The following is a 1136044-nucleotide window of genomic DNA, read 5'->3' as shown; positions in this document are numbered from 1 at the left end:
AACGTAAAACACGCTAGTAAAGCTAGTGACGTAATTAATTGTCAATGTTTATTATCCATTCCGTTATCAGTTCTAATATCCTTAATAATTAAACCACCCTCATTGAATCAATGCACACCGTAATTCCCCATATTCATTTATTTAAACTATAAAATATTCAGTGCCTCCAAACGTAACCACAACTAAACACACGCCAAACAACTTTTTAGATTTCATAAAAGGGTGGTTAGTCTAATTGCAGTATCCTAGGTCAATGATGACGTTGTGCTCAATCTATGCCATTCATCTGTATATCTTTGGATAAACCCGTCAGAGGTTGTGGTGGTAATTTAAAATCGTATTCCTGAGGATTCTTGATCTCCATCTTTATGACATCAATATTTCCGGGCCTAATCCAAACAAAGTTTAAGCATTCAAAAACATTAATTGCAAACAAAGTGCTACGAAAATGAATTAAAACTTGTAAAAATGGATTTTCCTACCCTTTCCTAAAAAAAGTTGAGCAGTAAAATAATTTGCATATCCTTTTTTTAAGACTCTTGTACAGAGCCTCGACTTGTATACATTGATGGTGTTATTTATCTCGGTGGTCTACTAATCTTACTTATTTCCTATAATCAATGACAAAATCAGAGTAAATAAAATAACCTCATAGTTCTATTGGGCATTTGTATTTAGCCAGCTGTTAGTTAAAAGAAATTTATATTGCACTAAAACAAACCGAAGATTACAAAGATTAATTTTTAAAAATCCTTTGAACATCCTAGTATTTTACTATGTACATTTAATTAATCTGTCGTCCTCTTATCGAAGGGTTGAACGTATAAATGATTAGCATTACACATAGTATAAATAAGTCAACCTTTAGTGTGTATTTTAATTTTATCCAAATGCTGAATTTGTGTTACAAACGCTGAATGTTTACAGCTGTTATGTTAAACAAATTATATTATACCAAAAGCTAGTTTAGAATCTTAGCGTCGGCTGCTAGACTTTTCAAAAATTAAAACTTAATTTCTAAATAACTGGGGCCCTAAACTAAAATTATGGCTTCGACATTCCCTAGTTCTCAAAATTATCTTTCTTTCAACACAAAAATCATGAAAATCCGTTGAGTGGTTGATTCAGAATCGTGAAATAAAAAAAACACTGTTTCGTTTTAATATTATAGACAGAAACATCACATGGACTATTTACTATGTAATCACAAATACATAGATATCTATGTTTACATTGAATGGTAATATTCATATTATTGCTAAAATATTGCTGTTGCATTATCATTATTATAGTTATAATGAATAAATACATTTTCGTCTGATAACTTTTCTCCAATAAAATGAATGATTCTTGTAGTTGTTGGATTCAGTTTTGACTGATTTACACTATTAATTACAAAATTATCAAATCGATCGTATATTGATCCTATGAACAATCGGAACCTTTGACACGGTGATCAGTTTGTATATTGATCAACTAAACAGTTAGTTGAGCCTGTGACATTGGGATCAGAAAGGTAACTGATTATCTGAACAGCCCGTAAAACGTTTGCCGATGTGATCAGATTGGATATTGATCAATTAACAGTTAGTTGAGCCTGTGACATAGGGATCAGAAAGGTAACTGATTATCTGAACAGTCCGTAAAACGTTTGCCGATGTGATCAGTTTGTATATTGATCAACTAAACAGTTAGTTGAGCCTGTGACATTGGGATCAGAAAGGTAACTGATTATCTGAACAGTCCGTAAAACGTTTGCCGATGTGATCAGTTTGTATATTGATCAACTAAACAGTTAGTTGAGCCTGTGACATTGGGATCAGAAAGGTAACTGATTATCTGAACAGCCCGTAAAACGTTTGCCGATGTGATCAGATTGGATATTGATCAATTAACAGTTAGTTGAGCCTGTGACATTGGGATCAGAAAGGTAACTGATTATCTGAACAGTCCGTAAAACGTTTGCCGATGTGATCAGTTTTTATATTGATCAACTAAACAGTTAGTTGAGCCTGTGACATTGGGATCAGAAAGGTAACTGATTATCTGAACAGCCCGTAAAACGTTTGCCGATGTGATCAGTTTGTATATTGATCAACTAAACAGTTAGTTGAGCCTGTGACATTGGGATCAGAAAGGTAACTGATTATCTGAACAGCCCGTAAAACGTTTGCCGATGTGATCAGTTTGTATATTGATCAACTAAACAGTTGGTTGAGCCTGTGACATTGGGATCAGAAAGGTAACTGATTATCTGAACAGCCCGTAAAACGTTTGCCGATGTGATCAGTTTGTATATTGATCAACTAAACAGTTGGTTGAGCCTGTGACATAGAGATCAGAAAGGTAACTGATTATCTGAACAGTCCGTAACACGTTTGCTGATGTGATCAGATTGGATATTGATCAACTAAACAGTTAGTTGAGCCTGTGACATAGGGATCAGAAAGGAAACTGATTATCTGAACAGTCCGTAAAACGTTTGCCGATGTGATCAGATTGTATATTGATCCTCTAAAGTCAATAAGTCAGTAGCCTCTTATTGATTTTCCGCTCTGGCAGTTCTTAAGTGCCTGAATTTCAATCTCTCGTGATTTACTTAAGGAGTTTCACAAGTAAAGCGACTTATTTGTAAATCTCATTTAATCAGCTCTTTGATTTTATAACGCAAAGTTTTCAATCTAATGCTGTAGATGAATCTAAATACCACACAGCCGCTTATGTATGAATGAATGAATTAATATATAGTTTATTCCAAAAAACATTGGCTACAAACTGTGATTATAAAATAAAATACATTAGACAGAGACTTTTGTCACTAAAAATCCATACGAGTTTTAATAAGCCAAAATAGTTAACAACAAAACAAAGGAACTAGCAGACATAGGCAGTGCTACCTGTGCGTCTGTTAAGCTGCTGTCAAAGAGAAAAATTATTGAATTTGTAGAATAGCAAATAAAAAAGACAATTGTAACTAGGGGATACAAATTCTAGACCACTTCTAGAAGAGCTAGATACTTGAGATTTTCTGTGGTTTTAGGTCTAGTAACCCCCCCACCAAAAAAAAAAATCCGAAAAGTTTCATTTTCCTAAGTTTTTAATCTTCTTCCATGTTATTCTCATGGGGAATGCCATTGAAAGTGGCTCACTTTAGAATGTAGCTAAAACGGTTCGAAACGAGTACCCTTTACGAGCGAATCATTACAAAAGTTATATAATCAATCCTTTGTTATTTTCTTGTAAAAAACCATATAACCTAATTGAGTAACTATTCATTTTATTTAATGTTACAGTCACATGGAGTTAAATAAACTAAATTGTTCGTAAAACAGCAGCAAAAGTATATTCGAACAAAGTAGAAACTCCGATATTTTTATATTGCATATAATGTATACATTAAATATATATATATTAAATGTATTGTAGACTAGATTCCTTCATGTCAGATAACTATAGAAAACTGACATAGAAATTTGTTGACTCATCAGAGCACCGCGTACATAAAAGTAAACAAGTTTCTGTTGCAAAAGAAAATCTATGGACAATCAAACATTGAAATGACTGTATCACACCTTTTACGAAACCACTAATGTTTCTTAGAAATTATATGTCCCGGCAATAAAGGACCTATTTTTATCTTTATTTGGAATATTTAGTAGTGGGAGTTTTACCTAGGTTCAATTTGAAGGTTTGTTTTAGGGATATTATGCGCAGGTAGATTATAACGTATGGTTGCAATGGTTATTATATAAATGTAAAAATATGTCTTCTTAAAATATCCACAAATCTCAAACAATTAAACTTAGGGTTACGCTATACAAGGAATTTTATATTTTCAATTTATTATATGTTTAAAATAGTTTCTCAGTAATTTTCTAGGTAGAAGGTATTAAAAACAATTTTAAAATGTGTCCATATTTCGTAAGCTTTAAATTTTTAGTTTTACATATAAAGAAATAATGGTGAATATCCACCCATAAATCATCCAAATTATTTGTAAATGTGAACAATCAATCAAGTCAAAACTTTTTAATGATCCATAATAACGGTTATTCAAATTTATTTCATAATATGGTTTTAATTACTTTAATTATATCCTAAAACCAGCAAAGAAGTATATACAGCTAATTTAAACCTTACCTAGTACAATAAGAAGGCTATGTAGGGATTCAATTGGCTTCCAAGAATTACAAATCATTATTAATAAATAAACATAAAATATACCCTCCAAATTAAATATTTTACTCAGTCCCGATCAAACATTTTTGAAGCTTATCAAGGACAAATTTGCAATTAGGGGTGAGAAAACATCCCACCTATTGCATCTTCAGAGCATACGTTATACAGTAATTGTTGCTTTATTATTAACTTTAAACAACTGTAAATTTTTTAAAGTAATTGGTATCATTCCTAATTCTCCCATAAATAATCCATCGAACACCAAAAATACCCATGAAAATCCAAAGATTTTTTTTTATTTTCTCAATTAAATACTTTCTAAAATACCAACGAACCCATGTAATTGAATAACGAGCAAAAATGATTTATTCCAAAAAATTCAAAATGTATACACATCAACAAAAATGTATTCAAAACAGATTAAGTGGGTGAATTATCTCTGTAACCCGTTAATGAAATAAATAAATAAATAAATAAAATTATTAGTCTAAAAAAACCATTGACACATTTTGATTTAACAATGTCTGTGTAACTCGTGTATTTGGTGGTTGAATCTATTAAACAACAATTTAAAATAAACAGCACCTTATTTAGCACAAAATCACCCATTATGTTTATGTATAAAAAATAACAACAATTCGTGGTTCTATATTGCATACATAAACAAACTTACTGACCTGGGCTTAAATGTTTTTTGTTACTATGCGAAATTCCGTTGATTCCTGAATGCCAACGGAGCAATAATTAAATTTAACGAAAATACTATTGCTATTGAAAATTTATTGCAACAATACTATTGCTGCTACAGTCAAAAAAATACAACTCACAATTACGTTTGTTGTAAACGAAAGGCGCACTAGATAAACGACGCTTTAACTCAACGATAACTTGGCATATACTGAGCGTCGAGATGCCGTGTTGTGGTCCGGCGCTTGCGCCACACAAACACACAAACACTCACACCAACACACAAACTCACACACACAACCCCAACCACTTGAAACAAGCACCACTGTTCATGGAGTTAAAAAGGATAAGGTTACATGAGCAAGGCTTTGTTAAACAAAGGTAAAACAATTGCAATAGATTTCTTAGAATTGTTTGTAGGTTGCTCCGTTTATTATCCACACCGGTTTCATAATTTGAAAATGTACCGCAGCAAGACTGCGGATTAAAAATTATTTAATTTGACTGGTTAGAATTGTTTTCTTAAATTTCCTTAGACTTATTTCCTATTTAAATAACGAGGTACACCAAGTACTGAAATTTCGTGTATGTACGAAATAATAGTATATTTCGTACCTAGGGCCGAAAATGAGGTTTTGCCGGCTCGAGATAGTTTTTAAGTTCGAGACGAAGTCGAGAACTTAAATCGATCGAGAGCTCCAAAACCATTTCGGTCCGTGGTTCGAACGCTATTTTTCACCACACTGTACCTTATTAGCACTATTCACCACTATAATAATGCACACTGATAGTCAACACAACTACAACTTTAAGGTTATGTAAAGAAATAATTTGAGGAATCAGCAAAAATAAAAATAAATAGTTGCTAGGCAACGGTGACAATAACACAATTCTATTGCTATGCTATGGATTTAGATTGTGTTTTTAAAATGCATTCATGTTTTAAGTAAGTAAGCGGACAGCTGATTTTGCGGCTTCTGCCTGTAAAAACCTGCTCGGTCCCCAAATTACGATGACAGCTGGCATGGCCAGCAAAACGTAACCAATTAACGTATGTAATACAGCCAAAAACATCATAGTGTGGTGAAATAGCTATTTACATTACAAGTGTAGTAAGAGCGTTTTTACATCACGCAGGTGAATGTTGTGCAACGAGCGGAAGCGAGTTGCATAATTTACCTAAGTGATGTAAACACGCTCTTGCGTAACGTGTAACGTACAAGATTTTACCTGACCCGACAATATACATGGGGTTACGTACAATATTTTTTATTAACCATTTCACTAATCTTCTAACAGTAACGTTCTTTTACAAACAAAAGCTAGGTTAGGAAAATACTTTAAAGCATAACAATAACATTCAAGCGCACAGCTGATTTCTAGCGTTGAACGTCGTTGGCTCCATAGAGGTATATTTTTTAAGTTTAGCACTCAATGTTATTTAAATGGGTTTCATTACATCACCGAGTGAGTTTTTGATACTTTACATCACTCGAGAAGTAAGGAAGTTGTATACATCACGCTTGGGATAGGGAAGTTTAACATGACGGGTTAGGTAAATACATTTACAACATTTTATCAAAGCATATTTCCAAACGAGCAAAAAAAAAACAATATTCTCCATAAGCATAACAATAATATTTTATTAACTGTTTTCATAGGAATTTCTCTCTACAGCTATTAACCATACTACAGCTACGCTTCAATGTAAAGAAGTTTTTTTTTTAAAAGTTATGTATAGTGGTTTGGAATTAAATTGTAATAAAAATTTATATAATAAGGGTCAGCAATCGAGAATTCTAAATTTTACCACATGAATTATCTCTAAAACCCCGTTACATAGTCCAAACTTGCCGGTTCGCGAACTCGTGCAAATAAGCGTACGTTTCCCCATGTGTACTAAATGTCCTTAAAATATTATGATTTTTACTCAAGTTTTCACGCTTAAGGACACACAATATAATATGTGTTAACTAAGTTTTTTTTTACTCTATGGATATTAGAAGTAAAAAGTAAAATGGTCTAAATCTTACCATGCTACTTACGGTAAAAACCGCTTGCCTATAACAATCCGCTGATAACAAAAAAGCATCAAATTAATCAAACAAAAAGTATAAATCTCTTCCCCAACAGCCAACTTGTATTTAATAAATCCCTTGAAAATGTTTTTAATGTCATGGGTACATTTATTGTCCTAGACTGAAGGCCTACTTTTATTACTGCCTTTATTGTGCACCCATCTTCTCTTCTTATTAACCTATTACCTAATCAAGCATCTAAGATGATCTATTTTGACCTGGATACAATTCGTGCTCCACGTATTAAAGTCTGAAGTGTTACCTACTTCGGATACATTTTGTTTATTTATTAAATAATCTGTATTTTACCATGGGGATTTCTTGGTGTAGCTTTAAAAAGAGCAACTTTTCACAAAAATGAATCTGCCAGAATGGAAAAAAATGAGAAAGAAGAAATTTGCTAGAAAATACCAAAATATACTTTTAAACAAATTATTATATATTTTCCTTGATGAACTTTTAGATTTAGTATTACATTACAAAATATACTTAGTCAAAATTTTCTTGTTGGAATAAAACAAAGATTTCGTAAATTACGTTGCCAACCTGTATGAAACAACCCTTTGTCTAAATCAGGAAATCAGATAAATTCCAGAAAATCGTTACAGTGGAGCTAACGATAATAAGCAGAATGCCAGAAAACGTGTTTTTCGCTGAAGATAAAGCAGTGTTAAGTTTACACATTTTTTCAAGCCCAATAATTTTACAAACACTAAATTCAACTTTCTTTCAATTTATTTGTTTTCTAATAGTTTATTAGTTTTGCACATCAATAATTTTTTTGCATACTGTAATCATATACGGCAAGTATTTATAACACAAAAAAAAAAAATAATGGTACTGAGACCAATCTACAAACAGGTGTAAAAGTTCTAAATTTTGTACAATTTCAACGCTGAGTAATAAACCTAGACAAAATACTTTTCTATTGGGAAAACATAGAAATGTAATACTTTTTTGTTTACTTTCGTTAGCTAAAAATTAAAATTTCCATTATTTTTAATTTATTCTAATGCTAGAAAACATAGCTAATTGGTCAGTTTATTAAAAGATTCGTCATTTCCTTTACTCTATTTTAGACTACGAAGCAAACCTTGCATTTACTCGATGAGTAAGTAGAACACACGCTCAGCTGGGAAATCACTCTAACTTACTCAAGATGGTAGTTTATAGTATTAATAAGTTAATGTCAAACCACCCTTGACACCACATGAAGGTCACATCATGTATGTTATATTGTGTTAATTTAATTAAAAAGTATTTTGCGTGAAAATGTGAGTTGTGTTAGCTGACCAAAGTCGATATTGGGTTTCTGGAAATCTTTTGAAGTGCACACGTGCACAAAGCTTCAATTTTCCCCATTCGCGATGTTCACTTTCTATTTTGGCACACTCATCAGTTTGTCAACTTTTTTACAACATGCTTCCTTTGACCATGTGGTTCGATACAAAAGAAAAACTAATGAAAACTTTTTTTTCAAGTGTTTTTCATTAAAATGTACGTTTGAACGTTTCTGTGCATTTGTAGATTTCTGATTCCTTTGTCCTATTTTTACGGCTATAACTGTACAGTAAGTTAATTTGTGAACATATCAGGACTAGAGAGATATATAAATAGACAGCCACTGCTGGTATTTTTATTTCAGTATGACGTGCAATTTTGAAAACAATATACGCATTGTTACAGTGTTGTCCACAAAAATGGTCCTTCATAAAATTATACGTACTTTTCGTGAAATTTTAATAAAATGTGCAGATTTTAATCTATTAATGAATGGTTCATGTTAAAGCAATAGCAAATCAGTAACAAATCTACATACAACATTTGACCTTAGGTTTCCACGGTCAATGATAAAACATTCTAAACACACCCACCTTCTATATTTTGATCAAATTACGCATAGTAGCGTTATCGATAAAAAAAATGTGTATACATTTACATAGTACTATTCAACTCACTCAGTACAAGAATATTTACTCCTCAAGAATAACATAGGAATTTCAAAAGTATTTTTTGTCTCCATAACCTTCAATCATACAACAACTAAACCTCTACACACGATGGCTGTAATAACAATTGGGAAATTTAATGTTTTAAAGATAAAAATTTAATAAATCAATTTCTGCAAAAGTTTGAAACCCCCGTTCTCATGACCTTGGTGGTGTGGGAACTTATTCATGTTTATCCAGACACATTCATGCAAAATTTCATCAAAGTCCTTTATAATCAGAGAACAGCTAAGCTGATGAATAGGGTACATACAGCCCCCGTCATTAAACTCGGTAATGTAATTGGATCTGAAACACAGTTTGTTTCAATGAGTCGAATCAAGCCAGGCTTACATGGCAAGCTTTTGTAAGGCTTTATTTGATTTTGTATGTGCGAGTAATGATTTTATATGTCGAGCCCTTCAAATGATTATTGAAATAGTCCTATATTTGGCTCTAAATATCAAAATATACGTACACATGGTGAACGCACTAGATAAAAACTTAAAGTAAAATTAGTATGCAGTTTGTTAGCTTTGACTAAGCCTTATACATAGTGATACAATTTCCACGTACCAAAAAAATACCTTTAGTCTAGTGGCGATTGGCAGGTTTTGAACCCCACATTTTACCCAGGGATCGAGGCCCACATTTTACCAATAGACAATAGTACCAGAGGACAAAGCATCGCTCGAGGTGTTTGATTTGTTCAAGAGGTAAAAAAATCTATAAGCCTACAAATATTTTCAGTTTTGCTACGATTAATTAAGTTGTAAAGTCAATTCGTTTTCGGTAGACATCCACTCATTCTTTTTCATTTTTTTTCATTTGGACGAGCAATCTATAAAGTTTCTACAATGAACTTCAATATAACAACTAATGATACATAACATTTGTTGACCGTTGTTGCGGTAGTCACTGGGATCGCGGAACGTCACAACTATAATTACGGGATCGTGGCAATACGGCAATAATTACGGGAATAACGCATCAATTATGGCGGTGCATCGTCGAAAACTACAAAACGTCCTTGGCCTTTCCTTTAGACATTTAGTTCAATATTAGTGTATAATGTTTTGCGGTAAAACACTTAACGTGTTTGAACAGTCGTAATTATCCCTTTAGTTACATCATACAATCCAAATTTATTATACAATCAATAGCTTTCATAGAAATGTCCTTTTTCTTTGTACTGTATTTTGTAATTTGCTACTGTACTGTAGATGATTTGTTACAAGCATCTGTTACAATCCATTTGTTTACATTTTCGTAAAACTGCCATAGCTCTTGACAGTCCATAAGACTAATGAAAAAAAAATTAATTTTAAGTTTTTAATGAAAAAATTAATTTTCCCAAAACAAACCGTGGCATGAATACTTTTTTTAGCATAAAACTAAGATATTTCTAACAATTTGGAGGAAATCATAGGAGCCGTTTTTTAAATCATTGTGCGCGAACTTGAACTCATTATAGTATTATATGTTATATATAACCATATTTAATCCACAATCACATGTCTTGAAGGTTATCCAAGATTATTACGATTAATCAGTTTGTTTGGGTAGAGTCAATGGAAACTGTAATAATTACTGCATTGGTATAGCACAGCCCACAAACCTTCAACAATAAATAATTAATCATTTAGATCAAAGCATCCTGATTGTACTACTGATAACGCTATACAGACATTTCAAGAGTGGGTTTACCACTGTATTTCAATAATTACCAAACCGAAGCCACGGGTGCAGACACAATTATAAATTAATACTAATACTGAGCTTTTGCTCAGCTCTCTGGCGTTTATATTAATAAACAAAACAGAAGACGCATGTGTAAATGGTAGGTATTAATACCACTTTCAATTTTAGATGTCTATAATTTTTCACCCATCATATTTTTTTTATTCTGGGGCTGCACTTTATTTTACGTCCTACACTCATTCGAATGAAAAATATCAATATATTTTTCGTTATATCGATTATTTCATTCGGTTAGTTAGGTTAGGTTTTAACCTAACTAACCAAATTTGATATATCGAATGAAATAATCGATATATCGATCGATATATTTATTTAAATGAGTGTAGGACGTAAACTAAAGTGCAGCCCACTAACCTATGATTTTTATTTTTAAGAAGGTAAATTTGAGAATATAAAAAGTTTTTAGATAAATAATACGCCTAGAAGTAGGCTAGGTTGTATTAAAAACACAAGAAAACGGACCAAACCCTGATCTTGTGACAATCTAACGTCAACCTATTGTTAGAAATCATCAACTAATTTATAGCCCAATGAAATGGCATCGGAGTTTGGAAAGACCTCGCTTGGAATGAAACTAGCGACCTATTATTTAAAGGCGAACACTATGTCCACACAGAAAATTACCTTTCCGAAAATGCAATACCAAATTACTGAGTTTGTATATTACCCATAATTCTTTTTCTTCTTTTCATCTTGAAGCATGAGGAGATTAGCTGGATGTTGATGAAAGTTTTGGCAGCTGCTGGACAAAGCCAGTCACCGGAACTAATATGAACATCGTGCTTGTTGTGGCTGAAACAACACCAAGACACATAATTGGCTTTCGTATAGTGAACTGGACATTCCATCTATATGGACTAGCTGTAGCATATCTTTCTGTTTAAAAACAATATAATTGAATGAACAATTCACTAATTGTTCCAATTTCAATTAGTTATTTTTACAACTAGTGGACGAAAGAAGCCTTGTGCGTTAATTTTATCGAGTTTATTTTGTGTTTAGTTTATTTATATATAACAAATGTCATTTTCGTATGTGTTATGTGTCCCAGAAGAGTTGTGTGTAAATGCTGATGAACTATTGTATGAGAAAACTGTTTTTTAACGTTCCAAACCTAAAGATGTGCTCTTAGTAGCACGAAGTCGCTGTAATTATGTTGTACATAAGTACATAAGTATCAATTGACGCAACAGTTAACCTAAACATTTTTAATCCTACAATATCTTGATCGAGTGGCAATCATAACAATTCAATAGTTGACTGGGTAGTTACTGCAAGAAAAACGTCTTTGTGGAATTTTATATAACGTGGTAATTGGGTCCTGAGAATGTGTTTTTTGTTTAACATTCTTCTTTTTAACAATAAGTTGATGCTTTGTCTCAGTTATAATATCATACCAGAATAATAATTTAACTGTACACACGTCTTATTAAAATTATAATGATGGCAGCTAAAGGATTACCTTATTTTTATTGCCGTGTAGAATGTAACATAACTTGTTATAAAAGTTATTTTCCACTTTCCCTGGTCGAACCATCCCAGGAGTGTTATTTTTCAATTAGGATGACAAAACATAAGTAAAACAATATTTCATTATTCAAACCGTGCTACTAATATTACACAATAACCCACAAATATAATATTTGTGCTCTAACCTATAAACAAACATATGATTGTATGAAATCAGTATTTGACTCAGTATCCAATAGTCAATTATCCGTATAAATTAAAGGTTATTGCTTTCATACATTATAAAAGTAATTTGAAAATAATAAGATGCATGCAGAAAGGAAATTGATGGCATGGTTAGTTTATTGCTAGGAGAAGAAAATAAAACGGAAACTCATCATTAGGATGCAACGGAGTATAAAACGTCCGGCAAAATAATCTGAGATCAATTAGAATGAATTATTTTTCCATTATTCTCTTTTAAAAATACATTTATTTATCTTTTCAGTCTCAGGTTTAAAGCTTAGTATTATCATGAACTAAAAGAATGCCATAAAAGTTTAAATGCAATCATAGTTTGTCCTTAAGCCCCTAAATATGATCACATTTTTCCTTGACAAAATATTAAATTACGATTATTACATATAACACCAATCGTATTACATATTATTAAACTGTACTATTATTATATTAAATTATTAAGTTACTCGTCAAACTAAATTCTGCCTTTTCTTTGGTTTGATTTTGAAAACTAACGGTGTTGGTGTTGTACTGTAAAAGACTAGAAGACATATCAACCTGCAAATTATGGATTCATGTAATATGTACCACAATAGTTTAAGTCTCTATGCAGTTTTTAATGTTTAACGATAACAACAATGCTTAACGATGTTTGAACGATATTTGCACTTTTTACTTGTCGTTATACAGGGTGTTTATTTTTTCAACCCACAAACTACAAGAACTGTGTGACACTGTTTAACGAAAAAGAAACCTAGACATTTACGTAGGTGTCCCTGTTTTCTTTACTTACTTTGTTGAAAATCAGCTGATATGCATTGTTGCATAGTTCTATGAGTTTTTTTGTTATTAAGAATTAATTTTAAATAAATCTCAACTTGGCGTTTTCATTTTCACAAACGCTATGAGTATGCACAAAACCATATCGAATCTTATTTACTCGTACAATAATGCATATCAGCTGATCGGCAATGAAGTAAAGAAAACAGGGATACCATCATATGAGCTGGTATTGTTGTTGAAAAATTGTCTTAGGGTAGTTGTAATTATTTGGTTTGCGTTTAAAAAACATCTAGTATTAAATTGTTGATGGACTATCCAATAACATCTAGGTATGTAGAACTATGTTTTATCTATGGTAGAACCTAGAACCAACACCACGTGGGACCTATAGCGACGATTACAGCCATTTTCGTCATAGGATCAAGACAAAATAATCATTGTTCTATATGTACTTTTTGTATTACAGTATATTCATGTGTCAGGAAAGAAATTGAAAACTAATCTAAGACGAATTATACTAAACTAACGAACAAATACTACTTAAGATCCACGATTGGGTTTGAAAAATGTACAAGAAGAAAATCTTGTACATTTACCACCCTAAATTGTTGTTAAATTAACTATTTTAAATTAGTTTCATTATTTAGTTTTTTCATCAGTTTCTCTATTATCGAATGTCTGGCTCTGAACAGATACATAGAACGTAATATCAGGTTCAAGCCTCTTCTTATAACTTTATTAGATTTCGTCAAAACTTTAATAAAGCACAGTCCGTTCTTTGGCCTTTATTAAGAGCTGACGATGTTGCTCTAAAAATAACGAAAAAGTATTTACACTCGCTGTAAGCCAAGGCTTTTTATAATATAATTATTTCATTGTATACTTCAGATCTATAATAGCTTTGAATTATTGTAGTTAATTATCAATAAACAGCCAATATTGTTGTTACATGTTATAGATGAGGAAAAACAAGCTATTGATATTGGAAGTAAGGCATTGTCCGCGACAAATTGGTAACACTAAAATTATTAATTATAAATATTCAATTTTTAGCTTAATGCTTTTGAAAAATTTTGTTATATAATTTCAAATTCTGACGTTCACATTATTTTTAATGTTATCAAAAAGCTATTATTCTTAAACTCTAGTTTTCTCGTTTATAGGTTTGATGAAATTTGGCCAATTGATTTATTTCATACTAAGCTATTGACATTTAAATTAAAAACACATTTTATTAAGCAAACCTTAAAACTAATCCTATACCTACATTAAAATATAATAGGCAAGCATGTTTCTTGAAAACCTTTTTTCTCAGTGGGAAAATGTACGCATACTGTTTAATAAATATTTTCCTGTAGATGTGCAGAATCCATTTATAAATTTAAAAAAAAGGTTTAAAAAAGAGCACAAGAATAAATTTAAAATTAAAAAATTAACATGGGCCTTATGGGTTGCCATTTAGGTGACGAAATAACAACGAAATATAAACAGAAAATCAAAACAAATGTAAGAAATTCCAATAACATGTTTTATTTACAGCTTGGGATTAAAATAGAGAAGTATGTAAATTACATATTTTTGGTCGAGTTTTCGACAACTAGACGAACTCTAGTTTAAATTAAAACACTTAACTACCTTTCCTGTACCAGCAAACCTAAATATTCTTAAGGAACCTAAATCCGACAATTATAGAGAAAACACTCTAGTAAAATCCAACTAGGTAATCGGAAAATCGTTTAGTCTGCAGGATTGATGTGGCGGGGGTATTTTAGGACATTAAAATCGTCAAATCCAATCAAATTCTCGTTGAAAAACGATCGTTACGTGAAGGGAGTCCTTAAAACTTTTAACGGATAAATGGATTAGAGTTGAATGTGAAAAGAATAGCAAACGACAATAATGGTTTCAGGTGACGGCTTTGAAAACTGCTTGCTTCCAAGTTTTGGTTGGAATCACAACTTTTACAAATTAAAAGAAAATCTGAGTTTTAGTTTGGATGTAATTGAAGGATAATGACGCACCCCGAGCTCAATTCAAGTTAGTCATTGGAAAGTAAATTAAGTAATTGGTTGATTGAAATTAGATTAGTTAAAAGTATTAGTAGATATATAGTATTAAAGTTCACTGATAATGTACTGAGAAACATACATGGGCGTGAGTAATTTATAACCGTTTGTTAGCAGACCATAGTCAGGCTAAAAAAAGCTTATTTCATAAGCACAATCAAGGTTGTGAAACTAAAAGTTTATATCGATTAATTAGCTCTTTTCTTGGCATTTATGATACTTTCTTCATCATATGATTCATCAGATCAATTATCAATCATTGAGATGGGGACGCCACCTAGGTGCGTATTTTAACCCAAATATGAGTGAAGGATGAGTGCAGAATAATGGTGTGTAATGATGTGACCTGTGTAGCTTTGCTACTGCATTGACTAAGATCAGCTGTTTCATTAGTTAGGATCATTTATTCAAAGCCCAATGATCAGGAACAGCTGGGTCCAATTTCGAACCATCAAAAAGCTACTGACTTTTCTCAGGATCGAAAAGTCAAATTTTACTAAACAACACGATGGCATTGTATTGAAAGAAGTTTTAAACATAAATTACAATGGCCGATATAGAATTTTAATTTTAAAATTATGTAAATGTTTTAGAGGTTAATTAATAATATGTAATAGTGTTTACCCAACCCGCCATGGTAAATTTACCTATCCCAAGCGTGATGTAAACAACTTCTTTACTTCACGAGTGAAGTAAAGTTTCAAAAACTCACTAGTGAAGTATTATACCGCTATGAAGCCAACAACGTTCAACGCTAGAAATCAGCTGTGCGCTTGAATTTTATTGTTATGCTTTAAAGAATTTTCCTAACCTAGCTTTTGTTTGTAAAAGAACGTTACTGTTAGAAGATGGGTGAAATGGATAATGAAAAATATTGTACGTAACCCCCTGTATATTGTCGGGCACAGAAAACGTACTATTATACGGTACGCAAGAGCGTGTTTACATCAAAAACGATCTTACTCAATTCAATTATAAGGTAAATAGCTATTACCTACGTCCGTTTTGTAAAGTTGCCATTTCAGTTCAGTTCTTAGAATTAAAAAGTTTCACATAACATTGTTTACTTTCATAACAGCATTTTACTCATAACAACATCGATAGCGGACCAATGAGGTTCAAGGATTGAGGGCGACGAAGTAAAATTGTAATGATTGTAAATCAGGCCAATTTAATTGTTGAGTGGTGTAATTAGTGTTTGGTACCATGATTCGTTGCATCACTGTCAGTGGCAATGAGAGGTTGTAAACGAAAACATAACCTTACTTAGAAGTTATGAGTAGTATTGTTAGTAATTAAAACACTGGTGTAGGTAATGTAACACTATTTTTACGCAATCGTTGCGTAAACTTACTATTTAGTGGACATTTATATTTTGGCTTATTCATAACAACACAAGAAGGCTAATAGAAGAAGAAATTCTCTCAACTATTTTTATAATACGATATGTGTTATTTTTGGACCAATTTTAAATTAAAACGTTTCTCGGAAAGTCTAGTTTGCAATGTATTTAGCACCAATTAGTAACAAGCACCGACAAACACATATTACGGCATTGTTATTTTGTCTGTTGTATAAATGTTACCCTTCTTGGAAAACAGTTTCATCCTCTATTCGACGAAGCTTGTATTGTTTAGTTTGATGCAAAATATGTCATTAAAAGTATTTTAAAATAAATGAGAGATACTAGTATTTTATTGGAGGATAGAAGCGGTGAAAGAATAGTGGGAATAGAGTAGTTTTACGACAAAAAACTGGTTTGTCATAAAAATATTTAGCTAGGTATATTTACATTTTTATCCATAAAAGCACAGTATTTATTTGTATGTCTAAATGATTTAGTATGATAGTTGTTGATTGGATATCCCAAACTTTTAATACGAAAAGAAACCAACGGTTGTCAACACAAAAATAGTTAATTTAAATCTTGTAGTAAAATGTAGCAATACTATTCGGAAAGTGTTTAAGTTTGGATTTTCTATTGGTCTTTCATAATGGATTAAATATAACCAGCGGGTACAAAATTCCCTCGTTTTACTTACAAATTATTTATCTTCAGATCTGTATAAAGGCGGTTTAGCACGGGTACAGTTGTGGGTAGTGTAGAGTTTATAGTAGAGCTACTTTCTTGTCCACTCTACCGATTTTAAGCAAGCGACTCTTCACACATAGTAGAGTGTTGATGATAGTTTGTGAACTGTGTGTTCCTCCTCCATTCCCAAAATGAGTGTTCAAAACTAGTCACAAGACAGCGTCACTCTACTAGAAACTCTACTATACCCACAGCTCCACCCGTGTAAACCCGGCTTTACGAAAAGTTTTTTAGGCAATAAATATGCACTAGAATGATGTATTTAAAAAAGTTGTTAATATTACAATCAGTAATTTAGTCGTGGCAGATATTAATGATAATGGGACAAACGTGTAGTTTTTTGAAATAACAAATGATATCATAATGTATCAAACCTTAGTTACCTTTAATATCCATTTACACTCATTTTTCATACATTTTACGTTGGTTCTGGTTATAAATACAGCACGGCAGCCACATCAATCAACACTTGTGTAAATTGGCTATTGGTGTAAAGAGCGCAAAGTACATCATTACCGCTCGAGGACTGTGGCCGCACCAAGCTTTGGCTGAGCCATTCCTGCTCTAGAGCGGAAATGAGATATATAGCTACAGGTTTGGTAATATTATAATTTCCAGACAGTGGTAGGAAAATGAAAAGTGTACCTAATACCATTCTAGTACATCTTGGGAATATTACTGCTGAATAGGAAAGTTTTCCCCAACAACTTCTTGTAGCATGATCGGAGAGACTGACTAGCTGTAGTTATAGGCTGGTATAGTAGAGTGCGGAACTTCGGTCACTAAAGTCCCGGGTTCAAATCCTGCCAATCGCCAAAGGATTTTTATTTTAGTTATAATAACACGATTCCATCTAGACATAGCCTGAAGTAACGTGGTGAACAATTGCGCAGTAGAACCTAGAGGAGTTTTACAAATTTAACCCAAAGGTATACCAATGATGCTGTATCGGTTCTGTATGATGTTCAACCTTCAGTTATAATTATATTCTATGTGAACAACCCTTAAGCACGAGAACATCAAGTTTGGTTTCAAGTAGGCGTTTGCTTAGTCACTTCCAAGTAGAACTACTAAAACCCTGTGTTAAAATAGCACAATCACGGAATACACATGTAAAATTGGTTAAACTGAAGAGAAAACAATGAGGAAATTCATTCGAGAATATATTATTATGGTGATTTTCCAAAGTAATATTTTCATGGATATTTTGCCGCATAATCTACTCTTTAATATTCTAAGATTGAACAACGACTTCCTCGTAAACATACATTTTAAAAAATTCTAGTAATTCTTATGAAATAAAATAACTGAAATAAGTAAATCGGTCCCGGGCCTAGGTCTTACCATGACACCTACTCCTGACGCATGAATAGCTGCTTCCCTATAGGGTAATTCGCTAAAAGGTTGACGCTAATAGTAACAAGACCAGGGGTTGAACCGTTCTCTTACGAAACGTGAAAATGACAATAGTAGTAAACACAACATAAAAACACAAAATGAGCGAAGAGGAAATCTGAGTAAGAAACTAAATTGTGATTTTCTTTGGTATTATAACCAAACTGAGTGTTTACACGTTCCACAACAAGAGTGTTGAGATCAAAATGATCGATGCACATGTTAAAGCCAACACAGGTGTGTCTTGTCTTCCTGCGATCAATCATGACATGTTCCTACCATCTTGCAACAACGAGGAGAAAACAGCTGATGTTAACTCACTTTTGATTCAAGATTCAAGCAAGAACGGTATTTTGTGATCAAGGTCATCTTCGAAAGTGCTGATGATACATCTGTAGCTAATCGAATAAAAATTACCACTTAAACAGTTATATTCATTTGTTCGTTTACTGTAGATTGAGTTTGACGAGGAGAGCAATATTTAATTTAAATACGAATAATAATAGAGTAGTAGTTTTCTGTTGTCGCGACTAAACTGTTCATGTTTCCGTTTGGTCAGGAGAGGTAATGTCAACGTAGTACCATATCATATTAATGTAGATGTTTGGCTGTACTTTTTAATTATCTCGTTCAAATTATAATATATTATACGTTAAATCGTATTTGATACAAAATTATGTTTAATGCAACTATGCATTGTTGCTTGCACTGTGTTGCGTTCAGGGCATTCCATTATGGTCCTTCAGGGTTTCGGCCCTGGTGGAACCCATTTGGAGTGTACGTGCGACCAAGTAACCGGTATCACTGGTTAGGATTGAGGGGTAACCCTCTTTCCAAAGGGTTGCTTCGGCAGCCGGTGAGCTTGATGGCCTTAAGTCATCCGCCCTTGGTGTGTTCAAGGATGGTGCGTAAGTTCCGGCCGACACTATGGGACTCGGGTTAAGTGAAAACAGGTACCGGGTAGTCGTCGGGGTGTCTAAGCTCCTTCGACAAAATGGAAATGAAATGAAAAATGAAGAAAATGCAAAACGCTTACCACAAAATAAGTGAGGTTGAGATTATGGGGAACAATAGTTTTCAGGAATGGACATAAAAATGATATCCCATAAGAGCTATAAAAAATACAGTTTTTTTTTAACAACAATGCTAATTTAGTAATTATTTTATAATAATTATTTTTTTTAGAAGGGGACACAGCTTAATATGTTTTGTTTTGTTTACTAAGACCAAATTTTTCAAGAACTATTCATTTAAAAAGCTATGATAAAAAAAGCTGGTCCAGTCTCGAGCCCTGGAGCACAGACAATATAATACTTTAATGTTTCCATTGTCTGTGCCTGGAGGCTTGGAGGATCTAACCGGCGCAATTAGATAGTTCAATTCGAACCCTATTTTCACTAAGCTACCTAGCTATATGGCTGAGTTATTTATCGATGTCTCCTCTGATAATTAGTCTACCTATGTTGAAGCCTACAAACTATAGTTGCAAAAATAAACTTAAACAGCATAGCAATAACTAGTTGGTTCACACCTCTCTTTCGTTGATAAAAAAGTTAATCGGATTTTTCATTGGCTGTATTGAAGTCACGTGGTTACCAATAAAGTTAATAGTGCTTCTGTTTGGTCAGGAGAGGTAATGTCAACCTAGTACCATAATGTAATGTAGATGCTTTTTAATTATCTCGTTCCATAAATTGTATTTGATAAAAATTATATTTCATGGAACTACAAAATGAAACATTACATTTTTTACATTACAAAACGTCATTTCGTCTATTACGATTGTGTTACAGTACAATACCATCGATGTATCGAGCAATTGACAACAATATGCTAAAACCTTACCTAATAAATCAACCGATAAATAATTTCGATCGATATGATTGCCACAATTGAAATTTACAGCTGTTTAAAGCAGCTGATTTTTACTCCCTAGAGACTAAAAATGATTTTTTACTCCCTAGAGAGTAAAAATGCTACTTTAGACCCGCAACGAATGCATTAAAAACGGCTGTTATTGCTGCAATATGACGAATAACAATTTTATTATCTTAGCTAGACCATTAAACTAGGTAATAAAAGCCATCATTACATCTTAGAGAAGATGATAGCTACAATTCCATGTATTGGACGCCATCAAATCAGTCACTTGATAGCACAAACGCAGGAGATTGGCCACGTGGAGTTTCAGTCGGCCTTTATTTTTATTCATTCACCTTCACACTGTAAAACACACTGTGATTGCTACGCTTTTCATCAATTGAATTTCCTTCAGTTATATAAAATATAAATTACGCCTAAGAACTTGTACGGGTTAAATATTAATACCCGACTAAAAATTACAATTAATATGCTGTGTGTGTCCTAATTTACTTGAACTGCGCCATCGTCAGATCAGCACAAAATGATATTTTCATTTATAAATTAATATGGATTTATCTAACGATCAATTCCAACCAATAACACAAAACTATAAACGATTGAACAGTGAAAAATCAGGGGCTTAAACTCAATTACAATATGTTAAGGTATTTCTTATACTATACTCGTAAATCCAATTCCAAGTATTTCCTGCAAAAGTTTATAGGGGCTTTTCAATAATTTTTTTTTGTTTTTAAATTACTTGATGTTGGACAAATTAATTGAATAAAAAAATGGAAATGTCTATTATTGTTTCTTAAATTCGTTACTTACATTTGTTAAATTCGTTAAAGCATTGTAACCTCACATTTGTATTTTGTATTGGCAATTGGCCGTTTTAAGAACAATAATAAATTAATAAGTAAAACAACAAAACTAAAATATAATGATAATGAATGAAATCGGCATTGGAAATATTACCTAAACTAAAAAACGGACGAAGTTGAATGTTAAAATGTTGTTGAAGTTAAATGTACAGCTAATGATTCACTAAAATACATTGGAATTTGTATCAATTTTGATAAAAGGGGTATTTATTGCACACTGAATTATAAAATGAAAGTCTATGATAAACACAGTCAACTAAGTAAGTGGAAGTTTTTATCTCCATTATTCCTTGAACGAATGTTTAAGTCAGAAAATTGTACAACTGATTCCCTCGACTAAACATCATACTCAATCCTTGTGATGTATTTAATAATCCTATACTTTATACTAGATTGATATGGTGACCATACGGATGTAGGTATTTTAAGCCAAGTAAAGTATTTATGGAGATAAGGATGATTGGTGCATCATACAAAATATGTCCATAAACATGCAAACTGAAACATTTTACAATATTCTCCATAAAAATAACATGGGAATTTTAAATTTGCAATTTTTGGAATTTTCTCCGTAACCAATAACCGTACCAAAACATTTTGGTATACTAAATTATTTGTTCTTTAAGCTCTTGAAATGGTTTAGAGAGAAATTGGGAGATTTTGTGTTTTGAGGGTCAAAAAAGAGAAACCCCTATTTTTACCCCATAAAACCCCCCGTAAAACCCTGTTCCCATGGTCCGATCATGTTGGTTCACGAACTCATTGAAGTTATACTTCCTTACACATTCAAACCAAATTTCATAAAAATCGGACAAAGATTACTCAAGTTAATCGCGTTCACGGACTTATATCTATTATCTATTATATTATTAAAGTGATACAATCAAATTTTATGTGAATGATAAATGACCTTAACCAAATAAAAATATAGGCATGGCACATCAAAATGTGTGTAGATTTGCCGAAAAGTATTGGTGTGAAAGAACTCTCTTAGGGCTCCGCCCCATAGGCCGATTTTCGAAAAGCTATACCTACATGTTTAAGAATGTCTTAGTTTTAAAAATTGTATTTAATTTTTTCACTCAACGTAAAATTGTTCTCTTAAAGTATTGCTAGAATATGTTTTTATTTAATCGTGGACATGTGCGTTCAGTTTTCTTTAAAACTAATATTTTATTAATTGATATTGTATTGATGTTAACTATAATGCATTTATATTTTGTGGTGATGCAACATTTTAGATAAAATTAAAACCATAGTTGGAATGGTAAATTACTCCAATTCTTTAGAATTATATCGCACGGCATTTTATCGTCTTATTGCTAATTTTAGAAATTACTTTGTGACTTCAAAAATAAATAGCAGAAGAATATTATCATACTATTCTATCCACCTTTTAACTTTTTTTAAGATGATTGAAGGATGAATTTATTTTCCCTCTTAAAACAAAACATCAGATTCTAGTCACCATCACAGCCTTATAAGAGTTTTAGCAAACCTTTAATAAAGCCCGGGCTGGAGTTCCTTTGACCTTTGTTGAAGGCGAAAATAGCTTTCCTCAAAACAACGCGGAGTTAGTGTTTGAACTACCAAGATAACACTTCTTAATCATTTTAATTCAAACACTGTAATTAAAAAATTATTTCTCTGTTTTTCAGGGTTAAGGTTACTGCCAAGAATTACAAATAATCGGCATCAATATCTTTTTCAAAATTAAAGTGCGATTTTTATAATAGGTCTACTAAGGATACTAAAACTTCGCCCTTACGATTGTGGATATTTGTAGGCATGAACTGTGTGTGCGATACTCCCTGGTGTGGATTAACGTCTGCGCTAGTGGTTTTTTAATCCATTTTTCTGTTTTTAAATGGGGTTTTATTAGAAAATAACATAAGTTACAATAACTTTTGAACCGTAACTTTTACAGCAATGGGGGGTTGCACTGTGTTGTTAAAGTTATAAGGACCATCACAAACTAATTTCAATTTAAACCCGGTTTTTTCCCTAAAATACGATTTGATCTTATTTTACGGGTTTTTTTATGGGATAATAACATTTAAGTTACAATAACTTTTGTACCGTAGATTTTACAGCAATGGGAGGTTGCACTATTTTGTTTAGAATCATAAGGACCATAACAAAGTAATTTTAACTAGGTGGCGTTCGCAGAGGCATCCACAAAATTGAGCGGAGTCATCAAGGGTTCATATTATATTGTTTTTGTCTTACTGCAGTAAAACAGTATTTTTTCATGCATGCGCTGCGGGTCTAAAGTAGCATTTTTAATATTTAGGGAGTAAAAATCGTTTTTAGCCTCTATGGAGTAAAAATCAGCTGTTGTCAACTCAGTTGTAAATTTCGATTGTAAACGATTGCATGTATCGAAAATATGTATCGATTTGTGCTTCGTAATCATTTTAACATATTACAGTCTACAGTCTCTTCCCGTAGCATTTTAGCATTGCAGATACATTAATCCATTCCCAAACTCAACACTGCTCACCTTTACTACTTCCTTCACCACACCCTACGTCGTGGACCTGTTTCCCTCTCTTCCCATAGCATTTTAGGATTGCAGATACATTACTTTAATTGCCAAAGACAGTTCCCACACTCTGCGCTGTTAGCCTTACTACTTCCTTCACCATTTACTACGTCATTGGCCTGTTTCCTTCCTTTCTCATAGCATTTAAGTATTACAAATTCATTTATCCATCTGCTCAAACGGTTCCCCCACTCTGCACTGCCAGCCTTTACTACTTCCTTCACCACTTACGTCGTGGACCTGTATTCATCGCTTTCCATAGCATTTTAGTATTTTAGATACGTTAATCTAATTGCAACAAACATCCCCACTGTCCGTACTGCTAGACTTTACTACTTCTTTCACAATTTCCTATGTCTTGGGCATGCTTCCGTCCCTTCTCATAGCATTTCAGCATTGCAGATACATTAAAACTGCTACAAACGGTTTCCAGTTCCCAAACTCCACACTGCTCACCTTACTACTTCTTTCACCTGTTCCTACGTCGCGGATCTGTTTCCCTCTCTTCCCATAGCATTTTAAGATTGCAGATACCTGAATCTAATTGTCATAAACAGATCCCACACTCCGAACAGCTCGCCTTTACTACTTCCTTCGCCACTTCCTACGTTGCGGACCTGTTTTCCTCCCTTTCCGTAGCATTTTAGGATTGCAAATACCTTAATCTAATCGTCATAAACAGTTCCCACACTCCGGACAGCTCACCTTGACTACTTCCTTCATCACTTCCTACGTTGCGGACCTGTTTTCCTCCCTTCCCGTAGCATTTTAGGTTTGCTGATACCATAATCTAATTGTCATAAACATTTCAAACACTCCGGACAACTCGCCTAGACTACTTCCTTCACCACTTCCTACGTCGCGGACCTATTTTCCTCCCTTTCCATAGCATTTTAGAATTGCAAATACCTTAATCTAATCGTCATAAACAGTCCCCACACTCCGAACAGCTCACCTTGACTACTTCCTTCATCACTTCCTACGTCGCGGACCTGTTTTCCTCCCTTCCCGTAGCATTTTAGGTTTGCTGATACCTTAATCTAATTGTCATAAACATTTCCAACACACCGGACAACTCGCCTAGACTACTTCCTTCACCACTTCCTACGTCGCGGACCTATTTTCCTCCCTTTCCATAGCATTTTAGGATTGCAAATACCTTAATCTAATCATCATAAACAGTTCCCACGCTCCAGACAGCTCGCCTTGACTACTTCCTTCACCACTTCTTACGTCACGGACCTGTTTCCCTCCCTTCCCATAGCATTTTAGGATTGCCCATACCCTTATCTAATCATCATAAACAATTCCCACGCTCCTGACAGCTCGCCTTGACTACTTCCTTCACCACTTCCTACGTCGCGGACCTGTTTCCCTCCCTTCCTATTGCACTTAAAGATTGCAGATACCTTATTCTAATCGTCATAAACAGTTCCCGCACTCCGGACTACTCGCCTTGACTACTTCCTTCACCACTTCCTACGTCGCGGACCTGTTTTCCTCCCTTCCCATAGCATTTTAGGATTGCAGATACCCTAATCTTATCGTCATAAACAGTCCCCACACTCCGGACTGCTCGCATTTACTACTTCCTTCATCACTTCCTACGTCACGGACCTGTTTCCCTCTATTCCCATAGCATTTTATGATTGCCTATACTACTTCCTTCACTACTTCCTACGTCACGGACCTGTTTCCTTCCCTTCCCATAGCATTTTAGGATTGCAGATACCTTAATGTATTCGTCATAAACAGATCCTAGACTTCGCACTGCTACCCTTGACTACAATGTATCGAGTAATCTTAAGTATAATCTTTGCTCAATATTAACAAGTGATGTTTTTCCTTTTGTACTGTATTTGTAATTTCCTAGTATACTGTGGGTAGTTGGCTTATTATGAGCACATGCTAAAACTTCAAATCTTTTGTTTACTTTTTACTTGTTATTTAATTCAGCCAACATGGTTACCTAGCAACCCATAAGACTAATGTTAAAAAATGTGATTTTCAATTTCATTTTTCTAGGGATTCCTGAGAGACTTTTTTAACGCCATATAGATGTTGGCACTCACCGATATGGTCTTTATCACCATGCAAAATTTGAAAACGATTGATTCAGCCGTCTAGGAGGAGTTTGCGTATTACGAAATGCATAAAAGTCGACGTATAAGAGCTTCGCTCGCTTCGCTCGCTCCGCTCAATCAAACCCGGCTTTTGACCGGAAATCCGATTTTATGGATTTTTATGGGGAAATCACAATTAAAAATCAAAATTTCAAAAAAGTAAAAACCTTGGAGAAACCATAAACCATAAAACCATAAATTAGTACCTACAAACCAAACTTTATCAATACTTTTATTGGACTACAGGTGTGGTCTGCAGCTCTGTACACATCCACACATACAGACACACACGGACAGACATCACTTCGAAAACGGTTCAGGGTGACCCATAACGGATGTATCCACTCAAAATCGAAAATTTCGACGAAAACAATACTTTTTCCATATATAAGGGAAGAAAGTAAAAACACTAATGAATCCAATAGATACTCAATTCTATTAAAACATGATCAAGCTACGTAAAATAGCAGTTCGCTCCGGCAATACGACCCCTTCATGGGTTTGTTTTCCCAAGATTTCCCAATAAGATTTTAGTGTGAGCCATTCAAAGACCAATGCCATTACCATTCTTTGTCAATGATTTTGTATCACTATTGTAGCAACTTAAGTTAATTTTTGTTTATTTTATATTGAAATCAAGTCAGTAAATAATATTATTGTTAGTGTAACGGTTATACTATAACCGCTTCTCCAGGGGGATTAGTAACCAAGACAAAAAATTGGAATAAAGTAATACAATTGATTGACATATCTAATTTAGTATTAAAAATAAAACAGATTTGAATTAATATACTTTTATACTTCAATATACTTACCACAACTGTGAGTCCTGCTGGGCGGCCTGGGGGAGCGAGCTGGTCTAGTGACAGCGCGGGACTTCGGTCCCTGAGGTCCCGGGTTATAATCCTGCCAAATCACAGGATTTTATCTAAGTGTAAATACCGCAAACCCTAAGTCTAGCCTAAAAGTAATGTGTAACAGACTCCAGGCTAGAGGTTAGCGTCATTGGACATAAAAATCAACCGAGTAGTCTGGACTCGGAATTTTAAGAAAATCTAATTCACAATTTGGAAAAACTACATTTATTTAATTGTAATTAAAAATTGTATAAACCTAATTAACCACATAACCTTGAAATATATTTAACTCGCATTAATCCGTTATTGGCTGTTCAGTCAAGTTGTATTTGTGTTCTTGTATTATTTTAAATGTCTTTGTTTTTAACAGTCTATCTGTAATACCCATCATATCGAATCACCTCTAATAAAAACACGTACTATTTTTCTCTCGTAATGAGCCGTGACTATTTCCACCGGGCGAATGTCACGACTCATGATCAATGGTTCAAGTGTTTTTTTTTATAGTAGGCTAGTTCAGTGTTTCGTTGTCACTCCACGACCCCGAACAAGGCTGTGGGTTTTTGTTCTTATTACTCCCACCGCCAAGCACTTCAGAGGTTGCGTTACAATCAACTAGTTAACCTCGCAGACATTTTTCCATCGTTTTACATCGCCCTTTTGGCACATGTTTTATGCAAAGTCAATAATGTTTTTTAATTTGTGCTTAGTCTGCGAGGTTATGGAGTAGTTCAAGTGCGCCACGCGCGCCTTTTGGGGCCCAGGAGGACTACCGTTTGAAGTCAACCTTCTACGTTTGGAGCATGGGCGGAGAAACACTTCTTCGTGGGGCCCTCTTTTGGGATCCGGGCCGGCCACCCCCCTCTCCGTCGAACTTCAGCAGCCCTCCTGTGATGTGCGCCTGAAGACCCATGAACTAGTTATCCGTCGTACCGCAAGTTACTTGTTGTTTTGTTTTCACCACATATTTAAATCATAGTTGAATTCATAAAAAGAGGAAAGAGACTATCTAAAGTTATTATTGTTGAGGCCTACAGAGTTTATTTTTGTTATTTCTTTTTAAAAATTTATTTTAGCTAGCCTAATTATTTGTTAATCCTTAAAAAAATTTTTATAACCTTTTAATTAGCCTATCCAATTAAATTTCTTTTTTGGGGCCCCTAAATGTTAAATTGTTACCAGTTATTTAAAGGAAGAGATTTTTATATATTCATTGTTGCAATTTTACAAATTTTATTTTACTAAGGTTAAAACTGATTAAATTTACTTTGACTGAATTTAGCCCATTTTGAATTTTTTAAATTAATGTTCCTTTGTAAGTTAGTAGGCCAAATTGGTAACAAAAATTTATTTAAACTTTAATTGAGAGTATTTACTTCATGTATTGTTGTTAATGTTGTTGTTGTTTATTTTTTTAATGGTTAATTACAGCTCGTTTCTCTCAAATGGCGTGTTGTTCTTGAACCTCCATCCATGGTTCTCATTTTGTTAAGTAAAGTTTTGTGAGCCGCTCCTCGGGCCTGCGCATGGATCACGTTTCCATTTCGTTAGTCTGGGGGCAGGCTCGAGGGCATGGTTCATCTGGTAGCAGAGCGTGGTTAGTGGGTTGCGTCTTGGGTGCCTTGTCGTGAAACTTGGTTTCACGACTCGGATACTTAGGGATGCGATCACTGTCCACGTTCTATTTTTTGTTTTGTTTGAAGAGCCGTGGATGGATTGGTTTCTTGGAAATGTTCTGGCCTGGCAGTTTTGGAAAAGGGCCTTGTTGTGTTGTGGTGGGGCGTAAACACTTTTAATTAGGAGCTCGCCCTTTTGGCCGAGGCACCGGGTGGAATCGGTGGTAATGACTTGCATCCTTCGGGAGCAAGAGTGTCAAAAGCATGGTGATGTGTCAAAAAAAAAAAAAAAAAAAAGGGTTTGTGTGTGCACCCCATCACACAAGTGTTAGGTGTTGTCTAGTGTATGTATCGGTGTATGTTTGTGTGTGTGTACGTTCGTGGCTCATTTGTTGTTTTTTCTTGCGGTACTTGCGGTATGAATGGGCAGGTTCTTCTTTTGGGCCCCATCAGGTGCGTAGGCATCAACGTCCAGAAGCCTTAGGAATTAAATTTCTGTGTTTGTTTTGTAAAAAAAAAAATTTTGTTGGCTGTTGTTTTGAGTCAAGTGCTGGTTGAGACTCGGTATGGCGTCAATTGTGCCGGAATATTTGAGGAAGCCGGAGCTGGTGTACGAGGTGCGGTCCCGGGGGGAGACTCCTGGAACTGATGTACGCACTTTGCGTACACAGTTCAGACAAATTGCTAGCATGCCTCAAGCTTGGGTTGAGTCTCTCAGTTTGGATGAGGAACTGGAGGCATGTAAAGAGAGGATGGAAGAGCTAAGTGGGGAAATTAATAGTTGGAGTAGTTTGCCTATGGGCTCAGCTAAGGGCTCGGCTATCACACAGCTGACGCACTGGCGTAAGCGTCTGCTCTTGGTTTCAGGGCAACCTGAAATCCAGGATGAAGACAAGAGTTGGGTGGAGGCCAGAATCCTTGAGCTGGAAGGAATTTTGGAGAGTATTAAGGCAGGAAAGTCTGTCAAAGAGAAAGTTGAAATTTTTGAAGACAACCGTTCTTCGGAAATTTCAAACGAAGTACCAAGGTCAGTTGATGTGACTCCAGTGGGTACCCCCCAGGCTCCGCCTACGCCAAGTACACTGCTCCAGTTGCCTGCAAATGTTCAAATGTCAAATGCAAATGTCACACCGTCCCCCTCTCACACGTCCACCTTGGCTGCGGCTACGCTGAATGTCCAGTCCCCATCTCCCTTTCCTTCTCAAGTTCATAGTTCCCCTTCCATCTCTAACTCCTTTGGCAAACTTCCCCTTCCCCTTGCCTCTGTCCTGAGTGGTTTCCGGCCGGTGGACGGGTTAGATGTGAATGGTCTTTGTTTTTTTCTGGAGAGTGTTTTGCGCATGCGTGAATACCCTGGCATGTCAGACGCAACTTTGATGGAACTCATTGCTCCATACTGTCTGAAACCGTTGGGGGACAGATTGCTTGATTGTTTGCGCAGAGGCGTCACCTTTGATGTTTTTCATAAAGAAGTTTTGGAGCTTTTCATGCCCCGTCGGGTCATGGAGAAGCTGAAAGTTGAGAGAGTTTTTCGTCCTCAGCAGCCAGCCGAGTCTCTCAGCCAGTACGTGGGGGACATTCGCACGGTGGAAAGGCTCTTGCGTTTGGGAATCAGTGAGCTTGAGCTCATTGACATTGTGCTTCAGGGGTTGAAGCCTGAGGAACGCTCCCGTTTGGTTTTTGCACCACGACCTTCATCTTTTGCGGATCTGGACAGACTTTCCATCCTTTCGAGATCTGTCCAGGACGCTGATTTGCAGAGAGACCAAGCGGCGGGGCATCTTCCCCTAGCTGGTCACCATGCTGTCGTAGCACCCGTGGGAGTGTTGGGTCCTGAACCGCCGCAGTGGCAGAGGCAACCTGTTGTTTGTTTTGGTTGTGGGCAACCAGGTCACATTCGGCGGCATTGCCGTCAAGGTGGAAATTTTGGACGTGGTCCAAAAAACTAGTTTGCTCACAGGAGGAAAATTTGCCCAATCCTTCCTGTGAGGTTGTTGGTGATAATGTAAAGGGCAATAATCTGAAAGTTTATTCAAGTAAGTCAAATTCTAAGTTAATGTCAGATAATGTTTCTGTTGCCTCCCCTTCTGGGAGTGTTGTGCCTGTGACCGAGCCTCTGCTGCGGGGGATTGCGGGCCTTGCTTCCATGGGCGTGAAAGCGGCGCGCTCAACTTGCCCACGTCTCAACATCTTCATAGGTTCCACGGTGCAGAAGGCCCTAGTGGATTCTGGGTCAGCCCGTTGCCTCATTTCCTTGTCCCTTTTTGAAAAACTTGAATCGTCTGGGCTTATCAAGCAAGTTGAGCGAAAAACCCCTATCTGCTGGACTGCGTCAAATTCACCCCTTCCCATCATCTATGAAGCCCGTTTCAAGTTCAAAATTGAACATTTTTCTTGGGTTTGGAGTTTTTGGGTGGCTAAGGACCTTTGTTTCCCTGTCATTTTGGGAGCGGATTTTATCAAGCACACTGGCCTAATTTTGGATTTAGGCAGAGGTCAGTGTTTTTTCCGATTTGCGAGGCGGGTATTAATATCTTTTGCTGATGAAATTGGTGGTGGTGCTGCGGTAGTCGAGCCTGAGATACCCAGCAAGCCAACAATTGATCCGTTAGGGCATCTGGCTACTTGCGAGGCTGAAGCCATCAGAACCTTGTGTTCTCGTTTCCCAGATGTGCTGACGCCAAAGCTTGGAGTCACTAACCTGTTAGAGTACGAGATTCGTCTAACAGATACCCGTCCCGTTCGCTCTCACCCATACAAATTAGCTCCACCCAAAATGGAAACTCTCAGAAAAATCATTGACGAACTTCTGGAAAATGGTGTCATTGAACCTTCCCGTTCGAGCTACGCTAGTCCAGCTTTTCTCGTCCCAAAACCCAATGGCAAGTCCCGAATGGTTTTGGACTATCGCAAATTGAATGCGCAAATTGAAATCGACTCTGTGCCTCTCCCCGATTTGCATTCTGCGTTTGATTGGTTCGGTAAGGCCAAGTATTTTTCTGTTTTTGATCTGAATCAGGCCTATCATCAGATTCCTTTGAAACCTGAGTCTCGACCTCTCACTGCTTTCTGCGTTCCGTGGAATTTGTATCAGTTCACAAGAGTTCCGATGGGTCTTGCTGTGGGGGCCCAGACTCTCACCAGACTCCTTGATTCCATCTTTCATGATGTCAAGTTCAAGTTTGTGTTCAATTACCTCGACGATCTCTTGGTGTACAGTGAGAGCTTCGAAGATCACCTGATTCATCTTGAAGAAGTCATGAGTAGATTGAATAGGGCTGGCCTTACCGTGAATCCTGACAAGGTTAGTTTTGCAAAGCCGGAAATTTCGTTCCTTGGTCATCTTATCTCTCATAGAGGCGTCTGCATCGACCCCGCTAGAACCCAGGCTATCAGGGAGTTTCCTCCTCCCAGAGATGTCAAGGGTATTGCTAGGTTCATCGGCATGGTAGGTTTTTACCGACGCTTCATCCCCAATGTTGCTGAATTGGCGGCTCCTCTCAATGAGCTTCGGAAGAAGGGCGCCAAGTTTGTCTGGGGTGAAGCGCAGCAGACGTCTTTTGATCTTCTCAAGGAGGCTATCATGCAGCCCCCTGTTTTGGCGATGCCGGATTTCAATCAAAACTTTGTCTTGCAAACAGATGCTTCCTCCGTCGCAATTGCGGCTGTGTTGTCACAAGAGGTGGATGGTGTTAGGCAGCCAATTGCGTACGCCTCACGCACTTTGAGTCCCTGCGAAAAGAAAAGCTCTTCTGTGTATGAACTCGAGTGTTTGGCTGTCGTGTTTGGAGTCAATAAATTCAGACGCTTTTTGGAGCACAAAGAGTTTTTATTGGAAACCGACAACCAGGCACTCTCGTGGCTTCTCGCACATCCACGCCAGCTTGGGAAAATTGGTCGTTGGGTTGTCCAAATATCGTCCCTTAAGTTCCAAGTGCAACACGTTCGAGGCACTCAGAATGTGATTGCGGACACACTATCTAGGATGTACCATTCACCCGACGATCCTCCTTCTGACCAAGAGCAACCGGGTTGTGCCGTGCTCTTGGAGTTTCCACTCGCCTTTTCTGATTTCATTCCCCATCAGCTGAAGGATCCTGAGCTGGCAAAGATCATTGGTGAGCTTCAAAATGGGGGAGCCCACCCCCCATATTTTCTGTCCCAGGGTGCCCTTTGCTGTCGCGCTCGGCAGCGAGGTAAACCTAAAGTTGTGCTGCCTAGTCTTCTAATCCCTATGGTCTTTGAGTATTTTCATTCTTCTCCTGTGGGTGGGCATCTAGGTATCCACAAGACCATTGCGAAGGTTAGGGAAATGTTCATCTGGAAGGGTATGGATCGGGATCTTGCTGCTAGGGTGCGTTCTTGTCAAACGTGCTCACTGAGCAAGCCCGCTCAAAACTCTAAGTTTGGTTTGTTGTCATCTGAGGTGGCGGAAAGACCTTTGGAGAAGGTTTTCATTGACTATGTAGGGCCTCTCCCGCGTAGCAAGTCAGGAAATAAGTTCCTACTTGTTTGTGTGGATGCCTTCTCCAAGTTTTGTTGGCTTTTTCCCTTAAGGAATGCCACTGCACAGCTCACCGTGCAGGTACTTCGAACACACCTCTTCCAACATTTTGGAATACCCGCCACCATTGTTTCCGACAACGGAACACAGTTTGTTTCCCATCTGTTCAAAAGAATGTGCTTTGGGCACGGAATCCGCCATGTGACTACTTCCCCTTACTATCCACAGCCTTCTCATGCTGAAAGGTTCAATCGCAATCTTCGTTCCGCTCTCATAGCTTTCCATGCTGACAAGCAGACCACCTGGGATCAGGAACTCCCTTGGCTTCAGTTTGCTTTCAATACTGCTCACCATGAGAGTCACAAGGCGGTCCCTTTCGAGCTGTTTCTAGGCTATCCGCCTAACAACCCGTTAGCGAATGTGTGGGGAATTGGCGACCTTCTGCCACCTCCTGGTGCGGCTGATGTCAAGGCAACTTGGCAAGCGGCCAGGAGAAACTTGATCAGAGCTAGGGAATTGGTCCGGAGGAAGCACAATCGTGGTAGAGTAGACAACCCTTTCCAGGTGGGGGATTTGGTGTTTTGTAAAGCTCATCCAGCCAGTTCGGCTGTGGACAAGAGAGCTGCAAAGTTGTGTCATCGGTGGTCAGGTCCCCACCGCATCCTGAGGTTTTTGACGCCTGTCACGGCGGAGCTTGGAGATCCGCGGACTGGAAAAGTGTTCCGGAGGGCGCACATTTCTCATCTCAAGCCCTTCCGCGGAACTCTTCCGTAGGCAATTTTCTTTCCTCTTGTGTCTGGGTGGGAAGTGCACTGGGCCAGAGAACCTGATCACTTCTCCTGTCCCCTGTGTTCTGCGAAGGAATTTCCCTCACAAAATTTTCCAGCTCTGGCCAGAGCAAACCCTGGGGGTGAGTTTTCCCCTCAGTTTGAAAGTCCCTTGGCGTTCCCCACCACAGACACTTGAGTTGTCTTTCAGGTCAATCTCTTTTCAGGAAGTGGGGGAGAGGCTTGTTTGTTTGTCCCTTTTGCAGAGGAGTGTCCTCTTTTGGGGGGGGAGGTTGAGCCGTGACTATTTCCACCGGGCGAATGTCACGACTCATGATCAATGGTTCAAGTGTTTTTTTTATAGTAGGCTAGTTCAGTGTTTCGTTGTCACTCCACGACCCCGAACAAGGCTGTGGGTTTTTGTTCTTATTACTCCCACCGCCAAGCACTTCAGAGGTTGCGTGACAATCAACTAGTTAACCTCGCAGACATTTTTCCATCGTTTTACATCGCCCTTTTGGCACATGTTTTATGCAAAGTCAATAATGTTTTTTAATTTGTGCTTAGTCTGCGAGGTTATGGAGTAGTTCAAGTGCGCCACGCGCGCCTTTTGGGGCCCAGGAGGACTACCGTTTGAAGTCAACCTTCTACGTTTGGAGCATGGGCGGAGAAACACTTCTTCGTGGGGCCCTCTTTTGGGATCCGGGCCGGCCACCCCCCTCTCCGTCGAACTTCAGCAGCCCTCCTGTGATGTGCGCCTGAAGACCCATGAACTAGTTATCCGTCGTACCGCAAGTTACTTGTTGTTTTGTTTTCACCACATATTTAAATCATAGTTGGATTCATAAAAAGAGGAAAGAGACTATCTAAAGTTATTATTGTTGAGGCCTACAGAGTTTATTTTTGTTATTTCTTTTTAAAAATTTATTTTAGCTAGCCTAATTATTTGTTAATCCTTAAAAAAATTTTTATAACCTTTTAATTAGCCTATCCAATTAAATTTCTTTTTTGGGGCCCCTAAATGTTAAATTGTTACCAGTTATTTAAAGGAAGAGATTTTTATATATTCATTGTTGCAATTTTACAAATTTTATTTTACTAAGGTTAAAACTGATTAAATTTACTTTGACTGAATTTAGCCCATTTTGAATTTTTTAAATTAATGTTCCTTTGTAAGTTAGTAGGCCAAATTGGTAACAAAAATTTATTTAAACTTTAATTGAGAGTATTTACTTCATGTATTGTTGTTAATGTTGTTGTTGTTTATTTTTTTAATGGTTAATTACAGCTCGTTTCTCTCAAATGGCGTGTTGTTCTTGAACCTCCATCCATGGTTCTCATTTTGTTAAGTAAAGTTTTGTGAGCCGCTCCTCGGGCCTGCGCATGGATCACGTTTCCATTTCGTTAGTCTGGGGGCAGGCTCGAGGGCATGGTTCATCTGGTAGCAGAGCGTGGTTAGTGGGTTGCGTCTTGGGTGCCTTGTCGTGAAACTTGGTTTCACGACTCGGATACTTAGGGATGCGATCACTGTCCACGTTCTATTTTTTGTTTTGTTTGAAGAGCCGTGGATGGATTGGTTTCTTGGAAATGTTCTGGCCTGGCAGTTTTGGAAAAGGGCCTTGTTGTGTTGTGGTGGGGCGTAAACACTTTTAATTAGGAGCTCGCCCTTTTGGCCGAGGCACCGGGTGGAATCGGTGGTAATGACTTGCATCCTTCGGGAGCAAGAGTGTCAAAAGCATGGTGATGTGTCAAAAAAAAAAAAAAAAAAAAGGGTTTGTGTGTGCACCCCATCACACAAGTGTTAGGTGTTGTCTAGTGTATGTATCGGTGTATGTTTGTGTGTGTGTACGTTCGTGGCTCATTTGTTGTTTTTTCTTGCGGTACTTGCGGTATGAATGGGCAGGTTCTTCTTTTGGGCCCCATCAGGTGCGTAGGCATCAACGTCCAGAAGCCTTAGGAATTAAATTTCTGTGTTTGTTTTGTAAAAAAAAAAATTTTGTTGGCTGTTGTTTTGAGTCAAGTGCTGGTTGAGACTCGGTATGGCGTCAATTGTGCCGGAATATTTGAGGAAGCCGGAGCTGGTGTACGAGGTGCGGTCCCGGGGGGAGACTCCTGGAACTGATGTACGCACTTTGCGTACACAGTTCAGACAAATTGCTAGCATGCCTCAAGCTTGGGTTGAGTCTCTCAGTTTGGATGAGGAACTGGAGGCATGTAAAGAGAGGATGGAAGAGCTAAGTGGGGAAATTAATAGTTGGAGTAGTTTGCCTATGGGCTCAGCTAAGGGCTCGGCTATCACACAGCTGACGCACTGGCGTAAGCGTCTGCTCTTGGTTTCAGGGCAACCTGAAATCCAGGATGAAGACAAGAGTTGGGTGGAGGCCAGAATCCTTGAGCTGGAAGGAATTTTGGAGAGTATTAAGGCAGGAAAGTCTGTCAAAGAGAAAGTTGAAATTTTTGAAGACAACCGTTCTTCGGAAATTTCAAACGAAGTACCAAGGTCAGTTGATGTGACTCCAGTGGGTACCCCCCAGGCTCCGCCTACGCCAAGTACACTGCTCCAGTTGCCTGCAAATGTTCAAATGTCAAATGCAAATGTCACACCGTCCCCCTCTCACACGTCCACCTTGGCTGCGGCTACGCTGAATGTCCAGTCCCCATCTCCCTTTCCTTCTCAAGTTCATAGTTCCCCTTCCATCTCTAACTCCTTTGGCAAACTTCCCCTTCCCCTTGCCTCTGTCCTGAGTGGTTTCCGGCCGGTGGACGGGTTAGATGTGAATGGTCTTTGTTTTTTTCTGGAGAGTGTTTTGCGCATGCGTGAATACCCTGGCATGTCAGACGCAACTTTGATGGAACTCATTGCTCCATACTGTCTGAAACCGTTGGGGGACAGATTGCTTGATTGTTTGCGCAGAGGCGTCACCTTTGATGTTTTTCATAAAGAAGTTTTGGAGCTTTTCATGCCCCGTCGGGTCATGGAGAAGCTGAAAGTTGAGAGAGTTTTTCGTCCTCAGCAGCCAGCCGAGTCTCTCAGCCAGTACGTGGGGGACATTCGCACGGTGGAAAGGCTCTTGCGTTTGGGAATCAGTGAGCTCCCGTGGGAGTGTTGGGTCCTGAACCGCCGCAGTGGCAGAGGCAACCTGTTGTTTGTTTTGGTTGTGGGCAACCAGGTCACATTCGGCGGCATTGCCGTCAAGGTGGAAATTTTGGACGTGGTCCAAAAAACTAGTTTGCTCACAGGAGGAAAATTTGCCCAATCCTTCCTGTGAGGTTGTTGGTGATAATGTAAAGGGCAATAATCTGAAAGTTTATTCAAGTAAGTCAAATTCTAAGTTAATGTCAGATAATGTTTAACTCCTTTGAGAGATAACCTTATTTCTGACAATCAAATAACATTAATGTATTTGTAAGCATGCTTTAGTGAAACACATTTTAGATTTATAATACTCCTTTGCTAAAGAGAACTTTAATCAGAGCTTTACCAAAAGTTGTTTGATGTCTGACTGGGTCAAAACCAGCTTTGACTGGATCAAGAAATTAATACATCCCTGTCTGTAGCTTTGAGTGGAATGTATAATAAAAAAATGTACTTTGCATGACCTATTATGTCGGTTAACAGCTGCAGCATTTTATCTATACTATTATATAAAAATCTAATGGTGTCTGTCTGTATGTGTGTTACTAATAGGTGCAAAAACTACTGAACCAACTTGGCTAAAAGTTTACAAAAATATAGTTACCATAAAAAGGACCATTATAGGACTATTCAAATTTCGATACTGGCCGTAGGCTTTGCTCCTTTGGCTTTAAAAGTTCTGAGGCGAAGATTTTAAAAGTAATATTGAAATATTGACTCCATGGCTGCGATGAGAACACTAACAATGTTTGTTTACATTTGCTTTGACATTTAAATGTAAACAAGAAGAACTGCTAAACTGCATATTTCACAATTTCAGACAGCTGATATAAAGAAATTATATAAAAGGCGAAGCCCTCACTGACACACTCACTCACTCACTCACTCACTCACTCACTCACTCACTCATCACTAATTCTCCCACTTCCCATTTACCTAGGAGGCTGAAATTTGGTACACTGATTCTTTAGGCATTAAATAGGAAAACTAAGTTATTTTTATTCTGATCCGACTCTCGGGCTCCACCCCAGTGGCTCTGGAGTTTCCCATGTTAACCTTATGAGTACTCATATTTAAATGGAATTAATGAATATTAACAGCTGTTTCAATGAAACAAGTTGGTTCTGTTCTATGATGTGCAATAGCATTTAAGTTACAAGGATTACCAACAGGGTTCAGCACTATTTTATTTTAATTTATGACTACCGTACAGCTAATTTGCAACCAAAAAGGACGTGATTGAGCCATGCGAACGAGCTCACTTATGAAGTAAAACGGGGCAAAGCCCGTGGGTACAGCTAGTTTTTTATACAAATGATACGTAAATCTATATTTTAAGTATAAAGTAATTTTTATGTTGGGTTTAATAAAATAATTAGATGTTGTAACTTCTTCTATTGAAGTCTTAGTTGTAATTTTTACAATAATAAAATATTCCCAATGAGTAACTTTTCATTTATGGAACTTGATCATAAGTCTATTACTGGGACCGAATGGAACTTCAGCTATGGATATACTTAGTGAAGTAAAGACCTCATTATTATGCTAACATTGTAGCGAGTTACAGAATAAAAGATAACTTGAGTAGAGGCATAGTTTGCTATTTTTTATATCTTTTATTTTGTGATGATATTGTTTATTGCACATCGTAATAAAGATATTGTAGATCGTAATATTGCTAATAAGAAGTGGTGAATTTTATTTAGAGTCAAGATATCCGTATATCTTTTTTCATACTGTATTCAAACTAAAACACAAAATTTTTTACATAAAGAGCCACCCTTAAGTGTAAGAAAGGGCCATGTGGCCCTAACTTTGCCTGTATAAATAAATGATTTTTCATTTCATTTCACCCTTTTGAAACAAATAATAATAGTCAAATTCTAATTTCACCAAAATGTTTGTACTGGAAAGAGATTTAGAGTTTTGTATAATATATGTTTGTTTTGACACCGTGAGATTTAATCTAGTAAACCTCTGGTACATCCTGAATTAAAAAAAATATTGTTGCTATTTAATTTCTTAATGTTTGTTGAGTAAGAAAATTTGTATTTTATCAACAATTTTGATATTAAATTGGCTCTGGCGTTTCGTGTGCATTAATAGAAATTTTAATGTTGAAAATAAAGAGTAAGGTATTTTGAATAACGTATCTGTATCAAGTAGTAATGCCTTTCCTTGGGTTATATTTTTATATAACTAATGGAAGTGGATTTTAGAGCACTCCAATTTAGCTTATCAACGTTATTACGACAAAAATATTCAACCTAGAAAATCTGCGTACATAAAAAGCTTTTAACCTATACTTTAAATTATTCATAACTAATAACAGTATTTTAATTCTTAAAACTACACAGTTCAACTCACATTTAATTTCAAACGGTAACTTCAATATTGAATCTTTGCATTAAGGTAGAATATGTAATCAAACATGACCGTCGTTTTATATTATTCTTTGTAAATATACTTGATTATACAAACAAGGCTGTAAAATTTAATTTGAAAAATATAAATAATATGAAAGTAAATTAAATGTTTTGTCCATGGGTAAATAAATTATTCCTGTAATAGATATGTACTTTAAAAGTCAATATAAAAATATTACTCTTGCTATTGCATATTCCCAAAAATGTAAGTAACGAATCCGTTTAATTATCATGATAGGTTTTAATTACTCGGAATAAAATGATAAATGGTAACTGACAGAAGGTAAATTCGTGATATTTTTTGGTTTTGCCTAAATAATTTATTATTTGTTAAAAAATAACTTAATAGTTAAATTTAATAATTTAATTATTATTAAATTATATATTAAATAAATAAATCAATAATAAATTAATAGAATTGTGTAAATTTAATAAATATTAAATTATTTTCTTTAATTTAATAATTTGTTAAATAATTTATTACACGTAAATTATGCTAAACACCTTATAAAAATGCATTACGGCAATAAGTTGGAGCCCTCATGGTGCTCATGTCAACTTAGAGTGGAGTGGCTGTACATAATATTATAATAACCTTGCAACCTTGTATTAGAAAATATTTTCCCAATGTCTGGTTTTACATTTGTACCTCACAAACTATAGCAGTGAGCGAGTCAAGTCAGTTATAATCAGTGGAACCATTTGCTTTGGAAACTTAATCCAATTGTTCACTCTTGTGGTCATAAAAGGTGATGAAGTCAAAACTAACTCATATAATGGAAAGTTTATCTCAATTTAATTTTCAGCGTCCTCTCAGTTAAAGTGATTACAAATCGTGATTTAAAAACTGTGTAAGAAGAAAAATTATATACAAGGTATCGAAACAAAGTTTCAGGACTTTGTGATATGTGTATGATGACAAAAATAAAAATATTCATATTAAATCATGTTTAGAAATATATATCTACCCAATATCCGCCATTTTGTTTTTTATATATAAACATTTTATCTTTGAATTAGTCCAAACTGATCTGAATGAAACTTGGTATTCATTTTGAAGGTAAACAGACCAATGCTAAACAAAAAAGAAATTGATTCAATTTAAAATTCCAAAATGGCGACCATTTTCATTAGCATATGCTCAAAATTCAAAGAAAGTGTTTAAATTAATGAAAAATGGCAAATGATTTTGTTTATAATCATCCCTTTTCATAAAGGGGTGTCAAAAACTTCAGGGGCTGATAGTTCTCGCCAATCTAAACAAAAAGTTCATATAAACAAAGGATGAAAAAAATTTTGTTTAGCCACTAGCTACCATCTTGTATTTTTTACAAAACAATTTATATCTCAAGAATTATTCAATCTATGGAAACCAAACTTCGCACATATATTATTGTGCCAAGAGGAAATAAAAAGATAATTATGTAATTTTCTTTAAAATTAGTAAAACGGTGACCATTTAAAATCTTTAAACAAAAATTACTAAAGTATGGCTGGTTTTATGAAAAAATGACAGTAAAAATTTGTATTTAACATTTTTTATTCCCTATCAAACGATACTAACTTCAAAAATATCAAATAAAGAATAGTTGAAATATCACAATTTTTTGTTGTAAAATGGGGTATAATAAAGCTAATCTAGTCAGGTTTGCCACATTTAAGAACTAAAAAACTGAATATTTCAGCGGTTCTTTTTTTGACCTTTTTGTAAAAAATACAGAATGTCGACTAGCGGCTAAACGAAATTTTTTGACCTATGTTTATGCACTTTTTTGTTTGGATTGATGAGTACTATCAGCCTTTAAAGTGTGTAACATTCCTTTATGAACACCCTGCATAAATATTTTATAATTAAATTCGATTCTGTTCTGTTTAAAGTAAAGGATGTGTGTAGTAAGAGACTTGTTTAATCATGGTACTTTTTGAGACAGAGTAATTCAGTTATTCATAACATGATGAAATTCAAAATCTGTTTACACCTAAACATATTTTTAACCCACGGCTATGCCATGGTTCTTGACTATCCATTGCCAAATTGTAGGTTTGTTACTTTTATTGAAAAAAAAAACTCGTTTATATCAATTTTGTCTGCGTTTAATAACATTTATAATGTTTAAATATAAATTAAATTTATTAATTCAATGTAAAGTTAATTTAAAGAATTTATCCAATAATAATTAACAACTTAATAATAAAATGATACAATGCCTTAATTGAGTGGTTTTTATATATTACATTGAAGTAATTCGTATACTAACCATTAAAACTTTGGTTACAATTTAAAGACAATTATTGTCTGGCCAAACCAAACCAATTGCAATAATAGTCGTGTTTGAGAACGAGACTTGTTGGCGAGCTCTTGGCCTACTTTATGGTTTCTGCCAACCATTACTTAAGATTGATTTGTGTCTGTGATTCTGCTTACATCATAATTGCGATTCATTCAGTTTTATTGAACGCGTTTTTTTTTTCAACCAGTAGCTATAGAGAGATTGTAAGAAAATGTACTTTCGTAATAGTTTGTCAGGAAAACTCAAAACTATTCTTCTGATAAAATTAAATGAAATGCTTTATTTTCCATTAGGCATGAAATGTAATAGGCATCGTCAAAAAAATAACAATATACAATTTTCATAGAAATTAAAACTAAAATGCAAAAATCACATAGCAAACAAAACCAAAAGCAAACCATGCACAAAACTACAGTCACAATCTGTTACTTACATTGGAATAACTCCCTCACAGTCTCCTTGGGAATGTCGAAGAAATTGCTGGTCTCATAAAGAGGGAAAGCCAATGAAAGTGCCCGGAGATTGTTTTGGAATTTTCTGTTGGTTTGGTTCCACGCTGTAAAAGAAATGTGGTTAAGAAGCCTTATACTTAACTGGCTGGAATTAGACATCACAGGAAAAATAGATAATTCTTTTGAATATCGAACAACTATTCATTTCAATGCAGGGTTATTCATTCTTTAATAGTAGTTTACGCAACGATTGCGTTAAGTTAGTCTTTACGACACGAGTAGCCTTAAAAACTTCTACGAGTGTCGTAAAAACTATTAACGCGAGTTGCGTACACTACTTTACCTACGACAGTTTTTTAATTACTAACAATCGGGTTTTTAATTACTAAAAATCACTACTCATTACTTCTTAGAGAGGTTATGTTTTCGTTTATTGTCAGTGCCAATAAAGGAAAGTGATGCAACGACTTATTGTATAATCAGCTGATTTCCTGTAATTACGTGGTTGTAAAGCTTCGTTAAAAAAATACGTTACCTTTTTCAGGGAATGTGTTCTGCTAGCATCATTCTGACCATAAATACTGCATCAGGTACAATTAGAAAAATTTTGCATTTTGTTTTTGACAACTGAATGATTATAGTGAAACAGTTAATTTACAGTTAGATCTCAGCATCGAATATTATAAACAGTTTGTTCTCTCATTTCCATCTCGTCAACTTCACTTTCACTAACTGACATTATTAAATCAGTTTAATCTACCTTCCTTTAACTTCCACAAACTTAGGTTAATAATACGCGAGTATCAACAGGAACAAGTCAGATCAACAATTAAATTGGTCAACCGATCAGCTGATCAGCTGATTAGTTGACGTTCGAGGCATTACAATTTTAATTCTTTTCTCTCAATACTTGAACCTCATTGGTCCATTACCTGTGTTGATATGAGAAAAACTATGCTGATATGAAATGAAACTATGCTGATATGAAAGTAAACAACTGTTAAGTGAAACTTTTCAATTCTAAGAACTGAACTGAAATGGCTACTTTAAAAAACGGTCGTAGGTAAAAAAACTTTTTAAGTCAAGCTCTATCCCTCAACAAATAGAAAAGCTTGAGTTTTAGAGATATTGATACTTTTCACTCATTAAAAAAAGATTAATCAGCATTAATTTTGTGTATTCTGATTTTGTGAAGCCATTAACTGTTTCTATGCCACCCACTAAACACACTATATCATTAGTCTGATAAAAGCTAGTCACAGTTAAAAGCGAAGTTCTCATATAGGGAATAAGTGATTACCGTAGGGGTCATCGTAAGACCTGGACCCGGGGCCGATTTTCGTTTAGAGGCCCCGCAAATTTATAAGGGTTATAAGGTATATAAGGGCAATTATGTATGACCTGGTAAGTATATGATCCGGTCGATGATGCTATGAGCTATGGGTCGATATAATAAATACAACACTATACGCCTAATGTCGACATTTCTATTGGAGATATAAAAAAAGTACAGTATAATTAATTAAATCAATTTAATTTATTTATTTAATTGTTTCATTCCTTTTGGTGTACGGTACTTGGGAGTTTTTTCTCGCTGTAGGAAAACTAATGTTCAACTCCAGACACATTTTGCAGAAAAAAGCCGAGTTAAAATAAAAGTTTACCAAGAACCAATTAGTTCTGTTTTAGAAAGTTTTCCTCGTTGAGAAACTGTTCCGGATGATCTGTATTGGAGTATTGCTATATTTGGAACAGGAAACGTTTGAAACTACGCAGAGATAGTTTATTTCTGTAAAGTTTAATTGCTTTAACCAAACAATTCAACAATTAAAACTCTAAATTTGATTTCCTCGGAATAACAATAACAATGCTTGAATACAATTACTAATTATTACAGTAGGCCTACTCAAAAGGTAGCACTGCTTCTGCGCACTAATCTGGACCATCCAAGGATACAGGAAAACGAGGAAAACAGTTAGTTACTAGGGTGTTTTTTTAAAAACTTGCATCTTTATTTATGTAAAAACCGCAATAGATAGAAATATGCAGTTTGCGGGAATCATCTATTGACGTAGGGGGACCAATTGTTTTGAATTCAACGTTACATTCACATTCCCCCCCTTTCCCCCCCTGCCACCAACTTATTTTTTTAAATAGCAAGGTACCCCTTGTGACATATCAAATAAAAGAGCATAAAAAAGGAAAATGTTTGATGAAAAAAAATTGAAAATCGGTTCATAAATTTGTGAGATATTCCCCCCCTCACCCCCCCCGGAACTTAATTTTTTTTTAATAGCAAAGTACCCCTTGTGACATATCAAATGAAAGAGCGTGAAAAAAGAAAATTTTTGGTGAAAAAAATTTAAAATCGGCTCATGAATTTGTGAGATAATCACCCCCCTTTTCCCCTACCCATAACTTGTTTTTTAATAGCAAGGTACCCGCCCTTGTGACATATCAAATGAAAAATAAATTTCGCCAAAATTTTTCTCTTTTTATGCTCTTTCATTTGATATATCACAAGGGGTACTTTGCTATTAAAAAAAAAATAAGTTCCGGGGGGGTGAGGGGGGAAATATCTCACAAATTTATGAACCAATTTTCAATTTTTTTTCATCAAAAATTTTCTTTTTTCATGCTCTTTTATTTGATATGTCACAAGGGGTACCTTGCTATTTAAAAAAATTAAGTTGGTGGCAAGGGGGGAAGGGGGGGGATGTGAATGTAACATTGAATTCAAAACAATTGGTCCCCCTACGTCAATAGATGATTCCCGCAAACTGCATATTTCTATCTATTGCGGTTTTTACATAAATAAAAATGCAAGTTTTTAAAAAAACACCCTGTATAGTATATTTCATTACTAGGAACTAAAGTGGCATTTTCCGGCGCGCGCTCAAGTTTTTGTGTGAGGCGTAGCCGAACACATGGAACCCCAATTTCACGTACGAGGCGAAGCCGAGGACGGGAATAATGGAACAAGGGCCGGATAGTAACTTTCGGTACGAGTTGTGAACGATACTTTTCATCACGACGCAAAAATACACAAACACAGAATAGCAGACCTTAGTAAGTAATATTACAACTATTGTATTTCTCAATTCATTTGATTGAACATCAAAATAAAATAAAATCTTCTAAAAGGAAACCTACGTATATTGTTGATTTATTTTTTAAACATAAAAATAAGAAAAACTATTCTTAAGGAAACCTACGTATATTTCTCAATAAATTTAGTTTAAACATCAAAATAAAATAATAAAACAACTTTTAACAATACAAACAGCTGATTCAAATCATTAAATTCAACCGAAACAAAACACTAGCGCGCGTATTGAATAAATCTTACTTTGGCCCAAAGATTTATAATGATCTCCCCTTGGACCTAAAACAGCTGGGGGTCCTGGCTTTCAAAAGAAAAGTAAAGAAAATGTAAAGTATTGTATATAGCTTATAATTTTGTTTTGTTTTGTTTTGTCATACACATTGTTTTTGTATCATAATTTTTGTATATTTTTAAGTTAGTTATATTGACATGAGTTACTTTGTAAAACAGTTCTTGTACTGAAAGACGCTCGCAAATAAAGGCATTTTTATTTATTTATTTATTTATTTTAAATGGAGAACTAATTGAGAGCGAGGGAAAGTAAATTTAGAGCGAGGGAATCAGCTGATCGATTTTCCCTCGTCCTAAATTAAAGCTTGGGAAACGACTACTTTCATTGATGTCAGCTGTTATCGAAAATAGTTACTTTCGTTATGGAGTGATGTAATAGCTATTTACCTTACAAGAGTAGTAAGGGCGTTTTTACATCACGCAGGTGAAAGTTGTGCAACGAGCGAAGCGAGTTGCATAATTTACCTAAGTGATGTAAACACGCTCTTGCGTAACGTGTAACGTACAAGATTTTACCTGACCCGACAATATACAGGAGGTTACGAACAATATTTTTCATTATCCATTTCACTCATCTTCTAACAGTAACGTTCATTTACAAACAAAAGCTAGGTTAGGAAAATTCTTCAAAACATAACAATAATATTTAAGCACACAGCTGATTTCTAGCGTTGAACGTCGTTGGCTCCATAGAGGTATAATTTTTACGTTATCCACTCAATGTTATTTAAATGGGTTTCATTACATCACCGAGTGAGTTTTTTGATACTTTACATCACTCGAGAAGTAAGGAAGTTGTATACATCACGCTTAGGATAGGGAAGTTTAACATGGCGGGTTAGGTAAAAGCATTTAAATAATTAGTCTTCCAAACACTGTACGACACGTTTTTAGGTTAGGTTAAATCCTAACATTGAACGAAATGGGAAACGCTGCACCAGCTAGCTGATCGTAGTCGTACTGTAATATCTTTAAATGTTGCCAACATATTTTCAAGCGTACACGTATTGGACGCGTTGCAGAAAGTCAACAGTCCCGGAAGGTCAAATAATTTATACATGTGCCGCTAGGTCAAAAACTACAATGTTTGCAGTGTCTGTAGATCAAAAATCCCAGTAAGTCAAATAGTACAGTCCGGGCTAAAAACGTAGTCTATGTTAAAGCAATTGACTTATTGGGAATTTGACCTAATGCAACAGCAGTTTTAATATAACGAAATAAGATAAAATATAAGTTCAGTTTCGCTGAGTCAACAGTGCCGGAAGGTCAAAAGTATAATCTGTTAAAAACAACGATAGTCCTCTCGACGCATGACTTCAATAATTTCGTGTTTTGGTGTACTTAAAGTTGTGCTAAAATTTTGAAATTTGGCACAGAGCTTCTTGGTTAGTCCTACTCAATGACTATTTTGTTGGAACTTTAAACTATTTACCGATCTAATTAATAAAAATTGAAAAATGTATGGTGAAATAGTTTTAAATCGTGATTTCTAACATGAAAAAGTTAGCATGCGAGATTTTTTGTTTGTTTTTGGGTTAGAGAGGTTTTGTCTGTGGCAAAGTTGTAGCTAAAAGTGTGATGCGTAAAATATATATTTTTTAAATTTTTTACAATCAGTGGTTCAATAGATAACTTGGGTTGAAGAGGACGGCAAATTTTAGCATTTCGCAACGCATGGAAAGAACTACATCGTACGATGGGACTGCTGAGTGGACTTTTAATTTACACTTCTAAGGACAAGAAAAATATGAATATACAAATCACCAGTTCATTCATATTATTTATAAAACATCTTTCTGTATTACCAGCTTACACTTTTCACTTATATTAATAAGAATACATCATAAACAGGGTGTTAAAAATAAGCGGGGAGATATTTTACCTAGTAATTCCTTGGGTCAAAATAAACAGAAAATGAAGGATACCGTAACATTTTTTCCAAAATCGTTTCGTTAACCAGATATCCGCCATTTTGTATTTTTTACATACAAATATTTATCTTTACACTTTTCCAACCGATGTTAATGAAACTTGGTATGTATGTTAAGGTAGGAGAGACCCATGTTATTAAAAAAGATTCATCTCTATTAACCTTAAAATTTCAAAATTTAACACTTAACTACAATATAATATACCTTACTACACCACAATATTTACGTATCACCATATAAATCTTTAATAAAATAAAACGTTCACATTTTTAAAATCCAAAGTAAATCAATACAATCTTTCTTTTTTGAAAAATATAGTAAAAAAATATGGCGATGTTAAAATAACGACAGGTGAGTTTCGATCTGGGTGTTTCAGGTTTGAACCTAGGAGGATTTAACATTAATTAACATTATAGTTTAATCCTCCTAGGTTTGAACTGATTGAGAGGAATACATGAAACCGAAGGGGGAGGAATCACAAGTGCAATAGTACTTACTTTGATGGATTTAACAAAAACCTTTTCTATTTCACTTATTTTCAGCTGTTTAATTTCAAACGATACGTTTTAGCTACATCATTAACATGATTATCATCATCATCATCGTTTGAGTTTGGGTTTGCGGCAATGTATTTTTATGAATAAAACCTTTAACTTGATACCAAACTTGACCTCTGTTGCTATTAATTGACTGTATGGACTATTAATTAACAGCTGTGGACAACCTTATACGAGTGTGAGTTAGTCCGAAAACAGAGTAAGTCCGAAAACAACTCTAAAAAACAATAAGCAATAAATTGCAAGAACCGTTGCTTATATCATTGTGTGTAAACCACATACAGTACACCTGTATTCTATCTATTTTACCTTTTATTTTTCCAAGACTTTATAGAAAATCACGCATTACGTGATCAGTGAAGAAAGGCTGTATCCCATGTGTTTTATAGGTAAAGAAGACAAGGGCGGTCCTAGACATATATTTTGGGGGGGTCACCGGGGGCCTGGGGGGTATGGAATACCCCCCAAAAAGGAGGGGGGTCCTGGGGTTCCCCCCGGGGAAAATATATAAATAAATAAATATAGGCTATACAGGTGATCAACTCAAGGAGGCCACCATTGGGATATCGGAAACGGTAAGAATTAGAGAAAACTTAAAATGGGGGACATTCCTTTATTTTTTGTGGCAGTTAAAAATATGATTTTAGTTTCTTTTTTTTACTCAGCCGCCATTTTCCAAAATGGCGGCCAAATTTGAAATTTCTTATGGAACACCCTATATTTTATATGTTTTCGGATAGAATAGGCAATTTAAAAACTTTTTTACCCTTGACATTTTTTCGATAAACCCACTCGTTTAGGAGTTACAGCCTATGGAAAAATGACTTCCGGTGTACATTTTACATCATGTAACTCCTAAACAAGTAGGTTTATAGCAAAAATGCGAAGAGTAAAAAAGTCTTACAATTGCATCCACATTCCAAAAAAGACCATAAAATTCATTAAAAATATGAATTATATTATTTTAAAAATGGCGGCAAACTTGAAAAGTGGAAAACTTTTTATTTTATAGTCTTTAAGGAATGTAGATGCAATTCTAAGACGAATTTACTTTCTGCAATTTTGCTCTAAACTTACTCGTTTAGGAGCTACATGATGTAAAATGTACACCGGAAGTCATTTTTCCATAGGCTGTACTCCTAAACGAGTGGGGTTATCGAAAAAATGTCAAGGATAAAAAAGTTTTAAAATTGCATATTCTATCCGAAAACATGATAAAAAAACTAAAATCATATTTTTAACTGCCACAAAAAATAAAGGAATGTCCCCCATTTAAAGGTTTCTCTAATTCTTACCGTTTCCGATTTCCCAATGGTGGCCTCCTTGAGTCGATCACCCTGTATATATGAATTTAAACGGATGGTATTTTTGGCCTCTAGGGACCTCAAAACTAAAAATTAAATCGGTCCCGGGTCCAGGTGTTTAGTGGCTTATTCCCTATATGGAAAATTCACCAAAAACCTAATAGTTATATAGAACAATATTACATTCAACCAGCTGTTGGTTAAAACAAATTATATGGGACTAAAACAAATCAATGATTACAAAGATTCCTTTAAAAATTAATTTGAACATCCTACTAGTTTACTATGCATATTTAATTAATCTGCCATCCTCATACCTAAGAATTGAATGTATCAATGGTCAGCATTACACATAGTATAAATAAGTCAACTCTAAATATGTCTTTAAATTTGTGTCACATATGCTGAATGTTTACAGCTGTTATGTTAAGCAAATTATATTGAACTAAAAGCTAGCTTAGAAGGTTAGCGTCGGCTGCTAGACTTTTAAAAAATTAAAACTTAATTTCTAAAAAACTGGTACCCTTAATTATAATTATGGCTTTGACATTCCCTGGTTCTCAAAATTATCTTTCTTTCAACACAAAAATAATGAAAATCCGTCGACTGGTTGATTCAGAATGTGAAAAAATCCCATTTACGTTTTAATAATATATATGATAGTTTGGACAGGTTTCAACCCTTCCGAGGCGTAATACGTTTACACAGTTTATGTGTAGACTACATTATAACTCATAAAATAGTTCTAAAATTAAATGGATCTCCTTTTACAAACGTATATAATAACCAGAAATTTTCAAATCGCCCTTGCGTGTATTTCATGCCACAAATTTTGACGAAAGGCTTTTTATTACATAAACTATACCTATTTACAGTGTTGACCAAACAGTTGGCAAGAAGCATTAATAGATAAGCTATGTACCAAATATGATAATTTTAGCTTTATTCTAATTATGACAAAACACGAAGTAACTAAAAGCGAGTTTTGTTGGTGTAGTAAGCGTTGCAGGAGGTCTACTTTATACTGAATCGACGTTCACTTTTATTGCTTTTGATCTTCCGGCACTTTTGACTCAGCGAAACTGAACTTGTATTTTACCGTATTTCTTTATATTAAAACTGCTGTTGCATTAGGTCAAATTCCCAATAAGTCAATTGCTTTATCATAGACCACGTTTTTAGCTCGGGCTGTACTATTTGACTTACTGGGAATTTTGATCTACAGACACTGCAAACATTGTAGTTTTTGACCTAGCGGCACAGGTATAAATTATTTGATCTTCCGGGACTGTTGACTTTCTGCAACATTCCCCACGTATTACGCGCCTAATAAAAGCACGCTGTTTTGTGTTGTTTGGCTTTTTGTACTATAATCAGTGCAAGGAAGCCCACTTTGCCAGGGGACTGGAGGAAAAAATTAATTAGGCCTAATTGCTTCAAATTACGATTAAAACACATTGAATATATACAGTATACTATTTTAGCGAATTACAATACAATACAATACAATACAATACAATACAATACAATATTCTTTATTGTTAATTCGTTAAGAATTACAATAGTGTCAATACAATAGTGAATTGTACATGTTAATTTTCATAAAATTCCTTTATTGAGTAGAAGGGTCTTGCGATTAGCCACTTCTTCAACTCCTGGTGTAGCTTGTTGCCAGTCAGGTCTCTCAGGTAGTCAGGTAGATGGTTCCTCAGCTTGCAGCCGGTGTAGGAAGGTTTTTTCTCCCAAAGAGTTGTTCGGTGAACTGGTAATGCAAATTTGGAGCCATGACGGGTGTTGTAGTGGTGCAAGTCTTGGTTTCTTGGGGGGTTTATTTCATTCACATACTTAATTCAAGTACTTAGTTCAAAATTACTTTAAATAACCATTGCCTCAATAATTTTTAGCTGCCATTTTGTTATTAATGGCCCGATTTATATTTTCTTTATGTTATTTGTTATGTTTTGTCATGACCCGTAAAATGATACCAAACTCGACTATACTTGCTATTTGAAAATTTTGAGCTACCCCCTACCCCCGCTACCCCTAAGGGAAAAATTTTCAAAACTAACCATAATTATTGTAGCCCTTCTTTTCCAAACAAGTTGCCGCAAACCGATTTCAAATATCTCAAATAGTTAAAAAGCTAAAGAGGGTGCAAGTTAATTTTTTTGCCACCCTCATAGTTATTTGGATTTGAAACGTTTTAGGGCGCCATTTTGTTATTAGTGAGCCGATTTTGGTTTTCTTTATGTCAATGTTTATGTTTCGTCAAGACCTGTAAAATGATACCAAACTCGACTATACTTGTCATTTGAAATTTTGAGCTACCCCTTACCCCCGCTACCCCTCAGAGCAAAATTTTCAAAACTGACCATAATTATTGTAGCCCCTGATATCTAAGAAGGTTGCCGCAAACCGATTTCAAATATCTCAAATGGTTGAAAAGTTAAGGGGGGGGGGTGCAAGTTACTTTTCAGCCACCCTGTATTTTAATAACATTCGGCAATTTGGTTTATTTAAAACTAAGCTATCAACATTTCAATAAAAAACACACCTCAATACCTTCCCTGTAGCAAACCTAAGTAATCATTAAAATTAATGTAATTTTAATAGGAAATGAATCTGACAATTGTAAGGGAATATTTTAGTAGTAATCTGCTTGGTAAATGGAAATTCGCTTAGGCCCCGTTTATGCACCAAGTGCGGGAGCGGTGCGATAGCGGGCCCGCTCCCGCTGTAAATGAGTCTGTTTATGCACGAAGAGCGATAGCGGTAGCGGTTGGTTAAAGGAGAATGGAAGGGGGACACAGTCTTGCCAACTCAAACTCTGCCAAATAATTAACACAACTATTTGTCCTAAGTGCACGTGCGCGTGGGTCAAGTTGGCAACCCTGGCTTCAGCCCAAGCAACCGCTGCGATTCCTAACTACACAGCGGGCGAATTGGAAATCGCAGCGGGAGGTCAACCGCTATCGCTATCGCTCTTGGTGCATAAACAGCCCCATTTAACTCAATGGTGTTAGAAATCGCTCCCTCTGTCGCTACCGCTACCGCACTTGGTGCATAAACGGGGCCTAGTCTGCAAGTTTGCTGCGGCAGTGTATTTGATGTTTCTTCAATAACCGCTAGGCTTACAGCAACGCCTCAGTGTACTAAATTGTTTGTTTTAAGCTCTACATAATTGTTTGGAGAAAATTGCAAAATTTGATGTTTTGGGGGTCAAAATGGGAAAGCCCAATATTCATTCCAAAGCAACCTATTCAACCCCGTACCCAGTCCGATCATGCTGGTTTACGAACTCGTTTCCGAATAAGTGTAGGTTTTCCACGTTAGTACCGAATTTCGTCATAATCGGATATTTTTTTCTCAAGCTATCATGCTACCATGCTAAATGACTAAAATGTAGATACTCCTTTATCTATGTTAATATATATAAATACTAGCAGAGTACCCGTCCTTCGTACGGGGTTGGCATAGAAGTATAAAATGCTTATTGCAGTTACGGGAGTAGGGGGAAAAGCAGAGTTTTGTGTGGGGATCCTGATCTCAATGGATCCATGGATCCGCTTGGATCAGTCTAGCTGTATTAGGCTGGGGTCTCCAGGAGATCTATAAATAGTGCAATGCCTGAGGCTACTGAATTTCTCTTCACTAAGGAAAGTGAGAGTTGTTTTAAAGAGTGTTAAACAATATACATAATACTAAACTTTACATACCTCTTCTTGCAGTTCAAATATAGTTTTTGAAGTCCACTACATGTTTCGCCATATATGGCATTCCATGGAATTTAAAATACATTATCTAAAACCAATTTGGAGTTGATGCAGAATAGGGTGTGAGGGTGACATTTGACCTTTTTAGTGTACATTGTATGTTTGAATTATTCATTCTGAAGCTAAATTTAAATGAGCCCCAGGGATGATAAGATATACAATCTACTTGGCAAAGAAGTATAGGCTGTGCTGGTAAAACATTATATGAAAAATATATTCAATACCCCCTTGAAAGTTATGGTGTAACAGATGAAATTTGTTGAATAAACTAAATACGTTTGCTGCACAAAAAAAATTTACCTGTATATCAATCCTGAATTATATCACAAGCCAGTAATTCAAACTATTATTTCTGCTATTGCAGGTTGTACAAACATATTCCTGCTCATATGTAATTCGGCACTTGTAATGTTTGTTGTCCATAGACTCATTTGACTAGACACAAAATGTAGAAATGAACCACAAATGTCAACTTATTAAAATTAATTGGAACAATTAGTGAGTTTAACATTTATGTTTTGTAAACATAATGCCATTGCAATAAATATCCTAGTTTAGGAAACTTGCAATTGTTTTTTTCTTCAACAAAATAAATATGTTAGGATTCATTCCCTCAAAGTTTTTTATCAATCACTACTCTTTAGCGTTTTTTTATGAACTGTATGTATACACCCAACTGTGTTTAAAGCACCAAATATGAGCTTATACCTTTAGATAGTTTTAAATAGTTATTGTAGGACCACAAAAGTATGTGTTGCAATGTTTTTAACGTACAATGTGTTTCATAATCATCGCACGTTGATAAACGTAGTTAAAATAATATATTACTGGATAACATGTACACACTGTAACTGTTTTCCTGCAGTTTGCATAAATTTAGAAACAAAACATTGCTTAAAAATTTAAGTTAAATATTGGAATTACAATTTGCCATAAATAAAAACTAAACAGTTCAATCCCTCAAACATATTAAGATATCTCAGCCATGTATCGTAAACATATAATTCTGCAATGTATTCACTAAGTTTGAAGTAAGTTATAAACTCATTTGCTTCAATATCGTTGCAATTGAAACATTATATCTGTTTATATATCGTAAATGTAGATGTTAGTAATGTATTCACTAAATATTCATTTACTAAGGTTGTACAAAGTGTTTGTAATTATAACATGATCTTACTTCACATATTGTAAATTTTTAACTGTATCTATTATTTGTATTCTGTATTATTACTGTCATTTAACCACTTACTCGAAACAAATACTGTATATATAATATTTATGCTTCAAGTTCACTAGAAATTCGTAAAAAGTTAAACATCTTTTTGTACAATAAAGTGGGTTGGGTTAAAAAAAAGACATATATTTTAACAACCTGAGTTTTATTAAGAATAACCTTCTGAAACAGTATTTTATATAAATCAAAGTCATTTTCATTACAACGTTAGAACAAATTTAAGTAAAAAAGGTAAGACTGAACACTACTGAATAGTAAAGTTATATGAAATAAACTAAATTCCTTATCGTTATCGTTTCTCACCATCAAGTTATAATATAAGTAAAACAATCACAATCTGTTTTATAGGTAACGTTTAACATAATGTAACAATTTAACATAAGACCTAACATAAGACAACATGTATCTTAATTTAAAAATGTTAGTAAAAGTTTGCCAGCTCAAAGGAAAAAAATATATATGGTAAAATGTTTATATACTTTTTACTCAAGTACTCTTAGGTGCAAAGCTCTGTTAAATGTGAACAAATAGCACCCTTTTATTGCAAAAACATGGAAAATTAATTTTTACATAAAACTTAATTTACTTTTTGTAAAATATAATAATTAGTTGCTTGTTTTAATAACATTTTTATACGTAAAAATAATCATTAATTTTGTTATTTATATAAATAAATAAAATATGTAATTAGGAAAATATTTTAAAACTGATTAAAGTACTAATGCTAACAAAGGTAATAATATACCCTTAACAAAATCAATTGAATAGTATAAATTTTTTTTTTTTTATTTACAAATCAGAGAGTGAATATTCAGTGTTCAGAACTTTTTATGCCAACACTTAAAATTAAGTCTATAAGCAACTTCGGAATTTTAAGAATTAATGTTACCATACCCTCTACAAAATCAATTGAAAATTATGTTTGTATTTAAAAAATTATTTAAATCAGATAGCTAATATTCAGATATTTACAATTATTTTAAGTTAAAACTTTTTGATGAGCAATCTCGTTTTAATACTTTGGATGAATCAAAATTTAATGTTTAGAATAAATATTACTGTATTGTTAACTTTGTTTGATGAACTACTTTAACAGATATCACAGTGTCCATATGGAAGAGTATTTACACCGTCTGCACAAAGGTGGCGTTTGAAGTCATAACCACTCAGTGTCAATTTATTCTCCCACTTTGTCTTGACGTCGTGTCTGTATGACCGGAAAGTTGTGTTCATAGTATACCAGTCCTCATTTTCCATTATACATCGGCGGTAGTCTTCGGCACGAAGGATTTTTGATACTACTGGCTTGGTGATTCCTTTGCATTTCTTTATAGGATCTTGTACTTCGTCTTCTTTTACGACGCAATATACTTTAGTTCTAACACCCAAGAACTCTTGAATGTATGTCCCATTAAGTTCATCTTTAAACTTTCCTAATACTTTTGCATTGTCAGGTTGGTATGCTGGGTTGTTTTTTGGTAAACTACTAGTGTCAAGATGATAGACAATTGGCAAAAAACTGTTATACAAATCAGGAGTGAATACTTCTATGACAAAACTGTCCGTGTCCATATAAATGAGGCGTACGTTATCTTCTCCATAGTGTGGGACTATTACCTCATAGTAGAATTTGTACATGAGTTCTTTGCTCAACTCAAGGATACACATCCCAACATAAAGTGGTTTCTCAAGAACTATGTTTTCTTTCGCTAGATTTATACCAACCATCGTTTCAGAAATAATTGTTCGGTGCAAGAAATTTGGCTTTGCTATGAGTTTTTCAGCCTTTTGTTCACTTGTCGTTAGTTTGTAGTTCAATCTTTTTCTTACGTTTTCCATTGTTTTTCCAAAAACCGAGTTGTTGTAGAGCTTGAAAAGATCCTTTTCGAAATCATTTTTGGCTGCCTTCCGTAGGTTGGTGTTTAGATCTATGTACGGTTTGAGCCAGGGAGATTGGTCAAACCTTACCACTCTATGAATTTTGGTTACTTTCAGTCCATGTTTGAGTGCCTGTTTTAATATGCGGTAGTGGGCTATGTAGTTTTTCTTATTTTCTAGTGTCGTTAGTAGTTTGGGGTGTTTTGAGCCAGGTGTGGATTTCCTTTCGCAAAGGAATGGGAGATCTCTGTGCCGATCGTGAAGTGACTGCGGGTATTCCACATCAACTTCGAGTACGTAACCCACATTGCTTTCATCTGACACAGTTTCTATGTCAAGGCAGTCAATTTCGCCCTTGTCTAACCATCTAAATCCCCCTGTTGGTAGGTATTGAGATTGACCCCATCCATACAAGTTGTTTGCGTCCACATAAGTTAAATATTTGGAGCGTTTTGAAGGGTCGTAGCCTGTACAATACTTATTATTAGCCACTGATCTTCGCTTCATGCACTGTGAAATCCCTCCACGTATGCCATTTTCAAAAAATAGGTAGATATCATGGTCCTGAATTGTTTCAAGTTTTATGTTTGTGTTCTTCAGCATACAGTCCCATGAATATGAAGGCAGGGTGATGTAATAAGCAGGATCCAGCTGATGTGATTTTAGACTTGCATCTCGGAAATGTTCGAAGATGTCTGTAAGAAGGAGGACGTCAGTAAGGAGGTATAGATCAGAATACTGGCCTAAATCTTTGATGTTAAAGGTTTTCCAGACATCTTCAGCGTGTTTAAAATCCTGTTCAGAAGTAGTCTCTAAAGTGAGTTTGTTGTAGAAGGCTTGCCTAGGTGGGAGTTGTGTTTCTTGAAGTTTTTCCACTGAGGATATGTATGAATACGGAAAGACACCTTTGCGCGTGAGAAGTGTAAACTGAGTGGGATCTGGAAATCTGCGTTTAGTTTCTATGAAACATTCATTAGGAAGGTTGTCTGCTAGTTTAGAGAGGCTAGATGGGAGGAAGCGCAAGGTATCAACAAATCGAAGTTTAAGAACGCCTCTGTTTGCTTTCTTATAAGGGATATACTTGGTGAAACTAATATATTTCTCCTCAGAATTAGCAATTACTGAAATTTCTTTATCATCGTAACCAAGCTCTTTGATGATGAAATGCGAGTCATAGGTGAGGTTATGGAAGTAGCAGTTGATGGTATTTTGTTCTTGATGCCTAATATTGCAGCTGGAATGGGCGGCACCCCTATATGTAAATGGGGTGGAATGCATATGATCTCTTACCTTAGGATCTTTTTCAGAAGTATACCCCAGGCCACAAATATAGCACTGGGTGGCAGTAATGTGAGCTGCTTCCTCCGCTGGGGTTAAGGTGGGTGTCATACGCCTTTCTTTGTAGAGTTTTTCCCCAATTTTTAAAACATCGTTGTTAATAGATTCAACAAAGTGCTTTGCTGCATTTGCGCCTCTGTATAGACGTACAATAGGATCAGAACTACTAAGAGAATCTTTGATCAAGTAACAGTAGGAATGAGGTTCATGAGTATGGGTAATAGAATCTGAATCCAACATGTCATTTGGGATAAGACTGCATTCGAAATCAGCATAAATGGCAAATCGCACACGTTGGCTTCTTTCGGGATGCTTAAATGAAATGAATGGATCAGGAGAAAGATCTAGACGGAGCGGAGTTTTTGAAGCACAATAACGTTGGTGTTCAATCAATCTCTCTTCACCACTTAAACCTAACTTGTTTGGCCTGTTTTCAAAGTATGCAAAACATCTCTTGCAAATTGATATTGGATTATTTGTTTTAACCAGTTGAGATTTTATTGCTTTATTAAAATCTCGTATGTAAACATAATGAGTTCCTGAATTCTCGTTTGTCAAGAGGAGGAGATCACGATGGTCAGGTAGTTCCTTATTGCAAACCTTCAAAGGATACATTTTGCTCTCTTTATCGAGACCAAATACGTTGATACTAATGTTGTTATCTCTCTCAAATTTTGGTATGTCGTTCAACTTGACTGGAAAATCTATTGACTCCCAGTTATATTTTGTCTGTAATTCAGGTGTGTAGTTAGCGGGATATCTGGCATCACCTTGCACAAATTTAGCTAAAATTGAATATTTAAAGCAAAAGTCGTCCAAATTATAAACATTAATAATGCCAGCATATTTTCTTGGAGAAGGTATGTAAGAAGCTCCTTTTAAGGGGTTGTACTTATTCACACGAATTTCAAATTTTTTAACTTTTACAAACGACCAGCCTGATCCTTTAAAATCACATTCCTCTTTCTCTTTGACTAGTTTATGAAACAGTTCTGAGCACAAACTTTCAATATCCGTGGTCTTAAACAGGGGTGTATTGTTTGTTTTGAAGTTCTTCAAACAAGTCTCTCCATGGGTGTTTATAAACTCACATTCAAGAAAAATGTTTATCTTCACACAATTGTAGGTCTCCTGTACCTTTTGTAAAAGGCTTGTCACATGGTCGAAAACAAATGTTAAGAAAAGTGCAATTGTGAATTTCTTACTGAATTTTCGTTTCAGTTCATAAGTTACCAGACGAGATTGAAATGCCTTTTCTGTTGCTGCAAAACTATTTGTGTCATTTCCAATTCTAGTAGGTTGGTCAATTTGTAGGTCCATTTGCTCTTCTGTAGAAAGATAAACATTTTTTCCGGTCTTGGAGGGTTGTTCAACATCTTGGTCCAATGGCTTTCCTGTTGAAAGATTATCGTAGTTTTTAGTCTTGGAGGGCTGTTCAACGTCTTGGTCCATTGGCTCTTCTGCTGAAGAATGGGTTGTTGGATTGTGAACAAAAGGAACGGATGCAATTTTGATCCTTGTTGCTGGACACACAAATCTCTTGTGGTGTAAGAGTTTATCCTTGCGAGATACTACAGCTCCGCAATCTTTACAAACTACTGATCCTGAAACAAAAACAAAACGCATTCATTTCAAAATTGTATAAATATTAATTTGTTACAAGCTAAGGTGAGCAAGCGTGTAATAAATTCAAATACATTAAACAAAAATTAAGTTACATTTATATTAGCAGCAAAACTTAGAATTTCCCATGTCAAAATGAAATTCATAATTATGGTAGTAACATATGTATTTTGATTGGGTAATACAGTATCTTGAACTTAAATTCAAATTATCAAAATTTCGAATGAAAGCTTTTATTTCTATGAGTATTTTAAGATTAAGACGTACAAAATAACTAAAATAAAAATGGAGTTCCATATCATTAATTGTAGATAAGTCCTGAAATAATTATAATTATTGTTGGTTTGTGATTCAGTAGCATGCTTTAGGTACATTCAATATTAATAATTAATAGCTCAAATTAAAGCTGGTATTTCACTAAAGGTTCTTAGACCAAATCATATAAGATATTGCAAATAACTAAAAGAGATACATCTTTAATTTAAGTAATTATTAAAAAAATCAAGGAAATTTATGTTTTTGTTGTTGTTGTTGTTAAGTAATACGGTAGATAAATGAACGATTATGCTTGAAAGCAACTTTGTGTGTGCACATCTATAATTTAAGACCAAAACTTAGAAAATCTGTCTGGCAGAATAGCCAAACGAGCTCGGAGAAGAAAACCCAAATTTAACTCCCATAACAAATGCAAGGTGGAAGTTGTTTTATTGCGTAACTCAAAATATACGTCGGATAAATGAATGACGTTGCTTGATGGCAATCTGTGCATGCATACCTATAATTTAAGACCAATATTATGAAAATCAGTCGGTTAGAAGAGCTGAACTGACGCAGAAAAAGAAAATCTAATAATTTTGAATAATATATAGATTAAATTAAAACTATTTTGTTTTATAACGTTTTCTTATTGAAAGTACAGGGTGTTTATAAAAAAAGCTTTACAACTTTGCCATCCTCTCATCATCTTTCGATGTAACATTAAAACCACCACATTAAAGAGTAGCTTAAAAAGTTTTTATCAGTAGCAGTTTATCAGCTGATTGGTATATATCGTTGCTTGGTAAAAAAATAACAAATATTGATGAGTCTCATTAGAATGCAATGGAAGCTCATATTAAGCATAGATTGTGGATTGGTTCATTTAAACCAAAACTCATATTGTTGTTTAACAGAAATTTTGACCAAGATACATTAGGAATGCTTCTTTAAGACCTATAATTAGGGTGTGATACTATAAAGTTTATGAACACCGGCAGTTTGCGTCACATGTAGGGGAACGGTCAACCACTTGTCGTTGATGAAGGTGTGAGGTGTGTTCGAAAAATATTTGTGAACAACCCAAAAAAAGTCCACGAGATGTGCGGCATGTGAGTTAAAAACAAAACCCTCTACTATATAAAAAAATCCTAAAATTGCTTTAATTCCGTGCTTACAAACTTCACACTTGCAGGAATTGTCTTATTTTAGTTCGTATTAACTGGAATTTAGACTTTACTATTTGTGTGCAACTAATGGATACATATTGAAGTTCAGTAAACTCCTTGTTATGTACCAAAACGTAAATTGATTGCCTAGTCATTGATTGTTATTTCATAGATTTAAGTGGAAAAAATTAAAGGCTTATCGTTGTTTGAAGTGGTAAAGTTTTCACCCAGTAGTAACACCCTTACTATTAGTTGTGTTATACAGCAGCGTACTATTATAAGCTATTATTAAATAAAAAAATAGTTTAAAATCCATCCCAGCTTCCAGTTCCAAAATACAACAAGTAGGCTGTTTTGTGTGATGGTGCAAAAAGATGTCATCATCGAAAAAGTGTCAACCAAATATTGTTTAAAACTTTGATCAATGATCTACATTATATTTATTTCAATAAATATTCACTATTAAAATGTCATATTGCCACCCGAATAATAATATTGACACATGAGGCCAAAAATATTTTGTTTTTAATCAAATACGGTAGTTAAAAATATTTATATGTTATGTTTGAAAATGTTGACAGTTAACATTTCTTCCCATTGATTTTACTAAAAATTCATAAGGTTTCTACCTGTGCTTTGCAACGGAAAGAGGACGCAAAATAGGAAAATATTTGATCTTTACATTGTACACTTAACATTTATTTCCATTGATTTTACTAAAAATAATTTATTTTATTATAAAGTTGCTATTATTTAACTGTTTGTGAAGTTTAATTGAAAAACAAAAAGCAATTTAGGAAAATAATGGTTTTTTTACATTGTGAACGGGTCTTCATGTGTCCATACAAGTTAATTTGAAATGTGAATTTTTTTATTATAAAGCTGCTATTATTTAACTGTTTGTAAAGTTTAATTGAAAAACAAAAAGCAATTTAGGAAAATAATGTTTTTTTTTTACCTTGTGAATGGGTCTTCATGTGTCTATACAAGTTAGTTCGAAATGTGAAGACTTTATCACATTTGGTGCAAGTAAAACTTTCTGCAATGGGAGATTTAGACCATTCCTCTTGTTCTTGATTACAGGCAGGCGCAGGTTTCTTAGTTTTCAAAGTTTTGATCTTTGGTGGTAATTGTCCTATTTCTTCAACATCTAAAAATACAACCACAATTATAATGAGTACTTTAACTGTACCCCCTATTTAAGGAATAGATGTAATAGCTTGCATAACCACTAAAATACACACTACAAACAATGATGATCGTTATTTGCTGTTATAAAAAAAGTTATGCAATGTTAAAAATACCTGATTGCATTTGTTACGGTTACAAAAAAGTAACAAAAAAATAATGCCGTGTTGCAACAGCATAAATTTACATAAAACAGCAATATACTCTTAGCAAGTTGCATACAATAACTCGATGTTCTACCTGTGCTTTGCAACGGAAAGAGGACGCAAAATAGAAAAAATTTTGATCTTTACATTATAAAAATTATATACACATTTGCCAACGCTTTTAAAAAACAAAATTCAACCGAACCATTTCGTTTGCTAAAAGTTACGGCTTTTAAATCAGATAGCCTAAGTAAAGAAAACTCACTATTTTGGTTTGGATTAATTTTAAATCTTATTTAATAGCAGAACAAAACATACAATTTAAAAACCTGGTTTGAATTTTAATTTCAAATGTTTTTGAAAGTTGTTCAAGTTCAGTTGTTTGAAAATTTTAAAACAAATTTAAAAACCGATTTGTTAACAAAACAAATTGCAAATATATTTTAATTGTTAGATTACCCATATGATCAGATTTCATTCAATAACATATTCAATAGTTCTTCATTTTAATTTTACCTGATATATCTGTTGACATTTGTATATCTTGGTTTGGTGAAAGGATGTCGTTGCTTGTATGGCCATAATCATTATGAGTTTTCGGAAAGCCATCCATTTCATCGTTAAACTGTCCATGTTCTGTAAAGCAAAAACTGTATTGATTAACTAACCTCAAACTCAATCTTTATTTGTTTAAGTACTTTCACTGTTTTAGGTATTCATTCAACCATAAACAGAAAATATGTACTTCCTAAACCACGAGTTACTGAATGCATCGTAAAGTCACGTGTTATTTAAGTACCATATCAGTATCATTTTTACTAGTGTCCTAAAATAATACAGTAAAACAGAAACTAGTTTTTCCATCCTGATGTAACATTTAATTTTTTATTATTATTGCATCCAAGAAATATAAAAATATACAAGATCTGCATAAAAAATACACAATATAATTTATTACACTTCAGTAAAAAAACTGTTTAAAAAGAAAGTGGGAAATTTATATATAAAATTGATATATAAAATAGTTTTATCAACATAATATTTATTTTATGTTATGGCAGAAAACTCATATGTTATAACCAAAAACTTCATAGTAAAAAAATTATAGCTCATGCTGAAAATGTATATACAGTTTTTAATTAACTGTAATTGACACACTATTATGACTGTCGTTAAACGAATGTATTTTCTTACTTAAATGGCTTTACTTAAATGTTACAATAATAAAATATTGTTTTCGTATCAATATTGATGGACGGTACATAAAAATATGTAACAGCTTGTTTCACTACACCAAGTAATAGTGTAAGCAAGCTTTTTGAAATTTTTCTAAGCTAAAAAGAAATTATATTTATAAAACATTAAAAAATTGTCTTTAATCACTTCGTAAATTTCATGTTAGTTTATATTAATTCATACTGTCATAGCTATAAACAATATCATTATTTAAAATAAATAAATAATAAAAAGTGTCCACAATTATTGGTAATGTATTATTGACTTTGTTTAAAAAAAACACATAAGTTGCCTTAAACTAATTTTACTTACTGGAATGGATTTGAAGATGACATTGAAATGCATCTTTGCGATTGAACGTTTTTTTACATTCAGGACAAGAGAAAATGTCAATCTCAGTTGGCTCTAAATGTTTTCTCATGTGACGCCGTAGATTTGTTTTAAATGTAAACTGTGTACTGCAAATATCACACTTAAATGCCATATTCTTCTATCTGAAATACCAAGACTAGTTTAAGAGCAGTGTTAATGGACTTGGAAATAATTACTAAATATGTCAGTTTCATAAGGTAAACCAAAGTTATATGTTCAGTTAAAAAATATTTTATCTATAAAAACCGAGATATTTCTTTCAAAATAAAATACTTTTTCTGTGTATTTTAAAATTGCACACCTGGAAATCATCCTAATTTAAAACATAATTATATAAAGATTAGTATTTACACAAACTAACTTAGAAAGAAAGCCTTTTTACTATTAACTGTTTTTATCATACAAATAATTGGACTCGATTTTTTTAAAATTTAAAATGATAATAGTAATACGGTACTTATCAGTAACACTTTTTTCGTAGTTAAACGCATGTCTGGTATTGGAGTACACACACCTGTTTAAGGATTTATAGATTTTCCAAAACTTAGTAATACTATTGACTTTGTAAAATATGCTAGAAAATAATCTTTTCCTCTTTTATTCAATCAAAACAAACTTTTATGATAGGTATTGTATAATATATTTATAATAATAATTTATTTGTGTAATAATATTTATATTTATAAAGCAAACTATAATAATGTAATGCTAGTTTTATCAAAAACACTTACCTTTTTAAAAATGAACACAGTGTAAACTGATAGCAAATTTTCACCAAGACACTGTAGATCAGGGATGTTACGCACTAACGCACTACCGGAGAGATCAACTCAGCAGCAGAAACGAAGTGAAAGTGATCACAACCCCCAAGTTACATCTCTATTTATACCCAACCCCTAGCAGTGTGACCTCAATAACTCTAAAAACACCTCAGTTTGTTTCCCGTTATGATCTTATTATGGAATCACTTGACATTCCTATTAAGTTGTGAAAGTGTTTATATAACAAAGAATGAAGTTCATATATCATTGGAGGGAAGAATTATAGTTAGCCAACTATTGCAATGCTATAACGTTTGCTTTAGATTTTAATTTGTCTTTTTAAATGATCTATTTAGCACTACTTATCGTAAAAAGACACCATCACATTAAATGGCATCCCTAAAATTGTTGGGTAAATGCCATGTTTAATTTTTCAGCTACAGTATAACAAATTCGAATGAACGATTATGCTTAACAAATCATAGGTACAATTTATTTCAATTTAATTACTTTTGCATCCAAGATTATTTGGATACAAAGAATGTCAACAATTTACTATAGGTGCTTTTTAATTAAATTTACAAGATTAAAAAAAACATATTTTAAAACTAAAATAAATGTTGTCTTGGGATACAATTTCCGTATGAAAAAAAATACATTGTGTTTAACGTTACCTATAAAACAGATTGTGATTGTTTTACTTATATTATAAGTTGATGGTGAGAAAAGATAACGATAAGGAATTAAGTTTATTTCATATAACTTTACTATTCAGTAGAGTTCAGTCTTACCTTTTTTACTTAAATTTGTTCTAACGTTGTAATGAAAATGACTTTGATTTATATAAAATACTGTTTCAGAAGGTTATTCTTAATAAAACTCAGGTTGTTAAAATATATGTCTTTTTTTAACCCAACCCACTTTATTGTACAAAAAAATGTTTAACTTTTTACGAATTTCTAGTGAACTTGAAGCATAAATATTATATATACAGTATTTGTTTCGAGTAAGTGGTTAAATGACAGTAATAATACAGAATACAAATAATAGATACAGTTAAAAATTTACAATACAGTATGTGAAGTAAGATCATGTTATAATTACAAACACTTTGTACAACCTTAGTAAATGAATATTTAGTGAATACATTACTAACATCTACATTTACAATATATAAACAGATATAATGTTTCAATTGCAACGATATTGAAGCAAATGAGTTTATAACTTACTTCAAACTTAGTGAATACATTGCAGAATTATATGTTTACGATACATGGCTGAGATATCTTAATATGTTTGAGGGATTGAACTGTTTAGTTTTTATTTATGGCAAATTGTAATTCCAATATTCAACTTAAATTTTTAAGCAATGTTTTGTTTCTAAATTTATGCAAACTGCAGGAAAACAGTTACAGTGTGTACATGTTATCCAGTAATATATTATTTTAACTACGTTTATCAACGTGCGATGATTATGAAACACATTGTACGTTAAAAACATTGCAACACATACTTTTGTGGTCCTACAATAACTATTTAAAACTATCTAAAGGTATAAGCTCATATTTGGTGCTTTAAACACAGTTGGGTGTATACATACAGTTCACAAAAAAACGCTAATGAGTAGTGATTGATAAAAAACTTTGAGGGAATGAATCCTAACATATTTATTTTGTTGAATAAAAAAACAATTGCAAGTTTCCTAAACTAGGATATTTATTGCAATGACATTATGTTTACAAAACATAAATGTTAAACTCACTAATTGTTCCAATTAATTTTAATAAGTTGACATTTGTGGTTCATTTCTGCATTTTGTGTCTAGTCAAATGAGTCTATGAACAACAAACATTACAAGTGCCGAATTACATATGAGCAGGAATATGTTTGTACAACCTGCAATAGCAGAAATAATAGTTTGAATTACTGGCTTGTGATATAATTCAGGATTGATATACAGGTAAATTTTTTTTGTGCAGCAAACGTATTTAGTTTATTCAACAAATTTCATCTGTTACACCATAACTTTCAAGGGGGTATTGAATATATTTTTCATATAATGTTTTACCAGCACAGCCTATACTTCTTTGCCAAGTAGATTGTATATCTTATCATCCCTGGGGCTCATTTAAATTTAGCTTCAGAATGAATAATTCAAACATACAATGTACACTAAAAAGGTCAAATGTCACCCTCACACCCTATTCTGCATCAACTCCAAATTGGTTTTAGATAATGTATTTTAAATTCCATGGAATGCCATATATGGCGAAACATGTAGTGGACTTCAAAAACTATATTTGAACTGCAAGAAGAGGTATGTAAAGTTTAGTATTATGTATATTGTTTAACACTCTTTAAAACAACTCTCACTTTCCTTAGTGAAGAGAAATTCAGTAGCCTCAGGCATTGCACTATTTATAGATCTCCTGGAGACCCCAGCCTAATACAGCTAGACTGATCCAAGCGGATCCATGGATCCATTGAGATCAGGATCCCCACACAAAACTCTGCTTTTCCCCCTACTTACGGGAGAGGACATGGTTTAAGGAAATTTGGTCTTTAAATTTATACGGTATCCTATAGTGTAGCACACATCTACCATAGTCCTAATTTTCTACAGGGGAACCAACTTGTACAGTTGAAACGGCTGACAAAATTCTTTTATTCCCTTAATATGAATACTCATAAGGCTAACATGAGAAAATCCAGAGCCAGAGCCACTGGGGCGGATCCTGAAAGTGTTTTTGATGTAAGAATATGTCTATATATTAATCGGGAAATATTGTTTACATTCGGGCTAGTCACATCATTATTTTAAATTTATAATCCTTACCCTCTCTGTTCTAATATTCGTGCAGTATTTAATATGTTTGAACCAGCTGTGTGGAATTGTAAAATCAAAATTCATTTGACAGTTAGTTCTGCTTGTTTACATTTTTAAACTTTGTAGGTTTGTTCTTTGTTACCATGGATACCATCAATCAATATTTACTTTTAAATATCTCACCTCAAATTTTTGAATGTCCACGGGGCAGAGCCCTAGGTCAATATCGAAGCGGGAATAGTTCTATATGTATCCTCGGAACTGTAGCTTCATTTGTGTGCAATTTGAGCCCAGTAGGTTCAGTAGTTTTTGAGATTAGCTCATACAAACACACAGACACCACCTCTTCTTTATAATAGTATAGATATATATACACACACAGTATATATGAATCTGTACGGATGGTGCTATTTTTGCATCTGAGGACATTAAGACGTGAAATTAAATCTGTTCCAGGTCTATTAGTCCTACCATGAGCCCTACGGCAATAGTTTTCCCCTATATGGGAAATTCGGGAAATTCAAGTGCCGAGGCGAGCAACAGTTCGCCTATTCACCGCTAGGTCTCACCACCAAAACCATAGAGCGACCCAGTTCGCCTAGTCACCGCTAGGTGTCACTAAAACAGGATAAGTTGAATCGATGAAGTTTATTTATTTATCAATATTATTAAGGTACAAAAAAAATAAAAAATAAATGTAAGATAAACACTTACATTTAAAAACAATAATTTACATGACAAATTTGCGATTTAAAGCCATAGTAGTTTACTATGAGTCGTCTGTATCCGTCGACACTCGCAGGGATTTTTGATTACTAAGAACATGACTACCGCGCTTGGCTCAGTTCTCTATCGTTTTTTATAGCATTGCTGAATATGAATCACTCTTTGAAAAGCCGAGAGTTGTGTCTCTTACCTGAGACCGATAATTGGCTTATTAACAAAATCCTCTGCCCCTTAGAAGATTTAAATGGGATGGGATGGGCCGTAGAAAATAGAAAATCGTCAAATCTATAGGTCACTGTCTGTACTGAATTAAACTAAGTGTAACTCGTAATGAGTTCGATTTGGACAGACTCTGGTATGTAAACGTAAAAATTTTGCCAAGCCTATTTTATTGTGGTACATGAGGACAAATGAAAACAAATCTTTAATCATACCGCTCACCACAACCAACATTTTGAAGGCTTACTCGAGCAAAAAAATGATGCGATTTTGATGACATTTGGTATGTGTAAACCTAAATATATTTATTTATATATGTGTCCGTTGGCACGATAACTCGAGCAAAAATGATCCGATTTTGATGAAATTTGGTATAACCGTGTAAACCTACATTAATTCTATCGAGTTCGAGAACCAGCATGATCGGACTATAGGAATATGGGGTTTTTGTGTGGTAAAAATAGGGGGTTCCCATTCTCACCCTAAAAACATAAAATTTTGCAATTTCTTTCTAAACCAATTTGTAGAGCTGGAAAAATCCCCAAAAGTGTAAATTAAAAACTATACCATATTATTCTTATGGAGAATAAATAAACTGTTGTAGCTTGCTTGTCTATAGACATATTTTAGTGAAAATTTGAAATTTTGTTTACTTTATACTAAGCTGTAGCGGCTTGTTCTGTAGCAGCAAACCTAATTACTCATTCAAATTAATTATATTTAAATCTTACTAATAAATCTGAAAGTTTGTGAGTTTGTGTGTGTGTTGCTCAATCACGCATAAACTACAGGACGGATTGGGCTGAAATTTGGCATGACATTCCCGATTAACATTTAGGCATATTCTTACCTCAAAAATCCTCTCGGGCTCCGCCCAAGTGGCTTTGTAGTTCCCCATGTTAACCTTATGAGTATTCATATTTAAAGGGAATTAAAGGATTTAGTCAGCTGTTTCAACTAAAAAAATTGGTTCTATGATATGCAAAAGCAGGGGCGTCATTTGGGGTGGCAGGGGGGGCATTTGCCCCCCTGGATCCTGGACTAGAGAATAAAATATGCCGTACTAACCAACATACAAATAAGAAGAACACATGTTGTTAATTGTAAACAGTCAATGTGTAAAATATCTATGTTGTATTAAAAATGTGTATAGTTTTGGATGTTGGTTTGTGTTTAATGATATAAGTTATTAATTATTGCATTTTTATTTTAAGGATTTGGCATATGAGTATGTCTATGATAAATAATTCCTTTTCAGAGTTCTGCCAGTTTTTGTCTAACTCTGTTCTGTAGAGTTTAAAGTAGCCTACACCCTACACCTACAAATTGGCTAAATAACTTAGGTAGGCCTACGGTACATTAAAAAAGCTGACAGCCTTTTTACTTTGACTTAAATTGTAAGCTTACCTTTTCCCGTCCATAGACAGTTTGATAGTTAAACATTAACCCTTTAAACTGGAATAGGACTGTTATGTAAATTGTGAGTATTTTTATCAGTTAATAATCATTTAGTTGACTCTTTTAAAATCATCGGAAATTTGTTATTATTTTTTAAACAAGTCATTTGTTTATTTGTAATGTAACTCCTCAACTCATGTACTTATTTGAAATTGCTTGATTTCGAGCAACATGTACACTAGTACTTATTTAATACGCAAGCAGATTTTTTGTGACAATTACTCCTTCGAAACTACTAAACCAATTGTCATGTTTTTGGTGTCATTGGAAAGAGCGTAACGTGACGTTGAGCAGGAAACTCATTTTTAGGGAAATAATATGAGAGAGTGAGGCCCTGGGGCCCTTTAAAGTTTCGAATTCTTCCATAAGATTAACATTGGAAACAAAAATTGTTATGAAACTTTAGCTGTTGTCAGAAATCAAAAGTGGGAAGAAGAGCATATTAATTGTAAACAGTCAATAAGTTTGCTTATTTAACAGTTTGCTACAAACATTTGCTGAATTGTAATACTTAGCAATTGCTCGAATTCGAGCAACAGGGACACTAGTTATTATTTAAATGGAACTGTCCAAACCATGTGTTAATGCTATTATGTTAATGCTGTTAGTGTAGGCTAAGGTGCAAGCCAGTGACGACATTTGTTTATGTTAATGGTTTATACCGTGTCTGTCCAATATATATGTGGCTGATTCTTCCCTATATCAGAAATCCACTAAAACGTATCACAAAGTTATCAGCTGTTTTTGACTGCCATCTTGATAGACAAGAAAAGCGTTTTGTTAACCAGGGAGAAATTCGTAGTCGTAGTATTTTTAAGTGTTGCCAACCTATTTCCAAGCGTACTTGTATTACGTGCATAATAAAAGCACGCTGTGTTGTGTTGTTTGGTTGGAATTCTGGAGTGCGGCAAAATAAAGTAAATGCAGCAATTAGCAGCTTTCTGTACTATAAATCAAACAAGGAAGCCCACTTTATCGGGGTGACTGTAGAAAAATTAATTAAATTAATGTCTGTGGATCAGACATCAGATGTTAAATGATTTACCCTCAGTTTCGGCGTGTACGGTACTGCATTGCTGTCATTGTTAAACAAACATAAACTTACAGATCAGTTAGCTGGGCGGACAAGACCTTTTGTTCTCAGATTTATTTTGGTGCATTTATTCACGATGTTATTAAAAATTAAAAACATTATACCCAGTCAATCTACGTCATACGAAGATACTATTTCGGTGCCACAATATCGAGTTTCTCTATTAAAACTCTACACACAGGACAGATTCAATCATCCCATGTCTTCGGGGATTTTATCGTTATTACTTAGATCATCGACTTTGTATATTAAATTAGACAAACTCATCAAATCCAATCTATGAACTACCCTGTATGTTTTTAACTTTTACCTTCCAATAGGTAGTCAATGCTTTCATTTAAATGCCAGGAACGATTTCTTTTTCATTTTGATGTATCCAAAGGCCAAAACGCTATGAAAAACTACCTATTTTTTTTTTAATTGGATTGAACTATTTGTTTAAATTGTAATACTGTACATGTGTGTGTGTCCGTGAAAATGATAACTTGAATATTTATTGTATTCCGGGATCCGGTTTTGATGAAGTTTGGAATGAATGTGTAGAGCTGGATAAACTGGATTGAGTTCGTGAACCAGCAAAATTGGGTAATAAGAACGAGGGAGGCATCAGGGTTTGAAATTTTCTTAAATCTTTTTCACATGTTTCCCCTTTGGGAATGCCCAACTTCATTACAGCCATCGTGTAGAGCTTAAAAACAACCAATTTTGTTCGATGAAGCGTTGTTGTACAATTACAGGTTATGAAAAAAAATCCAATAAAACTGTAAATTTTATAATTTCCTGGTTATTCTTAAAAATTGAGGTTTGCATGTTTAAGAATATATTTTGATCAAATTTGGCAAATTATTTCTTTCTTTCATCCTTTACTATTGATTAAAAAAAAACACTCTTTCCCTTCCCCAACCTAAGTACTCGTTAAATATGATGTTATTTAATGGGTAGGTACGGTAATAAATATGAAATGTTTATAAACATTTTGTTAGTGAAGTCCAATTATCATACAATTTGAAATTCGCTTACTCTGCAGGTTTACTGGGGCACAGGTAACGGTATATTAAGATTTCTTTTTTGTATAATATTATAAACTACAAAAAAATTGTTAAAATATTATTAGAATCTGTACCTACATTTTCATTCTCGTAGATAAATTCTAGAGTGAAATGGATACATTTAATACTAGTTATGTATTTCCTCTTCTAATTTCAGCTTAGTTTTACCAATATACAAGGATATAAGAATCGTATCGAGAAAACAAAGTTTGTGAAGTAAATAAGCTCTTTCTCGAAAGTTGGTTATTTCATGGTATGTTTCAGACCAAACTTAGAAACTTGCACAACTAAGTTTCTAAAAGCTTTCCAATGTTTACAATTATCATGAAGTGAACAATTGACAATCTTGATTGAGTTGACAAGAACGTTTTCAACTTTTTGAAAGGTAAACTTTCCTCTGGTGAATTTACTCGGACAAGTGACATTTAAAATCTAAAAAATATGGAATTGGAATATCATTCTGTAGTTCACTAATTTAGTACAAGTTTGTTTTAAGGAAGTTGTAGTTTTTATTCAGATTTACTCACAAAAGTGTAAAAAAAATTATTTTTGGTTAGGATGGTTAATTTTTTTTTTTAATTACAGTCTGCTTAATTGCAATTTTTATTGTTCTAAAGGCAATTTTGAGATCCCAACCAAATTAAACAAACCCACAGGTTAATTCAGGTTGATGTAATAATTTTTTTAGGATTAATTATAATTATTACAATCAAGTGATCACCTTCTTGACACCTTGAGGCCTGGAGATGGTTCCATGGAACCGAAACTAATTTCCAGAAAGCAACAAAGGATTACTAACTATATGCAGGTATTGTAAACCATTTTAAGTATTTATAATGTTTGAAAGGTAATTAGAGGGTCATTTTACAAGAAATTAAAAATTCTTATCAACCTGATATGACAATCTCAGATTTTCATGAAACTTTGAATATTTGTTGTGTTTTTTGTCCTGCCAAATACATATATTTTTTAAATCTTTTATAGTTTTAGTCAATTTCCTAATAGGGCATAAGCTATAACCGTAGATCATGTGGTAAAACGAAGATCTGGGACCTATTTCCTTTTTCGTTTTGATGTCCCCAGAGGCCAAAAACCCCATTTGTTCAAATTTATACAAGTATTTATCCAATATATGTGTCAAGCACAGTACGGAAACTCAAGTAAAACTTCCAATTTTGTAGAAATTTGGCATGAAAAAAAACCTACGCTTATTTGAATGAGTCCTCAACCTAATATGATCAGCAGACTATGTGTACGGTTTATGCGGTAAAAAGTGGTTTTTCCCATTTTCAACCTTCAAACGAATTTGTTACAAAACAAAAGTATGTTCAAGTGTAATTGCATACTTAATAGTTACGGAGAAAATGAAAAAAACCGGAAAATTCAAAATTCCCGTGTTATTTTTATACTGTACCCATAAAATTGAAGAATCGGATTTTTAAAAAAAAGGCTTTTACGATTTTGATAAAAAATTTTCTTTGTTATGGACCTTTTAGCTCTAAACAAAACAGTACAATCTCCGATTATGTAAAAATTACGATTCATTAATTTTTGAAAGTATGAATTAAATGAACATGAATGTAAATTCATGTTTGTTATTTCAATTCTTTGTGATTTTACCCGTGAAATATCATAGTGTTCCTCCCACCGCTTAGGGTTGTTGACAAGCTAATGGGAGAAAGTATGTGTCAGTTCAATGATACCGTTTATTTTATATTGTTACAAACTATTTTGTGTTCCTAAATTGTATAGTACAATCATATTGTGCTTACTAACCTCATCATATTCCTCTACAACCTTCTTGTTTGGATCATATTCAGTCAATGAACTCGAGTTAACACCTAAAGCAAATGTTCACTTTGTAAACACAGTGATAGTTTAGCAGTTAGTAATTGAGTTATTTCTGACAGAATCACTTCCAGCTTGTTAAGCACTACTGGATCAATAACATCCTCTCCATACCTGACCCGTGGCATTAGACTATTCAGTAAAATGCTTATTGAAGTGTTGTAATAAAATTGAAAATCATATTACCTTTTAGTCAATACTTTCCATTGTCATTGGCTTATTGGATACTGAAGTACATCCCATCTATATAGACCAGCTGTCACAATTTTTTTATTGAGAAAGAACATAGTTCTGAGGGCCAATCACAGAATGTGCTAGTGTCAAAAATCTAATTTTCTACCTTTTTTTGTTACTGAACAGGTTGATGGGTCATAACGGTTGCTACAGCTCACAATAAGTCATTCCATAAGTTTGAGTTGGTGAAAATGTTAATGTGTTTGACAGAAATTAGTCATTTATATCAGTGCAATCTGTTGGTGGCTCACATCAACTACGATTTTGAAAACTGGTGAAAACTCTAACATGGGGATGGAACGTATAGTTGTATCAAAGCCATCGTATGTGCAAATTGAATAATGGGCTGTTGGACTTATTTGATTTACAATCTCTAAATATAAAAATATGCACCATGGTCAATATTTTTTTACATTTTCCAATCATTAAGTGGTCAAAATTCTAACTTGGTTTTCAATACTAACACCGTATGAAACTATCACTAACGACTGTAAAATATGTCTAGTGGTAATATCAAACATGGAAATGTATCAGTCAAAAACAATACAAGGGATTGTGTCTGTTCTTTGAAAAACGTTTTCCGTACTTTTTTCAGATTTGATTAACCTTTTATCATGTTTTTCCCTCATCTTTTGAACCAGAATTATTTGGGTGGTCGCTAGTTTTTACACAAGCTTCTAAACTATGAAATTCCTGGCTTGAGGTACAACACACAAAGTATTCACCTATTTCCTCAACTTCCACCTAAACCATCCATTTATTTCAGGCGGGCCTCTCCCTCCACGCTTTGCCACAATATCAGGTGAACTTCTAGTTTCACACCTGATCTGTCAGAGAAAATATTAGAACTCTTAATCTAAAATTCCATCTCCACGCCTGGGAAAATTTGAGATGGCTTAGTTCTAATGGTTCTAAAATTCTCTGGTTGCACCTTATGTTGAATTTACCTATTAGCCGTACTTGTAGAGATACTTCATTTAAGACAGCGACCACAGAGAAGTTAGGTGCAGAGGAAACATTTAATGGTACACTTAAGTGGTGACTAGCACTAGTGCTGGTGTCTAGGGCAAAGTCCAACACTGCCTCCCTCGCCCTCATGTACTACAGCGCTCACAGTAGAGCAAGAGCTTGTGCCGTAGGAATTTCCAGTGCTCGCTGCTCGGGCTCTTCCTTGTTAGTATATTTCCGGCATAACATACTAGAGCTGAAAGCGCATGGTCGTCCCATAAGCAAGTTTGCTCTATACCTTACTTCTCTTAGGCAACGCACACCTAGGTATGTGTAGACGTTTGTAAGCAAAATGTTAGTAATTTTACTCTAATGTCAGGAGTACTAATCAGCCTTAGTATAATAAAGCAACACTTCAGTTTGTAGTGATCAATACAATTACAGAAATATTACCAAGTGGTCAGGGTTAGATCCATGGTGGAAGGAAAAAACATAGGTGTGCTATTCCCACATATTCTGACGTTCCTTGGATTGCAAACAAAAGATCACCTGATTGTAACTGTCAAATTAGTATATGTATTTGTTTTGATTTGGTTATTGTTTTTATTATTATAAAAACAATAACAATCATATCAAAACAAATACATACCAATTTGACAGTTACAATCAGGTGATTTTTTTTTTGCAATCCGAGTGACGTCAGAATATGTGGGAATAGCACACCTATGTTTTTTCCTTCCACCATGGGTTAGATCAGTGTAAAATATAACGATAAAGGAAGGTTTATTACTAGAGAAAGAGTGAGTAATGGGTTTGGGTAGTAATAGTAATACAACAACAAACAGGTAAACTATAAATTTATTAACAGCCAAGCAAATAATGATCTATTACACAAACTTAAAAAACAAGAAAGCAGCTGATTAAAAATTTACAAAAATCTAAATTCCTTTTACACAGCCTAAATTGATTCGTAGTAAAGCTCAGAATTTCTTATTTATTTAATTTTTCTACATTATTTCACAATTTCTCAAACTTCGGTGTTTATTAGTGTGGTAATTGACAAGTGATAAGTGACATTGACAATTTTAAACAAGACATAGTCGAGTAAACTGAAACTCATAATAAAGTCTTGTCACCTTGTTTTGTGTTGTTTCTAGAATTATGATAACACCGTTAACATTAACCAATAACACGTTAACCGTTAACAATGTTAAGCTATATAGATACATTTATATTCCATCAGATAACTATTTTCTGAAAACTAAGCCACTGTTACCTGCATACAAAAAATTCTAGGTGAAAATATGAACAGGCACTTTCGGTAAGCTTGAAATTTACTTGGCATGTTATTAACATTAAGAAATTTTATGATATTATATGTTACTTAAAGTTTTAAGAAGGCACTGTGATAGAAGCTGCATTTTCTAGATAAAAATTGGGGTGAAAATTAAATTAACTCTATATAAAAATCCGTATTTGTATCTAACTTAATTCAAACACATTAATGATTGAAAAGTGAAGAAACTAGTAGCTCTGAAACGTCCAAAGAATTTACTTAAATTTGTTCACAGGCTATGTTCAACCTGCACAAACTTAAAGGTACACATGGTAAAATTATATATGGCTTGTAATACACCTAGAGTATAGACCGGGGTACATTGACTACAAACTACCAACAAAATAAAATGCTTAAAACTAACGACAAATTACACAAAATATGCTTTTCCCTGCCTCAGACCAGACAGTCACCATGACAAAGATTTAAACTTCAACACCGAGTTATAAACATTCATAAACATAACATATGTTTCCTATTCTACTGAATAATATTGAGCTAAAATATATCCAAAGCAAGATTCTGAGATAATATATTAACCGTCTGTTTAATTGGCTATGCCAAATCTACCACTTTCCTGAGAAAAAATCCTCAACCTGAGTAATAAAACCCAGGTTTAATACATTGTATTTCTTACTTTCGCTACATTGTCGATACTCATCATCTTGAAGGTTATCTATGACTTAATATTTTAAGCTCTACACAAGCGATGTTTCCTAAGAACTATATTATATTGATGTTTTGTACTAAGGTAGGTAGAGACTAACCCGACAGATATTCAGGTGATAAAATATCAAGCTACTAGACAAGTTGGCTTCCTGCAGGAGGGGTGGGGAGATATTCTGTAACTACAGTATATTACTAACCTAAGCAATTCGACCTAAATACCCAGCTCGCTCCCCTTATACCTCTCACAAATTATATTCACCAAAATCAAAATTAACTCATCCCAAACAGTACTATTTCCAGTTGTCTAAGCCAACAACTTATGTTTGTGCAGATGTACTTATGGTAGGTTTATTAGTCAAATATACACAGCTACAACCTATATAACTCAACTTGTAAGACCCTTAGCCAGAAAACAAAGACAAAATGGACAGTAGCCTCTCAAGAACCCCTGAATCTTCCCACTAATTGTTAGAAATCTTTCTACTGTCAAGATAAGACACAATAAAATGGTTAATAACAACATGCAGATTAACACTTAGTAAACTATATAGTACTTTAACACCATGGTGAAAAAACATAGGTGTGCTAAACCCGTCATATGCTGACGTCACCCAGATTGTAAACAAAAAATCACCTGATTGTATTGCCATATAAGTGTATATTTGTTTTGATTTGATTGTTATTATTTATGCATTTTTTTTCTAAATGGTGAAAGGTGTTTGCAATCTGGGGGGATAGCACACCTATGTTTTTCCCTTCCACCATGGTACTTTAACAACGAAATAACAATAAATTCATCATATTGTATACATATTAAACAAAGTCTTAAATAAGTAAAACATTAAAAATCAATACAAAAAAAGCCATCACAGAACAAAAATTTTTAATTACTAAGAATGAAACGCCACAGTATTAAAGTAACAGAAATTCTGAATTTAACAGAATGCACTAAACTTGAACATATAAAAAATACAATGAACAATTTTTAAGAGAAAATGTAAAACAAAAAATTGTGTTACGCACAAAAACCAATTCCTGTACCTATACTATAAAAAAATCTGATAAAAATTGTTCGACAAAATATCTGTGATGCTCAAAATGTTGGATATGCATAAATTGTACAACACAACCCTAAACAAAAATGATTCTGGTTACAAACAAGCAATAAAATCTATCTACTTTAACATACTAGAAATCTGATTCATAAAATACATGTTAATATTAAAACTTCAATCAAATAAAAGCAAATACATCTCTAGCTCTAAACACTAACTATGCAAGCTATGAAGTGCACACCTTAATACAATGGGATAAAGTTATACACATTGACAACAATTATGGTCTACTATTTGCAAGTGCAAGATTGATTAAAACTCACAATGTGAAAAGCCATAGAGCATGCAGGCGGAATGGAAACTAAAGACATTTTTGAAAACTTCTGTCCTTTGTTTGTATTGTTAGGGTTACATTAATCACTTGAAGGCAAGTCATTTGTGAGGCAAGACAATTCAGAGGGGAGGAGGTTTCAGCAACAAACACAGCCCTTCTCCAGACTGATCTGAAACATTTAGAAACAATAAATAACTAAATAAATATTAGGATTTGTTGAAAAGTAATACTAGCTAGACACCTGAGAAATTCAGAATGCAGGGCCTAATAGATACACAATAACACAATAAATAAAACAAAACACTGATGTGTCCTCCTGGTGTAGATTTCTTCACAGAGAATGTTTCTCTCTATTATCTCAGGTAAGCTCGCTGAACTCTATTCAACTCAACTCAACAAAAGAATGAATACTAATTAGATAGTGGTCAAATAAAATAAAACTGAATGTGTCTTCCTATTAACGGCGAGCATCACAAAATAAAATAGTCCCTTTAGTAATACATTTTTGTAACGTCACCTGAACTGTTAGACACAGCGAGTGAAAAAACGCTGATCGAGTTGTCTTATTATGACACATATTTCGTAGGTAATAGGTGACAAAAATAATGGTATTACTTCAAATATTACCAAAAAGCTAAGGAGTAAGGAAGGAACGTTCCTGACTATTATCTCAAGGCAACGGAATTTCCCTACTCTATTGTAGGTCATCTATGTTGCCTTAAGATGGCTCGAAATTGGAGCAGAAACCAGTTTACAGTAGATTCCCTCTTATCCGGACATTGTTTTAACCGGACTACACCCGGTAGAAGTGACATCTCTCCATCCGGATAATTTTTATCAGCACATCGGTTTAACCAAACTAGATTGGCAGGAAGTGGGTGGTACTGAATCGACTGTTCTCGTGGGAAAGATTTGAGATCAGTGATCACGTGTCTAATACAATGCTCTCCTAAATTTAAGTCAAATACTGTATACAGTATGCATTTAAAAGGTCCGATTTAACGAGTTTTCGGGGTCATCTGTTTAACCGGGAAAACTGTCATCCGGACTGGCCTCGGTCCCGAGGAGTCCGGATAAGAGGGAGTCTACTGTATATGGATTTCAAAGCGTACACTTTTTGAATAATCTTAAAAACAAAAATTGTTGGACATAGTTGTTTTAATATGTGTAAACAATTAACTTACGAATCATTATGGATCCTATCAATATATTGATTGTTGAGAAGAGTCCAAGTTTTTATTTCAAATTATTTCTCTTTTCAGGTTGGATCCAAAAGATTCAACCATGCATTGACAATCAGCCTATAGCTAGAGAATGAAAGATGCGTGTCAGCTTGTCTTACCAGATATAAGTTCAGTGGCAAAAGTGGCCTCGTCCTTGATGTTGCGCACAAGTTCATCGGTGACGAGTACGTGTATGCCGTTGGGTCCCTGCATGTACACCTGGGACAGCTGGGTTAGTGAGAGGCCGACCAGCGCAGCGGCCTTGGAGCACATCTCCCTACTGGACAAGGTAGCCAGGTACACTGCTTGGTACACCACTGGCGACTGTTGTACACACAGGTACACTGTCCTGCAAAACCAATGCTGGTTAACCCTTGTACCACAGTGGCGGCAACTCGTTGCAGGGCATTGAATTAAATGGGAGCTTTCAGATACAGCCACTAGTGGTTGGAACCATAATCGTGTCATTACCTGTTTTGGGGAAATGGTAAGTTTGCGTACGGAAACAGATACAAACATGTTTATTTTTTGGTAGGACGTGGAATGCTTTTATAAGCTCGTCAAATGACACTTTGGACATATGGAAATTTGGTGAAATTGCTTGCCAGTTGCCTGCACACCTTCAAGCAGGCAGTAACTGGCAGTACAATCTTCTGGCCAGTAACTAGCGACCACCAGTTGCAGACATTGATGGCCTTGTGAGAAAGAAACCTAGGTATGAGTAAAAAGCACAAAGAGATATCTGCGATCATACAGACTTGACCAAGACGGGGTTCTAGCCTTCAATGTACAGTGATTAACATTAGTTCTACCGTACTAACAACACCGGTCAATCTAAACAGCACTAGTATTTCTTGACTACCACATTTCAATACGGTAACTTCCAACTATTTTTGTTGAATCTATACTCGCATAGATAGTGTGAAGTGGAAGTTAAATGATGTTACTCTTTGTCAAACATATTATTATTTATAGCCAAAAAGTTAATACCTAATACACAGCTAAGATTTTATACAACTACTAAAACTATTTAGGCCTAATCTATTTTGGGTTAGAAGATGATTCTGGATAAATTACAATATGACATTTATTAGGCAGACTTGTTCAATATTTTGCACTACAACTATATACAGCAAATCTACTGGGTGCGAGTGCAAGAGCAATGTTTTAACTGATGAGTGTAGCGAGGCATTGAAATGGACTACAGTTGAACCTCTATAAGACGAATTTCAAGGGGTACGGGAAGAATTTGTACTATAGAGGTACTCTTAATAAAGAGGGTCGTTTTATCGAGGTTTAATGCTGCTGTTATTCTTCTTATAGAGGTTTCTCCTTGCTCCAAGGTTTTTCCAAACAATGACTGAGGAAGGAGGAGGGATGGGTGGGGGTTTCATGTTGAGACAAGCTTCTGTTTGTTTTGAAAACTACGTTGTACTATGGAGGTTAAGATTATGATAAATTCGTCTTATAGAGGTCACGTTCGTCTTGTAGAGGTTTTATGCTTAGAATATTCGTTGTATAGAGGTTAATCAGTCCTAGCCCATGTCACAAACAAATTCGTCTTATGGAGGGTTTTAACTTAAATACTACGTTGTATAGAGGTGTTTTTAGCATTGACCTATATGAAAGTGTCGAGGGGATTAAAAAAAATTTGTCTTACCGAGGAATTTGTTTTATTGAGGTTCGTAAAAACGAGGTTCAACTGTACTAACGTATTGCTATGAGCTATTTTATGTGTTAATTAAACCCAAAGAGAAGTATGGTACAGAGGAAACATTCAATAATACACTTAAATGTGTCTACTGTCTAGTACTTGGTGCTTGTGTTTAAGACAAATTCCTACACCCCCCCTCCCCATAATGTACTACAATGCTAACGGTGGGGAAGACCCTGTGCCTTGTGCAATAGGAATTTCTGCACAGTGCTTGCCGTTTGGGCTCTTTCATGATCGCCACAAGTATATTTTTGGCCCAACATGTCATAGCTGAAAGCACACTATCTAACCTTAATTCCTCTGTACCTTATTTGTCTTAGATCAGCAGGTGAACTAAAAGAATGGAAAACAGAAGTGTCACCGAGTAGCTTACTTTGCTCTGGGATGAAGAGCATTAAAGAGACGGATGCCGTCAGCCAAGCCGCATATCTGGATAAGGTCATCACGGGAGAGCCGCATGAGGTCTGCTCCGGAGAAGCTGGCGAATGTGTGCAGATACGCAGCAAATCTGTTGGTCTGTAGCCATGTCATAGTCTGTTGAGGTGAGGCAGATCCTACCAGGCCTCCCTGCAACACGAGCAAAGTCATTATAAAACTGGCTTTTGTCTCCTGTAGATACAATAGCGTTACAAACACCAACGTGGAAAGCGCTATTCAAGAGGTAGAGCACGGGACTTTGGTTCTTAGACCCCTTGTTTGAATTTTGCCAACCATCAATGGATTTTATTTAAGTAATAATACTGCGACCCCCTAGGCCAAAGGCCTAGCCTGTGCTTAACGATTCCGAGCTGGAGACTAGCTTCCTTGGGTGTGAGGGAAGGTGAGTCAGAGACATAAAATGTATGGTACCGTAATTTACCAGATTAATAGTTGCATTAATAATGAGTTCACTTAAACAGAAAAAAAACTGAAGTTCCAACCTACTAAATCATTTAACCACAAAACTTATTTGCCAATGACATTAAATTTCACATTTCTAAACCATTTTGAAGAACTAAAACAACATAATTTATTGAAGCATAGTTGCACGCTTAGTGGTTAAATGAAAAAGTAAAATATTAAATGTAAAATTCCCATGTTGTTCTTTTAGAAAATAAGTACATTGTTGTAGTTTGCTTGTTTATGGATTTTTGATGAAATTTGGCAAGTATTTGTTTCATCATATACTATTATTAATAGGCCTATTTCATAAAAAAAAAACACTTTTCCCATTTCAGCATCAGCTAACCTAAGTACTCACAAAACCTATGTTATTTTAAAATGAATAAATTTGATATTTATAGGGAAATATTTTAATGAACATTTAATCAGGCAAATAGAAATCAGCTTAGTCTGCAGGTTTGCTGCAACAGGAGAATTATTTTAAATGTTTGTGATTGGTTTTTGTAGTACATTTTGAACATAAAGTGTTAAATATTTCATAGGGAAGAGTATAATATTTTAAAGATACAGTGTAAGAATTTAAAGGCCTAAGTACATCAAGAAGAATGACATCAGTGTTTTTGCGTAGTTTTCAATTGGAACTAGACTAAATTTTAATTTTAAAAATATACAAAATAAACTATGCAGGTATATTAGTTAATTTTATGTCTTGGTGAGAACTGCATTACTATATTTAACCAATGCAATACAATAACTTCACAACTTAACGCAATTGTAAATGATGCAACAAAGTTGCAACAGAGAGGAGATATCATCTGGTTCAGTTAAAACTGGTTTTGATTCATTTAGAAAGGTTCATTAGTCTAACACATTTAACTGCTTAACTCAGCCAATAAACACAAAGACTGCAAAGAAGTCTCGCCCGAGTATTACAAATAAAATAAGTTATAAATTTACTTTGTAAAAAACAATTTCTCAAAGAACTTTACAAATTTAACAAAAGGACCACCAACCACATAAGTCATAAGTATTTCATTGCACAACATTCTTCATTGCAAAGGCAATGGTGAACCGCATGGTCAATTGATAAGTTAGAACAACTAAAACTTAAAAGTTACAACAAAATAAAACAAGACAATTGAGACAAAATTAGCAATTTATCTGATTTTAGTGGATTTTAACAAATTAAAAACAATTTGGAAGAAGATCTTGAAGCAGTGTCAGAGACAAAACAATAAAAAATCTGAGTCATATTTTACATAAACTAATGGCCAATTAATGTCATAGTCCTTTATAAATGAAAGCAGTTTTACATGTCGAAGTCATATGTTGTCTACCTTACTCAATTTTCTAGCCAGACTGCCCATCAGTGAGATAAACATGAAACCATAAAACTAAAACACGCAGAAATGATTGATGTATCGTGACTGCACAAGTAAACAGAAACATTATACTAGACTGTCAAATGAAGCTGTCAAGAGGTGTGATAAGCTAACTGATAACACTTGGCCAGGTGAGCTGTGTCTGGTTATCACCAGTATTGCCTTGTACAATGTACGCAACCTATAAATATCAGTCCTCACCTTCAGGCTAAACAGATGCAATTATCTATTTAGCATAACAAGTGCCGCAGCTATGCGAATTTCCATTTGCCTGATTGGATTTTTCTTAAATATTTCCTTAACCTTGTCATATTTATTTCCAAATTAAAACATTATATTTCACTAAGGTATATGCTACAGAAAAGGTAAAAAGTGTTTTTTTTTAACCAAATGTTAATAGTACTAGCTGTTTCCAGTTAATAATCTTAACTTATTTCAATATATTAAACAAATTTAAATAACCTTTAAACTTTTAACTTATCACTACTAAAAAAAAATCAAACTTTTAAGAGCTAAACTTTTAATTACAATAAATAAAAATGTTAAGCTCGATACTGTTTTAATAAAGGTTCTAACAGAGTAGGCTTACAGAATTCTGTCTGACAGACCAGTTAAAATTGTCATCTTACTTTTAAAATGTTAAATGAGAAACTCTTCCCATACTATGTTTTTTGTTAACACTCTAACGTCTTTAGCCAGATGACTTTGGTTTCGTTGTTCTTTAACCATTATTTTTAGATCATCAAAAGTGCGACATCTTGACATTGCTACGTATAATGCCCCATGCTGAAAGTAGGGCTCTTTCATATAAAGACCAACTTTTTCAAGTGTCTCTCCTTGACTTTTTGTAATGGTCATGGCAAAAGCGACTCAACAAGGGAACTGTCGACGTTTGAATTTTAGGGGAAAAATTCCTGATGGTTCTAAACTTAATTGGGACAGTAACACTTGTTTTCCAGCCGAACTTTCAGTAATAATTTCAAGATCAGGACTTTGTTATTAATCTCTTTACCATTAATCTGGTTCCATTAACCAGTCCTTTTTGTGGATTTAAATTCCTTAGTAAAATTACAATTACAGTACACCTTTTTAAAGGCATAATTTGTGAGGAGGTAAACCTCTTGGTGCTAAAGTGTGAAGAAATTCACCAGCTACATGTAACTGGTCCCCCTCTTCTTGAATCAATGTGGCCACTGAGTAGTAAACTCGACTGTCATTATTTAGATGCTCAACTATTTTATTATTTATTTCGTCACAATGTTCATTCTTTGGTGAAATTATTGCATGATTTTTTGTATTTTTAAAAGCATCTTCAGAGAATCCTTCACTGAAGATTTTGTCAATGATATTTTCATTCACAATACATTGTGGTGGAAGACGTATCAATGAATCACCAAGATCATTATGATAGCTCTCATAGCCATTCCCTATTCGTAAAAGATATTCAGCAAATATTGATTCGCTTGGATTAGCTCTCATGTTTTTAGCAAGTGAATTTTTTTTAAACATTGGCCATAAAGGTGATCTATTTATTTCATCATTGTATTTGAAAGTAAACTGATAAATAAACAGAAAAATTAAATATTAAAATGACATAAGGGAAAGAGGTTATTTTTATGAAGACAGATGTTTTTAAAAGGAAATGATTGTTTGATAAACTTAACTAAATTTTCACTTATATACCTAATTAAAAATACATGGAAACTTTAAAGTCCAGTGGGGCGAAGCACATTGAACTGAGCGTGACAAAAATTATTCCATGACTTCTGCAGATAATTCCCTTTAATTTGACACATCAATCATCAAAATCGGTTAATAAATTAAAGAGTTTTGCTATGCACAAGAAATTCCTTACGGAATTAGAATAATAGAAGATAATAAAATAAAATAAATAAATTTGCCCTAATAGATCAACAATAACCATAAGCAAACTACAACAATTTTCAGTTTCTCCATACGAATAACATGGGGATTTTAAATGTGTGGTTTTAGCGAATTTCCCTATAGAGAAGTAGCTATTACCGTAGGTCTCATGGTAAGACCTAAGCCCGGGACCGATTTACTTTTTCATTTTGATGTCCCCAGAGGCCAAAAACACCATTCGTTCAAATTGTTATATATCTATATATATATATTAATAAATGAAATAAATAATTAAACATTTAGTACCCTTTTTTAAGTTATTAATTTATTGAATAAACTTACATGTTTCGGCTCTTAGGCCATGATCACAGTTATGAACAAAAAAATTTTTTTTTTTTCATAACTAATAAACAATAGTCAACTATTATTACAGGACGAATGAATCAGCCTACTGTTGTTTGAGAGGTCAAGATTGAATTTTTTCGACAATCATATTCTTCAGGATTTGAACCTGAATTCCCAGAGCCGGAGTTCCGCTTTTAACACGAGACCAGTCTTGCTCAGGTCTCTGTAACTAAAGAGAACAGTCTCTGTATTAAACACTGTATGATGGAACCTGTCTCCTGACCTTTCCTCTTCCTAGGGATTGGCCAATTGCTAAGGCCTAGGCCAGCCCGAGGTAGATAAAGGGCCAGGAGACAGGTTCCATCATACAGAACAGACTATAGGGATCTCTCATCAACACCTTTTGCTATACTAATCTTTGGTGCTAAAAACCACACCAATAATTAGACTGTTATAATTTACCTATTAGGCTAGTCTATTCTACTTCCACATTATTTCAAAGAATATTGCAAAATCTTAATTTTTTTAAAATTCAAAGCTAAAATTACTACATATTTAAAATAAAAACACATAATTCATTCAAACACAGTGTAAAATTAATTCAATAATGAAAGCAATCCAGCAAATAGAAACATTCAAAAAACCTTAAAATCTCTTAACATAATTTAATCTCGTCTCTTCTCTTCATGATGTAATTGAAAACTGCAATATTTTGTAGCAAATGTAATTCTTGCAGGTTAATAACAGATGGCACCGACACAAGGTCAAGTAAACTGGTTTAAACTGCACCACTCTAGCTTTACAATGTAAGAGCACTGTCTTTGGGAAAGAAATGATTAATAAACAATAGTCAACTATTATTACAGGACGAATGAATCAGCCTACTGTTGTTTGAGAGGTCAAGATTGAATTTTTTCGACAATCATATTCTTCAGTTGTTTTTTTTCTGTCAACTTGTCAAATTTAATGACAAGCAAGCAGTAAAATGTTTACAAAATCTTACTTAATTTTTCTTACTGAGTTTGTAAAAAACCGATTTAATTTTTCAATCATAAAAATCCTTTAACTTGTAAACCATTGCCTTTAGAGCAGAAAATACTGCCAAAGAATATGCTTCAAGTTATAAAATCTAACTTAATCGAGAAAACAAAGAACAGAGATCCTATTGAAACCCACCCAATTTGAAAGAACTTTTAAAAATGTCGTCACATTGATAGACCATTAGAAGTAGGGGCAAAAACCAACTGAAAGGAATAAGGTTATATTATAAATTAAAATTATAGTTATTTGTCAACTATAAATTTAAAAAAAATTGGGAGTCACAGAGGGGGTTGGTTACTCCTACTAATTAAAAGTCATGAGTTCTTTATTCCAAAATACTCCCTGCCACTGATTGTAGGCTCACAGTCTGACCCCATTAGTCATTGAGGCATGCCACTGTCAGTCAGCTTGGGATGAGAATAGTCGCATCAAGTTTGACTTTAATTGGATAAACGGCTGTCAGAGACCAGACATTTGTTTGGAGGCTTGACTTTGTTCTTAACTGCTTACACAAATACTTGAAAAATCAATGGCCTAAGACTAATATTTCTAAGAAAAGCCTTTATAGAGAGTAGGACTTAGGTTTAATTTTTTCCAAACAATTACCTCGTGGATTCCTTTAAAACGCTTACATTAAACAGGTTCTGATACCAATCTTGTGTATTATCTGATTTTTTAGCTGTACTCGGTAGGTACATTGTCCTACATATTCCAACAAACACCAGTTACACTACATCAATTTGTTTTAAAAAGTTACGATTTTACGAGAATTGTTGATTTTTCTGTGCAATATCTACAAATTTTGACATCTCATGCTTGAGCAAGAAGATTGTTAACACTTTTTTTCCTTGTCTGAACTGCGTCTAGTCGTAAATTTTCCAGTACGGGAACGCTTACTATTTCTTGGAGAAAACATGGGTCGCCAATAAATATAACTTAGCCTATTGGAGTTTTGGAAAAATGCATTATTCCTTCTCCATTACACCACTGAGTACACCTTTTAGATTATGTAGACTATTACTGTGGACTACAGACACACGTACCTGCACAGTGTCATTGTTCTGAGGTCTATCAGCAAGGGCTGGCATAGGAGGTGTGTGGGACGTCTTGATCATCTGTATATCACCGGACCCTTGCGGCTTAACATTGCTGGTCTGCAGTGCCCCTCTGAAACACATGTACAGTGTTGCAAAAACTAGGCCTAGATGATTAATTCCTAAGACAATACTGGATCCAGCTATCATTGATCATTGGTCTTATGATCTTCACTAAAACCAATTACTGGTCTCAGTCCAATAATTTACACCCAACCCATTGATAGTATGAATAGGTAGGTATAGCACAATTACATTTTTGTAGCCTACAATGATAGTAGGCCTACAGCTACAGGGTTGAGTTAACTACGGTACTAAAAACTGTGACTGTTAAACAATCAATAAATGTATTGTTTTGGAATTTGAGTGTGCAGATGTACATAAAATCCTAGTTCTTCAAAAATATAATGGGCTTACAGACCAAGATAAATGATTCAAATTATGTTTGCATGTTTTCTTAGGCAAATCGCAAACCCTTTGCTGAAACCAGGTCATACACTTAAGTGTCTTCAAGGAACTGAAGACGAAAAGTGACATAAAAACATGCTCAATTGGAAGCACCTTTCGTTCACAAAGATTCTACACCTTCTAAGCTGCCTGCTTTTATTTTAAGTAGCCTACAGGCCTCGGACAAGCTTTGTCTCGGACAGATGAACACATGAGTTAATACACCAGACCTGAAAACCTTCAATCTACAAGTTCAGTCTCCTGGCCGGGGAGACATAGGTAGCTTTTAGAATACTCGGCCAATGCTCAACCACACTAAGAACAATGGTCAAAACAAATCCAATTCAGTTAAGTTACTGTATTCTAATCTTGACTCTTAATATTAGGTTTCAGGTAGAACTTAACTCCTAGTTAGTTTTAGAATTTTTTGCTGCATTCAAATACTCCTAACCACAAAGTGGAAGTTTTGTCTAATCTCTTAGTGGTCGTTTAAGGGTTAAAGATTTCTAGGGGTTGTCACCTCTATACCAGGCCTATAGGCAAATCGTTGGTCAAAACAAAGAAGTTAGGCCTAAATAGACCTGGGTTACAATTAATTGTTTTTACCTACCGGTATTTATTTTTAAGAGGCCTACTATGCCAGTTTTGATTTCATAAAGAAATTACTTGCCACTTTCAGCTTATTCATAGATGACATTTTTTACGAGTTCACAGTCTAACAAGCTGAGTTATTTTGCTGCTCAAATAAATTAATAGCCTTGGTTTTACTGGTTTGTAAACCTACACTAATAAAAGAGCAAGGTGTCGAGATTAGTTAGTAATCATTAAACATAATAACTTCTAAACCTAGGCCTGTATCTCTTTAACTTAAATATCAATTTTAGTGATTCAACCTTATTTATATCTTTCTTGTCTTACTTAGCTTGTGCCTAAGTTACTATATTCCTTTTCCTCCGTTAATTACTTAACTTAGATGTTTACAAAATATTCAGATTGAAAATAGGCTATTAATGGTTGTATGATAACATTCGGCCCAACTACGAAAACTATCACCCATGCACTTTAGTAAAAACTGACCTTACTGTTTGTATGTTATGGAGGGTTTAGTTTTAGCGAATTTCCCATATAGGGAATAAGCTATTACCGTAGTACTCATGGTAAGACCTAGACGCGGGACCGATTTTTTTTTTCGTTTTGAGGTCCCTAGAGGACAAAAACACCATCCGTTCAAATTCATATATATATATATATATATATATATATATATATTTATATATTTACATATTTATATATATATATATATATATATATATATGTGTCCGTCAGCACGATAACTCAAGCAAAAATGATCCGATTTTGATGAAATTTGGTACAAACGTGTAAACCTACGTTTATTCGAAGGAGTTCGCGATCCAGCATGATCGGACCATGGGAACGGGTGTTTACGGGGGGTTTTATGGGGTAAAAATAGGTTTTTGCCATTTTTGACCCAAAAAACTTAAAATTTTGCAATTTATTTCCAAACCATTTTGTAGAGCTTAAAAAAACAAATAATTTAGTATATTAAAGCGTTATTATGCGCCTAACGGTTACGGAGAAAATTCAAAAAAATTGTAAATTTAAAATTCCCATGTTATTCTTATGGAGAATAAGTAAACTGTTGTAGTTTGCTTGTTTATGAACATATTTTGATCAAATTTGGAAAATGTTTTTATTTCTTACTAACTATTAACATTTTACAAAAAAAAAAAACAATTTTACCCTCCCTGATGCAGCAAACCTAAGTACTTGTTAAACTAATTCTATTTAAATCGGGAATAAATGTTATATTTTTAAGTAGACATTTAAGTGTAAATCCAATCAGTCAAATGGAAATTCGCTTAGTCTGCAGGTTTGCTGCGGCGGGGGTATTATTTCTATTCTTAGTTAGGCCTACTGATGCGTACATTTTGTGACACTCTGACCGGATAGGTAGCTGAGTGATTAAAGTGCTCGCCTGACAATCAAAAGGTAACCGGTTTGATACCGAGAAGTCAGTAGCTTTTTGATGGTTTAATACTGGACCCAGCTGGTCCTCACAATTGACATTTAAATTAAATAATCCCGACTGATGAAACAGCTGATCTTAGTCCTAAAGCCTACAGATCATCTCACATCATTAAATACTCATCCTTCACTCATATTTGGGTTAAAATACGCACCTTAGTATCCCCATCTCAAAATGATTATGAGAGATGGCCCTAACACAGATAGTCAGTGCGAAATAAAGATAACCAACTAACTTATTAAACCTCGTGAATATGACTTATTAAACCACTTGTAAGTTAAGTCTGATAACTTAGGCCTACAGACTTGTTTAAGGTAGGCTAAGAAAAACTAACTTAATACACAGAGTGTGAAAACAAACTTACATGAGCATTGCTTGTAGATTTTGTCGGAAATGTGGACGACCATTGAGAAATTTCGAACGACGGCATATAACCTGATTTTTGTTTCTACTCCATGCAACTCCAACGCGCTTGGAAACAAATCCCCGGTGCCGCTGATTACTTGAAGGACACATAACATGAAAGAATTTAGCAGACACTTCAATATCTGCCACAGTCATTGTTAATGTGTGAATCAATAATAGCATCGTTTTACCGACTTTTCACTCAAAGGAACGTTTTAATTCACTTTATCACTAAACAACGAGTAACTTAAGTAAGTTAGCTTACGTTGTTAGTTGGTGTACTTCCAAGTCCTAGGATGTAGTAATACGGAGCTCACGGTTCAGTTAACTTATTTTATAAGTTAGACAAATTCCTTTGTTAAGTTACAACAAAGAAATTCATTACAACATTACAAGGCATTTTCTTTCCTAAGTTAGTTAATCAACAGTCCTGCGATTCACTCAGAGGTAAATAAATAGGCAATATTTAACCTTAACACTGTTAGGTGTCACATTTTTTGGCCTTTAACTGGAGAAATCTTTCACATTTTTAATCCTTGAATGCTTATCTCATCGACTTTGAAATGTTTAAGTTAGCAACACATGGCAACAATAAGTTGAGAACAGAGTTGATCTTTGGCCTAACTAAATAGACAATTGTGTAGCCTAGCCTAGACTCACATCAAAGGCCTACAAATATGTAAAATTGCGTGTATCTTATTGGTTTATTTAGCCTTTGATATATTATGTCAAACCTGCAGCATGTCGGTACCTAGGGCCTAGTACACCAAAGGGCCCAATTCTTTTTAAAGCCGGTAATACATATTTCCTGACCAAGTGCTGGTCGTCAGCTAATGAAATGGTCCTGCAGCAGTAAAAGGGCGCTGTTTGCAAACACTGAGCGATCTTTCTGAGTAACGAACCGCAATCGAGCCACCATTCCCGTCGCGGATTGTTCACTTTGAGTGCACTTGTAAACAACGCAGTGGCAGAAACAAAATATTGGCTGTGAATCTGCCGTGATCGAGTTCTACCGTTCATTGACATGTACAGTCTGCACTACGTTCACTCACGCACTTACGTAAACGTCGTGATACGAATATCGGGCGGAGAAGGAACTAAGGGCTCGATAAAACACAAACACTGCGTATACATTAGCTTAAATAGCGAACGAACACAAACGCATAGTTCACAACAGCACAATTCCGAGGTTATAACTAGAACTGGTGCGATCTGGTTTGCACTGCACTGCCACTCAGCTGCTTCCAAGTTCCAACACATATGACCTCAGCTCACAACTTCGGCTATATCCGGTTACATTCGGAGAGATTCGTTGTAGTCTCAGTCTGTGACGTAGCACATTGTTGCACTCTTTCTTGCACAAAGCCGTGCTCTTCTTGTACTGTACTATAAATAACTTGCGGACATTGTGCAATTCCCTTAACTCGGTGCTCTCTTTCAATGTTACGTTAAATGCCTACATTTTCCTAGTAACAATACGGCACAGTATTTATTAAATGTTTTTATTTGATCTTCCAAGCACCAATTACAATGAATTATTATCATAATTATACAACTAGGCACAAGATGGCAAGAATAGGTTACATTAAATAATAAGTTAGTCTAGGTAAACTCTAATCGATGAATAAATATTATGCAATATGACTAGAGTGCAATTTCATAGTGCAATTTCAAGTCAGTAATTTATTCAAATGCAATAATGACAACAACAACAAAAAATGCAACAATAAAAATAGATGCATTTACCTCATTAAAATAAGTACTAAATCTCTTATATTAATACGTGAGGGCTGTTTATTGTGAACAAAACTCCTACGTTATTTCTGGACCGATTTTAACGTTTGAGGTGTCAAATAATTCGTCTCAATTCGTAGTTTTGCATTAAGGTTTTAGAATTTAAAATCTCTTTACTCTTAAGGGCACGAGACGCTTCAAAGGTCACATTTTCCCCATAAGAATTACATTGAAAACTAATTTAAAAACAAAAACAGCTGTATATAAAAATAGACTCGCCAGCTTTTTGGGAGTAAATATTGATGTTTGGAATGTTTAGGAGGCTATAACCAATCTAAACAGTTAAATCAGTTTTTTTGGAAGAATAGAAAATTTTTTGAATTTAAAGGAGAAATATTGAAAACAGGAGTAGGAGACAATCAATAGAAAATCTTATACTTATGAGAAGAGTAGATGAGAAGCCTGGTCTCACAGTAAGGAATCCAGGTACACAATAACTTGGGGAAATGAATCATTTTTGCCAGTTATGCTAAGCAACTTATTTTGGAAGTAAAAAAACCATGAAGAATATACACATCATGTTGTCACAGTGGTAAAGTAAACCTACCTAAAAGTCAGATAAAATAAATACATGGAAGAAATGTTTACTGGTAACAGCTTTAAGTTGGGAGACATTTGTAGAAAACACTAAAAAATAAGGCCAGGCCAAAAAATGCTAAAATATTTTTACAAGCGTTTATTATTTCAAAGCGCTATTAAATAGCGTGAGTATTCTAATTAGTTACATAAGCATTTAGTCGGGTCTTATTAAACTCATTGAAAATTGTGACTGTTATTACTTTAGTTTTAAAATAACTTCTATGTAATACCGGTATTTGACAATTGCTCGATTTCAAGCAACAGGTACACTAGTATATATATAATTAAAATAGACTTACTGCATTAGCATTGCCGGTTATAAAAACAGAAACTGTATGGAGCACAAACATAAGCAATAAATGACGTCACTGGCCTGAAAGTGCTGTAATAGTGCAGTTTTCGTGGGTACGTAACGGATTTCGACCCACTTTTCTGCCTGCAATATTAAGCGGAGCCCCGGAGCTAGAATATTATTCCAATACTTTTCAAAAATCAATACTAAATCTGCTTCCCATATATGGAATGTCTACTTCAAGTGTCCAAAGCCAATGCTTCGTCTGTTTCTCGTAAATGAGATCTCTACTTGTAGTATATCAATTGTACATTTGTTTTACATAAAATGGAAAGTCTAATTGCAGTATCCAAAGTCAATGTTTCATCTGGTTCTCATAAATAGATTGTCTGCTTGCCGTATCCAAGGTCAATGGTACATTTGGTTCACGTCAATGTGATCTCTACTTGCAGTATCCAAAGTCAATGGTGACAGCCTAATTCCGGCGACCCAAATTAGTTATTAATTTTGTAGTAAATGCTCAACGATATTAATCCGACTGTTCTTCCCTTTTGTTCTGAATTTCTAATGTGCTAGTATAATGATTAGTTGACTAACTTATGTTACGTCATAAGTCATCATTCCCGCTCGCTAAATCAGCTGCTTTCCCAGCTCCAGCTGTCGTTTCTATTTTATACCAACCACGAACCGCGTCCAGTACGTTAGTGAACAACCGGTAACCTTAAGAAAAGCAAACATAACATAAATTAAATTTTATCAGTGGCGTAGCTATGGGGGGATGAGGGGGGTAGAATCCCCCCCAGAACCCTAAAATGAAAATAAATATATGTATCAAAGCGATCCTACTTCTTTAAAATACAATGGCGTGAAGTTTATAACTGAACTGAAACTGATGATTTAGTTTTATTAATCTAATTCGTTAATTATTAGTTGATTTGTATAGTAAACAAATTTTAAAAGTTTTATTATTGAATGAATACACCCAGGCAGCGAGAATAAATTTGGAGAGTGGTACAGTAGTGGTAACAATAATAATGCGAATGCAGGCATGCGCGGTAAGCACTAAGCACTCAAGCAGATGCCAGACGGATTTTAGGTCAGTTCACATAGTAGACTTGAAACAATAACAAAAAAATATTAAATGAGCCATGTCATTCTGAAATAATGTTATGTTATTTAATAAAATGTTGCGTATTCAGCGTACTGTGTTATCATCCGGTATGGTGTCAGGGCTTTCAGGACGGTATGTCAGCCAAGTTTAAAACTTGGAGAAACTGTTGTAAGTTGAGAATCACGCAGACGGCTCGGTAAAAAACAATCGTGTGTGTTTACAAATTTGACAAAAGTTTACTATGGCATAGCCCATTTGATTCTGAACAAAACTATACAACCTTAACATCTGTAAAAATTAAGGTTTGAAAGGTCAATTATCAATAATTATCAATCATTAAGATGGGGACGCCACTTAGGTGCGTATTTTCACCCAAATATGAATGTAGGATGAGTGTAGAATGGTGTGAGATGATCTGTGTAGCTTTGTTACTGACTAAGATCAGCTGTTTCATTAGCCAGGATCATTTATTTAAAGCCCAATGATCAGGTATTGCAGCCTATGTCATTTCCCATAAAAACCCATTAAAGAAAACCTTTTACTGGAAGACCAGTTGTATAATCCACTAATCATATATTGGTAATAGAGTTTGTTAAACATTAAAGTTGTTTTTTTTATTTTCTAATTTTGATAAAATGTTAATTAATTGTAAATAAGTTGTCCTATCATCGATTCTCTTCGGTATGGTTAACCAGTTACAGCTTTACTAGTACATTGTTTTGAAAGTATACCACAAGGTATGGATCAAAGAAAGTAAGTAGGATTAGAGCTAAACGAAGAAAATATTAAAATTGTCCACTTTGGTTAAAACCCTAACAATAGAGATGTAAATTACGACATTGCCAACTATTCAATTAATTGTAAATATTTAGGAGTTACCATTAATAGTTCAAATTCTGAAGATCTAGAGATACAAAGTAAACTAGCAAATGCCAATAAGAGCGTTGGGGCCTGTTCAAAACTTTTATCATCCAAAGTTTTATCAAGGTGCTCAAAATTAAGATTATACAAGACCATCATTATATAGCCAGTGTTATTGTATGGAAGTGAAACATTGGTACTCTCTAAAAGAAATGAAGGTCGTTTGATGGTGTTCGAAAATAAGGTACTTCGAAAAATATTCAACCCAGCCTATGAAGAAGGAGTTTGGCACATAAGAAAAAATTGAGTTACGTGCCCTATGCACAGATATTTATAGGAATGAAAGTCAAAAGAATTAGTTGGTTAAGTCATGTACTTCGGAGACAGGAAGACACAAGACTCAAGGAGGTTTGTGAGGTCCTACCTACAGGAAGACATCTGTTGGATAGACCTAGGCCTAAATTAAGATGGACCAAGTTAAGAAGGATATGATCCAGTGCGGATGAGAAATCCGGATGGTAGAGGGTAAAGAGTGGAGGAGGCTACTTTACGAGGCAAGAAATCAACTGAGAATTGTGACGCCCCATTAGTAACTAAGTACAAGGTATAGCTTATGCACTTTTGTAGCAAACATAAATTAATATAAATAATCACATGAGAAAGTTTTATACCGCAACTACTGTTGATTATCAACTTAAAAATAAAACATTACTTCCTTTTCTCTCAATTATCTATTTCTACGATTATTCAACCTAGGTTTTTACCTATTTAGATAGATTTTCTTTGATTATTTGAACATTTTATAGACTGAGACAAAATTCTTGAAGTTAAGTTAAAGAGTAAATCTGTAGCTACACTTCTAAATGGTTTGACATTTAAATGTAACAAACCCCATACTAACATCATCAAAACATGTTAATGTAACTAACAAGGTATTACACACTTTCAATTGTCTTTCATAAATATCTAATTATGTACAAAATACTTTACTAGTCTAAGATGAAAGCGAGTGAGCGAGAATATCACACACTAAAACTTAGATTCTCCAGTCCAGATGGAACTGGTAAAGCTGTCATCTTCCAATCTAGATTGCTCCTGATTTAACCGTTTGAACCAAAGTTCGCAAATAGAACATAACCCTAAGATAACCCAAAACATTTTGATTAAGTTATTTCCAAACCAATACTCAAAAAATTTTCAAAATTGTTAAACATTAATTCACTTTTCAGATGTTATAGCTTGCAACAATATTTTTTTGTACTTTACCTCTATTTAGAGAAAGAAAAACATAAGCAATACTTTTTAATAAATAGTAACTTTTTCTCATGGACATTTGTTGCTGTACATACAGGGTGGTTGATATAAGTGTGCCAGCTGGTTTATTCGAAAGTGATAAGAGACTAGTGCACCTGTTGCTCGAATTCGAGCAATTGCAATAATTTAAAAACGAATAACAGTCATGATTCCCAATGACTTAAAAGAGTCAACTCAAAGATAATGTAATCGATTACTCTACTCCAGTTATTGAAACTGAAAACGAATTCACTCTGAAAACGAAAGCTCTTGTGTGTATCATGCATTTACTATGAACAGCTGTTTTCAATTAATACAAATTATTCGTCTGTTCAAGTAAACAAAATCTTTTCTTCATAAGAAATACATTGGGATTTTGATGGCCTGTGGGGCAAAGCCCGAGGACTTTTATCACAGGAATTGGTTTAAAGGGGGCGTCTACACCAAAAATACTCAATTTGTAAATCGTTTGTAAAAATCCGTCCATTATTAGCGGAGGAGTAGTATTTTTGTAGAAATCACCTTCATGTATTATATATAAGGATATAAAAAATGTTAAATTGTAACTGCAATGATTTTTATTTTAAAAATTTTGGTCAAGTTGAAAAAATAATTTTAGCCACATTTTTTCAATGTGGCTGCCAACATTAATATTTCTTTAGGAAGACCCTATATTTTATGATTTTTTAGACAGTAAATGCAATTTAAAATTTTTTTTATTCTTGACATCTTTTCTCTAAAGCTACTTGTTTTACATGGCTCCAAATTTGCCCTACCAGTTCACCGAACAACTCTTTGGGAGAAAAAACCTTCCTACACCGGCTGCAAACTGAGGAACCATCTACCTGACTACCTGAGAGACCTGACTGGCAACAAGCTACACCAGGAGTTGAAGAAGTGGCTAATCGCAAGACCCTTCTACTCAATAAAGGAATTTTATGAAAATTATGGAATTTAACACGTACAATTCACTATTTTATTGACACTATTGTAATTTTTAACGAATGGGGAAGGTCGTCTTCAATATAGATGCTGTTTACTCTCATAGATCTTTCTCTTTACTCTGGTTTTCAGTTTTCTCTCTTCATTTTACATTGCTGCATATTGTTAGTTTATTTTCCTTTTTTCCTCCCCATGCAGCACCTTTGTACCCCTAGATGTTGAGGGGGGGAGGGAAGTTTGCTCCAACCTATTGGAGCAGGTATCCGAGGAAAGGAGCTGGTGGAGGTGGACGCCCGAATACCTGCTCCAAAATCCAACATATGCCCAACCCAAAACCTAAACCTGCAAGCGCCACCAGAACACGGATCATATCCGTTGCTTTTTTAGGACTCAAAAATGTTTAACTAAGAATAAATTATTTTTGATGTTGGCTGTATGATATCTTTCAAAAAAGTGAGTTGTCTCTATGGATACAAAGTTCTTTGTTGTTTATTGTTCTAGAGATAGCATTTAACTACTAAAAATGGTGAAAGAATTATTAATTTATTTACGTAAGGTTTTCTTACTATAACAATTGGAGTAAAAGTTTACAAATTTGGTAAAATTTATTATTGAAAGAGGAGACTGCAGGCAGGGCATTGACTCCTTCCACAATGGGTTAATGCCTAGTTTATTCGAGCATAAACGAGGCAACATTTTAAAGTTTATCTTATCTGCTGCACCAGAAAAATATACAAATTACTCACATTTCTCACAACTAGTCTTTTCAATTCAGTTCTTAGAATTTAAAAGATTCACTTTACCACATTGTTTTTTTACTTGAGAGCACTGGCACTAGTGTAATTAAGTAACAAAACAATGAGGTAACACAATAAAAGATTTTGTGAGATTTAAATTTCGACCCATTAAAACTATTCCAAATTTGTTTGTACCTAATTATAAGACACCCTGTATGAAAATGCACATACATTTTGTTAGTAGACGATTTTTACAACTTTTTGGAGAGTTAAAACACAACTCATTTTCTACAGCAAATACAAATTCTTGGCTGTTTGATATGAATGTGCCAGCTGTTTTATTTGAACGTTGTCTATTAAAAGAGGAAGTATGTACAGGGTGACTGCCGGGAACCGGACGTTTTTTAAATGAATAGTACAACCTTATTTTATATAGTAAAATTATTTAATTGTTGAATATATATTGGTGAAAACATACCATTTAAAAAAACATATGTTTTATGGAACCTTTTAACCTAGTTTGGGTTTATTTCTTAAAGATGATATCATGCATGTGATGGCCGTTAACCTGGATACAGGTTTCCAACCTCTGGAGAAAATCATTACGCACCCTCATCAACATGTCTTGTCCAATCAAATTCACCTCTTCGGTGATTGTATCTTTTAGCTGCAATAATGTTTGTGGTTTGTGAACATAGACACGAGCTTTCAAATACCCCCGGGCGACAAATCTGGTGACCTCGGCGGCCACGGCACGGCACCAAAACGTGAAATCAACTTGCCAGGGAACATCTTCTTCACAACTCGCATCGATGCAGCGGCAGTATGCGCTGTGGCCCCATCTTGTTGGAAGTAAACATTTTTCACGTTTATTCCTCACCTCCGAAGTTGTGGCTTGAGATATGTTTCCAACATGTGAACATAGCGTGCAGAATTCACTGTCACTGTGACTCCATTTTCCTCAAAAAAATACGGACCAATTATCCCATAGTGGCCTACAGCACACCAAACCATTACTTTTGGAGAGTGGAGTGGTTTTTCATGAAAGTTACATGGATTTTCAGGAGCCCAATATCGTAAGTTTTGTTTGTTCACTGAACCGTTTAAGTGGAAGTGAGCATCGTCGCTCATTAACATCATTACATCAGGATTATCAGTAAACAACACCTGCATACGTACTGTGAAATCTTCTCTTTGTCCATAGTCCCTCTCTTTCAGTTGCTGTACCACCTGTATTTTTGATAGATATTTTAGTAATGTAACATTTTAATGCAGTAACTCAAGTTTTTCTTTATTTAATCACAATCATCATATATACAATAACAACTGAACAGAACATATGTTAATTAACAAATATAGTATAAGCCAGTACATTTGGAATGGACACATCAATCCTCCCCCTTAAATTTAGAAGGTAACATGTGGTTGATATGACTAAAATGTTGTCGAAAAAACATTGTACGCCATCCATACCTTGTAATAAGGAATCCATGAATTTTTGCCACAGGGAAGGAGCAACCTTAACCCCAAACATCAGTCTATTTACTTTGAACAACCCTTTATGAGTACTTAGTGTTTGCATTTTGCTACTCTCTTCATCCATTTTCATATGTAAATAAGCATTGCTTATATCAAGAGAACAGAAGTATTTGCCTCCACTCATTGTAGAAAAAATGTCTTCAATCCTCGGAATTGGGTATCCATTAATCTTGCTTTTGTATCAATCAGCATGTTTTAAATACTTTCCCTGTAAGTTAGCTCGTTTTCTAAATCTTCTTCTTCTGTATAGAAGTCGATCTTGTCTTGAATTAGGTCATACTTTGATTTAATCTCAGCTAACAAATCAAGTCTAGTTTGGATTTCATTGATAGAAAATGATCCTTTGTCCACATACTTCTTTACATTTCCAAGCTGAAACTTGACTGTTCTTCGCAATGATTTCAATTTCCTAACTTTATTTACATCTTCTGCTATTTTTTCTAAATCTTCCATTATTCTCGTCGCCATTGATAGATATTTTAGTAATGTAACATTTTAATGCAGTAACTCAAGTTTTTCTTTATTTAATCACAATCATCATATATACAATAACAACTGAACAGAACATATGTAAATTAACAAATATAGTATAAGCCAGTACATTTGGAATGGACACATCAATTTTGTAGGGATGAAATTTCAAATCAGATTTTAAAATTATTCTGACAGAATCGCGCTTCATGCGTAGCTCTAGTGCGTGTCTTCGTGCAGAGCGACCCGGGCTCCTCATCAAAGCAGTTCTCACTGTGGCGATGTTGTCTGGTGTTCTCACTGTTCTTGCTGGACCGGGTGGCTTTTTTTTATACTGTTCCTGTTGTTCTGAACTTGTGCACCCATCTTAGCAATGTATTTCGGCTTGGAACTGTGTCATTTCGCGCAATATTAAAGTGGCGTCGGAAGATACGCTGTGTTTTGATAACGGATTCGCCATTTTTAATAAATGTGTCATATGCAAAAACACGATGCTGAACTGACCACTGATCCATCGTGACTAATATGGTAAAGCTCACTCAAAACAATAACATAACCTCAATCTCCCTAGCACGTGTAGCAACAATGTAACAGCTGTTGCAAATACGTCCGGTTCCCGGCAGTCACCCTGTATGTATGTATGTATGTATGTATATAGATATACCCTATGGACTCCAAAACCGCGCAGATTGTAATAACACTTTCAGGCATTATTAAGCATTATTCAAGGATGGTTTGTGTGAAGTTTGGTGCAGATCCGTCAAAAGGGCTCTGCCCCAGAGGGGTTTAAGGAGTCCAATGTCAGACTTTTTGAACTACAATGTTTACAAATAAATATGATTTAAAAGCAGATGTTTAATTTCATTAACCTTATTGTAGGTTTGAATAATCAATAATCACATCATTCTGTATCTATATATCTAATTCCGTAAGCCCAAAATTTTACAATGAAATTATGAGCGAACGGGAGGCCGTAGAAAGCTGGGAGAAGTCTCATTTTAAAGGTCTGGGCATGAAGTTTTTGGGAAAACATATTCATTTTTCTTAATTATGAAATAAAAGGATGTTACGGAATAAAATAATTCACATTTAAATAGCATGGGAATCTAATTTTATGTCTTTTTATTTAGTGTAAACACAGCTGTGATTATATAAATTGAAAAAAAATTATAACCACACCTGAATGTGCATTATTTTGTTATTGTAAAATTGTTAGCAAAGTAGTAAATGTCACAAAGTAAAAATTAGATAAAATATTTTGAACAAACAATTTGATACTTAAAAACTTAATACTTTACAAAGGATTGTTCTTTTGCACTTGCACAGTAATAATGTAAAATTTCGGAAGACCACCACACAGAGGTAGAAGTAATTACTGGAGTAGGCATACACACTCAACACACATACTTTTTATGTCAAAAATAAAACTAATATCTACAGATCTTAATATGCCTTTTAAGTTTGCAAGGATTCAATTCCCATTGCAATTAGCTTTCGCCATAACTATAAGTAAAGTTCAAGGCTGAACCTTCGCAAAAGTTGGCATTTATTTGAAAAACCCAGTGTTTACCCATGGTCAACTTTATGTTGCGTTCAGCCGGGTAAAGCGGCCAGATGATTTTAAAATAGTACTAGAACCAAATAAAGACCAAGGAATCGATCAAAGTGGATACTATACATACAATACGGTAACAAATATTGTTTTCAGAGAGATTTTGTCATTGAATTAGCATTTTACAATTTGGAGGATGACATTATCTCTATGTGTTTTTCTAAATGAATAATTTGTCTATATTCAAATAAATATATATACAGTGTAGATTTAATTGATAGTCATTATTATTGAAAAAATGTTCCTTTAGTTATATTATGATTGATTATAAAGTTTACCTTATAAACACACCGCAAACCTTTCCTTTTGAATTTTTATTTTAAACAGAGCAGACATCAAAATGCAGGTATGTAATAAGTATTAGGCCTATACATATTATAATACACAAAAATGTGAAACAATAATTCAAGGTAGGGTAACAATGAGGCTAATAATTTATACAAAATAATTACTACAATATGGCTATTGACCCTACAAGCCACTAGTTAGTCTTAATTTGAAATAGTGCTACACTGTTTCCAAAGAATTCAGCACAGAAAACTATTTTACTTTTGGATAAGTCCAAATATATTAAACCCCAATCGCAGCACACCTATGCACTCAACAACGTTTAAATTCTTCACTATTAAATATGTAAATAATAAAAAGTAAAACCCTTTATCAAAGTATTAAAACAATAAAAGGGATGTCAATGCCCTAATATTTTTTTCTCTTGTTATATACCCACGCAATCTAACATAAATTATTAAGTTCAAATATCGTTCTATCTCAGGTATTCAAATGCCTCCCAATTTGTCACTAACCCACCACATTACTGACATTGTCATTAAAAGAAGGAACTCCAATAATACTAATGCAAAACTTAAATCCACCCAAGCTGTGCAACAGAACCGAAACTGACGATTAAAAAAATGACACCAAATTTGATCGAAACAACAATCATCAGTGGTAAGTTTAAAGGAGAAATAGGCTTACTCCCAAGAATACCGATGATTTCATCCAAATTACCCTTTGAATTCAAGCGACTACAATTTCCTTTGCGTCTTGCTTTCGCAATCACCATTATAAGGCACAAGGGCAATCCCTGACTATCGCCAGTTTAAATTTAGAAAATGCATGCTTTTTACATGGACAGCTGAATGTTGCGTGCTAACGTGATGTACTAAAAACTTATATACACCTTATGAAAAAACAAAAAACATTGGTCCAATGGCAATTAAGTAAAATACATATGCTATTTTTGTTTTTGGTATACGTTTTTATTATTTATCATAAAGAACAAATTGCCATGTAAAATAATAGTTGTTAGCGCAGCAACACGTGCCGGGTAACTGCTAGTACACTTTTAAATCTTCAATATTCCGACAACGATGACACTTCTGCTGTGACGGCTGGACAGCCAACGAATAGGCGAACTAGGAATAACGCAAACAGCCCACGCCTATTGGCGTTAGACAGAAACGTTCAGGGCCGGTTCCAGGAATTTTTCAGAGCTAAGCGAACACCCGAATCAGTGCCACATAAAATTCCCCCCCCCTCCCCCAAACATGAACATAACTTGACCATATTTGTGATTTTTTTCCCAATAATTTTGGGAAGAACTTTTTTATAAGTTTAGGTTAGAAGAATACTTGCAATAAAAGATGTTTATTATTCGCAGAAATTTAAGTTAACATTTTTACACTTTTACTCATCATAAACTTTAGCAAAACCAAGGCCACACTAAAAAAACAGGCCGTAATTCTCGTCAAGCATGACGTCACAAAAGAAGACGGCAATGATGTAATGTTTGCCGTTTGTGATCAGCTGCTTGTTTTAATCTTTCCTTGGAAAATAAATAAATAAATATCTACGTCATTGCCGTCTTCTATCGTGACTTCTTTGGGCTGACTGGACTCGCCACCAGATGATTTCAACAAAAATCTACTCATTCATTTGGCTTGTTTTTTATCTTCCTCTTCCAAATTCGCTTTCTATAATAAGTGCCAGACGGTTTCTTTTTTTCTGCCATTGTTTTCTTAGTATTGGCTCGCAAGATGTTTTACTCATTCATTCAGTTTATACTTTCTTCTTATTTAATGCGCTAACTATAAATTAAACTTATTAACAATCATGAATCATCAAAACAATGCCAATACGATACCGATACGACGTAGGTCGTAGACAACTAAAAGAGTGCAATACAACGTAATGCTCTGCTCTAGGATCAGAGGCTGAAGGGAGGGGGAAGTTTCTTGTTGTGACAAGTGGCGCTGCGCGCTTCTCAAGCATGAGTGAGTCGTGAAATGAAACCCACAGGCGCCGCGCTGTACGCTGCCGACTGCCGAGCGTCAGCTCACTACAAATCGAAACTGCAGATGGCATTGAGTCCTTGAGTTGTAGTGCTGTACAAATATACACATTTTTCAAGTGCTGTTGGTACAAACAGAATAAATGCCTTTATTGTGGGGCTTTGAATACTTGAACTCTGAGCAAAAATAAACAAAATTACGTTGTTCACGTAAAAAAAATTGTTCCGTTCGCGCCACGTCGCCACTTTTTCGTGGCGCCATATGTGGCCCCGTAGTTCGCGTATGGGTTAAACCGGCCCTGGAAACGTTCCTTACTTTCTGAACAGACCTCACATTAACATTAGAAAAAGTATACGAAGCATGGTGCATTGAGTGTTTATTGTCGTGTTACGTTCTGGACAATCCTCTTAGTCAAACTCTTAATAAGCGTTCCACTTACTTGGGCTCAGGAGAGAGATGGAGCGGGGAACTGAACACACACTCGTTTGTGATCGGCACCTGGAATATAGCAGGATATTCTTTACTGACAGATACGTTCTTCACAAGTGTTAGGAACAAAGATAATCTCTACCATTAGAATGTTCCTAACAGTAACCTAACTAAAAATTACTAAAGCCATATTGAAAGGGAGTTTGGATGAAAATTCATATTTTTTGCAGATACACATTCATTATTCATCTTGCCTGTAGGCAAGTTTATCTTGGAATGATTTAGTAAGTGTTATAGGCCTAAGTGTGCTAGCTTGTAGTTGAGAAGAATCGGTCAAAAACTAATCCTAGGGAAAAAAACCCTTGCTAAACCTATATTGAATAACTAATCCGCCCTGAGAAAAACAACCATCAAGGACAATATAGCAAGCTTTTAATCAAGTCTCTAGACAGTATAGGCCACAGATGGTTAAATGAGACAACAATGCCAATGCCATCATAACATATTTGTTAAATATGTTAACAATGCCATCAGGCTACATTTAGGGAGGGTAAAACTGGTAGTGCATAGGAGGGGCATATAAATGAGCATTTTCCTCACCAAAAAAACTATATAAATCAAAATCATATTTTAAGTATAAAAACATGCGGCTGTTAGGGAGATAAACAATCAGTGATATGTTTTGTAAACATTTAGCGCCTTGGTGTTATAAGTTTTTTTACAAATGACAAGCAAAACTTACGTCGCTGAGGACAGTACAGTCGTACGAAGGCTGGTACTTCTCTCTCTCACACTCTGGTCGCTTGAGCAGCTTGTCTCTGTCTTGCTTATGTTTGCGGTCGGCGCCCTTCAGCTGCAACACAAGAAGTGAGGTTAAATTAACTGATTTTGTACAAGTAAATTAGTTTTTGCCAAATAAAGATTGATAAACCTATTGGAAAGTATAAGTAAATAATACAACAAAGGATCTCCTAGGACATAGGTACAGGAGATGGTGATGAGAGGAAGGATATTCTCGTCAGGTACAATTGGCAGACTTCGGACTTGATCGGTGGACTTTGGGTGGGGTGGCCATCTTTACAGTAGAGCAACCAAACAAGTTTCTTTATATATAACTGTTTTTTTTTTTGTTTTTTTAAATGTCAGATATAAACTATGTATTCAAAAGCTTAAACTCAATTATCTATCACCTTTTTAATAGCCCCAATATTGAGTTTAACATAAGCAGTTTAACATAAGTCATTTTGAATCAAACACAACAGAATCATGTACTGTTACTGGCAAATATCCATGGGCAACTAAGTTATATAGATAAAACATATTCCCTTAGTAGATTTCTCATCCTTATGGAACAGCTGAAGACAATTTTATTGATAGTTCTGTACGGTTTATGTAGAGGTCGTGTTTTCTTTACAATTTGTTTCTCGTTATTACAGTCATTTAAAACCTCGTTTAAGCAAATAATACAATCTAATCATAAACAATAACTTGTCCCCTAGTTATATATGTTGCAGATTTTCTACCACTTGATCAAACTAAATTTCACTGACTTTTGGGATGGTGATGACGTTAAACGCACAACATTTTGAATCGTGAGTTTAACATGAGATAGTAGAGCATACAATATTTTGTGCCATAACAATTTGTGCTTGTGGCGTACTCCCAAAATATGTTCGCTCTCATTGATTCTGCATTATGAATTAAATAATTATCTACAGCAAGCATAGTGCAAAACAAAAGATAGTCAGTCTGGGGAACTTTATTTTTTTTAGGCCCGATTTTTCCGGTGACTTTTGGGACATAAATATTGGAAATCCGTTCCTTTCCAGTAACAGCCGTGACCCACGAGTAAAACCAGTGACTTTTTCGTTACTCAGTGATTTCTGTGACCGGTACACACCGTGACATAACTATGAGGATTGGAGGAACCATGAGGATGAGAGTTTAAACTAAGGCAATACCTGTGCATTGGTCACTCGCTGAACATAATATTTGTATTATCTCCACGAGGCATATAACTTGAATTAACTTACGATTTCCTTGCAATTTAACCTAGATTCTTTGTTGTTTAGCCTAGGTTTTAGGCTTTAGATAGTTAACGCTCTATTGTACGTTGTACTTAGCTAACAAGGTCAAAAGTGTGAGATTACCTTGAAGACTTTTATCTGACAAGACGCAGAGTGGAGGTGACGACACATCTTCTCATGTTGTAGATAGGTCTCCACCTGTATACGGAACGGAACCCCCTTCTCACCCCCGTGCTTCTTAGGGGTGAACTCTGTGCTGATACAGTTGACCTGGGGAAAAGAGGCACAACCAGAATATAACCTTTGCATTCAGTTACAGTAACTTGCATATTTGTAAAATTATTGGGTCAGGGAAATTAGACCAGGCACAGACAGAATCTCGCTTTTATTGCGACACTTTTTAGCAGAACTCAGATACAAATGGAGTAGTGCAAAAAGGCAAGCAGCAATACCTCAACATTGTCCCATTGAATATTAAAACACTAATTTTAAAGATATGAAACTCCACAACACTTTTATTTCTGATTTCTGTCAGAGTATTCAGGAGTGGTGGAGAACGTCTACACAATTGCAAGGGATTCTTGAACGTTTACTGAATTAAGTCACTAGTTTCAAGAACGTTTTGAGAAATTTATATTAATTATTGGTATTGGAATCTGGAATCGGTCCACCCTATTTATAAGGTTTAACAAAAAAAATTATATTTTATTCCACAATTCAACGCAGTTCACAAAATTCATGTCTCATTCACAGTTTTAACGTTCTGCAGTTGAGGTAAGTGCTCGGAATTCCCTTTTATAAGTTAGAATGCAGCGTTAAACTTTTTTAGATCCACGAGATTCAACTGACCTTGATGTAGACGCCAACTTCCTTGGTAGGGTCCCACAAAAACTCCACAGTGTTCAGCATGGCGGGGTCCTGGATCAGGTCATACATGCCATAAGACAACGGGAGGTCAACCTGAAAAAAACCATAGACAATCCGATTATATCTTGGATCCATTGAGTATTGATGTGTATAAATGTTGCTTACAAAACATTGCAGTAAGACCTAAGATTTCAAATATAAGACATCACAAACTATACATCAATAATATTCTGTTTATTTTTGTGATTTTTTAACAGTAACTGTTGTGGTCTTATTGAAGGAACATTATTTAAGCTGGACTTAACATATTTATGACAGTTAATGCATTATAGCGCATCTTATCGAGGGGCATTAATTCTTGAGAAGTAATTTTCCATAAAATATTACTTCTTTAGATATACTAAAAACTTGAGTAAATTAAAATCATGTCAAATTTGTAGCTCTAAATATGCTTTGCAAAGGCATATGACCTTAGTTAGAAACAGGTACAGCTCGTGACACCTAAGGCCACACACTTGGCCTAGCGCGGGCAGTGTAGGCGGGAGGAGAGTGGAGGTAGGGAAAAGACCGTACTGCAAACATTTCCGCTGCCTCACGGGGTTGACTTTCCTTGTATTATGTACTTGAGCGCCTTCATATGGGTCGCGAGGACAGTTGATGCAACCCGCATGACGGGACATAATGTTTTTAAAATAGGTACTAGTAGCGATCGGCCAAGTGCCAGCTTAGATGTCACGAGCTGTAGTTCTTTGAAGTTACTTTTAACTGTTATGGTATTATCGCTGATTATAGAACATGTAATCCCTATAATTAAAGGTGTTTCCATGATTGCGGGGAGCGAGCTGATCTTGTGGTAGAGTGCGGGACTTCGGTCCCCAAAGTCCCACCAATCACCAATGGATTTTATCGAAATGATAATGCCCCAACCCCCTCTAGATCTAGCCTGAAGTAATGTGGAAAACCATTCTAGGATAAAACCTAGAGGAATAAATTACACACAAAAAATTGGCTTGAAACATTGGATATTAAGGCTTGGTTTCATTTTAAATGCATTGCTACATCATTTGGAAGGTTTAAGATTCGTGTTCCACAGTAAATTAAACCGGCTGATAACTGTGAAATGTGTTTAAATAAATGATTATAATCTAACTGAATTACAAAGTACAAAGCATAAACATTCTCAGATCACATACCTCAACAATCCTATCCCCAGGTCGTGAAGCGCGCCAAGCCGCAATCTGCTCTTGTTCCATAAACTGAAGTCGACGCTCGTGGAAACATAATTTGACAACACTCTGTCAACCAAATAAAAAGTATGATTAAAAAGAAACATAGACAGAATAAACTTTCAAATTATATGGTTAGCCTAAATGTGCTATCAAGGAACAGTTGAGAAAAATATATCTTAAAAGCTAAAAATAAAAAAGTAGTAAACAGGATACAGTCACAAAGTGAAAAATTAAAATGAAAGAGTTCAGGTTTTTTGTAGGCCTAACACAGTCCTCTTAATCCAAATTTGTTGGGAACAGGTTCCCGGAAATGTAAATATCCACAGTGGCGGTTCTAGGACATTGTCAAGGAGGGGCTACTGGGAGGTATGGAGTTTCCCTTGACAGGAGGGGGGTCCAGGGGTCCTCACCATGGAAAATTTTAAAGCTGTTTGGTGACTTTCTAAACGTCTAGAACTGTATCCAAAACCCTCTGTTACATTTTAAGACAAAATGTATGTTTAAATGAATTTTTCCAGGGTCCAATGGGGGAGTTTTATCCTCTGTCGCTGTTTTTTGCTCTTTGGAAACGCCACTGAATGTCCATATATTGTTCCCACGATCACAAAAACCCTTATATTGTCTCCGGCAATCACCGCAAAAACATGATCATTTCCCATGATCGTGGAAATATCCAAGATTGTCTAGTGCTATTGCAGCAACACCCGTTATAATCTTATGTTCCTATTTTACTTTACTTGTGCAAGAATGGACTCTTTGCCACTGGTAAGCCTCATCCTATCAAAAATCCTTCTATATCCTTATTCTAAAGCACATAAATAGACCTGTTACCTTGAGTATCTTTCCGCGGTAGACAGTCAGGTCCCCCAACTTCTTCAACTTGATCTCGTATGACTGTCCCTGGTTGAGGTACGTCAGCGTCTCTTCATTCACTTTTGTTGCGATCGAGGTTGCTGCAGCCAGTACATATTGAAACCTGCGGAAAATATACAAGGTTAAACCAAAAAGGTATCAATGGACAATGGTCCACTCAATCCGTGGGTGTTTTCCACACAAAAATGAGATATTTCTCAATACCCGACTTTCGAAATTAAATTCACAGGTTTATTGTGGTTTTTAAGGAGATATTTGTATAGTTCTTAAGATTGATAAGGATTAATGAACATGGACCAGATACAAACGGATTGTGGCGGCATTGCATCACGGCAACACGTAGTTTAGCAAACCTTGGACACAAATAAAGTCAATGGTGGTAGTGACACACATTTGGGATTATGATGTTAGTGTGAATACAGTAAGTAATCACAACTTAGTCATGATCAAAAACGACTATTCCTTGAAACCACCATATTTTTTAAATAACCGCAAAACTCACACGCCAAAGACTTATAACACTGCACAATCCCAGTGCCTCAGGATTGGGATTTTACAATCACAGGACTATCAGAGGTGTAAATTTATCAGGGATCTTGGGATTTAGATTACTGGATTCCCTAATTTTAATTGCTCACCGACAGTCCTCTGTAACGTCCAGTGGAGGGGAGCCAGTAGAGGTAGCCGGCTCGGAGGTCACTAACAGCTTGTTGTTACGATAGTTCTCAGTTTCACCTTCAGGGTTATTGGCTGCAACACAAACACTAATAATCAATCATTTATTTTAATAGTTTTTTTAGTCCTACCTTTACAACCTAGGACGCTAGGTTCTAGTGTGGAACTGTTTTTACACATTACTTCAGGCTAGTCCTAGAGGGTTGGGGAATCATCACATAGTTGAAATGCATTAGTGATTAGCGGGATTTAACTTGGGACCTCAGGCTCTGAAGTACCGCGCTCTACCACTAGATCAGCTCACTTTTTATTGATAGTAAACTTTTTGTGTTCTGGTTCAGCCTCTGGATTAACCAGCTCTACCGGAGCAAAGATGTTGGTTTCTGCACAAAATTTTACAACTGGATGGTTAAACTGACTTTTTCAAGGAATCTATGGACATTAATTCCCATTCTTTTACAGCACTGTTAAAATAAAATCAAGTCTTTGAGGATTTAGTTTATGTTTACAGTTGTTCCCCGTTAAACCATCATTTTCAGTTAACCAACCTCGGTCGGCTTGGTCTACCTGAAGATGGCTCTAGGGCCAAAACTAGTTGTTACCACAGAGAAGCAAGGTAAAGAGGTAACATTCAATGGTACACTTAAGTGGTATCTAGCACTATCGCTGGTGTCTAGGGCAAAGTCCAACCCTGCCCCCTCACCCTCAACACTCACTTTGGAGGAAGTCCCTGTGCCTTGTGTGATAGGAATTGCTCAGTCTCTCCCTTGTTCGACACAAGTATATTTCCTACACAACATACTGCAGCTGACAGCGCACGGTCCCATAAGGGTGTTTACTCTGTACCTTACTTCTCTGTGTTGCTGTTTACAATCCAAGGGTGTATAGCAGTCTCAATATTTATCAATAATCTGAAGACTGTAATACCCCATCATGAAACTAATTTAAGAGTTTTCAAATTATGCAATTTGTTTAGCCACTGTACCTGATGAGACAAGCTGATGGGGGTGGGGGACGGGACTGTGGCCCCCGTCTGCACCTAGAGGACTGTTGCCACTGTCCGGGGAACAAGCCGAGGCCCTGTAACATTAATTCATGAAAATTAATTCAAGTACTTATCAACATCACAACATCCACAACATCAAATCAAAATAAACTTTATTTACAAAAAAGTACAGAGGAAAAAACAAACATACACTTCCAGTGAAACAGTCTTAGTGCTATTGCACAAAATAAAAAAAAAATATATAAACTTAGATAAAATTGAAAAACATATAATTAGGTTTCACAAAAAGTATTTTTTTATTTTGTTTTATTGTGATTATATGATTGATTTTAACAAAGAGCAGCGCCCTAGAAGCCCTTATAGTTCCAATGCTATTTTTATGAACATGCAATTAATTTTAGCAATTTGTTTATCAAAAACCTTTTTAGAACTTTTTTTTACACCATCCGTTTTTAATTGTTTGTTTTTTTTTTTTTTATCAAAATTGAGATATTTTTAGGTCAACCTGTTTTGGAAAACAATGACCTTCCTAAATGTTGTGTGCCTGGCTACTGTGCTCTTTATTACTTCTACAGTATTTGAAACTGACTTAGGTTTTGTTTATTTTTTCTACAGTTTTTTTGACAAATAGGTACTTTAAATTTGTTTATTTTAATGTGTGTAGTTTATTTATTTTTCTTTCTATCACAAAAATGTGGATCTTGAATTTTTACTTAAAGGAAAAAGTAACTCCACCTTTTTGGCAGCGTTTGGACGCTTCCTCATTTGGAAATGGGTTCATGCTTTTTTCATGCTATCCGATATTTGATCCATCAACAATGTAGCAAGGACGACACACAAAGAGTTGTTGACCATGTTTTGAACAACTTTGAAAGATTGAGATTATGGACTCACAGTGATATTGTATACAACTGTGTTTTGTCCACTATTAATGATTGCAAGTGCTTAAGCCTTCAACATACGGGACAACCCGTGAATTTATTTCAACGTAACTGTTTGGCTGTTTGTTAGTTTAAAGTGTCCATATGTTCAATGTTTGTGATCAATGAATGCATTTAAATGGAAAGGTGAAGCAAAGTGGTTATGATGTAGCAGCAGAAAAAGTGCCTTTGTCTTGATAAGTAGCCCGAATCCTTTCATGGCCATTTTGTCAGTGACCACTCTGAGAGTGAATCTTTTCAACAAATCAAGGAAATACAATAGTGTTTACAAAGTAAACTCATTTAGGGAGAAAACATTTTTGAAAGCGGCTTCATGCCTACTTTCAAAGTGGGAGGATAAGTATGTCATATAATTGGTAGTTTATTTCCTTCATCTGATGATAATTTCCAATTTTTACAGCAATGTTTCGCAAGTGATAAATATATTTTATTCATAAGTTTACCTGAACGAAGATCGGGCAAATAGCAGGTATGTTAGAAATTACAACGAACCATAATTTTTAACTGGTGATAATAATAATAATAATATCTAATTTTACACTATTTAACATTTTGTAATAGAGATGTGATTCTTTGTCACTGACGTTCAAAAAACCATAGTCGCAATGGTAAAAACCCAAATATGTCTGAAGATCTGGCTAACTTACTAAAATTCTTTGACAAATTTCGAGGAGAAAAAATAAAGAAAAATAGATTTAACCTTAGCCGCAAGCAAATAAAAAATTTAAATACATTCTACACAACATCAAGAAGGAGAAGTCATAGAAAAAACAACAAAATAGAAGCATGATGCAAGAATTGAACAAGACGCAAACATAGCTAACATTGGGAGCAGGCAATAGTAATTTAGTGAAGTGCTTAGGAAATTGTGAAGTGCTTACCCGCGATCATGATGATTGGAAGGCGATGGAAGTTCCTGCTTGAATACCGTCAACGACGGGAGAGAAAGTACATCGCTAAACAGAAAATTAAAAATATGTTATGGAGTTGGATAGTTAGTAGCCACCAAGATCTACTAAAGATTTAAAAAAGTTCTGCATAGAAGAATGAGAAATTAGTTTTGTTTTAGGAGATATTAGGTAGAATTAATTTTAATGAGTTGCTAGCTGTGAACTACGTAGCATCTCGCTTCCCCTGCACGATTTTCAAGTAGCCCGTTGATGGATTGAAACTAGACCCAACAATCGTTAAGCATTCTGCTTTTATTAATTGGACCTGGCCAATTAAACAGATTTTATTCAGTAACAAGGTTACCATCTCACAAATATATATATGAGTGTGTGTGTTTCTGTGATCGCGATAACTCGAGCAATTGTGGTCTGATTATGATGAAACTTTATATAAAAGTGTAGGAATGGATTAAGTAATGTTTATAATTTTGCCAACCAGCAAGATTAGGCAATTAAAACAGGGTGTATAATAATTCAATAATTTTTGTGTGTGTTTTTTTTATTTTCACCCTTAAAACATAGAAATCTCATATTTTCACCATTTAATATGTACATTATTTGTCCAAGACTAAAAATACAGGGTGGCGCAGATGGATCGGGTGGTTTTAAAATACTTGTCAAACTGTCAATTTTAAAGGTATTGGATTGAAATAAAGTGCAAAATGTGTAGTTACAATGGAAGTTTATTGACTAAAAATTGTTAAGTTAATTTTTAAAAATTACATCCATCAAATGCCTTCCTTCTCGAGCGACGCATTCTTGGAGTCGGTCGTTGAGGTTCCGCGTTGCTCGCTCAAGCACATCACCAGGAATTGATGCGATTTTGTTGTGAATTGCAGCCTTCAACTCCTGAATGGTCCGGGGTTTGTTCATGTAGACCCTTGCTTCAGGAGTTGAAGGCTGCAATTCACAACGAAATCACATCAATTCCTGGTGATGTGCTCGAGCGAGCAATGTGGAACCTCAACGACCGACTCCAAGAATGCGTCGCTCGAGAAGGAAGGAATTTGATGGATGTAATTTTTTAAAAATTAACTTAACAATTATTTGTCAATAAACTTCCATTGTAACTACACGTTTTGCACTTTATTTCAATCCAATACCTTTAAAATTGACAGTTTGACAAGTATTTTAAAACCACCCGATCCATCTGCGCCACCCTGTATTTGAGTAAAGATCCAATTAGGCAAAAGGAAAATTCGCTTAGTCAGCAGGTTTGATAGGGGTTATTTCATTATAAATTTTAAATGGCTATAATTAATTATCAAGCCTACATACATTCAATAGTTCATAGAATCAGAACTAGTTCTTTATTTTTTAATAGCCAAAAATAAAATATTTAAACTCATATTGGTAGAGGAAACTATGGCTATACTGGGTTCATAATTTATTCATGTCCTCTTTGAAATCCAGAAATATTTTACTTTTCTGGCCAGGGTAAATCTTAAATTTGGTGCTAAGAGGAACACTATTTTTGTACATTGTAGCAAAATACATATTTGAATGGGAAATATTAAAAAAATTACAATAACAATAACGTAATGGGGGAATGTAACTACTGATTCAAAATTAAAGTTTTAATCATTTTTATACCGGAAATTAATTACTATCATATTTATCTGGAGGATTAGGAACTATACAATTTTTAAATATAATCCTCTATACTGATTCTACAGTAAAACCTCATTAACAAATCTCTCATAGGAATTACTTCTTATCGAGGTTTGCAATAACAAGTGATTGGGGTAATATAAAATCATCAAGGTTAATTAAAATCGACAATTGTTACTGCGGTTGTCTTGTTATCGAGGTTCCAATGTACTGAAATGGTTGGAAGCAAGGCAATACTTTGTAACACGGATGTCCAAACAAACTTATTGTGTTTGACCTTGAGTTTAAATGGGTTCAATGATTAGATGGACTACAAGTCCTTGTAGCTCTACTACAGTAGTTTGATGAAATTAAACAAAGGAAAAGTTTGTAAACATTTAGCCATGCCAGAAGAACTGTTAAAACATTAGGATGTTCAATCTTTTAAAAACTGTAATGACATAAATTGATAAATAAGTTTAGATAAAATTGAGCATATATATATATATATATCGGATTAGAAGTATACAAATCCTTTTAGAGTAATCAGACTATTTTCCCCCTTTTTTAGACTATTTTATATATAAGGTACAGAAAAAACATTATATGTTACACCTATGTGGTGTCTTCCACTAGTCGCTAGTGTCTAGCGCAGTCCAACACCGGACTCTTTGTTTTGCTTTACTATAACGCTCACGGTGGAGAAAGTCCCAATGCCCTGTGCGATAGGAATTTCTGCACAGTGCACACCGCTCGGGCTCTTCCTTGCTCGTCAGTCGTCAAAAGTATATTTTCTGCACAACACTAGAGCTAAAAGTGCACGGTCGTTCTATAAGCAAGTTTCCTCTGTACCTATACTTCTAAGTGACAGTATCAATTATCAATAATTGAGATGGGGACGCCACACAACAATAAAGATGCCAATGACAAGATTCCCTAGAACTCTCTATAAGAATCAATGACATTTTTGCCCCTAAATAACTAAGTATTCAAAACCTCAATACCACAAATTTATTTTATCTCAGCAAAAATAAATCAACTTCGGTTTAGCTAATTTGTTGTGGTTGGATCCTATACACAAGGTCTGTTCAAAAAGTATCTGACCTAACTTTTTATTTAGTAATCAAACAATCACATTGAGCTGCACCAAGGCCCCACTAGAAAAACAGGCCATGCTGCAGGATCAATGAAGTCACACTAGTGGATGGATTTGTTGATATATTCACTGCAATATTCCATATGTTTTAGGTTTGTCAGATTTTAATAGTAAAATTTTAGTACAACTATCCACCACTGTGACGTAGTGTTGCCCTGCCTGCACTGAGCATGGCCTGTTTTTCGAGTGGGGCTTTGGCTGCACCCTGGCGTGTAGCTCGAGGCAACTGTAAAGCACGTCACGTGACCATGACATGGCGTGAAGAGGTGTTTTAAATGCCTCTGTTTCGGCCATTCCTCCCGAAACTGCAAGGGACCCGACCGAAGCAAGAACTGCCTTCGGTGCGGGGAGGTCGGTCACGTCCGTAAGGACTGCCAAGTCGAGTCCTGTTTCCTTTGCAAAGAAAATGGGCTCGCTGACAAACATTTGAAGCATATAGCTGGGTCTGGACAGTGTAGTGTATTCAAATCTGCACTACAGCAAGCGAAAGTCCTTTCACGAAGATAAGAATCCTTCAGTGCAATCTTGAGCGATCCAGGTCGGCTGACGCACTTCTATATCAGCTTGCCCTAGAACACGATGTCGACGCGCTCTTAGTCAGCGAACAGTACCAGTACCGTGATAGGGACCCATCTTTTTGGTTCCCTGATAGTCTTGGTACTGCTGCATTCTGGGCGCGTAATGCAGCGAAAGTACAAGTACGGGGTCATGCGAAGGGCCGAGGTTTCGTTTGGGTTCGGTGCCGGGATGTCACTTACTTTAGTGTCTACCTCACTCCCAACGAGGCCATCCGTGAATTTCGTGAGAAGATAGACCGCCTGGAAGAGAGCGTGCGCAATACCACAGGACACGTTGTCGTGGGTGGGGATTTTAATGCTAGGGCTGTCGAGTGGGGAATGACCCTCACCAACTCCCGGGGCAAGTACATTCTGGACTTTGCTGCCAGAGCCGGACTCGTTGTCGTCAACGAGGGAAACACGCCAACTTTCCGGCGCCCTGGGATGCGGGGAACGATCCCAGACATAACCCTTGCATCTGAGTCCCTTTTGCCAAGGATCAGAGCCTGGAGAGTTCTGGAGGATTACACGGGCAGTGACCACCAGTACATTATTTTTGATGTCCTGGATGGTCATCAGAGACAAGTAGCCGCGTTTCGTCAAGTGCCCGTTCGATGGAATATTAAAAAATTGGACGTGGCAAAATTCAATGAAGCCATCTTACGAGGAACACCGGTGGTTCTCCCCGCAACTAGGGTGGCTCATGCAGAGGTGTTAGTTACATCCATGATGGGACTAATCGTCTCCGCTTGCGATGAGTCTATGCCTCGCGGAAGATCCCGGTTCAATAAGCGACCTGTGTACTGGTGGACTGCCGAGATTGCGGAATTGCGTCGGTCAGCATTGAGAGCCAGAAGACTTGCTACCAGGGCCAGAGAACCTGTAGACAGACGTCGTAAGTCGGATGCTTACAGAGTGGCTAGGAGGTCTCTTCGTCGAGCCATCAACCGGAGTAAACGTAGTTGCTGGGAGACATTAAGGGACGAGTTCGATTCCAATCCGTGGGGCTTGGGTTACAAACTGGTAACCAAGAAACTTGGCACCCGCTCTCCACCTTCCGTCATGGATGGGGCCACTATGGAGAGGATGGTCGAGTCCCTTTTCCCGGCTCACACGTTGCGCCCACTGCGGGATTTCGGAAGGGTGGATGGCGTACCACTTTTCAATCTTGGAGAGGTGGAGGCGGCCGTCCTATCCCTGAAGAACAATAAGGCTCCTGGACCCGATGGGGTACCCGGCGAAGTTCTCAAAAAGGTTTTGACTATTAACCCCTTGATCCTTTTGCGCATGTACAATGCCTGCCTAGTCGAAGGAGTTTTCCCTTCGTGCTGGAAAACAGCTAGGCTTGTGCTTGTTGGGAAGGGGAAGGGAGACCCAGACCTGCCATCCTCTTACAGACCTCTGTGTATGTTGGATACGGCTGGAAAAGTCCTCGAGAAGTTGATACGTTCCCGACTGAATTCAGCCGTGGTCGCTGCGGGGGACTTGTCCCCTCGGCAGTATGGATTCAGGATGGGGCGATCTACGGTTGACGCTGTTGAAGAGGTGAAGCAAGCCGTGATGAGAGCTGAGGATTTTAACCATTACTCTCGAAGGGTTGTGCTGCTCGTCACTCTCGATGTGCGAAACGCATTTAATTCGGCGAGGTGGTGCGATATGCTGGATGCTCTGGAGAACACCTTCCACGTCCCGGCATACCTCATGCGTATCATAAAGGATTATCTCCGGTTCCGCCTCCTCTTGTATGACACTACAGAGGGCCCACGGACGATGAGTGTCACTTCCGGTGCTGCCCAAGGTTCCATACTCGGCCCGGACCTCTGGAATGTCGCGTATGACAGCCTCCTGAGGTCTGAAATGCCTGAGGAAACTGTTTTGGTTGGGTACGTGGACGACGTTGCAGTTTTGATAGCTGCACGTAGCGTTGAGCTGGCTCAGTTAAAGCTGAACCGAGTTATGCGTACTATAAACGCATGGATGACAGACCACGGTCTCTCGCTTGCTTTGAGCAAAACTGAGATCGTGATATTAACAAAAAACGGATTGACACCATCGTGCCGTTGAGGGTAGGGGCCGTTGAAGTCCAGACCGTTCGTTCTGCCAAGTACCTTGGGATTATGGTGGACAGCAAGCTTAGCTGGCGGGATCAGATTTTCCGTACGGCGGACAAGGCCGCTAGGGTGGTCTCCTCTCCTAGCCGGTTGATGGCCAATGTCGGAGGGCCTCGGTCCAGTCGTAGAAGGCTGTTAATGTCTTCTGTCCAGTCCGTACTCTTGTACGGTGCTGAGGTGTGGGCAGACGCTCTAAATAAGGAGGTATACAGGATGCGGCTTGCCCGAGTGCAGCGTCAGGCAGCACTAAGAGTTGCATCCGCCTAACGAACAGTGTCCGAACCCGCCGTCCTGGTGGTTGCTGGAGTCATCCCCGTCAAACTTTTGGCGGCGGAGAGAAAAGCAATTTATCAGCGCCGTGGGGAGGACCAGGCACGAACAGAGGAACGCACCCGCACCTACCAGCTGTGGCAGGAGAGCTGGGAACAGGAGACTCGGGGACGCTGGACCAGGCGACTGATAAAGCAAGTCCAACCTTGGGTTAATCGGCGGTGCGGAGAGGTGGACTTCTACCTCACCCAATTTCTGACGGGTCACGGCTTTTTCCGGTAGTACCTGTTCAGGATGGGCAAAGCCGTGTCACCCGATTGCATATACTGCCCAGGCATTCCCGATGACGTGGAACATACCTTTTTCCACTGCCAGCGTTGGGAAAGGCCCCGCCTGGAGGCTCAACAGTTAGTAGGACTGCTGTCGGTGGACACGGTCATACCGATGATGACGGAGGGTGAGGACAATTGGACCTGTGTGTCACATTACATCCAGGGTATTCTCCGCGCTAAGAAGCTCGACCTTGACCGGGATGCGGTGTAGGTCATAAAGTATCCAAATGCCATAAACGGTGAGAGCCCTGAGGGCTTAGGTAACATGTTGGCCTGACTTGAAGTAATGTGACAAACAATTCCAGGTCTGTGTCCAACAGAGTAGAGGGGGTTTTTTAGTGAGTAGTCTGCGATAGATTAAGGAGTCTCACACTACAGGCTGGCTACCTGTGTGCGTAAAAGCATTTTCCCTCCTCTCCCTTAAAAAAAAAAAAAAAAAAAAAAAAATGACATGGCGTCAGTTCGTTGGTGGCCGCAAAACGTGAAACTGTGTGTTTTTGTGTTAAGCAAAATGACGGAACGGGTGGAACAGCGATACAGGATTAAATTTAGTCAAAATCTGGGTTATACCCAAGCTCAAACGATTCTTAAGATTCAGCAAGCCTTTGGAGAAGACACTACGGGTGTAACACAGATAAAAGAGTGGTACAAAAGATTCAATGATGGCCGCACTTTGGTGGACAGTGAACCTTGTTCTGGGAGACCATCAGCAAGTCGAGACAATGAAGTTATCGATCAAGTTCACGTTTTAGTGATGGAGGTTCGACGTATTACTGTTCGTGAACTAGCTGAAGTTGGAATCAGTATTGGTTCAGTTGATTCAATTTTAACGGGGAAAATTTGGCTATCGGCAGAGTTGCTGAAAAATTTGTCCTACTTGACTGATGAACCAAAAGAATTGCAGCTTGAAGTTGCTCAAGTCATGCTGGAATACATTCAGAATGCTACCCAGGCCCCCTACTCACCGGATATGGCACCTTGTGACTTCGGCTGTTCCCTACCTTCAAGATGCCACTTAAAGGGACCCGATTTCAGAGCAGAAATGAGATAATGACAGCTCGTCTCAAGTCCATTAAGAAGGAAGAGTTCCATGTTTACAAAAGGGGCAGGAGTGCTGGTATAGGCGTGTGATGTCCCAAGGGGACTATTTTGAAGGAGATGACATGTTAAAGCAAATTGATCAATAAGTTAATCCTGGACTAGGTCGCATACTTTTTTTACTAGGCCTCGTATGTATAGCAAATTTTACCTCTAAGTAAAAAATTCCTTCGACTGCACGTTATACATTATAACGAAGGTAACATAAAAAAAACAATCTGTATCGACTTGAAAGCTTAGTCATAGCACTGTAATCAGTATTTAAAGACAAGTTTTTTTCAGTAAAGAAAGTCAAAGAAAGTTTATATTGTACAATGTGTAAGAATCAGTTGGTTGGGGACAATAGGAGGCAAAAATAATAAGAAAACAAATAAAAGACAAAGTTATCGGTATTCCATGATGACGAGGATGAACAAAGTTGTGAACTGCCCAGCTTGACAAAGAGGCTCAAGAAGTTTAAAACGTCCTAATGAGTTTTTGATTGGTTTTAGTGACAGTGTGGTGGAATTGATCACAGGTTACTGAATTAAAAATAAACAGTATCAGCAATCTGACACATACTCCCTCCCATAAGCTAGTCAACAAGCCTTATAAAATGCAAGAAAACCGAGTAAATATGATATTTTATAGAGGAAATAACAAAATTTGCAATAAATTTTTTAATGTAATTTGTATATTATTGGAGGTTATAAACTATTTCGTTAAAAGTTAAAGGAACATAACACGCTAAATTTAAACCAACATTGTTCGAAGCGTTTTGTAAAAATATGATTTTCCGTTAGGATTTTTAGGAACATCACTATTAAAAATCAAAATTTTAAAAAATGAAATAACACAGGAGGATTTCATGGATTATTACGAACAAACCAAATTCCATTAAAATCAGACGACAGATGTAGTTTGTAGTGCTGTGACGCTGTGAGGTTAAACCCAGACATCACTTCAAAAACAACTTTTTTATTCAGGGGACCAGAACCGAGTATTTCCCACCCTATCATCAAACTGGAAAAAGTTGACGAAAACAATACTTTCCCCACATACTATGTACCAGAAGAGAAAGAAAGAATGTTTTCACGAATTAGTGTTTTACCTTAAGTAAGAGCTGTCCACGGCCAGGCCTGATAGGCCACAGGATGACTCAAGGTCCACCACCAGGGGGTCAGGAAGGTCATCGACTTGCTGCCACCCATTGCTACTGACCCCACCTGTAACACATCACACTGTCAGTCTACAAACAAACCAGCCCTTTGTTAGAAATTCATTTTTGTCACAAGATCGCCCATTACGACTTCTAATATTGTTTCAGGTCTCCAGTGGACACAATTTCCGTTTCCCACTATCATCGCTTTCTCCAATACCGGTTGGACAGGTGAGCTCCATCTACATTCAGCCTGGTGTCACAAGATGGTTCTTGTGAAGACGTGCCCATTTTGTTCGTACCCACCTTTGTTCTCAGCTAATGTATTGTTTCAGGTTCCATTTAGTATTTTGCATGTTGTTCCGCCTACTATACAGATTTTGTGAGATTATTCCACGTGATTATCCAGCTTAAGCTGGGTTTGCTTACAAATCCTGTTAAGTTTTAGGTATTTTCTCATTTGAGGACGGGATCAGATTCCATATCCCGAAGCGTCTTAACAAATTGTTTCTTATCGTGATGGAAAATGTCCGCAATTATTCCTCAAATACCATAACTTATTTTTAGGCAATAGTGTGAATATAAAATAATTTTAAAGGGTGACAAAAAACTGAACATAGGAGGGAAAACATTTGCATTTTATCAAAATCTACTACTTACTGACAGTGGACACTCCCTTTGACTATTGATGTAAATAGATATCACATTCCCATGTAAAAGCCAGTCTTAAAGCTAAAATGGACGAGGCAAAATATGCTGATGTAGTTTGTCAAATACACACAATTATTAACAAAAACAAATTGAAAGGACAGTTTATTGTAAGCCATAGCATCATTTAAGTTAGACTACATCAGTTTCTTCAAAAAGTAAAGATGGATATCCTATTTGTTCAGTAACACCCGATGTCAGCTTAGTTCAATTACGTCTTTTTAAACACTAAACTAACTAAATGGAAAATTAGCTAACGCTTGTCCATAAAAATGGGAAATCTACTTCAGTATTCAAAAGCCAATGATACTTCACAATGTAATACATATCAGGCAAATATTCTTAACATTTTACAATAAAATTATTTTCCTACATTAATCTAAACCTCTTAGATAGCCTAACACATACTTTTGGCCTCCATAATCTTGGAGTCGAATCTTTTATAGTCATAAAAAAATATAACTGTTATTCGTTTTAAAATAACGCCTGTAATACTTAGCAATTGCTCGATTTCGAGCAACAGGGACACTAGTAGAAGAATAAATTAGATACAAACAAAATCCCCACTACAATTAAAGTGTATAAAAAGTTGCAATTTCTGTCACACAAATACAAATATAATACATTAGTGGGTTTAGAATAATTTGACCAAACACAATCAAGGAGTCATTAAATGAACTAACTAGTATGAAAGTCCAGGGCTCAATCCTTATCATGCAATGACAATAGAAACTTTCTGTGCAACTTTTATACGTTTATTTACAAATAATTATTTCCCATAGATATATTTAATTTACAAACTTTTCTTGTAACAGTTCAATTGGTGGTTTCTAACCTTGTTTTGGTTCATCAGCTAGGGTATCATTCTAATCAAACACAAACATAACCTAACATTTAAAACAGTAAGCTAATAAAGTGCTTGAAATCTGTATGGCCGATTCAATGATACTTAAACCAAGAGTTGTTATGATGTTAATACTTTTAGAATATATTGTTTAGTAAACAGACCTGAAAACGTCAAAGATGGAATAGGTCTTCTCATGTCTGCGGCGCATTATCAGAACAATGACTTATGACCCATCCATATCAACAACCTAATAACTTTGCTAACGTTTACACTGGCCTTTACAAGTCTCATAATGCAAAGTTAGTACAAAACTCAATAAAACTATTATTAGTCACCATCTGAAATTATTTTAGAAAATTACATTTATCTACAGTTTAAAGTTTAAAAGACAAGCGTTGTTAACCAAATTAATGGAAAAATTAAGATGACTGGAATATTTCAAACCGTAGGTCTACAAATTAAAATTGTTTCAAATAAGCATAGAGAAAAATAAAGGTTGTTTTCTTTTTTTGCGTAGGGGAAATTTTTAATGCACGAACCCAGTTGTGAATAGTGTAAGACTCACAGGGTAAACCTACTTATATTAACCCTAACCTAGATTTCTGAGCGAACCTGTCAACTCAATTTACCAAATTCAAACAAATTTCTACTCTTTCCAATTTTCCCAAGGTTTTTTTTACTGTACACTAAAACCACAATAGCAATTGAGGATTATCATATAGGACTGGTTATGACCAACATCTACTTTGACGTTTCCTATAAGATATGATCAGGGGTGATAGAAAATCAAGGGTATTTGAATATGACACTTCTTATCAAGGGTAACTCGCTATTAAGGCTCTTGTTGTTGAGGCTATACTGTAATACCCTGCAAAATATACTCACATTGTTCCCTGCGTTGCATCTTTGGAGGCTGTTCTGTCTTGTCCTCCGGTTGTTTGCGTTTGCCCGACTTCTGGTCGCCCTCCGACGCCCACTGCCCCCAACACACACCCGGCGCCTCGTCGTCCAGGAACGAGGGATCCATCATTTCAGTCATCAACAAGTATTCCATCAATGCCACGGTGAGTCCGAGGAGGGAACAGCTTTACACGTTTCACACACAAATACGACAATGTAGTAAAGATAGAGAGAAACTCGGAAACTACGCCTATACTAACACTAGCCTAAAGAAAACCTAGCTGATCGGCCGATGGGGGATCTTTACTGTTCTTCTCCGGCAAGGCAGAATGAGGTATCTGGAGAAAAGCCATCTTATAATACTGATGAGGTAGACCGACTATCATTAACAGGACGATACTTCTGGAAATGTTCAAACCCTCTTCCCCGATGTGCATGACCTCGCGCAGGGGATCACGCCATGGTCTGCGCCGCTCTGTCTAGCGTCTGCTCAACTGCGCGATGGTGATCAACCAGAAGTTTCCCCGTTGTTGAAACCTCTTCTTCTCCCGTTTAGGGATCCAGAAACAACGTTCCACGGAGCAGACAGCGTAGGGAGAGGAACTTGATGGCTTCAAACCGTCGATCATTCAGCACACCTGAAACAAGTAAATATTCTTAGTTGAGGTTAGTTGGGTGTTAAACTTCATTACTTTTATTGAATAAAGTGCAGTAGCTACATTACTAATAGTAATTTTTAAAATACTAATAATCAAGCAAAAATTTGTGTTTTAGTTGTAAGAAATAAAATAGCGATTTATTTTGCTGAAGCCAGCAGAAAAGTTTTACTTTCAGTCTTCCAAAACAACACTCTTGTCTTTACTTGGATTTTAATTATTTGAAATTCGTCATGACAAGATCGTTATCTGATGTCTATGGCCAAGCATAATAAAACACAGGTTAGAGTTTGAAAAAAGTATTTTGAAATTACAAAAAGATTATTGAAGGGTATTCTTAAATGAGATTGGAGGATTGGCCCATCAGTATCATTTGGGCGAAGAGGCGAAGCAACGGCTTTGCACTTTGAATTTATTTTGTAAAAGAAGAAAGATCTCTTTCTGAGAGTTGGATGTATTGTGGTGGAAAACTGAACCACCCATATAATATGTTGTCAGTATACTGTTAATACTGTTCAATGAAATGGCGACCATACATAGTAGGTATTTTAAGCCAAGTATGAATGGAGATGAATGTAGGATGAGTGGTAGCCTGGCTACTATATGTTTTCTGAGCGCATAGCCAAGGTACAGAGTTAAATCTGGCTGACATGATATAAGTGATGTAACCTTTTATCAAATTTCCCCCAGTGTAAAAAACAAAATGAAGCCCATTTACACACATCACAAAAACCCTAGTGACAAAAAATACTGAACCTACATTAGTAAAACATTTCTGTCAATTTAAGCACCAGCGTCCCAATCAAAAGAAAACTTAAATAAAATAAACATAACAAAAAATCTAAGTGAAATCTCGACCAAATATGAGAAAATATCACCTGTTGCGGCAGTGGCTCATTGCCCAAAAGATCTGTCATGTCACACTTAAAATGATAACTCATTGGTTGATAAAGTTAATGATTTGTATGTGCTATCAGCTGATAAGGACACTATTAAACCGACCAACAGCTTGATAAACACAATCCATGTAATAAACGAACAGCCACTGCAGTTATCACATACTCAAGTTCACACAAGCACGCTCAGCGGTTCATATTGTATCACTATTGGTAAACTGAAACTGGGCCATTGTAAATAAAAACTCTATGACTTTTACCCTCTAAACCTACGTATTATTCATTGATCCAATTGGGTCCAATTTTATCAAGTTTTTCTTTGAAGATACGCACAAAATATAACTTTCAACAAACGAGTTATTGGTAAACACTCATCAGTAACAAACTTAAGTATATGTAATCAACGGTATCAGAAAACTGGAAGCAGGCTAACTAATGTAATGAATTATATTTATTTCTGTTGTTTTTTGCCTCCTGATCACAAATATAAATTAATCTAGAGGTTAAAATACCTTTAATCTGTCAATGTGATCAATGTCACCGATGAGCGGCGACCGGTTTCAGCCCAGCTGTGGGGCCATCATCAGGCGATGAAGGAACATAAATATCACTCCGAAGAGGTCGTCATAAAGTCTATAAATACGTCACGAGAAACAACACATCGCGTTTTGTTGTTTGTCGTGAACAACGTTTGTTGTGAACAACGTTGTTGTTTGTCGTGAAGAATGTGAAGAAAGCTCAAAAACTCTGGTAACAGCTGGCGTTTTTTAATAAAAGCTTTAAGTTAAGAGGTTCTTGCTAATGAGTATCTATGATTATTGAACGTTTTGGTTATTATTACGCTTATTGGAGGTTCTGCGATTCATGTGGTAATCGAATGCACCACAAGATCTTGAAAATTTCTCACAGACGGAAGAGGTGTACCACAGGATAAGATTAAACGATAGTTTTACTCTGATTTTTCTTCAGTTTCAAGGAGTCCTATAACTATAATTAAATTAAAAAAGATCCCATTAGTTATCGACTGAAAATTATGTTACACATCTAGTGATGTAAAATACCCGGGTATTTAAAACTCAGGGTAAATACCCTGGGTATTTACCCGGGTAAATACCCAAAATCCATAAATACCCGGGTATTTTGGGTATTTATGAAATCAATTGAAATTAATTTATATTCACCCCTAAATATGTTATTGTTATCATTACATGAAAAATTAGGATAGTCTATAACACCTTTTACAGTAACTTGAAGCTTTGCTAGTACCTTTTATTTAATGATTTAGCACTTTTTTTAAATAAAACTAAATAAGAATGGGGTTTCATTTTTTTATCAAGACAACCCCTCATCAGAGAAATAATGAACCTAAACCTACTTCTACTGTTATTAAATTATGATGGTTAAAAAATTTTATCGTATAAATGGCTTGGAAAGCTAGAGAGACCTAAGGCAGAATGGCAGAATACTAAAAGTAATTAAAATTTTCTGTGTTACCGCTTAGTTGGAAAAAATAATATATTTGGATAAACCTACTAAAAAAATGTATCTCCTCTTTTTTGGTCTAACTTAATATAGTTTTGAAAGATTTATTGTGCTATAGATTTAAATGTTTTGTATCACAAGTTTATGAAATTAGTTTTTTTTTTTTTGATACCATTGATACCAACAAAAGATCTAGAACAAAAATATTATTAAATCCTGCCATCCTACAGATTGAGTTTGAATTATTTTCTTAAGTTGTTTACACGCCTAGGCCACTACTAGGTTAAATTTTTATAATTAACTAGTGTCCCTGTTGCTCGAATTCGAGCAATTGCTGGCAATATTATAGGCGTTATTTTAAAACGAATTTCAACCAAGTCAGCAAATGTATGTAGGTACTGTTAAATTAGCAAACTTATTAACTGTTTATAATTAACATGCTCTTCTTCTCACTTTTGATTTCTGACAACAGCTGGAGTTTCATAACAATTTTTGTTTCCAATGTTAATCTTATGGAGAAATTAAAAACTTTAAAGGGCTTCAGGGCCTCTCTCTCTCAGTATTTCCGTAAAAAGAAAGTTTCCTGCACAAGTTCACGTAACTCTCTTTCCAATGACACCAAAAACATGACAATCGGTTCAGTAGTTTTCGGAGGAGTAATTGTCACAAAAAATCTGCTTGCGTATTAAATAAGTATAAAAATAGATAATTATTACTTTGCAAATTATTTTTCTTCACTTTCAATAAAATAAATTCATCTATCCATCATAGAAATTAAAAAATCATAACAGGTCAGGACCAGTGCAACCATGCGACCAGGGTATTTATGCCGATTATGCTATATGCTCAGACCTGGGTATTTATGGCGATTGTACCCAGAAGTAAAATGCTAGTAGTGACCATATGAAATTTTAATTAACACATTTTATCATCATTTTACTATCCTTACAGGGTGATAATTGCAAAAAAACATCTCAATCTTCTATAACTTAAATAAAAATTATAAATACCCAGTTTTTGGGTATTTACCCGGGCCTGGGGTAAATTCCCGGGTAAATACCCAATTTATATTTACCTACCCACTGGGTATTTACCCGGCCCACATCACTATACACATCAGATGTTGACAGGAGAAAATTTGAATGAGGCATTGAACTGTCTTTGTACACAAATTTGTTAAGCAAACACCTTATCAGTTCACTCTGAATATCTCTAATCTTGGATGATAAGTACAAAAACATTACCTATTTTAATATCAACATATTGATAAACAAACAATTCCTGATAATTACTACTTCACCATGTAAGATCATGACTTCCAAAAGTTCTCGAGGTCATCGTATCTATTTACTGATGGGGTGCAGCTAATGTTGAGTTAAGAGTGCAGGACATCTATCCCAGGGTTGTAGGTTCATATCCAAACAATTACTAAGCTCAGTGTAATTTCCTGAGACTTTGAATGTATTGTAACATGTCTCATTTTGTGTAGTTAGCTATATTTTCTTTATTAACTGACTATGCTATAACTCGAGCTGTTCTATGATATTGTCAATAATTTCTAAAAATTCAAAGGACAATAAACACATTTCATTTAATTTCATTCATTTCAATGGCTAAGAGCATTGACTATTGAAGAGCTAACGTAAGCTGTTGGTTTACTAATCTAAAAAAAATAGCGTTAAAATAGAGTTAGTTATTAAAGCACATAAAGATATCTTTTCAACATCTATTTCTGATTTTACTCGCAGTCACTTTGAGTGTCCAAGTAGCTAAGACTCATAAAACTTCAGTTGTTTTCTGATAGTTTGAAAAAAAATCTTTTAATATTAATTTGTCGATTTAAAGAGGTAATAATCCATAAATACATGGTAAAGTAGAATGAAAAGAGTGTATTACTTTGACAAGTTATATTAACTCAAAACAGAAGGATTCAGTTAAGAGTTTCTAAATCAAAAAAGTGATTGTCAAAAGTTTTGTACGAATTGAGACTACATACAACCATATCCATTGAGGGGAAATTCAAAATGACCGTTCAATTTTATAGTTCTCTGTAAAAGACTACCGGAATAAACCAACTCGTCTTTTCAAATTCAAACCTACATTTTTCTACGAGCATGCCAATTTCTTGACTTTAGGTAAAACTATTTGTTGGAACTTACACAAATCCAAACTGCATCAGGTGGATATAAGAAACGGACTGATATAATAACTGCCAGCTCATTATCATTGCATTGATGATAACACTAATGTGACCTTTGACTGGGATTTAAAATTGACAAATAAATTTTTCCACAAAGTGAAAAAATGTTCCAAGACTTTGTTTTGTCTAGTCACCAAATGAAAACTATAATATTTGTGTTCTACAGGTAATTGACTTTCAAAGTGGTGCCACAGTGTTTAGAATTATTCACTTTTTGACTCAAAATGTTGATGGTTCAATTCTGAAAAATATTTGTATCTTCCTGGACAGGCTTCCACTGGATACGGTCACTTATTGTAGAGGTCTGGTGACGACCATGTCAAAATCGATGAATCATTATTCTTCACCATAAGAATAGTGATGTTTTGATTTTGACATAGTTGTCCCTAGAAGACCGCGATTGTAGGGTACTTTATGTTCTGCATATAAAGCCTTTCATATAAAGCCTTTTGGTAACTTTCTAATGGTAATTTTAACATCTAACTAAAACTGTGTCCAAATACCTCTGTTGTTTATATGACAAAATGTATGTTATATTAATTATTCCACCCCTTGGAATCGCCACTGATCGTGAAAGTAGTTTTTCATTTTAATTATTGTTTGGAGCGTCTGGGTTAAAATATTTGTTTGAATGGATTACAGACCAAATTACCAATTCAATATTATTATAAACAATCCTGGAAAAACCACAAGCTTTTTGATGGTTTGAGACTGGGCCAAACTGTTCTTAACCATCAGGCTTTTAATAAGTCTTGGCTAATAAAACAGTTAATAACCCGAGAAAATGCTACATAGATCATCATATACACTAATTTTGATGTTCATATTTAGCTTTAAATACACACCTAAATGGTGTTGCTACTTAATACAAATGTAATGATAATGTAAGGGAAATATTGGTAAAAATCTCTTAAAGGACGTTAAATTAACACCACTAAAATAACTACACACAAAAAAGAACTCGTGAATTATTAGAATCATGTATCTGACTCAGAGGAGTATACAACAACAGTGTTGCCCAGCTCAACATGAGACAGGATGTGACAATTGTCTAGTAATGGACCGACCACTCCTCCTACTCATCCACGAGAAATGAGAAACTAAAAAGCCTCTTTGTCTCATTAGGTGCTCTCGCATAAGAAATGAGAAAATAAACCTCTTTGTCTCATTAGGTGCTCATGAACGAGAAATAAAAAACTAAACCTCTTTGTCTCAGTAGGAGCCCTCGCACGAGAAATTAGATAATAAACCTCTTTGTATCATCATTAGGTGATCTTGCATGAGAAATGAGAAAAAACCCGCTTTTGTGTTCTTAGACAAAAAATGAGAAACCAAACAACCTTTGTCTCTGTACCCGCTCTAGAACAAGAAATGAAAAACTAAACCTCTGTCTCATTCTGTGCTCACAAATAAGAAATTAAACAGCCTGTCTCATTATGTACTCATGGACAAAAAATGAGAAACTAAACAATCTCTTTTGTCTCATTAGATTCTCATGCACAAAACTATTTAAACCATTGTTTTGTTTGTCTCATTCGGTGCTCTTGCATAAGAAATAGAAACTTAACCTCTTTGTCTCATTAAATGCTTCAAAATGTTTTCCACAATGACCTCCACTTAAGCATTAACCCCATTAAGTTATTAGTTATACTGTTGTTACCAGTGGCGGTTCTATGACCTTGTCAAGGAGGGCTACCAAGGGTGATCTACACCATGAGGGGGGCTGGGGAAAATTTGCAAGTCCTCCACCAGGAAATTTAATTTGGAATGCCGTTTGGTGACTTTTAAAAGCCATTTTAAATGTCTAGAAGTGTGTCCAAAAAACCCCGTTACGTTTTTTTTACAAAATATATGTTTAAATTTTTATTTTCAGTGTCCAATTGGGGGGTCATTAGGCCCTACAGCTTGCCCCCCCCCCTTGTAACTGCCACTGGTTTTTACCATTACATCATATTACCAATTGAGATGGGGTCACGAGTTTTTTGCATTTTAACCCCAATGAATTAAGGATATTGGAAAGAAATGACTTGCAGCTCTAGACTTTTGACAAGCTGTTTCTTTACATTATCAAGTCAAATTCAAATCATCTAATTAAATGTATTTTCTCAGGGTTCAAATGAAGAAATGTTCATCCCTTCGCAAACTATCAATAAGAATCCTCTGTCATAATTTCTATCTATAGAGAACACTATCTTCAACGAAACCAGTACAGACCATTCAATTGATTACGAGGCCAACACAAAATTTAAACATACCTGAATGCCAATGACCAGTAACACTGAGAGTTATAACACTCTGTCACATTCACAGTTTATTCTACACTGCACCAACAGTAACACAACACTAACACTAGAGCTGCTCATTATTATCTAACTGCAACCAACCTAGTAGTCACTCACTGGACTGAACACAACACAAGTTACACAATACATCCAACAACTAACCAACCAGCTTTTGATTATATTTGTAATCATTTGTGATAAGCCTTATTTAAAATAAATAAAACAAAAAATAACCCCACCGCAAAAAGTGTAAGTATTCCCTGAAAAAGTAAGCGAATCTTCATCTGTCTGATTGGATTTTTACTACAATATTTCTTTAAGTTGTAAGATTTATTTCATATTTTATTATTTTTATGAGTAGACTACTTTAGGTTTGCTGCTACAGGTAAGTTGATCAAGTGTTTTTACCATTAGGCCAACCATTTTTACTATAACCATTAGGCGTAAACTAATTTAAATGCTGATTATTAGTACTATCTACACATTATATCAAATTGAATTGATTAACGTAGGTAAATACCTTGCAGTGATTCCAAAAAATAAGAAACCCAATTCCTCACCAAATTTCTTGGAAAATGATTTTTTTACCTCTAGAACTTTAAATAAAGCACAACACTAACGCGACAATGTCTTCATAGCATCAGTGCACAGTTCCCCACATTCACACTGACTTTAGTAATGGAAATGATATCATGAATGAGCCTATTTAAACAATTATTGCCTTGTGTACGACAAATTAATGGAAGGGGGAAGCATGTTATCAAAACGGTTATAACCCAAAATTTACATGTTAGTTTTAATTTAACAAACACTATCAATTGTGGTCAAAATATTTACTCATCTTCGTTAATAAAATGATGTAGTTTGCTTGTTTAAGGATTTTGGTCAAATGTTGGCAATTATTTTTTTTTTATACTTAGCTATTAACATTTCAATAAAAAAAAATCACACCTTAAGGCCTTCTTGTAGCTGCAAACCTCAGTAATATTAGACTTAATGGTATTTAAATAGAAAATAAATCGTATAAATTTAAAGAAAATATTTTTTTGAAAATCCAACCAGGTTAATTGAAATTCCCTTAATTTGCAGGTTTGCTGCGGCGGGGGTATTTACATGAATATAAAAGATAAGTGAATGATGTTAAATACCTTGTGTAGCTTTGTTACTGACTATAACCAGCCCAACTGTTTCTTTGGCTTAGCCCTATGATCTAGGACGACTGGATTCAGTTTTGAGTGATCATAAGTCGATCAAAAACTACTTACAGTATTTTTCTCATGATGGAACTGGCTATCTAATAGACAAGTACTCTCTCAGAGGAATGAAAAGCCATCCATTGTTTCACCACACTTACATTAAAGCGACATGTAGGGCCTAACAACATTGAAACATTTACAGTTTATAATGCTCACTTTCAAATCAATTTTATCCAATCTGAGTCTGCCAGATCTGATGGTTCAAAACTAAACCCAAATGTGACTGGTCATTTCTCTTTTAGTTTTTTTTTTAATTATGATTCCATAAAAATAATCAGATGATCTCGGTCAATAAAAAATCCAACACAAAGCATCACATAAAGCCCATCCCTGTACTCGTACTCATTTCTCAAATCCACTTTGCTGATAATATGCATCACCACTGCCTCGAAAGTGACTAGGCTTAATTGAAATCATTTGACCCTAAGACTTCGACCTAGACAAGATTATTAAATTACAAACAAAGTTTATTGAACAAGTCTTAACATTTCCTGCTGCAGATATAGGTTCTGGGAAGACAACTTGTATGACGAACATATTTCTTCGCCTAATGCGATGAGCTGACTGGTTACTCGACGCTGGGTCGTAATTTGCCAATTGGTGCTCTATTTGCTCTTAGTTGACCCAAATAACTGACAATTTGTTGGCGGCATCATGGACTATAATTACACTTGCTCATGATAATTAGTGGTAGCCTATAAGAGATCGAGTGTGCAGCAACAGGACAAAACACTAGATCGCAATCAGCATCGTAAAAGCTTCTTCAATTAAAAATAGAAATAGAATATTTTAAATAAAATGTGTCTTCCAACAATCTGATATACTGATATATTATCATTTAATACAAACGTTTACAAGATGTTACTATGGCGATCAATTATGACCAGTCACACTGGCTATCATAAAGCCGAATCGTAAACTCAGTGTCCAATTTTGAGTCTCCAATTTTGGAGACACCTAGATTAGATTGGATTCATTCTCTGATCATTTTTAAATAGTAGCAAAAGATGTATTTTATTTATATCCCTTTTACTCAAATAAAATTTTATTAATTGAAATAGTGATATTGTTGACAGTGTTAACTTTTATTAAAATGTAAATTGGTTCCAGAAAATATTCAATCAATCAGTTTTTAACAATAACCATGGATTGAAGATGAAAGAGGATTTTAAATTAAGTAGGTACTCATGTAAAATAAAAAGCTTTATTGTAATTCTACTACCCACACAGGTCCAAGCATTCTTCCATAAGTAGGTTTTTAAAGACTTCGTAACGGTGGTTGAGTCCTTTGAGAGTATGAATTTTTGTCAAAGATCCGAGAGTTCCCGTCGGTCTTTCACACCCGTAAAACACTCGTCTAACTCTACTGTGCACCATGGCCATAGCACACATTGCACAAGGTTCTCGGGTGATGTAGATGTCGTAGCCAGTGCATAAATAGGGACCCACAGGTTTTTCCACCCCTTCCAAATCTCGTTTGCCGTGAGTCACAACTGGTTTTTGCACATCACGTTGGAAAACAAAGTCATCTTCTTTCACCGGCCAGACACCGCCTCCTTGAGAACGAGCGATCAGATCCACAGCCACCATGACCGCATGTCTTATAGGATGAGTTTGCCTATCATCTGCTGCTACAGCCAACAAAGATTTGTTGACGGGATCAACAACTGCAGCTCCAACTGACGTTTTACTTCTTCTCGCTGCACCTATAGCTTCTCTCATCCACCTGCAGTGCTGTTCCATCTCCCCGACCGTGAATAATGTATTGGACAATAACTTCTCCAGATATTTATCTTCGTGAAAAGAACAAGACCATATCGACTTCACTCTTGAATATTGTTTTAAAGTTCTTGGCATTGATTTGGGAATTTGTATGAGTTTCAAAGAATCCAAATCCAGTCCTGTGACGTCCAGTTTGTCATCTTTTAAACATTCCTCGTCTCGCTCCGATGTCAAGTACAGAATGATATAGTCCTGGTAAACTCTTTTCATGTGCTGCAACGTAGGGATTGGTAGTTTGTCGTTGAGTTCTAGAACCAATCTTGAAATGTGTTTTTTGTCTTTTATTTTGCACACGGCAACTTCAACCAAAGGTGCATCTGACAACAGGGAGTCGTCCACAACTGGCTTAAATGACTTGAGGATGGTTTTGATGTCAAAGTGAGGAGTAGTTCTCTTGTCAGCCATTGTGGAATTGTCCTGAAAAAGAAAAGCAAAACCGATTGATACTGACATTAATGACACATATAAATAATAAAATTTGAAAGCTAAACTATATTTAAATCATGAGTCAAATGTTTAGTTCATGGATATATGTACAGCTCGTGACACCTAAGCTGGCACTTGGCCTAGCGCGGGCAGTGTAGGCGGGAGGAGGGTGGAGGTAAGGAAAAGACCGGACTGCAAACATTTCTGCTGCCTCCACGGGGTTGACTCCCCTTGTATTATGTACTTGAGCGCCTTCAGATGGGTCGCGAGGACAGTTGATGCAACCCGCATGACGGGACATAATGTTTTTGAAATAGGTACTAGTAGCGATCGGCCAAGTGCCAGCTCAGATGGCACGAGCTGTACATTTAAAACTTTTACAATAAAAAACCCATTTTAAAACCAAAAATTTGTTGCACTTGTTAGATAAAAACATAAGAATGATAATTTAAACTACAAGACTGAGAATGTGCACTAAATACAAGAGCAATACATAAAATTAAATGAAATACAGTCCCTAATATTGTTTTAACCATTACACAAATATTACTACAGGTACAAATAAAGAATAAATTTATATTCTTGAGAATACAAAACCCAAAACTAATTTGGATCCTCACTAAAAATGTTTAATTCTTTTTTATTGTCCCTATCTATGCCAGTGGCACTTATTAATGCGTTTTGTAAGGGAACGGTCCAAACTCTGGTCTTCTTACTATCAGACGTTGGCCTGTGTTGTTAGAAAGAATCTTTACAGTAATTAGTAGAACAATGACAAGTGGCACCTGAGTCTGGTAACGATCTTGGTCGGAATCGAACCAGCAACCTTCAGGTTTGAAGGACAGCACTATAGCCACTCAGCTAATTTAAGATTTAAAGGGAATCTTTCAGACCATAGTTTTAATAGTTAAATCTAACAATGTTGCGGTACAAACAATAAAAATAAGATTACCTATTCAATTATTGTAATATTTAAAATGTGTATTGTAAGATGTCTCATTTTATGTAGTTAGCTATATTTTATCTTACTGTATTTATTAACTGACTATGCTATAAACCTTAGCAGTTGTATGACTTTGTCAATAATTTGTAAAAATTCTAAGGACAATAAACACATTTCATTTCAATGTTAAAGCTGTCAGAGTCAGGGAATATTAAGATGAACCCTCTACAGTCTCCAGTAGCATGAAAACCAGAGATCATCTCCAGACTCAGTTAAACAGATAGTTTACACAAAAAAAATACTCATTTCCCCAACCTAGGACAGTCATTTTATTACCTATGAGCTTGGTTCTATCTCCACCCCAAAACCCATGAAGCCAAAAGTGCATAATTAATAATACGAGAGGTCGTCCAGTGGTCGAAACTCGACCAAAAATATGTAATGTACTCACTTATCTATTTTCACCCCACACTGTAAATAAAACATGTGATTGGAGTTTCCTCCATTTGTTTTGATTTTCTGTTTATATTTCGTTGTTATTTCGTAACCAGCATAGCAACGCATAAGATCCATGTTAATTTTTTCAAATTTTTAAACTCATTTTTTGTGCTTATCTTTGAGCCTATTTAAATTTATAAAGGGATTCTGCACACCTACAGGAAAATAGCTTTCCAACGGTATGCGTAGATTTTCCCTACGATGCACACGAGCTGAGAAAAAAGGTTTTAAAGAAACATGCTTGCCTATTAATATATAGATAGATTATTGTCTATCATTAACTATGAATACAAAAGTTATTTTTGAGTGGCTTGGCCCAAAGAACAAAGCTGCTCCCATGTACGTGCAAAGGCGGTTGATTTGATCCTTATTGATTTGAGATCAGTTGTCATTTGTCATTGACCTATTAATCATGATTGTTTTGTAACAGTAAGTTAAAGTTATATGGTAAATAGTAATAAGTTCAGAGAATGGACGATTCCTTTACAATTTTATGCAGCAAAATACTTGTTCTTTATGAATTACTGCCTTGTTCTCCATTACCATAAGTATGGTTTTAGTATGTGTATCAAGAGTTGCAACTGTTTAAGCCATATCTCCTTTTTAAAATTATACAATTTCAGGATGTGCAGATATTGTAAACAATACAACTCAATTTGAATATTAAATCTACTTGGATAGGTTACTGACTATCAAAACTCAAAATATTAAAAAATACCGTGTTTGTGTTACTGGGTCATTTAATTTCATAAACTTGTGTAGAAATATATTGTCTTATACCAAATAATTAATACCAAATTAATAAGTTAAAATGAATTATTGATTATAGAGTACTAAAACTCCAAGAAACTCACCTTAAAATGTTTTCGTCTGGGCTGAAGCTCTTCTTTGCTGGAAATAAGTAGTTTCTCAAACTCACATTTTCAAACAAAAGCCTATAGGCTACAAGTAACAATCAAAATTAACATGTGATTGATTGATCAAACATTACAAAGACTACCCTCTTCACTGTAGGTAAACCATTCTAACCTCATACTTCTCATGGAAACAAAATAGCTGTAGACGATTAAAGTAAAGAGTCAAGTCAATTTTCAGAGACTTATGTTTTGATTTGCACTGTTTTCAAAAACTGCTGCACAACTTACTATCGAGAGTAGTGAAGCATTTAAGAACTACCGACTTTGTTATTTGAAAATCACACCCAAAGTTCAGCTATACACTGACATTTTACAAGTGTTACAAACAATAGTTAAATCATTACAATTAAACAACAATTCAAAAAGAGTGAAGGTTCTAAATAAAATAAATAAGGTACCCAAAGACACTCTGAAGCCTTGTTAACACGAGTCCAGTAATACATAGAGGCAAGTAACCTGCCCCGTCACCTGCCTGCTCTACTAGCCTCGTGTAAACGTGGCTTTTATAAGAAATACTAACTTTAATTAATCCTTATAGAATGGCCCCTACCAAGGCCACACTAAAAAAACAGGCCGTAATGCTCGTCAAGCATGACGTCACGATAGAAGACGGTAATGACATAATGTTAGCCGTTTGTGATCAGCTGCTTGTTTTATTCTTCTTTCCTTTGAAAATAAACAAATAAATACCTACGTCATTGGCGTCTTCAATTGTGACGTCATGCTTGACGAGCATTCCGGCCTGTTTTTTTTAGTGTGGCCTTGCCCCTACAGGGTATATTCCTTGACTGGCATCAATACTCTATACAATGGGCGAGTATCTGGATGGATCTAGTAAACACGAGTTTGCTGCTTTGGTTCTTTGAAAAGCCTAGATCTTTTTAAGGCTTCAAAACTGGACCCAGCTGTCCTCGATCATTGGAATTAACATGTGACTGACTATGAACCAGCCGATCTTAGTCAGTAACAAACCTGTCATATCATTCATCACTCTTCTTCACCTAAAAATACACACGCTGTGTGACGGCGTCGTAAAAATAAAATCTATCATTAAAAAATTAGAAACGGAGAAGGATGTTTTGTGTTCTAAGATCAGAGATGTTGGTTAAATAGTTATGATAACTGGTAGATGGGGTCTATTTTTAAACAAAAAAGTGTTCTTTTTTCTAAAAACAGTTTTTTTGCTGTAGATACTACAACTACCCTACGCCATGTTTAACAATCTGAAAAATTAAATCATATCCGAAAAAGAATGCCGGGATTTGAAACGGCCATTGCTTGGGGACTATTCAAAATAACTAAGCAATTTGATCGTCAAATTGGAGTTAAAATAAATAAGTTTTGTTTTCCAGGTAGCAAGGCAGGAAACGTTAACATTAACATTAGCAAGCGCAAAAGAGGTGCGTGGTGGCAAGCCACCATTGTATCTGACAGGCCTGAGGCCAGTCGCCAGTGCTACTATGTTTAAAGCGCAACAGAAGGCACAGTGTGATCTGTGATTCGCAGGGTGTAAATTGATTGTTAAATTAAATTCAATTTCAATTAACTCGATAAAGCAATTCGACACTGGTTTAATCAGTTTCGTGACACAGGAAGGGTTTTCAAAAGACATTCACATGATCGACCAAAAACAAGTTATGACATAGTCAAAGAAATGTGACAATCCTGCATCAGAAGCCAGAAAAAAAATCAATTGCCCGATGAAGTCTTCAGTTACTTAATTCAACACTGTATGATGTTATTTGTGAAAGAATGAAACTTAGTGCCTACAAAAATCAGTTAAAATCAGATTAAACCCGCTGATCGCTCTAAGCGTACAGACTTGGCCAGTTTTATGCTCATATGAGATTGATTACAATATGAATTTCATTGAATTTTTCCAAATTTGATTAAACATTTTTTTTCTTCAATTTGACGTATAAATGGTTAAAAATTCTTTAATAAGTACCCAAGCAATGTCCTTTCAAAATCCCAGCATTCTTTTTCTGATAGTCTAACCTGAAAAATTAATTGGACTAAATTAAATGTGTTGCAATACAATATTACAGAGCTGAACCCTAGAAAAAGTACTTCAAGTAAAAAAAAAAAATAATAGGTTGAATATATTTATATATGTATGTATAAAATATACCATTATGTTTTAAAAGAGTGTACATGAGGGATATACTTTTTTTCCTATTAGTCCTTTTTAGTTTTAAAAAATACTAAGAACACTCCTTTACTCATGGTAGACAAAATCATATAATTTTGTCCCCAGATGTACCAATAAGTCAATCATATGACCGCCTTTGTTACTCACTTATGAAAAAAAAACTTTAGGTAAACTTAAAACAGAAAATCTAACCCTGTGTGACTTGAAGGTGGATAGGCTACTATTACTAGGATATACCAACTATACAAAATTCCTTTAATGCAGACCCTGACAATAACGAAAATCATTACCTAGATCGATAAATAGTATAATGTTTAGAATTATATAAGCCATTCAAAATAAAAAGTTATAATCGTGTTAAAAGAAGGATCGCTCTTATACAACGTGTCAACGCTGATGCAAGGACATATCAACAAAATACAATCCCAAGATTTACCAATAAACATCAAAATAAAATGACATACCCCTATGTGACTCCACTCCTGCAAAAACACATGGTGAAACTCTGATACCAAAACTCTAACACACAAAACCAACACTGGGAACAAACAGTTTGTTGAGGCACGACCGCAAAGTGGACACTTGCAAACAGTTAAGATGGTTGACTACTAGAAGCAGACTGATTAGTACAAAATTCCTGCATCAATTCACCCCCTCTCTGCCAGCCAAAACAAATAGATGACACAGACCGCTATCTCATGGTGGACGTTGATCATGCCATTGTAGTATTTGTCGCAAACAAGGAGATTTTGTTGTTAGACATGAGTATTTTCAAAGTTAGATTTTAGTTCCTCATATCGCATTAAAGTAGAAACTATATATCACAAACCGATAACAACTATTTTAAAAATTGTCTAGCTTTTCAAAATGCTTTTGTGGTGTGCCACAGGGTACCATGTTAGGACTATTTTTTTTTAACTACCGGTACTTATGTTTAAATTTTATGACCACTTAAAAAATGTTGTCCACCCCGATGATTTAAAAGACACATTAACAGCCAATAGTTGCAACAATTTAAAAAATTTACTACCTTTGGGAAAATTGTAGTACAGTGAATGGATAAACAAAAATGGTTTATATTTTAATCAAAACTACTTGTGGGCTATTGAGATTTTTTTCTGTACAGCTCTATCCTTGCTGTTTCCTTGTAATTTGTAATGTAATTTCAAAATTTATATGTTAGTTTAAACTATCAAATCAATATCTAAGGAAAATGTACTTTTTAAACATTTTTCAAAATCTTATCATATCTAGCTCCTAATAATCTTTTTTTAATATTTTAGAATATTGTCTGTAATCTGTTTTTATCATTTATGTGGTTTTGTATTTTTATAGAACTTATATAGATAGAGGAACTTCATCAGGGTACCATAGTACCAAGTGCCATATTCAAATAGGCCTACCCTTGATTTTATATCAAGTGTCTTTACCAATACCTTTAAATTTGTATTAATATTCAGTATTAATTTCATAGTTTTGAGTTATGTATTAATTAAATGTAACAGCAAACCTCAATAAGAAGTCTGCCTCGATAAAGTGTCGTTTGATAATAGCTGTAAGATACTTACTATCGAGGTTCTAATATTTTACTTAAAAAGCAATAACTCTGGCTGCTCTAGTGTATGCTCCTACCTAGATTACATTAATAATTACATTGTGAAAACCTGATTGAACTGCCTTTACTTCCACTCTTCCTGGACTGTAATCTCATTTAGAGGGGTTGCAGTCTGATATGCATTGTGTTGAGTTTGAATGAAAAATGTTGAAATATCTTAAGAAGTTCGCCTTTAAAATGCTGTAACTTCTACCAATGCACTTGAGCATTTTAGGACCAACAAGTTGTGTTTTATCACAATTAATTTACAATTATGTGGATTTTTGCATTAAAATTTGTAAGTCTGATTACGATTGGTTTGTTTTACCAAAAACAGGATGGACCTATGGCTTGCAAACAGCTTTACATGTATGCAATGGGTCTTTTAATTGGATCTGTCCTTGGCATCCAATTGAGTAGACATGCTCCTCCCAGCCTCTTCCTACCCTTCCCCACCCCACTATGGACAGCATTTTTGTATCATTCGACTTAAAATATTAAAATTTGGTAATGGGTGCACTCATATACCTCTTAGCCTTTCTTTCTTCCTCAATAACCTACAAAATCAACCCTGATCAAAAACTACCTCCTCTTTTCAAAAGACTTCCTATTCCTAACACATTATCAAGCTATGATGAGGATAGTTTTTTTTAAGCACAAACTGTGAAGGCCTTAGTCTTAGCTTTTAGACTAGAAATACAATTTATCAAGTAAACAATCTACTCCCATGTTCAAATTTTGTCAAGTTTAAGACCAAAAATAACTTGATTCAAAATGAGTCACCTACAGGGTAAGCGTGTTCAACAGTAAATTACAATTTTACTTCTGGTACTCTCATTTAATAATCAGTGCAATCTGAAGGAGAAGCTTATTGTAACTTTTTTAGTGGCTAGTCGATGGAGTTAATCATACTTTTTCACACATTGTCAGGTAGTAAGAATTTAGTATGAAAAAATAGATACAATGTAAATTTTATGGTAGAATATGAATATATGCGGCTCATTTGAACAAGTTATAACATAGAAAAAACATACTCCCTAAATAGATTTCTCATCCTTATGGAACAGATGAAGACAATAATTTTATTGTTAGTTCTTCTTTTTTATTTTTTTTTCTCTAGTTTTTTTTTTTTTTTTTATTGTTAGTTTCTTATACACTGTTCTTTACAGTGTACTGCAGAGGTCGTGTTTTGTTTACAATTTGTTTCTAGTTATTTCAGTCATTTAAAACCTCGTTTGACCAAATAAGTTAATACGATCTAATCATAAACAATAACTCGTCCCTAGTTATAAACAGTTAAGCAAAAATCCAGAAATTAACCCTAAAATAATAGAATTCTCTGTGAAAGATCACTATCACAGCCTCACAACAGAAAAACAAGTGTTATAAAAGTTTTCATTCTTGTGGTTGTCTAAACCTTTAAAAAAATGGAAAACTTTGGTGGAATAGTTCATGTATTAGGGTTAAAAGCTAGCAAAGATAGTGTTAAAATCAATTGTTCGTCCATTGTTTGTTTGTTAAAATTTAAAAAATAGTGTGCTAAACAACATTGTATGTATGTAGGCCTACTCTGGTCTACTGAACAAAAACTAGTCCAAAAACCGATTGTAGGATTCAACTGGATAGTAAAATAAAATAGCAGAAGAAATTGTTTTTTAATTACGCTGAAAATATACATAACATAAGCAATTTATAACATTGACAAATTATTTTGACAGTTCTGAACAAGCCAATTATTGATGTTGGTTACTTTAAATAGATTTTTAAATATTATTCAGGTACACTTTTATTCATACTTAGAATTATTGCATTGTATAGGCCTACTTATGTTTTTAAGTACCGTACTTGCAAGAGAAACTTGTATGTACTTGTGTGTATTTAAATCTTGTCTTATAAAAACCAAGCAAAATAACCAAGCTAGGCCTACCTATGTTTAAAACACACTGAAATATTTAAGCTCATGGCCACAAAAAAACTATGATAAAATCCTCCTTTTAAAGAGTAGGCTACAATGCTCTAGGTTATGTGAGTACATTTAAGATCTAAAAGATTGCTGCAAGAGATCAGAGATTCCAACTTTTCACGCAACAAAATAATTATTTTAAAATTATACAGCCTGAAAGTTTTATAACTTATCTATAAAATTTAATATTTAAGTTAAAATTTCTAACTCAAACGTTTTCACTTTTTATACAGATTTATAGAGATAAAAATACTATCATAAATGTATATTTTCAAAATTGTAACAGAGGAGAAAACTTCAGCTTTAGTAAACAAACTGTATCTGACTAGGTACCTTTACATTTCAACATAATTTTACATACTAGCCTATACAAAAATATCAAAAAATATTACATTTTTACAACTATACAAGACAGAAGACTTGGCTGAAAACCAAACTGCTGCATTTAAATACATTTTGTGTCTAGGTAGTTATGGGTTTCAAGTGGTTACATGTAAGATTCTTGATCATTGAAATTTGAACCATAAACACTTTTAAGTGTAAATTCAGATTTTAAACAAAAACTACATGGTTTATGTAAAACATCTCCTTAGTAATATAACACAATTAATATCTTGAACCATAAAAAACCTCTGAACACCTACTTTCTGTTTTTATCATTTGCTCATAAAAAGTATTCATATGATTGGTTTACACCATTTAAAGCCACTAGTAGGATCGTTATTCAAAAATAGGTAAGTAACATAAATACAAACAATGAAGGACTACTTCACTGTCAACCAGATAAATGTACATCTTACCTATCAGTCTTATAAAAGGGCATAGACAGTCAGCAAAAGTTGTACATTTACATCTTTAGTTACTCAACTGACTGTTGCACCAGTAAAATTATTTCAGTTATCACAGGGTAACATTTAATTCAATTCTTGGTTTGAAACGTCTCTCTGTACAATGATTTTGTTTACACGATCACAAATTAAATCAATAATGTCTTTGACAATATCAAATTTGTCAATTGACGTACAATCTACAGGATTATTCAAAGGAGAAAGCTGACTTGTTTTAGGAATTTTTGACAAACACTCCAGTTCACACGGCTTTGATGAATCGACAGTTAATAGTTTCTCTCTTTTTTTCAGTTTTTCGCTAACACAGTCGTCAAGCTTTTCTAGGAGCTTGTAAGTATCTTCTTGGCAGTTTAATTCATTTTCTTTTTTCACTTCTTCAGGTTTGAATTCTTGAGACAAATAGTCTTGATTCTTCACGGAGACACCGTTCATCAAAATGTCTTCGTCTTGAGGCAATGAATAGGTATCGCTGACGTTAACTTCATTATTGGTTTTAGGTGTTGTGTTTTTACACATTTTCTGATTTTGATGAATGGAATCTGAATTAAAATTCTTTTTTTCAATTGCTTCTTCTCGAGATTTAGTGTGCGGATATGGCAATGTCGGAGAGGTAGAACCCTGAGATTTCTTGTTTTCAGTCGATAAATCATTGCAATTTTCTATTGATGTATTGCAAGTCCTGTTCTCAATGTTTGAACCATCTGTCTTTTGATTCTGCTGCTCCCACCAGTCATCCAAAGTGTGAAAAGCAGTTTGTTCTATAACTTCTCTAATGAATTCCTGTTTAATAACCTCTTTCAACTCTTTGCTTATTTCATCTAACAAAGGTTGAGGAACAGGAATTTTCTGAGGATCAGATAGATCCTTCTTTGATCGAGATGACTCTTGAATCAATCGTTTGGTGGCTTGTTCTAACAGCTCTTGTTCTTGAGCTTGAGCTTGCTGTTTGATTTCTATCGCTTTATTGAACCAGAATAGATAAGTAGCTCTTGAAAGAAAGGGAGATGGGGGCCTTGACAATGGTCTTTCAGGATCATCAAAACTTTCATGAACTGGCAAGTCCATGTCGTCTTCAATTGAGGTTGGTATTTCTCTACCTTTTTTAGGTTTATATCTTGGTCTGCTTAATAAAGGATCGTCTAGATCAGATCCTGACTCTTCTGAGTCATTCAAGTCAGAGAATATAGGATGCATTCCGGCTAAGGCTTTACTTTTTAACAACATACCAATTCTAGTATCAAGATCTAACCCCTTCGAACCCTCAGTTACAGTTTTATTTTCATATTTTACACAAGATACAGAGTTTTCATCCACTACAAATCTAGGTACAGGCAGATCCATTGGTTCTTTTCTTCTGTCCATAGCTCTTAGCCTTTGAAGCCTCAAATGTTCAATCTCTTGAACGGAATGTCTTGAATCAGAGAAGTTTTCACATTGATGCAAATTACTACTATAATCATCAACAGGATAGTTAGAAGGTAATTGATAGTTCAATGTCTTACTGTTTTGTGGCTGTAAATTTTGTTGACAGTTCATTTGGAGGTTTCCAGGATTACGGAGACCACTGGATTCCCGGTAGTGCGGTCGAAGACTCTGATCTTGATAGTTCATTGCCGCTCCGTTCATTGTCAACTACAAAGTAAAAAGATATATGTCGGAAACTGACAGTAGAAGCAGTAAACTACGTCTATTATAATCCTAGAATTAATAAACTAAGATGTAAAGTTAACCAATCATCAACAAAGTTAACCTACTTTACTTTGACAATTTCAAATATTTTAATCAGTAATTCAACTAGTCCTAATGGTTGAGTAAAAGCTGTCTATAATAACACTTATTTTAATTAAAGGAATCTATAGCTTGTGCGTTTCCCTGTAAAGCCTGGGAGTAGGTGGTTAGAGTGGCTCTAAACCGGTTTTGTAGGGGTGGGGGTACGCCGAAAATCAGTCTGCGATCTCACCTTGTCCGAGCAACATCGCGGATACTCTATTTTTCAAAAAAATTTGGGATGCCAGTTTGATTATCTTAAAACTTAATTTGTTTATTTTTAAGTTTACAGTGGTGTGAAAATACAATTTTTAAGGTATATGTTTAGGCCTAAGCCATAGTTTTGTATAATAGTAATGCATTATTTGAAGCCTATTTGTTTTTGCCCATGAAAAATCTCTGGCTCATTAAAGAGTAATTTTTAGAGCAGGCCTATTAAAAATAGCCTACTCTAAATTTTAATAGAGAGTGTTAATACTCATTTTTATTATGAAACCCTTAATTAGCCTATATTAATATGATCACACAACTCGTGCGAGCAACCTCAACCGCCTCTGCACCACGGTCCAAACTCCGAAAAATCCTGAGAAATGTCTTCAGTCAGCCTAGTAGCAAAATAGGACGACGACGTCAACTTCCTCTCTCGCGCTCAGCTCCCCACTTGCCACTACAGCCCCTTACACCCAGGCTTCACGAAGAAACGCACGAACTCTAGTTAACACTTTTTATTGCAATAAGCAATAAACAAAACATTTTTCATTTGTTCGTTAAAAGAAATTAAGTGGTATGATGGTGCTATAATCAATCAGTGCAACCAGACAAATTCAAACAAGTGCTTCGATTTATTTTATAATTAAAACCTATTAATAGGCCTACGGTTAAGTTTGATCTGGTCAAAAATATAAACCTCTACAATATCTTGACGGGGGATCAGCCGATATTCCATTTGATGACAGAAATATAATCACTGTGTGTATGCTCCTCCAACATGTTTTGGAATTAACATTGCCTTTTCATTTTAAGGGGTTCTTGAAATAAAAATCCACCGAATGGTTTAGTCAGGTCCACATGTAATACTGTTTCAGTCCCCTGACAGAAATTCAGTAAACTTTCCATTTCATCTGAGACTGGCAATGTGTGTCTAGCAATATTGCCAAATAAACGGTTCTTGAAGCTGAAATCAATCGATTTGTCAGGTGGATCAATAATACATATCTGCTACCAGTACGGTACATTTTCTTGACAGAGAGTCAGCCAGAACTAGATTTTATCAGACATTGTTGCTCTTTATCTGCACTTTTAGCGATATATTTGGCAAACAATGATGCCTCTATAAGGGGTCCAAAATAAATGCCACACAAACGTGTCCAAAACCAGATCGGAGGTTAAGGTGTTACTTTTTCTTACCGTCAACAAGTCAGTTTCTGACCAATACCTTTGATTTTTCTTGGTTGTTTATATATTCAAAGTTGTAAGCATAAGGAGCAAACGTATATCATTGTAAACTTTATATCACGTGGTTACTTTAATAGATGTAGGTAGTTGTTTGTCTTTGTCCCTGTAGTCCTATTAATTTTTTAGCCGGGATCCAAGTCTTGATTTGGCCCATAATCTGTTCAGAAGGAAACAACGCATTCAACAAACGTGTGTTTGTAGTGAGAACATAGATAGCTAAATATGTGTTTAGCATCCATCACGGTTATTGGTGTTTTCCATAAGTAAAAACCATTTTAGTGTAATGAAGTGGTACCAAAGGCTAAATCATATTTAGGCCGACTTATGTGAGATGACAGATTTATTTTTTACAATTTCTCTTCATTCTTTTTTATTTGTTATTTATTTATCCACATAATCTTGGCTAGCCATAACTTAGCCTATATGGTAAAAGTTGAAAAGTTTAACTTAGGGGTTTAACTAATAAATAAAGATTAAGTTACAATCTTATTTAGCGTATACACAGTAAATTGAACTAGGTTAGCTTACTGCTTAAAATTAAGTTTAGATGAGAAGAGTAGGTTATTTACCCGTTACAAACTAAAAATAAAATAAGCAAGTTAGGTAAGTTAACTCAACAAATTTTCAAGATTTCAGAAACATACTTTCTTAACAGCAACAAATCATAAACATTCAAAGAGGGCTTATAATTGATTTTAAAAAGTCTAGAGTTTGTTCAGTTGACCTTAAAAGTAAAGACCTGTTTTGACCAAGAACCTTAAATAGACTAGGCTTTAAAAAAATCACAGCCTTAAACTATTAGTTTGTCAAGTTAGTGAGCTTGTTCAGAGGACCTAATATACAATAGGTACCGGTAACCAATTATTCCCGGTGAGTTTGATCTGCCAGATAGGCCTGGTGTATAAGTTAATGTCCATTGCCCTACAACACTAACTGCATTTTTGGAATTGTTATTTAGGCCTATTGGGTTTCACCCACTACCGTATTTCAATTGTGCAAAAATAGTCTGGAGGTAACACAAATTAATAGGTCGGTTTTGTTATAACCTAAACTTTAAGTACCTTCTTAATCTAACCTAACTTCAAAAAACTTAAGTTACAGTCACAAAACCGCATTAACCCGACCTACTTTCCCCACATGCCTAAATAAGTTAACCTTTCCCGGACTATAGGCGGATCCGCTATCATTTTGTGCACAATCTATTGCGCATGCAATCTAGTATGACCAGCTCTTAACTAGCCACAGTCTACATACGGACCCGTCAGACAACCATATTACCATTCGTACCACTCAATGAACCTTAGATTTGTAATTTTTAACTTTGTTTTACAGCCACTCAAAGGAGTCTTTCCTACAAAAGCTGATTGCAGATTCAGTGTGTAAGACTTAATATAGATACCGTACAGAATAATTGTCTTTTAAAATAGGTAGCCTAGTATTTTTTTCCACTGTAATAATGCTAAGTTAATGTCCCTGAGTTTAAAAAAATTACTGTGTTCCCCCTGAAAAAACGAAAAACTAATGTAAATGTAGTTAACATAAGCAGCAAACGTTAAACTACATAAGTAGGCTACCGGTAACTTTAACACGTTGACAGCGCGTGCCGACTTTAGTCGGCGTCGCCAGCGCTCCCAGGTGGCGCGCGCCGACTAAAGTCGGCACCAGATCAACAGAAATATATTGAGTCAGTGTGAGCTTAGCCTCAGACGGACACGTTATAATCGTTGCCAGCCTGCCAGCTTAGAATGCGAGCTTTACTTTGGTGTAGGTTGGTACTAAAATTTCCCGTAAAATCCTGTCTGGCAATGCTTTTGTCCCGGTTTCGGGGATTTTTTCTCTTCAACCCACATTACAAAGACACTGGATACGGATCCATGCAGTGCTGCTACCTTTGGGTGTTTCAGTGAACTACATCCACTCTCGGGGTAACGCAGCACAGTCACCACTGCTCTTTTGTGATTCGTCAGACTGAAATATTTGAATGCCAATTGCGTTCGCTGATTCGGTTGCGCGCCGGGGCTTCGCCCGCCACTGGGGAGCGCCTGTAAAGTCGGCGCGCGCAGTCAACGTGTTAAGTTAAACTGAAGATGGAAGTTGCCTTGGGAACCTTTATTAACTTAAGTTAAGATAGGGTCCTAGGTAAGTTAATTGAATATTAGAGCACCCAAGTTAAGGCAAATTAACTTAAGGTACTAAAATTCTAAAAAGGAATTTGTTCAAATTAGGTTACAATTATCAATTTTTAAGAAAGTGTCTGGGTGTAGACTTTCATAAATGGGGCCAAAACAACCGAATGAAAATATTGTATTTATTTTTCGATAGGCCTACTAGGCTTTATCGATTATTTCATTCGGTTAGTTGGGTTAGGTTACCCTAACTACTTAACCAAACTTGATATAAGTACTTAGGCCTATATCGAATGAAATAATTGATAACTTAGATCGATATAGGCCTATTCATTCGGTTGTTTTGGCCTCACTTAAGAAAGTCTACCCAATCGTGTCTCTGAAGCCTAAGAGCCAGTGCGCACTATCCCGACCACGACTCCGACCGGTCGGATACAACCAGTTTTACAATAGGAATAAATGGAACAGCGCGCACTGGTCAACTGGTCGGACCCTGGTCGCACAACCAAAATTTTTCAGTTTGGTCGGGCCCGACCCGCTGGTCGTTGCAGCCAAAAATAGCACACAATGTAATGGGACGACGCGCACTACCCCCGACTTGCCTCCGACCCGACCAGTACACCACTCAACCCCCAGTACTCCTAGATCAATCAAACGTTGAGCACTTGCTTTTTGCGCCGGTCTGTGAAGTGAGTTATTTGGTAAAATGTCACAGGAGTTTGACACGGAAAGTTAAACTTCACCCCTGATTTCACCAGCAACTTTACTATAGCCTATAATTCATAAAAGCTGTTAACAGACATTCTTGTGTAATTAAAAAACCCGTCTTCATATTGACGTAGCTCTTCATAAAACGTAGCAAACTGCCATTATGTAGACCTGACAGTTAACATTGGATGTACCCAGTATCGTTTCTTCTTCCACTTAACGTACCTACGTTAAAATTCACCACAGCAGCTACTTCTTCAACATCCATCTTGGCACTGAAGTTTGTAAAACATTCGTTGCCTTGGTCGTGTCGTGGTCGGGTCGTGCTCTGGTCGCATGGTGAACGACACCGACTGGTCGGGCGTTTGGTCGTGGCCGGGATAAGTTAGTGCGCGCCTGGCCTAAGTCAGGACTTTCTTCAGTGAATTTGGGATAAGTAAATAGGCCTAGCCTAAAATATTCGGAAAGATGAAGGATAGCCCTAGCCTAATTCTTGGCTGACACAGGCTCAGAGCCTATCAAGTTAAGTTTATCTTAAGGTCCGGATTGGCCAAGGAAATGGAGTAAGCCTATTTGGATAACAATTGGAATTGTTAAAGCCTGTGGGTACAGTTTCTTAACTGAGCTAAGTTACCCTAAGATTGAATGAAACTATCGATTCAATTAAGTTAGTTTAAACCTTCATTCAATTTTTCATCATCAGCAAGTTTGGTTAGGCCTAGTTAGGTAAGGTTGGCTGCACTTTACTTTACGTCCTACACTCATTCAAATGTAAATAGGCTATCAATCGATATATTGATTAACCGATTTATCGTTTGGTTAGTTAAACCTAACCAAACGATATATCGAATGAAACAATTGAATAGGCCTAATCAATATTTTCTTTCGAATGAGTGTAGGACGTAAAGTAAAGTGCAGCCGTAAGGTTATAAAGTAGGCCTAACAGTTGTATTTTAGGTTATAACTAGGCTAAGTTAATATCAGTTAGCCTAGGCCTAGTTAAAAATATCAATTAGGTCTATAAGTAAATCAATAGCCTATTCTCAATTGATATTTTATATCATTTTTCATTTTATATCATTTAATTAATATAAAATGAATCAATTTTATATTAATTAAAAGCAAGAAAAGTATAAAAACCTGACGACCACGTCGCTGATGCGATACCAGTGGGAATTCTCCAAGTATCCAAGTAAGTATCCAAGATATGTAGGCCTAGTTGCAATTGATATTAGGGTAGCCCAGTTAATTAACTGTACCCAAGCCTACAACCGGGTACAGTTTCTTACTGGGCTATGCTAATATCGATTGAAACTAGGCTATCATTTTGATTAATAATCAATATTTTTAAATATATCTATTATAAAATTAAACTGTCATAACCTAACCTAACTAACCAAACTTGCTGATAATGAAAAAATTGCATGAAGGTTTACTAATTGAATCGATAGTTTTAATCAATAATAGCATAGCCCAGTTAAGAAACTGTACAACCTACTTAAGTAAAAATAATGGGCTTTGTATTACATGTTTACTCAAACTGAGAGAATTGTAATCTTTAGGTAGGCTACCTAAGGTAAGCATACGGCCTTGGTTTTATCAGAGTTGATTAAACCGAGAGCTAGGTTTATAGCGATGTATACATTGCAGCACGAATACTAGCATTGCAGGTACAATTTAGTGAATGAGATGGAGTTCATAGAGAGTACATAAAAAAATACAGTTCTTGAACGTACTAAAAGTAACAAATTATTCATTATACGTATAAATTGTCTTCCCGTTTTATTAGGTCTGAGGTAGCGAAGCACTTATAGGTACAGATAACTTAGTAAGGAACCTAATCAAATTTCTCATTGATTAAAGGAAGGAAGGAAGATTAGCAACTAATTCACAACATAACTAGAGATAGTCAGGTAATTATGGCTCTATAAATTGGAAAAGAAAGACTTACCAAAATAAATCAGAAGATTTAATTAACACTCGAAGATATCAGAAATTTCCCAGTCCACCATTTTCGAAATCACACCATCAGATTTTTTTCTCGAAATCGACGTAATTTCACTAACTCGTCGTAATTCTGATTCTAAACATGTGGTGGTATGGTATTTTCCAGTGTATTTTCCTTGCTATAATGCTATGCTATTAAATTGTCTTGTCACCGCCATTTTGATTACTAACTAAATGTGTTTAGTTTGATATTACCATTGATTATACAGATGTATATTATATAGGTACCCTCAGAATGTGAAAAACTAACAAAAACGAACATCTTCAATGGTTTTGTTGTCTGTTCGATACACATAAACATAACAGACAATTTATTTTTATTTGACCTCAAAAATTGACCAGTTTCAAAATTGATCACAAGGTAACTGTGTTGCACCATTGACTTTATATCTACACAGACAGTGTAGATATAAAGTCAATGGTTGCACGATCAGACAGATCACACAACTAACAGGCAAAGAAGTTCATTGTCAACGATAGTCCATCCTTCTGTATAATACCATATATAAAACATACTCCTCAACCCAATCTCAACTCTTCTAGTAAAAACCCAACCACACAGCTTTGCTTTTTTGCCTGCACTGCTGCACATTACTTAAATTGAAGTGATCCCTTTGTTAGTGTCTTCACCAGTGCCATTTTGTGTGGAAGAGGAAGATTGCAAAATATATTTAAAGCAAAATTGTTCAAATCCCTGTTGTAATTTAATATGTGTTTTCCTAGGCGCGGAAGCGGAGCGCAGATAGAGGAACGTGGAGAGCGGAACGCGGAGAGCGGACTCCTCTTGTCTTAAGGTAATTTAATGTTACTGTTTTCCTAGAAGCGGATCATGTTAATCAGTTTCCACTCTCCGCGCTCCTCTTCTGCGTCACTGCGTCTAAGAAAACCCGGCTTAAGTCGAGGACTCGAACTCATACTCTTATTGTACTTAAGGGTGCCACCCTGAGGTACCACGGTACCATCCCAATAACCCACCACCAAAAGTTGAGGTGGACAGGTTGATGGAAGCGTAATGAAGCATACAAGACAACCCGGTACCTACTGCTTCTAGTATTGCCCCTAGTAAAAAAAATGGTGGCGGATTGTTGGTGGTGTCACGTTGTCACAGACGTTCATGATGGTGACGGGTTGACAGAGCGTACTCTTTAATCCGCTTTGTCGTCCCCGCACACTTGGCTCTCATCGTCCCTCTTAATGGGGTGTATATTTCTGGTCTTACCTGTCTTACAAACTGATAGTTCTATTATTCTATACAGGATTTTAACATTTGCTTCTAGCTTCTTGTGTCCTAGTATCAGAAAAATGTCCCATATTGACTATCAGAATGTAACTCTTTCAGAATTTTTTACGTAAAGATGATAAAAGAACACAGATCCATTACCATATATAAATATACAGCCGTCTAGTAAGCAAAATTAATTTGCATTTAACCAAGTTTTTAAAGCTTTTTCCTGTAATTCAATATTTAATAATATTGTAAAAAAATCAAATAGGTAGTATATAAAAAACCAATATTTGTCAACAATACTCCACCGAAATACTTTTTGCAGATTTTATGAAATAACATAGCCTAAAGAACAAATATATTCATAATACTTTTGTCAGTCAATAGAATAATTAAATACCCCCGCCACAGCAAACCTGCAGACTAAGCGAATTTCCATTTACCTGGCTGGAATTCTACTAAAATATTCCCTTAAAATTGTCAGATTTATTTTCTATTTAAATAACATTAATTTTAATGCGTACTGTACTTAGGTTTGCTGCTAGGGAATGTTTAGAGGTGAGTTTTTTTTTATTTTATATTAATAGCTTAGTATAAAATAAATATACCCCCGCCGTAGCAAACCTGCAGACTAAGCGAATTTCCACTAACCTGATTTGATTTAGACTAAAATGCCTCAATAAAAATATCACATTTATTTCCTATTTAAATAGAATTAGTTTAACGAGTACTTAGGTTTGCTGCAACAGGAAGGGTAAAGTGTTTTTTATTTTTTTATGTTAATAGTTTAGTAAGAAATGAAAGTATTTTCCAAACTCAATCCAAATATGTTCATAAACAAAGCAAACTACAACAGTTGACTTATTCTCCATTATAATAACATGGGAATTTTAAATTTACAATTTTTACTTTCTCCCCCTATACCATATAGTATATGGAGAAAGTATTGTTTTTGTCAAGATTTTCGAGTTTGAGTTTTGAGTGGATTCGTTTTGGGCCCTCCTGGTCCCAAAAAAGTGGTTTTCGAAGTGATGTCTGTGTGTGTGTGTCGTGTGTCTGGATGTGTACAGAGCTAGGGACTACACCTGTGGTCTGATTTCGATGAAATTTGGTATGTTAGGTTCCAATCCATGGTAAAATCGGATTTTCCAAAAAATGGCCCGAACGATTTTGATAAAAATTTAGTATGTTATAGTCCTTTATATTCTGAACAAAATGGTACAAATCCCATTTCTGCAAAAATTACGGTTCAAAAGTTATTGTAAATTATGTTATTTTCCCACAAAAACCCCATAAAATAACGGAAAAATCGGATTTTTCCAAAAATAGCTCGAACGATTTTGATAAAAATTTAGTATGTTATAGTCCTTTAAATCTGAACAAAATTGTACAAATCTCATTTCCGTATATTTATACTCTCACCGCTTACACATAATAAAGGTTGTTGACAAACTTATGGGAGAAAGTATGTGTCAGAATGCTGATACCGTTTATTTTGAATTTTCTCCGTAACCATTAGGCGCACAAAAACGCTTCAATATACTAAATTATTTGTTTTTTAAGCTCTACAAAATGGTTTGGAAATAAATTGTAAAATTTTGTGTTTTTAGGGTCAAAAATGGGAAAAACCTTTTTTTACCCCATAAAAGCCTATATAAAACCCCGTTCCCATAGTCCGATCATGCTGGTTTGCTAACTCGTTCGAATAAATGTAGGTTTACCGTACACGTTTATACCAAATTTCATCAAAACAGATCATTTTTGCTCCAGTTATCGCGCTAACGGACACACATATATGTATATTGTAACCCCCCCCCTTATATTGTATATTGTATATCCCCTTTCTTACAATATACATATGAATTTGAATGGATGGTGTTTTTGGCCTCTAGGGACCTCAAAACGAAAAAGTAAATCGGTCCCGGGTCCAGGTCTTACCATGCATGAGTACTACGGTAATAGCTTATTCCCTATATGGGAAATTCGCTAAAAAAGGCAAAATTTTATAAAAATATATCCATAAGCAAGCAAACTACAACAGTTTATCTATTCTCCAAGAATAACATGGGAATTTTAAATTACATTTTTTTTTATTATCTCCGTAACCGTTAGGCATAAAACAACACTCCAATATACAAAATTATTTCTTTTTTTAAACTCTACAAAATAGTTTAAAAGAAAATTGTGAAACTTTTGTGTTTTTAGGGTAAAAAATGGGAAAAACCAATTTTTACCCCATAAACCCCTGTTTCCCATAGCCCGATCATGCTCATTCGCGAACTCGTTTGAATAAACGTAGGTTTACACGTTTGTACCAAATTTCATCAAAATCGGATCACTTTTGCTCGAGTTACCGCGCTAACAGACACATATGTCAAGCTGTTTGACCTTACATCGTCAATCTACTAATTTTACAGACTAAATACAAATACAACAGACTAATTTTAGGATTGACGACGTAAGGTACCTATGTTACCTATTTATACTATTTTAATAGTTTTAAATATTCGATTGATATTTTCAGCAACTAAAGACAAAACTATACAATGTCATTATTGTAAGAAACATTCCATGAACAAACTTACACAACCCCCCCCCCAGGTTGAAATTTCAATCATAATAAATTGAAATTCCACTGAACTTAAATAATAAAAGCCAAAATTATAGTTGTAAAGTATACCTATTTTTTATATATACCGTTTATGTATAAATAAACTATACCTATAATCACAAAAAAAAAAATTAGGTTCCCAGGTACTAATAATTAATTATCTCAGCTTTCAGCCAAAAATCTTTTTAAAAATCAGCTGATATGATTAAGATCAATTCCACTTCAGTAGTAAACAAGAAATCTGTGGTTTTATTATTATTGATTAAATGTAATCAATTAAATGAATTTTTCCAATTTGAAACTGTGTTGTACAGTAATCTAAAAGAACCCTGTCGCGTTAGTATTACCATTTCATTTTTTAGAGTAGCTGACTGTGATAAAGACAGGAGTTAAAATGGATCTGGAGTTTGGTCAACATCAATTTTTGAAGAAAGACACTTCCTGTCCCCTCAATTCAACCGCTATAGAAAGAATAATAGCAAGAGGTAAGTACACAGGACCAATGCAAAAAACACCATTGTACTACAAACTATCATTACATAAGATGAAGACACTAACTAAAGAAGGTACTACAGCTTCTTCTAGTGTTTTTGCTTGTAATTATAGGTACATGGTAATAACCAGGTAATACATCATTAACAATATTGATTAATGATTAGAGGGATCTAGGTTAATTATTTTAAAGTGAATGGTAGCGGTACCTACATTATAAAGACTTAATAGCATTTTTTAACCAATGAAAACATTTACTCTCTTGCAAAGAAATATTTACATCCAAGCAGTGGTGTAAGCAGTATGTGTGGGAACTGGGAAAGCTCGCCATTGTCTAAGAACTGACTAACTAAGATAATAAGGTTTATATAGGAATATTGAAAAAATCAGAGCTGGGAAAGCCGTACCTATTGTGTGATGTTCTTGTTATTAACATTGAAGCAAGTGGGAAGCAACTCACAACAGTACCTCGGGTTTCCGCTCCATTACACCATTGCTCCAAAGAAAAGTTAGATAACTTCTTTGTGTAGGCGGAACTAAACTACAAATTTACAAATGATTTCCTCCCTGATTATTAAAAAGAAAGCAGAAAGCAACTCATATGAAAGACTGCCTGCCGTAATTGCACTAACTTCATTCAATAATTTGCGTGCCCATAAGATAGAAAAGGCTCAATTTCCCTTTTCATTATGGTACAGTAACTTACATTTTGTTTATTTCATCTCATTTTTATTCTTCCAGGGTTAAAACAGAATATCCGTAATGAAATTGCAATCGAGCCATTTTTGTCCATGGTCAACTTTGAATCTGAAAACTTCAGTCCGGATGTGGATCCCACTAGAGCCTGTCTGGCTTTTGGAGATCGGGCTATTCCTAAAATAGTAAGTGTGCTCTTGATGTGAAAAGTATTGTTAATCAATAAAAGACTTCAGATTCTGAAAGTAAAGAAGTTAACTTATCGTTAATATCCCAATTCTTTTGTAATCAAAAGTAAAATTGTTTTTTGGTTCAATATGTGTTTAAAAAAATCATTCATCATCCTGCTACAACAGAAAGAGCACTGTTGAACAAAAAACAGTGGGAAATAGGGCAACACTTAAACGATTTCTAGAGGATAAAAAATAGAAAATGTGTCTGATATTTGCTAATTTGCTTCAATTTATTTAAACTGATTTGAACATTTTTTCAGTTAAGAAGTATGACGAAGTCACATAGCCTGTTGGTGTTGACAAAAAATCTTTAAGCTTTATAATCTCAACTACCTACTAAATATTGTTGTGATACTGTAATGCAACTTAAAGTGAGGTCAAGAGTTACCTACACTTGAAGGCCATGTTTGGTGTATTTATTCACGTACGTGTATTTACTGCCCAGGCGTTCCCAACGATGCAGTATACATACATTCTTCTGCTGTCCATGTTAGGATCCACCTGGAACTGGAAGCCACTCAACTTGAGGTGCTGTCAGATGAATCGGGTTGCTAAAGCATGGAGGGTGAGGAAAACTGGCACTGCTGGCAACACATCTTTTGGAACATTTTGTAAGAAGAATAAAATAATATAATAATAGCCTAATAAACAACCTAGATCGGATAGCAGGCTGGCTACTTGTGTGCGTAAAAAAAACAAAAACCCTAAGTTCAAATAAACTAAATGATTTTTGGCTTCTTAAAATACTTGAACTATTTTACCGCACCTTCATAAAATAATTGCCCCTTCCTAAACTGGTAGATATGGATGTTTTGGTATATAGGTAGTTCAACAAAACTCAGCATCGATGTTGAGTTATGATAGATCTTGATTTTATATTAACGCAATTTGTTTTTAATGATTTTTAGAAAAGAGAGTTGCTGAGCAAAGATAAGACGATAGCTAAGAGAGCCCTCAGTTCACTGCTGGATGTTGTCCATGATCCTGAACAGGCTGTAGAGGCGTTAAGGTTGCAAATTATACCACGGTGAGACAACCAGCTTATTAAGGCATTGATTAACAATTTTCTGTGACATTGTTACCTGCTGTAACCCATGTAATGTTATGTGCAAATAAATACTTTGACTTTGACTTTACAGTTCGGCCATAACTTCTGTGCGTGGACGCGGGTTGCTACTAGCCAAAATAAAACATACGGGTACCAGTTATTGGCAGTGCTGGGGGTAGGAGTGAGTGAGTAGTAAGACACAAATGTTTTCACAAAAGTACCCCCGCCAACCCCCTCGCCAAGACGTGACCAGATCTGGTTGCGAAAAAATGATTTTTGATATACTGTATCATATGCAAATACATCATTGCTGTGCAAAACACTGAATTAACAAAGATAATTTAATTAGATGTCATGTCAAAATGTCCTTTATTCTAGGGATAGCCCTGGCTAATGAAACAGCTGATCTAAGTCAGTAACAAATAAGCTACAAATCTAGCTTCATTCTACAGTCATTTTCACTTTAATAACATACACACCTTAGTGGCGTCTTTATCTCAATTGTTAATTGGCGAAAGTGTAGGCGTGTCAAAAGCACATAGTCAATGGAAGCACCCCTAAGAGAAAGGTTTATTTAGAGAGCTAGGGAGCGAGCTGGTCTAGTGGTTAGAGCGCAGATCTTCGGTCCCTGAGGTCCCGGGTTCAAATCCTGCCAAATCACCAATGGATTTTATTTAAGTGATAATGCCGCAACCCCTAGGTCTTACTTGAAGTAATGTGAAAACAATCCCGGGCTCGTGCCTAGCGTCCTAGGACAAAAAAAGAAAAAGAAAAAGAGGTCTAGTTTTAATGTACGACAAAGAATTAACATACAGACAATAATACAACGTAGGTAGTGACATTTAATAATCTACAACAATTTTGCTAGAGAGGCAAAAAGACAAGTCAAGCCTTTTTTTCCTCAATGCGTTGTGCTCCATTTCAATCAATGCTGTTATGACACATTCACCACGGAAGTGTAACTGTGGCAGAACTTATTTTTAAAGAGTAAGAATGTGATAAATCATAATCGATTTATGTTCTATGAATCGCACAGACTCGTCAGACTACTGTCGTCGGACGACGTGTTTGTCCGCCAACATGTTCTTATGGTGCTGCAAGTGCTGTCAATGCAGCCAGGCGCGAAACTGACGATCGTCAAGAATCAGCCAATCATGTCAAGCCTCTCCGTTCTCATGATGGACTCTGATCGTAATGTTAGACTGAATGCAGCAAAAACGTTGCTAGCTCTTGCAGCATGGTACTTTGGTGAGTATTGACCATTTAAGCCCCAATGTATATTGAAGCGGGTGAGCAAGCTGGTTTAGTGGTTAGAGCGTGGGACTTAGGTCCCAGGTTCAAATCCCGCCAAATCACCAATTGATTTTATCTAAGTGATAATGCCGCAACCACGTATAGCCTGAAGTAATTTGAAAAACAATCCCGGGCTCGTGTCTAGCGTCCTAGGACAAAAAATGTATATTTGAAGCGTTTTGTTATTTTTGCGTTGTTGTTGAAGGGTTGTGGAGAAAATTATTTAAAAACCGTGCATTTAAAACTTTGGTGATATTCTTAATGGAAAAGGATTAATGTGTTGTAGAGTCGATAGTTATAGTGGGCTTGTTTATAGATAAATATATTGATCAAATTTTGCCAAATTTATTTATTTTTTTTTTGTACTATGCTATTAATATATTACCAAAAATACACTTTTTATACAGCAGTATGCCTAAGTACTCGTTTAATCTAATTGTTATTTAATCAGGGAATATTTCTGACAAGTTTATGGAAATATTTATTTGAGTAAAAACACAATCACACAAATTGGAATCCACTTCTGCAGGTTTGCTGCGACAAGTGTATTATTTATGACTATAAGATTAATCACTGTGTAATGGACATTCTATTTCCTCGTTAAGTAGCCGGCAGTTTTAGAGTACAAATTAATGACACTAATACTGTGAAAATACACTTTCTTTCTTGTTCATAGACTTTTCTATCATGCCACATTTAATGAATTGTAGCATAATATGCTATATTATAATATGATATGGCTACATTATTTATGTCATCAACTAATACACTGTATGAAAATCTGAAGAGAAAATGGAACTATAATTGTAAGATTAGGAAGGGTTATATAAATAGTCAGCTGCGGGGCAGAGCATGCCCTTTGTAAGTATGACCCTCACTCAGAGAATACCCCTATGTTAACCACTTTGTTGACATTGCCTATTGCTATTCTAATGGCTTGATAAATGATACATTTTGATGGTTTTACTATATTTTTTTGGGAAACTTTAACTGGTATCTGCAGTAGTGTGCTAGGGTTATGAACTTCAGTGTGTACATTTTGTAGCCTTATGTTTTGTACATCTAATTTCTTTATTTAAGTCTCCTTGCTATTTTTAATGCACATTTTATGATTCTCAGGAGTTGAAGAGCTGATTAAAGATTACTATGTGTACTTAGTCATCAATCAACTTGAAATCGAGCTAGACAATGATATTGCAGTGAGTAATTAATGATCATACATGACATTTTGACAAATTCTGGAATAATTTCGGAATAGTGGCTGGCAACAACAAATTTAATTATATGCCGAAGTTACTTTCTTTCAGTAGGTCAGTGCCAGTGGCGTAGCCAGGATTCTGCTTTGGGGGGGGGCCCGATCCGGGGGGTCTGGGGGGCATGGAATACCCCCCAGGACTGAAGGGGGGTCCGGGGGTGCCCCCCCGGGAAAAATTTTGGTATTTTATGGTGCTAAATTGCAGTTTACAACACCTCTGGAGGCTCTAAAGTAGAGAATAATATTGGTGTATTACTACTAAAAATTTGTTTTTTTACTGTTCTGAAATCTAAACAAGTTGCCTAAACTACTATTAATCTACGTGACGTAATTTTAATAAAATAAATCAAGCTAACAAAACTACACTCAACTTATAGAATAAAGCATACTAGTGGTCGTCCAGTGATCGAAAACTCGACCCAAAAATATGTAATGTACACGCAATGACTATTGGATACTGAAGAAGACACTATATGTACCAGCTGCCGTCATTTTTTTTAATTATAAAACATTGTACAGAAGACCCAATATAATCGGCACTGTACCACTCCGGCACTCCAGTAATCCGGCGTCTTTTGGCGGGAGGTCTTCCGCGGTCGCGGCAAAATTCTGATCATCTCCCGCGGCCGTGTAGATATCATCATTCTCTCCGGCGGTCATGAAAACGTCATCGTCGTCTTGCGCGATCGTGGCAAAATCATGAACATCTCCCGCGGCTATGTAAACGTCATTGTCTACTCCCGCAGTCACAGAAACGTCATCGTCGACTTGCGCGATCACGGCTAAATCATGAACATCTCCCGCGGTCATGTAGACATTATCGTTGTCTTCCCCGGTCGTGGCAAAATATTGTATCATCTCCTGCGGCCGTGTAAACATCATTGTCTACTCCCACGGTCACGGAAACGCCATCGTCGTCTTGTGTGATCGTGGCAAAATCATGAACATCTTCCGCGGCCATGTAAACGTCATTGTCTACTCCCGCAGTCACAGAAACGTCATCGTCGACTTGAGCGATCACGGCTAAATCATGAACATCTCCCGCGGGCCGCGGTCATGTAGACATTATCGTGGTCTTTCACGGTCGCGGCAAAGATTTGATCATTTCCCGCGGCCATGTAAACATCATTGTCTACTCCCGCAGTCACAGAAACGTCATCGTCGACCTGCGCGATCGCGGCAAAATCATAAACATCTCCCACGGTCACGGAAACGTCATCGTCGTCATGCGTGATCGCGTCAAAATCACGAACATCTCCGCGGACGTGTACACGTTATCATCGTCTCCCGCGTTCACGCGTCATCGTCGTCATGCCCGATCGCGGCAATAGCGGTTTCCGATCGCGCGATCTTCGGAGACGTGTTTTAATTGCATTTTTATGTGTTTTTATTGATAACATTCCAGTAATCCGGCATTTTATATAATAACAACACGTATTGTGTAGTGTGTACGCACTCATTTGACTGTTTCTAGAACGCGCATTGCAACGCTCCCGTGTGCCGTGTGTACAGGTAACTAAAAAAAAAATTTCGGGGGGGGCCCGGCCCCCTTGGGCCCCCTCCCTGGATACGCCACTGGTCAGTGCTGACATGACTTAATTACAAAAACAATTTTCGTGCCTGATGTGAAAATCATTTTAGCAAATTTCCCTATAGGGAAGTAGCTATTACCGTAGGTGGCACGGTAAGACCTAGACCCGGGACCGATTTACTTTTTCATTTTGATGTCCCCAGAGGCCCAAAACACCATTCGTTCAAAATTTTATATATGTATATATATATATATAGACTTATATATATATATATATATACGTCCGTAAACGCGATAACTTGAGTAATTTTTGTCCGATTTTGATGAAATTTGGTTTAAAGGTGTAAAGTGGGATAAACTTGAATGAGTTCGCGAACCAGCATGATCAGACCATGGGAACGGGGCTTTACGGGGGGTTTTATGGGGTAAAAATAGGTTTTTCTCACTTTTGACCCTCAAAACACAAAATTTCCCAATTTCTCTTTAGACCTTTTTAAAGAGCTTAAAAAAACAATTAATTTAGTAAATAAAAGTATTTTTGTTCGGTTAATAGTAACGGTGAAAATTTAAAAAATTGTAAATTTAAAATTCCCATGTTATTCTTATGGAGAATATTGTCAAATGTTGTAGTTTGCTTGTTTATGGATATATTTTGTATTTTGATCAAATTTATTTATTTTGTACTAAGCTATCAATATTTTACAAAAAAAAAACACTTTATTAGTTTCCTTGTAGCAGCAAACCTAGGTACTCGTTAAACCTAATGTTATTAAAATATATTTTATTGAAAATCAATTAAGACAAATGGAAATTCGCTTAGTCGGCAGGTTTGCTGCGGCGGGGGTATTTTACTTTTTCATTCACATTTTGAAATTTTAACTTGTTTTGCAAACGTAGAGTTTATAAAAAGAGAACGTAGAGTTTATGGAAATTAAGAACAGTTTGGAGCATTTTTAGGGCTATGATCAGCTTTTTTGATACTTTACTGTGTGGCTTATTTTTTTTTTTTTTTGTAATGAGAAATACAAGGGTGGTTTTCTGGTTTTATAAATTGTATTCAAAGGGCAACCTCTCAAGAGAATGACTATTGGTTGCTTAAATAAGATGAATGATTGAGGAAACATTGATACACAAGATTTCATCTATCAAAGTCTCAATTGATTTTCACAAATACTGGGTGATAAATGTACAGTAGTTAAGTTTAATTTTGAATTGAAATTACTCATATAACAATCAAGACCTAGCTATGGGGACTAGACTGAAAAATATTTCAAGTAAGGTAAACTCTTAAAGGTCCAAATTGGCAAAAAGTAAAAAATAAAATGTTTAACCCATTGGCGCCGACTTATGAGCGTTACTCGTACGGCCGCTGCAGGCCCGGCAGCCGACTTACGAGTGCCGCTCGTGTCACCGCTAGGCAGCGCCATTAGTTGTTTAGTTATTATTATTTTTTGCCCTTTTAGCGAATTTCCCATATAGGGAATAAGCTATTACCGTAGTACTCATGGTAAGACCTGGACCCGGGACCGATTTTTTTTTTCGTTTTGAGGTCCCTAGAGGCCAAAAACACCATCCGTTCAAATTCATATATATATAAAAAACATCAAATTTAGCAATTTCTTTCTAAACTATTTTGTAGAGCTTAAAAAAACAAATAATTTAGTATATTGAAGCGTTATAATGCGCCTAATGGTTACGGAGAAAATTCCAAAAAATTGCAAATTTAAAATTCCCATGTTATTCTTATGGAGAATAAGTAAACTGTTGTAGTTTGCTTCTTTATTAACATATTTTGCCCAAATTTGGAACATGTTTTTATTTCTTACTAACAATTAACATTTTACATAAAAAAAACACTTTTACCCTCCCTGTTGCAGCAAACCTAAGTATGTGTTAAACTGATTCTATTTAAATAGGGATAAATGTGATGTTTTTAAGGAGACATTTTAGTGTAAATCCAATCAGGCAAATGGAAATTCGCTTAGTCTGCAGGTTTGCTGCGGCGGGGGTATTTGTTTCTTCTTACTATTATAATGATTATAAATATCTTGTTTCTTGATTTGCGTATTTACTCATTTATTTTAGCGAATAACAAACAATTTTGTGTTGCCATGGAAACCACATATTACCAAAAATCAGCTGCGGTAAGGTAAACAAACAATTTAAAAAAAATGTTATTACTTATAAAAGTACACAACTTTTGATTTTTCTAAGTAGGGAATCGATTGAACTTTATAATAGTAGTGTTATTTGGTGTCTGGATTAATCTTGGAATTTGTATATCAAGTTTACTTTCAAAATATTGTTTTTAAAATTTTTATTTTTATAATCTTTATATATATATATATATATATTTTAGTTTAGAACTTTGACTATCCAATTACCACTTTTCTGGTAGACAATTTTACTGTGAACAAAATGGTGAAAGAATTATTAATTTATTACCTAAGGTTTTCTTTCTATAGCAGTTAGAGTAAAAGTCTACAAATTCGGTAAAATTAATTGCCGCCAGAGGGTGATGCAGGTAGCGCATTAATTCCTTCCCCAATGGGTTAATCCAAAAAAGTAAAAAAAAACACCTTATAAAATTAGAGATAAATACCTGTATCGGATAACTTATTTTTATTTTCCAGGTGGCACTGATGCAAACACTGATTTTACTACTTGATCACAGCAATGAAGCAAAGTACCAAGCAATGACACACAGAGCTATCGAGCTCTCAGTTTATCTTGATCATACAGAAGCTCAGCTGAGAGCTTTGGGGTGTGAGCTCGTAGCTCAACTTGCCAGACTGCCAGAAGGAAAAGAGGAGATAGTCTTGCACAGATGCGACATTCTCGCCAAGTTGACTTGCCTGCTTGACGATGAGGTATTTATTGTTTTCATTGTTCATTTAGGTAACACTAGTTTCTTTATCCCTGCTTGGCAATTCTGTGAGGGCTGAGGACCCAAAAGAGAATGTAGTTTATATACTTTTGATAAAAGTTATACACCCGCCTTGCTAATAGAAAGGAATCTCACCTTCACCATTTATATTCTTCAAACTCTCTTTTTGGTTGGTTTAAATCATCTTGGTTGAATGATAAAATTAATAACTTTGTCAAAATGCAAATATTGTGGTTTTTCTATTTGATACCGAGGAGACAAATCAAAATTTTCTTCTGAAACTCCCATCTCTTTAGACAACAATGGGGTGTGGCCAAAAGATTTAAGGTAACAAGTATCTATGTGTTGGCTAGTTTCATCTAACCATTGTGAAAATTTCAATCCAGTTTGTTCAGTAGTTTTTGTGTTCACTCATGCATACTTGTAGAAACACAGATGTTCAAATTCAAGTTTGAGAGGCATGGCCCCCACATTTAATTGTGGGCCCTGTTACCAGGATCTGGCTCGGGCCCCCCTAATGACCGGGGGGTCGGGGGCGTATGGTCCGGGGGTTCTCCCCCGGGAAAATTTTGAAAATGTCATGTATTATTAGTGAGTTTTTAAGGCAATCTAGGTATTAAATTTGTGAGTGGTAAATGGCACTTTTGGAGCCTTTTTTAAGAATAAGAATAAGAATAAGAATAAATTTATTTTCTTGAAAGCAATGTTACAAAGTTATTGTACATGTTACCTATGTTACATAAATATTACAAAAGCGTAAATTATAAACATAGATACTGTTGTGTTTTCATTTGTAAAATAAATCAAATTGATTAACTTCATACTAATTAATTAACCTAAAATTCATTTCTAGCTATTACATATTATATAAACTAAACAAAACATAAAATCATCATCTATATATTATACAACAGTTATCGTCTCTCAAGAAAATTTAGGGCCTCCAAAGGCATTGCCTGTGTGGAGGTTCCTTATCTAATTATTTTGATAAAGGAATACGCAGGATAGTTTCTTAAGCTTTATTCCTGACCCACTTGTTGTTATAGTAAAAACATAACATCATCTTATCTCTGTTCACAACTGCTAGGATTCGTGTACATTAATTCGAATTCAAACATAAAGAAAATGATTATAAAATTATAGAATCAAATCATACATAAACTTTAACTATACATTCCAAATTATCAACTGTCAATAGCCAAGTCTTTAGTTTCTTTGAAAATCCACCTAAAGTTTTACAATTTAAAATATTTTCAGGTAATTTACAAAAAAGCTTAGGACCTACAAAACAGTAACTATTAAGGAAAAAAGTTAAATTAGGCCTAGGCACAAGTGCACGCACAGGGTTCCTTAATCTTTCTTTATAAGTATTATTAGGCTTCCTGAAATCTCCACTTAACTCATAAAACATTTTTAAGACTTTGTGTAAATACATACATTTTAAAGGGAGAATTTTTAAGTCTAAGAAAAGAGGTTGTGATGGTTCCATTTTGCTCTTTTTCTTAATTACCCTGATAAACTTTTTTTGTATTATGTAAATAGGTTTCAGTTTAGATTCAAAGGTACCACCCCAGCAAAAAAGTCCATAGTCTAATCTACTATTTACAAGTGCAAAGTATAAAAGTCTCAAAACATTTTCTGGACAAATGTCCTGTAAAAAATAAAAATATCTCAATGTAATGTTTAGCTTCTTTTTTAAAATATTTATGTGATTAACCCAGCTAACCTCTTGATCCAGGACTAAGCCTAGATACTTTATACTATTGGTTTGCTGAACTACAGCACACTTATCAGCACACTGAGTACCTGAGCACAAACATTTAGCGCAAGTGTAAATAATATCACCATCAAATCGCATTTCATTTCTTAGTGAAAAATTAATAAATTTGGTTTTTTCTGGACTTAGCAACATGTTATTTTTGGTGAACCACCATTGAAGAGCTTTAAGATCTGAGGTCATTTTGTGTTTTATGTCAGTTAAGCTATCTCTGACATAGCAAAGGGCAGTGTCATCAGCGAAGGAGGTAATCTTCCCATGCAATGTTGCATTACACAAGTCATTAATGTAAATTAAGAATAAAGTTGCACCCAAGACCGAACCCTGGGGCACCCCACTAGTAATGCAACCCAATTCACTTAGAGTATCATTAATTTTGACTAATTGTTTTCTGTTTTCCAAATAGCTTTCAAACCATTTTAATACATTCCCTCTTATTCCACTATAGTAAAGTTTTTCCAACATGATTTTATGGTCTACCGTGTCAAAAGCTTTCTTTATATCTAAAAAGACGCCACTAACCTTCTTCCCCTCATTCAACCCATTGTAAACATTATCCATGAAATCTCTCAGTGCAGCTTGTGTTCCTAAACCCTCTCTGAAACCAAACTGATTTTTACTAAAATAATTTGTTTGTTCAAGAAAATTCACTAATTTTTTCTTCATAATCTTTTCGTAGACCTTGGCAAAGGTAGGCAAAAGAGATATAGGTCTAAAATTGTTGCAATCATCAGGTGACCCACTTTTATGCAAAGGAATCACCACAGCCGTTTTCAATTGATCTGGGAAAATGCCCTTTTCGAAACTTAAGTTAACTAAATATAATAAAACATTTACTACCTTAGGATATATTATTTTTATGACAGCTGTACTTATGTTATCTATACCAGGTGACGTCCCATTATTCAGCGATCTAATAGCGCAATCTAAATCCTCTGCTATCACAGGATATATAAATATAGACCTACAAGATTGTGTATTAGTGAAACATTTTTTAAAACTACAGTCATTAAAATAGTCTGGCTTATTTTTTTCTATATTTAAATTATCAACAACGGACAGGAAAAACTTGTTAAATTCATCGCATATTGTTTTGGTGTCATATACTATGCAATCATTTATGTTCAAACTCTTGATTTTACTTTTAACAACCTTTTGACCCGTTACATCATTAATAATTTTCCATGTACTCTTAGAATTACCATTACATTTTACAAATAGATCTTCGTAATAATTATTTTTCAATTTTCTAATTTCAACTTGTAATTTATTTCTATATTTTTTATAATAACGTTTTAATTTTTCATTATTTGGATGACTTTTAACCTTTTGATAGATTTTATTCTTTACTTTAATTTTCATACATATGAAATTATTTATCCATGGTTTTAGCTTTTGTATACAATTTTTATTTTTAGAATTCACAACTATTCTACTTTCTAAGATAATGCTCACAAGTTTATTTTGAAAAGTATCAAATGCAGTGGAAGGATTTTGATCTGAGTAAACATCCTGCCAATCTACATTATCAAGCTGAGTTAAGACTTTTCTGTAATCAGTTCTGTAAATTGGAGGATCCAAACAACGAGCTGATACTACTGTCTTATCATCAGCTACACTGATATCTATTACTATCATTGAGTGATCAGTAATATGTGCATGACTTATCTCTACATTAACTTTAGTCTTAATTTTGTTTCCTACCTTCATGAATACATGGTCTATTAATGTCGCAGTGTTATCTGTTATTCTCGTAGGTTCATGAAGTAGACATTCAAATCCATTCACAGAAAGAATCGTAATATAACTATCGTTTGTACTATTATTTTCTAACAAGTTGTAATTTATGTCTCCAACTAAAATGGCATTTTTATAACATTTAAAATTATTGTTGCTATTAAAATAAGCATTTAGTTCATTTACAAACAGATCTTTATGGTATCCATGTAATCGGTATACTGCCAACATACAAAAAATCTGTGTATTAAATTTAAATTCTACTTTTAATATATCTGCCGACTGAAAATATACTGGATCACAACTAATCAACTCAATATCTGATTTTATATAAACAATAGTACCTCCAGCTCTATTCTCATCATTTGATTTGATATAACTATTATAGTTAGGAATTTCGTAGAAACATAGCTCACTCTTATCTATCCACACTTCAGTTAACACGATAAACTCAGGAAAAAGTTCCTTACTACTTAATTCAGATAACAACAAATTGCAGTTTTGCCTAATACTACGTATGTTCTGATGCACAATTAAGAAGTTATTATAACTTGCAACATTTAAATTTGATTCACAACAATTACTTATTTGGAAAAAATATATGAAGAATATACATGAATTATAATATCTGATACATTACAGATTTTACAGAAATACAAAAATAAATTTAAAGTTGTTTTATTAGTTGTACTTAGTTTTGGCTTTAGATATTACTTCAGTATTTACTACTGACATGTCTTTCAAAAGATGACTCGAGCATGACTCGAGCTACGAATTACTACTTTAAGTCCTCTTCTGATGTAATTACCTTGACAGGAGCGTTTTCTTCCTTCCGCAGAAAAATCTTGCCGTTTCGCACCCACAGGAACTTGTAGTTCTTCTCCTTCTTGTACGTTCTCGCCAAGGTGTGCAACCTCCGCCGGGCTGGTGACAATGATTCATTGATATAGATCGGCAAATCATCCGTCCTACCCATGTGTCTGGTTGAGAGTGTTCTTTTCACACGCCTTTTTCTTAAAAGTTCTTCCTTGTCAATCCGACGCACAAACTTGACAATGATTCCTGATTGAGTACTTCCACTTCCCCTAGGTCCTAGTCTGTGACAAGTGTCGACCATGGTATCAGTGATGTCCATGTCCATAGCCTTGCCGACTTCTTTCACAATAGTCAGTACATCCTCCGTAGGTGTACGAGGGATGCCCTGGATCTCCACACAATTAGACCTCGAGTACTGTTCACACTCCTCTACACGCTCTTCTAACATTTTTACTTTCTTCTTAAGCGCATTATTTTCAGCAGTGATACTTTCAATAATTTTATACAATTTTTCATTTTGATCATTTTGAGCTTTAAGAGCATTTGTGTTCTCTTGAAGCTGCTGATTCATGGATTCATATGCAGCATTAAAACTCATTTCCTGATTCTTTTGCATATCTCTTATCTCCGTAACTACATTCATAACATCATCTATGCTTAATTTACCTTCACAAGTCGCAGACTCTAACCTCATACTTTTTCTTTTTTCTTTAGCACATTTGTCACAACGCCACACAAGTCCATCCGCAGTGATACATTCAACTTCAGCTTTACTGAACTTCAAACAACTTGCGTGAAAATCACCATCACAATCTTGACACGACAACTTTAGCTGTTTAGCACTTATGTTTTTAACACAAATTCTACAATTAGCCATAACTGATAATATTATAGAAATATTTTAAATTTCATGAAACACGAATTTAACACTTAGTACACGAAACTATAACACAGGACATTGAAGCAGGATAAGAATTCCTAATCAGTGGGAGCACTAATTGATAACGATGTTTACTGTCCGAACGCTGACTCATAACTTAAGGAAGAAAAGAGTTCTTCAATGAGTTTTATAAGACTTAAAATTACAGGAATTCAGCAATTAAAACTATTTCTACCAATACACAAAAGCTCCATGCCTATTAATATTTTGTCTTTCATATTTCCCTGTAAAAGGGTTTGGCTATCTTAATATCTGCAATAATTGAATTTTGTAATATGGAGTAGGAAAAAAAACTTACGTAAATCGAGTTTAACAGCTTACACCAATGAAATCATATTTTATTCAGTGACACTTTTCATCAAGAATTTTAACAATACTACATTTTTTTGGGAGTGGATGCCTGCTGAGCTGCCGAACTTGCGCGAGTAGTCACGGAGAAAAACGAATGTGCACGAGTAATGCCGAGAATGACCGATGCTGTCGATGCCGATGCTATCCAATCCATGCTTTAGTACACTACTATACCGAGCGAATAGGGAAGAAAACTTAGGTCAAAATTATTACAATCTTTCATATTTTTAACACTCCAAAAGTAAAGAATTTTTAAGTTTGTGTCAAATAACCTAGATTGCAATTATTAATTGAAATATTCCATACATAAAAGTGCAACCGGGACCAAATGTTGATAAAACGGGACAAATAAGCGTCCCGAGAGGATTTGTCGGGATGGACCAGTCACCCTAAAACGGGACGTCTGGTCACCTTAGCCATGGTACATAGTACATGTCAATTTTTCAATGTTTTACAAATTTTATTTTAACTTATAACTATTAGGATTCATTCTTGAAACCATCAGTTAAATTATAAAACCAAACTTTGTTTATTATGGGGGGAATGAGGTAGGAGTGGCTAGGCACCTGGCGGGAGGAAGGGGTAGAGGGAGTTTGTGGAGCCGGGGCCCGAGCTGGCTGTTCTGCTGTTGTATAGTACATACGCACCTAAGCACCTATAGTATTTAAATATAAACTACCTTAGAATCTAGAATTAATACATTTTAAATTATTTAACTTTGTTTTTTGTAAAATATATATATTATTTTTTTATCTTCAATTTATGATCTGCTGTAAAGTGATCTTCAATGGGGAAAAAATAAAAAATAAAAAATAAAAAAAATGGGTAGACCCGGGCCCCCTGAGGGCCCGGGCCCTGTGACCAGAGTTGCACCAGCCCCACCCTTGTGGGGGCCATGTTGAGAGGGCTCTGTTCAGGGTTATAACTTAGGACTTTACTGTCTATCTAAGATTGAATCCCGTCAGGTATGAGCTACGCATAAGAACATTTATTTTTACTCTATTGTTATCTTGAAGATTATACAATAAATATTATCTCTCTCTTTTCGACTGAAGGGTGTGACAACAAATGGTAGACAGCTCAGGGCAAGTTGATGGGATGGGTAGTAGTATAGTATCAGATCTGGTACTTCACAATTTTTTCTCATGCGCATCTGTGCACTTAAAATTTGTTTAGTATAAATAGGTAGCAAACTTTTTCCTCTGAAAGATGAAAACCTTAGTAAAGTATACATTATTTACATAAGCAATTTCTGAGGCTCTAAATATTTCAACAATAATTTTTTCAGATAATTAGTTCAGATAAACTCCAGTATCTTCAATCTAATATCTACTTACAAAAGTTTGTCTGACCAAAGAACAATTTGGGTAATATTTTCACCTATAACCGTTATTAAAGTAGCTATTTCAGTTCAGTTGTTCTAATAATTGAAAAGTTTCACATAGGCTAACAGCATTGTTTACTTTCATAACAGCATAGTTTAACTCATAACAACACGGGTAACGGACCAATGAGGTTCAAAGATTAAGAGAGAAGAAGTAAAATTGTAATGATTCGAACTTCACCTAATCAGCTGTTCAGTCCAATTTAATTGGCGAGTGGTGCAATTTAGTGTTTGGTACAATGTTTCGTTCCATCACTGTCAGTGGCAATGAGAGGTTACAAACGAAAAATAATCTCTTTTAGAAGTTGAGTACCGTAGTGACTTTTAGTAATTAAAGCACTGTCGTAGGTAAAGTAGTGTACGCAACTCGCGTAATTAGTGTTAACGACACTCGTAGAAGTTTTTAAGGCACTCGCCAAGGCTCGTACATTAAACTTTCTACTCATGTCGTTAACACTCTTTACGCAATCGTTTCTTAAACTACTATAACATTACATTTTTTTGTCAGATTACATAAACATTTTGTTTCGGTGGTTAAAAATACTCAACGTTAAATACAAACATATTTACAGAATGAAGAGGTGCAAAATCACTCAGCTGAAGCCCTCATGTTTGTGCTTGTATCAAAATCAATTAAGAACCACTGTTTGAAAAATCTCCCGATAATGTGCAAACTCCTTCGATGTGCTCAGGTATGTATACCTTAACGTCTCAAATTATTCAACTCAGTATAGTCAATTAATTCAAGGTTTGTCAGTCATTATTCTGTGGACAGACAGTTTCAATAATACTGCAATACATTCAGTGTAAGTTTCTAGATCTCTCTTGTGCTCTTTAATCAGAATGTTTACCTTTCAATCCTGAAAAATGTTAGCAATTTGATGGATTCAAAACTGGACCCAGCTGTCCTTGATCATTGGGCTTTTAATAAATGGCCCTGACTAATGAAACAGCTGATCTTAGTCAGTAATCACAGTTATAATCTTATCTATCAGACATGCTCACCATAAAATACTCAATGGTGTTGGTGTCGTAGAAACTAAATCTCTTAATCTTGTAGGTTCTGAAAACTTCAAAGCAACAGAAGTCAGCAAGATGAACAGTATGGCAATCTTAATTCTGGATTTTATTATCATTTTGTATTAAGATAAGGACACAACTGGCCATATTCACAAATAAGAATTAAGAGTGGAATGAAATGCCTTGTGCAGCTTTGTTGCTGATTAAGACCAGCTGTTTCTTAAGCAAGGAGGAAGGACCATTATTAAAAGCCTCATAAATCTACTCCTATCCTTTCTCTCCCATATTCTCAGGCAATAAGCCCTTTCTCTTCAAACCTAAAAGCCTCATAAAGGTAGACTGCTGAGTGCTGTGTAAAGTTTTAAACTACCAGAAAGCTACTGACCTTTCCTCTAGACAGAACCGTCAACCTTTTGTATACCAGGCAAGCAACCACTCAGCTGTTATCTGATTTATTACTGAATTACTATTACTGATGTTAACCAGCAAATTATCAGTATTTCAGAGCACCAGGCTTGCAGATGAATGCACTCAAAGGACTGACCTGTTTGGCTGAACATCCTCAGGCCAGAGAGTTTCTGGTTCACAAAATAAACGAAATTGAAGCCATCAGAGTCGCCAACCAACTGGTGGACAGCCATAAAAAGATCCTTCTAACGACCATAAGAACAGTAATATAGATTGTTGGGAGAAAAAGTCAAAATTAACAATAAAATTGCTAGAAGCGATATTTACATAATTGAAAATTGAATTATCCTAATGTTTATAGGGTGGGAGCTTTAAAGTTTTAATTCACTAAATCTTACTTCAATTTTAGTCTCTTCAAAAATTTGTTGTTGCTAGTAAATTAGCGTTATTTAATTTTTTGTACAAACGATAATAAATTTTTGTATAAAAAAACGTTTTAGTAAAATAATAAAAATATATAATAATGTATAAAAAGTTTTGTTTTTTAATAATTTACAAACAAATTTTTCAAAAACAAAAAGTTTTTAAACGAACTAAAAAGTAGAAAATAATCTATAAATATGTGGAGAGAATAAATACTTGTAAGATTTAAAACGAAAAACATGGGGTGCATGTAATAGATAATTTACAATTACCTTCACCTATTGAACTAATGTATTATCATCTATTGCATGCACCCCACGTTTTTCGTTTTAAATATTACAAGTATTTATTCTCTCCACATATTTATAACTATTTTCTACTTTTTAGTGTGTTTAAAAACGTTTTGTTTAAAAAAAAAATATTTATAAATTATTTTATACTTTTTAGTTTTTAATGTGTGTGGATGTTAAATCTATTTCAAGCATCGATATCAGATTAAGACAGAAGCATGTGGGAAATCTAAGGTTTATTTTGAGTTTTTTTTTTCATATAATTATGTATTAGATTGAATGTATGGCCAACCTACTAACTATAAATATATCAATCTATTTAATTTATTGTTTACTTTTACTTTATAGAATACTAAATAAATGACATTATTAACAAACACCTTTATATCTGCAATCAGATTGTTTATCTTTATTTTGAAATGTTTGTTTGTATAAAGAATCTCTTGGGAGCATAACCTGTACTTCTTAACCTCTGCTCTTCGAACTGTCAAATTTAAGTATTTACAGCTGACTTAAATTGATTGATATATTTATTTACATTCTTTTAAAATATAAACATGGAAAATTTGGAAGCCCATTAGGCGTAGCCAAGGCCACACTAAAAAAACAGGCCGTAATGCTCGTCAAGCATGAAGTCACAAAAGAAGACGGCAATGACGTAATTAAGGTTATATTTTGGTTTTCGATGAAAATATTAAAACAAGCAGCTGATCACAAACGGCAAACATTACGTCATTGCCGTCTTCTATCGTGATGTCATTCTTGACGAGCATTACGGCCTGTTTTTTTAGTGTGGCCTTGGCGTAGCCCAAGGGAAATATGAAAATTAAATGATATAATATAGCATTGTCATCCATTTGTGAGCTATGTTTCAAGTTTCAAGTCTCTAGCTCATCGGGAACTTCGTTTAAAATTGATAACAAAATTTGTAGGAAAGCGAGCTAATAAAAATAAGCCCATGGGGCGTAGCCCAAGGAAAATATGAAAAATAAATTATATAATATTGCATAGTCATCCATTTGTGAGCTATGTTTCAAGTCTCTAGCTCATCGGGAAGTATAAAAATTTGCAAGAAAGCGAGTTAATAAAAACAAGCCCATGGGCATAGCCCAAGGGAAATATGAAAATTAAATTATATAATATTGCATTGTCTTCCATTTGTGAGCTATGTTTCAAGTCTCTAGCTCATCGGGAAGTTAGTATAAAATTGATTGCAAAATTTGTACCGGACAAGAAAGCGAGCTAATAAAAACATCTTAAATTATTATGTATAAATTTAAAATACTCCTTTACATGATTTAAAATACGGCTTTTTAAGAATCCAAACTTTGTTAATTGAGATAGGAATTCAAACTTGTTTGATTGATTTCACGCCATAAAACTATTTAGATTACTTTTCTCATTTTTCATACTATTTTGGGCAAGCCTATTCTGTCTAAGCCCAAAGGAAATTTAAATCTCTGGGAAGGCAGCAACTCGAACCCGAAGAGATTTTTTAAATATTACTCCCAAGTCATGATGGTAATTTTATCAGACTTTAGTTAGTGATGTGGGCCGGGTAAATACCCAGTGGGTAGGTAAATATAAATTGGGTATTTACCCGGGAATTTACCCCAGGCCCGGGTAAATACCCAAAAACTGGGTATTTATAATTTTTATTAAAGTTAGAGAAGATTGAGATGTTTTTTTGCAATTATCACCCTGTAAGGATAGTAAAATGATGATAAAATGTGTTAAACAAAATTTCATATGGTCACTACTAGCATTTTACTTCTGGTTACAATCACCATAAATACCCAGGTCTGAGCATAAAGCATAATCGGCATAAATACCCTGGTCGCATGGTTGCACTGGTCCTGACTATGCTACTTATGATTTTTTAATTTCTATGATGGATGGATGAATTTATTTTATTGAAAGTGAAGAAAAATAATTTGCAAAGTAGCCTAATAATTATTATTTATAAATACATGAAAATTTAACCTAGTAGTGGCCTAGGCATGTAAACAACTTAAGAAAATAATTAAAATTCAATCTGTAGGATGGCAGGATTTAATAATATTTTTGTCCTAGATCTTTTGTTGGTATCAATAGTATCAAGATTAAAAAAAAACTAATTTCATAATAAACTTGTGATACAAAACATTTAAATCTATAGCACAATAAATCTTTCAAAACTATATTAAGTTAGACCAAAAAACAGGAGATAAATTTTTTTAGTAGGTTTATCCAAATATATTATTTTTCCAACTAAGCGGTAACACAGAAAAGTTTAATTACTTTTAGTATTCTGCCTTAGGTCTGTCTAGCCTTCCAAGCCATTTATACGATAAAATTTTTTAACTATCATAATTTAATAACAGTAAAAGTAGGTTTAGGTTCACTATTTCTCTGATGAGGTGTTGTCTTGATAAAAAACGAAACCCCATTCTTATTTAAAAACTTTGTTTTATTAAAAAAAGTGCTAAATCATTAAATAAAAGGTACTAGCAAAGCTTCAAGTTACTGTTAAAGGTGTTATAGACTATCCTAATTTTTCATGTAATGATAACAATAACATATTTAGGGGTGAATATAAATTAATTTCAATCGATTTCATAAATACCCAAAATACCCGGGTATTTATGGATTTTGGGTATTTACCCTGAGTTTTAAATACCCGGGTATTTTACATCACTAACTTTAGTGTTTAGTGTCAATGAAAAAATTTTAACAGGATGAAAAATACAAGGAGGAAAATATAACAAAAACAATAACCTCATAGCCAAAGTTTACTTGGAACGTATACATGGTATACATTATGTATTTACATGTCAGTGGCATAAATACAACAGAACCAAGTTTCCAATAAGCCCTTGTGATACCTTATTAACCCTGAAATTCTTATAAACAAGTTGAGTACTCTTGTTTTTTAAAGATAAAAATATTAATTATATGCCTGCAACATTAATTCGAGTATACACCTTGATCCTTACCTCATTTCTTAACAGTAGAAACTGACAGGATTGTTAAATGTTTAGTTTAGTTTTTTCGCTGTAAAATTTATAAACAACGAATGTCTTATGGGAATATCAATATTATTTAATTCAATGCTAGTCATTAAATTTATTCACAAACTGTAGATGTTCAAAAATGTCAAGTATAAAGAAAATATTAAGAGATTTAAAAATGAAAATACTTAAAAATTTACAAAAAAATATTTTTTAACAATACAACAATATGTAGCAGTAGAAAATGGGCTTGGAATATAAACATGAGCTAGAACAAAATTTCATATCGATTTCCCAATGTATCTATGACCCTGACATTCACGAGCCAAAATAAATACAGTATTTACAAACAGACATTTTATAGTCATTCTGCTTTAAGAATACGTGTTTAGGGGTACAAGCTTTGGGGTTGGGGTGCTAAAAAAGTTTGTTGCCCCAAATTTGTTTGAGTTTTTTTCAAGCTCTACAACTGAGGTAGATTGTCCTTTGAATTCATTGGCTAATTCATTCGGATTAATACAGAACATATTTTTACAAAAAAAAGGAAATAATATAGTAAATCAATGAAATTAAGAAAAATAAACCACCCTACCCAGGTAGTATATGCAATCAGTATTAGCGATATAAAAACTCAACTCTACTCCTCAAAATCAAGACGTTTAATTGAAAAATAAAAAAAACCAAGTGGTAACTGGCAGATTCAGTTAAGGTAAGTAATTTAGAGTTATTATATTAAATTATTGGCGTTATACCATTGGCAGTATGACAGAAAATGTTGCTATTCACCACAAGGATCAAAAGTGACTTTTTCGCCCTTGCTCATCTTGTAGACCAGTATAACCGGCACTTAATTCAAAAAGCTTTGTTCACTTTTGGTCCTTGTGAAACGTACTATTTGCAAAATAAATAAAAGACGACTAAACAACAATACAAGTTCAAAATGTAAATTAAAGATTTAAAGAACAATAAACAAAAAATATACCGATTACAATAAAACGTCAAACAGGTTTCAGCGAGAAGAACATTTTCCCTTTGATCGTTTGTCTATGAGGGTTGATTTTCTTCAACAGCTGTGTCATTACGTTCACCAGCTGTTCCGACGTAAGTCCCGTCTTCTTGCTCTTGAACTTTTGCAACAGTTCTGTAGTCGACATGGGCTTTCGCATCAGGTAACGTCGAACTGCGTCCTCTGTGATGCCACTATCAGAGCTGAAAAAACAAGTTAAAATGATAAACAACAACTAAATATGATTCAAAAGAAAATAGACAGAACTACTATCAAAAACTTATGATCTTGAGTCAAGATAAAAACACAAATCAAATTTCTGAACAGAATTTAGCGTCTCATAGTACAACCAACGCAAACCAATTAAAAAAAATGAAATACCCACACAAACATTAAGGTAGGTGAAAAGTAGCAAAATGTTCTACAATTACCTACTCAAAAAGAATTAAACAATCCCTCCAAACCAAAGACCCTAATAATATTAGTTCTAGGTTTGTCTTTTAGGTTGTAACACATATATCAGGCCCACTTTGTAATCATTATCATGCACAGTTTGTAATCTTACATACACAGTAGTATTTAATTTTGGTTGCCCTACTAACAATTTCGATAAAACAGATGCTGGGTTTGAAGGTTTTTCTCACACATTTACAGCAGAAAGAAATAAACGGTACCTGTTGAAATTGAGAGGAAGAGGTTCCAGTCGGGCTTTCTTAGCCGCAGAACCCTCCAATGAAGTGCCTGCTCTCTTATCTGCTTGAGTAGCTGGGCTGGTGCATCGAGAACTACTGGCACTAAGAAACAATCAATATATTAATAGGCAAGCATGTTTCTTTAAAACCTTTTTTCTCAGCTCGTGTGCATCATAGGGAAAGTCTACACACACTGTTAGAAAGATGTTTGCCTTTAGATGTACAGAATCCCTTTATAAATTAAAATATAGACTAAAAAATAAGCACAAAAAATGAATTTAAAATTTTAAAAAATAACATGGGCCTTATGGGTTGTCATGCTGGTGACAAAATATAAAAGTATAAAGATAAAACAAAAACCAATGGAAGAAATTACAATCACATATTTTATTTACAGTGAGGTGTGAAAATAGAGATGTCTGTACATTACAAATAACTACTAGTGAATATTAACTTAGACAATTGTAACTAAGTAATCACACCTTTAAAGTAACAACTTTGATTTAACATTAGAATGTCATCTATTTATCAAGTACCTAGGCTGTTGGACAAAGAGTAAAACTTAATTACCTTCGCAGTTGAAACAATATGTTAAAAACTAGTTTTTGTAATATAGCACTATCGTCGGCTTCAGGTACTCGTAAAGTTGCTTAGTTGGAAACATCAAACACAACTACAAACAACAATCACAGTGAACTACAAACACAGAAACAATAACATGAAGCTGCTGACGGGGGGTTTTTTAGTAACAAAACATGATCTGAACCTTTTTTTAGCGAATTTCCCATATAGGGAATAAGCTATTACCATAGGTCTCATGGTAAGACCTAGACCCGGGACCGATTTACTTTTTCGTTTTGAGGTCCCCAGAGACCAAAAACACCATCCGTTCAAATTCATATATATATATATATTTATACATGTGTCCGTTAGCGCGATAACTCGAGCAAAAATGATCTGATTTTGATGAAATTTGGTACAAACCTGTAAACCTACATTTATTCGAACGAGTTTGCGAACCAGCATAATCGGACCATGGGAACTGGGGTTTATGGGGGGTTTTATGGGGTAAAAATGGGGTTTTCCCATTTTTTACCCTAAAAACAAAAAAATTTGTAATTTCTTTCTCAACCATTTTGTAGAGCTTAGAAAAAGAAATAATTTAGTATATTGAAGCGCTGTTGTATGCCTAACGGTCACGGAGAAAATTTAAAAAAAGTGTAATTTAAAATTCCCATGTTATTCTTATGGAGAAAATGAAAACTGTTGTAGTTTACTTGTTTAGGGATATATTGATAAAATTTGGCAAATTTATTTATTTCATCCTATACTATTGACATATGGTCAAAAACACTTTTTACCTTCCCCGTAGCAGCAAACCTAAGCACTTGTTAATTCTAATGTTATTTAAATTGGGAATAAATATGTCTTATTTATAGAAATGTTTTAGTAAAAATGTAATCAGACAAGTTGAAATTCGCTTAGTCTGCAGGTTGGCTGCGGCGGGGGTATTTTGTTATATGACGGAAATTGTGTAATTTAGCCTTACGTTAGACTTAACTATTGAACATAACTCCTTATAAGTTTATAGTAACATAGGGTACAGAGGTCCAGATTTTAAGGAGTGTTGTTGAGATTTTTCCTGGTCCAAACAATTGTATACAGCTATAGCTTTTGCAAAAATTGTGTTTCTTCAGGGCACTTATTCTCATTAAGGTAAAATGAGAAAAACCAAACCATGTGATTGAGAAAAATGTCTTGTATTTGTTCTGACAGGAATACCCGACACATGTCAAAAATGTTAACACACCTGTTTTGCTGAGTTTTCGCTTTGTTATCAGCATCAGAATCTGAACTTTCAGCATTGAACTCACTCGATGACTCTGAAAAAAATATTAAGCAAAAATATTACTTTAATGTATCAGTATTATAAATAAATTAAGTTGTAATTTTTTTAGAAGTTCTTCGTGATCAATTGTTAGTATTTTTTAAGCTTTTATATTGATGTTGCTAGTTGTTATTCATCTATGTGTTTTTCCTGTCCAAGAAGTATGAAAGCTAAATATTTGTGTTGTAGTCTATTGGCTAAAAAATGGCAAAGACAAAGGTTAGTTGAAAAATATGGAAACAAGCCTTTTCTTTAAAGCAAAAAAATCATGCATTTTTAGTTAATAAAATATGTGTAAATCTTTCACCAAATAATAATGAACAGCAAAGTGTTAAAAATACCATCCAAAACTGTTCAAGCCATTTACCATCATTTTCATCCGCCTTGGCCTTGGCTTCTTTTTCTTCTTTCTCCTTCTTGGTGGCTTTCTTCTTCTTCTTCCCACTTTTCTCCTTATCCTCATCCTCCTTGTCATCTGCTTCACTTTTCTTCTCCTTGTCTTCCTCATCCTCCTCGTCCTCTTCGCCTGAACTCAGCAGACGACGCAAGGCACTCTCTTCAGCAACTCCTTTCATATCTTTGTCGATCTTGGCTTCATGGTCAGAGTCACTAGAAAAAGATAGCAAGTTAGGCACAATCGTTCAGTGAAATCCGATGACCAGGGATCAAAACAGAAGTTTAACTTTTACCTTAGATTTAATTCAGAAAATAAGCAAGACCAAACCCCCAATAGCTTTATTTTGACATGAAAAAATAACAATATCGATAATGTTGCGTAAAGCGAAAAATAAAAGTTTGAAAATGTAAAGATGCATTGTTAAAAGAAGAGACAATTTTGGTGATGCACCAACTTTAAAAAAACTGGATTGAAGTGAAGGTCACAAGATGGCGGCTTCATCATTTTGGTTAGATGTCGTCTTGAGCAGTGGGGAGTAGGCGGGAAATTTGAACGTATTTTATATTTCAACTTAAAATTAATTCTTCTTTTTTTATATATTAAAATTAAAGAAAACTCTTCTTCATGGGGTTATAATAAATAAAATAATTACTTCTTCTAACAGATAAAGATGATTGATATATTACCTATCGGAAGAATCGGAGATGTAGTCTAGTTCTCGACCTTCTTCATCTCCATCATCACTTTCCTCCACGGCAGAATCATCAGAGCCGCCCTTCTTCTTCTTCTTTGCAGCATTTTTCTTGTTTTTATCATTCTTCTCTGTGAACCAAAACAGCATAAAACAACTAACTTAAAATAGAGAGGGACTTTTTTTATCAAGCAACCAACTCCTTCATTGGGGAGTGTTGCACGATGTCCAATGATATAAGTCAGTGAACGACGCTAAAATATAATTTTTGAGCTGTCTTATGACATCCAATATAAACTATTCGACTGGTTCACGACGTCCAAATCTCATCATGTCCAAAAGTAAAGTAACTACAAGAAACAAGGTCTTTCTACAAGCTAAGGATGTCATGGGATGGGTCGTCGTGCAAAAGCACACTTTACACTCCTAAAATAGTAGCAGTTACACCACGTCCAGAGCCGCTGCCAGTTGCACAACGCCCAATAGCTCAGCGCTGTTGCAAGATGTCCAGAGCTCTTTTGAGCTAATAGACGACATGCAACTGGCAGCGTCTTTGGCCGTGGTTTTAGAAGTGTAAAAGTGTGCTGTTTCATGACGACCAATCTCATGACGTCCAGAGCTTGTAGAAAGACTATGTTTATTGCAATTACTGTACTTTTAGAAGTGGTGAGATTTAGATTGCAACAGTCAAATATTTTATATTGGACGTCTTTGAATATATTGGACGAAGTTGACTTAAACAGAAAACAATTTGTATACATTATAGGACTTAAAATGAGATCACAGTAACTAGATATTATTGGCTACCACGACTTCAGCTGGTAAAACCGTTGATTAAATTTAGAAAGTTTAGCTAGGCCTAAAATGTTTCATTTTCACCTACTCTCTGAATGGGACCTAAGCTAGCACGAGCTATTTTTCAATGTAAGCTTGCTAATTTTCCTTTCCAAAAATCCTATTTTTAAAATCTTATTTCAAATGATTTTTTATTTTTTATTAGTTAAAATGACTGAAATGTATGCAATGCAAGGTTCGATAAACAACTTGCTCAGAAAATACCTACACTTAAAATTATACTTATGCCAATGCTCCATAATGTTAACATATTCTGATATTATTACCATAATCTTGATATATCAGATTATGGTAACATTATGGTAATAATATCAGAATATGTTAACATTATGTTTGTCTTGGCAATACGAGTAACCAGGTGATGTCTCAAATAAGCTCATGGCTGTTCCCTTGACGTAATGTCATCCCACTGCTGCCTACATCACCTCTTTTCTCACCAGTCTACACCATGTCCGGTCAACAACTTTGCACCCATGCGGCCCTCTGAGTGGTTTTAAAGGAAATCGTTAACCAACCCCAATTTACGAGTACAGTTCACCAATTACAAGAGTTAACAACCAGTTAAACAAAAAATAAAAAGTCCCTATAGGACTTATTGTTACATACGTTTCTTCTTCTTCTTTTCTTTCTTCTCCTCGTCATCGTTGTCTTCATCTTCCTCCGAATCATCGTCATCAGTGTTCATCCAGTCATCCATGTCAGATATCTTGAAGTCTGGTGAAGCAACAAACTATTATAGATTCTATAATACATAATTAGTAAGAGGATGAATGGGGGAAACGGACTTTCGGCCTGCGCTGCCCCTGACTCGGCCTGGGCTGCCCCTATTATGTGGTGTAAAGGGTAGGTTTCTCGGGAGTAGGTACCTGACCTGAGCTTGCGCTTTACCCACTAAATCCCAGGATTCTCCCGGAAATACCTGTGGGGTGATAGACAGGGTCGTCGACACAGGAAACAGGGCAAATAGCATTGGAGCCAACCTTCTAGGAAATACATTACTATTGTATTAGAATACTGCTGTAATCTTTGGCATTAACGACTCAGGAAGTGATGGTGTCTATGGGTGGTGGATATCCGCCCCAAATAAACCTATTTTTGTTTCAAAGTTTTAGATTCAAAAATACGCAAATTCTTACTACATATAATAAATCTTTTATGCTTCTTTTAATACTGTATATGATAGGGGTTTTTAGTACTGTATTATGACAAATTTAAATGTAAAATACTTGCAGTTATTTGAACTTGAATTCATTATTTCTTAGGCCGCGAACGCTAAATATGTAACAGATGTTCGTGTACAGTAGTTAAACAATAAAAAATAGTGCATTTCATCACTAGAGGGTACCTATTTAACAGTACTGTATTACGAAACATTTATATGTAAAATACTTGTAGTAATTTGAACTTGAATTCTTTATTTCGTTGGCCGCGAACACTAAATATAAAAGTAACAGATGTTTGTGTAAGACAGTAAAACAATACAAAATAGTGCATTTCATCACTAGAATGTGTCTATTTAACTTTACTGTATTACGAAACCTTTAAATGCAAAATACTTGTAGTAATTTTAACTTGAATTCTTTATTTCGTTGGCTGCGTACGCTAAATTTTGGCCGTAAAAGTTTAATTTTGATACTTACTTGTTCTGTGTTATTTCACCTAATAACAACAGTACATTTAATTCCATCCAACATAATTTTTGTTGGAAATGCACAATGTTGAATTGTGTGTTCCAATTATTAAATTGCAAATTACATTAATTAATTGTTGAATGAAATGCATAGGGGCATTTAATTCCATCCAACTGAATTTTCTGATTTTGTATATAACAAACTGTAAATTTCTTTTATTGATTGTAAATATCTACATCACTAGAAGCCTTTTTGTAGTAATTGATCATTTAAACACTGCAGTTACAAGTTTAATTTTAATATTTTGTTGTACCAATACACCAGACTGTTAATTAATATATAGGATTATATTTTAAACGCATTTTTATAACATACATGTCTCTTGTTACATTGGTTTAGTTTTTAATTTTGTATTTTATACTTAGTGTTTATCTGGTTTTTACATAACAAATTGTTATTTACTTTCACTTTGTATTTGCTTGTAAATAGGACACTACCAGAAGTTTTTTAGGTAAACATTATTTTAAACACTGCAGTTTTTTGTTTACCTTACACCAGACTGTAATTTAATTAAAGTAGGCCTATCATTATTTTTATACTACGTCTCTTGTTTAAATTATCTGAATGAATGTACTACGAATGTACATTCAGCTGTTAAACTACAATTCACACTTTAAACTGAAACAAGAGGTTCTACCCGTGAATTCACGGGTGAACAGAAACCACCATTAAATTAATTTAATAAACTTTGACTTTATATTTCATTTAAAGGGCCCAAGTTCGAGAAATTTTCATGTGAAAGGATGTTAAAGGCAGTGGAACCTTCATACCTTACGTCCTAAGGTTGGCCGAGGTTGTACCTGAACACGCAGCTCTCTTTCACGACATCTTTAATATTTTTCAATGAAATTGCGATCTGTTAAAGATCGGTGACAACCTCTTGGAACGAACAACATACATGGTTTGTTAATCTCATAGTCATCATGGTTCGAACACCTTTAGTTACTCACTTGTAACAAACAGCTATAAATAGCTTCACTGTCCATTCACCGCGACTCTTTTAAGAACGTAAAAGTAAATAATAAAATAAGTAAACAAAAATGTAAACAAACAAACTATATTGTCGATTGCATTGGCCAGCTGTTGTTCACTAAATTAATCAAATAATAACTTCCAAAACATGCAAGGCGTAGCCTTTTGAAAATCAGTCTGTGGGGCAGAGCCCTTAGGGAATTCGTCCATATCAATACTTTTCGGCAAAATCTACACACTCTAAGCTTCATTTTCATATGCCATATGCCTATATTTTTATTTGGTAAATGGCCTTAACCGTTTACATAAAATTTGATTGTATCACTGTAATAATATAATATACTGTTGTATGGATAATATTTTTGTACTATTGAGTGGATGGATTCTTAGGGAGTGTTGCACGACGTCCAAGTGCCACGACGTCCAATAATATTTTTCCAGTGCCACGACGTCCAAAACATAATTTTTTAGTTGTTGCACGACGTCCAAGTGCCACGACGTCCAAAAGTACAGTAACTGCCAAAAATATAGTCTTTCTACAAGCTTTGGATGTCGTGGCACTTGGACGTCGTGAAACAGCGCACTATATAATTGTAAAGACGTATCATTTGCACCACGTCCAAAGCCTCTGCCAGTTGCACGACGTCCAAGTGCCACGACGTCCAATCAATATTTGACTGTTGCACGACGTCCAAGTGCCACGACGTCCAAAGTGCCTTCACACTGTGAACACTGTTTGCCGACCTCAGTGCATACAGTTCGCATTGCAATTATCTAGTCAACTGTTTGAAAGTTGTCAACCGCTTCGTCTTCGATTAATGTTTAAATTATTCAATATTCAATGGTTCTAATTGAACTAATTATTGCATTAGCTTAAATTTTTTATATGTAAAATAAATACTATGTCACCGTAAAATGGAATGATGCAGTATTTCTGTTGTTATGATTGCATAATTGATTTCTACAAAATAGAGCTATGTCATAGAAACGAAATAAATAAATGACTACCTACACTATTCACTATATTGTATGATTAATACAATAAATTAATCACTAGCCCAAAAGTAAATATGGTTGGTTTAATGTGAGTAGTGGTAGAATTCTAAGTACTGCAGTAGAATAGAATTGTCATACTATATCAATTGGTAGCAAATTTACTGGTAAGATAAAATGTATGCACAGTTTTATAACAGCTGTAAGACTTCCCATTTAAGTACCGGTATCATTGAAATTGTATAACTTCCATTGAACAGAAATGAGATAAGTAGATATTGATACACAGATATATGAATTTTCATACACTTATAATATGACGAATTCAAAAAAGTTTTATCCGTCAAATGTGCTAAATATTATGTAAACTATCTACTTTTTAAGCTATAATGATAAGCCATATTTATTTATATTTTCCCATTTGTCGGTATGGAACTGTTGTGATAGCTTTTTGTTTACAGTGCAAACCATGGATGTATGGATGGATGGATGGATGTTTGTGACAAGCAAACGCGAAAAATAGGCTACTAAACCGACAAGGTTGAAATTTGGTATGATGATAGATGACATCCCCGATTAACACATTCTTACCTCAAAAATTCTTTTAGTCTCCGCCCCGGTGGCTCTGGCTCTGGACTTTCTCTAGTTAACCTTATGAGAATTCATATTAAAAAAAATTAAAGAATTTTGTCAGCCGTTTCAACTGTACAAGTTGGTTCTATGATATTAGAAAGCATTAAAAAGTTATAAGGCTTGCCAAACAGGGTGCAGCACTATTATGTTGTTTGTTTGCATTAATGACCACAGCTAATTTGAACCAACTAGCAAAAAAAGTTGTGGTACACAATGAGAACTTTACTATTTCCATGGTCTAGGTGCAAGAACATCAGGACTATGGTAGATGTGTGCCACACAATAGGATACCGTATAAATTAAGAGACCAGTTTTTTTTTTTTTTTTAATCGTGTCCTCTTCCATAACTGCAATAAGCATTTATACTTATATGTCAACCCCGTACGAAGGACGGGTACTCTGCTAGTAACACAATAATACAAATACAGTATACTAATACAATAATACTGTAGGTTTCCGTAGTCTGTAGCCATAGGTTCATCTGAACTGTCAATCAATTCTGAGAAATTCACAGTTGTAAATTCTTACTAGTCTTTTTCTAAGTTCACGTCGCACTCGCAATTAGTTCGCATGTTTTATGTATAGTGGGGGAGATACAGTAAAAAAATATAAAAAAACTGCAAATTGTGATAAGAGCCCTTTGGTGGGAATGTAGTTTAAGGTTAGGCAATGCAAATAAGATGGAGAGGCACCAACCAAAGTTGCTATAATCCAAAATGGCGGCGATTTTTTTTAAATGGCTGCCCGTATTTTGGGTTTTATATATTTTCTTTTGATATACATCATGCAAAATGGTGTTTCTGATCATTTTTTTTAGTTTTAAGGTATAAGGTAAGTAAATAAGTTAAAGAATAATGTAATAAACGTAAATTTATTTACAGAAAATTTATATCACCAAATAAAAAACACGCTATATTTTATAAGTTGCAGAATATTTCTACCAACACCATTTTTAGCTAATTTGCCTAGTTTACATAATTTTAGCTAGTTTACATAATATTACCGTAGGTGGCATGGTAAGACCTAGACCCGGGACCGATTTATTTTGTCATTTTAATGTCCCCAGAGGCAAAACACACCATTCGTTCAATTTTTTATATATGTATATATTTGTGTGTGTGTGTCCGTGAACGCGATAACTTGAGTAAGTTTTGTCCGATTTTGATGAAATTTGGTTTAAAGGTGTAAGGCGAAATAAACTTGTAAGAGTTCGCGAACCAACATGATCGGACCACAGGAACGGTGTTTTAAAGGAGGTTTTATGAGGTAAAAATTTCGTTTTATAATTGTTGAACCTCAAAACATAAAATTTTCCAATTTATCACTATACCTTATTAAAGAGCTTAAAAACAAATAATTTAGTATATCAAAGTGTTGTTGTGGGGTTATTGATAACAGAAAAAATAAAAAAAATTAAAATTTAAAATTTTCATGTTATTTTTATGGAGAATATTGTAAAATGTTGTAGTTTGCTTGTTTATGGATATATGTTAATAAAAATAGTAAATGTATTTATCTTATACCAAGCTATTAATATCTGACTAAAAAACTAACTTTTTTAGTTTCCTTGTAGCAGCAATCCTAGGTACTCGTTAAACCTAATGTTGTTTAAATATATTTAATTGAAATCAATTCAGACAAATGGAAATTCGCTTGGTCTGCAGGTTTGCTGCGGCAAGGGTATGATTGTTCACATTCATTGTATTTGTACAATAATGTGCAAAATAAACGAGCAGTTCTGCAGCTGCACTTGTTTTTACATAATTTACAAACGCATTTTATGAGTTCTTTGCAGGAATCAGAAATTTCTATTAATTCCGACCATTTCAACTACCAAGACTCATTATGCAAACTCCAACCTCGATTGTTTAGTGATTTATTTATTTATTTATTATCAACGGTTCCACTATTTTTACAATGTCAGTTAATAATAACAACAATCAAGACAGCTTGATTTCAAATTACTTAAATAATGAACAATATATACAATCAATTAATGACAAAATTACAACTACAATCTATTTACAATCAAGACTTTGCAGTTTAATAATAATATTATAAGGTTACATGCAAGTGCAATAATGCCGAAAGATAATGAAAATGCTCTTGATAAATACAGTAATATAGACACAACAAATTCATGAAACAATAATGAGTTCCAATCAACAAGTTAACATGCTACTACTTTAAATGAGACAATAATGGATATAAAATCAAATATGCAACTATACAAACAAAAAGGGTTACAAACAAACATTTGAACAAATAATGCAATGGCGGGGTGTGAGAATGAATGAAGATGAAGATAAGGCAAAAAGAATTAAATGAATACAGAGAGCAAGAAAAAATAAATGACCTATTACAGGATTTCCATTTGATCTATTTCTCTTCTGAATTTAGAGACAGATGTTGCACACTGTTTAGATGTTGTTTTTAGAGAGTGATGTTGCACACTACGCAATACTTGCTGTAGTAATGCACCTTTTATTGGTGGAAGACTTTCTAGTGGATGATTTTTGGTCATGAGCAATTTTTCTTTTCAAACTAGTTTATTAATCGACTTATTTCTGATTTTCTGATTCATTTCATTCCACACCGATTTCCATTAAAAACATTTATATCAATATCGGCGGGTAAACCATTTATGTCATCAAAGTTCTGAAAGTTTTTGACAAGCGTTACTATCTGGGGCTACAAGCATTTACATTTTTATTATTTTTAGGACAAAGCAATCTATCATTATCTGTCTTTTGGCACAGTATAAAAATGATCCGATCAAGAGCTTTTGGTTAGTATCCACCCAAGTCACTCTGAGGAACTAAGTGTAACTGCTTTTCCATTTTTAGAATCCAATCTTCATTCACTCGAATCAGAAAAAAATAAAAACCCCCAGGACTGTCACCGTGTTAGGCCCGGTGTGACGGCCACATTTGTACAGTGTTTCCTAATAAAACTACACTCAGAACGTGAGTGACACATAATAATAAACACAACAATGACCTGTAGTATCAGCTGTTTGGCAATATTTGTCTATTTAGCATTGCCAACCTGGTAGAGAAAAATAATTGAAAGTGTCATAATTTTGTTGAAATTTTTATCCTCTTATTTTTTATGGAAAAAATATCTTAAGGAAGAAGAAAAAAACTCTCTTTCCAGTGAATTTGCATAGTTTGTATTTTCCTTATGTCTCAAAATGGATGTAGGCAAAGTTGAAAAACACGTTGTAAATAAAACGTTGTAGGTGAAAAACTTAAATCTTAAAATAAAAAGCTTTTTGATGACCTTCAGAATTGGCTGAAAATGAGTATATTTTCAGCCTTATATTATAGAGATGATATAATTGTAATATATTACAAACTTGGTATTAAATTAAAGGCCGGAATCTCCAGATTAATATTATACCAATATTTAATAGTGTTAATGCCATTTTCAAGCTTTTATCAGTGAATTGCTAAGTAAACACAAAATATGGGCAGCCATTTTGAAAAATGGCTGCCATTTTGGATTATAACAACTTTAGGCAATGCCTCCCCATCTTATTTTAGTTGTCGGACCATAACCTACATTCATACCAAAAGGAGTTTTCTTATCACAATTTGCAGTTTTGATAAACGTAGCTCCCCCACTAGTAGGAAAACAGGTATGCCCTAAGTCATAGCATTTGTAGGTTGGGTATAATAATAACAAACATGCTTATCGTAGGTTTGTAGGCATACTTGTTCAAGAATATGCCGTGGTAGGTTTTGTTTATACATTTTATGTTTTAATTCTTGTCTAATGACGATATTGATTTGTATTAGTGCGAAAATGTTAATTTATTTGTCAAGGGCATGAGCGGCCCTCTAGTACATGAAGCACAACATGAAAAAGAATAAATTAAAGGAAGGTAAAAAACGGATCAGTTGCTGAAGGTATAAATCTCGGAAGGTCTAATCAGACCTTCGACACACATTTTGCAGTTTGTACTTGATGCTGAGGATCCCATGAATCCTGTACAAAATAAAAAAAAATGTTTCATTCAAACTACAATTTTATTACTTTTCCGAGAACCAGCCTTTATCAGGACTTCAGCTCCCACGCTAGTTGGCAACGTCAACTGTGCTATATGAAAACAATAAATCTTGAGTACATATACTGTAATGTTGAATTTTGAGGTTGTGGTGTTCCTTCCTAAACACATTCAATTATAATCTAGGAATATGTAAATTTATTGTTATACGTTAACTTTATTGATATTCGATTTGCTACAGTACTATTAAACCTATAACATTTTCAATTCATGTGCGTTGTATTTTAGAGTTGGGGAAACAAAAGAACCCTGTGTGCAACTTATTTATATGATACTAGCTGTGTGCCCGTTCTACGCACGGGGATCTTAAAGTAGACAGTTGAAACCTTCTTATATTAAGAAAAGCAGTTGGTTTGCATATTTTCAGATATGCTGGCAAAACTATTATATATAAACCTTCGCAAATACAGTATCTGACAGTTTCAAGCCAAAACAAATCTATGAGGCATAGCCCTAAGGCCTATAGTTGAAAGTTACTTCCCACAATAGTTAAAGGCATTTAAAGTACTACCTCAACCTTACCATTTAACACTTTATTCGGGTTGACATTTTCATTATCAAGGTGCTCTTGTCCTTTTCGTGACACTGAGATATAAGGACATAAATGCGTTACCAACAGACATACACACAAAAATACAGAACTTAATTAGGGAATTTGCTACGTTTTAAGCATACAAAGTACATATAAAATTAGAATTTGAAATCTTTGTCAATGTCATCAAATTTTATCATAACAATTTATATTTGCTTGGACCGAAGATGGCCCGAAATGCTGTCGAAATGACGGCTTACTTTATAAAATGAAGTACTATAGACAATTTAGATTGGTAATGGTAATTTAACCTATAATAAAAATTACCAAAATAGGCCATGAACTATTGATACATAAACAACGTAAATCGTAAACAATTCATGATGGTTTGCTAAACAAATGTTTTACTTAAATGAGTTATCATTTTCATAGCATAAACTAACATTTTGGAATCCAGACAGAAAAAGCAAAACTTATACAGTTAAGACATCAATTAAATTGAATAAGGCTGTAATACCACTGTATAAATAAGGTGCAACACCAACGATAACTAATTTGTAAATTACAGTGATGTGTTGGTACGTAAAAATGATTCTTGCTGCTACCAACGGTTCTAAGGAAAAAAACCAGTACCAAAAACCAACGTTTACAGTTAAGAATTACGTCCGACAAATTAAATGCGTTAATCAAGTCCCAAGGTTATTGATTTCTTGGTTTTGGATTTTCTCGTGAAAAGTTATCGGCAATAAAAATTATTTCCCATTAATTGCTTTATTCGTAAACAACTTTTAATGTAAACTTATTCAGTTAAAAAAAACAACCTTATAAAAACAACTGTTTGTTATTTAATAGATTACGCAGGCCTATTCTCTAAACAATGATTGGTATATCTTTTAACATTAGAATGAAATGTGACAAAAATCACGCAATGCTGGGTTTTTGGACGTTTGTAATTTTATTTCTTAAATAGGGAGGCCGTGTATTCTAGGGAAAAGTACCGGTAACAAGGATCGTCGTCGAAAAGGTTGTTATGAATAATTGGGTAGGCGTAAGTACCCAAGAGATGGGCTATGGGCCTATTGGCTGTATGGTCCAGCGATTGCATCATACGGTGAGTAGGAACAGAAAGTGACACATTGGAAAAGCGAGTTTAGCATCATCCATGAACCGTAAACCTCTGTTACAATCACCCACTGCAGTTGTGATTTTTTACTTTACACTTTACACTTTACACAACCACCATTGAAGGGCCGTCAATGAGTTAGTAAGGTATTGGCGACGATCATTAATAAATTCAAGTTTCCCAGCCCTATACAACACTGATTCAAGGTTATCAAAACTCAAGAACAATTTTATACACAAAGAATCTCTGGTTCCTAACCTGGATGATGTTATTTAATTTCATTTACGGTTACACTATATTATTCCACTTGCGGTTAATTAAATCCGTTATGTAAGACAACGATTTTAATCTCACTTAGATAAATGGGCTTTGCCTTCAAAACGTGATCGGAAATGGTTGTGGTATTTGTAAACATATCAGTGACAGTGAGAAAAAATAATCTTGATCCGAACAGCTGTTCGTTATTTCATAGATCATTATGTGATAAAAATTGGACGAAAACTTGACAAAAATCGCACAAAACTGCATTTTTTAAAGTCCGTAATATTATTTACTAAGTAGTGAGGCCATATTTTAATGGCTAAAGACACTCTCGCCAATCCAGTGAATACATTAAAATGACTTGGATCTTGATAGGTACTCTCGTTTTCCTGGAGAAGATTGCGTAAAATGCCATCTTGAGTGTTACAGAAAGACAGAAAGACAGACAGACAGAAATTTAGATGAGACTTGTTTCGGCTTCTTTAATGTATAAAACGTAAAAATAACCTACAAATGAATGATTCTGAGCAATGTACAGACAAAACTCCAATTTTATTTATATATATATTCTCATTGGTTGCAATTTAATAAGTGGTGTAGCAAAACACAAACACAAAATTTATTGAAATGAAATTAAGTCAATGTTAAGTGAATACTATTAATAAACATATTTGCGACATAAAGACATTTAATTGAAGCCTAAAAAACAGTTCGAAAAAGGCATTCTATTCTTTATACTAGTAAAAATTAAAATGAGGGTATAAAAATAGTTTTCAAAGATCATGTTGATCAATGTACATTCATCTAGTCTTGAAAAAATAAGTATTTAAAAGCTTACTCCAAACATAATGAAGTTGATCGGTTGTTAACAAAATGTCATCATTTTTCAAACCATGTAAACCTTATAGTTTTCCAACTGTTGCCTTGTTTATTTTTTTTATGTTTTTTTTACTTTATGATGTTTCAATTAATGGTTCAAATATTCATAGTATATATATTTCTGAACAAGATCATATACCAATGTATATATAACTAATAAACGTTCCATAAGCATTTTACACGAGAGAACACTATTCGGCAAGTAGCCGGTCATCGTAACCGGTCATCATGAAGGAGCTTGGACGTCGTGCAACAGCGCTGAGCTATATTGGACGTCGTGCAACAGTCAAATATTTATTGGACGTCGTGGCACTTGGACGTCGTGCAACTGGCAGCGACTTTGGACGTCGTGCAACACTCCCGCAAATGTAACTTTTTTACAATTCTATAGTGCGCTGTTTCACGACGTCCAAGTGTCACGACGTCCAAAGCTTGTAGAAAGGCTATATTTTTGGCAGTTACTGTACTTTTGGACGTCGTGGCACTTGGACGTCGTGCAACAACTCAAAAATTATGTTTTGGACGTCGTGGCACTGAATAAATATTATTGGACGTCGTGGCACTTGGACGTCGTGCAATGCATCCGATTCTTATGTAAACAAGCCTTGAAATCATATTAAGTGAGACTAATTCGTCAACGTTTGTGATTTATGAAAGCTATAGTGACAATAGGCGGATGGTGGCCCCACCTTCTGCACTAGCCTATCTATAAAAGCTATAATGTATATACAAAACTATAATATCTATAACTAATATTATGATGGTCAATTTATACATATCCACTGTTTTTGTATCTTGAACTGAGGTGACACATATGTCGTCAAATCGTCGTTAAAATTGGTTAAAAACTGTTTAAATATACAACTTTTAGCACGGTGTTTGTAACTAAACTAGCCCAAACTTAGATTTAAATCCATCTAATACCTGCTCTTGCTCTGGAGTGCTCTGGGGCTCAGGTCCTTCTTGGAAGTACCGTACCTAATCCTATTCATAGTTTTTGGCCAGCTTGCTGTGTCAAACACCCCATATCACCCCTTCCCTACTTCCCTCTTACCCACATAATCTTTTCAATTTACCTATAGGGAATCTTTTGGGGACAGCAGACTCAGAGCTACCCACGTTCCCTATTGTTTGTTGCGGAGGGTAAGTTTCTCATAATCACCCCAGGCCGAAAGTCCTACACTCGGATGAATGGACACAGGCAAGATGTTAAAACCCCGCAAAGATAAACCTATAGGTAGCAATCCATGCTGACTGAAAAAAAACTTAGATTTTGATTCCTGCTACGCCATAAAGTCTATACCCAAAGATCAGTGCACAGGGTTGTCAGCAGGATCTATAAACGAAATTCACACATTTTTCCCGGTTTTCCCGGTTAAAAAGTACGGAATTCCCGGTGTCTATTATACTTACTTATAAGTATACTTATAAGAACGGCACGACACAAGTTACACTTATCAGTAAATTTAAAAAAAGCAAGCCAAATTGCCCAAGGGACTACGTAAGCCCCGACCGATGAAACGGTGAACACTTCGTGACACATAATTAATTAGTGACGCACTGATGGTCGGGCGGGTAAGGGGTAGCGCGGTGGGTCATTATGGGTGCCATTTTGATAACATCCACTCATAATACTATATTTGGCTAATAATTTGTTCAGAATTATCAGAGGTTATAAATTCTATTACCTTAAACATTAATTGATCAAGCTAGTACAGTAGGCTAGACTAGTCATTTGATCAGTTTCAAACTCAAATAAAGGCCACTCTTCTTACTTGTGTGTAATAATTGTTTAATAATGCTTATAAAAGGTTACTATAAGGTTGTATTACAGAGACATACGTCACTGCCACAAAAACTATTCTCTAATGTGAATGAATGAACTGAGTGTTTATTTAGTGTGAAGCCCCGCCCACCGTCTAACGGGACATGGTGTAGGAAAAGAGAAAGTTTGCTCTAAAGCCTGGTTCACATGCCCTCCCTTACCCTTGGCGTCAGTCGCTTGCAGATTTCCATTACACAAACGTTTCTGAGTGTTAATTATTTTAAAACACTGCAAATGTTTGAATTTGACTGTGATGAGGTCTAATAAAGTTTCCTCTAATTTATAAATAGGCTTAGGCCTACAAGTATTAATCTAAGTCATTTGACAGTTTTTGTATTTATTTTTAAAAGCAATTGCAGTTATACTATTAAAAAACTACATACATCTTGACCTATAAATAATTTTTGTAAGGAGAGTCTTTTCTCTATAAGAAGTAAAAACGATCGTGGTCAAGGAATGACTGTGTTAAAACAGCACACTGTCAATTTTTACAAAAGTATTTTGACTGAAACCTGGTATTTTTTAAAGAGTTGTAGAATAAGTCGACGTCTGTGGAGTAAAGTATGGCAATAGATAAGTTTTACTTTTAGCCTACAATAAAGATTATGTTTAGGGACTAGAATCTCCAAAAGAGTGCTTTTATAAAACATGCCATAGTTTTATTTAGTAACAAAAGTGTTTGACTATGTTCCCGATGATACCAAGAGTATAGGTTCGGCAGAGTGGATTCACTGTGAACCGGCCTGCCTGGCCCTTATGCACGACGTCACTATAACTTCCTTGTAGGGGTGTCAAAAATGGATCGTAACAACCGATGTTTTGAACCTGTCTGTAACTAACCTAGTTTTTTATACTTAAATACTCATTATGCATAAACGAACACGTACTACATATCGGATCTCGAATCACGATAAATTATCGATACCCTTCCCACCCACAATAAGCAAAGCACATAAAACGATGTCTAGCAATCGTCATTTGCTCCATTGAAACACGAAAGTCGATTGGCTGACATGGTAGTGCATTGTCGCCTCCTGACCAATGAGAACTGTTGTTACATACTTTTATTGTCAACATTCACCATTCATTATAACATTACAAAATCTACATGGACTAAGGCTTATGATATTTTTCAATAAATGCATTGTGTCATAGTAGCACTTTAAACTAAACTCTTTAATCAGGTAGATAGTACTGTACAGATAAATATGGACCTACTTTTTGGCGCAATATAAAGCAAGCCTAACCATACGACGATGACGATGTTAAAGTTTAATGGTTGAATATTGCAGGGAGGAAACTGAACATTTCGACGTGTTTAGGTTATTTATTTTGTACTAAAAATAAAAATAATTGAGCGGAGCGAGCGAAGCGAGCGAAGCTATTATACGTCGACTTTTATGCATTTCGTAATACGCAAACTCCTCCTAGACGGCTGAATCAATCGTTTTCAAATTTTGCATGGTGATAAAGACCATATCGGTGAGTGCCAACATCTATATAGCGTTAAAAAAGTCTCTCAGGAATCCGTAGAAAAATGAAACTGAAAATCACATTTTTTTAACATTAGTCTTATGGGTTGCTAGGTAACCATGTTGGCTGAATTAAATAACAAGTAAAAAGTAAACAAAAGATTTGAAGTTTTAGCATGTGCTCATAATAAGCCAACTACCCACAGTATACTAGGAAATTACAAATACAGTACAAAAGGAAAAACATCACTTGTTAATATTGAGCAAAGATTATACTTAAGATTACTCGATACATTGTAGTCAAGGGTAGCAGTGCGAAGTCTAGGATCTGTTTATGACGAATACATTAAGGTATCTGCAATCCTAAAATGCTATGGGAAGGGAAGGAAACAGGTCCGTGACGTAGGAAGTAGTGAAGGAAGTAGTATAGGCAATCATAAAATGCTATGGGAATAGAGGGAAACAGGTCCGTGACGTAGGAAGTGATGAAGGAAGTAGTAAATGCGAGCAGTCCGGAGTGTGGGGACTGTTTATGACGATAGGATTAGGGTATCAGCAATCCTAAAATGCTATGGGAAGGGAGGAAAACAGGTCCGCGACGTAGGAAGTGGTGAAGGAAGTAGTCAAGGCGAGTAGTCCGGAGTGTTGGAAATGTTTATGACAATTAGATTAAGGTATCAGCAAACCTAAAATGCTACGGGAAGGGAGGAAAACAGGTCCGCGACGTAGGAAGTGATGAAGGAAGTAGTCAAGGTGAGCTGTCCGGAGTGTGGGGACTGTTTATGACGATTAGATTAAGGTATTTGCAATTCTAAAATGCTATGGAAAGGGAGGAAAATAGGTCCGCGACGTAGGAAGTGGTGAAGGAAGTAGTCTAGGCGAGTTGTCCGGAGTGTTTGAAATGTTTATGACAATTAGATTATGGTATCAGCAAACCTAAAATGCTACGGGAAGGGAGGAAAACAGGTCCGCAACGTAGGAAGTGATGAAGGAAGTAGTCAAGGTGAGCTGTCCGGAGTGTGGGAACTGTTTATGACGATTAGATTAAGGTATTTGCAATCCTAATGCTATGGGAAGGGAGGAAAACAGGTCCGCGACGTAGGAAGTGGTGAAGGAAGTAGTCAAGGCGAGGAGTAGTCCGGAGTGTGGGAACTGTTTATGACGATTAGATTAAGGTATCTGCAATCTTTAAATGCAATGGAATGGAGGGAAACAGATCCATGACGTAGGAAATTGTGTAGGATGTAGATGTGTGGATTTATGCATCTCCAATACTACGGTGCTTTCAGAGTGAACTAATGATTTTCCCAGAGCAAAGCTCGGTCCCCAGGTACTATAATCAAATGACGACACTAGCTTGAGGTTCGTGACGTATGAAGAGGTTAAGGAAGTAGTAAAGGTGAACAGTCTGGAGTATGGAAACTGTTTATGACGATTAGATTAAGGTCACAACGTTCCTAAAATGCTACGGAAAGGGAGGGAAACAGGTCCGCGATGTGGGAAGTGGCGAAGGAAGTAGTAAAGGCGAGCTGTTCGGAGTGTGGGATCTGTTTATGACGATTAGATTCAGGTATCTGCAATCTTAAAATGCTATGGGAAGAGAGGGAAACAGATCCGCGACGTAGAAACAGGTGAAAGAAGTAGTAAGGTGAGCAGTGTGGAGTGTGGGAACTGGAAACCGTTTGTAGCAGTTTTAATGTATCTGCAATGCTGAAATGCTATGAGAAGGGATGGAAGCATGCCCAAGACATAGGAAATTGTGAAAGAAGTAGTAAAGTCTAGCAGTACGGACAGTGGGGATGTTTGTTGCAATTAGATTAACGTATCTAAAATACTAAAATGCTATGGAAAGCGATGAATACAGGTCCACGACGTAAGTGGTGAAGGAAGTAGTAAAAGCTGGCAGTGCAGAGTGGGGGAACCGTTTGAGCAGATGGATAAATGAATTTGTAATACTTAAATGCTATGAGAAAGGAAGGAAACAGGCCAATGACGTAGTAAATGGTGAAGGAAGTAGTAAGGCTAACAGCGCAGAGTGTGGGAACTGTCTTTGGCAATTAAATTAATGTATCTGCAATCCTAAAATGCTATGGGAAGAGAGGGAAACAGGTCCACGACGTAGGGTGTGGTGAAGGAAGTAGTAAAGGTGAGCAGTGTTGAGTTTGGGAATGGATTAATGTATCTGCAATGCTAAAATGCTACGGGAAGAGACTGTAGACTGTAATATGTTAAAATGATTACGAAGCACAAATCGATACATATTTTCGATACATGCAATCGTTTACAATCGAAATTTACAACTGAGTTGACAACAGCTGATTTTTACTCCATAGAGGCTAAAAACGATTTTTACTCCCTAAATATTAAAAATGCTACTTTAGACCCGCAGCGCATGCATGAAAAAATACTGTTTTTACTGCAGTAAGACAAAAACAATATAATATGAACCCTTGATGACTCCGCTCAATTTTGTGGATGCCTCTGCGAACGCCACCTAGTACATCTAAATGTCTGACTTATTGATACAGACATTGTTTAGTATAATTAATTTCGTGTTGGCAGGACATTCGCGCGCCGGTTGTCTCATGAGTTGAGTCTGACATCTTGAAATGTAGATTGTGTTGTGCAATGAGCTGAAGCTAAACAATGTCACCGGCACCGTCGCTGTTTTGAACTAGATAGTTTCTATGTTGGCTATGAAAATTGTTAACCGTGATTACAAAACTAATCGTGATTACAAAACTAATACTGTAGCTATAAAGTTAATAAATGTTAAAAAAATATTTATCCCTGTCGGGTGTCCGGTGTTATCGGAATCGACTTTTGACAATCGAGTCTTGGTACCGAACCGATACCAATGTCCAAGTGGTAACCAATGGATGGTGGTATCGATGACGATAATCGATACATCCCTTTTTAGAATCGAATTGAAATTTCAATACATCGCACTCGCTGCACAGTGCACACCACTACCTATCACTATCACCATCACCCAGTGTCAGCTGTCGCTGTCAGTGAAATGGATGACGCAAGCGATGCCTAGGTTGCCGATTATTATTAGGCCTAGTATGTCAATAATGAAAGGGGTTGAGGGATTAAATAAAACTCAAACATTTTCCTTTCTTATTATTTACTTGTCAAACATCAACGAAATCGGCTTTAACCTCTACTCGACTCGAGTTGCGAGTATATTTAACTAAGTGCTTCCGGCGACCGGCGGCGTCGGCTTCCCGCGTAGGCCTATTCATGGTGGTAGGTAGTGTACATCTAACTTACCTTCTGCTTCTTCCGAACCATCGCCACTCGCCAGTAAACCGTAAATTTTGGTTTACTATAAAATCAATCAAGAAAGTATTGCAAAACGGTTTATAACTATTAAAATTACTTGAAAAAAAACTGTATTAACGATATCAATTAAATTCACGGAATAATACGATTTTCACGCATATTTCCCGGTTTTTTCACGGCTGTTAAAATTTACGCATAGTTCCCGATTTTCCCGGAATTCCCAGCCGCTGACAACCCTGAGTGCAACACTATAATATTGTGGTATAATTACCTCGTCAAGTAATCCAAATGATTTGATGTTAGGTTAAAAACCGACATGTTTCACCGTTAATACGGCATCGTCAGGGTACAAACACAATAAATAAATAACACAATCAGTGCAACAGTTCGATTTCAGAGGTAGGGTAGCCAACCAAAGACTCAAAAAATCCTCCTAACCTCAATTTGAGATAATGACCCCAACCCTCTTAGCTAGTGTTTAAGTAGTTTTCCTGAAAGTTTTAAGTTTTGTGTGAATACAGAACATTTGTTGTGTGTGTGTTTTTTATAGTGCAGTAACATAATATCTAGGCTTTTTTCGGTGGTTACAGTTGGCAACTCTGAAGATCACTCTAGTTTTAAACTTTAACCTGGCAATACTCTTCAACCTACTCTCTACAGAAGTCCTACATCAGAACTAAATATCATTGCCATGTTTGTATTAATATATTGTTATCTATTAGATCCTGGATTCTAATTTTATCAGGTAAGCTAAGTGAACTTTATTCCTTTATAATACAAAAAATCCCTTACTGTATTAAATTATAAGACTTTTGATTTGCTTACTACAGTATTAAACATAAGCTTATTATTAATATCAATTTTACTGTTGGTTTTGCAAAGTTTTACACAAGGGCTTCTACAGTTTAGGATTTCACAAAATTGTTTTTATTCTAATTTACCTTTAGACTTTTTTGAATTTCCTCGCTTTGTTTTCCCTTCCTCTTCATCCAAATCTCCGTCCTCGTCATTCCTCAACCGTTTCCGCAACATCAGAGAAAAGTAGTTAATCACCTTGTTTCGCCTGAAAAAAAATCTGTAGGTAAACACTAATCTATTAACACTAAGAAAAACCACATTAAAGTACTGTACTACTGTACTAGACAATTACTAGATTATTAGATGTTATATTGGTAAATTCTAGATATTAGATAATATTTTAAAGGAATGCTGAGTGGCAGTAAGTTTGTTTTTAAGAGGTTAGTTTTTTTATATGGTGGCAACAGTTGGCAACATTGAAGACTGTGCCAGTTTAAAATTTTAACTGACATTTCTCTTCAATCTACCCTCCAAGAAGTCATATATTAGGTCAAATATTAGTGTTATGTTATATGATCTGTTAGCCTCTGGACCCTACCGAGTTAAACTAGATGAACTATCCTCTTTTTCAAAACAATTCCTAGATTTTGTATGTGTTGTCTTTGATTGTAACTTAACAAAACTAGCAATAGTTACACTTATTGCAGAGAGGTAAGGTACAAAGGAAACATTCAATGTTAAGTGGTGTCTAGCACTAGTCGCTGGTGTCTAGGGCAAAGTCTAACACCTCTCCCTTGCACTCAAGCACTGCAATGCTCACGGTGGAGGAAGACGCTGTACACTGTGCAATAGGAATTTCCACACCGCCACTCTGGCTCTTCCTTATATATTTCCCGCACAACATACTACAGCTGAAAGCGCATGGTCGTCCCATACATGTTTTCCTCTGCACCTTACTTCTCTGTACACTTATTAAATTATATTTAAAGCATTATCGATCTTAACACAATTACCTTCCAAACTCTTGTTCAGCCTCCTCTGCCGAGAGTGACTTGTACCTGTTGATGGGTTGGAAGTTGTACCATTCACACAGAGGGTAGGCGTCGATGGCTCCGTCTGCAGCGTGCGTGAACACATAGTAAGCTGCGTTCTCCCCCACTCCACCTTCACGGATACCTTTGAATCTGGAAACAACAGATCAGTGTTTGTATGACTAAATGGGCTAACTGTATATATTATTTTTTACATAGACGTTAGATTTAGATTTTTGTTATGTGAAAAAAGCATAGGTACTCAATAGAACCAGAGTCATCAACAAAATACAGTATATCAAATAGAAAATTATACATTTAACCAACAGAGTGATATCAATAAGTTATATATCAATACAATTACAATGTCGCGTATACAAATCACAACATATCATTGTTCAATGTGTAAAATGTAGCAGAGTAAATTACAGTGTTCACCTTCAACTTAAATATTGGTTGCTGGATCAATCCCAATCCGGGCTTGAACCCTAAAGTCTCTTGTCATTAGGCTATGAATTAATGATGCTATCTAACAAAAGGTTGACATTGAATGGTAAACAAAAAAAGCCAATAATGTTAACGCAAAAATCAGGTTACTTTTAATTACAATTGGTTCCTCCAGAAATTGTATAAGGTTAAAGAAATGCTTTATGTTTAACAGAAAGGTACAACCTAAACAAATTTTAGATTAAACCTTGGACAGTTAATACACTTAGGCATCCCATCCCCATATCCCCATGTTAAAGTTGTCGGTAGTTTTTAAATCAAAATTGTCGTAGTTTCTGTAAATCACAGATTGCGCTAGGGGTCTGCGGTGCACCGAAAAAGTCGGTACGGTACGGTACAAGCTTAATTACCGTCATCGGTTCGGTACAGCATTTTACACGGTACAAATTCGGTTCGGTACAGCCTATTATAATAATAAATTACTTTCAGTTTACTATCGTAGTCAACGGCAGTTTGTTCCGAGCACATAAAAGTCTTATCAGATGTTTGTTTACGATCTTCATAATTTATTACTAGCGTGATGATGCAATATAAAACCCATAAGCAGTCCCAAATCCATTAACATTTTATCACGACAATAATTGTTGTATTGAAGTATTCCAAGAACTGTTGAGTTTTATCACTTTTATTTCTTTACGACTTTCCCCAATTCTGTTTTATCATAAAAATAATAGTTTTATGATGATTGTTAATGTTATCTCTAACTTAATCAGTATTTTCGTGAATATTGAATTTGCCGCTGGCCATTGCCTACTGCCATAAAACTGTTTATGGCTACATATTAAACTTGTAACAAATCTACAATCTTATTTTATAAATTAAATATTTGTTATGGATATTTTATCTTTCTATTGACGACCATGGATATATACAAACTTTTGTCGTAATTTTAATTTCAACATCAAAATACAATATTGCACAATCGTGATATTTTAGGGCATTGACCTTTATTATGCATCCGGTATTGCTGTTTCAGAAGAGAAGCACGTTGATAAATTATAAATTGATATTCCCGTAGTTAAAAAGAATATTTTATAAACCTATAAAACAAAATCATAAAATCTTACATAAAGATAACAATAACGGAAATTGTAAAAAGGGTATAAAGATAACAACGTCATTCTTTCTCTTTGTTCTTCTATTTCTTGGGTTTCCCTTCATCACGCATTCAACAAGTTGCCATGGTTACTAATCACCCATGTCGTTATCAGCTTTTGTGACATAGCGCACAGCAGGGGGTAAAACTTGACGAAAATCGGTAAATTTTTACCTATTATTTAATTACCAATGAATGTACGGTACTACTTTATTGGTATTTGGTATTGTATTAATAATCGGTCCAAATGGCAGATTTTTGTCAAATTTTACACCAAATTTATTGAAATTTCAAGGTGAATATTAATAAAACAATTATTACCAAATATTTGTATTCATTTAAAAGATTGATTTGTGGTATTGGGTTCCCCACTGAGTGCAGCCGAGCGGCACTAATGAGGGTCGGACCTTCTTGGGGGTGAACAATAGACGGCTTATCAGACCCTCCCCTCCCCCGTGGTCTGGAGAAAGCATGTAAACAAACTATTGCACAAGCGTGCGTGACTTGACATTGAGCTGCTTCAACTATAATTTTGTCAAATGAACTGTGATGTTTCAAAATCAAAAACAATAATTTGGGACCATACTGCTTAACAATAATGGACTGCAATTATTGTTGAACATACAATCCATTTTTAACAAACTAAGATTATACGATTCAAATACAATTATAAAAATTATCTTGGTATTTTACTTGGGGTAATGAAGTTATGTAGGCTAGTGTAATTCTCGGTTCATCAAGGTTCTACTGAATTATGTTTGGCAGTGAATAAGTGTAGAATGCAATTTATAAATTCAGGGATACACACCTTTTACACAGTTATAAAGTCTAATTGCCCAACATCAAATCTTACTCTGTGATAATCCAAATTTTAGTTTCAGAAAAAAACTTTGCAAGAATTGTATCCATCTTATAACTTAACTAGTTTTGAAGCTGATAAAAAAAAATGGTCTTTGCCATTACTTCATCATAACCTCCAGTTTTTCATTGTCATCTGCTGTGAACAGCTGGCAAAACTACACTGTCTTCTACTGAATGATTTTATATGTTTTTAAAATAAAAAATAAAACAACTAGACATTGTGTTGGTTGGAAATCATTTATCAGTTTTGTGAAATTATCTTGTCAATAAATGTTTCAAACATGTTTATTCATAAAAACTCTCATCCTATTTTTAAACTACTTTATCATGGCTATTCAAAGTATCTCAGAGTAAAATAGGTAAAGCCTTTATCTCAACTGTGATTTTTCTTGACACAATCCTCGTAGTAGTAAAAGGTTTTGTTTTAATAATATGTGGTACAGTAATTGTTGTTAGAAAACCATGAATGTAGGATACTATCCATTTTCATAGTAATGTCTATGTATTAAAGTTAAAAATAATGGTTTGGATACAGTTCTGAGAAGAAAACCGCAAAAATACGGGTAGCCGCGTACCGTACCGATTTTGTACCGAGAACCGAGGTACAAAATATTGTACCGTACCGAACCGTACCGACCTTAAATTTTCTGTACCGCAGACCCCTAGATTGCGCTGATGCAAATTACTGTTTTCTGTTGAATACACAAACTTCAAGTCAACTGATGGAACAAGGTGAGCTAAAGCAACTGTTATGACCCATCAACTATGTCAGCAAAAAAAAAAAAAAAATAAGGTAGAAATAGAATTTTAGACATCAGCGCATTCTGTGACTGGCTCACACAACTATGTTTTTTTTTAATACAAATTTGGCAACAACTGATCCGTATAGATGGGATGTCTACTTCAGTATCCAATAGCCAATGATTAAACCCTATCCAAATAGTCAACGCAATGAGAATACTCACTTCTTTCCAGTTTTGCCTCCAGCTTTGAGTATCCATGGCTGATCTTCTGGTTTATACTTTTTGCTAACGATACCAAATTTCTTACGCCGAGCCTCTTCCTTAGCCTCTCTGCCATATTCACTACCAGCACCAAATCTGAAATGTTGAAGCATAAGTATTGGTATCTACCTAGTGTCAACAAAATCAATCAAACCCAAAGATGGCAGACAACAAGACAACAAATGAAATTAAACATTTATGTACTTTTCTGAATATTTCTAAAAGTGTTGAAGCCTTGTGATAGTTTTTAAAACGTTCAATATGGTTTTTACAGCGTTCCATAACAAAAATTAATCAAGATCTTCTCTTCTATAAAAATAAAAACTTACTAACATTTGGTCCCTGGTCTCTTCACATTTAAACAATTTTTAGCTTACTAGGATTATTTTGAAGTTCACCCTCTATATTAAAAAAGGAAAAAAATACAAATCTTACTTTGGCATGTCATCATCAGGTCTTGCAAATTCCTTTGCATTGTTCTCCCTTTCCATCTTCACTGGACCCCATTTTGCAAAGTCTACGTTGAGAACTGAGTTGAACCTCATAACGTGATGTCTCTTCCTAGAGGCCCTACAAATACTTGTACATTATAGATATTAAACGTCATCGATCAACATATTATTTAGGCTGTAAACGATATTAGATTACTTAGTATCATATTAAATAACTGTTCAATTGACTTGAACCATTGACTATATGGTTAAACATTACAGAAAACAGGTGCTCCTAAAAATGATTTGTCTAGATTTAAGTGTAACTAGTGAACCTGTGCGGCTCAATGCCCCGCAAAATAACATAGGAATTTAGAAAACAAACTCATCGTGTTATATATTGACTTGACGTCGAAAATTAAATACAGTAATAATAAAGCTTTAGAAGGAAAGCAGTCCAGTTATTTTCTAGCTGTATGTGTATTTTTTTTTTTTTTTTGTAAATTAATAAGTGCTCAAGTTCAAGTGTGTTCCTAGTTATTTTTTAAAGATTTTTAAAACACATTTAACAAAACATTTTATCATATCAAACCAATAGGCCTATGAAGCATATTTTGAAGGCCTTACAATGCTGTTTGGAGAATATACTTTTAAATATAAACACTAAAAAAACAATATTTTTATCACAAAAGCACTTCCACGAATACTACGATTTTAGTCTTAAAGTTACCTTCAGGAAGATTACCCTGGTCGGAATTCTCCGTAATGAATATGCGTATCCTATTAAAAGATGTAGCCTTACTTAAAACAACATACAATACAGTTGCTCATGACTGAAATTGATCTGGGTAAGAACAGTGCCGATCTTTAATTAAAGGGCTTGTGCTGCAAATGCCAAAGATAACATAAATTAGCATCTTTCCATTTTAAAAGGTAACTTAAGTTTGTTTCAGATGGGCACATTCTTATCCTCGAAATCAAAATATCTCCCCACTCACTTGTCCCAGTTAAGACTTTACATTCTATTAAGTTGTTAACCATTCTGATCACATGAAGCCTTGTGCCATTAATGAGGCCTTTTTGATGTATTAATATTCCACATCAATAAAACCACTGCCCCCTTTTATTAGTCTAATCTGTGTCTTGGCAATCCACTGACCTCTATATTTAAAAACTCAGTTGGATTTTCTAGATGGGTGTCTCCGCCTTCGTCCGTTTTCGAGGGCCCACTCTTCTTCCCCTTGGCATACTGACAGTTAATTACCTAACTTGTCAAGTTCATGTACTAATTCATTAATACCGTTAGTTTATAAAGAAAATTAGATAAAAGTTACTTGGCTCGGTGCTTTCATAACTGCAAACTCAAAATACACCCAGAAGTAAAAAAGACTCAAGTTATTGGTAAAAAAAAAAAACTATGTGTAACAACATTATTCACATGAAGTAGATGATTTGTTTGATTTGTCAATCAGCTGTTTTGTTTAAAATGATTTAATAATGTCAAAGATTTGTGATTTTAAATACATAAATTATTATAGTAAAGTTTTCTAAATCATGGTAACTTATTCTCAACTAAATTTTACTATTCCCAGCATTAAAATAAAGTAGGGCGTATTAAGATCCATTATGGGTAGACTTCAAGGTACACAATCCTTGATCCTTGATTGAAATGTAGTATATAATATAAATTCAAATTTATTTTAAAAAAATTGAAATCTTACTACACATTGTAGTCTGCTGTAGAACAAAGAATAATATTACATTAAATTTTGCAAGTTTGATTAAACCTAATTATGATAGTTGTTATATAGGTGGTTTCTTATAATATTAATAGAAAATTTTATGGCTGTTAAAGATATTAAATATAGCACTTGATTTTCCAACTTGAATTTCTTCCAAAATTTCTCAACTTGTTGAGGAATTGTTCCTCTTGATCCAATGAGTAGTCCATATACTTCGAATTTTGATATTTTATATTTCTCTGAATAATATGGGATAGTTTTCTTGTAAATATTTACTTTTTCTTCATGGACTTCCTGTGGCTGATTTTCATTTGTTTCAAGACGAACTGTTGGGTCTATAATGAGACCGAAATCTTTCTCCTTGTCTATAACAATGATGTCACTCCGCCTCACAGAGCCCTCTTCTTCTATAGCCGTGACCTCTTCATAGACCTCGTAACTTTTCTTTCTGAATTGATCAGCTATGATTTTTCTGATGGTATGGTGGCGGGTATTTCGTAGAAGACTACTAAATGGGCACTTTCCAAGGACGTGGGCAAGAGTTTCAAGAGTAAATTTCTCAGATACAGGACAATGCCTGCACTGGTTCCCGTCCCTGGATCTCCCATGAAGACTTCTAAGAGGAATAACATCTCCGACCATTTTCAAGTATTGTTTGAACTCAGCTTCTGTGAGGCCACAACCTCTAGCCAAATTTTTATTGATCTTGTTACATTCTTTGAAAAGAACCACCCCATTCCCTTTGTATGGAAGTTTACACCAATTTTTATACTCTAAGTCTCGTAAGGTTTCTCGCAGTATCTTGGGTTTTGATTCAATAAATTCAATACTTAAATTCAATTTTTCCAGACAAAACCTAATTTCTTCGTCAAATTGACGAATATTAAGTAAGTAGGGGTTTCCCGTTTGTTTTAATACGCGACATATGTTTATATGTTGGATTGATGATTCCCACATTGATTTACATAACCCAATCCCTTTGTTTTTAGTACTTGTATAAAACATAGAATTTGGCATATCATTTGGAAGATCTAAGATTTCCTTTGTTGTTGATCTTATCACTTTATCAACATCGTCAAAGAATTTCATTGTAATTTTCTTAATTGGTGCGGTTTGAAAAGGATATATTAAAGATGGCCAAATATTATGATTCAATACATACATTTTTTGTTCAGACCTTAAAAAAGGAGAACATGTTAATTTTTCAATTTTGTTTATCAATGAACTAATTGTTTTTTCAGAGTCAAATACTATGCTTTCAGAAAAATTTACTCCTAAGTATTTAATTTTTTCATTAAATGTTATAGATTTTATTTCATTAACAGTCATAACACACAGTAATTATTATGTAGTAGACTTTGACTATTTTCAAGTAACAAACATATGTTTCTGTAAATAAAAATCATCTCCCATGTTATCCTTATGGAGAAATATGAAACTTTAAAGGGCCCTAGGGCCTCACTCTCTAATTATTTCCTTAAAAAGAAAGTTTCCTGCACAACTTCACGTTACGCTCTTTCCAATGACACCAAAAACATGACAATCGGTTCAGTAGTTTCGGAGGAGTAATTGTCACAAAAAATCTGCTTGCGTATTAAATAAGTATAGATAATAAGCATGGTCCTATTAGGGTACATTCATGGCTTTTACAGATTTATAAACTGCCCCGCTCTTCTGTTATGGTATTTAACCATCCTAATAGGCCTATTATTTGTAATGCCTCAACATTTACCACTAAAAATTAGTACTGCAGACCAGCACCTACGATACCTAGGCCTATTGGGAATCTGGTCCTAAAAAGCTTTACTGGGTAGGCCTACAGTCTGTCTATTTATAAGGCATTGATTGTTGTGATTTTGGGTAAATGCCCAATTCTATTCAAACAAATCTTAGACCAAAACCTTCTCAAAAATATTTAATTGACAGTAAAGCAATTTAAAGTGAATAAGTCATATTTTTTTATCCAACCACAAGTCAGTCAACTTTCAAATAACTTTTTGTAAAAGAATAAGATAAAAAACTGAAGAAATAAGCTTAATTATTAGGTATTCAGTTTAAATACAAGAAGAATGGGTTTTTTTACAAGGCAGCCCTTTTTTTTCTTAAACTGTTTATATAGGTCAATAAGTTTTATCCAGCGAGCACATAATAATAATAATAATAGAGAGGACACGGCGTTTAACCAAATGCACTGAAAGTGTGGCCAAATCCGCCATCTTGGTCCGTCATTCAGCCTGAATCCAAGACCCGCGAGCACAGTTCGCATTAAAAACCCCGCGACAAATACACGATCATAAACAACATTAATAGTTGACCAAAAATTCTGAAATTTTGCACACTTGTAGATATGATACTGAGGAAAACGATGGTGTTAATATAAATGTATTAGTTATGATAGTAATTGATTTATAAATATTTGTATTACTTATGTAGTTTAATTTTTCACATTCAGACATGAAAAAGTTGTATTGCGAGGAAATTTTTTATTTTTTGGTCAGAGTAATTTCGTCAGCGGGAAAGTTGTGGATAAATAACCAAATTTAACTATCCGATTCACCAAAAATTTTTATCCTGCGTGGTTTTCTAAAAATATCAGGTACAAAAGGGGTCCATTGCCGCTGCTCCGCGCCACGCCCGCTGCCCTGCCGGGCCGTCGTCAATACATTTAGCGTGCAGTGTTTTAATGTTTTATTTATACTGTTGTACTGTAATATTGTATATATTAAAGACATTTTCAAGTACAGAAAGAATTACAATAACTTAAGATTTATAAATCTCTTATTTGATTCTAGACTCAAAAGAATTATTATTATTTTCTTCATAAATTATTCAATTATTTTTTTATAAATAATTTACTTCGTAACGTGTAACACTACTTAAATTAAGACCAGCTTTAATTTCTATTATAGTTTACTCTTTTTTTTATCCGTCCAGAGTACATGCTGGTTATTGTTATTTTAATTTATCATTAAAATAGAGTAATTATGTTTGTGTTTATTGGTAATCCGGAGGCTAACATCAACCTAAACGATTCTTAAACCATTACTTTGGAAATAGCCAAGTAAACTCTGATTAAACGAATTTGTGCTTGTCTAATCAGTTAGGAATAATTCATTATAGGAACTTGAGGGTAAAGGTTTTCATTAGATAAATTTTATGTCGGCAATAATACAGTAAAAACAATCGATTTATTACAAGATATTTCCAACAATATACTAATATGACAATGTACTTCCAGAAAAACCTAAGTAATTTTTATACAAAAGTATTTTTACATTCAAACAAAGCCTATGTAAACAACACTGACAAGAAGCATAGCAGACGACCAGCGCGATGCAGACGTCGGGACTAGGCTAGCGCCGCCATCTTTGTCCGTTTCGTCGGCTAGTCAGACTGCCACGCTCCTGCGCTCCGAGTAGCGCTTCTATTTTGTTATGTGTTCGCTGGTTTTATCAAATATTTATTTAATTTTTTTTTGTTATTTTATAATTTTAAATAAATGCCCATAAAGTTGCATGAGAATCTTTACAATAGTTTTAACCAACTACTAGTTGAATAGGTCCAAGTTACATAGAAAATTATACCAACTCCTAACTAGGCCATGTTATTAGCCTATTAAACCAGTGAGCAATTGAATGAACAAGAATAGTGCTTTTATATAGGTATTACATTAAAATGTATAGTGTAAAATAAACAGAGTAAATAATCAGGCCCTAAGTTAATTATAATATTTGCTTGTTACCATTGACTAGGTGTAGGCTATAGTAAATGTTGTTACTTACTTCGGAACCCGTATAGAGAACTCCTGTGCCGGCGTTGCTTGAGATGACTAAAACAGAAAATAAGGGCTCAATGATAGGTGCAACCCAGGGCTAGAGATATACAAGGGCTAGGCCACGCGAGCTCAGAAAGTGATGCCAGGTGGCTCCCCACCACTCCGCCGCTGTGACGTCACAGCAGTACCTCGGGCTCCTGGTACCATATATCTTAGCCTATGTGAGCGCTGGTATTGCCGCACATTTAATGTCGAATAAGCACTATGTTGGACATTTTTTATTAGGTATTACTGTATTTTATAAAAGTAATTGATTTTCAAATAGGATTACGTATAAAATCAATTTTAATAAATAAAAAAATAACTTTAGTAGATGTTTAAGGATGGGAGTAGGCTGTAAAGCGATGGCTAAGAATACTGTACTTATTGATACAATAAATTAAGTTACTAAAGGAGTGAGCCAGCCCTTGTATATCTCTAGCCCTGGGTGCATCCTGAGCTTAAAGCCTTATTTGGCCTCATTTTACAACTAAAAATCATGATTTTTCAGCTATTATTTTATTAGTTAACCTATAATAAGGTAATTATATCGATCACATACCGGTACGTCACGCTACAATAATTTTTTTCTAATTTTGTTTGCCAAATAACGTCTTGAATACAAAAATGATTGTCATTTTCCCTGGAAAAGTAGGCCTATCGTTTTCCCGGAAAAGCGGAAATATGTCATGTGGATACTCAAATTAACCAGTAGAGCAAGCTGAACAAGTAGCCTATTGCAAGAATTTTCAAGATCCGATGGATATTAACGGAGATTTGGCTGGAAAAGTGAGTTAGCGCCAAAATGACCAAAACTAGGTTAAAAGGTTATATTGGGATAGGTTAGATTACGTTGGGTTGGATTAGAGGGGTTAGGTTAGGTTAGATTTGTTAAATTGGGTTAGGTTAGGTTAAATATTACGTTGAGTTGGTCTTTAACCCTAGCGCTGGCAAACGCCGGATATACGGCGCAAACGGTCGCGGCCGAAATGGCGACGCCGGATATACGGCGCCAATGCCGGTGTTACGGTAGGCCTATAAATAATTTTTTTTTTTTTAGTTTTGTTAAATTTTTTGGGCTAGGTACTGTTGTAATAAATAAGTTAAATAATACAAACCAGAGTACCCTGGAATTATATATTGTATAAGGTGTACGGTTTTGTACATGACCTCCGGGTTGGGTGATTATTTGGTACTAGCGCGGGGGTACGATCGACATAGTAATAGAGCTATCAAACAAAATAATCTATATAACTATATAAATATTTTTGGAATCAGCACAAAATTTACCACAACTTTACAATTTACCTTATGATGCTAAGTCTTACATGCACTTAGCTAGCCTATACGACGGAATATAAAAACATTTTATAAAAAAAATAATAATGCCCACAATTTGGAAAAACTAAAAAAAAAATTTTTTGTGGTAACCATGTAAATCACCTATATTATTGTTCTTTGTCTTGTTCTGGACAAAATGATATATAACAATCCATAGTTATGTTGCTATTTCTAATTTTTATGATGGTTTAAAAATGATATTACATAATCAATAATATCCCTATGCCAGTACAGCGTTACACTATTGCCAGCTCTAGGGTTGGGACCGCGTCTCTTTGTCCCTTCGTCTCGTTGTCCCTCCGTCTACTTGTACCTCGAGGCCTAGGGACAACTAGTCGTAGGTACAACTAGACGTAGGTACAAGTAGACGGTGGCTCACCCGACTAGTTGTACCTGTAGATTTTTAGGAGGTACAACTAGACGTAGGTACAAGTAGACGTAGGTACAACTAGACGTGTATCCCACCGACAAGTAGTATCACCTAGCTTGTACGGATGCGACCAGTTGTCCCTACGACTAGTAGTCCCTACGACTAGTAGTCTCTACGACTAGTGGTCCCTCCGTCTAGTAGTCCCTACGTCTAGTTGTACCTACGCGTATTTTGCGTCCTTATAGTCTAGTTGTATCTATCCTTCAATTCGTTACCCTGTTTAATTGATTACTGCACGAGTACTTTTTAATAATACCCTTAATTAAATCAGGAACTGCAGTGTTTCGAGTCGATTGAGTATGATTGGCAAATATTTTTCACCGCAATACGATGTTTTAACGTTTGCATACTTTGTAATTTAAAGCAAAACTAAGTCCAAGTATAGATATTTTTGGTGTGGAACCATAAGAAGGCTAAATTAAATTATTTGTAATAATCAAGCGATCTGTTAACCATTCCATCCGTTTGGATTTGTTTCCGAGTTGTACATTAATTTCTTATGAAATTAGTATTCAGAACTTTGAAATGTTAACTTTAAATAAGGGACCGAGCATCATGCCAGATTAGATTGGATTAATTGGATTCATAATATTAGGTATTTCGATTGCAAAGCAATATAAAGGAAACTCACGTTAAATTCACAAATTTTGGCGGTTATTAGTTAAGTTTCAATGGAATTTCAATTTATGATTATGAACAATTTTAACATGGCAACCATAACACATTAATTTATTTACTGCAACACATAAGATTAGTTTTACTAAGAACTAATAAGCGCGCGCAAAAAAAGTCATATCTGGGTTATTTTTTTAAATGGTATTTCAATACTGAGCTTTAATTACGTTTGCATAGAAGGTAATTGAGATGTTTTTTTTTAGAAAAGTTAGTAGTTAAGTGTGAAATAAACTAATTTGTCAAAGTATATGCATCAACTACCAAACTACGCCAGTTTACGTAATATACATAAGAATAACATATAAATTTTTAATTTGAACTTGTTGTAATATTCTCTGTGACTAATACCGTACAAAAACACTTTATTACTCAATTACTTGTTTTTGTAAACTCTGAATTTATTTATTTAAGATAATTGTTTAAAGTTGTTGTTTAAGCTAGTTAATGTTAGTTTTCTATAGAAAGGTAGAGTTTAAGTGGAAAAAACAATGATAGCAGATCTTGACAAGAAATAAGGAAAACCAAAGTGTAACATGGATAAGGACTGACCAAGGGACACAAGTACGTTGTTGTCAAGAACAGGGGTTTCTCAATGAGCTGCAGACAAGCCAAATTTTCCTGGCTTTGGAGCAAGTTGTTTATAATAAATTGTTGTAAGATTGTATGATTTTTAAAGGAATAAAAAAAATCTCTTAAACCGGTGACAAGTTGAAGGGGAGATACAACTAGCCGCAGGTACAACTAGACGTAGGTACAAGTAGGCGTAGGTACAACTAGTCGTAGGTACAAGTAGTCGTAGGTACAAGTAGTCGTAGGTACAAGTAGTCGTAGGTACAAGTAGACGCAGACGTATGAGGTACAAGTAGACGCAGACGTATGAGGTACAAATAGACGGTGACGTTCCCGACTAGTTGTACCTGTAGATTTTTAAGAGGTACAACTAGACGTAGAGACAACTAGACGTAGAGACAACTAGACGTAGAGACAACTAGACGTCCGCACCATCGTCAAGTTGTCTCTACAGCTTTGGACGGGGTACAACTAGACGCCTGTCACCAAAATGCAGCAGGTACAACTAGACGCCGGTACAAGTAGACATCGCCCCCTAGGGTTAAAAAAAATAGGTGGGATTAGGTTCGGTTATGTTAGGTAAGGTTACTAACAATACCCATTTTATTGATAACCTATCCTAACCCAGCCTTAATTCTAACCTAACCCAACCTAATCTAACTTTATCCATATTAACCTAACCTAGTTTTGGTCAATTTGGCTCTCGATTTTCCGACGCTTTTCCGGCCTCTCTGTTTCCGGAGGAGGAGGAGGTATCTTTATATTTATATCCATCTTGAAAGACTTACGTCACAAACATCTTCCATCCTTGGCTCATCTCTGAGAAGGTAACATTTCCTGTGCACTGATGTTTATTGACGGTCACACCTCACATATCATTAATCCAAAGTCATCGCACCTAGGGCCTAACTTATTTACAGCCTTTGGATGTGGCTGTATTTAAACCCCTAAGGGACGTATGAAAAAAACTGTAAACCAGTGGCGTAAACTAGTTTCAACTTAACCTAACTTCGGTAATGGTTACTTAAGTTAGCGTCTCGGACTTCAATGACAGAAGTAGCCTAGGCCTAGGTCAATTAACCTAAGTTGTAACCGGTCTAAACCAACGAGCACATAATATAGAGAGGACACGCTTCTAAAGCGATGTACACCGGAGTGTCGCCAGTCCAGAGCGCCGCGACCCAGCCAAGATGGCGGTCGAAAGCATGAATCACCACACTAGCGAGCGTCGAACTACGCGGTGGTGCAATCCGACAATCCACTGTAACGCACAAACAGACATGCAGTATTTGTTGTAAATCTTATATTTTTAAACAATTATAGCCGTAGTAAGGTATAATCTGTAGAGTTGAATGATGATAGTTGACATATTTTGGATTGATTTCGTTTTATTTAGTTATTTAGCTTAGTTTCAACAGTGAATTATTTAAGTTAAGATAAACTAATGCCGCAAAATTGTGGTTTTTAGGAAACCAAACTTGTTTTTTAGGAATAACATCAATATAGACGGCAGAAATATTCCCAACGACATAAATGTACTAAAGAAAATGACCACTACTGTTATGGTACAGTTTATAGGGATGCCACTTTTTTCTGGGGACCATTGTTTTCAAAAAGAAGTCGACCAAAATCACCACAGTTTACTACTCAAAAATATATGCAAGAAATATTTTACTGCAAGATTAGGCTACATCATTTTGAGGAATTTAATGATGAGATCCATACAAGGAATCTCAATGATCCCTATCGCTCAGGGTGGTATGGGAAAGAGAGTCGTGCTGTTAGGCTTTTGGACACATAATGTGTATGGACGAGGATTGAAAGTGGCTGAAGCCAAAAAAGAAAGAAGGTTTTCACGGGGAATAAGTCCCAGACTTAACCAGGAGTGGTGGTGGGAACGAGGAGTTTCCTACAAACATTTACTGACTTGGTTGAAATTAAATATTTACCTGAGTATTTCCATAATCTTTGAGTCATCATCAGAGATTATAATTGTTATTCGTTTTAAAATAACGCCTGTAATACTGAGCAATTGCCTGAATTCGAGCAACAGGTACACTAGTTGATATGAAATGTATAACAGACAAACTACGCACTACTTTGAAATAGTTTCAAGCTTTAGTATTTATTGAATATTTATAACATCATATAAAATACTGTATGTGCATTACTAACTAAATTTTGCTAACAGTGTTTAAGTACAATATAGTAACAATCCTACTTTCAAGTTGCCATGTTAGAAATATCGTTGGAAATATCCAGTGATGCCCGATCGAGACCCACACATGCCCCGCGCGGTGGCAGAAATGAGTAAATATTTAGCGTTATTCAACTCGCCCTAACTCCTAAGCTAAGGCTCCCACAAAAAAATGCTTCAAGTGAAAAAATTACCTCATTTAATGACCTTGGCATTTATAAAACTTAAAACTCGCCTGACCAAAAAATAAAAAACTTCCTCACAGAGTAACTTTTTCATGTCAAAATCTATAATTATAAAAACATCACATTAGTTATCGTTATATAATTAAAAAATAAATACTTCAGATACTAAAATAGAACTGTTAGTGGAAGAAGGACCTAGGCCTAAACTTCAACTGTGCAAAATTTGAAAATTTTATCTGCACTCTAAGGCACTTAAATCACAGTGTATTCTGTGCGTGTTCAATTAAAAGTTGTTCACTGCAGCGACCCAATTCGAGCCCCTTGACCAATTCAATATGGCGGAACTGGCGACACTAAGCAGTGTGGTATAGCCCCTCTATTTATATTATGTGCTCGTTGGTCTAAACCTGTCGTAGCCTATAGCCTAGCCACAATTTTTTTAATTTGTTAGGCCTAACTTTAGCCTTAGGCCTAATGTTGGTAACAGCTTCATTTGGCTAACTAACGACTCCACTGGCGTTGACACGACAAAAAAAGCAAAGTTAAAACCTGAATATCAAGTTGTTCAAATGGACAAAAGAATGTGAAAAACTGTGGATTTTTCATTTGCCCCAAAACGTAGGCTAGTCCTAGGCCTATACCAGGGTAGGCCTAGCCTATATAACTTATTTTATATTATCATACTGGATAGGCTAAGTTCATATTTCTTACCTGTGACGCACTCATCGAAGTTTGTTTTAAAGACGACATAACCAATGTTGTCAATCACCAAATAAAAGAATAATTATCTTATTTTAACCAGGCCTAACCTACATTCAAACGAAAACTTCTTTAGAGGTGGAGCGCTTGGTTAAACCGTTTTATCTATGGTTATGGTTGGTTAAACTCCTTATGTCTCACTCTCACGCAATCACATACTACACCATGTTAAAATTCGTACATTAGACCATTGAAATTAGTGATGGGAACAACTGATTGAAAACAACCGATTCAATCGATTGTTGGAAAACAACCGACTAGTCGGTTGTTCTCCCGGATATGATTGAAACTAGTCACTTCATACTCCCGGTCCTACGGCGACTGGAACCAGTCAACCAAATCAAATCAAATCAAATCAAAATGTCTTTATTTCGTAAAAGTAATCATTTTTACATTTTTACAAAATACAGTATCAGATTACCATAAGAATATAACTGAGTACTTGGAACTAAACGAAATTAATCCCACATGGGAGAACCCGTGCGTGGGAGTGAGTCATTCTGTACTTTAATATGAAAGAGAAAAAAAAAATTTTTTATACGTAATAAGAAACAAAACAAAATACTTCTATCCACTGGCATGATTCCAAAGCGCTAGCGGAATTTTGGCAAATCACATTGGAACATAGATAAAATGATAACAGGTTGACTCGTTGACTTTCCCCTACCATTAACCCCCCAAAACGCCCCCCTCCCCCCCCCCCAACACACACACACACACACACACTCACACAGACACGCGTGCAAACACAAACACACGCTGTATCAGCTGTATCACCTATTGTCTGTATATGGAAACTAATAATCTATTAGCTCCATCCCTCCCAATGAGTTTTAGCCAGTGAACAATGTGTTTTTTGTACGTTGTAATTGAGTGTCTGTCATAGTCTCGTAAGTCTAGTGGAAGGTTAGAGTAAATGATGTGTGCAACGTAATAGCAATTTGTTGTAGAAAATGTCTTTGTAAGTCTTGGTAAGCGTATGCCGTGGCCTAGTGCATGTCGAGTATTATGGTCATGTTGTGGACGATCAAAGAGTGACTCATGATGTTTGTAAATAAACATCGAAACTGTTCTGATGTATATTTGCGTTAAATCAAGTACATTCATTTCGGTGAACAGAGCATCCGACGAGTATTGCCTACCCTTGCCCAGTGCCGCTTTTATTATTGCCTTTTGTGTCACAACAAGAGGTTGTAGAACATTGCTGTAAGCACAGCCCCAGGCAATTATCCCCCCCTCAAGCAGTGACTGTACATAAGCAAAATATGCATTTTTAATTTCATCTATTTCAAGAAAATGGTGAAGTTGGCGAAAAGCAAAAATTAGTTTTCTTAGCTTTTTGTTTAAGTATGACACGTGATCTGCCCATGACAATTTTGAATCAAACACAACTCCAAGATATTTATAATTTTGAACTCGATTTATTACCGGGCAGGCACAATTGTTTCCGATTTCAAGACCACATGAATGAATTTTGATTTCGTTGCGAAGTGTGTCCCCTCGAGCTCTTAAGGAGATTGGAATAAATTTTGTTTTAATGACATTGAGCGTTAACACATTCTGATCAAACCATTTTTTAATTTTTGACACGCCTCTTTCGGCATTGGCAAAAGCTGAGTCCCAAGTTTCGCCTTGGAATAAAACTAAGGTGTCGTCAGCAAAAAGGTAAAAATCACCTTCAATATTTAATTTCACAAGATTGTTAATGTAAATTAAGAATTGTAAAGGCCCTAACGTGCTACCTTGGACCACCCCAAAGTCTACATTACCAAGATTTCCATTGATTCCATTAATATTTACAAACTGCTTTCTATTATCAAAATAAGATCGGAACCATTGCAGAGCTACACCTTGAACACCTATCAGTTCTAATTTTTTTAAAAGGAGCGATCTATCAACTGAGTCGAAAGCCTTGGCCAAGTCAAAAAATACCAGAATAACACGCCTACCTTTACTGATGGCCAAATTTATATCTTTATTAACTTCGAACAATGCATCTGTGATGTTTTTTGATTTTCTAAAACCAAACTGGTGGTGAGTTAAAATCTCGTGCTGGTTAAGGTAATGAAAAACTTGATCTTTGATAATTTTTTCCAAAATCTTAGTGAACACACTTAGCAAAGAAATTGGCCTAAAATTTGAGATATTGGTGACGTCACCGGACTTGAAGAGGGGAACAACCTTGGCAATTTTGTAGGCGTTGGGGAAAATACCACTTTGGATGCTCTTGTTTGTTATATGTAGCAGTGGTTGTCTAAGTGTCTCCCAGTTGTCTTTGAGTAGTTCAGCTGATACACAATCATACCCTGGAGCTGAGCCACCTCGCAGTCTAGTGACGTAGGTGTAGAGTTCCTGTTCAGTTACAGTGTGAAGTGTGAGTATGGAGTCAACAGCGTGGTCAGTGTCATCGACCACAGGCAAACCGCCCGAATCTATACTTGCTGCCAAGTTGGGACCAACGTTGGCGAAGTACTCATTAAATTCGTCGGCTACCTGTAATCTACAGTCGTTGTCAACATTCAGTCTGTTTCCTGAAAATTGTGTAAGCGGGAAAATGTCCTTTCTATTACCTCTACCAGCTAATTCGTTTAATGTACTCCAGAACGTTTTTGGATTGTTTTTAGAATTTGAAAGTTTTTCCCTAAAATAATTGTATTTAGCTAGTTTTGTATCTTGATTTAACTCATTTTTGATTCTTTGAAATTTTGAAAGCAATTCCATATTAATACCAATCGTTGGAATAACTGGAAACAGTCAAACGTCGGTGATTGAAACTAGTCGTAAGGACCACTGACTGTTGTTTAGACTGACTGGTGTGGAGAATGAAAACGGTTGTAGATAAACTCGTACTATACACGAGTTGTGAACAGTGTTTAGGTAATTAAAATAATGTAATTATGTGTATTTTTTATGTAGATGTTTAATTTATAAGTCACTGTTTTTTTAAGTACTCATGATTTAGATGTACTGTTAAATGACTAATACAGTAATATCTGCTTCAAAAACCATAATCAGGTAATACACAAATAGAAACATTGTTTTTACCTCAGTAAAAGAAATATTCCTATTTGTTTGGTTTGATATAGTAGGACTACTGAATAATTTATAACTTGACCTGTATAAACTAAATGTTATTAAGTAATAATACACATAAAATTTCAAGACAAAACACATCAAATAATGAATCAACAACAAAAGCTCAAACGTTATTTCCTCCGATTATATTCCTTACAATGACATGACTGAAACATGCTGAAACCGTCGCGCCGATTGAATACCAGTTGTAGTGGAATTCACTCGGTTTTTCATTCGACTGAAAAAACCGACTGGTTTTAAAAACAACTGATTGACTAGTCGATTGTTTTTTCCAGTCGGTTGTCCCATCACTAATTGAAATTGTATTGACTCATCCAAACATTACGGTCTCGAAGGGACTATGCCTAGTAGGGTGAAGGGACTTTAGCCATCGTGTCGTTGTACGGTTGCCGCCGTGGTGTCGTGAACGTGAATTAGCGTCTAGCGACTAGCGAGCGACTCGACTTCGACTAGCGAAGCGACTAGCGACTAGCGTAGGCCGATTCTACACGAGCGTGAAAACCGCGACGGGATTCCCGCGTCGGGACCGCGCGCACGACATGAACCATTGCGGTAGATTGGCGTGTCTACACGACTACACGAGCGGGATTCACGTCGCGGAAGGACGCGGCAGTAGGCGGGGGCGCGGTGTTGGTGTTGACGTCGAGGTCGGCGTCAAACCGCGTCGGGAATCCCGCCCAGCCTTTCTACACGTAGCATTGTCACCGCGCGCGGCAGCTCAACTCTGATCTATTATTGTAGGCCTACTACAGTTGCGTTCTAGTGTTAAACATGTTCGACACCGTAATAGTATATTACGTTACTAGTCCTGAAAACAAGTGTTTACCGAACGAGTGTGGTCGTTCCCGTGCGAGACGAAGTCGAGTACGGGATTACCATACGAGTCCGGTAAACACATTTTGCACGAGTTACGTACGATAGTTTACAAATGTTCAAGTAATATCAACGGTGTTTGCATGCTAATAGCAAAATGTAAATTTTAAAATAATTTTATAATTTTAAAATATTTATAATATTAAAACAAAGTTTGTACATAAAATAATACATACTGTATTCTGAAAGCCATTGACATGCATTGAAACATGGCCGGGACATTTTTACTAAGCGATTGACACCATCCGACAAAGCGATTGGGACAACAAATTTCAAGGGTACAACATGTGTTTCAAAGTAAAAAATTCAGGTCTTTAATGTAAGAGGATCGTCGAACTAACCACATAATTCCAACACCGAACTTAGGTTTTAAATTAACATATTATTGTTTTAACATGGTTTGGAGCTAACGAATCATAACATTGTCAATTTAAACCAATCTATATATTAATAGGCAAGCATGTTTCTTTAAAACATTTTTTCTCAACTCGTGTGCATCGCAGAGAAAATCTACGCATACCGTTAGAAAGATATTTTCCTGTAGATGTGCAGAATCCCTTTAAAAATTAAAATAGGCTCAAATATAAGGACAAAAACGAATTTTAAATTTGAAAAAAAAATGAACTGAGCTTTATGGGTTGCCATGCTGGTGACGAAATAACAACGAAATATAAACAGAAAAAAATTGAAGAAATTCCAATCACATGTTTTATTTACAGCGTAGGAAGAAAATAGAGAAGCCTGTACCTTTACATTCCATCCCCATGGAAAAACATGTTTTTTCCTTCCACCATGTTCCATCCCCATGTTAAAGTTGTCACCAGTTATAATACCCCCACCGCCGCAAACCTGCAGACTAAGCGAATTTCAACTTGTCTGATTACATTTTTCTATCATTTTTGTCTGCTACGGGGAAGGTAAAACGTGTTTTTTGACCATAGGTCAATAGTGTAGAATGAAATAAATACATTTGCCAAATTTTATCAACATATATCCATAAACATGTAAACTGCAACAAATTTCATTTTCTCTATAAGAATAACATGGGAATCAAACCTTTCAACCTAGCTCCACCGGTGTCCATCCCGCGTCTGAACCGCCTCGTGTAGAATGGCCCGCCGGGTTTCACGCGACGGTCCCGTCGCGGTTTTCACGCTCGTGTAGAATCAGCCGTAGCGAGCAGCGAGCGGCTGCTTTCAGTGCTTTGCTTTATCTTTCGGGATCCCTTCAAGTAGGTAACCTTTCAAACTGGTGAAGGGACCTACCTGCCCGATATTGAAATCGGTCAGGTTGGTTACTTTTCAATTTGGTGAGGTAATGAACGCCCTCTTGCTCTTGTGGTGGGGGCATCGACTGCTCTCATTGGCTGCAAGGTTTCTGGGGGAGGGAGTAGTTGTTATGGGGTGAACAGTGCTGCCAACCCAAAAGTCTGGAGCAATAAACATTCCCATACAAGGGTAATGTGGGTAATTCCGATATTTACGGCTACAAAGTAGGCAGTATAAATGCCGAAGGAAATTATATGTATAAAATATCTAGTTAGAACTTTTCATAGGTGAAATACTGTAAATAACAAAATACGATATTAAGTCCATCATCTTGCGAACCTGTTTATCTCCATGCCCCTGGGTCACTGCTAGGCTACTTTCTCTTGTAACTAAATCTACAGTATTAACGGGTCAGATTTTATTAATTAACTAGCTGTTGCCGTTTGCATCGCCTGACATACTTTTTCGTCTTTTATTCTTTACTATAAGCCTGCTGAAGTTGTCACTGACTTCGCTACGGAACGGAACTACCCTCTCTGGAACAACTGAATGATGTTTTTACCAAAAATACTTAAGTATTCATATCTCCTTTCATTCATAATCATACTCCAAGCCAAATTTTCCAATGGTACAGTTAGTTTTCTCTAACTTTATTGAAAAGTATTTCAGATAGTCTAAAGTAGGATTAAAAGTAACACAAAAACATTATTTTATTTAGTGATATACTGTATATATGATGTTCCCCGTTACTGACTCGGCATGCTCTTGATTTGATATTATTCTTGAATTTTGTTGTCCCTTCTGTACATTTAATAATTACTAGAGGGCCCATGCTACTCTACAACGTTGAAATGAAAATCATATTCGAGCAATAATCAAATTTATAAATTTGTATTGAGTATCTTGATCTTAACTGATTCAAACGATAAATAGCTCAAATTAAAACCTTTAATTAACTTACTATTTTGCGTCAAAAACATGAAAAAAACATAAACAATAGTGGACCTATTGATTTTTAATCATAGAAAACCCTTATAAAAAATAATTTATATGTTGGTTGTTCACATTGCAATTGCTTGTAGTCCGTCCGATTTGGATAACTAATTAATAGCTTAAATGAAAGCCGGCATTTCACTGAAGGTTCTTAGACCAAAATATGTAGGATTGTATAATTATAACTGGTGAAATGCATCTTAAATTGAAGTAAGAATTCGAAAAAGTGAAATATATGTTTTTTGGACGAGTAATACAGTAGATCAATATATAGGATGGTCTTCAAAAGTTCCAAAATCGGAAGATCCAAAGAATATATTGCCGATCGGAAGTTCCAAAATCGAAAGATCCAACGTTTATATTGCCGATCGGATCTTCCAAAATCGGAATTTCCAAAGGTTATTTAGCGGGTCGGAAGATCCAAAATCAAAAGATCCAAAGAAAATATTGCCGATCGGAAGTTCCAAAATCGTAAGATCCAAAAGTACAGTCATAACTAGAAGTACAAATTTATTTCTTAAAGTAAACTTATGAAATAGGCTGTCCTTTTCACTTTGGATCTTGCGATCGTATGTCGGGTCGGAATTTCCAAAACGCTACTAGTCAGATCGGAACATCCAAAATGCTAGAACTGTTGCGTCTCTAAGATTGAAGGCGATGAACGCCGTAACCAGCCGCGTTGCTAAAGGCGGTTTCACACTGGCGTCCGCGGACGATAATTTCGTCCGCGGACGGATGAAATGATTCGGATGGATGCTACGCGCCTCCTTCACATTGCGAGCTACGTTTCAAACGTCCACTCATTCGCGCATGCGCATATGGAGTTGGCCATTCCTACTACAATCATAGATTAAACATACTTCCTCTTACAACTCAGTGAAGGTGTGCAAAATGTCTGAGCCTTCTGTCCTATGGTGTCAACCCGGATTTTCTGTTCTATGGATTGATTCAACTAGTGATGATAGTGACGACGAGGTTGTAGGCCCTACTTTTGTACTCATTATCAAAAAGGAGTAAGTGGGTTCATCCAATTAACAGTAAGCGGCAGCGATTTGGTGAATCATTGTAATAATGCAAATAATCAAAGTAATACAAATCTAATAATGATTTACTGTACAGTAATTCGTATAATATACATGGTTATTGGTTAGGATACTTTATTCTCTTTGTAATCTCTGTGGAGTGTAGTCGCAATTTCCAACCAAATTTTATCTTTCTCTTGTTGATCTCTATAAATTTCTATAGTTGTATCCCAGATAACTGGGTAGGCACGGACAGCCTCAATTAATTCAGCCATAACAAACAACAAGGGAGGACACAAAACAACAACTAGATGAACACTATGACTGTAAACACAAACTACTGAACACTGTGATGCGAGTGACACATGCCTCGCTGAGAGCTACTGCTCTGTCTGCGCATGCGCGAGGGCGTGATCGTCCGCGGACGTTTTAGAAAAATCGCTCCCAGAGCGATTCCACCAAATCGTCCACGGACGAATTTCTGCATCCGCGGATGGACGCTACGTTTCAATGGGTGGTGTGAACGGTCCCATCTGATAACATGGGCAGCGATTTATTTTCGCATCCGTCCGCGGAAGAAGAAATCGTCCGCGGATGCCAGTGTGAAACCACCTTAATGTCAGGGGAAAAGTTTAGACACTCGAGTTTAGATCTGTATAGAAAAGTAACCAAACTACTTATTTGGTGTGTGTATTTTTTGTCCAAAAACCATTTCAACATCATATTTAAGACGTATATTCAGACAATGTTTAAAAACAACATTTTAATTCGCTCTATGTTAGATAAATATTGTCACATAAATTAGCCATTAAGTATAACGGAGTTTTTAATTAATTTTAGTTTTGTTCTAATTTATATCACGTAAAGGCAATTAATAAAATACTGTTTGTATTTTATCAATGGAGTATCAAAATGCCCTTTGAAGCACTCTTTGTATAGTTTTACAATTCTCTTAGCGTATGTATTGGCCTTAAATATATGCTATGATAATTTTTTTTACATCTCCTTTTTAAAATTTAACCATCATGACAACAATATTATCAAACATAGATGGAATGAAATACTCCTAATAGAAGAGTTAATCTTCTGAGAATACTCTGAGTAGGCTAACATTTTATTTTTTGCTATTAGAACATAGAATTAAGTATTATGGAACAAATAGGTAGTTTACTTTGTGGTTTATACTGTATTTATCTGAAGTAACTTATCTTTTTATAAAGTAAAATATGTATCTAGATAACAGCCCAATTTGTTTAGGAAATCTTAATTTTCCTCATACAGTTTCTAACTCCCGTATTTGTCAAATACTGCTTGCCTCACTGTGGTATATATAGATTGCCTTCTAACAAGGCACCATAATTGCAGACGGCGTATATCGGTTGATGCCATGTTGATGTATGTAACTAAATCATAATCCCTGAATTTAAAATCTTAGATCGAAAGACTTAATGCTAGACTTTAAAGACTTTATGATTGAAAGATACCAATTCAATAATACAAGTCTTGAATTAACTCAATAATTCACTAACTCTTGACTCTAACTCTTGTTTGTGTCTGATACTAAATACATTAAAAAGTAGTATGCAAATTATTTGATTTGCATTTTATATTTATATGAAATTTTTTATATACTCAACAAATTTTTACCCTTCGTTCATTTGGGGTCTGAGGCATATCCCTAATCATTTCATGGCTTTTGTTTGATCAATGTCAATGTAAGGGTTATTAATTACTTAGCAAGTACCTTCGGCTTCACCTGCGATGGTATAACCATAAATATCATATAGCATAAGAAATGCTTTATGATATATACTTTTTTTTACGTAATTAAGTAAATTTGTTTGTGTAATATTTTTGGATTTAGTTACTTCTTTAATTATGTTACGGTAATAATAATAATTATCCGTAATGGTTGTGCCAATGATGATGAGTAAGATATCATTATTGTGTACTGCCTCCCGTAAAATTAAAATACTCTCGCGTCAGTGAACCTGCAGAGAAACCAATTTTCCATTTACCTTGCTGTAATTCTACTAAATTCTTCCCTAGTAATTGTAAGAAATATTTCCTATATGAATATTATTAATTTCAATGAGTTCCTAGGTTTGCTGTTACAGGGGGGAGATAATTTGGTGTGTATGTTATTGATAGCTTGGTATGAAGTAAACCAATTTGCCCAATCTGTTTCTCTAAGGTGTAGTTATTTCATAGGCTGTATCGTATATTTCAAATTAGTAAATCCTGTGTTGAATTATAATACAGATGTAGAAGAAACTTATGATATAAAGAAGAAGTGCTCAAATGTAATCATAGGTTGATATAGACCTTAATTGTCTTTGTTTGTAAAATACAATGTTGCAAATCCAAACTCTAACGGACAATCGAGTCGGGCGGAGCACGAAATGAGTTTTGAGATAAAAATATGCCTATATTTTAATCGGGAAAGTGAGCTATCAGCATGCCAAATTTCAACCTAATCCGACCAGTGAGTGATTGAACCCCAATAAGAAAAACAAACACACAAACGTTCACAATGTATTATGTTGTTAGTATGGTAACACTTTCTTAATGTATTTTTGTCTATGTTTTGATAACTAGCTGTTGTACCCGTGCTTTTTAACGGCAATAGCACGGGAAATAAATACCTTTTGATCTATAAATGCATTTTATTAAATGTTAACACATCAGCCAATGTTTTGGCCAATTGATTCGTCGGAAAAGAACATACCATATTGCTGATGGATGTCAGGTGCTCAATAATTACTCTTTGTTGAACAGACATTGGTCTTATAAATATCACCATTGACTATATATACCTACCTGTAGGTATATATAGTCAATGATATCACGCATTTTAAGTTTTTAGTACCGGGGGACTGAGCCTTGCTAGGTTGTGGTTTAAAGTACGTATAATCGTTAAAACCATTTGATAAAAAAATATTTTAAATATGATTTTCGAGAAATGATTTCATTACAATCCAAGACATTTGATTGATAAAACAATAACGACTCTGTAATACAAGCAATGTAGGCCTATAAGGTATGTAATAAGCAATCAGAATAATCATGTGTTGATGTGTTATTTTATTAATTTTTACATTTATTTATTTATGACAAAAATACTGTTATTTATGTAGGTAGGTGCGTGATTAATTTCTTGGCACTTAACGAAATGTTTCTTTAAGTTCAAGTAAGGCCCCTATTAGCCCAGGCGCATATTGAGCTGTGCGGCACGGTCCGGGCAGTGCAGCACAGCACAGGGCAGAATTGGGCAAAAAGTCTGTGTTGCACAGTTGACATCGCATATTGGGAAGCAGTGTCGTACAGTTCTCGTATAGGAGTGACACAGTTTCTTGTGTGAACATGTTGTTAAATTTAGGATTTCAGTTCTAAGTCAGATTCAGGTGCTGATCTAGATTTATTGTTACTTCTTCACCAGAGAACCAGAAAGAAAGGGCGAAAAATGTTTAGAATATTGAGTAATTTTCGTATTTTCTGCCAGATTTTATTCTTGTAATTACTCTTTATTTACTTACTATGACTGGTAACGTAAAAACTGGATAAAAACGCACAATTTCTATTAATTATCCTCTAGATCCGTCACAAAACACTAGTCAACCCGGCGCAGGTGAGCAATGCGGCACAGACACTTGTGACTCGACCACAAGTGCGCGCAGTCCACGTGCGGGACTGCACTGCCCTGCGCTGCGCTGCGCCATAATATGCGCGTTTCCTAGCAAACATGTGGTTTACAAAACACTGCCCTGCGCTGCACTACGCTGCGCTGCTCCGACTGCGTCTCAATATGCGCCGGGCCTTAGCCTTGAGCAACATGTGGCGCAGCTAGTGGAGCCGCCGGTGTCGGACGTGTAGAGGGCATGGAGTCAAAGGGTGCCTATTAGCCGCGGGGAGACCGGTGGCGCCGCCGAAAAAGCTGCCCGAGGTGTTGCCGGGAGTGAAACTAACACTTGAATACTATAAACAAAATTGAACAAAACACGACATCGACAGTGTACCGGACAGAACTAGACACGAAAACACAGCTTCAAAATTTACAATGTGATGGGAGGTATACTTGGTGTTGGTTAGTCAATGCCACAGCCGAGCAAGGCTCGGTCCCCCAGTACTATTGTATGAAGAGGCCTTCACACTGATTCTTGTTTTCGAGTCGAACAGATAGCTGCAGATAGACAGGCAGACAGTGGTCGCCTTTGTTTTCAACTAGATATAGAAAATAGTGTGGCAGAGCACAGCAAGAGTGACGTGTCCGCCACCCATCCTCCAACACCCCCCCCCCCCCCCAACCAATCCACGTCCACGACTCCGCAACCCTCATCACGTGGCCTTGATATGTTCGAGTGTTTAGTGTTGAGCGTCCGAGACTACGAGTGTGTTTGTTTTAATAAAACCGGGATGTTTTATTCACTCCACGGTCGTTCAGTCCACCAGCTAATTTTTACAAATTAACGCAAGTTGTATAATTTTTAGCTCATGGTAACAGCGCTATGATGTTTTCTGTCTACGACTATTTCGTTTCGTTAAAAAAAAACCGGTTCCCTGACTGCATTAACTTAACATGCTTGGATACGATAAATAGCCGAAAACGCACGATAATTTTTTGCCGGCATGGACTACGCCGGTTGTACAATGATGATACGAACAACAAAACGTTGACCTTGGCAACTTTCGTCCTAAAAATATGGGTTACTGTCCAGCGTATTGTTTCAATATTGACAGTCAAAATAGGCATTCTTCAATTATTATTTGCAAATGCTGTCTATGTAGGCTATGTTATGCAAATATTTTTATAAATTTTCATTTGAATATATTAGACTATTTTTAGTATTTAATTTTTTTCTTTCTTTTAGAATTTGGAATCGGTATCTAGAAACGTAATATTTCAGAACCTGTATAGAGAATTCTGTTATCGGCCAATTCCTATTTTAATGTTAATGTAATTCGGCTAGGACGTAATTCAAGCCATGACCCTGAGTTTTGGCTTTGTTCTATGTAATAAGTGCTATAGTCAATCGAATAAGTGCTAACATGGAATAACCATTGAAAGGCCTTTAAAATTGCTGTTTTTTTTTACTGTAGTTTGGTTGTTTGCCATCTCCATTAGATATACTTTCTTCCCTCAAAGTATTCTGCACTGCGATGCATAGCTAAATAGGTGTTTCCTCTGTAAGATACTGAGAATTAAGTATTTTTTGTCATTAGCCAGGTTCCAAGGTACATTAGAATTATATTTCACCATTTATATTTCACCTTTTTCTAATTTACTTTTTGATCTTCGTTGCAAAACCTGAGCTGGCAAAATTATTAGAACACAACTGTGTTGACTTTTTTTATAGTACCGTATTGAAATTACTTATTGTGTACTTTTAACCGTTGTTAATGTTGTTTTGTTTTTACACCAGTATTCGTGTTCATCGATGCATTTAATTAAACATCATATTGAAGCTATATTGTAGCTTATATAATCGACTACATCATAGACAAGTTACGTCATTAGCTTACTAGCGTGTTTAATTTTGTTTAATTCCATCCACAGGTTATCAGGGTGATTACTGGGAAACGTATGCTTTTGACTTTCGTAGTACACAAGGAATATCGTTCGACGACGGCCGGAAGTTGTTGCGATGTGTAGGGGGAAGTGTGCAGTTTCAATTTTTGCCAAGATGTGGGACCTTGAGCATCGTATGTTTGTCATGCGACGATATTACGCAAATGGTGAATCAGTCACTCAGACTCAGCGAGACTTTCATACACATTTTAACATTGCACGGCATGGCGCTACCCCTGATCGTAACACGATATTGCGTTGGATACATAATGTAAAACTCAATTAGATCTCTGCTTAAGAGAAAACCTCCTGGACTGGCAAGGACAGTTCGTACCCCTGAGGCAGTTTAAAGAGTGCGCCTTGCAACAGCTCAGAGAGTCCTAGCCGCGACGGCAAAACAGTGACTCCAGTGATTCCACAACGGTACCTAGACATGTTGGAAGAATATTTCTTGCCGGAACTGCGCCATCAACGTGTACGTAATGACATATGGTTCCAACAATATGGGGCAACAGTCCATACAGCTCGCATTAGAATGGAATTCCTTCGGCGAACATTACCTAAAAGAGTTATCCCACGTTTTGGTGGTGTCACTTGGCCGAGCGCTCACCAGGTCTTAAAATTCCAGATTTCTTTCTATGGGGATTTTTTAAATCTAGAGTTTACATAAACAAACCAAAAACAATACAGGCACTTTAAGAAGCTATTCGCCAGGAAATCAACGCCATTCCTAGAGATATGTTAGCAAATTCCGTAGAAAGTTTTAAGGAATACCTCCAACGCTGTATCAAAGCAGAAGGCGACCCGTAAAATTATCAATGTTCTCTAACCACCACGTTAGAAATGTAATTTTTAAATGCTAAATTGCAAGTAATTTTATTCTGAAATTGCATATTGTGTACACTGTTTTTCCACTCATAAATAAATTTTTTGCTCTGAATTACCTGAGTACTCGTTATTTGAAAAACATGCGTTTCTCGGTAATCACCCTGTAAGTTCCCTTTTCAAATTAATGTTATTTCAACAAAACATCTGTTGAAAGATATAAGATTTAAAATTCATTTCGTATATGCATATTAATCGGATGAAAAAAATGGGTAGTCGTGTCGTGGTGTTACTGTTGGTTATTGAAGTTGGAACCAGTGATTTGAATTTTGTTGAAACAGGGTATTTTTTTCTTTTAATACACAACTATCTAAAAAACATAATAGGCCTAATGTAAAAAATCTAACAAATGTTGACATTCATTTCAGGGGGGATATGGAGCAAATAATACAAATTGTTTTGACAAACAACCACATTGTTTGTTGAAATAGTGTTTAATGTATACACAACTAGTAACTATATAAAAATAAAAAAATATTTACAGGAAATCCACATATAAAACAAACTTAACTGAATACAATAAGATAAATCAATTTCCAACTAAATCCGAACTTTGTCATGTGAAAATAACTAATTGTACAATATAAAAGTAAAATAATACTTGTACACTTATGAAATATATACAGTATATATATATATATATATATATTTTTTTTTTTTTTTTTTTGTCAACATGATAAAAAGCAGCACGGTTTCCAAAAAGGGAAATCCACCATATCAGCTGGTATAGAATTAATTCAAACAATAATAGATTCAGTGTTTTAAGATGGTGGTTTATGCAATTACTATTTCAGTTTTACTGTACATTTTGCGACGATGTATTTTCAGTAAAACGCAAAAACAAAGCATAATTTAACGCTATCACTGAAACACTCTGCGGTAGTTGGTGACAGTCGTGCGACATATTAGGCATCTTATAGCCCGCCTGTCACCATCTACACTGTGGTGCGATGTATCGCAACACATCGCCCACACAAGGCGAAGTGGTCGCATGGCTCGACCATGTAGGTCCTGATGTTTACTGCACATGCGACGCACGGCCTCTCGTTTTCTGCCGCCTCAACGTCGTTCAAATCTAGCTGGATACCGCCCAACATTTGTAATTGGCGGTCGATGGCATGATCCTGCAACAATCGAAACTCAAGTAGTGCATCCATCATAGAACTTAATTTATAGAGGGAAATTGTGTCTACTGCGAGAGGTGATTGTAATAGTCTAATTAACCTGGTAGTCAAACATTTTAATTTATTTCAATCGTAGATATTTCGTATGTTGTAAATTAATAAAACAAGTAAAAAATAAGTAAATGATTTATTGCTTGGTACTCTACTAAATTGTTATTGAAGTAAAAGAAAATATTTTGCACAAGCATACTCTTTAAAACAAATACTTTCATACTATTGTTTAGATGAAGACAGATAACATAAATTGTTTACGAAAAAGATCATTGTAATGGAATTAAATGTAATACTAATTCAATTGAATACAGCAGCTATTCGAATTATGCAAACTATAATTGTAACTTTCATACAAGACAATTGTAACATATACCCTTAAATAAGAGTAAAACGTTGAGTTTACACCAGTTCACTATAACGTAGCCAACACAAAACACTCATCAACACTTGATCTATTGTACCCTATATAGAGTAATCATCAGTGTAAACTTTGTACAGTATGTAGTTACTAGTGATTTTTGTTAGGCCCCGGCCACACGAGGCGAATTTAAGCCGCGCGGCTTATCTTCGCGCGAAGTTAAGCCGCGCGAAGTGTTAACAGTTAGTGTGTGTTAACAGTTAGTTATAACTGGGTCAAAAATCTTACTAACATTATAAATGTGAAAGTTTGTGTGTTTGTTTGTTTGAAGTTCAATCACGCATAAACTACTGGACGGATCCGGCTGAAATTTGGCATGATGGTAGCTCACATTCCCAATTAACATATAGGCATATTCTTATCTCAAAAATCCTTTCGGGCTCCACCCCAGTGGCTCTGTAGTTTCCCATGTTAACCTTATGATGAGTATTCATATAAAGGGAATTAAAGAATTTAGTCAGCTGTTTCAAATAAAAAAGTCGGTTCTATGTAAAAGCATTAAAAGTTATAAGATTTACCAACAGGGTGCAAAACTACATTTTTTTGCATTTATGAAAACAGCTAATTATAAGTAAGCAGCAACAACAAACTGTGGTATGACATGAGAACTGTCAAGGTAGGATTGTTTACAGTTGTGTTTATGTTTTTAATTTCATGAATAATTTTTGATATTTTATGCACTTTTAATCATTTGTTTTTCTCTATTGTTCAGATGAAGTGGTGGAATATTATGGCTATGGTAGATGTGTAATACTATAGTATACTGTAAATTTATAGAAGCAAATTTTATCAACATGTGTCCTCCCCCATTGCAAGTTCCAAGTTTGAGTTCAATATAACTGCAATAAGCATTTCTTTACTTATATGCCAACCCCGTATACGAAGGACGGGTACTCTGCTAGTAATTAATATAGCAATTGAAAGTTCTATAGCAAATAAGTTGTCACAAAAGTAAGTATATTTCATATTTCGTCTATCGTATTACCTTTAATGCGGCCAATGACGATATATGATGATAGTTAGCAACCATAATCAATGGGAGTACAATAAATGTTATGGGCATAAAAGTAAAAAATTGAGTCATTAGAAACCAAAGATCCACATTAATTATTGTAGGTAACATTTGTAAGTTTATTTGTTGTGAAAAATTAACTACAGCTTTACTATACTTCCACAGTCTACCACTGTAGGCCTACCGTTACTGTAGTTTTGTGAAGGTTCACTTTAGTTATTGAACACAAATGATTCTACATACTGTACAGTCTTCAGCACCTTCCAGTACTAATTCCTGTGTAACACTTATTTTTCTGTTTACTGTTTGGATTCTTCACAGTTCAAAGAGACTTATAACGAAATATCACACTCTTTACAATATCAACAAATTACTGGGCTGCGTATTCTTCATTAAATTTACCTTTACACGAACCCTCTTCTACAATACTTTCATTTTAGCGAATTTCCCTATAGGGAAGTAGCTATTACCGTAGGTCTCATGGTAAGACTTAGGCCCGGGACCGATTTACTTTTTCATTTTGATGTCCCCAGAGGCCAAAAACACCATTCGTTCAAATTTTTATATATGTATATATATATATATATATGTGTCCGTGAACACGATAACTTGAGTAATTTTTATCCGATTTTGATGAAATTTGGTTTGAAGGTGTAAGGCGGGATAAACTTGAATGAGTTCGCGATCCAGCATGATCGGACTATGGGAACAGGGTTTTATGGGGGGTTTTATGGGGTAAAAATTGGTTTTTCTCATTTTTGACCCTCAAAACACAAAATTTCCCAATTTTTCTCTAAACCTTCTTAAAGAGCTTAAAAAACAAACATTTCAGTATATCAAAGTGTTTTTGTACGGTTATTGGTTACGGAGAAAACTAAAAAAATGGTAAATTTAAAATTCCCATGTTATTCTTATGGAGAATATTGTAAAATATTGTATTTTGCTTGTTTATGGATATATTTTGATCAAACTTGGCAAATTTTTTTATTTTATAGTAAGCTATCAATATTTTACTAAAAACACACTTTACTAGTTTCCTTGTAGCAGCAAACCTAGGTACTCGTTAAACCTAATGTTATTTAAATAGATCAATTGAAAATCAATTCAGCCAAATGGAAATTCGCTTAGACGGCAGGTTTGCTGCGGCGGGGGTATTTTTATTTTATACCTACATGGCAGGACAATAAGAGCAAGTAAATTTGCATTTAGACAATTAGACTTCTAATAAATGTTTTTAAATTGTAGAAAATAATATACCTTAAACAAAAATAAATGAATATTAAACTAAAAGATAGTAACGGGTGACTAATCCTTGCTGAGTTTGGTTAATTACATTTAATTGTTAAAGAAATATACTACACAGACATGTTTTATTACAATACAAATATAATTCTATTAAATACCATAGAAATTTCATCGCAGAACTAATAACAACTTGAATAAGGTATGCAATTAAAAAAGGAATATTTAAGATCCTACTCCAGTTTTTTTAAACATTTATCATGCAAAATACGATTATTTTTATAGGTAAGGGGCATAATTTATCTCTCGGTACCGGTACCACACTAGACTTTTCGTTGATTAGTTGAAGCCGAAAACTGGTAAGTCCTATTGAAGCATAAATCTTTTACTGGAAAGATTATTATAATGAAATAATTAATTTAAATAATTATGTAACTAATTAGACCTGTCCATATTTTGTTTCAACTATAAAAAATAGTGTTTACAATTTGTACAATCTACCATTAAATACGGGTGAAACATTGAGTTGACGCCTGTGCACTCAAACGACACCAACTGGAAACACATTTATTGAAAATAATTGTTGTGCATTTGATAACAATATATCACTATTATTTAAACAAATTAAATGCTAAATTGATTCGTTTACGATAGCATACTTTTAATAAGCGGATTTAAAACAATTGCTTTATTTACACAATATTCGTCAATTAATAATCTGAGCCCTATCTATAATTACAGTGCCTTGTGATTCAGAACGCAACCCATATACATCACAGTTACGCAAACAGTATTTGAATAGTAAAGGGAGTTAATGTACAAATGTTGGTCAGTCGAACGCACGGGAATCGAGTAGTCAATTTTTTAAACAGTTTAATTCAGAACAGCTATTTACACATATAAAGACCAAAAAACTATGTCGTATAAGTCAATTCTCATATCTTCAACGATTAAGCGATAGTTTGCAGAACAATAAGTATTTTTAAACATGACTTAAAATTGTTACAACAAAACCTTTTACTTAGGTACACAAATTGAATCTCCAACAAAACTTGATTAGACGCAAATGTTTGATATACAGTTGAACATTTTACGTTTTTTGATAAAACACATTCTTTGTAAGGAAAAAATTAAATTTCACTTGAATTAGGTTACAGCAGACATTCGCTAGTTGTGGGGAAAACTAAATATAATTTAACGTTACAATTTCAATTTAATTAAATTTGAAACTACCTGTTTGTTACAACAACCGGAAACAACTTCAAATATTTAGCGTTGGTTACTAGTACACTATTACAACTTAATAGTTCAGCTCAAATAAACCACGACAAATTCATTATCTTTTCATTTTTCAAATGATTTATTCTGGATTCTCTTACGGAGTAAACAAAAATTGTCATAAGCTATAAAAATAAGTTATTATTTGTTTAAGACGTTTGCCAGATAATTTAGTATTGTTATTGTCAAGGTTAATACTTAAACCATCTTTTAAGAATAAAAATAAACACGTTATTTTACTTTTGAAAATAAATAGTAAACAATACCAACACTAGCCCTGCATGCCTTCAAAGTCCCATATTTACATGTATGTATGAATGCGTGTGTATTTAAGTGTGTGTACTTGAAAATACTAATAAAAAAATATTAATTAAAATATCAATTAACAAAACAAATAACCATTAACGTTGCTGGTGACGACGTGTGTATACGCCTTCAATCTGAGAGACGCAACAGTTCTAGCATTTTGGATGTTCCGATCTGACTAGTAGCGTTTTGGAAATTCCGACCCGGCATATGATCACAAGTTCCAAAGTGAAAAGGACAGTCTATTTCATAAGTTTACTTTAAGAAATAAATTTGTACTTCTAGTTATGACTGTACTTTTGGATCTTACTATTTTGGAACTTCCGATCGGCAATATTTTCTTTGGATCTTTTGATTTTGGATCTTCCGACCCGCTAAATAACCTTTGGAAATTCCGATTTTGGAAGATCCGATCGGCAATATAAACGTTGGATCTTACGATTTTGGAACTTCCGATCGGCAATATATTCATTGGATCTTCCGATTTTGGAACTTTTGAAATACTCCCAATATATATGCCGATGCTTAGAGTGAAATCTGTGCACACCTTCAATTTGAGACCTCAACCATGAAAATCGGTTAAATTTATTTTCAAATATAAGAAGATTGACTCTATTATTAACGTTTAACGAAAACTATCACCGTTTTACAACAAATTGTGTAGCAGTTCCGGTTAATGATAACAACCTATACTGAATTGAAGCTTTAGAATAGAATATTTCAAATGTTTACGGGAGCAAGCTCCTAAAATGTAATAATGTCGGTAGCTATACTTGCGATAGTACACTTGATAGGTTTTTAACAGCTTTTATTGATTTATGCATTATTATTATATAATAAATAATGCTATTTAATAAAATAAAAGATTGGTAATCATATGATTAAACGTACGGACACTGACTAGTTTTTAGGTGGCGGAACAAGCAAATTTTCACAGTTTTGAATGTAAACCTATTTTACTCGAAATAAGTTTGAGATAGAAAAACACTCTTGAAATACAAAAGTTGTGGATAGTTTAATTCTACACTACCGATCTTCCATAAGATTTAAGATCCAAGCATTGTAACTTATAAGTTACAGACCAAAATATAATATCTTGCATACTCGAATTTCTTCTGAAATAGATTTAATCCCCTAAACCACCCTTGAATTTAGAACTTTGCAAAACCCCCAAATTTGTACATCTACACCATATACATGGATTGTCGTCCCAATGCAAAATTTTATTATTCTAGGTCTTATATATGTTTTGAGATACATTATAGTGATCATTTGTCAGTGATATGCCAATCAATATAAAGGTAGGTCAATGGAAAGCATTTATCTACGTGGTGATCGGATGCATAGCAGCTTCAAAACGGATTCGTCACAAAATTCGTGTTTGCCTATTAAATATATTGGGTATCTATATTTAATATATAGATACCCAATATGCCTATAAACATTCAAACTTATGGGTCAATTTGCTGCACACAAAATCCAACAAAGTCTTTTAATAATATAGATACTTATAAGGTTAAGAAAACTCCAGAACCACTTAGGTGGAACCCAAAAGTCAGATCAGGATAAAAACTACTTAGTTTTCCTATTTAAAGCCTGAATAATCAGTACACCAAATTTCAACGTTCTAGCTAGTCTGGAAGTTGGATTAGTAATGAATCATTGAGTGAGGGCTTTTACTTTTATATGTTAAGATTATTAGCTAAATATAACACATATGAAAGGAACAAAATAAAATCCATAAGTTAAATACAGTAGTAGAATATATAAAAACGGAGCTCCAGACAAAGCTGTCTTTAAAATTTGAAATAGGTGTTGCTGCAGACTTTTAATTTTATTCAGCGAGATTACGCCCCTGAATTTAGTGTTACTCCCTCAATATGACAACACTGTTGGATAAATCTAGCTCAGTGGGATAAATGCAGGGATGCAGCAGGCACTTGTAGAGCGAAATTTCCCACAATTTCCATGTAACCGTTTAACTGGTTTTCAGGTTATGTGACAAAATCCAAAACACAATTGAACATAGGATGCACAATAAATCGGATGTGTTTACTTTTGGGCTATTGACTTAATTATTACATCAAACAATTAAATGTATTCTGAACTTGTGTACCCGTTGCGAAATAGAGCGTACTATATTTAGCCGCCATACCCGTGCTTCGCCAAAGGAGCGCTAAAGAGAATAATTTATTGTTATGTTCCATAGATCTGTTGTATGAAAAATTAAATAACTCATAAAATAAATGCCTAACATTTGCATTTAAAGCATCAATCGAATTATTTTCAAAAACGTGTTTTATATCAACTAGACAGCTAGCTGTTATATCCACGGGCTTCACCCCGTTCCGTTTGACTTCATAAGTATTAACATTGAGTATTGTTAACACTATTGATTGGATAAGTTAAGTTAACTGATAATCATTTAGCGTTGAACTTACTAAACAACATCACAGATGCAATTTACGGACTTGAGAGGCCATCAATTCTGGACCTGCCCTTCAGATTTTTGTAAAGAGTTTTATCGAAAAATTTGTTGTTAACAGCTATTTTTAATGTTCAAAAGTTACTTTGTTGTATTGCATTGCATATTTATCATGAAAACATCAAAAGAAATTTACAGATATTTTTAGTTGTACATATTCTTTAAAGACATCAAGAGAGTTATCAAGATCCCTTAGTTCGCTGACGATATAAATCTGTTTGAGGAAAGTTGCTTCCCTCTATGATTATGAGTCATTTTGCCTTAGGCTTAATACTTTAATTTGAAATGGCAACCATACAAAGCAGGTATTTTAAGCCAAGTACCAGTATGCATGGAGATGAGTGTAGGATGGATGAGTGGCACGATTTTGTATCCTTGTTAGTGACTAAGGCCGACATATTCCTTAGACACAGCTGTCAATTAATAGCCCATACTTTGGGCTAATGGATAACTATAGGGACCTACAGTTTATAGTAGAATCCGAACCACATTTTTCCTTGGTATAAAAAAATTGGTCTAATTATCAGGATAGTATTATGCGGATAGTCGCAGTAAGGGCGTTAATTCAAACCACGAAGTATCACATCCACAGTACATGCCTATAAATATTCCACAACTCCTGACCTCCTAGTAGCTGAATTACAGGATGACACCACCGTCTCAGTCTCTTAATGATGTCTTAGCTAAGACTTGACCAAAGATAATGGTTGATTCCACCAAGAATAAGTTAAAAATTGTTGGCATTAACAAAATTCTCTGGATATTGACTATTACCCAGATTTGACTCGCCATGTGGGTTTGGTCTTTGGGCCAGACATTCAGCACATCTGTGCCAAGACCTCTGGCATTCTCAAAATGATCTGCTGTGCAAGACACTGTTTGAGCATCCATGATTTTTGTCTCCATACCTGCTATACATCCAGTATAATTTTTATGTGCGGCAACAACTAGGGTCTTCGGTCTTAGTGTGTATTCTGGTCGCTTTTACCAGCACAGCCTTTTTCAATGTCTTAGGCCCCCAATACGGGAAGAATGAGCATACGCCTATACAGCGGCCTATAATTAGTATTCCTTTCAGCGCCTTCTGAAGGAGGGTGCATCCATCTCCTGCAAATGAGTAGGCAGTTATGAGTTGCAGTTAATAGTAGAACGAGGATAGCTACATTTCCATTCCTACAAGTCGCAGGCACAAGTTGAGGCACATGTCGCACGTAGTTTGTCATGCCGTTTCCATTCCAGGCACAAGTCCCGCCACTTCAACTGGCAGACAAGGCAGTGTTCTCTTTTATTGTGATGTGGTGAGGTTCGGTGGATGATTTTGATTATATTGTGTTCTACAAATCACCATGGATGACATAACAGCCTCTGATTTTTTATTTATGGCTGGTGCATACAATGAACTTAGAAGAAAACTACCTAGATAGAGGATAAGAAGTTTTTTGGCTAAAAGAGCATTGGAAGGTGCATTTAATCAATTGATGAGAGATTTGCGCCGTGACTTGAGCCAGGATGTTTCCATTCCTACAAATTTGGAGATTTGTGCCGGCACAAATTTGCAGGAATGGAAACGTAGCTTAAGATCCTTTAAGATTGGCCGGCAATGATCCAAATGCCGAACAACTGTAATAATACTAAAGGTTCTGGACAGCATCGTTGTATCATCTGCAAATAATAATGTTTTCCCATTCAGATTAAGGCAGGATTTTGTATAGGTTAGGCCTAACTTATACCCATAACCTCATTGACGGGTAGGGCAGTCAAAATCGATGCAAAAATTAAAAGCCGAGTAGGCTAAGTTTATGGGAAGATTTCATTAGCTTAGTGTAGCCTAATGTTTTTAATATCATAAAATAAAAATGTCTTAAAATATTATTAGACTAGCCCAGGCTAATCATGGGGTTACAGCTCTTTTGCTTGATGCATTGAAATGGATTTGGTGAAGTATAACTACATATTACAACAAGTACTATTACCCCTGATCTATTTAACTGCACAACTATACTTATTATTTATTTTAACGTCTGTGATAGAGCCTATTTATTTGATAAGCTATGCATAAAAATGTGACTGTGATAATAGGCCTATATCGCTATTGATCAAGTAGCCTATATACCGTGAGTTAATGTGTCTCAGACGAAGTCTATAGTGATCAGTGATTATTAAACGACCAATAAAATGGGCCTACTTAATTACTTGATGTCTTTAAGATAGCTAAGTTATTTTGTTAGTAGTATCAACTAAGTTTAGACTAACCTACAAGGTTTATTATCACACATAAAAATGTTTTGATGGCCGTTGCCCTAGCGGTAGGTTAGTTGCGCATTTGCTACCTACAAAATCCGGGCCCTGTAGGGTGGGTTATAATGCGGTAGAATGGCGATAAACTTAGGTTAGTTGCCCATTGACGCCTTGAACAATAGATCTCTTGAAATTGTAAAGAGCAATGAAGCTTAGGCCTACGAAAAAGCCAGTCTACCGAAATAGGCAAATCATTATGAATTTAATGTGTACCATGTAACCTTGTAAGTTATAGCCATCCACCTCCACCTGTCACGTGAAGCCACAATAATCAAAGAAAAAATCACACTACTCCAGCTGCTGAGAGTATCAAATACGTATAGGCTATGTTATAAAATGCTAAAAACTCAAATGAAGTGGTTTGCAGTGCTCCGCAGGGTCAGCCCCTAACATTGTGCAAATGACTTCTTTTTGTATTAGTAGAAGCTCATGGACAAGGGGGGAATGGCCCCAAAGTTGGATTCCATATTGATTGAAACAGCCCAAAATAGGCTAGTATAAATTGTCCCTAAAGTAGTTCTCGTATGTCAAGAAGTTTACAACATAGATTTACATTGTAAGAAAGGGGATTAACCCTGTACCCACGGTGCTCATCTAAGCAGATACTCTGTTTACATTACACTTAGTCCTCGCCACCCTAAGTTGAGGCAGCCCAAGGCTGCACGGCATATACCTAGTGCGGCCTTTGGCTGCCTCAACTTAGGGTGGCGAGGACTATAGTCGACCAGTTGGTGTGAAGAGAGTTGAACAGTAGCATGAGTATCGATTTACAAATTCCTTTCCCAGCTGACGTGAGCTAGGCGATAGGGTACCGGTAGGGCTGACTTCCAAGAAACATCGTTAACCTATAAGTCAAACACCCAATCAGCCAATGAGAAGGGTTAATGAAGAAAATGGAGGGGTGAGGAGTCTCGGAGCTGGAGTACCAGAAGAAACAAATCGAGGAGTTCACCACGGGCCACTGGACCAAGAAGATCGAGAGTTTCGGAGTGTGTGTATCGGTGCGTGTGCTTCTGGGACAATAAACAGTATGTAAAAAGAATAAAATATATAACTAAAGTTTTGTAAAACAAACAAGTCATATAGTTTGTCAGTAACTCATTCTTTTAAATTTTTAATTGATTTTCTTTTCTTGTAAATTATAACGTTGTAAATTTATTTATCTTATTATTGTTGATCTTTGCCTTTTCAAAGTTTTCTTTTTCTTTACTTTTGTTGTTTTTCTTAATTTAATTTTGTTCATTACACGTTGAGCAACACCCTTAAGCAGTCTTATGTCTCATTAACCTAACACCTCTAGACATTAACCTAACACCTCTAGACTATGAAGTTCAAACATTTATTCAGAGGAAAATTCTTGAGTGATTTTATTGGGTTGGCTAAATAGAGTTTTTGTTTCAACTTTTGAATTACTTATTTCATTTTTACAGTACACTCATTAGTCATTAAACACCAACATTATTTTATTTTACTAGCTATATATTAACTTTGCTTCTTAAGATTGGCACTCGCATATATAATATAAATATAAATATCATTTTATCTTTATGTATAGTTATCTGAGACCTGTACGAACAAGAACAATCAAAAAATATATCTAAAAAGAAGAATATTTTATCTATAAAACTGTCAAAATAGTTAGAAGATCAAAATAAACTATATAATCATTTTTACATGTTTTCTTTACAAATTACAGAGAAGTTTACTGGTAAGAATTTTAACAAAATTAACTGCTCTAGATTAAATATAAGGTTTATTGGTAAAGTATAAAAACAGTACATAACAATAAAAGGCAACATATAATAATAACTATAGCTGCCCTGTACAGCGGCCAACCTTCTCCATAATATTTTTGTCCAGAGCTGGGGCTACATCTTTCTTCCTGAAACAAACATTTTAATCTTGGTAAAGAAAGTCACAATTTTAAAATACTCAAGGGTACCAAATTATGCGGGTTGGTGTAGTTGGTAGTTTCAAATAAAAAGGTCTTATTTTACAATAAATTACCATAGGTACCCTTAACTAAAAGTTTTTAACTGGTTTATTCCGCCTACAAACGTGCGACACAAACTCGATCTTTGAGGGGCTTTCATTGCTTGTTAAAGACACATGTTAACCTCTTGCCACATTACCAAGAGTTATTCTTCTTGCTAGAAGAATAACTCTTGTTAATGTGGCAAGAAATAGATATCTTCCTGAGGAGGATCTAATTGGGAAGCTACAGGCTTTTATCGGACGCCTGAACTTGTAACTTCAAGAAAACAACTGTATGGGGTGCGCAATAATTTTATTTTTGGATGAAGTGCTTTATGGTCTTGGCCTGCCCCTGTTAACAGTTTTAACAGGATCAGCAACAGGTAAATTAAACCTTTTATATTTTGTCTAGGCCTATATTTCCCTGATCAAGTTAGTGCAAAGAAGTTTTTGTTGAATAATAGTTGTAAAGGCTTTAATTTCCTGAATTGAAATAAGTACCTGGGGACCGAGCCATGGCGTAGTTTATTTTGAATTTTAAAGCAATATACAGGAATGGATGCTATAGAAGAATTTGAAATTTATAAAACAATCAAAATTCAAGCTAACACATTATTAAGCGACAAAATCAGTTTACAGTCTAACGCTCTGTATGATACTCTAATAAAAAAACAAGAACAGCTGATGAACAAGGAGCCGAGCTGTACAAAGTCCACCGCCCAACCATCTTCCGCATCGCAGTCATGACCCTCATCTGCAACTGTGCGCACGAGGTTGGGGTTGGACATTGTAAGTTTTTGTCAGTAAGCCTACTCGTTTTATTCATAAAACGTCTATGACTGTAAATAGTATATGTCCGTGTTTCGCATTTAAACTCTTGATGACCCTTTCGAAGTTACAGTGTTAAATGTTCTTGTAAAAGATCTCATGATGAGGACTTAAGTCCTTAAAACCCGTAATCCATAAGGACTAAACAGGATCAATCTGGCAGTACTGAGGTAATTTTATACCTTTTATAGTTGGTTCATTGATCTTGAGACAAAACAACTCAAATATGAAAATGAATATTATGTTATTGATATATTTTAACGTAAACAGTAGGGCAATTACAATGTTGGTCATAATTGTTTTTATACAGTAGGCCAACATTTGGTGGCTTTTGTTCATAAATTCGGACTACTTAACAACTGTTTGGATTAGGCGGTATAGTTCATCTTCCCGTTGCGAAGCACGGGCACAGAAGCTAGTAAATTATTAAGTGATTTAATAAATAACTCTATATATAATATTTACAATAAACTATACCTTCAAAAACCTGGCTGTTTAACGGATGATATGGCAGACACACACTTATCTCACTAGGTGCTCTTCCTTAAGTTCTTTTACGGAGTACAGCGGCCTATAATTAGTATTCCTTTCAGCGCCTTCTGAAGGAGGGTGCATCCATCTCCTGCAAATGAGTAGGCAGTTATGAGTTGCAGTTAATAGTAGAACGAGGATAGCTATTCTAGGTAAGTTTGAGACGACAGCAGGAAAAGTCTATATTTTGTGCTCTTCTGGTATAGTACTCCTGCACCCCAGTGGCGGATCCAGAGGGGGGGGGCAGTCGCAGTTTGGAAATATAGGTATGTCATATATTTTTGACTGCATGTAATACAGTAGTGCATACAAATTGCGTAAAATAATTTGTCACACTAACTTAGGACAAAGAAATGGTATAAAACTGCCATTTTTGAAGACTTAGTTTAAACAAATTTTTGGGGAGGGAGGGGGTACCCCCGAACCTCTCAGACACCCTGGTCCCCCCACCCTTGTGACTGTTCTAGATCCACCACTGCCTGCACGTAATCTTTTCTAGGGTCAGGATATCAAGCACTACGCCGTGAGTACCCTTAAGCTACATTTCCATTCCTACAAGTCGCAGGCACAAGTTGAGGCACATGTCGCACGTAGTTTGTCATGCCGTTTCCATTCCAGGCACAAGTCCCGCCACTTCAACTGGCAGACAAGGCAGTGTTCTCTTTTATTGTGATGTGGTGAGGTTCGGTGGATGATTTTGATTATATTGTGTTCTACAAATCACCATGGATGACATAACAGCCTCTGATTTTTTATTTATGGCTGGTGCATACAATGAACTTAGAAGAAAACTACCTAGATAGAGGATAAGAAGTTTTTTGGCTAAAAGAGCATTGGAAGGTGCATTTAATCAATTGATGAGAGATTTGCGCCGTGACTTGAGCCAGGATGTTTCCATTCCTACAAATTTGGAGATTTGTGCCGGCACAAATTTGCAGGAATGGAAACGTAGCTTAAGATCCTTTAAGATTGGCCGGCAATGATCCAAATGCCGAACAACTGTAATAATACTAAAGGTTCTGGACAGCATCGTTGTATCATCTGCAAATAATAATGTTTTCCCATTCAGATTAAGGCAGGATTTTGTATAGGTTAGGCCTAACTTATACCCATAACCTCATTGACGGGTAGGGCAGTCAAAATCGATGCAAAAATTAAAAGCCGAGTAGGCTAAGTTTATGGGAAGATTTCATTAGCTTAGTGTAGCCTAATGTTTTTAATATCATAAAATAAAAATGTCTTAAAATATTATTAGACTAGCCCAGGCTAATCATGGGGTTACAGCTCTTTTGCTTGATGCATTGAAATGGATTTGGTGAAGTATAACTACATATTACAACAAGTACTATTACCCCTGATCTATTTAACTGCACAACTATACTTATTATTTATTTTAACGTCTGTGATAGAGCCTATTTATTTGATAAGCTATGCATAAAAATGTGACTGTGATAATAGGCCTATATCGCTATTGATCAAGTAGCCTATATACCGTGAGTTAATGTGTCTCAGACGAAGTCTATAGTGATCAGTGATTATTAAACGACCAATAAAATGGGCCTACTTAATTACTTGATGTCTTTAAGATAGCTAAGTTATTTTGTTAGTAGTATCAACTAAGTTTAGACTAACCTACAAGGTTTATTATCACACATAAAAATGTTTTGATGGCCGTTGCCCTAGCGGTAGGTTAGTTGCGCATTTGCTACCTACAAAATCCGGGCCCTGTAGGGTGGGTTATAATGCGGTAGAATGGCGATAAACTTAGGTTAGTTGCCCATTGACGCCTTGAACAATAGATCTCTTGAAATTGTAAAGAGCAATGAAGCTTAGGCCTACGAAAAAGCCAGTCTACCGAAATAGGCAAATCATTATGAATTTAATGTGTACCATGTAACCTTGTAAGTTATAGCCATCCACCTCCACCTGTCACGTGAAGCCACAATAATCAAAGAAAAAATCACACTACTCCAGCTGCTGAGAGTATCAAATACGTATAGGCTATGTTATAAAATGCTAAAAACTCAAATGAAGTGGTTTGCAGTGCTCCGCAGGGTCAGCCCCTAACATTGTGCAAATGACTTCTTTTTGTATTAGTAGAAGCTCATGGACAAGGGGGGAATGGCCCCAAAGTTGGATTCCATATTGATTGAAACAGCCCAAAATAGGCTAGTTTGAGATATTCAATATCGACAAAAGGCTTGAGTTTCCAGAATAAACATGAAACTCTCGATAGTTTTTGCTCAAATTTGTGATGTGAGTTTTCCAGTTTAATTTACTATTGAGGTGGAAGCCAAGAATTTTTACTGAGTGGTCTGATTGTTTAATAGAGAGTGAGAAATCAATTTTCTGGGTCTTGGATTGATTACAGATCAGTTTATTTGCAGAAAACCAGTTTAAAACACTCCTATTAGAACGAAAGCGCTATTGTAATTTTTTAAAATTGTTCTGCGTAAATTACACATTCGACAGGAGTGTTACATGGAAGATCATTTACTGCGATTATAAAAAGGAAAGGGCCTAGGACCGAGCCCTGTGGAACTCCTGCTTTAATTGTGGTCAATGTTGAGTGTTTACCCTCCACACTAACATATTGCTTCCTATTAGTCAGATATGATTCAAGCATTTCTATTGTGTTTTTGCTAAGTCCATAGAATTTGAGTTTAGCCAGCAAGATGTCAAACGGGATGCAGTCAAAAGCTTTTGTTAAATCAAAAAGTAGCATGGAAACAGTATTTTTATTTTCAAAAGCATTAATAATATAATTGGAAATGTGAGAGACTGCCATCATAGTTGATCTGCCAGCTCTAAACCCAAATTGAGAATCAGTCATCAAGTTATTAGAGTCAAAAAAGTTATTTAACTGTTTTAACATGAGAGCTTCGAAAACCTTAGATAAGATTGGTACTATCGAGATTGGGCGATAGTTTTGACATAGATTCTTGTCACCCTTTTTATAAATTGGAGTTACTTTTGAGACTTTAAGTTGGTCAAGAAAATAGCCATTACGGAGACAACTATTAAATACGGTGGAGAGGGGTGTAGATATGTAGTGTATAATATTCTTGATTATGTAGTTTGAAAGCCAAAAGTGATCCATAGATTTAGAATTTGAAAATTTTGAGACTGTTTTTATTACCTCATTTGGTGTAATAGGTATCCATTCAAATTTAGAGACGCCCAATTTTTGTGTAGATTCCAGTAGTTCTCTTGGTGTGTCTTGAGTCTGGCCCACTTGATTGGCCAGTTCCTCAACTGAATCTGTAAAGTAGGTATGTGTTTAATTTGTTAGGGTCAAGAGTAACATGAGATGTGCGTGTGGTTGTATTTTCCTGTGTTATTATGTCCCAGGCGGCCTTGCATTTGTTCTTTGAATTGTTAATGTATTTTGCACAGGCTAATTTTTTAGCAAGGTTTAAATCCTTCCTGTACTGTTTTTTTAAGCTATTGTAGATATTATAAGCTGCCTGAGCCTTTACAGAATCAATTTTCCTTACTTTTTTTTAAAACTATCACTATAATAGGTGATTTTATTTTTCACTAGATTAGTCTTATTATCTGATCTAAGCTTTTTCTTAACAGGTGGAGAACAATAGTACCAGAGGTTAACAAACCTATCAAAAAAACTATCAAACAATGTTACTGGGCTACTCTCATTTTCTGTAATGTCTTCCCATGACTCGCTCTGCAGTACCTCACGGAAAAGATTGAGATTTTGTTTATTTTGTTTCCTAACAAGAACACTAGGCTGCTCAATAGATAGGCCTACATTTTGTGAGCTTTTGCAGGCAGGTCTATGGTATTTAAAAAGCAGTGGATCATGATCGGCCAAAGCGCCTTGCAAAATTGAAACTTTGTAAAAATCTTGAGAAAAATTGACTAATAAGTTTATATTATCTAAACAGGCATCGTTTCTTGTAGGGAATTTATTACTACATTTTAGGTCAAGTGATCGTAGTAGGTTCGTGAAATTAATTGAGATTTGTTCCTCCATCTTGGCCATTTCAATGTTAAAGTCCCCACAGACTATGGGCACTTATTGTGACTATCATTATTGTGGTTCTGGCACTTCAACATGAAAGGAAGAGTAGCCCTCGTATTTAGTCCTAATTTGGGTACACTTGAACAATGGACATTGAGGAAAATAGAATCAGACGAACAAAGGATATGAATATAGTTACAATCAGTGAGGTCAAACAGTTTAAAATTACGGGACCAAAGAGGAAACATGGTAGCAATTATGATACACTTCCATATGGGTTTAAAATTAAAAAAACTCACCAAAATCCAAAATCTCAACTCCTGAATCACTATCACTATCACTCCAGTCCTATCACCCCAATATCCACCTCATTCCACCCATTTTGTGATGACAAAAATGGTTCTTTAAACTGTAGTAGTTGTAACTTAGGCCTAAATTGAAAATACACACCTAAAATACAAATTTGTATGACAATTGAAATTGACAAACAATAAATTCTCCAAAATCAAAATCCAACCTCAAACTCGAGCTAGAGCAGCAGCAGCAGCAGCAGATCTAGAAGAGAAGAAGAAGAAGAAACGCAGAACAGAACAAGAAACGAGACGAAGGAAGGCTGAAATTTGGGTGGAGTAGAGGTAATTCAAAGAAGTCGCGGGAATTTTCAGAAGTGTAGAGGGTAAGCGACCGCACCGCGAAACACGTGACCACGGCGAAGCCACGCCCTTCCCCCAGAAGGGAGGGGCCGGGACCTAGCTGACCGAGTTGAGTTGTCGGTACCAACTTGATATGTGATTTAAGTGAAATGGTACCTAGGTGAAAGGTTGCCTAAAAGAAGGCCTCCCTATCTTTCTCCCCTCCCTTCGCGGCCATTCTCTTCATTCCATGGCGTTTGGTAAAAATACTGACTCACTGACTGGTTGGTATGACTGCAGCCATCAATTACGTTTTCTGCTGGGATGCTGGAAAATTACAATGCAAACAAGCTGCATGGTAATGTTTTTATCGAGACGCTAAGCACGAGCCTGGGATATTTTTCACATCAATTACTTCAGGCTATACCTAGGGTTTGCGGCAATATCACTTAGATAAAATCCATTGGTGATTTGGTGGGAGTTGATCCCGCAATCCCGGCCAGATCACATAGTTTTATGGTTTTATCTATGTGGCAACTAATACCAGCATTGACTTTGTCAATGATACCAGGGAGTTAGTTAAATTAATTATCTATGCCCACGACCACCTTTAACTCCACTCCATTCAATTTTGTGGGCGCACCTAGTTATCATTCAACTAACCATAGGTCATAGACTAACCAGTTTTATCTTTGATACTATTACCATAGATAAAACATACTCACAATTCAACCTCAACTCTTCTACTTCTAGAATTTCCGTTATCCCCAGGAAACAAAATAAAAGTAGGCGCGCGTCGCGATTTTCCCTATCCCGCCCATCTTAGCGCTGGCGTTCTTGCCTACCACGGGCTGCTCACAGCTACTCGCGGCCGGACCGAAAAACGGTTCGCTTCAACACGGGCGCGATCACTCCAGAAGTCTACCTCGATGGTTATCCCAGCAGAAAACAATGTTAGGAATTCACTCACAGTCCTGCCAATCGAAGTGTTAGTGAAGTATTATAGCTCAGTGGTGAAGTGACCCAGTATTCATTGGTATGGTTGGTACTACTTGTACTTCTGCTTCAATCTTCAAAATCTTCATTGCATTCATTATTCATTTCTCAATTCTCAGCTCAGTGCCTCAGTCAGGTCCAGGTGTTTGTGTTTGTTTATCAAGACAAGTTGAGGTTGAGGTTAGGTTTGGTTGGCAAACACGTTGGTTTTAGTTTAATGTTTTCTTGGTTTTATTTAAGGCCTACTATACTTACTTGGTTATGTTGTTAATGTATTGATGATTGTTGTAAATTGCGATATATTGCAGATTATTTCAATTCATAGTTGAGCTTAGTAACTCATATTGTTATTTTTCTTACAAGCTTTTTAAGTGTTGTTGCTATGGGAAAGAAAGACAAGAAAAAGGGTAAAGGTGCCGAAAAAACTGCAGCAAAAACTGATAAAAAGCTCTCTCAAAAGATGAAGAAAGAATTAGCAGTAAAAGGAGAAGTAAGCCTGTTTCGGTACTTAAAAATACATTATTTAGGGTAACTTAGACTTCCATATCTGTTGGCACAAACAACTGAATGAAAATATCAATTATTCGATCAATATATCATTTGGTTAATTAGGTAAGGTTAGGTTAACCTTACCTAACTAACCAAACAATATATCAAATAATCAATATATCGATCGAACTGAAGTGATAAACTTTAAAAAATCGTACCGGTAGTTAATTCAGTTTTTTGTGACAGCAGAACAATTTTTGCACCATTGTTTTCAGGTAAAAATCTAGTTTTTAATGATATATAAATTACTATAATACTCTTGGTCACCCTCATCGCAAGAATTTCCATGAAGTATAATAATTATATAAATATAATTATACAATAATTAGCATAAGTATATAGGCTATATATTTATTTAGATAAATATACTAGGATAGTTTAACTGCAGCCAGGGGGGTTGGTGAGCGAAATAATGTTCAATCGGTTCCCAGAAAGAGGCGCGTGAGATACGGTTACTTTTGAAACTGCCGGCCGGCAATAACACATATTTTACTACCGTATATAACTACCAACCTAAATCCCCTTGGAGGAAATATTTTAATCTGAAATGGTGACCATACGAATGTAGGTATTTCAAACCAAGTATGAATGGAGATGAGTGCAGGATGAGTGGCACCAACTTTGTAGTCTTGTTAGTGACTCAGACCGACATGATCCTTAGACAACAGCTGTTAATTAATACTCCGAACACCTATTGGCAACTAAGGGACCAGTGGCAGTCCCAGGGGGGGAATGGGAGGGATGCACCACCCCCAAAATATTTTATATTTTATTAGCTAACATAAATACTATTAGCTTGAGCATATTTTAGAGCTCAAATACATATAAAAATAAACCCCCCAGATCACCCGGTGGTCATTCCCCCCCCCCCCCCCCCCGAAATGAAATCTTTGCCTTGTAATTAACGAATTAGTCTAATAATCATGAATAGGTCTGCGGATCATCGTAGTACTCACTAGTGCGGTAGTTAATCCACACCAGGGAGTAAGCTTATCGCATCCACAGTGTCAAAAAACTCCATTGTGACATCTATTAGGACCACTGAGGTCATAGTATTATTATGTAGAGTATGATCATCTAAGTTACTTGTCCAATTAAACACCGGTCACCTAGTGTAAATGAACGTTTTAAGTTAAACAACTTATTTTCTTGTTTTGATAGGCCTAAAGCATGTGACTAAGCCAAGGCTATATATTATGTTTAGGCTTAGTAATAATCTGTATTGCATTGGCACTTCTTTCTGTTACAGGACGAGATAGATAAAATTATTGCTCAAATTAATGAAGAAGAACGGAAACAAAAAGAAGTTGTCATAAAATCAGTCTCATCTCCTTCTTGTAGATCAAATTTTTCATTTACTGCACACCCTGAAAAAGATGAACTCATATTGTTTGGTGGGGAATATTTCAATGGTCAAAAGGTAAGCGTTGTAAACAGTTTCCAAACAACCTTCTCTCTAAGTTAACATAGTGAACTTAGTAGAAATTACTTGTGTGTCTGATGAATACACGAGCACTGTTTTAAATTGGTAAGAATTCAACCGGGTACTCAGTGTACATTGAAGAATCTCGAGTAGGCCTACCAGATCTGATACATTAACGTAACCAATGATCTTTAACTGAGTTGTCGCTAAAAGGATGTCCCATCGGTCATTGTGTAGCCTACTTAAAAAATCACATGATTCAATGTATTAGTAAAAAAACACACGTGATGCTCCAAACAGGAAAAAGGTAGCAGCAATTATATCTTTTTATTATATATTTTAAATATGTTCTACAAAATGAAAGTGAGATCCCATGCGTGAATTGCTCATTTTAATTGTGTTCAAAAACTTTCCAAAGATTAAGTTAGGCTACCTGGTTTGCTGTTGTAAGGTAAATAAAGCCACAGTACTACTTTACAATAACTTACATTTAATGTTTTAATTTAATATCTACATGATGAAGAGTTGTAGCGGTTAAGCTCCACTAGATAATATACCTACCTCGATCACGTTACAATTATCAAAAAGTAGCCTGTTCAAATCCATTTTCCTACAGTCACCTGACAAAGTGGGCTTTCTAGCACTGATCATAGTACCGGTATAGAAAGTTGCTAATTGCTGCTTTTACTTACTTTTGATGCACTCCTTTTTTTGTCGCACACCAATATTCTAACCAAACAACACAATACAGCGTGCTTTTATTATGCTCCCTGTATAATAATCCGTGTATGCTTGGTAATAGGTTGGCAAAACTTAAAGATACTAAGATTAATCAGCCGTTGCAGTGTTTCCCATTTCGTTGAACACTTGGATTTAACCTAACCTAAAACGTGTTGTTTAGTGTTTGTAGGAAAAATATAATGTGAAACACAAGTGTAAATTGCCTTTGCTGTACTTGAGAAACTTTCCTCACTCGCCTGCTGCTTGTGTGTAAACATTTCTCTCATCTGCAGCTAAGTGCTACTTGGCACACTAGTTACACAAATAACTATTTCATTAACTGTTTTATCTCTTGTTTACATTCTGAATGTGGTTAAACATTCAGCTGAACGATCAGCCGTGTTAAAATACAATTCACATTTGAAAAAGAAAGTTATAAAAAAAGTACGACAGCATCACTGAATCTTGTGAAAGCAAGCGCTAGAAATACACGCAAGAGGGGCAAGGCCCTAAAGGAAATTACCTTTTTAGAATTACAATTCATCGTTCCACTAATCACAAGCTTGAAAATTAATAACACCTAAATCGTAAATATTGATGAAATAGGACAGCTAGTGAAGCAATGTAGGAGAAAACAGAGAAAAGATTGTATTAAGTACCTAGTCCTGAATGGATATATGTATAACGGACGTTCGGCTACATGACACTGGGTTTAGAGTTGAAAATTTACCAAGGAAATAATATGCAGTCAGCCAATAGTTTGTATTGTTTCAGACTTTCTTGTACAACGAGATGTTTATATACAATATCAACCGAGGAGATTGGACGATGCTGAAGGCCCCGGCTGGCCCCCCGCCACGATGTTCACACCAAGCAGTGGCTCTGCCTATTGGTGGAGGACAGTTGTGGGTGTACGGCGGAGAGTTCGCCAGTCCTACACAATCACAGTTCTACCACTACCGTGATCTCTGGGTGTTCCACTTCGCCACTCATCTCTGGGAGCAGGTCAAGTGAGTGTAGGGTTGGTTATGGATTTTTATTTTTTACTTTACAAAAAACTTTCTTAAAAAAAAAATTTATTTTTGTATTATACGGAGGCCACCTTTATACAGCGCGCTGCGTGGCGTTTATGTTAGGATGGGTTATCATACATTTTTTATGACTCATCTGGTATCGTTAAATTCATAACAAAACGAGAAAAGTCCTACAAAAATATTTTGTAGGAGGCGCTGTAAAATAAGTGGCCTCTGTATAATACGGAGGTACCCAAAAAACTTTCTTTTTAGGCTGCTTCTTTAGCTGATTTTTAGTGATTTGCCTATGACTTATGTTTCAACCCACATAAATTGTGTTTGGAAACTTGCTTGGAATAGCTGGAAAGTCTATACAATTTAGAATTTTTGTTTACTTTTTACAGAGTTTAGAGACTAGTTAACCCTTATCCAATGATTGGTAAAATTATCTCTTACGCACCAGTCTTGTAGGCCAACTCTCATTAAATTTAAAAAATACACTTAAGCAGGAATGCCATTTGAGTAAAAGTAAGTTATAAGGTTTGCACAAGAAATATCAGAACTGTCTACCTCATTGTTTTAAATTCACCTTTTTTTTATTAGTTAATTAATTATAGGCCTATGCCTACATCTTTAAATGCCTAAGTAAAATTAAAATCTAGACACAAGAAATGTTATTCTCTTTATCGATCATTTTTAAATTTATATAAATTGGTATAAACTTAAGAATATTTCAGTGCGCCTGGTGCTCCTTCTTCTCGAAGTGGTCATCGTATGATCTGTGTCAAGAAACAGCTGTTTGTGTTTGGCGGTTTCCATGACAACCTCAGGGAATACAAGTACTTCAACGATGTCTACAGTCTCAACTTGGAGACACGTACATGGACGAAAATAGAACCTGTTGGTATGTTCTTTTATCTCTTTTCTAGTTTTATAACTAAACCAAGTCTTACAGCTAATACATATAAGGTTTTTGTCAATAAAATAGAACTTAAATGAGGTTCAGTTGAGGCTTAGGATAGTGTTAGTAGACTTCTCATTCGGTTGTAAAAAAATACAGTAACAAAAAGCAATAACATCACCAGTTAAGACTGTTTTCTCTCCAATATTATGTCGATCTTATGTCTGATGTTATATCTCTTGTGCCATCGAGAGAGACATGTAACCATAAATAAAATCTGTAAAATACTGTAGGCTACCTATTCGATCAGTGGTAGTTTCTAAAAGGCATGTAATACTTACTTTCTCTGTATTATTTGATCAGTGGTCATCATCCGAATGTTTATCCTTTGTACTGTGTTTAGGTCGTATATTGGCAAGATTTTAACCATATGCTATGATTCTTTGTTTTTTTTTACATTTACGTTGCTATTTTGTAGCCATCATGGCAACCACTAAAAGCCAATGTTAAAATTTAAAAACTTTGAGTTACTTTTAAATTATATAGGCATTATCAAAATTTGAAATTGTTTCTTCTTAAACCTTCCAAACATTTGTCAAACAACCTTGGTAAGTTTGGCTAAAATATGTTCAGCTGTTATTGTGTGATAGTGTTAGAAAGATTCCATTGAAGCCAATCCTAAAGAGCTTTGCTTCACTCCACTCAATTATATTTTCTTTCTTTATTTAAAGCTATGGAAAAATCTCTTAAACTTACAAAATGTTATTAGGCACACCTCCTGCGCCAAGATCTGCTTGTCAAATGGTGGCGACTCCTGATGGCAAAATCCTAGTCTTTGGAGGCTACAGCAAAGTGAGAGTTAAGAAAGTTGAAGATAAAGGAACAATTCACATGGATGCCTTCTTATTGGGACCTGACAGTGAGTACGCTTTGCTTTCTGCAAAATAATCAGTTATGGTAGTGTATCATATCATCGTATATCATCGTATATCATAAGAATTCAACTATGTAGTAGATGTTTATGAAATGTGATAAAAGGGTTGTATTCTTTTAACACGTTCGCTGCGGCCCATCAAATGGCAGGCCTAGCCCCAGTGCTGCGCAGCCCGCAGCGTCGAACAAACCTGATTGCCGGGTGATTAACTTTAAAATTTCGGGCTGACTAATAGCAAATAACGTGCAGTGATGTCCTGCTTTATGAGAATCTACGTAATTCCCTTGAACACTCACACATAGCAGCACTGCTTGGAACGAAGCCGGCCCCATTGTATTGCCAATTGTAGGGAGAAAGACGGGACAAGTTGATTTTTAAACTTGCCAGACAGGAATTTTACTGGGAAATTTACTACCAACCTACACCACAAGAAAAATCAAGTCACACACTATACGCTAACGTGGTATAGGTCTGCCTTCTACTGATGCTAGAGAAAAAACAAAGATATAGGAAAGGCATTGCCGAGCGTTCCCGATCGGGTACGCACACACTCTACGGGCACCCGAACACTGTACCCAATCGGGATTGGCCGAATACAACGTGTTAATGTAAATATATCGAATGAAGTAAATATAGTTTGGTATAAACATACAACATATACTTGATACTATTTAGTAATCTAAGGCCCTTTTTGACGCCATTTTCATTGTTGACTAGGTCTATTGTAACTTTCTTATTTAATGACCAATAAAGATTTATAATTTTTATGATTATGATAAATGGATTGTTCATGAAAGAGTGTTTTTAAGTTAGCCTAATTATGCGGTTTGGAATATTATTATTATGACCTTAAGCCTCATTATACAACATTTCGTGTTTCCTGAAACTGTTGTCACTTGGAAGTGGCAACGTTGTTCAGTGTAGGTATTTAAATACCCCCGCCACAGCAAACCTGCAGACTATGCGAATTTCTATTTGCCTAATTGGATTTACATTTAATATGTCTCCTTAAAAATATCACATGTATTTCGTATTTAAAAAACATTAGTTACTTAGGTTTGCTGTAATGGGGAGGGTAAAAAAGTTTTTTTTGTGTTAATAGTTTTTTATGAAATAAATTAATTTTCCAAATTTGATCAAAATATGTTCATAAACAAGCAAACTACAACAGTTTACTTATCCTACATAAGAATAACATCGGAATTTGAAAGCGATGGCATGATTTATTTGCTAGAAACTGTGTTTATTGTGTTGAAATGAAATGTAAAAATGATCTACATGTACATGCCGATCTAATTTACCGATACTTGTTTTGGTAAATTAGACCTTAGCCTTTTATTTAAGTATTGTGTAACCTTAACATGTCATTCAGTTAAGTTATTATATTATTTTTATCACTTAAAATGCTAAAAAACAGCCCTCTCTTTCATTTGAAATTTTCAGGTTTATGAAACGACTTCCCCCCTTACTTTGTTTGTGAGGGATCCTACTGTAGTTCTAACTTATATTTTCTATACTCACCCTATTGTGTTTCCAGAACATGACTCGACTGGACAGAAGTGGAAATGGAGTCAAGTGAAGCTTGGTGGAGCGAAGTACTCCCCTCGTTGTGGAGTAGCCCTAACTGGAGCACCAGGCAGTAAAGCTTACACGTTCGGAGGTGTGTTTGACGTTGAAAACGATGAAGACGACGACATCGATAGTGAATTCTACAATGATCTACACTGTCTAGACTTGGAGAAACTTGTCTTCAGGACAGGTAAAGTAATGGTTTCATGTTCCTAGTTTATAGGATACCAAGATTTTTTCATCAACTATATTGTTTTGTGGTTAATGATGTAGAGGCTAAATACCGAACAATAATATAATTTTGTAGTCCCTACCTACTATTTTTACAGTATATTTGAGTTGTGATTTAGAGACAGTTTTAAACTAATGTGACCACTTTTAGTGGATTATAATATAAGCTAATCCCGTGGTAAAGTAACATTTTTTGCTAAAAAAATTTCTAGTGGCCTTGTCTGGTAAGAAAGAAGGCTCCAAACCAAAGAGAAGGCGGAGAAAAGAAAACGACAAAGAGGAAGAAGGAGACGAGGATGGTTCTGAAGGAGAAATGGAAATTGAAGATAAACCAGTTGTAAGTTTCGCCTTTATGTTTATATAAAATATAAAGGTACTTTGGTATTACACGGAGGCCACCCTTATACAGCGTGCTGTGGTGGTTTGGTTAGGTTCTATCATATATAGAAAGTATGACTCATCTGGTATTGTTCATTTCATAACGAAAAAAGGAAAGTCCTATAACCCAACCTAACATAACAGCACGCTGTAAAATATGTGGCCTCCCTATAATACCCAAACCCAAGTACCAATATAAATACAGTAATCATCCATGAAGTAAATAAAAACTGCATGTCCTTAAATTTAAGAAGGGTACCAGTCGGGAATCCTAGGAAAGTCGGGGATATACAAAGGTCGTGAAAAAGTATTGAGTTCCGGCCGTAGTCAGGAATGATCTAACTCTCAAAAGTCAAAATTTAACCAAAAAGTTAATGAAAACTGTAAAATTCAGTACAAAACAAGTAAAAGAATAAATTAATTTTCCTGTTTAAAAATATTTAAGTTGTAATTTTGTTTCCCATGTTGAGAGGCTAAAATATTTAAAGATTTAACAAATTGGAAATGACCGTAACACTCAGTAACAACAGTGGTGGTGTGGAGGGGTTTTGGCTGTTGCCATGGGAGTTGCGACGCCTGCTGACCACCTGCGCTGTATTGTTTCCAAAAATAGAATCAGTTATAAGTTTTCAGCTGTCTGCACTTGTGTCCATTTTGCAGTTACAACAATAAACTATTCATAATGCTAGCGCTGCAGCATTATCACGTAGATAACAGCCATTGGTGATTGGTTGTATTTGAACCAGGGAACTCGTGGACACAAGCACCACGCTCTACAACTACCCCTAAAATGTGTGGCCTAAAACTTACCAAAAGCTTGAATGTGTCTTATCCTCGGATAGGAAACACCAGAAGTGCAGAAGGTGTCAGACGACGGAGTGTTCACTATGACAGTAGGTCCAGCCTTGACCTCCAGTGATGCCAACACATCAGCTGTTGCAGAAAACAGTGGTGCCACCCCGACACACCCTCGACCTCGGATGAACTGTGGTCTGGCAGTCAAACATGGCACCCTGTATATGTACGGAGGACTGTTTGAACAGGGAGAGCGAACTTTCACCCTCAGTGACCTTCATGCTTTAGGTAAGAGTATTGTTTTTCAAGTAACAGTAATTTTTAAGTTTTTAGCGAATTTCCCATTACAATATTTCAATATTTGTTTAACAATATTTGTCAGTTGAACAGTCAGATTCCTTAGCTTTTCATTAATATTGGTGAAATAATGTAATGGTAATATTATTATTTTTGCCACTTATTACTTCTTCGTCAAGGACATTTAAGCTGGATCGCTGTTAATAAGAAGACACTTAAAGTTATTTCACTCACTCGCTCTAACAGTTCGATCGACGTTACAAAAATATAATTGTATTCACAGGGATCTATTACAGAGGTACTATTATTTTGTGATGCTCACTGTTATGTTGGAAGATTCAATCAGCGGGATAGTTGTTATATTCCTTTTTGTAAACAAACAGTTCAGATGACGGTTCAGATGAAGTGTCACCTACATTTCAGTAATAGTATTATTTATCTTACGTTAAATAATTCACACATATAATTAATTTACATCAGTGCACTTTGTCATTGAATAAATCCAACGTCCAACAAATAAAATGATGGTGGAATAATTTAACACAAAACCCTCTCTTAAAATATGGGTTACTTAGTTATACGACCTGTCAATCAAACAAATGTATAAATTTATCTGTAAAATTGTATATCTTCCCCTCAGATCTGCACAAGCTAGATGAGTGGAGGACACTAGTTACATGTGACGTTGCTTCTCAAGAGTGGCTCGCCTCATCTTCAGAGTCGGAGGAGAGTTGCAGCGACGACGACGATGACAGTGAAGAAGATGAGGAGATGGATACAGACTGAGTGATAACATACGTGCTCCATAGCATGTATTGTCTGTGTATACAAGATTACAAGGTAAACGAGGATTTTTTTAAAGAAGTCAATGAGTGTGGCTCTAAGATGTTAAAAAAAACAATAAGATTGTTATAGATGTTATCTTAGTGTCAAGTTTTTTTGGTGGCCACATTAATGTCAACTCTGAAGATCACTCCATTTTGAACTTAATCTGACATTTCTCATCAAGATACTCTCTGAAGATTCAAGTCCTGCATCCAAACAATAAATCAGTGTTATGTTTTGTGTTCTTTTATTGTGTATCTGTTAGCCTCTGGACTCTTTAATTTTCTCAGGTAGGCTAGCTGAGTTCTATTTTTTGAATTCCTTGCTAGCCAATTTTAGACAATCTTTTTCTGAGTTCTCTTCACAACACTATCCTACAACTGACGATTTTTACTGTAGACTTAAACGTTGCACGAATATTTAAATCAATAATTTTATGTTCTTACATGTTTGCAGACTTTGTCGTCAACATAAAAGCATCAAATAGGAAATGACTTATAATCTCGTTTAATTTACCTTTATTTTTTTTTAGAACAATGGGAGAGCCAAATCAAGAATGGTACCACCTGGAAATTATATCTTTTATACATTAATTTGTTTTGTAAATAAAACTTTCATTTTCCTCATGATATTTACTTTTTCCTTTTACTCTGATAAAATAGGACTTTTTCATGAAACTCAAACTATTTACATTGTACCTTTGATGGGGAAGATTGTATAATCAATAATCATTATGTTCTCTGTCACAATTAACATTTGATTTTTTAGTATGTTTGCTCCAAAACAACGTATATACACTATCTTACCTCAGCATATCGAATTCTTCCCAACAATAAAAGAGTAAATATATACTAACTTTTATCTGGATGAACAGTAGGCCTATAAACAACTTTTTTGTATTTAAATTATATAAAAAGTATACAATATAGAAAAAGAACTATCACATGGTAAAAGGTAAATGACAAAGTAGTCCAGGATTTAAAAAATATAATTTATAAAATAAAAATGCCAATATCGAGACAACCTTAAAATAGAGGATTTCTTGATATGGCTCAGGTACGATGTGACACTTGGTTCAACAGAAATTATCAAACTAAATGCATAATACTTATACATGCAGTAAAAACTTACTCTTAAATTAAAATGCCAAATTCATCATTATTTGTATTTCGTTTTGATTCATAGAGTTTGGCAATAGGAACTGATGGGCTATTATGTGTCTGTGTGACCACTAAGCTGTAATAGTACGATATAGCTGTTCTGTTCAGAAAGTAAGGAACATTTGCGTCTGACACCGAAAGGCACGTGGTTGTCATACACTTTTTAGTACAAACGTATTAGCCTACTCAAAAACTGTCCAGCCGTCACGCGGAAGCCTCATTTTGCTACCCAATGTTGCAAAATTAAAGTGTGCTGCAATTAAAAACCACGCTAGTTGTAAGGTGCTGCCTGTAATGCGGTTTTTGTTATCATACACTTATAGACTATTTGTGTAGCCTATTAAGAACGCAAAGTACGTCATTGCCGCTCAAGAACTGTAGACATGAAGCTTTAGCTGAATGCGGCAATTTTGAGATCAACAATGCAGGTCTGTGCTCCTAATACACACAAGATTTTTCCCAACACTATAATTAACTTACACATAGACAAACTTTTTAGTTATATATAAAATGGCCTGTAGACCATCTTTGCTTTTTTTAGGTTATGTTATGTGCCTACCAGATGTGGGTGTTAAAATACAGAAGCAGGCATGTTAATTTTTGTTAGCAAACGTGAGCGAGAAAGAATAAAGGAGGAAATAACCTGTTTAAAAGTTTGCTAATGTGATCATTTCCATGCAGTAGTAGGAAAAGGAATTCGAAAGCTTGGTAACCGCTTCGATAATTGCCTCATTTTGTTTGGCGGATGTGTGGAAAAGTATTACCTAGGCCTATTTTAGTTGCTCTTTCAAATGTAGGCCTAAATAATGTAATTTTTTCTCGTAGAAAATTTTTATTTTATTCTAAAACGAACCTTACTTCCTGAACAGCCCTTACATTTTGAGGGTCTAAAGTTACTCTAGTTGACACAAGCTCAAGTTTAAATCATGTCTTCCAAACATCCAGTTTTTCCTGCAGTATAAGTCTTCATGACAAGAAATTTTTTCCGCCTGGAGTGCAATAGTAAATATAAAAAGAAAAACCGAACGAACCCCAAACATTGCTAAGAAACCTTGTTTTTGACATGTTTTACAGCTATGTGTTTCTTGAGTGAGATGCCTACGGAGAATGCCATGGGACAGTAAGAGCACTTGTACGGCTTCTCCCCAGTGTGAGTTCTCATGTGAACACTCATTCTTGTCTTGATAGACTTGCCACACACTTCACACGTCTTCAACTTCACCTTGCCTTCATGCACCTTCAAATGTGTGATAAACGTAGTCTGGTGAAGAAACGTCTTCTCACACCGGTCACACTTGTAGGGTTCCTCATTGGTGTGTGTTTTCATATGGTCCGATAGGAACCTCTTTTGGAAGAAATTTTTAGCGCATATTTCACATTTGAAAATTGTCTCTTTATTGTGAACCGTTTTAATATGGTAATTTAAATTTCCTTGAGTCTTAAAAGATTTGCTACATTCTTTACATTTGAAGTTCTTATCGGTTGAGTGAGACAGCATGTGGAAATTGAGATCGGAAGGTTTGTGAAAGCCTTTGTTGCAAACGGAACATGAATAACTGTAAATCCCTGTATGTTGGGACTCGTGCTTTGATAACTGGCTCTCTGAAATAAAACTTTTCCCGCATTCTTCACACGTGTGCTGATGATCTTTGTTGCAAAGCTTTACATGGTTTCTCAGATTCGATTCGGTCAAAAAAGTGTGGCCGCAATACTCGCATATGAACATACGAGCACCAGTATGCTTATGAATGTGAATCTCTAATGATAATTTTCTTGTAAATCCTTTCTTGCAGATTTTACAGTTGTATATGTACTCTTGAGAATGGGTTTTAAGTAAGTGTGATTTGAACAAGTCATTGGAGACGAACATATCACCACAGATATCACACAAAATGTCTGCCTCCCTTTCATTACTATTGTGCCAGTTGAGATGCCTCTGTAGATTGCTCTTTAGAGGAAATCCTTTACCGCATCTTTCACAGTAATAATAAAACTCCTTGGTATGTTGCTGGAGGTGGTAGTTTAAATACTTCTGTGATGATAACACCTTGAAACAATACGAGCACTGAAATTCGGACTGTTCCAAATCGCTAATAGAAGGATCTTTATCTTCATTTGGGCATTCATTTTCTACCTGAAAATAAGAAAATATATGTAAAAACTAGACAAATTAAAAGCTGTGAGATACATGGTGATTGACAAGGTACCTGTAAATCTTGGGATATGGCTTGCTCAATTACAGGAATCAAATTATTAAAATAAATTTGACCAAAGAAACAGATATCATATAGCCTGGGGATGGTTAAGAGACAATAAAATACTTCCAGGGTGGCTAAAAATGGCTGGAAAGTACCGGTAATTAAATGATTTAAGTGAGGAGTAGAAGGGAAAAGCCGGTTTTGGACCAACCCCAACAGACCAGGGATTTCCCACCTGTTTACTACTTCCGCTCATCGAATGGCCAGTTCTGGGCCAACCCCAACATACAACAACAATAGATACAAGTTTTACATAAGCTGATTGACAAACTTACCGAAAATGGTTCCTGTTCTCTATAAATTTCTGAATTTTTTGGTTTTTCTTCTGGGCGTTTGTTGGGAATATTGTTATTTTTTAAAAGTTTGTCCACATCTTGAGAACTAACTTCATTGTGTAAAATATCATCAATAATTGGCACTGATTGTTGGATAGTCTTTGAAAAGTTGTCATTAAGCGTTTGTTTAGCAGTCGACAGTTTAACTTCGAGGACTTCAATAGTTTCAACGAGATTTAAGCAGCGTCGACACATGAAAGTGTTGCGTTTTTCTAAGTAATGTTGAAAGTCCATTGAAAGGATTTGCTCTAATTTTGTCCTTACTGGAATTTTATATGATGTTAAAGGAAAGGATTCATTCATGTGGATGAACTGATTAGCAGGTGTTTGTGAAGAAGTACCAACATTACATATTAAACATCTCAAAAGTACTTGATTGTTGGTGGATTCATAACTCTTCTTGATTTCTTCGATTGATACCTAAAAAAGTTAATAGATTTTAGACAATATTAAACAATTCTTGGAAAGGATATGCAATGGACAACTGAAGTCCATGTGAGTCTTTCTTATGCCAACTAGTTGGGACTGGGCCCTGTTTAGAATACTACCTAATTTTTTCTGACTAGCCAGACATGCAGAAAAGTTGCATTCACAAATCAAATGATCATATTTTTATGACTGTTAATGGCCATAGGCTATATTGCTCTCACAATCACAACACCGTTATTGTTTCTGGCAGTCACATCTACGTTATGTTCTTGCAATCAAGGAGATGGGTGGTTATCTTCTTATTACTATTATATCCTAAATTAATTAGATACCTAATGTCCCCGTAATTATCTACCAGATTGCAGCAATAGTTAGATCCCAGTATTCTTACTAAACAATGATCATAAAATAAAACCAACCAAATAACGTTAAATGAATGGGTGCTCGGCTCTAGTCTATTGGGAATCATTCAAAATCTGCTGGTTCCATATAAAATTCAGACTGTTTCCCAATCATCAACATTCACATAGGCCTACAATCCGCGATCAGCTAGAAACCGTATTTCAAAACATAAGTTAGGTATAGCTCTGTTTAGAATTTAAATAGGCCTACGGGTCATTCCATTTCAAATCATCCAATAAAAAAATAAAATGTCACCCATGACCTCAGATTTGGCTGAAATTTTTTTTATTTGTTCATTTGACCATTTTAATAAGATACACCAAGTTTTAAAAAATTATCTTAAATAGTTTTTGAGTTATGAATTTTTGAAATTTTGCTAAATACACTTATAACGGCGCTTCCGAGGTGAAAAGGTTCGGTGACGTTCTTATATACAAAAATCCATAACTTCTACAATATTTAACATAAAGCAATAGTTTTTTCACCAAAATGTTCAGAAAAATCAGAGGATTATAGAAAAAATACATTTGGCTAGTTATTTCTTCACATTTATATGTAATGCATTGCTAAATTTAAATTTTGAGTTATTTTTTAATTTGCAAACAAAAAATCTTTAAAAGCGATTATTGACCAAAGGCATAGCAGTAACCAAAGCAATTTTTTTTTTAATTAACCCTAAAGATATAAACTAAAGTAATCTGGAATAAAATTAATGGTTTTTTACCAGCTAATATTTTTTTTATTCATATAAGTTACAATATGGGTTATGGCGAAGAAATCCTATGAAATCGATAACTTTACTTTGCTATCCAAGTTTAAAACCTATAATATTCATCCAATTGCAAACAACATATTTTAATTAAATTACAATGACTTGTCAATAGTCAATACTTAAAATGTATGCACTAACCCTTAGATATTAATTGTGAAAACATGTGTTTTTAACTGTTACCGGTACCGTATACTAGGCTGTACAGAAAATTAAAGCTGCAGTAAATGATGGGCTATACCAATTGTACTTACAAAGAAATGTATTTATTATTTATACAAGGGCTTATTGGATTAGAACATTTTTGTGATAATCATAAAGGCCTTTGACAGTAGAGGAGTTACCTTAGTTTTGGATATGGGTGCGTGTGAGCCTCAACATTTTCTTACAATGCAAGTCAGCAGCTTGAACTTCCTTTTCAGGAAAATAATACATCCTCCTTGAACCTTTAGTTGTAGGTGGATTGACACTTGAAATTATGTTGCATAGGCCAGTAAAATGATTTTGCTGGTCCGTGGGGATGTAGAAATTTAACTTTAATATAGGTACTCAATGTCTTTTTTTTTCTCATGACTAATCCGAAACACCAATTGTCATCATAAATGCACAATGTAGTCAACCAAGCTATTGTCCTGTTAGATTTCAGCAAAAACAATTCCTATGTAATCTTACTAATATAAATGTGAAAGTTTGTGTCTGTGTTTGTTTGTTTGTGTGTTTGAAGTTCAATCACGCATAAACCACTGGACGGATTGGGCTGAAATTTGGCATGATGATAGCTTACATTCCCGATTAACATATAGGCATATTCTTACCTCAAAAATCCTTTCGGGCTCCGCTCCAGTTTGGTTGAGCGAAGAATATGCCTATATGTTAATCGGGAATGTAAGCTATCATCATACCAAATTTCAGCCCAATCCGTCCAGTGGTTTATGCGTGATTGAACTTCAAACACACAAACAAACAAAGACACAAACTTTCACATTTATATTAGTAAGATTACATAGGAATTGTTTTTGCTGAAATCTAACAGGACAATAGCTTGGTTGACTACATTGTGCATTTATGATGACAATTGGTGTTTCGGATTAGTCATGAGAAAAAAAAGACATTGAGTGTGATATTAAAGTTAAATTTCTACATACGGACCAGCAAAATTGTTTTACTTGCCTATGCAACATAATTTCAAGTGTCAATCCACCTACAACTAAAGGCTCAAGGAGGATGTATTATTTTCCTGAAAAGGAAGTTCAAGCTGCTGACTTGAATTGTAAGAAAATGTTGAGGCTCACACGCACCCATATCCAAAACTAAGGTAACTCCTCTACTGTTAAAGACCTTTATGATTATCACAAAAATGTTCTAATCAAATAAGCCCTTGTATAAATAATAAATACATTTCTTTGTAAGTACATAATTGGTATAGCCTATCATTTACTGCAGCTTTAATTTTATGTACAGCCTAGTATACGGTACCGGTTACAGTTCAAACACATGTTTTCACATTTAATATCTAAGGGTTAGTGCACAAATTTTAAGTATTGACTATTGAAAAGTCATTAATTTAATTAAAAGATGTTGTTTGCAATTGGATGAATATTAGAGGTTTTAAACTTGGATAGCAAAGTCAAGTTATCGATTTCATAGGATTTCTTCGCCATAACCCATATTGTAACTTATATGAATAAAAAAAAATATTAGCTGGTAAAAAACCATTAATTTTATTCCAGATTACTTTAGTTTATATCTTTAGGGTTAATTTAAAAAAAAAATTGCTTTGGTTACTGCTATGCCTTTGGTCAATAATCGCTTTTAAAGATTTTTTGTTTGTAAATTAAAAAATAACTCAAAATTTAAATTTAGCAATACATTACATATAAATGTGAAGAAATAACCAACCAAATGTATTTTTTCTATAATCCTCTGATTTCTCTGAACATTTTGGTGAAAAAACTATTGCTTTATGTTAAATATTGTAGAAGTTATGGATTTTTTTATATAAGAACGTCACCGAACCTTTTCGCCTCGGAAGCGCTGTTATAAGCGTATTTTGCAAAATTTCAAAAATTCATAACTCAAAAACTATTCAAGATAATTTTATAAAACTTGGTATATCTTATAAAAATGGTCAAATGAACAAATAAAAAAAATTTCAGCCAAATCTGAGATCATGGGTGACATGACCTGGATGAATGGGCATGGAATGACCCCTACAGTAAATTATTCCCCGCATAAGGTGGCATCAATTAGCTGGACTTTCTGATTGGCGGGACTGAGGTGTAGGCTACTCTTATGATTCAGACTTATACAAATAGTCCTGCTTCCATGTTAGGCTTAATCTTTTATTACGGTTTAAAGTTATTATAAAACACTTACCTCGCTTTCTATCTCTCCAATTTCATCAGATTCCTCAACAATAATATTGCTTTCGTCACTCTCGCTACTAACAGTCTCAGAACTTTTAAACCCTCTCTTTTCTGTTTGATTATTACTGCCTAGTAGTATTGATGGTTTGTTCCCCGAGCTAGAAACATCTTCTTGACTATTGACAACTGATGGAAAACAATTGTTTATATCTGAAGTAGGATCTGACCTCTGTGATTTGTTATTGATCTGGCAACAAGCGTTTAAAGAATCACTGTAGTTGGTGATTGAAATTTGTTGTTTACTATTTGGTTGTAACTGTTCACCTTCTTTTAAGAGTTGTTTTGAAGGGTAGAACGAATTGACAACACTATTGGAGGGGTGAACAATATTCTGAGATGTTGCACTTGTGATCTGACTTTGATTAGCAAAAGAATTTTGTTGTGAAGATGAGCTTTCAATCCTGGAATATGAGGGAGTTTTTTGTGGTACAAATGTATTGTTTTTTCCAACAAATGAAGAGTAACTATTATCCGGAGTGGTATAGTATGAATTTGTTGGTTGCATACTATACTGTGCAAAAACATAATTATCTTGGGATTCATTCATTGTATTGAACATGTTAGGACTTGACATATAATTTTGGAACTGAGATTTCCAGTCTTTTGTCATCATATTATTCGATGGATACAAACTTTGTTTAGAAACTAAATTATTCTCATCCTGCACTGTACCTTGTTTAGTTGCCGTCATATAAGTATTTGGTTTTGCATTTCCCTCAACTGGTTTGTTATTGGGATTGTTAATGCTATCAAAACAAGTACCACTATCTGGGCTTTGAATACAAATATCACTCTGCTTTAAATCTGATTGATCTAGACCTAAACCTGGAAGGCAAATTTGTGTCGCTGCTGATAATTGAGAGGCTGTGGAAATGGGTATGTTGTAATTTTGAGACATTGGAACTGATCGTTCACTATACTTGCAATATTGCTGATTACTGGGGATCTGTGATGCTATAGGGAGGTTGAGCCAGCTTTGAATCGGGTCCATCATGTTCATTGTGAGAGCTGATTTATTTTGATAGTTAGAAACATCACATGCGGTCTTCATTTGATCATGAGGCACTGGGGAGGCCATGCCCAAAGAATCAATCATGCTGAATCTATTAACACAGCAAGAATGTGAAGTCGAAGGAAGTGTGTGTGTTGATGTGGTAACATTTTTGTCTGGTAAAAGCTGAGTATGTTGGTTTTGAATTCTACCATCTGATAGCCACTGAAGATTGCTTTCGTAGCTTGCCAAAGAATTATTGAATCCCGAGCTACTGTACAAGCCTCCAAACGATGTATTCTGGTAGCTCAAAATTGAATTTGATACTGGAGTTTGGTGGCCTGGAAGAAGTGTTTGATTTTGTGCGTTTTCATCACCGGTGACATTTTCTAACACTCTTGTGGCTATGGTGTGGTCTTCAGGATTTCTTCTTTGTTCAGATGCACTGTAATTTCCTTTTTCTTGACTGTTGAAGTTATTTGCAGACATTTTAACTATCCTAACCTTAAAGTTGGCCTAATGCACTAAGACCACATTTCAATAACATTCGAGCTGCTTTGTAACTAACTGCAAGTTCAAGACTAACCTTAACTATGCATGTAATAAAGGATATGGACGAAAACACGCAGAAATCCCTTATTAATGAACAAAACCGCTAGTAAGCAACTACAAACTGAGTATTGACAGTAACAGTACAAGAAAATAACAAACAAACAAACTGACAACAGCGACAACTGACATTTTGTGTTCCAAAATCATTAAATCATTCACTACTAGTCACTCACTACACTTCTGCTTATGATCAAATTGACTTGACATTAGAATCAACCATAGAGGAATGAAAATCCTGAATGTAAAGAAAAAACGTAGACATGCACAAGTAATATAATATTAAAAAATGTGTCATGTTGAAAGAAGTTAGGAGGAAATATAACCAGAAAAACACATTAAAAGTAAAAAAAAGAAAATTTTAAGCCTCAAAAACCATTTACCAATGTTCAATCACGATTTGCATGGTGAAATAGTCGTTTACCCCAAAAGTGCCAAAGATAAAAAGTGCTTAAAATTTTGGTAGATAAGGTAAAACATTGCAATAGAACATAAGTAGTATGGTAGTATACGTTTAGTATTACCATAGATAAGTATTACCCAACAAAAAATTGAATATTAAAAATAAAAAACAAACAAAGGCACCATCTACTATTGTATAAATGGTGTTACCGTGAATAAATAAATAAATCATAAAACGTATCCCATTACAAGTACGGTTTCACATTTTAAGGGCTGGTATTATTATTTAATCTACGGTGAATTATACTTCGTTACAATTCACCACAACTTTGGTACAATTACTCTGGTATTCTAACAAGCAACCTCCAATTTTCAATATTTTAATAAATCTATGTTCATAAATTGAAACCAATCTGGACATATGGAGTGCAACTATGGGGCTCGGCGAGTACTTCTAAGAAATTCTCCAAAGATACCAATCGACAATGCTGAGGAAGATAACAAATGCACCATGGTATGTCAGCAATAGAACACTACATCAAGACCTTAAGATGCCTACAGTTAAGGACGAAATCATGACCATAAGTGAACGATATATTACGAAATTGGAATCTCATCAAAATCATTTAACTCTTAACTTATTAAACAACATGGATACAATTTACAGACTTAAGAGGCCATCAATTCTGGACCTGCCCTTCAGATTTTTGTAAAGTGTTTTTATTGAAAAATTTGTTGTTGAGAGTGCTTAACAACTATTTTTAATGTTCCAAAGTCAATTTTTCGTATTCCATAGCATTTACCATAATTTACCTATTGTTCAATATATAATAGAACAGATTGTAAAGTAAAAAAATAAAAATCCTACTAATATTATAAATGAGAAAGTTTAGATGTATGGATGTATGGATGTATGGATGTATGTTTGTGACAAGTGAACGCGAAAAATACTGGTCGGATTGGGCTGAAATTTGGCATGATGATAGCTCACATTCCCGGTTAACATATAGGCATATTCTTATTTCAAAAATCCTTTCGGGCTCCACCCCAGTGGCTCTGGAGTTTCCCATGTTAACCTTATGAGAAATGGAATTATTGAATATTAACAGCTGTTTCAATTAAACAAGTTGGTTCTGTTCTATGATGTTCAATAGCATTAAAGTTACAAGGATTACCAACAGGGTGCAGCACTATTATTTCTTTTACATTTATGACAACAGCTAATTTGCAACCAAAAGGTGAGTGAGCCTAGCGAACGAACTTCAACCTGGAGGCGAGTAAGCGTAGCGAACGAGCTAACCTGAAGGCAAGTGAGCGCAGCGAACGAGCTCCAACCTAAAGGTGAGTGAGCGTAGCGAACGAGCTCCAACCTAAAGGTGAGTGAGCGTAGCGAACGAGCTCCAACCTAAAGGTGAGTGAGCGTAGCGAACAAACTTCAACCAGGACGTGATTGAGCCATGCGAACGAGATAATCTTGAAAATTAAGAAGTTAAACGGGGCAAAGCCCGCGGGTTACAGCTAGTAATAAATAAATTTAAATCAATAATGTGTGAATTAATGAGCTGATGTCACCTGTCTGCCATGTTATCTTATGGGACATCTGTCACTAAACAACACCACTTGCGACGTTGCCAATTAATTCTACCAGGCCGCGGCCTGAAGGTGGCCGTGATATTGCTCTCTCACTGTTCGCGCTCGCGCCACTCCCCTCCTCAGTCTCACTCTCACTCAGTTTAGTTCCGACTATTGCCAAATAGAGACACAGGACAGGACACAGTATTTTTTTCAATCTATTTTCTAAATAAATTTTATTTTTCCCGATTTACATAAACACCGTCTTTTCAATTTGTGTAGGTCTTATATTATGTGATTTGGATTTAAGATATTTTAAAATAACTTATAATATGGCTCAGAGGCTTTTATTGACGGCTCAGAAACTCAAACTTTTAAATTATGGTGGGACTAGACATGGTACCATCAACCGGATAGATGTAAGTGTAAATTAAGGTTATGTAATTTAGGTTTGTCAAATATTTTATTTTTTTAATTTAAGATTTTACTACATTATACAAGTTTATTTATATGGTATTGTTTTGTTTGTTAAGTTTATTTATTTTGTGAATCAAATTACAGTGGAGAGGTTTAAGTTATTGATGTTGCAAGTGATGCAACAGTAGGCTACATTGAATTGCCATTTTACTTACGTTGTGTAAGGTAAGTAATCCAAATAAATTGAAGGGCACTTAGAATGACAAATTTCTTGTAGGAGTAGTGAAACTTTTACAATCAGAAGAACAGTAAGTTTAAGTTAAACAATTCAATTCTACTTAAATTTGAATCCATAATCTAAGCTAAGTTAAGTTACTGTAGGCCTACCGGTATTTAACTTATTTTAGTTAGGCTTAGGCCAGTAAGCATCTTACCAGTTCAGTAAACTCTTGGCAATTTAAGTTTAAACACTCTATAAATCAAAACTTTAATAATTCACAAATAAAAGCTCAGTCCATAGAAAAAATGGTTCCGTGATCGGTTGAACAGGCCCAAAAACCTTATCACGCAACCGTTCTCTGATGAGGACATAGCATTATTATTGGTTAAAAAAAAATAATTAATTGTTGCATAGTTACTAGACGTTTTATGTAATAGGTAGCCTATTGAAAAGTTTCTAAAGAGTTAAGTTAGTGTACTTAAATAAAAAATGATTATTTAAGAACAAAACTAAAAGTAATAAGTAGAAAACAACTAACAAAATGTGTAAAAATATAACCTACGTCATTGAAAGTTGTTATTACGTAACAGCTGATGTCTGTTATTTGTTATAAGTTAATATAAGTCTACAGTTTTATTAAGTAGCCTATATAATTGTTTTTTTTTATTCTCTCTGTAATATATTAGACATTGACAAGGGATATTATTTTCATTTGTACGGTTGACAATATAGTGCAACAGATGTGATGTGATTGTTTACATACTTGATGTTCAGACATTTGTGTTTGTTTTGTGTTCGTACTTTCAGTGGTGATAAGTCATTATAACTTGAACGTAGTCACGGGTTTATTATTATGTTTTATAAATGGGGAGCCATACAAACTAATTTGATCGCATATTCTCGAGTGAGATTGACAGACTTAGGCGGTCGACACACGGGAAGACTGAAAGCCAACTGTTTTTTGACTCGATTGCAGTTGCGTTGGTTGAATCCGCACACGGGCACGACTGTAGTTGAGTTGAGACAGAGAATGAGTTCTAACTTTGTTATAACGATACTGTGTACTGTGTATGGTGTTTTTGAAATGAGTACGGTAGTAGTGATGAAGAAGCCCTGGTGTTTTATAAACAATTAAGAAAGCGTAGAGGACGTAGAAGGTATTGGGTACATCCTTATGTTAAAACAAATATTCAATGCAGGCTCTTTGTAGCTGCTGCTGCATTACAAGAAACAGATGCAAAATTTCAGCCTATATACAGGATGTCAAAAAGTACTTACAAGGAGTTATCACAGTTGGTATACCTGATCATTGAAAAGAGCAATATGCAAAAAGTTGTTCAAATCAGGCAACTAAAATCACCTTCGAACCGGCAGGTCCGGTTGCTTAACGACTGATCGCCAACTAGTCCTGAACTGGTCGCATCGTAGTCACACCGTGTGCACTGTCCAACCTAACTACTTTGGTCGGGACACATGCAACTAGTTTGTCCAACTAGTTTCCGATTTCAGTTGAAAAAAAGTCTTCCTGTGTGTCGGTGGCCTTTTGTGCGAAAATGACAGTGAAAGTGACGGCGAATTGGGCGGTGTAGGTCAGTAATGATGAGAGGGTAGACAGTGTTTTACATAAATAGCTGTAAAACATAGACTATTGTAGATAGGTAGGCTATATATACTTATAACTTAAATAAAAAATGTTTATGTAAGTAGGGTGAATTGAATATAAAGCAAGGGAATAAAAGCAAGAAATAGTAAAAACAAATGTTTATACTAAATTCTTTGACATTGCTTTTGAAAAATATGTATTTATTTATTTTTTATTTTATAAATACTTGAACATGTTTATTACAAAAGGAAAATTAATTAGTATTACAAATTTACATACAACTTTTATCTATTTAAGTTAAAAAGCCAATTTTTTATGAATTTTTTACCGAAACACTGCAGATTACCGGTAGCCATTTTTTAATGGATTCTAAAGGCTATGCTATTGAACTCTAAACCAAGTCTCCAATGGGTTAATAGGCTACTATATTTTGAAATTTTACCTACTGTTAAGCCTAGCCTAACTTAATTCGATGTCCAAGCAGAGAGCAGGTAGATTTAAAAAACACGCAGTAATTCAAAGTTTTGTCAGCAAAACAGTCTAAGCTATAATTTGAAGGGATGGATTCAATCTTGTCACAACAGGAAACTATACTTCATGTTAGCACAGTAGTTTCTCTCAAAATAACAATACTGTTAACTGTATTGATGACCAAGGAATCCATGTAGAAAAAGGGGAAAAAAATAAAAATAAAAATTGCTACCAAGTAAACTTAACTAAAAAATAAGCATTTGTTTGTTGTGAAGTAGTTAATTAAAATAAGCTGTACTTAAGAGGCTCCACTAATTCAACATTAGCCTACAATTAAAAATGGCTAATGGTTAGGGCCTAGATCACAGGTGCAACAATGAACATAAGTTAAGGGGTACTTAAAATAAAGTAGCTTAGGCCTACCGGTAAGTTACCTCTAGGCTTAATAGGTATAAACTGATTCCGTACACAGTAGAGTCTTCAATATTTCACCTAGGCAATAATCTGGGTGTGGCAAGGTGGAACAAGCTGATAAGTTAGATATACCGGTAACTTAGAAAATTATAAAATAACAATTTTGGTTGATTATTTTTAAATAATATATTTGGTTCTTACCGTCTACGCAATCAAAGACTATAATTTACTTACTGCACTACAGCCGTTTGGGAGATAATTCCATCGTCAGGTGCGTAGTGATACCTACACTAAACTTATGCTGATCAAGAAATTATTTACTAAACTTATGGTCTTGTTGCACTTAATACGCAACATCTTTATTTGCATTGCATCAGGGGTTAAATTAATATTAAACATATAAAAACAGAACGGACACACAAATACACGAAAACATTTAGAGCTCGTGTACGGCTTAAAAACTGACGACTGACTGTGTAACAATTCAATATTTTCACCAATATTTTTTTAATAGAATAATTTAATTTCCACCATATGTTTTCATTTTATCTAAACGTTAATCCCTTTTCAAACCATATATAGTAATTAATTGTCCATGCAGACCAATAGGTAATCAATTTAATACAATATAATATAGAAATTTTCAAATAACCTAATATCATCTATATATATATAAGGCAAAGCCCTCACTGACTCACTCACTCACTCACTCATCACTAATTCTCCCACTTCCCATTTACCTAGGAGGCTGAAATTTGGTACACTGATTCTTTAGGCATTAAATAGGAAAACTAAGTGGTTTTTATTCTGATCGGACTCTCGGGCTCCGCCCCAGTGGCTCTGGAATTTCCCATGTTAATCTTATGAGTACTTATATTTAAATGGAATTAATGAATCTTAACAGCTGTTTCAATTAAACAAGTTGGTTCTGTTCTATGATGTTCAATAGCATTAAAGTTACAAGGATTACCAACAGGGTGCAGCACCATTATTTCTTTTACATTTATGACAAAAAGGTAACCAAAAGGTGAGTGAGCGTAGCGAACGAACTTCAACCTCAAGGCGAGTGAGCGTAGCGAACGAGCTAACCTGAAGGCAAGTGAGCGCAGCGAACGTGCTCCAACCTAAAGATGAGTGAGCGTAGCGAACGAGCTCCAACCTAAAGGTGAGTGAGCGTAGCGAACGAACTTCAACCAGGACATGATTGAGCCATGCGAACGAGATCATCTTGAAAATTAAGAAGTGAAACGGGGCAAAGCCCGCGGGTTACAGCTAGTGTAAATATATAATAGCCTATAACTTTTGTAACAAAATTGCTTCAAATTCAACATAAATTTATTTAAATAACTTTTCAAAATTATAATTTAGCTCTCTAGCAAATGAAATTTGTTATAATATATTTGTGAACAGTGGCCTATAATTTTATGTTATTAAGTCGGCATTGACATATGTGAGTGCAACAATACATCAGACCATCATCACTTCCAATAGAGCCAAGATAGTATGAAGATGCAAATTAGACACTACATATTTAATATTAAAATTTTATAAAGAAAAGTACATTATTCGGACAAAATTTGTGAAATTTGTTGAAAGAAGAACCATCCCTGTGACGAACATTCATAATTTATAACATCAAGAACTTTACTTCAAAGAAGACATCAATTTTGGTGAGATTACTCCAATAGACTTTTATCCCTTTGGAAGCCATTAAAACTTTTTTAGGCCCAACCTTTGGACATTTGTACTCAAATTCAAAGTCAAGAACTTATAGAAGCTTAACCTATTCAAAATTATTATTAATTCAACCAATCTATAATTCGAACATACTTTATATTTTAAAACAAAATTTAATTAGGCTTATATCACAAGATTAATTTCAAATGCCGCTCGATCACCCCACCTGAGAAAGATCCTTGCAGTAGCCTAAATTATAACATTGAACTTAAATAATTAAAACCATTGTAATAGGCCTAGCCTAAAGTTTTTTTAAAGTAAATTCATTTCCCACTGTTTGTACAATTTATTGTGAACCCCCTTTCTTTTCTTTCACTATCAGATTTGTATAATAATTAATAAAGTTAAGTTTCGATTTTGTACATGGAGTTTCCATTGTAGACCTAAGTTGAAGGTAGATTACAACTGTTCAATCCTGGTCACTGCAGGAGTTACGTGGATGACTGGAACAGCTGACAACATGGTATACCAACTTTTAACTCAAATTATTTCTTTCCTGTTTGATTTCTATTATTATGTCAAAAAATGGATTGGTTGCTGAATTTGTGTGGGAGTTGATTACCAAGTTTGATTCGTATTATATTGGACAGACTGGTAGGTGCTTTAAGACCAGATATAAAGAGCACATACGCACCATTAAGAAACCCAACCCTGCTTCAAATTATACCAAACACATTCAACAGCATTGCCATGATTATTCCCATTTAAACAGCTTAGAAATACTACATATTGGCACTAAAAGTCACAAACTGAATTGCATCGAGAACTTCCATATCTATTGTACTGCTACAACTAAAGAGCCGAACTTGATAATCAACTCCCACACTAATTCAGCAGCCAATCCAATTTTCGAGAAAATAATAGAAATCAAACAGGAAATAAATAATTTGAGTAGATAAGTTGGTACGCCGTGTTAACAGCGGTTTCAGTCATCCACGTAACTCCTGCAGTTACCAGGATTAAACAGTCGGTCGTCAGTTTTTAAGCTGTGCACATGCTATAAATGTTTTTGTGTGTCCGTCCTGTTTTTATATGTTTAATATATATTCAACCCCTGATATTGTGTCAGGCTGCAAATGAAGACTTTTCGCATTAAGTGTAACAAGACCATAGTGTAGTGTACCACTACGCACATGACGATGGAGTTATCTGCGAAACAGCCGTAGTGAATTATAGCCCCTGATTGTGTAGATAGTAAGAACCAAATATATTATTATATTTTCACGCAATCTGCCACACTCAAGATTTTATTTAACTCACTGATGGCAATGAGCGATTTTACATTTGAGTAAACTTACAGTCATTAGCCTTAGTAAGTATCAAGAAAAAGTTTGGCAACAATATGCATAACTTAAATAAAATAACAGAAGTTCATAAGCTGCCTAAGTCAAACATGTTAAAAATCATCAAATTAAAAGGCCTAAAGTTTCTCCTATTTGTCTAATTGATGCAAGACAAGTTTATTTCCCATCGGAACTGTCACAAATAACATTAATTAGCCTAATTAAAAAGGAAAAACATTACTATTGTAATTGTAAAATATACCATTACGTTTCTTATCAATCTTGGGTCTGAGTAAGAAATGCGGGTACTGGTAGCATCGAATTTGCAAGTTTGTGGGAGATGATGAACTGTAAGGTATCAGAAGTACAGTCAAGTGCAGGTAAAGTCTAGCGTGTATCTTTTTGAGTACAGACATGGGCAGTAAAAGGGCTTGTCTCTAAGCACCAGTAGATTGGAAGATAGGATACTTTCAAGAGACTAGAATGTAAGTTTATATTCCAGTAGCCTGGACAGTTTATTGGAAAAAACTTCTAAAACACAACCTTATCTAATTTCAAAATATCCGTGAGATGAGTGGGCTATATAAACAATTTGACTTTCAACTGTGGTTTAAAGGCCGGTCTACACGCAAGGATTTACCGTCCGTTTTACCTGCGCAAGTAAATCGTTGCAGTCAAATCGTTGCGTGTGTACCGCAAAACTGTGCATTTTTTAGAACTACGCGGAGACGGAAGACGGAGCGATAAAACTATTGCGGAGAGCATAGTTTTGACAACGTTTTCAGACAAGTCGTTGCGTGTGTACACTGTCATCCGTTTCAACTCCGTCTTCACGCTCAAAACCCCAATATGAAGTGTTGTCTTCACGTGCTGTCAGAGGTGTAAGTGTGTTTTTTAATTACGATCGCAGATCTTCAACAATGTTCCCGTGATTTTATTGTTGAACTCATCGAACTGGGCAGAAGTTTCCTTAATTTGTGGAAGGTCAAGAGTAAGGAGTATAGTGACTGTGATAAGAAAAAGACCTAGATACTTTTGAAAAATCCAAAGCAGTAGATTCAAACGTGAACAGAGAAACTATTATGAAATTGGTTGACTTTTTAGTAACCAACGTCTTGACCATAGTGGGTCTCTCAGACTTATTTCTTTGCTTTCTTGTAACACTGGCTGCAGAAATCGACCACAAAAACACATCTTCCATCATATTACATGCACATAAACTGAAAGTTATCACAAAACTGCACTAAAATTTGGTGCTGAATCCTGTACCGTGTGGACGCATTTCTTTGCAACGACTTGACTGCAACGTTTTACCTGCGCAGATAAAACGTTCGCGAAATCCTTGCGTGTAGACCGGCCTTTAGTTCGGTTTATCGGTCTACATATCAGGTTGATACATTAGTTTTAGTGGTCAGAATATAACACCGGGAACTATTTAAACATTAGGCTATACAATTTTTTAATGCTTAAATAGATGTTTGTGTAGGCTACTCTATTGCCTCCACCCCATGCTCCAGTTTTAAAAATCTGTAAATTTTTCAGTTGAGACGTGGATGGATGCTATTGCAAGGTTCTAGTTCCCCATTTATACAGTCGGTTTTACGTCAGTTTCGCCTTTACTGTCAGAAACCGCCAAAGGGATTTGAAAAATATTTCAAACCAGGAGGAGCTCCAAAAAAGGAAGTCCCTAAAAGTGAGAGTGGAGTGAAAGAAGGAGTTCAAGAAGCCCCACCTTCGAAATCTTCTGCAGGCCAGTCATCAAGACCAGGGCCTAACCGACCAGGGGAATGGCCGTTTGGTGTATTTGGTGGTGGTCCCAAGTAAGTATTTTTAGGTACCTAAAAGAAAACCAACTAGAGTGAAAGTTTTATTTTTCAATAGATTTGCATGTTGTTGTGTTGTGGGGTTTCAACAAAATGATTTGTTGGCTGAATACACATTTGCTGTAGAAAAATGTGTCTAGCTTTTTAGTTAAATGAATCTTAATTTATAATTTAACAATATTTAACGAGCCAGTACTTTGGTATTATCCGGAAGCCACCCTTATACAGTGCGCTGCGGGGGTTATGTTAGGTTGGGTTATCATAAATGGAAAGAATATACTTTAATTTACTTACTGTCCAATTTTGACATGATTAAGCGGCCTTTGAGTTCTGCCTCCCAGAAGGCAGCGATGTCAGCGAGGATTGAGTAGAATGCGTCACCGCCTCTAGCTGCCACACCAGATACAGACAGGTGAGGCGCGCGCTCTGGTCAACAACCTCACCTTGGCCTACTTGGAGGGGATTTGGCGAGCGTATGACTCATCTGGTATTGTTTGATTCATAATGAAATGAGGAAAGTCTTACAAACATATTTATGATAACCCAACCTAAGATGACCGCCACAGCGCGCTGTATAAGGGTGGCCTAAAGATACCAAAGTACCAACGAGCCAAATTAAATAGAATGTGCATGAAAACAGGCAGAGTATACTTTTTGATTTTATTTTTTTAATTATATTTCATTGAGACAATAGGCCTAACACAATCTAAATTTTTTTTATTAAGAAAAAAATGCACTGGCATATTACGACAAAACATTCCCGTCCTACTGCTAATGCGCTCTGGGATACAGCGCAGACAGACGGAACAGTTCTGTTTAAAAATGCCACAGCGCAAGCGGCAGGACAGAAATGTTCCGTCCTAGGATATTACTTCTACAGGGTGTCTACCAACCAGGAAATCCGGGAAAACCGGGAATTGTACTTAATTTTTTACTGACCATGAAATGTACGGGAATTGTCCTTAAATGCCAGACTATGTCCTCAAATTTTTAATGGGCCATAATTTTATTGATCGCTAGTTGGTTAGGAGCACATAAAAGGTTTATCAGATGTTTGTTTACATTTTAATAATTTATTACTAGAGTAATTATGCAATAAAAATCCCATTAGCAATCTCAAACCCATTAATATTTTATCACGACAATCAAGTGACAAGTCAAGTACTTCCAAGAACTGTTGACTCAGTTAGCTAGCTCATAAAAGTTGTATCACTTTTATTCCTTTACAACTTCTTTTTTTATTACTATAATACTAGGGCTTATTATGAGATTATATTATGAGGAATTATTATGAGATCCCAAACCTATTTTATCGTGAAAATAATAGCTTTATAATGGCTGTTAAATTTCACTTCTTACTTGTACTTTCGGCTTGAAGATTCAATTTGCCCTGGCCATTGCCTAGTGCCATAAAACTGTTTATGGTTTCATATTAAACATGTAAATAATCTACAGTCTTATTTTGTAAGTTAATCCCTTTTTCATGGATATTTTATCTTTCAATTGACAAAACCACAAGCATTGTTGTTTGAATTAATGTTTTATCACTATGTAGGCCTGCTTGGTTTCAAATTATGTCATTGCATTTTCTTTATCTTTGTCTTATATTGTTGGCTATTCAGGTTTCAATGTTGTTTGTTTCCCATATATTTATTTATTGAGTTGTATGCTTTAAGCAATCTAAATCTTATGAACTAGAATGATGATAGTGACTTTGCCGCTATTATAACCTCATTGTTTGCTACCCAGTTTATATAGGCCCTCCTAAATAATTAGGTCTAGGCCTGGGTATTTTGATTCTTGAAAGAGCTGTAAAATATATTAAGAAAATGTAATTGAGCCTAGATAAACAACTAATGATTGCTATGTGTCGATATTAACTTTGCAAATGAAAATACAATAATCTTACTCAGTGCTTATTGCTTATTGGTAGCCGCTTACCATACCTTGATTTTGTACTAAGAACTGAGTAATAATGTGCATTAAAGATTTTTTTCAAAAGTAGTCGAGAGCCTAACGTTGTGCTAGGGCGAATCATGCCAAATTAATCCTCCTGGATCGGATAAGCTATGTTATGAAGTTTACGTGACCGATGGAGATATTTGTCGCTATCGCAGGAGACAATGATTGCGTTTCTCTGTTACACTATAAAAGCTTTACCTAAAAAGTATAGGTAGGCCTATGCTTGTTTACTTTCAATAAATTTCTATTTTGAAATTTTTAACTCTTATCTATTATTATTTACTTTTCTCTCTGGTACAACTACAGTTAATAACAAGATTAATACAGTTTGACAAATCAGGAAAATTATTCGGTAGGCCTAATGACCCCGACAAAGGTTACGGCAAAGTGTCCTTAAATGTACGGGAATTGTCCATGAATTTTTTATCCAGAATGTAGTAGACACCCTGTTCTAGCTCGACATTATTCCGAGAGATCGCAGCACTTATCGGGGAAATAATATGTTTCCGTCTATCTGCTATAGCTATTAAGTGTGTATTTCTAGTTCTTTTTGGTTGCCTAACCTTTTTTGGAATAAAAATATTAGTAAACAAGTGATAGTTTTGAGGTTAAATGTTTTGTGTCAATGCCTTGACTTGTCTTTTTTTATGATTGAGTGAAATAGACTGGTATATATAGTAAACTAGCAGAGTACCCGTCCTTCGTACGGGGTCGGCATATGAGTACAAAATGCTTATTGCAGTTATACTCAAGCTTTGCGTATACAAGGGGGAGAACACAGTTTGATAAAATTTGCTTCTTTAAATTTACAGTTTACATAACTGTAACATAGCCATAATGTTCTACCACTTCACCTAAACAATAGAGAAAAATAAATTATAAAAATTCGCAAAATACACAAATTATTCATGAAATTAAAAAATAAAACATAACCGTAAACAATCCTACTTTGACATTTTTCAGTGCGTATCACAGTTTTTTTTGCTGCTTAGTTCAAATTAGCTGTTGTCATGAATGCAAAAAAATGATAGTGCTGCACCCTGTTGGTAAATCTTTTTTATTATTTTTTTATGTTTTTCCACATCATAGAACAAACTTTTTAAGTAGAAACAGCTGACTAAATTCTTTAATTCCCTTTAAATATGAATACTCATAAGGTTAACATGGGGAACTACAGAGCCACTGGGGCGGAGCCCTAAAGGATGTTTGAGATACGAATATGCCTATATGTTAATCGGGAATGTGAGCTATCATCATGCCAAATTTGAGCCCAATCCGTCCAGTAGTTAATGTGTGATTGAACTTCAAACAAACAAACAAACACACAAACTTTCACATTTATAATACTATATATATATAATAGTAAGATTTTCATCCAATTTATCTGAGGAGGAGAAGATATTATTAATACAATATCATACTGTAATGAATAAGGAAGTTATAGCTATGACAGCTGGTTCAGGTTTTAAAACAACAAGTTACAGACTTTTTCAGGATCGACTTGATTACTGTTCAAGCACTTAACCACTCTACCGCCAATCTTAAACAAGGACCTTGACATTAAGGAAATAAAACAATGTTGATCGCCTGAGGTATGGTCAACAGCTCAAGGTGGGGATTGAAATTACTAAAAAGTACAATTGCCTGTGTTATGAAACAATAGTGGAATGTGCTTAATTTGAACTTTGTTGATTCATAAACTTCTTTAACTGGTGTTGTTCATTGTTTAAAAGTTTATTCTTTCTAAGGTTTGATGAAGAACTGAATAAACCATTTTTACTTTGTGGCAAAATACGATTGGACGATAGTTATTAAGATACCTTGGCCCACCCCTGAGATACCTGGGCTTTTATATCCTCTACCGTCCACCGCTAAATCACGCACTTTTCAAGTCGCTTCTTGAATCTTTCAACAAACCTAATAGGCCTAATATCGCCAAAGTGCATATTAACACCTTAGCTGCATTTCACAGCCAGCTTTCATGTTTTATTGCATATAATTAATAAATAGCGAACAGAGATTTAACTATATGATTGGAGATTTTCTCCGAGGAGAGTTCAAACAATCCCCCAACCGAAAAAGGGGGCCTTTGCCCAGCGAGCCAAATGCGAGTATTATATCTACAAGTTGCTAGCGTGAATTCAAATAATAATCATGGTAAACTGGACCACAACAGACTTGGCAAACTTAAAATTCTACATAATTAATTTAATTAAATTAATAGGACACATTGCCCTAGTCTACACTTCCCCAACCCCTATTATTTTATTGACTACTAATGATACTCATCGGAACGGAGACGTCGACCCCAGAGCTGCTACCGCACTACTGAGTAATGACTACCCGTGGCCAGTCCCTCCAGCGAGTTTTTGGTGTGTGCGCACATCTAACTCCGATTTTCTCGAAACGTCTTGGTGACGACTAACGCATGTATGCCAAGATTGTGCTTGTTTAAAAAAGTTATTAGGTGAATTGATCTGCTAATTTACAATTAATTTGGCGATTTGAGATCTACACTATTAAGAGTGATTTATATACCTCTTATCAGGTCACACTTTGTCAAAATGTAGCCGATATAAAATTCATTTTCATAAACTGTTTAGTCTCTTGTTTACAATCTGACAGTGATTAACATTTAACTCAAGGCAGCTGTTAAATTACAATTCACATTTAAACCGTTAAAAGAAAATTGGTCAGCATAACTGGATCTTTAAAAATGGACTCCAGAAATAAATTAATTGTAAGAGTCCCTAATGGAAATTATCTTTTTTTTAATTACTATAGGCAGGTGCGCTAGACCATATGCTTTAAAATGACAACTCACTCAAAAAATTTGTTAAATAGGACGAATGAAAAAGTTATGTAACTGAGAAAACCCTTACTGTGTTAAATTTATAGATGGATAGATATTTATTAATACATTGGTTAAATTGTAAAATAGTTCAAATCTCTTGAAATTCTATAAAGCTATATTGTAATGGTATTGTGTCATAGATTACTTTATTACACAGTTGCTCAAGAAATCATTAAACATCTATTCCTCGAATAATTCTCATTAAAACTACTTCATCATCTAGATCTACTTTATTTTCAAAAGTACATTTGTATATAGTTTCACGTCATACAAAATTTAATATTCATATTATTTATAGTAAAAAATGCCCAATACACTAGTTATAGTATACACATCAGATTAGTTTCTAGTTGGTAGCACTGTGTCAGGGCGTAGTCACTTCTGAGAACCGGCTGACTCACAGGAAATGCTGAGCAGTGGATTCCAACGGTTTGTCTCTAGCAGTGGATTCCAACGGTTTGTTTAGAACGTGCAGCCATGTTCTTCAAACGTCTCCTTGTAGGATTGATAATTCAGTTGTTTTTATGTTTATTTGAATACCTCTATTATTTTTGGAAGAAGAGACAGGGATATAAAAGGTATGCCTACATATCTATATGATTTAATTGCATTTTTCATTACAGGTTTTTTGAACCACCTGTTGAAAGAATACATTTTTTTAATAATTTACTTGCTTTTCTGCTAGTTTTTATTTTATGCTAATTTGTGGAAGTAATAGGTCCCAACAGTTTTAGGTTTTTTAAATCTTCAGTAACATTTGTATTATATATTTTCCTGGGTCTTTCATTGGTAGGCCTAGTGGCAGATTTATGGCTTAGTCAATACTCAAGAAAAGGAACAGTCAAATACTTTGTGCACTTACTGTAAAAACACTTATTGGACTCACTGGCATAGAAAACACAGTGATAAAATAATACAGTATATTTTCATTAAACCTTTTCAACAAATCATTACTAAAAATAGCCAACAACGGCGACTACAACCGGTGTTATAATATAAAGAATCAATAGTTTAGTTACACAACTAAGATAATCAGGGGTTTGGTGAAATTCTTTTTGGAATGGTAACAAATAATGTGCAAGGGCCGTGACATTTTAATAATTAACGTAATAAAAACATCATGCTCCAAGTAGCTGTTCCCACTTTTAAGGGCAGCTACCTAAAAATTGGCTACTTCTTGGGGTGATAGCCTTAGGCTGCGTCTCCACTGGCTGTAGATTGTCGTGCTGCAAATTGTAGCGCGCTACACGCGACAGTTGGTGGCTCCACTAGCAGCAGAGTACGAGCCACAATCTGCAGCAACGTCGCTTATGTCGTGGCTCCACTAGCAGTTTAGTGTAGCACCTCTGTAGAGGTGGCCCTGGATCTATCATGCCGCAAATTAATTTGCAGTGTTTTTCTCCGTGCTTTTTTAGTTTATAGACGACGTCGGTCACAAAAGAGAAAATGGTGGATCCATCCAATAATAAGTAACAGAAGTCTGAAGGGATGTTCCACACACTCCATACCAAACTAAGAAAATATCCAGACAAGTTATTTTTTATATTACGATTATTAGGGTATCAAATGTTTCAAAACTCTTTTGATTACTTACTAGAAGCAGTAGGCCTAGAGGAAAGCTTTCATTGACATTACGGTAATTTTTTTTCTAGGCTTTAATCCTAGCGTTCCTGTTTTTGTAATTCTCTTCTGTTTTCTTGAATAAAATGGGTTGTTTCTCAACTACTAATATAATAACTTCACAATTAAGTTCTGGCTCCATCGTTTACAAAATAATAGACAAAACTCAACTCAGGAGACAAAAAAGTCTATACTGAATGTAGTGTAAATGTATCTAGTGCCTGTATGCTGGCCGGCCGTTCACTGACTTGACGGCTTGACATGACACTACAATGTACAGCTAGTGAAGCCACCTGCTGGCTGCAAAATGTGGCGCAAAAATAGGCTGGGATCCATTTCTGTGGTGCTAATTCTAGGGTGCAGCATAAAATGTAACGTGCGGCAGACTCGCTAGTGGAGCCAGCTTCGTTTGATCACTGGCCCATTTCTTCAACATACCAGCTACAATTTGAGCGTGACAATCTACGGCCAGTCGAGCCGCAGCCTTGGCAGAATAGAGGGTTGAATGTAATCATCATACCAGATAATACTTAGAAGTTTCCGAAGCTTTCCAGAATAGCATGAGCAATGTGTAGAATAATTGTATGAACTATTTAACCGCCCGTGCTCCGCCACGGGAATATTGTCAGCAATAAAATGCATAATAATTAACAAATACTGTTTATCTTTGTATTTTATTTAGGGACTGCTTGATTTTTTTACATGAAATAGAAACCGATCAAACCGATATATTAGTTTAACCAAATGAATGTTTTATATTAATTAGAGTTTTGTTTGAATAATAAATAGTATACGAACTGCACAATGCTGGTAACCTAATAAACTTCTTATGCTATGGTGGAGATAATTTGTTCATATATATTCCTACATTTGTTTTTTTTGTTCATTAAATTTTTGGTGTGGAATCAAGGCCACACTAAAAAAACAGGCCGTAATGCTCATCAAGCATGACGTCACGATAGAAGACAGCAATGATGTAATTTTGCCGTTTGTGATCAGCTGCTTGTTTCAATCTTTCATTGGGAAATAAATAAATACATACTTATACGTCATAGCCGTCTTCTATTGTGACGTCATGCTTGACGAGCATTACGGCCTATTTTTTTAGTGTGGCCTTGGTGGAATAAAGATAGTCACTTAAATCACACATCAGCAGTTGGTCGCATTTCACGGATATTTGACCCATTCTGTGAGTAACAGCTGTGTTTAAGTCGTATAAAGTTGGGCATATATAAATTATATATAATTATATAATTAGACTACTAGAATAATGTTTACTAGTGTACCTGTTGCTCGAATTCGAGCAATTGCTGAGTATTACAGGCGTTATTTTAAAACAAATAACAGTCATAATTTCTGATGACTTTAAAAGATTCGACTCAAAGATTATGGAAATACTCAAGATGTTTATAACAGATCTAAAGATGAACTAGATGAACTAAAGAGAACTACATAACAGATTGATATAATCAACATTTCTTGTAAATAGTGTTTTCTGCAAATAGCTTACTCATAGCCGCATTAGGTTTCCAGACACATTATGTGTCCAAAAGCCTAACAGCACGACTCCCTTCCCCATACCGTCCTGAGTGATAGGGATAATTGATATTCGCTCTAACCTTTCCCTTTATGGGCCAGTTTTCATTTGTTTTCTTTCTTAGTTTTGTTTGTTTCTTTTTTTAAATTTAAAAGCCTATGTATCCCTGATGGTTTTTCCTATTTCCCTAACTACTTTTCTAAAGGTCTCATTCTTTCTTTTTGTACTTTTCACACCCTGAGGAATATGATAAAGTTTTATAACGCTGTAATGACCCGAGTCGACATTGTAACTAAACATCAAATCACACACTTCTTCGCCAGAACCGAAACCGCAAGTCACAGTTTCTCATGCAACTTCCCTGTGTACTTGAAAAAAATTGTTAGGGTACTGTTCACTGATTCCAATTCAAATTCAAATAAACTTTATTTGTTAGTAGTATACAATACATACATAAATAGTGTCAATACAGGTGGTATTGAAAAATGAAAAAAAACAAAGGTTTCTTAGAATTAACAATGCAAAAGATGACATTACATGTAGTACTTACCATGAGACCTGCGGTAATAACTTTCTCCCTGTATGAGAAATTTGCTAATTATTTTAAAATCAGCAAACAAGACAAAATTTACATTTCCACACCTTGCTTAAGAGTTACTTATGGTTTGGTAAACCTGGCTCAAGTACTACCTAATATATGATTTTGAAAATCTCAATTACCCTCATTGTTTTTTTTTTTTAATTAACCTTCTTTTAACCCTTTCAGTGCTAGGCCAATAATTCATATTTTGTAAGACTTTTTTGTTTGCCTTTTAATTCCATTACACGTTGTTGAATTTTAACTGTCATGTTGTCACTATTTTATTAATTAGGCTAATTTTGAATAATAACACAATAAGAAAATATATAAGAAAGATAAATCCCGGTATTTGTAGTAAACATCAAATAAAACTTAGTTTTTGTTGTAATTTTCCTGGTTTTCCAATCAATTTTTATGTTCTGATAGCATTATTTGAAACCGACATCTCACAAAATCAAAAGACATATAGTTTACAATGTAATATTGAATTTAACCCTGATTTAGTTGGACGAGGTTATTGTAATATAGCAATTTTAGGGAAACTAATGTTTTGCAGCAAAGTCTCAGGAACACATTTACTACTACTAAAACTAAAAGATTGCATCTAAATAGTCCGTGACTAGCTGGTGCTGCTACCTAGTAACGCATTGAACAACCATCTGCAGCGCCATCTGTTCGCAATCGGTGGCGACAGCTTAAATACCGGGTTTTGACTCCCCAATCTTCAAGCACAGATAGCCGAGAAGGCTAGGGCGTGTGTCACTTGGCCAGTGGCATTCGTCTGCTCGGGTTCGAATCCCGTCCTGTGTGGCAAATAATTGGTGACCTGTGTGTTTGTAGCGATATACTACAACCACTGGGGCATAGTGAGGTGTTCATAATCCTTGGTTTAGACATACACCTCGAAATCATCGGATTGGGCGAATCTTTTAGCTATGTGGTTGGTAGTGTATCCTATGAACATGCAGGTCACCAATGGCCGTTTTGCTATTTTTTTAAAAATAACCTTCCTCTCTATATCCCTTAGGATTTTTTTAAAACAACGATATATCGTTTCATAGCACTGAAAGGGTTAACTGTAGAATATAGCACCGTAAATAGTAGTGAATATAAACAAAAACATTCATAGACACACTCTAAAAATCAAATTCAAGATTCATATATATTATGCAGATACTTATTAATTATTATGCAGAAAAACAAAACATCAAATAAATTTTAATCTTTAAAAAAGTTGGCGTGGAGGGACCTACTCTTTAGATAAATTGCTGACTTCAGTAGATTTTGTAAATTTGTCTACTGAATAAATAGTAAAGCCAATTGATAAGTAGCCTGAGGCCAAAGATTTTTTATTTATTTCTCAATTTTTACATCTAACAAAGTACAAGCTAATTGAATTTTAAACATTTACAAGAAACAATAAGAACACTCGAATGGATGTATACAACATGCATGAGCAAATTCAGTGATAACTTAGCTTATACTGTATAGTAATTGATTTTGATGATTTAAAACTCTACCCAGCTGTCTTTTATAATTGAGTTTTTAATAAACGGCCCTAAGAAACAGCTGATTATTTCTGTATTAAAACTATATTAAGGTGTCACATCCATCCTTTCATTCATATTTGGGCTGAACTCTTGATGAATGCCCAAGTCTCAATCAGATTTCAGATGTCAGATGTTAGGAACTTGTCATGATACCTAGAACAGAGCTATACATAAACCACAGCAGACCAGTGCTGATAAGCAGAATGTTTCCTTTGTTGTTTTTACTGTTGTATCCAATAGGCAATCAAAACATTGCATTCCACTTGCTCTGATAACACAGCCTATCAAAGCAAGACCCCACTACACTACATAGCGTAGTGGGGTCTTGATCAAAGCCATGCAGCTATTCCAGCTACTGTTAAATCATTGCTGCAGAACCGCCTAGGCTTAGTACAAATTTAAATTCAACCAACACATACTTCAAAATGTTATCTTGGTTTTCATATCAACCTAATATTAATTGATTACATGCAGATGGTCAGATTAAAAATAAACTCAAAATTGTTTTCACCAAAATTCCTTTTTAGCGAATTTCCCTATAGGGAAGTAGCTATTACCGTAGGTGGCACGGTAAGACCTAGACCCGGGACCGATTTACTTTTTCATTTTGATGTCCCCAGAGGCCAAAAACACCATTCGTTCAAATTTTTATATATGTATATATATATATACGTCCGTGAACGCGATAACTTGAGTAATTTTTGTCAGATTTTGATGAAATTTGGTTTAAAGGTGTAAAGCGGGATAAACTTGAATGAGTTTGCAAACCAGCACGATCGGACCAAGGGAACGGGGCTTTACGGGGGGTTTTATGGGGTAAAAATTGGTTTTTCTCACTTTTGACCCTCAAAACACAAAATTTCCCGATTTCTCTTTAGACCTTTTTAAAGAGCTTAAAAAAACAAATAAAAGTATTTTTATTCAATTATAAGTAACGGAGAAAATTAAAAAAATTGTAAATTTAAAATTCCCATGTTATTCTTATGGAGAATATTGTCAAATGTTGTAGTTTGCTTGTTTATGGATATATTTTGATCAAACTTGGCAAATTTATTTATTTTGTACTAAGCTATCAATATTTTACTCAAAAACACACTTTACTAGTTTCCTTGTAGCAGCAAACCTAGGTACTCGTTAAACCTAATGTTATTTATTAAAATATATTTAACTGAAAATCAATTCAGACAAATGGAAATTCGCTTAGTCGGCAGGTTTGCTGCGGCGGGGGTATTTTCAAATTACATGTTTTGAAATTTCTACCAATAACTTAACCAATGGCATACAATTATTATTAATTAGATTCTCTACATTAAATTTTACCAGGTGATTTATTCACACAGTTTAGGTGAATCAATTGCAATTAGCTGTTATTTACATAAAATGTTTGTTTACTTTAACCTATAATTAATTTTAGGCCTAGTGTTATATTACCTGTTTATTTATTAATTGGCTATTACATCAGTTTGATAAATGTCTGTTCGTATGAAACATAGAAAGAAAAAGTAAGTATTTACGAAATTGTTTACACTTCCAGTTAACTAATCCTGCAAGATGGTTTATCTGTTGATAGGCTATATAAAGTATCTATGATCAAATAAACATTTCTTGTTTTAAGTTAGCTTTAGAGTTAAAGTTTTTCATTTCCTGCACAAATATTTTGTAGGATAACATTCGTTGTGTTTTGGTAGTATTGGATTGTTATAAATATTGTTATTTGTAGAGTGGTATTTTAGTAAACATTTTTGGACCTCACTTTAGACAGTCAAAAAACTTTTTGTTGAAGATATAAGTCGATTGTTTAGATTATTAACCATAAATATCCAGGCATATTATTCAACATACAAAAGGTATTTGACTATAAAATTTACAGATTTGTATAAAGACAGAGTAATTGTTATTTTTCTTGCACTATGGACATGACTACATTTTGACAGTTACATGTAGGCGTAACTCTTTCAATGACATATAATAATCTGCTATGAAACTCTTCTTCAATGGGGCTGCGCGAAGGCCGGCCACTGTTGGTAACGCAAACAGCTAATGTGTTGCGTGGATGAGTGGGTAAAAACGTTTAAATTTAGTTTTATCCAAATGAGAGGCACATACTGCGTCCAAGTTGTTGTGGAAGTAGTTTTATAAGAACCCATCAGATAGCAGCATTAAACAATACTTCTAGCTCTCAGTATTGCCAAATGGAAGGAAAAAGCAGGGGTGAAGTACTCGTATACACCATAAAAAAATACCGCCAAAAAGCGGTCAAGCTCAATTTTGAGGTTAGGATCCTTCCACAATGCTACAGTACATTCATTATCATTATTCTATTACAAGTCATTTGATCGAAGCCTTAACCCCAGACTGCAATATTTTTTAAACAATCCCTATCACAGATCAAATAGTCGGATTTGAAAATGAACTATACAAGATTAAAGTATAAAACTGGCAGAATAAGCGGCGAGCAAAACAACGTCTCATGGCCGTGGCTAACTCCACACTGGAACGATAGTTTGTAAACAGTGCTTATACTCGTCGCTACTGGAAAAGGCTAGCGGTGACGAGATTACTCGTCATCCGCAGTGAACGTGTTAATTGCTTGTATAAACTGTCCTCTGTAGTGTGGCTAATACATTAATTTATCTTAATGATGGGTAAATTTTTAGTAGGCCAACTAAAAACCGTTGGTCGGCATATTTATTAAATTACTTGTTCAAACTGTTTTTACATTTTACCACCTTTGTTCATATTTTTTGTTTAAGTAATACTGTAATTCTAAAATTCTTGCAGGGGCGGCACGGGGGGAGGCAAACCTTTTGGAGAGGGAGGCGAGAAGGAAAAATGGATACTGTTTGGAACCTTGGGCGTTCTTGGAGTGGTCGGAATTTTGGCCTATTACGAAATGGGATACACGGAGATAGCATGGAAGGAATTTGTAAACAAGTGAGTACCTATATGTTTTTACCATAGCCTATAATGTGAAAGTGGATGCACAGTAACACAGGTGTAAGCCTATAGCCTATCACCTACAAATACAAAATTTATACTTTACAAATTGTAGCTTCCATTTTTATTAGGAACGAGATAGGTAGGTATTTATGAAATTCCCATAGATCATCAACAAGGCTATTCTTATGGACATTCCAAATGCTTATAAACATTTGGAATATTTTACATTTAATGTAACAAGTTTTTAGATGTTTTATTCCAGAACAGATTATCTACACTCAAAACTCATACACAATTTTTGGTAGAATAAACAATATCTTTGTTTGCCTGTTTTCTTGTTTGTAACCATTTAGGTAACATATTGATTACCTATTATTCTTGAAACTAGGTCCACAAAAACAATTCTTATTTTTTTATAAAAACATCTAATTGTTGTTCTAGTGTGGGCTAGAATAGATTTCACCACCATAAATTAGAACGTGAATTGTTTCTCTTTTAGATAAAATCTTCTACAAAAAAACAGTAATCAGATCATGATAATAAGCGGCTGCGTTTTGTATGTACAATATATTAAAAAAATATAGCCAAGTGTCTACCTTTAAAATTTAAAAAAATACATTTGTCCATTTGGATTGTTTTAGTTATCTTTCTCGGGGGATTGTGGAAAAGCTGGAGGTTGTCAATAAGAAGTGGGTCCGAGTTAAACTGCTTGCTGGGAATAACGTCAATGGCAGTGTGAGTACTGATTATGTCTAAAATATCAGCTGTAGAATAAGGTGACAGTTTCAAAGGTTCAGGATTATTCACATTCAGAAATCCAACGCTGCAAGCACTTCCCCCCCGCAAATCGAGCACTGCTTCTAATTTTAAAGTCGTCATAATGGAGAAGACTGCAGAACAGTAGACTGTCACCTTTGACTAAACAACTTCGGCTGCAAATAGCCTTCTCAGCTTTGCTGGTTCAAAGAAAGGTGTACTGCAGTAGTATTTTTGTATAAAAAGCTATTAAAAAAACGTTTGTGACAGGCAGTTTTAGGAAGAAACCCACATATTTTTAACTCTGTAGGCCCAACATTAGGTTATGGGGTACCTAACAAGTTATAGGCCTAAATTGTGCAGCTGTGATTGAGAGTTAACAAAATTAATTAATTGAGTTTATCTAGCATAACCGTACTTTTACGTAAAATAGGATAGGCCTATTTCATAAACCTAATCATATGAATCTCTAGTAGGGCAAGAGTGTACCCAACATATAAGTTTACTTGTCTTAGCCTTCAGGTTAATTTTTATTTTTTTTATCTGAAGTTTTAGACAAATAGACAACCCCTGAGGAATGTGAGTTTTATATTATTTTGGATTGACACAAACTAACCCGTTAGAACTTTTCTCAGAGCTTCAATTTTCTACTTTTTTAACTTAAAATATTTCCAATGAAGCAAACATAAATTGTATGTGATTTTGTAACTTTCAGAGCATATTGTGGTTCAATATTGGCAGCGTGGATTCATTTGAGAGAAATTTAGAAAACGCACAAATGGAAATGAACATCGAACCAGCCAATTACGTCCCTGTCATCTACAAGAGTGAGATTGAAGCATCTAGTTTGTCAGGAATGTTACCAACCATCATAATCATAGGTAATGAACTTTTGTACTCCTTTGGCGGTTTTAATGTTTTTTGTTAGGGAACGGCCTGAACCAAGTCTTGTTCCTATCTAACATCGACCTATGATATGAAATGGCCTCTGGATCTGGAAATGAGCTCGCTTGGAATTGAACCAGCAGACTTCAGATTTGAAAGCGAGTACGAAATATAACCACTCGCCTTCTCAGAATTGAAAGGTTACTGACAGCTATTATTTATATAGAGTATTTAATTATTCAAATAGAATTTGTATTGTCTTTTAATGTTGCTGGAAGTTCAGAGTTAAAATATTGTGAACGTGATGTACAAGGTAAATAACTCAACACAGGTTTATGAAATTTACAAACTTAATTTGTAATTTAACTAATTACCCTAATTACTTAATTTTGAACTTGGTTTATTTGCATGTATGATGCAAATGCAATGTTTTTAACAATAAATAAAATGTTCAGTCTATACATGAAACGTTGTCCTCTGCAATCCCAGAAACATTATCATTGACCCCTTAAAGACATCATCATATTCTATCGCAATGTTTTTTTTTATTATTTAAGGGAGAGGAGGTAAAAATGATTTTTTACGCACACAGGTAGCCAGCCTGTAGTGTGAGACTCCTGAGCTTGTCAGAATACTCACTAAAAAACCCCCTCTACTCTGTTGGACACAGACCTGGGATTGATTGTCACATTACTTCAAGTCAGGCCAACGTGTGACCTAAGCCCTCAGGGCTCGTGCAGTTTCTGGCATTCAATTTCTTTATGACCTAGACTGCATCCCGGTCAAGCTCTAGCTTCTTTGCGCGGAGAATTGTGTGATCGCAATGGTGTCATGCAACTTATTGCATTGCGCAATAATCATTAAACCTAAACCAACATTATCCATCAAAGTTCTTGATTTTGGTTATTTTTGCTAAAATCGGTTAAACCGCCAACTGGCTTTAACAACCGACCCATCCCTAGTTAAACAATTAAACCCACAACAATTTGATCCTAATCTATATACAGGGTGTTTTTTTTTTAAACTTGCATCTTTATTTATGTAAAAACCGCAATAGATAGAAATATGCAGTTTGCGGTAATCATCTATTGACGTAGGGGGCCCAATTGTTTTGAATTCAACGTTACATTCACATTCCCCCCCCCCTTTCCCCCTGCCCTTTACTTAATTTTTTTAAATACCAAGGTACCCCTTGTGACATATCAAATGAAAGAGTATGAAAAAAGAAAATGTTTGATGAAAAAAAATTGAAAATCGGTTCATAAATTTGCAAGATATTTCCCCCCCCCCCTCCCCGGAACTTAATTTTATTTTTAATAGCAAGGTACCCCTTGTGACATATCAAATGAAAGAGCATGAAAAAAGAAAATGTTTGGTGGAATTTATTTTTCATTTGATAGCTATGTCACAAGGGCCTTGCTATTAAAAAACAAGTTATGGGTAGGGGAAAAGGGGGTGTTTATCTCACAAATTCATGAGCCGATTTTTTTTCACCAAAAATTTTCTTTTTTCATGCTCTTTCATTTGATATGTCACAAGGGGTACCTGGCTATTAAAAAAAAATTAAGTTCCGGGGGAGGGGGGGGGGTATATCTCACAAATTTATGAACCGATTTTCAATTTTTTTTCATCAAACATTTTCTTTTTTCATCAAACATTTTCTTTTTTCATCCTCTTTTATTTGATATGTCACAAGGGGTACCTTGCTATTAAAAAAAAATAAGTTGGGGGGAAAGGGGGGGAATGTGAATGTAACGTTGAATTCAAAACAATTGGGCCCTCTACGTCAATAGATGATTCCCGCAAACTGCATATTTCTATCTATTGCGGTTATTACATAAATAAAGATGCAAGTTTTTAAAAAAAACACCCTGTATGTACTTTTAACACGTTCACTGCTAATGACGCACTTGTGCGTCATAAGTATATAAGCAGATATATAATACATGATGTATATAATTACATAATATATTTTAATCCACAGTTTATAGTATAAAATTTATTTAATTAAAGATATATTGTCACTCAATTAACATGATCATGTTAATGTTTATGTTTTTTAGCCATTTATAAAAGTATTACATATCATTAGCAGTGAATGTGTTAAAGTTGAGAGTTGATTAGTTTGGGACAGAAGCGATGTTTCTGCACTTTTCATTAATCGTCTCACAACTGTCCAGGTTTTGTGCTGTACATGATGAGGAGGTCGGCTGAGATGATGGGAGGTCGAGGTCGCAAGGGAGGCGGACTGTTTGGGGGTGTTATGGAATCTACGGCAAAACTCATCAACTCAAACGATATAGGCGTCAGGTTTAAGTAAGTGAGAGTCATGAACTTTGTTATCTAATTTAATATACTGCATAAACCAAGGGTAGTAAGGCTATGAAAACACCACCTCACCTTGGAAATCTTATCAACATTTTGGCCACAGCTGTCAACCTCTGAAAGTTTAGAACATTATCTGGCATTTCTCTTTAACCTGAAGAAGCCCCTACAGCAGGATGAAATATCAGTGTTATGTTTGGTGTTATTTTATTGTATAAAGCCTGTAGACTCTAATTTTCCCAGATAAGCTAGCCGAACTCTTATTTCTTTTCAAAAAATTCCTTAGTAGCCATTGGCTTTCCTTTAAAATATAAGTTTCTATATTTTTATGCGGAATTATCATAACCAATGTAGTTGATTTGTATAGTAAATATATATTTACTGCATGCGTATAGAAAGAGACAAAACACAATAGAAGAATTCTACGAACTAATCTGGAAAAGTCTTAATGTCCCCTATTATTATTTGAAAATGATATGTCAAGATGAAATATCAGTTTTTTTTTTGTGTTCTTTTATTGTGCATCTATTAGCCCCTGGACTATAATTTTCTCATCTAAGCTAGCTGAATTCTTAAGTCCTAACTAATGTTTTATGGCTTACAAGATGGAGGGGATGAGGGGGCTGAACAGTGAACATACACTTGTTACCGAGGGTCTTCTTATTGAGGTTCCACTGTAATTTTATATTTTGCCCCTACTGGGTTTCTTCAGAAGGAGGTAGAAGAAATCAAAGAAATCCACAGAGTAGAGGTTTTCTTTGTTAATGTGGTTACCTTACAATGGCCTTAAACAAAATATATTTTAATCTCAGGTTGTTATATTAGTTTTATTAACCCTTCCCGGACGGGCGAAATCGTGACATAGGACGGTCAAAAATCATAGGAAAAAATAAAAATTAATTTTCCTTTTTTGTGTTTTATTATACGAATATACATAAAATAAACACAATGGAACACTTCATACTGTCCAAATAATTTTTTACTCGTTTTTATTTGAAAAAAAATTATGCGGATATATCCGCTCCCCGTCCGCAGATGAGCAGAAAAGCTGCGGATATATCCGCCACCCGTCTTTGAAGATATGACTATGACAACGTTAGGTAATAAATAAAGAACAATATGTTGTTGCGTTGTTTATTATATAAAACTGTTTCAAGAAAATAACACTTCAAGAAAAAGTTGAACTACAATTTCAGTTTTCAAAAAGTTACAAAATCATTTTACGGGGTTTACAAGGTGCCTGTAAATAGTCCATTCTTATAAAACAAGAAAAAATAACAATAATTTCAGTTTTCAAAAGGTTACAAAATCATTTTACGGAGTTTACAAGGTGCCTGTAAATAGTCCATTCTTCTAAAAATAGTCTTTTTGGGTGTGGTACACCTCAAAACATGTGTCTGGATGTAAGTACGGTTTTTCGTCACATGTTTTACAAAAGTACACAGTTTCCTTACGAACTTTGTTCTTTGCACAAACATGACATCTGAAGGACCCCTTCGGTGATTTGCCCATAACATGGAGTTTTCCGTTCAGCCGTTGAATATCATTTTTCGGTCGTCCTGGTCGTCTTCTTGTAAAATTGCAGGTCTCCTGAACGTAGTCTCTTACTAAATCTCACAAGGCTAAGTCTAAACTGTTTGTGAGACATTGCTACTCTGTTGTTGTCTTCTTGCAAGGATTTATATAGAATATAAGAGTTTATAGTAGACACTTCAAGGAGCCAAAAGAAAAGTTTGCGATACCATTTTTTAGTACGCCTCATAAACTGATAACTAGATATCACGTGGTCAGCACGATCAACTCCACCCATGTGTTTAGTGTAATCTAAGACAACATCAGGCTTTAGAACAGGAGGTTTATTTGGCCACTTGCTGGGCTTCTCTGTCATCTCATTCCGGCTTATTTTGTGTTTGGTTGTAAGCATAGTTACCACTCTTTTGTCCTTCCAATAAATAACACCCAAGTCTTTGTTTCTTCGTGCTTCTACATCACCACAATTGAGCGGTTTGCTTAGTGTTGGCATTTCCTTTCTATTATTCATAACCGTTCCCGTAACAAACATATTTTTCTTCAGCAACTCTTTAGCCAGTTCAGGGCTATTGTAGTAACGGTCGACGTATACATGGTGACCAGATGGTGGGTCTAGGGGATCTTTTACTAAAGAATCGCAGAGTTGTAGAACAGTATTTGTTGTTTTCAAAAGCTCATCCTCGTTACCATCACTTTTACCGTAATATGGGCTAAAACTGTAAATATACCCATTCAGAGCATCAGAAAGAACAAACACTTTTAGCCCAAATTTTACAGGCTTGTCGGGGTTGTAAACTCTGAATGAAATCTTGCCCTTGAATGAAATAGTGCTCTCATCCACTGACACATACGAGCTTGGCGTATAGAATAGTTTACATTGCTCTTGAATTGTGTTCACAATATTTCTTATTTTGAGGTCACGTGCGCTTCCCTGTTCATGACTAAAGTGTAATCTCCAAAACAGCATCAAAAACCTATCTCGAGTAAAAACATCGGAAAAAAAGGGCATCTTGTTTACCCAGGACAATGAAAAGTAGTCCTTTATATCAGGCAACGGGTGAAGTCCCATATTCAGTACAACCCCGAGAAGAGCTCGGATCTCTGTGGTTGTTGTATCAGCCCAAACCTTTTGTTTCCTTTGGTTTTGAATAGGCAAACTTTGAGCATATAGATTGGTTTCATCACAAATCAATTGTATTAGATTACTATGAAAGTAAAGTGAAAAGAAATCAATTGGTTTTGAAGTGAGATCAAATTCTGTAGGCAGATTACGACCGTAATTGCAGTTATAAATAGGAATAGTACTTACAGGTCCACTGTCACTGTCGGTCACAAAAGCATACTCCTTATCCCACTTCATACGAAGGAGTTTAGCTTTAGTTAGATTTGGTTGTTGTGCCTCTGTAGACCTCTTTTTAGATGGCTTTTTAGAGTTCTTTGCAAATGACTTTTTGGACGCCATTGTAGATTCATTGGTTGAACTATGAAGGCTTTCTTTTTCCGAGTCAATAAAACTTGAGGCATTCCCAATATCGTCCTCACTAACTTGTTCATCACTAATACTTTCCACTTGAACCACATTACATTCATCTTGAGGAACATCAGCGTCTTTGTCATTTTCGGATACAAAACCATTTACTATATCAATATCATTTCCATCGATATTTGCATTATTTACATCACAACTACGCACAGATATGTTGTCATCTTCGTCCAATTCCATTCCATCAACAGCAACATCACCAGGGTGTCTACCAACCGGGAAATCCGGGAAAACCGGGAATTGTACTTAAATTTTTACTGGCCATGAAATGTACGGGAATTGTCCTTAAATGCTAGACTATGTCCTTAAATTTTTAATGGGCCATAATTTTATTGATCGCTAGTTGGTTAGGAGCACATAAAAGGTTTATCAGATGTTTGTTTACATTTTCATAATTTATTACTAGAGTAATTATGCAATAAAAATCCCATTAACAATCTCAAACCCATTAATATTTTATCACGACAATAAAGTGTCAAGTCAAGTACTTCCAAGAACTGTTGACTCAGCAGCTAGCTCATAAAAGTTGTATCACTTTTATTCATTTACAACTTCTTTTTTTATTACTAGGGTAATTATTATTAGATCCCAAACATATTTTATCGTGAAAATAATAGCTTTATAATGGCTGTTAAATTTCACTTCTTACTTGTACTTTCGGAAAGCCGCGGCCATAAAACTGTTTGTGGTTTCATACATGTAAATAATCTACAGTCTTATTTTGTAAGTTAACCCCTTTTTTATGGACATTTTATCTTTCAATTGACAAAACCACAAGCATTGTTGTTTGCATTAATGTTTTATCACTATGTAGGCCTGCTTGGTTTCAAATTATGTCATTGCATTTTCTGTATCTTTGTCTTATATTGTTGGCTATTCAGGTTTCAATGTTTTTTGTTTCCCATATATTTATTTATTGAGTTGTATGCTTTAAGCAATCAAAATCTTATGAACTAGAATGATGATAGTGACTTTGCTGCTATTATAACCTCATTGTTACTCAGTTTATATAGGCCCTCCTAAATAATTAGGTCTAGGCCTGGGTATTTTGATTCTTGAAAGAACTGTAAAATATATTAAGAAAATGTAATTGAGCCTAAGATAAACAACTAATGATTGCTATGTGTCGATATTAACTTTGCAAATGAAAATACAATAATCTTACTCTGTGCTTATCGCTTATTAATAGCCGCTTACCAAACCTTGAAGAATTGAGTTTAACAATATGCATTAAAGATTTTTTTTCAAAAGTAGTCGAGAACCTAACGTTGTGCCAGGGCGAATCATGCCAAATTAATCGGCCTGGATCGGATAAGCTATGTTATGAAGTTTGCGTGACTGATGGAGATATTTGTCGCTATCGCAGGAGACAATGATTGCGTTTCTCTGTTACACTATAAAAGCTTTACCTAAAGTATAGGTAGGCCTATGTTTGTTTACTTTCAATAAATTTCTATTTTGTTATTTTTAACTCTTATCTATTATTATTTACTTTTCTCTCTGGTACAACTACAGTGAATAACAAGATTAATACAGTTTGACAAATCAGGAAAATTATTCGGTAGGCCTAATGACACCGACAAAGGTTACGGCAAAGTGTCCTTAAATGTACGGGAATTGTCCATGAATTTTTTATCCAGAATGTAGTAGACACCCTGATCACCCTCCGAAAAACTCTTGTTCAATAACTCAATAATATCACCAGAAAAACTAGTTCTATTTACGTTATAAGCCATCGTGCATCACTATCTCATTCTGCTAGACAGACAACTGTAACGTTTGGCGCCAACACACAGACAACGTGGTTTTGAGCGCGAAACGTCGTGGGGGGTGTAGGAGAGGTGGTTGGTGTGAGGGAGAAAGGGGCGGCGCGGGAGAGAGGGGCAGTGCGGGAGAGAGGGGCAGCGCCTGAGAGAGGGGGTGTGCGAGAGAGAGCATAAAGTGGCGCCTTGGTACCGCGAAACATCTGGTTACTGTTTAAGTACCTGCCAGTCTGTCTGAAAAGAAGGCGGATATAACCGTTTCCCGTCCGGAACATAAAAAACCATAGGCTGATATATCCGTCACCCGTCCTTAATCGCTAATGACTTATGCGGATATATCCGTCACCCGTCCGGGAAGGGTTAATGAATAGATGGAGTAAATTAATACAAATTTTTAAAAAATCTGCTCTTTTTGACCAATTACCAAACAATACAAATGTTTTGTTATTTGGGCATTTACATGTATACATTTTTTTGTGGAAAAAGCCAATGGGCTATTTTAATTTTGACTATTTTTTACTACCTAACTTAAAGTGTTTTTGCCACTTTAAAAAAACATCGTAACAAATTTGCTAATTTTTAAATTTAGTTTTTCTTTTTTTAATGTTTTATTTTAATTACAGGGATGTCGCTGGTTGCGAGGAGGCAAAGGTAGAAATCATGGAGTTTGTAAATTTCTTAAAAAATCCTCAACAATATATTGACCTAGGAGCCAAGATTCCAAAGGGGGCAATGTTAACAGGTAAATATGACAACTTATTAATGATGCTTTGTAAATAAATTGTTATTAATAATGACTATTCTACCTATTAATGAAAAAAATGTTTAAGTTTACAGATCCGTGAAAATTGTGTTGATAAATAGTTTTAAAAACAATCAATAGGTACTTCACAAAAGTAGTCAAGACCCTGTCATAAATGTTTGAAAAAGGTTGTTAAAATATAAGCAACTAAAAAACTTTAAGTGAAAAACTAAGTTGTTATGAACTTTGATATGTGAATGATCCATAGGACCCCCCGGAACTGGTAAGACCCTCCTCGCCAAAGCAACAGCTGGTGAAGCCAACGTTCCGTTCATCACAGTCTCTGGATCTGAGTTTCTTGAGATGTTCGTCGGTGTTGGTCCTTCAAGGGTGAGTCAGTGTGTTTTTATGTAAATCCCTCTAATATGTCCTTTAATTTATATTTTTATAAGTTTTCAAATTTATATTTATCTTATGATACTGCGCTTACTGTACTTGTGGGTTGGTCTGGTGGTAGAGAACTAGGCTTTGATCGCTGAACTCCCGGGTTCAAATCCTGCCAATCATCAATGCCTTCAGCTATGTGATGATGGGACCTTTCAGGTTTAGCTTGAGAAATGTGTAGAACGGTTTCAGGCACCTGGATATTGATTAGTGTTTTACAAGATTGAATGAGAATTCCATCAACAGCCATTGAACTAGTGATTTCTTTACGTGTTGAAAAGTACCTGATTTGGTCTTAAAATTGTTGTGTTTTCTTATTCTATATAGTTATTCAATTAGTATTTCCAAATAGAATCTTGTATAACTAATGCCTATTTAACCATCAACACAGTTTACCCATCTTGGAATATCCAAATAAGGATATTCCAAGATATTGGATATTGGAATATCCAATAAGGTTCTTGAAATATATTTGTTCATATCTGAACACTGTCCAACATGTTGAGAGGATTCTTGATACAAAAATAGTTAAAACAGTTCTTGTAGCCTATAATACAAACCTCTTGGAATCTCCAGAATGACCTCTGTGACTGATAAGCCCCAACTTGACAAAGCTTATAAGATAAGCACTATTGTTGTGAACTTCACAAAGACAAAGCTTATAAGATAAGCACTCTTGTTGTGAACTTCACAAAGATCTTAAGCACTTCGGAATCTTCCTATCGAGGTTTGTAATTTGGGGTGATACAAAATCAAGGGTTTTCGAAAATTATTCTTATTATAAGGGTGACGTGTAACTGTTCTACTGTATATAATTTTGTAAATCCCTTCAGCTAATTTAAAGTATGATGTTTTAAGGTGAGGGACATGTTCGCAATGGCACGCAAACACGCTCCTTGTATCTTGTTTATCGATGAGATTGATGCTGTCGGTAGAAAGCGAGGTGGCCGAAGCTTCGGAGGACATTCAGAACAAGAAAATACACTCAATCAACTATTGGTAGAGATGGATGGTAAGTGTACCTTATCTTATCTAACAGGAGCAGGTCGAGACCTTAAAGCACTCCGAAAATCAAATTATTGCGCACCCAAGACAATTGTTTCCTTGTTGACCTTACAAGTTAAGGCGTCCAATGAATGCCTGTAGCTTCCCAATAAGTTCATCCTCGGGAAGGTATCTTCCTCTAGCCAAATTACCAAGAGTAATCATTCTAGCATCAGAGAGCTCGTCACAATCAAAGAGCAGGTGATCAGCTGTCTCTTCTGACCCATCACAGTGCCTACAGATCGGTTCACCATCAAATTAGCCCATCCGTTGTAAATGTTTCCTGAATCGCCCAAGACCAGTTCTATAGTTACTTTGATTCTTCGTCTGTCTAGTCTCAAGAGGTCAGAGGCAACCTTTGTATTGTACCTTTGTTCTCCATGGATCACAACTATTACTGTTTAAGAATTCTTACCACCCTAATTTTCAACTTGACTATGATGTTCAATCTTGCAGCAAGTATTGTAAAATAACTTTCATTTGTGTTCCAGGGTTCAACACAACCACCAATGTTGTCGTGTTAGCTGCCACCAACAGAGTAGACATATTGGACAAGGCGTTGTTGCGGCCCGGCCGCTTCGACCGACAGATCTTTGTACCAGCCCCAGACATCAAGGGTAGAGCCTCAATCTTCAAGGTGCATCTGGCCCCGTTGAAGACGGACTTGGATAGAAACGATCTGTCCAGGAAAATGGCTGCCCTAACACCTGGTTTTACAGGTATAGTGTACATAAGTTGCTTGAAACCATCCTTAAAACTATCTGTTTGTGTTTGTAAAGATTGACCCTAAAAATTTAAAACTTACATTAAATGTTTTACAGTTGAGAATTATTTAGTTATTATTCACTTTCTATGACGCTTTCTGTATGTTTCTTGATGTTAAGATTTACTCCGGTACTGTACTTACTCAACCTAGCTAAATACCCTTAATTCAGATTGAAGATGGGAATTGTTTGATTTTTAATATAGTTTTTATTTAGCACTAAAACCACTACTTGACACCTTTCTAAACAACTTCATCACTACTCAGGACCACATTAGAAATACAAAAATCATAATCTTTTTTTACATAAAACACTTGGAATAAAGTCATTTAATTTATAGAAATGTATTATTTAGTTATGATGTTACTAACTATTAGAAATTTCTGTGGACACAATCAGTGTATGTAGTAAATCTTAATAAATTAAAAGTCAGAAAAAATATAAACAATACAATAGGCTATGCTATGTTTTTAGCGAATAGGAAAGAACGGAACCAATTTACCGTAGGTGGCACGGTAAAACCTGAGCCTGATGCCGATTTCTTTTTTTTCATCTTGATACTAAAAAACACTAATTGTTCAAATTTTTATTTATGTACATATATGTGTTTGTGAAAACTATAACTCAAGTAATTTTGGTCCGATTCCGATTTTGATGAAATTTGGCTTCAAGGTTTAGGGCAGGATTAACTTAAATGAGGCCACGAACCAGGGAGCTCGGGTCATGGGAACGAGATATTGTGGGCTTTATTATGTTCAAAAATTGTTTTTTTTCCAAATTTATCCCATCTATGTATGGAAATGTCAGATTTTTAGTACAACCACCATGTAGAGCTTTAAAAAACAAATAATTTTGTACACTTCTTACATTCCCTATAGCAGCAAACCTAAGTACTCGTTCAATCAAATATTATTTAAATAAGGAATAAAATAATGTCTTGTTTATTGAAATATTTCAGTAAAAATTCAATCAAATTTAAATTCGCTTAGACAGCAGGGATGCTGCGGCGGGGGTATTTTTTAAATATCCAATTATATATATATTCCGGTGTACGGTATAAACAATTATTATGATTACTGCATACGCTACATAGTGATGTGCGTATCGATACAAAAAGTACTAATAATGATGGTGGGTATGCCACCTACACATTAAATAGTATAATATGGACAATGAAGGTCTTCACTTCCATTAATGGTGGCCCTAGTTTTGAGGTATCGCAGTATCGATACATTGACCCGTATCGCCCATCACTAACGCTACAGCAGTTAAAATCAAATTATTCCTCCTCCAGGTGCGGACATTGCGAACGTGTGCAACGAGGCAGCATTGATAGCAGCCCGGGATCTGCAATCGACCATCTATTTGAAGCATTTTGAACAAGCGATTGAACGAGTTGTTGCCGGCATGGAGAAGAAGACAAATGTACTTCAGCCCGAGGAGAAGAAGACAGTTGCGTATCACGAGGCAGGTCATGCTGTGGCAGGCTGGTTCCTGCAGTACGCTGATCCTCTCCTTAAGGTAATGTTTAAATAGTGGAAGTTACATTGACCATTTATCCCTCTAGAAAAGTTGTTAAGGTTGGACCTTTAGTTTCAATGTTGGTAGCAGATGGTGAGTATTCAAAGATGGTGAGTTAGGAATCTTGGGAGCATTTGATTGCTAGTTGGTTCTGCATACTTTCGTATGTGTCGGTGGCTCAGTCGGTAACGTCACAGACTTTGGGCCCAAGGCAGCGATGTCATGGGATCGGATCCTGGTCACTGCCGCAAACCTTTTTTCAGTACAGCTAACCTTCGTACTGTACCGGCTCACCCCTTGTTTTCCTGGATCACGTTCCACGCATAGATATGTAGTCTATGTGGACAGGCAAATGCAAGGTCAAAAGTGGCCGCCAACCTCTTAAAAAAATGTATCTATTCAATGTTAATTTTTTGTGATTTATGTTATTTATAGGGATTATTGGAGACACTTTCCATCACAATTAGTACAAAACAAGTTTTAAAGTAGTTTCATGATCTGAAATTCGATCTCGTTTTTAGGTGCATAATTAACTGAAATATTATAACAAGGCGCGAGTACTCAAACCAAGCCGCATTGGTGTTTTAACTTAATTTGACCTTGCGTACCAATCTCCTTATTTTTGTTACTTTTTTTATTTAATTTAATTTATTTTTTTTCCTTTTACGGGATTAGATTTCAGACCCGTTAAACATCATGACATTTTGTTTATTGAATGTGCGCAATAATTTGTGAAGTAACATAATACTATTATAAAATTTGTGTATAAACACTCAATTCTAGCTCTGTATGATTCTAGCTCTTTTTGTTCAGGTTTCTATCATCCCCAGAGGCAAAGGTCTGGGATACGCCCAATATTTGCCCAAGGAGCAATACCTATATACCAAAGAACAGCTGTTTGACCGTATGTGCATGACGCTCGGTGGACGTGTCTCGGAGGAACTTTTCTTCAACCGGATCACAACTGGAGCTCAAGATGATCTGAAGAAAGTCACGCAGAGTGCTTATGCCCAGGTATATAAAGATGTTGCTTCACTTGAGAATCAATAAGCTTATTTTTTTAGGGCAACGAGTCTTCCATGAAATTGAGAAAATGTTTTCTGTAAATATCTAGGGTCTTTTAAGATCAAATTCAGCATAACACGTTCACTCACACAATTCTTAAAAAATTGTAAATATAACCCGGCCGGATCACCCATCAGAATTTTGCTTCAGATAGATGTACCACATAATATGTGCTAGTGTTTTAGGTTAGGTTAAATGCGAATCAAATCTTAACGGTCTGTTATACAGCCACTGGTTTAATACTGGCCAAACTGGTCTATAAAGATCTTGTGCCTACGTGGGACACTTGGTGTATGGATTAAGGATTTAACCATCACCAAATTTTTAACAAGAGCATTTCTTTTTCTTGCATTGCATTGAGTGTTAATCCAGATTTAATATGTCCCACTATTGAGCACAACTAATATAGAATCAGCTGTATCTTCCTAAACAATAACTACTTTGAAGCAGAACATTTTTATTGTCTGAAAAAATCGAATTTTTAAAGGTTTGTTAACAGTTTTTAGTTTTGCCAATGTATCAATTTCTTGGAAATAATTATTTTTGTTTGTACTTTGAAGTTAGTTTAGGTTCTCTGAGCACTTTTAATGTTCTTTGTACCAATAAGTTAGTTTTATTTTTTTCAGTTGATGTTTTAGTTTGCAAACCTTAAATTTTAAACCAGGCAATCCTGTCACCGTCCCCATTGATGGACACCCTGAATTACACAACACATTTGAAACTATGATAAAAGTATTCTTTTATGTCTCGATACTGTTTAAAGATTTATATTTTTTCCCTCCCATGTTTTAGTAAATACATTCCTAGACATTTAAAGAAAATTCTTGTTTACAGGTGGTTCACTTTGGCATGAATGAGAAGGTAGGAAACGTCAGTTTTGACATGCCTCAGCCCGGAGAGATGGTCCTGGAGAAACCTTACTCAGAGAGTACGGCTCAGCTGATTGACTCCGAGGTGCGCCTGCTCATTGACACGGCTCACAAACACACGACCCAGCTGTTGACAAAGCACAAGGAAAACGTCGCTAAGGTATGTTGACGCACAAAGAAGGGAGGGCTTAAAAGTCACCGTATTATAAATAAACAGTATCAGCAAACTGACTTCTCCCGTTTGCTTGTCAAAAACCCTTATAATTGGTAAGCAGTAGGAGAAACTATGATATTTTAAAGGTTAAATCACAAAAATTGCAATAACTTTTTAACCATAATTTTTATAAAGTTAGGGGGTTATACCAGTTTGTTTAGAGTTTAAAGAATCACAACATACTAAATTGAAATCAAAATCGTTCGAGCCTTTTTGTGAAAATCAAAATTTTCCATTATTTTATTTTATGGGAAAATCAGAAATCACCATTAAAAATCGAGGTAAAAAAAATTGAAAAAACGCCTGGATATACCATGGATTACCCATAACACATCCACACACACACCCAACACAAACACCACACACTAACAAACTTTAATTCGAAAATCACATTTTTGGGTTCAGGGGCCTAAAACAGAAATTTTCATCCAAAACTCATTAATAAAAGAAATATTTTCTCCATAATACTATGCATAGGGAAGAAATAAAAATAAGAACTTTTTCAATACATATTATATTGTCTTAATTTATTTTTGTGATTACAAAAACAGAACGAAACAAACTTGGTTTTTTATAGGTTGCAGAGAGGTTGTTAAAGCAGGAGATATTGAGTCGAGACGACATGATCGAACTGTTAGGTAAGCGACCTTTCCCTGAAAAGTCAACATACGAAGAGTTTGTCGAAGGCACTGGCTCCTTCGAAGAAGACACCACATTACCCGAAGGACTGAAGGATTGGAATAAAGAAAAGGAGACTAAAGACAAACCTCCGGTGGCCGAAAGTTGAACGTAGCGCATTGTAAAGTCAGTTTCTATATGTGCCTACACGCCTATGTCTAGTGTATCTTATTTTGTACATAAAAGCAAAGATTTTGTATTTATTTATCAACAGTAAATGAAATCGCTCTACAATTGTATTATTTATTTCACTTCGTCTCTAACATCGTCAAAAGTTGTGTAGAATCAAATTTGCATTCGTTATTATTTGGAGTTTTAAATTTATTTGTACATAGAATTTGATTAAGGACATACAAACATTTTTTACTTCCAGTATTAGTTTGTGTTTTATCACGTCTTATTTTTTGTAAAAAGTTGTCTTGTTAGTATGAGATAGTTCATTGTTTCAATAAAACGATAAAACGAAAATTTGTTGTCAAATTATTTTTACTTTATCCATATTATTAGTAATGAAATGTCGTGCTAGCCCTAATGGTAATCATAAAAACTATTGCTACTACCAACTCCATTGAACCAACACAGTTTACGTAACAAGATCCAGCCAAGTTCTTGAGATATACTTCTACTTACCTGAACACTGACCAACATATGTAGTACTTGATACTTAATATAAAAATAGTTAAAAGTAGTTCTTGCTAAAGATACCAACCTCTTGGGGTGACCAGTGTAGCCTCTGTGACTGGTAAGCAAACTTCATAAAGCAGAGAAGCACTCTTGACGTGGGCTTCACAAAGATGAGAAGCACTCTTGTCGTTGACTTCACAAAGATGAGAAACACTCTTGTCGTGGGCTTCACAAAGATGAGAAGCACTCTTGTCATGGTCTTCACAAAGATGAGAAACACTCTTGTCGTGGACTTCACAAAGATGAGAAGCACTCTTGTCATGGTCTTCACAAAGATGAGAAACACTCTTGTCGTGGACTTCACAAAGATGAGAAGCACTCTTGTCATGGACTTCACAAAGATGAGAAACACTCTTGTCGTGGACTTCACAAAGATGAGAAGCACTCTTGTCATGGTCTTCACAAAGATGAGAAACACTCTTGTCGTGGGCTTCACAAAGATGAGAAGCACTCTTGTCGTTGACTTCACAAAGATGAGAAACACTCTTGACGTGGGCTTCACAAAGATGAGAAGCACTCTTGTCATGGACTTCACAAAGATGAGAAGCACTCTTGTCATGGACTTCACAAAGATGAGAAGCACTCTTGTCGTGGGCTTCACAAAGATGAGAGGCACTCTTGTCATGGACTTCACAAAGATGAGAAACACTCTTGACGTGGGCTTCACAAAGATGAGAAGCACTCTTGTCATGGCTTCACAAAGATGAGAAGCACTCTTGTCATGGACTTCACAAAGATGAGAAGCACTCTTGTCGTGGGCTTCACAAAGATGAGAGGCACTCTTGTCGTGGACTTCACAAAGATGAGAGGCACTCTTGTCGTGGACTTCACAAAGATGAGAAGCACTCTTGTCGTGGGCTTCACAAAGATGAGAAGCACTCTTGTCATTGATTTGGCACTCCTCTCACAGCAGGCATGATGATCTTCCCAGATCTTCAGTTGACCTATACCAATACACTAACCCTATCCTACAACTCCTTAGACAACCCTAGGATGAAAATTTAACTGATAAAATCCTGCACGGCCCTTTTGCTACATTAAAAAAAACACAAGCCTTGTATGTTCGAATCTTCCCCCTCTTTTATGGACACGGGTCATTAGAACTTCCGTCTCTCGCTGCCCCCCTCTAACCTACCTCACCCCATAACCCCGGCCCTGACTAGCCTATTATTATCGAGCCCACGTCCCTGAGTCAAATCAAAATCCCTCCCCCTTAAAGCCCCCCTCTAACCTACTCATTTTTTATGCCCGCTTCCTGGCTATCCTATCAAGCTTTTCCCATCCCTATCAAAGATTGAAGTACTAAGGACTTGTTTGATATGTTTTTTTTTTTTTTTTTAACGTTAAATGCTTTTGTGAGCAATTATTATTTCTTTGCTAAAAATCCCTATGGAAGAAACAAACCAAAACACAACTCTAATCAAATGAAATTTTAATGCAAAAAAACTAACCCATAGCCTAACCAAAGAGCTATTAAATCAAGCAATGAGGTATTATTTCTTCTACAAAAATAGCCGCATGGATAAAAAACAACTAAACGCTCACACTCAATCAGATGTATATTCATTTTCCAACTTGTTATCTTACCTAAGGATGATGACAAGCAAGAAATCATTAAAAAAAACACCATCAATCAAAATGAGAAATACACATTAACTCTGACACTTGAACAAAAAGAAATAAAATGGAAAGAGTCAACAAATAAAATTAGGATGGATAATTAATTTTGTTGGCTCAATCATTATCTTACAGTGCAATGAAAAATCAAGTCATTAGAACTTCTGTCTCTCGCTGCCCCCCTCTAACCTATCTCACCCCATAACCCCGGCCCTGACTAGCCTATTATTATCGAGCCCACGTCCCTGAGTCAAATCAAAATCCCTCCCCCCTTAAAACCCCCCTCTAACCTACTCTTTTTTAATGCCCGCTTCCTGGCTATCCTATTAAGTTTTTTCCATCCCTATCATAGACGGAAGTACTAAGGACTTGTTTGATTTTTTTTATGTAAAATTTCTTTTATGAGCTATTATTATTTCTTTTCCAAAAAATCCCTAAATATTGAACAAACTAAAAAGTAAAAAAAACCCATTTATGTTAGATGCAGTAGATTCATTTTTCTAAGAAAAACTGATAACCTTCCCCAATGATGACAAGCAAGAAATAATGTGGATACAAAAAAACTATCAATCAAAAGGAGAAACGTACATTAAGTTTCACAACAAAACAAAAATGAATTAAATTGAAAAATCAACAAATAGAATTGGGATGAGTAATTTTGTTGGCTCAATCATTATCTTACTCGTGCAATGAAAAATCAAGTCATAAGAACTTCCGACTTTCGTTGCCTCCCTTTTACCTATATCACCCCATAACACCCCGGCCCTGACTAGCCTACCTTTATTTCAGCCCACGTCCCTGAGTCAAATAAAATCCCTCCCCCCTTAAAACCCCCCTCTAACCTACCCTTTTTTTAATGCCCACTTCCTGGCTATCCTATCAAGTTTTTTCCATCCCTATCAAAGGCGGAAGTTCTAAGGACTTGTTTGATATGTTTTTAAACATTCCTGTGTGAACTATAATTTATTTTACAAAAAAATCCCCATGGATGAAACAAACCAAAAACTCAATTCTAAAAAATCTTCGACAAACAACTATCCACCAAAAGGAGAAGTGACATTCATACTCAAAGATAAATTAAAGAGATGGAAAAAACAACAAATAGAATTAGGATCAGTAACAGTTTAACTCAACTTTTAGCTGACTTATGTAATAAAAAATCAAGTCATTAGAACTTCCGACTTTCGTTGCCCCCCTCTAACCTATTTCCCCCATAATCCCGGGCCCTGGACTAGCCTATCATGATTTAGCCCACGTCCCTGAGTCAAATCAAATCCCTCCCCCCTTAAAACCCCCCTCTAGCCTACTCATTTTTTAATGCCCGCTTTCCTGGCTATCCTAACAAGTTTTCCCATGCCTATCAAAGGCGGAAGTACTAAGGACTTGTTTGATATGTTTTTAAAATTTAATTTTCTTTGTGAGCAATTAATTATTTAACAAAAAATCCCTAGGTTAAAAACTCAATTCTAAAAGATCTTTGACACAAAACTATCCACTAAAATTAGAAACTCCCAATAACTTATACACTTCCTAAAATAATGTCATGAACAAAATTATAGAAAGGATAAAACGCAACAGAAAATCTTAAGATGAAAAAAAAAACAGAATCTCAACTCTTCTTGATGCAACCAATGACATCTTCATCCCAGTACAATTGGGACATCTGAACATCAACATATGGTTAGAATAAAGCTTAGATATTATTTTTAATTAATTAATATAAACATTTAAATAGTTCTTTGTTAGAATGATGCGGTTTTTAGTTGAATAAAAAAGGAATCTAAGATGTTTATGAAATTGTCCTTTTTAGATGTGAAAGGTTGTTTATCAATAGTTGTCATTACTTTGACCTTGTCTTAACATTTTCTTTGCAATCTCCATTTATTCTATTGCCTTTATGTTTTGAGTAAACATTGTATTTTCTTGGCAATTTTATGAATTGTAAAAGTTTGGATATTCTCTCAAGAAGCAGTTTAATTTGTGAAACACTTATGAGAATTGTAATTTTTATGATGCTTACATCACTAAAATATACTACGGTAGTTAATATAATTCATAATACTGTAAATTGCTGGAGATTAATAACTACTTACTTTCAGTAGGTATCCTTTGTGTTTACAGACTCATGAATTCTTCCAGAAGTTGGACTTGAAATTATGAATGAGTCGCTTTGCTTACTATAGTAAACTGTGTTGGTTCAAAGAGTGACATAAATATTGAAAAGATAATTAAAGAATGATTTGTTGTGTTAGAATCAGATTTTTGGGGAATGTTAAACTAAACTTTAACAAAAAAGAGACAACCCCCTTTCATATAATTTTGCATGCCTCGGGATGCTCAGGCTAGAAATGTTGATTGAAATACATTTAAATGGGACCACTGACCACTCAATTGGAAAAAGGTTAATAATATAAGGCTACAGAAAGATTTTTTAATCATTAACTTACATAGACCACATACATTTTTAAGATGGCATGAAGCATACAAAAATTTAAATAACAGTCAAAATATTTGAGACATTGTCAACAATTAGCTTCTCGTACTTAAGATTTGATGTCGAAGAATTGAAAATCTATATTTTTATTACAGTAGTTTCTAATCTCTAATCAATTGTTGTCATGATCTACATTTACACCTACGAATGTTAAGGGAAATTTAAGCTGCATGTCGAAGGCTCTTTCTTCATAAAGTAGAAGACAATTTCCATGGTAGACAGAGTTGTATTTTGACTTTGGGTATTATTAAAAGAACTCACAGTTTCGTTCATTAACTGGATTTATTAGGGTGAAATTACGGCACAGAACAAAGTTGTGGAATATAATAATAGTAGCATGTCTAGCATAACGGAAGTCACTGATGTAAAATGTTTTAAAAGAGCGTTACCAACACATCAAATCAAATAATGTACGGAGTACCTAAGATAAAGAATAATAACACTGATGTACAACATTTTATATTATGTACACATAACTCATTTCTGAGGTGTTGCCTTCCGGATTACTTAACAAATAATAATCTAGAGGTTAAATACCTTATTGCCAACGTAATCCTTGGTAGACTTAATGGCTACCGGTTTTGACACACTTATAGTGTCATTGTCAAGCCTATACGTAGTTTTTCGCTCCTAGGAGGTCGTCATAGAGTCTTCAAAAACACATAACGAGGCGAACAAATAACAAAAACGAACATGTACACACATTTTAACGAATAAGGTATGGCCATACAACTCACGGCGCGGCTGCGGGTTCAGGGTGTAGGTCTAGACTCACACCCTGAACCCACAGCTGCGCCGTGAGTTGTATGGCCATACCTTATTCATTAAAATGTTTGTACGTGTTCGTTTTTGTTATTTGTTCGTCTCGTTATGTGTTTTTGAAGACTTTATGACGACCTCCTAGGAACGAAAAACCACGTCTAGGCTTGACATTGACACCATAAGTGTGTCGAAACCGGTAGCCATTAAGTCTACCAAGGATTACGTTGGCAATAAGGTATTTAACCTCTAGATTATCACATAACTCAATTACAGTCCGTGAACTCTACTCAATACTTTATAGATGTTATGCTTTTTGCTTTCTACAAAATACGGAATAGGAAAATGAGCAAATTTCTAAATAATAAAAATAATACATGAGTAAAATAACTTGAGTGTTATTGGACACAAGAGAACTATTAATATTAATACGGTATCTGACTGAGTAAACATTTATTACTACTCAGTCCTAATACGCCTAAAATATAAAATTTTAGTTCTTCCTATTGCCTCAATTGCTTAAGCAATGTAATGTGCTCCAAAATCGTCATAGCATTAAACATTTATTCTCATTAAGCTAACTCTGGACAATCCCTTGATTTGTTAGTTATTACAAGACTAGCATTACCATAGTTCAATATTGTATTGATACAAAACAATTAAAACCTATCATTACTGAATCATTTATACCACCACAAATTTAAGGTATGATGATGTATGGTGATGTGGTAAGGAGATGTAGGTTGAGCAAACACTTTATAAGGCACAATCACTGTAATACATTATTGTACAATGTTAAAATTCACTTAAATACAAAAGTTCTTTTGTACATTTTTTTGCGGTCCCCTTTGAAACCTATTGTTCTTTCAGCTAAAGCAGACATATATTTTTATTTCTAATTTCTACATATATTTTCAACCAAATTTTCTCACAACACAACTACATGAGGCATTATTGTGGTTTGAAGCATGAGCACTCACGGTCTGAAGATTTCTATTTTCCTTTCCCTGTTAAGTTAGAGTCCAGACAAGAAGCTGCTTACACTCATCTTCAATTATAAAACTTCAGTTTAACCTGTGTTTCCCTGGAAACAGACATGTACTATATAATAAATGGTTTGAAGTTTTAAATGAGGAGATATGTGTGAAAACAGCACATTTAAATATGTGTCAATACTCGTCTCAGAAGCTTAACTAATAAAGCAATACCTTCTCACATTTAGATTAAATTAGTTCCAGAAAATCATCATCCTATAAAACAAAAAAAAACATATTTATTTAAGAAAATTATGAGATATTATTTATAACAAATAAATAGTGTTATTTACACTACTAGATACTAATATGCAATATTTAAAATCTGTCATAGGTTCACCATAAACGGTGATTTACCTGTATAATTCACACTACTAGTACAACATGTTCGTAGTATTAAACCCGAGTGATGGTTTGTCTTCTTTAACACGTTCGCTCACGTTCGCCGAATATTTGCGGTCATTGCCACAACCCGAGGTATATATATTTTAATATTACAGATAGACCGGTTGTCTTTTGGTTAACAGTAGGCCTACATGCAGACCGCGGGCTAGTGATGCAGCAAAGTAAAAATCAGTTTTGCCAACTATCATGTGACATCACAAATCATCATATCCACAGACCAAGTGACGCACATATGCAACAGATATCATTGTAGACCACGTAAGAGAATTCAGGGCCTTCAAATAGACCGTTACGAAGATATAAGCTTTTTAATAATATTGGACACCGACGCAAATATGCGACGCCAGTCTATTTTGTGACCAGCTGTCGCATATATTCGACAGCAGTCTATCGGGTAGAAATCGGCGGTCGCATATGTGCTACAATAAAGTTAAGATCAGTTTCTTTACCCCTGGCATATTCTTATCCTAGTTATATTAAGTGGCAGTTGGACAAATTTGTTGTTGTTTAATCCTCAAGTTAGATCCTATCAATGACTCCCCAAAAGGCCAGAAACACCTTCTGTTCAAAGCACTATAACTGGAAAACTCAAATCATAACATAGGTAATTCTTTTCTTCTAAAATCTGATTTTTTTTGTCCAATTGAATTGAATTGAAATTAACATTTTTACATGGTTTTTCATGTTAAATAACAAGAAATATCTCTTAATTAAATACTGACCTTCTTGAACCAGCGAAGTTCATTATTTTCATCAAGTGAATCTAAAAACCAACACATTTTTTATTCCAATAAGATTGTATTGTTTTTACTAGTATCATTAGTTTTAGTTTAACACAATACAAATTTGTAGATCTAAAACATTTAGGTTTAAGACATTGAAGAAAATTTAGTTACCATGATACAGATAGCTAAAATTATTATTGTTATTTTTTTATTGCCTTGCACGGTCTTTCTTTTATTTTAAATTTAATGATGATCATGTTATTATGTTTAATGTGTCGGAAAGCAATATTGGAAGAGTATAAAATCCCAAAACATGTCCAAAATATAGGAGCTGGTAAGCGGTGGGAGTAACTTGGTTTAACAAAGTAGGCAAATAAATTAATGTTAGGTTAGGGTAAGGTTAAGTAGATGTAAAAATATAACGTATAATAACCCTAACCATAAAACATACTCCCTTAGTAGATTTCTCATCCTTATGGAACAGCTGAAGACAATTTTATTGTTAGTTCTGTACGGTTTATGTAGAGGTCGTGTTTTGTTTACAATTTGTTTCCCATTATTACAGCCATTTAAAACCTCGTTTAACCAAATAATACGATCTAATCATAAACAATAACTTGTCCCCTAGTTATATAACCAAACAGTAAAGCACAAATCAAGAAATTAACACTAAAATAATAGAAACAAAGTTTCGTCGACACTAGCGCCTTTGTGTCAAGTACATGAACTAGACATGAAAAACGTGCTTCAAAATTTAGAATGGGATGAGAAGTCTACTTGTGTTGGTTAGTCTATGCCCTAACCTAACATAACATAGCCTAACCAATAACATGAAATTACCTTAAGCGCTCGTTATCACCTCTACCTTGGAGATAAGATTACCTCTTTCATTTCAAATAATGCTTTTCGAACAATTATACAATCGTAATATAGCCTATTCTTAGAAATTCTATTTAGAGTGACATATCTTCCTAGAATAATAATTGCAGGTGATTAAGTCGAAAGGTACTAAACAATTACCAAACAGTCACATTGACATTCTGGTCAGCATCCTACATCTTAACTGTGAAAAAGTGATATTTTACATACAAATTCTGGTCAAAATCCGTTACGTGCCCACAACTCTAATTTTTCCAATTGTACTTCTATGACTTATTAAAAACCTTTTACGGTAATAAATAATGAAAAATACAATATTTAGAAAAGGTTTTTGATCACACGCTATATAAATTTGGAGAATCGCAAAAAATAATAGAATAACTAGGCCTACTGCAAATTTTAAGCTGATGAGAAGTTTTGTTGGTTAAGTTAGGTTAGGTTAGATAACACTGTTCTAAACTAACCTAACCCGACCAAACTCTTCGAACAGCTTAAAATTTTTTTTGAGTAACTGAACTAAATGATCCATTACCGCGGGCTGCTGCTGGAGACGCTACAGCGAACCGTAAACTCTCCCAGACAGATAAGATAAGACCGACAACAATGCCTTAGGCCCCGTTTATGCACCAAGAGCGGGAGCGGGGCTCCCGCTGTAAAGATTTTGTCAAAATTGTGCAAGCAATAGCGGTAGCGGTTGGTCAACGGAGAATGGAAGGGGGATACAGTCTTGCCAACTCAAACTCTGCCAAATAATTAACACAACTATTTGTCCTAAGTGCACGTGCGCGTGGGTCAAGTTGGCAACCCTGGCTGCAGCCGCTCCCGCTCCCGCCGTGCGTAAACAGTCTCATTTGACTCAATGTAGTTGAAAACCGCTCTATCCCAAGCAACCGCTGCGATTTCTAACTACACAGCGGTTGAATTAGAAACCGCAGCCAGAGGGCAACCGCTCCCGCTATCGCTCTTCGTGCATAAACAGTCCCATTTAACTCAATGGTGTTGAAAATCGCTCCCGCTATCGCCCCGCTCCCGCTCTTGGTGCATAAACGGGGCCTTAGTAGCATTGACAACAATAACTGGAAATGATTCCATTCTACTAAACAATGTACTCTGTCATTGTGGACACGTAACGAATTTTCACCCAAATTCTTTCTTAAGCATTAAGAACAATCAACTAAAATAAAGAATATATAAGCCCTAGTAGCCTACTAGTTGAAACCTGTCAAAATCGACGGTTGCTTTAAAGGCTTACGACAATTCTTCTTAACTGCGATTTCATCAGTTATGCTGATTATTTTTTTTTAAATATCTGTTTGTTGAGAAGGCACGGCACGTTCGTACTTCAAAGGGAGTCCCACCCAAAGCTGTGTAAGTTTTATTTTACCTTCGTCACAACGGTCACCATACCGTACTTCTGTGCCTATGAATAACCCTCTAAATTTAGCTATAATCATTTTTTAGCATAACATTGATTCCATGACATGCGGATGTCAGTTGTCTCACCCTTACATAAAGTGTTCAATATAATATATCTTCAGAATGTTAGGTGTAATGGAATATACTTGTAGTGAAGCTAGCTTTTATTCTTGAAATAAGGGACCTTGTTCATACGCTGCTTCATTGGCAACAAATAATGCATAACATTCAAAGGTTCTATTGTGTTTTCACTAAGCTGAATGAATACATCGAAGTAACATCTCTAAAAGGTCTGCAATAAACTGCAATTTTGCAGATTAATGACTTTCTAAATCATGCACATATTTCTTCATAAAAGTTATTAAAAAATTAATCCAGTTACTGTAAACCACTATTAATTTAACAAAATACGGACACGGCTCATGGGCAACCAGCCCTTCTGCACTTCTTGTATTATTTTGTACCTATTGTATTACACAATCAAAATCTTTTCAAATAATTGAAAACGTATGAAAATAGTCTCATTAACCTATGATGATCTGTTTTGAATAATAGGCCTAAGACAAAATATCGGCAAAAGTGGTCAAAAGGGCAGACACCAACCCGTTCAATAGATATAAGATAATTCGATAAGAAATCGTTTTAAGAGTTACTGTAATGAGTATTAAGATTTTCCAATGATTTTGTAATTGAACGTTAGCCTATCTAGGCCTATTGCAAAACATGAGATGATGTAGAACAAAATTATTTTTAAAATCAGAAAATCACATTGCTATAGCCTAATGTGTGTTGTTTAAAATACAATTTAAATATTAATAGCTATTTCAATGAAAAGTAGTAAAAAATATCCATATGACGATAATGTACACAAATCTGGGAAGGGAACTTTAAAGGCTTCTGGGGCAGAGCCATAAGGGGATTTACTTGGTTTTTCTTTTGATGGCTCATCTCCAGACTGAGACCTTTCTTAGCACACCTCTACCAGGTTTCTACGCCCAGCCGTTCTCTCAAATTAGTGGAGACAAAGTTTTCAATTAAATATTTTTAGATTCGATTCCCCCATGTTAATCTTATTGGAGAAACCCCAACTTTGATGGAAGATCCTGCTCAAACTAACAAAGATTTCAAACAATGAAAAACATTTTGCAAAACTACAGATCAGGGCGATATTTTTGACACTTTAATAATCAAAATCGGTCCAAAAATGGGGGAGGAGTTCTGTTTACAAAAATCACCTAATCTATCTAAAATATATAATTCACTTACCAAAATTAATCAGATGAAGACCCTGAGGTTTGTACACTAATGAATGAGTTCTTGTCACTTTTTAGCTATTTCCATTTCTACCCCTTTTTCAACATTGATCGCATCATTTGTATGTCGTACACATTCATTAATTAAACTATATTCTCTCACTATATTTCTAACACATTCATCATCTAAACTATAGTCTCTCACTATATTTCTAAGATCTTGTTTTGTCAGAAGATGTCTCCTTGTAATCTCGTTGGTAACAGTTTGCCGAGCCTCATCAATAATAGCTTCAAACGGGATTTGTTGGGCAATTTTGGTTGCAATACTTTGTCGTTCATCTTTAGGGATACTCAAATGGGCTATCTCAGCTTGATGTCCTATATGAGTCTTACAAAATTCCACTTTAACGCTACCATTTACCATCGAAGTAATAGCTTTAATTTTTGCAGGACAGTAACTATTTATTTTCTTTGTTCCCTGAATTTTTATGGATCGTTTGCGACAAGACTCAGAAGATAAGTGTGTTCTGTAATTACCTGATCGATGGCACTGATAGTAAGTGATTTTTTTGTCTTTATATGTGTAGCTACCCCTTCTGTTGATAAACAGAGTTTTTTCACTTTCTTCATGACACTTCTTCCACTTTAAAAATTCTTCTTCACAAATGAATGAAATTTTCTCCGATTCGATATTAATCTGATGTTTAGAATATAAGTGATCATTCAAATTGGCTGTATTAACAAGGTCTGAAGCACATATTGCACACTGAACAGTTTGTGAACACCTTGGGTCTCCGACATTAGGGCTGTATTCGTTGTGAACATTATTATAATGTCTCTTCAGAGAAAACCTTTTAGTGAATGTCTTAGAACATAGTTTACACACATGAGACGACATTCTAAGTTATTAGGGTAAAACTGAATCACTGAAAAGTGTATAACAAACTAGGCCTGTAACAAACATTCGACATTCCAGTTGAAATTTGACTTAGGCCTATTTTACCTACGACCGTTTTTTAAACTAGCCGTTTCAGTTCAGTTCTTAGAAATGAAAATATGGTGCTTTAGTGTTATCCGGAGGCTGCCATTATACAGCAGGCTGCGGCGGTATAGGTAATGGGGGTATGGGAACTTAGGTTGGGTTATCATAAATTAAAAGAAAATACTTTAATTGACTACTGTCTACATTTGACATGATTACAACTAGCGACCTTTGAGTTCTGCCTGCCAGAAGGCAGCGATGTCGGCAAGGATTGAGTTAAATGCATCGCCGCCGCTAGCTGCCACACCAGATACAGGCAGTGACAGGTGATGCGTGTGCTCCGGTCAACGACCTCACCTTGGCCTACTTGGAGGGGATTTGGCGAGCAAAGTATGACTCATCTGGTTGGTACAGTATTGTAATAATAAGTTAATTCATAATTGATTCATAATAAAACGAGGAAAGTCATACAAACATATTTATGATAACCCAACCTAACATAACCGCCACAGTGCACTGTACAAAAGTGTGCTGTACCTCCGGATGATACCAAAGTACCTACCGAAAATATTTACTTAACAGCATTGTTGTTTTCCTTTAAGTAACTTACAACAGAATGAGGTTCAAGGATTGAAAGAAAAGAAGAAAGTTAGGCTAAAATTGTAATAGCTTACCTACTTTGAACATCAGCCAACGATAGCCTATAAACCGTAAACTTATCATCGGTTTACCAATTTAAATGATCAAACAATGAGTTATTAGTGGTTGAGGACAATAAGACGTTGCATCACAATCAGCGGCAATTAGAGGTTATAAACGAAAACATAGGAAATTATTGCGACTAGGGTGACCAAGAGTACTAAGTTATAATATACCATAATAATGAGAAATTATAAAAGAAAACATAACCTCCCTTGGAAGTTATGAGTAAACTAAATTAAGGTAATTTAGTAATTAAGAAACGGTCGTAGGTAAAATACCTAGTGTAGGCCTACACAACACACGTAGGCCTAAATTAGGCCTAGCCTTAACGACACTCGTAGTGTTATCATTTATAAGCACTCACCAGGGCTCATACCTTAAATTCTCTACTTGTGTCATTAACAACGCGATCGTTGCTTAAACTCCAATACAAGGCAATATTAAGCCTAAAATCAACTAAAAGGCTTAAGTTAACTAAACTTGGGCCCTAACTCAAGGTTGGGCCCAAAACTCATTCTTATCAAATTAATCCTAATCTAACACAACTCAACCAACTTATGCCTTTCTTAAGTCACTCTTGAGGGATTCGAGAGAGAAAAAATAAAGTTAGGTACCGTAAGTTAAGTGAACTGAATTTATAGTTAAATTTCATAAATAAAAATAAGTAACACCATTGACTAACACTTAACAGCAAAGTTTGAGACAAACAACAATGCAAATTTACAGTTTGCAGTCTGCATTAACTTTTTTTTTTCTATTTTGCCAAAAATGGCCGGCTTTGCTCGGTTAAAACAATGCAGCCGCGTGGTTCAGTAACTGTTGACACTCTGAACCTGGTCCAAGCCAAGAAGAAAGGAGTAAGTAATCAAGAAGAAAACAGCTGTTACCCCAGGAACTGCTCCAAGGCCATCTGCTGAAAAAGTGATGGGTACCCAATCTCGAGTCAATTCTACAAATACCCCCGCCGCAGCAAACCTGCCGACTAAGCAAATTTCCATTTGTCTGAATTCATTTTCAACTAAACCTTTTTAAATAACTTATATTGGAGATATTGGCAATGAATGATGAAATGTATAACTAATTTTAAAAGTTCAAAAAGGCCAATATATAATAATTTGTTTGAATCACTTATGTTCAAAAAGGCCAATATATAATAAATTGTTTTAATCACTTATGTGATTAAAACAATGTATTATATATTAGCCTTTTTGAACTCTTAAAATTAGTTATAGGCCTACATTTCATCTTTTTAAATAACATTAGGTTTAATGAGTACCTAGGTTTGCTGCAACCAGGAAACTAAATTAACTAATAAAGTGTATTTTTTTGTAAAATATTAATAGCTTAGTACCGGTATCAAATTTGCCAAGTTTGATCAAAATATATCCATAAACAAGCAAACTACAACATTTTACAATATTCTCCATAAGAATAGTATGGGAATTTTATATTTACAATTTTTTGAATTTTCTCCGTTACCAATAACCGTACAAAAACACTTTGATATACCAAATTATTTGTTTTTTTAAGCTATTTAAAAAGGCCTAGAGAGATATTAGGAAATTTTGTGTTTTGAGGGTCAAAAATTAGAAAAACCATTTTTCACCCCATAAAACCCCCCGTAAAACCCCGTTCCCATGGTCCGATCATGCTGGTTCGCGAACTCATTCAAGTTTATCCCGCCTTACACCTTTAAACCAAATTTCATCGAAATCGGACAAAAATTACTCAAGTTATCGCGTTCAGGGACATATATATATATATATATATAAATGTGATATATATATATATTATTTACTTATTTATTAAACATCATCACATTACATCAATTCTCTTGACAGGTGATTTGTCACAAAGTTATTAATACTATACTACATTTTAAAATAAAATAGCTTACAAAAGAAATAAAGCATATAATAATCTACAAACCTATGAGAGAAGCAATATCTTTCAAATATACTCATTTTCCAGATAGCCTATTCTTCTAACGAGTATGCCCTCTCCAAAAGGAAATTTTTTAAAGATAGTTTAAATTTAGAGAATGAGGCAATGTTTTTAATCCAAGCGGGTAATTTATTGTAAATTTTTAGTCCCATATACTGAGGGGATGAAAGATTTTAAGCCTATGTTGAACTGGTTTTATAATATTTTTGAATCTTGTGTTATGTGGATGAGATTGTTGACAGTCCATGAATGTGTCGAAATCACTTTTAACCATTAATGCCAATTTTGTAAATATAAGAGCTAAAAATAGTTAAATTTTTAAAATTAATTAATAAATCTTTACAATGTGTTCTACGGGAGACTCTGGCCATTGATCTTACAGCTCTTTTTTGGAGAATAAATATTTTTTGGCCTGGCTTGATGAGCCCCATACAGTAATTCCATAATTCATAATCGATGAAAAATGCGTGATATACTACTATTTGTGTTTCTAGATTAGTAGTATCCCGAATTATTGTGAGAACAAATGTTGCTGAGCGTAGTCTTTTTGATAAGGTTTTTAATGTGTTTTTGCCAATTTAGTTGTGAATCGATATCTATTCCCAAATAATTTATTGACTGTTGTGAATGAATTGTAGTTATGTTTGTTTTTACAATTATTTCTTGGTTAATATTGGATGCAGAGAACTGAATTAGTTGAGTATACATATATATATACAATGTGATTTATCAACTATCGTGTAAACATTGTCCAAAAGATTACATTGGCCAGACTTCAAACTCTTTAAGAGTTCGAATGACAGGCCATCGTTTTGATGTGGTACATGAAGACAAAAGAAAACCAATCTATAATCATGCCGCTCACCACAACCAAAATTTCGAAGGCTGCTATACCCTTAAAGCCCTTCACAAAGTAAACCCACGTCAAAACCCTAAATGCAACCAACTGGTTTTAAGAAATTCTGAAAAGGCTCACCAGTTGGTACTGAAAACAAAGTTCCCCTCTGGTTTAAATTTAAGATAGTAAAAAAGTGATTCAACTCAGCTGAATTTTAATTTTATTTTAGGCTGATTTTATTATTTTCTTTGATCTGTACTCGATCATAAGATAATATGTTCTCAAAATTCAACTATTTGTAAACAGTTCATATTATTTATTTGTTTGGTTCATCTTTACATTTTTCATTCTCTTTGCTTGAAAACGTTTGTCTTAAACGAAAATTTGCAATGTTTCATGTTTCATTCATCATAAACTCTATCAAGATCTCCTCAAGAATATATATATATATATATATATATATACATGTACTAGCTGACCCGGCGAACTGCGTATCGCCTAAGTTATAGGTTTCCCCTAAGACAGACCGATGGAAAGAAAGTACCGTTACGTTTAATTTTCAAGATGATCTCGTTCGCATCGCTCAATCACGTCCTGGTTGAAGTTCGTTCGCTACGCTCACTCACCTTTGGGTTGGAGCTCGTTCGCTGCGCTCACTTGCCTTCAGGTTAGCTCGTTCGCTACGCTAACTCGCCTCCAGGTTGAAGTTCGTTCGCTACGCTCACTCACCTTTTGGTTGCAAATTAGCTGTTGTCATAATGTAAAAGAAATAATAGTGCTGCACCCTGTTGGTAATCCTTGTAACTTTAATGCTATTGAACATCATAGAACAGAACCAACTTGTTTAATTGAAACAGCTGTTAAGATTCATTAATTCCATTTCTCATAAGGTTAACATGGGAAACTCCAGAGCCACTGGGGCGGAGCCCTTTTAAGAATTTCGAAACGGGAAATAGTTTACGTCCGATTCGCATACCTACAGAATTTACACACCAAATTTCATAACGATCGGTGAAGTCGTTCCGGAGGAGTTTGCAGACAAACACTGTGACACGAGAATTTTATATATTAGATAAACATTTTAACGAATGGTGTTTTTGGCCTCTGGGGACATCAAAATGAAAAAGCAAATCGGTCCCGGGCTTAGTCTTACCATAGACAAAAGTCTTACCATGCCACCTACGGTAATAGCTACATCCCTATTGGGAAATTCGCTAAAAGACATTTCTACGTATACTAGGTTTTTTCTACACCTTTTCCAACTTTATTTAAGAAACAGTTATGTTTATTTAAGGAGAGGGCACGCGAATATGAATAGCCTATACTAATGTACAATTTTTACAATTTTTATATCTTGTTATTTATTAAATTTGACATTAAAAACAGAATTTTCACCGAATCAATTTTAGTCATAACTCAATGTCACAATCACAAACCACAACTAATTTTTAGCTTATGGGAAACAGAATGGCATTTAGTAGTTTAGCATTTAGCGTCAATCGGTGATTTTTAGTCGAATGAATCGCCGAATAAATTTTAGTTACATGATGATGTGACAATCTAAATCAACTAAATAACCAAATCGCTCGTTAGACTAATTTAACCGAACCAGGATAAAATCACCGAATTAGTCTATTCAGCACCAATAACCGATTGATTCGGTTATTTTCATTCGGTGATTCCCACCACTAATTAATTGTTGCAACAGTTGCAGTGAAGATACTAGTGTGATTTTCTGTAAAGGCTGCTACAAGAGCGACATGAAAATACTGTATGGCCTGGCCACGGCCCCCTTTAACGCGGCCTGTAGTTAAAGGGGGCCGTGGTATGCAGTTAGTTACTAGCGCATGCGCTGAAGTGCGGCATTTTCCGCATTTTCCTGTCATGAAATGCTCGCCAGCTGAAGAAGCTGGAAGCTCGCTATTTTGTTTACGCCACACTACATTATTTTGACGAACTTCCCACGCAAGGATTTAGTCCAGAAAACAGCTGTTTGCCGCCAGCTTATTCAAATGGGGTTTCATTGCGTACTACTGTGCTGCAATGAGTTTTGCCGGACACCAATCAGCTGATTATACTGTATTTAGGTGGCAGTGAATGGTTATAAACAAAAACATAACCTCTTTATGACTAGTGATTTTTAGTCCTTTAGTTGGTGGAAATATATAAGGATTTGTACGGATTTAGTAGTATGGCGTAAACTATCGTACGTAACTCGTCCAAAATATGTGTACCGGACTCGTATGGTAATCCCGTACTCGACTTCGTCTCGCACGGGAACGACCACACTCGTCCGGTAAACACTTATTTTCAGGACTAGTAACGTAATATACTATTTGACTATCTGTCAATGTCAATCTATCCCTCCTAGCACAGAAAGTATCCAGTCAGTATGAGTATGTTTTTTCTGTGCTCCTAGCCTCCTACCTAACCTATAATGTTTGTCGTGTTTTATATTATATTTTTACACTGAGTTATATCCATAAACTTGTTAATGATTCAGTTGAGTGATTTATTAACTCTTTGAAATTTGAATAGATTATGGACACTGAGAAAACTGGTTGGGAAACTTTAAATCACCTATGTACCAGTGACGGGAATGGATGACTTTAACACAGAAGCTTTTGAAGAATAGGCCTATCCCTATTGGCTTTTCGCTTTTCTCTGTTTTACTAACTTTATGGCACTTGCAAACAATTAATTAAAGGAAAGAAACTGTACCCAAGGATTAATTTACATCTGCTTGAATATTGAACAATGTCAAGTCATGGAATTCTTTATCTAAGCTCTGAGGTAAGTAGGCCTAAGTTTTCTAGTCCTAGGTCTTGAACGTCGAGGTTCAATAATTTAACCTCAAATTTAAATAATAATAAACATTAAATGGTCTAGCCAATGTTTTTTTGGTCACATGACAAAAATCTGTTTTTTAAAAGGATTTATAGTAAGGCCTACTTAGCTACCGGTAACTTAGTTCTGTTAAGAATAGGATATAGGCCTAGGCTACAACCATTTGATGTTATTTGTTGGATATTAAGTTATGTTATGTTCTGGATATAGGTTAAAGTAGGAGCTGGTTCTATTACGAAGGCTATGGGAGTGGTGGGATTTCCTTGTTTTGTTGATCGAGCTGCAGGTTATTCCTCACATTTAACACTAACTTAGAGACTAAACAGGACATAAGTTACTGGCTGTAAATGGAGAAGATTAATAGGCCTAAGCTTAGTCCCATGAATATAGACTCGCAGTGGTCGCTATAACCCACTGATGCGATGATCCAAACCTGAGGTTTTTAAGGAGATGAATTAATATCATCATAATATAATGATGATATTCTTTTCAGTTCTGGAGCCTTCCGCCTACCTAAGTGCAAGTCAAGGCCTCTCGTTCTATTTGAGCTTGCCTTTTCTATGTGCCTGTTATTGCTCTTGAATCATAAGCTTAAATCATGGGAAAAGACTTAACTTATGCCCTTGTTCGAATTAACACCCAACGTCAAAATAAATCCAACCTAACTCGGAGCATTATCATCAAAAGGGTTTAAGTTAACACTGAAGAATTTGGTTTTGCATGTTTTTTTTCTTCTAGACAAGATTTTGACCTAACAATATCAGAACTTAATTTGGGCCATAGACAAAACATACAACTCCCTTAGTGGTGTTGGTTAACTTAGTTCAATGCCACTTAATTTTATAAATCTTTATTTCATGCATCATCATGCTAAATATTTCACATCCTCTTGTGCACCCACAACCTTTTTTTCTTTTTTTTTCTTTTGAGGAAACCTTTAGGTAGGTTACATGTAATTTTACAATGTTGTTAAGCTATTGGCAGAGTCTATTCACACTTTTAGCGCCTCAGGGTCCTGGTCAAAAACCGATGAGAATCTCTTCTGCGAAGGTGTGGGGGATTGTGGGAGAGCCCCTCACCTTGATTTAAGACAAAATTTAAAATTTTTTAATTAAATTTAAACTGTCATGACCTAACTCAACCAACCAAACTTGCTGATAATATCAAAAATATAGGCCTATAGGCTAAGATAAAAATTGAATGAGGTTTACTAATAAAAAAAAATAGTTCTGTTCACAAAATTAAATTATCAATGCCTCACATTCAAATAAATTATAGTTAAGAAGTAATCACATTCTAAGCAAAATCTTTGACAAAAAGTTAAATGTCGCCAGTGGGATTCGATCTGGTTACATCATGGACATCAGCCGAGTATTCTATCCACTACACCACGAACATCCGTTCACTTTGTATCGTTGCGGTAATGGTGTTCCCTCAAGAGAGTAACGTCACGCCCCCCACTCTTTAGCAGATGAGGTTCTCATCGGTTTTTGAGACGCTGAGACGCTAGTGTCTTTTCACTGTTTATAACAATAAGTAGCCTACACAAATACAATAAATAATCATGGAATATAAGCTTACAACAATGACAGAGCAATTTTTTTATAAAAAAAAAACACATACAACAAAAAACAATAAAATTGCTAATGCTTTAACAAGGAAAAAAGTCTATGGTTAGGCTTTTAAATGTAGGCCTATAGTAAAACAATACTTCTTGCTACGAGATTAAACTTTATTACAAATTGACAAATTGTAAACATAGGTAAATAAAAAAAAAAAAAAATTAACAATTTAAAACATAGCCTATGTTAGAACCATCATGATACATACTTCCTCTCTTTTACCCAACTAATCTTTATTTCCTCCAAATCCCCATCAAAACCAACTTAGCTAGCCTAGATATTTTGCATGGATTAGTAAACTTTAATATTTCTGTTTTAGGACACAGAAGGCGGTTTCCGACAAAAACTAATGACATTTCTGCATTCAGTGTGCAAAATACTGTTGACAGGACCAAAAGTATCAGGGATACTGTATCCCACTTTTAACATTAGGCGATGTGTTACATGGTGATTTAGGCAGAGGGTGATTACAAAACTTATGAAATGGAAATGAGTGTGAATATGTCAACAGAGATACCACATGTATATGATTGGGATTGGGATGTTAATAATTATCAATCCCGTTATCCGCCTGATTATTGGAATCTATGCCAACTCTTCATGGTGCTAAACAAAACCAAATACCCTGAGATTCGTCTGGTTCAACTCACAGATGCTTTTTTCAATAAGGGGTTGTACCGTATGGAGTAAGTCTTTATTAATTATTCTCCTTGTTTAAATGTTTTCATTGTACTTTTTATGATAAATTATACTGTAGGCCTATTTAGTTGATTACAGAACATTACCAACTTATCCAACCAGGTATTAAAAGGATTAGCAATCACCTTCCTTTTTTATCCATCCTCGCAGATTAGTATGCGCTAGTATGCTTATACTGTTGTGGCAATTGCTGCGTTCGGCTGACAGTAGCATGGTAGCTCAGTCAGCTAAGGTGTTGCACTGTTTATAGTAGCATTGAGGTCTTTCTAAAGGGTGCGTCAAAAAAACCTGACGGTTTCTGTTTTGTAATAAGTCAGCTGTTATACTAGCTAGAGCCCTCATTGTTGTAGTGAACGATTGCTTATGTTATGCCATTTTTAGGTTATGTTTGGTAAAACATCACGTCGTCAAAAGAAAGTTACTGTCTAGTGTGGTGCAGTGTGGTGTGGCACTGTTTGGAGTCATCGGACCATATGTTTTTGAGGACGAAAGTGGGAACACCCCCCCTGTCACTGTGAACTCGGAACGCTATTTGGAAATACTGAGGGGGTTTTTGGTTCCACAACTGCGGATGTTATGAGAGATAGACATGACTAACACGTGGTTTCAACAGGACGGCGCAACTTGTCATACAGCCAATTATTCAATGTCATTTTTGCGTGAACTCTTTGCCGGTAAAGTGATCTCTTGGTTTGGTGATGTGCTGTAGTCAGCTCGATCCCCAGACTTAATTTGGTGTGACTGTTGGCTGTGGGGATACTTAAAAAGCAAAATGTTTGTTTCGACATTTCAAACCATCCCTGAACTCAAGCAGTGTATCAGGAAAGAGATTGCTTCTATTCATCAAGCGAAGGTGACTGCAAATATACAAAAAAATGGGATGCCTGTGTTTAGCAGAAGGCGATATAAACTGAGTGATATAATTTTTCATAAATGAAAATGGCATAGTAGTGTGTACAATATAACGTTATTTAATACATGAAATTGTAGTTTGTTCTTGAGTTATATAGTATTAAAAACCGTCAGGTTATTTTGGCGCACCCTTTACATGCACATGTTTGAATTCCTTACATGTACATTGTACAATCCATATCAACCTAACCAATTTGTGGCTTAGCTGGTGTGGCAAAGTTGGAGTTTTAGATGTATTTTGATGCAACTTTGAAATGTGAAAGGTGTAATAAAATGACATCCAATAATAAGGGAATGATGTAATATTACTGAATAGCTTTCAGTTGAAACTGTGATTCAACTAGTTTCAGATAAATCAGCCTACCACGAGCCCCATATCAACCGATATGGGTTCTTATTCTAACACCAATCTAACGGAAAGGTGGTTGTAACAGAACACAGGTTAGGGTTATTTACACCCGAATAGCTATATTTAGCCGAATATTTTTCGTGCTTATATTATTAGCACGAAATTGGTAGGCCTAATCCATGTGGTGAATCTGAACTCACAAAACTGTGAATTTTGTTGTTAGCTGTGACCCCAAGACAGATCGTATTGTGGCTGCTCTATCCATCCCCGTGGTTGAACATCTGCTGAGTTCACATCCTGGGTACATTCACCACCCTTTCTCAAACCAAGATTATGAGAATCGATCAGGTAATAATAATTAAGATAAAAACAACATTATAGGCCCCTAATGTATAAAATCATACAGCTATTCTTTTTTTGAAGATTGCTTTTTGTGATGACATGACACTTCTGTGTCATGAAAAAAGTCCTTTTAATATTCCTGTATCATCAATACAACCCAATTTTCTAAAATAATCAATTAGGCTACTTACTGGTTCAATTAGTTGTTGCTTAATTATATTTTTGGATTCTTAAAGCATGATTGTAGCTTAAGATCCATGCTTAATAGTTGGGCGAGCCCCATCATTATGCACGGTTTTTGGGGGGGGGGGGGATGGGGAGTAAATATTTAAATTTGGGACTAAAAATGGTTAGTTCCATAGTAAATAAAATTATATAATACTAGCTGTAACCCGCGGGCTTTGCCTCGTTTAACTTCTTAATTTTCAAGATGATCTCGTTCGCATTGCTCACTTGCCTTCAGGTTAGCTCGTTCACTACGCTAACTCGCCTCCAGGTTGAAGTTCGTTCGCTATGCTCACTCACCTTTTGGTTGCAAATTGAAATTAGCTGTTGTCATAAATGTAAAAGAAATAATAGTGCTGCACCCTGTTGGTAATCTTTGTAACTTGAATGGTATTGAACATCATAGAACAGAACCAACTTGTTTAATTGAAACAGCTGTTAAGATTCATTAATTCCATTCTCATAAGGTTAACATGGGAAACTCCAGAGCCACTGGGGCGGAGCCGATTGGACGGATCACGAAATTTATGGTGTATAAACCTATTCCATGAAATTCTACACGTATGTACCAAGTTTCGTGGCAATCGGTTCAGCGGTGTCTGAGTTTATATATATATATACAAACATCCTCTTTTATACTTATAGATGACCATTAAACCATTTAAAGAATAAATTAAACATTTGTACAAATGAAACTAGAACTGAACTTTAGAAACAGTGTGCTTTTAACTATTGTATACATTAGTCGTTAATTATTTTTTTATTTGGCACTAGAATTGTTGGTATTACAGAAGCAACAGATGAAGTCAAGACGGGTGAAGAGAACATTTTGAACTGCAACCTCAAGCTCTCTTGTTCCCAGTACAGGAAACTGGTCAAGGAGCGAAAGTTAGCGGAGGGGACATGGAAATCTAAATCAGAATGGCGGAAATCTAAAGATCTCGCTTCTCGTAAAAAGAAGAATAAGTCTAAAAGTGTAAAGGTTGAATCTGCGCAAAGCGAAACACCCAAAATTGCTGGGGGGATTGTCTTGGACAGTGCTTTGTCTAAGAAAGTGACACCACGAGTGAAGCGAACGAGATGGGACCAGACCACTCCTACTGCCTCAACTGCCCGAGTAGGGAAGAGGGTCGATGCAGGTGAGAACAAGCCCACCTTCAAGAAGCTCTTTGGACGCAAGATGGCTGCTGTTCCTGAAGCATTTCCGCAGGTAAGGTTCACAGAGGAACAGGCAGAGGCTCTAGAGGAACAGTTGGTCAGTGAGCTCTGTCTGGTAGAAGAAGGGACAAAGCTCCAGATTCAGAAAACATATCTGGAAAGTGGAGCTTTGATTTTGACCTGCAGCAACGAAGACACTGTTGACTGGCTGAAGACAATCTCCCACAAGCTACGTGTTGGGGGTGATGAGGAGGTGGTGGTCAAAGTTGGGAATTACAAGGATCTCCTGAAGACCACCAGGGTCCTCCTCAGAACCAACAACCGGTTAGCAAAGAGAGAGGCAAAGGATTTGATTAGGATGATCAAAACCCAGAATAGTGGCCTGTCGGTGGATGACTGGAGGATCGTCAGCTGCAAGAGAGAGGAAGAGTGCCAGACCCTTGTTCTTGCAGTTGACGAGGCATCAGTTCAGACACTGAAGGCTACAGGGTGGAGGCTGTTCCTAGGATTGGAACAGGTACAGCTGAAGGTATTGACCGGAGATGCCAAGAAGGAGTCCTTGAGGCTAATCTCTACAGCAAGGCTGCCTTCGCTTACCCCTGTTGCAGATTCAGAGCGGAGAAGATGGACATAACCTTGATTGAGCCGTGGATCAGAAATGGTTGCATTTTTAGTGCTTAATGGGGTTAAGATTAATGTCTATTCGGGTGTAAATAACCCTAACCTGTGTTCTGTTACAACCACCTTTCCGTTAGATTGGTGTTAGAATAAGAACCCATATCGGTCATAGACTAACAGATATTTATTGCCTGCAGGGTAAGAGAACAATTGCTGATTTGATTTTTTTTCTTTTATTGTCACTTCTATAGCTACCCCTATGTTCGCTGCCAACTATCAATCAACCCTCTTGTGCGCATCAGGGCTTACATCTAAATATATAGTAAATGAGTACCTAAGTGTAAAAACTGTAACAATTGTTGATAACAATTTATGTTGAATTCAATATAAATTTAGTAAAATTGCTCAAGTATCGGACAATTTAGGTGGTTTAACAGTCCCCTCTACTTCGGTAGGGGTGTATTATCAGTTAATAGATCAGCTATTGTACAAAAGTAAGCTAGTGGAACAGGAACGTTCAACAGAGGTTTATGTTTTAGTTTTGTATTATATTGTATAGTTATTTTTTACTTATGTACTGTTTTGTACAATGTGTAGTGTAATATAAATAATGCTTGTTTGATTAAAAAGCCATGTTTTTAGCCCATGATTTCTTTTGGACAAAATATAAGACTAAATTACTTACGCAATTTCTGTCAGACAGCTCAATAACATGTCCTGAACGAACACATTTTTTAGCTGTCTGAAGGTAATTGTAATAGTATATTTCGTACCTATGGCCGAAAATGAGGTTTTGCCAGCTTGAGATAGTTTTTAAGTGAGAGACAAAGTCGAGAACTTAAAACGATTGAGAGGTACAAACCCATTTTAGTCCATGGTACAAACGCTATTTTTCACCACACTATACCCTATTACCACTATTCACCACAATAATAATGCATACTAATAGTCAACACAAGTACAACTTTAAGGTTACCGGTATGTGAAGAAATAATTTGAGGAATCAGCAAAATAGTGATAAATAGTTGCTAGACAGTGGCATAGAAATAGAATAAATATAGACTGTCAAAGGAAGATTCCGGCCCAGCGTCTGCTGGTAGCACACAGCTCCTCGCCTGCAGCGGTGTGCTCCGTAACTACACGGCACTCTTAGCGGTGGGTGCCGGAAACTATGCTAACTGCAGCACTGCTGCCGGTCTATATTTATTCTATTTGTCTATGGCAGCGGTGACAATAAAACAATTGTATTGCAATGTTATACACTGATTGTGTATTTAATATTCATTAATGTTTTAAGAAAGTAAGCGGGTAGCTGATTTTTTTCCCTAGGGATGTAAAAACCTGCTTGGTCCCCAAATGACAATGACAGCTAGCATAGACAGCAATACATAGCTTTAATAAACGTTTGTAAAATGGCTATAAACTTCGTAGTGTGGTGAAAATGTATTTACAAAACTCAACATTTTGATGAAATCAATACTTTCTCAGTATACCACATATAGGGGGAGAAAGTAAAAATAAAAACCTAAAAGGATCCAAATAACTAACTCTGTTTTCAGTAGATAAAGAGCACCTTGGGCTTTTTTTATTTACAAAATATATTACACAGTTATCGGTATACAAATAAAGATAAACATACAACAGACAAATCATAGAACCTAACAAATAGAGGAAATTCATTCAATCTCGTATAACCAAAGCCTCTCTAGTTATTTTCCACATTAATCCAACAAACACTGAAATTAATCACAAAAATCAGAGGATTCTTAAAAGAAAATTAATGTATTTTTTTTATTTATCAGACACAAATAACAGTTTTTATGTAAAGAAATCAATTATTGTAGAATTAGAAACCTAATCAGTGAAGGGAAACTTATTTTTTGCAGCGATAAAAATATTATTTGCTAGTAGTTGCATTTGTACAATTAATTTTTTATATCCATAATTTTGTATATTTTCATCACACAGACAAAACCATCTTTAAGTATTTGATATCAAGTGAATATACAAATATGAAGAGGTTTGTCTGTTCACCTTACTATGTCATCTTTCAACATGAAGTCGTCTGACTACATGTGAAGATAGGGACGTCGGTCTAGTTACAACTAGCCTAGTCGAGTAAATGATTTGGTTACAATTCAATTTTCTATCTTAGACCTATACTTTCCAGTTGGGTTGGACTTGGTTTTTAACTTGTTCTTTATTCAATATACACAGTTATTTTGTCTTGTCTGTAAATATTAGTAAAGGAACTGTTTTATACAAATGTAATACATTGAGGGAGAAGGAATGTGCCCAACAAACTTACCTTAGAAAAAGTTCTAGGTAGTTTAAAGTACACAAAAATATTCAAAACACAATAAACTTGATATTTCGCTCCTAATTTTCTCGTGAAGAAGCCCCTTGCAGAGGTGAAATATAAACTTTATTGTGTTGTGAATTATTTTTTGTGCTTTGAATTACCTGGAACTCTTTTAAGTTAGTTGTACATCCATTTCTTCTTCCTTGATGTATTCCTAAGCCAAATGCTTTTTCCTCCAAAAGACTTTTACAAATTTTAAGTGACTTTCAATACTTGTAATTTCACATTTGGATAAACTTAAGTTATTTTGCACTAACTTGAAGTGTTTGTAAATACTATTTCTTATTACAACTTTTTTCATTAAGAGATATAAATTTAAAATAAAAGGGAAATTATGTAATTCTATTAGAAGTAAGTGGAATTCACATGGGAACGATATATTCTTTACTCTCTTTCAGTTTAATTTTTGTTGTAAATTTACAGGTGTCTACATTTTTGTACCTATTCACAGAAAAGCTTGATATACTTAACATAAACATTTTGATTATTAATCACGCTCTATGCTGTATAAAGACAAACTCAGTAAAATTGAGTGTAAGTACATTCGTTTCGAGACAACACAAAAGCAGAACAGAAAGTTAACAGTAGTGAAATAAACTTACAATCAAACACTGTTCATAAGACTATCTGTATAGAAGACAATATGCTGTTCTAAATATCCTATGTAAGTCGTTAACAGCCTATGGCAGATTTAGTATGCTACAAGGTTTACAGTTATCACATAACTCTATTGCACACTGATGACTATTGTTCATGTTAACTACATTTACAGAGCTCGCGGAACGTGAATACTAGAGAACAGTCAGAAGAAATGCATAAATGAGCAAGGTAACGTTAAAGTACTCGAAGCCACTGATTGTGATGATGACTAGTCGACATTGATCGATCATTGTTGCCAACATTTCACCTCGGCTCGTTCAGCGTTTCTCGCAGGGCCGCCAACTGCTCTTCACCCAGCTGGATTTTGTCGGATATTTCCCGGGAGTCTATGAGCAGTTTTGCCTTCATGTTTATGAAGTGGTCGTAGTCTGCGTACTCCTCAGCGGTCAAATACTTGTACAGCATCGCCGACACTGAATCACTCCGTCTGTCGATGTTTCGCTTCAGCTCTTTTGCTTCCTCGAGTTGTGTTTGAAGTTTGTCTCTCTTGCCCTCCAGAGTTTTCTGTAATCAGCAATATTTATTTCAGAAAAAAACAGATTTTGTATTTATGGTAAAACTACATCACTCCAGTCCACAACTAATATCAAAATTTCTCATTAAAAAATAGCCAATAAATTATTTTGAATCAAAAATTGTAGTGTTTATGCGACTGAGCTTAAACAGCAAACAAAATCAGAAACAAATGTTATCAATATAATTTTAAAACTTACGCCACAGGTACATGACTAGCACTTCCTATAGCCACAATGGCGTTTTTGTGTTCTTAGTCAAGTAGCAAGGAGAATTTTTAGTTTTCTTTTCTGAACAAGTAGCAGAGAACTAAAAGTTGAGGTATACATCGACAAAGAAGGAATGTACACACAACTAACTCACCTAAGAAGAGGGTTCCCTTCACTTGATAGCACATAACTAATTCACAACATAATTTTTTGTAATCAGTCAACTACTTGGAAATATTTTTTTGGATAGCAAGTCGTGAATCCATTCCTTTTTCCAATGCATTCCCAAGCTAAAAAAAAACTAAGCTAAAAACTAAAATGTTATGAATTGATAAGTTTATAATGCATCCAGTTCTGCTTAAACTACTTGAGTTCACATTGAAAACTATTTCAGCAATGTATTGAAAGCAAAATCTCGCATCTACATTCAAAATTTGAAAAAAGGCGTACCCTGTCCACATGGTCGTCAGGCAGTGTGAGAAGGGCGTTCTCAGCGCGCGCTAGTCGCCCTGACAGTCCCAACAGGAGACTCGTGATGTGTCCCACTTCCTTGATGTGAAGACGGAACTTTGTTGCCTCCTGTGGCTTGGCGAGCGCCGACACTCTGTCACCCACACTTGCGCCGAGCGCCTCATTCACTTCTCCTTCCTCCTCCACAGCTACTGCCTCGGCGCGCAGCACGCTCAGCTTGCGTGACAGTCGGTTCACCAGCTCCTCCTGTGACATACATGTGTATTGTTATGCTGAGACAAGGAAACGCACACAATACATCAAGACATTCCACTCCCCTGTAAAATTGTATCCTATTTGCAATAAAAATGAACTTGCAGTAGTTAAATTTAGCCAGATAGAATGTGGTGATGTAAATTACAGTAAACCTTACTAACTCAACAATTTGTTGACCTAGGGGTTGTCAAGTTATCCAAAACATTCAAATTTTTAATGGGTAAAAAAAATTATACATAAAAGATTAATTTTATTTTACATATAATTTTAATTCTTACATGAGTATTCTTTCATATTGAGTAAACTATTTTCCTACAGTTACCTAACAATGTACATGTTCTCTCACTGATTTGGGAAAGCAAAGTGGCCAATTCGCTCATCAGTGAGACAATGTTAACATTGTCTCACTCTAATTACTTTGTCTCACTCCAGATTTGCAACGTGAAGGCACGTTTTCTTTACCAATTTATTTGTTTTAAGTAGGGAAAATATAATGTGCAACTCGAGTGCAAAGTGCAATCGCCTCACTCGAGAAACCATTCCCAACATTGTCTCACTCTATTTACTTTGTCTCACTCACTCCAGATTTGCAACGTGAGGGCACGAAATAGTGAGTGCGTAAAATGCATACAAGGTCGTATGGGCGCGAAATACGTTGGCAGCACTGGCTGTAAATCAGCTGGTCAGCTGCTGTACTGTTGTATCATTAAATGTCATATTAAAAGTTCACTTCTGTGTAAAAATACGTTAAGTTTCTTTACCAATTTATTTGTTTTATGGTAACTGTAGGAAAAATATAATGTGCAACTCGAGTGCAAAGTGCAATTGCCTCACTCGAGAAACCATTCCTCACTCGCCTACGGCTCGTAAGTATTTCTCTTGAGTGAGTCAATTGCTCACTTTGCTCACTAGCTGCACAAATAACTATTTCAAAGAAAAGTTAAATATTCAGCAATTAAAATTTGAAAAGTCGAACAAAATAGTAAGACAAAGCCAGCTAAACGTGCGCTCTGTCAGCTGTTGACTGTCGAGTTACCAGGTCGAGTTAGTGAGGTTTTACCATACTGTTTCCTCTGTCCAATAAACCAAACTTGTTGACTGAGCTATTCTGGACTTGAACTTTATTGTGAACTGTTACGTCTGTGTATCAAAAACTAAGGGAGAAAAGTGATTTAATAATGCAGCAGTTCTGTGAGAGGCTCATCAGTGGTGTAGTTGTACATTTTCCACCGTTGGAACACTTAGCGCTGTTACGGGAAAAACAGGTGCTGCCGATCAATATAAGGGCTTTTTTTAGAAAAAACAGGGTAAGAAATTAACAGTAGGGGTTGCATATATTTAAATTTTATAGCAGGCCTGTAACTGTATTGATATGTATAAATAAAAATTCTAATTTGGTACTAAATTCTATTAAACACGATCAAACTACTTAAATCTTTTTATTAAATTTAAATTAACTTTTCCAACATGTTTTAGAAAACATGATAAAGAAAATAGTCCAACCCCTATGCCCTGGGCCACTGACCTTCTTCTGGTGCAGGTTGGTATTGCCTGGCAGAGGTGTCGGTTGGTTCTGTGAGTTGAGCAGGAGTCGAGCTTTACACTCGGACGTTGTAAAATATGCAGAGTCCGATGATAACCTCTCGTTTGTCTCCTTCTCTTTAACAGTCTCGTCCTCCTTACTGTGAACATAAATGAAGTTGAATTTATATGTTGAAGTTTTTAGTTAGTAGTGACGATGAAGAATACTTAATTTTAATATTGAATGGTTGTTAATCTTAAAATGATTAACAATTAATAAGCATATTGCAAATAATAAGCAAAGCCTGGAACGTGATAAAGAAATCGTATTGGCTTGTAATAAAAAATTAAAAACATGTTAAATATGAACAAAAATATAATATTTCATAAGTATTAAAATAAAAATTCGGAGTGTCCACAATCTATGTATATTGGAATTTTGTGGGACTTTCAGGGACGTTATGATGCGATTCCCGCAAATCCAGCTGTGCCAAATTACTGGATTTGATCCATTACTGAGCACTGTCCAAAAATTTCTGTTATTACTACAAAAGGGCCAGTAGTACAAGTGTATAGTTCCTTTTTTAAACGTGATTTTTCAGTTTGCCCAACTTCAGACGATTTCCCACGTAGCCTACCAAACACTTGCTGATTGCACCTTTTTAGTTTAAAGCATTCCATAAACCAATGATGGACTGTTGAGTCAGTGGCGGTCCCAGCTATATCTAACTATATCGGTCCTGATATATCCTCCCCCCCCCCTCGAAATATTTTATATTTTATTAGCTAACATAAATACTTAAGCTTGAGGATATTTTAGAGCTCAAATACGTATAAAAATGCGTTTTTAGGCTTTAAATTCCACATTATTCCCTGGACCCCCCTTTTTCTGGGGGAAATTACATACCCCAGACCCCCCGGTGGTCATCCCCCCCCACGAAATGAAATCCTGGGACTCCCAATGCATTGAATGTGTCAGATCAGCGGGATTTCGCCATAAAGTTAATTATTTACATTACTAGGATAATTCACACAAGGTAACATCAAAATTTCATAAATCAGCTGATTATTTGCTTGCTGAAAACTTAAAACTGTAGATACGTTTTTGAATTCCATTGTTAATATAACCATGAACAACCTGTATCATTGGGGTCTTTTCCAAGAGATCAGGGATATTCAGTATCTATATCACCCTTTTTATAAATGATTCTAAACAAAAACCACAAGTTGTTGTTTTAATAATACTTTTGTATGGACATAAAAAAAAGGTTGAGGGTTCAACTAACCTGACGATGTTGTCGCCGACAAAGTCTGACGGAGGGAGGGACACAGTGGTTTGGGTGGTGCTTGCGACAGACGCTCGAGATCTCGGTGCCATGTCTAGCCGGAACAGGCCACTGACATAGTCCATGGACCTCTTCACTTCTGGGCCCGGAACTGGGGAAGATAGAAATCAAATTATCGTACGACTTTTGTTGAAAATCTTTAATAGAGTAATAGTCATAACCTCAAACGAGAGACTTTTGAAAAATGTTAACCAAGTTCATTGATCTAAAATCTCTTTAGCTCCAGGATTACAATAAAATCAATATGATTTGGGATTTTCATGATTCAGTTGTAACAAAGGTAATTTAAAGAAGACTAACAAACTGAAATGGTGAATATGAATTGGATCGATGAAAGAATCATACAAGATTCAATTTGTCAGTTCAAAAATGTGAAATGGGGTATTTTTTGATGGGTTATAAAATCTTTGCATGAAATTATAAAGTGATGTTTTTCTATGTACCGTAACCTCTATTTCTAGTAAAAATATTTACTTTTCAAAAGTTTAAGGTTCAGTGGCAGAATTTGAAACAGATGAAGTGTCTGTTATAATAACTTTATAAAGGCATTTTTAGTTTTTTGTCACCACTTAAAGATTTACTGTATACCTCACACTTTCTATCACACTACTATAATTTCTAAAATTATTCCACTACTCTTCCAACAGAGTGGGTAGGCATTGTATTTTAAATTGACAAGATATTTACACTTCAAGTTTAGTTAATTACAGTCACATGGCTGGGGTTTCTATAAAAGTCATGAATAACACAATCACTCAAATTAAAGTTCAACTAGTAGGCCTAACCAAACTAACTGAACCTCAATATCAAAAGGGGTAGTGATAAAAATAGTTGTTTCTATTAATAACTGAATACTGAGGGCATAGCTATTCTAAAAGGGTATGAATATGGGCAATGTAGTGCCTGTAATAGGCAGTTTTTTACCAAGGATGTTGCGATTTTCTGTCAAGTTTTGTACATAACACAACTTTTTATCTACTTAAAAGAGTATTCCCTCCATCGAATATACCATTTAACCATTTGATAGAGAGAAAATTTTACTAAGTGAAGTGTATCTAGTCAAATATAATGGATATTTCAGAGATAGGAACAAGCAAATTTACTGTGTTAAAAGCTATAGATTTACTAGGAGCACCAATGTTGACCAAATAATTTACCTACTCAACTACAATACCTATTTGGTAATCAAAGGTAATTTGAAAACATGTGAGCATGTTACCTTTATCAGGGTATTCTGTTGAACTACCTGTTTGAAATGTAGGTTTTAGGAAAGGTCATGTTTCTTAATGGTATATTTCTTTACTATATTTTATGTTTAAAATCAAAATCGACCTTCACTTGAAAAAGTATATATTCTCAGATTTAAGTATTTACGTGTCTGTCTTTTATGGATGGTAACTAAGTACTTTTGAGATAGATAAATAGCTCGTAAAATAGATGAATGGACCACAAATAGTTTTTGATTATAGTATGCAATAACAGTAAATAGCAAAGGTACTTTTTCAGAGCATGACTACCTTTTCTTATTTATACCTGTCCAAACCATAAAGCTAAGCTAAAAATCATCTTATAAATCAGTACCTAATAGAGGATGTTGACCATATTACCAGAAGGTTAGATATGTAAATCCTACACAACTTCCACTTTCTGATTGTTTCACTCTACCACAACTACACCAAGACATCAAATAACTGTAATGATTTTAACTGTCAATCTCTTCTCTTCATCAACATGCACCCATTAATTTTTAACTGTGATTACTTAATGGCATTCTATATAGTGTGCTTGAGATGGGGTAGGGAAATACACCCCGAATAGAACTGGCAGATAGCAGGACCTCAAATGTATGAAGCAATATATATCCCATAATCCTGTCACTTATAGTAACAGTATTGTATGGATCGAATAATTTGGAATGGCGAGCATTAAAACATGCCACCTTCTCCCACCACCTTCCCTTTTGTTATTTTGTACAGTCATCTCAAAAATTGTCACTAGATCTCGTTAGTATTCTCAGAGTAGAGGGGATATTTTCTGTCACTCTCAAGCTACCTTCCCTACACATTATCCTAAAAACGATCTCTACACTACTCTTGTTTCTATGGCATAATTATCTACATATATAGCATTAAGTATTTGAATTTCAATTCCCACTATTCCTATTACGTTTATTCTGTTATCTTTATAGCATTGACACTACTAAATCTCCTGCATATGTCCAAAAAGTCAAATTAGGTACAGTAAAAAATACTCCACTTATTGTTTATTGGGCTTGTAATAAATAGTCCTGTCTAAATAACAGAGCTGTTATTTTCATTTATTCAACGCTCATTTACACATCTTTGCCAAAAAGTGTGGACTCTGTCCCGTTGGCTTGTATTAATCTAATCTAAGAGTAGTATCAGATCCCACTTACCCAGGATGCCATGTAGCCTGTGTGAAGGGCTCAGCTGACTGGCCAAGTCCCTAGACAGCTGGTCACATTCTATCTCCTCATTCAGCTGTGGTCTGATGGTGGGTAGAGGAGTGGCCAACGTTTCCGTCTGACAAGCTGTGTCCGTTGTCGGGGCGTTCACTCTCAGCGTCACCTCCGTCCTCTGCACCAGCCGCAGCGGTTCCTCAATTGTCCTCTCCGCCTCACTCACACTCACTACACTCGAACTAGAGTCACTATGCTTTGTGGATTCGTCCGTGGATGACTCACTAACAGATTTATTCTCCGGTTCTGGTTCCGGTTGGAGTCTTTCGCACTTCACCTCCACGTCTAACGATTCGCAAACTTTCGTTACTTCTTCAATGACTTCGCGTGGAGTAGCTTTGATCGGGTCGGACTGGGTCCTGGGCGTCCTTGTCGGTCGCTTAGTAGGAGATAGCAAAGACAAGGAGTAGTTTCTCGGCAACGTTTTGGACATTTCGATGTCATCGCAAGATGAGACTGTAGAACTTGCGAGGTTCTCTTGACTAGGACTTTTACTCCCTTCAGAATACGACTGTTTGTCATCGAGCCCGGAATCTTGACTTGCTGACTTCTCCTTCATTGGTTCTGAAAAAAATTGAAAGTCAGTTTTACATTTTTGACAAAGACAAGTTATTCTAAAAACTAGGTCTTCTAATTACTACCGCTTCACATGCAGAAACTTATACTGCTTAAAGAATCAAGGTGAAAGACACTACTTCTAAGCATTAGTATTAGCCGTTAGTCCAGAATACCTAGTTTTTAATATACGTTTCTGTGGAAGCCATACTTTTCATGATAAGATGGTCCTAGAAATAATAATTAATTCTAACACAAGTTTATATTCCCAAGGTTTATTCAGACAGAAGTTTTAACTTACACCCCTACCTACTTTATAGCTTATACAATGACTGACACCATGACCTGCAGTATACAGTTTACCTTCGTGGATGAATGAGTGAGGAACATAAAATGTCGACTCATGCACAGTTATAGGCCGATGACAACCCACTCCAGCAGCCCTCCTGAGCCTTGGATGTGCGTTATGATCTCGATGATATAACTTTTCTTTTAAAAAAGTGAACATTTTCATGAGAAACTGTCACTGTCACACAGTTCACTGTTGTATGCTTGGCAACCATAATTATCTTATCTATTCCACTGAAACACGCCCATGACTAACAGTGACACAAGCAAGTTTCAAGTGTTATCTGTAGTATGAAATTTAATAGAAAATTACATAAAATTATAATAGTCCATTCTCATTTTACTGGAAATGTTTCAACGTGTTAGTTTATTTGACTTCCAATTTTGAGCAATAAAACCTAACTTAAGATATGATATTCAAGTTAAGAGTCTTGGGGAATTTCCATGTTGACTTAAGTTTGTGTAGCAGCTGATAAAGTTGCTACGGTTTGAGATGGTATATTTGATGTAATAAAATGTAGCCCAAATACTGTAGGGTACGGGGAAATAAAGACCTAAGATTAAAATTTAAAAAAATTAGCATCTAAAACAAAATTTTTTGCTTGTTTAACTAGGTTAGATATTTGTCTGGTCTTCAATTGCAATCAAATAATTTCCAGGAGCAAAGCAAGAACAAGTGTAGATAATGGAAAGTTATAATGGCTTCAATTACGGTGACATACCGTTTGGCTGTTTCTTATTAATGCTTTCACTATATCCATTTCCGTGAGCCTAATAAAGATCCACTTTGGATTACATCTGTTCTACATTCCTACAAGACATGGATCCTCAGGAGGAGAAATTTTGCTATGAACGATTTACAATTTTAATAACTTGCAATTAGAAAAGATAATTTTGAAATATAGTTCCGGATCTTCAATTTTCTAGTACATAGTAAACTCATCAATGGCTAGATTATTTAAAAGGTGGCCAAAAAATACAACAGCATACATATTGTTGATAAAATAACCTTCTATTACTATGCACATCTTACATGGTTCTATATATTGCATATTTCCTAAAATTCATATGTATCAACTTCATCCTGTACAATTTTAGAAACGTGATACAGATTTTTCTCTTACTATTTCTGCATTCTCTGTTTCTACTATTTTCTCATTAGCAACTTTTAAGAATTTTATGAGCTATTGTAAACTAAATTAGTGTATTTTGCAGCAGTATTTGGTGCAAGATAGACAGATCTGGCTATTGCAATCCATATGACTTAGGGTTTACAAGTTAGCACTAAAACACTTAACAAAGTTTACATGAGTGAAAAAATCCATAGTTCAGGGGGGGGGGGTTATTGCCTAGCATTTTGGGTTACACTTATCCCCCCTCCCCTCCAAAAAATAAATACATAATTCAAGAACATTATATGAGTAAACCATATGTGTGTATTGCAGGCTTTGATTACTTCTTTACATTATCATTAGATTAATAATTCAAATTTAATTAGTAATATAGTAAAAATCATTTGTATCATTGAACTTTTTCCCCAGCCTTTTGGTTGATCTCTATTACAGCTCATTACTGGTAGTTTTTCACTCAATACAACATGACTGTCCAATGGACAAGAGGGTGTTAATCAATTTATAGAATAGACAAATAAAACAGTAAGAAGAAACAGTGGCGGCCCCAGGATTTCATTTCGAGGGGGGGGATGACCACCGGGGGTCTAGGGCCGGGGGGTATGTAATATCCCCCAGAAAAGGGGGGTCCGGGGCTCCCCTCGGAAAAAATGTGGAATTTAAAGCCTAAAAACATAGTTTTGTACATAATTAAGCGATAAAATATGCTCAAGCTAATAGTAGGCTATTTATGTTAGCTAAAAATATAAAATATTTTGGGGGGGATATATCCCTCCCAACCCCCCCCCCTGGGTCCGCAACTGAGAATGAATCATTGTAATTACCTGAAGAGTGGATAATGTGACCTCCAGAAGGTGACATTGTCCTCTTGTAACTCCCCTCAAAGTTCGGAAGACCTTTCTCTCGCTCCCTCGGCTCCCTGCGGTATGAAGCTAAGTACGAGGCTTTTGACTGACTCCTGGAACAGTAAAAATTTCATATTAAATGTTAAACCACTTACAAATCAAACAATCTAGGTTCAAATATTTAAATCCGCTAAAACAAATCTGCAGAGAGAGTAGTCCAGAAACTAGTGTGGCTCCTTGAATAAGGTTAACATTTTGATCAAGTAAAGTATTAAAATAGATTTTATTACTGGAGCTAATGTCATAGATAATTATTTCACTCCTTTCCTTAATTTCTTTGTTAGTATTATTGAGTCTGTGTATTGGAAAGGATATCTTGATCTTGTAATGAGAGGGCCAGATGTGAACTTTTCATAGCTTGTTAGATTATTTTGTTTATATGAATGAAACAAACTCAATGCATTATTATGATAACGATGCATTAATTTAGACAACTCAAATCACAGAGTTCGCGTATTGCTCACCTCAACATTTCATTCCAAACAAGGAACTAAAAAATAAAACCAACACAAAACTGTCCTTTAAAATCTTATTTAAGGATATTATTAACAATTATTGGCAATCATTATTTTAATACCAATTTATATTTCAATTAGGAACCAATCCATTGTTTATTACCGGTACTTTGCTCCGGCTACTGCGACAAATAAATTTAAGTGTTCCAAATTGTTTTGTTTAATCAATTGGATGGATCCTGGTAGAAGGTATGTAGGTAATTTGCAATGCATAACTTGGAACACTGCTGTTGAACTAAGATCTATATAGTTATTGGACTTAACTTAATTGAAAATGAGGGATGAAGAATAACAATTTGATTTTCTGTCTGCTTTGGGTAACATTGCCTCCTAATTTTTTTGCACTAGAGTGTTTCGTTACTTGATGCTCGATTTTTCCCCGAGAGTGTTGCTCTGGACTTAATAGCTAGGATTAACATTCCCTCTTGCCTAAATGATACTCAAGTTTCGAGCCACAATCCTGGATGGCAATACCGACTTTAAACTAAAGGTACAGTAATTAAAGTTTTCCCAAACGAAGGCATAAAGATAGAAAGCTGAGCTGAAAGCCGCGATCTCCGTAGTTGCACCGAGAAAGTCGCCTAACCACAACGCCGCTGACGGCGAGGCTGCATGCTGCAAAAACAGCGAAATGCTAGAACTGTAGATGGGGATCAGCTGACAGCGGCGTGGCGCAAACTAATCAGCTGTACAGTACTACCACTACCTACACGCCACCCGGCCTTAACAGCTGATCTAGTTCATGGCAGTGTTGCAAACCTAACGTTCGCGGCGACAATGATTTTGTATGTATAAAAATAGTCTTTGTATTAGAGTAAGATGTTTTCCTTTTCTGGAACTTATAGGACGTGGCAAAGGATATCCTTAAAATTTACACTAACTTATGTAGGCTGAAAATTAATTTTTCATTTGTATTATTAGGTACTCATTCTTTTAAGGAGTTGTCATTGCAAACATAACACATATATAAGATATTAAAGTGTATAAATAGTTTACTCAATAGTTAAAACTACAGTTAACAGTATAATAAATTGTTGTTAACATTGTATTAATTTCATGTAGGTTATGCCGTTGACTATTGATAGAACTTTAGTGTCCAATAGCCAATGGTTATACTGTAGAGCGTTCTATACATTTATACCTGCCTATACATTCAATTTTTTCGCAAAGTGTATCTTATACATTTTTACACATGTAAGGACAGCCGACTAAAACGTGGGAGAAACTGAATACATTATAGCAGCATGAAGCATAGATGACTAATTTTTCATAACCAGATTGCTACTCTTTGTCTTTTAATTGCGGTAAATAGACTAGACACAGCTCCTTAATAACAGACGCCGTATAAGGACGCAGATCCTTGGCGGCCCCACAAGGAAACTTGTAGGATACAAAGAGACCGATCCTGGAGTAGATAACAAAGAGAGTCGTGACGTCAGAGTAGTACGTAGCCTACACTTACACGTTGTCACGTGATGGCAAATCTCAGAACTGCCAGGCCTGACGTTTATTGTTTACTAACACCTGGTGTTAGTGCGAAAGATAAACATCGCTGTAGTGTGATCTCGTAAAACTCATAGCGTAGGCTGTAAAATTATCGAGATTTCTTTTGATGTTAAAACATAAGAGCACATGAGCCGAGTCGCTTGTTTGCCAGTGAAAATGTATATTCGAAAAATATTGCGGTTGGTTGGATGGTTGCTCATAAAACGAATACATTTAGATCTTGTTGTTAACTTGTACAACAAGCGAAAATTGTTCAGTCCAACCTGATTATACAGCATTTATAAAATAGCGTCAACTTTGAATAGACTAGAGTTAATGTAACCTTTGTATTTCATGGTAAAACCTTAAGCTTGTTATAACAACTTTTGAGTGCGTCATTGTCGACTAAATATTTCTTCCCTATTTTACAGTAGATTTGATAATAGCTTGTTATTGTATTATACTTCGGTTATAATACCAGCTGGAATAGGCATGAAACCTTAAAAACTGCCTTAGGTTTTGTTTAAATTTTCAACTTTGGTGAAATAACAATAAACGAATAGTAAACAACCAAAAGAACTCTCTACAGTCATCAAAATTGTCTCAAGTTGATTCGCAAGAATAGTAAATCTACGTGAAAGTATTTAATCTGTGCTAAGTCGTGACTTGTTTGTTTGTGTGTTGTCAACACGATCAAGGTTAAAAATAAGCCAATGCCCCAAACCAAATTCAGTGGAGATTATTCGCCTGGACATCATAATTTCATATCCAACTACTTGCACCAATTCAATGGTAGTCAGTGGTGGTTCTAGGACCTTGTCAAGGGGGTGTGTCCCACACCTACCAATAAAAGAGGGGGGTTCATGGGTTCTCTCCCGGAAAATTCTGTATTTTTAGAGCAGTTTGGTGACTTTCAAAAGACATTTTTAACGTCTAGATCTTTTTTGTCAATATATAGTAATTAATATAGATGAGGACGCCACCTTTGGTGCGTATTTCAACCCAAGAGTAGAATGGTGTGAGGTGATCTGTGTCGCTTTGTTACTGACTAAGCTCAGCTGTTTCATCTGTCAGGACCATTTATTTAAAGCCCTATGATCAGGGACAGCTGGGTCCAGATTCAACCCATTACGCTACTGACTTTTCTCAGGATCGAACCGGCGACCTTTTGATTGAGGCGAGCACTTAACCACTCTGCTACCCACTCAACTGTATCCAAGATCTCCGTTAAGTTTTTAGGACAAAATGTATGATTGAACTAATTTTCCCAGAGTACAATTGGAGGGCTTTGGCCCCTGTGTAGCCCCCCTTTGGAACCACCTATGATAGTAGTACCAGCAGTCAAAAATAACTTGAAAATCTTCAATAACGGGTTCTGAGACTGGCTACACAGTGTTTGGCCCCACGAGGCTTTCACTGGCTCTGTGATCGCGTAAACTGTATTTCGCGAGTCAAGTCAAGAGCTCGCTGTCGCTTTCTCAGTGTTATCGACGATAAGATGAGAGAAACTGCGGCAGTGGTGTGTGAGTCACACCAACATGGCTTCTCCATGGTCAATACAAACATGCCATCTTTATAGCACAGTCAAACACGGCCTCACAAACATCCAGTCCTAATGACTAAGCGAATGACAAACGTCTCGTGTAGTTTTACTACTTCGAGCCTTCTGTATGTTTGTCAACCGACATGCCATATAGGTTTGGTTTTAAGACTTTAGATTCTCCTGGTGGACAAAACAGAACCAATTTTCTGTCTGTGGTACTTAATATTTACTTTAACGTAAAGTAACCACGATAAGAATGTAAACGACTAATTACAAGGGTGGTGCAATGACATCAAGGTATTCAATCGTGGATAGGGTGTGTGATATCTGACCTACAGTCTCGGGTTCAAATACAGCTTGTCACCGATGGCTTGGCTATATGATAATGACACGATCCGGAGGTTTAGTCCTTATGTAGGTCCGCACGAGGTATGTTAGGCAAGGAGGGCCTATCTGGTATTGTAGAACTGACTTTACTAAAAGCCATATTTGTTTATATTGGTATGATCGTACGTTGAACAATCGGAGGTTGCAATTTTATGAGCAGAGATTTGCAACTCTCAGTGAAGCCCAATTCTTTATGCTCAGGCATAAAAATCCAGCGCATCCTAAATTAAAAAAATATTTTAAAATGTTCATAGTATACTGCATCACCAGTTCGAAAAAGTGCATCAAAACAGCTGATCACAGTAAAATGCTGTGAAAGTGCATTATTTCCAACGGACAAAACGAAAAACATTAACATAGTTTCTGAGCATACATTATAGGCCATGTCGTCAAGTAAAATGCATCCTCTACCCCTACCGGTTTACATTTGTAACAATTTCAACACCCGCCCAGTTTCCACAACTCCTGTCCACCCGTTCCTGTCAACCTGTACCCAACGTACAGCAATTTTATTTGACAGTAGTTTGTTTCCCCTGTTTAGTGTAGTTTAAAACTTTCGCCTGGTGTCCAAATTGCAGGAAACTATTACATGTTTCGCAAACTCTAAGCGGTGGGTTGCGCCTTGCAAGGAGGAACCATCCAGTATTCAGGGCTTGTCAGGTGACCTTAAACGAACAATGGTTGGAGTTTTGCCACTCATGTGCCTACCTAGAGTGCAATCGCACTCCAGCACGGATTTGTGCTTTCTAAACTCGCTCAAGAAAAAACGTAGAGAGTGAAATACTTCTAAAGATTTACAAAGTTATATCTTTCGGTGCTATAGGATTTTAAGTCATATTACACTGCAAACGTTAGTTTGGGATTTGGTGATACGGCACGTAATGATTCGGTGATTAGGGACTTTAAAATCTCAAAGTAGCGAATTATTTTTTAAGGCCCAAAGCACTGAAAGAATGTTCCAAACGTCCGAGAGGATTGGCCGGTATAGTATTTATTTTATTCGACACTATGGGATTCGGTACAGGACAACACCTCACCCGCAGGGGAAAAATCCCATAACGTCCAATGGACCTTAATTAGGTTAACTGAGCATAGTCAAAGTCTCATCCTCATTAGTAAAATTGTTTTTAGGTCATTGGGGTTGTATTGAGGTCAACAAAAAACCTCTTGTATCAAGTATGATAATCGACCTGCTGTCGCAAACCGTTATCACAAAAAAAGATAATGAGGATATTAACAGTTTCAACCATGCGGGTTGGGGGTCGATGAAACTATATCGTATGAGTACAAATACTCATTCGATTTACTTGAAAATGGTATACAATAGTTGTGGTTGTTGAAGTCAACATTAATTCGCATGTAAGTTAAGAAAATTTCAATTAATTCGATCAGCGTTGCGATGAATATTTTGCTAATGCTCTTGTAGATATCATGTAACTATCATTACAATGAAACTGCGAAACAGGAGTATGAAACACATTGTCTGGTAGTTTAACCTAAACATCAGTATGAATGAAATATGAGTGTAGAATGGAGGGGAATGCCTTGAGGAACTTTGTTAGCCTTCTAATACCCGGTGGTTTAAGACGTAAATTGTACATTGATAAATTCTTAACTCGATGGTTTAGTTATGTTATAACTGTAATTAACGTTCATGCAATCCATTGCTTTGTATGCTTCCTATACATGCATATTGAAATATTTTCTTATGATCGGAGAGTAAAATAACGACCACAAAAATAAAAATAAAAATGCACCGATGTTTCGACTCTGAAAATTATTATAAAGAAACCAACATGGATAATTTTAAACTTGAAATAAATTTTCGAATAACACCAAACAATTCCGGCAATCCGATAAAAATCTAATAGAAAACGGAAAACCGTTGGATGGCTGGATAGCACGTAGAAAACAATGGTGGTAGGGAAACAAACGAGTGACGCGAATTGATAATTTCGATTGGCGATAAGAAGACGTATCCAATTACGTATAAGACGTCGACAGCTCCTAGATTACGAGATAACTGATCCAGGTGAAAGTTTAAACCGCGGTCTGGAGTCTGGGTATCGGCGCTCGGTAAAGTAGATAACCTCGTGGTCAACTGACGGGTCAGAGCTGCCAACCTAACCAGCGACAGTTCAGTTTATACTGGTGCAGTTACATGTAAAAAGTGCATTATTGAAGGACAAGGCAATGTACAATATAAGTATATTCTACGGAAAGTAAATAAAGATATGTCTTATAACACTTAAAACATATATTTACGCTTATACTGTTACTCACAAGACGGTAAATATACAAAAGATGGTAAGTGGTACAGTTGTACTTATAAAAAATGTATTGGCCGATGTTTCCGGTAGCCAATAGGGTATAAGTAGGGACGCCATTCAAGATTCTTGTCATTCGCCTTTTGGGTCTGATGATGATTGGAGTGTCCAATCGAAATCGATCACCACTTACCATCTTTTGTATATTTACCGTCTTGTGAGTAACAGTATAAGCGTAAATATATGTTTTAAGTGTTATAAGACGTATCTTTATTTACTTTCCGTAAATTTAATAACACGTACAAAGCTGATCAAGAAGTTTTTAAGTATATTCTGTAAAATGTACAGGAAGCTTTGAGGTAATATACTAAGGCTGTTTAACCCCAACGTTTTAAATTTAGGATGCGTTTGGATTTTTATGCCAAGGCATAAAGAATTGGGCTTCACTGAGAGTTGTAAATACTCTGCTCATAAAATTGCAACTTCCGAATGTTCACACCGTACAGTCATACTAGATTATGAATAATTCATAATGATTTAAACCTTTCCTTTAAGTTAAAATGTTTTAGTAATAACTGCTTACTCCAATCTACTCAATAACACCAATACAAATCAATTAAAGCTGGCCATACATAATGGAAGATTACAAAAAAAAACTAAGATAATTATTCTAGCGTATTAGCAAACCCAGGTTTAGGATGCATAGCACCTTGTGCTAGATGAGCTACATAAATATTGTTCTATGAATAGTACAGCTGCAGAATGGCTCAACTAATAGCAATAGTGAAATAACATGAAACTTTCGACCCGTACGATAACCAAATGTAAGATTTGGAGATTTTGGAAGATTTCAGTTTGTGAAAGGAAAAAGTTTGCTGTTAAGCTGTAAACATAACTTCGAAGTTGTCAAGAGAAAGGTCCGCCTCCATAAGAGGGGTCCAGGTTTGTAAGTGAGAGATAAAACGTGATTTTAGAAACTTGGTTGTAATACAAGTAAATTACATTTCAAGATTTTAGCTCAAAGTCCTTAGAGCATTACAAACAAACACATTAAACATTGCATTTAGTAAAAACACACAATAAACAGCAGTTAGACATATGGCGCAACGCACCACGGAAACACAGTACTTCTTAAGCTGTGTGAAAATGCTATGACCCAACCCGTCGATCGCTTTTAACCCCTGAGAGGTAAATCGATCCGTCAAGTAAAAAAATATAGGCATTTTATACCATGACAAGAGACTGAATTGGTAACTACTTCGACGAAAAAAGGACGATAACCAATCACAAACACATTAATTTTCGTTCAGAAAAACGTTCTTCAAACAAATTAAAAAAAACATCTTTCAAAATTCAATGAGGCAATACAGAGACAGTCTCCGCAAAAAAAGACTCACCGACAGAATAAGGCGTCAATCCAAGAACTGTCATCCATGTTGAAACACATGGCTTGTGACACTGACAGACAGGGAAGACGAAGGGCTTCGGAAACCCTGCGAACACGCGAGTCTCGGCCGATGCCATCTCTAATCCCCTAATGAGATCAAATAACTCACGGATCGCAGATTAAACGTGGCGTATGAGATTTCAGTCAAGCCGACGCGAAATAAAATGTTGAAAAAGATTGGCCAGAGTAAGGAAAGGGGCGTTCAAGTGAAGAGGAAGTAGTTCTCCAATACGGAAAAATGTCTGGCTTGTTGAGAGAGATATTTAAGTTGCTTATAATCCAAGTTTAAATAATTGGTTTCTGAGTTAACGATTTAAAACATCATAGTAGAAAAGTTATAAATGATAGAGGGATTCAAGTCCTAAACTCCAGGATATAAGTACTGTACCACTTTTCACTACCAACTTAGCTGTGTACTATACCTCAAATCGTCGTGTTTAAAGAGCGTGTAAATATTATGGATTTCAACTGTAAACTAATGGTCAAAATTATGTGGTTGGTTATAGTTTGAACGTGTTTGGTTTCAGTGATTTGAAATTGAAATAAAGTAAAGCAAAATCAATTTAGTTGACATGACTAATTGTACAAACTATAAATAATCGAACACACACACATTTATTTCATTTTTACGGATATTATTGCATTTTTATTTTTATACCTCTGGATCACTGATTTTTACAACAAAAAGTTTAAATTACCTGTATCCGTCAAGTGATCCTCGATTTAGTTGTTTGACTACAGCTGTTTCGTGTTTATAAACACATCTTCAGGTCAATGATGCATTGCAACCTCATGACGAACATTCCATGGATGGGATGGATCAATGCAACCCGAAGATGTGTTTATAAACACGAAACAAGTGTAGTCAAACAACTAAATCGAGGATCACTTGACGGATACAGGTAATTTAAACCTTTCGTTGCACATTATTTGATTGTTGATGCATGCAATATGCTACACTAGACAAGGTACTTCGCCAGAGTTTACATCATGAAAATTGTAATAGTTATCACAATAAATGTACATAACATTTATAATGCAAGACAGAAAATATTCCAAATATCACAATCCATAAATCTATTTCAACTCTTTGTTTCCCCCACAAAAGGGTGTGGTTGTACACAATTCGTCTTTACGATCCTTAACCATGCAGATGGCTAATTACAAGTTCCAAAGCATCGTGAATCACACGACACGACCTCGAAGTTCGGGTCTTGAAGTTCACGGCGATCTGGGTCTGTAAATATCCCAAGGACAGTCGCGATTATCATAATCGCTCAACGGCACAAAGGGGACCGTCACACGATTTTCTTGCTGAGCAAAATTACATCGATGTGTTTTCTATCCGATCACAATGCGTCGACATGCGCATATTTCGACAGCTCTGAGAGCGTGCAAATCACGATTAGCTTGCAAGACGGATGATGTGTGAGGTGAGCAAGATGGAGCGAGCCAGGACAGGTCCACTCTCTCTGCGAGGAAAGTGCACTGAGTGACTACGGAATGTCGCCCAGGCTATCTCGCTGCAGTCTGCACCTGCATGCGGATTAAATCTCGATGAGGGTGTAGCAAGTGTGACTGGGGGCAGCTGAAGAATGCTTTCAAGACTACTAACCTAACATAACACATCACAGCCATAACCTAACCTAACTTGCACAAGGACAATTTTCATAGTGGCGGCCATTTTCTAAAAAAAAAACTAAGCTGAAAATGCAGTTGAAAAAGGTTGTCAAGATACCAACCTAACCTAACACAGCATAGCCATAACCTAACCTAACCTGCACAGGGGCAGTTTTCATAGTGTCGGCCATCTTCTTGAAAAAAAAATGAGCAGAAAATTTTAGTGAAGGGATACTAAACATGTGAAGCGTTGCTGCAAGATTTATTAACCAGTGTATTCTGTGTTGGCAAATATTTGCTGCTCAATTAGATACCTTTTACATAAATGAAATGAAATTCCAGGCTTTGACCGTGGAGTGAGATTGGATTTGTACAACGACGACACAGCCTTATTAAAGCGAAAAGGATTGAAGAGTACAAGTCGAATGAAAGCCTTTACTTTTTACTGACTATATCAGCTATAATTTTATCAGCTGGTCCAGCCAGGACTATTTATTTATGCCCAATGATCAAGAACTGCAGAGCTTAGTTTCGAACCATCAAAAAGCAACTTATATCCCGTGATTGAACTGGAAAAAATTTGGATTCATTGGTAAGCTTGATGATAAAATAATCCCTCGGCTACCCCATTCCAACGAAACACACCACAAGAGCTACAGGCAAATGTGTTTCTAGCATTAGCACAATGAGTTCGCAAATCAATTTAGTGATAACGATTTGGTAACGATTTCGTAATTTAAGCTTATTGTATTTAAATAAACAATAGAGAGCCGAATCCTCTATTGCAGTGAAGCGAATAATGACTGCGAACCAGTTACTTACTGGGGCGGGGCGTAGACGGTAACTGCATTGAATCAGTCCGGAAAATCAAAGATTGTTTGAAACAATGGACCCTCCATGGCTCAAGTGTAAATTGGGCACTTGCGAAATAATACTTTTAAATTAAACTGTTGGACTCCATTATGATTCCGGGAAGTCATAGACAAAACTAAAATATACGTTTTTAATTTAACATGGATGAAATGTGTGAATTTAAATATTCATTAAACTAGAAAAAGTCCCAGAGGATTTCTAGTGGACAGGAATAGGACCACTTTCGCCACTACTTATATGTAAACTACTAGAGAGAAACTGAAAATTTCAACACCCGAGGAGGCACAAGTCATCTTAGACTCATAGTATTAATTATGTTATATAACACCATATTCTTAACATTAGAAGTCAATTCTGATACTTCACTTTTAGCTTAAAATACTATCAACAAAAAACGTAAATACAAAGGAGATATCAGATTATGGTTTGGTCACAACAATTTGTTGAACAATTTGTTGGAATCAAGTCTAAAAATTTCGGGGTAAAAATATACATGATAGAAATCATAATGAAATGTATAATTAAATTTACAAGTTCAACATGGCCATTATATAATAATTTTATTTTATATTAGCCTTGTTAAACTTGTAAATTTAATTATACATTTCATTATTGATTGCCAATATCTCCATTATAAAATATGATAGAAATCCTTAAATAATGTTTTTCGGAATCAAGCCTCAAAATGTTGGAATTTAAAAAAATATACACGAGCGTCTTCAACATTAGTGCATACTGAAATCATCACATTCAACAGTTGTACAAGATATGTCGAAGTCTTGAATGAATTCACTTGACAAATTCTTAAGGCTAAAATTTCAAAACGTAGATGTAATTTCAAAGTTTGTAGGATCACATTTCTTGTAGAAGCAGACTTTGTAGCCACTATGTGACACAAAGAGAGGATTTTCCCTTGCTACCCCATGACACACAGTTCTAGAGGATGGGCTGTGCACAGTTCTAAGCGAGGGTGGTGCAGAGGACTTTTCCTATACAGTAGTTACTTCATGGCTGCATGTTACAGTCGCCCGTGGCCCGTGCCTGCCTGCGGTCGCGAAGTTCTTGCTCCAGCTCTTGCACAACATGATCTCTTGCCTCACCGCAACCTTTGTAGATCTGGAGCTACGCTACAGAACATAGTCCCGCCCGCGCCTGCCCGAATATTTGATAATTGCAGCCTCCAGGGCCAAACCCCTCGGCTTATCGGACCACTTATCGCAGATTTCGATAGATCGATTATGATAGATCGAGATCACGAATTACCAGCACATTGGGAAAGTGAAGTTTCGTGAAGAAAGGTGTAGCAAGATGAATCGATTCCAATGGTGGACAGAGGTGCTTCAAAAGGAAATTGGCTTCAGGCAAGAAACTCTTGTTGTCACTACAACTCTGTATGGACGAGTTGAAAGTAGGTCGGCGTTGCTGTTTTGATGGCTGGTATAAATGTATATCGTCTGAACTTAAACAACAAGCACAAATAATCTATGACCAGTTGAAATGAGAACCAAACTTGAGCTTTAGATGAATATCTAAAAAGACAAACTACTTTGATTAGTTACCTGTAAAGAATTACAAAAACGCGAGACACATACTATAGAGCATGAGTTTCTCACAATGTAAAAATTTACAAGTATTTTCATTGTGTATTCAGTAAAATCCATGATAGAATTGGGTATAGGGACTATCCTATCCATGAATATAATGTTAATAATTGGATTGTACTAACTTACTATTCAGTTATAAACTGTAGAGATTGAAACGTTCGTGAAACGCCTTTTTGTACAGATTGTCTACTGCTCATTACTTAAATAAACACATCATTACACACTCTACTTTCATAAGCTGGAAAGTAGCATTTAGAAACACCTCAAATTGCAACTGGCATATATAAGTATTTGAAGATATTTTTATCGATTTGCTATCACCAAGATAATGCACACTTTGGTCGTTTGCAAAGATTAGAGGTTATTGATGTGACACCAACTGCACTTGAGATTAGCTACACTCTATATGAAAAAAAGATAAACGTAAGCGACAAGTGCATACTTTTGCAGATTCTAAGCTTTCCATCAGGGATCTTTTGTGTGAAGAACACTGATCCCGGTTGACAGTGCCAGGGTGATCTTGCATCTTTGGCGAGTACGTGGGTCCTAGAAAGCGTCCTTTATGGCGTTCTTTGGTGACAAACCGCTCTATTTGGAAAGCCATTACACTGTTATTGCCGATTAGTTTCGACCGATGGTATAGTTCGATTAGAAAGTGCTCACCAATTTTCCCAGCAATTGCAGTTCAGCGTGATTCCTCTCTAGTTTGATATCGTTGACACACAGAAGAACCTGAATATTCCTTACTATTGTAACCAAGTCAGGATGTTTACTTGAGCCTTCATTTTCTCGGTATCTATTTTACTGGACTCAAGAAACTGTTCACTGTTGTTGCACTATTTTTTCCATTTAATGAAATTCATGGTTGGCATCCCTGCTATTACCTCCCAACTGTCGTAGTCGACTTCCGGCCCACTTGGTTGTTCCGGTGACCCAATTATAGTAATCAGCTGATCGTCGGCGACGCGTGAAGTGCGATCAGCTGTCACCTAGTCCTTGATGCGGACGTGCATTCCAAATAGGACACTGTTTTGTTGCGAAATTTCACTTAGACTTGACTGTGACGTTGTTTGTGTTATAAAAAAGTTCTTGATTACTCAATTTAAAACGACACGCCCACCCAGTGGATCGTTAATAGTTTTAGACATGTTCCATTCCAGATTTAGTTCCATCCAATGGAGTTGCAATTTTAAAATTAAACAACCAATGACTCAAATCTCAATCTCTAGCAAATATATCAAATATTCATATTTGAATAAACATTCAAATATTCATTCCTTCTGTCCGTATAACTTGTAAACACAGGCATTTCTGCGAATGTATGTATACATATCGGATATATTTCTAGGATTTCCAATATACTACATACAATACCAAAATAACAAAAACATTTCCTCAGTATAACATTTCCGTTTTGAATGTTTACAATTTTAGTTTCGTAATAATCCACATTTCCACTAACATCTGTTATGTTCATCCATTGACTATAAATATACATGTCTGAGTGTATATAATCAACGGTATAACCTCTGCCGCCCCTATACAGTATACCACGTTGGTCAAATTAGTTTAGCAACAATATAATATTTCCACTATTTTGTCTAATGTTAATCCATTGGCTATGACATGTTTGACTATATATAATCAACGGTATGACCTCTGCCGCCCCCATAGAGTACACCACGTACCGCGTAGGTCGCCCGCACTGTCGGGTTGTTCACCTGTGCACCTGTCAGCCATACTTCCGCCACTCTGATAACTACCTTGTCACTATGCTAATCTATTCAGCACCACCATAAGGCTAACAAGCAATATTAGCTGCCAAGCTCATCAGCCTGAGCTTCAACTCAATTACTGAATACAACACAGTTTCTGGCTCGTCAGCCTAAGTTTCAACTCAATTACTGAATGCAACACATGTCTAGATTTGAGCGCAATTTTTGAGCCATTGACTTTGAATAGTGACTTTGAATCCTATTGTAAAATCTAAAGAATGTGTGTGTATTTCATTTTGGTGACGTTTGAATGCGCCGATTTCTATGACATGTTATAATAGCAGGTCATCTGTTCTGACGTTAGGTTATATACATCGATGGTTCTGACAAAACAACCTTTTATTTAAAGTTAAAGCTGGCAAAACGCATCAATTGTCTAAAGCTAGAAAACAACTCTGACTCTTTTTAACACTGCTGACGATATACATCACCAAAAAGAAGTAGCCCTTTTCACATGGCGAATACATTAGTTTGTCCATTATCACAAGTTATTACGAGTGGAAACCAACAGGTGCAGACTTGATTGGTAAACAACACATTTACTGAAGGCTGTTCTCCCAGAATACACCGCGATTACAAATACTTTCGACAATTCTTTGATGCTGTTTTGTTTTCTTATTTATCGCATCGCGATTTGCAAAGATCAAAGAACACGTATAACAATGTCTTTGAATCTGATTGTATTGATCGCTTGAATCATGATTTGGAACGTTTAGCTCGACCTAGGACTTATTTTAAATGAGTTAAGCTTCTAACAGCATTCAAGTTTGAATTTGAATCTGTTTAAAATCCAAACTGTACATTAACCTGACCAACTTCATGTTAGGTTAACTAAAATGTATAACCATTTTAGTTGTTAATAATCTAAATAGCGCGTGAACTATGACTGCAGCCTATTATATAAGTTTGGTTACTCATGAACAAGACAATCTATATATTAATTTGAAACTGTTTTTCTTTGTCATAGCTACTTTGAGAGAACGGCTGGGCGTAGAAACTCGGTAGGGGTGTCTAAAGAAAGGTCTTGGTCTGTAGATCAGCCATCAAAAGAGAAACGTGGTAAATTCCCTAGGGGTTCTGCCCCAGTGGCCTTTAAAGTCCCATCCCATGTTATTCTTATGGAGGAAAACGGGGTTTTTGTCACAGCTAATTTGAGAGAACGGCCGGGTGTAGAAACTTGGTAGGGGTGTCTAAAGAAATGTATTGGTCTGTAGGCGAGCCTTCAAAAGAGAAACGAGGTAAATTTCCTTGGGACTCTGCCCCAGAGGCCTTTAAAGTTCACTCAGCAATTTTGTTTACATTACGACCATATGGATAATTTTACACTACTTTTAATGAACCAGCTGTTAATATTAAAATTGTATTCAAAGGTCTACTGAAACTGTCAAAATTTAATGTTTACATTATTATTTATGATTTTAAATTGATTCTCCACTGCATGGCAAGTTTTTTATAGTTTCAACAAAATGATAAATTTATGATACGTTTTAAATGTTTTGATCAAAAATATATGCTTTATTGCTATTAGAAAATTTTAAATTATGAAATAAGTGTGACATATCAATTTCAAAGGAACATAATTATTCCTTATCGGGTTAGCTTATATATTGTAAGGTTGGCACTTGCCTTTTTTTTTGCCTACTTTCAATTACCATTTATTTTTGAATTCAAGGAAGAACACCAGAAATTCATTTATTGGTATAAAAGTTTTCGACAATCGGGTTAAAAATTGTGCCATAGATGAGTACGTTGAGGATGAGAGCTGTGTTCAAGTTTTGGAATAGACTAACTACGGAGTATGTTTAATCTATGGTTTTGGTGAAGTAGGTGAACTAATGTCAATTCAGGTATTTAAAAAAATGTGTACAGGGTTTTTACTTTGCTGTACACATGTAGCTAGGTCGAACAACGCATTAAACCTCACTACATGCAAAGCATTCGGAAACACAACAGTGTCATCACATCTCATCGCATTTGCATAATTTGTTACCAAGGCTGGACTAGGTTATGGATTTGGTTCCGCAAATGTTCAAGATTTGTGATCAAATTTCCTACAATTATGGTTCATTCCATCCATGAAATACATGCACAGCTTTATGTTATCGATCTGGCCAAGGCGAAACTATCCCATAAGTTAATGAATTATCAAGTAAGAACAGTATGATTTTATACATGGGTCGATGTGGCAAGAGAAGGAATTAAAATTGCTTAGATCGAAGTAAGAATCCTACTGCTTTCTAGAGAATCAGATATTTTTATCAAATACAAAAAAAAATGATTTAATATGCTGATAAAATTCTCTATTTTTATGACCAAAGATGAAGATTTACTTATTAATCCGGATACAATCTGAATGATTTTCCTAAAGCAGATTGAATTAGTCGTTAGTTATAAATATTGACTCTTTCCGTAACATGATAGACTAATTATATGAACTCATTCTCCCATATAGTGAAAGTGGCTTTGGTATGAAACAAACTCATGAAGAAACAATTATAAGACTCCTAAAAAACCTTTTAGGCAACCTAAAGCCGATAAAAAGGTAGGAAAAATTGTGTTAAACGAATTCATCAATCACGTTTTTTAGGGAACACAATCGTCATACTTATTATTATGCTTATCCTCCCTTCATTTAACTAAGATTTTAATGACTTCACTCTATCTATCGCAGTTAGCTGAATTTACATAAAACCTCAAGATTAACCGTCGATTTCGACGGGGTTCTACTAGTAATTATAATTGTGAAGATTAGGCTTGCCATAAACTTTTATTAAGGTCATTCCTAGTCAGTAATTTAAAAAGATAGTTGTTAAATATTTTCTAAACACTATTAAGATGGTGTAATGAATGAATTCGTAGTTACAGGATAGTAAAGCTATATTTAAGTTAGATTGGTCTGCTTGGGTTATCGTGAACCCAATACCCCTTTAGATAATCTAACAACCATTATTTGACTTTAGATAATCTGGAACTGATATTTAAATAGTTTGATCAACTATACGATTCTCTGTTATCTGCAGCTGCGATCTAGTTCACTGTAGGTAGACCACCTGCTCCTGTGATCTCATTAACTTAATTGAATGAATGAATGAATGAATATATAGTTTATTCCAAAAAGCATTGGCTACAAACAGTGATTATAAAATCAAATATACTTAACAGAGACTTATGACACTAAAAATAGTAAAATACATACAAGTTTTAATGAGCCAAAATATTCTACAATAAACAAATGGAACTAGCAGACATAGGCAGTGCTACCTGTGCGTCTGCTTAGTTGCTGTCAAATAGAAAAAAGTAAATTATTGAATTTGTGGAATGGCAATTAAAAATAAAAGGGTTGTTATTATTAGTGATGTATGTAAACGTATTTTCATGAACACAGCGCTGGTGAGTCTGCGCATTGATTTCGTGGTGGCCAGGAGAGAGAGAGAGAGAGAGAGAGAGAGAGAGACAGACAGACTGTGTGTGTGTGTGTGTGTGTGTTTTTGTGTCAGTTCCGTGTGTAATGGTGGTAGTGAGGAGAGTGGAGAGTGGAGAGTGATGAGTGGATTGTTGAGTTATTAATTATCTACAGTTGTTTTTCAATGCACTTTAGTTACATTATTTGCAACCCTTATCAATTCAATTCAATTCAATTCATTTATTTCCACGGTAACACCATTTTTACAAGAGGTACAGTAAGTAGTAGCATAGACTGTATGTTTTATCTAAGGTAGTAGCTATCAAACTCAAATTTAACAACAAATAAAGGCTATTCTGAATAAATTACAATAACAAGAACAAGAAAAACATAACAATGAAGATGGAAACCATGATAAACTTTTTAAAACAATAACAAAACAAGACTTAACAAAACAATAAATACACGGTTTGGAATCCTCTAAGCAAGACTTACATGACAAAAACAGATATAAATACTAAAGTGACAAAAATAAATAGCTGATCGAAGGTTGAACACAGTGCCGTTAACATGATGTAAGCATTAACTACAAATTATTTACAGAGAAGAGGCGACACAGATTGGAGCGGAAAGCAGCCACGCTGGAACGGTGAAAATCCAACACTGCGCCGACCTCGTTGCCGACCCGCAAAAGGCGAGGGATAGTGCTTCGCTGTAAATATACAGTATTGTAGTGCCTCCGCTCAAACGTATCCTTGGATCTTGTGCGGACAGGAACGTGGAATGGTATTCCTCCCAAAAGCTCAGGGCAGTCGATATTTCCACTTACAATCTTCATGAGAAACAGAGCGTCCGAAATTTTCCTCCGATCTTCCAAGCAGCACAGATTAAACTGAGATCTGATGAGATTCACGGGAGCATCAAGGTAGCGATATCCCATTCTGCAGCCAAGGACCCTAATGAAACGAACTTGAACTCTCTCCAGCGAAGATATGAGTCCAGTCTGATATGGAGCCCAGACAGGAGAGTTGTATTCGAGGGTGGGACGAACCAGTGCACGAAAAAGCAACACCAAGGCATTAATGGAGAGTCCTCGAGTGAAGCGGAAGAGAAAGCCCAGAGTGGAACTTGATTTGTGGCAAATTTGTTGGATATGCTCTCCTGGATGAAGTGTTGGAGTAGTTATTATGCCAAGATCTTTATACCTCCAAACTCTACGCAGAGGGTCGTCCCCAAGAAAATAGCCATGCTCATGAGTGTTCTGACTGCGAGAAAAGGACATAACGACACATTTAGAGGTGTTCAGACTCATTGAATTGTCAATGCACCAATTCATCACTGCATTTATTGATGACTGAAGACGAGTGAAGTCTTGAGCACTGGAGATCTCTAAGAAAAGTTTTGCATCATCCGCGAACAGAAGGAACTCAGAATCCAAGGTGTCGCCAATGTCATTTATAAATAAGTTGAATAGAAAGGGTCCGAGGTGAGATCCTTGTGGCACTCCAGATGGTACGTGGATGGGGTAAGAGTAAGCAGTCCCACATCTAACTTTTAAAGAGCGTCCCTGAAGGTAGGATCTGATAAACTGAAGCAGAGGTCCAACAAAGCCTAGGCCTTCAAGTTTGGTGAGGAGAAGCTTGTGACTAACCCTGTCGAACGCCTTAGCGAAGTCCAGATAGATGCAGTCGACTTGGTTGCCTCTTGAGAAGGCCGAAGTAATATAGTTTTGGAAAACGACCAAATTGCTTGTAGTAGATCTCCCAGTGCGGAAGCCATGTTGACGAGGCGAGATCAGTGTTTTAAATTCAAAATCGAGGCCATCAAGTACTAAGCTCTCAAATACCTTAGCTACCGCATTTAAGATGACGACCGGTCGGTAATTTTCTGGTTTTGCACGGTTGCCAGATTTGAATAAAGGCACAATAAAGCCAGATTTTAAGCACTGAGGAAATATTCCATTAGAGAAGAAAATGTTGAAGAAGATGGCGAGATGAGGAGAAATAACAGTGCTGCAAGACCTCAGTATTGATGGGGGGATGCCGTCCCCCCTAAATCTAGTTGTAAATCTAGTCCTAAGTCTAGTTCACACTAAATCATCAGAAAATGCTACTAAATTCACTTTGGAAAGTATGTAACGTCATAATCTGACTTGGATATATACAAGATAAAAATTAAAAAGTTATTTAACTTGTTACATGGCCTGGACAACATATTACCAAAGTACCGGTATATTCACTCGACAATTTATTTCCCCTTCGTCTGTACAATTATTACTAGACCGAAAGACCTGGGATACCCTACAAACCCCACTCTCCTTAGATAATCCATCACATCTGTGACTATAGTATGTACGAAGGAGCCTGTATCCTGACCTAGGTCTTCTTGAGGACTGCCCAGAATTGATGAAGGGTCAGGAGACAGGCGCCATCATACAGACTATAACGTAAGATTATACGTACTCGCATACATTCTCCTAAGCATCAATACATAACCCAAACACATCCCAACCCTTGAACTCATCCATCACCCCTCCGATAGTTTCGACCTCGCACTGCACTCAATCCCGATGAATATTCACGGGAGAAAGGAGTGCAGACTGAGTGCAAGATTGCGTTGCGTGCGATTGCGCAATGCATGATGCTCCTCGAGACAAAGAACTGTCCGTCAGATCGCAAAGCTTTCACTCCATCTGATCGTATCCAGGTCGTCGCAGTGTTCAATAGTCAAACACGACTGACGCCGAACATCGATTACCTCACCCTCAAACCAGGGTTTGCTCTCACGCACTAATCATACGGCGTGTTTATTTTGGTGTCCAAGGGGAGATTGCGTCCACAGTCCGCGTCAGTTGTGAAAGGGGAGTAGTTCGGTTCATTGTGTCTATGAGTTATCTACTGCAACCACTAAAAATACAACTGGAGGTAAAAATGGCACAGCAACTCTTCTATAATATCAAAATTGACACGCTGTAAAGTGGTACTATGTTGGTACCAACTAGAAGAATCAACCAGCTCCACCTATGTCTGTATTAAAATCAATTCAGTCCCTAGTTCCAATGTAAAAAATGCAATGTCTACAATACCTCAAGTATATATTACGGCGGCCACCGTCTCTCAATTCGTTCAATCAGTGCTACCTCCAGTTGTATCTCAGTGACTACATCAGTTTTGGGTCAAAATCCGTTAGCTGTTCTCAGCTCCTTTACGAGTTGGATCAAATTAGGTTAGGTTAGGTAATTTCATAGCAAAGAAAGTACTGTAACCAATATACTCCACCAAAGCAATATTCAAGTCCAACTACTCATATTTCATTTAATTTGTCTAAGTATGTATAACAAATATGTATGTAATAAATCAACAAATTCAACACGTTAATTACATTTGAATGTCTATGATTTGTTTAATCGGAACGGGGTTCTTCGTCAAAATTAGTTAACAATATGAAAACTCCATTGACTTCAGCCGATTTTTTGTACTCTGGAACGCTAGCTTGAAGTGAGCTCCGAACCATAGGCAAAGCATATCACGATATTACCCAATCAAAATCCATTGATGATTGGCTAGATTTAAACCTGGGCCTAAGGACAGAAGCTAATGCAACAGCGTTCCCACTTTGTAGACCACAAATCTAAGTACTACATTCAACATATTTAAACCCGTTGACGTTTTACAGGTGAGTTAGGCCCTGCAATTATCTTCTGAAAGTTCAGATTAAGTAATGGCAGGTTCTATGATTTAACATGCAAATGACTAAATGACAGTGCGACCTGGTATGTGCCAAAGACAAAGACGGGAGTGGTGAATCATTACACGTTTCATCATACAACACTTCAGCCATTACTGTTATCTCGTTGATAATGCGAATTAATGCAGCCACCAACGGCTCCTACCGGTATCTTAATGGAACCATGGAGCTAAAAGTGGAATCATGATGCGGTGGTGTTCCGCATTCCCGACTCCTACTAGCTAGAAGTCAACTTGAGTTTGGTTTGACTCGGTGTCAAATACTGCGTGTGTCGCTTTTGTTCCGCGGTTAAAGACTAATTTATTTACATCACTTTAGTTCCGAGGGTCAGCAGGTAGATTTCGGGGCCGGCCGAAACATCTCTTTTGTTCCGAGAGAGAGGGGACTGCACTCTCCCTCCCCAAATAATCTCTTTCGCTCTCCTCCTAATTCTTTCTTTCATAGATTAGTTTAGATTAGGTTGGTTAATGTTAGGTTGGTTAATGTTAGGTTGATAAAATATCGATATTTTTGTTAAGGGGAAAATTGTAATTTAACGAGTCTTAAAGCCCGCATGAATGAAAGAATTAGAAGGAGGGCGAAAGAGAGGATTTGGACGAGGGAGAGGACAGTCCCCTCTCTCGCGGGACAAGAGAGATGTCCGCGGAACAAAAGCGAAGTTTCGGCCGGTCCCGAAATCTACCTGCTGACCCACGGAACAAAAGTAGTGTGAAGAAATTAGCCTTCAACCGCGTAACAAAAGTGACACAACCAAATACTTAAGGGGTCTTTCAGATAGTTTTAAGATTTTGAGTTGGGTCTTTTAAGAAGAGGGCGTCACTCTTGAGTGCTGCAACGGTTAGGTTAGTATAGGTTATGTTAGGATTATTTAGGCAAGGTTAAGATTAGCCTAGTCTAGTTTGTTTTTTGTTTGTTTGTGTGTTAGAATGATAAATAAGGTAACATTTATTTTCACAGAAACAAAAGTTATGGTCGTGAATAGTTTTTCAAAGACGTCAATTTACATTCATTCCCTCTTTTTCATGTTATAATAGAAGGTTGGTTCTGACAATACTACTTTTTTTGTTTTACAAACTAATCTTGCTTGATCGCCGCAGCGCACTGTAGAGTGGCCATCTTCTTGAAAAGACCTCAAGTAATTAAAGTAGACAAATAACGAAAACTAGATCTAAACTGGTACGTGTCTTAATAGAACCGGTAACGATGTTTCAAGTTTCCTGGCTCCTCGAAGGATTCCAACCGCCTCAAGGTCTCGTGTCAGGCCGAAATTTGAACTGAAAGTTCCGTTGTGTTGACGTTGACACGAAGAAGAAGTCAGGACAATAGAACGAGATGTCACCGTCGAGCCGCTCTAGTTGTCGGAAGTCACGGAGCTACGGTTAGCTGCTGCAGAGCTGCTAGCTGCTGTTACGTTGCTAGCTGATATAACGTTGCTGGCTGCTATTACGGTGATAGCTGCTTTAACGTTGTTAGCTAGCATGAAGTTGCTATTCGCTAGAACATTGCTAGCAGATTCAATGTTGTGTGGCTGTCTCGCTATCTGCTACTCGTTGTTAATTGTTTGAATGTTGTTAGCTCATTTTATGACTCTTTTCGCTCTACTGGCCCAAGGTGATTTATTACTGCTAGACACTATACTAATGATCGATGCTAGAACGTGTTAGCTGCCGAAGGATCCCCGGTTTGCTCAGTCCGTGTGCTCCCACTATCTCCACGTTTCGCCACCTCCGATCCCAAATCTGTCCCGCCACCTCCGAATTCTTGAGTGACCCTTATAATCCCGTCACTGCCTGCGTTGTTAGCTGTCATTGCATCCACGGCTGCGAAGCCCCGTGGATGGAAGATTTAATGAAAATTTAACCTGTGGGTTAGGTTAGGTTAAGTTAGGTTAGGTTAGGTTTGGACGGAAAGTCTTAACGCAGGAAGTAACCGAGGATTATAGGGGTCACTCTGAAATTCGGAGGTAGCGGTACACGGAGGTGGCGGGACGTGGAGATAGCGGGAGGTAACCGCTCAGTCTCCGTAGTTGATTAAATCGCTACCAGAACATAATTGCCAATTTCCTTACAATATTGTTTCTAAATTTCATAAATCATTAGGAACAACACTATCGGCGTACTATTACTACGTCACCTTCATTTTTTACATTTTCTAAGTTTCTTTGGCTTTTTCTCTGTTAATGATACCCAACTTTACAATATATCACCACATTTTCATAGGCATTACGTTCCAACTTCAGTCTGGACCCTTTATTCGTTAACGTCAAACCTTCAACCAAAGATGCAACACCTCTCGATGCGATTATTACTAAAACCTCGTTAGATCACACCCTTCACTACGAGACACGATTTTGACGACAACCATTCACCCACTTCGACCCTTATCGAATAGCCGAGTTTCACAGGAAGGTGTAAAGTCCCCTCTTATACCCTACTAGCAAGGTGGCGTTTCGAACACCATGTTTTAAATGATCTTAAATTCGATACGTTCACAGATTTTCAAGATGGCAATTAAAAACGTTCCTAGATTTCGTTGCTGCCCACGGCTACATAACCAAACTCAGAACTACAGTTAGCATGTCTAGAGTAGAGAATGCTGGAGGCTAGACTAGATAAACTCTCTCCAGTGAAAAACTAGCTCCTGCTTATATCTTGCGATAAACGTCAAACCCACCTGTCTCGAGGTTAACTGGAAATATTACCAAGCAGATAAGAGTTGATTAAAAGTAACTATAATTTGCAATGTGGGCGGATGTATGTCTGGTTAGCAATGCAACGTTGATCAAATTATTCTAATAAAATATAAAATTGTACTTGGAGTAAAAGCTGGCGAACCAACCTATAGTAAGGAAACTTAAATAAGTATCTTAATGTATCTCTATGAACGTAATGCATGTATCTTTTTCGAAAGAATTATGAATCAATATAGATTCACTGAATTGAGAGACGGCGCAAACTAAATTACAGCGCACATTATGTGCACACTTTCATAATTATAAATTGAGCCCATTAATAAGATATTTTTCTAACCCATCGCCATTTTCCACAGAAAAATTGAACCCGAACACATGTCTTGGAACCATCAAAAGCTTGGCTTGATCATATTTTGACAGATAAAAAATCGAAAGGATGTTCCAAACAAAGTCGTCAATCGAGAAGTTCGTCAGCTGATTACCAATTCAGGAGCGTAGAGAGTTAGCACGTGATAGTTTTAAATTGCTGGTGCAACTTTCGCTCGTCTCTCGCCGAGTACAAATGTGTTCAGCACATGACGTCACCCCCACATGAGTATACGTAGTGGACTAGTGTTTACTGAAGTTTACAGAGTGGTACAAACTGTTACACAACTTTTGGCTAATGTCTCGTCAAGTTCATAATCCAACTAATCAACTAACTTACTAACTTAGTGACTATGATTAACACTTTAGTTGTGGGGTTATATGATTCATTAGCTTTTGGCGAAACTCTGATTCCATGACGGAGCGCGGCATTGCTCCGGAATGCATAGCTTCAAAAGGCACTACACAGAACGAATTTGTATGGTCAGGCACAGGACAGAATGTCATAGCTCCGAATGGTACTGCTCCGAAATGTATAACTTCGAAAGGCACTACACAGAAAGAATTTGCATGGTCATGCACTATAGAGAACGTAATAACTCCGAATGGCAATGCTACGAAAGGCATAACTCCGAAAGACACTGTTCAGAAAATAATGTATTACTTAGACACTACTAAAAAAAATCTGTGCGCCTAGGCAGTGCTCCGACAAGCATAACTCCAAAAGTCACTGTTCAGAAATGAGTTTCGGAGCAGTGCCTGGTTTTTAGGTTCAGATATGTTTCCGATAGGGGGACGCTCAGACGTAAATGTTTAAAAAAACAAAGCCACATGATTTAGGGTGAGTGTTATGTCTTGTGTATCTTTGTTACTGATTAAGATCAGCTGTTATCATATCCAGGACCATTTATACCAATGATCAAGAAAGCTGTGTCCGGACTCGAACCTTGAAAAAGCTAAGGACCTTTCTCAGGATAGAACCGACGAAATTTTAGGTTAACAGCTGAGCAATAATGACTCAGCTACCCAAAAATTCAGACCAAGATACAGAACATCCAACGCGTCAAGAATAACAAGATAGCCATATAAAAGGCTCCATGGCTGTATATTATTGCCAGACCTGCTGTTTTATGATATTATCATAATATTTACGTCAGTATGTCTGGTAATACGTTCAGAGATGTTTCGTGACAACCACCAAGTGACAAGAATCACAACATAACCACTATAGCGGCCACGTCGTTGCAGCGCTTCGATTATGCTATTTACGTCTTGTTAATGTATTATTTACATAATTGAATCTGGTCATAGACCAGACATGTTTCGTGACAACCACCAAGTGACAAGAATCACAATGTAACCTAACCACTATAGCGGCCACGTCGCTGCAGCTGTGCGGCTCTGCTATTTACGTCATGTTAATGTAATATTTACGTCAGTCTAGGTTCACGCCAGTTTGCTGGTTCGTAGTCCGCTCCACCGACCGTGTCAGTCTCTTCCTTGTTTTCTCTCATCACTATTTAATTTAACACTTTAACTTCTGTTTCTCTCACATTGATACTTTCGCGAAGAAGGTGTTTTACGGTAGGAGCTATGGAAAAACCACTCTAGAAGCTGTAGGATAGAATCATGTAAAATATGGATTTCTCCATTCTACACTCATCCTTCACTCATATTTGGGTTAAAATAGTCTCTCCACCTCAAATGAATATGAATAATAATGGTTTAGCAAGGGTATTTGAAATGGTTTTGCAATAGGTGTGTATTGTGTATACAGTCTTTCGTTTTATACTAATGCTAAAACAAACGTTACTTTGCTCATTATTGTATTTTATGTTACACTATACTAAACAACCAAAATGCATTAAAATATGCACAAATTAATGAAGAAATGAAGGTCCACCGTTTATGTCCTCTTGGACCCTAGAAGGAGCGAGCAAGCCCCTGAAACATCTAATACTTGTAGTATCTCATTGTATATTGTCTGAAATTCATGCTTGGACAAATAACTTTAAAATGTGTAAATTCCACCCTTAAAACTGTGACGGTTTCAATGCAAATGGGTTATGTCTGGTAAAATATGTAAACCCGTTGGTTCAATGTAAACCGAACTCCACAAACAACTCGTCTCCCTCTAGTCGCGAACCATCGACCCGCGACGATGTTAATTAATTCTACACTCCCCATCGTCTACCCTACGGCTTTCCCCCAAGGTCGCCCCACGCCACACGAACGGAAGAGGAACAGTGGTTCGTTAAACACACACGTCTGCGCCGGACAAGTTGGGCGCAAAAACGGCGTTGTTAGTTCCACAACACAACTGCGGTAACAGGTAACTATTGTAGAATGTCTGCGTCAGCGCTGCTTCAGCAGATGTAACAGCTGCAGCTATGCAGTGTGGGTCAACAAGATGTGTGAACGTTGGTCTATACAAGGCCGCGGCGAGAAAAGTGGCAACGCCGCAGCCCCGGCCTGCCGAAACAGCTGTCGCACTATTCCGAGTTTCTACGTAGTAACCATCTTTACACATTTGTTATTACTGTTACTAACATGGCAATAGGTAGGTGCGACGTTATCACACCATCACCACGGTCTTGTGTATTACAGGAGGATATGTTAGAAGACATTCTGGAACGGTTGGGTTGAGTATGAAAGATTGCTGACGTAACTGCTGTAGAATAGCTTAAGCTGTTACACTTACAATAGTTACTGGTGCGAATACTATTATTTGTTTCAATTTCCCCCTTGTTGACGTGAGAACAGTTTATAACTATATAAGCATTACATGACCAGCAGAAAATTAGAACTGCTACTATCATTGTTGTTTCTTTTATTGCTTCTGAACTCTCTGAACAGTCAACACCCCTGTGATGACTAGAGTGTTAAGTCTCGCTAACCATCGCATGTCCGCATCTTGCAAACAACTACGCGAGTTAAATGGGAAATAAATACAGAAGATTGCGTAATTGGGTAATGTATAGTTTCGCACACGCGACCTCTATTCTCGTTAACTGAAGAGTGCAGAAGTGGTTATAAACACGTCACGGAAGCAAGCTGGGAAATCCGGGATCGTTTAACACCAACTGTAGCTGACGGATACAGGGCCGCGGCGGCGTTGGTGTGTGGCAACGTCGCACCGGCCGGCCTATTGGCATGGTAATAACAAACGAGTATACATAAACATTGCGCACACGCTCCATTGTAAATTAGTGCAACAGCTTTTTCACTAGGCCGGGTCTGCGGCGTTACCACTTTTGTCCCGCTGAGGCCTAGCGTCATAGGAGGCTATGGAATTATGCATGTGCTCTCAAGTTTTACCACAAAAATGTGGAATATTTATTCAAACATACATTGGTCAGACTCTCTTACGGATTTATTATCATCTGTTCACTGAAGACAATTAAGGTATTTTGTTTGGTATATTTAGAGGGTGTTCATGTTTATTATGTTATAAAACAAACTTATAATGACGCTAGTACGTGTGACTATCCACTGTTTACTGGTATTTAGTTAAGATCAACAAGTAAAGCACGCGTTTAAAAATGTTTCATTAAATAACTGAGAATCACATACCATAGTCAACTCTAGCAAACTTTAAAAAAAACGAAAACGTAACGTAACCTAACAAGTAACACATGTTGAAAGAGGGTTCAGAATTTACTATAGGATAATAAATCAAAGAGTCAAAGTACGTATTTGTTTTGATTTAGTACACCGACATATGAACTCTTCTGGTTGGTTTCCGTAAACTGTTTTCCAGCAATCCAAACCCAGAAGCAAATTTGTACGGTTCAGGAATTCCTCCAAGATTTCTGGTAGGAAATTAAAACTGATGAAAAACACAACACCGGCGCCTTTTGACCTGAGATAGGAACGTTTATGTTAAATTGAAATCCCAATTGACACGGACCTCACTGGCCACCGCGTCAAATGCCACTGGGATCTCTCTACATTTCCTCAAGGTCATATCCAGTGGTTATCTGTTATCAACTGCAGGATATCATCAGGAAGATCCTTGCTGGAAGGTTGTCAAACAATCCAACTATGCGGGAAGGAAATGCGGGTAAAAATAAAACGTGTCCGACTCAAAAACGGTTCCACTTCCAGTTTATTTTTGACGTTCAATTGAGTATCTTAAGTATCTATTAAGTATCTATGTGTTCTAAACGTTCAAATAAATTTAAATAACATAACTTTCGAATTGATGAAAAATGTAATTTTGGTTGTTATTTATTTATTGGCCAAAGTGGCAAATTGGAACTAGTTAAAAATTAATTTTTCAGTTAGAAATCGCTAAAATATTTGTAACACAATTGTGTAAGATACAAATCAGTTAAATTAAAATCAAACAGGTTTCAACGTACCTAAATTTTTTCAATGTTATCAAAAGTAACTCTAGAAGAACAAACATTGTATACACTGTAAACAAAACATTCGACTTGATGAAACTTTTGTAACCACGTTTTTCAAATAAATCAAACACTTTTTTTATTACTTGACAAACGATTTCATTCGTAAAAGTAAGTGAGAGTTGGTGTAGGGCTACATGCCGTAGAATCAGTTTATGTCGAAGTATTACCTACCAGTTGTCAATAAGGAATTAATTATCTTTAAAAACAATTATTGTTGAGCAAAATAGTGTGCGAATCGCGTGTTTACCCAAAGTGTACTTCAATTACATACGATGATGTGTTTTTCAATTTATTAATTCTTCGAAAAATTACTATTCGTATTGAAATTCCCTATTTTTTAATTTTTCCTAAATAAAACTTCTAGACACATCACACAATATAGAACTATTCGATTATGTATGTTTGCAATACATTTCATAGTTTAAACTGATAAATTTATTTTTATAAATGTTAATACGTAAACTATTTCCTTTAGAATTTTAGCCCAAGTTAACACTCTGGACCATTGTCTATACACCTCTACTATTAGTCAGTAGAGGGTGTATAGTCAATGTCTCTGGACCCATCTAAAGTACAGTGACTACAAAGTCATTAACATTCATGACATTGTTTGTTTTCAAAAGCGTAGGAATGCGGATGATTCGCATACTGAATTTAGAGATGTTTACATTAAAATTCGCTGTTTCTTCTAACAAAAATGTTAACTAAAATTGCAGGGTGGGTCAATATAACCGTTTTCTCTGATAACTAGTTGTTACGGTAGACATTTTAAATTGAGAGTAAAATTAAAAGAATTTTGAAATAATACATTCTTCAATAAAGATCATAATGTAAAGATTTACTTAAGTGCGATTTAAGACCTTAAAAAACATGGCGTAATATTTCTGCGCAAAAATTAAAAGAGCTTTAACAGTTTGATGGTTTATATACCCTTGAAGGTATATATTACATATATACTGAACATATATGTTATAAGCTCAATTGATTTTATTGATTGTATTATAGACATAATCAATGGTCGCGCATGTAGAAGATAGTGTAAAATCGTGTTTAGACACGATTTACCGCTGTCGTGGCTTAAGAATCGTTTAACAATTAACAAAGGATCGGCACAATGGCCATGTTACATAAGGGGTTTCGAAACTGTTCAATCGGGTTGATAATTGTTTAAGGTTACAATCGTTCTACATTCCATTACATATTAAAAGGTAGCGGGTTTCCAGAGCACTGAACAGCTACATAACACATGCTGAAGTGCGACTTTGTTTAACCAAGTTGTCATTATTGACGCTTGTGTGAGTATTTACGTTTGAAGGTCGTGTGTAATGATAATAAATTAACTCAAAATGTTGTTGTACACAGAAAGAAGAACACGGTAATTACATTTTTGTTGTTTTTACAGTGTAGTAAATTAACGTTTTATTTTTTTATGTAGAGTTTACCAAGCTAAAAATGTAGTCTTGTAGAGTGTAATAAAATGCATATTATTATGAATATTACGAATTCAAATTATAATAAATACATCTACCTTAGATGTTTACAGGTGTTCCTTAAAATTACGATTAATTACGCAATTATTGTAATGTAAATAATACTTTAGTGAAAATACAGCCTCGCTCACTGAAATATTATGGTAAATAATGTTCAAGTCTTAAAAGAACCTTACTAAAACGATGACGATTCCAAAATTATTAACGAACCTGAACGGTTTGAAATTTCAATGTCATATTTCATCAACATTAAAAAAGGTACGAGGAAGGTATTTAAAGTCTACAACCTAACCTGTACTAACATTTCAAGTTTTTACCATGCATACATTTTTTTATTTCGTACCTGGAGTTGTTTCATGTTAAATTTGGGAAAACGAGAAAAGCATGCACAAAAAGAGCAATACCGATACCACAAAATAAACAATCATACAAATTTGTTTGTCTTTATTCAAATTGCTACTTTTTGTACTATAAAAAGAGATAGAACCATAAATATCAATCGTGAACAAACAATCTAAAATAAGCATTTAAAATAAACGTAACAGGCAGGAGTTAGACTAATCTGCGACTGCGAACAAAAATACTTATCTAGCCTTGTTTAGATCTGATACCGGACGAAAACATCTTGACGTAAACATTTAAAATCCAGATACCGATTATTTTCTATCTATTAATAGATTTAAACTCGTTAAATCCCAAAGAAGGGGGTTAAAAATCTCATCCAGTAAACCCTTGATGTCCGTCCTTGCAAACTGGAGAAAACAACTAGTCTATTGAAATAATTTTTAAACTACGGTGTATATGGGTTTACCTTATATCCTACTAATATTATAAATGAGAAAGTTTGGATGTATGGATGTATGGATGGATGTATGGATGGATGTATGGATGGATGTATGGATGTATGGATGTATGTTTGTGACAAGTGAACGCAAAAAATACTGGTCGGATTGGGCTGAAATTTGGCATGATGATAGCTCACATTCCCGATTAACATATAGGCATATTCTTATTTAAAAAATCCTTTCGGGCTCCGCCCCAGTGGCTCTGGAGTTTCCCATGTTAACCTTATGAGAAATGGAATTATTGAATCTTAACAGCTGTTTCAATTAAACAAGTTGGTTATGTTCTATGATGTTCAATAGCATTAAAGTTACAAGGATTACCAACAGGGTGCAGCACTACCTATTATTTCTTTTACATTTATGACAACAGTTAATTTGCAACCAAAAGGTGAGTGAGCGTAGCGAACGAACTTCAACCTGGAGGCGAGTTAGCGTAGCGAACGAGCTAACCTGAAGGCAAGTGAGCGCAGCGAACGAGCTCCAACCTAAAGGTGAGTGAGCGTAGCGAACAAACTTAAACCAGGACGTGATTGAGCCATGCGAACGAGATAATCTTGAAAATTAAGAAGTTAAACGGGGCGAAGCCCGCGGGTTACAGCTAGTCACAAATACTTCAACAGAACCGGAAATGGATCATTGAACATAAACAAATTACGTTGCTGGCCCGAATCCATCACTAATACCATTAACATGCTTTGAACAGTTCCAAACATATGTTCCATTTAAGCAATCTAATATATTTAAAAACTGTTGCAAAACTTACTTGCAAAACTTTTGCAAAGTTATTTATATAACTTGTATTATAGCTTATTGTACCAAAAGAAAGGTTATCGATCCTAAGTGCAGATTTTATTTGTATTTTGAGAATGTTTTAATTGGGTCAAAAATGGAAATTAAACTTTTCTTATGGAGATTTAACATGGGGTGATTCCATAATAGACAAGCATGTTTATTGAAAACCTTTTTTCTCAGCTCCTGTGCAACGCAGGGAAAATCTACGATTACTGTTAGAAAGATATTTGCCTGTATATGTACAGAATCTCTTTATAAATCAAAATGGGCTCAAAAATAAGCACAAAAAATTAGTTTAAAATTTGAAAAAATCAACATGCCATGTTGGTGACGAAATAACAACAAAATATAAACAGAAAATCAAAACAAATGGAAGAAATTCCAATCACATTATTTACAGCGTGGGGTGAAAATACAGAAGTTTGCACAATACAAACCTTTTTGGTCGAGTTCTCGACCTCGGGGGCGAGCTCTTATGTTAAATAATATTTATTTTCGGGCCAAAAACTTCATTTGTTTATGGTCCAAACCGGTTTCTGTTCAAGTATTCGTATGAAGATAAAACAGTATTGTATTACCATGGTTGTATGTTGTATTACTTTAATACTGATCAGCTGTATTTTTATTTTGCTTACCATCTGTACACACCTCATACACGCTCACAGTGATCGCAGTGTTTTGGCAGTTTATGGGCCACTAAATTTGTGTGATGTCATCTGTCGATGTCAATTTGTTATTTCAAAATATTACAGTCGTGTTGTGCTTTTATGTAGTTAAACTCAAGTTTATTTATGTAGGTTTATGAAGTTTATTTATGTAATTCCTTTACATGGTAATAATTAGGGATTTCAGGCACTGGGATGGTTTATCTTCAAATGATCTTTTGTTTATACTACAGTATATATACTTTCTAACACTTTTGCTACTTATTGATATTTACCTATGTTAATTGTTTTGTGTACAAATTGTGTTTCCTATTTTTATGACATCTTGCCATAAATGTAAAATGGTTTCACCGTCGAAATATATTTTGTCACATTAAAACTAATTCGAACCACACATTATTATTATTATTCAATTACAACATACCTTCGAATGCGGAATTTATTCCCACTGCCGAAAACCATGATGGAATTGAACATGACACAACTCGGAAAGAGAACGAGAATGCACCGTACAGGACCGTTCACATCGCGAGATTGTGTACGCAACCGTACATAACTGGCGCACTGTACTCGGTACACAGTACACAACGTTGTGTACAGGCTGTGACTGTACCTCCACCACTGGCGTGAGTGGCGTGTGCTCGCGCTGCAGCGGGGAGAGTACAGTCGCGGCGACGGACAACAGACCCCCACCACTGAGACGTGACTGTACGCCACGGTCGAGCAAGGACGAACTAGCGAGCGAGGAAGAGCGAACTGAGGAAATGGGCGAAGCGAATGTTGCGAATGTGACCGTAGCGAACTGGACAACGACTAGCGAGTAAACAACCAACAACCGCACTGGTGGACATACGGAGAGATTCAGTGGGAAAAGGCAAACACGCGGAATCACAAACAGTTTTGAATGTTGAGCATTCAGCATTGCAAGAACAATATTCCTCTGAGGAAGTTCCTTATATCATTGTTGTGAGTATTTCAGATGTCCGTGGCTATCCGCAGGAAAATTGTGAACGGACTTCCCCATTTACCCTAAATTTCACCAAAACACAGCATTTATTCTTCAAGTTTCAACCCTTCCATATCACACTTTCAAAGAGAAAAATGAGCAAACCTCTCGAAAAAACTTTTGCTTATGTTTCAGAAATACAACCCATCAAACAAGACCACTTTAGCACTCCTTCCCAGCAAATGTAAGAAAAGATTATTTTTAGAATCTCTGTTTTTATTACCAAGGACGGGGACACAAATGGGCGTATTTGAACCCAAACATGATTGAAGGAAGAGTGTAGAATGGGGTAAAATGTCTTGTGTACCTTTGTTACTCATAAACGCTACTTCTTTACCCAGTACAATTTATTTCCAATGATCTAGGACAGGTGGGTCCAGTTTTGAACCACCAAAAAACTACTGAAACTTCCCAGGACCCAACCGGCGAGCTTTTGATTACAGCAAGCAGTATGACCTAAAGTTCTCGACCTCATCTCAGAAGACCTTGAAGATGTTCAAGCTTGTCAAGGTCAGTTTTTAAAGTCTAAAACATGTTTAGATCATTGAAACATAGACAAGGTCGTAACAAATTTCAATTTGTTGCTCCTGTTGTTACAATACTAGCTCTAAAGTATTGAGACTAATTGCAGATAATAAATTTTTGGCGCTGTCAAACCAACTCATGATGAAGGAGTAATATCATCAGTATATGTCGAACATACCTGACAAAATTTTAAACTCACATTTATTTTTGTCTAAACTTGTTCACGTAGCTGTTGCAGATGAAGTATTTGAGCAGTAATGCAATTTTTCGTATAGTTTAATTTAAGTACGCCCTATGTAGATACGAATATAAAAAGTGAAATCTGTTTTCGCAGTCAACTGTAAAATCTCATTCATCAGTTGAAGAACATTTTCGATTATTTGGCAATTGGCTTATAATAGCGGTTCAGAAGAATCGTGATGCAATGAGGCTGAAACGTAAATTTTTGGAAGGATAGAGAAAAGCGTCTTTGGAATTATTATAAATGTAATTCCTTCACAATGTGTTCCTTCAAATAACTTCACGTGCTGAGTTCAGCTCATTGTTTGTACTGTTTGTAGACAAGATTGTATACTGTACAGTGTATCGGATGTGTACTAAGGTGACCCTGTTCCCACAGTAAACAATTAAAAAGCCATCTGTCTGTCCGGCTGAGCTTCTCTCTTTTCACCTTCCCTCACCTTGAGAATGAATGAACAAAAGGCGTAAATACTCCCACATAATTGTAGATAATGTGACGTGTTTGTCTCCTGTACGAAAGTTATGTGAACATTTTGCAATTGCAGTTAACAAAAATCCCAAACCTTCATTTCCAAAACAAAGAACTATGAAGGATTTTCTATCGTCGGAAGAATGACAATGGAAATGGAAATGACTGCAGTATTGGCGCTATCTGTTCGTTTGATATCTAAATTAAAACCTTTTCTAAGGATTTGTTTGAAACACACATTAGGTGTATATATTGTAAATTGGAGAATTATGTTTGAGGACATTCAGAACGAACGAACGCCCTTCTTGGACGTACCAAAGTCATAAACTAGAATACTTTACTGACGCACCGGAGACCTCAAAAGTCCGTAAAGGTTTCTAGTCCTACAGAATAGAACTGTGGTATAGGCAAGTTTGTCGATTCCGAGAAACAATTGAACGTTCAGAAATAGTTGGTAGTATTTATACAGTTTGCACGGTGTATGCAAACCGTACCTCCACCACTGGCGTGAGTGGCGTGTGCTCGCGCTGCAGCGGGGAGAGTACACAGTCGCGGCGACGGACTGTATGTTCAAATCACATCAAAAATTAAAATTCAACTCAAAAGAAAACTACTTACGTCATAAATTACGTTACTTTACGTTATAAATTTTTTTATAAATTGAACGTTTGTTAATAATTAATTCATTTGTCGATTATCAAAAGTGTGTAAAGGTTTCTAGTCCAACATCATCTAACTGAGGTATAGTCAAGTTTGTCGATTCCGAGAAACAATGGGAACGGTCAGAAATAGTAGGTAGTATTTATACAGTTTGCACGGTGTATTTATATTCATTTGTTGATGATCAATGGTTGTGGCGATAGCTAACGGCAAGTCCAATGAGAAAGGGTCCAGTATTTCCTAAAGCGATAGTGGATCTTTTAAGAAATGGCTGGGGCAGAGATCAAAACTGTCAAACTCTTCCGTTCCGAAGTCATCAGCCAAAATACTACGCAACGGGTCGCAGTCGGCTTAAAGCCTCGTGTTCAGTTAGTCTTTTGAAGGGCAGAGACGCATTGTGAGGATGGCGCCTGCTCAGTGCTCGGACGTGTGGCCGTCGTGAGAAGCTGCCCGGGACAGTTAGCCGGGACGGTACGGTCCAGCCATTACATAGCGGGACCGCGACAACGCATGCGCTGATGTACTTCCGCGCGGCCGCGACAATGCGACAACTGCTTCTGCGTTCTGCGGAGTTCACTCGCGGTGAAACGCGATAACTAGCGGTACAAAAACTTCGCTAACGGTCTTGCGTGTTTGGAAGCTCCGTGAAGCTTGTTAAATAAAGAGATAATTATCTGCTTGTTCGCTAGAAAACGATATTTCAGAAGAGTCTTGAACTGCTAACTAATGTTCACAATATTAGTAACGATGTAGTTTTTGAATAGGGAGTGAAATCTTTGCAGGTTTATCCTGAGAAAAAAGCCAGACGTAATTGATGGTTCAAAACTGGGCCCAGCTGTCCTTGACTATTTAAATAAATAAATAAATAAATAAATAAATAAATAAATAAAATTTAATAAATAAATAAGATTTTAATAAATGGTCGATGCTTTTCAGTTCTGTCTCAATTAAATAATTGTATTTAAATAATAATTCGATTGGATTTTATAGTAATAAAGTTACTGAAAATAAACACATTTAATCAGATAACAACTTTATCAAAGTAAGAAAGTAATTATTTCATTACCCATGATTTTGAGCCGAAAAATTGACATAACTTAGGTGAAACAAAACAATAATTACTTTTATTTCAAGAAACAGTTTGTCATGGTAAAATTAACCGAATAAGTAACCTTTTGAAATAGGAAATCTTAGAACCTGACACCAATGTAGATAACTTGGTATTCTTTTAATCAGGAGCAACTGCTGACATCAAGATACAAAGATAAAAATGGAGGATGTTTGACAAAGGCTGGCCTTGCTTAACACACTGAATGCCATCTGATCTAAGGTTCAAGGGATAGACTATGCAACCACACCTGGTGTTCCAATGCTACCCTCCATTTATTTCCTGTACATCAGAGGCCACTTCCTTCCTCACCCCAATCAGCTGTTCCGACCCTAACTCCCCCACATTCTATGGCATGTGACTCACCAGATGTGGGGATTTAATAATTAAATGGACACCTCCCTTTCTGTATCAGTACAGTACGACTTGCACTCAATTGCATTGTTGCAAGTTTTATTCAACCAATTGTAGTGAAAAGCCTACCTTGAGATTTGGGGTTTGATGTTAGGATTTATTCAGTTTCTCATGTATTTTGGGGTGTTACACACCCCATCACGATTTTGAGGTTTGGAAACCAAATATTTATGATTAAGGACAAAATTGCTAGATGTTTCCTCCTAGAATTGAGAGACGCTGTAAACTTTTTCTCAAATTAAACCAATGACAAAAATCAAAAGTAGGTATACCATTACATCAAGTTTGCTCAGCCCTCAAATTTAAAATTTTAGACTGTTCAAAATTTATTTCAAAATTGTTGTATACACAAATAACAACGTTACATACAAACAGTTGTGATATTATAGTTTTTTGATGTTTAGTTTATGTAAATAAATTTTTGGGGACGTCTGTTTCGCCAAAAAAAAACTGTTAACCACATAATATTAACGAGGAGAAATAAAAACAGAATACAAGGCAAAAGAAGATCTCCTTTAAAAAGACCTAGGTGGTCCAATGTTGACCATAAAATTAAAATAAATCATGAAATATGTAATATGGAAAGCGAATAGGGACCTCTTGTCGGGAATTTTTGATTTTGAGTTGTATATGTTGTAATCCATCAATAATATTTCTTTTACAAGTCCATTTTCATACAGTTATTTTAAATTCCCATAAGCCCCTAATAACTGTTTTGGGGTAGTTTTTGTAAACCTCGATGAGTTCTGGAGCACACAAGAGCAAGCATTTAACTTCTGAATCAAAAACAAGATTAGTGACATGATTGTAACTGGCAGCGGCAGCACTTTTGTTGTGACAAAACTTTTACTATTTCAACTTCAGCCAGTTTTGTGAGGGATTATAAAACATACACACAAACTTATTGACAAGTATTAGTGCTAAACTAACTACAGTATATGATTTATACTTGGCGGGAGCAATAATTTCCCTCTTATCACTGGCTGCTATGGGACCAATAGGCAACATATGAGACTGGCAAGAATATTAGTACAAGTAAAAAACACAGTGTTTGTATTACTTAAAACTAGCTCGCTTGGTTGTCAAAACTGAATTGAATTGAACCTTTACAGACCTTAACTTATGGACGTTTGGTAAACATATTTTACACCTTGTGATGAGATTCATTTTAATGAATACAAAAGTCATAGAAAAGAAGAAAATTGAGGATAAGTTTTAGCTAACATGGTTTGTTGATTATGGGTGTCTAGAGTTGTGATTCTGTCTAAAGATTATGGGTGTCTAGTACTAGTACTGACACCTTGGGAATCTTTGGTTGAGATTGGGAAGGTCTTAGATTAAGAAACCCAACCAATACTCTTCTCCTTCCTCTCAATATTACTTTTCCTCAAAAAACCTGTCTATCGTAAACTGCTCCCATAATGATGAAGCATACAAAAACCTCCTGGGAAATTTAATTAGAAGTTTTTAATTTGCAGTTCCTAAAATCTTCAATGGCGTACATCCCTGCTGAGGGTCCTCCTAGTCTCAGTGCTTAAAAGTGTCCAATGCATTTGGAAAATACGACGGATGTCCGAAAAATAAGGTCACCATTGAGACCAACGTTGTGTACCTTACTTCATTCACCACTATTGTAGCTGGTTCCCACCCCTATGGGAAGATGAGTCTGGTTACACTATTAAAAACTTTGTGAAAGAAAATTGACGCCCACACCAAGTATAAATCTAATTCTGTGATTCGATTTTTTCGGTCTCACTCGTCAACCACTATTGAAATCCATACCCAGTTAACGGACTCAAAATGAGTAAAAGTGTGTGGATGTCAAAAATGTGTGCAAGGAGTGAAGGGAGTTCTTAGGTAAACCTATCATTTGCACGATGTTTGCTATGGTGTACGTTGACTACAGTTGTTCATCAGTCTTATTTGACCAAAGTTAGGGGAATTCCCCATGAGTATGGTAGTGTGACTGAATGAGAGGGATTGAATCCCTATTATCAAACTAATAGGGGACGTCTTTATAAGACTATCAAGGACTACAGTCAGCCTTGGAAGTCTGAAACACGCAAATCTGCAAGCAAACTTTCCACAAATTCCATCACTATCACGATGGAAACTGATTAAAACCCGCTTCTCTGGCCCTGTTGTGTAACTATGCACAGACTTTTACGCACTCCCCAAGCAACTAACGCACATTTTCTATGTTGAACCACTTTTCTGCGCACACATCTGTCAACTGACAACAGTTATCACCAGGGATCGACCCCTTCCTACAAAAACCTACCCACAGAACGTGAGCCGTACTTAGCGGGATTGTCAATTTTCTTTTACAAGGACTTTTAATACTATGACCAGACTAATCATCCCATAGGGATGGGATCAGCTAGAAAGGTAGTGAATGAAGAACAAGACGTTAGTGTCAAATTTTAACTATCCTGTTTGGTTGTGACAGGCTCTCAATTGAGACCTTAACTAACAGACGATACTCGTATATCTGGAAAATATATCATACTGAAGTTTCACATCTAAAGGGAATGCCGGATTTGAAAACCAGGTGATGTTAAACAGCTGGAAAAGCATAGGACAACTACCCAAGTTCTATAATGTGTTTTTGTTTAATTTTTGAGTTTTTAAAGTAGTTAGGCCTACTGCACAATGTTCAACTATTAAACCTGTATTTAAAATGTTCAACTTTTAACAAATATTTAATATTTTTAAAAAAGTTTTAATTTCCCTCGATTTATTATGACTATTTCATTTGCATGATTTTCCTGCAACCGATTTAGGGTGAATAATCTGTACTAGAGAAAAATAATAAAATGTTTGTACTCACAGTTGTAGACTGGTAGGTGGACACTGCGCCGGGAGACTTTGAGGCAGCTGTCTGACGTGACTCGGAGGCTCTGAGGGGATGGTGGCATAGTCCGGACTGTACTTGGTCGGGAGTAACTTGTTTGAGTTCACCAGCAAATTCAAAGGTTTTGTAGTAATTTTAGAACTTTGAGTGAGTTGTTGAACTTTTGATGGCGGAGACAACCTGCCATTCTGAACTGGAGAAGGTAGCACAGTCTTCTTGGAGTTTACCAAAAACTGTTTAGTGGTAGAATACCTCATTGATTTTCTCTCGGCATTTTGTTGGAACGGTTTACAACTATCAGACTTTTCTTCGTTTGACTGAGACGAATGTAGATCTCTCCTTACACTCGCTGACCTGATGAACTGATTCTGTATATGTCGGAAAGTAGAGTTACTGTCTAATGCTCTGAGAGGATTAACGGATAAGCCGAAAGGTTTAGACAGAGAGGAACTATGTTTTTTGTCCACAGGCGTCTGTGGACCTGGTTTATTAAACCTCTGATTGTGATTTTCATTTAGAGAAATATTACTATCTAAAGAAGCCGGCTGTAAGTCCTCGTAGTTTTTCAAACTAAGATCGGATTTCGCTGGAAATAACGTCTCGATACTCCTCCTATCTAAATTGATCCTCGGACCAACAGGAATTTGATCGTCTCTAATACCACAGTCTTCTTTTAAACTACTATTTTTAAAGTAACTCTCTAAACTTTTTTGGCGTTGGTATATCGCTCTACTTTTGCTCACGTTTGACAGCGAGCTCTCATCACGAGCCTTTCTTTCGGCGTATTCAGAATCCTTCTCCCTACTCGACATGAAAGAAGCTCTACAGGATTCTCTCACTTTGGAACACCTTCTTAACTCCGGCTGGTTCTCGTACTGAGGTTCGGGTTTTGATCTTTCAGGGAAGTAAGATTTTTGAGATTCCGATGTAGAATTGTCCAAGTAAGATTTGTTGGCGTAATGGTGTTTAGAGTCTTGAGATCTTGGATAAGATGAGATCATTGACTTCATGTCAGGCAGTTGATCCTCAGGGGGAGGGGGAGGCAGGGGTTCGTCTGAGACAAAAACTTCGTCTTCTACAACCGGTGGCGGTGAAGGAGGAGGAAGATCTGGACTGGATGAGCGAGGCACGGGATAGGCTGCTCGTAGATGAGGCTTCTTGGGAGGCCGAGCAGGGACCCAGTCATCTATTGAGATGGAGGGACCCATGATGAAGGGGCCGGACACTGCAGTTGACAGCGACCCACAACTAGAACTGAAAACAGAAAATCAGATAAGTTGTTATGAATAATTAACATGTGCATCGTATCATGAGGAATCATTGAGGACATGTGTTCGTGATAACTGAATGAACTGAGAGGTCAACAGAGAAGAAAGTCAAGCTGAGTAGATTGGAAAGGTTACTCATGGGCCATCACTACCCAGGATATATCAAACTGCTGTTACCTATTTTAATCATATTTATAATACTACAGAAGAAATAGGCCTGATATCAATTTTTGGGGCCATTCTCTTTGAACAATTCTGTCAAACTCTTCTGCCAAATCTTCTCATCTTCTGATCACAACCTGAACCACCCAGGAGAAAGAAATGGATGAAGATCATTACAGATCAATACTTTACATTAGTCTCTCCTCAATTTTTTTGTTGATCAATTTATTTCACCGATAATATGTTTTTCTGCGATTGCAGGAAACGTAGATGAAATCTGCGTGACCACTTAAGATTTTCACTATTTCCCCTGTTAACGTAGGAATTGTTACTACTATTTATCCGCGATCTTGTAAGATGTCCAGGCTTTTTATGGCGACTGCAGGAGTCGAAGATCATGTCCCCGCAAACTTGGAAGATCTACACGATTTAGCTGCGATCTTTGGAGACGAAGATGATGTCTCCGGGCAAGTTCCACGGCCAAATCCGCCGCGATCGGAGGAGACAAGGATGACATATCCGTGCTCGCGCAATATGTTAACTATTTTTCCGCGGTTACAGAAAACTGATTCCGCCATGATCCGAGGAGACGAAAATGACTTCCACTAGCTTGCACAAGATACTAGCTATTTCACCGCGTCCATAGGAGGCATTCATCATTCCAACATGATTGGTCCCCGCGAGATTGCTAAGATGATGTCCACGTGTTCGCGCAAGATGTTCACTCTTTTACACAACCACAGGAGACATTCATGATTTTGCCGCCATCGCAAAAGAGAAAGATGATGTCTCTGCGATTACGCATTATGTTTACTATTTTTCCGTGAACGTAGAATATGTTCACGATCTCTTCACGACCGCGGCAGTTGTCTAAGATTTTACTGTGACCACAGAAGACCCTTTCAATTTGGCCGCGATTTCAGATTTTGTATAAACCGATTATAGTATTATCAATTAATATATTTTTAAATAATTATTTACAAAACCACCCGATTTTGATCCGATGCCCGAAGTTCAACATGTTTTACTCAACCCGAAAGAAATTAAAAATGTCAGGCCGCGACCTAAGACCCCCAATATTATTATAAAAAAACAATAATAGACTTATTTATCAGCTAATCTCCTAGGTCTTTTTGCTCATCGGATTGTTGGAAACTAAAGGTCAATTCATTGAGTTGAAGCAATAACACTTAAGTATTTCTAAGCCCTTAAGTTCCAACCTTTGAAGAATCAGAATGTAGAGGGGCCACTCTGGAGAGAGCCGCCGGGAGCCTCATCGATTCTAAATACGGCCCTGTATGTCCTTTCTACATACTTAAAGGGAATTTCCTTGACAACGGTGTGTGCTACTATGAGGAGACTGATTGTATCATTACAGCAAAAACCATCTAGTATTGAATGAAGTAAAGTACAAAGCAAGTCTCAAATTTGAGCTATCGGTAGCTCAATTGAAAGCGATGGGAACTCCGTGGAGATCGTAATTTGCAGCCAAGGAATAGACACATACCTATGCTGATGTCTTGCTGACAGAGTCCCATTCTCTTGTTCAGTTGCTACTGGTTTATCCTTCACCGAATGCCCAATCTTTGCCTGGAATTAACAATAGTTATAGCACACAAAGTGAAATAAATAGAAAACAACTGTATGAACAAAAGGGGTTGACAGCTAAAAAGTATGAGGGTAGCGTAAGATGAAAAACATGTAAAATCAGGACATCGAAATAATTTGAGGAAAAGTTGATGTGACAGATTACGTAGGCTAGGCCTACTCATAAAGACTGTTTATATCTCTTCCAACTTTGTAAATATGATACTTCATACCTGTCATAGTTGTAGCTTTGACTACAGATACACTGACTTACATTAGAAAATAATTCCTAAATGCTTATGTTAAGATGTAACAAGTTTTAAAATTTCTTTCAATTTGAAAAATTCGTATTGTCCATTAATGGAATGTCTATTTTGTTATTCAAAGACAATGGTTGTAGTCGGACTGTAGTAGGAGAGCCACTGTGAGTCAAAGATATATCACTCGACTAACCTCTCTCCTAGCAGAACCAGCGTAGTCAGACGCAGATGAGGATCGTCTGCTAGCAGCTGAGGAGGAGGGGGGAGGTTTAGGTCTCGGAGGAGGTTGAGGGGGGCTCAGCTGAGGTTCTGACTTCCATGTGGAATGATGCCTCTCGTAGAACGACAACAGAGCTTTCTTCTGGATGGCTTTGAGCGAGGCATGATCCGTGACGCGGGAGGTGTCGTGAGGATTGCGGTCGTACGAGAACGGCAGTCTCGGCTGTTGTGGTGCTGCCTGCTGTCGTTCCAGCTCACTGATCCTCTCCGCCACTGTCATCGGAGGCGACCTGGAGACAAACAGGTCAAGCTTGAAACACTTGAGAAATACATCTTATAAAACAGCATATACATTCATGAATTGTCTGAAAGTTAAGGTCCCCTACGAACTACTGTTGAATCTAAGCGAGGAAGTTAAAATCTGACACCAGCAAAGTTCACCGCTTACTTCATCCATTTTGGCATACATCCAGTCAAAACGTGGCTTGTCCATTGCAGATCCTCCCTATCTCCTAACTCTTCACTGAGCAGGTGCTATTCTATATCAATGTATTTCAGCTTCCTAACTCATATATGAACATTCTTCACCTATCTTTCTCTTACTATACTTTTATTCACCCAATCTTGTGCCCCCTTTCTCTGCTTCTGTTACAGGTCAACCCAAGGTGTTATTTGGACCATAACGAGAGGTGGATGTCACCTGACCTTTAAAGTGGTGTCTCAAACGGCACCTGCAAGACACCAGGCAACCTCCTGCAGTAAGTACTTTGCCCGGGTAAGCGGAGCTCTGTCCAATCTACTTCCTTTGTAGAGTCTTAGCGATGTAGGGACTTGCAGGAACCCGATGAGGCTAAGAAGAAAGTTGATGAAAGGAAGTAAGCTGGATAGCAGGGGCACAGCAAGTCAGCGTCCAACAAAAGCAAACAAGGAACATATGAGGTGACCCAGCCTCAAAAAGGGCAGATGGCAAAAAATGAAGACTAAAGAATACCCTACAAAGATGTTGAGCTATGAGGAATTGGCTAAACTAACGGTTTTAACGGTACAAGAGCTGATGTTGAATTGTTGATTCCACCACTCAGTAGAAGAAACACCAAAGAATCGGTTGGCAGATTGTGAGGCAGTCAGCTGCAAGAAAGCCAGGAGTTTAGGGGCTGTACCAGGTAGCGATTAGGGATATTTTTTCTTTTACAAAGCTGTCAACTACTGGATTTCATCAAAGAACTTAGGTCTGGAGGGAGTGCAGGACTGGACACAAGTGTGAGGGTGACCGGAATTAATACATCTTTTAGGTTGCAGTGTAATCTTTCCCTAACATCTGTATCAGAACTACATCCACTACAATACTAGCCGTTCCCACCCCTACTAATTAGTTCGCCAATAATAAGTAAAATCCACAACAAATATTTTAATAGAACCAAACCATTTCTAAACTCCTATTAAATAAAGAACACAAATACTTAGGTGAAGTTATAACATACAATCTTAAAGAAAATCCATCATGGCAAAATAGAATTAATAAATTGATCAGAATGCAACATATTACTAAAAACACATACAACAAAAAATGCCTATCAATAGCAACAAAATTGAAACACTACAAAGCAGTTATACTTCCACAAATAACATATGCAAGTGAAACTATGTTTAAAACAACTAACACTGTAGCAATAGATAAAATACTAAAAATAGAAAGAAGAATCATCAGAACATGTATAAACAAAAAATATCAAAAAGATGGAGTTTGGAGATTGGCCTCAAATAAAACTGTATATAAGGAAATAGAGCCATTAACAAGTATAATTAAAAATCATTCATTGGACATCTTTTAAGGACACCGGAAAATAGAATAAGCAAGAAAGTAATTGACAAGTTGTGGAATAGCAAGAGTGACTTTAGGTGGATTACAGAGATTAAGGAGGACATGAGAAGGTTGAAAATATCATTAGAAGATTTGGAAAATAAGTCAGAGGCGCTTGCAGTACTCAAAGACAAAAATATCATCCTGCCAATAGGAGCAAACAATCAGAGACAAGGAAGAGTGGTTTCGGAAGAAGAAAGAAAACAACGGTCGGAAAGAATGAAGAAGTATTGGGCGGACAAGAAGAAGAGACAGAATTTAAAAAGAATCTAACCATTATATTGACTTAAGTGGTCCAATGCTGGCCATAAAATAATAATAACAATAATAATAAAGAACACTGTGCTAGTGTCAGTTGTGCACAAGCCTTGGCCGCAAACGGATCGTGCTAACGGACACATATACATATGAATCTGAACGGATGGTGTTTATGGCCTATAGGGACCTCAAAACAAAAAAAGTAAATCAGTCCCTGGTCCAGGTTTTACTATGTGTACTACGTCCCTCAGGGGTAGTTGTCTGTTAACTACACGGGAGGCCTCTTGTAGGCTGGCAACCCCGAGGTACTCTAGCCAACCCCCAGATCTCTCCTCTTCTTCGTTCTGTGTTCTATGGCCAGCTAACTTAGTCTTTTTGCTGGCCCTTCTTTCTTCTTCGCTTTCCTATTGAAGAATCTTCTTCCCTTCTCCTTTTCCTTTCGCTTTTGCTTCTTGTTTTAGCCGAACCTCAGTGGTGTCATGCGACCCGTGCCGAAGAGGTGAATGCCACTGGGCTCCCCAGCGTTGGTGCGTACGGAGCCTCCAGGACACCGGGCGACCCCTGGAGAAATCAGCCTGCGGGGCTCTGTCTGGGCTCGACCTCCAATTCCCTTGCTTCTCGTGGGAACACCATGGATACAAATTAAAAAACCCAACCAGAAGCAAACCTTGCAGCAACTCTAGAAGTTGCACCGCCCACACCTCAGGGATCAGCTCACTCAGTGCAAGACCCTGCTCTTGAAACGAGTGCACCAAGAGCACAGGAGGCTCTAACGCAAAACCAGGATCAAATCAAATCAAATCAAAAATTCTTTATTCATATTGTATATACATACACGAATAGTGTCAGACTATAACTAATTTTTATGCATTTTGATTTCGATTTACAGAAAAGTAGAAACCGCATACAGTTTCATTTTTTATTTTTTTCCATCAGAGTACCTCAACCTTATTTATTTAGTCGTTTTTACATTGAAAAAACTCTTCAAATGAATAATAACTCGTTTGCAACAAATGGTTCTTAACTAGTTTTTTGAAATTATTTTGTTTATTTTACTTTTTAATTTTGTAGGAAAATTGTTTAAAAACTTTGATCCCATAAAGGTTCCCTTTTTTCCAAAGAAGCTGAGGTTATGTTTTGATAAATTTATATCATTCTTATTTCTAGTGTCATATGAATGGACATTTTTTCTAATTTCCAAATTTTGTAGTTGATTTTTGACACACATAACACATTCTAGTATATACTGATCATAGACAGTCAAAATATGTAGTTTTGAAAATTTATCTTTCACAGTTATTTGTTTGTCCAAGTATAGCATGATTCTTATAGGTTTTTTTTTTAGTTTCAGAACTGTATCTAAATTTTGTTTGGACGTTCCTCCATAGATTGCCAGACAGACCATAAGACAGATGGGAATGTATATGCGCAAAATATATTGATTTTAGGGTCTTCCACTACGATGGAAGTTCAACTCCCCCAACTGGAAACAATGGAGGACGAATCCCCGCTCACACCAGCTACACTGGAAAGTAGGGATGGACGAGATTGGATTTTTAGTCCGAGACGAGACGAGACGAGATTTTTCATTTCTCAAAAACTTTCGAGACGAGATCGAGACGGGATTTCCCTTCTCATACACAACGGGAAATGCACGTTCGGAATTTTTACCTGATTTTGTAACATTGTTAGATGACTGTTTAAATACAAAAATAATGATAATAGGCAAGAATATTTACAATCTTTTATTAAAAAACATCAGCATAACATTTTTTTATTAATCACGCCTAAATTATTAAAAATGCCTACGATTAGGAAACAGTGATATCAGTTAGGATAGAGTTCAACTTATCCTAAAATAAAATAAATCATAAAATAAAATATTAATTTTTATAAAATAGTTACTTGTTTTGAATTTTTTTATAGTAATAAAACATTCCTCACACTGCTAACACTTAACAAAACTTCTCAAATGTTATTAAAATAATTAAAGTAATACAGTATTTACATTTTAAGAATTAATTAAATAAGAACGCCTTCGCAAAGGAAACGCAACTACAACACGCTCCTGTATTGCGGGTATTGCATTGACTTTCTGCAGGCGTTTTTAATTTTTTTTTTTTTTTTTTTTTTTTTTTAATTCTCGTCTCGATAAAAATCTCGGCTAAAAAGAAATCTCGTCTCGTGTAACAAGATTTAAAATTTCCCGAAAATTTCCCGAAATTTCGAGACTTGACCATCCCTACTGGAAAGAGAAGAGGAGCTTTTAAGTAGTCCTAAAACACCAAAACCCACAGAGACACTTGATGACGCCACTGAGCGACTTAGTCGTCTTAAGATGAAGAAACTGAACCTCACCATGGCACAAAGAAGGGAGACCTTAAAGGCAAAACTTATGGAAAGAGGTGAACAATTCGACCCTGACAAATGGCGCAGGGGAAAAAAGAAAAAACCCAAAAGACCAGGAGGTGAGAACACCAGGCCCAACCCCGCCTCAAAAAGGGCAGATGGCAAAAAAGGAAGACTAAAGAATACCCTACAAGGATGTTGAGCTATGAGGAATTGGCTAAACTAACGGTTTTAACGGTACAAGAGCTGATGTTGAATTGTTGATTCCACCACTCAGTAGAAGAAACACCAAAGAATCGGTTGGCAGATTGTGAGGCAGTCAGCTGCAAGAAAGCCAGGAGTTTAGGGGCTGTACCAGGTAGCGATTAGGGATATTTTTTCTTTTACAAAGCTGTCAACTACTGGATTTCATCAAAGAACTTAGGTCTGGAGGGAGTGCAGGACTGGACATAAGTGTGAGGGTTACCGGAATTAATACATCATCTTTTAGTTTGTAATTTTTTCCCAACATCTGTATCAGAACAACATTCACTACAATAGTAGCGGTTCCCACCCTACCCATTAGTTCGCCAATAATGACGTAAGGGAGTCGATTCTCCAACAAATATTTTAATGGAACTAAACCTTTTCTAAACGCCTTTTGAATAAAGAATTCCTGGGAAAAAAAGAACATTGTGTCAGTGTCAGTTGTGCACAAGCCTTGGCCGCGACAGTATAGCTATTTGGAGAACTTAATCTATGGATTAACCTTGTAAACAACACAAAGTTATATACCTGGGAGAGATCTCCTGTGATGGTTGTACAGTGTAGGTACTGACAGGGAACAGTTTCCTCTGGTTGTTGAGCTGATTGTTGCGTACCAACTGACTCAGATACAAAACACTCTCGCTATGATGCCTCTGTGGCGTCTGCACCTAAAATCGTGATTTCAATTTAAAACTTAGCAGACTTACAACAATCCATTTTTGCTTAGTTTTGGGCACCACCTGTAATGGTGGTTACACCTTCGGGCTCTTTTGAGGCTAACCCACAGTTGGGTAACGTAATTCAGGAAAATAACCCAGCACTCCCTTACAAAACCCAATATTATTACTAGCCCACAAAACATAAAACCCAAAAATATACTGTGAAAAAAAACATAGAGTAGACTGGAACAGTATTATTAATTTAATAGAAAAAAAAATACTCTTAACTTCAATTTAGAAAACTCTTAAAATTGTCTTACCTGTACTCATTGCTACCAACCCAGCTTGCCTAGCCTACCATCCATTAAATTGGTTATGGGTATATTAAAAGCTCTTTGTTAAACAAATTGGTAGGATAGGACTCATAACAATATAGCTATTGACAAACACTGTTTTAAGACTGGACTTGTCTTACTCTAGCTTCAGGGTGTAACTTTTTTCTTTCTTATTGATTCCCAGCCCACTTTGAAGTACTAAGGCTCATTGTATATTTGTTTTATAGTTAAATCACAAAATTTAGATGGTTAGAGGGGAAATTCACCAAACTAATTTTGTTGCTTATGTTGCAGCTGATTTTAAGTTTTGACAAACCTCAGCTGTTGAAGCATTGTTTTGAAGGTAGATCAAGCGAAGGTGATAGATTTCTTCTCCTAAAACCGCCTAAATATTGTGAACAGTGTATAATTGAAGAGGACTGTGTATGAGTGTCTTACTAGGAGATACTCTGCGTAGTATGTTCTCTACTCACAAATGTTACCAATAGTTTGGCTTGAAATGTTCTTTGGGCTGTGGCACAAGTTTTAGGCAAGTTTTAGCCTATTTGAATGAACAAGATATTTGTAGACTAATCTAAATTTATTCGCAAATTCAATCATGTATTTTGGATAAAAGTTTTATTTAGTGAAAAAGATGTTACTCGAGTAACTGTTTAGTTACTCTGTACTTAAGTTCCATTAAAGGCGTCCAAAGTTGAAAACAACAATAACAAAAAAGTTTCAAAAAGGCAAAAGTTCAAATAATAAATGTATAAGCAACTCAGTAGGCCTACCTTAGCGGAGTGAGCAATGAGGGGAGGACAGTTGGTACTGCTGCCTCCAGCACTCGACACATCACTCAACGATCCGTGCCACTTGAGTGTCTCACTAGATGAGCCAGAACTTGCGCTCGACTCGTGGCCTTCCAACCTCGCAGCTTCACTCTCCCTGCGCAGCCTGTCAAATTATCATTATAACATGGATTGAAGGTGAAACCATTTAAAGTTTTTAGAAATTTGCAAAATTCATGTTAGTAATGGATATAACTTTTATTTTAGGTTAAAATACCAAGATTGATTTGTGATTTCACCTGCAATATAACTGCTATTAGATTATAATATAATCTAGCTGTTTATATAATTTAGATTTGTGTGATTTGTAAATACCAATACAATGAGGTCACGGTCTTTAATTTTTTCCCTGCTTCATCAAAGAGCTATATTAGGTGGTATCCCTCTTCCATCGATGAGGCGGTTGGCGCCAAAAGTCATTATGGATTCTTATGACAACACTCGTGAAAGCCTACGAATACAAGTAGTCAACTGACCTGTCCAAGAAAGGTGTGGTGGTTGTTGAGTCGGTGCTGGACACGTAGCTGTGGTAGCCCTCGGACTGTGCGTAGGAGGCTTGCGTCTGATGTACTGTCCGCAGCGACGCCTCGTCATACGCTCTGCTGTACTGCTCCAGATCGGCCTGCGTCAGCTGAGACTCCAGCTGTTGACAGCAACCACTCGTGTAAACAGGGTTATATTCACGACAAAACAAGCTCGTTTCAGTTTGTATTTAATCTTGAATAAATTGAAGACTAAAAATATAAACTATCTTTCAAAAATTGGATTTGTTACAAAAATTGAATGGGAAAAAGACAATGGAGTGTATTGAAGCTGATCTATGTATAATCATTGACTTTTAGGTACAATAATGTAGACATCACATCTACAAAAACCAGCCATCACCAATGTTCTTATTCAAAAACAAAGTTGGATAATGAGGCATTTACAGAGTGCGCTACCCTACAATTCTATTTTCTCCATTAATTTTTGGTACTTAGTTAGTTGATGAGACATAAATTACTGTAAGTGGTCTAATTATTTTGACTAGGTTGAAAAATTAGTGCATCAGTAATTTAGATCAGTGCATTCTATAGGTGGCTCAAATCAACTACGCCCATTCCATTTTGATACAAAAACTGAAGACAACTTTGACATGGGGAATCTAGTTCTATCTATAATTCAAAGGTATTAAAGTAATTAATAACAACTTGCTCCCTCCCTAACTCATGGATGTGTTAGATAGATTGAAACCATGTCTGTCAACGGGTTGTGCGAAAGACTACACAGAGCCCCGCACCTATGGGAGCGGGGGGCACTTTGGACAAAAATACACAACAAATGCCTGTTAAAAGCCCGTTAAATGTGTAAGGGGCCCTGCTCTGAATGTTTGGACAGGGCCCCACACTACCTCAGGCAATACGCTTAAATTATAGCATAGCAAAAATCGTTGGCAAATGGCAAATAGTTGGCCCTACGTTTCTTTTGATGGTTGGCCAACGGTATGTTTTGGTACTAAATCTTACAGTTGGCCAACCAACCAATTTTTAACGAAGGGCTAACCATCCCATTGAGCCTAAACATAAAAAACACAAAATAATAAAGATTCTGTATGAGAAGCATAACTATCAGTTGAGTACATTGATTAAATAGTTCATATAAACTAATTTTGACAAAAAAAAACAGAAAAAAATTGTTGGCCCAGACTGGTCTTGAACCTTTATAATCAAGATATTTAATTGCATGTACATAAATGCTTCAAGATAAAAAGTGTACTGCTGTAGCCTATAGTGCAATATATAAATGAAATTTAGACAGTCTAGACAGCAAGTTACAAGAAAACACAAAATACGCAGATTAACAAATCAAGTTTTTATTACAAAACCTATTACAGGAACATTAATTCTTATCTTATTAAGTTGATAACTTCATCTATTAAGTCAAACGTCAAAACCCCAGAACTCCCTGTTTATTTATTTATTTATTTATTAAACATCATCACATTACATCAATTCTCTTGACAGGTGATTTGTCACAAAGTCTAATACTAATACTATACTACATTTTAAAATAAAATAGCTTACAAAAGAAATAAAGCATATAATAAGCTACAAACCTATGGGAGAAGCAATATCTTTCAAATATACTCATTTTCCAGATATTCCTCTAACGAGTAAAATGCCCTCTCCAAAAGGAAATTTTTTAAAGATAGTTTAAATTTAGAGAATGAGGCAATGTTTTTAATCCCAGCGGGTAATTTATTGTAAATTTTTGGTCCCATATACTGAGGGGATAAATGAAAGATTTTAAGCCTATGTTGAACTGGTTTTATAATATTTTTGAATCTTGTGTTATGTGGATGAGATTGTTGACAGTCCATGAATGTGTCGAAATCACTTTTAACCATTAATGCCAATTTGTAAATATAAGAGCTAAAAAAAGTTAAAATTTTAAAATTAATAAATAAATCTTTACAATGTGTTCTACGAGAGACTCTGGCCATTAATCTTACAGCTCTTTTTTGGAGAATAAATATTTTTTTGGCCTGGCTTGATGAGCCCCATACAGTAATTCCATAATTCATAATCGATGAAAAATATGCGTGATATACTACTATTTGTGTTTCTAGATTAGTAGTATCCCGAATTATTGTGAGAACAAATGTTGCTGAGCGTAGTCTTTTTGATAGGTTTTTAATGTGTTTTTGCCAATTTAGTTGTGAATCGATTTCTATTCCCAAATAATTTATTGACTGTTGTGAATGAATTGTAGTTAAGTTTGTATTTACAATTATTTCTTGAATAATATTGGATGCAGAAAACTGAATTAGTTGAGTTTTTGCCACATTCATGGACAGGCCATTTACTGCAAACCAATCCCCAAGGAGTTGAAATTCCTTAGTTATTGATAGGCTTGAATGAACTCATTGTTTTGTCCTGTGCATATTAAAGCGGTATCATCTGCGTATTGAAAGGTGGACATCTTAGTAGCATTGCATAGATCATTAACATAAATAATAAATAAACAAGGGCCGAGAATGGAGCTCTGAGGAACTCCATTGGGATTAATGTTCCACTCTGATTTATAATTTCTCTGCATTTTTTGTAAAATAAGTCTTTGTTTTCGGGTCTTTAAATATGATATGAACCATTTTAATTCAGTATTTTTTATTCCATGCATACTTAATTTTTCTATGAGTATCTCATGATTCACACAGTCAAAAGCCTTGGATAGGTCACATCCAAGATCTTTGTTCTGTTCTTTCGGTACTTGATCTTGTTGGTCCACGATCTAAGTTTATCAACATTCATACCAAATTTAATCAAAATCAGATTAAAATTGCTCAAAATATTGTGTCTATGGACACACATAAATATGAATATATAAATAATAATGAATAGTGTTTTTCACCTCTGGGGACAAGAATACTAAAAAGTAAATCAGTCTCGCGGCTAGATCTCTTGTGCTACCTACGGTAATAGCTTCTTCCCTATAGAAGAAATTCACTAACAGATTAAAAGATCAAATTTTTTTTACACAACCTGTTACTGGAACATTAATTCTTCTAATTAAGTAGATATTTCATCAGATAAATCAAACTGAATAACAGGTTTTTTGTGAATTTACAAAACAGAAGCAGGTTCAAGTCATGAGGTGTGAAAAAACCTTGGAATATTTACTGTCAATAGACTCCGAAGAACAGAGAAGCAGTTTACATCCACTCAGAATGCTAAACATTTGCTCTTTTGTGTTGTTTAATATATTAGATAACACTTCTTTGGATTAGCCGTAATAACTGTTTTGTTTTTCCTGCTGTCTAGTGCCATTTCACAGTAATGAATGCAAATTATCCTGCCTTGGAGCAGAAGCTATTTTATGGACTTTGCTGGCCAACTTGTTCGCAAGATTAGAGTTTTGCCACTACAGAACTATAATTTACATGTTTTAGTGGGATATAATTATTTTCAAACCACTTTCCTAATCGGTTTGGCTCTGTAAAAAAACTACGCTCAAGTCTTATTTTAGACTTTCTGACAGAGATTTTTATTCATGCAATATTTATTGACTGGAGCAATAATCTTTAGATTCACATTTTATGTGGGAGATAACTTTGAGTTTAACTGCGATAAAATACAAAAACAGTGTGGCAGGTTGTGGGATTATCAGAGGATTTATCTAATCAAATATGGTTGTGGCTTCAGAGGAAATATTAGATCACATCAAATGCGTGTATCAATGAAGTGTTAAATATACATGTATGTTACTAATAATGGCATCTAACATAATGTCAACTTCAATTGGGACAAAAACATGGTTCAGATTGTTCTCACACTACACACGTTAAAACTGCCAATGACATAAAAACACAAACCTAAAGAAAAAAATCAAAATGATAAAGAGCGTTTGTGCTTTCTATCTTTAAAGAATCTGGTTAGTTGAGAAATTCCATTTCAATCTAATGTCTAATATCCATCCAATATCTAACCCAAGGATATGATCTCAAAGCTTTCAGTAAATCGTAACTACTATAATCACTTAAGTATGTTGGTCGCAAAATATCTTTAGCTATAGCTCTATCCATTTCAATTGCTTACCGTTCAATTTTCCTCAACTCAAGATAAGGTTGAATGAACATAAGGGGGTTTTGCGGAGGTAGGTCTGCCACAAATAGACGGTTCTTGCTAGTAGATTTATCTTTTTTTAACTCAATATATATGGAAAAGTACTCTCTTTGATGATTGGTAGAACGTAGAAGTACACATCTCATGTCAAAACAACAGCCAGTGTTAGAATAAAAATAGATGTAGTACGAGCCAATGACAGAGCTTTCTTTTGGATATTGCATTTTAAATCCTAGGACCCAAGTCTATAGCTCTGAACTGTTTTACACATTGCTTCAGACTTGGTATTGAAGGTCGCGGCATCATCACTTTGCTTAAAGCCCTTTACTTTGCTTATTGGTAAGATTTGAACCCGTGGTCCCAGAGGCCAAGTCCCACGCTCTACCACTATACCAACTTGTTCTTAACAGGTATGGGTATCTACTACACTCCATTGTCAAGGATTTTGCACTCATTTTGCATTTAATTCACTATTCGGATTAAAATACACACTTAGCACTTAGGTGTTGCTTTCTCTAATGCATTGATAATGAATGACCATTTGAATCCTATAACTCATTTCCTGTAAAGCATGGTGTAATTTATGTACTTATGAGTTTTCTGATCACCTGGGTGAAGGAAGGGTCTTGGAAGGTGCGAGTGTACTCCTCCAGGTCTGCTTGTGTCAGACCAATGTCTCTCTCCGGAGGCGAAGGAACGTTGTAGTCCCGGCTGCCGTCACACTCTGGGCGAGGAAGATACGACTCTGGGCCGATCTTCTCGCACCTCTCCATCACTGTCTTCAACTGTAACGGAGTTCATTGTTGTTAATCCAGTGATTATTTTACAGCTCTTTGGATCTACTCTCTGGCAGTGGTACAATCACAATCGTTTATTACATTATCATAAATCCAAGTGTTTCGACTGTGAATTGCATCGTCTAGGATGCACATGTTATTTTAAAGGATTATAGTGGACATTTTTCATTTTTCACAATATTTGGGATCTGGTATCTGATCCAGTTGTCAGGCGAGGAAGTAAAAATGGTAGGTAAGCACAATGGACATGTCTGCACAATATGGTGGCTCAAAATTGTTTTTCGTATTACTACCACACAATTCTGTGTGTGGTTTTTCTTTTGCGGTTTTCCAGCATCGGGCTGGGTTAATTACCAACACTAATCTTGTTATGTTTTTGGGAACTTTTCACATTTTTTTTCTTTCATAAAAAAATAGAGGTTGACACTATTGACAGCCTCACACTTGCCCATCCACAAAGGCTATGAATCTGTGTGTGGAAGGTATCCAGCAAAGCAAGGGGTGAGCCGTACAGTACATGGGTGAACTGTACCGATAAAAAGTAGTAGTAGATATCAGGATCCGAACCCATGTCATGCCGACTTGGGCCCGAAGTCTGAGGTGCTACCGACTGAGCCATCGACTCACCAACAAGACCAGATTCCAGATCCCAAAACATTAAGAACAATTTATATATTGCCAACCATGATGAAAAATGTCTGCAATAGCACCTCAAATAACATGAACTTACCGTTACTAGAAGTGAACTTCAATAAGCTATGGACTTAATTTTATTGTCCTAAAGATTTTTTTTATACGCCCGGATATTGTTGCATTGGTTAAGGCAAGACGTGATGTTGGATAGGGCATGTGCTAAGAAGAGAGAAAGGAACGAGACTGTGTGAAGTTTTGAGAGTCACACCTGGGGGTCGCCGGAATTTGATCCCCCTGGAATTTTACCCCCTGGGCAAATCTGACGTCACGACATAGTAGCCTGAGTGACCAAAAGTTTGTTCGCGGCCGGAATTTTACCTCCGCGGATTTGGAAGTCTAATGAAAATAGCCAGAGCGTGATTAATTAGATTAGCGATAAAACCCGGAATTTTACCCCCTGTCCATATAACTAGCGTTTAAACAACTGAAGATGTACGGGCTGGATTTTTACCCCAGGAATTTTACCCCCCGGATTTTTACCCCCCGGAATTTTTCCCCTGGCCGATTTTAGAAATTGAATGATTGATTTTTGAACTGTTGGTTAATAAGTATGTAAAATAAACTGAATATCTCATTTAAATGATAATTGGGTGAATATTTCTTCGTAAAGAAACAATAAGGAATATTTTGTTATTGTTACAATACAAACGAAACACATTGTTTTACCATGGTTATATAATAAATTGTTAAAGAAATCTTTGAATAAATTACCATTCTGATGTTTGTTTGTACATCATATTAATCAACAGTTGGCTTCAAAGATCGAATCCTGATACTTGAATCTCAAAATTAAAATCAAAAACCTGTTCGATTAGTTGATGTTACAAATAAATTAAGATAGGCTTAATAATAAAATGTTTACTATTAAATTAAAACAGAATGAAGATAATTAATTATTCTCACTAATTTATATATCTGGCCAGGGGGTAAAATTCCGGGTGTAAAAATCCAGGGGGTAAAAATCCGGGGGTAAAATTCCGGGGGTTAAAATCCGGGCCGTACATTCTAGGTTTTTATAATTTGATGTGTTCTGATTAAATTCACAACCGTGAAAATATATGTTTAATTTCGCGTTTAATCCATTGAGCTGATATCGCGAAACTCAAAATTTCGCAGCCGGAATTTTACCCCTGGTTTGTGACGTCACGTTTGCCCAGGGGGTAAAATTCCAGGGGGATAAAAATCTGCTACCCCACACCTGGAGGTAAGCGTCCATTGGGAAGGACAATTGCTGCAAACGTCATTTTGGCAGAAGATCCAGAAGGGTGGAAGAAGCTACACGGAGCAAAGAATCAACTGAGATTTGTGGAGCCATGGCAGTAAGTAAGTAACAATTTAGGTGGATTGACTTAGAAGGAATACCAGTAAGTGACTTAATTTATTTGACTTCAGCTGATGTGGTTCAAGGTATTTGGTGGCAAATGTGTAAGTTTTTTTATAGCATCATTGAGCATTTCTTGTCAGAGGTGTCTCAAAGATGCGTAATCTATTGACAGACAAACCGGCTGGGTGGTTGGGGAGTTACAGTACCCGCTTTTGAATCAGAAAGTCATTTCTATCCTGGGAAAACGATTAAGTTTACTGAAAGGTTAAAAACTGAATGCAGATTTTTTTAACGACTCTATACCTTGTTGATTAAAGAACCGTTAGTCTAAGTACTTAACATACCCTAACTATACAATTTGGAATTCAAAATCTTGTATGGCTAATTGTCTTAATAAACTTTTAAAATAAATAAATAAAAGATAAAATAAGAGACACGTGTAGATAGAATGAACTGTTATCCAAGGTGAATTAAGTAATGCTTGTGTCAGATAAGAATTGTTATTCATTGTACATCCTGAGTTTGTCTCTTAGTTTGTTGTTAAATTAAAGACATTTTAACACATTTATAAAAATAGTTCAATACTCTTAACTAATCTATAATTAATGGCTGTTACATGTAAACCAGCTGGTAAATCTAACATTTTGGTTATAAAAGTCTAAGAATTACAATAGTATTTATAACTGAGGTATGAAATGATTGTTGAAGAAGGGTAGAATTAACAGCAATTGATACAAGTTTGGTATTTTTTAACCGACTTCCCCACTACCAACAAAAGGAGGAGGTTCTCAATTTGTATGTGGCGATGTTTTTTTTTTTCTATGTATGTTCACCAATTTCTCTGTGATTCTTTTACCGATCAGTGTGGTTCCACCACCAAAATAACCAGGATAGTTTCTATTTGGTACCTTATATATTATGTTTAAGTATAATATTTGTTTCGGTGAAAAATTCTGAAAACCTTAAATATTCAATATTTATTTTGTTTACATTTGAGCAGATTGTTTACATTTGTGCAGAGAAGGCAATAAATAATAATAACATTCCTACAGCTGTTAGTTGAAACCATTTAAATAAAGCTACAGACAATTATTCATGAAACAGTTGCTTCATATTGATCAATGAACTATTTCTTGCCATGGAGCCTAAATGAATTACATCGAGAAAAATGCATTTTGTTTTGGTTAGGTACTATAAAAAATGTATTATACTTATTTATTATTATTTATTATTATGTACTATAAAATGTAAATGTATACGTTTGACCTGATTTGTGTATACAGTAATTCTGTTTTTAGTATTGAACATTCTGACTTACAAAAACATATATGTTTCAGTGAATGGCTGTATGATATTGACAAATAAAGGTGTGTTGTAAAAAACCAAAGCATTCGTAAAACAGGTCTAAATATGAATTAAATGCAATTATTCCTTACACAACCTAAGTCGTGTGACAGTGCATAATCGTCAATTGTCTTAAAAGTGTTAAATATTTTAATTACTAAACATGCATTTGCAGATGTGGAATGATTATTGATATTCCCTACCCAGTTACTATATCATATCAATACTATTATGCCTGCTTCGGAAAGTCCTAGAGGAAGATATGATTTGCAATTTCGACTAGGCTATATCTTGATCAAGCCAAACCACCTACATGGCTTGCACCACTTTTAGCTGAACCAATCTTTCATATACATATTTCATTTGCAGATGTGGAATGTTTATTAATATTCTCTACCCAGTTACTATAACATATCAATACTATTATGCCTGCTTCGGAAAGTCCTAGAGGAAGATGATTTGCAATTTCGACTAGGCTATATCTTGAGCAAACAAAACCCCCTACATGACTTACACCACTTTTAGCTGAACCAATCTTTCATATAATATTTTCCAAAGGTACTATACGTGTCAACGACCAATTTTCCACTTTTGAGAGATTTTTTAGTGCTGGTAGCTGAGGAATAACTTTCATATTGTTCCAAAAGGCTTGAGACGTTACTGTATTTCTTTTTATAATGTAGAAGTACACCGATTGCAGGAAACGATGATGTCTGACATTTCAATGTATCTAGAAAAGACAATTAGTTTTTCATTAGGCCTAATGTAATGGACAACTCTTTCTTTCTTAAGGAATATCTATTATCTATCTAATAAATCTGAGCCTGGAACAGTCAAGTTTACAAAATACTTTTTCACTTGTTAGTCTTAACTTTACTGGTTAGCCTGGATAGGAAAAAAAATAAACAGCAAGGTTAAATTATTTTGGAAAAAATTTTAATAAAAACGTTTATTTTCATACCCATTGATTATGTAACCTGAACAGGTGACTCAAGCAGTTTTAAAATAATGATTGTTCTGTGGAACTTTTGATTGTTTCAAACAGTTTTGCTTATCAAAAAACCTCAAGTAATTAATATATAAAATATTATACAGTCACTAAAAATCATGAAATAATTTATTTTTGTAAAAAAATACAACCGACTTCAAACGCTCTAAAAAGAATGAAATAATTTCAATCAAGTAAACTTTTGTATTAGGCAAGCTCACGTATTTCAAGTCGGCGCGGCGCAAACTGCAAATATGATTGAAATTAAATATTGTGGGTGTATTTTGAAAATCAATAAATTCTAGCTGGATAACATAAATATAAAAAACATACTGAACTGTTTTGTTTATATATTAAAGGAAATATCATGTATTTTATGTTTACTTAAGAATATATGCATTATGAAAATAACACACTCAATTTTTCTATATGAATAGGAAAATAATTTAGTTTGATATTATGATAGGGAAAAGAAGCTAGTTTAGTATTAAAACGTTACTTATCCAAGTTAGAAACATTAAAATGCGTTATAATCTTTTTAAAGATACTCGTTAATACCACTATAATGCCGATCTCTGATTACGGTAATAAAATAACACTTAACGCATAACTATGATAAAGACATGCAGATTAACACCTTCAGTTATAGATAGTCATCTGCAATATGGACACCCTCTTTCAATTTTGTATCAAAAATCATCATAGAGCCGCGCCGACTTAAAATACGTGAGCTTGCCTAATACAAAAGTTTACTTGATTGAAATTATTTCATTCTTTTTAGAGCGTTTGAAGTCGGTTGTATTTTTTTACAAAAATAAATTATTAAAGTTTAATAGTAGAAATGGTCCAGTCATTAAACGGGGATAAAACCTAAATATTAATAATTTCACGGATAAAACATGAAAACCAGTTATTTTATCATATAAAAACATATTTTTGAGTAAAGACAAATAGCTGATTATAAAATCCAAATTCAAATAAACGAGCCCAGTTAAAACTTTAAATATGTTTTATAATTTTTTTTTTAAACATAAAAAAATATATGTACTAGCAATGACTTAACGACTAGGGTTAGTCAGCTGTAACACACAAACATCCCCACAAAATAGCAGGAAAGCTAAACTATTCAAGTTATACAAATTTCAGATGCAAGACTGAAATAATTGAAATATATAGGAAAAAAACCACAAAATAATCCAACAATATGGCAGATATCAATGTTTTTGTTCCAAAGATACACAAGTGGAAGAAACAGAGAGCAGGAAGTGAAAACAAAGGCCTGCGATATGTAAACCTTTGTAGGTCAAACCCGCCTCCCATCTTCTCCATCTCCGACCTTGATTACAGACTGCAGCTTTGTTATTTGGGTTGTTTGACTAATGATCATGAACCAAGACAATCAATGACATCCTTTACGGTTTTTAAAAGTTAATTGTTTAAACCAAAAACCTTTTTGGACGTAACTTAAAAAAATATATATATCTACAGAAGCATTCAGAATAGCAATATTAAAGGCGTAACTAGGATGCCCCTAAAGGGATTACAGCGGGGGTCTGGGGGGTTTGGAATACCCCCGAGGGAAGTGGGGGGTAGGGAAGTCCTCCACCGGAAAATTTGTGAAAATTATATCTGTAAACTTGCGTTTTTAGGGTATTTACAGACATAAAAGAGATACCTATTTTAATTGTAGAACAAGAATTGTAATTTTAAAAATATAATGTATTAAGGTCAAGGAGGGGGGCTTAAACCCTTAAAACCCCCCCTGGGTACGCCACTGACTGGCATAGTATGACAAGATGAAAGAGAAGTTAGAGCTTTATTGTATTTTGAAATACAATAGTAGTTCAAATAGTTTGTAGTTTGAAGTTAGAGGTTAAACATATTTTTTTTAAACAGTTAGTTTATTTCAGATAATGTAATAAAGCTACAATATCATCCATATTATAGTAATCTATATTTTGTAATGTAAATGGTTCTTCATCTTGGATTTTTTTACAAGCAGGTTAAAACTCAGCTATTTTGACCACTTTCACACTAATCAGACTATACAGGGTGTTTTTTTAAAAAATTGCATCTTTATTTATGTAAAAACCGCAATAGATAGAAATATGCAGTTTGCGGGAATCATCTATTGAAGTAGGGGGCCCAATTGCTTTGAATTCAACGTTACATTCACATCCCCCCCCCTTCCCCCCCTGCCCCCAAACTTATTCTTTTTAAATAGCAAGGTACCCCTTGTGACATATCAAATGAAAGAGCATGAAAAAAGAAAATGTTTGATGAAAAAAAATTAAAAATCGGTTCATAAATTTGCGAGATATTTCCTCCCCCCTTCCCCGGAACTTGATTATTTTTTTAATAGCAAAGTACCCCTTGTGACATATCAAATGAAAGAGCATGAAAAAAGAAAATTTTTGGTGGAAAAAAATTTAAAATCGGCTGATGAATTTGTGAGATAATCCCCCCCTTTTCCCCTACCCATAACTTGTTTTTTAATAGCAAGGTACCCGCCCTTGTGACATATCAAATGAAAAATAAATTTCACCAAAAATTTTCTTTTTTCATGCTCTTTCATTTGATATGTCACAAGGGGTACTTTGCTATTTAAAAAAAATCAAGTTCCGGGGAAGGGGGGGGGAAATATCTCGCAAATTTATGAACCGATTTTTAATTTTTTTTCATCAAACATTTCCTTTTTTTATGTTCTTTCATTTGATATGTCACAAGTGGTACCTTGCTATTTAAAAAAAATAAGTTGGGGGCAGGGGGGAAAGGGAGGGAATGTGAATGTAACGTTAAATTCAAAACAATTGGGCCCCCTACGTCAATAGATGATTCCCGCAAACTGTATATTTCTATCTATTGCGGTTTTTACATAAATAAAGATGCAAGTTTTTAAAAAAACACCCTGTATAACAAGACCCTTTGTTAAACTGTAAGCACTCGAAACTAGTTTGAACAGTTTAGTTTGTCCTACTATGTAATCTCCAGTCATTAGAGCGCATATCACAATATCCTCAGTAATTAAGCGCTGCAAGTGATGCACTCTAATTAAACGCAGTGCAGGTACATTAGCAACAGGAAATTAGAAGGTAGGTGGCCTAAGAATCTCCTGCAAAAGTGTCGACGGATAGATATAAAGAGTCAACGTCAACCAGGGACGTTGAGTGCCTTCACTGAGATTGCAAGACCAGTCGACAACGCATCTGGCCTTGACTCCAAGTACCCAGTTATTAACTCTCGATCCGCACAGAAATCATCAACTCTATTGAGTGTCGACCTCGGTGGTGATTGAGTGCACTAGTCCGCTCTTGTTTTCGATTAAGTCAGACAGTGAGGCATGACTGTGCAGCTTTTGACACTCGACTGAGGATTTACACTCGGATGAGAGCGTGGGTTAAGTTATGTTGGTGCACCAAACCCACACATGACCTTGGCGCGACCTTCTAACATAGACCTCATGTGGTGACTCAGTGTAACTCATTGCTTTTAACATTTATGGTCTGAAAAGGTCCTGAACACATGATCTTAACTACCTTGACCTAACCCTATGTAATGTTTTTGATCCAATACCCCTATGTTGCATACATAGGAAATGATGATAAAATATTGACCTTTCACAACTCTAGTAATTTGAATTACAGTCCACTCCACTCCCAGTAATTCAAACACTCGATAAATCAAAACTTTCAATGATTCAAAATAAAACCTCAGTCCGTAGAGAATCACTTAATATTTCAAAGTTTTATCAAGAATTATGATACTCGGTATTTTGATGTTAAAGCAGAGGGCAAGCAGATTTTTGAAGTTTCATGGGCAAAACACTCTATAATTCGAAGGGAGGGATTGATAGATTGATTCCCTCCTGTCATACACTTAATAACAAGAAACTATACATCCATTGTTAGCAAAGTAGTTCCTCTTAACTGTCATTGATGGCGCAAGAATCAATAGCAAAAAGATAAAAATAATAGTGTTTTTGCAACTAACTAAAAAGAAGTTGTTGTTGTTTTCTTTAAAGTAACTCAAATAAGCTGTTTTAATTGTAACGTTATGTACCTTACATAATTCAGTATTTAAACAAATTAAGTCTTCATTTGTAATTCAAATTGATCTTACTCTTGATACTTAATTTTTCTTTTTTTGGCCCACTAATTTCAAAATATTAAGTCTATTGTATCGTCATGTGAAATATTTCAAAACAATTTCCTCCAACAAAATGCTTTCTGAACAGTAGAAACATTAAAATGTAAATTGCCTTACAGCCATTGGCAACAACTCCTCCTTTGCAATGAAAGAGCCACAGATTCATAACTATTAATTCACTTTCTCTATAATGGATAGTTCATTAGGAAAGTTGCAAGTTATAGCCCCAATTGCACAAGCTGGGAATTATTCATGGCTTATGCATAAACATTGTATGCTAAGCGGCCCCTATATGTAATGATCACTACAATTATTAGTTCATTCTGTAACATCTTCATTTCAATAATAATAGCAACACATTTAAATGCAATATAAGGAGTCTACAGAATGTCAGATTCATCAACCCGACCTAACTATAAACATGGTAAACCAAATTCAACTTTTTTCAAATTCAACTTTTTAATTTGATAATCAATGGTAGAATATAAGAAGCGTTGTAACTACAGTGATTTGCAACTGTAATTATCTTTTCAAGGTTTTTTTAAATAGACAGCTGTTAATTAGTGAATATAGACCAAATTAATCAGACTAGATAATTGCTAGAATATTCACCTCGTGCTGATTGTATTTAATTACTTAATCCAAATACAGTAAAACCTCTCCTAACCTACCCTGAGGTGATCATGCATATGTCGAAAAACTTAGAGTCGGAACGGGCAACTATGTAAAATTAAATATAATGTAGAAATTAATGTTTTATTATTTGTGTGTCTGTTTCTATGCCATTGACAATTTTTTACCTTTTTGTAAGGGGACGGTCCAAACCTTGACCTTGTTACTTCCTGATAACAGCCCCCCCCCCACCTGTACCTTTAACAGCTGAACCTTTTGTTAGATAGTATAATTAATTAATGACACACAGCATCTGGGTCTAGAAACAATCTCGGGTTTTTACTGAAATAATATAAATAAAAGTCCTATCCTCTATCATTTCATCAATGAGGGAGGATGGACACGGAGACGGAGACGGATGTCTATCCAAACCAAGGAACCGGGTGTCTCTCTATTCCAAGAAAAGGTTAGGGAAAACAGTCTCCAAAATTAAGGACAGGAATGCCAACCTTTATTTTTAACTGAGTAGACGCTTGATCCAGGGTTTTTTAAGAGGGATGTAAATATAAGGCTGATAAACCAAAGTCTATTGTTAAAAAATATAGGGAGGATGTTAATCCGAACAGTGGTTAATGCAGGGGCGGTTGCCGGTTAAAAGCGGATTCACTATCATTTTTGCATTTTCATTTTCGATAGGATACTGAAGTAGACATAAAAGAACATCGTTGAATGAGCTACTAATATAGTGCGCTACAGCACAGAGAAGTAAGAAACAGAGGATACACTCCATGGTACACTCAAGTGGTGTCTAGCACTAGTGCTGGTGTCTATGGCAAAGTCCTCTACCGCTCACCCTCCCCCTCAAGTACAACACCCCTCACAGTGGAGGAAGGCCCTGTGACATAAGGAATTCCAAACAATGCTTGCTGTTCAAGCTCTTCCTTGCTCATCACAAGTATACTTCCACTCCAACATACCAGCACTGAAAGTGCACAAGCGTGTTTCCTCTGTACCTTAATTGTCTGTCGCTACATTAAAAAAATATATTTTCCCTCCATCAGTTTGACTTGGTAAACAATTTAGCATATTCAAGAGAAAAATCTATCTTACATCAACCGGTTGGTAACTCAGTTCAACTTCGCTATTTTTAAATAGCGACACAATTCATCGGGAAAGAAAGTTCTATCCTATCAATAGTCTAAACAAATACAGTTTGTATACCAACCTGTTGACTGAAGAGAGGGTTGATGCGCTTGTTGTAAGGTCGACTGATCGAGGGCGGCTCCTCTTTGGGGTAGTGGGTCTGGTCCGTCCACGACTTGGACCTGCTGGAGCCACCGAGGGAGGTGCGGGGCGCCGCTGGAGCCGGCCACGAAGGGTACTTCTCATGTCCCGGGCCGTAGCGCACCGCCTTGAGACTTGAGACGTCCCTGACAGGCGCAGGCGGAGGCGACCCACTGCCTACACTACCCTGGAATAACACGTTCATATTTAGTAATTTTATCATCCCGGTATGAAAAATTAGGGAATCATCAAAATTATTGGGTTGGACTGTCTTACCTTAGCAGTAGATATATCAGTCAGGAATACAACTTATACAAGATACTGGATACCAGAGATATGAGTTTGTGAGAGTCAATACCTCAGTCAGCAGCGCAACAGATTTTGGGCCCAAGGCAGTGATGTCTTGAGTTCAGGTCATGGTACCTGCCTACTTCTTTTTATCAGTACAGTCCAACCTTGCACTGCATCAGCTCACCCCTTAAATTGCTGAATGTGTCCATGCACAGGCCCGAGGCCTATATGGAAAAGCAATTGCAAGTTTAAAATAGGCCGCCAACCTCTTAAAAATAAAAACACCTAGAACTTGATTAAATGTAGGACACCAAAACACTGTTGCTACCGACCATATGTTTTTGTTTTTGTTTTTGTTGGTCATGAAGGAAAATATGCTGTCGTCTTATATTACCTCTGACTGACCTAGGGGTAGTGTTGGTGACTAGAAAAGTTGTGTAGCAGTGACAGGAGGGATGTGGTGTTCTTGACTGGTGGGGGAGTGGGTGCTACTGTCTCTCTCATGACCTTGACTTACCTGAGGGTAGTGTTGGTGACTAGAACAGTTGTGTAGCAGTGACAGTAGGGAGGTGGTGTTCTTGACAGGTGGGGGAGGGGGTGCTACTGTCTCTCTCATGACATTGACTTACCTGAGGGTAGTGTTGGTGACTAGAACAGTTGTGTAGCAGTGACAGTAGGGAGGTGGTGTTCTTGGCAGGTGGGGGAGGGGGTACTACTGTCTCTCTCATGACCTTGACTTACCTGAGGGTAGTGTTGGTGACTAGAACAGTTGTGTAGCAGTGACAGTAGGGAGGTGGTGTTCTTGACAGGTGGGGGAGGGGGTGCTACTGTCTCTCTCATGACCTTGACTTACCTGAGGGTAGTGTTGGTGACTAGAACAGTTGTGTAGCAGTGACAGTAGGGAGGTGGTGTTCTTGACAGGTGGGGGAGGGGGTGCTACTGTCTCTCTCATGACCTTGACTTACCTGAGGGTAGTGTTGGTGACTAGAACAGTTGTGTAGCAGTGACAGGAGGGAGGTGGTGTTCTTGGCAGGTGGGGGAGGGGGTACTACTGTCTCTCTCATGACATTGACTTACCTGAGGGTAGTGTTGGTGACTAGAACAGTTGTGTAGCAGTGACAGTAGGGAGGTGGTGTTCTTGACAGGTGGGGGAGGGGGTGCTACTGTCTCTCTCATGACCTTGACTTACCTGAGGGTAGTGTTGGTGACTAGAACAGTTGTGTAGCAGTGACAGTAGGGAGGTGGTGTTCTTGGCAGGTGGGGGAGGGGGTGCTACTGTCTCTCTCATGACATTGACTTACCTGAGGGTAGTGTTGGTGACTAGAACAGTTGTGTAGCAGTGACAGTAGGGAGGTGGTGTTCTTGACAGGTGGGGGAGGGGGTGCTACTGTCTCTCTCATGACCTTGACTTACCTGAGGGTAGTGTTGGTGACTAGAAAAGTTGTGTAGCAGTGACAGTAGGGAGGTGGTGTTCTTGACAGGTGGGGGAGGGGGTGCTACTGTCTCTCTCATGACCTTGACTTACCTGAGGGTAGTGTTGGTGACTAGAACAGTTGTGTAGCAGTGACAGTAGGGAGGTGGTGTTCTTGACAGGTGGGGGAGGGGGTGCTACTGTCTCTCTCATGACCTTGACTTACCTGAGGGTAGTGTTGGTGACTAGAACAGTTGTGTAGCAGTGACAGGAGGGAGGTGGTGTTCTTGACAGGTGGGGGAGGGGGTGCTCCCGTCTCCCTCATGACCACCGCCCTAGGAACCATGGCGTCTGGGCCTCCATCACACAACACACGGTCTCTGAAACAAGAAGAAAAAAAATATTATTTACGAAAAGAATTAAAGTTTCTATTACATTTTTCAAATACAATTGCTCAGTAATCATATTACACGTCCAATCAATATTGAGAAAGCCATTAAGCTATAATCAAGTGTAATGAAATTGGAAATCACGAAGAGTAAATATATGTATTGACCGTGGTTTTAAAAAAAATGTACAATGTATGCCTATCATTATTTTATGATTGAGCACCCTAGTAAAGGGGAAGTGAAGAAGGTACTGTACAAGCATCTTACCGCAACATGCGAGTGATTAGATGAAAAGAACGCAACAAACACTTAATCCAACACCAATTTGACTTAGATAGCCTCTATATTTGGTTTCTAACACGAATTTGGTACTTACGTATCATACCACACCGATAAATCGACTTCCAAGTAAGATTTTAATTAGTTTAAAAACATAATCTTCCTAACCTAACCACTCTTAGCTTAGGTTATAATTATTAGGTATATTACGTAATCAGTACCACGAATGGTTATGTTACTTTGGTCGATTCAACATTTTATTGTTTTCTAATGATTGTTAAACAAACTATCGTCCAGTCTTAGATACATTTCCATTGGTTGGTCCCGGGGCCGCAAGACGGGTGTCTGCAAGATGACCAGCGCATTCTCGCGGTCGTCGCTTACGTGTGAAGAATTGCGAGCAAACGTGGATAATCGTACAAACCTCCCACTCGGGCACCTCACAGTCTGGTAAATGTGTGTATATCCAAGCGAGCTGTTGTATAAAATTGTCTCCAGATTCCTACCCTTTGTTTGGTGGAGATAGTTTGTGCGCAAGATGGTTTAGGTTTAAGGTTATGTGTCGTTGGCCTGGATTTTAGTTTCTCAGACTAGGTGAGAGAAAAGGGTTCGCTTCTCAGTATATTCACAAAAATGTGATGTGTTCGGACCACTCTCTAAGAGTTTGCGATCCCTTAGTTGAAACTGTCACTACCAATAAATACTATAGGCCTATACACACAACAATGCTTCCAAGATATTCTTTCCTTGGATGTTCAAGAAAAGACTTTCTTGCTAACTTATTGTCTAAAAATCACTTGTACCTACTTGTTTAAGTAGTTGTTAATCGGTTATCGGTTTTATTTTTATACGAAAGAATACACGTCCCCAACACCTATGATCCTGATAGAATAAGGTTAGAATGTAGAACAGTAAATAATTTCAAAATGTAATCCCGGATTTAAGATTAGGAAAGTAAAACTAGAAAGTAAATAATCCGAAACTAGTGTAATCGCATTTAAGAAGATTGCTACTCTCCGTATGGGTACCGTCCAAAGCAGTCGTAGGTGAAATCGACGTCAAACTAGAAAACAAAAACATTATTGAAGAACAATGTTAATTACAATCGAGGGAAAGAGAGGAGCGTTCACAGGCTTGTGCGTGTGTGTGTGTGATGTAGGTCGTGTGTGTGAGAGATGTCAAGTGTGCAGCGTGGCAGATTGGTTCGTTTCAGCAGACCTCATTCAATGCCCTGGACAGTGGCCGGTGTAAAGACGTCCCTACTGGCACAAATAGGCGAAATTGTGTTGACCGCTCTTACTTTTACAACGTGTTGACGTCCCGTTCCACAGCTGAGGCGTGAAACGCAATCTCGAGACTGATCTGTGTCCAGTTTAGATTGTATTTTGGCTATGAAGAAGTGTTTAAGAAACTGTTTGGTTTGTTCGTTAGTAAGGAAGATCTCCGAAACCTGTACTGGTTCAGCCATCCTTAATCATTGGATAAACGGTCTTGGCTCTTGGCTAAAGAATGATCTTAATCACAAAGCTAATCTCACTCTATTCTGCATTCACCAAGAATCCAGTACAGTGCACTGCACACAGTCCATTGATGTATTCATACCGTATTTTTCATTTCAACGTGCCTTCTCGAACAATAGCGAGAACTTTGGATAACAGAGAAAAGCACTCTTAAAATGGAAGGATTACTTAAAGGACGGGTAGTAGTTTCGGCTCAACATTGAGTGAAAGAAGAACATTCAGAAATCCAAGAACCTTTTGTGCTGATTATACCATAGATAAAACATACTGATTATACCTACCTTTCTATACAATAGATGACACAGGTCTTATAACGGCGTCTTGATTTCCATTACGCAGAAGCCACTTGTCGTACTTGGTTGTAATTTTGAAGAAGAAAAACAGTTTATATACACAGGATTACGTAGCTTGTCGATTCTCTTTACGTTATCGACCTAGATTTCTGTCCCCCTTGCATACAAATATTGTAGGGCTTAGAAAAGTTAATATTGACCGGTTTCCTTGGGGACAGTAAAGAAACCCACAATATTTATGTTTCTTAAATGCTATTCGTATTGAACTGCCTAACAGCTGATTAAACAAATAAAAAAATAATATTTTGGTAAAATAACTGAGTTATATGTTTTATTTTATTATATATATAATTTATTCTACATATACCTATTTTATTAGGTGATGCCATTGTTTAATGTGTTTATCTTAATTATTGAACGTTAGGTTTTCTGAAGTAAAGCTAATAATAAAGATTTCTATAAAAAAATATCTTATTTTTCTTAGTTATTACTTTGTGCATCAGTAAGTAGGAATCAAAGGAAGTAAGATTAAGAGAGAAAAAATATCAAAATCATAAAAGTTCAGGTCCGAATCCCTAATATTCAGTTGAATCTAAACTGTATCCTAAAGTTTATTTGGTAAACAAATCAGCCGGAATGCTTGAATGCAGCCCAGCTAATTCCATCCTGAGTTTCGTTATCATAATTATTCATAGGGCATAAATGTTGATTACCTATACGCTTGAAAGGTATCTTTTTTGCTAAAACATGGCATCATTAATTTTTCACACTGTAATAACAGCAAGTCACTCCGCAGGCATTTAGGCAGCTACAATGATAAGTGACCAGCCATTCTCTCTAAGCGATCGAAATCACTCTAAGAGATCTCATTGCTGTGCCCCGAAGCCCTCATTTCATGACCTCAACTTACATAAATCGTCTCCGGCGCAGCGTGGTGCAGTAATAAGCGTCTTCGACGATTGTAAGTAGGCAAGTTGTGCAAGTGAACGTGAGGGAGGCGGAGAAAGCCGGAATCATCACCAATAGTGAATCATCAGCGATAGTGTCAGTCACTGAAACATCTTTGCCACCTCTGCTCTTGTTGATATGACAAAGTCACGTTGAGAGTTCAGCAGCCTGGCTGAGTGACGAAGATGAGACTAGTGGTGTTTTGAGACAACTTCTAAATTTGTTGATATAATAAAGACACGTTAACAGTTCAGCAGCTTGGCTGAGTGACGAAGATTATCACTGTAGAGGTGTGTCATTTCATTCATGTTTTGGCACAACTTCTGATTCTGTTGATTTGATAAAGTCACGTTGACAGTTCAGCAGCTTGGCTGAGTGACGAAGAAAATAACTATAGTGGTATGTAATTTCATTCATGTGTTGGGACAACTTCTGATTCTGTTGATTTGATAAAGTCACGTTGACAGTTCAGCAGCTTGGCTGAGTGACGAAGAAAATAACTATAGTGGTATGTAATTTCATTCATGTTTTGGCACAACTTCTGATTCTGTTGATTTGATAAGGTCACGTTGACAGTTCAGCAGCTTGGCTGAGTGACGAAGAAAATAACTATAGTGGTATGTAATTTCATTCATGTGTTGGGACAACTTCTGATTCTGTTGATTTGATAAAGTCACGTTGACAGTTCAGCAGCTTGGCTGAGTGACGAAGAAAATAACTATAGTGGTATGTAATTTCATTCATGTTTTGGCACAACTTCTGATTCTGTTGATTTGATAAAGTCACGTTGACAGTTCAGCAGCTTGGCTGAGGGACGAAGAAAATAACGATAGTGGTATGTAATTTCATTCATGTGTTGGGACAACTTCTGATTCTGTTGATTTGATAAAGTCACGTTGACAGTTCAGCAGCTTGGCTGAGTGACGAAGAAAATAACTATAGTGGTATGTAATTTCATTCATGTTTTGGCACAATTTCTGATTCTGTTGATTTGATAAAGTCACGTTGACAGTTCAGCAGCTTGGCTGAGGGACGAAGAAAATAACGATAGTGGTATGTAATTTCATTCATGTTTTGGCACAACTTCTGATTCTGTTGATTTGATAAAGTCACGTTGACAGTTCAGCAGCTTGGCTGAGTGACGAAGAAAATAACTATAGTGGTATGTAATTTCATTTATGTTTTGGGACAACTTCTGATTCTGTTGATTTGATAAATGTTCATTGACGCCTTGTTCTGCAACGTAAGAAATTTGTGTTGCGCCTCTTGCGTACTTGTGTCATGTCACTTCCATTGGTAGGCCAATAACTCGCAGTATAAAAATGTAAGTAATGGCTAGCGAAGACTGAAGTCAGTGAGTGGAAGACTAACTCCACAATGCGACGCATCTTTCTCCATCACCTCTACATCTTCATTATGCGTCTACCATTGGTGAGAGCCAAGAATCGCTTTTGAAGTATACATGCCAGCTTCTCTTGATTTTGATAGTCACTTAGACGCATTCAGCTTTGGCTTGGTCAAAACCAATATCACTGTGGTAGTATAATATGTAATTTATTTATTTTTTTTGTTTATTTGTTCTATTTTCTGCTTCTACTGATTCTATGAAATCACGTTGACGTTGAGTTAGGCAGTCTGGCTTAGATCATTCGCTGGTTTAGTATATCACGTACTTTTAATTTGATTTTCCTGGGCTAGCAAAAAAAAAGCGTAGAAATTAGGAACTTAAGTGCAAATATGCACACCACTCAAAATATTTCGAAGTACATAGCAATTGGTGTGACTTTCCTACTCTATTTTTGATTCTATAGACTGCAAACAAACCGCTGTGACATGACAATGAGGAAGCTGTTGGTATCTTGAGCCTTGTTGGCCCACGCTGTACCAGTACACGCGGCATGACACCTTGGGCGTCAGATCAAGGATGACCACTTCATCACCTATGTCTGGTGCTGCACTCACCTCACTCAGCACACCTGCGTGCTCTATCATCACTCTGACTGAACATTTAAATTGGAAGTCACGTTAGTTTCTGTGCATGATAACACATGTGATTTCCGAACACTAAATTCTCTTAGTACTGTGTACTTCGATGTACACTAGGTGTTAGAGGAGGCAATTGTGTTCTACCAATCACAATACCTATCAGCTATTTCTTAGACGTGTAACTGTATTACTTATTAATGTGTATTAACGTAGTGGAACGTAACTGTATTACTGTATTGTTTGCTGCTTACTATCACCGAAGGTAGGCTACTTCAGTATCCAAAGACCATGTTATCACCAACTTCATTTTAGTATGATAATGGCGATCAATAAATATAAACTATAACCTTTGCCTTTGACTAACTATAGTCAATGCTATAACGTAATTGCTGGTGTCACCCTTCATTTTAACATCGACTACAGACTGTACATGTCGAAAACAGGGGGCTACAGATGGTCGGCTGGTTTAGTGGTTAAGACTGCGAGAATTTGGCCTGAAGGCACGGATTTTAAACCTGCCAGTCATCAATTTAGGTATGTAATAATGCTGGTGACTCGAAGAGCACCTTGAGTTGTGGATCGGGTTCAAGTAAAAACCTATCAAGTAAAAAGGTAAAGAGAACTTCCCCAAGTGTTAAATATCTTCCTACATGAAAATACCATGAGCATAGTGACAAGACCGGGGTGTAACCCGTACTCTCACAAAAAAAGTACCAAAGGCGTTGAAACTCAAATTAAAAGCAATACAATATATTTATGTACAATTTTAAAATTTACAATTATTCATAACGAGCTGATATTGATACAATATTAACAAATACATTTGAGACTATTTGACACTTTCTTATTGATGTACGATTCTAGCAACACCGCCATTTTGAAATCAGCCCAATTTCTTTCAACATCTTTGACGCAAGACCGTATGTACAAAACATACACAAATTAACATTTTGAACTCATCACCGCAATTAATTGTTTGAGAGAGCTACTCAACCTCAGCTCGGATCTCTAACTTGTTTCGCTCATTCAAGATAATTCGTAGCTCAAGTTTTACAATGGCTAGAGTATATACCCATCGCGCCGGGCATGAGTTTTTCCAAAGTCTGGTAGCGAGTTCCGGGACTTGGGTGAGTTGACATCCACTCAATTTTATTCGTCCGAGCTAGTTCGTCCATTAGCTTCCAAAGTTCAACTGCCTGGCGAGGATCGAAGCAAGCTCTCGACATCATCTCCACGCCTACGACATCCGCTTCAGTTTCGAGCTGTCTGCTCATCGGGAGGGTGAACATGATTTCACTGAGATAATCAGCGTACCCAGCTGCTTCAGGAAGCTTAGCCCATATGATCAATATGGGCACCAGCAATATCAGCTTCAGCAATAGAGTGTTGCTCATCTTCTCACTGGCGTGGTTCAGAAGAGCATGAGCCATCTCATGACCCACCACTGCAGCTAACTGATCATCGTTTTTCACCGTTTCTACTATACCAGAGAACACAAAGATGTGTCCGTTGGGTAAGACGAATGCGTTCCTGACTTTACTATCCTCGATTATGAACACGCGCCAATCTTTCTTTATTCCCGGCAAGTGTTTGTTGGCTTTTACCATTCTTTTGCATATTCCAGATACATGCTTACAAGCTTCACCGGTCATCTTCACTCTCCCTGTGTACCTTTCAACAAATTTGACTGACAATTGCTCTCCCATCGTCTGCCTCTCACCCGCTGAAAGTACTAAGAATTTCTTTCGCTTTGTGATTGGACACTCCTCCAGATGTGTCCAATAAAACAAACAGCCCGAAACAATAAATATAACTCCTACTATAGCTATTGCCCCGAGCCGTAGCTCCCTCACGTCTACGTTAACGGCTTGTAGCAATGCAATCATAGTTGCGGGCCTAAGTATTCTCAATACTTTGAGAATAATCATCCATTTGTTTGGAGCTTGTCTTGCCTTACCTGTGTGGAATGCAACTGAGCCATCCGGATTAATCCTGGTTCTACAAGCTTTTAAGCAATTTTCCCTCGTTGATGTTACATAGAATTTCGTGTTCCTGACCTGCAAGCTATGTGTGCGTCTTGTAGGGTGTACGAGTTTAACACTGATAGTTTGAGTGAAGGAACATCTTCTTCCGAATGCTGAGATCAGTGGAAACATAATGTCGAACCAATTTTAAAAGTTATCAGAATAATGACGAATAACGTATTTTTTTAGAACTTTGTTTCTTTGTATCAAAATAGAATAAGGCGAGGTTTATGTGTGTTCTGCGTCCAAATTTTCATAATGACTATAGCAACTAATAATACGCGCAGAGTGTTGAATGTTTTGTAACAAAAAGTTGGGTTATTTGTTTTTGTTTTTGTTTGTGTGTTATGATGTGAATATCACATGGTTGTCAATCTGTGATAAACATTATGTACAAGTTTGATTTTCACCAATGAGGCAACAAGTATCCGTAAACTTAGTTGCATTGTATACAAGATCACACACCACAATAAGCAATTAAAATCAATTCAAACGATTATCGTAATGCTTTCCCGTCCTAGAAAATCAGCATGATTTATCGTAAAATGTGATGAAGCTTAAAAAGTACAAATTAACGTAGACAAGGTGTTGACTTTTAAGAAGGTAGCGTATTTCATTTTTCGAGATATAGAGTTTTTTTGCTTGTCAGCATTAAAAAAATATTGCAAACATTTTGGTTTTACAACATAAGCCTAAATTTAAGTATTGTACAATGTTTAATAATGTCAGGTGCTGCTTATAGTTTAAGATTATAATAATGTTTGCTGTCAGGGGCGACGTATAACTTGAGAAGATATTGTTTGCTAGGCCGTCGACACACGGGAAGACTGTTTTCCAACTGAAATCGGCAACCAGTTGGACAAACTAGTCGCCTACGTCCCGACCAATGTAGTTAGGTGGGACAGTGTACACGGTGCGACTGCGATGCGACCAGTTGAGGACCAGTCGGCGATCAGTCGTTAAGCAATCGGACCTGCCGGTTGCTAGGTGATTTCAGTCGCCTGGTTTGAACAACTTTTCGCATATTTATATTTGTATTGCGCTTTTCAAGGATCAGGTATACCAACTGCGAACTCTTCGTAAGCACTTTTTGACATTCTGTACATAGACTGAAATGTTGCGTCTGTTTCTTGTAATGCAGCAGCAGCTACAAAGAGCCTACGTTAAATATTTGTTTTAACATAAGGATGTACCCAACACCTTCTACTCTACGCTTTCTTGATTGTTTTTAAAACACTAGGACTTCTTCATCACTATTACTCATTTCAAACACCATACACAGTACACAGTATCGTTATAACAAAATTAGAACTCATTCACTGTCTCAACTCAATTATAGTCGCCCCGTGTGCGGATTTAACCAACGCAACTGCAACCGTAATCGCATCTCTAAACGTATAACTTTAGAAGATATTGTTTGCTGTCAGGGACGACGTCTTCTTGTTGTATGAGATATTGTTTGTGTCAGCCGTTGCACTTGCATAAAAGACGTCTCAATCAAGACTGCACCGCAGCTATCCTTCATGCACGATTGCTCCTACTTTTTTAACTGATAACCACAAAATACCAATTCAATTCTTTAATACTTAATTTATTTATACCTAACAGAAATTCACCATTCTATGTCTGAGATTCAGCATTGAATATATGAAATGCCAACACAGTTATTGCATTAGAAATACCTTTACATACTTAACCTCATGGTAAATGGATACAACAATATTAAGACTGTAATTAGTTTTAGTAACGTAATACTAAACAGAGTCATCCTGTCAAAGATTTTATACTGAGGGTCGCTCATAAATAAAATACTTTGTATTATTTTTATATACTTTGAATGAGTGTAAACACAAAGACGTTTAAGAAGTTATAAAAACCCCGTTAGTAGAATATCCACGTATATATTAACAACGTAACAAAAAATTATTTCAGTTATTACCTGGTCTTTAAAATAAGGTTACTTTACATCTGCCATCAACACAAGCAGTTAAGACACTGAGGCGTGTAACTCTTAACAAAATAACAGTTAAACATAACGGCACGAGTATAACACCTCCCGTGTGGCAAGAACCATAAACCAATCCATTACGCGTGTAGCGGTAAAACATCCACACAAAATCATAATTCCAATTAACCGGGCTAACCTCTCCGTGCATGTCGGAAGAAGTTGATCGCGGTTTAATAACGAATCTTCAAATGACCGGTTTAATTAAGAATGGGACATTTCCAGTCGTAATTGAAATGACCGCCTTAACGACCGTTTCAATCGTTAACCTCGCGATCTGCTGTACGCGCGCGTGCGAGTGACGCAAGCGTGTCAGTGATGGTCTAACTATGACATCACTGCATCAACTGGTCGTCAGCGTCAACGTGCGTGGGCGTGGAGCAACCAGCAACCAAGGTTGTGCAACGATACGTGGATAACCTACAACCGCAACCGGCAAATACCAACGCGAACGAGAATGTGATGATCGGCGACAAAAACTGCACTTCCTGGTTATACGGCGATTAACCTTTATTACGTTCTAATGTGAGCCATCTGTGATGTGTCACAAGTCACAACTACCGTGGATCTAGGCTTCCATCACCGTTGCTGTAGAAACCCTTGACGATTGGGTTGGTGTGCTGTTACAGTCTTGACAAGCTAAAAGGCTTTTACAGAGTTCGAAAAGGAAAAAATCCTCTCGTATTTCTAAAGGCATTTAAAAACCAACAAAGGCAGATGGAGAATGAATGCCTTTGTTTATAAAGAACAAATAATATGCCATTTTGGGTTTGAAAATTATTTTTGGATGGATGACGTCCTCCACGGTTCACACATAGAAATCTTCAAGTCCAGAATTGGTACACAAGACTCACACGGAGGTTGTGAACTGGCTGTTGTGAAGTTCCTGAGGGTATATGCAGCCCAGCAAAATAAATATGTACTTAGGTACCTGTCAAGTGGAAGTGGGCCTGATTAGACAAAAGAAAACAAAACAGCTAAGATATTAATTAACGTTCTCACACGCAATTCTGCGGATTTTAAAATCTCAAACTGTTAAGTATCCTAAATCTTGTATGGATGGATTATAAGATATTTTTGATTCCTGGGACGGGTGGCGTCGTCCTGTAATCCAGCTACTAGAAGGTCACGAATTGTGGATATTTATAGGCATGCACTATGGATGCGATACTCCCACACCACACGCACGAGTGAGTACTACGACTATCCGCAGTACTATCCTGATAATTAGACCAATTCGTATATACCAAGGAAAAATGTGGTTCGGATTCCACTATAAACTGTAGGTTCCTTAGTTGCCATTAGCTGTATGGGCTATTAATTAACAGATGTGTCTAAGGAATGGCGGCCTTAGTCACTAACAAGACTACAAGATCGCGCCACTCATCCTACACTCATCTCCATTCATACTTGGCTTAAAATACCTACTATGTATGGTCGCCATTTCATTGAATAGTATTGAACAGTATTCAAATGGAACATATACACCTGTCAATAGGTCCTTGACATCTGCAGCACACACTCCAAATACGGGATGTATTTTTGACAGACCCTGTAGATTGCCCAATGGCGGGTTTTCTAGTTTTCAAATTCCAAATTCCGATGTAGGATTGTAAATTTCGTACTTTTCTTCTACCCCTTGTCGAATTCGGTTACTAGGAAATCAGCTGACACTTGTGTAAAGAGTTGGTGCTAAAAACACAACAGGATTTTTCAGCTAGAAAAACCCACCAGAGGCCTAATTAAAATTGCATTTTGTAAAGCTTGATGTGGTGAGACTAGTTATATACCTTATTCGAAAGCTTCAGTGAAATATACATGGTATATAAGTTAAGTACAACATAAAAGGCGATTCTGTGGTGATTTGTAACGTTGTGTGGAGGTGGAGTAGTTAGTTATCATGGTGTGTATAAGAATACTTTAATACTTTTAATTGAAATGGCGACCATACAAAGTAGGTATTTTAAGCCAAGTATGAATGGGGATGAGTGGCGTGATGGTGGATGTCACCCACGACTGATAGGCCAGGACCACCGAGTCTCTGCGTTGACCCGTGGGCTCAATTACACGTCAGATTATGTCCGTTGGCAACAAATTATCCAGGCCCACTGACGGTACCCGGTAGCTGGTTTGACGTCGATTACATGTCGCCGACGATGATTACGCTATTAAATTACTTACACACGCGCCGGGCTTGAAACGGGCGAATCTTCTGCAAAGGTTCGGGATCGAGCTACGCCAGTCGTGTTGACGCAAAGCTGGAGGTCCAAGCCAACTTGTCTCACAAACCTACGGACACCGTTCTTTATTATAGGTTATAAGTCGTTTTTCATAGCATGCAAATGCTTTCGAATTAATATAAGTTGTGTGCTTTTTGAATGACACAGAAGGGTATAAAGACATTTGTCAGCATAAGCGACATTTAAAGCGTTGTCAAAGAGACCTCAAATTCCACATTGACGTAAAAGTGTGTCTTGCAGCCCGAAGAAGAAATTGAAAACAATGTATTTCTACGGTAAATAAAAGGTGTTTGTTTTAAACACAACCCAATTTTAAAGTACAGATAGTCATTGTAGACAAAAGAAGCTCACCGGCGGTCTGAATTTTCCCAGTATAAAAACAACATCGTCTTGATCAAGGGAACACTACCTATAATGACGTCATGCCAGGGGAGCATTTAGGTCTGTTTATTTCGTGTTGCTTTGTCTTGATACATGCTTGTCCTCGAAAAAGGTGTTCGATACAGCCCATAAAACGAATGGGATCTATTCTGCATACAAATGAAACACAAATGGACTGTGAAATACCCAAATGAAAACCACAATTAATTGTGTGACTATTGAAATCGCAAAGATTTTCGACACCGATCATCTGTGTAGGAAATGCAGCCTGGTGTCAGCTGATGGATGGTTCAACGCGTGAATCGCGGCTCACGATGACGTAATGGGCGTGACGACGATGCGGCGATAATGGTGAAATGGATGCATTGTTGTGAAACGTACGGTGATGCTATGGTGAACGCATGCAGATATCGAGTAATAAACCTCCAGGTACATCCCAGGCACTACGTGTAGCAAGATAGTGTGACGGAGCTTGCTGAGTGCTTTGAGGATTTGAGGAAGTGAGAGTTTGAGTGGGTAAGGTTTGAGGGGTGTCAGGGTTGTTAAGGAGATTTGGGGGTTTGTGTTGTTTTTTTTTATGTAAATAGGACTTAAGTGGTTTGAGGGGAGTGAGGGTTTAAGTGGTACATTTTGAAGGGGTAAGGTTTGAGATAGTAGGGTTTCAGGGGTGGGGTTTGGCGGTTTGAGGGAAGGTGAGGGAGTTAGGGGGTTTAAGAGGGGTTCAAGGAGGTTTGGGGGTTTGTGTTGATTATTTAGGTAAAGAGGGCGTAAGTGGTTTGAGGGGATGGGGTTTAGTGGTTAGAGGGAAGGCGAGGGAGTTAGGGAAGTTTAAGAGGGGTTTAAGGAGGTTGAGGGGTTTGACGGTAGTGAGGGTTTATGGGGGTTTGAGTAGATTTATTTAGGTGGTTTAATATGGACTGATACATTTGAGGGGTTAGGACGTTAAAAGGGTTTGAAGAGGTATGAGGAGTTTATAATGGCTGAGGTATTTAGTGGCTTCCAAATCAACCTCAGAAAGAATAAATTTGAACCATTTGTCATTGGGAGACAAACTAATGATAACAACATACATTACATAGGCGTTAGCAAGTCCTACAGGACCAGGGTTTGACTAAGGTTTTGTGCTCTACGGTCCTAAGACCTCGATGCATCGTATATCAAATTACTTAGTAGAGATTTTCGCACAACAAAAAACACAGTTGGTTGTTCTTGAATTAGTTAAGACGGAAATTAGTTGTAGTGAAACCTCCACACAAACGTGAATGGATAGTTAAGATTTTCGGTAACAAGATAATTTTTATGTACGATAATTTTCAATGCACACAAATTATTTAATGAGGTACATGAGCAACTGGGTGGTATTTTGGACCTTTTGAGCTATAAAATTATGATGACCAATATTGAATGTCCCTAAGTGTGTTAAATACAAAGAAGGCCTTCACCTAGTGACGATAATCTGGTCGTTCGATTCCATTGATAATTGGGCAATTACCTACTGACCCCGTTAGAGTCAATCTTTGTCTAGTGTCTAGCGCACGCATGATGCTGAACCGCGCTAGAACCCGCCCCAGATTGTCTGTGGGCGTACTTTGTCTCAAACAGAATGAAAATGCGATGCATCTAACGCCATCTTGAAAATATTCCCGACCGGACGCAGTGGGCGAGGATCCAGTGGGTAGTGGCAGAAGTCAAGGTGCAACGCATTTTGGTTTTCACCCGTTCCTATGGAAGCCCCAGAACTAGGAACGGTTAATCACCTTGAGAACCCGTTTAGTGACGTCACCAGCATGGCCGACAATGAAGGCCTATCTACAATCGATGGACCGATTAATCCCAAATTGTTTACGCCCGATCATTTTTCAAAGAGGTGCTTTGGAAATAAATGACCTCGCGGCTTCCTCTAACCTAGTTTTTGCACCTTTGATATCGTTGAGTTATATGCCACAGGATAAGCTAATCAATGGGGGATTCACTCAGGTATCCATCCAAAGTTACTTTATTGGAATAATTTTACAAATATCTTTTAAATGATGTGTAGACGGGTTGGAATAAAATCAGACGAGTCATAAACCAATGAAAGAATTCCCGCAAAGACACCCTGCAGGTCAATCCCATCAGAAATCTCGTGGCGGTCAATGTTTCGAATGTTGCGTAACCACTCATAAAAGGAAAACACTTTTCATCGTCAAAAAGCAGTGTAGTGTTCCAACCAGTCCCGTATCAGTGTTAAACCAGTCCAGGCAATTAAATATTGCCAAAATATGCATACATCATACAAAAACCTTTTCAATTTACAAGGTGGTCCGACCAGATCCGCGATAAACGTAATGTCTGCGAGACGAGCCGAGTCCGCGGAGGTCATCTTTTAATTTCCCCGGCTCGACTGGACCGCATTCTTGCCGCGATCATCCCAGAGCAGGTTTCAAAATGTCCCCGCCGCCACGCCTCCGTTCTCGCCCGAAATAGGGATTTTGGGTCGTTTCCGAAACTTGGGATTACAATTTACAACGATGTCGCAATCCGCCGTCTCTTACGCCACCCACTCTTCGGAAATTCCTCCGGGTTCAAGAGTTCACCTGGATCAATAGCGGGACACGTGCTATGTGTGTGACGGAGAAGAGGCGATTACTGTGATGCGAGCTGTTTAACCGTTGAAAACTCGGAAATATAATATAGGGGAATAATAACCGCTCGATGTGCAAACGAGTTTCCACCAAATTGTCTCTTCAGCGTTTTAAACCTCAAGATGTACGAAACCAACTCCTTGAGGTCTGAAGAAGGAATGCAATAGGAAAATTGTATTATAGTCCGGCCGCTTAGAAAACGACCTGCGCGCTAATGCTAAACCAATGCTGGAGGAGGTCGTTTTCTAAGCGGCCGACCTATAGAATTGAGGGTATAGTGCTCGCTTGACAATCTAAAGGTTGTCGGGTCCGTTTTGTGAAAAGTCAAAAACTTTTTGATTGTTGGCAACTGGGCTCATCCGTCCCTGATTCTCGGGCTTAAATGAATGGTAATTTTCAAAGCCCATGAGTCTTGAGAGGTAAAATAACCAAGAATTTCTTAAATTAACTTTTAACCTACGGTGGCTTAACAATTCATCTACCGTCAAGTACACACTCAATTTTATGTTTAAGTTAGAGCCAGTCTTAGAATAAATAATCAAGTAAAATTCATTAAAAATGATTTGTGTTGCTGTGAAATAAATACGGGTTTCCATCCTATACAACCTTTGATTCAAAAGAGGGTTGTTTTATTGCTAACTGTGACATATTTCATGTCCACATAAACTTTTATAGTGTGAAAAACTTAGAGAGGAAATAGAAAATGACAGCATGCTATGAGTAGTTTATTTACTGTAACTGTTTTCTCCTTGAGTAAAACACACTAGCTATAGCTGATCCAACACAGATTGTTCACCTCACCATTTAAATCGATTTATACGGTATGACACCACCTCTTTCACCACAGAAGAACCACTGAATTGCCACCTAGATAGCAGACTTTTAAGTTGTGGTTCAATAATTTAGTTAATTATTTGTAAAAATTCAAACTACGTCAGTTTTTCTAAAGTAGACTACTAAGAATCGTGCTTGGCGTAGCAAAGTATTGTTAGACTGTGCACAACTATGTACAAAGTACAGCTAGGTCGAGGTATACCTGACGTAACACTCTTATCACAAACATAGGAACAAAGAGTAGTAAACGGTTGAATTACTGTTCTGGAAACATAGAAATATAGAGCCTAGGTAATCAGGGGAAAATCTACACGGTTTCGGTTAAAACATACGTGAAAATCTTTAAACCGTACTATAAGATAAAAATATAAGAAAAGACACGTTTTCTAAGGTTTCGATGTAAAAAAACCAGGTCACAAAAAGGAAGGAGGTTAACAAATTATCATTATCAATTGAGATGGGGACGCCACATGTGCGTATTTTAACCCAAATATGAGTGAAGGATGAGTGTAGAATGGTTTTAGATGATCTGTGTAGTTTTGTTACTGACTAAGATCAGCTGTTTCATTAGCTAGGATAATTTATTTAAGCCCAATTATCAGGAACAGCTGGGTCCAATTTCAAACCATCAAAAAGAAACTGATTTTTTCAGGATCGGATCGAACAGGTGACCTTTTGATTGTTAGGCGAGCAATTTCACGATTCATCTACACAAATTACGATAAGATGAAAATACACGCACAGGTTTTGACAACGTGAGCACTGACGTAGTTACTGAGAGGCTTTCTCAGAAGTTCTTCAGCTCTCGATATTAAATTTTTATAATTACGTGGTACGCCGCAGAAATACGTCGGATTTTGAGTAATGATAGATTTAGTTCTTGCCTCAGGTGGAATAGCACTCTAATCCCGGGGAAATGGAGGTAAGACGAATCAGCTGATGTTGGCTCTCCTGTCCTGGTTGTACGAATATAGAGGAAATTCCTACGTTTTTGGGTTGGATTTTGTATTCATTCATACAGTAAATTAACAAAGTGTATACATCGACATACCTAATGCAATAAGGGTTTACTGTGTAATGTCCTTTTTCGCCCGTCCTACTCAACCAATTATTTATATTGATGTGTCACTTGTCACTTTAAAGTTTATGATCACTGTTTTAAATTACTAAAATGTGTAGCAAGTTAAGTTTAGAAGGACTAAATGAGTCTATTTCAGAGGGGGGGTATAAGTTTGATTATATTACTGTGGATATTTGAGCTATTGACCATAATAGCTCAAAGAAACATGAACATTTAGTCTTAAAATTATCAAATTTATCAAATTATCAAATGGTATTAGTGTTTTAAAACGCCTGCAAATATAAAATTAGATGAGCAATTATAAAATTAGAAAATTAGATGAGTTGTATTAGTCATATTTGAATGACACAAACGTTTATAACAAAAACCAAACACATTAACATAATGTTTTCCTTAGCAAAGGACAAAGGCTACTACAATAAATACAAAATGGTAAAAATCGTAAATTTTGAAAACACAGGAATTGCAACCCCTACAGAATATGCATTTTTTATACTATAACTTATACACTTTATATTAAAACGTTATACCAAACAAAACGCTTGGAATTTCAAAACTCCAAATTATTCAACTTTGGTGTAGTCATAAGGAGTCGTGTGTTGAGCTGGATATGCTAAAAAGGTTACGAGTTTTAAGTTACTGAAGAATCGTTGGCAGAAAAACCAGCTGTTATGGCTCAGTCCCCCGACATCAGGCCTGCATAACTTGAAAAATCGTAAAGCATTAAGAAGAATATTGAATGACACAGATGAAATGCTAACGGTGAAGTCTGTTGCCTCCTCCCAAGAAACAAAAATAATATCAACATTTATTTCTCAGACAGCTGACGTTAAAATATTTTAGGAATATATTTTGATCAATGTCATATTTTGAACAAGATACTCAAAAAGTTCTAAACTCAAAAATAATCTTCGACTGTAAATAGCAAATCAGACTTGGTTTTTGTAGTCCAAAAATTAATCTTGAATCTGTCTCATTTATGAAACGTCCCTCCAACACATGTAGATAGGAATTAAGCTATAGTAACACAAAATACTTTCCAAAGATTTATATCAAAGGTCCTTAGACAAATTCTCGAAGCACTATGGTCCGTACTATAGGCCTACTGTGTATTTACTGTATTATTACAAATTACAAAAAAACCTCACTAGTGTAACTGTTTTTTACTGTATTACACAGGGAATCAGTAGAAACGACAGAAAAATATATAAATATTAGAAATCATCAAAATCTAGCATTCATCCTTTCTGGCGATTTGAAGATGCATAACTTGAAGAGTATTGAAGCATAGAAAAAGTCGTATAAACTGAGTTGGATTGTGTGTATTTATTGTATTAGTACATTTTGCATCTTAGTTGTTGTAAACATTGATTTAGGCTTACAACAAGCTTTGCTATAATTCTGTCGAAAAATAAGTTCAATGTGTGAATACACAGATGTGGTACAGCATTTTTTTGTTTACGTTTTTAAGGTAAACAAACTTTGTTTTGAAATCATGTTGGGATTTAAAGGAACAAGAAGGGACAAATTGTATATTAAAAAGGTACTGTTAAACAAACTTATACTAACTATAACGTAGAACTTTACAGTGAATTCCTGTTTCTTATACCTATTTATTTAATTATTTATTTTTGTACAAACTCTAGTCTGTAACAAGATTTGGTGACAACTTACTTGTAGCCATCTACTGGGTCCACTTCTGCTCTGGAACAAAAAAAAATGGTGTTTAGAAACATAAATGTAGGTAATCACAAAATGAATTAAAAATGACATTTTTAATGGATATTTCCCAAGGTCGGTTTAGAATAGGGGTTAAACGACTGAAAAACTTAACAAATAGGAGAGGAAGGCAGTGTTCATATTTCAAGAACACTTATTTTCACTCTCAGAAATTAAAAACAATTATGTTTTCCATAACATTAGATTGTAGGCTGTTACAACGCATTGATAAATACGAAGTCAAGTGAAGTATGAGTGTGCATGAGTGTAGACTCACAGACAACTGGAATTTTCTTATCTTAGAACGAATGATGTCATGTGTTTACTTCTTCAACTGTGCTTGAGGAACTTCTTGGGTCTGAGTTGAAATAAACGCTCTCTAACTGTTTGAGAAAGGATAACAGTCATGCCAAGTGTATAATTTAAACAGTGTTTTGTATCAGCATTAGGAGTCCAATAAATTAATTCTGGGTCCAATTTGAAACCATCTAAATTCAATAACATTCTGAGAATCGAAAGTTACGATTCAAGTGCGAACCTATATTTGTTGTTCTTTCGTACGTTTCTCCACAAAACCCCTTTACACTCATTGTTTCACATGCAGTTAATACAAAGCTTCCCTTTTCAAATAAACTATTTCAGCAATCAGACACATACTTTCTCCCATTAGTTTGTCAAAACCCTATATAGCTAAACGGTGGGAGTACCCATGATATTTTTTGGGGGAAGCAACCAAAGTTTCAATAACTTTTTACCATATTCTGAGCAGCATTGGTTGTTGTACAGTACCATTTTGTTGAAAGTTGTGAGGACTATAACTAAATTTTAATTAAACTCGTTTTGACCGATTTTGTGAAAATCAAATTTTCCTGTTATTTTATGGGTTCTGTAATGTAAATCACCATTAAAATTTAAATAAAAAAAATATAAAAACTAATGGAAATATCATACATAGCAAATTGCAACAAAATCGAACCACACGTTTGTCTCTTGTCTGTACACACACACACAGACATCACTTTGAAATCCACTTTTGGGTTCAGAAAAAAAGATATTTTTTTTAAACGAATATTTCCACTCAAAAATCAAACTCGAAACAATTTTACGATAACAATACTTTCTTCGAATCGGGTGGAAAATATACACCTTTGTTGAAATTTGAAAAACAAAATTCTACCATCATCAACTGTATCAAAACCATTAAGCCTCTTCCATGACGATCTACATTATTCGCGTTTACAACATTCTATAAAAACCACCTTAGTATGACGTCACACCAACCTTGACCACGGGTTTCTTTGTTTCCCTCGCCTTAAATAAGTTCAAAGTAATATCGTTACAACACTATCGCCATTGTTCGCTCGATATGTCAGCCTATGAAACAGCAATCATGGCGCAGTAGGAATAGAATGCATCCACATGAGTTGGGTAACTTTGTACGTTGAACTATCGGAGAATAACTCACGTGTTGCAATGACCGTGCATTAATTGCGCCAATCTCTAAAACGGTCTCGAAAATTCTACTTAGTTGCACCAAGCCCAGGCCTGGTAGGGGTGAGTTGCCGGCAGAAGTAATGTCCTTGTTTTCGTTCTAACCTAACCTAACCTACTCAATTATACAGTCAAAGAGGGCCGCCACTTGGCTTCGTTAAGGAACATATCAAAGGTATTGGTGGCTCCCTGGAGTAGTTGGCGCAATTCAGGAATACCCCCACCCGACTACCTCAGGTCATTTGGCGTAATTAATGCCCGCCCAAACTATCGGAGAATAACTCGCATGTGTCGCAATTATCGACGTTACAAAAGTAATGTATCATCAACGCATATAAGTAAAACACGTGTATATTGCCATTGGGATAACATACCAATGGAGATACCTTATGATTACCTTAAGTCCGTATGATTGAACGTGTCTCCTGGCCGCGTCTACCATTGGTTTTTAAGGTCTTTAAGGACTTGCCATTGGTTTTTAAGGTCCGGGCCTATCCCAAGTAGATGAAGGTAAAAAGACAAGTTCCATCAAACAGACTATGGAGTACAAGATTGCATTAAACTATGAAAATAATCGTACATAACAGTTTAGACAAATCGACCATACAAAAAATTGCAGATATTTGTTAAGATCAAAGCTTAAGATCAGAACTTTAATGGTTCGAAGGGTGAGCATTAATTGCGCCAACTGACCTGAGTCAGGAAGTCGGGTATTCCTAAATTGCATCAACTACTCCAGAGAGCCACGCGATACCTTTGATACGTTCCTTATCCAAGCCTAATGGCGGCTCTTTTTGACTGTATAATTGAGCAGGTTATGTTAGGTTAGGATGACACGTAAACAAGGACATTACTTCTGCCGGCAAATCACCCCTACCTCGCTTTTGCTTGGCGCAACTAAGTAACATTTTTTGGGACCCTTTGAGGGCTTGGCGCAATTAAGGAACTCTTTGGCGCAATTAATGCACGGCCTTTGAAACTGGGTCCGGCGGTACAGCTGTTCTTGATTATTGGCAATTTTAGTAAATGGGTAGCTTAAGAAACAGCTAGTATTGGTCAGTAGCAAATCTACACAAGGCATCTTACTTCTTAGGCTGAAATGCACATCCAGGAATTCTTCTGGTAGTACTGTTTTTAAATTTGCTTACCTGCGGGCTATGGTGTTCAAGAGTGTATCAATGTTTTAAACAATTGGATTGTTAAGTGACCTATCAATTGGGTTTTAGAACAAGTAAACTGAGTATCACTTGATCAACGCCACACTTTCTTTTATTTATCCAAACCACAATATTCACACCTGCATTTTCTAAACTTCTGTAATTACCGGACGATTGGCAACACTGGTAGCCAGGTGGCGGATACGGAAGCCGGTCGTGGAGGCGGCGTTGCGGCGCAGTGTTGCCACTAAGAACTCGTCTCACCGGTCCTCCGTCTCCGCATACCTTCACTCACACACACACACACATACACAATACACATACAGCGGCACGACCGTCTAAGGAAAGTCAAGTACACTGCATTTACCGGGGCAAGAGCAGCATCATTCAATGGATTAACGCCGTCCGAACACTATGATACGCTCCGGTATCCCGGATAGAAACGTCCTAGAAGAGTATAGGTGACCGATGTTAAGACTAAGCCACTTATCGGTTTAAGTAAATGATATGCAGGATGGTGTTGGATAGGTTGATCAGATTAGGCTGTTAGATATTGATGGCAAGACTTTAAAAGGCTAGGAAATCAAAGAGTATTTAAAAAAGGAAAATGTTTGGATAAGTTTATTTCTGTTGAGCATATTATTCAAATTCATTGGTGGCCTAAGTCGTCTGTTTTCTGGTAGTTGAATGTATAATTTTAAATATCACACTATTTTAGGCATCTTTATAGGAACGATTAACATCTGAAAATCTACATGATCATTTGTCAATAAGTTTTCGATTTATTAGTAGTTTTACCACCAACAACCATTCGAATCTAACAAATCTTATTTCTGTCATAACCAACATTTGAATCTGGAAGTTAGTTGTCACCATGTGTAAGTCACCTTGAAAATGATAATACCATAAAACATATAATACTAACAATAGTTTAAATCTATTGAATCCCCTGACAATCAACAATAACAATTTGTCACCTTTACCAGAATCAACACGTTAGCTCTTTATTTTTCACATATTTTTTACCATCTGGTAATCAGTTATTAGCATACGATTTTAGTATAATAACAGTCACTTTGTGTGAATTAAACAATCAGCATAATCAGTTGGTAACATAACCCTTGTATAGTCAACATTTTAATCACCTGACATTCAATTTTTGTACAATCAACAATTATCATCTTAGCTCTGTTGCGATCAACTCAAGAAGGCAATGTTGGGTAAAATGCAAGGCGTATGAAAGAAGGTGTGTGCATAGTGACGTCAGTGCGAGTAAAACTTGTTTTATTTTACCAAATCATATGTTTTCTTGTAGGCTAATTTTCCAAAGACTTTCGAATGACAATCATTACGAATTAATTAGCATTGAATATATAACACTATTTAGCGTTTTATATCCAATATAGTGTTGTATTCAATATTGAATATAGTCATAGTGTTATACAGTATATTCAATGGTGGTAGTATTAGTATATAGCATTTTGATAGTGAGTACCTTTTAATCGAAAAACAGTAAAGCAGTAAATATTGTAACTGTGGCTGCCTTAACAGGCAACATATTTTTAGGTGACAATATACAAATAGTTTTAAGTATAATACCTTTTTTCAGCTCCTACTTATGTTTTATATAATTGAAAATCTCTCATTTAAGTAGCCTTAGTGGAAAATAAATAGTTACAAATAAATCGGCAAGATTGTATTTACATATATTTAACAAAAACAGCACAAAATGGCATATAGCTTAAGTTGTAGAGATTTTATAACATTTTAATGACATACTCTAAACATACAGTTCGGCCAAAACTTCTGTGCTCGCGGACAGGTCGCTAGCCCAACTAAAACTTACGGATACGGTTATTTGCAGTGCTGGGGTAGGGGTGAGTGAGTAGTTATACCTTCCGCAAAGATTCGTTCGTTCTTCGTGACGTTCCAATCCAGAGAGCTGAAACCCTGGCTGCATACAGACTGATCCGCGGTCAGAGGGTAGTTTTGGATCATTCAAACTGACCCGGGGGTCTGGTAGGTAGATAATAGGGTCGCTTGAAACATGTGATCTGACCCGCGAGTCGTTGAGGGAGGACGGGAAATTCTTCAGGCTTCTACGGGGAAAATAAGTTGAGCAACAGACAAAGTCCTTCCTTGTAGGCTACAACCAGTAATATGATTTAGCCTAAAAGCTTATTTTAGCAATTCAGTTCATTTGGCTTAAATATTGCTATCGTTTTGTTAAAATCTTTCACTTAGTAAAAACTAATTGTTATTTAGTACAAACCTTCAGAAATACATCAGTGATAACTTACATTAATATAGGGTTCTATTGAGTGATTATAACTTACTTTAAGTTTTAAACAAATTTTGAAGGTTTTTAGTCATTTTAATGTTTGTATGTTAACCCTTTCAGGCCCACTGTCCTCTGTAGGGGACATGCCATTTATTAATTTATTGTGAAGTCCAGGTCATTGTTTAGTGCCTTAAAACCCACTGTCCTGTCAACAGGACACTTTGGCAACACACAAATATCAATCTCAGCTCATTCTGTTGGATTTTACTAAAGTTACAAAAAACATATGACGTCAGGGCACGGCCGCCACAGCAGTATCAATTTGGTGGCATGACATACACACTATATGTTTGTTATACATTATTATAAATTCAAAAATTATGAAAGGTTGGTACATTATTTTGTTCCTTAGCAACGTAGGAACAATAATATAACAGTATTTTGCCTCATCAATCACTAATAAAGTTGCTGGATTTTTTTGTTTTTCGATGTCCCCTGGAGAGGACAATAGGCAAATGTTGTAGTCTATCGTCCCATTACTCCATGGTGAGTTGTAATGGTTGTAATGCTTAGAACAGCTGGGTACAGTTTGTCAACAGTGATTTAGTGGTTTTTGTTAGAGGTTATAAAATGAGTTACAGAAAAGTGGAAGCTAACGATATTTTATACCTAATTGAAAGTGGCAATGTGCCTGAACTTGAATACGGTATCTAAGTGATAGTGACAATGAACAAGTAAATATTACAACAAAATATGAAGTGAATTTTGGTCATATTGGTTTTGAAATGGAAAGAGATAATTATTGTTGTTAACTAAATAAATTCATAACATTGTGTATCTGATTTTGTGTCTATTTTTTATTGGATCCCTAGTGTTTACCATGTCCACTTTGACATACGCCCAGTGCCCTCTAGAGGGGACATATATTTGAACAAAAAATTTTTAAATGAAAATTTAAATGAAAATTATTTCCATGTGTTCACTGTAATAAGCAAGTGGTAATGCACATAATAACAGCTTCTTACCGGAATGATTGAACATTTTCATTACAAACTTTAAAAAAAACTAAAAAGTTTAAAATTTTTGAAAATTTTGTTGTTTTGTTTTTAGTTTAATGTTATTATTTTAATTTATAAGTAAGTAGTTCTTGTATTTATACAGTTTTTAATACTTTAGTTCTGTAAACTACTAAAAAAATATAGCTTTTATTTTTATTTATATGAGAATTTCACTTTAATATTTGCCCAGTGTCCTCTACAGAGGACAAGCCTCTAAATTACAAAGAAAAAATAAAAAAAATAAAAAATTGTTCAAAACATGTTTAGAGGACTTGCCTTTATTGATTTATATAAATATATTAGTTTTTTTCCAAAAAAATCAAACTTGGGCCTCAAAGGGTTAAGCTGAGCTCAGTGTGTGGTGAATGCTTCGCCCCAGAGCCAGGGCTCTCAAAGCGCCTATGATAATCCTATAGAATGCTAACATTTAGAGTATTACTCATTACTCTATTTTGTTTTTATACTATCCTTAAAAATAATACATCGTTTGTTGTAAATTATCATTGGTGCCATTTGTTTTGTCTGATGTTGCTTCCCAAAATTTAAAAATATAGGCCTAGTTTTTTTTATTTAAGTTTAGGATATGGTTATGTATTTCTTAGTTCTTGTAAGCTTTTTATGATAACAATATATTTGTTATTAAATTGGTACGTTTGATACTTCCAGAAAGTGAATTGATTATAATGATGGAAAGAATTAGTAATATGATTTATATTTAATTATTAATACACAAGTTATCGTATTACTTTGTAATCATAAAAAAATGAAAAAAAAAATTATTCTATTAAATCCCTTGCGCACAATGAAAGCGATGTATTTACGTACAAGTATTCAGTGCGAATTCATGTTTCTTGATTCATAATTAAAAAAAAAAAAATTGGTTTACTACAAAGTACAGAATTGGCTTATATCTTTGACTATCAATAATACAAAAAAATCAATTAAAAAATAGTTAGTCGCTAGCGCATTATGTAGCTGGCTCACACAACTACGTTCTTTTTTAACAAAACACTGGCTACAGAGCTGGTCCATTTAGATGGGATGTCTACTTCAATATCCAATAGTCAATGCTTGTATAAAATTTGAGTCATATTACGTAAAAGATATTAAATCTATCAATTTAATTCCGTAAGTGAATCGGTCCCCACGTATCCCGAGCTACGTAAAAGGTAAAATGGCTGTTGAGGATTCATTTTAAAGCTCAAGGTCCAAGGACTGTGGGAACAAATTATATCATAATATCAAAAATATCAGAAGTGTCAAAAACTACCCATGCTCTTCACCACAGGCCGTCAGAGATTCAGTCATTTTCTAATGGAAGTACTGTACTGTACTGCTACAGTTTTTCGATAAGCTGCTTTAAACATACCAGCTGAAAACATTACGTATTTGTGTGTTTATTGTTTTTAGTGTTCTGTTTTTAGGTTAAAATGTTAATGCGGTGTTTAAATGTATCGTATTGGGCGAAGACCGCGACTAAATGTGTAAAAAAGTGTGCATTTATTTTAAATTTGTACACATAACTATAAAGCAGTAATTGCTGCTATGGACCCCTAGTTCTCTATATTGTATTGACAATATGTTTAAAAGACTAGCGGCGAACAACGCGATACCCATATCAAAATACAATGGTGATTATAAAGTAATTAGTAGTGGGAGGAATATTTAATTCTATTCAAGACCTTCATACCTACCTTGTTTGGTGTGTATATTAATAAAAAACAATCCTGAATGATAAAATGCTGTAAGATCATCTATATTTTTAGTAACTAACCAAACAAAGCTGGAATATTCTTTCTAGAGCATTCCAGATTAACTACTATCACGCACTTCCATAGTTAATTCATAAAGCTACAAGACCTCCTAGAATATTCCAGATAGTTTTAGAAAACCATGAAATAATGAATAAAATATAATATTTTCATGTACACGCATATTGTAGGCCTACGTTGCCTTGTCCAAAACACTTTTTTGTACCCAAACCATGCGATATAGGATGATTTATATAGGAAGAGGTCATACATAGGTACATTCACCCTATTAGGAATTTGACGTCTTCTCTGTAAAAATGTCTTGTGTAACAATGTCTATTTGGGTGAAGAATTCCGAAAACTCGACCCGGTCGAGACGAAGTATGCAGTTTGAAAAAACCTGATATTGCTGTAAAATGTTGACTTGAGTGTGATTATTAGGATATAATAGTATTAATTAAATGTTTTAATCATTGATATAGTTACTTGTACTCTAAACCGTATTGAACGCTCATAGTCATAGCAAAGACTTAAGGAATTTCGTAGCCACTCGGATATACATACGATTTATTTTATATTTTATTTTACGATTTATTTGATTATCGAAATAAAAAAGAGTCTATAACCGTTGCTGCAACCCAGGCTCTGCTTTCAATTTATTAAAGTGTCTAAGTTATGGAAAAATTGATTTATTTTCATGTAAACAGTAGGACAATTAATTACAATGTAGGTTATACTTTTTGTCGAACTACAAAGTGTTTGGATTAGGCGTTAAGGTTAAACGTCTTACCGTCGGGTCCTACCAACTATAGTTTTTAATTTAAGTGCGTAATCATAGTCATAGCAAAGACTTAAGGAATTTCGTAGCCACTCGGATATGCATACGATTTATTTTATATTTTATTTTACGATTTATTTCTATTTAGCCTATTTTATTTTATGATGATATGATTATACGTGATACAGAACTGTTTACTTTTTGAACGCAAACCAAATTGCGATTAAGAAAATTAATTTAATTCCGAAATGCTATCCTCATTGAATACAAATAATTAATTGGCAACCTTGATACAAATTTAATATGTTAACTTTTTGCCAATTGTAGAAACCTGATATCGAAACTTATAGAATATTTGGACGGAATTGAATACACACAATAAACTAAATAAAAGACTAAACTAGGCTAGCTATATTAAGCCAAATCAATTAAATTGCTAAAATGAGCTAATAGGCTAAATCATATTAGTTATAATATAATATAATAATATAAGCAAATACGAAGTCTATTACTCAACTTATTTTCCCGTAGAGGACGGGGAGAATTTCCCTCCCTCCCTCAACGACCCGCGGATCAGATCACAGGTTTCAAGCGACGCTATTATCTACCTGCCAGACCCCCGGGTCAGTTTGAATGATCCAAAACTACCCTCTGACCGCGGATCAATTCGAGCACACGCGAAACCCTACTGGACTGAGGCTGTTTTAGGACTTTTAGTCCTCTTCAACCAATAAAAGATTCGTGGCGGCTGAAGGATTAGGACGGTCGGGTGGTGTCCCGAGTGGTCCCAGCCCCTAAATTAGCCCTCGCTCGGGGCCGTAGAACGATTGGCACACATTTTTAGCCGATTTGGAATAGCACGACTGGCACAATCATTAAAGGGGATTAAGAAGGGTCAAACTGTAAGGTTCGGAAAGGCACGATTGACACAACAGACCGGTAAGGAAGTAGTAGGCAGGTAGCCAGAATGCGGGAAAATGGAAATTGTTTTGTCCCCACAAAGTCCCCGCTGTAGTGCTTATTAGAGTTAGCAATTACTTCATCCATGGTGTAAGTTTGAGCGACAAATCTGCTGCTACGGTCACTATGCCCCTGCTGGACCTAAATAAAACTACACTAACCCAACCTAACTTAACTAAACCTAACCTAACTTAACTTAACTAACCTAACCTAACTTAACCTAACCTAACTTAACTTAACCTAACCTAACCATTGAAAATACGCGATATTACCGGCAAATGACTGTCGTAGCAGAGTTGATGGGGAATTTTAAACTTCCCGTTTTCCCTCGTGCGATGGCGTTTACCTGGTCGAGCGGTTGTGCCAATCGTGCCTTTTCCAAGCAGGCTAGTTGACCCTCCTTATTCCGCTCAAATGATTGTGCCAATACTGCCATGGGCAGAAGATCCAAAAATGTGTGCCTGTGCCAATCGTCCCGTTCCCTCGCTCGGCTGCTCGGGGCTTTGACAATGAGTCACCCACTGGGCTCAATGCATAGTTGGTAAAATGTTTGTATATCACCATAATGTGTATTAAATAACGTCATTTTTGTAACCTGCATCAAATAACAAGAACATTGAGCCCAAACACGAAATAATTGCGAGGATATTAAGCATACCACGACACGAAAACTGTCAATTATTTTTTATAACCAAATGTATACGTAATATCGTCGCAATTATTTCGTGTTATATATATATAACTAAGTAGTGTTATACACGAATACTAGAAAAACACATTTGTCTAGTATTCGTGGTGTTATATATTCAATGCTAATTCGTAATGATTGTCATTCGAAAGTCTTTGGAAAATTACAAGAAAACATATGATTTGGTAAAATAAAACACGTTTTACTCGCACTGACGTCACTATGCACACACCTTCTTTCATACGCCTTGGGTAAAATGGTTCTTTTAAATCAACATTATCTCATAACAATCAATTGTTAGTACACCATGATAGTTCTTCACTTGCCACACTTTTGACTTAACGATCGACATCTTTCCCTAGCAAGAATCAACCCAAGAAAGGAGTGTTGAGTAACATGATTCTTAAAAATCAACAATTTAATCACATAGCAACCGATTAGTATACCTATATAGTTATCACTCAACGATGTCGTATATTCAACATCTCTGCCCTGTTAGCAGTGTTGGTAACGAGATATGAACAGCACGAGCAGACCAACGTGAGTACACGATGGTAATTGAATAACGCTCAACGCAAGATTTGTATTGAATAACGCCTAACCAGTGACGCACGGTTGCCTCCTTACTATTGGCCAATTGGCCAAACACTGTGGCAAATACCACAGCAAGAGTGAAAATGTTCTTTACTTTTATTGAAATTTGAGTAATAGCAAAATTATCACGGATGATAGACTTTGAATGGTGAAAGAAGACTCGTCCTATTGAAAACTCTGCTTTGGTGTATTTCATGTTGAAAACGAGTACAAAATGTTCTTTAAGATGGTAACATATTTTACTATTGGCGCTTTTCTGGGCGGTTGTATAGCTATAGAACTAGCTATTGTTTATAAGATCGTGTAATTTGGTTGAAATAGTTTTAATAACAATAAGTTGAATGCCAAGAAACAGATAATAAACACCAAATCGTATTTTTACTGTGTTGCGACATAAGGTTTATGTTGCCAACTTTGTTATTACATAATATTGATCATTACTAATAATAAATTGTCCAAGAATGAACCATGTTAAACATACAAAGTCACGCTACATGCATAAATAATAGATCTTAAACCTAATTAAAGAATTACACTAATGCACATTTTGTAATTTGTAAACTTTACTTATGGATTTGTTGTGTATTAAAGTTTGTGCATTTACATTTGTAGGCAATTTTAAAATTGGTTTCACTTGCTTCAAACGTAAGTTTGGTTGTATCATAGATAGACTAACCAATACAAGTAGACTTCTCATCCCATTGTAGATTTTTAAGCTCGCTTTTCGTGTCCAGTTCATGTCCGGTGACACTGATCGCTAGTGTCGACAAAATTTTGTTTCTATTGTTTTAGGTCTAATCTGATTTGTGCTTAACTGTTTGGCTATAAAACTAGGGAACGAGTTATTGTTTATAATTAATCGAGTTATTTTGTTAAACGATGTTTTAAATGACTGAAATAACAAGAAACAAATTGTAAACAAAACACGACCTCTACAGTGCGACGTACAGAACTAACAATAAAATTGGCATCAGCTGTTCTATAAGGATGAGAAATCTATAACAGCATTTAAAAATGCAAACGATCACATGAGGCGAACAAATTAGTTTTTACACGTGAAATTCACAGGATAAAATAATTGTATGGAATAAAATATAAATTTCACAAACGAGCTAAATATAATGGCCTTCTCTACGGCGTTACTAAAACATACAGTTATGCGGCTCCAGATGCGTTGCCATCAACATTATCATCGCTTTTTGCCGGTTATCGTGCGGCTCGCCTACACTAAATGGCTTCTAATTTTGTTCTCTCGTTTTTGGGAGATTAGTCTGTATAATATAGAGGTTTCTGCACGAAAGAGCAATATTTGGGGAGTACCATGACTTGGGGCTCTTCATTTTACATGATTATAATATGTGGCATCTTGCTCTTCAAATGAAGACTATATCCTGGGATGCTTCAAAAGGCACTTGTCATTTCTCGCGGGTAATGATACTACAGTGTCCGTGCATTTCTTGCTGACGGACAGTCCAAATGAAATGTACAAAATTCAACTTATCAAAACATGTCTCAATCATCCCACTACTGTGCATCCATAGTCAATTCCTTTACACAACTGAGGTTTAGTTTCCCCGGAAAAATTCCCGTGCGAATCCTGACCGACCCGGCTCACAATCGATTATAATTCAAATGAAAAACGTGAAATGCGTCCGAGCTTTCTCCCGAATGTTAAGCGATGACAAGCGCCTACGACGCTTCACTTTCCCGGCGCTTTACAACATATCTGTTGGCATCGCTCCACTATGGGGAAACCACAGAAACCCTTCGCTTATGACCACCGCGTGGGCCGGGGAATTTATTATCAATTTCAGTTCACAGGGGAAAGGTTTATGGAAATTGCACATACAGTAGGTTTGAATTTTAATTTCACGGCTCATCAGTTTTAAAAATAAATAAAATCGTTGGTTGCTGTAATGTAAAATAGTTTTGGTTTTTAGCCAGGCCTAGAAGGAGTCAACATCAATTGGAAGTCGTACATACAGTTTGAACTAGAAGAATCGTAGTGGTCGCTACAGCAGGACTACTTAATACGGGCATGTAGACCCTTGTATGTACAAAAGGCACTGACTAGGCCTAACATTCCCAACCGTTTGCAAAAGATAGAAATATAATAGTAAGAAAAAGACCAATGAATGGGGGGAAGGGTCAGAAAAGCGATTTATTAATCAATGTACATGAAGTGGAGAAATTTAATGGACAAGAAGAGCATATGCGTAACTAGGATCACCCTTAGGGGGGGGGGGGTTTACACTGGGGGTCTGGGAGTCCTGGAAAATTTACCTCCCCCGGAAAATTATCCAAAATCAGATATACAGAGATGTAAACTCGTGTTTTAGGCTATTTAGAGACATGTGGAAGATATTTTTTAATTGAAGAAAAACGTTTATAGTAAAAATCACGTTCAATTCGTGCTTACATTACCATTGACTGTTGGATACTGAAGCAGACATAGCCTCATGCATATGGACCCGTCACCAACTTTTATCCATAACACAGTTCTGGGACCACAGATTCTGTCATAGATTTTGCTAGTGCCTAAAAGTTTTGCTTCAGTCGTTATTATTACTGAGACAGTTGATGTGACATTATTAACCTGGGTTTAAACGCCCACGTATGAGTCAGAAATCGGTCATTTACATCAGCGGGATCTGTCGGTGGCTCACTTCAACTACGCTCATTTTGTTTAAAACCGGCGACAACTTTAACATGGAGATGGAATGTCTAGGTGTATCAATAGTCAAAGGTATTATCTACCAGCGACTAATTCCATAAAGGTGGCGTCTGCAAAACGCCAGAAGTAAATCTTTAATTATGACTCTCAGCTAACATTGTCAACTGTTTTAAATTCCCCGAGCGTTAGAGGTAGCACGGCTACTGTATGGAATGTTAAGCTGACATTGCGGGTAAGTTAAGTTGTAACCAAGGTCGAGGCCACCCTAGAAACCCTACACTGTCATTACGAGGTGAAAAATCTAAGCACGTCATGGGGAGTGAGAGTATTAAACCACCCTTCCCCACACCTACAACCCCTATCATGTGCATACTTAGTACACTTAGTAGTAACGAGCTGGATTAGTAGTAAAGTGTAGGGTTTCGATTCCCGATGCAAACCTCCATCATATGCATACTTGGTGAACTTAGTAGTAATCTATGTGGAACGAGCTGGAGTATTGGGGTGGGATTTAGGTCCCGAGGCTGGCTCAAATCCCGCCAATCACAAATTGATTATAGTTAAGTGATAATATCACACCCTTTATACCTAGTGCTAGTAATGTGCATAAATGTTCCGGTTTCGAAGCTAGTGTCCTACGATGTGAAGTCGGGACATAAAAGTACCAAACACATTTTTAAAACTTAATATCTTCATTATTCTTTCCAATTTGAGGTACTTAACAAGAAACCTAATAACAGAACGCGATTCATACTTTCCTCGCATCGTTTGCGGTTATTATGACGAGACTCATGACTTTTTTCCCTAGGATGCTAGGCACGAGCCCGGAATTGTTTTTCACATTACTTCATGCTAGAGTTAGGGGTTGCGGCAATATCACTTAGATATAGTCCATTGGTGACTTGGCGGGATTTGAATCCGGGACCTCAGGGACTGAAGTCCCGCGCTCTAAGACTTATTATGACATGGGGTGAACATCGTGTAGAATCGTACTGGATGACGTAAAGAACACGTAATGTGAATTAGTTTGCTTGACCACGACACGACGGGAATTCGATAGAGACTAGCTTTAAAAAATGAGAATCATGTCATTAAGATTATTTACTACAACATTTTGTTTATTTTTTATTTTTTTGTATATTCTAAGTGGAAATCCAATAGAATCAAGAGTTCTAAGACGGCTAAGGCACAAGCAAAACATTTTTTACAAAATTGTATTCAGATTTCCTTTCTTTACTACTTTTGTAATTGGCCCCAGTAACGTAACCTTACGTCAACAACCCAAATAAACTTCGATCATTAACACCCAGTAACAACCTTTGCCCGTTGCACAAGTTAAGTTATTGTGGCGGAAACCGAGATCGCCCTCAGTCTAGTCTAGCGTGCGGCGGTTGGGTGAAGGGCCTGGCTTACTTAATGCCATTAAGTAATGGCCACAATTAGCTGCCCGTTGGCATTCGCCGTTGACGTTGACTGCCATCAACCATTAGCCGTTACCGTCAAACGTCCGTAATGGCCGGTGTTGCCTAAACCCTAAACCCAAACAGACAAGCGATTAGAGGTTGGCAAATCGGATCTTGGATCTTGGGAACGTAACTGTTTTCGGTGTGCTTGGCAAATCGTCACAGATATTGTGGGGTGTGCTATACTCCGTTCACAAATGGTCATGGACGAGTAAGGAAAAACAAACCTTTTATTACTACGATACGTATGTAACAGTTATAGTTCATTCAGCATACTACAACACTAGGCTACCGTATTCATATTCGTGTCGTGTTTAAATGTTTATTTAGTTTCGTGTTAAATATGAAGCTCTCTATACAAAGAAATACAATTTCCTTGCACAGCCTGATGATGGCTCCACATAGGAGTCGAAATTAGTTGTGTTTTCCACTATTGCTAGATTGGAACGGGTAATATCAGGTATTTAAATCTTTTATTTGGTCTTTTACGCTTCATCGTTGGCTGGTGGATTTACCATTGTTGCAAAACAGTTGTTCCCGATTGGTCCAGTGGGTGCCCGGTGCGACGGACCGGGCCCACGACCAGACCAGTTTGTACAAGGTCAGTCTCCGCTGCACTCGGACTCCGGAGAGAGGCGTAGCACCCGCACACAATACCAGCTGATACCGCTACATGCATTCAAAATCTCTTGGCTTTCCCGACAGAAATATTATCTATCTTGACCTTTCACTGTCCCTTGTCAAGGGGCTTTCCCTCACCCTTGTCCCCTTGTACACGTCTATGTACAAGCCTGTTGTGGTTGTGAAAGGCGAATCTTATCTTGATTAAGCATCAGGATCATTTGAAAACGCGTTCCTGAGGAAAATGTCGTTGGGACTGTACTTGGAGAGAGGAGTCTGGAAGGCTATCCGTGACAATGAGAATCATAAACGTTGCAGTGAAACGAGATGTATGATAAGTGGAAATGTCAAGAGCAATAGCATACGTTGGTCAGCATTTCATGCTTAAAAGATGTAGGTTAGGTTGGATAGATGTAACTGAGTTGTTAAATGGGTACTTTTTGAACAGCTGGTTGTGCTGAATCATAGAGTTGACTGTCGATTTTACAAACCTAATACCCAAATAATATGAATTGGATCAACCTATTGATGTTGGTTGCAAGAACAGTTTAAAAATCTCAGTAACCCACGATTGGTTAGAAGGAACGCATAATTCTACTCAAGCAGAAATCAACCAAATAGATTGCCCTTGAAATGCCCAAGCCTACATAGCCGTATCCTGAACTAGTAATACAAAATCACAAAGTGTCCACTTAAGACAGGAGGGCATCATGAGGATCAACTTCATTGAATTACGTAAAAGTAATTTTATACTAGTGTATTGTGACACAGTATAGTACGATAGTACTAAGTGAACTCATGCCAATATTAGATCAATGGAAAAAACTCGCAAGGACGCAATTGCAGGTAATTAGAACAATTTTAAGTAACTAGAGTAAACCAATCAAATACCACAGCGAAGGAACACAATCGCCCATGGTAGGACGATCAAGTCAGCCTTATAAGTCTAGGGTCCAGAATCGTCTAGAACAAACCAAGGTCTCGAGGGGTCGACTGTATGCCTAGAGCACGGATTCGCCAACACGGGAATGAATAAATCAAAACAAACGCAGAGGGAAAGATAGCAATTAGAATAGAATAAATACTGACGTAGGCCTTGAGAATCAGCAACAAACAGTTTGAACCGAGTTCTACTTCAAGAAAGCTTCCAGAAGGCTATACATGGGTTTGCATGTCTCCATTCGTATCCTATGACGTTAGGTTTTAGCCCGGAGCCATTTTGCACATTAATTAAAACCAGGAGGACGCGTTCCTCTAGGTTTAAATTGTCAGCATTGTCACATAACCAAATCCATTAATTGGTGATGGGTAGAATTAGTTTAGAACCACGAGGACCTAAGTCCGGCGCTTTACCACCGGCTCCATCCCAAGATTATCCAGGACTCAACAAGTCTCGAGAACTGGCATAAACTATTCCTCTACCAATCTGAAAGAGTCGACGGCCTTGTAACTAGCTGCGGATACTCGGCTGTGATCGACCTAAGTCCGGCGCTTTACCACCGGCTCCATCCCAAGATTATCCAGGACTCAACAAGTCTCGAGAACTGGCATAAACTGTTCCTCTACCAATCTAAAAGAGTCGACGGCCTTGTAACTATCTGCGGATGCTCGGCTGTGATCGACCGTCGGCATGCTCCTTGCTCTCGCTGCATGCTCGAGTGTGAAATGTTCCCGCGGGAGAATTACACGGCCATTGTCTGTGCGTAACTGCTATTCGCCACACTCCAAGGCGCAATCGAGCACATCCGCCCAAACCGCGATGGATCGGAACATCGGTGATCTTGGGTCAAAGGCATCGCGACTGAGGACTATGACGTTGGGCAGGTGTTGAAAAATTGTCTTCAGTGATGAGAATCGGCACAGGTCTCGAGAGAAATGTTCTGCTGGAGGAACAATGATTTTCATTTCAAAGGTGAGGTGGTTCGGTGGTTCAATTGGAGGAGGGAATTTGATGTACAGCATTCAAGGTAAAGTGGTTTCGCTGATGAAGACAACTTTGAAATCCATCATCTATGAATATATAGTTTTGCTGGTTAAGGAAAATGTTTTAGGATGATTTATGGAGCTCAGTAAAAGTGATTCCGTCAGTAAAGTAAAATATCGAAGCGCTACATGTGATCTTAGGTGATCTTTGGTTTGCCGTAGGTATAGGGATATATTTACAAAAAAAAATAGTCTAAAGCAAACACAATTTCATTGGTGAACGCAAATATTTAAAGAACACACAATATGTTCTTGGCCAGATTACACCGTTGGTAAAATTAAAAGTAACTAACAAGGCAGTCAAGGAAACTTAGTCGCGATATTGACAGTATGGAATCATTTATCAATTTGTTGTCGACATTTCTTTCATCGATGAAGAAATACAAAAAAACTGCATTTAATCTTGGCGGAACGTGTATTTCGATGAAAATGTACTATTAAACGACACATAGATTTATATAAACGTGAGCTAAGAGGAAAAATATATTTAAACCTGATTAATGGTTGCGCTTTCAGCAAACAAGGAAACGTTAAACTTTATTTCGAGATTTGCAGGAAAGTGCTTTTGGCGATGAAAGCGAATGGATACAGTTGGAACTCGTTAGGCGTTTGTGATAAACCCAATCGAAACATCGTAGCTATTCCGATAGCACGATTGGACGTTAAATCCAAATGTCAGTGTTGCGTAAAAGTTCACATCACTCGAAACAGTATTTGTATATCAGGTCATGAATTTATAATGCGCCGCATAAACCAACTGGGCAAAGGTCACTTGCTTTCATATCAGGATCAGATGACTGGCAGTGGAGGCTGGAATGGAAATGGAAACTGAATTTGCTACGTATCAACTGTATCACATTGCGACATTGCAGCAAGTATTTAAACTGTTAGACGCTGTCGAGATAAGGAGTTAAATATTCATGCCCCACAAACGTGGAGATACTATTCCACAGTCAAGGCAGAGCTGTGCAAGTGAGTACAAAGGTTGATCACAAACAAAGAGTCAAGAGAAAACCTCTCATAGTCTTCGGGAAAGTAGTTTTTCATTGGGGGACAGTTCCTTAATTGTAGCATCGCATTTTTGTCATGTTGTCTCTCATTTCGAGGATTCAAAAAATGAAAATTCTTGTTAAACAAGTTTTCGGTGAACACACATGCATAGTGAGGATAAGTAGCAACGTTCCAACACTCTTTGCAACTCCATGAGAATCCAGCTATACCGCCAACTTCCACCTAAGCCGCCTATAATTTTTTAGAGGTTTGAACGACATTTCAAGTTTCAGAATGCAAATATACTGTCTAAAAACAACTGCTGTGAGTTTTATCTGCTAGATTAGCTCTAACTAACAATAAAAACTAAAGAGCGATAGTCCCTCGATATCCTGTAGTAGAAATAGCCATTCTAAAAGAATTAAATTTGATTCCGCGCATTTTTCGAGCCATCGTGGACCTACCAAGATTTTCAAAATAAACAAAACTAAACTCCAACACAAGGTTGGTAAAGTAGTCCACCAATTGCATAAATCCCACTGTAAAATCTTGGTGGTAAAACCTTTTCGCAATGCAGAACACAAGCGTATTGTCAGATGACCTCTAGTTGTGATGATGTGTGCTGTGATAACGGGTACTTGTTATCAGTACAAACAGAGCGATACAGTGATAACAGCTCAACTTGACAAACCGTCGCTTCACGCTTGGCTGTACTGGGACTATGTCACGCAATTGTAGTCAACACCCTTGGTTTCGGCCTTTGCAAGTAGACATCTCATCCTATTGTAAAATCTAAAGTTTTGGTGTGTAGGTTTAGTGCGCTAATTTGAATAAAAGGTGTTCTTAGCGTACACTTTACGATATGAGAGCTTAACTCAGACGAATAGCCTAGAAAATCAGAGAAGGAAAGTGCTATTCCTGTCTATAAGAAAAACAGTCAAGTACAGTACGGTACAATCTGGTGCACAGTTTTGCTTCAAAACACGCAAAAATTATAGACATAAAAATGCATAAGGTATTAACGCATGCAATTGTTACCGGGCACAAGCATACCTCAATTGTCCCAATATGGCTCATCTGATGGGAAGTATGGTTGATCTATGCTTTTCAATGGTATTATGATTACATTTTCACTGCTCATTTGCCAACCTTGGCCTGAAGATTGGAAGTTGAGTTGTTTAGTACCTACGGCTTGAAGCTCCAATACTCTATAAACATGTTTGGTGAGGAAGACTTGCAATTTTTACTGTAAGACCAATTATTGGTAATGACTGTTATCACGACTGATGTTTTTACGATTTGGTACCTGTCGTATAGTACTTGTAGACAATGACAGGACAGTTCCATTTAGTCAATGGACTATGTCAGACACCGTATCATTTACCGAGTCTTCAGCAATTAGCTGAATGGTTGGCTGAATCATTTCCTTTGACACAATTAGACAATTTCCGCGATGTAGACATCAACGACGCTCCAACAGAGTTCAAGTTGTATGCATTACTGTTACAGCAACTGCAATTGTTGCAAAATAAAAATGCAAGTCACTTAGCAAAAGTTAAAAATTCACAAATACTTCTGTATGCAACGGTCAGAAATTTCTGACTGCTAAAATCAACGCAGTAAAAACCCCCGTCGTTATTGCATTTGACAGTTTTGCTGGAAAACCTGCAAAACAGGCTGTCTCGACCAAGGCTAGACTAGGACTTGTCCAAAGATAAAAATAACAAATCCTTTGATCCTGCCGCCCTTTCATAAGCCGTGTGTAAATCCAAAGTCTGCGGCTTCGTTGACGCGAAGGCCACCCAACTGGGAGCGTCCACTTAGCGGTTCTGGCTTTGTGCCTGGAGACAATGTGTCTTCCCTTGACAACTGCACAACTAGTTTGGATACGGGACGAATAGGAGAATAGGCTTCCTTGTCTTATTGGCCGGGCACGGTATAATCAGCCCGTAAAGGCGGGTTTGTCGCATGGTTGATTATTCTATTAACTAGACTGATGTACTGCGGTGGAATTCAATATGTGCATCTCGGGAATATAATTAGATCGGTAAGCTTGTAAATCGTGCCTTTTTTAGGAATCCGCAAGTTGGCTACAGAGGCTTGATGGCGTGGTCTTTGCAAAACATAACAAAGGGTTCAAGAATTAGTAGCAACATGGAGAAGAAGCTGGACTGAGGCAACATATGAAGTAGAAGCTGAGCTGAGGCAACATGGAGAAGAAGCTGTATTAAGGCAACTTGGAGTAGAATCTGTACTGAAGCAAAATTGAGAAAAGCTGTACTGAAGCTACATTTAGAAGATCAGAAGAAGCTGTACTGAAGCAACGTGGAGAAAAGGCTGTACCCATACAATCCAGAATCATGTGATAATGTGTGTCTTGGATTCTTTGGATTTTAGGTGTTCTATAAACTCATACCCACTAAGGTCAGCATTTTTTTTTTTAAATATACCTACACGAATTATTTAGGTTAGGTAGGAGTGTTTACTATTATCATAGATAAAAGGAGTATAGACATATACATACTTGTCTATACTCCTTTTATCTATGCTATTATACCCCTGCTTTCTACGTGGGAGATGACTCAATTCAATCATCTATGCTTTAAAATCATTCCTGTGAAGTACGAAAATTGTTTTTCCTGCTTACCAGGTTTTCTAGTGTTTAAGTAACGGGTTTTGCTTTATATATTTGTGCTTTTGCACATTGGAGTTAAGAACCCGTGAGACGAGTGGATGTGTTGGAAAAGCTTACTTTCTTATCTCAAACGCTCATTTGGAAACGGATTAACGTACACTAACATGTTCAGTAAAGGTGTTGACGTTAACTGTTATGTCATGAACATGCATATAAAGTACTTCATATCCCATATCTTCAATCAAGGAGGCCACCGTTGATGATGAATCACAACACAAATCGCCGACACTGGCTAAGCAGCACCAGCTGTCATTAGCGGAGTGTACCTTGTACAAGTGATCATTAAACGGTCATAGACGAGCTGAAGTACAAGTAATTGTCTCGGAAGTCAGCCAAGCTTCCTGTGGATACTCTACTAATTAACTGTAGACGGCTAGGTGGCTGCCGCTGTAGCGTCCTCAGGCAATGCTGGGCATTGGCTATAGACTATACATCTAGTCTATGTTGATGGTCAGTCTGTAAAGTAATCTTGAGAGTTCATCAGATAACAGTAGGAAAAACTGCAATGAAGAGTCCTGGTCATCGCTTGTGAATGAAGCCGATCTGGACGAGTTTAAGTAGTAGCGCTGCCAAGAGTTAATTCTTCTATCTCGTCCCTTCCCTTTTTTTACAGTAAAGTAAGAATAAATTGGTCTGACTAATACTGTCATGGGAGAACTAACGCAATCGGGTCCAGATAAATTATGACGACATCTGTTTGTACCATGTTTATTCAAAACGTTAACAGACACCCTCAGTTTTGTTCCGATGGAATACGTTTCAACACGTGAACGCTCTAGTCTCTTATTTGATGTGCACGTTGCCAAGAGAAATTTTACTTTCAATTATGTAGACAGCTATTTTCAGAACGCGCATATTGTGGGTAGGGGCTTCGGTATTGAGGCAGCAGGCAGATAGAATCTATAGACACCAACTGTAGGCAGCAGGCAGAGCCCAGACCACGCTATGGCCCGGTGACCTTGAGTGCCAGCTGGTCCTGTCATGCACTCGCCCTCATCATCCCGCACAATCATTCCGAGATGATCTATTGCAAATTCCTTTCAAGTCTAGAGTTTCAAAAAGTTCCTCTTAGTTTCAATCTGATCATCACCGAGTTACATTTCATTTACCACTATGAGATTCTGTATCTGCATGGTAGGCATATATAGTGCTCGCCTGGCATTCAAATGTCGCGATTCTATGGGAGGTCAATAGGCTGTTGATGTTCGACTGATTCCAGCTGTTCTTGATCATGGGCGTTTAAGAATTAGCCCTGGGAAATGAAACAGCTGATCCAAACCTACACAGACCATTTGACTCTATTCGAACAACAACTTTATACCACCTTTACTTCCTATTCACACTCAACTTAAATCACGCTCTTAGGTTGCTGCTTCAATAGAAATTACAATGAGTAATGATTGATTTTAAAAATTCCAAACAATTTTAATGTGTGTGCTATATGCCTAAAAAAATCAGTGTTTTTTCGCAATTTTCTTAGGTTATGTATGCTAAAATTTTTTCCTATCCTATATCAAACTTCGTTTTAAAATTGGTTTTGCTCTACGACAACCCTGGTTTTACGCCACCTTACTACTTGAATCGTACCACTTACCTGTACGCCACCCTTCATCGAATCATCCTCGTAACCTCACAACACACAAGCAGTAATCGGCGCATTCTGGGATGTTCACCCAACAGTTAATAGTTACAATCCAGTCAAAAACACATCGAGTGGGACATCCGTGGCCGGACCTTGTACCGTGGTAATGAAACAGTGCCGCAATAATTAATGGTCGATCCGAGTTGCGGTGCGCGCATTCCACAATTCCTCCACGTCCGTGGTTTGTCCCCGCCGCCGGGCTCTGGACGGGGTGGAGGATAATGTGGCTAATGATGACCTTTAGGAGAGTTCTCGAATGTAAAGAAGGTTCTCCAGATACATTTCTGTTTTGTTCCATATGTAATATCTCTATTGTGGTACTAAATGGGGTAATTTCGACATCAGAAGATGTGGAATTGCCCCTGAACTGGTTATAGTAACTAATATAATGGTTTTATTTCCTTCAGTCACCGTAGTTCAAATAAGCCGGCTGTTGCGACCTAGGTGTCGGCATGAAATTGTACCATCATCAGGCGGGCCAGTTTTGAGTCTTCAGTCCAATGGACGTCGTTGAGTTCAAACAAATAACAGTTCACGACATACAGCACAAACACGCACACGAACATATAACGAACAATACCGGCATTTACAGAAGGACGACATTTTTGTAAGTTCATCGGCCGCGACGGGTGACATCCAAATGGGGGGGGGGGAAATCTAGTTTTTTTCCATTTTGACCCATAAAACCATTTCCCGGGGTTTGACTGTCTACACGCGTCTCATGTATTCTTCTTCTCCAAGGTGTAGACCGATTCGGACCAACATCTAAGGAAATTCCATCCTGGTTTGAATTATTCTATTTTCGTCTTTGTCCTCTCTTAAGACAACATTTGGGTGATATACGTAAGAACTTAAAGACGGTATGACGACCAGAGGGAGGTTAAGTTAGTTAAGTAAGTTTCCTTGTGAGAGAGCTTTCAAATATAAGACTTCTGCAAGCGACACATTCCATTTTTTGTTGGTTCAAAAGTATCAATTAGGCACTACTGTACTTCGATGTCCACTTCTAGTCATTCTGAACGAGTCGGGCCAAGATTTGAGGAAATTCCATCCAGATTTGTCTTAGCCCTCTGTGAGGTGGCAATCCCGCAATCGACTGATCGATGGCCGCACATACCGGTACTCAAAATGAGAGAAATGAAGATTGTTGTAAGATGTTATGAAATGCTATATATTCACACGATTGCCATAAATTGTTCTACTGTACTTAGTGCTCTGCTTTAGTCTGCCAACCGCTTTCGATCATTATTTTCCTCATTTATTATCATGGAAAAAGTGAAGAATTTACAAGTTTACAAATTTTGGTCGCGTTTTTCAACTGCATTATGTTAAACCAATCAAGGTAACCAACTTGAGCATATTCCAAACCTCCTCACAATACTATCTTTCTACATCCAACGTTTAAGGAAACCCATTTTTAGGTCAAGATTATGTCAAGGTTATCCGAAGACGTTTCCAAAGACCACTAAAAAGGCCATCAAATTTGGAAAGATTAATCTCTAGCACCGTTATCGTTTGTTACCGCTCTGGACACAGCATCCTGAGGCTATAATCGAGAGTGTGATAAATAGAAGACTGTCCACCCGGTGTTTCTCCGTTCAAAAGTAGGTTTATAGGGAAACCCAAAGTAGTTATGTCCGTATAACGTTCAATTACAAAATATTCATAGAAATTTGACCTGACAGTTTTGAGTTATGCCTCCAAAACACTCTCCTGATTCCCATGGTTCTTTTGTACATACGGATATGTTTTCCATTATGTGATAAGGTTGAATACATTTTATACTTCTTTACGTGTATGCTCAAGGAGAATACTTCTGAATTAGAATTTGTTTTTGTGCATTTCTTGGACCTTACATCATAGGACGCTACGTTCTATTCCGGGACCATTTTAACATTACTTCATGGTTGGGAATAGGTGTTGCGGCTTTATCACGTCAATAAAATCTAAGAAAGTGATTGGAGGAAATTGAGTGCGGGGCCTGAGGGACCGAAGACAGCTTATACCGCTGTATCTTTTCGCTACCTAACAACATGGATGGTACTACTCCAAAACCTAGATGAACCAATAAATTTGGAATCATAACAGCTACATTTTGATTTATACAACAGGACTGATGTCACTAAAAACCATGTTCGTTGGTTGGTATATTTAAAAATAGGTTTCAATCAACTTATACAGTCCACTTGGTAATGGATTAGCATGCTTGGCAACTTTTGTCATACAAATCATGTTTATTAAATACACAACCATATATTTGATATTTAACAGTTAGCAGGTATTTTGAGCACCTCGCATGTTTAATTTGACACCTCAAAAATGTTTTCAAACACGATTTTATGTCAAGTTTTCCACTAATCATCAACCAAACAGTTGAAAAAATAAAAGAAATCACTGAAATAATGCGTGACTTTAACCAAACAAAAAACACTCCTGTGATCTTCCGGGTGCGATTACTGGGAAAACACCACACGACCCCTGACTCATTTACAGGCTGTGACACAATTGTGGGCTTGCCCACTTTCTGTTACTAAACAAAGATTACAGAATGTTTTACACGACTCACACCTCACCTGTAAAGTATGTGACAGGATGTTCGTAACAACTTCACTACGTAATGATCTCGTCGGAGGAGAGAACATTTTCATAGGCTAAACGAGGGGATTCGTGCACAAATTGCTCATTTCAATAAGGTTCAAAACTTGATTCCGAGGCAAAACCTTGCAATACCCTTTTACCTGTCAATTATTTCGTTTGTTTTAGACTGTTATTAGGTGAATAAAATTACCAATTCATAATAAATTAAATACATTGTCATGAACTCTTTCGTCTCTTGTTTACAATCTGACTGTGGTTAAACATTCAACTGGATGATCAGCTGTTACAATTCAATTTTAAACCGGAAGTTGGCCAGCATCACTGCATCTTAGAAAGGGAACCCTGGAAATAAATGAAACGCAAGGGAGAAAATCCTTAAAGCAAATTACCTTTTTCGTTACCATTCGTCCCTAGATAATAAGCTTTAAAATGACACTACATGAAAAAGGGGTGTTTTACAGAGAACACCCTCACCGTACTAAATCTACAGGGTGTCCAAAAAAGGTGGGGATATAATTTACGTAGTGATTCCTTGGGTCAAAATAAAGGGAAAATCAAAATGGCATTTTTCCAAAATAGCTTCGTATACCAGATATCCACCATTTTGTGTTTTTTTGCATAAGAATTTTTATATTTGAACTTTTTCAACCGATCTTTATGAAACTTGGTATGTGTGTTAAGGTAGAAGAGACTCGTGTTAGGAAAAATCATCTTGGTTCACTTAAAACTTCAAAATGGCGGCTATTTTAATTTTTTACTTAAATTACTAAAAATACCTGATTTTATAAGGAAATGTCAAGAACACTTTTATTTCACATTTCTATCTTTTTAACTTGGGGTATCGTTTGATAGGGGGTTAAAAATGCGAATTAAAAGTGTTCCTGACATTTTCTCATAAAATCAGCTCTTAAAATATTTTTTTTGAAATTTAAGTTAAAAAAATAAAATTGTCACCATTTTAAAACTTTAAGTTAAATCAAGATGAATTTTTAGATTTATTTTACTTGACTTTCTCTTTATTTTGATCCAAGGAATCACTACGTAAATTATGTCCCCACCGTTTTTGAACACCCAGTATAGAAAGATTCCTTGGTTTCTCTACACTATATTTTTTTAAATATATATTTGGATAGTCTAAATTAATTTTACACACAGATGACAGTATTAAAAATCACACCCGATATGGATATGTAACACTAGTGGAGTGGGGTTGGATCGGTTGGATAGACAAGAACGCGGAACTGTCTATGAGTCACAGGTTCAAATACCGCTAAACACCGATAGATGTTGAGTTAGTGTGACAATGTAGTGACAATTACACTCAGTGACCGTCTACTGTTGAGTCATGGTCAATGTTGGTATAACTGGGTCTACCAGAACGTCAACAGCTGGTCTCTATGCGTGACTGACCAGTGACTAGCACATCCACGATTGGTCGTTAGCTTCTAAGTAACTCTCTGATTGGCTGTTAAGTCCCAAAGTAGAGTTTTGTTTGCTGTAATCACTGTCATTAACACCAACTCGCTCTGCGCCGCTTGCGTCACTCTTCACAAATTTCCTCTCTGTTATTATTGTGTTACCTTTAATTTTATAATTTCTTTACTTTCCGAGATTGTGTAATTTAAAATGTGTGTTGTGCGTCTTTTTCTCATGATTGGGAAGTTTGATTGTTTTGGTTGACTGTTATGCGTTTCACTTGGATATTTTTTAAGGTGTGTTTCAGTTAAATAAAATGCTTTAGGTGAACTTAAAGTGTAATAAACATGCATATTTCTAATTGCTTGATAACATTTATTTACTACAAATGTTACCAATATTGCAGTTAAATAACATTGACTATTAGATACTGAAGGTATCTGAAGGTGAGGGTGCCTGTTTAGATGAATTACGACCAGTGTTGATTGTTAAAATTACTGTACAATTCACTATTATTTTTTTAGATACTGAAGGTAATAGCCTGTTTAGATGAATTACGACCATTGTTGAATTTTTAAACTACTGCACATTTCACTATTATTTTATAGGCTACATTCACAATTATTGAGTAGTAAGTATGAAAAACCTTTTTAGACGAACACGACTAAGGCATTGTAAGAAAAATTGAAATTCGCACCCGAAACCCCCAACAGAGTTCCAAAAGCGTTTCAAGTTATTTAACTAACCAAAATATAATCAATGACCGCATCCTAATCAATTGCACTTTCAATTTCATACCTAGTGCACTTTAAAAGAATGCTCTCCAAATCGTACAACAATCGTGTTTACCAAAGGGATACAAGTTATATAAACTTATAACAGCATTCCGTCATGGTATGTTTATTCCTCTTATCATTAGGGAGCGAACGCCGCCAGCTTGAGACAACATAGGCACACTCCGATTCAAAGCCATAAATCAACGTCTCCACTCGACAAATAATATTCCTAACGAGTCACAATCGTCAAATACGAGTACTTTCATCGCGTCTTTCAATGCCCAGGGTTAAAGACTGGTATCAATGTGGACTAATCATGCACATAAAGCCAAATGGTAATTGTAGGTAACAAAATGGACGGTTCACGAATGTTGTGTAACAAGGCGACTGTTGCATAAGTGACCGACCGCTGGATCCATCACATTGTGTGGGGAAAGCCGAACCTGAATCAACCATCAGCCATCACTTCATCTGCATCCTAGAACTGGAGATCCGTACTCCATAGGTTCTCGTCCTTGCTCCCCTGCTTTACACTGGAATCTAGCAGAGTTGCTTTATAAAGCCATCACATTGTGTGGGGAAAGCCGAACCTGAACCAGGCAAGAGCCATCTTTATCAACCATCAGCCATCACTTCATCTGCATCCTAGAACTGGATATACGTACTCCATAGGTTCTCGTACGTTCACTAGAATCTAGCAGAGTTGCTGTATATATACATCACATTGTGTGGGGGAAGCCGAACCTGAACCAGACACGAGTCATCTCTATCAACCATCAGCCATCACTTTATCTGTATCCTAGAACTGGAGATACTTACTACATAGGTTCTCGTCCGTACACCGAAATCTAGAAAAGTTGCTTTATATATCCATCACATTGTGTGGGAAAAGCCGAACCTGAACCAGACACGAGTCATCTCTATCAACCATCAGCCATCACTTCATCTGTATCCTAGAACTGGAGATACTTACTACATAGGTTCTCGTCCGTACACCGAAATCTAGAAAAGTTGCTTTATATATCCATCACATTGTGTGGGAAAAGCCGAAACTGAACCAGGCACGAGTCATCTCTATCAAACATCAGCCATCACTTCATCTGCATCCCTCTGAGAGTTCGAGATTCGTACAACCACAAAATAGGTCTATATCTGTTATTCGGCCTTTGATAGAAGTAAATTGATTTTGGTTGAAAAGAGATGTAGCCTATATTTTGGATGAAGAACATTAGGGTTGCAAAGGTGTACACAAGAAAATGTATGCAACTGCAGGAGGAACCAATAAAACTTATCATGTTGTTATGAAATCGCAACAGTACACCTTCACCGTAGGGAATATTTTACCACCAGCTCAAAGGAAGAGTCTTAGGAAAAAGTCTGTTCACGTTTTTAAACAATGCTGAAAGGCACCTTTAGTATTTCGACGACCATTTTGAAGACCTTTGCCACCGATGGATCAGGTTCAGGTGAGAAATTTCAGACATGACAGTGCGGGACAAACGTGCTACGATGGATTTATGGTCGTGTCCTGGGGTCCCTTCGCATTCAGGTGTCTTCCTTTGCCAGTTCGGGAATCTTTGTAAAAAACGTGGTCTCGGTCCTGCATTTCCGATCATTTATCACGAAAGGTTTATGGTTTCTCACATTTCTTTAACCGTGTGACGCTGGCGTTTTTAGGAAATCTAATTTGACCGTCGATCACCACGACTACCTTTGTAGAAAACAGATGTTTATAATCCTTGCTACTTTGACATGATGTCCTATCCTGATTGCTTGTCCCCCGTGTGTTCTCCTTGTATAATTTCAGTTTTCAGTTTCATTAATATTTTCTGTTTCCTTTTGATCGATTTGCATAGTTTAAGCTGGTAAACGCCATCAAATAATTACATTACATTCATTTATGGCATTATTTGAATTTAAATAGCAGTAGAAAGACAACGATCGATGAAAACAAAATTAAACGTTCAATACAGTACTGTATTGCTAAAACGGAATCTCCACCATGCTTTGAATTTTTCTAAAGCCAAATTGTAAAAATTTTGAATTTTTTTATTACAGTAGAACTCCATTTATCCGAACTCCAATTAACCGAATCTCCAATTATCCGAATCGCTTATTTCAACAATTTTAAAAACGTAAAGCTACAGTAATAAGTTTTGCAAAATATCAAAGAATTGTTATTAACCACATTTAGCCAATTTTGGACTTTGATGGAACACTATTGACTTAATAACATGTATAGAACACTTGTACTATGAGCATTGTAAACTGTAAAAATGTTCTGATTTAAATTATTATTAATTAAAAGTTCACTTAGTATCGAAAATGAGGATTTTTCTTTAAAATTCCCGGAATTCTGGTAAAACTCCGATTATCCGAATTTTTGATTATCCGAATGGGGTCTGGTCCCTATTGATTCGGATAATCGGAGTTCTACTTATTTTTTTTTTGTCAGTCTAATATTCAAGTACACTGAATAAAACTCACTGAGCCCAATAAAAAGCTATCGTAAGACCTAATAATTCTTAGCCCTTCCTTACTAAGTACTATTTTGTGAATAAACTACAAAGGAGCACAAGCATTCATTGAGTTTAATTCATAGCATACACCCTCTCTCATTGACAGTTTCACCCTTTATGACGATTTTTTCCCTTTACACTTGACGCTATGCTCTATATAGTCTGTATGATGGAACCTGCCTCACGGCCTTTCGTCTACTCGGGACTGGCACGGACCTTAAACCATTGACCAGTCTCCTGATAGACTAGGTTAGGAGAAACTGGAGACAGGTTCAATTATACAGAGTATAGCCCGAAACCGTTTGAAAATTACTACAAGCTCACCCACGTAGCTAAAATCCTTGGTGATTGGCGAGATTTGAACCCGGCAACTCTTGATCTCTGCGCTACCACTGAACTATATCACTTCAGCCTACCTCCTAACCACAAGACGTGATGCCACCTTTGTTTTTGTTTAACACTTGCGGTTGACAAGGAAACTTATTAAATTTCCATAAAGCTTCCACTTCCTACGAGGCGAGGTTTCGGAAACCCGCGGTCGCCGGACTTCCTCAGGCCAGCTGCCCCATTAGGTGTCTTGTGTCACCTTTATATAGTCACGTCCGGGCGTTGCCCCCTCGCAGCATGCTGCGTGCTCATATGCTAAAACAAATGCTGCCGTGTTTCAGCCTTTGACTCCCTCACTACCCGTCTGATGTTTGTATACACCCCAGCCGGGGGTAGGTTGGTTCCGCATTTGCTACCTACACTAATCCGGGTCCCGTAGGGTGGGTTATAATCTGGTAGGTCAGTTCCGCATTTGACGGCTTCAACAATAGATCTCTTGAAATTGTAAAGATCAGTGAAGCGTACAAAAATGCCAGTCAACCGAAATAATCCATAAAAATAAGCAAGTTCTGAATGAGTTAAAGTTGAAGTAGCATGTTCCAGTTGTAACGATTTCTCTAGTTTTTTACCATAGCTGATGCAGATATTTCTTTCACCGATCCCAATCTTAAAGGGCGAAGATTATTATTGATTATTATTATATTGAAGATTATTATCCCAATCATTATTGCGAAGCCGCAATCTTAAAACTAAAAAAATCACATTACACCAGCTGCTGCTTAAATACGCTTATGTTACAAAATGCTAATAGCTCAGTTGGTAAACTAAACCTGTCACAGGAAAAACTTTAAACTTTGTAAGCATCTTATAACAAATTAAAAATATAAAACAAAACTAGTGTACCTGTTGCTCGAAATCGAGCAGTTGTCTAGTACCGGCACTACAGAAGCTATATTAAAACTAGTAGTCATAATTTTCTATGAGTTTAAAAGACCCTATTAAAAGCGTATGCAACTAATGGAAATACATACGCATAGATACGCACAGATACGCATAGATACGCATGGATAATAACAGTTATAATAAACACGTCTTGTAAATACTGACAACAAACTAAATATGTTCTCTGCTGTATTCCCTGTAGTAAACAATGCGGTGTAATATTTCTAGGAATTCCCAAAAAAATATTTCCTAAAATATGGGAATCGGGGGAAGAGAGTATTTGTAGTACGCGAGGATGGTATGTGGCTGCAATCACTTGGAGAATTCAAGCATCTAGACCGCGTGCTATTCTGTGTGTTCATAGATTTTTTACATAACTATTATCACAACTAATCATAGTGTGTACGGTATCTGTGCAGTATTATTACTAAATAGTCAAATCAGTATTATTACTAAGATCAATTTTGTTAACATTTATGAAACAGGTGATTTTCTTACATCCTAAACCTAAAATATGTAGAGTTTGTATCATAAATATTCCGAATTTCGAATCGGATACAAGCGTATCCAATCTTTGGATATTTAACTTAAATTTGTTCAATATTCATTCTACGTCGGCTTTTAGTGAGGCTAATTACCCTTGTCTAATGGAGTGTAACCCACCTTTGTCAATATAAATGCGGAAATAACCTACCTACTTAAGGGGCCCACCAGATTCAAATGCGGAACGAACCTACCCATTTATGGCCCTAGGGTCACTATCTGCGGAACTAACCTACCACCATTCAGCCAACTTGTGGCTTCAGACTGCAGTTCAATTAAAAGTGGTCATAAGGTTTGTGATTACCAGGGAGTTTTATTTACTGGATTACTGTTTGACTCACTCTCAATTTCAATAATCCAAATAAATGAAGTAGTGAAATACAAACGAAAATCGGAATCCAATAAGCACTGTAATTGTGATTTTTTTAGAGCTGATAGATATTGTAGTAAAATGTAGACCAAGCAAAAAATAAAAGTAACTTCCTAACCTGACTCTAATATAAAACCCATGAGTCGTCAGATGCATGTAAAATGTTTTTCGACGACATTGCATATTTATGCACATTGCTCAATTGCAGAGACCATGGGGTGTAAGTGTACAGTGGGAGGGACACGCCTTGCATGTCACATACTTACATGCCACACCCTCACCCGGCATGTTACATGCCTGTAGAATGTTGCACTTTATTGCATTGCTGCACCAACCCAAGTGGTCTCTGAAATACTCGTACCTGTTAATCTAGAATCGGTGGATAGTTTTAATTTCGCTATGGTCAATTCGCAGTATTTTCAAAATTTAAGATTACAACAAAGATTAAACATGTTCCTGAGATTTATAACCGTTGTGGATAATTTTAGTGTGGTTTAGAACTTACTTACTGTTTTACTTAAAAATAATCACTACCAAATAAAACTCCGTAACTTACTCAAGATTAGATTTTACAGTAGGGTCAATGTGTACAAGCATTATCTAAAATCGATTATTACATTAACCGTTTTCCTAACGTCATTAATCATTAAGGGGGATTTATTGTAATTGGTTTGATTAATTGACGGGCTTACCCCAACTCCGCGCGGTGGTCAGAAATCTGTCAAAACCGACTGCCCAACTCCGCGCAGTGGTCACTTCGGGTCCCTCGCGGCACATGCCCAACTCCGCGCAGTGGTCAATTTTGGCTCTCACAGCCCTGACGGATGAGAGTTTGTGCTCTAAGTTTGAAATTATGATATATTTTCATCATTTATAAGAAACGAAAAGTAAAAAGTATATGCCTACCCAAAACAGGAGACGAAGCTTAAAAACCACTAATATAAGAAGTTTTAAAAAGCCCGTGAGAAAGAGTGACTGTAAATTTATATGTTCCAAAGTCTACAATACTCAATCATTCTTTTTAGCACTGGGCACTGGGTTTATGAGCTTGCTGATAAACTTGAGTACCAAATTCAAAAATGTTAGTCTTGTAAACAACCACAGATTGCTTCAACAAATTGGCTGTAATCTCTGTTTCATAAAACAGTTAGCTATACACCTCAAATCGGGGGGAAAATTGGCTGAAATTGGTTTACGAGCATATTTCTTTTACATCTTATTAAAATTGGCGAATTTTACGTCTATGAAGAGGGTTTTCATTGAATCTAGACCCAGACCAAGGTTTTAGCGAATTTCCCATATATAGGGAATAAGCTATTACCGTAGGTCTCATGGTAAGACCTGGACTCACTGATAAAATTTTTCGTTTTTATTTCCCAAAGGCCGAAAACACCATCCGTTCAAATTCATATATATATATATATATATACCGGTATATATATTTTATGTGTATATATGTAAGTCTGTTAGCACGATAACTAGAGCAAAATGATCTGATTTTGATTAAATTTGGCGTGAACGTGTAAACCGTTTATTCGAACGAGTTCACAAACCAGCACGATTGAACCATGTGAACTGGGGCTTATGTATATATTATGAAAGTATAACGTTTTTAAATTTCTTTTGAAACCACTTTGTAAAGCTTAAAAACAAATAATTCAGTATATCGAAGCGTAAAAGCGCCAGAATAGTTACAGAAAAAATGCCAAAGAATTCTTATTTTTAAATTCTTATGTTACTCTTATGGAGAATGAGTAAACTGTTGTAAAATCCTGTAAAAGGAACATATTTTGATTAAATTGTCAAATGAATTCATTTAACACGTAACTATTGACATTTCACACTTTTTACCCTGTCTCAAACACTTTTTGATGGGTCTGTAATTGACGGGTAACCTTAATATTACAAGTGACCACCGCGCGGAGTTGGAATTGGCCCTAAAAGTGACCACCGCGCGGAGTTGGGCTGAACCCTTCGGGGGCCATAAAACTTTTCCTCGGATTAAATTTGACCACTGCGCGGAGTTGGGCAATCCCCTAATTGACAACTTCATATTACGATTACTGCGCAATATTGCAGTTCTAAACGTATCCAGAACTTGTGCCTGCTACTTTGGAGAGAGGCTTAAGTACACTCCAGCGTTAAAGTCTCCAGGAAACACCAAACTTCCGTTGTCCGTATACTCATTTTAATCAGTATATTCGTACTTTCCAAATCCTATTTTAAAATCCTAATATTACAAGAAAAACTTTATATAAAAACCTAATTTAAATTTTACAATTTTTAATCACGAATTAAACGCCGAAGACTAGTTCTTCAGCTAGAACACGATAGTTCTCTGAAGCGTTGTATATTAATTTATGCATATGAAGGGGTGTATAATAAATGCTTGAACAAGAGAGATAATATTGTGATTCTAGTGGCAGAGGCGAGCGTTCTCATGAAGACAGTTAGTTCTCAGAAACGATTGATTTACTATCTTTTTGTACATTTCAAGAGGTGTATAATCAATGCTCGCACAGCAGACACTATGTTGTGATTGTGATGGCAGTAATGAGTGTTCTTACGTAGACAGTTAGTTCTCTGGAACGATTGATTTATACATCTCTGGCGGTGTATAATTAATTCTAGAGCAGCAGAGACATTGTTATGATTGTTGAGGCAGTGAGTGTTTCCTGGTTTATTGCCAATCTTTTTACCTTCACTATTACCGGATTATTACCTTTACCAATCTGTTTAATCATGTTATAAAATAAGTGTATATAATAAATGCTCGCCATGATTGTAGTAACCGTTAGGATTGTTTCCAGATTGATGTACTATCTATATACATCTGTACCAGTATATAATCAATGCTTGAACGACAGAGACGACGTTGTGATCGTAGTGGCAGTGGCGAGTTTTCCCACAATGCCACGGATGATCTAGGAGGCGGTGGTCGGTGATTACGTCACGCAGGTCAGAGTGCAGTCAGCGACTAGGTGTCTTTGTGCTCGTGAAAGTTATGGAACTATCTATCTCTGCGTCCTGGTTCGCTTTCTGCCTCCACCCGTCGACCCGGTGCCTTCATTACCGAGTACAGGACAGGGGAAAGATAAGTATAGTGAGCGAGTGTTTTAGGTCTAATTCGGAACAACAAAACCAAAAGACAAATGAAATTACGGATAGGACGCATACAAGCCAGTAAAAAATTGTGAAGGGCGATCGATTTCAATTGTATACTGCAACCATGATCGGATACAGGTGAGTCTCCTGATTTGATCTCCAAATCATGTTTGTAAGCAAGTAAATGCTGTTCCTCCTGATTTACCTCTCATGATTGTCTAAATTTGCAAAATGTGCACTTATGGTGTGTATGGTATTTAGCTGTTCCAAGGTGTCAGGTGCAGCCTACTTATAAAGAATCTAAAATAAAATTCGTATCACAAATATTGATTCTGTTCTATTTCCCAAATGTTAAATTATTTCAACCAATATTTACTGTCTAGTGTTGAAGAAATACTAACCTAATGAGTTCATGTCAAACTTTTTAAAGACTCTTCGTAGGTGTCTTAATTAACTAATTATTTGTTAAAGTTTTTCCCTGAGGAAGGAATTCCACTTCACAGCTTCACAGAGAGACTATAGTCAAAGGTTAAACCTTACAACACAGCATTAACCTATATTTATGTCTTTGAACTTGATTACAAGGAAGAGGTAGCAAATATCAGAAGTAGAAAAACGCGGTGATTCATCATAATTACACCGAGACAGACTGTGTTCAGACTGATGCAAACACCATGCATTGCCGAGAGAAATGCAGTTCTCAAGGAGAACAAGATTGTTTTCTAGATAAAATCAACGGTTTGCCGGTGGAAAGTGGTGTGAGCTCAAGTAGTGCAGAGATGGCCCTTGAGAAATGGATCATTCTATTGCGTGTCTTTAAGTCATGATGATCGTGCTTCGCTTGCTGCTCCCCTCTCTCTTCCTATTTCTTCCAACTCCCACTCAACGAGCTTTACCTTTTACCTTTGCCGGCGGCTGACGGCGGACACCGGAGAACTTCCAAGAACTTCCTCGGGAAGGATTTCTCTTTTGTGCAATACTAGAGTAGAGGAATGGTCATTTTGTAAAACCTAGTTAGTTGGAAGCAAATAACAAAGATATTTTTGTCTGGAAACGGTTTCGAGTTACAGTTCGATCCATCTGCCACGAAAAAGGTCTGCATGGATAAACAATCAATATCAAATTCATAGCTGGGAAACTATAGTATATGATGGATCCTGTCTGTTGACCATCTATCAAATAACCTATAAATGGATTTAGTTCTCACCAATTAATCTGAAGGTTGGTGATTTGATCCTGAGAAAACTGAGAAAATTTTTGATGATTGGAACCTACACGCAGACGACCTTGATCATTAGGTTTTTACGGATAGTCCTGGTTAAATTACCAGCTGATCTTAATCAGTAAACCATTCAATTCATTCAACATTCTTCACTATTTCTTGTGTTAAAATACGCATCTAAATGTTAGCGTCTTAAAAAATCTAATGAACGAATAATGGCGAGAACCCTGACTTCTTTGACAAAAATTCCCCTGGACAAACATTTTTGAAGAATGTCACTTCATAAATCCCGTCAACCGTTAAGCTCACGGTGGTTACTGCGTCATAAATCTGCAGGTAATTGAACACCTACGGAGGTCCAGTCCTATAAAGCACCTCTGCGAACTCTCAAATCGGCAATTAAACCGGATCGTGACATGAATCACCTGAGTCGTTACAGAGGAATTACTTTGTGACGTGGTAGGTCGTCGGTTGTCAAGGTAAAAATGTCAACAGGCTGACGTCATCATGAGATGCACGATGTCGTCTGCTGTTAGCTGACTGCAGCTAAGTCGTTACCTTAGAAGAATTACTTTGTGACATGGTAGGTCGTAGGTCGTCGGTTGTCAAGGTGATAAGGAAAATGTCAACCGGCTGACGTCATCATGAGATGCACGATGTCGTCTGCTGTTAGCTGACTGCAGCTAAGTCGTTACCTTAGAAGAATTACTTTGTGACATGGTAGGTCGTTGGTTGTCAAGGTGATAAGGAAAATGTCAACCGGCTGACGTCATCATGAGATGCACGATGTCGTCTGCTGTCAGCTGACTGCACCTGAGTCGTTACCTTAGAAGAATTACTTTGTGACATGGTAGGTCGTTGGTTGTCAAGGTGATAAGGAAAATGTCAACAGGCTGACGTCATCATGAGATGCACGATGTTGTCTGCTGTCTGCTGAATGGTGAATGCCTATTGGCTCGTTGCTCCGATGCTAACTACATATTGTGTCCGCCCGCACGGTGTGAACGAACTCTAATAAGCATACCTTTTGTTCCGCGAGTGCGAAACACTGCGAGATGGGAAACCTTCTGACCTTCATTCTCTACAATGGAGTTCCGACGTTCCGACCATGCTCGCTTGCGGACATCACGTTAGTAGAAACTGGGATATAAACTGCGAGCTACGAAATTGGAATTTTTCGGCTGTTTGAGAGCGGGAATTGAGTTTTGCAATGATTGTGTCAATGAATTGAGTTTACAACAAGAGGATAAAAACTTCAAGAGCTTATAGAAATTCGTGTTTTGATTCTAATGTAGCCTAATTAGCTTAATTTTAAGCTAATTAATAATCAATTATTCATTATAAAAATTAAAAATTGTGAAATAAAAAACGTCAATCTCTAGAGGACCGCAATTCCTTAAATTTAACTCCTTATCCATAATTATATGACAATTTGCTGATGAGATATTTGGACCCAAAGGTAACATTGTTCTTATGGGGAAGAAATCCAACATGGCTTCCACTTTGGAAGACTCTTAACGTAGAGATAGAATTTCTACGTTAAGAGTCTATTTGTAGAAATAGAAGGGGACGAAACAGTTCTACAAAAATGTATTAATGGGATTCAACACTTTGCCCTGGCAGAAGAAACAGCTGTTATATACTAAGTGATACCTCAGAGAAGTAAGAAACAGCTGTTATATACTAAGTGATACTGTAGAGAAGTAAGAAACAACTGTTTTATACTAAAGTGATACCCCTGAGAAGTAAGAAACAGCTGTATATACTAAGTAATGCCTCAGAGAAGTAAGAAACAGCTGTTGTATACTAAGTGATGCCTCAAAGAAGTAGGAAACAGCTGTATATATACTAAGTGATGCATCAGAGAAGTAAGAAACAGCTGTTATATACTAAGTGATACTGTAGAGAAGTAAGAAACAACTGTTTTATACTAAAGTGATACCCCTGAGAAGTAAGAAACAGCTGTATATACTAAGTAATGCCTCAGAGAAGTAAGAAACAGCTGTTGTATACTAAGTGATACCTCAGAGAAGTAAGAAACAGCTGTATATACTAAGTGATGCATCATAGAAGTAAGAAACAGCTGTTATATACTAAGTGATACCTCAGAGAAATAAGAAACAGCTGTTATATACTAAGTGATACCTCAGCTGAAGCTGACTAAACCATAACGATGAGGATGGAGTGTCTAGTTCTATCCATAAAAAACTAACCTTTTTTAGTTTGTATTATTTTCAAAAATAAAATAGCAAATAAGTAATTAAAATTCAAGCAAGTGTACTACGTATTCTACAATTTCTATAGTGTTGTAACATGCAGAAACTTACCTTTGCTGGTGACGTCACTGTATGTACTCCAAGTCACGTGGTTGTACCTGCACAGAATACGAGAGTCAGCACAACTTGCTACATAAACATCAGCTGACTCTACACCTAACAGCAGAGTAATATGGTAATTTATTGAGTCATATCCGTCGGGTAAAACTGAAAGTACCCTAACACAATTGACTTTGTGAGAAGCTCTGCAACTTCAAATTATTGAGTGATTAAATTTTCTTAAATATCGTACTATAAAATCTAACGCATTTCTGATATTTAATGGTGTAGAGAAGTTGAAGTAAGGAATATTATGCTTGTACACAGTAAACTCTGTAAAATTGTTTATTAGGTTAGGTTCACCAGGGGTGTTCATATCTGAAATTTGTTCGGTACATGATTAAGAGTTTTAATAATAACAATCCTGGCTCATGAAACAGCTGATCTTAGTCAGTAACAAAGCTACACAGATCATCTCACACCATTCTACACTCATCCTTCACTTACATTTGGGCTAAAATACGTCCCTCCCCCATCTCATAATCATAATGATAATAGTGATAGTGTTCAAGTTAATTTTATCCACCAGAACCACGCTAAACTGCAAAATAACATTAGACACCTCACCACACTTTGCCAACTAGTTACTCTAGTTTCACAAATATCCACGGCCATATAGAGTACTGAAGTGTAGTGTTTAGTCCACACATTCCAGGTGTCACCTTACACCTGCTAGGCCCTGTCAGTAACCATGTAGCCATATTGGGCTGTTGTGAGTTTCACCCTTCTAAAGTTTCATAGAGGGTGGTCGAACGCCTTACAAGGCACGGTACGGTGAGTATACAGTATCTGGTAATGGCTCTCTTTGTTATCCCTTACATTCAAGACGAGCTTATATGGTTGGCAACTGTGCGGATGAAATTGTTTGGTGCAAGAAACGAAATGCCACTTTTTAGAAATGAAACTAAGAAACGAGAAGTTTTAAGCTGTGATAGCGCGGCGAGGAAAACTCCCACTACTGACATAACTTAAAGCATTACGATACTTTTTCATAGGACAGATACTGTGGTCAAACAAACTGCTAAGGTGGATTTACTACAAAATTAGATATTCAACGAAAGTGAGAAGTAACTCAAATATTGTAGAAGGAAACTAAACTGGAAATGTGGAATCCCGAAGAAAACGTCCCTTGCGTCAAAAGTCGATGTTAGCGATTTAGGTGACTTTAAAACTCAAAATTGCCGCATTTTAAAACCTCAGACCAAGTCAATGCTGCGTTTTCCAGTGTAGGCCTTCTATGTAAATGTACATTTTGAGTAACTGTATGACGTTGTAGTTAATTAAGACTCGTCTACAGCCATAAAACTACTGGACAGGTGGCTATCGTCAGGTGAACGCCCACCTGAGCTGGGCGATTCTATTGTTTACAGATCAACTATTGTGGACGGCTCGGCTAAATCGGACCATTCCAAGACTATCGTGGGAGGATGCATCTACAACCAGCGATACAGCGAGGCAAGGCGAAGGCGGTGATTCGAAAATAATGATCGTAGTTGGGAGGGGGCGGTCACCTCTGAAGGTCGGGCGCGACTGCACAAAAACAAGATGAACCGTAAAAACAGCCCAGCAGCAACAGCAGCCTGCGATACTGCAAGCAATCGTCTGTTTTGTGCTTGGAATGCGATACTGCAATCAATCGTCTGTTCTGTGCTTAGAATGCGATACAGCAAGCAATCGTCTGTTCTGTGCTTAGAATGCGATACTGCAATCAATCGTATGTTCTGTGCTTAGAATGCGATACAGCAAGCAATCGTCTGTTCTGTGCTTAGAATGCGATACTGCAAGCAATCGTCTGTTCTGTGCTTAGAATGCGATACTGCAATCAATCGTCAGTTCTGTGCTTAGAATGCAATACTACAAGCAATCGTCTGTTCTGTGCTTAGAATGCGATACTGCAAGCAATCGTCTGTTCTGTGCTTAGAATGCGATACTGCAAGCAATCGTCTGTTCTGTGCTTAGAATGCGATACTGCAATCAATCGTCAGTTCTGTGCTTAGAATGCAATACTACAAGCAATCGTCTGTTCTGTGCTTAGAATGCGATACTGCAAGCAATCGTCTGTTCTGTGCTTAGAATGCGATACTGCAAGCAATCGTCTGTTCTGTGCTTAGAATGCGATACTGCAAGCAATCGTCTGTTCTGTGCTTAGAATGCGATACTGCAAGCAATCGTCTGTTCTGTGCTTAGAATGCGATACTGCAAGCAATCGTCTGTTCTGTGCTTAGAATGCGATACTGCAATCAATCGTCAGTTCTGTGCTTAGAATGCAATACTACAAGCAATCGTCTGTTCTGTGCTTAGAATGCGATACTGCAAGCAATCGTCTGTTCTGTGCTTAGAATGCGATACTGCAATCAAGCGTCTGTTCTGTGCTTAGAATGCGATACTGCAAGCAATCGTCTGTTCTGTGCTTAGAATGCGATACTGCAAGCAATCGTCTGTTCTATGCATAGAATTTTAATACCGTAAGCAATCGTCTCTTGTGTGCTTAAAATGCGATACTAATCAATCGTCTGTTCTGTGCTTGGAATGCGATACTTCAATCAATTGTATGTTTAATCGTAGTATACGATCTATTGATTTTTTTTATACCTGATATTCTATATTATCAGACGTATGTATGCTTGCCTGATATTCGATACTGCCAACAACTTTTTATTCGTAACTTGTATGCGATGTTTAGTGAGCGTGCCAGCATGGTTTTTTGCTCCGCCTTAACACTCCCGTTCAAAAATATAAAAATTGCCTTAAAATAAAAATCCTATAAAACCTACTTCATTATGTCCATTCTTCCTAAATAATCCTAACTGAATTCGTGGTTAATCGAATACAAATTGTAAACCTCCCTCAAAAAGAAATTAAACCTTGAGTGCTACACCTAGTGGCCTATAAAATAAACACAAAGACTTAATCGCTATGAAAGAAGCTATTAATCCGAAGGTTGGCGATATTGAGAAGGTCTTTGTTGGTGAACATTGTGCCAAGAGCGAGGCGAATCGTGTAAATGCGAGTTATCTCTTAACACTTCGTATACGTGATCTTTAAGGACCTAGCGCCTACATAGTGGAGTGATAACTGAATAAACTACATCCTACAACTATTTATAAACATGATGTAGCCACATTTGTGGTATTGCTGGCACTACTTCAACCTCCAATGCAACTGACTATAAAAATAATGCTGACCATTGATTTTGCAGTAGGTGTGTTTATAAGTATTGACACTTTCGAGGAAGAAGAAGGAAAACAAAGGAAGGTGAAAAGGATAAACTGCTACCTTCAACTACAATCATACAGGCACATGATCATATATGTGAAAAGTTACCGCCACTCCTTTAGTCCGTAGTGCATCTGGCCTTAGTGGTGACCAATGATTTTGCTGTAGGTGTGGCATGTTTAAAGGATACTGTATTCCGTTCCGATAGAACGATCTAAGGACAAAGTGCAGATTGCTAAGGATACAAGCAAAATATATTGAACACCTAGGGAAATTTTAATATTTAAGACTATAGAATAGTATGCAACGGTTTATTAAATACTGCTAAAAGCGCATTTAGTTTTATGAGTCACTCACCCAAATTAAAAACTGAGTACTACTGCCTTTCGCACTACAATATTCAATATATTTTTTTTTTTTACTTAATTGTTTGTTTGCTATTGCAAGTTTTTAAAGGCTGACCAAACATGGTGTACACTTGTCAATGCTTTCGAGCTAAGTTGTGGATTCAAAGTCTATTTTGTTTAGTACATGATTTCGCTGTCAAAATGATTGTGGAATTAGTTGGTCAAGAACTAAAATTGATACTAGCAAGAGATTTTTTCAAGCAGATAAACAAAATGTGTTCGTTAAATTTTTATCATAAGACCATAACAACAATTTTGCTTGCACTAATTGAATTTTAAAAGCTAAATTAACTACCAAATGGAACAACCATGATGCAATACTGTAATCTCAACTTCTTCGCTAGCTTGGGATGGACCCCCTTGCATCCGGTGTAGCCAAGGAACTGATATTTATTGTAACATCTCACTCGGTAAATGTGAAGCAAACCTAGAGACCGTGAAGACCCTGAGAAAGAAAACCATTGGCCGTGACTTTCAAGAAACACAGTTGTGGAAAATAACAATACTACCTGACTCCATTCTTCATTCAAAGCTCCTGGGTAAATGAAAGAAAAATTGAAAATTACAAGTATAACCATGATCAAATGTTTGTTGCTAAACAGCTGTGGAAGTTTTATTTTTACACAAAAAGCATACGGTAATTAAAAATGTGTTTTTTGTAGATAGTTTTGCCGTTGAATACAGAATAGTGTTATATATTAAATGGTGTTACTAAGAGTAGTGTATTTACAGGATTCCATACTATGATAGACAATTGTAATTTTAATAAGTAACCCTTTCGTTTTAACACGACAAGAAAAAAGACACGAGAACGCGGAATTCTTTAGCAGCACAGTGTTTTGTTGGCTCAATCTATTTTTCTATTTTAAAATTGGTACAAATTCAACATGCGCAAGGTATATAATTAACCACCGATATCAATAACTAAACTTTTCATTAGAATGGGTACAGTTAACGTCAAATAAATCAACGATTTAGTAATCTCGTTAAACAAATAGCATTACTCAATCGTAAACGACACGACGGCGGTATCGACCTCCCAAACAGGTATGAATCGATTGTTCGGTTGTGCATGATTGACCAGATAATTTATCGCTTGGACATCTGTTGGGTGACCAAACTGCGATCCCTTCTATTGGGCTTGCGCGATCCCTAGCCTTGACGTGGTCTAACTTATGTACTGTGCTGCATGTTGCAAGTCTGGGTGTGCCCAAGTACTCTCCCACTACAGCCGCCTACACCTGGTCAAATCGGGCAGTGAATTCGCGAGGTCGGAGTAGTGCCAGAGCGAACAACCTCGGGAATATCTTCCAGTATGCTACATTACTATAGTCTGTACTATGGAACCTGTCCCCTGACTCCGTCTGAGACTGGCATGGATCTCCATTGGCCAATGCCCAGGTAGAGAGCGTCAGGAGACATTTTCCTTCATATAGAGTATGAGAATCCAATTATCTGCAAATCGTTTTTGCAAACTGGTCAGCTGGTTCTTAAATCCCCATTTAATGAATGCCCAATATTTGAGGACAGCTGGGCCCCGTCGAACAAACAAAAAGCTACTGATTTCTCAGGAATGACTTGCCGACCTTCTGATATAAGTGAGACTGGTGACATTATTTAGGTTTACAGCCTATAAGAATAACAGTTAAACTCCTTTATCTAGCCAAAGTCTTTGAAAACCTACAAATTAAGGCATTTCTACGTGATTCATAAAAACGGAAGTTAAATATTATTATTTTATGTTTAGGAATGAGAATGACTCTCCTCGGGATAAGGCGTTGGTGTGTCACAACGTCACCCTGGCCGGCCTGTTGTCATGGTAATAAGAAACACGAAAACATACACATTTCATTATCGCGTAATCAAGAGTTAGTGCACCAACTGTTTCAGTAGGCCGGAACAGCGGCGTTGCCACTTTTGTCTCACCGCGGCATTTAGAGAGAGGCTATGAATGACTATGATGATACTATACAGATAGAGATGCCTTGTATAGTTTTGTTACTGGGTACGATCAGCTGTTTAGCCATATCCTTACCAATGGTAAGGACAGACTAGACAGTAGATCAAAATAAAAATTTACTGTACCATAGCATGACTGCAGAGAACAGTTTAGTAGGTAACCCTGGTCAAGTACAAACAACCTCTATAACACTCAACACGCTTGTTTATGTTGCCAACAAACACACGAATGGCCTACAGCTACAACAAACACCTCGGGACAGATTCCTAGTAGGACACAAAGGAGTGACACCTCTACCTACATCACGTTCTAGAGACTAGCACGTGTCACGTCAGCTGTCGTTCTACGTAGCGAGCACTGCGCAGGACCTAGCAGAACACTCGTGTAAAACACCTCCACTCTCCACTTCCTGCCAAACAACCCTCGCTAACACAAGAGGGCGTATCTTTGCATCTTGGTCAATTTCTAGAGGTTGCAGTTTGCCAAGGTACGATCTGACAGAAGCGTTGGAGTGCTGTCTAATGATAAGGAGTGTACTTTGCACTCCTTGCATTGTAAGAATTTGTAAAGCGTGGACTTGGTCAATCTTGCCCGGCTGGAATAGCTTTTTGCCCTTTCCCTTGTGAGTGACTGCATACCGAAAGGTGTCTGTAGGAATAGCAATAGGAGTCGGAAAAATAGTTGCTAATCCTATTTTCGTTTATAAGAATTTCCAGTTATTTATCGGCATTATTTTTCGTGATCAAACATATGCGCCCTAATCTCACAGAAGTGACCAGTCGCCAGAACAGTAACTTCTCTCACATACCTCCCACGATGATAATAAGACTTAAATAAATGATTTAGGAAAAGAATAGGTGATATTGGTCAGTAACAAAACAAAGAATGGAATTTGGCAAAGCATGTGGAAGATGTGAAAATAGAAGACTCCCTGGTCCTTTCACACAAGCTGGCAACATACACATAGGGTGAATACAAACCCTTAGCTCAAGAACAATGACAACAACATGTAATGTAACAAAACAAAACTATCTAGACTGATCATCTAACTCCATTTCACACTCGTTCTGCATTCATATTAAATTTCAATTGCTTAAACCAAGAACCATGTCCATTTAAAATTCATTATTAAGTCTCATACTTTAACCAGACTCATTTAAAAGAATCTAACACCTCCAACAGTTCTTGAATCAAGTTCCTTGCAACGGCGCTGGAGAGGTTCCTACGGTTCCTGCCTCCTCTCACCAGTTTCCCCGCTAGAGATGAAGCCGCGCATGAGCGGTGATCGCTTGTGTAATGACTGTTTTGTAATTAATGAGAGCTCAGAGCTGCGCATTCCGTGGCCTGTAGGCGCGTGCGCTCCGCTCACGCAACCAAGGTCATGTGACTAGAATATGATGAGATTCGTGCATCGCTCTGACTAAAATGCATTGGTTTGTTTGAGAGGACATCTGAGTACTCTTCTGTTACCGGCCACACCAGGTTTTTGTTATATCCACTACATCAGGATAGGTTAGGTTAATTGTACATATAAAAATTACTCTCCTGACCTAGGACCTAGTGCGGTAGGTATAACAGAGGATTGCCCATCTTATATTTTAAAAGATTGATTGCTTTCGTTTTGACATAAATGGTATTTTTACATTTTTTGGAGGGAAGAGGTTCAAACATCAAATTTGTGTGTTCTTAATACTATAACTTAGAACGGGTAGATGAGTGGTTTAAGTGTCCTCCTTGCAATTAAACGATACCGGTTCGATCCTGAGAAAAGTCAGGACAGTAGCTTTTTCATGGTTCGCGACTGGACCCGCAGCTATTCCTGATCATTGGGCTTTAAAAATGATTCTGACAGATGAAACAGATGATCTTGGTCAGTAACAATGCAACAAACCTCTATATCATCTCACACTCATCCTTCATTCATATTTAGCTGAAAATACGCACCCAAGTGGCGTCCACATATCAATTTATAAAAATAAAAAACCTTTTTTGTATATTATTTTTAATTGATGGCCCATTGACAAGTGGTCTTTGGGTCAAAAAATACTCCACTTGGGATCGAACCCGCAACCATTAGATTTGAAGGGTAGCACAATAACCAGTCGAATGTTCAGTCGAGATTACGCTTTGAATTACAGTGCCCAAAAACATCCAATACTACTGCAACTACCGTATCTACTGAACTACTGCAGTTCATCTAAAAAACGATGAATTGATATACTAAATGCACGATATCTTGTACCTACTCAAGAAAACCTTTTCCGTCGCTGGTGCTCCAGGTCTGATTCCGTACGTTTCTGTTTATACCGGAAATATCTCAAGTGAAGCTCGCAACAAGCAAATACTTTCACATCTAAATCCGCACTCGTAATGGTGTTAAATTTAGACCCCGCATCACGGCCACCGATAGCTTACCTAATGGCATATGATGTATTTTGACCGAAGAATTTCAAGGATTTGTCAGGTTTGAGTTGAGTAAACTCTGTGGTTAACAATATAGGGGATCGACGATGAAATGAAATGATTCACTAACTTAAAGGTGTCAAATAGTTTTTGCTTAAAACTATTTGAAACAATAAATTTTAGTTAATTTTCCCTTAACATTTAAAGGTTACCTTAACCCCCTGATGGTTCAAAGCAACTATTTATACACCAACACAACATTAACGTTCCCCAATTTCACAGTCATTTCGAAAACGGCAAGAGTTTTAATATCCGTTGTATATTCTAGAAAACACTATTATCCTATGACAAGCGAGTTGGAGATTACTCCCATTGTATATAGAGGCTTAATGGTTAGAGTAAAAGCTGTGATAGGTGTTATTGACGAGATAGAAAGTTTCGTTTAAATTAAATTCCACCGTGGCCGAGCATCCACGTTAGCGGATTAGCGTTAAGCTTCAGTAAGGCTTCTTTAGAGAGGTGAAACCTGAAAGAATAAACTATCCGATTAAATTTGACTCCCCAAACCCAAACCATGAGTAAAATCCGAGTTGTGCTGACTAGGTTCTTCTAAATGAATCTCGAAAAACAACCATACTCATTAACTATCCACTTTGTAGCTCTCAAACCCCTCGAATCAAATACTAGTTGTGCTGACTGACTTCTTTTAATTGAACCAACCCTCAGAACAATACTAGTCATAAAGATATCCATTTTTGCCCTCCAAACCCCTCGAATCATATCCGGGCTGTGCTGACTAGGTTCTTTAATGAACAACAACAATCAGAACAATCCTTCTCATAAAATATCCAATTACATTTTGACCCTCCAAACCCCTTGAATCAAATCCGAGCTGTGCAGAGTAGGTTCTTTTAACTGAACTACAACAATCAGAACAATACAGTCAATACAATATAGTCATAAAATATCTACTTTAAAATTTGACCTCATAAACCCATCGAATCAAATCCGAGTTGTGCTGACTAGACTAGTTTCTATAATTGAATCACAACAATCGAAACAATCCTCGTCGGTTCTCACTTGTTCACATGAGTTTCCCTCAATATAATTATTTAATTATCTCCGTTTCTTCTCCTGTTCTCATACAACCGTGAAGAGCTTTCACACTCATCACTGAAACTAAATTCGAGTTATTCTAAGACAAAATAACGTGTTTTTCAAATTAAAGTTAATGTTTATTTTACCCTTTAACATCAAATATTGGTGATTGCTAGCTCATTTGTCACTATTAGAAACCCAAACTCTCTATGATAGATGCAAAATGTGGGAATTTCATGGCAGTGCTAAAAGTCAATGATATAATCAAATGGGACAGATTTGACAAAACACAAACACAGGACAATCTCTGTGCCGTTATCTTTAGTGTGTCAATGTGTCAACTACTGTTTTATCAATATTATGTCAACTGTGTCAACCTAAAAAGGCAGCTGATAGTCAACCAACCATAATTGTGTCAAATTAACCACATAATATACCACGATGTCCAACCACTGTACTGTATGTTCATTTTAAGCCCTTCGCTCAAGGAAATGTCACAACTGGTGCGAATCGAAGGTTTCTCAGTCTATTCAATAAATTCTTTGGTCAAGGCTATAAAATAAACAATCAATTAAAGCTTGATCCATTTAAGAACCTTGAAGGAGTTACCTTTTATTACGTGACCAGCATTACTCGAGGACGTTGACAGCTATATACTGTACAAACCTTTGTCATTGAATTTAACCACATTATGAAGTATGAAACTTGTTGGTGAAGGATTTCATGTCCGCTGTAATCCAATAGGTATAAACTATGTACACTTAACAATCAAGACGTTGAACAAAACATTTTCTTTGACCAAAGCATGACCTCCTCTGTCTAATACAAGGCCGTGGTGAGACAAAAGTGGCAACGCCGCAGTCACGGCCCACTGAAACAGCTGTAGCAATTTATAATGTAGAGTAGCGTCTGCACAATGTTTATGTTTACACGTTTGTTATTACTATGGCAATAGGCCGGCCGGTGCGAAGTTTCCACACAACGCCGTGGCCTTGTATTGGAGGAGGCTAAACCAAAGTCATTAAGAAGACAAATAATCAATTACAACTGGGTCTATTTACAAACTTTCAAGTTGACAGGTTCTTCTCCTTATCGCCTTTGTGACTTTTAGATTTCTCATCCAATTGTAAAATGAGAGGTTTGTTTGGTGATTTCATGCCCGGTACATTTTGGAAGCGATGATGTTGAGCGTTTGGAACAGTATCTTGCACCACGTTCTTTTCAGAGAAGCGATTTTAGCAATGCCTGGATTCTCTTCTACACCATAAATGATCATTCCCTTTTGAGTTTACCATCCATAAGTAACAGCTAAAGACAAGTTTAGGGTGAGTTATACGTAGATTATTAACTAAATAACACGTGTGTACGAATGGGTCGCGTTAATTAGGGACATTTTGGCGACGGTTTGTGAGTTTGTGAGAAACCAGCGACAATAGTGGGAACCGAGAGTCGGCGTCCTTCATTACAGGTCCAGCGGAGGAGACAATGTTGGGGAAAACGTGACGTGGGGGCGCGGAAAGTCAAATTTGACACGGGACTTGTGTACATAATGTGATAGCAATCGTGGGTGGGTCGCTTCTAGGATCACCCATTGTTAACTGTGCATGACTGTACAACCAGAGACAAGGAAGCTGAGGTGAAAAGACAAGGAAGCTAAGAAAAGGACCAGGAAACAGAGAAAAAAACAAAGAAGCTGAGGGGAAAAGACAAGGAAGCTAAGAATAAGACCGGGAAACAGAGAAAAACACAAAGAAGCTGAGGGGAAAAGACAAGGAAGCTGAGAATAAAGACAAGGGAGCTGAGAAAAAGACAAGGAGCTGAGAAAAAGACAAGGTGTTGAGAAAAACACAAGGAGCTGCTGGAAAAAGACAAGGAGTTGAGAAAAAGACAAGGAGCTGAGAAATATTGGGCTTCAAATACTAGGTAAATTAGGTAACTAAGTGGTTATGGTCCCTCCTAGCAATCATTAAGCTGCAGGTTTTGTCTTCAGACTGACTATTAATACCGGTTGTTTCTTAGCCATGACCATTTCTTCAAAGCCCCAATTGATCAAGAACACCTGAGTTTAAACTCGAAAAGTCTACATCAAATGTATACTTAGTTCCTAGGCAATATTGTAACAGTGACTACGACTTTCTTAAAAAATATATTACAATTAATCACAAGCTAGAGCTAAATATCCTTCCTTCTCCAACAGTTTATAAATCACAAGCCACAATTGTGTCTATAAGGGCGATGCTGTATAAATTAAGCGACTAAACAACATTCCTACCAATTGTTTACTGATATGCAGCTCAACTATAATTTTATGGAAATCAATTTCACCACCATTCCTGACCATATCACAGCCTCACCACAGATTATCCAAAGGGTTACAACGCATTTGGTCCGTTTTGACCACAAAGGAGAGAAGACGGAACGAGATAAACAGGTCTTCATTCGATCCAGAGATGTGATGCATCCGAGCCTCAGCCGTTACTGGCCCAGTTCCTACATCGCCTTTGTCTAAAGATGGTATACAAAATTCCACAGTTTAGTTTGTATTAAACTTCTGCAGTTGCAGCTCCAAAGTTAAAGTAACAGTGTAAGAAAATATGAGATTTTTCCGGAGTCTCCCCCGTTGATGTCTCGGTTCCTCAAAATTATCTTTGTCTCCAGTATGGAAATACGTACATTTTTACCCGGTAGTTTTTCCTTCAGGTTTAAACTCGGCGACGGTGTTAACGGTAAAGATGTGATGCATACTCGTATATTCAGCCGATACTGATCCTGTTCTTTTCATTGTTTCAACGAGTTTCTTGGTTACGACGAACGAAAATGTCACAGTTGGAACCAAACTGTATAGCCACTTAGGTTTCAATAGGAAAGAATGTGAAGCAAAAGTAGCTAGATCCCGAGGTCGATAAAACCATCTTGATTGTTTTTTCCTGTAGACGATTCATCCTCCGCTTGGCCCAGTTCCTCAATCTCACGTCACCTTTGTCTCCAGGCCACACCATATACATGAGTGTGACAGTGTGCTTTGCCATAAGTGATTATGTCTAAGTCTAAGTGAGGATGTAATCCACCCAAGGATGTGATATCCTCCGCTTGGCCCAGTTCCTCACTCTCACGTCACCTTTGTCTCCAGGCCACACCATATACTTGAGTGTGACAGTGTGCTTTGCCATAAGTGATTATGTCTAAGTCTAAGTGAGGATGTAATCCACCCAAGGATGTGATATCCTCCGCTTGGCCCAGTTCCTCACTCTCACGTCACCTTTGTCTCCAGGCCACACCATATACTTGAGTGTGACAGTGTGCTTTGCCATAAGGGAATATGTCTAAGTGTCTACAGTAAGGATGTGATACACCCAAGGATATTATCCCCCGCTTGGCCCATTTCTTCACATCGCCTTTGTCTTCAACTCACCTCAGTTGCATGTCGCAGCCAGTTACGCCCTGGACGGTAATGTTTGTCGCGAGTGTTAGTAACAGCGTCGGTAACTCTACGGTTATGTCCATAGTCATTGCCATTGCCATTTCCCTGCAGTTGCTGTAGCCATTACCGTTCTTGCTGTGGACATTCCGACAGCCACGAGTCATAATGCTCTACCGCCTCCTCCCCATTGCGTTATGCTTTGCTTCATTCTCTTAAGTATTTTCTGATTTTCTCCTCCAATGGTTTTTAGTCTCTTTGTTCGTATTCGGTTTCTTCGGACCAACTGAGGTGGTAAGTTATGGTGCGTTCTGAAACTAGTGAACACAATAGAGGGCGAAGATGATTTGAGAGGTCAGAGTTCGGAAAGTAGTGTCTGGTATACACTAAATTTTTAGCTGATTAATAGTGTATCTTATTGTACATACAATGATATGTATACCAAACGATGTATACTCTACTAAATGAAAGTTAGTTTCGTTCTTCTTTATTTTAATGTTATCTTGTCGTATCTCTACTTAGAAACAAACATTCTACAAAGTTTTTCTTTTTACTAACCTTGTCAATGTATTTACAGTTTTGTATCTTAGTTTTACCCAGTTTCTGAATACATATGAGTCAAGAGGAATTGTGCCAACACAGCGTACTGTAAAATGCAGATTTTAATCGAATACGCTGAATGTTCAACAAAACTGACCCGAACTGGCAGTTTTTTGTAAACTACAGCATCTATGTCACATCAACTATTCCAGCAACAAAATCTATGGGAGAAAAAACTTATTTTTGAAAGTAAACTCTGAGTGGCTCATTCAACTATGATCTATTTCAACAATTGGCTACAGCTGGTCCATAAAGTCGGGGTGTTTGCTAGTAGTATCTAGAAGTCATGGTCCAATAGTCAATGCAGTGTGCATGCACTGGATGCGAAGGAGTCCCATCACATCAGAAACGGCCGATCGCCCAGCTGACTTGAACCGTTATGTAAAGCGCATTCCCACACCCCGCCGAGACCGCTTTCTCAGTAGCCTACTGGAATTTCGATACTTGATACTTTAAATTTGTTCTTTTGTAGCCCCATTTCGACTCATTTCAGCTAAGTGAAGAGTTCATTGCCCTTCATTGACTTTTCCAATTCTACAAAGGGTTTTAACCTTGGTTTGAGCTCAGCTGGTCCAAGACTACGTTTTTAGGTGTTTGAAAACAGCTTGGTAGTCAGCACAACAGCTCCAACAAGAAACAGTGGTAAGCTATTTAATGGCAGGAAAACGTCATTCACACTGCTAAAACCATGGCTGATTTGCGGGAATTGAAGTCCAATTGAAGTTAAAGTGGCTTTGTATCTGGTGGTTTAAATGTTTACTACTTAATGGTACTATTAAACGGGAATACATTTGAGTGCAGAGAAGTCGTCATCCTAGTGAGAGAAATAAATATTTTGGAAGGAAGCAGAAATTGGTAATGATTTGTTCTATAGTGTGACACTATTTAAAGTTAGTGACACCTCTAAACAATTCTGAATTTCTCCTTGGCGTTGCTTTTAGTCTACCTTCACGTTAAATGCCCACAACCAATAGGTCTACATTTCCCAGAGAGGTAAACTTGCTTGTCAACAACTTCAAAATGCTCACACAACTCTGACTTTCAAGTTATGTAGGAAGGTTAAAAGAATTTAAAAGATGTTTCACAAATAAAAAATGTTTCTTTCATCAAAATTGCAAATCAGCAAGCCAGTAACGAAGAGGTGGGTGGATGTAGCCAAAATACGGTTCGCACCCAGATGTCCATACATAAACTTGCCATCCTTGACTTTTAAGTTATTCATGACATCCTCGGCCTGAAACACCCACGTAATTAATGTGTCTATTTAAACGGTTGTCACGTGCGTTGCTTGACACAATCAGCTGTCGAGAGGTCAACGCAGTCAGCGAAGTGCCTGGTTGAGGTTGTCAACACGTTGACGCATGACAACGCCGCTGACGCAGCACAGTCACTGACTTGGCAGGAATACTCCGCTAGGATAGAATGTCATCAACGGTTTTTGCTTATGAACACGCATTGTGTGTTCTAGATATGAATTGGTGAAGTTAGGCTTTATAGTATGTCATTGAAATTTAGAAGATTTTTAAATATGTTCTTCAGCCAAACGCTGCAGTTCTAGTTCTATAACAATCTTCATTACAACGGACTTGCGTTAGGAACTAATGCGTTTAAATGTAATTTCGCTCACATATTAAGTCATTGGAAAGAGACCTCAAAGAGCCATCCTGGGTTGTGTGAATCCGTAGTTTGAACTCCGCACCAAAGCATACAGTATGACGGAACGTCAGTCATTTTCTTATTTCAACATTGAGTAGGCCCTAGTTTAAAATCATCACTAGTGAACAAGGGGAGGGCTTTGCTCACATAGTACCTAACGGCTACTACCACTAAAATCACAAATAGGCCACAACAAATGTTTGTGCAATAATACCTTACAAAAACAACTCTTCAACCACGATTTTCGTAATCAAACCACCAGGTGATATACAAACCCCAACAAACGATGGTGCAGATAAAATCAACTGCTCTGTCTTGTTACAAACTGAAAGTGAAATTTCGCATTAATATTCGTTCTGGGTGTGCTCGCTGGGAAGGCGGGCAGAGACGGAATGCGTGGGCAGGAATAAACAAGGCACAGCGCAGACTGTACACGGCGCAGGCGCAGCGCACCGTTAGCATGGAGCCTGCGCGAATATGCTCTCACGACACACGGCCGAATCACCGCACAACAAAGAAACGGGCGCAAATAGCCCGGCAACGTGGCTCGGCGTGCGCCTAGGGCGATGATGCTCACAATCTAGACAAAAGTCCTTTTGTACTGCTGGAATCGTGGGCAAGAAATCGTTTAAAACTAGCAACAGTGTGAAAGCGTCGCTGGCTTTTATGCATAGGAAATGTGCGGAAGCAGGAAAGCTTCTTTGCATTGGAAATGACGGAAGTAAACTCGATTTTCACTGATTTGTCTGTCCGTGTTCAGATGAATCTGAGAAGATCTAAATGAGATTTAATGTGCTATTTTGAAAGGGATGGACAATTTGTATTACGTGTAGCCTTGAACCAAACAAACGATGGAGACATTGGTCATGTCAAGCCTAATACACAGAGGGTACTATTAGAAATACTTGTTTGGTTAGTCAGTTTTAGAATATCCGAGTCGCATCCGTGCCTTATCTATGGTCTTATTTAGTTCTAAAACTGCAATCAATTAAATTAGTAAAGTAAAACGTAAAAGATTTGTTCTTTAATTCTTCCATAGATTTAACATACTTCTCCGACCTAACTATGGTTGGTTGGTAATATGTTTTGCAAGTGGATTTATTGTGGGACAGCGATCCACAAACACAGTCACATAAGAAGATACAAAGGATGAGAAAAAATTGAACATCATTAGATGAAAGTATACTAAATTAACTTATATTGTTTTATACCGTGGAGTTATCTATCATTTTATCTACTATAAATATCTGCATTACTGCAACCTATTTTATCTATATGTATGTCTCTAATAACATCTGTTTGAAAAGGTGACAGAATAATCATCCCTAGACTTTGAAAAATAGTTCTACAGCTGTCTTTACTATTTAGACAAGACTGCAAATTGGAAAATGACTGAAACTCATATCTCGTTGAAAATCACCTTCACTCTGAAGGAATCCGGATACGCTTTGTTCCAGTGAGACTGAGACAGAGAGCAGAGCACAGACAGCACACGCGTGATGGCTGCCGGGAGCCAGCAAGCTCTGACACAAAGCCAGGCTCACAATGTGACGCCGTCATTAATTGTTGTATCAGTGCTACTAATTAAGTGGCCACACGTTGTATAATAGTCAGCCACTCTCTACACCGAGCTGCTGTCATTGTTTGGCTGTCACCAGCAGCCTTGCGAACGTCTACGTCAGTATCAGCATCAGCTCAGAATCATCTGCAGCTTCAGTGTCCAAAGCGGAATCATCAGTAGCAGAAGTAAATGTTGATAGGATGCTGTATCATCAGCCACTCTGTACACCAAGCTCCTATCATTTATGCTGTCACCAGCAGCCTTGCGAACGTCTACGTCAGTATCATCAGCAGCGTCAGTATGCAGATCATAATAATCAGCAGCTTCAATGTCAAAAGCAGAATCATCAGTAGCAGAAGTAAATGTTGGTATGACGCTGACCAAAGCCACTCTTTACACCAAGCTGCTGCAGTAATTTATGCAGTCTCCAGCAAACTTCCTAACGTTAAGTATCATCAACAGCTTCAACATCATCAATAACGAAGGTAGCAGCAACGCCAAGATTAACAGGCAATGTCATCAATAAGCAACAAAAGGTGCTACATGTTTTGGCAAGTTGGTCAAACTCCGAATTGTGATTAAGCAACAGATCTATTATCAACGATTCTCTTTTGAGTTGTATCGTGAACTTGGTCTTCATGTCTTTCTGCTCTTGATTCTTTTCGAGTGATGCAAAAAAGTGCACTAATTTCTTAAGAGATCTGCTTAGTTTTGGATTTCTAGAGTTCGTCATGGTTTAGCAAAGAATCTCTTAAATAAACGGTCAAAGTAAAACAGATCAGAGAATTATCGTTTAAAATAAGAGTCTTAAACTTAAATGAGATTTAGTTTTAGACAACAGTCTGTTGATGTCGATGACTTGTTTGCTTCCAACGTCACCCAAGCTATCCTAAAAACTTGTATAAGAAATTCGTCATCAAGGGGTACTCCTTATTAAATTAGTTTACAACACTATCTGATAGCTAATGGATAACTGAACTTACGTTTATGTCCACTAGGCGACACAGTACATTCATAATGGACAAATCCTATTACGTATAAGGTGGGTGAAATATTTCTTAACTCCGAATCAATGTGGTGCTTTTCTTGAAATTTTAATCAGTGCGGATTCAAAATTCACCTGTGCTGCTGAGCGAATTCAGTGGTTCCACCTCAATACTCTCCCTGGCTCATTGAATGCTGGACTGGAGGCCGTTTAACATTTCAATGGGCGGTCAAGAGGATTGGAATGTGGCGGAGAAAATTATTCTTACTAATGGCAACAGCGGCAGGGCGATCGCCCCCGTCTCCCGGATGCAGCAGTTCTTTTGTTTTACGGAAGATGATATCTCCTTCAGTCTCTTGATTGAAACTGGAGCAAGGGATGTTTTACGAAATTGGATCGTTTCTAGATAACTCTAATGTTTCAGCCTATTCGTGTTGATCTCTAATTGAAGGTTTTCTTTTCCTATGTAGTTTTTTTTAAAGATTAGGTCTGTTGATTCTTGGTTGAACTTGTGAAGAAATGGAAACAACGAGGAGGTCTGTCTTCTGTATCCAATAGTAAATGCTTACACTTAACACATCTAGATTTTATGAACATGTTTATGAAATTGATAAACAGAATTAGATAAAAAAATTCCCCAAAACATTTATTATAAAGATATAACTACAAGGTATTTTCTTTTCTCAAAATCTATTCAGTTCCTGAACTCAAGGTGTCAAGTTGTACCATTATCGTAGTTTCCATACTCCGAGCAATGCTTTCTTGCGTAACACATAACATCTGTAATCAGTCTACACAGTTCCAGCGACGCCTACCAGCTAGCATTTTACGGCAGTTTTACGAATTACAGTGATAGACAAGAAAACACTTAACGTTTACCGGTCAACCGTGACGACGGCCCGGGCTGCAGGCTGCCTACACTCAGACCTGCTGCTGGGACTTAGCCCCTCTGGCGATCTTGACATTTGACAGATGCCGATGCCACTGTGGGCGGAGCGCGGGACCTGCTAGACCATCCTGGCAAAGGAACTTCAAAAACTGGAGCAACGTAAATATCTTATCGGTCAGATGCATATAACCGATAGAGAGCATTTTTTACACTGCATCATGAAATTCGACCGAGGGTGGATTGATAGACTATCAATTAATCATTGATATGGGCCGCCACCTATGTGCTGTGCGTATCTTAACCCAAATATGAGTGTGATGATCTGTATATTACTGACTAAGATCAGCTGTTTCATTAGACAGGATAATTCATTTAAAGCCCAGTGATCAGGAACAGCTGGGTCCAGTTTCGATCCATCAAAAAGCTACTGAATTTTCTCAGGATCGAAACGGTGACCTTACTCAGATACCCAGCCAGTCTACATAATTTTATAGGCTACCTTGGCTACCTACATAAACACGTGTACCGAATAAAAGCCACTGCATGTTCTATTTCCTCAGAAACAGCTCACGGATGCAAGAACTAATTAGTTCTGTCTTTTAAAAAACATTATTTAATTTTTTTCACAAAAGCTAAATGTTTAAAGTTTAGACTTCAAGACTTGAGTCAACATTTAGTCAACAAACACAAGTTGGATCGCGATGTCGATAGTTTGTTTCATACAACTTTTTATTTCAACATCTCTTCTAATGTTTGCTATGTTTTATCATTAACAGCAGTTGTAGTTTACTAGCATTAGGGGGAAATATTCTCCTTAAACTTATACACGATAAACAAACTTGTTAGGGCTTTTCGTGCCTTTCGGAACAGAAATCTAAAACCTTATTTATTGTAAAACTACGAACCAAGGAAACTCTTTTGACACCTTAAATTTTAAAATTGATTAAAAATATGGGATGAGCTGTGTTCACAAAACGTCTTTACGTGTTTTATAAAAGGATGATGATGACGTCATTTTGTCGTTTGTTTATTCAGCCAACAACATGTAGGCTAATCTCTTTGTTGAGTTGAAAATCTACAGCTGTTTTAATATACAGTGTTAATACTAAAACATTCCGCCTGTTAAAGGAAACAACATCTTTTAAAAAAAAAGGAATTTGTACAAAGCCCGAATAGGTACATTTATTACATGAACTGGTGAAAGGGGCGTCTACATTCAAAAGCACAGCATTTTTACATAGACACAATGTTACACACGTCATACAAAAACACCTACAACACTACAAAGATTTATTTACAGAGTAAACAGCCTTATCAAACCGACAAGTCTTGAAAAAAGATACTAATTATACCTACGCAATCCAAACACAATATTTATTTAACCTTAATTCTAGAAGATTAAAGCGTGATCTTACATGAAAAAGTCACTTGAAGTTCAAGATACCCCAAGTCAATTGACTCCACAGACCTTACGTATAGGCTACATTTTTTACCAACCCAGTAAAATGAACATGATACCAATATTCTTAAAGAATAGAACCAAGTTACCATAAGTTCAAGATATCCAAGATGTCTATGTAGATTTCTTCCCGTTGGATAGTTTACCGGAGATAATTCGTGGCCTATCAAAAAATTCCAAAGACGTATCACGTCAGATAAAATCTCTGTTTTAAGGGATCAAATATTTTTACCTGCAGTTCAAGATATACAAGGCGTTAAACTCCACTCCGGTTGAATGGGTTTAACGGAAAGACAATTCAAGACATATCAAAACCAAGAACGCGTTTTAATCTTTATTCCATATAAATATAATCAAACTAAAATTGTTCATGAAGTTCAAGACATCAAACTCAAATCACTCCGAAACCGGAGTGAATCGGTTCGATTAAATGGGTTCAGCGGAAAGATTATTCAAGGAAGATGAGTGTTTAATCTTTTACAACCAAACTGAAATGTTACCTGAAGTTCAAGATATCCAAGAGGGCAAAGTTGATTCACTCACAACACTTCACACCCGGGTAACCAACGGACCGACGACGACTGTTCTAACCGAGCTCTGAAGGTAGACTGACCTGAGAGTTTCCTGTCCTCCTCCGCAGCGCCACGCCACCGTCTTCGCCCCCTCCTCATTCTCACAAGGTGAGGGTCTTCTTTTTAAATGTTTTGTTTGCAAACTTGAAGCGGTATGTTTGCGGGTTCACTGGGACCTCAGCGTAGTGCAAACGAAACGCCAGTGCAGCCATTGAGGCATTGACACGGCAGGGGAAAACTGATATCCCTTGTGTTATACCTGAAAAAACTAAATCTAATTATGAAGTTCTGAGGCACAAATTTTTAAATAAGCTTCCCAAAGAAGTGATTTCGTTAACCAAAAAAGCCAAAAATCAAGTTCTTCAGTGACTGTCTAAGCATTTGTAGGCCTAATGTTCATGGGCTGGAAGAATTTTTGTAATGTCCAACCAAAGAAATGTCATTCTAGTCATTATCCAGTGTTTACCCTGTTGTTGTATACAAAATAGTGTTTTCTTTTGGATGTGTTTTTATGTAGACCGTATTAAGGCAACACTAAATAAATGAATAAAATCACGTGGTGATCTTGTTCTCATAGTTTACGACAACAAGTGTTTGTACTGTACCCTGGTTCTCAACTCCACGACACCCGAGAGAACGTTAATTCGGCAAAAAAACCAACACGCATCTTACAAACAAAATGGAAAGAAAGTGGGAAATCGTTTTAAAATTCACTGGGTTCCAGTTCCTGTATTTTAGTGTGGAGAACAGTTATTTTATGTAATGTGGAAGATAAATACGAGATATAAGAGTTATAATTAAAATTAAAAATATTCATGGTAAACAGTTGGGCTTTACAAAGGTGATAATTGTGAAGAAAAACAATATTTTTTCACTTTTAATGTTTCTGTAAAAATATCTGGATTTCGAAACTTACAGAAATAATGTACTGCAATCAAATCTACTGATTTGTAAAACATAAATAAATGATTTATTCTAAATTAATTTTTAAAGACGATTTTTACATAGACAACTAAAAAAGACTTGCTCGGGTGTTATTAGAACCATCGATGTATAATTGCATCGATGATTAGAACTCCGCTCGTTCAGAATCAACCAAGTTCCAACGTTGTCTTGTCCGAGCACCAGAATTAGTATGTACATTTTAACATTTTATTGACTAATGAAAATCGAAAATAAACCCTCCGTTTATTCTAAGGTTCAATCTGACTAACTTTGTTTAGCGCCACCGAAAGGATTTCCCAAAAGTTGATTTTTGGTACGAAAATGATTACAGGGATATATTATTATGTGAATCAAAATAGTGTTTGTTTTTCATGGCCAAATATTTTGGACAGTTTAGGCTACACATATTTATAAGTTATACAAGTTAATTTTAACGTAGTTTTGTAATAACTTTCATTGTATGTGAACGTAATATCATAGAAGATGTGTAAATCTTTGCAGTCTGTGTTACAAGAAAGCGAAGAAATAAGTCTGAGTGACGACGACGCTCACTATGGTCAATATGTTGATTACTAAAAAGGCAAATATTTTCATAATAGTTTCTCTGTTCACGTTAGAATCTACAGCTTTGTATTTTTCAAAAGTTAAACTTTTGGTACGAAAATGATTGCGGGGATTTATTATTCTGTTAATCAAAATAGGGCCTAGTACTTGTTTTTCATTGCCAAATATTTTGGACAGTTTATGCTACACATTTATAAGTTTATACAAGTTAAAATCTGTGCATTAAACACTATGCACGAAAACTACATGTGCGTCACTTCAAATCGATCACCTTAAACTGTTACAGAAGATACCAAACCCTCTGTAATGTGAGGTAGCATGTAGGTCTACCGGTAATTCTGGCTCCATTCGACAATTCGAAGAGAAAGAATCGTGATCGATATTATCTAGAAGTAGGTGACCATCATCCTACTATCATATACAAGAGAAAGCTGGCTTGGACGTCCGAGGCTTGTGGGATATGGCTAATATCCGCTAACAAATGTCCCAACTAATTTTACCAAAAGGACTGCGATTTTCACCTCATTTGTGTTTGGGCATTCATAAAATGAGGAGAAAGTTCCGTCTAGTCTCTCTAGTGCATATTTTTGTCTTACCTTTGGACGCTGTATTTCAATCTTGGTCATATTGATACTTGTAGGTTTACAGTATATATTTAAGGAATACTTGTGAAATGCTATACTTGTATACGAGCAATGTTTGCTTGTATGTATGCTTGATTGCACTAAGATCTCGCAAACGGCTTCGATGGTTTCCTTCAAATGTTGTAAATAATTTATTTCTGGTCTAAAATCGTGTTTCATACAGTTAAAACCGCCAACAAAAATCTAATTAGGGGCCTACGTAAAAAAATTAATTGAAAGTAATAACGATTAATAGGGAGCTTATGGGTTCCTACCACGTGTTACTTTTTTTATAACAATTTTATTAACCGATCAGCATTACATTGCTATACAGGTTATGTATAATATAAGAAAGAAAAAAAATAACATTATTAATTATATTAACATAGGTAGAGGTCAGCTAGCTATGGCTAGCCCCTCAGGCACTTATCGTCACTGTTTTAGCGGGTCGGACTGTAAACGCACTGTCCACCAATGAAACACAAATGGAAAAAAAATTGTTATAATAAACATCTTGAGGTAATCTGGATTTTAGTCGGAGTCTCTGGATTTCAGAAGGTTGGCCTGTGTTATAAAATCCAATGCTGCTGGTTAATGGAAGTTTTGTAAATAATTTTGATGTAATTTTCTTGATGAAATCTTCTATAGGTTTTATTTCCAGTTCTAAATGTATTTGATGGGTTCGAACATACCAGGGACATTTTAGAATTATCCTTAAAACTTTATTTTGAAACGTTTGCAGTTTACGAATCGAGCTTGATGAAGCAGTTCCCCATACTGGGCAGGCGTACAACAATAGTGGACGTAGAAACCACATGTTACTGGCAACGAAATTACAACAAAATCGTAAACTTCAACAAAAGAAAAGAAAGAAATATAACAGCTGATTATAAACAAACCTTAAACCAAAGAGGTTTTATTATGACTGGATGACTTAGCGCGTCATTGTAAACCGGCGACACCGTTGATTTTATTGGTTTGGAAATCCGAGCAACGCTTGGTCCTTCTGGTACTTAAATTTAAAACTAGTAGGTTTTTTCTTGTAAGTAAATAGATCATACGAGTAAAAATGTTTTTAAAAAATTTCTAGCAATGAATAATCAATATCCTATACTCTAATACGAGCAAAGTTTGCTTGTATGTATGTATGTATGTATGTATGTATGTATGTATGTATGCTTGCACCAAGATCTCAAAAACTGCTCCGACGATTTTCTTCAAATGTTGTATATAGTTTATTATTGGCCTAAAAACGAGTTTACTGCAATTAGAACTGCCAACAAAAATCTAATTACGTAGAAAAATGAAACTGAAAATCAAATTTTTTTAACATTAGTCTTATGGGTTGCTAGGTAACCATGTTGGCTGAATTAAATAACAAGGATAATGTAAACAAAAGACTTGTAAGCTATCTATCCACAGTATACTAGCAAATCAAAATACAGTACAAAAGGAAAAACATCAGTTGTTACTATTGAGCAAAGATTATACTGAAGATTACTCGATTCTATAGTCAAGGGTAGCAGTGTGGAGTGTGGGATCTGTTTATGACGATTAGATTACGGTATCTGCAATCCTTAAATGCTATGGGAAGGGAAGGAAACAGGTCCGCGACGTAGGAAGTAGCAAAGGCGAGCAGTCTGGAGTGTGGGAACTGTTAACGACAATTAGATTAAGGTATCTTCAATCCTAAAATGCTATGGGAAGGGAGGGAAACAGGTCCGCGACGTGGGAAGTGATGAAGGAAGTAATAAAGGCGAGCAGTCTGGAGTGTGGAAACTGTTTATGACGATCATATTAAGGAATCTGCAATCCTATAATCCTATGGGAAGGGATGGAAAGAGGTCCGCGACGTAGGAAGTGGTGAAGGAAGTAGTAAAGGTGAGCAGTCCGGAGTGTGAAAACTGTTTATGACGATTAGATCAAGTTATCTACAATCCTAAAATGCTATGGGAAGGGAGGGAAACAGGTCCGCGACGTGGGAAGTGATGAAGGAAGTGATAAAGGCGAGCAGTCTGGAGTGTGGAAACTGTTTATGACGATCATATTAAGGAATCTGCAATCCTATAATCCTATGGGAAGGGATGGAAAGAGGTCCGCGACGTAGGAAGTGGTGAAGGAAGTAGTAAAGGTGAGCAGTCCGGAGTGCTGTTTATGACGATTAGATCAAGTTATCTACAATCCTAAAATGCTATGGGAAGGGAGGGAAAGAGGTCTGCGACATAGGAAGTGGTGAAGGAAGTAGTAAAGGCGAGCAGTCTGGACTGTGGAAACCGTTTATGACGATTAGATTAAGGAATCTACAATCCTAAAACCCTATGGGAAGGGATGGAAAGAGGTCTGCGACATAGGAAGTGGTGAAGGAAGTAGTAAAGGTGAGCAGTCCGGAGTGTGAAAACTGTTTATGACGATTAGATTAAGGTATCTGCAATCCTTAAATGCTATGGGAAGGGAAGGAAACAGGTCCGCAACGTAGGAAGTAGCAAAGGCAAGCAGTCTGGAGTGTGGGAACTGTTAACGACGATTAGATTAAGGTATCTTCAATCCTAAAATGACATGGGAAGGGAGGGAAACAGGTCCGCGACGTGGGAAGTGATGAAGGAAGTAATAAAGACGAGCAGTCTGGAGTGTGGGAACTGTCTATCATGATTAGATTAAGGTATCTGCAATCCTAAAATGTTATGGAAAGGGAGGGAAACAGGTCCACGACATAGGAAGTGGTGAAGGAAGTAGTAAAGGCGAGCAGTCTGGAGTGTGGAAACTGTTTATGACGATCATATTAAGGAATCTGCAATCCTATAATCCTATGGGAAGGGATGGAAAGAGGTCCGCGACGTAGGAAGTGGTGAAGGAAGTAGTAAAGGCGAGCAGTCTGGAGTGTGAAAACCGTTTATGACGATTAGATTAAGGAATCTACAATCCTAAAATCCTATGGGAAGGGATGGAAAGAGGTCTGCGACGTAGGAAGTGGTGAAGGAAGTAGTAAAGGTGAGCAGTCCGGAGTGTGAAAACTGTTTATGACGATTAGATCAAGTTATCTACAATCCTAAAATGCTATGGGAAGGGAGGGAAAGAGGTCTGCGACATAGGAAGTGGTCAAGGAAGTAGTAAAGGCGAGCAGTCTGGAGTGTGGAAACCGTTTATGACGATTAGATTAAGTTATCTACAATCCTAAAATCCTTTGGGAAGGGATGGAAAGAGGTCTGCGACATAGGAAGTGGTGAAGGAAGTAGTAAAGGTGAGAAGTCCGGAGTGTGGGAAATGTTTATGACGATTAGATTAAGGTATCTACAATCCTAAAACGCTATGGGAATGGAGGGAAACAGGTCTGCGACGTAGGAAGAGGTGAAGAAAGTAGTAAAGGCAAGCAGCCCGGAGTGATGGAACTGTTAATGACAATTAGATTAGGGTATCTGCAATCCTAAAATGCCGTTGGAAGGGAGAGAAACAGGTCCGTGATGTAGGAAGTGGTGAAGGAAGTAGTAAAGGTGAGCAGTCTGGAGTCTGGGAACTGTTTTTGGGAATTACATTAAGGTATCTACAATCCTAAAATGCTACGAGAAGGGAGGAAAACAGGTCCATGACGTAGGAAATGGTGAAGTAAGTAGTAAAGCTAGCACTGCTAGCAGTGCAGAGTGTGGGAACTGTCTGTGGCATTTATGTATCTGCAATTGTAAAATGGTATAGGGAAGGAGGGCAAACAGGTCCACGACGTAGGGAGTGGTGAAGTAAGTAGTGAAGGTGAGCAGTGTGGAGATTGAGAGTAAATTAATGAATCTGCAATACTTTTCAGAGTAAACTAATAACTTTCCCCGAGCAAAGCTCGGTCCCCAGGTACTTAAACTTAAATGGGTAGAAACTAATGAATTTCTATTAATTAGATTTACTTTATACTTGGCAAAACATAAATAGGTATAGTTTTTCCTCCAACCAGTACCCTTTCAATTTGAAATCACAGTTATTTTAATGATGTGGATTTAAATTTTATATTTTCAATCCACACTATTCAATTTGAAAAACACTAAACTAACAAACATTCCAAATAAACCTACTCCAGTAAACCAGTTGAAAAAATAACCTTCACACACATCTTTTGCAATTGACATCAAAGCGATCTAGGTTTTCCGACCAAGAAATAAAAAATCAGGACTATCCTTATTTCCTACTTTCTTTGAACGCCGAGTTCAACTGCGTTCGCGTTTCCGGTTCCAGTGTGAGGTATGAAGGAGTGATTAAGAATAGGGTCAGAAGATTCGCAAGCGCTTGCCGTCGCAATCAGCGCAACTATTTTTATAGCACATTGTTTGCGCATTCCAAGATAACTTGTTTGCGCTCGAGTCGCCTTGAGGGTTCATTCTGCGTACACTTGTGTCATGGTTTACTGTGATGTTAACACACCACACGAGGAACTTGGCTAATTTAATCGATTATTGTATAAAATACCCAATCGGAGATCAAATACCCCCGCCGCAGCAAACCTGCCGACTAAGCGAATTTCCATTTGTCTGAATTGATTGTCAATTAAATTTATTTAAATAACATTAGACTTAATGAGTAGCTAGGTTTGCTGCTACAAGGAAACTAATAACAAAAAGTGTATTTTTTAGTAAAATATTAATAGCTTAGTGTAAAATAAATAAATTTGCCAAGTTTGATCAAAATATATCCATAAACAAGCAAAATACCACAGTTTACAATATTCTCCATAAGAATAACATGGGAATTTAAAATTTACAATTTTTGAATTTTCTCCGTTACCAATAATCGTACAAAAACACTTTGATATACTAAATTATTTGTTTTTTTAAGCTCTTTAAAAAGGTCTAGAGAGAAATTGGGTAATTTTGTGTTTTGAGGGTCAAAAATGAGAAAAACCATTTTTTACCCCATAAAACCTCCCGTAAAACCCCGTTCCCATGGTCCGATCATGCTGGTTCGCGAACTCATTCAAGTTTATCCTGCCTTACACCTTTAAACCAAATTTCATCAAAATCGGACAAAAATTACTCAAGTTATCGCGTTCACGGACGTATATATATATATATATATATATATATATATATATATAAATCTATATAAATAAAATTAGAGTTTTGTCTGTACATTGCTTAGAATAATGAACTTTTTGGTTATTTTTACATTTCATAGGTCAGAGAAACCGAATCAAACCTTATCTCAATTTCTGTCTGTCTGTCTGTCTGTCTGTCTGTCTATCTGTCATTCTCTTGGTAACGCTAAAATACGCACTTTATTACAACTACTCCTCAATAACTATAGCACTGTCCCGCCTGAAACTTATTTTCCAAATACTATACATATATGAGATGGTTTTAGACGTATTTCATCGAATATGAGACAGTTAGATATTTAACAGTAAACCCTTGAAAATCAAGTTTTTGTCGATTTTTGACGTGGAATTTCTGGAAGCCCATGTTAACCTTATGAGAAATGAAATTATTGAATCTTAACAGCTGTTTCAATTAAACAAGTTGGTTCTGTTCTGTGATGTTCAATAGCATTAAAGTTACAAGGATTACCAACAGGGTGCAGCACTAGCACTATTATTTCTTTTACATTTATGACAACAGCTAATTTGCAACCTGGAGGCGAGTGAGCGTAGCGAACGAGCTAACCTGAAGGCAAGTGAGCGTAGCGAACGAGCTAACCTGAAGGAAAGTGAGCGCAGCGAACGAGCTCCAACATACAGGTGAGTGAGCGTAGCGAACGAACTTCAACCAGGACGTGATTGAGCCATGCAAACGAGATCAGATAGTAAAAATAAAAGTAAGCCTACCGTTATAGGATCGACCGGCAGACACAGAGGTAATTTAACCTTTTATTGATTGTCATACCGATCCGGAACAACAAAAAACAACATAAAATGAAGCTATGTATAATAGTTTGGCCAGCATATCTTAAAATATGCAAACCAACTGCTGTTCGTTATATAAGAAGGTTTCAACTGAATATTATAAGATCCCCGTGCGTAGAACGGGTACACAGCTAGTCTATATAAATAAAATTAGAGTTTTGTCTGTACATTGCTTAGAATAATGAACTTTTTGGTTATTTTTACATTTCATAGGTCAGAGAAACCGAATCAAACCTTATCTCAATTTCTGTCTGTCTGTCTGTCTGTCTGTCTGTCTGTCTATCTGTCATTCTCTTGGTAACGCTAAAATACGCACTTTATTACAACTACTCCTCAATAACTATAGCACTGTCCCGCCTGAAACTTATTTTCCAAATACTATACATATATGAGATGGTTTTAGACGTATTTCATCGAATATGAGACAGTTAGATATTTAACAGTAAACCCTTGAAAATCAAGTTTTTGTCGATTTTTGACGTGGAATTTCTGGAAGCCCATGTTAACCTTATGAGAAATGAAATTATTGAATCTTAACAGCTGTTTCAATTAAACAAGTTGGTTCTGTTCTGTGATGTTCAATAGCATTAAAGTTACAAGGATTACCAACAGGGTGCAGCACTAGCACTATTATTTCTTTTACATTTATGACAACAGCTAATTTGCAACCTGGAGGCGAGTGAGCGTAGCGAACGAGCTAACCTGAAGGCAAGTGAGCGTAGCGAACGAGCTAACCTGAAGGAAAGTGAGCGCAGCGAACGAGCTCCAACATACAGGTGAGTGAGCGTAGCGAACGAATTTCAACCAGGACGTGATTGAGCCATGCAAACGAGATCAGATAGTAAAAATAAAAGTAAGCCTACCGTTATAGGATCGACCGGCAGACACAGAGGTAATTTAACCTTTTATTGATTGTCATACCGATCCGGAACAACAAAAAACAACATAAAATGAAGCTATGTATAATAGTTTGGCCAGCATATCTTAAAATATGCAAACCAACTGCTGTTCTTTATATAAGAAGGTTTCAACTGAATATTATAAGATCCCCGTGCGTAGAACGGGTACACAGCTAGTCTATATATATATATATACATATATAAAAATTTGAACGAATGGTGTTTTTGGCCTCTAGGGACATGAAAACGAATAAGTAAATCGGTCCCGGGCCTAAGTCTTACCGTGCCACCTACGGTAATAGCTACTTCCCTATAGGGAAATTCGCTAAAATGGGACCTGTGAATTGAACTTCCAAGCTTTAAACAAGAAATCGGAGATTTTATCAGATGGAAGATTGTCAGACGAATTCTCAAAACCATTTTGCAAGCGTATTTTTCATGGTAAGCAGATTTTTTGGAAATCGGTACATAGTAGTACGTTTTCTGTATCGGTACTCAGAAACAGAGGGAAACTTAAATAAAGACGAAGCTTACATGTAAATTAGTAAGTTGGTAGAGTCTAACTAATTTTCCTGTTTACAGGTTTTGACGTGGAATGGATGAATGGTATTGGTAAGGAGCTCATTTGGTAATCCAAAGGTTGTCTGATACGACAAAGAGGAAGGTTCTAAGAAAATTTTGGGTTTAAAACTAATCTATCTAAAGAATAAGTTGCTATTAACGATAGAACTATAAAGTTTTTCATTTAAAATGTATCATTCGGCGTTTATCGTCGCATTTCACTACGTGCTATTATCGGATTTTGATTCAGCAGTTCAGAATTAAACCAATGGGTTTTCTTGGACTTGAAATCCAAAGAGAGTTAGAGCCATTTATTACAAAACTCTGAATTCCAGAGCAGGCAAATTCAGGATTGAACTACAGTGCATTATACAACTGAATATAGCAATTTGAAGCACCACAGCAAGCTTAAGTCAGCGTGAATGTTAACAGGAAGAACTGTACACAAATCAAGCTTGCAAAAGTGATACACAGATTAGAAGTTAACAACAAGTACTGTAAACATTGTTGAAGTAAACATCGCTGTTGAAGGTGTAGAAGTTAACGAAAGCGATGTAGGCCTACAGGGTGGAAAATTATCAGGAGTGCTGTACACATTGTAGAGGTTTATTTATTTATTTCAACGGTTACACCATTTTACAATAATTTACATCCTACTAATATTATAAATGAGAAAGTTTGGATGTATGGATGTATGGATGTATGTTTGTGACAAGTGAACGCGAAAAATACTGGCCGGATTGGGCTGAAATTTGGCATGATGATAGCTCACAATCCCGATTAACATATAGGCATATTCATATTTCAAAAATCCTTTCGGGCTCCGCCCCAGTGGCTCTGGAGTTTCCCATGATAACCTTATGAGAAATGGAATTATTGAATCCTAACAGCTGTTTCAACTAAACAAGTTGGTTCTATTCTATGATGTTCAATAGCATTAAAGTTACCAGGATTACCAACAGGGTGCAGCACTATTATTTCTTTTACATTTATGACGACAGCTAATTTGCAACCAAAAGGTGAGTGAGCGTAGCGAACGAACTTCAACCGGGAACCGGAGTTTTGCCAACGGGTGTCAGGTAGATGGGGGGATGCCTTCGGCCACCTCTTGGTGCGGAGATTTGCCAACGGTGGTGGTGGGAGAAAGATTGTGAGGGAGGGAGGGAGAGCGATTGTCAGGGTTGTCTACGCTTGGCAGTTATGCGCTTGTCGCAGTGGGTTAGGTTAGGTTAGGTTAGGTTAGGTTAGGTTAGGTTAGGTTAGGTTAGGTTAGGTTAGGTTAGGTTAGGTTAGGATAAAAATTCAATACATTTCTTTTCACAGTCAGAGGTGCATAACTCCATTACTTTGAACACAGTCAGCATCCTGTCTGGTTTGTCCACCCCTAGCGGAAGCCACCCTCACGGTCACGTGTAATCTCTCTCTCTCCCCCTCCCCCTCTCGCGCAACCCACAACCGTTGGCAAAACTCCGCAGTATGTGGAATTCATGGATGGTGACCCTTTCTTCCCGATACCCGTTGGCAAAACTCCTACACTCACTTCAACCTGGAGGCGAGTTAGCGTAGCGAACGAGCTAACCTGAAGGCAAGTGAGCGCAGCGAACGAGCTCCAACCTATCCCAAACAAACTTCAACCAGGACGTGATTGAGTCATGCGAACGAGATAATCTTGAAAATTAAGAAGTTAAACGGGGCAAAGCCCGCGGGTTACAGCTAGTGGGTATATAAATCATGATCTATCTAATAAACCAAAGAAAAAATTTAGTGCTAATATAACGATCAATAAACAAATCAGTCAATTAACAATAAAATGATTTAATTGGGAAGGGGAACGCTGTACAGAGTCTAGAAAAGAGCTGTAAATGTAGGAGTTATCGAGGTTCTAAGCAGCGTAAATAGAACAGCGCACTGCATTTATGCACAGCGCAGTCTGCACAGCGCATGCGTACAGCGGCGCAGCTTAGCGCAGACGCGGCCGGAACGATTAGCCCAAGGTCATCGCACTGCCAAGGTCGACTGACAGTCTTGCTCTTTGTTTGGAGACCGGCCTAGCATTCCGACCCGCCTACACCCAACAACTCTACGACCTGCATCTCACATCTATGTGTAAATAGATACTTTGCACTTCCCCAAACCTCAATGCGCATTGAGAAAATGTTCCGATAGTCCTCGAAATCTATTTTACAAAATTACTCCGTTTCGCTCCAAATATAAACATCTTTGCGTAAGTTTTTTTGCCATCATTAATTAGCATTAAAGAAACCTAAAACCAACAACACCATCACATTCTTTAGTAGGCTGCCGGGTAAGAAACACATATATTTACATTGCGAGATAATTTATTGCTTTACAATTATATTACGAGCCCCACACATGAACGAAAAATGTGAAGGCCGTCTTCTTTAGCCAAGACAATTTATCAAAAGGATGAGTAAAAAGTTGTGTCTGGTGACGTAAACTGTTTTGGGGTGCGTTCTAGCACAGAAAACGAGTAGTACGTTTTCTGTGGTTCTAGTAATCGTGGGGGCTAATATAACCAATGGCATACATCAAAATTACGTTTGAACACAAAGCAATTTTTGATAGTTTTTCACACTCGGTATCCTACACGGCTAGATTTGATAAATGATAATTTAAACAAAATTGATTTACATTTTTTTATGTCCTAGGACACTAGACACGAGTATGGTGAATTCAAATAGCAACAAGTATGGTGCATTGGTTAGCATTCGCATAAGTGGCGGGTGGTTAACTAACAGAATTTGCGTTTTAGGTAGTACACATGAGAGAAAACAGAAGAACACTATATATATTATAGCCTTTTGTGATGGAACTGTAAACTGGAAAAATCATAGGGATAGGCTTATCCCAACTCCGCGGTGGTCAGAAATCTGTAAAACCGACTGCTCAACTCAGTAGGTAGTCAATTTTGAATTTTGGCTCTCACAGCCCTGACGGCTGAGAGTTTGTATTTGAAATTTGAAAGTAATTGTAATAAATATACCGCCCAGTACATTATTTAGAACTGAACGAAACCATAGTAGGTAACTAATACAAAACAGAATGCTTAGGCTATGTTTCATCTAAATGATATGTTCCAAAGTCTACAATACATAATTAACCTAACCTAACCTGTCACATGAATAAAGCGGCTATGAACAAATGAAAGCATTAACTTATTTGGTAAAAATAATAAAATTGTTGTTCCCTTCATACATAACAGGGAAAACACTTTCTATTGAAAATTTTTTAGCACATCAAAACATAAATTTTCTCTTTGGAAAGACAAAGTAAAATAGTAATTAAAAGTCTCATTGAAATTTGAGTTTCTCCATTGCAAAATGCTGGGGCAGACACAAACATAAAATAGATACAACATAGATAAAACATACAACTTAAATAAATAACTGCTGTTGAAGAAATAAATTTGGACTGGACATTCCATCGTTGTGTTTCTAATTTAGATATTTTTTGTATGATTGGAGGGGTATAATCAGAGAAAAATCACTGACTGTCACACCAATCATTAGCCCCCCCCCATTAAAAACAGTCCTTACTTCCATCAACCATCAGTATAAGAGAGCAACTCAAATTAAAATACAGAGTTCCGTTAACATAAAGCCCCCAGTTCCCTCCTTGAAAATAATTATGGTAAATCCACACTTACAAAAATTAAAAATACCTCATTCATTCCTCACTCTCAAAAAAGATTGAGGTTGGTCTTGGATCTTGACTCTTGAGGGTCCAACAATGGAAATCTGAGTCAAGAGCATAAACTGTCCCTGACAATGTCAAGACCTCTTGTTTGTATGGTAAACACTTCAGACACTGGAATGCTCAAGTACTCATTCAATTATTTCTCATGACTCATTCACAAAAAGATTTAATGTTTAATTGAAAACTGTTATAATGTATTCAAATTTGGTTAGTATACTAACCAAACACATAATTTTGTAACAGCTGATTAGCTCTACTCCATATATAGGGAATAAGCTATTACCTACCGTAGGTCTCATGGTAAGACCTTGACCCGGGACTGATTTTACTTTTTCGTTTTAAGGTTCCCAGAGGCCAAAAACACCATCCCTTCAATTTCATATATATGTGTCCGTTCCGTTAGTATGAAAACTCGAGCAAAAATGATCCGATTTTGATAAAATTAAGTACAAACGCAAAACACAAAATTTTATAATTTCTCTCCGAACCATTTTGTAGAGCTTAAAAAAAGAAATAATTTTGTATATTGAAGCGTTGTATGCCCAACAGTTACGCAGATAATTTAAAAAATTGTAAATTTAAAATTCCCATGTTATTCTTATGAAGAATAAATAAATCTGTTGTAGTTTGCTTGTTTATGGATATATTTAAACCAAATTTGGAAATTTTGTTTATTTAATGTTTATTTTTGTGTTTTTTATGACATTGCAATAAAAAAAAAACACATCTCAAAATCTTCCCTGTAGCAGCAAACCTAAGTACTCACTAAAATTAATGTTAATTAAATAGGAAATAAATCTGACATTTTTTATGGTTTATTTTAGTAGAAATCCAGCCAGGTAAACGGAAATTCGCTTAGTCTGCAGGTTTGCTGCAGCAAGGGTATTGGTTCAGTTTTGTCTTTGCATTTTCATGTTACAAGCGAAGTACCGTAAAAGAGGAGGGTATGGTATGTCTACTTCTTTAATCTATGGCAACACCCATGTACTGTATAGTGAGTGTTAATAAACTGGGATACAGGTACGACTGATGCAGATAAATACAAACTTATTTGTGTAGTGTTTAAACTGTGTTTCATTTAATAGACATTAAATGAAAGGGTTAGTGTCAAGTGACCTATATTCGGTATTTTAGCCAATTTCCCATTTATGGAATAAGCTATTTATTTGTTAGGCTGTTTTCCTTGTGATGACATCACATCTTTGTTCTAATGATTCACAGCAGTATTCTGGTTAGATTTTCAAATACTTATCTTTATTGACTAGACTAATTTTAGAGAAACAAAATCAAATAAATGCCTTGCCATTTCTCCATTGTTAAAATTTAAAGAAAGAAAAGAACTGAGAGCAGGCATAGCTTTGGTAGCTCCATTGAATTGGAAGGTGCAACAGAAATGATTTTGTGACATCATTTCGATAATATAACAAATAAATGTATGATAAATTACTTAGCATGGAAAAAACCGCAGATTGCGCCATACTAAATGCTGTGTATAACCAACATGTTAATGTATAGCTTTTATAGCTTATCAAGATCATGAATAGTAAAAACAAAGTGTACTCCAAATTTGTAGGTTACTACTTAGAATGTGTCTACTTTTTTTCTGTTATTAAACCCAATGGTTTCACTTTTGGCAACATGTTCCCCAATCGGCCCAGATGCTAACCCAGTTTTCACCACTATTTTTGATCAATGAAATATAGAGATTGATGTTTCCATTGATTCAGTATCCTTGATCAACTTTTCATCAAGAATAGCGTTGTAAATCTGGAAGGATTATCCCCCAGACATCACATGGAAGAGATTGAAACTTCTTGTGTAACTCCTTGTACCTGAAAATCCTTGTTTTGCAACTTTACTGAATAAGATTACAACTAGTACATCATACAAACTTTGGTTCAATAAAAAAAAATACCTAAAAAATAAATAACAGGAAACTAATTATATACCAACTGATCAATTATAGAGAATATTTTTTAACACAATCCAATTTACTAGTTAGGAGTACCAAGAAACTGTCTCATAATTTAGTATCCATGTTTTCTTTACTTTTTGCCTATCAGCTTATAATCATTGTTGCATTGTTTTTACAAGATTTTATCTTATTGGAAAATAATAGGGAAAAAGACTCAACATGGCGTTTTTGGAAACTCAAAGAGTAAAATAATATGTGAAAAGTAAATCATTTCGAAAGGTTTGAATAAATTATCTTTCCACTTCCAGTCTGATTCCAGTATAAAGATAAATAATATATTTTTAGACTTTCTAAAAAAATTAAGAAAACCAAATCTGTAGAAAACATTGAAGCCTACAATACATACTGTACTCTTTGACCTAGCAAAACACTGTGCTGAGTCTTCTTCACAATAAATTACCTGTAACACTCTGTGTAGGAAACAATGCAACAATGCATATCAGCTGATCAGCAAAGAAGTACAGGGCTACCAACTTAAGAGCTTCTTTTGTCCTCTTAAACAGTGTATCTTACTTGTCTGTGGTACTTGTAATTTGGGTTGCGTATTAAAGAAAACTCCATGAATTTAATAACAAATAAAATTGTAAATGTTATGTTATATTTTACAATATGTTTTATTTTTTAATATTATTTTTGGATTTTAAGTCCTCAAGAGGTACCAGTGTATTAAGTAGTTTCTCATTTTGTTTTTGAAGCTGCTCTGCTAATTCCCTTCCACTTTTGTACCTTCTAACTGAACTTTTTAAGGATACAAGATTTTGAGAGTAGAGTTTAGGATCAAATAATTTATCCAAAATATTTTTCGTATTCTTATCAACATCAAAACCATACTTTTCTTTTTCTATTGGGTGCGTTATTTTGTAGTTTGATTTTGATTTTTGATATCCGATGGTATCATAATTTCTAATAATTTTTCTCCGTACATGTGATTCGTTGCATGATGAATCTGTTTCTTCTTTTACAGTTATTTGAGATTCACGGGTGCACGTTTGGTGGGGCTCTTGTCTTACTCCAGTTCCTTTTCTGCTCAAGTTTGGATTTTGAGGTTTGCTTTTAAGTTTCTTCAGAGCATTATATAGTTTGATGGACAACACAGCTGGCATAATATTTCTTTCAGGAGTAAATCGTCTTCGGTATGTAGTGTTCCCTTTATTAGATATAATCACCGGTGCGTTATTTTGTCCATCGCCTATTGATTCCAGCAATCTTTTACTTTTCATGAGACCGTCATGAAGTGAGTTGAATTTTTCCCTTCTTTCTTTTATATTGGTGGAACTAATACATTCTCTCTTTACATTTGTGCTTCTATTCACTGATGTTCTCTTATCAACAATAAATGAAGGTGGTTTCCTTTTGCTTTTCGTTGGAAATATTAGGCCTGTTTTTTGTTCTGAATTATTTTTACTGCAGGTAGAACACTTTAAAGATGTTAAAGATGTAACACCTGAATTTAAGCTAGCTTTATCAGTCAAGACTGATTTTTTTGACAAGGATGAATGCATGGAAGGTGTTTTGGGCAAGATTTCCCTATTTTGTGTTTTATCCTTACTTATTTTTTTGATAGCCAAAGAAGACTTTGAATGGTTCATTTGCGTCTTTTTATCTTCCGTTTCGACTTTTCTTAAACTTACTTGCTTACTATTTGACACGTTCCTAATATCAGCAAAGTTTAAAAGTTCCTGAAAATCATTACTCTTTGTTAAACGAATCCTGTCCACATTACTTGGAATGCTTCTCTTATTGTTATTAATTGCTGTAGTGTTTTTTTGTTGCTCATTTCCGTCAACTAATTTTGTGGACACTTTTTGGATAGTCTTCGCATTAGATTTTCCTTCAAAACCTTTCAAAACACTTAAGGGTTTAAGAGAAAGCGAATTGTTGTTGGCATGCTTTTCATCGGTATTATTACTTTTTGCCGTCATCAATTGTATTTTTTCACCAGTACTGGTATTATTCATTTTTGCAGGGATATAATGTTTTAAGTAACTTTCTGGTCTTGCGTACACAATTGTCTTGGTACCAAATTTTCCTTTCTTTTTGTCATTTATGATGTATTTGTTTGGACTATTGAGACTGTTATTAGCTTTTTCAGCCTCCTTGCCAATTTTTAGAGTAGATTTTGGGTTGTTTAAGACTGGATCACTTAAAGGAGATTTTTCTCTTAATGTTTTACTACTATCAGGTTTTGAGTTCCCAGACTTTGACTTTAAATCTATTATTTTTGTCTCCACACTCTTAAGTTTTGAGCTTAAATTGTGTTTTTCATCTGCTTTGCTAGCAACATTTTTGAGATTATCAAAATTATTTTTAAGAGGGTCCCTTGGTTTCCTCTCTGCAGCTTCTAAGTTTTCTTTTTTAATGATAGATTTTACAAGTTTAATAACATGATTATCTTTCTCAACCTTAGAAGGTTTGTTAATTAGCTTTGGACTACTTAAGGGTGAGACAATATTTTTGTTTTTAATGACCTTGGCCAGTCTTTTTACTGGAGCTGATTCAACATCTTTGTTTTTATTTGGATTGCTTCCTCTATTGTTAATAAGTACACAGTCTGCTGATGTACTTATTTCATATCCACCCTTATTCAAACAATCATGGGTTTTAACTTCTTTGTAGCCATTATTTAAAGTATTACGAGGTGGACTTTCAAGAGGACCATACGTTCTACTTTTACCACTTTTCAAATTTCCATCTATTTTGATTGATTTGACCTCCTTTTCTGAGTTATGACTGACTTTATTCTCTTCCACAACATCGTTTGATTTGGTAAAAAAACATGTATCTTTGTGATTACTTTCCTTGGGTGGTACATTTTCTGAATACATTTTAATAAGGTCTTTGTTACCATTTAAATTCAAATTTTCAGTCATATGTTTTAAGTCTTTAAGTTTTGTATTCAAACTCCTCAAATTTGAATTTGAGTTTACCATAGTTCCTGCAATACTTTTAAATGTGTTGATTTGATTACCCTTTTCTTCTTTCTCATTTATTTCGATTTTACTATTTTCATCTATTTTGATGCGCTCATTGTGAGCAAAATTTTGTAGAAGCTTGTTTGCTTGGCCTTGTGTAGATTTTATATTTGCTTCTTCACTTTTAGAGAGATGGTCCTCTTTAAGATGATCTTTTGTAACTTCTTTAATACTGGGATTTGGTTTTATTAAGATTGGAATTTTGTTTTCACTTTTCTCAGATAATTTATTAATTGAACTTACACTTCCATGGTCTTTAATGTTAAATGCATCAGTTTCTGAATTCTTTATTGGTCGTTCTTGAGATAAAATATCTTTTTCACATCTCTTATTGCACAAAGCTATATCTTTGTCTTCTTTACTGTCTTTATTGCAATCAGCTAAAGAGTACTTTTCACTAACTTTGGTTAATCTTCCTACCAATTCAACATTTTCTTCTTTTTTGACTTCCATCTTCCATTTTTCTAATCTATCTACTTTAGATTTCCACTTAGGGGAATCTTTCAAAACTTCATTTTCTTGGGACACTTGCAAGTCTTTTGAATTTGTGTTCAAATTAACATCAGGGCTTTCTATTCTTTTTTCAGCTGATTGTTGTGGAAAAATATTCAAATCTGAAATGTCATTTTCCATACAATTATTTGAAACTTCATTCAAACATTCTTTTGAATTGTTGTTTATCAACTTAGAGCTACCCATCGCAGATTTCAAGTCACTTAAAGAGTTGCAGGAATCTTTTAACAAAGTGTTATTGGTTTTAGATTTGGTTTTTGTTTCCTGCTTTAAATCTTCACTCGACTCCATGGCCTTCTCAAAACCCTTCTGAATAAGTTCTTCTTTTGATGAGACATTCAGATTTTTTACTAGCTTTTCAACTGGACCGCTTTTCAGCGCAACACTCTTTGACAAAGTTTCAGCAGTTTTGTCATTGTTACAAACTAGCTCCTCAGATTTTCCCTTAATGTTGTCTTCATTTACGGTTTTAGTATATTTCTTACGCAATCGCTGTCCCCCCTTACTTCGATATCTCGATGTGTAAATATTCCTCACTTGTATATTTATTGGACATATGTTTAGCTTACAAATTGTCATAAGACTCTTTGTAGTCAAATTTGGCTCAGTAGAACCTTCATCAATGTGAGGTGCCAAAGTGTCATGTGCAGATTTTGTTGTGTTCAGTGATTGAATGTGAATTCCTCTTCTTCCGCCATACATCTGAAGTTGTAGAGGCTTACAAAAGTCTTTTTTAGAATGAAGTTTACGCACCTTAGTCAGATCAAATTCAGTTTTGACTTTTGCAGGGCTTTGATCTATCCCTTTTGACTTTTTAGGCACACTTGATTTAGTATCTAATGTGGGTTTGGGATTAAAATGTTGTCCATTTTCAGCAGGAAAAATGTTAGAGCTGATTCTGTTTAGTTTAACTTTTTTTGGTGACTTTGGTATCTTGGAAGGAGTAGCCAATTTTATCCTTGCCTCGTTTGGATATTTTTTCGTTGTTTTACTTATTTGCTTAAAAATATTTGAATTATTTCCAGACATTGAGAGTACATTTGGTTCCTCAAGAGTGTTATCTGAAGGCTTATGATTTGTGACATTATCTAAGTTTGTTCTCTTCAGTCTTTTTACTTTTCTTACAAGTGATTTTTGTTTGTTTCCCCAAACTTTACGAAATGAATTTTTCTTGATCTTACCTCCATGGTTTTTTATTATATTATTTACGGCATTGTATTTGTGAAGGCTTGAATTTGAATTTTTTGAGTTTAACACTTTTCTTTTAAACAAATAGTTAGTTGATCCGTCAGCACTACCACTTTTGTTTGTGTTTGAACTAACCTGAGTATTATTTTGCTGGTTTCTGTTGTCACATTTTGTATTCAAAAGTTCTTTGGATGGACCATTAGAGAATGTATCATAATTCATCTCGAGTTTGTCAGTTACATCACTTTTTGGTAATGGCTCAACGTCGTTTTCTGCTGTAACATTATCTTTGTTGCACAATTCTTCTGCATCACAAACTGTCTTTTCAATATTAGTAGGAATCGTCTGTGGTTCTTTTTCTCCAGTTTCAATACTATCATTCTTTGAGTTTTCACTGGAAACCACCTCAAATCGTTCATTAACTTCTTTGGTTGATTTATTTCTGGATAAACTATTTTCAAACTTGCTGTAAAGATTCTGTATTGCATCATTGATGATTTTGACTGATGTGTCAACCCTTGGAGACTGGTTCAAGTCTTTTGTTAGAGAATCAGTTAACACATTTTCACTACACACTGCACAACATGTAGACTCATCACAAGTATTTTCGTTTTGCTTTTTATCAACAAATTTTAAAACTGATTCATTTTGTATGTTATCTTTTACAACCTCCAAAGTCTCAACTGCTTTCCCTTTCGAAACTTGAGTGTTGGACTTATTTTGTGTCATACTCTCATTGACATTGAATGCACTTTTTGGTTTTTCAATAATCTTTGAATGATTATTTAAATCCATATACAATGGAAATAAGCGACTGTTATTATCTTCTGTTGACAATTTTTTGTTTGGATTTTTAAAGAGCAACTTACAATCAACGTTGTTTGCTACAGGTTCCATGCATCTCTCAGAAGCTTGACTGGTTTGGTTTGAATTGATTTCGTTACTTTTAACTTTTGTTTTCACAGAGGCTGGAAAACCAGGTTTTTCAGGAACAACATTCTCTAATGTATCAATGTTCTTTTTTTCTAAACCATTCTGATCTTTCACTATCGGTTTTAATTTTTGCTCAAAAATGTCGTCCACTTGTACTTTTTTCTTGGATTTGTTTCCAACCTCTGGAAATTCAAATGATGACGAAGTAATGTTTTTAGACTTTGTTGGAGTCTCTACCATCGGGATTGCTGCAAGTTTACTTGTTGGTTGCTTGGACCAGCCTATTGAGGATTCTTCTAGAATCTCTTTAACATTGCGTTCATATAAATCTGCAGAAGTTTCTTCTGAATGTTTTAGTTGTTCTTGATTCTCAAAGGGTAACTTATTAGGCTCTAAAGGTTTCTCTTTAACTTTTGAATCTAAAATGTTTATGTCACTCAGGGCTTTTGTGTATGACGTCATATTCAGTTTTGGACTAGCCAATCGATCCATTAGTAATCTGTATGTTTTTCTCAAATCTAAAGATTGTCTTGAATGATCAGTTTCTTGTAACTAGAAAAAGAACATTTAATGTACATTAGAAAGTCAACCTCATTGAAAGTTTTGTAGTGAATTAAAAGGTAGTTATTTTCCCCCTTTAACCCCTACCTACCCCGGAGCACCTGAAAAGAGCCCGGGTCTCCACCGGTACCAGAGCAGGATGCTAACTCATGGTACTTTGCGACTCTCTGGAATGTGACCGGCAGCCACCCCACCTTGTGCCATCATTATTTTCCTCTAAATTTTACATAATCTGCAGTCTCTCTTTTAACTCCATAAGTCTTATCGGATGTCGGTAGTGAAAGAAAATATTGGATTAAATAAAAGACAACTGAAAATCATTTGTTGGTCTTATTAGTCATTACTTTGTTTGAGGTAATAATGTAAATTAAATGTCCCCCCATGTAAACGTAAATTGATTGAAGTTTACTGCAAATATTAGTCATATTGTATATTATGATTGCAGCACACAGGAGTAGGCCTAACAGTCAAGACTTTAAAACTAATTTGTCCAATTTAGCACAATACGCTATTTTCAATCTAAGTTTTAAATGAAAAATCAGGCTTAACCATGTGTCATAGTTTCAAATCAATTTTGTTTTCCTCATGCATTTCAACTGTGTTAGGGTGTTATTGTTACTATCTCCTTTGACGACCCGCTGTAAAGGTTCTAGAAAGAGCATGGGCTCTTTTCAGGCGTCTACCTATCTGAATTTTCAGGCTATTTTCAGAAGCGCTATTTTGCCCTGCACAATGTACGAAAAATGTGATAATAATATAGAAGAATTTCACAATATTTAAAGTCTTTCAAGTGTTGATGGTCTTAAAGTGTTTAACTGTGTACACAATTTAATTGTTTTTATCACGATGAAAAGTATTTTAAGCCAAGATTTGAAATGCTTTGAACACTTTCAATATTGTAAATCGTCACTATGTTTGAAAATGAACTCGTTTCTGTCTCTAGAGTTCAACAAAAATCACTACCAAATAGTTAGGATACTAATTGAGGTATTACTTCATAACATGTTGATTCCATACAAGTGTGTATAACAAAGAAATAGTCAGCATGCCCTTATCTAATGATTGCCAATTTTAGTACAAAGTTCTTAAAATGGTACCTATCAGTAATGAAAAAAAATTATCACATTTACCTCGTCATACAGGTTAGTGGATGAAATTTCAGTTTTTATTGGTGATTTTTGTGGCGTTGAAACACCACTGGATTTACTCTTATTCTGTGGCTTTGGTTTTGCTTTTGAGGCCTAAAAAAAGTAAAATTGTCTTTAAAAATGTATTGCTATTAACTAACATATACAGGTAGAATCTAGTAGGGTGTCGAGTATTGATTTCAGACAGACTGTTGGTACAGTTCGGCCAAAACTTATGTGTGCACGGACGGGTCGCTACTAACCAAACTAAATCATACGGGTACGGTTATTGCCAGTGCTGGGGGTAGAGGAGAGTGAGTAGCAAAACCCAAATGTTTTCACAAAAGTACCCCTGACAACCCTCTCCTAGACCCATCCAGATCTGGTCGCCTGCACAGAAACTTTGGCCAAACTATAGGTACTACAATGATGAAATAAACATTTTTTGCCACACTACTCTGTTTTAAAGGACTTTCCATATGCTTGGATTTAGTTTGGAAACAGCTGTTTGCCCCCTACTCAATCAAATGGAATTTAATTTTACTACTGTGCTACTGTAGTCTACCGTAATGAATTTTGCTGGCCACCAACTGATCCACCATAAGGAGGGCGGGGGGGGGGGGGGAGTGAGTACGGAATATCTATATATATAAAAGGCAAAGCCCTCACTGACTGACTCACTCACTCACTCACTCATCACTAATTCTCTCACTTCCCATTTACCTAGGAAGTTGAAATTTGGTACACTGATTCTTTAGGCATTAAATAGGAAAACTAAGTGGTTTTTATTCTGATCGGACTCTCGGGCTCCGCCCCAGTGGCTCTGGAGTTTCCCATGTTAACCTAATGAGTACTCATATTTAAATGGAATAAATGAATCTTAACAGCTGTTTCAATTAAACAAGTTGTTTCTGTTCTATGATGTTCAATAGCATTAAAGTTACAAGGATAACCAACAGAGTGCAGCACTATTATTTTTTTTAAATATATTTGACAACAGCTAATTTTAAACCAAAAGGTGAGTGAGCAAAGCGAACGAACTTCAACCCGGGGGCGAGTTAGCGTAGCGAACGAGCTAACCTGAAGGCAAGTGAGCGCAGCGAACGAGCTCCAACTTAAAGGTGAGTGAGCGTAGCGAACGAACTTTAACCAGGACGTGTGAGCGCAGCGAACGTGCTCCAACCTAAAGGTGAGTGAGCGTAGCGAACGAACTTCAACCAGGACGTGATTGAGCCATGCGAACGAGCTCACATATGAAGTTAAACGGGGCAAAGCCCGCGGGTACAGCTAGTCTCCCAATAAAGAAAGTGATCCTTTCCCAAAAAGTGTTTAAATTATAGGTACAAAATTGATGTTTTTGTTTATTTTTACTGAATTTGATTTGTGAGTAATTTAATTTTCATTGTTTTTAAAATTTAGAAACTTACTTTTGTGACCTCTGCAGTGTGAATTATTTAACTATGTTTTATTGCACAATCTGAAGACCTGTGGTTAACAAGAGGTCTCATATGGATTTAACCAAAACTCAAATTGTTTAGTCTCTTTGTAATTTACCTTGATAAGAATTTTTTAGTTTTTACTATTGTTTATTATAATGACTTTTCCAATACAATGTATTATTTGTTATTTTGGAATAAAGAACTTATGACTTATATGGGGGGCTCGAGCCCCCCTATCCTATATTGATGTAAGCCCATGAGCTGATTGTAATTGGTAAAATATTAACAACATAATTGGTAGATATTAACAACATCAACGTAACAAAGTTATCCTTACTTACTTCATTTTAAAGTAGTCTGAAACTTAAATGACAGTGAGTGGTTGGTTATAATGAAAACATAGCCTTTATGAGAAGTTATCTGGTACCGGTAAGTGTTTAAGTTGGTGGGAACATAACGAATATTGAAAGTTTTTAAAATTGTTAATTGCTAATTGGTTTAGCTTAGTAGTATGGCAAAAAATATTATGTCACTCATCCAAAATGTGAATACTGTACGCAAACACAGATTTTTCCAAACTAGTAATGTAATACAGTACAATTTCCATAAAGCATCCCTAAGGAATAACATAACAATATTTTAAATGTAATAGGCCTACAGTATGTACCAAAACCAGCCGTTCTCTGGGTCGAATCTCACAACTGTCAAATACAAACATATGTCGTAATATACATAATTTTAAAGCTATTTTTTAACCTAGCAATTTAGGTAAAACTAAAAAGTTTTGACCATTTTTTTTTGTTTGAAAATGGTGGATTTTTTGTCAAAAGATTCATATTATTTAAGTTGCCTAGGCCTACCCTATATTTTTTTGCAAAAACTTATATCTCTACTGTGAATAAAACTTCAAATTCATGAGCCAAGCAATATTTCTGTAATATTGCATATCACAAAAAACTAAAATGTAGCCTATAGTTAGATAGCCAAAACATAAAAAACTAAATTAGGCTATATCTCAAATTGCATTCCATTTTAAAGATATTACATTTCCACGCAACTTTCGAATTTAGAATTTATCCGTATTTCTCTTAGTTTTCGAGTTATCAACTAGAGAAACATGATTTCCCCATATTAAACTCATGTTATATTTACAGCCTCATAATATTATTGAGTACTGTGATGAATAAATCACTTGCTTTCATAATCCTTTGCTGGTTTTGAAAACTCAATTATTTGGTTTACTAATTTGAAAGAAAATGGAAATCTTGCTTAAAATTATACCAGAGATCTGATACGAAAACCATGTTTATCGGACCGAGATATTTCAACTCACTGAAATGAGTACCGGTACCATCAGTTTATTTTAATTTTCAGTTGAAGTACAACTAAATTTATTCTGAAACACCAAGGAATATAAATGTTCAGCTCACATGGCATTAAAAAGTTGACCAAAATAAAATATCTGAAAAAACTAAATAAAAAAACTTACTTCTTTTAAAAATGATCGAACAAACTGGTCTATGAATCTTCGCATATTGAAATGTTCTGAAACAAAATACATTATGTCAGTGATGAAATACAGGGTGTACCTATATAAAGTCCCGCACGGGCTTAATATTTTCTAAACTACAACAGATAAATCAATAAGATTTGGTACATCAACACCACACCTAAAAATCTACTTTTTCAAGGAAATATGAATTTTCTGTCATATCATGGGGACGTCTCGCAAGGAGTCAGAAGGAAATCTTAAATAGGAGTATAGGTCAATATGCACATCAGTTTAAAGGGCTTAGCTAGCAGAGTTCAATGCCGCAAATTTGAACTCAAACGGACAACCGAGCCAAGAATGACAGTTGTTCAAAGATTCATTTAATTTGCATTGCTATTATACGCTTACTCCTCAGGGGGCACAGACCTAGGAATCGAAAGAAAATTGTTAACGTAAGCATAGGTCGATTTGCACATCAAATTAAATGTCTTCACTAGTAGATTACAATGCCGTAAATTCAAGCTCAAAAGAACACCTGAGTAAAAAATGGCAGTCGTTCAAAGACTCAAAATGGCAGATTCAAGAAATATTTAAACAGCTGCCATTTTGAGCATGATCAACCTTTTGAAGTGGGGTTTGCGGCATTGTATTCTACTAAAAAAGACCTTTCATTTGATGTGCATATTGACCTATGCTTCCATTTAAGATTTCGTTCTGACTCCTTGCGGGACTTCCCCATGATATGACAGAAAATTCATAGTTCCTTAAAAAAGTAGATTTTTAGGTGTGGTGTTGATGTACCAAATCTTATTGATGTAGGCCTATCTATTGTCGTTTAGAAAATATTAAAAAAGTAGGTTTTTAGGTGTGGTGTTGATGTACCAAATCTTATTGATGTACCTGTTGTCGTTTAGAAAATATTAAGCCTGTGCGGGACTTTATATACACCCTGTATATTTTTTTACTATTTGACTCAAAATATAGTGTGCTATGTTGAAAATTAGTCCAAAGCATACAATCATCAGTATACAAAAAACTGTTTGAAAAAATACCATCTGATGAGCTTCAAGTTTTCAAATTTGTAGACGAGTTTTTTATAGATTAGAAATTGAATTGCCATCTTGAAATTACAAAAAGGTCGGTAATAATATAATATCAGGGTGTCCTCTTTTATTTGCTTAGCTTTAGGTTCTATAATTAACTTGGTCTATATTTTTCTTGTATTATAAACAATGTATTACAATAAAAAGGTATTAGGTGGTTCCCCTACAGGCCTAAATTGGCCTTACCCTCTAGTTGTTACTGTAATTTAATTTATTCATCAAATTAATTGACTTAAGGTTATTATTGTTAGATTTTCTACATCCAGTTACAAAATATTGCACCATTCCATTATAATTAATAAATGTCAGTGGAATTGAAAAACACCATGATTAACTATTCTAAACAAATTATTGCACATAGTTCAATCTTCAGAAAATACTTGTAAACACAACAGATGAATCCCTGATATACATTTTACTAGGTAGGGTTAAGTGCTTCACCATTTTAAATTCAAGCAAGTACAAAACTTAATATCTGACTTAGTTTCCAATATGTTTAACATACTTACCAATGTATTTAAAAGTTAAAATTCACTAAAATTTTGAAATTATCAAAGGTTTTTCACTATTCAATCATCATCTATCAGTATTTGTTTGTAAATAGCTGTAAGCCTCATATTATCAACAATAAGAGGAAACACATGGTATAATTGTACACACATGGTATGCAATTAATTCTATGTAATAAATACAGTAAGATGGGAAGCAAAATACAACCACAAAACTATATTTTACTATATCATCTTCTTGTCGTTGTGTAGTTAAACACAAAAAAAATAATTCTTATGAAATTTTATTCAAAATAATTAGAGTATGTAGTTAAAGATAATTTATGTAACAAAGGTATACACATTGCACAGGTTAGTAATATAAAATGTAGACTGTACAAAAATCACATATATTTTAATTATTTTTACAATAGTTGCTTAAATATATACAGAAACTTATGGCTAATAAATATACAATAAAAAGTTGCAAATTAAAGCTGTTATGTCCTAATCAACACTTATCCAGTGAGTAATTCGAAGACAAATTTAAATTAAGTTGAAAACTCAATTAAGTTTTGGACATAAACTAAATTAAAAGTTTGAAAATAGAAACTATTTAACCGCTAACTGTTTGTATGGCAGACATTTTTAAGTGTTGAAGTTAACTTTCACTGTTTTAACGCTCAGTTTATCAGTCTTCAATTTCTCTTTTTGGTCACAAAGTTAACGGATCTCCAAGTACTGATTGACAATGTAGTCCAAGATGTTGATATGATCGAGAGAGCATTTGGGGTCGATGCAGCCTCCCAAAAAACTCTCAGTATCACAGACTTCTCTGGGCTGAGCAGGTGTTGGAACTTCTTCTTCTGGTGGACTCTGCAAGAGTAAAAATTGACATTAAAAAATAAAACATTTTTGTACACTTCAAATTATACAAGAACAACAAATAACCCAAGCAAATATGCAGCAAACCTGCTGACTAAGTGAATTTCCATTTGCCTGATTGGAATACCACTTAATTAATATTTCCTTAAACATGTTACATTTATTCTGTATTTAAATAACACTAGTTGCTCTGCCCGTGCTTCGCTACGGGGTGAGAATGCAGAAAAGAATAATTTGGTTTTACTTTAAGATACTGTAATATACTATAAGGAAGTTACAACACACTTACCAGGAAACATATAGGCAAAGGCTCAATCATACTTATTAATTATTTAAATGAATATCTCTTAATGTATTACAATACCATCATTTTATATAGTGTATATCATTTAAAATATACGCAAAAGTATAACTTATTGACCACATGGCACTAAGAAACAATTCTCCTTGTAAACAAATTAAATTAAATAAATAGCAGAACAGCATTTCTGACAACAGCTGGAGTTTCATAACAATGTTTGTTTCCCATGTTAATCTTATGGAGAAATACGAAACTTTAAAGGGCCCCAGGGCCTCACTCTCTAATTATTTCCCTATAAAAAAAGTTTCCTGCACAACTTCACGTAACGCTCTTTCCAATGACACCAAAAACATGGCAATCGGTTCAGTGGTTTTGGAGGAGTAATTGTCACAAAAAATCTGCTTGCGTATTAAATAAGTATAGATTAGGTTAAGTGCTTAGGTTTGCTGCTACAGGGAGTGTAATGACGTGTGTTTTTCAGTAAAGTATTAATAGCTTAGCATAAAATAAATAGATTTGCCAAGCTTGATAAAATATATCCATAAACAAGCAAACTACAACAGTTTAATAACAGTTTTATAACAGTTATCCTCCATAAGGATAACATAGGAATTTTAAATTGATAATATATTTTTGTCTGTAACCAATAACCATACAAGATCACTTCAATATACTAAATTATTTGTTGTTTTTTTATGCTCTTCGAAATGGTTTAGAGAGAAATTGAGAAATTTTATGTTTTGACGGTAAAAAATGTGAAACCCCAATATTTACCTCATGAACCCCCATTCCCATGGTCCGATCATGTTGAAATAAATGTAGGTTTATTAATTTGGACCAAATTTCATCAAAATCAGATGATTTTTAATCGAGTTATCGTTCTAACAGGCAAAAATATACAGAATTTGAACGGATGGTGTTTTTGGTTTTTGGGGACAGCCAAAAGAAAAAAATTAATCAGTCCCAGGTCCAGGTCTTACTATGAGACCAACGGTAACACCTTTTTCCCTATATGGGAAATCCGATAAAACACGGTGATTGTTAGTTTGACATATTTACATCTATTAGGCTAAAACTTTGAAATAAGAATAAGAATAAGAATAAGAATAAGAATAAGAATATTTATTTCCAAAATTACAAATTACAAAAATTACAATCGTGGCTGTAAAGCAAAGTACAAAAGGAAAAAAATCCCCACAAAGACTGTACATCTGCGTGTGGGGAGAGTCTTCTCCGTCGCTCACCACTTCACAGACAAGATAACAAAATAAACAAATAATTACTCGTATTTAAATAAAAAGAAGTATTTTTTTTGCCATATTGTTGGCAAAAAAGACTGAACATGAACAATATTTGAAGTCCCAGTCTTATGAACAGTGGCGGTAAAGAGGAAGTATCATGGTACTGTGGAGAAGAGGCAAATTTGATAATACAGTCATCTCCCAAAGAGCAGGATTTGACAGACTAATTTGACATTGAAATTTGAAAACTTACTTTCTAAGTTATCCAGTAGATTGGTTTGAATTAAGGATTATATTGATCTACCGACTTTGTGAGTGTTTTGTTCAAGAGAAATTAATAGTTTTATTTACAACAGTGTTACACAATGAGTTTCTACAAGCTCTAAAAAACAAAATCAGGTTTTTAAGGGATTTTCACAGATACTTAGTGTGAAATAATGGTAAATTTCACAGATACTTAGTGTGAAATAATGGTAAATTTCACAGATACTTAGTGTGAAATAATGGTAAATTATGCAAACTTCTGCTAAGCGAAAAATTCAGTAAGGTTTACCTTTTTGTAGTAAAGTATGTTAAATATTTACAAGACACTATTTTCAGCTAAAGAAAGTTAGTTTGTCTACATTGAAAATTGCAGTCCACAGTGAGATGAAATTAGTTAACATGACAACTCCCAGTAACCTCTAAGGGAGGGTTTACCTAACAGCTGAATACAGCTGCATTTTTTTCCAACCGAACACAAAAGGGTCATGTACAGGTGCTTTCCTACCAGATGAGTTTGACAAGAAAAACTCAGAGCGTAGAAACACAAAGACTTGCATGATATTTTCATTCCGCAGCCTTATTCTAAAAACAAATCGGCAGCAATATCACCCCCAATCTCACGTATGCAAAAACTTAAAACAAAAAACCCAGATAAGCATCAAATTTTTAGACACCAATAACTTCCCGGGTAAAAAAAACATTTACATTGAATTACAAATAAAATGGATTTTCAGGAGCATTCAGGACCCAACTGAAATATCGAAGATTCTGAAAGATCGGGGATTTTTAGAAGCTGTCACCAACACACTGAAAGGATGAATTTGTACATTATGATACTGAATCTGAGTACCAAATCACACACCTCTGGCTGAGGAATGATGGTGTTGACTCTGGTGACGATGGAATACTTGTCTGTAGATCCTCCACTGGCAATCAGCTGTGTTACCAGTTCCACAGGTCTTTTAAGTCGAAACACACACAGATGCTGATTGGACACTTCTCCTGGAGCCGCAGATTTATCTCGCATACCAAACAGACGCCAGCCGAGGTCAAACTCCTTTGTCATCCTGAACAGATTGTTTCAAATTCAATTATTTTTTTACTCTCTAACAACAAATTGAACTAGTGCAAGGCTAATTGGTGATTGGTGGGATTTCAACCCAAGACCCTTAGGTACGAAGCATTATGTCCCACCACAAGAACAGGTCGCTCCTAGTACAGCTACAAGTAATGTAACATCACCCATAAACTTAATATTAATATAGATTTTGAACGTCACATACAGGTGAAAACCACTTAGAATAGGCCTAGTCGTAAAGGAAGTGTAAGATTTGAACTAGCTCGCTTTGTAGTGATACAAACTCGTTGGTGTTCTCAATTTACAAGCAACCCTTATATTACTAAATTTGTTGAATGCTTGGTAAAAAATAGAGTAACAACATTTCTCCATTATTTAAGTTTTAAATTTATAAAATTACTAGGCCTTCTTTTTGTTGTAAAGTAAAAAAATATTGGTGTTTAATGTGTAATAGAATTAAACACAATAATCACAAATACACAAGGTTCTTACTTGCGAATACACTCCCTTTCATGATTGGTAAAGTCGGAAGCCAGGAAAAATATATCTTCAGTTCCCTTATCCTCCACGAACATCCTCAGTAGTATTCCGACCACCTGTTCATTCAATGGATTCTTGTTTGTGTCCATGTTCATTATTCTGAAACATTTAAACAAATTATAAACAAACTTCTTTTGTTTTTTCTACTTATTTACTCAATTTTACTGGATACCAAATGAGAGATTTACTCTTTTTGGTTGTTACCAATAGGCTATGCACAATTAAGCAACAAGAAATCCGGTAGTGAATTGTGAATTGAGATTGGGTAATATTTTGCTCAGTTCATAGGTTAAAACCTTTTAGTAAAGCCGTGTCTACACAAGGCCAGTTGGCGGACAAGTTAATTGCCTCAGGTCACATGAAATGATGAAATACATTAGAGGCAAGTAACCTGCCCTGTTACCTGCCTGCTGCACCGGCCTCGTGTAAACACTGCTTAACAGATGGAAAAAAAGCTTTTGAGCAACAAAATCATACAACTCCATACATGATTTTGTTTTATGTTTACGATTTATTAACAATAGAGTAAATCTATAACCAAACTCAAACTCACTCATAAGTTCGTGTTTTTGTTGGATGTCTGAGGGAGATGAATGTAGGTACTCCTCCTTCTGCGAAGTAATTGAAGTTTGGCTGCAAAACAAATAATAGTCCCAATAAAAAAAAATCTTTTTATGTCAATTTATATTGACAAATGGTGAAAAATGAACCTTTTTTTAGAATTTTTGGCCTTAAATTATCAGACTTAATAGAGGTGCTAAGGCAGTTTACTGCAGCATGAAATTTTATTTTCTTAAATTTAATATGCTATCTCAATATACGTAGAACACTTCCTTCCTACAGGTAAGGTTCAGGCTCAATGCCTAAGGACAGAAAAGATCTGCTACTCCCTCAATTTCATTAGACTAAGTGTGACTACCTTAGGCCTACACAGGGGCAGAACCTTTAATAAAGGAAGGCTAGTTGGGATTTAAAAGCTTGGTTTATTGTTTGAAAGAATTAATTCGGAATAATTTACCACTTGTACTCTACTCAATAAATGTTTCCTAATAGAATTTGAAAAGACATATCAATCTCGTGGACAACCATGGGGAGGGAAAGGTAGCGTAAAAACATGACCGCAAATTCCCAATCTACACCCTTCGCGCTCTTCTAATCCGACTGACTTCCCCACGCCCCTTGGTTCGGTGGTCATACACATCACACAGAGCGCTGACACCTCTTGTCAGCAGAACAATCAGGCTACACATTCCATGCTATGACTAAACCATTGAACACAATGAAGAAATGAATGTATGCAATACCACTGTGACAAAAAAAAAACTGAATTGTAAGATTATGGTGGCTTGTGGAGCTGCAACACGTTTCCAGTTTCCCAATTGCCGATAGTATTCGCAATGGCTGAAACTTGCCAAAACTGTTTTGGGCTAACATTCATGATATTCCAAATCATCCTTGATAAATCCCATATCGCCAAGAATAACGAAACAAACTACAAAAAATAGATATTTTAAAATTTCAGCAATTTTTGCGGCCCTAATATAAACTTGTAGAATATCTGCAAGTTCTATGCTTCAAACGATCTATGAATATTAATAGACACTTTTAAACAAAACAAGAAAATAAGGGTTTTTGTGGGCAAATTAATAGCTCAGTCCCACAATTGTCAATCGATACAGATCAGATGTATTGTTTACTACCTCAACGAGCCTACAGCAAGATTGGATGGTGTTGACTGCATCTGTCGAAGCAGCCTGTCTAGCCTCAGCGCAGTTTGTTGATGTAGCCTCACCTACCAGAATATTGCCTGCTTCGGAAACCAACACCACTAACACTTTCCACGAACCACTGCAAATATGAAAACCAAATTAAATCAATGGTATCCATATAATAATAAGTAGTGAAGTAGGCTACTATATTAGTGGAGACGTTACGATATTGCTGTGATCGCAACAGATACACGAATGTTTCCAATAGGCTTAGATGGTACTAAAGTACCGGTACGGACATTTTAACATTGGCTTTTTTCCCCCGAGAAATGTTGATTGCCTCCAGGTACAGTGTGACCAGAGTACCTAGCAAACTAAGAAAGCAAGCTTAAATCTGTAATATAAAAATTGAGGTGTACTTTTTAACGTTAAATTTTTGAAACAAGGTTTATTTTATCCTAGTGTTATGGGAAGCCTAGGTATTTCATAAAACTGAATTTTGATATTCACTGGGTAGGTACATAACTGAATGGTTTTTGCTAATAAATCCAGCCTTTGGTCTGTTTTTAAATCATATTCAGGTTTTACACACACATCTATATAGCCTAAATAATAATGAATCCCTTTTTTTGATGATATTCCATAACTCGAGGACAAGTGCACCGAATTGGATGATTCTTTTTTTTGTTGTGTTCCTTAGTGCCAGGGGAAGGTTTTTATGTATGGAAATTTTTTATCCAGGATTCAACCGTTATTTAGTAATTTGATTTAAAAAAATTTTTTAAATAGCTTTTACATTAACTTAAATAAATAAATATAGGATGGAGAGGACACAGCTAACTCACCTGATGAAAGGTTGCAGATGAGTCAAAGAACACATAAAATCACACACATAATTTACTTAATATTTCGCCTCTTTCAGAGGCTTCTTCAGAAGTAGGCCTACTTCTGAAGAAGCCTCTGAAAGAGGCGAAATATTAAGTAAATTATGTGTGTGATTTTATGTGTTCTTTGACTCATCTGCAACCTTTCATCAGGTGAGTTAGCTGTGTCCTCTCCATCCTATATTTATTTATTTAATCCAAGCTAAATGCTTTTTCCTAAAAACATTTTACATTAACTTAATCACTTCAACCTGGAGGCGAGTGAGCGCAGCAAAAGAACTCCAACCAAAAGGTGAGTGAGCGTAGCGAACGAACTCGTCTTGAAAATGAACAAGCATTTGACATAAAACCACATTAGGACAGGAGTCTGTCGGGTATCTTGTATCTTTGACTAATTATTCAACTAGTGTGCAATACCATTCATGTTTTGTTTTAAATGCATAAAACATTACATCAGTGCTAATTACATCAGTAATTATTTTGTTTAGTTTTTTTTTTGTCGTACCACAAACTGTGTGGTAATAATATTTTAACCATAATTACAAATTAATATTAACTTACCCTTCACCAGGTTTCATGATATATTTAAAATCAATATTGTAAGCCAAAGAGCATGTAGTCCTGAGCAGATTGAAAGGGTTGGTTTCAGTGGTGCTGTCTTCTTTTATCATCTTGACTAGGTAGATTGACTTTGCCAACTGCGAGAGGTGTTCCTTCCCCATCCAAGATAAACCATCTCTTGTGTCTAAAATATGCAACAAATAAAATAAATAAATTTTTTATGTAAAAAAAAATCAACCTTTAGAACACCGAGGATTAACAAGTGATGTGAGCAACAATTGACAAAACCCAGCTGAAAGCTGGTATTTACTGTAACCTCCTGAGTAACCAGATAAAAATCTACATACTGCTGATTCAAAGGTATAAAATAACCTAAATGTTATGTCAACGATTATTGATAGTAAATCACTTTCAACATTACGGGATTGTAAAGTAGCCTATATAAAGTAGTAAAGTAGTCAAGTAAATGTCTGTGAGTTACTTAATTTTAAAAATATTTTCAAAGTACTGATTTGATCTTTTCATTGTTGCATGCATAGCTTGAGTGAAGCTACTAGTGTAAAAATAAGAGTAGTGACAGGTAGAAAAAAAGTAGTTCTCACTGTAAATGTATTTAACCTTTAATAAAATGCACCATAACTTACTTTTTGTAGAATTGACGTTAAGCGAAGGCAAGGCATTTGGTAGTTTTGGTTTGGCTGTGTCCAGACAACTTCCGCTGGATACTGATTGATTGTTAGATCTGTTACAAAAAGACAAAATCCAAATGATACAAAAAAATCTTTCCTTGTCATAGTTCAATTATTGATTGAGGTGATAAAAGATTTTTAAATTTTACAACAGATCAAAGATCAGGCCTTTTGTTTGTCGACATGAGGATTATCGTTACGGGATTGTAAAGTAGCCTATATAAAAAATATATAAATGAAATATAGCCTATATATAAAATAATTACTCTTAAAAATAGATTTTGTTATGTAATCAACCAAAAGAGTAAAAATAATTTTTTAAACCAAATTTATATTAAATACACACCATTAATAAAGGATTGTATTGCATAGATTTAGCAATGGATGTAAATAAAATCATGTAAATAAGAAACATAATGTACTTGTTAGTGTTTTTGTTTCTGTGACTCTATTCATGTATGTATGTACAGCTTGAATAAAGATTATTTGATTTTATTTGATATTATTTCAAGCACTGAAAGGGGCATTATCTGGTGCAAACTCAATTTTCATGTCCGAGGCTAAGCCAAACACACAAAAACCAAATTTCACATGCAAGGCAAATCCAAGATAGTTAGAGTGCGTTGCACAAAGCCGAGGATGGGAATAATCTGTGCAGGAACCAGAAAATCACTTTTGGTAAAAATTATGAACAATTCTTTTCATCACCAAAAAACACATACCGAAAGCATGTTTACATTTAGATTGCCAAACAGCTGATTTCAATTATAAATATAAATGGTATTTTTTTATTTTAGATTATTCTCCAATCACTTGTCATCTTACAGATGAATAGAAGGGATCGGCCTACTAAAAGCGTCTGGTTTTTTAACTGTGATGTTTTATTGGTATATAAATCTTGTACGAGTGCAAAAAAATTGGGAGTAGTTAGGAATACTCTTCTGTCTCCTTGAATTACACAAGTATACTGTTGTTCTAAGTACAATCGTTTAACCAGTGAATGTTCTATGTTCCCAGAACACACTAAATGATTATTTTTTTTCACTTACAAGGAGTTTGTTGCACTGGAGTGGAGATTGCTTCTTGCCCCTGCGTTTGTTTTGACGTCATTATTTGTATTTGGTTTGCCTTGGATTTTATCTCCGTTTGCAATATCTAAAAAGAAAATATGTCGTTAGTTCAATTAGAAAAATCAAAAGCAATTTGTCCGCATATACATTGAGAACACTATAAAAACACTGTTTCATTCTGCTGGTCCCTATTAAAGAGTCCTTGGAGGCTAGTGGCCATCTTGGATTAATTTCAAACAGCTGCTGAAGAGTTATTTATCATCCCAAAATATTTGTTCGGATACCAAAACAATTGTAATTAAAATATTCAGGGTACTATGAGTTCAAAAATGTTGTTGTAGTTGAATAAAGTTTTTTATGAGTTAGCACGGCTAGGCTCCAAGGACTCTTAAAAACCTGAAGAAGTCACTCAATCAATCTTTGCAACACTTACATTTGGTGATGATTTTATTATTGTTAGAAAATTAATTTTACCACAGTGGTAAAATTTTTTTTTTACAAATGGCAATGTTTTAATATCTCAATTTACTTCAATATCTTTCATAATAACTTGAATTTGAATACTTAATTTTTTTAAATAAATGAATTGATATACAGTGGAGTTCCGATGATCCGAACTTCGGTAATCCGAAAGTCCGCTTAATCCAAAACAAAAAAAATATTTTTTTAAATTAAAAAATTTTTTTTTATTAAACGTTTAACACAGTTAGCTGTACCTTGTCAAAGTATTCTGTAGCGGCCGGGCGAGATAGACTTTTTTTAAGAGTATTTTAGTAAATATTTTACCATATTTGTTATTAACAATTTTCATTTTCGTCCCGGGTTCCAATCCCGCCAAATCACAAATGGATTTTATTAATTGATAATGCTGCAGCCGCTAGGTCTAGCCTTAAGTAATGTGAAAAACAATCCCGGGCTCGTGCCTAGCGTCCTAAGAAAAAATAAATTTTTAATAAATTTTTTTTTATTTCCAAAAAAAGAAATAAAAACAAAAAACGTTTAATCTGAAATGGGTCCGGTCCCACCCATTTCGGTCTAACGGGACTCTACTGTAGTCTATGTATATCCTCCTCTAATACAAGGCCATGGTGAGACAAAAGTGGAAACGCCCTTGGCAAACCAAAACAGCTGTTGCACTGATTTATAATGGACTGTCTGCCCAAAGTTTATGTTTATACGTTTGTATTACTGTTATTAAAATGACTGGGACGGTGGCGTCGTCCTGTAATCCAGCTACTAGGAGATCACAAATTGTGGATATTTATAGGCATGCACTGAGGATGTGATACTCCCAATATGGATTAACGTGCACACTAGTGAGTACTACGACTATGCGCAGTACTATCCTGATTTTTAGACCAATTTGATAATACCAAGGCAAAAATGTGGTTTGGATTCCACTATAAACTATGGGTCCCTTAGTTGCCATTAGCTGTATGGGCTATTAATTAACAGCTGTGTCTAAGGAATATGTCGGCCTTAGTCACTAACAAGACTACAAGATCGCGCCACTTATCCTACACTCATCTCCATTCATACTTAGCTTAAAATGCCTACTTTGTATGGTCGCCATTTCAATGAAAAGTATATAAAAAGTAAAAGTAAAGGAAACAGGCTTGTCGGAGCGACATTGTTACACACCAACGCCGCTGCCTTGTATTAAAGGAGGCTATCCTATTTGCCATTTACACCACATTAAATAATAAATACAATGAACTTAAAAATTATACATGGATAAGATATTTAATAATATAGTTTTGAGCAAACAAAATTGATCCTACTGATCTACAATCAAAAACATGCCAATAGTCTTCAAGTTTTACCTGCAGTCTCTTTTGGTATCGGAACGTCTGCTTGTTTCTTGAATTCACTAAAAAAATAAAACATGGGTTCATTTAAGAGGTGCTTTAAAAGGATTGTAACAACAAAACAAAACATACTTCATGAGTATATATAATCAATGGTTGATCCTTTAACCCTCCAAGTGTCGCCCACCCAAAATCTGGCGAGTTTGTAGGCACTAAGTTTTGTTCGGTATTTTTATATATGCGTGATCAATGCCCAAGCTTACTTACTAACTGTTCAGCTAATTCAGGGCTTCATGGTGACTATTGGAGATGGCCGTTTAGCAATGTATTTTAATTTTATGATTATATCTCTCTTTAATATGTTGTTTCTCTCTGAATGATCTGAAACAGCTGTTGTGAGTTTACGAATGGTGAATTGTTTATGTTTTGTTGTTGATTGCTATGAGTGGTGGGTATTTACTCAGGGGAGGTATAGAAGAGGCTACGATGACAGCTGAGGGCTTCTTATTAGCTGAGGGAACGCCATTACCGTAACAAAACGATCGATAGCCATCGGCTTCGGTGGTCTAATGGTTAGCGTGCCGGGCTGATATACTGTAGGTCCCGGGTTCGAATCCCGCCGGTGGCATTAACTTTTTGTCCAAGATTTTTTTTATTTTCTGCAAGTTTGGTTGGTTTGGTTTGGTTATTACGGTTTAATTTTATTATTAAGTCATTATAAAATTTTAATTGATCAATTTCTAGTTTTATTTTATAAAGAGAATTATTTTTCCGCTTACTATAAACTTTTGTTATATTATTTCTTTATCAGCAAGTTTGGTTAGTTCGGTTAGGTTATGATAGTTTAATTTTATAATTAAGAATTAATAAAATTGAATTTTAGGCATTTATAATTTTATTTTATGAACATAACTATTTTTGCGATTAGTAAACCTTCATTGCCAAAGTGCTTTTTACTACAGCGCTGTTCACAGAGGAATTTTGAACTAAATGCCTCATTTGTACCTCCCCTAAGTCAGACCCTGAGTGGTGCATAGTGAATTGTTCAAAAATGGGTTATGATCTCCGTTCAAGTGATGTGATGAACTCCATGAATTTTATGTGATTCTTTAAGTAATTTAAGTGATATTGATTATGACGAAATTGAAGATGACTTTGATATTGACTTTGAGTTTATAACTCAAGCAATATGGAACATTCAATGTAGGCCCAGATGTATGAATGCTTATGCAAACAAAAAACACAGTGAAAGTTGTAGGCCTAACTAAACCGGTGTTTTTTGTTTCAATTTAACAATAAAAAAAAAAAATATGTTAAAATGAATGTCTTCTTGAAGTATCTTATTTTCCTTATAGGGCTAACGTAATCTATGAAACCTTATTCAATAGAAAGGCTGTTATGTTTGTATTAAGATTAAATAAAAATAACATGCTCCTTTATTTATAGGGATTGCGAGCAGCACACATATACCGTATGTGTTATTAAATTAATTTATAACAGGTATCGGTATTGAGTGCCGAATTGAGAATTGAAACCAAAGTTTTGGAATCGAAATCAGTATCAGAATCGACCAATTCTGGAATCGTCCCATCAGTAGTTTTAATTTTAACTTTAACATTCTTATTTTTAGAAATTATTAAGTTTTAAAATATGTAAGAATATAATGACCAAACACTGATCCAAAAACTGTATTTCCAAAGTAGAGTACTCAAATAGAGTATAGCACAAGAAAATGGTCTGATAGGAGATGATGTAATGATGTCTGAATCATATGAAAAACAGTAGTTTTTATTAACAGCCGATTTATTTGACCTTTTTTGTGCAGTCTACAACCATTGACTATTGGATACTGAAGTAGATATCCCATCTATATGGACAAGCTGTCGCAAATTTTTTATGAAATAAGAACATATTTGTGTGAACCAGAATGTGCTAGTGTCTAAAAGTTATCAAGTTGATGGGTCGTAACATTTGCTATAGCTCACAATAAGAAATTCCATCAGTTTGACTTGGTAAAAAAGTTTGTGAATCACATAGAAATTAGTAATTTAGATCAGCACAATCTGTCGGTGGCTCACAATATCTATAACAATGTTGATCAAAAATCTGGCTACAAATTTAACATGGGGATGGGATGTCTAATTGTATCGATAGTCAAAGCTACAACTATAAAAATATGAATTAAAGGTCTATGGGAATCCCAAAAATTGGGATACACGGGACAAACGTGATTCTCGGCCTAATTTTTGGAATGGTCAGTCTAATATTATCTTCCTTGGGGGATATTACAGTAACTCCCCAAAATCAAAAATCAAAACTGTCAGCAGATATCTATCCTAATATAAATCCCGTTTAAAACAACTTAAGAAGTAAAATATTATTCTAGATTATAGAAACTCACTCTTCATGAGTTCTCTTGAATCTCACTGAATACCGCTGGTCTTTCCTCTTATCAAGCCACCGGTAAAAGTCCAGTGTATTGTGCTTGTAAGAGAAACATATAGCAGAGTGAGGATATCCTTGGTAGTAAAACTCGGCTAACCGATATTGCAACTTGTCGGCTCTCTCGTTCTCAATAAATCTGCAAACAATTAAAGAAAATATTGGGATACAGCGATGAAAGAGCCATGGTAAAATGTTCTTGCTCATAAAAAAAAATTGGCTACTAGTTGATTAGACTCCTTAATTACACAACACAATGTAGCTTTTACGTTAAGTAAAGTACTTTTGATCAATTCATTTTCAACATGGGGTGAGCAGAAGTAACATATACTATATTTCTCATTTAAAAATTTGTCTGTATGTAAATCATACTTGCAGACTTCTAATTTTACAAAAATTATGATTATGTTGTATTCTTGGATATGATCCAATAAGAAATCCATTAGTGTTGGTTATAGCAGTAACTACAAATAATAGAACAATAAGTTAAAATTAAATTATAACTAGGCTATTTATTATATTTTAGAAAAAAATATCTTACTGAATAATGTCTTGCATGTAAAATTCACTGGCGTCCTCTGGGAAATGAAGAACTATTATTTCAGAATAATCCTTTAGCGAAGAGAAGGTATTAATTATTCCTTTCAGTACGTTGAAGGTGTAGATACTTGTGTAATGCCTGCAATCAAAACTCTCATTTCAAAATAGGTTCATAAAAGGTCAAACTCTTTTAGTCTCAAAGGCCAATAATGCCTTGGATGTCATAAAAACTGCTTACAAACTGCAGCTGACTTGTGCTGAAACCAGTGGTGAGGTTTACAACTACTAAGCTAAAGCAATTCACTAATGTAAATCCACTACAGTCAGTTCACAAATATAGGCGGTCTAATAGGAAGTTTTCTTGGGCTCCACTCAATTTTATTTTGGGTTAATGTATTTTCCAGCTGATAAGGGTCGTTGTGTGGTTTATTGATGCCTGGGGCCGGATGTTGTCAGGCCCCCCCCTCTCCCTCAAACACACAATGAGCAATGCTTGTGGTTACGTCGCTGTCTGAGACAACATTTTCTGTAGCGGAGACATCATCAACAATCGCGGCAAAATCTTAAACATATCCATTATATAGTTACTGTCCTCCACGATTGTAGCAAAATCAAGATTATCCCGCGGTGTTTGTACATCATCATCGTCTTCCGCAACCGCACAAATATCAAAATTATCTCCTGCGGTTGAATAGACATTATCGGCTTCCGCGACCGCATAAAAATCAAAAATATCTCCTGCGGCCGTATACTGCCCTGCTAAGCACAGTTGTGGTAATTGACATTTTTGGGGAAAATGAGATATGGTTACCATGTGATTCTACACATACTTAGGATCATATAAATAGCCTTAAATGCCGTATATGTCGTTGTATTTATTTATAAAATGCTTATTTCCTTTGCCGTATCTGCAGTTTAGGAGTGTTTTACTAAGCGCAGTTGTTGTAACTTACATTTACTAGGGTATTTAAGTTGTATCCAACGACAGATACAACAATTTCTCTTAGGAATGATATGTTACCACAAAATGCTTTAGCAATCCATCAGTTACGACAATTTAGTTTAGCATCATCCCCATAATTGGCCCAGTATTCCTATAAGTGCCGTGTTGTTGGAAACAAAGCTTTTGTCTCTTTGAATTGAGGTGACCTATTATTATCAAATAATGAATTTAATTTCCTTTATATTGACATTCCACTTGGTGATATTGATAATAGTATAATTTTGACGGCAACATTTTAACAGAGTTTCTTGTAGACCTATTAAATGATGGACCTTTCTTTAGAAGAGGTCGTTTATTTTGCCAATAATGTAAGCCTAATAAATGAAGCTGTAAGTTAAGTTTTTACAGGCCAATCTGATGAAATAAATTATGACTTAAGTGAAGGGGTTTCTGATTCCGATAATGTAGGATTGGTAAATGAAATTGAGATTTTAACAGGTCAATCTGATGTTCTTAATGAAGATGTACCTACTTATGGAAATTACTCATAACAAAAACGTCCCAAAAAGTCTGTAACATATTTTTTTACAACCTTGGGCTATAACAAAACCAATGATAGGATTATTCAAGATATGTCTAAGGAAAATGTTGTCTCACCAAAACCTGATGGGAGGAAAGGATGAGTTCTCCAAAACAAGATTGACAGAACATCGATTGTTGATCCCCAACGACCATTAAAAATTGTAAAAAAATTGTCAAAAGCTGTATTACAATAATTGTTTTACAGCCTTTAAAAAGCATTTTGATTTAAAGTTCATATTACACAACAATTTCAATATAAGATTGGAACTATCTTTAAATTGTTTAACAATCAGTTTTATGCAGTATATGGCAGTATACAAAATAAGTTTTAATACGAGTTGTAACTATTTTAAAACAATTTTAAAATTGTTTTATTCTTAGTTTTGTTATAAAGAATTTTAAAACCATTTTCTAAACAATATTTAAATTGTTTACAAAAGTATTTAACAGTTGTTTGTGTAGGCCTAGTTCTTAAAAAACAAGTTTCAACAATTTTAAAATACAATTTTTTACAATTTTTAAATTGTTCACAAAACTATTAGATAATAGTTTGTGTAGTTCTTAAAAAACAAGTTTCAACAATGTTGAAGTTATTGTTTAATTGGTTTGATTATTTATGTTTGATTAGATATGAGATGTCCTAATCTTAATTACCGTAATGGGTTTTATCCCTGTTTTGGCAATTTTTTAAGTTGCCTGCATTTAATTTGGATTATATATACGAGCTAAATAATGTTTTATCATTCATGTTTATATAACAGCTTATAATGCTTTAAATCTTTTGTTTGAAAATGAAATGAAGTAATTGGAAATGTATTAAAATAAAAAAAATATGTTTATCATTATTGTACAGTTAAAACATGGTAGTTAATTAATTCTTCTTATAAAGCATTTTTTTGGAAAATATAATACAATTGTTTATAATTTTATACCAGTTATGTACATAAAACCATGTGTGTTTTATGTGTTTTATACCTACATGAATTAACATACATATATGTAGTGTTGTGTGCTTCTATTATAAATACAGTATTGAATTAGCCTACTTGAATAGGTAAATTCATAATGCATAAGTTATCGACTTTTGTGATAAGTTACCGATAACGTTGTGATAGTTGCGATACTAGATTCAGTGGTAGAACACCTGCTTAACATTAATAAATAAATACAAATATATTTTTTTATTTTAATTTTCTAACTTATTTGAGAAAACTTTTAGTAAGTAGTTGAACAGTTTAAGGGGGAAGATTAATTAATCATATAACAATTATAATAACATCACTAATGGTATAATTCATATATATTTAAATACCAGTATCCTCTCCAACTCCCAGAAAAACAATTCAACAACTTGTTGCCAAAACAGAATCATAGTATCAAAAATTTCAATCCAGAAATTTTATTTATTTTGGGAACCTTATATTTTGTTGCATTTGAAACAATAACCATGATTTTGCTAGACCAGTTCGTGGCATCTGCAGAGATACCACATATTGGCTTAGGAAAATTAAGTTGCCACTATATGGCCAAGTATATTTGATTGAAATTGATAAGAACAAAAGCATTATCTAATTTCTTAAGTATTTAGAATGTTTTAATAATGAAAATAATTTTGGAAAAAGATTTAGCGTTAAAAAATACATAAGATGAGACCAAAAAAATGTTTTAAAGTCAATTTTTGACTGTAGGGCATAGTTTTAAATATACTTCCCTTATTTTCTCAATTTTACTCTGATGTCAGTTACCACAACTGTGCTTAGCAGGGCAGTATAGACATCATTGTCTTCCTCAATAGCAGAAAACCCCTGAATATCTCTCACTACAACAAAAATATAATCATCATCCTCCATGATTGCAGCCACAACTTGATCATCCCCCAAGTTTTTTTTTCACAGCACATTCAAGCTCACTCTCTTGTACCAAGTTTGAAGAATTTTTTTTAAATTTCCATCACGTCAGAGAATGTTACAATGGCAAATTTGTTTGAAGTTGATAAGGTTCGAGATTTTATTCTAATCTAAATATTATGCTCATAATTACTGGATGACAAGACTTACAGTAGTTCATAATTTGGCTTATCTGTAAATATTTACCAGCAAGGTCCATTTGGTGATTCCGGTGGTAATTCTCTGCATTTCCCATTGTTATAGTACTTTTCATCAGCCTAGAAACAATAAGCATAAAAGAAAATATAAAACTTTATTAGAATGTAGCTCCTAGTTGGTTTTCTAAGCAATGAACTATCTATCTTAAACTTAAGCTTATAAAATAAATATTGAAGGTACGAATTAGTTTCACTGCATGGAAATGATATCATTGCCATTGTAAACAGTACGCAAAATAGCTTAGTTTCCGCTTTATTCATTCTCGCTGGGACTATTTCTGCTCGCCTAATAGATTTCACTGTTGGTGTTTTTTCTATTAAACTCTACCATTCAGTATACATACAAATAACATAGCATACATAACCTAACATAACATAAAATACATACATGTTTACATAGTTCTATGTTTTAACCCACCTTTTAGGTTTTCCAACTCCTCCTGTGGTTGGAGAGTCAGTTAAGAGAGAGTATACTGTATATGATAAATCTAAAGAAAACGTAGAAATACAAAAAATTTTCAAGTATTGGCGTTATAGAGATTATTACCTTTATTACAGGAGAAAACTCCTCTAAGGCAGCGAGCGCTCGCCCAGCCAACTTAGTCTTCACAAACTCTGGATTCTGGCCTTCCGCTTCTGCCAAAACATTGTCTCTCCACTGAAGCTTTACTCCTCTGAAAAAGTGAGGTTACATTTTAGACCTAAAAATACTATACAATATCATCGGGTTTAAATACTGAAGTAGTCACTATTTAAATTTCTACAAACATCATATTGTTTGTATTTTCCTTACTATCATTCCATTACTGTAGAATCTCATGAAACATATGTTTACTATCTTTCCGTACTGCAGTGTTTAGATCTATTTAAGTTTCGGTTTTCAGCAGGCTCCATTTAGTGAAACCTAGATTGTAAAACCTATGTATTAAGTAAAAAAATATATACATATGTATTTTTTTATAAAAGCTATGGCTACCACGGGCACTACCATAACACTACAAACTAGGTCTTCTGAGAACAACCGTGTTACAGAAGTACTCAAGTTTCGGCCTTGCTGCAGACAGCCATCATCAGAGCAGTTCAACGGAACAGATGTCAGGCACTACTAGTGGAGGAGGCTACGAGAATGCAGATTATATTAACAAGTTGTCAATTTTGCATTTCTCAGCAAGGAAAAATCAAACAAATTTTTGTTTTTTTATGACAGTGTAATAACTTTTGTGATGGATGATTTTACTACCCTTTTTAGAATTAGTTACTTTGTTTAAACTAGGCATATGGCCCTTTCTACACGAGCGTGAGTCCCGTGACGGGACCGATGCGTGACCTCCCCAACAATGTGTGCAAACTCCACAAGCACGTACAACTAAGTGTGGGGGTCGCACTGTTGTATGAGTGTGGGGGTGGCTGGATCTCCGGTGCTCTGAGTCTGCGTTAAACTCGTAGAATCATTCTACACGAAGCGGTTGAGACGCGAGATGGACAGAGTGGAGCTATTCGAGCTTCTGAGGGAGGATAGTAAGCAGAAACGATGGTGGACGCATCCGACGTTATCGAACAGACTTACCAGAGGGACGTTCCATGTTATGTTTAGTGACCATCGGAGGTATCAGGAAATGTTTTCCAGTCTGTCGGGACGTTCGATGAACTATAAGTATTACTTGTGTCACACATTCATTCACATTCATTTAGCCAATTTCATTCCAACTTTAGCCTTTATCTCAAAATTGGAATAATCATTGGTCTTGTAATAAACAAATAAACTTCTCTACATCGAACATCACATCGCTCCATGTTAAACCCAATTATCGCTACTGCAAAATAGATGTGAAGTAAGCTGCCACGCCCGGTGACACCGCTATTTGTAGAATGGCAGAGCGAAATTCTCGACGTGGATTTGACACAGTTGTCAACTTTCGAGCCCCCACTTGCTGCCGCATCCATTCAACCTTGAGGAGCGAGCTGGTCTAGTGGTAGAGCATGGGCTTTGCACCCCGATGACCTGGGTTTAAATCCTGCTAATTACCAATGGATTTGTTGTATGTGATTATGCCACAAACCTCTAGGACTAGCCTGAAGTGTGTAAAACAGTTCCAGGCTAGAACCTAGTGTCTTAGGATGTGAAGGTAAGACCATCACCTTGCAGAGAAAAATAGAGATATTCAGCTTAACTTACATAGAATTTAGAATAATAATAAAATAGAATTTAAATCTGATAAAATGCATTTCTAAAGCCATTGAAAAATTAATTGTATACAAACTACCCAAGTGAAATACCTTTTTTCCAACAATACTAAAGACCAATTTTGCATACAGTATTGAATTCATAATTGCAATTTCCAATAGTATTTATACCTTCCGCAAAGATTCGTGGCGGATGAGGGATTAGGACGGTCGGGTGGTGTCCCAGCCCCTAAATTAGCCCGCACTCGGCTGCTCTGGGGTTTGACAATGAGTCACCCACTGGCTCAATGCATAGTTGGTAAAATGTTTGTATATCACCATAATGTGTATTAAATAACGTCATTTTTGTAACCTGCATCAAATAACAAGAACATTGAGCCCAAACACGAAATAATTGCGATGATATTAAGCATACCACGACACTAAAACTTGTATGCTTATGTAAAAATGTATACTTAATAACGCCGCAATTATTTCGTGTTTGGGCTAAATGTTCTTCTTATTTGACGAAGGTTACAAAATTGGCGTTATTTAATACACTTTATCGTGATATACAAAAATTCTTCCAACTATGCATTGAGCCTAGTGGGTAACTCATGGTCAAAACCCAGAGCAGCCGAGCGAGGGCTAATTTAGGGGCTGGGACACCACCCGACCGTCCTAATCCCTCAGCCACCACGAATCTATGCAGAAGGTATAATGGATAGTGAAAAAATGTGTAACTTGCAAACTTATGGGATCGTAAATTATACCTTATTATAAACTTCAAATGTTGACAAGAAATATTTACTGTATATAGAAGTGGTGCCAACTATTGTAATTTTCAACCTAAACCTTCTGAAATTGTAAAACAAACATTGTAAGCCTAATATAGAAATACAGTTTATACAGGAATTTTACATTACAAACCTTCAAAAAGTGTTCTAAACTTTTGTTAGGATTGCACTGGTAAAATTTAGATCTCAAAGTAAGCAAAGTATCCAATCTATATATGGATAAATATTTAATGACAGTTGATAAAAGGTAAATAGAACACCAGAAAAAATGTATACTTACACAATTCCTTGGTTAGTGTTGTTTTTACTTTCAATCCACGAACATGGACCGAATTTGGAATACTTGAAGGAATATTCCAAAACATCTTTGTCGTTGCATAAAGTGCTATCTTTTGTTACACCTCGGACAACAACAAAGCCTATCAACAAATTTTTCATGGAATCAATATCCAAGGCTTTGAATATCTTGTAATATTCATTCGATTTGTCAGAGCTTGGATTTCTTTTAGGTATTGTACGCGTCTGCTTGGGCTGTGACGTTTTCTGATCAAAAGCTCTCTTTTGTTCAACTTCTTCTGGATCAGTAGCAACTCGTTTTCTCGAGACTTTATTTTCTTGTTCAGTGGACTTGGTTTGGAGCGAGGGTATGGATTTTGAAGTTTTTAAATTCTCCCCTCGCGTAGCATTCCTAGTAGTTCCTGACTTGGACTGGTTTTCACGTACAGCTTTAGCAGATAGTTTATCCGAAGCAGGCGGTATGACGACTTTGTTTGTGGGTCCTGCAAAACCAATGACAGTGTAAAATAACACATGATTCTTTGTTGTTAAATTGTTTAAGGATCTAAATGAATTTGAAAAATGTATACATACCAGTTCCTACCCACAACAAACATAGAATGTATTTAACATGACAAATATAAAACAACAGCAGTAGGTTTTTTTTAGTGCATGAGGTACCTATTAGAATAGTACCTCAAAAACCGGATAGTTAGGACAGTATTTTGTTTTTGTCACCAACTTATTTTTTCAAACTTTTTAAAAGACAGTGATGAGTCCAGGTGATTTTTTTGTTACTCGAGCTCAACTCTTCTAACCTCTCTACCACCACTTGTGCGTCGAATAATGATGTTCAAAATCCCCTTTGCACACAAGTGTAGACAATAGAGCTAGTAGACTACAGTGTCTGTTAGCTCTGCTTGGCCAACTGCCCCACATACCCTGTGTTAGGAAATTTTACCACAAAGGCTCCATCCTAGCTGGACAACAAAAAATTTTGGCGGCGCAACCATCGATGTAACGGTAACAACTGATAGTACATGTACATTAAATGTTCAAACATTTCATTTTAATATGTACGCTACATCGTACAATGAACAGTGTCAATATAATTCTAAAAATAGTATTACAAATAATGAATAACATAAAACACAGAGCAAGAAAAACAAACAGTAAAATAAAAAAAATGATAACATTGGCATAGCTGAGATAAATTACTAAATTTCAATTAAGTGAACAGTACCTATGTTGTTAAAATTGACACATGATATCTGTGTATAAAACCTAAGTGATTACTTGAAAGCTAGATGGTAAGGTACCCATATTAAAAAAAAAAAAATGTATAGCCAGAGCTTCAACCAATAATGTACAATAACGTACAAGTGACAGTGGCGTTACTTGTCCAGTCTTCTAACAAGTTTTTGACTTTTATGTCAGTTGCATTGCTTGCAAGAATTTATTCACCCAGCTAAAATGGAGCATAAGTATAGCATTAACGATTGTCCTCGTATGCAGTAGGCTTATGAGTTGGCATTCCAACATGTGGGAGTTTTGAGTTAAACTGCCAACTGATTGGTTTGGTGCATTGACTTGACTGGCTGACTTGCAGAGTAGTTCAGCTGGCTTCAGGATTTAGATTAAGTTTGGGACTGGCTAGCCCTGAACCTAATCTCAAAATATTTTTGAGTAGTTGAAACATACATACACATTTGTACAGTTTGTGTGAGTTTGGAATATCCACTGTTGATTTTTTGTAAACGAGCAAATTGGACTCAAACCCATGAGGTAAAGCCACTTCCACTAACTTAAATTAAAGTGGACATTGTCTCGTGTCAAGTAAAGATGAACATAAGCTACAATATAGATGCTGCTGCTGATATGTATGGCGAGTTGATCAAAAAGACAAAAAAATAAAACAAGCACTCTCATAAGTAAAGTTAATGAAGAGCTTGTGTCTTCCCCTTCTCTGCAGATGATTTGTATCATACTAACAGTCTTAGATTATAATATGCACTATTCAATACAGTAAAAAAGTAAAATTTGTATTCTAAAATTAATCTTAATGTTAAATTACTAACGCAATTTCTGTCAGCTAAAATACGATGTTTGTTCATGTTGTTTTTGAGCTGTCTGATAGAAAATGTGTAGTAATTTAGTCTTGAGGTAATTTAGTCAACCGCTCAGTGGCTAAAAACATGGATTTTAAATAACATAATATTATTACCTACCTATATTACATTAAACATTGTACAAAAAAAGTAAATATAAGTACTAAAAATACATAATACAAAATTAAGCATAACATAAAAGCATTACCTATTCTCTGTTGAACATTGTTGTTCGACTAAATCTCTCGTGTGCAGCAGCTGATGAATTTACTGAACCATTGATAATACACCTCTACCAGGAAAAAAAATTGGGTTTAGAAGTAAGCACTGTAGCGTACTTTAGGGTTGGTTAGCAGTTGGCAGCGGACATGGTGATTGCTAATACTACTCTATGGATGCAACACTGAAAGGAAGAGATCTGATCTATCCAATTCTTATTAATTCCGAACCTAAATCTATGAGATCAACATCTAGTAGAGGTGTGTAATCAATGGCCTATACTGGGTGAACTCAAATCCAATAGAAAAATACATGTGAAACCCAGTTTGAAACTACTACAGATGGATTATTTATATGATGACCAGTATTGAGAGCTTGGGGTAGAGATATAGATAACGAAAAATTCTCATTATTATTGTTACGAGATTGATGTAGATTTCAATCCAAAGGAATGGAGGAAATGAGACAATGAACCTGGAAATGGGGGAAGGAATGGAGATGCTTTGTCTAGCAACCTAAAATATTGAAACGAAACATTCAAATTTTCAGAAGCCAGTGGTATTCTGGTTTTGCTGGTGTTACTGACTAAGACCAGCTGTTTTTTAGAAAATTTATTGAAATCTCAATGATCAAGGACAAGTGGATCCAGTTCTGAACCATCAAAAAGCTACTGGCTACACTCAGTATTAAACCGGCGACGTTTTGATTAAGACAAACACTGTAACCACTCAGCTACCCAGCCCAAGAGATCTGATGTCCAAAACCATCTGAACTCAATTTAAAGGTAGTGAGGGTGCAAGTCTACCTCTGCTCTAATGGCGGCTCCTGACATGTGCCACTCGCCAAGCACAAAATATTTGACGTTCGGCAATTTAGTTGTCTTGCAATTCGCTGATTAACGAGTAGACATCTACACACATGTGTGGTTTTCTGAGCAACTGCTCGTGTTTTGTTTGTTTTCTGTGCGCAAAAACACCGACAATGAACAGGAAAACACGAGCACAAATGTTTGCATTTCGAAAATGTCACTGTCCAACTGATTCATCTATAAGCTCATGCAGTTATTCTCGTAAAACTTGTAATACAAATTGAATCAATAAGCATGGAACATATGCAAAAAATAATAAAATAACACAAAAATAAGCAGTTTTTGTTTAAAATTTATTTTATTTAGTTAGTTTTGTAGGTGTTTAAACCTTGAATTTCAACAACTTAATTTTTTGTTGACGTTCAGATCTGAAGAAAAAATAAATAGACCTGTTTTTTTTTTATCAAGAAAGCCTCTTTGACCAAAATGGATGTTTTTGGGCGTGGATCAAACACCGAGATGACATATGCATTATTAAGATACATACTCCCTAAATTCTGAAATTTATAACTGAGTGATTTTTGCACTAGTACAAAGTCTAAGGACGACTTTTAAGCAAAGTGTACAGAGTACTTACTATGTATACAGGAAGTGGACAAGACTGACCAGGCTCTGTGTGATAATTTCAAAGCATACCCTGCGTTAGTGGCGGCCTTCTTGCCATGCTACACAAGTTAAAAAAGAAAAGAAAAGGAATTGCAGATTTTAAACAAGAAACAAACAACAAACTAGTCTCAACATGTGTCACACGGCCTGGAAGCCATTACCGCCGGGTCTTTAGTGACATCATCACCGCAGGCCACTTAGTCTGGCCCACCTTTTATACTCCACACACCTTGATTTTGCAGTGACCACCTTACTGCGTTGTAGGTTCTCCTTTAGGACTTCGGTCATCCGAGGAAGCACCTGCGAGTACTATGAGCTGCACTCGACCCAAGCCCAAGTAGATCCTCCAGCCACGGTCTTTCAAAACCTTTGCACTTGTTTCATCAATTGCAAGAACCAGAGTACGGTGATCTTCCTTCTTCTTCCCACCAATGACACGCCAATCCTCGGTTGTCAAACCATGGTTTTGCCGTTGAACCTGGTTTAAAACTTGGGTGGCATCCATCTTGGCCATACGCTTGTCAGTTCGCAAGAACACCTTGGTCGTACGCAGCAGATCTCTATAATCTGCCACAATTACCTTAGTGCCTCCTTCGCCTTCAAGCGCCAGGTTGGGACCCACCCCCTTTAGCCAGTCAACGGTTTCGATGTTACCGCAAGAGAAAACAAGAGCCCCATTTTCAGGGTAGGTTTTAATAAACTGAAGCGGGATCTTGGTGTTGTCATTCCCGAGTACCAAATCCATCAGCCTGTCTTGTAACTTTTCACAGTCTTTGGCAGAAAATCTCGCATCAGGGTAAGCTGCTGGTGCTACTGCCATTTTACAGATTGCAGCCTGGTTTTTGCAGCTGGCCTCATTTGCAGTAGGTGCAACTAGTGTTGTATTGCTTTTATATTTTTTTAAAGGAGATGGTTGAGCTTTTTGAGGAGTGTCTTCTAATGTGGTCATTTTCATATGTGAAACTCCCAATCCTTCACCAGTGGAACTAACTACTGATGTATTGCTTTTATATTTTTTTAAAGGAGATGGTTGAGCATTTTGAGGAGTGTCTTCTAATGTGGTCATTTTCATATGTGAAAAACCCAATCCTTCACCAGTGGAACTCAATAGCTCTCGTTTCCTCCTTTTCCATGTCCTGTTGGGGACCCAGATGCCTGCTGCTATCTTTTCCTTCTTAGTGAGCAATCTATGTTCTTTTTTAGTCATCACTGTCTGCATCTCTCCTGAGTCTGATGACAAGGTTTCATCAACAGTATAAATCTCCATCGCATCGTTTATAACATCTTGAGCAGACAGACTATTTGTAGCATGCAGTATGGCAACTTCTTCTGTTGCTCCTGCAAAGAAGAATTGTAGTGTCAGATGAATAATTATTTGTTTTTGAAATTATTAAGGAGGAACATTTGAACATGGGACAGATCTAAACTAGCTCACATTTTCTGCTGAAGTAGCAGCATTCGGTTCTTTATTAAAGCATGGCTGTAAAACCTGTTAATGTTTGTTGACCACTTCCAATTCGGCGAGTCCTTGACTGAAGTGAGGATGAAAAGTTGATCTTGATGTTCACTTAAAAAGAAAATTTAACTAACTAAATTCCATGTGCTCAGGGGTACATTTCAACATTCAAATTTACAGTTGCTTTAGTGTATGTTCTTTCACGGTTCAATTTAGTGTGTTACAGTAGTTTCTTTTGGACACAGCATATACTAAATCAGCTAAAAACAACAAAATCCTTTTGGACCTATGAACTATTGTATGAACCTATCCTAAACTAATTTTAATTTTAACTTACTTATGTATTGTTAGATTGGTGATATGTCACTAACATAACCACAACTAGCATTATCTGACCACTGGCATTAGCTTACACCACCATTGACTTAATAATATTGAAACTCCTACTGTATTGTAAACTATACTCCAAAGACTTGATTTTCCATCAATCTGAGTACCTGATTCTCTCTGTTTCTGGTTCTCAGCGTGTTATTTCTATCTATCTCTGGAGCGGTATTTGACAGTGAAGTGTTTGGTGAAAACTACTTCTGTGTTCAGGACATCTGAGATCATATCAAGCACAGAACATGTAGCCACAGCTTTGGAAATGGGGTCAGGTCTGCTCCAAACATGCTTTCCTTCCACTAATGTGTAACCTTCAGGCAATAATCTGCCTTGCGGGATTCAGGCTTTATGAAGAATGAGTGCCTTCTAAAGTCGCTGATGGACTACTCCTAAAGGCACCAGTCACTAGAAGCGTACCAAGCCTTCGCAGAATTTCTAATTTTACTATGAAGGTTACCTGATACACTTTAGTCCACCAGACGAGTGAGCCTCATTTACTTTTAGCCAGAATACTATGTGGGGTATGATTCCCCAAGTGATCCTGCAAATGTTCAGGACGTCACGAACATCCATTTGACTTTGTGCAGTGTGTTGTTCAGATGGTTGTTTCACGTCAACTTGGAGTCAAGTGTCAGTCCTAAATACTTGACTGTACTCGACACTCCCAGCTGAGTAGTGTCAATGAGTAGGAAAAAGAATTCAAGTTCTTATTTCAGGTGAATGGGACTGTGATGGTGTTGGAGGAATTCGTGTTGAGTCCTTCTATGAGACTCCATGCTTTGTCATGCCACAGAGACAGCCTTATTGTGTTGTAGGTTGATCTGCAGGAACCTCCATTTTGTAATTAACCGGAGTTGTGATAAGTGAGACCTGCCAGAATCCTAAATTGGCTCTGAAGTTGTTCGACTGCACAGCCTCAAAGCAGACCTCATCCAGGTAGCAGACGAATCCGTAACCTTTCCGATCCGCCTTAGCTGGCAGTACCTTCCAACCGCAGGGGGCTCACGCTTGCGTGGGTTCGTGGCCTGGGCGACCACGCGGACCCTAGCTCTCCCAGAGGGGAGGTAACTGCCCGGTGTTGGAACCGGCACTTCAGGTAGACCACAAGCTATGGACGACTGGACAAGCCAGCCTCTTTGGGTTTACCCAAAGTGAGAGTACCCAGTGACATTCCCTCCATTCAGGGTGGTGGGGTGTTCAGCTCTGCTAGTGTTGATTAAGTTCATAGATCTTTCACCTGCCTGTAGCTTGTGGTTGTGACTGAGTCCTACCTGTCGTGTACGACTGACATTTTGTGAGGCATATCCTCGACTTTGGAAGTAGCCTCGTCCTGGGAGGTGAAATACCTAGCCCCCAGAGGGGAGGTAAATGCTCCGTGTTGGTATCGGCATTTTCAAGTTGGCCACAGACATGGACGACTGGGCATTGGGTCCCAGTGACATTCCTTTATCCAGGATGGAGGGGTGTTTAGCTCTAGGAGAGATGGAAGTACATCATAATCTCTAACCTACCTGTGTCTGTGGTTCTTTGGGCTTCGGCCTGCTTGTTGTGTGCGACCAGCATTCAGTGGGCAAATCCTCGACTTTGGAAGTAACCTTTCCTGGAGGTGAAAACGGGCAAGTACCCGCAGCTCACGGGGACACTCAAGGGCAACGTAACTTTCCGCAGTGTGAGGGCAACGGTTTGTAGGTACTTATGCAAACCAATCCCTGTCTCTGAGCACGGACGGTATGGTTATCTTGAGTGTGGGGGGTTCTTCCCGGAACCTCAATTGAGTCAAGGGTGTCGCCACCTCTGGTGGATAGGTTCATCCGGGTGGGTCCCACTTCTATACCTGCCTCCTTTTGGGAAACCCTGATGGCCTGGCAGTGATGTTGGGTCCGAGCCCGCCAGGGGTATCTGGGGATCTATCGCTCTGGTTATCTCTGGTTTCCCAGCAATGGGTAAGGCCTCGATCGGGCAGCGGTGTAAATGGGAGGTTGGGGTTCCCCCCTTCCTCCTGGCTATCGATGGTGGGTTTTGCCTGTCAGGGATTAGATAGGTCCCGAGTGTTGCTTGCACTAAATGCGTCGGGGCGCTCCACCATGGACCTCTAGGTCTCGACCTAGTGGAACCCAGGTGGAGTGACGCTTAAACAAGCAGCCGGAATCCCTGGTTAGGATCGAGGGGCAACCCTCCTTCCGAAGGGTCTGCTTCGGCAGCCGGCGAGCCTGATGACCTTAAGTCATCCGCCCATGATGTGCTAAAGGTTGATGCGTAAGCTTCGGCCTACATCATGGGGCCCGGGTATGTCCTAAAGGATAGGTACCGGGTATGCAGTCAGGGGGCTTCGGCTCTCATGACAAAACGAAATGGAAATGGAAAATGGAAATGGAATGGCAGTACCTTCCACTCCTTGACATTGAGGTCAGGATTTTGCATGGTTAGCATCTCAATGATCTTTTCGGGTGTTTTCTTCAGAAGCTTTGGATGTGCTCTGAAGAATACCCTCTTAGATCTCGTAATGTCCTTTCTCAGCCTAGGCTTGAGGGTGAGTGGCTGCCCAAACAGATTGAGAGCCGGAATCAGTTCTTCCAGCCATCGCTTGGTGGCGTTGCTGAGGCAGGAAATGATGAGGGCACCTTTTTCCATGTAGATGCCTGCAAAAGCTGGGCTAGAACCATCCTCTAAGGGCTGGATTCTATTCAGGATAGCAACCTCGATTGCTTCTCCTTGCTCGTCTGTAAGCTTAGCCTGAGGATAGTTTTCAAGGACAATGGCAATTTTGGTTGCAGGGATGTCCCTGTAGGAGACTTCCCTAGATGTTCCAGGTACCCCTGTGTCTTGACCCCCATCAGACCTATGGGTGGAACCTCTGACCTTCTGGACAGGTCCTTCTGCCGAGGGTGGAGTGACCGTTACACCTCTAGGGCGCTTGGCTACTCTCGTCCCGACATTTGGACCCACAGTTGGGCCTAAGGTTCCTTCCTTCTCTGGTCTTTGGGGCTTTTTCTTTTTCCCTCTGCGCCACTTGGCAGGGTCGAATTCCTTTCCTCTTGCCAGAAGTTTTGCCTTTAAGGCCTCTCTTCTTTGGGCAGTGGAGAGGTTGGGTCTCTTAATCTTTAAATGTGCATTGTATGGCTGGTTTTCATGTACATCTTGAGTAGAAAGTTGTTTTGCAGCGTGCAGTACAACAACTTCTTCTGTTGATCCTGCAAAACCAAAACTTGTAGGGTTAAATTAATTATGATTCTTTGTTTTGGTTTTTAATTGTTAAGTAGAAGGGTTCTGTACATTCAATTAAAAAATAGGGTGGATTTTAACAAGTCAAAGTTTTCTACCAAAATAGCAGCATTTGGTTCCTCATTCATGGCTGTGTAACCTGTAGATAAACCACTTCTGGTTTAGCCAGCCTTTGTCTAAAGTGAAAAAGAGAAAAATGGTTGTGATGTTGACATGAAACTTAATTTACTCCATTCCCTTTTTTAGACCAAAGTTTTCATACTTCACTATTTAGTTTTTTTTTATATAATAGACTAGATAGCCTCTCGTTTAAGGAGAAATATGCTCAGGGACACATTTAAACATTCAAATTAACTGTTTAGTATATTTAAATTTTCATTTACGGTGTGATTTGGTGTTTTGTGGTAGTTTTGTTTGGCACAGCACATTTTATCAAATTAAGAGAAAACAGTTTATTTTAAAGGCTGTCTCATGTTAAGTTGAGGCAGACTACCTGACCAAAGGGTATAGCAGGACAATGGCTAGGCCTGTCCTTCGACGGACCCTCCCGACCCTTGGAGTAAATCCCATTAACTACGCTTCACTGAATACTTCACATAAAAGCGTAAATATATTGATTAATTGAAAATATAATCCATTCGTCGTAATTGAAAATAACGTATTATAGGTTATAAAAAACAAAATTTTTTATGTTAGTCTCATGCAAATCGGCCGACTTTAAGTATTAAAACAAACTTTTCCCCTTATAACTAAGTACAATATTTAATTTTAAATTACTAATAGGTCTCATTGATATTCTAAATTATACTTCGTTCATAATATTTAGGCGGTCTTAAGGGAAGAAATCTATCACCTCCACTTGACCCTTTAAAAGTAAGCATTCGAAACGCCATTAATGAGTGGAAACCTCGATTGTAGGCTTTTGGCACCGTTATCAAAACTCGAGTAGGATACAACTTGATTACACACTGATTCTCTGGTTCCCGACATGGATGGTGGCTAGTTATTTGATTTAATTTACAATTACATATTGCCCTTGGGATTAATAAAACCTGTTATTTAAGCCACACGGTTATTAATCTCACTTCTTTAATGTAAAAATAACAACAAAAAAATATAACTTTGAACTACAGACAAAACTAATTTTATTTATATTGATAGATGCACTATTAATAAAGACTTATAAATTAATTTTGTACTACAAGAGACAAATTTAGCAGTTTGTTTTAATACTTCAAGTCGGCCGTTTTAAATTTTGTTTTTTAAAACATAGAATACATTATTTTCAGATATGACGAATTGATTATATTTTCAATTAATCAATATATTTACGCCTTTATGTGAAGTATTCAGTGAAGCGTGGTTAATGGGATTTACTACAAGGGTCGGGAGTGTCCGTCGAAGGTTCGGTCTAGTTTTTGTCCTGCTATACCCTCTGGTCAGGTAGTCTGCCTCAACTTAACATGAGACAGCCTTTAAATATCTATGAATTGTTTTCAACCTATTCTACTGTAAACTAATTTTAACTTATATAGGCTAGGAGCTTGCTGATTTGTAGGTAATTGACATAATTATAACTAACATGCCCACCTTCACACCATTAACATCATATTACTGAAACTATGTTATCAAAAACCTTGTTTCTTTAAAGCTAAATAATTTATAAGATAAAAATAGGTCGCCTTAAAATAAGAAAAACACTCCTCTTGAAGTCAATGAAGCAGATATGGAAGCAGCTGGGATAATGCAGTTGTCGGCAAAAAATGCCTTCATGACAAACTAAAGCTGTCTCTGGTGTTACAATTACAACACACTTTTTATAGGCAACAAAAAATGAAACTGCTATAGTATGCCTAGCAGCTATCCCAAACTGTGTCAATGCAAAAAAAATTATCAAAATGTAATGTCAAGCGATTCTTCATGAAGAGATAACGGTTCTGCTATAAAATTGATTGTTAAAAACATTAAAATTTGGAATCATATACAAACTAGATCAAATAAAATCACTTATACACTAGTACAGAATCACTGATAGAGTGGAAGTGTATCAAAATATCTTATGCACTTCCAGTTCAGAATCACTGTCATTGTAGACTCCAATGAACTCCAGAATAGCAGCCAACGTTGGTAGCATCTCATTCGATGCGTCAACATCCATGATCTCCAGCGGCCGTAGCAGTATCTGTGAAGATTTCCCGCAATTGTGGTAACATACATGATGACTTCATGCAATCGTGGTCATCCGCGATCATCTCCAGCAGATCATCTTCCACAGTCACGGCAATAACTGTGGTTTTTTTTTAACATCGCACCAACTTGCACGCGCACAGCAACACTGTTATTATTTCCAGGGATCGCAATTTTCTTAATTGGCTTGATGTCGTTAAAAGAGGACAAAATGCAGTTATTGGCTAATTTTATTGGTAATTGTTGCAAATCATAAACTTATCGGTTCTATACGAAATTTGTGTAGCCTAAAATTCAGTTTTCAAGTCAGCTGGATACCCTGTAGGGTCCAGCAGAATCACTGCCAGTATGATAGTACTGTACGTTAAAATCACTTTTACGCTACAAGGCAATCAATAATAAATTAGGTAGTTACTAGCAGTTATACAAGAGTAGTGTATTGAAAAATCAAACCGTGATAAGAATCCAGAGGCTGAGGATAGAAAACTATTTTTTGAAACCTTTTTTATTTCCTATCACTAATTATGCGATTCTCATAGGAAGGTAGTGTTCATAATTTTGGGGATGAAATACTAAATCTTTTCCTTTAAAGTTAAAAACTAACGCAAGGCGGTTTTAGTACAGCACCATGCCAAAGACGAGTAGTGGTAATATTAACCTCTCTGGAAACTAATTCTTTGGGCATCTTCACGTAACTCTTATATCACTGTTTGCAGCAAATCGGTTGAGTTGCAACAAACACTAAAATCTTAACTCGTTGCTGATGACGACCAATATCAATAACTGCCATAGTGACGTTTGAGTAATTCAATAAAAACATATAGGTAGGTTACTAGACTAAATGCACAAACTCATGTGCTAAGATAAACAAATAAGGAAACAACAATTGAACCGAGAAAAGTTATTCCATTGATGTTAAAATATTTAGGCTGTATTCATGAAGAACTAGGAGGACTTTCTTCATGACAGTAAGTATTTAACGTTATGATTAAAAATACTTTGATCATGATATATGATTACCTGATGGATTCTCATAATCTTTGTTTGAGAAAGGGTGGTGAATGTACCCAGGTTTGTAACTCAGCAGATGTTCAACCACGGGGATGGATAGAGCAGCCACAATACGGTCCGTCTTGGGATCACAGCTGACAACAAAATTCACAATGTGAATTTAATATTCACTTCCTGGATCAAGGCAGATTTTATCTGCAACTTTCCACAAAAGAAGCTGTTCGGTACTTATTAAAAGTCCCTAGATTGGTGCTACCCTAACCTTGCCCAACGTTATCTACGGCGAATCGTCCCCACTCCGACTACTGGAAACGCTACTCACTAGTATTGCCGACGGCGTCATGGGCAGACGTCCGCTACATTTTCCTACATAACTTTACATAGACTTTCATTTACTCATTAATTCAATTAACTTCATTTCTGTCAGTTTTAAGTTTTTTTTTCAATATACCAGTCATTTTTAACTTCACCAGTGCTAGTCATTTCCCTTGTTGTTGCCCCCGCACCCTTGGTCTACACCGCTGCTGTCTACACCGCTTCCATCCCCTGGACTACCCACTACCTTGGACGAGACGGACATCATCCACCTTCAAGACATCCGACAAGGTAACGGTAGCACCAGAATTAATTTTGTTGTTCAAACCGCCGTACGGCTTTCCGTTAAAGACCGTACACAATTTGGCCCTTCTACCCGCGGATATGATTTCGTACTATGCACCTTAATTTAATAACCGCAAATACAGTCCACGTAAACATCTCAACTTATTCTCAGATAATTTCTCTCCTCATGAAACAAACCTTGCAATAATTTTATATGTAGTTATAAATTGTTGTTTAGTTTGAGTTCAATAACCTTGTACAGTGAACAGACAGACAGGAATAGTTTTGTAAAGTTTTGGCTTGTAGCTATGCGCTGATAAATTGACCGTTATCCTAGTTTCTATGTCTCAAGGTCAACTAACGCACCACAACATTCTGCATTGTATTGTATCCATTCCAAAAATAGCTCTGACGTAACCGCACCGAATATTCGCTTTATCAGTCAGCTGATCTAACTGGAAATATTCTACCTCTATATTTTATTTTACTGAATTTATTTCCTTGTACTCACTTTCACAATGATATGATTGATATGTCTGCTACTTGTCTAGATTAATACTGCATTTATAATAGTTGTAATTTTTATTTTATTTTATTTTTGTTAAAGAGATATTAATATTATTCATTTCACAATGGCTGCTAAGAGTCTTGAAAAGTGTGTTAAGAAAAGAGAAAGGTATTTTTATAAGTTACAATTATGTTATGATCTTGTAAAAGAATTGCCACAACAGAAAGATAGTTTTATTGCTAGGTATTCGAATTTGTCTAATGTGTACTCATCATTTGAATCTCTTTCCGAAGAAATGGATAACCTCAATCTTGAAATAACTGACGTTAGCGTTAGGGTAGATACTAGCGCGCCTTTTAAACAGTTTGATGACATGTACTATAAATGTATGGCTGCCTACAACAAGATTGTTGCCTCTGATCCACCTTCAAATGTCAATGTTGAAGCATCACCCGCAGTTCAGCCTAAACCTAAACTACCCCAGATAGATATAAGTAAGTTTGGTGGACAGTTGGAACAATTTAACTCGTTTAAAGCTTTGTATGATAACTTGATTCACAATACTTCTTTGGCCCCAATGGAGAAGTTTAGTTATTTAAAGAGCTTACTGGAAGGCCCCGCTTTGTCAATTGTTGAAGGCATACCATTCGATCCAAACAACTATAAGTTAGCTTATGACTCTTTGGTTGAACGCTACACCAATCCCCGTATCTTGGCTTGTTTTTATCTCAATAAAATACTAGATCAGCAACCTGTAAAGACCCCTAGTCTAAGTAGTTTAAGACAAGTTCTTGATGTGTTTCATATTAATGTCCAAGCGTTGAAAAGCCTAAAAGTAGATGATTTGTCAGATTTCATGTTGCTACAGTTAGCGCTACGTAATTTAGACAATAGTACCAGGAAAGCATTTGAGTTAGAATTTAAATCTAAGCAATTTCCTACCTTAGAAGACCTTATGGAATTTCTTCGTGCTCAGTGCTGTGTCTATGAACTCACTAAAGAATCTCACAAATCTACTTTAGTTTTGCCCAAGTCACAAATCCCTCATACTCGCAAAACATTGTTCTCATCTCACTCATCTCAACGCAGTACAACTCAGCCTGACCGCACAGCAACCCAGTCATCTTATCGCCCCGCTATCAGTTGTCCTATGTGTAAAGGTGAACACCACCTGTACCGATGTGATCAATTCCTCGCTTTGGCCCCGCAAAAACGTTATTCTACAGTACGTTCATTCAATCGTTGTTTCGCATGTCTCGGTTCCCACCTCATTTCCATGTGCACGTCTAAGTCGAGCTGTCGGGTTTGCAGAAGTAACAGACATCACTCTTTACTCCATGAACCAAGCCGAGTCACCGCACCGCTGCCTAAGCCAAATGTGAATCCTGACCTACCTCAAACCTCCGCTGCGCATTCATCGCCCTCAACCACAGTCAACCCCGCGCCTACTACTTCTGTTAACACTACACCGCCTGCTCAAACTTTATCCTGTCAGTTTCAGCATAATGCAATGAGTAATTCTACCCTGCTAGGTACCGCTCAAGTGTTGGTTCAAGATGCTCTAGGCCACTGGCAAGTTTGCCGTGCTGTTATTGATGGAGGTAGTCAGATTAATTTTGTTACTCAATCTCTAGCCCAGACGTTACGTTTACCAATCAGAAAATGTAATGTTAACATTTCTGGGATTGGCCAACAATCTGATTTAACCGCAAAAGGACTTGTCACTTGTAACGTTGCTTCCCGCTATAACAGAGACGATAGTATTCAAATGGACGCAGTAATAATTCCTCAAATCTCTTCTGTACTTCCGGCTGCACCTATTCCCGAATCATTGATAAATCGTTTCAATTCTATACAACTGGCTGACCCTGATTTTCACCGCCCTGCCAAGGTTGATATTTTGTTCGGAGCACAGGCTTTCACAGACATTCTTTCGGATGGTTTCGCGCTTATTAAAGGCAAACCAAGCGCCCTCAGCACAATCTTTGGATGGATCCTTATGGGTGATGTTCCCACACAGCCCATGCAACAACACGAACTAAATTCTTTGTTTGTTTCATCTCAAAGCACTGATAGGCTCTTAGAAAAGTTCTGGGAAATGGAAGAAATAAATTTACCAAAACCCTTGAGTCGCTCTGATCAAGCATGTGAAGACCACTATCAGTCCACTATCCAGAGAGATAATACCGGATGTTACGTGGCCTCCTTACCCTTTAAAGACGTTAAACCTGACTTAGGCTCCACTAGAAAAATAGCTCTCCGCAAGTATCTCCAACAAGAGACAAGATTTCACAAGAAACCAGATATTCATTTTCAATACATGACTCACATGCAGAACTATGTTGACCTAGGTCATATGTGTTTGGCCCCTGCGCCCTCTCCATACATTCTTACTCATCACGGTGTCGTTAAAGAATCTTCTACATCCTCCCCGCTTCGTTTTGTGTTCAACGCTTCTGAATTAAGTGACACAAATCAGTCTCTTAATAAATCACTGTTAACTGGACCTAAGCTTCAAGCTGATATTGGAACTATTATCACAAACTTCAGATTGCACCAGATTGCTATGACTTGTGACTTCAAACAAATGTATCGAGCTATTCGTATAACACCGGCTGATTGTAAATATCAACATTTGTTTTGGCGCTCTGACCTCACAGGCCCTGTACAGGAATGGGAATTACAAAGACTAACCTTTGGTCTCTCGTGCAGTCCTTATATTGCACAACGAACTTTAAAGCAACTAGTGCTTGATGAAGGCGCTAAGTACCCAAATGCGGCTGATATTCTAAGCTCCTCTTGTTATATTGACGATCTTGTTTTTGGCGCTCCAACCGAGACTTTGGCTCTTAAGCTTTACGATGAAATCACCCAACTTTGCTCATCAGGTGGTTTCGAACTTCATAAGTGGTCAAGTTTAAGTAGCTCCGTCCTCGCCACAATCCCCGCTGATCGTCGAGAAACACCCCATCCGTTAGGATCTACACACTCGATTAAAGTACTAGGACTTGAATGGGACCCGACTACTGACTGTTTCCGCTACTCTATTTCACCTGTCAACAGTACACCAACCAAACGCAATGTATTGTCTCAAGTTGCTCGAGTTTACGATGTAAACGGCTTTATTAGTCCAATTATTTTCACCTTAAAACATCTACTTCAACAGATTTGGATTGAAAAGCTCAACTGGGACGACCCTCTCCCTCAATCTCTCCAAAATGTTTGGGATAAATTCATCAAAGAACTACCCCTTATGACACAGTTCAAAATACCTCGCTACATTCTCAGTAACTACTTAACCGCTCAGCTGATTGGTTTCTCTGATGCTTCCAAAATAGGAATGTGCGCCTCCTTGTATCTACGTATTGAATGTGAAGATAATAGTGTAGAGTGCAATCTCCTGCAATCCAAAACTAAAGTCGCTCCTCTGAAAACACTTACGATCCCTCGTTTAGAATTGTGTGCCGCTCTTCTCCTCTCTCAGTTAGTAAAAGCGAACCAACCGCTTATTAACAAACTGCAAATATCAGACATCTTTCTATTCACAGACTCCATGAATGTGCTTGGTTGGTTAAATACACCACCACACCTCCTAGAAACCTTTGTCTCAAACCGTGTCTGTAAAATCACAGAAATCACCCCTGTTGATGTTTGGCGTCATATATCAGGAGACGAAAACCCTTCTGACTGTGGCAGTAGAGGTTTAATGCCGAATAGTCTGTTGAGTCACCCTCTTTGGTGGCATGGACCCTCTTTTATCCACAATGATATCTCATCTTGGACTCAACCGCCTTCAAACTTTCCTTCGGATGTTATTGAGCTTCAAAAAACTCCCACGAAGAACACCTTAACAACTAACACTGTTCCGCAAAATGATCTTTATCAATGGATGAATAGGTTTTCATCACTTATTAAACTTCAAAACATCATGGGCTAAGTACTGAGATTTATCCATAACTCACGATCTGATCAATGTGATAAACGCTATGGCTCGTTATCAGTTTCTGAACGAGATGCCGCTCTGGAATGTTGTATAAAATTAGTACAAACAAGGCACTATTCTGAAGAAATAAAAGCTCTAAAACTATCCAAGCCTTGTTCTTCATCACTAAGAAAACTCTCTCCATTTCTATCCTCGGACACCCTCATGGTGGGGGGTAGATTGAAATTAGCTCCTTTGCCGGAATCATCAAAACACCCTGTATTGATACCCTCTCAGTGTCATTTGGCAAACCTTTTATGTGATTACTATCACTTGTATTCTCTACATGGTGGTCCAAAACTAGTACAAGCATTAATTCAAAGACGCTTCTGGATTATTGGTGCAAGAAATCTTATAAGAAAACGATTATTTCGATGTATCACTTGCTACAAAATGAAAGCTAAACCCACGCAACCTCTTATGGCAGATCTTCCACCCTCACGATTTCAACAGACCCGATGCTTTATTAATGTCGGATTAGATTTTGCTGGCCCTTTTCTCGTTAAAGAAAGCACGAGACGAAATGCAAAACTATCAAAGTGCTATATTGCCGTATTTGTGTGTATGGCAGTTAAAGCCGTCCATCTAGAGTTAGTGCATTCACTCTCTACTGAATCTTGTTTAGCCGCTATAGACAGATTTATCGCTCGGAGAGGAATCTGCCGAAACATTTACTCTGATCAAGGTCGCAACTTCGTCGGTGCTGCACGCCAACTACAAGAAATCTACTCTCTCCTGAAGAGCTCCACCTCCCTGATCTCAGAACATTTGGCTCAACGAGAAATAACTTGGAACTTTAACCCGCCATATACCCCAAACTTCGGAGGCCTCTGGGAGGCTGCAGTGAAGTCGACCAAACACCATCTTAAAAGGATACTGCAAAACCATAATTTCACGGCTGAAGAATTCACCACATTCCTGTGCCGTGTTGAAGCTGTACTGAACTCCAGACCGCTTTGCGCACTCTCATCGTCACCTGATGACGACTTTAACTACTTGTCTCCTGGCCACTTCCTCACAGGAGACCTCCTGCTATCACGACCGGAAGAAGACATCTCGGAAGAACCCTTAAACTTACTCTCACGCTGGCAGCTAGTTTCTCGTGCCTCTCAACACTTCTGGAAAAGCTGGAGAAGAGATTATCTCCATACTCTTATCCAACGCCCCAAATGGACTGAGAAAACCATCAACCTTAAGGAAGGAGACTTAGTTTTAATGTACTCTAATAATACTGATCCTTTGACTTGGCCCCTAGGTAGGATAATTCAGGTTATGCCAGGATCCGACCAAGTTGTAAGAGTTGTTAAAGTCAAAACCCCTGTAGGTATTGTAACACGCCCTGTAAATAAGTTAGTTCATCTCCCTATGGTTTAGATTGTGTTACCTTTGTCTTTTTGTACATATTATCAACATTTTGTATTATCTTTATAGTTAGGTAACAGGTTTGTTTCATGATGACGGTTATTATCCAAGGTTTTGGTTTTAAAGATTTACCGTTTCTTTAATGTTCTTTAATATTTTCTAAAAAAATGCTTTTTTGGGTGGGGGGAATGTTCGGTACTTATTAAAAGTCCCTAGATTGGTGCTACCCTAACCTTGCCCAACGTTATCTACGGCGAATCGTCCCCACTCCGACTACTGGAAACGCTACTCACTAGCATTGCCGACGGCGTCATGGGCAGACGTCCGCTACATTTTCCTACATAACTTTACATAGACTTTCATTTACTCATTAATTCAATTAACTTAATTTCTGTCAGTTTTAAGTTTTTTTTTCAATATACCAGTCATTTTTAACTTCACCAGTGCTAGTCATTTCCCTTGTTGTTGCCCCCGCACCCTTGGTCTACACCGCTGCTGTCTACACCGCTTCCATCCCCTGGACTACCCACTACCTTGGACGAGACGGACATCATCCACCTTCAAGACATCCGACAAGGTAACGGTAGCACCAGAATTAATTTTGTTGTTCAAACCGCCGTACGGCTTTCCGTTAAAGACCGTACAGAAGCCTTGCCTGTATAAAAAGAAAATACTAATACAGTAGACTGTTGCTCATCCGGATCGGCCTTGTCCTGACTCCCGCTAGGATCGGCAATCATGTTTTTTTTTAGCGGCACAGTACAGTAGAAGTCCGAATATACGAGCTAAATGGGACCTAGACTACCTCGGATAATCAAAAACTCGGATAACACGGCGGTAAAAATTATTGCCGGTGGAACTGCAATTGCCCGGCTATCAATACTGTGGACCTGGAACAAAATTGGGAAAAAACGGCTATATACGTTACTGTATATGTTCGAGTTTTCGTAATCCGGACCAGATGTCCGCCACATTAGTCCGGATTAGCGAGAATCTACTGTACTGTATACCCAAAAATCACAACATTAGATGGTTCTCTATATGTAATAAAAATATTTTACATCATGAATATGTTATATAAAAATGGCAACGTATATATCTTACTTTAAAAGAATGAGTACTGTAGGTACATTCAATAATTACCTATATCGAATAAAAATTTCATCCGATAATATATTGTAGGTTCTCTGCAGAACTGTACCCAGCTTGCTTCAGATTGTAACTTACTTAAGTTCATTTCCAGATTTTAAGTACAACAAGAGCAATATTAAATTAAACAAAAAGAAGAATGAAGAAAAACTTACTTTTGGTTATAAACACCCTTCTTGAAAAAAGCTTCTGTTAGTTGAACCAAACGAGTTTCAGGGTATTTGGTTTTGTTAAGTACCATGAAGATTTTGCATAAATTCCAATGTTCGATTGGGAAATTGTATTGATACTTATCAACATCCCACGTGTATTGGCCTAAATAAGGTGTCCTCGTTACCGTGTTATCACTTTCCATCTTCTAACTTTTGCAGTCACCCACTACATCTACAGCATCAAGTAGCGTCCAGGCCTAAAAAAACATTCAAATGTTGAAACAGGATGGAGTAATCCCTTATACCAAATGTTAAATTAAAATAGGCCTAATTAAGTTTGCCTCTATGTTACCTCCATGGCCAATTGGCCATCATGGTTAGGCTACATGGAAAGTTAAGTGTGCGTCTGTGCAAATCGGCTGCAAATCTCACTTAAACGCTTTTCACATCGTAAAAATTGCAGAATTGCTGTTTTATTGTAAAATTATCAGATTTAAAATGCATATCGTATAGGCCTATGATGGAATAAAAACATATTTGGTCACAAAACATTTGTTTACAAGATGATTTTTCACATTAAAACTGAAAGAAACTTTGTCTTTATATGTGTAAACTAGCGGATCTGAATTGTACACGGTTTTAACTGACTACTGAATTCCCGTACGTAGGACGGGCTAACACCTGGTACTGATTAAAACAATAGGTATGTTAACATGAGGTAGAACTAGTATTCTCAGCAATGTAGTGAAGTGTGAGAAATGTTTGCTCAATTGCAAAACGTTATTTTTCTGGTGCAACGTGCAACCGTGTGAGCATTCATCTGAAGAAACAGAAGCCTACTAGCCTAAGGTACCAGGTATTTATTGGATACATTTACCTTCGCGCGAATTGTTAATCTTGATATCTTATTCTAAAGTTTTATTTAAGTTGCCTCCTGAATCCTAATATACCATCATTATTAACACAAATGAATAAAACTAGCTGATCAAATAATTAAATATTTTTGGACATCTGTCAATCAACAATGGCATCACTAAGTGAAGGTGAATTGAAGCAAGGTGAGAAATTATGGGAAGATTTAAGAATAGCCTATCATTGATTATAAAATAGAAAATTATATTATCATTGACTAATGAACACTTCTAAAGTGACTCATCAGTCAATAATGTTTTCTTTAAATACGGGGATGTAAATGGGCTGGCTGACCTCTTACACCTAGTCCTTATTTAGGCATGTTAAGATGCAAATTATGTTTCTTGCATAGACAAAATCTCTCAAAACCTGACGCTCTGCAAAACTTAAGGGTCGTCTCCAGGGCTGTAAGATGGGATTGGATTTTCGATTTACTAAACCCCGATGCATGGTTTTTTGGGAACTTTACAGGACATCTTTGAGGAATGCTTCCCTGCTACGAGCAGAAAAGGTAGGCCTACAAGTAAACGCAAGGACAATAATTTGTCAAGTTTGTTTTATTGAAAGCACACCAAACCAATGCAAAGCAGCCTCCCTATGTTAAATAGAATAAAGCCCCAGAAGCCTAAAATGTCTGCATGGCGAGTCCAGATAAATTTAACACCTTCTTCATCTCGTCGGTTGAAGAAATTATCTACAACATCCCAGATAGCCCCCAAGACCCGTTGGCTTTTGTCGGAAGGAGTGTGCAAGAGCTCCACTGTTCCTTTGACAGATGGAAGCAGATACAGACTCTGATCTCTGGACTCAAAAGTTCTAGAGCCTGTGATTGCTTTGGCTAGTAATTTAAAATATTGAAAGATGTAGCTGATGACATCGCTGCCCCCTGACTACAGTTATCAACAGGTGCTTATTGACAGATGTCTTTCCGGAGAAGCTTAAGAGATCCAAGACCATTCCAATCTACATAATGGTGATTATGCCAGTATCCAAGCTACAGGCCTATCTCGATACTTCACATGATTAATAAGGCGATAAGAGATGGTGATGAAAAATCAGCTCTATACATACTTTGAAGAACAACAGCCCTTTTTTTTACTCACAGCACAGCTTCCACGCAGGGAGATATACTTCATCTGCTATTGCCAGCATTGAAAGAGAAATTGGGAAGGCCTTTGAAGCTAGGGAGTCTGTTATGCTCACTCTCTGTGACCTCAGCAGAGATTTTGACTGCGTATCGCATGATATTCTGCTCAACAAACTTAGCAGATATAGTGTTGGTGGCATGGTTCTCTCCACCAACAGGAATTACCAAGCCAAATAAACTCAGAAGGTAACGCTCGAAGGCGCAAGCTCTTTAGAACTAGAGATGAACCAGGGGGTTCCTCAAGGACCCTCTCCAGAAGGTTTTGCTGGGCCCTCTTCTATTCCTGGTCCTCATATAAATGACATCGACAAGACCAGCAGCTCCATCTATTTGCGATAAAACCATGCTTCTCACTAGAGAGCCAAACCTACACCACATTAGGGATTTAGCTACAATTCAGGTCCAACAAGCCAAAGCGTGGTGTCAGATGAATAGGCCCCAAGATGCAACTGGATGGAGACGAAACCCAGAGACTCCTTTGTTCCCTCTCAAGAGACTCCTCGGACGACATGGCAAAATACAGTAAAACTCCTTGGTTTCCAGCTGGACGGCCGACAAGATTGGAACGACCACGCTGTCCATGTTGCCACACGGCTTGCCAAAGTAAACTGTCTTCTGAGATGCCTCCGGAAATGTATTACTGAGCAGTACCTGCTGATGGTAGTCTAGCTACCATGCCCTGTCCCATTCGCACATTGAGTATGGACTGCACCTTTGAGTCAGAATTGGAGGAAGTATTTAACTTAAAGCTTTAAAAAGCGGCAGTCCGTTTCATATCTAGGAGCCCTTTTAGAGAAAACTGCAAACCGATTTTCAAGAGACTTGGAATTCTAATCGTCTGCTGCCACATCTACGCCTGCCTAATTGAAATCAAATGCAGTGTTCCACTTCTCAATACCAGAAACACATCCACGCCCATAATACCAGAGCCAGGCAGAATCTTGATGTCTCCCGAGAAGATTGAGCAGAACGCTCGTGTACCCGTTGTTGTGATGGTGTCTAGGAAGTAGGAACAGTTTAAACACGTCTTATATAGGCCTAGGCCTAGAACGGGGTAAGTTACAGTTTCTTAACTGGGCTACCGTACGCTAAAATTGACTGAAACTATTGAATTGAAAATATTCATTATAATCAATACTTAACCCTCCGAGTGTTAAGCGTCGCTAATCGATGCACAACACACCTGCCGTGGTGTTAAGCGTCACTTTTGCGACACACAAACATCGTTTACGGCGAAGGCTCTGGGACAGACTGAATCAGATTGAACTGGATTGAGATTGGTATCGTTGTTTTCGGCAGATTCGAAGCTTTCTCCTGATGTCTGTTTCTAGACGCTTTTCATTTTAGTTCTGAAAATATTGTAGCAGACAGCTGATGTGCATATTTGTAAACAACTTGGTTAACCTCACACCGATGACTGATGTGTTTTATTACGTTTATCATTGTTTTAGTGTTAAAAATAAAAAGTAGTGATATACGTGGTGCATTATAAGAAGATTTAAGTAATTTTGAAGGGCTGGTTGATGATCCTGAAGAAGTAGGTAGGTAGGTACCTAGTGATATTGATGTAAATTATCGACCAGATTCCTAGCTATGGTTGGGCTATGCATTCTTAGCTAACGCTAAATGTACGAAATCTGTTTTTGACCCATAACTTATTTATTTGCAAATTTACTTCCTTATATCATTATATTTTTGTAATCCTTATAATATTTAGAGCAAAGTGGCTATTTTAAAATATTTGTAGACTTATAACTTAAATTATAAAAATGTATTGAGTGCAAACATAATTTTTTTCATTCATTTTATTATTTTTGAGAAGTGTTAACCCCACAAAAATTTTTTGAATTTTTTTTGTAGGCCTATAATGTTTTACACATCACATTGAAGCCCATAATTTCCCAAACAGAATGATATAAGTTATAAAACAGTATACTTAACATTGTTTTTAAGTTTATAAGATACATGACTGCACTTTACTTGACGTCCTACACTCATTCGATTGTTTTTTTTTCGATTCGATATTTTCATTCGATATATCGTTTGGTTAGTTAGGTTAGGTTAACCTTACCTAACTTACCAAACGATATATCGAATGAAGCAATCGATTAATTGATATATCGATCGATATTTTCATTCGAATGAGTGTAGGACGTCAAGTAAAGTGCAGCCAGATACATTTTAATAAAGCCCTGCAATTGCGCACATTAATACCATTACTATGGACACTTGGAGGGTTAAAATACCGTATATCTATTATAAATTAAACTATCATAACCTAACCTAACCAACCATACTTGCTGATGGTGAAAAAATCGCATGAAGGTTTACTAATTGAATCGATATCGATAATTTCAATCAATATTAGCGTAGCCCAGTTAAGAAACTGTAAGTTACCCCTAGAACGTTTTAGGTGAGTTCTGGAAACTGAATATTTACCCCACTAATAATTATTGACTCACTACTTACTATTGACTCCCTTTCCAATGCCAAGCAGATATGCAGATTTGATGAAAAAGCTCAGGTAGGTAATCAAGTACCGTATCCTAGCTCTTTGACTTAGAAATAATAGTTTGTTTTTTTTTCAGTGTATATCTATTCAAAACAGTTAATAACTAGGTTCTTCTCTTTCAAGTTTCAACTGAATATGAAAGAATCTTTTTAAGTTTTAACGAGAAAAGAAAACATACTAAAAACACAACGTACAACATAATGTAAGAAATTGGAGTGAAATATTTTAGGTTAGGTTTGGTTTGGTTTTATGGTTTTAGCAGTAGCACTGAGCTAGTGGGTTTTAGCAGGGATGGGGGGAGTTGGGCTGTGGGGCACCGGAGGGGCACACGGGAGGGACTAAGGCTAACATATCTTGTAGTGTCAGCGTTCGCCGCTAGAACTGCTAAGTTGAAATAATTTAAATTATTATTTTTTTTTATTTTTAGTTATAAAATTAACTTTTTAATTATAAAATATTGTTTCAAATTATAAAATAAATTTTTAATTTTTAAAATTAAACTGTCATAACATAACATAAGACTTGCTGATAAAATAAAAACTATATAAGATAAAAATCTAATTAATAATTACTTATAATTTTTAATTAATTATAAAATTAATTTTAAAATTTAGTATTATAAAATTAAACTGTCATAACCTAACCAACCAAACTTGCTGATATGAAAAATTTGCTGACAAAAAGTTAGTGCTGCCAGAGGGATTCGAACCCGGGACTTCCTGAACACCAATCCGAAACGCTACCAACTATGCCACGGACGCCGCTGAAATCACATCGTTTCTTACGGTAATCGTGACGCCTCAAGAGAAGACATTAGCCACTTCTAGAGATATGACGTCACTACACCTTTAGCCTTAGTCCCTTCCGTGTGCCCATTCCGGTGGCGCACACGGAAGATTTCTCAGGTGCCGTTTGACGTCACTAACTGCGACGTCACTAACTGCTGCGTCTGAAGAAACAGACAATTTTATAATTTTTCTATTATTAAATTAAACTGTCATAACCTAACCAAACGTGCTGATAATGGACGAATGAAGGTTTACTAATCCAAAAATAGTTTTGTTCATAAATAAAATTATAAATGCCTAAAATTCAATTTTATAATTTTTTTATTATAAAAATAAAACTGTCATAACCTAACCAAACCAACCCTTGCTGATATGAAAAAATTGTTGACAAAAAGTTAGTGCTACCAGCGGGATTCGAACCCGGTACATTCGGATTATCAGCCCGACACGCTATTCACTACATCACTAGGGCCGATGGCTCAAACCCGTATCGTTGCGGTAACGGCGTTCCCTCAAAGTGACGTCAGCAGTTCGTGACGTCAAAACGGCACCTGAGAAATCTTCCGTGTGCCGTTTTGATGGTTTTAGGGCTTCCGTTCTTAGAGTTTGTAAAAAAAGTTTCAATTTCCAAGCTTATATGAAGCAATAGGAATATCAGCATGTAGCTTCAAGATTGCCATGGATGGTGTTCTAGTTCTAGTTTATTTTTTTGGTTTGGTTTATCAATATTGAATAAGAAAGTTCTAAAAAGCACTCCTATCTTATGAGGTTTTAATTCCCCCACATACATAGAATATAAGTATATACTTGAAAATGGTCGGAGACGTTATTCCTCTTAGAAGTCTTCATGGGAGATCCAGGGACGGGAACCAGCTAGTACAGGCATTGTCCTGTATCTGAGAAATTTATTCTTGAAACTCTTGCCCACGTCCTTGGAAAGTACCCATTTAGTGGTCTTCTACGGAATACCTGCCACCATACGATCAGAAAAATCACATCTGATCAATTGAGAAAGAAAAGCTACGAGGTCTATGAAGAGGTCACAGCTATAGAAGAAGAGGGCTCTGTGAGGCGGAGTGACATCATTGTTATAGACAAGGGGAAAGATTTCGGTCTCATAGACCCAGCAGTTCGTCTTGAGACAAATGAAAATCAGCCACAGCCGGAAGTCCATGAAGAAAAAGTAAATATTTAAGAAAACTATCCCCTATTATTCGGAAAAATATAAAATATCTAAATTAAGAACAAGAAATTCCTCAACAAGTTGAGAAATTTTGGAAAATATTCAATTAGGAAAGTCAAGAGCTATATTTAATATCTTTAACAGCCATAAAATTTTCTATTAATATTATAAGAAACCACCTATATATATGGTTTAAAGAAACATGCAAAATGTAATGTCATATTATTCTTTGTTCTACAGCAGACTACAATGTGTAGTAAGATTTCAATTTTTAAAATAAATTTGAATTTATATTACATAGTACAGTTTATGTGGTTTATACCATGAATACGCAACGCATAGATAAAACAAACTCCCTTAGTGTTGGTTAATCTAAGGTATAAGTATAAGTAATATGCCTATGTGTAAATAATTTTGTAAATATATACCACAGTGCTATAGTGATAAGGAAGGGGATGAATTCACGATGACTCCTGGAAATGCCACACAAGGTGGCGAAATGCAAAGTGCGACACAATACATCTTACCACTAACAAGAACTCAGGCAACAACAACAAGGCGAATCAAATCTAAACAAGATTCATAATTCCTAGTGGAGTAAATGATGAAAATCTATGATTCCAAGTGTTCAAGGAGCCAAGTTAACGATAAGCTATATTCAGTTACAGATTAATTAATTACGAGGCATCATATTTCTGAGCAACGTCAAAACTTGACGTTTCCAAAAAACCACTAGACTCTAAAGTGCCGATATAAGTTTATACGTTAATATTTCGAAGCCCTCATATATTTTTATCCTTACATGACTGCTAGCTGTAAGAATCTGAAGCGGCTGCGATAAAGGTAAAGAGTTTAGCGTAATTTTAATTTGTAAAAAATGGTGGATGGTGGACGTCCACGTACGTTGATTCCTCTAAACTTTGTAGATTTTTATAGGTAGCTGTTTAGCTTGTATTAAGTTATAGCCATAACAAGCTATATATTTATATAGCTACCCAACTTAGCTTATAGCTAAGTCAGGACAATTTGAAAGCCCAATGATCAAGGACAGCTGGGGTACTTCGAACCATCAAAAATCTATACACTTTTCTCATGACCGACCTTTTATTACTAGTGAGCACTATAACCACTTAGCTAGGTACACTTCATTGTACACAACACAGCAAAAGTGTAATTTTATAAATGTTCATCAGCTTTTTCCCCCGGTAAAATTCTCGATTTGCCACTTTGTAATTTACTCGTCAGATCCAGGCATTTCTTAGCTCCGGACGTCTATCTGGATAGGTACAAGTTCCATATCCAGACGTATGGTTCATATCCATACTAGTGGGCTTCACCATAATTGTTTATCTATATGGCTGCACCTGCACTTATAAGTATCTGTCCTCCACTCATTAAAATAAATATACCAATCGATATATCGATTATTTCATTAGGTTAACACCTAACCTAACTGACCTAACTTCTTATATCGAATGAAATAATCAATATATATATATATATATCGAAAATTCATTCGAATGAGTGTAGGACAGATACTAAAGTGCAGCCCTATAGTGTTTTATCTATGTTAATAACTTTAAGTAACAGGTGGAGAGGGTCGAAATTATGGGTTTCCGTCAAGGCGCCCCTACGACTACCCGCTACCTCGGTGTTTCGGTCAGAGGTCTTTTCGAGAGTTTTTATAGTCAATGATAAGATAGTAAAATGTATTATTAAAATACACCAGCTGCAGCAAACCTGCTGACTAAGCAAATTTCCATTTGCCTGGAGTGATTTTCAATTAATATATTAAATTAACTTTTATGTTTAACGCGAGTACCTAGGTTTGTTGCTACAGGGAAACTAATAAAGTGTGTTTTTTATTAAAATTTTAATAGCTTAGTATAAAATAAATAAATCTGTCAAGTTTGATCAAGATATATCCATAAACAAGCCAACTACAACATTTGACAATATTCTCCATAAGAATAACATGGGAATTTTAAATGAACAATTTTTTTAAATTTTCTCCGTAGGTAACCAATAACCGTACAAAAACACTTTGATATACTAAATTATTTGTTTATATAAGCTCTTTCAACTGGTCTGGAGAAAATTTATACATTTTGTGTTTTGAGGGTAAAAAAATTAGAAAAACTCATTTTACCCCATAAAACCCCCGTTAAACCCAGTTCCCATGGTGTACGATCATGCTGGTTCGCAAACTCATTCAAGTTTACCCCGCCTTACACCTTTTTGCCTCTGGGGACATCGATCAAAATGAAAAAGTAAATCGATCCCGGGCCTAGGTCTTACCATGAGACCTACGGCAATAGCTACTTCCGTATAGGGAAATTCGCTAAAATGTTACAATCATATATACTTAGAGCAAAATTCCTTAACTTGTAATGTTGGTTGGTCACACTGTCTGACATTTGTCAGTTCTCGCACGAAATGATCAAAAGAAAAGAAGAGGAGAGTTTGATAGATAGGCTATTTTGATCACTGATTTTGATTGTACTTTAGTAAAAACAATGCGTAAGAGGTTATTGTGTCAGGGAAGAAGGTTTAATTGAACTGTTTTAAAGTCACAAATATTTCTTTTAGTTTGATTTTTGCTTGGAATTTATTCTCGTCGGTTGATTTAACGTCTGTCTGTATGGGAAGTTCTGCATCTCGAAGAATGGAAGAACGGTCAGAAGATAGTGCAGAGTCTGATTTGGCTGCTATATTGCAGTATTTAATACGCAGGTTGTTTGGGTTTAACTCATGTAAAGGGATTTTCTAGTTTAGGGGGTTTGTTGCTTTGATAGTTTATTTATCTCTTATTTACTTATGTAGGACAATCTAATCCAACCTAGATAAATCTAAGTTACTTTTTGTAGCTGTATAAAATTTAGTGCTTAGGCCAAGGTAGGCCTAGAATTAAGCTAAACTGCCTGAAAACAGCTTTTTTGGGCTCTCGTCATTCTAAATCCGCGTTTATACCAGTGTTGGGAACATGTGTTTGCAATAAATGTTCTAAACAAACTAGGAAACACTAACTTGCTTTTTGAAAAGAAACATTTTAATATTAGGCAGCCTAGAAACAGTTTTTTAGTGTTTACGAACGAAATTTTATTTCACAACAGAAGTTGGTAAAGATGAAAGGGTGTTCAGAACACAAGGAAACATATGTTTAGAACACATGTTTCGATAATTCTATGCTGTCTTTTACACTTCCCCGCTAAGTTACCCCCCCCCCCCCCCCCCGTGCGTACCCACCACCACGCGCCACGTTCTCAGTGTTATCTGCGTTCTCGGGAAGGGTGATTAAAAGGCTAACCTATACTGTTTTATATGTCATTTTGTTTGGAAAATTATGGGCTTCAATGTTACATAACTTGTAGGCTAAAACATTACAAACAAAATTTCAACAATTTTTGTGGGGTTACATTTCTCAAAAATTATAAAATAAATTAAAAAATTATGTTTGCGCTCAATAAATTGTTATAATTTATAGGTCTATAAATATTTTAAAATAGCCACTTTGTTCAGAATTTTATGAGGGTTCCAAAAATAAAAATATAATAATATAAGGAAGTAGGTTCGCAAATAAATAAGTTATGACCAAAAAACAGATTTCGGTACATAGCGTTTAGCTAAGAATGCATAGCCTAACCATAGTTAGGAATCTGGCTGATAATTTACATCAATATCACTAGCCTACCTACTTCTTCAGGATCATCAACCAGCCCTTCAAAATCACTTAAATATTCTTATAATGCACCACGTATATCACTACTTTTTATTTTTAACACTAAAACAATGATAAACGTAATAAAACACATCAGTCATCGGTGCGAGGTTAACCAAGCTGTTTAAAAATACGCACGTCAGCTGTCTGCTACAATATTTTCGGAACTAAAATGAAAAGCGTATAGAAACAGACATCAGGAGAAAGCTGTGAATCTGCTGAAAAAAACTATACCTAACTCGATCCAGTTCAATCTAATTCAGTCAGTCCCAGAGCCGTCGCCGTAAACAGTGTTTGTGAGTCGCAAAAGCGGATTGTAGTGTGATAACACTACAGCGGATGTGTTATGAGTCGCTTTTACGACACAACACTCGGAGGGTTTAAGTTACCAAGAAAAAGTTCCAAACGTTTAAGTTAGTTCCAAACTCTCGTCAAAACACGGCTTCAGCATGACCATCACTTACTGTAGTTCATTGAAACAGCCAGCTCTGAAACATTTCAAGTAGGCCTAGGACCTGTCAGAAGTTCCATCGCAACAACTAGGCCTAAGTTTAGGCCTCGTGTTATGTTTTTAGGCTAAATGCAGTGGGTACAGTTTCTTAACTGGGCTACGCTATTATCGATTGAAACTATTGAATAGAAAATATTGATTAATAATCAATATTTTAAAATATATCCATTATAAAATTAAACTATCATAACCTAACCTAACCAACCAAACTTGCTCATGGTGAAAAAATCGCATGAAAGTTTACTAATCGAATCGATAGTTTCAATCGATATTAGCGTAGCCCAGTTAAGAAACTGTACCCAATGCAGTTTTTAAGCATCTCATCAGAATCAGAACAAGTTACTTTATTCTTGAACATAGAGTAGTACAGAATAGGTGTCATGATCATTATATGACCATTCAATGTTTTTATATGGGCTCATCTTCTAAATATTTTTTCAATTAAATTAAATATTAATTCATATATAACAAGAGGCCCAAAATAGGTAGGCCTTCTTACATTGCGAATTTATGCATTAGATAAGAGAAGGCAATATCCTAGTCAATAATACATATGCAAGTTGCTAGCAAGTAGGCCTATAAAAGACAACACAACATGCAATCAATAATAAAACAGATAATATGTTTTTAACCTGCCTGACATGGTCCTACCAGCCTGTTATATAACTTCAGCCTATTAGGCCCAAGTTATATAAGGTATTCGTGTAAAGTTTCTTTGAAGTAGGTAATTTTTTTTAAACCTTGTTTCTATAGTTCATGTTTAAGTTACTTAACTATTAGTTAATTATCTATAACCAGGTAGCCTACTTCTGTAACTTAAAGACTTGATGATAGGCTAGTTAACCAACACAAGTAGACTTCCCAAGTTAATTTGAAGCTTGTTTTTTGTCTGTAGTTCAGGTTGGTAACAAAGATAGCAAAGAGGGAGATGGCCAGCGAAGTGGTGGTATATTGATAACTAGATGGGGAGAAGTTGACTGACTGCACTTTACCGAAAAAAATATTTGTGAGGGATGATGATGCTCTTGGCCAAACATCTCAGTAGTGGGTTGTGAAAGGAGTAGCTTAATGCCGATCCCTTAATTTCAGTACCCATTTAAAAGAGTTAAATTGTGATAAACATTGGTCGAACTAAAGTTTAATTTTCATGTTAGGCCTATCTGAATTCAGGACAGTGACATCAATTGCTCTTTTGTTTTTGGGTGGTAAATTTTTCTTCACATCTTTTACTTTTTCCCGTTTGACCCCTTAGTAAATATCTGCCTGAATTAAATAGGCTATTTGTTGGTGTTATTTCCTGGCAGTGAAACTACATATTAATTAGTTGTACATTCGTGTTTTAAGATAGGCACGAATATAAATTATTAAAGATCGTGTCAGACTTTGGTTGTATAATGTAGGCTATGTTCTATTGCAGTGGTCAAGTTCACATAATAAGCTCTGACCATGATAACGACAGTGACGAAGATTTTGTAGCCGCAGCCAGCCCACCTCAAATTGATCACGTTCCCAACACTAAAAATCTACAGGTAAAAATACTAGATTACACAAGATCACTGTAAAACATTTAAGTTGCAAAACACATACAACAAGAACATGTCAAGAAGTCTTTTTCTTGGTATGGTAATTTATTTAAAAGACTTGATTTTTTAGAACCATCTAAAAGAATGTAAAATCTTGAAAAAAACCTTCTAACTGATCAATTTTGTTGTTGTTAAAATTTGCTCTCAAAGGAGTGTACAAACAGTAAAATGGGTTAAGTTAATTGCCGTTATCCTAGATGATAATTAATTAGTAGACCCATGTACATGTAATGTAACACATAGTTTTAGGTTGTAAAGGCCTACCTAGGTACCTAGGGTGTGTTTGGTATCAGATTAACATGATCGCTGCGTTGTATATTTTCACACATTATTCCAATGGTGCGCTACGAGACCTATAGCCTAGGTCTCTGCTATGATCTCGTGATCCCGATCTTAAACAACTTCAAGAATTAGCTCAAAACTCAATTAATGAAGCCTGTATCTGGTTTAAATCTAATGGCTTCCTCTTAAATAAAGAAAATAAAAACTCAAGAAATTGTTTTTGACCTTAGATTGTGCGAATTAAATATATTGGGTGGGTATGTAGACAATGTTAAATTTCTTGGTATTTTAAGATAAGACTCTTTCTTGGGGACCTCATATCGATTACCTACATAAGTTCTAAGCTTTCATGGGTAATTTGTCTTATGACTAAACTAATACATTGTATGGATCAAAATTAAATATTAAAATAGCTGCTTACTTTGCTTATTTTCAATCCATTTTTAGATAGGGGCCTACAATATTATCTTTTACAGCAATTGCAATAGGATAGAGGAAGTTTTAGTCTTATACAAGAAGTTGGTTAAAATTATATCTTAGAAGTAACACTGTAGTAAACCCCTGTTCATTCAGCTACAAATTCTAACTGTGATTAACATTTATTTATTTTTGACTCTGTATCACATATTCTAAAAAATCCCAACTCAAACAAAATTCTCATGTTCATAATACAAGGAATAAAAACGTTGGCTGCAATAGATTTTTTCAGTCTGTCTAAAACTCTTAAAAGTCATATTGTAATCTCACTAAAAATATCCAACAACTAATACATTTTATACAAAAATATCCTGAAAATACTTTTAAAACTAAACTCTACCGATGGCTTTTGAATAACCCCTTCTATTCTCTAAATTATTTCTTTGAAATGCTTGGTATTAATTTTTAAGTTGAGTTAAAGTACTGGTTGGATTTTGTTGGTTATGCGGTTTAATCACTTCCATTATTCTGAATTCCACAACTTTTTCTTAAGAATAAGATTATTCAATGGTAATATTTAAAATATGTATTGTAGCATGTCTCATTTTTTTAGCTAAATTATATTGTTTATTGTCTGACTATGCTATAACTTTTGCTGTTTTATGAGATTGTCAATAAAAATTCAAAGGACAATAAACCCATTTCAATTCATTTTTAATTAATAAGGTGCGATATGAGACACCGAGATTATGTTGGGCAGTAATTGTTTGCACATCATAACCTCGTCAAAAAAAAGGAGAGAGAGAGGTCTGTTTTGTTAATGTGAACCAGTACAATGTTGACAATCTTCAGCCAGCCGAGGAATGAAATATGACGTCATTGTACGAGAGCCTGAGATCTCGTATTGCACAGCTGTAATAGTTCATTATTTATTTGTATTAATTCTTATCCTAAAATATATATACATCATTCTTGCTTCATCACAAGCAAGCTGCCAAACACAAGGGATAACAAACAAAAATTTAGACTAAACAACAAAATAAAATAACTAAAATGACACAAAAATGTTGATCTTGATCAATTAGAGTATGAATCATTTCTTAGTATTGATATTGAAGTTATCATAAAATAAAATGTTTACCTTATCATCCAACCACACTTGTTAGCATGACAACTAGTTTCGTTCCTTAGAACCTTGCAGGTCATTGTATGCAACTACATCATCAATGTATTGGCAATACTTTGTGGTATGTCAATAGATTCTTAAAAATACTGTCAAAATCACAATAATCTAAACTTGTCATGTTGATAAATATAGTTGATATGGAATAAAAAGTAATAAAACTGGTTAAAACTGTTAAAGCTGGCCATGGCCATCACTGTCTTATCACTGCCACTGACTGAATAAAACTGACTGAATCATGAGGTTTCTTCTTCTTTCTAGTGCCACCTGTATTTCAGTTTGTTTTGTTCTTCTTTCTTCATACTTCTTTGACTTGTAGCTTGCCAATATATGTATAAAAAATAATATTTTACTGGAAATAAGTCTGATGATTTAAAATGTTTAATGGGTCGAGTTTTTTTTTGCTTTGTAGATGGTGAATTCCTCTGTAACATCAAGCTTAAAACTTTTTGGTAATACGTCAACTATTTCGATTTTCTTATCAATATATGTGTAGTTGTTAGGTTAAGGTTACAATATTAAATGCTCGGCATAACTGGATTGCTGATGTTGTGATCTTTTAGGTATATGTTCTTTAAATGTGACGTGGAAAGTTAAAAGGGACCTCTTGTTGGGAATTCCAAATCACTTGGTGCAAGTACCATGCATCTACGATTTTGTTGTTGTTAAGTTATAAAACTTTTGTAGGAAATTTTGTTAGGAAGAAGGGCCATTTTGTGAAAAACTGTTTAAAAAATTTAAATACACATAAAATCTTTTTTTGTATTCAAGAAACGATTTTGGTTCCAAAAGAGAGATAATAGTCTCCTCTTTGGAGGCAATACCAATTTATGTCTTAACTCTCGGTACTTTTCATTAAATGTTTTATCGAAGCATGTCGTAAAAGTCGCATTATTTCAGAAAAGGGACCTCTTGTCGGCCCTATGTTATTCCTCCATAACGACTGTCTAAAGTACTGCCTCGGACAACCGGGACAAATAGAACTCATCCTGGACAATATTTTAGATTGGCACACACTAAGGACCGCCATCTTTACCATTTTAAAATATGTATATTTTCGAAACAATGTAAGATAGGTTTATAAAATTTACATACAGTCAACCTTCGAGAGTGCGACACTCCTTGTAGTTCGACACGGGCTGAGCTATTTTGTCAAGTGATATTTAATGGTTACATCGTGATGTAAGCCGACTTGAACATTAATTTGTCATTTGTTGTTGACTTGAGACTTAACTAATGAACAGTTAAATTGTTAAGCTTTTTAGTATTTAATACATTTGGGTGATCTCTACATAAGAATTGTGTTTTTACTTTCCTGTATATTGAATTCCATTTACTCCCTATAGTTTGACATTTCTATAGTTCGACATCCCTGAAGTCCACAAAGTGTCGAACTATCGAGGTTCTACTGTATTTAGAGATTTCATAAGTTACTTGTAGATTAAATTTGTAGATTTGACTTTTGTAGATTACATAGAACATTATTTGTACATTGCTGTAGGCCTTGTCTTGTTTTTAAATATTTTTATGGCAACCTTATAACTGGACGAAATCTATTGTAACACATGTTATTTAATCATTAATAAATATTTGGGTCCTTTTTCCATTCATTCGCTACCACTACTTTTTGATTGCAATTATGTTTATTCACTACCAGATTTTTTAAATAATCAGCAAGTTTGGTTGGTTAGGTTAGTTTAGAATAGTTTCGTTTTACAATTGATTGTAGTGCAAGTAGTGGTACCGGTAGTTAATTAACTAAAAATAACCAAGATTTGATTCATGATATTGGATGACCCTTAAATCAAGTAATTAGCTAATAGGATTGACATTTTACAATTGTTTCAGATGAGTGAAATAACATTAATTACAAAACAAGCTTGTGGGTTGCTTCATTCCAAAGGTCGTAAAAGACCTAAATCGACCACATCCATGGTTATGGCAAGAGAGGTAAGTTTTCAAATAGTATAAATTTGTAAACAAATCTTGGCAATTCTCTTTCTAGTGTTTTTAGAGAGCTGCACGTAATCTTTTTTGCATTCTAGTCCATGTGTTGTTTTATGCTTCAACATTAATTATTTCCTAAGAATATTAAGATTGCCTCCTAGATATTTCATGATAGTAACTCCTTTCATTTCCAAGAATCAAGAAACTTTATCTCCACAAAATGCAAGGTTACATTTACTAGAAAACATGAACTTAAAATAAGAAAAAGTACAAGGTTTCTTACCAATATAAACAATTTTCTGAAACCCTCCATACAGAGAAACAAAACAGCACACTTCACTCGGTTTAAAAAAAAAAAAAAAAATACTTACATAGCCTTCTTAGGTCAACAAATTCTTAAACCTGTACAAAGGGTTTACCAAAAGGAGCCCCTCAACCCCTTTCCTGAATTTTGGGTCTGGCAGGTTCTGAGCTACAAAAGGAAGTTTATAAAAAAAACATGTAACTAAGAAAAGAACATCATTTGACATCTGAACCTTACTTAACCAAACTTGTGGTAAATTCAGATAATTTTTCCTACACGTGAATTGTTGGAATGGATGTCGCCTCTTAGCTCATAAGAATCCCACTCTCTCTTGATTTTGAGCAAAGACTGAAAAATATAAAGGTTAGAAACCGTCATTATGTTTTCAGCTAGAAATATTAGTCTACAATGATCCAAGTAATCAGCACCAGATACTATTCTAACTGATTTCTTTTGAAAGCGGAGAACTCTCTTGACCCCAGAGTTAGCACCCCAGAGCCTAAATAAATACAATAAAATACTCTGAAAGAAAGCAATATATGCAGTTTTCAGTCAGTATTTTGACACAAAAAATCTCAATCTTCTGAGTGGACACAGAGCTCCAGAAAATCTAACACAAACATGGCTAATCTGTTCATTCAAGTTTACTTTGTTGTCACGATTTAAGCCTAGAAGTTTGACAGATCTTACATTATGTTCTAAATTTCATAGGCTAAAGATTATAGGCTTAGTGTTTGTTTCATTTAGAAAAAAGTGATTTGCTCGGAACCAGGCCGATGCCCCCTCAAGAGACGGTTTCATGGCTTCCTCAAGATCTCCCAGCTCATTGCTAGCTTCAAAGAGAGTATCATAATCTACAGTGTTGATTCATTACAATTTTCGTTTTTAAATGTTTAATTTGCATGTTTAAATGCTTTTTTAGGTTTCATGAAATTACTATCTAACTATAAAAATTTCCACACATTTGACTGTATCGCTGCTCCCAATTCTTTGTTCACCGTTTTCTCAGTACACTGCCTCCATAAAATAATACAAGTCTAAAATATAAGTAATACCAATGCTTTAGTAACTTCAGTTTAAAGTTTTAAGTTTGTTCTAACCCATTGTAACATTTCTGTACCTAAAATAAAATACTGTAGGGCCTATTATAATATAGACATTGTTTTAAATTTATTTTCCAACTCACCGTGGTAATACATAGGCTATTTTTAGCATATGACGGGTTAACCGAAAAATTTGTTATCAGAAACGGCTCTCCCCCCTTTATTTCGGTTAACTGGGGTTCTACTCCACTACGTTCTTGTCCAAACTGTCCATCCAACCTTCTCTGCCACTGAGCAGATTATTTGACAGCTTATGTTTTCCAGGCTGGTATATTTGGCGACAGAGCTTTCTCTCGTGGGGACAAATGTAGGATAGGCAACACCCTGCTGCCTCGCACAACAATCAGCTCCGTTCAACACAACAACAAGATGTTTTGTGGGATTTATTCCAAAGATGGAGACAAGTTTCTTACTGCTTCACAAGGTAGCCTCTTCATTGTAGTAGCAAAAATAAAATTTTAGAATACAAAATTTCCAATGTTTTTTTTTTTTTTTAACACATTTTGGAAGTAATAGCATAAACTAGTAAACTCTAGTAAAAACTAGCAAATTCCTAAAATGTAATGAAGTGTGTACTTTTAGCACTTTGTGTTTTTAAAAACTTTCTATTGATTTATGCATTTTTATTAAGTAAAATATATTTCTCTTTAATGAAACTAGCTGTTACCCACGGGCTTCAACCCGTTTTACTTCATAAGTATTAATAAAACTATTGAGAAATAAACAAAACTGAATGCAGCATTACAAACAAATAATCACAAAGGTAATAAATTGAAAGAATAACATACAAATAAGAACAGCTGAGGTATTTTTAACATTAAGTACATGGAAAGCAATTATGACCTTAAAGGGCAATCTATTTAGTTTTGCGCAAGGTTTCTCGTCATGACGAACATTTTAAGTATGGTTTATGGGGGTGTGACTTGTAGTTTTCCCAAAAGTTCATGGGTACTTTTGGCTTTAGGCCTATAGATAAAAAACTTGGTAACCGTAGTTAGCTGGAAATTGCCTTGTTTTGAGGCACAGACTGTTATATTTTAAAGAAGAGTGATTGCTACTCACTTGGTGCATTCTTGCTGTTAGGCCTACTCTAACAGGAAAATTAACTGTATGTATTACTAAAAAAAAAAAAAAAAAAACTTACGATGTCTATTGTAATACTTGTATTGCTTAGTGACAAATAAAGATCTTGAATCTTGAGAAAAAAGTAACTTTTCACAGTTTTACCTTAATAACTGATTTTATAAAACCATTTGTGATAAAGATTTTTAAACACAAAAGTTGTAAAAATTTAATTCCTTGCTATGTGTTTCATCAGATTTAAGATTCAAGAATTGGCTCAGCTTAAACATGTTTATATGTAAAAAATACAAAATGGTGGATGCCTGTCTAGTTAACAAAGCAATTTTAGAACAATTTTTATCCTTAATTTTCTCTTATTTTGACACATCAAACAATTTTCCTGTCTGTTTACCTTTGGGATACCCTGTACATTAATTATTTTGGAATACTTGTAAACATTCTTGGTATAAGTTTGCAAGCACCTAATGTCTAACTGTGTGTAATTTGTGTTAGATCGCTACATCAGGCTGTACCAGACAAAGTGTGAAGGTTTGAAGTTTTCAAGTCAAATTCAAGCACGAGACGTAGGCTGGAGTATCGTAGATACAACATTCAGTCCGGACGGCCGTTGGATAGTCTACTCCAGCTGGTCTGAGAGTTGTAAGTTGTTTTTCACTCTTTTATTTGCATGGAATATTTTTCTTCATCTATACTTCAGCAAGCTTATCTGACAAAATGAGAACCTGGCTTATAAAAAAAATTAATATTTATACTATACAGTGAAGATGATGTCCACTTCAATTTCTCAAGATAACGTAAATTAATGTCATGATTGATTGAATAAATATGTGTTTAGAGTCTCTTAGTAATAAAATCTGTCTATGAGTCGGTTGTTACGTCTTTAATAATGTTTCTACAGTTTTTTCTCAGTTTCAAACAAATGTTTCAGTACACCTGTGTCGGATATCGGACCCCGAGAACCATGAAGCTTTGCCACTCAACCCCGAAGATCGGAGGTTTTGTATATTTTCCACGGTGTTTTCATCCGACGGGACGGAGATTCTTGGAGGAGCTAACGACGGTTATCTTTATGTGTACGATCTGGAGTGCAATCAGAGGACTTTGAGGGTTTGTAAACTATTGTCAGTAAAATGTTAAAATGATGTTGCATTTTCAGAAAATTTGTCATTGTTTTGCCTGAGGTTTCTTCTACTTTTTGTTAGTTTATTAGTAGACTTAGATATATATATATATGTAAGTCATGTAATTTATTGTTTCACCAAACACACATGTATTTTATGCAAAGTGGTAAGCGACAATGAAGACTCACCCTATACACAGATGATATGTGTTTGTGGGGATATTTTCCTTTTTACTGTTGTTAGTCACTACTCACTATATGTCATTGCGATTGTTATTTTTGGAATATAAATTATCTTATCTCCCTTTAAGCCTATATGATGTAACAACTATCATAATGAAACTAGGCCTATTCATTTTAAGTAGCAGAATTAATTTTTGCATCTTTTCATTGCAGTTTGTTTACAGATCGACGGCCACGGTGAGGATGTTAACACAGTCGCATTCGCAGACAGCACATCAAAGATACTGTATAGTGGGGGCGACGATGGTTTGGTTAAGGTATGTTTTACTGCATTCTTTCTTTAAATGTTTATTAATTCAAATACAAAAATTAAGTTTTAAACATTAGTTTCCAGCAAGCTGCAAAAGTCTCAAAGGCTTGTCTGCAGTATTCCACATCGATCTTAAATTAACAAGCTACATATGATGTAACTACAGTTATGAATATAAAGTTTTTAAAAATAAAAATAAAAATACGTAATAACAATAATATTAATAACATTAATGAGACTCCATACTTAAAAATGTTCATTCTATTGAAAAGGTTAAGAACTGTATCTGTCTATTTTGAAATTAACCCTTGTTTTAAGTGGACTACTTAGTCTTTTAAGTAAAAAAACAAAACTAAGGCCTATCTAACTAAGGGTAATCAAGTTTTTTTAATGAAAACTTTGTTTTCTATTTATTTTAATAATTTCGAAGGGTCTACTTCTTAAGATGCCCTTTTGTAGGGGTTAAATATAATTAGTTTACTCTGAACTTTTTGTGATTTCAACTGCCTTTAACTGTTCTCAGGTAAGTTAGTTGGGTATCCATTCCTTCTTCCATAATGTTGTGATAGTACATTTTTTGCTAGTATTTTTTGTTTATTTTGTGTTATTTTTACAAGCAAAGTGTGCTTTCTCCCGAAATTCTATAACCATTGGTTTGTTGTGGTTAGGTGTGGGATAGAAGGACGCTGAACGAGACCAATCCGAGGCCTGTGGGAGTGTTGGCGGGACACATGGACGGCATCACATACATCGACTCCAAGGGCGACAGTCGCTATCTGCTGTCCAACAGCAAGGACCAGAGCATCAAACTGTGGGACGTCAGAGTCTTCTCTTCAGAAGACGCTCAAGAGTTCACCAGGAAAGTCGTCTCGGAACAAAACTGGGACTATCGTTGGCAGAAGGCTCCAAAAAAGTGTACGTTTATACCAAAAGCTCTTGTTACTTCTATAACTGAAAATAACTGTAAAAGTTATATTCTTACTAGATATTCTGTGAGCTAGACTTGTATTTAAGGGTGTGTTGATTAGAGAACTAATGTTAAGGGAAGAAGGGGTGAAGTTTTTTTTGGCCTACCATGCTTCAGGTACCTAGAACCAAAAAACAACTTTTTCGTCATACTGCAGCAAAAATAACTGTTTTTTATGCATGCTCAATACTATTAGTAGCATTTTTACTCTCACTCTCTAGGGAGTAAAAATTGTTTTTAGCCCCTAGGGAGTAAAAATCTGCTGTTGTAAAATTATTGCATGTATCGAAAGTATGAATAGATTGTTTAATCGATTGTAGTTAGTTGTTGCCTTATTGCAAATAGCTCAAAATATCAATAGTATAATGCACATACTAACACAATTGTATTGGTAATAGAGGAAACGATTAAATCACTTGCTGAACAGCTGCTTGTTTCCATTAACAAATTAAATTGAAAACAAGTAAGAAGTAGTTTTGAGAGAATATCTTTAAATAAAAACTATTTTAGTCTTGTAACATAGTTTGATCAAATAATGGTGCAATATGCAATACACCTCGGCTTCGCTTCAATAGTAAAACTTGAGCTCGGGTCGAAAAGAGTCACTTTAGGCCCTAGTCATGAAATATACTAGCACACTCTTAACATGTTAAAAAGGTCTATTTAGATAATATTCTGTTGACAAGTAAGCTAACCTCTTTTTTTAGGGTTTGAAATCTAGACTCATGTGACCTAACATAACCATGAGGCGATATGTTTTTTAGTGATAAACCCCAAGGACAATCTGGAGGGGGACACTTCAGTGATGACCTACAGAGGACATTCGGTGCTGCAGACTCTCATCAGGTGTCACTTCTCTCCGTCACACACCACGGGACAGAGGTTCATCTACACAGGCTGTGCTTCCGGCAGAGTCGTCAGTAAGTCTCTCACGACACATTGTAATTGACTTTATGGAGCACAGAATTTAGTGTTGTGCTTCTTTCACTTTAGGTCTTTGCCGTGTTAAAAACCGTACAGGAGCAGAAGATCTTTCACATTGGGCCTATATATTCTGGCGACACCAGAATACCATGCCGTCTTACAAGTGTCCGCTGCCAGTGAACCTTGGCTATGCATCAGTGGCGTGTTGTGACATGCGTTGTTTAACAATGCACACTTTTTACTTTTTAGTCAAACATGAGCTCAGGTTGTCTACATGTCAATTGGGCACTGTAAGTGTATGTGCATTGTAGTGATGTGTCAAAACTGAATCTCAAATCTCAAAACCATCAAAACTTAGGAAAAGTTCGGTTTCGAGATTCGATCACCAAGTTTCAAGATTCAAAAGTTTTGAAATTGAAAATTTTGACAGTTTTATTTTTTAAACTGCTGACATTTTTTTGTGCCATTGTTATTGTTTTCAATGCTGTTTCCAAACAAGCTGGTAGAAACAGAGCAAACATCACCATTAACAGTAATGAAGCAAGTAAATTTTATTCTGAACTTCAAAAGGTATCTTAAATACTATAACTGGTACAATTCAGTTTCACATCTATATATTTAATACACAGTTGTAACACTGTTTTCTCAGTAATTACTGGACCGATCTACAAGATTTATGTCTCAAATTAAAGGGGATAATGTGTAGATTTGCCGAACTTCCTTAGAATTTACGTTTTTTCTAAGGGCTACGACCTACAGCCCTTTAAAGGTCGAGTCAATACAATTCTTATTGAAGAATATGATACACAGTTTATAAATTATTCATCAGCTGTTTAATGTTTGTCAGACATTTGTTATTATTTTTATAACCTCACTTTCAGTATGCAATTATTAAACTTGGAGTTTCTGTTTATAAACACACGATTTTGATCAAGGAAAGTGTATTTGTTAGCTTATTTTTGAAATGTTTTAGTTTTCCTGCAAAGTGATCTGAAGGAAAGTGGTAATTGAGTTTAAGTTTGAGTATGGAATGTGAAATAATACCCATAGTAGGGAACGGAAACTTATTGTTTTGATAAATATAATGTATTCTCTACGGCCACCAGAATAATCATGGGGAAATCTGCTTGCAAGATGTAAATATAATTGCTAATGAGTGGGAAACATACAAACATTTTATGGTAGGTGACGAATCTTACTCAAGATCAGTGTTAAACGTTCAGTGGTACCAAATTTTACCTTCTCGAGATGGCGAGTACGCTGGGATACGTGGAACTACAATATATCAGTGAATTTTTTTTTTTCAAGTACACAGGGAAGTTGCTTGAGAAACTGACTTACCATTCGGTTCTGGCGAAGAAGTATGTGACTTGATGTTTACTGGCAATGTTGACTCGGGTCATTATAGCGTTATAAAACTTTATCATTAACCCCAGGGTGTGAAAAGTACAAAAAGAAAAAGAAAAAGTAATCATTAACCGGGCGTAAAGAGACAAACCGAACGAAAAAAAAATTTAGAGAACCATCGAACTAAAAAGGTAAAGAGCAGTGTTGGTGTTAAATGTTCTCTGGAAGTCCCTTCTAAAAAATAACATTTTTTTCAATTGGGGTCGTTAGATTGGATTTGTCAGTACTGCAAATCTATGAATTTTGAGTCAGAACAGACTAACTGGGACACAAATATTTTTTCCTTATGTTGTCACAAGAGGAAGGTAAAATGAACTCCTTATCAACATTTTGAGTTTATGGAAAATCTTATCAACAGCGACTATAAAAAAAGTATTAAGGGTCAAAAGAGACAAAAAACCATTTGAGTAAAATATAATACAAATCTACATTTGAAATGGCCAGTTCTAAGTCTCACTTGAATCAACATCTTTCTGGTAGTGGTAGTCTACATAGTTTTAAAATCCACGACTCCTTTTCCATCAAATTGGACCGTTAATACCCTCTAACATTGAACAAAGTATGCCCAACTTTATATATACGACGTAAACACAGCTTTTACTCACAGTATGGGTCAAAGGTTCGTGAAATGCGACCAACTGCTGATGCGTGATTTACATGTAGGCTAAGTGACTATCTTTATTCCATACAACAAATGTAATGAAAAAAAAGACGAATATAGGAATATACTTGAGCAAATGATCTAAATAGCATAAATAGCTGCTTATTAGGTTATCAGCTTTGCCCAGTTCGTATACTATTTATTTTTCAAATGAAACTCGAACTAATATCAAACATTCATTTGGTTAAAATAACATATCGGTTTGATTAACATAAAATAGTTTATACAGGCAAACTATCAGTTCTATTTCATGGAAAAAATTAAACAACCCCTAAATAAAATACAAAGATAAACAGTATTTGTTAATTATTATTTCTTTTATTGCTGACAATATTCCCGTGGCGGAGCACGGGCGGTTAACTAGTCAATATTTAATAAACAAAAAGAAATATTGACCACTAAAGGTTCTAATTAATGTAATATTCATGTTTATTTTGGTGTTAGAAGTTAAATTTTTTTGTTAGTTGTTTATGAAAAATTATGTTGTATTGGGTTTTAAGATTATCAGTCACATTCACATATTTATGTTATGTCACGGTCAGGAGTTGATCTCTTTCAGTTTTGATTGCATACTTAACATTTTATGATTATGTGTTTTTTTTTTGTAACCTTGACCTTTGTAACCAGAAGTTTCGCATTTAGGTTTTGAGATTCGAGATTCGGGATTTGATTTTTCAAAGTTTCGGTTTCGGCTTTGAGATTAGAAATTTCTAGTGTATTGAGACTGTAGCTGTCTTTCACTACATTTTGATAGTGTTAGCTATGTCCAGTATAGGTGCCGAAATAATTATTGAGTTAGTAATTGTTGTTGTTATGGGATTTTGTATTAATTTGACCTCCAAGTAATGTATTTGTGTTTGCAGTATATGACCTACTGACTGGAGAGATAGTCAAAGTATTGAAAGGTCACCGAGGTTGTGTAAGAGACGTCTCCTGGCATCCTTATCGACCTGAGCTTGCAAGTACCTCGGTAAGTAACACTGGGATGATTTATTACATATTTTTTAGAACTTTTCGCCTCACTACAATGTCCTTTTCTATCCTCTTTGTAGACTAGAAAGTAGTTCTATACAGAAAGGAACTGGTAAAGTCAGCTGGAATGAATACGGTAAAGTCAGCTGGAGTACGGTATATTCACCGATCATTCTTACAGAGCAATTAAATAAGTGTAATATGACTTTCTTTAGTATGGTCACGACAAAGCTATACAATAAATATTAAACAAGTTTGGATAGGCAAATTGTATTTTCAAAAAAATATTTTTTAAACGACTTATTTATTCAAATATAGTTATTTTTTTGAAATATTTATTTGGTAATGTTTTAAACCCTTATACTTTGAAACGTCACCTTAAAAAAGTTTGGTAAAATGGTATGTGTTAAACAGTATTATTGTATGTATAGGTTATGTTTTACTTACCCTGTATTGTTGCCAGTAGTGTGGCAAAAAGTATTGTACGTGACTAGTGTGGGGAGGTATTATGGTCGCTTGAAATCATGCATGAGGCTTATGCTCGGCACTGTCAACAGCTATTTCCCAACCTTGTAACGTAGCCTACAGTAGACTCCCTCTTATCCGGACTCCTCGGGACCGAGGCCAGTCCGGATAACGGGTTTTCCAGTTAAACCGACGTCACTCAAAACTTGTTAAAATGGACCGTTTACTGTAATATTCAACTTAAATTTAGGAGAGCATTGTATTTAGACACGTCATCACTGGTCTCAAATCTTTCCCACGAGAACAGTCGTTTCAGTACCGCCCACTTTCTGCCGATCTAGTCCGGTTAAACCAATGTGCTGATACAATTTTTCCGGTTAAAGAGATGTCATTTCCGCCGAGTGTAGTCCGGTTAAACCGATGTCCGGTAAAAGGTGTCCGGATAAGAGGGAGGCTACTGTACTATTCTATGAGGAAACGAGAATTGAGGTTCCAAATTGTTTGACAGAAGGGTGGAATTTTGTTAGCAAACTTAATTATTTTGAGTTTTATCCACTTAGTTGTAGTTCAAAGCTTGTCTCTCTGGTTGTAGTACGTCAGGTTTTTATGTAGTTACAGTTGATGGTTATACTTTAATCCAGGATAGTTGTAAGTGAAGATTTTTTTTTTATTTTGCGGTTCATTACCACTGGAATTTCATGTTTTTTAAGGGTTCAAATCAAGACTATAAGTCAAAACCTTAGTCTTATCACTATCTAATATGGGTTTTTTGGGGAGCGAGCTGGCTTAGTGGTTAGAGCGCGGGACTTTGGTCCCTAAGGTCCCGGGTTCGATCCCCGCCAAGTCACCAATGGATTTTATCTTTGATAATGCCGCAACCCCTAGGTCTAGCCTGAAGTAATGTGAAAAATAATCCCAGGCTTGTGCCTAACGTCCTAGGACAAAAAAAATCGGTCTTGCTAGCACCATTGCCCATTGACAAACGGCCTATGGGTCCAGATTCAATCTAGCTTAGAATCAAATTTGAGACCTTCAAATTTAAAAACGAGCACTATAACCACTTAACTACCCAGAGTTAGTTTGTCAGTTTGTCATGTATTCATGACGGCTTATTTCAGCCTTTAGGGCTTAACGTTTGAACTAATTAGTAACCAATGAAGTGCTAAGTTGTTTGTTTTGTTGACAGTGGGACTATTCCGTGGTGGTCTGGGGCTACAAACACAAGGACCGTGATGATTCTGATGATCAGTTTGAAGAAGTGGAGCCAACACCTCAGAAAGTACGCCGTAGTTCCCGAATAGCTGAGATGCACAGGAGAAATCTACAGCAAATTCTGTAGCAACACTAAGTGGTAAGTCCTGAATTTGTCTGGTAATAAACTGTTTTATTATGATATTCAAACTCGTTACAGGTCAGATAGTCCTAAATCCTGAATTTATAATAAATCTTAAAAAAACAATCAGCCTAATTCACAATTGACACTGCATATTTTTCTTTAGTAATGAATTCAAGAATGCTTGAGCCAACTTTGAGTGTTACCATTGACTAACCAACACAAGTAGACGTCTCATACCATTGTAAATTTTGAAGCTTGTTTTTAATGTCTAGTTCATGTCCAGTGACACTGATGGCTAGTGTCGACAAAGTTTTGTATATATTATTTTAGGGTTAATTATCGATTTCTCCTTTGCTGCTAGGTATTTTTAGTATAGCGAAAAGAAAAGTTCAAATATGGTCTCGAATATGTAAAATACCCCACTTTCTACTCTTGTTATGAAATATTATATTACAAATTTATGCTAAAAATCATGAGTAAAATTTTGATAAAAACGGATTAAAGTTATTTAAATCAAGAAAATTATTTTGAGGTAAGCAATTAAATTTATTATAATTAATATTCATTGTGACCCATGGTTGGAATATATTATTGATAAAATAAAATGATTACCTTATCCAACCACAGTTGTTGGTGTGACGTCTAGTTTCGTTCCTTAGAACTTCATCAGGTCAATTTGAATGCAACCACATCATCAATGTCAATAGATTCTTTTAAAGAAATTCCACAATCACATTAATTGAAACTTTTCATGTTGATAAAATAGTTAAAATGGAATGAAAAGTGATAAAACTGATTAAAACTGTATAGGCTACTGTCTTATCATTGCCACCAACTAAATAAAACTGACTGAATAATGATGTTTCTTCTTCTCTCCAGTGCCACCTGTATTTCAGTTTGTTTTGTTATTATTTTTTTTTACTAAAGTTAAAACAAACTTTATTCTGCTTTATTCTGCTGATTTGTAACTTGGAAATATATGTATCAAATGTATTGACTGGAAATAAGTCTGATCATTTAAAATGCTACATGGGTCGAGTTTTTTAGCTTTGTAGAGGGTAAACTCTTCTTTAACATCAAGCTTAAACTTTTTGGTAACACTTTACTTATACTTTGGTAATGCATCTATTTCCATGTTCTTATCAATAGATGTGTAGTTGTGTGATTCCGATATTAAATGTTCCGCATTACTGGATTGCTGATGTTGTGATCTTTTAGGATCACTACATCATCACAACATGTCCTGATGAAGTTCTGAGGAATGAAACGAGTCGACATACCAACAACTGTGGTTGGATAAGGTAATCATTATGTTTGATCAATTATTTATAATAATTGTCAGTGCTTCATGTTTCAGTTGGGGGTGCTGGGAAGGGCGGAGCTCAGGATTTTGTATCATACTTTTAACACCACTACAATTTATTTCATGGTGAAGTAAACGACATCCTGTAAATGCTACTTGTGTATAGTGTAATATTTGAACATATTTTATAATATAATATTATTATTTGTAAAGAGAAAAATAAACTTTTAACTCACAACTTTTCCTGTTGTTTATATTTGTATACATACAAATATGATCCCCTCTAAATTCTCCTAGTCTAAGTTTGTTTATCATTACATGGATTAAACAAACTCATGTGTTATTATTATAGGTTATCAGCGAATTTCCCATATAGGGAATAAGCTATTGTCGTACTTCTCATAGTAAGACCTGGACCTGGGACCAATTTACTTTTTCAATTCGATGTCCCCAGAAGCCAAATACACAATCTTAATGTCCGTTAGCACGATAAAAAACCAAAGCAAAAATCATCCAATTAGTACAAATGTGTAAACCTACAATTACTCAAATGAGTTTGCGAACCGACATGATCGGACCATGGGTAGGGTAAAAATAGGGGTTTTCTCATTTTTGACCCTCAAACGTAAAATTCCCAATTTTCTCTCTTGAAGAACTTAAAAATCGAGTCGTACAATAAAGTGTTTTGTTTTAGTACGGAGAAAATTCAAAAAATGTTTAATTTAAAATTTCCATGTTATTTTTATAGATAATAAGTTTAGTAAACAGTTGTAGTTTGCTTGTTTATAGATATATATTTTGGTCAAACTTGGCAAATTTATTTATTTTATACTTAGCTGTTGATATTTTACTAAAAAAACACACTTTATTACCCTCCCTGTAGTGAGTGGAAAATCTAGGTACTCGTTCAACCTAATGTTATTTAAATAGATTTAAGTAAAAATCGAATCAGGCAAATGGAAATTTGCTTAGTCTTCATGCTATGGCGGGGGTATTTTATCAATAACTGTTGAATCTGTTAATTTGACATTTTCACAAATCTTTATTCTAGTGTCAGGTGTCACTAACATTTGGAAAGAACCTACATTTTCCAATGTAAAACATCAAAATGTTAGCCGTTTTAATTTTTTAAACCAAGAATCGTTATTATGATAAGAAAATACTACAATAATCTTTTTTGGAATTTATACAATTTCATTGAGCGCGAACTTATTTATTTTTTTTTAATTTTCGAAATTATATTTTTTTTACCTAAAAATTTTACCAAACATATGTTACATATATTTTTAACATTAACAGGGTTGTTTAAAATGAGTTTAAAAAGTTATGAGGGGGTCAACACTTGGGTTTAAATATTTTGCTGCATCATTGTTATTATAGTTGACTTTTAAAAACTGAATTTTTTCACAACTTGTGGTTCAGAGGTTTTTAGAGAGATGTGTAAAATAGTAAGACTTGGTAAATAAAAAACAGATTTATGTAAAGAAATTCTTTGGATTTATAATTAAATTAAATGTACACAATTTTACATACATACAATTATTCACATTAATTAAAAAAATGTATTGGAGGCGAATGGAAATGCTTAAATGGTATCTTGACTCAAGCAAGGCGGTTTTCTTCTTGTTATAAATGTTGCGAGGCGAGATGGACAGATGTTGAAACTCGACGTCACCTGTAAACAGTTAAGCTGATGTTATATGATAAACAATGATAACATAATGTCAAAATAACTTACAAGATTGAGTACATTTGACTACTTAGTGACTCCAAAAGACTAAAATAATTAAAGTGCAATTATTTTTAGCCCTACTGTGATAGGTTCCTAAGGCGTTCTTAGAAAAACATTAACACTGACTGCTCATGGGACCCTGCAACCCAACCAACCTGTCTAACAACAAGAGCTTAGAGGAGCGTGAAATTCGCGTGGAGAAATATTCTTACTTCTCATGTACGCTAGCAGGATCTGTCATCTGTCAGCCACATCCTTCTTTCTACGTGTATGTGTGTGTGTAGAGGACAGAGTGTGTGGTTTTTTTCATGAATTATCAGATAGTAAGGTCAATGTTAGTGTTGGGAGCCGAAGAAATTAATTCTTTGAACCTGTTTGATGAAGCGGAAAATTCTACTCAACCAGAAACTAGTGTTTAGAACAGAGGAAGATATATTAAGTGCCAATTCATTTTTTTTTTTACCTTTTACTATTGCTGTTGGGTCATCTGTGAATCTGAATTTACATTTGGATTTTTCTTTTACTTAACTAAGAACAAGAATGACCCTATCTTTGAACCTTGTTATATCTAGTCCAGATGAGGTATCAACTTCAGTATACAAAAGCTTATGTCACAATGATGCTTCCGTAACCAAAAAGTCCCAACAATTCCGCCCTAAGATGTTTTCGAGTCAATACTGACAAGTAAGCAGTATGAGTGTTCTCCCTACCGTCTGCAGCCATGGGAGGGAGAGGGCCGTTTGTGCGGAGGGTCTTGAGACGACATCCCGCACCAGGAGACTAGACAGGAACTGCTGCACATCTCCGGAGCTGGAAGGGAACAGCTCCGGGAGGAAGCTGAAGTCTGCTTTCAATATGTTAGCCGTAGTCTCCTCCGGACTGTCGTCCAGGAACGGGGACACTCCACTGTAACAACGCTACGGTTGATTATTCAGTGAAACCATAATTAAGAAGAACCTTGATAACAGTCACCCCTAGATAATAAGTGTCATTTGTAAATGTCCTTAAATTTTTATTACCCTTATATATAAGTTATCACAATCCTTGGTAAGGAGTCAACCTTGATCATCCCCATGAGAGATCAAGGTTCTACTGTAATCGGTTTCTCAGTCATATCCATTCAAATTAAATAATATCTTTAGCCATTCACTTAAAATATTTACAATAGGCTAAGTTGTGGTGTGGAGCTCAGCCTCCACAGCCTGATCTACCTAAAATGTCCGGCCAAGAAGGCACTCTTCAACTCACGACCATGCTCGCGCATGCGCAGCAAACATGTGAGGTGAGTAGGGTGAACCTGAGTCTGTCTTGGTGCTGCCGTCGAACCCACAGCATGGACCTCTGCTAAATGTTAGGATATGGGTATAAGGCGCCATGAGAGGTACAGTGTTATATGTGTAATTACTCTAAATTTCCATAATTGTTCTTTTCAGATTCTGTAGTCAAAAATGCCTATCTTATTTCTAGTGTCAGCTTTTAATATCAACTAGTGTACATGTTGCTCGAATTCGAGCAATTGCTCAGTATAACAGGAGTTATTTCAAAACGAATAACAGTCATATTTACAATGAGTTTATATACCGGAGTGTAACTCAGACCATGTTTATCTTCGTTATTGATAGATCTAAAGCATTCCGGCCGGTTTTCTCCTTCTCAAAATGCCTCGCTGTACACAGTCAACACAGGTCATTGATAGAGGGTCAATTGAGAACGAAAAGTCGTTTTGGGGTAGTGTTAGGGCGCATTTGTAACCTAATAATTGAGGTTGTCCAGAGTCATGTGTTGACTGGGATGAGTTAAGCCTATTACGCGCCACTGTTCTGTAGCTGCGGTCGTTATCACGATTACGCCTCCTGTCTAGGTTTCGTTGTCGTCGAGTCAGAGGCATTTAAAAGAAAAAAAAAAACAACAAATAAACAAATTATAGCTATACAAAACAACGATATATTCAAAAATTTAACTTACAATCATGCTAACACGATCCGTCATAGCGACACAAAACAAAGATAAATACACAAATTTAAGATATAACCATACTAACACGATCCGTCTTGGTGGTTATGTTTACACAAACTCAAATCAAATAGTAAATAAATGTACTCAATGCGTTTCATTGAATAGAAAAATAAATAACAGCAAATAAATTATACAGCTGATCAAAATGTAAACAATTACGTTCTTCATATGGATTAAATGAACATTGGATAACATGGGAACTTTCATAGCCACTAGGGCATAGCCCAAGGGACTTTTTCTAAAATGTAAGGCCAGTTTGCAAATCTACGCGACACGCTCTTTCCAATGAGACGTCAATGGATAAAATCGGTTAAGAAATGGCGGAGGAGTTCAACCGACAAAGTTTCATGTCGCGTATTAATTATATAGATATTTAGCTCAATTCTTAGTTCACGTTGTGCTCAGTTGTCAAATAATTATTGCATATATTCAACGACAATAGTATTTCTGTAGTTAAAATGGTTCAATAAATATTAATATTCATCAAAGCTGGCTCTTTGTGCCTGTGATTAGCGATAAATTGTCTCCTCTTATTAAATAAAGGGATCCAGTTGTCATTTCCTACACAAACGGTTTGGTTGTTACAATCAATCAATCTACCATAATCCCCAACAACGTAGCCTAAACGCCACAGTGGAAACATTAAATTAGGCACATTCAAACGTCATTAAAAAAGGAAAACATGTTAACAAATGAGTAACTAACATTAATTCTAAGCAGTGAAAGAAAACTTTTCATCCTGTAACACCTGAACCTTGTCTTGATGTGTCATGGAGTCTTCTAGTTCAATGGCCAGGAAATTGCATTTAGTAAGCCAAAGCCTAATCTTGATTAAAAGTGCAGTGAGTGAAATCCAAATATTCATATTCTTGTGTAATGTTTCTAGTGAAGAAGTGGACTCTTTTCCTTTTAGTTAAGCCTATCCCAACAAAATTCCATTAGTTGCAACATAGTTTACCTGATCAAAACGTAAATCAAGACGGCACAGCTCCACACGTCCGTGGCGAGAGAGATGCTAGGTGGCTCCATTAGAAGCTCCGGAGCAGCAAACTCCAGATCGGGGACTTGTGGTGGAGCCAGGCCGAGAGTTCGAGCGGAGCCAAAGTCAACTACTTTCAGTTGGAACTGACTTCCATGACTTTCCACCAGCAGGTTTTCAGGCTGTAAAAACATAGTGATGATAACCCTAAATTTTAGTTGGATTGAATCACTATAAATCTGAGGTGAACAGTAACAAGTAACAAAAACTGAGGAGCTCACAAGAGGAGTGAATTCTTCCCTCAAGGACCATTTGTGAATATTATGAACCTTGCATGGACTAAATGCACTCCCAGAGATTAAAATAACAGTAAAACTGTAGGCTCACACATAATTTACAATGAAGCGTAAATCTCACCTTAATATCACAATGGACAATCTGAAGCCTCTGAAGGTACTCCAAGGCAGAGAGCAGTTGGTGTGTGATGTCACGTATGTGACCTTCCGAAACAGAGGTCACAGAACACATGTGACTCAGTACATCCTTACCTTCCACTCTGCAAAACAACAATGTTCAATCTAACACTTGTAAAGAAGTAGAATCATACGAACTGTCCAGATAAACACAAGCTTTGAATATTGATCTCATGCCAGTTTAGAACGAAATGAACATAATTGGTGATCAACTGTGGATCACACGGTCTATAGTTAGTACGGGGTTTCAACAAGGATCAATTCCTGCAGAACATCAATGACGTTATGTGACAATACCGCAACCTCCTAGACCTAGCCAGAAGTAATGAGTAAAGTGGTTTCAAGCTAGAACCTAGCATCCTTGGACGACCCAGTAAATTTGATTTGATTACTTACAACTCCATGACAATGGTGTCTAGGCCCAGTGAAGGTGCGTTCTCAAACAACGCCAGCCCATGTATGAGGCTTGGATGGTTGAGTGCAACCAGGTGGTTGTACTCCGCCCTGGTGACCAGCTGGGGCACTCGACGGCGCTCGACTTGCTTGAGTGCCACTCGCTGGTCCGTGCCTCGGTCCCGTGCCTTCCGTACTACCGCAGTTCTGCCTCGACCTTACAAGGGGAAACATACCAAAATAAATAATTATTAGTCATTAACAGACTTTTAATTTGTTGCGTTAAGAGCAGATATATAAATAGTCACAAAACTAATTTTCAGGTGTAAGCTCAAAGTAATATGTTCAAAACCAGATTTTTGGAGACAATTAGTTAAATGTGTTGATTATTTTACTCTTCATCAAACTATATTGTATTTGTTTTTATGAGTTAAACCAAAAGGTGACCGTATGGCCGAGTCCTTGCAATATAATCTGAGGGTCATATTAACACCCTGAAAATAAATTTACAACCAACCCTTACTTACGATAAGCCATGTGTATTATTATTATATTTTTCGTTAAGGCGAAGATTGTTGAATAAATGATATGACAGCTTTTTATTAAGATCTGCTGTTTTTTAGCCAGTATTATTTATTCAAATGCCCAATGGTCAAAGAAACTGAGCCCAGTTGCAAAACATAAGTTTTGACTTCTCTCAGAATTTTATGGTAGTCTTCTAATTAGGTACTGACTCACCAATAACATGTAGCTGCTGGTATCTCCGTTCGAACTGCTCCTGCTGCCACCTAGTCTCATGTGGAATGGTGACACAAGCACATCTGTCGCCCAGTCTGAAGCTGTAGGTGTGACCAGCGCTCAGACCAGTCACAACTCGTCCGTCGGGGCTATGCATTGTCTCTGTCGTCCGCCACTGGCCTGTCTCGTGGTCGCACAGCTGCAGTGTGGCGTCGTCGCTTCGCACTAGCACAGTCTGCCGATCGACCACGCGCACTAAGTCACTTCCACCGTCGCACTAATCATTCACATCCATTGTCTATCACAGAGTTGAGGAACCGCATGCACGTTGATTACTGACTAGGCTGTACGAACAACAGGCGTTACTACCATATGCTTACATTCATGCATGTAGAAAGATGTTAGGGGTCTTTCCAAGAGGGCCGCCACAAGTAAAATTTGCCCTATGTAAGTGAAAGTAGGTTAGATAAGGCTATGTTCAGTCGGGAAGAAGTTGGCTCTCGTCAAAACACGTCAACCACAGCATACAGATTGATGAGAAGATAGGTTAGGTTGAGTCGTTCCCTTACTAAGAGTATATAAAGATGAATTTTTGTTTACTATGTGCGTGTATGACATGGACAACACTCATTTAAATAACCGTCAAAAATCCTATACAATTTGCATAGGGAAAAGTTTAGTAAAGGCGACCCTCCTATTGGAAAAACCTGATGTTAGTTAAAAAAGAATATGTTGGTTTATTGGTACTGGTATTCTTACATAATTTTGTTATAAGCTACAAGAAGAAAAAATCCCAGGGGAAACCTTTTAATCACCTAGAGCCACAAAACAGTGCTCAAGAGCCAAGAAGTAAAAGTTTCATGACAATGTGAGAAATGCTTTATTCTTTCTGTCAGAGATAAGTTTTGTGGGTTTTTCATAAGTTAATTTTTTGTAGTCTCGAGTCACTTAACATATAATAAGAGGTTAATATACCTTAATTTCGTCTTGTGACTCCTTTCCTTCCTCTAGGGTCATTTGCCTATTGGGTCTGATGATGATTGGAGTGTCCAATCGAAATCGATCACCACTTACCATCTTTTTTGTATATTTACCGACTTGTGAGTAACAGTATAAGCGTAAATACAGTGTGTAAATTAAGTATTGAAACAAATCTGTATTGTTAAAACCGAAATAGATAGAAATATTCTGTTTGTGGCAATAATTGTTAACAAAGGTTCCGCTACTTTTTACATCAAACATATTTTTTAAACCCCCTAACAGGGTAGGGGTTAGGGGGTGACTTATTTTTTTCAAAAAGCAACCCCTATTGAGTGACCCCTCATTTTGAAGGGTTTGTCAAAAGAAACACAATGACGCAAATCCGAGGTGAATGTCTCACCCCTAGACAAAATGGTTGATATTTCAAAATGGGTGCTTTTTACAAAAATAAAATTTGGAATACCCGCCATTTAGGCTAGGGGTGAAATATCTACCTTGAGTTTGCGTCATTGATTTTCTTTTAACAAACCCTTTAAAATGAGGGGTCACTCAATAGGGGTTGTTATTGGAAAAAATAAGTCACCCCTATCCCTTACCCTGTTAAAGGGGTTGAAATAATACAGTCCACTCTTGGTAATTCAAACACTTGATAATTCAAAACTTTCGATAATTCAAAATGAAGGCTTAGTCCCTAGAGAATCTCTCAATATTTCAAATTTTTACTATGCATTTTGATACACTCGGTATTTCAAAGTCCAAATAGAGGGCAGGTCAATTTGTAACACGCAGTAATTCGAAGTTTCGTCGGAAAAACACTCTATAATTCGAAGTAACTCAGTAATTCGAAGTTTTGTCGGTTAACACTCTATAATTTGAAGTAATGCTGTAATTCGAAGTTTCATCGAAAAAACACTCTATAAATCAAAGTCACACAGTAATTCGAAGTTTAGTCGGCAAAACACTCTATAATTCGAAGTGATCTCTTCCTGTTATAACAAGAAACTATACAGAACAGTACATCCTGTTCCCATGGTAGGCTAGTGTTGGACGTTTTGATGTTTGTTTAGTTAGAGCAGTAGTCTGAGTTAGTTTGCTGACTTGTTTTTCTAAGTTGGCAATCCGATCTCTAGATTGCGCGACATCTCCTTGAGCACAAACGTAGTTGTCGACAGCTGATAGTTCAGCTATTGGCGAAATATATAGCGCTAAATAACAGATTTCCTTGCAACTACAGTAACTGAAAATAAGCCATTGATTGTTTAAAAGTGTACTAAAATACGGTATGATGTTTTATTGTAACGTGCTGTACCTTTGTATGTATTAAACAAATTAACTCTCTGTAATTCGAATGGTTTATTTTTCTCCCGATAAATCAAACTCTTGATAATTCAAAACTCTTGATAATTCAAATTTATGTGCTTGGCCCACCAATTTCAAATTATCAAGAGTCTACTGTACTGTTGATGTAAAAAATTGCAGAACCTATGTTAACAATCAATTCTACAAACAGAATATTTCTATCTATTTCGGTTTAAAAATTCAGATTTCTTTCCATTATTCGTGAAATTGATGCCTTTTCACATACGGTAAATCAAATTTTGGAATACCTGCCATTTTGGCTAGGGGTGAGATATCACCCTCGGTTTTGCTTCATTGTGTTTCTTTTGACAAATCCTTCAAAATGAGGGGTCACTCAATAGGGGTTGCTATTTGAAAAAATGAGTCACCCCAACCCCTACCCTGTAAGGGGGTTTAAGAAATATTTTTGATGTAAAAAGTTGTGGAACCTGTGTTAACAATTATTGCCACAAACAGAATATTTCTATCTACTGTATTTCGGTTTTAAAAATACAGATTTGTTTTAATACTTAATTAACACACTGTATATGTTTAAAGTGTTATAAGACGTATCTTTTATTTACTTTCCGTAATTGTATAATTGTACTGTCTATTTTGCCTAACTCTTTGAACACCGTGCATTATTAATTGATTCATTCAAGCAAATTAATATGTGTCCTACCTTTTTAACCTAAAAATATTTTGTCTTATAGACAAGTTTACGGTGGAAACACAAATGATTAGCATAGAGTTGCAAAACTCTTACGAGGAGTGTGATTGACACAGAATCCACCGTTCCTGTGACATTCCACCTGAGGCGTCAAACAATAGTAGGTTTGCTTCTTGCTGGTAGCTCACATGATTCGAAACATCTATCAACAGTGCTCTCTTCGGTCTGGAATACAATGCCTTAGACTGCTCGGCCTATGATGAGATCTAACGGTCTACCGTACTGACAATGTCAACCTAACACCCTCGAGTAGTTCGAAGCTAGTTTCGTTGATAGCAGCACAAGTAACGCATACTTTTTAACTGTTTTTGTTGTGCTGAACTAACAAACTCTTAGAATAGTTAGAAGTTAAGGTCTTGTTAAGTTACTTATGATGTAGCTTAACACGCTAACAAGACGCCTTTAAGGGTTACTAAACAAACTCACAGTAATAATTTTGTTCGTGCAGGATTCCATTTCAAAAATTGTTCATGACTTATTTAGTCAGATGCCCAATGTTGCCAAGTACAATGGTTAAGGACAATAAAGTTACTCAGTAAGAACTATACGTTGGAATATACAAGAAAATGCAGCATACAATTATGTAAGTAGCGACTTGCAGTTTACAGAATATAGAAGAGTCTACGATGCTGTTACTGGTTGTTAGTAATACGGAGGTTATCCGTCACCTAGTCAACATCAGCCACCATCAACTACGAGTCAAATTTTATTTCAATCTACAAAAAAAAACCTGGATTTTAGCGTTTCAGCTGATAAAATACATTTCTTATTACGTAATCATAAGATCAATGCTTGAAATTCTAGTGAAAGCTTTCAAATATTTTTACTACTGAGCAAGTTACAGGTGATATACTAGGCACAAGGGTTTCAAAAGGTCCAGTTTGTATAAAAAAGCTTTCAACATTAGACTCGTTTTATGAAAATATCTACAAACAAGGAGGGATATTTAAAATCTACAATTATTTTTCAAACTATCCGACTGTTCTAAGCGCTGTTTAGGTGGCTGATTCGACTGCGCATGCTGAGAGATGCTCTTACCGAGTGCGCATCGGACCATCGCCTGGCCAGACTAAAGTTACTTTCAACTTCAGGTGCTTCGCTCTTTGCACGCCTCAGCGTGTTGCGAAAGCCCTCCAGAAAGTTGCTTTGGTGTTTTGTTTTGGACGAGAGAGGTTCGCTGACAATGACGGGACACTCGTCCAGGGAAGGGGGGCTCGGGGGACGCATCGGGGGGCTGAGAGAACTGCACACACACAAAACAAAAAGTGAAACAAAAATACACCTAATAATTTACGGTAAAAAGAAAACTAACCGATACTCCTAAACAAAACTGTTGTGGAAATTCATAGCATTGAGAATATACGGATTGGAGTGGACAATTGAGAAATCTACCAGCGCTACATTCCAGCAAGTAATATCAACGACAATTAGTTCACTCCAGTCCGTATTATATCAATGATCGTCAAGGAACGAGTAAAACAACATTTATTGAAAAACTCTTAGCATATTTATTTATATACAAACATACAGAGAGCTATTTACAGTATATCACTTGGCAAACAAACACAACCCGTGATTGCCTGCAACGTAAGCGGATCTCTACTAGGACTACAATACAGCGGGGGTAATTAACATATGCTTTAAATTTTACACCAGTCAGTGAACAAGTGGATACAAAATGGTTTGAAGCATTTTAAAAACTATTTTGTAAGTTTTTGAATTTTGTTAAAATGTGATTGTGTGTTAAATCAGCCAAATATTCATTGTTGCTCAAAGCTTTAGATAAGAATTAATTTGTTGTTCAGTTTAAAAACCGATGCACTAAATGGAGTAGTTAATTGTTAATTCAAATTTTTTTTTAAATAGGTTTATGCTAATATTATCAGCAGAATTTATAACAAATCCACCCATCCACTGAAATGATAGTTTCAATAAATCAATACTAAATTTTATAAAATGGGGTATTTTAAAACAATTGTTAATCATATTGGGTTAAATATTTTTATATTTTATGCTCGCACTGATGCTTTATCTACCTACATAGTGATATTATATACAGACTTATTGAAAAAGTTTACCCGTTTATTGGTACAATGGAATATCACACAAATTTTAATGTTTATAAAGCTCCTTCGAAAAAAAATCACCGAGGACAAAAATATTTTCTTATACTTCCACAAACTTCTTGTTCCGAATATATCTTGATCATGTAATTATAATACTGTACTCTAATCTCAGTTGAAATGATTATTTCAAGATAAACATAGAATTAATTAAATACAAACTAAAGGATGCATAAAGGTTTTAAATTGTGAGATAATTATTAATACTGATCAGCGTAGTTGGATAAAAAATAAAATAAAAAATTACAAAAACTATTTAATCATGGTTACACAATTATTTGTAAAGTAAATTTCCACAGTTGATACCAATCTTTAAAATGATGGGAACATAATATAACATAGAACAATTGTGATAAAATTAAATGGCCATAAACTATTCTCTGAAAAATGGCAGTTTTCAAGTTGATATTGCAATTAATTTTGGTAACAAAAAATTTAAACACTCAGGGAAATGTGAAAGCTCGGTAAAATGCATTTTATTATCTAAATATAGTTCACTCGCATTGTGTTTTAAATGTGTAAATTAACCATATCTGACTAAAAATTATACTGCAGAAGTATTGTTTAAAACAAAGTTAAGTTAGACATCAGTTCGTAAAAACTAACAATGTTTTGTTAAATATTTTCCAAGCCTTTTCAATATAACATAGGCTATACGTTAAAACTGTTAAAGCCATAAACAAAACTAATAGATAATGCACAATACATGTCAATCGTCAATCAATATACATTCAACGTTCTTACATATAAACAAGGTACAGTCCTATTATACAGTTCCCAATAAGATCTACAAATGTAAACAAAATCTGTACAAAAAAACCGATATTACAAATGAAACAATATACACTAACTTACTGTACAAAATGTTTTAAACGGTAAATACAATAGTTATATCCAACATACTTATAGCTAACATACAACCTCCAAACATTAGTGCATCTTATATCAAAATATTTTGGTCACTTTCAATAATTTATGTGATTATTTAAAACTAAGTTAAAAATGCTACTATCTAAATATGTTGAGGGATGACTAGAATTGTGTTTGGCATGGTTCTTTGTCTTGGACAATGGGATTCATGTAAATAGTTTGATTTCAAATTGTTCACATAACGATTAGACTTTGAGTAATTTGATTTCAATTAATACTTTGAAATAAACTTAATTATTAGTATCAATGTAAAAAAAAATTAAATTTAAACATTCAATTTATTAAAAATTTTCTGTTAGTCTCATGTAATATGATTCATAAGCTTTTAAAATCTAAAATTGAAAATCATGAATGATTAGATTACCATGACACGAAAAAGAAAGATCATATCACGTTGTTATTGTGTTATTTTGTTACCACTTAATGAACCATGCCAGTTACAGCTATGGACTTACAAAGGGTCTCGACCGAGCTCCTTCTGATACGCGATTGGCGACTGTATGGCCTTGAGGAAGTCGCGTTGCGTCTGCAGTATCGTGCGCAAGTTGTGTAGCCACTCGGCGCGCGACTCGCCTGTCGGTGGTTGACAGACGTACGCCAACGACGGCTTGCGCGGGTCCGTACTTCGCACACAGAACGGCTCCACGCTGCAGTCCTTTTCCCTCTCCCTTTCTTCCCGACCCTCTACCTTCTCGTCCAAACTCATTTTGTTCACCTGAAAAAATTAAAAGACATTAATATTTTATAACCAGGCATCATCAGACCTAGTATGTTATATTTGATGGCATGATTTGTTAGATATATGTGATACCAACACAAAAAAATGTGTTTGAATGATTCCAGTTAGAAAACCAGATGATTATTAAAACTAATATATTACCTATTCAACACTCACATCTCCCAATTGTCGACTAATACGTGTCGACATCTTAAATATCAAATTTACAAGGGTTGTCCATAAATTAAGAGGTCTCCGCCGAATGTTAGTTTAAACCTAAGACCAAGGTTGTGTTCCTTACTTCATCCAATACAATATGTAGCGTCACCGCTACAACTAGCGGAGTGTGTGTGTGTGTCACTCATGAGTGTAAGGGTGACGTCAGCGAGACGACTCGCCTACACTCATGGGACCGCTACAAATACTAACCTGTTCTCACCCTTTTTTGACGAATAGTTTGGTTGTAGTGTGAAAAAGGGCTTGATAAAAAGCTGATGTTCCCACTGAGTACAATTCGAGTTCTGCGATTAAATTTCTGTGTATCTAAATATTGTGATTTAGGGTACTGTAGTGAAGTGTTGGCAAGCCTGACAGACATTTGAAACAGTGGTAGAACTGTAACTGCCATTCTACCTCTGAAGAAGCCCCTGAAAGGGGCGAAATATCAGATAAATTGTGTTCCTATTGTGTTCTTTTTAACCTTTGGGATTCTAGTTCATTGTGTATCCTTACTTTCTCCTGAACAAATTCTAAAGCCATGTTTATCTAATTAGTTTCTGTTGAATTCAACCACTGCTACGATGGAAATTGATGATCACCCAGCCAGCCCTGTTGTGCAAATATGTACAGGCTGCTGTGTACTTTACAAGTCAATATTGCACATTTTCAGCATCAAACACTTTTCTGCACACACATCTGTCAACTGGTAACAGGAGTCAGAAGAAAAATTGTAAAGTTGTGGTAAATTTTGTGCTGATTCCAAAAACATATAGTTTATATAGCTTATTTTGTGTATTTTGTTTGATAGCCCTATTACTATGTCGATCGTACCCCCGCGCTAGTACCAAATAATCACCCAACCCAGGTCATGTACAAAACCGTACATCTTATATAATATATAATCCCAGGGTACTCTTGTTTGTATTATTTAACTTGTTTATTACAACTGTAGCCCTAAAAAGTGAACAAACCTAAAAAAAAAAAAAAATTATATTTAGGTCTACCGTATCACCTGCATTGGCGCCGTATATCCGGCGTTGCCATTTCGGCCGCGGCCGTTCGCGCCGTATATCCGCCGTTTGCCAGTGCTACGGTTAAATCTATACAATATCCATACATTTCAAAGCTAAATATGAATACAGGTTAATTGTATAATGGAATAGTTTATCTGTGTAGCTTTTTTGATAATCAGCTGATTAGCCAGGATCACCAAAATCTCAACGAGGGCAGCTAAGTCCAACCAAACTATTGAAAGCTATCAATATTACCTGAATGTGGTTTTTGTAGATATATACAGGGTTGGTGAACTGAGTTTTCTTGCCGACAGCCTCGCTGAATATGATGTTCTGTTCAAACAGGAACACTACAAGGTCCTTGCCCTTGAAACTGGCGGCTGACGTGCCTTCACAACAAACCAGTGGCCCGTGCAGCAGCAACTTGCCCTGGGCCGTGATCTTTCCCTGGAGAAACAAACATAGTTAGGTAACAGGATAAACATTTATTCTGGAAATAAATATGCAATAGAAGGAGATAAGAGTTCATCCAGCTTAACTGAAAACACTAGTTAGAGGCTAATTGATACACAATAAAATATCAGAACATTTGACACTGATATTTTTACATAATATAGGAATTCTTCATTAGGTAATTTAAAGAGAAATGTCAGTTAAAATTAAAAATGTACTTTAAGTAGGCCTACGCTAGCTGAACTATTTAATTAAGAAATTTGAGAAATTTTGTTTCTTTGAAAAAAATCTAATCTTTGATGAGGAATTTGATGAAAAAGGTCAAAGTTTAGTTTCAAAGAGAAAATTAGAGTCCAAGAACTAATAGATATGAGGATCACAAAGAATAACACTGTTGTTTCGTCCTAATATAAACATTCCTGAGAGACTTATTCAAAGAGTAAATCCACTCACTGAAATTCAAATGAATCTGTGTTTCAAAAATCTTTTTATCAACAACTTGGCTGTCCTTTATATGCAAATATTAAAATTTTAAAAGGTTGTGAATTTTCTAATTCACCATAAACAATCAAGTATGGACCAAGACACACTAGGACTTACGTCGAAGCCTTGCAGCCGGCCGACGTCCATCATGTCGTTGGCTGCCTTGGGCACGACCTGCATGACGTGGGTCGCCTGTCGTAAAGTTTCCATCTCCGTAGTGAGGTGAGCTCTCTCCGTGTATTTGTACAAATCCCTCAGTAACAGCTGGTACTTCATTATCCTCTGGACGGGTTTGATCAGCAGGTCGCACAGCTGTAGTTTGTGACCCAGCTTTTGTCTCAGCTCCTGCAAGATATAACATGTTTAGATGTCTTTCGTCTTTCCACACTGTGCTGTTGATGATGGTCAGTTAGATTTTATGTACTCTTAGGAACCGGTGGTTTTTTCACGAATCTATTTTTTTTTTCACCAAAGTAATTTCAGTTAAGTAAATTAAAATAGTGAGTAAATTGTTGTTTATAAATTTGAGTATTGAAAAATTAAAGGAACAACAAGAAATTAAAATAAGTCTGAACCAATTAATACTCATTATACCATGAATAATATACAACAAAATGCAGCTAAAATCTATGAATAATAAACTATCCATACAACAAATTAAAATAGTGTAAAATTAATTTTAAAGATTTTCCCCCTAGAGAATCATCAAAAATTACAAAATTGATTTAATAACTAAAAACCAATAAAAGTTTGTTAGTATATAGAAATTTGTTTTGTAATAACCAAACTTTGAATTGAATCAAATAAAATTCCAAAAAAACGCATTGCTAAAATAACTAAGGAAAATCATTGATAACAAAGTTGACTCACAGTCTCTTTTTTTTACTTTTAATGTGAGAAAATACTTAAGTTAAAAAAAACATAATAAATTTTTTTGCCACTCATCTTCGCGCACCTATACGAGAGGGCCTATGGAGACTTTTGAAAATTCACCCCTGACCACGGTTTTTAAGGGCCCCCCTAGCTGGTCTACTGGTTGAGCGCGGGACTTCAGTCCTAGAGGTCCCGGGTTGAAATTCTACCACTCACCAATGGAGTTTATCTGAGTGATAATGGCACAAACTCTAGGCGCAACCTGGGTTAAGAATAAAAATCAGCACAATTGTTGCTGCTGAAATCCATATTGCTGGTGTAATTAGATCTACTATAATAAAAATTAACTTTAAATCTAAGGAAACCAATAAATTATGAAGCGAGGCAATGCAGCTAACCTCAAAGTAGGTGTCGATGTACTCTGAGACGATGTACTCGGACACAGGTTTGTTCTGACAGTAGACGACGTACATCAGAAGTTTCCTCTCATACCTCTTGAACAGAGGCCCGAGCTCTTCAGGATACTGAATACAACGCTCCAGCCCTTTCAGGAAGGAACTGAAACATTCAGGAGAGTCAGAAACATGAAAGATTCCAGAGAAAATGGTGGAGTTAGATTTGCGATAAAGGATACACATTTTGTAGTAGTTAATGAAAAGCAGTTAATTTAAGACAAAATGTGATTTTCTCACGTTGGGGAACTTCTGAAAGCAATAAATCATTCCAATTATTATTTGTTCTTAAGTGATAAAACACAAATATAAAAGGTTTAATTTACCTGTTGCGTAAATTGATCCTTAAATTATGAAATAACTACGGCCGTTTCGTACTGCTAAACGAGTACATCTTCAGGTTGTCTATGAACGTTAAAATACTCCATCCACGGATGAGAAGGCCGTATTTTAACGTTCATAGACAACCTGAAGATGTACTCGTTTAGCAGTACGAAATGGCCGTAGTTATTTCATAACTTAAGGATCAATTGACGCAACAGGTAAATTAAACCTTTTATATTTGCATTATCTTGATCCAGAGGCTAACCCATCATGAGATAAAATACAGTTAAGAACAAGTCTCTCAGACAAGGATTATACTTTATCTATACTGGAGAACCCACAGTAAAAGACAATTATTAATCTACATTCTCAAAAGATAAATGTGTCCATTCACTAATTGAGTATTCATGCCGAACAACATTGCATGTGAATATTTTCAGAAAACACAAAATGGCAGCACCAATGCCAAAACGGGTCCGCGGAATTGGCTAACTCTGGAACTCGCTAACCCCATGTTAAACGCCCTATCTTCAAATTTGGTCGATGGGAGGAACTCGCTAACTTGTTCGGTTTCAGAATTGGCTAACTCCGGAACCCACTAACCCGCTCTAGAGCCGGGTTAGCGAATTCCGTCCTCGTACGGAAGTCGCTAACTCGGTCCCTCGGCGGAACTCGCTAACTCCCAATCAGAAGCCTCGCGGGCCGTCCAATGGGAGCCAAGCACGAAGATTTTTGGCCAGTGTTGCCGAAAGTGTAGTACCTATATCGTATCGGTACCATAATGTCGTATCCTACGAATAATTAGGAGTAAGAGTAGTATTTTAATATTATTCTTATGGTTATTAGGGTAGAAAATGCATTATAGTCTTACCATAGACTAACCAACACAAGTAAACTTTACATCCTATTGTAAACTTTGAAGCTTGTTTTTCGTGTCTAATTTATGTCTGGTGACACTGATCGCTAGTGTCGACGAAATTGTGTTTCTATTATTTTATAGTTAACTTCATGATTTGTTCTTTACTGTTTGGTTATATAAATAGGGTACGTGTTATAAGTTGTGATTAAAACGTTTTGTTTGGTTAAACGAGGTTTTAAATTACTGAAACCAAGAAACAATTGTAAACAAAACACGACCTCTAAAGACAGTGCACCGGACATAACTAACTACTATGAGAAATGTACTAATACAAGGGAGTATGTTTTATATGTGGTTTTCTTACTTAAATAGTAGTTTATTGGGATGCAAAATGATAATACTGTACATTTAATTAGGATATTATACATGTTATAAAATATCTATTTTCGTAGTCCACCATTTGTTTCTTTTATTCGAATAAATGCCAATTTGTTAACTTCTGCAATAAAATTATTAAGTTCGTATTTTATATACTGGGCTCGTAACCTTTAATCATAAAATTGAATCATAAATCATGATAAAATTTACACGTTAAACGTCATTACAGAAATGCATTGCAATGGTAATTTATTTAAAAATAGAGCTATTGAATTTAAATAAATATTGATCAATACATTATAAAGTGGTAGGCCTAATGTATTAATGGATTGCATAAAAAATTTTTCTATGCATAGATACAAATTGCAAATTTCTATTATCGTAGGCTATTAGGCCTACTGTAGTGTACAACCTGTGTCATCCTCTTAATTTTGTTTAATAGGCATCGTCAGTGCAAAAATACATCACAGTCAGTCTATAATACAATCAGTCTTAGCGTCTAAAAATTCATCTACAGTGTAGAAAGCCATTTTTAACACCTAACCTTGCCTAATTGTCCGTAAACTCCGCATTTCACCTGTTGTTTGTCATGAGCAAATAGACATTTTAAAAATTAAACTATGGCGATTGCATATTGCATTCATGAATTTCAAAACACTGTAGACTACGGCCATATCGTCCAAAAGGCTTTTTACTGACTTTCTAAAGCCGTTATTGATGTATATTTGTATCTAACTGTCCAAAAACCTGCCATTTCACCTGTTATTTGTCTTTGTCATGAGCAAGTAAGTAGACATTTTAAAAATCAAACTATGACGAACTTGCATTCATGAATTTAAAAACATAGGCCTACTGTAGACTACGAAACCATATCTCCTAAAAATAAGCGTTTGGTCACTTTATATGGCCATTTCTAACGGCTAGAACTGTGCTCAATAATTATCCTAAAACCTTCCATTTCACCTATTATATGCTTTTTATATGTCATGCAAGCAAGTAGATACGTTTTTTAAACTTATGTTTTTCTACAGTCCATTTCATAGATCTGTCACAATATGTATAGTATCGAACTCAGTACCGGTAATAGCATTGACTATACAAAACTTTAACATTAGTGTTCATATAGTAAATGGTAAAAGGCTACTGGTGCTACCGCTGATTGCTGATTGATGCCTGTGGCCTTTGTAAAGTTAGTGGCTAGCAGACAATTTGACAACTATGGAACATCAGGAAATCAGCTGTTTTCCCGTCCTTGTATGGTCCTTGCTCGCGCGCTCGGCGCTCGCCTTTGCCCTAGCATGTCAACAGCTGACTGCTGTAAAAATTGGATGATGCGTATAACCACAGCCACCTCTGTATAACTAACTTTCCATTGCGTAATATTGTTTTATTTGAGGTGCTATTGTCCACAAAGTTGATCTACGTGGAACTTAATACAACTCCTGCCATCGCTTATTAAGTTTAATAAAATCTACATTGATGTCTGTTTTATGATATTGCGTGTTTTAAGGGCGAAATGTACGTTTAAATTTATTTTATAGGGTCCAAGGGGAGGGGGCTTTAGCCCCTGTAGCCCCCCCCCCTTGGAACCGCCTCTGCCAGGCGTTCTTGTTTGTTACCATTTTTATGAATGGTGGCTATAGCTAAAACTACCTGATCTTATCTAAAAACAAAGCTACTGTCTATTGAGTAGCTCAGTACCGGGGAACGGGGAACCGAGCAATGGCTTGGTATACACTCGATTATAAAAACAATATAAAGGAAACCCAACACTCAAATCAGGAAAATCCGTCAAGTCGTTGATGAAGAATCGTGAATTAACATAACCCTGTTCCGTTTTATTATTTTTATGTATTATATCTTCTCCTATTATTTACTAGAGGTGCATAGGTGTACAATCTAAAAACTGTTTTAAAACATGTAACATTATTACTAAAAAATTCAACACATTTTAGAATTAGGCAACTATTTACTAGTAGACCTACAATGCTTTGGTTTAAACTATTAGGCCTAGATTTAGGCCTAAGCTATTCTATAATTGATATGAAACTTAGTCTATGTCATAGTTTTTTACACGTAAGTTGGAAGATTCAACGACGAACATTTAATTTTAAATCTATGAATTAGTTATGAAAGTTACAATGGTTGATTACTGTATTAATTGATGGTTTTGGTTTATTACGACATTACGATTAAATTTGTTTTCCGTGTTTGAGAACTAGCGTGTATTTTAGCTTAATTTCGTAGATGTTTAATTATTTAGTACCAATTAAACTGAATTTTATATATTTTTCATATTTTATTTTTTTTATACTGATAGCATTTATGTTTAAGATCAAAATCATAAAAATTTAATTAATTGGCCATTGTACAGTTCAATAAAAAAACACTTTTTCATTACTTTTTAATTGTCTTTTAATTACTTTGGGCTAGTTATCTGTTCAAAGTGGAGTTTGATAGCAAAAAAACAATAACATTTACTGTATCTTCATTGACACTGATATTTTGAAATACGGCAGTGTACGATTATTTCGTCGTGCAAGGTTGGCAACGCTCCATGCAGTGGGCGCGGCTGGGTTAGCGACTTCCAGAGTTAGCGAATTCCGCCGCGAGACAAAATCGAGTTAGCGGGTTCCGGAGTTAGCCAATTCCTGACTGATACGGTTAGCCAGTTCCAGAGTTAGTCAGTTCCGACACACGACCGAATTAGCGAGTTCCTGAGTTAGCCAATTCCTACGTCTCGCCAAAACAGCCAGTTACTCGGAAATTCAGTCGCTTGTGCTGCCAACTTTATGTATTTAAAAAATGAAATATCCCATGCAGTAGAGAATGTCATTTGCATTGTTGATCTATAAAAATGTCAATTTCACAAAAATTGTCGTTTGCAACGTTGTTCCGAGGAGATATTCAATTTCACAATTTGATCTACCACAACACTTTTGTTTAATAAACAACTCACTCTCTATGCCACTCGTAGATAGCCTCTAGGTTTCCGAACACCATCTTGTCCTTGCCTCCTCTAAGGTCCTCAGGCAAGGGTATATCACAGTCAGGGTCGCGCATGAGCGCTATGTAGCCATCCACCACCATGCGCAGGTCACGTACGTAGTCTCGCTCCGTCTCCACCAGCTCGCGTATCACATACTCTCGCTTCTGTAGCGCCGACTCTTCTTCCCCCTCCCCTCCATCGGAAACTGACAACTTCGACTGCTTCTCGCTATGTTGCTCCTAGAAAAATATTCAGTTTAGTCACATTTTTTAACAATTCTAGCTGAAAAATCATCGAAAAAGATTGTTGGATCCCGTATTCTGATGAGAAAAATATTGTTTCTTTCTTTTTTGTGATAGAAAATGATTAAAACAATACAGCGGATGAACATTAACAGAGAGTTCATAAATTGTTAGAAACATGAATAGTTGTACGTCAATTACTTTTATACATGAATTGTATTGTTTAGTAAAAGTAGGATAATTATTTAAATACCGTTTGGTATTGGATAAAAGGTGTTCCCAAACTAATTTTTTGAGTTGCAGAAATCGTTTGTTAACAGTTCAAAATCTACAAAAATTACCAAATCCATTTTTACATTCATAACTCTTCCACATTTAGTAACGAGTTAGAAAATTTAACAAGGTATACATCCTACACCAAACAAAATTGGAAAATTCATTGTATATGTCCTGTACCAAGTTAAATAAATAATAAATAAAAAGGGTTGCATAAGGTTCAACTTGCAATAACTACTCAGAAATATCTATTAAAATAATACACACACTGTGTTACAGGCACAAATCACTCTAAAAAAGAACAAGGAAATATTAAAGTAAAACAGAACTACAAATACTTTAGTCTACAATCTAAAAGTGTGAAAAAATATCGAACTAAAGAAATATAAAAGAATATAAAGAATATATAAAATTACAACCAAAGTGCATGATTTAATGTTTTACACTAGAGGTCCATTCCGTTCAGGAGGTAATGTTTTGGGTGAAAATAAACTAAATAAAAACAAAAATTAGTCCATTCCATTAAACACACAACATGCCAGATTTCTTTTAAGTTCACCATTCTCTCTTTGACGATTTGTTCAATCTCAGCCAGATCTGCCGAAGTTGCACCTTCCAATGACAGGTTTGAAGACTGAAACAAATCGTTGTTCCTGACTCATCCCAGTTTCATAAAAGTTTAAAATCACAGATTCAATTTATTGCCAAGCTTTGTCTTTCTTCATTGAGGCTGTAGAGTACTATAATTAGCAAAGTGTTGGTACCGCAGAATTTTGTAATCAGAATACAAATGTTAATTCTGAGCTTCCGAGCAGCAAACGTTATAACGCTTCAGGGTGGGTAAACTTGTGTTTACATGGGGTACAAATCCGCAGAGAACCAACGATATAATATTAGATGAAATATTATCAATTGAAATATTTCAATTGATAAAAATATTGATAATTCATTACAGGTCTTTTCAAGTAGCATAACACCCGCCATTCTTTTAGGCTGCTGCGGTGTTTAGGTTAGGTTGGTTTAGTACAGTTTGGATTATGAGAATTGAAAAAAAGAGGATTAGTACAATTAAAAATTTTAATTAAAATATAGGATCATTATGATTGGCAGCGTTATCTTCATGTTGGCTCCAAGTGTATGAATATTTTTCATCCAGCATCAAATGCACCTTCCGATGGAATTTTCAGCAACATATACATTTGGCAATAAGTTGAGTTTCATGTGACAATACTACAAACGTAAGGAAAAAAATCTGTGGAATAGGCTTCGTTTGATAATATGTGAAACAGGAGAGAAAAATATTCTATAACCACACTGCGAAGCTATACGAGAGCATTAGCGGCAATTAGTGGGGGCAGCCTTTCGCCTTTAATGTTAGAGCTATTTACGATTCATGAATTGTTTAAATATGATATAACCTCATGTCATCCAAGTAGTTTTTCGCCAACCCGTACTACTAATGGTAAATATCAAGGATTGTTGCTGATACTTACTCGCTGGCCTTGAGACTCGTCCGAGGGTACCAAGATGGGTTCGTTGATGGGTTTCATCGGTGGCGGCAACTCTACTTCTTCCTCTCCCTCCTCCCCATTCTGGTCCCTTCCACTCTCCTCCTCCAGCCCGACTCCTACCGAGCCTCCTTGCTTGTTACCCATCTCACCTGCCGGCGACTGAAACATCCAAACGGTTAACTCACTTATAATTTAAAGAGCAAAATACAACCTTTGACTGTGGGTAAACTGGCTATTTAATTTCATGTTAATGTTGAAGACAGTTTTGAAAATAAGAACATGGTTAAATCTAAGGTTACATTACGATTACGATACAATTTATTTTAGAGTGGAGACCTAGATTTCAATGTCGAAACGTTATCGTCAGTCCTTTTGTCTCATAGGCTAGCTAAACTTTACACTTTTCCATCTCTTACTTGAAATATTGTTGATTTAGTATAATTTTTGCAAACAATGATCACATATAAATACAGTTGAACCTCGTTTGTACGAACCTCGATAAAACAAATTCCTCGAAGAGACGAATTTGTTTTAATCCCCTTGACACTTTCATATAGGTCAATGCTAAAAACACCTCTATACAACGTAGTAATTAAGTTAAAAACCTCCATAAGACGAATTTGTTTGTGACATGGGCTAGGACTGATTAACCTCTATACAACAAATATTCTTAGCACAAAACCTCTACAAGACGAACGTGACCTCTATAAGACGAATTTATCATAATCTTAGCCTCCATAGTACGTAGTTTTCAAAACAAACAGAAGCTTGTCTCAACATGAAACCCCCACCCATCCCTCCTCCTTCCTCAGTCATTGTTTGGAGAAACCTTGGAGCGAGGAGAAAACTCTATAAGAAGAATAACAGCAGCATTAAACCTCGATAAAACGACCCTCTTTATTAAGAATACCTCTATAGTACAAATTTTTCCCGTACCCCTTGAAATTCGTCTTATAGAGGTTCAACTGTATTTACAAGGACATAAATGAATACAACTTAGATACATGGCTATGATTTTCTTGATCAATTCTAACCTCCGAAGTTGGGATGTTATGACTTTTACTTGTAGCAGCATGGTCTTATCACTCCATAGAGTTATTTTTGCAGACAGGTGTTTGATAATATTTTATTGTATTATTTACGGTATTTCTTATTTTAATTAATGAATCAAATATGATGTTAGAGGCAAAGTTTCTTCTGTCATTTAATATGAGGGATGGGTCGGATTTGTTAGAGTTATATATACTGTATATAAAAATGTTCTATTGTATTTACTTGTCACTTTAGGGGCTTTATGTAAGATTTCTAAGTTGGCATCTATCGAAGTGTAGGAATGGTTTTCTTAAATTACGTATGGTTTACAACTAACTTAAAATACATTTTATAAATAAAAGAATACACTTAGAATAAATAAGATAATTATTTGGCATATAAAGTTGGTTATCAAAGTTTGAACTAAGGAGATGTAAAAATTCACCGGAAAGTAATTTGATGAAAATGTAGCAATTTCCCAAATTAACATAATTAAAGTAGGATTTCCCATAACCCACAATAATTTGACGTGAGCTAAAATCCTCGTAAATACATATGTTACAAGAACTACTTTCTCAGCAGAAAAGCTAAATCAGAACAATTTGTATATTTACCCATCAAAACACAAAAAACGGTGATGTTATCAACATATGCTAGCACAATCACACTATTAAGAACCGAATGGAACTACCACAGTTATAATCAAAGCAGACCACAAAAGGTCCTTGGCCCACTTCATTGATTGATAACAGATTACACCTTAATTCGCCAGGAAGTGGATCGGTGCTATCGATTAGCAAGCAATAAAACTTTATAGAGACCAAATAATGTCACAGAAGCGTTAACCGTAAAACGTATAGATTAAGTAAGGAAACATGAATGCCAATTTTGGCTGGTATCGAATAGCAAGCAATAAAACCTTATAGTAGGAAATAATCTTGCAAAAGTGTTAACCATAAGACTTACACAGATTGTCAATTATGGATCGGTAATATCGATTAGCAGGCAATAGCTCTTTATAGTGACCAAATAATCTCCCAAAATTGTTTACCGTAAACTTATAGTGTGAATAAGGTAACATCAACGTCAATTCTGGCCAGTACATAAAACATGACTGAAAGTAGGACGGGGGGGGGGGGGGGGGACCGAGGGAGAGAGATTGGTTGATCATCCATGCAGCCCCGCCACTGCCACCGTCAATGTCTAATTCATGTGTCAAACTCCGGTTATGACACCAATATGACCCTACGCTTCACTCACACTTCACTCTATAACACCTTGTTTAGTCTCTATATAGCTGTTAATATGTAAATATTTTTAAATAATTAACTTATAGAGAAAAACTTTACAGTATTTATTACTGATGTTTAATGTAAATATTTCTAGTATTTTCAATGTATAATAAAAACATTACAAAGTTTATCTCAGAAATATTTGCTATACATTTCAGATGTATGTAACAAAGCATTGAGTAATTTATTTTTTATCAACTCTTTAGTTAAGAATTGTGGTTTAGAAAATCTTGAAATATGAGTAAGAAAAACGTTTTACAAGATAAAGCAAGCAATCTCGTAGATTTTTAGAGTAAAGAGACGGTTTTACTTTCACGACATAGCATCAGAGAGGGACATAATGCTGAATGTGAATCCCTAACCAAAAAGTTGTGACATTATAAAATGGGTAAAAGTAAAAGCTATTGATTAAGTAGGACTCAAACCCAGGTCATAAAGTCAAAGAAAGTACTTCAGCAAACGACTAGGTTTGCCTCACCAGACACAATCCTTATACATGTCAAACTGTCTTACAAAAGTACTTTCAAACTACTGTACATCAGAACTAATAATTCAACCAAATAAAAATACAGAAACAACTCATAAAAAAAACAGAAATAAAACAAGCTCTTACTCTTGAAACACTTGTTTAATTTTAAACGATAATTTTTCATTCAAACCGAAATAAGCCTTAAGGTATGGCCAAAAAGAACGACAGAGACGGAAAATATCAGCTGTCGTCAGATAAGAATGTTGGCTTTTGTGAGGGTCAGTAATGAAACCTTGGCAGCGCTTCGGGTGACGATCTGAACTAAATCCAGCTCTGTTTATTGTTATAATCACCACACAGAAAGTCGAGTGGTCAAATATCACACACGTTCTGCGATTTTGTCGTTTAATGAAAACATTTAGTTTTCCTACGCAAGGTGCCGATTTGAGATTCACCTTTTCAGGGTTGATAGACAATTCTTTGAAGGGGCAAGCATGGATCTCTGAGATAAGAAAAATAATGAATATAGAGATAATTTAGTCAAAAAACGTGTCCTCTTATTGATAAATGTAGAAAGATATAAAATATTGTGAAGTTTCTGAAAAAAAAGAAGAAAAAAATAGTACTTATCCCTCAGTTGTTTTGGTCACTATTAAAAATACTCAACTGCATCTCGGGGTTTGTAAGATGATATAAAATTTGTTGAAAAATGCAATGATATATTTTTAGGTATTGCACAACAATATCTCATTATTCTCAATCCTTTTCATAAAGTTATGTAATTGTATGGAATATCAATGGGTCTACAGTACCAACAGCATCCAAACAATAATTGATACAGTGGAACCTCAATAATAAGGCCCTTTATAACAAGAGTTTCAAATAATCTTGATTTCATACTACTCTTGATAACATGTTATTGCAAACATCGATAAGGAGTCAACTTTCATAACTTTGATTTTATCATCCCCATGAGGGATTTGTTATTGTGGTCCTACTGTATAATTACAGTATTGTTATTTATCTGAGCAAAGGATGATTGTAGAATGAAGTAATATGCTACGCACTTTGCTACTGGATAAAATCAGCTGATTCTTTGCCAGGAACATTAATTAAAAGTTCAATAATCCAAGACAGCTTAAAACATTTTTGAATAATCAAAACACTACAGACTTTACTCAGGATCGAACCAATGGCTTTTGATTACCAGGAGAGTTCCTTAACCACTACAAACCACTTTCTACTATAGTTCGGCCGCTTAGAAAGCGACCTCCTCCAGCATTGGTTTCGCATTAGCACGCAGGTCGTTTTCTAAGCGGCCTAACTATAGTGTACCTTACAAAAGTTGTATGTAAATATTCTAGCATTATTTCATAGGCATAAATATTTACCCCAAGCATCAGTAACAGCTGGGTTACTTCAAATCAACCAACCTTTATCCTTTTATCTGAAGGTGTCTTCTTGAGGGGAGTTCGTTCTGGAGCCGTGTTCTTCTCCACTTTTCCCCCACTGAGCTTTCGGAGGGGAGGGGGAAGCCATTTCCTCCTGGAAAACAAAACATAATGTTATGCTATCCAGAAAACATGTCATACAACAATTTATTGAATTGACGACTGTAGATGGAATGCTCTTGGTACTTTGGGATACCGAAGTAGGGTTCCCAACTAAATGGACCAGCCGATGGCAATTTTTCATTTAAATGGATCGTAGCTGAATAAGTTCCTTATTGAGTGTTACTATCAAAATTCTTGATACTTAATAATCTTTTTGATGAAAATTTTTTGTGATTTACCCACTAAATATTATAGACTCCCACTGCTTACCCCTGATAAGGTTGTTGACAAGCTAAAAAAAGATTTTACTTCAATTTTATGTTATGTTATAAGCTCATAAATATTTTATTTTGTTGTTTGGTCCTTAACAATATAACTGTTGTTTGTTTATTCATTTATCTGACGTTTTTTATTAGTTATAGATTAAATTAGTTAAGTTTTCACTAGGATAATTTTTGTTGTTGTTTTATTAAATTATTAGTAACAATCTTGTTTGTTTGTATCAATTTTGCTTTGACTAAACAAAAGACATTGAAAGTTTAAAGTTTTATATAAATCCATATTCCACAAGTAAAATTATGCTTAAGCTGTAATTGAAGTCTACGCGAGTTAAGTAAATGAAGGGGGGGGGGGTTAAAATGACAAAAAAGTTTGTTATTAAAATGTGTATGGCCCCTTAGTCATTGATATTTTAGACTATGTAGATTAGAACTGGCACTATTTTGTTAGTGAATAAAGCTTTACTTAATTGCAAAGACTAAGGGGAAGGGTTGGTGAGAGTAAAGTCCACTCATCCTTGGTTAACTAGCCAAGTGGCTAAGTGTACAGTCAAGTCATGCTTGTAGCCTTGGTTGACATGTTTTCCTCCTTTTGTTGTCATCTATTTTGTGGGAACTCTAAGCAATTAAGTAATTAGTAAATACCAGGGGTTTTAAACTCTTCATTAAAAACCAAATAAAAGAGACCCTCGTGAGCTTTGACAAAATTTCTGTGTTTTACTGTCAACTTGTGAGTTGTATGTTTCAAAGAGGTTTTAAAAGTGTTGAAATTTTATTAAAAAAAAATTACAGCTAAGAGAGCTTAACACTAAAGAAGTTTTAAAAATGAGCAAAATTAAGGATTTTACAAATTAAAAATTGTTTTGCAGCATATACAGTATGATAATGTAAAACATAATCAACCATTACAAGTACAAATGTAAAATTAACATTTTAATACAGAATTTGATTTTAATGACTTTGAAATAATAATAAAACCGTGGGTATTTGGTTGTATACACTTACAACCATCCAAAAAATATAAAATTTCCATCAATTATCAAAACACGTTATTCAATTAACAAAATACTGATGAAAAACAATCAACATTTCATCTGGCCTTTATGCCCTAACAAGATTAAAACCCCTATGTGAAAGGAAACTTTAAAAATTATATATTTTTCATACATATATTCAAACATATCATTTGGAGTTTCACTTTATGGTGCAAAAAAAAAGGAAAAATTAAAATCAGTTCTAAAAAAGCAAAAGAAAGCTATTAGAATTTTATGCAATTTAAAACTGTAAAACTGAGTATATTATGACTGTTTATGAAATGTATTTCTATGAAACAGTATTATCAGTAAAAGACAGATTTAATGAATTGAAACTTATTAGAGACTATCACAATTACTTTACTAGAAATCAAGAAATTCTGGCCACAAGCTGTAACTGGTCACATACTCTGCAACTTTTTACGAACACACCTAAATATGCTGGTTCCAAATTCTATAATAAACTTCCAAAAGAAATCAAATTAGAAACCTCCAAAAATAAATTTAATTCAAGATTGAAAAAGTTTATCAACAAGGCTATATGTAGGCCTACTCGTTTGAAGAGTTTTAGCTCTATAACTTATTAATTGCTTTATTTCATTTAAATTGAAACTTTTGGTTTTAAATTAATTTTATCTATTATTTTAATTTTGATATTTTCATGTACATTATATATAAACTTTTATATTACACTGTTTTTTTTTATTTATTTTTTATTTATTTGATCTGAAAAGCTATTAATATTGATGGTATGTTGTTACGCTATGCATGATAATGATGAGTATTTTAGTTAAGTTAGTTTTATTAAATTACTCTTGACGCCATTCCTGTATTTATGTATTGTACTTAAAGTTATATGAAATTAAATGAAACGCTTTTAAATATTTAAATAATTGACTTCACCATATACAAAGTCTAAGAGACAAAATATTTGGTGAGAAAACCTGTCAAAGGACAAAGAGAAGAAGAATAAAAAACAATGGTGGGTCAAAACAGAGGTTCCTAATAAGGAACACATCTGTGGAGGAATGACAATGTGAAAGACGGAACCTAATATGGGATAGACCAAGGCCGAATCATCACGATCCAACCAAATGCAATATCATTGTTGGTCCACTGCTTAGATAGATTGTGAATTCAAGTTTGTATGTTAGCAACAAACACACAGGCTTGAGAGTAACGCCGATTTAGAATATAAGAGTTAGTTAGGAAGCATTGATAGGCCAAAGAGGAAAAAATTGTTTTCTGTAAAATAAATACTTATTAAGATTGTTTGATATATTTTGAAAACAAATAAAAAGTTATGTAAAAAATTATCAGTACAGATTAATACCACAAGATCCACTATGATTCTTTATTTAAAAGATGTTTATATAGATGCATTTAAAGTGTAGGGGCCTTATTGAAAAAGGATTTTCAAAAAGAAATTAGTCTATAGTTTTGTTTAATCCGGCAAAGATTTAAAGATCGCCTGTTAATTTGTAGGCAATTTTTTGTACATGTTAAATGTAAATTATTTAATCCCAATCGGGTGAAAAACAGTAACTTGGATGATGAAATTTACAGGTATCAAACAATACACTTATGTTATAATTGGAGACGGCATTGAAGATATGAAATCTTACAACACTTAAATACAGCCTAAGAAAAATATTTAATTTACAAAACCTACTATTTAGAATTACCCTACAAAGCTCCAGGTATAATTTCACTTTAGGTTCGATACATTCTAGAGATCAAAATAAAACATCCTATAGAAGCCCTGATTCTATATTATGAAGGTTTAAATAACTTCTTGCTTATACAAAAATTGATAGTCTCTAGATATTGTGATCTTCACATCATAAGTATGAAATTCAAAGGTAAATTTTAGATTAAATGTTTATGCTTATTGTAAACTTACAAATTGCATCGTCCGGCACAAGACATAACTCTACTGACAACTGTGTCAGTTTTCCTAACATCACTATTACTCTTTATCGACAAGATCTGACAGATAAGTAAATGGATTTGTAAATGGCAAACACGAATAAAACATTGAGAAACACTGCAAACAACTCAATGACCAATGGTGTCAATGAATTCAAAACTGTCTCTGAATGGAAAGGTTTTGAATTTGACTATGGGTAAACATATTTTTTGAAGTTAGGTTAACAAATTTAAAAAAGGCTTTCTACATTTAAGATAAACAAGAAAAACTGTTTTAACAATCACACCATGAAACAAATGCACAACACTGACCCAGAAATTACTGCATAGTTGTAATAACAAAGCATAGAACTATGAATCATAAATTCATCATTGGTTTCACTATGATTCATAAAAAAAAAATCATATAAAATACTCTGGCGACAAATAAAACCGGGTTATTTGACAATATATTTTCTGTAATTCTGTCACATATTTATTTAAACCATTCAAAACATAAACCATATATTTTAACCGCTCAATTTAATTAAAGATCGAACCAACAAATTTTTATTTTGAACTATAGTAATTTTCATTTAAATAAATTCTCCCAACATACAAAGTATAAAATAAGGTTATACTATTTTTATTCAACAGAGAATCAATAAGGGGTTTTATTTTTTAATACAAATTTGAAACAAAAACTATAAATATATTTTTTATAATCAGTACTGTTCTTGTTTCTTTTTTCCATTCCAGTTTATGTATCACAAGAAATATCTATGTACTCATTATTTGTTGAACTGGATGCCAGTCTTGCTGAACAAAACCAATGTCAATAGTTTAAATTTTTAAATTTTGAATATAATATTTTTGATAAAAAGTATATGTATATATTTTAACCCACATAAATTCTGCAGAACTCTTGTGGCATCTTATTGAGATAAAAAAGCAAACTCACCCGCTAAAAACTCTTCTTTTGTTCACGGGAGAATTGGTGGTAACTGCACTTCCACTCTCACTTGGTCCCGGCTCTGAAACAGAATAAACCATCGTTAATATCTCCAACGGTTTGATTTTCAGTAGATATTATTAAATTAACAGTTATAAGTTCTCATCGTAAAAATTTGAGGTAAATGTGACATGATTCATTTGAACTTTAAGTGGCAAAATACTTCAAAAACACATAAAAAAGTTGTTTGCACATACAATATTGAATACAGGTTAATTTTCCTAGAACACTGTTTAACTTGTTTAATTGAAACAGCTGTTAAGATTCAATAATTCCATTTCTCAAAAGGTTAACATGGGAAACTCCAGAGCCACTGGGGCGGAGCCCGAAAGGATTTTTGAAATAAGAATATGCCTATATGTTAATCGGGAATGTGAGCTATCATCATGCCAAATTTCAGCCCAATCCGACCAGTATTTTTCGAGTTTACTTTTCCCATACACACATACACACATACAGAAACCACCTCTTTTTTATAATAGTATAGATAGATTATCACAGAGCGATTTGTGATAAGCAAGATTCGAACCAGGCAGCATGACGACGGAAGCCCCACTCTTTACAAATGACCAGCTCACCCCCCTAACTACAATTTAAATGAAAGTTAGGCTAGAGTTTACACAAAATCCACGATTGAATCAATACAAATAAAACACAAATATCATCACAAATAAAACACAGTCTTGAAAATATAATGAAATATTATTTAGTGCTTTACGTGTGTGTTTTTTCTGATTACTGACGACCTCAATTAGAGTGATATGAAATTTTTAACTGCCTGATGATGGGATTTTAATCCCGAAACCGGTCGCCTAAGACCACAATAGGATCACTGACGGACAGGTAATATAAACCATTTTTTTTATATAATGAAATAAATTGAATTGAAATTGAATCACATGTGTAAAATGTCATAGATTCTATACACGAATAATCCACCAATACATCATTACACTTCATGAAGTCCCCTTGACTTATTATTTTGAAAATCTTAAACTAGGCTAATTGTATCAATATTGTATTATTTTCCAACTGTTGCGCCCACGAGGCGTTTCTGAGTGGCGAGATTGACGATGCTATAAAACCACCAGACAGAGATTAGCACACAAAGAGGGGCGAAGCTTAGTTGTGGAGACGGAGACCGACCATAGACTGTAGCATCATAAACTGGTAGACCTATATACACTGACAATAGGAGTCATATGTTTGTTGACCTGTAAAAACTAAACTGACAAAAAGGTTCACGGTACATTTTGTGCAAATAATCCTCATAACATTTTTATTCCTGTAGATTTTAACACGGATTTGTTTTTCACATTCATTCGGACTACGTCTAGGCATTATCACTTGTGGTTGAAAACCCCAGAATGGCATAATTGCCATTTAGTAGCAGAATAATTATTACAGTTTCCAATAGTGTTCCAAAATCTTTAAAGCGCAGTACAAAAAATGTCGTTTGAATGTATCTGTCAGTCGGCTATAAATTTAACAGAATCCAACCAATTGTTACATGATTTCCATTTGCATGGTGTTTTCTTGATTAACATAGGTAATAAAATTTCATATTAATCCAACGCAGCATCTAACATATTAAAACAGTGTAGTTTTCGTTCACAAACTGTTTCAAATTTCGCACTAATAAAAAGTCTATTTCCCATAAGTGCTGCATTCAAATGTGAAAGCAAGAGTACATACGAGTAGGTTAGTCAAGGATAGCGATAGGTCAGTATTACATTAGTCATGTATGTACACTATGACTACGATATATGCTACGCTACATTAGCATATCTACGACCATTGGCGTGTCGCAAGGACGTTCCGTGAAACCTCTACTGTTTTCTTTTCCTTTGCGTTGTCTACAATGTTAATGATATTTACAACATAAAGCATGTTAGAAAACTAGAAGCATATAAACAAACTGTGTTTACCTAGTACGTACTTGAGTACCTTTTCAGCTTAAGTACGCCAGTCCACAGCCTCAGTGTTATATGTTTATTCAAATTTGTAAATATGCGTAGTAAAGTGTTTTTAAAAGTGTTTTTTTTTTTATAACAACGTCAACAATCCCCCATGGAGTAAAAGATGAAGAACCGGTAATAAGGTAGTGATAAGCTTTGAATATAGATCAACGTATTTCATCTTTATGATATGGTAGTCGCCAACTATTATAAAAAGTAACCACGGCTGTTTCACAGATACGACTACTTCAGTATCCAATGTTTCTAGATGGTACGAGTGATGTTAAAAAATACGACGGAGAAAGAAACTTTGTTGAATGATAATCGCAAATAGATTAAACAAGATATTCTTACAGTGTGAGAATGCGCTGTATTCTCTATGAGGCCAGCAAACGATTAACGCACCGACTACATCAGCAAAGAATCAGATGATCTCTGAGCAACAAAGCTACTCAACTTGTCACGGTCATTACACTTTTCTCACGCTCTTTGCACTTTTTTTGCAAAATTGCAAGATTCGTAGTAAACATTTTCTATTATGTAGTATTCGCTTTTTAACAACCAACAGTTATAATAGAGAAGTTAGACGATCTCACCAGGGTAATGACTTATTTATAACGTCATTCTACGTCACAGGTAGATAAGAGGTTGAGGGGAGGAACCTCTGGCCTCACGCCAGGGTAGGTAATGGCTTCTACAGGGAAACACGCCAAAACACCCTAAATCTCAGGATAAATGTAGCGGTCAGTGTGGCCACTTAACTTGACTAAATATCCCACGTTAAATCCCCTTATCCCGGCAATCGCTCCCTGTCCCCTCATAATGTCATTTTCACCAGTCCTCACGGCACATTCCTAGGTGGGAAATCAATCCTGAGAAATGTCAGTAGATAAATGATAACTCTACACTGAGACAGATGTCCTTGATCATTGGGCTTTCAATACTCATTCGTGAAACAACTTATCTTATTAACAAAGCTACACAGATTTCTTCTACTCTATTCTACCCTCGCCTAATTAATATTCATCTCAAAATACAAACCTGTGTCATCACTATCTAAAGAAAATGGTAACAAAAATTGTGTCACTTATTATCGATAAATTACTTTATGTCCATCCATATTGTTTTTTTGTTTCGTTAGTAGGCTAATCAAAAATAGATGGGTTACGTACATTTTTAAATGTGAAGAACTGCAAAAGAATTGAGCCTTCACATTTTTTGCCCAATCCACACATATAACCCCAAAGATGAAAAACACAGTGTATGAGGTTTTATACCTAAAAACCCGAATTTTATCCCACAAACTATCAAAAATATACCCAGTAAAAGACTCCACGAGAACAAACTCTAGAAGGTGCGTGCTGGTAGCCAATAACACCGGTAAAGTGGAATCTCGATCAAATGAGACTTATGATCATCACGCAATCGGAGAAGCTCCCTGAGGACGTCTGGTTTCATGTTGAAAATGTATTAAGATAAAATGTATACATCAGTCGTTTCAATCCAGCATTCCTTCTTCTTTTTCTTTACATAAACTGTGCAAACATTGTCTGATGCTTGTCTTCACGTTACTAATTTTTGCATCTTGTGAGTTGTGGTCTTATTCAATCAAAATAAGCAATCATTTTAGAATTTCGAATATGTTACTTGAACAGTTTAACATGTATGAAGGCCTATGCTTTTTATTTAAGAACCCAGAAAAGCCGTGTTCGTGTCTGCAAGAACACAGCGAAACCAATCAAACAATTGAAATATCAACCCGAATCAACATATCGAAACACCAATTGTTCAAACCACATGGTTCACCTGCAATGAGAGTCAACTCGCTGATGGTATCCGAGTTGTGCTTCCTGGGAGGTCCCGGACTGAGGTAAAGACGTTGTACTCTGTCCCGAAGGTTCACCAGGGAGTATCGCCGCCGCGACGGGACAGGCGACGGCAGCAACGCCGCGCTGACGGCGTCCGTGACGTCACTCATGATCCGCTCAACTCGCGGTTTGACACCTTCCATCGTGCACCAACTCACTAACTCACTGACAATGTCGTTCACTTTGTTAAACACTCATCTCTTGGTAAGTCTTCCGTCCGGAGTCAGTATGAAGTTGGAACCTGAGTTTATTGTAAACATAACCTGTAAAGGGTGTACACATGTTTTATTTTATTGTTGGACGCGTTTTACATACTCATGTCTCTAAAAGGGTCATTTAAAAATTTTTGGAACGCAAAAGAATCTATGAAACTTCAAGTGAATCTTTGAATCCTCAAAGGAGTTTTCGGGTTCCTCAAAGAAATCCTTAGATCCTCAACAGGAATTTTCGTATCCTAAAAAGAATCTACGGGTCCTCGAAGGAGTTTTCGGAACCACAGGCAATCTTCGTGTTCTCAAGGAAGACTTCCGTCACTGCGGACGAAAATGAATCGCGAGGGAGCACGTAAACGCGTGGCGGAAACGATCTAAATTATGTTATGCAGTAAAATATAATGATATTATATTGCAAAGTTTTTTAATTATTCGCAAAAAATTATTTTATAAACACTAATAAGGTGAAAAAAAATTAAAAAAAGAAAAGTGGATACAGTAGGAATTTATGTTATTCTACGTGAAAACGAAATCATGCGTATTTAAATAATCGCCCCGGTATTATTATTATGGTACGATACCACTAAATATGAAGACGTCCGGAGCCACATTCAATACAACCTACTCATTATTTAAATTAATTCGTGTATTCATTGTTTATCAATATTAGGATCAATATGAGTTTTATTCTCTTTCGAACGCTTCGCCATAAATAATCTCCAATGCGAATACTAATTTCGAACCACAAAACTTGATAGTTGCTGGAAGCTTCCCGTTCGTTAACAACTGGAAACAATTTTTACACAAGACTCTATGATAATTTAATCGTTACAACTACACTTTTCGAAACCGTGGAAGAAATTTAAGTCATAATACCTCACAGTAATCAACACAACATAGTTTAAACATAGAATAATCTACAATACAAGCATTTTGATTTGTCACACATTTCAGTTATCATAATATAAGGAAGCTAACGGGGAAAACAACAATAGAAAACTATATACGGTAGGTGAGTGCTCAAACATACAATATGATAACGTATTGATAACAGTGTATGCCAATGAACTCGCAAACTTCAAAATGGTAACTAAAAACTGTTTAAAACTCGCGAACATTTGGAAACTATGAATTCAATTCTGAGACACTTATATACCCAGAGGTAGAATTTGTAAACAACGATACAAACAAAAACTGAATGATTAGTTAAACATTTACCAGGCCAATAAAATCAGCATGAAATAGAAAAATATTAAATCCACGAAATAATTTATCTCAATTAATATACAGTATGCTTTAACCTATAATTTTTTAGTCAAGTATGAGTTATTTAAAGTGACTATATGTCAACAAATAAAAAATTATGTAAATGTGCAAATTTTAATAGTTTTACATTAAAATACTACGTAGTTTATTTACTTTCTGACCTTGAAGGACTGACAAGTGATTAGTGTCTACAAAGGCCTCTGTTGCTAACACATGGTCGCCTAAAAGCTTCCTCCCACTTGGTCTACGAGTATTTTCAAACATTTGGAAACCAAACAATTATTGTTACACGATTGGCAACACCAAGGAGTGAATTTCGACAAAGGATTTTCCGATTTCGTCATTAGCTCGCGTTGCAACAACAGCAAATTTTGTTGGTCATTTGTTTGTGTAAATTCTTGTGTTTTGTGACATGTAAACAATTTAACGCCACGTTACTTGCTTTGAGTAAAATTGATGAAGTTTTGTAGGATAGAAACAACTCAATTATTGTCTACAGTTAATTTTAAGTTGTGGTAAGAAATTGTAAACTATTTGTATGATTGGGTTCGCAAGTAAAATATTGTAGAATTAATTTGACACAAGAAATAATTTTTCGAAACAGAAAAACTGCATGAGGTTGCAAATGTTTTCAAGGTTATTCTGACTTAGGAAAACACAAGTTTTCCACACTTCACACAATAACATTTCAGTTATTTGAAACATAGCGAAATTCGGCAATTCAGCCTACTGACGGTGAAATATGGGCATTACATAATCCTCTCTGGAATCTATTTTGAGATTGAACCCAACATCTGCGCATCGATGAAAAGAACTGTAAACTTCCGATTACTTTGGATGTTTCAAAGCGCAAACATTTTTTCACGACCGCAAATGTGTAGCTTACACTTGAGTACTTTGAAATTGACGATAGTTTACGGTGTGAATCCAAAATAGAGGGTGAAACTTTTTAAAAAGTAGTTAAAAATATAGATCTAAAAATTGTTTACTTTAAAAAATATATTCAGGTGTTTTATCACTAAAAGATCACAGCACTGGCACAATTAGCAGAAATTTGCCCACAAACACAACACAAAACAGCTGTTTTCACACACACGGAACCGAAACCGTCACATCCTGGGAACCGCACGGCTACGACGACGACGACTGACACTCTGACTCTAGAATGCAGCGATCCGTGACTTCGCGAGGCACTGAGACAGCCTGGCCAAGGGGGGAGGGGAGCCGACAAAAGTGGCCCTTCAGTTCCCGCCAAGGAACATTCAGAGGGTCTGGCATCTGTATCATCGATAGCACTGCCGATTTCATAACTCAAATTAGTAGAACCGTCAAGAAAAATTAATATGCAGCCTCAGAGTCTTCGGTATTTAGTATGAATTCAGCTTAGTCACTAGGGTTTCAATTGACATACTTCAATAGTCCTGACAAATAATTACTAGACCTTGATCAGTAAATCGCTTTACTCATAGTGGGGAGCGAGCTGGTCTAGTAGTGTAGGACTTCGTTCCTTGAGGTCCCGAGTTCAAATCCCAGCAAGTTCAATGGATTTTATCCAAGTGACAATTCCGCATCCCCTAGGTCTAGCCTGAAGGAGGAAGAAATGTAAAAACGACCCCGGGCTAGAGCATAGTGTCCAAGAACAAATAAATCCCATACTCTCATAGTACACAAAATGTGCTTCGCGATTGTGTTACAAGGATACTGTGGTGAAACACAAATTAATCCTCAAACATCCTATCGATATAGACAATCTATGCACACTCTAAAGCTTATACGGCGAATGCTCAACACAAAAATTTAATTGTTAGCCAAACTCTAAAAACGGAAATAAAATGTGTCATCTATGTCAAATTTTGTCCAATACGCGATCATTTTACAAAAAAGATCAGTTTGGTCGAAATTGTTAATTTAATTGGCAAAACGCGTCACACTGGTATAAATTGTATTTTTTAATTGCTAAAAATTAAAATAATAGCATAAGTTAATGGGCAGCGGACACCATTCAAAGATATGAAAGTAATCAGTAAGCTGTGAAGCACGCGCTGAAGTCAAAGTGAGCAGTGAGCAACTGTCAGTAAGTAAGTGAGCAATCGCACCAACCACTTGTTGAGGCCGTAGCGTGAGTAAGCCTATTACTCTCTTGGACGGAAGGTGATGTCCTAACAAACACGATAAAGCTCACAGACACACGCCATTACCTAAACCATAAAACAGACACAAAATAGCAGACAGTAGAAATGATTCAAACATGTGATTTCCCATTCTATCTGATTGTCTGGGTATGTCACGAACTCACTACATGCCTAATAAATGCGTGAAAAGTAGTTGGGTATGTTAATGAGACAATAAGCACGAATAAGGACCGGACTATCGAGGTATCTGGGTATTTTACATACATGAGATACACGGAACGGGTAAGTGGGTTGAATGTGGACGTCTAGGACGGACATCGAAGTATCTGGGTATTCTACGTGCATATACACAAGGAACGGGCAAGTGGGTTGAAGTATCTGGGTATTTTACGTACATAGACAACGGAACGGGTAAGTTGGTTGAAGTATCTGGGTATTTTACGTACAAGATACACGGAACGGGTAAGTGGGTTGAAGTATCTGGTTTTTACGTACATAGACACACGAAACGGGTAAATGGGTTGAAGTATCTGGTTATTTTACGTACATAGACACACGGAACGGGTAAGTGGGTTGAAGTATCTGAGTATTTTACGTACATGAGATACACGAAACGGGTAAGTGGGTTGAAGTATCTGGCTATTTTACGTACATAGACACACGGAAAGGGTAAGTGGGTTGAAGTATCTTGGTGTTTTACGTACATACACACACGGAATGGGTAAGTGGGTTGGATGTGGACGTCTATGACGGACTAAAGAAATATCTGGGTATTTTACGTACATAGACACACGGAACGGGTAAGTGGGTTGAAGTATCTTGGTGTTTTACGTACATAGACACACGGAACGGGTAAGTGGGTTGAAGTATCTTGGTGTTTTACGTACATAGACACACGGAACGGGTAAGTGGGTTGAAGTATCTTGGTGTTTTACGTACATAGACACACGGAACGGGTAAGTGGGTTGAATGTGGACGTCTAGGACGACTATTATTAGTTGGACCTTGGCGACTAGGAACGCGAGCCGCAATCACGACGATTAAATGCATCGTTTGTCTGAGACCGAAGTAGGCAACAAAAGAAATTGTAAAAATACACTCAAGATGAGCTACGATCAGTGCATTTGTGTTGAATGTTTACCCGTGATGTTCAGGTTTTACTGAGAGTCGTCTTTGAATCAGGCTGAAAACGAAGACGTGCAATACATTAATTAGTAGTACACCTACTATCGGATTAATACGAAGTTCCTACACTTTCGGTAAACTCTATGATACTAAGACAAGATCACGCCAAAATAACCTTGTTTCTCCGGGCACTTGGCATCGGTTATTTAATTAGCGATTAAAACATTAATTAAAGCTAAAAAGAATAATTTTTACCATACGATATTTGTCTTATTTACGGTTGGGAATCAATGAACCAATCAAAATTAACGTCGCGATTCAGAATATAGAACCGCAGAGAAATAGTCTTCAAGTACACCGCTGAAATTTTTACTTCGCCTCCCCAGTATAATAATTGTATATCACAATCGGGAGGTCTAAAAAAACATATCTGTTTTGCAAAAGTTTAACACAAAAAGTGAACATAGTCTACAACAAAATCGATGCAAAGTACAGAATTTGCAGTAACGCGGCTTACAGTGGTACATGGCTTCATGGTTAATCGGTCACAGTGTTGACATTTAGTGATTGCTTGCTTTCAGCCAAACACTGACCATAGTGCGTGTTCATTCAACGGATACATTTTAGACATAGGTTTAAAAGAATCACGTTTTAAGCTTTTATACATTTTAAAGCAAGTTGAACCACCTACCATGGGTTAAGTAAAACACCTTGTCAATATACTATTCTATTTAGAAACACAATAACATTGTGTGCACTATGAACATTGCATTTGGAACGAAATAATGGGTTGGGACGGCGGTTCATTCTTTGGTAATTTGAAATTGTGGAAAGAGTGAAGTAGCCTTTTGACTTCAAACATTATTACACATGCTGTTTTTCTTAGGAACGCAATTTTATGCTACAACGATGAATTTGTTGCAACACGGTGCATTAGGATCTACATAGTGGGTTGAAAGGCGGTTTATTCTCTGGACATTTGACATTTGTGGAAGGATCGAAGGAGTGGTCTATGGAAGGTGTAAGGTGGATGTAAATGAACTGTAGGACGTGGGAGACGTGGACAGTTGGCGTGATGACATTTAAATGAACATCATTCTCACCTTTACACGCGGGACTCTGTGGGACTTCCAGTTGCAAATTACATGTAGGATGGATGTAGGTTATGTTTAAATATGTAAGTTTGTAAGCTATACCAAAGGTTTCTCAGTCTAAATTTTTTAAGCACGATTATATAATTTGTTACTATGGAACATTTAGTAGATAAATATTATTAAAGGTCGACCAAATTGTGTCCATTCATTCGAGCTAACCTATAACCACATATTAAAGAGCAGACAACTCTCTATTTTGTGCAATACGGTACAGCAACACCAAACTCGATTAAATCGGTCGAGAACGAACGACGAGTTACCACTTAAGTCACAGAAAACATACTACTATAACACTATAAAACCCACGGGCTATTCCCATAATGTAAATAATACTAGTTAAAATTCTCAACATAGAGAGACCTAAATTATCATAATTTCATAAGAAAGCTGGAATTCGGGGGACATGGTCGAGTCAACCGGAAAATCTGTCGAAACCTATTCCCTATTGGAGATCAACTAACTATCAATATACCGCCATGGGCAACGTGTAATGCAGTCAACCTGTAATAACTACAGGCTAGTGGTTAGCTGCTGTAATTGAATAGAAGCGAAACGTAGGAAAATAATATTAGTAGTCAATATTCTATCCAAAAATAGTGCCTATGCAAGAGACGAAAAAGATGAATTTTTGGGTGCGTATCTAAATTAACCAGAGAACTCGAGAGTAATGATACTATTTAAATTCAACACGCACTCACACTAAAACCTACATTCAAATAAAAAAATCCAGTTATTTGGTTAATTACCGTTTTATATACTGTGGCATATTTTAAAGAGTATTCTAGTTTCTCGCAAATCCAGTATAGTAATCACAAAAAAGTCCGTGATACGGCTTATAAAATACAGATTTACAATCGTATTAAACAATAGTACAAACTCATTAAAAACCGATCCCTATACCTATAATCTCACTTAGTTAAATGAGTTGCTAAAACCAAAGTGATATAAAAATTAACAAAGGAAAAACCAACGGAATTTTACGAATTTGATTGAAGCTAGTGAATGGTTTACCATCGCTGGTTAATTTATTCGCTATAAATTTCGCGAATTACTGGGGGAAATCAGAAGAGGAAAACTGGATGATTTGACACTGACACCTCATTGGATCGATGAGCGGGGAGGGGAGGGTAGGAGGGGTGGTTTGAGGATCAGTAGAGGTAAAATGTGTTGATACTGGTCACCGGCAAAACCGTAAAACTACTGAAGCTGTGCTCGAAGAGTAACGACTAAAGCTATATGGACAAAAATGAAATGAGTACAGTAGAACCTTGATAACAAGACCCTCGATAAAATTCAATTTTCAAATACCCTTGAAATTAGTTTACCCCTAATCACATGTTATTGCAGACCTCGATAAGAAGTCAACCTTAACAAGTCTTATTTTATAATACCTACACCTACGAGAGTCTTGTTATCAAGGTTCTAACTGTAGTTGTGTCAAGGGAAGATCTGGAAACCCTTTAACTATGTCAATTGTATCGTTGATGTTTAATCGGAATATCGGACAATTTGTTTCTTATTTATTTCTTACATGTGATTTCTGATTGTTTGTTCTTATGGCTTTTATAAAACACAAACCTACTTAGGAAAAAAGTGTTAAATCATGTCCTTAGATCATGTTTAATTTTACATTGGAAAATAGTGAACATATAACCTATAACACTTTTTTATGAAGATGTCATAGAAAGTACTGTGGTCTAACGGCGAATAAGTATTTTTTAAATTAATTGATTTATTTTTGAAACGGCAGAACCATTTTGTTGACAATTTATTTTCAATATCCAAACAATATCCGTATATTGCACCTAATATTGACACATTTGTGTGAAACACTTCCTCAGGAATCCATATAAAATTTAAATAGTATCCCGTTTACTTTGGAATTTGGCAAACCGAACCCTAGCAATGGTCTAGTGCAATAGACCTGTCAAATAAGACACTCCTTACAACATATAAACGGATTTTCAAAAAGGCATATTGAGGCATATACGTAACACTGTTATACACTAAACAGATGATAATTGGCAATATGTTTGAACGGACTGTAGGCAATACATTTGATTACAATCACGTGATCAGTCAAAAGTGGTAACAATAGTTTTTTTGTCTTTAGTCGTAAACATTGACGGTGATTGCATAAATGGTTCCTGGGTGCTAACGATTGCTCCAGAGAGGTCAAACAAGATTACCAAAAGAAACGCTTGACCTGATGACCTTGACCTTTACCTGAGTGACGAACGTCGACGTCGACGTCTGCAGAGGAAGCGTCGTCGAAGGAGTACGAGTAGAACGATCGCAGTTTGCGTCTCCACCGGTCCATTGGCGGGCCGACCATGGTCTCAGATCAACTGGGGGGAGTGCCACATGCCGAGGGGGGAGGGCCCGTCGGGAAGTCGCGGACCTGCAGTTGCCGCTACAACATCCACCATCCACTAGGTACTCCGAGGTGAAATGAGATGAAATGGAGGGTGACGTGCAACAACTGTGGGGGAATGTGTTTTTGTTGATCGTGTTATAGAGCTATGTCTGGCTGTCTGGTCGCTTACGTGTTCATGACACAAGGTCCTAATTCTACAAGAAATGCTCTAGGCATTGTTTAAATAATTATTGACATTTTAGAAGCAAGAAGCAATTAAGACTAATTTTCGGTATAATTTTCATAGATTGTTTAGTTATATTGAAAAATCACCATCCAAAAATAGATAAGTCTACTGCCACTCCGATTACAATTTCAAAAGGTGCATACTTAGTAAGTTTGCAAATAAGTAAGTTTGTGCGTTCTTCTAAAAAAAGTTAGGCACCATAACCGAGTTACGGTTATAGTAAAAATCTTGCCCATTAAATACGCACTGGTTAGTGGATTTACCAACACTGCAAAACACAATCTCAAGAGCTTCAATATGAGAAGGGTCAATCAAAATTAAAACAATCGGATAAAATATTATTCTAAAACTTTCGAACTAAAAGAATTGCGAACGTCAATGAAACCATAAATTTCAAACGGGGTACTAAAGCTGAGGTTTAAGAACTGTACGGAATAAACAACGAATCGTAAACCTGCGTAAGCTTATCAAACGCACAACGAGATAACTACACGCTGGATGAGGTCAGTTTACTTTATTTGGCGATCTAATCCATCTTTATGCGAAGTTAATTTTCACAAGGTTTTAAGCGAGGCTATAAATCTTTGAGAAATTTCCACTTACTGGAAGGCAAAACAACCGGTTGGGTAAGAGCGTGAACCATATGGCGAGTCCTCACGGTGTGGCAACTGCTCGACACATGTTTATAATGTGTCAGTGCAGATTTGATTGATTTGATTTGATTTGATTTGCAACAACATACCGAACATTCATAAGGCAGGAAGATTCGGGAAGATTCTATGATGAGTGCTTAAAATAATAGTGCAAAATCATAGCGTATTCCAATTGATTTGAAAGCTGTACCAAAATTACCAGAGACACCGAATTTCTAGGACTTGAATAAAAAGGGTACCAAGATACAAAATAAACAGATTATGGTGAGAGATTACGACATATTTACTTTGAGTTGTGTATTTAAAAATGACACACTGTTGGGTTTTAAATACTTTGAATAGCATGGATATAATCGATATAAATAAATGTGTAGTATGCAAACCGTATTATGGTTGGATTCTGAATTGAATTCTCTTTTTAAAACAAATTTGTTAAACAGATGTACTAAATTTATGATATCACTTGTTCACGATTAAGGTAAAACAAGTCGCTAACAAAAGGATCTTCAACAATAGAAAAAATACGAGATTTTATCAACTGTGCAATTCACGATTTATGCATTGAATTTATGTTATGTTGCTTAAAAAATGTGTAATTTTCGTTAAAAACTGTTAAAACTTAGTCCAAGATGCCCCTCTTGGTATAAAGAGTTTGTGATCAATTTTCGAAAATCCTATATTTTAATCTACCCCACAACAGACGAAATATACAAATACTGTTTTGCAGAACCTTATAAAGCGCTGTGTTGTGTACAATAAACCTCATGTTTCCCAATTATTTTAGTATTCATACCTCAATATCACTGATGACAATAAAAAAAATACACGAAAAACAAAAACAGATATTCTTCAAAAGGGAAATTTTCTGGGACGAACTGGGTTCAATGACTGCACAGACACCGCAAATGCAACTAACAAAGCACGGAGATTTGAATGACACAGGGACAACAGTTTCGGACGACACGGTACACGGCACTGGCGCTATAGTTGGCACTCACAGTGGTCGTCCCACTTTGCAGACACAGTCGTCGTCAACATCATTAACGTAGGCAAAGTCGTCATTGAAGTAAAAAAATCGAGATTTCGTCAACACCGTCATAATTGTAAACAATGAACATCTCCAGTATAGTCAGTATCGTCGATGTGATCATCATCGTCATCATCATAAGCATCATCGATACCCTCAACTTCCTCATCACCGGTAATACAGACAAAATCCTCATCATCGTCAATATTGTCAAACTCCTCATCATCGTAAATACCGTCAACTTTCTCATCATCGTCAATACCGTCAACTTCCTCATCATCGTCAATGCCGTCAAATCCCTTATCATCGTCAATACCATCAACTTCATCATCATTGTCAATACCGTCAACTTCCTAACCATCGTCAATGCCTTCAAATTCCTCATCATCGTCAATACCGTCAAAATCCTCATCATCGTCAATATCGTCAACATCTTTATCATCGTCAAATCATATCAATATTCTCATAATCGTCAATACCGTACACTTCCCCATCATCGTCAATTCCGTCAACTTCCTCATCATTGTCAATACCGTCAACTTCCTAACCATCGTCAATGCCTTCAAATTCCTCATCATCGTCAATACCGTCAAATTCCTCAACATCGTCAAACATTATCTTAATCTTGAATATCACCAGCATCTTTAACCATCGTCAAATCTCTCCATTGTCTACTTTCCTCTTTATTGTCAATATCGTTGACAACTCGTCGTTAAAGCCGTCAACGTCTCCATCATCGTGAATATCGTCAACATCTTTAACCATCGTCAAATACTGTACACTTTCTCTTCATCGTCCAACGCAATCAGTATCGGCAATTCTTCATCGTCCACGACTTAACACCTTACAATCAATACCCGCAAACTTGTCAAACCGGCAGTAACGCATAAAATCAAATATAAACGGAAAAATACGCCCAGTATCAAACTATTTTTAGAAACATAAAACAACGACCCACTGGACAGCTTTACAGAATATTCTCGACGAATTTCGTCCATATTAGGCTAGTCGGGCGACAGTCACGGCTCGTACGTAATCGTCACGACAGATAGTCGCTCATGTCGTGTCGTGTGTCGTATCAGTATATCATTAAATTACCATAACGATACCGTCCACCGGCTCGCCCTGTTATCGAAGACTCGATGGAGTTGTCCTGTTTGACATTTACATTTAAGCATGTTGCATTTGATCCTGACTAATGTGTCGACCGACAGGATTTGGCATATAACTTGGTTCTTATTGTAGTTTTTGTAGCCATTAGCATTAGTTTGGATATTTCAGTATCCAAATACTGAAGTAATGGGCTTGTAGAAAATTTTGTGAAAACGAAGTGGAATTACTTTCTTGTTCAGTGCACTACTGTTATAATTGTTGAATTTATACTACTTTGGTTGTTCGTTTGTTTGTACGACACTGAGTACTATGCCAGTTGATGGAGTGCGGATTCATGGCAGACGTCTTGGTTTTTAAAAAGTTGGAAGTATTTGACCCCGAGATTCCAAGACATCTCAACAACGTATAAATTCAATTTATATTGGTGAGACACAAAAACATAATAACGTCTGTTATATAACAACGATATCGTCAACAACACATTTTAAACAGAAAAATTTAACGACAATGAGGGACTTTTTATGCAGAAACAATTCAGAATTACAGGATTAAAAGAAAACATTACGAAAGTCCGCCTCTAAGGAAACTCGAGTTAAATACGGCGTCTAATGGAACAGCATTGTGGGGGTTCTCTTTATCTCATTATTTACAACTAGTTTCGTAATGTAGTCGGATCGTCGGCTTTAGCCACTTTGAAACTTGCTGGGTGAGATTCACTGTATAAATTGTTGCTCGAAATCGAGCATCTTAAATTGTTGTTAATATTAAAATTAAAATAAGTATCTAATTTGCGAGAACACTTTTTAATCCTTCATATGGAAAATTGAAAATAAGAATACCGCATTTAAACTGTCACTCGAAATCGAGCATAGTAATAATTAATTGTTGAAATGTAATCATTACACGTATCTAATTGGATAAGAAGTTAACACAAATTATTTTTTTAATAGTAGATAGCCACTATATTTAGAAAATGTAATATTTTAGAGTTTTTAGTTATTTAAGAAAATTGTACCTTTTTTGATATTTACACCCTCTTAAAAAAATTTACATCAATTCAGGTTGAGAACAAAATTACAGATGGCAACCAATTTCGATTAAGTTCAAGGATTTGCTCCTGCGTCTAATTTTACTGAACTACTGAACTACTGTACCACTACTATTAAAATTTGCTACTACTATTTATACTACTTTATTGTTTAGTATACTACTGCACTGCCAAAGTATTTTAGTTGTATTCTCTGCAATTTATTGAGCTAGTAAACGCAACACTACAGATGCAAAAAACTACTAAGCACTATAACTTCCCAATAAATAAACAACTGGACAAAAAACCGCGTGAAATGAAGTGTTATTAATTGTTTTAAATTCGGATAAGCTAATGGTCAGCGAGCCGCGCCTTATTCGACGTGACATTAATCCGAACAGATAATCCGAGGTCCAGAGGAGACACTGGCAATTGAGCGGATTAATATTTAATTAACTTCGAATGAAAATGTTTAAGTAACCACGTTTGTAGACTATCGTAAAGACGTTGGTAAAGAAATGATAACATGTTGGTATGTTTCGTGCCATTATTTAGATGAACAGGTATTGGTTTTCAAGATAGTAAGTAGCACTTAACAATTTATTAAAGAGCGCTGTATATTCTGATTGCACTATTTACTTTCTTGTTACATGGGTTTTGCGCCTTCTGTTTGCGAAGGTGATGAGGCAAAAGGCATCGTTTGTCCAAAATACTTGTCTGTTACTGAACGAATCGGTACATTGGTATTTAGAAATTGGTATTAAACGAATGAAATAGCTCAACATTTCCCACAACGCGCCTACATTACTGCACTGTATTTAGCTACTTGGTAGCTTACATATTTTCCTTCTAAGACCAACAGTTTTGGACCTTTGATCAAAATAACAAAAAGGAACAATGTTAAACAAAATTATATTTCCAAAAAAACATTTTATTAGAATTACTTCTTTTGGCAATTCTATTATTTTTCGTGTTTATTACTAGCATACAGGAAACCTACAAAACAATTTTATGACAAACTTTTAGCTTTTATATCACGTCTATACAATATAAATTGTTTGAAAAAAAAAATTGTTGTACAAAGATCAATTTTTTTCGCCAGGCCATACAGGTCGAATATACAGGTTTATTACTAAGTTGAATACGAAGTGAAAAAGGTAAATTTCAAAAGGCGATCTTAAGTTTACAAATACACACACTAATACATAATATTATCATATATTTCCTGAATGTGTAAAATAACATTTCATTAAAACAAAACGATTGTGACATCAGAACCTTTTAATTTTAACTCTGTCTATCTGTAAAAAAGCTTTGAAACACAACTACTAAACAAACTTGACTTACGATAGGATGCGGCAGAAAGCTTAGACGACGGCTAACACTACAAGATGTGGCGATATCTCCACAAATAGCAACAGTAACATTAATTGGCAGGCGCAGTCTGTACCATGTAGCCGTTCGGTCCGATGTATACAGTATACTGAGTGGCTACATGAACACGCGCAGAGTCAACAATTAACCCAACACTCACGCGAAAACTTCATTATTCAACGCTAAAAAATTAAATTCCCTAATCACTCTGTTCTGGTTTTATCTTGTTTTTATTACATTAGTGTGATGTGGTGGAAAACGCGAAGTATAAACATTGCTAAAACATTTATAGGTTGTATTTTGTTATTACAACAACAATCAAATTGTGATATTTCCAAAGGGTGTCAGTTGCGTTGACAATCAAATCTAAAGGTTGCCGGTTCGATTCTGACAAGGATAAATTTAATAGGTCTTGATTAGGCTTTGACATAAGGTTAATGTTTGAACAATAAATGACAATATACAAATAAAAATTTTGACCGTTCCCCTAGGCGTTCTAAACATACTACAGGCACTTGCATAAAATAATAGGTAAGGTTTTTTTCATGGAAAGTAAATCTGCGTTTAAACCCTAAAAATACCTAATACGCATTTAAAAAGCGACAAACGTATATTTTAACGCTGTTCGTTTTATTTGACTTTATATTTGAAACTAATATCCTAAAATCTAACAACATTTTGTCGAATATCCTAAAATCTAACAACATTTTGTCGAATTAATTTATAAGCTCTGGCAACTGTATCGACTAGAGCATATGGGAAATATTGAATATTAATAACGACTGTCCATCTCGAATTTGCACGTATAACTAATTTTAAGTGTTATACTAGATACGATACTGACGGTACTTGCAAGTAATTTAGTTGAATGTGCCCGAGACTGTTATAGTTATAAGGTCTCTGGGTGTTCCAACATTCAAGTCTCGGAAAATTCACAGTGGAATTGTGGTAGAAAATCAAAACTTATACACGATTCTATTTTGTTATTGTCGTAGAATACGGATGATATCGGTTGAAATAATATTTTAAAGATTATTAGTTACGGACGTAAACAAACACATAGGTACATAAAAAAAGGAAAATAAATCAGGCATGTTTAAGGAAAAGGTGTTGTTAAAATCAAGTTAAAATCAAATACGACAAAAGAAAATTCGCCTAATCTGCAGGTTTGCTTTGACGGGGGTATTCGAGGGCTATAACAAATTGTGCCATATGTGTACAGTCAGATTACATTAGTACAGAAAAAAGTGGTTTAAAAAATAATATTAGTATATTGTTTTATTTGGTTATACCATTATTATGTGTTTTTGATTGGCTTGAAAACTGGGAAAATAACAAGAAATAATCAAAATAAAATTGGAAATTCGCTAAAATTTCCTACAGGAGCCTACAGGATAATAACTAGGAAAATAACCTACAGGATATAAATTTGCCTTGTAATTGTCTGCAGCTGATCCATGCCGATGAAAAATCTATCACAGTATCACAGAAGATGTTTCACAATACATCGTATTTGAACACAGAATTTCAGATGCAACGATTGAGAACGCATTTGTCGAAATATCCTGCCGCAGGAAACTGTTATTCGAAGACATCGGTTGTGTGTATTCAAATACCACACTGTTTTACTTACAAATTATACCCAAATTGTTGACAAATGTTAACGTAAATTCAATTGTATCAAAATGAAACTATACTTAAAACCAGTTAGTGCAACAATTGATCATGATTATAAGTTAAACCTGGTTTCGAAACCGTGAACTTCAGCGAATACGTTTAGTTTACAAGTTTTCAATCAATTGTTACGTACAAATTTCCAAATTTGTCTACCAACCTAAATAAGTCATACTGCAAGCATTTAGCTATGTACTTAATACGAGGTTTTCTCTGTTACTTTCCTTTTCCAGCCGTCATACTTAACCAACTTTTTACGATGAAGGTGTCATTGTCAAGCTTATGATCTAACGGAGAGGCGAATGTTAACTGAAAAGATCATTTAAGGGGTTCACCCATAGAACGTTTGTTTTTTAGAGTTTGTTTTCAAAGATTCAGTGATGCTAACAATCTTTCTTTCTAAATGTCGATGATCTTTTTGTTGAATGCTAAACCACAGTCAGATTGTAGAGAAGATATAAAACAGTTTATGAAAATTGGTTTAAACAGGCTACTTTTAAACTGTAACCTGATTGATGTAGGTAAATCACTATTCATGATGTAGATCTAACAAATTTAATTTATTATAAAATTATTTGTTTTTATTCACCCTAAAGCAGTAAAAGGTTATACGTTATTCGTTTTCCCACGGAATCGAGCCCTATAAAAATGCGCAATTTGAGCACTTCATAAGTATGGTCCTCATGAAAACACACTAACAGCATTTCAAACATATGTTGCTTTTAAAAATGTTATTGCAAAATAAAGTTTTAAACCAACGCTAACTATATGTACCCACAAACTAATGCAATTCAAACAACCTTGGTTAAGCACTACCTCGTTTACAGAGTCTGTTGATCTAGAATAATCATTACTAATAGTACAATAGTGTCCCTACATCCCAGTCGCAAACGCGGTTCCTTATTTCTTCCGACGGACAACCAGACATCGGGTGTGGTAAGGTAAAGGTTGAAGGTTATACTGCAACCCGCACATGTAATGGCAAACGCCAACCTTCGTGCGAATACGTAACATATTTACAGGTTATATTAAATTGGTGGAAATATCTTCACAAAATAATAATTTATGCGAATAAAAAGATTTTTACAACTTTAGTCGGTTGTAAGGGGTTAGGTTAGGTCAAGTTTGGCACTATTTTATTTCCACAAATTATACACCTAAATTTATTCTGTATCAGCACTGTGTTTATATACAGGTTTAGGTTCCATTACAATAATGCAATTTGAATTTAACGCTGCATTTTATAAGCTACGGCAAATTTACGAAACCTAATAAACAGTATATGAAAAAATATTGTTTAAACCCGCCACGCTGACCACAGACAAGCCAAGATGGACAAAGCAAAGCGTACAAGCCATGAGGGATGGGTCAATGTAGTGTGATGGGTGTAAGCAGACAGCAGCATAGCACACATAGCGATGTAGATGTAGATGAAATGTAGATTTGTAGATGTAGATACCTGAGGAGTCATAGCTGATGTGAAAGCCCGGGCTGACTAGACTATCGATCCAGACCCGGTCGCAACCACCCTTTCACTCCTACACCCCTCTATAGCCTCCTCACACACACAAACACACAGCTGATATCGCTGATAACAGGGCCATCTGATAAGGCTGAATATACATGTAAATAGTCAGCTGACATCTCTATAGCCTCCTCACACACACAAACACACAGCTGATATCGCTGATAACAGGGCCATCTGATAAGGCTGGATATACATGTAAATAGTCAGCTGACATCTCTATAGCCTCCTCACACACACAAACACACAGCTGATATCGCTGATAACAGGGCCATCTGATAAGGCTGAATATACATGTAAATAGTCAGCTGACATCTCTATAGCCTCCTCACTCACACAAACACACAGCTGATATCGCTGATAACAGGGCCATCTGATAAGGCTGGATATACATGTAAATAGTCAGCTGACATCTCTATAGCCTCCTCTCACACACAAACCCACAGCTGATATCGCTGATAACAGGACCATCTGATAAGGCTGGATATACATGTAAATAGTCAGCTGACATCTCTATAGCCTCCTCACACACACAAACACACAGCTGATATCGCTGATAACAGGGCCATCTGATAAGGCTGGATATACATGTAAATAGTCAGCTGACATCTCTATAGCCTCCTCACACACAGCTGATATCGCTGATAACAGGGCCATCTGATAAGGCTGGATATACATGTAAATATTCAGCTGACATCTCTATATCCTCCTCATACCAACAAACACACAGCTGATATCGCTGATAACAGGGCCATCTGATAAGGGGCCTAGGTATACATGTAAATAGTCAGATGGTTATTGCCGACTGCAATTATTTACGTTGTGTAACCTATGCTGAACGTAATTTTCGTCACATTTCCCTTCATGTTGGCAAATGTATAGAGACAAATTATTTTAGTGAAGAAAAAAAAACGATTGATTGAAGAAAATGTTAAAGAATTATTTGTACGATTTTAGTGAATAAAATATGATGAACACTTTAATTTTTTAAATAGCTTACCAGAAAAAGGGGATTCTTAAATAATTCCTTATTTATGGCAATAATATGTATGTTAAACGGAATTCGTTTGCAATTGTATCTGTAAATAGTACTACACATTTAATTAATTTCGCTCTACTGTTGTTATTATTTATATGATATATACCTAAATTTCAAAAATAATTCGCATAAATTCAATATTGTTACGTCAGTACCAAATTAGTAATGATGTGACTACAGTAAACAATTTTTATAATTTTGACACTTTTTATTTAGGTAACTATTTTTAATTAACTTCTTTAATTGGACTAATATCCAGGACTCTTTAACTAGTTTTCCAATTGAAGAAATTCATTGGAGCGAAGACTATTATTTAATATCCAGGATATACTTCATTAAAACTTAATATTAAGTTATTTGACTCGTTGGACAGTGCGCTTAATTTAAAGTTAAGCCAAGTATCAAATTATTATTATTTTTAAAATCAAACCAACAAACCTAGGCTCAATTTCAAAGTTTTGTATCTACAGTAAGATTAGTAGCAAACTAAATATATTAATTAGTGAACATCTATCTAAAGCACTGATTATACAAAATGTAATCAAAATCAATGACTCTTGAAATACTATTGACTAAACCTAAAACTCGACGAATTTGTTCTTGATTATTTGGCCTCTAATAAAATAGTTCTGGCTAAAGAAACGAATAATATTATAGTTATTAACACATAACACATAATATTTGAAATGTTATTTTCTGAGTGTATAAAGAAAGAGTTTGTTCTACCAGCTCGACATTGTATTAGGGTATGTAACTGGGCACTAAGGTGGATTGGTTGGCAGAATGAAGAGCCATTGATGGAATTGAACGCTTATAAAGTTACAGGTGCATCATCTGGACAATGTATTATGGTTGAGTGTAAAGGTTAGAACGCGAACAAGGGTCTGGAGTTGGGTGAAACCAGTTACAGTTAGGTCACCTGTTCGATTCTTAAGAAAGGTCAGTATGAAGAATGTTGTAACATCGTTTAGTATCTTCAAACTCTAAATATTTATGGTTAATTAATTGTTTGTAATCGTTCTCTGTATGAATTAACAATTTAACAAATATTTTAAAAAGTTTATTAAGATTTATAAACTAATTGGACGAACGATGATCCTGAAGGTCATATACATAATCGATCACAAATGGTTCCAATTGAGAGCATTATCATTGGCAATAACTCAAACCCTCAGACTCAATTTGAGCGGTGCTTGAAGCCTACTCCAACTCTTTACTGTGCTCTACGCAATACTATGTCATACCATAGATAAAAGGAGTATGGTCATACATACACTAAAGAGACCGTACTCTCCGCAATACTATGTCATATATACCAAAGAGACCGTACTCTCCGCAATACTATGGCATACATACCGAAGAGACCGTACTCTCCGCAATACTATGTCATATATACAGAAGAGACCGCACTCTTTGCAATACTATGGCATATATACCGAAGAGACCGCACTCTTCGCATTACTTTGACATATACCAAAGAGACCGTACTCTCCGCAATACTATGTCATATATACCGAAGAGACCGCACTCTTCGCATTACTTTGACATATATACCAAAGAGACCGTACTCTCCGCAATATTATGTCATATATACCGAAGAGACCGCACTCTTCGCATTACTTTGACATATATACCAAAGTGACCGTACTCTCCGCAATACTATGTCATATATACCGAAGAGACCGCACTCTTCGCATTACTTTGACATAAATACCGAAGTGACCGTACTCTCCGCAATACTATGTCATATATACCGAAGAGACCGCACTCTTCGCATTACTTTGACATATATACCAAAGTGACCGTACTCTCCGCAATACTATGTCATATATACCGAAGAGACCGCACTCTTCGCATTACTTTGACATATATACCGAAGAGACCGCACTCTTCGCATTACTTTGACATAAATACCGAAGTGACCGTACTCTCCGCAATACTATGTCATATATACCGAAGAGACCGCACTCTTCGCATTACTTTGACATATATACCGAAAGAAAACCGAAACAACTGTTACGTGGTTGAAGAATACCGACTAAAACACTATTTAGACAGTAGTCGTAATCAACATTAAGGGAGAAGGATTCGATGTTATATGATTGGGGTTTTGAACATTGCGTAGTAGTTTTTAGCTCAGACACAAAGCAAAATAAATAATTACAATCTCTTGTCTGTAGTTCAGGGGTCACTGAAAATAATTAGCGCTCAGTTATCAGACCATAAAATTACTTCACACAATTCAGAAAGCGATCCAAAGTCTTCGTGCGAAGAGTCGACACAAATAAAATGTTTAGTTTTAGGACCGATTGTCGGGGTCAAATGCAACAAGGCCACCTCACTACCTCAGAAAGTACAGGTAATAAATATGCAGAGGACGCGCCACGCGGGAACACAGGATGGCTAATTGTGGTCCTTAGTCGCCTTTTAAGGAGCAATGATGAGTCTAAGTAGCCCAAGGAAGCTGGTGACTGTTGGTCATAAACAGACAAGAAACCACTACTGACGCGTCTGTGTTCGGTTGGCACGATAAGTTGGAATCCTACTCTCAATAATATGTATTTGGTTGGCGTGTATTTCACGATGGTTTCTTATCGTAGTAATACGCCGACTTGTATTCTGTTGGCTCTGCAAGCTGTATTTGGTTGGTGTTGTGTGTTCCAAAACTTGTCATAATCATGGTATACTGTAGATACACCACTTCGCTTGGAGTCTATAAGAATTACATTAAATGAAAGAACCCCCGCAGCAGAAAACCTGCAGACTAATCAAATTTCCGTTTGTCTGATAATTGTATGATAATTTAGTAAAATATTCCCTTAAAATTAATTTTCATATTTGTTTTCTACTTGAATAAAGTTAATTTTAATGATCACTTATGTTTGCTGCTACAGGGTAGGTAATAAAGTGTGTTTGTTATTGAGATGTTAATAGCTTAGCTGAAATAAACATATTTGCCAAAAAATAAAAATCCCTAAATATGAAATTTACAGATGGTGTTTTCGGCCTCTGGGGACATCAAAACAAAAAAGTAAATCGGCCCCTGGTCTAGGTCTTACCACGAGACTTACGGTTTGGTAACGTATTTCATAAAATGGGAAATTCACTAAAAGTGTATGTAAATGGATGAATAAGTAGTGTGTGTCAATGTATGTGGCACAATCAGTACCGAAGTGTATACTTCATGTATAGGTTTTGTTCAATAACCATTTTTGAACACTTCTGCAACCGGCGATGGGAATATAAATATTGGTTGGACCAGCTCAAGCCCACTATGTACCAATATTAGGCTACAACCCCTCCCCCCAGCCCCCTTTACCATTATTTGTCCGTTCGAGATAACACTGGTATTAGCATTTAAATAGTTATTACTTGTTATATCCTCTATGCGATCGTAATGGCCATTTTGCATATATTAACGATTTCCTACAACTTAAAATTATTCAATTGACTTTTTTAGTACGTACAGAAAACAAAACTGTTAGGAATACTATAAATATGAAAAATTATAATTTAGAACACAAAAACAACATTTTTATTAGGATAAAGATGAAGTGAATAAGCTATACAATATTTTTGTCTATATACTCGTATTTGTTTTATTTAACAGCTTAAAGGGATCCCGACGAAACAATATGACGTAATCTAATACTACTAGTGTAATAAAAATAAGAGAAAAACAATTAATAGCAATAATAAATACATTCTAAAGAATAAATCACCGATTTTTTACAACAAATTTTAACTCTAAAAAAACTCTCACAGAAAATGTCATTAAAAACTAAAAAAAAAAACAGCTAGTAAAAAATAATACATAAATAAATATAGCCGTACTGTAGTAAAACTGATAAGAAGAGTTCAGTTATTTTGATTGAAACCACCAATTAATCAACATGTTCTTTGTGTAAACAACACTTTGAACAATAGATAACAACTGTTTACAGTTATTTCATAAGGCCATAATGATTTCGGTTCTTCAAACAGTAAGTTAAATGTTATGTCCACAAATAATTTGTTAATAGGTTGTGTACAAACAAGTAGCTCTTTCCATGCGTCTCAACGGAATATGAACAAAGACTACAGAACTTTATGAGTTATTGTACATTTTAAAGTGTAAGAAGAAGAAGGATTGATAGTATACAAATTGCGTGGTTTCCTAAATAATGGTATGGCAAAGTTTTTATTTGATATTGCAAACCTCCTAATATTGTATGTAAGCCTCTGGTAAAATGGCTGTATTATCCATTACTCATACCTTCACTCGATTTAATTTGGAAGTTTTGGGAAATAAGAGATGATACGAATCGGAAAATAGTTCAGACTACTCGTGGTTGTGATATTTTACCATTCTTTATGATTCCACAGAGTAAAATAAGACCAAGATTATAATATTTTTAGCTCAACATCCAAAAAGAGAGGATAGAGATATACAGTATATGTGAATTTATTTTAATGTAATGATTATGGCTCACCAACAAAGGTAGGTTTAAGACGTTTTACTAAGTCAATTCGTGAAATAAACAAAATAATTGTTTCGCTGGCCAGGAACAGATATACACTTTTAGTTTACTTGGTACAATCGCAGCTAACGACAATTGCATTCAATAGGATACGCTATTCAACAACTGCTCTACCTAGAATATATACCGAAGAAACACAACATGTGCAACGGCAGAGTGTCGTACGAAAGTCTACTCTTTTGCAATTAATTGTAGACTATCCAAACAAAATACTTAATTCACTTTACACTCCAATAGCACAACATAACATGCACATGTTTCTTATCATGAAGCAATTCCAGGTATTATTGGTTAAAGATATAGAAAAGTGGCAACTACTATCTCATTGTTGTCGTCGCCTAGCAACAATTAGGCCTACAACAACATTGATGCTTCACGTTGACCGCTCATTGGATGACCTTTTCATACCCACATTGCTCGGAGCATCTTGAAATGTTTACAAATAGTGTTAAGTTTAGTTGCCTCAGACAAAATAGTTTCGCAAGCTCTCGAGGGTAACGAAATTAAAACATAAGGTCGGCAAGTCTCACTTTGCCCACGTAGCAAGTTTGGTACAACTTTTGATTGTTGATAGAGTTAACTATTCAGTATTCAAAAGTCAAGTGGTGCAGCTAAGTGTGTTTTAATAATTGAAACTAAAGTATACTACAACCAAACAAGTCTACAAATTACAACAGAGGCGTTAACTATTAGAGGACAACACCAACGAACCATGGGGTCTCCTAATACGTCAGGTGCCACGGCTGTTTGAATGCACTGTAAGGACCAGTATTCGTAATGAATTTACGACTATTCAACAAGTCGTATCATTTCAAAAAATGATAAGAGGATAAGTTTTAAAATGGCAATTAGAGAGAACAATTGATGGAAGGATCACCCGTAACCACAATTAATTGACCACTTACTAGATAACTTACAGCACTCATAAGAGGACACTTTGCTACAGGTAATATTACAAAGGGCAACTTACGACATAAACCTTTTAAGAGGAAAAGTTTAGAGAAGACACTTATTAAGAGGAAGATTTTCGACATGACACTATTAAGAGGACACGTTTCGACATTATACTTTTTAAGAGGTCAAGTTTCAAAATGATACTTTTTAAGAGGACACGTTTTGACATTACACTCTTCAAGAGAACAAGTTTAGACAAGACACCTTTTAAGAGGACAAGTTTCGACAAGTGTATCTTTTTAAGAGGACAAGTTTCGACATTACACTCTTCAAGAGGACAAGTTTCGACATTACACTCTTCAAGAGAACAAGTTTAGACAAGACACCCTTTAAGAGGACAAGTTTCGACATAACACTCTTTAAGAGGGCAATCTTTGACAGACCATTCTTTCTAAGAGGACAAGTTTCGACATAACACTCTAAAGAGGACAAGTGTCGACATAACACTCTAAAGAGGACAATTTTCGACAAGCCACTCTTAATAAGGGAAGGTTTCGACATTACACTCTTCAAGAGGACAAGTTTCAACATTACACTCTTTGAGAGGTCAAGTTTCGACATTACACTCTTTAAGAGGACACGTTTCAACATTACGCTCTTTAAGAGGACACGTTTCGACATGCCACTCATTAAGATAACACGATTCAACAAACCGACTTTAAGGGGTCAAGTTTCGACAAATCGCTCCTTAAAAGGACAAGTTTCGACATTACACTCTTCAAGAGGACAAGTTTCGAAAAGACACTCTTTAAAAGGAAAACTTACCGGAGACGTATCGTTGCCTCCGAGGAGCGCATCTACAGCTGACCAACATCGCTGAGTCGCTGACAAACACTCAACTAGTTGTACCAGACTGCGAGACAACTACGCTACAGGAGATAACCCGCGTGTCCAGCTGATAACGGCGATAACGGCTCAGAGCGTCTTTGTCCCACGGTAACGGACAACGTGCCTCTTTGATACGATAACGCTCTGTTATCAATGGAGGGGAAGCGTTTAATGTTTCGTGTGTTGATACTATGATGATTTCGCGTTAAGTGAGACGTTTTACTTACTGTCAACAGACAATATTTACAACTTTGCCAAACTTAAATATGTATGCTCTAATATTTGCAATGAACTTCCCATTTAAAAACATATAATTCCATAACTGATAGCCACGCACAGGCCCCTACCTATGTACACTTGTGCCTTTAGTGCATATTTAACACTAAGTTCATATTATGTATAGAAAGTATATATGTTTTGTTATTTTATAGATAGGAAGGAATTGGTCGAACTATTGATCTGTAGTAAAACATTCCATGTAATAATGTGTTATTAAATTAGAAATAAAACGATTTTTTATCTTTTTTTATTTAATAAACAACACTTTTTAAATTTTACACCAAACTACGTGCTACTATTTCCTCTTAAAACCGATTTATAGAGTAAGGCTTGTAGCTGAAATGAAAACAAATTGTAATTAAATCGTTTTTGGAGGGTGGACACAAAAACTCGGATAAATTTTATGAATAAAAAATATGAAGTAAAATTTCCTATGTTAGTACACGCAATAGGTAGCTTCGACAAGATGTCTGAATACTGCTTTCTGTCAGTACGATAATAAAACTGCACTATTTATCATTATACCTACAGATTTGAATTATATAGCTACTAGTTATTTATCTACAGTCGTCAGCGAACTAATCGCTCTAGAGAATCAAACGCTAGACAAATGAATAGAGAAGTGATACAAATGAAACTGACAAGCCGATTCGATCAGTGAGTTATAAATGAGTTATTGTCGCTATTTTGTGCCATGTCACGGATATTTTATGGCTACGCTGTTACGGCATAATTAGGAAATGCTACGATGATGTCATAGCTCAGTCTGGTTCTTTAGCATAGTATCTACAGTGTCCAATTAGTCATAAGTTGTACGTTCCAAATCTACTAAATTAATTTATACCCAAAAAATCCGACAAAAATACCCCAGGACAGAAATACATACACGAAAATACAATGAATTGGTATGACGTTTAACGTAGCCTCCTGTAACACAAGGTTGATGTGTGGCAACGTCGCACCGGCCGGCCTATTGCCGTGGTAATAACAGTAATAACAAACGTCAAAACATAAACATTGCGCAGTCGCTCCATTGTGAATTAGTGCAACAGCTGTTTCGGTAGGCCGGCAATGCGGCGTTGCCACTTTTGTCTCGCCACCGCCTTGTAGAGGTTATGAATTTACGCATCGTAATGCTCACGAGTGGTTATGTTAATTTTACCAATTATTACGTAACAACCTAAATAAAAAACAATTCTTTTGACAAATTTCTTTTTTATAAAAAAAAAAAACAACTTAATAATCCAAACAAACAAAACTGTCAGTTTCGTAGGAGTCGGGAGTGTATACCTTGGCTGTGTCCACAAAACCTATACAAAACTGTTTGTTTGGTGGCCACTTGAGTTATAAAACATCACAGCTTCTGTGGTCGCAAGAAATAATAGATCAGTCCGCACAGAACACGACTTTGGAACTGAGGAGAGTGAATACTGTAACACACCGACTGGTTGGCTGGTTGGGGTTTGGTTGGTTGGTTGGTGGCTGGTGGTTGAGATAAAGGTGGTAAACAATGAAGAAATGTGGGACACCAATCAACACCAATACAACTCCGTGTGCGCTGCAAATGTCATCAACGCTCTACAATAACATTGATAGATTTGTTACTTAACTAATAGAACATAGACTCGTTTACAGGGGGAGGGGGCTACAATATACAGTGACCAAATATAGATTAAACATCGCCTTTAAATTCCTATGCGTACCTTTTTCTATTAAGTTGGGGCGATTTGGGAAGTTTAAGAAGAAATAGATAGAAAATTATGATGTGCTGATTATTTTTGTCACTACTTTTTAGAACACTAGTTTTTTACAGATTCAACAGAAAATACACTATAATGACAAGCTATTTATTTGTATCCCTACTTTGAAGAGCAAATGTAGTTTCTTTAAGAGCCAACAGAAAACACTATATATCTCAAAAAAAAAAAAAATAAATAAATAGTTTTGTTCACAAAACTGTAACCTATACAACCCAAATGCATTGGTCATAGCCTCCAATACAAGGTCGCGGCGAGGCAAATGTGGCAACGCCGCAATCCCGGCCTACTGAAACAGCTGTTGCACAATTCATAACGGAGCGTCATCGCAATGTTTATGTTCATACGTTTGTTATTACCGTGGCAACAGGCCGGCCGGTGCGACGTTGCCACACACCAACGTCACGGTCTTGTATTATACGGTAGGCCTACTATGATAAAGTATTTGGAACAGGCTTTCAATTTCTAAATAAGTTCTTGATAAATACAGCTGTGATATTGTCTAATACAAATAATCACACAGTTAGTTTTTAAAAAGCAAAACGACTTGGCAGCAGACTCAACCTGTGTATGTTTTCTGTGGGCTCACTCAACTTAAAAATATCTTTGGCAAACAATCGTGTAATAAGTAAAGCCATTATAGTCAATGGTAAAGCGTAATGAAACCTTTACACACGTGTTTCTGTTTTGCTTTCTTTGTTTGAAATTTATTGTTATACATTTACATCTTACTACAATAATGCAATGGAACCACCCTTGCTAATATTTTGCCTGCCCTGTACATACAACCAAAGATCGTCATGATTTCTCAGCGGTTTATTATTAGAAGACTACAAAACAATTAAACCAAACTTGCTCTTTGTCAACAAACAGAAGAAAGTCGCTCGTGTCGACAAGGACTGACCAAACTGTTTACGTCCGGAACGCAGGATTTGATGTCGCAGAAACTCTCTATAATCACTTCAACAACAAACCCTAGACAAACTTTCATCAAAACTAAGGTAGAAGACCTCCCATCGACATGATAAAGATGTATAAAGTTTTAGAAAAAGATTAACAATGTTGAGCTTGGTGCTGATAAATTTTGTTTGTAATCACTTTTAAACGGAGCTAAACTGAACGGAACTTGTAATCAATAACATATTTTAGTTTATATGATCGATGTATCGAAAACTAAGGGAGAACTTATAGTTTTTACAATAAAACATTGAATTGTTAATTTAACTGCTACAGCTGGTCCATGTAGATGGGATGTCTACTTATAGTCTGTGTGAAGTAACCTGGCTTTTGACACTTCGTCTAACTGGGAACTTTGACCAGTCTCCATGTAGAGGATGGTCAGGAGACTGGTTCCATCATACAGCTTATAGTCAAGATGGTACTCACCGAGTTCGTGGTCGGCCGTCCGTCTGTTGGGGGATGTAGATGGAGCGGTCTTGGGGAACCCAGGGGGCGGCTGCTTCAGCACAGCCAGGGGTACCAACCCCTCCGGCGGCGAGTCCACGGCACTTCCAGAAGTTGGCATCCTGACCAGGCACCACTCTGGGTCTCCAGGTCGTACCTCCACAACCTCCACCTGTTGTCCCTTGGACACTGACAGCTCGGCGGAGCCCGCCGCCACGTGGTCGGCGATCACCCATGTCATCTCCACACCGCCAGTCTGAAACCAGAGAGGAAATTTAGAAGGATGACAAAGCCGTAGAACAGGAGTGTACAACACTGAAAAAGAAACTGCACTTCTGGATGTTTTATGTACCAATCCTTGGACGTTTAAGTTCAAGTCTGGAACAGTTTTCACATTTCTTCAGGCTAGGCCTAGATGGCCAAGGTTATTACTCTGATAAATTGGTGTTTGACAGTATTTGAACACAAAACTTCGGGACCAAGTCCGACCCTAGATCACCTTACTCCCGTTCTTCTGGAGGTACAAGTAAATGAGTAGGCAGTAAATATAAAAGGATAACAGGAATTTTGGATTTTTAGTAAAGGTAAGACACATTTCTGCTATCTGACATAGTTATTTTGGTGTTACTGTATGAGAACAAAACATACTATAAGATTCCTTATTCTGTCAAAACATACATGGTGGGAAGAACAAAACAAAATGTGAGGTGTGGTCGAGTGAATAATTTAAAACGTTGTTGATAAATACACAGTGGAACCTCGATAAGAAGACCCTCGATAACAAGTCACCCTTGATAACAAGTGTAATTTTCCTTGAAATTTTTACCCCAAATCACATGTTATTGCAAACATCAATAAGGAGTCAACCTTGATAAAAAGTCTGATTTAATAATCCTCTTGAGAGTCTTGTTATGAAGGTTCTACTGTATCGCTTTAGCTTCGGAGATATTTAGAATAAACCAAGAATATTTGTTAATCTAGCAAAGCAAAATGTCTTAATCTTTCTTCAGATATCACACATAATTGTTCAAATATATTATTTTAGGTTTTCCAACAGCCTTTTGCAGATCAAAAAATCAATGACGCAGCTTGTATTTGCAGCGACCAAAGCCAAAAATAGCTTGGATATAGATAACACGACACCTGTGTGTATAGATAAAGGTAATGGACCGCGCAGATAGGGATAATACCTACGTACACGGCTACGTCGCTAACATCACCACGAGTCACAGTTTGGTAATCTTTGTGATTAAATAATATGAGACTATCGTGTGGGATGGGAATGAAATGCTGCAACGATTTCGACTTTTTTAGATCAATGAGTACGTTAAGTAAATAAATATACGTCTTATAACACTTCAAACATAGCTGTGTTTTACTTTCCGTGAATTTAATAACACGTACAATGCTGATCAAGAAGTTATCAATGAGTACGCAGGTCTGCTGCTGATGGAAAATAACGATTTTTACGATGTCATTGCATACAAAAACCAAAAGATATTAAATTAATGTTTGATTGTGGTAGAGGTAAGGGATTGAAATACCAATTATAATTTGGACAGAAGATACATAAAACATTCTTGATTTAATTATCGGTTGTATAACTAAAATGCAGAAAACAAAAGTGTTTATTTTGCAAAAAACACATTTTTGCGAAAGAGTAAAAATAAAAAGAAAAAAAGAGGGAAAAAACACGACATGGGAACTGAAGTCCTTCGCTAGCTTCTACATTTCCACCAGACTCTATCTACAGTTTCGCTAAATGACAAACTTATACTTAAACGCATAGCAGTGCGCGAAATTCTATATATTCAGGCAAAAATTTTCACACTTACTACAGTACTACTCTTTAAACATATGTGCGTAAAAAAGATTTGATGACCACCCCGAAGCAGCGTGGCGTGAGAAAAAGAAGATGATGGGAAGAAGACGTCAGTGGAAAAGGAAAGACCGGCAAAAGAAGTGGTTGATAGTGCACACTGAAGATAAAACGCGACTAAAACTGATTTAAAGACATCACGCAACCTGAATCATTTACGACTTCAACTGACATTCAACAAAGAATCACTAGAGCACCCGCAATATCGACATGCCATGTAAAAAGTAAATTGTTAGAAACGTTTGTTTCTTGGGAGTTAAAGTAACATTTTAGATTTTTCGAATGATGGTAGGGGTAAAATTACTACGATAAAATTCTCCAAAGAACGGTAAAGTAAACAGTAGTTGGATATTGCAAGAGGAATAATCAAAACTATATACAAAATCATAGGAGCTCTAATTTTTTTAATTATATTCCCGAAACCAATTAAGTTAGGAAACCGTCCTTAAGTTGGGACTAACAAAAAGGTTGGTCGAAGTCTTTTACATGAACCATACAAAATATCATAAGAATAATATAACAACAAATACACCATTAACAAATATAGGCTACTGTAGCATCCTTTGTTTAGATTTCTTTGTTAGTGACATTGAGTTTAGGATGGTATAGGATCGTTGTGGACCATCATGGATTAGTAAAATGTGAAAATCTATAAGAGGAATTTCCGCCACAATCATTTAAACAACTGTAACATGTTACTCAGAACGAAAAAACAACATCAGAATGCAACTGTTACAATACTAGGTACAGAAATAAATTCAACAGTCAGTAAAACAATAGCTACAAGTACTTGAACACTGTCCACAAATTGCATGGTGTAAAGGTAATGTTTTCGGAGATATGCCTTGTCGGAGTTGTGACTGTTGTAGGTAGAATTTACGACGTGTAGCTAAGTGATATCCCTACTTGGCTCACAGCCGGTCCCTGTATAAGGCTACATGGTCTAGCCCTAACCATTGCTGACCTAATGAGCCATTAGAATGACCGGCACACCTGCCTGATAGCCTTATCAATTACACTGCAGTGCTCCTAGCTTACGTGCGCTGGACTGTTTTACTAACAGGCTATCCCACAAATGTACTCTCCTCCAAACAGACTATTCTACAAACATACTGCAGATGCACTATTCTACAAACAGACTACATCCAACAACTATACTGTCCTAATGGACAATACTACAGCCACAATATCCAGCAAATGGACTCTAACAGCTACAAATAGGCTATCTCTGAACATTCTTTCCAAAAAATATAGTATCTAACAGATGGACTATTCTATAAAGTATAAATTGACTAGCCTGCAAATGGACTTCCCTACGAACGGACTATTCTATAAACAGACTATCCTACAAATGGACTACCCTTCAAACAGACTATCCTACAAATGGACTACCCTTCAAACAGACTATCCTACAAATGGACTACCCTTTAAACAGACTATCCTACAAATGGACTACCCTTTAAACATGCTATTCTGCAAAGTATTATCCTAGAAACAGGCTATCCAGCAAATTCACTATCCCACAAACAGACTATCTTGCGAATGCACTGTCCTTAAATAAAATATAGTTCAAAAAATCATATTATCCTCTAAACGCACTATTCTACAAACGTGCTTGCTTTGGTTTTGTAAAATCTATAGTATTTCCCCAAGATATTTCGAAACAGGAGAGTATTTCGATTTACGACTACCAGATTATTACAAAATACATAACACAATTTCCAAAAATATTGAACTCTGAGGCGCTATGTCTCGCTCTTCATTTTGTGTCTATGTAAGCATATATGATTTATCTCGTCAACATAAGAATATGCGATATGGGAACTGTCTGACTCAGCTTCTTCGTATCTGTGAGTGAGTATCTGTGTAAACGAGTAAGTTCATAATTCGACTGTCAAGTAAAGTTTATTAGACTATTTTTATGTCTCATATTACGTCCTTCGAAGGCTCTAGGAACCATTTCACAATTGACTGCAGGCCTAGAGGGTCGCCTAAAAGCCATTTTGTGATTGGCATGATTCGTACCCGGGGCCTTGGAAACCGAAACCTTCACCAGTAAACTAACCTCTCAGCTGACTAAAAGACTGTGGTATCACAATTAGGTAATTAACATTCCTCATTATTATTATTAGACTAATTATTTAAACTGAATTTCATATTAGACCAGCGGCACTGTAAACGAGCAGGTACACATTCAACACTCCAATGAAGTTTTTTAGACTACTTCTGTAACAGAACTGTTTCTTCTCTGTGGTCCAAATTACCAAGATTTTATCCTCAACAACGATCTAATCTGGTACAAACTGACCCGACATTAGAGCTACGACCACCCGGCCAAGTGTGGTATTAAGGGGTAGTTTTAATTTTGTTAACAGCCGCTATCAATTAGCAAAGCCGCTGGGTGTTGTTGAGGTCCAATTATCTAAATTAGCCACGCTTCCGCCCCTTGAAAGCGGCTCTTCCTCATTTGGGCAAGAGAATGTGCGTATATAGACTTGAGTTTGGTCCGGTTTCTAAACGGATTGGTTCTTTGGTGATGAAAATAGTGAAAGCTTTTGCAAACGTGTCAAAAATGGGAATTACTATCACATTAAGTTTTCACGATAGAAAATAATTTAAGTTGGGAAAAATTAATTATTGTTGAAGAAAATATAGGCAGCCTTAGGACTTTGGACACAGTTATTAGTATGGTTATGCATTCTGAAATCTCTCAAACTGGTTTTAGTTTGAGTTTAGTGTGTGTGGTAAATTTGTTGCTGTCAAATGTTTCTTTCATGTTAATCGTAAATTTAACAGCGTGGTCTTTCCTCTGAAATTATGCCACCAAACGACAAGCACGAGTTTATTAACATACATTTGTGCCAACTAAGTAAATAGAAATAACTAAGTAAAAGAGGTAATCGTAAATTATTTATTACAACAACAAACATAATTTAAAATTGTCTTCCACTCGGGAGTGTTTTAATCCATGACTTGTGATTAAAACTAAAAGAGAGGTTCAATTGTTTCTTATGAGTGTTACAATTGGTTTACTATTCCATAACGTCATCTCATTTCATTTGTACAAGTACAATATTGTACTTATACTGCAGTGAAACTTAAATTAATTCACGATTAAAACTAATGGCATTATAATTATTCGTAATACGTGTTACTGAGGTTAAAATATGCTTTAAACTCTACAATATAACTAAATTACAAGCTATACTGAGTAACAATTTCAGAAGAACAACAGCTCAAAGTAAGCAGCTCGTTTGATTTCCCTTGGGACGCGTTCAGTGTGTTCCACATGTGAGTAGAATCTGACTGCATAAAAACTCTTGACTACTCGAGAAGTATAGACGTTTCCGAGTCAAAGTTGAGCTAAAAGTATAAAAAAAACAACTGTATCAGCACTCTGACACATATTTTCTCCCATATTTTCCCCACTCTTACACAACCCTTATGGGCATGCGGTGGGAGTAGCCATGAAATGTTAAGTGGAAAATCACAAAAGCTGCAATACCTTTCGGACTGCAATTTTTACTGCATTGGGGTTGTACCATTTTGTTTAGAAAAGGGCAAACATACTAAACATAAATCAAATCTGGAGCTTTTTTTGTGAAAAACCTGCTTGGAAAATGAAAAAAAGTTTGGAGATAGTGGATCATACCAAATGTTGTCAAAACCGTTCCATAGGAGTATTCTGTAGCGTTATACACATCCACATAAATAAAAACGCGCAAACACACACATACATTGCTATGTACTTTTTTGGGTTCAGGGGGCTCAAAATGGACAATTTCCTCCCAAAATTCAAACTCGAAACTTTCCACGAAATACTTTCTTCATATACTGTACACGGAGGATGCTATGTATAGAACCACATACAGTGTGTTGCAAAACATTACATTTGTCACAAACTAAACCGCCTTAAGTGAGACATCACCATTAGATGTCCATCGAGCTGTCATCGTATGACTAAAAGAGAAATAGAACTTAAAATAAAATTGGGTTCAATTTAAATCAACAGTATGTGTGGTTCATTCAGCTATGACTTGTGAAAACTAGTGTCATTACTTAGTGATAGAATGGCTATGAATTAATAACACATACACGTAATTTATAGGTAACTCAGTAGCTTAAGTCAGTGGTAAAACTGACATCTATGGAGACACGCTTTTTAATAATGTATTGAAAATAATATGACACACAAACGTTATGGAAAAGCCAAGTGTTTCTGACTGACCAGATAAAGTTATAAAATAAACTATTGTTCAACAGGATAACAGTTATTTCAAATCTCAAACGTCAAAACGTGTAGGATTGAAAATAATGTTTTTATGATCTTTACAGACAAACTAATCCACCTACAACAATCCTTTTTCCTTTTATATGTGTTTGTTTCAATGTTTCAGTGAAAACCTAAGAGATACAAATTTATACAATAGATTTATACAAATAGATACAAATTTATATTGTTCCTCTTCAAATGTATGTCTGGTTTTGGTAAATGATACATTATTACGTTAACAACATTTTAATATGTTGCTTCACTGGTTAGAAACTACATACATTACACACATAGTAGTAGTTGGATTAGGTTATATTTGGATAGGCTAGATTTTTTTTATTTGCACGCTTAGAGAAATTCCAATGATGGCGGCCCTGTCCTCAAAAACACCCAAGTAAATAAGCTAGCCATAAAAGTACAAAAAAATCCACTTCTACAGATAAAAACTCGTGATCCAAGCAATTGCACGATTTCGCCAAGATTTCAGCGTTTTCGCGCCCTTTTTAATTCCTGGACGAATTTAACATTCAACGATACTTGTCCATCGCACAAGAGCGGCAGTTTGAAGCGGTCTGTCAAGACACAGGGGATGGTGACGATCGCGGAGGCGGTAAAAGGACATATTAAGAGGCGAGACACGCTCTAGCACCCTTCAGCTTCCAACCTCTTGTAAACCTCTGATAGCTCGTTGTAGTCGATAATGCCTCATTCATCACCGGTGCTTCATCGCTACACTGGCTACTTGATAGCTGTTACTGGGTACTTCTTATGAGATATACTAGATAATGGCTACTTGATAAATGTTTTGGATACATGATAGATAGCGATTACTGGATAACCGTTACTGGATACATCGTAGGAGATAATAGATACTAGATAATGGCTACTTGATCAATGTTTTGGATACATGATAGATAACGGTTACTGGATATATCTTAGGAGATAATGGATACTAGATAATGGCTCCTTGATAAATGTTTTTAAAACATGATGGATAACGGTTACTGGATACTCCTTAGGAGATAATAGATACAAGATAATGCCTACTTCTTAGGAGTTACTAGATACTTGATGCTTTTTTTAGACACTTTATAAAGGTTAGTGAATACTTTAAACAGTTACTGGATACTTAGTAACAGTAAAGTTACTGATGAAGGCAGGGGTGCCCATCCCCCCCTAGACTCATGACGCACCCCCCCCCCCCCAATCGAGCAACAGCTCCCCCCCCATAAACATACATCTGTAAAAAAAACCTCATACACAACAAATGAGAAACATTATTCCCCCGCCCAGCACTATTTGTAAAACTATAAAAAAAGTTTTATATTTTTTTTAGATATTTAAAATTCAAACCCAGTTAATCTATATCAATAAAGTTATAGTTTTGTCTGTACATTGCTCAGAATTATACATATTTTGTGTTATTTATGTTTTATACATTGAAGAAGTTGAAACATGTCTTATTTCAATTTATGTCCGTCTGTCACGGCCCAGAAGGCATTTTATGCAGCCTACTCATGGCCTACTCTAAAGAAAACTATAGAGTACCGATTATGATTCTAATGGTTTAATTGTATCCACAGGATTGGCGAGAGAGTCCTTATAGCCATTAAAATATGTCCTCACTATTTTAGAAATAAAATAACGGACGATCAAAAACACAATTTTGTGTGATTTTTCTAGTTTATTTTCTCTATGTTTACTACATACGTCATTAATTTATGAAATACTAATAATCTGTTAAGAGAACACGTCATATATGAAATTACGAACAGCTGTTTTGATAAAGATTCCTTTTCCTAGCTGTCACTGATATGTTTACATAAATGTTCTTTAAGAATACTGTGTAGGCCCTAACCATTTCCGATCACGTTTGTAAGCAAATCCAAAACCAAGTGAGATTAATACCGTGTGGTTTTGGCTTACATAACGGGTTTGATTTATCACGAGTACTAATATGCAACTGTAAATTAAATTAAATAACTAGCCATCATCCAGATCCAGGTCGGGAACCGGAGATTCTGTGTGTATCAAGTTGTACTTGAATTTTGATTACAGGGAAAAGACCGTGACTCAGTGTTGTACAGGACTGGAAAACTTATCTTTCTATATAAATAAAATTAGAGTTTTATAAGTCCCCTCAATTTAAGGAATTTTTTATTGCCAGAATATCCATAACGAATTGTCAGTGTCTTTCTCGATATAACGATCCCCTCTCCCTCCCTTTAGAAACATCACAGCTCCTTTGAAAATGAAATGGAAACAACGCTTGCGCCAACAATCGTCTGCTCCGTTATACACTTCTGTCTGCTGTGCGCTATGTTACAACAGATTTGAGATACAACAGCTGAAATGAAATGAAATGTCTTTTTTGCTTTTAACATCATATGTAGCTGGGGAATGATGACGATTAATGCTTAGTACACTGTGATTGAGTGATAACCATGGTAACTTTAGTAAGGCTGTGATTGGCCAATGAGTAGGCCTAAATATGGCGACTTGTTGAATTTGTGTATGAATTGAAGAGAAACCTATTAATGAACAGAAGAATAAAGAAAGAAAATAACAAGATTGTTCTCGTTACATTCTTTTTTAAGAGTGTTTTAATTATCTCTAAACATAATTTTACACTTTTTTATTACTTATCTATCAATTCCTATGCTGTGATACAGCACCTATCGGTAGCCTATCTGGCTATCATGAGCAGTACCTTACAACACTTTCTAAAGGTTCCTTTAATATTTACGTTACTTATAGCAATGTAATGTTTGGCTAGTGATTAGTTGAGTTTGAGTTAGCTACAATTTTAAACGTTGCAGTTTGTACAACTGAACCAAGATAAATGATTTGAAATTTACAATAATAATGATTGTGCAATATTAAATTTTGTTTATAAAAATGTAAATCGTGACTTAATAGCTGTTTACAATGTTTTAATGAGTTTGTCATCTGTTTTTATACTATATTGGATTAACCGTATTTTTCATTCCCCCCCCCCCTTTCCCTATTAACTCAGGTAATCGAGTATCTACACAATAGTGTAAAGTATTGTAGCCTATGCTACTTGCTACTTGATCGTATTTTAACGAGCTTTATGTCAACAAAGCGTTCTGCTGTGCTAAGTCGCGGTGTAGCTGGACGTGTCTGTACCCATCTATCACAGCAGTTGAGCCATCCCGTGCGCTCCCTCTTAGATCTCACGTCTTGCTGATCTTAAATAATAACTTTCTACTTGAATCCTAAACTATCCTAAAATCCTATTATAACTAATTTAATTCAATAATATAACTATTGTCATTAATTATCCACTTTCTATCTGGCGATTTCGTAATGTATTTTGGATTGTCGTCACATTGAACACTGTTGCAATTAACTTAAGCCCCCCCCCATTTGAATTTTTGAGCCCCCCCCCCAAGAATTTCAATGACGCAGTCTGCGTCACGGCCCCCCCCTTGTGGGCACCCCTGATGAAGGTTCCTGGATATTTATCGATACAAACTATTGGATACTTGATAAAGGTTATTGGATACTTGTTAACGGTTACTGGATTTCCGCTAATTTATAACGATTATTAAATACGAGATTACTGAACATTTGAAAGCAAAGTTACTGGATTCTTAATGAAGGTTCCTGAATACTTGATAAAGGTTATTGTATACTTGATAAAGGGTATTCGTTTTGGGTGCTCAAAGAGGTGAAAAGGTGTAATAAATTACTAGTTAAGGCGACTGCACGCTTAATTAATACAGGTTACTGGACATAATGGATACTTGGTAAACAATATTCAATAATCGATAACGGAGACTCGATACTTAACGAAAGTCTTTGGGTACCTAAAAACACTTATTAGATACTTGATAAAGGAAACTGAATGCTTAACTTGGTAAACTGATATTTTATGTAGGTTTATAATCAATTAAATGGTATTTCATTCATAATAACGGTTACGAAATACTTTACAATGATACTGGAATCTTTGTAAATGCCACTGATACTTAATTAAGGTTAAATTAGGGTCAAATCACCACAGACTTTCCTGCTGTATACAGCAAAATACAATTAAGCATAGATCAACCGTCCTGTACTAACTGTTTTATTTAAGAAAAAAAAGTTTGAATTAAATAAAAATAAGTTAGTAGTTTGATAGCACATTAATTTCAATTTTAAAACTCATATAGTCATCCTTTACAATTATGAACTAAAACACAGTTTGGTAACCGTGTGAAATGTTATTGGCAAATCTAAACATTGGAAAAAATATCTTTGTACTTATAGAAAACGCCATTTAAAATGATCATAGAAACAATGTTAGAAAATAAATGATTCAAACTTACACGCATTGATTGCTTAATCACAAATCCGACAGCTCTTAACTTTGCAGTCAACGTTTCTAAGTAAAATGTGGTGTATGTTAACTAGAAAGGCAGGAAGATAGGAAACCCACATCCGCTCCGGATGATTTCACATAAACAGATACGAGATGTAACATCATTTGCTGGGGAGTACAATAATTGATTATATATAAATACAATGTATATGAAATGTTGTTTTAGCAACGTATATTCAATTGTATGGTTTTTCAGAAAAAACGTATTTTTATCTGTGTGTTAAGTTTGCAAAATAAATAAAGGAATTGGGGTGATTTAATCTTGATAAATACTTTGTTGAGTATGTCCTTTTTAAATACGACATCCCAGGATTGCCATACGGACACTCCGCTAATGGCAACGTAGTAAGTATACCCTTTTAATAGGCTATAGGCTTAATCTACAAACATAACATTTTCTTGAAAATTAAGGAGTGGCTGACCATCCCGGCCAAGTCCTCCCGAACTGTAGTAGTAAGTTAACAAGGTCGTGCATTGATTGCGCCAAAGCGTTCCTTAATTGCGCCAAGACCGCATAGGGTCCCAAAAATTTTCCTTTGTAGCGCCAAGCACAAGCCAGGTAGGGGTAAATTGCCGGCAGAAGGAATGTCCTTGTTTACATGTCATCCTAACCTATCCTAACCTAACATAATCTACGAGACATAACTTAACCTTACCTAACCTAACCAAACCAAACCTAACCTAACCTACTCAATTTTACAGTCAAAGAGGGCCGCCCCTTAGTGCAGTTAATGAACGCGTCGGGTTGCTCTCTGTAGTAGTGGGCGCAAATCAGGAATACCCAACTACCTGACTCAGGTCAGTTGGCGCAATTAATGCCCACCCGTTTACTAATATGTTTTATTAAAAAAATTATAGGTCATTTTTTGAGAAATCAATCACAGGGCCTCTTTAGATGAATTATTAGAACATTTGTCATCTATTGACAAAGGTTTCCTGTTCTTGGTTTTGATCGAGTAAGAATATCAAGAAATATCTATAAAATCCTTACATATAAATTTTCTCCTAAAGAAATTAAATTTAATTTTTTGGCCTTAGATTTGTTTATTTTTGCCAAATTTCTCCATCAAACAACACGGCAATGTGCTCTTCGACCTCTAATGACGTAGGAAATGATTTCGGTCCGATGGAATTATTGACTGGTCTCTTTGTCACTTTGAGCTGAGATAATCAATGTCCATTGAGTCTGGTCTCCCGCTGTCCGGCAATCATCACAAGGCCAAACGTCCACTGTTATTTATTCTCAATGGTTCGAATCAATCAGTTTGGTTTATTAGATCTTTCTCGACCTAACACCTTTCAGTTCCTTACCATTCGCAATGTGAGGTTTATAAATTGAGAGTAACATAAATATCCCGGGGGGGAGGGGGGGGGAGCTAGTGTGGTTGTAAGATGCGGGACTTCGGTCCCGGGTTCAAATTCTGCCAAACACCAATAGACGTTATCCAAGTGACAATGCAAAAACCACACATCTGTGCTGAAATAACGCACAAATATTGGAATATCTATACGTTGGAAATACGGTCACGAGACAGAAATCTGTATTTTATCACGTTACCAATTTGTTGGGAATAAAAGCGGAATTCGTGTTAATCATTTTATTACTCTAGCAAAACACCATGAGTTCGCGTTTAAAAATATTTTTATGCAGGACGAGGGTATACTGAGTAAGGATATGCAAATTTTAGCTTTTACTGACTAAGATCAGCTGTTTTTTGCTGTGCCCATCCATCCCTCAATAATATATGAAAAGCCTTTTTTTAATTAAAAAAGAGCATAGTTCTGTGAGCCAGTCACAGATTGGGCTAGCGTCTGAAATTATATTTCCTAACTTTTTTTACTTAAATGTTTGACGTGACATAAAAGATAGCTTACAACAATGTCCTATCAGGTTGACTAAGCAAGTCTAAAGATATGACAGAAATTACTAACTCACATAAGCGCAATCTGTCGGTGGGTCACTTAAAACAAGTCCATTTTCATTTACTAACTGGAGACAACTTTAAAATGGGGATGGAATGGCTATTTGTATCAATAGTCAAAGCTAGGACAGATTAATAGGTTTCCGACTTTTCAGGATTGAACCGGTGAACCTTCCAATTAAAAAGGAAGATAACCACTCAGCCACCTAAATTACTACAGTAATTACATTTTAAGAGCGTTTTTGGTTCAGTTCGAAGGTAAACATTGACTATACACAACAGGCAGATTTCTCCAGCTCGCAACTTGTTCACTCAATTCAGCAATCAAGAATTCTCATGGAACTAACTAACTACAACAGTCGTAGCACGCGCTACTTCAACACTAATCAACTTTTAACTCCTCAGGATACAACTTAATTTACAAATTTTCAAACGGATTTTGAAGTATAGTAAATATAGCGTTTAACTGATTATTTTACTATACAAAATTAGTCTATTGGACTATTGACTATTAATGTGCGTGCAACTTAGGTGTCTTACTTATTCTTTCCTATGGAAAACCACTGAACCAAATTAGGCGCTACGAGAAAAAACGCTATATTAGTAAATTATAGTAGGTGCATATCATTACTAGAGGGGTATTCCTTATTCGACCTGTGGCTCTGCCTTTTTAAGGTCTGAGGTGGGACTTCGAGAGGTAATTAATTTACTGATTGGTCTCCAATGAAACAAAAGAATGAGTCAATGTTGACACGTATGTGAAGAAGACTGTTAATAGTTCGTCAAACTGCGAATGTTATTGAGCTTGAGAGATTTGTAGAACCTTAAATTAAATTACGTTCCTAAAATAATCGATAATGGGTCATTGTCCCAGGCAAAGCACGGATACGACTACTATTTACCGTTTCAGTAACTAAACTAGTCGTTAAGAATTGTTGAAATAAGATTCACCTTATATCTCAGTGATTTTAGTATTTAACTTAGTTTTTTTTAATTTGATTAGAGTACAATGTACAACAAAAGTTAAAATTAAGTGGTTTTCGCATGTAAAGAGACAAGCAAACGAAAAATAATTATGTATTCAAGATGCATTAGATATTTTGAGTATACGCAGGAAAACAGTTAAGCATGTATAAATATGCATGTATAATGCAAACAATCAAACAAATAAAAATATTATTAAGTAAAAAAAAAATGGTCTAAACACAACACAGTCACTGCAAACAGTCTTTTACGGCGGCAAATTAAGCTTTAAGCTTCTAATCTGCTTGGGGAGATAAATTTGAGAATTCTTTTACGAGATAAAATCTCAAAGCCTAAAAGCCCCCGGGGGGGGGGGGGGGTCCCAAAACTGTCCTCGACTGTAAAACTGGGACAAATACGACGATTTTACTTTTAGTGACATCATAAACTTATATAGAGTAATGAAAAGGGATTTAATGTCATAGATTTGTGAATAGCGTTGGCTGCGGACACACGGGCGTTTTTTCACGCACAAACGCAGCGTGAAAACACGCGAAAAATTAGAATAGCATTGAAACAAATATGCGCTCGATACTGCGGGAAAACACACTGCGAGTGACATTCCTCATTTGCCCCGTATCTACATTTAATGCCGATCATATTTTTCGCGTGTTTTCACGCTGCGTTTGTGCGTGAAAAAAAAAACGCCCGTGTGGCCACATCCTTCGTAAATGGCAGCTTGGATAGCTAAAAGGTTATACTGTTAAAATACAAATCAGTCACCTACTCGAACCAAAGAAAAGTTAGTATATCTTTAAATGGCTCGAATTTGAGTACATTCTTGATCCTTGATATACATTTTGCGACATTTTGTAAAATCATGTAAATTATGTATTGTTTATTGTAAAAAGATGTAGTCCGTTGGAATGAGTAAAATGAAAATAAAATCACTACTCAAAGTAACTCAAAGGTATCGCCCAATTACTGAACTCAGTAGGCCTACCTTATAATATGTACATGGTTTGTCGGCGTCTTTTCCATTGAATCTCATCGTATTTATAATTGTTCAGTCTTACCAATCCAAATAGTGTAACCACGCAGGGATTCGAAACACAACTCCAACAGTTCTTTGTTTAAAGTTCATTTTAGTTATGGTGGTTTTCACTTTGTTTTTGCATGTTGTTCTGACTGCTATACCGTTTTCTGTGTGGTCATTCTATGCGATTTTACAGCTTTTGTTTACTATTTTTGTTAGGTTTAGGTAATTTATCACCTGAAGACTGGACCTGATTTCAGACCCAGAATCGTCGTGAAAAACTTTCATTCTAATCATGATGGGAAATGTCAGTAATCCCTAAAAACCAACGACTATTCAACTAAGTAAAATGTGCTCATTCATCCAGTGAATTCCTGTACAGAATAGGATAAAAGCTTCATTTCACACAACACAACTAACAGTCGATAAATGAATTATTGAACACACCGCGTCGCAGCATAAATACTTGACGTAGTCCTAGAACGACACCAGATGGCATTGTAATAATCGCGTATGTTTGACGAGAAAAGGACCTTTTTGATTTCTTCCCCTTTAGTAAATGGAGAAAGTATTGTTTACGTCGAAATTTTCTTGTTTGAGTTTTGGGCCCCCAATGAACCCAAAAAAGCTTTCGAACATAAGTAGGCTATATGTGGATGTGTGGAGCTACAGATTACACCAGGGTCCGTCCGATTTTGATTGCATTTGGTATGTGTGTCCTTAGTATCTCCAGGCTTTTTCGACATTTAAAAATTTTGATTTTTTAATAGTGATTTTTTCAATAAAACCATTAAATAACAGATAAAAAAATACAGTATAGCAAAAACGATTTAAACGACATTACAATTTATTATGCTATGGTCCTTTTAACTCTAAACAGAATAGTTGAACCCCCAATGCTGTAAGGATTGCGGTTCAAGAGTTATTACAATATTTATAATTTTACTTATTAAATATCATAGTTACTCACACCGCTCACTAAAGATAGGGGTTGTTGACAAGCTAATGGGAGAAATTACGTAACAGTATGCAGATACCGTTTATTAAAATTGTGTACAGTACGTAAATGTACGTAAGTGTACGTTTCATAGCTTCGGCGGTTAATTTCCACATATATAGAATGTGTGGCAACGCTATCCAAAAAAGGAGGTGAAAGGAACGACAGAGTCGTTAAAATTCGATTAAAATTAGAAGGATTGCAAAATAGTTATCCTGACCAATTTATTTGCGTTTTTAATTACTTCGTAGTAATTCTATTTTGTGTGGCATAAATAAAATTTGATGTAGGGAAAATTGTAATTTTGGACAGGTAATAAACATTTCTAAGTAAAATTATAGATAGAGAATCGTACAAACCCAGCTATCGTTAATGATTTTAGTTTTATATTTTTGCAAAGTATATTGTTCCTTGAACAAGATTGAACGTAAAATAACTCTGTAACGAATCATTGGTACTTGGTAGAATTACATTCGTCCGGAATAGAAGAAATCTAACAAAGGTGTTAGTAAATAATAATATACCAAATCTTTACCAGTTAAAATCAAATTGTTATTAATGGTTTGAAAACTTTAACATTCTGCACAAACATTTCAATGTGCATTGTTTAGTCTGAAAAGTAGAAACCAATTAGAAAAATGATAAGTTAGAAAATTATAATCAGTTAGAAATTAGAAATATGATACACTGAATGTTTGAGATAATTACATTTAAATTGTCATAGTTTTGAAATATTTCCCAAAATTTACCGTATTGCATGTATAAACGAAAATGCACAGGGAATAATAATTTTAAAAACTGAATCTTTAAAATTACCACCTCAAATTAAATGACCATCAATTTGCTAAAATTGCACAATTACATAGATTTCCCAAATCTAACAGCGAAAAAAAATACATCACAAAGATCTCGAAACTATGCGGTAAATCAAACTACCGATAATTAACGAAAATTTGCAAAATTGAACTGTTTAGAGAAATTAGAAATCCAACAATGCAATAATGACATACGACAATTGCACGTTATGGAAATCAACATTCTGATGGCGTGTGTCAAGGTCACAGCACGTGGATGTTTAGGGGTGTCTAGAGAGGGTGACCAGACCTGCTGTTGACTCGACTGTCGCTGCAGCCCTCGCCAGCTGCCAGGGGTGTCTATGGTATGCTGCCTGGTCAGCTGCGGTGTGCTGCCTTGCCGGAACCATGGCAGCGAGATCTTCCGCCGAGCCATCAAGGCTGGCTCGCGCACCGACTACCCCGGCCACTGTAGCAGCGCGGACCGCCAACCCCCGCACACGATTATCGTACCCCGCTGACCGATTATGGTACACCGGGTCAAAATTATCGTATCCGAACCTTATCAGGTAATTCACTATCACTTTGTTTTTTAAATTCAAATTCAATTACGAATTCTGTTAATGGTGAGGTTATTTTGGGTTAGGTTAGAACAAAGACATAACTTAAAATAATTGTGCAATGTTACATCCCACTTATATTGTGGTATCGAATTAACGGAAAAGGTTCTCGTATCCTTGTAGTCGAATGGATATGAAAGTTAGATAAATTTGTTTCGTAAAAAAGAAGACCTCTTTTAAGTTGATTGCCGTTTTATATTTCCTGACCACATATACCTCTGGCCTGAGCTTGAACCAGAATACTTGTTATGAACTGATTGTGTGGTGGAAAGTAACAAAGCAAGGTGTGAGCCGGCACCGTACAGGAATTATCTGTATTGATAAATATTGTGTTTAGTGACGGCAGGACGACATATCTAATACTACTTAAGTTCTCAATTTTTGACGAAAACTTGAAAAATCATACAGTTTCTATGTCTGACCAGATTGGCAAGTTCTCCTACGATATAAAGAGGTATTGAACATCAGAAAACGCTGTAAGTTGATCAATTTCTTTGTTTATAAAAGTTGTGTAATTTTTTTCACAGACAGGCTTACAAGTGACCATGGGATTGCATGGCAGCTGCGTTAGATGTTCCAGGTTCGAGCCTATAGTCTGTTTGATGGAACCTGTCTCCCATCTGCCTGAGACTGGCCAATGGCTTAGGGGTCAGGAGACAGGTTCCGTCATACATACTATAGTGTCCTTGCATGTGAAGGTAGGACTACCAACACATCTATTCCCCGCATGACTGTACGGTGCCATAGTTTACCATACTGTGTTATCATTGGCATGGTACGAGTGGTACCCCTGACATGCGCGCGCATTCCCAACCACTACCACCCCCCACGTCACATCAATGTTTGTGTTAACCGCAATTACTATTTTTCATCTTCCACTCTGACGGAGATGCTGTTTTGCGAGACTATGTTATTTTCTTCTTAATCACATTTTCCAACCCCCTTCCACGCCGAACCGTGTTTTACTGGTTTTACGGATTTAAATTTCAGATGGACTCTAAATTAAGAAAATAGGTTTTAGATTTTTCCACATTTTAAATTATAACAAATTAAATTACACATTTCGATGATAGAAAACATTTCATGGCCACGACAAGAGAGTAAAAACAAAATTGACCCTCCGCAGCCTGCTTCAAAATTAACTACGTGAGATTTTTCAATAAATTGGTTGACACTGCCCTAGGCCTACTCGTTTCAATGTGACACTTAAAAATATAACTACACGAGTGTCTTATTGTCAATCCATTATATACAATAGACACATTTTTATTATGTCCTGTGCTGTGATAATTAGCTTTAAGATTTAATCCTACGTTATTGACAGTCATTGTTATTTGTTCGACCTATCACCCTATAGCTCAATTAGAAGTAGTTGTAATTTTTAGAACCCTTATATATTTATTTAATGTTTTGACTATGCCAATGTCTGTACTTCATGGGTTAACGGCAATAATGATTCTCGATTCTAGCTCGTAATAAATTAAATGAACGTTAAATATCGTATTATGAGATGGGCACTTGTAATGCAATCAATCAATATTTTAACAGGATTTAAATTATGGACTTATTGACTTCGCTCTACTCTTTAATCTATGATACTATCCAGTGAGCTTTATTAGCCATTATATTAAACATTTCCGATTGAATTGACGAAACAGGTTTAAATTCAATACAGCCCAACATAATATTATTTGGTGTATTGATAGAAATAGTATTACAACTGTTTCTTAAATGAACAACTAACAACCACATCAACGCTGTATTGAATACTGCAGCTAGCCGTTCCGACGACGGAATAAATAATGGATTTATTCATATTGCTATTAAGCTCTGCAAAACGTTTTCCTTGTACAGCCAGGTATGCAAATCAAGGCTGGTCGACATAAAAAAAACTGAATTTCCTGACTCAAACTTCATTTACTCAGACTATAATAATTGAGGATATTTTCGTTTGTCCGCAACTTCTGCAAGTTGTCTCACACATCCATTATTAAATTAATTAATTTCAAATTATAAGAGGTTAACAGGAATCATCAGATGGACAATTTTTGAAAGGTTTGTAAACTTACCGATCTCAATGTTGTATTTACATTAGGCCTACAATATCTATAACATTTTAAGTCACGGCTTCGTAAACCAATGGAACTTCTATATACAGTACTTACAAGTTAGAATACCTGCATAACTTACACAGTTCTTTAAACAAATTTATCTCTTTACAAAAAAGAGCTAAAAACTAATTCCCCCTGAAATAAATACCCCCGCCACAGTAAACCTGCTGAATAATTGTATGATTAGCATCAAAATATTCAATTAAAATTGTCAGATTATGTTAAGTGCAACGTTTTATGTTTTAGGGGTAAAAAATTGCAAAAACGTTTTTTTACCCGTAAAACTCCGTTACCATAGTCCGCCATGTTGGTTCACGGAATCGTTTGAATGAATGTAACTTAACACGTTTTTGCCAAATTTCATTAAAATCACACGATCTGTCCCGGGTCTAGGTCTTTACCACGGTAGTAGCTTCTTCCCAATATGGGAAATTCGCTAAAAACGGCGATTAAAAATAAAACTCACGTCAGAGGGACTCGCGAAACGTATTATATCATAGACAAGCATAGGGATATTTAATTATTTCCCCATGGCATTATGTATGTTTCAATTAACTTATTCACTATCAACATAAACAACATTTTTGCGATTAAATTTCATAAATCTTCGTGTGGTTCAGCAGAGATACATTTTGTACAACCCTACATCCTGTCTAAGAAATTGTGTGAATTATTAAGGTTCTCTTAACACTAAAATTGTAAATAAAACAATAAATTATGAAACAAAAGACTGCGAAAATCTAGATAAAACATGACAGAGAGTTAGGCAAACGGTTAATCTCAATCAAATTAATTGACTAGAACTTGCGACAACAATGTGAAGGGGAACAGTGAACAGGTCAATTAGTAAATGGCGGAAATTGGGGAAACCAAACAACGAGACAGCCGCTCTCTACTACACCGTACATTGCTCGAGTTACTACATTGCGATGTATGGCGACTCGGTGAAACTATATACATTGAGATGTATAGCAAATTTGCAGTTAACGTTGACATTACATAGCGAAGTATAAAGATTATGAGGTGTAAACTATTGAAGACACTATTGAAGAATTTGCGAAATATAAAGCGTATGAAGTGTAAATTATTGTAGACACTATTAAACAATTTGCGAAGTATAAAGAGTATGAAGTGTAAACTATTGAAGAACCTATTGAACAATTCGCGAAGTATAACAATTATGAAGTGTAAACTATTGAAGACACTTTTGAACAATTTGCGAAGTATAAAGATTATGAACTGTAAACTATTGTAGGCTTATTGAACAATTTGCGAAGTATAAAGAGTATGACGTTTAAACTATTGAACAATTTGTAAAGTATAAAGAGTATGAACTGTAAACTATTGCAGACACTATTGAACAATTTGCCAAGTATAAAATTATGACGCGCAAGCTATTGAAGACTCAATAGTTAAACTCTTGCACTTTACACTACGAAGTATAGCAACTTTAAGTTGAACATGGCATTGCGATAGATAGGCTCAGATTGAAAACAACATTGATATATTAAGACTACCACATTATCTTACAAACACATCTTTTACGTAGGTAAAGGGTGGACCAAAAAAACAGGGACAATTTTAAAATGTTATTACTCAGCTGTTATAAAGGCTGGAGAGTTCATTGATGTGGCAAAAGAAGGTTTATTTGATGCCATTTAGTGTATAGTTACTATGGATCATCAATGGTTACCGCAACATCGTGCCTTTGTCATGGATACTTTTTTGAAGAATAATTTGACTTTCATTTCTACTCAACGTCAATTTCGTGTTCACTTCAACATTGACCGTAATGGTGCAACCCCAAAGCGAAAAACGATTTAAAGTTAGGAAAGTAATTTCCAGAACACGTCTTCTGCACTCAAAGTCAAACCTAGTAAGATACCTCGGACTGTTCAAACGCCGGAAAATATTGAAATTGATTCGCGCGAGTGTCCTGCGTCGAGCGTCCAAAGCCAACCGTTTGCAAAACATTGCATTGAAATTTAAATTTGCATAGGTTTAATTTTGAGTACAAAAGCCGTGTTTAGGACATTGCTTACTCATCTTTGAGTAGTTTATTCGGTTTGGGACCGCACCATTATGGCCAAAGTTGAAGTGAACACGAAATTGACGTTGAGTAGAAATGAAAGTCAAATTATTCTTCAAAAAAGTCTCTATGACAAAGGCACGATGTTGCAGTAACCATTGATGATCCATAGTAACTATACACTAAATGGCATCAAATAAACCTTCTTTTGCCACATCAATGAACTCTCCAGCCTTTATAACAGCTGAGTAATAACATTTTAAAATTGTCCCTGTTTTTTTGGTCCACCCTTTATTTTCCAGAGTATGAAATGATCAATGTATTTCTTAAACGTTTCATATCTAACTAAAAAACAGTGGGATGTCAGTGAACATAGAAGAACGGTAGGCAGATGTATACGAGTGCATAAAACCGTAGACAAAAGAATGAAACATTAATTACCCTAATGTATTGTCAGTGATAAAATGTATACAGGTATCCCTCATGTATGTATCCCTTTCTCTGATTAGGTGCCTAATTTGTATAGCGTTTCTCGATCTAGATCCATGCTCGTGTACATTTAAAACTACTGGTATGTATCATGTCACAATGAAATGTAGTCTTTTACTCCCAATAATGGACGTTCAACTTGCTAACTATGTTAATCAACAAACATATTAATGAACCTTGAATTTACATAACGATCAGCTATAAAATCGAACACAGGCTATTTGCATCGAAATCTGGTCTATAACGTGAATAACGTATGTTCACCTTTATGATGATTTACCTTATCTTCATCAGGTTTCTATTGAAATGCAACCGCTGAGCTTTGGAGAAGTCGTTAAAATAGATACAGTATTAGTAGATGAAATGCTCAGTAGTATAAAATAGCAAAATGTATGACCGTCGCATTTCACTATATAACTAGATTGCTAGATTGCTTAATTGCTAAATTTAATTCCTGATACTATGGACAAATACAAATATCCATCTAAAACAGAAAATAAAAATTACATCAGGTAGCCCGATATTTGAAATATCGATTCAGATTTCTAACACCAGTAGTAAAAAGAATGGACATTTCGAACATTATCACAATGACAACTTGACATATAAAACCAGACCAGAAATATAGGTGCTTATCGATTGAGATGTCTAATAGTTCGACAAGTAGATTACCGGATACAAATAGTAGCACGATCAGAACCAGATATGCAAATCTCAATAGATCATTCGATAGTCAGAAATATCGATTTCACAACCGGGATAAATAGAGACTCCTTTAGACCACCACAGTAAATATTTATTGAAACGAATAATCTGACCTATCGATTAATCCAAGCTGTGCAAACATAAAACCGAATCATAAATGCCAATGATATACCGATTAAGACATCTGATCGAAAGGTTGGCCTGTGGACGATTTATGAGGTACCTATAGAAAAACATAGAGTAAAACAACATTACTTCTACACTTAGACATGTTCGTGCATGTACAAGTCGACCAGTCGACCTTCATACGAGTGTAGTCTTAGATAGCTATCTGTATAGTGAGTAGCAAACAGTGTTATTAGGTAATACACGCCCCTTAAACAGTCCACAGACCTTGGCTAACTCTCATAAGACAATAAACACTCACACAAACACACGCACGCATTGCGACTTGACATTTTGTGGTAACAACGATTGTATTGTAAATAAATTGTGTCAGTGAAATCGGGGTATTTGCATAGATTTTGAACTGTGTAGGTAGATTTGTTATATTGTAAAAGTGTATATGTTTATATTAGTATACTCTAAGTCTATGGTATTTAGTTCCCTATTCGTATTAGCTATGATTATTTTGGTTGAGATCTCTGTTTCGGTATATTTTTGTTGACTTCAAGCCTTGGTTGCTGTTGTCATTTTAAAATGTTTGATGACCCTTGTACCAAGTATAAACATTAACTCTGCATACATAATAGTACCAAAACATAGTCTAGGGGATATTTAGAATATATTTGTGAGTTTTTTACACTTTTGACGTTACTTATAAAACTTTTTATTTATTAATTACCGGGGTTTACTTTTTCATTCATTTTATACTCAGAGCCTTAACTTGTTCGAACACTGAAAGACTCTTAATCGACCTTTAAACATCATAAGACGAAAAAAACCAATCCGAACTTAATATTATAGGATAACAAAAGCACGTTAAAAACCAATCCGAATCGGCAGCAGTATAGCACAACATAAAACAGCTTGCTTCGTGTCCAGTGATTAAAACCAACCCCGTCGGGGTCGTGTGAATTGAATTAATAACGGGCAACAGTGATGACCGCGAGAATCGAGAGGTTATGAGGGGGTGGTTTAGGGGGTGGGGAGGGGCCAGACCCCCGTAACATCGTTAGCGGTTCCACTCAACTCAGAAAATAACAGAGGCGTAGTGTGGAATACGAATTATCACTCTGACGTCAGACGATCGGTTAAAATTGTTGATCAACAAATTATTCTTACAAATAATATCCACTTAGCAATAAGGACTTAGTATAATCATGTAAATTTATAAAGGTGGTTAAACGACGTAAAACTAGAAAATACTCTAAGTTTCTAGTAAAATAAATCCAGAACATCTAGAATGCTAAGCTAATAAGCAACATTTCATTGCGGAGATGTTAGTCCTCAAGTAAATAAAATTTAGTAAGACAATAAAAAAAAAATAAAATCGTGGATCTGAGCAACAACACATTCTTTTAAAAACAAACCCTTAAAGAGTGCATCGGAGAATTTGGCGCAAATAAAGTGGGTCAAGTGCAGATCACAAAGATCTGAGTGTAGAGAATCTCATGAATATGTATCTTGTCACACGACAAGCGTCTCTAACATAGACTAGACAACACTGACTCATTACTACGTACGTACACTGTGTAGTGTGTAGTGATGATTGAGGTGTCTGGTAGCTCATGAATATGTATTTTGTCACACGACTAGCATCTCAACCTCAGACAACACTGACTCATTACTACGTACACTGTGTAGTGTGTAGTGATGATTGAGGTGTCTGGTAGCTCATGAATATGTATTTTGTCACACGACTAGCATCTCAACCTCAGACAACACTGACTCATCACTACGTACACTGTGTAGTGTGTAGTGATGATTGAGGTGTCTGGTAGCTCATGAATATGTTTCTTGTCACACGACAAGCGTCTCTAATATAGACAACACTGACTCATTACTACGTACACTGTGTAGTGTGTAGTGATGATTGAGGTGTCTGGTAGCTCATGAATATGTATTTTGTCACACGACAAGCATCTCAACCTCAGACAACACTGACTCATCACTACGTACGTACACTGTGTAGTGTGTAGTGATGATTGAGGTGTCTGGTAGCTCATGAATATGTATCTTGTCACACGACAAGCGTCTCTAATATAGACAACACTGACTCATTACTACGTACACTGTTTAGTGTGTAGTGATGATTGAGGTGTCTGGTAGCTCATGAATATGTTTCTTGTCACACGACAAGCGTCTCTAATATAGACAACACTGACTCATTACTACGTACACTGTTTAGTGTGTAGTGATGATTGAGGTGTCTGGTAGCTCATGAATATGTTTCTTGTCACACGACAAGCGTCTCTAATATAGACAACACTGACTCATTACTACGTACACTGTTTAGTGTGTAGTGATGATTGAGGTGTCTGGTAGCTCATGAATATGTATCTTGTCACACGACAAGCGTCTCTAATATAGACAACACTGACTCATTACTACGTACACTGTTTAGTGTGTAGTGATGATTGAGGTGTCTGGTAGCTCATGAATATGTTTCTTGTCACACGACAAGCGTCTCTAATATAGACAACACTGACTCATTACTACGTACACTGTTTAGTGTGTAGTGATGATTGAGGTGTCTGGTAGCTCATGAATATGTTTCTTGTCACACGACAAGCGTCTCTAATATAGACAACACTGACTCATTACTACGTACATTGTGTAGTGTGTAGTGATGATTGAGGTGTCTGGTACCTCATGAATATGTATCTTGTCACACGACAAGCGTCTCTAATATAGACAACACTGACTCATTACTACGTACACTGTGTAGTGTATAGTGATGATTGAGGTGTCTGGTACCTCATGAATATGTATCTTGTCACACGACAAGCGTCTCTAATATAGACAACACTGACTCATTACTACGTACACTGTGTAGTGTGTAGTGATGATTGAGGTGTCTGGTACCTCATGAATATGTATCTTGTCACACGACAAGCGTCTCTACCATAGACAACACTGACTCATTACTACGTACACTCTGTAGTGTGTAGTGATAATTTATTACAGATAATATAGTAAATGTTTTAGTCGACATGAGTGTCTATCATAAAACATATTATATTATTTAAACACATGTCAATATATTTGTCATTGGTTATAACATTATAGTTAGTTTGGAAATTGTTTGTTTCGATTGCTGTAACCTCCAATGCAAGCTACTTGAGGGAAATCATCAGCCATATGGACAGTGAAAGGCGAAGGAGACCAATTATACCATGTGAGAGGCCTCTAGATACCAAATAAGGCAGAGTTAAATGTCTGGATTAACAATCAAGCAGATAAACAAGTTGTCTGCAGGCAACTGTAAAACTGGAAACAGTTATCTCAGCAGTTTTTGAGCAATGATATAATTGGTTGAAATCGATTGCTATTGTGGGTATAATGTCTATGTAACACGGCTTGTCAAAATTATGGTAGGTATGAGAGTATAACTATCGAAAAGTGATTGGAAGACACAATTTATTACACTTAAACGCTATGCGAAGATTATTTCACATCAATAAATAGAGCTAAACTACGCCTTGGCCATTCAGTATCAATAGCGATTTAAGCATACAAAACAATACATGCAATTCGAGTCACAAATGATTGAATATGCATCATCAGCAAAGCTGTTGACTATTTGTAAGTGCACCACTCACACAAGCTGGTATGAATATGACTGCTTTCACATACTATTGAACAACCTACTTTAATAAATCAGCTGTCTCTCTGCAATCAGCTGGTTAAAACTGGGCGGTCGTTAAACCCAACTAACACCAACGGTAATTTCAGCAGCAAATTATTCTCTGATCCGCCAATCAAGGTGTATTCTACCAGTAGATGAGGAGGGGGAGACGAGATTGCATAGTGTATTTGATCTTGACCAGGGTTTTGGAATTCTAAATAAATTTTTGGTGATTTTTTTCTTACTTTTCCAGACAAACATGTTCGTACAACCATGAAATGATGAATAAAACTTTTTACCGATTAAACCTTACTCATATTTAAATATCAAACGTAGACTAGAAACTATAATTTATTTTTTGTATGGTTTAAAATCATACAATATGTAAATTTACCATATTATACATATGATTTCATCCCGGATATTTTTAGATTTATTTGTATTTGAAAGAGTAATTACGTTTATATTTGATGCAATGTACTATTAAGATTCTAAAAAAATATTCAATCATATTTATTGATGATTTGGAATTCACTTTCACATTGTTCTCACATTATATAATTTTGGAGATTATCTTATTTCCAGTATGTTTAGGGTTGTTGACAGTTTTACAGATATTTCAAAAGATAGTTTTAAACTTAATGTTTTGTTGATTAAGTTTGTTCTAAGATTGGACCTCACAGAGGCAAAATGTGGAATCAAGGGTTCCTGGCAACAAGAAACTAGGGTCTCTGTTATTTCTTGCCTGTGAATCAAAATTTATGATTGGTTCATGCACAACAATAGAGAAAACAGGAACCAAACTATGCAATAAACAACTAATAATTCACCTATAAACACTTGTTAATCCTTGATAATCTATAAAAAATAAAATAATTTTTACCGTTGATCCAATTTTCTTAAAAATATGAAAAAATAAAAATTGATTTTGAAACTTGGAGACTAGAGTCACAGGAAACATACTTTTGGTCATTTCACCATAAACTCAACTGGTAAAGACGTACTGTACTCCCAGTTAAGTTTATATTGAAGTAGGAGTAGAGCACAAAACTTAAAACAAACTCAAACAAGAATTTATCATAGTTTCCTCTTAAACACTGTTTTTTACATTTCCACAGTCTATACAAGCCATAAAAATCCATGTAGGCCTACTAGTTTTAAGTTTTACTTACTTACTTACTTACTTACTCCCTCGACGTCGTTGACCAGCTCTTGCTGGATAGACTGAGTCAAAATAAAAATAATAATATATATATATACATATTTACAAGTTTGGCGGCAGGTTAGACGCAAATTTTATAAAACTCATCTAGGGAGTACAAGGGTCTTGCCAGTAGCCACTCCCTCAGTTCGTTTTTGAAAACTGAGGCCTCAAGGTTTTTAAAGTACAGTGGCAGTCGGTTGTACATCCTAATTGCCAACATAGGAAAGCTGTCCTTTTTTTTGTTTAGTCTGCAGAAAGGGATATCAAGGTTGGATTTTGACCTTGTATTGTGATCATGTTGGTCTTCTCTCAATGCAAGACTAGAGATGTTGGTCCTTACGTTGTTTAGGGTGATTAGAATGTACTGGCTGTATACTGTAAGGATATTGAGTTTACTAAAAAGAGGTCTGCAATGTTCGTGGTAGTCAGCGGACGAAATAAGTCTGACAACCTTCTTTTGTAACAAAAGTATATCCTTACATCCAGCTGCATGGCCCCAAACCTCCAACCCATAGCTGATATGGCTGTGGAACAAAGCAAAGTAGACAGTCAGTAGGTATTGCTTTGTCAGCATAGGTTTGAGCTTCCTAAAGAGATGCAATGTCCTCGATAGCTTGGTGCACACTTTCATGGTGTGTTTTTCCCAGGTGAGTTTGGGGTCGATTATGAAGCCTAATAATTTTACTTCAGGCAGGTTATCAGGGATGGGATTCCGAGCTAGACTGCAGGTCATGTGTTGCGTTTTGGTTTCATTTAGGCAAAGCTTATTTGCTTTGAACCACGTCTTGGTTTTCTCAAAGGACTGTACAGCCTTGGCCCTGGCTTCCTCAGGAGTGCTTGCATCCGCAAAGATAGTCGTGTCGTCCGCAAAAAGCAAGACGTTGCCTAACTGTCCGAGGTCGTTTACCATCACCAAGAATAGCACAGGGCCCAACACAGATCCCTGGGGCACGCCATGTTTAACCGGCAATGGTTGTGAATTTGCCCCTTTTACTGCCATGATCTGTTTTCGATTTAGGAGGTAGGATTTAAAGGCAAGCAGTGCTGGCCCCCCAACGCCATATAGATGTAACTTTTCTAGCAGTTGAATGTGGGAGACGCAATCAAAAGCTTTGCTTAAGTCAGCTAGGGTGAGTGCAACTGAATTCCCCTCTTCGAAAGCATCGACTACCTCAGTGACAAGTTTAAGAACTGCAGTAGTTGTGGTTCTACCAGACCTAAAACCATACTGTGAGTCACTAAACAGACCATTTGTTTCAAAGTGTTGAACAAGCTGTGTTTTCATTATAGTCTCATAAATCTTTGCAAACATGGGCACTATGGAAATCGGTCGATAGCTTCCTACATCTTCAGGGTTGCCCTTTTTAAAAATGGGTACTGTTTTAGAAACTTTTAAGACATCAGGGAAAACCCCATGGGACATACAAAGATTAAGTACTTTTGCTAGGGGATCAGCAATAATGTCCGCAACATGTTTCAGTACAATAGTGTTTAAGCCATAAATATCCTGACTAGTTGTGTTCTTGAATTGTTTGATTATTTTAATGACATTTTGAGGCGTTACATAAGCCCAGTTATCTAGAGAGTTTATAATAGGCTTGTCCGGTATTTTAGTTGCAGTATTTACATCACTGTCAGGGTTTACTGAGTCAACAATTTTGTCAATTTCCCCCAGAATATGTTCATTGAATTCATCAGGATTTGCGGGGCATTTAAGAGTTGGGGTTGGCTTAGAAACACGATTTACCAGATTCCATGCCGCCTTGCACGGATTTTTCGCAGCTTCAATCTCAGTCATGTTTGCAAGTTTCTTTGCCTCGTCCACCTTTACTCTATACAACCTCTTACTTCTAATGTACAAGCTTAAGTACCTATTTCTATCTATTACCTCAACAGCATGCTTATGTCTATCGTTAAAAGCCAATACGAGTTTCCTCAGTTGATCTAGGTCAGGTGTGTACCATGACTTACCACAGATTAGCTTACTCTTAGTAGTTGGTGAAGGTTTAGGCTTAAGCTTAGGCTTACGTCTAGGCACTATTTTTTGAGGAAAGACTTGGTCAAAACAGTCCATAAAAATACTAAAAAAGGAGTCAAAAGCTGTCAGTGGGTCATTGGTCTGAATTTCCGCATTCCAGTCTTTACTTGATAGAGATAGCCTAAGATAACCAAACTTATCTTCACAAACAGGTCTTATAATTTTGCTGTACATAGTAAACCAGGGTAAAAAATCAGAGTTACTCACCCATTGAGTGGGAACATCCAGGATTACCGGGCAGTGATCAGCCACTATCGAGTCAGCGACAGAAGTCATACAGGTTCTGGTGTCGAGCGAAGTTGCAAAAGTATCCAAGCATACAGAGCCACGTGTAGGAGAGCGATTCGTCACAAATAGTCCATGACTTTTTAGCAGAAAATCGAGTCTATGCGTTCTTATTTCATCTTGATTTAGATAGATATTAAAATCACCACCCAGTATTATTGGAGTTTTGAACAAAGTCAGCCACATTAAGCATCGGTCCAAATTTGAAAAGAAAGTTTCAATATTCCCACTAGGGGCTCTATATACAGATATTACTAAGAGTGAGAGGTCAACCAGTTCCACTCCTGTAAGTTCAATGTCTGTTTCATGTAGGCCTACTAGTTTTAAGTTATACTATTGTATGATGCCATTGTAATTTCTTAATCAAATAACAAATAAAGAATATTTTGATTTGATTTGATAGCATGAACTTATTTTTAAAACTGCAAAATGTGAGAAACTTACTTAGAAACTTAAACCACAGTAGATCAGATTTTAATATCTTTGATAAACTGTACCCCACTGCTTAGTCCATACTGGTACTTCAGTTAATATTGCTATTCAAAATACAAAAGTACAAAGATTTTGCACAAATTCATGCAATGTGACTACACCCCCTACACACACACCCTATTTTTTTTTACTCCTAATTTCAGTGAGAAACTAATTTCAAACCTTCCAACTGGGTGACTGTTTTTTTGTGTTTTCTACGCCAATGGCATTTTGGACTTTTTGTAAGGGAACGGTCTATGTCTGTAGATAATTTTACGGAAAATATTTTAAGTAAAACATTTAAACACAAATTAAAACTAACTCTGTCTGTCTGTGACTTTGATGATAAGCACAATCCAAAACGCTGTTTCCCTAACTATAAATGTATCCAGTGGAAATCACTTTATAAACTTGCACCATGTTAGGCAAGACTGGGTGACAATCACTACCCACATTTGCCTATCTGCAGCCATTGTTTATGCATGTATGATCCACTTGGACGCAGAACACGTAGCCCTAGCCTTGTGTGGACGGAGTCACCACAAATTAATTACAGGTTAGGTAACCGTCCCACATACCTCCCATTCTTTGCTATACTGGTTTGCTGATCATTATTAAACGGTAGATATTTGTTACGTGCAAAATCTATAAGAGGATATAATTATACTTATGTGGTTGAGTTGATTACCTCCTATTTTCTGCTAAATGCATGTATATAGTGAACTCAATACTCCCATTTAACATGATCATTCTTTGCTCGCTATAATGGTTTGTAGATTAAACAGAACTGTAGCTATTTGTCAGCAAGCTTAATACATAGCTAGATTACTATAGTTCGGCCGCTTAGAAAACGACCTGCGCGCTAATGCTAAACCAATGCTGGAGGAGGTCGTTTTCTAAGCGGCCGACCTATATATTACTATTTTATGTAGTTATGTCTATAGCATTTTTTTACGAAATGTGATGTACACTAAAACCTTGATAACAAATCACCCTTGGTAACAAGAGTCCTTTACAAGTCCACTCGAATTGTATATACTCTTAATAGTCCTAATCACATGTCATTACAAACCTCGATAACAAGTCAACCTTGAAGTCTGATTTGATAATTCCCATATGAGAGTCTTGCTATCAAGGTTCTACTGTATAAATTGTATAAACTATGTGCTTATAAGCCCTAAAATATTTAATATTTTAACCAATTTTGTGTATCTAGCCAACTTTCTTTATTTAGAATAAATTTGGTTTTTACGCTAATTACACATGCTATTTACGTAATCTTCTTATTAAAAATCCTTTGTAAGTCTAAATTGGTAATAAAATTACAAAATCTTAAACAAAAGCTGGGTTTTTACACAACAAAAATTTTAATAAATTTTAACTGTTAATAAAAACATTCTAAATTTAAATTGTTATACATACATATCTATCAAACCAATAGTATTCACAAAATTTTAAGGAAAGTAAGGTATAAACACATAAATGTCAAACTAATAAATATACATTTACCATAACTGAATTAAATAGCAGGCAGTTGTCACTGCCACATATTAGAGAAACAACTATAAAGGGGTTTGTAGTAATAACATAACACAATTAAATAGTTGCTACGCAGCCAGAATTTCAATTTTAATTAAGAAGTAAACCTGACACGTTTCAAAAGGTGAGTAAATAATGCATTAGAGCACAAAAATGGCAAAGTTGAAAGGTTAGAGAGAGAGAGAGAGAGAGGGTTGAGTGTAGTCGCCCATTGTAATTAGTGAGAGTTTATCACAGAAATGTCAAGCCCAGCTGTTGGACACCATTACTGGTCCCATGATACCATTACTGAACTGTACAATATCAACAATACTGCAGTGCATCTCATAAACTAGTCAAACTCTCGATTAGTTCACACAATCTGTTTTTTAGTTTAATGGTTTCATTTTTTTAATATCGGTGACCTCTTTAGCTTACAGACCGCAAATGCCAGCCAAAAAACAAAGGAACCATTATATACTCCAAATACAAAACACTTCTTCAATTATGGTTGATTACTTAATTTATTAATTACTGTACATAAAAAAATATAATATTATGCAAATGCTACCAGAATGTGGAAATAAGGGACTAACATTTCAAAGACTATTGATAAGAAAATCTGTGTTAAAAATTATGAAATTTCTACATTCTAGTATTTGTATTTATTACACAACTATTTCTAACATGTGCTTTTCTTTGCCGAGTTCGATTGGCTCTTCTACATCCAATGTAGTTATAGAAGTCTTTGAACGTTTTTTTGTCGTTTTTTATCATAGTGAAAATATTTTTACACACTAGGAGTCTTTTTATTGTTTATCTTTTAAAAACCTTAAACGAATATCATTTTGTAGATTGGTATTGAATAAGAACCAAGAAATAAAATATAAATGTATGTAATATTAAAAACTTTATCGGACAAGGTCAAAAATATATTACTTAAGTTTTTGAGACAAACAGAGTTGTCCAATGTTGTTCATAAAAGAAAACAAAAACAGAGGATTGTGATTTGGCAAGAGTTCAAAAGAGCAGCAACTAGCCAACGAACACACATTCTGGCTAGCAATATGCACCCCCACCCCCGTCTGGTTACTGTATATTGCGGCAAAACAAGAAAATTGTTCCTCCCCAACCAAGAGCAAACTCAATACTTTATCTTTGACCTAGGACTATATTACCTAAATTTGCATCCATGTGTGTTTTGGCAAATTTACAATTGAACAAAATCTTGCAAAATCAATATGAATTATGATACAGAGTTAATTAAGTGACAGTGACATCATATATGCGTGATGGTCAATGTACTTGATTGATGTACAATAACCAACAGCCACTCTTTCATTATCTCCTCCCACCACCCAGACTGTCTTGTGATCATACCACCTTTGTTATCAATGTTGTAACACATACAGACCACGTCAACTAAGTGACAGTGACATCTTGTCTATGTGATGGTCAATGTACTTGATTGATGTACAATAACCAACAGTCACTCTTTCATTATCTCATCCCACCACCCAGACTGTCTTGTGATCATACCACATTTGTTATCAATGTTGTAACACATACAGACCACGTCAACTAAGTGACAGTGACATCTTGTCTATGTGATGGTCAATGTACTTGATTGATGTACAATAACCAACAGCCACTCTTTCATTATCTCCTCCCACCACCCAGACTGTCTTGTGATCATACCACCTTTGTTATCAATGTTGTAACACATACAGACCATGTCAACTAAGTGACAGTGACATCATATATGCGTGATGGTCAATGTTCTTGATTGATGTACAATAACCAACAGCCACTCTTTCATTATCTCCTCCCACCACCCAGACTGTCTTGTGATCATATCACCTTTGTTGTCAATGTTTATTTATAAAAAAACAATCATTTATAGTTTTATGGTCAGGAAACATTTTGGCCTGTTATTGGATAAATCCATAATTGATGGAACTACATTACAGCTAGGAAGGAGTCTGAAATATGATAATGAAATTTCAGTGGGGTTTTAAAATGTTTATTCTCTCCGACAAGTAAAATGTTGTGTGAAGAATTAAATCTATTGGCAATAGTAAAGAAAATAAGGAAATGAATACTTAAAGAATTGTTTAACTACAATTTGTTTGTTTGCTATTTGTTTGTTTTATTGATGATGTTTAATGGTAATGAAGGTTGCCATTTCAATCCCTGTGTAGGGTTCGATTCTGGATTTAAATGCCATATTTGGTTTATCATATAATGGTGTTATCTTATCTAACAATAATTAATTTATATACTAATAACAACCCTTTGGTTTGGACCATTCCCTTACAAAAAAACTTAAAAACTCCAATGATGTAAAAAAATCAATTGGAAAATGTTGTATACTTTGAATAGTTGTTTTTGGAACACTATAAAAATAATTATCAAAAGATCTTTTTATGTATTTCGCTATGGATAATTACAATTGCAAGAGTTTTTAGACGGGTCGAGTGAAGAGACAGCCATTTGTGACACTTGTGCCCGAGTATTTGGTGTGTTTAGCGCCAGGCCGGGGTGTGAGGGGTGTAATGGCCTGCTTTGTAAGGGTCGTGACCCATTGACATTTCTACGCCTCCCTGATTAATCATTCTTAACCTGTCATTGTCATGTTGCGCTTCTTCTCCCCCCTCCCACTCTTTCTCTTTCTCTCTACACATTTGCATTTTTATTGTTCCTTCTCCCTGTTTAAGTACCGTCCAATTAAGTGTTTTTTGTCTCACTGTCAACATAGGAGTTCTTAATTAAAATTTCGGGCTTTATGCATGTTTTCTCGCTGAAAGGTTTTGCACGGTTTTGGAAGGTTTATTCTTTTAGCGTTAATGAATGACCTGTTTGGTTTGGAGCTTAAATAAACCTAACCCATGCCAAACTTGTTTACAGTTAGGAAGTACGAAGAAAGTATGAAAACAAAATGCATTACTAGTTTTGAGTAGCTTATGTATTTTACTCTTTTATGGCTGTTTAAAAACATGTATTGTTACATTTTTATTAAAATAATCTCAGACAGATTTTTTGAAATTGAAAAAAAATATTCAAAATAATTAATTGGGTAAAATCGAGGCTGTAAGTTAAGAGGGTAAAAATTAGTTTTATTGCATTGAGTACCAACTACATGTACCAACTAAAAATAACTCAAGTGCTAATTAATAACAAATGAAAATTTTAAACCTCTTTATAGCAATAAAACAACAAATTCCTAACTGAAACTAGACAACTGCAAACATATCTCCCGAGTACTCAAACGGTAGTAAAACTCCCAAGATGGAGTATGGCATTTTTCAGGATGAGAACGAAGGTATATTGCGTGAAGATTTGTGCTGTAATGTGCGTATGTGGTCAGTAGGACTACTCAGTATGACAAACACGAACAACAAGAACCAGTCTAGACCAGCCTGTCTGAGGTCGAGCTGTCAATCACTGTCAAACACTACACGCACACAAAAACTCATGCACACACGCACACAAACACAGGCTCTCTAACATCAAGAGTTGTCTGAGAGGATAAACAAAACTGCACAATACATTGCAGGTTTTATACACTTTTGGTTTTTTATTTTGTCCAATAAAACAGGGTGTTCTAAAAAGGTGAGAATATAATTTAGGTAGTGATTACTCGATTCAAAATAAAGAAAAAATCATAAAAAAGCATAAAATAGTAAAAATACAAAAAAGTACCGTACCCCCGAGTAGGACATTATAACATTTTTAACAGTATAACAGTAATATAACAAGTATAACAGTAAGAGTATAGCATTTATTTTTTAATTTCCTTAGATAAAAAAATTTTTATCTTTGAATTTGTTTAACCAATCTTTATGAAACTTTGTATGGTAGAAGAGAACCATGCAAGAAAAAAACTTATCTTGATTCAACTTAAAATTTCAAAATGGAAGTCATTTAAATTTTTACTAAACATAAATTACTAAAATGTGGCAGATTTTATGAACAAATGTTAAGAACACTTTTATTTAGCATTTTAAGTTCTCTATCAAACAACACCAAGTTCAAACAAGTTCAAAAAGATCAAACAATAAATATCAAAATCTGAAATATCACGATTTTTAGTTGTAAAATGGGGTAGAATAAGGCTAAGGTTTGCCTCATTTTACAACTAAAAATCATGATGTTTCAGTTATTTTTTTAACAACTTTATTAACAAAAAGGAATTACTGTATGTCCAAATTCACAGTTTTTATCTATAAAAAAGGAGATCCAAGCATATAGCTTTTCTTCACGTAAATGGTGCTCCAAAATTTGTTTTAAATAATAAATATATATTTTACAACTCATCCTCAATTGCATCAGTAACACATCAAATCTTCTCAAATACTTAGCAAGTTAGTGAATGTCAATCAAACAATGCTGGATTGGCATAATCTCTCTTATGTTAGATATATTTTTTTTAAATCTCGACTGCAATGGAATTTAATGTCAAAACTGATAACGAGTTCCAATAGATTATTTTGAAGACAAAAACATATTTTCCCAGAATGTAATGAACGATGACCCTTAAAAATTCAAAAATCAAAAGGTGTATGTGTATTTGAAGGCTGCTGTATTGCGTAACAGAAGACTGAAACAAATCTCCGAGGGTACAAGCTATGCACATCATTGTGCATCTGAATGGACGAGACTCTATTCTTAGCTGACTGGTCTACTCTAGAAATATCCGACTGTCACCCAAACAGTCTGTGACACTTTGTTTGTTTTGTAAGTGCAGTGGTACCTCAATAAGAAGACGTTTGATAAAAAGTGGCCCTTAATAACAAAGTGTTATTTTCAAATACCCTTGAGTTTATAACTCGTAATTGCATGTTAATGCAAACCTCGAAAGGCGGACAAACTTGATAACAAGTCTTATTTTTTTCATTCACACGAGAGACTTGTTATAGAGGTTCTACTGTAGAGTTTAAAGAGCTTTCATTGGGATTGTAAATCTATGATCGAGAGAATGTAAAATTTGCTGAGATTGTAAAAGGTAAAATGAGGAATGCAGTAACGATCACATTCAATTAAAAAACAATTTTTGAAATGGTGTAAACAGTTATAGTTTTGAATAGTATAGCAACTTGCTTTTGGTGTCGTTTTCAGGCTATATATGCCTTGTCTATGCTCCTGAACTCATTGAAAATTGCAATTTAAGTTGATATAAGCAAGTATTTACACCATTTTCAATATGGGTAATCTGGAGGTTGGAACGCCATAAGGAAAAAGTGTAATGAATAGTTTTTGCTGCAAATATGTTACAATCATGGATAGTTGACAGTTAATGTTTTAATGATTTTATTCTGTTTAAATAATTTTTATATTTGTTACTTTTGGTTAATGTATAATTTACTGTTGAAAAGATACTTGGAAGATCCAAACATAAAATCAAATCCATACACATTTATCGTGGAAATAAGAATACGCTTTGTAAAAACTTACAGTAAATGTTGATCGAATATTTTTTTAAATATGTTTGCTCCATGGAAAGAACATTAAGATAATTTTCTGGAATAAACAGGTAAAGTAGGCCGAATTATTTTATAAAAAGACCATAATTAAATAAATTGTAGGAGGCTATGACAAATTTTGATAAAAGATTTAAAGCATAAAACATTTAACCTAATATTATAAATAGCTGGATTGGTCTTTCCATAGAGGTTAGAGTTTGTCTGTCAATAAAATGCTTACACGTCTAAAAAGAAAAATGTTTTTACAGTAATTTCAACAGTGTAAACTGTCATCAGTATAATGATGACTCATTGGCTTCGTTAGGATTTTGATCATTACCTGAGTCAGATCATTATACATTGAAAAGCTTGAATCTGACCTCATGTCAAAACTAAAACCATTTGGATTATTTACCTAACAGAAAAGTTGGCTCCAGCAATATTTATAACATTGCATAACCAATGAAATAAAAAGTTCAGATATATATTTGAGATCTTAAAAACTCACACAGTTAAAATTTAAAAATACATTTAAAAAGATGTAAAATGTAAATGAAATTAGATAAGGTAGAACAAGGTATAAAACATTGCAAAATGGTTTGTGGTATTTCTGTCCTAGATTTAAAACCATGATGGAACTAACTTGATTAATGATACATCCCGGATGATAAGAACAGACGATTTGTAAAAGCAGTGTTATGACTGATGAAAAGAAATGCAGAACATGGACAAGAACTAGCAAAGTGGCAAACAGAATGTGATTGAGGGAAAAACAATCCTACAAATTATTAAGGTAGGCCTACGCCTAAAAATCTGAGTAATGAATTATTATAAACAAATTTGCTGGACACAATCTATTTCTGAGTTCTGTAATAAGGACGTCAGTTTGTCAGTTGGTGTGTTTTATATTCCTTGCTAATGATATGATATTGGCAGCCTTCTAGACACTGATTTGCTGCCACTTATCATGTTTATTTTGGAGACATTTCACCTACTTCTGTTGATTGACAGTTTAATATACAAATGCAGCGTCATTTTGGTTATTTGTGACTTTTTAATATTAATAAATTAACATAGATACAGACGTTTATTGTGTGAAAAAAATATTGATTTGAAGGACATTTAGTAAGGAGCTTCATTGGTTAATATTTAGTTTATTATTAAATATTTGTAACTAAAAATAATTTACAAGTGTAGTAAAAATGTAAAAATATTCAATTTTACAAAAAAAAAAAAAAACATACTTTAACATATATATGTACAGGTCAAATCTGAGATATTTTAAAACCCCTCCTGCATCAAGATTTTCCTTGAGCTGAGATTTTGTATTCAATTAATGTGTTATAATGTCATATAATAAATTAATAAGTCACAATTACTCTTTTTCAAATGAATTTTAATCTTATAGGCCTAATGCAAAGTTAAATGGTGTTTTTAAGTGCATATAAGCATAATGAATGAAGAAAAAAGTGAGCAAAAAGTAATGAGTAGAGAAACTCGGTTATGAGAAATAGGGTATTTTTTTCAAAGGGCAATATTTTCTTTAATTTGTAGACTCGTTGATTAAAAATTCACGATATATACCAATAATAAATGGACTTATTGAAAGTAAATTTTTGAAAACATGATGAGTGATTTAGGGTAAATTGTGGACAACTTTCATGACTTTGGAGACTATCTAATTATCTTCTGCGATCTCAGAAATCTTTAAAGACGCATGAAATCACGATGATGTGAGAATAAAAACTGTGTTTGATTTTCTATCTTGGTAATCAATTGAAAGAATTTGGCTTGTCTGAAACATCAAGCCACTCATATACCACTAACTAACAACTACAATTGTTGAACCTCCAGCTTCTCGAACGCTAACAATAAGAAGGACAAGTGGCTCCCTACCTTGTCAGAGTCCGTGGTGTTGCCGGAGCCAAACGATGCCAAAGACCCTCTATCAAGGTTCTCTACACTCTCGTCCAGTGAGGCCGAGTCCTCCAGGTCTCTGTCAGAACAAGAGTCAAAAAATGAGTCATCAGGATTAAAATGACTACTAGCATCACATAAAGGTGTGAATGGAATTGTGTTGGATTGTATTGCTCCTCAATTTGTCATAAAAAGTTTTGGAGTGAGGAGTGTCAATGGTTTGTAGGTTAACTCTTACAAGACAAGGATGTAACATACAGCAGGACACAAGTGAATAGCTTTTAATAATTTTGTTAGGATATCAGATATACCTGAATGGGGAGAGTGCATCCTGGAATAGTCAATGATCCTGGCATATGAAACACAAAATCCTACCACTATATACACATTCTGATTTTCACGGTGACTGACAACATTTTCAACTAATGAAGGTTTAAAATGGAGGGAGAGATTTTTTCAATCCTTTTAACTCAAACTATTCATGAATTAATCAAATTTTTGTTTACAGGGTAACATTTTGTGTTTCTTGTGCCCAAGGTAGATCCATTCACTCCATTTTCCCATTACCCATTTAGGTAAGGTACAGTACATCACAAGCACAAGGGTATATCTTTTAAGGATTTTTGTTAGTATATCAGGCTTACCTGAATGGCATATGAAACACAAATCCCTACCACTATATACACACACATTCTAGTTTTTCACAGTGACTGATAAAATTGTCAACCAATGACAGTTTAAAATGGGAAGATAGATGTCTTAAATCATTTTAACTCAAACTAGAAATTAATTATTCTAATTTTTGTTCACTGGGTAAAGTTATGTGGCAGGTTAGATCTATTCACTCCATTTTTCCTTTACCCGTTTAGGTAAGCCTACTATCCTAACAAAAACCCTCAACATCATAGGAAAAAGTTAAGTTTATACTACTGACCTTGTCTTAGAGAACTATCTTTTGTTGTTTCTAAACCCACAGATCATAGTTTGCTCCAAATCCCAAGCCGCAGTATTATTACACAGCTGATTACGATTGGTGACAGGCAGTATACCAGCCTTCCAAACAGAACTTGTACGCTCAAAGCACTAGACCAGCTGATCCCCACAGTTGGCCACAGTTTTATTATATATGTTTTCTTATCCATAAGTTTCATAAGCCTTTCCACATCTCTAGCAACTATGTTTGAACTATTGTCTGTACATTCAGAATACCAAACTGCATTTTACGTAGGTTGTTAACATAAGTTTTACTATGACATTTGTGCTATCCATACCTGCTGGATCGCTGGCTGCTTCCCTTCAGTTTGGCAGGACTCTTTGGCAGACTGAGAGGGAGGGCTGAGCTGAAGTAGGTCTCTTGTATGACTTCTCTCAACTTCTTCACCCAGTGTTGTTTGCTCTCCAGAGAAGAAGCCTGAAACATCGGAGAAAAACTGTTAAACAACGGTCATGCTAAGAAAAATAGTAATAACCAGCTGTGAAAAATAAAGTTTTTGTAAAAAAGTGCTACATACACACAAACAATTAGAGCCCACCACAAATTCTCTTTCAAAACAAGACTTCCATATTTCTGTTCTATAGAGATAATATTATCATAGACAAAAAGTATTGAATATGGACTGCCAGCCGTGCTGCGGTTACTATAGTTACAATAGGTTCTGGCGCTGACCGCTGGGAGTGCCGTGTAGCTTCATAGCGCTTATGAAATGAAATGAAATGAAATGAAATGTGTTTATTGTCCTTAGAATTTTCACAAATTATTGACAAAGTCATACAACTGCTAAGGTTTATAGCATAGTCAGTTAATAAATACAGTAAGATACAATATAGCTAACTAAATAAAATGAGACACTTTACAATACACATTTTAAATATTACAATTGAATAGGTAATCTTATTCTTAAGAAAAATTTGTGGCATTGAAAATAATGGAAGTGATTAAACCGCATAACCAACAAAGTCCAACAGTAAATAATTTGGTCAATTCGCAAACTCTTAACTCTACTTAAAAATTAATACCAGACATTTCAAAAAATTCATTTAGAGAATAGAATGGGTTGTTCAAAAGCCATCTGTAGAATTTTGTTTTAAAAGTGTTTTCAGGATATTTTTGTATTAAATGTATTAGTTTGTTGTATATTTTTAGTGAGATTACAATATGGCTTTTAAGAGTTTTAGACAGTCTGAAAAAATCTATGGTAGCAACGCTTTTATTCCTAGTATAATGAACATGAGAAATTTGTTTGATTAAGTTGGGATTTTTTAGAACGTATGATACAGAGTCAAATAAATAAATGTTAATCACTGTTGGAATTTGCAGCTGAATGAACAGGGGTTTACAGTGTTCCTGTTGGGGTTCATAGGATATAATTCTAACCAACTTCTTTTGTAAGACTAGAATTTCCTCTATCCTACTGCAATTGCCGTAAAATATAATATTGTATCTAAAAATGGATTGAAAATAAGCAAAGTAGGCTGTTTTAATGTAATTTTGATCTATACAATGTATTAGTTTAGTCATAAGACAAATTACCCTTGAAAGCTTAGAACTTATGTAATCAATATGAGGTCCCCAGGAAAGAGTCTTATCCAGATAAATACCAAGAAATTTCACGTTGTCTACATAGCCATCCAACATATTTAATTCAAACGGTCTAAGGCGAAAAACAATTTTTTTAGTTTTATCTTTATTTAAGAGGAATCCATTAGATTCAAACCAGATAGAAGCTTCATTAATTGAGTTTTGAGCTAACTCTTGAAGTTGTTTAAGATCAGGATTAATATTTAAAAATGTTGTGTCATCTGCATACAAATAAGTTTTACTAGTTATACTAGTAGCTGGGAGGTCGTTAATACAAATTAAAAATAACAGAGGACCTAGAACAGACCCCTGAGGCACGCCATATTTTATTTTAAATTCTTGGGACCAGTCTCCATCAATATTGACTTTTTGTGTTCTATTGTTTAAGTATGACTTGAAAAAAGAAAGTGGAGTTCCGTTGATACCGTAAAAACTTAATTTCATTATCAGGTCATCATGGTCCACACAATCAAAAGCCCTACTCAGGTCGCAAAAAGTGGCCTGAGCAAGTGACTTCCTCTCAAAGACCATTAGTACCTCATTAATCAATTTATCTATTGCGTCTGATGTACACTTGCCCTTTCTAAATCCAAATTGCGAAACACTTAAAAAGTTGTTTCTTTCAAAAAAAGAATTCAGCTGATCAAAGACCATGATTTCAAACAATTTTGATACTACAGGAATGATTGATATTGGGCGATAACTTTCTGGAATGTCTTTTTTACCTTTTTTAAAAATGGGACAGACTCTGGTGACCTTTAATTCATCTGGAAAGACGCCTTCAAGGAGACAGAGATTAAAGCAGTAAGATAGAGGTTCAGCTAGATTACCAATTATCTGTTTAAGCAAACTATTAGACATAAGATAAACATCATTACTGCTAGAGTTTTTTAGTTTTTTTGTGGCTTTTATTAGATCATTAGGTGCAATAAAATTCCAGAAAAAAGGCACAGGAGTAATGGAAGACTTATTAACTAAATCTTTTGAACTGTAGGCATTACTAACAATTTTCATTTTTATGTTTTCAATTGATTCAATAAAAAATGTATTAAAAATATCAGGAGATATTTTAGGTTTTTTGTTGCCACTGGTTTTAATGACTTGCCAAGCAGTTTTACATCTGTTATTACTTTTTTCTATGAGATTTGTGTTGTATTCTATTTTGGCCTTCTTAATTGAATGCTTATATTGATTTTTTAACCCATTATATGCTTGTTTTGTTTCATTTGAAACACTTCGACTATTTTTTACTATTTTATCAAGAAAAATTAATCTTTCTTTCATAACTCTTAACTCACTAGTATACCAAGCATTACTTTTATTTTTTTTTGAATTTTCAGTCTGAATTTTTACTACTTTAGAAAAATAAAAAATGTTATCTTTTAAAACTTTGAAAAACATTTTAAAGATATTTTCTGCTTTTGGATTTATACAATTAAGAACTTTTGTCCAATCATAAGTACCAAGCTTATCCACTAACACACCCACCGAATCTTTTGGCAAAATTACTTTAGAAAAGGAGTTCAAAGCAGCATATTGATTAACGCAATTTTTTCCCAAATTCAAAGTTATATTTAATAGAAGACCATTGTGGTCGGAGAAAGGAAAATCAAAAACTTTACAGCTTATGTTTGCATTTTTATTACAGTTTGTTAATACATTGTCCAGGCAATTGTTGCCTCGAGTAGGGTAGTGATTTAGGAAGTGAAAATTGTGCTGGCGGAGTATATTAAGAAATTGTTTAGAGAGGTAGTTGTTCTGTGTCAAGTCAAAATTTTTATTAAAATCTCCTCCAATAATTGAAACATAATTAGTCCAACGAGAAAGATGAGTTAATAATTTATCAAAATTTTCAAGAAAAACCACAGGGTTGCCCGAAGGTGAGTGGTAGACTGAAACAAAAATTAATTTAAAATCCTCGATAAAGACCGCTGCTGCTTCTAAACTCATTTCAGAACAAAACTGGTCCAAATCACACATTTTAACCTTTAAAAAGTTTTTAGTGAAAATTAAAGAGCCCCCCCCTTATATGATCAGTTCTGCAGAAAGCACTACTACAACAGAAACCATCAGGATATGCCAAGGCAACTTCTTCTGTTCTTAACCAATGTTCAGTTAGACCGATAGCAGAAATATTATTACTGAGTAAAAATGACTCTAAAATTGATATTTGATTTTTTAAGCCCTGGATATTTAGAAACAAGAAAGTAGTATCCGCATTTACAACTGATGGGTTTTTTAGTGGTTTTAGCTTGGCAGTCTTATTAAGGCTAAACACTATTATTAGGCCTACTTGGATCTACAGAAACAAATGATGCATTGGTACTGAGATCAACACTACACATCTGGGAAATGACTTTATCAGTTAGCTTATCTAGATCTCTTATATTACTCACATCCTTGGCACAATTACTCTGCTTTAGCACTTCACTTGAGACACACTGGACACTATCAGGGGCTTTTTCGTCTGTCACGTTGAACTGTAGTTGCTGCTGAGCCGGGGGAGTATGAATATTGGTCTCTGTAGTCTCCAGAGAGGCATTGGTAGGTGATGGTGTTGGAGCTATGGTGTCTGTAGCATGTCTTGTGAAACTCTTAGGTGTGGATGTAACAGCTGTGTTCCTTGGTGGTTCAATGGTATGTAGGGCTGGAGATTTTTCTTGTAGGGATTTAGAGTGTCTACTATGGTTTGTGAGAAGTTCTGTTAGCTTTTTATGAAGACCGCCGCTTATCTTTGACATTCTTTTGGTTTCTTTTACATCTAAAACTATGTAGACTGTGGCGCCAGTGACAGATTGAAAACTAATAATCTTATTAATAAAGTGCTCAGGCTGTATAAAGTCTCTAACGCACCCCATTGGGGAACAGATCAAAGTTTTTAGGCCTCTGTTTTGAAAGTCGTTGACAATCGTAACAACATGGCTCTCCCAGTGGTGTGCACCAGAACCTATGGTAACCGCAGCACAGTTGACGGTCTATATTTAATTCTTTTTGTCTATGATATTATGCAGGTCCGGTCTCAAACCAGCTATGTTTGTCCTATCGACCTTATACTTACACAACTACTACCAAAAGGTTCCGAGATCAGAAAATTTAATTAATTGTGAAAAATAAATTGTGCAAACAGTTAAGTTGTATGTAAATCAACCTAAGCTTGTCATATTTATGCGGAAAGATTTAGCGTATACCAGGTTATACTTCACTTACTTAAAGTAAAGGTTACACAAGCAAGGTAAGGTACCTTAAGGACGATTCGGAAGTCTGATATGGGTGCTCGTCCAGTCCACACGGCAAACTTGCACTCGTCTCCTTCTATGTGTTCCGTCACTCCCAACTCAGAGGTCTATAATGGCAAAATATGATTTTAAAAGTAAGAATCGTGTAACAACAAATAACTACAGCTTGAAGTACAAAGATAAGTAATTTTTGTGCTGTTACTCAATAGACTGTGTGATAAGATCTGATAGAAATTGCAACAGCTAATACTCCATACAAATTCATCAAGAATCAATTAAGATTGCATGAAATCTCATCGAACCATTTTCTTGCAACAAAATAATTCCTGATAAAATCCAATAAATCCTATTCAAAACAAATTTAAGATCTGCGACAGCCTAGAAATATTCCAACTACTGGGGATCTCGCATTGGGAAGGAGCAATAAGAGGGCACATTGAATAGAATAGTACCATTGACTATTGACAAAAGTAGATATCCCATGCCATGTTAAAAAGTAGCCAGTTTTAAAAAAGAAATCAACATTGTTGAACTAAGCAACTGACAGAGTGAAATGATGTCACTTACTGATTACTGTTTAATACAACAAATTTGAAAGGACTAAGTTTAGCATCTTTTATACAGGGTGTTTTTTTAAAAACTTGTTTCTTAAAAACTGCAATAGATAGAAATTATGCAGTTTGAGAAAATCATCATTGATGTAGAGGCCAAAACTATTGTGAATCAAACTTTAAGCTCCCATTCACCCCCTTTCTCCCCCTACCTTTAACTTAAAATGTTAAAATTGCAAGGTACCCCTTGTGACATATCAAATGAAAGGGCATGAAAAAAGAAAAAGGATGGTGCAAACTAGAGCCCTCTTTGTCTAGGGGGAGAGAGGGGGCAAATGGGAACTTAACGTTGAATTCACAACAATTGTGGTCTCTACTTCAATAGATGATTCCCGCAAACTGCATATTTCTATCTTTTGCAGTTTTTACATAAATAAAGGAGCAAGTTAAAAAAAAACACCCTGTATAAAATAGAATATCATGATATCAAAGACTAAGGGAGAAAATATAATTTTGACAATAGCTCATTCTGTGAGTGGTTATTTCAACTATGTTTAAATTTGAATAAACATGCGTAAAGCAGTGCCATACAAATAGGATGTCTACTTCAGTATCCAAGAGTCAACGATGGTAGATTGTTTTGGTGAATAACAGCTCTACTAGTAACTTCTGCTAGTCAAGGTGAAAGGATTGTCACTGGCACCTCCAACTTATTTCATCCACAAAACCAGTACTTGTAGATACTTTTTTTGTCCTAGGATGCTAGGCACGAGCCCGGAATTGTTTTTCACATTACTTCAGGCTAGACCTAGGGGTTGCGGCATTATCACATGGATAAAATCCATTGGTGATTTGACAGGATTTGAACCCAGGACCTCTGGAACCGAAATCCCACGCTCTAACCACTAGACCAGCTCGCTCCCCAAAAAACTTGTAGATACTAGGACAACCTAACGCTAAACTATGAAACATTTGAATGCCCAAAACATTACCACCATAGCACCCTATCCTTGATCCTTGGATACTTGATAGAATTTTTTCTATGGTGATTTTAAACAATATTTTCAAAACACAAGCCACAAAACACTCACCATAAGTTTATTCTTGTAGATGTACTTCGCTTTCCCACTGGAGTCCTTCACTTCCTTACTGAACACCAAGTACAGTTCAAAGAGGAAGCAATGCCTCTCCCTGCCTTTCCTGATCAGCTGTTTAGGGTCCCAAACATGCAGAGTGTCCTGTAGTATCACTTCTCCCAACTCGTCCGAACTAATATCACAGCCTTCCAGGAGAGATAGATGAAGTGCGTCGTTGGCTTTCTTGGGGACATTCAGCATCACTTCTAGCCCATCCTGAGGAAAATAAACAGTATCAGCAATATGACACATACTTTCTCTCATTAGCTTGTCAACACCCCTCATCAAGGGCGGTGGGAGTAGCTATGATATTTTATGGGGGAAACTACATAAGCTGCGATACATCTAAACTGTAATTCTTGTAGCATTGGGGGTTGAACTATTTTGATTAACCATAACATACTAAATTTTAATCAAAATAGTTTGAACCGTTTTTGTGAAGATTTGGTTTTTCTTGTTATTTTATTATGTGGTTTTTTATGAAGAAATTACTACAAAAAAAAAAAAAAATCAAAATTAAATTAAGTTATCTATATCTAGTCTGTGTAAACATAAACCAAACTTCAATAGCTGAGTTTGGATGTTCACATTTTAGTTTAGTTTTTTTTGCGTGTTTTCGAAGTATTTACGATGTTAAGATTTTCTCAAGAGTCTTTAAATGAATATAGAGTTCAGCAACATTTTTACAATATCAAAGGTTTTTTTGTTTGTTTAGTTCCTATTAATGAAACTTTCAACAAACAAGACACTAGGAGCTGACAGCACAAACTACATCAATAACATCGTTAATACAAATTAATGCTAAATAATTAATTCTATTGTTTAATATATCCTACTTAGTCAGGGCCGGATCTAGGAACCGCGAAACCCCGCAATGCAGGGGGGCCCAAGCCCTTAGGGGGCCCAAAGAGCTCTATAATTTAAAATTATTTTAATGCATATAAACATAATTGAATAGGACGGTAAGTTTAGTTTTGACAGACAAATATTGTCAATATCAAAGCTAAAGTTACAATTATTGAGTAAATTTAGACCTACTGATTTTACTCGTCAACAACTCGGGACCTCGCCGTAGACAGTTTAATCTGTGGTTTACTGTCACTTTCAGTCAGTCCAGTCTGTATGCTCAGCTCAGTCCAGTCAGCTCGTCAGCTGCAGTGCACGCTTCACAGATCCACTACAGTCCGATCGACGTGGACGTAGTGTCAACTTAGTCAACTATCAGTTGAGCTGAGCAATAAGTCTGTAGTACAGGCGGGACTTATAATAACCTCTGTAGCGTTATCTAACGACCTCAGGGCCAGAGAGAGCCGTCACGGGCCTCTGAGCTGAGTGATCTCCGGCCCCCTATTTTCCCGATTTAGTGTCTAGCCGCCTCCGTGCCGTTTTGTTAAACATTTAACAATATATCTAAAACGCATAATAGTTTGATTAATTCTCTTGCTCCTAGTTGCAACTTTATTCCACTCAAAAATTAATATGTGAACTGAAAAACCATGCTAAAATCTTTGATTTTAGCAGATTACATGTACAGAAAATATTTCACAATTCACATTTGACCAGGCTGGGCCCCTTTCAGAGCCCAGGCAGGGCCCCGGGGCTTTGGCCCCTCTGCCCCACCCTCTGGAACCATGATTTGTATGTAGGCCTACCTATCTTGAAAATATACGAGTAGTGTAAAAAGAAACTAAGTTTAAATTGAGTCGTTTGTTTATTATTATACATTATTATTTATTCTTGAAATTGTTTATGTAAAACCTTTTACTTTTTTTGTACAATATGTATTTTATAATTTGTAAACCTATTTGAAAGGCTAAGAATCTATTTCTATTTCTATTGTAATATGTATTTGCATATTATTTGAAAGACCATTGTCTGTGCAGTGGGTCACTTGGGGACAGTGGACACTCTTTCACTATTTCAAGAAATCCTATTGACATAAGAATAAGCTTTATTTGAAGTTTGCTGTTTTTTTTTTAGTACATAATTTTACAAAATTCCGCATTTTAACGAAAATGTTTTTTTACAAACAGGATCAATATTTTATCTTTAAAATAGCGTTAAAATTCAGTTTCAGCTACATACATTTTAAACATTCCCCCCCCCTCACGCAAATAAGGCCTCCCTGCTATTGATGCCAGCTCTAAGGGCCCTTGGAGGATTTTTGCAGGGGGGCCCATATTTTGTAGATCCGGCCCTGTACTTAGTCTAGTCTTTATCTACTAAGTTAAATAATTTGAGAGCTATGTAATTAAAATTAAGTTTTTCAAAGTAAGGATATGTCCTGAATTTGAATATACACATTGGTTAACAAAATGAGCCATAATCTAATTTAGCTAGAAGAAAAATACCTATTTATAAATTTGTCACATATGAGCCGTGACTAATTCCACCGGGCGAATGTCACGACTCATATTCAATGGTTCAAGTGTTTTTTTTATAGTAGGCTAGTTCAGTGTTTCGTTGTTACTTCCACGACCCCGAACAAGGCTGTGGGTTTTGTTCTTATTACTCCCACCGCCCAGCACTTCAGAGGTTGCGTGACAATCAACTAGTTAACCTCGCAGACATTTTTCATCGTTTTAAATCCCCCTTTTGGCACATGAATTATACAAGGTTGTGTAAGTTTTTTAATTTGTGCTTAGTCTGCGAGGTTATGGAGTAGTTCAAGTGCGCCACGCGCGCCTTTTGGGGCCCGTGAGGAGGACTATGCACTGGACCGTTTCGACCTTGGCGGAGGAAATTTGTAACACATGGCTGCCTCGTAGACCTTGGCCCCCTCTCCGTCCTGCTTGGTTCCCCCTCCGGTGCTGAACATCTAGACCTGGCCCAAAACCCAACCGCACTACCGCAAGTTACCCACTGTCGTTATGTTTTTTGATTTTATTTATAAAAAAAAGCAACCCAAGAGACTATTTGAAATTATTATTGTTATAGGCCTATACATAGTTTATTAATTGTTATTCTTTTTAAATTTTAAATTCTTTAGGCTACTTGTTGATTTTTTTTAAATTTTATAATTTTATTAAATATTCTATTGAATTCTAATTTGGGGCCCCTAAAGTTTCAATAGTTACCAGATGAAATGAATTTATTAAAAGAGTCATTATATATATCATTGTTGTAATTTGTTAATTTTAAAAGTTTTTTTTTGAAAGGTAAAAGCTAGTAAGATTTATTTTTGAAATTTAGCCTATTTGAAAATGATTAATGAAATAATTGTAAGTTAGTAGGGTAAACGGGTATCAAAATTTTTAAAGTTTAATTGAGAGTATTTAATTCATGTATTATTGTTAATTATTGTTGTTGTGTTATTCTTTTAAATGATTAATTACAGCTCGTTTCTCTCAAATGGCGTGTTGTTCTTGAACCTCCATCCATGGTTCTCATTTTGTTAAGTAAAGTTTTGTGGGCCGCTCCTCGGGCCTGCGCATGGATCACGCTTCCATTTCGTTAGTCTGGGTGCAGGCACGAGGGCATGGTTCACATAGCACTATAATGAATTATTATATGCCTACTGAATATATGAGATGTTTCCTGAGGAATATCTCAGCAAATGCTAACAAACTAGTTGAGAACAAATGTTTAACAAATCTTGAGTAAAAACATACTCTAGGTAAGGGCCAAGTTTTCCTTTTGGACGGAGATTTCGACAGTTTCTTCTTCTTCCACATTGCTCACAAGCGTAAATGTTATACTTTGCACTCACAGTAATACACTAACACATCTTTCACAAAAGTTTGAACCGCACTACAGTAAACGAATACATTTTCAACACTACGATGTACAAAACAGGTAACGTAAAACTCAAAACCAACAAAGAACACTGTCAATAGCAACACACCTTCAGAACCACTCCTATGGTACAAACAGTGTGAGTTCTAAGTGTCTTATCAGTAAGGTAAAGGTAGATAGTGATGTCTATGACCAATACCTACTTATCATAAGATTGTTTTGATCTGAATGTATATCAACAATTGACACACTTTTAAAATTCTTTAAATATGCAATTATTTTGGATGCAATGTTGGTTAAGGGATAAGTGTAAAAAATATGTTAGGAGGAAGGCGTATAATATTTATAGACTGATGTTTATAAAATACCGTAATTCAAATCAGTTTCAAGTTTACCAACAAGTGTTTTTTGTAAACGCAATTCAACACAAGTCAATAGATCTACGTAGATTGACAGGTAAAAATATTTCTCCAATGATAACAGACAGTCACCATAACTACTTTTCTGTATGTTGTATGTTGTGTATGATGTAATATTACAATATAAATGTAAGTCACGTGAGTATTTCAACTGCAGTCATTAATGATTGAACCAGTATTGGCTAGCCTCATTCCAAAATTCTGTCATAAGCTACCATTTCTTCTTCTTCTTCTGGGGAACAATACACTAAACTCTACAGGATGTTATAGGCTATAAATAAACATCCTGTTTCCTAACCATAATGGTTGTATCTGTAATTTCAACTAAAGAACCCTTCAGTTCTTCAGTTCTTTAAGTTACTGTAAATAACGATGGATTTGGAGATTATCAATTAATACAAAAAGTATTAAAATAAGAATTTTTTCATTGACTCTTGCCTACGACTGTAATTTATTTCACTGAAAGTATTTGACTTAACCCTGTTTTGGGTTGATTTGTGAAATTTCTATTGTCAATACTTAAGAAAAAAAGGGGATAAGTGTAGGACTTCAACTTTTTAGTTTTTAGGGATTGCCTGTTTTAACCAAACTTTTGAGTTATCTAGGTCCGGTGCCGTTAGGGTCGGTTAACAGGGGGTCTACTGTATATAGAATAAAGAAAGAATTTTTTATAAGTCATAAGTCATAAGTTCTTTATTCCAGAATTACAAAATTACATTGCAGTGGAATAGTCAAGTTTATAATGAAATGTACAAAAGATAAAATATAAAAAAACTCTACCAATTTTACGGATGAATAAATATTTAGCTCCTTATTAATAGGGGATTGCCCATGAACACCAGGTAAAATTGAGGGGCTCTCCAATATTGCTTAGGACATACCACTTGCTAATTAACATGTTTCGGTTTTGGAAACATCGTATTACTAAGAATTGTCTAAATTGGTGTTTTTCAAGGATAGCAGAAATATTGACGAAATAGAGAGTCAACAGGAATGTTAGTAGGATCGGACCATTTTATCCAGTAGGGACAACCACAGATGCGTGCTTGTAAACTAAGCTAAAGGAGGAAGAAAAGCTCATTCAGTGGAAGGATATAATTCAACCTAATCAATATTATTTTGAGTGTAATTTTGTACATTTTCAGATGGCAAATGTGTTGGGTTTTACTGTACCCAACAATGCAAATTAAACTTTATTGTTCATCCAGCATCAACGATACCTTTATTTCCCCCTGGCCTTCATCACAGCAGGACTGAAGATCTTTAAGCAACAGCTGGTACTTGGTTATCCTCTGGACAGGTTTGATCAGATAGGCAGCTATCGGATGTTCAACTCGATGTTTCTTCTGCAACTCTTCAAATATCGTGCCTCCGTGCTGCACCAGCAGTGAGTTGGACTCGGGCTTGTTCTTGCAGTACTTGACGTACATGTCGAACTTGAGAGCCTATAAGGAGATGGTCAATTTAGCAAATATGTTATTATTCAAGGAACAACATGGCTGAAGAGGATGAACATTGTGTAGAAATACAAGAATATACAAGGGTTGTCCGTAACTAACGTCTCAAACAAACTTTCGTAACGACCAAGCTAGAGCTAGATCCTCTAAAACTCTAGCTGGTTCCCACCCTTGATTACATCATCAAAGCCCAACCGAAATAATGATTTTTTGACTCATGCTGGTAAAAAATTTTAGAGATATGATAAACACTTCAATTTATTGAATACCTAATATGTTTCCATTACAGTTGTGCAATCAAAAGTGTGACTTTAAATTTTCAAACCCTTTATAAGTTAAGGTGTTCAAACTTTTTACTGAGCCCTTGGTGTTAAAATTATCCAAGTTCCATCATACAAATCCTTATAACTGGAATTGATTCAGAGCTTATCCTCTTACCCAGGTAACAAAACAATGTCCCACATCTTCTGGCATCGTCTCGTACTTCTCGAGCTCCTTCAGAAACACATCCCGGTGGAAGTCCCGGATGTCCTCGATGTTGCCAAAGATGATGTGTTCCTTGCCCAGAATGCCCGGAGGAACATTGCTGTGACCTCTCATCTCCTCCAGAAACACCTTGATGCAGATGTCTAAGTCTTTCACGTACGTTCGTTCGGTTTGTAGCAGTTCGGCCATTATAAATCTGCAAAAAATCAATTATAAATAAACGTAGCCTATATCAAATCATTATATCAGTCAATTAAAACAACAACACAATGTTGTTTTTTTACCTAAATATGAGTGAAGGAATGATATGAGAGTGGCTGTATTTATGGCTATTACACCAACAGTATCTTAAAACAGAACGATTTATCAAAAACCCAATGCTCAAGGGCAAATGAGTCTAGTTTGAAACCATAAAAAAGCAAGAGACTTTATCCTTGAACTGGGAATCTACTGCATTACATCCACTCAAGTCATGTTTCATATCGCATCATATATGAAAGTTCCCAAAACAATGCTTACCTGACAAAACACGAAAACAGTATAACTGCTTTTACTTTTTTTACAGTAAAACATGTTTTTACGCATAAGAAATAGTGCATTTATCTTTAACAGATTAGAAAAATCAAATCAATGGTCTTTTACCAGTGGATTCACAGATATACTTGATATAACTCTCCTATTGACTGCATAAGTCGATATAGTTTTACTTACTCTTTTCTTCTTGCAGATCTTCTCTTTTCTTCATTCAACTCTTTGAGATCTTTGGTTGAGTCTTTCACTTTGGATTCAAGCGAAGGGTCTGAATTTCTATCGATTGAAAGCTCTTGTCTACTTTCTGCTTCAGCCTGGATTCCCAATGTTCCTTCTAACTGCGATCTAAAAAGGTACGTTTATTATAAGTCAATGTTTCTACCTATAGTTTATAGTTATGGCTGATTATACCAGTGAATAAAGTAAAAAGTCTATCTCTATTCTAAGAAGAAGTTATCTTATGTTTGTACGAAAAATCAGTGTTATGGATCTTTTTTTTGTGTATCAGCCCCTGGACAAAACCTTTTCTGATATAAACAAGCTGAAATCTACTGATTCTATTAGGGAGGATGTTTAATATCACATTGGAAGAGGTAAATAAAGTTTTAAATAAGGCCGATGAACTAGAGTAAAAAGTAGAGGTCTCGTAAATGAGCCTTGAGGGACACCTCAAAGTCAATAAGTATGTTACTAAATTGACAATCATTTCCAATCATCTCACCTGTACTTGTCCATGCGGCAGCTGAAGTCTTTGTACCGGTTGTCCACCGCAGCCACCCATTGTTTGATGGCCGCTGCGTGAGCATGACCCTTCTCCACCAGACTATCGGCCAGCTGTATCAGCAGCTTCACTCGCTCTCTCGTCTCCTTCGCCGACGCCTTGAACTCATTGTGTTCTACGAGCAGCGACTCTGTCTCATCCTTCCAACAAACATCTCCTTGAGTATTCATGGAAATATTGCTATATAAAATATAGATCATGAGTCGGGCCATCTACGTCATCCACATCACCTGTTTACAGTAGTGCCCCTGGACATAAGACGGCACACGGTATGCAACACAATCTTTATGGTTAGAAACAACCCATCTAGTGCTGCGATTTCCTTGACCTATTAACTGCTTTATGTGAAATGTTATATTGAGTGGGCAGCCAAAGCAGTTATAGTGCTCGCCTTCAAATCTGAGCTTCGCTGGTACGATTTTTGCCTTTACAACGACAAACCAGTCGTTGATACAACAAAAAACTTATATGGTTTGGCTATATATTGGACAGAATCTGTCTTTGGCCTATCATTTGATGATGCTATTTTTTGACAAAAAGTCAATGTTAGACCAAAATTTGGAATGTCCCTTTACAAAAAACCTAAAAAATGTCAATGCTGTTGATAAATGGAATAAGAAAAGACGTTTAGTAGCATACTTTCGTAGTTGTAGGGCAACAGTTGCACATCCTTTATAGCCACAAATAATGATAAGAATAATTTAGGTTGGTGACTAAATTTATATACATAGACTTTGGTTTGGGTCTTCAACTTAATATATTGTCACTATGAATACATTTAACTTTTTGAAATTCGGCAAACATACAATTTTTTAATAAATCACTTATAAACATGAAAAGCAGAAATATTAAGGGCAAATAATAATATTGAATAAGCTAACCAATTGAACCATTGCTTAAATTTTCATGTAACTGGACTTCAGTGTTGTGCAAATAACATTTGAAAAAAATACAGTCAAACAAGAATATTCAATAGAGATACTTTATTTTACAAAATTTCTAGGGATGTAAATATTGATTAAAAACTGCACTAATTACACACCTTGTTTTGCTTCCTAACAAAATACTTGTAATAAATATGTTTGACGGGAGCGGCTATTATGTTGCCCATAACTGTGATGCCTAACCACATTATAGACTGGTGAGCCTATACAGTGTACTGAGACTTCATTAATGTATTCATTCCTGCCCACACTCGTAGCAACTTGCGACACTCACTGCTATATATCACTAGGGCTCAGGTGCCCACACTGCTTATATACACAATACAGGTGTGCAGCATACCATGTGTGGGTTATTTGTGTGTAGCTAATATAACTGGATGTTAGGAGGCGTTCATACATATTCTAGGTGTTATTTCTATACTAACTTTATCGGTTCATTATAAACCCCCACCACAGCAAAACTGTAGACTAAGCGAATTCCCATTTGCCTGATTGGACAATCACTAAAGTATTTCCTCAACGATTCTAGATTTATTCCCTACTAAAATAGCATTAATTTCGTCAATTTATCGTGACTGAAATGTCGCCCTGTCAGTAATAGTGTTACGTAGTTCTTCTGGAATGAAAACAGTATTTTGTGAAACCACTTCACGTTCTTTTAAGATAAAAAAAGGGTTTTCCTTGAAATCGTTTTCACATTTGGTGATGAATTACTGTGTCAATGATTCTTGCCTGATTGGATTTTTACTTTAAATTTCCTTAATCTTTTCAGATTGATTCCCTATTAAAAATAACATTAGTTTAAACTAGTACTTGGGTTTGCTGCTCAGTCTGTTAAAGGGATGGTAATAAATTGTGTTTTTTATTTTTAGATGTTAATAGCTAGTATAAAATTTAAAATAAATAAATTCCAAACAATTTATGGTTGATTAGTTAAAGTTAAGATCACAAGAACGGAAAAACATTTCTCACATCATAAAACTGAGACAAATCACAACTGGAGACGTCGTACCAAACAGCAGTTTTACCCATCTTCACTTAACACCATCACAACACAAAACACCCTACACACGACACGCACCCCTACTGTCTGGACCTACACATTTGGCACTACAGTCTAGGGCCGCTAATTTGGCACTGGCCACAATGGTAATTACTGCACCGTCTATAAATAAGCAGTACATCACCTTCCCAATGTTTACGTGATCTTGAGGATTTAGTTGCAGTTAATTTCTGTGGTGATGCAGTAAAGATAAAGTAAGAGATTATTTGTGGATCCATGTAAATAGGTGTAACAAACAGCTGGACCAGTTATATGTGCGGAGGAATACTAAAGTAAACTTCTAGTAATGTGTTAACACAACAAAATCTTTATATTTTTGTTTAGGTTACAAAATCTGGAAAATTTATTTAAATTATCGTACCTCCTCAGAAATATTATTATAGCGGCTCACCCACTGTTTTTGAGAATACTATATATTAATAGGCAAGCTAGTTTCTTGAAAACCTTTTTTCTCAGCTTGTGTGTATCACAGGGAAAATCATTATTCATGATGAATAAAGATGTTTGAATATGAATATAATTATGCATACTGTTTGAAAGATAATTTCCTGCAGATGTGTAGAGTCGCTTTATAAATTAAAATAGGCTGAAAAATAAGCACAAAAATACAAAGTTAATTTAAAAAAATTAACATCAAATTTTTGGGTTCTTTGAAGTATTTATTTCAATCAAAAGTCAAGGGGAAAATTTTGTCAAAAGACATACCTAAGTTTAACTTTTTTTGTTACTGAGAAATTTAACATGAGTAAGTAATTCTTTATATTTATGTATGAAAAAACTTTTCACGACATAACAAATTTAAAGACAAATACAACTCTTTTGTGATCTCTTTTAACTGAACAATGCTGTTTTCAGTTTATGTTTCCGAGCCAAATGGTGTAAGCTGAATAACGAGCGTGACTACTCAGCCAAAACAGAAGCACTGCCAATGTTCAATTACTTTCAATTTTGTTGAGTGCAAGTCTGGTAGTCAAGCTTTTACAGCCAGCGAGTTTTGAACATCCATGTTTAAAGAGCCAATGGGATTTATTTTTGTGTTTGTTTTGTAATTTTTTTGACATACAGTAGACTCCCTCTTATCCGGACAGCTTTTTAACCGGACCACACTCGGTAGAAGTGACATCTCTTTATCCGGATAATTTTTAACAGCACATTGGTTTAACCAGACTAGATTGGCAGGAAGTGGGCGGTACTGAAACGACTGTTCTCGTGGGAAAGATTTGAGACCAGTGATTATGAGTCTAAATACAATGCTCTCCTAATTTTAAGTCAAATACTGTATAGAGTATGCATTTAAACGGTCCGTTTTAATGAGATTTTGGGACGTCGGTTTATCCGGAAAAACCGTTATCCGGACTGGCCTTGGTCCCGAGGAGTCCGGATAAGAGGGAGTCTACTATATTCATTTTTAGAATTTTTAAAGGAACAGTCCAAAACTTGGTCTTGTTACTATCAAACATTAACAGTTTTTTAGATAGCACGATTAAAGAGACCAAATTAGCATCTTGGTTCAGAACCGATTCTGCTTGGAAAATCAAACCAACAAACTAAAGACGAGATCTATATACCACTCAGCTTTAGACATTTGTGGAAGGTTGGAATTTTAACCCGAATACCCTGAACAGAAGACCCACCCTCTAGTATGACAAACCAATGAAACCAGGCTCTATAAGTTACACTAGCTGGGTTGCTTAGTGGTTTTAGTGATCACCTAGTAATCAACGGTCGCCGGTTCAATACTGAGAAAAGTGTGTACAATCCTGAGAAACAGGAGAAAACAGTAACAAAGATACACAGGGCATCTCACTCCATTTTACACTCATCCTTCACTCATATTTGGGTTAAAATACGCACCTAGATTGTGTCCAATTGATAATAATAATATAACTAACCTGGGTTGCACCGACGCTTGTGTGCGTGGACAGGTAATGTTCACCAGTCTCATGTATCCACTCCATGGCTTGCTGCGCCGAGCGCTCAAACAGCACAAACTGCTGACATTGGTCCAGCCGCTTCTTGCGCTCGCTCCAGTGTTCCAGCACTCGATTCTCCTGGCTCAGCAGCTTGTCTGTGATTGCTGTCAAACAGAAATACTACCTTAGAACTGACAACTTATTTAACTGGCCAAAATCCTCTATTCTGACAGATCTTTTGAAATTAGGCCTTTAAACCTAATGTTCAAAGGCTAAATGACCCATAAGCTATGTTGTAAAATATTCGTTACGGATTCTACAGTACACGCCTCACTAAAATTGAGTGTTTTAGGATGATTTCCAGGTGACTTACCAACGGATAATTAACGTGTAGAATATTATTAACATAATCATGGTTTCAGATGAGCGAGTAGAATATCTTCTAATATTTAAATGCAAGTTATTTAGTGGTAGTTGTATAAGAATAGTTGAAGAAAGACCCTTCATTTTTACCAAATAACCATATTGATACATGGTATATTTTCTTTCTACATTTTAATTTCTCACCTTTGACTCTTGTCTCTGAGCTGGCCTCGGACCCGCTGTAATTGTAGTACTGCAGACTTCGGTTGGTGTACTTGAGGAACGTCTCTGCAGTGCGGCGCGCCAGCGTGCACGCCTTCAGGAACGCCTCCTTCTGCTCCTGGTGTTTGTTGACCAGCTGTCCGATGTTCACTCCACTGCTGGCACCGCCTCCGCACCAGTCCTCGTCTCTCTTGTACTCCCTCTCTAGGCTATCCAGCACACTGCACACCTGCGGACAAACAATTTTTTTAAATTTTATTTGTGTTTCAACGTCATTGGTATTAAAAAAAAATATATATTTCTAATAAAATAATTTAAATTTAGATGATGTTACTGTCTAGAGGAGCGAGCTAGTCTAGTGGTAGAGTGCAGGACTTCAGTCTATGAGGTCTGGTGTTCAAATTCCACTGAAAACCAATGTATTTATCAAAGTGATACCCTAGGCTTTGCATCCTAGGGCAAAAAAAGTCTAACATCAAACATTTGTTATAGATTGATGGCTCAATGAAAAATGAATTCTGAATCCAGAATCAATCTTAAAACTGAATCAACAACCTCAAGATTGGGAGTTTAAACACCATAACCTCTTGGATACCAATATAATTTGACCCCCCGATAAGTGAACCACAACAAAACGTTTGCTCTAAACTATCTAATCATAGAAAATTTTCACTGGATTGACAGGATTGTAATGTTGACTATCAGGACTGATGTCCTTCACTCTTACAAAAAGTTGGTATAAAATGTTATGACTTTCTACATTTCTCGTAACGTTTTTAATTGGTGGAATTTTAAATACTGTTAAAGAAAACCACTGATTATAAACCAGCTTAAATATATTACGTTTGTTAAATTTTTTTCAGAGGAAAATGTTACATTCTATAAATGAAAATACTGCTAGTAATATTCTTTGCAGAAATAACCAAAAGTATAACTTACTTTTGAAATAAAAGATTTTTTCGGCTGCATTACTTTTGAAATGATTTTAATCCTAGTTAATGATAATACACATCACACAATAAAGAAATGTTATCTGCCCAATGAAACACTAAAATATAAGGTGTTTTAACAGCTGTGCAAATGGCGTGTAAGTAAACATCATTACATTTTCCCATTCGTGTTCGATCTGTTTCAACTAAACCCGAATGATAACAGTGTACAAACAAACACGGCTCCTCACAAGTTCAATGTACGCGTAAGTAAACTTATATGAACTCAAAAGATTTTACTTGTAAAGTTCAACATTTTAAAAGGGGATATTTTTTTCTCGCACATATATTATTTTCATTAGGAGCTTTCAAGTTCAAATGCTTTATTTGACAAATCAACATAGCTATAATGCAATTACCGGTATCATAATTCCAAATTATATGAATTAAGACATTTTCAGCAATTTATGTAAGTGTTCAGTAACAAATAATTTTACTGACCCCACCTCTATGATTGCAGGATTATATAAATGACAAAACAATTGTATTTTTTATTATCAAAAACAAACCAATATGTAAATATCATGGGGTGATGTTTCAGTAGGTTTAATTTATTCTATTGTCAGGCTTCACACAGAGAATCCAATAGTAGTCTTGTCAATCATACATTTAAAGAGTGATTTACACTCAGCACATTCAAAACAGATATGCAATTTATATTTCATTTTAGATGTATACACCGCAAACAATTGAATTTGAATTTTTTTATTTAAAATTGTTATTTGACGTATTTCCCAGTGGCAAGAACTAGAATATTTAATTATTGAACTGTTGTTACCTTTGCCTTTGTTCTTGCAGAAAGGTGTTAAAATCCTCCTCATTAAAAATAGTTGTTGTTTTGAAATAATAAAATATTTAACAAGCTTACATGAGTAACCTAAATTAGGAAAGTTTATTCAAGATTGTGAGGGTAACTTTTTATTTCACGGATAATAATAAATTTTCGACTCCCACTTATTTTCTACCGTCATCATAATCTAATAAATCATACATTAATTTATGATTAACTAATATAAAACTATGATTATACATCTATACTCTGTGAGATGGAACCTGACTCTCTATCTACCTGGACACTAGCCAATGGTTTATAACCCAGGTCAGTCCTAGGTAATCGGAGGGGTAGGAGACAGGTTCCATCATACAGACTATAACTTTTAAGACACGAAACACATGAAAAAGTCAATTCTGACATTATGAACATAAATTAGGGCTACTTAAGTGAGATTTTCAAAGTCAGTGCAGTATAAGCAATTGTTCCAAACCGGTGTTCTGATGCCAGATTTTAGGCAGATTTATCTTGTTAAAATATTCTCTTGAATCAGTGTTCAGATAAAAAAATATTATTTAAGCCAACATTATTTTAACACTGATTCTGAGGAAGGGCCTAAGAACGTAAATAAAGTCATAGATACAAAGCATATTCCACAGTTCTATATTTCCACGTAAATTCCAGTATTTATAGACTTTTCAGCTGACCTGTTCGGCAGTCTTGTAGAAGTTGAGGCTGGCAGTAACGAGTTTGTGTCTTTCCTCAGCGCAAGTGACCAGCTGTTGCCACCGTTTGGTCACCTCCTCACTGATGTCCCTGATACCAGCTGGGTCGTAGTGATTGGCGTTGACTAACGCCTCCGCTCTGTGCTTCACTTGCACTGCTGACGTGTGCGTCTTCTGTAAAATAAGATAGGATAGGATTAATAAATTGATAACTTTGTTTTGCTGCAAATTATCACTGTAATCCTGTATACAGCTCAGGAAACCTGTACAGAAGAACAGATTTTGTGGTGATGATAAGAAGTAGGAGAATTTTGTACATGTGAGAAGAAGAGAGGAGGATGCGAAAATAAGGGTGTGGAGAGGTGGACCAGAAGGAAGACCAAGATGAAAATGGGGTGACTACATGACTGGAGATGTAAGAAGATATGGGGGAGAAGTGGACATGGTGAAAGACAGATGAGTCTGGAGGTAATTTTTTGGCAAAAAATAAACTTGGATTTGAGTGGCCGCAGGAGTAAGAGAACACTATAATTGTAACTTCCAGCTAATAATAAGTAAGAATAAAAAGTAAGGTCGCAATTTTGATTCTCTCAGTCTTCTAATGGAGCTTGTTGAAGAATCACGTGACTGGTCGAAATCAATCACCTTTGACACATCGATCATATCTACGTTCTTGTAAATTATTACAGTGTAAGTGCCTATAAATGGAAGAGTGTTAAAGAATATATTTTATTGTATTGGTGTAATCAGCAAAACATTGACATCCTACTGCGTAGTTAACTGGAGTAAAAATCAGTTAGGAGTAAACTTTAAGCAAAGGAATTGGTGCACAACTAAATCACATAAGAAATATGGTTCAGTCAGATTGTAGCACACACTACAATTAACTTCTCCAATCAATAATTGTTAAATGAAAACACAGGTTTGAAGCCATATTTAAAAAATAAAAAATAAACAAGTAAAACAAAACTCAAGATATAAAATTCAAGGAGAAATCCAATATTTTTTTAGTTTTTACAAATGATGATAGTTTTACCTCAATGGCCACTTGGAACTGTTCGTGTTCTTTTTTCAGCTGTTCCGCTTCCGGTAAACAGCTGGGAACTGTGAAACTGGCCATCAACATCGCCTCACCATTGCGAATCCAGCTGACGACCTGGTGTAGGACATCACAAATAAAATACAACATTGTAAAACCCACTGTAGCAACACTATCAGAAACTATACACTAATTTAAACATACATAGAAATATTCTAAACATTTATATCACTTATAAAAAATTTATAATTTAACTGGTTGAGAATAATAAAACACATGTCTATTGTAACTCTCTCTTGCACACAACTTCATGGTTATAAGGAAATATCCTTGGCCAAGAACATTGATAAGCAAACAACAGCTGATAAGTGAGAAATGACTAACACTGTTTGGATGGACCTATCTGATCGCTATCTGAAGAGGGGGAAATATATACTATTAAAAATGCTAATATTTTGAAGTATTGTTTCTGTTGCTACACAGGGTAGGCAATAGTGTGATGTATGATGACAAATGTATGATCCAAGTTGTACATACCATGGCGTAGCTATGCACAGACTTAGAAGGTCGTTAATACGTACAAACTATATTTGTATCCAATTTCAACACTGCCAACTAATTCCTAAAGTAAGAATTTTATATTGTACAGTACCATCTTTAAATGTGTACTGAGGGTTAAATTAACCGTTTGAATCTAAATTGTATGACACAACAACTGTCAAATAAGGCGTGTCTTTAATAATTCTTCAATAACAATGCTAATTGCATGTCCATCTGAGGAAAAATAATCTTTATCCGCCATCCTAAAAACTTCAATAATATGGTCCTCAATAATCCAGACCCTCAGGCATTTGGCTTAACCCCTAATCCAAAAAAAAATGATAGCCTAACAGTTATAACATGAAATTTCATATCTAAGTACAGTACAATAAATAGCACAATATTTCTGGGCGTGACGTCAATCATACAATTCCAGACAAGCACATTACCTGGTTGGCGTCGGCTCTGAACTGACACAACTGCACACACTGCTCCAGCTTGACTCTCTTCATCTCCGCAAGGTCCTCCAAGTCCATCTCTCTCTCATGTAGGAACTCTAGCAGCACCTGTACCCTGGTCTGGGCACTGTACTGACTGTCTGCCATCAGAGACACTCCGCTGGTCTCAAACACCTGCAAAACACAACACGGGATTGGTAAACCGCCTCAGAGATTAATTACCATCAGGGAAATGTGCCTCAGAGGTGTATGGCCATCAGAAAAAGGTGACTCAGAGATGCATAGCCATCAGAAAAAGGTGACTCATAGGTGTGTGGCCACAAGAGAAAGGTGACTCAGAGATGCATAGCCATCAGAAAAGGTGCCTCAAAGATGCATAGCCATCAGAAAAAGGTGCCTCAGAGGTGTATGGCCATCAGAAAAAAGGTGACTCATAGGTGTGTGGCCATAAGAGAAAGATGCCTCAGAGGTGCACAGCCAACAAAAAAGTTACTCTTAGGTGCATGGCCATAAGAGAAGCCACTTCAAAGGTACTTGGCCCCTTAAGAAAAACCCAAATAAAAATTTAATTTGGGGTGGTAAAGTTTGTGTCTAAAATAAAAAGCAAAGTATACTATAATCATAACTAAAGTCGTTATTACATGAATAAATGGAAAGGATTAAAAAACTTATAAAAAGCACCACGATAAATAACCAGCTTTGAGCTTGTCTTCCCTGAATTTAGAAAAGCTGGCAGGATACTAATACTATCTCTCTTTCACACAGCTGTCTATACAAGGAATGATTGCTGAAGTACCTGAGCCAGTTCCTGTCCCTGCTGCAGCACTTGGAAGGTAGTGTTCTGCATGTGCGTGATGCTCTCATTGTGTAGCCTCAGCATTGTCTCGGCCTTCTGCATGTCATTGGTGAGGTCACAGTGCTCCAGCTCAGAGGCCCACAGTTCCAGCCTGGAGGACACCTGTACACACACACGTGTTATATACAGAATACGACTGAATTGGTTCTCATAAGATTATTAAAGTTTAAAAATATATATTAAAACAAACTCTCTTATACACTTAAACCTTGTCTTTGGGCGGCGACCATGTCCCAAGTAGCACCTCAAAATTGATCAAATGTTGAAACAATATTGACTACAATATTGAGACAATATTGTTATGCAACTTGACAAATATTGTTTAACTGGCAAAAGCACTAGCCCAGGTTTGGGATGCGTTGAAGCAAAATCCATCTTTGGTCCAAGCAACAATTTAAGTTTAGGTTCAATTGAACTGTAAATTCCTTACAGATAGATTTGTGACATCTGAAATGTCAGCTAGTATTTTTGTCTGCTCATCTCCAGAGTACAAAGATTTGACTGCCAACTTTGATTGTCTGATTGTGAAGCCGCTTTCTCTCTCATAGATTGGTTATCTTTCAATTAGCGGAAATAACGGAGTGGTTCTTCTTATATTTTATTTATTTTTCAATGAATTTTAAAATAAAACGATCGTTTTGCATAGTAAGTATGTGAAGAATTAATTGGATTAATCGTGATTATTTACTCTTTGAAAAATATTCTCTCTGTTTTTAATTGGTTTTAAACATTTAACCAAAAACATAAAATATCAAGAGTTAATTTGTTGTCTAATTTTTCCCCTCCACCATAAGAGAAAAATAATTGTAAAAGTTCATTCTGCTAATGCTTCTAACTGAAAATAATCCCAAAGACAGTAACTCACGTGTAACCGATCGCCACACAAAACAACACGAACAATAACAGTAAATAATGGCTTGTGTCAGTATGATATAAGGCACACTTGCAGGCGAACGCAAGAAGAATTGCAACAAACTGGTTTGTTAATTCCGACCAGTTTGAGTGGGGAGAGGTCGCTGAAGTGATGGTTCATCAACAACATAAAGGACAAATTTATCAAGCATCTGATTAATTGCGACAAATGAGCACAGAACTGGACCCGTTCTCATGACTCTGTGTTGCCCTTACATTTAAAAGAGTTGCTAATTAATTATGTCTTTGACAAATGTTTTGGAAACTCTACAATCTACATAATGAAAATATTAATGATGAAGACTGTTGTAAATCCCAAATAATGAGTTCTTTGTTGCATTAAAGCGGTATTAGCCTATAAAAGAATAACAAATAAAACATTGTTAGTAGGGAAGTTTGTAAAATTAATTTTCTAGAGATGAAGAAAAATTATTAATTAAAAAAGTCCAATTTGCTCTTATTGTATAGAAGATTTAATAATAATTTTTTTATGGTCTGTGAGGTAAAGCATAATTAATTATTTGTTTAACATGCCCCTAAAGTTACGTCTTACTGCAATAAACATGGCTACCTTTAATACATGTATTGTGGTGCTATATATATAAATATCCCTTTATCAATATTTAAACAAACTTGAATATTAAAAATCAGTAAATACATATGAAATTATATTGAAATAAAGAGTCAAGCTGTTCGTATGTGTGTTTTGTTTTTTAAATAGGATGGAAACGATTTTGGGAGCTAACTTATAAAGGTAATTCATATAGCAAATTTACATTTTATGGATTATTTCACCTAAAGGATGACACAGTACGACAAAAAAAAATAGTTCAGGAAAGAATCCATCCTAAAATTGATCCCTGGGGGATAATACCTTGAGGTATTGGTTCTCTTTGAGAAAGTATTCCATCAATTTCAACACACTAAGAACGATCTGTCAGGTAAAAAACTAACAACTTTGACACGGAACTCTGCTAACTGGTGCAAAAGTATCTCAACGCTTTTGCGAGGTCAAGAAAAAATAAGCTAAGCGCACATCCTTGACTCCTGAAGCCATCGACAACTATTTCATAGAGATTGCATCAAGAGTGAATCTCTCTCTCCTGAAACCAACTGATTTGCTGAGTTGATGTCAAAGCGTTCCATTCTTAATTTTTTTGAGCAAAACTGTTGAAAATAGTTGATAAATTAAAGCAACATTAGTTTAGCTATACATCCAAAAGATTTCAAAAGCAAGAACTTTACCTCTAAAGCATCCCTCTCGAACAGCCGCAACCTGAGACACAGGTCCAGCCTGAGTTTGCGAGTGGCCCATAACTCTTCCAGCTCCTCTCTCTGTTTGTTGAGTCTGTCCAGAGCAGATTCTACTGCAGCCACTGAGCCTGTAGAGTCCATCTCTTGTGTCAGTCCGATACTCCTATAACACAACATCACAAATAAAATAAACTGTCAGTCAGCAATCTGACACATTCTCCCATTAGCTTGTCAACAACCCCTCTATCATGGGTAAGCGGTGGGAGCAACTATGGTATTTAATGGGGAAAATAACAAAAGTTGAAATAACTTTCAAACCAAGATTTTTACACGAATGGGGGTTGTGCCATTTTATCATAGTTTAGAGAAGCACAAGATAATAGAGATTTTGAACAAAATGTTAGGCTTGTTTTTGCAAAAATATTATTTTTCAACACACTGATATCACTTTTAAAAGCATTATTAATTGTGATAGAGAGGTTGTGCGGAAAATCAGGCAGTTCTTAAGTAATTTAAACAAAATGTTATCGCTATAAAAAAATGACTGAAATTTGTAAACGTACTGGCGACAATGGGTAGTACCGTGCAGACTGCATTATCATTGAGGAAGATCAACATGACCAGACAACCTAATGCGGCTATAGTGGGAAATATTTGTAGAATACACTAAAAAACCAGATCAGCTTTTGAAAAATGATAAAATATTTACAAGAAATGTTGATTGTATGGAACTGTTAGGTACGTAATCTATGAGTATAGTCTTTTAAACTCATCGTAAATTATGACTTTTATTAGTTTTTAAATAAGTTATGTGTTTTTAAATAAGTACTTTACTTCTTTGCAATTGCTCGATTTCGAGCAACATGTACACTAGTTCATTGATTATTTGACATCAAACAATTTTCCAGATAAATAGTCAAGTCAAAGGTTTTTTTATAAAAAAATTGTATGAGAAAACTTAAATCAATAATTTACATTATTATAACTAAATTTACTTAACCACTGAACTGCAACCAAAGTCTAAAAATTTCTATTCTGGGCAATTACATCAGTTGAGTTACAGTGTACAACATTAAAAATGAAGTAAAATCAAAACAACCTGATGAAATAGAAAGTTTTAAAACCCTACTTACACAGGCTTCCGACATCTTCTCGAATTCAAAGGACGTATTTTAATCCTGCCGTCTCGATAACGTCGATGCATCATATTTGTTGACAAAACACTTTTCAATGTCTCATAACAACTTTCACAGTTTAATGCATATATTTGACGGTAAATATTTTGATTCAATCAAGATGATGTTCAGTTTCTTTCACTGGGTAAAAAAATATTCAGAATATAATTTTTTCAGATTCTTTTGCTAATGGCACTAAAGTTTATACCAAGTTATACCTACTTGCCCTTTTTCAAATGCATAAAATACTTTTAACAATACTGAAACATCTGCATGTTGATGATGTTAACCATTTACACTAATCCAGTAAAAATATATTTTATGCAAGGCGTTTTAGAACAAGGAACCTGCTCATCAATGCCACAAACACATAACAAAATCAACACCACGTTGAATAAAATAGCTGCAGTCAGCTTTTGAAAGACAGAAATGAATTTTAAATACCCGCAGAGTCGCATTGCCTCGAGCATATGTTCTCAAACCTAAGACAATGGAGGCATTTTAACCTTTCAGTTTCACCATTAAACTTCGCAATACAAAAATGTTAAAATGATTTAAACATTTATATACAAAACATTCTAACTATCATAATTTTGTTGGTTTGTTTATTTTATTGGTAAAGGCACCGAATATTAAGTGTCTCCGTTTCTATTGATGTACCTGATTAATGATTAAAACTGTTTAACGCACACTAGAGGCAAGACAGAATAATGTGGATATAAAAATAAATAAATAAGCTAAGTTAACTATTGTAAGCAAATAAACATTCAAATCGACATACATTCTAGTAATATTTTACTGTACTGTCGTACATCAAACATAAATAAATAGACGAGCCAGTTTTAAGTTTTCCGCAAAAGCCTATTATCCATAAAATGTACTAAAATGAATTAAATTTAGGAGATACAATTGTCAAATAAAGCTTTGTGTTATAAAAATGTAAAATTGAAACAGCGACTGTTTTATATGTTTTAACTTCACACAACTTTCTTTGTTACTTGCATACGCATTTTTATAGATTGCATCTCTATATAGTTTGTAAATTAGCACCAGGCCATTTCAAGGAGGCCAGTTGGCCATGTTATTGACCATAACTGGACACACAGTCCACTTACTGTCCAGACTCTCACAAGGCCAAGGGCTTCCTAGAACAGTGATTCTCCTTAGTAATCTTCCTCGTAAAAACTGGACCACTGGACCGAACCGCATAAATAGTTCTCAGAAACCATCTACTGCTCGTCATTTACAATCAAACACATTGCTCGGGAGATACTTAAATTCGTACAAAAATTATTGTTAATAACGAATAAGTTTTTTGCCCAATTGAAAAAGAGGGGTTTAATGCATTTTAATGTATACAAAGGAATTACGTTTCGGTGTTTTCCAAAGCAAACCTGATAGAAGCTTCTTAAAGAGAGTGTTATTCTGAGTTAGAAGGCAAACCGTGTACATTGTAAACAGAAACGCGAATTTCAGCTTTAGCTCAAACAATAAAGCCTTACAGTCTCACCTTTTTGTTAAAAATGCTGAATTAAAAGCGTTAGAAGAGAACTAGTAGCTTTAAGTTTTAGATGGATAAATATTTCAAGTGTAGGCCTACCATAAATCGTATGAAGAATAAATACATCCTTTGCTGGTTAAAATATATTTTTTACAATGCAAATACTGTATAAACAGTTATTTCTTACAATAATAAAAAATTGTATGTTAAAAGAGAACATCATTAGAAATTTAGCTTAATTCCATCGTTTCTTGATTTATTGGTCAAATATTTTAGCGGATAAGAACGTTACTGAGTATTTATAAAAAAAAATTACCAGAATTGTGGTGATTAAACATGTTCGTGCCTAGTCAGATCTGACCCAAAACCCCACATAAATCAATTCATATCTGAATTCTAACCATTCAAGGGACCAAAAACAGTTATTTATTCGGGTCATAAATCATTTAGTCACATTTGTCAGTGAAGGGTGGTTTAGTGGGGGGGGAGGGGTAGAACAGCTGAGCGAGATATATGTATACAGGTCAGTGTGGTAGACAGTGTTGAATCATTCATCAACTCATGCTCGTCATCCTGAGGTTGTCATAGCAACGATAAATTCTGATCTCGTTCTGTACTTTTGAATATAGTTGGGTAGAGGATGATAATGTTAGCCTAGTGATCGGAAGATAACCGGTTCAATCCTGAGTAAAGCCAGAAGCTTTTGGATGGTTCGAAATTAGACTGCAATCCATATTCCTCATTATACATATTCCAGCTGTTCTCAAGAGTGTGGTCTTGAATAAACTGGTTAATAGAAACAGCTGATCAGTCAGTAACAAAGACACAATATCATTCAACACTCGTTTTCGCCTCAAAATACAGTAGGGTTGTATAGGCGTCATATGAATCTGATACAATTGCCAAAAATGACAATGTAATTGAATTAAAATTCAAGCCATTCCCAACACAATGTATTGATTTAGAAGGAAACCCGAAATTGCCTAATTACTGTTCTAGCTTGAGACGAGAAGTTTTTAATAACAATTCAACACGAGTTTTGTGGTGTTTAAATAGTTAAAGTTTGAATTGCATAAACTGTGTACAACTGCACTAATAGCATTTGCTCAATTCCTAAATTTGGATAACATCTATTCGATCTTATAACATCAACATATTGACTCATTAGTTGAGAGTTTGGTTCCTTCGCCTTCAAATCTTGATTTAATCTTTGGTTTGATTAAGGAACTATTATGGAACCATTTGCAATACATAACACTATTGTGATGATTTCTAATAACATGTTGACGATTAGTAATTAACGAAGCCATGGTTACAAAATTCTTTTGATGAACTTAATTCAGTAGAGGTCTCGAACATGTGTCCATCAAAATCAATATAACTAGATTAAATGCCAGTTCCTTTAAGACCCGACATAATTTCATCTGTATATGTAAAAAAAATTTAAAAAACAAAAGCCACGATTGCAAAGACGAATCAAACATAATTGGACAAATTTCAAATCCGCACATTCTCATTCGATTGGCAGAATATATATCGCAAATCTTTTACAAATCGCACTTTCTTTTCGTACAAAAAACCGCGGCGGCATAACAGGGGCTCGGGTTACACGTCACTTGAACCTTGTGAGAACATCAGTGGCCCGACGACTCCTACCTGTGGAACTCCTATTTTCATGTACAGATCACATATCCGGATATATAGCTTACTGTACATTTATGCTATGCAGGTGATTATAAAGAAACTGCATTTTTATATAAAAAAAAAAAAAAAAATAGATAAAGACCACACAAAAATACTATTTTTTTAACCATCAAAAATGTTTAGGTTTCATGGTAGCTTTAATCGTAGTGATTTAAATTAATTCATGATTTGAGTCTAAAATGTCTATACCGTCACTGAAGATTAATAGGCCATAACGGGTGACTCTTAAAAATCTTGAGATAGGACACAGCCATCGAGTGAAACCTAGAGATTGTGAGCGTTAAACCCTATCCGATGGGTAACGCCTGTTTTATCACCAGTTGTAAATTCAAATTTAATGGGAGTTTGTAAATTTACAGTCGAGATCGCGGTGTTCAAACCGCCGTGCGTATCACTGTAAATCTTACCATATTAATACAGCTGCTTTGACATGAGCTAAATTGTTTCATATTTGAAAATTATTGATTACAATTAAGTGACAAGGCGAAAAAGTAATGGGAATATTACATTGGAATTTCAATTAGGCAAGCCAAGAAACTCAATATAGTACAATTTAAGATTTAGTGAATTTAAAAAATATTTATAGGTTGTAAAATAAAGTTCTTGCAGTTAAGTGCGATTTTTACGATCGACGCTTGCTCAGAGTAAGATATTCAATCATTTAAGACCGGTTATAAATGACAATTAAGTACACTAAACCCTAGGGAGCCTATAAACTATAAAACTATAAAATGTCGAGGTTAAGGCAACTCGCTACGAAGTAAAACAAAGATAAATTATTTTTTTGTATTTATAAAACACAATAACTTATATGTATATGGTTTTTACGTCCTAAAATGTTAAATGTTAATACCCGTAAGTTGTAAAAATGATTTTATTAGTGAGAAATGTGTATTATTATTATAAAAACTTCAGAGTGTAAAAACCTACTCAGGGACAACCTGTTTCAATAAATATTTGACAATAATAATACGAGTATATTGGAACAAATAAATTTGAAACGTAACGAAAATCCAAAAATTCTTTGTAAGGTCTCATAATAGTTTATTAAACACTAAATCCCCTACATATTATGAATTAAATTAATTAAAAGAATTGGTATAGCAAAAAAACTTGAAATTTAAATATTTTCTTAGTGTAAAATAGTAGCCATACTGTTTTAAGAACAAGCAATAAAATTCCGAAAAACTAGAAAAAAGAAAGAAATATCAGGCATAGTTGAAAGTTTAGTTATCTATTATCATGATCAACCGAAAATTCATCAGAGGTACTACCTTATCAAGTCGGAAAGAAAACTTAATAGAAATACCAAACACAAATTTGCTCAATACAAATTATTTAAAAGCCATCAAATACTAAAAACCTAACAAAAACACAACTAATAATCACGAGCAATTAAACGATAATCACAAATCACAACACGCACACACACACTCGCGTCCAACGGGCAACTGAGGCGCAGACTGCCGCAACAATGTGATTGACAATCAGGTGTGACAACAATACAGCACGTAGCGGCGACGACATAGCGGAGGCAGTGGCCAGACGGATACGGAAACAGCGGTCAAGCGGCCGGATGTGGAAACAGAAAACTGCGCGTCCTGCAAATGGTGTTGACAATGCAAATCTTGTTTGTAAAAGAGATTTGCACTGTTTGATGTCACCGACAGAAGATGGGATCTGTTTGCAAAACAGTCAAAGATGCGGAGAGTGTTTGTCCTTGGTGTATTAGTATTTGACTAGTGAATGCGATAAGATACACATAATTCAATATTATGGTGACAAACACATTTATTTTTACACGGAAATATTATGAGAAAGCACGAGCCCAATAATTTTAGATCAGCCAAGAAAATTAAACACCAAAACCTAAAAAAAATAAATAACATAATTTCACAAGAAACGAAAATATTGAATTTATGTTGTATCTATGTTACAGAAGTATTATATTGTCTGTGGTTACAGTGTCTACATTATTTTATTTAAATAAAAAACACCTAAGTTATAATAAATTCTGTCAAATAAGAATAAAACAAAGAGCATAATATGGATCTAAAAAAAATAAACTCATTATAGTGTAAGATAGAGTTTTAAAGTGACCACATCGAAAGAACAATTAAGCACACACAAAAAAAATTAATTAAAACTAAAAAAAAAATTAAATTATTATTAATGAATCGTATTAGGGACCGAAAAATATTGTAAAATTTAGAGCCCTGACAGAAATTCTGGTACTTAAAATACATAAAGGAAATTACTACGCAGTACATCAATATTAATAAGTGTTATGAATAAGAAATTTTGAGCGACATTCAAAATATTTTAGGGGAAACCAAATACAGAGCGTAATAAATTCATCAAAACGAACTTCAAAAGAAACAAACCAGGATTAATGTTGCTTATATAAATATCGAAATACCCTCTCAAAGTATGCTTTATCCATTTAAACCGCTGAGCCGCTTTGAAGCGGCTTAACTTTATTTTCCGTATTAATTTGCCAGCAAGCTGTTTGAGCGGGTTTTACCTATAAATTCTAAATAGTAAAGAAAAATGGAATTGTAAAGTATTTTTGGTTTAACAAACGTTTTATGTATGTTTGTTTTTAACAATTACGGTATTTAAAGATTCAAAGATTCAAAAAGTATTTTTTGATCATACAGTACAAAATTTATATACATGAATAGTGTCAGGTCTATTGTCAGTACATTAGCAATAAAAACGGTTACTATACATTACAAAATACTACGCATAATTTAAAATTGAAATTACTAAAATCTTCTATACTGTAAGGTGCATGGTCAAGTAAGAATGCCTTTAGTTTTTCATAAATTTAGATTTGTCGTTTTCGTTTTAAAGGCTAGGAAGTTTTCTAAAAAAATATTTTTCAATGTAAGAAGGTTTATTTAAAAAAGTTTTTTCCTACTGTTTTTTCCTAACAATGTACATGTTCTCTCACTGATTTGAGAAAGCAAAGTGGCCAATTCGCTCATCAGTGAGACAATGTTAACATTGTCTCACTTTAATTACTTTGTCTCACTCCAGATTAGCAACGTGAAGACACGAAATAGTGAGCGCGTAACATGCAGACAAGGTCGTATGCGCGCGAAATACGTTGGCAGCACTGGCTGTAAATCAGCTGGTCAGCTCTTGTACTGTTGTATCATTAAATGTCATATTAAAAGTTCATTTCTGTGTAAAAATGTGTTACGTTTCTTTACCAATTTATTTGTTTTATGGTATTCGTAGGAAAAATATGATGTGCAACTCGAGTGCAAAGTGCAATTGCCTCACTAGAGAAACCATTCATCACTCGCCTACGGCTCGTGAGTATTTCTCTCGAGTGAGTCAATTGCTCACTTTGCTCACTAGTTGCACAAATAACTAAAGTCTTGGTCGTTCTTCAACTAAATAATTTTTAGCCCTTTTATTATAATTATTCACAGGTAATTCTTGAGTCCCAGCAATATGGAAAAATTAATTGTTAATTTAATTGTTTCAAAAATAGATTTAAGGCGTGGACTGTAAAAATACCCATCTCCTTAAAATAAGATTTTCATCTTATTGACTGGTTATATTTTAATTTATGTATCAATCTGACAGCTTTTTTGTATTTTCAGAATCGTTTTAAATTATTTTTTGTTGTTACACCCTAACGATTGATACTAATCCCTTAAGTCTTACTTAACCATAAATACTAAAGCCTTACTTAAGTCAATTAAGATTATTGATTATACTTCATATTCGTATGTTCATTAACTAATATTACTGTACTGTAATTCAATAGTACCTACAGTATACATTATATAGCATACAAAAGTCTCAAGGGTGCACATTTAATCTATGGTATAGTTTAACCTAATGCTCCCAAGACAGCTTGTCAATGGATTTGACAGCTAACTAGACTAGACTCTATAGACATAGTTGATAAGTTGTCATCGAACGTCTTAGCTGAAATAGACACTACAGTCAAATGTTAATTCTTAGATTGTAATCTAAGTAAGGGGATTTGCAACGAAAGTACAGTAGTTGGTTTTAATTATTCAAATTATGTTAAATAATTAATTTTGTATATTACTAAAAGAAATATCATTCGTTGTAAAACCCGAATGGATTGAATCTGTAAGGAAGTATAAGAATAATTGATCCAACCTCTTATGTTTTGGTAAACTACTATTTACAAAAGTCGACTTCGAATCCATAAATTGTAAACAATTGTATTGTGGTAACTCCTATTTATTTCTATGGAAAATCGTGAACATTGCACAAAATTTCATCGGGCCATGTTTTATGTGCAATATACTCCGTTCACAAAATGTAGGCGGTTTGTGGGGAAGCGATTTCATCCCCTCTACCTCTACCTTACAACTTTGAAACAAAGCTGATCAGTTGATAAATACATTAGGTTAAAAAGTGGTGGGGGTACCCAGGAAACCTTCCCCTTAAACCGCCTACATTTTGTGAACCGACTATATTATATACGTTAGTCAATTTTTAACGTACTTTTAGAGCTAATAAACAAAATATTTCACTTGATACCCACTTAATTTAAAACATCGTAAAAATGAATACGCGTTTTAAGATTATAGCTGATTTCCGATGAAATGCACCCACCGAAAATGTAATGTAACTGATTGCATTACAAAAATTACATGAATATTTTGACTATTTTTGAAACATTTAAAATAACCCACTTAGCTATTCTTAACTTTTCAAACCTACTAACCCCCATATATACAACGGTAGCAAATTTTTATACTCTTCGGCCACTGCCCCTAAAGACTATGGATCACCGATATAATGACGCCATCAATCGTCTCAGTGGATCCTATAAAGCAGAAAGGGTTTATCGTAGGTGATATTACACTACAGAGGTGTTAGCAGACAAGATAATGGAGGAAGATGATACATGACCGCGCAGCTTCCTATTTACATACAACGCCTGCCTTCGCATGTAGCCTGTAGCAGATGTTACCGTTGCACAATCTCTGGGGGTTTCATGATGTTCTATATTCAATGGAGTTGTGTTGTTGTGGTGTGTAAAAAACCAACTTAATGATTTTCTATTGTTTCATTTTTTGAAAATGTCTTGTACGTTGCGTCGAATCGAACACAATCTTTCTCAAGAATTATATTTATTTTCGTATCGCTATCTTAACAATAATTCACTAAAACGTTGAGGGTTCGTCATTTTCTTCACTTACGCACTAAGAATATGTAACACAGGTCAATTGGTTATAGAGTGGGACTTATATGTATATATAGTCAATGCTTATACCCAAGTTTATATTTCTCGTACCGACGACTTTTACCATAGAATTAAAAGAGTAATTAATTAGAGAGTTTAACCGGTTATTCTTATAATAATTGTCAAGTAAAAACGTTTCATATACAAGGTGAAATGTTTCTGTTTGTTAATTCGAAATCGGGTTCGATGAAATACATTCTAAAATAAATCTAACGATTTTATTTGATTAAAAACAAATGTAATACAGTCAAAGAGTGTGCAATGGCCTAGTGACAAAGTAAATAGTTGAATTATCAGCTCAGTAATATATATTTTTAATAAAACTGCTTATAGAAGCTTAAGCGTTTTACAATATGGGCCAGACACGACTTAAACACAAAATACCCCCGCCGCAGCAAACCTGCCGTCTAAGCGAATTTCCATTTGGCTGAATTGATTTTTAATTGATCTATTTAAATAACATTAGGTTTAACGAGTACCTAGGTTTGTTGCTACAAGGAAACTAATATACCCCCGCCGCAGCAAACCTGCCGTCTAAGCGAATTTCCATTTGGCCGAATTGATCTATTTAAATAACATTAGGTTTAACGAGTACCTAGGTTTGCTGCTACAAGGAAACTAATAAAGTAGTTTTTAGTAAGTTTTTGGTAAAATATTGATAGCTTACTATAAAATAAATAAATTTGCCAAGTTTGATCAAAATATATCCATAAACAAGCAAACTACATCATTTTACAATATTCTCCAAAAGAATAACATGGGAATTTTAAATTTACCACTTTTTTAGTTTTCTCCGTAACCAATAACCGTACAAAAACACTTTGATATACTGAATTGTTTGTTTTTTTAAGCTCTTTAAGAAGGTTTAGAGAAAAATTGGGAAATTTTGTGTTTTGAGGGTAAAAAGTGAGAATAACCAATTTTTACCCCATAAAACCCCCCATAAAACCCTGTTCCCATGGACCGATCATGCTGGATCGCGAACTCATTCAAGTTTATCCCGCCTTACACCTTCAAACCAAATTTCATCAAAATCGGATAAAAATTACTCAAGTTATCGTGTTCACGGACACATATATATATATATATAAATCTATATATATATATATAAAAATTTGAACGAATGGTGTTTTTGGCCTCTGGGGACATTAAAATGAAAAAGTAAATCGGTCCCGGGCCTAAGTCTTACCATGAGACCTACGGTAATAGCTACTTCCCTATAGGGAAATTCGCTAAAAGTGTGTGTTTTAAGTAAAATAATTATTGCATAGTATAAAATGAATACATTTGCCAAGTTTGATCAAAAGATATCCATAAACAAGCAAACTAAAACATTTTACAATATTCTCCATAAGAATAACATGGGAATTTTAAACTTACCATTTTTTTAGTTTTCTCCGTAACCAATAACCGTACAAAAACACTTTGATATACTGAATTGTTTGTTTTTTTAAGCTCTTTAAGAAGGTTTAGAGAAAAATTAGGAAATTTTGTGTTTTGAGGGTCAAAAGTGAGAAAAAATATATAAAAATTTGAACGAATGGTGTTTTTGGCATCTGGGGACATCAAAATGAAAAAATAAATCGGTCCCGGGCCTAAGTCTTACCATGAGACCTACGGTAATAGCTACTTCCCTATAGGGAAATTCGCTAAAAATAGAAGCTCGAGGGCCATAAAGAGGAAAGGAAATTGCTTCTTGACTGGGAAATGAGGGGCCTAATCCACGCGAAGACTGAGGACACTGTTGCAAAGACTTGGGATTTTAAAACTAAACTTTTTGTTTTATTTTTAGTTTCATGACAGGTCCCTACCTCTCGAGGTGAAAGTGGTTTTAACACCCAAGTAATCACAAGAGATCTCCAAACGTCCAGAAACATAAAGAAGGATTTTATAGCTTTAAGATCCTTGCTCGGTTCATATTTTACCTGGAAACAGCTTTCTCAAAAACTGGTTTATTTTAAAAGTAAGTCATAATAAAAGTGGAATTTAAAAAATCAGACTAATATGATAGGAATTTATACTGATAGCCTATCGGTTAGCAGAGACTCAATAAACGAGAAGGATAAATTTACGAACTTGTATTCGGTTGATTTGGTAACTTTTGAAATATACCTTCTAAATGGTTGCACCTCGAACACGATCTCTATACAAGGTGTCCCGAAACTCATTGATCCCACTAATTGAATTCCTTTCAAAATGGTGTGTTTGAAAAAACTAACTAAAATATCTTAATCCGGCTCAACATTTCAAAGATACGCTACCGTTTTAGCTACAACGTTGAAACTTGGCATAATTATCAAACAGCCCGAAAACCCTTTGATTTTATAATTTATTAAACTAACTTTTAAACACACAACCTCAAACTCACAAGCTCTGACTATTTTGTTAAACAAATAAATAAAAACAAAAAAATAAAAAAAACATTGAAGAATAATGTATGAGTTAACGTTGTTAAATATAGTTAATTCAAGTCCATTGCTAATATTTTGAAAACTTGATGGAGATGGGCGCAATCATTTGACAGTAATTTGACCGAACATTCTTTTGTTAAACTGTATATTTTCTTTGGTGCCAATTTGACTAACTTGTAAATCAGTAAAATAAAAAAATAAAATGGACCAATGCATATTTTCCGAGACCACCGGATGACGAAAAATATTTTTAAAAATCAATCATATCCAAGTTTTGTTAAAACTTGTGCACCTTTACTAAACGTAATTAATTAGTAGGCCTAATTACTCCGCCACACATGCATACAGAAAGTTACTACGAAGACAAAGTGTGCTAACATTTGGTTGTAATGAAGCATAAATAACATTAAAGTGAGCCTCGCGGCCATTTCACGACCGCGGGGATGTAATGAGCGCAGCGAGCAGACGATTTACCGAGTCATTCCTACGATGATAAGCAATACGCGTGTCTAGCAATGATAACACCACCCCAACATTAGCGAAACGCCACTTTGGGAGACAGCGCGAAATGCTCGCCGACGTCAAGGTAATCCTTCGCCTTTTCAACCCGAACCCGCCTCCCCCACACTGACGAGATTATTTGGGCTTAAAAGATGAAGAGTCATGGGCTCTTCCCTACCTCGGTCGTCTTAATGTTTACAAATGGGTTCGCAAATGTATATTCATCATGAAGAATCATCCGTGGACGGATTTCGTTCAAGTCTAATTGAACAAAGGCGATTGTGGAAAGTGAGAGTGAGTTAAACTGGTAAAGCATTGACAAAGAAATTTATCACGTCAAACTACAATAATATTTTAGGTTGATACTCGTTGCTCAATACGTTTGATTTTGTAACAGCAAAATATAATCAAAAGTAGGTAAGTTCAGAAGTACCCATATTCAATTATTTTATTTTAACTACAACGCTAAACATTAGAAGCTCTTTACCGGAAATCGGGAGAGATTATCTGAAGATTGTCAAAGGTACACAAAAGAAGACTTCTTCGAATTACTTCTTCGAACGAAACTTACTGATCAAAATTTCTACCACATTTTCTAACACAAGACTCAATTGGGTAATTAAGGTTTTTTAGTTGTTTCGGTTTATTGAAAGTATTATTACAGTTATTCGCTTACATCAAAGGGCTACGATCAGGAGCCGATAGCTGTTTCCCTCGTGTTACACTATATGCACATTGATCATCTTGAAAAATAAGAATGTAGATAACGTTGCCTATATATTGAAATCCGTACAAGGTGCATTATTACTCTTTCATGAGAAACACAGTACCAACGAACTTCTATTTTGCTGCGAGTCACGGAAATATATTGGGATCGATGGCAATTTTGGCAAACGCGTCGTCAGTTTTAGATTGTTGCCAGACGTTTTGTCGTCCCGTGTAGAGGCCCAATCAGTCCTCAGTGAAGAAGAATCTGAGCATGTATCTGCTAAGTACTTCATTATAAAATTAAATTCATTTCAACCGTAGTCCTTACAAAATATTTTTATAGTCGAATCTTTTTATAGGGTGAAACGTCTTGCTGCAAACTAAAATTGACGCGGTTAACGCCGTAATCACTATGAGAACGGCCAAGAATGCACAGACCTATGGCAAATGCCAAAGAACTATCATCATATCAAACATCCTAAAAAATTTCATTATTACTTCAAACTCGTACAGGCATTTTGGTATCATCTATGTCAACTTTGATCACTACACACTAGAGGAGTGCTTCCTACCTCAACTCCTGCAGCAAGGTGTCGCCCTGACTGATGGTAGTGACGGAGGCGTCCAGACAAGAGTCCCTCTGTCTAGCACACTCCTCTAGCTGCCGCTCGGCCGCCTCCAGAGTGTCTGGCGCTTCATCGCAGCCGTCCTGGCGCAGCTCCTCTAGCCAATGGTCGAGCTGCAACAGTCAATGAAGGAACATGAGATGGTGTAAAAGTGAAACTAAAGACATGGGTTGAGAAGAAAACCCAAGGATAAACACAGGCTTTGGCAGATCAAACATTCAATGAAAATAATGCAGTTGTCCTGGTGCAGCTCCTCTAGCCAATGGTCGAGCTGCAACAGTCAATGAAGGAACATGAGATGGTGTAAAAGTGAAACTAAAGACATGGGTTGAAAAGAAAATCGAAGGGGAAACATAGTCTTTAGTAGATCAAAACATTCAACAAGAATAATGCAGTTGTCCTGGCGCAGCTCCTCTAGGCAATGGTCGAGCTGCAACAGTCAATGAAGGAACATGAGATGGTGTAAAAGTGAAACTAAAGACATGGGTTGAGAAGAAAACCCAAGGATAAACACAGGCTTTGGCAGATCAAACATTCAATGAAAATAATGCAGTTGTCCTGGTGCAGCTCCTCTAGCCAATGGTCGAGCTGCAACAGTCAATGAAGGAACATGAGATGGTGTAAAAGTGAAACTAAAGACATGGGTTGAAAAGAAAATCAAAGGGGAAACATAGTCTTTAGTAGATCAAAACATTCAACAAGAATAATGCAGTTGTCCTGGCGCAGCTCCTCTAGGCAATGATCGAGCTGCAACAGTCAAGAGAGGAACATGAGATGGTGTAAAAGTGAAACATAAGACATGGGTTGAAAAGAAAATCGAAGGATACACACAGGCTTCGGTAGATCAAACATTCAACAAGAACAATGCAGTTGTCCAGGCGCTGGTTCTCTATCCAATGATCGAGCTGCAACAGGCAAGAGAGGAACATGAGATGGTGTAAGAGTGAAACTTAAGGTATCAATCGAAAAGAAAGTACAAGGGGAAACATAATCTAAGTTAGATCAAACATTCAACGAGAATGATGAAGCTGTCCTGGCGCAGCTCCCCTAGCCAACTTGGAGAACTTATATTCAGCTAAGTAAACATTAAAGTTCAAACAAACGAGAATGAGCTTATCTTAGAAGATCCATTAAGAATGAGTTCACCAGAACATTCAGCAACATCATTTCAGTAAGGTGATCTTCTTATAGTCCCCTTGTGAAAAGGAAGTGCGCCTTTCTTCTCATAAAATACCTTTCAAAGTATTATCAAGCAAAGACCAAGTAAACAGCGTTAACCTCATTTTGCATACGCCTATACATCTATTTACTCCACCCATATGTACGAAAACTAACAGTATACATTCACAGCCGGCGATTACTTTCACTACAACTTGAATGGAAGATATGTTTACTTAATTAATGAATGTAAACTGATCCAGGTCGGAGAAACCAATGACGATAGGGATGAAAGTGGTTTGGCCGCGAATTCTAGAGCAGTGTGGCCATAATAGTGTACATATGTTAATGAGGTGATCCTAGCATGCTAATAGAACAACCGGTTAAAATAGGCGGTGGTAACGGGCCTAGCGGAAAACTGAGAGTGAATTGGATCTAGGTGCGGTAGTGAAAATGCTTCTTCAGTATCCACACGGCTGAGTACCCAGTTATTAATATTTGCCTTAATATCTGAAGGTTGCTGATTCAATTCCTAGAGAAGTCGATTCTGTACTCGGATCCAACTTGTCCTTCTGCTATATTTTAATGATCTTATTCATCAATATGTTTGCTTACACAGTGACGAGAGCGTGTTTCGAACTATGTCTACTTAAAAAGTTGTTATTAATTTCAATGACATTAGCAAACATGAAACGGAAAAATAGGTTAACAAGGTTATCAATTCGATATCGGTTAAAAATTGAGACAAACATTGTCTTCTACTGGCATAAATATGCAATATTAAACACACAAACGGGATCGCTACGAGCACCGAATCGATAGCTGTTGCTAAGCGACTGTAGCGATAGCGATGTACAGTACGTATATCGGATACCGATACGGTGGTACCCGCCAAGCAATTATTTTATATTGACATAAAAACACAACAAATTATAAATTTTTACCAAGCATATCAAACCTTTTAATGTATGCTTTGCGTGGAGTATAACTGCTTCACATAGAATACAGATAGAGGGGAAGATACAAAAAACTTCTTTACTGACAGAAAAATACAACCGATACCGATATACACCAATCAAATTGAACGATTGGCTTTTATTCTGATCTCGAGTAGAACCACTTAAACCGTCGCTTGTTAGCTTAAACCGCTTCTTACTGGTGACTCTTAGATTAACGCTAATGTTCAGTGCTTTTACGTGCCGTCCCACCATATATTAACGATGAATAACGAATATAATACTGTAGTACAGCAAATTAAATTGTAAAAAGTAGACTATATTTTTTACAAACGAAACTCGTTACAATCATTGTTTGGTGAAAATAAAATTAGTGCAAAACAAGAAAACAGTTAAACAAGTTTAAGCCAAGCAAAACAAACAAGTATTATATGGGTCCTATAAGTGGGACGATAGCAACAATGTATACTAGGCTAACCTAATTCGCAGTATGACGTAACACAATAAAATAACATATGTTTTGCGTATTGGATGTAACAATTACTGTAACATTTACAATTTTTAGTAATTCATGTGTAGTGTTGAATGGTACATAATTGCATTTATTTTATTCATTACCGTTATTTTACGGTGGAACTTTGTGTTTAAAATAGCGATACATTCAAGTTCAATCCAAATCAATCACAAACAACATAAAATACAATATTAGTAACCTAAAAAGTAACAAATAAAATTCCTAATCATAACCTACATGTAAACCTAAATATTTCTTTGTACGAACAAAACCTGAACAAAATTCAGTCGTTCCACATCACTACTGATATTTCAACGATAACAGAACGTTGCTATAGTCACGGACACGAGGCACGTCTAGCCGCGAACCTCTTTGCATTTTGAACACACAACAATTATAATGCGCCCGCGGTCGCATACGTGGGTCATTCATAAACGGTCCCGTACTTTCCAAACGGCACGTACCGCCTTACCACCGTACCACTTACCAACGTCAAGTAGACCGGGGAACACACATGGAAATACCACATTACTTTGACAAAACCCCCGTTGCTGCAAACCTGCAGAAGCAAACATACCTGGTTGGATTTTCACTAATATTATTCCTAAACATTGCTAGATTTATTTTCCATATAAACAGGTAATTTTAGGTTTTCTGCAATAGGGAAGGTTATAAAGTGTTTTTTATTTTAAAATAATAGTTTAGTATGAAATATAATATTTGTTTTGGGGGGTCCAAAATGGGAAACGCCAATTTCACCCAATTGAACTCGGTCCCCAAAGTCCGATCATGCTGGTTCGCGAACACACTCAGACAAACGTAGATGATGAAATTGAACTAATGGTTTTATTAGCCACTGGGGACATAAAAACAAAAAAAACTGTCACGGGATATAGGTCTTACCATGGGATGTACTGTTAATTTTTGTCTTTGTATAGTAAATTCGCTAAAACCAATGGTAATACAGTAATTAATTTCAAAACGGAATTTCAGGGCTTAACACGAATAATACGGAAACGTATTTCACAGAAATGCAATCTCGACGAGAATATTACAATAAGTTAACTGAATGGAAACGACGCTTTACAATGGTACATACACGAACAAAGATCAAGCACAGATTTGCTCAAAGTAATATCTTACTACACAGCCTTTGTAAGAGGTATTCGTATTACAAAATCCAAATGAGAAATTCTTACAGGATTTTCCAGGAAGAGTATTATTTGACAACATTTTGATATTCAAGCAATGTTTCGATGGATTACTTATAGTCGATTTCTATATAAAGGGTTTATTAATAGAAGAAAAGGGGGCTGTTTTAATATTTTTTTGAGTCAACTAGCCTTTGTAAGAAATACACAATTACTACACGAGGAATTCTAATTGAGAGTTTCATGTAGTATTATTTTATAAAATATCTTGCATTTGGTGGAACATAAGTTCATCAAAAGGAGACGTCTGGGGGGGGGGGGACGATAGACTTCCGTCTTGAAGAAACGTGTTCAAATCCTAACAATCGCCGATTGCTTTAAGCTACGCAATAAGAGCGTCACTGGTTCGAATCCCACCTAACTCCGCAGATTATGTTTTAGTGGTAAACATAGTAAACTGTAATTTAACTCATCTAGAAAAGGAACAAGAATAGATCTCACATGCAAATTATAACATTTTGTTAACGGAGATCCTCCTAAATTATAATCATTTCGATAATAAGGGGAAAGAAGGTCAGGTAATTACTATATTGCTGTGGTTTATAGTGTGTGTATTTGTACTATATTTAATTTATATGTAGGTGAAGAGTATATTACACACAGTGAAATTTAAGGATGGACATTTCATTTTCTAGTTTTTTTTTTAGCCTGGAACTGTTTTTACACATTATTTCATTTTATACTTTAGAGGGTTGCGGGATTGTAATTGGCGGGATTTGAGCCCGGGACCTCTGAGGCCAAAACCCCGAGCTCTCCCACAAGCAGCTTACTTCTCTACGGGACACATACATTACGACAAACACGAATAACGTAATGTAAATATTCCAAATGTAGATGTAAGTAATGGAGGAGGCAACATGGGCCATTAGGCGCGTGTACTCATTGTGAGACATTCTCATAACAGCCCTTATGTGAATGTAGAACACCCCTAGGTTGATGTAGGGTTCTCGGCTAAATAATAGATGACTTAACTGTATACTGTAGACTGTACAATGGCGAACTTGGACGAATAGCATTGCAGTGAAAAGAGTTGAGATTTTATTCTCATCGTGGAATTATCTTCATCAAACGCTCTCTTTATCTTATGATAATCATTTTGTTGATTCACAAATATTGGTGTAAATTGCGAAGAAACTTTGGTAACAAAACGTACACTACTATGATTTTTTTCTTAATGTTTCAACTATTTCAAAATAAGTATAAAATATTAAAAAATCTAATTTTTTGTTGGTAACGTAAAAATGTATTACACCAGCCATAAATTTGTTCTTAATCATTATGATTTATGAAAGTAGAATGTTTATAACGTTATTTATTAACGTTATAAAATAAATGTAATATTTACCATTGACGGAAGTTATTCATACTACTATAGACCAAGTGGGAATAACTCAAACAGTTCAAACGTTTGTGTAACTCTGCTAATTGTACACAATAATAGTAAAAAACTAAAAAAAAAATTGTATCACCATACATTACACTAAACATAATTATGTGCACTACCGACGGCAAAAAAAAGGTTCTTGTTAACATTAACAATACTTATTGAATTCGTTTATTGTTTAGCTGTTGCAATAGTTTTACTACCTATCCTTAGACATTTTATGCGAAAATATAACATGAAAAAAACCTACTAAAACGAATAACAACTATGACGCAAGCAATCCTAAAGTGGGAATCGATTGGTTCAACTGATTCTGGAATCCTGTTCGGGGGAATCTCTGAAAAAGACGTGGCGATGAAAAAGCTGCCCCATAAATCAGCTGACCGACAAGTCGGGGGTTTGTTGTGAGAGAGATAGAGAGATGAGGCGGCTGTATTGATGAGCCGAGAGGGACCAGAGTGAAAAAGTTTCCGTGTCTGGGTAAAAAGTGAGCCAATACATCAACCTTAACAACCAATAGCGCAAACAGTGTTGCAATTGTTTGAAGCAGGAATACAAGAAGCGCTATAACATTAGGAAGCTATGGCTAAGCAAATATTTTATGAAAACAGCTGATTAAAGATAGTAAGGCCTAAATAGTGGTATTTAATTTATGACGTTTCTGTTAACAACATTTTAGCGGTTTGGGGAAGAAATATATCCCTCCATTTGAACCTAACTTTACAGATAAAAGCTCAACAGCTGAGGTTCACCAACATATAAATCAGCTGCACTATAAAAGGTAAAAAAGTAGTGTGGGATTCCCCCTCAAACCACCTAGATTTTGTGAACGGAGTATAGTAATACAGTTAGTAAAATGTAGGATGTAATCGTAATCAAATATTGTCTCATGTAGAAAGACCAGTGTAGACGTTTGAAATTCTTTGTCAAGGGTTGTATTCTCACAAGCACGCAGAAATTATAGGAATGAGCTCCATCTTTGAAAAACGCGTACTAAATTTCTAACGATTTAAATTAATTATATTGTCGTTACTGATTCTTCTTAAATAATGAAACAGAAACTTAATATACTGTCTAGCTACTATCAAATTGAAGAATAATTTGGTCCACTTGTCAACCATTCTACTAACGAAGAGGGTGTTGGTGACAAAAAAAAAACAAGTAAGACCAGGAAAAACTCGTATGTTACTAATTTTATCCAACAAAAGTCACGTTCCTTATCAACCCTAACCCACCAATACTATTATGTTACTCATGTTATCTACTCAAGTGACGTTACTCATGCTGTGTGTTGCTTTGTAGCACAGCCAGACAATTAATTAATTGATGACTACACGGTAAGCCTGCGGATAACCATATGGTGGAGGTGAGCGGCCTCATACAGACACAAACGATGACTGATTGTGTATCTGGTAGACGTGGATAACTTGCTTGACGTGATTCTGTCGGACATATAGCGCGGGTAAATTCGAACACTACAGTATACCTCTTCCACAAGCCTACAGAGGTAGCAAGTAGAAAGGACCATCAAAGAAAGAGGGGTCATTGACTAAGTGATAGGCAGGAAGAAACTCCGTACCAAATCTATACGAAATAGGTTTGTGAATCCCCATTTCAACCTGTAATACTTATATTTACCCGATTCAGTGTAACAACCATACTAAATAATTTGCGATCTTTAACTTTGTGAATTTACGTAGGGTATTCGTAGGTTGGTAGTTTGGCAGCCTTTGATCAACGATTACTTTACTGAATGCTCAAGCGAGTTTTTCTAACCTAACCTAAAACTGCAATTGGTAAAGAAGGTTTCCCAAACAAAAAACACCTGCTCAGCTCTTTTTATCTTCTAAATTGTCCCAGTAGAACTTGAGGAAGGACAAAGTCGTCAAAACCCCCCTCACCAATCAATAATTCCTCTATTCCCCAGTGTTGGTGCCAAGCAATGTTAAACTCCTAATGTTGTGTCTACCTGATCATATACAGGAGGCAGTGAAAGCATTAGCAGCGTCTACCTTGACCGAAATGTTGGTGGCTGTGGCTGCCCATATGTCGTGCTAATATCGACGATGTGTTCAACTCTGTCTCTGACACAATACAAATGAAAATCTATGCTTCCTATGAAACCTGATAGCGTAGTTCAATGCAAGACTAGTTTAAAAATACATTGTTAGAATGTATAAAATATTTGCTTAAACGTTTTTTTGAAGCCCAACTGATTCCTGGTACCTGTATGTAATATAATAGTTGTTTTTTTCCCAACGTCTAAATTCCTGACCAAAAGTCACTTTGAATTTATTTAAAATTCAACTACTTATTGTTTTATTTTCTAAAATTTTTGTAGCAAGTTAAAATATTTTTGGCAATAAAATAATTCTGCTACGTACCACCATATATTAAACATATTCCTACTACATACGACGTTATAATCAAGCGTATAGATCAACAAAAGACAATATTTTAGGTTATGTTTGTCCCAAATCTGAATTCATTGATGTCTTCTTTGTATTTATGAATTTATTTGCCAGTACATTTTCCATACCATCATCTTTAAAAATGTACATAACAGGAAATGTTAGTTACATAATAAATAGAGCTTTGCAAACAACGGTATAGTGAATTACATAGATAACATATTAAATCTAGTGGGTGAAATAAAAAAAGTACGATTATTATAATAATTACCGATATTGAGACTTTACTGCGTAGTGTAACCCAAAAGTGATCAAATGACAACTGTAGAAAAGTTACCTAGCTATACAAGAGAAAAAGATTCGATTTAACGTAAAATTCGAGACACCCGATTTAAACCTAGAAATGCCACCCAATTTAAAACCTACATTATTGCTGGGGCTTGATAACTTATTAAAATATCCAACTTTCGTTTCAAATTACATAAACCTTAAACGATATTAACGTTGGTATTACACACGCAAGTGTTAACGACGATCACGCAACGGGAAGCATGTCACTTTTACTAAACCTGCTCGCACCAGTCTTTAATTTATCAGAAACGAGAGAAAACATAATTCAGAAGAAAAAAACTAAAATTAAATTATTAATGACTCAAAGATTGTTGAGCTAAGTTCATCGTTTCACAACGTGTGTGGAATTTATATGCAATTTTTTGTGGGCCCATTCTTAAAATGAGTTAAAAAGTACGATATTAAAAATTAATTGCGTTTGAAAAGTTTTTATCAGTTAGTATAAACACTTAATGTTACTCAATTTAAAGATGTTATTGAAAAGCTTATAATATGGTATTGTATTAATAAAATGTTACTGTTGGGTGAAGAACAAATCTTTTTCTAGCACCTGCGACTTTTGTTTTCATTAGGGATATCTTCTAATAAAATATTACCATCAAACTCTTTTTTTAATTCCTCTAGGTTCTAGCCCGGAATTTTTTTTCCACTTTACTTCAGCCTGTATGGAGGGGGTCGCGGGATTCACTTGGATAAAATCCATTGGTGATTGACGGGATTTGAACCCGAGACCTTGGGAACCGAAGTTCCGCACTCTACCACTTGGCTCTCTACCCATTCTTATTCACGTTATTATGATTAAGGTAGTCAGAAAAGCCCAACATTTATATATATTAGCAAGAAATCTGATAGAAAATAGTGTTCAATTTACTGTAGCAACGTGTTGAAGACGAGCCAAATGAAGCAACACATCGTGGGGAAAGTGTTGGGTTACATCATGATAACGCTGGCCATCTACAACGTGTAAAAGTCATCTGTTGTACATCACCACAGGCATAACACCTTCAACGGTTTGGTACAGAATATTGTATTAACAGACGTTGGATACTTAAACTAGGTATTATGTACCATCTGTAACTTTTAGTGTACCGTAGGGAATTTGCAATTACCGTAGGTCTCATGGACCTAGACCCGGGACCGATTTGATTTTTCGTTTGATATCCCCAGAGGCCAAAAACACCATCCGGTAAAATTCCCACGCACAAAATATGTATATGTGTGTGTGCGTGTCGGATGATTTTGTTGAAATCCGGCACAAACTTGTAAAATCTACATTAATTTGAGTTTGCGGACCTGCATGATTGGACTATAAGAAAGGGGTTTCGTAAGGGGGTTTTATGAGGTACAAATAGGTTTTCCCTTTTTGAACCCCAAATATTTTGTACAGCATAAAATAGATTAACAAATCAAACGTCAAACAATAATGGACAGCAGTATACTCTTACAGTGACTCGTTTCCACTATTTTAAGGAAGAAACTTCGGCAAAGAAAATCGTCACCAAATCGTAAGTAATATTTGAAGTAAGTCCTTTGAAGTAAGACAAAGCTTACCTCGATAGCGTCGAAGCAGATTACTATAACAACAAAAACAAAGGTGGCGAGAGACTGAAAGTGACCTCGGCGGAGACAATGAGCCAGGACAACCTCCATACGAGGCGAGGCCTTGGTCTTTACCGCGGTTTACTGGGTCAACCCCACGTTAAACTCTCCACAGTGACTTGTAGGATTAGGGGAATCAGACGTTGATTGTATACATCATCGTGGGTGATCTAGGACCTACTTCAAAAGGCAAAACTCTGAAAGGCATGTTTAGGAAAGGCATAACTCCGAAACATTTTAGAGCGCCGGTAGAAGCAAAGCCTGAGCGAAGTATTATTTCAAAATAGTGCCTTTCGAAGTACTGAAGTGGCTGATTTTTTCTTCATTCGTTTACTTTCTGTGACTTGATGATTACAGAGCTACAGCCCACATTTTGTGACGAAATTTAGTATGTAGGTACAGCACTAATCCATGCACTCCGGGCTTTTTTTTAAATTTTGATTTTTAATGAAGATTTTCCCAGAAAATCCCATAAAATAACGGAAAAGTCGGATTAACCCAAAAACGGCTTAGTATGTTATGGCCCCTTAACTCTAAAACGTGGTACAAACCCAAATGCTTTAAAAATTACGGTTCAAAAGTTATTGTGATTTTACGGTACTGTAGCAAATTTTATAGTTACTCCTACCGCTTACCCTTCATTAGGAATGTTGGCAAGCTAATAGGTGAAATTGTGTGTCAGTTTGCTGATACGGTTTAAATTTTCAACTGCCTAGTTACATATTCTAAAACCTGAATGTAAAATTTCAATGGATAGTGCACGGTAGTGAGTCTATGTAAATTATTATACCCAAGGTAAGCCACTAGAGCAGGTAGTAGATGTGTACGTGGGAGGAGATTTATTTCTCTACAAGCATAGTCGTTGACTAGCGACTAGTTGGGACGTTTTGTACTATAGTGTGTTTGATGGAACCTGCCTCCTTACCATTAATCTAACTAGTACTGACCAGAGCCCTATATAACCCATTGGCCAGTACCCAGGTTCACGAAGGGTCAGAAGATAGATTCCACCTTGCAGAGTATGGTTTAATAGAGTAAAAAAAAAACTAGTAAAACTGATAATGTATATTTATACACTATGAAACCCCTCATTTTGTGATATATCATTCTAAAATACACATAAAGACTATTCAGGAAGTTATCATGCTGACTGATGCGAGGGGTTTTGTACTACATTTTTAAGTTAAAACAAAAACTTATTTGGTAAAATCAGTGTACCACCTATAAACTTCGTCTAAATAAACATAACTAAAAGCTTGCTTGTTATTAAGCAACAAACTTCTCTTGGAGGTTTCTCGTGGCTACATCAGTGTTTACTGTAAACTCTGTCGGCCTCAACAGTTTACTCTATCCTGTCTAAACATTTGACCACTTCACTTAGCCGCTTGTTCGGTTTATGATATTTGCACAAGATTATACCGCGAGAAAACATTGGAAAGAAAACACTCCAGTGAAGTTTATCTTGCCTTGTCCCAAATAGTATCAAGAACGTTTTAAAAGTAAATTGTTTTTTAGGTTTGTTAAACAATCAGGGTAACCCAGATGATGGTGAATTTTGTGGTAGGTATTACGAATTGTATTTGCTTGTCTTTTGTTTGTTACAAAATGAATATTTTTCTATAAAATATTGAGTCGATAGCACCACAGGGCCTCGGCAGCGATAGCATGGGTTCGGATGAGGATACCTGCACTATTTTTATCAGTAGTACATTTCACTAGTTGTAGTCTTTCACCCCTTTCTTTGCTGCATATGTTCCATGCACAGACCGCTATGGCCTATGTGGACAGGCAGATGAAAGGTAAAAAGGACCGCTAAACTCTTTAAAAAACCATTACCAAGATCCGAACGCATGAAAACGTATAACCTTGTTAAAACCTTGCTCATGTTAAAATATAAATATTGCCAATATAATATAACACATTAAAATTATTATACCTTAAAAAGCGTAACCGTCTAGTAGTGTAGCCTTAGCAGTTAAGTAAGGACATTTTATATTCCATACTAGAAGAATTAGCTATTATATTTGAATTCTAATGTATTACTTCAAAGTGAGCACTTAATTTATATTCTTATTAAACTCACGATTCAACTGAAACACAGTTCTAAGTAAACTTCAAGAACATAATCCCTATTCACAATGAAAGATTACCAACCAATACTTTAAAATGTCCGTTGAAAATTTCCCACGAGACGGAGTGCTCCGCTCCACAGCAAATGACTTATTTCTCCTTTCTCTAATTCCCGCGATGGTGCAAGACTGCACGCTCGGCAGACTTCCAACTGTCAAAATGTCGTTACGTTTTAACGTAGCTTCTTCCTCTTACTTCGCCGTCTTTCCATCAAGTTTTACGTTAATTCCAACTAAATAAATTTTAAAACAGAATTGCTCGGAGATATTATTTCGTATCCGGCAAGTCAACTTTAATTTAACACAAATTAATTGAAAATTCGCAATCCGTAAAGTAATAATTATATATTAATTTCATTAATCTTTATTAATCTCATTTTATTAATCTCACTTGGCTCTCACAAAAATATCCGGCCATCTTTAGGTTATACAGTTTATAAAAACCCCAATTTATGAAAGATAAAAATTGTGCAGCTCCTAAAATAGTTTTACTAGATTAGGTTTAAAATTGGTAGTTTGTTTGTAAAAAAACCCCTTAAGTAGAGATAACAAAAACTTCAAGTCATTTCAAGAAAAAATTGCAAGTATCAAAACATGTTTCATCAACGATAAAACATTTTTGAACTATGGAATGCGATTTTGTCTACACACAAATTGACGATACTAGACTTTATAGGTAGAGTATTCTAAAAGTAACAAGTCTAATGGATATAATTCCCATTGATCAGTCAATCTTTCCCCAAAATTAACAACTTAAAAATTCAACTCGTAAAAATGCATTTTACATTAGGCTGTCTCTGATAATCTATTATATAATTTATAGGTCACTGGCTATAAGCGATTAACCTAAGTATGGTTTCTGTTAAAGGGAACTGCATTAGCTCATGGAGAAGGTGAAACCTCACAATGCTCCGGGTATCAACAATATCGAGTGTCAAGTGCTTTAGCTCAAGATCCAGTGTAGGTATCCTTGACATGCTAAACAGCTTAGTAACAAAATTAATTGATATTTGATAAAATACAACCAATATGAAAAATATAAAATTACTATTTTTGTGGGTATTTCAAACATAAACTAATGGATTGTGGTGACTGAAACCTCACGAGTACAAAAATGTGTAGAAAATACGCTCTGAATTTTCCACATCTTCACTTAATTAAATGATTGTGACAGTCTTTAAATCTTGCAAAACCACAGGACCAAATTAATCGAATTTTTTCACACACGACTACAAATGGCCGATTCATATTTTAAATATTGAATTTGATCCAGGGTTCTCAAAGTTTAGAAGTGGGGCTTTGGCCTTAAATGAAGTAAATATTTGTTATTTCTAAAATTGTTATATTTGCTTTGTATTGCAGATCATGCAAAATAATCTAAAAGATTTTATAAAACAAACAGGTGTTTATCCTTTGGCGATATCGTTGATTTCACAATCCAAGCATTTTTTTCTATAATTTGTGGTGAAACTACTATTAATTTCTATTTAATTTGCACATGCAAGTAGGCCTAATTTATTCTCTCTTGATCACATGAAAATAGAAATTGCGTAATTATTTTTTCCAACCACTGCATGGAATTGATTAATTTGTGATATTAAACTATACCTTCTTGAATTTACGTATTCGTAAAGAGGTTGGCAGTATTTGGTAAAAGATTACCTTACTGGATGCAAGCGAGTTCTTCAAACCTATCCTGTAACTGCAATAGGTACTGAGGTTTTCAAAAGTAAAAACACCTGCTCAGCTCTTTTTACCTTCTAAATTGTCCCAGTAGAGCTTGAGGAATCACAAAAGTGGTCAAAACCCCAAAACCCCACCAATGAATAATTCCTTTATTTCCCCAGTTTTGGTACCAAGCAAGGCCACACTCCTAATGTTTTGTCTACCTGATCATATACAGGAGGCAGTGAAAGCATTAGCAGCGTCTACCTTGACCGAAATGTTGGTGGCTGTGGCTGCCCATATGTCGTGCTAATATCGACGATGTGTTCAACTCTGTCTCTGACACAATACAAATGAAAATCTATGCTTCCTATGAAACCTGATAGCGCAGTTCAATGCGAGACTAGTTTGAAAATACATTGTTGGAATGTATAAAATATTTGCTTAAACGTTTTTTTGAAGCCCAACTGATTCCTGGTACCTGTAATGATAATAGTTGCTTTTTCTCCCAACGTCTAAATTCCTGACCAAAAGTCACTTTATTTATTTAAAATTCAACTACTGATTGTTTTATGTTCTAAAATTTTTGTAGCAAGTTAAAATATTTTTGGCAATAAAATAATTCTGCTACGTACCACCATATATTAAACATATTCCTACTATATACGACGTTATAATCAAGCGTATAGTTCAACAAAAGACAATATTTTAGGTTATGTTTGTAGGCTACCAAATCTGAATTCATTGATGTCTTCTTTGTATTATTTATGAATTTATTTGCCAGTACATTTTCTATACTATTAACTTTAAAAATGTACATAACAGAAAATGATAGTTACACAATAAATGGAGTTTTGCAAACAACCGTATAGTGTATTACATGGATAACATATTAAATCTAGTGGGTGAAATAAAACAAGTACAATTATTATAATTAGTAACGATATAGAGACTTTACTGGGCGTAATATAACCCAAAAAATGAGCAAAGGACAACTGTAGAAATGCTACCCACCAGTATAAAAGAGAAAATGATTCGACTTAACATATACATGTTTTACTTGACAGTAAAATTCGAGACACCCGATTTAAACCTAGAAATGCCGCCTAATTTTAAACCTACATTATTGCTGGGACTTTATAACTTATTAAAATATTCTACTTTCGTTACAAATTACATAAACCTTAAACGATATTAACAATGGTATTACACACGCAAGACAGTGTTAACGACGATCACGCAACGGGAAACATGTCACTTTTACTAAACCTGCTCGCACCAGTCTTTAATTAATCAGTTACGAGTTACGAGAGAAAACAAAATTCAGAAAAAAATACTAAAATTAAATTATTAACGACTCAAAGATTGTTGAGTTAAGTTGGTCGTTTTACAACGTGTGTGAAATTTATATGAAATTTTTTGTGGACCCATTCTTAACATGAGTTAAAAATACGATAGTAAAAATTAATTGCGTTTGAAAAGGTTTTTATCAGTTAGTATAAACACTTAATGTTACTCAATTTAAAGATGTAGACAGGCTTATAATACGGTATTTTATTAATAACATATTACTGTTGGGTGAAGAACAACTCTTTTTCTAGCAACTGCAACTTTCGTTTTCATTATGCCACTTAAAATTGAGATTTTCTAATAAAATATTACTATCAAACTCGATTTTTTTCATTCCTCAAGGTTCTAGCCCTGAATTTTTTCCACTTTACTTCAGCCTGTATGGAGGGGGTCGCGGGATTCACTTTGGATAAAATCCATTGGTGATTGGCAGGATTTGAACCCAAGCCCTCGGTGACCGAAGTTTCGCGTTCTACCACTTGGCTCTCTACCCATTCGTATTCACGTTATTATGATCAAGGTCAAAAAAGCTCAAAACTGATATATATTAGCATAAGAAATCTGATAGTAAATAGTGTTCAATTTACTGTAGCAACGTGTTGAAGACGAGCCAAATGAAGCAACACATCGTGGGGAAAGTGTTAAGTTACATCATGATAACGCTGGCCATCTACAACGTGTAAAAGTCATCTGTTGTACATCACCACAGGCATAACACCTTCAACGGTTTGGTACAGAATATTGTATCAACAGACGTTGGATACTTAAAGTAGGTATTATGTACCATCTGTAACTTTTAGTGTACCATAGGGAATTTGCAATTACCGTAGGTCTCATGGACCTAGACCCAGGACCGATTTGATTTTTCGTTTGATGTTCCCAGAGGCCAAAAACACCACCCGTTAAAATGCATACACACAAAATATGTATATGTGTGTTTGCGTGTCAGATGTTTTTGTTAAAATCGGGCACAAACATGTAAATCTACATTAATTTGAGTTTGCAAACCTGCATGATCGGACTATAAGAAAGGGGTTTCATAAGGGGGTTCTATGGGGTAAAATTGGGTTTCCCCTTTTAGAACCCCAAACACAACATTTTACAATATTCCCAAAATATTTTGTACATCATAAAACAGATTAAAAAATCAAACGTCAAAAAACAATGGATAGTTGTACACTATTAGTGGCTCTTTACCACTATTTAAAAAAATTAAGAATCTTCGACAAAGCAAATCATCACCAAATTGTAAGTAAGATCTCAAGGTGCGAAAGAGTGGGGTTTCGATTCACCAGGGAACGAGTACAATCAACAACACACATTTTTTCATCCCAACTAACCAACACTATTACAGGACGACATGTCGGTAACCATCAATCGGCTAGTAGCTTATACGAGACAAAGCTTATTTTGATAGCGTCGTGGTAGATTACTATAACAACAAAAACAAAGGTGACGAGAGACTGAAAGTGACCTCGGCGGAGACAATGAGCCAGGACAACCTCCATACGCGGCGAGGCCTTGGTCTTTACCATTTTACCGCGGTTTACTGGGTCAACCCCACGTTAAACTCTCCACAGTGACTTGTGGGATTAGTGGAATCAGACGTTGATTGTATACATCATCGTAGGTGATCTAGGACCTACTTCAAAAGGCAAAACTCCGAAAGGTATATTTACGAAAGGCATAACTCCAAAACACATTTTAGAGCGCCGTTGGAAGCAAGACCTGTGCGAAGTATTCTTTTTGGAACAGTACCTTTCGGAATGCCTTTCGAAGCAGTGTCTCACTGTTAACGTTCTTTTTGAGCTCTCAGCAGCTCATTCTTTACGGAACTGCTTTTCTGAGTTATACATTTTGGATATCATGCACCGCATCACAGCATTGACTTTTAGATGAGGCATAAAGAACAATCAATAAGTTGTGCTTTCAGTTTGGCATAGTTATAACGTGAGTAAACAAAAGCACATCATGTTTATAACTTAAAGACCAAAATATTATGTTTAACTGCCTATTAATTCTACGAAAACCTGAAATTGGTATTTGGATGGATAGTGGACGGTAGTGAGTCTATGTAAATTATTATACCCAAGGTAAGCCACTTGAGCAGGTAGTAGATGTGTTACGTGGGAGGCGATTTATTTCTCTACAAGCATAGTAGTTGACTGACAAATAGGTGGTGGGGGGGGGGGGCGGGGTTACTATAGTCTGTATGATGGAACCTGTCTTTTTACCCTTCATCTACCTAGTACTGGCCAGGCCCTAAGCCATTGGCCAGTCACGAAAGTTTCGATCAGAAGACAGGTTCCACCACGCAGAGTATAGGTTAGTAGAGTAAAACTAGTAAAACTGATAATGTATATACACTATAAAACACCTCATTATCATTCTAAAATACGCATAAAGTCTATTCAGAAATTTATCATACTGACTGATGCGTAGGGTTTTGTACTACATTTTTAAGTTAAAACAATAACTTATTTGGTAAAATCAGTGTACCACCTATAAAATTCGTCTAAATGAACATAACTAAACAAGCTTGCTTGTTACTAAGCAACAAGCTTGCTTGTTACTAAGCAACAAACTTCTCTGTGAGGTTTCTCGTGGCTACATCAGTGTTTACTGTAAACTCTGTCGGCCTCAGCAGTTTACTCTATCCTGTCTAAACATTTGACCACTTCACTTAGCCGCTTGTTCGGTTTATGATATTTGCACAAGATTATACCTAGAGAAAACATTGGAAAGAAAACACTCCAGTGAAGTTTATCTTGCCTTGCCCCAGATAGTATCAAGAACGTTTTAAAAGTAAATTATGTTTTTTAGGTTTGTTAAACAATCAGGGTAACCCAGATGATGGTGAATTTTGTGGTAGTTATTACGAATTGTATTTCCTTTTCTTTTGTTTGTTACAAAATGAATATTTTTCTAATGTATAACAATGTTATATTTGTAGGTAAAAGATTGAGTCGATAGCACCACAGGGCCTCGGCAGCGATAGCATGGGTTCGGATCAGGTTACAAGCACTATTTTTATCAGTAGTACAGTTCACTAGTTGTACTCTTTCACCCTTTGCTTTGCTGTATATGTTCACACCTCTACTCTAGGTATAGGTATAGGTAGAGGTGTATAGTAAATGGTTCCACGCACAGACCTCTATGGCCTATGTGGACAGGCAAATGAAAGGAAAAAAGGGCCGCTAAACTCTAAAAAAAAAAAACGTTAATAACAAAGATCCGGACGTATGAAAATTGTATAACCTTGTTAAAACCTTGCTCATGTTAAAATAGAAATATTGCCAATAGAATATAACAAATTAAAATTATACCTTAAAAAGTGTAACCGTCTAGTAGTGTAGCCTTACCAGTTAAGTAAGAACATATATTCCATACTAGAAGAATTAGCTGTTATATTTAAATTCAAATGTACCTATTACTTCAAAGTGAGCACTTAATTTATATTCTTATTAAACTCACGATTCAACTGAAACACAGTTCTAAGTAAAATTTAAGAACAGAATCCCCATTCACAATGAAAGATTACCATCCAATACTTTAAAATGTCCGCTGAAAATTTCCCACGAGACTGAGTGCTCCGCTCCACAGCAAATGACTTATTTCTCCTTTCTCTAATTCCCGCGATGGTGCAAGACTGCACGCTCGGCAGACTTCCAACTGTCAAAATGTCGTTACGTTTTAACGTAGCTTCTTCTTCTAACTTCGCCGTCTTTCCATCAAGTTTTACGTTAATTCCAACTAAATACATTTTAGAACAGAATTGCTCGAGATATTATTTCGTGATCATCAAGTCAACTTTAATTTGACACAAATGTAATCCACTATCCACCCCATTGATTAGTCAATCTTTCTCCAAAATTAACAACTTAAAAATTCAACTCGTAAAATGCATTTTACATTAGGCTGTCTCTGATAATCTATTATATAATTTATAGGTCACTGGCTATAAGCGATTAACCTAAGTATGGTTTCTGTTAAAGGGAACTCCATTAGTTCATGGAGAAGGTGAAACCTCACAATGCTCCGGGTATCAACAATATCGAGTGTCAAGTGCTTTAGCTCAAGATCCAGTGTAGGTATCCTTGACATGCTAAACAGCTTAGTAACAAAATTGATTAATATTTGTTAAAATACAACCAATATGAAAAATATAAAACTACTATTTTTGTGGGTACAGTATTTCAAACAAAAACTAGTGGATTGTGGTAATTGAAAATCCATTATTACAAAAATAAATGTGTTAGAAAATACGCTCTGAATTTTCCACATCTTCACTTAATTAAATGATTGTGACAGTCTTTAAATCTTGCAAAACCACAGGACCAAATTAATTGCATTTTTTCATACACGACTACCAACGGCCGATTCACATTTTAAATATTGAATTTGATCCAGGGTTCTCAAAGTTTAGAAGTGGGGCTTTGGCCTTAAAGGAAGTAAATATTTGTTATTTCTAAAATTGTTATTTGCTTTGTATTGCAGATCATGCAAAATAATCTGATACATTTTATAAAACAAACACGTGTATCTATCCTTTGGCGATATCGTTGGTTTTACAATCCAAACATTTTCTTCTATAATTTGTGGTGAAACTACTATTAATTTATATTTAATTTGCACATGCAAGTAGGTATAATTTATTCTCTCTTGATCACATGAAAATAGAAATTGCGTAATTATTTTTTCCAACCACTGCATGGAATTGATCACATTGCCACACCTGTAAACGGCACGCAAAATAGCTCATTTACGCTCTAGAGCAAAGGATCATTCCCGTTCGCTAATCAGCTGATTTCACACTTGGCGTTTCTACACCAACCAAGGCATGAGATCAGGTACGTTAAAACCGATAAGCAAATAACATAACCTAAATGAAATATTAAACACTACAGTATTAAAACGTTAATCTGTGTGTAATTATACGTTAATTATGTTGGTAGGAAAAATCTTGTGTGTATTACGAGCACAAACAGTCATTGCCGCTCTCGAAATGTATGGCCACACACAGCTAAAGCTTCGTGTGGCTATCTACAGTTCTCGAGCGGTAATGACGTACTTTGCGCACTAATACACAAATAGCTATTCTGAGTAGTCATCATTAGTTTGTTTACTTATTCATTTTAATTATTTATTTATTTCATAAGTCAGCTCTAGTTAATCTCTCACTATGTTATTTCATTTTTACGACATTAGTGGCCATATATGTTACAACAGAACACTAGGAAAACAAAGCCTCATGTACAAGCAGCATCCTTAATTTCCACTAGAAAGTAGCCACTTGTGTACAACTCAAAACAGCTCTACGGCGTCATCTAGTCCTAACCTAACACAGCTAGAAAGTTCACTCACTCTCGACACGACCCACTTGGATTGTAATCAAATTTTGAATCACACTTGCCCACACAGGTTGACGCAGTCCGTTTCACTTTTACCACTTTTATTGCTTTATTTACACAGTGGAGATTACTGTGGGTTAGTGGGGAATGGGATTAAAATACGTCTAGAAGAGTTTGTTTTGGATCCATATAAATATTCCATCTTGAGTCAGCTCTCTGTATTTCGTACTTCAAATGGAGCATAGGTGAATTATCAAATTAGTTAGTGAGCTATTGTAAAATTTATTTTCCCTCCTTTTTTTAATGTTGATGCTTGCTATCATCACCAAGCTTATCACCAAGTTGTCCTTTCAGCTGGTAAAAAATAAGTGGATTTAGGGCTCTGTCAGGGGATGAAATCTATTGCGTTCATTTTGTTCGTATTACTTGCCAAGCTTGATACTGCTATGACATTCGAATGGGATATATGTGTTTATAATCATAGGGTGTAGATAAATAATTTGCTTACTTAAATGTATCCATTTTCAATTCATTAATGTTTGTTGAACGGAATCTTTAAACTGTTCAGGTAGAATTATTTTGACACTAACATTTCCTATTATAGAGCACGAATTTTATACTGTAAAATCCCTTATTTAAATAAATGAAAAAGGAAAATTCTAGTTACCTTTATAAATAAAAGTTTTCTATTCAGGTAAAAAAAAAACTAGAGAGTTGTATTTAGTATTTTAGCAAATCAATTTTGTTTATGATCGGTCGGAAACATGTAAACAACAAACCCGTTGTAAGTAATGTAAAATAAAAATGTGTAACATTTCCATTCAACACCGTAAAAAACAATTAATTGAAAAAGTTAATCCAGAAAAAACAAAAGGATCCCACCGAAAAGTCACAATTGAAACCCTCGTTTAAAGTTCGGAAACGAAAATAAACGTAACCGCAGGTGAGAAATATTAAGACAAAGTTGTTCAATCCGAGTTTGAGTTTTAGGGGAGGAATTGTTAAATATTCATCTGAATAAGCGAAGGGGGTGAAGCTATGACGCAATTCTGTCAACATTTGAGCTTTCAGCTTTAAAATATTAGCACAAACAGAAATAAGCTACAAATCCTAGCATGGACACAGTTTGACAATGACGTAAAACGTCGTATCACTCAGTGAATATTACAGAACTGAGCTTAGTGAGCTCAAGTAGGGGAATGTTTGAAACACAGTTCCGACAAACTCAATAACAAGAGAGGTTGACAGGGCTGCCAATTATGTTTGTTCGAGACGAATTGCATCTTGGGAGTGCAGCTGTTTCACACTGCTAAGTTAAACTTGAACATAAAGTTGACCTTTGGCTATGGACGGGAGATGGAACTATGTGGCTAGTTTTCCAATAATAAATGGTATCAACCATCTTACACATACTTCCTCACAAAATATTGTCAACAACCGTTATGGGTAAATGGTGGGAGTTAGGATTGGTTATGGGTAAATCACAAACGTTGCAATAACTTTTAAAAAGTAAGTTTTACAGCATTGGGGGTTGTACCAATTTGTTGGAAGTTAAAAGCACCATAACATTCTAAATTTGTATCAAAATCGTTCGAAAAATGTTTGCAAAAATAGGATTACTCCGTTATTTTTTAGTTTTTACGGAAAATTACCATTAAAATAAAAATTTTCCAAAATGAATAAGCACGCCTTGAGATACCTCGGTTTAGTACCCAGATACAACATTTCATCAAGTAAAGAAGTATACGTTAAATTCCCACGTAAATGTGTAGTAAATTTTAGAATGAAAATGAACTTTGTTGAGTCATCGATAGGATGCCCTTATGTAAATTACTCATTTCTGTTGAATTAGCCAACTTGTTGTCCAGCCTGAGCTTAATGTAAACTAGTACACTCCAGCTAGACACTAACTGTTAGCTTTAGCGTAATTTATAAAAAAATTAAAACAAGAGTTAATTTATACTGTAGGACAGATTGAGTAGCTCATTAAACTATGTTCCTTATAAATTCAAAATTTCCTACATCTGGTAAATATAGGTAGGATATTTACGCTAGTTTTCAAAAGTCACCAATCCGACATATCTTTTACAAACACTATAAACTAAAGATTGAAATTGGGAAGCCAAGGGCTAAAATTTTGTTTCCGTTCAAGTATAAACTGGGCGACTAAACTTTGAACAATGAGAAAAGTTTGTACAATGGAAAGTTTCACAAGAGCTAATAATACTTTATGTAAGTCACTAATCGAGTTCCTAACGTTCGTTGGCTTTTGAAATTGATATTTACTGCTTATATTGATTATATGGAAATTATTTTACACAAGATAACTTAGTTAGGATTTGGACTGCCAGTTGCGGTTAACAAATTTCGATTGAAGACGTAAGGATGTAAAAAAAACTGTACTAAGGAATTTTATAATAGATAAAGGGGAGCGAGGTGGTCTAGTGGTTAGAACTCGGAACGTTGGTCTTTGCGGTCACGGGTTCAAATCCGGCCAAATCGCAAACGGATTTTATCTAGATAATGCACTACCCCTAGGTCTCGCCTAAAGTGTGACAAAATAATACCGAGCTTGAAAAAATCACTAAAAAGTTCTGAAAATCTGATGTATCGGAATCGCTAGCAAATAAACAACTAATCTGCGCAGGAATAGTTTAAAATGAGGTAGCAAAGATTATACACAGCCCAAGTTATATGTAATAGTCAAACTACTTATACATTGTTGACAGTATTCGTAGTCACATTGACGCACCTGCGGTCTTTGTCGGTTTAATTAACATCTCCGTCTCACTCGGTTTAATTAATTTCGCCGTCTTTGTCCTATTGTTGCCGAGTGTTGCGTGCGTCGTATCGCCCCAGCTGATTTGTTACTCGCTGTAAATATCACGGTTGTTGTGGAATGCGGCTCAGCCATAGAGTATAATGTCATTGTAGCAAGTGTGGAGCCCGCGGCGAAACTCCAAGGTTAGAATTGGTCTGGTTATAATATAAAGTGGTAAAACACGCCCAATTTGGCAATGATCGAGTATTTTATCGTGATCTTCTATTGCACAATAATTCCTAATGGTGTCGATTTGTGATTACGTAAACTTTGAGAAACATTTCATAATCGAAAATATGTAGTTGTTCGATTATCGATTACGTAATTTTTCGACTCTAGATTATTCGACACATAAATTAATATGATCAGCTGATTGTTGTGGCACAAGTTTCACGTCTGTACACAGTTGATAGCAGGGAATCTTTCGAGAAATCAAAAGCTTCTGGGCTTTGTTTATTTTTAAATTGGACATAAGTACCTGCCTTTCTAGCACTTTTAAGTTATGTAATGCGGGTAGACTTAACTGAATTGATAAAAAGTTATATATTTTAAGTTATTCATACATACGAGATGCAGTTATACGAGTGAGAGCTAAATTAAATGGTTTTTGGTCTTCAATCAAACACTTTAATTTTAATAATGAACATAACTGATTAATTTGAACAAGGTTTCATAAATGAACTTTTCAGTGTGTAAAAGTTAATTAATTCTAGTATTATTATCAGTAGTGTTTCAATTGTCCACAATAACTTCATTGAATAAAATATTACATTAGGAACTTCACAAACACATTTAATGACAATAGCAGTTACCCACGGGCTTCACCCAGTTTGACTTCATAAGTATTAATAAAACTAAGATTGAGTTAAGCTGAAATAAACAAAACAGAATACAGTAATACAGACGATAATCACACCTGATTTTATTAAGGTAATAAATTGAAAGAATAACATACAAATAAGTACAGCTTAGGTATTTTTAACATTGGGTGTATGGAAAGTTCCCTTTAGAAAGGAATTACGACCCTAAAGAGCAATTAATGAAATAATGGATAGTAGTTTTTACGCAAGGTTTCTCGTCATGACGAACATTTTAAGCATATGGTTTATGGGGTGTGACTTCTAGTTTTCTTAAAAGTTCATGGGTACTTTGGGCATTAAAAAAATGGATATGGATTGTGTTTTCGATAAGAGGTATATATGAAATGCCGAAACGAAATCTTAAGATCAATTTTATAACTAACAACCCTGCAGAATCTTCAACGCTTGTAGTTTGGATTCAGTGAATCATGCTCTCATTTCTTCCACTGACGTTGTCACCAAAAAGCTCTGACGTTCCAATAATTGGCAACATCGATAACGAGGCCAGATCAAAGGACATTTCCATAGCTAAGGGCTGAGCTAATTATAATTAGATGGAACTTCGCTGGGGCAATCCCTGCCAATAGCAGTTTTTGTATCAATGCACAATGCTAAACATCCAGTTACAGGATTATGTTTTTTCTCAATACAGTACAACTATTTAAACTACTATACGAAACGTATTAAATCAAACACTAGTTACTAAATAAAAAGACACACTATTTAAACCCATTATAAGGGTTTTGACAAGCTAATTGAAAGAGAATTGATCTTAAGAGGATTGACAAGTTGATTGAAAATGTGTCAAGTTTGCTGTTACGTTTATTATCATCCTTTGCTTTTATCAGCCAATTAATATACGCCATAGAAAAAATATCAGTCATCCTTACAAAGAAACTACATATAAATTCATGTTTAAGTACGAATGGCAGAGATTGTTTTAAAGTTGACGCTGCGTGAGCGGGCATATGTACGATTGTATGACAGTTTGCAAAATGTAAATGAGACTCCAGTGAATAGCGGGGTTTTGAAAGGCACTCTTTATTACGAAAGTACTTACCAGGTACCAATTAATGAGTGACTATTTCTTTTGATTAAATTAAAATCTTTTGATTAATGCAGATGATTAAATTAAAAAGAATAGAAATTGAAGTCATCGTAAATGATGACTGTCATTCGTTTTAAAATAACGCCTGTAATATTTAGCAATTGCTCGAATTCGAGCAACAGGTACACTAGTAACTATATATTGTCTGACAATAGCCTAGAAAAACCTAGAAGAAAGCTCTACTTTAGAGTGGAGCACAATTTGATTTAGATATGACAAAATTATCAAAGCATAAAAAGGTTCCAAGTAACTACAGTCAACCACAAGGAAATTCAGAAAGTAGGTTTTTTAAAATTACTATTAGGTGAAATTGTAATTACGCTTATTTGTCGAGAGCGTGATAGAACACGATGTCTAAAAACAAAACAAATTAATGACCAATCAACATAAAAAGGACTTCACAATAGGAAATGTCATTAATTGAAATAATCGTTTTAATTGTTTTCCCAACCGCAAATCATTAGTTGAATCAAATGTGTCGTTCTTCATTGTTGGCGGAGACTAAACAACAAAACGAATCAACCATTGTGTAATATTTAGTTCAATTAGGTTTAATTGTAATTAATTGGATTGTAACAATTGTAATTTTATTCAGTTTTGCTTTTGAAGTAAACTAATAAATGGCGGAGATACAAAATGTATTGTATATGGATAACAAAATTGGTACGTGTTTTATATTTAAAGGTTAATTTCCCATTGATAAGATAAAAATTACATTTAAAACATACAAAATGCGTAAGCTAGATTTTAGAAGATAGATCTTTACCATAACCTCGTCTAATAGAAGGCCGCGGCGAGACAAAAGTGGCAAAACCGCTGTCTTGGCAAACCGAAACAGCTGTTGCATTAATTAAAAGCAATGTTTATGTGTACACTTTTGTTATTTCTATTATTGCCATGGAAATAGGCAAAACGTTGTGACGTTGCCACACACCAACGGGAGGCGATGGTACACCTAATTATTGCCACCATTTTTTTTTCTCAAAGGAATAAAATACAAAAATTCTAAACTACTGCCAAACTTGTGTGGTAAAATATTCATGTCTTTCAATCTATTCGATACTTTAAACGACGATCGAAGAACAATGCGTTTTAAGGTTTACATAAAACAATCATGGACTGTCATGGGATTCATGGATTGTTTCCATTTGCCAAGTTTCGAGGTATTTAAGACAGTTAAACCTCAAACCTCTAAAGATTTTTAGAGAGCTTTCTAAACGTACAAACAGGACTATTCAAGATATGTAAATGAACCCGACCAGTGTCAAAGGCCAGACACTGCAGGTTCAGGTGAGCTCTTATGTGATCATTGATTTACACCGAGGTATTTACCGTCTAGAGTTACGTCCACGGTGGTTCTGGTTATCTGACAAAGGTGGCTTCCGACCTGCATGACGATAAGATGATAAGGGACAGATGTAGATATGTGCTAGTATAAACTGCTAGTAATATCAGTCTAAATAAAATGCAGCATGTTTAGTATTAAGTTAATAACACGTGATTGAGATCCATACCGAGAGCCAAGTGCATCAACACACTTGTTAGGTTAATTTTTGGTACTGTATTTAGTTTGTGATCTTTAAGCAATTATTGGGGTTAATTTCCAACGTGCAGGAAAAATTCACGCAATAATCACTGAAATGAAATCCGTGATAATTTAAGTGAAAACACGAAACCGGAAAAACCTGTCAACTGACAGGCACTCACAAACGCAAAACCAACTTGAGAAATTGAGATGTAATGCTATGAAGAAATGGGTTCTCACAGCGACATTTGACCTATTGATCTTCAAATAGATGCTGGGTCAGATTCCAGATTCCGAAACGACATGGAATTTTTTTTTTTTTTTACTAACGAAAGAATACGTCTATAATAAGAGTATTAGATAACATTTGAATATTGGTAACGCTTAACCTTACAGTGGTAAAAATAAAACTGCCTAAAGTTTGATTTTGTAAGTATAAATTGACGAATTACTATATCTATATCAAGGTTACTTCAATATAAAATCACAAACAATCCATAGTGTCCAGAAAGAAGTCTTGGTTAAAATTAAAAACAAAAATTCGTAAATTTTAGCGTAAAAAATAGTTAGGCTTTAGATGCATTTCTAATATTGCATAGGTCCAATCCAGAATACACGCTGTTTAAGCGGTTTCTTTCAAACTGCACTCGCAACACCGACTTACACAAATCGATTTCCGATTTCACCCAATCAGAAGGAAATCGGGAAATCTGAAGATAAAGGCGGATACGGCGGGAGGCGATCGAAAGGTCGGTAAATATTTGTTCTCCGATGAAAGCGGCTCTTTTATTACATCGGTAAACTCGGCTTTCCCCTTCAGATACTTGTTATTTACAACACTCGACTCGAGTTTCCATAAATACAGATTGACCAAACAATGTTTAAGTTGTGAAACATCTGGACATTATTGGACCAGTGATGTTTCGGATTTTAAAGAAATTGGTAAATTATTATCAGTATTTAACGCGATTCTGCTAGAAGTCAATATCCACGGAGAATAAAACAGAAACGGTATGGATCATAAACATAAACAAATGACGTCACTGGGCCGATTATTATACTAATAACCAAAACAGCTGATTTGGACGACTTTTACTATAATGACCTACAAAAGTGATTTTTTGTAGATGAAAGTCCCTAACATGGAGACCTCTCCTCACTTAAGGCTCCAAGGAAACAGTGGTTTTAACATGATCACAAGTAGTAGCTGGTCCATCGTACACTATGTACATACCCCTGGCCCTGAATAGCTACAACTATACACCAATTAACTCCACGTGCAAGTACATGTTATTCCCAAAATATTTCTAGGAACTAGCTGGTCTAAGTAGAGCATGGTACTTCGGCCCCGAGGTCCTGGGTTGAAATCCCCTCATTCACAAATGGATTTTTATCCCAATGATAAAACTGCGACCCTCTAGGCTTAACCTGAAGTGATGTGAAACGGTTGCATGATAGAGCGTAGCGTCCTATGATGTGAAGATGGGACAACAAAATGAAAAAGATAATTCACCAGATTATAGAGAACTTAAGGCGAGCGAGCTGGTCTAGTAGTGCGCACGACTTCGGTCCTCAAGGTCCCAGGTTCAAATCCCGCAAATCTCCAATCGATTTTATGTAAAATACCGCAACCGCCTCTAGACCTATCCTAGAACAACGTTGAAAACAAATCCAGACTAGAACCTTCAGGAATAAAAAAATCCATGCATAGCTTCCTACCTCCTTTTCCTGAGTGTAGAAGTGCACAGCGAGATCCAACCTCCGCCGCCGCTGTTCCACACGAGCCGCAAACGAGGTCACGTGACTCTCGAGCTCGTGAGCTACAGAGTAGATCTCGTCAGCGTTACACTCGCCGGTCTGCGCGAGCTCCTCAGCGGCAGTCAGCAGCTTCTCCGCATTCGTGTATGTGTTCTGTAACAATAGAAAATATGTTAAGACCATTACCATTATTACCAATTGCGGGTACAAAACATAGACAAACACAAATGTGGATGCAGGATGGGTGTCAAATGAGGTGACATGCCTTCTATTGGTTTGTCATTGATCAGCTTTGCAATTGGCCAGAACAATTTATATGAATCCGATGATGGTAAAAGGGTCCTATTTAGAGATTTCAAAAGGCTTCTACCAGTTTTTACTCTTACTACTTAGGAGTAAAACAACTCAGCTGCGCAGAGGCTGTGTATCAACAGCGAGAGAAACATCCGCGTCCAGCAGTAAAGAAGTTTTCCCCATTCAACACAAACAAGCAAAGTAACAAAAGTATGAGGCGTACGTCGAAAGTAGTGTATACTTCTTTTAAAACTACTACTAGTTATACAACTTGGTAAAAGTAACAATTCTTAATTTTATTTTCGCGTAGAATATCCTACCAACTTAATTTTCAGCTATGACATAGCGAATAACTATTGCGTTTACAGTACGGATGTTAAAACCTGTGAATTCTCGTAATTAAATCTTCAATTGATCAACAAGAAACTCGATTATTTAGGGAGGTTATCTGGAGAGCATGCTATATCACACATAGAAGTGATCATATAACATCATGATCATGCTTATTCAAAGGTCGATTCCAAGTCACATACAATCTTTTTTAAGTAGGCTACACTTTCATATTGAATTGAACATGTACACCACTCAATTAGCATGTCCCTCGATTCCTGTGACTTGAATATTGAGATGAAAAAAATAATAATCAAACACATTCGATGAATATGGTCAAAACAAGCTTTATTCAAAGAAAAAAAAAACAACCATTTGTTTAAGACAAAATCTTTTAACAACAGCAACTAACAAAACACAAACTACTTCTTGAGCTCAGGCCACTCCTGGAGTAATGAGTCAAAGTTTTCCATGACTTTGCTGATCCTCTCAGCGGTAGTCTGCCTCTGCACCAGCTGAGTGACAGGTGGAATAGCACTGTGTCTGTCCTCCACAACTGTGCTCTGGAGAACCGAAGACCTCCTGCTGGACCTTGAGGATCTGGTCTTGGACGCAGCATCTCCTTGGTCTTCGTCCCCAAAGATCTTAGACTCCGGTCCAAGGTCTATGGATATGGAAGTGTGCTCTTCGGAAGTAGACGGTTTGGCGTCTTCAGACTTCCGTTCACTCTTACGTTTGCCAAACAACCAGTTGATGTATTTACGCATTCTTGAAAGTTTCAAATTAGTTTGCTGAGAATTCGAACAACGAAAATAAACAGAGGGCAGAGGAACTATTCGTTTATTGAATAGTTCTCGAGTAAAATCACAATTACCCGAAGATAGTTCAAATGACTATAGAAGAAACTCTCTATGTATATTTGTAACCGAACCAAAAAGTTTATTCACGTTTATTTAAAGTCTAGGCCTATGAAAAATATGATCACAAAGACCTATTCCATCACAATGATGCAAAGTTTAGTTCAGGTACAATGGCTCAAGAAAGATATCATGAAGGCATCACAAAGATTTACAACCAAATTCTGCAGTTATATTAGTTTGGCTCTTTGAAACACGAAAAACTCACGATCAATGAATATAATGTTCGTGGGAGCGAGTCCAAGACCAAAATTGATGTTTTTCCAACCAAAACACGAGCTGTCCAAGAAAACGCCGCAGTCACCAAGTCAGGAAAACTTACTTTATCACTCTTTCTTCTGAGGATCAGGAGAGTCCAGCTCTAAAGCGTCAAACTTGTCGATAATCCTGCTCAATCTTTCCTCAACGTGATCCCTCGCTAGAAGACCAGACACTGGCGGCAAAATCCTCTCCTCAACGAAGGAACTTCTGATGACGTTGGGCCAATGACGAGTGCTATCCTCAGAGGAAATGCTGATGACGGATGCACCGGCGTCGTCGACTACGTGTCCAGTACCTGATGTCGAGGGTTGAGACGGGTCAAAACGTTTAGAATGTTTAGAACGTTCAGAAGGTGGAGAGTACTCTTTCGATTCTTTGCCGAACCATGAGAATATAGTTTTCAACATTCTAACACAGACCTACCGTTATTTAAACTGACTCGTCTACAGTTTCGTAAAATTATACTAAAAACTAAACCGGTAATAGCACATTAAACTTGGAAACAACACAGCCAGTTTTGTTTGGCAAACCGAACATAAATATGTGGCGAACAATTAAATCATCTGACTGTAACCAACACGTCACGAATACAAGTCTTTATTATTTTCATAGTAATCGACAGACTAATAGGAAAAATTTGTAGCTAAATAAAGAAAACACATTTTGTAGGTTCCGTAAATTACTAAACAATGACATCATTAAGGATGTCTCATAGCAAGTTTTTTTTTCAACAAGCGCAGTAAATGTTAGCAATAATATCAAATTTTTAACAAGTGAATAAATAAAAAATACTTTAAATTGCGATTTGATTACGTCTCATGAATGGGTGGTCTCAATACTAAATTTTTCAACCAATTTTTCAATTTTTTTATGTACTTTTATGTTTATGAATTTGTTAATTTATTTTCAAGTGTCAAGTTAATAGTGCAATACACTTTTAGCAAATGTCCTAAATTTAGTTTCCGGACCAGTAGAATCAGACTAGAGAAAGGGGGTTTTATAAGGTAAAAAGAGGGTTTCCCTTCTTGACGTCCAAAACAGTAAATTTCTATGATGTCTTACTAAACAATTTTCTAATACTAGAAACAAAATTAAGTTTTCATATTAAAGCTTTATTGTACGTTTATCATTAAAAAAATTAAAGCTGTTCTTTAAAATTTTCAAGTAAATGAATTACATTTTGATCGATTTGGGCAAATTCATTGATTTTATCCGAAGCTATTTGTATTACTTACTTTTTTTACCAAAACCCTGATATATTCCCTGTAGCATGGATTTATGAGTAGACCTGTAGCAGAAAACTAAGTAGGTAATCGCTACGTTTGTCTTCTTTAAATAGGGAATAAATCAGACACGTAAAAGGAAATCTAATTTCAATAGCCAAATAGAAATTCAGGTACTTTCCTGTTATCTGGTACCTGCGAAAAAATTCTTTCCTGTTGGTTAGGTTAGGTTAGGTTAGTTTATCAATAACATGAGTATTGTAAGTAAACGAACCTAACCTAACCTAACCTAACCTAACCAAACCTAACCTAAACGGTAGTATGTGCTCCGGACTCTGGATCGACGAAGTTGTACTTGTGGTTAAAGAATTTTTTCGCAAGTACCAGATAACAGGAAAGTACCGAAATTCACTTAGCAGGTTTGTTGCAGCGAGAGTATTTATATTTACAATTTTTCAAAGTTTCATTCGATGGAAACAGAGAATAAATAGGAAGAAGCAGGCTTCCGTGTGATGAAGTTAGGGGTCATCAATTACAAACGCAACTTCATCGTAATATCTAACCATTCGCAACCGTTAGCATTTTAAATGAAATATTCATCTGTAATATGTGGCGAGCAATTCTTACGAAAATGAAAGTGGAATGTACTTGAACAAAATTACAAGTACCGCCAGTAATTAACACAACCAAATATGTCAAATGTAACTCCATGGAGCATATTATCATTAGAAGGATCAGGGGGTTGACATATTATAATTTTTAGGGGAATATTTTAGTAAAAAACAATTAGGCAGATGAAAATTCGTTTGGTTTGCACGTTTTTTATGGTCGAGCTGGCTTCATTTACCCATTTATAATCCCACGTAATAATATTCGAACGTGATGCATATAACTGTAATATCCATCAAACACAATGTTATAAAAAGAGTATTTTCAGTGCAAAAGAACCTGTTCTCTGGTTCTCATGAGTGTTAGCACGTATGTTTTCTGTGGTGTTAGTGAAAAAGTCCTCGTCTGGTGTTGTAGTGAGGACTAAGTCCGGGTTCAAATCCCAAAACTAAAACTAAGTAATATAACAATCACCTAACTATTCAGCTCCACGTAAAGCTTTGAAGGCCCAACTTTATAGAAAAAGAATCAAATCCCTTATAATACCACTTTGTAATGGGGAACTCCTTACAATAAATCCAAAGATATATTCAATGCAGTTGATTAAAGGAAGATATAACTCAAAGAGCACGAAAGAAAGAACGATGCATACTTATCAAATTTAATCTTCAAAATACATCTAGGCATATTGTTATTTCTTCTTGTCTTCTTCATCTAAAGACTCGAGCTTCGCCATGGCTTTGTTAAGTTTCCCCATGGTGTTTTCTCGGTCCGCAATAAGTCCGGCGACTGGTGGAATGATCTTCTTTTCCACGTTCGAACTTCTTATCACACTCGATCTTTTTCTCCCGGTTTCAATGCCGTCTACCGATTTGTCTTCTTGGTTGTTGGAGTTGGTCGTCCCATCGGCAGAAGTGGAAGGCTGCCCGTCTGTTGTGGATTCCCTTCTGGTCTTCCGCCCGAAACATCTTTCAAACAAATTAGGCATTACTTCCTAGTGGCGTTACGAATCTTGCGAATTTAAATTAGCTTTACGAACTGTAAAGGTAATTGTATTTCAAAATTAAACTTTCTTTCGGCTTTAAATACGTTAAAGTTGAACAATTATTCAAAGGCACAACGCTTGTTTTGAAAAGACGTAAACAAACACAAATTACAAAACACAGCTGGTCATTTAAATTAAACGGCATTGAATGCCATATGTTTAGCATTTCAAAACATCAAGTTCATGGATATAAGAACAGAAACTGTATGAATAATAAAGAAAACAGATGATGTCACTGACCCGAGATTAAAATGTTTTTAAACATTACTTATAAAACTGTCAAAACCATATTAATGTTATAGTATACGATTCGGGCCAGTTATGTTATTTGTTTATATTATTTAATGATACATCCATATTTTTTTTTCTAATATTCCTGGCAAACAGTTCCCAACTTGAATAATAATCACGATTCCTAACTTGAAAAACTAAGAAACACAACTTTGACGAGCGTGTCCCCGTTTGTTTCGTGACGTGTCACTTTTTCGTGATGCTGTTGACATGCTGGGTATGGGAGATCTTTGCAAAGAAATGACTCACAATGTTCTCACACTCAAGGAGTCCCAGTACCTGAGTGAGAGGCTGCGTTTCCGTGATGAGATCTCACGATTTTAAGCTCCACTTTCAAAGGGATCAGAACCTTTTTCCTGGGCTGAATAAGTTACTCCGGTTTCGGTTTTAACAATGAACATTGACATAGATTGTAAGATGTGACCTATATCCTAAACCTTCGTCTACCTAGCACTAACCGAACAGTATACCACAGTCCTGCCCTCAGATGGACAGTGGATCAGGAGACAGGTTCCATCATACAAACCATAGTGTACTTTCCTGGGCACCTTACTGGAAATGAGTCATTTTAGGATGTTGGAAAGTCGTTGAAGGATTACACAACTGTTTATGGTTATGGTTAGCTTATTGCCATCATGTTTTTGTAGTTATGTCTAATTGTAAGACGTAATGTTACATGTATAATGTAATGTAATCAAGTAATGTAATGCATTCAGTAATCAAGTTCCTAAAATTCACGTTCTTAGTTTTAAGCGATGAGTTTTGATATCAGTCGTATTGAAAACCATGGCTGTAACCGAGAATGGTACAATATACTTAACTCATTATTGTGACGAATAAAAATAATTAGCAGCTTACGGAAAGCTCGTTAAGTAGTTTTAATTAGAAATATATTTTTATAATTCAGCCAAATTCATCTGCACTTACCTACTGCATAAGGACTTTTCTTGTGATCACTAAATGGTACTGCATAAGTACTTGTAATCCCTGTATGTAAAATACGCGCCTAGGTGGCGTCCCCATCTCAATAATAATTGATAATAATTCATGTTCATAAAAACACGATTGTTAATGAAATTATGTAATATTGTAAAAATGCTCCATTAAACAACCAACACTCCTTTATATGGACACTATATTGTTCCGTTTGAAAATAACAAATATTCCTAATGTGCAACCACAATCTACTGCGTTTAACTCCAATCCTCTTTGAAGGGGTTTTGCCTCATTTATCGCCGAGTCCATTTTCTTTCCAATTACCGAAGAAATACGTCCGACTGCAAGGGTTTCTTTCCCAAATGAAGACATTCTGCAGAGCGTCCCTTGTGCAATTACTCGGGCCATAACTAAATGAAATCATCCATCTCAGCCTCTGGGGTACCAAGAACCGGAAATGGAGTAAATATAAACCGGAACATCTGGGGAAGGACTTCCGCGCATCCGGCTGTTATTAACAAAGTTTGTCCTCCCCCGATTGTAACAACTGTGTCCAAGTGTCGACCATTCCGATTTATAAGGGTGTCATTGTTTGAGTTTCTATATTTGAGTGTTATTACGATGATTGAGTCAGGAATTAAATATTCCTTACTAAACCGTTCAATCAGCTGTTTTAAATGTGGACAATTAAGTTTCATGGAAATGCATAACACTAACCATTAAAGATATAACTACAGTAATGTTTTTTTCCAAATCCTTCATAATCAAGTTGCATTGCAAGGATCACACATTTTGGTGGTCGTGAACAATAAACAAATTTGTTCTACAACACAGACAAATGTTGAAATAATAACCTATGATAGAAATAATCATCGTAAGGTTAAAAAAATTATATGTCTATCCGGAATAATAACAATAACTAACCTCAATCTTTGACTATTGATAACTAGACATTCCTCTTCCAAAAACATAGTTGTGTGAGGTAGCGGCAGATTGCGCTGATTTAAACTACAAATTTCTGTAAAATATTTACTTGTAATTACATAATTTACTTCTGAACCAAGCAAAACATATAGGACGATTTATTGAAAGCCATAGCATCTTTTATTGTCATGTAAACGATCTCAGTGGCCAAAAATTAGGTAGTAAACAAATAAAATTTCAGACACCAGCACAATCTGTAACTGGCTCGCAAAAATACGTCTTTTATTAATAAAAGGAAATAGACATCATTTGGTTCATACAGATGGGATGTCTAGTTCAGTATTCAAAAGTCAATGCCACAACTGTTCGTTAACATAGCCCGTAGGTTAAATGATCATAAACACAATTTATGAACTATGTGGTTTTCATGTACAGTATTATCATATACAGTATAAACATACTCCCTTTAAAGATTTCTCATCCTTATAGATTCAGCTTAAGACAATTATTGTTAGTTCTCTCCGGTGCACTGTAAAGGCCGTGTTTTGTTTACAATTTGTTTCTTGTCCTTTCAGTAATTTTAAACATAGTTTAACCAAATAAAACGATTTAATCCTAAACAATAACTAGTTCCTTAGTTTTACAACTAAACAATAAATCACAAATCATGAAATTAACCCTAAAATAATAGAAACTAAATTTTCTTGACACTAGCGATCAGTGTGTCACCAGACATAACTAGACATGAAAAAACGAGCTCAAAATTTACAATGGAATTAGAAGTCTACTTGTGTGGGTTAGTCTATGATATTATCAATTGATTAAATGTTAACAAAATCCTGGCTTACTGCTACCACTTGGTACTGCCACCAAAGACGAAGACACCGTTACAAAACAGTAATTACTTGTGTCACGAACACTGCCCTTCACTTCCAAAAGCCTTCGCTGTGCTACTCTTTTATCAGCAGCGCTCTTTAGTTTAAACTCTTCGATGGGAAAACGGAGAATTATTGAGAAGATTGGACAAAATGCTTGAGATATATATAAAAAAAAACTTTTCCGAAATATCTATAAATAAACTGTTGGGCTCAAATATTTAACTACTAAAAGTCCAATACCACAAAGGAGAAGAATACTGAGTGGCATGTGTATTTAAATGTATTGAATCACAATTGCCCTTCGCAATGCTTTTGATAAAATGACAAAGAAAGAACAAGAGACTAATTGATATGTCGACTATACTGTATAGGGAATATAGCTGACACAGATTTAATAAAAATACTTGATTGGATTTGGACTGATTCCAATACAAATATTGGACCTTTACAGAATGTTGACAAAGTTCAGCTCGTAGTATTGATTCGCACGACCTCATGCATCAAAGGACCGGCTCAACTACACTCTTTTATACTGCGGTTGTATGGGGGAAAAAGTTATTTTGTTGAAATTATTGACATTAGCGACCAACAAAAGTAATAGAGAACATTTACTTATAACATTCAAAATTCTGTCACAAAATTCCGTTCATTACTATTTATAGGCAGTATTTCGGTAAAGGAAGGCAAATAATCAAATTACTTCTTCCAGGTATCAGTTTGTTAGGTACCTTGGATCTCGAATCCAATACCACTTAAAACTGTAGAATTATAATTTTAATAGAATTAGAATCATAATTTTCGATTTTGTTTCAGAATAAATACTTAGTGAATTACTGTCAATTACTGTTTTGGATTTGGCCTCATGGGTTTTACATTCCTTTCATTCCCTTAAGTTTTACCAATTTGTCTGATTATGGCACAATCGTATCTATTGTGTTTGACTTCTAAATTTGATTAAATGAAAATAATTACTAAGAGAGGGGATAATGAAATTATAGTCGTGTATTATGTAAAACCGGATACAAAAATCCAACGCTCTATTCATCTCTATTCACCGAGATGAATATATTTATTTTATATTCGTATTCTAAATACGATTACATGCAACCAAAAAAGAGTTTTTTTCCAAAAGGGTTTAAAGGTTTAAATTAAGGAGATTCGCTCTAAAAACCAAAGTCAAATATAGGCCTAAACGTAAAGTATTATTCTCTATGCTATGGTCCGACGAGGAGCACACACACATAATGGTTAAATTATAAAAGTGTACAATAAAATACGGGTAGACGTCCGTATCTGTTGGCAAAAAAAAACTGAATGAAAATGTCGATTATTCGATTGTTTCATTCGATATATCGTTCGTTTAGTTAGGTTAGGTACACCTTACCTAACTAACCAAACGATATATCAAATAATCGATCGATATTTCCATTCGGTTGTTTGTGGCAACAGATACGGAAGTCTACCCTAAAATACAAATAATTTGAAAAAAACTAATTACATAAATACGTTTACAGCATATACAAAAGAGGTGACCGACAAATAAAAATCAGGCAGAGCAAATATACTATGTTGTACTGTATATTTTTTTAAGCAAGACATGGTATTTGAAACTAGTATAGGACTAAGCCACAGACTATAAAGTAAACCTTACAGTATTCTATAGTCTGTGACTAAATCCTAAAATCTCAGACAATCTACGACGAGACTGTACTTCAAACTAAACCGCTTAATTAACAAGGTTGGCAAATTGTAGCCAAGTCGTGTTAGCCAGGGACAAACATCAAAGCCAGACCTGGAGTTGGAACGTTGCCTACGTGACGTCACAGCTTACACAAGCAATGAGGGTTAGGTGCACCAACTTGGCTAACTAATTTAGTAGTGAAAAATATTATCAAACGGTAAAGTATGAAAAACTAAAGTTTTAGTGTAATTAAATCGTGTACAGTGTGGTGTTTATTACAATTAATTAACCGACTTAAAATAAGAATTTTCTTCAGTGACTACAATACACGTACAATCCAATAGTTTGTAAAATAGTTGGCAAAGTCATTTAATTCTTTAAAAAATGCATGCTAGAAAAACCGCATGCAAAAATGAAAATAATATGACACGGAATGCAGATAATAGGGATATGATAAGAAATAATAGTTTTTACCCTTATCAACTATACATCAAATATAATCTAGGATTTTGAAGACACGAAGTGACGCTGGCTACTAGTTATAACATTTATTATTTGTATAAGTGAATGGATAGGGGTTGTGTTTCAACATTATCAATATACTCTAGTCTCTTTGAGCAACATTAGCCGTCACAATATCTCTTTGAAATTCGAGTTGAGCAAGGCATAATGGCTTCATTACAAAACAACCAGGTTATATCAGGACACATAACTTCCAAGCTTAAAATAAGTTCCTACTGAAAATATTGATAATTTAATTTACTTAAGCTTTTAAAACTATTTCAGTTAGGAAACAATCATTAGTGACAAATACCAAAGTAATTTTAAATTATAATTTTAATTAAATAGTAAATTCAACTATGCAGAAACATTAATCAATCAACTTTGCAGCTAATCAGTTACAAAACTTCTTTGACGCTATTAAGTTTGCTCTAGAGATCAAACGAATGCTTTTGATTAGCCTGACGAGAGATTCTGTTTATCTTTGTGAAACTGAAATTAATTAAATTGAGTTATAAATTCGCGATTTATTTAATAAATTATCCGGTATAATAGCAGAACTACATTTTATATAATATTTTTACAAATACACACAGTGAGCAAATGACCATTAACAAGGGGAATTTTGTTTGTAATTTCCTGTGATTATTGTGATCTAAACAAAATCTTGGGTGTCAAATTCACCTTCTGCAAAGATTTTGAACAAGATCTCCATTAGAAAATGTTATTAAATATTCATATTTACTCATTATGAAGTGGATTTTAAGTGTTAAATCTTTTGTCGTAAATAGGTTTTTGAAGTACTGTACAAATAAACCTATTTTACCTAAACACTCTTGTCTTCGTCATTTTAGAGTATCGCAATTAACCTCTCTTCCTAAGTACTATCAACATTTATTCTCAACTTTCGAGAATTGTTTTTTGGAAAAAAAACTACAGAATTTTTACTACGACCAACCTCACTTTTGTGGTTCCAAATCCCAGAATCGTTACCGGAGATTATCTGATAAGAGTGAGAGTCATTCACCGCCGAAGAGACGCTCGGATTTCACCGAGACCAAGTCGATGCTCTTGGTATTTAGAGCGAAAAACCGGACCTGTTTAGGAGGAAGTTGTCTATTTGGCCAGGAGAGGAAATTGACTCTGCGGGGTGCATAATTGGTATGCAAGTGCAACTGGTGTACTGGACCACGAACTGGGCTGTACTACAGTGTCTAAACATGGGACTGCTGGTGAAATTGAGGACTTGAAAATTGTTAAATTTTATAAAGTTGAAACAATACGTTCAATTACACTAAATGAGACAATTTTGGCAGAAATTCACAAAGGGAACGAAGTACACAATCCTGACAATGAACCTATAATAAACCAGGTGTCCCGTAAGTAAATAGCCAAATCCTGGGAAATTGTTCTCTTAGGCAAAATAAAGAAAAATCCGCAAACCTTTTCCGGTGGAGGTTTACTTATGGGACACACTGTATCTTTGAATTAAAATGCAAGCGACGATTACGCCCTGTAAAACGTCCGTTTAATAGGATTATGTGCTGGAAAACACTGCGAGTATAATGTATAATCCCACTGTTGATGGTCTAAGGACTTCTCGCGCCGGTGGTTCGCAACCCACCTTTATTATTAACTTTGTGGGACCGAGATATATTCAATTATGACGGGAAGGGACACCCGCTTTTTCAAATTTACATTTATAAGTTGTAGTGTTGGTGTCTAGGAATAGTTTAAACACGTCTTATAGGCCGTAAGTTGTTATTCATTTTCCTATATGTTATTCAAACGTCTTATAAGACGTTATTAATCTGTTCCTAGACACCAACACTACCACTTTCTCGAATGACTTTTTGGTCGCCAAAACTACCAGTGGACACCACGCCTAGATAGCTAGATACCACCCCTGAAAAAACCCCGCTTAAACATTGTGACAGAGGAGTTTACTAAACTAGATACCTCACCAATACTAGACACCATACCTAGATTACTAGACACCATTACCTAGATTACTAGACAAAAATCTAGATTACTAGACACCACGCCAAGATTACGGTTAGGTTAGGTTAGGTTAATCTAGGTAATGGTGTCTAGTAATCTGGGCGTGGCGTCTAGTAATCTTGGTAATGGTGTCTAGTAATCTAGGTATGGTGTCTAGTAATAGTGTCTAGTAATATCTAGTTTAGGAAACTGCCCTGCCACGATGTTTAAGCGGGGTTTTCAGGCGTGGTGTCTAGTAATCTAGGCGTGGTGCCTACATTAAGTCTCGGCGACAAAAAAGTCATTTAAGATAGTTGTAGTGTTGGTGTCTAGGAACAGTTTAAACACGTCTTGTAGGAAATTTTAGGTGAGTTAGGGAAAAAGAATATTTACCCAAGTCGTTGAACGTTTCTGTTAGCCAGTTCTAGTACTTCTCTTACGCCGTTTTCTTCAATCTACATTTTAATAACCAACTACATCCTCCGACTCAGAGACCCTGAGACGCAAAACGTGACCTTTAAATTTACTCTTAGTATATATTAATACATTATATCAATCATATCGCACTGACCACAGTGCAGTGACTGCTGCACATCAGACGTTACTACACGCACACTTTTTTCAGTCTGATATTTTTGCCGGCGCCAGGTTCCCAGCGGCCACACGCTACATGTCCTTGCCGGGAGGCTGTGTCGAATGTAGCTGTAACGACCCATTGTCGCAGGACCTGCAGGAATCCAAGGCATTTCAGATCTCCAATATACTGTGCTGATAATAATCGCAATACAGTCCCGCATGTCATGCTGTATCCGTTCTCACGTGAAGGTCTTGTGTTTCGATTTGCGATAAAAATGCTTGAAGCCCTGGAATTGAAGTTTTCTGAAGGGATGTCTTGAAACTTATTGGATTGCATGTGCTAATTAATTTATAGTTGTTAAAACAGTTTGATGGATGAGTGGATACAATTTTGCCTTTTACTCTCTCGTCGGTTTCATGCTTAGACCAATTTGATAGTTGAAAATATAGACATAGATGTCCTTGATCATTAGACGTTAAATCAATGTTCCTGGATAAAGTTCCAGCAGATCTTAGCCAGAAACAAATCTGTAATCTCATTCATACTCACTCATCTTCGCCTTAAGATACCATAATCTTGTTACCGTAACCTAATCCAGAAGCTCCATTATGAGTTATGCTACAGCTGTTTCGGTAGACCGAAACTATAGCGTTGCCACTTTTGTCTCCCTTGGCCTTGTATTAGAGGAGGCCATGCTTCTAGATTTATCTCATTATCTTTCTCAGTTGATAGGGGAATGATATCTAGGTGCGTATATGGGTCAGTGATGAGTGTAGTGGAATGGAGTGAGATGATATGTGTAGCTTTGTTACTTACTTCGATCAGCTGTTTTGTTTATCTTCATATATAACTTTTGGATTACTTAAAATACAGCATGTATCGGATTTGATCTTCCGATAATTTAAATTGCTCCTGGTGCATCCAGTTTGTGATATACTCCATTTTCTTCTAGAAAATGTAACGAGTATGCCGACATAGCTTGCCCATAGTTATAGCATTTCGCTCCTCTACCCCTAGCTTTAAGACATTGTTCAGCGCTGTTGTACTATGATTACAGTTTTATCACAATCATTGTATTATGACGTCACCGACCTATTTACCACCACAGACCGTCTCTTAACTCTGATCGGTTATTCTGGTTGCACAACTGACCGGTTTCTGCAATCTTGTGTCGGTAAGTTTATGATCGTGCGAGTTTTTGTTTCTAATCAGATCAACCACAGCGATCTAAACGTTTTGATGTTTGGTTTGTAATCAGCGCTCCAGTTTAAAATACAGTACGTCTCTTATTTGACGCAACCAAGGTTCTATAAAGGCGTAGCGGTTGTGTATATTTAAATAGTTTCTTGACGCAAGTTCTTTTTGAAACCATTTTAACAAAGTTTTCAGTTTGGGTGTTGAAATAAAAGTAAATCAGAATGAGATTGTTAATGCCTACCTAGCAATATACAAGTTTCCGGTTAAATACTGAGAAAAGCCAAAACCCTATTCATGGACCTAGCTATAAACAGCTGTTCATAAGTCAGTAACAAAGTTCCCCTAGCCTATATCTCTCCATCCTACAAACATGTGGGTTAAAACACTCCAAGTGTCATTACTAACTTTATTGGTAAAACAACTAATAAACCCGAAAACCAACGATAATGGAAAACCAAATTCATTGGATGGATAATGGATAAAATATCGACTTAAGAAGTTCCAATAACAATAAACATTAACGGGCATTTTTGTGATGAAATTCTCTGGATTAACAGACTTCTCAGTTTCAGCTGATCCGGCTGTCCCACTTCTCCAAAGCGAGATGAATATTCCAGATGTATTATCCCTCGTCCACCAGGCTGACGGCTTATATTGTTTAATTACCCTTTGTCTCTCCTCCATATGGTACGGTACAACCTCTCTTCTCCGTAGCCATTGTATTGGAGTGTTTAACTCAACCTACATACTTCAACCGTGCCTGTGAATTGCGAATAAATCTAATATATAAAATTCTCGTGTCACAGTGTTTGTCTGCAAACTCCTCCGGAACGACTTCACCGATCGTTATGAAATTTGGTGTGTAAATTCTGTAGGTATGCGAATCGGACGTAAACTATTTCCCGTTTCGAAATTCTTAAAAGGGCTCCGCCCCAGTGGCTCTGGAGTTTCCCATGTTAACCTTATGAGAAATGGAATTAATGAATCTTAACAGCTGTTTCAATTAAACAAGTTGGTTCTGTTCTATGATGTTCAATAGCATTAAAGTTACAAGGATTACCAACAGGGTGCAGCACTATTATTTCTTTTACATTTATGACAACAGCTAATTTGCAACCAAAAGGTGAGTGAGCGTAGCGAACGAACTTCAACCTGGAGGCGAGTTAGCGTAGCGAACGAGCTAACCTGAAGGCAAGTGAGCGCAGCGAACGAGCTCCAACCTAAAGATGAGTGAGCGTAGCGAACGAGCTCCAACCCAAAGGTGAGTGAGCGTAGCGAACGAACTTCAACCAGGACGTGATTGAGCGATGCGAACGAGATCATCTTGAAAATTAAACGTAACGGTACTTTCTTTCCATCGGTCTGTCTTAGGGGAAACCTATAACTTAGGCGATACGAAGTTCGCCGGGTCAGCTAGTTTTTATATATTTCCTTAGTAAAAAGGAATGTCAGTACATTTTCTTAATATTAATTTAACTTTGAATCCTTTAATCAACGCAGACCTCAGTAAGAAGTAGTCTCTATCAAAGATGAATTATTTATAAATCTTTCTGCAATTTCCATCTTTTTTCGAACCAAAGATCCATCTTCGTTCATCACACTCTAATCCAAATATCTTTTCTTAAAGGTTTTCGGATGTTCTCTTTTCAAATTTAAATTGCTCACAACAAAGTCTTACCTTATCTATTTTGACTTTTATAAGCAACAAATAACCCTCAAGCAGGAACTACTTAGAATAACACCATTCTTGCTACATATTAAATGAATGGGGTTTATCATAATCTACGATTTTTATTTCAAAGGCTATTTGAAGTTTTAATAACTACAAAACTTAATATAGTGTATTCAAATCCAAGCGATTACTCCTAATTAGGCCTATTCTGAATTACCTGAGTAACTTACATACGAATTATCCGAATTTATATTAAAATTATCTTGAATTAACTATTAATTCCCTGTGTATATTAGTAATGTGCTTTATTTCGCTATTTTACATTTTTGTATACGTTATAACATACCACTCATTCAAATACTGTAATTATAAATAGCTAACCTTTTAAGAAGCACATAAAAAGTACATTTCTGAAGCGTGTTTTACATTGAATGTTTTCAGTAAATATTTGAAGTTAAGGGCTAAAATACAAATTGTTCAACCAATTTCAAAGCCACTTTGAATGCAGATCATCTCGAAGCAGACGCCGTGTAAGTCTCAAGAGATTGGCTATTACGTTGTGTGTGTTTAGCTATCAGGGCTCGGGCAGACTTGAGGCTTCAATACAACTTTCATACCAAGGATTCATATCAGATGTTGCCTTTATTTGCCTTTATTTCAGGTTTATTTGTTAACACAGTTAATTATTGAATGCACCACTTAATATCGATGTGTACTTTTAGGACAATTAAAACAAATTAAATTAGGTTAAGTATTTTAATGTTATTCCTATTAAGGCCATCAATTAAGATTCAAGAATCAATAACTTAATTGTTAATTAAATTCATAATGTGGTAAATTAGTATCTCCTAACTCATCAATTACTCATAAACACAAACATAATTTAACTTCTTTATCTTATAATAAGACTTTCTAACATTCTTTTAGTAAATTATTGTCGCCTTATTTTATTTCTACTGATATGTTTTGTTACTTTACATCAACTGTCATAAGTTAAATTGTTCATTTGTTGTTTTAAGGTACTAGCTTTGGTCACAACAAAAGATGCAAGTCCGAAATGCACTTTTCCGAAATACATTTCTCACTCAATTTCAACATCTTTTCGCAATCACACCCTCCCAGTCCGTCTTCTGTCGATTGTCAAAGCTCAAAGTCACGAATACTCCAAAAGTCACAAGTCCGAAAGGCACTGTTCCGAAATACATTTCGCACTCAATTTCAACATATTTTTGCAATCACACCCTCCCAGTCCGTCTTCTGTCACGGCTGTCAAAGCTCAAAACCACGAATCCTCCAAAAGACTTGTATTTAAAAGGCACTATTCCGAAATATACATTTAGCACTCGCACCCTACTTCCAACCCCTTTTCGCAATCACACCCTCCCAGTCCGTCTTCTGTCGCGCCTGTCAAAGCTCAAAGCCGCGAACGGGAAGTAGTTTGTCACGCTATTTCTGTGCCACCCTTCGCCCAAAGATAACATCTGAGGCCCAAACAAATCCCTTCCCTATAGGGTTGAATTTCGCCATCGCTCAACGTACAGACGTACAGTTCCGTATACAACTTGGTCTTTGATGTGTCTTTATTGGTTTGTTTGTAAACGGAAGTTGGAGATTGATTGAAGGTCTGTTTCGTGTTAAACATGATTTCTGAATACGTCAATTCTTGCGCGAATCAATAGTAGTTTTTACCATAATTATACGGTCCTACAGACGTGAAAATCTGTTAAATAACGTAAAAACATCTTACTAAAGTCTGCATACACTGTTTGATATTTCCCAGATGTTTTTTCTCTATTTAATTTTAGTAATCCAAGAAAATTGTTGAACACAACTGTTGAATTTAAAAGAAGACTCGAAACAGTGGATCATTTATTGCAATTAAAAGTGGACATTGTTATTTGAATAAAAAATTAGGAAAATTTGTAAACATTCATCGCAATGCTGGTCCATTAGTACTGTATATCATAAACACTGTAAACAAATAGGAGTAAGAGTATATATTCTGTTAGACAAAATTTTGTTGGACTTAAATAAAAAATCAACCAGAAACTTTTTGGCCATAAAATAGAATTTGTATGTATAGACAATTTCCACTCAAGCCACCAAAATGAAAGCCAAGACACAATAACACACTATTTTACAATATTCTTTACTTCCCGTCTGCCATACATATAACAAGTGCATCCCTGTAGAATCACCCTCTCAGGCCAAAGACTGGAGAGGCGTATCTCGCCAATTAACGTAGAATCACGCAGAGAGCGAGAGGACGAGGGGAGGCCTTCAATATTTGACTACACGAGCTAATGACAATGTTATGAGTGTTCCACTCCAACTTACGTCCCTACCTTATCAATTGATAACAGCTTCCTCCACGCGCCGCCTGGCGCCTCCAACACGGAAGTGATATGGGTGATAATAGTAAACATATCATTAGTGGGATATGGGAACGGGGTGTACCGTTGACTGTACACCTACAGTACTTACTTAGAGATGGTTAGTGTTAAATTGACTGGCTGGTTTAAAATGTTGGTTGCAAATATGTTCGGCTTTATGGCTGTAGATAAAGTAGTTAAGGGTCAATTAGTAGATTGAGTATTCAATTAGGTAGGTATGAATTAATTTGCCGTCGGGTGTTTTGTTTTAATTATCAATTTAATCCCAAAGGTGAAAACGATTTGAAGGTGAGGTGAGACCGAATGTACATGCTTAAACTTAAACACCAATTTTTTTATTAAAAGAACTGGTACCAGGATCCTAGGATCACACTAACTAACCCATTATCCGTGATTTCATTGGCCAATTTATCAAAACAAAAAAAAAACTCTACAATTTATGCCTGCACAGAAACTTTGCATTTAAATAACTAATACCAACATTACGGGCAAAATTAAATCAATATAACCCTATCTTGTGACACACAATGATTTAACAGTGACGATTTTGAGCCTGACCGCGTAATTATTTTTATGTTTGCATCTTGAACAAAATATTTATACAAATTATTTATTTAATTTATACCTCAAATCAAGAAATTGAATGCTTCGTAGATAAAACGATTGCGGAAAAATGAAAACGATTATATTAGAGTTTAAACCGGGTCTTATGAAGACAATTGTAAACTTTTTGTATATTTCTTGCCATGGATTAATCCAAAACAACTTCTGATCCAGACTTGATTGAACCTGAAATTTAACTTTAATATTTTAATAGTAATAATAATAGGCTAAATACCTTATTTACGTCTTCAATCCTAGTAGTCTTTTTATGATTACTATAGTTTCGGAGCTAACAGCTCCATTGTAAAATCTTCTTGTCTTGTTAAATTACTGTTGATAGCATTGGTCATTGTTGAATTTCACATGTAGACATACACACACACACACACACACACGAAACATTTATATATACAAGCAACATTGAAATTTAATATTTTGGCCGGCCTAAACACAAGCAAAATTATACTGTAAAATCATATTCTTCAGCCATACTCAACGAAGGTAAGCAATTCAGTTGGGACGAAATCATAGCTCATTATTTTGAAAACACGAAGACAGGCAGCGCACAAATTGGTTCACCTGTTGCTCGTTATTTATGTGCAGCTTGAATGAAAAGACAATCTCCTTAACGTATCATAAAACTTTTAAATTGGAGCTAGGGAGACGGCAGTAAGACTGATTTATATGGTAGGGACTGAGAAAGATGTGGGGAGCCGGACATTTAGTATAGAGAATAACTTGGTTATATACAGGGTGGGTGATATTGATGGATGGAATGGTTAACAAATCGATGGAACCGTGTTGTTGTCGATACAAGAGTATATACTAGCAGAAAAAGGGAAGATTGAATTGAAAAAATGTCTTATCAAAGCCTTCGAGCCCATTTTATCGACTAAGAACTATCTGTTAAAATTGGAACGGACTGGCCAGTTTAAAACAACACAATAACGATCAACACCAAATGTTGTATAAGCTGATCTATTGGAAAATTAATAAAATAATTGTAAAGTGTGCTAATGACTCTAAAGGTTCTTGTAACAAAATAATCACGAAACAAAGATTCGAACTAGATAAAAATATGGGAGTTCTATTTTAATAAAGTAACTATAACATGTATATTCATGAATAGTATTTTCTCATTCGATTGTTTCAGAGGTAATAATAGTTTGTTATGGATATTATTGCACTGTTTTTTTTTTTTTTTTTTTTTTTTTTTTTTTTTTTGCTTAGGTTAATTGTTGCAAACATCTGATGCCATTGCCTCTCATCGTTTGATGAGTAGCAAAAACATCTAATTTCGAGTAGCTCAAAAACGCGCAAAGATTACACTTTTTGTAATAAATGAAAATATCCGTAACAGCTGATCGTTAAAAATGACAACAATATGATGATTGTTAATAGGTAAAATGAGGTAAACCCTTCAAAGAAAATGTACACAATACAATGTGAAAAGCTTGTCAATAGCAATTAGCCAATGAATGCAATCAATCTATTTCTGATACGCTGATATGAAACTTGCATTACACTCGTGGCAAATATATCAAATGCAACGATCTATCATGATGCATATTAATTTACTTTGAGCCAAAGACACTTTCATGACTGCGATTCATTCAAATATTAATATTATGTAACAAATTCTTGGAGAACCACATAATTTGTAACATCGGTAATTATGAACTTAACTAAAATAATAAACTTCTTGGATGTTTATTAAATTTGTATTTTGAATAAATAAACACCTCACAAATAACACAAGTAATTTAGAACTAAAGCCTACGAACACGCCTTAAACTATGATAATGAACATAAACTTTGCTGCGTTGTTCTGAAAACAACGTTGAATTGGAAATACAACAATCGAACCTCATCAGAGAGATAACTAGATTCGAAGTATGTTTACTTTGCAGCTAAAACAAACTGTAGCAGTAGATATTTGCTGAAGCTATGTAAATTTGACAACACGATCTACTGCAAACGATTTACAAACATTGTTGCAAATATACACACAAGATAACGCTAATTAACGACTTGAATAGTATTATTTGTACACGAATAAAATAAGTGAGATACTGAACGTAAAAGAGTATGGTAAACTCTGACGATGAAATATGCTTTTTACCTACGACAGTTTTTTTTAATGTATCCATTTCAGTTCAGTTCTTAGAATTGAAAAGTTTCACATAACAACATTGTTTACTTACATAACAGCATATTTTTACTTAATAACTGACTACGTAACTGACCAATGAGGTTTAAGGACTGAAAGAGAAGAAGTAAAATTGTAATGCTTCGAACTTCTACTAATCTGCTGTTTCCCAATTTAATTTTTAAAGATTGGTGCATAGTGTTTGGGACAATGAGTCGTTGCATCACTGTCAATATTATTTTCTGGTAAAGATAGTGTGAGTTTAGGGACCTACTATCAGTTATGATTTTGAATCTAAAGAAATATCAAATCTATATAATTAATACGCTACATGAAACTTTGTCGGTTGAACTCCTCCGCCATTTCTTAACCGATTTTATCCATTGACGTCTCATTGGAAAGAGCGTGTCGCGTAGATTTGCAAACTGGCCTTACATTTTTGAAAAAGTCCCTTGGACTCTGCCCCAGTGGCTTTGAAAGTTCCCACGTTATCCTTATGAAGAACCTAATTGTTTAAATTTTGATCAGCTGTATAATTTAATTGCTGTTATTTATTTTTCAATTCAATGAAACGCATTGGGTACATTTACTGATTTTGTTTAAATTAAATATTTACCATTACAATTTACATTCGTACATATTATAATGTAAACAAATCGAGAAAGCCTTGACAATTTTTATATATTTTACCAAATAAGAAAAATTTATTGACATAGTAGATACTGTATTTCTTGGTAGGTACACTCTTTTCTTCTGAAATCATTGAAAGAACCGATTTGTTAACCATGGTAACATAGGAAAGTCAAAGAACGCCACCAAGTAGGAGAAATAGAGATTAAAAAAATATTATCGTTATCAACCTATATAATGAAGAATACATACAATATGAAGATTCCCACAAACAATGAACAAGGATGTTAGCCGAAGTGTTACTATTTTGTAGGAAACATGAACCTAACTTTATGATGTTTGGTTGAGGAAATCCCTCTAAAGTTGAATTAAACTGGCACCGCAAGGACATTAAATATGTGTTTTCTTAAAAGTCAAGTGGTTTTAAAAGAATATGATTACATCCAAAGAAACCTTAATAAAACTTTCATTGAACGATTCGCACTATTCACACTGTTATTTGCATTTAAGAGAATCAAAAAACCATCTGAACAACATTAGGCCTTTCAATTCAGCATTATTTTTAGGTAAATATAATTTACTTTATAACAGTAACTAGCCAAATTAATGCCAATTGAAGCAAATAAAATTGTGACAAAGGTTATGCAGAAAATCAGGTAGTTCTTAAGTAATGTAAACAAAATGTTATCGCTATAAAAAAATGGCTGAAATTTGTAAACGTCCTGGCAACAATGGGTAGTACCATGCAGAATACATTATGATTGGCGAAGATCAACATGGACAACCTAATGCGGCTATAAGTGGGAAATATTTATTTGTAGAATACACTAAACAACCAGATCAGCTTTTGAAAAATGATAAAATACTAAAAGAAATTTTGATTATATAGAACTGTTAGGTACGTAATCTATGAGTTCAGTATCTTGAACAAATCGGAAATTATGACTTTCATTCGTTTTTAAATAAGTTATTTGTTTTTAAATAACTACTTTACTTCTTTGCAATTGCTCGATTTCGAGCAACATGTACACTAGTATCGAATAATTTTTTGTTGATGGAGATCTGCAATACAGGGTCAGTTCTTATTGGGACCAATTATTTTTAAACTATTTTTGAAAGTGGAAATACAATTAGATAAGATTAAATTTTGTTTACGACGCAGACACACAAAAATGCATATTATAAATAAATACAATGGAATATTGATTGTTGAATAACTTCGATAGCTTTGTTAATGGCTAAGATCAACTGGTTCTTAAGCTAAGGCAATTTTTGCTCATTGTGGATAGCTGTGTTTAGTTTAGAACCATTGAAAAACTACAAACATTTCCCATAACCAAAACTGACTCTTGACCAATTATTGTTCATATCCACTTTGTTTTCAAACATGTTATAAAGGGATTTAACGTTAAAGTAATTTGCTCTAACCACTACCCCGTCACTTTTGCAGTTGAGAAATGTTATGGCTTCAGTCTCCAAGGGTGATAGGACTCCCAAGATGCCAACACTTCGATGCTACGAGATTTGTGAAGTTCAGATGCGGGATGCAGGTGGTGTAATCTGCCATTGTCTACAGTCGCGGGGGTGGGTACAGGGGGGGGGTAACAATAGCCCCCCTCAAATCCCCCTAGTTTTTATGACGCCCTGTCACTCCCCTGACAACACTTCTTGATCCAGAAGCGATTGCTCGTTTACACGAAACTCCATTATTCTCATCTCAACAAGAGGAGAGATTGAGAGAAATACGTGGAAAAGGTAATTTTAAAACTCGTCGTAAACTGTATTTGGATTAAGTATATAGTAATAAAAATAAATTGATCATGTAATTAGCAACCATGTTTGAGGATCTAACCGAATCCAACCTAAAAAGTCGCATATGATTGTGAATGTTTTTGATACCTTTATATAATTTCCTGGATTCGTCTTCCATCCCACATTTTTAAATCAACATCAACATTGTTTAGATAAAAAATTTGCAACGTCAAGTAACTACTATCATAAACACTAATCGAAATCTAAATGCTGGAAAATAAGGATGAGCCGGTCTGGAGAAAAAAGCCCTTCCAAAAGAACATTGCGAGAGGAAAAGATTTAATTGAGCTACTTATCCTTTTCTCTGTGATTGAAGGCAACGATTTGGTTAAGAAAAATCAGAAAAACATTACAATACAAACTGCTCGCGGGTTCCACTTTCTTCCCGCGTTGCCAAGCAGAAGGTGCCATTTAACACAATGATGGTGCGAACAGATACGAGAGAGTCGCCTATCTAAATTGTTTGACCTTTCTGATCAGCATCATTAGCGATTCTGCACGGTATTGTCTGCAGCATGCAGCCATTAGGGGTTTACTGCAGATTTGTGTCTGCAGCAACGCTAAGTAACTAGGGAATACAGGAAGGCCTACTTAACGCTGCAAACTTACTTTAGCAAGGCGGCGGCAAGATAAAAGTGGCAACGCCGCAATACCGGCCAACCAAAACAGCTGTTGTACTAGTTCGTGGAGCGTCTACGCAATGTTAATGTTTACACGTTAAGTTTGTTATTACTGTCATTACCATAGTGGGACGTTGCCACACACCAACACCTTGTATTACAGTTAAGTCTTTTGAGTTAATAGCTAACAGATTCTATTTAATTCGGATAGAACACGTTTCAGCAATTGTGTGGATGATATACATTTTCCCTGGTAAAACACCACGCCTTAGTGACATCACACGAAATACATTGTTTTGAGACCATCAAACAATGGCGTGAGTTCATGGTTTAAATTACACCGTGCTCTAAGTTGCCTCAACATATCATCACAACATTGCAAACACGGAAATATGTCTAAGGACTATGGATACAGCAAGGAGACTTGTATCCTACTGTTAAATGGAAATTCATCCTGTCGAATATAAAATATAGATGAATCTAATCTATAAGCATGGACGCCAACTTCAGTACAAAAACCATATGGGTATGAATTATTTAACTATAACGGTTCCCAATAAAATTGCAATTTACATAGGTTTTGCACCTACACATAGGCAAGTTAAATTTTGCAGATATCTTTTGGTAACGTATATTTATATTGTGTATGAGGTTTCCGCAAACATTTCCCATCACTAATGGGAAATGTAAATACAATCTTAAAGTTTCAAATATGGAATCTAATTAAACTTCAAGATTGGAAGGGCTCAAGATAGATTCAAGATTAGTCCACAAAGCAGGAAACGCAACGGCAGAAAAATTGTGTTTGGAATAAAACAAAAAGGTCATATAGGATAAAACAACAAAATTACAACCCCTCCCCACCCCCCCCCCAAAAAAACATACCCCGAATATTCATAAAACTTGCTTGAAAAATACTTAACAGTGAAAGCAAAATGTTTGCAGTACCCTACACACAACACATGTTATTGTATGATGTAGGAACCAAACTACCAGAACTTGATCATCCTTTCAGTCCCGTCAAAACGAGACAGAGAAAACTGTCAGAGCCGCACGCCAACTCGTGTATTACCTCGACTGTGTTGTGAGCGGATCGAAGTAAACCATTGTTTATAGTTTCCATCTCTCCTTAGGCTATAACGATCAATCACAAGTCAGGGTCGCGTCGTAAACTTAACCATCGGTATTCAGCAACCAGCAACCAAGCAATCACCAGCCAGCAACCAAGCAATCACCAGCCAGCAACCAGCAACCAGCGCTTTCCAACCAATAGCGTATTGAGCTGTTGAGCAGAGGTGTTGCGGTGTCAACGTTTTAAACGTCAATTGATTGGTTAACTGACTTGAAAATTGAATTGTGTTCTCACAAGTGAACCTGGACTACAGACAATCTCATTAATGAACGTAGATCTAAAGAAATAAATGTAATAAAGTTTATGTCTAACTAACCTAAATTATATTATTTTCTGAGGGATAAAAACATGGCTGTTGAGTACCAAAACATATTGTCTAAAATAATGCAGTCAATGCAGTTTTTATAACCTTACTTTACACACAGATCGCATCGCCTTAAACCCCGAACTACACACTAAGAAATCTTGTGTATGAATGTAACGAATAAAACGAAATTTAGTCTACTGTAACATTTGTATTAGTCACTTAACAAGTTATTTTCAGTTATATTTTAATTATTACAAAAAGGCAAGATGATATTTCACTGTGCACTTCATTTTTCATCATTTTAATCCATCCTCAACAACAAAAAATAATTGTATATTTACAGTAATTGGGTTTGAGACACATAGGTAAAACTATTTGTTATGTATATTTAAATAGTCATCTAATAATTTAAGTTAACGAGTAATCTTGAATAACTGCATAACAGTACAACTCATTTAAAAGCACATTAACTGGAAAATTCATACGATAAATGCTACAACATTTTGAAGCGAATACTACAAACGTTCACTATTTGAATAAAATACATAGTTTTAACTGAAAACGCGATGACATAAAAGCATTTGAGAACGCAGAAAAGCAAGCGTTGTTACCAGAATCGATTACCGATTGTAATTATAGCTGGGGGTGGTCTGTGTCTATATATTGGAACGTGTAACCTCTAAATGGCGCTCAACTGTTACACCGTCCCATACAGATGGTTAATGAACAATAACTCATCTAGAGGTGAGAATATTACAGTGAATATCAATGATTAAACTGCACTTCTGACGAGAAATACTATCTAGTGCCTAACATACAAGTGCGTATTGGTGTTTAACTAGCCTACTCCATTGGTACTTTATCAGTCTTAACTGTAGAAGAAACTTTTCAAACCATGGTCTTCTGTGGCCAAATTGTATTATGAAGCGTCAATATAAAAGGTCTAGCCGAAATACAAATAACAACTGAGTCCAAAATCGACGCTTGGAATTGAACCAGCGACCTTCAGATTTGAAGGCGTCGCTATAACCACTCGGGTACCCCAAAAACCACCTTACCCATCAATCTTTTATCAATCCTACTTAATTAGGCTGGTCTCTGAAACATCCCTTTTTCAACCGTCCTACTTAGCCGATTTTCACGATTGAGGGGTCATTTAAAGCTTATGACCCAGACCACCTGCGAATGGTAACGAAAAGAGTAATTTCCAGGGATTCGCATTCCTTACAGCATAGTATGCCGCCATTATATACTTTGCCGGTAACATACATACAAAATCCACTAGTGTATAGTATAAAAATTATCGTTCCAAGGATGAAATCTTTCAACACAAACCCAAACATTTTGTAAGGACGTGAAGGTCTATTCGATATCAGTTAGGGTATTGAATGTGATCCAGACTATTGTGAGAGGCGGGGTTATCGGACCCCAGGGAGCCTGGTGGGTGGGGGGGGGGGGTTGTCCCATGTGCATGTGTGACCCTCATAGGTAAATCTCCATTACAGCCACTTTATTTCCCGGGTCCACTGTTTTATCCGCTACATTTATGGCACGGTAACGGTAAAGGTGTAATGCGTTTTTACCGGTTAATCGCGTCGAATCCGCTTTGCCAGAACGTACATCTTTTTTACGTGCGTGTTAATTGAATTCACCAACGCCGGGTGTAATTTAACGGGGGAGTTGGGTACGGGATGTTTTACAATGTTGAAAGGAATCTGTTTGATTGTTAGCTGTAATGCTGTATTGGTGTAAGTGTTAGATGGGATTTAGTCTTTGTAAAGATAGTATTGTATTATTTTGAAAAATCAACGTAGTAGGCTACATCTCTACTATAGTTTGTTCAGCCCTGCAGGCTATAGTTACCAACCCATTATTCAATGCCAGGTAGGCCTCATCCCCGATCGACCACCTTCATTTTTTTAACAGACTATAGGGGTCGTTAGTTTAGTCAAAGTCTTACAATGTACCTTACTTAGCAATACAATAGACCTAAAGTGTGTTGTAACTTGATACTTGATACTTGGTCTAAAAGACCATGACACAGTAAAATCAATGCAAAAACGTCAACTGGGTCCAAATATTTTTATTTTAGAATCGAACCATCAGCCTTTAGGTTGCAACTAAATCTATTCGACTCTTCATCAAACCTTGGTGGACAGATAAAGACTGTTCAAAACTCAATTTTTGTAAACAATAAATTATTTTAGGGGTTTGATATAGAGCTTCGTGTTTGTTAGAAATTCAGAGTAGCGAAATCAACTAGCTATTCACTACTCTAAAAAGGCAAAATTTTCCATTGAAATTACAAATAAATTCAATTGAAGTTCCAACACATGACAAACAGAATGATCTTGCACAGAAAAACGATATGCTCTTACTTGGTCTCTTTATTCAGTGTCTGCATTCTATGTCTCCATCGCAATATTACACCATTGTCATAATTGACTTAACACCATAAGTTTATATTGTAAACTTGTAAAGCTAAAGTCTGTTTCTCCATTCGCTGATTTGCATTTCACGATACAAACCAGATGTTATGAATGCTGCAGTGGTGGAATGTGAATAATTTCACGAGAGTTAACGATATTACTCAACAGTACCTGGGGACCGAGCTTTGCTCGGGGAAAATTATTACTCTGAAAAGTATTGCAGATACATTAATCCACTCCCAATCTCCACACTGCTAACCTTCACTACTTACTTCACCACTCCCTACGTCGTGGACCTGTTTGCCCTCCTTCCCTATACCATTTTAGAATTGCAGATACATAAATGCCACAGACAGTTCCCACACTCTGCACTGCTAGCATTACTACTTCCTACACCATTTCCTACGTCATGGACCTGTTTTCCTCTCCTCCCTTCTCGTAGCATTTTAGGATTGTAGATACCTTAATGTAGTTCCCATAAACAGTTCCCAGGCTCCAGACTGCTCGCCTTTACTACTTCCTTCACCACTTCCTACGTCGCGGACCTGTTTCTCCCCCTTCCAATGGCATTTTAGGATTGCAGATACCCTAATCTAATCGTCATTAACAGTTCCAACACTCCGGGCTGCTTGCCTTTACTACTTCCTTCACCTCTTCCTACGTCGCAGACCTGTTTCCCTCCATTCCCATAGCATTTTAGGATTGTAGATACCTTAATCTAATCGTCATAAACATTTCCCACACTCCGGACTGCTCACCTTTACTACTTCCTCCACCACTTCCTATGTCGCAGACCTCTTTCCATCCCTTCCCATAGGATTTTAGGATTGTTGATTCTTTAATCTAATCGTCATAAACAGTTTCCACACTCCAGACTGCTCGCCTTTACTACTTCCTTCACCACTTCCTACGTCGCGGACATGATTCCCTCCCGTCCCATAGCATTTTAGGATTGTAGATAACTTGATCTAATCGTTATTAACAGTTCCCACACTCCGGACTGCTCACATTTACTACTTCCTTCACCACTTCCTACGTCGTGAACCTGTTTCCCTCCCTTCCCATAGCATTTAAGGATTGCAGATTCCTTAATCTAATCGTCATAAACAGTTTCCACACTCCAGACTGTTCGCCTTTACTACTTCCTTCACCACTTCCTACGTCGCGGACCTGTTTCCCTCCATTCCCATAGCATTTTAGGATTGTAGATTCCTTAATCTAATCGTCATAAACAGTTTCCACACTCCAGACTGCTCGCCTTTACTACTTCCTTCACCACTTCCTACGTCGCGGACCTCTTTCCATCCCTTCCCATAGGATTTTAGGATTGCAGATTCCTTATTCTAATCGTCTTAAACAGTTTCCACACTCCAGACTGCTCGCCTTTACTACTTCCTTCACCACTTCCTACGTCGCGGACCTGTTTCCCTCCATTCCCATTGAATTTTAGGATTGTAGATTCCTTAATCTAATCGTCATAAACAGTTTTCACACTCCAGACTGCTCGCCTTTACTACTTCCTTCACCACTTCCTACGTCGCGGACCTCTTTCCATCCCTTCCCATAGGATTTTAGGATTGCAGATTCCTTAATCTAATCGTCTTAAACAGTTTCCACACTCCAGACTGCTTGCCTTTACTACTTCCTTCACCACTTCCTACGTCGCGGACCTGATTCCCTCCCTTCCCATAGCATTTTAGGATTGTATATAACTTGTTTTAATCGTTATTAACAATTCCCACACTCCGGACTGCTCACCCTTGCTACTTCCTTCACCACTCCCTATGTCGTAGACCTGTTTGTCCTCCTTCTTTATACTATTTTAAAATTGCAGATACATAAATGCCACAAACGGTTCCCACACTCTGCACTGCTAGCCTTACAACTTCCTTCCCCATTTCCTACGTCATGGACCTGTTTTCCTCCCTGTCATTACATTTTAGGATTGCAGATACCTTAATTTAATCGTCATAAACAGTTCCCACACTCCAGACTGCTCGCCTTTACTACTTCCTTCACCACTTCCTATGTCGTGGACCTGTTTTCCTCCCTTTCCATAGCATTTAAGGATTGCAGATACCGTAATCTAATCGTCATAAACAGATCCCACACTCCACACTGCTACCCTTGACTATAGAATCTAGTAATCTTCAGTATAATCTTTGCTCAATAGTAACAACTGATGTTTTTCCTTTTGTACTGTATTTTGTTTTGCTAGTATACTGTGGATAGACAAATTACAAGCTACAAGTCTTTTGTTTACTTTTTCCTTGTTATTTAATTCAGCCAACATGGTTACCTAGCAACCCATAAGACTAATGTTAAAAAAATGTGATTTTCAATTTCATTTTTCTACGTAATTAGATTTTTGATGGCAATTCTAATTGCAGTAAACTCGTTTTTAGGCCAGAAATAAACTATATACAACATTTGAAGAAAATCGTCGGAGCCGTTTTCGAGATCTTGGTGCAAGCATACATACATACATACATACATACATACAAGCAAACTTTGCTCGTATTAGAGTATAGGATGAATGCTTTACGGTGATGTACAAATCGTGGAATAATGAAGCTATGTTAATGTTACAGCTGAATGTTAACAACGTACAAACATTTTCACTAGCGTTAAAATCACATAATATTGAGGGCATTCCAGTTACACAGGAATTTCTAGAGAAGTGATTGTTAAATTCGATATTTTTACTATATCGAATGTAAAACACATTGTTAAGAGTCATTTATAAAGTTTTTTTTTCGTTTTCTCATTACTAGCTTTTACACCTTTTTAAGCTATGCTCAGATTACTTTTGCCTGTTTTAACTATAAATGGAATTTGTGTCACTGGACCAGATAACTTTAGATAAGGAAGATTAGAACAGGGACAATTTAAAAATGTTATTACTCAGCTATTATAAAGGCTGGAGAGTTCATTGATGCGGCAAAAGAAAGTTTATTTGATGCCATTTAGTGTATTGTTACTATGGATCATCAATGGTTGCCGCAACATCGTGCCTTTGTCATAGAGACTTTTTGAAGAATAATTTGACTTTCATTTCTACTCAACGTCAATTTCGTGTTCACTTCAACTTTGGCCGTAATGGTGCAACCCCAAACCGAATAAACTACTCAAAGATGGGTTAACAATGTCCTAAACACGGCTTTTGTACTCAAAATTAAACCTATGCAAATTTAAATTGCAATGCAATGTTTTGCAAACGGTTGGCTTTGGACGCTCGACGCAGCATACTCGCGCGAACCATTTCAATGTTTTCTGGCGTTCGAACAGTCCGAGGTATCCGACTAGGTTTGACTTTGAGTGCAGAAGCCGTATTCTGGATATTACTTACCCAACTTTGAATAGTTTTACGGTTTGGGGTTGCACCATTACGGCCAAAGTTGAAGTGTAAACGAAATTGACGTTGCGTAGAAATGAAAGTCAAATTATTCTTAAAAAAAAGTCTCTATGACAAAGGCACGATGTTGCGGTAACCATATAAGATCCATTGTAACTATACACTAAATGGCATCAAATAAACTTTCTTTTGCCGCATCAATGAACTCTCCAGCCTTTATAACAGCTGAGTAATAACATTTTTAAATTGTCCCTGTTTTTTGGTCCACCCTTTAGTTATCAAATTTGATTTACGAAATTATAATAACTGCTATATATTTATTTTCATTCTAAAAGTGGCATTAATTAATTCAACCCCACACCCACCCACCCCTCGCCATTGCTCAAGAGTTTTATCAATTAATTAAGAAAACATACGTAGAGTAGACTTTTACTAAGGGGATTCGACAACAAAAATAACCTAAATATGAAGCGTGACAATTTTAATTTTACGAAACAGTGCGCTTGAAGTAATTTCATGTTTTATGTTGATGTAGGAGAGATGTCTACTTACAAACATCAGCAATAATTCGCACAAACCTGAAAAAGAAAATATTCTTTTAGTATACCACAAAAATCTTACAACATATTTAAATATTTTAATAAAATTAATTACCAATTATGTAAATAGCTATTTAAAGCCAGTCGGTTCCATATTACAATTGATCTAATATACTAATGCACTAGTGGCGTTAATTACATAAGTCCCTAAAAAGTCCAAATGTAAAACAAATTATTGTTATAGTTAAACAAACTAAGAATTAAATGATCTTTCATGCAGCAGCTCAAAAATATAAGTTAATAATTTTTAGATCACTTTAATAAAAACATAATTCATCTAAATTATTTGTTGATTAGTAAAAAATATTCATGAACTCTATCCACAGAATTAAAAATAGAGTAAAAATGATGATACATTTGTAACCACATTAAAACAAAGTAGACGTTTTTCAATCCCAATGGATATTATAGCTACCTCTCCTTTTCTGGTAGATTTGGACATAATCTGCTATGTTTCCCGACCCCTGGGACCAAGACCTTTTGTTGGAGCCCTCTCCCATCATCCTGCGAGCTGTCAAACCCTCACAATTTTGATTTGAAAAAAAAAATGCTTACAGAATTAATAATATAGATATATCTATTTTTTAGGGGACTTGGTTAAATGGCAAACCTCGTATAGAGTGTACAATAGTAAACAGTTCCCTTATATTTTGATTAATAATTTACTAAACGAGTAGGCCTACGTTTAAAAGTTGGTATATAATCATAGCGTAGCCTACGTATAGTGCTAAGCATTTGGTGGAATAAAACAGAAAACAATTTTTAACACCAGCACAAAACAGTAGGTGGCCCAAAGCAAAATTCTGTTTTATTCTACATTCCTATTACACGCGGATGTCATTTTTACTTTACCAAAGTAAGGAATGTTTCACTAAAGAACGTAAAAAATGAATAATCAACTGTTATAAACTTGTGCGTTTCAGAAAGTAATATTTGTACAACAAATGAAATTAGTCAATTAGTATTATGATACTTTTCCCACGAGTATCCAGTAATTACACGAATTAATTAGCAAAGCCATGCGTGCACATTTAGTCACACGCCATAAAACACTTTTGTTTGTTGGTCACCCGAGCATTGTACGATCTTGAGCAAATAAATAACAAGGGAAAACACTTTAACACGCATAGAGAACATTCCTAGCAAGTTAGAGAAATTGTTATGAGACAGAAAATCTGAAAAAAACTAAAATACAGTTACTGGATTCGTACTACAAGATTTATAGTTTGAATGGATTTTCATAAACTTAGAAGCCTAGTTTTCTCATCCTTTTGCATCTTAAGCATGATTCATAAACAAAATGGGTTCCATAACTGAATTCACACGTTGGGTATAATAGCACGAAGCGTTAAGTAGTCTTCCCATAATTTAGTAAAACCTAAAAGATGGCAATAAGCAGAACATATAACTAACAAATTGATACACTAACAAAACTCATATCACAGACAAGGGAAACAAAGTATAAACTTTTGTTTCCTTAGTCAATGCTCATATGTTTGGTATCATTGAGGGGTCTGTCATTGCCTTGTAAGTAACTCTTTTAGTTAATCAATAATAGAAGAGATATTAAACTAATCTTAATTTTAGAGATTCTATGTTAGAATTCTGTTTTGAAATGGTTTCATGCAGTTACGTTTGTAGTATGCACTGACGATGATGACTACTCCTCTCCTATTTAGGACAAATGTATCGTGTGGCTTTAGTCTTTAGTTTTGTAACACTAGAGGAGAATCAATAACTTACAAATAAAATTGTTCTACTGTATTCACTCCCACTAGATATTAACCAAAGTCGGTAAAATAATAATAAATTAATAGTGTACATTAAACGCACTCCACATAAATGACGTAAACACATGGAAATGGTCCGTACGGAAATGTCTACTTTAGTATAAAAAATAATTGATAACAAGTTAAGAATGTTGAATTATTCATTCTTAACCTATTTCCAAGAGCGAGAACTAATTTCTTCACTTGAAGTAGCTAATGGTGCTGAAAATTCATTCGACAAAGACAAACATAAAGCAACAATAATGACAGCGGTTTATTTTTGGACGTAACACATTCAGCTAATCTAACAATTATCAAAATAGCCCTAATCGTGTTATTAGCGAGGCGCAAATACCACCGGAAGTAACGGAACCGCTATGGAGGAAGTTGTACAATCATATAACAGGTGGCGGCGTGTGGTGTGTGACAGAGATGAAGATACAATCAATAATACAATGTTGTATTTCTCTCTCTCTCTCTCCCCTTATACTCGTATTGTTAACTTGGATGTTCATGTTATTGGAAATTATATACTAACATGTGTTTGATATTATGCACTGTATCATACGTTATGCAAATGGAAGCAAGCCCAGTGTTTAGGCAAGCTGGTTGGTAACGGTACTAACGTTTCATTTTCGCGTATCAATAAGTATAAAAGAGGATGTTTGTATATATATTTGGCAGTGATAAACTCAGACACCGCTGAACCGATTGCCACGAAACTTGGTACATAGGTGTAGAATTTCATGGAATAGGTTTATACACCATCAATTTCGTGATCCGTCCAATCGGCTCCGCCCCAGTGGCTCTGGAGTTTCCCATGTTAACCTTATGAGAAATGGAATTAATGAATCTTAACAGCTGTTTCAATTAAACAAGTTGGTTCTACTGTTCTATGATGTTCAATAGCATTAAAGTTACAAGGATTACCAACAGAGTGCAGCACTATTCTTTCTTTTACATTTATGACAACAGCTAATTTGAAACCAAAAGGTGAGTGAGCATAGCGAACGAACTTCAACCTGGAGGCGAGTTAGCGTAGTGAACGAGCTAACCTGAAGGCAAGTGAGCGTAGTGAACAAACTAACCTGAAGGCAAGTGAGCGCAGCGAACGAGCTCCAACCTAAAGGTGAGTGAGCGTAGCGAACGAGCTCCAACCCAAAGGTGAGTGAGCGTAGCGAACGAACTTCAACCAGGACGTGATTGAGCCATGCGAACGAGATCATCTTGAAAATTAAGAAGTTAAACGGGGCAAAGCCCGCGGGTTACAGCTAGTTTTTTATAAAAGCCATCGTTTTTAGCATTTGCAGAGTAAATAATTATAAATATTATCTAATTCGAATTTTTAGTTTCCCATTTGTGCTCTTTTCAAAATACATTATACGTAATGTGCAGGCAGTCAATCATTCCACAAGGTAAAGGAGCTTTAGCTGTCAAATAGAGCCCTGTGTTGATCAATCAAAATTGAACAGAAATAATGAAGAATAACTTTTGACACCGTTTCGTACCTTTACACCTTCGATACAAAACATGCAGGATTTAAGTTATATTTTCTCAAAACAGCTGTTTTAAGTTTTGTTGTTTTTCCTTGTTATATAATTGGTAAGAATAACCAGTAAACACAATAAAAAAAAGTATCAAACATATTTTGGAATGGTACATAGTTGTGTTCATCACTGTGTATGGTAGCATAAATTAATGTATATATAGTCTTTTTCCACCGTTATCCCATGGAAAACGAGATGGTTGTCTATGATGAAACAGTTGAACTTGAAATGCAACTCTCAGTTAAGATAACGTTTCGATAACAGATAAACTTGATATATTGTAGTGATATTGTAGTAAATTGATTGCTATAATGGCATCTGATCCTGATTAACATAATGAAACAATATGGTTACTATATCAGTAGTAAAAACGTCTAATAATGAATAAATAACTACAAAGAGTTGTATTTTTAACATGTGTTGTATTTTTCGTTTCCTCTTAAACATTTTTTTTATCTGGTCCAAATTTAAGCGGTGTAACAATATGGTTACTACCACAAACTACTATTGTTTATTGTGGACTGTGTGCATAATCTACCATATAACCTAGGTAGTTACCGCATTTGTTTAGCCAACTCATTTGAAAGACTTTATATTAACTAGCTGTTACCCACGGGCTTCACCCCGTTTGACTTCATAAATTAAAACTATTGATTGGTTAAGTTAAGGTGAAATAAGCAAAAGAGAATACAGTAATACAAACAAATAATCACACCTGATTTTAATAAGGTAATAAATAGAAAGAATAACATACAAATAAGTACAGCTGAGGTATTTTTAGCATTGGGTATATGGAAAGTTCCCTTAAGAAAGGAATTACGACCTTTAAGGGCAATCTATGAAATAATGGATAGTTTTGCGCAAGGTTTCTCGTCATGCCAAACATTAAGTATCTGGTTTTATGGTGTGACTTGTAGTTTTCTCAAAAGTTCATGGGTACTTTGGGATTTATGTATGGATGTCCACACTCCTACACATAAGCACCATAGTTTGTGTGCTCTCGGTGGCAATCTTTGCCAATGCATTGTCGATGGTGCCGCGAGCAGGGAAAGTAACTAACGGGTGTTATATTGCAAGAGAATACTGACCGCAACGACAAAATCTCATTTGTAAAACACACTTAGATTATAGTATCGTGTGAAACATTAGATAGCCATCGTGATAAATTTATGCTGGGTAACTTTTAGTTGTACGATTTCACAATCGGTATAAAATAACACATGAAAGAGTCATGTTTCCATTGGGCTATCGAATAATAATTATGCATCTAAGGTAAACGTTATGCAGTAATAAGACCAGTATATAAAAAAACCTCCTTCCTTACAAAAAAAGAAAGTAAAATGCAAACGATTTAGATGAATACAAAACATGACTTTGGACGTATTGGTATTCGTATGTTCGAAAATTACCAGAAATTATTCCAGAATCTATACCAGAAAAGTGAACATTCGAAAGTCATTTGTTGTTGAGAATCATTTTAGGCACATGCACACTAGAATCTGCTTACAAAAATGATTTGAATTCAAATTCCATTCCATTTATCTAGTACTACAAGAAATATAAATATTGACTACCATACTGCTCTTAATTTGCTATTTCACAGAGCAGTATGGTAGTCATAGGATTGCGTAACCGAATGTAAAAAAAAAAACATAACTCGGTTGTTTGTCATCAGATTTTAACAAACAAGGTCTCATTTGATTTGGATTTTAATTCTCTATCTTCTTTTTATCACAAAACAATGTTCTAAATATTTACGGTTTTCATGAAATATGGCATTTAAGATTTAAAAAGGCCACCATATTGTAACGGCTTGATATATTGGAACGATATTTTTTAAGCTCTTTTTGCTTTCTTAACTACACATTAAAATTAATTTTGAATTGTCTATCTTGAAAAATGTCCAAGATATAAAATATTTTTTTTCAAATCGCAAATAGACCGACGGACATAAATCTAGGCATTAGAGACTTATTCTGGCATTTTATGTTTGTCTTAGCCCAAGGAAGTAGTTCACAAAATACAGTATGTCCAGACAATTAGGAAACATCCTGTCAACAATAATCCACCGTTACAGTTTTTTTATCGTCTTCTAGCTTCCACTAGATCTTTTCCAAGTCGCCCTCCCAACAACTATCACCACTTAACCCTACTATAAATAACAATTGTAATTTTGCGCCTCGACAGTTTATACGGATTGAAACCCCTTAATAGATTTAAGCCGAGGGTGTAAAAAGTGGGCTGGTGTTGAATGGGTAATTTATTGAGTTGGGTAAAAAATTACAAGATTAGAGGGGACGTACGGGCTAATAGCCCCTGTATCAATATCATTAGGTGAGGGTAGTTTTATTGAGTATTAGCATAATTCGGATATCCGCCGAGGGCACTGCTGTTGGTTTGTTATGTAAATAAATCCACTTGATGCTGTTCCGTTGAGTAAACATTGTTGTTTACTTGCTTAACCCTTTTGTGCCGGATTAATTTGACTGACCTAAGGGCATTGAGGCGAATCAATTATTTAAACTTTAGATGAGTTTTGAACGTATAATTCGTTTTAATAAAAATCTAAGTTCAAGTTTTTGGAGTTTTGATTTGAGTATAGTTTTCTCATTGCTCATTTATTCGCCTACTAGTAATTACTAGTAATTGTTTAGTATGCCTTTAAGTTAGGAAAATACGAAACATTGTTACTTAATTTTATATATTTGGAATAATTAATTTATATTTACTATAGACTGTTTATATACCCTTAGTTTGGGTACATCTCCATCCCTACATTGTTTTTCTAGAGAATATGTCGACCTTATCACAACCACCCGAAACTAAGCAATGAAAGGGTATTTATATTAGTAGCCGTTTGTGATCACGAACACAATTTAAATTATCAAAATGTCCTGCTAGTGTGTAGGAAAACCGGTCAACGATCACATAAACCACAAAGAATGTTCTAATCAAAGGTCTACCCATTGGATGAAATCGACTTGGAAAGTTTTCATTATCAAATGTCTATAGTGCTAAAATACTTCAATATAATCGCTAAAGAAAGTTGTCAGTTTTTTTTTTATCAAAAGTCCTCTTAGTTTATCCACAACTGAGAATTTAGTTTTAACCAAATGTCAATCCATAATTTGAAATCAGCTAAGAAAGTTTCCATCATCAAAAGTCCATGGTATAACATTCTAAGTAAGCATTTCGTGATCAAAAATAGTTTTCTGTAGAATCAATAAAGAATGTTGTACATGATCAAGTTCTCCCAACGCCTTTTCTCACACCCCTCACAATATAACACTTAGGCTTTTTTCATAATCAGAGACTCCCCTGCGAGGACTTCGTCAAATGAATATAAATTGATAGTTAAGCCCTGATCCTCGTCTTGCAGGATGCTGACAGACTTTGATCAATAAGGCTTGATTGAAATATCGACTTAGAGGGCGACGAACATTCTGTATCCCCCTCGGATTTGTCGTGACGCGTTTTTTATAGACTGTGTGTTCGGAATATTTGATCGTTTCCATAGTTCTAACCTCACTCATAGTTGTTAGAGGAATTAAGTTTGTAGGAAATCGTGGACTATCATATAGTAAATTTAGAAGATTGTTGCTTCTGAGAAAATCCAGTAGTTTTTGGATGGTTCGAAGTGGATCTAGCTATCCTTATGTCAATGAGATTGATCAATGATCCATAACAAGGGAATCATCTCATCTATATAATATCTCAGTCGTCTTTTAGGACCAATTCAAACTTATAAGGATAACCGTTAGCTTACACTTAAAACTACACGTAAAATATAGGTTGGGTGAAATTGGAATCTTAAAGGGGTATTATTTGTCATTGGTGGCCTCGAACCAGTAGCCATTGCTGTTGACATTCCAGAGCACATGTAGACTGTAGGTAGCCATTAATTTAATGGTGGCAGGCACGCACTCTACTAGTAATGGTGAAACCAGTTCCTGGTCGTGATCTCAACAGCTACCCAGAAACAAACACCTTCTTGTGGCAAAAAACGAAAAAAACTTCAAAATAATAAAAATATTGAGGAAAAAAAAACATTAAGTACTAACGCGTTATCCAAGAGCATTAAAATCGATCACATGAAAAATTAAAACGGGTAGTCTAAATACACACTTAATCTGATATAGTATTAAGTATAGTGTAGTAGTATAGTATTTGGTATGGTATTTAAATACTAGATCTGAAATTTGGCATGATTATAGGTCCATGTCCCAAAGACACATTTACAAAAAGTGAAATTTTCAGATATTAACCCCAATTCCTCCTCCCGCGTTATTCTTATAAGAAAGAACATTTAAGTTACTGACTTTGAAATTTTGAATCAAACCCCTTAGAAAAAAAGTATTTCTTTAATGTGTACAATGGATACAGAAGTAGACATCCCATCTATATGGACTAGCTCTCGCCAATCTATTCGTTATTAAAATAGAACGTAGTTGTATGAGCCTGTCACAGAATGCACTAGTGTCAAAAATTCTAATGTATAACTTATTTTTGGTTGCTGACCAGGTTGATGGGTCATAACAGTTGCTACAGCTTAACATAAGTCATTCCATAAGTTTGACTTGGTAAAAAAATTGGTGTATTCGACAGAATTAAGTAATTTAGATCAGCGCAATCTGTCGGTGGCTCACATCAACTACGACGATTTTCATAAAAAATCTGGCTACAAATTTAACATGGAGATGGAATGGTAGACTACTATGTAACATGATAAAATAAAAACCAACGTGAAGTGATACCGCAGATTATCTATAATCCAAGGTTACACTAAATGCAGCTTTACAGTGCATACTGCTTTGCTATTATTTCAACAACTAATATCCCCAACTAAACTCTGATCCTGTTACTATACTCTGTGAGGAAAAACCAAGGAAGTGTTGCAAGAAGTTTTGCGTTCGCTAATCCGCACCGCTCCATCGCCCCGGAGTTTTTGTCCAACTGTTGTCACCCAACACTTATTATCACGGAGGGCGATAACCTTCGTAACTCAGAGTCATTGCTCAGACTTAAACTGTCAACGAATAGCTAGAGCAATAAGAAACCGATTAAACCTCGGTGTTAAAAATAATCATTTCAAGCTTTCGGTTAGCGTTTTTTAAGGAATTTCCTATACAGGGAATAATCTTATTACCGCAGGTCTCATCTATAGACCCATACTTTTTTCGTTTTGATGTTCCAAAAAGATAAAATCGCCCTTCATATGTATTACCGTACATGTATATGTCCGTTAGCGAATAACCCGGGTAAAAAATATCCGAATTTGAAGAAACTTGGTACAAACGTATACCATCGTTTATTCAAACGCGTCCGGGTATCAGCATAATCGAACCTTGATAAAAGGGTTCCACGTTGAGGGGGGGGGGGCTTAAGGGGTAAAAATTGGTTTTATTATTTTTGATCCTCAAAACATATAGGCTATTTCCTTCCACACAATATTGTAGAGCTTCGTAAGCATTATTGTACGCTTACTAGTATGGCAGAAAATACAAAACGCTGTCAATTTAAAATCCCTACGTTAATCTTAAGAGGGTGTAACTTACAGATATTTTTTATTAAATTTGGCAAATTTCTTTATTTCATACCAAGCTATTCTATTTTACTAAAAAAACGCATTTAATTACCATCCCTTTAGCCCTATAGCAGCATAACTAAAGTCTCGTTAAACCTGAGCTAATTTAAATGGGGAATAGTTTTGAAATCTTTAAACATATATATTTTTATGTTTTAATTGACAAAATTACCTTAAGTACCTGATCTCAGTGTTGAAGCAATATTAGCGACCATCCACTATAAAATCCTCCAACAAGAGTGTATCTCCCAGCTGGATAGCTCTCATTACCAGTTTTGATCTTACATCTTCATCAATATCACCATATTCTTAAACAAAACCTTTTCCTCGACCACTTTTTACACAATATCCCAACTCAGATCTTCCATCCAATACGCCGACTCAAGCGAAAAGGGGAAACTTCCACAAAGGGGCAAGAAAATAATAACCGACTCTTTTCACGAATTGTTTGCAGATTAATACAAGGGGAGACCAAGGACATCTCAGGGTGGAAGTCCCGGCCCCTCCTTGTTTGACGGGGCTGTGACGTAGTAGGGCTGTGACCTACAAACAGCGCTGAGCCCCGCGAGGGAGGTGATAAGGGATGATAAGAAGGCACTGACAGTGTACACGGCGGTGACTGATCGTCGCATCTTTACAAATTGCTATGATGTTATGAGGGGTTTCTCGTCTGCTTTGTGTCTGTAAACAGGGGGGATAAATGGCACCAATGCTTTTTTAATAGGGTAAAGTTAATCATAAATGTTCAACACTAATTACCTGTCACGTCACTTGTACGTGCCTTACAAAGTATCATCAAGGCGAGGCTTCAACAATTCTGTGGTAGTCACACAATTAATAATACATGAACCTTATGGAACATAAAAAAAGTCGCCTTCTTAAATCATATACTTGTAACAAGTAGTTTGGACGTTTTTCCACGAATCCATTTAAATAATAATGTTTACTTTCGGACCAATTACGTCTATTCTTTGTGTTTATGATCCATACAGTTTCTGTCACGGTGATAAATATTGCAAGCAATCAAAAGAGAGAAAAAAAAACATTTTAAAAATGTTTCGAAGATCGAACAATGTGTGTGTACAGGAAATCTTATTCGATATGGAAATATCGTATTCGTAACCAATACTTGAATATGAATATTGGTTGGAACCATGTTTCCAACAGCAAACACATCACAAAATTGTATTATACTGTATATTTTCAAGTACTGTATATTTAGGGTTAGTTGGCAGTCCTTTCCTGTTTTGATTTTAGATCCGATTTCCTCAGTCTGTAGATGATCCAAAGTTACACAATAACTATAAATGCAGAATGAAATTGGAATGGAGTATAATTAAAAGTTAAGTATCGCTGACAACTAAAACTGGAATTATTCCTTCAATTCAGCTACAACACACACGCTCATTTGGGACGAGTTCAAACGATCAAAATGTTAACCACTTTTTCCTATAATTTAAAATTTAATATGAATTATTGTCATATCACAACGAGTTTAATCTCAAATAGTCCGATATCAGTTGTAGTGTCGGTATCGCGGCAACGGTATTGTATCACCTCATATATCAGTTGGAATGACACCCAACGGTGGTCCAATACTCTGGTGTACAATGCCAACAATACCCCACTTACACGCTTTTTACAGCTTATATTCCCCCTTTATATAACGAGGATGATAACACAAAGCTGTCTTCCCATGTAATGGCGGTCATCAGGGAAGTGTTTAATAGAATTTCTTCCGGTTTAACAATGTGACGTCACTAGTTTCTTTTATGACTTTTACGAATCACTGGTGTTAAAAACTTTTCTAAAAAAAATATCTATAACGCTTACCAGATTATATTTAAATTAAGTATGGGTTTTAGAGATGGACATTTTCCTCTACAGAAGAGGTTTTCATAGCTTCAGGAGAAGTAAAATATTCCACTTTGCTTTAAGCGAATTTTCCATGTAGAAAATAAACTATAACTGTAGGTATCATGATAACACCGGAGGCTATAACATATTCAAAAGGAACACCTAGTCCCGGGACCGATTTACTTTTTCGTTTTGATATCCCCAGAAGCAAAAAAACACAATCCGTTTAAAGAAATATGTATGTGTCCGTCAGCACGATAACTGGGGTAAATATGTTATTTCAACATCTTATTCCGATGAAATTTGATTCAAACGTACACATGTGTTTTATTTTTAGCCTTTATTTCTTTTAAATTTTCAATGTAACATCTTAAATTATCAAAGTAAATAATGTGATAAGAAAAAAATATAAAGTAATTTTAAAAAGAGTTAAGGCTAAAAATGAAATGCTTAAGCAGAAAAATATTGATTATTGCAAAGAATGAAGTGAAACTTTATGCCGAGACTTTCAGTATGTTTATAACTGGTTTATAATTAAAGCGCGATCTCTAAGTTTGCAGAAAGGGAGAATTCCACGGAATGTTTACTGTATCATCAAACCTCAACCTCACACTGCTACTTACCATCTCAACACGGAACTCTCATAACATTGAAGTATCTACCGGTGCTTCAAACTTTCTATTTGACTATCGCCTTTAAAGTAAAAAGTTTTAATTTGTTTATCGCTTGAAGCGCAAGGTAAATTATCAAGTTTACAAGATAAATACTCGGATAAAGTAGAGTAGTAACAAAAATTGAGGAGGGGATAAAAAGTGTTTGCCAGTAGCTATATTTCAGTGAATACGTTTTTGGGATTTTATAGTTAAGATGATTTTAATGCATGTAATACATGGAATTATTTTCTTTGAATTAACTGAAAGCATAGTAAAATATTTTGACTAATAACTTAAGTAAATTTTAATATTTTGGTTAAGTTTTATCCTTTTAGTTTTAAGTAGTTACATTTAAACTTGGGTGTGTTTCTAGCCTAGTGGTTAGCGTCTTAACTGCGGTGAGGGAGGGACGGGTTCAAATCCCGGGAAACAAAAAAAAAAATTAAAACTGGGGGAATAACTTCATAAAGAGTTATTTTGAGTAGACTGTACACTGTCTTTCCTGTAAAAATGCCACTTGCGTTGACATTAAGAAATATTTTTTTAACCTTAGTAAATATGTAAAAAGGCTGCTCGAATGTGTAAAAATATAGTTTACTTGGAAAAAAATTAAACTAATTAATATACAAATTTCTGAGCCGTCATGACTGAATACAAGAAAACATCGTTCAATTAAGTTTGCTTATTTATTTTACTCAACAACGTGAACTACGAGATACGAGAGTAAAATTAAATTGGAATCATCAATCAACGAACCTACTAAACATTGTTACAAAGAAAATTGTAGAATATTACACGAAACAATTTCAGTTTCACCAATTCAAAAACTCACAATTTTCGTAATTTCACTTTAATCTATAAATATCTTCAAGCAAAACGAGATTCTATTTTAATCTCAAAGTTTCGCGCATCAACTAGCTTCAATAGCGTCGTCAGAGACATCAAAGGCTCTATTGGTGATAAGGGACCCGGAAAGGGCGGGAGATACCGCAAATTGTAATTTCAAGGCTGAGTAGCGGGGCTGGGCCGCATTATTTAACAATTTGGTGCAATTTGTTTTAATGAAACAATTTGAAGGAGTCCCCATTGTCGAGTTAATTGGGGCAGTGTCGCGGTCTGGATGACTCGGAACTTGGGGAGGGGTAGACATGTGTGTATACATTGTGCATGCCCATATGTATTTCTTTAAGTAAACATACAAAATGTATGTAATCATGTACAGTACAAACCTTACACTAGACGAGTTAAACAAAATATATCACGAACTGTTCAAAGAGGGGGCAGCCGAGAGGAGAGAAGGGGGAGGTGGTAAGCTGCTCCCCCGTGCCTGGGACGCCAGCGAGTGCGTCGTGCAAAATGCTTGTCTTGACTGTACTCTTCCATTCCTGACCTAATCTCTTCATCCCTTCCTTGCGGGTGTGAGTAAACTGTTCTCCCTTGGCTGTTGCATACATTTGATTTATGTTCACTAAACTATAGAGTTACAGACTAGTTAGAGTTCAGTTGTGTAATAGAATGTAAGTATGTAAGTAATAAGTTGAGGTAACAAATAAATTACAGCAACCCATTCTAGTTTCCAAACACTATGCTACAATGATTGTCGTACCACTACGCAAATATAGTGCGTTATCAAATTTGGTTTTTGAGCCATGCCACACCGAAAGTACCATGCCCGCGGCGGGAGTTTTGGGGTGATTTTCATCACAATTTGTTGTACATAATAATTACAACTTACCTAGGCCATGTAAAGTTTCTGTAGCAAACTGTTTTTAGAAGTAATTTAATTTTTTTAATAGGGTTGAGAATAAACTATCCACTTTCACTTTTGTTTTCAACGTTATTTTTCGGTACACTGCAAAGACTAAATAAAAACATTCATTGGAATACTGAATTTCTTTAATCCAGCTACGAAAGCTTCAAAACTAAATGACATTTTTTACCTAGGCCTTATATAACAAGTCCAAATTTACATTGACTAGTTAACCGCCCGTGCTCCGCCACGGGAATATTGTCAGCAATAAAAGAAATACTAATTAACAAATACTGTTTATCTTTGTATTTTATTTAGGGGTTGTTTAATTTTTTACATGAAATAGAACTGATAGTTTGCCTGTATAAACTATTTTATGTTAACCAAACCGATATATTATTTCAACCAAATGAATGTTTTATATTAATTCGAGTTTCATTTAAAAAATAAGTAGTATACGAACTGGGCAATGCTGACAACCTAATAAGCAGCTATTTATGATATTTAGATAATTTGCTCAAGTATATTCCTATATTCGTAGTTTTTTTTTCATTAAATTTGTTGCATGGAATAAAGATAGTCACTTAGCCTACATGTAAATCGCGCATCAGCAGTTGGTCGCATTTCACGAATCTTTGACCCATACTGTGAGTAAAAGCTGTGTACGTCGTATATATAAAGTTGGGCATACTTTGTTCAATGTTAGAGGGTATTACGGTCCAATTTGATGGAAAAGGAGTAGTGGATTTTAAACTATGTAGACTACCACTACCAGAAAGATGTTGATTCAAGTGAGACTTAGAACTGGCCATTTCAAATGCAGATTTGTATTATATTTTACTCAAATAGTTTTTTGTCTCTTTTGACCCTTAATACCTTTTTTATAGTCGCTGTTGATAAGATTTTCCATAAACTCAAAATGTTGATAAGGAGTTCATTTTACCTTCCCCTTGTGACAACATAAGGAAAAAATATTTGTGTCCCTGTTGGTCTATTCTGACTCAAAATTCATAGATTTTCAGTACTGACAAATCCAATCTAACGACCCCAATTCAAAAAAATTGGTATTTTTTAGAAGGGACTTCCAGAGCACATTTAACACCATCACTGCTATTTACCTTTTTAGTTCGATGGTTCTCTATTTTTTTTTTCGTTCGGTATGTCTCTTTACGCCCGGTTAATGATTACCTTTTCTTTTTCTTTTTGTACTTTTCACACCCTGGGGTTAATAATAAAGTTTTATAACGCTATAATGACCCGAGTCAACATTGCTATTAAACATCAAGTCACATACTTCTTCGCCAGAACCGAATGGTAAGTCACAGTTTCTCAAGCAACTTCCCTGTGTACTTGAAAAAAATTCACTGATATATTGTAGTTCCACGTATCCCAGCGTACTCGCCATCTCGAGAAGGTAAAGTTTGGTACCACTGAACGTCTAACACTGATCTTGAGTAAGATTCGTGACCTACTATAAAATGTTTGTATGTTTCCCACTCATTAGCAATCATATGTACAACTTGCAAGCGGATTACCCCATGATTATTCTGGTGGCCGTGAGAATAATTTATATTGATGAAAATAATAAGTTTCCGTTCCCTACTATGGGTATTATTTCACATTCCATACTCAAACTTAAACTCAATTACCACTTTCCTTCAGATCACTTTGCAGGAAAACTAAAACATTTCAAAAATAAGTTAACAAGTACACTTTCCTTGATCAAAATCGTGTGTTTGTAAACTGAAACTCCAAGTTTAATAATTGCATACTGAAATTGAGGTTATAAAAATAATAACAAATGTCTGACAAACATTAAACAACTGACGAATAATTTATAAACTGTGTATTATATTCTTCAATAAGAATTGTATTGACTCGACCTTTAAAGGTCTGTAGCTTGTAGCCCTTAGAAAAAACGTAAATTCTAAGGAAGTTCGGCAAATCTACACACTATCCCCTTTAATTTGAGACATAAATCTTGTAGATCGGTCCAGTAATTACTGAGAAAACAGTGTTACAACTGTGTATTAAATATATAGATTGTACAGTTTTGGTTGTTGCAAATTGAAACTGTTTATCAAACAAGTACAAATAATGTTTGTTTGTTTACGTAGACAACATAAAAAATATGATAGTAAACATTAAATTTGCACCGTAAACATTCTTTTCGCATGGAAAACAATCATGCATATTTCTGGTGATAACATAATACGAAAACAATTGATTTTGTGTGGTATGTCTTGAGGTAAAACGTCCGTGCGCGGTACTCCCGCGGAAACAACTGACATACTAGTACCGGTACCGCAATAACATTGATAAACACTATTGATTTTTATACCTACAAGTTAATGAGCATACTATTATGATATACTCGGTATTTTGATATAGAATATTTATATGTGTTTACCCTTTATGGAGTGAGCTGGTGTCATTCCAAGACTGTTAAGATCAACAGTGTACAAGGCAAGCCACGGGAGAATGGAGGGAAACAGTACAGGAAGAGAAAATACCCCCGCTGCAGCAAACCTGCCGACTAAGCGAATTTCCATTTGTCTGAATTGATTTTCAGTTAAATATATTTTAATAACATTAGGTTTAACGAGTACCTAGGTTTGCTGCTACAAGGAAACTAATAAAGTGTGTTTTTGAGTAAAATATTGATTGCTTAGTACAAAATAAATAAATTTTCCATCAAAAAATATCCATAAACAAGCAAACTACAACATTTGACAATATTCTCCATAAGAATAACATGGTAATTTTAAATTTACAATTTTTTTAATTTTCTCGGTGACTAATAATCAAACAGAAATACTTTTATATACAAAATTATTTGTTTTTTTTAAGCTCTTTAAAAAGGTCTTAAGAGGAATTGGGAAATTTTGTGTTTTGAGCGTCAAAAGTGAGAAAAACCAATTTTTACCCCATAAAACCCCCCGTAAATCCCCGTTCCCATGGTCCGATCGTGCTGGTTCGCGAACTCATTCAAGTTTATCCCACTTTACACCTTTAAACCAAATTTCATCAAAATCGGACAAAAATTACTCAAGTTATCGCGTTCACGGACGTATATATATATAAAACACATATATAAAAATTTGAACGAATGGTGTTTTTGGCCTCTGGGGACATCAAAATGAAAAAGTAAATCGGTCTCGGGTCTAGGTCTTACCGCGCCACCTACGGTAATAGCTACTTTCCTATAGGGAAATTCGCTAAAACGAAGTAAACCTTTCAAGAGAACGTTATTTGAGTGGTGCGATTTCGCGGAAATACTTCGTTCAAATTGCTACTAAGCGATTCGCAAAAAAATGACGGACTTCGTTCATGCTTCGTACATGTGACAAACCTTAATAATTTTCAAGAGTTTATTTTGATATTTTACCTACAAGCGTTTTTTTTAAATTCCGTTACAGTTCAGTTCTTAAAATTGAAAAGTTTCACATAACAGCATTTTTTACTTACATAACATCATAGTTTTAGTTAACTACACGGGTAATGTATCAGTTTATTTTAGTTAACTACACGGAAACGTTACTTGACCAATGAGGGTCAAGAATAAAGAGAAAAAGTAAAATAATTTAAAAAAAGTTAAACAATTATTGTTATGCTTCGAACTTTAACTAACCATCTCTTTACCTATTTATATGTTGACGATAGGTGCATTTAGTGATTGGATTGTACAACAAGTCGTCGCATCTCTGTCAGTGGCAATGAGAGATTATACATAAACGAAAACATAACCTCTTCTGGAAATCGGGTTTAGTGATTATTAGTAATTAAAAACCGGTCGTAGGTAAAGTGTTCCAAGAAACTCGTGTAAATAGTATTATTTCTATATTGATACAGTAACTAGTATATGTTTTTAATAATGAGTTTTTATTTTTTCATTTAGTATTATTGATTATAAAGAGGGTTTGATTATTTTCAAGGGTTTATTATAATATAAAAGAAATTATTATTTTTTTATTGTTAACTATAACTATATAGTGTATTTAATTTTTTATAATGAGTTTTCAATTTTTAAAAGTATATTATTGTTAACAAAGAGGGTTTAATTATTTTCAACAATTTATTTAAATATTTAAAAATATGATGTTTTTTATTGATAAGAAATCAATGTTTTTTAAGTTTGAGTTTTTCTATAGTTTGGATCTTTATTGATCATAAAGATCGTTTGATTATATTTATGATTGGTGTGAATGTATAGACTATTCATTAATATTTCACAAGACAAGGAAATACAACATTTTACCATTTAAAAACGGTTTCAATTATTTAATATATCCCTAAAGCTCGTAAACTTTTGTACGTAAGTATTGTAAGTGGAATGCTAATGTGTGCATTATTCAATAGCAAAACAAATTTGATAACGCAATATTTGTTATTTCAGTAGTTATACAACTTTAAGCAGTGTTCAATTTTTTTTACTTTCTAAAGACCATCATTGGGCCATAGTGTTTGGAAAACTGAATGGTGTTGCTGTAATTTATTTGTTACCTCAACTTATTACTTACACTTACATTCTATTACACAATTAAACTCTAACTAGTCTGTAACTCAATAGTTTAGTGAACATAAATCAAATGTATGCAACAGCCAAGGGAGAACAGTTTACTCACACCCGCAAGGAAGGGATTAAGAGATTAGGTAAGGAATGGAAGAGTACAGTCAAGACAAGCATTTTGCACGACGCACTCGCTGGCGTCCCAGGCACGGGGGAGCAGCTTAGGCCCCTATTACACGAGGTAGCCTGGCGACGTCGCCAGCGACCAAACTGGCTACTCAGCTTGTCAAGGGTCATTGATTCTTATGGATGTTATTACACGAGGGTAGCCAGCGACGCAGCCACACTTTGGCGACCGACTGGCTACCGAGCCCCGTCGCCACTGTGGTAGCCACTGGCTACCCATATTGACGACGCTGCGTTGTAGCATATGGAGCTTATTACACTAGGTCGCCAGTATCACGTCGCCACTCGGTTAGTTCATATCACGGGGGTACTTGCACACTGTTGTGTTGCGTTCTGTTGTGTTGTGAGTGTGTGAATTGCCCATGTAGCACAGATGGTTGGGCCAACGTTGGCCAACTGTGGGACAGTTGGTCGATGGTTGGTTGGAGCTTCCACAACCAACCAACCGTTGTCCAACTGTATATCTCGTAGTTGGGCCAACCAATATTTACAACTGTGGACCAACATTGGTTCATTGTTAATGAAATACATTAATATGAATTGCTGGGTATCATACATCAAGCCAACCGTTGTCCAACAGTTTTTCACTCCGTTGGACCAACAAAAGATACTTTTGTTGGACCAACGATGGTCCATAGTTGAGTTTACACGACTTTCATTCTCTGGGTCTAGCTTTCACAACATAATTATAATAAAATATCTGGTTTTACAATATCTTTATCAGTTCCAAAAGTTTCCAAAAGTTTTTGGAACTGATAAAGGTATTGTAAAACCAGATATTTTATATATTACAGTTCCGGGGCTACAACAATGAATTTTAATAATTATAATAATGCAAATATTTTTTAAATTAATATTCTTTAACTTATTTGCAACAATTTAAGGGGAAAGAGTAATTAATCATATAACAGTCAATTCTAATAGCATTAATAATCTAACGGTAATTAATTAATCTATATTCAAATACCAGTATCCTCTCTAAGTCCAAAAAGAAAAAAAGAAAAAATTACTTATGATGCCTTAAGTGTAGTATCAAAAATGTTTGAAGTATTGCGACTATTGCAACTGTCGGCTACTCTTTCACCACTTGAAAACTCTCTATATCAACAATCACAGATAGCTCAGTGGTAAGGTAAGAGGCTCTTAAGTCGAAGGACCCGGGTTCGAGACCCGTCTGGGCCAAAAAATTTTGTTCTAGCTTTTTTTCAAAATTTGTTTTTATGAACTATTTGATCAATTTACTCAACTAATAATTATGCTTTTCGTACTAAATCTTTATTATTTTGTGTGAAATAAAACGGTTGGTTGGATATCAGTTGTGTTATGGTTAGTTGGCCATCAGTATTTTGGATGGTTGGGCCATTGTTGGACAATGGTTGGCTGGAAAACAGTTTAAAGAGGTGACATTTCTACCGTTGGCCAACTGTGTGGCTCCACAATTTACCAACGTTGGCCCAACCATCTGTGCTACATGGGTGTTCACTTCAGTTGATAAAATGTCTATATAATCCTTTATGACTCGAAGAAACTGGATTGTGACATACGAAAATAATTGAAACATTTTTTATTGTCCGCACAGAGCTCATCAAAAAGGGTGTACCCCTTTTGATTCCCCCCCTTTTGATTCTCCCTTTTGATTCTCTTGCACTAAGCATTGGATGAACGTACATTTTTCTCTTCCTTTGCCTCCTTTTCTTCAGAAGTAACAGAAGGAGAAGATACTTATAATCACTCATTATTCACTGTAAACACCGCTCATAACAAGTACAAGTGCAAGACAAGCACTCACAACAACGGCGCCACGGCGGTAAAATTCTGGCTACTCAACTGGCTACTCAACTGGTTATAGGTTTGGTGGCCAGTGCGTCGCCAGCTACTGCCGCTGGCGACGTCGCCAGGCTACCTCGTGTAATAGGGGCCTTACCTACGCCCAGAGAAGGAATGAAACTATCAGTGAACGACTTTTTCAAACGAACTGATCTCCTGTATCAGATCACATTAACGAAATTGAGTTAAAGTATAATTTTCGGAAATTTATAACAAAGTTAGAGAAACATAGATTATAAATGTATAAGAAAACAGTTTTTTTAGAAGAGTCTTTCACATAGCTCAGTTAGTTGTTCTCCTTGGCACACAACTCTTTTGGAGCACTACTTTTCGGACACCCACTAGTTCCGTTTATTTACACTAATATTTTTTATTTAGAAACGACTCCCCGAACAAAACCAATTCCCTATTGATAGGGAAAGTAAATTCCCTATTAGAAATCCTTTAAAACACGAAATATCTCTAAATAAAAATCCACACATAGATAGGAATACCAACCCTGATTGTTATTAAAAAGAATATTAAATTTCTGTCTCGTGCGTTCACGCGTGTTTATGTGAGAGGTGTTTAAACCGCTGCAATCTCAGTTCCACCGGAGGAATTCAATTTGCCACTGAATATCACTGATTACCTCGCAGGACATGAATATTGTATTTTTCAGCCTGGCTTTGTTATCGCGTTTTTCCAGATGGACGAAAACGGAAGTCGCTAAATCTGCAGAGTATGATTAAAGTTTGTTTATTTGAAGGGTATATAACTGGAACAAACATTGCATGGCTAAGTGAGAGTTCACCTTCCCTATCTTTTGTTGATTTCTATGTATAGGTTGACTTAAAACTTAAGGTGCTTACAATTTAAGGTGGACATACAATTAATTTAAAGTGAACACACAATTTAAGGAGTACCTTAGGTACTTTTTTAGTAAAATCGGAACTCATCACGTCACGACATTATCGCTTAAATCCATTGGTAAGCGAGATTTGAACCCGGTAGTACTAAACCAACAGCTAAAGATATGGATGCAATGTTTGTGAGCTTAAGTTGTGTTTATAAAACTCGTGTAAATAGTATTATTTCTATATTGATACAGTAACTAGTATATGTTTTTAATAATGAGTTTTTATTTTTTCATTTAGTATTATTGATTATAAAGAGGGTTTGATTATTTTCAAGGGTTTATTATAATATAAAAGAAATTATTATTTTTTTATTGTTAACTATAACTATATAGTGTATTTAATTTTTTATAATGAGTTTTCAATTTTTAAAAGTATATTATTGTTAACAAAGAGGGTTTAATTATTTTCAACAATTTATTTAAATATTTAAAAATATGATGTTTTTTATTGATAAGAAATCAATGTTTTTTAAGTTTGAGTTTTTCTATAGTTTGGATCTTTATTGATCATAAAGATCGTTTGATTATATTTATGATTGGTGTGAATGTATAGACTATTCATTAATATTTCACAAGACAAGGAAATACAACATTTTACCATTTAAAAACGGTTTCAATTATTTAATATATCCCTAAAGCTCGTAAACTTTTGTACGTAAGTATTGTAAGTGGAATGCTAATGTGTGCATTATTCAATAGCAAAACAAATTTGATAACGCAATATTTGTTATTTCAGTAGTTATACAACTTTAAGCAGTGTTCAATTTTTTTTACTTTCTAAAGACCATCATTGGGCCATAGTGTTTGGAAAACTGAATGGTGTTGCTGTAATTTATTTGTTACCTCAACTTATTACTTACACTTACATTCTATTACACAATTAAACTCTAACTAGTCTGTAACTCAATAGTTTAGTGAACATAAATCAAATGTATGCAACAGCCAAGGGAGAACAGTTTACTCACACCCGCAAGGAAGGGATTAAGAGATTAGGTAAGGAATGGAAGAGTACAGTCAAGACAAGCATTTTGCACGACGCACTCGCTGGCGTCCCAGGCACGGGGGAGCAGCTTACCTACGCCCAGAGAAGGAATGAAACTATCAGTGAACGACTTTTTCAAACGAACTGATCTCCTGTATCAGATCACATTAACGAAATTGAGTTAAAGTATAATTTTCGGAAATTTATAACAAAGTTAGAGAAACATAGATTATAAATGTATAAGAAAACAGTTTTTTTAGAAGAGTCTTTCACATAGCTCAGTTAGTTGTTCTCCTTGGCACACAACTCTTTTGGAGCACTACTTTTCGGACACCCACTAGTTCCGTTTATTTACACTAATATTTTTTATTTAGAAACGACTCCCCGAACAAAACCAATTCCCTATTGATAGGGAAAGTAAATTCCCTATTAGAAATCCTTTAAAACACGAAATATCTCTAAATAAAAATCCACACATAGATAGGAATACCAACCCTGATTGTTATTAAAAAGAATATTAAATTTCTGTCTCGTGCGTTCACGCGTGTTTATGTGAGAGGTGTTTAAACCGCTGCAATCTCAGTTCCACCGGAGGAATTCAATTTGCCACTGAATATCACTGATTACCTCGCAGGACATGAATATTGTATTTTTCAGCCTGGCTTTGTTATCGCGTTTTTCCAGATGGACGAAAACGGAAGTCGCTAAATCTGCAGAGTATGATTAAAGTTTGTTTATTTGAAGGGTATATAACTGGAACAAACATTGCATGGCTAAGTGAGAGTTCACCTTCCCTATCTTTTGTTGATTTCTATGTATAGGTTGACTTAAAACTTAAGGTGCTTACAATTTAAGGTGGACATACAATTAATTTAAAGTGAACACACAATTTAAGGAGTACCTTAGGTACTTTTTTAGTAAAATCGGAACTCATCACGTCACGACATTATCGCTTAAATCCATTGGTAAGCGAGATTTGAACCCGGTAGTACTAAACCAACAGCTAAAGATATGGATGCAATGTTTGTGAGCTTAAGTTGTGTTTAGGAAAAGAAGATCATGCGGTTTTTGCTAATAAAATGTCCTCGTTATTTACCAATACAGTGTAAACACTTCTAAGTAATTCTATTTGGAGACCATGCACTACGTTAAAATGTAAACTTACTCTTAGACAATTTTAAAGTTCTTTACTTTATATAGATAATGGCAAAGCTCTTTTAAGGTAATCCAACAAGTTTGTTGGAATCGTGTTTTATTTAAACTTAAAAGCGATTCAAAACTGGTTTCTTCTCTAAACGTAAATCTATCTCAAATTATGTTCCAAAGACAAATTTGCAACTTTAACAAACTATGCATAACAATCAATAGGGTGAGAACAACCTTTGATGTAACGTATTTAGTCTCGGAGTAGGTGAAGGACCATACTTCTGTATAAGGCATTGCTTGAGAGGCGACCTCCGACCGATTGGGGCCAATACGACCGAGTAAATTATAATCGAAATCGAGCATCTTTCCTGATCGTGATCACCTCGAAAGATATTCTACAGGTATTAAAGGTGCTGCAAGCTAGTAGTTTAGTTGGCATAATTTCTTATTTTGTGCTTGGGTAGAATCTGTAAATTTGTGCGTTTACAAATAATTGAATAACAGTGTAATACTGGCAGTAATACTGACGGCAAAACATGGAAAAAACAAATTTCTGAAAAATATAAATTAATTGCAGCGAAAAAATTTTGATTGCCTTAATCCGAAGGTTAAAGTAAATGTTATATCAATGGCATAACTTAATTCTCCAGATAATAAAATAAAAGTGATGATACAGGGTAGCTACGCTCCTGGAATAATTATTTACCTCATGGTATACACGAAAATGTGTTAAATTTAATGAAAATAACAACTGTCAATAAACAATAAAAATTAATTTGGCCAAAATTAAATTTTACTAAACTTTACAATCTAAATATATTGTTGCAAGATATTTATAAATATCTACAAGATATTACTATTCCACTTTGCTGCACCGTGAGACGTTTCATCAGGAAACAAAACACCCCGGGCTGTACGACAACAATGGGGCTTAGAATCGCGGAGATTTGCATGAAATTGTTAAATATTTGTGACGCTGGATGAACCAGCACGTTCCGGCCCAGCATTCGCCACTAGAGTGGATACCGGGAATGCTACCGGAGTGAACACGACAGTGAAAACAGACCTGACGTGTGTCATCGTGTTGAGTGAAATGAGTGACAGTAGGTGAGAAAAGTGTGAAACCGTTGAAATTAAATTGCGTCGGAATTTAGGAGGATTCTGACACCATGCGACATTTTGATAGCGGAGAGCTACATTTACACGTAGGCTACATGTGAATAAAATTACGCTTTCATTTTTCGTATTTATTTGATGGGCGGAAAAGAATAATGGGAATACTATTGTATTTGAGTTCTAGCAATTAGTTAAATTAAGTTTTAATTTATTTCAAACCCTACACTAGGTTAATTAATTAGGTTCATTTTTTACAGTACAGAGTAGTTTGTTACACTTATTGTTAAACAACTTACTTTTATTTACTACATTAGACAAATAAAGCTTTAAAGATTAAGAAATCCATTATTAACTCATTCAACACACAAAAAAAGTGGTGGTTGAATAGCAAAATGAAAAAAGAAATGTCTCAAAAATTGAGCTATAGATAAAATTAGACATTCCATCCCCACGATAAAATTGTCGCAGTACTTTTTCAAAATCGTCGTAGATGTTAGCTACCGACAGATTGCACTGATGTAGTTAGCTGATTTCTGTGGAATATTCGAACTTTTTTACAATCTGATGGAAAGACTTGGCAGTTGATAATATAACCTTTGACCCTAATACAACTGCATACTGGTACAATATATTAATACTTCTGCATCCAATAGTCAATGATAACCCATCAAATATTTAAAACAAAAAATAAGGTAGAATATATAATTTTACACACTATCGCATTCTGGCCTACACAACCTTGATGTTATATATGCTGTGTTGGTTTAACCTATAGTCGATGGTTTAACTTACTGGTTTCAAATTGCCAGCTGTTGTTAATGTTAATATTGTATGCATACTAATAATTAAAACACATGTTATTAATTTAAAAGGAGAATGTAAACAAAAGAGTTGAGTTTATGTTGGCTTATAAAGAAGATGTTAGTAAAATGGTTCAAATAAATTATTGCCACTACTTTCACTGAGTACTCATTGTTTTTTGTCAGTTTATTCGTAACACTTTTTTTGTACGTTCTTTATTTTAAATAAAATGTTGGCGACAGCTGGTCCATATATTTGGAATATCTACTTCAGTACCAAAATTCAATGCTCAAACCTATTTATTGTTGGATTTAGTAATTGTTCTGTAGCCAGACTCAAACAATTATTGTAGCAAAGAGAAATCAGCTGATTTCAAGTTTCCACATCCATTTGTATCAATAATTGACAGTGTTATGATTGGTTCACTTGAAACAGAATGAAGATTGATGAGTCGTCCACGGTGTTAAGTTTTATAAATTGGAATGCTCTTTTACACCCTTAACGACCGCCTAAAACCCATTAATTTATATTAAATGTTTTTATTTACTATTATTACATAGAAATTGTTAATTTGCAAACTTGAAACACGAACCCTTCAAACAGGCTTAATTTATACGAAATCTTTGCCAAAAATAATGTTCTACACCACTACAAAAGTCATCATCCCTAACGCCCAATCCAACAAAAGGGTTGTTTCATTAGGCAAATGAGTGAACGCTGCTTCGACTGCCTTCAAGTACAAAGTGTAGATGAAAAGACCCCAGACCCGAGTACCCTCTAAGGGGTCTGTACCCCACGATTGTGTACTACGAACAGCCCTCGTGGGGTACAGAGAACAAGGGAAATCGTGATTGACATTAGTGTGATTAGGCTGAACGAGCGTGGAAATGACGATACAAACATCAACTCAATAGCAGTAAACAAATCGTCAGGGCATGGAATCGTTCTAAGCAATTGCAATGATTAATTTCCATTTTGGACAAATATATCCCCAGTAATTTATATTTAGAGCAATAAAAAATGTGGAGGACAAATGAAGTGAATAAAAAACTATAGTTTGCCTGTACAGGGATATATTTTAATAAAATTTGGCAAATTTTTTAATTTTGCTGTAAAATAAAAAACACACTACTTTATGATATTATCTTTAGCAGCAAACCTATGCACTAATTAAATGCCTTAGAATTTTATTGGAACCATTCTAAGCCAATGGTTACATTTATTAAATTCCAAGTTTAGATTTTTGGTCATAAGAATGCAAAACAATAAATACTTTATGTCTTTAAAAGTCATCCAAATGTACAACAAAATTCCAAATTTATGTGATTTTGTTTACTGGGTTATAGTATTGTTTTATAATGGAACATTCATCCCAACTTTGCAGTGCTATTTCAAAAAGAAAAGAAGGACTTATATTTGTGTACATAAAATTTTTACAGTGAGTAATTATCAAGTGAACATTTAACATACTACTCATCGAGTAGCTTAACTACCATGTTATTAGACAAATATTACCACTTGTACTAAAATAATTAATTTGTAGTCTAATACCAGGCAATGGCGAGACAAAAGTGGCAACGCCGCGGCCCCGGCCTACTGAAACATCTGTTGCACCTCACTATGAAGCGTCTGCGCAATGTTTATATTTACACGTTTGTTAATAGACCGGCCGGTGCGACGTTGCCACACACCCACGCCACGGCCTTGCATGAGGATTTGAATAATTGATGTTGCGATTGAAACTTTTATAGTATATTTAACGACATTTTAGAGTTAAATCCTACATAGGAAAGTGTGTATGCCTATTTTGCTTCTTTCGACACCATTTACCGTAACATAGCGTCCCGTGGTCATCATTAGACTAATGCTGCTTAACTCGTGAACTCAACTCACTGCCGCTAATGAGTTCATGTCACAGTTACCCTGATAATAAGGCGGGTTAAACTCACGCGGTAACTAACACTCTAGCTCTTTAGGGAGGCGTTTTAATGAGATTTCCAAGAAAAACAAGGACTTGTTAACACGACAAAATGTACTTTTATAACGCAAAACAACTATTTAACATGGAATATTAACTGCTACATGGAATAGAATATCATGGTTTATTAATTTAAGATCTAGTGTTATATATTAAATAATACTACTAGTCTGGTATTTGGAACGTTCCCTTACAAAAAGTCAAAACTTCAATGGTGTAAGAATACAGTAAATTTATTCATACTAGAAGTCATCCAGTGGTCGAAAACTCCAACCAAAAACACCAAAAACATGTAATGTACAGGACTCTCTTTTTTCACCCCACGCTGTAAATAAAACATGTGATTGGAATTTCTTACATTTGTTTTGAATTTCTGTTTATATTTTGTTGTTATTTTGTCACCAGCATGGCAACTCATAAGGCCCATGTACCATTTTTTTAGGTTTTAAATTCATTTTTTGTGCTTATTTTTTAACCTATTTTAATTTATAAAGGGATTCTGCACAATCTCCAGCAATGATCTACATGCAAATATATTTTTAACAGTATGTGTAGATTTTCCCTGCTATGCACACGAGCTGAGAAAAAAGGTTTTAAAGAAATACGCTTGCATATTAATATATAGATACTAAAAATTGTCTTTCTAGGTAATATGGGTGTTGTAATTTTGTAAGTGTGTACCAAAATAAGTTTTTAAAATCTAAATATTTATTTTCTGTGCAATTTGTAAGTGTGGCAATTTTGTTTGTGCCAAAAACTGTTAAAAACTTAAAACTATCTGTATAATATGATGAAGTATTCACGACGAGATCTTAAATCTGAAATCTTCAGCAGAATTGGTAACACTTTCAAAACCAACTAACCTGCAAACCTTTGTTTAAAAGATTGGGAGATATATAGATTATAGATAGAGCAAATAGGGTGTTCAGATCGAACAAATCCCCAAGCATACAGAATATAAACTGGAAATCCTATCCAGCATAAAGATTATTACAACAGGGCAAGCATTGCAGCGGGGACAACAATAGCGCATGGTCCGGTAGATCTTATCAGCACCATGATTCAATAACTATGTTATAGCATAGATTAAACATACTCCCTTGTTTAATCTATGGTTATAGTGTCGGCTTGCCGTACATTCTTGTCGTAAAAACTACGTTGAAATTATGAGTGTTGAGACGAAAGTATCGTATCGTTCCTTGATTTTAATCGTAAACCTGAATCTTTCTACTGCTGTGATAAAAATTTTCGTAGATATGATATTGACATAGTTTAGCCTTAACTTGAGTTTGGGGTAGACCTATATACTGAAGTTCCTTACAATTTTGTACAAAGACAACTTTTTCACATGTTTAAATTTTTGTATTTTAAGTATTAGGAATCAAGAAATATTTTTGGTAAGAAAATGTAAAATCGACTAAAAATCCTACGCGAAGAAAATTGTTCAGAAGTATTAAATTATTGGGAAAGTTATAATTAAGTTTAAAACCTTACACGTGATCAAAAACCACCCCATTGGTCATGTGAGACTACTAAAATGCCACAGTCCCATTGAAATAAAATTACTTGGACACGAAATTGGCGAAGTTAACAAAGTTAATTTTAATTCGTTTCCACAAAATAATTATCGTATCCAGCATCACTAGTTTTGGCGGGAGGGTGGCTACTGGTCGATCGATACGCAATGAAGGTCAGAGTTGAACGTCCCAGCCAACCATCTGTATCCAACCACCAAACCACCCATACCCCCAACCCCCCTACCACCAACCCCCCATACCACCACAGCGAACCAGCCAGTCCGACAGTGTATATCGAGTGTGTTAATGTGTTTGCATTGTAGATTATTGTGTTTACCTCTGCCAATTGAATGGCTAATGGGCTGAAATATTGGGTGGACGATTAAAAAATAAACAATTTAATACTACAATTCATTTTATACAGGGTGATTTGTACTCAGTGTGACAAAATTTTTTTGGTGTAAGTACAAAGTAAATGAAGTGTGATGATGCATATCAAATGTTCCAAGTCTAAAAATTAGCTTCCCAAAATATTATTTTATGTTTTAAAAAAAAACACCATGTTTTTAAACTTAATACAGTGATTTATCAATTACCTGTATATGGATTAGAGTAGATAATGTAATTTTCGTGTTCTACATTAAATTTTGAACAAGAATAATAGAAAATGACGGAGGATCAGTTGTAAAAACTGCATGGTAAATAGATTCAAAGATAAAAATTTAGATATTTGATAAAGATTTTAAAAACAATGGTCTATTGCATTTTTCACACCCTGTATACAAGAAAGTGTCGGAATATGTTAAAAACTGCGCCATTTTATAAGCTTTCCAACGATATGCTACACTATTGAGGTTTATGTCTGCTTATGTACGCTTTAATGGTTTGAAGACTACAAAGCATGGTGTTTTTAACATTTAAAACACAGAAAGTCGGCATGTATTAAGAAAAGTTTTATTTTTGTTTCAGCTTGAACAGTTAAAACCGTAAAAAGTTCCCTGTTTTCTGGTATTCAAACCACTAAAACAAGCAAAAAAATATCTAAACCTCAATAGTGTATGATATGGTTGGAAAGCTTATAAAATGGCGCAGTTTTTAACATATTCCGACACTTTCTTGTATACAGGGTGTGAAAAATGCAATAGACCATTGTTTTTAAAAGTGTTATCAAATATCTTAATTTTTATCTTTGAATCGATTTACAATGGAGTTTTTACAACTGATCCTCCGTCATTTTCCATTATTCTTGTTCAAAATTTAATGTAGAACACGAAAATGGCATTATCTACTCAAATCCATATTCAGGTAATTGAGAAATCGCTTTATTAAGTTTAAAGCATGATTATTTTTGAAAAACATAAAATAATTTTTTGGGACCCTAATTTTGAGACTAGGAACATTTGATATGCATCATCACACTTCATTTACTTTGTACTTACATCAAAAAAATTTTGTCACACTGAGTACAAATCACCCTGTATAGGGCCCCAGTTAGGTTATTGTGTAGTTTATTTTGATTGTGGTAAGAGAAAGGTAATTATAGAGAATTACATGTAAGATAGAAAGGTTTGTAGAAGAAATGCTTATTGTGATAAAATTTAAATCTTATACTACGAGTAGTATACATTGTTCAATGCATGTTTTAATAAAACTTGGTTACGGTTTTTTGTCCTAGGACGCAAGGCACGAGTGGGATTGTTTTTCACATTACTCTTCAGGCTAGGGGGTTGCTTCATTATTACTTAGATAAAATCCATTGGTGATTTAGAGAGATTTGAACCCGGGACCTCAGGGACGAAATATGAAAATTTTTAGACACATGGACACTATTAAAGGTTAAACAAAATAGGCCTACGGTTTGAAATATTTACACAAGAACTACTGTCATGTCTTTATGACTTGTCAAATTCATCTTATAACGTTTAACACTAGTAATACGCAGAAACCCTCAGCATAGTTCAAATATAAATCTAACAGTTGGATACATTAAACCGATTATACAATGATTAACACAACTTCAAGTAGAGTTGTCGGCAGATACATTATAAAGGGTGTGCCTGATGAGAATACTGAGTAATGCATATGTAGTATCAAGATACGGCTTTTAGCTATTTGATTTGTTACCCAACTAGCTTTGCAGTAAGTAGTAAGATAAATCAGGATAATGCTACTTCCGACACACTACATCAACCTGTAGTAAATGAAAGAGTTATTTAGTTTAGTTGATCGGCATTGGCAGCTTTTGCTCTAATTGAAATTAATTTTTAGCTAACAGAAAAGTTTTCTTTCCGAAGTATTGTGAGGCATTAACATGACCCTTAATTGTTTGAAATATTTTTAAATTTTATATATATTTTTAGATTTGCAAAGTGGTTTAACTGCATGGGCCAATTCATGTGTTAGGATAATGTATTACTGTAGTTAAGTTAATTTATGTTTCATATATATGATCAATGATCATCTGTCATTTTTTATGATTCAATTTAGAAGGCATAAGCAGATGCTTACCAACAATAGATAATGAACATTATTAGAGTTTGGATTCGAGTGATTTTTAAGATCGTTCCGGTAAATTTATCAGTTAATATATTATCCATTATTAATGTATTTGGACTATTTAAGTTATTTAGTTGTAGTAACATGTTTAGTTTTAGGTACTTTTGCGTTGTAATTTTCTGAATTCATCGCAATAAAAATGCTGATTCTAATTCAATGCTATGTGTAAGTATATCTGTTACGGAACGTCGGTGATAGATAAAAAATGTTATTTTATTTTTTTCTCCCGCAAAAATGTTTGGGCGACTGTATTTGTGTAATACACACATGAAAATCAATCACACTGTCTACTCTAGTTAGTGGAAAGTCATTCGTTTAATTATTAATACCTCGATGTCCTGAAAATATAATCTGGGGCATTCAACTGATTCCGAATTTTGTGAAATAACGAACGAAATTTTAAATCACTGTACAAATTTAATGTATTCCCCCCATTCAGCAATTATTTTTAATAATGACTAATAAAAAATGATATATTGTTTAGTGAGCAGAAACCACAATGGTAATCGTAGTATTAGTGGGGAAAAAATAGAAAAAATATTACAAGGATACTACTTTTTAAGCAAATAATACTCCATGGGAGGCCTTCGATCCAATATTAGTGTTTGGTCCTACTCAGCCAAAACATGGCAATCCAAGAACGCAAGCAAACAATAAAACTAAAGATTAATGAATGCGAAACGAACACAATCACATAATGTAGGTTACCTCCAAAGTAAATCAAATATTATGTTTGGTAATCAAATTTAAATATCGATCCCGTTGGAGTTGTAATCTTTTCCATTGTCATTGTCATGGCTTGTGCTCACAACGCAACAAACTTCCGCAAAATGAAAATGTTACGTGCGCAGGAACTATACCACTGAACGTCCGGCAGTGAGGCAGTGGTAGGCGCACGTTATGTGAGTACAGTTGTGGATATGATGACATGAGGCATAAGTTATGTAATAATATGTAATACACGCTAATATGAACAAGGAAGCGGCAATATTGAGGAAATTACGTGTATAAAGACACTCTCCGATTGTAAGGATTCAAAACACCAACCAGAAACAATGCCACTTGTATACATGAGATTGCATAAAATTGACAAAATATATGTTAAAATACCCCCGCCACAGCAAATTTGCAAACCAAACGAATTTCCATTTGCCTGATCGGATGTCCTCTAAAGTTTTCCTTTAAACGTGTTAGATTTGTTCCCCATTTAAATAACATCAGGTTTTGTGAGTACTTAAATTTGCTGCTAAAAGGGATGGTGTAAAGTGTGTTTTGTAAAATGTCGATAACTTGGTATGAAATAAATAAATTAGTCGAATTTGATCAAAATATATGTTTTAAGCTATGCAAAAAATACATTTTGAAAAGTTTATACTAGTTTGTGTAGTTGTATATTTACACGTTTTTACGTTGGAACCAAAATAAATTAAATTCATAATTTAGGTAAACATGTGAATTAAGTATTTTTTTACATTTTAAAATATCGTGCCATTAGACATCAAATTAGTACATTTTTTCAAATAATACATTTCCTGTACAGCTAAGGTATTCAATTACTTAACAAAAATAGTTTCACCAATTAGGGACAAATAAAATGCCTGTAACAGTTTGTAAAGTCAACCTGTCAACGCTAACCGTAAATCCTTTGAAACTTTTGGCCGGATTTTCGAGAAATAGAAATTAAGTAACAGAAGTGAGGGCCCCGGTCTGGGTGTTTAGACCCAGTTTTTGTGCCCCGCCGCTCCCCATCATAAATAAAACCCCCGGTACAACGTCGTGTAAATAGATTGGAACAACCACCAGACTTGACACGGACTGTGGACTGTGACTTCTCGGGAGTAGACAGTAGACATTTCAGTAGACAGAAAGTCTAGACAGACGAGGATGGGGTTTATGAAACGCTAATATAACGAGAGGACAAGGGTAGAATAACTAAGAGGCGACCTAGAAAAATCAGCTTTGACTATAGATACCAGTATAAGTCCCATTTCCATGAAGTTGTCAACTGTTTTAGAAATCAAGTTAGAGGTCAACGAGAGTTAAAAAAGTCACTTTTTGCCCGTGTGGTGAACTATATTTTTCGTCATATTGCATTATTAAAATAATGTTTTTGTAAAGACAACCTCTCAAAACGACTTCCAGCTTCTTTTTCAATTCTACTAATCCAAATAAGCAGATCTAATTAACAAGTGATTCAATTATTTCGTCTATTACGGTTGTGTTACAGTACATTATACCATCAATCGACAACAATATGCCTAAGCCTTACCTAATAAATCAATCGATACGATTGCCACAATCGAAAATTGCAACTGTTAAGAACATTACATCAGCTGATTTTTACTCCCTAGAGTAAAAATTATACTTTAGACACGCAACTCGTGTATTAAAACGGCTGTTTTGCTGCAGTATGACGACAAATTTAATTAAAGCCCCTATTTAAAAAAGGCCCAATTTTAAGGTCATGTTTGGATTGGTCCATTTTTGAACGAAAAATCTAATGTATTCCAAGGATCAAACCATAGACGTTCTGATTAGATGAGCATTATTAGACGTTTGGCAACATTTTGTTAAACAATGAGGGATATCTTAAAAACGTTTGTGGATTGGTTGAATCGTTTCCGAAGTGGGAAACGTACGTTACTTACGTTACGTGAGTAACTTACGTTACTCATCGAATATATATTATAATATAACTATTGTGAAGCAAAACAAAGATCCATTAAAATAATTATAATAGTAATTATAGTTAGTATATTGGCAATATGAAACACTGTCGGAAAGTAGCAATCAAGATGAAATAACATTATATGGGTTGCAGTATAGTCTGAAAACGTTTCCAACGTTGAATCTCAATTCCGATAGAGCACATTTATATTCTATGACGATTGTCTGCAGAAAATTGTCCAATTGCAGTTCTATGCCCTCAATATGTACGTCGAGAATATTCCATTTATGAAAACCCTTCTACACTTTCCAAAACTACACAGAAATTAGGACGAGGTAGAGAGTTGCTTCAAAAGCAATGTTATCTGACTTTTTAAATCAAAAATTACTTTTACCTACGACAATTTTTAAACTAGCCGCATCAGTTCAGTTCTTAGAATTGAAAAGATTCATTTAAGAGCATTGTTTACTTACTTAATAGCATTGTTGTTGTTGTTGTTTTTTTGTTCTTTTTTTTCTTAACAACACGGATGATTGAGAATTAAAAAGTAAAATTGTAATGATTCGAACTTCAATTAATCAGCTGTTCGGGCCAATTTAATTGTTGAGTGGCGCAAGAGGTACAATGATTCGTTGCATCACTGTCAGTGGCAATGAGAGGTTATAAACGTAAACATATTCTCGTTAGAAGTTATGAGTAGTGATTGTTGATCATTAAACACTGTCGTAGGTAAAGTAGTGTACGCAACTCGCGTAAATAGTCATAACGACACTCATGTTTAGTTGTTTCTATGTTTCTAAGTTGTTTTAGAAACTTTTCTACTCGTGTCGTGTACAATATCTTTACGCGATCGTTGCGTAAACTACTATAAATAACAAAGCAATAAATTATGTGGAAAGGTTGTCTGATTATGGTAGGTCTCTTTTACACTCAAAAAGAAAACTACGTTCAAAAAAACCATACATAAAAAGCACCTTTTAACACTGAAAAAAGATGCTACAGTATAAGCTCAATAAGGCTTTCATTCAGTGTCCACTATTTTACTACCAAAATTAATTACTACTATCATGAGGGGTTTATAGCCTTACAATAAATTGCATTTTTACTTACGTTAATGCTGTAAAATGAGGAGATTCAACATACCTGAAAATAAAATAAAATATTATTGAGGCTATCGTTAATGTTTTATTATTAGTTAAAAAAAGTATCTTAAAACATCAAAGAAATCGACATACTCGTAAGGAATAAACTTAAAGTTATGATAATGGTAGACGTCATGAATCTTAAAACTAGGTGGCAACTCTTCAGAAAAGGTCATTAGAACCTTCTAAATAATCATAAAGCACAATGGAATGTTTTGAGTGCTTTCCTCAGCAAACACGTTTGTGTCTTGTAGTAGGACTTAGTCAGCATAAAGCTTACTACATTACGTAGCAGTGGCAGTTGAAACATTTTACACTGATGAATCATTGTAGATCTACGTCGCATAATATGTAGTACAAGACGGTGAAAAATTGAAGATTGTTTAAAGTATAGATGAATCGTACTATTTTTTATATATGTCTTATTACAAAAAATCTATAATAAAATTTATTTAAATGTTTAAAAACGCTAGAGTTTTTGTTCTTTTTTAAATCTTAGGCATACTGTCGGAAAGAAATTTTTCTGTAGACTTGTAGAATCTCTTTATAAATTAAAATAGGATCAAAACAAGAACAAAAAATGTATTTACAATTTTAAAAATAACAAGGGCTATATAGGTGGTGAAATAACAACGAAATATGAACAGAAAATGGAAACAAATGGAAGAAATTCCAATCACATGTTTTATTTACAGCGTGAGGTTAAAATAGAGAAGTATGTGCATTACATATTTTTGGTCAAGTTTTCGACCAGTGAACGACCTCTAGTAAACATTAATCATAACAGCTTTTCAAATTTTACCACACAAAAAATGCTTAAATACGCACAAAAAGTAAGAACGAAGTACATGAACTATTATCAAATAATTCACAACTTTATAGGTATTGGATTTCCTCTACACAATAGGTTTTTTACACAGATATTATTGCTCAACGTTGCAGAATTAGCTAAGTTATCAAGTTTTCAGTCAAGATAATACTGAACTGAAGACGACGGGTCAGATCCTTAAAGTTCTCATCTTTCTTTTCTTATCCCCCTCCATCTTCCTCTTAAGGATCCTCTCCCTTCCACGCACATTCAACGTTTACTGGCGTAAAATCAAATTTAAAAATTGCTTTACCTTAATCAAGCTTCAAAGATTGAGCACACAAAATAACTTGGAAACAGCGTGCAGACGGTTACGTTATGCAGGTACGTATAATGTTTCAGATCTTTCTATACTAAAATGCAAAATGTATTACTGTAAAATTATTATTTAAGAGGACACATTAAACGTATAGGAAGGCTATCAAAGCCTAAGAGCTTTGCATTAAATATTAAGACTTAAGTCCGATTCAGATTCTTTTAAATCTGAGAGTTTGTGTTGAATTTCAATTTTGTCCTGAAACTTTGACAACAATCTCAGGATATTATTTATTTATCCTAAGTGCCTATATAATATTCATGACTTTACATATACTACCATTAGATTGAAAACGTACTCCAATGTTAAAATTTGTGAAAACTCTTAAACAGATTTTGTGATGTCATAAATGTAATTTTAAATAGTAAAAAAACACTTTTCAATCGTGAAAACTTAAAACATCTCTCTGATTGCAGCAAATTTTATATTTTATCGTAGGGAGAAATTTAGAGAATAGAGCAAGAACATCATTTAGTTACAGTTTGTAGACTTGTATAGATTAGTAGTCAATCTCAGTGTTTGGCGTTATTAGTGATTTTATTTAATATTTATTTAAAAATAATCAAATGCTTCTTCTGTACTAACAAGTTGTATGGGTTTTCACAAGTTTACGGAAGAATTTATCATACAAGGAAGAAGGAAATAATCCGTCGACACAAATAGAGAGCATGTAACTGCAATCGGAGCAGACAATCCGCATCAAATATACACGTCCACTATTGGAATCGGAATTGGACATTTGAAACAGTATCAGGGTTTATTGAGACTTCGCAAATACTATTACTTACTAAAACTACAATAATACTATACTGAACATAGTCATACAATTATTAAAGCTTAGTTATGCTCAATTTTTCTAATCTGTCTTACTCCTGCACGTATATTTGTTATCCATGCCAACAATCTAATACATTGCACCCGCAGGTATGCTCAAGTAAGTTTACTCTGTCGGCTGTCGCGGTATCTTCAAGGCAAAGGTGGAAGGTTAAGATCTGATGTAAATGTCCTGTGTATATCTCAGGAAGGATCGAATAAAGTGGGTCAAGTTTCTCTTAGTTTCAGCAGTGCTCATCCACATAAAGTCCGTCAGAAACCTTCCAAGAGAAGAATGTGGACAAGGAAGCATCAGATTGAAAATTCCATCGTTGACTCGTTGTATAACAGGAACGGCGTCGGAAGCCGTAATTCATTATGCTACATCATAAACTAGCTTGTGTACCCTATTCGATTTCTAATGCAATGCTGTATGTTTTCATCAATGGGTCTGAGAATTATGCTTTTTGATTGTGGTAGAAAATTGGTTAGTGAAAAGCCATGTCCGACGGTTCAAAATACTTTAAATGTATACTAAGGTGTCGTGGGGAATCTAGCTGGTCTAGAAATAAGAGCGCAGGACTTTGGTACCAGAGATCCCGGGTTCAAATCCTTCCAAAACGATGGGTTTTATTTGAGTGATTATGTCACAACACCTAGGGCTAGCCTGAAATAATGTGAAAAATGATCTCGGGACAGAGTTTAGCGTCATAGGGGGAAAAATACAAGTCGTACTACAAAGTGTGGATTTCATCAAATTCTTTCCAATTAAAACATTGATATTCAGTAATTAATTGTTTTTGTCTTAATTGAAGATCATCAATTGAGACAGTTAGTACAGGTAAAATAATACAAAAACACTCCATATAAACAACAAAATTTGTACATTCATGAAATTTCACCCGTAAGTTACTAATAATATGAGAAATGAAGATCCGATGAGTCCCCAAAATTTTTGGCGTCCTAAGGCGCTTTTTGGGGCCCTTTTTGAACCGAAAGGGCCCTTGTTTCTGAATAATTTTGTTTTTACGTTTAAGGTCGAGTGAGGTGTGGTTTTCGATGGTTTTAGTTATTTTAAATCGATTGGGACTAGTTTTAAGCGTATTAAACCACTCCATACAGGGTGTTTCGAAATATAAATACTTTTTACGATATTTAAAGATTTATTTATAAAGTAATAAAATTAGTATTAATAAAACCTCCATGCTCTATATAAAAGGGGATTATTGAAAATAACTTTAATTCTTTACTATATAAGAGGGAAGGATCACAAGGAGCAAGAGAAAATATTAAATACCCCCGTCACAGCAAACCTGCAGACTAAGCGAATTTTCATTTGCCAGATTTTCAATTAAATCTAAAATAGCATTGAGTTTAATGAATACTTAGGTTTGCTGCTACATGGAGGCTAATCAAGTGTGTTTATAGTAAAATATTAATAGCCTAGTATAAAACAAATAAATTTGACAAGTTTTATTAAGACATATCTATAAACAAACAAACAAAATCATTTTACACTATTCTCTTTAAGAATAACATGGAATTTTAAATTTACAATTTTTGAATTTCATTCGTAACTAATACACTTACAAAACATCTACTCTTTAAAATGTTCTAGAGAAAAATTGGGAAACTTTGTGTTTTGAGGGTCAAAGATTACAAATTTTTACCACATAACCCCCTGTTCCAAGGAGCGATTATGCCGGTTTTGTTAAAATCTAACCAAAATTACTCGAGTCATCATGTTTACGGATACGTATATAACATGGATATATTATATTATATATATGTATATAAATACATATATAATATTTTGAGTGGATGCTGCTTTAGGCTTCTGGGGGCATCGAAACGAAAACGTAAATCGGTTTCGGGTCAATGTTTTACCATAAGACCTTCGGTAATAGCTTATTTCCTATATGGGAAGTTAAAGGGGATGAGTTATCCCCCGTAAGGGGGGGGTTAGGTAATATGGTGGGTAAAAGGTCATGGATTAAGTTTTACACTATAACATAATAACATAGGTTACTACGCAAAAATGTCAACTTTAAAGGTCGTGTGAATAATCTTTCAATGTGTTTTTATGCAAATCTATTAAGACCAATTTCAAATTGATATGTATTTTTCTTAGGTAGTTATTTAAGTTATTTTTTTACATTTATTAAAAATTAAAACAATTGTATTTGTATAAAACCTTACATTACATATTAAAATGACTTAAACTAAAGCTATTTTTCTACAATTTCCGAAGTATCTCTCTTAACAATTTCATCATCACAATAATTATTATCAGACGACTCATTAAAAATTTTATTATTCTTAGCAACTTGTCCATCTTTATTGATTTTGTCCAAGTTGGTGTTAAAGCGGGATTCCCCTTTACAAACCTTGCATATTGCAGAACAGGCAACACTAATCTTAAAGCACGAACAATGTGGTGCAAAATACATTTCATACATACTGACGTTTGCAACTTGTATCTTAAGTTCCTCAAAATTATTTTCAATCAATACAAGTACGGTTGTCTTTGGTGGTTATGACCATGGTTATGACGACCAGGACAGCACTAAGACATCAGAGCAGCATTGTCGGTACAAACATTTTTGTCCTGAACAGTGGGAACGAGGTTTATGGGGTAAAAATTGAGTTTTCTCATTTACTTTACCCTCAAAACACAAAGTTTCCCAATTTTCCTCTAGAACATTTTATCTTAAAAATAAATAATGTACTATATTAACGTGTTTTTGTATGGTTATTAGCTACGGATAAAAATACTAAAATTGTAAATTTAAAATTCCCATGTTATTCTCATGTAACAATAGTGTAAATGATTTTGTTTGTTTGTAATAGATATATCTTGATCAAACTTGTCAAATTTATTTGTTTTATACTAGGATATTAATATTTTACTATAAACACACTTTATTAGCCTCCTTGTAGCAGCAAACCTAGGTTATCGTTAAATGCAATGCTCGTATTTTAGATTTAATTGAAAATCAAGTAAGTAAAATGGAAATTCGCTAGGTCTGCAGGTTTGCTGTGACGGGGGTATTTAATATTTTCTCTTACTCCTTGTGATCCTTTTCCCTTACGTAGTAAAGAATTACAATTATTTTCAATAATCCCCTTTTATATAGAGCATGGAGGTAACTAATGTTATTACTTTATGAATAAATCTTTAAATATCGTAAAAAGTATTTATATTTCGAAACACCCTGTATGGAGTGGTTTAATACGCTTAAAACTAGTCCCAATCGATTTAAAATAACTAAAACCATCGAAAACCACACATCACTCGACCTTAAACGTAAAAACAAAATAATTCAGGAACAAGGGCCCTTGGGAACAAAAAGGGCCCCAAAAAGGGCCTTAGGACGCCCAAAATTTTGGGGACTCATCGGATCTTCATTTCTCATATTATTAGTAACTCACAGGTGAAATTTCATGAATGTACAAATTTTGTTGTTTATAAAACCCTATTTTACCTGTACTAAGTTGAGACTCACATCAGCTTTTAAAATCAATACAATTTTACTATGAACCAAAATGAAACTCTTTGTATTATGCAGTTTCGTACATATTGGGCTTTTACAAATACTATACTTCCATGTTATCATCGTCTTTCTCGAACTCAAGATACAACCTGAAAATGATAACTTCAAGAAATGCATCAATGAATTACGCAACAACAAACTTGCAATTTTAATTATCTAACAATAGTCAGCATTTATGACGACTTGAGACCGATAAAATGTTTCTAAATACAAAATTAATTTCTATCCAAACCACAAGGACACGCTTAAACCCGGTAAACTCCCACAATACTGTCAACTACAGCCAAAGCCATCTTGCAAACAAGCCTGCCAATAACTAACCGCTTACGATGAATATTAATTGCCAACTTTACGCTTCGAAACTTCCCCAGTTTTAATCTCGGGTTTCTCGCTTGTTTTATTACTTTCTAATATCTTGTGGCAACGATTAGTAAAAATATCTAAGTTAAATGCAGAAAATTCAGTGTTAGCCGATCATAATGACAAAAAATTGTCACCATATAATATTTGTAATAGATTTTACACATCAACGCACATTAACAAACATAAATTCATGTATTGTGCTAACTTAATTCACTATAACTTTATACTTCATACTTTACTACTTTACTTTGAAATGGCGACCATACAAATGTAGGCCAAGTATGAATCGAGTACAATCTGTGATGTTGAAATGTCTATTTAGGGCCCCTTTTTGACTATATAATTGATAGTTTAGGATAGGATAGATTAGGTTAGGTTAGGATAGGATATTACTTCTGCCGGCAACCTCTAGGCACCCCTACCTGGCTTGGGCTTGGTGCGGTGTAGCGGATTTCTACCCCCGGATATTTACCCCCATGAAAAAACGCCTACGTCATTTTGACGTCACGAGGGGCGGGGCCTATACACGGTCGAGAAACAGCCCGCGACTGGAAATCTACCCCCGGACATCTACCCCCGGACATCTACCCCCAGACATCTACCCCCGGAAATCTACCCCCGGACATCCACCCCCCGTGGTCAGCCCTGCCACGTATCGGCCAATATTCATTGTTGTAATTGATTTTATTGACTGTTTTATGTAAATCAACGGCTCTTCGGTTAGTAATTGCCCTCTAATATCTAGTATTACGCATGTGATATGTCATTGTCTTGTTTAACATTATCTATCTTCCTAATGAAATAGGCTGTAACAACCCTTTTTCACCCGAACTACTTCACCGATTTTTATGATCGAGGTGTAATTTTAAATCTTAAGATCTAGCGCAACGCAAAATGTTAATTAAAACGATATTTTGATAGAGGGCTTCAAAAGTTTGACCCTTAAGCATTTGATTTTTTTCTAGACAGTGATTTAATTGTTTGGCCAACTGTCACACACAGTAACAGCTAACGGTGCATGCACGAGCGCAGATCGTGAAATTTAAAACATATAATTGAAGGAGGTTATTTTCTGTTTACTAGAGGTAAAAATACAGTGCAATTAAATGTTGATAAAAAGCCTGCCACCGGTTGATCAATAAATTAGTTAATTACTAGGTGAAACCCGTCAAAATCCACGGTTGCTTTAAAGGCTTACGATAATTCTTTTAACTGTGACAGAGTGAAATTATAAAAAACGTGAGCATTTAGCATTGTTTACTGATTAATAAATAAGTGTAGAAACAATAATGACTATTGCGTTAGTTACAAAATATGGTTTATCATTTAATGAATAACATATTTCTTATACCGTCCGTCATAGGTGTTATTGTGTTTGGAAGTGTTGGATGTATGTGTCTTAGTAGACAGGATAAGAGCACAATGAACTTCTTCTGTAGATAAATAATTCGTTGGCTAAGAAAAATATAAGCCGGATTAATAAATGTCTCAATCCAAGCGCATTAAAATAGCCCTGTCCTGAACCTTTTTTGTAGTATGTAGTTATTTAATAACATTCAAAGGCTATATTGTGTTTTCACTAAGCTGAATGAATACATCAAAGTAACATCTCTAACAAGTCTGCAATAAATTGCAATTTGACAGATTAATGACTATCTAAATCGTGCACATATTTCCTCATAAAAATTATTAAAAATTTAATCCAGTTGCTGTAAACCACTATTAATTTAAAAATATATACACGGCTCATATGGGCAACGTGCCCTTCTGCACTTGTATTATTTTTTATTGTATTACACAATCGAAATCTTTTCCAATAATTGAAAACATGTATGAAAATAATCTCATGAACCTATGATGATCTGTCTTAGATATGACAAAATATTGGCAAAATTGGTCAAAAATGCAGACACCAAGCCGTACAATAGATATAAGATAATTCAATAAGTAATAATTTTAATAGTTACTGTATGCAATATTTTCCTGTATGTATTGCAGAACATGAGATGATGCAGAATAAAATAAATTTTTAAATCAAAAAAACTACGTTGTAAATACTTCTTTTTGACAAACTCAGTAACTCTCTATGTGTTGTTTAAAATAAAATTTTAATATTAACAGCTGTTTCATTAAAAGTAGTGAAAAATTATCCATATGACGATAACGTAAACAAATCTGGGAAGGGAACTTTCAAAGGTTTGCTTAAAGGTCAAACTTTTGAAGCCCTCTATCAAAATATCGTTTTAATTCCCATTTTGCGTTGCGCTGGATCTTAAGATTTAAAATTACACCTCGATCATAAAAATCGGTGAAGTAGTTCGGGTGAAAAAGGGTTGTTACAGCCTATTTCATTAGGAAGATAGATAATGTTAAACAAGACAATGACATATCACATGCGTAATACTAGATATTAGAGGGCAATTACTAACCGAAGAGCCGTTGATTTACATAAAACAGTCAATAAAATCAATTACAACAATGAATATTGGCTGATACGTGACATAGCTGACCACGGGGGGTAAATGTCCGGGGGTAGATTTCCGGGGGTAGATGTCCGGGGGTGGATGTCTGGGGGTAGATGTACGGGGGTAGATGTCCGGGGGTAGATGTCCGGGGGTAGATGTCCGGGGGTAGATGTCCGGGGGTAGATTTCCAGTCACGGGCTGTTTCTCGACCGTGTATAGGCCCCGCCCCTCGTGACGTCAAAATGACGTAGGCGTTTTTTCATGGGGGTAAATATCCGGGGGTAGAAATCCGGCGACCCCTAAAGAACATTTTTGGGACCCTTTTAGGGCTAGGCACAATTTAAGTATGACCCCTTTAAGACTAAAATAGTACTAGGATTTTATCGTCCATTGTACTGCTGTACTTAATAGTCGTTGAAATCGTTGCCTAAGTAGTTTACAACGGAAACTATAAGGTTTAATGCACTGGGTATGTTTAAACATTGAACAACCAATTTAAATGTGAATCGGTTCGCCTTATGGAACAAAACCGCATTGGCCTACAAAGCAACCACATATTAGGGAGCAAGCTGGTCTAGTGGAGATGTTAGGGCTTGGGCTTCAGTCCCCAAGGTCTCGGGTACTAATCCTATCAATCAGTAATGGGTGTAATCTATGTGACAATGCCGCTATCTTCTGGGCCTAGTCTTAATCACTGAATATAAACCATATATATTCAAAATCTTAAGTAATGTTCAAAACAGTTCCGGATTAGTGCCTACCTAGGGATGTGAAGAAGAAACACATAAATTAAGAATCAACCAACCACGTATTCATGAGAACCTCTAAACCATATACAGATACTAAAGAGAAAAGAAACATGAAGAAATGTCTAGAATTCGTTCCATTCGCGCTAGAAGCCATTTACGGTTGGCCACGCCGCGTAAGAGTGATTGGGCGAAATTTGGTTCACTGCATATCTGGGTCTGCTATCAACAATAGGCGCGCTGAACTGCATATAGGACTGTGATTAATTCACTGCCGGCGTGAAGAGTGATGTAAGGCATCCAGGTTTTGACGAATTAAAATGGTAATACATAGAGTGAAGAAGTACAAGATAACAATTTTCCTATTAAAAAACATCCCACTATGGTGAAATACAATGCATCTTCGACACATTTAGAATATAAGTAAGCTATAATAAAAGCAATGTACAACAATGTTGGAAATAATGTTGGCGCACTAAGCATGACATAGGGTGAATTGTGAACATCTTGATAGTCGAATAGCATTACATACAATACTTACAAGATTTGGAATTTCAAATAGTTATATAATTTTCGTCAACATTTTTAAGTTTGGGCTTGGGTGGATGTATTCGTTTCGGGTCCTCAGAAGGTGATATGTCTGCGTGTGTGTTTGCGTGTGTGTAGATGTGTAAAGAGCTAAAGACCACACCTGTGGTCAGATTTTGATGACATTTTATGCGTGGGTAAAAATTACGGTAAAAAAATTACTTTTGAATAAGGGCTGGTGTCAAGCTGATTGGAGAAAGTATAGATTGCTGATACTATTTATTTAAGCTGAATATGAATACAAGGTGAGTTAATAGAATTATACCATCTGTTATATTTGTTACTAATCAGCTGTTTTTTAGCCTGTACTATTTAAATAACGACAAAGAACAGCTGGGCTAAGCTGCGATTAAGCTGTCAGTTTCGCAGGGCTTGTAAAACTAATATTGTTATGAGTACTAATTTTACGTCTGAAATAATTTATAAGCTAAAAGTGTCAAAGAAGAGATCTTTCAATGTCTCACTTAAACTTTACAATTCAGTAAAAGCAATCTAAAGTTCCCAAAGTTCAATGATGCTCAGAGGATCAATCAAACTTAAAACAACCAACAGCTGCTGAAATCACTTGTGGTTTAATTATTCAGCGAAACGAGAGTTTTAAACTCGACCTATTTAAGCAACAGTTTTATCTTAGGCGATTAAATCAAAGAGATTAGCCGCTAATCATCATTTGCCGCAAATTATTGTACATTTGCCGCAAACTTCCGTCGCTCGTTATACTAACTATAATTCTACAGAACCATAGTAAGTATACCACAAGGAGTATGATTAATCTATGACAGTACACTCTACTAAATTTTATTCATTGCTCTGTGATAGTGTTCAATTTTTTTACGTAAACAAAAAAAACTCACAAAACATTTAGTTCGCACCAGCTGTCACATATGGGCCAAAGCACGTTCGGCCGTGTCCAAGCATTGATCGCCAGCATTAGCTCTATCCTCAGTGACCACAGTAACTGACCACAGACCACACAAGGGATACAGCGGAGATTGCGCTAGTCTAACCACCATAGTGATGTTCAAAAAGTCTTACTAATCATTCCACAAATCTATTTCCAGCTCCAAAACCACAACGGGCTAATGGCGGTGATGTTTAACCCGTCGTTAATGAAGGTTCTGCGGTTTGGGGCTGTACTAAGTAATGGGTCGATAAGTGTAGATGAGAAATATTGATAAGATTATTGGGTTGTGTTGATGAGAAATATTTATTAGATTATTGGGTTGTGTTGATGTGAAAAGTTGATTAGATTATTGGGTTGTGTTGATGAGAAATGTTGATTAGATTATTGTGTTGTTTTGATGAGAAGATTTGATTAGATTATTGGGTCGTGTTGATGAGAAACATTGATTATATCACTGGGTTGTTTTGATAAGAAATATTGAAAGTATGTTGCGTTGATTAGAAATATTGAGTCAAAACAAAATACAGACAAATAAAGAGTTTAATTATTTTGTATAAACACCACTAATTGATTAAACATTCTATAGGTTATAACATAGCAATTATCTGTAACTATGGTCTTACCAAAACACCCGTCTCTGTCAACCAGTAAAAGCATAATTATTAAAAGTTGTCCATATCTATCGGTCGAACCCTAATAAAAGTTACAAAACTCTATGTTCACAGAAATATGGGTTTACGTAATGGAAAAAGAATAGCCTTACAAAACAAGTAACTGCTGTCTTTAATTGGTTTCAGGTTTCCGTTTTGGAGATAGAGGTTCCATTTTTTAAGTTCCAACAAAATGTATTTACAACTTTTAGATCATTGCCATTTCAAAAACCTAAAGAAGTTAAACTTAAATCCCTATTCCACCCCAAATCCCTGATGTAAAACAACATTTTCATGAAACTGCTAAAATTGTCACGAGTAACAATTAGAACAGTCGGCCACGTCCTAAACAGTGAAAAATTCTCAAAACGTGTTTCGCGATGTAATGCTTTGAACAACAAGTATTCACATAGACTTGTCACGACAGTATCAAGGTTACTGTGGGTGTCGTCTGTGACATACATCGATGGTTACATGTCCAGTAAACGCGCGTGACCTTGCACTTGTAAACATACTGACCAGACCTCCTAACTCCAGACACAACTACGAACATACTTGATTTTTTTTTACAAACAAGTTCTGTGCCGTTGAGGTTTAGATTTGCAAGCATTGTGAATGTTGGAATCATGAAAATAGTTTAGCTTTGGTATTGTATTTACTTTTTATGGACAATACATTATTTTTTACTGTGAATAATGATTTTCTTCCAAGCGGATTAACTTGAAAGGCTTATTATCAACCAACATCTTCACAATTTGTGTTCGTGGATGGATTAAAGCTTTAATTGTTGTGCCTATTTAAGAGTAAATTATTTTTTTGAACTTTTATGTACAATAACTTCAATAAAATGCTCGATCGTAAAATCAAAGGTACAGTTGTTTATGTCCTAGCTCTTACTTGAGGAGTCATTGAGTAGTAAAGAATATTGTGCTTAAATTAAAAAATACCATAGTAGTTCAAAGAAATCAGCCAGTAGAGATTTTTAAAAAGTACACTGCGTCTATGGGAACGCACATGTTCTGACACTCACCGTAGGTTCACAAAAATGTTCATATCCCTCAATAAAACCAACAATCACACAATAAGTACGAAAATGTATTAATTTTCTTACAACTCAGACAAATTGCTTATTTCTACAGAATCAATGAATCATCGATACATTACTAAACTTACTTTATATGGAATGAACGAAATGTCTCTTAGACCTATATACAGAGACAGTACTACAAACTAATATTACCAACCCTTTTAGCATTGCCCAGAACCCATTAAATGGAGACAAAAGCAACTAAACAAGGGCCTAACTACGACTGTGGTCCATTAAAATGTATGAAATGCGGTGGTTAGCCTAATGTAATGGCTCAGTCCCGTGTAGTTATGCACTTTGTTACGTCCAGTTAGTGGTTGTGACGTAGGGGTAGTTTTGTAGGGGAAGGGGGTCTGGTATATGTCCTGGGAAAGTGGGCCCTTCAGTCGTGGCATTCCACCCCCTACTAGAGCTGGTCTTTAATCATATTTAAGTATATTGGGAACCGAGTTTTAGAGGTGAAAAAAATTGGAAAGATTTATTGTGTGAGGTGTCAATGGTGTTTATGGTTAGTTTTATAACCGTAAATCTTATGATGATTTAGGGGTTTGGTTAATGATTGTGTGACTTTGGGGTTTTAAATATTATCGTATTTAATTGGGTAATGTCTAAAGTTACAAACAATCTTTTTAGTACACCAAATCAAAATTAATTTCAATAGCCCTTTAATTTAAGTGATAGTGATCACCTTTAAATTAAAAGGTTAGTGACCTGGGAATATCAACTCGTATGCTCAACAATCTGAAAAGCTATTACAGTGAAACCAGTACAAGTGTAGGTGGTAGGTTAGTTCCGCAGATAATGACCCTAGGGCCATAAATGGGTAGGTTCGTTCCGCATTTGAATCTGGTGGGCCCCTTAAGTAGGTAGGTTATTTCCGCATTTATATTGACAAAGGTGGGTTACACTCCATTAGACAAGGGTAATTAGCCTCACTAAAAGCCGACGTAGAATGAATATTGAACAAATTTAAGTTAAATATCCAAAGATTGGATACGCTTGTATCCGATTCGAAATTCGGAATATTAATGATACAAACTCTACATATTTTAGGTTTAGGATGTAAGAAAATCACCTGTTTCATAAATGTTAACAAAATTGATCTTACAGTTCGGCCGCTTAGAAAACGACCTCCTCCAGCATTGGTTTAGCATTAGCGCGCAGGTCGTTTTCTAAGCGGCCGAGCTATAGTAATAATACTGATTTGACTATTTAGTAATAATACTGCACAGATACCGTACACACTATGATTAGTTGTGATAATAGTTATGTAAAAAATCTATGAACACACAGAATAGCACGCGGTCTAGATGCTTGAATTCTCCAAGTGATTGCAGCCACATACCATCCGCGCGTACTACAAATACTCTCTTCCCCCGTTTCCCATATTTTAGGAAATATTTTTTTGGGGAATTCCTAGAAATGTTACACAGCATTGTTTACTACAGGGAATACAGCAGAGAACATATTTAGTTTGTTGTCGACTATCACCGAGAGTACATCTCTAGAAGCGACTTATAGTTACAAAATAAACATTGTATTTAGTGATTTTGTATGAAGTTTCGTTTTAGCGGCTTGCGTTTGGTTTAATTTTCGGCCTTTCGGGTCCTGTTTGATTAGTGTTTAGTTTCTTTTATTTTTTTTTGACAATGGAAAAATGTTTAAGTGAGAAGGGGAAACCACACGTTATAGTTAATAGTTTTAAGTTTAGGTTGGGTTATAAATGTACCTCAACCAACGAAGATGTGTGGAGATGCATAGTAAAAAACTGTAATGCTAGATTATATACAGTAGACAATGGTAAAATTCTTTCAAGGGAGAGTGGGGGTCACCAGCACGAACCATCAGAAAAAAGTTTGCTAATGCGTGGAAAAATTCGTAATGGCGTGAAAAGGAAAGCTGTGGAAAACATCGAGGAACGGCCAGCAAAACTGTTAAATAGTGAAATCAAGAACAACAAGGATGCATTAAATACTTTAACGAAGACGGATATTTCGTACATCAAAAACTCCATGAGGAAAGCACGTCTACGAACGCATCCGAAGCTTCCAAAATCGATGGGCGAGGTGAGTTTTTATTGTTTACCTACATATTAACCTATGAAAATTAGCCGACTATTTGATTTTATCAATTATTATCTATTCTATATATAATTCAGTTTTAAAAATCTTTGTAAAACTAAATATAGAGTTCTACTGGATCGATTTTATTAATTAACGGGTTGTTGGAAAGCTTAGTTCGTGTAGATTTGCAAATAATTATGAAATTTTGTTTTTGTTTTGATTTATGGTGAAAAATTATAAAAAACATGTTTTCCATAAGAAATACATTGAAAAAGGTGTTTTTCACACTTTTTATTTGGGTGAGACTTTTGGCTGCTTTTTTGGTGTTTCCAAGAAGTGTGTGGTATCAATTTGTAGGAAATTTTATTCTCATTCAGAATATTACCTTCCACTTTAGTCGATTTCCTCACCATTTAAAAGTTATTTGCAAAAAAAGCTAAGCAACCTCCGAATTTATAGTAATGAGAAAATACTGAGTTAGGGATATTTTTGTTAAACTTTGCACAACTAAATATAGACTTCTACTGGACCGATTTTCTTAACTAAAAAAGAAAGCCCTACTCATGTAGATTTGCAAATAATTATGAAAGTGTGATTTTATTAAATCTTTGTGGTAAAAAAGTAAAAATAACAAAAATACATTAAAAACTGCTTTTTTCAAGTTTCTGTTTTTAAGTTTCGATTTGTAGCCAGCTTTTGGCTGCCTTTATTAAGCATTTTGAAAAAATGCATAGTAGTTATTTGTAGTAAATTGTATTCTCTTTCAGAATATTACATCCATTTTGGTCGATTTCCCCTCCATTTAAAAGTTATTGACAATAGTCTAAGTGTTCTCCAAATTTATAGTGTTGAAAAAATACTGAATTACATATATTGTTGTTAAACTTTGTACAACTAAATCTAGACTTATACCGGACCGATTTTATTACTTTATGGGATGTTGGAAAGCCTAATTCGTGTATATTTGCAAATAATTATGAAAGTTTGATTTTATTACATATTTGAGGTAAAACTATAAAAATAAACAATATTACATTTAAAACACCTTTTTCCAAGATTAAATTTCAAAGTTTATATTTGTAGCCATCTTTAGGCTGCCTTTATTGAGTATTTTCCAAAAATACATAGTAGTAATTTGTAGGAAATTTTATTATCTATCCAGAATATCAACTTCCACTTTGGTCAATTTCCTCACCGTTTCAAAGTTATGTGCAAAAGCGTTAAGCAACCTCCAAATTTATAACCTCCGGCTTCTGTAGTGCCGGTACTAGACAACTGCTCGATTTCGAGCAACAGGTACACTAGTTTTGTTTTATATTTTTAATTTGTTATAAGATGCTTACAAAGTTTAAAGTTTTTCCTGTGACAGGTTTAGTTTACCAACTGAGCTACTGTATTAGCATTTTGTAACATAAGCGTATTTAAACAGCAGCTGGTGTAATGTGATTTTTTTAGTTTTAAGATTTCGGCTTCGCAATAGTGATTGGGATAATAATCTTCAATATAATAATAATCAATAATAATCTTCGCCCTTTAAGATTGGGATCGGTGAAAGAAATATCTGCATCAGCTATGGTAAAAAACTAGAGAAATCGTTGCAAGTGGAACATGCTACTTCAACTTTAACTCATTCAGAACTTGCTTATTTTTTTGGTTATTTCGGTTGACTGGCATTTTTGTACGCTTCACTGATCTTTACAATTTCAAGAGATCTATTGTTGAAGCCGTCAATTGCGGAACTGACCTACCAGATTATAACCCACCCTACGAGACCCGGATTAGTGTAGGTAGCAAATGCGGAACCAACCTACCCCCCAAGTGTATGGTGTGGAGATGGCATCACAACCAGTTTTAACACCAATACAGGTTTAAGACAGGGATGTATTCTCTCACCTACTTTATTCAGCCTATTCGTAAACGACCTGCCAGAAGCGGTGGGGGGAGGTTGTAGTTTTGGAGGAACTAGGGTTAACATACTTTTATATGCGGATGACATTATTCTCCTCTCTCCAACAAGAACTGGGCTTCAACACATGATAAGAAACCTGGAGACCTACTGTAATATGTGGAATCTCATTGTAAATTTAAACAAATCAAAAATTATGGTTTTTAGAAACGGCGGCAGTCTTAAAGAAATTGATAAATGGTGGTATAAAGGTGATAAAATTGAAGTAGTTAACACATACAAGTATCTAGGAATAACTCTTTCAAGTTCTTGTTCTTGGAATAAGTATTTAACGGAAAAATGTAGGATGGGTAAATTTGCTATCAGTTCAATTTGGAATAAACTTATAATTAACGATAAAGTACCGCTGAGCTCAAAGATTGTTTGTTTTGAATCGGTCGTGCGGGCTGTCATATGTTTTGGAGCTCAGGTATGGGGATACATTGAAAGCGATATAGTTGAATCAGTGCAAAAAATGTTTATTAAAAAATTATTGAAGTTGCCGTGCAACACTCCAAACTATTTACTATATTTAGAAACTGGATTTGAGAAATTATTTTTCTATACCTTAAATACACAAATAAATTATATTTTGAAGGTGTTATCCCTGCCACATAACAGGTTGCCCAGTATATTAGCGAAACAGGTTCTGGCTAAACGTATTTTTTGGTGCAGAGAATGGGAACGATTAGGACAAATTTGCCACATTGATATTCATTTTGATGTTGTTGAGACAGACAGGCTGAGAACAGATTTACAATCAGTGATGGAGGTTTTGCTGGAGAAGTGGAGGGGGGAGTGCATCGGCAGAGCTCGTACCTCTGTATTCCATAAACAATTATCAATGCTTGACCTTGGCCCGGAACTGGGCGATAAGAGTCCGCTTTGCACCAAAGATCGTGATATAATTTCATGGGCAATAAAGGCTAGGGGAGAATTAATTGACCTTAATTATAAACCTTGGATTGACAAAAATCATAATTGTTCTTTGTGTAATTTAAATGAATACGAGACAGTTTACCATTTTGTGTCAGTTTGTCCTATTTTAAAGCAATTAAGAAAGCAATATTTTGGGGAAAATGTCCTAAATGAAATAGAGTATTTTGAATACCTTAATGGGAGGAATTGGCGTGTCTTGGTTGATTATTTGAAAAGAGCCTGGCAGTATAGATGGGTCTTTATTAAAGAATTTAATTTTTCAACTTAATATATAGAAATACCCCTGTTTTATTTTTGTTTAGTTTGTTTAGAAAAAAAAAAAAAACTTAGTGTAGTAAACTTCAGTTTACCTTTTGAAGCTCGTTTAGACATCAGTCATAGTTTGTTTTGTTTTGTTAAATGGGGCAATATTATAGCAAGGAGAGGTTATTTATTTTCTTATTTATTTTACATTATATTTATATACATATTTTGTTTCTTTTTAAAAAAAAGTATATAAAGAAGGTTTAATTTAGTGTAAGTTTTAAAATTAAGTGCCAACCGAACAGACGGTTATTTAACCATTGTTTCATAAAGTGTAATTTTTTACCTGTGAATGTATGTACCAATATGTTGTAAATAAAGCACTTATTCATTTCATTTCATTTCATTTCATTCATTTCATAAAAGGTTAGTGGTTAGACCGTAAAAGAGCTCGTTTTTAGGTTCGGTTGCTATTTGAGATTAAATTATGTAAAACAATTGGTCGAGATGGTAATAATACAGAGGCTTTGTACAGTTTCCTTACAAAAACACGTTAACATTTTTTACAAACAAATTGAAAAAAGAAATGAAAATTAGTTTGTGTTTTTTTACGTACACTTTTTTGGCCCTTCGAACCGGATAAAATTATTTTACCTTTTTTATCCCGCTCTAAGGACCAAATAAGTTTATATATTTATTCATAAACTATGGACATTGTGGACATGGATTAGTTATATTTTATCAGATACTATCAACCTAAAAGGTGCAGTATTAAAAGGTAACACAGAATACACTATTTAACAGAGATTAGAACGATCACTAAAATAAAACAACCGTTCATACAAACTCAAAGAAAACAATATTTACACATCATTTAAGATATCTATAAAATCAACAATCTGAATTTCACTATGTAACTATGTAACGGATGGTACTGTTACATGGTACTGTTACCTGTTATATATCAAGCGCTACAACACAGTTCCGCTAGAATAGTACCTACATCACATATTGCTCATAACATAACGGTAACTGTAACGCCAGTGGTGACGTGGTGATCGTGAACATTGTGTTATTGTTATATGACGTCACACCTCGTGAACATTATAAGGAAACTGTTGTTGCACTAAGAAAGAAATCTCGTACATTCACTTAAGAAGGTTCCAAACTAATGATTAACCTCAAAGCTAAAAAGAATAAAGACACAATCACACTCAATAAAATAAAATTTAATAAATTTTCCTGAGCGTGTTTTACTAATGTTAATAAGTGAAGAGCATTCCATTTACTGTAGCGTACCTTGAGCTTATTTTGATTATTTAAATATTTATGTGATTGCTTTTTTATAAGGAGCTGCCTAAATACTGGTCTTTTTTCTGATTGAAACCAACTTTTGTTAGATGGCATCATTAATTGATGTCCCAATCTGGTTACAGAATCTATCTAGCTTGGAATCGAACTAGCGACCAACAGCTTTGAAGGCGAAGGCTCAAAGCTCATATACTTAGAAGTATTGTTTTCATGCAATATTATTGAAACAAAAACTTGAAAAACTTCGTATAAAAAGTGCATATTAGTTATTATAGTGTTTTAGTATGTCGTAATACGTAGTATAACGTGGACAACCAACTTTCGAGAGCTAAACAGTTAAATGAAAGACAAAGAAGAAATAAAAACTTGAAAAAACCTGGCCATTTGTGTCAGTGTATATTAGTTCCGGAGAGTATGCTTATCATGTTAATTTCCATACTCTTTCTACTTGATAAAGTTTCGACGGTAAACTCATTGTATGGTTACCTTGGTATTTAAATTTGAAACCTCATCAAGAGGTGAACACTAACTTATTAACTTATGGTAGTAGGACATGCGAGCACGGACACGCTAGGGCACGCCAAGGCCGTGAAGACACGTGACATTGGTCCGAAATGTATAATTTAGAATAGTATATCTCCGAAAAGGCTATAATTCGAATGGTATATCTCCGAAAATTCCAAATACGAGACGCGTATTTACACAGCATTTTTGGGTATGTAATGGTAAATAACTGGCTCGGTAGCTGAGTGGTTAAAGTGCTCGCCACAATCAAAAGGCCGCCGGTTCGATTCTGAGAAAGGTAGCTTTTGGATGATTCTAAACTGGACCCAACTGTCCCTGATTTAGCTTTAACTAAACGATCCTTACTGATGAAACAGCTGAACTTAGTCAGTAACAAAGCTACACAGATTCTCTCACAACATTCTACACTCATTCTTCACTTATATTTGGGTTAAAATATGCACCTTACTTGTGTCCCCATCTCAACTAATGTATAATTGGAATAAGGTAATTTTCCTAGCACAGTACTTTCATTCAAACAATAAAAATACTAGGGTTTAATGACCTCCCAAAGGGCAAATCAGACCTCCCAATAAAGTAAATCCCAAAATATTCAAAGAAACGTCTTTCGGAATAAAACATTTTGTGTAAAGTATAAACGTCGAACATAGTAGGAGAAGAGAAGAAGACTAAGGTGGGCCATGTAATTAGGAGGGAAGATGGGACTAATTAGAATTTTGAAGGCAAAACCCAGCGGAAAGGAATACCCAAGAATCGCTTGAAGGTCAAGGTCGAAAGATTTGCGGAAATTGAGAGCAAGGAAAGAAGAATCGAAAACAGGGAGGGTTGGAGGCAACTTGTTGGCGAGACCAAAAATACCATCTAGGGTATCGATGGCCATAGTGTGAATGTCGGACCAAGTGCAAGTTCAAACGATTTAGAGAAACATCATGAAATGTTTTCAAGATCTAAAGGTTACGTGAAATGTCCTCACAGACGAAATGATTACGTGAAATGCCACAAAACCGCTGACAAGACCATCACTGACCTATATAGCACAGACGTTGGCGGAGCGACACAGCTGACTGACTCAGCAGCATTTTTACAAGTAAAACAAATAATTTTAAAACAAATCCACGCCAACACATTTCGAAAATCAGTGTCATGCTACATTATATTCACGACCTAGGACATAAGTATTTCAATCACTTTTTAGAACATGCCTATACACATAGCCTTCTGTAGTTTTAATTACGTAGCGATATTTATACAAAACCTATTTAAATACCCCTGCCGCAGGAAACCTAAAGACTACCAAGCTCTCTTTTACTACCAAGCAATTTTTACAAAAATATTTCCATTGAAATTATATTTATTCACTATTTGAATTACGTAGATATGACGCAGATTTTAGTTAAAATCCAATAAGCTAAATTCTTCTAAACAGAAATAAGACTATTAAAGTAAAAGAACAACATATCAACCCCATTGACATTGAAACCCATCGCGACAATGTCAAGTAATATCGAAGAAACTGTGAAGACTGTGAGAAAAGACTCTCAACATAAATTATGTAAATCTGTAATGGAGGAAAGGACCTGACACAGAGGTGATGTAACGGAGACTATGTTAAGTAATTGAACGGAAACTTGAAAACAACTCGACATTCAAGCACACTCAACTACTTTGTCACCCTTTCGAAGAAAAAGAGGTAAAAGTTTTAAATATTTGTTCGTTTATGGATAACTTTTTTGATTCGAAATAGAAATAATTCAAAAATGGTATCTTATAAATCTGAAGGTCCCCGGTTCAAAAAAAATATTTTTGATAGTTCAATTGTAGACCAAGGTGATTTTGATTATTGGGCTACAGTATTTAATTGGTTCTAGCTTAAAAACTATCAGATCTTAGACAACACTGCTATTATATGCAACATTATCTTCAATCGATGCTGCTTTACAATACCCTGGTGTGCCGACGTAGTAAAACTCTAATTTAATCCAATCAAACGTAATCTAATCGTCCACCAAATAGGGTGAATTACGTCGAGTAGGAAGGTTCTGAAAAGTAAAACTATTCCTTATTGATAAATTAATAAATTGTATTGTGGAAAAAGTCATTATTTAGGCACCTAAAACACATTTGAGAGTTAAAAAATGCATTTGTGCTTACTAATATTTTGATTGATAATAACTATCAGCCCCCATGTTAGAGAACCCCCTAAATAAGAATCAAGTATGGTAAAAAGCAACTAAATTCATGGATACTCTTACCAACATTCAATGACACTTAGAACACAAAATCGTTGCTTGACCCACGATACCAGGAGATATTTTAGTTAATAACATAATTCGGTAATACAGCACATAAAAATATTTAGCTGCCTCCAAATTTGATTAGATTAAATTTACAGATTACAACATTAAACCACAAAAAACTTCTCAAAACTGTTTACAAAGAGTGCTGCGGCCATTCCCGTTGGGCCAGATAAGATCTGTTCAAAACAAGGTTATGAGTTCTGCCAACAATATCTGTACAATCGGAGAACCAGAGCAAAGCGAGGCACGACGTGCTTTCCCGTCCAGGGGCGCAACATAGCGGCTGTACATTACCGCCAACCGCCCTGGGCGCAAAATACAGGCGCACTGGGCACTGACCGCGCTGATAAGATAAGCGGGCAAAACAAACACATCCAGTATCAATGAAATGCGGCCACATATAGGCTCTAGTCAGGCACGATTCTACAAATTACAAAACTAAAACATTGGTAATTGGCGGAATTTGAACCCAGGATCTCGAAGGTTGAAGGCCTGCGCTCTCCCCATAAAATAACAGAAAACCCCCAATGCTGATCAGAAGTTGTTGCAATTTCAATGATTTTACCAAAAATATCAAAATTTCTACCACCGTTTACCCAAGGTTTAATGCAAGCTAATGGGTATGTGTCAGTTTGCTGATACAGTTTATTGCAATTTAGTAACATATTCGATGAAAATGTTATTTAATGATTACACGAAAAAAGTAATTCTTACACAACACGATAAAATTACTTTGCCGTACTTAATTTGCAACACTACTTAGTTACGGATCTATTTTTAGACTTGTTATCAAAAACATAAAGATGATCTAATTCGATAATTAAAAGGAAACGCTGCCGTAAACACTATAAGCCTAATGGGTTATCTCTCCGCCTCCACGAATTTCAACGTCGTTAAAAATTGACTTAATATTTTATCTCTGAAAAATAGTTGATTGAAGCTACAGTTCAACGTGGAGATATTTTGAGTTAAAAAAATCATATTGTTAACAAAGTTAGTCATTTATTGCTTCACAAAAATTATCTTATTTTACACATCAATTTTAACTAATAAAAAAAATGGTGACCAACATTTATTTTGGCTTGAATTGAAGAGAATTCGCAAAGGAATAAATGAATTACTTCTTTATCTGAATGACATCACATAATCTGTAATTTTTATTGTATTCTGTAATAATTGTAAACAAAATATAGTTTCTGAGAAGGCAATTGATTGGTTAAATAAACGGTAGTCAGAGTTAGTGCGACGTACCGAATTTTTAAATATATATATTTTGAAATACTTTGCCACCTCCTAGAAAAACATCTAAAAGATGATTTAATTTTCTTCTTTTACAAATGCTTAATACAATCCCAATTAAATGTCTGCACGATAAAAAAACCATTGGCTTTAAAAAAATAGATTTGCAACAATAGATCAACAGTGATAAAACACTTCACATAAAAATTGCGATTTAAAGCTACCAACACGTAAAATAGTTATGACAGATACGTTTGAAATAATATAGATTTTGTTTAAATGATGATCAGGGGTACCAGCGATTTATTCTGTAAACAATCCACCGGTCTCTCGTGTAATCCAATGAGCGTAAAAATAAACATAAATTCTCACCGACATTCGTCTAATTAAATCGAAAAACTGTTTTAAACTGCAAAGTGTATAGGCCTAATTATTGATTGTGTAAAATATCAAACGTATGAATTCGATCATGTTTACACTCAACTGAAAAAATGACAGCTACAAATTCACACATAATATTGCATTCATTTATGTACAACAACTTAACACTCATTCATATCTTTAATATAAAATATAACAGTCGTAAGGCTTCTCTAAACGTTTACACCGGTAGCAGACGCAGACGTACCTTTGTCAATGTATGACACTAGTATGTTGGTCACGTAGCAATATCCAGTCACATATAGTCACGTGCACAAGTCACACAACACTGACACGTCACAGACACACGCGGCTGAGACACAACTGAGACTGGCAGTCTGGAGCTGGACCGGCCACCCCCTCCCACTCACAACCCACCATCCCCCCACCTGACAGTGACGTCATAGCTATGTGTAGCGGTACAGTAGTAAATAGTAGTAATAAAAAGAGTTATCTGACGAATTACCACCACTGAGTAGAAGATTGCTGATTGTGAAGGTTTTTTGTCAAGTTTTATTCTCTTCTCTAGAATTGTTCCTTTTATCAAACAAATAGTTAAGGAGGGCCTTTTTGTCACTCTATGTTTTATCTCATTTTCCCCCAATATCCAATAACCGTAATGAGGGTCTCATGTTCTATATTTGTTATGTAATTTTTTGGTAGGCTAACAAAATATAAATAATGCAAATACAGTACAACAATACTTTTATAAACAATAAAAATACATGATTACTTTGATATCAATAGCAAATATTCAAAAGTTCTTATGAATAGTTATAATGTTATAATAATTAATTGATAGATCAATAGACATGTATAATTATATACATGTATAATAGAATATACAGAAACTTCAGAGCTGTGACGAGGTATTTATATATTATATTAGTCAATTGATAGATACTTATTTGACTTCAAATGATTATTCCAGTAGGCTATATATATAAAAAAAAACAATATTTAGTTCATAAACTTACAAATAATTGTAACAGTCTGAACCCTTAATTTTAATTTTGTTATCAATATGTATCTTAAATTAGTATTTTTTTCCATGTAAGGTGAAAATTACCTTTAACACCAAAGACAAACTAGACACTATTAGATACCGGTAATATAATATGATTATGAGTACAAGATAAAGGTTTGTTTAGCATTGAATTTTAAGTTAGATCAGTTAAAAAGGTTATAATTTAGTAGAGCATAAAAAGGTATTGTTAGAGTAAGGGCAACATTTGGATCGCGCTAATTAAAAATAATGCCCTTGGCATCTATGTACATCTATGAAACAGTATATTTTGTTCATTTAAATACACTTTTTGATTAATTTAATCATACTCCTAATAGTAATACTCTAAAACTAAATATTTTAAATTATCCAATTCGAAAAACACTCTCATTTTGAAAAAAAAAACCCTTATTTACATGGAGATTGATAAGATCCTTTCAAAAATAAAATCCTACACACCATAAAAATTTAAAATTTCGACCAATAAATTATTGGTGGAAAAATACTCCCTAGCAGATTTCTGAGAGGACTTGACATGATTTAAAAATTAATTTGTGTGAGCTATGAATTAAGATTCCTTCTATTATTTTTTGTTCCTGAAATTGCTTCACGATATATTTTTGAGTTAAATTAAACCGGTCTACATCAGACAAATTTGTAATGTTCTCTAAATTGTATTAGGGTAAAAACACAGTGGAGCAGGGCAGGTAGCTGGTAGCCGAGCAGGTCGCTTACTCGCTTACTGCTATGTAGAATTAACGCACGCGTTGTTATGGGTACGCACACAGTCGCGCCTAGCAGGTAGCCGAGATGGTAGCAGTAAGCTAGGCGGCAAGCTAGAAGAATTGCCAAGTCGATTGTTTGGGAGCTGCAAGCGGGGATGGCTCTAGGAGGATTAAACATTAATCCTCCTAGGGATGGCTCGACTGGGGCATGCGCAAATAGCAGAACTTGACAGCCACGTGTTCTCGAGTTCGCTAGTTCCACTCTTCACTGCGCATTCTCTGTATACGGAGTGTTGTTTGTTTTAATCGATTTATTTGGTTGTTGTTTTGTTTACAAGAAATAAAATAATGGACGTAGACAAATTAATATCGGAGGTTTTTATTCGTGTGCCTTTGTGGAACCAAGCCCATCCCACTATGTTATTCTGATGGATAATAATTAAAACATATTAAAAAAGCTTGTCATTGAATTTATGCAAATAAAACTAGGTATTTATGTGGATGGATGTGATATTAACAGACTATAGAGATAATGTTCAATAGATAATAGTGACCAGCAATGATGAGGTAGAAAATCAATTATACGTATAGTAAAGCATATTTATTTGAAGACAAATGTATTGGGACATGTTATTTAGCTCATGTTCAAAAATGCTGCTTTCTTTCCTTGTTGACAGGATGAACCTGACACTCGCGTTCACTTACTTGAGTTAAAGGACTGTTCACACCGGCGTAGCGGGACGTATTAATACTTTTTCGAAATACGTAGCTGACGTAGCTCTTAATGTAATTCATAGAGAGTGTTCACACCGGCGTATTAATACGTGAGCTACGGAAGCTACGGCGCTGCCGCTACGCCGGCTAGCTACGCGTAGCTCGCATAGCCGAATACGCGCATGCGCACTAGCACACCGGGCTGTCACCGCCACCCTCCCTCCACCTTATATTTAATTTATTAGTGGTAAATGTTGGACTATAACATAAAATTCATTATAACTTTAAAAAGAATCATTAAATCGCATTAACTTTATTATACGAGTACCTAATGTCGACAATTTTGTTTTGTTTATGCTTGCAAATCTCCTTATCAAAAACAATGACTATCTTAATATGGTATATTATTCACTATTGCTCATATAGTGGGTTGACATTTATGAAACATTATAATGAATTATTTCTAGACATAGGCCTACGTCTTACTTACACAATATACTATTTTATTATGTAATCCTTATGGATGAGCAAAATTATTGCATGTTCTCTGGTAATATTTTTTTGTATATTATAATATAGCGCAAATCTTATAGGCCTAGTCTACTATATACGGCAAAAAATTACAGTGAAATATTTTTGTCAACATTAACACATAAATCAACCGACTTTTCAGGGTACTATAAAAGCTGCAAGTAAACCGTAGCAATCTTAACTGAAATTCATGAAACAGTAATAAAAATAAACAGTAAATTAGCAAATATCAACGAATATAAAATAATCTATATATTAATACGCAAGCAGTTTTCTTTTCACAGTCATAACTCAATAACGCCTTGATGGATTTTAAAGTTTGAGGTGTCAAATCAAAGGTATTTTCACGTAGATGTGCAAATACGTCTCAGAATATTAAGCAAGGGCACCACTTAAGTACATTTAAGGGCTAAAGTTTGGAAGGTGGCGCTATCTGTTGATATTAGATCAAACTCATTTCCTTTTGTTTACAAATAAAATAACATATGGACGTAGTTTGAAATAGTTTTTAAGGTTAACCACAGACTGCAGGACTTATTACTTACAGAGCAAAGCTGGAATTTTATATTTGTATTTAAACATCTGTTAACTAAGTCTGGTTCATAAATAAAGAGTTTACTAGCCTGACAACAAATTAAAGCCTGACAAATTAAACCTGACAACAAATTAATTGTTTGTAATGGTTGAATTTATTTACCTTACATCGTATTTTACTGAATTGTCATGTAGCTTTCGATACAGTTCGGTGTGATTAAGTGAATGTTTGAAAGTGATTATTCACAGGACAGTTACCCGTTACATTACAATATTATCATGTAATTTACAACGTGTATCAAAATTCCTTTGTAGTGTTTTCTGTTGATTGGTTAACTTTCCTATTTCATCTAAATTTAAAATTAAATGCCACCAGTAAGACAAAGAACTGTGAGTGGCTGGAGGGATCGCAAACGTGATCGCTTGCATCATCCTCCCAATTTGACGGATACAGAGTGGCAGTACCGCCGTCGTGATACATCCAATCTCCGACAAATTAACGTTAAATTTTTACATTTTGGTTGCTTACATTTTAAGCAAGAAAAGACTGGCCGAAACAGTTCAATTTTTACTCTTTGTTGCCATAAATGAAAGGTTCATTTACCTCATTTGCGAATTTCCCCATACTTTCAGGAACTTATTGGAGACTCCCAATCTGAAAACAGGGCTGTGAAGCTTGGATCCAGAAATTATCTGGGTAAAATTCGTCAATTCAATTGCGCCTTTGCCATGGTCAGCTCTGAAGCTCATTTTGACGAGAGGATCACACAGGGTATTTACAATTTCAAGATCCATGACAAGTTTTACCACCGAGTAGGTAATCTAATTCCTCAAGAAGGCCATGATCCTGAATACGCACAGATCTATAAGTACGACGTTGGCACTGGAACCCAACAGCGTATGTAAAACCATTCAAACAAAAATGAAAAAAATATGCGGGAAATAGGGTCACAGTGCCCAATTTGCCATTTGTCTAATCTTTTAAAACTGTGGCAGAAATTTATAGGGACGAGAGCTCCTAGGAGTCGAGTTAGATTCTTATGTGCATAGTAAGAGACCAAAGAAGTGGCTTCCCTCTCTACAATGATGCTAGCTGTATAGATGTCGCAGCTATTTTAATGCTGAAAAAAGAGCACCACCTGGCTAAATAAATCATTGTTTTTTTCTTAATTTCAAAAACTAATAGTGTTTAACGTTAATCCGTTCTAGATACGTCGTTAAATCTACTCTTATGTTCCTAACCGGAGACTTTGGTTCGGACACCTAATTTAAACATGCCTAAAACAGAACATATCGTAGAAATAATTTAACAATGCTATCGTACTGGTTGGCGTCAAGAGAGGGATTTAGCATGCTACATTACATTGGTCTGAAAAGCTTATTTTACAGTGTATGGTTGACATCTACGATTTCATAGAGGGCACCCGCGGCCTACAGTACATAAGAGATAACCAAAATAATTAAATCATTTAAATATTGTACCTTAGATTACTTTTTATAATTTTTTACAACGTAATATTTTTCACGTTCCAATAATCAGTCATATAAATTACTTTAGAGTGACTCTTTGATAGAGGTTTTGCTGTTTATGTTTTTTGTTCTTCATTATTTTATTTCAAGTTGCATTTTTGCTCGATTTCGAGCAACAGGTTATCTAGTATAGTAAAATAAACAAACAACTGCCGGCTACGTAGCCGTCAGACGTAGCTGCGGTGTGAACAGTGCACTGGCGACGTATTAATACACCGAATACGTCTGCAAACGTCTGGCTACGCCGGTGTGAACAGGCCTTAGTAAAAACCACTTAGATCCTGTACTATCGAGCAATAACTCTTCGTCACTAGAACTCGCCATCTCGACACGGCGGCTGACAAGCGACTGTACTGAGCGCCACTGTGTTTATGTCCCAGCTACCATCCAGGTAACCAGCGGTTAAGCGAGTAAGCGACCAGCCAGGCTACCAGCTACCTGCCCTGCTTCACTGTGTTTTTATCCTTATTCCTGTTATTATTTTGTTGTTGTAACATTTTAGTTTTAGTTTTTCTTCTCTATCAATTGACCCTGAATCTGTTCACCATTTCTTTGGTAATGAATGTTTTTATGCAATAAATTGCTCATGACATAAATGGTAACTTAATAAGCACAAATGGTTGCAAAGTGAGTTCAAACCCAGTAACTATTCTACCAACACAATCCGATTCTCTACACAATTTTAGAATACAAAGGTTCATCAGATTACATTCAGTTTGATTACACCATTGTTGATGAACACCAATAAAAACAATTCCACATAGAGCAGAGGTTTTATCTCCAAATCATTTGTGCATGATTGATGAACTCACAAACTCGATAAAATTATGCTTTCCGGAAATTTCTCTGTAGGGAAGAAGCTATTGCCATTGGTGGTACAGTAAGCCCTAGACCCTGGAGCAAACACAACAAAGTGCACTAGTTCAAATCTAACTTACTTCACTACGGTTTGTGCCGGTAACATTATCAGATAATTAATAAAGTGAGAGAAGAATGAGTGTAGGTTACAATGGAGTAAGATGATCTATGTAGCTTTGTTACTGTTTAAGATCAGCTGTTCCATTAGCCAGAATCATTTATTCAAAACCAGATCAGGAACAGCTGGGTATAGTTTCGAACCATCAAAAAGCTACTGACTTTTCTCAAGATCGATCTGGCAACCTTTTAATTGTTAGGGGAGCAGTATAACCACTCGGCTACCCAGTTACCGTGTCTTGTTATATTGATCAGTGTGAGGGAAAATTTACACTCCCTCCAAGCATAAATAATTTTCTTTAATTCGAATACTGTGGAATAGGGATCAACCTTTATTGAAACCTGCGGTCAGTTATTTCAGGATTTCGGGAAAGCACATTTACACAACGAGGAAGCAGGGGCGGTTGGGGAAACTGCTTACTGACCAGCAGGTTTAAGTCCACCAAGGTTTACCATTGTACTTGATTGTCTTAGAGAGACGTAAAATAATATCAGTTTGGCAATCTCTCATTCAGTCACACAGCAATCAGCATACTAAATTTCTTTAACTTTAGTCACTGTTACAAACATATGATGAATGATTACAGCCGGCCTATACTGTGAAAAAACGTAAAATTTGTACAAATATTTAATTTCACCAGGTCCAATTAATAAATGGGTCCAGGCCCAGGAGCGCTAGAGGTTTTAAGTTGACTAGGGGTGCAAGGAAAGAGAAAAAATGCCCCTGCTAGGAAGGAGGGAGAGAGCGATATTATCTCTCAGGCCCATAGTGCATCACAAGCGAACCGCGGGCTTGACGGTCACCTCTGCATTCCCTTCTCCCTTTACACACACTTTACTCGATTTATGTTCCTCAACTGATGATTGACATCAAAAGGGGTTAAAGATTGCGTGAAATGGTTACAATGTCGCCGTGATTGCAAGGGTTGCTCACATATGTTGCAGCAATTGCTTTTTCAACGTTTAGGCAGTTTTGAGTTTTAGTTTAACAGTTTAACACATCACTTGGTGAAACCTGTCGAAATCGACGGTTCCTCTTGAGGATTTACGCAAATTTAGTGAACTACCATTAAAAATGTGGTTGATGGATTTGTTGAATACAATGTTTCCAGTTATTTCATCGGCAACAGGTGGGCCAAAAGGTTTTCTTAATCTTACGTTTCTTCTTGTTCATGAGCTTTGTTGATGTTTAAAGTCTCTTCAACCATACGGGAAAAGAAGATCAAATAAAATTATTAGGTCTGTCATCTGGTAAAGTGAGTTAATATTACTGTGTTATACGCCGTACGGGATGATTAAATAAATACGCTTTACAGGAAAATTGTAATTGAGCGGACTAATAATCGAGCTGCAAAATCAGCAAGATTTCCTTTGATCAGTATGAGAAAGTTTAAAACAAACTGTTTGAGGATGGTCAATGTACCTAGTTCAATGAACAAATCAATAAAATGTGAGTTATATTTACTTTGAGAGAGGTTGTTTTTGGACGCTGCAAAATTCTCTGAATATTGGGAGCATGACCCAAGACCAAAAATAAACCACACACACAAACATACAATAAAAAGTAAAAAGAAAATCCTACCTGAGCAACGTTTTCAAAGTGTTCGTGACTTTTCTGGTAGACTCTTGCCTTCTGCAGGTTCCTTCCGACTCCAGTGTTTTTTCTTAGGAAAACTTCACCATGGTTTGCTAGCCAATCCAGCACCTGAAAATTAATAACAGAATGCGTAAGTAACTAAAACCAATCAATCTTCATAAATTAGAAAAAAAGGTTTTGTTGGTAGGAAAATTACAATATCTATAAAAACAGTTTGTTGAACTCAATTGCTCCTAGAATGGACTAGATGGTCCAACTTGTGATGAGCTAATACTAGCAGGCAAATTTAATTCTGAAATAATTATTGTTTCTCCTGAAAAATAATTCCACCCTGATGAAACCAGGAGCAAAATATTTGGGATAAGTACGTTTAAGTTTTTAACGGTTTGTCAAGCACAGGATATTCATTTTCCAGGTAGGCTAAATCTACGGTCTTTTGCTACGGTGATCTAGCTAATTGCTGTATGTAGTTTGTTTCTATACTCTATGAATAATTATAAACAAAAACTAACTTCTTGTTCAGCATTTTACTTGTTATTTCATTTCTGTAATTGTTAACAGTTGTTTATCATCTGCAGAATACATTTATCGGAGTGAAACACTAAGTACTATCTTTTATAACCAAACTTAAAAAGAGAGGTATAAGGAGAATCCAAAAAGTTGTTTCCAAACTGAATGTTTTAAATTAACCACAAAACAATCTTATCCCCTTCAAACAAACTACAATATCAGTTTTTTGCTAAAAATTAAATGGTTTTGGATGCGACTTCTATTAGTTTCCAAGAAAGAAAGGTAAAAGATATGACAACAATTACAACATTCCGAAAAGCCAAGACAGAAGCAATTAACTTCATATCTGCAGATAAGTTTTAACAGATTTTAAACTGATGAATAATTTAACTTGACTCAGTAAAAATGTTCTTCTAGATATGAAGGTGAGTGTTATACCCACTCACCTATCCAGATAATTTTACTGCTTACGACCCAAGTAATTTACCTGTTTGACGTCCTCCTGGAACAGCCTAAGCGCAAGTCTCTGATGCAGTTTGATCTTCTTGGAGTGCCAGCGATGCTCTAGACTGCGGTGATGGTTGAGGATCTGATGTATGACGGCCAGCACGTGACTGGCACCCTCCGAGTAGTCAGCTGCAGGGTTGCCACCCTGGCGACTACCCGACGACGAGTCCGACTGTCCACTCTCGCCCTGGGCATCACACAAAAATTATAGATTTTCTATTATAAATTTCTTTTATTAAAACATGCCAAGTGAGAATTTTCAAACCCTAATGTTAAACTTGAAAAGTAACCAAGTTCTTATATCAGACTCAAATTTTCATTTTAAAATCAAACTTTTTCTATTGAAGTCTTCTTAACCCATTGAGTACCAGTCTTCAAGCATTAGAAAAAACAATTATTTTCTTACAAGAATAAATCAACAAATAAGTAAGAATGAATATGAATGTTTTACCTTCTCCCGTTCCAATTCGCTGCTAATTTGCGACACGTTTTGTCAAACCAGCGACATCATCAGGCATCCACCATCCACTATAGCTTCGTCATCACACATGATTATTTACCCCCCAAAAACAATAACATACATTTGTGTGTCATCTGTGATGACCGTTTTATTTTTATATTCATGGCGAGGTGCCTGATGATGTCACTGTATTGACAAATTACAGTAGACTCCCTCTTATCCGGACACCTTTTAACCGGACTACACTCGGCGGAAATGACATCTGTTTAACCGGACAGTTTTTATCAGCACATTGGTTTAACCGTAATAGATCGGCAGGAAGTGGGCAGTACTGAAACGACTGTTCTCGTGGGAAAGATTTGAGACCAGTGATCACATATCTAAATACAATGCTCTCCTAAATTTAAGTTGAATATCACAGTAAACAGTCCGTTTTAATGAGTTTTTGGGGACGTCGGTTTAACCGGAAAACCCGTTATCCGGACTGGCCTCGGTCCCGAGGAGTCCGGATAAGAGGGAGTCTACTGTACATGGGATTTCACAAATTAGCATGGGATTGGAATGCCAGAAGGTAAAACTGGCATTTATAAATAGTTGACATTCCAGTAGTAGGAAAAATGAATTCTAAATATGTTGAAAATTAAAAATTTACTTTACGTTTTCTGCAACATTACAACTTTGACCTTTTAATTAGCAAGTATTTGATCATGGCATTGAAATTACGTCTTATAGATTGTGGCTCCGACCAGGACACAGCCCAATGGATCTAGAGTTCTAATTCCGTTAAGGTAATGTTTGACGTAAAATTATGAGGACTTTTGCCTGTCACCCAACCAAAATAAGTGATGGACATATCACATGATGGTAGTTGAGGTGAGTGAATTTCTTGAGTTGCATCTACAATCAGGCATTATGCTCCTTCTTACTTATCTTTACTGTATGTGTTCGATGTTTAGAATTTTTAGTCCAAAAGACAAGAATGAAATGTAACCTGTTAAATGTTTATTTTGAACTCAATCCTTGAAGCAAAGTAAATTTTAACTATTGATGAATTGAATACCATTCATTGACATCTTAAACTTTGATTAACTGCTTTCAATATTATAAGATACTGGTTTATCAAGATTCAAATCACTAAATATTAAATTAAATTAGTTATTTCGCAAGCAATTGCCAAGTAAACCACCACCAGGGGAAAAAGCAAATAATTCAGTCAGCTAAAAGGTTAAACATCTACCTTCACCTTGAATTCACCAAGATAATCATGCAAACTTGAGGTTAATTAATTGCAATCTCTTCTATGCAACAAATATCACAGTGAAAAAATTGTAGAGGGTTGTTTACTAGGTGGAGAAATATTGAACTAATTTTCATTTGGGTAGGCCTACACTAAGTGACTTATTTAGGTTAAAGGTATATGCAAGGTATTTGTCGACATTTACTCCATGTTTCATGTGAATTTAGGAATAAGAGCAGGATGATTTTTAGGAAAATAAGTGCTGAAAACAGGGTAACATCGGGAAAACCAGCAAATATATGATACTGTATAATTATTATAGGCCTGGATTCATTTCACTATCAACTATCACTACTGACCACCTAGAAGTACTAAGGGAGAATTGTGACGGCTGGTCAGATTATGTTTAAGTTATTGCATTTCAGTTATCAACTTTTGTTTTAGACTAGACGTTCATCTACGTATTGACATTGTTGCCAGTTTAATCCAAATGGGCGTAGTTTAAGTTAGCACCAACAAATTGCGCTGACGTAAATTACTGATTTCTGTTGCATATGAGTAAAAAAAATCTGCAACAGCTGGTCCACGTAAATTCAATGTTCAAAAAAATTGACTTTGGAATAAAGAACTAATCCATCTACTGAGCCAAGAAAAAGGTTGTATTTTAATCTGCTCGTGTCTACACTAGAATCTAGGAACACTGATGACATTGGCTGGCAGGCTAGGTCTGAGGTGAGGTGGTAAGTGAGGGAAATTACATTAACTACTCTGTAGCCATTAGATGATCATGTATAAAAGTGATATTTATAGTTTGAGTTTGAAACAATTACAGCGACAGAAGATTCTAGTATATAAGTTACACTCAATCTCCGAATTCGGACAATGTCCGAAATTTCTACCCACTCCGCGATGAGGAAAGTGCGAAATACCCACATCCCGGAGTGAGCATTTTATTCGGACATTGGCCGAAGTGAAATGCCCAGCCCGCGTTGTGGGTAAATTTATTTACTCAAATGCCAAAGTCAAAACGTTCTTCGGCGATTGAGCAAATCCAAAATACCCACTACGCGATGTGAGCAAGAGGGATTGCACACGTCGGGTTGTGGGTATTTCTAGTTTGTGCAAACGCCGAATCGTGCAGCTCACTTACGAGTCGGTCATAATAAAGAGAAAGCTATGGAAGTAGAGCTTAAAAAGAAATTTTGCAACATTACCAGAGAGGTGATTAAAATATACTTAAATATGTGCGAACCTTGCTTACTGAAGAAAAAATCTCAAAGTTTAGTACTGGTCGTTAAGCCAATCGGCCATTACGACAGCATTGAATTCACGATGTGAGGTAAAATTAGTATTAATTTTTAAATCCTTTTGCTAAATTAGAGTGACTTTAGAAAATGCTTGAGCACATGAAATGTTTAGCGAATTGTTGTACAGTATGACTAAATCTCAATAACAAATTTATAAAAACTGGCAACGTACTAAGTCTACACTCTTGGCACAAGACATGGAGTTCTGGACAAACAGTTTTCGAGAAACAAACTCCAGGTGGCTCCAAATAAATTTCCTTGCACCAAGGATGTACCGATGACCAAGTAAACGTACGAAAAGAAGCGATGGTGTCATCCGGATCCAAACAAGGTTTTATAAGGTGGTTACAAGAAGAACTGTTTGAGTAAATCATGTAAACGTATTAAGTTAAACGTAAAATGCAATTCTAAGTGCCAAGGCAGCACATCTTGTGCCAATAAGTAAAAGAAAGATGTAACAAGAACTGTGTGATAATTTGCGTTTTAAGGTTACTCCTATTTTTGTAAAGCGGAAAAACATAATTTCAATGTATTTGTAATGGGCCTTTTTATATTTGTTCCTATTCGGTAATTTGCAATTTTCTTGTATTTTCTAAAACCCTATTTATACATTAAATAATCACACACATAAATTTTATTAATTTTACCTAGTGATTGTGGGTTTCATGTAGATTTTTGGGTATAAGGTAGTTTATACAGGCTATTCGGCGTTTTCTCAAACTAGAAATACCCACAACCCGATGTGGGCAATCACTTTTGCTCACATCGCGTTGTGGGTATTTTGGATTTACTCAATCGCCGAAGAAGGTTTTGACTTCGGCGTTTGAATAAATCAGTTTACCCACAACGCGGTCTGGGCATTTCGTTTCGGCCAACGTCCGAAATAAAATGCTCACTCCGCGACTTGGGTATTTCACACTATCCACATCGCGGAGTGGGTAGAAATTTCGGACATTGTCCGATTTCGGAGATTGAGTGTAACATATATACTAGCAGATTCAAATGCACTGTTTTTGCTCGGTTCTGGGTTAGGTCTTTATTCTGGTATTTTATGTTCCCAATAACTACTTTCAATCATCAATCACTACTACCTTTGACTATCAATACAACAGTATCCAATAGTCAATGCTACTACTTAGTGTCTGATTTCGAAAATATACTAATTCGATGACATATATGATAAAATTGTTTTAATGTTTATGATGGTGGGCGATACACCAAAGCTTAATGGACACATAGAATACAAATTTTTACAATTTAGATTATTGAAACCTGACAATGTTTCAAACCACTATTTGCTGGTATATTACCTTTGTACCTAGGGTCGAAAACAAATTTCATGGAAAATTAAATTAATCAATCAAAAACTACAAAACAAAACAAAAATTGCACACACGTTCCATTTGGTAAAATGGATAAATCATATAGACTTACAGCATAACTCTTCATCTGCCTTCTTCTTACACTCTTGAAATAAAAGACAAATTATGTAAAAATTAAAAACAAATAAAAGCAGTATGGTAAAATTGTGCAGTAAAAACAATAAAAATAAATATTGAAATTGAGTTTTAATTTAAATATACAGTAGTTTAATTTTCATAGTTGAATGACTGGTCTAGATAAACTAAATTGGAAAAGTTAACAAAGAAAAGCTGACATTTTTAATGTCAAAAGGTAAGTGAGTAGGTAGCACTACAAACTTTGCACCCAAGGCAGTGATGTTGTGGGTTCTGATCCTGGTACCTACCACTAGTTATGAGTACAGTTCACCTTTATACTGTACAGGCTCACCCCTTGCTTTCGTCAAACAATGTTCCACACACAGGCCTCTGTGGCCCATGTGGATGGGCAAACGTAAGGTTAAAGACCAACCTCTTAAAAAAATCTTTTGAACAAAATATTTTTCTTTAGAACTTATTCGCTCTTACTTCATAGTCTAAATGCAAGCCTTATTGACTCTTATTCCATAGTTTGAAAAGTGGAATTTATTGACTGTCATTTCATAGTTTGAGAGAAGAAACTTATTGACTCTCAGGAAGGTGGAACTTATCGACTTGTATTTTATCTTGTGCGAGGTGAGACTTAATGACTCTTATTTCATAGTTTGAAAGCTACATACAACACCTACATGTTTTCTAGTCGGATGTTCCAAAGGCGGCTGATTGCACACTTGCACCAAGTGATCCAGTTGATAGAGTAGTTTTTTACTGGTGCTATGAACCTACACCACAACCCATCAGTTATAACCCATAACCAAACACAATACATCTTTAGACAAATAATATGTAGAGCACACATGGGAGTAAGCGCCACCTAGAAACACAAGAACTTGGACATGTTAAGTATTAGAGTATTGAGATACAGCAGGCAAAACTATAACTAGCTAACCAGTACTTAAAATTGTGTAACCTTCACCAAACAGCTGTAAATGAACCATATGCAGCAATCACAGAAAGCAGTTTAGTTAGCAATGCAGACACTTTCAAATGGTACACCTTTTTAGCAAATTTCCCATTGAAAATAAGCTAGGTACTTTGTTTATGGCATAGATTATTATGTCTACATATCTAGATGATACCTTACGTAAAACATACTCCCTTACTAGATTTCCCATCCTTATGGAACAGCTGAAGCAAATTTTATGGTTAGTTCTGTCTGGTGAACTGTAGAGGATGTGTTTTGTTTACAATTTGTTTCTTGTTATTTCAGTCATTTGAAACCCCGTTTAACCAAATAAAACCATATAATCATAAACAATAACTTATCCTCTAGTTATATAACCAAACAGTAAAGCACAAATCATGAAATTAACTCAAAAATAATAGAAACAAAATTTCGTCAATACTAGCCAACAGTGTCACTGGAAGACACGAAAAACGAACGTCAAAATTTACAATGAGATGGGAAGTCTACTTGTGTTGGTTAGTCTATGATGATACTATTGATGCTCACCATTTTCTTATCTCATAAACCAGTATTAGTAATTAATTGTTGGTTGCAGATTCGTTGTATAGTACTCAGGAACAACTATTAGATAAAAAAAAAACATGCCACATTTGAAATCTGATTAATCCTTTTTACTGCTATCACCAACAACCTAGTGACAGTGCCACCTAGATTCTCAATTGCAGACGACAGCTCCAAAACAATCATTAGCCATCCAATAGCCTAGTACCACTGCCACCTTTGTCTAGACTAGATATGTATCACCATAGATAAAACATACTCCCTTAGTAGATTTCTCATCCTAATGGAACAGCTGAAGACAATTTTATTGTTAGTTCTGTACGGTTTATGTAGAGGTCGTGTTTTGTTTACAATTTGTTTCCCGTTAATACAGTAATTTTAAACCTCGTTTAACCAAATAATACGATATAATCATAAACAATAAATTGTCCCCTAGTTATTTAACCAAACAGTAAAGCACAAATCAAGAAATTAACCCTAAAATAATAGAAACAAAATTTCGTCGACACTAGCGCCCAGTGTGGCGTACATGAACTAGACATGAAAAACGAGCTTCAAAATTTACAATGGTATGAGAAGTCTACTTGTGTTGGTTGGTCTATGGTATCACTAACCAGCACCACTGCCACCTAGATTCCTCCATTACAGTTTACAGCTGTAAAACACACATTAGCCACCACCAATAGCCCAGTACCACTGCCACCTATATACCTTTACTTTAGAGTGGATCTGTGTCAAGTAACATATATTAACCAACCCCACTGCCACCTAGATTCCTCAATTTCAGACGACTGCTGTAAGAAACAAACAGCCAACAACATCAACCTTGTACCAGGGCCTTCTAGAGACCCCTAATTCAGATTGAATCAATCTAGTAAGACGCAATAACCTCCACCAACACCCTTGCAACACTGCTACCTAGATCCCTTCACCGCAGACGACAGCTGTACGGAACAAAAAACCATCACCAACAACCATCACTGCTATACACCTTCACCACCGCAATCCAGATCTGTAAAGTAACATACATTAGCGGAGGCCAGCTTGTTGTTTCCGTAGCGGATGTACGGTGGATTGCTCGGCGGCTGAGGAAAGTTGATACAGACTTGGACTAACAGATCCAACCCATTCAGCAGAGACTGGTAAGCGTTGTAAACCTGACATACAAAATGTGTTACATACCGTAACAGAACTATTTTAATCAAACATTATTGTATAAGAAAATCTTGAGTAAGTAAACAACAAATTATGTATCCAGAAAAATAATGGTAAGTTACTCTTTTGTAGAATTTTGGTATTTTTGCCACACCAACCATAGTCATCTCCCAAAAAAGATTTGAGAGTCAACTTTTATCGTAAAATCCTACCATCTAGTACGATTGTTATTGTCAAAAATGGCTGTAAATCATGTGTACACTGTACCTATCAGTAGAAGTTTTTAACTAAACCACAGAGAAATAAGGTACAGAGGAAACATTCAATGGTACTAATATGTATGTGGTGTCTAGCACTAGTTGCTGGTGTCTAGGGCAATGTCAATAACCGCCCCCCTCGCCATCATGTACTACGAAGCTCTTGGTGGAGGAAGATCCTGTGCTAAGAACCTTGTTTGTTCAGGCTCTTCCTTGCTCCTAGCAATTATATTTCCAACAAAACATACTTGAGCTGAAAGCTCACAGTTGTCCGATAACAAGCAAGTTTCCTCTGCACTTTAATTCTCTGATACTGCCCTAACTAACTAATAAGATAATTTCTGACTTATCTACTTTATAATATAAAGTAGATAAGCCAGAAATTATCTATTATATTCACTTGCAGTTCACAATGTGTTATGAAAATGTTATCTGAATTTTTAATAGGTTGGTTGAATATGGTTTCAATCAAAATGATTTTAATTCCGACAAAATATAGGCAGTTAGTTTTCCTCAAACAGTAAAAACTCATTGTACTTGTTAAGCCTTAAGATATTGCACCAGTAAAATATCTTCATAAACTTTATATTCCTTCACCTAAAATTGTTTACAAACATAAAATATACAATGAAATATAAACCAGAAATTGACAATACATACCTCAGTGTACGCCTGACACATAGACTCGTAAAGGTTTTGGTGTTGATGTATCACAGTTTCTAAGACGATAATTTCACTTGGAATTGCCATGTTTTCACACGCTTGACTCCAATTAGGCACATTTTCTACATACTGTAAAAATAAATGATGATTTTAATAAACTGTTAAGGATTTGTGCTCATAATTGATTATTTCATCATTATTTTTCTTTGCCTAAAGACATCGAGAAAATTCCACAAAAGTATAAATTTTAATTCCTTTGTAATTCTTATGGAGAATAAATAAACTGCTGTAGTTTGCTTCTTAAAAGATATATTAATTTAATCAAATTCAGCAAATGTTGTTATTTCATACTAAGATATAAACATATAAAAACCCACTTTATCTTCATTCTTGTACAGTAATACAAAGTTATAATTTATGTTATTTCAACATTAAATTAGTCTGACAATTTTATTTTTAAGGGAAAATTTTAGTGAAAATCCAACCAGGTAAATAAATTAGCTTAGTCTGCAGGTTTGTTGCAGCGGGGGTATTTTATGTTAGTTATGTTGTATTGATGGTGTAGAAAACTTAGATAAGCCTGGTTTTGACATCATCTTAAGCTGATTAAACTGAATAATTTTGGGATTGTTAGTCAGCTGACAGTTTGTCATAAATAATCACTCAACCGTGACACACATCAAGGTTCGTATTTGAAGTAGAATAAGAAAGCAAGTTAGGTATTTAAAGGAATGACAATCTGTTTTGATTTATAAAAACTAAGATCTGCTGTTCATTTTGTCAGGACGTGTTATTCAAGTTCAAAAAACAGAAGCAGGTGAATCTAGTTCGGAACCATCAGAAGCTACTGACTTTTCAATTTCAAACTCTAACCTATTATATTATGCTACTCTACGTTTAACAATTGGGAAAATTACTTACTTGTTCAGCTTTGTGATGAAACAGAGTGGACAAAGCCAGTACAGCCGTCCGCTCGTCTAGTCCGGCCGCAAACTCTTTCCACGCTCGGTCGAGCCGAGCAGCCACCGCTCGGATGTGAGCAGCCGCATAATGACCCGTCTCCATCATACGCGATGCAACGGCCAGGATACGGTTGATGTTCACGTACACATTCTGATGGACAAAACATAAGGTTAGAATGTTACATTTAGAATAAATTAATTTGTAGCCTGTGAGAATTTGGTTTTTATTCAAACAAACAGCTGTTCAAATATTTTTGTGGATTTGTTCAAACCTATCTCACAGAACATTTTATCTGCACTTCAATGTTCATATTATTTTTCGGTTATTACATCAAAGTCACAGAAAACTTGATACAGTAGACTCCTTCTTATCCGAACTCCTCAGGACCGAGGCCAATCCGGATAACGGTTTTTCCTGTTAAACCGATGTCCCCAAAAACTTGTTATGTAACCCAAATATTTGACTTAAATTCAGGAGAGCATTTTATTTAAACACGTGATCACTGGTCTCAAATCTTTCCCACAAGAACAGTCCTTTCAGTACCACCCACTTCCTGCCGATCTAGTCCGGTTAAACCGATGTGCGGATAAAAATTGTCCGGTTAAAGAGATGTGTCATTTCCGCCGAGTGTAGTCCGGTTAAAAGGAGTCCGGATAAGAGGGAGTCTACTGTAATACTTTTTAGATTAAAAAGGATATTTTTAGCTAATAAATTAATGATATTATTTTACATAAAAATACAAATTTATTCTCACTTTCTTAAACGTATGGGTAAAAGTTTTTATCCTAAGAATAATTATTTGGAGTCCAACAAATACAAAAACTATGAAATGAAACTACCTTTATGATGTAAAATATACAGAAACGCAGAACTGCACTATACAAAATTCATAAGGACACAATACTCACAAAGAGATTTGAAACTGGCAAATCACACAAATAGCAGCAAAACAAATTTAAGCTTGCGTGGCTAAGCGACAGATTTATAACGAGATGAATGTCCATTGTTTTGGCTACTTTACCAAATGAAAGTTGATGATTTTATTGAAGTAAAAAAATAGCGAAAATTGAATGATTCTGAAACTATAAATATGAATACATTTATTAATGATATATAAGACCAAAAATGAAGTTGAGAAATGTTTGTTTGTACAGTAGAGTCTTACTATTACAAACTCCAAAATAAAAAAAATCGGCCCATTTCAAACTAATTACGGAAATAGTTTAATTTTCTTTTAATGATGTTAGTCTAAAACTAACTATGTTACAACAAACACAGTTGAAGCTAGCAATGTCGTCAAAAAGTTGGCAATGCCGTCTCGAACGTCAAAGGAGCAATATCGGCCAAGTTAGCGATATCCGTGTGCTGTTGGCAATGTTAGCAATAATGAAGAGAACTGTGAAGATTTTACCTATGGTTTCGTAAATCATACTTCAGCAAGGCTATCGATATTTCCATGAACGTCATCAATGTTGCATGAAACTTCCTAAAATTAAGTGATGATATCGCAAACGTTAACAAAGCTAACGACATCACGACACACAGTGGCAAATTCAGCAAGAAAAAAATTTGCACTGTTGCCACAGAATTTGGAGAATCTGGAGATGATACCACAACCGTTGACAAAATTGGTAATATAACCACGAACTTTTGCGAAAATTAGTTTCATCTCCGTTTACAATAGAAAAGCTTTCAATACATTAAAGTGTTGCAGCAACTGTTTTATTTTCTCCTGTGATTGTAGGGACTTTGTCAGCATATTTCGTACTTGCAGCTACACAGACATTCATTCACAAGGATCGCAAAAATTTTGCCTTTGATACGTTGTAATAATATAACGATATCTGCATATTCAAAATTTTTGCTAACATGAAAATGGTTTGTTTCCAGTTAGCTCGGAATCATAGGACTCTATTGTATTGATACAGTAGAACCTCTTTAATCTGAACTAATTGGGACCAGGGGTAGTTAGGATTACAGAACATATTGTTGTTTTTACATAACAATAGCTAAAACATGGCTAAAATTGATCAAAATTATTTTGGGAAAAGTGAAAAAATGTTTTATAAAGTAAAATACAGTGTTAATTTAATACAGTAGTAAACATGGTGAATAAACAGTACTGTAAATTAAATACAGTATACAATAAAGAACTGCTGTACTGTGTATAGAGTACAGCAATGAGGGGTTCGGATTAGTGGATGTTCGGATTACGGGGATTCAGATTAAAGGGGTTCTACTGTATGATAATGATATTTCATTCCAAAAATGTAAAAGCCCAAATCAGTGTAAAGCACTGCCCATGTTATTAGCAACTTTAATTGCAAATAAGATTTTTTGTCAGAGATTCAGCAAAAAAAAACAAATTTATTTTGCCAAAAAAATGTAAAATTAAAACTAGAAATGTTTAAAATCAGCACGAAAAGCTCAACGCTCTATTTATTAGCTAACCAGTTCTCATGCTAGTTTTTCAGCCTTCATAGTTTAAAGTGCTCACATCAAATCGTTGGACATCACTGCAAGTGGCCATCTAGTAGAAAATAAGTTATTTTGCAATCAGTGTATGAATATTTCACAATACAGGTTGAATCAACTCTAATATTTAAATGCTCTCCAAACTCAGAGCAACAATTTTTCATTCACTATCAATACTTCAACACATAAATTCTCAGCCATTTTTAGAGATGACTTATGACCATAGATTGAACGTACTCTACACGTAGAATTAATTATCATCCTTAATCTTATCTGCAGAAAATTCAGTTTTACTTATGTTCATACCTTGTAATGTACGCTTAATTTACAAATCCAATTCATATTTTAGCTTTGAAGTATTACAACCAATCAGAATGATATGTTTGTACACTACCGCTTTGCTTCTGGTTATATTCTTCATGATAGAACCTGTCTCCTGGCCCTTCTTTTACCTAAGACTGGACCGAGCCTTAAACCATTGGCCAGTCCTGCGATTTAGATGAATGGCCAGGAGACAGGTTCTAGCATAAAGAGTATAATACTAAAGAGTGAAGCCACATACTACACAATCAAACCTAAGACGAAAAAATTTTTTGTTTACAATTAGTTTCCTTGCCTCTCTCAACTGTTATTGGACACATAACATACGACATTGAAACAGAAGGACAACAAACAAACATTTTACAAGAAGATGAGATGATAACTTACAAAATCCTAAGTCAACGATTTACAGCAACAAGGAGGTATTAAGGGAGAAGATTCAGGGTTATAATAATAGTACTATTCTTTTATTAGAGATTTTTGTCCGCTTACTTGCATGGAAAAGACCCAATCTGGGACAAGAAAGACAAAATCCTTAAAACTATACACAAAAGCAATAGGTACTGTCACAATCCAGAATGATGCGCTTTGCAGTGTCATCGGACTGGTTGCAAAGTCGACACTCCTAGTCGTCGCAGACTTGGGAATATGAGAAGAGCCCTGTTTGGTCTAAAGCAGCCAGGTAATGGACCAGATGCTAACATTGAGCAAAAGCTCCTGGACCTAGTCAAGGACGAGGGTACAGGCTTACCTAGTTAGTGGCAAGTGGGGCATACACAATTAGCTTCGGTATACGTGCCAGGACCTTGAGTTTGTTCCCTCATACAATAAAATACAAAAGGCACTTACAGGCTACCACCATTCAACCTAAAGACATGTATTTCCCTTCCTAGGCTGAAATACTGTCAGTGACCGAAATAGTCTATAGTACAGTACCGTATAAAGTTATGTGGTGTAAATACTTTTGTGTTCCTTGATCCAAAGCGGCCCTTTTCCCATTATTTAGGTAAGTCTGCTATCCTGACAAAAATACTTAAACCTTATGTTATTATGGTTATTGGTGAAAAGATTTGTTTTTTTTCTGTCTATACTGACCATGGAGCTCATGGTGAAGTGGTTATGCTCCTCCTGTAGTTCCTTGGCGAGCTGGTATGAGTGGCCGATCTCTACGTAGTTCATGAGGAACACATCTCGGTTGTGACAGATCCAGTCAAACATCTGCAACACCAAGTTTGAGTAACTGAGTAATTTTCTAGACACAGTTTAAAGCAAAAGGACTTTCTAACGGATGTAAAAAACTAGCAAGTGACTAAATATTATGATTTTGAAAAACATCAGAGTCCAGGGGCAAATAGATACAAACATAGCATTGATGACAAGAATGGAAGTCAAGAATGAATGCATCATATCATTGACTAGTCAATGATCGTATCGCACAGTACCAAAACTGGTTCTTTAACCAAAATTGATTCTTGGTACCAACACTATTAGTATTTTTTAGTACCTAACTTAACAGCACTCGCATTCTTTAAAAATAGTTTGTTAAAGTTTACATTTACCCATGTTATAAAATTATATTGGCCAAACATAAACAGCTCTCTAATTTTGTGATTTATAGGTTAAGTTGTAAATGCAGTTCAATAATTAAGGAGACATAAGGGGTGAGATATTTTCTGAGGGGGATAGTTTTGCAATCACAGGAGATGGAGATTTCTTTGATGTGATCCCAATAGATGATCATAGATATTGCCATATTGGCAAAAAATTCTCACCAGTATTGCCATGATCCCAAAGAATGCTAACAGATCTTGCCGTTATTTTAGAGTAGATTTTGGTACATTCACCTGATGCCAATATGTGCGAGTTGGTACAGAAGTACCAGTTACGACATTTTATCATTTTTAAGTCAATTCATAGCACTGGTACTTTTCCCAGGAACTGGTAACACCAAGAACTGCCTCAGGTACCAACACATCTCTAGTTTCGAATAAAAGTTCGACTATATGATACAACACATTCTACCAACCTTTTCACAGTCTTGTTCAAACAACCTCAACTGAAAGCACTGGTCCAACTTCAGCTTTTTATGGTGCCAAAGTTGGAGCAGGTGGTTTTTTGAGGTTCGGATGGCTTCGAGATTGTGCAGAATCTGAGGTACGGCAGCCTGTAGGTCAGGATTGGACACTGTAGAGCTGGCCTCACTGTCTCTGCCTGAGTACCCACTGTCATAGCCACTGTTGCTGTCTCCAGACAACCTGCAAAGCATGAGTGATTAAAAACCATATAGCAGGGGAAGAACATGAGATGGAACATATACTCTGAACTAATCTGTTCAACTTCCATCCAAACAGATCACCACAGAATAATCAACTCCTTGAGTGCTGCACCAAAGGCTTTGCTCTGGAAACTGAAACCTTCAATCTACAGTATGGTTAGGTTGGAATGGGTTACGTTAGGTTAGTGTTAGGTAGGTTAGGTCAACGGTACCATCATGTTGTTCTTGCTAAAATATTTCGTGTGATTCGGCCGAGTTGTTGTATAAGTAAGATCTGTTCGCTTTAACATCAGTAGTATCAACAGTTTGATTTTTAGAATCCATATAGGGTTATGGCAACAAATGCGTTGTCAGTTAGGGAATTCTAAAATCACTATTGATCCTAAAGAACTGTGAATCATACGAATGAAGATGGATTTTCATTTTTATATACCTCTGCAGCAGACGCTGGCCCGCCACATCAATGTCTTGCACAGGTGCCTTCATGATCTTCTTTTTCATATCGTTGTGAAGGTCAAGCGCATGTTTGGCCCCAGCCACATCATCACCTAGATCGTTGCGGCTCAGGTCTTCTTGCAGATCATCTAGACGATCTAACAGATCAGCTGCCTGCCATGTAAAGTCCTCCAGAGCCTAAACACAACATGTCATTAGTAACTTTATGACAACATGACATATTGTGGAAGCGAGAATTATGAGGTGATGTAATGCTGGGTATTGCCCAGAACTTAATGCAATCTGCCAAATGAAAAATAATATTTATTGTATTGAACTCTTGCAGGTACCTCCTAACAGAGCCTCTTTCGTTCTTGACTCACTACAAAGCACCTCCTTTTCCACTATATATGAATACAATATCTGTAGATGCTTCTCTTTCAGTATTCCCTACTATTTGATCTTCAGAGGTCTTCCAACTTTCCTTTTTCCATCATGTCTCGAGCCAGATTGATGATACCTTTCCTTATCCTTTATATTCAACCAAATCAACTTCGTCATGGCATTCTAAGTTAATTTGTTTCTAATACTGTTGACACATCCAAACTGTTTTATATTTGACTTTATCTTACTAATATTAATGTGAAAGTTGGTGTGTTTGTTTTAAGTTCAATCACGCATTAACTACTGGACGGATTGGGCTGAAATTTGGTATGATGATAGCTCATATTGCCGATTAACATATAGACATATTCTTATCTCAAAAATCCTTCTGGGCTCCGCCCCAGTGGCTCTTTAGTTCCCCACGTTAACCTTGAGTATTCATTTATAAAGGAAATTAAAGAATTTATTCAGCTGTTTCAACTAAAAACGTTGGTTATATGATATGCAAAAGTATTAAAAAGTTATAAGATTTACCAACAGGGTGCAGCATTATTATTTTTTTTTCATTTATTAAAACAGCTAATTTGAACTAAGCAGCAACGAAAAGCTGCGATATTCATTGAGAACTGTCAAAGTAGGATTGTTTACAGTTATGTTTATGTTTTTAATGTAATAAATAACTTGTGATATTTTGCAATTTTTTTTATATTTTTTTTCTCTACTGTTTAGGTGAAGTGAAACAATAGACAGACAATAGAAACAATAGAACTTGCTTAAGTGGTAGAACATTATGGCTATGGTAGATGTGTAATACTATAGTATACCGTAAATTTAAAGAAGCAAATTTCATCAAACTGTGTAATTTGCCCCATTGCAAACTCAAAGCTTGAGTATAACTGCAATAAGAGTTTTAAACTTATAGGCCAATCCCGTACGAAGGACGGGTACTCTGCTTGTAACATCATATAATAAAAATCCTTGAAAAAATATAAGTATCATCTTGAACAGTATGGTTGTATTCACAATATGAAAATATCCAATACTCTTACAAATAAGTGGTTATAGTTCTCATCTGAATTTTAAAATAGAAAAAATCTACCTCCCCTAAAGTTTGTAGAGTAAATTGGGTGTATTACCTTTATAGTGCTCGCCTTCAATTCTCAAGTTCATTGGTTCATTTCCAAGCAAGATACATTATGAACTCAGGAGATTCCATTTGTCATTGGGATATCAATTAACGATGTATCAAAAATATCTAGCCGAAGATAGACAACAAGATCAGGATTTGGATGATTCCTTTTAATAGACAACACCGCTAAGATAAAATAAACATACAAAATAACACTTACCAGTCTCATCTCGATCCACTGACTGTGATCGTAATGCAGGGTTCCCTCTAAATCTGACGTCAGTTGTGTTGTGTCGATGATCTTGGGCAGAGCTTCCAGGCTGATCATGTTGGTCTGCAATGGAAAGTTTCTGATTAAATTGCTACTTTATTAATTTTAAAAGAAATAAATAACCTAATATCGGATAAACATGGCATAATAAGAATACAAGGCATGAAGTGCTTTGATCTATGAAGCTTAGTTACTAACTTTGATCAGCTGTTTATTTCGTCAGGAATGTTTATTATATCCCCAACTATCAAGTATAGATGGGTGGGCTGAGTTTGAAATCATCAAAAATCTAATGATTCTCAGGATCGAATTCGTTTTTAAAAACCCTTCTCATTGCAACTAAAGAACTTAAGAGGAAACCCATCTAAAAACTTTGACACACAATTTTATGTCATGATCGAGATACTGTAAAATGTATCAAGAAATAAAGCTAATTGTATTTCAATACAAATCCGATTCAAAGTCGGATTTTGAAGGTGTATTACTGAATATTCATCAAGCAATTCCCAACAGCTACATGAAACATTTATTGACAACTGTTCCCAACCAATATTACCTTGAATACCTCTCAACACCTAACGCTATAGTTATGTTCTACAGACTTAATTAAATTCCAAACCAACGGACAGAGTTTTAATATTCATCTTGCCTTTTGAGTTATTTACATTTTTTTAATACAACTACTGCTATTAATTTTGTTTGTAGTTAGAAAGGTGTAAGTAAAATACTGAGGAAAGTAGGTAAGCTTATTGTTTGTTAAACAGCTGATCTTGGTAAAAAAACAACATTATACAATATTCTTAATCTAATACAGTACCCATGCTTTTCAACCATGGGTTTACAGCACAACTATGTCATTTTAATGTGTACAGGAATTGATCCTCTGAAACTGGCTAGAGTCTGGTGTAACTAGTGATTGTTAGGTTAAGTTAGGTTATGAGTTGAATTTACCAGACGATAAATGCTCAAGCTGGGTTAAATTATGTTTGGTTTTACGGGCAAATATTACGATGGTTGGTTACAGTTAGATTAGATGTGATTAAATCTACAAGAATATAAATAGCCTGCTATAGTTCTGTTAGTTTATGTTACATTGTGCTTAGGACTGTTTGGATTAATTACTGATAGCTTAAGGTTTGTAGCACTGATGAATGTTAGGTAGATGGATGCTTTGTTAGTTAAATTGAGGGAAGGTTAGGGTTTTTTTAAGCTAAGAAATGTAGGCTCATTACATTGAAATAAGATTAGATTTCGTTGCACTATGGAATGTCAGGCTGGTTACAGTTGGGTTAGGTAAAACTCCCTACCTCAAACTTGTACTTGTGACTGCCCAGTGATGTGCGCTGCTTCTGCCAGAAGTTGTCGGGTTTGATGATGTACGCGACGTGGACGGACCCCGGGAAATGTTCCTGCAGGACTTTCAGGATAGGCTTGACAGTGGACCAGGTCGCTCCTCTCATGTCAATCACCACTGTGAACCCGATCTCTCGCACATCCTCCCTGTAACATGTTGACCAGTTCAATCATGAGTAAAGACAATAGATTATTGACGATTTTAAAGACCCAGTTATGATTCATCATTTGATTTTTAATTAGAAGTCCTAGATCTAGAGAAACTACTGGGAGTCATTAGGCAAAACAAAGTGTAAAAGGTATAAAATTACCTGAGTACTGCCAGAGTGATCCTTAGTCGTTACGGATTACGCGTTTCAAAGACTTCAAGGACTCGAGGTCCTCGAAACGCGTAATTCGTAAGGACTAACAGGATCACTTTGGCAGTACTCAGGTAATATTATACCTTTTATAGCTTGTACTGTGATCCAGAGACAAAACAACTCAAAATATGAAAAAAAGTGCCTTACTTTATTTTACAACAATCTATTGCTCATAATCAGGTAAAATAACAAAATTGTTTTCATATTAATGTAATGTGAACAAACACCTTATTTGACTTGGTAAATTGATTTGGTTTGATTTTATGCTCAACAGCCTAAAATATGTCCCCACCTACTTCACACAATACTATAAATTGAATTATAATATATTTTAACTAAACCACTTTGCGTATTTGGCCAGTTTTTAAAGTCACCATGCAGAGCTGACATTTGTACATGTATCTATTTTTTTTTCTTTAGGATTAACAAAAAAAATATTTTTATTAGGAACTCATCAAAAAATATATACATTATTAAAGGTATGTAACCTAATCAAATAACTTTTTTATTACATAGAAGCTTGGACACTGTATGTTTGGATAACAGGAGATTTGCTTTATTTCGATAAGTCTACTGTTAAATCATTAGCAGTTCAAGATCCCCTCTGACAATATCACCAAAATATAGGTATTTAACATAGCCAACCTTATTAAGATCCTGATATCTATTAAAATAACCCAAAATAAACTATATAGTACTAATTCCCCAAAACTACCATTCTTCTACACTCATTGATAATTTGTCAATGCCAGTTCCTAATTAGCTCTTTTAGTCCCCAATTAGGCAAAGTTTAGCCAAGAAGAGGGGATTTTAGGTGGTCAATATACTCGTAATATTACATTATAGGAAACTGTGTAATTATTTTTAGTCCAATAGAGTTGGTAACATGTAGTAACAGAAGTAATAAATGCGCCGTAAAGATCAAGAGATGAACTAGCAAACTTCAAATCCCACAAGCACAAACTTAAGACTACGTCTGGTAAATTATTAGGTCCCAAGACGGACTTTAGGACTTTGATGCGTAATAATTACCATTAGCATAATCATATTGGGCTAGCTTATGGTCTTACTGGCTTACACGCTAATTAATATAAGCATAAACCCACTATTGAATAGAGGTCATGGCTCAGATAACAAATTAAATTGAACAGGGTAAGTTAACAGTATTATTGTTGTTTATACCTGTCTAAAATCTCCCCCAATTGTAAAAAAGTATTTTTCGATCTAGTGCCAATATCGGTGGTGTTTTATGTTGAACTTTATTAGACCATTGGTGCTAAGAGGTAACTATTCTACTTCAGGGCTTTATGAATACTGTATTAAAAATTTAAAATTCACATAGCTTAGTATTACTGGACAGAATAATGCATAATGTATGGAAGAAGTTTGTAAAGTAGCTTACATGTACCTAACTACGTAATTTAGTACTTTACTTGTAACCTCAATGCTGTAGTGTAAAACATTTTATTTTTTGCAGTTGCGGGTTTTACAACTACTTGTGCGACATTTTGACATAAATTGACAGTGTATTTAAGTTATTTAAAAGTAAAAGTCTAATTTACTTCAGCAAAGGATTTTATCACTTCTATCATATAACAGAGCGATTATTATCTCCGTTTATCTATATACTATTATAAAGAAGAGGTGGTGTCTGTGTGTTTGTATGAGCTAATCTCAAAAACTACTGAACCTACTGGGCTCAAATTGCACACAAATGAAGCTACAGTTCCGAGGATACATATAGAACTATTCCCGCTTCGATATTGTCCTAGGGCTCTGCCCCGTGGGCATTCAAAAATTTGAGTTGAGAGATTTAAAAGAAAATATTGATTGATGGTATCCATGGTAACAAAGAACAAACCTACAAAGTTTAAAAATGTAAACAAGCAGAACTAACTGTCAAATGAATTTTGATTTCACAATTCCACACAGCTGGTTCAAACATATTAAATACTGCACGAATATTAGAACAGAGAGGGTAAGGATTAAAAATTTTAAATAATGATGTCACTAGCCGGAATGTAAACATTATTTAACATCACTTAAATGGAGCTGTCAAACCACATGTTAATGTGATTTCATTAGTGCATGATTCTTTCAGTTACTTCATTTGTTTATGTTTATGATCTATTATACTGAGTTTGTACTAATATTTGTGAAATGCTGTAATAATATTTTACAGGGAATAATTCGTTGTAAAATAAATCATTCATGGATATAAGAAATAATTAAGATTCTATAATCATTGCCAGGCCATTATCCTGAGTTTTATGAGGTTTTTTTTTATTTATTTCTGTGTAAACAGCAATTTAATCCCCCTGCCGCAGCAAGTCTATAGACTGAGTGAATTTCCATTTTCCTGATTATAATTTTACTAAAATATTGTTGTAGAAAATTACCCTATTTTCCATATTTATTTATATTTTCCTATTTTTCGGTTTGTAACTGTTGTGATAGTTTTTTTGTTTACAGTGCAAACCATTAAACACGTTCTTTTACTGTACCTTAAAATCTATCATTGGTTTTGTATCGTAGGTAGCCTAAATAAGTATGAACGGTATTAGTTAACCAAAACGTACTATTATCGAGTTAAGTTATACTAAGCTATATTTTGTTTCTGAATTAAATGGTAGGAGTGATACCATTTGGCATTTTCAAAGAACCAACATTGTCTCTTTTGCATACTGACCCCGTTGCAAGGCACGGGTATAGCTGCTAGCAAATACGAATAGTAGCGCTGGTTTGCAGTAGGCTAGCTGTTCAAATAACAAGCGACCGGTGCTACTAATTGTGACCAACGGGATTATTTAGTATCTTATATAAATTAGAGTTAATCACTACGACCACAAATGTCTTCTTTCTACATAAGTTCCATAATACCCACACCGCAGCAAACCTGCAGCCTAAGCAAAATTCCATTTGTGTGACTTTATTTTCAATTAAATCTAATTCAATAACATTAGATTTAACGATTACCTAGGTTTGCTGCCTGCAGGGAGGGTAACAAAGTGTGATTTATAGGCAAATATTAGGTATTAGCTTAGTATGAAAGAAAGAAATTTGCCAAGTTTGATAAAAATATATACATAAACGAGCAATATTACAACAGTTTACTTATCCTAACTTACTAATATTATGAGTAAAAAGTTTGGATGTATGGATGTATGGATGGATTGATGGATGGATGGATGGATGTTTGTGACAAATACATACTTAAGTAAATACTAAACCGATAAGGTTGAAATTTGGTGTGATGATAGCTGACATTCCCGATTAATATATAGACATATTCTTACCTCAAAAACACTTTCAGGATCCGCTCCAGTGGCTCTGGCTCTGGATTTTCTCATGTTAGCCTTATGAGTATTCATATTAAGGGAATAAAAGAATTTTGTCAGCCGTTTCAACTGTACAAGTTGGTTCTATGATATTAAATAGCATTAAAAGTAAGGCTTACCAACAGGGTGCAGCACTATTATGTTTTTTGCATTTATTACAACAGCTAATTTGAACCAACTAGCAACAAAAAGTTGTGGTACACAATGAGAACTTTACTTTGTCCATGGTTTAGGTGCAGTTGTAGAAAATTATGGCTATGGTAGATGTGTGCTCTACACTATAGGATACCGTATAAATTTAAAGACCAAATTTCCTTAAACCGTGTCCTCTCCCGTAACTGCAATAAGCATGTTATATTTCTATGCCAACCCCGTACGAAGGACGGGTACTCTGCTAGTAGTCTATAATGCTTTTAATGGGGCCTCAGTGAACTAATGTATAATATAACAAAATATGATATGATGATAGTATCAATGCGCTATATTGATTTAGTGTATTCGCTATTGATATAGCTTATGCGCCTCTCATATTGTTTGGACGTAGCCACATAGTTATAAGTAGCAAGAATGAAAGTTATGTTTGTTGCAACTTGTAGCATCGTAACAGGTTGATATGACAAACATAATTTTAGACGTTACTCGAAACCAAAACATGTTTTGTTATAAAACATAGTATTTTATTTACGGTTAAAAATCATTAGAAACAGAGTGAAAATTAAGTGATGTATTTTTGAACAGTTCAAATACAGCTTATTTGCTGCATAGTCTGATTTTCAAGCTATCTATCAGCAATGTCAAATAGGTTTTAGTAGTCATAACTCATTTTCAGCGTTCTTCTCAACAGTTTTATAAGGGTTTTAAACTATGGCAAACACAGTTTATCATGTTTACTGTAAGCTTTCTGTTTTATAAATTGAAGTCAAAAAATTGACACGTGAGTAAGGCCAAATCTAGGCCTATAAAAATGAAAGAACTTTTGGTTAGCGATAGATAGTGGGTAAAAAACAGTCCTATTAGGATTAGCAAGAAAATCGTATTTTGAAATTTGTTAAGCCGTTTAAAAAAGTAAACTTGGTAAATATATTGCAAATTGGCGATTATGTTTAAATTGCCAATTAGACTAAGTGTTTACAAAATGTAATATTAAGCTGACTCCTAAACACTATCCAATAACCATGGGATTATTATAAGGTGCTCTATGTGCCATTTCCAGATAATCATTTCAAAGATGTAGCCTTCATAGAAACAATTGTAGAAACAATAAAACTGAACTTATTGAAAAAACTGTGATATTGTAAAATAAATTAGGCAAATTTTTGTACGAATCGGTGTATGAATTTTTGTACTGTGAAGTTGAACATTGTTGCTGATGTCATCAGTTTTGTAAACATTTTGTATTGGTGTATCGCCGTTTGTAAAATAGATAAATAATAAAATTATTTTTTATGTTTTCTTACAAATACTACCGTGAACAAATAAAAATTGAGACAAGAGTAGAACAAGTAGGTACAAGTTTAATTAAAAAAAAAAACATTTTCCGATAAAAGGTTAAAATGAAATAATTACCATGAGCGAAGATATTCAATTTCATATTGAAATCTATTGGGATTCCTGAGCAAATACCTTTATTTGAGGTATTTATTAATTTCTATTGAAGGAAGATAAATATCCAACAATGTTTGTATTCAAGATTAGTGTCAAGTTTACTAGACTATTTTTACATTGCGAGTAAATTACATACATTACATTATTACAAATTACATTACAATTACATACATAAATTACATTGCTTTTGCACATAGCTGACTGGCCTCACAAAAATAAGAAAGTGGAACCCTGATAAAAGTTTTGCGTCATGCTGAAAAACTTTATAGCTGCTATAATATAATGCTATAGAGAAGATCATGGATTGGCAGCTTTTGTGTGGATTTATAGTTTGATATATCGGATACTACCAAGCGATGAAATCTCCCTAGCCTCCTTTGTTGTCTTTTAACCTGAGTTCGCACAATTTACGTTGTGTTATACACTTTAATATATATAACCAAACTAATTGTAAAAGTTACTCTCAACTATTTAATAAGCTAATTATTGCGGAAAATGTCACCCAATAGTGAAGATTACACAGATTTCAACAAAACGTTTATTTTTTTCCATTAGCAGTTATAGAAACCATTTTTTTATTTACGATTCACAAAAAAATGTGTCGTCACCGAGACAAGAACTTTTCAGTGGCCAAAAACTTAAGGTAAGTCGTAAGTGTATATTCAGCTGTAAGTACAGCTGTTTTTTGTATAGTATTGTTTGTTACATAAAAGGAACAAATAAGCTACAAGTAATATTTTCATGTACATGATGTTAACATTGATTATAAATTATATTTAGTATTAATTTTTTTATTTAAGGGTGCGCTCTACCCGTCTGGCGCGCGCAAATGTAAGGGTTTTAGTTCTTCCTGATTGTAGCCCCAATTGTGAACCGATTTAAAAGATCTTGGTGTCATATTTTCCGTCAAATGTTATTGTAGGTTTCCCGTTTTTTTAAATTTTGATAATTTAAAAAATTTTGGGCTCAAAGGTTGGTGAAAAATGTTAAAAGAGGCGTTCTTTATCACGAGTTTTAATACATAAAAATAATTTTTAGAGAAAAAATAAAAAACGGGAGACGTGCAATAGATTCTTAAAAACAAGAACCTGGAATTAGTTTACTAAAAAGTTGAATGATAACTATGTAATCACGCAGACTCGAAAGGCTTGCAAGCGCTCTTCAAGGCGCCGTGCAGTGGCGCGGCCATGCGGCCAACGGCTCAACCTGTCGTCGGCTCTCCCACCACAGCCATCGATCGATATTTCCCCTCCTCTCGGTTGATTCTATTCTATCTTTGCGTCGTCGCCGTTTTTACGCATACTAGTGTCCCTGCTGCTCGAATTCGAGCAATTGCTATATATACAGGCGTTATTTTAATACAAATAACAGTCATAATTTCTCATTACTTTAAAAGATTCTACTCAAAGATTATAACATTTTTAAGATGTACATAAGAGATCGATAGAATCAACATTTCTTATAAATATCTTATCACTTTTCAAAAGCTGATCTTGTTTCTTCTTAACGATATTTCTATTTCTTCACCTTGGTGGTGTTATATAACTTTCCTATGTTTCCATAGTTGAAAATCGGCTCGTTCAATGATTACTAAGAAATGCAGCACAGTGTTGTTAACTCATTTTTCTTTTTCAGTATATCAGGAGTAATGTAAATCAGCTCTCTCGCTTTTTTCCATTGTAATATTTATGCAAACCCAAATTCAAATAGTGAATATTTCATTTCATACTATTAAATTAGCAAAATTATTGACGGTTTACAATTTACATAGGTTTTTCTTCTCATTTTTAATTTCTGACAACAGCTGGAGTTTTATAAAAATTTTTTGTTTCCCATGCTAATCTTATGGAGAAATACAAAACTTTAAAGGGTACCAGGGCCTCACTCTCTAATTATTTCCCTAAAAAGAAAGTTTCCTGCACAACTTCACGTTAGGCTCTTTCCAATGACACCAGAAACATGTAAATCGGTTCAGTAGTTTCGGAGGAGTAATTGTCACAAAAAACCTGCTTGCGTATTAAATAAGTAAATAGATGAGTATACTGTCCTCTTTGTAAACAGTTATACTCAGCCAACGCAACTTGCTTGCACAGATTCAGCTTTAAAACTTTACCAAAATATAAGTTTGTTTATTATCGTCGGGTATGAGATTGTTCTAATAACAACCATAATAAAGAGTTTTTTTTAGAAAACCAGTACCATAGATAAAACATACGTGTTGATTAGTCTATGCCAGTACTCAATAGTACTGTTTTATTAAAACAGCATTTTTAAATTTTTGTAATTAACCCCTCCAAGTTGGGGACTTGAATCTGATACCTCAAATGTTCTAGCTAGACTATTGACCACTCAGCCATTCAACTTCAAGTTAAAAAACAACTACAAGTCATAACTCGGGTCTACAAATAAAATACCCTGTCGCAGCAAAACTATTCACAAAGCAAATTTCAACTTGTATGATTAAAGTATTTTTACTAAAACGAGGTGTAAGCCCGTCCTACGTACGGGAGTAGTCAGTTAAAACGGTTTAGGCCTATAATTCAGAACAGCTAGTTTACACGTATAAAGAAAATTTTTATTGCAGCCTACAGTAGAATGAGTAATTATCAATTGAGAAGTGTATAGGCCTAGTTAATGATATCACCTTCCATCGCATACCTACCTCTTCCATAATCAATATTACCACAATACAATTACTCATACTATACACAATTTCCAGTAGGTCTGAGTTGAAACTCCCTAAAATAAAACGAAAACATCCAATAAAATTCACAGTACACATAATTATAACGTTGGTGTCCTGACATCATTAAACGATTCGTCCACACACATCCTTTATGTCAATTTCACTGCACCAATTGCTAAATAAATAAGTTTAAACAACGAAAAGTAAACACAACAACATATTAGTTTGTTTTGTAAACAGCTGAGTCAAAAAAAAGAATATTCATTTGAACAAAAGAACTGGTCACATGTTGAAGGAATTTAAAAAGTAAAAACGCTAGTAAAGCTAGTGACGTAATTAATTGTCTATGTTTATTATCTATCCCGTTATCAGTTCCAATATCCTTGATAATTATACCACCCTCATTGAATCAATGTACATCGTAATTCCCCATATTCATTTATTTAAACTATAAAAAATTCAGCGCCTCCAAATGTAACCACAACTAAACACACGCCAAACAACTTTTTTAGATTTCATAAAAGGATGTTTAGTCTAATTGCAGTATCCTAGGTCAATGATGACGTTGTGTTCAATTTATGGCATTCATCTGTATATCTTTGGATAACACCCGTCTGAGGTTGTGGTGGTAATTTAAAATCGTATTCCTGAGGATTCTTGATCTCCATCTTTATGACATCAATATTTCCGGGCCTAATCCAAACAAAGTTCAAGCATTCAAAAACATTGATTGTAAACAAAAAGCTGCCAAGACGAATTAAAACATGTAAAAATTGTGATTTTCCTACCCTTTCCAAAAAAGATGAGCAGTAAAATAAGTTGCAAATCTTTTTCATTTAACTCGTGTACAGATCCTCGACTTGTACACATCGATGGTGTTACTTTTCTCGGTGGTCCACTAATCTTACCTATTTCTAATAATCAATGACAAAATCAGAGTAAATAACCTCATAGTTCTAATAGGGCATTCTTATTTAACCAGCTGTTAGTTAAAACAAATTATATTGCTCTAAAACAAATCGAATATTACAAAGATTGCTTTAAAAAATAATTTGAACATCCTAGTATTTTACTATGTATATTAAATTAATCTGTCATCCTCTTACAAAAGAATTGAACGTATCAATGATTAGCATTACACATAGTATAAATAAGTCAACCCTCAGTATGTCTTTACATTTTTATCCATGTTTTTATCCAAATGCTGAATTTGTGACACAAAAGCTGAATGTTTACAGCTGTTATGTTAAGCAAATTATTTTATGCCAAAAGCTAGTTTAGAATCTTAGCGTCGGCTGCTAGACTTTTTAAAAATTAAAACTTAATTTCTAAAAAACTGGGACCCTAAACTAAAATTATGGCTTCGACATTCCCTAGTTCTCAAAATTATCTTTCTTTCAACACAAAAAACATGAAAATCCGTCGAGTGGTTGATTCAGAATCGTGAAATAAAAAAACACTGTTTCGTTTTAATATTATAGATAGATACTTCCAGAAATAAAACAAACTTATTCCTATTTAAATAACATTAGATTTAACGAGTGCTTAGGTGTGCTGCTACGGGGAAGGTAAAAAGTGTTTCTTGACCATACGTCAGTATACTGAAATTAATGAATTTGCCAAATTTTATCAACATACAGTGTATCCATAAACAAGTAAATTAAAACGGTTTTAATTTTCTCCATAAGAATAACATGGTAATGTTTAACAACACTTTTTTCAATTTTTTTGTGAGATACCGACTGATTCTGTGCCCATTACGGTGTAGCTACAGATGGAATAGAGTTAAATAATAATGAAAATCTTAAACATCAACAAAAGAAAATAAATAATTATAACAGTTGATTAAAAAAAAACTTAAGATTACTATAATTCAATGTAGTGATACTTTACAAAGTATAACTAAAGTATTTTATTTTTATTCAATAATGACAAACAAGACTCAATATTTAGGAATGTTTTACTTTTTACTGTATAAGCTTATGGGAGCGATAGCGAACGTCACGTTGCTGCCAGTGAGTGTCGGTGGCAGGGCATGATGGAGGTTTGAGCAGAAGCAAAAGATATGCGGACGCGCAAATAACAACCTGGTTGCGCTTGCGCGTGTGTGCGTCGGGAGCTCCGCAGGGCACTGCACTGCCTAGCGGGGAGCGGCAGTCAACTCGCGAACCTCCTAGCTCCTCCCACCCCTTCCCCTCCAACTGGGTTGAACCGACACGGCGCAGTCTGGCGGACACTTCGAACATCGTTCTGAGATTTCCGAGCTGAGGTAGAGCCCACCCTTAACCCCAGCTAGATCTTAAACAAACTAGTCAACATTTAAAACAAAAATAAAGCAATGTGATAAAACTAAAATGCATTATTTTTTACATATTTTAAACGTTGGTATGGGCGAGTAAATCTGCAATGAAGTAAAGGGTCTACGACTTCTATTAACCTAGAAGTTAAGCTGACCTATATATGGATAAAACTAGATTTGTGATCACCAAAACAATATCAAATCGCATTTTCCAGTAGTCTTGCACAAGTTTAATGATTTAATCTAAATTATATTCTGAACGAAAAACTTTCAGATCGATTTAAGTATAAAGCACCTCATAATTTCGTGACTTTACTTTCTCAACCAATTGGCAAGTGTTTAATAACACATAAAAACTAGAAAACGGTTATATACAAACATAAACAGCATCAAATGTAGAGCATCGGGTTTGTTTAACAAACATATGCTTCTGGACAAATTCACTAACAAACTTCAGTTGCTTCTGTTTAGTTGAATCAAAGCTATACTGATGCATTCCACAGTCAAAGCTTCAGTTATTGAACATTCCACCACGGTGTGATCAAAGCTCTGAATGCTGAATGTTTGTAATGGTTCTGGCCAGTAGCATTTCACCTGACAGATTGCGGTTAGAATGCTGTACAAACAGTTAACTATTCTGGAATCATAACGCATTGTTCGGTCATAGTTGCTGTACTTCTTAATAGTTTGTTTACCAATAAACTTCAATCTTTGATTTAATTTAGTTTTAGTTTATTCCAACTTAAAGTATGTAACCGAGAATACAACCGTCAAAAAGGAGTGAACTAAGTATTTTTGGTTCTGTTGAAAAGAGAATATTTTAAAATAAGTTTTGGTTTACATTTTTCTAAAATTAAAGTAGGCTACTTTATGAAATATATTACTGAATGACAGAAATATATGGCTTGCAGGACTATTAGTATATATTAAAATTAATACCATAAACTGTACCAAAATGCAATAATAATATTTTTATTTTTGAATGTATATTTTGTACATTTTGTAATATAAAAACGAAAAATATTAGAATCTTGGGAGTATAATTTATAACTACAATAATTTATTGTGGGTACATTATTCTACTTTAACAGAATGAATCGGATATTATTTTAACAAGATGATTAAAATTCTAACGATTAAAAGTGAGGACTGTAGTATTACATTTCATTCCAATTAACCCAAAATCTCACTGTTGCTATCCACACGAGTTTCATTTTCACAAAAAGATTATTAAAATTCTGATGATTAAAAGTGAAGTAGTATCACAAGGGTCTTCATGGCATTTCATTCCAATTAAGCGAAAATATCTCTTACTGCGGTTATCCACAGAAGTTTCCTATTTACAACCTATATTTCTTATGTTATTACATTCAATACAAGATAATAAGAGTTCAATTTAAAAGTCTAAAACAAGAATCACTATTCTAGGTTAGAAATTCCAGGTAGTAAGCCATCAAACTTCCATTACCTCCCAAATTACTAATTACTCCAACGGAGGTGAAATTTCCTTTATTCAGTTAGAGGTTGGTAGAACCTCCAAGTTTGCAACCACGCGGAGATTAACAACTCACTAGGCCTATAATCTATGTTTACTTTACCTGTAAAACCTCTACAAATTAACAATAGATAAATAGTTTACTCGTATATTTAGAGTAAACTATCATTTTATTTATACGAAGTTATATAAATTTGAACTACAAACATGTTTGAAGACTCCGAAATATTGTAAGAGGTCTAGACAAAGCATCAATACAATTGTTGACGCAAAAAATAGGGCCTACATAAAGGGCTTAACTAACTATACTATACCCTTTGACTGTTTTATTCCTGATTATATTATAGTACAGTTTTGTTTGACCGTTTTCAACGCTTGTGCATACGATTTTAAATGGCTATGAATAAGCACAGTAGAATTAGTATGCTTAAAATAAAATAACAAGGCTCTAAACGTCACAAATTTTGATAGAATAAATTAGAAACTCAGTTAAAAGTATAGCAGATAGCAACGAATGCATTCTACTGTTATATTGAATCAAAAATATATGAAATATAATTTACAGTGTTATTTTATACAATAAAAATGCTTCACCACTAAAACAGACGAGTACTGATTAATTAAATATACATGTTAATTTTGTGCTAGAAAATTATTTTACCCTTGATGAATACTCGTATACTCATCGACACTTTGCATACAAAGATATAAACTCTATGAATAAAAAAAATATTCTCTAAACACCCATTCTTGGAGTCTTTTTCTTTTTACTGGAAAAAATAAAGTTAAAGGATAGGCCTAAGTTGCGAGCAAGGAATGTCGGTTTTGTGACATTGGACAAATGAGAGAACATTAAATCCAGCGGAGGACAGGGGCTAACGACTTCGGGACGGTTTGCTGTATCTTTTGCTTTTGTTTAACACTAAATAATGTTTCGTAATGCTGTAGCAAAAACAGCTGTTTTCAATACATGCGTTGCGAGTCTAAAGTAGCTCTTTTACTCCCTAGGGAGTAAAAAAGCCTTTTTAGTCTATAGGGAGTAAAAGTCTGCTGTTAACTTTGTAAGCAGTCACACGTATCGAAATTAAGATCGATTGATTTAATCAAATCCATTTTATCGAAAGTATCTGTTGTATCGACTTTTTTCAATAGATTGTAGATCATTGTTGCCGGCTAGATTCAATTTGTTTACGTTGATTTGAATCTAAATATATATGAAACAAGGAAACAGGTTATTGCACCAAAAACACTAGTAATTAAAACAAATTATTGATGTATGAATAGTACCAGAAAACAAACACCACCGTAGTAGATATTTTTTCAATAGCTTACTAAAAAGCTGTTTGTTCACAATAACAAAATTGAGATGGAAGTAATTTTGGAAGCTCTTTACGAAAAGAATGTTCATTTCGGGACTTACTTTTCTTAATAAATGCTGCATAATGGCAAATATATTTAATATAAAAAAATATTTAAAATATTTAAGATTTAAAAAAGGGTTCTTTGGCAGAAGCAAACAATATGATTAAACAAGTTAAAGAGAGTAAAGAAAAAAAATAACATACCCTACAAACCCAGATTGTAGGTGTAAGAAGGAGTGCAGGGGGGAGGGGGTAGGGCAGTACTCTGCCTAATTAGAATGGAGTAAACCCAACCATACATAGCCTTACCTTGAACACTGCAGAGCTTACAATGTATTCAGTTTTACACCAGCAACAATTAATTTGTCCATATAGTATATACATATAGAAGACTGATATAAGTTTTTATCAAACTTTTAAGTAAGATTGGATAATAATTACAACTGTATCCGTCTGTACATATGGCGATCCTATTGGATTCGTGATTATAGCTTCGACACAAATTCTCAAGTTTTTAAGAAATGTTTAACATATTATTACTGAAACAAATCTTAGTGAATTTTACATAGGATGTTAGGGGGTCAGAGATTCCAACCCGATACTATAGGAGACTCATTCGCCTAATGCAAAATTAATACTGTATAACAAAACCCCTTTTGTTATTAAACTTCAAATGAATAAATGTCAAACAAAAGTTCCATAAACTATTAAACTTTCATAAATATTCAAAGAAAGAGTATTAACTATATTCATAGCAACTTTAAAAACTTTGCAAAGTACTAACTCATTATTATGATGGTTACCATGAACTAGAGATCGTCCATTGGTCGAAAACTCGACCAAAAATATCGAGATACAGACTTCTCTATTTTCACCCCACGCTGTAAATAAAACATATGATGATTGTATAGCAGTCTTTAATTTGTTTGGATTTTCTGTTATATTTCAATGTTATTTCGTCACCAGCATGACATCCCATAAGACTCATATTACTTTGTTTTACTTTAAATTATTTTTTGTGTGATTATTCTTTAGCCTATTTTAATTTATAAAGGGACTCTGCACACCTACAGGAAAATACTTTTCTAACAGTATGCGTATATTTTCCCTACGATGCACACGAGGTAAAAAAAAAATGTTTTAAAGAAACATGCTTGCCTATTAATATGTATAGATGTTGATTATTGGCTTACATTAAATTTTTATCATTTTATATTGGTATTTAAATAACACTGATATAAAACAATTAAATCATCAAACAAATGAACGCATTCTATTTTGAAAATATTAAACTCCTCAAAGTGCAGTTATTTTGCAGGAGTATGTTTCCACTTGAAACCAAAAGTGAATAAATTTTACATTGACCTGCCACTAAATGAACATAGCACATTAATACCACCACAAACAGCAAAATGGACATCTCCATTGTCTCTGAGAGAGTAAGCTAATATAAGACATCCACTTCCTCCCTCCCTATCCCTCCCGTTGCTGTAATCTAGTCAATTTAGATTACACTGACAAGATTGCAAACCCAAAGATGTGACTTGGATTTTACTTATCGTGCAGTCAGTGGCGTTGCTTGGTTAAATTCTAAGGGGGGGAGAAGCCTCAAATTTCCCAACTGCTTAACATAGATTTCCCAACTATTTTTTATAAAAAAAAATCAATTTCTGTACTATTTTTAAAAATCTACAAATTATTATACTACACTGCAGTCACACTCAATTCAGTATTTATTAACTTGCATTAACAAAACATAGCTAGTTTTACATGTATACAAAATTACTCAATTCAAAAAACGTCTAAAACTTCTACCAATTCATAATGAAGTTTTATGACTTCAAAAACTTGAATAAGTATTGTTTCAAATCCAAAAAACTTTACAAACCATTGTGGTAGCAGTGTAAAATTTTAGGGATATAAAATAAGCCTAGTACAAATTAGTATAGAAAAACAATATTTTATTACAAAATAATGAAATTGCAATACTTTTAGAAGTTGATATTAAGATCAACACTTTAACTTTCATAAAACTTACAACTAGGCCTAAACAAGTTTGTAATGATGAAATATTATTATCAGTGTTGTGAATAATATTATTCTAGTCTAGAAAAGAATAAACCTAAAATAAGACTTGTATAAAATAAAAACGTTCAACTTGGTTGATAATAAACTTATACATACAATAAAAATGTTAACCTTCATCTTCATCAAACTAGAACTTGGACAAAAATCAAACTCAAACGTGAAAGTCAAACATCAAATTTTAGGTTATGTTTTGTCTATTGTCTATGTAGATCTGTTTCAGAGTGATTAGTTGATTCATTTTTGTAAATTCTTGATTAGGAATGATAAATCACTTTTGTAGATTTTTTAGATAATATTCAGAGAATAAATATTTCATTTAGGTTATTAAAAATTAGAGTTTTAAAGGCAATACCGATATACAAAACCTATCTTTAATGTTATTTTAATCTACCTATTAGCAAGTACTCCTGTCAGTAAGCCTGCTCCAAATACTACAAAAAAAGGTATAAAATATAGTTTATTTGACTGACATGAAAAATATTTTTGAACTTCTTGTAAACACTAACAAAAACAATATAATTGAACTGAAGAGCTACGCCGCTTGCACTTTCAAAATTCAAACTCGCAGTCTCGCAGACGAACCATTCAGAAAATCATCAACACAGGACAGGATCAAGGTAGCCAACATACGTCCAATAAGGAACAAAATTTCTCGTAAACGAAATTCCAACAAACTATACCGCTAATTGGTTAACGATTTCTTAAAATAAGGCGTGTTTAGCCATGGTTTAGCCTAGTTTAATCAAAGTTAAATTAAATCAAAGAAAAATCAAGTTTATTCGTCCAAGTCAAAGAAATTTTGATCTTTGATGGATTTTCGCAAATATTTTTAAATTTTATTTAGTTTAAAAATATATTTTTCTTGTATCTGATTTCCCAACTGTCCCAACTCGTGGCAAGGAAATTCCCAACTTTTCTCTTTCCAGGATTCTAGGGGGGGGAGGCTCCCCCCCCTACCCCCCCCAAGACGACGCCCCTGCGTGCAGTTTCGAACATTTTCGATAATTTGTTAATATACTTACTTTAAACCGTTTAGTTCTGTATGTTTATGTCGTAGGTATATTGATTGCTTTATTAGTTAACTGTGGCTAATTTATAAAGCAAATAATTTAATGAAAAGATGTTATATAACAACTATTTATGGGTGATTTTACACTAACCTGGTTCCTTAGCTTTGGCAATAGTTTTGTTATCCTAAACTAAAGAAACTTGGAAAGATTTGGCTATCGCTAGAGGTAGACATCCATTTTTCAAACAATATTAGTTTTTATCAAATTTTTAATAAAATCTTACTATTGTCATTTATTTACTGAAAAAGCAAGTTATACATAGACTTTAGACGGTAGAGTACTCTTTAAGTAACTCATAAAACTTGCACTTTTAGAAAACTGACTACAGCTAGTCCATATAGATGTGATGTCACTTCACTATCTAAATGTCAATGTTATTAGCCACCTTTGACAAATCAAAAAGTCAATGCTTAGGATTATATTGATCGCTGATGTTACTTTACAGAGCACCTCAGATTAATATATCTTTATATAATTTTATGTAATGTTAAATACACAATTTAATAACCAAATTCACAGGATGTTGTTGTAACGAAATGCAAAATTCCGATTGGTTGCTCTGACTCATCAATGAGTTAAAAACATACTTGTATATTGATTTAAGGAAAAGAGGATTGCATTTCATTTCAATTTCAAGATAAGGAAAACAACCAGCTTGTTAACAAAGCACAAATTGTTTGTGTAAACAATGTCTACTTGTCATTGTTTCCGTTTCCACCATGTTTTCCTTGTATGTAATTTTTCAACCATATTCTGATTATTTTTTTAAACACACGTGAACAGCCACAACAAATAATTAATTAAAACAGCTGTTGACAAAACAAAAAACTATAAAACATCAGTGAATGCATTGTCTGTATTTTTAGAAGGATAGTAGACAGTTGTATGGCTTTTTATGAAATAGTCCACTTCTGTTAATATCTGTAATATTGTGAAATAACATCAACAACGAAATTATATACCACAAAAGTAATTATTACAGTCAAAATATTTCTGTGGCGAGGACAATCAAGTATCGGTACTGCACAATCTTTGCTATAGTATAATGCATTGGTAATACTGATATGGATGCCCTATACTTCACAAGAACTACAAGATGATTGTTAAAACTGTCATGAAAACAAAAGCTTGCTACGAGGGAATAAAAGATGTCGTTTCCAACAATTTGCATTATCAGTTTTGCAAGTATAAAAAGTTAAGTGTTCAAACACTATGTTGTAGGGTTAGAGGTACTACAATCCATACACCTATCCACTATAGATTAAAAATGAAGTGTTTACTTAGAGGAGTATTTATAATCAAAGATACATTTATTTATGGTGAGTAATAGTTAAACACAACTATAAATTACCAGCTGCCGCCACATACATAATGTTGGGGTAGGTTGAATAGGCAGCTGTAGCTATAGTTCAGAGGTACAACAGCTAGATAATTAATGAGATAAGACAGCTTGATCAACAGGCAACTTGCATGAATGTGCTTTGTGGTTGGATATCTATCATATTCACGAAGATGACACTTGCTAGTAATTTCATACACGTATTTCCCCATCTATGTTGTGTGCTATTTGAACTTATATTGACCAATGTTATTATTTTTATAATTTTATCAATCGTTAAGTTTTTCCATCATACTACAGCAAAAATGGCCGTTTTTTTGTCCATAAGGAGAAAAAGTCAGCTAATGTAAACAGTTAAAAATTTAGATTGTAAGTAATAGTATTTTTTGAAATTATTTATCGATTGTTTTATTAGGTTAGGTTTTAGTTTAATGTTGCATTCTTGTCAATAGAGAGAGAGTTAGACGTATCGATGACGATGGTACAATGTACGGTAACACAATTGTAATAGACAAAATGAATGAAGCTGCTTATTTACATTAGCAGATTTACTATATTCAAGCTAGATTCGTTTTGAGAGGCTATCTTTAGATGAAAAGTATTTCCTCTTTAATTTGAGATGTTGTAAATAATATATCGGTTTTAAATTGATTAAAATCTATCAATAACATTAAAATCTATAGATTTTTCTGTTATTGTAGCTTTTACAACAATATAAAAACTACCCAAACTGCCTACACAAACTAAAAGGAACTAAATTGAAAATTGTCTTAAACTGATGTATAAAGATTATAAATCGATCAGGGACTTTGTTTATTTTAAAATACAAAATTAGTGAAATATAGATTGTAATAACCATCTAACCAAACCCCACATGTAGGCCTATATTTTTTTATTGAATGATATCTAATTAGAAAAAAATTCTTGGTAGGCTACAAGCTGCGTTTTAAACTTCATGGACGACTATTCACTATTATTTTAAAAATATATTTTTTTTACCCCTTTAACTTTTATAAATAAGTTTTTATTTCGATGAAGATATTTTACATCTACAGAGTTTAGAGACGGAGGCAGTAAGTGGTGAACGGTACAAATATATTCTAATTGGAACTTAAGCTTAACCTGCGAGCTTCCTTGCTGAATCCTCACTTTTCAGCAGAGAACCTAATTGGTTTGATTTAAATACAAAAATTATATTAACACTGACTATTGAAACGAAGTTTCACTAATAAGCACAATGAAAGGCTGAATGAATGTCAGTTTTTTTTAAATAATCATAGTATTATTTATTCTTCAAACATATTATTAAACCTATTATTTTGCGTGCAGCCAGGTTACACACATTTTAAAATTAAATATAACCACAAAAAAAATACCGCTTGCACATTATTATTTAAATGTATCCTCGTGCACTAATTAATTCATTTCAGCCAGACCCTGTGTTAAAATCTAATAATTGAAATTCTTAAATTCTATGTATCCGTTACCTATATTGGATTTATTAATTTATCTTATAAACGTTTAAAAAGCTACAGTAATTTACGTATATAATCATGATACGTCATATGGTGAACATATTAGTTATTTTTATTTAAGTTTAAGTTGTCTAACAACATATGCAAATAAAAATTAAATTAGGCACAAATGTCATTGAAAACAAAGAAATAACAATACATTTCTCAACAGATTATGTATTTCTGCCTAACATTGAAACGAGAAAGATGTCCAGTTTTTTTCCTAAATTAGCGAAGCTTGAAAAATTATAAAATTAAATTGGATGATTAGTGAATAATATTGCTAGTGGACTCCTAACCTATTTTATTTGTTTTTAAATGCTATGATATTTTTATAGTGTAAGGGTTAAAAAATGTACACCAACTAAAACATTTGCCGTTTAAGTGCGTCACAATTGATTATAAATAGTTCAACGAACATTATTTAAATTAACAGTCAACTGGGCCAAAAATACTTCAGTTCGACCTCAAAGCTTGTTACAAATCTATTGATAACGACACAAACAATACACCGCAATAACATTATTTTCAAGCCGAAAGTTTAGAAACAACCCTCCAGGTATCAAAATGAAAAGATGTTTGTTGGGGAACTGACTTATTATATTAACTCTCCCCCACCAGAACGGACTGTTGAGATGCTTACTATCCAGGAGGCGTAGGCTATTCCAGCCACAATCAAAACAAATTGCAGCTGACAGAATTACTTCCTAAAATTGTTTGTGGCTGTAAATTATGATGTTACTGCTTTTGGAAATTGTATTTTTATCGAATTTTGAAGGGATGTAATAATTATATTTAAATATCTATATACTTAATACTATTCCATGTAACTTCCATTTTCTAACAATCCTACTTAAACGATTTTTACGATATTTTAAAGCTTATAACCAAGAGCACCTGCTGCAAATGGTAGTTAAAAAGGTAATTAGGGCTTCGCCCCCTCAGAAATGTGTTTATAGAGTCCATTTTCAAAAATCCAGTTTTGCTTAACAACTTTACTTTATAAGCCTTAAATGTTAAATGTAATAATTTAAAAGCTGTTCCTTCAGTTGAATGTTTAACCACAATCAGATTGTAAACAAGAGAAACATATTATGAAAATGAATTTAAACAAGCTATTTTTTATCAACCTAGACCTGATTAAGGTAGTCACTCTTTATAGTGTAGATTTAAACAATAAATTTATTGTTAATTAGTAGTTATATTCTCCTGATACCTACCAGTTCTAAACAAACATAATCTTGAAAAGGTAAATATTTATTCCACTGGATTCATTTTGTTGCATCAGGAACAAGTTTTATATCCTATTAAAGTGCCTCATTTTTAGGCTCCTCGTTATTATTAAACTCAACCGATAAGAGATTTATCATCGTATAAAATAATTACCAGGAAACCGGATTGAAAATGCTAATGGTGTGTTATTTAAACAAAAATTCATAATTAGTATAGTTTATTGTAAAAACACATTTCGCATCTTTAAAACGTCAATAAAAATTAAAAATGATTCCAGTGGCCATACAATACAGTTTTTAAAAGAATGGAAAGATCAATAATATTTACCTTTGGTGTCATATAATATAAAAATAAAGACAGAATAGATTTGTTAGATAAATTTGCTTTAGAACATGCAATCTACAAACAAGATCACTCAACTGTATTCTAACCAAACCCCTAAACCAGATGTTGGAAACTCAATATTAACTTCCCTTACCACAAGGTTGTAATCAGAAGTTTTATGCTTGAATGGACTTTCGTCAAAAAGAGCCGTGTATCTGATTATTTAAGAAATATATCCGTTTCGTTTAAAATTTATAGTGATTGTTAGATGTTTAAAATGAATAGTTAAATTAAATTGTTTACAGTCCGGGGTTAAAATTTAAAAAACTGTTTAAAGAATTATTATTTTTCTCTATTGAAAAATAATAGAGATAAAGTCACCTTTTATTTTGGAAGGCTTAATCACTAGGTACTAATTGAAGACCAAGCTAGAAAATTTGATTTTGTGACTTACATTCCGACAAAAACTTCAACCTGTATGGTTGGTTCAACCTATGGATATGGTTTTTATTACTCTCACTAGTTGATCTATATTCTTATATTTTCTCCTCACGTGAACATTACATAACGATAATATTCCTATTTTAAAACTGCACATTACAGAAGAACTATATGTTTTAACGTACACTTATGCATGATATAATTAAATTGTAAAACGATCTATTGATTAAAAACACTGCAGAATTTATTGATTATTAATTTATGAGTATTTCGAGGCAGCATCTACAGACTAAATACTTAGAAAAATCTGGTAGGGTTAATACCTGCTTCCAGAATAAAATATGCTTAACATTACCACAATTAACTTAATAATGCCCAACAAAAACTGCAACTTTAAAAGAAAAGAACTTGGAAAGTGAAAAGTTGAAAACCAGAAAATGAGAGACAAAAGGTAAAAGGACTTCTGAGTCAGTGAACAGAGTAAAAGATTCACTTGCACACTCCTATATCAAGAAGGCTTTCGGGTGGCATGTACCTTCTAATATATTGTGCTTGACCGTGGACAAAACATTACGGTGGGTTTCATATAAGTTTTTTATGTTAATTATTTTAAAAATCGCTGTCAAATATACAATAGTAAAAATTAATAGTACAAATTGTAACAAAAAGAGTTCAATTTAAATAAAGAAAATGTAAAAACTCTCCAGGAGGTTATTTTATTTTGAAGTAATTAAAATTTGGAATTATATTTTTAGTTAACTATGAGAGTTGTTAAAAACTTATTTTACGTAATATTCATAGTGCATGACACTCATTACACTCATTATTAGTGATTCATAAATTACCTTTTCTGTAATATAGGATAAAGAGGTGTTTTGGAAGTTAGGGGAGGGGGGGATGTCATTAATAAAACCACAATCAGAATTTTTTTTTAAAGAATTAGCAAACTAGGTGAATTCGACCATATGGCCTCCTCCTCTAATACAAGGCCACGACGAGCCAAACGTGGCAACGCCGCAGTCACGGCTTACTGAAACAGCATTAGAGCGTCTGCACAATGTTTACACGTTTGATGTTACTGTTGATACTATGCCAATAGACCGGCCGGTGCGACGTTGCCACACACCAACGCCGCGGCCCTGTATTAGAGGAGGCTGTGATTTGACAATTTAACTTATATACGCATATAGTTAACTAGCTAACACATGATATACTAATAAGAATATTAATATACGTTGTAAACCACATAGTAAATTACAGTAATAATTTAAGAGATTTACTATAATATCGTTGATAGACAACAACGATTTACCTCAACGATACTTAAAAACTGCTTGGAAAGCTATGACACCAATTTATTTAGGTAAAAAACACAAATATTAATCAAAGCATTTTTTGCAAAAAGAAAGACAGTGAAAACAAAGGACATCGATCAGTGAATGGTTCATTTAGGGACATTCAACTCTTGAGAGGCTGAACGGAGAGTTGAGAGCAGAGCAGTAAGTACCCTTAAATCTGTTTTAAGAACCGACTAGCCCCAATAGAACTCCTTTAACTGGACAGTGAATCGTGGAGATAAAATGCTCAGTACACATTTACTAGCTTTTTACTAAAAGTATTAAACATACCTGATATAGTCTGATTTAAGTTTGCCTTTTGACGTTATTGGTTTATATTTGAATGGGAGTTTTGAGTTCTAACCAACTTAAATCATCGATCAAACATATCAATTTAGCTTTTAATATTGATTTGTGGTCCAAAATAAGATTTGTAAGAACATTTCTGCTTTATAAGAATACAATACAAATGTATTGCAGATGTGTCATAAATGTGATTGGGTTGATACAATAACTTACAAATACTTCGAACTATTTGAAAAAATGACAACTGACCATAATTAATCTAAAAGGATATACCTACATGGGTTTTTGAGTATACAAACCTAAATATTAATGCTAATTATAACAAATGATTTCCATATGGGAAGATTTTGAAAGGACAATTTTGACATCAAATTGCAGTGCGAATCGTATAAAATCGGTCACTATGCGTGGCAGGTGAGCTGGAAACCCGATACGGTATCAACAAAGATAGCCCAGCTGGATGAAACCAACGGTTTAACACGCTTGATTCAACGAAGTTCAGACAGTTTTGATATTTACAAATTTAACAGTAAATCTGTTTGTTCTCTAAAGCTGATTGCAATGATCTTGCAGAATAAAAAACGATTTACCACTAAATAGAGTAAACATACTTCATCGTGGATATATTATGCTTATATATTAAGCAGATGCCAATTTTAGGGCGCGTTCTGCCTGTGTTGTTGTTAATTCTTCATGTTTCGGTTTATGCAATTTAGACACTATTTCGCTGAATAAAACGACAACTTTGTTATTTGTTGCTCAGGTATTACACAAAATACATCTTTATAACAAAGTAGTAAGGAAAATTCGTAAGATACACCTTAAAAGAAGTGACAAAATTTATTTCGTCGACTTCACCAAACATAAACGTAAACAAGAATACATGCTTCAGGTTATACAATACAATTGGAAGTCTAGTATAATACATATTATTTCGGAACATTTAAATTTTTTTTCAATTTTCTCAACTTTTTATACGCCAATAATCTGACCATACTTATCTGGCTTGTTACGGATTAGCACAACGTAATATCATTGAAGATATATTTTCTTACTAATTGTAATTTGGTTGGTTGGTAGCTACAATTCACAATTGAGCGTGACAGAAGATGTTGCACGGCCATTAGTCGATTGTGAAACTTGTAAAATGCGCCATTGTCACCGAGACAATCACTCACTTTACATCCAGACAATTGGAGATAACGGCGCATCTAGCGACAAACCGCACCTCTGTCCCTGGGAACCGATCACTGCTATCTTTGGTGATTAACTTGCTTTACAAGCAAAAGGTCTGTCGGGAAAATAACGAGAGTAACCTTATGTTCAAACACCAAAAGAACTTTTTTTTTGGTCGCTTAGGACCTAAAGTCGAAAACAGTTCTTCAACATCAGGGTTGTGAAAATCGTAAAAACACACACCTTATGAGTAAAGAACACAAAAAACATCTCACCCATTTGGCCAAGGAAACTTACAACCAACTAGTTTAATTTGGTAGTTGACAAAAAATTGTGAAAAAGGTAAGTAAAAAAAGTAACATTATTAAATTGTATTATATTTTTTCAACGCAAACACACAAATATGTGTATTCTTAGGCGAACATGAGTGAAGGTTCAGTGGTGAATGTAAGTAATGACAGCTTATGGCTGAAAAATAAAAATAAAGATCTCTCATCCTGAGGAAATATATTCGGGCCGTTCAGGAAATAGTAAAGATTATTCGCCCTACTGTAGATCCCTAGTTATTATTGTGGGCTGATTGTGCGGACTAAGCGGTGAATCTAAAGGATGTTTTAACAAAAAATCGATTAAACTTTAATCAGTAGGTAAAATATGACTTTGCCATGATGACTGTAAAGTCTTGTTAAGTCAGCATTCTGTATAGCCCAACCATCTATGGAAAAGGACACTAAAGCTGGGTTTTCCTAGACGCGGAGTCGGCCAGCGGAGAGCGGACAACGGAGAGCGGAATTGAAATTAACATGGCATTCCGCTCCGCTGCTAGGAAAACAGTAACATTAAATTACCTAAGACCAGCTGAGTCCGCTCTCCGCGTTCCTCTCTCCGCTGGCCGACTACGCGTCTAGGAAAACCCGGCTTTAAGACAAAATAACTGAAACAGCAACGAGAATTTGAATACTTACGGTGGTATTGCCAGCAGGTACTGCAGCAGACGACGGTAGTCCTCAGGTTTGGCGCGCTCACGGCGAGGAGTGGCGGGAAAGGACAGCACGGGACCTCCTCTGCGGTCCCTGCCTCCACTCAGCACCGCCACTCGCTCCTGGAGCAGCGCGGCGACGTCCAGCGCGCGCAGCCCGTCCATCCTGCCACCTGGAACATGATATGTAGGTTAGTAACGTCGTAACCCCACATGGAAGAGAGGAAGCAATACTATAAACAATCCATCATATAGAACTTGGACTTCTTCTATAGCAGAATAGGATACAGCTGTATGCAGTGACAAACGTTTAAGAGAAACTTGCTTACAACAATTTCGGATAACAGACGAGGGTGAGATGGCCAATTTTGTCAGCACTCTTTTGTAAACAAGAGTTACACACCCTTACACCTTTAATGTTACCTGGTTACACACAACGCCTATCGAAAGCACCTAAATTACGGAACCAGAAGAAGACAAGTTCTAGAATATCCCCAGTGGCCTGTAGTCCACCAAACATTTAGTGGGTATTTTGTGTTTAGACTACTGAAATTTCACGAGCATGTCACGTCAAGATAGATGTTCAATCAGCCAAACGTCATTTCCTAAATAGAATCACTACTACCTGCTACGATCAAGTAGGTCGTAGAACCATTTTTACAAGCAGTCCAGTCTCATAGCTTAGAACTATAAGACAATTTACAATCATCAGACACCTGGGTGTTGGAAAATGTAATTGTAAATTGGTATAACATTTACAAGCTGCAGTCTTATAGTATGTATGATGGAACCTGTCTCCTTAACCTCTGTCTACCTGGGGACTTAAAGGGTTTAAGGCCTGGGCTGGTGCTAGGTTTAGAATATAGGTTACATCACACAGACTATAGTATAGTACTACTATGACTTATGATTGCCTTTTTGAAACTTAAGAAAACATGTTAAAAATCTATTCGAACCGGGAAACATCTCATAAAAAGAAAGAAAAATTAGAATTTCCTGCATCCATTTCAGCAAGTATAACAAGTAACCTACCTTTAGAATAACTCATCTCTAATATTATACCTGATTTATATTTAAAATCAAACGTGCAATTGAGTATAGTACATTATCACTCTCACTTATTTTGGTTACGGATTGAAAGTACATTTAGCTTAATTAAAGTACAAAAAAATGTTTAATCATATGTTGCCATTTTATCTTTTTCGTTTAAACCACCAAGTAGGATTACTCAACATAGCAAACATAATTAAGATGCAATAGTTATTCCTACTTTAAAAAAAGTTCAACCGTATCTAAATAGTGTAAACAAATGTTTCAGTTACAATTACGAATAATATTTGTTAGTTCCGTTCAATGTGTTTTCAAAAAGAATAGAAACATGATAACCAACAGAGAAGGGTCGACAAAACGATTGTAGCGCTAAACAAAAGAAATCACTTTCAAGCCAATTGTAATGATTGGCATAAACAACAATAACATAAACAATCTACTTGGCGAATGAAACAAAATGTTATGCTTTGACCAGCAATCATTTGCAATGTGATTTAGATATTCATTGTCTCCTGAATATAAAAATTAAATTGCGTTGTTTTGGCCCAGGTAGTTAAGCTGTTAAGCTTAAGTCCTGGACTAGGTAGTAGATGTATAATTAGTACTTTTCACGCTCAGCTTAAAATAATTCCGATAAAAATGAGAGTTCGTACATTCATTTTGATGATTATCTTACTAATATTATAAATGTGAAAGTTTGTGTGTTTGTTTGTGTGTTTGAAGTTCAATCACGCATAAACCACTGGACGGATTGGGCTGAAATTTGGCATGATGATAGCTCACATTCCCGATTAACATATAGGCATATTCTTATCTCAAAAATCCTTTCGGGCTCCGCCCCAGTGGCTCTGTAATTCCTCATGTTAACCTTATGAGTATTCATATTTAAAGGGAATTAAAGAATTTAGTCAGCTGTTTCAACTAAAAAAGTTGGTTCTATAATATGGAAAAGCATTAAAAAGTTATCAGATTTACCAACAGGGTGCAGCACTATATTTTTTTGCATTTATGAAAACAGCTAATTTGAACTAAGCAGCAACAAAAAACTGTGATTCGCAATGAGAACTGTCAAAGTAGGATTGTTTACAGTTATGTTTATGTTTTTCATTTCATGAATAATTTGTGATATTTTGCGAATTAATGATAATTTATTTTTCTCTATTGTTTAGGTGAAGTGGTAGAACATTATGGCTATGGTAGATGTGTAATGTTGTTGTATTAATAGTCAAAGGTAATACTATAGAATACTGTAAATTAAAAAAAAAAAAAATTTTATCAAACTGAGTCCTCCCTTATCGTAAACGCAAAGCTTGAGTATAACTGCAATAAGCATTTTATATGTTATATTCCAACCCCGTACGAAGGACGGGTACTATGCTAGTATTAAACATATTTTTTATATATACAAAAATGATTTCAAGAATGATTTTTTTTACAAAAATTATCGATATCAAGGTGCTTTTGGAGTTGTTGACGCGATGGTAACCCGGTTAAAATTCTAACTTGAAAATTTCCATAAAGCGGTCAAATTCATCCAAGGTTCCTAGACAATGATACAATTTTTCGGACAAAATAAGCACCAATTTCGGTAGTTAAAGTGACTTAAAATTTACTGAAATCATACCATAGCCTCCTCTTATACGCAACAATCTACTCCAAAACTCTAGTCTTAGTTCACCAAAAATAGCCCTAGCTCACTTAGTCATATACTCAGTACATTTTCTATCAAAGCTTAAAGCTTGATACGCAGGTGTTATAGATCCTATCATATCAAAGGCTGAGCACGGTAAATCTCATAGACAACACCTAAAGAAATATAAATGTATTTTACTGCATTTTATTTAACTAAGTGATTGTTTTTATTTAATACACTAAGTAAACTAAAATTAACATTTTAATCAGTTTTTTGGTACGTATTAGAAATGCACTAAGTCTACAAAATAGAATTTTAACTTGATAAATGCATTACATTATAAATGAACTGAGAAGGAAATCAAAGTTGCAAAAATAATGATTAAACAAATCACAATTACACCAAACAGATGCAGTTAACGCTTTGTTGTTATTCCAGTGCACGATTCCTTGTTCTGGAAATCGTGCTATTTATATTCCGATGTTCCTTTAATGTTAATGAAACGAAAACACTGTTACTGTTTCGACGTTCTTTTCTTTAAACGCGAGGGCAAACTGTTAAGAGGAAATATCTTTTAGTTTATTTTAACAGTTTAATCGAATAGATAAACAAAAAAAGCGTATATATAAAACATAATAAATAAGTAGTGGCGAAAAAATTTAAGTAGGCCATTTACTAAAAGAGTTGGCGAATAAAAATACTAAAAAAATACGTACTAGGTCTACTAAGGTCAAAAACAAATTTTCTTTTTACTAGCTCTTGGCCGGGTCTTCTTGGGACTGACCCGGGCCTTTTTAAACCATTGGCCAGTCCCCAGATAAATGAAGAGTCAGAAGACTGGTACAATAATACATATTAGGGGCTACTAACACGTCCCTTGGTTTCTATATTTATCATTTTATGATAATTTATATTTTATACATATTTTACTTAAGTAAATTTCACTTATAGCCTATAATAAATTATTTTTTCCTAGTTTTTTCCCGCATAATTTCAGAATTCAGATTCGAAATCATAACATTTCTATTATAATGGAAATTACATTATTTAAACATAAATAGATCTAGGAACCTATTTTCTACCTATTTGGTTTGGGGGGGGGAAATCTGGCTAAATAATCGGAGATGATCCTCGTAAACAAAACAAAACTTTGTTTTAACATAACACGCTATCATTATGTATGCCTTTTACCTTTTATTTTATTTGTAACCTATTAATTTCACACATATTATAACTCATTGCATTTTTGAACCAACACATTTCGGGTGGGAGGGTTTAATCAGGATACAAAGGTAGAGCAATGAAAAAGTCCAATACGTCATCGTGGCAGATTCTACAAGGAATTTGTTAGCCACAAGCTCCCTAGTCATCGGTCGTCCCTAATCAACAGAAAACGGAGGGAGAAACGACGGAAATAGATTCACCACTTGAGGAACACGAACACAATACTTCAGATCAACGAACGTATACATTTGGTTTTCTGTGGTAATACGTTCTACTGGGTAGCTAGTCTAGATTTCGAGCGAGGGACTTCAGTTCCAGAGGTCTCAGGTTCAAATCCCGCTAATCCACAATGGATTGTTTTTATTCAACTTGTAATAGCTATGTTTTCTGTGGTAATAAGTCCTACTGGGGTGCGAGCTGGTCTAGTTATAGCGAGGGACAACAGTTCCCGACGTCTCAGGGTCAAATCCCGCCAATCCCCATTGATTTTTTTTATAAAGCCGCAACCTATGCTTTGCCTGAAATAGTGTAAAAGGTCAACCCCAAACTGGAGAATATTAAAATAAACCACCTACTAAACATTTAAATATGGTATATATTCATCCAATTCGTGACCTAGCTGACAACCAATCACCCAGTATAAAGTAATAGTTTAATAATGCTAAAATTACAAAAAATCTTTTAGATTTTAGCAGTAGTATTAAATGTCCCATAAGTATATGTGCAAGTTCATTAACTTAGTTTGTTCAATTCACATGCGCCCAAAATTACATCAATAACAGTTTTGTCCTTTGATTCGCATAAGGCTACAAAAATCACCACATCCACACACTCGGTAGAGCGAATTTATAACACAAGCGAGTAATGAAAACGTCAAAAAGGCAGGAAGGTTCAGGATATGATAACACCCTTTTATGTGTTCGGAGCACGAAGGTCTTTAGTATTCACGCCGTCTGCGCTGCACAAAGGGGCTTTTAAAATTTAAAATCCATTAGCCACTCGAAAATATTGAAATAAGAATTAATAATGTATACTCCATTTATGTATAAATTGTTTTACTTATAAATTTTCATTGGTATGTGATGGGATGGATAGTTGTAGACGATTTATGTTATGCAAAGGTAATATAAATATGTTAGAACTATACAACTTCAATACTGTATCACCAAGCTTAGATATATTGTCGCTACAACGTATCAACCAACACTGCCTGGATCTGACATGAGAGATATTATAGTTATGTCTGGATAGAATTGGAGTAAAATAATATGAACCTTAAATTCTGTATTGTAGATTTTCAATAAATAAAACATACTTTCAAAATGAAAATAAGTTTGTGATACATTTTATATTGGTATTAGACAACAGAATCTACTTTTTGGTTTATAGGCCTAATAAACAAAGAAAAAATAAGTGGGAAAAGTAACAAATTTTTGCAGAATTAATAACGTTTTGTGGTTATAAACTTGCTTTTGTATCAAAGAGTCTAAATATCCTTAAACCCATTAAATATCATAGTTAGTTACTCTAATCACTTACCCATGATTAAATGTTGTTGGCAAGCTAATGGGAGAAAGTATGTGTCAAATTGCTGATACCGTTTATTTTATTTTTGTAAATCTCTACGTTTTTGCAGTTTTGAGATCTTCATGTATGATTGACGAAGTATGGTTCATCATACCCTGAAGTTTAGGTAATTAGATAAAAAATATGCATATTTATTGATATATCTGAAAGTCCACCTAACCTCAAAAACACGTAAGAAACAAGACATAATCGCGGTAAACAAGTCTTGAAATCCTTAAAATAAATTGGTGAGCACATAAAAAACGTAATTCCTACTAAAAACTTGCTAAAAAAAGGTTGAACACTTACCACTGAATGACAAATTCATAGCACACAGATCCATATTAAGCACTAATCTCACCAAACAAAAACATAAAAACACCAAACTATTTCAACCATCACTATCCCGTTTGCACGACACAGAATACGCCGAACATTTCACAAGTGTAACGCACGAAAAACCAGACTTAAAACAATTTACGTTGCACTGAAGTACGTTGTCGACCGTATAGAACATGGAAGTGGCATTAACCCCTCAATAGCTGGGGTACTAGTACAGTCGTGGAGGGGTGCACCACTGCCAGGTGTGACTAGACACGCAATATGGCCACATGTGCGGGATACGATAATTATCGTGTCCGTCACATTTAATTTTCGCATAAGGAATAGTTTTTCACTTTAGTTTCTACCATTCGTCGTTTCCACAAGCAAAATACTAAAATTGTCGTTTTACATCATAATTTTTAAAGTTTTCGCTAACTGATACATGCGATTCTTAATTGTGTATCTAAATACGTGTGCGGGTTACGAAAGTTATTGTGTTTGCACCATTATTTTACATTCTAAAAAGAATATAGTATGCGAAATTGATAAAAATATTGTATACGATAATCGTGTTTGGATTCGTAGTTTTAAGCAAAATAACTGAGTTTATAAATAAGTGTAGAAAAAAGTTGTCCGTATTTCAAGGAGAGTTTTAACTAAAAATAATAAACATCTACTAGAATCTCATAGAAATCTTGTGACCCTCCCAATTTATATTCTTTTTACTTTGCTTTAACCCGATACGTTTGACTGTATGTACGATAAATCTTGACTAAGTTTGCCATAGTTTTAGCTAAAAAATAAAAATATCTGACTTTTTAAAAACCTTTAACTTTGTTTATCCCCACTCAAGTTCAAAATAATTTACACTACTTATACTAAATACAAAATCACCGATTAAATCTATCCAACTCTAATTCACTGAACAGATCCTAACAAGATTGTATATATTCAAACAGAATACGACTTTTACGATAATTCTACCACAATTTTCACTCATTTCCCCATAATCCCCCCCTGCCATCACTGACACCGTCACGCACACAGACTCAATGCTACTCACACATTCACGTTTATCGATCACCCACTGTTCGTGACAAACAATTGTTAATTGCAGAAACCTACTCAATAAGCCGATGCCCTTTTGTTACGCTCTGACTTTGTGTTTTTAGCTACACACGAAGCTAAAAACCCATGAATCTATCACAACACTCAATAAATACATTGACTGAATGAAAGGTCGTGCATTAATTATGCCAAAGAATTCGTTAATTGTGCCAAACCCTCAAAGGGCCTCAAAAATTGTTCCGTAGTTGCGCCAAGCCCAAGCCAAGTAGGGGTGAGTTGCCTGCCCGTTACGTGTCATCCTAACATAACCTAACCTAACATAACCTAACCTAACCTAACATAACCTAACCTAGCCTAACCTAACATAACAAATTATAAAGTCAAAGAGGGCCGCCACTTGGCGCAGTCAAAGAAAGTATCGGGTGCTCCCTGGAGTAGTTGGCGCAATTCAGGAATACCCGACTACCTGACTCAATTAATGCCCACCCGAATAAACATACCGTCATCTCAGCAAACCTGCACACTGGGAGAATATCTAATCGCTTTACAAATAATTGTTTATCCGAAGAAGCTCAAAATAATAAAATATTGGAAATTGTAAACATAATTCTCAAGGAAATTACCCTCCCTTAGCAAACAAGACAAAGTTTTTGATTTAACTATGTCTATTAATATGTCAGTAGCCAATTGGTATGGACTATATAAGTGCTAAACCTTTTATACAATCGAAATCGGGAGAAGATATTTATCATTAGTCCAGTCAAGGAATGGAGGTGTAGAGTGCGTGAGCAGGTAACTAAGCGATTCCTTCAGAAACTTGTTCAGGGGGCTTATGGTGTTAACATACCAAAAGTCCTGACTCCTAGGTGGTGAGCCAGGGGGTGGAGAGGGGAAAAAGGGGAGGGAGAAAGGTACGCATTTTGGGTTTTTTGATTATATCTCGAAAACTATCAACTTTTTGTATACTATAGTAAATTATAAAATTGAAGAAGATTAAATTTTCTACAAGAAAAGTATATAATGTGTTTATTTTGGTTCAACAGATTACGAGTTATAACTTATTTAATAATTGATATCTTATTAAAATCTTCTTCCATAAGAAATACATGTAAATTAGTATGCGAAATGGGGCGAATCTTATCCGCCCAAAGGAAATATGAATGATATTCTGGAAATCTTAACAAAATTTCCAGTAATTTGACACTTTAATCATTAAAATTGATCCAAAATTAAGGCGAGGGCGAGGTAACAAAATTTCGAGTTTTGGTGTTTTTTTATTGGAAATATAAAAAAAACCTTAAATCATCCCATTTTTAAACGCTCACCCTCGCTTTAATTTTTGACAAAATTCCATGATTAAAGTGTCAAATTACTGGAAATTTTGTCAATATTTCCAGAATATCGGTTATATTTCCTTTGGGCGGATAAGATTCGCCCCATTTCGCATACTAATTTACATGTATTTCTTATGGAAGAAGATTTTAATAAGATATCAATTAAATAAGTTATAACTCGTAATCTGTTGAACCAAAATAAACACATTATGTACTTTTCTTGTAGAAAATTTAATCTTCTTCAATTTTATAATTTACTATAGTATACAAAAAGTTGATAGTTTTCGAGATATAATCAAAAAACCCAAAATGTGTACCTTTTTCCCCCCCTTTTTCCCCCCTCCACCCCCTGGCTCACCACCTAGGAGTTAGGACTTTTGGTATGTTAACACCCTAAGCCCCCTGAACAAGTTTCTGAAGGAATCGCTTAGTTACCTGCTCACGCACTCTACACCTACTTTTGGATCATTCATAGACTGGACTACATATGTTTTAACATATTTGCGACTGTGTTATGAGCCGTGACTATTTCCACCGGGCGAATGTCACGACTCATGATCAATGGTTCAAGTGTTTTTTTTATAGTAGGCTAGTTCAGTGTTTCTCACTCCACGACCCCGAACAAGGCTGTGGGTTTTGTTCTTATTACTCCCACCGCCGACGATTCAGAAGCTCCGAGACTTTCGTTAGCGCTGCATCGGCATAAATTTTGCATCGTCTTCCATCTTAATTTTGTAGTATGTTTGCGTTGTATTTTTGCCTTTTTTTTACTTGTGTGAAGATATTCTCTACTATGCAGTAAATTAAGAGCGCCCAGCGCGCTTGTTGGGTAAGTTTGGACTATTTTCTGATACTTAGGTTAGAGCACATGTTGCACTAGGTCTGGAACCTAGTCTTGGGGTCGTGGAAGACTTTTGATAGTTAGTTTCCCTGTTCTCTGTTGTTTTGTATAATTCAGGGCCTTGCCCGAAATGCTAGGCCTAGAATTGACTGAGAAATGTTTGTTGGAAAGCCGCTATTTGAGAGAAACTGCCAAGTCAGTTTTGGGTCCTTCTGACTGTTTTGTGGTAGGCCTAGGCTTACAATTTTTGCTCAGTAAATGTAATTGTCTTAGGCTACTACTCTGGTAGTCTTTTGTTTCTGTGTCCCGTACAATTTTTAGTGTTGTTTTGTCTTGTAAAATGTTCAGTTTGTGTTACCCAGTCAAGTAAGGTTAAAGTCTTTTATTTTGCTTTGTCCTTGCCAAACTAGTTAAATTAAGTTGAATTAACTGCTCTTAAAGCTCCCCAGAAAGTTTGAGTAATTTTACTCAAGTTTTAAGAAAGTTACAGTAATTTTTAGTTTGGCAACTTTTCATTCAGGTTTGAACTGGGTAACCAATAGGCCAACTGGTTTCAGCCTTTGAGTTAAGGTTTGGGATGGTCTGGAGAAGCTGCTGGAACATTTCCCCCAGCTTTTAAGACCATTCCGAACAAATTCGGATCACAACTTTTGGAGAAATTAGCAAAAATACATGAGTCGTTGCGTTAGGCCTAAATTTTTGTTTGGAACGTTTTTTGTCAATTTTAAAGTATTTCTCTGTGTTTAAGTGTCAATTGTTCTCTGTTAACTTGTTCTTCTGGCCACTTTGGACCAGACAATTTAAATATTTTCTCTCTATTGGTGAAATTTACCACTGTCACATACCTGTCTGGCCTGCTGACGGTTTTACCGCAAATATTAATGTTACCATTCTTGTACTGTTTAACCTGTTAATTGTTATGTTTAAAAATTGTTATTGTTTGAAATGTTTTATATTGATAAAGAGCTGTTAAAGAGAGATAAACCTTTTAAATATTTATAATTTTTTTTTTGAAAATATTATGTTAGGCCTAATCTGTGGATTTTTGGAAGTCAGTGAAAATAGTGAAATGTGTGACAGTGAATTTTGCGGATATGGACTTGAACTCTTTCTGGTACTACTGTGTTTCTGGGTTTGTTACTCAGGGCCCGTGAGGAGGAACATGTAGCAGCCGCATCAGCATTGACGGAGTGGATTCTACTGCTCTTGGCCACCCCTGGATCATGGCCCCCCTCTTCCGTCATGCTCGTTTCCCCCTCCGGTGCTGCTTGCCCAGAACCATTGAACTGAACGCCCTACCGCAAGTTACTTAAACCTAATTTATTGTTACCGCTATGGACTGAGGGATTTTAATTGTTATTTTGTTAATTTGTGCACAGATCTCTATTTATTGTTATTCCTTTTAAATTTTAAATTCTTTAGGCTACTTGTTGATTTTTTAGATTTTATAATTTTTTTTACATATTCTATTAAATCTCAATTTTGGGGCCCCTAAATTTTCTATAGTTACCATGAAATGAATTTATTAAAAGAGTCATTAGCTATTTCATTGTTGTAATTTGTTAATTTAAAAGGTTAAAACTGATTAAATTTACTTTGACTGAAATTAGCCTATTTTGAATTTTTTTAAAATTAATGTTTGTAAGTGAGTAGGTCAGAGTGGTATCAAAATTTTTTAAAGTTTTATTGAGAGTATTTAATTCATGTATTATTGTTAATTATTGTTGTGTTATTCTTTTAAATGGTTAATTACAGCTCGTTTCTCTCAAATGGCGTGTTGTTCTTGAGCCTCCATCCATGGTTCTCATTTTGTTAAGTAAAGTTTTGTGAGCCGCTCCTCGGGCCTGCGCATGAATCACGCTTCCATTTCGTTAGTCTGGGGGCAGGCTCGAGGGCATGGTTCATCTGGTAGCAGAGCGTGGTTAGCTGGTTGCGTCCTGGGTGCCTTGTCGTGAAACTTGGTTTCACGACTTGGACGCTTAGAGACCCAATCACTGTCCACGTTCAGATTTTTTTTGAAGAGCCGTGGATGGATTGGTTTCTTGGAAATGTTCTGGCCTGGCAGTTTTGGAAAAAGGTCTTGTTGTTGTTGTGGTGGGGCGTAAACACATTTTATTAGGAGCTCGCCCTTTGGCCGAGGCACCGGGTGGAATCGGTGGTAATGACTTGCATCCTTCGGGAGCAAGAGTGTCAAAAGCATGGTCATGTGTCAAAAAAAAAAAAAAAAAAAAAAAGGTTTGTGTGTACACCCCATCACACAAGTGTTAGGTGTTGTCTAGTGTATGTATCGGTGTATGTTTGTGTGTGTGTACGTTCGTGGGTCATTTGTTGTTGTTTTCTTGCGGTACTTGCGGTATGAATGGGCAGGTTCTTCTTTTGGGCCCCATCAGGTGCGCAGGCATCAACGTCCAGAAGCCTTAGGAATTAAATTTCTGTGTTTGTTTTGTGAAAAATTTTTGTTGTCTGTTTTGAGTCAAGTACTGGTTGAGACTCGGTATGGCGTCAATTGTGCCGGAATATTTGAGGAAGCCGGAGCTGGTGTACGAGGTGCGGTCCCGGGGGGAGACTCCTGGAACTGATGTACGCACTTTGCGTACACAGTTCAGACAAATTGCTAGCATGCCTCAAGCTTGGGTTGAGTCGCTCAGTTTGGATGAGGAACTGGAGGCATGTAAAGAGAGGATGGAAGAGCTAAGTGGGGAAATTGATAGTTGGAGTAGTTTGCCTATGGGCTCAGCTAAGGGTTCGGCTATCACACAGCTGACGCACTGGCGTAAGCGTCTGCTCTTGGTTTCAGGGCAACCTGAAATCCAGGATGAAGACAAGAGTTGGGTGGAAGCCAGAATTCTTGAGCTGGAAGGAATTTTGGAGAGTATTAAGGCAGGAAAGTCTGTCAAAGAGAAAGTTGAAATTTTTGAAGACAACCGTTCTTTGGAAATTTCAAACGAAGTGCCAAAGTCTGTTGTTGAAGTTGTGGCTCCAGTGGGTACCCCCCAGGCTCCGCCTACGCCAAGTACACTGCTCCAGTTGCCTGCAAATGTTCAAATGTCAAATGCAAATGTCACACCGTCCCCCTCTCACACGTCCACCTTGGCTGCGGCTACGCTGAATGTCCAGTCCCCATCTCCCTTTCCTTCTCAAGTTCATAGTTCCCCTTCCATCTCTAACTCCTTTGGCAAACTTTCCCATCCCCTTGCCTCTGTCCTGAGTGGTTTCCGGCCGGTGGACGGGTTAGATGTGAATGGTCTTTGTTTTTTTCTGGAGAGTGTTTTGCGCATGCGTGAATACCCTGGCATGTCAGACGCAACTTTGATGGAACTCATTGCTCCATACTGTCTGAAACCGTTGGGGGACAGATTGCTTGATTGTTTGCGCAGAGGCGTCACCTTTGATGTTTTTCATAAAGAAGTTTTGGAGCTTTTCATGCCCCGTCGGGTCATGGAGAAGCTGAAAGTTGAGAGAGTTTTTCGTCCTCAGCAGCCAGCCGAGTCTCTCAGCCAGTACGTGGGGGACATTCGCACGGTGGAAAGGGTCTTGCGTTTGGGGATCAGTGAGCTTGAGCTCATTGACATTGTGCTTCAGGGGTTGAAGCCTGAGGAACGCTCCCGTCTGGTTTTTGCACCACGGCCTTCATCTTTTGCGGATCTGGACAGACTTTCCATCCTTTCGAGATCTGTCCAGGACGCTGATTTTCAGAGAGACCAAGCGGCGGGGCATCTTCCCCTAGCTGGTCATCATGCTGTCGTAGCACCCGTGGGAGTGTTGGGTCCTGAACCGCCGCAGTGGCAGAGGCAACCTGTTGTTTGTTTTGGTTGTGGGCAACCAGGTCACATTCGGCGGCATTGCCGTCAAGGTGGAAATTTTGGACGTGGTCCAAAAAACTAGTTTGCTCACAGGAGGAAAAATTGCCCAATCCTTCCTGTGAGATTGTTGGTGTTAATGTAAAGGGCAATAATTTGAATGTTTTTTCAAGTAAGTCAAAGTCTAAGTTAAAGTCAGTTAATGTTTCTGTTGCCTCCCCTTCTGGGAGTGTTGTGCCTGTGACCGAGCCTCTGCTGCGGGGGATTGCGGGCCTTGCTACCATGGGCGTGAAAGCGGCGCGCTCAACTTGCCCACGTCTCAACATCTTCATAGGTTCCACGGTGCAGAAGGCCCTAGTGGATTCTGGGTCAGCCCGTTGCCTCATTTCCTTGTCCCTTTTTGAAAAACTTGAATCGTCTGGGCTTATCAAGCAAGTTGAGCGAAAAACCCCTATCTGCTGGACTGCGTCAAATTCACCCCTTCCCATCATCTATGAAGCCCGTTTCAAGTTCAAAATTGAACATTTTTCTTGGGTTTGGAGTTTTTGGGTGGCTAAGGACCTTTGTTTCCCTGTCATTTTGGGAGCGGATTTTATCAAGCACACTGGCCTAATTTTGGATTTAGGCAGAGGTCAGTGTTTTTTCCGATTTGCGAGACGGGTATTAATATCTTTTGCTGATGAAATTGGTGGTGGTGCTGCGGTAGTCGAGCCTGAGATACCCAGCAAGCCAACAATTGATCCGTTAGGGCATCTGACTACTTGCGAGGCTGAAGCCATCAGAACCTTGTGTTCTCGTTTCCCAGATGTGCTGACGCCAAAGCTTGGAGTCACTAACCTGTTAGAGTACGAGATTCGTCTAACAGATACCCGTCCCGTTCGCTCTCACCCATACAAATTAGCTCCACCCAAAATGGAAACTCTCAGAAAAATCATTGACGAACTTCTGGAAAATGGTGTCATTGAACCTTCCCGTTCGAGCTACGCTAGTCCAGCCTTTCTCGTCCCAAAACCCAATGGCAAGTCCCGAATGGTTTTGGACTATCGCAAATTGAATGCGCAAATTGAAATCGACTCTGTGCCTCTCCCCGATTTGCATTCTGCGTTTGATTGGTTCGGTAAGGCCAAGTATTTTTCTGTTTTTGATCTGAATCAGGCCTATCATCAGATTCCTTTGAAACCTGAGTCTCGACCTCTCACTGCTTTCTGCGTTCCGTGGAATTTGTATCAGTTCACAAGAGTTCCGATGGGTCTTGCTGTGGGGGCCCAGACTCTCACCAGACTCCTTGATTCCATCTTTCATGATGTCAAGTTCAAGTTTGTGTTCAATTACCTCGACGATCTCTTGGTGTACAGTGAGAGCTTCGAAGATCACCTGATTCATCTTGAAGAAGTCATGAGTAGATTGAATAGGGCTGGCCTTACCGTGAATCCTGACAAGGTTAGTTTTGCAAAGCCGGAAATTTCGTTCCTTGGTCATCTTATCTCTCATAGAGGCGTCTGCATCGACCCCGCTAGAACCCAGGCTATCAGGGAGTTTCCTCCTCCCAGAGATGTCAAGGGTATTGCTAGGTTCATCGGCATGGTAGGTTTTTACCGACGCTTCATACCCAATGTTGCTGTATTGGCGGCTCCTCTCAATGAGCTTCGGAAGAAGGGCGCCAAGTTTGTCTGGGGTGAAGCGCAGCAGACGTCTTTTGATCTTCTCAAGGAGGCTATCATGCAGCCCCCTGTTTTGGCGATGCCGGATTTCAATCAAAACTTTGTCTTGCAAACAGATGCTTCCTCCGTCGCAATTGCGGCTGTGTTGTCACAAGAGGTGGATGGTGTTAGGCAGCCAATTGCGTACGCCTCACGCACTTTGAGTCCCTGCGAAAAGAAAAGCTCTTCTGTGTATGAACTCGAGTGTTTGGCTGTCGTGTTTGGAGTCAATAAATTCAGACGCTTTTTGGAGCACAAGGAGTTTTTATTGGAAACCGACAACCAGGCACTCTCGTGGCTTCTTGCACATCCACGCCAGCTTGGGAAAATTGGTCGTTGGGTTGTCCAAATATCGTCCCTTAAGTTCCAGGTGCAACACGTTCGAGGCACTCAGAATGTGATTGCGGACACACTATCTAGGATGTACCATTCACCCGACGATCCTCCTTCTGACCAAGAGCAACCGGGTTGTGCCGTGCTCTTGGAGTTTCCACTCGCCTTTTCTGATTTCATTCCCCATCAGCTGAAGGATCCTGAGCTGGCAAAGATCATTGGTGAGCTTCAAAATGGGGGAGCCCACCCCCCATATTTTCTGTCCCAGGGTGCCCTTTGCTGTCGCGCTCGGCAGCGAGGTAAACCTAAAGTTGTGCTGCCTAGTCTTCTAATCCCTATGGTCTTTGAGTATTTTCATTCTTCTCCTGTGGGTGGGCATCTAGGTATCCACAAGACCATTGCGAAGGTTAGGGAAATGTTCATCTGGAAGGGTATGGATCGGGATCTTGCTGCTAGGGTGCGTTCTTGTCAAACGTGCTCACTGAGCAAGCCCGCTCAAAACTCTAAGTTTGGTTTGTTGTCATCTGAGGTGGCGGAAAGACCTTTGGAGAAGGTTTTCATTGACTATGTAGGGCCTCTCCCGCGTAGCAAGTCAGGAAATAAGTTCCTACTTGTTTGTGTGGATGCCTTCTCCAAGTTTTGTTGGCTTTTCCCCTTAAGGAATGCCACTGCACAGCTCACCGTGCAGGTACTTCGAACTCACCTCTTCCAACATTTTGGAATACCCGCCACCATTGTTTCCGACAACGGAACACAGTTTGTTTCCCATCTGTTCAAAAGAATGTGCTTTGGGCACGGAATCCGCCATGTGACTACTTCCCCTTACTATCCACAGCCTTCTCATGCTGAAAGGTTCAATCGCAATCTTCGTTCCGCTCTCATAGCTTTCCATGCTGACAAGCAGACCACCTGGGATCAGGAACTCCCTTGGCTTCAGTTTGCTTTCAATACTGCTCACCATGAGAGTCACAAGGCGGTCCCTTTCGAGCTGTTTCTAGGCTATCCGCCTAACAACCCGTTAGCGAATGTGTGGGGAATTGGCGACCTTCTGCCACCTCCTGGTGCGGCTGATGTCAAGGCAACTTGGCAAGCGGCCAGGAGAAACTTGATCAGAGCTAGGGAATTGGTCCGGAGGAAGCACAATCGTGGTAGAGTAGACAACCCTTTCCAGGTGGGGGATTTGGTGTTTTGTAAAGCTCATCCAGCCAGTTCGGCTGTGGACAAGAGAGCTGCAAAGTTGTGTCATCGGTGGTCAGGTCCCCACCGCATCCTGAGGTTTTTGACGCCTGTCACGGCGGAGCTTGGAGATCCGCGGACTGGAAAAGTGTTCCGGAGGGCGCACATTTCTCATCTCAAGCCCTTCCGCGGAACTCTTCCGTAGGCAATTTTCTTTCCTCTTGTGTCTGGGTGGGAAGTGCACTGGGCCAGAGAACCTGATCACTTCTCCTGTCCCCTGTGTTCTGCGAAGGAATTTCCCTCACAAAATTTTCCAGCTCTGGCCAGAGCAAACCCTGGGGGTGAGTTTTCCCCTCAGTTTGGAAGTCCCTTGGCGTTCCCCACCACAGACACCTGAGTTGTCTTTCAGGTCAATTTCTTTTCAGGAAGTGGGGGAGAGGCTTGTTTGTTTGTCCCTTTTGGAGAGGAGTGTCCTCTTTTGGGGAGGGAGGTTGAGCCGTGACTATTTCCACCGGGCGAATGTCACGACTCATGATCAATGGTTCAAGTGTTTTTTTTATAGTAGGCTAGTTCAGTGTTTCTCACTCCACGACCCCGAACAAGGCTGTGGGTTTTGTTCTTATTACTCCCACCGCCGACGATTCAGAAGCTCCGAGACTTTCGTTAGCGCTGCATCGGCATAAATTTTGCATCGTCTTCCATCTTAATTTTGTAGTATGTTTGCGTTGTATTTTTGCCTTTTTTTTACTTGTGTGAAGATATTCTCTACTATGCAGTAAATTAAGAGCGCCCAGCGCGCTTGTTGGGTAAGTTTGGACTATTTTCTGATACTTAGGTTAGAGCACATGTTGCACTAGGTCTGGAACCTAGTCTTGGGGTCGTGGAAGACTTTTGATAGTTAGTTTCCCTGTTCTCTGTTGTTTTGTATAATTCAGGGCCTTGCCCGAAATGCTAGGCCTAGAATTGACTGAGAAATGTTTGTTGGAAAGCCGCTATTTGAGAGAAACTGCCAAGTCAGTTTTGGGTCCTTCTGACTGTTTTGTGGTAGGCCTAGGCTTACAATTTTTGCTCAGTAAATGTAATTGTCTTAGGCTACTACTCTGGTAGTCTTTTGTTTCTGTGTCCCGTACAATTTTTAGTGTTGTTTTGTCTTGTAAAATGTTCAGTTTGTGTTACCCAGTCAAGTAAGGTTAAAGTCTTTTATTTTGCTTTGTCCTTGCCAAACTAGTTAAATTAAGTTGAATTAACTGCTCTTAAAGCTCCCCAGAAAGTTTGAGTCATTTTACTCAAGTTTTAAGAAAGTTACAGTAATTTTTAGTTTGGCAACTTTTCATTCAGGTTTGAACTGGGTAACCAATAGGCCAACTGGTTTCAGCCTTTGAGTTAAGGTTTGGGATGGTCTGGAGAAGCTGCTGGAACATTTCCCCCAGCTTTTAAGACCATTCCGAACAAATTCGGATCACAACTTTTGGAGAAATTAGCAAAAATACATGAGTCGTTGCGTTAGGCCTAAATTTTTGTTTGGAACGTTTTTTGTCAATTTTAAAGTATTTCTCTGTGTTTAAGTGTCAATTGTTCTCTGTTAACTTGTTCTTCTGGCCACTTTGGACCAGACAATTTAAATATTTTCTCTCTATTGGTGAAATTTACCACTGTCACATACCTGTCTGGCCTGCTGACGGTTTTACCGCAAATATTAATGTTACCATTCTTGTACTGTTTAACCTGTTAATTGTTATGTTTAAAAATTGTTATTGTTTGAAATGTTTTATATTGATAAAGAGCTGTTAAAGAGAGATAAACCTTTTAAATATTTATAATTTTTTTTTTTGAAAATATTATGTTAGGCCTAATCTGTGGATTTTTGGAAGTCAGTGAAAATAGTGAAATGTGTGACAGTGAATTTTGCGGATATGGACTTGAACTCTTTCTGGTACTACTGTGTTTCTGGGTTTGTTACTCAGGGCCCGTGAGGAGGAACATGTAGCAGCCGCATCAGCATTGACGGAGTGGATTCTACTGCTCTTGGCCACCCCTGGATCATGGCCCCCCTCTTCCGTCATGCTCGTTTCCCCCTCCGGTGCTGCTTGCCCAGAACCATTGAACTGAACGCCCTACCGCAAGTTACTTAAACCTAATTTATTGTTACCGCTATGGACTGAGGGATTTTAATTGTTATTTTGTTAATTTGTGCACAGATCTCTATTTATTGTTATTCCTTTTAAATTTTAAATTCTTTAGGCTACTTGTTGATTTTTTAGATTTTATAATTTTTTTTACATATTCTATTAAATCTCAATTTTGGGGCCCCTAAATTTTCTATAGTTACCATGAAATGAATTTATTAAAAGAGTCATTAGCTATTTCATTGTTGTAATTTGTTAATTTAAAAGGTTAAAACTGATTAAATTTACTTTGACTGAAATTAGCCTATTTTGAATTTTTTTAAAATTAATGTTTGTAAGTGAGTAGGTCAGAGTGGTATCAAAATTTTTTAAAGTTTTATTGAGAGTATTTAATTCATGTATTATTGTTAATTATTGTTGTGTTATTCTTTTAAATGGTTAATTACAGCTCGTTTCTCTCAAATGGCGTGTTGTTCTTGAGCCTCCATCCATGGTTCTCATTTTGTTAAGTAAAGTTTTGTGAGCCGCTCCTCGGGCCTGCGCATGAATCACGCTTCCATTTCGTTAGTCTGGGGGCAGGCTCGAGGGCATGGTTCAGTTAAAATCAGATTTGTGACTTTCCCGTGGTTACATCAAACGGGTTTATATCGGTTTTAATTTATATCGGCTCGTATCAGTCCTAGTTCTTACCTCAAATACTATGGTAGCAACTACGCCCTATAGATATATTCACTGAACAAAATAACCTGGATGTATCTAAAGCAATTTCTTTGGTTAAGAAGTGTGTGCGCGGTGGAGTAAATACATCAATCTACTGTATAATAGATTTCTCATCCTTATGGAAGAGCTGATGCCAATTCTATTGTTCGTTCTGTACAGTGCACTGTAAAGGTCGTGTTTTTCGTTTACAATTTGTTTCTTGTTATTTCAGTCATTCAAAACATCGTTTAGCCAAATAATACGATATATAAACAATTACTAGGCCTCTAGTTATTTAACCAAACAGTAAACCACAAATAATAGAAATAACATTTTGTCGACACTAGCGCCCAGTGTCACCTACATCAACTAGACACGAAAAACAAGCTTCATTTACAATGGGATGAAAATTCTACTTGTGTGTTGGTTAATAGTCAATGTGAATTATATAATAATAAAAGGATCTTTTGTGTATAGAAACATCAGTCAGCAACATCTAAAAAAACGCTAAGAAGACATTTACGTTAGTAATTTAAATAAGATCAAAATTAGTATTTATTATACTCCCTATTAAAAACAAAAACACTGATTTTTAAGGGACGAAAAATGTAATTTTTCCGTTTAAAAACGATACACATTAAATAATTGACGCGATAAATAAATATATTTGCGTACGATTTGTAAATCATTTAGTTACATAAAAAAATACTATTTATTAATTTTATTATTTTTCAGTAAAAACTATCTTGGTCATTAGGCAGAGTATTTAACTAAAATCTCTAAAACTCCGGTTATTAAAGAGTGGAAAGTTTTAATGGCGATGTAGGCGTCGGCATTCTTTCAACAAGAATTCCGAAACAATTCCTTAGCTTTGTGATGAACGATTATCAGTTTTTCAATACATCAATATCAGAATTCCTAACACTAGATCACAGACATTTTGCGGTTATTTTCTTGCAAAAACAGTACGTGTATCGTTTTTTTTAAATATTTATTTTGCTAAACATTTATTCCTAATGTATTAGTATTGTAAATTTAATACTTTTAATCACACATTTTGACAGATACAAGTGCGGATTGCAATTCCGTTCAAAAAGCAAGAAATGTATAAATGGATGCGGTATTTAACTTTGTTCTATTAGTTTTACTGTTGGCAAAGTAACAATTAAACATAGAAAAGGCTCGCCAATGGGTTACAGGATGTAAATTTATCCTAAAATTGTCTTTATCTGGTTTATAAGAATGATGATCGATCCATACAGTATACTAACTATAGTGGTTACCAATAATATGGTTAATTAATATCCAAACTGTGCAACGATCGATAAAATTTAAAAATCCCTTATAAAATTACGTCGTTAAAGATTTGGCACTAGTTAAAGTACTTTCGACACAAAATAGACAAACTAACACAACACATATTTTATTTGTTTAGTCTTACCCCCCCCCCCCTCAATTAAGACTTAAAGTTGGCGTACAGCAATCTTACAAACACTAATAAATTTCAAAACTACTTGGAATTCTTTTTGCTCTAAATCAATTAAACAAGAAAGATAAAACCCAACCTTACTAAGGAGAGAACAGGTCAAGGCTGAAATTATTCTAGAATATTGATTATGCTTACACAGCCTCCTAAAGGTGCCCATACACGTACCGGCAAGCCTGTCAGTTCTGCCTGAACAGTCCGCCGGAGACCGGCGGACTGTTGGACTGACTACCCCATACACGTTCAGTTCAATTCTGTCCGGCGAGCGCTTCAAAACACATTGATTTCTTCGTGCGTTTAGTTTTTAGTAGTTTAAAAAGATTTGCAAGTTTTTTTGTGTAGTTATTTATTTTCTAAAGATTATTTATAGTTCAAAATGTCTAGTGATGACGATGATTACGCAGTTTTAGGTTTATTACTAGCAGTAGTTCCTACCAAAAAACGGCGAAAAAAACGTGAGTGTTGGTCGAAAAGCTGGTTGATGAAGAGGGACACGTATTCTCACATAAATTTATTAAAAGAGTTAAAGGTGACTCCAAAAGACTGGCATAATTACTTAAGAATGGACGAAAATACGTACCTAGTTCTTTTGTCACTGGTTGCTCCATTGATTGAGAGGGAAAACACTGTGATGAGGAATGCCATATCTCCTCACGAACGTCTAACCGCTACACTTAGATTCTTAGCTACTGGGAGGAGTTTAGAGGACCTAAAGTATTCAACAGTCATATCCCCACAAGCACTAGGAAAAATTATACCAGAAACCTGTGAGGCGATCTACCAAGTTCTCCAAAAGGATCACTTGAAGGTAAGAGAAATAATATATATGAGCATATTAAAAAGAGAGAATTTTATTTCATGTCTGCACACAAACACAACACATAGTTAATACAGTATAAAAAAAAGGTTTATGTTGAGCGATTAAACAAATTTACCACATATTCTATAAGTCTACATATTGTATGGACACTCTGTAAATGTAACACATAATTCAATGGTTATCAAACTTCCGAAATTAAAGCACAATACTGTACTAATTTATAACTTGTTGACTTGTAACTTGTTGACAATAACTTGTTGTAATAATTTAAGAAACATCATTGTATTCTGAGAGGAAAGTTACAAGTGCATTTGTAGTACGCTGGTCTTGTGATTGTGACGCATTCAAGTCAACGTAAACCTGTGAGTTGGGTGGAGGGGTTACGTTTTGGTTGGATTGTGGTGATTGGTATGGGGTGGAATTTCCGTGCTGCGAACTAATGGATGTAGATGGGGAATAATTGGTTGTAGAAATATTACGCATCGGAGGAAACTGTCGTGGTGAAAAGGACTGGTATTGTTGGTATTCATATGGTCTTTGGTTAACCAACGCAAAATTACTGCCTAAATTACCACCCTCTGCTTCAAACAAAACATCATTTATAAACTTTTCTGCCCACCGGCGTTGATCGTTTGGCAATTCCCTCAATTTGAGTGCAATCGTTTTTCCAAAAGCATCAAAGCGATCATCAGGGTTTTTTGGTGTCTTAAAATGATTTTGAACGGTAGTTAAAACTTCATGTGTCAATGTAACATTATCTGCTGGTTTTGGTCTCGATGATACTTTAGAGCGATTTACATTGCTATTAGATGATGCGGGTAAAGCAGTACTTTCGATGTCGTGCACTTCGATGTCTTCGCTAGGAGCAATCCGCATACTGTCATCATGCACATCTACGCTCGGCGTGGATTCCTCATTCTGAAAAAAAAATACGGGATGTAATTCCCTAATTTTAAGTAAAATAGTCTAATAAAATAATAATATAATTATATAATTATTATATATAATATATATAATATTCTATTATATATAATATATATAATATTCTATTATATATATATTATAATAAGTTATAATATTATTATACATTTTAATAATATTATTATAATTATAATATATATTATAATTATATATATTATAATTAGTTACATTATATTATAATATATATAATATTATATTATACAGGGTGAGTTTTAATTGTCCCCCTCCCCAACTTTTTTCTACATTTTTTCAAATATCAATCCCAGACCACTTCCAAACATTGTTAAAAATGTCAATATTTCAAAATCAAAAAATGAAAATGAAAAACGGATTATGGAATTAAGTTCAGCTTAAAAAAGTAGTTCGAAATGATGGGTCACAACACCCCCTTCATATTTAAAATAATTTATCACATTTCAAAATGGCGGATCCAAGATGGCGGCCGAAAAAATACATCAGTCATAATCAAGTGAAAATAGGTGGACAATTACTAGTAGTGTATACTTATCATTATCTAGCACTATTTTGGGATTATGGTCTTAGTTTGTAAATGCACAATGTTAAAATGGGCTAAAAATAATGTTTTAAAAAGCCCTCGTAACTTTAGAATGAACCAAGATTTTTGAAAATGGTTTGCGGCATTGTAATCAGGGTAAAAATGTAGTTCGAAATAATGGGTCACAACCCCACCTTTACATTTGAAAAAAAAATTTTGCATCCAATATGGCGGATCCAAGATGGCGGCCGGAAATGATTACCTTGTCAAAATGAAGTACTTACTACCCAACAATGTGTGGAAGTGGTCTGGGATTGATATTTGAAAAAATGTAGAAAAAAGTTGGGGGGGGGACAATTAAAACTCACCCTGTATAATATATTATATATAATAATCATAATAATATAATTATATAATAATATAATAATAATATAATTTTAATAAGAATTAAAACTCTTCTTCGTTTTCAGTTTCCAAGAACAGAGGAAGAATGGAAATCCATAGCAAAACAATTTGAGCAGCGTTGGAATTTCCCACACTGCCTCGGTGCAGTTGATGGGAAACACATTACCATCATCCCTCCCCCAGACTGTGGTTCGGAGTTCTTCAACTACAAAGGACACCATAGCATGGTGTTGATGGCAATCGTTGATGGAAATTATAGGTTCATCATGTGTGATTTTGGAACAAATGGTAGAGTGTCCGATGGTGGTGTTATTCAGAACACTTTATTTTATGACAAACTGCAACACGGTACATTAAATATACCTCCTGAAGAAATCGTCAAAGACACATCTACAGCTTTACCTTACGTATTTGTTGCGGATGATGCATTTCAGTTACGCGTCGATATGATTAAACCATTTAGATTGGCAAGTTTAACTGATGACAATAGAAAGGTGTACAACTATCGTGTATCACGAGCAAGGCGCATAGTAGAAAATGCGTTTGGAATATTGAGTGCCAGGTTCAGAATATTTCATACTTTTATAAATATGAATCCTACAAAAATTGAATCTGTTGTAATGGCATGCTGTGTATTGCACAATTGTTTGGTCAACACTGTTCCGAAAACGTATGCCCCTACAGAATGCTTTGACATCGATGACAGGGAAGCTGGTATCACAAATGTAGGTTACAATTGTGAACATGAGAACATGTACGGTTTACAACAAAGAGCACGTGGAAGCACCATGACTGCCGCAATAAGGGTTCGAGAAAAATTCATTGATTATTTTGTTAATGAAGGTAGTGTCCCGTGGCAGAGAAACTTCATTCATTGACATTGGAATGAATAGTTTTGCATTTGTTGCATTATTTTAGTAACTTTAAATATAACTGTTGCTTTTCGAATGGTAATGATGTGGTATTGATTTGATTATTTTGTTAATGAATGTAGTGTCCCGTGGCAGAGAAACTGTATTCATTGACATTGGAATGAATAGTTTTGCATTTTTTTCATTATTTTAGTAACTTTAAATATAACTGTTGCTTTTCGAATGGTAATGATGTGGTATTGATTTTGCAAATAAATAAAATACATAAATTACATGTTGTTGTTACCTCATTGTTCCCAACTTGTTCATCTTCGCTCAAGTTACTCCTTGACTGGCGGGGAGTTTCCTGGTCGTCCAAGAAATGCAGGAGATTGTAGTACCACAGTTTTGGCAAGTACACATCTTCGGCTGAAGCACCTGACTTTGTTGCTTCCCTAACCTTTTTCAACTCTTTCCGGTAACTACTTCTCAAATTGTTTATTTTCTTCAACACAGTAGATTTATTACAATTTGGATCTACCTGCTTCCACACTTCAATTAACCGTCCGTAAGCTGCTTCCTTCTTCATTCTATCATGATAATCTGCTGATTTTACTTTCCACAAGCATTTCTCACTTTGATACACACTAATAAATTCCTCTAAGCATTGGTTCTCTTTTTCACGTGACATTTTCACAATCACAAAACAACAACTCACAAATAATCACAGAAACAATTCACAACTACTAGCAACAACTCGGAAATACAAATGAAGTTCGGCCGGTGGTCGGACGCCGCTCCCCATACACGTTCAGTTTTGACTGAAACAGCTTCCGGCAAGCCGGTTGAACTGATGAGTTTCCATTCGATCACCGGCCGCCGGTACAGTCTTAACTGACAGTCCAGCCGGACCCCACACACGCTACGGCCGCCGGTCTCCGGCGGACTGTTCAGGCAGAACTGACAGGCTTGCCGGTACGTGTATGGGCACCTTAAGTTGCCAGGGGAACTGACTTTTTCTGCGAATATAAAGTAAATTATACACTAGTTAAATAAACCTAACATGTACGTGGTTAAATTAATGTGATTTTAAACTTATGTTTGGTTGAAACTAGAACTTGAAGCTTTGTCATAAGGCTTTTTAAAATAAAGTTACAAACATAAAACAGATGAGCCATTTATGTTTTAATGACAAAAAACCTTCATAGTTAATACGAAAATATATCATTACCTACGGCATAATAAAACAGTTTAACAGGTTAACATCGGGCCAGACTACATTACTAGAGAATACTTAAGGTTAAGAAGTTAAACAAATTTTACTTTTTTTATTTTTATAATAATTGTTGAAAGTTTTAATTAACTGTTGGGGTCCACCTCTTCCACACCGACACTGTTATCAGTCCCATAGGACCGTGTTATCAACTATTATCACCATTCACCAGTGTCCATGATAGTATCAGGTGTCGTGTCCGCCCCTCAGAGTATTGCAAACAACAGCATTGTCTTCCCCCTAGTAACCCAAGCTTCGATACGAGTACAAACAAAGAAAAATAAGAAAAACACTCGTTCTTAAAAACTGATTTGTCTATGAAAGAACAACATTTATGGTAGAATCTACAACATTAATTTCAATAGACTATTGCTGACATTTTCAATCAAGCCTAGTTAAAAACGTGTAAAAAACGTTTTCTAGACGTTTCGTGATCAGGAATCTGCCCCCATCTTCAGGCCATAAAGTGCCTAAACGTAGTAAGATTGAAATTCAAACACACAATAAAGCTGAAAAACGGCACAGATATAAACGTCAAAACAAACAAAAAACTAACATATAGGACGATATACAGTAGGAAAGATATAGGAAGATTCAAAATACCGAAACATAGTTAACAACAATTTTATTTCTATTTTTGCTAATCGTGGTAAAGTGTACTCAATAACTTTTAACAAAATCAATTTACCATCACCGAAAATGAAATTTAAACTATGAATGGATTCCGTAGCTATCAGTGAAAACCTTGAAGAAAGTATCTACGCAATTTTATTGAAGAAGGAGGACTGTTATTTTTCTTAGTATGCTTCACTCATAATTATTTTTATGATAATACGATATAAAATTTTGAACCAGATGTTCTCCCGTTTATGAAGCTACGATGATCAAATTGTTTTTGTATTCAATCGCAGTGTACACCCAAAAAGTACATAATAAGGTTTCTACGCGGTTTTTAGCTTATATATTTATGATAGTATATGTTTTTTTTTTTTTAAACAAACACTCTCCTGTTTTTACAAGTGTCAAATTTATTGAGTGAGTTGTCACAAGACGGCTTATAGAAACCACCTGTATACCCGCTTATGTCGAAATTGTCACCAACTGTGTAAGGATCCAACGTTATACAGTTCAATATATCACAAACTACATGACAGTCAGATATTGGACGGCCATCAACGGACTACGTGAGTTCAACTTTCCTTCATCAATTTCTTCTCCATCTGCGTCGTTATTCAAAAAATACCGCTGGGAAATTATTCCGAAGGAGCGACCCCGAGCGGGCCAGCACTGGCTGGCTCTGGAACATATTTTATAGAGACTACAACGATTTAGTGACAATGATCCATTTGTGAGTTGTATTATTTTTCAATTTTTGGTTAAACATAAAAAAATAATCAACAATATTTTGATATTGGTATTGTAAATATTTTCGTATGTATAAACATCAATTATGCGTATAAAATGTATATTAAAAAAGATCAAATAAAGATAAGATTAACTCTCTATTGGAATAGAGTTATATTTAAATAATTGTAAAGCCCCGTTATCAATGCCTAAACATGCTAGTTCGCGAACTTTCAAGTATACACATGTATGTCGAATTCCATCAAAATCAGTCCAATATAACTCGAATTATCGTGGCCACTGGGGACTAAACGAAAAAGTAAATCGGTCCCAGATCTAGGTGTTTTAGCTCATAGCTTCCTCCTTATGTTCTTTAAAACATTGACTGGGAAGCTGAAAAACAAGTATTTACTATGTGGTCCACATCGTTTCTATATTGGTTGAACGACTGTCAGCGGAAGAAACACTTTTAAACATGTGGCTTGAAAACGTAAATGGTTTCCTTATTTGTTCACACACATCTTAGCATAGAAAGTAATCTAAAGCAAGTACGCATGTTAAAACTTCACTATTGAGGACTTTTTTCTTCCCCCTACTTATCGCTCTAGATGTAAGATATGTTGGCTCCAGGATTACTTTCCATTTATGGAAACTTCTAGAAAATACGCTAAACAATTTTCTCTCATTAATAAGCAGTGATGCAAATTTTATTATTCTTTATTTAACGGTACATTTTTGGATACACAACATGTATTACTTTTTAACAGGTGTACAGTCACTGTATAGTCTCTACTGCGTTAAAACCTCTGACAGTGTAAACAATATAACATCAATTAAATATACATAAAAAAAAGCTAGAGGTGGGCGGTTAAATAGTCGAAAATAGCCAATACTGATAAGGAAGTTGCAAAAACACTTTTATTCGATCACGACATAGCCAATGTACTGATGATGTATTGGAGCTACCAAATAAACCCAACAAGATACAGACAGAAGCCACTTGTTATAGTTACATTATAGAATTTCTTTTGTAAAATAAATGGAAGTGTTCAGAAGGATGTGGCAAACATCAATTGAATGTTTCCTTCATCACCAGATATTGTTACTACTTCTGTACTCAAGCCCAATTCCCCAATGATCATTGTAAAGCTACAGAGAGACCAAGTCAGCCCAGCGGCTGCTTCACTATTGATTGTACATTGTCGACACAACTTCTCCCTTCAACACGTGGCGAGCATAAAGTGAATGTTACCTTCATCACCAGATATTGTTGTTACTTCTGTACTCTAGTCCAACATCCCCAAATGATCATTGTACAGTTACAGAGAAACCAAGTGAGCCCAGCGACTGCTTCACTATTGATTGTACATTGTCGACACAACTTCTCCCTTCAACACGTGGCGAGCATCAAGTGAATGTTTCCTTCATCACCAGATATTGTTGTTACTTCTGTACTCAAGTCCAACATTCCCAAATGATCATTGTACAGTTACAGAGAGACCAAGTCAGCCCAGCGACTGCTTCACTATTGATTGTACATTGTCGACACAACTTCTCCCTTCAACACGTGGCGAGCATCAAGTGAATGTTTCTTCATCACCAGATATTGTTGTTACTTCTGTATTGAAGCCCAACATTCCCAAATGATCATTGTAAAGCTACAGAGAGACCAAGTCAGCCCAGCGGCTGCTTCACTATTGATTGTACATTGTCGACACAACTTCTCCCTTCAACACGTGGCGAGCATCAAGTGAATGTTTCCTTCATCACCAGATATTGTTGTTACTTCTGTACTGAAGCCCAACATTCCCAAATGATCATTGTAAAGCTACAGAGAGACCAAGTCAGCCCAGCGGCTGCTTCACTATTGATTGTACGACACAACTTCTCCCTTCAACACGTAGCGAGCATCAAGTGAATGTTTCCTTCATCACCAGATATTGTTGTTACTTCTGTACTGAAGCCCAACATTCCCAAATGATCATTGTAAAGCTACAGAGAGACCAAGTCAGCCCAGCGGCTGCTTCACTATTGATTGTACGACACAACTTCTCCCTTCAACACGTGGCGAGCATCAAGTGAATGTTTCCTTCATCACCAGATATTGTTGTTACTTCTGTACTGAAGCCCAACATTCCCAAATGATCATTGTAAAGCTACAGAGAGACCAAGTCAGCCCAGCGGCTGCTTCACTATTGATTGTACATTGTCGACACAACTTCTCCCTTCAACACGTGGCGAGCATCAAGTGAATGTTTCCTTCATCACCAGATATTGTTGTTACTTCTGTATTGAAGCCCAACATTCCCAAATGATCATTGTAAAGCTACAGAGAGACCAAGTCAGCCCAGCGGCTGCTTCACTATTGATTGTACAGGGTGGGGCAGCATAACTTCCTTTTTTCAAAACTTAATGAATCGCATTGTATGGGTCAGTCAAACTTTATTTGGTTTTTCCATTGGAAGTACATACATTAAGTTTTGTTTTATGTAGTTTTGAACAGCAAATCATGTAGGTGACGTCCCCCATTCTGAATACATTGAGTATACAAATTTCTGGTGTTTGTCATTACCCTTTCAAGCATAGCAGGCGTTATGTTGGCAATTTCTTCCCGGATGTTGTTCTTTAAGTCTTGAAGGGTCCTTGGACGGTTCACATAAACACGGGACTTCAAAAATCCCCATAGAAAAAAATCGCATGGGGACAAATCGGGTGATCGAGCCGGCCATTGCAAATCACCCCTAATTGAAATAAGGCGGTCTGGAAAGTGTTCCCTCAAAACAGCCAGCGATGTTCTTGCGGTATGTGCCGTTGCACCATCTTGCTGGAACCAAATGTCCCCCAAATCCAACTCATCTAGTCGTGGGAAAAGAAATTCCTGCAACATGTTTACATACCGGGCCGAATTCAACGTCACTGCGACTTCATTTTCCTCAAAGAACCAGGGCCCAATAATTGAAGTTGAGGAAATTGCACACCACACTGACACTTTATGTGAGTGAAAAGGCCTTTCATGTAATTCTCGAGGATTGGTGTCAGCCCAGTAGAGCATATGTTGTTTATTTACAGACCCACACAAATGAAAATGGGCTTCATCACTAAAAAACACAATAGCATCCTCAGGAACGACGTCCAGAAGAACCTCACATGCGTTCCTCCGATTATTGTAGTCACGTTCTGACAGTTCCTGCACAATCGCCATCTTGTATGGATGGAAATGTAGGTCTTCGTGGAGAATTCTCCTCACAGAACTATTGGAAAGTCCAAGGGCAGATGCATGTTTGCGCGCTGAACGCCTCGGTAATCGCAACATTGAAGCTCTCACTGCCTCAATGTTTTCAGGTGATCTAATGGGCCGTGGGACTCCAGTTATTCGTTTTGTCACATTTGCAGTTTGTCTAATCGTAGTGACCCACATAACAATTGATTTACGGTCCGGAACAGGGGCCAATGGGGCTAAATTAAACCGATTCCGAAAGGCGTGCTGGGTTGCGATCACTGAACATCCACTCGAAAAGTAGGCCTCAACGGCAAACGCACGTTCTTCACAGTTCCAACGCATAATGGCGACCGAACTCTGCAAAGACAAAACTTTACAACAATGCCTCTTCAACGAGACTACTAGCGCTCTGCTATGACGTCAACTAACAAAATGGCACACGTTTAAAAAAAGGAAGTTATGTTGCCCCTCCCTGTACATTGTCGACACAACTTCTCCCTTCAACACGTGGCGAGCATCAAGTGAATGTTTCCTTCATCACCAGATATTGTTGTTACTTCTGTACTCTAGTCCAATATTCCCAAATGATCATTGTAAAGCTACAGAGAGACCAAGTCATTTCTTCTAAATTTCTCCCTTTAACACGTGGTGTTCCAGAATTAAATAAACTGGATTTTATGCGTTAAAATTATGGGTTATGATTTAAAACTGGTAAATTTTCTAAGCAATGTTTGAATATAACACGATTTTTTTTTTAACATTTAAGTAATGAGAAATAAACAACCGCATAAAGTTGTACTTAAAAGCGTACTCATTCCAAGGCCAACCGTTTACTCTGATTAGAAACTTTACAAATCAAACGAGAAGTTTTGCAATTAAAATGTGCATTTCGCTATTTATCGTCGTGTTTAAATCATTGCAAATTTTCCTTAGTATCCGTTTTCACGTCGTTTTACTTTCCCACCGTATCCGTGATTGTTTGTAATTCATGCTTCTTGAGTGGGTTATGATTATATTCATACTATTTCTGGAACAATATCAGCTAGACTAGCCATACAAAGTGGTTATTTATCATCTCATTGCAACCAACCAAAAATGAACTGCTGACATTTAATGACGTTTAGCTTATTTTCTCAGTAAATAGGTGGAGCTATTGACTACACCGTTTTTCAAGGGGCAAAGAAGCACTTTAATACTTGGGGCAAAAAAGAATCTGCAGGAGAAAAAGACCACTTTGTCACTTATAAAACTTTCTACGCTAAGGAAAATTAATCCGATTATATGTGGTTCGGTTGGATTTTTTACAGTCAATCATAAAGTAAATGATAATATAAAAAATATTGATATAAAATATACCATTTGACATATTTAAAAGGTTATGACGTTTAAGATCATTTTAATTTAGCAATGCGTCAGCAGAGTTGCTCGGTGTAGGAGTCTGTGACATACAAATGTTATCAACACTGAACACTCAACAGACGTATTACAACAGTTCCACACCCTCCCTACATTATACTACACGAGGTGTAGCTGTGTATTGATGTACTTCTGACACTAGCTGCATGCAACTCTACAACATTGTTCTGTACATCTCTGAGGCTGGGTTTAGGAGTCTGTGACATACAAATGTTATCAACACTGAACACTCAACAGACGTATTACAACAGTTCCACACCCTCCCTACATTATACTACACGAGGTGTAGCTGTGTATTGATGTACTTCTGACACTACTAGTAGCTGCATGCAACTCTACAACATTGTTCTGTACATTACATAGGCTGGGTTTAGGAGTCTGTGACATACGAATGTTATCAACACTGAACACTCAACAGACGTATTACAACAGTTACACACCCTCCCTACATTATACTACACGAGGTGTAGCTGTGTATTGATGTACTTCTGACACTAGCTGCATGCAACTCTACAACATTGTTCTGTACATTACATAGGCTGGGTTTAGGAGTCTGTGACATACAAATGTTATCAACACTGAACACTCAACAGACGTATTACAACAGTTCCACACCCTCCCTACATTATACTACACGAGGTGTAGCTGTGTATTGATGTACTGCTGACACTAGCTGCATGCAACTCTACAACATTGTTCTGTACATCTCTGAGGCTGGGTTTAGGAGTCTGTGACATACAAATGTTATCAACACTGAACACTCAACAGACGTATTACAACAGTTCCACACCCTCCCTACATTATACTACACGAGGTGTAGCTGTGTATTGATGTACTTCTGACACTAGCTGCATGCAACTCTACAACATTGTTCTGTACATTACATAGGCTGGGTTTAGGAGTCTGTGACATACAAATGTTATCAACACTGAACACTCAACAGACGTATTACAACAGTTCCACACCCTCCCTACATTATACTACACGAGGTGTAGCTGTGTATTGATGTACTGCTGACACTAGCTGCATGCAACTCTACAACATTGTTCTGTACATTACATAGGCTGGGTTTAGGAGTCTGTGACATACGAATGTTATCAACACTGAACACTCAACAGACGTATTACAACAGTTACACACCCTCCCTACATTATACTACACGAGGTGTAGCTGTGTATTGATGTACTGCTGACACTAGCTGCATGCAACTCTACAACATTGTTCTGTACATTTCAGAGGCTGGGTTTAGGAGTCTGTGACATACGAATGTTATCAACACTGAACACTCAACAGACGTATTACAACAGTTCCACACCCTCCCTACATTATACTACACGAGGTGTAGCTGTGTATTGATGTACTTCTGACACTAGCTGCATGCAACTCTACAACATAGGTCTGTACATTACATAGGCTGGGTGTAGGAGTCTGTGACATACAAATGTTATCAACACTGAACACTCAACAGACGTATTACAACAGTTCCACACCCTCCCTACATTATACTACACGAGGTGTAGCTGTGTATTGATGTACTTCTGACACTATCAGCATGCAACTCTACAACATAGGTCTGTACATCTCTGAGGCTGGGTTTAGGAGTCTGTGACATAGAAATGTTATCAACACTGAACACTCAACAGACGTATTACAACAGTTACACACCCTCCCTACATTATACTACACGAGGTGTAGCTGTGTATTGATGTACTTCTGACACTAGCTGCATGCAACTCTACAACATAGGTCTGTACATTACATAGGCTGGGTGTAGGAGTCTGTGACATACAAATGTTATCAACACTGAACACTCAACAGACGTATTACAACAGTTCCACACCCTCCCTACATTATACTACACGAGGTGTAGCTGTGTATTGATGTACTTCTGACACTAGCTGCATGCAACTCTACAACATTGTTCTGTACATTACATAGGCTGGGTTTAGGAGTCTGTGACATACAAATGTTATCAACACTGAACACTCAACAGACGTATTACAACAGTTACACACCCTCCCTACATTATACTACACGAGGTGTAGCTGTGTATTGATGTACTTCTGACACTAGCTGCATGCAACTCTACAACATAGGTCTGTACATTACATAGGCTGGGTGTAGGAGTCTGTGACATACGAATGTTATCAACACTGAACACTCAACAGACGTATTACAACAGTTACACACCCTCCCTACATTATACTACACGAGGTGTAGCTGTGTATTGATGTACTTCTGACACTAGCTGCATGCAACTCTACAACATTGTTCTGTACATTACATAGGCTGGGTTTAGGAGTCTGTGACATACGAATGTTATCAACACTGAACACTCAACAGACGTATTACAACAGTTCCACACCCTCCCTACATTATACTACACGAGGTGTAGCTGTGTATTGATGTACTTCTGACACTAGCTGCATGCAACTCTACAACATAGGTCTGTACATTACATAGGCTGGGTGTAGGAGTCTGTGACATACAAATGTTATCAACACTGAACACTCAACAGACGTATTACAACAGTTCCACACCCTCCCTACATTATACTACACGAGGTGTAGCTGTGTATTGATGTACTTCTGACACTAGCTGCATGCAACTCTACAACATTGTTCTGTACATTACATAGGCTGGGTTTAGGAGTCTGTGACATACAAATGTTATCAACACTGAACACTCAACAGACGTATTACAACAGTTACACACCCTCCCTACATTATACTACACGAGGTGTAGCTGTGTATTGATGTACTTCTGACACTAGCTGCATGCAACTCTACAACATTGTTCTGTACATTACATAGGCTGGGTTTAGGAGTCTGTGACATACAAATGTTATCAACACTGAACACTCAACAGACGTATTACAACAGTTCCACACCCTCCCTACATTATACTACACGAGGTGTAGCTGTGTATTGATGTACTTCTGACACTAGCTGCATGCAACTCTACAACATAGGTCTGTACATTACATAGGCTGGGTGTAGGAGTCTGTGACATACAAATGTTATCAACACTGAACACTCAACAGACGTATTACAACAGTTCCACACCCTCCCTACATTATACTACACGAGGTGTAGCTGTGTATTGATGTACTGCTGACACTAGCTGCATGCAACTCTACAACATTGTTCTGTACATTACATAGGCTGGGTTTAGGAGTCTGTGACATACGAATGTTATCAACACTGAACACTCAACAGACGTATTACAACAGTTACACACCCTCCCTACATTATACTACACGAGGTGTAGCTGTGTATTGATGTACTTCTGACACTAGCTGCATGCAACTCTACAACATAGGTCTGTACATTTCAGAGGCTGGGTTTAGGAGTCTGTGACATACAAATGTTATCAACACTGAACACTCCACAGACGTATTACAACAGTTACACACCCTCCCTACATTATACTACACGAGGTGTAGCTGTGTATTGATGTACTTCTGACACTACTAGTAGCTGCATGCAACTCTACATTACTTCTCTACAGCCCTATTCTATTTTATACTTACACAATGCTTAACACGACATTCGACATGTACACCCCCAGGTATATACCTGAAACAACATAAATATGATTGTAGAAAAACAATTAACTCAGAAAATATACAAAAACGTACCTTTTCACCTATGTGTTTCTATGGTACATTAAAAAACAAATTGCAGACTGTCTATGAAATCCATCAAGTATTTCGTTTTCTTTTATTCTTCTGCGAATCATGGTACACAACATAAACGTTTAGAAAATCGTTACAATCTGAGAGTAAGTTTAAACTCATTAAAAAATACTCTCTCCATACATTTTGACGATACAGACTTTGGGGATAAGCCATTACCGTTATATAGTCTATAATATATGTGTGTGTGTGTGTCTGTTAAGGTAGAAATGGTATCTCGAGATAACTCAAAATTATCTGATTTTGAGGACATTTGGTAGAAACGAGTAAATCTACATGTATTCTAACAAATTCACGAACTAGCATGATCGTGCTATAAAAGTGGGATTATATTGCAGGTTTGATGAGAAATTTAGGTTTCTCATCTATGAACTCTAAAACAATAAAATTCACAAATTCCTTCCACACTAATTTGTAGAACAATGGCAAAGCTTAAAAACAAATATGTCAAAACATTGAAGCGTTGTTGTATGCATAAGGGCAACGGAGAAAATTCATAAGTGTAAATTACAAAATCCCATGTTATTCTTATAGAAAATAAATAATTTGTCTAAGTTAACTTGATTGTGGATGTATTGTTATCGAATTTGGCAATTTTGTTTATTTTTTACTCAGATATTAACACTCATTAAAACACCTCTTATCCCATCAATGTATCAGCAAGCCTAAGTACTCGTAAATATTAATATTTAAAAATATTGAATCTGACAATTTTTTTGTTGGAAATCCATCTAGGTAAATGGATATTCGCTTAGTTTGCAGGTTCACTGCGGCGGGGGTATTGTTAAAACCCCAAGTTATTTAATACGTAGCCTTGACCCTAGTAAGTTTGAATGTAACCAAAAATTGTCAACGAGAAAAGGTTTTTGAACGATTTATACTCGTTAGAGACGATGGTATCGATAAAGACAAAAACGTTCCGATGTAACAATGAAAGCTCAGGTGTAAGTGACAAAGTTACCATGCGAGGCGCGCAGCAATCTCTTTTGTTTTTGTGCTTGATGTTTAATACTTTTCCAATTTGGAAGGAATATTTATCAATGGTTTTATGATTCAAAATAAGAACAGGGTTTTCCTAGATGAATGGCGCAGTTTGGAATGCATATTCATCAATGCTAAGGAACGAATTGAGGTTGGTATCACTGAATTCTTTGACACTGACTTGAAAGCAGCTGTTTCATTGTTGTCATCGACGTTTGCAGTTACTCAAAATATTAAGTTTTGATATAAAAATACGTTTTCATTAGGTACTATCGGCAAAAAATCCGTTTTTATTTCTCTAACTCATCAGCAAAATTATATTTTTCGGGTTACTTCAAATAAAGAACAAAAAAAAAAAACATAAATATGGTAAATTTTTCGGTTTGCTGACCTCGACATATCATAGAACATTAGAAAACGCTGCTAATCACACGATAATTTAAGTTATGGCTGTAAAGAACAGAAATGTTAACATTGATTATGACCTTGTTTGACCTTAAATTATATGGTCTGATTTTGTAACGATTAGGAGCGAAAGTGGCTCGTTTTGGTACGCTATCGTGTTTTACAAGCGAGGCGCAGCCGAATATTTTTCATCACTCCTAGTGAAGAAAACTATTTCTGATCAAGAGAAAGGAAAGTAAATTGTTAAGTCAGCTGTAATAGTAAAAATGGCTTTAAGAAGATTTTTTTACAAAACTGTTACTCATAACATCAGACTTTGGAGTAATCAGTTTGTAGAAACGGGATAAGGACAAATAGTCTATTTCCTATAATGGGAAATCCGCTAAAACGGTGGACTTGTGGGAGACCACCTGTATCAAAGGTAACAATTCAAGGGTTAGGTTCAAAACATGCCTTAATCTTTAAGGCAATAACGAAGTTGAGAAATAAAGATTATTCTCAACCAAACGTAAGATTCCAAAAGAATATGGATGAATCGGATGCTTTTAAGAAAATTGCAATTGAATTATCTGAAACTGATAAAGATTTCGTCTTGATTATTTGAATGGCAGTTAAAATTCAATCAAATTCCCATGTTTATGTTTCGTTACATTGAAATCAAAAGTCTCCCGAGAAATTAACAAAAGGTTGAATTACTTGATTATGCCTTACCAAATAAAGTAATTTTACTGGCACATAAAAAAAAGTAAACTTGTGCGGATTGAAAGTAGTTTGGAGTTTTCCTTAATGCCTAATATGGTAATTGCAGGCTACCACTGTGCATACTATTGTACTGAGGTAATCCATTGTCAGAATCAGCATTGTACATGTTGGAACAAGATCGCACACAGGCATGTTGATCAGTGTTCCCTAGTCAATTTGATCAAACCGTTAACACGATCATATTCAGTTTGCAGCTGATGGACTTTGATCAGTTCGTGTTTGTGCTAAACAAGGAATCCGCAATCTAATTAGGCCTCTAACAGGATAACTTTCAAGTGGATCTGGTTAGGTTCCGGTTTGAACTTTTCTCTTAGAATATATTTTTTAAGTAGACTACATTAAGAAATAAAATGTCACACAGGTAAATGATTGGATGTAGTTTTCAGGACATAGATAATTACCGTTATTATTATATTATTTATTACCGTTTCTACCTGCTTTTTTACTCGTAAAATTATTTGGTCAGAGTTTTAATAACAATTCAACACAGTACTATCTGATGTTCATGATACATTCTGTATCTGGGTGTATATTGTAGGATTTAAAGTGATTGATGATACTTTAACTTACGTTTAGGAACGATTACAACTATTTAGGTACCAAATGGGGAAATTATGGGAGGTCAAGACAGGATAGTTAAGACTACAAATCTGTTTTGTGTGACAAGAAAACAAGTTTTATTAAATTAACATCTACCACCACTCACTCACTGATTTCTATGGTTATAAAACGTCAAAATTAACTGTTACAACAATTTTGGCTTAGCAATTTTTCTTAAAGAGATTAAGGTTACATTTTCCTTTACAACAAAAGGTTAAGCAGGATGTCACAATAATTTTTTTTACGATTAGTGTATTGATGTATAAATTTACTAATTCTAGTTTGATAAATATCAACCCTATATATCTATGGTGGTTTTAAGATTTACAAACAATGTAACCAAACTAATTATTTAACAATTGGTATAAAATAAAAGAAAACATTCCAATTTCACTCACATTAATAAAATTGTTTTATTTATACCTGAGTTTCAATTCATTCTAAAATTCATTCTATGCAAAAAGAATGAAACTCGAGAAAATTTAAATCGTTACATGCCTTTTATCACGCAGGCCAGAGATCTTTTGCGACAAGGGAAACCAACAACACAATTCGATTATGTGATCGGACAGCGTTCAAAGCTTTGCTCCAAACTCCTTTGACTTTTCTGTTCATATGTCACCACAATGTCTGTCGAGCATGTTTTAACATTACCCGATAATTTTTTTCTTCTAGGGCGCTAGGCACGAGCCCGAGATTGTTTTTCACATTACTTCAGGCTAGACCTAGGGGTTGCGGCATTATGACTTAGATAAAATCCATTGGTGATTTGGCATGATTTGAACCTGGGACCGCAGGCACCGAAGTCCCGCGCTCTAACCACTAGACTAGCTCACTCCCCACCCGATAACATATTACAGAATATAAGTATACAATTTTTGTTTGGTTAAATTTGAGAATAAGATTAAATAAAAATTGCATATTCAAGTTTTACTCAAATACAATGATCGATTCTCAAATCCGATTTTGTAATAACTGTTGATGAGGTAAAAAAGTTACCATAATAACCAAGTAAGTTTACCATAATTTAACAATAAGGTTTGATTTTGAATTTGGCTTGGTAAAAAAGTTACCGAACTGACAATAGTCTTTAAATTATCAGCGGACAATCGGTTAACTCAATCCAGAGATCAATGAAAGAATAGAGCAATTTTGTTGCTACAGCAATGTTTGTAGACAGCTGTGGTTTGCATTTTGTATAGTTTACTTTTGGAAATATCAAGATTGTAAACTTTAAAAGAAGGATGATACAAAAACTCTTAATTTATTAAACTTATAAACTTATAACTTAAAGCAGGTAATCAATAACTTAAACTTATCCACTGATTTCACAACACTTAAATTAGAATCGTTAAATTTTGTCTTCAAATTAGAATGATGATGATTCGATTGCAAGCAATACCAATTCTAGACCCATATTCCATTGGTATCTAGGTTGTCAGTTGACGATTCTAGTAAATCAAAGGTCAACGTAGTTAAAATACCAGAATTAGACCGTAACGGGGACTTCTCATGAAGTGGGAACGCACAAACAGTGCGCTACAAGGCGACAATCTGGTAGCGATCGGTTAGGTTAATTAAGTTAATAATACCTTCTCCAAACACATGAGTACCTCATAGCTCCAGGTTTTTGTTAACAGGTGCCAGCGGCGCATATTAATAGTTGATTATATACAATTAATATATGATTATAACGTTGTAATTGGGTAAATGAGGTTTTAAATGACTGATATAACAAGAAACAAATTGTAAACAAAGCACGACTTCTACCGTTGAAAGTACAGAACTAACAATAAAATTGGCTTCAGCTGTTCTATAAGGATGACAAAATGGTTTTACAGTACCTTGTTTATGTATCATCAATCTAAACTAAACTAACCTTATCTAACAGCAAAACGCCAAAGAGAGACACTTCTCAAGACTAAAATATTCAGTTACAAGCTACTCAAACAATATTTCATTCACATATTTATACTATATGAAGTGTTGTTGGAGTCAGTGTACCTTGCTGCCGGACATGGCTGGAGCAATGCCAGCTGTGCGGACGGCGCCGAGACGTCGATGACGTCATCAGCGTCCCTCCCTCAGCGTCCCTGCTGCTGTACCTCCTGCTGAACCATCCATGACTCTCCGCCACCCTGACACTCACTGACACTCACTGTCACTCACTACCGCTCACCACTAGCATGGTGGTGGATATGAACACTTAGGTCACTACACTCGGGGGTCCCCAACGACCAATATACTGTTATGAGAACGAAAAGTGCCACTGACATTGATATTTTTGTTTCTCTTATACTGATAAAAAATTGTAGTTAGCATCTGTGGTATGATATTGCTTTGTACTAGGCAAGTCTATCTATATACTTAAATGGGTTTCCTCTGTAGCATCCCATTTTTTGACTGTACTACTTAACAATTTTTTTACTATTTAGGTACTGTTTGAAACATATGATCTAGCGGAGGGACGAATTGTAACAAAATAAGTAATTTTATTTAGGGCATCGTTCCTATAGCGTATGATTTATTTCTGTAGAGTTCACTTTTTAAATTTCCAGCTGACCAACAAGGTAGGTAGGTAAAATACTCTTTATGGTGTATAATAAATATATTTAATTTAAAGTAAATTAGTAGTTTCATGCTCCAAATAATTTAAAAACAAACATAATATTTTAAAGGGAAATGGGTATTGCATTGAATGTTTTGCTCGAAAACAAGTTTTAACTCTATTAAAATCGCAATTATATTTGAGTTGGGTTGGTTTTTAAAAGTAGAACAAAAAGTTATAATACAGTTTAGATGAATCACATACTGTTCAGAATATTTCAAACTTACGTACAACATTTTTGAGAAATTCTCTAATTGAATTAATAGTCGGATCTACTATAGACGTACAACTTTTTGCTAGAATATTCAAAAGTCATAATAGGCTATATATTTTTCGAAGACTTTTATAGAAAAATCTACCTATTTTTAATGTTAAAAAAATATTCACGTCTAACAAAATTTGTAATTCACTACAAGTCCCTAGTTACTGGAAAGTATTGGAGGGTGGTGAAGGGGTAAAATTAGATTTCTACTCCTTCAGTAGGCGCAGACCCACAACCTTTCTTGAATATAAAACGGGCGTATCGTACAGAGAGGGATAATCAACTCTTTTCCAACTAAATTTCCCGAAGTATACGGAAAGTGTAAAAGATTACATAAAGGGAAGCAAATTATGTATAATTATAACATATTTGCATTATACAGTGAATAACTACAACCGATTGTCCAAATGTTATCAAAGTAAAATTATCAAAATTCTTTATATTTTTCCATAAAAGAAAAACATACACAATGAATACGATGATGCAACTTCCAAACGCCGCTTGAACGTATGAAGTTGTAGCTCATTAAAAGTTACCAAACACAATATCGGGATGTTAACAATGGTTCGTCAACGTTGAGATGCGTTACAATGCCACACTTCTCGGCAAGTTTTGTCACACTTCAAAACTCCCTGGAAATCCTTTGTAACTATGCCACACACCACGAATATTTTGTCTCAACTTCACACAACCAAGGAATATAAAACTCAATTTGCAATCTTTAATCACAACGCTACAACCACCAGCACGTTTTGTCACAATGCTACAACCCCCCCTCCCCCCGTAAGTTTTGTCAGTATTCTACAATTCTCGTAAGTTTTGACAAATGCAAAAATCCCCAGTAACATACGATTTGTAACTATGCAACTAATCCCCCCAGTAAGTTTTGTCACAGTGCTACAACCCCCAGTACGTTTTGACACAATTCTGTAGAAATAATCACTTTTGGTTGTAGCCCCCAGTACGTTTTGTCACAATGCTACAACCCCAGTACGTTTTGTCACAATGCTACAACCCCAGTACGGTTTGTCACAACGCTACAACCCCCAGTACGTTTTGACACAATTCTGTAGAAATGATCACTTTTGGTTGTAACCCCCAGTACGTTTTATCACAATTCCACAACCCCAGTACGTTTTATCACAATTCCACAACCCCAGTACGTTTTATCACAATTCCACAACCCCAGTACGTTTTATTACAATTCCACAACCCCAGTACGTTTTATTACAATTCTGTAGAAATAATCACTTTTGGTTGTAACCCCCAGTACGTTTTATCACAATTCCACAAACCCAGTACGTTTTATCACAATTCCACAACCCCAGTACGTTTTATCATAATGTTACAACTCCCAGTACTGTACGTTTTTTTACAATGCTACAACCCCCAGTACGTTTTATCACAATTCCACAACCCCAGTACGTTTTTTCACAATGCTACAACACCCGGTACGTAATGCTACAACCCCCGTACGTTTTATCACAACGCCACACACCCTGTGAGTTTGTCACGCGTGATGTACACGCAACAGAAAAGATTCTTAATCCTCCCTTTCCCCTCTACGATCAAAGACTACTAGGGGGCTGAATTGAAAGAATCCATCATCTAAACCACCCTTCTTTGAAACGTACGTTGAAAATTATGTTTCATGTGCAACACACGTCTTCCATTACTAGATGTTTAACGACGTTTTATAATTTGACGGGTTATTTCAAAAAAATTACTACCGTTGAATCGAGCAAAAATTTACGATGATAAACATAATCAATTTATGATGTATCATAAAAACTAGATTTGTCAGCGATTTGAAACAGTAATTTGTGATAAGTAATTAATAACAAAATAATGTAGGCCTATTTAAAATTTTAAAAAGTTCACGTTTGAAAATATCAAACAGTTATTACTTTTGGTGTAATGTTACCACACGAATTTATCCCTGTATTCCTTACATAAATTAAAGCTGAATTAATATTTTACGATACAATTGTGTATTTGGGTTGCGTCCATTTATATTAATTTATTGTTTACTTGCTCACACTTTTATTTGATTTCATAAAGTGTATCTTTTACCTGAATATAAAAAATTATAACTTGATAGCTCAGTGGATTGATAAATTAGTAGACAATGTACATTGTGAATGAGGTTTATAAGGGACAATCGAGGCTATTGTATTACACAAATTTTAGACTTCATATAAAGTATTTTGAAGGAAATTTATCATTTGAATTGTTTTGGAATACAAATTTGAACATTTATATATTGAACTTTACTTCCAGTCATTTACAATTTTACTTGGCCATGGTTTATTTAGGTAATGTTAGAATTAAGATGAAAAAAAGATCTTTGCACTACTTTATGCCGAACATAACCTGTATAACATCTAATGAGTGTTTATCATTATTGTTCAACTGTTCATCACATTACAATCACACCCATATGAAAACAAGCACCACTAAACTAGGGTTTTCGCAATATAGAACGGAGCAGCTTGTTAACCGTCAAATAAATAAACATTATGTCGGAATAACCGTAAACTGCAGGCTTTATGGTATCCAGGCTCGGTTAAGGGCGGATAAAGCCTCAATAAAAGTATAAATAGGTAGATGTAGAGGCACAGTACGGAGCGGAACTGCCTTACATCAACGGAGTCTCGTAAATTGATTCTCCAACCCAGCTTGGCCAAAACTCTTGTCTCCGGAAACCTTCAACTTTCTCGTCAAAGCAACATTGTAAAATAATACATCAACTTTATGTTACAAAAGTTAGAGTTGTGTTTTGCATCACTGAAAACTTGGATCTTCAGTGTAAATAAAATATTAAAACATCAAAATAGTACAGCACTGTAATTATCAAAGAAGATTATAATAGGCATATGTTAAGTTATGGCGCTTAATTTTTGTAAAATTTACTTTGTTTTTAAAATTTACAATATATTGTGTCCCAATCATTTATACTTGTAATTTTAAAAGGCTTTTGGGCGAACCTCAAAGTTACTCCCAACATGTTACTGAAACTTAAGAGAATCGATCTCAAACTAGTATATGGAACTGACTGTAAGTGTGTTTGTTTAATATTATGCATGTCTCCTTTTATATCTCTCTACAACAAGTATATTTTTTGTTTAGTCAATAGCATTAAATCTTAAACAATTACACTTTATGTAGCCTATGCATCATCAATCGAGCTCGCTTTCATTATTAGATTACTCAACTTGTTTGAAACATGAAACCTCATCAGTGCAAAACTTTAGTGCTCTAATCTGAGTTTAACCTTCGCTTGTGAAGTTTTAGGAATGTTTGAGAGTGGGTAAACATGATTTTTATGTTAAAGTAGATAAATATATACTAGCTGTAGCAGATTTTGAGCTATAAAAGCTCATTGTTGAATTAATTTTCCCATAGAGTGTGCTACCATAACAATCGCATAAAGTATTTTAGCATTTCAGAGATTTGTCGATGTTTTCACACACAATTATAGTTGATGAGGGACATAAAACAGTAGTATCACACAAAATGATAGTTAATGAGGTTCATAAAATACACTTTGGTTAACAATAAAGGTCTACAGTTTTGCTTGGTTAATCAGTCAGGGTGTCAAAGACAAACAGTATTTTAGAGTATACTTTGCTGGTGGCTAAATTAGAGTATAATCTGGCTACATATGTTACACAGAAACGTGTATTTAAACTTATAATCACAGTGAAATGTGTAAGTGTGCAAGTGGGGGTTTAACACGTTTAGGAGGTTTTTACATATTTTCGTTTAAAATTGACGAGGACGTAATGTCCAGCGAATATGATATGACATCATTTATGTTAAAATATATATGTTACTGATAAATGGTTTTTGCAGCGAGCTGTGGTCTAGGGGTAAAAGTTCACGGGTTCGAATCCCGCCAACCACAAATGACTATGTGATATTACCACGATCTTTAAAAAACATTGAATATATAGGCTTTACACAATAGTTGATGTGTAAAATACTGTCCTTCGTTAAAGCCTAGCATCCCGGAATGTAAAGTGTGACACAAAAAATAAACGAAATGTACTCGAAATAATGAATGAGTCTACAAGATCCAATTTCACACCACAGTACACGGATTCCCAAACATACGTTCACGGCCAGTTAATTCTCAATATGAGGCACAGCCAATAATATACCAAGGTAGTGACGGCGAGGGGTGGGGGGGGGGAGTTATATGCCCAGAATATTGAGTCTGAGCCTGTCTTCAGCTCCAGCATCACTCTGGTGCAACGTGTGACAAATAAAACCCGCCAAGAAGGAAAGGAGTAGAACTTTATCAACACTGGCTTTATGTTAATTCGTCTAATCCATCACACTTTTTCCGCAGTTTGAAATTTGCTTGCACTCACTCTTGATTGAGTGGGTTATTTTCATTACTTGAAATAATTTGCAAATAATATTTCGATGAAATTAAACAGGTGGAATACTCACTACTGTTTACCTTGAATAATTCATTTCCTTTAAGGGCTGAATAGTCTATAAATAAAATTATGGGACACTATGTAGTTTTACCTCAAATTAAACTCTACATTATGGTTTATAGTTACGATTTAACCTACAACAGTACCGAAGATCAACAAATTATTCCAAGTGAATTACGAAATAGTTATTATAAGATTTTACGTTTAGAATATGTTTTTCAATGGCCAAGGATTAGCGGTATGTTATTGTATTGCAGATTGAAAAATTATTGTGAACGGAAAATACTACATACACAGGGTCCTTAAACTATAATTTAGATACCTCCACAATTATAAATATACCTGTAGGCAGCAATGAGTAATCAATTAAGTACTCCCCAAATAGTACCTCTTGTGCGCAATAACCCTGAAATAGCACTTAATATATGTACATATTTCTACAGGTTCGTTGTAGTTTTCTCGAAATATTAAAAAGTATCACTTAACGGTATTGGAAGCCTCTTTAAACATAACTAAACTGGATTCCTTTGACAAATGAATAATATATTCGATTATCGTAAGAAAAGTTAGTTCGAGCAATTTTGTCTAACAATACACAATTTATTAAATAAATTGAACAAAACAAAATTTTACAAAACTATTGATAATCTTTGCTGGGAGGAATTTTTATACAAATATTGCTAACAGAAACTCATTATAAGGAAAACCACTACCTCATATTATATTACAGTAGTAACATTCAATCCAAACACCAAAAAAAGGAAACACGTCGACCTAATAAATTATCTTTAAGTCGTGATTGAATCAAATATTTGACATACTAAAAGGTCAATATGACTTTCATAAGCTAAATATTCCCGTACAAGTGTTAAAATAACAAACAAACCCTGCACACTACCACAAGCACGCACATAAAAGCAGCACAGTCGCAACACTAGAACAAAATACCCGCACGGAAGCTAAGGAGCAACTGGCGTGGTGGAGTGGTGTATCCAGAGGGTGTGCGCCACCCTCCGTACAACCATCAGCTGATTTACCAACAGCTGATCACGTTAAATAATACACTACTCTGGTGTGCGAATGTATTTGAGGGGAAACACTCTTCCGCATCCCAATTCATCCGTCTGTTGAAAATTAAAATGTGGCAAATTTTACTAGATATTCATTTTATATAAAATTTTGTAATGCATTTTAGCAAAATTTCCCATAGAGGACCATAATCAATTACCATAGGTCTCATGGTAAGACCTAGCCCCGAGGCCTATTTACTTTTTCGTTTTGAAGTACCCAGATGCAGCATGATCGAACTATGGAATTGGGTGTTTAAATGGGTAAAAAATTGGTGTTTCCCTAATTTTAACCCACAAAACATAAAACTTTGCAAATTTCTTTCTAAACCATTTTGTACAGCTTAAAAACTTGATTACAGCATTTTTATGCACTGAATTATTACGGAGAACAGTAAAAAAACTGTAAATTTAAAATTACTTGTTATTATTATAGATAGTTAGTGAACTGTTATTTAGTTTGCTTGTTTACGGGTATATTTTGATCAAATTATACACATTTGTTAATTTCATACTAATTCATACCTAATTACTCAATTAAACACTATTTTAATTAAAAAGGGACTAAATGTGACATTTTAAAGAATTGTTTATTGAGAATCCAGTAAGGAAAATGGACATTCAGTTAGTCTGCAGGTTTGCAGCGGTGCAGTTATTTTTCCCAAGAATAATTAAGACTATTTCTGTAAATGTAAATTGAAACACTTGGCTGTGGATGGATGGAAAACTAATATTAAGCTTTTAAAACTCAGTTGTAAATATACGGGTTTTAAATTTTATATTTGTTTACAACCAAACAGTATACAGTATTGTATTAGTTTGCATTAATTTAAACAATATCTTTCCAAATTGAGTTTTTCATAAAAGAACTAAAATAACTTTGGAAAAGCAAGTCATTCAGAAGCTATTGCAACTGGTGGAGTGCGTTACTTCCACTACGTCAAAGCCAACTGTTACTCTGAACAAATGAAACTTGGTGAAAGTAAAATATTTTAAACTGTCAAAGTTGTAGTTAAGTTAAATTGGTAATTTTACTGAAACATATTACATCACTGAATTACACTTATTACGTACCAATGTGTCATATTTATTGTTATTGCCGAGGTGAAATTTGAAACCACAATGGTCTAATTTATGAACCTTTGTTAATTTATTGTGGTGAACCAAAACCTAACTATGATTTCTTGTTGAATCTCTACGAAACTATAATCATCAAAATTTATTTCCAACCTATAGTTTCTAATCAGGAAACCTGGCATATTTTTTGTTTGTTACCAAAGAGTTACATCAAATATTTGACTATTAATATAATGATTTAATCCATGTCACGGTGATATTTATAGGCATGCACTGTGGATTCGATACTCCCTGGTGTGGATTAACGTCCGCACTAGTGAGTACTACGACTATTAGCAGTACTATCCTAGCAATAAGACCAATTCGTTAATTACAAGGCAAAAATGTGGTTCGGATACCAATATAAACTGTATCTAAGAAACATTTTGACCTTAGTCACTAACAAGACTACAAGATCACACCACTCATCTCCATTCATACTTGGCTTAAAATACCTACATTTCTTATGGTCGCCATTTAAAAGTAAAGTATTAAATTATTAAACTGCAACATTAACTTACTATGAAGTTGCTAAGCAAAGGGATAAATATAAATACAATAGGGTATAATTGAATTAATTTTATTTAATAGCTAAATTCATAACTTAATTTACGAAAATAAAGTAAAAGAAAAAATTTAAGCTAACGAAAGAAAAAAACTATGTGTTTAAAATTCAGAATTTCTCTTTCCTTTGTACTACATTGACCATTTACAAACAATGCGTCAACAGATGCTCTTTACTTCATTGTAAGCTTGGAAGGCACAAAGGTGAATGACTGATTGTATAAATGCCTCTCACAACGCTCGGACCGTTGTGGGTAATCCTATATAGTTTAGAACTGTTCAGAGGTTTCAAGCGCTACTCAATACAACAGGGTGTCAGCTGTTATATTCTGGCAGGGAATCATTACAAGTTTCGTTTTGATTTTGTAATAATGAAATTTTTACAAGAAAATTTATTAAACTTTTTTTACTGCAGCAAAAACAGCTACAAAAACAGGTCTAAAATATCTCTTTTACTTCCTGAAGTAAAAAAACTTTTTAGTACCTAGGGAGTAGAATTATGTTGCTGTAAACTTAACTGTAAGCAATCGCATCTATCAAAAGTATTTATCGATACCGTCAAATTGTTGTCAATAGTTCGATATATCGACAGCATAGTGTGTACACTAACACAATCGTAATAGGCAAAAGAATCAATTACTGAACAACAGTTTGTTCGCATTAGCAAAATTGAAAACAAGTTATAAGTCGTTTTGAGGTTATCTTTACATTAATAGTATCTTCGTTTAGTAACTTACATTGCTGAAATAATGGTAAATTATGGAAAAAAATATTTATTATGTTCTTCTATTTACAGCACCAATTATCTGAGAATTGAGATAATCTAAAAGTGTCTTCTAACAAAAGGTTCTCTCCTCCTTAGGCCGTAGTTTATTATAATTTTCTACTTAAACAATGCTACAGTTTTTAATACGATATCTCATAAATATACAACAACTTTTGAAAAGTAGGTGGTTCAAGGAAGAAAACTGTATAGTACAAAAGAAAACTTTGTAGGGGGGAAGAACACTAAGATTACCTTGTTCACGCTGAAACTAGCTAGTCTCACTTGCGATGAAATGCGATGAATATATCACGATAATGTTTTTATTTTATTAAAAGTTCACTTTGAAAAGTGTAAAAAAAACTAGAATTTAAAATTAGATCGAAACCTTGGTTTACCATTATCGATAAATAAATATACAGCTCCACAAGAGGGAAGATCAGATTATATTTTCATGTTTTAAATATAGCCAGTTGAACATTACAAAATTACTTAAGATATTTCACCCACAGAAGAAGTGTTTTAATATGAAGTGCACCGATCTTTCTTGAACTTCTTTATCATTTCGAGAAAACCAAGATTTAACGTAGGATTTCAGAGTTAAATTAACGTCAGTGAATCAACGAATAGAACATGTTCAGTAGCGCACATTCTAAGAGAGGAATGTGCTTAGTTTTATTTATTTCGTTAAACATTTGCCACAGTTATTCCAAAACATCAAGGTTATAAAAGGAAAGCCACGTATGTACGAGGTCATTTGAACTATCGACCGCCAAACTTTGTCTCTATCTCCTCACCGACACCTAATCAACGAGCTGTCGAAATCGACGCAACGCTGCAATATCCGGTGCAACTTCCCGCTCGAAAATAACACAAACACACTCAACTCGCGTATATAAACACATTCATCATCTCTCACGTCCAGCCTCCACCACACAGACTATAGAGGTGCGATTTATGTGTGGTCATGGATAGCAATAAATACATTGGTTTGTGGTTTAAACGATGGCAAAGAATATCTGCGGCTTTTTTGTAAGGAAATAAAAAATTAATTTCAAAATCAATATTTTGTATACTTATCTATACTCACTAAACCACCATTATCTTTAACCTCAAATCATATATTAATATAATGTATAAAAACCATATAGATATTGTCAGAAGACATGTTTTATTTTAAATCGGTTATTTCATTAAAACAGGACCAGAATCATTATTGAGCATTATTGTTGTTTCCACCTTATTACACTACGATAAAAAAAAAAAAAATAGCTTAAATACATTCAAAAAACGGTTAGCACAAATTGTTCAATAAACAAATAGCTAAAATGATCCAAAAACCTATAGCTTTCAGGTTTTTAATATGAATAAATACTATTAAAGTGCAATGAGTAGTCCTAACTAAGCTACTACCGCTTGGGAAAAAGAGATTACACAAAGAGATAACAAAATGTATGCAAAAACCTTTCCAAGAAGTAATATAAAAGTAGTATATAAGTTTTGGCACAATTTAAAAGAACAAAGTTAAAGAAGAAAGTTATAGAGATAAATTACCAGTGTACAATTTTGTAGTATAAAATGCAATTCATGGTCTTAAAAAACAATTATGATAAATCTTACTCCCATGATAGCCATTAAAAAACGGAAATTGAACAAACATTTTCACTTTAATAAGTAAACTTTTCATATAAAAGCACATTAAATGGCCTCGTCAAAAATTAATGCGGTCATTTTGTGTGCAAACATAAAGTGAACAACAAAATACACAAACAGCGTTTAAACACTTACAGGTAACTGTAGATGGAAGTCGGGTCGTCAAAGCTTACGATTGTACGGTTGGGAAAAGTTTCTCTACATCGACAATAAATCTCCGTCCACCACAAATACGACGAAACTTTTGAGTTCTACCTCTCAATACAAGCTTTGTTATAACTTATATAACTGTTTTGATTGCAATAACATAATATTACAAAACTTAAACAATTCTACAAAAATTCACCACTGCACTGGGCTATGTTATTGTTAAGATCCAATAAGGGTAAAATGAAAAGGTATCTTACTTGACTTTTTATCTTATGGAGAGTTTAGGCGGAACAAGACATTTACCTAGTTATAACTTAACAATAAGTTTTTCGTCAACAAAGCATATACTTAATAAGCACATAGTCAATTTATTATATCGTCTTCTAAACTTACGATATTTTGTAGTCTACTGTTTCATCTTCAAGTTACCTGCAACAAACATCAGAATTCTTAATAGGAGTTCACTTCTTAACAGACAAATAAAGTATCACATTTTGCTGTAGATATAGGGTTGAAAAAAATTATAGAGTGATTAACAATTTCGTATATTGAACTTTTATAAGAAAAAAACAAAACACTTTTCCGATCGATACCCTTGCGTCCAAAAATCTCAAACAAGGTGTTGATGTTCCTTAAAACAGCTGTGTTGATTTGTTTTAAATCATTAGATGCGCGGTTCACATTGTTGAAAGGAAGATGTACAAACAGTGATATAATCTTTTTGTAAAGGAACGGTCCAAACCCTGGTGTAACTATCTAAATAGAATCTGTATCTCTTGGAATCGAACCAGCGACCTTCAATTTGAAGGCGAGCACCATCACGATCTCGGCTACCAAGATAATCAGATTATCAAATAACACTGAATAGTGCACATGTTATAACATATTAATTACAAGCGTGCAAAAAATATTGTAAAAAGTCTATGTGACTTATTCGTCCATTAAAAAATACGTGAAACCACCTTGTTTTCATAAAAACAATGTATTCCAAAAACTTATTTAACTGTCATAAACGGTTACCAATAATTAATTGGACGAGTTAAAGACGTTGCGATTCAATTAACTTTAGTTGTATGTTCGCTAATGAAAATGTGTTAAAAGCATTCCGCACCATTAACCAGATAGCTCTCATACAATATGTTACTGGATTATCTTAACTTTTTGCTCGATCTTTTTTAAATAACACGACAAACATTTTCTGCTAAACTTCTTTACTAACTACTTAGTTCAAAAGTTTAAGAAGACTACAATATACAGGGTGTTTCGAAACTGTCTCCCGAAACTCCGTGGTCATGTTCCTTAGGTAAAAAAAACCCAAAACGAAGCAAGATAGGGCATATGTACATAATATGTACATATATCAAAAATATTATTTTTGATTTGTTTTGACATGCCCACGGAGTTTCGGAAGAGAGTTTCGAAACGCCCTGTATAGCAACATGTAATAGAAGAATATATTGTTTTCAAGTATATTTCAAATATCGGTTTTGAAATTAGGAGGTTCCCGGTTCAAATCCCACCAATCACCAATGGATTTATCCATGTGATAATGCCACAATCCTCTAGGACTAGCCAGAAGTAATGAGTAAAACAGTTTCGGGCTAAAACTAGCACCCTAAGATGTGAAGGTGGGACATAAAAAATTCCCACCAGTTAATAAAAAAAAAAAATAAAAAATTCAAGTTAATAAAAATAAGACAAGTCCAGCCAAATTAATTTTTTTTATGGGTAACAATAGTTGTAACGATAGTAATATTTAAGTTTCACTATAAAAAATGAACTAAAAACCAAAGGTATCAGGATCGTTTGCAAGATTTATCGGTACAAATCTGTAGTGCTGCATACGCAATGACTGCGCCTGCCGATACTACACCCGCAACACATGGCTGTACCTATATCACATTACAGCGCCGGATCTTTGCATGAAAATCGTTGATTGTCTGTATATCAGTAGTAAACGGTGGAAATTATCAATACAAATATGGGGATACTTTTAATACAAACCATTTAAACAGAAATATTAAAACAAAATTACGGTCTATTTTACTTTTACATTTCCGACCACATCCAAAATTATTATCTTCAAATGTTTATCTTTTTACCTTCAGCATCTAATTGAAATAACCCAATAACTGCATATCACAGACAATGATAAAATAGTTACACAGTTAATTAATGTATATCTGGTAGGTCAAGAATTATTATTTTTAAGCAATTTAACAGTTCAGTAATTCAAACAAAACCTGAACCAATTAATCAAATGATCAACTTTTTCTCTCTTCGAACCATTGTTGCTTGAGTTTCGGAGTTATTAGCTGGAAAATTATAATTAATCTAAACTTTTAACTATCCATAGCACAAGTTTAAACGATAAGCGTTATAGTAGATTATTCCTAGAATTTCAGATTCAATTAACAAAATAGGTTTGATCACTACTACATTTACACGTGACATTTTTTTTTATTTTTTAAGAGGTTGGCGACCTCTTTTAACCTTGCACTTGCCCGTCCACATAGACTACAGATCTGTGCGTGGAACGTTTATCATGGAACATGTATCTAAGAAATGTATAGAACGTTGCTGTACCAAAAGCTAGAACTTCATGAAAAACAGTCAATGTCGGAAACTAACCAACTTCCTTCACTAAACACTTTCCTGAATTAATCATGTTAAAATATTAACCAATTTATTAAACTAAACGTATGTGAACCAGTCCAGTCCGTTGTTTCAATTGATATTACTGGTCGACGACCGGGAGGTTATTTATAACACTTTGTTATATATTGTGTAATAGGTATTTAGAAATGTGGTTTAGAAACTTCAAACAATCACTTAGGGTTAGCAGCAAACATCCAATCGTACTCTATCAATATGCATAACCGTAATGGAATTTGATTAAACACTCATTAGGCCAAACGCAATGATTAATGTGTTTTCAATAATAACCAATAACACTGAATATAGCCTTACAAATGATTCTCTAAATTTGTATGATCATAAATAGAATATTTCAATCCTTGGGCGTAAAGTGAATCTTTTCGACCCGAGCGTAAGTTTCAGTTTCGAAAAATAAGCAAGAGTAGAAATGACGCTTTTTGCCCGTGTGATTAACTAGATTTTTCATCGTATTGCAACATTATTTAACAAACTTAGTTAGAAAACCGAAATATTATTCATGCAGAGATTACCCCTCAAAAATACTTCCAACTTATTTTAATTTTGCAATGCATACAAGCAGCTGTCTAGTAGGTGACTTAATGATTTCGTCCAGTACGATTGTGTTAGTCTATATAATATTATAGTTTTTTTCGAACTATTGACAAGAATTCAAAAATAAGCTACAACCTTAGACTAACCCTACAACTAATTAAATCAATCGATAAATAATTGCAATACATGACGTTGCTTACAATCCAAGTATACAACAGCTGACTTCTACTCCCAAGGTAGTAAAAGAGCTAAAACCAGCAACGCATGTCTTAAAAACTGCCGAATTTATGCAGTATGACGATTTTTTTCTCTGCGTGTTATCTAACTTACTGTTTTAGGATCGATACAGTTTTACTTTTTACGATTAGGGGAAAATCACGAAGAAAGATTTTCATTAGAGTCATAGAGTAGCATAAAGGACTAGGAAGATCTTAAATGTATTTCCCAAATACCATTCCACTATTATCCAAACGAATACACAGATCTTTCCTAACCACTCAGAACGAGACGTAAATATTTCACCACGAAAAAGCTCCGGAACGAGAAGAGTTTACGGATCGAAGAGTGGCGGTTGGTAAGCAGCTTGTATACGTCAGAGAGATCTGTCAATGGCGTTGCACTTAGATGGGTGAGACCGGATACGTTACATCAAAGCTATCATGTTGAAATCTGTCCGGTCCGGCGGTCAGAGACAAGAAGCTCAGCGGATAACAACGAATACTTTCCTAGAATCATTCATTATTATCGATGACTGTTTTCGATATATCGATATTTTTCCTTTACAAGTGTTTTACAAGTTATTCCTTTTGTTTTAGGTTAGTATCTTCAAACGTATTTAAATTGCGAATTGACAACTGATCTTTACGCAAAATAATATCAAGGAATGGAACTATAAACTAACCTAACATAACTAACCAAATTTTCAAATGTGGAATATCAAACGGAATTTTGAAATAGTAAGTTTGGTTAGTTATGTTAGGTTAGTTTAGATCAGTTGATAATACAGTAATTTCAGGAAACAGATATTTTATTTATATTTTTTTTTTCAGTTGAAGTTGGTAAAATAACAGGATACGAATGTTAAGCATTAATACGCAGTTTAAATGTACGGGAGGGATATATACCTTAAATATTTTTGATCTTATTTATATTTATGATAAATTTATATAAATTTGTATAGATGCGGAGTCTAAATTAGAGTCACTAAAACAATTGCTGTAAATAACACTGGAAAGTCGCTTCCAATCGATCGTTCTAAATGTGACATTGATAAACGAGTTGAAAAACTACTTTCGCGTAAAACTACTCTTACCCCCAAGATACGTAACTTTAAAGCATGACTGTTACATATTAGGATATGAACAGAAAGTTTGCACAACATTTGCTTATACAACATATGTAGCACATGATAGCGTCGACGTCTTAAATTACAGCATTTGGTACAAACGTCAATATATTCGATTACCCAATGTAAAATGATATCAGGGTCCAGAATTTAGGATTGAACGAGTCAACTCCAGATCTGAAGGATACCACAAAAGGTACTCGGGTACCAAGCGTTTATTAGAAATAAAATACGTATCAATACGAACAATTCCACACTATCACTTAGTTCAAAGTCGATGATTATAGGTTAAAGAGTGTAAATAACACTCAATGGCATAATTACACCTATTTGGCAATGTAAATGACAGTGACGTCATTTGTGTAACGCTAAACCATGTAATCTGCTTTACCGGCTTTGTCGACGATCTGCGTTACGGAAATGTGTCCATTATGACGTCACAAACGGTTTTCGTCCCAAACTGCTAAACACGGCAAACATTAACGACTCACATGCGCGAAAATATAATCAGTAACGATTAAGCTCACAACAATCGTTGTGAAATATATTAACAAATTCGAAGTATCAAAAATTAAATTTACATTTAGAGTATAGAGAAAAACAAGAGCTGATGACTAAAAGATACGATTGGAAATCAATTAAAAACAACAATCCGAATCTACCTTTGGACAATGACACTATAAAACGAGTATGAAAATCTCAATTTTAGAAGTTATTTTAACTAATAGTGGTTATGCATGATAGATAAGCATGTTAACTTCAATGAGTGCGCAAAAATTGCATACATGTATTTTTCATTATGAGTAAAGTGAAGAAAAAAGAGATCTTCACCAAAATTCACAATTAAATAAAAATAAGTACGTAAATCCAACAATTCACCTAAACAGTCACAATAGAACGTGTACATAAAAATTCAACGGCGACAGATATAAGTGTCACATAATGAGAACTTAAATCTTCTAATTTACCCAAACAATCATAAATGATACATTGATTTTTCACCGAAGATAACTATGGCAAAGCATTGCCGACCTGGCACCAGTCGAAAAGTTTCTATCTACAATTTGAGTGAAGTTGTAAACAACTTTTTATCAACCCGGGCAACAACTGAATGTTGCAGCGATAGTTGAAACTTCAACTTATCGCACTAACTTGGAAAAGAAGTCAGACCTGGTTGTTTGAAGTATGATAAGAAACCAGATTTATTTCAACCACTTGATTTATTGAATGATTCGAATAAAAAATACCCCCGCCGCAGCAAACCTGACGCCTAAGCGAATTTCCATTTGGCTGAATTGATTTTCAATTGATCTATTTAAATAACATTAGGTTTAACGAGTACCTAGGTTTGCTGCTGCAAGGAAACTAATAAAGTGTGTGTTTTAAGTAAAATAATTATTGCTTAGTATAAAATGAATATATTTGCCAAGTATGATCAAAAGGTATCCATAAACAAGCAAACTACAACATTTTACAATATTCTCCATAAGAATAACATGGGAATTTTAAATTTACCATTTTTTTAGTTTTCTCCGTAACCAATAACCGTACAAAAACACTTTGATATACTGAATTGTTTGTTTTTTTAAGCTCTTTAAGAAGGTTTAGAGAAAAATTGGGAAATTTTGTGTTTTGAGGGTCAAAAGTGAGAAAAACCAATTTTCACCCCATAAAACCCCCCATAAAACCCTGTTCCCATGGTCCGATCATTCTGAATCGCGAACTCATTCAAGTTTATCCCGCCTTACACCTTCAAACCAAATTTCATTAAAATCGGATAAAAATTACTCAAGTAATCTTGTTCATATAAAAATTTGAACGAGTGGTGTTTTTGGCCTCTGGAGACATCAAAATGAAAAAGTAAATCGGTCCCGGGCCTAAGTCTTACCATGAGACCTACGGTAATAGCTACTTCCCTATAGGGAAATTCGCTAAAAAAAAACATCAACTATAATTATTGATAGATTTTGGTAAACATGTATGTTTAATGAGAGTTCAAATCTCGATAACATTCAACGCAACGAGGCTTTTAGATCGTCTGTTTGTTATTGAAAAAATAGGTTAAAACATAACAATCCCTTGTCTAAATCTGTTACTTTTGCACAATGTTTCGTTAAAACTAGAAATATTTTTGCATACAGATCAAGTTTTTATTACGATCTGTGGTAACTAAATATCACAAAATAAATATCACTAGACGTGTTTGGATGCTATAGTAATTAACTTGAGCTTAAATATTGACAACTCCAAATAAAGTCAAGGAACAGAAATATTAGTTGCCAACGTTTTAATTGCCACTTCATCAAATATTGTAAATATTAAAAGTAGTTTTACACAGTATTAACAAAAATTCTTTACATACATGCGTGAGTAGGAACTTAACTTGCAGACATATGTGCGAAGTGTTGTTGACTTTGAAGTATATCCTGACAAGCAATGCGGCGGTGCGTACAAGTCTGCCTCAAAGTTTGTTAACTTTAACAAGAAGTGTAGCATTACCAACACAGTTATGTATTGACTTTCTCATCAAGTGTTAGCTTTGTCTTGTGAAGTATATCCTGACAAGCAACGCGGCCGTGCGTACAAGTCTGCCTCAAAGTTTGTAAACTTAAGCAACAAGTGCAGTGTTACAAACACAGTTATGTATTGACTTTCATAACAAGTTGTTAGCTTTGACTTGTGAAGTATATCCTGACAAGCAACGCGGCGGTGCGTACAAATCCGCCTCAAAGTTTGTACACAAGTTGTTAGCTTTGACTCTTGTAGTATATCCTGACAAGCAAAGCGGCGGTGCGTACAAGTCTGCCTCAAAGTTTGTAAACTTAAGCAACAAGTGCAGCGTTACAAACACAGTTATGTATTGACTTTCATAACAAGTTGTTAGCTTTGACTTGTGAAGTATATCCTGACAAGCAACGCGGCGGTGCGTACAAATCCGCCTCAAAGTTTGTACACAAGTTGTTAGCTTTGACTCTTGTAGTATATCCTGACAAGCAACGCGGCCGTGCTTACAAGTCTGCCTAAAAGTTTGTAAACTTAAGCAACAAGTGCAGCGTTACAAACACAGTTATGTATTGACTTTCATAACAAGTTGTTAGCTTTGACTTGTGAAGTATATCCTGACAAGCAACGCGGCGGTGCGTACAAATCCGCCTCAAAGTTTGTACACAAGTTGTTAGCTTTGAATCTTGTAGTATATCCTGACAAGCAACGCGGCCGTGCGTACAAGTCTGCCTAAAAGTTTGTAAACTTGAGCAAAAGGTGTAGCATTACCAACACAATTGTGTATTGACTTTCTCATCGAGTGTTAGCTTTGACTTGTGAAGTACATCCTGACAAGCAACGCGGCGTTGCGTACAAGTCTGCCTCAAAGTTTGTAAACTTTAGCAAGATGTGTAGCGCTACCAACCCAGTTATGTATTGAGCAACAAAATCAACTCTCGGTGGAAAAAGTAAGTTCAAGAAACTGTATCAAACTGTTGCTGTATAATCCAGACTAATTGAAATCAAATTCAGTTGAGTGAAGGACGTTTCTAAGAGTGGATATGGGGGGAGAGAGAGAGAGAGATAGAGTGGGTGAGTGGGGGGCGATGAAGGAAATAGATGGAAGGACCAACTGATGTTTGGCGAAGCGAAGATCTCATCAGCCCTGCCTTCATCGCCATATTTGCCCTCTGCTGCTGACTCTGATATTAAACTGAATTCATCTCTATAATGTTCAATCTTCTCGATTTGATTTTACACTGGTTTCTAATGAGGTCTCTGGACATTTCCAGATAGCTAGAAATTGTGTTTCCTGGTTGATACAGATACATTTTGATAACGCAGTTCTTCATTCTTTGCCTAGTGTTGAGGAGTACATTTTAATGCTTAGTTCAAATTGTATTTTGATACTTCAAGAAACAATACATTTAAAATAGAACATTCTTTCTCAATCGTTACGTTACGTATGCTTGAATTATATTAGGCATACATTTTTAAAATGTATATTGTGTAAGTGTGTACGTGAGTACGATGATGCATACATAGTTTACTCAAGACAAAATCCAATACGCATATCACTTTTGCTATCATCTTGAACATGATAGCAACATATTGGTACGTATTATTGTTTTCTTTCGTAATTTTCTTCTTGAATCGACTAGGCTACATACTCATGTGGTTTCTTTTGATTTTCCAGTTTTGGCGGGTTTATTGATTTCGTTGTTAAAGGAATTCTCTCACCAGAAGACGCGGCCAGAATCCTGATCAGCTGACGATGTTAGTCAGTGACACAACTACACTGATTCTTATACCTTCCTATACTCATTCACTAATTATGGTATAAATACGCATCTGGGTGACACCTCCATCTCAATTGATAATTGATAATCACTAGACATCACAAAGACCTTTAATAAATTATGGAAAATTTCCACAATAGCTCCAAAATAACAAAATTTTAAGTTTTAACATCAACATCTCAAAAGCATTTTTACGAAAGTAATTTCTAGTGGTTTCTAGACTCACTTCTGGCCTAGTGATTTCTACCAGCTATCTTTTAGCGAACCACCACTATTCCCGACCACCACTATTCCCGATAAGCAAATCGCCAATAAAATCAAATAACTGATAAGCCGATCACACACAATGAAAATAAATCCACAAAGAGGAACCCAAACAAAAGTATTCCGTTGGTCATAGTCCGTATAGGAGGCCAAGGCCAAGGACCTGAGGTGCTGTAGTGGCGCTCAGTTAGTTACTGATACAGAAACTGGTATAACGAGTCACCAAACACACCTCTCTGCACGCTCTGTGATCACATCATCCGCTCTGTTTATGTACTTGTCACGCGCGGCGAGCAAAACAAGGATGGCGCGAGGATACCGCCTTGCGGGACTCCCGTATCGTGGCCTTGGAAACACGTTATGATTCATTTTTCTAACTTGACGCTAGGCTCTAAGCCGGGACCGACTATTACTTCAGACTAAAGCAAGCTAGGTAGTCATGGCATCACTGTACTTGACTATCAAAAAGATTATTTGATAGTCTAGTCACTGTAGTCACTGTAGTCACTGTAGTCACTGTACTTTCACTATACTTGATGTAACCGGATTTAAATCTGGTTATTACTTGTAAATACTAATTTGAGAGATGTTACAAGTGTGTACAATATACGATGAAACTAAAAAAAAGCCATACAAAGAAAAGATTTATACACTTTAATATTTTTATCTATGATTTTTTACACGCCAAAAGGATTTATATATTAATAGACAAGTACGTTTCTTTAAAACCTTTTTTCTCACCTCGTGTGCAGGGAAAATATACGCTCAAAGTTAGAAAAACGCTTTACTGTACATGTGCAGAATCCCTTTATAAACTAAAATAGGCTCTAAAACAAGCACACAAAAATAAAAATAAATAAATAAAATAAAAATAAAATTACATGCGCTTTATAAGTTTCCACGCTGGTGACGAAATAACAACGAAATATAAACAGAAAATCAAAACAAATGGAAGAAATTGCAATTCCATGTTTTTTTTACAGTGTAGGGTGAAAATAGAGAAGTCTGTACATTAAATATCTTTGGTCGAGTTTTCGACCACTGACCGACCTCGTAAAATATATTGTGTGGAGTAATCAAAGTACGATTTCGACTATAATCATTTGTAAAAGAACATTTTTACAGTTTAAACTACAACGTAGTTATTATCGTATAGAGTAAAACTATTAATTTACACTAAATACATAAATTTGTTAGAGACCTATATGTACTAGCGACCCATGTGAACCATTCAGGCAACATAGCCAATACCTCCAACGCCCAATACCTCCAATATTCGACGTAAATTAATTTCAAATCCGTTCAAACAGACACTCTCCAATACCAGCAACCTGCAAACATTTACCCCAGAACGCATACAGATGTAGCGGTTATATTTGCCCATCAAGAGCGGCGCTGTAGCACACGTGATTGCCAATGATCGACCCACTTAACTTCATTTGCCGGCGAGCAATTACGGTTAGTTATTACATCGATATGAGTCTGATTAATAATTATGTATGTACATACAGTGTAATTGGTGTAAATGAGTCGTAATCAAGTGATAATAAACAATACATAATCAGTTGCATGATGTAAAATCATTTTATAAATATTATTTTTATGTTATACAGTATTGTTGACCGAGAGAAACTGTTTAAGGAAAAAAACTATCTAGAAACTTGGTATCTCTATTTTATTTACTTCATTGCCGATCAGCTGATTGCATCGTTGCATTGTTGTCTTAGTGTGTTGGTCTTATGAGGAATTTATTTATGAATAAGGCTCAACATTGTGTATTCACGAGCTCAAGTATGTATTGTACAAGTAATTATTATGTATGAATTGTTATGTATTGTAATTGATGTTTCCAGCTATGATTCCAGGATGAGATAAATTAAATGTTCCAAGACTTTTAGCGAATTTCCTTATAGGGAAGTAGCTATTACCGAAGGTGGCACGGTAAGACCTGGGCGCGGGAACGATTTACTTGCTCGTTTTAATGTGCCCAGAGGCTATACAAATTTACTTATTCCATATGCTATCACCATTTGGACAACCACTTTCAGACTCACTTTATCATTCGGATTGAAATTTGCTTAAGCAACTTTTGAACTGTTATTCAATGTCTTCTTTATCTTTTAACAGAGTGTATTGGCATCCTTTAGTACTTTACTAGCCACTTGGGCTAGGTAAAAAATACCCTGTATTAAGACAATTCTACCTCTTAGTAGTTAGCTAGATGTGTAATTTAAAACAACTGAAACCAAATATTATGTAAACAAATAGTCACAATCTACTGTAAACCTAAATATAGTTGCAGAATCCTTGTTTCCTTTTTAAGTGCAATGTAATTAACAGAAGTGAACAAAATAAAAACTCCTTCGAAAATCGCAATACAAGTCAGAAAATCGTTACTAAAATACATAAAAAATGCCAAGATACTAATGGGGTACATTTAATCATCTACTGTATAACACTTGACATATTTAGTAGAGTAGAACATAAGACGACAGAAATAAGGAAATAAATAAAACCCTGAGTAAGTAGTTACCTGAACTGTAAAATCCCTATTCTACGTACCAAGTTCTAGATACTTAAGGATCGCAAAGTCTTTAACTACAACCTACAACTTAGTTTGGTTAAATCCTCTTAGTTAAGTGTGTAACACTTTACCTAATTTTGCAAGTTAACAAAATTCTTCAACAAGACCCAAAAGTCCATGTTTGAAAGAAACCCTAAGATAAGAGTGCACTGTAGCAATATTGTAGGATTATTGTTACCAAAGAACATTTTAAATGCATTCCTGAAATTGTTATGGAGAAAAAGTAATCTGTTGTAGCTTACTTGTATATGGATATACAGGGTGACCCTAAACAGCCAAACTCGGAAAAATCATTTTATGGGTAAAAAAAAATCAAAACATAAACATTTGTTCCAAAAGACGTTTTGTTTACCAGATACACACAGTTTTGTGTTTTATACACAAGCAATTTTATGTTTAGATTGTTAGGTACCACCGATATTTATGCAACGTGGTATGTAGTATACGTTACGGTAGATGAGACCTATGTTAAAAAATAGCTTGGTTCAATTCAATTCATCTTTATAATTACATTTTTTTAAATGGCTGGTTTTATGAAAAATTATCTTATCTCCGATATTTAACATATCTTAATTATTCCATCCAACTTACCTAACACGATAAATTACGTAATGAGGTCGTTGCATTGTTGTAATAAGCGTAGTCTAACACATGAAGACCTATTTCACATACTGTATTGACCCATCCCAATGAAGATTTAATATCTCTGACGCAACACCGCATTTGCTCGTAGAGGTGATCGCGTAGTTTTATTCGACCGCAGTCCCGTTTGCTTTGCATCGCCTCGTGGCTGAACTGGTTTTGTTAATTCTCTCGTGTCTCGTACACAATTATTGCACCACGAGCAGTCATCTAGATTAACACGTTCTGCTGTTCGTATCACGCATTACGAGTACAGTATATATACAAGTACCGTAATAGAAGAAGCTTGAGGAGAGAGGAAAATGGTCGTAGCAATTTGTCTATATACTTGAGTTGATAACTAGTTAATTTGAAATTAGTGGTGTATGATTAATTTTATTGAAAATGCAATACCGTAATTACATAAATAGCACACTGTATTTCATTCTAGTTTTAAAGGAGGCCAGTTTTTAATTCCTCTCTTTAGTTCATTAGTCGTCAACACAATAAGTTACTGTAAAATCACGTATTCGTTCTTTTATTTCCAAGTTCGTTGTTTATGTTAGACCTAAGTGTACCTTTTGTAGATTATATAATATATTTTGTGTCCACGATAATTATCATAGGCTGTAGGAAAAGTTTAAAAAATTATAAGAATAAAATAGAACCCCTCTATGAGAGGCGCAGTTTACTAAATTCTCTTTGAAAAAAACTGGACCGAAGCATATAATCTTGTTTCAAGGTTATATTTAACTAGGCTCTATTTTGGGTTGTTTTTCACATTACTTTAAACCTAGAGGTTGCTGCATTATCACTTACATAAATCTATTGTGAATTGGCAGGATTTAAGCCCAAAACCTGATGGACCAAAGTCCTACACTACTAGATCAGCTCACTCCCCTGATTCAAGGTAAACAAGACCAATTTATTTTCTTGTACTAGATACAAATCATATACAAATGCCTCTGAGAGTGCGCGTCCGTAAAACTTGTATATAGTACTTATCACTATTGTCATCTTAACAATGTTTTCTTTTTTCGCATATGGACCACAGTAACCCCGCAGTTAATAAATTAACATTACAATCATCAACAAACATGTCTCCCTTTATGTTTAATTCAACCGCAGCCAACACCACTACACACGCACACACTAGCAGCCATTACTATTACTTATTACCCACAGCGCCATTAACGTGACTGAGGTCAGCGCCATTGAAGCCACTACCTACACTCCCACGTCAACCGCCTTGGTCCCAATGTCACTTCCTGCGACCTCAAGTCAAGCGTTCAACTATCAATCCTTACTTCACTAAACAAATTTAAATGGTGCCTTCAAGAAGAGGCAACTATTGACATTTGTCCTATACAACTTGGGTTTTGAGACAGGGTAGGTTAGCTTTAGATAAAAAAGGTAATATCACCTTCATTTGCACAGGGTCCAAATGGATCAAACTATTTATTTACCATTAGAAATCGATTTATGCTTTAATTTTTTTTTAGTTTCGAAGAACAAGAAACCTTTACCTCAATAGTAATTACACATGAGTTACACAGCTTAAGTATTTTTTATTTTATTTTTTTAGAATGAATCTGCAAAAAAGTTATGGAAAAGTAAGTAGGAGGAACGAATAATTTAGATGATCACATCTTAATTTTTATTTCAAACCTTAACTGTGCATCATCATGTAGTACTATAGTCAGTGAACTAAGACACAGAAGTAAGGCCATGACTCCAGTGACAAGATAAGATCGCAGGTCTTGAATCCACAATAACTTTGTAGCCAACGAAACTATAGTCTGTATAACGGAACCTGTCTCCTGACACTTCGCATAGGCCAGTCTTCAGGAAAACGAATGGTCAGGAGAATAGTTCCATAATACAGATTATACCACTTTCTTTAGCTACTGTGTGGCGAAAACATGGAGAAACATTTAATATTGGGTTAAAATTACCCAAAGTTATGAAAACTCGGTCAAAAAAAATTTCTGGTATAAAAAATAAAAACATAATTTCAAATGTATTGCTATAGCTATTCAGCAAAGACAATTATTAAGTATTACCACCGCTACTGATCTGGTCGAAACCAATTCCATGTGTTTAGAGTGAAGTGAATGTTGAATAATTAATCAATTTATCCACCACCAAGAGGCAAGTTATAGTTATTATAGTTTGCAACGTTTGGAATATAATATATTTACTAGTTTATACATACAATACGTAAAATGATTTTTATTTGGCACTCTTGAGAACAATATTTACACACAAGGTGTTCAAAACTCTCTCCCGAAACTCCGTGGTCATGTTCCTTAGGTCAAAAGGGAAAAAATATCATATAAACGTATGCCCTACCTCGCTTAGTTTTCCGTCTGTCGATGTGTATGTATTTAAGGAACATGCCCAAGGAGATTCGGGAGAGACTTTCGAAACACTGTATATTAATACCAATAAGCACATGACAATCATATGTTGTCTTAACTTTCAACATTGGCTAAAGAACTTTCCAGGAACGAAATCACTAAATTAACTATCACAATCCAAGTTAAATTCTTCATTTATCACCTCATCCATAGCTTCGATAACAAATACTTCATTAAAGTCATAAATACAGTATAAAAAGTCTGTCTTCCGTCTCCTGAGTTAGCTGACAGATTGTTTAAAAGATTATTGCTTTCATTTGATCATTCTATTGTTTTGTTTTTGTATACGCAAACATGGTTATTACATATCTTAATAAAATTAACAGCTAAAAAATGTCTTTAACTTCAACAGATCAAACAGGATAAATAAATGACATTACAGAAAAAAGATGTTTCGATTCCCTTTGCGAAACATTTGCCTGATTTTCAAGAGATCAAATATTCAAATACGTCGATGAGTAAAAAATGCACTGAAAAGCTGCAAATCTGACTATTCCTCGAGGGAAATCCACCTCAGCCTATCCATTGCCAGGGATTATATTTGTATTGGCTGTCGAGTATCAAAGGTACATGTGGTATTCCCTAAGGAGGAAGGTTATAGAGGAAAATTGTACATTATAAAAACAAAAGCATATATAGAGAGAAAAAAATTATCGAAATACTTATTCATTATCTGAATAGTTTCTGTTTGTTTCTAGTTTAAGCCCTGGTACTTTGGTATTATACCGACCACACCTAAATTGGATACCATTAGGTTAGGTGTGGTAACCTAACCCAATTTAGGTATGGTCGGTACAATACCAAAAGAATTCGCTTTGATGTCATCATAGTGTTAACTTTCTCATTGATGGATTTCTTATCTTTATCGTTCCGCTGACAGCAGGAAAACAATATTGTTACCCAAGTACAAAATCTACTTTTTACGAGTATTGACGTCGATTAAAACTTAAGAGTTTTGATCACTTCTGTTTATTACTTGTTATTAACTAACTCAGGAGATGATAGAATATATTACAGACATAAGTGCTTGTAAGATAATTCTAGTTTTCTTGCAGGAGCTGTAAAATATTCCCTATTGCAAGAGAAAATGCACAACCATCTAATAAAACTAAAGCCTAACAAATAAACACAAATCAAAACAGGCTTTACATTTTACAACGGAAAAAGATATATACTTACAGTATCTAAAGTAAATGATTTCATGTGAGAAAAATATTAAGTTTTTACGCTGCAAACGACTTTACATACTTATTTTTGGTTCGATAAGGTCAAAATATGATTCATACATTCATGCAGAATTAAAATTTCCTATAGTTTTCGTTAATTAATTACACAAAGATCAAAATATCTTCGTTCTTAAATGTCAATAACAATCGTATCAAAAAAAGTCTAGCAAATAGTTGAAAATAGCTACTACACATACAATATTTTACAAATGCTACAAACCAATTAACTTCCTATAGTTTGCAAAATACTAGTTAAATTTTCTTCAACCAATTACCAGTGCGAAGACAAACTACTTGGCCGCTATTAAGATACAATCATGGGGAATTTGCATAACAAATTACCTTCATTAGCGATTAATTAGCAAGTATAATTGACAAATTGGGTCATACACTAGCATCACTGGAAACACGAAGATATATGGGACATGATACGCCGTTGGTGCAGTCGAAGAGAATTACTGCTAATTCAATGAAGGGAAGGAATCAGGCTTGTTAGCTCTTCAACAAGACAATAATACGGGCTCATAACACGTGGTCTGTGTGTGCCTTAGTGTGGGGTCTACTCACATTTATGTTTATAATTAAAAAACAATTTAAACGGACTCATACTGATATGTATTTCGAATAAACAGATAAAATAACCACTTCTAAGTCTGAATCGCACTTCAGAATCATCAGTCGCACTGGAGCCTTTAAACTGCTAAATTGAACCTGAAATTTTAAATATTCAGTTATAAGAGATTTTTTAAATATAAGACATAAATATTCTTGCTCGAAGTAATATTAATATGGAAAGGTAGGTAACTTTTTTATGACTTTAGCGCATGATTATTCTAAGGTTCTAACACGAAAAGACTAATTACAGTACCGTGTCGTCAGAACAAATCCACATTACATGAATAAACAATTTGCATATATATCCAATTGCAAAAACCTCAGTAATGACAAATAGCAAAAATTTAATGAACCACAGCATTTTAAAACACATACAATTGTACTTGACATCGTTGGAGTAAACATAACAATATCGTCATGGATTTTAATATTCAATGGTAATACACAACTAATTGTGATTATTTACGAATTAAAATTGAAATTAGTAGCTAACCAAATCATCTACCTTCTAAACACAAATATCATCAAATAATCTGTTTCAACTTTCATCAAATGTAAAGTCTTTAAAGTGTTCAACACTATGGTAGTAGGTCAGATATGTTTTTACCATTTTCAAAGACGAACGTACTGTGAACATTAGTTTACTTTCAGGAAACTAAACTTTCTTGTTAAATAGCTGTGAATAAAACGGGTAAAAAAATGAGTACATCCACATCCAACATAAAACTGCTACTACATTTACAACTTACTCGAAAATTACCACTTTTAATTCATGCCAATTCCACTTGCACTTTATACCGCATTTAAAGCACTTATATCAAAATTCTATTTCAACTCATCCTTGACACACAAGTGCAAAACCCGCTTACCGCACGTAACCGCTGCGGCACTGCCCATCCATTAGGAGATGTTATGACACATCTATAAACATGTCAATGGGTCATGAGTAACTCTTGGAAGGCCCTGAAGAGAGACTAATAATAACCAGTCTCCGTCACATCCTGTACGTCCTCCTCTGTTTTTGCACTCTCTTTCTCTCTTTCTGCCTCTTTCGTCACTTTACGCTCATTACGCTCATTTTCCGCTTCTTGATGATCAACTGACTCCAAAAACTCACCCGCGCCACATTAATTCCCTAATTTAAATTTGTTATAGGAAATCTCAAGTCATATCCACGCCGTCACTTAATAGTACTTCGTAATGTTCAACAACTGTATAAAGATTATTATTTCAAACAATTATTATCGTTAGATGCATTTGGTAACATTTACAAGTATGTAAGGGATCACGTACAGATTGACGTTAATTTCTGATTTCTATCAAATATTCAGAATGTCAACCAATACAACCTATACAACGACTTATTGTAAGCTATAACATATTTTACGTCTCTTCAAATATCTCAATAACATAAAATAAGGAAGAAAACAGAGTTTTAGACCCTAGTGCAATATGCGATTGGCCCACAGGACTATGTTCTTTTTATAATAAAAAAAATGGCGACAGGTGGTCCATTTACATGGGATATCTTTAGTATTCAAAAGTTAATGGTACAAGTGTACCGTAGCCTATCTAAAATCTATGAATGAAAACACAGCCCTTATACGTAGTCATCAACTCACTGTTCTTCCAGCAGCCGATCACGACGTTATTGTTTTCAGGTCGTATATTTTGATTGAACCTCCAGGGTAAAACGTGAGTTGAGCAGTCGGGTTGGTTGTTCTGTATTTGTGAAAGAAAATAACGAGTTTGCAAAGTGGTATCTCCAATGTTCAACATATGAATGATATCTGAACGGTTTAGAATGACGGTTTTAATCAGGCTACTTTGTTTTGTTTGACTTTGCAAACTGTAACTTAGTAATGACCTTATACGACCATATACAAATTATGTCAACCAAATTACCTACGTTCCAACTTTTTCATATTTGATCAACAGAATGTTTAACGGAATTTTAGCTACTAAGAAATCAAAATGAAAAAAAAAACACCAAGACATACATTTAAACCTACTTTCTGTAATCACGAACATAACAATCAATAAGCAAACCAAGAGAGAGTAATTAAATGTAGTCCTTCTCCTAATGAGTACATTACACAGGTATTTAGCAAATGAAACCATTCGCGATGCCCTAGTTCATCGTAAAGACCAGGGAGAAAGTAAATACGACATTAACGACGCCGGCTTGTTGCAAAAAGTGACGCGATTTGACAGCAATATCAGGCCAGGGCAACAGTGAAACGCTGCAGACGTTTTAGATGAAACTGCAATTTAAATTGGCAGCAAAAAACACGCCTTGATCGGGGTTCGGATCAAAGAACCGCTAGGCTAAAGGCGGTGACACACTATCGATCTTTTCCCCGATCAAGACCCCGAACCGAGCAGGGAGAAGGGAGAAGGGAGATAAATATCAGCAAAATTTTACTCCGAACATTTCCCCGAACATGACCAAGACCAGACGAATTCTACCGAGCGCGGCAAAAGGAAGTTTGGAGAGAGATAGAGAGTGTGTGCGAGTGAGAGCGCGGAACTATCAATGCTAGCGCAGGCGGCCGCTCGGTGCGGCGCTCGCGACGATGTACGGGGCAAATATGTACCGTGACACACTATCGTACATCGGACCGTACATCGGACCGATCTTTTCTTTGATCTTTCGCCAAAAAACCGCCTCCAGAGCGCTCGTCTCCCTGCTCGGCCTGATGTCTTGTTCGGCGTCTTGATCGGTGTACGGACTCGTGACACACTATCGAACATCCTCCCTTCGACCTCCCTTCTCCCTTCTCCCTGCTCGGTTCGGGGTCTTGTTCGGGGAAAAGATCGATAGTGTGTCACCGTCTTAAGCAGATTGACGGTTTCCGTTAGAAAACCTGAGGTATGTAGGTAGTTTCTGAAAACGTTACAAGCAAGGGAATCAAACGTGTAGATGTAGGTGTGTCGAACATATAAATAATACAAAGGTATGAATCAATAAAAATGCTGCAGAAGATAACCATCGCGCCTTGGTACGTCACCAACAAAATACTGTATGAATTCATTGAATTATCCACTGTCAAAGACATAATTATGATTGTGAAAGAAAATATGTTTCAAAAATGGAATCAAAACCAAACCTATTAGCACAAAACTTTCTTAACAACGCAGACACAGTTTACAGACGTAAAAGAGACCCTCAATTCTCGACCTGCTCTTTAGATTTGTGTGAAGTGGTTCATTTTAAAATGTTGTTAACTTAACAGCTATTTTAATGCCTCTAAAATTACACAGTCGAAACTAGACCATTCTTCATTACCATTGCAATAAATGTTACCTCATTATAAGTATACAACATTATCCATGTCGGTTAAGTTAAAACGTGTATGCTTTACAATGCCTCCCAACTTCTCCCATAGCTCAAACTGGCAATTAACATGGCTGGATTCTGCCGTGATTCAACATCAACTACTTTAACGGAATAAAAGAGCAAAACAGTCGTAAGAAGTAGATAAAAATCCTTTTGAAAAAAAGCTAGTCAAACAAATAAAGTTCAAATACACTGGTTGATTCAAACATTATCAACGTCTGGTGAACCCGGAAGCGTTGGCGTTTGGAATAATTCACTAAGTTTCTTGTAGGTTTCTAGCGTTACTTCAACATGTATATCTCTAACTAGGCGTAACTTCAACACACCACCTTTAAAAACCACCATTTTTAAATAGGGATAAAACATGTAAAATCATCAGCACTGTTTTGATGCGTCCTTTCGTCTACTGTTCAAATCGACATCTAGATAAATCTAAGAACACGTTTTTATAAGATATAGAGCCTTTTAATTTTTCTGTTGAAAAATATTCGGCATTGGTGTTGAAGATATATGAGTTAAAAACCCCGTAAAAATAATGTGACATACTCTCTCATGACTAATTTTAAAATTTTCTCAATTTTGATTAGCAAACTGCTAAAGCATTCCTTAATAATATTCCTTAGTAATATATGAACAATAATTTAAAAAGACGCCCTCCAGCTACTAAACATACTTATTCATTCCGATGCATCTGACCTCTACGAAAGTCTCGAAAGAAAACAGACAATTAAAGCTAAACAAATAGCAGCTCCCAGACAGAGACAATAGGATGGTCAAGTGATGAAAGATATCCAAGGTGGTCTGTGGAGACAATGCTGGCTACAAACCGTCGTACGTCTGGCTGTCAGGTTATAATAAATGTGACAGGCACATTTATTTTAAGCTCTCAGTATGGCCTTGCCGATGATTGTTCTATGGATAGGATATTCTACGATACAATACAACACTACAAGAGATTTCTTGAGTCGTTCTGACAGCCTTTCTGTTTTCTAGATTACATACCTTTGGACCGGATCACGTAATTATTACATAATGGTGATTAAGGGAATTTAAACACATATAATATCATCGTCATGAAAACACTTTATGGCCTCCCTGTAGCAGCAAACCTAAGTACAAATTAAATTAAAGTTATTAAAATCTAAGCTAGTCTGGTGGTTTTAAGTGATTAATGCAAAATCCAACAAGGTTACTGGAAATTCGCTTAGTCTGCAGGTTTGCTACGGCGAGGGTTTTTGTTAGTTAGTCCATGTGAATAAGATACTTTAGCAAACAATAAGTCGGCATATAAGTTTTTCATAGTTAGAATTTGACGCAGAAAATGTATATTTTTCTGATGTACTGAATTGAACTGAGTAAAAGTTTTTTTTTAATACTTCAACAAAATCATGTAAGGTTTAGTAATACCAATAGTCAAAGATACCACTTCCAAAACAGATCCAATCATGTTAAAATCACTTTTAGATTATAAATGAAATTGGAACTAGAAACACCTGGAATAATAAGTCTTTCGATCTAGCGCACACGATGGTCATACTTATTACTAATATTATACATGTTACGCTAAATTTTAACAATTAATTCCTAAATTAATATTCATTACAGTAACGGTTTTATACCTTTTTTACTGTACTGCAATATAAATATTTGTAAATGTTATACAAACTTACTAAACCTAACTACTTACTATGATTACTATGATACATCAAATAAAAACTATGTTAAATAAAACCAGCAGTATTGTGTTCTTTGGTATAAAATATGTTCAGAAGCAATACCAGAATCTATAATGAAGCATATATAGAAGAATTCTTGTACCATTGGAATAATCAGTGTTGTGTGTGATTGTTGTTGGAACCAAAACGAGTCTCGTCGTGGTTGGCTGAAATAGAAAAGCAATACATCAAAGCTATAAATCTAGTGTACCGACCACATGAGGCAGGTGGGAGAATAGCGAATAAAGCCCGCCTGGCGACAATGAAGGAACATGTGATATACTGCTGTAGACCAGCCCCAACTTGCCTCATATTGCCTCCAATAGACCATCGATGAACACACTATATCAATAGAATTGTTAAATGTTTAAACTAAAAGATACGCATTTTCCAAATTGAATATTAAAGATAGCAAGTTAAACATAGAGATTCATTTTAGTTTTAATTGAAAATGTATGGACTTTGTATTGCGTTAAGCATTCTAACTATTACGTTTTAGGAGGTAAGAAAACTCCTCCCGTTTTCAAGCGATTCTATATACTGTATCTTGTGTAAAAAGATAAACATAAATAACATTAAAATATTTTTCTAACCAGTTAAGTTGCATACGCTAGTTAGGTAAATGTACATTATAATCACTTAAAAGCGGGAAGAGCTCTCTTACATTCGTAAACGTTAAAGCTCTTACTAATAAGCAAAGTAATTCTATTTACCGTACATTTGAAATAATTATCAAATTTTAAAACAACCTCACAACCTAAGCTATACATTTTTCAAAATGTTTTCAACCCGACAAAAATTAATTATGTATAAAGGCCCAATATGTTAAGCACTAAATTAGTAAATGATGTATGTAGCTTACGTATACAGTGTAATTGTATGTGAATGAAAGAGGTGTAATACACAAACAAAGATCAAGCATAAAATATTAAAAGTAAGTTTTGACACCTAACAACTAACAACAACAAAGGTCAACAAACAACCAGACAAGGGTCGTTGACCTAGAGGTGTTGTTTGACGAAGGCGCCTCCAGGAGCAGCCTGTGTAGAGTCCCGCTTTTTAATTAGCTTTATTCATCAAATTGAATCTGGCTGGCAGGCGCGAGTGTATGTGCTCGAGTATAATGGTAAACTTTCATGATTATTAGTGTGATTTCTCTTTTTGGTATTCCTAATACCGAATACAACAGCATGGAATGTAGTTATTAGAGAACACCTTAGAGGAATCTCTCCTCTCCGCTATGCACACGATTCTGGGGCCGCAAAACTTAAAATTTAGCCATCGGTGCGAAATATTCTATTACATGAAGTGAAAAGCCTTTTTTTAGAAAGTAAAAAAATAATTTACCTAGATAACACATCGACGGAAAAAGTTAAATATAAAAGATTAAACTTTACTGATTATAACCAGCAGTTTTTGTCGTCAATTATCGTTTTGCCATAGATTGGTATTTCCATAACATAATATTTTTAACGATAGTGCAAATTTGTTATATCAATTCTCAAAACAACGCCTTTCTGAGATTTTATTTCATTACTAGTACGGTATACGTGACATATAATATACTATTGGATCCAATAAATTGGTCTTTCAATTTTGCTTGGTAAAAAAGTTGGCGTAATGGCACAGCCACCTCTAATACGTGTATTAGAAGTGGCTGTGGTAATGGTCATACATCGATATAAACTCATTACACAAATATTAGAGCAACAACTGTATGGATCATTTAGAACAAATGACGTCACGGGCGCAAAAGTAAACATATATGCATTAAAATTATTATTATTGAAATGGAACTTGTCAATAAACGTCCAACCCATACTTGTTGACTTAATTCTTTAATTTTATGATCCATGCCATTACTGTTCTAATATCCACACCATTTTTGTGGCTCATTTTATTGTACTACGTTAGTTAATTCTAACTCTAAAACATGTGGCTGTAGCATGGGGATTGGATATCTGGACGGGCATTAATTGCGCCCACTGACCTGAGTCAGGTAGTCGGGTATTCCTGAATTGCGCCAACTACTCCAGGGAGCCGCCCAATACGTTCATTAACTGCCCCCAGTGGCGACCCTCTTTGACTGAATCACGAGTAAGTTAGGTAAGGTTGGGTTTGGTTAGGTTAGGTTAAGTTAGGTTAGGTTAAGTTAGGTTAGGTTAAGATGCAAACAAGGCGAACCCTTCTGCCGGCAACTCACCCCAACCTGGTTTGGACTTGGGCGTAACTAAGAACATTTTTTGGGACCTTTAAAGGGCTTAGTTTGACACAATGCACGACCGAATATCTAGTTCTATCATTCAAATATGCCAATGGTGGCTCAGATTTGCTAGATGGCTCATATACATACAGTTTCAACATAGATTAAACAAACTAAGATGAAAGCCTAAGTTTACACCGTGTTTATCCTCACTGCGCTGGCGCAGCTCGGCCAAGGTCCCGGGCCTTGTTTGGTGATAATAAAGCGGTCGGTCACCGGACCTGTGGGAACACATTACTTCACTGCGGGGCTTCTCACGACCAGAAACACGTCCAACCTGAGACAGTTCTCATACGTTATAGGAGTCAGGTGTTTTGACATCCTTTACATCCTCGGACGCTACATTCTAGTCCGGAATTGTTATATACATTACTCCAGGCTAGGAACTCTAAACATTCTCCACTATCAAGAACACTGCAAACCATTAAAACATCTCACATTAACATCCCTGTACCTGGTTGATGTAATAACTCAAGCAATACAATTAAATCCAACGAACTGAAACCCGTAACTACAATACCAGAAGAAAAATAACCTAAATTTACCACAGCATATACTGGAAAAAATTGCAAGGACCCTAACATATAGAGGGATGAACCTATACAACCTACTACCACATCGGCTAAAAAATATTTCAGATACAAGAAAAATCTCCTCGATCACCCATACTACGCAGCCTAAACGAATTCCTACATGAGCATATATTTAACAGAAAACAATAGAAACCTGAAACTAGAAACAACAAAGCCAGAAAAACAAAGAAATAAAAAAAAGAAAACGATGACGCCTTCCCCAATCTTGATGACTGCGGAGGAGAAGAACGGCAGTAAGCAGTAATTAAGTAGTAGTAGGTCTAGGATAACGGCATTTTCACCCAAATACTTCATTAGGGATTGAGCCGCAAAACATAATAAACAGCGCAATAAATACTTGAGAAGCAACTTTCATCCACCGGAATAACGGGATTAAACGGTGAGGATTATCCTCCCGAAGTTGCAAATGGTCATCGGCACACCATGTTCTGTCAACAAGATTAATTTAGCAGCCTAACAAAAAAAATAATATACGTAAGGTCAATTTAAAACGTGGTTCACATCCAATATTGATTACGAACATACATAATCAAACGAACATTTACTATAATGGATTACGTAGTGTCTAAAAGACACAGATATAATCAGACAAGATATCCCAGACAGAGGGAGCGATGTTTGCCAAGTGTCTGAATATCCGTACTGTTTGTCCTTAAACACCGTTCACTTCTTGATATATCGTTTGCGGCTTAGGCTGTCTCACATTCGTTATCAATGTTTGTTTGGGGACCGTGTGCTTTTCGATATCGCACCCAACATAAACTAGACCAAACATGCGGTAAACATATAGATTTATAGTTGTGAATAACCGCATAATTTAGGGAGTGTATGTATAGATCAAGCCAAAACTAGAAGTTTATGCGTTCAAAAATTAGACGCATTACATTGAGGAACAAGTTTGATTAAAACACGTTAGGTTGTTGATGCAAGTTTTTTAATGTACCTTCCGATTGTTTTATTCAAGCGTATAGCACAAAACTTTTAGGATAGTAAAATACGAATCAAATATTAGACGAATACAGTAAAAAACTTCATGTAAAATGAATTTTTTTCACGTTTTTACAATTTATTGACACATTTAAAACTGATAAACAAGAATTTCGTAAAAGATATTACAGGGAATAATGGTAGGCCTACCTTAAATGCATATTTCCAAAATATTAATTTAACATTCTTATGTTAATCTAGAGGTATAGTAAACTGTTGCAGTTTACTTGTTTATGGATATATTTAATTCATAGCAGCAAACCTACTCATCAACAATCGACAGTCACCAATATGACTTTTTTATGTACATATTTTCGCTAAAATCCAATCAGACAAATTGAGATTCGCTTAGTGTGCTGGTTTGCTGCGGCAGGGGTATTTTAGATTGTTTGCATGTTATTTTAAAACTGTCCATTTTCGGTCCTGTGAGTCGCTCCGTTAGCCCTGCATTGTATCAGATCATCGATTGTGCCTTTGACTGGGTAATTACAAGCTCCAATGCTTTGACGCGTCACACACAAACTCTGCGTTCAACGAAGATAAATAATACTGATAAATACACTTTCATTTTAAAAGTACACGTAAATGCTGAGTTTGTTCCCCATAGAATGCTAAAATTGTAAAGTATTTCTTAAGTTGCACTACATTTTAGGTTATTTTAGTGCAAAGTTAGGGGAAAATACTATAAATACTATAAAATTAACACAATATTTATTTATTAATTGTGTAGTTCAACTCTAAATTAAATTGTCTCTACAACAAATTATAACCTAAGTGAAATTGTTTCACAAATAAGCAAATAAAATTCGTAAATAACACTGATGATTCATTGTTATGTCATTTTCGTATGCATAACTCTTTTAAAGGGAAAAATGTATACGTTACAGTTTTAAAGTTATAGTTACAAAAATGTTTTAGTAATTCAAATTATATTTTTTATGAAAGTATTGTAAAGGTACGTTCGGAAAACCCCGTACATCCTACAAATTTTTAAGACGATTTTTACCAAAGTAAGTTGTATGGGCAATCACATAATCAGACAGGTGATAACTTATGAAAATTAGTTAACTGTTATATACTAAAATTTTTACAAAAGTGGGCGTAAAATATTACTTTTCAAAAGTCTACTTTCGAATTCCAAAACAAATCGTTTTGGATATTACATTTACAAAGTCATATTGAACCTGATAAATATTATGTTAGCAAAACTAAAAGTTACGATCAATCCTAAACATGTTGATTAAATCATGTATCAAACTGCATTCTCATCATCATACTGTATAAGTTATGCTTAGAAAAGGCAGGTTTGACAGTATTTCGCCATACAAATAGCCCGTGTTCAAAACGTATTACAGAACAACCAGTAACAATACATTACAGCACTACAATACAGTGGCGGAGCGGCAGCAATACACAATACACAATACAGCAATCTGTCTCATCTTGGACCCTTAATGGAGGCAAACTCCCCGTGGACCATCCCGACCTTGTACTTCCTTCAACATCAACTTGTTCTCCAGTAAACTATGAACGCATTCTCAAACAATGACTTATTCAATGTAAAGGAAATAAATGTATCGTTATTGTATATTTAACAGTTTAAAATTGGAAACATTTTGCATATGTGGAATTACGTAACAACACTGACCAGGTTTCGTCACTTACACATTTTTCAGAATAATTTAGATTTTTAATAGCGATTTTCAATTACAATGGAAAATTAGATTTTCACAACAACTCTAGCGATTTTGATAAAAAGTTAGTATGGTACAGACCTTTTACTCTTAAAAAACTGTGCCCCCATAATTATGTAAAAATAATGGTTCAAAAGTTATTGCAACTTCTGTGATTTCCCCATAAATTATCATGGCTACCCCCACTGATTACCCTTTGTACCGATTTTGTTGTAAAAGGCAACAAATCAATACAGGTTAATGCGAAGAACAGTCAGCTGGTTTCAACAATAGATCAGTATAGACCAGAATGCACCACGCACTAAAGACGGAGAGGGGATAAGGTTTAGCCGGGCGGCCATCTGTTTAAATCAGTACTCAGTCCTTACCCAAGTCTCATCGTAGCTAGTTCGGTAAAATTGTTTATCGTTCGTGGAAATTAAATTCATTTCGCGGCGTTTGGTCGGCCAATCTTAAATTTCCTTAAAGTCGTTCAGCCTATATCCCTAAGGGATATAATTGCCTCGCGATCGGAAATTAGAATCAGTGTTTTTGTCAAAAAGTGCAAAAGTTCGTTACCGGCCAAACGCAGTCCGCCATTTGAAAATTTCTCAAACGATTCACGAGTTCAATTGATCGCGTGTTGTAGTATACCGGCTAGTTACGTTTTCCCATCCTTTCCCCTTTGTGTTATATTTGTGGACGTCCAGACTGTAAGTAATTTTGTGTATTTATTTGTTAAATTGAGATTTTCAGTGAGTCGCACTTTGGTAAATTTTCCTGTCTTGTTTTGTCAATTCATGTAGAATAAGCACATGTTCATAGGTTCGATCACAATTTGTTGATTTTTAAATCCATTCATATTGTTGCAATCCGCTTTATTTATTAGACTGTGATATTTCTATAGTATTAAGAATAAATATATGAAAATGTTTTTATAGGGTAATTCAGAGTTGCTTTGTAATATTTTTATATAGTATTTGAATTTTGCACAGAGTCATTATTAAAAGTACAATTCGTTACAGAGTGTCACAATCAGCATTTTAATTTGGGGGAATCATTTAATATCAAAGGAGGGATTAGGTTGCTGGTTCGGCTGAATCGGGAAGTGTTATCGGAGGCTGTGCCAGTTTGCATATAGACGAACCGCCAAAGTGCCAAATTAGCTATAAAACAATAAGCAACGTTCCAGTAAATATTATTACGATTAAACGCAATACTGTTTAATCAGTTGACCTTCGAGAATCGACCTTCATATTTACATCGTTGGCCAACGAACAGGACTTGTTTGGCACTGGTCGTCTCAAATTAAATTAAATACCACTCCTCCGTTGACACCTTCGAGATCGGTGTGAAACCGCGCCAAATATTCCCCTTTGAATAAATCCGTTCAACATTCTCAGACAGATCAATTCCGTCTGATTGTGTCACTCAAGGTCATATTTTTATATTGCACCACACAATCAGAAACTGTCAAACTGGAATCATTGTAAATCTTAAATAATGCTTAATAAATCAAATTGTACTCACTTTTAGTTCTCAATTACCTGGTAGTTCTTTATTATATGCTATAGTATCAAATTGGTAAACAAAAGGTAATTCAGTAAATAATAGGCCACTACAAAAGATTCACCTTTTAAGTGCAACACTAAACACTAGTGTAGTAGTGAGCAAGTAAATTCGGTGTAGAATTAAGACTGGTAAATTGCTCTCATTAAAGGTATTACTTTTTTGGAAGAACTACAAACAGTGCCAAGGGCGTCCCCTAAGGACCTTTTGGGAATATTTATATTTTGCAGGGCCCACTCATATTTTTTCAATAACATCAAGCTTCCACTGCCAAAAAGCTCTGTCTGATATTTTTATTTTCTGGAGTTCTTCCAACCCAGGGGCAACCAACATTTGTAAAGATTCATTTGAGAGCATTGCAAGGAGCAAATATATTTAAATACAATATTTAAATATATAAAAGTAGTAGGAGGGAGTTGTTTTTATTTTTCTTTACACCTTGATTAGGGTTGGTGTCGAGCTAATTAAAAAAGTATATTTCAGATTGCTGATACAGTCTATTTTATTCCTAGACTTGTGTATCTACAGCTTAGTACAGCTCTTGGACAGATTGCAGCATTGCATGGCACAAATATTGACGGAATTAATCTGGACCTCCAAGACGGAATTGGAAAACTCCAACCATTCGACCATCTTAGCCGTTCAACTATTTAACGTATAATAAGATTGAATCCATAGTAGACAGGCTGTTTCCTACATGTCAACGATAAATACAGAATCAATGTAGACTTGAATCAAGCGTGTTTTACTAATTAACATTTCAGGCTTACCTTTATTGTCTGCGTCGCAAATAGATCATGACGTCACTCCTCTCGGTATCCTTTCTGGAAAAAAAGAAAAACATTGAAGGTTTTCAACCTGAACAAATATTTATAATATGAGAGTTATAAATATTACATGTATTAGAATAAAGTATTACAAGATCAGGCCTGCTCTGTTGACTAGAATTTGTCATATGTGATAATTATACTAATTGAAATATGACCACGGAAACTATCGTAATTAAATTAATAACTATTTAACACTACACAAACAATGACAGGAAAAAAGTAGAATTAATTGACGTAAGTTGATTAGTTTATCCATGTTGACTAATATAATTGAAAGATTAGCTGCAAAAAATTAAGTTGATCATTAGGTATACAAGTGTTTAAGGGCGTTGATCATAAAGTACTAAATACAATTAAAACGTTGATTACGAAAAATAATATACATAAATTATACAGAATAAACAAATAACTAAAAGTTCGAGTTAAATTTATGCCACGAAGGTACTCAGGGGTATTTCCTTATATTTTAAGTATCATTCAAAAACTCAAAGCTCAACTCATTGTTTTAACGTCATTGGCAATGTTTGCTGTATTTAATGAAGTCCAAACCCTGGTCTTGCTAACTGTCTCACAGCAAATAACTTATTTACCTGTCCAACTTATTTTGTATATCAAATAAATCTCCTACTGACAAATAGTGAGGAACAACAAAACATAGCAATATACAAACATGTATCTCAAAAATCACAATAAAAAAATTATACAAAAATATAACGTCTACAATATGTATCACTGATGTAAAACGTTACAACCAAATGAATCAATAAAGATCAGTTTGCGAGAGGTAAAGTAGCCGATACAAACGAGGGCCATTAAAAGGGTCATTGGACGGCGGGTTTGTATTTTATTGTGAGCAATACGAGTGGTTATATCGACCAATAACTGTAACGGCTTCACCAACACGAGGCAATCTCGTAGGCTCATTGGTAGTCCAGACAGAGAGTTAATACGGTAGGTGAGTGAAATAGTCTAGCTTAAACCTGGGAATGCCTTGGAATTTTCCCTACTTGCACATAAAAAGCTTTTGCAGATTACTTTGAGCTAGGCCTGCAGTACCGCGTAATTATCACATAGCCAAATATACCCCCGCAGTAAACATGTAGGAAGCGAATTTCCATTTACCTGGCTAGTTTTCCACTAACATATTCCCAAAGTTATCAAACCTAGTTCCTGTAAAAAAAACAAACATTAAATTAAAATTAGTGCCTAGGTTTGATGCTGCAGGGAAGTTAATGTGGTGTGTTTTCAATTAAAATGCTGATAGCTTAGTATGCAATAAACATAATTTCCAAATTTGATTAAACTAAAACAAGCAAACTACAACAGTTTATTTTTCCCTCATGATAAGAATATGGGAATTTAAAATGTACATTTTTTTATTCATTCCGTGACCGTTAGGTACACAACACTTCAATGTGCTAAATTATTTTTTATGAGCTCTAAAAAATTGTTAAAAATAGAAGTTTCAAACTAGAATGTTTTTGAGGTCAAAAACGGGAAAAAAATCATTACGTCCTAAAACACCCACAAACCCCTGTTCTCATATTTCGATTATGCTGGTTCGCGAATTCGTTAAAACCTAGGTTTACACGTTTGTACCAAATTGCATCATAATCGGATAATTTTTGCTCCAGTTATCACGCTAACGGACACAGAGGGTGTTTTAGGCATCTGGAAACCAAAACGAAAAAAATATATCGGTCCCAGGATCAGGTCTTCCATGAGATCTACGGTAATGGCATATTCCGTATATGGGAAATTCCCCCAAAACATTTTTGATTGGCGGGATCTAAATACAGGACCTCAGGGACCGAAGCCGTGCGCTCTACCACTAGACCAGATGACCAGATCATGAAATAGTTGCATTGAGGTAACTCGTATAAGGATTGCAATAACCATTAACTATAGCGTAGAAGTCAACGATTATAACGTAAAGTAAGTCAAGGTGTATGGCGATTCATTTTAAGTATCGCGATAGTATAATTATAAGATTGTTTAGCTACATTTTGAATCAAGGCTCAGTATAGTTGTATAACTTAGTTTGATTAAATTAAATCTGGTAAATGCAATCAGGTAAGTGGCAGAATAAATGCATTAACTTTATTGAAGCGTATTCAAAATCATTCGTTTACTTAGTTTGTTATGATTACTTATTTAGTTTGTACATAGAGTAAATGTAAACAATTTCTTACAGTTATGGAAACTAATCAATGTTTATTTTTACAAGTTTCATTTACGTGAGTATCTTAGGTGAATTAGTTTGCGTATGTTTTCCCTCATTTACGTAAAAACTCAAGCTCGGTAGATTCAAAAAATATCAAAACTACATCTAATTCAATCTAAGTTCAATAATTATTATATCATACTAATATTATAAATGTGAAAGTTTGTATGTTTGTTTGTTTGTTTGTTTGAAGTTCAATCACACATTAACTACTGGTCGGATTGAGTTGAAATTTGGTATGATGATAGCTCACATTCCCGATTAACATATAGACATATTCTTACCTCAAAAATCCTTTCGGGCTCTGCCCCTGCGGCTCTGGAGTTTCCCATGTTAACCTTATGAGTATTAATATTTAAGAGGAATTAAATAATTTTTCCAAATGTTTCAACTACACAAATTTTTTCTATGATATTCAATAGCATTAAAAGGTTATACGGTTTACCAACAGGGTGCGGCACCATTATTAGTTCTTTATACATTTATGACAACAGCTAATTTGAACCAAGCAGCAACAAAAACCTGAGTGTGAGAACTTTACTTCTTTCTATTGTTTAGGTGAAGTGGTAGAACATTATGGCTATGGTAGTTGTTCTATATACTATAGTATATCGAAGATTATAGTTCATAGTCAATGATTATAGTAAACCAAATTTTCTCAAAACGTGTCCTCTCTCATTGCAAATGCAAAGCACGAGTATTTAACTACAATAAGCATTGTATATCAACCCCGTACGAAGGGCGGGTACCCAGCTAGTCCAAATGTATAAAAGGCAAAGCCCTCACTGACTGACTGACTCACTCACTCACTCATCACTAATTCTCCCACTTCCCATTTACCTAGGAGGTTGAAATTAGGTACACCGATTCTTTGGGCATTAAATAGGAAAACTAAGTAGTTTTTATTCTGATCGGGCTTTCGGGCTCCGCCTCAGTGGCTCTGGAGTTTCCCATGTTAACCTTATGATTTTTCATATTTAATAGGAATTTCTTAACAGCTGTTTCAATTAAACAAGTTGGTTCTGTTCTGATGATGTTCAATAGCATTAAATTTACAAGGATTAACAACAGGGTGCAGCACTATTATTTTTTTAAATTTATGACTACAGCCAATTTGCAACCAAAAGGTGAGTGAGCGTAGCGAACGAACTTCAACCTGGAAGCGAGTTAGCGTAGCGAACGAGCTCCAACCAGGACGTGATTGAGCCATGCGAACGAGCTCACTTGTGAAGTTAAACGGGGCAAAGCCCGCGGGTACAGCTAGTTAAATATATATCTCGATACAGTAACAAACTGTGACAATATATGTACCTAACATCAACGTATCGATATAAAACACAATAAGTTAATAAAGATTCTAATAAAAACAATAATTCAACTTATGGTCAAAAATCCCTGGAACTGACTGGATAACTGAGTGTTTATTTTAGTGCTCACCTAACAAGGATGCCGGATCGATACTGAGAAAAGTAACCTGATCGTTCAATAATTATCCTAGCTAAGAAGCCGCTGATGTTTATGTTACTGTTATAAACAGCTGATCATTACAGCTGATGTTTATTACTAAATGTTAGTCAGTAAGATAGCTACACATGACACCTCCACCTCACTCCATTCCAAACTCATCCTTTAACCATATCTATGTTTCTAGCCCCTGAGCTGTTTGACAATGCAAGACTAAATGAACAACGTAATTCTCGCCAAACCTCAAAAAATAAGTAAATCGTACTGTGTACTCTTGACAATGAAACAACTGACCAACTCTACAAGTACGTGAAGCTGACGATGGTGTTTTAACACCGAAACGTGTACAAAATTAACATATTTTGTTGATCCGAGACTAGAAATACGTAAGTAATTTAGTCTTACATTAAAACCTACACCAATGTGACATCCCCATCTCAATTGATGACGATGATGATAATGAACCCTAACCAATTGTATCTCGTTTGATTCACAAGAATAGTGAAAGGGAATACATTCAATACACAATTATTAATTACAAAACAACAAAACTACGTGTTCCATTACAAGCGGCCATCATAGCGAGGTCAAACGGCAGTAGGAAGTAGAATGCGATTGCATAATGTTAGTGGTCCAGAAATAAAGCAATCGCGACCAACGATGTTCCAGATTTACATATCGACCGTTACCTGTTCAACCGGATCTGGTAATGGCAGACGCGGTGACTAATGTAGTGACGTCTACATGGATCTACAGTGTATTTTATTACTCTAATATTAATACAGAGTTTGTCTGCACTTTATGTACAGATGCTGGATACCAGGAACAGATCACGCTACACACGAGGCTGAGAGAGTCGCATTATTAGGGCTTAGTCATTTGCGATTGGCGAGAATTGAACCCGTCAAAGTCTAAGATGCTGACCACTACGCTAGCAACACGCCCAAACTAAGTTATTTCAACTGGTAAAAATTTTGTTATGATGTTGAATGTCTACTTTACAGTAGTAATAACTATATAACTATAACCAGTGACAATTTTTTCTTTTTTTTAGACAGCACTGTGACCCATGTCACTTAATGCTAGTGTCTAAATTATTATATTTTTTTTCTGACCAGGTTGATGGGCATTAACAGTTGCTTTAGCTCACCATAAGTCATTCCCTAAGTTTGACTTGGTAAAAACGTTTGTGTATTCGACAGAATTTAGTAATTTAGATCAGCGCAATCTGTACTGTATGTGGCTCAACTTTTAACCACGACGATTTTGAAAAATATTAGTGCTAAAAATTTAACATGGGACTGGAATGTCTACAGCTTAGTCACGTGTAATGTTTATACCCTATGAGTTTTAAACCATTTTTGATCCACGTCCAACTTAAACATCTGAATTTTTCAAACGTCCTCCCATCCCCAAACCCACCAAGCTCAAATATAATTCAAGAGCGGCATTATAATCCCCCTGAGTAATTAATTAATACTATATATCAGATAAGGTGATGTGATTAAACTAATGTATATGGCTATTATCCCAAATTAGTTTTATATAATTTTTTCTAGGAGCGGTGACGACCCCTTGAAGTCCTTTCACGTTGAGAGCCGCTGCGGAGAGACGATTCATGTTCCAGTTAACGTTTTGTAGTTCATGATGTGTTAAATGTAGCAAAAACACAAACGAGTAAAGTTAATAACCACGACTAACCGGAGATTGCAATGAAAATAACCACGATTAAACAGTGACATCAAGTAGTGTCACTGGCCACTCTCTCCGGGCAGGTTTGCGACCGCGACGTTACCAATTGTGCAAAAACCACAACCGTCGCGCCGCGACGCTCTCACTGCAACACTTGCCTAACCGGGGCAAACCTGCAGACTATGGTTCTCAAAATAAAATACCCTCGCCACAGCAAACCTGAAGAACAAGAGAATTTCCATTTACCGTACTGGATTTTTACTACAATATTCCCTGAAAGTTGTCAGATTTATTTTCCATTTAAATAGCATTAATTTTAATGAGTACTGTACCTAGGCCTGCTGCTACAGGGAAGGCATAGAGGGGAAGTTTTTATATAAATATTGATAGCTTAGTATAAAATAAACTAAATTGCCAAATTTGATCAAAATATAACACCCTTTTAACTAAATACATTTGACAGATACATTGGATTTGTAGAATGTAATACAACAAAACTTTTGTAACATTGTATGATATATACCCCTTGAAATTACTAAATAGGATGTAGCACAGTACAGCGGGCCCATGCTCGGCACGAATAATAGGAGCGTGACTGTATCAGAAACTACCACTGGTAGGTACTTAGGTTAATTTTAGTGGGAAAGTTCTGTATATTCCTCGCCTAGGAATCAATAAGTTACCGGATCAGTCGTAACCTTTGTTTGTGGTTTTACTAGACCCAGTAGTTCTTGATTATTGGGCTTTAAATAAATGATCCTGGCTAAAGACCCGCTGATCTTCGTAACAAATCTGTCAACTCATTTCTTCAACACTTATTTTCCCTTACAACGCGCACCCTAGTGTGTGGGAGTTGTACAAGCATTCACAACGCCGAACTCCGATGGTAAAAGTAAACAGCTCTAATGTGCAAGGAAAATAAGATCAGCACAGTAAGTAATCATTAAAAGATTTTTAGCTACATTACATTCATAAACTCCTCTTCAAATAAGGAAGAGGGGTTATTAAGTACAGGAAAGACTCACTTAATCGGAATAATAGGGGCTGAACCGTTCCGAATAATCGTGTTTCCTGACGATCAATAGTTGGTAGGCTACTTACAGGTTCATTTTGGTAAAGTATATTATATTTTCCAACCCCCCCCCCCCCCCCTTCAACTCATACTACTCAGATGGTGAATTTAAATCAGATTGTCAAAAACCCTTCCAGTGCAAGGTAAGTAACTGCCGTAAATGTTTATGTTCCATTTTAGTTCAAGTTTGTTACAGAAATACAAGAACAATGATCAATGATTTGTATGTATCTTCCAAGCGTCCCAGATTACCCAGTTTCGGAATACGTGAGGTCAATAAAGTAGGGAATTACTATCACCTTTTATAACGTTAACATTTTACTTACTATCATCAATTAAAGTTACAGCTTTCCCGGCCAAATAGTTTAAAACTAAAAGACGAACAAAAACCATGTATTTAATATAAACTACACATATAATGTGATTCTTATAGGCTTTAGAACCAAGCATAGAATTAGATAACGAAGTTTTAAAGCCTAATCAATGACAAAGGTACCAATGGTATAAATTGAAAACACTCGGATTCCCTAGCGCACTATTAGGGTTGTCCTGCTCGTAAGAAATGTCGGGTAAGATACTATTTTGGATGTATAATGTGATCATTTATTATTTCAGTAGCTAACTTAGCACTAACTGCCGCAGCACATACTGCAACAGGGATTTCATTTGGATCAAAGCCAAACTTGTTTACTTCATGCAGTTAGTATTATATCAGTTAAATTCTGTCCAGGTAAATTTAGATTAAGATTTTGTTGGAAATTACTTGTTTTTGGTAGCCAAGCCCTGAAAATATTTTTAAGCCGATAGAAAAACACTATACAATTTCTTTTGTGTCGACATTGACCATAGTTCATCTAAATTTTAAATTTTCTTTCATTACTAATTTTCTCGTTATTTATTTTCTATTAGGCTATATGAGTTTTGTTTTGTATTGTAAAACAAAGAATAAAATTATTGAAGGTTCATTAAATGAAATTATTTACATTAATCAAACAATTTTACATAAACTTGTAAGATAATATTTTCACGAATTTCTTCGTGTTTATATATAGCTACGTTCATTTCACGTACAAATTATTGATAATAAACATAGACAAAAGCATTTATCAGCACTTTTAACCAAATATATTTCTCTAAATTAACAACCCGCTTAGTTATAATTGATAAATGAGCTTGATTTAAAAACGTGAGAAATAAGATTATAAGCGTGGGTGGTTGTTTAGTGAGCTGAATGAACAGCGCTTGATCAGATAATAAAAACACTTCATTAGTTCACTTTCATCCTCCTCCAAAAATACCAGTTTTTGTGTGTATTCCCTTGAATGAATCCATGAGAATATATTTATATATTGAGAATATATTTATATATTGAGAATGTATTTGTTTATCCATATAAACAACAACACGAAGGAGTAAGATTAGTTAATATAACCAATTATTTTAAATTGATTATGATATACAGGGTGTCCCGTAACTCTCTGGACACTTGTATATAGCGATATTCCTTAGGTCAAGACAAACACATTTCACCATAGGAACATGGGTCTCTGGTGTCTAGTTTACCGACTGTCGGCATTTATGTGTTTTTTACATAAACATTAATAACTCCTAAACGGTTTGAGATACAGCTTTGATATTTTGCAAAAATGTTAACCTTATTAAGACCTATACTCGTTAGAAATTATACCAAAAAATCGATATCCGTTTCAAAATGGCGGCCATTTAAAATATTTGATGCCAAATTTCACGAAAACCGTTAACTTTACACAAAAATTGCAAGAGACAAAAAAGTTTGTAAATTTCATGTAGTTTTCAATGATACCTTATTTGTTAAGATGGGATAAATAATAACAGAGAAACGTGTTGTTTTCGTAATGTATAACCACTTTTCTCCATTTAAACAATGCTAATACTCCTTTTACGTTGTTTAGCATTGTTTAAATGGAGAAAAGTGGTTATACATTACGAAAACAACACGTTTCTCTGTTATTATTTATCCCATCTTAACAAATAAGGTATCATTGAAAACTACATGAAATTTACAAACTTTTTTGTCTCTTGCAATTTTTGTGTAAAGTTAACGGTTTTCGTGAAATTTGGCATCAAATATTTTAAATGGCCGCCATTTTGAAACGGTTAATGATTTTTTAGTATAATTTCTAACAATAATAGGTCTTAATAAGATAAACATTTTTGCAAAATATCAAAGCTGTATCTCAAACCGTTTAGGAGTTATTAATGTTTATGTAAAATACACATAATTGCCGACAGTCGGTAAACTAGACACCACAGACCCATGTTCCTATGGTGAAATGTGTTTGTCTTGACCTAAGGAATAACGCTATGTACAAGTGTCCAGAGAGTTACGGGACACCCTGTATATTAAAAATTTCATTTACACTAACAATTAAAAACAAGGTAGCAACAGATTTTTAACTTTTATCTTTATAATGTGATTAAAAATGATCTATATAAATTTCACCGAATTACCAAAACAACGAACACATTTTAGCACAACTGACCTAATATTGCTTCTAATACATGGATACAGCGACTTAGTACTCATTGAAACTTTTGTTACTTACATAGGGAAGAATAAGTAACATGTAAATTTCCAACTGAGCGTTACATATTTGATTCGCGGTGTGAGTTTATTCTTAAAACAAATAGAATCTAACATTCTCGTTCTATTTATTAAACACACCCAATACAAAGTTTGTACTTCCATTGTCTCTGAACATTGTTCATGCAAATCTCTCTTGTGTAATTAAGTGTTTTCTAGAATTTTCTAGAATAAGAAAAAAAATGTAAAGGAAAAACGCAAATTAAATAGTAAATTTGAAATAAAAAATATTGAATATCCAATTTATCATTTACTTTAAACGTAGTAATTAAAAATTAAATCTGATATTGATAAAGTTATAAAAATATTGAGACAAGTAAAATATAGACCTACTTATTAACAAAAATAAAACTAACCATCGTACGGATATTAATGGTTCTCAAAATATATCCTTTGTAACTTAAATATTCAGCTATCCAGCCATTTTAAAGGTTTATGGTAATTTTTGGTTGATGGTAACTTCATTGGTGCTAGGCATTATTTCAACCCGTGATACTATACCAGAAGTCGTGCATTTAGACCTGTCAATCAAATAATAACTTATTTCAAAATGATAGGCTACTTTAAACATTTCAGGACAATTCCAGAATCGCCCAAAAGTTGCATAGATCATTATGAACAACCTAATTGTGTTCTTGGATTTTAGAAACGATGTTACTGCTTGTTCCATCCCAGCGCAAGCCTTCGGTCCCCGAGGTCACGGGTCCGATTCCCGCCAATCAATAATAGATTTTATCCATGTGGTAATGCAATAACCCTCAAGACCTACCCTAGGGTAATGTGTTAAACGCCGGACTAGAGCCTAGGATGCTAAAATAAGACATTAAAAAATAAATAATCCCAAAACTTGGGCCCGATCGAACGATTCCCCTCTCCTCATTAGAGTAAGAATTGCAATGACACGAAAACTCCACTGGGGCGTGGATCACTGCTTAATGCAACGATAAACAAATTATTTTTCTCAAATAAACTTTGCTCTAATTACTTTAATTTCAAAAACACAATGTTGGTAACCACTGCACACCTATAAAATGCAATTATTTCAGTATTCGCGGTATAACATAACATGGTAAAGTGTTGAGAATTCAACAAGAAGTTTGCTAGTACAGTGAGTGCAGTTTCTTTGCTATTTTTATTAGGTTAAGTAGACTTGTTGCAAAGAGGTCGACCAACACGCGACATTGAACGGTCTGTCATACAGCCAAGGTCTCTGGTATTTCCTCAATCGGCTTGGTAAATTATCGTCGTCTGTTACATATTTTGTACATTGTCTCATAGCTAGTACTTCAAAAACTCTCATATTATTTTAAGTTAAACATTGATTGCCAACTAAATTCTCTACGGAAATAATTTAATAAAATGCATTGGGAATTTTGAACGTAGACACATTTTCTATGGTAAAGAAGAATGTGCAATCCACAATAATATCAAAATACTATAACCCCCTATTTTTTCATTTTATTAAAATCTACCTCACAACCTAAAGACACTAAATAAAGTGCTTATTTTGTTATTTAAGTCAAACCGTTGTACTATTTTGATAAGTGCAATATTACCATTGAAAGATGCTATATAAACTTATTAGTTTAAGCACTTACTAAATGGGTGCAATAGTAACTATATAATATAATATATATAAAGTTCACTTACATATAATCCAATACGAAACGTCTGAGTTTACACACTTCACACACATCTGTAACAAAACAGGCTTGATTAGTAACGTTGCCATTTTATAAACTGTTTAATTAATTCTACGTCTTTGGTAACACAACTAAAAATAACATATAACAAGATTTGGTTGTAAATGTCATAAGCTTTATGTGTTAAGGAGCAACAATAATACTGGTTTTCAGTATACTGTACCTCCTTTGGTCGCATTCCTACACTTGTGAAATTCTCGCATTAAAAAGTTGAGGTGTCATCAAATATTAGAAACTCTTGTTGGTATTTTCTTATTTTGCGTCTTGGCCCAGTGACCTGTAGAAACCCGACCATATTTCTTAGGTTCGTTGTACATTGCACATAAGATTCTATTATAAAATTAAGTTCGCAATCTAAACCACGCATTTTTACCATAGAGAGAAAATAACGGATATTAGAACAAAGATTGATTAACCATAAACATATTCAAATGATGTAACTAGCCCGAAAGTAAACATGTGCATATTTTTTTATAAGTGTAACTGTGAAAAATAATAATATTAGTCTATATGTTACCCAAGCCTAAGGGGTTACTCTATGTTGAGAATTCTTACTTTATGTGGCATATTTTAAATCTACTTCAACCACAGAAACCATACTACTATAACCTAACTATAACCGTCGTTAGGTTATAGTTAGGTTATAGTAGTATGGTTTCTGTGCTTCAACGAAACGAGCTTACAATTGGAATCTGGAATTTCTTGGCTCTCGGGTCCAGCGACAAAGTAACAGTATCACCGGAAGGATTCGGGAATTGCAGCAGAAAGCGTGAACCACGGAACGAATGTCTCAGCTGTCGCAACTCCGTTCATGCTTTGTTGCTACCAAGGAAGGATCAAATGTCAGTGCAGAAATGTGAAGTGATCAAACCTTTAGTATAATCTTTATTCTCATCAACAATATTAAGATGACTTTTAAAGAGGTTACAGTTTCTTTTAGGCTTGCACTAGCTCATCCACATAGGCTACAGACCAGTGGGTGGAACGTATCCAGCACTGGGTAGGTGGGCAAGGGGAGATACAGTACAGAATGGGTGAACTGTACTGATTAAAAGTAGTAGTAAGTATCAGGATCCAAACCTATGTTATGTCATTGCTGCCTTGGGCCCCATGTTTGTGGCGCTACCGGTACCGACTGAGCCACTGACTCGCCTTACATAAAAAGATCAAATGAATTCAACACTAACTTGTAGTTTTCTAAAGGTCCATTTAACTAATTGAAAATTACATTTCACACAGATCTACTTCTCTACACATGTAAATTAGTTAAATATTGTAAAGCCCAAACGTACTTTATTATTATTACAATCTTCAGTAATTTCTTACTACCAATCCAAGCAATTTTCTTTGTACGTCTAAACACTGAGAATTAAAGTAAAACGAATGCTTTTCCATCAAAGACGGATTATCAATAAAAGGATTGCATGCTGTATATAAAAGCCAAATACACGTGCTGCCATGTTTATTATTAAAATTAATGACATCAAAGAGGCAGCTTTTCATGATCTGCTCTAACTAATTGATTCTAAGAACTAGCTAATTGCTAACTGGCTGATTGGATTCAACTGAACGAGCTTAAACACTCGTGTGTCTGACAAAGTGAAACAACTTCCAATGATCGCGATAATTAATTATTAAATAGCAACACAGTCCTAAGTAAGTGATTATGTATATGAAACATGTATTGTATAGAAAATTAATTGTGATAAAATTAGTGAAATAAGCTTTAGCTATATAATGTACTATGTTCTAATAATGTTAAAACGATCACAATTAAAATATTTCTATATGTAATCGGTGCTTTCCCATTCTTTTATCACATTTCCATTCTCAAGCTTATGTTAGGATGCAATGAATATAACGTATAAATAAATACTAGCTCATCCGATTAATCGAACAATTTTTTTTGTTCAATATAGGCTTACATACAAATGATATACTCACGTAACATAATAATACCAACCAAGATTTCGCATGATTTCAACAGCTTGCGAGTTGATAAACGAATCAACAAGAATATATTTATACAGGGCGATTGGTACTCAGTGTGACAGAAATTTGTTGGTGTAAGTACAAAGTTAAGGAAGTGTGATGATGCACATAAAAGGTTCCAAGTCCGAAAATTGGCTTCCCAAACAATTATTTTAAGTTTTACGAAAATAGGTAACCAATTTCAATTAGGCCTACCAGGAAATTTCTCAATTACCTGTTAAAGGATTTGAGTAGATAATGTCATTTTCGTGTTCTTAATTAAATTTCGTATAAGAATAAGTACCTGGGGACCGAGCATTGCTCGGGGAACCTTATTAGTATACTCTGAGAGTTTTCTTTGGTCAATGTCATCTTAACTGAAAATATTATGTATATATGTTTTTTTGGTGTTTAAAATGTCAAGAGTACATATTATATTAATTTTAAGTCAATTTTAATAAGCTGGGAGTTTTAGGTTTTTCTCTTGTGAATACAAATAAACAGGCTTCTTCTTTCTAGTGCCTTTTATTAGGCTATAATAATTTGTGCAATTCTGACTACTATTAACAACTGCTTCTTTACTCCACCAACAACTCAAATGGTCGATTCCTAAGAGACGTGTTTAGTTCGGTACATTATTAGAGTATAATAATTGGTATATCGATTATATTTGGTTGATTGTACAACAGCTAACCCAAAAGGGGATTGTGGAAATCGCTAGTTAGCAATAACATTATTTCGAACGGTAATAACCTCAACACGCCTCCTGAGAATGTAATGAACAAGTGTTAACAGTCTGTGTAACTCTCTAGAGGAGCCAATATTATGTATTGTTGGTCAAAACGCGTTAAATATCCTAGGGAAGGTGAAATGTCACTATCACAACAGACCCACAAACTAAGCCAACATAAATTAATATATCTTATTTAATCATTGCATAAATATAACATTAAGCATTCCATTCCCATGTTAATTCAATCAGTTTTAAGATGAAAATTAGCGTAACTAAATTCACCTGTGTTCTGAAGTAAATTGTGTTTTTCTGACAAATTCTAAAACGTTATGGTATATCCGAACTAAAAAACTTATTAAAAAATACACATTATTTTAAGCTCATTGTATATTAAAGTTACAACCTTAAGGGAAAATATGATTTTTGATTGTAGCACACTTTGCGACTTATTCAAGTATTTGTACAGACTTATTAATTTAATAATTAATTGATTACAGTTAGTCAATGTAGAAAGGATGTCTTCATCGGTATCCGGAAGTCAATGATTTAATTTAAACACAAAAACACAAAATACAAACAAATAAAACTACATTAGAAGCACTCAACAGCACAAATACATGTATATTATAGCAGTGCATCCCAGAACGATGAAATAAAGTGTATCGATTAACTAAGTTGGCAACCGATCAACATTGTAGACTGTAGCAACTCTCCTAGTCGCTATTTCAACATATTTTTTTTTCTTATTTAAAAATATTTGCTACAACTGGAGTAGCCGATTATATGACTAATATGGGATGTATTTATTAGTTTCAACAACTTAATCAACTAATTTAAACACAAACAAAACAAAAGTACTATAAACACTTAACAATGCGAGTGCATCACATAATCACGAGACAAAGTTTATCGATTAACTAAGTTGGCAATAAATTAGGTAAATGTAGTTAGCGGGAACGGTGGAATGGAAGTGATTACACGGGACGGTTGGTTTCGGACCGAGCAGGACCAGTGGTCCAATGTTCAACAGCTGCGAGCCAGTCTAATAGGTCTTGATTGAATCTGCCCAGCAGCTGGACCAGCTGATGTCAAATAACTCGGCACCCAAGAAAAACTTGTCAAGCTGATTACTGATTTATGCTAGCCCAAAATTTTTGTAATAATACCCCCGCCGCAGCAAACCTGCGGACTAAGCGAATTTCCATTTGCCTGATTGGATTTACGCTAAAATGTCTCCTTAAAGATATCACATTCATTCCGTAAAATGAGTACTTAGGTTTGCTGCATCAGAAAGGGTAAACGTGTTCTTTCTTTTTTATAAGATTAAACCATTTAAATTTTGACTGGCGGATGAACACGCTTCAGAAATGTTGTAGTTCAAAAAACACATTATAACCGAACTTTTAATATCGCATGACGTTTAAAGCAATAGAAGCATGGATATCATACGTTTTCTCAAATGTCTCTATTGCTTACTATGAATAAATAATCCTTAAATGTTGTACGAGATTTTGATTCTCGTAGCATAATGTTTTTGAACACCATAGCCCTATTGAGCGAACAAATTTCCTTATGCTAAAAAGACATGTAATATAGAAGTCAATCTGGGCATAGCCTCTGGGGACATCAAAATGAAAAAGTAAATCGGTCCCGGGCCTCGGTCTTACCGTGCCACCTACGGTAATAGCTACTTACCTATAGGGAAATTTGCTAAAACCCTTGGTTATATGGCGTTATTCGAACCCGGGATCCGAGGGACCGAAGTCCCGGGTTCTAACCACTAGACCAGCTCGCTCCCCTGCCCATACTGATAAACAGAAACGTTTTAGTGTACAAAACAATCCTAGAAGTCATCAGACGGTAACAATAAACTAAGTCATAATTCTCTGGAAAGTTTGGTCCGATTTCCAGAGTTGTACTACTTCAACAACAGCTGCAACATATTTACTGCGGAAAGCGTGAACAATCCGAAGGAATAAATGTAAACCTAAACGCCTAGTGACCAAAATATCAACATTGAGAAATTAACCATATCCGTTAATTAATATAAACAATTAATATATATATATTAAATATATAAAATTAAATATAAAAAATCCCTTGTAGTCCCTTGTAAACACATTTTGTAAAAATTTACAAGCAAATAAGTGTGTAACAATTAATTACCCTCGAGGCTTACCGTATTAATTTTACACACAACGAATCAGGCCTCATATTTAAACAAATTATAAAAAGTCCGAATTCAGTAACGAAAGACATTGCCACTTATTATAAGAATCATTTACTTGCCTGAGCAAATATTGTTGTGAGTATCATGGTATCATATTGATGAAACGTACGTACTGTTTACGAAAATATACAAAGCGATTACATCATTAATTATCCACACTTTTCGATTTTTGAATGGTGAATGTAAAAACAACGACCACTTAACTTTTCAAAATTAAATTAACAGTACGATTTAAAGAGTTTGGAAGATGAGTTAAATTGAAATAAAAACTCAATGCAGTTTTGAATAGGAAAAGGAACATTGCACAATTATTAATTTTAAAACTCCTTAACAACATTTCTGCAAAAAGAATAGTAAGCCCTTTTATTACCGAATTGTTCTTGATATAATGTTTCGTATTTGATATTTGAAACTTGGAGATTAAAGGAGAATGCTGTTGAAATTAAACTTGGAGAAGATAATGTAGAAAGATAAAATAAAAAGATTACATCATAACAAGTAGAATTAATCTGTTAGCGGGTGTTAATTTTCAAGGTTTAGGTGTCAACTACTATCTACATCATTACACGCAATTAACATGGATTTACATCCACGTTAATGTTAATTCCTATTAAAGAAATTGTAACGAAGATAGAAATGTTCACTTCTTTCCCAAACGATGTTGTGGAAATTCCAGGCCAACTGTCACAAGATATTTACAACTTTGAACTAGAAACTAGCACACCATTGTTACAGTAGTTGTTGTAGGTTGTTAACTGTTGTTGCCTTATGAGTTTAATGTAAACATGTTTGAATGTAATTGTAACTGTAATATACTGTAATAACTTTAATGTACTAACTTGTATATAACTATACTATGCTAACTATAACTGCCTACCTATAATAATTCTAACAAATCTTTCAATGCCACATAAGTTGTAATAAACTGTCCAAAGAACTATTCGTTCTTCAGTATCGTCTAGAGTTAAGATCCATTGCTTTTCCAAGTGAAGCATCGCAAATCAAGATGAATAAAACATTGTTTTCATGGACGCTCAAATAAACAACCGTTTGTAACCTCCAGGGAATATTGAGCAACAAGCTATCCATTTGCCGATCAAAACAATTGTGTGAAATATTGTTTCATCAATACTTAATGGATACTGAACTAAATTTGATTCAGCTGAGAATAACTACAAAAGCAAATGTTTGTAAAATTTTTAGTGAACTTAAAATAATATGCATTAATACCCATCTACATGCTTTACGTTTTATAAGAAATAAATCCAAATATTAAAAAATCTATGTAAATGTTATGCTAATAACAAGTTTCATGATTGCATAATAAGAAAAGCTTTGTGACTTCTGTAAGTGGTTTAAAACGGTTAAATGGCAATGTTTAAATGGTTGAAACCTAAACTTGCATATACGCATTAATGTCCTGATTTCTCAGCGTTTCACGGAAGGGACAAGAGCACCTTTGATAATGAATATGTCATCCCGAATGTTTAATAGTGAGGTTGAGGTAGTATTTTAACTACTTTTAACCATTGTGGAAGGTAACTTTCAATTATAGGCCTACTTTAGAGCATATAGCTCTATACAGGGTGGCTGAAAAGTAACTTGCACCCCCTCTTAACTTTTCAACCATTTGATATATTTGAAATCGGTTTGCGGCAACCTTCTTAGATATGAAGGGCTACAATAATTATGGTCAATTTTGAAAATTTTTACCCCTAGGGGTAGCGGGGGTAGGGGGTAGCTCAACATTTTCAAATTGTAAGTATAGTCAAGTTTGGTATCATTTTACAGGTCTTGACGAAACATAACAAATAACATAAAGAAAATAGAAATCGAACCAATAATAACAAAATTGCAGCTAAAAATGATTGAGGCAATGGTTATTGAAAGTAATTTTGAACTGCCATTTTGTTATTATTGGTTCGATTTCTATTTTCTTTATGTTAATTGTTATGTTTCGTCAAAACCTACAAAATGATACCAAACTCGACTATACTTGCTGTTTGAAAATTTTGAGCTACCCCCTACCCCCGCTACCCCTAAGGGCAAAATTTTCAAAACTGACCATAATTATTGTAGCCCTTTGTATCCAAACAAGTTGCCACAAACCGATTTCAAATATCTCAAATAGTTAAAAAGTTAAAAAGGGTGCAAGTTAATTTATTTGCCACCCTCATAGTTATTTGGATTTGAAACGTTTTAGGACGCCATTTTGTTATTAGTGAGCCGATTTTGGTTTCCTTTATGTCAATGTTTATGTTTGTTCAAGACCTGTAAAATGATACCAAACTCGACTATACTTGTCATTTGAAAAGTTTGAGCTACCCCCTACCCCCGCTACCCCTAAGGGAAAAATTTTCAAAACTGACCATAATTATTGTAGCCCCTCATATCTTAGAAGGTTGCCGCAAACCGATTTCAAATATCTCAAATGGTTGAAAAGTTAAGGGGGGGTGCAAGTTACTTTTCAGCCACCCTGTATAGCATTTTTTTGCTTGAAACTGTCAGATACTGTATTTGCGAAGGTTTATATATAGGCCTAATAGTTTTGCCAGCATATATTAAAATATGCAAACCAACTGCTGAGCTGTATATAAGAAGGTTTCAACTGGGACTACATTAATATCCCCGTGCGTAGAACTGGTACACAGCTAAGTAATTGCTGTATTTAAAGCTTATAATTCGTGGTTCGATTTTCAACTGATCTTGCATCTTTCTTTTTTGTAACTCCACAGACTTTTGTTAAATGATCGCAAAAAGAGTACAAATATTGTAAATATACAGACTTTGTCATGCTTTATCACGAACTCTGTGTTTTATTAGTTAACCTCAATACTATTTTAAAAATATTTTTGGGTAAATACATTCATGAAACAAGATTTCCAAAATACTTTTATAAGACATTTTAAAGTGCTTTTGATTAATTTATTTCTTACTTTATTTTATATTTTCCTCCAAGATATCACAACTGTAATTACATTGTAACTTTATTCCAAGACGTTACTCGCCACACAACCAAGTAATGCTATAGCAATGTTCTGAGAGAAAGAAGCACACGAACGTACACTATGTGACACTGAAGAACGATCTCGATATGAGATCAAATTAAAGTCTAGCAGGAGCGAGACTTCAGCAATTTATCGACCAAGATAAGTTATTGCCTGAGAACGCCCCCTTTATCAATAATACACCTTACAACGCCAAGTCTCTTGACAATAAGGTGTTATTATTTGTTAGCGAAACAATTCCTAGTATTTACATCGTCTGGTGTTGTTTCTAGTTCACACTTTTACCGCAATCATTCTTTTTTCCGCACTCCAGTATTCCCACCAAACAACACAAAACAGTGTGTTTTATTAGGCAAACATGTACGCTTACGATCAGCTGTTGCAGCGTTTCCCATTTTGTTTAACGCTTGTAACCTAACCTAAAAACGCGTTGAATAGTGTTTGAAAGACTAACTATACATATGTTTTATAGTAACTGTAGGAAAATATAATGTGTAATGTGAGCGCAGAGTACCTTTGTTGCACTCGAGAAACTTTCAAGTGCAGCAAAGTGCCACTTCGCACACTACATTAGTTACACAAACAACTATAGGAAGAAGTTCCATAAGTACGATTAAAGTATTGAGGAATATGTTTTAAATCCTATTGGACCCTGGTATACAACAATACAGTTCTATACATTAAAAATAGCTTTAGAAAGTCTATAAACTGCTTTTAAAACACCAAATGTTTCGGGGAGTGACCCCCGTACCCTATTTCTTCCTTCCACCTCCTCCAAACCCCCCGATATACCCTTCAATAAGATCTTAGAACCGCCACTGACTTAAGTTATATCACACCACTAGCAAACATGTATTTAATAACACCCCAAACGTAGTTTAAAATAACGCCTTGCAAAAATTAAAAAAGTGACTTGGAAGAATGTAGTTTATACGTTAAATGCAATAACTGCAACACGAAATGAGATAACGAACACCTGTATTTTCAGCAGGAAAATGTTATTTTTCCAGGCTGAAATGCTGGCAACAAGCCAACAAGATAAGGGTTGTTGAGTATTAATTAACGAGGGAAGGGTGAGTATGTTGAGCTAGAGACCTGAGCTAGAGAGAATGAACCAGCGTAGGGGTCGCGTAAATCTGTACACTGAACATCGGTGGGAAACGGAATAAACCAACAGGTTTAGTCAATGGTAGTTTATTTTATTCCCCTGGAATTGTTTTCCACACTTCATGCTAGGTCTACTAGTAGGAGGGTCGCGGCATAAAATTCATTGGTAATTGGCTTGATTTGAACCCGGTACCTCGGGCACCAAAGTCTCGTGCTTTACTATTAGAGCAGCTCGCTCCCCAGAGTCAAAGGTACCATACGTGAAATGCGATAAAATATTATTTAAGTGGAGAAGAGAGTTATATAGTTAGCCTAAAATCTAGCACACTGTTACAATTACCTGTTACAATTACAGTTACCTGTTACAATTTGTTGTACAGTATTAAAAATAAACACGACTTAAGTTCCAATGAGAATAATTTAATGAATATCTTTATAATGTATAATAATGTAAAAAAACACGTTTCTTGGAATAATTTTTCATATTTTTCATTTTTTAAGGTTGTTATTCATGCAGCCTGTATATAAATGATTTTAAGGACAGCTGATCTTTGTTAAACAATTCATATTTTTTGAAAATATTCATTCCATTCTGGTTTTTTTTACAAGGCTAACTCATTTTCTCTCTTATTAATTCACAAAATTACAGGTAAACACTCTACAATTGCAATCATAATTTTAGCAAGGACTTGATGCAAGTTTTGAAAAACATAAAAGTATACGCGAGTTCTGGACGAGACGAGACTCTGTGTCATTAAAATCTGACAAACCCCGAGGCTACAGGTCACAGCAACTTTATGACATCTTGTTCAGCGTTTCTGTAGAGTAATTCTACTATCAAATTATAGTTGAAAATTAATTTGAAATTTATCTCTGATGGTTTTGAGATGTATAAACGTGCAAACTACTATTGGCCAAAAAATATATTGCAAACGTAATTTTTCTTTAAAATTTTGTTATTCTTTTATAAAAAAAATAGCCGAATAAAATGTGTATACAACAAAATTATAAAAGATATTTTTAAGGAATTACATTTATGCAACCTATTTGCAAGTTTTATTCGAGAAAACGCCTGAAAAGTCTCATCTGTGAGTATAAAGCCAATCTACGAATTCCCCTATAGAGAATTAGCTATTAACGTAGATCTCACGGTAAGACCTAGGCCGGGACCGATTTACTTGTTCACTTTGATGACCCCAGAGGCCAAAAACACCAACCGTTCAAAATGTTACATATGTATTAAGTAATTTTTGTCCGATCTTGATGAAATTTTGTTTGAAGGTATAAGGCAGGATACCCGTGAATGAGTTGGCGAACCAGCATGATCAGACCATGGGAACGGGGTTTAAGGGAGGGGGGGGGGGGGGGTTATGGGGTAAAAATTGGGTTTTCTTTCTCATTTTTGACCCTCAAAACATAAAATTTTCCAATTTCTCACTAAAGTTTTATAAAGGGCCTAAAAACAAATAATTTATTATATCAAAGTGTCTTCTCTCTTATTTGTATGCAACTGAGATGATAATGTGACATATCTATGGTTTACAATTATTTTGTACTTTCAGCTTGGCTTGGAGAAATAAATCATTTACATCAGCACATTATGTCGGTACCTATTAACAACGCGTCCATTTTCTTCTACAAAACAGGCTTAATCTTTAACGACGAAATGGAAAGTATAGTAACATAGTGAAAATTTCCGTCTACAGCGAAGATTACATATCATGACTACAACACTATAAAGATAATATTTTCACTGTAATGAACATAAGTAAACGTATAACCAGTCACTAGCCAATTAGAATTGGCCTTGGTACTAGGCACTTTACATCACTTATTTACCACGACGGACTATAACAAGTCAGTATGACCTGTCTATAGTTAAGTAAATTCTCAACGATCTTGATCGATGGTTAAGAATGGTTCAAAGGTTAAAGACGGGGTAGTTATTGAGTTTTAGACTTCTTCAATGGTGTTTTCAGTCTTTATGAAATTAAATTATTATAACCGTAATCCTTATTTTGAACAGCATTGTAAGGTGATAAATGCATTGGCATAAATGTAAATTTTATACTTACAGGCACTGAATTATATTTTAGAAAAAGCACTTTATGTTATGCCCATTTAAATCCCAAATCAAATTTATACAGCAAAACCCTTTTAGATACAATGTAATCTTTAAAGAAACAACTTAAGATAAATCACTTGCGGAAATTCATAAGATTTCATTCTAAAGCTTAAAGGTCGTATAGCTCAAATCATAAAACGAAACCCTCTCATTAAGAAGTTCAATTGGGTAACAAAATAATACTTGTTATCGATACCGTATCTTGGTTAATGCAAAAGACATTATAAATTCATGTTGTAAGTTAAATTACCATAAAAGAAACTAGTTTAGTTATTGTTTTCCCGATAACTGGGCATTATAAGTAAAAAAACGTCAATTTTGTGTTAAATGAGTCAATATAAGAACCATTGAATTTGATGGCTTACCGTCACTGAGTAGAACATCAATAAGACATGCTTCAACATGTTACTTTGCCTGAGGTTTGTATGTATCTGTATTGTACAGTGTTAACAATATAACAGTCACAGTGACGTCAGGCGAGGTAGTGTTGTCACTGACATTGACTTTGATGGATTATCTGTCACTCACTGACACATCACTGATGACAAGCTTCAACATGTTACCTTGCCTGAGGTTTGTATGTATCTGTATTGTACAGTGTTAACAATATAAACGACGGTGACGTCAGGCGAGGTAGTGTTGTCACTGACATTGACTTTGATGGATTATCTGTCACTCACTGACACATCACTGATGACAAGCTTCAACATGTTACCTTGTTTGAGGTTTGTATGTATCTGTAATGTACAGTGTTAACAATATAACAGTCACAGTGACGTCAGGCGAGGTAGTGTTGTCACTGACATTGACTTTGATGGGTTATCCGTCACTCACTGACACATCACTGATGACAAGCTTCAACATGTTACCTTGTTTGAGGTTTGTATGTATCTGTAATGTACAGTGTTAACAATATAACAGTGACAGTGACGTCAGGCGAGGTAGTGTTGTCACTGACATTGACTTTGATGGATTATCTGTCACTCACTGACACATCACTGATGACAAGCTTCAACATGTTACCTTGCCTGAGGTTTGCATGTATCTGTACTGTATAGTGTTAACAATATAACAGTGACAGTGACGTCAGGCGAGGTAGTGTTGTCACTGACATTGACTTTGATGGATTATCTGTCACTCACTGACACATCACTGATGACAAGCTTCAACATGTTACCTTGCCTGAGGTTTCTATGTATCTGTAATGTACAGTGTTAACAATATAACAGTGACGGTGACGTCAGGCGAGGTAGTGTTGTCACTGACATTGACTTTGATGGATTATCTGTCACTCACTGACACATCACTGATGACAAGCTTCAACATGTTACCTTGCCTGAGGTTTGTATGTATCTGTAATGTACAGTGTTAACAATATAACAGTCACAGTGACGTCAGGCGAGGTTGTGTTGTCACTGACATTGACTTTGATGGATCATCTGTCACTCACTGACACATCACTGATGACAAGCTTCAACATGTTACCTTGTCTGAGGTTTGTATGTATCTGTACTGTACAGTGTTAACAATATAACAGTGACAGTGACGTCAGGCGAGGTAGTGTTGTCACTGACATTGACTTTGATGGATCATCTGTCACTCACTGACACATCACTGATGACAAGCTTCAACATGTTACCTTGTCTGAGGTTTGTATGTATCTTTACTGTACAGTGTTAACAATATAACAGTGACAGTGACGTCAGGCGAGGTAGTGTTGTCACTGACATTGACTTTGATGGATCATCTGTCACTCACTGACACATCACTGATGACAAGCTTCAACATGTTACCTTGTCTGAGGTTTGTATGTATCTGTACTGTACAGTGTTAACAATATAAGAGTGACAGTGACGTCAGGCGAGGTAATGTTGTCACTGACATTGACTTTGATGGATCATCTGTCACTCACTGACACATCACTGATGACAAGCTTCAACATGTTACCTTGTTTGAGGTTTGCATGTATCTGTAATGTACAGTGTTAACAATTTAACAGCGACGGTGACGTCAGGCGAGGTAGTGTTGTCACTGACATTGACTTTGATGGATCATCTGTCACTCACTGACACATCACTGATGACAAGCTTCAACATGTTACCTTGCCTGAGGTTTGCATGTATCTGTACTGTATAGTGTTAACAATATAACAGTGACAGTGACGTCAGGCGAGGTAGTGTTGTCACTGACATTGACTTTGATGGATTATCTGTCACTCACTGACACATCACTGATGACAAGCTTCAACATGTTACCTTGCCTGAGGTTTGCATGTATCTGCACTGTATAGTGTTAACAATATAACAGTGACAGTGACGTCAGGCGAGGTAGTGTTGTCACTGACATTGACTTTGATGGATTATCTGTCACTCACTGACACATCACTGATGACAAGCTTCAACATGTTACCTTGCCTGAGGTTTGCATGTATCTGTACTGTATAGTGTTAACAATATAACAGTGACAGTGACGTCAGGCGAGGTAGTGTTGTCACTGACATTGACTTTGATGGATCATCTGTCACTCACTGACACATCACTGATGACAAGCTTCAACATGTTACCTTGCCTGAGGTTTGCATGTATCTGTACTGTATAGTGTTAACAATATAACAGCGACGGTGACGTCAGGAGAGGTAGTGTTGTCACTGACATTGACTTTGATGGATTATCTGTCACTCACTGACACATCACTGATGACAAGCTTCAACATGTTACCTTGCCTGAGGTTTGCATGTATCTGCACTGTATAGTGTTAACAATATAACAGTGACAGTGACGTCAGGCGAGGTAGTGTTGTCACTGACATTGACTTTGATGGATTATCTGTCACTCACTGACACATCACTGATGACAAGCTTCAACATGTTACCTTGCCTGAGGTTTGCATGTATCTGTACTGTATAGTGTTAACAATATAACAGTGACAGTGACGTCAGGCGAGGTAGTGTTGTCACTGACATTGACTTTGATGGATCATCTGTCACTCACTGACACATCACTGATGACAAGCTTCAACATGTTACCTTGCATGAGGTTTGCATGTATCTGTACTGTATAGTGTTAACAATATAACAGTGACAGTGACGTCAGGCGAGGTAGTGTTGTCACTGACATTGACTTTGATGGATTATCTGTCACTCACTGACACATCACTGATGACAAGCTTCAACATGTTACCTTGCCTGAGGTTTGCATGTATCTGCACTGTATAGTGTTAACAATATAACAGTGACAGTGACGTCAGGCGAGGTAGTGTTGTCACTGACATTGACTTTGATGGATTATCTGTCACTCACTGACACATCACTGATGACAAGCTTCAACATGTTACCTTGCCTGAGGTTTGCATGTATCTGTACTGTATAGTGTTAACAATATAACAGCGACGGTGACGTCAGGCGAGGTAGTGTTGTCACTGACATTGACTTTGATGGATCATCTGTCACTCACTGACACATCACTGATGACAAGCTTCAACATGTTACCTTGCCTGAGGTTTGTATGTATCTGTAATGTACAGAGTTAACAATATAACAGCGACGGTGACGTCAGGCGAGGTAGTGTTGTCACTGACATTGACTTTGATGGATTATCTGTCACTCACTGACACATCACTGATGACAAGCTTCAACATGTTACCTTGCATGTATCTGTACTGTATAGTGTTAACAATATAACAGTGACAGTGACGTCAGGCGAGGTAGTGTTGTCACTGACATTGACTTTGATGGATTATCTGTCACTCACTGACACATCACTGATGACAAGCTTCAACATGTTACCTTGTCTGAGGTTTGTATGTATCTGTAATGTACAGTGTTAACAATATAACAGTCACAGTGACGTCAGGCGAGGTAGTGTTGTCACTGACATTGACTTTGATGGATTATCTGTCACTCACTGACACATCACTGATGACAAGCTTCAACATGTTACCTTGCCTGAGGTTTGTATGTATCTGTAATGTACAGTGTTAACAATATAACAGTGACAGTGACGTCAGGCGAGGTAGTGTTGTCACTGACATTGACTTTGATGGATTATCTGTCACTCACTGACACATCACTGATGACAAGCTTCAACATGTTACTTTGCCTGAGGTTTGCATGTATCTGTACTGTATAGTGTTAACAATATAACAGTGACAGTGACGTCAGGCGAGGTAGTGTTGTCACTGACATTGACTTTGATGGATCATCTGTCACTCACTGACACATCACTGATGACAAGCTTCAACATGTTACCTTGCCTGAGGTTTGTATGTATCTGTAATGTACAGTGTTAACAATATAACAGTCACAGTGACGTCAGGCGAGGTTGTGTCGTCACTGACATTGACTTTGATGGATCATCTGTCACTCACTGACACATCACTGATGACAAGCTTCAACATGTTACCTTGCCTGAGGTTTGTATGTATCTGTAATGTACAGTGTTAACAATATAACAGTGACAGTGACGTCAGGCGAGGTAGTATTGTCACTGACATTGACTTTGATGGATCATCTGTCACTCACTGACACATCACTGATGACAAGCTTCAACATGTTACCTTGCCTGAGGTTTGCATGTATCTGTAATGTACAGTGTTAACAATATAACAGTCACAGTGACGTCAGGCGAGGTTGTGTTGTCACTGACATTGACTTTGATGGATTATCTGTCACTCACTGACACATCACTGATGACAAGCTTCAACATGATACCTTGTCTGAGCTTTGTATGTATCTGTACTGTATAGTGTTAACAATATAACAGTGACAGTGACGTCAGGCGAGGTAGTGTCGTCACTGACATTGACTTTGATGGATTATCTGTCACTCACTGACACATCACTGATGACAAGCTTCAACATGTTACCTTGCCTGAGGTTTGCATGTATCTGTACTGTATAGTGTTAACAATATAACAGTGACAGTGACGTCAGGCGAGGTAGTGTTGTCACTGACATTGACTTTGATGGATTATCTGTCACTCACTGACACATCACCGATGACAAGCTTCGACATGTTACCTTAAATGCATCTAAACGAGCAGTTATGATCCAGCAAACATAATTATAAGCATACCTTTTCAAAACATTGTATTATGTAGTAAACTCCATACTCAGTGTGGTGTCGATATAACAATACATAATGCTATTGAAAAAAGGAAATATAAAATAAACGAATGAAAGAGATTATGTAAATTTAGTACTTTAGGCCTACTTATAAATGTTTTTGCATTGTTAACTTTTAATTTTACACAAAAAATAGGTAAAATAGGTAGTATTAAAAAACATCGAACCTATGTAGACTGTTTTAACTCCTTAGCAAGGATGAATTGTCTAAGAGTACCGATAAATATAGTGTAATTGAACTGTATTAAGTTCAATTAGTCATTGCTTATTTTTACCATCTGGGATTTCAAGATAGACAGTCTGACCACTTAATTCGTCAATCTAATCCTCGTTGAATCGCATGTCTGCATTTCGGCATCATGCTGTCCATTTGAATCAAATGGAATATAAAATTATTATTGTTCGAAATATAACTTTGAGCTAGACTGAAACTTAATTTCCTTACTTTACGTCAAATACAGTACACTTCCATGACAAGGAATCACTATTCTTATCAATCAAACTGGTTTACCACAATTTTATCCGTGTTACATGTTTATTTAATGCCTCCAACAAGAATAATTTAGTTTACAGTAGGAAAAATAGATAATTATTAAGATAATTTTATAATTTCTTATAAATACGTAAATAGGGTTTGAAGACATTCTGCAGCAGGTTAAAGGCGTGTGTTACTTCAACCTCAATGAAGCGTACCCTACAATTTACCGAGTTGTTTTCGAAGCAGTAGGCGGTGGGGTTAAATTTATGGGCCTACAAGCAGCTCCACTAGTCTTCTTTTAACATCACGGTATATTCTCTATCATTTCCACATAACCGGTTTAAACATTTTAAGGAAAGAAGTGCATGTCTATCTTTCTAACACTGAAAAAATTGTTAAATTAACAGATATTTTTCTCTTAAATATAACCTTTGAACCTATATGAATCTTTCGTTTTGTTTTCGACACAAGGCCCTGCCTTCTAGGAATTTCGAAGTTCTTCTATGGGACTTAAGAAAGTAAACGTACTTTGTCTACTATGGCAATGAAATTAAATGAAAACTGCAATATTATCTTCATTTCAATCAATCAACCGATCAATCAATTTTATTTATTGAGATTTCTTTAAGAAATGCAATAGTGTCATATACATAGATTTTAATTTGAATTTTCATCTTGCTGCATTTGTATAGTTATTGTTTTTACCCATATTAAACTAAAACATACATTTTCTATACGTACTTAGAATGTTTACTTGCCTTATCTTATACTATAGAGACTACTAGCTATAGAAACATAATGCCTAATAATAAGTTGATGATATTATGCCTGTTTAAATGATTTCCTAACTTTTCCAATTGAATAATTACACTCCCGTTGTTAAGAAAGAACAATTTATCAATAAATGTCTTACTTTCCTTAACTTACTTTTTAGTTTAAGGTATCGTAAATAAATAAGTAAGGGGTCGTGATCTTATAAATTCAATTTAAAAAAAAAATTGACTTTTCTATTCCTTACGGGTACGATGAGATAAATTATTGTCTATTTAAAACTAATTACGTCAAAATATAACAGGAGTAAACTGTTTTTCTTATTCATTAGGTTACCAATAACCATTCGACTGACTACCAAAACTCTTTGTTCACAACATTTAAATACATCAACAATTCAAAATGTCGTTACCAGGGTAAATAATAATACATCGTTGTAAAAACGAAACCAGTGAAAAAAACAGTGAATACTGATTGTTTCCAATTGAGTAAAGTCCGTGACTAAATCAGAATAATAAATCAATGCTAATACTCTTACCGAGAAAAGTAATTCCGTCCTAATATGATATTCCCTAATATAAAAATAATTGTACTATATTTGAATTACTAAGACGCATGATACAAAAAGAAATCCCCTGAGCGTGCCGACATATTAACAATTTATCGGTCTAGAACAGATGAATTATTGCCACTGAAGACGCGCTCTTCATCAATAATTTTGCCTTTCTTTCTCACAGCAAAAAGTACAAAACTTTATATTTTAGCAATTTTCTTCGGAATAAAAGGATGCTTAAGAGTATATCTAACGATTTCATAACACACTTATGTTTTTTTAACGCTGCTCTCATTACACATAATACATATTCTAGAGGTAAAAAAATGTCACGGTTTCTAAAATATAATCATGTATACAAAACTGTAACAATATTCATTCAATGAAGTAGGCTAATCTTAAATATTTATGAGATTTATGAGATATGTTTGAGCGTTTATACTATCCGCCCAAATATTGTCAAAACTATGAGTTTAAGTGGTGACAGTAAGCTTTCCACAGCGGAAACCAATTTTGAGCGTTTTACGATCATGTTAAAAAAACTAAAGATCCGTAAGTATTTTAAATTTTAAAAAATTGAATTCCCATCAATTTGCCGACATCATAGCGTAGAGACTTCTACATGCGATGCCCAAGTATATGTGAAACAAGCCTTAGTGCCAGAAAATTCACCTTAATGTGACGTAATGACCCATCAAATCCGACACACCTGAAGACGGGACAAGATTCTGAAACCCGAAACGCCTTAAATCTACTGTTTCACGAATCGCTGATCGAAATTGTTCACACTGACCTTTAAAAAATACATTTTCCACCACTGAAGACTCTCACTAAGATCTTTAATGTAGTAAAACGCAACAAATATCGTTGTATCCATCAAATTATCCTGTCAACACATACTATATCCATTTGTAATGTTAGGCCTTTGTGTAAAAAACTAAAGTAGGTCGTGCAATATTTTGGCAGACGACGCCAAGACAATCGCAGTAGGTCTGTCCTGGCAAACAAATCTGGAATACGTGACGCCATATTCCAGGAATACATTAAAGTTTGTACTTGCGGTTGCCTGGCACAAACAGGACTAGGAATGAATGAATCATGTATTCCTGTTAAACTGTACGTGTCTTCCGCCCACTGTATTAAGGGCACGGAACGAACGATTTTTTAGCTTGGAAAAACATTCATTTTCCAATACTTAACTTTATTTTATTTCATTGCAGCGTAATATATATTTTTGATTAATAAACACGTTTAAGTACACAATGCATTACGCGTACTTACAGATTACTGCATGTAATCACCCACCTGCAACAGAAAAAATTAATTAAAAACTTAAATATCACACTAATTACATAAAAAATAATAATTGTATTGCACTCATGTATGGTCTTAACTCGTTTTGAAACTAGTGCAAAATTAGTTGTACTATATGTCATGGCAAATGCTAATAATTCAATTAAATTGTGGTAAGGTTGATCGATGTAATTGGTCGACCACTAAAAATCCTCATTCTTCAGTTCAAAATTTAAAGGAAATCTTGATGATGGAGTTTTTACCAAATATGGATACAAACAAATTTTCAACGACATAAATACACGAAACAAAGGCCTGTGTGCTATTTTATTAAATTACTTTCGAGGTAGATCTAAAGTGAATTGATGAGTATAGAAAATTTAATATTTTATGAAAGTAAGTTTTTTATGTGTGAAAAGTTAGAGCTTGAAGCCATGGTTTTTCTTAAAAATGAAATTACCAATTTTGAAGGCCTACTGCCTACCAGAAGTTCGAGGGGGCGAGCTGGTCTAGTGGTTAGAGTTCGGGACTTCTGTTCAAGAGGTCCCGGGTTCAAATCCTGCCAAATCACCAATGTATTTTATCTAAGTGATAATGCCACAACCCCTAGGTCTAGCCTGAAGTAATGTGAAAAACAACCCCGGGCTCGTGCCTAGCTAGCGTCCACGGAAAAACCAGAAGTTCATGACCTCGACAAGCCGGAGGCAGTGCACTGGACACATGACCATTCATTAAGACGGATAATGCCTAGACTGTGACATCAGCCATTCATTGCATCAGCTGTTCGTGTAACGGTTCATCAAATTGAACACTCCTGCCTCCTACTCACTCTGAGCTGTGCATGCAGAGTTACAGCTTGGCTACAGTGGAAGTTATTGCGCAAACACATTAATATCAATCATATATTATGCACAATAAAAATATATTTAACATATTATACACACCACTTGAATGCTTTAGTATTAAAATAAATAGAAGAAGTTTTTAATTAACAAATTTAATATTAGTTTGACCAACACTAAAATGCAATACAACATGTAAACAATCATTTTTTGAATAATATAAAAATATTGCCAGCTAGATATTTGTTTGCTTTCCTTTAGATAGAGTCAGATAATCTAAAATGGAACAAATAATTAATTGTATTGCAACTATTTTATCTCTGATAAAAATTCCATATATGCACGTGGCCGCATGCATTCTTGCTCGCCCAATAACTTCAGCACTTATATAGGCATAGGACCATTATAACTAGGAACTGCTAAAACCGTGATGGAACTTTAACGCCTGAAAGTCGCCAATGTAGTTAAATTTGATTGCTCTCCAACTACATAAACTTGCCAACAAAGATAAACTTCCCTTTTAAAAGAAAAGTGCAGTAGAACATCTTATTTTGATTAACAAAATTGAGGATTTGAAGTTTGAATTGACTGTAAATACGACAATATTGTTTATGCTTGTTATTGTGGAAAAATTGTTTCGCCGTTTAAAAACAATCCTATCGACAAACATAAAATATTTGTTAATTAATGATCAAGAACAAGGAATCAAAAACGTTTTCAATTTGTTACAGTATATTTTTAGCAGTTACTGTAGCAGTTAAAACTATAATTATAAAAGTATTTTTACTATCTTAAATTATTTTTAATAAATTTTACGAATGAAAAGATTAATTGTCAAATGAAAAAGTTTAATGATAAATTTTCGATTTTCTAAGTGTAAAATTACATTAACCATGGTTCAAGCTTGTCTTACCTTAACTAAATTTCAAATACATCAATAGCAACAATTAATGCAGAAATCAACTCAATGTAGTGTTAAAAAATTGATGGTCCAAACAAATTTCCATTCAACCAAATCAGAAGTATTTTCATTCAAACACGATGTGGCAGCATTTATGGAACATGAAAAGGGAATATAAAATAAAGTGGTACTGTAGGAAATAGGCTGATGGGTCATTTAAGCGCTGGGGTGCAACTGCTGCATATTTTCCAACACCACTCCCGGCGAGTTTCAGGCATACCTTCTGTCAGGTATGCCTATCATCTATTATTTTATCTATTATTTCATTTATTATTTTATTTTTACTAAGGACTACAACACTTATATTGTGGATTCTGTGAGGGAACACTTGATTTAACTTCTACATAATCTTGGCTATTATAAGTGGCAATATATTTTCATGCGAAGTATTTCTATTGTTTGTCTTATTGATTCTACCGATTTATCGACAGTAACCGTTTTATAAATGTTCTTATCATGAAAAGGTTTGTTCAGGGTGGATTCATTTCCTTAAAAATAAAAAGAAAAAACAAGTTTACCAAAAGCGTTTTAGGTGAACCTTTTGTAGGCCTAGGCCTACTCCCATTTCACAAGTAAATCAGGTATAAAAAGGCATGAAACCAATTTAAAGTGTTTTAAACTAAGTTTTGGTACAAAACACTTTTACTAATAAATTAAAACTACGCGTATTTAATAAAAAAATATCATTCCTGACAAGAGAAATCTGAATTGTGCTGTGTGAACGGTATTCACTGAAATAAACAAGACAGAAAAATGTTGCTTTTAAGAAGAAACGTGTCAAAGTATTTGCGTTGTGTCTCAAGAATCTCATGTAATATATTGACATTTCTGCACATCTTGACATCTGGCCTCTGTTATATCTTGGGTCAAATTATTTATTTCCTGTTCACTTACAGCTGCAATTGACTAGGATACTAAAAGTAGAAGTGTCTTCTTGTAAAATAGGTAGCCTGTTTGTTTATTTTATGACGTAAGAATAAAGCATACAGAGGGTTTATGTTGATTAAAAGTTACACGTACCTGAGGGTAAATTTTAAAAAATCGTGAACTGGGGGTACTCTTTTGATGAATTACTTTTGCAAACAGTAGTTCACAGATATTTTGTCTGAATCAATTAAAAGTCGATATAAAGTGATTGACAGTAGATATCTACAAATGATGGACAGAGACAGCTTTAAAGCTCATCTTCGATCAAAAGAGGTTACTTTAAATGTACATACTAGGTATACACAAGTTATCATGAGCAACGTAGTATTTATGTGCAAAGTATAGTATCAATCATAACTTGTTTTAAAAGGTTTAAGTGACAATTAGGTCTATAGTCCAGGAGCTAAGGGGGGTTGAGCATGCATGAAAGTAGTACGCAATGTTATTGCTGATTATTGTAATATGGACTGTGGTGATCAAAATTACGTATGTCACCTATTTCAAAAGTGGTCGATAAGGTGGGGGGGGGAGGGGGCAAACATGGCGGTTTGCGCTATGCGTTAAAACGCGGATATTTCGTAAACGGTAAAAGATAGAACATCGGTTGAAACGTCGTTGTAATTCTAAAAATGCGGACCACAATAATGGTTATTGAGTCCGAGGTCGTATCTCTATAAATAAACAAGTTATTGTATAAAATATGTAAAAATGGACTTTTCGTGTAGTTTTTTGTACCGAAAGTAGAATTAATTTGTGAGTGTCGCAAAGAAGTAATATCGTATATCTTTAGTGATAGTTGTAATATGGACTGTGGTGATAAAAATACGCATGTCGCCTACTTTTCAGGTGGTCGAGAACTTGTGGGGAGGGGGGCAAAGATGGCGGAACGCGCTATGCGTTGAAACGACTGTAGCTCGATAACGGTACGAGATAGGACATCGGTTAAAACGTAGTTTTAATCTAAAACATATGCCCAATAGAAAAGTTTGTGGTTAAAAAGTCGTATCTTAACTAATAAAAAAGTTATAACAATAATAAGTTTAACAAAATCAATATTATACAGCTATTTTCTTCAAAAATCATATGATTTGTTGATAAAAAATAGTGTAATTACTTAATTACTCGGCTAAATATTAACTAGAGGCATTTTCTTATAAGAAAAAAATATATTATTACGAATACATATGGTTTAAAATGTAAAACACGGCCTCCAAACTACGTATAATACTTGGGGTTTCGCCGCAATCAAATGCATAATACAGATTACCACTACAAATCCAATTTTAATTATAATGTTATAGGTTATTACAATATGATTATGTAACAGATTCTTATTAAATACAGTTATATGAAATAAAAAAACATAACTACAAAAGTAAATACTTTATAATAAAAAATACGACGGTAAATCTCTTCATTCTGTCCATAACAATTACACTGGTTGTTCATATTATTTGTTGAATTGAAATAGGTACCTAACTTTTGTAAGTTGGTAAAATTTTGAATAAACGTAAATAATAACCAGCCACACACAATAAAAAAAAACGTAAGCAACTTAAAATAAAATGTATTTAAATTTAAAGTATTTAAATAACTATTAAAAGTTATAAAAGAATGTTATTTGTATAAATAAAACACAATAAATGTCAGTAGTCTTAAACTGTACAAATACTTTCACAACCCCGATATCACTGAGTTGGAAGGCAATGCACTTTTGGGGGATTAACAGTTGTGCCGATATCAGCAGCACTGCGCAGCAATTATGACGCAACCTTTCGGACGAACCCCAAGGCGTTTGGAGGCCGTGTTTTACGTTTTAAACCATATGTATTCGTAATAATATATTTTGTTATTATAAGAAAATGCATCTAGTTAATATTTAGCCGAGTAATTAAGTTATTACACTATTTTTTATCAACAATTCATATGATTTTTGAAGAAAATAGCTGTATAATGTTGATTTTGTTAAACTTATTATTGTTATAACTTTTTTATTAGTTAAGATACGACTTTTTAACCAAAACCTTTTCTATTGGGCATATGTTTTAGATTAAAACTACGTTTTAACCGATGCCCTATCTCGTACCGTTATCGAGCTACAGTCGTTTCAATGCATAGCGCGTTCCGCCATCTTTGCCCCCCTCCCCACAAGTTGTCGACCACCTGAAAAGTAGGCGACATGCGTATTTTGTATCACCACAGTCCATATTACAACTATCAGCAAAGATATTTGATATTACTTCTTTGCGACACTCACAAATTAATTCTACTTTCGGTAAAAAAACTACACGAAAAGTCCATTTTTACATATTTTATACAATAACTTGTTTATTTATAGAGATACGACCTCGGACTCAATAACCATTATTGTAGTCCACATTTTTAGAATTACAACGACGTTTTAACCGATGTTCTATCTTTTACCGTTTACGAAATATTAGCGTTTTAACGCATAGCGCAAACCGCCATGTTTGCTGCCCCCTCCCCCCCCACCTTATCGACCACTTTTGAAATAGGCGACATACGTAATTTTGATCACCACAGTCCATATTACAATAATCAGCAATAACATTGCGTACTACTTTCATGCATGCTCAACCCCCCTCAGCTCCTGGACTACTAGTTAATTGGGCAAATATCAAGTCGAATAAAACTAATGCCATCGCAAACGCTAAGAACATGTGCTATACAATCTTCTCATAACGCTAAGAACGATTATTATAACAAAACTTTCTAAATGCGTGTTATTTTTAAGAACCAACTGGTTGGGACAAGATAGCGGAACCGAAGTCGTATAATTAAATCAGAGTCATTGTAGCCCAAGTGTGTGGGCTCAAGAATTTATCGAGGCGTACTAGGGCTTGGCTAGTGGGAGGTCTTAGTAGGATTTACAAAAACCGGTCCCAAGTCCTCCGATCATCTGAATTGAGTCCAAAATTGCTTAATTAGATATGATAAGCTATTGTATATGAGGTTGATCATGTTCTCACAACTTATTCGTCGCGTTGTGTTGATTATTATTCTATAAATGTTATCTTAAACATCTTTTGAAAATTGTAAATGTCTCCTATATTTTTAAGCGATAACAAAGAAATTTTAAAACAAAAATGAAATTACCGCATTTTTAAATACATTCACCTGCAATGGTATTCATCATTACTGCACAGGAAACTTTAGTATAGAGGAGGATGTTGGTTTCTATATTTGTATATTTGGCAGTGATAAACTCAAGACATCGCTGAACCGAAGGCCACTAATTAGGCTACCGATTAATGAGGATTAGGCTATATAAAAAGGGATTCAATCCTTAACCGTTACTATACGGGAAAATAATGTAAAAGGTCATGTTACCCCGTAGTGAAGTCACAACTTCAGCCGCTTCACAATAGAACTCAAAAGTATGTCGGGCGAAACCGACGGGCAACAGCTAGTTTCCATTCATAATGTGTGTGGTGGGTAGTGGTTACTACGTGAAAAATGCGAAATCTTTACAAATACAAAATAATTGAAGGGAAGTGTCATATATGGGCAAATCTTTTGGTAGAACACGAAAAAAACATCATATACACACCTTATGATCAAAATTACTAATTTAATCCATTTAAAGATACGTCTTTTAAGTATACAAGTAGGGTAAATGCTGTTTTTACATCAAGCTTGGTGTTTTACAACTTTATATTATTTCATCACAGTATATTCTTAAACTTTTGCAAAGACACTTTTACTTTTCTTTAAAATGGCGACCGTACAAATGTAGGTATTTTAAGCCAAGTATGAATGGAAATGAGTGTGGTTGACACTCTAGGGTCAACTAAAATTTTCTCTATTTCTTTATTGCATAAATTTAAATGTCGAATATTGAAAGATCGTTTCACAAACAAAAGTTCTAGGGAAGCTCCTTGCCGGCTTGATAATTCTAAATCCATCACAATTACACACATCGATGACACATTATCATCGAACAACACAATCGCGATGTTAACGACACATTTTAACAACTACAAAACAAGACGAGATGACAAACTATAGTTATTTGTGTAACTAGTGGGCAAAGGCCTTTTGCACTCGTGTTAGACATTATACTTTTCCTACAGTCACTATAAAGCATATAAATAATTAATCTTTCAAACACTATACAACACGTTTTTAGGTTCAGCTGGTAACACAAATGGTGCCCTAAAGAAAGTAGTACCCGCGGTCCGTATCACTCCGCTATTTTTCCTCGGCAAGAAATGAGCTCCGCGTTTTGAGAATATAGTTCCGTAGGTTTTTGTAATTTGAAGTGGTTTCCGCGCCAAAAAAATGCTTTAAAGGTATTTTCTTGTTTATTAAGATCGTAGGAATGTTTTAAAAACGTCTAAAAGAAAAGTCCAGAAAGTTCAGAAATACCGAAACTATAAACACGAAATGACAGGTTAAATCGTAGTTATAATAGTCAATCAGCTGCTCATAGTATTATTATCTTTAAGTGTTGCCAACCTATTTCCATGCGTACACGGATTACGTGCATAATAGAACCACGTTGTTTTGTGTTGTTTGGTTGGAATCCTGACGTGCGGTAAAGTATAAACCTTACGACAAAGTATAAACCGTACGGCAAAGTATAAATATGCAGCAATTAGCAGCTTCCTGTACTATAAACAGTACAAGGAAGCCAACTTTGTAGGGTGACTGTAGGAAAACGCAATTGTGACGACATGGGCAGTGAAAGTATGAGTAAACGTGTGTAAACGTGACGTGGACGCGACGGCACGTTTCGGCACGCATGTTTCAACCTGCACGTACGTGACGAGCATCCTAGTATGTGACGTGCTACGTATGCTACTGTCTAGTCTGTGATCTAGTGGCCAGTCACGTAAAAAACTTTCACTTGTGATAGCAGATCATTGTCAAGGTCGATGTAGATGGATAAGTTACACTATCAATAATTTTATAAACCGATAGAAGAAAAACACCTCGCTCAGATCCCACTGAGAGAAAGACTTGCTCTGACCCTACGCTATTTGGCTATCGGTAACGTTAACAGAAGTTAATAAAACACAAAATTCCTTTGTAAAACTTTCCAACATGGGTCGGGAAAGCTGTGAAATCCGTAACACCAATTTTAAACAAGTTAATAAAACAAATTTTATAGTGTAGACAGTAGTTATCCAGCCAAACTATTGGGTTACGGACGTCTTGTTGTGAACATGCATTTCCTTTTCTTTCAGGTTTTTGTTTTAACTACGGATCTTTACCAGAAGGTCACTACTGAAATTTGCTATAACCAAATAAAGGTGAAGTAAACTAACCTAACCTTTCTTAATTCAACATTACTTAACTTAAACTGACCTAACACAACTTGCAGAGACAACTTTTAAGACGGACCTCTTTTTGAAAAGATCCTCAACTACTTTACGCTTCTCTGTGGATTTTGTTGTGTACTAATCTTGAGGGCTGGTCAGTTTTAAAATCCCGAAACGTCGTGAAACTAGTTGCTTATCGTGATGAAAAATTAATGCGAAAATCATCTAACGTATTTTTGGCAAATGTATGTGCCTGTCTATCAAGTCTGATTTATAAATGGTAAAACAGATGACCGTCTATTTATCTGATCTGTGTCATAATGGTAACAATGGTCACGTTCTTTTATCCCTCTGATCTGTTTCATACATGGTGAAAATTGTCGTTCTTTTACTTAGGCTATAAACCTAACATGACCTATAAATTGAAAAAAAAACAAGTCACCTGCCTTGATTCTTTTAACTTGTTTCGCAAACGGAAAAACACATCACCTTCCAACTTGTCCACCTATAAAACAAATGTTAGACTTTCCTCTCAATAGAAAACTATTTGACCATTATTATGACTCAACCTAATATTACTCAGTCAAACTCAACAAGTTTACTATTCTAGAATGATCAGACAGGAGCATGCAACAGCCTGCGATGGAGGTGAAGAACAGCAATGCCCAAGTTTAATTAGTTAGCGACTGTCAGGTTAAACTTTGGCAAATAACCGCCTTCGCTAAGTTGCTGCTACTTGCATGAGTTGATTAATCCATCAAATAATGCATTTGTGTTGTCAACACTTTGAATAAATAAATTGCAGATAATTTATTACAAAGATATTTAATGAGGCGATGGACACTGTATGACAACTAATGATACTAATCAATTGGTCATTTGATGGTAGAGAATTATTAACTGCGTATAAGTAACTTTTATTTATGGTATGATATAAATTTTAAACCTTGCAATGCAGTATTTACAGTAATTTTAAAATCTCTGGTATAATGTAAAGCATATTAGAATTTTACATTTTTTTAAATATTGTAACAGTTTAAGATGAAAATTTACGACGAATTCCCAACATGTCAACAAAACCATAGTTACTGCCATAACGGTATACACATCACATATTACAATCGTATTTCAAATCTGCCTTCTACATCGTAGATTCATCGGCAAAGCAATATTAAAGACGTTTATTTCGCTCTAACGCTCTCAAAATATGTTGAATGCATAACTCCAATATTAATTTATTTTGTATGGACCTTGTATTTTACTTTAATTTTGTATTTTAAAATTTTATTTTATTTATGTATTGCCCTAGTAATAAGGTATTTTCTACAAAAAATGCATGGATCACGGTTGGAATGTCGCGATAACACTAAATTAGTTCAGCTTAGTTGATTATTTCGTTACATCCATCCGATATTCCTTTTCAATAACCCTACTTATATATTTCCCTCCATTTAATGTTTCGAAAACGTATAATTATATAGTATAGAAATATCCACTGACATCACTAAAGCAATTAGACATACAAATTTTTACGAATCCAAAATCTAGTGTAGGCCTATACAAAAACTTAAATTACATACATAGAAAATATCACAAACAACGTACACTTTTTACAAAAATGCCATATAACATAATCCAATTTCATTCCTAACTTCTTTAAACTGTCTTATTAAAAGTTGATACCGATCACAGGAGTGAAATAGGTCATAAGATGCAGGGCCATATAGTATGTAGGGCACGCTTACCACTGCACCACAATATACATCTTGATAACTGGCACAGTCTCATAGTTTAGCTGATGCTGTGCTACCACATATGGTACTTGGGGCGCTACACAACCGACAATTATGTTATACTGCAGTATTCTAGATAAAAAATAACAGCAATGCGGCAAAATAACGATAATCACATTAATTTTAACCAATAATAGGGTTACAGTGTAAATAGCACACATAGATGTTTTATTAACATTAGAAATAAAATAATTGCAAACGTAAGATTCAACGTTTTTAACAGTCTAGATCAAATTAAATTAAATTAAATATAGTTTTTTTTTATATAATAAAAAAACTAATAACTAGTTTAGAAATACAGTGTAAAACTTGATTAAATTAACCAAATCAAAATTAAAATACGTTTTTACATGAATGTAAACAAAAATAAATAATATTATAGCTGTTTCAAAAAACGTAATTTGACAAAATCGCACAGAAAATGAGCTTCTTGGACTTCAAGCCTACGCTAGGCTAAGTCGCTACAAATTAATAATTTGAGGATTTTTTAAAATAAATAAAATACAAAAAAGGTTTAGGATTGCAACTGTTTTATTCCATACTATTAAATTGCATAAACTTCAACATTAAATTATATAAATCTCGACCGCGATCTTTAGTTTGGTTTATTGCAAATCATCAATTAATAAAAATTGCTCCTTTTTCAACGTCCACACATTTAATGGTAAGTTATTTAACAATATTTCCAAAACCTCACTTCGAGAAAAATATCGAATTTTATTACCTCATTATTTCATCACAATCAAGTTTAAATAAAATAGGTTACACCTAAGAGAAATATTGAATCAAATAAAACTAGGACAATTTGCACGTCTCTACCATCGCCTTCTGAAATGAGTTTGCATTTTTATGTTTTGAATTAATCCATAAAGATTTCCCTAGCAATTCAATTACTTATTCCACTAAAATTGCTACATAATGAAAATGTTTACAGTCTTTACAATAACTATTAGGTTTTTAAAACACAAAGTAATCAAAAATACAGAGAGTAAAAACTGAGAAAATTGTGAACATAAATTTAAAATGATTTTAAAAACTAATAACACGAACACAATTAACTTTATAATTTTTTAGCTAGTTATAATTTTGTATTATTGATCTGTGGAATCAACAATCTATATATATATATATATATATAATCCAATGTGCAGATCCGTCAATAGGGCTCCGCCCCAGTGGCTCTGGAGTTTCCCATGTTAACCTTATGAGTACTCATATATAAATGGAACTAGCTGGCCCGACAGACGTCGTCCTGTCCTATTGTGGTTTTATGTCACATGCTCGTTAATTTTCAAGATGAGCTCGTTCGCATGGCTCAATCACGTCCAGGTTGAAGTTCGTTCGCTACGCTCACTCACCTTTAGGTTGGAGCATTGTTTAGTTGCACGTTAAGATTCTTTAATTCCATTTAAATATGAGTACTCATAAGGTTAACATGGGAAACTCCAGAGCCACTGGGGCGGAGCCCTATTGACGGATCTGCACCAAACTTCACACAAACCATCCTTGAATAATGCTTAATAATGCCTGAAAGTTTTATTACAATCTGTCGAGCGGTTTTGGAGTCTATAAAGGACAAACATACAAATATACAAACATACAAACATACAAACATACATTGGATTTTATATATATAGATTAAAGAATCTTAACAGCTGGTGCAACTAAACAATTTGATTCTGCGATGTTCAATAGCATTAAAAAGTTAATAGGTTTACCAACAGGGTGCAGCACTATATTTATTTTTAATTTATGAGAACAGCTAATTTGCAACCAAATGGTGAGTGAGCGTAGCGAACGAACTTCAACCTGGAGGCGAGTTAGCGTAGCGAACGAGCTAACCTGAAGGCAAGTGAGCGCAGCGAACGAGCTCCAACCTAAAGGTGAGTGAGCGTAGCGAACGAACTTCAACCAGGACGTGATTGAGCCATGCGAACGAGCTCATCTTGAAAATGAACGAGCATGTGACATAAAACCACAATAGGACAGGACGACGTCTGTCGGGCCAGCAAGTAATAAATAAAATCTGCCTGTAAGTCTGCTGGATTGCTATAGTCTTTAATGACCAAAATTTGTTAAAAGTAGTGTGCTAGTGTAATTAAATGTGTATTAATTATTACCACAGCAAAGGCATAGGAATTTAAACGGTACTCTGTGTTTCTCGAATTATACTTGATAGCACCGTTTAATGTTTGAAAAAGCAATTTTAAAAATTAAATAAAAAACGGCCTGTTGGAAAATTCAGAAGCAAATGTAAAATGTTATATACATGCATTTAATTATTTTTGGACATTTAGCTAGGTGAAACAAATAGAAAGTGGAAAATCGTTCTGCCAACTATTCTACTGCGATTGCTGACATAACGCAGAATCCTATTTATACAAATTGCTTATAATTTTAAAGTACGGCATTATGTTCTATTTAATTGATTTTCAACGGTTTATGTATTGCAAATACTTGCACTAGAGCTAAATCCCTCCCGTTGTAAATATTATGATGTCTAGTATTGTGTTTGGTGAGCGAGCTGGTCTAGTGGTAGAGCACGGACATCGGTCCATGAGGCCCCGGGTTCAAATCCCGCCAAATCACTAAAGTATTTTGGGATAATCCCGCAATCCCTATGTCCCCTATGAAATAATCTGAAAAACAATTCCAGACTCTCACCTAGAGTCCTAGGAAAGAAAACTCAAATTTGACAAAAAAACATGGATTAAATAGTAGTTATCTTCATAAGAAATATATGTAAAACAAACATCTCCGTAACTGAGTTAATACAAAATGTGTACACATGACAAAACGACAGTATGCTCGGTTACTTGTTCCACTACATTAGTGAGCTATTGTAATATTGCCATTACATCTCGGCGTACACTTCAGCTATCTCTGCTTGAATCTTTACTGCTAACCTTTGCCAATCTCTTATAAAAGCACAGCAACAACAAAGTTTTAACTGTTCACATGTTGTTCATTATAAGTATATTATACTTCATAATTAATATGAGATAAAGATAAAAATATCAAGGTTAGTCATTACAATTCATTACAGTCATTAGATCGGACAATGGGAACGCCCCATTTTCGACCATCAAAACATAAAGCTTTGTAAATTTCTTTAAAGCATTTTGCAGGGCTTGTAAACAAAATAATTTAGTATTTGAAGCATGGTTGTACAACTAATAGTTACGGAAGAAATTACAAAAAAATTGTACATTAAAAACACCCGTGTTAATCTTATGGAGAATAAATAAATCGTCGTAGTTTGCTTGTATATTGGATATATGTAATCAATTATAATTACAATAAAACACACTTTATGAACTACCCTGTAGCAGCAACCCTAATTTCTCATTACAATTTATGTTATTTATATAGAAAAAGTGAAAAGCCAACCAGGTAAATATAAATTCAATTAGTCTGCGGGTTCGCTGCGGCGGGGGTGTTTATTTTACAGATAGAAAATTTTCAAACAATTTTAGTTTAGTTTGCAACCGTTGGATTAGCAATGAGCATTCGATCAACATTGGAATAAATTAGGTATTTAAGTAGTTCTTTAACATCACATTAGGCACGCTATTAGGTAGCGTTACTTGACATCTATATATAAATTCATCTATAAGTAAAATATAACTTAGAAGAATTGGTAAGCAATTATACAGTACAGATCATTTATAAGCTATTGGTAAAGAATAATAATATTATAAACATCTTACAAAATTTAACCTGTGGGTGAAATAAAACATTTCAACGTTAAAATAATGCTACAACAGTATAACTATATAAAAAATGTGAAATCTCTAACAGCGCGCGTCGCATGGTCTAGCAGTCAGAAAAAACCCGTGTTTAAACCCACCAATCTTATATAGATTTAAGCTAAGAGATTGCTCCTAAATTGGGTTATGAATATTAAGATGTAGGTCCCTATATGAAAGAATTATTTGGAAATCTTTATAATAAATAATAATTCCCTCCACTAAACGACAAGCAATAAATTACTGAAACAATCAAACTCAACTCTATTAACCGCTAGGCACTATTTCAGAACAGCACAATGGGTATTGAATAGTTCCATGATTTAAAAACCAATTCGTCACATTTGCATCGATATTGAAACCGATGATTACAAAATCGATTACTCTTTCGCAGACATTCGCTCCTGTTCTGGAGCTAATAAATCAAATCAAATTACCCAACTTTCCAACTTTAACTTCAACGAATAAAAATTACACCCAAGAGGTTTTCTGGGACATTACTAGTAACGCTCGGCGACATCTGTTACCCCTTTTGCAGCAATTTTTAACTTGTAAAGAAGTGTATACTGTACTAAATTTTGTGAGCTACACAGATTCCGCCCAATGTGTTATTTCGACAAATGTTTCACAATAGCATTGACTACGGCTATTTACCACAGTAGCATGAGTTCTCACTGAGGAATAGAGATTGGAAAATCAATTTAATGTTCATTTTGATATATTTCATATAAAATAATTTTTCGCATAGAGCAATTTATTTTATACATTTATTTATTTATTTTATTTTTTTTTCCATTAGCAATTTTTTTATAGAGTTTTTTTTTAGTATTTTTTCTAAACAAAATTGAATATGTTGAATAACATTAATCTTTATGCGAGATTTAAAAGTAAATGATTTGTCTGTGTATATATCTAGTATATTTTATTTGCCTTTCTGGTTTTTCTTCGACCTTTTTCCTGCTTTATGCTATTCTCGTGTTTTGTGTTTTTTTTCTATTTATCGGCTTCATAAACCTTTCATAATGAGAAGAAAACCACTGGACACTATAATTAAAGGTAAATTCTTTTTCCTGGTCGGTTAGAAATTAAATTGACGTCATGTTTTCCACGAAGTAATTTCAATCAGTCAAATTCTGAGCGTTTTTGTATTCAACGACAAAACATCCGATTTTCCTCCCTCTTCCAGAGATCGGTAAGGGCGACTAGAAGGATCTAATAAACAGCAAAAATTTATTACTAAGTAAAATGGAGACGAATTTTTACTCGAATATAAAAGATGGATAAGTTAATAATGGAAAGAGATTATTTATGTAGGTTTTTTACTGCTGTTCTATTAGCCAGGGCTATTTAAAAGCCCGAAGATCAACAGCTGGACAAATTTTCGAACCAACAAATTGCTACAGACATTTCTCAGGATTGACCCGGCGTCCTTTTGAAGATGAGGGAAGCACTATAACCACTCAACTGTCATCCCCTTCTAAGCTTAAGAAAAGAAAGTTCCAGATTGGAGTGAAAACAGTAATTTCTTTACGAAAAGTTCATTGTAAAGAATATGTTCCGCTATGTTTGCCGCTGTAACCCACTCTGTTGTCAGCCATGCGTGTGACCAGCTGCAGTACGCATGCGTAGTATCTGCGCAGAACTGTGTGGGTTTCTCATACAGCCACTTCCTCAGTGTTGTATGACACGCGAGTCATTCTACCGGACATCCCCCCTCCCCCCTCATCAGTGTAACTCGCAAAGCTTTCCTTGGTTACCACTCTACGCGCAAGAGAACAATGAAATAGGTCGTTTCATTGTTTACAAAGATAGATGTACTGTATAATAAACTCAACGGAGATAGGTGCCCTGCTTAAATTTTCAAGGTCTAACCATAAGGGCGAGGGGGCGATCTGATATAGTGGTAAAGCGCGGGACTTCGTTACCTGAGATCCCGGGTTTAAATCCCGCCAAATCACCAATGGATTTTATCCAAGTGATAATGTGTCTGAAAGTACAAACATACGCCAAATAAAATTGTAATAATATATTTACAAATATACTGTTTACTCACAAAACTGTAAATACATATAAAATGTTGTAAGTTGTACACTCCAACCACTATCAGACCTAGGCGAAATGACATTTCACTATTGGGTAATTTCGCCTATTGGGTCTGATGATGATTGGAATGTCCAATAAAACTGGATCACAACTTACTATCTTTTACGCTTTTACGGCTTGTGAGTACACAGTCCCAAGTGTAAATATTAATATTACAAGTGTTATTCTGCGTATTTGTGTACTTTCAGGTAATTTAACAACACGTACTATGGTGATCCAGAAGTTATTAATTAATAATGCTAACACCCCCAGATTTAGCTTGAAGTAATGTAAAAACGATCTAGAGAGCTTAGCGTCCAAGGACAAATTAAAATATAAAACTATGTTTGACATAAATTAGCGTATTTATAGTTACATCTCCGTCTGTATGGATCTAAGCCACGTCATGTTAAAGTTAAAATACACAAAGCGATCTGCTGCAGAACTCAACTACTTTAGCGCATCTAAGAGTCATTGAAGTGCGTTCAACTTGACTTCAACAAAGGCAGCAACTGTGAAATAAAAGATTGACGCGGCAGATGTAGAATCAGAACTCGCTTCAACTCACTTTTATATCGAACCTTTCCCTTTCAAGATTTACGAGGTAGCTCGATATTTTTTGGTAGTTCGTAAAATGTACCATTGAATGTACTTTCAAGATTTAAACTCCAAATGTTCTAAAGGATGAAAAAAATACTTTATGAATATATGAACAAACAGCAATGCATACAATGGAGATATGAATAGCATGCAAGAGGTACCTTATGAGGAATATTTCCTGTAATAAAAGGGCGAAAACCACCCTCATATCCTTCGTGTATTACAAATTTTTCACATTAAACACAATTAAGTGCCTGAGCTATTGAAAACATTACTGGTCAAGTTGTATGCTATTATAAAAATTCTTACGAAGTTTAAAAAATTCAAGTAAAAATGTCCATCCCACCTCAAAAATGCATTACCAACACGCACGTAATATAATTGAATCTTCATTTCGTATTCCACACCGGTGTTCCAATATTTAATTATTGCTTCCCGCAACGACTAAACAAACATTTAGTGTATAACCAGACTTGTTTGTGGTTCAATATGTTTCTGAAGTCTTGCATTGAAGTTAAAAATATTTTCTCGTATTGTCTATACAATTGCACAAGGTCAATTTGATAGTTTTACAGAATAAAAAAACAACATTAGCAATACACTCTAATACACGAGTTTAATCTGTTTCATTTTACTACTACTTGGTTCCCGTAAAAAGCTAAAGTCTGAAATATAACCTGTCTCCTTCGTCTACCTGAAGACTAGCCGTGGACTAGCCTAGGTTTAAGCCCCGGCCAATTCCAAGTAGACCTGATCAGGAGAAAGGTTCCATCATACAGACTATATTTAACTAAATCATTCAGCGACATTTCTATACTTAAATTGATTCAACATTCATACCTAATTGTTATAACTTGTAGCGGTCTATTTCAGAGTGAAGACCAGTATACTGATTAGGTCGTGGCATTTATCTCCTGGGGGTCCCGGTTCGAACCCCAATAATCACAAGTTCCTTTTCAAGCACTTTTATTCATTCATTCCTATGTGATAATTCTGTAATTTAACGGTTCGGATGCTTCCTTAAGCTATGAACACACTTATGAGGTAAACAATGTGTACCCAATTTTTAAGCTATAAAAAGCTAACACCCCAATATTAAAACCATTAAAACGCATAGCATATTTATTTATATTCAATTTTATCACAGAACAGTGGATAGATATTCAAGCGTCACAATTTACAAATATACAAAGTTATATATAAATTTATATTCTTAACCAGATAAGTTAATTATCAGGAGACTAACAAAACCGATGGAAGAATTATTAATGACGATTGTGAATAAAAGTATTGCAAATTCAAGAGCAAAACTAATTGATAAATTACTGTTGGATTCCAAATTAATATTTAACGAATAAAAATTAAACCCAAGAGGTGCAGAGGCTGAGAGATTACTAATTAAACATCCAGGCTCAGTTTAATCCCCTTCTTGATAAAAATTACCCCTTCCATCTCAAGCAATAGGGGAGATATTGTTTTAAAGTAATGAATGTCTGAAAATTATTACAAAAGGGGTTGTTTTTATTTCGGGAAATTATGTATCTCCTCTTGAAAACACCTAAGCAAAAATCATCAATTCAATAGTATGATAGTAAGATTATGTCAACACGAAATAGCAACTTATTTAGTCGCATTTACATTTTCCTTAAACTATAATAGCAAACAAACTTGAGTAGAACACCAAGTTAATAAAATAATTTAATTTAAATAAGAAATACAGTGAAAAAACCTAGTTATTATATACGTCCAGTATCTTAATCTTTTGCTGATGATAAATACTAGTAAAGATCACATAATATACCTATTAGATAGGTGATTAATTTTTAAAATCAACCCATGCTCAAAACTAACAAACCCATAATTGATTCGTTTCAACGTTGGACAGTTAAGATATCTTTTATACGGCAAAAAAGCTGGATGTTTTCAAAATGTTAATACTACGTTTAAATGTATACGTCGCTATCAGTTCAGTATAGAAACTTAATACACTTATTACCATTATCATTTGAGATGGGGACGCCACCTAGGTGTGTATTTCAAGCAAAATATGAGTGAAGGATGAGCGTAGAATGGTGTGTGATGCTCTGTGTAGCTTTGTTACTGACTAAGATCAGCTGTAGCATTAGTCTGGATCATTATTTAAAGCCTAATCATCAGGAACAGTTGGGTACAGTTTCGAACCATCAAAAAGCTATTGACTTTTCTCAGGATCGATCCGGCAACATATATGTAACCTAGGGTTGCTGTTATATTTGTGCCCCCACACCATTATCATTGTAAAATAATGGAACTGTGTAAAAAAGGTCTGTATAGAACAGGGAATTGGTGAAGTTATAAACTAACTTCACCTTTTGTTAGAAGCATTAATGGACAGCCCAATCACAATTGGCATCTGGGTCTGGAAACTCATCGGGAATCGAACCATCGACCTTCAGAGTCACAGTGGAGCGCTCTACTCGGCTACCCAGACAATTAAATTGAAAGTTTTTCTACTGCATTTGTAAAAGGCACACATTACACTGTTGCTAGTCATGGTAGGTAATGTAACATGAGGCAGCAAACTAGCGGTTGTATCAATTCGTCACACCATGACGGTGTCACTGGAGGTAACGGACCAATAGCGGCTCCCGACACCTCACGCTCGATTACACCATTGAGCTATAGTTATCTGGTCTAGTGCGCAGGGCTTCTGTCTGTGAGGTCCCGGGATCAAATCCCGCCAGACGCAAATGTAATACAGCGAATGTGTAGACCTAAACTGAAGTATTGTGTTGAACGGTTTCAGACGAGATCATATAAGAAGGAAGAGCACACCCGCAGCAGCAAACCTGCTACCTGTGCGAATTTACATTTTTCTCATTTGATTTCCACTTAAATCTAGTTAAATGAAATTAGGTTTAACTTAGTATTAGTATTAGTTAAATTAGTATGATTCTTATACTTAACCACTAAGCGCTTAACAACATTTTTCAAACGTAGATTTACACGTTTGTACCAAATTCCATCAAAACCGGATGATTTTAGCTCGAGTCATCGTGCTAACGGACATATAAATATACATATGAATTTTAACAAGTGGTGTTTTGGCCTCAGGGAACATCAAAAAGAAAAAAGTAAACTATTTTGGATCCAGGTATCTCCGTGTAATAGCATATAGGTAATAGTATTTACAACAGCTTACTTTTTATTGGAAATTCTCTAGAAACGAAGTACTAGAGTAAAATGTGCAAACGCTACAGTACAGTTCAAGCACATAGTGAATTTCTTAACCATAAACACGGTCCAATCAACAGCGCCTACATACAATAGTCGTTATAACGGAATTGCATTCATAAATTTGTCGCTACAAAGGGACTGGTCACAATTACTGATTCGCGGATAACGAGTTCGGAATAATTCCACTGATGTAGACTGAGTTGGTCCATCCGATAATTGTCACTTAGACTACGTTTCCGATTAAACTGGCAACTTTGCTATCACCGTTGCTTGCGATATTGAATGCCACGATAAACCAAAATATTAACATTCAAAATGATAAAGAAATATATTTTTCGTCACACTGCAGCAAAAAGAGCCGTTTTTAATGCATGCGTTGCGGGTCTAAAGTAACATTTTTACTCTCTAGGGAGTAGCCAGTCAAAAAGAGTCACTTTAGGCCCTAGTGTTGAAATATACTATTATATGTCGTTTGTTTCAAAAATTGTTTAACGTTTAAAGATGTATGTAGTATTCAAATAACTGCTTATTGCATGGATAATAAATATGATGATAATTTATTTATCTTCTTAAAACATTTTGATATTTTGGATTGAAATAAATATATGTCTGTTTACGAATGTAATTATATAACTTAGCTTTTAGGCTAAATATGTATGGATCAAAGTATTTTCAAGGTAGTTTTTTGAGCTCTTAGCTAAGAGTGTTTGAGAAAATATCAAAATTTTTTAAACAAATTACTAAATAAAAAGTCTAATCGATTACCTATTACGAGCTGAAGTGGCTGCCTGTTAATTATAGTTAGGTTAATATTTATCACGATCCAAACATGAACTATTTAAATAGAAAACAGACAAGCCTTACTGATTGAGTAACCTTGTATTCGAGCTTTGTTCAAATTATGCATCATGTTATGGAATCAAGAATTATTTTTCAATAATAGGCCTATAGATATTTGATCGACTTATTCTTGCTGCCATCTAACGATATATCCCTGAAAATCCCATTAAAAAAAGCTTTCACCTTCTAGAAAATCCAGACATTTCAAAGAGATAAATATACAAGTACAATAAAAGAATAATTTACATAAGAGTAAAATTTGACTTTTCAATTGTCACATTTTTTAAGATTTGTTTACTCCACTCACATACATAGAACAGTTTATATGGTAAGAGCTAAATAACAAAGCTAGTTCAACTGGACCCAGCCATTAGCAATAAATAACAAACGGACCGCCGAACAAAACTAGCGATTCGTAAACATATTGCCTCCAGCGAGCCGAGGAACCCGTCTCTTTGTAAGACAAATGTCACACACCAGCGCTGGCGGTACTGATTCAATACACGTTTCATTTCTGCACCATTACAATACAGGTAGAAATGTCAAATGTATGTAGGTCAGTTGAACAGGGAAACTAGAGCAAATAACCGATGAAGCAAAGTACACTGCAAATACTGGAACACGTGGATCGCGATTTACTATTACATGTTACATTTCTAAAAAAAAAGTACTTTGCGATGTTGATGATATGTTATAAATTTGTGGATTAAAGAAGTCAAGCAAATTAACAATTACAATATTTCTTTAAAATGTAATAGGCCTAATCTAATCTTTATATTATTATTTTTTTGTAAAACTACACCTTAACCAGAATACCACTATTACAGGGAAGAATTTTACTATGTATACAATAAAATAGTGTAACCTCTGAGACAATAAATATTCCAAACTTTTTGCCTAATATTGTACTGTCTTGGTCTTTGAGTATCGTTTGAAATCCAACATGTTCAAAATAGTTACTTACATTTTTTTGAGTTAGTTATAAAATAATATTATTAAATTTGAATTATAAATCTTACAAGTATCGTAAAAATATAACCATTTTTAGGCCAAATTGGACTCGTTTCACCAGGGTTTATTATAGTTTTGAACTAGATCTCATTATGCGTTTTAACGATATTATTAAATAAAAAATATATAAGTAATAATCGAGCACGCGATACTGGATAGAGACAAATCTTAATTCTTGAGATCTTCTATAAATATTTTGATTTTAAATCATGCTGTAATGTAATTGGACATAAACACGTATTAATGCTAATTAAACTTCAATTGAAAGAATTAAAAAGATATTTTCTGTGAAAAATAAATATAACGCTTTAATAACACAAATAACTAACTTTTAATATTTTCGATGGAAAATAATTTCAACATAAATAACAAATTTTCCTAAACAGTAAAAAATTAAGAATACCTTTATAAAAAATAAATTGATTTATGGGTCAATTCTATAAATAAAAGAAATTTTATTTAAACCAAGTAGGTACCTTTTTTTATAAAATAACTACAACTGACAAAGATACAAAAGTCTCACATTTTTTAAATACGAATATAACAAAGCCAACAACAGCACAAAAAAAGAAAATATAACATATCCAATAAATAACCCAATAAAGTTTGAGCTAATTAATATAACTATAATCCAAAACATAATTTCACCAATGTCCAGATTGGAGATCGTTTGATGTGGTTTCCTTCGCAAACTTCACCGAGTTCCAATTAATCCAAGCATCCCTCACAAGATAGTTAACCAGCGGTAATTACGATAACCACAACAATAACTTAGTTATCCAACTACACAGTGTTACTCAGCCTTTGATCTACTTTGAATGTAATTTGCAAATCGCTACTCTTTAACCTAAGGTCATTGACTTTGGATACTGATTTATACTTTTCTATATCCTTTCTAGACATCCAATAGGATGATGGGTTGGTATGATGGATTTTACACAGATAAGAGAGTATGTTAGACTTATTAAAATTTAAACACAAATTTACATCAGTAACTATGATAAGTAGTAAATTAGTTTAACAACTTCTAGATAAATTATGCGGTTTAATAATTCTGTATTGAACTAATTAAGATTATAATCCCGCATGATTCAATGAGAATTCTAATGAAAATGCATGATTCATTTTGATCCAATAGGATAATTTAAATAATTATACAACACATTTAGGTAGCTTTGTTAATTTTAGTTCCGTTTTGTTGTGGTGCCAATGTAAAATAAACTATTAGAAATAGTGAGATAATTTGTTTCGTTTAGTAGTAGTAGGATAGGTGATAATCAGTAAAACGTCTAATTTTTAACACTTCAGTGAACAAAGTTATGCAAATTTACACATAGGCTTTGACAACTAAAAATCTATTTTGGAATCACTTGAGAGCAGAAACCAATTGAGAGCAGAAACCGGAACAAACACTGGAAAGCAAACAAAGTCAATAAACACCCCGACAAAGGAAGGAGGTGGCGGCAAATGGTGTCGAAAAGAGACTTTGTAAGCAATAATCACGTAGTGAGAAACTTTCGCGTTGTTAAACCCGATCAGACTGAGTCTATACAGACGCAATATCAATACCGCAACAGGTAGAGAGTGTGGTTTACGGCTGGAATAAATTAGTAGGGAACAGTATGATATTAACTAGCTAAGCTAAGACGTTGAGGTAAGCCTAACGTTCTAGAAGATTGGACGCTGGAAATGATCAAAGTTGAGGCAATCTCGACCTGGCGTTGATACAGAATAGAGAGAATCTAACTTTATGTTGATGGTGGATGTTTGAGGTTAAGTTGGTTGGAACCGGGTAAGTTGAGGTAAGTATGACGTTAAGTAGAAGCTTGAGGTTAAGGCAAGTTTGACGTTAAGTTATACTAGCCGTTAAGGTAACTTCAACGTTAAGTTATGCAAACCGTTAAGGTAAGTTCAACGTTCAGTAGCTGTTGAGGCAAGTTCGACGTTAATTTATGCTAGTCGTTGATGTAAGTTCAACCTTAATTAGCCGATTAGGTAAGTTTCGACGTTAAGTTATGCCAGTCATTGAGGCATGTTTTACGTTAAGTTGGTGCTAGCCATTGAGGTAAGTTCGACGTTAATTTATGCTAGTCGTTGATGTAAGTTCAACGTTAATTAGCCGATTAGGTAAGTTTCGACGTTGAGTTATGCCAGTCGTTGAGGCATGTTTTACGTTAAGTTGGTGCTAGCCATTGAGGTAAGTTCGGCGTTAAGTTATGCTAGTCGTTGAGGTAAGTTCGACGTTAAGTTATGCTAGCCGTTGAGGTAAGTTCGGCGTTAAGTTATGCTAGTCGTTGAGGTAAGTTCGACGTTAAGTTATGCCAACCGTTAAGGTCAGTTCAACGTTAAGAAGCTGTTGAGGCAAACTCGGCGTTAAGTTATGCTAGCCGTTGAGGCAAGTTCGACGTTAAGTTATGCAAGCCGTAAAGCGAAATTCAAAGTTTAGTAGCTGTTGAGGCAAGTTCGACGTTATTTTTATGCTTGCCGATGAGAAAAGTTCGACGTTAACTTGATGCTATCCGTTGAGGTAAGTACGACGTCATTTTGATGCCCCCAGTTGAGATGTACCACCTCCCACCTCACGAGCCAGTACTCCACTGTAGTGTGTGTTGCCGGAGCCCCCGCCCGAGGTATGCCAGGTTATGACCCTGAGACAGGTTGTACGCACGTACGCCGCCCCCGGCACCGCCTCCTCAACGTCGTGCTTCCATTCACGGACTTTGCCCACCTGGCTTTCACATTCTTCCTTGTTTGGCACTTCCGATTAAATTGACGAGATTCTAATACGTGAAAACCATCCATACAGCTTTGATTGGAGCAAATTCAAACTCAGTTTTCAAACGCAAAAGTTTTTGTTAAATCTAGTGATATTTGAATATGAAATAAATATGACTTGTTTGTTGAAATATTTTAGTGAAAATCCAATCAGACATTTAAATTCGCCTAGTTTGCAGGTTTGCTGCAACGGGGGTTATATACCTCTACCCAAGACCCAACCATCGATGTATAAGCTGTAGCTGCAGCAGTCTCATAACGACCCGGTATAACTTCACCTCACGAAACCCAAACTGATCATGGTAATCAACAACTATCTGTGGTCAGACCAACGCGAGGGTAGGCTAGCTGTTACGTCATACAGAATCATACAAAAGGTGGAACTGGTACAGTAATTAAACGAAGGAAACCTTACACATTACTAACAGTATTTTTCATGGGACGTACTTGTTTTTTAACCATGAATTTCCTTGGTTGTAAATTTTGTCACATTCTATTCAAGTTTAGGAAATTAAAGTTATACGTGATCAACTTTTTTTATTAATTAAACAGTTAAAACCTTATACAGTTGAAAAATTTGTAACTTTCGCCGTTTTGGAAAACAAATTAATACTGGTTGAAGAAAATATCGTTGTTAAACAAACCGACATTTTCCAGAGTATAAGATTGATTTGGCGAGATGTTCGGATTATCTTAGAACAAAGAGTGGCACATATCCAGCCAAAGCTTAAGTATTGCTCAACTTTAGTGGTATTATCTTTATGGCTCTTTCTTCATTCCTTGGATTTGTCTCTAAAGGTTTTGTAATCGGTTAAAATAACCAATTACAAGATAGGGCCTAAATTTTCTTGACAACACAATTCTGATCATAACTGTGTGAAATGTATAATTAAATTTAAAAGTTCAACTAGGCCAATATATAATAAATTATTTTAATCAACAAGCGCTTTCAGAAACTATGTTTCCGTCGTCAGGCTGTGTTTAAACTTTTTGTTGTTGTTTGTATCAATTTGAGTTACATGTTTCCACTCGAAATGAACTGAAAATTATTCATATAGCTGGATGGCTGGGTGGTTATAGATTAACAAACACAAGATGGCCCGTAAGGGTTAGATCCTGGAAAAAGACTAAGTTTTGAATTGTACGAAACTGGACCTAAATGCCCTTTTTTAATCAGAATTAAATTAATAATCTGGACTAAATAAACAACTAGTCATGATTTTGAAGACAAGGCTTTACACTAAGTTGCCTAGTTTTGTTCCCATCCTAATTTGTGGTACAGCATCAGCAATGATGACAGGCTATTTAGATACAATTAATGCTCACTTACAAACTGTTAACAAAACTACGGTTCTGATACATCTAAAAATAAGATATTGGGTAAAATAAAGCTTTAGATCAAAGGATCAAAACCGTCTTCGTTCACCAAGACATCGTAAAACTGACAACGACGTTATGTAGGTCAACCCCTACTCAGACTTAACTTTATTGCAGCAACTACAAGATCAAAACAATGAATTATCCAGGAAAGTCTCATTTGACGATATATAAATCACGTTTTTTTCTAGGACGCGAGGCACTAGCCCACGACGTTTTTCTCATTACTTCAAGCTAGACCTAGGGGTTGCATTATTGCTAAGACAACAAATCCATTTGTGATTTAGCGGGAATTGAACCCAGGACCTCAGGGTCCGAAGTCCCGCACTCCATTTGTCTCCCCCAAATAATACATTGGTTATATTGATTTGATATAGTTCAAAATCATTTGTTAGTATATTATTTCACATATTAACTTTTTACTGAAAAACAAGGTTGCGAGTTTCCTAGAAGAAACTGTGTTGAACATTTATTCAGAAGGAACATTAATTTTATAATTCCAAAGTATCAGATTAATATTATGTTTATGCAAGTCGAGGACTGAGCAATCACTTTGGGTCAACGGGTCGATTGTCTGATCCTACTCTCCATTTGTAATAATACTACAGTATTTTCTTTCAGGACTTTTTTATTGTTCAGACCACTTAAACGTTCTCTTTGAGGTTTTAATTAGTCTTTTTTTATTTTTACACTTTGGATGAGTTTGTGGATAACTTCCGTATCTGATAGCACAAACAACCGAATGAAAATATCGATTATTCGATTTTTTCATTCGATATATCGTTTGGTTAGTTAGGTTAGGTTGGCCTTTCCTAACTAACCAAACGATATATCGAATGAAACTATCGAATAATCGATATTTTCATTCGGTTGTTTGTTCCAACAGATACGGAATCTACCCGAGTTTGGGTCCAAACCTATTTTAGTCCCATTTATACCAAAGGACGCCAAGAAAACATTTTTTTCCAATCATTATGGAAAATGACCAAAAAAGCCCATAGTTTTGTAGAAAAAGAATGTCGATACAATTCGATCTCCACAATCTACAGCCTCGTCTACTCCACAATGCAATGCAAGCCGTGTCCTGACAATGATACGTCAGGACTAAGGATCAGTCACGCCATCCTGAAGGACCTGACACCCACGTGACCTTCACCTTGGACCTCTACATTCCCGGCGATCCTTTCAGATGAGACTGCGCCGTCATGTCTCATGTACCACTATCTACGATTGTTTCGCCGACAAAACGAGGAAACGGAGAAAACGCTTATGCAGTCCTAAACACATCAGTATACTAAATAATCGTAGGAATTATACGCAAAATACGTACAATGCGTAAGGTTAATTAGTTACTTTTGGTAACAACTCCTAATATAATTAAACGAAGCCGTAAACCTGAAATGTATAGTATTGCATTACCTGCATACCTTAACTTTTGGTATTAAAGCAGACATATCCCATACATATGGACCAGCTTATTTATCTCATATTTGAATGAGACACTCAATCAGTTAATGTCAGTATCAGTTTTACTATCGGTGTTGCAAGATTTAACCATATTAATCTTTATTGCTAAACTGGCCACAGCTTTGAATGGGAAATAAAACATGGGTCTACATTAAAAGCACGTCACACTTTACTACATTACTTTACACGTCTTACTCATAACCTGTAATTTTTTATTAGTTAAGCACGTTATAGGCATGTCCCGACTAGTTCTTTCAATATTCTGGTCAATGTAAATTCAAAACCACGAAATTAATATTACAACAGTACATTTACATTTATGTTACAATAACAACGAACTCTGACCTGTTAACTTTAACATTCACACCGTGTTAAAAAGAACGACTTTAGTCTCTCAGAATAAAATTGCTCGCGAGAGACGAGTTCTAGGAAAACAATAAAAAGAAGCAAGAGCTCGGGGCTTAGGTACAACATCGAGCAATCAATTTTGGCCTTGAGATAACTTAAACTGTGTAAAAACGTACTTTTATAGATACAACACCGAATTGAAACTGACAGCGAATGTAGAACAAATATACAAAATTATTAGTACTGTAAATACAAATAATTCAATTTGGCAATCGATTTGTATTATTCATGCATTATGTAATTATGTATTGTATGACGTTGATGCAATTTCCTTTAAAAAAATCAACTTAAATATCACTTATTATCGAGATACATTTACCATAGACAGCAACCGATTTTAAATATTTTGAAATTGGTAGAGGTATTTTTTAGTTTAACATGGGAAATAAGATAATTTAAAAAAATATAGAGATGCTGCTACCAGTAAAATAGATAAATAGAGGTAATGCATGTATCACTCTGAACATATAATGAGATGGTCAATTTAACTAAAACGTCACAAATAGATCTACGCCTAACTGTATTGGATAACCAACTAGAATGTTAAATCTAACTATGAAATTATTAAAGTCCATTTTAATGTAACTGACATACCACAAGGAAAAATCCATCAGCATACCTGTAAAAAAATGTATATTAATATTTTTTAACCACCATGAACATTTTACGTCTAACCTACCTAAAATGTTTGATAAGACAAAACTAACATCACTCATTGAATGTACATACAGAGAAAAAAACTGACAGAACGCGACAAACAAATGAGAAACGACAAAAGTAAAATAAACATTGACAATAAAGTCACCAGCAATGTGTGTCAAAGGGATGAGAAGCAACTCCCTGGGTAGTTAACCGTATCTCTCGAAAACCAACAAATAGTTTATGGGAATTCTAAAATGCATTCTTTTCGTTTTTGTAGAATTTCAATTACAAAACATAAAATATTTACTGAGTTCTTTCTATGTTAACAAAAATTTATCTAAATGAAAACTGTGAAACTTAAATTTCGTTTGAAAATGTAATTTCAAAATTAAACATTTAATTGAAATGTGTCTTTCCAAGATAATATAAGTAATGTTACCTGATAAATAAAGTTATATAAATACCCCCACCACAGCAAACCTGCGTACTAAGCGCATTTATATTTATCTGGCTGTATTTTCAATAAAACATCCCCTTAAAATAGTAAGGTTTATTTTCTATTTAAATACAAATAATTATACTGAGGACTCAGGGAATTTTCTACAGTTAATGTAATGAATGTTAATAATAGCTTAGCTAACTTCAACAGTTTATTCTCCTTAAGAATAACATAGTAATTTAAAATGTTTGGTTTTTTGGGAATTTTCCTCGAGACCATTAAATATACAACAATGATTCAATTATACTAAATCATATTTTATTGTAAGCTCAAAATGGGTCAAAAAGGGGAAAACGATTTTTACACCGTTCGCATGGTCCGATCATACTGGTTTGCGATTTCGTTCGAATAAACTTGAGTTTACACTTTTGTACCCAATTGCATGAATCTGCAATCTAGATTGCATGTAGATTGCATGTATCTGACGATTTTTACTTGAATTATTGTGCTAAGTGACACACATTATACTCTATTTAGACAATTAAAAAAAGTATTTTTATCCATTTAGCATTGTTTGAGTGGAGATAACTGAAGAAATAACAAGAAAAAAATTAATTTATCAGTTATTGTTTATCCAAACTAAGCTTATAAGATATCGTTGAAATCTGCATAAAATTTACAAAATTTTACACGTCGTGCAAATGTTTTGTTAAATTAACGGTTTTCATGGAATTTCGCATAAAATATTTTTAAAGCTACCATTTTCAACGGTTCAAGAGTTTCGATTCATATTTTAGACAAATATATCGGTCAATAAACATTTTTACAGAATTTAACGCTGTAGCTCAAACAATTAAGGAGTTAGCCCTTGAATGCTTTTGTAAAAATCACATACAGACAGATAGACCAAAAACGGAATGAGATAGGCCACATGTTATATTACGTTTTTTGTTTCTTTTGACAGTTGAATAAAGTAACAAAGTTTGTTCTTAAGGTTGCAAGACCCTGTATAAATGGATCCAAACGGATGTTGTTTTGGACCTCTGGGGACATCAAAACGAAAAAAGTAAATCGGTCCCGGGTCTAAATCTCAAAAAGGACGTTGAAAGCGTTATTCCCTATATAGGAAGTTCACTAACATCGGAAATTCGCTAATAACGTCTACATGAAGAAATGTCAATTTAAGCATCCAAACTCAAAAGTATAACGTAATATTACCTCGTAGGCCTACTCTACAAAACCATACCATTCAATCAATCAATCTTTATCCAATCATACTATAATACAATTAATTCCCTTCTCACACACAAGCAACAACAACGTTGGGCCTATATTTCCAACACTTTTACACTACAATAACAGCAATGGTCGTACTCTGTGCAGTACGTAGAAAGAATCGTTACATTAGTGTTCCTTACTTAGTTGTTTTTTCTCCCTTCTTACAGTTTAAAGCCATGTACTGAGTAGTGGGGATGTAGAAGGGTGGCTGTGAGCCCGTCTGTTCTATATTCATCCCGTAGAGACCGTTTCATTTCGTCACAAGATTTACCATGTCAACTTTTGCATGACATTTCATTTATTTGTAACACAATCATGTGTTTGTCGTACAAATGAGAAAATGCAACACTTAAACTCATTCTTTCCACATAAAATACAACGTTGGTATATTGGACTTAAATGGATTTTACCTTGATGAGTAAAAAGTGTAAGGGTATACTTTTCTGGATGGACTCGATTTTATTATAAGACCTTAGATAAAACCATTAAGTAAAAAACCATGATAAAACCAAATGTAGTCAATGATAAATCACACTTTAGCAGTATTCTACGAGAAGAGTGCCTATTGTTTATACACACTCTAGATTTCAGATATCGTCAATTGAACAGTTAAACATCTCTACGCACTCTGTATGGATTACTGACTTTGGGATACTGAAACTCTATTAGTTAGATAGAACTTAAACATATCTTCGATATTTAGCTAATCAAAACGGATGAAAAATACAAATATATACTAAGGAGTTTAGTTTGTTACCTTAAATTTAAAGTAAATTTATGTCTGTTCAAACAATTATGCCTATCCCTACTAAATTCCGTGACTAACTTTAAAACCTTTTTATTAATAAACTTATTTCATAGCCTATTACTTCCCATCTAGTGGTATGACAAAGAACAAAAAATTGGGCAAAACAATACTGCAATATTTGGGAACAATATTCAACCCAACGTAAAACCTTCATAACATTCAACAATAAGCTTAGAGGTCTGAAATTGCAAACATATCAATGATAGGACTTACGTTACACGTTTGTACAAAATGTCATCGAAGTAGGATCATTTTACACCGTGCCAACGGACATAGATAATGATATGTTTTTTTTTTTATATACAGCGAATATTAAAGGGTTCCGTAAAAGAAATCCATACTTTTTTGGACATGACCAACTAAATGCAAGACTCAACCATAAAATCGTTATGGAAATTTTAATGCTAAAAATTAAAAAAGTTTCAAGTAATTTACAAACAGCGAACACAGAATACAAGTGTTTATTCTGTGTTCGCTGCTTACAAACGACACTTTATAACTACATGTGATTTTTAAGCCAACTATTACAAAGGCAACTCTGCCACTCGGATACAACTCTGGCGAGTTTCCAGAGTGGATGTACCCAATGTATAACACACTCTAGTCTGTATACTGAACACCAGGGATAAACAGTGTTAGCTACACGCTGACAAATGGGAGCTGCTACAACTGTTTGGAGCGAGTCACCTTCCTGAGTCGATATAGTGACTCGTCAAAAAGTGTTCTAATTGGAAAGCAATTCTTATTGGATTTAGCGGTCATAATAATCTCTGACAGAACAATCTACACGGAAGATCTCATAAATTAAAATGTTAATTGATCATAAGATGACGCAGCTTAGAGCCAGAGATCAGTAGAATTGCTTGGCGAATTACTTAACCTTTTTCAAACTATTTGACAATATTTTGAGAGTCCTAAGAATCTAAATAGAACTTGACTTAAAAAATACTAAAATAATAATTACGACTGTTGGTTACCGATATATTTTAGGTGGCAAACTAAAAGATTTTAAAAATACTAGTGGCTTGCATGGACGAAGTCCCTAAAAGCTCAAATGTAAAACAAATTATTTAATATTTAAACAAACTAAGAATCAAATGATCTTTGGGTCATGATAGATATCCCTGTACACCAGTTTTTTGTTATGTATTGATGCTCCTTTTCTATTAAATACTTACTATGCATGCTAGGTTATACTGTTTGAACCTTTTTTGCTTGTAAAAACAGACTGTAGGCCTACGTAGTTAAAATTTCCTCCAAACATTATTTCTTTTTCCACCCTCAGAACTTGTCTCAGGAAAGATAAAGTGTATTACAATACTGGCAGCGTTGGTCCAGACTACCAACACTATTCTGGATTACATCGTTTTCATTTAGAGGGTGCCTAAAATTTTTGCAACGATTATTATAACCCCCTTCACCTCCATTGTAATTTGTCCTTATCCATTCCCTATGCTGTCCATTATTCCTAAATACTCTCCTTTGTAGTCGCGGTCTTTCCTAACACGATACATTTCAACACTGCATCATCATTCTAACCTAAAAATTGATCACTAAAATCAATAAACGAAACAAAATACGCAATATTTACATTAGCTGATATGCTTAAAGCACCTTATAGAAACACTGTAGTACTTCCATTAGAAAATGACTGGATTTTCTAATTTTTGACACTTCTGATATCTTTCCCACCACCCTTTGGACCTTAAGCTTTAAAAGTTAATTCTCAACAGCCATGCTACCTTTTTCCTAGCTCGAGATATTTTGTGGGACCGATTCGCTTACGTAATTAAATATTTAGATACATCTTTGTTAGCAAAAACCACCGAATGCTGATTTTCTAAACGAAACCTACATAAAATACTTCACTACCCAGAAAGATCATGAAGAAGTAAGCAAAGCTTAAAGAAAAAAACGAAGGCATTAGACAGACACGAGTTAAACCAGGCTCGCGACAAGAAAACGCACTTGCCCTATATGACACAATGGTTTCTTAACTGAACTGTGTAACATTCTGAGGTAATAAATATCCTATTTCTTTGTACACGCTTTAAAAATGTTTAGACACACCAATTTGACGACAAACCAATATCCTTGTCGAAAAGCTATCTTCAAAATAAGTGTTATGAAATTAAATCACAACACCTCATGGACATATTACAAAATGTATTAAATTGTCATTGGGCAGAACATAAAATGTGCATGTTCATTGTCTAGTTATACAAAAGTTTGAGTTGGATAAGAAAGTTATTGAAAACATATTAAACTACAAGGTAATTTTCTTTATTTATTAATTAATCACAATAGGCTATAATAAACAATTAATAAATAACCAAAATTGAAGAAATAATAGGCTATAAAGCGATAGGCCGGTTGTTAGTTTTAAACAAGTTTTATCACCATAGTAAGCATTCGATTCAAATGCTCTTCTGAAACCACTTACCAAGATGTATTTTAAAAATCTTACTTATTTTGGAACTCCATTGTACAATTTGTAGTATTTTTTAGTCGGAAGTAATTTGTAAGCAGTAACAAAGATTGGATTTGAAAACAGGAATATATTTAAATCGAGTTTAGGCAAATATGACAACGCCTCAGTTTTTAATGAATAAATTAGATCTAGAACTCCGTTTCCTTATATGGTTTTTACTTTTCGTTTAAGCTAACCAAGTACTCCATTCAAACTACTTTATTTAATTAAAATTAAACCATTTTAAAATGCGATGCGGTAGATTGATTTAAATTATTTAAAGGAAAGCTTTGAAATAAATTCAGGTATATCATTTGCAAACAGTACTTCCTTAATTCTACACTTTTTTTGTTGTTGTTTAACAATGATATTGAGAGAGGTTATTCGGAGTATGATACGGAATATTTTACATCTTACAAAATTGCAAATCCCAAAAAAATTACAAAATAGCTTTCTTTCACATCAAAAAGCTTTCACAAACAACTAAAACAATCGGTGGTACTTACGTATTAAACGGAGGCCACATATTTTACAGCGCGCTGCAGCGGTTATGTTAGGTTGGGTTATCATAAATATATGTTTTTTTTTTATCAAATTAAACTATCTTAACCTAACCTAACCAACCAAACTTGCTGATGGTGAAGGTTTACTAATCGAATCGAATCTGTAGGTTAGGTGGCATCCGTTTAATACGTAAGTACCCAATCGGTTAAGCGTCCACTCAACTGATTAGATTCAAACAGGCGGAAAACAGATGGAAACGCTGCAACAGCTTTGGCTAAAGTTGGCCAAAACTTTCGCTTTCGCAATACAAAGATTATCTCACCAAACTTTGATTTCCGGGGGCATATGTACCCAGCTAACTATGAATAATGCTCAAGTTTAATGAACTACAAGAAGCGTGTTGAATCATATTTTCAAAAATTCCACAAGTGATTGGGAAATATTATTGTAATCGGATCGAAATTGATAGTTGACACAAGTATCACTACCTTCTAAACCACTAGGTCTAATATTGTAACGTTATCAAAAATTGGTGATAGGCGGGATTTGAACCCGGTCCTAAGTCCCACCACTCATATCATTTACACAAGCCACCACCCCCATGTGCCGGAAAACTATTGAAAAATCTGTTAATGACGAATTGGCCAATGTAAATTAAGCCTACTTGGCTCGACAATTCTTACTAATCAATTGACATGACATAGCAATCGATGCGATGAATCAAGTAATAATCAACACACCAAAACAAAAGTATCAGTTTTCACACGTTAAATGGTAGGAAAATATTACTGCACCCCTCTTCTGGAAAGGATAAAACTTTTGGGAGATCTATAAATGACGTATTGACCAGTGTAAATTAGGCCTACTTGACTCGACAATTTGTACTAATCAATTGACTTGACATAGCAAATTACGCATTATATCCAATTAAAATCAGCACTAACAACAATATCAATTTCACACGTTAAATCATTAACAAAAAACTACTGTAAAAATTTAATGGTAAGTAACCCTATTATAAGTCGTTAGGGCCCAAAATCAATCCAATTGTTTTCCAAATATTGTATTGATCAGAGCAGTTGAGGGGTAAACTCCCCGTACAGAGAGGGCAGAGGGTGTTATAGTCATTATGGAGCTCCCCTACATGTGGCTCAAGCCGAGGCCATCATACTACATGCGGTTTGTGAAATACTAGCTTATATTTTTGTCTAAGGTAATGTTTTGTTGTTGATCAAATTTCGGTGTAAAAATTAAAATCCCACCACAACAAACCTTTAGACAAAGCGAATTTCAATTTGTCTGATTGGATTTTTATTAAAATATTTCCTTAAAATTTTCAGATTGATTCTCAATTTAAATAACATCATATTTTACGAGAACTTATGTTTACTGCTACAGAAAAGGTAGTAGGTGTTTTGGTCAAAGTTGATAGTATAGGATGAAATAATAAATTTCCGAAATGTGATCAAAATATACCTATGAACAAGCAAATTGAAATTTTCTTTTTCCTCACAAGAATGGAATGGCAGTTTTAATGTATAACTTTTTTAGTTTTCTCCATAACCTTTTTACGTACAATAACGCTTCAATATAAATAATTGTTTGCTTTCATAAGCAGTAGTCAATGGCTCTACCCGATAGCCGCAATGAAAATTGGGCATTTCCATGGTTTAAGGGTAAAAATTTGAAAACACAAATATTTGAAAATGTTTAAAGCCACAAAACGCAACTTTTTATTACTCATTCATGCCAAATTTAATCGCCCCAGAATTACTCGAATTATCGTGTTCACGGACACACACACACACATATATATAATTTAACAATTTGAACGCAAAGTGTTTTTGCCTCTGTGTATATCGAAATGAAAAAGTAAATCGGTCCCGGGAGAGATTTGCCAAAAAAAAAAAATTTTTGGCAACTCTTTCCGAGATTTTAAAAAGTCCGTAGTGCCACGTTGATTCAAGGAAGGAAGACGTGTGTAATATTGGACTTGGGGCCAACACGAGTCAACATCTCTAGAAAGATGGAGATGGAGATGGAGATGGAGAAGGAGAGGGGAAGGGTAGAGAGAGATGTCTTGTAGCGAGGACACTAAGGTACATTATCTGTTTGATCACCTCCAGCTCTGAGGCTGACAGCCTCTCTGCATTAATCTCTCTGATCCCTCTAGAGACTGGCCGTCGTAACATGTTAGACTTCGACCATGTCAAGTCTACGCCATGAACAAATTGTCCAATAAACTAATTGGTATACACAAAGATTCATTTTCGATATTATTTCTCAAAATCAGTTGTAGTGGGCGTAACGTGACGTGAAAGAAAGTACAAATGACTAAATAAACAATTATATGAACAGTTATATGACAGTTGATAAATAATGTAAAAAACACTATTTCGTGCATAATCATAGCTCCCGGAAGCTATGACGTAGTTTAGTTATTGGTCTAATGAAATACCTACACTGATTTCAAAATACCTCAAACTCTAATGTCTCTGTAGAGTACAACAATAATTTGAGGAGTATGAATACTCTCCTGATTAAGGGTTCCAAAAAATAAAACCTGATAAACTGAAGACGTCTGGGAAGATAAGATCGGTTCTGGACCGGATTCCATTCCTGGGCTACCAATTAATTATGCTATATACGAAGGTTGACAAAAATCTGTAGAACTATGCAATTTGAGGAAACTTAATCTATTCGGTTTTTTCTGTGCCTAAGGAAACGGTCTAAGAAAATATCCTGTCTGGTTACCATCCAATATTGAAATTTTTTAGATACATCATTAACTATTGATACCCAGATGACAAATGGCATCCTTATTCAGAATCAACGATTGGTATGTTTATGTTTTATTTTTACCATTTGAGATGAATACGCAACCTAGGTGCGTCTTTTAACCCAAATATGATTGAAGGATGAGCGTAGAACCTAACCCAGCCGTGCTGGGGTTACCATGGTCACCATAGGTTCTGGCGCACACCGCTGGGAGTGCCATGTAGCTACGTAGCGCTAATGCCGTGACTGCATCCATAGGTGAGAACCTATGGTAACCGCAGCACAGCTGACAGTCTATATTTAATTATTTTTGTCTATGGTAGAACGGAGTGTGATGATCTGTGTAGCTTTGTTACTGACTAAAGCTCAGCTGTTTCATTAGTCAGGACCATTTATTGAAAGAACAATGATCAAGGACAGCTGGGTCCAGTGTCCAGTTTCAAACCTACAAAAATTTACACACTTTCTCAGGATCGAACCAGCGACCTTTTGATTACAAGGCGAGCACAATAACTGAGCTATTGAAATTATTAAAAAAAAGCAACTTCCATAAGTAGAAGACTAAACTCAACAAGACAATTTTTATTGTAGTGCACAAGTGTCAACAATTTTCATCAACAATGTGATAAATAAGACGTAAAGCTCCAACACAACTGCTATAAAGCCACATGTTGCATACAAATCACAAAATCTGCACGATGGTTAACATCTGTCCAGACAACGAATATTCCGCTCAACTTGACGTTGAATGTTGAAAGCTCCAGTCAAGTCTGGACGTTGTGTAATATTTCAACGTTGAAAGCTTCCTTTGTAATACTTTGGGCAGATTTAAAACTTCAATCTCACATAAGCCTATTAGAGTGAAGTAAAACTGGCGTTTATATTCATACAAACTGCATGACTCGTAGGAAAATAATTATGTGAACTTGTTTTTCGCAACCTAGTGTTGAGTTTTAATGCAGCATTTGTAAACTATGCAAACTATTCATTTAATAGACATTTGTATTCAGAATTATCAACAATAATATGTATGCAGTTTTAGAGTATTTTATTTTGACTAAACCAATACAAAACATCCCACCGCAGCAAACCACAACAGTATAAGCGAATTCCCATTTTCCTGATTTGATTTTGACTTTCTATTTAATTAAGATTAGGTTTAATGAGTACCTATGTTTGCTGCTTCATGGAGGGTATAAAAGTGTGTGTTGGTAAAATATTAATAGCTTAGTATTAAATAAATATATTTGCCAAGTTTGTTCAAAATATATCGATAAACACGCAAATTACAACAGTTTACCTATTCTCTATATAATTAACATGGGAATTTTAGATTTATATATTTTAAATTTTCTCCGTAACCAACCGTACAAAAACACTTCAATATACTAAATTATTTGTTTACTATGCTCTTCAAAATATTTTTGAGATAAATTGGGAAATTTAATTTTTAGGGTCAATACTGAAAACCCAAATTTTACCCCATACCTACCACGTTCAAATCATGCGGGTTCGTGAAATCGTTCAAATAAACGTAGGTTTTGCACGTCTGTAACGAATTTCATCGAAATCGGGTGTGTTATTTCTCTGGTAACATCAAATCGAAAAAGTAAATCGGTCCCGTTTCCAGGTCTTACTATGAGACCTACGGAAATAGCGTATTTCCTAGGCCTATATGGGAAATTTACTAAACGCTTGTTGAAATATAAACCAACAAACGGTCAAAGGTTTGGGTAAAATGTGTTTGAACATAAAAACACGAGGTATCGATACATACTGTATCTAACGTAATAACATTTATAGCCTGGTTTTATCTTCTCTAAATCAAATTAGAGTTTATGGTTAAGGTTGAAATGAAAGAAATCCATCTGATGAAACACAAACGCAACAAACTGATACATACTTTCTCCCATTATCTTGTCAACAACCCTTATTATATTGGGTAGGTGGGATTAACTATAGATTTAAAGTCAAAAACTTTTCAATAACTTTTGAACTATGATATTGACAGCGTCAGTAAGTTAAAAGCACCACAGCATGCTAAATTTTAATCAAAATCGATGGAGCCGGTTTTCTATTGTTATTGTTTTTATGGAAAAATCGTCATTGCAAATCAAAATTATCCCAAAAAAATTTAAAATCCTGGAGATGCTGTGGGTCAGTACCGGTACCCAAAAAACACACAAAATGTCTTCAAATTAAAGACCACGGCGGTAGTCTGTACACATCCTCCCTCCACACACAGGCGTCACTTAAAAAGCAGTTTTTTTTTATTCAGGGGGCCCAAAATGGCTTTTCCACCCAAAACTCAAACTCTTATTTTTTTTAACGAAAACAATCCTTCTTCAATACACCATGTAGGCATATAGGGGAGAAATTAAAGCACAAAAATAACTATTTGGTCTAACATGAAAACTTATTACATTGGCTCTTGTATGTTACAACGACATACACTCGGGAGTTGGTCAGACTGGCTTTCAGAAATATTCAGTGTTAATGCAGCTTTATTTCTGCATGATACCAGATTCAACCAGGACCATAAAAAATCCCAATGAAACACAGCCCAGTTTCAAACCACCAAAAAGCTACAAACTTCTTAACTTGACATCGCACCAGATCCATCTGATTAGCATGCGAATAATCGATAATTGAGGTATTTCAATCGAATTATCTATATTTTCGTTGGCATATTTGTACCGTTTTGTGAACAGCACTCGTGTTTCACCGAAAAATGCTACGGAACACAATGTACTTCGTCGCCCGCTGTAGACGAGACTGTAAACATAAGTTCAACGCACCGTGTATGTTTGTTGTTGTAGCTACAGTCTATAACACAACAGTGTAGTCTGTACCCTGCAACAGTGGTAGACTATAGGGGCTAGACGGTGATCATCATGGGTTATTTTTGGACACACAGCTGTCCGCGGCTACAGCACGCCACACTTCACAAACCCTTTGAAAATAATAGTCTTCTTATGTAAGGATATTCAAAGTAAACCAAATTAGGTGAAAATTAAAATATTTTCTAAAACAAGTCAGATTGTTTCCCATTAAAATTGCATTAAGTTTAACGAGTACTAGGTTAGATTGATTAGGAAAATAAATAGAATAAGTTGCAGGAAAGATCACATTACATTGAATATTACGTAATTGGACATTTGTAACCATATAACTGTTTAGCAGAAAACGCTACTAAAAAGACTGTTAAAACTAAACAAGCCTAAAGGGTTTGGATTAGAATTTGTATAAAAAACTAAACTCAGTAGATTAACCCGAGCCCTTGGGCGTTTTAAAATAAGTTTGCGGGTTTCTTATCTCAAACATACAGAAGCAAAAACTGTTCCCTAATTGGCAATACCATTAAATGAGACATGCAACGTAACATTGTTCATACCAAGTTGAATATAAATTAACTATTTTAAACGATCCTTGTGTGTATATTAAATATACATAAAAATTCATTGTGGATACAATTTTTATATGATACATGAGGATAGAACAGTAATGTTGTACAGGTGTACAGTATTTGGCGAAATTATTACTTCTTCCAAATTAGATTGTTTCCAGTCTGAAAAAAAACCAAAAATAACCCACCACGGCAAACCAGCAGATTAGGCGAATTGATTTTTACAAAGAAATGTCTAAAACGAGTCACATTTATTCCGCATGTAAATAACATAAAATTTAAAGATTACTTAGGTTTTCTCTACGGGGTTGGGAAAGGGTGTCTTTAATCGAATGTTAATAGCAGAGGATAGAATCAAAATAAATTTACCAAATTAAAAATGGGCCTACAAACATTAAGAAAACTAGAAGAGTTTGCCGAATGAGACTGAAAGGTTGTAATAGTCAACTATTTCTCAATGACTACTGCAGTTCTAAGGGAAAATTCTACTTTCTATGTGAAAATTCGCTAAAAACAAAGTATTTGTAAACATAACCCCCTTCCGCATCACATGCCAAGATAAACTGTGTTGGATTAATACTTTTGGTGTACGTATTAACAGAGGACTTCCGTATCAGTTGGCACAAACGACCGAATTAAAATATCGATTATTCGATTGTTTCATTCGATATATCGTTTGGGTAGTTCGGTTAGCTAGATTGGTTAGTTAACTTAACATAACTACCCAAACGACATAGGTATCGAATAATCGATTCATCGATCGATATTTTCATTCGGTTGTTCGTGCCAGATTCACTACCAGCACACGTGGTTCCCAAAGACGATGACTCCTCACAACACGGCGCGGCAAGACAGATCTAATATGATCATGTCATGCGGTTATTGTTGTAACACTGTGAATGAAAACTCCGAGCCAACGCATGACTGTGCACTCTCCGTAGATTATTCATGCGATAGCGGCTAGACGGTAGACGGTGATTTATTACCAGTCACTCCGCGATAGATGATTACTTGGCTGCTAGGCTCCGTCGGAAGTAGGTCTCTAACAATCCACAGCGGTCCACGTGTACTTCATATCAATTCAGAATGCTAAACAATATGTATATTTTAGTGTTGATCCAGTGGCATTTTTATACGTTTTGTGTAACGGCACGGTTAAAACCCTGATCTTGTCATCGACAGCATCATTGATAGATGATCAAATGACATCTGAATCTGGTAGTGACCTCGCTTGGAATCGAACTAGGGAACTTCAGATTTGAAGGCAAGCACTACGACCACTCTTATGTCAAACTAAAACTAAGACTGTGGTTAATAAGTGGGATTCTTTTTAATTATGCTTTCAATAATTTTGCTAATTGCTATCTATTAGCAATTCATTCTGTTAGTCAAGTTGTGAAAGAGATTCACTGTTATTTATTCTTATCTTCTCTTCCTGTCTAACCTAAAATTATATTCTGTAGTAGTCGGGATGTGGTTGGCTCTTGTACAGGGTGAGGCAATGAAAGCGCCCCAATTTATAACTAGTACAAATTCAATACTATTTATTCTATATACAAATAGCACATCAAAACACAGCTTATTTTTGCCATTTTAACTTAACAAAGTTGTTTCTTGAAAAGAACATTCTTTAAGTGACGACCTTGTCCTACTTGACATTGGTTCCTTTTCAATCACTTGAAAATGCTATTGAATACTCCTTCCAATATTTCTTCAGGAATCACTTTAGTTTCTTGGAAATTCAAGAAAATCTCTAGGGCAACTTTGAAAACCTTAAATTTCAAGTAGCTTTTAGGGAGAACCCCCAAAGAAAGCAAAGAGCCAACCTAAACCTTCCAACAACGAAAGCATTCTGGCAAACTTATTTGGACTCCAAGTTACTGCGACTTACACTCTTTCAACATTTGCTGGTGTACAAAGAGTTTTGTGGCACCCAATGATTATTTTATGGTTTAAGCTGTTATCCTAAATAACTTTACCCAGTTCCCTATTGTTTTCCAATCTGGAACAGCGCCATATTGACCAAGTATGGAATGTGGTCCAAACAATCTCTGGGTATTTGCACAAGAATCACTATTTTAAAAATTAAAATAGATTCCTAAATCCAAATCTCAGAGTGTTACAAGCCTCAGGAACAATGTTTACTAAAATTGCGTAGTTTAATTGATGTTATAAGCACAGATGTTCATTCATTGTTGCTTTACTTATAATTTGACAACGAAAGAAAATCGGGGTAAATTACTCTGATCGGTTTTTACTCTCACTGCTTCACCCTTTATGATGTCGAACTTCCTTTTATTGTATGACCATCTCAAGCGTATTTTAGTAAAGTGAATACAGTATGCACTGTGGATGGGATACTCCCTGGTGTGGATTAACGTCCGCACTAGTGAGTATTACGACTATCCGCAGTACTATCCTGATAATTAGACCAATTCGTATATACCAAGGAAAAAATGTGGTTCGGATTCCACTATAAACTGTAGGTCCCTTAGTTGCCATTAGCTGTTTGGGCTATTAATTAACAGCTGTGTCTAAGGAATGTCGGCCTTAGTCACTAACAAGACTACAAGATCGCGCCACTCATCCTACACTCATCTCCATTCATACATGGCTTAAAATACCTACATTGTATGGTCGCCATTTCATAAGAAAGTATTAAAGTACAGTAGGGTGTTACTACGGTACAGTACCCTTCGCCCAAATGTATCAGTTAAGAGAGCAGAGGTGTGCCTTTCCTTACAAAAATCGTAATAAATGCCACCAACTTTAAAAAATAAAATAAATAAAATGTTGGTAGGGCCTATATTATATAGAATGCAGTGATAGTTTCAGACCTATGTCGTCACACTCTTACAAAGACTACAATAATAGCTACCTTATCTAAAGGAATTTGTTTAAAATAACTTTTTTCTTAAAAAATCAATTAATTCTACTTCCAAAAATAGTAATTACTATATTGAGAATCCAACCTGTTGTGTAAGAAAGTTAATATACATAATTGTGTGGTTGGGCGCGTGGACAACCGCAGGAAACTAACGGGGAAACATCCTCCACTTCCGGTTATTACACCTTTCCCATACCTATCTCTTGTACCCAATCAACAATCGTGGGTCCGACATCTGGAAATGTTCGGAGATTGAAAAACATCGTCGCGAATCATACAAATAGATTGTTGGCACGTTTGGTTAAAATTCCATCATAATCTTAAACTATACAAGAAATCATAGCTATAATACGGTGATAGCAACTTCCACAGGGAAATTTGCTAAGCGTTTAGAGACATGTTTATAATCATCACGGGAAAACTTTGTGCCTAAATCAACATCAAATTTATTAAGCAGAGATTTTAATGGTACTTATTTTGTAGTTTAAACTTTTAGCGGTAAATATAACATGGATTCAAACAAATTTTGAATCTTGTTTTTTAAAGTGTAATTCAGTACTAGTCAATGTACAGTAAGGTAAGTACTCTTTATTTAAAAGATACAGTAATGCCACAGTAAGATTAAAAAGGCCAAAATTAGCCTTTTAATAAAACTTTAGACTATAACAAGTTGTGTTGAAAAATAATTTTGTAACAGAAATTTATCGGAAATAGTCATTGTTATGGCCGAAAGAAAGATAAAATTCAAAATACTGTACCTCACTTTTTACAAGATGTTCATAACCCACTAGTAAATGAGATTCTGATTCGATAACACAGAAAAATGTTAGTAATCTCCAACTAATATTTTTTAGTACTCCACAGTGGTTTTAATCAATTAATTAACAGAATGTTTTACTTTAATCAATCGAAGCCCGTAGCTCTATAGTTTCATCAGAGAAGGAGTAAGGGTCGTAGGCGGTAAATAAGGTAGCGTGACTAATCCCACCACCCTTCTAGGAGGAAATAACACTTACGCGAGATGGCTTCGATCGGTAAAAGGTTCCCTGAGAGAAAAATCTATATATCTAATTCCGTAAGCCCAAAATTTTACAATGAAATTGTGAGCGAACCGGAGGGCGTAGAAAGCTGGGAGGGGTCTCATTTTAAAGGTCTGGGCATGAAATTTTGGGGAAAATTATTCATTTTTCTTAATTATGCACCAAAAGGTTGTGACAGAATAAAATAATTCACATTTAAATAACATGGGAATCTAGGTCATGTTTGCTTTGTTTACATTAAAACATGTGGTTTAACTTTATTTAAAGCATATGGTAATATGTAATATGCACTGTAATATGTATACTAACCCTTAAGAGAGGTTGAACCTACCAATTGACTATATTAATTTAATTGCACGATCTGGAATGCCACCACACAAATTAGTTTTAAAAGTTGGTTAAATAGTGATGCTCATTAGAAATATGAAGCTAGGGTCTGGATTAGTTAATGGAGTACGATTGGTTGTGTTAGGTATTACTGGAAAAAGTGTAAAGTTAGTAGTAATTACTGGAGTAGGCAAAGGAAACGTATTTTCCATGCCAAAAATAATACTAATATCCACAGATCCTAATATGCCGTTTAAGTTTACAAGGAAAATTTTCACAAAAATTGGCATTTATTTGAAAAATTTATCTCCATGTATTTTATCTAAGTGAATTTGTCTATATTCAAAGAAATGTATATACATTTAATTAATAGTCATGAAGATTATCACTGAAAATTATCCTTAGTTGTATTATGATTAGAAAGTTTATACTATAAACACACCGCATGAAAAATCCTTTGTAATTTTTATTTTTAACAGAGCAGACCTCAAAATGCATTATGCAGGTATGTAATAACTATTATACATATTATAATATACAATAATGTTAAACGATAATCAAGGTAGGGTAACCCATGGGACTAATAATTTGTACAAAATAATTACTACAATATATACATAGGGGCTACTGCCCCTACAAGCCACTAGTTAAGAACTATTCCTCCATTACTTTCAGGACAGATATAGAGTCTTATCATTCACTAGGGTAGAGCTATTACACGGCTAAAAGATAACACAATGGGTCTTTTGCTTTCGGTAAGCACTGCATTTCTATGTGAATATATTATATAATATAATACCTAATATACTTTATTTTACGGGATTACCTATAATAGGTTATGTTAGGTTTATAGGTTAAACCACCGTCGTGGTGGATTGACGTAGTGGTACTGTGACGACGGGGAGGTTGACGGGATCACATAAGTCAAACCTCCGTCGTGATTGATTGATGTAGTGGTACTGTGACGGCGAGGAGGTTTGACGGGATCACACAAGCCAAACCACCGTCGTGATGGATTGAAGTAGTCTCACTGTGACGACGGGGAGGTTTGACGGGATCACATAAGTCAAACCACCGTCGTGGTGGATTAACGTAGTGGTACTGTAACGACGGGGAGGTTTGACGGGATCACATAAGTCAAACCACCGTCGTGGTGGATTGACGTAGTGGTACTGTGACGACGGGGAGGTTTGACGGGATCACATAAGTAAAACCTCCGTCGTGATTGATTGATGTAGTGGTACTGTGACGGCGGGGAGGTTTGACGGGATCACACAAGTCAAACCACCGTCGTGATGGATTGAAGTAGTCTCACTGTGACGACGGGGAGGTTTGCCGGGATCACACAAGTCAAACCACCGTCGTGGTGGATTAACGTAGTGGTACTGTGACGACGGGGAGGTTTGACGGGTCACATAAGTCAAACCACCGTATTGATGGATTGAAGTAGTCTCACTGTGACGACGGGGAGGTTTGCCGGGATCACACAAGTCAAACCACCGTCGTGGTGGATTGACGTAGTGGTACTGTGACGACGGGGAGGTTTGACGGGATCACATAAGTAAAACCTCCGTCGTGATTGATTGATGTAGTGGTACTGTGACGGCGGGGAGGTTTGACGGGATCACACAAGCCAAACCACCGTCGTGATGGATTGAAGTAGTCTCACTGTGACGACGGGGAGGTTTGCCGGGATCACACAAGTCAAACCACCGTCGTGGTGGATTAACGTAGTGGTACTGTGACGACGGGGAGGTTTGACGGGTCACATAAGTCAAACCACCGTATTGATGGATTGAAGTAGTCTCACTGTGACGGCGGGGAGGTTTGACGGGATCACACAAGCCAAACCACCGTCGTGATGGATTGAAGTAGTCTCACTGTGACGACGGGGAGGGTTGACGGGATCACATAAGTAAAACCACCGTCGTGGTGGATTAATGTAGTGGTACTGTAACGACGGGGAGGTTTGACGGGATCACATAAGTCAAACCACCGTCGTGGTGGATTGAAGTAGTCTCACTGTGACGACGGGGAGGGTTGACGGGATCACATAAGTAAAACCACCGTCGTGGTGGATTAATGAAGTGGTACTGTGACGACGGGGAGGTTTGACGGGATCACACAAGCCAAACCACCGTCGTGATGGATTGAAGTAGTCTCACTGTGACGACGGGGAGGGTTGACGGGATCACATAAGTAAAACCACCGTCGTGGTGGATTAATGTAGTGGTACTGTGACGACGGGGAGGTTTGACGGGATCACACAAGTCAAACCACCGTCGTGGTGGATTAACGTAGTGGTACTGTGACGACGGGGAGGTTTGACGGGATCACACAAGCCAAACCACCGTCGTGATGGATTTAAGTAGTCTCACTGTGACGACGGGGAGGGTTGACGGGATCACATAAGTAAAACCACCGTCGTGGTGGATTAACGTAGTGGTACTGTGACGACGGGGAGGTTTGACGGGTCACATAAGTCAAACCACCGTAGTGATGGATTGACGTAATCTCACTGTGACGGCGGGGAGGGTTGGCGAGATAGCGCACAACTGTAACATGATTATTGTTGGGGAGCTTTGACGGTGACCCAATAGATCTCACAACAGTACATACTATATAAGGCGGTACAGTAGAGCGGTATCGACCATTGGCGTGACTCACGGCTGCACGTGACCTAGTGGTGAAGGACTACTCTCCTGTCTATGTTTGTTTGGCAAAAACAACATTTGCCTATAGAGATACTTGTTTTATAGTCAACCAGCCAAAGTGTGCTACTGCAAATTGCAAATTTCTGTCAAAACATAAACTGAATTAAAATACGTCTTTAATAACACTCTGTAAACAAATTTACATTTAAACTGATAACTCACAAGACGGCAAAAACGTAATCATATATATAAAAGTAAGTGGTGGTCGATTTAGATCGGACACTCCAATCATCATCAGACCCAAATGTTTTTAAACAAAGAAACGTTTTAAAGTCAATTTGAAAGGCCAACTTTGGTAAACCATAGCATATTTAAGGTCATCTATTATCGCAGTAGGAAACAATAAAGGCCAAAAATAGATAGATGATTTTACCCATCTATGTTGATACAGTATTTCAATAATACTAGGTGAAACCCGTCGAAATCGACGGTTACTTTCAAGGCTTACGTTAATTCATCTAACTGCGATAAATTGGGTGAAATATACATATTTTGAGCATTTAGCATTGTTTTAAGAGTAATAAGTGTAAAAACAATAATGATATTAATTGCGTTAGTTGCCAAATTTGGTTGATTATTCAATGAATGAAATATTCCCCATACCGTACATCATCGGAGTTATTATTAGTATGTTATATGGTATCAAAATCGTATTGGTGGATCTTTTGTAGTTAAACACTTCAGTGATTTCATCAGTGTAATATGATTTTATTTCAAAAGAAAATATTATTTGGGAAGACATATTCTAACTTCAAAGGGAGATATAACCGTTACAGTGTAAGTTTGATTTTTCCTTCGCCACGTCGCCTCAGTTCATATCGTACTTCTGTGCCAATGAATGAATCCTCTAGCATAGTTTTGAGAAATTGATTGTGGGGTTACTGTTTAAGCTGAACTTCCTTGACATGGGGGATGTCAGTTAGTTATCTCAGCCTTATCAATAACATAAAGTTGTCAATATAATCTCTCTACGGAATGTTAGGCGTAGTGGAATACTTGAAGTGAAGTTGGCTTTTATTCTTGTACTGTTAGTTCATATGGTCTTGCGGCTTCATTGGCAACAAATAATGCAAATGACATAGCAAGCAATGGGACATTTCCAAAAAGGAAAAATTCTGTAAATTGGCTGTTACGTAATATTGACGTTTACATATTGTTAATCAAACTAAAAAAAACAACTCATTTGACTACAGTTATAACCCAAATCAGTTGATTTCTCTGGAGGTCTCCAAAAAACAACATTATGCTCACGTACTCCATCACCCCTGTACAGACGGTAGCTCCGTGTAAGCAGATCTCTCACAGTAATGGACACAGTCACCATAATAAGATATTATAAAGGATTATGTGATCTATTGTAAAAGGAATATGACCTTTCTGTCATGACAGTAGCTGCTTAAATAGTTCTCTTCATATTTTACAGCCAAAATTTCGTGTCATTTTCGATAATGTTACCAACCCGCCGAAGTTCGTAAAAAAGTGCAATGATTTGTCAAAATGGGTACTATTTTAAGCAAGGTTTCTATGTTTGGATTTTATTAGACACGATAAGAGCGGATATTTCTACATAAATATTTGATATGTGTAAAAGAATAAGATAAAATGTCGGCAAAAGTTGTGAAAAAGGCAGACACAAACCCGTACAATAGCACAGAAAACATACTACTATAGTAATATGTTTTCTGTGACAATAGGTATAAGATAGTTCAATAACAAGTAATTTAAGAATTGCTGTGGTAAAAGGATTTTCCACTGATCGTAATGGAACGTTATATTGCAAAACATGACATGATAAAGAATCATGCATGAATTTGATCAATGCTAAAATCAGAAAATAACATTGCAAATAAATAATTATTTGGAAGAATTCAGTAATTCCCAATAAATGTGTGTTGTTTGAAATACAATTTAAAATTAACAGCTGTTTCATTAAAAAGTATTATTCGCATGGCCAAAATGTAAACAACTCTGTGGAGGGATATTTAAAGGCTTCTGAGGCAGAGGCCTAAGGGATTTTGCTTAGTTTTTTCTTTAGAAAACTCATCTACAGACCAAGTCCTTTCTTTGGACACCTCTACCAAGTTTCTACGCCTAGCCGTTCTCTCAAATTAGTGGGGACAAAGTTTCCAATTAAATATGTAGATTCCCCCATGTTAATCTTATGGGAGAAACTCCAACTTTGATGGCCTATGGGGCAAAGTCCGAGGATTTTTATTACATCAATTCGTGAAAGGGGGCGTCTACACAAAAAACACTTTATTTTGACACGTCGTTTGTAAAAATCCGTCCATTATTAACGGAGGAGTAGTGTTTTGTAGAAATCGCCTTCACGTATTATATATAAGGATTGCATAGGCCTCTGATCCATATAGATGCTCGACTACTTTAGTACCGTACGGTATTCTAAGTCGGTGGTATAAGCATAGAATAAATAAGTCTCTGAGCGTTGTTATTTCAAGAACACGTGAAAACCTACAATATTGATTACTGTATTTTGTTGCATAGTTTCAACAAATTGCGAAAATCCTTATTTCGAATCGATACAACAACAATACAATTAATTGAACACGTAGCAATTACAAAGAACAATTACAATAAATTAGAAATATGTAGGATCAAACTGCGGTTTGTAACCACTGGCCACAGCGCCATATTGACAACGAGTTTGCGATTGCTTCTGTTTTGGGAATTGCCGATGTTTCTATTAAACTACGTCCGCTAAAATTACTTTATACTCTCGTACTGGGAATTTGAACTAACATTAAAATTAATGAGAGCTGTACATTGATTTTGTATGATACAGTAGAATTGTTGATATAACGACCAGAATACGTACAAAGAAATCAATCTTTCAATAAAAATGTAAAACGAAATACCCATATTGATCGCATTAAACACTAAACAATAGAAACATCACTAACAAAACATCTAACGGTTAAAAATGTGGATATTTAAGTTCCTGCACCAGTTTCGTATTTATGCCTACTGCATTTAAATTCGAGTATTATTTCTCTGTCCCTCATCCCCTCCTTACGAAAGTTTTCTTTACTCCCTTTGTTCTTATTTCAAAGAAAGTTCTTCTATTTAGGAGACGTTTGAAATCATCTTAGGTATAGAAGTTACTTTGAATTTTCGGAGACAAAAATCTCCAAACTTAAACAACAATTTAAAATGTAAGAGCGAATGTGTAAATATAGAGGCCTTTGTTAATGGTTACTAAAAAAACAAACGGGAACAAATTTCCGTATAAAGAAATTTGATAACAGAGCAATTATTCACTACTGTATTCAAAATCCAATTTACTTTGATCGACACACATTTCCATGGTCTACAGTTTTTGACGATTTTCAGTACAATCCTTGTCATACATGTCGTCCTCTGATTTCTCCGATATCAACAGGGTGGTTTCGGCGTGTCAAGAGTGTTGTACATCTGTCCTGGACGCTCAACATTCAAATCCTACCAACCACCAATTCCTTTACGATTTTTGATAACACCGTGACCTAGTGGTTCATAGCCTGTCTTAGTCTATATTTTTATGTAAAAAGATGCAAACTGTAATAAAAGGGCAATTTTCTCGGACGAGGATGGCGCTATTTCAAGAACACTGTCAAAAGCCATGTAAACTCAAATATTTTTCAGAAGATTTTCACAAATGATTATGTATGCATTGCAAGAATGTTTCGAGTAAAATATGGACGGAGGGTATGAGTAGTGGGAATACATAGGGCCGTTATGTTGCGTTGGCGAGCCCGCGGGCAGTTCAACATTCCCACACACTCTGCAGACTCCCGCGACTCGTGACTGGCTGACCCTCAAGTGTAAACATACCACGTGGGGGACAAACTGACACATTAGGAGAGGTTTGAGAATAGTTAACAGCAGGAATTTGAAAATTAGAAGATGTGAGATTAGTGAAATGAGAGCGTCATACATTATCAATTGGAGATGAGGAGGCCACCTAGGTGTGTATTTCAACTCAAATATGTGTGATGAATGAGTATAGAATGATGTGTGATGCCTTGTGTAACTTTGTTTCTGACTAAGACCAGCTGTTTCATTAGTCATGACCATTTATTAAAAGCCCAATAATTATTATCAATGACAGCTGGGTTCAGTTTCGAACCATCAAAAAGCTACACACTTTTTCTCAAGATTGAACCAGCGACCTTTTGATTACTCGATTAGTCAAACCTCGTTAGTACGTACCTCGGTGAAAAAAAAATCCTCAATAAGTAATAAGACGATTTTTTTATCCCTTGAAACTTTCATCGAGTTAATGCTAAAAACACTTCTATACAACGTAGTAATGGTAGTAATTAGGTAAAGACCTACATAAGACGATTTTGTTTGTGGCATGAGCTAGGGCTGAGACCTCTATACAACAAATATTCTGAGGACAAATCCCGTACAAGACGAATGCGACCTCAATAAGGCAAATTTTACATGATCTTAACCTCCATAGAACGTAGTTTTCAAAACAAACAGAAGCTTGTCCCAACATGAAACGCCTACCCATCCCTCTTACCTTCCTCAGTCAAACCTCTATAAGAACCTCTTTATTAAGAATACCTCGATGAATGTTTTCCCTCCTTGAAATTCGTCTTATAGAGGTGAATCTGCTAGACGAGCACTATAACCACTGAGCTACCCTGCATCCATTTTCCACGAAAAATTAGCTTCACAGTTTAATTATCTTAGAAAAAAAGATCATCTACAATACAGAGAAAACCTGTATTTTTATAGGTGGACCTACAGATTAAGGTGGTCAAAACCAATGAGTACCGGTAACGAAATTATATCAAAGATAAAAGCCATCGGTTATTAACGGAATTTGAACCCGTATCATCAGAACCTATGTCCCGTGTTTTAGCCCCTAGACCAGACTTTAAGCAAACATCATTTTCTGATTACTAAAGACCAAGACATACCATTACACCATAAAACCTTCAACTTTTCCTCTTAACCTTACCTATTACAGTATGTGCAACCTGTCCCCTGACCGGACAGGGACCTGCCCAATAACTTTATTCCGAGGTAGTTAGATGGTCAGAAAAAAGTCACCAACATACAGACTATAGCCTTCTATCCCCCTTTCCCATTCAAATGTAACCACTCAACTTCAATCCTATACTATAAAACGAGCTAAGTCTATTTGTCTGTCTGTGCACTGCTTAAATTAGAGAGGCAGTGTTATTTATAACAAACTTGGTAGTAGAGAGGACAATGAATGTTTGTAAATGATCGTCGACTCGTTGTTACAAGCGTCACTACAAGCATTGTAACAGACATGTAGTTAAATACCAGAGTCAGTGTTGTTTATAACAAACTTGGTAGTAGAGAGGACAATGAATGGTTGTAAATGATCATCAACTGGTTGTGACAAGTACGTACACTACAAGCTTGTAACAGACATGTGTTTAAATGAGAGAGTCAATGTTGTTTATAACAAACTTGGTAGTAGAGAGGACAATGAATGGTTGTAAATGATCATCAACTGGTTGTGACAAGTACGCACACTACAAGCTTGTAACAGACATGTGTTTAAATGAGAGAGTCAATGTTGTTTATAACAAACTTGGTAGTAGAGAGGACAATGAATGGTTGTAAATGATCATCAACTGGTTGTGACAAGTACGTACACTACAAGCTTGTAACAGACATGTGTTTAAATGAGAGAGTCAGTGTTGTTTATAACAAACTTGGTAGTAGAGAGGACAATGAATGGTTGTAAATGATCGTCGACTCGTTGTTACAAGCGTCACTACAAGCATTGTAACAGACATGTGGTTAAATAACAGAGTCAGTGTTGTTTATAACAAACTTTGTAGTAGAGAGGACAATGAATGGTTGTAAATGATCATCAACTGGTTGTGACAAGTACGTACACTACAAGCTTGTAACAGACATGTGTTTAAATGAGAGAGTCAGTGTTGTTTATAACAAACTTGGTAGTAGAGAGGACAATGAATGGTTGTAAATGATCATCAACTGGTTGTGACAAGTGTACACTACAAGCATTGTAACAGACATAAGTTATGTCCTGCTGGTGAATTAGTGGTTTAAGTTTAGCTCGACTCATCTACAAGCATTACTTTTTATAAATTAACATTTACACAGAATAATTTTCAAACCAAATTCTTTTATGGAGAACTTGTTTATATTCTTACATTTCAATTGTTTGTACTTACTAGGGTTAACTTGTTATTCTACAATAAATAAGTCTGTGTGTTCTTGATATTCTTTTTTGGCATGGGTCTAAAATGTTGTTTATTTTTAATAGCCTAGTTAATACCAACTAATTTCAAAAACAAAAACATTTTTGAAGTTTTAATCCTACATTTTTATCTCACTAGGCATAGCCTACACCAAATGGTCGATGATTAATTATTGGCATACCGGTATCGATAGCCAGTGAATAGGCCTATATCACTTCTTGTATCCAATTGTATTTGATTAGAAAAGACTTTCAGGAATAGGTCTAGAATTTTTATTTCAGAATTGCAGATCTTCTCCAGCTTAAAACACCAACCTTTGTACGATTAATATTTTCCCTACTTAGTTTAACAATTAGTAGTTGCTATATGCTACATAGAAAGACTGTATTTTATTTATTCTCTGTGCAATGTCCTGTCATCTTTAATGTCTTATACTCGTATTTTGACACTACGTTTGAACAGAGAGAGTAGGTACCGGTAACTGATACTCAATTAATAAGCATTCATTTACTTCCGAGTCTGAATTGAGTGAGACGGAGAGCAGTGAAAGTATGAGATGGGAACTGAGACAATAGGAGGTCCCACCTGCAGCAGGCAGCTACACTTTCACTCTTATTAGAATCCTTCAAACCTATCAATAATGAAACTAAGTTTTAAAGTGCAAACAACACATAGCCTAATATATGTGAGGGTTTAATTCCTTTCAATGGAGAATAACAATGGCCTTATAAAAAGTTGTTTAAGTGTGGTACAAAGTATCAAATCGGTAGGTTATATGGTGGAAGAAGCAGTGCACTCTCAACGAGTGCCAATTGGCTTCAGAATACAGTAGGCCTATGTGCGAAAGAAGAGATTTTAAATCCATTAGACTACCAAAATATGATTAAACATAGCCTATAGAGCCCCTAGATGCTTAAAACATCTTATAGGCCTATATTAAAACGTGACAGGGTTTTTTTATTTCACGATTCTGAATCAACCACTTGACGGATTTTCATGATTTTTGTGTTGAAAGAAAGATAATTTTGAGAACTAGGGAATGTCGAAGCCATACCGGTAATTTTAGTTTAAGGTTTCAGTTTTTTATAAATTACCTAAATTAAATTTTTTAAAGTCTAGCAGCCGACGTCAACGTTCTAGACTAGCTTATGGTATTGGTCTACAATATCATTTGCATAACGTAACAGCTTTAAACAATCAGCGTTTGCGAGACAAATTCAGCATTTGGATAAAAATGAAATGACATACACGTAGGGATGACTTATTTATACTATGTGTACTGTAATGCTATAATCATTGATACGTTTATTTATTCGGTAAGAGGATGACAGATCATTTAAATATACATAGTAAATTACTAGATGTTCTAATTTATTTTTTTGAGCAGTCTTTAAAATCTTAAAGTTTGTTTTAGTGCACTATAATTTGTTTTAACTAACAGCTGGTTGAATATAAAAATATTCCATACAACTAGGAGGTTAGTTTATTTACTCTGTGATTTTGTCATTGATTATAGGAAATAAGTAAGATTCTATAACCATTGCTGTATACGAATCGAAGCTCACGAGTCTAACAAAGAAAACTTATGAAAATTATTTCACTACTCGACTTTTTGAGGAAAGGTTGGGAAAATAACAATGATTAGGCATAGGCTACATGTTTTAATTAATTCATCTTGGAAGATTTTTCTTCACAATACTGTAATTTTGAACTGCTTAAACTATGCTTCAATTAGGAATAGAAATATTGATATAACTATATGCAGTTTTAATGGACTACTCGATTCCCGTACATAGGACGGGCCAACAGCTCGTATTATTTAAAAAAGAACTTATGTCCAAGAAATCTGAGGTAGGTCGGCTACAGTTACTGCACAAATAAATTTTCTGTTTTCAGTGATTTATATGTTTAAAAAATTCTTAATGAAAGAGAATATTATATTATTATATTATACTAGCTGACCCGGCGAACTTCGTATCGCCTAAGTTATAGGTTTCCCCTAAGACAGACCGATGGAAAGAAAGTACTGTTACGTTTAATTTTCAAGATGATCTTGTTCGCATCGCTCAATCACGTCCTGGTTGAAGTCCGTTCGCTACGCTCACTCACCTTTGGGTTGGAGCTCGTTCGCTGCGCTCACTTGCCTTTAGGTTGGAGCTCGTTCGCTACGCTAACTCGCCTCCAGGTTAGCTCGTTCGCTACGCTCACTCGCCTCCAGGTTGAAGTTCGTTCGCTACGCTCACTCACCTTTTGGTTGCAAATTAGCTGTTGTCATAAATGTAAAAGAAATGATAGTGCTGCACCCTGTTGGTAATCCTTGTAACTTTAATGCTATTAAACATCATAGAACAGAACCAACTTGTTTAATTGAAACAGCTGTTAAGATTCATTAATTCCATTTCTCATACGGTTAACATGGGAAACTCCAGAGCCACTGGGGCGGAGCCCTTTTAAGAATTTCGAAACGGGAAATAGTTTACGTCCGATTCGCATACCTACAGAATTTACACACCAAATTTCATAACGATCGGTGAAGTCGTTCCGGAGGAGTTTGCAGACAAACACTGTGACACGAGAATTTTATATATTAGATTTAGAACGACGGACAGAACAGAGTACGGTACTTTCGTATTATACGGAGGCCACTTATTTTACAGCGCGCTGCTGCGGTTATGTTGGGTTATCATAAATATGTTTGTAGGACTTTCCTCGTTTCTTTATGAATCAAACGATACCAGATGAGTTATAAAAATTATGATAAGCCCACCTAACTTAACCTAACCGCCGCAGCGCGTCAGGTTAATGGCTGCACTTTACTTTACGTCCTACACTCATTCGAATGAAAGTACCGTATCGATTATTCGATTGTTATATTCGATATATCATTTGGTTAGTTAAGTTAGGTTAACCTTACCTAACTAACCAAATGATATATCTATCGATATTTTCATTCGAATTAGTGTAGGACGTAAAGTGGCAGCCAGGTTAACAAATGAAGATGGACATAACTTAAAGGCTTACTAAAACAAAACTTTGACCAGGAGTTATAAATGTTTCCCAATTGCTATGTTAGCGTACACCTAGACAACATAGCCTATAAACTAATTTAAGTTAAAACCCAGGAATCGATAGGATTGTAAAAAAGTGAAATTAAGCCCAACTTAGGTAGAGTAAAATCTACCGATTTCAACAATTGGGCTACCTAGCAGGATAGGCTAGCAAAGGGTCAATAGACTAGGATTTATTTTCATTGTTTAATTGAATTTTATAATTTGTCAAACCTATCAAAATAGTATTCTTAGGTAGGCTAACTTAAAGTAACCTCTCAGAAGAAAATATTGGTGCTTGTCTACATAATAATATAAATCTGTGCATACTTCCTTGTTCATATTACATTCATAGGTCTAACACATATTTTTCAGCAACATTAATTTGACAGCTTTAGGCTTTCTTAAAATGCAAGCCCAAGCGTTATGACCAAATGTAGCAACACAAAACATCTGTCTTACCTGATAGAATGTCACATAATAAGTGTTAGGAATACCAATTTAGCATCAAACACAAAGCTTGAAGTTTTAAAAACTATTAAAGCACTACACTTTTAGTCAGTAAATACGAATATTTACCGACAAACAACTTCACAATCGCGAAACGCACACACGACCGCCGCCACTAAAAACGAACTAACCCAAAAACAACACAATCCATGAATCCATTCCATTGGTTTTCTGACATCACAAGCACAAGACAGACAACTAGAAATGTTGACGCTTGCGCATTCTAGTGATTTTTATTTTAACTACTGAAATCACACTTCGGTTTAGATTTATAAGCCAATAAAATAAAACTCAGCGAAGGAGTATAAGAAGTAAACTTATGAGATGGCAGGCCCACTTTTATAAACGAGCAGACTGAGCATATGCCCAGGGGCGTTGGTGGTTTAGGGGTGCCCCCAAACACGGCCGCCTTTAACTACAGGCCGCGGCCTGGTAGAATTGGCAACGTTGCAAGTGGTGTTGTTCAGTGACAGACGTCCCATGAGATAACATGGCAAACAGATGACATCAGCTCATTAATTCGCACTTTATTGATTTAAATTTAAATTTATTAACATAAATTTATTAAAATATTGAAAATAAAACATACAGAATTGAAAACCGAAACAATATGAATTAATATCTATATCTGTACATTTTTAAGCGGAGTCAATAATGTCATAGTCCAGTAACCAATCTTTCGTAAATACACTAAATACCATTAGCTGCTTCCAAACAAAAACAGCTGTTACAACACCACTTGCATGCTTGCGACCATGGTGGAAGGAAAAAATATAGGTGTGCTATTCCAAGGCCCCACTAGAAAAAGCGCTATTCCCGCATATTCTGACGTCACTCGGATTGCAAACAAAAGATCACCTGATTGTAACTGTCAAATTAGTATGTATTTGTTTTGATTTAATTATAAAACAATAACAACCAAATCAAAACAAATACATATACTAATTTGACGGTTACAATCAGGTGATCTTTTGTTTGCAATCCGAGTGACGTCAGAATATGTGGGAATAGCACACCTATGTTTTTTCCTTCCACCATGACTTGCGACGTTGCCAGTTCGAAGGCCGCGGCCTGGAGTTAAAGGCGGCCGTGTCCCAAACCACCGCCCGCCAGCACTAGGAAAAAAGGGGGCGCTGCTCTTGGGTTTGCCCAGGGCTCCACTGACCCTTAACAAAAGTGTGATCTATAAGCATAGACTAGCCTCATAGATAAAGATAACTATAATAATTATTATTATAACAACTGACTAACTCGTTTTACAACTGTTGGTATGGCAGACATTTTTATTGTGAAGGGGAGAGTGGTTCATCGGTCAGCCCCTTAATAGAAAATAGGCCTATATTCTCAAGGGCCTTATGCCAAACTATTTTAAATTCTCTCATGCCCTTCATTCAAACTTGCAACGGCATTGTATTGAAAATTCTTCTGGCCGATCGAGGGTAGGTCGTCAAGGTCCGTTCGAGTCGTTATTAGTTCATGGCCGGTGACACTTGGACGTTAGTACGTTGGTGTCGACGAAATTTTGTTTCTATTATTGTAGGGTCCATTTCATGATTTGTGCTTTAGTGTTTTGTTATTTAACATGGATACGAGTTATTTTTTATGATTATATAATTTGAATTGTTTAAATAAGGTTTTAATGACTGGCACAACAAGAAAAAATTGTAAACAAAACACGACACGACCCTCCCACAGGGCACCGGACAGAACTAAGATAACAATAAAATTGGCTTCAGCTGTTCATTAAGGATGAGATATCTACTAAGGGAGTATGTTTTATACAAGGGCTTATCCAAGCTATAAGATATCCTAAATTGATATGAAAATGAAAAATAAAAAATAAATATTTTAAAACCGGCAATGTTTTTTTTTCAATCTTTTGATAAATTTATGTGCGTAAATTTACATAAATAATAAGCGAACTAATGAGCAGGTGTCGACTGTCTGACATGTTATCTTATAGGACGTCTGGTGCTAAACAACCATACTTACTACGTTGCCAATTCTTCCAGGCCGTGGCCTGGAGTTAAAAGTTGCCTTGGTGGAACGATCTTCTTTATTTTCTTTAAAACGCCACTCTAAATTAATGATCACTAGAAAAAATTAAATCAGCACATGTAAATTTAACTTTGTGCACAACATGTTGAATTTGAGGTATACAAGGCCCTTAATTATTATCAAAGTCACAGATAACCTTCAACCAAGGTTACATCAATAAACATGTATATTCAAATAGAAAAAGTGCCACATCATCAGCATAACCGGTTACAACCGGCTACCATTTTGGATAGAGATGAAATAGAAACTCTGGTTTTAACCATTCTTTAAGTTTTTACAAACACTTTAAAATGAGGTGTCACTTGAAGGGGGGAGTGAAAATTTAAAAACGTACGTTTTCATGTCCCTGGCCTTTTACTTCGTAGATACTGGATTTGTAGTTTATTATTATGTGCTTTAATATTTTTTGGGACGGGGGCAACATGTTACACACATTTATTTGGTTTTAAATATGTTCTAGGTATTTTTTTCGTATTTTTAAAGTCTCGAAATTCAAGACCATGACGTGTCCCTAGGGTACATTTTCCAACTTTCACGCTGTTTTTAGACTAATTATTCATGCCGAAATATATAAAGCCATATTTTTATGTCATCAATGGTTATTAAATTTAATTGTCATTGCAAACTGACTACCATGACAAAATAAGTCTGTCCCTCGATTTGGTGTCACGACCATTTGGGAAAAAAATTCAACTTTGGAGCACGACAGTGGCAATCCTGGCGTCGATGGAGTCAGTTGGTTTTAGAGACTAGTTCGGGGTGTACGTCAGGATTGTAGTGCCGGTCGTTTCGAGTCGAAAGGAGGAATTACAAGATTAATAAAGGAAAGATTGTGTTTTTTGTAATTTTGGTGTGTCCATGACCGTAGTCATTCGATGAAGTAGACATGGTGTTAATTTTTGTTTATTAGATATTTCAATTGGTAGATTAACCTAGAAGTCCACTTTGTATACTCGAACATGAGGTGCAGGGCTACCGCCAGAACAGAGCCAAATAACACGTAATTTCACGACCAAAGTTTCACGACCATCGCGAGTTTTTTCACGACCAATTCAGCCTTATGGATTATAGTGTGTTTGGTCATGACAATAACTTTAATATAATTATAAATTGAACAGTTTAGTTCAATTGAAACACATATTTTTATTATAACTAACAGTATAATTGAAGGATTGTTTAGAAATATTTAGATTATTCCAGACAATTCACGACCGTACCGCTTGTCCCTGACCATCACGTTTATGATTTCTATCATAAAAATTTCAAAAATTAAAATATCGTCATATTTCAATGTTTTATACACAAAAGAAGCACACCTCTATACAAACATAACGATTTTTCGGGTCTCAGGTAAGTTTTTTCGGAGTTATACAAACTTAAAAAGATTTTATTGGCTTTTTTCAATTTTTTGAGATTTTTTATTTTTTTTTTAGAGAGACCAAATATACCAAAAGCTCAGTGACCTTTTTATTGTATAATGGTCATAAAAGTAAATTAGTTTATAGCAAACAGTGTTTCCATCCGCAAGAAAGAAATATCCCTGGGCCAACGTCAAAAAATCCCTAGTTATCCCTAGTCCGTGTTCTAATAATCCCTCCAATTATCCCTCTTCATCAAATCTAGATAACTTATTATTTTTGCAGCAATACCAATGGATATCATATGATATCATGTATAGCCACGTAAAATATGGTAACTGGTGATAGTATTCTTCAATATCCCATATTATTTATAAACTAATACTATATAAAACACATTTTTGTACCATTAAAACCACGGCCATCTTTAACTCCAGGCAGGCCGCAGCCTTGTAGAATTGGCAACGTTGCAAGTACCGTAGTATTGTTTAGCGCAAGACGTCCTATAAGTTAACATGGAAATAATATAACATAATATAGAATCGAAAACCTAAGCAATATATAAATTGAAAATCTATTTCTGTACATTCAATGTGGAGTCAACATTTTCATAGCCCAGTAACCAAGCTTTCGCATTCATAAAAAAATACATAAATATCATTAGCTTAGCGTTCTCCAAACAAACACCTTTTACAACACTATACTTGCAACGTTGCCACTTCGAAGGCCACGGCCTCCGGCCTGGAATTAAAGGTAGGTAGCCGTGATTAAAAACTGTCTATGTTGTGCAAAACAAGATTAATTAACTAAAAATTAAACAAATAATTATTTTTAAAATTTTATAAACTACCTAATAATTTTAATTTATAAGTATTTACAATTGTTTCAAAAATATTACTCAAGTGTCCAAATTTCAAACTTGTCTTTTTCAAACATGGCCACCATGCCTTGGTGAAAAGGTTACACCAAGTTACTTACTAACCAAAAAACATCACAGAAATCACCGGCAAACAAAATCAAAACGAAAACAAACATTCGACATTGACACAGGGCACAGGGCTACTAAGAAAGAAACAAATTACAGTAGCCTAATCTAGAACCGCCATTCCATTCCACCGGTCCGACTCCAGCCCTTCGCTTGTTTCGTGCAGTGTTGACTGTTACTCTCCCCCTTGTGTGTTCCGACTTTGAAACACTACGTCACTACCACTACCTACAACCATAGATAAAACATACTCCTTGAGAAGTATCTTTTATCTATGCTACAATCGATTTGTTTGTTACCAAAACCTAGGGAAAAAGTAGTATAATCAATGTGTTATCAGTACCTTGCAAAATTAGCCAAAATAGGTCCTTAACTTTGTTGAAATATAGCCATAATGTATTATTTTATCAATATTTCAATTTTATAATGTCAAAGGCCTGAAATCCCTAGAAAATCTAAAAAATCCTTCAATTTCGCTGATTATCCCTAGTTATCCCTCAATCCCTTTTCAATCCCTCGAAGGCCCTAAATATCCCTAGAAAGGGATTTTTATCCCTCAAATGGAAACACTGATAGCAAAACATAGTTATAAAAATAATATTAACCATTTTTAATATTCATTTAAACGTCCGTTATGGTCGTGACAGGATTTTGTGTTTTTCCACCAAAGATGCTCTTTAAAAAAAACTACCAAAGATATTGCGTTGCCATGGACATTTCATGAAACTTCAAATGTTAATGAAATAAAAAAAATAATAAAAGTTTTGAAAAAAGGGGGAAAAAATTTGCAAAATGCTTTTCCTAAAAACGTACGTTTTTACATTTTCACTCGGGGGTTTACATTTAAAATTTTTGAGTTGCCCCCAAAAATCTCCCCTTTTGGTTTTGGGGGGACATTTAAAAATTTCAAAATCATAAAATGAAACTTCCTGCTAAGATTACACGACCACCAAAAGGGTATCTCTGTATATTTTTACTTAGAAAAATATTAGAGGGGGTCTTGACTTTTAATTCATCCTGTAGATGTATGACAATCTGTTTTAATTGTATTAATCATATGACAATGCTCATTTAATGTACATGATCAAAGGCAAATAAATCATTTCATTTTATTAAATGATTTAAGGATGTGCTCGGAATTGAACCCGTCCCTCCCGCACCAAAGTCCGAGACGCTAACTACTAAGCTAGCAACACAACCAAAATCATTAATATTTCAAAATAAAAAGTTGATAGCAAATAACGTGATGTGATATTCATTCAACGAGATGCAACAATTTATAAAAAGTTTTCGTGCACAAGTGGCACAAGTGTCATGAATTAAACAATGCTAAACACTCTCACGTACTGCACAGCTTCATGCAAAATCTCTTAATCTAGCATTCTTCAAGCGAGCGATTACAAGATAAAAATAAACAACCAAAACCAAAAAGAAAACCAAAACCAACGAAAACGCTAACCGGCTAACCTGCAAAATCAAATAATACTTCTTTGAACTTGCATCTAGTGATCGATCTAGTTAGTTAATTATTACTGTTACCAGAACAGTGTTGACTTACTTTTGTGACACATTTTAGTAATAAAAATGACAACTAGCGTGGCAACTAATCCATCAACTCTCCTTCCTCTAGGTAAAGTATATTTGTAGGCCTATGAGCATTCGCAAGCATAGGCTTCGAGGCCACGTACTGGTACTAGGGTGCTAGGTAACGTTCAGAATTTACAATTTCAAGATTTAGATGTTTTACTGGAATAACAACGATTCGGCTGCACTTTACTTGACGTCCTACACTCATTCGATGGGTTTTTTCGATTCGATATTTTCATTCGATTCTTTCATTCGATATATATCGTTTGGTTAGTTAGGTTATGTTAACCTTACCAAACTAACCAAACGATATATCAAATGAAGCAATCGATTACTCGATATATCGATCGATATTTTCATTCGAATGAGTGTAGGACGTCAAGTAAAGTGCAGCCCAACGATTCTATTAAAAAACTGACTGTTAACGTCACATCTCTAGTCGTGAAATCACTCTTTTGTCAAGCCTTGCGTGCAAAAACAAATTATTCAAACCTCAGGCTAGCTCTGCCAAATTAACTTATTTAATTAGGCCTACCAAGATCAAGTACCTAAACAAAGATTTTTCTCAATATGGAATACCGGTATTACTATTCTCAAGATTAAGTTACAGTACCTACCCAATTGAATAAGTTAATAATAGCCTACAGGATTGGCTAGTCTAAATTTTCTTCATAACTTACATAAAGATGACTTTGTTGTAAAGCCAGGTTTTACTAGACGCGGAAAAGGAGAACGGAGGGTGGGAAAGCGATTGGCATTCCGCTCTGCTTCTAGGAAAACAATAACATTAAATTACCTAAGACAAGAGGAGTCTACTCTCCGCGTTCCTCTCCCGCGCTTCGCTTTCGCGCCTTGGAAAACCCAGCTTAAGTTGGGTAGACTTCCGTATTTATCTGTTGGCACAAACAACCGAATGAAAATATTGATTATTCAATTGTTTCATTCGATATATCGATCGATATTTTCGTTCGGTTGATCGATCGATAATTTTGTTCGGTTGTTTGTGCCAACAGATACGGAAGTCTACCTCTTAAGTTACTTTTCGGATTAATATCAATCTCGGAAGTCAAACTAAAATTATACTTTTTTCTTTATTATTATGCTAAATAAGGTTCTAAATTCAAAAATGGTTATCATTTTCCCCGAAAAATTCAAATTAGGCTAACACGGAAAACCGGAAAAATGATTGATCATTTTTTATATTTCAAAACAAATTTAAGTTACTTAAGGTAGCCATCTATAAGTTAAATTGTGCAGAATTTTACACTGATTGTGAATATGTAATTATTTTTCTCATGCGATAAATATTAAATGCGCTAAGTTATAATTGAAAAAGTTAAAATAATCTTATGTCAAGATTGTCTATTTTCATTAAAGCTAACTTAATTAAGTTTGTTTTTATTTCTGATCAATACTCCTTCTGTTTTAATATCCGTTTAATCCTATCTTTTAGATATCCTATTTAGGCATGTGGGGAAGGCATGTCAGACTTTATGCAGGTTCGTATCTGTGTTAAAGTGTTTTGAAGCTAGGTTAGATTAGGAAGGTAAAGTAGGTTGTAGTGAACCGACTTGTTAATTCATGTTACATCCAGACCGTAATTGTCCTATTAAAACAATGGGTTAAACAACAAAATAACAATTTCAGAAATGCTTAAACAGTCTGGATACCTCAGTTACCAGTTACCTGAGTAAAGTTACCTGATGTAACAAATAAACAACTCGGTTCACTACAACCTACACTTTGACTTACCCAATCTAACCACCTTCAAAGAACTTAATGCAGCCACAAACCCACATAAAGTCAAACCTGCCTTTCCCACATGCCTTTTCTGTAATTTTGAAATTTGCAGCAAGTTTGGTTAAGTTAGGTTAGGCCTAGTTTAGAAGAGTTTTTGTTTCATATTCAATATTTTTGTTGCCTAAATTGGACAAGTTCTCAATTTATAATTAGATGCGTTTTGTTTTAAGATATTAATACAGATGGAGTAGGCCTAACTTATGGATATTAAAGAAAAACAAATTACATAATTGACTCATGTTGATTTGTGTGTCATTGACTTTGTGGTTGTGGTTGAAAAAAACAACTTTAACATATTAGTGAGCGCTGCTGTTTCTATTTTGATTGAAAATGATATTTTCATTTTAATAATCAAGCTATGTTTATATTCAAGGTAGTGACGTCATTCTTTTGTTATCATCCTTGCCGGTTCGCCAACTTTTTTTATGATAGCGTGTTCAATATTTAGTCCATGAAAAAAATGAATACGTATATTCACAACCAGCGTACAATTCCGCTCAATTTAGATGCCTTAAATGTGTTTTAAAATGTTAAAAATTTCCATAGTTTTTCCAAATTTCGGTGTTAATTTGAATTTTCGGGGGGAAATGACAATCTTTTTTGAATGATTCAGCATAATATTAAAGAAAAAATATTATTTAAGTGTGACGTTCACATAAAATTTCCGTGTTAATTTGAATTTTCTGGGGGAAATGAAAATCATTTTTGAATGATTCAGCATAATATTAAAGAAAAAATATTATTTATTTAAGTGTGACGTTCGTGATTGACATAGGCCTAGTTACCATTTTTCTTTGTCAGTTCTAGTGGTAGGTTATTAGAAAGAACTAGGCCTTAGATCAGTACAAACATGCCATAAATATCTTAAACAGTCTTAAAACTCTTGTTTCAAATACATATTCGATGATTGGATTGCTTTATTAAGTTATTTTTAGGAAGTACGATACATAGCCTGCAGCTTAAATAAATTGGTTTCAATATTTTATTTAACTTACAGGCTATGTAATATATTTTTCAGAACTGGTCGACAAATGCATTGGGTCACGTATTCACATTATTATGAAGAATGATAAAGAGATTGTTGGCACACTGCAGGGGTTTGACGACTTTGTCAACATGCTGCTAGAGGATGTGACAGAATATGAAGTCACGCCTGATGGAAGACGCATCACCAAGCTTGACCAGATACTGCTCAATGGCAACAATATCACTATGGTAAGTTAGCTATTAGATTTACCAATGATTTAAATTTTATTTAGTACTAATTTGAAACCTTTGTCAACCAGCTCCTGTAGTGTAACAAATGTTACGGCCGTTCTTAGCATCAATGTGCCATCATCAGACATGTTCAGCCAAAAGGCATCGTTATAACACAAAAACTTTTTCACACAAAAAATTTTATTTTGGTATTGTTTCATTTTACCACTGAGTTATAACTTACTTCTGGGATAAACCAATGGGCAACCTTATAATCAGAGAGACTTACGTTATTTCATTTAAAATTAGGCCTATGGTTTGTACCAAGCAATTTTTTGTGTAGTTGAAAATTAAATATTAAAATCATCTCATATATTTGCTTGACTACTCCATAAAACTCAACTTTTTCAAGGTTTGGTTTATTCTTAGCCTAATAAAAAAAAACAGGTCAACTTCAGCTTTCAATAACTTGAACTTCTCATTAAAAATGTCAAGTTTAACGGGTTTGCTGCTACAGGGTATGCAATAGAGTGTTTTAAGTCAATATTTCAGTATGACATTTTAAAGAACTCCAAAGTTGATCAAAATATGTTCATAAACGAGCAAACACAACAGTTTTCTATTTAAAGGCCATTTTCAATAGTATGAATTAAAATTCGAAACAAATTTTCAGTTATGCTAGGTATTTAAAATGTATCCTTTACCATTAATTACATAACATCGTATCAATTAACTAATTTATTTGTGGTTTTTTAGCTCTACAAAATGATTTGGAGAAAAATATTGTGAAACTTATATTTTTAGGGTGAAAAATGGGAAAAACCAGCCCAATAAAATCTTTTACCCAATAAAATCCCCATATAGCCCTTTTCCCATAGTTTGAAAATGCTGGTTCGCAAACTAATTCAAATAAACGAAGGTTTTGTACCAAATTTCTTCAAAATCGGATGATTTTTTCTCGAGTCATTGTGCTAATCGAACCCATATAATATTATATGTTACATTTATAAATTTATTTGAATTGATCCTGAGTCCAGGTCTTACCATGAGATTTACAGTAATAGCCTAGCTTATTTCCTGTATTAGGCAACACAAAAATTAGAATTTTTATATAAAATAATTATTTTATTTGGTAACATTTTACTAACACATTAAAACACTTTGTTCTTTAAAAAGGCTTTCATACAGTAACCAAACAATAGCCAAACTTTTAAAATTTAACTTTCACATTAACACTAACAAAACACTCATAATACAATAAAATAAGTTAATTAATTCTATTATCACCCTTAACCATCAACATCTTTCTTGTTTTTTAGTTGGTGCCTGGAGGAGACATGCCTGGAGAAAATTAATGATTTTGTCGAAAAAACAAGAAAATTCCATTAATGTCTTGTATGTAAATATAATTTTTTTTACTAATTTGAGACTTATAGTTTTATCTCCTCATACCACAACTACCGGTACTTTTTGACACATCTGTAGCACCTGTGACATCGATGGCCTTTTTTGTGGGTCTGCCTGCCAGCAAGTTTCATATATGTGGTGAACTGATGAGTTGATAGGTGAACAACTCATCGGACGATAGTTGTTCTTGACAACCTGGGAGAAGTAAAATGGAATTAGTCAGGAGAAGTCCCCTCACCAAAGCCAAAGCTGCTCTGATAACATAGGTTGTTTTGTAACACCTTTAACCACGGATAGAACTAGACATTTCATTGAGCTAAGGTTGTAACTAGTTTTAGATAAAAATTCATTTTATTTCAATTGAGCCACCAACAGAAGGCTCTGATGTAAATTACTGATTTATGTATATACCAACTTTACATTGCTGTAAAAAAACAACTTAAATAGGGATTGTCGATTCTCGCTACCAATTCTTGGACATTTGTATCACTATTGAGAATCTATCGCCAAAAGCCGATACCTATACCCGAAACGTCTGCAAATCGCTTGATTGAGAAACTTAAAGTCTGTCACGATCGCAGATGATGTTTCCATGACCAGGAAGACGATGATGTTCCCGTGGAATGTTCAAAATTTTATTCCACTGCGGAAGACAATGATGATGTTTCCGTTACTGCTAAGTGCTGAGCGATATTCAGGATTTTGCAGCAATCATGGAAGACAATTAAGATGTCTGTGTTAAAATAACAATATTAACTTTAAGCTCGGTCTGATCCAAAATCTCAGGCTGGCACACCTCTAATTATAATAACATTTTCTTTATGACATTTGTTTGCAAGATCTTCTTTCACCTTTGATATGGTATTTAATTTAATGTGTTTTAGAAGGGTTTTATGTCATAACATACAACAAAAATTGACACTTAAAAAACAAAAAATAGCAAGTCACTACAGCAATTCAATGTCTGTACCATAGATAAAACATACTCCCTTAGTAGATTTCTCATCCTTATGGAACAGCTGAGGACAATTTTATTGTTAGTTCTGTACGGTGTACTGTAGGGGTCGTATTTTGTTTACAATTTGTTTCATGTTATTTCAGTAATTTAAAACCTCGTTTAACCAAAAAATACAATCTAATCATAATAAAAAAACTCGTCCCCTAGTAATATAACCAATCATTAAAGCAAAAATCAAGAATTATCCCAAAAATAATTTAAACAAAATTTTGTCGACACTAGCGCCCAGTGTATGTGAACTAGACATGAAATAACACTCAAATTCTGAAGATAGCCTTTTTTAACTGTTATCGAGTACTATTCCTTGGCCGGCAAGTCTAGATCTAATGTTGACAACCAAGCGTGATAAGTAATACTTAGTGTGAAGGTATCGTACTTGGGGAACCATTGATATGTGAGAAGGTTTTTTTTAAACATGTACAGTAATGCTTGGAATTTTATATTAGACTAACTCTATTGACATTATATAGTAATTGTTTTGAAGAGGGGTGGAGTATAGCTAGCTTACATAAGAAATTATGAGACTAGATACAAATAAAAGATCGTTTTCCCACTGTTTCATCCCTGTTTATGGACTTCTTCAGAGAGCAGATTGTAGAGGAAATAAAAAGTACATTGTATTGTTTATTAACCTATAAAACAAATATTTTCATTTACCTTATACACTACTTGATGTAGGTCCTCTATCCCATAAGGCACTTCTTGATATATTGTTTGCCACATTGTGATTCCAAAAGAGTAAACATCTGCCTTTTCTGTTGGGTGTTCACCTTTAAGGAGTTCTGGGGCGGAGTACTTTACAGTTCCCTGAAATTAATTGAGAAAAACTTGATTTATTATATGCAAGTGTAAAGAGTTTTAGTTCACTGTCTAGTTTCAAAATCATGAACTTTTACTTACAGAAAATCTCTTCCTAACTGTAGTAAAGAAATTAATGACTTACCTTTCTAGGATTATTTATCAAGCTTGTGTTGAACTGATCATAAGAGCTTCCAAAATCACACAGTTTGCAAGTTTTTTCCTCAGCTATGACAATGACATTTTTCGGTTTCACGTCTAAGTGCAAAATACTGTTGCTATGGCAGTATTGTAAAGCACTACCAATCTGCTTTAGGTATCTGAAAGTGAAAATGAAAATCATTAGTTTTTCCCGCTAACACAGCCGCGGATCCGGTAAGCAAATGACATTACCTTACGAGATTTTATATACAACAAGTTAATTTGTGGGTTATTTATAAGTTAATTATGGTGGTAGGAAATAGTTATCTGTGTAACTAGTGAGCAAAGTGGCACTTTGCTGCACACAAGAGCAACGTTTACTCGCCTGCGGCTCGTGCGGAATGATCTCGAGTGCAGCAAAGGCCTTTTGCACTAGTGTTACACATTATATTTTTCCTACAGTCACTATTTAAAACATATAAATAATTGGTCTTTCAAACACTAGCCTATACAATACGTTTAAGGTTCAGCTGGCAACACAAATAGGTGCCCTAGAGAAAGTAGTCCCCGGTCCGTATCACTCCGCTATTTTTTCTTCGGCAAGCAATGTGCTCCGCGACTTGAGAAAATAGTTCCGTATTATTTTTGTAATTTGCAGTGGTTTCCGCGCCTAAAAAATGCTTTAAAGGTATTTTCTTGTTTATTAAGATCGTAGGAATGTTTTAAAAACGTTTATTGAAAAGTCCAGAAAGTTCAGAAATACCAAAAAGAGAACATAAACTATAAACACGAAATGACAGGTTTAATCGTAGTTATAATAGTCAATCAGCTGCTCATAGTATTATTATCTTTAAGTGTTGCCAACCTATTTCCAAGCGTACACATGTTCTTTCGTTGGAATCCTGATGTGCGCCAAAGTATAAACCATACGACAAAGTATAATCCGTACGACAAAGTATAAACCGTACGACAAAGTATAAACCGTATGACAAAGTATAAATATGCAGCAATTAGCAGCTTTCTGTACTATAAACAGTACAAGGAAGCCAACTTTGTCAGGTGACTGTAGGAAAAATATTTTGTGTATTACGAGCACAAACAGTCATTGCCGCTCTCAAAATCAACAGTTCTCGAGCGACAATGACTTACTTTGGACTCTTAATACACAAATAGCTATAACATCATAATCAGCAGCCCCAGTCTACAGGGTGTGTTGATAATCATCATTTTCTCTCATCCAATTACTGTCTCATCTTTCTCTTTCGTTTTCTTTTCAGCATTTTGTTTTATCTATGATCCACCCTCTTTCACGATGTCTTGCCATTTAATTCATGGTCTTCCAACTCTTCTGCTTCCATCCATTTCTCTCCAATCCTAATTCTAGGCACTCTTTCATCATCCATCCTTGTCTTGCCATTCTGGTTATGTTTGTTTCTGAACTATTTTAACATTTTAACTAGAGGACCCATGCTGCTCCGCAGCGTTAAAATAAATATAGTATTCGAGAAAGAATAAAATTTAAGATTTTTGATTGAATAATACAGTATCTTGATACTGATTCACACACGATCAAAAGCTCAAATCAAAGCTTACAATTTACTGATTATTTTGAGTCTAAAACATATTTTTAAAAAACATGAACAATACTGGAGATATTGATTTTTTGTCATAGAAAAACCTTACAGTAATAATTTTTATATTGGTTGTTCTTCTTGCGTTTGCTTGAAACTCGTCCGATTTAAATAACTAATAGCTTAAAGGAAATCAGTTATTTCACTGAAGGAATTATGTTTTTGGTCAAATAATACAGTATTTGATGTGAAATCTTTACGTGCATGACTTCAATTTAAGACCTAAATCATGAAAATCGGTCGGGTAGAAGAGCCAAACGAACTCGGAAAAGAAAAACCAAATTTAAATCCCATAGTAAATGCATGGGGAGCAAATTTCGTTTACGTATAAGCCGACTGGGATTATATATAAATATATGCTGATGCTTGATGTGAAATCCGTGCGTGCATACCTTCAATTTGAGACCTAAATCGTGAAAATCGGTCGGTTAGAAGAGCCAATCGAACTCGGCAAAGAAAAGCCAAATTTAACTCCCATAAGAAATACACGGGGAACAAATTTCGTTTACGTATAAGCAGAGTGGGATTATAGATAAATATATGTCGATGCTTGATGGCAAATCTGTGTGTGCATTCCTTCAATTTGAGACCTCAATCATTAAAATCGGTCGGGTAGAAGAGCCAATCGAACTCGGCAAAGAAAAGCCAAATTTAACTCCCATAAGAAATACATGGGGAACAAATTTTGTTTACGTATAAGCAGAGTGGGATTATAGATAAATATATGTCGATGCTTGATGGCAAATCTGTGAGTGCATTCCTTCAATTTGAGACCTCAATCATTAAAATCGGTCGGGTAGAAGATCCAAACGAACTCACTGGTCGTCGGTAAATCAAAAAATAATTACATTTTTTATTGTTTGGAATTCAGCAGCGCGCTTCAGGTACGTCCGATCTTAATAATCAAGGGCTCAAATGAAAGCTGGTATTTCACTGAAGATTCTTAGACCAAAACATATAGGATTACGTAATTATAACTGAGGAAATATATCTTCAATTGAAGTAACAATAAAAAAAAAATCTAATTTATGTTTTTTGGTCAAGTAATACTGTAGATAAATGAATGCTGATGCTTGATGGCAAGTCTACGCGTGCATACCTTTAATTTAAGACCAAAATTATGAAAATCGGTCGGGTAGAAGAGCCGAACAGACTCGGAAAAGAAAAACCAAATTTATCTCCCATAAGAAATGTACAGGGAGCAAATTACGTTTGTGCATAACTCGAGTAATACGTCAGATAAATGAATGCCGATGCTTGATGGCAAATCTACGCGTGCATACCTTTAATTTAAGACCAAAATCATGAAACTCGGTCGGGTAGAAGAGGCGGACGGACTTCGAAAAGAAAAACCGATATTTTTTAATATATAGATACTATTCAGACAAAACAAAAAGTTAAAAAGTTAAGTGGAATCCTGATTTCAACTAGGTCTTATACATACCTCAGTTTGTCTATTTGTTTGACTATCTGATCCTGAAGAACATTTTCTAGAGTTTTACTCCAGATCAGTTCCATAAAGACAAAACCAATGTTTACATCCGGTTCAACCATCACCTGAAACACCTTGATGAGGTTTGGGTGGTTTAATTTCAACGCGTTCATCTCGCTGTTTAACACTTCATCTTGTTTCTGGCACTGCGACATTATTTTTACTGCAATATTTTTGTCTGAAATGAAAGGGAAATCATGATTATAAGGCTGTTCTATAAATGAGAAACGTGTTAAGTTAATGGTTTGGGTATGTTAACAGTTACATAAAAATATTATGCCTGTCTAGTGTCCACAAAGTCCATTATAAGTCCATTATATCTGATCTTTATTTTGTGAGTTTTTACACCTTTGGTATTTTAAGGTCGCCATTTCAGTTAAAAGAATTAAGTATTGAAGTTTTTTGGAAGGGAACAGTCAAAACATATTAATTTTTACAATCCAATGTCAACCCTGACTGACGTTTTCCAGTAATGTAACCCTGCATTTTGCGGAAATAAAAATTCTTGTTTCTTGACCCTTTGTTTTATTGAGCGGAGCGAGCGAAGCGAGCGAAGCTCTTTGGGATCAACTTCAATGCAAACAATATAACACCATCACTCAATAACGGCTGAACACATTTCAGCCAAACTTAACAAGACTACTAAGACTAATAATGAGATGGTTTGTAAACAAACAAATTTCAATTAGATAATGCTAATGCAATTTAAAACGAACTTAAAATTTCAAATTTTTAACATTAGGCTTATGGGACTAAAGTAGCTATGACAGTTTTTTTGTTTACAAGAAAAATGTAAACAAGAGAATCATAAGGTATTTCTGAACTTTCTATACTTTTCTTTTAAACGTTTTTAAACCATTCCTATAATTTTAATAAACAAGAAAATGCCGTTAAAACATTTTTTAAGGCGCGGAATTCACTGAAAATCGAGAAATTATACGGAACTACTTTCTCAATGCGCGGAGCATAAACAAGGAGCGGAGGGATACGGACCGGTGACTACTTTCTTGGGAACCTATTTGTGTTGCCAGCTGATTAGAAACAGCCAATGTTAGAAATCAGGATTTAATAAGCGATATATCGAACCGCATCGAAATCGGTATTTAATCCGATAATACCTCATAGGTTATATTAAGTTGAATTACATCGACGGTACAGTAAGTTATTACACTTATTGATAAAACGCAGATTGAACACTGATCTAATTTAGGCAGGTGGGGAGGTAGGTCGGGGTTTATGAGTATACGTGACTACATTAAGTGTTTTGAAGTAAGGTTAGATTAGGAAGGTAAAGTGTAGGTTATAGAGGTGATCGGGTTGTTTATTTGTGTTGCACCATATAATTTTTATCTTTTGGAATGGAATAGTTGGTTAAGGTTAAACGGGGAAACGATTTCAAAAATGCTTGCATATGGTCTTAACTTAACAAACCATCTACAGTATTCTAGCTTTGACTTTATATAAAGTCAATGATTCTAGCAAATTATTACATACTGACGAAAAGAAAAGAGAACATTTGGTTTTGGATCTTTGACCATAGCAAAACTAACATATAATTTATGGAATGTGAAAAGTTGTATATCATTATATACTATTCTGTAATATTAATAATTGTTCGGCAAATCCTAATTTTAATGGCTCGGCTGAAAATGGAATCTGCATTTTGTGAAACAGTTATTTGGTAACAAGTCAGTCATTTCAAATGTTGATAAAATTTCCTTTCTCTTTTTTATACTTTAATGCCCTTTTTGGATGTTAATATCAGATTCCAACTACTGTAATATTTTCCTGGTCAAAACTACCTTACACTTCTCGAAGAGGTAAATTTGAATTATTATAATTTTAATCTTTAAAACCAGCATTAGTAAATAAATCTATTGACCTTTTTGCATTTAGTTACTTATACAAATATCAAATCACGTTTGTTCCGCTCAACTGGCTTTCACCTCTCTGAAAGCAACCCTAGTAGCATCATGAATTGACTGCCCAATGACAAATAATGGCATCATTTGGGTACAGAAACAATCCCTCTTGGAATCAAACCAGCAACCTTCAGATTTGAAGGCGAGCTCTATAACCACTCGGCTACACAGTCAAAAAATTATTACTTGATTATTGTTCGTCTACAGTTTATTTTCCAACTACGGGAAACTAACCTCAGATTAGTACCATGTAAATTAATATCTGGATAGTGGAGTTAGCAAATAATGATGGTATCTAAAAAAAGTCAATGTTAACAAATACTAGGGTAAGACCAATCCCCTACGAAAAATAACAAATATGCAAATAGTGGGAAAAACAACAAAATAACCTTTTTTATATTTGCGTGAAAATATGATTTTATTCATCGCTGGTACTCACTTTTATATCTTCCTTCCACCACCAAACCGTAACTACCTCTTCCGAGAATAAAACTTTCTTTGTTATTTGTATAAAAACTTGCGGTAGACATGGATTTGCGGAGTGGCGTGTCAAATGAAGGAGGTGTTCTCTCATCACTCTTATGTGATGTCGGATACAATCTTTTAGCTAGCGATGGTCTGGGGCTTCTTTGTGGGGAAAATAAACATCTTGCAGCCTTAAGTGCTTGGGGCGATCTGAAAATTCATATAATGCATGAGGTATCTTGTCATGTCTTAGATAAAAAGTAAGTAAACCTGTAATAATCACATATCAGGATTTAGTTCTTCGGTAATTACCCTAATTCACAAAAGAACTTTTCCACCTGGAAATCAGGTTAGGAAGCGCTGCCAACTTATCCTCTACTTTTTCTGTGTTTCTCAATAGTGTTTCCCAACTTTCCACCAAAGTGGCTAGGAGGTATTGACAACCATAAAACTAAAAAATGTTTGATTTTACTGGCATGTAGGCATTACTTTCTGTCATTTCTGGTTAACCATACTCGCCCCTTGTTTAAGCCACTAAACCGATTAATTTTTAAAACAATTGAATTTTTATTTAACTTAATCTCCTTCTGGCCATGGTCCTAAAAAGGTTTTTGTTAAAGGACAAAGACAGCTCTGGTGCCAAGATCAGTAACTACTAAATTACAGTATTTGTAAATTCTGATAACACCGACTATCTAAACAGAACAATTTCAGGCAGCTCAGATATATGCTACTCATGGGCGTCCATGAGGTGGACTGGAGGGTAAGGAATAACTCCCAGTAAAAAGAGTATTTCAGATTTTTGTAACAAATTTTTTTTAGAGGTTGGCAGCCTCTTTTAAACTTGCATTTGCCCGTCCACATAAGACTAACCGCCCGTGCATGGATCGTATACAGCAAAGCAAGGAGTGAGCCGGTACAGTACAAAGGTGATCTGTACTAATAAAATGTTTTCGGCAGTGACCAGGATCCGAACCCACGACATCGCTGCTTTGGGCCCGAAGTCCGTGACGCTACCGACTGAGCCACCGACTCACTAAACAGTCACATTTACAGTATATATTTTGCTTGTGTAATGTGTACTACTTATAGTTTTCTCGTAATTTTTTTTTATTTATAATTTTTTTTTTACATAGAACCCTATAAGGGAGCTATGACCACCTCTTGCCCATATGATGCTACAGATACTACTAACCAATCCAGCATCCAGCACAGCTTATTCAGCCAAGATCATTTGATGAATGCTTGTCTCTCTTTATGGAATTGATTGGATACCTGCTAGATAAAAAAATGTTGACTATTATAAAAGTCAATGATACTATAATTTCTGTTTGCTTAAATTAGGGATATTAGTCAACCCAACACTTCTATATCCCATCAATCATATCATCAGCCCAAAAATTGTACAAGCTAGATTTTCATCTTGTAGATATTCCTTAGATTGTCTCCTTCTGTATATATAATAATGGAATAATAGTTTTCATGTGTTAATCATGCATTTATTTGTTGGTTCTTAAACCTGCGAACACAAGTGCGACTAACCTTCTCCCTTCTGAAGGTGAGTAAAGTTTGTTCTTATAAGAATTGCAGTTTCTTGACCCAGAGTTTGGACTTTGAAGTGCAGGTTTTATGGCGGTGACTGATAAGAATTTCCCTTGATTAGTGATTGGGGAAGATATCAATCTGAAAAAATAAAACACACAAATGTGACACAAGGAAAATAAAGGAGTTTGGCAGGTCATAGACCAATTAATTATTGTTGCCTCATTTAAAGCTATAAGTTATACATTGCTGCATTATTCTGAATAATTTAAATTTTATTTAGACAATTTAAAACCATATGAGTGGTTATTAACATGGACAGTTCAAGGGGGCTGGGTTGCAACTTCTCTCCCTTTTTTTTTAAGGGAGAGGAGGGAAAATGCTTTTACGCATACAGGTAGCCAGCCTGTAGTGTGAGACTCCTGAATCTATCGCAGACTACTCACTAAAAAATCCCCTCTACTCTGTTGGACACAGACCTCGAATTGTTTGTCACATTACTTCAAGTCAGGCCAACATGTTACCTAAGCCCTCAGGGCTCTTACCGTTTTTGGCATTTGGATACTTCATGACCTACACTGCATCGGGATGCAAACCGTCAAGGATGACCGGGGTCAAGGTCGAGCTTCTTGGCGCGGAGAATACCCTGGACTTCTCTCCCTTTGGGTAATATTGGTTTAGAAAAATAAGGAGGCGGCATAATAATGAGTGTATTTTTACTAAGTTATGCATCCTGATTGTCCCAAAATGCAAGTTTACAGTTAAGCTATTGGATCAAAACTTCCCCCCAGGGTTCCATACTAGAAGCCCATGAATTTTTTTGAAAGCATCAGCTCCCCTGTTTTCAACTAGTTGGATTTCTCCATAGGTTAACTATGGTTTTATTCAGGGCTCAATCATAAAAAATTTAGTGCCGGAACTGTAATCCAGGCCTATTCAATTGATAAGTGCCTATTATGCCAATATTTTTATCTTTCAGAAAGAGATGTACCAGAATGCCATTCCGCTGCAAATCGAGCACTGGTTTTTACTAAATGCTACAATGATAGTGCATCATAAATTGTACTTACAGGAAATTTAACTATGCATTATAAACAGTGTACCTATATAATTAATATGCCAAAACGAAATTTGTTCTTTGAACTCCTCCGCCATTTCTTAACCGGCATACACGTCTCATTGTAAAGTATGTGTAGTGAAGATTTGCAAACTGACCTTACATTTTTGAAAAATTTCAAAAGAATTGGGCTTGGCCCCAGTGGCTTTTAAAATTCCCATGTTATTCTAGTGGGTTTGCATAAGTACATATTAAGAAAGCCTGGACAATTTGATATAATTCACCAAATAATAAAAATGAATTGACACAGTACTGTATTTATTTATTTATCTTTTTCTTTGCCAGAGGCATTTCATGAGAGAGTTAAGAGAGAATTTCTTGAGCAGTCCTTGAAAAACCCGATTTGCAAACTATATAGAAACATAGAAAATTCATTGAACCCCGCCAAGTAGAAGACGGAGATGATGTTTTTATTTTTTATTTATTATCGATTGTTATTAGCCTATATAATAAGAACGCCTACAAGATGAATTAAGATTCCTACAAATGATGAACGAGGATGTTAGTCGAAGTGCTACAATTTATAGTAGGTAACATGGATTTAACTTTGATAATTGCAGAGGAATACCTCTAAGCCTAAATAAAACTGGTACAAAGGCAAGGGCATCAAATCAAATACATGTTTCCATAAAAGTCAAGTGATTTTAGAAGAATATGTCTATACATTCAATTGAACCTTTACTAAAACTTACATTGAAGGAATCAATTTATTAGGGGAGGAATCACAGTTAAGGTGAGGGGGGAGAGACCATTTGAACAACATCAGGCTTTTAAACTCTGCATTTTCTCAGGTAAATATAATTAATGTTTACAGTAACTATAACCAAAATAATGCCAATTGAAGCAAATAAAATTGTGACAGACGGGTTATAGGAAATCATGTAGTTCTTATGTATGTGAACAAATGTTATCACTATTTAAAAAAAATACTGAAATTTGTAAGCATACTACATATGGCGAAAATGGTGGTACCAAGCAGGGGCTACATTATCAATGACGAATCCAATCATGGATAACTTAATGCGGCTATATGATTGGGACACATTTTAAGATCAGATTTTAAAAAATTATAAAATATTTACAAGAAATGTTGATTATATCAAACTAGTATGGATATCGTGAGTACTTCCATTAGTTACACAATCTTTGAGTTGACACTTTTAAACTCATCGGAAATTATGACCTTTATTCGTTTTTAAATAACTCCTTGTAATACTTTGCAATTGCTCGTTTTCGAGCAACATGTAGGTACCGGTACACTAGTTTTTGATAAGAGAACATTTCACAGAATCGATTTTTTTAATGGTACAGTTTAAACTATAGGTAACTAAGTTATCCTTAGTTGTTTGCTTTAAGTTCCGTAGTTCGCCTAAGGACAAGAAAAAATCCAACAATACAAAAGCAATAGTATAAGAGCTTATATTTTATAAATTTAAAAAAGATTATTCAAAATTATGTTATTAGGAATTTTAAAAAATACCTCTGTTTTTTAATGCAAACTATTGGATTAATATTGAAAACTTACTTCAGAGATGGTGATTTTAAAGGTGTGAGTAGGGAGGTTACACTCTTGACTATAGATGATGCCATTGTAAAATTATGTAGGTATCTTACTAATTGTAAATAAGTAAATTATTGTTTCCAACCAAGTGTAATTGTAGATATATTTAAAGCAATAAATTGCTGATTGTATTTATTAGTATTACTTATTGCTCATTGATAATAGAGCCCTTGGCCCTTCTTTAAAATGATCCCAAATCCCAACCAGTTTGATCATGTTTGACTGTTTGACTTTGACCATATGACCATATTAATAACTTTCTTTCCTCTTTTTGCCAAAATTGGCCAGCATTGATTAGACCTTAAAGCAGCGAAAATCACGATATTTTATCATTACGCTGTTTGTTACAATAATCATGATTATTACTAAAACTAATCATTGCTGCCAATGGTAAAAATCAAAATTAGGAAATGAAATAAGCATTATCAATTTTACATTCCTTAAGTGAGATTGACTAAAATGAAACAGCTAATCTTAGTTGAACATGGCTAAAACTCCTATAACTTTATGAATACTAAATATAAAAACAAGATACAAATTGATCACCGACCCGTTAATTATATTTGCACGTAGTAGCCTAAGCTCATAATAGTACTCATCAGTGATGGCGAAAGCGAGGGGGTGGGGTGAACCGGTGAAAAGCCTTGACCGGGAATATTCGGGGAATTTTACAGGGACTCGGAAACGAGACGGGCCCTGCCACACGGTGCCCCCACACCGGGTGATATATGTGAGGTGCACGCTGCCACATATAAATTACGTATGATTAATAAGTTTTTTATTACGTTAATTTGTTAAAACCAGTAAAATCACTAGGACAGGTATTGAACAACCGCTAAAAACTGACACTACTTGACCGATTGATGGAAATTCTCTACACTGTACTAACATTAAGTCTACAATAATTACAAACTGTCTGCGGGTCAACTAAGGGGCAAGTTTTCGGCTCTCCGTCGACTTTGACCGAAAGGATAAGCTAATGAACCCTGCCATGAGGCCTAAATACACCTTGGTGAAGTGTTTTTTATTCCGCCGAGTGGGGAAGAAACCTCCCCAAGTAGTGAGAGCAGACGACTCACCCAAGCCTTCTGAGGAAAATAACACTCACACCATCGTAAATTATCGCAAGTGCAAAGATATTACTATTTGTGCTCTAAATGTCCAGTGCCTGCCTAGTCTAAGGAATGAAAGTTTACTTGGGTCATTTTTGCAGAAGAAATTAAATGCGATATCCTTGAGGACCCAAGGACAAAATAGTGACAAGTATAATTGCTTTAAGCTAGGCAATAAAAGTAGTAATTTGTAGCGTAGAAACTACTATGAGCTTAATTGGTCGGGGAAGCAGGTTATTGATTTCTTCAATTTATTCCAAAAATATGCGTGCTTGTGGTACGTTTCTTCAAAGAAGTAGGAACGTCAAAGAAGCACCATCGCGACCACAGAACGCGTCTGCGACGATCAGTGATCACGCTTCACGCCCACGCGATTGAAAGATTCGCGCTTTTGCCGTGTTCGTGGACGGCAGTAAAACTTCAAAGGCAGTTTTTATTAACTTCTCATTTTTATTTTGTCAAGCAAATCTCTAGTCTAAACCTCTTCCTTTTGAGTAATCTAGGGCCTAATTATTATGTTCGCATTTTAATTGGAGGTGATTTTTTGTTGATGTTAAATCACTTTTCACTTACAGCATGAGGAGTGTGTTATGCTTACAGTATGAGCATAGATTAAACATTTAGGAGTATGTTTAATCTATGGTATAGTTACCGTATCATAAAATAATAGCAATTAGGTTTACTGTTGTCTTAATAAATATAATGTTAGTTTTATCTAAATTACTGCATTTTAGAACCCCCTTTCTATAAATAAGAGAGTAACCAGATGAAAATTAGTATTCAAGCTATGGTTAATTATTTATAAGGCGAGAGACAGTGCATTGAGGAGTAATATTTTAAATTTTCAATCATATATCCAACAAGGTTTTTAAAATTTGGTTCACACATTTCACATAGTACGCGTTTTTAGTGATAATACTCATTGCTCGCGCGTTTACTAAAACACCGTCCTGTTCAAAATAACTCCATGGACGAAAAATTTTGGCGGTTGGCCAATGTTTGATCTTTGATCTTGATGATTTATCTCAAATGTCAAAACAAAACAAAACCGAAACCGAGCCTAAGACCTAAGATAATGTTTTAAAAAAGTTGTTAACACTAGTCCTTATCATCTTAGGCCTAAGTTAAATTGATGTAAAAATTGTTTGGAATTGATTACTAGTTCAAGTGGCGTGGTTGCGTATATACTTATTTTTAGCGAACGTGAATTAAGTAAACTGAAGCTGTACCTACACTTCTCAGGTAGGGCCTTAAAGTTTTAAGAAAGTAAGTATGAGTATAAAGAATTTTCATCAGAAACAAATATATTTAAGAAACTAGGCTACCCTATAGTAATCAAGTAAAATTATTTTGTTTTATTTCAAATTCATCTACAATAATGTAATTCTGTATTGCTCGTGATGTTTTGCAATTATTCAAATCGTTACAATTGACAACACAACTTTTCATACCTAACCTACCAGCTAAAGTCAACCTTAAGGGAATTAGAATCTCAACAAAACCTAACTTAGGGGTTTATTACTGTTATAAGCAGAACACTAGAAGTTAGCCTAAGTAATGTACTTAAATGTATTGGGATTGAATAAATGATTACAGTGTCATTCCGGGTACACTTCCATATCTGTTGGCACAAACAACCGAATGAGTAATATCGATCGACATATCGATTATTCGATACATCGTTTGGTTAGTTAGGCAAGTTTAACCCCAATGATATATCAAATTAAACAATCAAATTATCAATATTAGGTACTCATTCGGTTGTTTGTGCCAAGAGATATGGAAGTGTACACGCAATTCCTTTAGCGTTGTAATGTCATGGCTTAACTTAACGCTGGTTTATTGGTAGTTTTACACTGATCATTCTTTATAAATTTACCTTCTAGGCCTATATGAATCAAACATGACCAGAAAAATTTTCAAAAATGCTTTATTATCGGGAACAAGACACCTTATCGAGCTTACTTAAAAGCCTACTAACCTACTTTTATAACTAGGCTCTCCCCGGGACTGTTTTCACTTAAGTTTAGGATTATATAAATTAGAGGTTGCAACATTATCCATTTGGCTGAATTCCATTGTTGATTGGCAGGATTTTAACTCGTTACCTCGATGACTTAAGTCCTCCTCTTTACCACTAGACCATCTCACCTTTCGGAGTTTACTTAAATTATCAGTAGGTAAATAAATTGGTCGTTAAATAGTATTACAAATCCCACAAATAGTATTGTTTTGTAAACAAGTTGATTAGGACAGACTCAAGAAGCTATCTAATTAATTTTAGTTTTAAAGTATAACATCAAACCGACCTATCTTGGTAACCATGAGAGATAGGCCTAGTAAGTTTGAGCTAATATAAATAAAGTTATTTGTTCTTTAGAGAATGGAGTCATGTCCAAGTACACCCCAACCGACTCTCAGCCATGAATTGCGAGCTTTAATCAATCAAAGGAATATATTGACTGCAAAGTCAAAGTCCAAAGGTTAGTGGTGTAAAATGCCCTGGTGTTTTTACACTGTGGCTAGTGTGTAGACTAAATGTTCAAGCAGCTCTTTTAAATTTATAAAGTAGGCTATTTGGCATTTATTTATTTTAAAATAACAAGGCCTAAAAAAGAAATTACATGAGACATGAGTAGATGTCTCATGACAACCAGGCCATTGAAAGAGTGTGATCATTGGCTTATGGATCTAAATAGGGTTTAGTTAATGAAGGTAAATAGTTCCTCTTTGATGGAAGTGTAGACCCATTGTTATATAATATGGTAGAAGTTTTGCTAACTTAGAAATATTCTCATGCTGTTTCAACCATACCACATCCCCGTCAAATCTTCACTCACTTAGCTCATTTTGTCCAATGGCAGTGAGATTCTACTAAAACAGGTTCTTATAAAAAGCTATAGTATTCCTGGTTGATAATATATTGAATCCAGGTTAGTCACACAAGAAATAAACGCGTTGTAGTTTTATTTTTCAAGAATTATTACCAAAGGGTGTCTAACGGTCATGGAAATCACAGCAGCCATGGAATAGTCGCTAATTTTACTTTTAGGCCCCAGAAGTCATTAAAATTCTAACCTATTTTTGTTACCTTGTTAGGTGTTGGTTAATCATTATTTTTCTTACTCAAACAAATATTTAGTAATTTTGTATGTTATGTTATTAGTACTCAATGCTCTTGACAAGCAAATTGAAGAGAACAGAAAGAAGCAGCAGTTGGATTTAAGGAACAAAGTCATAGAAGAAATATTTACGTCAGAAGTATCTTACTTGAGTCAGCTAGAAGTTATTACGAAGGTATACTCATATTTAACTATTTAACAATTTTTTCCAATAAAATCTATTATTACTTATAAATGATGTGACAAGGTGAAACCTGTTTTTTTAGCGCAACAAGTTTTCAATATCAATATTAAATAGGCCTTATTAAATCGTTGAACCATAGTAAATTTACTTAATTATGCCTAATTTATACAATGCATCTCATAAATACAATATCCAAATTTTATTTAGCCTACAAAAAAAACAAAATCCTGATCAGAGGTCACAAAGAATCCAATCCTGTAAAACTCGACCAGAGCCGCCAACCGTTTATTTTAGGTGGGCCTCTCGCAACAAGTTCGGCCTTCTTATGAGCTGCGCACAAAACCTTACCAAGATAGGATTTAAATCCTCAATCCGTATTGTCCAGAGACATCTTTTTAGACCTCTCAACGACTGATTCGACCTAACACTAATAAAACTAGTGAACCCATAAAATAAGCTCGTTAATATTTTCTGTGATTTTCTAGTATTTCAAAGAGCCGTTAGAATCATCAGACTTGATCTCCGGCCCCACAAAACGAACTCTATTTGGAAACATTGAGTCCATATACCAAGTCAATGGGGAACTCGTAAACCAACTCAAAACAAGAGGAACCAATGTTGCTGCAGCGTTCCTGCATTTGGCTCCATTTTTCAAAATATATTCTATGTATGCTTACAACTACAAAAGTGCCATACGTTTACTAGAGGTAAGATACTAGAGATACTAGGTAAGAGGTACTAGGGGTACTATTTCCCAGTTTTAATTTTTTGAATTTTTATTCATAATGGTGGGTTTTTTACAAAGAAAAATCAGTTTCTAAAAAATGGCTCGAATTATTTTGATTTAAATTTAGCCCTTTAAATTCTAGCAAAGTCATAGGCCTACTTACTTCAATTGCTGTAAAATTACAGTTTAAATATATTTTAACTTTTCTAATTTTCCCCTATAAAAATTATAGTTACAGCCTCCACTTACCCATGATAAGGGTTGTTCACAAGCTAAATGGGAGAAAGTATGTGCCAGGTTGCTAATATTGTATAACATGTTGTTTGAAGGACCTGCCGACACACAACCCTAGACTAGGAGAGTGGATAAGAAGCCAGGAAAGACGACCTGAGGTGGGGAACAAGTTGAGTGCTCTGCTGATAACACCCATACAGAGACTTCCGAGGTACAGACTTCTGCTGAGACAACTGTTGAGTCTGACACCAGATAGTCATCCTCACAGGACCACACTTGTGGGTAGGTACAGTCTACTCTTCGTCATTCACACGCTCGAGAAACCAAAACTTTTCATAATTAAAAATACAAGCTCAGTCCGTAGAGAATCTCTTAATTCAAAGTTTTACCATACATTTTGATACAGATATGTCAAAATCCAAGCAGAGGGTAGGCCGATTTGGAACGCTCAATTCGTAGTTTAGTCTGCAGAACATTCTATAATTTGAAGGAGCATTGGACAAATTCCCTTCCTGTCATAAGAGGAAACTATACATCCTATTAGCACAGAAGTTTGTCTTAAATAATGTCATTTTGTTATAACTAACTAGCCTAATAAATAAGCTGTTGTTGTTTGTTGTAAAGTAAATCAAACAAGCCATTTCGTTCTGTACCTTAATAAAATATTTAAAAAATGAACTCTTTGTAGTTTAAATGTTTTTAAATCGAACCTAGCTCGATAATTTAAACCTCTTGACAACTCAAATTTATTTGCTTGGCCCACCAATTTTGAATCATCAAGAGTCTGTATTGGTAAATTTGTAAAATGTTTGTGTTTGGTAAGAACTCAAATTTATCCTAAAACAGAAAATATCATTAAATCTGTGTTTTTCTTCCATGCTATACAGAGGCAGTGAAAGAGGTAGAAAATGCTACGTCACACATTAACAACCTAGTTTTTGAGCAAGAAACACACTCAAGACTACTGACTCTTCAAAATTGTTTGCTCCGCTCGAAACCTTGTATTGTTGGGCCTAACAAGAAACTGTTAAAGGAAGGAATACTTATGAAGGTAAATTTTGTTTCTATTCATGCTGACCGCTAAGCCAGCCACGTCGTTGCAAAATTCAAACTTATTTCAATTTTTAAATTTGTTTGTGAAATTAATGTGAATACTGGATGAACTAAAATAAAAGGGGCAAGTCTGTTTTTTTTTTTTTTTTTTTGATAATCTTGATTAATAGTAGGAATATAAAGTCAATTATGGTTAGAAGAGATGTAAAATAATTGTTTTTCAAGTTATTGTAATTACTGAAAAAACAAACAAATTATACGTCTAATAACACTAGTAGTAATATATTTACTTACACTATTGGGTCTGATGATGATTGGAGTGTCCAATCAAAATCTATCACCACTTCCCATCTTTCATATGTATTTACCGTCTTGTGATTCAACAGTATAAGTGTAAATATATTATTACTAGTGTTATTATGCGTATAATTTGTTTGTTTTTTCAGGTAATTTAATAACACCTACGATGCTGATCAGGAAGTAATTCTGTGATTACTGTTATCTTAAAATCAAATTGTATAAGCAAAATCAAGATTCATACAAAAGTGACTGCAATTTTTCCTTGCGTTATGGCTCACATAACCTTCTACTATCTCATTACCTGGCCCCACATCGCTGGGTTAACTTTAACTATAATTCTGTAACTATTATCTAATTTTCTTGGTCAGATGAGTGCTAATGGCCAGAAGGCGCAGAAACGTTACTTCATCTTGCTCAGCGACAGTGTTGTGTACTGCAAGCTACTCGGCAAAGAGGAAGGAATGCCTCACGAGAGCGGGTCGCTACAATCCTGTTGTGTGCTGCCCATTGGCAAATGCAGCGTCGAGAACGTTCTCGGTCAAGGTGTGTTCAACTTGACTTGCCGCAGCGAGACCTACATTCTGTTCTCGGAACACCGGGATGACGCCTCAGATTGGGTTACGGCCATCAGAGATGCGATAGCTCAGGTACATTACCGATAGAGTCATTTTAGAAAATTAATTATTTTTATTAGTCTAAAGCATTAGTTAGGTTCGTAATTGGTTTTTATTTTTGCTTGAACAGCAACTGTTTAGTACTGTTTATTCTGCATATTGAACAGAATACTCTGCATAAAAGTGGAACAGATTTCATGCTCTCTTAAACCTACTCTGATGAAGTGGCCTACTAAGACCAAATAATATCAGTACTAGTCCTACATTTTGTGTCCATTTACTTTTGTGTATCCATTCAAAAGCTTTATTAACCGTTAAATAAAATGTGTTACTAATTACAATAGATTTCATCAAATATCACCATAAAAATAAATTAAATAACATGACTAGGCCTACAAAAACAGCTTGAATGATATTAAACATTCTATGCCTAGTATTTCAGATAGTAAATAATCAGTTCTAGCAATCTCAATTGGGGAGGAATTAATTTGGTAACTATAAATAAACAAATTACTGATGTCCATATATTTTGCCCTTGGACTCAAATTTTCTCATTTAAGCTATGTTGATCTCTACTCTCTTTTAAAAGTTCCTAATACTTTTAATACCACATTTCAACAATCTCAGCTTAAGTCATAAAATCGAACAAAAAGTTTGTTCTTCAACATAATACCTAGTCTATTTGATATTTTCAATTTTATATTGTTTGTAAACAAAAGATGTCTTTCCTAAGTTAATATAAAAATAAGCTATGATGTATTATGATAGTTTATACATGTTAAATCTATATCTACCATTTACTTATTTAATACGCAAGCAGGTTTTTTGTGACAATTACTCCTCCGAAACTACTGAACCGATTTATATGTTCTTGGTGTCATTGGAAAGAGCGTAACGTGAAGTTGTGCAGGAAACTTTCTTTTTAGGGAAATAATTAGAGGGTGAGGCCCTGGGGCCCTTTAAAGTTTCGTATTTCTCCATAAGATTTACATGCGAAACAAATATTGTTATGAAACTCCAGCTGTTGTCAGAAATTAAAAGTGAGACTGAAGAACATATGTTAATTTTAAACAGTCAATAAGTTTGCTAATTTAACAGTTAGTATGCCACAAACATTTACTTACTCGGTTGAAATGAAATAGTTACTATTTGAATTTGGGTTGGCGTAATTATTACAATGGGAAAAAACGAGAGAGCCTGGATAAATTGATATACTAAAAAGAAAACTGAATTAACACTGTGCTGCATTTCTTAGTAATCATTGAAAGAGACGATTTGCAAACTATGGAAACATAGGAAAGTCATAGAACACCACCAAGGGGAAGAAATAGAAATAATGTGTGTTATAAACACTAAAAAACAAAATCAGCTTTTGAAAAATGATAAGATATTTACAACAAATGTTGATTATATCGATCTGTTATGTACATCCAGAGTATTCCATAATCTTTGAGTCGAATCTTTTATAGTCATAAAAAAATATGACTGTTATTCGTTTTAAAATAACGCCTGTAATACTTAGCAATTGCTCGATTTCGAGCAACAGGGACACTAGTACTTATTTAATACGCAAGCAGGTTTTTTGTGACAATTACTCCTCCGAAACTACTGAACCGATTGACACGTTTTTGGTGTCATAGGAAAGAGGGTAACGTGTAGTTGTGCAGGAAATTTTCTTTTTATGGAAATAATTAGAGAGTGAGGCCCTGGGGCCCTTTAAAGTTTTGTATTTCTCCATAAGATTAACATGGGAAACAAAAATTGTTATGAAACTCCAGCTGTTGACAGAAATTAAAAGTGAGAAGAAGAAGATATGTTAATTATTGTAAACAGTCAATAAGTTTGCTAAAAACATTTACTGACTTGGTTGAAATGAAATATTTACTATTTGAATTGGGGTTGGCGTAAATATTACAATGGAAAAAGCGAGTGAGCCTAGATAAAATGATATAATCTGTTATGTACATCTTGAGTATTTCCATAATCTTTGAGTCGAATCTTTTAAAGCCATCAGAAATCATGGTTGTTATTCGCTTTAAAATAACGCCTGTAATACTTAGCAATTGCTCGAATTCGAGCAACAGGGACACTAGTTAATTTTAATTTTGGCTTTCATACAAGGAATCAAATTAGGACATAATGTAAAAAAAAAAACAACTATGTAAAAAGATAACAAGCAGAGTTTTACTTTCTCCCTGTACATCTAAGATTTATAACAAGATCTAGATTTTCAAGGGAAACCAGTATTTTTTCAAAGGGTTTCTGCTTTGAAATAATTGTCACTTTTTGTTTACAGCATCACGAGAATTTGCAAACTCTCAGAAAGAAAAGTAGTTCTCGTCACACCCTACAAATGACTAGGAAAAGAAAATTGCTAAAAGTAAGTGCATAGCATTTCAACTTACATTCTCAGTTATGTTAACGACAACAATAATAATCCTGCACAAACAATCAACTGTCAAATTAAGCCATTTCAATTTCTAGAACAAGAACTCCTACTTAGATATTCAAACCAATTTGTACAATAACACCAGTTAGAATAAGTATTTTTTATAATATTGTTTTTTTTTTTGCAGGAAAATAACAATCCAAACAATGAAGAAAGTCCTATGAAAAAAATGAAAACACACACAAGCAGTCAAGTAAGTACTGTACATTCTGGTATGGAAGTTCTGTAGATTATTTGTTGAGAGAATTATAAGAATACTTGTATGTTATAAGATAAATCCGTATTTGTATTTTGTTCTAGAACTCCCGAGTTAACCATGCATATTTTTTGATCACGACTTATGTAATTGACTTAGTATATGGAATTAGACAACATATACAGGACCATATTTAGAACCTTCCTGGCAGCTCACACCAGAGGGGCTACTCTATTCCGATTCTTCGGTGTCTGGAGCTTAGGGGGTTTCGAAATTCAAGTTGTGTTTCTACTCGATGAACTCGATCCTTGTTCTTAATGATCTGATTGGCGAAAATACCCGGGAGACTACAAGTTTGAGGTCAAGCCTACCTCTACAAAGGCCTTGAGTCCAAAGTTAACCGGTCCCCACCCACCGGCTGACCAGGCCGTTTAGCTTTCCAAGCCACTTGGACCACTCTTCTGAGGTTATTCGTCTTGAGTGGTCTTGCCCAGTTGACCTCCTGATGTCTGAGCTGGTCTGTCGTTTCCCGAATGACATCCACACTGGTTCACAGTAAAACCAGGTTTCACACATCCAAAACAGGAGACGGTCCTCGGCTTGCCACATTCTCTGGCATACTGACCAGTCTCCTGGCACCTAAAGCACCGTACATTCATTACACCATTGGACGCTTACCCTGCCTCGTGGGCCTTTGTTCGTAGACCTGGTTCGAGTTCGAGCCTACCGTAAGACCAGTAGACAGGGTGTCTAGTAGTCGGGAAAATCGGGAAAGTTGGGAATTAGTATTGAATTTCAAAATGGTCTTGAAAAGTTGGGATTTAGTCTTAAATTTGATTTCAAAGTCGGGAACTTTCATGATTTTGCCGCGATCGTCGTCTTGCCTTTAAACGTAACCGCGAAAGCCAATGATGATGATGTCTACACAGCCTCGGGAAATGTTCACGATTTGGCCGTGATCGCGGGAGATGACGATGATGTTTCCGTGACCGCGGGAGATGACGATGACGTTTCCGTGACCGCGGGAGACGACGATGATATCTGCTCGGCCGCGGGAAATGTTCATGATTTTGTCGCGATCGCGGACGACGACGATGACGTTTCCGTGACCGCGGGGGATGACTATGACGTTTCCGTGACCGCGGGAGATGACGGTGATGTCTAAACAGCCGCGGGAAATGTTAATGATTTTGCCGCGATCGCGGACGATGGCGATGACGTTTTTGAGACCGCGGGAGACAACGATGATGTCATTGATGTCTACAAGGCCGCAGGAAATGTTCATGATTTTGCTGTGATCGCAGACGATGACGATCACGTTTCTGTAACCGCTGCAGTTAATGATGATGTCTAAACGTACGGTACGCGGAAGATTTCATGATAAAAAAAACAAATTTACTAGTTAGAACTTTTTATTGCTGCATTATTTCTTTACTTGAAAACACCACATTATCATAATACTACTTTATGCCAAAGACAGGGGTTGGTGTAGTATTATTTAGAAAATTTGGTTAAGCTATCAAAATTGGTATCGGTATCAAGAATCGAGAATCGATACATTTTGGTATCAACACCCACTAATTGTTAAAAAAACTAGTCTTGGAAAATCTGGAATTAGTCTTGAAGAGTCTGGAATTAGTCTTGAATTTTATAATGGAAATAAACTAGACACCCTGAGTAGACTTTGCCTCAGGGGATGATGTCTCACAATTACGCCTTTCGTAGGTGGCAGTCTCAGGGTGCTTCTCAGCTTTCTTCCTGGGAACGTAGGCGATTTCCAAAACCAGCGCTACGTTTGGTGAAGGAGGGGGTCGGAAGGCTGCCTTCTTGCGCATATAGGCCTCACAATCTTCAGCCAACTCAACCATCTTGGCCAGGTTGCTGAAGTCACGCCGGCGTCCCATGAGTTTGTATTTCATACGGATTTTGCTGTAGATCAGGACCAATATACCATGCTCCGACAACGTGCCGCTACGCCTCAGCAAAGTACTTGTGGCAACGACGTAGTCCCGGAAGTGTTCGCCCTCACCCTGTGTCTTTTTCCGGATCTTCTCATCCAAGTTCCTCCAATATCCTGGTGGGAAGAACTGGACTTCAAATTAATGCCGAAAGCTTCGAAGGAATACAGGAGGAATTCCTGTAACATAGGAGTGCTGAACCTTGCAGCAGCTCCAACAGCACCCTGAGGAGGTCCTCCGACGATATAAAGTATGAGACCATCAGCTCTTCAAGTGTCGAGGAATGACATAGGGTCTCGTCGGCCATCAAACCTTGAACCCCACTTCCGTACCGTGTTGCATACTTTGGAGCAGTCCTTCAGCTCCACCCTGCTGGCCTCATTCTAAAGTATGTCCGAGTCTCGTGGCATCCCCAAGCTAGAAGGACGGACTGGTCTCTCAGAAGTATCATTGGGCCGCTGCCATCCCTTGGGTCTGCTTGGTAACCCAAAGGTAGGCGTGGGAGCAGCCTCAATAGGGGACGTAGGGTTAGCAGGCCAAATTTGAATCTTCAACTAATAAATTGCTTTATTTCAGGATGAAGACAAAATGAAACAACATTGTGACGGGAAGGAAAATCCTCAGGCTTGTCAGGTAAAAATATAAAATTCGGAATGCAAAATACACTGATGGCTATATTTATAACATACCGTGAAAATTGTTAACAAATAAACTTCAAAGTATTCAAAAACTAGGATTTGAAATTTTTGCTGAAAGGTTTTCTGGATACTTTCTTTATGTTCAAGAAAGCTTTAAAACTTAAAAATAAAGCTAAATTTACTCTTTCAATAATATATATCATAAAAAAAGTAAAAAGTGAGTCATTACATATTGGAGACCATATGTTTAAAGTGCACAAATTTATTGAGCACTTTGAATATAGTCAAGATCAAGGATATGTAATCCACTTTCACTCGTGTTTTGAACGTTCATATCCCTTTCTTAATTTAGACTAACCATTCTATTTGTTAGTACAAAAATTAAGAATGCTTTTGACGTGTTTAATGTGTACACTTAAACAACAAAGAAATTTATTTTCCAGTAAAAATTATCACTTACTTGTTTTCCAAAATATTATAAAGTTTGTTGAATTTTCTTCAACCAATTGTACGTTTGTAAGTTATCATGGATTCTTTGTTTTTTTATGTTAGGCTATGGTATGGTGTTGTTTCTGGGTTGGGTGTTGAAGGAGGCAACGACTGATCTATTTTGGATTTTTGCCCCTGGTCTATTTTAGTTCCTCATCTACAGCAACGCAAAAATAAAGGAAAAAGGGCAACAAGTGTGTTCCTCCTCCGAGGCCGATGCGGGGCCCTGATAAGGGACTAGAGAAGGGTGATGCTTAGAGTGAGAAAAAAAGTATTTAAAAGGAATGACAAGCAGTACCAGAACAAAAGAAATGAATCATCCACGATGCAAGAGAATTATTGAAGAAATATAATAATTCCCTGTGGCTCACACAGCGATAGTACAATCAGTGGCGAATTACCCATTAGGCACGATAGGCAACTGCCTCTGCAGGTCTCAGGGGGCCAAAGACAGAAAAATAAAAATCAAATTGTTGTAAAAATAGTTTGAAAAAGCTTAAAAACTAAAACTCGATTCCGATTGTCCATAGGGAGGGTAGGGTAATATACAAGTTCAGATAGTTGAAACTGTATTGCAGCACAAGCTTAGACTTAATATTGGCAGGTCAAATATTTCTTGTAAAATCACACTATTTAATGCCTTGTTCCATTCTACAATAATATTTTTTACATTAATTTAACTCTGACTAAACTGTGATTATTTGTGTATATCAAATGTGTATTATTTAAGTTATAGGTAACTTAGGCCTATTTTGTATGTTTACAGGAAACAGTTCAGAAGAACAACTATTTGCAGTCAATCAAATCGTTATTTATGTCTTTTGGAGAAACTGTCAGAACCTACATGTTCCCTGGGCCGTCTTCTAGATCGTCAAACGTTTAAGAGATATGGAAATCTTAAAACCTGTAGAATTGTATTAACTGTACAACATATTTTATGATTTTGGTGCTTTAGACTGCGTTATGTCTTGACTGTCCCACTTGTTATTAAACTAAAGAGTTTATTTTTTACTACATTATTTACAAAGTGTAAAATAAGTCATAAAAGAATATTAATTTCAGATTTAAAAAATCTTTGGTATAAATATTTTACTGTGCTGACTAAGTTTTTATTGTATTGTGTAACTGTACTTGTGCTATCAAGTTAAAACTTGTGTAGGTTGTATTTTTTTATTGAACTTTTGTAAACCAGATATTTGTATCAATAAAAAGTACCCAACAAAGTAATTTTATTTTTGTCTATCCCAATAAACAGGAACTATTAAAAAATGTTAGTGGAGGGTGACGTTATTTGCACCGGAGTAGTGATTTTCAAACAAAAAATGTGGATTTTTGAACAAGGTTCTCTGTGAGTGTTTTTCACTGTGCCATTTCATAAAGAGTATTAAAGTTTTACTAAAGTTAGACAATACACATTGTCATCATGAAAAATAATAATACTGGTAGTCTATTGTTTCTTATGAGAGATATAGTCTATGAAAAAACTAAGAGATTTGAACTTGAAGGTCTGTAATAAATTAAATAACCTAGGTATTGTCTTTGCGGGTGGTTTTTTTGTCTTGTTTGGTCATGGTTATATGCTTATATATGGGCTGTAATTTGTAAAGAAACTACGCTACTGCTTTGGTCTTGTACAAAACGTTATTGGAGATTAATGAAGTTTGTAGTGTATTTTTATACCTAATATTTGCATGAAATACAGTACCTAACTTAATTGGACACTGATAAATGAATTGTTCGCCAAAACCTCAACATAGGACTACCATTTAAAAAAAATTCATACAAACATGATTAAATTTTGCTGAAAGATACCTTTTTATGAATGTTCTATTTTTTATTTAGATAAAAATTAAAATATCAAAAGAAACTAAACTGTTTTTAATCAAGACACTAATACAAGACAATATTATTAAAGAAAGAAAATAAAAACATACCTTACCTTACCTATTAGGCCACTTAAACCTCAGAAGGTTTTTGGCCCGCCAACAATTCCTCGCCATCTCTCTCTGTCTTGCATCCATTGAGCCTCTGCCCCCAATCTTCTCAAGTCCTTTTCCACTTGGTCCTTCCAGCAAAGCAGTGGTCGTCCCAAGGGCCGCTTTCCTCTTGGTAGTCCTTCATTTATCGCTTTAACTGTTGCATTTTGTTCTCTTCTTGCGATATGGCCTGCCCACCTGAGTCTTCTGCTTTTGATTTGGGCTATTATGTCCGGGTCTCTGTATAGCTCTCGAATCTCTTTATTAGCTGAGTATTCTCCATATTCCATCTTCATTTATGGGACCATAGATGCACCTTAATATTTTGTTTTCAAACACCATCAGCTTTTTTTGTATGATAATAAAATAAAAACATATGCTTAAATATTAATTAAATAATTAAATTTGGTTGTATTACCTTTGTAAGGCAAAAGGTGGTGACAATTCCTTCTCATCGTAGTGTTTCCTGTCTTAACCCAGTATGACCTTGGCTCTTGTCCTAAGCTGATAATAATAATAATCCCCTCTCTTTTTAAGTCTTGGATCCATAATTTTTTACCTACAGGCAGCGATGGAAATTAAGTATGTCCTCTCCCTTTTCTCCCATACAGTAGATAAGCACGTCAATCTAATGCTTTCTCGAATGTAGAGCTAAATTACTAAGGGAATAATACCTCTCAAAACGAGTCTTCCATGTCTTCCAGTCGTGAGGGTTGAAGGAAAAGGCTTCAGGAGGCTTAATGTTCAGGGATGCGGGTTCTTCATTTGACTGCGCCATGTTCTATTTCTTATTTAGATAAAAATTAAAAGATCAAAAGAATTAAACTAAACTGTTTTTAATTAAGACACTAATACAAGACAATATTATTAAAGAAAGTAAATAAAAACATATGGTTAAATATTAATTAAATAATCATAGAGGTTAAACAATTAACCTCTTGTTAATAACTGATAAATATACTGTATACTAACTTACTAGTAAAATAAGTATATATATGTCATTACCAATACCGAAAGTGGCATTTTCCGGTACACGCTCAAGTTTAATGTACGAAGCAGAGATGAACACAGGAACACCAAATTTCACGTCCGAGGCAAAGCAGAGCAAGAGAGCATGTGAGAGTTATTTCCATAAACAAGGCGAAACTAATGATGGGAATAGTTGGAGCAAGTGCCTGAAAATCACTTTTGTTACAAGTTATGAATGACACTTTTCAATATGACGCAAAAATACTCGCAGAATAGAAGACCTCGGTAAATTGAAAATATTATTTCTAAATAATAAAATTAAAATAGACATGGTACTGGTAACAGCAGTCTGACACACATCCTACCATTAGCTTGTCAAAACCCCTTATAATGGGCAAGTGGGATGGGTGTTCAACTATGATTTCATTAAAAAGTATTAAAGTAGGTATACAAACATACACACACAGACATCACTTCAAAAACCACTTTTTGGGGTTCAGTGGAGCAAAATAGATTTCCACCCAAAACTCAACACTTTGATGAAAACAAAACATTCTCCATTATAGGTACTAAGTACAAAGTACATGGAGACAAAGTAATGCCTTTGACTATGCGTTTGCAATAGGGGAGGACACAGTTTGATAAAATTAGTTTTTTTTAATTTACAGTATTCTATAGTATTACACATCTACCATAGCCATTATGTTCTACCACTTAACCTAAACAATAGAGAAAAATAAATTATCAACCATTCGCAAAATAGCACAAATTATTCATGAAATTAAAAACATAAACATGCCTAATTGTACACAATCCTACTTTGACAGTTCTCATTGCGAATCACAGTTTTTTGTTACTGCTTAGTTCAAATTAGCTGTTTTTATATTGGCAAAAAAAATATAGTGCTGCACCCTGTTGGTAAACCTTGTAGCTTTTTAATGCTATTCAATATCATAGAACTAACTTTTGTAGTTGGAACAGCTGACTAAATTCTTTAATTCCCTTTAAATATGAATACTCATAAGGTTAACATGGGGAACTACAGAGCCACTGGGGCGGAGCCCGAAACGATTTTTGAGATAAGAATATGCCTATATGTTAATCGGGAATGTGAGCTATCATCATGCCAAATTTCAGCCTAATCCGTCCAGTAGTTAATGCGTGATTGAACTTCAAACAAACAAACAAACAAACACACAAACTTTCACATTTATAATATTAGTAAGATATATGTCCGTTAGCGCGATAACTCGAGCAAAAATGATCCGATTTTAATGAAATTTGGTACAAACGTGTAAACTTACGTTTATTCGAACGAGTTCGCGAACCAGCATGATCGGACCATGGGAACGGGGGTTTATGGGGGCTTTTATGGGGGCTTTTATGGGGTAAAAATGGGTTTTTCCCATTTTTGACCCAAAAAACATAAAATTTTGCAATTTCTTTCTAAACTATTTTGTAGAGCTTAAAAAAAAAAATAATTTAGTATACTGAAGCGTTATAATGCGCCTAATGGTTACGGAGAAAATTCCAAAAAATTGTAAATTTAAAATTCCCATGTTATTCTTATGGAGAATAAGTAAACTGTTTTGCTTGTTTAATAACATATTTTGCCCAAATTTGGAAATTGTTTTTATTTCTTACTAACTATTAACATTTTACATAAAAAACACTTTTACCCTCCCTGTTGCAGCAAACCTAAGTATGTTTTAAACTGATTCTATTTAAATAGGGAATTATAATGTGATATTTTTAAGGAGACATTTTAGTGTAAATCCATTCAGGGAAATGGAAATTCGCTTAGTCTGCAGGTTTGCTGCGGCGGGGGTATTTTATCAGATTTTGCCGACGTAAACAAACAAATATTTGTTATTGTTTTATCAACTGTTTAAACTTTCAACAACTAAGGTAAATATTAACTTTAAATTGAAGGCATAACCTAAAAAATGCTATGAGTTTTGTAATGAAAAAATATGATTATTCTTTGTGGTGTAGCGAAAAGTAACGTTCAAAACAAAACACGATTGAAAGTGGGTCTATACATATTCTCGATCATTTAAAGTGCTCGATAAATCTTGCACTTCAAACATGGTCTCAAATGTAATGAATGACTCATTTTCTACTCTTGTTATGAAATATACTATATCTATATCATAGAACTAACGCAGAACTAATGATTAACACTAATTTAAATGACTTTTTTAATGGGTAGGTACCATGAATACTAGAAAAATACCCATGTGGATCGTAAACATAAACAAATTACGCGTTTGGCCTGAAAGTAAACATTATTTAACATTGTTTAAATGAAACTGGCTTTCTAAACCACATGTTAATGATATTAGTACAGGATTCGGGCCAAAAACGTCATTTGTTTATGATCCATACCGGGATTTTTCTATTATTCGTGGTAGGTACCGTGAAGTTAGCCATCCCCAAATCTATACGTTAATTCACTTATTTATTTTGCCGTATATTTTTTCGAAACTGACGAAAATTTTGTCCATTTTACAATTTACCATTTTACATTTAGATTTGCTTGATGCTTGATACAAATATAATCTGTAACACGCATGGCTTAATTGATTTGACTTAAATAATATTACGATAAGCTAGAAAGATATACAATAGAAAGATTACAGTAGATTATGAATATTACAATATAAAGATATACAATAAAAAGATATACAATAAAAATATATACAATAATCAACGACAAAGAATAACAATAAGTGATAAAGATTGTATAAATTAATAACACGTATTATAAATATGTTAATAACAATAACAGTGATGAATACTTTAAAAAAAAAATCTTGAATTGACGTTAATATATAATGATTGACATTGCGGCACTTGCTCTCACTGATTAGCACTCACAGACTCTGCTGATTTGGGTGTAGGTAGGCCAACTTCCCATACCATCAGTCAGCGATCCAGTGTTGTATATATATGCATATGGTATTGCCGCGATCACGGCGTCCAGTTGTCAGTATAAGAAATCTGATTCTATCTTGCCTTGCAAAGCAATGCAAGGTGCGATTATAGCTAAAAATTTTATACTAGTACGTTATCTTCAATCTCATAAGCAATTACACATCATCAATGTGTACATTTAGATTTTGCAGTTTTTGATGTTTTGTGTGGGATGTGTATTGTGTAACTAGATTTGCTGTCTTGAAATAAGTTAAGACTCCTTGTTTAAAAAAAATTAATTGGGATTTGTTCAAATCTGCAGTAGACTACGTAAAACTAACAACTACAATCTTCGCGAATGTAAAACACTCTAAATTATTTATCGCACACGATAATAGTACTTCTAACTACTATATTCAGTAAGATATATTCAGCCACACAGAATTCATTAGGGGATGGTCCAGACAACTTGGAGTTTCCTGTTTGTTAATCGTTTCTATGTAGAAGAGGCGCTTTTTAGTTCACAGCCCCCTGTGCCGTTGGCTTACATTGTTTGTGTACCCCTTTCCGGAGTACTAAATCATAGTCTTCACAAAGGCAACACAACACATTACATCATTAAATTTACTCATATACTACATACGTGGAAGAATTCTCGCATAGGTACTTCCTGTGGCTTTCAAAATCAATCCGCCTAATCGAGAGAAAAATTAATATTCATTACAGTATTTTGAAGCACAATCATCTGATTGCTTAAAGCAGCATCAATCACGTCTAATAAGTAGTACCAAGAGTTCCGGATACATAAAAAAGTGGTAATACAGCAAACGATTACCCAATAATTTGTAGTTTTTAAATTATATGGGCTCGCGCCACTCTCTCCGGGACTTCAGTGTATCACTCCGCCTTCACGAGTTTCCCCGCTTGGCCACTCTGCTGCGCTCCGATCAGTATAGTTAACGTAATTACTTGTCACAAAATTACACAGTTATTTATGGAAATAAAAATTCCAAAATTTAGTATTATGATTATAAGGCACGTTTCTAGCTAATGTATTAGTTATTTTTTGAAAATATGGTTTAGTTTTTAGTTAAAAAATATTTGATTTATATCTCACTAATTTATTCATATTTCAAAATTTAGCCTCGTAATGAACAATCTACGCAATACATTAGCTAGAGGACTACCATACCTTTAATTTGACATAAAAATTATATCTTTACAACAATCGGAAGAGACGTAATACGCCACCAAGTTAACATTAGTCTTACTCTTATGGGACTAAGATTCAAGATGGCTACCACTGATGAAGACTCTTAATAAAACAACTGTATCCAATAGTCAATGGTAATGCAGTAAAAATTTAGCAATAGCATAACTTAACCAGTTAACATCAAGTTTCAATGTTATGGTTATGATCATAGTGCAACCTACATCGTTGAGTGCAACAACAACAAAAAACACAAAACTAACTTTACTCTGTTATCTGTTCACATTTTGTATTGTTTTGTTAAGCAGTGAAAACAGCTGATTTCAATAGTCGTACATTGTAAACAGACAGTGGCCAGTAGTGGGGAAATGAAATGTAGAACTGTTTGAGGATTCAAGGGGCAAGGGAGAGTAAATTTCTCAAGGTAGTATAGGCAAGAGCAATTAATAAGCTGTTTACCTAGCTCAAAAATTATATTCTGGGAAACAGTAGCCCCCCACACACTACCACACCAGGGGCCCTATTTTTGAAATGGTTGACTGTTGAGTTGAGTGTCGAGTCATTCTATTTCCAATCGTTTCGTATTTTTGAAACGATTGACGGTGGACTTATACAACCAAAACTGGGTGAGGTTCATAATGTCCAAATTTCACAAACTCCAACGTCTAAAATATTAAATAAACAGTGCGTTTCATAACCTCCAAACTTCATAAACTCCAAAACTATAACTTTCAAATAAGCACAGTTTCACAATGTCCAAATTTCACAAACTCCAACTTTTAAATATCAAATAAACAGAGCGGTTCATAACCTCCAAGTTTCATAAGCTCCAACGGTACAGTCTCTGCCATAAGTCAATCGAATTGGCCGGATACCGAGGCGTACGGGCCGAATGAACCTCTCTGTTTTACACAAACATACATTCACTCAACCTGCTCTGCTACACTTATTTGTTAACATACAAATTTCAAATTGATATATTATTTTTCTGGAAAAACCAGTGCTCATTACTATGTAGCTAGTTTTTACCTTAACATAATTTTTATAATTTATTTAGGCAAATTAAAACAGATGATTGTTTTTTAACACCATAAAAAACATGAAAAATGTAGTAAGCGAGGAAATTTTTTATTTTTTGGTCAGGAAAAAAATTTCTGCGGCAAAGTTTTAGATCAAAGTATGAATTTTATTTTTTATTTGAAGCTTTTTTTGATACGGAGCCTGCTTGTATCATTTTTAAGCGATTAAAAATAGGCATAAAATCGCTTGGCTCGGCATTGGCGCTAGGAGTTTGGCCGGCTCAGCATCAGTTTACGGGATATAGAAACTGAGTTTCTAGCATTTAATTATCATTATATTACATCAAATATGTCATTACATTACGAAGAATGGTAACTTAATTTACAGGCGTATGTTTGTGCATTTTAATGCTTACCGGTAGTCTATAGTTAACAAAATTCTTTGATATAAATGCTTCCCCGATTGTAATTTCGGAAATTGTCTTCGTGAAATATGAAAAGGCATATAAAGATGTGGAGATAATTTAAGTTCTTGGTAAAACCCACTGAATTAGCGACCTGGCCCAGTTATTATTTCTACTTTTATACTCCTTTCGTAAAGGTAAACTAAATTAGTGTAAATGCATCCCTTTGACTAAACTTTACCCTAGATTTGGTTCTGGTCAAAATAATATAAACAAAAATAGAAACTACTCTTATTCTAAGTTTATGTGGTGGAATTCCTGCTAAAAGTTCGATTGACTTTACATTCTATCGAAATAGGCCTATTTAAAACGTTCAGCGGGTTCATAGTTGAGACCACATTACAATACCTATTTATTTGCTTCTTCATCCTCTTTAGCCATTTAGTTGTTAGATAGTATTACATGTTATATTCAATGGATTTTATTTTAAAACATTTAACGAGTTTATATTCATCTATATTTGAAAAAGCTAATCAACGGCTCTCGTCTAACATTTTTGCCACTGCAGTGCATGGTTAGGGTTTGATTACCCATTTGTCGAAACTAATCACGAAATTACGTTTCTCCAGCATTGACAAGCATATAAAGAAAAGGAAACTACCTCAAAATATTACTGTTATAGGGTTTCCTTGTACTTTATTCATACTATGCATGCTAGTCTATATGATTTTAACCCCTTTTCCTTTGAGAAACAGAATGTACCTAGTTAAAACCTTCTCCAAACAAAATTAATAAATCCCGCTCACTGGAACTTGTCATAGTAATTGCTTTAGTGAAAAAATATATTATCTCTACGAACTTTTTTAGTTTAATTCTCAGGTTAGTTCCAGAGTAGCCGTTGAGGTCATTCCACTTTAAACAAAATATTGATTAAACACTAAAGTAAGCGTCAAATGTTTACAGAAACGTTTAGAATATATCATCTCATTATAATGTTTTTGAAATAAAAACAAAGCAGGAGTTTTCCATTTGATATTGAATCCATAATTAATTAGTGAAATTAGTGATTTGTGTTGAAATTTTATTTGGCGTTTTCTGGTATCTTGGTTTTGTTGTTAAAGTTAGTGATGGTAAAAGGCCTAATTAAGTTCGCAGTTTACATGCCGATTTTGCATTTTTTTTTTTTAAGTCAGTAAAAGATAAATTAATTTTTATTTTGTCCTTAGGTAATTAAACATTAGTCCATACGGCACGCGTACGATTGTAGTTTCTTTCTACACGTTGCAAAATGCTAAATTGCCCTACATGTTTAAGCAATCTACAGAAACATTGTTTGTAAACAATTAAAAAATACAGGCTATTTTATGCATTAAACTATTGGCAACAACTTAGCCACAGGCAGAACCTCTCTGACCAAAACAAAAAATAGGCCTATATATTTTTTTGCAAAGTATGGTGTTTCCTCTTGACGATAGCTTCCCTCTTGACTGCAACGCCAGCAAGGCCGTGGTGCGAAATTTTTGCTGGACTGTACTTTTTCTTATCCAACCTAAACCCCTAATCAATTCGAGCTAAGTGCTGCATACATTTTAATTTATATTCACTGAAAAATTGAAATTCAGACTAGTTAAAGTTAAACTGTGTAATGAAATGTAAGTGATAATTTAAGGTAACATATTATAAATAATATTACAGAAACCCTTACAGTTAATAAAACACTATTCTACAATTTCTCTCCAGAAAGTAAATCTCATGAATAATTAACCACTACGGAAATCTATATATATAATACGCTAACAAAATCAAAATCAAAAAGTAAATCGGTCCCGGGCCTAGGTCTTACAATGCCACCTACGGTAATAGCTACTGTACTTTCTTATAGGGAAATTTGCTAAATAGAATCTAAAAACTATAAAAGGTACCTATCTAATAACTTGTTGAATTATTTACATTGAACACTATTTTTAAATAGAATATGCAGTAATCGTTACAACAACAACAACTTCATACCTTAATATTTTATACGACAGTCAAAGACTCCACTGTTTGTGATTACGCATTTTTATTGGTAAATAAAAGGTATACAGTGCTTAGCTCTCCACTGAAAAGGCAAATCAAAATATAAATTATCACCTTGTCAAAACTTTAACATTATTGAACTAGCCACATTAAGTTGCAAAGAGAAACGAGACTGCTGTGAGTAAAAAAGTGTAAATACTCGAGTATGAGCTTTTATTGAAACGTGACCAGTATACCTACAATATGATGTATAAGTTAAATCCTACTTATAAAAATGTATTTCTGCGTTTATGTATGTTAGTCTCTACCTTTTTATGTAGTTTAAACTCATCCTTTTAGTGGGTAGAATGAATAAAGTACAAGGTTTTCGGCACTTTTCTAACAAAGGGCTATTTTTACACATGACAAAAAAAACAACTGATGTAATCGTTATGAAATTTTAACAGCTATTAGAAAATATACTTATAAAACATATTTATATGTTTTAAAATTTTTCTTCGGTAAAAAAATCTCTTACGATATTTGTAATGTAATAATTGGCTTTTTAATTGAGATACGGAACAGTTAAGAAACTCAGCTGAAAGCTTGAATTAAAGGTATTAAAAATGTAAAAATGTAAATTTGATTTGCACATTATGTGCTAACACATATTTGAGTCACACAGCTGAATGTTCTTCAATCATAAAATGCACGTATAATCAGTAGTTGAGCGCTGGCGAACGGTGCCTGCTATCTGACTGTGGCAACCACTGTAGAGACTTCTGGCTCAGACTGTACCGTTGGAGGTTATGAAATTTGGACATTATGAACCGCACTGTTTATTTGGTATCTTAACGTTGGAGTTTGTGAATTTTGGACATTGTGAAACAGTGATTATTTGAATGTTATAGATTTGGAGCTTATGAAAATTGGAGGTTATGAACCGCTCTGGTTATTTAATATTTTAAGCGTTGGAGTTTGTGAAATTTGGAGTTTATGAAACGCTCCCCCAAAACTACTCAACACCTATCGAGCTGTTGAGTGGAGGTTGACTGCACTTTCTTCTTCCTCTCTTTCGGCAAAAATTACTCTTTTTGAGTCGACGCCATATTGTTTTGTTATTGCTTTAATTTACTAATTGCGATTTAGAGGTTATGTATTTGTTGTCAATGTCTTAGCACCCAATATTTTATGTGATTGTTAATTTTATTTACTGTGTCAATACTAGACTATTTAAATCTATTTACTTTGTTATAAGACTATTTAATTTGTTAGAAATACACTAGGATACTAATTAAACTTATTAAAAGATAATTATTGTTATTAGACCTATGATTTAAGGTATTAAAGATTGTGGTAGAGAGAAACAAAAAAACAATATCATAGTTTGTTTCAATACCATTCACCTAATAAAGGGATCAAATTAATTTAAGTTACGATAAGCTTTCAGTGCAATGGCAAATAGCCTTAAGCTTTAACCTAAATAAAAACACAATTAAAAATAACATGAAACAAAACGACGAAGAAAACTAAAATAAGGCGATGTGTTCTGAAATAGATAGGCCTACGAAGAAAGCAAATAATAATGTATTTAGGATATGCCTAAACTTATAATGAGCTACACCATAAAACAAACAAACATCCATAGTAAATTTTATTGCTAATACTTATAAGTTTATATAAGGTACTTTTGCAATCACTAAGATTAAGCAAGACATAACCTCAATCTCTCAAGAACGGAGTTGACAGTTTACCTCAGTATCTCGAAATATGGTAGATTGAGATTAGCTGATCCAGTTTTTAGAGTAAGATGAGGTAAAATCGAAGATCACAAAAACTCTGCATTGTGATTAGTTTAAAATGACGTCATCTGAATTTTGGGCGGTCGTATGCTCTACATTTCCAAAAAGAGTCACTCAACTAGTGATTTCCAACTCGCTTCCAAACTGTTGGATTTCAAAAATACCAAATCCTGTTGTTGGTTGAGTTGAGTGTTGACTGTAGAGTCAACTGTCAACCATTTCAAAAATAGGGCCCCAGACCTTCAGACTCAGACTAGACCGTCTGGCTGCAAGCATGCAGTCTTTTATATCAATTATTGCGGTATGGCAACGACACCTGGGTGCGTAATTTAACACAAAAATGATTGAAGGGACAATGGATGTAATGGGCGAGAGATGATCAGTCTGTGTTGTAGTTTAATTTTTTACTGACTAAGACTAGTGGTTTTGTTTCATTTGTTACAGTATTGTCATGCCAGGATCATTTACAAAAAACACCAATGATCAAGGTCCATGGTGGAATTTTCCTTCCACCATGATCATAAGGTCAGCTCGAAAGCTGGGTCCAGTATGAACCATAGAAAGAGTGACACAATTTTCAGGAATCAGTATCTTATTATTGGCTACCTTATAATGATTATTAGGTGAGCACTATTTATAACCACACTGAGCCAAGGCCACCTTTATCTCCAGGCCGCGGCCTTCGAAGTGGCAACATCGCAAGTAGAGTTGAAACAGCTGTTTTGTTTTGGAGGCAGCTAATGGTATTTGTGTATTTTTTAATAATATGAAAATATAAAAATATTGACTCCACTTTAAATATACAAAAATAGATTTTCAATTTAAATAGTTTTTTTTGTTTTTATATGTTTTATTTTCAATCTTTTAATACAATGTATGTTCATAAATGAAAATTTAAATTAATAATACGCGAATTTATGAGCTGGTGTCATCTGTCTGCCATGTTATCTTATGGGACGTCTGGCGCTAAACAACACCACTTGCAACGTTGCCAATTCTACCAGGCCGCGGCCTGGAGTTAGAGGTGACCGTGACTGAGCACTGATTAGAGCTATATAAATAAAAAAGCTATATAAATTAGTTATCGAAAAGAACTACATTCTACATAGGAGCTATACAAAATTAACTGGTGTGAATATTTTGATACACTGTATGTGAATGCGGTAAGTTTCCTACTTTGGCAACTGAAATTATTGTGTACAGTATATATTTTTTCATTATGAGTTATTTGCTATATCTTTATGACTGACTAAATATTGTTCTTTTCCAAGGACGCAGTTTTCTTAAAATACGTTGAATAATTTGTACGGATATAATTCAAACAGTAGTCCCTTAACAGCGGCCATATGAAAAAAAAACTCCAGACTATTATAGTAGATTAGTTAATGTAATTAACTCGAAGGCCCAATCGCCCCAATCTAAGAGCATTTTTCAGCTTTGGCATAGAATTGGTTGTGGGCTTTTGGAATTGAGTTAGTTGCAGAGGTTTCAATAAGCTTGATGGGTTCGTCGCCAGTAACAAGTCATTCTAGCTGTGTTTCCCAAGACTTTTATATTTCATGGAAATGTGTAACGATATCATAAATATTTTATGCATGCACTTAGGCAATTAATTGTCTAACAACTTATTATCCTTGCCATAATGGCTTTACAAGTTACAAGAGCTTTGAATCTTATTTTTCTTATCAATTTTGGCTCAAACTTTTGGCTCAACTTTTACATTGCGTGTTGACTCTTGAGAGTACAATAGATAAAATTTCAAGAGAGCTATCACACACAAATCCTGTCAGACCCAAAGAACATGGGTTGGACCGATTGCCCTAAAAGAGTTTGTATTGATGTACAGTTCAATAACCTGCTTTCAAAGTTCCACACAGGCGTAGACAATGAACTAATCTTATTGTGAACAAACAGTATCGTTGTAAAAAAATACACAAATACCACCTCCTCAGCAAACCTATGCAGAATAAGCGAAATTCCATTTACCTGATTGGATTTTCAATCAGGGAATGTTATTTAATCTAATTAAATAACATTCGGTTTAACAACAAGTAAGTACAGTACCTAGGTTTTCTGCTACAGGGAGGGTAATAAAGTGGGTTTTTTTTTTAGTAAAATAATAGCCTAGGATACAATAATTAATTTGCAAAGTTTGATCAAAATAAGGCTTCTAGCAGAACTTGCTTCTATTACAAGGATCAGAATGAAGGAAAATATTATAGCCTCGTGGTTATTCATTTTACAAGACTGCCACTCCAGTCTATTGGAACGAAAAAACCTAATGTTACAGTCCCGGCCACGTAAAGAGAGAAAATGTCCAGGTAGACCCGGTCAGGCCTAATCCGCCGTTGTCAAAACATAGCTATTGTTTTGAAACCGAGGGGGCGCGCTACCCAATCCCAGCGGTCATTGCTACTGCCTCCCTTTAATTCTTAGAAATAACTCGGGCCAGTACAAATTCTATAAATCGAACGGGTGATCGCCTATAATTAAGTGACAGGTCATTTTATTCACAAAGTGAAGACGAATATCACAAAATTTGAATCGCAATTCTACGTCGCTTCGTTGATTGGCTAGTCGATGTTGAGAAGCAGCAGGCAATGACCGCTGAGGTAGCAATGACCGCTGGGATGGGGTAGCGCGCCCCCTCGGTTTCAAAACAATAGCTATGTTTTGACAACGGCGGATTAGGCCTGACCGGGTCTACCTGGACATTTTCTCTCTTTACGTGGCCGGGACTGTTGTTGTTTGTTAGTCATCTGGACTGGAGTGGAGTTACAGTGTTGCAGACTTTGGAATTTGTTTGTTTGTTTATTTTTATCGTTTGTTTGTTTTGATTGAATTTGAATAGGACCGGTCAGCGGTCGCAATGAGGGGAGGACTCGTAGTAGGACGATGACGTCATTAATTAGTTCAAATTTGTTCCACGGGCAGCACTCTAGTCAGGCAGCCGACACCGTTATGACGTCATCAACTTTACTTTTTTTTAGGCTTGGCTTGATGTTTTGTTGATGTTGATACATCGATCGGTGCAGCAGAAGACAAGAGTTGCAGTTGAGTATTTTAAGGTTATGTTTTTAGGAAAAAGCATTTAGCTTGGATTAAATAAATAAATAAATATAGGATGGAGAGGACACAGCTAACTCACCTGATGAAAGGTTGCAGATGAGTCAAAGAACACATAAAATCACACACATAATTTACTTAATATTTCGCCTCTTTCAGAGGCTTCTTCAGAAGTAGGCCTAGATGGTAGTTACAAAACAACTACCATGGTGTTTTGTAACTACCATCTAGGCCTACTTCTGAAGAAGCCTCTGAAAGAGGCGAAATATTAAGTAAATTATGTGTGTGATTTTATGTGTTCTTTGACTCATCTGCAACCTTTCATCAGGTGAGTTGAGTATTTTAGTATTTTTATTATTATTGCAAGATTTCTGTTACTACTGACACTTACTTGTTATTTGCTACTTATTTATCAGTTAGGCATAGTTCATAGTTTGAATTGGCATTACTTACAACAGTATTATTATTGCAAGATTTCTGTTACTAAGTTACTGACACTAACTTGTTATTTGCTACTCATTTATCAGTTAGGCATAGTGTTCATAGTTTGAATTGGCATTTGAAGGCATTACAACAGTAAGTTATTTAGAACTTTCAGCCTCATGAAGGTCTCATCACCTAAACAAGGTATTGCTGGAGCTGCCTGCTTTTTGCTGTCTTGTAATGCGGAGCCGATTCTAACAGTAGCGAAATTGTTAAAACTTTGTATTGTATTTTCGGAAATAAAGACAGTGCTTTATACAAACTGTCTTGAAGATAGGCAAATACTTACTTAGGCCTATTAAGTTACAACTTAGGTTTTAATCGTAGGCCTAACTGACGGATGTGGTTCAGATTTTATGAAATGCAAGTGGCTCGTCAAATGTTCTTTTATAAAATAAATTACCAGGGCCTAAAATTAAGAGTAGGCTCCGCAAAGTATATACACATTTAAATTGTTTCAGGTAACATATAGGGCACGAACACTTGTCGGTAAGTTAGCATAAAACAGTTTGATCGCAAGGGATGGATGAAGGATGAATAAATTGTATGACTAAGCCGATAGCGAGTTTGATCCAGGAAGCTCTGCGGGTGTCAGTATAAACTGGCTGTATGACAAAGTTACTGAAGTGGCTCATCCAACTATGTCTTAGTTAATGAATTAAAAATGGCTAGCCTACATGCATGTTTGGTTACATTAAGTCAAAGCATTATCTTGATCCATTTTAAGACTAAGTTAACTCACCTTTCACCTCTTTGAGACAAATGATATATGTTAACCCGATGAACTTGACCACCATTTTACCTAAAATTTATATGCCTCGACAAAAAAAAATCGATAACTTATGTTTAACTTACACTAAGTTATTATTGTCTTGTTACAGATTCCTTGAAGGTGGCTCAACAAAATGCAAGGCATCAAAAGTAACATCTGATCAGTACGGTTCAAGAAGAAACGAGTGTTGAATTCTGATCTTTGTTTTAAATCAAGATTACCTTATTTGGTAAGAACAGTTAATATATTATTTTGTAATCATATCCATGTGTGCATTAATGTCAATAGTGATAAGTCAACGGTAGTCTCTTGCTGGATCCCTTTTGGCTTAGCCAATCAAATACGAGATCACTGCAATGGTCAGAGCCGCTATCAATTTTTGCTGAAGCATCTGACAGTCGAGGCTTTCTTATAGTTTTATGTACCAACATGTATTTGGGAAAAATTAAATCATGTTTATTCCAGCTAGAGAAGATTTAATTTACCATTTTAATAAAATTGTAGGCTATTGCAAAGCTATCCTCTTAATGTTTCTTCAGGTAGTCACTCATCACATTCAAAAATATGTAGGCTGCCTATAGACTATAGAGGATCAAAGTAAATGTTTACCTAAATTTGTTAATGCCAACAACTTTTTTAGATTTATTTTTGATTTTATGATCTTAATCATAATTCAACCCATCACTAACAAATTTGTGTTATTTTTATGTTTAGACTCATGCATCTTCGGCTAAAGCGACAGACCCTGAATTAGAGGCAGTTAATCAAAGACTGGCTCGGACAAGCCAAATCAAGAGGTCTGAGCCAAATAAAAGGTAAGTCTTAGTAGTGGTAAGTGAGTAGGCTTAAAGCCTGGTTTACATGGGTAGAGTAGAGTTTCTAGTATAGTAACTCTACCCGTGTAAACACCCACTGGCGCCTAGTAGCTAGTATAGTAGATAGTAGGTGGTAGAGTAGAGTTACTAGCAACATGTGGCATAGTAGCTCTACTCTACTTCCCCCACCACTAGCAAAATTGTCACTCTCCTGCACACTATACTTGTGTAAATGAGATCCGCGGCAGTAGAGTAGAGTTTCTGATAGAGTGACACTGTCTTGTAACTGGTTTATAACACTCATTTTGGGAATGGAGGTGGAACAAACAGTTCACAAACTATCATCAACACTCTACTATGTGTGAACAGTCACTTGCTTAAAATCGGTAGAGTGGACAAGAAAGTAGCTCTACTATAAACTCTACACTACCAACAACTCTACCCGTGTAAACCAGGCTTTAGTACAGTAGAACTTAGCTTATTCGAATTTCAGAGGAAAGAAAATATATTTCGAACTATGGGAAGTTTAAAATGTAAAGAGTTTGATTTATAGAGGTCAGAAAAATAAAATTTGAATTGTGGAGGTCCCAGTTTTAAGTGTGGAGTTTGAGAGAATGGAGACTAATGAACACATCTTGGGGGACGGATTGTCAGTTCATGTTTCAACAAAGATATTTTTTGTCTTACGGTAATGCAGTTCGAATTGTAGAGGTTGACTTCGAATTTTGGAAGTAACAGTTTTAATTATGGCAACAAAATTCAAATTGTAGAGGCTGTATTAAGCTTAAAACTACTTTGTACTACTTTGTACTATCGGTATATTATTTTTTTTTAATTTTAGAGGCTTTGTGAGGGGAACAGACAAACATTTCTAATTATATAGGTTTTCGAATTACCGTAGCGAGGTTCTACTGTATAGGTACGGTTTATGACTAGGCATAGTGAAAAATATAACACTTAAGTTCCAGAACATAAAAAATTGACGATGAATGTTTTTTACAGAGTGAAAATTATTTCAAGTGTTGCAGTCAGAAGAGATGTGTCTATTCTGTTTCTTCCTCTCTAATATAGTTATTTGTGCAACTAGTGAGAAAAGGGAGCAATTGACTCACTCGAGAGAAATACTTACTCACGAGCCGTAGGCGAGTGTGGAATGGTTTCTCGAGTGAGGCAATTGCACTTTGCACTCGAGTTGTACATTATATTTTTCCTACAGTTACCATAAAACAAATAAATGGTAAAGAAACGTGACATATTTTTACACAGAAGTGAACTTTTAATATTACATTTAATGATACAACAGCTGACCAGCTGATTTACAGCCAGTGCTGCCAACGTATATTGCGCGCATACGACCTTGTCTGCATGTTACACGCTCACTATTTCGTGCCTTCACGTTGCAAATCTGGAGTGATTGAGACAAAGTAATTAGAGTGAGACAATGTTAACATTGTCTCACTGATGAGCGAATTGGCCACTTTGCTTTCTAAAATCAGTGAGAGAACATGCACATTGTTAGGTAACTGTAGGAAATATTTTGCCAACAGCCGATCAATTTGTCAATGTTTTAAATCTATGCCAGTCTACAGACCAAAAATATTGTTACAACAATGTACATTGCCATATTTGTACTATAGTTTTACAATTTTTTTTAGGAACAAATGGGACAATATTCCTGGTTCTGGAGCCAAGCAACACCCAACACTTGGAAACAAAGACCAAGAATAGTTATTTTTAATTTAATTTAACAATTTATTCTTTTACTTTACAAAATTAACACCTACATTTTAAAAGCTAGCTTTGGAAAATAAATATGTGTGTTTTATAAATAAAACTATATTTCAACAACTCTTTTGTTTCAATTGATTAATATTTACAATTTGTCCAAGGTAGGCCTATATTGCTATTTTTGGTTTAAGTAGTGAGAAAATATTAGTCTTAAGATATATTTATGTGACCCTATCAAGCATATCGAATGTATTAAGAGAATTAACTATCACTGTAGGTGGCACGATCAGACCTAGACCCGGGACTGATATACTTTTTCATTTTGATGTCCTTAGAGGCCAAAAAAACTATTCATTCAAATTGTTATATATATATAACAACTATAAATATGTCCGTGAACGTGATAACTCAAGTCATTTTGTCTGGTTTTGATGAAATTTGGCTTGAAGGTGTAGGGCAGGATAAACTTGAATGAGTTCCCGAACCAGCACGATCAGACTATGGGAACAGGGTGTTATGGGGTTTTTCTAATTTTTGACCCTCAAAACATAAAAATTCCCAATTCTTCTCTAAACCATTTTGAATAGCTTAAAAATATAAAAATAATTTAGTACATTAAAGTGTTTGTACAATTATTGGTAACGGAGAAAAAAAAAATTCAAAATTTCCTTTTTAATCTTTTGGAGGATACTGTAAGTAGCCTAAACTGTTTTACGTAGTTTGATTGCTTAATGCTTATGGATATATTTTGAGAAGAATCTGGCAAAATAGCAGGAATCCAATTGATAAACATTTTAATAGGTCATCTTAACATTTAAAGCGGTTGTTATATAATATCAATAATCACTGGTATGAGAAGTACATCAGTGAGAAGTACCCGATCTCTATCACCTATGGCGAAGCCTAAGATTATTCACTATGGGGAGTGGGTCACCGGAAGACTGTCCCCCGGACAACTACCCCCCCCCCCAAGCAGGTTCCTACGTCATGTTGACATCAGAGATCGGGAGGGGGGGGGAGTTTTCCAGTCACGGAAACACAAGTTTCGTTGTCAAACTGTTCTAATATCAAACGGAATTACCCAAATTAAAAATTACTATTACATAGCATCATATTTTGCTAAGGGGGTGGATAGCATTCCAGTCGCGAACACGGCTCCCATATTGGTAAGTTGGCAGATTTCGCGACGTCTTGTTTCACCGGGGGAGCCTGCATTTCCTGGTGAGTTATGAAACGACCTAAACTTTAAATTAACTTTTTTTTTTAAGTCTAATTGCCTGGGCCAAATGTAACACAGAGAAGCCTTTGCTCAATACTTTGAGGATGTGTTCAAATCAATTGCAGAAGTAAACAACGAGGAAGAGATATTTGAGTATTTGTAGTCTCCATTACAACTTGACTTCTCATTGCAGAAGTAAATATCATCGTAGGTGAAATCAATCATCGTCAACGATCTTCATTCTGACAAGGCTCCTGGTTACAACCTCATAACTGGCAAAATATTTATAGAGCTTCCACAAAAAGGAATTAAGTTTTTACCATGTTATTTAATACAATGTTAAGACTGGAATATGTACCAGCTCATTTCAAAACGGTACAATCAATTGTCATCCCAAATCCTGGGAAGCCTCTTTGAACAGGTAAAATCATACCGACCTAAGTCTTTTACCAGTAATTCCCAAGGTATTTGAACTGGGTTCCCACAAAAATATCTTAAGTGACGTGAGTGTATTAACAGAATTCCCTGACGGAATTCTGTTAATTTCCCTGACCACAGCACATTTTAGGTACTGTGAGTTCTCAATATTTAGGTATAAGCTTTGACTATTATCCAATAGACAATGGTATAAGGTAAGTATTTATCGTTTAAAAACTACTTATTTTTATTTAATACGGCCTCCGCCATTACACCTAATATTAGTGAATTTTCCAAATGGGGAATAAGCTGTTACCGCAGGTCTCTTGATAAGACCTAGACCACCAACCGATTTACTTTTTTGTTTTGACAAATTTGTTTATTTCATATTAAGCGTTCAAGATTTGAATAAAAAACACTCATTTTATTTTCTGTAGCAACACACCAACCTATTGTAGTGCAGAGTGTGGGAACCCTTTGTGTCAGTTAGATTCAGGCCCACTTTTATAAACGGGCAGACTGCGCATATGCCCAGGGGCACCGGAGGTTTAGGGGTGCCCCCCAACCACCGCCCGCCCGCACTAGGAAAAAAGGGGGCGCTGCTTTTGGGTTTGACCAGAATTTCACTGACCCTTAACGCTGCCCTGGTTAGACTAATGTTTCGGCAATCCTAAAATGCTATGGGAAGGGAGGGAAGAGGGAATTAGGTCCACGAGGTAGGAAGGGGAAAAGGAAGTAGTGAAGGATAGCAGTGCAGAGTGGGAACCGTTTGTGGCAGTTACATTAAGGTCATGGAAGGAAGGGAGAAGGTCCACGACGTAGGAAGTGGTGAAGGAAGTAGTAAAGGTGCTGAGTGTGGGAACTGTTTGTGGCATTAAGATTAATGAATCGGCTATCCTAAAATGCCATGGGAAGGAAGGGAAACAGGTCCACGACGTAGGAAGAGCTGAAGGAAGTAGTAAAGGCTAACAGTGCAGTGTGTGGGAACATTTGTATTTTGTATTATATCCATAAACATTTTTTTATATTTATTGTTTCATTAAAAACCATGAAACATGATTGCTACACTCAACTGGTTTTCACTGCTATAAAAGCAAACCTAGTTTTCAAGTCGAGGCTTGCTTTTTATTAGAACATTAGATGCTAACTTACAGTATTTCCACAGACTATATCTGGCATCTTAGTTTCAGATCAATTCTGACCAAGTAGGCAAGGTTTTTAGATTTATCTATCGACTGATTTGTTAACAACTCAAATGAATAAGCTAGGCCTAAGTTAGATAGCCTTAATTCAAAGGCTTCGAGCTTGTTTTTTAATGTTAACCTAGTTTTTTTTTTATTTTACTGGTTACAGCCAAGTAGTTATCAAAATTAATTGGGATAGCTCTAAGTGTAACCAACTAAAGTTACTGACTGGATGTTATTGAAATGAAATCGTTAGGCCCTAAGTTATGCATACATCATTTAAAATTTAAGGGTGTTTTGTCACAGTGTCATATCTTCACTAATGTAAATGTCCCACACCCACAGTTAAAATAGTTTTAAGGCCTAACTTACTTGAGTTTAAGAGCTAACTTAACTTATTAAATTAATTTACATCGATAAATTATGTTCACTTAATTACTTTCAAGAGTTAAACTGACGTTCTAACATCCACTTAACTTAATTAATCAAACTGTAGGCCTAATTATTACAAAAAACCTTATTGCAAGTAAATTAATGCTTCTTAACCTAACTCAACAGTTGACAAATCAAGTAGCAGACGAATTTGATTACGCCTGCTCTCTCCGCTCGCGAGTCGCGAGAAACGGTGACGTCATCATCTTCATCCCGAATCCGTCTGGCGCGCCGTGTGGAGCAAATTTGAACTAATTAATGACGTCATCGTCCTACTACGAGTCCTCCCCCCATCGCGACCGTATCTGTCAGTCACTCAGTCAGTATGGTTATTGGTTAAGGTTTCTTATTTTGAATCTGTTCGACAAGTTTAGTGTTTTAATTTTAACGTCGATTTGTCTGTACCTTTAAAGTTAAAAGCAACACTATTTATTTTTGTTATAAAATAATCTCCGAAATATAATTCTAGACGCAAGCTTTCAAAATGAGACTTTTAAGCAAATTATTTTATTCAGTTCTTTCATTCTGTTCGCTTGTTTTTACACTATCTAGCCTTATTACTTTCTATAAATTCCTCTCTGATTTCCCATCAAAAATAAGCCTAGCAACCACAGCTCCTCAATCAGGTAAGTCAGATTTAAGTTAAGATACAAGAGATCTAACGACACTTTTATTAGGCCTAGTTTCCTTTGAACCGTCAACATAGCCATACTTAAGTTATGACTTTGACTTATTTCCTGTCACTCCTTAGCAGAGCCTAGGTAGGGCCTCTACGAAACAGCGCTAACGAACACGATTAGCAGCCAATGCCTTTATAGGCCTACTTATCTCCAGCTTTTTTCCGCCTCTCTGATTTCGGCTTCAATTGTTCTCTTCCTTGTTTTTCTCGGTCTTCCTCTGTCCCTGGGGATTCCATCTTAACGCTCTGTATAATTTTTTACAACGATACCGGTATACTGTTTGTTCACAATAAGATTAGTTCATTGTCTACGCCTGTGAAACTTTGAAAGCAGGTATTAATTGAACTGTACATCAATACAAACTCTTTTAGAGCAATCGGTCCAACCCATGTTCTTGATCCTTATGCAGGGATTTGTCATATTTATAACTCTTTGGCGGCTGTCCACAAGTCTTTATTAGAGATTACGTCTGGCCAATGGATTCTTTAAATTCTTCTTAAGCACAGGTTCACTAATACCTGTGGCTTAATTGTTTGTGATTGCTAGAGAAACTTTCCACGTTTCACATCCATTTAAAGTAAAACTGACTTTACGTTGGTGATAAATATTCTTAATTTTGTTCTGGTTGATACTTCCCTAGGTCTCAAAACTGATGGGTATAGTTAAACAAATGCAGCATTTGCCTTCTTGGTTTGGGCCACTACATCATCATCCGCCCCTCCATTTTTGTCAACACACTCCCTAAATATGTAAAAGGATCCACATCCTCTATGTCTTCTTCGGCCATTTGAAACATATTGTTATTTACTGGATTAATCCTCTTTGATTTTGTCTTTTGGACATTCTCCTTAATACCTCCTTCTTCGTCTTTTACCCACAATGTGGGATTGACAGCGTCACTTAACACGATTACTAATCAAAAAAACAATATTTACTACTATTTACATACTTCCGGCAGGCTACAGGTTTCTTAAATCATCCCTTAAATACTCTGAGATATTGTAATAGGCCCGGCTCTTGATGAAAGTGGTTAACACTGCCTCAAATGTTCTCAAGTCCAACAACTGGATATGACGTGGCAGCTTATTGAACAGACTTATGGCTGACACGCTGTAACTAGCCTGGGTCCTAGACAGTCGCACCCTGGGTACATCAAGCTGATGGCACTCCCTGGTGTTGTACTGGTGGACGTCAACACGAGTGCTGAAAGTTGTTAAATTGGCCCTAACGTGCACCAGACAGAGAAGTATGTAGTGGCCAACTACAGTAAGCACACCAAGTCGTGCAAAGAGGGGTTTGCAATGAGCACTAAAGGCTAAAGCTTGATCGATGTTCATACCAGCTGACAGGAGAGAAGTGTCGTCTGCAAAAATGAGGATAGTGCCAAGGTTGTCGAGATCGTTGATCATGATGAGAAAAAGGATAGGCCCAAGCACTGAACCCTGGGGAACACCAAAGTCGACTGGCAAAGTGCCGGAGACAGCTCCACCAACTGCAACCCGGTAGATTTCTCTCCTACTTGTGTTCCTCAATACCTGGTCCAACACAACCAGGAAGAGGGTTGGTGACAAGACACAACCTTGCCTCACCCCTAGCTTTACCTCTATCGAGCTTACCTCTATGTCCATTGTATAATTTTACAACTGTAATTCTTGTACATTTCTTTGATTAAATTAATTATTTTTCCAGGGATTCCTAATCTTGTTTATCCTCTCCAGATTTGATCTCTTCTGACAAGAGTCAAAGGCTTTCATAAAGTCTATAAAAACCAGATACATCCCAACACTGTAGGCCGGTATTCATTTATTTGTTCGATTATTATTCTCATTGTGTTGATCTGGTCGAGCGATTTCTCCTGAAGCCAGCCTGTTCTTTTTTTAATTTCCTATCTACTACATCATTGATTCTATTTAATACTTTCCTTGGAAAACATTTTACCAAGATGATCGATAGCAAGGATATACCTCTCCAGTTCTTGCATCTTTTTAAGTCTCCTTTCTTTGGCAATATAAAAAAGTCCCACTTTCCTGTCTTGGGCCAAAATCTCTACAATCCAGATTCTTTCAAACAGTGGTTTTAAAAGATAGCCATATGGACCTTCAAATTATTCATCTAATTAGGTAAGGTACCTAAAATAAAATCCTAGACTTGTAAGTTATCTCATGGTTAGGAAAAATGCATATTCCTTACGTCGTTTACACTCTAGCTTAACACTTGATGGTTAACTTATAACATTAAGGCATTTTTAGAACTCGGCATAAGTTATTCATTAAACAACACTTCTAGACTAGGCCTTCCGAGAAAAGCATTTTCTGACGTAAACCTATGTTTTAGATGCAGATGCTGCTGTGCCAAATGCTGTTGAGGCAGTTGCTGTTGATTTGTCTCTGCTGTGTGTATTTATCATATTACACTCGTCACTGATTCCTCTCCACAAGGTCATATCTTCAGTGCTTGGAATGCCATTCCTAAATAAAGTTTTTTACAGTGTAATTTCGGCTTTATCTCTTCAGGTAAGCAAGCATACCAATCTCCTTTGTTATTTTGGTAATTCTTACCTTTTCAGTGCACCCTCAGAAAATTAAATTTTCTTTTTTAAAAACGTAGAAAATAACGCCCTGATTCTGAAAATTATAACTTAGTTTTTTTTGGCCCAAAACCATGTAAAAGCAGAAGAATGGGGATAACACTGGAAAAGTATTGGTTAGGTTAGTTTAGAATACGTTGAGTTGGGTTAGGTTAGGTTATCAAATTCCATGTTGATGGCCCCTGGATTACTTTATATGACTATAATAATGGTACAATACCTCGTCAAGTAGTCCAAATGATGATTGAGGTTAGAAACCTACATGTTTCGCCGTAAATACGGCATCGTCAGGGTTACAAAAACGAAGACATCGATGTCACACGCACACAATAAATACACGGATACGAACATTTAATTACGGAAAGACAAAGCATTTAATCGACCTAAACCATAACATGAGTGAGATTGCTGACGGTCTTGAGGTGCTACATAAATGCAGTAAAGGTAGTAAACTAAACACGTTAGAGGAGTTTGAAATCTACAAATTGTACCACGACAACACTGCCAGTGGACATATCCTCAACGAAAAACTGCAGTTCCAGTCACACTCTATTTTCAATGTGCTAATTCATCAAAATAACCGGCCACCTGACCTTTGTCCTACTGATAACATGGACAACAACGAGGAAGGAGTCTGACACTGCAGTCTACTACCTGCGCCGGGACCGTCCGTGTCGTGTGCGTGTGATAGGACTATCAATGTCAATAAATGTTTATTTTGTCTTTCCGTAATTAAATGTTCGTATCCGTGTATTTATTGTGTGCGTGTGACATCGATGTCTTCGTTTTTGTAACCCTGACGATGCCGTATTTACGGCGAAACATGTAGGTTTCTAACCTCAATCATCATTTGGACTACTTGACGAGGTATTGTACCATTATTATAGTTAGGTTATCAATAACATTGGTATTGTTAGTAACCCAACCCAACCCAACGTAACCTAACCAACGCTTTTCCGTACGTAACTTAGTTAAATTTCCGTTTTCCGACGCTTTTGCGGGCGTATATCTGGTAATATTCATTGGATCTTGGAAATTCTTGCATTTTCTTGTTCAGCTTGCTCTACTGGTTAATTTGAGGTTGGGTTGGGTTACTAACAATACCAATATTAACCTAACCTAACCCAACCAACACTTTTCCGGTTGTAACTTAGTAATTTTTAATCATATCTTGAAACTTCTTGCATATTGTTCAGCTAGATTACCCGGTCAAAGTGTTTAGAATACCCTGGATCGATTTACGCAGAACTTTCTTCCCCATTTTGCGACGCTTTTTCGGCTGTATCTCCGTTAATATCTATCGTATCTTGGAAAGACTTGCATATTCTTGTTCAGCTTGCTGTACCGGTTAGAGTACTCACACGACCAATTTCGTCGTAAAATATTTTTCCGTGGTTTTCCGACATTTTGCACTGCAAAAAAGTTTCATTTTCAGAATCAGGGCGTTATTTCCTAGGTTATGAAAAATTAAAATTTTATTTTCCAAGTGTGCACTGACAAGGTATGAATTATCTTAATTTTTTTGATTGACTTTTAAACTCCTAAAATTTAGTTTTGTGTGCGCTACCTTCTCCTAAGACACTAGGATCAGATCGAGCCTATGAACCTTACACATTCATTTTATTTTGACAATTGCAATGCATTTATTTCCATGTTTCAAGCAATACAGCTTTTTGAATTGATTAGACATTAATTCAGGCTAGGCCTATCTTAGAGGGCTGTGACATGTCACATTAATTCTTACGTGTTGGGTTCTAGTGTGCCAGCTACCTGAAGATTTCACATTCAATTTAGAACTGTTGGATAATCGCTACATAAGCTGTTGATTTTGGGAGACAAGGAGGTGTGGGTAGGACTACATCGGAAACAGAAGAAAGGAGATATTAAATGAGTGGTAAATGCATTGGGAGCAGAGTGTTTTGTGTTAAGGTTTTAAAGGTAAACGTTCGGATATATACCTGACATCAGAAAGAGACTGGAACAAGATTGGGAGATGGGCCATTATGAAACACAGTTTGTCACAGGACATGGACAATTTCAAGGCAAATTTGTGAAGATTTCACATGGTGGAAGAGGAAGTATGTAGATGTGGAGAAATAAAAACCATGAGTCACGAATTTATAAATTGTTCACTTCAGGAGACAAATAGGAGAGAACAGGAAGAAGTCTTTCTTGGATAAGATAGGTCTAAAGATGAGAAAATAAAACTTGATGAGTGACAAGGAAACAATTGAGACGTTTAGAAAAGTAGATAGGGAAATAGGAAAAACCAGGGACACATACAGGTGAAAAAATTTAAAAAAAGAAACAAACAAAAACTAAGAAAGAAAAGGAATGAAAACTTGCCCATGAAGGGGAGAGGAAAGGTTAGAGAGAATCTCAATGATCCCTATCACTCAGGGCGGTATGGGGAAGGGAGTCATCCTGTTAGAATTTTGGACACATAATGTGTCTGGAAACCTATTGCGGCTATGAGTAAGGCTATTTGTAGAAAACACTATTTGAAAACACTATTAAATGTTGATTATATCGATCTGTTATGTACATCTTGAGTATTTCCGTAGTCTTTGAGTTGAATATTTTAAAGTCATCAGAAATTATGACTGTTATTCTTTTATAAAATAACGCCTGTAATACTTAGAAATTGCTCGAATTTGAGCAACAGGTACACTAGTGGAAAATAATTGATTTACCACCTATATTTTCAGCTTATTGTGCGTTGGTGGATGCCAATCCCCGAGTTTACTTTTTGGAATGTGGATACTCAAGATGTTGATAAGCTGCGATTCTTCACTGGTGTTCATATTGTCAGTTGGATATTGATCTATGCAATGATGATTACTATAGGTTTGCCAGATCTTCTAGGATTAAAGCAGGTATGTAAAATCAAAAAGATCTTGATAAGAAATAAGGATATATAGAGATAGGGTACCTGTTTTTTATTATTCTGTCAAATTTTATGGAACAAGTACTGTAAAAGATTTGTTTATATTACCTTTATCTTAGTTTTTAGTTATTAACATGTTCACTGCGGGCGTATCCGATCGGATACGGGCCGAGCGGTGTTCGGGTGCTACAGTAATTGATCGGCAATGCCTTTTGTATATCTTCGTTTTTGCTCTAGCGTCGGTCAAAGGCGGACCTATACCACGTTAGCGTGTATTGGAGGTGACTGTTTGTTGTGGTTTAGGTTGGTAGTAAAATTTCCCTGTAAAATCCCCCATCTGGCAAGCTTAAAAATCAACTTGTTGTCTCGTCTTTCCCCCTTCAATTGGCAATACAATGGGACCGCAATTTTTTTTTAAACTCAATTTCAGAGAATTATTCATATTTATTTATTGTATATTTCATGTCTATAGGATTTGTATCAATGGAAGGTAAAATAATAATAGACATTAAACCAATAAATAGGTTTCTTTAGGAATGTTATAGTTGTAAATTCTTATAACATTATCATTACCAAACAAATTGACCTTTTACAGGTCTATTGTCACATGACTGGGCGTTCAGAAGAATCTACTCTGAATTCAGAGCGTATGAAACATTTCCATCAGAAAATGAGACACCCATCGTTCCTAGGATTTGCACTCATATTTTGGGTTTATCCTTGTATGAGGTAAGCATGTGTGGGTAGGTTTAAAGATGCCAAAGAGAAGAGTAAAAGAGCAAAGAGTTTTCTGGTACAAGTTCCCATAATATTTTCAAATCAGGCTACTTCAAAATTTCAGGAATGGAATCAAGTTATTGAAAGCTTTACTACTTGAAATAGGACTCCTAGGCTGGTTTTTATTTCATGTAAAGAAAATATTGAAAGCATCTTATTTTGCCCAAATTAATGAATGCAGACTATGAACAGCAGTTGTTGTTATGAGTACCTGTAACCGGTGCTAGTTTTCAGTCTATGTTCTATTAATAATTTTGAAAATTGTTGCTTTACGATTTATGGAGCTCTCAATTAATTCCCCTCAAATTCCAAGACGTTATGTCATGGAATTTTGGTTAAATGTTTTTAGATCACAAGTTGGGACAATTGCGGATTGTAGTTCTGCAATTATGAAATGATGGCATAGTTATAACTACGTTGTGACTAGACCTACCAATGCAATTCTCAATAGCAAACTTTCAGCAATTAATAAAAAAAAAAAAAAAAAACAATAATGCACCACTTTTTACTTGGCACTAATTACTCCGTGGTCGTACATGGCACAAATTTGACTATCAATTTCATCAGTTTAGAATTTTCTGTAAAAAACGTTATCTTACCAAACATTTTAGAATTTGCAGGTTTTTAATCACAGCTCTCATTTCAAAATTTCACCATAGTACAATTATGGAAGGTTGCGATAATGGCAACAGTTTGTTGCAAACTGAATGTAGAAACATTCTGACTCAAACCCCATTTACAATAACAAATTGTCTGTTATCTTATAAATAGGTTATCTGAAAAATATTTTTATGATTTTTAAGTTATAGTACAGTTAGGCCCTACTGTTATTTACACTTTAAATAAATGCTCATAAAGAACAAATCCCTGAATCACTGACTATTTGTATTTCAGACTAGATCGTCTGCTGTTGGCAACAGTGTGGACTCTGTACATGCTGCTGGCCTGGCGACCCGACACTTACACTTTTAACTATCTGGTGCAGCAAAACATGGCTAAGCGGTCTGCCTTATAAAGTCCTTCCACTTCACTTTCAATCATAATCAAAGACTGACAATAACAGTATTCTAACTTTAAGATTTACAAGTTTATAACATCAACTGCCTTGTATATTTTGCTATGTTTCTAAAAAGAGACTATGGTGATTTGTTTAGTTAGATTAACAAATAGTAGGTTAAAATTTGTTAAATTATTAACTTTGAATTGTAGCCTACAATCAGTTGTAGTTCTCGTTTTTATGTGAGCTCCATGTAGGTAAGGATGTTAACTATGTTGCACTAATGTTAACTAAATGTTTAATTAATGTTTAATTTTGTATTTTAGGGTATATTTTACAATTTCTGCTTCACAGGATGGTAATAATTAGAGAATAATGTATGGTTTAATCTACACAATCCAGGCGCAACTAACATTAAAATTGTCTTCAGCTGTTCCTTAAGGATCACAAATAATCTATAAGGATGTATGTATAATATAGGTACGTTTTGTTTGGATCTTTTTTTAAAGTTCAAAAGAAAATAAATCAGATTAAAAAAAAAGGCTTTGAATTTTGGCGATATTCAGTTACTAACATCATTCAAATCAAATCAAATCTTTTTATTGTCTTTCAGCTCTACAAAAGCAATTGACATTGTCAAATAGCATCTTTGACCATTGACTATACACCGTCTCTGTGTATAGTCAATAGTAGTACCCATTCCCATGAGTCATTAAGTTTTTTTAGATTTTAAATGGATGTAGTTAAGTTGAGCTAAATTTGAAATCAACTTGTTAATCATAGCATCTGTTGTGTCACATATAATTAATGAAACTAAAATATTATTTTAAACCAAACCCCATTCTGTGTGTGGTCATGCAACTATTTAAAACATTTTGGGTTGTCTACTTAGGGGCCCAAAAGTCAAAAGCAAATCCCAAACTCTGCTAACCTATCAAAATGAGTAAATTAACTGTATGTAAAAAAGTTCTAAATAAATATATTTTTCTATATTACAAGTAATTATTATTACCATACTACTGATTACACCAGATATTGTAGACAGGAGCAAGAAACCTTGTGTAGGTAGCTTTTACACTCACTAAGCTCAGATTTTCAAAGCTATTTATTTTTTAATATTTATCACTTAAGGTACGTCGCACACTGGGTCCGCTCAGTTCAGTCGGTTCGACAAACTTTCAGTTAAGTCCGCTCTGTCCGTCTCAGCCACTTTTCGGTAAGCGTGCGATTTAAGCGATGGAGGGACCGAAGGCATGTGCAGAATACATCAGTCAGTGTTGTGCAACTGGTCTGACACATGTTCGTAGTAGGTCTACTGTGATTATTTATTAAAGATCAGTTCCGATGAATGATTTATTTCTGTTGTACAAATGTATCCATTGTTGTACGACCTGTCACACAAGGATTACTACAATATTACAATGAAGGAGGTGATCATCCTTTTCTGTAGCTAGTGCCAATGCTATAACAGTAATTTCTTCGTCACTACTGCTGTAACTAATATTTGCACTAATGAAAACCCCGGCACAAATTAATAATTTACTCGCGAACAATGACAGCGTCTGTCCACTGGCGTTTGGCGCTCAAAAATAACTGAACTGAGCAGACTTAACTGACACAGTTTGGGAGAAAACTGCCGGAACTGAGCTGACTGACCTGAGCAGACCCAGAGTGTGACGTGCCTTATTATTAAATAAGTATATTCACTATAGATTCCTTCCAATTAACCTTTATATTGAAATATTTTTTATAAATTATTTAAATGTCTTTCAAAACGGCATGTCTATATTTAACCAAAAGTGTAAAATGAAGCGTGGTTTATGTGAAACTCACTAATGCCGTCAAATTTCACCCAACCCTGGCACTGTTTGTTATGGTGAGTCCATCCATCTGATAAGCCACACATTAGTTAACTTAATATAGATTGCACACATACGCAAATCTAACCTGCGCATGCATAACAATCTCAGAGGTACACTCGTCAGTACAACAAGTTTATCAATTCAGCTTCCATGCCACTATTTGACTGTTGGCTGGACGGGATGAGTGCTGCCGAAGCCTGAATAAGAATAGGCACAAAAGTGAGATTCAACGGGTTACTAAAGCGCCAATGCCAACGGATTGGTGTCCCAAATTACCTTGACAACAAGACCCTTGATAGCAAAAGTGTAATTTTTTCTTTCTCCCCCTATTGTCAGGGAAAGATTGTTTTGTCAAAAGTTTTTTTGAGTTTTAGGTGGATATATCCTTTTTTGGCCCCCCTGAACCCAAAAAAGTGGTTTCAAAGTGATGTCTCTGTGTATGTCTGGCTGTCTGCCTGTATGTGTACAGAGCTACAGACCAAAATTTTTATTTGAATGGTATTTTTCCATAAAAACCCATATATTACGGAAAAATTGATTTTTTTTAAATGTAGTATGTTTTACTCGTTTTGACTCTAAATCAGATGGTATCCCCCCTGTTGCTGTAAACATAACAAATTAAAAGTTATTGCAACTTTTGTTAGTTTCTCCATAAAAACCTCACAGAATTAATTAATTCACAGAAAAATCAGATTAAAAAAACTGACAACCAATTCTGATTCAATTTGTGTGTATGTTAAAGTCCTTTTATTGTAACTCTTAATGATGTGGCACAACCAACAAGTCTTATTTAATAATCCCTTGAGACTTGTTATCGAGTTTAATGTAATTCCTTATAGATATATCCATGCTATACAATTTTTCAAAAGGATTCAGGATGAAAAATGTTTTTGTTCAGTTTATGACAAATTGTTTAATTTTTTAAAAGTAAACCAACTTAGAACCTCTAAAATACTATATTTGGAAGATTTTTTTTGCTGTGCAAAACCTAACAAGTTTTCCCACTTCCTTTAGATTATCCTCCATCCATCTATATTTTTTAGTAAAAACATTAAACCTTTATAGTAACTAATATAATTCTTAAAATGTATTTAACATTAAAGACAAAGTATCCTTATAATATATGAAATAAGGAAGTAAATGTGACAAACACAAAACATTGACCCGTTACAGCAACGGGTCTCAAAATATTAATCTAACTTAACGACCTTATGCTTTTAGCTGCCACATACATTTACTGGGTTTGTATTTTATGTCAACTGTTAATTTTGAAGTTTATAAAAATTAGAACAAAAATTAACGAGGACCTTTAAAAAATCATTTTAGGTTCTGCAAAACCAATAATGTTTTCACTAATTTGTGTATATCAATTCATCTGTAACTTTTAATAACAACAATTACCGTACTTAAAAGGAATTTTATAAAGTATTCAATATGAAAGAAAACATATCCTTATAATAATATATGAAATATAAGAGAGAAGTAAATTCAACAAACACAATCCATTCACTCATCACAGCAACATTAGTCTACTAACTTTTGTTTTTGGCTGCCACATTCGTCAACTGGGTTTGGATTTTATGTAAACCATCCAGTAAAACATCAAGACTTGGCTTGCTGATAACCATTTTCAGTTCCTCCGCTTGATCTTGACCATCAACCTACAATAAAATCACCAGTTACACTTAGGCTAAGGCCACACGGGCGTTTTTTCGTGCAAGAACGCAGCATGAAAAAAAGCGAGAAATATGAGCAGCATTAAATGTAATGAGGTATGCCACACGCAGTGTTTTTTCACACAGATGCGGCGCGTCTGCAAAATCACCTGCCGCGGGCCCACTGAAGAATGGACTGGGGTGCATTTTTGAAGCTTGTTTTCACGCTCTGTCCCTGGCCACACGGGCGGGAGCAGGACGCAGCTTTGATCAAGTCGTCCTAGCAAGTTAAAATAAAGATAAATGAAGGCCTGTCTAATTTTTTCCAGGATAGCGTAAAATATTTTATGGTCTAGCCAATTACACAGTAGGCCTACATGTTTTATCTTAAACATGGGTCGACCTTACTGGACCACTTAATAATTTGTTACTAAAATGAAAGGAATTTAGTTGGACCAAAAATGTAAAGAGGCATTTATGTAGTAGAATATTAAAAGATCTGATAAAAATTTTTCCATAAAAAGATTTATATTATATTTTTTATATTAAATGTAAATAATTAAATGAAAGGATAACAAAATAAAATAATTTTAGTGTTGTTTTTGTATTTAAATTAATAAACCATTCATATTTCTTGTTCACTAGACAGAAACAAGTTACGATTCCGGCCATGAGGAAGATACACAACATAATTACGTGAATTCATCAATCAAATGTTCTAAATGTAATGTTCTAATTACGGCATATTATGGAGTGATTTTCCCGCACCTGATATACGCAGTGCCGGTGTGGGGGTGTGAGTGTGGGAAAACGTCTTTCCTTTTCCGACTCCAGAAGAGGGCAGTTAGGGCAGTCTTTGGTTTGAAAAGAAGAACATCTTGCAGGCAATACTTTATTTCATCACAAATTTTAACATTTCCCTCAATATACATTTTGGAAACTTTGATTCTCATTAAAAAAAACTTACACCAATACCAATCTTCACTTACACATTCCTATTCACTACGTAACAATTCCCATCTTAAATTACCATCTCATTCAACTACATTTTTCAAGAGACACTTTCACTACAATGACATTAAACTTTTTAATCTCCTCCCTCCCTCCCTTCAGCTGGAGTCGGACTTGAACAGCTTTAAAAAGCAAATCAAAAAAATACTCTTGGCCAAGGGTTACTACAGTGTTCGAGATTGTGTCGCTGATGGGTTTAGTTAGTTAGTTTTTTTTGTTGTTGTAAGAAGTAATTGATATTGTTTTATTGAAGCAACATTGTCTATTGTTTATTTTAATTTTAGTTCTATTATTTGACATGACCAATGCAAATTTTGTATCTGTTATTTTGGTTCAATAAATGAGTTATGAGTTATGAGTTATCAACTGCGGGTTCCCAGAGCGTTTTGCGGCTCCTGGACTTCAACCAGTGTGAGAATAAGCTGGATTTTACCGTGTTAAAAAAAACGCACATGTGGCATACAACAGCGGGCATTAAAGCAGCGTGAAAATAAGCTACATTTTAACACGTGAAAAAACGCCCGTGTGGCCATAGCCGTGCAGCTGCTATCATGGTAAGAAACTTAAAAATAAACAAAGGAAATGAGGGCCTATTACATTAGGGAATTAGGCTAGGTACATTGGTAATTGGTATCAAGACTAGAAGTTGTTCTGTAAGCAGCCAACTAGCAACAGTAGCCTTTGTGCGGAATTTCATCCACGACCATGTTCGTCATAGAGACTTCTGGTGTGTGTGGATGTGGTGTTTGATGTTCTGTTATGTTGAAGTGTCATAGATGATGAACTTTGAACTGGATTCACTACGACAAGGGCCTACTTTGCTGGAAGTGTGGTATTTTAGAGAAACATCCAAACAGATTGTGAGTAATGACTGATACAATATGTCAGCAACACCACACGTCCACAACCAGTATTTGTCAGTTTGTGTATTTTAGTAACTCTGTAGGCCTATGCATGGAAGTGTTTTGACGACTCTTCACAGCCCCAGTGACTTAGGACTTGTTAAAAAGCTTTAAAAGATGGCTGTAATGAAAGTCGGCATTTTCAAGTTTTAAGGGTTGTGTAAACATTTGAAAAAATTTACATTATTTAAAACCCCCAAATACTTTGTTCTCAAGACTCGATAATCTAGCTGGTTCGCAAACTCATTCCAAGTTTATTCACCCCTACATCTTCAAGCTTCATCAAAATCAGACCGAAATTACTTAAGTTCATGTGTACGTAAATAAATCAAAACTAAAGTAAATCTTACTAATATTATATGTGAAAGTTTGAGTGTTTGTTTGAAGTTCAATCACACATACACCACTGGACGGATTGGGCTGAAATTTGGCATGATGATAGTTCACATTCCTAATTAACATATGGGCATATTCTTATCTCAAAAATCCTTTCGGGCTCCGCCCCAGTGGCTCTGTAATTCCCCATGTTAACCTTATGATAATTCATATTTAAAGGGAATTAAAGAATTTCGCCAGCTGTTTCAACTAAAACAGTTGGTTCTATCATATACAAAAGCATTAACAAGTTGTAAGATTTACCAACAGGGTGCAGCACTTTTTTTCATTTATGTAAAAAGCTAATCTATATAAATAAAATTACAGTTTTGTCTGTACATTGCTTGCAGTCTTTGGTTATTTTTACGTTTCATAGCCTAAGAAAGCCGAAACGAGTCTT

General features: G+C 35.5%; 19 protein-coding genes and 4 long non-coding RNA genes across 33 annotated transcripts; 9 read left to right on the top strand and 14 right to left on the bottom strand.

Moving 5' to 3' along the window:
• Positions 1-75592: 75592 nt before the first annotated feature.
• On the bottom strand, positions 75593-151850 carry LOC128995262 (transcription factor CP2-like protein 1). 4 transcript variants are annotated; one of them, XM_054420218.1, is made up of 16 exons: positions 151718-151850; positions 123801-124453; positions 121313-121427; positions 113040-113114; positions 111197-111291; positions 110175-110286; positions 109495-109639; positions 108628-108729; positions 107417-107527; positions 106691-106837; positions 105283-105393; positions 104551-104609; positions 87640-87763; positions 81457-81650; positions 79489-79718; positions 75593-78315 (listed from the first exon to the last, which is right to left on the bottom strand). In XM_054420218.1, exons 2-16 carry the CDS (start codon positions 123967-123969, stop codon positions 78266-78268), a joined length of 1839 nt encoding a protein of 612 aa, XP_054276193.1. In that variant the 5' UTR covers positions 123970-124453; positions 151718-151850; the 3' UTR covers positions 75593-78265. The 4 variants fall into 4 exon arrangements, with proteins under 4 accessions (XP_054276193.1, XP_054276194.1, XP_054276195.1 ...); XM_054420219.1 differs by lacking the exon at positions 151718-151850 and adding an exon at positions 139770-139906; XM_054420220.1 differs by lacking the exon at positions 151718-151850 and adding an exon at positions 131305-131323.
• A 4145-nt stretch (positions 151851-155995) lies between these two features.
• LOC128994747 (radial spoke head 14 homolog) lies at positions 155996-173961 on the top strand. Its single transcript, XM_054419503.1, has 8 exons — positions 155996-156094; positions 156843-156982; positions 157939-158057; positions 159115-159326; positions 160491-160570; positions 164791-165027; positions 172622-172741; positions 173567-173961. Exons 1-8 carry the CDS (start codon positions 156004-156006, stop codon positions 173747-173749), a joined length of 1182 nt encoding a protein of 393 aa, XP_054275478.1. The 5' UTR covers positions 155996-156003; the 3' UTR covers positions 173750-173961.
• A 2987-nt stretch (positions 173962-176948) lies between these two features.
• Positions 176949-218067, bottom strand: LOC128994253 (general transcription factor IIF subunit 1-like). Its single transcript, XM_054418663.1, has 12 exons — positions 217841-218067; positions 211700-211746; positions 206180-206314; positions 205706-205840; positions 202259-202429; positions 201389-201510; positions 183316-183423; positions 181850-181985; positions 181134-181375; positions 180689-180761; positions 178861-178980; positions 176949-178389 (listed from the first exon to the last, which is right to left on the bottom strand). The coding sequence occupies exons 1-12, from the start codon at positions 217877-217879 to the stop codon at positions 178179-178181; spliced, it is 1539 nt and encodes a 512-aa protein (XP_054274638.1). The 5' UTR covers positions 217880-218067; the 3' UTR covers positions 176949-178178.
• A 25477-nt stretch (positions 218068-243544) lies between these two features.
• On the bottom strand, positions 243545-249638 carry LOC128994618 (uncharacterized). 3 transcript variants are annotated; one of them, XR_008490904.1, is made up of 4 exons: positions 249423-249638; positions 248281-248402; positions 245088-245232; positions 243545-243690 (listed from the first exon to the last, which is right to left on the bottom strand). It is a non-coding gene; the product is annotated as an uncharacterized LOC128994618 (long non-coding RNA). The 3 variants fall into 3 exon arrangements; XR_008490906.1 differs by lacking the exon at positions 248281-248402; XR_008490905.1 differs by lacking the exon at positions 248281-248402 and having other exon boundaries at positions 249574-249638.
• A 1259-nt stretch (positions 249639-250897) lies between these two features.
• Positions 250898-261015, top strand: LOC128994503 (kelch domain-containing protein 4-like). The gene is made up of 10 exons (XM_054419099.1): positions 250898-251241; positions 252550-252720; positions 254218-254453; positions 255194-255360; positions 256127-256276; positions 257829-258050; positions 258304-258428; positions 259312-259552; positions 260202-260401; positions 260919-261015. The coding sequence occupies exons 1-9, from the start codon at positions 251134-251136 to the stop codon at positions 260345-260347; spliced, it is 1566 nt and encodes a 521-aa protein (XP_054275074.1). The 5' UTR covers positions 250898-251133; the 3' UTR covers positions 260348-260401; positions 260919-261015.
• A 962-nt stretch (positions 261016-261977) lies between these two features.
• Positions 261978-264552, bottom strand: LOC128994851 (gastrula zinc finger protein XlCGF46.1-like). Its single transcript, XM_054419664.1, has 2 exons — positions 264080-264552; positions 261978-263680 (listed from the first exon to the last, which is right to left on the bottom strand). Exons 1-2 carry the CDS (start codon positions 264440-264442, stop codon positions 262589-262591), a joined length of 1455 nt encoding a protein of 484 aa, XP_054275639.1. The 5' UTR covers positions 264443-264552; the 3' UTR covers positions 261978-262588.
• A 7414-nt stretch (positions 264553-271966) lies between these two features.
• Positions 271967-309127, top strand: LOC128994072 (AFG3-like protein 2). The gene is made up of 14 exons (XM_054418303.1): positions 271967-272158; positions 279427-279704; positions 292592-292744; positions 293392-293485; positions 294222-294387; positions 296572-296707; positions 302176-302294; positions 302563-302684; positions 303597-303750; positions 304274-304501; positions 305841-306067; positions 306881-307081; positions 307967-308161; positions 308793-309127. The coding sequence occupies exons 1-14, from the start codon at positions 272072-272074 to the stop codon at positions 309000-309002; spliced, it is 2370 nt and encodes a 789-aa protein (XP_054274278.1). The 5' UTR covers positions 271967-272071; the 3' UTR covers positions 309003-309127.
• Positions 309128-315468: 6341 nt separating this feature from the next.
• On the bottom strand, positions 315469-322525 carry LOC128994786 (uncharacterized). The gene is made up of 3 exons (XR_008490917.1): positions 322399-322525; positions 320173-321110; positions 315469-315531 (listed from the first exon to the last, which is right to left on the bottom strand). It is a non-coding gene; the product is annotated as an uncharacterized LOC128994786 (long non-coding RNA).
• Positions 322526-327200: 4675 nt separating this feature from the next.
• Positions 327201-334026, top strand: LOC128996035 (uncharacterized). Its single transcript, XM_054421158.1, has 4 exons — positions 327201-327418; positions 329414-329780; positions 331278-331402; positions 332413-334026. The coding sequence occupies exons 2-4, from the start codon at positions 329578-329580 to the stop codon at positions 333411-333413; spliced, it is 1329 nt and encodes a 442-aa protein (XP_054277133.1). The 5' UTR covers positions 327201-327418; positions 329414-329577; the 3' UTR covers positions 333414-334026.
• A 923-nt stretch (positions 334027-334949) lies between these two features.
• Positions 334950-412085, bottom strand: LOC128994064 (protein Shroom-like). The gene is made up of 15 exons (XM_054418291.1): positions 411987-412085; positions 411120-411365; positions 400599-400775; positions 395866-396032; positions 395333-395495; positions 394094-394233; positions 388826-389141; positions 388293-388375; positions 385332-386609; positions 346071-346204; positions 343151-343777; positions 340675-340825; positions 339393-339549; positions 337592-337858; positions 334950-336923 (listed from the first exon to the last, which is right to left on the bottom strand). The coding sequence occupies exons 1-15, from the start codon at positions 412083-412085 to the stop codon at positions 336663-336665; spliced, it is 4266 nt and encodes a 1421-aa protein (XP_054274266.1). The 3' UTR covers positions 334950-336662.
• Positions 412086-413101: 1016 nt separating this feature from the next.
• On the bottom strand, positions 413102-490472 carry LOC128996053 (uncharacterized). Its single transcript, XR_008491012.1, has 4 exons — positions 490375-490472; positions 470175-470221; positions 431159-431188; positions 413102-413260 (listed from the first exon to the last, which is right to left on the bottom strand). It is a non-coding gene; the product is annotated as an uncharacterized LOC128996053 (long non-coding RNA).
• LOC128996052 (metalloendopeptidase OMA1, mitochondrial-like) lies at positions 419089-420599 on the bottom strand. Its single transcript, XM_054421189.1, has one exon. It carries the CDS (start codon positions 420449-420451, stop codon positions 419339-419341), a length of 1113 nt encoding a protein of 370 aa, XP_054277164.1. The 5' UTR covers positions 420452-420599; the 3' UTR covers positions 419089-419338.
• Positions 490473-506164: 15692 nt separating the features above from the next.
• Positions 506165-517535, bottom strand: LOC128995091 (putative uncharacterized protein DDB_G0282133). Its single transcript, XM_054419982.1, has 4 exons — positions 517440-517535; positions 515825-515880; positions 512900-513010; positions 506165-511760 (listed from the first exon to the last, which is right to left on the bottom strand). The coding sequence occupies exons 2-4, from the start codon at positions 515867-515869 to the stop codon at positions 506217-506219; spliced, it is 5700 nt and encodes a 1899-aa protein (XP_054275957.1). The 5' UTR covers positions 515870-515880; positions 517440-517535; the 3' UTR covers positions 506165-506216.
• A 606-nt stretch (positions 517536-518141) lies between these two features.
• Positions 518142-562760, bottom strand: LOC128995508 (uncharacterized). Its single transcript, XM_054420526.1, has 17 exons — positions 562638-562760; positions 558113-558366; positions 550366-550490; positions 538300-538798; positions 535607-535733; positions 535049-535119; positions 531432-531569; positions 530850-531029; positions 528464-528510; positions 526620-526725; positions 525526-525623; positions 524882-525065; positions 523428-523575; positions 522281-522360; positions 521680-521826; positions 520972-521176; positions 518142-518294 (listed from the first exon to the last, which is right to left on the bottom strand). The coding sequence occupies exons 2-17, from the start codon at positions 558310-558312 to the stop codon at positions 518142-518144; spliced, it is 2508 nt and encodes an 835-aa protein (XP_054276501.1). The 5' UTR covers positions 558313-558366; positions 562638-562760.
• Positions 541987-544114, bottom strand: LOC128995417 (uncharacterized). Its single transcript, XM_054420427.1, has 2 exons — positions 544050-544114; positions 541987-543434 (listed from the first exon to the last, which is right to left on the bottom strand). The coding sequence occupies exon 2, from the start codon at positions 543361-543363 to the stop codon at positions 542347-542349; it is 1017 nt and encodes a 338-aa protein (XP_054276402.1). The 5' UTR covers positions 543364-543434; positions 544050-544114; the 3' UTR covers positions 541987-542346.
• Positions 562761-567108: 4348 nt separating the features above from the next.
• Positions 567109-586661, top strand: LOC128994668 (DDB1- and CUL4-associated factor 11-like). Of its 2 annotated transcripts, none has more exons than XM_054419367.1 (12): positions 567109-567327; positions 570298-570409; positions 574194-574295; positions 575964-576123; positions 577275-577421; positions 577711-577889; positions 578310-578402; positions 579064-579310; positions 580127-580282; positions 583218-583324; positions 584978-585142; positions 586485-586661. In XM_054419367.1, exons 1-11 carry the CDS (start codon positions 567293-567295, stop codon positions 585128-585130), a joined length of 1491 nt encoding a protein of 496 aa, XP_054275342.1. In that variant the 5' UTR covers positions 567109-567292; the 3' UTR covers positions 585131-585142; positions 586485-586661. The 2 variants fall into 2 exon arrangements, with proteins under 2 accessions (XP_054275342.1, XP_054275341.1); XM_054419366.1 differs by having other exon boundaries at positions 567109-567384.
• A 1254-nt stretch (positions 586662-587915) lies between these two features.
• LOC128994011 (triple functional domain protein-like) lies at positions 587916-1064449 on the bottom strand. 5 transcript variants are annotated; one of them, XM_054418204.1, is made up of 49 exons: positions 1064299-1064449; positions 988503-988548; positions 977718-977771; positions 897984-898170; positions 872999-873191; positions 871641-871754; positions 869906-870105; positions 869224-869452; positions 868293-868415; positions 864360-864551; positions 863436-863567; positions 860525-860617; positions 859831-859863; positions 855373-855579; positions 854361-854483; positions 757557-757748; positions 729391-729557; positions 715565-715736; positions 713348-713509; positions 712543-712725; positions 711551-711670; positions 710497-710688; positions 708011-708257; positions 707423-707607; positions 703464-703663; positions 702923-703087; positions 702164-702407; positions 701489-701713; positions 696070-696330; positions 694433-694534; positions 689885-690024; positions 688593-688692; positions 649706-649979; positions 618181-618253; positions 613880-613991; positions 609636-609812; positions 608702-608776; positions 607595-607863; positions 603021-603180; positions 601867-602094; positions 601069-601260; positions 599319-599578; positions 596849-597053; positions 592762-593038; positions 592027-592240; positions 591575-591713; positions 591137-591339; positions 588873-589068; positions 587916-588105 (listed from the first exon to the last, which is right to left on the bottom strand). In XM_054418204.1, exons 4-49 carry the CDS (start codon positions 898160-898162, stop codon positions 588016-588018), a joined length of 8019 nt encoding a protein of 2672 aa, XP_054274179.1. In that variant the 5' UTR covers positions 898163-898170; positions 977718-977771; positions 988503-988548; positions 1064299-1064449; the 3' UTR covers positions 587916-588015. The 5 variants fall into 5 exon arrangements, with proteins under 5 accessions (XP_054274179.1, XP_054274178.1, XP_054274180.1 ...); XM_054418203.1 differs by lacking the exons at positions 859831-859863; positions 860525-860617 and adding an exon at positions 862392-862520; XM_054418205.1 differs by lacking the exon at positions 859831-859863.
• On the bottom strand, positions 919226-922900 carry LOC128994012 (uncharacterized). The gene is made up of 2 exons (XM_054418208.1): positions 922218-922900; positions 919226-920095 (listed from the first exon to the last, which is right to left on the bottom strand). Exons 1-2 carry the CDS (start codon positions 922599-922601, stop codon positions 919445-919447), a joined length of 1035 nt encoding a protein of 344 aa, XP_054274183.1. The 5' UTR covers positions 922602-922900; the 3' UTR covers positions 919226-919444.
• A 5735-nt stretch (positions 1064450-1070184) lies between the features above and the next one.
• Positions 1070185-1074753, top strand: LOC128995023 (U6 snRNA-associated Sm-like protein LSm5). The gene is made up of 3 exons (XM_054419890.1): positions 1070185-1070377; positions 1073153-1073349; positions 1074651-1074753. The coding sequence occupies exons 1-3, from the start codon at positions 1070332-1070334 to the stop codon at positions 1074684-1074686; spliced, it is 279 nt and encodes a 92-aa protein (XP_054275865.1). The 5' UTR covers positions 1070185-1070331; the 3' UTR covers positions 1074687-1074753.
• Positions 1074754-1074777: 24 nt separating this feature from the next.
• On the bottom strand, positions 1074778-1086460 carry LOC128995507 (serine/threonine-protein kinase mos-like). The gene is made up of 7 exons (XM_054420525.1): positions 1086390-1086460; positions 1083748-1083888; positions 1082180-1082415; positions 1079771-1079996; positions 1076700-1076874; positions 1076414-1076563; positions 1074778-1074933 (listed from the first exon to the last, which is right to left on the bottom strand). Exons 1-7 carry the CDS (start codon positions 1086452-1086454, stop codon positions 1074778-1074780), a joined length of 1149 nt encoding a protein of 382 aa, XP_054276500.1. The 5' UTR covers positions 1086455-1086460.
• A 2137-nt stretch (positions 1086461-1088597) lies between these two features.
• On the top strand, positions 1088598-1100710 carry LOC128994661 (FYVE, RhoGEF and PH domain-containing protein 3-like). Its single transcript, XM_054419358.1, has 11 exons — positions 1088598-1088779; positions 1089918-1090020; positions 1090704-1090834; positions 1091329-1091550; positions 1091900-1092086; positions 1092692-1092855; positions 1093526-1093804; positions 1096068-1096151; positions 1096348-1096413; positions 1098951-1099007; positions 1100268-1100710. The coding sequence occupies exons 2-11, from the start codon at positions 1089921-1089923 to the stop codon at positions 1100382-1100384; spliced, it is 1407 nt and encodes a 468-aa protein (XP_054275333.1). The 5' UTR covers positions 1088598-1088779; positions 1089918-1089920; the 3' UTR covers positions 1100385-1100710.
• A 14033-nt stretch (positions 1100711-1114743) lies between these two features.
• Positions 1114744-1118779, top strand: LOC128994900 (uncharacterized). Its single transcript, XR_008490924.1, has 4 exons — positions 1114744-1114848; positions 1116226-1116345; positions 1116831-1116931; positions 1118587-1118779. It is a non-coding gene; the product is annotated as an uncharacterized LOC128994900 (long non-coding RNA).
• A 3443-nt stretch (positions 1118780-1122222) lies between these two features.
• Positions 1122223-1130790, top strand: LOC128994951 (nurim homolog). Its single transcript, XM_054419803.1, has 5 exons — positions 1122223-1122537; positions 1124926-1125104; positions 1127887-1128054; positions 1128661-1128794; positions 1129737-1130790. The coding sequence occupies exons 1-5, from the start codon at positions 1122396-1122398 to the stop codon at positions 1129855-1129857; spliced, it is 744 nt and encodes a 247-aa protein (XP_054275778.1). The 5' UTR covers positions 1122223-1122395; the 3' UTR covers positions 1129858-1130790.
• The last annotated feature ends 5254 nt before the right edge of the window (positions 1130791-1136044 follow it).

Source organism: Macrosteles quadrilineatus, unplaced genomic scaffold, assembly GCF_028750875.1.
Source record: "Macrosteles quadrilineatus isolate MER2022 unplaced genomic scaffold, UCM_ALF_1.0 Scaffold_5__1_contigs__length_97177068, whole genome shotgun sequence".
Classification (NCBI taxonomy): domain Eukaryota; kingdom Metazoa; phylum Arthropoda; class Insecta; order Hemiptera; family Cicadellidae; genus Macrosteles; species Macrosteles quadrilineatus.
The sequence above is the reverse complement of the archived record's forward strand: the minus strand, read 5'-3'. Positions and strand labels throughout refer to the sequence as shown.

What these genes read in the sequence shown, in the direction of transcription:
- LOC128994851 (XM_054419664.1), bottom strand. Translation starts at nt 264,442, where the DNA reads ATGAATGAATCCTTTCCTTTAACATCATATAAAATTCCAGTAAGGACA. An exon ending in GAGAACAGGAACCATTTTCG is followed by an intron (nt 263,681 to 264,079) that starts GTAAGTTTGTCA and finishes TCTTATTTTCAG; the next exon opens with GTAGAAAATGAATGCCCAAA.
- LOC128995507 (XM_054420525.1), bottom strand. Translation starts at nt 1,086,454, where the DNA reads ATGGCATCATCTATAGTCAAGAGTGTAACCTCCCTACTCACACCTTTA. An exon ending in GGTGGAAGGAAGATATAAAA is followed by an intron (nt 1,079,997 to 1,082,179) that starts GTGAGTACCAGC and finishes CTTTCATTTCAG; the next exon opens with ACAAAAATATTGCAGTAAAA. An exon ending in AAACAAATAGACAAACTGAG is followed by an intron (nt 1,076,875 to 1,079,770) that starts GTATGTATAAGA and finishes TTTCACTTTCAG; the next exon opens with ATACCTAAAGCAGATTGGTA.
- LOC128994012 (XM_054418208.1), bottom strand. Translation starts at nt 922,601, where the DNA reads ATGTCACGTGAAAAAGAGAACCAATGCTTAGAGGAATTTATTAGTGTG. An exon ending in AACAAGTTGGGAACAATGAG is followed by an intron (nt 920,096 to 922,217) that starts GTAACAACAACA and finishes TTTTTTTTTCAG; the next exon opens with AATGAGGAATCCACGCCGAG.
- LOC128994747 (XM_054419503.1), top strand. Translation starts at nt 156,004, where the DNA reads ATGGATCTGGAGTTTGGTCAACATCAATTTTTGAAGAAAGACACTTCC. An exon ending in ATCGGGCTATTCCTAAAATA is followed by an intron (nt 156,983 to 157,938) that starts GTAAGTGTGCTC and finishes AATGATTTTTAG; the next exon opens with AAAAGAGAGTTGCTGAGCAA. An exon ending in AGCTAGACAATGATATTGCA is followed by an intron (nt 160,571 to 164,790) that starts GTGAGTAATTAA and finishes TTTATTTTCCAG; the next exon opens with GTGGCACTGATGCAAACACT.
- LOC128994064 (XM_054418291.1), bottom strand. Translation starts at nt 412,085, where the DNA reads ATGAGAGAGACAGTAGCACCCCCTCCCCCACCTGTCAAGAACACCACC. An exon ending in AAGACCCTTCCTTCACCCAG is followed by an intron (nt 396,033 to 400,598) that starts GTGATCAGAAAA and finishes TGCTGTCAACAG; the next exon opens with CTGGAGTCTCAGCTGACGCA. An exon ending in CCACCTACCAGTCTACAACT is followed by an intron (nt 346,205 to 385,331) that starts GTGAGTACAAAC and finishes TTACTGTTCCAG; the next exon opens with GAGTCAGTCAAAAGCCTCGT.
- LOC128994503 (XM_054419099.1), top strand. Translation starts at nt 251,134, where the DNA reads ATGGGAAAGAAAGACAAGAAAAAGGGTAAAGGTGCCGAAAAAACTGCA. An exon ending in GACGAAAATAGAACCTGTTG is followed by an intron (nt 255,361 to 256,126) that starts GTATGTTCTTTT and finishes AAATGTTATTAG; the next exon opens with GCACACCTCCTGCGCCAAGA. An exon ending in GAAACTTGTCTTCAGGACAG is followed by an intron (nt 258,051 to 258,303) that starts GTAAAGTAATGG and finishes AAAAATTTCTAG; the next exon opens with TGGCCTTGTCTGGTAAGAAA.
- LOC128994253 (XM_054418663.1), bottom strand. Translation starts at nt 217,879, where the DNA reads ATGTCGTCTTTAAAACAAACTTCGATGAGTGCGTCACAG. An exon ending in AGAAAAGAAGAAGAAGAAAC is followed by an intron (nt 181,986 to 183,315) that starts GTATGTAACAAT and finishes TTTGGTTCACAG; the next exon opens with AGAAGAATGATAAAAACAAG. An exon ending in GCGAAAACTCAGCAAAACAG is followed by an intron (nt 178,981 to 180,688) that starts GTGTGTTAACAT and finishes ATTGTTTCTTAG; the next exon opens with TGCCAGTAGTTCTCGATGCA.
- LOC128994072 (XM_054418303.1), top strand. Translation starts at nt 272,072, where the DNA reads ATGGCTCAGAGGCTTTTATTGACGGCTCAGAAACTCAAACTTTTAAAT. An exon ending in GTACCATCAACCGGATAGAT is followed by an intron (nt 272,159 to 279,426) that starts GTAAGTGTAAAT and finishes TAAATTTTTCAG; the next exon opens with TTGAGACGTGGATGGATGCT. An exon ending in ACCAACCATCATAATCATAG is followed by an intron (nt 294,388 to 296,571) that starts GTAATGAACTTT and finishes ACAACTGTCCAG; the next exon opens with GTTTTGTGCTGTACATGATG.
- LOC128996035 (XM_054421158.1), top strand. Translation starts at nt 329,578, where the DNA reads ATGGAAATGAGTGTGAATATGTCAACAGAGATACCACATGTATATGAT. An exon ending in AAGGGGTTGTACCGTATGGA is followed by an intron (nt 329,781 to 331,277) that starts GTAAGTCTTTAT and finishes TTTTGTTGTTAG; the next exon opens with CTGTGACCCCAAGACAGATC. An exon ending in AGATTATGAGAATCGATCAG is followed by an intron (nt 331,403 to 332,412) that starts GTAATAATAATT and finishes TTGGTATTACAG; the next exon opens with AAGCAACAGATGAAGTCAAG.
- LOC128995508 (XM_054420526.1), bottom strand. Translation starts at nt 558,312, where the DNA reads ATGGAAAGTGATAACACGGTAACGAGGACACCTTATTTAGGCCAATAC. An exon ending in TCCAGTGCAACAAACTCCTT is followed by an intron (nt 525,624 to 526,619) that starts GTAAGTGAAAAA and finishes TTTTTGTAACAG; the next exon opens with ATCTAACAATCAATCAGTAT. An exon ending in ATCATGAAACCTGGTGAAGG is followed by an intron (nt 523,576 to 524,881) that starts GTAAGTTAATAT and finishes TCATATTTGCAG; the next exon opens with TGGTTCGTGGAAAGTGTTAG.
- LOC128995262 (XM_054420218.1), bottom strand. Translation starts at nt 123,969, where the DNA reads ATGGAATACTTGTTGATGACTGAAATGATGGATCCCTCGTTCCTGGAC. An exon ending in ACTGTACTGTCCTCAGCGAC is followed by an intron (nt 104,610 to 105,282) that starts GTAAGTTTTGCT and finishes GCTATATTCCAG; the next exon opens with GTGCCGATCACAAACGAGTG. An exon ending in AGAACAATGACACTGTGCAG is followed by an intron (nt 81,651 to 87,639) that starts GTACGTGTGTCT and finishes CTCGTGTTGCAG; the next exon opens with GGAGGCCTGGTAGGATCTGC.
- LOC128995023 (XM_054419890.1), top strand. Translation starts at nt 1,070,332, where the DNA reads ATGACAACTAGCGTGGCAACTAATCCATCAACTCTCCTTCCTCTAG. An exon ending in ATCAACTCTCCTTCCTCTAG is followed by an intron (nt 1,070,378 to 1,073,152) that starts GTAAAGTATATT and finishes TATATTTTTCAG; the next exon opens with AACTGGTCGACAAATGCATT. An exon ending in ATGGCAACAATATCACTATG is followed by an intron (nt 1,073,350 to 1,074,650) that starts GTAAGTTAGCTA and finishes CTTGTTTTTTAG; the next exon opens with TTGGTGCCTGGAGGAGACAT.
- LOC128994661 (XM_054419358.1), top strand. Translation starts at nt 1,089,921, where the DNA reads ATGGAGTCATGTCCAAGTACACCCCAACCGACTCTCAGCCATGAATTG. An exon ending in TGCAAAGTCAAAGTCCAAAG is followed by an intron (nt 1,090,021 to 1,090,703) that starts GTTAGTGGTGTA and finishes TTATGTTATTAG; the next exon opens with TACTCAATGCTCTTGACAAG. An exon ending in AGCTAGAAGTTATTACGAAG is followed by an intron (nt 1,090,835 to 1,091,328) that starts GTATACTCATAT and finishes GTGATTTTCTAG; the next exon opens with TATTTCAAAGAGCCGTTAGA.
- LOC128994668 (XM_054419366.1), top strand. Translation starts at nt 567,293, where the DNA reads ATGGGAAGTTCTGCATCTCGAAGAATGGAAGAACGGTCAGAAGATAGT. An exon ending in GCAATCAGAGGACTTTGAGG is followed by an intron (nt 577,890 to 578,309) that starts GTTTGTAAACTA and finishes GTTTGTTTACAG; the next exon opens with ATCGACGGCCACGGTGAGGA. An exon ending in CTGAGCTTGCAAGTACCTCG is followed by an intron (nt 583,325 to 584,977) that starts GTAAGTAACACT and finishes TTTTGTTGACAG; the next exon opens with TGGGACTATTCCGTGGTGGT.
- LOC128994951 (XM_054419803.1), top strand. Translation starts at nt 1,122,396, where the DNA reads ATGAGACTTTTAAGCAAATTATTTTATTCAGTTCTTTCATTCTGTTCG. An exon ending in AACCACAGCTCCTCAATCAG is followed by an intron (nt 1,122,538 to 1,124,925) that starts GTAAGTCAGATT and finishes CCTATGTTTTAG; the next exon opens with ATGCAGATGCTGCTGTGCCA. An exon ending in TGGGTTTATCCTTGTATGAG is followed by an intron (nt 1,128,795 to 1,129,736) that starts GTAAGCATGTGT and finishes TTTGTATTTCAG; the next exon opens with ACTAGATCGTCTGCTGTTGG.
- LOC128995417 (XM_054420427.1), bottom strand. Translation starts at nt 543,363, where the DNA reads ATGGAGATTTATACTGTTGATGAAACCTTGTCATCAGACTCAGGAGAG.
- LOC128995091 (XM_054419982.1), bottom strand. Translation starts at nt 515,869, where the DNA reads ATGCGAAGATTCATAGACCAGTTTGTTCGATCATTTTTAAAAGAA. An exon ending in TTCGATCATTTTTAAAAGAA is followed by an intron (nt 513,011 to 515,824) that starts GTAAGTTTTTTT and finishes TACTTTTTTTAG; the next exon opens with GCCTCAAAAGCAAAACCAAA. An exon ending in CCACTAACCTGTATGACGAG is followed by an intron (nt 511,761 to 512,899) that starts GTAAATGTGATA and finishes TTCTTTTTCTAG; the next exon opens with TTACAAGAAACTGATCATTC.
- LOC128994011 (XM_054418203.1), bottom strand. Translation starts at nt 898,162, where the DNA reads ATGGACGGGCTGCGCGCGCTGGACGTCGCCGCGCTGCTCCAGGAGCGA. An exon ending in TTGAACAAGACTGTGAAAAG is followed by an intron (nt 868,416 to 869,223) that starts GTTGGTAGAATG and finishes TTGGTGTTGCAG; the next exon opens with ATGTTTGACTGGATCTGTCA. An exon ending in CTTCAGATAAAAGGATAAAG is followed by an intron (nt 609,813 to 613,879) that starts GTTGGTTGATTT and finishes TGGATGTTTCAG; the next exon opens with TCGCCGGCAGGTGAGATGGG.
- LOC128996052 (XM_054421189.1), bottom strand. Translation starts at nt 420,451, where the DNA reads ATGTTTCCACTGATCTCAGCATTCGGAAGAAGATGTTCCTTCACTCAA.